The sequence below is a fragment of the Diabrotica undecimpunctata genome, chromosome 4 (genome assembly GCF_040954645.1).
Source record: "Diabrotica undecimpunctata isolate CICGRU chromosome 4, icDiaUnde3, whole genome shotgun sequence".
Classification (NCBI taxonomy): Eukaryota; Metazoa; Arthropoda; class Insecta; order Coleoptera; family Chrysomelidae; genus Diabrotica; species Diabrotica undecimpunctata.
The window spans coordinates 5787667-6941099 of record NC_092806.1 but is presented as its reverse complement, the minus strand read 5'-3'; the positions used below and the strand labels follow the sequence as shown (position 1 = coordinate 6941099).

The 1153433-nt window shown below is 33.3% G+C and overlaps 10 protein-coding genes, 1 non-coding gene and 1 pseudogene across 24 annotated transcripts; 6 read left to right on the top strand and 6 right to left on the bottom strand.

Moving 5' to 3' along the window:
• Window positions 1-25930: 25930 nt before the first annotated feature.
• NKCC (sodium potassium chloride cotransporter) lies at window positions 25931-119589 on the top strand. Of its 3 annotated transcripts, XM_072528765.1 has the most exons (17): window positions 31551-31671; window positions 42559-42825; window positions 76390-76558; window positions 84156-84443; window positions 85682-85858; window positions 98028-98167; window positions 99033-99230; window positions 101009-101240; window positions 102015-102136; window positions 102239-102374; window positions 104048-104259; window positions 106841-107082; window positions 107864-108090; window positions 109787-110078; window positions 114083-114228; window positions 117252-117363; window positions 119319-119589. In XM_072528765.1, exons 2-17 carry the CDS (start codon window positions 42562-42564, stop codon window positions 119452-119454), a joined length of 3093 nt encoding a protein of 1030 aa, XP_072384866.1. In that variant the 5' UTR covers window positions 31551-31671; window positions 42559-42561; the 3' UTR covers window positions 119455-119589. The 3 variants fall into 3 exon arrangements, with proteins under 3 accessions (XP_072384867.1, XP_072384866.1, XP_072384865.1); XM_072528766.1 differs by lacking the exons at window positions 31551-31671; window positions 42559-42825 and adding an exon at window positions 25931-26056; XM_072528764.1 differs by lacking the exon at window positions 31551-31671 and having other exon boundaries at window positions 42324-42825.
• A 2747-nt stretch (window positions 119590-122336) lies between these two features.
• On the top strand, window positions 122337-150677 carry Tsp26A (Tetraspanin 26A). 6 transcript variants are annotated; one of them, XM_072528763.1, is made up of 10 exons: window positions 122337-122765; window positions 126021-126141; window positions 126198-126271; window positions 126324-126398; window positions 128555-128653; window positions 130040-130168; window positions 131802-131852; window positions 135013-135123; window positions 136014-136130; window positions 138520-139494. In XM_072528763.1, exons 1-10 carry the CDS (start codon window positions 122655-122657, stop codon window positions 138586-138588), a joined length of 957 nt encoding a protein of 318 aa, XP_072384864.1. In that variant the 5' UTR covers window positions 122337-122654; the 3' UTR covers window positions 138589-139494. The 6 variants fall into 6 exon arrangements, 4 of the variants coding, with proteins under 4 accessions (XP_072384864.1, XP_072384862.1, XP_072384863.1 ...); XR_011950593.1 differs by lacking the exon at window positions 135013-135123 and adding an exon at window positions 150573-150677 and having other exon boundaries at window positions 122349-122765; window positions 138520-138741; XR_011950592.1 differs by lacking the exon at window positions 135013-135123 and adding an exon at window positions 146266-150671 and having other exon boundaries at window positions 122349-122765; window positions 138520-138741.
• A 33775-nt stretch (window positions 150678-184452) lies between these two features.
• On the bottom strand, window positions 184453-190173 carry LOC140438055 (uncharacterized). Its single transcript, XM_072527767.1, has 2 exons — window positions 189429-190173; window positions 184453-184457 (listed from the first exon to the last, which is right to left on the bottom strand). The coding sequence occupies exons 1-2, from the start codon at window positions 190171-190173 to the stop codon at window positions 184453-184455; spliced, it is 750 nt and encodes a 249-aa protein (XP_072383868.1).
• A 158177-nt stretch (window positions 190174-348350) lies between these two features.
• LOC140438054 (dopamine receptor 2-like) lies at window positions 348351-929182 on the top strand. Its single transcript, XM_072527766.1, has 3 exons — window positions 348351-349504; window positions 850737-850821; window positions 929096-929182. The coding sequence occupies exons 1-3, from the start codon at window positions 348351-348353 to the stop codon at window positions 929180-929182; spliced, it is 1326 nt and encodes a 441-aa protein (XP_072383867.1).
• TRNAL-UAA (transfer RNA leucine (anticodon UAA)) lies at window positions 593013-593096 on the top strand. The gene has a single exon. It is a non-coding gene; the product is annotated as a tRNA-Leu (tRNA).
• A 29602-nt stretch (window positions 929183-958784) lies between the features above and the next one.
• hts (adducin 1-like protein hts) lies at window positions 958785-1093581 on the bottom strand. 7 transcript variants are annotated; one of them, XM_072528753.1, is made up of 16 exons: window positions 1093263-1093581; window positions 1049369-1049410; window positions 999512-999726; window positions 998333-998567; window positions 993682-993962; window positions 992150-992371; window positions 990704-991007; window positions 988102-988228; window positions 983238-983357; window positions 979804-980089; window positions 978538-978660; window positions 977002-977073; window positions 975452-975514; window positions 963611-963678; window positions 961877-961987; window positions 958785-960508 (listed from the first exon to the last, which is right to left on the bottom strand). In XM_072528753.1, the coding sequence occupies exons 3-15, from the start codon at window positions 999714-999716 to the stop codon at window positions 961877-961879; spliced, it is 2217 nt and encodes a 738-aa protein (XP_072384854.1). In that variant the 5' UTR covers window positions 999717-999726; window positions 1049369-1049410; window positions 1093263-1093581; the 3' UTR covers window positions 958785-960508. The 7 variants fall into 7 exon arrangements, with proteins under 7 accessions (XP_072384854.1, XP_072384852.1, XP_072384857.1 ...); XM_072528751.1 differs by lacking the exon at window positions 1049369-1049410 and having other exon boundaries at window positions 1093263-1093580; XM_072528756.1 differs by lacking the exons at window positions 1049369-1049410; window positions 1093263-1093581 and adding an exon at window positions 1000318-1000341.
• Window positions 968688-975433, bottom strand: LOC140439086 (uncharacterized). The gene has a single exon (XM_072528759.1). It carries the CDS (start codon window positions 970642-970644, stop codon window positions 968776-968778), a length of 1869 nt encoding a protein of 622 aa, XP_072384860.1. The 5' UTR covers window positions 970645-975433; the 3' UTR covers window positions 968688-968775.
• LOC140438053 (serine/threonine-protein kinase 3 pseudogene) lies at window positions 1088338-1089786 on the bottom strand (annotated as a pseudogene).
• Window positions 1093582-1094363: 782 nt separating the features above from the next.
• On the top strand, window positions 1094364-1096559 carry LOC140439083 (uncharacterized). Its single transcript, XM_072528750.1, has 3 exons — window positions 1094364-1094487; window positions 1094590-1094824; window positions 1094971-1096559. The coding sequence occupies exons 2-3, from the start codon at window positions 1094598-1094600 to the stop codon at window positions 1095221-1095223; spliced, it is 480 nt and encodes a 159-aa protein (XP_072384851.1). The 5' UTR covers window positions 1094364-1094487; window positions 1094590-1094597; the 3' UTR covers window positions 1095224-1096559.
• Window positions 1096560-1097573: 1014 nt separating this feature from the next.
• Window positions 1097574-1123892, bottom strand: LOC140439082 (Fanconi anemia group I protein homolog). The gene is made up of 16 exons (XM_072528749.1): window positions 1123602-1123892; window positions 1123100-1123551; window positions 1121993-1122231; window positions 1119409-1119748; window positions 1119137-1119360; window positions 1118883-1119084; window positions 1113034-1113299; window positions 1112590-1112909; window positions 1110810-1111001; window positions 1110569-1110750; window positions 1109982-1110307; window positions 1107603-1107802; window positions 1106513-1106680; window positions 1101526-1101700; window positions 1101253-1101469; window positions 1097574-1098077 (listed from the first exon to the last, which is right to left on the bottom strand). Exons 1-16 carry the CDS (start codon window positions 1123692-1123694, stop codon window positions 1097603-1097605), a joined length of 4071 nt encoding a protein of 1356 aa, XP_072384850.1. The 5' UTR covers window positions 1123695-1123892; the 3' UTR covers window positions 1097574-1097602.
• Window positions 1123893-1125201: 1309 nt separating this feature from the next.
• LOC140438101 (uncharacterized) lies at window positions 1125202-1129807 on the top strand. Its single transcript, XM_072527817.1, has 3 exons — window positions 1125202-1125588; window positions 1125763-1126144; window positions 1128646-1129807. The coding sequence occupies exons 1-3, from the start codon at window positions 1125451-1125453 to the stop codon at window positions 1129359-1129361; spliced, it is 1236 nt and encodes a 411-aa protein (XP_072383918.1). The 5' UTR covers window positions 1125202-1125450; the 3' UTR covers window positions 1129362-1129807.
• Window positions 1129808-1132636: 2829 nt separating this feature from the next.
• On the bottom strand, window positions 1132637-1145577 carry LOC140438100 (uncharacterized). The gene is made up of 4 exons (XM_072527815.1): window positions 1145413-1145577; window positions 1133845-1133982; window positions 1133596-1133783; window positions 1132637-1132860 (listed from the first exon to the last, which is right to left on the bottom strand). The coding sequence occupies exons 1-4, from the start codon at window positions 1145540-1145542 to the stop codon at window positions 1132705-1132707; spliced, it is 612 nt and encodes a 203-aa protein (XP_072383916.1). The 5' UTR covers window positions 1145543-1145577; the 3' UTR covers window positions 1132637-1132704.
• Window positions 1145578-1153433: the final 7856 nt, after the last annotated feature.

Here is a 1153433-nt window from a genome sequence, read left to right as displayed (position 1 = left end):
CTCAATGAATCCCCTTGTCTTATTTCGCTGCCTATTTCTATGGGTTCTGTAAGTTGTCCAACTATTCTGACTCCATTTTGTTGTTTTGATAGATGTTTTTGATAGTTTTTATAATATTTAAGGGAACTTCTCTATTATACAGAAGATGGATTATATCTTTGAGTCTTACTCTGTCAAACAGACACTGAAATGTTGGACACAGAAATGCTGAAATTTGCTTCATAACGAATATTGCATCTTTACACGATCTTCCATTACGAAAACTCTGTTGTTCATCTATTAAACTTATCCTCTGATTTAATGGTACTTGTAAAATTTTAGTTGTAAGTTATAGCGTAGTATTTAACAAGATTATACCTCTGTAGCTTTCTGGCTGTTTTTTTGTCTCCTTTTGAATAGTAGAATTAGTTTCCTCGTTCTTCATTCTTCCGGTATTTTATTGTGTTTTATAATTTTATGATTTAAAGTTGTTAATTGTTCTGTCATTGCTGCTCTACAATATTTTAGCAATTCGTTCGGTATCCCGTCTTTACCTGCTGCTTTTCTGTACTTCAGGTTTTCAAGTATTTTCCGAACTTCCTGTACATTTATATTTCTTCATTTATAAGTTCTTCATTTCTGGTGTTTCCAGTTCTAGTGTCGTTTGTTCTTCCAGTGCATAGAGTTTTTGTAGGTAGTCAATCCACGTATCCTTTTCTATGTGTTTTGGTTCTATCTTTTGGTTCTATTAGTTCGTTTACCTCCTTTCTTTGACCTCTTATGAAGCGCCATATTTCCTCTTGCAGACTGTAAAAATTATGTTCCATATCTTTTGAAAAGCGTTCCCAGTGATCATTTTTTATTTTTCTTACAAGCGCATGTGTTTTGTTTCTAATTGTCTTCTAATTATGGTATGCCTCTTGTTTTTTGGTTGACATGTATTTCAGGCAAGCTTTTTTCTTTTCTTTATATTTTTCCTTCACTTCTTTACAAAACCAAGGAGTTTCTCGCCTTGGGAACGATTTATTTTTATTTATGTGTCTTTCACCAAGAACTTCATTGGCCAAGGCTAAGATATTAGACTTATTTTTTGTCCAGCTTTCTTCGACTCCGTTTTCTGTGATGTATGTGTTTATGCTTATTTCGGTTATTCTTTTTTGGAATAAGTAACTTGTGGAGTCATCCTGTAAGCTTAAGACTTTTATCTTTGTGGTGTACTCTTCTGTTATGTTATTACATATATGTGTTTTCATTCGGATTTTGCACAATACCAATTTATGATCGCATCCTATTTCTGCTGATGTTAGTGCTCTTACAACCAAGACTTAAGAGGGCTGTAACTCTCTATTCGACAAAATATAGTTTATCATAGATCTTAGTCCTCTACTGTTTTTGATCTTGGGAAATGCGCTGATGTCGCTTTAGTAGAGGTGATGTTATGCGTCTTTCTCTTTGGATCACCTTTCTTTTTGTAAATCCTCTAGAACTGTCTCTTATCCAAATGTGTGCCCGTCCCGCGAGACACCCACCTTAGTTTTTGGACTTGGTCACAGGCTCTCACACTGGGGTTTTGTGTGTGTCGGTTACTGTGAAGAAGATTTTTATTGACAAACCCTTCTCACTCATCTTTGGATTATCGAAAAGTGAGCTTTAAGCGACCTAACGTCTAAGAGTTGACAGTAGTTCTCATTGCAGCCAAATTCTCAAAGTTACATTTTAGACTAGGTCTACCTTGTTAAACAACGAATTTCTTGGAGAACCATAAAATGTGCGTCCATTATCAATTATGAAGTGCAGATATTTGATACGTTTTTACTGGCTAATTTTTAAATTATTTACATAATATGTAATATTATTACACATCATAAACTTCAAAAGATTGATGGGATATCATTGCCTATCTATACATTGTTTAACTTGATATTGTTTCGTATAAATTTCGGTCGGTTGAATTATTGTTTTGAAGGACTTATTTGTTAGATAACAATAAACATTCTGTAGCAATTATCATCTAATTGAGATATACTACTTCATTTAAATATATCTAAGAACGGGTACGTGGTTTGCAAATACGAAAATAGTCTAACAATTGCCGGTTCGTTTCTAGAAAAACATCTGCATTAATTTCGCAATTAGCAACTATCATCAACAAATAAGTTAAAAATAGTATTAGTGAAATAATTAACAAAGTAGTAATATTTTTTTTAAGATAATACTACTGTTTTTTGTCGACAGACAGTTTAAATGACATAAAGAGGACTAATCACTTTTTATTTTTATTATTTAATATCATTCATAGACTTTTGACAGTTTTGGGATATTTTTCTTTTGTCCTTTAGTGTACTCTCCTTGTGTTTGTTTGTGTTTTAAATATTTTGGATATTTTGGATATCCAACAAAAACAAAGGAACAACAAAAGAAGAATTAACAGAATGTTACAACGGATTACAAAATAAACTAGATGAAGCTAGAGGACAATGCAAAGCTATAATAATAATGGCTGATTGGAATGCTAGAGTAAGCAAAGATCATAGCAGAGGGATGACATGTATGGGAAAATATGGAGATCAAACCATAAACAGAATTCTGTAGAAGGAGTAATCTAAAGATTGGGAACACTTATTGGAACCAACAAATAGAAGATAAGTTCACGTTTATAGCAGGAAAAAGAAGTGCTAAAAAATTAATAGATTATGCCAAAGAATCAACAAAGGTAATACAAAAAATTAAAAGAAGAAGAGAAGCAGAAATGCTAGCACAGCATAGGCTATTCGTAGACGAACGTATAGTAAGACCAGGAAAAAAAGAAAATAAAACTGAGTACAGAAAAATAGCAATATACAAACTAAAGAAGAGAGAAATACAAGAAAAATGCCAAAACGAAACAAACAAAGAGTTCCAAGAATGAGAAAATAAAGAAATTCAAAGGAGTCTCGAAGAAAAGTGAAGAATATTAAAAAAACAATAACCCATAAGGCGAAAGAAGTATGCGACATAAAAAAATTTAACAAATTTAATTTTAAGAGGACAGAATGGTGGAGTGAAGAAATCAAAACAATATAAAGAAAACGAAAAATAAAAAGGAATATATTACAAAGGGAAACATAGCAAAAATTGCAGTCAAAATGGCAAAAAGCAAATTGGCAAATATTAGAACTTTAAAGTGGAAGGAATAGTAGAAGGGGAAGACCCAGAAGGAAATAGATAGATCAGATCGGAAAAGCAGTAAGGAATAAAGGAAAAAGTATTAAAGAATTAACTCGATGGCCAAAATAGAAACGCATGGAAAAATGTGAAGGGTATCAAAGGGTAAAGGAAAAACTGGAATCCCAATCCGACGCATAAGATGTTTGGTGTATTACTTATTAAATTTCTAAATTTTAATGCGATTCTGTAATTTCAAATAGCAACTCTTCAATAATCAATGGAGACTACATAAACAACTTATGAACTACCACTAATAAATTTAGCAGTCTTCAGTTTGGATGAAAAATATTCGAACAGGTCAATTTTTTTACAATTTCGGACATTCTGATGGCATTCATTTTTTTTATTGTTATCTGTCAACGATATGAATATATGGCATTTGCTATGTCCTTTAAAAGAGTTTGTGCTAATCTGTGTTTCTCTAGATTTTTGTGCGACTACTGAATTGTCAAAATTATCTTTAGCGGCTCCCAATAAAATAATAACTGTCTCTAGTAGCAAATTAAGTGACTGAGGATTGTTCAGATGAAGTATCATAAGCCGTAAATTGTCATTTAAAGGAATTGTTGATAACACCTTTTTGGCAGATATCAATAAATAAACAAAGTAAGTTTCTACTTTCAAAAGACTACTGAAAACGACAGAAATGAGAGTTCTTTATAAATAGCTTCATATATGCAATGTGCGGTTTATAGTGTCCTGTCCCTTCTGATTCCCAGTTTCCATTGCAGTCTATCGGTCCAGTTTCCTTGTCTGACATTGCCTATTGGATACCATCAAGCCATGTTGTTTTTGGTCTTTTTCGTTCTTTTCGCTCAAGTGGATGCCAATCCAATATTACCTTCGATAAGCGATAATCTGCCATTCTCTGTACATGTCCGCACAAAATGAGCTGATTTTGCTGTATTTCTTTCATGATGGTTTTTGTTTTGTTCACAATTTGTCTTATTCTTTCATTTTTTACGATCGTCATTCTGTATATACCTGCTGATCTGCGCCCAAAATCCATTTCCAGGACAAGGAGTTTTTGTTCTGTTCTCTTAGTGAGTTGCTAGGTTTCAAGTACAAAGCTTTTAAAAATACTGTTATATAGCTGTACCTTTTTCTGTTTAGAGATAGTTTTTACACAGAATAGTGAGTTCAGTTTCTGTTTCAATGAGACCATTTCTTTCCATATTTGCCCCCATAGTCAAGTCGTCAGAGATTTGACCTCTAAAAAGTATACGAACAAGCTAAAACGCCCCCTCGTAGAGGGTGAAAAACAAAAAAAAATCGATTTACCAAGAGTATGCCGTAGAAAAAAATGTTTCAAATAAGAAATATAGCTGAGCTAATTTTGAAAAAAAAAATATTTATCAGCACTTTTTGTGTAAATTAAACCGTTTTCAAATTTGACTTTATATGTAGTTTCTTTATCGATCCCACACATTCAGTTGTGTAAAAATCCCAGATGTCCGGAGTAAACTACATAGAAAATTGGATAGTTTTAGAAAAACAACATATGTCCATGCGGTTTGTTGTAAAAGCAACACATGTCCCATCTTAATCAACGGTCATTGCTAAGCGTGAATGATCCTCTCTTTGTTAATAACAGGTGATGTTTGTTTCTTTTGTATTAGAAAAATAGTTCAGCACCTCTAATATTATAGATGATAGCATTTGTGAAATTCAAACCAAAGATCAACCATGAAAACGGAAAAGAAAAGTTTATCGAAGGGAAACCATAAAGCAAGCTAAAATACATGGAGTGGCTCACAAAACACATAAAGGTGATAAGGATGTTTTAGCCCGAACAACAGGAAATTACTGTAGGTAAGTTTTTCGATAATAAAAAAGTTGTTTTCTTAATGCTTATGACTTGGTTGTAGGTGTAAACGTTACCGATGCTTTCCTGTAATAACACAGGAACAACCTTCTGACATACTGAACATGTTTAATTATATGAAGACCAAAAATGAGCAGGAGCAATTCATATTTATCAAGCGTCATTAGCGTTACTGCTCTCCAGAGACGTCGCAGTCGTATTCCACAAGCTGCTTACATATCCACAGTACTATAAGTGATAGTGGAAATGAAGATACAAACAAAGCTCGACATCAACAAGGACAACCACATGTAGCTTCTTTTATGTATAAAATTTGACTATCGGGAAAAGACGTAAGTATTTGTGCCAAAGCTCTTCGTAGTATTTTTGGTGTTACTGAAATGCAGATCCGTCGAATGAGAAATAGCTTAAAAATGTGTAAATATTCTCCAAAAGATGCCCGGGCAAGCATACAAATAAGCCTAAGAAGACACACCTTGCATTTCTTCATTAAAAGGCCGCCAAAGTCATTATACACGGAGACTGGACAAAAAGAAACAGTATCTACCTTCAGAGTTAAATGTAGAAAATATGTACAGAGCCTTTCAAGAACTTCACCCACAGTCCAAGGTTTCTTATTTTGTTTATTATAACATCTTTCAATCTCGATTTAACATATCTTTTTTTTTACCTCAGATGTGACACTTGTTCATTATGTGATGAAACTTAAACATAACTCAAACTACCGAATATCGATGAATCAACAAAAAAGAAACTGCTTCAAGTGAGAAACCTTTAAAATAGTCTTTGACTTTATGCAAAAACTTCCGCTAATCAATTTGACTACAAATAAAGGATTTTGCAGATAACTTTGGTACTATGTATTTCGTGTTCACGATATCGGAGGCAATGATGTCCATATGTATACCTATCATGAAGAAATGGCTAAACGTGGTCAAAATGAAGTAACTTCAAAAAATAAAACCATAATAAGTCAACCAAAGTTTCGCGATCTAATGGAGTTAACTAAATATCTCAAGAATCCTCTTAATAAAGAATTTTATCTTTCTACGAAGAATTTTTATCTAGAGATTTCTAAAGGGATATTATATTTGTTAATTTTGCAATATATTTTGCTATAATTTTCTATCGATTTTTGTTTAAAATATAAATAAAAATATGAAATCAACTTGTATAATTATTTTGATTGTATATGGTAAGATTTAAAATAAATTAAAGCTGGACAGTTTTTCTTGATTTGCCAAAATTTTAATTTTTGGACAAGTGTTATTTTTCAAATAAACGCTTGAATTTTAATAAAGTTTGTATCAACTTGACGGTAAAAATTTAATATCTTTTTTTATGTTATTCTTTATTTCTTTATCAAAATCAATCAACTAAGAACTTTATCAGATTAACAACAATGATTCAGTTTAGGAAGATCTTGCGTAGACACCGTATTTGTACTAAGACAAATCACAGAAAAGGCCACCGAGTACAATAAACCAGCATATCTATGTTTTATAGACCTGACCAAGGTTTTCGATCGCATCCAAGTCGAAGACGTCTTACACCTACTGTATAAAAAAAACACACCAATCAATATTATACAAACCATCGAAAACATCTACTTCCATAATCGAATACAGTACAAAGCGGAGTCAGACAGGGTGACTCGTTAAGCCCACTTCTTTTAATATAATATTCTCTTTAATATAACAATGTTCTGATCGTTTAACAGTTCGAACCGTGGGAGTGTCAATATTTGCGCATCCACCTCTACAACGTGACGGCGAAGTGGGATTCAGAACGGCTATTTAAGGCGTGTGAATAGCGGAATTGGACAGTCTTGTAGCTAGCGCTCTAGGCTCCCTGACTCGCCGGTGTAGTGAACCTGCGAGCCAACCCGGACATAGAGATTTCCGTATTGAGGATCGTACTCTGTCCCTAACCAAGCGGAACCCATCGGTATTGCGTATTGAGCATTACCGTGGATCTGCACAGAACCAGCCGGGATAGAGAGATTTCCGTATTGACGATCATACTCTGTCCTTAGCCAAGCGGAACCCATCGGTATTGTGTATTGAACATTGCCATGGGTCTGCACAGCTAAATATTTTGTTTGCGAGTGTATTCGGAGCTTTCGCTGAATTGAAAACTCGCGAAAGCGAGTATAAATCTGCGCGCGATCGATTTCCCCCATTTCATTTCTTATTAGTACTAATTAATTTCTTTTCTTTTATAGACGTTCGCCGGGGACTTCATTCATCGCGGGATCCAGACGGGGACATAGAATTCATTTTAGTTTCATTCATTGTATAAGTATACAACGTAGAATTCCTTTTTATTTTTTATTTATTGTATATATACTAAATAGATTTATTTTTATTTCAAACCTGTGTTTTACTGAGTCTGTCGCCCCGAAAGAGCTACCCATCACAAATGGACGAAATAATACAAGCAGTACGTAAAGGTGATGGTTACAGAATTAACACACATCTTCAATACAACAGCCAAGAAATACAATATGATAATATCAGCAGAAAAAACCAAATGTATGATAATACCTAAATACCCACTACGATGTAAAATCGAACTTGATGGTAAAATAATAAAGCTGGAAGTAAGGTTTAGATATCTGGGAATAGATATAATTAGTTAAGGATATGTTGAAGAAGAAGTACGACAACAAAGCTTAAAAACAAGTAAAGCGGCGGGATCTCTTAATGACACAATCTGGAAGAACAAACACACAAGACAAGACACAAAAACAAGAATATATAAAGCAACAATTAGACCTATATTAACATTCACGGCGGAGACAAGATCTGACACATCTAAAACAAGACGATTACTAGAAACAACAGAGATGAAAATACTCCGACAAATATCTGGGAAAAATCTGTTGGATAGGGAGAGAAGCGAAGACATAAGAAAAGCATGCAATATAGAAGACATAAATGGATGGGTGACAAAACGGAAACAGGAGTGGAACGAACACATTAGTAGAATGGCAGAGGATAGCACAGTACGAATAACACGAGATAAGTCACCAAAAGGACGAAGAAGTATTGGCAGACCAAGAAAAAGATGGTGCGATAATTTAAACAATTTAGGAGCCTAATACTGAAGAAGAAACAGGCTTTAAAGCCTGTTATACAAGAAGGAAGAAGAAGATTATTTATTTCTTTAAGAATATTTTTAAATCTCAATATAAGAAGTTTAATTGACGAAAAAGTACATTTATTATTGTAACAAGGGCAGTAGGTCGACACGCAATAATTAATGTAATGTCGAGTACATGTAAACTAAAATAATATTTATCATTTTTACAAAGGATACTTTTATTTTTTATCATGTTGTCGTTTGAAATTATGATATTAAATGAGAGATAATTATCACAGTTGTTGATTACAAACAATTATATTTAAAGTTATATTTTCTAGCGGCACTGAACATTTTATTTATAGAGAAATATACATTTTACGAGAAATATTTATTTACCAGTATATAAACGTTTGCACATATTTTTTTACTCTAAACGTTCATTCACTTTAAGCAGCTATAGGATAGGGTAAACAGAAAAAAAATGTAAATAGACAATTCTTTCTACATGAGTAGTGATTCTTAATATAATACGATATATAGTTTCCGGAGTTACAGTTTTTAGGCTTTACTAATCACTATAATAGTTATTGTTCCCAGTATACAAACTAAAACCTTATTAAAATGAAGATCAAACTAATTAAACATCGGTGCCAGCGAATTCCCTGAATATCCAAACACATTACGCCATGCACTTCGCTCAAAGTACTCTGAAATCGACGTGATTCATATCGTCCACTTAACATTATTAAAACTGTAGACCTCATTTGAATATTTGCCAATATTTTTATTGACCTGGAGCCTCACTTCGATACACAGAATCAATTCTCTAATGAGGTTTGTACAGAGTAGCTTACTTTAAACACTAAACGTAAAGAGTGGTTGATAATGCGTATTTTGAAAGGACTTTTTAATTACCGATCTTTGTTGAACGTTTATTGGTTTTAACACTTTTGATAAATTTCTTTTGAAGAGTATTTTTTGTCTGGGTACCTAAAACTGCAATGAATTTGTATCAATATTTTTTGAGGGGTTGTAGCCTTCTTAAGTATTAGTTTTTTTCGTTGATTTTTCTTTCATTTCAAATGTTCAAAACTTTTGTAGCTTAGTTTATTTTTTTTATTTCTAATCATAAGATTTCCCTTATACCAGAAGTCTTTTTTGCTAAATACTGTTTCAACTTTCTTTTAAAAAGGGAAATACCCTACCACTTTAAACTTCAAAATACTATACATAATCATTCTCTTTGCGTTCATCCATATGTAGGCTTTACTACATATAGTTATTATTATTATTATATAACAAATAAGGGCAGAGGAGCGAGCTCCTATTATGCCCAAAAATAAAAAAAAAATATCTTTATAAAACCAATACCAATAGAGTTAAGTAAAGTTAAACAATTAAGTACATCATAAAAAAAATTGTGAAACAATAAATAAATAATGCGGTCCGAAAATAACAGAATCCTATAAATAAAATAAAGCGCTATCAAGTTTATTTTTAAAGATGTTAACACTAGTTGCCGATATAGTGTCTTGATCCAAATTATTCCAGATATTAAATATTCTATTTGGCAAGAAGTTCACCATGGACCTTGCAATAGTTTGTTCCCTCTTTAATTTGTAACTATGGCCTCTTAATATTTCGTCTTGATTTAAAGTGATTATGGTGTTTAGGTTCCCAATATTATGTTTTAAAATGCGGAAGAACATAATTAGGTCACCTCGAAGACGTCGCTGCTCGAATGTCGTAAGATGAGCCATGGAAAATATATCTTCATAGTTAGGTCTTACAAGGCCGTATGCCAGTGTTGTGGCTTTACGCTGAACATTTTCAAGTGGGATTTTATCTCGACTGAGATCTTTATTCCACACTATCGCGGCAAACTCAAGAAAAGGTCTAACGTATATTGAGTAAAGTTCACTAACAGAGGTTATAGATATACGTGTAAAACATTTACGGATCAAAAACAGTTTCGAGTTTGCACGTTTACACACCGACACTATGTGATTAGACCAATTTAAGTCACTATTAATTATCACTCCGAGATTGTTGTGGGAGGTTACCGAGTTAAAGGGATGTCCATTAATAAAGTACGGCAGTGATGGGTTATTTTTGCCGATATGTAAAATAACGTATTTTTCAATGTTAAGCGGAAGTAATCATTCTGAGGACTTTTTGAATATTGCGTCAAGATCGTGTTCAAGAACATGTTGGTTAATAGTTGGATTCACATATAATTTGCCAATATTCAGTTTTCATGCGGAACATGGAGAAATCATCAGTTTAATATGATTTTTGTTATGTTGTAAAAGATATTTTCATCATTGTAGTCCCCTCAGTTCTGTCAGTCTTGAGCTTCCTGCAGCCAATTCCCAACGATCAGAAACTCGATTTGGTTCTTCAAAATCAAGTTTCACTGCGCTCGTTCCTGATTCTAAAACCAAATTTTCCCAGTAACGTTTATTTCATATATACCTTTCTCCTCGTAGTCTGCATGGCTACTTGTTGGGGCATATACTTGTACGATTTTCAATCTATATCTTTCACTTAGTTTTACGGTTAAAGAAGCTACTCTAGTAGAGAAACTTTTTACTGATATAAAACTGTTTTCATGTTTTCTATGTAGAAAGGAGCCAACTTATCCCATTGATTCAGTTTCACTACCGATCTAATAAAACAAATGACCCGATTTAAGTTTTTTCAGACTTTCCCCTTTTTGTTTTACCTCGCTAACGCTTTATCATATCCCGTTTAATTTTCGACATTTCTGCTTCCATATATATATATATATATATATATATATATATATATATATATATATATATATATATATATATATATATATATATATATATATATATATATATATATATATAACGAGTTTATTACAGCTGCCGCCGTTTCTCGCAACCTAGCTTCCAACGCTTGCGATCGTTCCAGTCATCTACTTGACCCCTATCTTCCATTACACCTTTTACTTCTTGTCTCCACGATCTTCTTGGTCTTCCCTTTTTCCTGCGGTTGGTGGGGATCCACTGTAACATTCTCTTTGGCCATCGTTGATCATTCATCCTTTCTACATGGCCATACCATTTCAGCCTTTTCAATTCTATAGTTTCCAGGACGTCAATGTCTATGCCCATACGCTCTCTGATTTCAGTATTCGTTACTCTATCTCTTCTAGTGAGTTGGCAACATCTTCTCCAATAATTAATTTCCATTGCTTTTATTTTGGATGCGCCATTTTTATTAATTACCCAAAGCTCTGAACCATATGTAGCAATGCTTTCTATGATACTTTTGTATATCCTAATTTTTGTGTTTCGGGTGATGTGGTTATTCCAAAGTACACTATTCAGTTGAGGTATTGCTGAATTTCCTTGACCAATTCTAGTAGCTATTTCTTTTGTATTCCGACCATTGTTTGTAATGTTTACACCGAGATATTTATAGCTATCAGTATTTTGAATTTGTTTGCTTCCTAGTTCTAAGTGCTTTCCTTCACCTCCCACTACTACGTACTCTGTTTTTGATGGATTAATTGATAAGCCCCACTTAGTATATTCTTCATCTATTTTTCGTAACATGTAGTGGATATCATCTTGATCTTCTGCAAGTATTACTTGGTCATCAGCAAAATGCAAGCTGTACAGTGTATGGTCTCCAATTTTAACACCCATAGGTTCACATTTTCTTTTCCAAATATCCAAAACCCCCTCCAAATAAATCTTAAAGAGTGTAGGTGCAATGCAGCAGCCTTGGCGAAGTCCTTTAGTCACTTTTATCTTTTTTGTCACTTTTTGTCCAATCTTTATTACACTCGTCATATCATCGTACAACTCCCTTACAGCATTAATGTAAAACGGTGGAATATTCTTGTCTTCTAGCATCTGCTATAGCTTGGCTAATGGGACACTGTCATACGCTTTTTGAAGATCAATAAATACCATGTGTGTCTCCATATTATGTTCCAAACGCTTTTCTATTGTTTGTTTTAGGCAAAAAACATTGTCTATACAAGAACGACCAGTACGAAAGCCACTCTGATCTTCAGTGTCTTCCCAGCAATCTTCAATTGGGCTTTTAATTATCTTCCCGTAGACTCTACAGATTGAGTTAGTTACACTAAGCCCTCGGTAGTTCTTACAATCTTTTCTGTCGCCTTTATTTTTGTATAGATTGCTGATATATGCAGTTTTCCATTCTGGGGTAGCTCTTCTCCTCTCACGAATAAATTAAAAGTATAAGCCAATAGCTGAAATAGTTTGTCAGGGCCATATTTAATCAGTTCAATGGGTACTCCCCCCGGTCCTGGAGCCTTTCCATTTTTCATAGCGTTGGCGTGTTTTTTAATTTCTTCTGGTGTTATTTCAGTTTTATTGTAAACTCGTTTTATTGAGTAGAAATAAAACGAAAAGAAATAAAATTGATATGTCAAATGGAAACTAAAGCTCATATGACTCACAGGATAACAATACAATAATTAAATGAGTCTATAGTCTATTTGCATATTACAAAAGTATTATTAAACTTTCCAACACGTAAATTTTTGCATTTAAGCAACATATACCAAAAATGCTTACTAATTTAGTATTTATAGCTTAAAAGTAATACATATAACGCAATATCGAAATTAATATACAATATTTGACTTTGTCATTGCCCTAATATATGAAAATTCAACCACAAAATCACCGTGTAACCTGTAAACATGCGTCGAATATATCAATTTATTCTAAAAATAGGAAATCAGATGCTTATGTGTCATATTTCTTGGTTTGATATATAAGACGCTGATAAATAGGTATTTGCTTCGAAGATTTTTCCAGGGAAACGACGTACGACATTCCGGTGACAATGTTTTTATACGTAAATTAAAAACCAAACGCATATTTCCCTAAATAAATTATACATTCCATATTTTTAAAAATAAATACCAATTACTGAAATTTCTTTCAGTTCCAAAAATTAAGAGTTTATTTTTCACGAAAGTATAAATTTAAAACTGTTTAGAGGTAACAGAAATTTTACAAAACTTTAAAAAAAGCTGAAAATAGATGAAACCACACAAAAAATATCAAATTCGTTTTACTCCACTGAAATTTTGCATTTTTTATGTCCTAGCATGCATTTCTTAGAGAATTTCTTATTTTCTTAATGTATTGGGAGGGTAAGTGTCAGACCGAAAGTAATGCAATCTATCGATGATAAATACTACCAAGGTTTGAGATGGAGCCATCTCTCTAGTATAAGATTTGATGGCGGCAGTTCAAGGTATAATTCTTGTTTAACAAGATTTTTCATGTTTAGGAAAAAATATTCAACGTTTTATTGCAAATATTTTCCATTTTACAGTTTTATATATGTTGTTATTAAAATTTTTTCCGGTTTTTTACCGGTGGCTTTATTGTAAGCCGGAACATATTATTTTTTCCCATTGTGACAAAACTGTAAATTCAAAAAGTTTCAAAAAATTCATAAGTATTTCTTAGGGTTATATCTTTATGTTGTAAGAAAACTAACAAAATTGTATGTCTGGTTTTCCCGCTTTATACTTGGAAAAAAGTAGTTTTTTAGAGTTTTTTCGAAAACGAAAACATGAAGTTTGCTCAAAATTTGTTAAAATACTTCTAGTTGTCACATATACCTTCTCAATTTTTTTCAAATTTTTTTGAATTTGTAATTTGTCTTTTGGGGGGTGCAGATCAACCTTAAGTTCAAGTTTGTAGGATTGGACCTTGTCCCCTGGTCGCCGTCATGAAAAAAGGGAGGAAAGGGTTTTCGCGCTGTACCTCGTGAACTAGCACACCTACAAAAAATTTTATTAGACACTATTTATAAAAAATAAATTGTCTACAACTTTACTCTGACTAATTTTAATCGTAAAATGGAAAATAAAAAAGTTAACCAAAATAACTAAACATTTTGGAACAAATTTTCTTTTCGGAATTTTTAACTTTTTTCTGGTAATTTTACAATGAAATCACATCAGAGCAATGTCGGAAAGGGTTTGTCATAGAATAGATACGCGGATCACAAGGTGGTATTCGTTGACAGTATGAAGGAACAGCAAATTGAAAGAATCAGTGCGAATGGTCAACCAATAGAAAGAGTAATAACATACACCTACCTTGGTATGAACGTCAATGAAAACTGGGACCATTCCCTGGAAATAAAATCTAAGATAGAGAAAGCAAGATCTGCATTTCAAAAAATGGCTAAGCTATTCAAATGCCACGATTTATCAGTACCTATAAATATCAGGTTACTACGGTGTTATCATCATCATCATCATCAATTAGCCAATCGCGTCCACTGCTGGACATAGGCCTCCCTCTGTTCTTTCCAGTGTTCTCCACACTGGGCCGCTTGTAGTCAGTTTCCCGCTACACGTTTTATATCATTGGTCCATCTAGTCGGTGGTCGTTCTTGGCTTCTTTTATAGTTTCTGGGCCTCCATTCCATAATACGTCTTGTCCACCGTCCATCTTGTGTTCTAGCTAAGTGCCCTGCCCAGTTCTACTTAAGCGTCGTGGTTCTTTCGATGACGTCTTGAACTCCTGATCTTTGCCTGATTTGTTGGTTTGTTATGTGGTCTTGAAGGCTCACGTTCAGCATTGCACGTTCCATGGCTCGTTGTGTAACTCTGAGTTTATTCGCAGATTTTTGCGTGAGTGTTAATGTCTCTGCTCCATCAGTTTGTACAGGCAAAACACATTGGTTGTAAACCTTTCGCTTGAGACACATGGGAATTGAACTTTTTAGAATATGGCTTAATTTGCCAAATGCTGCCCATGTCAGGCCTATTCGCCTATGTATTTCATGTGTTTGATTGTCTCTGCTTATTTTGATCTCGTATCCCAGATATTTGTAAGTGTCTGTTTGTTGTATGGTATTATTGTCTGTAGTTATATTTCCACTCATTGCGAGATTTGTCATAAGTTTAGTTTTGGTTTTCTCAAAGTTTATCTTTAATCCTGCTCTTTCAGACAGACTTTTAAGTGAATGTATCATAGAAACTGTATCCTGTAAGTTATCTGCGATTAATACAACATCATCTGCAAACCTTAGATGATTTATTCTTTCTCCATCTATATTAATGCCCATATCTTGCCATTGAGTGTTCTTAACTATTGACTCTAGAGCTGCCGTGAACAATTTTGGTGAAATATTGTCTCCTTGTCTTACTCCTCGACCTAAGCTGAATTTTTCTGTGTCTTCGTGTAGTCGTATACTTGATGTAGCGTTCTCGTAGATGTTTTTGATTAGTGTCGTGTACCTATAATCTATTCGGCTTTGATTTAGGGCTTCCAGTACTGTTTTAAACTCTACAAAATCAAAAGCCTTCTCGTAATCGACAAATGCAAGAACCAGTGGTATGTTACACTCGATGCACTTTTCTATTAAGATCTTTATGGTATGCAAATAGTCATTTGTGCCATATCCTGCCCTGAAGCCTGCCTCTTCCTTGGGCTGATAGAAATCAAGTTTAGGTGTTAGTCTCTTTGTTAAGATTTTCATAAAGAGTTTGTACATATGTGTCAAGAGCCTGATGGGTCTATAATTTTCTAATTTAGTAATATCGCCTTTTTTGTGTAACAAGACTATCACTGCATTGTTCCAGTTTTTTGGAATCGTACCCGCATGTAAGCATTTATTAAACAGTTCGCTTACTGATTTTAATAGAATTTCTCCTCCTGCTTTAATTGCCTCAATAACGAGTCCATCATTACCAGGCGATCGATGGTTCTTCATTTCCTTTAAAGCTGCTCTTACTTCTGACACATTAATGGGTAAAAGTATTTTCGATCCCTGATTTATGAGAGTCTTTACTCGCGTCGGGAAATTGTCTTGTGGTCGTTGGCTGGTATAGAGGTCTTAATAAAACTCTCTGGATATTTTCAGAATGTTTTGTTTATCTGTTGTTGCCTTTCCGTCTTTATCTCTCAGCTTGTATATTTCTTTTTTACTTTGTGTGAGATTTCTTTTCATTATCTTTAAACCTTTGTTCTCTTCTACTGTTTGGGTAATTACATTAGTATTATATCTTCTTACATCTTTTCTAATTTCCGCTGAAATTCTTTGATTTAGTTTTCTATATTCTTCTTTGTTTCCCTTTTCGTTCTCGCTTAGGTTTCGCCGTATTTCCATGAGCTTCTGTATTTTTGCTAATCTATTTACTATAGGTGTCATTTTTCTTGCAAAATTTGAGTTGTGCGTTTCTAACCGAGTCTGATAATAATTTATTGTGATCGTCGATACTTAGAGGTTTGGGATTATTACTCTGTAAAGTTTCGCCTATATTTTTTATGTATGCTTCTGGCTGATTTGGTGAATTCTTAACTATGCGTTTGCAACTGTTTATTATCTTTGCTCTTTCTTTTCTCTTTCTTTCATTACTCTAGCTCTTACTGGTCTGTGGTCGCTACCTACTGATAATTTGTTGAGTACAGTGACATCTTGAATAATTTGCTTTTTGTCTATTATTATATAATCATATTCGCTCTTAGTTTTTCCGTCTGGACTGCCTACGTCCATTTTCTATTCTGTTTCTTCATAAAAAAGGTGTTCATTACACACAGTTTGTATTGCATTAGAAAGTTGGTAAGCATTTCGCCTCTTTCGTTTCGTACTCCGATTCCAAAATCTTCGATTGCCACTTCTTGTTCGTCCTTTTTCCTTTCGAGTTTCCTGATGAAATCTCCCATTATCAGATTGTAATGAGCCGGTTCCTGCTTTACTGCTCTTTCGATTTCCTCATAGAAGGCTTCAGCAATTGCATTTTCGTAATCTAATGCATTAGATAAACCTTTAATATTACTATTAATAATTAATGTGACAGAAATTATAACTAAAAGAGAACAAACACATTACAGGATATAAACTTCTAATAATTTTTATGTTCTGCGATTAAGAGATTTTCTCTGATGTCTTAGTCCCTCTCCCTCACTCTTTCATTCTCTCACGCACTCAACATCGTGTGCATTTATATCCTTGTTTACTATAAATGTTGAAATACCTTTTTAATATTTTTTAAAGATATGACCAACCATTCTTACAATACTTGCATATTAACCGATTCTTATCTGCACTTATAAATGCGAAGTATTTAAATTTCGTCATTCGGTAAATAAACCTTTATTTAAAAATTTTCCTTAAAACTTTTTGTATTCATTAACCTTTTAACTGCTTATTTCTTTGTCCATAAACATAATCCATGCATTTCCGGGTATAATCCAACAAATATTTTCCAATACTTAGTAAAGTAGAATGTTCTTTTATAATCCACAAATACTACATCGAAAAGTTTGCTACATTCAATCAATTTATTCGCCTTGAACCAATTTAAGAAGTTTTGCTGACGATCTAAGAAGAGTTTTTTCAAAAGATTTTGTCAAATGAAAAAAATTACTTTATAATATATTTTTTAACAAAATTGATAGGTGAAACCATGGACGTATAAACATAGATGGACCCAGCAATAAGATACCTTAAACACACACTGTTTTGAAGCTTCGATATTCCTGGACAAGGGGGTAAAGGGGAGTAAAACGGGTATCGATAGACTGTGATACTTCCTCAATGAGCATAAGCGTGCTTGAATTTTTACTCGCGGGGATAATTATTCAGACGTTAATAATTGGAAGTAGTAATAATGTATAAAAACACGTTTTTATAGAAAAAAATAAAATACAATTTTATTTGCTTTAAAATTAATACAATAAAATATAGTTGAGCTCAAGTTAATTTTTTAATAGGTATCAAATAATCCTACGATAAAAAAAAAACAATTAAAAAATATACATTTGTCAAATTTAAGTACATACCTATATATATTGATAATTGTATTAAAACGTAGTTTTTAAAATTGTGACAAATTTGTTTTAATACAATATGAATAGATTCCTCGTAGTAAGGGTTTCTGCTACAAAAATATTTATTGATCATTCCAAAGCTGGCATTTGACATAAAATTATTTGCAAATATACCTACTTATTAAAAAGTAGGCGTGAAAATGTATAAATTATTGGAAAGTTGGAAAAATTGGAAAGCTATTTACCGAACAGAAATATTAAAGTAAAAATGGTAAATAGACATAATAGAAGACATTGGTATAGAAATAAATTTTTATTGATTGCGAAATAAAACAGTCTTAGTAAGAACGCTTCTTATGCGCACGGTCTTAGCATCTAAAGTAGTCCTCGTTTCAAGATGAATTCCAATTTTAAAATATTTCTAAAGAACCAATTTTAAAAGTTGCATAGAGTGACCATCGATTGCATCTTCATCATACATATGGTCACCAAAATGCTCATAGATTGATTTTGGGACATTTTGTATGGTTTTATTAATCAAAATATTCATAAGGTTTTTAACTAGTCTGTTGTAGATATTTATAGTTTTATTAAAAAATCTGAAATATTTTTCAGCTTCCTTACAAGTTTAAATAACCAAAAAGGATGCCTTTGAAAGGTTTTTTTATACTGTTTTCTCTGTTGATGTTTAGAGTAAGTTTCATCATTAATCAATATTATTTGAAAACCTACATAAAAAAATAAATGAGTTTTATTCATTTCACTAATTTATTGTTAATTCATGAGAAATATTAAATTAAAAAGCTACTAAACAGATCTTTTTAATCAGATGATGTCTACTTACAATTTAAAAATGTCTATACTAATTTCATGAACTAATATCTTGTTCAATACATTAATTAATATGAATAAACCCAATGGTACGCCTATGAAAGACATATTTTAAAATGTAAACACACAGGCTTCCTCAGTTCCTCATCTTAAATAATGTAAACAAACAGTACTTACAAATTAAATGAGACATTGGGATGTAAATATTTCGTTTTTTTTTTGCAAATGCAAAACTGTAGCACCATTATTATAATTTGTTTATTTCAATATTTACAAATATCACTTAAAATACAGCCAAAATATCGAAAAACAACTTTTCCTCATCTTGGGTAAAAAGTAAACAAACATGGACATGACATGGAACAGCATTTGAAGTTTGACGTAGAGCCATAAGACAGAGAAATGTAAACACCGTTGCCATTAATAAATAGGTTTCAGTGCTTCTACATATAAAATAATTGGTTGATATCTGTTATACGCTATTATTAAATGATATGCACACTATGTGCACATTTGATGTTTTAATTACAATTAAATATATTAGTATAAGTAATAAATTATTATTTTGGTTTGATAGCACCTGTAGAGTATAAAATAAATATAGTAATATTTTCAGCGATACGTGAATAAGATATTTTAATAAAAAAATGTGACTACATTTGAAGGTGCTGAGAATGTGACCTAGTCAAATAATTTTGGCTTCACATTTTTATGTAAATAACTGAGTCCATCTGTGTTTATACGTCCATGGGTGAAACCATTTAAAAGGTCAAAATAAATAAGGCTTTTTTTAAATAATTTCCTGCGAAGTTTTGAGTCTAGGTTGATGTCCAAATAATTTTCGTTCATTTCGTTTGGTACTTTGATATCGCTATTTTTATTTGATAAATGCATCAAATACATATCCCATAGGAAGTCGGTTTCTTCTAGTGGCAGGATATAACAAGCAATGAATTAGCTGCAGTTCAATATTAAACATAATAAAGCTAACCTCGTTCTGTTAATTTTGGATATCCATTACTCTGACACTCCACAATTTTGACACGATTCACTTAGCGCGACAAAATTATATGATTATTACAAGTCTACCACCTTCGTTTCTTTTTCATGGGGCCTCTTAAAACCTATTACTCATAAGAGATTTAGGGTCACGTATTTTTTGAGGCCACGTCTTCGCAATTCACCATCAAGTTTAAGGTGGCCGAGTTACTGCTTCAAATCCATCCGATGATGAGCAAGAAGTATTGATACAACCAAATACTTGGAAGATTTATCTTTTAACAGAATTTCGAATATAAGAAATCCAGAAGTGTGGTATTTCGATATTAGCCCTTTACGGATCGCTTCATCTTACAAGCCTGGTGATAAAGAAAGGAAGTCCTTGTTTACATGCATTCCTATAAAAATGATTTAGAAAGTAGTTTGTCTACAGAAAAGAAAGAAAAGTGTCTCAAATTAAAAATAAACAAATTTCTAAAAAAAAAACGAATTACAGAAAAAGAAAAGCTACGAAGAAATTAACAATCAAGATTAGCAAGAGGAGTGTTAAGAATCAGGATTCTGGTAACTCATCTGAAGAAGATCAAGAACTTGTCTTAGATGACGATTCTGACATAGATTGTCACACTAGCGGATATGAAGTAAAATGTATGTTTTATTCTGTAGTGATATAAAAAATGGTTTTAGTGTTCAAAATGCTTCAAATAGGCTCATACCAACGGTGTCAATATCGACAAAACGCATCTAGTTGTGATTTTTGCCTCGATTACTAATTTAATATTGTTATCCAAATATCGGATATTTTATCTGGTATTATTAGTATTTCTATTTTACTTTTTTAAACGGGAAATTGATTTACTTTTCTTTAATATATAGTTCTGTATAGACTATCGTTTGTTTTACTATAAAAATGTCGCAAATTTAGTGAACGATTAACATTCATATTAGTGGTAATAAAATATTACCTATCCAATGACGAAAGAATATCTGTACCTCTGGAAAAATTATTACAATTTGTGAAAAAAAAAATAACAAAAATAAATTGATATCAACAGACTTTAATGTATATACTGTAAACTTTATTGTATGTGTTGTAAAATGTAGTTAATTCAGTAATAAGCTAGTTTAATATTATAATTAGCAAAAGCTAATATTATAAAAACAATTATCTTGATATCTCGTTGACAGATTGCTGAAATATATATATATATATATATATATATATATATATATATATATATATATATATATATATATATATATATATATATGTATATATATGTACTAGTGATTTTGCCCATCGCATGCGACGGGAGATCCAATCAATTTCCATGTACAACTCAATTCAGTTATCAACACTCTTATTTCCCACTCCACAAGACTAAGTGACGACAATCACAGATCATACGAAATCAATTTAATAAGGAAACACTCTTAAAAAACGTTTACCATAAATCTTAAAACAATAAAAGCATTCTAAAATATCGAAATCTCATTCCATGCAAAGAAGAAACCTGTCCGATCAACCCAAAACCTTTCCACCTTTTATTAAAGGTGTCACCAACAAGTTCAGTAGAAATTTTAACTCTCTAAAGATCAAAACCACCTTCACTACTTATTCCAAGTTGTCCAATCTCGTCAGATCTGTAAAAGACCAAATCCCCAATGAAGACCATGGTGCTTACAAGCGAACTCACATAGAAATGACAATCCGACGAATCTACAACCGTATTTACAAACATTCTATATCTGTAAAACATTACGATTAAGCCTAATACCTCTTTTACTTGCAGCTTACTTCCGCGGCTGTGAGCATGGAATTAAGCAGGAAAGTTGGCAGCTCGCGCTGCCATTCTTCATGCCACAGCCACTGTCGTACGCTCCCTTAGTTGGCGGTTTTTTTTAATGTAAATCAAAGGACTTACAGTGCGAGTGACAGTGACTTTTTACATGCTGCTCGCTGTCTTGTCGAAACACGGACTTATTTGTTTATTGTTTGGTAAATTTTTCGTTAACTGTGGTTGAGTGTAACAATGACCAAGTGCTAAAGTTTTTAGAGCTATATTCTAGTGAGAGATTGTTATGGGAACCTTTTTAACTTTTTCATTTTTCACAAACCAACCAAATCCATACACAGAAATTACACAGACGACCTTTCATGACGCCATGGCAGAGGACAATACTTTATAAATATTGCAATAATGGTTAAACAGAATAAACGTTCCCTAGCTTTTATTTGTGTTTATTGCTCACCTTAATTTGACCGTTTAAAACGATATTAATTGCTTTACAAATTTCCGGCACAATCGGCGAAATTACTGGTGATGATAATTTAAATAAATAATGCAAACTTTGTTAACTGTCCCCAGTGGCCAAATATCGTTATATTATTGCCAAGCGTATTTTTGGTGGTATTGGAGTTCTTACTTTAATCTGTTTTTTATCATCATTTTGGCTTTACAACCCTGTGTGGGTCCTAGCCTCCCCAAGAATTTTTCTCCAGTCGTCCCTATCCATCGCCTTCCTCCGCCAAGCACGTATTTCCATATTTCTCATGTCTTGGTCTATGTTATCTAGGAATCTTGTTCTGGGTCTTCCTCTTCTTCTTTGACCAATAGGTCTATCAAGGAGCGTTTTTCTAGCTGGGTCGGTTTGCTCCATCCGCATTACATGGCCTACCCACCTCAGACGTCCTATCTTTATGTGTTTTACGATATCTGGTTCCTGGTATATCCTATAGAGTTCGAAGTTGTATCGTCTTCTCCAGACACCATTTTCATTTACCGCTCCATAGATGCGCCTTAGTATTTTTCTTTCGAAACATCCTAACATGTTTTCATTGCTTTTTGTTAAAGTCCAGGTTTCTGAACCATATGTTAGGACTGGGCGTATTATTGTTTTGTAGAGTTTTACTTTTGTATTTCTTGATATAACTGTAGATTTAAAAAGGAAATTAAGCCCACAATAGCATCTATTAGCCGTGCAAATTCTGCGGTTTATCTCTGCGGTAGTGTCATTTTCAGTATTGACGAGCGTTCCCAGGTATACAAATTCGTTAACTGCCTAGAGGACGTCATTTTCTTTAACAAGTGGCCGTAGCGTTTGTGGTTGCTATTTTCATGTATTTTGTTTTGTTGGTGTTTATTATTAAACCCATTTTTGTAGCCGCTTCCTTTAATGCTACGTACGCCTCTCGTGCTGCGTTTTCCGTTCTCCCAACAATATTGATATCATCAGCATATGCTAAGATTTGCACAAATTTGCACATCTGTTTTTTAGCATGGGCTTAATTTTCCGAAGCAAAAATTCAAACTTTATGCATGACATTCTGCGAAAGTTAAAATTCTCCGGATTCCTTACAAGTTAGTTAATTGAAAAAGTTTGTCATGTTTCCTCTGTAAAAAAATGTTTTAAGCTATTTTCAGGATATTATCCAAATAAAAGACTTACACCGTTGTATTGCGATGAACCGATGTCATCCACCATCGTCTTTTTTGACATCGATGTTTTTTTTACCTCATTTGTTTTTAAAACATTTAAAACAAGATAATTTTGTAAACTTAAAGCACTAAAAAATTACGTATACTAAAAATTCCATGGACGGCTATGCTGACAAATGTGGCAGTCCTTGAGAGAGCAAATGCTGCTCGCGAGCTGCTTGATAACATCAAATGTAGAAAGATGGCCTATTTTGGACACGTAGTAAGGGGAGACCGATATAATATTCTTCAACTTATTATGATGGGTAAAATCGAAGGACGCAGAGGAATTGGTAGAAAGCAGGCCTCTTGGTTGAAGAATATCAGGGAGTGGACAGGAATGAGGAAAGATGAGCAACTCTTTAGAATAGCTCAAGACAGAGACAGTTTCGCCATGTTAATCGCCAACGTCAAGGGGACTTGATAGGGCACGTTAAGAAGAAGAAAGCACGCAGAGCTGTTGCCTCAGTAATTTCTATGCCCTCCATAGCTTAGGTTACACTGATGCAGCACTAAGGTAGCTGTACGTAAACAGTCATTTACCTTAAATGCTGCTGTGAAATTATTTCGGGCAGGATAGTGAACAACGTGAGTAGCAGCAGCAATGGCTGCATGTAAAGGGGATATAACAGCTTAAGCACGCGCTATTTCAGCGTATCAAAGTTATATTTTATCCTCTTTATAAGCAATCCTGCTTGTTCATTGGCGGATTGATACCTCTATGGAAGGTTGTCACTCCATCTTTTGCGCGGTCGTCCGATACTTCTTCTGCCGATTGGTGACTTATCTCTACTTTGACTACACGGGTCTCCTCCATTCTGCTTATGTGGTTATTCCATTCTTTTTTTTTATTTAGTGTCGATTCATTTATAAACTATACGTTATATTATATGATATGATATATTATATGAAATTTTTCGCACTATTACCTAATTTTCACTTTTGCCGAACTATTATTTACACACTTTTCGGATTTGGCACTTTGTGTCCGTCGATTTGCACACTATCGCATAATTTACTCACTGCATATTAAATCATTTTCATCTTCTGTATCATCGCTATTACTTTTATTACTGTTAATGTCAACCGTCACATTTATTACCACAGGATCAATATCGTCCATCAACCCGTCAATAACCCAAAATTTTTGCTCTTCCTTAATAGCAAGTTTACAATAGTTTTTCCAGTTTTCCATTGTTACTACACCAAATGCATTTCTTATTAATTGTTGTATAGAGGCGGTCTTAAACTCTGTGTTGTATGAGGCAATATGTCTTTTGACTTGACTCCATACCTTTTCAATTGGATGTAACTCCCAATTGTATGGTGGTAGATTTAGAATCGCAACATTTTTCTTTTTGCACATCTCATCGATTTTATATTTTATGTATTTTTCTTTGTATGTGTTTACGACTTTCATGAGCTCTGATTTTAAATAATCTTCTTCAAAAAAGATATCTTTCTCCATCAACCAAGTCTTAATTTGATCTTTATTGAAAACTTGTGTCGAAATCACTTCTTCTCTCCTCGAATGATACGAAGCGTTGTCCATAATCACAACAGTTTTTTCTGGAAGATTAGGAAGCAGCTTTTCCTTAAACCATTGTTCAAATATATTTCCATCCATCTCATCATGACAGTCCGCTTAGTTTTTTTAGCTAAAAACCAAAAAGCAGCACGTTCTACAAAGCTCAATTCGCTACCCGCATGCACTATAACAAATCGGGGGCCTCGTTGTGTCGGTTGTTTTAGGCCTGTAGACAACCCCTTAATAAACGCATCCCTGGCTGAAGTCACTGGGAGGTCCTTCCATTCTTTGGAAACACTGTGTTAAAAATTCACCGTTCACCGTTCATAAGAAATACATGGCCCTATCTCTACCATGTTATTTTCTTAACTTGGAACGCTCTATAGATCAGTTATCCCCACAGGACATCCAGCAGTGTCACTTCTTACCCAGTAAACAGAACGCAGTAGGGATGAAAATAAAGCCGGTCTTTTTTTATCTCTCTTATACTATAACCTTCTTTCATTCCGAAAACTCTACTCAGTTTTCGGCCATTATTATTGATTATACATTGAGCGTAGTAGTAATGTATACAATTATCATTTCACCTACTCAGTGTAATTTTCAAGGAAACTTATTATTAATTTTATGAGCCGAGCTTATTTGGCGTTTTTTTCCCGGAAGTAGCTCAGCAGTTCAAAAACCATAATTGGAGGAGCAATATTGGCGGCAAATAATACAGATGTCGATGATCTAAATGGGATCATTCTGAATTTTCTTCCAAGAAAGTTGTTTTTGCTCAACTGAGTTGACATTTTTGAGTTTTTGAGTTTTTGAATTTGTTGGAATTGCCCCGACTCCAACCTAACAATTTACAATTAAAAGTAGGATCAGTTGTCATTATGCTGCGTAAAATTATTCAACCTCGACTGTTAAAGAGACTGACTGTAGAAATAGAGTAGGCAAAATAGGCAAAAAGGCATTTTGTCTATAATACGAGCTTTAATTATAATAAAAACAGTATTTTATGAAACAATCTTAGGTTATTACGCAAATCTGCTATAAAAATTGAATTTAAATTCTCACAGATTCCCCCTAACAAGACTTTTCGTTAATTACTTCTATAAACATTAAATATACTGCTACAATTCCACGCTTATTGTATTTGTTTTACTTATAGCACTATAAAATATCACGATGTTTGGTTTATCTTTTTCTTAGTTTGTTCGGTGCGTCTATAGTTTCGGTTCGGTTCTGCGAGATGCCTGTAGTCAACCCTTTGCGCAAATTTAGTACTTTCTCCGTCCAGAATGGTCTTAAAAAAAGCGTGAGTATTGTTTTACTTACTTAGAAATACACTGCGTGTTTTTTGAAGCAGGTAATTCCAATTATTCAAAATACAATAAAATATAAGTAGTTTTGAAATCATGTGTTATAATTAACGGTTGATTAATGTATGAAATTCTAAACATTAGATTTATTTAACATTGTATTGTATACTATATAAAATAATGATCTCTTAGTATTAGCACTGTAAAAAAATTTGTGTTATATGTATAAGAATTTTATAAGAATTTTTCAATAATTTTAAGTTTTTGCAATTTATTCTATTGTAAATAAACTCCCACAATGCATAGACACTTTTAGGCACTGCCGTTAGGTACAGACAGGTCATTTAAGAGTAATAAGTTTGCAAAATTAATATCAGTCGTAAAGTGCAGAGAATGCACGTGTTGTTTATACGTTGTTTTCCTTGGAATATGTCTGTTCTGTTTTTCAAAAATCTTTGGTTAGTGTACAGTTGCTTAAAGAGTGAACTTGAGTAATTTTAAATTTAAATCCATGACTGAGAGATTTGCTTCTTCTTAGAGTGCCGTCTTCCTACGGAGGTTAGTAATCATAATGGCTATTTTTATTTTTAAACTTGCTGCTCCAAACAAATCAATCGATCTGCATTGAAACCAATCACGTAGATTCTTCAACCGTGAGTTCTACTTTTGGCCAACAGATCTTCCTTGAATCTCTCCCTGTATTATGAGTCTAAAAATTTTATATTTTGGTCCCCTCATTACGTGGCCTAGGTATTCCAGTTTTCTGGTTTTTCAGAGATTTGCTAGATCTGTTCAAATTGTTGCTTTGATTGATAATGGAATGAGTTAAAGAGAAGTAGCCAGACAGCACAGAGTCAATCGTTTTATGGTCCAAAAACCATTTTAACGATTCGTAGCGACTGGATCTCACGAACGACGACCAGGCTCAAGCGCGAGAAGAATCACAACGGCCAGAGAAGACCTTTCTTTACAATGCACTTCTTTGCAAAATCGGTTCCTTATGGCTCGGCTAGAGCAATAGAAAAACGTTTTTAAAATTCTCACGGGTGGAGATTAAGCACTTCTACAGTGAGAAAAAGGTTAATAAATTTGGTCTAAGGACTCACTGCCCAGCAACAGGACCTTTATTAACAGCAGCACATTGACAATGCCGACTTGAGTTTGCTAGAGTCCAGGATGGTTCTTTATGGCTCCGAGGGTCGCATATAAATATATAGAATACCTGGGGAACGATATTGCTTTTGGAAGAGGCTCTGTAATGTTTTGGCAGACATTAAATTCGAAGGCTGTACTGATCTCGTGTTTATTAATAGAGGAGCGTTGAATGCTCATCGATGCATTACCGAAATTCTAGACGAGCATGCAATGCCTTTTGCTGGATTTGTGGGCGAAAACTTTATTTTGATGCAGGACAACGCGCGGCCACACGTAGCCATGATGGTAACGCAATACCTGGAAACCGTCGGTGTGCCAAAAATTAATTGGCCGGCTCAAAGCCCAGATTTGAACCCGATTGAGCATGTTTGGGAGCAGCTCAAACGAAGAGCAAGAAACAGAATACCTGCTCCAATAAATCGTGAGCAGCTTCGATTGGCGCTCATGGAAGAATGGGAAGCTTTTCCTCAAGGCAACATCCAGAATTTGATTAATTCAATATCAAATTGAATGAGGAGTGTAATTCAAAATTGAGGTGGTAATACAAAATATTAAAAATCACGATTTTATTGTAATTTTTATAAAGAAAGCGGAAAATATTTACAATGTTAATTTTTAAAATTTTCCATTAAAATTATCATTTTGGGAGAAGCTCTTTTTTGACATTTGTTACTTAAGAAATGGTTGCATACTGCTTTAGAGCATATTCTTAAACATTATTCATGTTTCACCTTAAACGAACTTTTAAAGGATATACTGTCACATTTGTTATAATGATAAAGCTCTGAAACTGCTGCCTCAGTATCAAATTTAATATCAAATCACAGTTAATTCCACATCAATAATAATTGCTGATAGCGACATAATTCGCAAGCTTAAAAATAATAATTTATTTCAACATAATTTTAACCTGATTTTTCTTTACTACAAAGATCTATACGGAAGCTATAAAACTATAGATATCGTTAAATATCGTTATTTAGATAGCAATATTATTATTTTTCGCCATGTTTTTGTTTGCTAACCACAAAATATAGGAATCAATTATTTATAGGACGTTTGACATATGATGTAAATTTGGAATTTCTAATACGGATATTTGTAGAAAATATACATCTTATTAAGTAACTTTAAAACAGTTGGATTATTTAATTTGTTTAACTAAATACGTAGGGAATTACCCCAATTACTACTAATTAGTAAATTATCTATTTTGTAATAATTGTTCTAGTTATACCTTTACAGTTATCGGATAAGCACACTAAATAAAATGTCTCATATTGAAGTTTTAATTTTAAAAGACTGACTATATATGGTTCATGTAAACTTGGATGCAGTTTTTCTTTTAACCAATTCACAAACATCTCCGTATTTATTGTTATCGTGATAATTAGTCGATTTTAATTTTGACGAAAACACAAGATCCACTCCATTAATTCAACCATGTTTTTCACCCCCATGTAATTTAATGTGTCTCTTTCCTTGGTATCGGTGTTTTTTACGGATATTATTCTCTCGTCCTGCTAAATCTATTTTATTCCACCTTTAGCAAAAATCCACATTTAGACTAAATAAAGACAAATGAAGCGTGTTTTTTTAAAATTGTTATAGTTTCGTAAAACCTCGAGTCTTTTGTAAACGACACTAGCTCTTTCACACAAGGCTTTTATATTGTCTTCCATTTTAAACCAAAACTTTGGTTGATACCTAACCAAAGTTTAACCTAAAAACTTTTAATGCAAACCTAAACTATTCTAATATTTCTTAAATTTTTTAATTGCAGACACCAAATTTAACTCACTTGTTTAAATGCTATCTCAGGGTTTTCTTTGGGTTATGAAATACCTTTACGTGCATTGTAATAGTGTTAAAATATGCAACAAGGGGACAAGGAAAATAAAAATTATTCAAATATCTTAATCAAATACCTACTTTGAAAAATCTGCGCAGTCCAAATTTGATTTCCCTGAATTAACTTCCTTTATTAACTTTTTAGCTTATATACAATTAAACTAACTTTATAAAATATTTTTACCGGTTCCATTTCAAAACTTCTCTGTGTGAGATTTTTCAAAACCACTTTCTAGATTCTCGTGTAGAATTCGTTCACTAACTGCCTCCTTAGATCTGCCTCCAAAACCTAACATAGATCACTCGTACCGAAACAAACTCCTTTACCCTTTGGATACCCAGTTCTACCAGTACAAGTATAAGTTGGTTGTATTTACAGATGCTGTTGCTATCACACCTGCTACCCTCGTCTCCGTCAGCGTACCTTCCTTTATTAAATTTTTTAGCTTATAAACAATTAAACAAACTTTATAAAACATTTTTACCGATTCCGTTTCAAAACTTCTCTGTGTGAGATTTTTCAAAACCACTTTCTGGATTCTCGTGTAGAATTTGTTCACTAACCGCCTGCCTTAGATCTGCCCCCAAAACCTAACATAGATCTTTCGTACCAATACAAACTCCTTTAAAAAAGTGCAATCTTCAATTCGACTTATAATATAACACTTCGTAACAATGTTTTGACTGCTGTCAATAAATAAACAATATGAACTCCCCGTCAAATTCATTATCGTAGCCTACTTAGTTTCAAAAAAACTATTTTTAATCATATGAAATAACAATGGTCAAAATAGGTATCAACATTAAGATTCCTCTGCTATAAAAAAATTTAAAAGTACCTACTGACTTATTTTTTAATTTAATTTATAATACAGGGTGAGTTAATACTATACTTCATTATGTTTATGCGTTTTTATTCATATCTCGAGTTCGACAAAAGCTATTAACATGCGGTCTACGCCATTTTGTTACGAATTTAATCCAGTTCCATTATAATTTACAATAAATAGGTGTTTCAGTTAAACATTTTGCAGAAAAACAAATTTTAATTTTTTCTATTCGAAAGTACCCTCTACCTATGACAATTAAAACTAAATGCAATTATTTTATAGTAGATGTAAATTAATTCATCGACTATCTTTCTAATGACACTAATTTCGTTAAAATCGGTTGATCCAAACCAAAGTTACAGGTATTTATCCACAAATACTTTCCCACTCTCCCCCACTCTCTATTTGAGAAAATAAAAAAAATACTTGAACAACTTTGTGCAGAATTTAGGCCTCTTTCTAGTTTATTTATTTATTACTTATATAATTGGGCATATTTCCCAAAAAACTGGTTTTCAAAGTTTTCTTCACAGGTTACGCCCCCTAGCGGTTAACCCAGAAACTTGAAAGTTATATCCAGCGATTTCTCTTGACCACTTTTACGGAATTTTCTCCTAAAGTTATAACATAAATAGTTTCTGACATATAGGCGAGAGATCGGCTTATTGGACCACCCGGTACATACCGAATCAAAATATTCATTAAAAGAACACTTGACACTTTTGAAACGTGCTCAGAGTTCATAATTACAATGTAAAAATAAAATATTTTGTACATTCTTTCCCAGCAGATGACTTCTTCGCTCTGAAATTAATTGTCCAGATTTTTAGAATAGCCGCACTTTAATCATAAAATAATATCGTATCGAAACTTTTTAAAAATATGTCATCTTAGCTAATAAAAAATATAATACTTACTGTTAAGGATCTAAATAAACAAATGTTATCGGCCTTAAACAGATAATGTCGGCTACCTTGTAAACAAAATAGCGAAATATTTAGAATAACGAAGTAACGATATATAATTATCGGTTTGTTATTCCGTACTTAGGGTATTGGATAGTAACGAATATAAAGTAACTACCCAATTGAGCTTTCCTTTTCATATGTCATATGTTACTTGTTACTTGGAATGTTGCACAGATCGTATTTAAATCATTGGTATCAACCTTATAATAATTGATAGATTCCGAAGATTTGTTGTATATTAGTGTTAATATTTTATCGTCGACGTGCAGTTTTGCACACGACACCCGAAGAAGTAAAACAGTATTACTGATTTTCCTATATTTACTATATACAAAAATAATATTTTTATGATATACCTTTCTGTCCAGAATTTTTTTGACAGCCGCCCTTTTTCAGACAATGCTAGCTAATTAGTCACAAACACCTTTAAGTTGATGGTGTTATAAGAAGAAAAATTATTATACTGTAACAAAATATATTAAATAATTGAATATTAAAAAAATTCCCATTTTTATTGGCTATTGACCTCAAATTTAAAACATACCTTAAAATTATGTCATATCGCTTCATTTTACAAAAAAAAATCTAATTGGAATTTGGATTCATTCAGCATATATGTTGGTGTATTTATATAAACAGTATAAAAAGTGGCTCCGTTATCTTTAGCGACTGAAGAGTGGTACTTATGAAAACCGAAGATTCGTACATAAATTCGTTCCCCGAAACTGGTTTTGAGCAGTTTGGACCAGATTTTTAAAAAAATGTCTGTGATTTGATTGGCAACAATATTTAGCAATATATTTAAACGTAAGTTTTGTTTATTTACTTTTTAAGAAACATTGTTGTTATTTTACAAACCGGTGCAAATTAATAGCTATACTTAGACGTCCACTCATTTTTCCATATTCGTGTTGTTATTTTCGACAAGAAAAAATTATGATTTCCTTACTTATTAGTTGTCTGTAAATTTTCTATATGATTCTAATTTTTACCACCTGACCATATGATTTGTCTTTATATAATTTCCATTTTATACTATTTCTCTTCCACTGACGATCTTATTTGAATTGAACATTTTTATAGACCAGGCGGTATTTGTTTCTGCTTCTTCTTTTGTTTTTTTTTTCAATAAAAAATGATAATTTCACTATGCTGATACTTCAAAAGGTGGGCTGAATTTTTTATTAAACGATTTTTGAAAAAAATTTAAACCGTTCAATATTTTTCTTCTTTTGTTACTATGTCTTCGCTGCTGTGCACTTTAGAAAATTATTATAAGGACAGTAAACTTTTGCAATTAAACTTGCTGCAAGATAGAATTAATTGCAAATTAAAAACATTATGATTATTATTGTAAAAACAGAAAAATCCATTAAGAAATTGTCACAAATCAATTTTTTTTCAATGATTTTTTTAGGTTTTAAAAGCCACAAAAAAAAGTTCAAAGTTTACCCAGAAAATCATTTTAATATTATATATGAAACCCTACACAATTTCAGCAAAATCGATCAAGTCTTCTTGTTCTTGTGCCCTGCTCGATTATCTTGTGTTGGCTATCAAATTGGCTATAACAATTTTGTTGACGACAGCTAGGGAAAGGGAGGCATCTGTTAAACCATTCCCACAGGTTTTTAATTCATGACGTTCGTCTTTCTTTCATTTCTCCCGTCTATCTTGCCTTGTATTATTAATTGAAGTACATTATATCTTTCTGGTAGACGCATAACATGGCCAAAATATTGCAGGTTGCGATTTTAGACTGTTCTGACTACTTCCGCAACTTTTCCGTCCTCTGCAAAACAATTTTGTTACGAAGACCAACTATCTATCTATCAAATTTTTCTGCGAATACACCCAGATTTCAAAGGCTTCAAGTCTTCTTAGAAGTGTATCTGTCAAAGTCCAACCTTCAACACCATATAAAAGAATAGAGAATATATAATATCTATTAATCTAATTTTCAGTCTCAAAGTTATATTGTTTCCACATCTTAAATAGATTTTCGTCTTAAAAAATGCAGATCTGGCCTTCTCAATAATTATTCTAATCTCTTTGCTCTTGTCTTCTTATTTAGATTACAACCAAGATAAGTGATATTGTTGGTTCTCTCTAGTTGTTCTCCACAAGCTGTTACCACTTCTGGTTGTATTGGCGTTTTACTGACAACCATTACCTTAGTCTTTGTGGTGTCATTTGTAACTATTTGCAATTAACACCGTATCATCCGCGTACCTCAAATTATCAATATTGATGCCATTAATTTTGATACCACATTGAGCATCATCGAATGCTTAATTGAAAACGAATTCCGAATAGATTTTACATATTAGTAGAGGAGCTACTTAAAACAGCATATACGAGAGATGGACATTTATTTATCTCATGGCATACAACAAGAACACTTAATTACAAATTATTATAAAACGTTACATGGAGTATTACAAACAAACATCTAATGTAGTCTTCGACAATGTGACGAACGGTCTGTCGTTGCGCATCACAGTCACGCTCAGGAGTATGGTCTTTTCCCCATCTATATAAGCTGTCAGCCCATATACCGCTGCTTGTTCTTATTCTGTTTAGCGTTGTCCAGGTATTGTGGGTCAGTTCAAAGCTTGGCGGTTTCTGCTCGATACAGGCCATTTGGTATGTTTTCTGTGGTGATTCGCTCTCCCATTGTCTTCTCCAGGCCCTGGTGAGGTTGGAATGTTCTTGATGTAAGGAGTTGGCTCTTAGCAATGAAGGATATCTGGAGTGCAGTCTGTTTATTTCGATATCAAGCTTATCATGGTGGATGGGTAGTTAATGTTTAGCCTCGATAATTTGATATTCTCTGAGAAGAGAATGACTTCTTCGCAGTTTCGGCGGTGCAATGTGACTCAGAATGGGAAGCCAATAGTTCGGTGGGCTCCGAACTGATTGTAACTGAGATCATTCGCATTGTCTGGTTTAATTGGGTGTCAATAATCTTCGTGTGTTTGCTATTGAGCCATACCGGGGAAGCATATTCAGCCACCGAGTATACAAGTCCGAGAGCGGATAATCTGAGTAAGGGGACTGAGGGCCTCCCTGTAGTGCCACATAGCTTTTGGACGATATTAAATGGACATAAGTGGCGATAGGATTCAAGTAAGGACATTTTTTAGGGAAGTGAAGACAGTCAATCAGACAAGGTAAAACTTTTGTGTAACATAAGCAATGAAAGATGAAGCAGCTGAACTAATAACGATAAAAACAAAAAAACTCGTCGAACGATGAGAGAAATACTTTCGAAATTTACTAGATATTGAAAGTGAGATGGGAGAAGCAGATATCACATTCCATTCTGCAAATGTGGAAATACCAGCATTAACACTACAACAAGAAGTAAATAATGCTATTACAAAGCGCCAGGAAATAATAGGGTAGAGTAGATATATATATATATATATATATATATATATATATATATATATATATATATATATATAATATACAGTAGACTCCCTCTATAACGATAACTGAAATGGCAGACTAATTACCTCGTTATAAGCGAATCTCGTTATATCCTTCAACAATAATACTGTGCATACATATGAATATGTAGTTTTCTAAAACATTAACTTTCTATAGTGAAGCCATTCGGAGCAATATAAGATGCTAATAAATATTGTTTGAATGGCGTTTTTAAAACAAAGTTGTTTACTTTTATTGTCAATGAAATGCATTAAAACAAAAAAGAGTTGTTTACTTTTACTGTCAATGATATACGTTAAAACAAAAAATCTGTATTCTGTAAATATGTATAAAGCGTATAAAGTTATTTTGTCATTTTTGACTGCTTTAAATTGTCCAGTATTCTATCTATCATATTTTCTAAAGATGTGAAACAGTTTTATGCTTCTTCATTTGCGTTTTGTCATTGGATAAAGTTTCTGACAACCTTTAAAACACTTTCCACATCTTGTCTATTAGGACCCATATTATTAGGTGTGAATGGTCAACCCAATACAATGACCCTTGTGAATCATAAATTTTAGATTTCCGACTAAGAATCATAAATTGTAAGAAGTTTATTGCGGGCGGCCCGCAGTTAAAAAGGGTATTTATTTAAACACGTTTTAAACACGGTAAAAAACACGTTTTTCATTCTTATTTTCTCTCGTTATAAGCAAATTTACCTCGCTATAGAGGGTTATAGTTCAATAGAAATTTCACGGGACATCTAATGTACCTCGTTATAAGCGAAACCTCGTAATAACCGTGTTCGTTATAGAGGGAGTATACTGTATATATATATATATATTATATATATATATATATATATATATATATATATATATATATATATATATATATTTCTAAAGTATTCAACTAGTGAATTCAGAGGTTTAATCGGTCATTCAGGTTGGCAAATAAAAAAAGAAGTCAACTACTTCATAAGTTTATCGAAGACGTTTCGCTTTATATTTCTAAAGCTTGATCAGTTCTAACTCAATATGTAGTATATTATCGATGTTATCATATATCTACTGTACACTTTACTCATTATTTAAAACTAACTTAACAACCAAAAAACAAAAAACAACACACAAACTTTGCCGAAAATAATGTTCATATTCGTAGATCTTCGTATCTATTCGTATATATATATATATATATATATATATATATATATATATATATATATATATATATATATATATATATATAAATGTAAACAATTGACCAAGACAATTCTAAGAAACCCTTATTTTCGCAGTAATTTATAAATCTTGGTAAATTTGTTTTTTTAATAATAACATGTAATATAATTACTTAAAATTAATGCAGTTAATGAGTTATTAAACTGCGATAAACTGCAACTAGATCGACTAAACAGTTTATTATTTAATTTGTTTATCCTATAGAGCGATTATTTAAACAACTGTACTTTCCCAAACAGTGACCCTAGAAGTATTTATTAGATCGTAATCGATTCTTCGAGGCTTAAATTTTCAAATAAAATAAAAAATATCAACATTTAACCAAAATTGTTAAAAAAAAAATAGTTCAGTGGGCGGTACTGTAGACTATCAAGAAGCATTATATTAATCAACAAAATGGCTATTTTTAGGTAACTATTCTCTTTACAATTTCATAATATTTCCAATCAAATTTCTATTCAGCAGCAGTTTTTGTTGGTATATCTTTTTTAAGCGTGGTAAATCAATCTTTCATTGAATTCGTTATAACAAATGAGAGCTTATAAGAGCTCTTGTAAGAGCTCTACAAGTTATGGTCACTTTTGACAATTATTGGTATGCCTAATGGCCCCTTCTTTAGGTACACAAATGGAATCTTCCGCTGTGACTGTATAAAAAATATCAAAATGTTTTGCTAAAACTCTTTTATCGCACTTTAATACAATAGTTGAACTGATACTTGCAAAAATTCAACATTTTATTTATATAAAATTATATTTTTATGCAATTATGAAAATATAAATATGTAATTATCATTTGATAGTAAATTTAATTATTATAAAAACTTAATAAGATGTTTAAAAATGTATATTAAAAATATCTATGTTTTCTGTGTTTTTAAAATTTAAATAATATACTTAAAATTAAATAAAGTACACAAATAGTTGCACCCAATATACAAGGTCATTTATCTTTTTAGCAACCAGGTACGTTCCCTCTCAAGGCCGCTGCAAATTGAAACTTAGACATTTCCTACTGTTTGGTTGGCAGAGCCAAACTGCATCACCTTCCTTAAAACTAACAGGAGTGGATTTCTGATCAAACCTAACTTTCATCCTGTCACTGGTTGTAGCTTATTTCTGGCAAAACTGTGAACCTTAACCAGTCGATCCTTTAGGCCGCTGACATACTCGGGGGTCTCTTGGTCCAATGGAAAGCTTCATCTCTCGACCAGTCATTAACATTACTGAAGTGTAATCAGTTGCTTCATGTTGGGAGCTTTGGTAGGCTATCAGAAACAGAAGTACCAGTTTGTCCCAGTCTCTCTGGTTTATAAACAGGGACAGGTAGTTGGAGATGGTCCGGTCATATCTTTCTACAATAAAGCTCACCGAGGATGAAGCGATTTCGTTCTAGTCTTCTTGATTCTCAGCAAAGCCATCATGGTCTTCCAAATTTCCGAAGTCCAAACGGCATTCTCAAGCCGGACCTAACCAACTGTGATTGCTTTTTGGTTGGATAGTGCAACTACTTCTGACCATTTGGAAAAATAGTCCATAGCAACCATAAAATACTCGTTTCCTGATGTTTTTACTGAAAATGGTCCCAGAATGTCAACAGCAACTCGTTCCCATGGAGTCCCTGTGATGTGTTGTTGGAGTTTTTCCCTAAGTCTCGTTTTGGGTCATTTTTTGGATGCAAAGAAAAACAACTTGGGGTACTGTTCTCGTTCCATCTGGACTCTTCGATTTACGAGTGAGGACGTCATCTCGTAGACACAAGAAGTTCCACTGAAGGCAATAGCCCTTCACTGCTTCCCGATATTTGGCAATCCCCTGCCACTGTGGCCTAGCTCCGTTGTCGAGCAACTTACGGACTATTTTAAGATCGGGATATTTCTTCTGTTCAGCTTGGAGGTTTTCTTTGGCTAGAACATTTTCGTCACTTTCATCCTTTATGGTTTTTAACTAGAATCTGGCCTCGTTCTCCTTGGCGCTCGCTGAATCGACAGTGACTCTCTTTGCATAGTCTTCTCAAGAGGCCGTCGGCATTCCATGACTTCTTTTCGCTCGGTGACGAATTTCAAAGTCATATGTCCGTAGTTTCTCCAGTCATCGAACTATCGTTCCTTCAGGTGTCTTGAAATTGCGGATCCATTGCAAAGCGGAATGGTCGGTTATTATCAAGAATTTTGAAGAAGTGTAGAAAAGGTAAGCTGGTGTATAGTCAAATGACGGCTTCCTTTTAGTCAGGTCATGGAGAGGTTTGGTAATTTTTCCAAAAGCTTTCACGAAGCGATGATAGTAACTGCAAAGGACAAGGAAGCTTCGGACGTCGTGTTTGTTTCTTGCTGTGAGCTATTCCTGTACTGCTTTAATTTTTGGCGGTTCTGCTGCAACTCATGAGGATGAAATTATATGTCCAAAAAACTAACTTTTTCTTTGAAGGGCTCGCAGCTCTTGGCATTTTTTTTTAAACTGGTGTTTAAACTGGGATACTTTTAAAAATTAATTAATCCCGGAAAAATAAATAAATCAATTTTTTTCCATAAAAAAGTTATTGAATTTTAATATTATTTCGTAAGAAATATTGAAATTTTAATAATTAATGTATAATATTTATATAAATACATAATATTAATTATAAATTAATATTCCAAAATGTGTTTATTTAAATCAAAATATAAAACGTCTAATTTTTAAGAAGTTTTTACACTCTCTGATTAAATGGTTTTAAAACAAATTTTGAAACGAATCTGTTTGTACATTACAAGAAGAATTATTAATAATTATTATATATTTATGCAAATCATATACATTAATTAATAAAATTTAAATATTTGTAAAGAACTTTTTTATCGAAAAATTTAACTGATTTTTCCGGGATTTTTTTGATATTTCCAGAAACAATTAAAAAAAATCAAACTTCTGCGTACCATAGAAATCGAGATATTGCAAATTTTTTTAACGTGCTCCAATTTAAAGTTCCATTCTAATAAACAAGTACCAATATTTTAACGGATCTTACCTTTTTTACTCCTCGTTATATGTCAACTATGAAATGAAATATAAAATTTAGACCTTCGTTTATAATCTGTTCAATTTTCAGCTCTTAATGTTAATACACAAAGGAAATATCCATCTTGATTTTTATTGGTCATAGAAGTTTGTTATTTTTTTCAAAGATTGGTTTTTTACCATTTTTCAAGTGAGCCTACTTACAGGCACGTGACATGAAAAGTTATTATAAGTGTTTATAAGCTAAACAGATTTTCTAAACACAATTTTGATAAAACGTTAAAGTTTCTCTAAAAAGTTTAAAATCTCTAAATTGAAGCCTTAAAGAATCGATTCCAATCTGCTAAATGCCTCTACAGTCACTGTTTGGGCAAGTCTTGAATGACTGCGTACTTTAGGTGATATCACAAATGTAACGAATGGAAGCCAACACACACAGAGATCAGTACTGTAATATTTTTGCCTTTAGTAGGATCTCAAAGATAATTGAATTTGGGAAAGTTTGCAGTCAATCCAAATCAAGTGTATTGATGATGACTCCTAGATGAACTAGATTCCTATTTTGAGATAAAAAGCGATGACGACGATAAATTTTCTGCCCAAAGGGATGGACGGAGGCATATATGACATCTATATTTAAGAAAGGAGATAGAAAACGATGCGAAAACTACAGAGGAATAAGCGTAATATCATCAATAGGAAGATTATATGGACAGGTACTGCGAGAAAAGAGAGCAAGCGATAAAAGGCAAAATCGGGAAGGATCAAGCAGGCTTCACGGCAGCAAGATCATGCATAGACTACATATACACACTGGAACAACTGTTGAGAAAGGCTTATGACTCTGTACTAAGGTCAGAACTATGGGAGGCAATGTACAATTTAAAATACAGACCGAACTCATAGAAGCTACAAAAGTTCTGAATAAAGAAAATAAAGTGTCTATTAAAATGGGAAAAAAATGATAGGAGACACAACCACAACAAAAGGGCTCCTGCAGGGTTGTTCCACATTTCCAACCCTATTCAAAATATACTTAGAGAAAGCCTTGACTACATGGAAAAGAAAATGCGAAGGCATGGGATTACCGGTACGAAACGAATACCTATATACGTTAAGCCTTGCAGACGATCAAGTAGTGATTGCACAAAACCAAGAAGACCTCAGTTACATGATGAAGAAACTACAAGAAGAATATACCAAGGCTGGCCTAGAAATGAACCTCACGGAAACGGAGTACCTATCTACAAGTGAAGAAGATATAGATCTACAGATTGACGATAACGTAACAATCAAAGGAAAGTATAAATTCAAATACTTGGGGTTTATAATCACAAAAAAGGCAACAGCAGAGGAAGAAATTAAGCAAAGATTAGGACAAACAAGAACGGCAATCCGACAACTTAACTCAGTATGGTGGGATAGACACCTAAATATGAAGACAAAAACACACATTTATAAAACATTAGTGCGAAGTATTATGACATATGGGACTGAAAATTGGATTAAAAACAAGAAAAACAGCAGTAAGATAGTAGCAACAGAGATGGAATGCCTGTGAAAATGCTGCAAAGTAACAAGAATAGATAGGATATGTAATGACAAAATAAAGCAAAGAACATCAATAGAAACAAACATACTAACATATATAGAACAAAAAAGACTAAAGTGGTATGGATATGTAAGAAGAACTAGCGACAGCAGATGGATAAAGAGAATAATCGAATGGAGTCCCATAGAAAAGAGGAAAAGAGGACGACCCCGAAGATACTGGAGGAACGAAGTAGACGACGCCATAAGTAAGAGATGCCTAAACGATGGAGAATGGGAAAACAGAGAGATAGAAACTATTGAGCGAGGGAAGGCAGTGAATACTGTAGAATCCCTGAATATATATATATATATATATATATATATATATATATACTGCTAGACGTGATATATATATATATATATATATATATATATATATATATATATATATATATATATATGACTCTTTACAGAGAGATAAAGAGTTGAAAAACAGTAGTGGTAACGATGAAGTGCCCACGTCTAGCACCAGCCAAAGAAAGTCTACTCCAGCCCCAACATGGGTAAAGCAGCCATTTGAAGGTAAAGAACTCCTTCTTTGTTCGAATAGCAATAGGAGAATTTATTTTTTGTGAAACAAAAACGGGAAAATCAAAATTATAAAGAGGCTCCTATGGATGGAACTTCTATCCTATGGATGGAACTGAAGAACCGTTTGCTGAGACGGTAAGATATACGCCGCTATCTTCTAAGGATAAAAGATTTGATGGATAATGGATAGATGGATGGATAAAAATCCCAAGACTTGTCTAAAATCATGCCAAAGTCAATCAAGGATCCAATGCGTAAAGTACAAGAAATATTTATACTAAAAAAAAGTTCCATATTAAGTAATGTTTTTACCTAAGACTAAATGTTTTTAATATATTTTCATTTTCGATCATTTTGTAGTAGAGTCCGCGGATTTTTATCAAATTTTAGTGTATCATTGTACCTTAAAAAAGTAACCTATAGCTTTTTTTGCCCTTGTATGACCTTTTACAATTTTTTTCCTCGTATGGTTAAATTTTGACGATTAATTGAAAATCATAAAATTTTAAAAGTTTTCTTTTTGTTCTTTTTAGCTTATAAAATAAATCTTTTGTGGTTTTTAAATTATTTCATCAAAAAATTGACATTATAAAAAACAAAATGAGACCTTGATAGTTAAAATCGGGCCACTGTGCTCAGACATATAGCTCTTCACATATTGGATAAAAAGGCCCAAGCTCAATTTTTAGGCGCTCAAAAAAATAGTTTAAGGCCCGGGCCAAAAAATTCGGTAAGTATACATTGTTGTTTACATATAGAGCTACTTTCACCTAAATATTTATGCAGTTTGAGATTTTCAGGAAAAAGTACTATCAGTTTATGATAAAAAATGTGATTTTCCAAAAACTGTCTATTTTTAAAAAACTGTATCTTCGAATCTATTAAATTGATTAAAATTTACCAATGATCGTTTAAAAGGTATTAAAAATTTTTGTATTACACCTGTTTCTAATATTTTTTTCCTCGTATAGGCAAATTTTGACAATTTATTGAAAATCATAAAATTTTGAAAGTAGTCTTTTTGTTCTTTTTGACCTACAAAATAAAACTTATCTCTTGAGGTTTTTTAAGTTATTTCAACAGTTGACATTATAACAAAAAAAATGAGATCTCGTGAGTTAAAATCGGTCCACTGGGCTCAGAGATATAGCTCCTTAAATATAGGGTAAAAAGTGCTATTTTTGACCCTTTCAAAGGGCATATTTAAGGCCCAGGGGCACCTAGAGGGCTAAAAAAAGCTATATGCTAAAATTTGGTAAAAGTCTGCAGACCCCCTACAGACAAAAGTGTTTGAAAAGTAAAAATACTGCTCATATATATATATATATATATATATATATATATATATATATACATATATATATATATATATATACATATATATATATATATATATATATATATATATATATATATATATACATATAGTTAACTCCTCGTATAATTGACTTTTATTACACCTTATTTCTCAGCTTTTTAAATTACCGTTCCCCCAATTTTTTTGGGAATTTCCCTAAGGCTGTCATCGCCTTTTCTGAAATCCATCTAAAGTCCCTATCACGTCCAAACTAAATTTGGTACAATCTTGTTATATCAGGATTGAATTATATCCTGATGCGTCTGAGCCCGATAAAAAGAACTACCGCCTCGCAAATCGTTTCAGTAAGAGGCGCACGATTTTCCGTTCAAGTTCGGCAACTAAAATTGCATTCAGGTTAGCGCGCGCGGTATCGCGGGTTTCCCAATTTATTTCAGTCACCCACGCCAGTATTCCACTATCACACATTCAAGTAGTAGCTTCTCATGACCTGGTCTAATAGGTAGAACTGTTCGTATTCGAAAAACTTGTGTTTCGAAGCATGATAATCCGGTAAAAATTTTTTGTATAGACAATGGAAGGTCGGTTTACTTCAGGGGATTATGAGACCGAGCGCGGTATTGAGAACACCGGTTTCCAGCTGCAGGAAAGTGGTGATCACATCAAAAACGGACACCCGGTGGTGAATCAAAACAATTCGTTACAAGTGCCTAAGAGGAAAAAGTCTTTAGTGCAGCTGACCAGAGAGGCTCTACCTAGATTAGAAAATTACAGGAATTCGCGAAAGGCTGTGAAACGGCCCAGTTTGGGAGAATTACATGAAGGAGAGGAATCGAAGGTAAGGGACATAGACTCTAAATTGTTTTTTCAAAACAAAAAACAATAATAAACGAAAATTGTTGTTATTTTTTGTGACTCTTGCTGATTTAAACTAATTAATTTGTTTGTATATTTACATTTTTCAATAAAATGTTGCTTGTAGACAAATGCGGTACTTTTTAAGAGTACTTAAATTTTTATTAAATGTAAAATAACAGTTAAATTAGTATGCATATATCTAAATAATGTCCTGGTTAGAAGTTTTTATATCCATTGTTTTATTTTATATATTTAACTAAATTGGTCTTCTCAATTTTTATGTTTTTGTTTTGAACAATTGAGAAGTTTGGCAATACTGAAATTATCAAACCTGGAAGAACCCATTTAAACAAAATCTATTTTGCCGATAATAATTTTACTATAATTTAATGATAGGATCTATTAAAAAATCATTAAGTTCTAGTAATTCTTATTGTTATTAAATACCGTTTTGTAGCATTTTGTTCGTGTTCGTGTATCGTTTTTTCGTCCTAAATTTCAGCAAGATCTGTTTTATTTTTTCACTGAATTATCTTCTGTCTAAATTCATTTGACTTATAATAGACCCTTGGGTTTTAATACGAAGTTCAACCACGATTCACGACCTGCTGTTATGCCTTTTTTTGCAGGTTCCTTCTCGTTGAAACTAACAAACTTTAAAGTGGCATGAAGGAGAAAATCACGGATATTTTCCTATTAAAATTATGTGTTTAGGTCATAATTAACACCCTTAGGGCACCAGTATCCCTTATTCCAAAATTTTTCAAAATATAATTAATATTCCCCTGTAGATTCGTAAAATGGCATAAGGGAGAAATTTTTTGTACAAAAGAACATTTTCTTTACAAAGAAAATTCAATTTTCACGCAAAGTTCTTCAGAAAACCCCACAGTTTTCACATATTTTACTTATATTGATTTCATCTTTTAGTACTCTCAAAGGCATAAGGATAAAATCGTGTTGAGCTGCTTCAGTAATCCGATTATTAGGTTTAATACTGAATCCTGGAATTAGATATCTTTTATTTTGTTTTTTCTTGGTTACTTCAATTTTATTAGTTTCTTTACTTACTAAAAATATTATACAACCATTTATACACACATATTACATTTTTTTAAATAAGTTATCAAATATTGAACTTAATTTTAATAATATTTTTATTAAAGTTTTGAACTAAATAGTTTATTTACAAATGTGCCATTAGATAAGACTTTGAATATAGTCAAGTCAAACTTAGAGAATTATGATACATTGGCAACTAGAACAAGACTAAATGTATTAGCTATAATGAAGTTATTGACATTATGTACCTACTGACATTACCTATTTTCAACTAAATAATGAAATAATGAATTCTACAAACAAAATGTTGGTCTAGCAATGAGCTTTAGTTTTGAATCGGATAGTGAAACAAATATTATTTCAAAAGAAAACTTAAACCACAGAGTATGGTGGAGATAATATGTAGATGATGTATATGGCCTCATGAATCAGAGTTGTTGGCCACATTCCTAAATGATATGAACGATAAAGAAGAGATAATAACATTTACCATGGAAAAGGAATATAATAACACACCACCTTTACTGGATATTTTAATCTCTAAGAACGATGCTAGATATGAGACTATGTGTATAGAAAACCAACATACACCAACATATATCTAAATTACAAATAAAATTAAAACACTAATATTAAAAAGGAAATCATTACATTTTTATACGATAGATAGTCCACTTATCAGAGAGTTGACCCTTAAAATTCATACGATCAATCTGAATTTTGTAGAGAATATTATTTTTGGGACCAAAAAAGATGCAAAAAAGTTAACCACTTTTACCTTCGGGCTTCCCCACAAAACCCCACTAGTAGTTGGGCAAAAACGGAAAAAAAAATCGATTTACCAAGAATCTTTACACCGTAAAAAAATTTTGCTGCAGTTAATGATAGGCCTGCAAAGATGGGAGTTAAAAATAAAAATCACCAGATTTTGGTTTGAATGGAATGATTCTTGGAACTCATACAATTCTTTTACCACCTACATTCTTAACGGTTGTTCTAGCTGCTGCAAGTGCAAGTAGTGCTGATTTAAACAGATTTGTTGACAGAAGAGTACGTTTCAACGTTTTGATAATTGGCTGCAGAACATGTGGCATAAATGAACCAGCACATTTACCACGTTTCATATCCATACCCATTTCTCGTTTAGCTTTCATTGTGTAGTAGTTAACCAGGCAGTGGCTTTTTCACCCATAGATGCGTCTTTTACTTTAACTCGTTGACACGCTTTATTTTCCAAATATTTAATCTGCTTTATACCGATCTTTCAATGAATTACTTTGAGAACATGCGATAGAAAATTACTGTTTTATACAAATGCTAGAGGTATACCACAGATTTTTCTTTTCTATTCATTTGCTTTATCGTTTTGTAAGCAGACTTTTGTCTTCCATATAAATCATTTATATATATATATATATATATATATATATATATATATATATATATATTGTAGCGTGATTAAATAAAACGAGCGGTTCGAATTTATATACATATATTTATTTATAACTTTACAGTTCGGTACTCTATTATCAACTAACTCTACTTCTAACATTGTTACCTATATATACTATAGTTACTGGTTTCGAGAATATTCTGGCGTTGTCCCACCTCTAATTCACCTACGTGACCGGTTATTCTCTCTCGCACTCGATACGCCGCGAACTTTCGAGAGTATTAGAGATGCAATGCAACCGTTACCTGGGCCATGCCAAAAGTATGTTCGTAACACTGCTCCCCTCTTAAATCTGATCGTCCCGATCAGCAACTCCGGTAGGCACAGCATGGCGGAATCTACAGGACTCTCCAGCTCTGCATGAACCCTTTAGAAAGAAATAACAGTCTACTGACTTTGAAGGATACGATCCCATCGGGTTAATGCAACACACAGTAATTCGTACGCCGGTGTCTCGGAAGATCACTTCAAGCATGCTTCTGACAATTTTCCAGTCCAGATTATCTAGTGCATGGCCTATCTTAGGTAAGGCCAAATTCTTGATGTCGTAATTGCACACAATTTTCTTCAAATTAGTTAGAGCACGCCATATATCCTCGTAGCTTGCCCTGTCTGTATAAGACTTCCTGGTCACCATATACAGCAAAGATCGGGAACCATCTTCTAATCTCAGTACTCTTCCAACTTTAGGCTGCTGGTTTTTTAACTCGTCCAAACGACCGAATTTCTTATAAAATACGGATGAGATTCCTTTAGTCATCTCAAGATCTTGGGCAACACAGTGGGCTAGAGAGACGTTATGCGGAACACTAAAAAGATCCTGCTGAACTTCTGTGGTCACGCCGAATCTAGCACTCTTTCTCTCTGCGTAATTTGACATAAATTCATTAAAGCTTGGTCGCCGGTCATCTTTGATCTCATGTTGAAGGGTTCGTGCTTCTTCTGTTTCATTTGAGCCAGCATATGGTGCAAGACGATTTATGTGAACTACTTTTGGTTTACCTTTCGGCAACTTCTTAATTCGGTATATTACGTCATTTATTTTCTTTTTAATTTCATATGGACCTTCCCATTGTCTTTGCAGTTTGGGAGACAAGCCTCGACGACGTTGTGGATTATAAAGCCAAACAAGATCACCTACTTCATAGCTTTCACTCTTACATCGAGAATCATATTGATCTTTCATTCTGTCACTGGCTATCTGGATGTGTTGTCGGGCAAGTTCATGAATGTTGTTCATTCTTAACTTCAGGCGGTCGACATAATCTTCGCTTGCAACATGTTCTTCGGAAGGTCTGCAGCCAAACTCTAGGTCGCAGGGTAAACGAACTTCACGACCTAACATCAGGCAGGTTGGAGTCTGGCCTGTAGTTTCATTCACGGCCGAGCGGTAGGCCATTAGGAATAAATGAATGTGCTGGTCCCAATCTCTTTGATGTTCTGATACAACTTTGGACAGGTGTTTACCCATTGTTCGGTTCATTCTCTCGACCATTCCATCTGATTGAGGATGCAGGGGTGTCGTTCTGGTCTTATTGACACCAATCAATTTACAAACGTTTTGGAAAAGGGTTGACTCGAAATTTCGCCCTTGGTCGGAGTGGATCTCCAAAGGAACACCAAATCGGCTAAAGAATTCTTTAACAAGTACCTCTGCAACGGTAGCAGCTTCTTGATTTGGTATCGCATAGGCCTCAGTCCATTTCGTAAAATAATCCATGGCTACCAGGATATATTTATTTCCATCATTTGTCTCTGGAAGTGGACCTGCAATGTCGATTGCTACTCTTTCCATAGGACTACCAACATTGTACTGTCTCATGGGTGCCCTCTTTTTACCAGCTGGACCATTACTGGTTGCACACAGTTCACATTTCCGGCACCATCTTCTTACATCATCTTTACAGTTCACCCAATAGAACCGTTCTCGAACCTTTTGCAGAGTCTTCGTGATACCGAAGTGTCCACCTGATGCACCGTCATGCAACTGACGCAATACTTCTGACACTTTACTTTTAGGTACAATCAACTGAAGCTTAGTTTCTGTACCATCATCGTTCTCAAAGGTTCTATACAGAAGATCATCTTTCAGCACTAGGCAATTCCATTGGCTCCAGTAACACTTGACTTCTGGACTACATGCACTAATGTCTTGCCAAGAAGGTCTCTCACTTCGACGCATCCAATCCAATACTCTTTTTATACATGGATCATCTGCTTGAGCGTCTTGTAGCTGTTGAGGCTGCCATTGCTCATTAATGACGGTGGTTCGTCTCACGGGGCAAAGTCGTTCTTCTAATTTAAGACAGTGATTACAATTTGCACTGCACGGCCGTCTCGAAAGGGCATCAGCATTTGAATGAACTCTGCCAGCCCTGTGTTCGATCTCGTAATCATATTCTTGTAATCGTTCTAACCATCTTGCCATCTGGCCCTCTGGATTACGAAATTGTAGGAGCCATTTTAGAGCAGCGTGATCCGTGCGAAGAAGAAACTTTCTGCCATACAAGTATTTATGGAAATGCTCACAAGCCTTCACTACGCCAAGCAATTCTCTCCTGGTAACGCAATAGTTTCTTTCTGGTTTTGATAAGACTTTGCTAAAGTAAGCGATGACTTTCTCCTGCCCATCTTGGATTTGGGAAAGAACAGCTCCTATTGCACTGTTGCTTGCATCGGTGTCCAACACAAATTTTCCTGTCTGTCTAGGGTAGCTTAAAATCGGTGCGCTGATCAGAGCCATTTGTAAGTGTTCGAAAGCTCTTTGACACTCTTCGCTCCATGTATATTCTTTGCCTTCTTCTGTCAACTTTGTTAATGGCTTGGAGATGTTGGCAAATCCTTTGACAAAACGTCGGTAATACGTACATAGGCCAAGAAAACTTCTAATTTCGTGTTTATCTCTTGGTACTGGCCACTCCTTAATTGCTGCAAGTTTTTCAGGATCAGCTGTTACACCATTACTTGCTACAATATGTCCCAAGTACTTCACTTCTCGTCGAAACAAGTGACATTTCTTTGGACTTAACTTTAAATTCGCTGCCCGCAATCGTTGAAAGACTTCTGTCAGATTATTGGCATGTTCATCGAAGGATCTTCCAACTACAATTACATCATCCAAATAAACCAGGCATGTTTTCCATGTTAGACCTCTTAAAACTGCCTCCATTAATCTTTCAAATGTGGCCGGGGCATTACATAAACCAAAGGGCATAACTGTGAACTGCCAAAGCCCTGATCCTATCGAGAATGCGGTTTTTTCACGATCAGCTGGCTCCATGTCTACTTGCCAATATCCACTTTTCAGATCGAGTGTGGAGAACCAACGAGAACCGGAAAGTGTATCCAAAGTATCGTCTATTCTGGGCAAAGGATAACTATCTTTTTTAGTTACTGCATTGAGCTGTCGGTAGTCAATACAAAAACGTGTTGAACCATCTTTCTTCTTTACTAGCACTACTGGTGATGTCCATGGACTGTTTGATGGTTCAATTACCCCTTGTTTGTTCATATCTTTGATGATGTCTTCGGCTTCATCTCTTTTTGCAAATGGAAGTCGTCTAGGTTGTTGTCTGATTGGCTGAGCGTCTCCGGTATTAATTTTATGCTTTACTATGCTTGTTTTGCCATTATCCTTCTTATCCATGGCAAAAACATCTTGAAATTCTATCAGCATAGACTTCACTTTTTTAGTTCGTTCATCATCAAGATCTTGGCACGTTTTAATCATCGTCTCAACAAGCTCCTTTGGATACTTAGATTTCGACGGTTTCTCATTAGTATTTATGGAACAAATCGAAGCCACGGGAACACACTGTCCGATCAAAGTTCTTTTACTTAACTTAATAGCAGTTCCCTTTAAATTCATAACTCTTACAGGAACGACATCTCGAATTCTCACCAAAGCTTTTGCCGTTAGGAACTCGGCATTATTCACATCTTCGACCATCCTTAAACTTCCCTCTCGGCAGTAACCATCAGGTCTGGTCATCAAAATTTTCTCACTATTACCGGGTATTGTTACGTCACAAGTAGTTATTAAGCTGATAACATCTTCTTTGTCTTCATGAAACGGCAACTCTTCACCACTGATCTCGAGAACTCCATCTTTGACATTCAATACAGCCCCAACTTTCCTTAGTAAATCCATTCCCAATATGAACTCATCGGAGATCTCTGCAATTAATACTGTATGTTTCACTGTGGTCTGGCCAATGGATACTGACATATTAGCCTCGCCATATGTATTAATTATCTCACCAGTTGCTGTTCTAAGCTTTACTGTTGCAGGCGATAATTTGAGATGGCCTCGTACTACTTCTGGCCGTGCAATAGTTCTCGTTGCACCTGTATCTACCAAAAACGATCTACATTTATTATTGATACGACCCTCTATGTACAAGCTATGAATTCCACCTGAGGACGTAATGTTCACAGTTACTGTGGGGGCTGTGTTTCTCGAGGTCGGCAGTTGCCCCTTGTTGTCGACCCGTTCTAGTTTTCCGACTGTTGTATCATTTTCTTGCAATTACGGCGAATATGACCTACGTCACCGCAATTCCAACATCTGGGCTCGCGTCTCTTCGGCATCGTGTTACGAACTACTTTTCGTACCATTTCTTCCAGACGTTCATCGTTTGGTTCGTCGCCTTCTTCAATGGTTCTTACCCGATGACTCCGTGAAGTTTGACTAGCTGTTTCATGTTCCAAGGCAATAGCGAGCGCTTCATCTAGAACTTTCGGTCTTGCTAGTCGTAAAGCTTTCTGTAATTCACTTTCTTTTAACCCATTGACGAAGGTATCTACAGCAATTTCTTCTAAAATAATGTCTGGTACCTCCGGATAAGCCAACCGCACTATACGAGCAACATCTGCTTCAAACTCTTGCAAATTTTCACTTGCTCGTTGAATTCTACTTCTTAGTTGCGCCTTGTAGACTTGTTGTAGATGGGCATCTCCATAACGTTTGTCTAGTCGAGTGAACAAGGTCTGGTAACATTTTTCTTGACCCTTAGGAATCGATCTTAGGATATCTGCAGCATCACCTCGTAAAGCAGCAGTCAAGGAAACAGCTTTTTCTTGTTCTGTCCAATGATTGGCTGTCGAAATAGCTTCAAATTGTCTAAGGTATATGGACCAAGAGGACTTTCCATCAAATGGTGGCAATTTGAATCTCATATTATGTGTCGTTTCGTCTCTAGGTGATTCTTCTTTCACTACCGGATCTAAGGCTATTGTATTAACTGGTGGTAGCACTTTTGTATTAGTTATCATGCTCTCTAACTGTTTGATCTTCTCTTCTACTTTATCGAATGTTTTTGTGACTTCTTCAAATTTGTCATTGTTTTGATTACATACTTCGTCGAATCTTCTAGACATATTTTCGAATTTCTCGTCGTTTTGTCTAGCTATTTCTTTAATAGTTTGAGACGTTTCATTGAATCTTTCATCATTCTTTCGAGAAGATTCTTCAATCATTTGAGACGTTTCATTGAATCTTTCATCATTCTTTCGAGAAGATTCTTCTATCATTTGAGACGTTTCATCGAATCTTTTGGAAACAGTCTCAAATTTATCATCATTTTTTTTAGAAGATTCTTCAATTTTGTTAGAAGTTTCTTCAATTTTTTTAGAAGTTTCTTCTATCTTCATTAAAACTGCTTCTTCCGCTGACTGAAACTGGAATGTCTCTGGGTCATCTCCATTCTTGTTAAGAACATTCTTCAGTCGTTCTTGGAGGATCTTCTTGGACCCGCTGCAATCTTCATCGCGTTCTTCTAGTTGCTCTCGCAACTGTTTTACTGAGAGTTGTACTAGCAGCATCTTTGGTCAGGCACACACGTACTTTTTAAATGTTCTTTCGTACAAAGATCACTACCGATCTACGCGGATGTTCCCGACGAACAATACTTTTCAAAAGTTCAAAAGTCTTTTTCAAAAATCACTGCTGAATTTATTTGCAAATCTCACACCGGACACCAACTGTAGCGTGATTAAATAAAACGAGCGGTTCGAATTTATATACATATATTTATTTATAACTTTACAGTTCGGTACTCTATTATCAACTAACTCTACTTCTAACATTGTTACCTATATATACTATAGTTACTGGTTTCGAGAATATTCTGGCGTTGTCCCACCTCTAATTCACCTACGTGACCGGTTATTCTCTCTCGCACTCGATACGCCGCGAACTTTCGAGAGTATTAGAGATGCAATGCAACCGTTACCTGGGCCATGCCAAAAGTATGTTCGTAACAATATATATATATGTATATATATATATATATATATATATATATATATATATATATGTATATATATATATATATATATATATATATATATATATATATATATTACAGGATCCAACTTGTAAATACAATACATTTTGAAGACGGCTATCGCCGTATTCCCGTTCTCCTTCGCCAATCCTCCTAGTCCAAGGCATGCTTCTCCTCCAAACCTCTCGATTCCATCGCTCTTCTAATTCCTTCATTCCATGAGCGTCGAGGTCTACCTCTTTTTCTTCTTCCAGGGCACTTCCATCTGTGAAGTTTTTGGGGCCAACGTTCGTCAGGCATTCTCAATAGGTGTTCAAACCGTTTTAAACCCCTCTTTTCTATTCTGTCAGTGACCGTTTCTGTAGCATTCATGTTATTTCTTCTTAAATAATCCACTTCAACTGCCAACAATCCTCTTTCCAGGTATGCATGAATTATCCATACTACCATATTTCAGAGCCATAACAAAGTACCCCTATTCTTTTTTTGTTCCTTTTGGAAATGTTGCGATCCCACCATAAGAACTTCAGACATTCTACAATTTTACGCCCCTGATTAATTCGGTGTTTAATTTTGGTTTTTCCCAAGCCGTTCTTATCAATGAGTGCACCTAAATATTTAAATTTTTTCACTTGTTTGATTTCCACGTCCTCGTCTATCAATACTTCAAACCTTGCATCTGAATTGATAACTTACTATTCTGTTTTCTTAATGCTGACCTGTAACCCATATTTTACATATTCTCTGTATTAAAGCTTTATCATAAATTCTAGATCATAAGAATCTTGAGCTAGGGCGACTTGGTTCAGGGAGAACAGTACGTCATTTCCTATGGGGAATCCCATTCCCTGGCAGTGGTTTTTTAAATTTTGGAGGGCTGCCTCAATATATAAATTAAACAGTAAGAGTGACATACTGCATCCTTGTCTTAGTCCTTTAGTTACTTTTATTGGATCTGATAGTCTATTTCCGATTTTTAGGTAGGTAGTGTTATCTCTGTAAACTCTGTGATTATTCCTAAAAGGTATGGACGAATGCCGAGTTGTTGTAAAGCTTGCCACAATTTAAGTCTTGGAACTGTATTAAACGCCTTTTTTAGGTCGATGAAGGCTAGATGTACTTCAGTACCAACCGTTATTCTTTTTTCTATTAATTGTTGGAGTATAAACAAGTTATCAGTGCATGATCTACCAGGCGTAAATCCACTTTGATCTTCGCTAAGTAGATCATCATCTTGTGTTTTTCCATTTCTTATCTTATCAAAAAATCTCCCGAAAGTAGGTATGACAATAAATCCTCTGTAGCAATTAGGATCTTTTCGATTACCCTTTTTAAAGATGGACACTTGGTGAGCGATTTTCCATTCAGATGGTACTTTAATTTGTTGGCAGCATTGATTCATTAGAAAAGTTATTCGTTCTATTAGGAGTGGACCTCCTGCTTTAAGTAACTCTACAGCTATATTGCCAGGTCCTGGAGATCGCCCATTTTTCATTTTAATTAACGCAGTATGGTCTTCGTTGTTTGTAGCATTAATGTTACTATTTGTTTGTCTCTTCATACTGTATTCCTCTCCCATATATTCCAATCTGGAGTCTTGGAGTAAATTTTCATAGTGATTTTCCCACTTTTCTATAGGAATTAAATTGCTTAAGAAGTTATGGGTGTTTTTCTTTAGATTATCTATAAATCATTTTTAATTTGTATAATAAACTTATCACATGATTTTTTTAAACTTTTCTGTAAAAAAAAAGATAAATAATTCAGTGGAAGTCAATAGCATTCAAAAGTTATTGCAAATTATTTTCAGAGATTAGTTTAATATTCGTTCTACGTGAATCACCCTGTATATACTATATTCTTACAGTTAGATCTCAGTAGATTACAGTTCCTCCCCCAGTTAGATCATTAATTTGGGTTTTCCCGAGAATTTTTTATTTTATTCGTTCTACCTATGAATTATGAAGTTTAGTTTTTGACAGGGTATACTAAGGTTATTTTAAATGTGTGTAACGGATTTTCCAAAATCAGACTCGGTTTAGAAAGTAATTTTTGCACTGACCTTAACAATATTCATAATGTTAATATACCTTTATATACGTACTACAATTATTACATTTTGAGCATGTAACACCGTTTTTAATTATTTTGACAATTATTATGACGATATCGTTTTCATATTTTTGATAAGCTAAAATATAATTGTGTTTTTTAACATATTTTATGGTTTGTTGTGTTTTATTGTATTGTGTGTATTTTATGTTTGGTTACAAGTACAAGTTTAGTTATGAGTTATAATTAATTATTGTTGTTTGCACTATTAGAATAGTTTAATAAAGGACACATGAATTATAGTTATTGTATCTGCCTTATCTAATTTAATCAATTGTTTCATTATACCTACCAATATAGAACTTTGAGGTATCTTTTTAATTAACGTCGATTTTTTCGATTTACGAATCTAAAATCATTTTTAAGTAGTCCAAACAAAATTCTTCTTTATAAAACTAGATTGCGACTGGTTTGGCTGTAAGATATTTAACCCTTGAGTAATCGAGAACATGTAAATTACATGAACAGTCGGGTGGATTTGTGAGGCCCAGTTTTTATTTTAGACAACACATTAGAAAAGATTAAAATAAATATATTTTGTGTGTCATAGAAAGCTGGGTAACGCAAATTTTTTCAAGGCGCTTCAATTTGAAGTTCGATTCTTAAAAAAACGGAGTTTGGAAAGTTTTCCCCTCCACTTGACCGTAGCTGTATTTTACGAGTATGATCACTTTAACAAGTTATATCCTCTTACACCTTCTATGTTTATGCCTTTTATAAATTGCATAATAAAATCCAGATCTTTACTTATAATCGGTTCAATATTTAGCTCTTAATGTTTTTTACGTGAAATCGATAATTTCTGACAGATCGACTGGAATAGTAGTAGAAAGACAAATTATATAATCCGTAATGAGAAAGAAATGTAGGCCAAAACACAGATTCTTATAAAAAATCATATAAATACAACAAAGAAGCAATTACCAGAGAAAGACAAAACATATAAACTGATGGAATCAAACAATATCAAAAAATTTGGTTTGACTGTTTCATACAACAAATTTATTGTCATAGTCGGTTCGCTATTCCCAGTCCGAACTGTCTAGTGAATTTAGTAATTATTTTTTTGCGAAGTTAGTTACTTTTTGACAGACTAAGAGTGGCGGGAAATTACAACCAAGCACACGTACTTATATATTAAAAGTTAACAAACTAAATGGTATATAAAATAGAACTTTACGAACTACCAACAATCAATATTTACTTATTTGCACTATATAATAAATAGTTATGCTAAATTATAACAACTAAAATATATCTTTTAAATATATACTACCCAAAATTTTATGGGTTTAGTATACACTTCCACTATTTATAATAATTATTCGGTTTTCAATAAAAGAAGTCTGTAATAAAAGTTTATTTAAGCTGTTAATACATTCTTTATCTATGGTTAATACCGAGAGCTAGGAACTTTTGTGTTGTAGGTTTCCAGCAATGAATCTGTCAAAATATACTCGAGTTTACCGAAAGGATCTTATTATCTGTAAAAATTATTATTTAAGAAGACGATTTAAATGTTTTTAACGAGAATAATTATACATTTTTTAAAATAAGCCATGCGTATAAAAATTTTTTATTTATTCAAATGCTCAGCAGTTGCAATAAAAATATTGTTATAATTACATATATGATTTGACGGACGCGAAAATATGCGATTTAGCGATCAACGGATCAGCTGTTTTTAATTCTACCTAAATAGACATGATTATACATTTTTTATTATATATTAAATTATACATATATTAAATAATAATTTGACGCAATTCGTTTCTAACACAATCATTCATTCCTACCATTAATCTCATATCGTCTCACATAATATCCGGTAAAAAATTCCACGAAATACAAAAAAAACTTGTCATGTTACTTCAACGAGAACTGTGACATCTTTAATATAAATATATCGCTAAAATCAAGGAATGGTATGATTAGTATCGTTATTACTTTTATTATATTTATATTTGGCTTTATGTAAGGAGTAAGAAAATGAAAAATTTTCTATGTGGAACGTTCATAAAAATTATTCGATAACAGAACGATGTTTTCGTATTATTAGATAATCTGGAAGATCTATAAAGAACTGTTAAATACATAAAAAAATTATAGTTAAGATTATCGACTATGAATACGAGGGTGATGATACAAATTATATCAATAACATGCTCAATAATTTAAGAAACTACAGAACCTTAATATATTCTTATAGTGGCTAAGTCCGCCTTGCGGTAATAGAAGGATGATGAGGGTTTATTTGTTACTCTTCCATTTATCACTATATTTGTTTATACATATTAGGTTTAACGACTTTCAAGAAGGCCGTACGCAAAGAGCAAGCGGCACTGGATGCCGCCGTAGAACAACAGACCGTGAAGATCGCCGCCTAAGATTATTGGCCTTAAGATACCGTTTCTTCACTACCAGCTCCATTGCAAATGAATGGTTTGCAGAACACGGAAGACCTATTGACATGCGAAGTGTTTACCGACGAATGAGAAGTTTTGGCCTGTTTTCATACCGACCACACTGGGTCCTCCCTTTAACTCCAGAACATCGCCGTAATCGTCTTCAGTGCTGCAGAGAACGGTCACTCTGGAATCAGGAATGGAACAATATTGTCTTTAGTGACGAGTGTCGATTTTGATAGGCATGCACGATGGTCGCGCGAGAGTTAGAAGGTGACGTGATGAAAGGAGGAATCCACAGTTTTTTGTTGAAAGACATGTTCATCACACTGTTGGAGTTATGATTTGGGGTGCTATAGCTTATGGTTTCAGGTCACCTTTAATCTTCATCAGAGGTAACATGAACGCGCAGCGTTATACCCAAGAAGTTCTAGAACCCCACCTTTTACCCTATCTTTCCAACAAGATAATGCCCGACCACATGTTGCAAGAGTCACAATAGACTTCTTTCAACATAATGATGTCACATTGTTAGCATGGCCACCAAGATTTCCCGACTTATCCCCAATTGAGCACGTGTCTGATGTGATGGGTAGGAGATTGCTCAATTTGCAACGTTCTCCTCAGACTCTACAAGCACTTCGGTTGGAGGTGGTGGTTGCCTGGAATGAGATACCACAAGAGGACATTGACCACCTGATCAGAAGCATACCTAGGCGCGTTGGAGAATGCATAACCATCGGGGTGAATCCACACATTATTAAAGGTAAAAGGGCTTTAAAGCAATGCAATCATTTTGAAATTTTAATCATTTACTTATTATGCTTCATTAAGTACTTATACAAAATTTTATCAATATAAAATCATTTAAACTGGGTGTTCGGATTTCTATGTCACTTAGTATATATCTACGATCCGATATATGTACCGTATTTATACCTAGAAATATCTAAATATCTGTGTTATTTCAATGTTAGCTTATATCTTATTGTTTAATGGAATGAAGCCACGGTCTAGGTTACCAATACGTACTTTTAACTCGAGTCATTGGATTAATGATTGTTAAACATACTAATAGTGAATTATTTCTATTATAATTTAAGAGTATTTTCGGTTTTAATACTTAGGAGATTAATACTTAGGAAACAAATGTACAATCTTGGGTGTATATGCAGTAAATGATGACGCACCAGTAAACATTAAAAACGATTTTTTTGAGAAAATGAATTTAGAGGTTGCAAAAGTCGGCACATCTCGAGAAATTATCATCTTGGGAGACTTAAACAGCAGAACTGGAAAAAACCCCATAACGCAGTTATAGGTCAATTCGGAGAGGACCACGTAAATGATAATGGTACCAGACTAATATCATTATGCGAACAAAATGAAATGAAAATTGCAAATGGACATACACAAATACACATGGACGCAAAATACGAGAGAGTTGACATCAATCATAGACTACACAATCATACGACAAAAGACAAATATGATTGTACAAGATGTAAGGGTATTGAGAGGAGCTACCTGTGGAAGCAATCATCACTTATTAAAAGCTAAGATCATATTTGGTGTAAATAAACCTAAGGAAGAAAAAGAAGGAAATGAAAGGGAGAAAGAAATACAGAAGAGATAATATAACCTAATCAGCTTAGAACAAGAAAGCGTGAGAGAATTATACAAAAATAGATTAAATCAAACGTTGGAAAATAAACAATTTAATAATATCATGAATCATGAATGTGTTGCTTATGTGAGTCCATTTTAAAAAGGTAAAAAAAAAAGAATTAGACTTACTCACAATCAGTTTAATTTTACTACCTCAGAGGACCGGTTTGGCTTTCTAAAATTTGCAAAGCATCATCAGGTCGGTGGTACAAAGTAAATAATGAAGGTGACACGGTATCTGATGACGGTGGTACATAGTTAATAATAATTAGACTTCGGCAAATATGCAAATAAAAGTGTAGAAAATATGCGCATAAATATGCACGTGTTTACCCGAAAATATGCAAATATTTTACAAAATATGCATACAAATAAATAAAAAAATCGTAAAATAGTAACAATTTTATTTAAAAAAAAAGTGTACATAACTAAATATTTCCTACTATTCATTAAGATTTACATTTATTTTAAGTAACTACATCATTTTTAAGTATGAATAAACTTATTTAGAATTATGGTAACAATAAATGACCAAGTGGTGTTCAAAATTTTCTAACAAAAGCTTGTGGCTTCTGTCTGAGTACATATATTTATATATGGAAAAACTTCGTTCAACATCAACTGATGTAACGGGAGCATTTTTCAAACTAACCAAAACATTTGGTTCTAAATTAATTTTTTCCGAAATATTTCCAGCTAGAACACTGACTACTTCAGAAAGAATATGGTAACCTTTATTTTTTTCCATAGTAGCTTCAAATTTTTTTAAAATATCTTTTAAAATATTACCTCTAACGTTCCGACAACATGACGCAAATTCTTTTATTAATGCTGTACTTTCGAACAATGACAGTTTTGGTGATTCTAACTGAGTAATTGTTTTTTGAACAAAACTAAAATTTGATTTTATAAATGAAAGTTCTTGTTGAAGCAAGTTACTCTGAAAAGTTTGTTTAGAATCCAAAAGAGATTGGGAACTTTCATCTGTTAACGTATCAATTATGTTCTTTATTTTAACAAAATGATCTGCATAAAAATTAGCTGCTTCTAACCATGTTCCCCATCGCGTTAAAATAGGTTGTGGTGGAAGAAGAATGTTAGGTAGCATTTCTTTATAAAGTTGAATTCTTATAGGAGATTTAAGAAATACTTTTTTGACACTGGATATCATGGTATTTACAAGAGGAAACTTTTTTCGTATTTCCTCTGCAACTCTGTTTAATCCATGCGCTACACAAGTAACATGTATTAAATCTGGGAAAAATATTTTTAAATTTTGTCCTGCTTTCACCATATAAGGAGCAGCATCCGATAAAATAAGCAGTAATTTATTAGAAGGAATAGTTGTCGGAAGAAAAAAAGTTGCTAATGTTTCTTGTATAAAACGCGAAATTGTTAAAGCATTTGTTTTCTCAAGTTGCTGGCATGAAATAAGATGAGATTTTGGTAAGGTATCTTCTTTAAGAACACCAATCAATAAATGAGCAATATACTTTCCTGAGGAATCAGTGGTTTCGTCTACAGATATGTAAAAATAATTATCTGCAGTTTCTTCCTTAATATTAATTAACACCGACGAGTATAGCCCGTTCACATTATTTCTTCTTAGAGACCGATCACTTGGAACATTAAGTTTGCAATATTTTTTTAGAAACGAACTAAAATTTACATTTGCTAATTTTGAAAGCGGTATGTTTGCAGACACTAATGCGCGACACAAGTCTTCATTAAAAGTTTCTTGCTCATCTAATTTTTTTGAAGTAGATTGGAAACATTTAGCCATTGAAGTTTGATGTTTTCCTCCTATTTTTCCTTTTTTTGCAATGTGTGAAGCAGTTCTCACATGTTGGTCTATCTGAAATTTCTTCTCTCATGCTATCTATAAATAAAAATAAAAACCTTTATTTTAACCCAACCTTTAAAATATAAAAATATACAAGGTGTTTTTGGTTAATCAAATAACTGGTTTGAAAAAAAAAACACTCGCTAAGTGTTTTAAATGCAGTATTAATCCACAAATTAGTTTTTGTTACTAACCATTAGTACATCATATAACTTATTTTAAAATTCAACAAAAGTTTTTTTTTGTTAATTCAATTACAATAAAAATAATTGTGTTTTAGAATAGCTGACTTCATAAAAAAAAGTAAAATTGAAAAATTTTTCTAAATACACACCATTGTATTGTACCATGGACAATTTTTTCTCACTAAAGGAAGCTATTTTTCATTTAAAAACAACCTACGAGTACTAAATTTCAAGTAAATACGTTTATTGGTTTTAAAGTTATTGTTGTTATTAACTAAAAGAATTTAATTTTTTTTAATTTTAACACCCTGTATCTCGAAAAGTAAATAAGTTTGACCCCTCATTAACTATATCGTTTTGTTCAATTTTTCGAGAAGTATCTACAGTCAAACGTTGTAAGTGTCATTTGGAAACACCCTGTATGTATGAAATATTAGATATTTAATAGAAAATATTAGATACTTACAATTTTGCCACAGACTGAACAGTAGATTTTTCCCATATCCATAGACAGCTCTTTATAAGGTTTAATCCAAGTTGAAGCACTGGTTGTTTTAGGCATTATAAAATCACAATCTTCCTTTTTGTTACGCACAACGAGTGTTTACGCTTTGAATATCAAAACAAAAATGATTTACAAATCTGAGCATCAAATTAGAAATGTTTAGGTACCTAATTCAATAAACTGGGAGATTTTGGAAAATCCCTAAATTAGGAACAAAACTATTAGCCGTTTACCTGCTGTTAAGATACAATAAATTGTAGATAGATTTGGGGATTAGATCATAAAATGCAAATGAGCGAACCCTTAGCGATTATCCAATAACTGAATGCCTCAGTGACCGAGACTTTCTAAGAATGTTGAGGGCTACTTAAATTGATCTTCTTTGAAATTGTAAATGTTTTGTACCTGTAGAGATTACGTACTTAGATCATTTCTTGATTAAAATGACTACAAAATTTTATACAAGAATTGAAATAAATTGGTATGTTTAAAAATTTTCAAATACAGTATAAAAATCTGAACTTTTATGCACTTTATGCAAACTTTTATACTAATATGCCAAAATATGAAATATTTGCATTAAGTATGCACAATATGCAAAATATGCAATATGCATATTTGCCGAAGTCTAATAATAATGAAGAACATTACACTCACATAAAAAGGTGTCTCCAGGAGGCAGCAACAGAAGTCATTGGATACCAAATCCAGAATCAAAGAAAACTTTCATATTGGTTTAACGAAGAAATAGAACCAGAAATAAAGAATAATAATAATAATATCGTATGGCTTTTTTTGCCGGGGAGATCCTTTCGATTGTTCCGGCGCCAATTGCATCTTTAACCCTGTTTCAAGTAGCTAGTGTCGATGCACACTAGCCCAGGGGAACCGACGGCTTTACGTGTCCTTCGAAGCACGGTGAACGGCTCGTATCATTTTTAGAAATGAAAATGTCGATGTTGGTGTCGAGATACGAACTCGTGCGCTCTGGCTTACAAAGCCAGTATCTTGCCGCTGAGCTACGGCCGTCCACAATAAAGAAGAAAAGAGACCTACACTACAAAATTTTTAAATTCTCTTGCCTGATGCCAACCATAATGTAGCTTCGCCTATTTTAAAAATTTTAAACTGTGTCCTTGTGTAGTGTAGTGTAATGTACAATTTTATGTTTATGACATTCTCACCAGATTGTTGGATAGGCCAAAATTGACGAAATGCTCCTGAAGATGCTCTAGGAAGCGAAAGTACTTGGGCAAGATTTAATTAATAAAACTGTGCTCGATATCTGCCTTTCATTTGATTAAAGTTCATTTATGCGAGTATTCAACCTTATATCAATATATATTAAAGTCTTATATATATATATATATATATATATATATATATATATATATATATATATATATATATATATATATATATATAACAAGCGAGTCTTCTACAGCTGGCGCCACCTTTCGCATCCTAATTTCCAGCGTTTTCTATCGAAGCAATCTTCAGTTGTTAAATCTCTGGCGGTCATTGCATCGTCGACATCGTCTCTCCAGGATCGTCTTGGTCTACCTCGTTTTCTTCTAGTTGGCGGAGTCTTCTTCTATTTTTTTGGCCATCTATTTTCAGGCATTCTCTGAAGGTGTCCATACTAGTTAAGTCTTTTGGCTTCTATTGTGTCTATTATGTCTAGATCGATTTCCATTTCTCTCCGAATATCTTCGTTTCTCACCCTATCAAGTCTAGTGAGCTGGCAACATCGTCTCCAGTAGTTCATTTCCATGGCCTTAATTTTTGATTTGTTTCTTTGGTTTATTTCCCAGAGTTCGGCCCCGTACAGCCCAATACTTTCTATTATTGTTTTATAAATTCTTCTTTTATTTTCTTTTGTTATTTTTTTATTCCATAATAGTCCGTGTAGCTGTCTGGTGGCTGATCTTGCTTGGCCAATCCTGGAGTGTATTTCTTCGCTACTTCGTGCTTTTGATGTTATTTGGACTTCCAAGTATTTAAAATTGTCTTTTGGTTTTATAGTTCCCGTTTCGATTTGTAGGCTTTCTGGTTTTTCTTCTACAACTAAGTACTCAGTTTTTTGTATATTAATTGTGAGGCCCCATTTGGTATACTCATCTTCCAGTTTTCTAAGCATGTAGCCTACATTACTCTCGTCTTCAGCTAGAATCGCTTGGTCGTTAGCGAAGTGTATCGTGTACAATCTATCATCTCCAATTGGGATGCCCATATTGCAGCACTTTCTTCTCCACACTGAGAGTGCCTCATTTAGATATATTTTGAAGAGTGTAGGTGCTATGCAGCAGCCTTGCTTTAGACCCTTACTGATAGGAATTTCTCTAGTTAATCTATTTCCAGTTTTAATGTTTGCCGTTATATTTTTGTAGAGCTGTTGTACTGCTTGTATATTTTTTTTGCTTATTCCTTGTTTTACCATTGCTACCCAAAGCATTGAAAGTGGTACACTATCGTATGCCTTTGTCAGATCTATAAAGACTATATGAGTTGAAAGGTTGTGGAATATATATTAATAAGGTTGTATATATATATATATATATATATATATATATATTGTTATGAAATTAAAGCTCCTAAACAGTTTTTTTTATATGAATAGTATGAACATAAAACAAAATGACAATATTGAATATACCACATATATATTTGACTCAAACAATTGTATTATTGTTGTTAATTTAATAGTTGAAACTAGATTCAACAATAAGAAAGAAACTAAAAGCAAAAATAAGCCGAATTCACAGACATAATGTAACAAACCAATAACGACTATATTGTATCACCAGATTTAATTAATGTTTTCAAAATAATTTTATTATTATTATAATTAAAACCAGTTGGTTTATTATAAACAAATTTAGCATAATAGAAATAAGATTCTTTTAATACGTGAGTTATTATAGCCACTGAGTTATAGTTGGTTGATAAACACTTTTCAATAAAAAAAAAATATATATATAAAAAATTTAACCAAAAACAATTGTTGATCATGAAATTGATTATGATTTAAACTTAAGTTATTGTTCGTTATATATATTATATTATTTATGTAAGAGATACTTACAGAATAAGCCAATATAGCCACAACATAAAGATACAAAAAGCAAATATCAAACCACTTCGGATCGAGTGGAAATAAAAACCATAAATTTGTATTTATTAATTAATTTCATTTTTTATTATAATCCAAATTCTAATATATACAAGTCAATAGAATCTTCAACAGTCCTAAAACAGATAAAATATTTAAGTCATTTATTCACAAAGTAAGAAGTTTCAATTTGTTAGTAAACATACAGTTAACATGGATAGAGCTCGGAAAATAAAACGTGTTAGGAGGTGAAATAGGATATAGCTCATAAATAAGAGTTCAGAATGATATAATCTTTAATGGACAGGTAATCTGAAGACAATTCTCAGTGATTCAATATCAAAAGTGCTTTCAGATAGCTTTAAAATTAAATAAAAGCAAAATAAAAGCAACTAATTCATGTTAAAATTGGTGTATGTCAAATTTGTTAGTAAAAATTTTAATATTTAAATTATCATTTGTTGTAGAAATTATATGTCAAAAGAAAGCTTAAATTCTCTAGTATTTGTTTCAATTCATTTCAAAAGTCAATATAGTTCTCAAGATTCAACAATTTATTAAAATTTAAAATATTTTTATTTTAATCATAAATGTCAAAAATATACAAAAATCCTGTCAGATCTTTAAAAACATTGTCAAAATGCTTGGAGATCTGGTAAGCAATGAAAAATAAAAGATAGAAAATCAATAGTTACGAGAGAGTCCAGAAAATTTTTTGATTTTTCAGCAAGCACAATTTTTCAAAAGTATTTTAAAACCTTAAAAAAGTCCTGAATTATAACAAAGTATATTCAAATTACCTTGCCGATAAGAAACCATCGTTTCTGATTAAATTTTAGCAAAGCCTGCAGATTAACAGTATATTTTCCGATAAGGGAATTGTTAGCAGTCATCATAAAGAGGTCAACAGCTACCAGAAAGGTGAGTTTTTCCACTCATTTGAATTCTCGCTGAATAAAGAGACCGTTTGGTGTTTATTTTGACTGAAGATCATTTAAAATTCATTTTGGGCACTTATAAATATTTCTCAACCATTGGAGAGATAATTCTGATAGTTTTGCGGCCCCAATCCATTAGAAGACGTCACTGAAAGATGCAATCTTTGTTATTGAAGATTTCCATAAAATTTTAGAGAAGGGATTATCTGAAAGACGAAAGTGAACTTTAATAAAGTTAAACGCAAGTTTTGAAATTTCTTTAGAAATAATCTTACCTTTTTAAACAACCTATATCATTCTAAATCATCTTTGTTAAAAAAAAAATTAATTTGAAGTCAAGTTCACAAAAATTTTATTATCGCTTTTGTAATATTAACCAAATATAATTCGCCGTTTCTTTTGCGTACTACAATCATTAAACAAAACAGTTAAACGATATTAAACTAAAAATTGAAGGATTATAAACCTTTGTTTTCGCTCTAAAAAGATAGTAAGTGAGGTTATAAATACTTTGACAAACAAACACGTATTAGATCAAGTATTTCTTGTTGCAACTTCACAAAACACTAATTTCATATACTTACTTCAATATTGTATTACGTCACAAATCTAAATCCATTCATATTAGTATTAAACGGTTAAGTATTGGCTTATTTATTGGAAGAATCTTAAATAATTTTTTTATATTATACAAGATATCTTTGTGTAATATTTAATTGATCACTTGTGAATAATTGCACAGTATATTAAAAATAAAACTTCTTGTGTGGTGATTTTTGCTTTATATAATTTTGTATTTCTTTATCAAGCACTACAGGTCACAGAACTCGCTTGAGTTAAGAGTCTGCATGTTCTAAGAAAAATAAGTAAAAATTCAAATTCAAAATACAGCACGTTTCTTTCTATACTTTAGATAAACAAACGAAATTTTCTTTTATCAATAATAGAAAAGATTCACTTTGCATAAAAAAAAGCAGTATCCTGTGAGATTTAGAGAATACAAGGTGAGTAGAATAAATGTTTGTCAAATTTTTTTTATATTTTCAGGCGTTCAATAAATTTTATTAAAAGCATTTCTAAATTTATCAATATTACAAATTAATCAACTTAAAAAAAATTTAAAAATAAAGTTATTTTTATCTTCATAAAGCTAGCCGGTAAATAAGAGCAACTTGTAGTTTTCTTACATCAAATTCACATATCATAACAATATATATACAAGCTATACGCTCCCAAAGAAGCTAAAGCTATTTTCGATTGAAGATCCTTTTGGTGTGGGGGATTATCCCATTATGGGTTTGGTTCTACAGTTTCTGGTGTGACTTCTCTGTTTCCACTACTTTTTTAAATTCGTCTATCTCTTTGATTGTCCTTTCTATATTTCTAGTTTTCATACTCCTTGTCTTCTTCCACTTGTTGTCTCTATCTCAGTTTAGGTCTGCCTCTGGTTCATTTACCTGGTGGTATCGATTAAATTATAACTCTTAACGGACTGCTCTTCTCTCTTCTCATTATGTGTCCATACTAACTTATTCTTTGTGCTTTTATTGCTCTAACTGTGTTTTCTTGGCCCATCCGTTCTTGTATTGCGTGATTAATCCATTGTCTTGCATCCTCTTCGTTTTTTCTCTTTGGTCCCAGTATTTTTCTGATAATCTTCCTCGCAAAAACTTTCAAATGCTCTTCTTCTCTTGCTGTTAATGTAAATTTTTCTGCAGGATAGACTACTATTGGTCTTATGGTCGTTTTGTAGATTTTCATTTTATTGTTTTGCCTTATCTTCTTATCTCTAAACATTTTTTTATTTCTGTAAAATTCTGTATTTCCCGCTTGAATGTTTCAACCTCTTCGAAACTGTGTGCATCTATTGTCAGTTCTGTCATTTGTGTCTTCTTTTTTTGCTTACGTTCATGAATTTTGTTTTATTTTGATTTATTTCCGGTCTTCTCAGTTTGGCTTCGCTTTCTATTTCTTGGAAGGTTTTCTTTAATTCACTTTTATCTGTTTCTACTATGGTTACATCGTCCGCATATCCTATAATTTGTACTTAATTCTTGTTTATAGTTCCTGCGTTTGACAGCTTTTTTATTATCTTGTCTAATGATAGAATAAATTGTACTGTCGAAAGCGCATCTCCTTGTCTTACTCCATTTTTTATTTTTATTATTTCTGTGCTTTCTCTTCCGTTAAAGTCTTAAATTGGTGAGTAAAACAGATATAAAACCTTTTTAATAATAGATTCCTTTTAAATAATATTGAAATACAAAATTTACGATGTTTGGGCGCCAGAATGTGATGGCAATGATGTTTTACATTTCGTACATTTGCAATCGAATGAAATAAATATAGGTTGCATTTTATCAATGCACTTCAATCCTGTTGAGTAATTAATAATAGCCGACAGGCATCGAAAATAAATAAATCACTTCATCCGGTGCATTTATTCTCTATTAAATTTAACGAAATAATAATTCAAAACTACAAAGATTATTTCATCCGTTTCGTCGGAATGGAATCGAACATAACACATTTTGAAGAGGAATGAAAACAAGTTTTAGTTATATACAATTTGATTTGGTGCAATATGAAATGGGAAATATATTATGATTTCTTGGTATTGAAAGCACGACAATGTACTTTCAGGAGCTTTGAATAAAAGGAAGAAAAATTAATAATATTATCCCTAAAGTGGTACCGTTATTTTAGTACTCGTAAAAAAATAACTAAAAGTATTTATTTATGATTCACAAATATGCACAAGGCTTTTAAAATCTAGAGAAGAAGAAAATTTTGACAAATATTATATTTCTAGATGTAAGCAAGTGATCAGTGCATATTAAAAGATTCTTACCGGTAAAGGCTTTTTGTGTAAACAAAGAACAAATAATATTAGATTGTAATTAAAAAATATAGATTAAGACATAAGTTAGAAAGTTAATTTAAATAGGATTAAAATGGTTTCAAAAAATTTAAACGACTAGTTTTCTGTTTATTTTTTTCGATTGCCGGCAAGAGAGAAAATTTTAAAATCACAAATAAGAAGTAAAAGAAGACAATCAGAATGCAAGAGATCGTCAAAGCAAAGATATAAATGCGGAGGAAGACTCCAAAAATGCCACAATGCAGGATCTAAAAAAGTTAACTCATTTTTTAATTTCTTACGGAAATTTAGGAAGAGGCACTGTGGATAGCACATTTCAAAAATTGTAGTTAAAGCGCTAAACATTGGTGCCAAATGTCGAAACGAATAACGACGCTATTATACAGTGGCATGTCAGATGATGAGTAAAGAAGGTAAACGTAAAAAGGGAGGAAAGCGAAAGAGCAGAAGAAAAAGAAGAAGGCGAAGAGGATGAGAAAAAAAAAACGTAATGAAATAATATAGTAAATAATTTCTCAATGTCTGATATTAGGTATTTCAGAAGGCGATTAGGACAAAGGAAGAAATGAGCTCAACATTGCTCAGGAAACAACGAAATTGAAAACCACTCCTTCAAAAAACTCGTGGTTACTGAAAAATTGAATGTTTTTGTGAGATGAAACAGAGCAGTCAAATACAAAGGCTTTTAGAACATTCTTACGATTTATATAAATAGAGAAAGTAATCATATTTACAACAGAAGAATTAACTGAGTATCGCAAATTTGCGCTAAACTATTTTTTTTTTAAATATTCTTTTTGATTATAACTGATTATTCAAATTAATTAGACAGTTATCGATATTAACACTCTAGTGTTAATTGCAAATTGAGTACTTATTATGTATAGACTAATTATAAGATGCATGGATTGTTAAATCCATAAATGACTTAAATACACAGCATTGCTCAATTCAAATTACAACATCAAATAAATGAAAACCTTTAAGGTTATTTTCCTTAAAGATTTTGTTATCGCTATGGTAAAATAAAACTTGTATTTACCATTTTGTCTCTTATGTCGAACGCTCTTGTAAATAATGTTTGTCTCTTTTTTGGCAAATCCTTTATAATATTAATAAAGGAAACGTAAAGGAAACTGTTAATGCTTTCAATCTTCTACACTAAAATAATATAGACAATAAAAGAATAAAATAATTAAATCTCGTGTAGTGTTCGTGAAAAATTAAGATATTAGCTTATGCAAGCAAAGTGTTGCAAAAAACAATAATCAGACGGCAGAAGAGAGTCTAAGCAAAAGAGATCAATCCAGATGAGTTAAAAGGTGAAACTGATAAAGAAATATGAAACAGGTACAAAATAAATTCACTAGGCCTAATCATAGACATATAAAACAATAGATTAAGTGCTACAATACAAACCCTTTTACAAATTTTCAACCTAGACTTTCAACTTTTTTCAACCTTTTCAACCTTTTTTCAACCTCAACGGAGAAGACGTTATTATAAGAAACCAAATTGACTATATACTTAACAACAGTTATCAAAAAATATCGAAATAGTTTCAACAGTGTTAAGACCTACCCAGGCGTTGATATTCAATCTGACCACAATCCTTTAGTGGTCGTGTGTAGAACCAAGTTAAAGAAAACACGCGGAAAAACTGTAAACAAACATGACATGATACAACTGAAATGTGGTAAAGTAAAATAAATAGTCAGCAAAACAATAAATAGAAAATTCAGTAAACTTATTAATGACAATGGAGAGGTAATCGTGGACAAAGACAGTATTGATAATACCTGGAAAAATTACATAAAAAATTTATTTTTTGATAAGAGTTAGAACCAGTCCCCAATACCTACGAAAACAGGACTATCTATACTAGTGGCAGAAATAAGAGCAGCCATAATATCGCTAAAAGAAGGGAGAGCTCCAGGACCAGACAGAGTAGTCTAAATTTCTTAAACTTCTTGATGATGAATCTTTAAGAATACTATGTAAAATCTTTAATACTATCTATGACACATTCAATATTCTAAAAGATTGGTTAGTTTCAGAATTTATTACGTTACCAAAGAAACAGGAAGCGAGAAAGTGCGGAGAATATAGGCTAATAAGTCTAATGAGCCATACACTAAAACTTTTTATTAAAATTATACATCGCAGAATATACAACCTATGCGAAGAGAGAATACAAGACACACAGTTTGGATTCATGAAAGGCGTATGCACGAGAGATGCACTGTTTAGTCTACAGGTAATATTACAAAGATGCAGAAATATGACTTGCAATATATACACCTGCTTTATGGACTACTAAAAAGCATTTGACAGAGTTCAAAACCGAAAAATGATGGAAGTTCTAAAAAAATTCCAAATAGATGATATAGATCGGCGTACAAGACAAAATTTATACTGGAACCAATCAGCCACAATAAGAACAAATCTTGGGAATGAACCGACGAAAGCGATCAGATTCTGCGAGGCCTTAGACAAGGATGTATACTCTTACCTATCTATATTTAGAGGAAGTATTTAGTGAAGCCTTGGAAAATTGCGAACATGGCATCCTTTTAAATGGAGAACGCCTAAACAACATCTACTATGCAGATGATACTGTTCTTTTTGCAGTAAGTTTAAACAGTTTACAGCAACTAATAGAAAAAGTAAATGAAGTAATTGAAAGACTTGGACTACAAGTAAACATATCAAAAACTAAATTTATGGTCAAGTAAAACAATTTACCTATGGAACAATAGTAAACGAACAATGGGATCACTCACAAGAAATCAAATGTAGAATAGAGAAGGCTAGGAGTGCATTCAACAACATGGTCAAACTCTCTAAAAGCCACAACCTAAATCTGGAGATAAAAGTAAGGCTCCTACGATGTTATAGCTTCTCGATAATATACTACGGAGTTGAATTCTGGACACTCACTGAAGCGATGGAGAAAACAGTTGAAGCCTTCGAGATGTGGCTATACAGAAGAATCCTAAAAGGATATCATGGACGGACAAGATAACCAACGAGACCATACTACGAAGAATGGGGAAAGAAAGAGAAGTGATGTATATGATTAAAAGGAGAAAGTTAGAATATATCGGACACATAACGAGAAACGGCACTAAATGCAGATTACTGAAAATAATACTTCAAGGCAAAGTATCCGGAAAGCGAGGAATTGGGAGAAGAAGAATATCATGGTTAAAAACCTGAGGAAATGGTTCTCTACAACAACATCTAATCTATTTAAAGCATCAGTTAATAAAATTATTATAGCCAGAATGATCGCCAATATTCGAAACGAATAGGCACCAAAAGAAGAAGAATACAGACCCGTTCCCCCAGTGTGACAGAAAAAACTAAAACAAAGCAGTTCTTGTATCTCTTAGTAACGCCGGGATTTATCGACCACGTGACCTTCCCATTACCAAACAATCTCCAGTGGGAAGGTCACGTGGTCGATAAATACGTCCTATTAGAAATAGATGCAGCAACTACTTTGCGTCAGTTTTCTCTGCAGCACTGAGGGAACGGGCATGTATTGCAGCGCTCAGTCTATTGTATTATATGTCTATGGGCACCAAAACGAAGGAGAGACAGAAATAGGGGGAGAAAATTTGAAAAATTCCAAGTAATAAAATTATTTAGAAACTGTTGTCTATGATTAAAAAACTAATAAATATCTTATAATATACTATTATTAAACAAATAATTTACGAATTACAAAAGTAATTTTTATTTTGGAAAGATTCAGTTTCCGTTAAACTAAAAATATTTTTAATAACTGCTTTAATTTATTATGTCGGCGTATTGAATAAATTTATAATTATACAAAAAAATATACTATTTATATTGTTGTATTTTTTGCACTAGTTCTATATGATAAGGGTTTCTATATCTTAAGTACTACAAGAAATAGCAATTAAGGTAATTAAATTACACAAAGGTACTGAATGAAGTTTTATTATCAAGAATCAATAAAAAAAAATGTAAAATATGTAGTACATAATATAAGTATGTAGTTTATCTCGATATACAAAAATCTCTTGTCATGACGTTTGTCCACACTAATTTCCGAAACCACTAAACCGATTCCAATAAAATTTTGTGGAAATGTATTGTTTAGTCCAACTTAACTGATGGGATATTTTTTATCTCGATGAATGCCCCTTATTTTTTTAAATTGTAAATTTAATTTTCTTTTATAAAACTCCACCTCTACCGCTAGAGGTAATTTAATTTATATATAACAATTAAATGACGTTTAACGAACGTCATTTAATTTTTTTTTTGTATAACTTTTAAACAGTTCGAAAGTGACTGAGTCAATTTGGCTAATTTTGGTTTTAAAATATTTATAGAACTCCAAGGGAGGATTAAAAGGTTAGAAAATATAAGAAAATTGTAAGGAAAATAGTAAAAATAACAATTTTCTTTTTGGTTACAAACCCTTATATATACTCCTTTTGATTGATGTCACTAAAACCGGGGTTATCTTCACGTCTATTATTTTTTACGTTGCACGAAAATGACCAGATTTCAAATCCCCGCCAGTGACATATTTGGCTGTTCATTTATTGTATCTGTTTTTTTTTTATTTATTCTTTTAGTTTATTATCAAGACATAATTTTTTATATAGAAAATTCTCAGAAAATTTATGAACGCACCATTAATGTTTAACAGTAAATAAATATGCTATTCATTCCCTTTGTAACTCCATGAAAGTACTATCATTTAACATATTTTATAATGTAATTAGTGAAGTACTTAAGTAGTTAGATGCTTCGGAAAGTACGAGCAAAACATTCCTAATTTCAATGTTATTGGCGAGGATTAGATCGCAATATCAAATAGCCCTAGCGTTGATTTCATCTGTGATAGCTGACATTTTATTTAAAGGCGGATCAACTGCACATTCTGAATAGTGCAATGGCGAAGATTTTACAGGTATGCAAAATTAATCATTTGGGAAGAATGTAAAATGACCCACAAGAGGTCATTGGAGGCACTGGACAGAACTTTAAAATATATTTTTGACAATTAAAACATTTTTGGTGGAGTCATAATTCTATTGTTCTAATTTGTGACAACTAACACTCCTATTGATAACTGACATGATAGTGTTTTGCAACAAAAAAAAAGTGTAATTGTGTTTTCGAAGGAGGTGTTAGACATTAGAAGTGGTAAAGTTGTTATTGATATCTCGACTGGATTGATCACATTACCCACATATTTCTGTTATTTCACAGAAGAGCTTATTCAACGTGTTTTTCTGTACATAGTGCTACAGTTCAATAACCATAATTGCCCGATTCAACGTGTAAAAGCTAATGAATAATTTTATTGAGGCAACAATTATCAAGGGAAAATCCAAAGAAGAGTATGTGTTGATTCCGTGTAAGACCCCAACAGACATATAATTTGATTTTATGGGTCTCTAAATTTCAATTCGTTTGGCTTTTGCCATAACAATAAACAAATCTCAACGCAATTGGAAGTTTGTGAAATTAATTTGGAGTTAAGTTGAGTTAAAGAGTTGTTTGTTTATTAGCTTAAAAATTGTACAGTTGTTTAAAACATTTCTGAGGCTTTCCTATTCAATAAATTTTAATGATTCCAATTTTATTTGAAAGCTTAAAGGCCCTTTTATATTAAAAAAAAATTGCAAGTATTTAAATCTTATTTGTTGGGTCTAGAAATTAATAAAAATGTTAAAAGTGTAATTCGAAGAAAGGTTCATTCTTTTTATTTTGCCAGGGAAATTTCAACAATTTTAAAAATTCATGCCCCATTGCAAGATGATGATGTGCTGGGCATTAGTAGAACTTGGTTGTGGAAGATACTTCACGAATTAAATTTTTCGTGGGAAACCATTAACAATCAATGTTAATGTACAGTCCGGAAATCGTTTCTTGGAGAAAGCAGTATCTTCGAAAAATTAAACAGCACAGAGAGAAAACCAAAGAATATAATATTTAGATGAGACATGGATAAATGAAGGCCATACGGTTTCCAAGGTATGGCAAAACAAAAATGTTAAAATCAACCGCCAAGCTGTATTGGAGGGATTGTCCACACGTATTAAAGCATCGTCGGGAAAAGGGAGAAGGTTTATAATTACCCACATTGGGAGTTCTGAGGGATTTCTTAAAGAAGGGTTGCTCCTATTTGAATCCAAAAAAAACAGGCGACTACCACGAGGACATGAACGCAGATGTATTTAAAGAATATTTTGAACAAATGCTGAAATTTATACCAGAAATTTCGATTACCGTTATGAACAATGCCAAATATCATTCACGGCAAACCTAACAGTTTACTACAACAGCGTGGAAGAAAGCGAACATTAGACAGTGGTTAATTAATAAAAATATATCCTTTGGAGATGACATTTTAAAATTGGAGCTTTTGCAAATCGCTAGGCAACCCATACCTTCACACGCATCAAGAATGCATGCCGTAGACGAAATGGCCAAAAAACATTACAGTACTCAGATTGCCGCCTTATCACTGTGAATTAAATCTTATAGAGTTGATTTGGGCCCAAATAAAAGGGGACGTGGCAAGAAATAACACCACTTACAAACTTGCTAAAGAACTTTTTAAACACGCTTTACACAATGTCACTGCCTTCAACTGGAACAACTGGAACAAATGCATTTAACATGTGATAAAAAAAGAAGAAAAAAATGTGGAACTTGGTCAACACATTAGACATCTTGGTAAAACCATTAATTATTAACGTGACTGCTAAAGACACCTCCACGGATGAAGAATAAGTCAAAATATAGATTATGCATACACTTGCTGTACTGGAAGTGGCCCGGAATGAGCCAGATCTCAAATACCGAGTTCGGAACGCAGACCGCGTCGTAAAGAAATAGATGACGCAGCACGGACTAAAACTTGCGGCAGAGAAAACCGAAGCCATCATTCTAAAAGGGACAAGGAACAGGCAAAGTGTTGAATTACAATGTGCGGGAGCATGTCTAACATCCAAGAAACAAGTAGAGTACCTAGGAGTGACATTGCACCAGAATGGAAAATGGGGGGAGCACGTGCGGGAGGTGGTCCGGAAGGCTGCGAATAGTGCGACTGCGTTGGAAAGGCTGATGACCAACATTGGGGGACCCAAATCCGAAAGGAGGAGGGTCTTACACGGTGTTGTACAGTCGATCGTCCTCTACGCGGCACCAGTCTGGAGCGAGGCGGTAAAGGTAACGGCCTATAGGAGGCTCATGACACAAGTGGACAAAACAAATCTGTTGCGAGTGGCATGCACCTACAGGACGGTGTCTGCGGCAGCCTTGTGGACCATCACTGGATGTGCTCCGTTGCATGTTTTGGCGGTGCAAAGAAAAGAGCTCTATGAGAGAAGTTGCCCAAACCTTACTGTGGCAGAGAGATGACAGGAAAGGAAAAGGTCAATTGAAAGATGGCAACAAGAATGGAACAACACGGAGGATGTGGCACAGTGGACGAAAATGCTGATCCCGAACATAGGAGATTGGGTGGACTGTGGCCACAGGCGACTTGATTATTTCCTGACGCAGGTGCTCACGGGATACGGGTGATTTAGGGCCTACCTCTCTGACACAGATGAATGCCTATACTGTGGATACTCGGACACTGTAACACATACGATGTTAGATTGCAGCAGATGGATAGTAGAAAGGAACAGAATGGAGAGAGAGACAGGCGTGAATTTTGTTACGGTGAGAGAAATGATTGAGAGAATGATTAAAAATGAATCGGGTTGGACTAACATACTCAGGTATATCCGTGCAGTGATCAAGAAAAAGGAAGAGAAAGAAAGACAGCTTGACCAACGGCAAAGGTAAGAGTGAAAGATGTTGGAAGTTGACGCTTGAAAAGTGGGTCAGACTGTATGAGTTAGAATGCGTGAGTCTGTGGGGAAGGAGGAAATGTCCGTCTGTGAATGATGCCGTACTAGGAGCGATGAGGGTCTTCTACGCGCTACCTAGAACGAGACAGGGAGCCTCCTTGCTGATGAATGGAGTGTGGACGTGTATGAATGAAGAATGAATGAATGAAGGTAGTGCTTCGGAAGTGATGCTGGCCTTACAGCGGCCATTCCGCTTCTGGGGTCTGGTTTAGTAGGTAGGCGGTCGGCGTAGAGTCGGCGACGAGTGGGCATTTTAAAGTACCTCGGGAACTATCGCCGGAAGTACGAAGAACGAAGCCTGCACTAAGGTCAGTAAGGCGGCATCCTGGACTGAGATGTCTTTTGAAGATTGCAGACCCCCGCTCTATAAAGACGAAAAAAAAAAGATTATGCATAACGTGATACTTCTTATATAATTAATCTTTTAGCTATTTAGTATTATTTGAAATTTTTCTTACAGCAATATGTATTATTTCCATTACTTTTAATAAAATTTTTTGAAATGATTACAATTATGTACAAAATAAAATTATTAAACATTGACAAAGTTTTTAATCTTGAAAAAGTAAACTGATTGTTGCGAAAGTGTCGACAAAATAATTATTTTTTTTTTGCTTAAAAAACTGACATGTACGTTTTACACTTTTAAATAAAACCATTATAAGCTCATTAACTATTGTCTAGGAGACTCTTTAAAACCCTCATTACTATGTAGCCTATTAAATACTGATTTTCAAACGCAAATTGCACGTTCCTTTGTTGCACGGACATCTGAAATGAAGTATAGATGTAAATATTCACAAGAAGGATAATTTAAAACCCTTGATGAAAAATCTTTTATTATTAATAAGGGAAATTTTTTTCTGTTCATGAAATTCTCTACCCTTCTGAAAATCAACAAAAATCAATAACAAAAATGTCGTTTCTTTGATCTTATTCACCATTACATATTTTAACATCACCTACAAAGTTTAACATAAAAATCTTTAACCATTTTAGCTCAATGTTAAACATTCCGTTAAATTTTGTAACTCAACACCCCGTGAAGGCATTTTTAAACATAAAATTAGTTAGACCATAACTTCATATGTATTACATTTTTTCTACATCACCTTAATTATCATATAAAACTGTACAAAAAAATATAGATTTCATATTAAAATAAACATTTTCTTTGCAGGAAAACAACCATGGCCCAGACACTAACATAGCGGTGGAAGATCAGTCAGAGCCGCACGCAGGAATAAAGTTAGGATGGATACAAGGGGTCCTCATTCCATGCCTTCTCAATATCTGGGGAGTCATGTTGTTTCTTCGCCTGTCTTGGGTAGTGGCGGAGGCAGGTATTGGTAAGTATCGGTTTGAACCAGAAAAATCTGGAATGCAGGTACCAATGACTTGTTTTGGTATTTAAAAAATAACAGGTCGGATCGTTATAATCGGCATCGTTTGATTATAAATGCAAAACGATGATTGTCTTTAAATTAATTCGAAGAGCAAATTAATGCCAAAATTGAAATTTATAAGCATGCAATAAAATATTGGACCGAAACTTTTCCTTTTGTATATCAATCACTTTTATAATCAACGTTTCACAAAACTTTTGTATCAATCTTAAAAGCCTATTTATTTTTTTTGTGTGGAAGTATTTCGGAATATTTCAGCAATGCACTAAAATTTAACGTAAAGATAAAAAGGGTAAGGAAAATTGGAAATAAAGTCTGCTATTTAGTTAAATTTCTAAATACAAGGAACAAAAAAAAAACAATAATGAAACACAAAAGTAATTAAGAGAAATTAAGGGAAAAGAAATATATTAACGATGTCGTGAACAGAACTGAACGTATGATACAGGGAAAGATCAGAATGAAGGTAAAAGAAGCTAAATAAGAAGGAAAAAATATCAAAGTAGGATTCCAAAAAATAAAAATAAGTGATAAGGTATGAAAAAATAGAAAACCAAAGCGGAAACCAAAAAAAAACTAATAGAGGTCTAATACATTGGGGGGGTTAGCGTGATAATTTAGGATTGAAGCTGTAGATGAGTCGAATAAACCCCTCTAATGAATTGTCTCCACTCTGATAAAGGCTGTCACCATTGTAGAAGACGTCTGTCTCAATGTCCTTATCAATGCCTCTACAATTCTTAGGGGATACTTATCCCTGCGAGCGGGGCAAGGCTTACTGGTTCCACTAGTCTGGACTGACTGGTTCCGCCCTTGTGGATTTACAAGAGGGTAGGGAAATCTTTCTGGAAAGGAAGGGAATTAAGGACTTCTCGGTCTCAGGTCCTGCAAAGAGTGAGAGGCTATGGGCTTACGTTAGAAGCCGGAGCACTGCATAAGCGAAATGTGTATCTCTTCTAGTCTCGACCTGTAACGGCTAGGAATAACAAAAAACCAATTTCGAGTTTACGATGTATTAACTATACTGTACACTACAAAATATCAGTTAGGACCAAAAGTGTTCGATCAGGCGCGAAGGGAGACGAGAAGAGACAAGCAAGGAATTAAAGGTCGGACAATTCCGTATTATTAGATATACCTTGGGTTAGTATATAGATCTTAGTTACCTTCGCGTATCTAGGCTCTAGCTAGGGAATACGCCTCCAGTCCTACAGGGATTTGAGATTGTGAACCTTCGAATCTCCAGTTGCCGACACTTATACGTCACACTATCCCGTCGAGTTAAATAACGCGTCCACTGTCTGCGTATCGTCCGATCTCCACACTATGGCGTGAAGCGTCTGGCGCGACCACTTCCCACTAGTCCGCCGCTGGCGTGGGGCCACTCCCGGCGCCGCGCTCTTACTGGGCTGTCTGACCCACTTCATTCCGTTTTTTATGTATCGCCAACTCGTACCTTAGATTCTTTTTGTCACGTCCATGTGTTAAACTGGATCACGCTATGTAAAAACTTTTTAGTCAGCTCAATTCTTCTCACTTGTTTAACAATTCGTACCTTGTATTAATTTCCAACATTCCAACATGTAATTTTTTAAACATTCAGGCTTGTGTTAAACTGGGTCAATTGTTTTGTTTTTAATTTGAAATGTATACGTTAAACTGTGTCGAATTTATTCTTTATTAATTTGGAATATATAATAATTACTTAAATAATTATTACTCTTTACTAGGCTAATTGTCCCTTAATTTTTCCTTCTTTATTTCCTTGCTATGTTTCCATTACATTACTCCCTTAGCAAAAAAAGAAATGGCCTGAGAGGCCTTTTCCTTTTCCAACCCATAATAATTATTCTACTTACATCTTACATTACTTATATCCTACTATATTCTTTTATATTAAGTCCCAATTATTATGTTATATTATACTGTTTCTTATAGAATATTGTGCGGTGGACATAGATTGTTCCGCTGGCAAGTCACATATCTCCCTAAGCCTCATTCTGATGGTTCTGGGTAAGTTGGTAGACATAGCCCGTACTTTTTGACAGTCACTGGTTAGTAACATCGAGACTGGCAGTAAAAATTCTTTGCGTGGTGTTTTAGATTCTTCATTTAGACGAGTATAAACTACAAAAGAGTTTATTTTTGATACATTTAACAAACTAAAAAAAAAGGAACCATAGTCCATCGTCTTGTGGCACGTCCGCTCTTCCTCTCATTATATGTAATTATTATCTCAGGTGTATTTGCGGTAAGATCAATATCATCTCCATGGTGCATTTTAGAGATAAGAAGGACTTTTCGTTTTTTTTTGGAATATCCGAAACTAAGGTGATTCCGTCATAAAAACCAAACATTGAAAAGCCAATGCACCGGCCATTATTTTGTACAAATTCTGACGGCAACTGTTTTTTATTTTTTCGAATTGTAGCCACTAAATTAATTTTTTTGATTTAAGGCTATCAGATAGAGGGACACTACACAACCAATTATCCAGAGTCACATTTCTATTACTCCCATAAATATGTTTACAAAGTCTTGCGCCGCTGTACTAACTTGAAAAGGGCCATTTCGTTGTTTTCCGACATAAACTTCTAAGTGCCTATTATAGAACTGTTTGACATCGGTAATAGCAAAAATTTTTATGCCATATTAATTCGGCTTGCTAAGAAAGTACTGCTTGAAACTGCATTTTCCTCGAAAAGCTTCTAGTTTCTCGTCAATGGTGACATAAGCAGAACGAGAATAGCATTTTTTAATGTTGCTGTTAAATTTTTCTACCAATTTTCGTATTGGAGCCAGCTTATCTACTTGTATTCTTTCATTTCTTATGTGAATGTTATCAAATCGCAGACACTGCAAAAGAAATTGAAATCTAGGCTTACTCATTACAAGCCGAACACTTTCAATGCTAGTGCCATCTGTTCTCCAGAGATTCCCTAAATTTATGTGGTTTGCATTTCTAATACCAGCAAGATAAAGAAGACCAATTAGGAATTTGATTTTGGCAATGTCGGTAGGTTTCGCATCTCTTTGTCTGTTGTAATCACTTTGTAACACTTTGTTAATTTATCTTTACCTATAAAGTATGGCTCCCTTCTGAAACTAACATTTTCTTCCTCTGTTTAATCATCTTCAACTTCTTGTTCAGTATCACTACATTCAGATCGTTCTTCTCATATTGGTCAATTTCATTTTGTTCATCATCATCTTCATACATTTCCTCGTCGGTTGATATTCTCTCAAATAATTTTAATAATCTTTGTTTCTCCTTCTCGTAATCCATATCTGGATATGGTATAAATATACAAATAAACTAATAAAAAGAACTTATATCACCTTACAGAGAAAAACTTTCGATGTCTGATCCAAAGCACAAAAATGTGTGCACAATACTCGCACCCGGTGTACTGGACTGTGTTGCCTAATAATAAAATTACAATACTTTTTTTTACACTGCACATATACTTCACTCATAGTTGAGCGACGACTGAAGAGGTATATGGAGCAGCAATTCCAAATCCCCAATACAATCAGAGTTACTGGAAACTATTTACAGGGCCTGTCTAACACACCGTGGAAGGTTAAGTACATTTTAAAAATCATGGTTCTGTTTAAAATACGTACCGCTTACTACGTCCATGTTATAGTCAACGTTTTATGGTCCATCAGAGCAATTAGTTCGATTAACCATAGACCGTTTTCGCATCACGTTTACTCTAATTGATAATACGCATCCACAGAGACATCGACAGTGCATACAGAAGAAGTTGTTGCTGATATAAAGTGTAGCGTAAAGGGAGATCCGAATCAGTCTATCCGCCATCGTGCACAGCAGTTAGATATGTGTCCTTCCACTTTATGGAAGATTTTGCTAAAAGATCTAAGTTTGCGCCCTTACAAAATCCAACTTGTACAGAATTAAAGCTACACGATCCCCTAGCAAGGCGTAGATTTTCTGAATGGGCCCAAAACGAAAATGCCGTTGATTCTGATTTTCATAAGCGAATTTTGTTTAGCGATGAAGCTCACTTTTGGTTGAATGGCTATGTCAACAAACAAAACTATCGTACTTGGAGCGAAGATAATCCTTAAGTGCATGTTAAGACACTAGTATATCCAGAAAAACTGACTGATTTGTTTTGTGAGCTGGCGGAATCATTGGTCCGTACTTCTCAAAAAATTATGCTGGCCAGAACGTTGATTACTAACTTTTTTGTTCCTCAATTGAACAACCATGATGTGCAGGAGCTGTGGTTTCAAAAGACGGCGCAACACGTCACACAGCTAGTGCCACAATTGATTTATTGAAAGAAACGTTTGGCAATCGCAGTTTCACGTTTCTTACCTGGCCTCCAAGATCGTGTGATTTAACATCACTAGACTACTTTCTGTGGAGATATGTGAAGTCGCTAGTTTACGCCGACAGACCTGAAACGATTGACCATTTGGAGAACAACATTCGCCGCATTATTGCCGATATACGGCTACAAATGTTTGAAAAGTCATTGAAAATTGGACCTCTAGATTAAACTAAGTCAGAGCCAGCCTTGGCGGTCACATCCCAGAAATCATATGTAAATTATAATACCAAAAGATTATCTTTTAAATAAAGTTAATTTCATGTCAATTTAAAAAAATATTTCAAAGATCCTTACCTACAAAAAAAAAACACCCAATATAATTTATTGATATTTACCATTAGTATTTAAAATCATATAACGATCTTACATTGTTTATATATTGTTTATAAGTAAAAAATGACGTTTATCTTTTGCATTTGTTTATTACATATTATTATCACCAAATTCATCAAAACCAGTTATTAGATATCTGTATCAAAGAGTGTCATGAAAGAGGCTTTTTATTTGCCAATTTCTCTGGTATCTAGTAGTATACAGTTGGAAATAAGAACAATCCAAGCACGCCACTGGATCCATCTATTAGTACTTCTATCTTTAACGTCAGCTCCGGTGTCCAGCAGATATCGGTACTAACCAGTAATATCTGGATCAGATTTAGTACTACCATGATATTTTTTAGGCCAATCAGTAATAGTGGCCGAATCTTTGTTTATTTTATGTAAAACCTGCTCTTGCTGTTTATTAAATAAGTTTTATGTTAATATAATCGTGTAAGGTATAAGTGGACAGACAAAAATTTCATTTACTAACAGTACACTCAATGGAACATGTCCATAATCCTTTTAAGAGGATTTTGATAAATAAAATTGTGTTGTTTTCGATGTAATCGTTATTTTTGAATCGTAAAATATCTTCCAATTGGTTTTTAATAGATGTTTAATGTAAAAGAACATTTGAATAATTATTCTTACGCAGTGACTCCAAAATATATTAATATTTCATTTAGTTAATTACGAAACCGTTAATATAATTAAAAAAACATAAGTAGTGGAAATGGATAAAAACTGTGGTTTTGATTTCCTTTTTAGCCATTTGTTTAAAAATGTCTTTTCAGGGTCAACAATTTTTGTTGTCTCAGATGTAATATATATATATATATATATATATATATATATATATATATATATATATATATATATATATATATATATATATATATATATATATATATATATATTATATAAAATTGGAGAGTCTTCTACAGCTGGAGCCGTTTCTTGCATCCTAGTTTCCAGCGTTTTCTGTCAAAGCAATCTTCAGTTTTTAAATCTCTGGCGGTCATTGGATCTTCAAAATCTTCTCTCCATGACCGTCTTGTTTTATCCCGTTTTCTTTTAGTGAGCGGATTCCATTTTCCTTTTTTTTTTTTTGGCCATCTATTATCGGGCATTCTCCGCAGGTCTCGATACCAGTTTAGTCTTTTGGCTTCGATAGTATCTATTATGTCTAGGTCAATTTCCATTTCCCTCCAAGCGTTTTAACGTTTGACATTCCTTTCCTCAGGTAGCTGCAGCTTTCTCCGTGGTTATTGTTGGTTGTTGCCCTGGAAACCATTAGGCTCTTCTAACTCTAATGCCACAGTTTTCCAATAGTTTTTTCCAAGTCGACATGCTCCTTTTCTAACTTGGCTGCACCGTACTCTCTCTCTCTCTCTTGTCGTTTCCTCATTGCTGAGGATCGTGATTTCCTACAATGCGGGCTGTCAATTCTATCCATCTCTTGCGATTTTGGGCTGTTCTCATGGACTCGGAAAACGTCTCTCCAGTGGCTTTCTGTACTTGATCTGACCATCGGATAGGTGAGCGTCCTCTGCCTCTACGTCCTTCTACGTTTCCGCACACAATTAGTCTTTCTAAGTTGTCACTGTCTCTTCTCGCAATGTGACCAAAAAACTTTAAAACATTTGCAAGACACTGAGAGGAGAGTCTGGTCTGAATGTTTAGCTCTTCGAGAATCGACTGATTGGATCTGTGCTCCGTCCACGAGACGCGTAGCATTCGTCTCCAGCACCACATTTCGAATGCGTCAATCCTTTTCCTATCCTCTGATTTTATTGTCCATGTTTCGGCACCGTAACTGAAGATTGAAAAAATGAGTGTCCGTACCAGTCTCATTTTGAGTTTTTTGGATAAAGAGCGGTCCTTCCATATTTTTGACAGTCGACTCATCGCGTTTTTGGCCATCCCTATTCTTCTGCGAATTTCCGTATGGGAGGAGGCTGCATTGCTTAAGGAAGATCCTAGATACGTGAACTCGTCTACTTTCTCGAATTGATTTAGGGCGCCTGTTGTTTGGAGGATATTCGCGTGGTCCACAATCATGATTTTTGTTTTCTGATTATTAATCTTGAGCCCACACTTATTGCTTTCGGTTTCTACTCTCTTTATCAGTCTCGACATCTCTTCAGATGTTGCTATCAGTGTTGTATCGTCTGCGAATCTTAAGTTTGAGATCTTTTTTCCTGCAATGGAGATGCCGCCTCTCCATCCATTGAGTGCGTTCCTCATTATGTATTCTCCATATAAATTGAACAGGTCTGGAGATAGTATGCACCCTTGTCGTACACCTCTGCTGGTTTTGAAGGTATCAGATTGCTGGTTTTCAATTCTTATTTTAACTGAGTTATCTTCGTATAAGTTTTTAATTAATATTGCCAAATGATCTGGTACTAAAGACGTCCTACTATGATCTGGACCGTACTAAAGACGACCAATAGTCAGAAATACGTATATATGGTTGCCTTTTATCAATATACCTTTTGTTTTCCTGTTTTGCGAGGCCTACCATTACATTTTACTGGTAAAATACTGTTTTGGTCTATTTGTTTATGGTAGAGACCTCTCGAAACTTAATGACACCACTGAAATACAAAGGACTTTGTAATAAGCTTAATAATCTGCAATAAGCTTTTCTGCAATATTTTGTTGGCAACTATAAACCCAAATTCCGTTTGGCTTTGCGATTATTAACGCAAGTACTGCAAAAGTTAATTGAAGATGAATTTACTAGTCAGAAAACGTTCTGAACTTTTAATCCATTTGGATTTTTAAATTTACCACTTACAACAGATGTGTTTTACTTCGATGTTCGAGTCTTATAATTATTATTTTTTTCAGGACAATCGCTGCTGATAATTGCAATGTCAGCGGTGGTATGTATAATCACGACGCTGTCCCTGTCAGCAATTTGCACCAACGGCGAAGTAAAAGGCGGCGGTATCTACTATTTCATTTCGCGATCGCTAGGCCCTGAATTCGGAGCATCGGTGGGAGTGGTGTTCGCATTTGCGAATGCCGTCTCAGCGTCAATGAATACCATCGGGTTTTGCAACTCCCTTAGCGACCTGCTTAGTAATTACAACCTATATATAGTTGACGGTGGAGCCAATGACACTAGGATAGTAGGTACGTATTACAGCGTTTTAGATTATTAAAAAATAATGAATTTACTTACAAATTATCCCTAATGTGAACTTTAAATAAACTAAACTAGTAGATATATCTACAAAGTTATGACTAGGTAATTCGAAATTACAAAAATTGTAATAATATGACATAGAAAGAAAAAAAAATATAGTAGAAGAAACCAAAACAGCGACGTATACCTCAGAATTTTTTCTATTGGTAACTATCATAAAAAATGGGTGTAGCGGGTGGATATTTCTCTGCGTACATCTAGTACACCTGCCCACGTGAGCTTATAATACTTTCCAGCCACCCATCCCCGGGAATTCATATCTAAATCCAAAGCATTCCCATCTCCACCCTTTCCTCCCTCCACTGCCAAACCGACTCGCCAACACACTCTATTCAAACGTGGCGTTTTAATGACTTAAAATCCCAAAAAATATGTTCCTGAAACACGAAACTACTGAACGGCTCTTTCTCCGGTGGCTCCATCACCCCCAACCAAGTTAGCCATTGGAATAGGGTTGGAGAAGAGGGTGCTATGAATGACAAGAGAGACAAATGCATATTATATCAAACCAGAAGATGATGGAACTGGAGGAAAAGCTAAAAACAATAAAATGGGACACTATCAGATTCAGCGAAATAAGACGAAGAGACGAAACACAAATTACTCTTAAATCAGAACTATTCTATATCAAACCTATTTTATTTTAGAGGATAAAGACACTTCAAATGGTGGAGTAGTGTAAAATATGTCGGTTTGAATTATTTTTATTTTGTTTTTCAGTTTAAGACCCCTTAATGTTGTACCCTTCTTTGCACCCGTAGGGTATTGGGGTTTTAATAACTTTCCATTGGTTTAATATATCGCTTGAAATAATTATTGAGAAAATGGTTCCCTTACATGAGGCACAAATCATATCAAAATCACCCTCAAGACCCATGACCTCCCCACCCGTTCCCGACAAAAATTTCTGGGACTCAGCCACTGAAGGGTGCAAAAATCAAAATCCTATATCAAAATGACCCTCGAGACTCATGACCACCCCCCGAAAAAAATTCTGGATCCGCCACTGCTCATCGCATGACTTATTTTAGTAATTTGGTCTGTTTCTTTATTGTATCAAATTTGATTAAACTGTATGCAACTTTAATACATTTAAGGGAAGTGTCTTTTATTACCGAATTTTGAGTGGTGTACAAATCTAAACAACATAATCGATGTATTTCAGGTGTCGTTGCTACTTTGGTAATGATACTCATTTGTGCCGTTGGAATGGAATGGGAATCGAAGGCTCAGAATTTCTTGATAGCTGCAATTGTTGGAGCAATGGTAGATTTTATAGTTGGGACTATAATTGGACCTACAAGTGATCTGCAAAGGGCGCAAGGTTTTGTAGGATTTAACAGTAGGTATTTCTAAATTAAATTATACATAATTTTCGATTTACGACGTAGAAAAAATGTAGGAATTATGTTCAAACTTTTAATTTTTGATGGTGAAATTAAGATCGGAACTAAAAATATAGTTTCTATAGGTCAGATCAGCATGAATCTGGTGAATATGAATGCTATTTAAACATTTTAAATTCTATTTCTTTGACACAGAACTTTGTAGAGATTCTTTTTACTAATTTGTACATTTTTTAAACATTTTTTTACTTAAAACATCGTTGAGATCTTAGAGATTAGGTGAAATCTACTTATAACCTTATCCTTCTTACTCTCCCAGCTCCTCGCCCTGCTAGCAAGTAGTCACAAGAAATAAAAGAGGAACATTCCATTAAAATAAAATCCTACTGACAGAGGAGGAAAACTCAGTAATCAGAAAGATGATTGAGTTACTTATAATATACCAGTATAATAGTACTGGTATATTCCTGATTATCTCTGCGTAACTGAACTCACAACTTTCTGTTACGACGAAATAAATCTATAGAATAAAAAATTGCTTGTTTAGACAGTGATAACTCATAAATCAATTATCGTAATATCAATCACCGTGAAAATTGCGCTTAACGCTTTTTAATTAATATTAAATTGCTTTTTCATATTTTTATTTATAAAACTTATCACTTCGCCATAAATACTGTACAACATATTCTCTATAAAAATTGTGTCGTAATAATTTGCTGGTGCTAATATAATAATTAGTTTATGGTTGAAAAGCCCACACCTTTATATTGGAAAAACAGTTAATGTGTGAAAATACAAAAATGAGACGTTTGTTTTGTTATCCCTAATATATAAATGAGGTTACCAATCAACAGAGGCGTACTAATTAAAACATAAATAGGGAGAAAATTAGAAATACTTGAGTACTTTACAAACTGCTGAACCAAACAAAATAAAACACACAAAAAAGTTATACTTCTATTAAAATATACCTAATAAGGTGGTTTAAATAACAAAAAAAAATATAATAAAAAAGGATGCAAGGAAACACGAATTGGAGGAGGCAACTACGAGCCAAAGGTATGAGTGTGCGAATAAAACAAATAACTAATGCCAAAAAGCTTTGTTTAGAATGATTCAAAGAAAAATATTTTAGATTAAAGATACAGAAGCAGATATATACCACGCTCTAAAGGAAATAAAAACCCATAACCTGTCAGTAAAGGATAACTCATTTTATTCATTTATCCACACAATAATTTTGTAAAGCACCTGAACTGAAAGTTCCTACGGTTACCGCATACACATTATCGACTTGAGCTACAACAGATCGTGATGAGGTTCATAGGAATATTACAGCAGACAATAGGAAAAAAGCAGTGCTGGCACTAGAAAAAATACAACTATAGAAAAAATACAGCAGAGGAGACAATAGTACAATAGTAAAATCTTTAGATTTTAAACCTTTAAAAATTTAGTTTAGAATTCTGTTCATTATATTAAAACCGAATATATGGTATAGTACCCTAATGACATTCTGATTTGTTTATTAATAGCGTATTCTACTCGTTCAACTTTTTTAAAAGTCCACTCGCACATCTCAATCCGGCTAAGAGAAGTGGAAATTCGATGTAGTACCTTATGGACATCAACAGAAAAAAATTCAAGGCAACCACAAGATGGACTGGAAGACGGAAGAGATAAGATAAGGGGAATAGACGAGACGGGAGAGGAACCACCAACGATTCTGGAAGTTAAAGATGTAGTTAAAAAACTACTCGTTCAACTTTTTTAAAAGACCACTCGCACATCTCAATCCGGCTAAGAGCAGTGGAAATTCGATGTAGTACCTTATAGACATTAACAGAAAAGAATTCAAGGCAACCACAAGATGGACTGGAAGACGGAATAGATAAGATAAAGGGCATAGACGAGAGAGGAGAGGAACAACCAACGATTCTGGAAGTTAAAGATGTAGTTAAAAAACTATTCGGAAACAAATCACCAGGAATAGATAATCTCAGAGCTGAACTATGCAAAGAAGGTGGCTACAATACCATAATGGCATCACAGCAGCATATTAAAGAAATATGGACACAGCAATCCCTTCCCAATGATTGGAATACTTTGCACCATACACAAAAAGGAGATATCTTTGCCACCGTATGGCACCATATGCAGGACAGATAGCAGGAAAATAAAAGGATAAAACGACAATTGTAACGTCAGATTGCAACCCTTAAACAAATTTTAGAAAAAACACTGGAATATCATCACATATCTATAGACTACAAAGTAGCCTAGGACTGTGAATAAAAGAGAAATGTTCAAGCAATAAAAGAGCTAGGAATACCAAATCAGTTTTTAAATTTACCAAAACTAACTATTGAAAAAGGTGAATGTAGAGTACGATTTCAGGAGGAACTGTCTGAACCTTTTAAAACAAATAACGGGCTGCGTCAGGGAGACCCTTTGTAGAGGCTGCGCCTTCTCTCCTGTATACTATTCAATCTGGCTCTGTAAAAAGTAATACGTATATCACAAATCATCATAACCATTAATTCAATATATAATAAATCAGTACAAATCCTCGCCTATGCTGATAATATCAACATGGTTGGAAGAACGGAAAACGCTGTACTAGAGGCGTACAGCCTTACCCTATACCTATACCCTTACCTTGTCAATTAGCCCTTTTAGGTCGTAATCCATCCAATATTAATGAATATACTGCCTCTTTAATTTGATTTTAGACATATTCTTCCCACGCCTTTGCTTTATATTCGTCAAATCTTATCACTTGACACCTCACACGGAATCGGAATCAGACAAATAAAGACAAAGATATCCGTAGTAACCCTTTGTATATGTTCCAAACAATACGTCATAGTGCATCATTGATCTACAGTTCGTTACTCTAAATTCAAGCAGCACACACTTTACAGAAGAATTGAGAAGAAGATGAGAGGCAAAAAGGTTATAACACCCAAAAGAAGATTATATCATAGAAAAGACAGTTAAGATTTGATTTTACGTATAGTGTTTTTACAATTCGTTTATACGTATTTCTTCCTTTTTAGGACTCATCAGAGTACCTCGGTAGGAGGCTAAACGTGAAATCAAATCTTTTCCGTCAAAGGAAGTGATAATGAAATAACTTTTTAAAGATACATACAGCGTCATAGAATTCCCCATGTCGCTTTATTCATCGTCTGTTTCCTCTGAAAATCGTAGCAGCCTGGGTGAAAATCTGAATTTTGGTTTCGAATAAGTAGTAGAAATCTTCGAATTTTAATTTTTTGCTTTAAGATTCTATTTTACTATTGTCACCTCTGTTGAATTTTTCCTAGAGGAACAATTGCTGTATCTTCCTATTGTTCGTCGTAATATTCCTATGCACCTCGTCGCGCAAGTCAATACTGGGCATGCGATAACCATAGCTGTGCTTTGTGCCCTCCAATTAAAATTGGCAGGACCCTGGTCTATCTGGCCTTTCGGCATACGACTGTTAGCATCTCCACTGCCCCTACGAGTCCGACACCAAAATGACGGTGGCGCGTTGCGTACGCATAGCGGGGCTCCACCTCCCCCGTAGTACCTGTGTTGCGATTACCTCACCTCAGTTATCCCATCCCACGGGCGGACAGGTGACGCAGGCAGAGAAATTTCCACCTTGCACGTAGACAGGTCACCGCCGAGGATCTCTCCTCTACCACTCTTAAATCTTTCGGCGGGTACGTGCCGGGGCACCGACACCACGATTGGTGGTGTAAGGCTAAAAGAGGTGTGTACGGGCCCAGCTCGTTCAACCTCGCCTGGTTCTCTTGGAATGAGAGTAGAGTGGTCCCAAGAGAGTCTCGTCTCGGATACTAGGAATGTAGACCGGTGACCGTGACGCCTAAGCGCCTCGAGTGCGTTTTTACAAACCCAACACCTCAAACAACGGCTCTCCACCTCTCAATTCCTACCCATTAGTCGCCTCTTACGAAAGGCAGGGCCTTCTGACCTCAGCCGTATTCTTATCTTCGCGAGCCGAACGGAGGGCATGCGGTAACCGTAGGAACTTTGTTTCAATACTCTTGTATTAATTTTTAAAGTTTCTATTTGGCTTCTTTAAATGAATTTTTTCTTATCCATCACCGCTGACTCTCTCGCAAGTCTTCTATATGTTTTCTTTGGAAACCTCAAATTTAAACCGCTACTATGTAACCGCAATATTTCCTTCAGTCTCCGCTACACGATGGTTAAATGCTATGTATGGTCCATATTGTGATACGGCATGAAAACATGGACGTTAAGAGTACCTTCCATTAATAAGTTGGAGGCCTTCAAAATGTGGACGTTGTGAAGAATGTTCCGCATACCATGTACAAATAGGGTGAGAAACAAGGAAGTCTTAAGAAAGGCAAATACTGAGAGAGAACTACTCAATTTGATCAAGGTACGAAAAGTTTTATACCTCGGCCATATTCTGAGAGGAAAAAAATACGCAATCCCTCAACTAATCATCCAGGGAAAGATTGAAGGCAAGAGAGGAGTAGGTCGCAAACAAATGTCGTAGCTACCGAACATAAAGAACTGGACAGGTATAAATAACACTGGCGATCTTTTGAATGCCGCAAAAGACAGACTTCTGGCCTTAAGATAATACGCCAACGCACTATATGTGCACGGCACTATAAGAAGAAGAAGAAAACTTCAAATCATGGAAACATTAGTTTTCCTTTAATATCTCTTTTAATTTGAATAAATGCTCTAGCATCTCCATCGACCATTTGTAAGTGATCCATATTATCGACAGATTCTCTCAACAAGTCTTTACAGCTGACTCTGACCGTCTTTGAATTCAGTTCATCAAACGCCAAATAATGTGATTTATCACATTAACTGTGATGAACAAATTTTCAGTATTAAATAATGTCAATATTAGGATCCCAATCGATGGTTATCCTAATCATTTGAAACACTTGGCACGTATATGAGATCTTGACAGACTCAATGATACCTATGTCAAGTAGCTAAAATATTGCAGTTGTGTTAGGCATTATAAACACTAAGTAAACGTTTTGATTCTGGTTACCAGATACCAGAACTAACCATCGCCAAGCCTATTTGTCTTTATATTTCATTTCGTCAGATGTTTGTGACGCACAAGTAAAGGTTTAAGTGTACCGTTATTCCTTATATTTTTTACACTATTATTTTTTGTAATTATTTATGTACATTTATGTGTATATTTCGTTTTGTTTACTTGTGATACTTATGATGATATAATATTTTATCAATTATTTTTATGATCCCGCAATATTCTGAGACATGGAGACATCGACAGCATATCAGAACTTTTTATCTATTTTTATTATACGTTGTTTACATTCCTTGAACTATCGATTTTCTAGAAAATAAGGCAACAGGTATTACGTTTAGCATAAATTTTTGCACCCTCCACTTCACAACGTCGAAGTAATACGCAATTGGTTCATAAATAAATGATAAACTCACAAAATAAAGCATTTAGAGCAAGTGTTGGTTATTTATTGCAAACGTTAACACGCATCTCTTTTGGATATTATGAATATTCATGACTATCGCACCTTTAGTTAGTAATTAGCAATTTTTTTGGCGTACTTGCAAAAAATGAGACAATATACTGCTATTTATTTTAAAAACAAAAGTTTTCATTGTCAGTGTCGTCCCATTTTTTCTATAACTATCGATTTTTCGGAACGTTCTTTAGGAGAGATATACACAAATTAAATTCATTAAAGTATCGCAATGTACAAGAAATTATTATTCTCTTCTGGTACTTGCAGGCAAATTTATACTCTCCTAAATGATTGGCGACCGCACCCAAACTCTTAACCTGTCTCTCACACACCTTCAAATGAATAAAGTAATTATTATCATCACTTAAAAACTCTTCTCAAACAGTTTTAAATGCTTAGAGCGCTTGTTAAATTTGAAATTTCATATATCTGCTCATGCTCTTACTAATCCATATACTAATACAATTTAGAATTAAATACTTGGATGGCATCCCAAAAATTGTTCCTTTAAACAGATAGGTCCCAACAGTTTTACAAGCCAAGATCTTCAGGTTTACTATCAGAATGTGCGTGGTTTGAATTCCAAAGTAATTGATTTTTTTACTCTAGTGTTAGTGAATGTGAATTTGATGTCATTGCTCTAACTGAGACTTGGCTCAACTCTGATGTTATTAGTTCGGAATTGTTTAATGATGACTATCAGGTTTTTAGAAAAGATCGAAAGTTCGATGTAGTTAATAGATCGACTGGTGGAGGTGTACTGTTGGCACTTAAGTCAAATTTTGAGTGTGTTGTTGTTGATGTCTCAACATTTGATTTACATTTTCCACTAGTTGATTTGTTGGTTGTTGAGTGTCGCATAGGAAATAAAAAGTTTTATGTTTCAGTATTATATATTCCTGATAAATTAAAGTTGAAAGATTTTGAATATTTTTTTGAAATGTTAAAGCAACTTGAATTATTTAATGACACTGTTATTCTCCTGGGCGACCTTAACATTCCAAAGTATATTGATCAAAACAGATCTGATGTGAAGACATCGGCAGTGCTAGACTTCATGTGTTTGTTTAATTTAAATCAGTATAATCAGGTGGGAAATAAGTTAAATCGATTGTTAGACTTAGTTATATCATCAGATACATGTCATGTAAGTCGCGATAATGCACCACTTGTACAAGAAGATTTACATCATCCAGCATTAATGATAAATATTAATGATTTTCAGAAAAAGGAAACCAGTTTTGTGGCTCATTCTAAAACTAAAAGATATAATTTTAAAAAAGCAAATTTTCCTTTACTGTACTCAGAATTTCTTAATTGTGACTGGAATTTTTTAGATATGTCTGATGATGTAAATACAGTCCTAGAATTATTTTATGCTAAGATATATGAATTATTTGATATGTGTGTACCAATTTACAGAAATTATAAACATCAATATCCTACATGGTACAATGCGGAAATAATTAGAATGATAAAGTTGAAATCAAAAAATATCACAAATTATAAGAAAACAGGTAATATACTTTATATGCATGAATTTAAAAGGTTGCGAAAAATAATTAAACAAATGATTAAAGCTCAATATAACGTTTATCTTGAAAAAATTCAGAATAGTATTTCTAACGAATCTAATAATTTCTGGGCATATGTTCATGCAAAGAATAAAACTTCTAGAATCCCAGGTGAAATGTGTTACAACGGCGATACATTTAATAATCCTCGCGATATAATCCATGCTTTTAAGATGTTTTTTGAAAAAGTTTATTTACCTGTCGACAACAATGTATTAAATAATCAAGAATGTAGTGATAAGTACTTACCCACTATTAATTTTAACGAATTTCAAGAAAACGAAATTTTAGTAGCCTTTAAAAGAATTAAAAATAAAATGACGTCCGGACCGGATAATATTCCAGCATTTTTAGTGAAAGATTGTTCACGGGTATTTGTAAAGCCACTTCAAAAAATTTTTAACTTATCAATAAAAACGGGAACTTATCCCGAGTTATGGAAAAATGCGAAAATATGCCCTGTATTCAAAAACGGATCGTAATCTGATGTATCCAATTACAGACCGGTATCTTTGTTATCCAATTTTTCAAAGGTTTTCGAAGTAACTCTATATAACCGTATTTACCCTTCTGTTAGGGGATGGATATCACCTTATCAACATGGCTTTATGATAAACGTTCTACTGTATCAAACTTGGCTGTAATAACTCAATATATTTCAGATGTTTTGGATGTACAAGGTCAAGTAGATGTGATATATACTGATTTTTCTAAAGCGTTTGATAAGGTTGATCACAAATACCTTCTCTTTAAATTATCAAATTTGGGATTTGCTGGAAACATTTTAAAGTTACTGGAAAGCTATTTAATAGGTAGGAACCAATTTGTATCCTATAATGGTTTCATATCAGAATTAATCTGTACTACATCCGGTGTTCCACAGGGATCAAATTTAGGTCGATTGTTGTTCCTATTATATATCAATGATTTATTTTTTGATATTAATAACAGAAAATTGTGTTTTGCGGATGATCTTAAAATATACTGTGAAATTAAAACAATTGCTAACTGTATAGATTTACAGAACGATCTAAATTATATAGATACTTGGTGTGTAAAAAACAAACTTTTTCTTAATGTCAATAAGTGTAAAGTAGTAAGTTACTCTAGAAGAGAAAATAAGGTTGATTTTAATTATGTAATTCAGGGGTCAGATCTTGAAAAATGTAATAACATTAAAGATTTATGAGTCATATTTGATTCAAAATTAACCTTTAACAACCATATTGAGCAGAAAGTATCCGATGCTATGAAAATGTACGGTTTTATCATCAGAAACTGTAGAAATTTTAGTGATATAAGACCGATTAAACTGCTGTATCTATCGCTGGTGCGAACAAAACTAGAATATTGCAGCTTAATTTGGTATCCCATTTATAAATGTTATATGCAACAGATTGAAAAGGTACAACGGAAACTTTTAAAATATTTAGCTTTTAAGGTTGATGGAGTATATCCTGTCCATGGTTATGATTACGATTTGTTATGTAACAGGTTTAATATTGTAAGTTTAGAGTTAAGAAGAATTATATTTTCGGTTTCATTTTTATATAAGTTGTTACACAACTGTATTGACTGCAGTGATATATTAGGTCAAATTAGATTTAATGTGCCAAGAATTACTTCCAGGTCGACTATAGTGTTTACTTGTCCACGTGCGAGAACAAATATGTTACTGAAGTCACCAATTTATATTATGTGCAATAATTATAACAAAATATGCAACCATTGTGATATTTTCTCATGCTCAATTAATCATCTGGTTGATACCGCACTGGTTTATGGAGTACATTAGATTGTTAATTTTTTTTTGTGTATTTTTTTTATTTCTTATATACGTAGTGATTTGTTTAATGTATATTGTTCTCACTCTTTATTTTGTTTTTCACCTACTTATTTTTTGCACTTATTTTTTTACTTGATATTTTTGTATCACCTACTAATGATTGTATACTAATTAAAAATGTATCTTAAATTTTTACCCTAGAAATGGGAAACTGTTGGGTAATAAAGCTATTATTTATTTATTTATTTATTTATTTAATCCAGATTCATATGGCTCGAAGGACCACAAAAATTTTGGCTTTACTTTAAAATGTAAAATTAGTTTTATTGAGAGATAATAACATACCTGTCGTTATCATTTAAGTATTATAGGTTCATCTATAGAGACTATCTTTTAGAGTCTTCCATTTTTTTTTCTATAATTGTCAGTTTGTTGCCATATTCTTTAGGATACGTAATAATACGACATAAGTTAAATGCTTTCAAGTCAAATGCTTTATTTATTGCATTATTTTAAATTCTTTACATACATCTGTCTACATATTGTTGGGAGAATGAAAAACATTGTACGAGAGGCATATGTAGCATTAACAAATCAGCTATAAAAATCTGTTTAATAAACACCAACAAAACGAAGCATATGAAAATAAGCACGCAACCACAAATCCTACTACCACTTGTTATAGAAAACAACGTCATCGAAGCAGTGAATGAATTTGTATACCTGGGAGCACTCCCTAACACTGAAAATAATACTACTGCAGAGATAAACCGCAAAATTTGCACGACCAACAAATGCTATTTTGGGCTCAATTTCCTCATTAAATCCACAGTTATATCAAGAAATACAAAAATAAAACTCTACAAAACAATAATACACCTAGTCATAACATACAGTTCAGAGACCTCTTCAGAGACGTCTTCAGAGACAAAAAGTAATGAAAACATATTAGGATGTTTCGAAAGAAAAGTACTAAGGCGAATCTATGGAACAGTGAATGACAATAGAGTGCGGAGAAGACTATACAACTTCGATTTTTATAGAATATACCAGAAACCTGATATCGTAAAACCTATTAAGATAGGACGTCTGAGGTGGATAGGGCATAAAAACAGGCAGCTGTTCTGGCACCCAGCTAGAAAAACGCTCCTTGATGGACCCATTGGTCAGAGAAGTAGAGGAAGACCCAGAATAAGGTTCCTTGATAACATCGATGACGACATGAGAAATATGGGAATACGTGCTTGGCAAAGAAAGGCGGTGGATAGGACTGGAGAAAAATTCTTGAGGAGACTAGGACCCACGCAGGTTTGTAAAGCCAGAATGATGATGATGACATATATCAGCAGCGAAACGCATGTTTTTTTGGAGGTTAAACAAAGTATGTAATAAAATGATGTCAAACATAAACAGTGTTATATAATTACAACACCATCTTGATCGATGCTCTCTTATTTTGACATTTATTGGTCTTCTTCCTTGAGTACCACGCCCAAGTTTTAGGCATGGGTAGCTTCCATGACGATTTGCCGATATCGTTCTCGATCTTGCGCGGCATGTAATAATTCATCTGCTAATAAGTCAGTCCATTGACGAAGGCTTCGGAGCCATGGGTATTTCTTCCTACCAATTCCTCTTTTTCCGTCGATCTTTCCGTTGAGTATCAACTGCATTATCCTGTATCTGCTTCCTCTCATTATATGCCCCAGATATTCGTGTTTTCTCTTTTTTATCATCTTTATTAAGTCGCCTTCACCTTGACCTACTCTGTTCAAAACTTCTCTGTTTGAAATCTGTTGAACTCATGATATTGAGCATCCTACGATATAACCACATTATTTGGTACCACATCTAAATTTCCCCCTAATATATTAATTTTTAATTTCAACCTCTTTATCACTTCGTTCATCATCCACCTAAGTATTGTCTTATTTATTATTTCTTATATTTTGTCCCGCTATTTCTCACTTCTTGAGTGGTAAGTTACAAAAAGCGCCACCTATTTTGATGGCCTTAAACAAAGACGAGTTACTATCGCTTTCTGTCTTTTTAAGCTGTACAAAATTTGCTACTTTCGCCGTTTATTTATATATTTGGCGTTTCAATTCGTCAAAGCCGTAGCAAAGCTCTCGCTAAGATCTGTAAATCTTTTAAAAATTTCGTACAGCTCAAAAAGACAGATAGTATGTTGAATTACGGTGTTTATAGAATATTTTATAAATAATAAATAAAATCAATAATTTTAAAATATTAACATTTGAAAAATATTTTTCAAAATTTAAACCCGTTGTTAATAAAGACCATCAATCAAATGTTATTTATAAGAAAAATTGTAAATAATGTTATTCAACATATATTGGGCAAACATACCAATACCTGCATAGAAGAACTGTTGCACACAAACATAGTGTACAGACCAATTCATTAAACACAACAACCCTAGCCAAACATTCTCTAGAAAATAACCATTCTTTTGATTTTGAATAGGGATTTTGAAAAAAAAAAACAAAATTACAACAAAAGATGCATATTGGAGATTACTCACACAAAAAAGATCCAAATTCTATCAATAATAAGACTGACGTCAAAGATCTTTCCAATACGTATCATAATTTAATAAATTGAATTGTTTTTAAATGCACTATGGCAGATATTTAAGATACGACCCTGATCCACTCCTATTTTAAGATACCTGCCAGATGTCATCTGTCAATGTCAGATACCAATTTTTCAATCCATGTTAAACTTTTAAAAAGTGTAAACATGAAATTTAAATATATAATATAATGAGAACGGCTATGAATAACTATTCTGATGAGACTTTTTAAGTCGAAATACGTATCAATAGATACATAGACGCTTTGAACGTGAAATCAAATCTTTTCTGTCTTTTTCATATAATATAATGTTTATAATATAAACTTAATAAAGTGCTCATTGAAAATGCCAAATTTGCCGAAACGTTTAAGCAATAATTAAATAGTTTTATTTACTTGGCTATAGTGAGACCTAATTCTATTATACACTAGACAAGGAAACATATTAATATGATACGTGGGTTACTCGTTAGACTTTTGGCGCCCAACGTGGGGTTTGTATCCATGATATGTGTATGTAACAGTAATGGCGAAAAAATTTATTTTAGTTATAGAGGATCTTTAATCTTTTAATACGATCAAAATAATACACAACTTTCAGATATAAACGTCAAAGATTGTTTTGTCTGAATCAAGAAGAAGGTCTTAAAAATAACTTAATATATTGCAAACTTTTTCAGCAACAACATTTTCCGAAAATTGGGGCCCTATGTATAGATCACAGAATAATATCGACTACAACTTCTTCCAAGTGTTCGCCATTTTCTTTCCGTCCGTCACTGGAATCCAGGCTGGTGCTAATATATCAGGAGATTTAAAGGTAAGTACCAAACAGGATTGCTGGTGTTATGTGGTAGAACATTAACAATTGTTATGAGATGAAAATCTTTTACCCGCACGATTATAAACAATGATAAATTAGTCAAAGCATACATTCAGGACAGTGTATTGTTGTCGTGTAAGACGCAGGAACAAGATAAAGAGAAAATTTGACGTTTTAGTAAAAATTTATAAACTATGATTACGACATGTATAGAGTAATTATTTACAAGATGAAATACGAGAAGAATTTTTTGAACAGTGATTGGAAAACAGAAAAGTTTTACAGAATACTATTATTGACATTATTTGCATTATTGAGGCTTCATTTTTTTTTTAAATATTTCACTATAACTTGAAAATATCAAGTAAACGTTTACTCTGTGATGTTATATGACTTTATATTAACATTTTTGTTGTAAAAAGTAGCCAGGATATAGATATTTGGAATAGCTTGCCGACACCGTATTAGCATTAGCCAGAACTTATGCACATGTGGTATTTTACCATGGACACAAAATAGTTTATAACCCCTCGAGATCTTTAATGACCTTGAGAGACCTGCCTGATCAAGATCAACGACAACAGTACTTGAAGGAGACAAAAAAGTATGATATCCATAAATGGGAATTGACAAAAAGATAGAAAAAAACACATTGTTAATATGTTATTGAAAGATATAAATATTGAAATGCATAAAACAATGTAAAAAGCAAAGGCTCACTCAGAGTTGAAAAAAGACAAGTAAAATTTATCTACTGTTTGTTTGTATCCTAATATTAATATGCTTTAAAATATTGTTAGTATTGTCTAAAATCTATACTGTCTTTATGAACATTTATAATTCAATATGTGATATTTTTCAGGATCCTGCAACGGCTATTCCAAAAGGCACTCTACTATCTCTTTTGATCTCTATGTTTTCTTATGCGGTATTTGTGATCTTCGCTGGTGGAGCAGCTCTTAGGGACGCTAGCGGAAACACTACTGATTTAATGAATGGTTCTATAACTTATTGTGTTAGTGATGAGACATGTAAATATGGATTATTTAACAGCTACCAGGTAAATTTGACAGTATTGTGTTAAAAAAATCATGAAATTTTTTTTCTCAAAAAGGAACATATTCTATATGTTCCCTTAAAATGAAATCCTCCAACATCGACGTCGTGACAGAATATTTTCAAAAATTTGATATTTCAATATGTTCTCTAAGGGTTCTTACAACTTGCTCTGTGAATAGTTTCAAGTACTTTTAAGATCTTTTCACTAACGATAATCTGATAAAAACGAAAAAATTCTGAAAATTATAATCCTTTTGACTAGTTGAAATTTTATAATAAATATATACCATTCTTCATCAGAAGTTTGCACTTCATTGTTAGTTTTTTTAAAATATGACATATTAGCCTACGGAGCTACTGCTTGGGTACCCAAAGTGCTACAGGCAATAGCGATTAACAAACTAAACCAAATTTAGCGGATAATTTCCATAAATATAACAGGTGCCATAAAAATAACACCAAGCTGCAATGCAGTTGGTCATTGGCATCAGGCCTCTAGATATATATGTCAAAGAGGTGGCGCTGGTAACAATGATGAGACTCCGCTCAGCTAGTTCACACCTTGATGTAGGAATGGGACAATTGAGAACTCGTTTCAGGCGGGGAGAACTGAATGCGCTAGTTGTCTGCAGCGCAGTAAGTCTTAATTAAATCAAAGTTTGTCTTTGATAAACACTACAAAAGACAAGATGGTATATGGAGAAAAACGTGGCAAATGCGTATTGTATATACACCGATAACTCCAAAATGGAAGAAGGCTCAAGATGCAGGATATACTCCAGATCACTGAACCTAAGAGTAAAGTGGGGTATGGGCAAAAATGCCAGCGTAGTTCAGACAAAACTGGCTGGTATCGCCATAGCCGCAAAAGGGATAACCCAAAAAGCGTTAGTAATGGAGTGTCACGAGTCAGAGAAGCTTCGGATGGTAATATGTACCATCATACTGAGGTGGGTTAAAAGACACAATAAGAATAAAGGCAACCGCATTGCTGACCAATTGGCTAGAAAGGCGTTAGGCCTAAGACTCTTAGGATCTGGGGATCTTTTTAGTTAATCAACTACAACAATCGTGGAAATTGTCAGATGTCACTCCCATACGCAAACCGTAAAAAAATGAGAAGAAGGGCAAGGATGTAGACTTGGGTAACACTAAGTAACCTTGAAAAGTTAACATTAAAAGGTAACATGGGAATGACCAGGAAAAACCTACGTTTGACAGTTGGTTGTTTAACTGGTCATTGTCAACTAAGCAAACACCTCCTCACACTGTGCCTGTTGATGGGAAAAAAAGCTTCTCAATTTACAAATATACGAACACAGATAGAAGCCATAAGTTTTTATTGGAAAATTAAAAAAAAATTGGTTATTAAATGTTTCCATAATTCTAAGGAATAGTATTTGACTTTTTTACTGTCAATTACAACTAATTAGTAGATTACAATTATTTTTGTATTGATTTATATGCAGATGCATATTTTTGGGTAAATTAATGCATGTTTATGCGCATATTTTTCTCTCTTTTTTGCATATTTGCCTACGTCTAATGATGACAAATTCCAGATAATATATACTTAAAATACGGAGATTCTTTGGTCTCCTGTCAATTTATACTTTTTATCTTGTACTTATTTGTAATTTTTGCCTGTAAATGCCATGACAGAGACCTCGAGTAGATTATAATGAGTATACATTTAGCCTAACCGATGCACTGCTAGATGAAACTTTTTTACCATTTTAAATGTTACGATTTTTATCTTATAAATGTTTTTTAATCTAGATGATGCAAATCATGTCCAGTTGGTGGCCACTTATATATGCCGGATGCTTCGCAGCTACTCTAAGCACAGCTTTGACAAATTTGTTGTCGGTACCGAGACTTATCCAAGCTCTTGGCATTGATCGAATTTACCCAGGACTTATCTTTTTCTCCAAAGGATATGGTAAACATGGAGAACCCTATAGGGGATATATATTGACGTTCGTAGTATCTGTTGCGTTTTTGTTGATAGGTAAGTTATAATTTGTTAATTATATTTATTAGTATTAATAGCTACACTATTTGATAAATTTAATTATATCAATTATATTTCTGTACTAAAAACATAACGGAAATGGATATGGATAAGCCCAAATGGAAGAACAAAAGTTGAAATTGACTACATATTTAGCACAGATAATTTAATAGCACAAAATATAACGATCTTTAATTCATTCACAACAGGGAACAACTACTGATTGGTGGTTGCAGATGCTCTAAATAAAACTAAATGAGAGGAAGAGCAATGGTGGCATACATTTATATTTGCGGGCCACAACTGTAAACAGAAATATGGTAGATAAAACTGACATATCATTCATTACAAATAAGGGGAATATAAATGTGAAAGAGGAAGGCTGCAGAAAATATGGGCAGATAACATCAAAGGATATGTAGGAAGAAGATAAATGAGTACAGCCAGGAAAAAGTGAAATAGAAACAGGGGAGGTCTATGTCCAATACTAAACCAATAAATGGCTTTAGGTAGATAGATTATTTGGTTTTCTATTCCTTTTATTTGTGTAAGTTATTCTGTTCTTATTAAATGAATTTTCTTCTTCTGCATATCCTTTTCTATACCAGAAGTACATGTAAAAGATTTATGATTTACCAACTATTCTGAAGGGATGTCCCAAGGAGTGCCAAGTGTTAAAACTACAATAATTGTGTGCCAATTGAAGAATACTAGAACATAAAGACATTATTGATTGATTGAATAATTGATTGTTTGGTCTTTCTATTTTAGCCGAACTGAATGCTATAGCTCCACTAATATCCAATTTTTATCTTGCATCCTACGCTCTTATTAATTTCTGTACCTTCCACGCTGCATTAATCAAACCATTGGGTTGGAGACCAACCTTTAGGGTAAGTATTTTTACTATAAAATAAAGATATACAATTTTTTTTTCTTTTCTTTCGTTTTTTACTTTCTACGCAGAAATTTAATATGGTTTTTTATTTTTGCAGTATTACAACACATGGTTGAGTCTTTCTGGATTTATAATGTGCGTTGTAATAATGTTTCTGATCAACTGGTGGTCTTCTTTGATAACATTCGGAATCATCTGGGGTCTTTACCTTTTAGTAGTTTACAGAAAGCCAGGTGAGTATTTTTATTTCTACAAACAGCAAAAAAAAAAGAAAGCCAGAATTAGGGTAGCAATACTTTCCTTTATCGTTAAAGCTTCTTATCTACTTTTGTCCTCTTGATGAGGTACCACAAACTTGAGAGTAGTCTCTAGGTATAGCCTGATATATCTGGCTTTTACGAGTTCTAGATACAGCATTTTTTAATGTTTTAGCAGTGGCATAATACCTGCAATGCTGTCTTCTATCTTAAAGTTAGAAATGGCAAAAGAATTACATTTGTCTGGTCCATATGGCTCAAATACTTTTTTAGTCTACAGTGTTATACCAATAGTCCATTAATTTATCTAACTGTACCTTGACAAACTTTGTATTTGGCTGATCAAAAATGCATATGGCTTAATGTTTCTTGATAAACTTTTTGATCTGACTGGTTCCAATCATTTTCGGTGCTATTTAACAGATTTATTTGGCGTCTATGTATCAGTAGCTTCAGACGTATCAGTTTTTTTAGGAACCACCTGTACATTCACGCAGTTTCACCCAAGTTTTACCCCATCTTTGGATTTATGGCCTTTCCTAAGGTTCCTTATTTTTATACTTAATGGGTTTACAAGGAGATGGTTCGACCGCTCGTTCACAGAAATCGTTCGCTCAGCAGTTTCTAAAACTACAATTGCCATTTGGATCGCCAACCTTCGAAAGGAGACGGCGCCATAAGAAGTAGAAGGGTTTACAAGTCGAACAATTATATATACTAAATAAACTTATATTCTACAATCTTATTAAATATCTTCAAAAATCAGACATGTGCCAATCCATTGAAAAGTTGTTCAACCCAAAAATCACGTTCCACGGTCCCCAGACTTACAAGTAAGTCTACGAACTATGCTGTGGTTAAACCTATTTTGACTGGCTTGAAGTTAGGCATGGTATGTATATGCCAAGTAGCCCCTTACTAAGCTATTACACAGCTATAAATATTAAACATCTTAGACTTCTCGTTTTTGGAAATTGGTCTATGAGAATTTTTAAAACGTAAGATTTTTATTTCCTTATGTAAACTTTCTTGATCAGGTACTAGTATTACGCTCACAGGAGCCTGATTCTGTAGCAACCTGTACAGTTAGCAATCAAACTGTCCTGACTACTCTATAATGTTCCACCAAGCCAGTGAACCATAAATTATCATTGGCTTTATTACCATTGTTTACTACCAAAATGTCTTTTATTGAAAAAGTATTTACTCAAACACATCTTAAATTTCAAAACTAAATCATTTAACTTATTATAGCTTTATCATAATATATCATATATTATCAAATATACAAAGAGCCATCTTATGATTTACATTATAGCGTACAGCAAAGACGTTTTAAAACTTTTATAGGTAAATAAAAAATTGATTAACTTCACAATATAAAATATATGTCTCCCATGGGATAACGTTTATATAATTTTATTGATTTTTATATAACTTTATTCAAATAAAGTTTGTTGTAATTTTTTTATCTTTATACATTATAAATTAGGTAAATATATTATTTTAAACTATTTATTTGGTGAACATATTTTAACTAATTTGGATCGATCTAGATCGATTAGATTTAACGTTTCGGTTTCCAGATCGGAAGTCGTTCTCAAAATATAAGTTTGCTTTTAAGGATAAAAATTTCTTGCTCTTTGTAGATGTAAACTGGGGATCTTCTACTCAAGCCCAGACATACAAAACAGCTCTTACAACAGCTCAACGGTTGAACAATATTAGTGAACACGTGAAAAATTACAAGCCACAAATTTTGGTACTGTGCGGTTATCCACAAGTTAGACCACTGTTGATAGACTTTGCTAATCTTATTACCAAGTCCCACTCCTTGCTAATCATTGGGGATGTCATTAATGTAAGTATGCTCATATTATATTAATTAAATTGTAAAATTTCTCAAATTATCGATATTCGATATATATTTTTTTAAGTAGAAAGGGTTTTTTATATACAGTGTGTAAAAGCCAAATGGAATAAATTCATTATTTAGGTTACTGTACATATTTATAAAAAATCCTGAAACACGTCAAATTTAAATTATAACTTGACATTCTTTAACGTGAAAATGCAACCCCTACCTTCAACCCCCTTAGAATGACAGGTACAACCCCCAATTTTTAAAATAGGAAGTATAGGCTTGTGATATATCGTTTGAAAGGTTTTTTCATTCTTCATTCAAAAATGTTGTCGCTTTCAAGTTTATTAAAATTAATTAAGATAAAATAAATTAAAATCATGTGGTTACCAAAATTCGCTACAACACAATCAAAAACTAAAATGTAATGCAAAACGTAATAAAATGTAGAACACGAAAAAGAACTATGAATGTTAATGAAGTAGATGTTCAAAATGTTCACCGCGAACGTCTTGGCATCCTAATCTCAAATAAAACTGTCTTCTAACATTATTTAACATAACAGGCGTGATCGACCTAATCGCAAGCGTTATTCGTTCTTTTAAGTCATTTAAATCAGAAGGTTTAGTTTTGTACACATGGCTCTTCACATATCCCCATAAAAAGAAATCTAATAATGTAAGATCAGGTGATCGCGCTGGCCATTCAATCGATCCTCGCCTCCCTATCCACTGATTGGGAAATATTGTATCGAGGTACTGCCGGACATTAAGTTGGTAATGTGGTGGTGCTCCATCCTGCTGAAACCATATCGTATTCGCTGGAACTTGAGGGTTTCCTGGATCAGGATATAAATTTACTAACGTTGGAATGCCATCATTTTGAAGTAGTGCCAAATAATTGTTGCCATTCAAGTTGCCCTCAATGAAAAAGGGACCAATGATATTGTTTCCTACAATCCCTGCCCAAACATTAACCTTTTGAGGGTATTGAGTGTGTTCTTCTCTCATCCAGTGAGGATTTTCCGTGGCCCAGTAGCGGCAATTTTGCCGATTAGCATGACCGTTAAGTGAAAAAGTACACTCATCAGAAAACATAACGTCTTCTAATTGGATAATATTGTTATCCAACATGTCCATCATTTGCTCACAAAAAAAAGTTCTCCTATCAAAATCGTCTTCCATGAGCTCCTGAGTAGGTATCATCTTATAGGGATGCAATTTATTTTCTTTTAATATGTTTACTATCGATGTATGGCTAGCATTGAATGTAGTGAATGCCTGTCTGCTCGATGTATGTGGATTTTCCTAAAACTCAAGCAACACATCTAATTTGAGTTCATCACTTAGTGCATTGGCAGCTACTTTTTTATCTGCCTTACATGACCAAACTCGCGAAACTGCTTCTCTATTTTACTTATTGTTCCTTGGAATATAGGCGGTAAATTATAAAATTTCTCATGAAATAGGCGAGTTACTTCCTGTTGTGTTCGGGTGTTATCTCCGTAACCAATCATTTGTAAAACTGTTATTTTATGCATTTCCGTTAATCTAACCATTTTTTAAAATTGAATTGAACGAACTTTTTACTTAAATTAAAATACTGACAACTTAAATAAAACAATTTACTAATGCGTGTTAAAATAACGTTGCCACGGAAATTTTTTAAAGTTTTTTAATGGTTACCATCTAAAAACCACATTGCTATGGTTTTTGTTCACTTTCTCATTATCAAGACCTAAACGGGAAATAAGTTTTGAGTATATTTTAGCGAATTTCGGTAACCACATGATTTTAATTTATTTTATCTTAATTAATCTTAATAAACTTGAAAGAGACAACATTTTTGAATGGAGAATGAAAAGACCTTTCAAACGATATATCACAAGCCTATACTTCCTATTTTAAAAATTGGCGGTTGTACCTGTCATTCTAAGGGGGTTGAAGGTAGGGGTTGCATTTTCACGTTAAAGAATGTCAAGTTATAATTTAAATTTGACGTGTTTCAAGATTTTTTATAAATATGTACAGTAACCTAAATAATGAATTTATTCCATTTGGCTTTTACACACTGTATATGTTCTCTATAGTCTTTGGCACAAGGGCAAAAATATCGAATATATATATATATATATATATATATATATATATATATATATATATATACAGTTCAAATTTCCGCGGGAGTTATATGTACTTTCTGTAGTTTTCCGCTTTGAATAATTTTGGTTTTGATAGAAACCATTATTTTGACGACGTTTCGGCAAGGTCGCACTTACCATTGTCAAGTCAGGTAATAGCGCTTCTCCCTCATGCTTGAAGTTAACTTAACTGACTCTCCTGGTCGATGCGTTTACTTTTTATAGCCGCAAGGCTTCTTGTGATTGATCCTGTCCGTGTGTAGATAGTCGGGAGAAAGTCATAAATACATCAGACCACAAGACCGACTAGTAGGACTTTATATATATATATATATATATATATATATATATATATATATATATATATATATATACATATATATATATATATATATATATATATATATATATATATTATATAATACTATTTTGTTATTTCAGAAACGAATAAACCACAGAACGAGATCTACAAGAACGTCAAAAGTCTATAATTATTTAAGAAATAGAAAAATCAAAGCATTCTATACAATCATCGATAACATGTCATTCGAAATCGGCTCCAAAGCTCTTCTTCAAACGTCAGGGATCGGCAAACTCAGCCCCAACGTGTTGATGATGGGATACAAAAACGACTGGCAGATTTGCAACAAAGAAGAACTTCTCGCGTACTTCAACGTTTTACAGTAAGATAATAATATTTAAATTGTTTTATTTTTTCTATATATCCTATGAGTATTTTGTTTTAAAGTAGAAATAGCTTTTTCTGTAGTTGATGTTTTTATTAATTTTCTGTCGATTCTTTTGAAATTCTCCCTATATTGCATGAATTTTAAATCTGGACACTAAAAATCATTTTTTGTTTCGACCTTCCACGACTTGCCCACTTGGTCGCAATTAATTGCGGTACTAATTTAGGTACTTGCCAAGTACCTAAATATTTATACTTGTATTATAATACTTGTCAAATATACGAGTAGTGAAAGTTCTCCTTAAGGTAGTTATTGGTATAAAGTTACCTGAAAGCAACATCCGTTTCAAACTTGATTTGGTATTCTAATTTTAATTTTATACTTACCAATTGTATAAGAATTAAATATCTTACAATTTTATTTAAAAAATTAAGAAAACTTTGTGCTTAGAAATAGTATAAAATGACTGAAACTTGCAAAAACTTGTACTGCACTTGTATAACAAATGACTGACGACAACATCTGAAAACTTTTGGGGCGAAAACTTGGTTTGATGTACTGACATGGAGAGTTAGTCGATCACTGTGATGTTTCTTTGACTACACAATTTACACTTTAAAATTACTAAGGCAAAAGATTAGTTTTCTAATTGAATTTAATTTCGGTGTTGCCTGAAAGCAACGCTATGCAATATAGGGATACAACAACATTTATTTATTTATTACCGACTTAGTTGTCGAATTAAAACAATAAATGATTTGGTATTATTTTTTAGTACGGCCTTTGACCATAGAGTAGCAGTAGCCATACTCAGGTTGGGCGACGGACTGGATTATGGAATTCTACTAGATGACGCCGATCAGGATCGCATCAGTAACGACGCCTCACTAACACCAGCTTCAAGAAACGAACTGAGAACTTCTGTTTCTAGCAACATTATGCATGCCGATTCTAATTTAAGCTTGACAACAGTGGGTCTTCCAGAAAACAACTCATATATCAGTAAGTAGAATTTACCAATGAAAGTTTTTTTAAATTCACGGATAACCCAAAAAATTAAAATGATTTAAAATTAAAGTGATCACACATTTATTTAATATTTACGCTATGTCCATTATATTCCTGTAAGAAAAAAGTTTAAAGCAGTCTGCTAACACTTTTTGCTAAGTATTTTCGTTGTTGAGTTAGATTTTTTTTCTTCTTCTTTACGTGCCCCATCCCTAAGGACATTGGCGATCATCATGGCTAATTTGACTCTATCTGCAGCAGTTCTGAAAAGTTCTATCGACGTTTTCCCACCCCATTGTCTCAGATTCTTCAGCCAGAACGTGCGTCTTCTTCCCGGTCCTCTTTTGCCTTCCACTTTCCCTTGTATGAATAGCCGCATCAATTTGTATTTCCCGTTTCTTGGTATGTGACCAAAGTAGATCATTTTTCTTTTCTTTAAAGTGTGGAGTATTTCTTTATCTTTTTTCACTCTTCGTAGCATTTCCGTACTTATTATGTGTTGTGTCCAAGATATTTTCCACCTTCTTCGATAACACCACATTTCAAAGTTAATGAGTTTTTTCTCTGTCGCCTCTGTAATTGTCCACGCCTCAACTCCATACAACAGGACAGAGAATACGTAGCATCTCAATACCCTAGTTCTAATTTCGATGTTAAGTTTTCCATTGCATAATATTGCTTTCATTTTATTAAAAGCACTTCTAGCTACCTCAATACGCCGTTTTATTTTCGGACTTCTATCCCATTCTTTATTTAGTTCGCAACCTAAGTACTGATATCTGTGCCCCCTGCCCAAAAATTATCCTTTAGCATAAACACTGTGTTCCTCAATCTTGTTCTTGCTTACTACCATGATTTTTGTTTTATTTGTATTCAGTGCCATTCCATACCTTTCGCAGTATTGGGTAATGCGATCGACCAAGATCTGCAGTCCTTCTCTGCTGCCCGCAAGGAGTATTGTGTCATCTGCGTATCTAAGATTATCCAGAAGTGCTCCGTTAATAAATATGCCTTCATTTACGTCTTCTAATGCCTCTTTAAACAATTCTTCTGAATACATATTAAAAAGTAAAGGGGAAAGCACACATCCTTGTCTTACTCTACGATTTATAGGTATTTCTTTCAATTTTTTTGGTCTATTCGTATTACGGCTTTCCGATATCGATATAGATTGGCAATGATTTTCACGTCTTCGTCATCTAATTCTGTGTTCTGCAGTATTTTTGCCATTCTTCGGTGTTGTACTTTGTCGAAAGCTTTTTCGAAGTCAACTAGACATATAAATAAGTCGCAATTGACATCTCGACATCGTTCGATTAGTGTTTGTACAATAAATAATGCTTATCTGGTGCCAAAGCCTTTTATGAATCCCAATTGGGTTTCAGCTATTCTATCATCTAACTTTTTATAGATACGTTCGTGTATCACTCGTAAGAACACTTTTAGAATATGGTTCATCAAGCTAATTGTCCTGTGCTTTTCACACTTCATTGCGTTTGATTGTTTGGGTATTGGAATAAATATTGATATTAACCATTTTTTCGGAATCTCTCCCGAGAGTTAGATTTATTCATCAGTAACTAGAGTATCTCTCTAAATCCATTATTTTCTATTGTTTTAGAAGGTAACTATTTACCTATCTTTATACATGTATTTCATCATGTATAATTGCTTAATTTGATTTTTGTAGATCTGCAGACACCTGCAGGGTCCCACAACGGCAAACAAAAGAAGCAACGCCCAGGTCTCGACGAAATCATCATCACCCCACCGGATGAGCAAGCTAAGTTAGAGGAAAAGATCGATATGTTTAGGAGGAAGCAGCCCAAAGGCTATATAGACGTTTGGTGGTTGTACGATGACGGTGGATTGACTATGCTTTTACCTTATATTATTAATACAAGAAATAGTTGGTCCAGCTGCAAGCTGCGAGTGTTTGCCATGGCTAATAATAAGAATGAATTGTTGCAAGAAGAGAAAAAGTAAGTGTTTACTCTTCAACGAGATATAGATTTTAGTTATTTGATTTTATACCTTTCTGAATAATTGTTTCAAATTGCAATAATTTCCTATTATCTACTAGACAATGGACTTTATTACAATGGACTTACAACAACGCTCTACCATCACTATTGCTCCCCTTCATTTTTCATCCCATTTTAGCGTATTTATACATAATTATAGAGTACATATTTGCAATGGTATCGTCATGAACATCACATATTAGAGTAGAAATATGACTAACATGGATAATATCCTCATCAGACTTTTTTGAGACTAACTTTCTTGTTCATCCATTCCACGACACGAAAATTTAGAATATGTTACCGGATTTTAAATTATTACCGGATCGAACTAACGTTACTCTCTCACTGCTGAAGCAACAATGATTTGCACTACAAGGTTAACAAAGGGTACCCATGTTTTTTTTTATTGTATAATGGCTTTGGCATAGCCAATTAGCCAGACTATTTGTGGTAATTACAATTTTTGATTTTATTACCTAAGCCTATTTATAATATAAATTTACAGGAAGTAATATGTTGGTATACACATTCAATTTTTGACATATTTACAATTTTTGATTTGAATAAATAAAACTACTTATAATTTAAATTTACAGGATGTTATGTATTCGTAGATACATTTTAATATCTGCTTATTATTTTAAAAAATAATTGTATTTAAATTGACAGGCAATGAACAATTTAGCTCAATTAGTTTTTCATACATCATTTTGATACTTTGTTTGTACTGTCCACACTCCAATATAAAGTGCTGCAGATCTCCCACTTTACCACAGGAGGAATATGGGTTATCAGTAATACCTATGCTGTGTTTGTATGCAGGAGTGAGGGCGTGGTTTGATCTTATTCTGTTAATTGTTTTTATAAATAACCTATTTGTCTCATATTTGAACCATCTCTCATGGGGTATTAGTGGTTGGCAAGCTCTAAAGTTTATTCCAGTTGTACTTTGGTTGTATAAACGTTGCCATCTTTGTTTGCAGTTGTTTCTACTGATATTATCTATGTCTGCTACTGGAAGAAGTATGTTGTTTATATTATGTTTGGTTAAAGCTGCAGATTTAGCTAATTTGTCGACTTCTTCATTTCCTAATATTCCAGAGTGTTCTTTTACCCAACAAATAATAATCGAGCTACCTGCGGAAATAATATCATAATGTAACTTCTTTATTTCTATCTCAATATGGTTTAGGTTTTTTGTGGTTTTGATAGAAGTGAGTTTGTCCATAATGCTTCTACAATCAGTCAGAATAATATAATTATTCATACCAATAGAGGCTATATATTTTAACGCAAGAAATAAAGCTGATAGTTCGGCAGTATATATTGAAGCTTCATTGGGCAATCGACATGATTCTTTGTAATCAGAATTCCAGTGATATATTGCACAACCCGTTTTATTTTGAATTTTAGAGCCGTCAGTAAAAATATATTGAAATTCAGGCCACTTATCTTTAATTATTTTATTGATCATACTTCCTGGAAGATTTGAATCCATATAATATGTTTCTATTATCTTAGAGAAGAGAGTCTTAGGAGGTTGTGTATAAAATGGTGGTATTTTATTTTGATACAATTGTTCTTCAAATATTGTTAGTTTCCTATAACTTTCAACGTATATGGGAGTTTTTTTGTTACGCCAATATTTATGGTTTAAGTCTAATATATTCAAGTTACGAATATTTTTTAAATAGCTGGAGTTTTTTGGTATAGCTCTAGCTACAAACTTATCTGTACAAAACTGTCTGCGTAGTGTAAGGGGTGGCTCTTTAGCTTCAATTTCAATAATACTAATAGGAGTAGATTTTAAGTAACCAAGACATAGCCTCAAACATTTATTCTTTTGGGTTTCAATTTTATTAAGATGTTCTGTTGACGCAGACCCATATAAATGACAACTATAATCAAAAATTGGTTATGTTATCTTTAATTATTTTAATGTTCTTTCTATGTGCTAGTCTTTTCATATGCTCGTCAGCAACAAATTCTCTTATAATTTTGCTCGATAAACTAAATCATATGCTAGTTTTAATACACTTTCGTAAAAAAGACAACGCAGTGATGTACTCATTCTTTTTAAAATCCTGAGTCATCTGTAATTTATAATATTATAAGGCAAATATCTAAATCTTTCTTTTTTTGTAATAATCTTAACCCATTAAAGTCCGTAATTCCATAGCACAAGTAAGAAGATGTAATTTTAATTTTGAGATACAAAAATGCATTAAAAATTATATACATTATTTTCGGAATCAAATTATATGTGTAATTGTCATTTTTTTACTGGCAACTTTAGTTTCCACTGGGATGATATGACATAAAACAAGTTCTCCTTCTTCTTCTACTTCTTGGAGATCTCTCGATCGGTTTAATTCTGAAGCTGCCTCTAGTTAATTTCCTGGGAGGTAGATTGCCAACTATCCCTCTATCTTTTAGGTGGTCTTCCGGGAGGTCTTGAACCGGGCAGGTTGTTTTCTAGGGCAATTTTTGGGAGTATATTCTCATCCATTCGTCTTACATGATTGTACCACATCCTCTTACGCTGCCTTCCCCATCTTACAATATCTTGAATTTTGCACTGCTCTCTGACATTTGTATTTATCACCCTGTCTCTTCTTGTTTTGCCCACTATTGTTCTTAGGGTTTTCATTTCGGCAATCCTTAGCATCTGTTTCGTTTTGTTGGTATCTTCGCGCACTTCTATGCCATGATCGGTCGTATGCAATTCTTGTAGATTCTAATTTTACTATCTGTGCGCATATACAGATTTGACCAGACTATCTCCCGCAGACATCCCGACAATGCGGATGCTTTGTTGATCTTACTCTTTAGGTCCTTTACTGGGTCGTATGTGCTTGATATATCTATGCCCAGATATCTGAATTGCATCACCTGTTCTATGGGGTTGTTCTCAACCACTAACTTACATCTGACCGGATCTTTTGCTATTGTCATACATTTAGTTTTGTTGGTAGAAATAGTCATATTTAGTTGGCAGCTTATTTGAAAGAACTGAAAGAGCTGTCTCTGAAGATCATCTTCTGAGTCGGCAATAAAACAAGTTGAAATACATTAATATTTATTTCAGGTTAATTTTGAACATAATGGAATATTTTTAAACACTTATCAGGGTGCAGAGATGTGTCACACTTTTTACATAAGTAACAAGTACGATTTCCACATACTCTGCAACGTCGATATTTAGAGCTACCCTTCTCTATTGTATGGTCAGTCCGATCTCTTCGCAAGTCTTCAAGAACAGGGGGAAATTGTAACGATGATCGTACTCCACTCACTGATGGCCTACTTCCAAACGATTTCAAAATATAAGTTGCACACTCCCGTCGAAATCGTAACAGTGGCATTAAGTGATTAAGTCGCCGATACACTAGCCAAACCTGAGCACAGGAAGCATCTAGCCCATGAAAAATAAGGCCACCACCACTTTTTTTACCTTATTCGAGTACGATAAGTTCGAATTGGTCAAAAAGGTCTACTCCTTCCAAATTGCTATTGTAACTGGCAATTGGTCCAGAAACATCCAGAGCAATTATCTATTTCTCGGCACGATCGTACCGTTTAAACGCCTTCATGGGTCGAAATTCGTCACAATTAGTGAGCATAGTTACCACATTGTTGTCGTTCTAACGAACTCCTGTAGATGAAACTGAAGTACTACCTTTAGGAGATTTTTTAAAATCTGTTTTATTTGGTACATTCATTGCAGAATTAAATCTGTTTTTACGAAGAATTTCAGTACCATCCAGCCCTCTTCTTGTTAGCTCCTGCAGCAATGCAACCAATGTGAACAAATTATAAAATTCATTAGATTTATCAACAAAGCTTGCTCACGGACATAATATAATGATTTCACTTGAACCAATTGCAAATGTCTAAAAGCGGATAAAAATTTTCATTTTCAAACACTTCCATAAATTTAAATTATTTTTTTCTTACAGCATGGCCCATTTGTTATCAAAGTTCCGACTGGATTATTACAGCCTACAAATGGTTTCAATAGCAGATAAACCCCAAGATTCCACAATAGACTTTTTCAATGAATTATTAACGAGGTTTATTACAACAGAGGAAGTCAAAGAGAGCGGTAAGTAAAAGCAGAAATTCAAAGTATTTTCGTTACAAATTCAAATAATTGTTCTTTGTGATAATTTTTGTATATACCGATATGGCAAATTTTCAACTACAGTAAAGTTGTTCAGTATGTGGAACAAAGATAACACTTAATTGTTTGGATAGAAGTGAGAGGCAGTCACCATCTCGAAGGAGTAGGTATGACTTTTAAACAGTGTTGCTATATTTCTGTTACATCTTTTCTTCTAAAATTTTAGTCCGATACATGAGTCTAAAATAATATTTAAATCCACTACAGTTCATTGTAGAATGAAAATTAATATTGTCCCAAAAAAAAACTCAAATAAAGTAGCCACGTAATTGTTATTTTCTATTCGATTCTATTAATTATTTAATTAGTTAACAAAAAACATTGATTTAAGGAATTGATGTATAGCAACAACGCATTATTCCCCTGACAAGTTGTAAAATTGTAAGCAACGCCTTCCTTCAAAGTGCGGTATGCCAAGATACATCTGGCTATCCGGCATTCGGCATTCAGTAATTACCAGACACTGACGAGTGTGTAGTTCTTTGCATAAAATTATTTCGTTGCCAACTTTTCTTCGGTAAAACTTAAGAAACGTTTGCCAACTTATATTCGAGTTTTAAATGCAATTCTTATAGATCTTTAGCTGTGGTAGCTTGGAAATAAAACAATAATTAACTTAACATTAACGAAACATAAATATTATTTTCATAATAAAAAAACCAACTAAAAAAATTATTCTAAATAATTAAATTAAAATTAAAGGTATTTTTAAAAAAATCTCTAACCAATTAAATGTTCGAACAAACCACCATTTTGTGCTAAACAAAATTCGAATCTATCAACTAAAGCAAGCCTCATTGCATTCAGCAGATTTGGCTGTACCCGACTACAGAGTTGAACAATTTTTTCTTGCGATTCTGCTAAATTGGTGGCTCGTTCGAATTCATGCCGATATAATTTTGATATTAGCATTCCCCAGAAATAAAAATCCAAAGGTGCTAAATCTGGTGATCTAGGGGGCCATTTTCTTGTTCCTCGTGTAGAAATTAATTATCCAGGGAATGTTTGTTCCAAATAATTTGTAACTTCGATTGCATTATGTGCTGGGTAACCATCCTGTTGAAACCAGACATCATCGAAGTTGACCGCAAGGTTTCGAACTGCTGGAATAATCTGATTGCGTAATAAATCTAGATACTTACATCCATTCAGATTTCCCGTAACAAAAAATGGGCCAAGTATATTATTATTATGAAGTCCAGTTCACACATTTATTTTCTTTGGGTATTGTGTTTTCACAGCAATACTCAAATGTTTACTTTGCCTAGACCAATAGCAAACTTTTAAGACCAATAGCTTTTATTCGATCCATTCGATTTCTCCATCATAGTTTCATAAAATTCCATACATTTATAATGATCGCCTGTAAAAAGTTCTTGAGTGGTTTGCACTTTATAGCAATTGTATCCATTTCTTTTTAAAATATTCCTTACAGTTATCTTCTTTAGGTCAACTTCATCCGCAATTTGTCTACTCGAACAAGGAGATTCTTTAGCAGTTAAACAAACTTGCATTTCGCGAGCTTCGCGTTCAACAGAGATTTGTTTCGATCGTGGTTGATCCGTTGGACGACATTTAACCTGCTGTACAGATAAGCACCTCTTATTCTTTTGAGGAGAAACCATGCACTCGTAGAGGGGATACACCGTTTATACTATGTGTCTGTCTACTAAAGTGCGTTATTTATTTAGCTCACGCTGTTGTCACATATCAATTTCTCAACTCAGTGTTCTTTGTTAATTAATCAAGTAATGATACAGTAGACTTCCTCTATAACGAGAACTGAAATGGCAGACTAATTACCTCGTTATAAGCGGATCTCGTTATATCCAACAACAATAATATTGTGCATACATATGAATATGTAGTTTTCTAAAACATTTACTTTCTATAGTGAAGCCATTCGGAGCAATGTAATATGCTAATAAATATTGTTTGAATGGCGTTTTTAAAACAAAGTTGTTTACTTTTATTGTCAATGAAATGCATTAAAACAAAAAAGAGTTGTTTACTTTTACTGTCAATGATATATGTTAAAACAAAAAATCTGTATTCTGTAAATATGTATAAAGCGTATAAAGTTATTTTGTCATTTTTGACTGCTTTAAATTGTCCCGTATTCTATCTATCATATTTTCTAAAGATGTGAAACAGTTTTATGCTTCTTCATTTGCGTTTTGTCCTTGGATAAAGTTTCTGACAACCTTTAAAACACTTTCCACATCTTGTCTATTAGGACCCATATTATTAGGTGTGAATGGTCAACCCAATACAATGACACTTGTGAATCATAAATTTTACATTTCCGACTAAGAATCATAAATTGTAAGAAGTTTATTGCGGGCGGCCCGCAGTTAAAAAGGGTATTTATTTATAGCTACGGTCGGGCCAAAAACGTAAAAAACACGTTTTGTAATCTTATTTTCTCTCGTTATAAGCAAATTTACCTCGCTATAAAGGGTTATAGTTCAATAGAAATTTCACGGGACATCTAATGTACCTCGTTATAAGCGAAATCTCGTAATAACCGTGTTCGTTATAAAGGGAGTATACTGTATAATCATATAATCGTTAAAAAATAACAGTTACCTAGTAAGATTACTTCATGTAAACGTTTTTGGGGCAATATTCATTTTTATTCTACAAAGAACTGTAGTGGATTTAGATATTATGTTACACTCATGTATCCAACTAATGTTTTAGAAGGAATGATGTAACAGAAATTTTGCAACACTTTAAAAGTTAGACTCGCCACTCCAACATGCGTGGATTGTGTCCCACTCGTATTCAAACAATTAAGTGTTATCTTTGTTCCACACACTGAATAACGTATACGGTAGTTGAAAAATTGCCTTATCGGTATATATATATATATATATATATATATATATATATATATATATATATATATATATATATATATATATGATTATTGAATGTTACAGATTGTATGATTAGCACAGCAGAAATTGCTGCATCACAAGACAAAACTTATAGGCAGTTAAGATTACGAGAATTACTTTTGCAACATTCCAGTGAGGCCAACTTAATTGTTATGTAAGTAAATATATAAATAATCTAATATAGACTTTTATAACTAACTGGAAGACTTACTAGGGTACTGGAATCCGCAGGGAACTTTTCAACCCTAAAGCTTCATCATTTAACATGTATAGATACTGGTAACCGATAATATAATGTCCAATTTTCATTTGTCTATATTATATCCATTATCCATTAATCCTCGCTCCCTAAAACTGAAAATAATACTACCGCCGAGATAAACCGCAGAATTTTCACGGCCAACAGATGATATTTTGGGCTCAATCTCCTCCTTAAATCCACAATTATATCGAGAAATGCAAAAATAAAACTCTACAAAACAATAATACGCCCAGTCCTAACATATGGTTCAGACACCTGGACTCTAATAAAAAATAATGAAAACATTTTTCGGATGTTTCGAAAGAAAAGTACTAAAGGCGAATCTACGGAGCAGTGAATGACAATGGAGTGTGGGGAAGACGATACAACTTTGGGGACAACTTTATAGAATGTACCAGGAACCTGATATCGTAAAACATATTAAGATAGGATGTCTAAGGTGGATAGGGCATGTAATGCGGATGGAACAAAATGACCCAGCTAGAAAAAGGTCAGAGGTCGAAGGCCAAAGGTCAAAGGCCATTGGTCAGAGAAGAAGAACAAGGTTCCTTGAAAACATGGAGCAGAGAAAGGCGATGGATAATGACGAATGGAGAGAAATTCTTGAGGAGAATGGTGATCCATTAATCTTTGTTTCTAAACGAAAAAGTTATTTCCTCGTCACAAGAAGACATTGGTGCATAGTTAGACTTTGATAACAGATAAGAATATAATATCAGTAATTTCATAAAAGCTACCTAGACTAAATACCTAGACTATTAATTGATGATCTGCAACTGGAAGGTGTGGACACCTTCGTCTAACTGGGCTCGCTGCTGACCAAAGACAACAATGTCAGCGAAGAAATTAAAAGAAGAATAATGCTTGCCAATAAGTGCGTTTATGGCTTGAGGAAACAGATGGCCCCGAAACTACCCAGAAAAATTAAAGTTACCATATATAAAACACTAATAAGGCCAGTGTTAACATACGGGTCAGAAACGTGGTCACTTACACAAAACGACCAAGAACTGCTTAAACGTTTCGAGAGAAAAATTCTAAGGAAAGTATATGGAGGAGTCCAAGAACAGGGTTTGTGGCGTAGGCGCTACAACTTTGAGTTATACAGAAGTTTTGGGAAACCTGACGTTGTAAAATGTATTAAATTAGCACGTCTTCGATGGGTAGGACATGTAATTAGGCGAGATGAAGATGCAACGATCAGAAAAATTTTCGACCGAAGAGGACCAGTGAAAAGACGAGCCAGAGGAAGACCAAAACTTAGGTATCAAGATAAGGATGATCTAAAATCCGTCGGAGTTAAAGCATGAAGAAGAGTTGCCAGAGACAGGAGCGAATGGAAGATTGTTCTGAAGAAGGCTTTGGCTCATATAACGAGCTGTAATGCCACTGATGATGATTTCATGAAAGCTTCCATTTATTTACTAAAAGTAATATCAGCATATCCCCTGACATGAGACAAAAATGGAATTAAGCAGCGGGTGAATTGATTTTGTCTATTTATTCAGTTGCTTTTGAAAGCATAATTATTATTTAGTCTGTTGCCATAAAAAAAGAAATTTCTTTCGTTTTAATTTTGGTTTTAAAATTAGTTTTTAAAAAGTTTTAAATTGGTTTTTTAAATTGAATTTCAAACATCTCGAAGTTTAACTTCTATGCGACAAATGCAAATCCTGTCAGATAATGACGTTTTCCCGGATTCTGAGTATTTTGATGTCACCTTTTTTTTGGCAATATGTAGACTTCTTCGTTTTGTACGATTTCGGATCTTCGTTTGTTCCTTACATCTTTCACCTTAATTTAATACATTTTCTCATTATTATGTTTAATTTTATTTATTCTTGCAGGTCTCTCCCGATGCCCAGGAAAGGTACAGTGTCAGCCCCACTATACATGGCCTGGCTGGAAGCCCTCACGAGAGACATGCCACCTTACTTGCTCGTGCGGGGTAACCAACAATCTGTGTTAACGTTTTATTCTTAAGTGATACAAAACCAAATTTAATTTTTACTGTAAACAAATTCTTTAATATATTTTATATTGTACATAACTTTACCTAAAGTACTTATTTAATTTAATAAATACTATTGTTTTTAATAAAGAGAAATTTGATTACAAGTTTGTTTGTTTAACTGATACCTATAGAGGTAGATATACTACTAGTGTATATTGGGGACCAACATAATATTATAATCAGCCCCTAGTCGTCCACTGCTAAACATAGGCTTCCTCCTTAAACCTCCATTCAGAAATATATTGGATAAATCCTGTCCTGACCTGTTGATTTATATGGCTCAAATGATTTTATTGCTTATTTAATTTTGTCCTGGTTTATCATACCTTTTGTCACACGTCAGTTTTTCCTATATTAGAACCAAAATTCGTAGTATCCAGTCAAGTCTGCTACCATTTGCCTAATGGGACCAGTTTTGTTTTGGACACAAGACAGTGCACCTTACAAATTTCTATCAGGGTCTTTACACCATTCACCTGATTTATGTTCGAGCGAAGGAATAATCTGAGGATCTTTTGAGAGAATTTTATGAAACCTCAACATTTCTTCAATCTCTTATATCTCCACCTGGGACTTTTCTGTTGCAATTCCTCACTCCTTGGACAATTTTCATCGAACGCTGACATGACAACCTCTTGAAATTGTTCGGCGTCATGTCTAGGTCCAACGTATTGCTTATCGTCACTTTAACCCTGTCTAAGCAATATTCCAGGTCTGGGTGATATGCTTCCCACTTCCCATTTTGTTTTACGAGAGTTACGATCTCGATAGCTCATTATCTCTTATTTCAAAAGATGATTTGAATAAGACACCTCATCTGACACATGCCATTTTTAACAGGTCTAGCCATATGAGTCGTATCGTGGCCAATGTTATATCAATTACCACATTATAAAGTTACGTAGGTTGGTTTGTCCTCTACGTTTTGTATGTCTAAATCATGTTCTACAACAAACTAGTATTGTCTCCTCTGCCCCAGGTCAGATTCGAAAATAATCTCCTTTATATTTCCTTCCTATATGGTCTTTTTTTACCGTCGTTAAAGCCCTGGAATAAAGATTTACGAACGTCAATGTTTTGATATATCGTTTGATTATTATACAAGTCTTTGGAACTTTGGTAGATCGGCTGTATGTAAAACCTTTTCACCAATATCTGATAGACCTCTTATTTTGCCTTTGTAAATCCAGGACTCTTGTAAAAAAGCTATATCCAATATCACAGCAACAGCAGGTGCTGCCAAAACTTGGGGTGCCTGAGCATATTATTGAGATCGATTACATTTAAGTCTACTTTCTCTCACAGGCCCTCCCTAGTCCTCACCATCTCCTTAATCTCAAGCTGATTCAGAAACCCAAGCTCTTATAAGCCTGCGAGAGTGGATTGTTATATATTTTTTGCAGATGCCTAAGCAAATGAAGAAGACGCCTTTTTTGCAATAGAATATGACTATCCACAACCTTTTTCATTTTCTTCCACCCCGTTAAATACATTTCAGCAATTGTACTCTGGCAGTAAAAACGAAAGTGACTTCTCCACATAACATATATTCTAAACTGAAAATACCGTCCGGAGAGTAGTTCAGGTTTATCCGATGACGACATCTCGTTGCGAACTTTACAACAAATTGTAAATCGATCGACAAAACCGAAATCAAACCAGTCAAAAAACGTCTGCAAGGCGTCTCAAATTGGAAAAAAAGCTCTAAGAAATGTAGGAAAGTCATACAAAACAGCCAAAGGAAAGGGTATTTCCACAAGACAAATAAAGCCACTGAATAACTTCCGTATGAAGTGCAAAGAAAAATTTCACGAAAATAAGTTAAAAGCAGTATTTGACGAATATTGGCAAATGACGTCCAAGAGATTCTCCACCTAAGGTTATCGTCATAGAAGCGTATAATTTTTAAGGTTTTACATGCTTTTACAGTAGTTGCAAAATATCTTCGTCATTGTAAAAAAAACGGAGGAAATTTTGGGTGCATCCTTATATCCGCAAAAACTCAATAGAAGGTTATTTATTGCCGCCAAATACTTGTCGGAAGATAACATTGTTATATTTTTCGTAATTCTTGCTGTTAAATCTTCTTCTTATGACAACTAGCTCCGGACACAGATCTTGTACGTGATTGTTGGACCCAATATTTTGCAAAATAGTGGATTGGAAAAACGATATTAGATCGTCGATATCGAATAGTGGTAACATGTGACAAAATATCCCCTTATATGCTTACAACTCTTCTTTTATTTATTTCAACGGCGTTTGCAACAGAACTTTTACAATAATTAAACAAAAAACAAAAAAAAAATCAATAAGTATGCTTATAACGAGAATTGAAATATATTTAAAAGTATATGCTATCTCCCTCCATTTACTTTTAAGTTCCAAATCTTTCAACTATCCCCCTTAAGCTAAAAACTAATCACCTTAAATGTAAATAAAATTTGTCACGGGGTTTCCCACAAATTTTCTTTGTGGAAATTATTTAGGTGGACTTCTCTAATTGGGCTACCAGGTAATATATAAATGGTCTTACAAAATAAAATTATACTATGATTTTATATTCACAAAAACGTTACAAAAATTCAAAATTTATTTTTGTCATGTTTTTATGTAAACTAATTATTAATTTCGTATTATCCAATAACCACTTAATAACTTTTAAGGTTTTTCATAATCTGTAAAATGTGTGGCCTATACAATAGGATGAGTTTACAACTCCAAAGTATACAAATACCTTAAATGAAATGCTAATTACTAATAAATATTAATTGGTAATCATTAATTAACCTTGAACAAGTTTTTATGTAACGATAAATTGAAATCAACTTTATTTTCCTTTTTTCCTTTCTCTTAACAAAATGCATTGGCAGCATTGCCTTCTGGTGTTTTATTTTCCCATCGATTTGTCAAAAGTAGTTCAGCCCTCAGCTCGTGTCACTCAGTGTCAACAAAAAATATCTATTGTTGACTATAATTTTAAAATTATTCACTTCATAAAATTCATTTCCTCATTACCTTGACCCGTACATGATGTCACTCATCTTCCAGTATTTAATTCGTTGTATTTGTTAATATTTAATTCGAATGATAAGTGTGAAATTTTTAAATAATATGTTTCAAAAGTTAGTGTATGTTTTATAGGTAGAAGTCCTAAATTGTTTTCGGGATGACTGTGAATGTACCCAGTATGCCTACTGTAAGAAAATACCGAAGAGACACTACAGAAGTTAGCAGTTGTCTGAAATATATGATATTTGGATTCAATGTACTGTTTTGGGTAAGTTTTCATGACCTTAATATTTAATTTTGAGTAGGTTGTATGTATTTTCTTCTTGAATAAAATGTGGATGTTAATGTTCTGAATATTTAATAGTCTCAGCCTCTCACCCACACATATATCCAACTACTTACCAGTTACATTATAGTTTTTATTCATAATTTTAAAGATTGTTGGGGATTTCCTATTATTTGCTATTATATTTAGATGTTTTAACTAAAAAATACTTTGTGTATGAAAAATCAAATTAATGAGCATATAAAAAATTTTTTGCAATTAAAAATTAAAGTAATTTATAATTTTTTACTAAAAATTAAATCAAAGCTAAGGAGGGCTCATAATATGTTATATTACTTAGATCAAATACTTTAAATGTTGTCTTATCAATTATTATAAGTTTATATTATATTTGTTTGTATTAATTGGTAATGTCCTTTGTGCTACTGTGACTGTGTGTACTGTAGCCTGTAGCCTATTTGTATCTGTCATTTTTATCTAGGATTGTTGTTTTATTGACTTAAAATCACTCCATTCTTATATCGCTGTACTGGGTTTCTTCATCAATTTTATTTTTTATTATTTATGCAAATATGATAATAATGACCAAACTTTCTGACATAGGTAGTTATTGCACATATTTTTTTGTATAATTGTAGAAATATATGATGTTCCATTAATAATCAGTGGTACCTTCACCATTTAGGCATTTATTAAACCATTTTGTACTCCACTTTTCCATTCATTACTACTTATTTCTTATTATTTGTACTCATTCATTTTTTGGAGATCCTGTAGTATCCAGAAGGTCTGGCTTATAAAAAACTTTACAATATATGCTTCCTAGTCCTGGTAACATAATTTGAGTGTCTATCAGCTGTAGACACATTTCGAACTTTTCTACAATTGAAAACCTAATTTCATGCCGAACCTTTCTACAAAAAGAGGTAGTATTCTTTCCTGTCTTAACACGCCACTTGTTTCAAGGTATTCAAGGCCATTGTACATTGTACCCGTATCTGGCATTGCAAGAGATGCGTTGGCATTACAATCACTGCAAATCACGCCACTATGTCACTTCGTATTGAGCGAATATGTCGTTGCATGATAAACTTCAAACATACAAAACTCTGACGTTATCAGAAAAAATAGCGGCAATTAAAGAAGTAGAAAAGAATAAGAAGAAAAAATCTGAGATTGCCAGGGACTTTGGAATTCCTTCTTTAGACAGTTGTAGTTTAAAATGGTTCAAACAAGCCAGGAATAAGAAGATCCCGTGAGCGTTCCCCTTATAAGAAGCAAAGCTGAACAATTTGCTATTGAAATGGAGAAAAACAATGTTAAGGCAAGTACAGGGTGACTAACAAAATTTCATTTAAATCCATTTGTGGAGAAAGTGGGGCCATTTCTCCACGTCTAACTAATGCAAACCAATGGGGCTAACCAATGGAAAAAAATTTTGGAGGAGATTTCAGGATATAGATAAAAGAGATATCTTCAATGTTGATGAGACATCTCTCTTTTTTTTAAATGCACTGCTGACAAAACACTGGCATTTAAAAATAAAAAATGTCACGGAGGAAAACTAAGCAAAAAAAGAGCCACTCTCCAAATTGATGCAAACATCTATTCTAAAAATCAGCTAAAAATTTTGGATTTCTTTGGAAAAAATTAAAGACTGTCTTTTTTCGTTAATTGTAATAAATGGTTTTTGCAAATTTACAATAAATGTTTTGAGACAAAATGCTTTATTGTTTTAACGACGCGTTCTCACTGGTCGATTTTAATCGGCCAAGACTTGTCCGAAAATACCAATGAGAACACCTGCAAATGATAAAAATCGAGAATAATTGACCATTTTTTTAACTTGCAAATTTTTTAATTTGCATTGTTGGCCCAGTTTTTCAATTGACAAAATTCGGGCAAGAATAGGAACAAAAGCATCTGCAAGCGATAAAAATGGTGAACTATTGTTGATTTTTTTTTGTTTGTAGATATTTATGTAGGTATCTTTGTTTTTTGTAGATATATTTTTAATTCGACTTTTTGTATAATTCGAATTTTTTTAACGGTCTCCTAAGATTCGAATTATCGAAGTTTCACTGTGTAACTCTTTATTCCTTGAAAATATTCCTCATAAAAAATGCTGCTTGTAATCAAGTGCCCCATCTCGTGATAATAGGTAAAGGGGGTAATGGAATATTGCCCAGACCCTCTTTGCTCTTTGTAAAATAGAACTCCTTATGTCAATTTTATTAAAACATTTTTGACATAATTTATCTAAAATCTTGTGAAACAAACATGTGGAAAATTTTGTCTTATTTCTTCCTCGACAAAGTTAAGTTCCATGAGCTAGACATATTACATGAATTAAATTGCTATTAAATGTCTTTGAATTCTGTGCTGCCTTTACCATATAGATTGCATTATTGCTTAACTAATAAAACTTTATTGCATGGTATACTTCCGGTAGAACACAAAACAGAACAACTCATCTTGAACAAAATGTGTTATGGCCAAATTGTTGGTTTTCTCCAATTGATTTGACACAATATGGTAACATTAATTTTTTATGTCTTCGTGTAGAATCCCTATCATCAAATGCGCCATATAGCAACCCCATAATCAGTACTTTCGTTAACTATAAAATAAATCAACTTATCAGCAACAATTTTTTGAACTTTTCTTATAATCTCATTGTAGCAAATTTCGATATATTATCTTCTTAAGGTACTTTCATCGGAAATGTTAAATTTACAATATTTCTGCAAAAATGAGGTAAAAATGAAAAAGCTACCTGCCTTTGAAATCTGGTTATATTGATAAATTATGTGAATATCCCAAACATATTACATTATTAATGAGAACGTATTGCAACAACAACATATTGCAACATATTGCCTATCACAAACTTATGGCAACGACAAGCAACAAGACATAAAACTGGTGTCCCTTGATCATATAACAAGACAAAAAATATCGCCACCATCAACTTGTATATCAAGAAAAAGGGAAGAAGAAAGTCACGAATGCAACACATACGCCAGTAGTTTGAGCTGACTGTAAAGATTTTTGAACAAGTCCTTAAAATATGAATTGTTGTATTAATAGCAAACATCTGTAATTGATAAGGCAATGATAAGGAAGTGGAAGAAACTTTTCTGTATTAAAAAACAGTATCTGGTAATAAAGAACAGAGAAACTATCTAAGATATAGAATAAAAAATACAATGTATTTACATAATATTTGTTTTTTAGCTACTTGGTCTTGGAATCCTAACCATTGGAGTATGGGCTTGGAGTGAAAAAGATATATTCAATAATTTAGGAAAAGTTGCCAATGTCGCTTTAGATCCGGCTTTTGTATTAATATGTATAGGTATGTATCACCGTACATCGTAATTGTTGAATTTCAAATATTTTTTTTTATTTCAGGAACAGTAACTTTTGTGATAGGCTTTACTGGCTGTGTAGGAGCACTAAGAGAGAACACTTGCTTGCTAGCCACAGTAAGAAATTCAAGTATAAAAAATAATCGATGTAAACATATTTTATTTTCAGTATGCAATTTTCCTGTCAGTTCTACTTTTGTTTGAAATGACTGCTGGAATTCTTGGATTCATTTTTAAGGATTGGGTGAGTAATATTACTAGGAAAGAGATAGTTATTGGTTAAATTCGGGGAAACCATTTCTGTTGTATTGATTTTCTTTTTCTCACTATCCATTAGTGGCTAAATAATGAATAGTGGTGAGGTTTTGGTTGTTAATTTGTTACTTATTTCGGGAATATCACTATTCATTTACGTAATGTGAATAATAATACAAATATTGAGAAACAAATAATATTTTGAAACTTTGACATTCTACATTTAAAATTTCTTTTGATATTTATGAATGCCTTATTCTATATATATATTAGGCACGTAATTTCGTCGGAAAATTTACGGGAACAAGAGCGAGTATGACACTAGCAAATTGTCAACAATGTTAGAGTTACAATTGTGAGATTCTACTGAACAGTAGCGTAGATATATAATTTTAAATTAAATAAAAGCTATTATTTTGCAAACATTTGATTTTAAGTGTAAATAGAACAGTCGCATTTTCTCAAATTATGTGGGTATTAGTAAATATTTTGTTTTATCAAAAAGTTTCATTTTCTATAAAGTTTAAATAAAAAATATTGGTGTTTTCAACTTCTGTGATATACCTAGATAGTGATAACACTAATTGACTTAACTGAACAGAACTTATTGTAAAATAATAATACCTATATATAAAAAATTGTTAATAAAAGTAATTATCACATACAATTAAACAGTATAATCAAATATTTACATTTTATTAACACAACTTCTCATAAGTATTAAATCTTTCTATTTTATCCCTGAAAACTTTCTGAAACGCCCCAGAACCGAGAAGTAGGGAATGTAGATGCCCTTTGGTATGTTTGAAACAACGATTTACATACAGACCAAATCGAATCTATTCAAAGTTAAAATTAAGAAAGAAATAAATGAATGTGCTGGTCCCAATCTCTTTGATGTTTTGATACGACTTTGGACAGGTGTTTACCCATCGTTCGGTTCATCCTCTCGACCATTCCATCTGATTGAGGATGCAGGGGTGTCGTTCTGGTCTTATTGACACCAATCAATTTACAAACGTTTTGGACACTTTATTTTAGGTACAATCAACTGAAGCTTAGATTCTGTACCATCATCGTTCTCAAAGGTTCTATACAGAAGATCATCTTTTAGCACTAAGCAATTTAATTGGCTCCAGTAACACTTGACTTCTGGACTACATGCACTAATGTCTTGCCAAGAAGGTCTTTCACTTGGACGCATCCAATCCAATACATTTTTTATACATGAATCATCTGCTTGCGCGTCTTGTAACTGTTGAGGCTGCCATTGATCATTAATGACGGTAGTTCGTCTCACGGGGCAAAGTCGTTCTTCTAATTCAAGACAGTGATTACAATTTGCACTGCACGGCCGTCTTGAAAGAGCATCAGCATTTAAGTGAACTCTTCCAGCCCTGTGTTCGATCTCGTAATCACATTCTTGTAATCGTTCTAACCATCTTGCTATCTGGCCCTCTGGATTACGAAATTTTAGAAGCCATTTTAGAGCGGCGTGATCCGTGCGAGGAAGAAACTTTCTGCCACACAAATATTTATGGAAATGCTCGCAAGCCTTCGATGCACGCCTAGTAATTCTATCAGCATAGACTTCACTTTTTTAGTTCGTTCATTTTCAAGCTCTTGGCAAGTGTTAATCACCATCTCAACAAGCTCCTTTGGATACTTAGATTTCGATGGTTTCTCATTAGTATTCATAGAACTCATCGAAGCCACGGGAACACACTGTCCGATCAAAGTTTTTTTACTTAACTTAATAACAGTTCCCTTTAAATTCATAACTCTTACAGGAACGACTCACCAAAGCTTTTGCCGTTAGGAACTCGGCATTGTCCACATCTTCGACCATCCAAGTTGGGTACATTACAATCTTTCTTTTAGGAACTTTAAGTTAAAGAAAAAATGCTGATTAATTTTGTACAGTAGGTGCATTCCCATTGTTAATAATAAACAAAATTGCCATTATTCTCATAAAGAATAGTAGTTGATATTAAATGTTGTACGGTGTCGTTATCATTATTTAATAACCACATCTGGTATTAAATATTTTCAATTGACATGGCTGCACGTGCGTTAATTTGATGTAGCTGTAAAGTGATAATAATTATAATATTTTTTTATATAACACATTTTCGTTATTTTTAGATCAAATCTCAAGCAACAATTGGATTTCAAACATTTATAATCCACTATAGAGAAGATCCTGATCAACAGAACCTTATTGACTGGATTCAGGAAGACTGGGTAAGTCACAGTAGATCCGACAGTAGAAATATACTTGATTTGATTTGTTTATTAAATCGTATCATTATCTTTATGTCCGTCTGTTTGCTTTATCTTCCATCAGTGCTCCCGTCTCGCATCCATACAGTAATAAGGACCATATAGAGCATTTAAACAAATTCATATGGATATTTTTGGGTTACATAATATCTTATTATAATATATTTATTATATAAATTTCTTTGGAGTGGTCTAATTATATAGCTGCCCAGATTTATGTAACTGTACATTCTGAAGGATGATGCCATCTACATTTATATCGTTTATAATTTGCTCCTGGGGATTTATGTTAAATACCATAGCCTATAAATCTAGGTCATGTTATCAAACTAGGAAAACCAAACCAAGATGCTGAAATTAAAAGAACACAACTGGCATGGGGCGCTTTCGGCAAATTAGCATATATCTTGAAAAACACCTCCATTCCTGTAAACTTAAAGAAAAAGGTGTATAACACATGCATACTACCAGTTTGTACTTACGGCTTGGAGACAGTAGCCCTTACCAAAAAATCTGCTAAAAAATTAGAAACAACGCAAAGAGCAATGGAACGAATCATGCTTGGAATATCACTAAGAGACAAGATTAGAAATACCGAGATAAGACGTAGAACGAAGATTAGGGATATTGTGGAAGAAATTACAAAAATGAAATGGCGCTGGGCAGGTCACGTAGCCCGATATAATGACAACAGGTGGACACGGAGAATTCTAGAATGGAGACCAAGGAAGACAACAAGAAGCATGGGAAGACCTCAAAAAAGATGGGTAGATGACATAAGAACAGTGGCAGGCAAACAGTGGATTAGATTGGCGCAAGATAGAGAAAGATGGAAGCAATTGGGAGAGACCTACATTCAGGAGTGGATAGAAAATGGTTGACAAAGAAGAAGAAGACCATAGCCTTAGTCTTGGAAGCATTAATTTCCAAGTCCATCTTGTAGTTTTCTTTCGACAGTATATTGGGCATTTCTTGTCATTTAATGATTGTAGTCACTTGACTGTCACTTGTAATGTCTTTTGTAACAAGTCCCATTCACTCTCCTCCGTTTTCACATGGCTTTGGGATGGGCAATGGCGCAGTTGCAAATATCATGAGCCAACATTATATTCACTTGTTTATTAGTTCCCCTCCGTGTCTTTCGTCACGTGGGTTATGATCACAAAAAAAGTTCCATAAAAAGGTCATGGAATAGCTGAAAACTCTGGATATATCGATATAGGTATCAATACTGGTGTGCATGATAAACAAAATAAAAGAGAAATAAAAAAAATAATTTCACTTCTTTTTTTAAATCTTTAAATGTTTTAATAATGAACACTTTACTAACTGGCGATGATTTTATAGCTTCAGTGTTGTGGAATTGAAGGGCCCAAAGACTGGGATCGTAACAATTACTTCAATTGTTCTTCAAGAGATGTTGGTAGCAGGGAAGCTTGTGGAGTGCCATTCTCATGTTGCAAAAGGAAACCAAATGTAAGTTGCTTAAACAATATTTACTTCAATTATTACTTGACAGTATCAGTATCATTTCAAAATCGTATCATTCGCATTTTTTATCGAAAAAGCTTTGTGTCTATGTTTTGGAATTACAAAATTTAGCGGTTTTCTACACTCAAAGCTGTGTCAGGACTAGTCTAACACTGGCTTTGTAGATGTAGTGAACAAATTCAAAATCAGGGCGACATATTTATTCCCACATTTTCAGTAGATAGTTTCATCAAGCTATGATATCTAAGTCGGGATTAAGTTTATCGTCGATCCAACTGCCCAGGTTTAGTTATTTCTGTTCCGTATACATTTATGTATACTGGTTGATTTGGATTTTGATTTACCTCCAATATCTTTGTTTTTGAAGTTATACTTCTATACGCACGGTCGGCGTTGGAAATTTGCATGAGAGTGAATCTGTGAAACCATTACATATGTAAGATAATGAGTAAGAGAGAGAGACAGGAAATATATTTTCTCTCTCTTCCTCTTTCGAGAATAAAAATGTTCCCTTTGTATTTAATATTATATATTATATTATATATATAATATTGAATATATATATATATATATATATATATATATATATATATATATATATATATATATATATATATAATGTGTATTAATATTATTATTTATGTGATATGTTTTGTATTATTTAAAATTAAACGTTTATAATTATTTTAGGCTTTTGTATTTCAAAATAATTACTGTTTTACCGAGAACTGTCAATTTTGAAATTCGTTAGTGTCATGTCTAATTGGCAAATCCTTTACGTGTTTGGTTCATACGCTGGTGGTTGTGAGTTCGAATCGCAATTATGAATTTCCTTTTTTATTTTTGAAATATTTAAAAATCTCACGTTAATCTTATTAAATATATACAATATACGCAAAAAACATAAATTTTAAAATAAAATGAAAATTTACAACATAATCCGAGTTGTTGGTTTTTTATTTTTATCTTCGTAAAGTAAGTTATCTATATTGGCAGTTTTAAATACTTATGAATATTATATTTTAATTTATATTGTATTATTATATTGAATTATGTTGCAGTGTATTTATTGTATTGTAATTTTTATATTAATACAAAATAAACAATGAACTTTACTGCAGAGTATGTGTAATTTTTTTTTGCATTCAACTCCTTCTATATATATATAAAAATAAAAATATATATTTTCATTAAAATATTGATACAATCCTTCATTTACTATACTCCTATTACAGGTCAAATGTTTATATACAGCAAACGATGCACCATATACCTATATAACTATTTTTTTTTCTCTTTCTGCTCTCTCTCTCTCTTACCTATAGCATTACATATGTAATGATTGTGCAGTTTTGGAATACTTTATCAGGAATACAATCTCAGGTCTATTTTAAAAAAACATGAGGCTCAGTGTATAACCTTGAAAGACTCAACATTTATTTGGAGGCTATTTGATTTTCGTAGAGATACTGAATATTTGTTAGATCTTTGGAGTCCAAAGTTTTTCTTTCACATCGTGGTTGCGCCTGGTTTCTTAGGAATATGAATAAATGTAGATTTTTGCGAATCTTGGGGAGTATATTATATTATGATGTAACTATCTGTTTTTTTGTTCTAGGAGATTATTAAAAATAAACAGTGCGGATATGATGTTCGAAAACCTGGATTTGTAAGTATTTATTTATTCCTACTTGTGTTATTTTCTGTGACTTTCTAATTATTTATATACACAATTTATTGCTTAAATTGTGACTATTTAAAATCAAATTTTTTGTGGGGTAGATATATAAGTATACTTTTTCTATTTTAAATTTTAATCATAGAGTCCCGTTAACCATTAGCTAGTCTTTTATAATCAAACAACATATATAAGAACATTGTATAAAAAGTGTGAACTTGTTTGTTATACTTTCAAATGGCATATTGTTAGGATTTGGTTATGTATTAAAAAACAAAACGCACACTTCCTATTAAATTGTCGATTTATTCGATCATCGGAAAGCAAATAAGATTTTTTGATATCAGTACTATTTCACTGTTTGTAGTAAACTAATCTGAATTTTTTGGCAGTTACCAGCGTTAGTTATACTAGACCAGAGATAGTTGAAGTTGTCTACTATGTGGTATTCGTGCATGTGGTTACTTACCTGAATAGTGTTTAAGTTGTCTTACTTACTACCAATATTTTCATTTTGACTTTGTTTTTAAGACCAACTTCAAAGCTGTCCAAATCAACTCTCTAGGAGATCTAGCATTTCTTGTTCATTTGCTGGTGTAAGTGTAGTATCATCAGCAAATCTTAAATTGGAAATTTTTACCAGCCACTATTACTCCATCTACCCATCCTTTTAAAACTATGCTCTTGATACGTTCACCATAAATATTGTCTAAACGCTCTTTCTGCTCTGAATTGGTTTGAGTCGTACTGGTGCCATGTTGGGCTGGTACAGATTTTTATAAGTCTCACTAGGTGTATCGGTGCACCCATCTCTATTAAAATTGACCAAAGATTTATCCGATCCAATCGAATGCCTTCTGGTAGCCAACAGAGCATATCAGGTTTAGGAATTGCTAATGTGTACCTTTTTCTTTTACAAACGGCGCTTATTCCTGCGGTATTTGGTCTTCTTCTTGATGTGCCTATCCGTTACGAATGTTGGCTATCATCATGGCAATCTTTATCTTATCTGCAGCAGCGCGGAAAAGCTTCACAGATATTGTATTGAACCAGATTCTGAGGTTCTTTAACCAAGATGTTCTTCTTCTTCCTGGACCTCGTTTTTAAAATATTTTTCCTTGCAGGGTGGCTTGAAGGAGAGCATATCTGGATTCATTTCGCATAATATGCCCGAAGAACTGTAACTTTCGAGAGTTGATGGTGGTCAGTACCTCTCGGTTCTTATTCATTCTTCTGAGGACCTCCTTATTTGTGACTCGGTCAGTCCACGGGATCTTAAGCATTCTTCGATATAGCCACATCTCAAATTCTTCCAGTTTTCTACACATATCTTCGTTCAAGGTCCACGATTCAACACCATAAAAAAGACAGAGAAGACGTAGCGTCGCAGCATTCTTACTTTTGTATCAAGAGAGAGGTTGTGACTCTTGAAGAAGACCCCCATCCGATTGAAGGTGGATCTAGCTTTTCCGATGCGTGCTCTAATCTCCTAGTTGTTGGTCCATTCTTCATTTATTATGGTGCCGAGGTAGTTGTAGTGCGTCACTCTTCCTACAGGGGATTGTTTGACGTAGAGTTGATTGGAAATGGACCAATTTTGGTAATATAGGTATAATATTCAGGTAGCCAGATAGTACGTTCTCTAGGGTAGTCGGAGGGCCATAAATGTTCTGCTGGAATCTCGTTATTTCTATATAAATGGCTGCGATAATTTTGCCTCGTTTCCAATATTTCGTCTGTATTGGTCTTTAGATTACCTTCCTTCTCCATCACAGACCACGTTTGAGATTTAAAATCTCTAGTAAAGAGTTTGTGTTTTTGAAATAAATCTCTTGGTTCATTCCGACAACCAGTTATCTGCATATTTGGGAGATATTCTCTTGTATAATGTATTCATCGTTCGTTCCAAATCTAGTATTATGTTATTTTCTGTATTGAAGCACAGTCCAAGTGTCTTCAGTTACCCATGGCTTATGGTTTATTGAAAGTGGTGCTGTTTCGTATAATCTTATATAGTCTCAATTATTTTATCTTTGAGATAGATCCATGTGTTTTCAGGTTCACAATCTACTTGATCTATAGAAAGGTTTTCTTCTAAGTCTTGTTGGAATTAATTGATTTTTAAGGAGTTTAGAGAAGTGATTCTTTATGATATATACTATAATAATAATAGTCTCCCGTTTTATACCGCTTCGTGGCTTTGGGAGTATAGCAGGGTAGTCTGCTATATCTAGGGCCTACGGTATACAAGGAAGGTAACATGGCCAGTGCTACGCTTCAACCGCCTATTATTACCCCTGGTTTTACCCAAGGTACTCATTTTATTCAGGCTGAGTCGACCTGGGGTCTATAGACATTTTTAAAAATGTCTAGTTGTTCTTGCCGGCGGTAGGATTCGAACTCCAGACCACCGGCGTGCGAGGCAAGCATCCTACCGCTTGCGCTACGCAGGCCCTATTATCTACTTCTACCTAAATAAAGATAATGTTGTTGGGTTATATCTTACTGTTCATATTATGTCAATGTCAATGTTTAACTCTAAGTACGAAATATTTGTCAGTGACATAAATTCAAAAACAAACTTTTGAGCGATGCCAAATTACCTGCAAATATCTAGAACTGTCATTCAGAGTTATATTTGGGAATGAACGTATCCAATTGAGTACATTTTTCTTTATGATACAAAATGTAGTTTCAATATTAGTACTGTATATCGAATGTTTTGAAACTACAGAGTATTGGCAAACTGAGGCCATAATGGGGCGGGGCTTGTGACGTCAACATATATCGTTCTTACTCTTACTTACCTAAAAGATACTTTTCTCTCTACTGTCTACTAAAAATTTGCGGTATGTAATGTAAGAAAAATTTATTTCAAAAATTTTATTAGGTTCTGCCAGAAATGATATATTTTACACTGGTATAATTTTACACAGCACTGGAACTCTCCCGTCTTTAATGTAAGACACCATAACTTTCTACAAATTAGTCACGAAGACACTGACAATTATTTCGAGCTTTAAGTATAGAAATATTTACTTTTTATGGTATAAAATCTACACGTAATACATTGGTAGGAGACGATAAAGTTTTGGTTTGTTGTTATTCAATTAAAAAAAAGTTTCAATAAGAATTTGGTGTTATACCGCAGCCAGGAGAAAGACACATATTCGAGAGGGGATGCCTGAGGGCGGGCGAGGAGTGGATTGAAAGTAATTTAGTTCCTGTAGCTGCTGTTAAAGTCGGAACGATGGTGCTACAGGTACTTCTTATACAAGTTTCATCGAAACTGGCTGTGTACTCGATGTTTATGCACTATTACATATACTGTTCTTATTTTCCAAATCTGCATTCATAAGGGATCATGCTGTTTTGCCAAACTTGTCTATATTTTGAAGAAGGATACATATAAATCATTAATTAAAATATAATTTCTGTAACTAACGCTATATACGGTGACTCAACGAAAATTTTTATTCCCTAAAACTTAATTTTGACACAAATCCAAAAATTGGTTGATTTTTATACAAAGGGGAACAATTTTTACTCAAAAATAACCTTGCAATGTTGAATCTATGCTGGGAGTTGCAACCTAACTTTAATTTGTATAGAAGTTATGGGGAGGCTGAGGCTAAGACGTCTCATATGGATAGGGCATGTGATCAGGCGAGAACAAGATGCAGCAGTCACGAAAGTTTTTGATTGAAGACGACCGATGGAACGACGAACCAGAGGAAGAACGAAATTTGGGTACCTTTACAACGTAGATGACAACAAAATCTATCAGTTTTATATAGTAAAGAAGAGTCCCGAGACAAGAAAAAAAGTTGTTGAATCTATGACAAAATCCATTCAAGAAGTTATAATCAAGCATATTTCTGATGAAAACCATTTAAATTTAATTATTTTCTTTTTCTTCATTCTCAGTTATATTTTAACCAATTCACCAAATATTAATGAAGTGTTGGTAAAATCAAATCGTAGTACGTAAATAATTTTGCTCAAAAAACGTTGTTTCCTAAACTCTGCACTTTTTCGTAAACTTCTGCACTAGCAAAACAATAAGACTACTTTGGCAAGATAGCATAGAACCCGCACTTTTGCGCTGTATGTTCGTTGTAAGCTTTTTGTTCTTTAATTGCTCTATTACAGAGTTTTGATGTATCCAAAATAATAAACGAACAGGGCTGTCTTGAGGCAATAGAGGATTGGACAGAAAAAAATATGATTTCTATAGCTTCTTGCATTTTTGTTGTGTTGTTTTGCCACGTAAGTGTTTTCTCATTCTAACTCTTTTTATTATTTTCCATTTTCATGTTTCGAACTGGCAATCAAACTATGATCAGTATAGATTAGTCAGTGTAGACCTAAAGTTTTAAAAAAATATATCATATAATTAGGATTGCGAAATTAGTTGAGCTTTTAAAACGTTATAAGCAGCGTTATAACAGCAATAATTGAAGATATATTGTGAAGTCAGCGAAAACCCACCCCGAATTGTAGTATTAGAGGAAAGAAGAAGTAAGATCGGAATTTTTAACACATTTTTTGTCTCTAACCGTCTTAGGATTTTTACAACATTTGTAGAGGTATGTGTAAAGTACTGAGGACTTATTAGATCAATAATTACACGTAGATTTACGACAAAACATTAAACTGGAAAAATTCTACTAACAAAGATAATTCTAATAGCTGTAACATTGTATTGGAGAGATGAAAGAAAGACTTATAACAAAACAGGTTAAAATGCTTAAACCTCGCTACAAAGAAGAAGACTGCCATATTTTTATCTTTTAATTTATGACAATGTAAATAAATTCTTGCAATAAACCCAAGCATCGTTTTGATTGCCAGTTTTAATTTGCATGTTGATCATTATTTGGCCTGAAATTTCTCATTTGATTATGTGTAAACAATCTGTGTTTCACTTTCTTTTCACATACTTTTTGGCCTTACCGCTTATTATTTTTATTTTTCATATCGTACAACGTTATTTTTTGTTTGTGCCAAAGTTGTATGACAACAATTTGACAGGTGCAATAAATGTGTAGGTATGTAATAAATTTAGGTGCATAAAATCAACTGCTTTAAAATCTTAACCAATTTTGATTTTAAACATTTTTTGAAAGCATAGCTTTCGTATCGGGGGCTACGGACGGAATGCAATGATCGCTCAGAGGTGTGAAAAAATAAAAACAAAAAAAAAACATAGCAAACGTAATCCCATGCGTGTTAAACAAGATACCACAATAAAGATAAAATATGTGAGAGTCAGAAGAGGAGCAGAAAGTGGAACTGACCATAAACTACTGACAGCAAAAATGGGCATTAATTGGAAATATAACAAGACCCCCTCTACAGAAGAACCGTTGAACACTATAAGAGAAAAACAATACAATATAGAACTACTCCAAGAACAATCAATAAGAGAACTATACAAACAACGTCTAGACCAAAAATTAATAGAATTCAGATACGGCAACATAGAAGAAATATACGAGCATATAAAGGCGAGTATAAAACAAGCAGCATTCGAAGCCCTTGAAGAGAAAGAACATATTAACAAATAAACGGCACTATTATGAAATAAATGAACCAACAAAAAGGATAATTGAAGAAAATAAGCAACTATACAGAAAATGGCTGACTACAAACAACGATGATGTTTATAAAGAATATAGAGAAAAAGATAGAGAAGTGAAAAAACAAATAACATAACAAAAGAATGAAGAATGGGAAAGAACCTGCTTAAATATTGAAACATACATAGGAGGTACAAGGACTTCGAGAGTCATGGAATGTACTGAGAGGGTTGAATCAAAACTCCAAAGAAAAAATTAAATTGGGAAATATACAGGACAAAGAATGGAATGACTATTAAATAGACTATGTACCTACGGGACTAAAAGAGATCATTTGCCTATTTTTACGCTTTTTAAGTTCACACTTGGACGGCATATACGATAAGTCTTATTAACATAATAAGTGACATTTTGACATAAAACGGGGTATTTTATCTGTCGTTTTACCATTTTATATCTCATTTTGATATAATAAGTGACGTTTTTTATACAAAACGTTATATTTTACCGAGACTAAAAGTTTCACGTCGAACATTACCTTTTACGTCACGTATTACGCCAAATGTTTTATAAGAGTTTTAGTTATAAGTTTTATAAGAAAATCTTGCTTATTATGTCAAAACGTTACCTATTGTGTCAAGGCGTCACGTAAAATTTCACGTTTATGCCAAGTAACCACCATGTGAACAGCTCTTGTAGGTTGATGCTTCTGTATGCTAACAGTCACTGTAAATTAGGCAACACTTATTACAGAATGGCCGTGAATTTGAGATGTCACATAGTTGTAAAACGAAGCGAATTGTGGGCAGCGCTGATACTGGAAAATTAGTCTCTACAATTGTAGACACCGTGAGTCAAAGGGTTTGATGTTTATGGAGACTATTTTAAGAACATTTACTTATTTCAATAATATATCTTTTAGTGATACGTTTCTAAATTTAATCTCTCCTAAATAGTAATGACTGATCAGCTATTATTATATTCATAAACAAATACAAACTTGGCTCAAAGATAAAATAACATACACATTCACTGTTCATACAATATAATTATATTTAATGTTCGACTTGTTCTAGATTTTAGGCATATGCTTCGCTCAGAACCTGCGCGCCGACATATTTGCTCAGAAAGCCAAGTGGCATTGACAATCAAGAACTCCCACTGCCGTCTAGTACAGAATGATGTACCGGATTGCGTGGGAGCCCTCAGCTCAGATAGAATTCGTTTGAAACTGTCATAATTAAGGAGGAATCAACTCGGACGGTATCAGCTAATGTTGTTGTATTTCTTCGACATAGGTATAGAGTTTTACAGAGAGTATTTATCAAGTAATATTACCAGTTATTGCAATATTTATTTATTTAGCGTATGATTTTCGGTTCACTTAAAAACATAAAAATTACATCAACTGTATATAAAATTTTGAGTTTAATATCAGAAATATACAACAAGGTTAATTATTTAATTTGTCAATATTGACGTTACAAGCAGATAAAATTAGGTATGTTTGTTATAAACATTCTTGAATTACATCCAAGATGGTTTGGATATCTTTGATGTCGCATAAGGAATACGATAATTTGACCAATTAATTGAAAGCATGAATCGAGAATACTCATAGACTTCACTTCTATGAAAAAATATTACAACAAGCAACTACACAAGCTGAAGCAGTATCCATCTTCAGTTATCAGGAAATGACAATAGAAGAAACGGGAAAAATGAGAACAGATGAAAGAATTTTTAAAAGCAATATGGCATATGGAATGAATAGAGATCTGCTGATAAGCAAGATTCTAAGTAAGAAACAAAAATAAACGTATTAATATATTATAATTGTTGGTAAGTTTGTTGGTCCTTCGTCTTCGATTTCATATTCAGTCAGACGTCTGATGAGACCATGGGAGATCGAAATGACGTCATAATGTTGATTACCAATTAGAACACAGAGACTCACAAATCGTGCTATTTCGACCTACTGTCTTTTGCTAGCTTTTACTAGAAGGCGTGAACTTTTACATATATTGCAGAGCATGCAACTGAATGGCAGACAGCAAACTTATTACCAAACTTTACTGGAACCAAACAACTATTACTAATACCAACAGCAGAATTGAAGCCAATCAATATTGAACAAGGTGTTAAGACGTGGCTGTCTAGTTTGTCCCACCCTATTTAACTTTTATTCTGAGAAAATATTTAGAAAGGCTTCAAAATTAAAAAAGAATTATCATAGGAAGAGAGCAAGCAATTTTGAGGCGGTCCTATGTCCTGTTCTCTGCAACACAGGTTTAGGAGCGTGGACAATAACTTTATTACCTACGAAGGCCCTTATTTCTTCCGTTTTCCTTCGTTTACTACGCTCACTTAATTCTCCAAAAGACTTGGGTGGTCGACCTTGAGTGAAAGCTATTTCAATGGGAATCTCAAATGCTCTCTCTAACCACGATTGGTTTTTTTTTCAGGAAAACATCTAGGTGTTTATTTGCTTTTACCCATCGTTGCTTAATTTGTGATTTTATATTAGAATATCTTTGTTTAAAGACATCTTTAGCCTCTTGGTTGTGCCCATAACGCATTAGGAGAAAATTCTCATAATAGTCAAGTTTTTGAAAACTAACACGTACACCCTCGTTAGCTGTCGAATTCAAATGACCAGAGGCCAACTCCTGCGTTTCAGTCGCTGGTGGTGGGGATGTTATATTGTAGCTGGAACTGTTGACTCACCGGAACGGTTGATAGCTTACCGTTATTTCGACTTTTTAAAAATTGACTTTTGGCTGCCTAAATATCTAAAATCTATGTATGTGCGACGATTCAAATACTTTACTTCAAAAGCTTACAAGATGTTACGTGTAATCTATACTTTTGTATGGATGTGACACTTATGTGACAAATTAAAAAAGTTATTTTTGAACGAAATATGACATTTATATATATTTTAAATCTAATGGTTTTGTTATATTTTTACAAATACTATTTTTAATAACAACTGCTGCCAAATACTAATAACTATTTAATAGTGACTTGATAAATATACTCTGTATTGAATATTTTTGTATAATGGTAAATATCATTGAATTAGCATTTTCGGATTCTTTTACGTTTGTTTATAAAGTAAGATTTTTTTGAACTGTGAATTTGATTCTGAGATTACGGAAACGCTAGACCTTTTGGAATGATTGGAAGCATCTTTTGAATTTAAAGATGTTTTCTTTAGGCTTGAGGACGAATTCAGCTCACAAAATCAAATTTATGTGACTCACTTGGCAGGTTGTAGATTTTAAGAAGTTTTTATCAATTTGTCTATTCGAATTTGTATGTTGAAATATTCCAGTATTGTAAAATAATTGAAAGACATATTTTTCATAAATTGTTAACTTGTATTGTGCCTATGACAGCATTTATCGTATATTTAAAAAACGTTCGGTGTTGAACAGAGTATTGAAAATGAGTTTTAAGTCTATGATTACAAAAACCAATATTTTAATTATGGAGCTATCACGTACAAGAATGTTTTTAGAAAAACCGTACAATATATACAAGAAATTCAAATCAAGTAACGAGAAAATTTCTTTTCGCATTCAGAAGACATTTTTTTACTGCTCCAGCAACTGACTGTACGGGACATATTAACATTTTTCTTACTAGTTAATAGGACATTTTAATAGTTATTGGATGCCAGTGAGTTTATTTTCAATTTTATAGTCAAAAGTGTCTTTTTCCTGTTTTTGTTTCTGAGAGATTGGAGCACTGTTCTTTTTTGATATTCGGCATATTAACACTATTTCTCAGCTTCCTAAAGACATCAGTTAGTTCCTCTATTGCGTTTCTATATATCAGCGTTGATGCTGAATCGAGAGGTGATAAGAAGATTTAACTCCTTTAAGATGTGGACTTATAGAAGTATTAGGAATAATGAAGTTGAAAGAAAGAAAAATAGTAATTACAATAAAATAATGAATACTGCATTATCTCGGGCATATATAGAGGGCAGAAGTGTGGGAAGAAGACGAATAACAGTTGCAAGTGAATATGATGATTGCCATCCTCTGTTTCGGAGATGGTATGAAGAAGAAAATAATTAATTTTCTTGAAAAATAATACAGAAGAGCAGTGATGAGCAGTATGTTAAAATATAAGGATATTACCTTATCACCTGGATTATACTTGGCAATACGGCTGATGTACGGGGTTATTTCACCATAATTTGCGTATTACAGGACGTTTTGAATTCGTTTGGAACATTCGTTCCTTTGTATGAATAAAATGGAATTTGATTGTTTGTCTTGTTAAAAACCGATTTGTACGACATATTTTTATCTTATATATTTTATACCGTATTTTCATTCTTATCTACTTAATAATCTACATTGTCTAACTTCCCCATTTATCATATTTTATTATATCTTCTTTTTTTTCATTTCAACAAACACCCTCACATATTTTCCTACATCTTACCATTTTCTCATCAATTACTTCAACAAGATCACTCAGACGCCAGGGGAGGCTTCCTTCTACACTTGCACCTCTTGTACACTAGCTCCTACTTGTCCAGAGGCTACTCCTACGACTCCAACGCCAGATACCTACCCATTTAGCTATCCGTCATCTTTGATCTGTAAATCCCATAAATCATCTACTTAGACTGCCATGTAATTTTATTTAAATTTAATTTATGTACTTTTGATCTTTTTTCATAGCATATGAATAAATCTTTCTTCTTTTTATTTATATATCTAATCTATAATTATATTTAAAATAACCTTTCTGTCACATAATTAAGTTCATTGAGTAATAACAGAAAATCCATTTTTTGGAAATATAAACACAAACACAAAGCTGAAAGTTAGGTTAATTTGGATTACCTGACAGATCTTCACTACATGACAGAACCGAAAATAACATTTTATGTAAGTTTCTGCCGTGGCTTGGTCATTTTACGTATAGCAACACAGGACATGATACCGTTTTTAATTTTTGAGAACTGTAATCTGATGTCCATCCATCCATCCAATGGCACTACAGCCCAAATCGGGCCTTGGCCTCCTTCAACAGGCTTCTCCAATCATCTCGATTTACCGCTGTTCTTTTCATGTAATCTGATGTACGTTTTCTGAATTTTACACTTGTATCTAATTATTAACGTAACCGATACATCACAGTCCCCATTTTTAATAAAAAAAAACTTTAGATGGGGTATGAGTACAGGTTAGCCCTATAAAGTCAAATAGCATATAAATATACTATCTAAAATTTCACTTTCTTCAAATATATTTTTCCGTAATTAATCAAATACAATTTGAAAACTACTGGCTAAAAATTAGACCCTTTATCTGGCTTGCCGATTTCATATTTTGGTAAACAATGAATTGTCATTAAAATTTCAAACACTCTTCAAATTTGTTTACTAGCTCGATGATTATCGACGGAATGGCGTATAGTAGCGCTGTTGCCGATATAAAATGCGCTGTTTGTTTATCCCATTCTTCAGACAGCTCATAATTAAAACAAACTTGAAGTTTGGCAAATTTTTCCCGATCCGTATAGGAATCCAATGCCGCAGAAAAATCCAACATAGGAGCGTGCCAAAAATCCTTAAGATTATGGTGTCTAAACATCTTTACGTACAGAGACGTGCAGGGTGTCGCGTGATTGGGTTGGACGAATATTGTATGATGGTAAAAAGTAAACATTACATCATGTCATAAGGTACTTAGAGCTGTAGTACCCAATCGGTTTAACGTACAAAGATCTGTAAATTGTTACGTGATAGGTTTTGACAAATAGAATATCACGGCAAAGAAAATTTAAACATGCTGACTTGCCAAAAAGCTTTTATGTTCATTTTATTATCTCCTGATGGTAAATATTTAGTAATTATAAATATTTAAAGTCTCTTATCAGTAATGACATTTATTATACGGGAGAGATTCCGAAAGAATGGTTAATATAAATATTTATTCCAATACCCAAAAACTCAAACGCAATGAAGTGTGAAGAGCACAGGAAGTAGAGCACAGGGAGTTGATGAACCATATTCTATCCAAGAGTGTTCTTACGAGTGATACACGAACGTATCTATAAAAAGGTAGATGATAGAATAGCTGAAAACCAATTGGGATTCAGAAAAGGCTTTGACACCAGAGAAGCATTATTTAATGTACAAACACTAATCGAACAATGTCGAGATGTCAATTGCGACGTATTCATATGTCTAGTCGACTTCGAAAAAGCTTTCGACAAAGTACAACATCGAAGAATTGCAAAAATACTGCAGAACACAGAATTAGATGACGAAGACGTGAAAATCATTGCCAATATATACCGATATCAGAAAGCCATAATACGAATAGACCAACAAAAATCGAAAGAAACCCTATAAATCGTGGAGTAAGACAAGCATATGTGTTTTCCCCTTTATAGACTTTAAACAAGCTTTTGATAGTGTAAAAAGACACAGAATGCTGGAAGACCTTTGTACTCTAGGTATACCTAAGAAATACATCAGCCTCATAAAAATGACGCTGCAGGGTTCAAAAGCCGCAGTCAGAGTAGATGGAGAACTGACTCCCCTGTTTAACATCAACATGGGAGTAAGACAGGGAGATGCCCTATCAACCATGCTATTCAACCTAGTTCTTGAGGCAGTCATCAGAAAAACCAATATAACCGGCCATATAAACACCAAATCAGTACAAATTACTGCATATGCAGACGATGTAGCCATCATTAGTAGGAATAAGCCACGACTAATGGAAGTGTTCAAACAAATTGATCCTGAAGCAAGAAAAAGAGATCCCAAAATAAACGAAGCAAAAACGAAGTATATGACAGTCAAAAGAATAACTGACAATGAAAATAATATCACAATAGACAACTATACTATCGAACGAGTGGATGCCTTTATATATCTCGGCACAGAAATCAATCAGAAGAACTCCGTAAGTAGCGAAATTAATGCACGTATTTCCAGCGGGAATCGTACATACTATGCTAATAAAAGATTGATGACATCGAAATTATTAGACAAAAGAACCAAAATGACTATCTACAGAACACTGATTAGACCCGTAGTAACCTATGGATGTGAAACTTGGGTAATGACGAAAAAAGATGAAGCCCAACTCAGGACATTCGAGAGAAAAATACTGAGAAAAGTATATGGCCCGGTACAAGAGGAAGATGGCACATGGAGAATCAGGAGAAACGACGAGGTTAATGAGTTAAATGAAGGTTATGACATTGTAAGATTTGTGAAAAGACTGTCATGGCTGGGACATGTGCAGAGACAAAACGATGCAAAAACAACAAAGAAAATGTTACAATGGAAGTCCATAGGAAGGCGAAAAAAAGGAAGGCCCAGAACGAGATGGTTGGATGACGTGGAAGACGACCTGAAAACAATGAACATAAGACAATGGAGAAGAAGGGCACAAGAGAGATCTGAATGGAAGGACATAGCCAGACAGGCAAAGACCCATCCAGGGTTATGATGCCAAAAGAAGAAGAAGAAGAAGATGTGTTTTCCCCTTTACTTTTTAATATGTATTCAGAAGAATTGTTTAAAGAGGCATTAGAAGACGTAAATGAAGGCATATTTATTAAAGGAGCACTTCTGAATAATCTTAGATACGCAGATGACACAATACTCCTTACGGACAGCAGAGAAAAACTACAGATCGCATTACCCAATACTGTGAAAGGTATGGAATGGTACTGAATACAAATAAAACAAAAATCATGGTGGTAAGCAAGAACAAGATTGAGGAACACAGTGTTTATACTAAAAGATAATTTTTAGGCAGGGTGCACAGATTTCAGTACTTAGGTTGCGAACTAAATGAAGAATGGGATAGAAGTACGGAAATAAAACGGTGTATTGAGATATCTAGAAGTGCTTTTAATAAGATGAAAGCAATATTATGCAATGGAAAACTCATCATCGAAATTAGAACTAGAGTATTGAGATGCTACGTGTTCTCTGTCCTGTTGTATGGAGTTGAGGCCTGAACAATTACAGAGGCTACAGAGAAAAAACTCATTAACTTTGAAATGTGGTGTTATCGAAGAATGTGGAAAATATCTTGGACACAACACATAACACATGCGGAAAAGTTACGAAGAATGAAAAAAGATAAAGAAATACTCAATACTATAAAGAAAAGAAAAATGAGCTACTTTGGTCACATACTAAGAAACGAGAAATACGAATTGATGCGGCTGGTCATACAAGGGAAGGTGGAAGGCAAAAGAGGACCGGGGAGAAGACGCACGTCCTGGCTGAAGAATCTGAGACAATGGAGTGGAAAAACGTCAATAGAACTTTTCAGAACGGCTGCAGATAGAGTTAAATGATGATCGCCAATGTCCTTAGGGATGAGGCACGTTAAGAAGAAGATCAGTTGCTACTGTATTTGCAATATTTTCGTTTAAATACTGTTGATATATTGCCATTATTTATATTTTATTTTAATTTTTCTTCCATTACAACGTTTATACGTACGCACATATCTTTTTTATAAATTTTCAATACTCTGTTCAAGCCAAAACCATTAGGCAGTTGTTAGATCTGATCTAATTTTTGACTGAATTGTATAAACCTATGTATAGATGTCCCCCGTACGACTCAATTTGTTAGAGTACCAATTAGGAGACGCCATATATAAAGTATGTTGTACGATCCTTGACTTTGATGTTGGTAAATTAGTACCAATTTTTTGACAACTTTGTGATTAGACTGTAGAAATTAAAACTTTACTTGAACTATTTTAAAGTGAAGTATTACCATTGTGATATTGTTCCGTTCTATTTTTTTTTAGTTTTTAAGGCGCATACACACACATGAACAGTTTTTTTCTGTCTTAAAGAAATCGAAGAGTTTGATTATGGTATAGTATAAAAAGGTAGGCTTACAATATGTGACTTTAGGATAATGGGAAGATACAGACGGATGTAAAACTTTATTTGACAGTGACGACAAACAAAAATTCCTTCCTAAAATTATTAGAAAAATGTAGTGTGTATACAAGCAGGATTGACAACTATTATGGCTAGTCTGACCTTAGATGTGGTTGCTGTGAAGAGTTCCTGTGGTATTCATCAACGATAAGATTTTTGTCCTTCTAACACTTCTCTTGTCCTAGATTTTTTCTTGTATAGTTAATTGAAGTATATACGAGGTCAGTTTTGATGTTTTTTTTACAATTTCCCGTCCCTGACCTCTAGCTTATAGCATCTTTGAAGTAATGCTCATTCGATTTAACAACATGCATCCGCTGGTGCTTTAAGTCACTGAAAGCGTTCTAAAATCTAGTTTTTGAAATTGATTTTAGTGCCATCGTCCTTGAAATCCTCTGTATGCCATCAAAAAGTTACTCTTTAACCGACATTTTCGATTTAGACACATGAAAAAGTCACAGGGTGCTATACGAGGTGTACGGTGCTGTACGAACTGGCGGAGTTGTATAATCCTGTATTTGCTTAAACTTTGATGAATCAGTTAGTGCATCATCTTGAAAAAGAAACCAGTCGCCGCTCGTCCAAAACTGTAGCCGTTTTTTTCTCACTGCATCACTAAAACTTTATAACAATTACATATAAAATTCTTTGTTGATCATGTAACTCCTTGGAGTGTATTTAAGATGCACAACACCTTTATAATAAAAAAAAAAACAATAAAATCGGACTCTTAGCTTCTAAGCGAATTTTTCTGTTCTCCATCGTAAGCTATTTTGGCTCACACAATTGCTAAATTCTCGGTTAGCAGTCCGTAAACATACGCTTCTTGAATTCCAAGACCGCAATTACTATTTAAATGGGAATAAGCCACAATTAAAGGTTAAAGTACGTGTATTGACGTTTCAGTTTCCACTTCGGAACGATTTCCGAATTCTCTCTTCCAGAATTGACAGAATCTTCTAGAATCTCTTCCAGAATTGACAAGTTGGTTCTGTGTTCTGTCCACGACACGCGTACCCACATTTTGAAGTCTTCAATCTTCTATCGATTTTTTTGAGAGGCCAAGTTCCAGCTGCTAATGTAACAATGGGAAAAATAAGGGCATTGACCAACCTTAGCTTAGTATTCCTTGTTCTTGTTCTTTCATTCCATATTTTAATTAATTTAGCTGTTGTGATGTCTGCGCAGTCGCAGGCCAACGTGAGGAAGAAGTAATTTCAATCTAGAGCTTATAAGCACGGGAAACAAAGTATCGTTACCAAACACAGAACGAATTCCAATACATTCCATATTTTCTCTTGTGTTACACAAATCTAGACATTTAAAAAGGTGAAATCGCATTTGATAGTGACACAAATATTAATGGAAAGGCAAATATATTTTGCAAAATTAATAGATGGAAAAATAAATGAATGAATTAAATAAGTAAAATCATTATAATATGAGCATATTTGCACTGGAGTGGAAAATGGCTTAACTGCAGCATTCTATTGTAGATAATAGTAGGCATGAGAACTGCTTTCCTGGGTAGATATTTTTCCTGCGAACCTCGAATGGGGAAAATGCTTTTACTGGAGGGGATAGTTGGCAGGGTGCATCTAGATATTCGCTAACTATATTATCATTTATGTTTGACCTAAATTTAAAGTAAATATATTTTCTAAATATTCTGCAAATACATTAGCTTTTTCATAGTCAGTCTGCTCCCAACTTCTATCAGGTTTTCTTATTGGGGGAATTGGTAGTCCCAGTTTTTTGAATTTTTTAGTTGCTCTCTCTCTCTAGAGTGGTCATCTGGAGAGAGATTCTTCTTCTTCTGTTTATATAGACGTGACTCTGTCTGTTTTTCTATGTGCCTCCAGTAAGTTATCGTTCCATCGTTTTCGTGGTCTTCCTACTGATCGTCTTCCTATTGGGGAACCGTCTCTTGCCGTCTTTACTACTCTATTTGTTGTCATTCGGCTTATATGATCGTTCCATTCTACTCTTCTATTACTTACCCAATCCGTGATGTTCCCCACCTTGCATCTACGTCGTATATCTGTACTTCTAGCTCTGTTCCATAGTGTCTTACCATCAATTTTTCTAAGCGTCTTCATCACTGGAGAGAGATTGTTAATATAAAAATTGAAGATGCCATTACGAGCTTGATTTAGCGCTGACGTTAGCTTGTGTATTAGTCTACTTAGCTGCGTGTTATCGAGAGGATTTCGGGAATCATTTCAATTTAAATTGAAATCTGGAGGTTGAATTCCAATGGGCAAAAGGGTAAAGGAAGTTGGAATAAGCAGATAATTTATTGACCTTCACGGGAGTACAAAAGATGAACAAAAAGCCTTGATTGCTGGAACAAAATAAATGACCAGTACTAGTCATTCTAGAGATCAGTGGAAAATACAAATCCTAAATAGATAGATACACAATAGATTCATCGATGTTATGCATATTATGCAATAATTTTCGTTGTCATGACGTAAGTTTTGGAGCTGCGTATAGAGAAGAACAATCGCCTCTGTACAATTACACGTGAAAAACTGATTATACAGCTATTTTACGATCAGTCGGTCAATCAATACTATTTATTGCTCTTTTTCTTTATAATTCCTGACTTGTTGGTCTTTTAACATCTTAAAATACATAATATTCTTGTATGACCAGTTTTATATTTGTCATTATTTACTACTGTTTTTTTTTATTTGAATGTGTACCTACAAGAAATATAATAAAAGAAAAGACAAGAAAAAAACTGTTTTTGTACATTAATAGACATTCCTTTATAATAATTTTAAACGATTTTATGTGATTATTTTTGATAGTCAATATTTTACATGTTTTCTATTTCTTGTATTTACAGCGCTTTTATATTTTATTTTTACATATTAGTAATTAAACCTCTACGTGCTATTTTTAACAATTATTGCTTTTTAATATCTATAATTTTGATATTTTTTTTGTGAGGAAGAATTAGATAGGTCCATTGTTTTTCATATGATTTATTACGTGATAGAACTGATTTATTTTCGTTAAATTTTTAGATTTATTTATAATGCCACCCAAAGATAAATTTGCGTGGCAAAATATATTCGGAACAGAAAAAATTACAGATTATATACACATTCGGAAAGAATTTAAAGTGGGTATACGTTTTCAACAGGTATATTTAAAACGGTATAGGATTATAAGGTTACCAAAACAACTTTTTGGAACATACTCGAATATAGTGGAACTAACTCGAACTAGAGGAGAGTTTCAACATTGTTGCCAAACTTATTGTTTCGATTTGACTTGTCGTCGTCTTTTTAGCATTTATAAAATGTTCTAAGACAATCAACTTTTGGGCGAATTGATTTAAATGGCAGCTTACTGATTTTATTGAGAACTTTAAAATAACTTTATTTTAAAGTTTTTATTTGCCCCTCGGAAATCGGTTTCAAAATACGAAACAGTAAAAAAAATTATTAATGCTTTGTATTTAAGTTCAAATTGAAACGTCAAAATAAAACTTGGTTTAAAGTAAAATTGTGGCGTATTCCCAATAAAAATAGTAAGTTGTTTAAGATGCTACAAAAAAAGCACATACAAAAAACACAGAAAAATGGCATCGTTGCTTCAGTCCATTTGTAGATAACGCTTTGTAGGCGTGGGTAGGTTTCAAAAAGTATATTTGTAATATATCAGTATTACCTGATCATTCATGGGAGCATGTAGCAAATTAAGATACAAATGGACGAAAAATTATGCTTTTTAATTAAAAATAAGATCATATTTGACGTTTTCTAAATAATATCTTTTGAAACCATATTTTTGTTTAGCTATTTTGGAAGTAGTGGGTGTTAATATAAAATTAGTTTGATACAAATGAATTCCAGCACTACTGCTTAAATTAAAAGTAATTCCAAACAATTAGAAATTCTCAACCAAATAAAATTTACAAGGAAAATGAAATTACGATACGAGACGTATTAAGTCTTCAAATAGACCACCACCTTGACTGAGTTCATTTATTATGTAAATAATTATAAATACCAATGGATCTAACTAAATCTTTTTCTTCTATTTTTTGTATTTACTAGAATTTTATCAACGTTAGCTGCAGCAAACATTCCGATTATTTGCTTAAAATTATTTACTGACTCATCACAACTGTAAGAGATATGTTTTGTTGCAGATGTTGATTATTTGCTGTGCGATTGTCTGAATCGATTATTAAGAATTGTCAACTCAATTGTAACAATAAGAAATGCGAATAAAAGTATTTAAATATAGACATTTGTAATAATTTTGTTTTATTTATGAAACATTAACCAATTAAGAGACGAAAGAGCCACAATAATAAAGGGCAATTTTATGCAACAATTCCAGTATCGAATTGATGCCGGAATAATTAAAATACCGTCGGTGAGATAGCCAAGCGGGTCAGGCGGCCGACTCTCATTCGCTTTATTGTCGAATGGTTAAGTGGATGTGCGTTCAAGCCCTGGCTCGGTGTACAGAAAAATAAAAAAAAGCTAACGCAGCAGTTTAAAATTCTAAAACAAATCTGCGGCTTAGACTAGAATATGCTGGTGGCTGATCAACCTATGGTGAAGCAGTACGGCAAGAGATAAGGCCTTGCAACTCGGCGATACTCCTTTATAGATCCTTACCGGAAGAGCATGGCGCCTAATATACCGGCGTATATATATATATATATATATATATATATATATATATATATATATATATATATATATATATATATATATATATATATATATATATATAATTAAACTACCAAAGAGAATTCTGAGAAGTAGGAGATATTAATCTAGAACATATACAAGACACAATAACATGAGAGAACAACTACATAAGTATACGTGCACATAAGAAACGAGAAAGTTAAGGATGAGCCCCCCCTTATCCTTAGCCGTACTTATGGGCTCATACTTATCTCCATTATTAGTAGACAGTTTCATGGAAAATTTCAAATAAAACACTGTGCATACACATAACGAGACGTTGGTGGACGCCCTAAAGAAGGTACAGAATAAGTGCCAAACCAAGCAAACAAAAAAATTAAAAACTCACCAGAAGGCACAAGAAACCTAATGCAAAAAAGAAGCGAAATGAAAGATAAGCACACAATTAATATTACAGGGCCAAGGGATTTAAACAAACTCATTTCAAAAACCATTGGGATAGACATAAGGAACTTTAACACTAAAAAAAGCTACTATCATAGAACAAAACAAAAGCCTAAAAGTTGAAGACAGAAACGAGAAATTACTCCAGTCGCTTGAGGCGAAAATTTCACTGAACCTTTAAAAATCATACAAATAAGCTGAATTTTGTTGAAAATGTCATTTTGGGACCCCAAAAAATATGTAAAATAAGTTTACCAATCCTACCCTCCGACTTCCCCCCAAAAGACCCACCCGTAGAAAAAATTCGATTTATCAAGAATCTTCACGTCGCAGTGTAGAATGAACCATTCTCTTAGAAATAACGCTTAAAGCGACCGGCGATTTTGAATGTCGAATTTTGAAAATTTGTATAAACTCGATTGTAAAAGTGACGAGTTCAGCTTAGGTATGGAATTTTTTGTATTTTGCCCAAATAAAGTCAGCTTATATAAAACTGTTCATAAATAAATACAAAATCAATAGCAATACAAAATCAAGGATCAGATAAGCTTTCAGATATAACTGAAGAGGAAATTAACTCGGCGTTAAAAGATATGGAGAACAACAAAACAGCTGGAGAAGATGACATTGTAAGTGAAATGATAAAACTAAGAGGTGAATGCGTCATAAATGCGTTAAAAATTATTTATAATGCTTGTCTCTTTGAAGGAATTACCCTAGGAAAACGGAATAGTAGTATTATGATAATATTGGATAAAAAGAAGACATATTAGAAACTACAGTCAACCTACCTGTCAACTTTTAATTCGCTTATGTAAGTTCTTTATGAGAATAATTACTAATAGACTGGACCTAAGCTAGATTGTTACCAACCACTAGAGCAAGCCGGATTTAGAAGTGGCGAATTAGTGGTTGCCTAACTAGTGGTAATGAGTCGCTGACTACTCAATCTGTTAACCCTTTCTAGTCACATGATCCCATTTGTCATCATAGCAATGTTTTCTGCTTTAGCGGCAAAGAAACTACTTATGTCGATTTGGCGAACGGTATTGCGTTGGCTTACCTTCCTACTAGAGGGCGTTGCATTAATTTATTTAACAATTAATTAAGCGTTAGTCACATTTCAATGTTCAATGTAAAACTTCGTCGTGAAACAACGATTATCAATTCACTGTAAATTTCAAATCATTCTGGTTCATTGTTTACATTGTTTTTATTTGATAATTTGCATTATAGTTTGCTCATATTTATAAGATTGTTTATGTAAACATTATAAATATCAATGAATCCAAATGGAATGATGGGGCCATTGTGGAGGTGTCCAAATGGCATTATTGGGAAGTCGTGTGAATTTTGTTTCTATCAATAAAATACAAAAGTACAATATACTTTTTTATTTCAGATGGATCGTGTGTTCAAAACTACCAAAACCAAACTTTCTTTTCCGGAATTGCAAAATCTGTCCCAGGAAGAGGTAGTTGGTATTCTTGACGACTCTGATATCAAATTTGATGTTGATAATAAGGAAGAGACTTTGGAAGAAGAAATGATTGAAGAAACTAAAATAGAAGATTTATTGAAAAATATTGTTGAAGATAGCTTGAACACCCAAGTTACAGAAAATATGGAAGAAAAAACTGTTGAAGAATTTACAGAAGACCCACAGACAAGTCATGCCAAGAAAAAAAAAGCATAGAAAAACCAACTTGGACAGACAATATAATTGATGTAAACAGCGAATACAGTGGTGATTTTTCGGTTGATGAAAATATTTATACGCCTTTCCAATATTTTAAAATGTTTTATGACAATGATATTATTCAAAATTTTGCTGAGCAGAAAAACTTGTATTCTGTGCAAAAAGTTAGTAAAAATATTGATATAAATGCAGCAGAGATAGAGCAGTTCTTAGGCAGACTTGTATTGAGTGAAATTGTTCGTGTTCCTTCGTACAGAATGTCTTGGCAGGAGAAACGCGATATAATACGATAGCTGATATCATGTCACGCAATCATTTTGATAAACTTCGAGCATATTTTCACGTCAACGATAATTTGAAAGTCTCGACTAGCAACAATGACAAATTATATAAAGTAAAACCTTTCATTGAAGAAGTTCGACAAATTATGAATAAAATAGGACCTAAGGAATTCAACAGCATCGATGAGTTTATTATACCATTCAAAGGACATAGTAATCTAAAGCAATATATAAAAAATAAACCTCATAAATGGGGCATAAAAGTTTTTGCAAGAGCAGGACGCTGCGGCATACTATACGATTTTGAGATATATGTGGGGAAAGGAACAGTTCAAGATGAATCCGGTCTTGGAATTAGTGGGGAAATAGTACTGAAGTTGGTCAGAAATCTGCCAAACCACATGAATTTCAAGATTTTCACGGATAATTGGTTCACATTTTATAGTCTACTTATTAGTCTGAAAAAACGGGGCTTCCTTGCTGCAGGGACTGTAAGAGGGCGGCTGGCAGGTTGTCTTTTTTCAGAAGTTTCAATGGCAAAAGGTCGTGGATCCTCTGATGTACAAACAGACAGCCAAAAAAATATTACCGCTCTCAAATGGTATGACAATAAGTCCGTCATATTAGCATCGAACTATATAGGAAAATATCCTCTTCATAAAGTGAAGAGATGGTGCAACAAGAGCAAAATCTATGTAGAAATCGAACGGCCAGCAGTTGTCAAAAAATATAATATTTCGATGGGGGATGTGGATTTGCATGACATGCTTCTGGAACTATATAGAATCAAAATCAAACCAAAAAGATTCTATTTGAGAATAATATTTAATCTTATTGATACATGTATTGTCAACTCCTGGTTGCTGTACCGAAGACTCTGCAAACAAAAACAAGTGAAACACATCACCCTTCTCCAATTCAAATCTCAAGTTGGACATGCGTTACTGAAAGCTGGAAAGTCCGACACGAGAAAACGAGGACGTTCTTCTCAAGAGAATACACCAAATAAGAGACAAGTAATGCATCCTGCACCGGTGCAAGATGTTCGATTTAAAGTCTTACTCTAGAATAAAATGTTCTAAGTGCAATGTTTTTTTTATGTTTAAACAATATTAAAAATTGTTTTTATAATTTCCTTGTACAAAATTAAATTGTTAATAGTATAAGCGCAAGAATAAATATATTTCCTATTATAGTCAATTTTTTACCAGACCACTATATCAAGTGTTATAAATGGATAATTCAGGTACCACTTACATCCTGTGGCGCATTCAGGGGGGTTTTGGGGGTTTGAACCCCCCCCAGGGCATATAAAGTAAAAAATATATAAAGAATAGTAGGAAAATGTAACTTGTCTTTCACACACAATACAAAAAATCCAAAACGCTAATTTAATAATTAAATTACCACTTTAAATATGTGGAATACAATAATTATTGTGTAAATACACAATAATTAATAATATTTTTCATTATATTTGGATATAGATACCTAATATTAGGCTTATGACAAAAGTAGACAGTACGAGTCTGTTGCGAGTAGCATGCGCCTACAGTGCTGTATCTGCGGCGGCCTTAAGGGCTATCACGGATTGTGCTCCTCTGCATGTGTTAGCAGTAGAAAAAAGACATCTCTATGAGAGAAGAGAGCTTTTACGGTTGACCTCACGCAAGATATATTACAATTTTTTGGATTTATGTAATTAAGTTTAGGTAAGTACACTCCAGTGGTTATTATTTTATGAATTGCATGAATTTTTTCAAATGAAATTTCAACTTACGAATTTTTTTTCTGAACGTCATTTGTTCCTAATATTGCCATTACCAATAATTCCTAATATTACCAGTGACAATATTAGGAACTAAATATTAAACTCTTTTGCAGAATGTCAAGAAAACGAGCTGAGTGATCAGAAGAAGATCTATGCTCGGCGCTGCAAATCATAGCGAACGGTATGTCAATCAAAGAGGCTACCAAGCATTATAAGATTCCTCGCTGAACGTTAGGTCTTTATCACAGAACACATAATTCCGTAAGAAAGCTTGGAAGATCACCAGTGTTGTCTACACCACAAGAAAATGATCTTGTCGAAAGAATTTACACATTGGTTGAAGTAGGTATGCCTATTACAAGAAGAGTCAAATAAAGCTGGTAGAATATGGCTTAAGTAATTCTTGTGCAGCCATCCAGACATAGCTAGGCGAAAAACTCAACTAATGAATACGGCTCGAGCCCAAAAAATGAAGAAAAACTAAACCTATTAGACAAACCTGGTAACATATACATTACGGACGAAAAAAGGATGCAGATTGACAATCCATAAGCAACAAATTGTTTTTGTTAAAAGGGGAGCAAGACGGGTACATTTAACCGCACCCGAGCACGGAGAAAGCATGTCAAATATAGGTTACGGAAATGCGCTTGGTCAACCTGTACCGCCTTTTGTGTTATTTAAAGGCCAAAGCTTTAAACCTAAATAGTCTGATCACTTGCCCCCTGGCTCAAAAGCTATTGTCACAAATAAAGGTAGTACGACATGCGAAGTATTTGTTTTGTGGCTTGACCATTTATTTTCCTTCAGAAACCCTGGTCCTACCCTACTAATATTTGATGGAGCTTAAAGTCACCTAGATATTTCCATAGATGAGGCAGATAACCGCATGGACATAACTTTATTTTGTCTTCCTAGCAACACGTCACACGAGTTGCAACCTATGGACAAATCAGTGTTTAAAAGCTTTAAGACATTTTTTGACCAAGAAGTTCTGCAGTTTTTAACAACAAACTCTGGCAAGGCAAAATGAAAAATTTTTTACTCTATTTTAGCTAAAAGCAATAACACCATCAAACATTATCTCCGGTTTTGCATTTACCGGCATTTATACGTTTAAATCAGACGCTATACCTGAAGCTGCCTTTGCATCACGTGTGATCACTCACAGAGAAGAAGACAACGTAAATTACAGTAGCTTCCAAGATTTATTAGATGCTGTTAGAAGTCCTAGCAAGTTGATTGAACCCGTATATATAAACGAGGCAAGTACAAGCGGATATCAAGTGCATCGTATCGAATTATTATCAGATTTAAGTCTTTACGATGACTCACTTGACGATGTCTTTAGTTAAGATGTACCTATGAAAATATGAAGATGACTGTCGACTAATTGACTTAAAATATAAACAAAGAGGCAATGCGGTTACAAAAGAAAAAACAAAATGTAATCCGGGGTCTAATCAAGTAAAAACTTCTTACTTCAAATGCTTAAACAGTTCTTTTAAAGATATAGGACTGCTGATTACACCGAAAATTAAATTATCCACCGTAAAGAGAAAGCCAGCTTTAAACAGTAAAGCTCATCAAGTTACCAAAGATTTGTTAGCACCAATACCAAAATTTAATAATCCAATCAAAGTTGTGAAAAAAGCAATGAGCAGTACGACAAAAAAATCAAGTAATGAAGAATCTTGGTATTGTTTTCTTTGTAACATCTGCAGTAAAGAAGATATGCGCTTGTACATAGTGTGCTATCGTTATATTCACGAGGCCTGTGTAGGACTGACTAAAGATGACAAAGAAAAGTTTACTTGCCCTCATTGTTCCTAAGTTATATTTTTCAGAAATGTTTTTTACGTTTATATTATTTAATTGCCTTAATTTTTTTTAGAAAAAACTGCAGTTAACTGCAGTTCTGCAGTGCCTAACGTCAATAAAAAAGTATTCTTTATTTAGTGTTTTGATATAATTAAAATATATTGTTAAAGAAAATACATTTCTTTACTACTACTCAAATTTGTTTTCATTTATTAATAAAAGTGTAGGATTTATTTAAAACCAAACGGCAAGGTGGAAATATTTGGCTTATTTACCTTACAAACATTAATGTCAAACATATTGTTCTGAAGCTATTTTCTTGTGGCATTTTAAATTAATTAATATTTAAATGGGAATAAGCCACAATTAAAGGTTAAAATACATTTATTGACGTTTCAATTTCCACTTCGGAAATCGTTCTCAAAATACAAACATTAGTAAATTAAACAAATTTTGTTTTTGTTACTTAGTGAAAAATTCTTCTAATAATTTAATTTTATCTGACTCATCTATATTGACAATTCAGACATACATTATACATTTTAAAGTAGACGACTTTAAAATGATATTGCCAATATTGTTGAGTTGCGTTCCTGGGACGACTTTACTTATAAGATAGTTCATTCGATTACATGAAATCAACTTTAACGTGAGAATATCCGTCAGAAAAAATCATAACATGTAATTCGTCTTTAAAAAGACAAATACATGCCATGATGACAGTAAAATTCTCCCGTTAGTGATTCCATAGTAAATTATGAGGGAAAAACCAGGAAAAAACCTCATAATACTATCCCGACATGGTAAGTATTTGATCTTGCATTTAGTTTACCTTCAATAAATACCAAATTCCGATTTTATATGTTTGTTATTTAAAAAATATAAATGATGTATTCTCTATATGTTACTGACTTACCAATACTGGTATTTTCCTTTTAATAACTTCCTCTTTCAATATGGGTAACCAGATCCTACTACATTCTAACTTGTTCTAACGAAAATTCGTTCTTGGAGGAGAAACATTTGTTAACAACTGTTTTAAATTTAAATACCAGAAATGGGGATTAAATATCAATTTAGAAAAGACAAAATACCTCTCAATTGGAGCTGAAGCAGAACAACTCGATATCGATGACAATCAAAAAATAAATCCATGCAACGAATATAAATACCTGGGCGTCATCTTCGACCGTAGTGGAAAAGACGAACGAGAAATAGAACATCGAATTGTACAAGCACGAAGAGCTATAGCATGTTTGAACGGAATTCTATGGAGTAAAGAAATATCAAAGAAAAGAAAATGGAACATCTATGAGACAATGGTTAAAACTAGCCTACTTTATGGAGCTGAGACATGGAGAATAACCGAAAAATATAAGAAAAAGGTCGAAGCCACGGAAATGGATGCCATCAGAAGATCGATGAGAATATCAAGAGCCGACAGAATACGGAATGAAGTGATAAAACAACAAATGGGTATAGAGGGCACTATAGTTGAGGATATTGAGAGAAAACAGCTCATATGGTATGGGCATGTGAGCCGAATGGGGGACGAAAGATTGCCTAAAAAAACGATGATGTGGCAACCCCGAGAGAAGAGGAAACGAGGAAGACCACCACAGAGCTGGAACCTGGGAGTTAGGAAAGCGATTAGCGCTCGAAATCTGGACGAAAACCTAACTCGAGACAGAATACAGTGGCGTTTGGGAGTGGGACAACGTCGTAAGACGTTATAAAAAACCGAATATATATATAAATTAAACTAAAACCCAAATTTTAAGGACTTAAAATGGAGGTAGCATAAAAAATTTCGAAACCACCACCCTCAGAAAAATTCTGGGTGCGCCACTGCCAACACCAGATGATTGCAAATGGGATAATTTTTTGTTTTTGAGTTTGAAGACTCTAGGATGCAAAATTTTTACAAAAGTTATCAACAATTATTTTTTCTTGTATCGTTTCTTATTAACATACACTTTTTTCAACAAAATTTATCGAAAAAAAAAATTTGGCTGGAAAGGGTTAATTTATTTGTGGTTTTATACTACAATATTCTATTATTCTTCTTTATATTATATTATTCTACAATTATTATTCTTCTGTTTTTAGATTTTATGCACTTTGAGTTTATATGATATCCGACACCCTGATAGGGTAAAAGGAAGGGGAGAAAGAAAGAGTTTATATGATTTTATACCTATTTTAGTATAATGTGTTAAAATAAATAAGTATTATAATTTGTATAAGCCGTTTATTAGGTTTTGTTGGATCCATGCTGTAAATCGACGGTTCCCGTCCATATTGTAGTTGTTTTCTCAGTGAATTGTTATTCACATCTTCCCTACTATACCAAATTAGGTTAGCAAGAATCTGCTATCTCTATACGATCCCTAATCACCGATATATAGTTAAGCAGGAGCTCGGTCTTAGTTAACTAAGTCTTTATACGGTTAGTTATCTATGGTTTCGGAAACTTGTGCCGTTTCCTATTTTACTAGTTGCGATTGGTTACTTTTTCTATAGAATAGAATCGATATACTTCTTTTAAAAGTAATTCGTTTATAGGAATATAAGGAAAATGAAATATTATTTTTCATAAAAATAAAAGAATGAATGAAATATATTTGAGAAATGAAAAACTTTGTTTCATTTATACCTAGTCTTCTTAAAAATATGGAGATTGCTGGTTTTGCTTCTATATCCCTCAAATGTAATAAAATTTAAATTTAACTTTACATTGAGATGACGATGCCATACATATTTTACTAAAATTTTTAAATCGACTTTTTTGCCACTTTTGCGGAACTCTATCTCATTGTGCATTGATGCAAAAACGCAACAATAAATTTGAACACATGTAACTTTTTTTGATTAAAATATTTAATTTTTTTGTTAATATTGCTTAACGATGTAGTTTATACTTTATAAAAATCATGTAAAATATTATGCTGTAGCATTTGCAAATTCCTTGAAATATATATTGAAATCCCCTCGTATTTGCCAAAGTATCGAAGAATATTTTTAGTTTATTTCAGTTCCTATCATACGTATTAAAACACCGAATTCTTTCAATTCATCTTAGCCTCACCGAGGTCGAAAATAAACCATTTTAGAGTTTTTTTATTATTTCACAGATGTGTATTTTTCTCGGCATTCTTTGATCGTTTAACCGCTCGATACTGCATTTTAAATAAATATTCCCGTTTAGCGTTTTGTTAATACCAAGTTAAGCGAATGAATTTAAAAGATAATTGCTCACTCTCGCTGAGGCGTGGTCAAGAGCGGTAGGCTTCAGTGTTTATTCCGAATTTTCTTCAGATTCGTAAATGTTTTTTTTATTGTTTCCTTGTTATGGAAATTTAGTGTTTTGTGGCAAAATAGTAGCAGTTTAATATGTAGTTGCAGTCTGAGTGAAATTTTGAAGATAACCACATGTTGCCATTGTGTTCAGTTGTACCTGTTCCAGTCTTGAAACGAGTTTTCTTGATAACGAGATAGTTTTTTTGCGTGGCAGTGAATCTCCAGTTCCAACCTCAGAAATATAGAAAATATGTTAATTAAAGAAATTTAGTGAAAATCAAGGTAACCCTTTGTGTTTAAATTTTAAAGTAGATAGAAATTTTAATAATAATAATTGCTTTCATCATTTTAAAAGATAATTATTTTATTTGCAATAATTTATTTCTGCCACAGTTTATAGCCCATTAACAATAGTAAGTGTTTCTCCTTGTTAATTTTGTATTTACTTTTGTGACTATGAATATCATCATCATCATCATCATCTTGGTGCTACAGCCCTTAGAGGGCCTCGACCTTCTCAGGCTTTCTATTCTGTTCTATACCTTGCTTGCATTTTCCAGTTGCCGACTCCGATCTTCTCGGCATCTTGTGTTGCCCCGTCCATCCACCTCAGTTTTGGTCTACCCCGTCTTCTCATTCCCACGGGTTGCGCTGTTAGAATCTTTTTATCATGCTCGATTCAGGGCTCGGGCTACATGCCCTGCCCACTGCAGGCGGTTTCGCCTAATTATAGTAGTAATATCTTTACCACCAAACGTATGCTTGTAGATATTCTGCAGTTCAAAGTTATGTCTACGCCTCCATTGTCCGTTCTCACAGACCGCTCCGAATATCTTGCGTAGCACCTTTCTTTCAAAAATCGATAGAGCGGATTCATCTGTTTTAGTTAGCGTCCATGCCTCTGATCCATATGTGAGAACGGAGACTATCAGTGTTTTAGACAGCCTTATACGAGTTCTCTGAGACAGAAGTTTGTTAGCTAAGTACTTTGATAGACCATGATAACACCTGTTTGCAATTATTATTCCCCTTTTTATTTCCTCAGATATGTTATTATTGGGGTTAACCGATATCCCTAGATATATGAACCCTTTGACTGCTTCGAAGCTTTGGTTATTGATGATTAAATCTGCGTCAACATTTCCAGCTCTTGTGTTTGTGTTAGTCGCCATGAATTTGGTTCTATTTTGATTTATATGTAACCCCATTCGTTCTGCTGCTGCTACAAGCTCGGTTAGGATTTCCGCAGTTCCCGCCCTGGTTCTTGTTATAATGTCCACGTCGTCTGCATATGCTAGAATTTGGACTGATCTATTAAATATTGTTCCCCTGCTATCTAAATTAGCGTCTCGTAGGACTTTTTCTAACCCCCTATGTATTTTAAATGGGGTTGACGAGTCGTTTTGAATTTTTACTGCTGAAAGCATCTTCGCCATTGTCACTTTTATCAAACATATGAGTTTTTTGGAATTCCTAACTCATTCATAGCGTTGTAAAGACTTGGTCTTCGGACACTGTCATATGCCGCTTTAAAATCGTCAAAAATATGATACATATCTATGTTAAACTCTTGCGCTTTTTCGAGGATCTGTCGTAGTGTGACTATGAATATAGTAATTTTGTATTACACAATAATAAATGTTTAATTTTTTTTTCCTAAACCATTTTTTTTATTTATTTAAAAAAAAAGTTTCTAACCACTTTCTTGACTTTCGTTTAAAAAGATATATTTTTCATTTCTAATAATTATTTCAATAGTTACAACTAGTTGTTGTAATCGTTATAATTTGGCACCTCGAAACGGCGTCCATTTTAAATTACTAGGGGTCTTTCTTGTGTTTTGTTTTGTTTGTTCCCAGAGATTCATGTAAGCACTCCTTTGTTTCATTTTTTGGCCCCAATCCAACCTCCTTGCCATTCACTTATCCACGACCCAGCTACTCCAAATAAACCCTGAGTGCCGTTCGCACAAGTTTCGTTCATTTTGCTTGCCTATCTCTACCCCAATAACTTCTGTCCCAATTTTCAACCCCTTATAGCAATACCCTATGTGGTAGGCAAAATATTACGTTATAAAACTACAATCAAAGTGAAGATTTTAGACGAAGATTATATAGAATTATGTAAAAAATTGCTAAAGTAAATCATTTATATTATATGTACAAAAAATTGAAGATATTTGTTCTATAAAATATATTTCAATATCACCTTTAAGAATCAAACCACATGAAGAATTTTCTAAAACAAAATATTTAGTTATAAAAAAAATCCTTTAAAACTGTTACGTTTTCGCATCAATGGCACTTAATGCGCTTTAAGCTCTTATAATAATAATAATAATAATAATAAAACTTTATTCATCCTTGCAGATTATTTACATAATATAGGACATGTCAAAGTAAAAAGAAACGTTAAAGACTACCTATACAATATAAACATACACATAAATATAGAAACAACATACAACATATCTAAAGTATAGTTTCCACCAGAGGAACATGAAGGAACTTTTGTGTTTCTGTTGCTTGTTGCCTAAAAATGTTTCGCAAAGTTTTTCAAAGTTCCTAAGTGTTTCTTCTTGTTTCGACAACAAATGTTGCATGTTTGCGATTGTTGGTGGTTTCCAGTTTTAGCGGTAAACTTCAAAAGAAATACGGCAACAACAGGCAACATAAACATATTGTTGTCTCAGTGGAAACAGATACAGCAACTTGTAGTGACTTGTTTTTGTCTAGTGCAGCTCGACGGCGAACGTGGAATAATTTATAGTCGGTCGGACGTGTGAAAAAATAGAAAAATGCCGTTCATGTGGACAAATGAGTTAGTACTCGAATTAATCGAAAACTATAAGCTTTGTGAGTGTTTATGTAATACAAAGCACGCCCAGTATAAATGTAGAAATGCGAAACACGATGCTTGGACAACATTGGCAGAAAAAACAGGCTCAAATATAGAAGAAGTGAAAAGAAAAATGAAAAATGTTATTGCACAATTCTATAGAGAAAGAAAAAAATATCGTACGTTAAAAAAGTCCGGAGCCGGCGCCGTATTTATTTCAAAATGGTTTGCTTATGAAGTCTTGTTGTTTCTTGCGGGCAGGAACAAAGTTAGAAAATGTACTGAAAAAGGAATAACTACAAGTGAGGTACGTATTTTTTTGTTTTATTTGTAATTTTTATACAAAGTTAAAAATTATTTTGCCATGGAACCATTCCTTCGGGTGACATAAAATATTGAGCAAATTCATCTCGAACTTGTTTAGCTTCCAACGTTGAATTACGTGCTTGTTTTTGCAGTGATGCAAACATATTGTTCTTTATTTCGTTTCTCCAAGAACCTGGGATCCTTTCGCCCATATCTTTGTCTTCTGAATCAAAGGTGCCAGGAGGTGAGTATGACTTTCGGGAATGTAAACTGCTTCTCAGAAAACTATGGAGATATACACATGCAGCAACAACTAATTCCACTCTGTCGGGTTCAAGTAGCATGGGTTTTCTTAATACCCTGAACCTAGCAGACATGATTCCAAAAACGTTCTCAGAAATACGCCTAGCGCGTGACAAGCGGTAATTAAAAATTCGTTTTGAGGAACCTTTCTCTTGAGTGCCAGGGTAAGGTTTCAATAAGTTTGGTGATAGGGGAAAAGCGTCATCTCCTAGAAAAACAAACGGAACAGCTTTTGTTCTTCCTGGCAATGGTTCTAATTCAGGCAAATTGAGCGTGTTTTGATATAAGATTTTTTTGAAATGAGTACTGTCAAACACTCCACCGTCGGATATACGACCTTGGCTGCCCACATTAAGATACATCACCTCATAATTTGCGTTGGCCACAATAAATAACACCACACTGAAGAAGGACTTATAATTATAAAATTCACTGCCACTATGTTTTGGTGCTTGTATCATAATGAGTTTGCCATCCATAACCCCGGCACATTTAGGAAAATTCCAAAGATTAGCGAATTGATGTCCCGTAATAAGCCACTCCTCTCTACTCTGAGGCATCTGAAAAATTAAAAACCGGTAAATTTGTTTAATCAAAACTTCTCTCGCTTTAAATATAATTTGTATTTCATATTAAAAGAGTAAGAAATAAAAATATATTTTTAATTTTCAGGGTGAAGATGATGGGTCAGACAGCAGTGCAACGGACAGCGGGGAAGTTGAATCGCAAGATTCCAATATAGCAGACGAGGCAGATGCAGTAACTGATTCTTCTTTTATTGTTGGAGAGGCGAACAATGACGTCGACACTCTGAACAAAACTGTTGCTGCTATTACTGAAACACCTACAAAGCCTAATGAAAACAGAACCAGATCTCCAACGCCTTCCACAAGCAGCACTACAAAAAGTAAACAGGGACCTAGGCTCTTTAAAAGTCCAAAAACAATGAAGAAAAGACAAGCTGATGTGAAAACTGACGAACGACAGGAAGAGGCATATGTATTGCTGAAGCAGCTACAAAATAAAAAGCCACGTAATCGGTTCCAAATTTTCGGCGAACTAGTTGCTTGTAAAATCGAAAATCTTCAAAATAAAAACGCTAAAAACACGGTAGAGCATTTGATCTCTAATATTTTGTATGACGCATCTATGGGTAAATACGATCAGCCATTTCCATGTTATCAAAGTTGGCATACACCTTCGGCCAATAACAACACAGCAAGATATTATTCAGATAACCAGAACTATTACTCATCCAGTACCAATGATTCTGTCTGTAACATCACCAGCCTCAACAACACACACACCTATGCCATCCCCAAATAGCTCTTGTTATGAAACTAACTATCTTCCCCAAACAGAGACAAACAATTCGACACTCTCAAAAGAAAAGCAGCCTTGTAGAAATCTTCAAGAATCATCTATATCTGATGCGATACGTCTGGCCATGTCAGATGCAGGACTTGATGTAAATTACTGATAAAATATTATTTGTTAAAAAGAATATCTCTTTAATTTTTTAATTAGATTTTTTAAATTTTTTATTTAGAATTTAAATAGAATATCTTGTTAATTTTTTTCTCACACTTCAAAAAATTGGTTTTTATTAAAATTTAATAAAATGTCTACTACTAATTACATTATGTCATTTGATTGAAAAGCTGTATATCTACCGAGGTATCTACTTACCTTAAGTTTATCCTTCAGAACTTCAGCGATTACTTTACATACTTCTGGTATAATTCTACTAATTGATGATACCGAAATTTTGAACAAGTACATCAAGGAATGGTAAGAATCGCCTGTTGCAAGGAATCGCAGTGTGAGCAGTAGTCGTTCCATTGGTGAAATGGCTTGTCTATAATTTGTATCTTCTTTCTGTATTTTGGGGGCAATTTGACATAATAACCATTCAAAATCGGTGCTGGACATTCGTAAAAAATTTTTGACACTACCATTATTTTTATTATTTCCTATGTATACATCGTCTTTTTTTAATACATTGAGTAGATGCATGCCACCATATTCACTTCTATCACAAAGACTTGGTTTCACCCAACATTTGTGCTTTCTTTTTTCTTTTTTGCCGACAACACTATATAGGCCGCCGCTGCTGCAGCTATTTCATCATCTTGATCCATGTTTACCAACCGCGGTGGAAACACTAAGTTGCTCTCTCTCAGTTATCAGAAACGACCGGAAACAAAAAGTTCTGTCAGTGGAAATAAAAAGTTTAATTTGTTGCTAATAAGTTCCTAAATTTACAAACAAGAAGAAACACAGAAGCATAGGTGGAAGCAATTTTTAAGACATAAATTCCGAGACACTATAAAAACATGACTCGATGAGATAAGTCTTCAATTTATTCTTAAATGCCCTATCATCATCTGCTTCACTTTTTAATTTGGATGGGAGCTGATTAAAAAACCTTACGCCACTATAATCAGGGTTTTTTTCAAACATAGAAGTGTAATGTTTAGGAGTCCTAAAGAAATCTTTTTTTTCTGGTACGATAATTGTGTACATCTGAATTTGATTTCAATCTATTGATATTAGCTTTTGTATACAGAATACTTCTGTATATAAAAATTGAGGGAACAGTGAGTATTTGATGTTTTCTAAAATGCTCTCTACACGTATGTCTATATGGTAAATTAAAAATCAAGCGAATTATGCGCTTTAGGGCTATAAAAACTTTCGAGACATTTGTTGCACTGCCCCATAGAACAATATTATATGACAAATGTGAATAGATGATCTAATAGATGAGCGTAATAAACATGTTCCGCTGTAAATAAGTATTTGAGTTGCAAAAGAGCATAGTATCCAGAATTAATTTTTGAACATACATGATTAATATGTACCTCCCAGCTTATATTACTGTTTAGATGTGGTCCTAAAAACTTTGTAGTGTCAGATAAAGTGATAAAATCATTGTCGACTTTGACAGAGAAATTTTCCTTTATTGGAGTTTTTATATAAAATTGGATACATACTGTTTTACTCGAATTTACTATTAAGGAGTTTTTTTCGCACCAAGACGTAAACTCATGGGCTAAGGTATTGAGTTTTAACCTCAATTCCTTAGCATTTTCTGCAGATGCCACCAAAGTCGTGTCATCAGCATACAAAATAGAATATTACTTTATGAGGCGGAGAAGCACGCCTTTTCTTGACGCGCCCATAAATATTCTTCAACCATAAATAGTACAATTCATAAGCTATTTTTACTCGAAATTAACTGTGACAATTATCAAAGTCGTCTAGATGTTAGAAATTAAAATAATTAAGTCGTCGGTGGGATTTGCGTCTCCCTGGTTACAGTTGTTTGACAGTTGTTTGCAATTATTAAAGACAGCTTATTGTTGTTGCAACCGCAAGCGCAAATTTAGTGCGAAAATGGAAAACCTAAACGAAATTGAGTCCGCGGCTAATGATGCAGTAGCACGTTTGGGGCCCTCCAAGTCCGAAATAAAGTATCGGTTAGCGTACAAGCACTTCCAAGAGTGGTGCGATACAAGAGGAGTACGGCAAGTTACCGAAGACGTTTTACTGGCATATTTTAATATAATGGAAAATGAAAATAAATGGAAATCTTCTACAATGTGGTCACGATACTCTATGATAAAATCCGAGTTAGTTATTAGAAAAAATGTGGATATAAGCAAATTTTTAAAGTTACGTGCCTTTCTGAAAGAAAAAAAACAAGCGAAGGATATACTGCAAAGAAGTCTAAAGTTTTCACTAAAGACGAGTTTGATAAATTTTTGTTTGAAGGGCCAGATAAGTTGTATTTAGGATTAAAGGTAAAAAAAATTATATTGCAAAGCATGTAGTATACTCTACTAAATTATAAAAATATTTTAGATTGTTTTGTTAATTGGGGTTACCGGCGCCTGTCGATGCGACGAAATGGCAAAAATGAAGACTGTGGACATTGAGGATAAAGAAAATGTAATGATTATCAAAATCCCAGACAGTAAAACACGACAAATTAGATCTTTTACGATAATTGGTCAAAACTACATTAAACTGTATAAAAAGTATGCATCACTGCGGCCTGAAAATTTCACAGAAAACCGATTTTTTATCAAGTACCAAAATGGAAAGTGTTACCGAAGCGTCATGGGAATACATTCGATCAGCGCAGTAGCCCAAAAAGTAGCTAGTTATTTAAATTTAAACGATGCAAGCGCATACACGGGTATGCGCTTTACGACGAACTTCAACAACACTTTTAATTGATGGAGGCGGAAATCTAGAATGCCTCAAACGACATGGGGGCTGGAAATCAAGCACGGTTGCCGAAGGATATATAGAGGATTTAATAAGAAATAAGAACGATAATGCTCAAACAATTTTAAACCCTCATGATTCGCCAATATCGGGAATGATTGCTGAAAGTTGTTCTCGACCATCAGTATCATCAACAATTACCAATGCGTATCAAGAGTCGGGAACATTTTTGCACGGTTTCAATTTTGAAAATGCCTCATTAACTAATTGTACTGTTAATATCACTAAAAATAAAAATGATGTTTAATTGTTGTTAATGACATTTGTATTATTGCTTTGTGACATGTTTCATATTGTTGCCATGACAACATTTTTCCCTCCGCCGTAAATAAATTGGGGAAAAAAAACTGCTGCCGACGGAGACATCAAACTTTGACAGGATCAAGTTAGATAAGTAATGTCATCATTATTTGACGTTTGAAGAAAAAAATATTTTCCGTACTCATATATTTAGGCATATCATTGATATAACAAAGAAATAACAAAGGACCCAGTATTGATCCCTGTGGAACGCCAAGATCAACGTCATACAAATCTGATTGATAATGACCGATTTTGACATACCTCTGTCGATATTCTAGATAGGATTGTAACCATTTTAAAAAATTACCTCGAAATCCAAGTCCGTTTAGTTTACAAATTGCTACATTTAAATTTAGAGTCAAAAGCTTTAGTTAAATCAAAAAAGAGGGCTCCAACAAATTTCTTTTGATCTAATGAACTATAAATGAATTTAAAAAATGTTGTTGTTGCACTCTCGGTTGATTTACCTGGAAGAAACCCATTTTGATATGAACTTATTATGTTATATTTACTAAGAAATGACAACATCCTTTTATGAATGCATTTTTCAATAACCTTACACAAGACAGTTGGTACGGTAATTGGTCTATAATTTTTTAACATAGTTTTGTTTCCTTTTTTAAATATTGGGGAAACGATACCAATTTTCAAATCAGTGGGAAAAATACCCATCTCTACAGATTTATTTATTAAATCAGTTAATTTTTAATTTTTTATTTGGTGTTACACAACATACTGAAATTAAAGTTCATCTATTTATTGAAGCGTGTTGATAATCTTTTGGTTTGCTCAGTAAGCCCAATACACCAACGATTAAATTTAATACCGTATTCGGTATCAGAATAATAACAATTTGAAAAATAAACCAAAACTAGCAACCCTTTCGACGCAAGCGTTCCTCCTCCGCAAAACTTTTGGCGGCTAACTCCAACTCCGACTATCAGTCGATTGCGACCTTCTTCACTGGAAAACTGGAAAATCCGTTCCGGAAAACTCACGCAGAGCTCGGAAAAGCGCTCGTTCGAGTGAGCCGCCGCTGTCTTAGTGGATTTAAGCTTCAGATTAAGATGTGATTAGTGAAAAAACTGCACTTTGACTTCGGTTATCTCTTCTGAGATGAATCTGTTCCGCTTTGAATGTTGTTGAGTTGTGTTTGGTGGACTTTTTAAAGTTTTGTACAAGTTTTAGAAATTTTCGAGCGGCGGTGCTTGCTGAAATTAGCAGAGATGGGTTCTTTTTAACTGTAAGTTTGTAAACTTTCTGTTATTTAGGCAGAAGCATTTTTAGCGTCTTTTAGAATTTTTAGGTATTCCTATATTTCTGTTATTTATAAATAAAAAATTGAACTTTTTCAAAAGTATACATAGTTTATTTACTGAAAGTTTGAAAGCAATGGTACCTACTTCCATTATAATCATAACCGCTATAATTGTAATTATTTATAATATTGAATCTATATCAACAATTTTCAAACCAACCTTTTTTAATTTATATATAATTATTAAATAATAATTCACAACATAGTTTGTTGTCGAAATAAAATCACAGAAATTCGAAATGGTACAAATTAAACCTTTTCTTCTTCTTTTCTTAATTTTTTTATTTGTTACTGCATATAATTTTCTGGTGTTAACAATTTTTGTTTTATATCCTTTTTTATTACCTGTATAGGGACCTAAATAACACAGTTACGTTTTCAATTGGAACTTTGCCAGATGCCTTTCCTAGCTTTTGAAACCTTTAACCTTCCAATAAAGATTTTTCATTTTTTTCTTTGCTACACTATCCAGTATTTCTATGTCTACCTTACTAATTATATTAAAGTGCACAGTATTGTCCGGCATTATAGCTTTTTTTTATGCATTTTATTGATTTGTCTCCATTTGCCGAAGTTAATCCCACACTGTCGCTGTTTTTCATATCTTTATCATATCTTTATCTCAATATTCGTACATATATATATACATATATATATATATATATATATATATATATATATATATATATATATATATATATATATATAAAGCAATATTTTTTACTTTTCGACCATCTTTATAGTGGAAGGAAGGGGGTAGTGGGAATACGCGGATTTGACCAAATTTTAGTGTATCTTTTTACCTAAAAAAAGTCGCCTATAGCTATTTTTTATCCCCTTAGGTGCCCCTGGGCCTGAGATATGCTCCTTGAAAGGGTCAAATAGAGCCTTTTTTACTTTATATTTAAAGAACTACGAGCTTCTTCCCATATTAGTTGGGCCAACGTTAGATTGATAAGAAAATTAAATTATAAAGATCAAAAATAAAAGCGCAGCATAAATTTTAGTAAGTTTTATTGCATCGAACATTTTTAAATTTCCTAATTATAGAAAATATTTTATAACGCAGTAAAAACTATTGATTAAACAGAATAATAATAAATTTAAAAAAACGCATAGAATATGCAATATTAACAAAAAAAAATGTGAAAGTTTACCACTGAGTTACATCCCCTTTATTTTTAATGACATCCAAATTCTTCGAGGCATAGTTTTTACCAAGTTCTAACAAAATTCTAATGTAAACGAATTCCACATTTCTTGCAATTTTTTCTTTAATTCGTTGACGGACCTGGCAGGGTGTTTTCTCAAAGCTTTTTTCATTTCGCGTCACAAAATCTCTATCGGGAACAAGTAGGAACTGTTAAAAACCCATTCCAGAAGTGGTTTGCCATGGTCTTTAATCCATTTTAAACTCTTTTTTGAGGTATGACATCCTGTGCCGTCCTGTTGGAAGACAAAATCTTCTGATGTTAAAGGGTGTTCCATAATCTGTAAAAGAGATTCTTCTTAAATATTCAAATATTTGTTTGTGTTTACAATCCCATCGATAAAATGTAACTTTTCCACACCTTTAGACGACATGCTGCTCCAGATCAGAACAGATGCAGGAAATTTGACTTTTCTCTTCAGACAGTCGGGATGGAAAGCTTCATTTTTCCTGCGAATGACATGATTCCTACTGTCTTCAACACACACTTCAAATCTGGACTTTTGACTCCATTATATTGAATCGTATTACGATTGAGTCCAATCTTTATGCACTTTTGACCATCTTACTCTATTTTTCTTTAGTTGTAATGTTAAAAGTGGCTTTTCCTGGTGCCTAAAATAAAATGAAATTTATTAAAAACAATTCATACTAATTGACTATAATGCTCTTCGACCTGCTTCGGTTATTTTACTTTTTCGTACATTTCTAGGTTTTGTGACGACCAAACTTATAGTTTTGTATCTTCTTACTATATTTCTTACACTATAGCGTGACAATTGCAACCTATTCGCAATTTCCGAATTGGATTTTCCAGAATTAAAAAATCTAATAATGACTGAACAAATTTTCTCATCAATAACTTTACCTCGACCCATTGTACAATCCGCAAACGGCAAAAAGTTTTACAATACTACAAAATACATTTGACATTAACTGACAATATTATTGTTTTGATGTCATTTTTCCATAGCTACGTCTGGATTTAACGTAACTATGAAAAAATCAACGAATATTGACATACGTGAATGCATAGCCAGAGTTTAGTGAAATTTTTTGTTGTTGAAAATAAATAAAACACCATAAGGGTAATGTTTTTAATAGATATTAATAAAAATGCCATATTATTTATTATGGGAACTTATAAAAACATGCAGAGTATAATTTGTTTATTAGACTAGGCGGGATCTGTAGAAATTCAGATCATAATGGACATTTTCCATAGGAAGCTATTTTTTTGCTAGAATCCCTTCAGGATGTGCCCAATATCGATAATCACGATATGCGCCAGTTGCAAACCCTGTGCTAAATTTTTTATTTAACAAAATCTGAAAACAATTGAAAATTTCTCATTTTTTTGCTCCTATTTTCGTTTATAATTCGGAAAATATTGATCGTAGAGAAAAAATTATAACACGTTAAAAGTTTCGTTATTCAATTTTACACAATATTTCGTTAGCTAGACATTGAAAATTTATTGTTTATTGTTGAAAAAATAGCAATAATTGGAAAAAAAGTACAAAAAAATGAAGTTAATCCTTTAAATGTTTTCGACTTTCTAAACTTGACTTACAAGCTCCATATTCCGCCTAGAAAAACTTTTTAATATGTTTAAAACGTGTGCTAAATTTTGTTAAGATCGGTCGGATAGGTTTTGCATAATAATTTTGCAATCCAGCCTACTGGAAAAAAATCGCAAATTTTCAAATTTATAGTTAACCCTAAATAAGGCTTTCAGATAGTTGCAAATTTTTTTACATATAAAGGAAGGTTCAAACTATCAAACGCTTTTTGTAAAATTCAAATCGGTTCTCTAGGAGAGCCTAGAATTTTTTTTAAAGTTTTAAACATTTTTTAGGCTTATAAACAAATTGAATAACTTTACGAGCTTTAAACATATCCTTCCAAAAAAAGAAAAAGACTAAAAAAAAAAAAAGAAAAAAAGAAAAAATTATTGAAGATTGAGTCAAAATAAAGTTTATTTATGAAAAAAAAAATTTTTTTCGTTCGCCTTTGTTTTAACAATTTAAATTATTTATTAACAATTTATAAATACATATTTGTTTACTAAAAGTAACAATTTACTTCAATGTATAAATTGCAAGCTCAAAAAAAATGCATGAAGAAAAAATGCAAATACTTGTTTAAGATACAATTGTTTATTGCAAATTTCCCAAATCGCAATTAAAAATGGTATTTGAAAATATGATATTTATAATCCTTGTCGTCCGAGACAGCGATTCAAAAAAAAGAGCCAAATTGGTTAACAAGAAGCCGAGATAATGCAATTTTTAGAGCGCGCTATGATTTTGCGCACATTTCGAGTGAATGTCCCCCACCACCACCTCTCATGCATTCCGAGCGACATTTTACGCGAAAACGTTTTTTTATTTGTCTTTTTTATGGATGTTGCCATGAAGCGCATTACGTAAAACTTTTGATATAAAAAGTACTTGACAAGACGAGGGTATTTGTTTAAAAACGAGCCCTCTATCACTTATGGTTACACGGCAAATGTATGCCAACTTTGACCTTCAATCTTTTTTTTTTTTAAAGAAGCATCTTTTAATGTTCTTTAAGTGTATAAATTTTGAAATTAAAATATTTAAAGCTCGTAAAGTTATTCAATTTGTTTATAAGCCTAATATATATAAAAAAATGTTTAAAACTTTAAAAAAATTTCTAGGCTCTCCTAGTGAACCGATTTGAATTTTACAAAAAGCGTTTGAAAGTTTGAGCCTTTCTTTAAGTGTAAAAAAATTTGCAACTATCTGAGAGCCTTATTTAGGGCCTACTATAAATTTGAAAATTTGCGATTTTTTTCCAGTAGGCTGGATTGCAAAATTATTATGCAAAACCTATCCGACCGATCTTAACAAAATTTAGCACACGTCTTAAACATATTAAAAAGTTTTTCTAGGAGGAATATGGAGCTTGTTAGTCAAGTTTAGAAAGTCGAAAACATTTAAAGGATTAACTTCATTTTTTTGTACTTTTTTTTTTCAATTATTGCTATTTTGTCAACAATAAACATTAAATTTTTAATTTCTAGCTAACGAAATATTATGTAAAATGGAATAAAGAAACCTTTAACTTCTTATAATTTTTTCTCTAGGATCAATATTTTCCGAATTATAAACGAAAATAGGAGCAAAAAATGAGAAATTTTCAATTGTTTTCAGATTTTGTTAAATAAAAAATTTAGCACAGGGATTGCGACTGGCGCATATCGTGATTATCGATATTGGGCACATCCTGAAGGGATTCCAGCAAAAAAATAGCTTCCTATGGAAAATGTCCAATCCAAAACAGATCCCGCCTAGACTATATGGTAATCGACTTAAACTGCAAATTCCTTAGGTGGGCCAAGTGATATGGGAAGGGGCTCGTATATTTCTGAGCCCACTGGATCGATTTTAACTCATAATATCTCATTCTTTTTTGGTATAATGTCAACTTTTTGATGAAATTAATTACACAACACTGCAAAAGAAGTTTTATTTTATAGTTTAAGAAGAACGACGAAAACAAAATTGTATGATTTTCAATTAATTATCAAAATTTAACCTGACGAAGAAAAATTGTAGAAACAGGTAAATTAAAGGAATTTTAAGTACCTTTTAAGTGAGAATTGAAAATTACAATCCATATAGTAGATTCAAATATACAGCTTTTTAAAAATAGCCAGGTTTTCAAAAATAGCATTTTTTATCATTTGTAAACTAATAGTACTTTTTACAGACAATCTAAAATTATGTACATGTAAATAACAATATAACAATAAAACACTAAAAACTTTGTTTTCGAAACTTCCACAACTTTTATGCCTACCTGCATATCAACCAATACTCATTTATAAGATCTTTTAGTCTCACTCTAACGTTGTTACTATTTACGAAGCTGTCACAGTTTGATTTGTTGATTTTGTATTATTTATTACCCTGTATAAGCTCATATCTAACCCAGTTTCTTTCACAATAAGATTGGAAATTTGCCAGTTGCTTTTGCTCTTGAAACCTTTAACCTTCTGGTAATGATTTTCATTTTTTGTTTGGGTGTTTGCGATATTTAGTCTCAGTTTTTTTCGCATGCATTACTAGTTATAATTAAGTACCGTCATAAAGACTTTCGTAGTACCTACTGTCCAATTATATAGCATTTTTTAAATAAATTTTATTATATAATGACAAAGATCTTAGAATTATCAGAAACATTTACTACAATCAAACGACCAAAATCAAAATAGAAGACCAATTAACTGATAAAATTGCAATAGAACGTGGAGTACGACAGGGCTCTATTTTGTCTCCATTGTTGTTCAATATTTATTCTGAATGGGTATTTAAAGAAGCTTTAGACGGTTGTGCGAAAGGAATACTAATAAACGGTGAATGGTTGAATAACATTAGATATGCAGATGACACTATAGTTTTTGCCGATAATCTTAATGACTTACAGATATTAACAAATCGCATAACAGAAGTCAGCAACAGATACGGACTAGCTCTTAACATAAAGAAAACCAAATTTATGACAATTAGTAAAAAACCAATACTAAACGCTCAACTTACAATCAACCAACAGAATATCGAAAGAGTCGAGCAATATACATATCTAGGCACCAATTTAAATAGCCAATGGGACCACTCAACAGAAATTAAACAGCGAATAATAAAAGCAAAATCAGCATTCGTTAGAATGAGAACCATTTTCAACAGTCGAGACATATCATTAAAAACAAAATGCCGTCTATTGAACTGCTACATATTCACAGTTCTGCTCTACGGAATGGAAGCATGGACACTGACTGTTGCATCTATGAATCGGCTCGAAGCTTTCGAAATGTGGTGTTATAGGCGCATCTTACGTATATCCTGGGTTGACAGAGTTACTAATGTGGAGGTCCTGCGTAGAATGGGGAAAGAATGTGAAATTCTCATGACCGTCAAAACTAAAAAGTTGGAATATCTAGGACATGTAATGAGAAATCAAGAACGTTACGGCCTTCTCCAGCTGATTCTCCAAGGGAAAGTAAATGGTAGGAGAGGACCGGGAAGAAGACGCATTTCCTGGCTTCAAAATTTATGAAAGTGGTATAACACGACTACCACTGAACTGTTCCGCGCTGCAGTAAACAAAGTAAAGATAGCCGTGATGATCGCCAGCATCCGGAATGGATAGGCACTTTAAGCAGAAGAAGAAGATATAATGACGGTATTAGATTTTTACTAGGAATTTTGACCATGATGAACGGCATGTGGAATGCATATTTAGATTTCGTTGCCGACTAATTCATCAATATATCTGCTTTGAAAGGTTTAGAACGCACAGTGGTAAAGATTTTAATTCAGTGTCACCAAGTAAGAAATCTTAGGATTACTAGTGTTTTTAAATTTTATTAATTTACTGGTAATTTTGCTCGCCATAATACGACGGGGATCCAATCAATTACTATCTACAGTCACTCCACTTAATTTTTTCTGACTTGCTCCTGTTTAAGGCTAGGACGTAAACAAAATGATAGCTTGTTGTACAACTATCAAAACAAATAAGTCTTTTGAGTAAAGTCGCCTTATTATCGTATCAATCTACGTACTAAAATAAGCTTAATTATTGTTTGGTATTTAATTTTTTTGGTAAGCTCGAGTTTTGTATTATATTTTTTACCGAATACCAAATTCTCACCTAATATTTTAGGATCAACAATCTTTCAAAAGAGTTAAAAATTAAATTTTTAAAGAATAAAATCCTTACATAAAAGGGCCGGTCTTATCACCTCCATATAAATATTGCCCTATCTGATAGATAGTTATTTGGAGGAGAGACATTTATTAATAGAATAAAATGTATCCGTCTTTTCACGTCAAATTATGATGTGGTTATTTATTTGTAAGATAAACGTAAAATTTATGTCGAAACACACCAATATTTATTTAATTGTCAAAGAAATCACACTAATGTTTTAATATCTCTTTTGATTATATCGTTTGTGGTGGCAGGAATAAATTAAATTATATCAGGAAAAATTTAATATTTAAGTGTTTCTCCGTAACACTTAAATATTATACAGTGTGTCAATTTTAAAACTTACAATGGGCTATATCTCACGAACAAAAGCTGTAAAAAAATGCTTGAAACCGTTTCTAGGATAGTAAGGGGGAACTAAAATAACATGAAAGAGAACTCACCCATCAACCCCCTAGGCCAAACCCACCACAACCAAAAAAGTTTAAACTGCAAACTCCTACTTGTGATACATCATTGAAAAACTATAAAAATGCAATTAAATGGTATAAATAATAATTATACAGGGTGAAGCAATAATTGTGAAATTTTGGCTTAAATGGAAAATTTAATGAGGATTTTGTTGAACCTCAAATTTGTTAAAAATGTCAATTAAAAAAATGTTTAACTTGGGTTCCGTTGTTCTGTAAACAATAATACAGCCCAATTTTAATTTCTGCACGAACTTCGGCAAGTGTTGTGCTAGTAATAGCGCAACATGCTTGCGTAATTATTTCTCACAATTCCCCAAGTGAAGCAGGTTGAGTTTTATAAACAACTGACTTACGGTAACCCCATAGAAAAAATTCAGATGGCATTAAGCCTGGTAACCTCAGTGGCCACTCAATAGGACCTTTCCTTCCAATCCATTTGTTCGGTAATTAGTATTCAACCAGTGCCTAACTGGAGTTGCATAGTGAGGAGGTGCTCCATCTTGTTGGAAGTGCAGCAAATCTTCGTCTAGAGCTAGGTTGCCTTGATCGTCCCTTTGGTTATCTAATTCATGCACAATTAAAGGTTCGATGGCGTTTTCCAACATATTGAGATAAATGTCGCCACTTAAATTGCCTAGTATGAACAAGGGTCCAATTATAGCAACGCCTAATATTCCTGCCCAAAAATTCAGTTTTTCAGGATATGCGGATTCACATTACTCCAGTACCGACAGTTTTCTTTATTTACATTACCATTCAGCATAAAAGTACATTTATTAGTGAAACAAATATTTTTTAACATTCTCGGTTCAACGCGAATTCTTTCAGTCATGAGTTCACAAAATTCAATTCCTCGGTCTGGATCATCATCGCCTAGTTATTGAAGAATTTGTGTTTTGTACGGATGAAACTTATGTAATTCCAACACCTTTCTAACCGACTCATGTGAAAGTCCTGTCCTTGCAGATACTTGACGTGTTGATGCAGTAGGTTCTATTGTAAAATTTCCAAGGACCTTAATTTGGGATGCTTCATTCAGTAATCTTGGGGCATCCCTTTTTTATTTTGCACTGATCCCGTTTCTCTAAACTTTTCAACTAAATCGTGGACGTACAGGTGACTTACATTTTTGTCCGGATGCCTTTCATGAAATATTTCAGCTGTTCGTAAATAATACTGCTTCTGGGAGGCAAATATAAATGGTATACTGTAAACCATCGTGACAACTACAGCTGAATGATAGTACCGATCGTACAAATGATGAAAACTACTAACATTTAAAATTCTCAAGTAAACCAAAAATTATTGAATCTGACAGAACCCAAAAAACAGATATTTTCAACTTGTTTTGCAAAAACGGCAAATTAAGTTTTGATTTAACAAAAAAAATTCCGACGAGCACTTATCATTAAAAATAATAGTCCGGGAGATAGCATTACAAATACAAAAGTCATAGTAAGCCGGCTGATATCAACACCCTGTATAATTATTAAACAATAATTATACAGGGTCATCCACAGAATCAACAAAAACCTCATTCAATTTTCCACTTAAGCCAAAGTTTCACAATTATTGCTTCACCATGTATAATTAGTATTTATAGCATTGGATAGCATTTTTTATAGTCTTTTCAATGATGTATCACAAGTAGGGGTTTGCAATTTAAACTGTTCTGGTGGTTCTGGTGGTTGGGGATTAGGGGGTTGATGGGGGTGAGTTTTCTTTCATGTCATTTTAGTTCCCCCTTAATATTCTAGAAACGATTTCAAGCATTTTTCATTTATGTTATGTTTATTAAATGTAAACATTTATTTCGTTCGCGTAACCGACAATTAAAATCGCCGGTCGATTCAAGCGTTATTTCTGAGAGAACTGTTTGTTACGCAAAAAATGCTAATAAATAATAGCTCCATTTTTTATAAAAAATAGTTTTTTCTATGGCGTTCAGATTCTTGGTAAATCTATTTTTTTTTTGCATTTTTACCCCCTACGAGGGGGTTTTAGAGGAAAGCCCGGAGGTTTTAGTAGTCAAATTTTTTGCATCTTTTTAGGGGTCCCAAAATTGATATTCTTGGTAAAATTCAGCTTATTCGTATTATTTTTAGGGGTCAAATCTCTAACGTTTATGTAATGTTTTGATCTTCTAGTCGGAGCTGTTTATTATTTTGCAACATAATGATTTATTAAATTAAACTAATTTTAAATTAGATTAAAATTCTTATAATTTTTGGTTGTTATAAAAAATATAATTGTCTATTTTTTATAAAAACTCCGTAAAGATATCAAATCTACATTTCTTTTTTAAATATCTACAAAACGAAGCAAACAAGATCTGTATAACCTTATACCAAAAGAAAAGAAGTAATATTTTACATAAAATACAATATTAATATACAGGATGTTCTATGTAAAAAATTGAGAAAATTTTCTGTTTGAAAATACACACTATATTGTATGGTAACATGTTAAAGATAGTAAATTGTTTAAAATGACACTACATTAAAATAACTTTGATACGTCATGTACATTTTTATTACCTTGAAAACATAATCCACAACCCCTTAAATATTACCATTTTTTTTTTCAATAAAAGTCTTAAATATTTCAAAAACTGTTAAGTTTAGTTCTATAAAACCTAATATAAACTCTATATTTTTAAACCTGTTTAAAAATGGTTAAATCTGCAGGGAGTTCAATTTAAAATAACAAAAATTTGGTTAATTCCGTTGTTCTGACTGATCCTGTATAATCTAAAACAATCTTTAATTATATACGTCTTTGGTATACATCAGTTTCGTTCTAAATATTTTTATGTACTTCATAGTTTAGCCGTAAAAAACACTATGGGCAAATCTGAATATATGACGAAACGACAAAAATAGACTAGTAAAGATGGCTAAAGAAGGTTCCCCAATAGAGAGACGATCAGAAGAAAGATCACGAAAACGATGGAAAGACAACTTACTGGAGGTACATTAAAAAACAGAATCATTTCTAGATAAAAAGAAGAAGTAGAAGACTAAGGAAAAGAAGAAGAAGTTTAGCTGTAATAAAAGAAAACCAGAGGTTTGGCGAACCCTGTATATGATTTTTAAATTTTTACTGCAGCTTTAATTGACCCTGTACCACCACTCTGCATCATAATTTCACTAATACAGCTTTTTGGTGAAATTGTCAATTAGTACAAGCGATGCCTTTTTACCAGTAGCATATGTGCATTTGGGACACCTTTTTCGCCTAAAGCGAACAGGTATTAAATTAATTAAGGTATTAAATATATTAATGAAAGGTGTGAATCGACCTAAAATATCAATCCAATAGACTACACCAATAATTTAACGAAAGGTTTTTTTTTTTAAAGGACCGCTAAACTCAATGCGCGACTGTAATGATGGGTATGAAACAGACACAAAGGAAAATAGATTTTCATATTATCGCGTGAACAGCATTTCATGTTACACATCAACAGACACTGGTGGGCAAAAATAGAAAAATTGTACTAGCTGACACGTCATTCGCAATCACGTATCGTTCGAATCTCATGAAAAAATTGCTCTTTGTATGAAATACGATTGATTAAAACTAATTAAGCTATAATTGGAAATAGAAATATTCATTCTAAATGTAACATTAAAACAAATACAGTGTGGTGTATCCAGACAGAGATTTTAAAATATTTATGTTAAATTCAGTTATTAAATATGTTAGATTGGAAATCAGTGGAATTTAGTTCAATCTCATGACGTCATGATAGAAAGCATATAAATAAAAAGAACGTAGATTTGTTATAGAAAAATATTAGATATTTACACGGTCGGCCATTCATCATCATCATCATCATCTTGGTGCTACAGCCCTTAGAGGGCCTCGACCTTCTCAAGCTTTCTACGCCATTCTATTCTGTCCCTCGCTTGCATTTTCCAGTTGCCGACTCCGATCTTCTCGGCATCTTGTGTTACCCCGTCCATCCACCTTAACTTTGGTCTACCCCGTCTTCTCATTCCCACGGTTTGCGCTGTTAGAATCTTTTTTATCATGTTTGACTCAGGGGCCCGGGCTACATGTCCTGCCCACTGCAGGCGGTTTCGCTTAATTATAGTGGTAATATCTTTACCACCAAGCGTATGCTTGTAGATATTCTGCAGTTCAAAGTTATATCTACGCCTCCATATTCCGTTCTCACAGACCGCTCCGAATATCTTGCGTAGCACCTTTCTTTCAAAAATGGATAGAACGGATTCATCTGTTTTCGTTAGCGTCCATGCCTCTGATCCATATGTGAGAACGGGGACTATCAGTGTTCTATACAGCCTTATACGAGTTTTTTGAGACAGACGTTTGTTAGCTAAGTACTTTGATAGACCATGATAACACCTGTTTGCAATTATTATTCGCCTTTTTATTTCCTCAGATGTGTTATTATTGGGGTTAACCGATGTCCCTAGATATATGAACTCTTTGACTGCTTCGAAGTTTTGGTCATTGATGATTAAATTTGTGTCAACATTTCCAGCTCTTGTGTTTGTGTTAGTCGCCATGAATTTGGTTTTATTTTGATTTATCTGTAACCCCATTCGTTCTGCTGCTGCTACTAGCTCGGTTAGGATTTCCACAGTTCTCGCCCTAGTTCTTGTTATAATGTCCACGTCGTCTACACGGTCGGCCATTAATATATATTTAAGTGACTTATTAGTCCAGTCATCAGAGATTTGACCTCTAAGAATCATACTAACAAGCTGAATTTTGCTGAGAATGTCAACTTTAGGACTTTTAGGAATGTCAAAAAAAGTTTATTACTTTTACAGCTTCTCCCTAAAACGCCCATCGTAAACAGGAAAAAATGAAAAAATCGATTTAATAAAAATCTTCAAAATAAAATGTTCTCTACGCGACTACACACCGACGCGCTAGTGGAGGAACATCAATTTTCGAGTCAACTGAAATTTTTCACCGTAAACTTCACCTAAACACTGCATTAGAAGCTGTTGCTATAACAGCATGATGTCCAGAACAAATCACAATATGTAGATTATATATTCCTTCTAATTTCTGACCCATTTATTATGGTCGGAGATTTTAATACACACAACACTATGTGGGGCTCCAAAAATACTTATGGTAGAGGTAAAATAATCGAAAATGCCATTAACAATACTGATATTAACTTATTTACTATTTAACTAATTAAATACAGCAAATAGCACATACTTTCATATTCAGTCAGGAAGCTTCTCATCAATAGACTTAAGCTTATGTGATCCCAAAATACACCCGTTACTAACTTGGCATACTCTAGACAGCTTATTCGATAGCAATTATTGTCCCATTATCATTACTAACAATGCAGTCAAATCGGAATACACATAAACGAGATGGAAAATCTCAGATGCTAATTGAGAACTCTTCAAACGCTGAAAAAGGACGCAAAGATGTACTCAAATATCAAAATAACATAGACGAAGACATAACAATTAAACCATTGCATAGTTTCGTCCGCAGAGGAGTGTATCCCTGGTGGAATGACTCATGTAAAAAAGCAATTCAAGAAAGCAAGAGAGCTTTAAACAGATTCCGAAAATCTCGCACTCTAGCTGACTTAATAGATTTCAAAAGCCTCAGAGCAAAAACAAAACGCTTAATAAAAAACAGTAAGCAAAATTCATGGAATCGTTTTACCAGCTCTCACCTTTCAGGACAAAATAATTATAGATGACAAACAAATTAGTGATAACACTTTCTTAATAAATTAAATAATCCTACTAATTCACATAACGAAATTGATTCTACTCAAAAAACTTGCAATACTAATCATACCATTAATATACCTTTCAGTTTCCAAGAACTAAACGATGCCATTTTTTCGACAAAAAGCTCAGCTGCAGGCCCTGACGATATTCCCTCTATCTTTTTAGAAAACCTTCACCAAAATACATACGAGAAAATACTCCAACTGTTCAATAACATTTGGTCTTCCCAAAAATTTCCATCACTATGGAAACAATCCCTAACGATTCCAATCAAAAAAGGCGATCAATCCCTAGACCCGTTAAACTCATACAGTCCAATCTCTCTCACCTGTACATTATGTAAACTTGTAGAAAAATGGGTAATAAAAGATTACTTTGGTACCTTAAACAAAATAAAATCCTCGACCAATTTCAATCGAGCTTCAGACCAAATCGATGCACCATGGACAATCTTGTACTTTTACAATCAACAATTGCGACTGCGCTATCTAACAAAAATAAAGTCATTGCAATCTCCAATCAATCAAATGTGAACAAAATACTTCCCTTCGACTCTGTTTAGGAGCATTCCGATCCTAAATAGAAGCGTTCTGTGAAAGGTGAATTGGGTTTTCGTTTGTCAGAAGAGTTTCTGGACACCCTGTATATTAGTTTAATATTAATTTTAACGAAAAGTCTATTTTTCGTAGTTTTTTCCTAAGTTAAATTTCTTTTAACTTCTTTTCGTTACTTATGTGTTTGATTTTATTTATACTTTCTACTGTGGTATTTTTTTATTTGTTTGCCAAATAATTTAGCCTCAGTATTCATTACTCCAAATCGATTTATACAACGTTTTGCTCACTTAAGTAGATTTCAATCCCCTACGAAAATACAATAAGCAGTCCAAGCTAAAGCTAAAAAAGGTGTAAAAACACATAAGTTGATTAGCCGCTTCGTTGTTGTTTCATCCCCCGAGCTTTCCAAAAACGATTACCCAAATTTCTGTTGCATAACCGATAATGAATATGACATTGTTTAGAACACAGGACTGGCTAAAAATCTCTCTCCCTTAATTTCTCACAAAGAAAAATGTTCCTTTAACAATTTTGCGATCACGAAAAATTAGAACGTATTGCAAAGTTTTCAAACAAAGGCACATCGATAATGGACTTCTTTTTGGTATAAATAAATAAATTACAAAATGGGTGTGAAAAATTTCCATTAAAAATATTCTATTCCTAATTACAAAAAAAACATTGCATTTTTCACTACTTTATTGTACTTAAAATTTTTAGGTATAAATAGCACAAAACTAACAGCGACCACCAAACAATGAGCTTCATATCACGCAATTTAAAAATCCTATTAAAAATAAATCATACCAGACTATATTTAAACACGTTAATCAAAACCTCTGTGCTTGCTTGATATATTACACTAAAAATTTAATGAGATTGGCCACTATCTACTCATGAAAATTCTTATAAAATAAAAATCTTGACCAACGGGATATAAGATTAATATAAATTTTATACTATAACAAAAAAAAAAAACAGTAAAAATTAGACATCAAACATCCCAATAAGTTTAAATATAAACAAAAATAGTTAGGATGTATATTATTGCCGTTACTTTTTTCTGTATATTTGAAAAAAAAATATATATAAAAAAACATTGAAAATTAAAACAGTTGGCATAAAAGACAACTATGTTACGATATTCTTTTATATACAGATTGAACGAATTTAAAACGGAACATACGAAATCAATGTATTTCGGCTCAACTCCGCTCTAGGTGGTTGGCCAACAAAAGGTTGTCAAATAATTATATTATAAAAATCCAATACTTCAGCGGGCTGCTGGATTCTGAATTCATTCAAGAACAAGTCAAAACTCCACCCAAATAGGTTGCCTAGAATCACTGTGAAAACTAGACTACACAAGCAGTTATTATGCTGTCAAACCACTTATCGCTTCCTTATAGTCCAAGAGATAGAGCCGAAATTTTGAACTGATCAGTAATATGACATTTCTCTATTGGAATATATTCATTGTAACTGGGTTAAGACTTTGCCTTACAGACGGACGCCCCTCGTGGTACAGGGGGTGGCTATACAGGGATGAAGTTGTAATTTTTTTCAGAAAAATTAACGATCGATAATGTGGCTGAAAATTTGCCCAGAGTAAGATCTTGGTATAACCAGACGAAGTCCCAAAGGGCGGACGCGAGAGTGGATACATAAGGGGTGGCGGACAGGGGTGAAATTGCAATTTTTTGGGGAAAAATTAACGATAAGTAATATGTCCGCCATTTTCATGGCTCATTATTTAGCCCCTAAAAACTCTAAATCCAAAAGGGCGGACAGCTGGGTTGGTACAGAGAGCCATAAAACGGGGTCAAATGTACCACTTGCCTGCCCATTTTAGGTCTCGGTAACAATTTTCAAACTGATTTTATTATGATATTTTTATACCGATTGATTTGAAAATTTGTATGCTCACATCTGTTACTATTCTGAGAAGCGTCAAGTAGAGTTTTCCTCAAAATTTTCCAAAAAAATTTCCGTAAATGAAAATTTTCGTAATTTTTTGAGGTAAAATCTAATTTATAGAATCCTTTCGATTTTCTGTAAGTTATACCATGATTTTTTTCCAAAAATTTTCAAACGATTTTTACGATAAGAAAAAAAAATTAGAAAAACTTTTCTAAAACATTTGATAAAACTCTACGTCATCGTCTGAATCTTTTATAGAATATTTTGTAGTTTTAAAATGATATTATGATAATGTTTTTTTTTTCAAACTAAAGTCATATTTACTTTACAAATCACATTTTTTTCTTAAATATAAATATTTTACGAATTAATTTTTAATTGAATAAATGTTTGATATTTGATATTTTATTAAATTAAAGTAATTTTATAATGTTAACTATTAAATATTTTTGGTATAACAAATAGTAATTTTACTTATTTTTTATTACAATAAAAAGGTTTTTAAATTTATATTGCATAAATAATGGTTGTTCAGATATAAGAAAAATTTGATTTATTATTACATTAATAATCAAATATTTATCAATAGGTAAAATTCAATTTGTAGAATTCCTTTAACATTTTACAAATAATTATTAATAAAAATCAATTTAATAGTGGAATTATCAATTTTTTAAGTTTTGAAATTTACTTTGTACTTATGTACTTTGTACTTATTTATAGTAAATTCTGTTTGGACATTAATTTTGCATCATTATTATTTTAAAATATTAAAATAATAATGATGCGCGTTCCATTTAGATCAGTAATTCTAGACGCATGCGCTAAATGTAATAAGTATCAAGATGCTTTTATCCAACTTGATGAAACTGACTTCGATTGTAATGAAGTTTTTGAAACCTTAGAAACTTTCATATGTCACTTATATGGAACAGGACTGACGAGAACAATTCCAAAAAGAAAAGTAAACGATGTCAGATTTTCACTATTTAACCGGCAGTATAAGTTGCATGATATGAACGAGCCTTTAAAAAAAAAACTAAAAAATTTCGATGCTTCAAGCTTACCACCATGTCAAGATGAATTACACCAACATCTACTGCGAGCCCATTATATTTCAAATATTTGGACAAATGCTCATAAAAAAGTACCAACAGAATTGATTGTTGAAGAACATGGTTGGGAGTTTGAAGATGAAACATATAAATTCAAATGGTTTAGTGGACCTCAGATGCCAGAATCAATTCGAGAAGTAGTGATTGAAAATGAAGCAGATAATGAATGTGATATTATTATTAAGTTTTTCTAAATTTTTTTTTCTTATCGGAAAAATCGTTTGAAAATTTTTGGAAAAATTCATGGTATAACTGACAGAAAATCGAAAGGATTCTACAAATTAGATTTTACCTCAAAAAATTACAAAAATTTTCATTAACGGAAATTTGTTTGAAAAATTTTGAGGAAAACTCTACTTGACGCTTTTCAGAATAGTAACAGAAGTGAGCATACAAATTTTCAAATCAATCGGTATAAAAATATAATAAAATCAGTTTGAAAATTGTTACCGAGACCTAAAATGCGCAGGCAAGTGGTACATTTGACCCCGTTTTATCTTTTGGATTTGGAGTTTTTAGGGGCTAAATAATGAGCCATGAAAATGGCGGACATATTACTTATCGTTAATTTTTCCCCAAAAAATTGCAATTTCATCCCTGTCCGCCACCCCTTATGTATCCACTCTCGCATCCGCCCTTTGAGATTTCGTCTAGTTATACCAAGATCTTACTCTGAGCAAATTTTCAGCCATATTATCGATCGTTAATTTTTCCGAAAAAAATTACAACTTCATCAAACTTCAAAATTTCGGCTCTATCTCTCCGACTATTAGGCAAGCTCCTCTTTCCTTTAAAGGAGACAGATAGTTGAACGATATTTTATACAATGTCTATCACCGGGTATGGATTTATTTTTGTCCAAGTTTTATATTGGTCCACTATTTCAAATGCAGTTCAAACAGACATATATTAAATTATATGTTCCGTTTTAAATTCGTTCAATCTGTAGACATGCAAATATAGACCAGAGAAATAAGCAAAAAAAGTAGCCTGTTTGTGATACTGAACCGGCCAGGCAAACGACAGTTGTTTTAGTAGTCAACAAAAAAAAATTCTGCAACAAAAATCTATATGTTTCTTACAGTCAATTTTTTGGACTTAATTACTTAATTACTAACAAATTAAGGTCAGAAAACGGTAAATTATCGTTTTTTTGTCTATCAGCAACAAGTAAAGCATTTAAAACAAATTTGAGAAGAAAAGAAGCTTATAATACATATAAAAACTTTTAAAAAAGTTTTTATATGTATATGCCTTCGAGGGAATGGGAATCCCCACAGGAAATGACGTACTGTTCTCCCTGAACTTGGCGGATGACCAAGTCGTCCTAGCTCAAGATTCTTATGATCTAGAATTTATGATAACGCGTCTATACAGAGAATATGTAAAATGGGGGTTACAAGTCAGCATGAAGAAAACAGAATATTTAGTTATCAATTCAGATGCAAGGTTTGAAGTGTTGATAGACGAGGACGTGGAAATCAAACAAGTGAAAAAATTTAAATATTTAGATCCACTCATTGATAAGAACGGCTTGGGAGAAACCGAAATTAAACACCGAATTAATCAGGGACGTAAAATTGTACGATGTCTGAACTTCTTATGGTGGGATCGCAATATTTCCAAGAGGAACAAAAAAAGAATAGGGCAAACCATGATTGAATCAGTTCCTTGTTATGGCTCTGAAGTATGGACAACTAATGCAGACCTGAAGAGAAGATTTTTGCCAGTTGAAATGGATTATTTGAGAAGAAGCGCTAAAACATCAAGGCTAAAACGGAAGACCAACGAATCTATAAGAAATAGTTGAAGAAGTTTATTGATTCAAAAATAGGAAAAGCCCTAATACATACAAAATTAATCAATTTATAACATTCATATATGATAAAAATAACAATTACACTTAAAATATGGTATCTACACTTAATAAAAAATATAAAACAATAATATATAACATAAAACATGACAACAAAACAACTACCTAACTATTGGTGCTTTTAATATGGTCCATTAATTTGCTTTTAAACATTTGTATAGATGAACAACTTTGAACTCTTTGAGGAAGCTTATTAAAAAGATCAAAACCCTTAAATAACAAAGAGTTTCTTGAAGCCGTCCTTTTTGTTTTCACAATGTGTAAATTGCACTTACCTCGAGTAGGGTAATTGTGAATATCACAATTCCGTGTAATAAACTCACAAAAGTAAGCAGGGGCCAAATTATTTAGAATTTTATAAATGAACAACATTGTAAGGTAAAAGACCATTTGTTGAACTAAAACCCACTGCAGCATGCTAAGCATTGTTGCTATAGGTGTATATCTGTTTCCACCACTAATGATTCTCATTCCACGATTTTGTAATTTTTGCAACTGGGCCGATTGATTTAAATTGAAGAGAAAAAAAAACTGACGAGCAAAAATCGAAGTGAGGTTAAATAATCGCATTAAAAACTGTAATTTTAGTTGAAGTTAACAAATTTTTAGATATTCTTGAAAAAAAGTATAATTTTTTAGAAATCTTTTTTAATAGGTAATTAAAATGGTCATTAAAAGACAATAAATTATCCAATTTAAAACCAAGGTACTTAATTGTTGTAATGATTTCTATTTTGTCATTGTCAATTTGAAGATTAATAGTATTAATATCAATATTTGAGTATTTGTATTTCGTTGTTATTATCATAGCCTTTGTCTTTAACACATTTAACTTTAGTTTGTTGATCTTTAAATATTTATTAACAGACTGCAACGCTGAGTTCATTTTAGATACAGCATTTTCTAAGTTTGAATCAAAACATGCAAGTAGGGTGTCATCTGCATACAAATTAAAGAAATCACATTTAACAAACAAGTATTTAAATACAATATAAATAAATGGGGTCCTAAGACACTACCTTGAGGTACCCCAATATTAACACTAATTGCAGAAGAAGTAATATCATCAATCCTCACTTGTTGCTTTCTATTCAATAAGTAATCTTTAAACCATTCAAGAACATTTCCTCCAATACCATAGCCTTCTAATTTAGTGAGAAGTATATTACGATCAATAGTTTCAAACGCTCTTTTTAAATCAAGGAATACTACTACTACATCATTATTATTGTCCAATTCAGACCTGAATTTAAAAAGTGAAAGTTGCAGTGCAGTTTCACATGAATACTTTATACGAAAACCTGACTGAGTATTCATTAAGATTTCATTTTTATCAATGTGATCCATGACTTGATCATATACTACCAATTCTAATAATTTCTTAATGGGCAGAAGTATATTTATAGGTCTAAATTCATCCGCCTTAATAGTATTATTAACTTTTGGTATTGGAACAACTGTACTGATTTTTAGTAAATCTGGAATTTTTGATGATCTAAGAGAAGTATTTATAAAATTTAAGATAACGTGACCACAAGTTACAAAAACCTCTTTTAATATTTTGGAGTTTAGTATTTCATTATTGTTACTTCTATTATCTAACGACTTAACCATGACTGCCAAGTCGCTCAGTGACAGTAACCGAAATTCATGTATACTAGGATACAAATTCTGATTATCATAACTCCATAGTTCTTCAGAGTCGATAGTTTCAACAATTTGCTGAATACTAGAAACGAAATACTCACCAAACTGACGCACCATTTCAACTTTGTCACTCAGAATGCATAACTGATTCTGGACCTTAAATTCAATGCGATAAGGGAATTTTGACAATTATTGTTAATTAGTGTTTTTAGCGTTTTCCAAATAAGTCTAGAGTTATTTTTATACCTATCGATTTTATCAAAATAATATTGTTGTTTTTTTGCTTTTAACATATTAACTACTACATTTCTTGCTCTTTTAAAATCCTCCCATTTGGCATTTCTATCATTTATGTTAGCAGTTTTAAAAGCTTTGTATAATTTGTCCCTAATTTTAATTTTACTATTAACTTCGTTATCAAACCATGGTATGTTACTTTTGATCTGACATGTTTGAATAGGTGCTATTTTATTTATGACAGACTGACTGTTTGATAAAATTTCATTGTAAATAGTATTGACATCAGTACAATCTAAATCCCAATCACAAGAAAGTAAATTCATTTGGATTTGATATATTTTTTCCTCGTTCAGACATCTGTAACGTTTACTAGATACATTAAAATTTTGAAAGCTATTACTAAAACTGACCGATATTATTGGATGATCACTCAACTTGGGAGTTGAATGAACAAAACAACTAACCAGATCATTATTAACAAGAACATAATCAATTAAGGTTTCACTAAAATTCGTAATTCTAGTAGGTTCTGTTACTAACTGCTTAATGCCACATTGACAATAACATAAATGCTACAGAAACGGTCATTGACAGAATAAAAAGAAGAAGTTTAAAATGGTTTGGACGCCTATTGAGAATTCCTGATGAACGTTGGCCCCAAAAATTTCACAGATGGAAGCCCCCTTGAAAAAGAAAAAGAGGTAGACGTCGACGCTCATGGAATGAAGGAATTAGAAGAGCGATGAAATCAAGAGGTTTGGAGAAGTAGCATGGTTTGGACCGGGAGGATTGGCGGAGGAGAACGGGAATATGGCGATAACCGTCTCCAAATTGTACTGTATATACAAGTTGGATCCTGTACATCACTTAATCTGCTCTGATCTTCTATTTCTTTATATTGGTTTTCAATGTGTTCTTTTATCAATCGATCGTACAACCTCTCCAATGAGCTAATACCGCTTATACTTCTATCATTTTTTCTGGATAGAGCTCATTCACGCTCAAGTTTTGAAATAAGAACACTTTTATAAAGATTTTTTTAAGAAAAATATTAAGTTATCATCCATATTTCTAAGTTAAAGTCATATCTTCATGGATATTCTAGCCATATTCCTTTGTTTTAGTATGATCATTATTTCCTTAAAAAGGTTTTATCGATTTTGCAATTTTTCTTATCACTATTAATAATTCTGATAATAATAGTTAACGTTATCATCAGAGTTAACCAAATTATCACCGTTATCACGTTTATCATTGCTAATATTATTCGGATCTGCTTTTTCATTCTTACTGTGATTAGTTTTTATTATAAATTCAACATTCTTATCTGTAGTTGTATTTATATCAATATCCATACTCATACCATTATTACAATCGATAACGTCGTCTTTAATAGTGTCTCTATTTGTACTTACCTCTGTAATAATAGCACAAAAAGTGAAATCCATTCCATTTTAAACCAAAATAATAAGATAATCACTGATAGTCAGAATTTTTTATTGATTATTTTTCTAATGTAGGGTGTACGTGTTAATTGCTAAAAGTATTAAAATATCATCTTCTCTGATCATCCAAAAACTACATGTCATAGTACGTTTTTTCTAAAACCCGTAACGAAAACAGAAGTTCAGAGTATTATTCATTCCCTAAAACCAAAAAAATCTCTTGGTATGGATAACATTTGCGCCGATCTGTTACAGATAATTTCTAATTATGTTGTTGATCCGATAACTTATAAAGCCATTTTAAAAAATCTGTATTTATGCCTATATTTTAAAAAGATGATACAAAAATGGTGCAAAATTATCGTTCTATATCACTTATTACTAGCCTTGCAAAAATCTTTCAAAATGCCTTAGCCGAACGAGTAATATAATATTGTTCTGAAGCTATTTTGTAATTTCAATATAATATTGTTCTAAAGGGGAAATTGAAATGTTAAATAAACTTATCTTGGTAAATTGTGGCTTATTCCCAACAAAAATATTAAATTGCAGTAATGTAATACATTTTTTTTATAATAATAATTTTTTTAATTCTTTCAAATATTAAAAATATAAATTGGCAAAAATCTTTTTAAATAAAACATTGTTTTCACATTCTAACACTAAATTTAATAATAATTGAAAAACATAAATACAATATCAATTTATAAGCGATGCGATGATTTTGAGTAGCAGTATAGATACACCTGTTGAATATTTTTTGTCAAATATCTCTATTTTCACTTCCGAAACCTTGTGAAAAAATATTTTCTTGGACCGCTCATGCTTGACGGAATTATACTTGGATCGCCTCGCTTGTTTTTCACCTCTTTATCAAAGCGTCTTTTCCAGATAAAAGGTAATACAGCGCCATTTACACTGTAACTTTAGCCCAATCAAACGGACGCAGAGTCCAGTGTTTTGACCCTAGCTGTTGACACTGATTAGGTTGCTCACGGCATCGCTGTCCTTTGTTTTATTTGTGGAGAAGTTTTGTTTGATAAAAGCGTTTGATGAAGGGATTTATCTGATTACCGCGTCTGGTATTATTTCGTGAAACGTTGAGATCTTCGGCTCGATTTCTACATAAGATAAAACTATTTTAGTAGTCTAAAATGTCTACTGGAAATTATTTTATTTCAGTGAGAGAATATACCTTTAAAAGTTATTATTAGTATTATTGATTATCGAAAAACATCAATATTTTTTTTATTTAGACTTACATATGTCTTCAGTGTAGGTCACTGACAAATAAAATTTAATTCCATTTGTATAAAATAGGACGGAAATATAAAAAAAGTGGAACAGTAAGCAGTAGGGGAAAGGGGGGAATGGTGGCCGCTGGGGTAATGGTAGCCATGAAATATTTACATTTACGGCCTAATATTATTTCGCGTTTGATACCTGTTGCGCCATCTAACAGTGTTTTATTCAAACTGTACCTAAAACAATGACGATGTTTTGCCGGCAAAGAAAGAATTTTTGAAAATGTCATATTTTGTTTGAGTTGATGTATTAGTGCAAGATTTTTAAAGGTATGTAGAAGTATGTAATTTCGCTGCATAATTGGAACCCATTTGTTAAATTTTTATTGTAGTTTAAGACTATATATTAAATTAAGTGATTAATGATTATGAGTCAATCAGTATAAATATGTATTTTGGGGTTATAATAGCCACGCGCTTGGAGGTAATGCTGGCCGGCCACTATTACCCCCAAATTGTTTTTATATAATACAGAGTATTTCTTTATAAATTCTTATATTTCAGATGCCTAAGAGAAAAAGTGACAAAGCACGATGGAATGCTGGGCAACTTAGTGCAGCAATAAGTGCAGTAAATAATGGCAGAAGCATCCGCAAAGTTGCAAGAAGTTTTGCAATTCCCAGGTCTAAAATTCAACTACGACTAAGGCGAAATGATACAACAGCTGCTTCTTTAGGTCGTAATTCTGTATTTATCAAAGAAAAAGAAGTTTTGACAAAGCAGATCATAAAGTTATCAAAACATTTTTATGGAATAACTCCCACAGAAATAAAAAAATGTGCTTGAAGAGACTGGCTTGACGGCTTCCTTAAAAGAAATCCAACTAATCGATTAAGAAAACCGGAGACGACAAGTATTAACCGCATATCTGCTTTTAACAAAACTGAAGTAAACCTATTTTTCTCTAATTTAAAACCCATATTGGATAATTATAAATTTTCGGCATCCAAAATATATAATGCAGACGAGACAGGCATAACAATCGTCCAAAACCCCGGAAAAATACTTGCTGATAACGGATAAAAGAGAGTCGGCTTTATTACAAGCACAGAAAGAAGTCAAACAACAACTATTATGTGCTACATAAGTGCCTCAGGAACATATATTCTAGCTTTGTTTATTTATGCCCGCAAAAGGATGTAACCAGAGCTAAAGAAAAATGGGCCACCTGGTGGAGTTTACTGCTGCTCGGATAATGGGTGGATAAATGAGCAAATATTTCTCGAATGGCTCCAGCATTTTTACAGTGTTGTAAAACCTTCAAAAGAGGATCCAGTTTTGTTAATCGTTGACAATCACAGTAGCCACTGTACATTAGAGACATATAATTTTTGTAAAGAACGAGGAATTATAATGTTAACCATACCCCCGCACACATCGCATCGACTCCAACCGCTGAAACTCATCGTTAAAACCAGCGTATAACATTTAATGTGGCAATTATCTTCAAAGTCATCCTCATGAGTGTATTACGACATTTGAAATAGCTGAAATATTTAAAAATTCCTACGGTCGCATAGCCACACTAGTCAAAGCCATTAAAGGTTTTAAGAATACAGGAATATTTCCATATAATCCTGAAAATTTTACCGATGAAGAATTTGCTCCAGGTGAATTATTCCTAAAAGAAAAAGATAAAAAGACACTAGACCAAGAGAAAAAAGTGGATTAGAGAAGGAGAAAGATTATAAGGAAGTTAAGGCGAATAAAGAAAGTTCGACACATGACAAAAAGTTTGAAGTATCTTTTGTTGACATATTTCCACTACCAGGATGCTCAAAAGATGACTCAGCTGGAAATAAAAGATCCATCCACAAAAGCAATAGGAAGCAATATTCCGAGATAATGATATCAACACCAATGAAGTTACTTCTAGAAGAAAAACAGCGAAAGAAGGAGGAGCAAATGAGAAATAAAGCCAGCAAAGGAACCAAACAAAAAATAAGATATATCATCTGAAGATGAGGATGATGACGATGACCGTGATAGTGACGTTACCGAAGATATTTGCACAATTTGTGGCGAATTCGGTAAAAACAGAGAACTCTGGATCCAATGCAGCATTTGCTGCCAATGGGCACACAAAGACTGTATCAGTTTCGAAGGCAAAATTTACATTTGCGATTTCTGCATTTAATTATCTTTATTTAAGTGGCAGTGGTCACTTTTACCCCTCGGCAGCGGGTAAATATGGCCACCAGTAGAAGTCTAAAAAACCGTTTTAATTGTCAATGTTTTGTAAATAGAGTTTAAAGTACTAAGGTTTGATGTTTTATTTACGTTAACAGTATAATTTTTAAAGCTATGTAGCAATATAAATAAACCAAGATGCTTAGCGGCCACTATTCCCCCCTTTTCCCTACTGTAGACTAGTGCTGAGATTTATACTATGTTTTTCTATTTTTAAAATTTAAATATTATATTTAAAATTAAATAAAGTAATTTTATTGATTATAATTATTTTATTTTAAACAAATTTAACTATGTTTGCACCAAACGCCATCTGTTAACGTATTAAAAAAGCGTTGTTTACTTATGACAAACCTGTCAAATTCAGACCAAATACTAATAATAAAATTTAAATTATAATTATTTAATAGTAAATTTAATTACAATATAAACTTAATAATATGTTTAGAAATTGTAATTGTATTTACCTACATGAAATTTCACTGATGAAAACAATGAAAATGGTGGAAACAACGGAGAACATGAGTATCAAACGGTCGAATTAGAAATACCCCCACCAAGCATGGAAGAAATTACGCATCCATAAAAACGATAAATCCCCTGGTTTGAACAATATTGATGCCGAGCTAATTAAAACAGGCGGTCATGAATTCATAAGTAAAATCCATCAATTAATAGAAATGGCCTGGCAACAAGAAATAATGCCGAAAGAATGGTGTAGTAGTATTATTGTACCAATACACAAAAAAGGAAAAAAGGAATCATGCATGAATTACAGAGGAATCTCACTAATCAACACTACATATAAAACATTGGCTTCGATATTATTAAAAAGATTAGTACCATACGCCGAAGAAATAGTTGGTGACTACCAGTGTGGTTTCAGGCCTGGCAGATCGACTATTGATCCAATATTTACAATAAGACAAATGCTTGAAAAGTATTGGGAATATAATCACGACGTGCATCAGATTTTTATAGACTTCAAACAGGTTTATGATTCAATTAATCGTGCAACATTATGGAAGGAAATGATCGAGCTCGGCGTACCCAAGAAACTAGCTGCAGTAACACAAATGTGTGTAAGTAACTCTTTTGCACAAGTTAGAATTGGGGGAAAATATCAAATGCTTTCTGCGTAAATTCTGGACTGAGACAGGGAGATCCGTTGTCCCCATTGTTGTTTAACCTGGCCTTAGAATATGTCATGCGAAAAATATATCCATAAATAAAACCAGACATAACTGCTCGTGGAGCAAAAATCATACTCGCCTTTATAAGATCATAATACGACCAGCAGTCGCGTATGGAAGCGAAACATGGACGCTAACAAAAAGAGAAATAAATAGATTGCTGGTGTGAGAACGTAAAATTCTTCGAATGATATATGACCTTTGCAGAGACAGCGTGACAAACGAATGGAGGGGCAGATACAGAGGGAAGAAGGTCTGTAGGGCGGCCTAGAAAAAGGTCGAAATATGCAGTCAAAGAAGATCTAGAGAAAATGGGAGTGCGACAATGGGAATTACTGGCACAGGACCAACAAACGTGGAAGGCAATAGTAAACGCAGCAAAAGACTCACGAAGAGTTGTAGCGCCATTGATTATGATTATTATTTTAAAACAAGAATTATTATAAAAATTATTTGGATGACATTTATGACTTTCATTACATTTTGACAATCGTTACGAATTGAATCTTTTAGTGACAGATATTATTTAAATTTTTTACTTTATTTAATGTCTGTATTTTGTTAGTTATTTTTCACGCAGTATTTATTTTAAACCTACTTAGAATAAATACATGATGACGAGAAACGAAGTGATCGAGAAGTGAATTGATGTCAAGAACCGCTATTTTATGATGCTACCCGTAACGACACCATCTTGTGACGCTAGTTCCGTGATTATCGCTTCAGAATTTTACTGTAGAGAAAAAAATAATAATAATACAAAGGCGGTATAAAAGCTTTGCTTGAAAAAAAATCCAAAATAATGTCTCCTTCACAGACATGTCCTTCTTAAGTGGTTTGCCTCTTCTTTGGTCTGCCTCCCTTATTTATTTTAATAATGCATATTGGTAATGTACCCAAAAAGTACATACAAATTAAAAAAAATCAAAATTCATAAACAAGAATCGGATATATAGTTAAGAGCTCTTTCCGCCTCCATCGCTCTTGCGAGTGTCAATTTTTTTTAGGACTCTTTTGAGTCCCATTTTGAGGACCACATTTTAAAGCTTTGTGAAATTAATTGAAAGTCGATTTTTTTAGTATTTAACACAAGAAAATTTTAAAGTATGTTCCTTGAAAAAACGCTAATTAAATATCTTGATTGTTATAAACAAAGCTGTTTATAAGAATTAATAGAAGTAATTTAGGTGTCTAGGAGAAGAAAACGTACTGAAGGAGATAGAAGTTCTTTGTTAATGTTGATCAGACTAAAAAAAAGATAATATGTGAAGGTGCTTTTTTAGGTATTCACGCCATTAAAAGAGAAAGGCTAAGAATAATTAAAAGACTTGTGGTATGTTGTGTGATACCTACAGATAAAAGGTGAAAAAATATAAAAGGGAACATTATTGATGCTGGAACTAGGGAACTAATCCGTAGCCACATAACTATATTTTCAGTCAGAGTCTTATTATTCTGTTAAGGAATTTAAGTACTTAGATAAAAGTATCCTGAGAGAAGAGTGAAATACAGTTATTACAATAAATTTTTTCATGAAAATTTTAACCTACGTTTTGGTAGGCCACAAATTGACACATGCAATGTTTGTGACGAGCTTAATTTAAAAATTAAGATCCCTAGTCTTAGTGAAACAGCAAAACAGTAGCGGTTGCCGAAAAAGTCGTACACTGCCGCCGAAATAAAAAATTTTACACTTTTCTACATAATCAAGTTGAGGAATGCATTCAAAGAGATGATGTAGAAGCAATCGATTTTATGCAGAACCTTTAACTTCCTGCAATTCCTCTACAAGACCTATTTTATCCGTCGCAGCTTACCATTAATGTTTTTTGCATCACCAATATTAAATCACGAAAAATAGTTCTTTCTATTTAACACGAAGCAGAAGCATAAAAAAGCTCGAATAAAGTCTGCAGCTTTCTATTAGATTATATTGAAAAATATATTGAAACAGATGTAAAAGAAATACGCCTGTTTTCTGACAACTGGCCAGGTCAAAACAATAACCACTGCTTTACAAGAATGTGTTTGGCTTTAACCGATACAGGCAAATTTAAAAAAAAATTAACAATTTTTCCCACTTCGACGTCAATCATTTCTTACCTGTGACCGTATTTTTGGAATTATTAAAAGAAACCTCAGAAAATTTGACCGAGTTAATGACATCCATAAATACACGAAGATCATTGGTACCGTAAGTGCCCAAAACCTACTCACGGTGTCTGAAATTAAAAGAAAAAGTATTATAAATTTTAAAGACTAGTGGCCTAGGTATTAAAAGCCCACAGGTTCGTCGACCAAGACACAGAAGTTAACAAGGGACCAACGAATTTAGTTCTCAATTTCCAAATTGCATCATTTTGTCTACAGCGTTGATGCTCCCAGCAGTATTCGAGCAAGTGAATACATTAATGGTGCGATGTGGAGTACCTTCAATGTTTCCATTAAAAAAACAAGCAATGTCACAGTTAAAATGCCAACTCAAATTACGTATAAAGACCCAATTCTAATACTAGAGGCCAAAAAAGAAAATTTGACCACACCACTTGAATGGGTGGAGGAACCGTTCAAACCATTTTACGAAAATATTATTCAAACATTAGCAACTAAGAAAAAATTCAAGGAAGTCATAAAATAAACTGTGTTATATTGAATGTTAAATAATCTTGTTTAGTAATAAATACTTTAGTTTTGAAACCTGACATTTCAGTACTGGAAAAACCTAAGTCCATTTTAAAAATGTTTGTTTAAATAATTTAGTAACGATTTAGAATGCCTTTGTTTTTGATAAACTCTTACATTAGGTATAATATATTAACTTCAAACTTCACTTCTAGTGAAAATGTTCAGATAAACTCTGAAAACGTTAGTTTCATCTCCTGCAAACTGTCCGAATGTGACTTAGGTTTTTTCTGAAGTAAGCGATTCAACTAATTAAGTCCAAAAATCGACTGCAGGAAGCGAATACATTCTTGTTATAGATGTTTATACTATTCAAAATAACTGTCGTTTGGCTGGAAGGGTCAGTGTCACTTGAAAAATCCTATTTCCGTGGACTATTATAGCGTTCTTTGTCATTTTCCGATATCACGATGCGCATCCACCAAAAAGTATATTCTCTTGTTGCATAATTACTTTCAACAACTCATGAAAAAACGATGACAAATTAATACTTGGCAAAACTCAATTCTTCTTCTTCTTAAAGTGCCCTCTCCTCAATGGATGTTGGCTACTACAATTTTAAACTCTTCTCTATCTTCAGCTGTTCTTATTAGCTGTTCAAAATTTAGCCCTGTCCATTGTCGGATGTTTCTGAGCCACGATAGTCTTTACCTTCCTAGGCCTCTCTTTCCCTCGATTTTTCCTTTCACTATAAGTTGGGCATATTGGTACTTATTATTTCTCAGTATGTGGCCTAGGTATGATGTTTTTCTAACTTTTACTGTGTTAAAAAGTTCTCTTTCCTTGCCTATTCTATGCAGCACTTCTTCGTTTGAGGTATGCGATGTCCATGAAATTTTGAGTATTCTCCGGTAGATCCACATTTCAAAGGCCTCCAATTTATTTACGGTTGATGTTTTAAGGGTCCACGTTTCAACTGCATATAGAAGAGTCGACCAGACGTAGCATTTTGATAAACGTAGTCGAATTTCGAGTTTTATTCGAGAATCACAAAGCAGTTTTTTTATTTTTTCGAAAGATTTTCTGGCCTGTTCTATTCTCGATCTAATTTCTAGATCAGGATTTAGGCTGCTATCGATCCAATATCCCAGGTACTTAAATCTATCGACCTTTTCTAAAATGTGCCCATTTATTGTGCAAGGTTGAGGTACGTTTTGGTTTTTTTAATATTTATTTTCATACCAAATTGCTCACAGGTCGAGTTGGTCTTGTCGATGAGTCGTTGTAGATCTAAGTCGGAATCCGCAATTAACACTGTATCATCGGCGTATCTGATACTGTTGATATTTACGCCATTCACATTGACTCCATCCTTTCCAATGCTTCTGTAAATAGAAACTCGGAGTAAAGATTAAACAGCAGAGGCATCCCTGTCTAACTCCCCTTCTAATTTCTAGTTCTGCGGATGTGGAACCTTCGATCCTAACTCTGGCGTTTTGGTTTCAGTACAAGTTTTTTAAGAATTTGATGTCTTTTCCATCTAAACCGACTTCTTGCAAACGTTCTAATAGTAGGTCGTGTCTTACTCTATCAAATGCTTTTTCGAAGTCTATAAAGCATATAAATTCGAAGTCTATAAAACACTTAATTGCATTAAAGCAAAACTCAATACATACATATTAATCTGATGTCAGTATGAAGTATCTTCCATACTTAAAATTAAAATCAGTTAATTGCGGACTGAGAATCATTTCTTAACTATCTGAGAGAGACTTCCAGGTGCATAGTCACTAGAAGATTATGCTTATGCGCACGCTTATAGCTATATATGCGAAGTATGTTTAGTGCGGAATTCTTCAAACTATTCTCTTAATTCCTCAGTTTTTTCCTCAGATTATATTTTCACATTGATTATTAAAAAATCTTAAACTGTCATATTTAAAAAATATCATCTCAACTATCAATATTCAGTGATCCCAACACACCAGTTTGGTTTTCGCGAAGCCCATTCAACTCTACAACAATGTCATAGGATTGTTAAAAACATTAATGTATGACTCGAAGAGAAAAAAATTTGCACTGCTGCCTTCCTGGATATAGAACAAGCCTTCGACCGTGTTTGGCATGACGGCCTTTTGTATAAACTTAAGTCATTCTTTTCCACTCCTCACTATCTACTCTTAAAATCATACCTCACAGAACGTCACTTTCAAGTCAGATTCCTTACAGAAACCTCTCATTACTCCCTCAAGGAAGTGTCCTCGGTCCCCTCCTGTACCTCATATACACTGCTGATATCCCAATAATAAATACGACCACAGTAGCCATGTTGGCAGATGACACCGCCATAATATCCATCGATGATGACCCCCAAGTATCATCAGGAAACCTTCAAATACACCTGAACCTACTACAAGACTGTATGAATAGATGGGAAATCAAAGTTAACCATACTAATTCTAATCAAATTACATTCACCAACAGAAACATCATATATCCGAGAATCAGACTGAACTGAAGTCAAATACCTTGGAACGACACTTGATCAAAAGCTCACTTGGAAAGCACATATCTTGGCAAAAAAAATCCAAATCAACATGAAAATATGTCAAATCAATTGACTAATAGTCCGAAAATCACAGTTATCTACAGATAATAAACTTCTCTTGTATAATTGCATAATTAAGCCTATATGGATATATGGAGTGCAACTATGGGGCTGTGCAAAGCCCTCTAATACCAAAATCATTCAGAGAATACAATCCAAAATACACAGAATGATTTTCAACGCGCCGTTGTATGTCAGTAACAAAACACTGCATGGTGACTCTGGTATACCGTTTGTTGAAAACGAAATCAGCAAACTAACAAGAAATTATTTAGAATATCTGCCAGCCCACCCCAACGAGGAAGCAAGACAACTACACCTCGAACCATAAGTCAGACGAAGATTGGAGAGACAGTGGCCAACAGACTTTATTCACTAATTTCAATTTTAGATTTTAATTTTCATTTCAATTTTAGTTTCAAATTATAATCCTACATTAATTTAATTTGTTCGTGCTAGTATTGGGAGTGTTATCAGTAGTAATATCCCTAGGACATTGATAACAGACGAGATAATTTCATGACAATCGAAAGCTCGTCCCTCAGCCTTCGGCTTCGTGCTGTTACCAAGCACGCAGTGCTGTATCATGAAATTATGAGGCATTCATCAATGTCCGAGGGATATTCGGCGGATAATTTTTCGAAAAAAAAATCATAACTCAACATAACGAAACATTTTTTTATTCAAAGTACAGTTAGTGAAAGTACAATTATTAAAATTTAAGTTAACATTAGACATTAGAAACGTGACATTTTGAAATTTATTTGGATGAAGTTGTCAAACTCGATCGTGTTGTCATAAGGATTGAAAATTGCACTGAATGCAATTATCAGTCTAATGTTGACATGATTGGGTGAAATTGTTCCAAATGACACAAAATGACGAAATTTGAATGGTTGTTAGAACAGTCGAAAAATTATCAGTGGATAATTTCTCCTCTCATGTATTTGCAATACTCACATTTACTAATAGCTTCTAATAGTAGATTGTAAATTTGCAAATTTAATAAAAAAAAACTATCAATCAATAATAGAATAAAATATGAACTTCAAAGAAAGTGACTATACTTCCAACTCTTGTAAATAAATTCCAAATAACGTATTAATGACTTGTTGGAACTACATTTTCATTCATTACAGTCACTTTGAAAACTCTCTCATTAGTAATGTGTATTTCTTTTTGGAGCACATGAAAAATGTCGCGATTTTTCATGCCGGATCCCCTCGTTAAATAACTGTAGGTGAGAATGTTTCATTGAAAATAGAAATCCATCCGATAAAAAAGCTTTTGTGCTTTTGTGTTTGAAAAATAACAGAGAGACCCTGCTTTTAACAGTAGTTCATTCATTCTTGGTCTTATCTGCTCGTTTATTATTCTTAGTGCACGTCTTTTAGCGGACGACAACTTTAGCCGGGATGTTCTGAAACAATTTTCATTTCCTCTGAAGAATAAGGGACGTTTGCTGTTCTTAGTTTATATCCGAATTTTGTAAAGTGTTACAAATTGCTGGAGAACTTTAAAAAGATGATGGACGGGTGACATTTTGCGTTTCGCTTTTTTATAGGCTACATCAAAATGAGTACCGAATATATCCTACACTATGTTATTACTTTTTTCCAAATTTGAGATATATTTCTTATATATATATATATATATATATATATATATATATATATATATATCTTATTTGTTATTTAAAAAATATTTGAGGAAACCTTAGCAAAGAAATAAGACAAAGATGCAAGGCTGATAAAGAACAATACTATCGCAATATATATAAAGTAATTAAAAGCTGCGATTAAAACAATCTATTTAGAAAAATACGTTACATAAAAAAGGGGCTTAAAAGCCAGAACTTGGGCTGTTAAATACTACACAGGAACCAGGAAAACCAACAGAAAAGATTTAGCAAAGACATTAAGATTATACAGGGTGTTTTAAAAAAAGGTAACCCGTCTCTAGGGTAGGTAAAAAACTGAAAAATAATTGGGGTATGCTTATTAAAAAATTTTTGTAACGCCATCCGTTTTCAAGATACAGAGCGTCGAAGAAAAAAATTTTACGCATTTTTTACGATTTTGCCGAAACTAGTGGCAACATTGTAATGAAATTTTACACGAATATGTTTTGAAAGCTGATACATCCCAAGAATTTGTTTTTATATCTGATTCTCATAGAGGGCGCTAGTTACACGGATCGTACTAAGTATTAGTCAATTTAACTTTTTTAAGAGTATAATTATTAATTAAAATTTCAAATAAATTTAAACATCATTCAATTTTACACAAAAAAGGTACTCTTGGTAAAACTCGATACTGTGTACCGTTTTCGGAATATTTTGATTTGAAAATTATGAAGTAATAATTGATGCTGGTATAAAATAGTTAGTAATTAAACAAAACTCACAAGAAGAAAATTAAATTAATAACTAAGAACATAAAATAAAATTCAATTACAGTAAGTGTTCAAAATGCCCTCCGTTTTCACGAAATCACAAGTCTATTCTTTTTTCTAAAGATTCCATTAACCTTCTAAATGGATGTCATTAAATTGACGTTGAATTCTTTCTTCCAATTCTTGGCGTGAATATACCTCTGTAGCATAGACTTTTCCTTAATATACGACCAAACTGCATAGTCCAAAGGGTTAAAATCGCATGACCGAGGAGGCCAATGAATCGGAGCTTCTGCACCTCTACCAATCCATCGATTTGGAAAATGATTACTCAACCAATTACGACACCTTCTATCAAAGTGTGGTGGAGCTCCATCGTGCATAAAAAATAAAGATCTTTGCTCGTTTACCGTTAAATCTTCTAATATCTCGAATAAGGAATTGTTTAAAAAATCAAGATACATATCACCATTTAAATTTCCAGGTAGAATATGATAACCTATTAATTTGTTACCTAAAGTTGCTGCCCAAACATTAACTTTAAATGAGTGTTGGTAATGTGATACCCTTTTGACTCGTGGATTCTCATCACACCAGTAGTGTGCATTATGGGAGTTAAACATACCTTGTCGCGTAAAGGTGGCCTCGTCCGTAAAAAGAATGCATTTTAAAAAATTTGGATTGTTTGCTGTCCTTTTTTGCAATGTTTCACAAAAATCCACTCTAACCGGTAGATCATCTGGCAAGAGCTCTTGGACTTGTCTATAATGATAAGGATGTAATTGCTGTTCTTTCAGTATCCCCCAAGTACTTGAAGAAGAAGTATTTGTTTGTCTTGCTATATTCCTTACGCTAACTGTTGGATCTTGATCAAGTAAATTTAAAATATTATTTTCTTTATTAATTGTTCATGTTGTTCTTGGTCTACCAGAATTTATTTTATTTGGACTGACATTCCCAGTTTCTCGACAACGTCATTCAACGGATCTAAATGTTTTGTTTCTTGGTAAGTTTCTTCTAGTTTCTAATAATAGAACTTTATCATTACTACCAGCATCAATTATTACTTCATAATTTTCAAATCAAAATATTCCGAAAACGGTACACAGTATCGAGTTTTACCAAGAGTACCTTTTTCATGTAGAATTGAATGATGTTTAAGTTTACTTGAAATTTTGATTAATAATTATACTCTTAAAAAAGTTAAATTGACTAATACTTAGTATGATCCGTGTAACTAGCGCCCTCTATAAGAATCAGATATAAAAATAAATTCATGGGATGTATCAGCTTCCAAAACATATTCGTATAAAATTGCATTACAATGTTGCCAGTAGTTTAGGCAAAATCGTAAAAAATGCGTAAATTTTTTTTTTCTTCAACGCCATGTATCTTGAAAACGGATGACGTTACAAAAATTTTTTACTAAGAAAACCCCAATTATTTTTCAGTTTTTTAACCTACCCTAGAAACGGGGTTACCTTTTTTTGAAACACGTTGTATTGTGAGGATCTATATAAAGATGAACAACGCAAGAAACTAAGAACCTAATATACTCAATACCAGTGTTAATAAAGAAATATGTGAAGTTGTTTTTGAATTTTATTGATTAACCTCCTTTGGACCCATGATAACAACTCCGCCTGTGGTGATAAATGAGTAAATCAAGTAGCTCAGGACTCATCACTGCTGCTCCTAAGCCCGGGTAAAGGAGGAAGGTTGGGCAGTGGACTGACAAAGAGACAACGCATTCCCAGAAAAACATACTGTTACAAAACCTAAACATTTGCCTCGGAATACAGTACAGAACTTTCGGAAATAACTTAAGCTACGATACATGAACTATATATTTGGAAACTGGAATGTGAGGACACTAAATAAACGAGGAGCTCCAACGGCACTTCTGCAAGAACTAAAAAGCTAAAAGCTTATGATTACTGCTCTTTAGGAGACAAAATGGCTAGGGAAAGGTGTCAGGGACACTAAAATGTACACAATTAGTGGGAAGGAACAAGAAAGCAAAAAAGTTGGAGTTGTATTTGTGGTGGATAATGATTTTAAGACATTAATCATAGACTTTAAGACAGTCAGTGACAGAATATACAAGTTAATAATTTGCACCCACTTCTTCAACCTAACAATGACAAACATTCACTGCCCAACAATAGAACAAGAACAACATACTTTCTACCAACAGCTGGAGATACTATGTGACAATGTTCCCAAAAATGACATCAAGATTATAATGGGTGATATGATATGAATGCTAAAATAGTCAAGGAGCCGCAGTTCTATGGCACAACAAGAAAACACCCACTGCACAATGAAACAAGCGAGAATGGGGAGTTTTTGATAAATTTTATTACCAGTGGTTAAATATAGACAAAATAGACATAGACAAAATAGACATAGACAAAATGACATGGATTTCACCATATAAAACCACAACCAATCAAATCGACTATGTAATGATAGACAAAAGGGCAGGCAGTGGTATCTCAGATGTGAGAACACGACGAGGAACATGCTGTGGATCAGACCATCTTTTACTCTAAACCAAATTTAGATGCAAAGTCAACAAAGAAAGAAACGAAAGACAACAAAAAACAAACAAGCTAGACCTATAAAAACTGAAAATTCAGAAATGTAAAGAGAAATTCGAATAATAAGTCGCAAATGAGTTAAGGACGCTAGAACTACACTCCATAGAGGGCAAATAAAATATTATCAAAACAGCAGTACTTATATCGGCGGCGTCCACCCTGGGAAAAAACAGGCAAGAAGAGGGGCATGGTTCGATGACTAGTGCAGACAAGCAATAGAAGAAAGAAATGAAGCACATAAAATGTATATAACAAGAAGAAAACGGGAAAGACGAACATCATTTGAAGTCGCAAGACGGAAAGCAGACAAAATATGTAGAAATAAAAAAAGAGCCTATGAAAATGGACAAATAGAAAAAATGGAAAAAAATTTCAAAAATAACGAAATTATAGGAGCTTACGAATACCTAAACAAGATAAAAAAAGATTATAAACCTCAAACAAGTCTACGTAAAGATAAAAGTGGGCAATAGAAAGTCACAGAAACCTGAAAGCATTATTTTCAGGTACACAAGTAGACATGAAAGGGAAAATGGGAACGAATTACGTAAAAGAGAATGAAGTAGAGAATGGAGTAAAAGCTCCAACCATAGAAGAAGTTCTCGAAGCTATTAAGGCCCAGAAAAACAATAAAGCCCCGGGAGCTGACGAAATACCAGCAGAATTGTATAAGGTAGGTGCCGACCACCTAGCAAGTCACATTTACGCGCTAATGAAAGACATATGGAAAGAAGAGAAAATACCCGATGACTGGAAGAAAAGTATAGTATGCCCGATCTATAAAAAGGCAGACACACTCCAGTGCAAAAACTACTGTGGAATTTCTCTACTATGTACAGCATATAAAGTCCTTACGTATGTTATAAACCAGCGGCACCAACCACTAGCAGAAAATATTGTTAAAGAGTATCCGACGGGGAAGATCGACACTCGATCAAATATCTACAGTCAAACAGATCTTGAGTAAATCATAGAAACATGACATTGATGTTGACAACGTGTTTGTAGACTTCAAACAGGCATAGGACTCAGTCAAAAGGAACAAACTCTACAATATATTGGCTGCATTGACAATAACACACAAGCTAATTAGACTCATTAAAGCCATAATGGATGAAACTCAGGCATGTGTACAAATACAAAACCACCGGATAGACTTTTTCAAAATTTCGCAGGGACTAAAGCAGAAAGATGGGCTGGCCCCAACTTTATTTAACCTGGCAATGGAGTATGCGATTGGGCAAATGCAATCTGGACAAGGAAACCTACTGACCAACCGAATGGTTCAACTGGCCGCTTATGCCGATAATATTAATATTATGAGTAGAACATCAACAGGAGCACAGGAAACATACACAGAGTTAAAAACGCAAAGAAAAAGGCTAGATCTGAAAATTAACACAGAAAAAACAAATATAATGATACAGACGAAAATAAATATAGTCCCACAAAACATTATACATAAAGATGACATTGAACAGTTGGAAAGTTTACATACCTGGAAGTTCAAATATATGCCGACGGATCAGAAAATGGAAAAATACGGAAGAGAATAACGCAGGCAAACAGAGCTTATTTTGCCCTCTCCCATATATTTCGGTCTAAAAATGTCCACCGAAATACAAAGATGAGAATCTATAAAATCTTAATTTGACCATCTTAATTAACATCCATTTTGTTTTTGAGGCGTTTAGTTTTAGTCCTTAGTTTTCATATACTCACTGATTCTTTATATTAAATTGTGCGTGTTTTCCAAGCTGCTGGTTATAATAATAGTCATCATCATCATTCTGGGTTTATAACCCTGCATGGATCCTAGCCTACTCAAGAAATTCTCTTCAGCCGTCCCTATCCATCCCCTTCCTCCGCCAAGCACGTATTCCCATATTTTTCATTGTCTTGATCGATGTTATCATAAAACCTTGTTCTGGGTCTTCCTCTTTTTCTCTAACCAACGGATCTATCAAGGAGCGTTTTTCTAGTTGGGTCATTTTGTTACATCCGCATTACATTCCCTATCCACAGACGCTCAGACGCTCTATCTTAATATGTTTTATGATATGTGGTTCCTGGTATATTCTATAAACTTCTAAGGTGTATCGTCTTCTCCACACTCCATTGTCATTCACTACTTCATAGATTTGCCTTAGTATTTTTCTTTCGAAACATCCTAACATGTTTTATTACTTTTTGTCAGAGTCCAGTGCTCTGAACCACATATTAGGACTGGGCGTATTATTGTTTTGTAGAGATTTATTTTTGTATTTCTCGATATAGTTGTGGATTTAAGGAGGAGATTGAGCCCAAAATAGCATCTGTTGGCCGTGCAAATTCTGCAGTTTATCTCTGCGGTAGTATTATTTTCAGTGTTCAGCGCTCACAGGTATACAAATTAGTTCACTGCTTCGATAACATCATTTCTACCACGTAGTGGTAGTAGGATTTGTGGTTGCGATTTGTTATTTTTATATACTTCGTTTTGTTGGTGTTTATTATTAAATTCTTTTTGTATCTGATTTTTTTAATGCTACATATGCTTCTCGTGAACGCATGAAGATGCGTGAAATGCTCTTTAACCCCAAGCTATCAGTCTTAATAAGATTGAGAACACTAAAGTGTTACGGGTGGTCTCTACTAGTATATGTCAACAAATTAAATTCATTTGAAATGTGGATGTACCGCTGAATGCTAAGAATAAGCTGGACCGGCAGAACTACAAATGAAGAAGTACTAAGAGCAATGAACACACGCCCTCATCTGGTCAATACTATCAAAATTATAAAGACGCCACATCTAGGACACATAATGCGCCATAGGGAATTTGAGTAGCTCCAGGTAATATTAGAAGGCAAGATTGAAGGTAAAAGGGGCATAGGACGAAAGAAAAAATCTTGGCTACGAAACATCAGAGATTGGACCCACACAAAAGGAAATAAATTAATTCATCAAGCCCAGAATAGAGAGAAAGTTGCCATATTGATCGCCAACCTCAACAGAGCAGGCACTTAGGAGGAGGATGCTTCTCGTACAACGTTTTCCGTTCTACCAACAATATTGATATCATCAACATAGGCAAGCATTTGAACTAATTTATTATATATTAAACCAATGGTTGTAATTTGTGACATACGTATTATTTTTTCCAGGGCCAGATTGAACAGTATACATGAGGGAAGGTCTTCCTGGTACAGCCCGTTATTAGTTTTAAAAGGTTCAGACAGTTCCCCCTAAATTCGTACTCTGTATTTAACTTTTTTAAGAGTTAGTATTGTTAAATTTTTCAACTGATTTGATATTTGTAGCTCTTTCATTATTTTGAACATTTCTCTTGTCTTAACAGAGTCGTAGGCTGCTTTGTAGTCTATAATCAGGGTTGCAATGTGATGAATTGTCGAATAAATACGTCCGGAATCATACGGTGACATGGTACTGTGGAAAATATTTTATACGCTGCATTTAGAAGCGTGATTCCTCTGTGGTTAGAGCATTTAAAGATTTTTCCTTTTTTATGAATGGTGCAAAGTATTCCAATATTCCAATCATTGGGGAGGGCTTTATGTGTCCATATTTCTTTTATAAGCTACTCTAATGCCGAATATAATGCTCTAATAATGAATTGTAGTATCGTCCCCATATCTAATGTTATTTGTCAGCTTCTCATTTATTCTTATGCCCTTTGTGTTACATTTTGTTACCATTTTATTGGTCATTGTCATTATTAACAGAAATTATCTTTACTTCCATATTCTTCACCTATATTGGTGCGTTAAAATTAGTTATATGTATTCATTTTTCTCTTACTTCTTGTCTTTTCTCTTAAACTGATACTAAATGTTTTTTATGATAGTATCTTGGCTTTGCGAATAACGTTTTAATTCAATTTGCTGTTAAGTTTAATGGTTGTATTCGAATTTATTTCTAGTTTCTAGTAGTAGAACTAGACAAAAAAATGTAGGTATATATTATAAGCCAATATACTAAACTCCTTCAAGATTCGATAGCTCTCAAGTATTTTTAACTCTCCAAAAACCTATCCAAAACAATTATTAAATCCCATCGATTTAGCACCGAACAAACAGTAACGTGTCAAAATGTGAATAGGGTTGATTGCAAAAAGCACAAGCTGCCCTCAGCATCCCTTGAACTTTGCGGTCAGTTTGGAAATTCCCCGTACCCTTTTCCGTCCTTCATTAAAGCGTTGTTGCCGTTAAATTTTTTAATGAATTTCTGCCAATTGGCGCAAGTAAAACTAATCCCATTGACAAGTCGAAATTAAAGAAAGAAAATAAATAAAATGTTGAGAATTCTCGGTTATTTTAAAGAAAATTGAAAAAGAAATGTACCAGAGAGGCTTTTAAGAAAATTTTGGTATTCCTTTTAATTATATTTGACATACATAACTATATCAGTGGGTATTTTATTTTCTAGTATTTAAAAGAAATAGTTTTATATCAAGGTTCTTTTTTTCTTAATAAATATAAAATAATTTTTGGAACAAAACTTTTATACATAACTAGTAATTTTACCCGTTACATTGCCTATCTACAGTCACTCAATTCAATAAGTATCTTTTGGAGAATCACTGGACTTTTCAGAATTTTTCAGAAAAACAAACAAAAAGGAGAAGGATCTAAGGCAATTGGAAAACATTTTAATTTAGGCAGATCAACTGTAAGAGCAATTAAGAAGAATCATATTTTTTTTCCATTTATTAAAAAATATGTTGATGATATCATTTTGGCTATACCCAATGACAAGGTAGATGAACTATTAGATACTTTCAATGGTTATGACCCCTGCATCCAGTTCACTATAGAGAGGGAAGATGGTAATTGGTCCGTCCCCTTTCTCGACATAAGGATGATCAGGGAAAACAACAACATTAAAATAGATTGGTATCAGAAACCGACCCATTTTGGTAGATACCTTAACTACCACTCATACCATAATAATTCTACCAAAGTCAACTTAATCAAACAGATGAAAAATAGAGTAATAAAACTATCAGATCCTTCATTTCATACAAAAAACCTACAAATCCTACAGAAATTTTTTATTTCAAACGCTTATCCAACACCATTAGTGAATAAGATTTTGTTTAATACTATTCATAACGAAGATACTTCACCTTCCTTCGCGACTAACAGTGCTGATCCTGATGTCTTAAGTGGGAACCCAGTTTCGGATACTCCTATCAACAAATATTTTTCATTACCATATTTCAGAGATATCACTCCGGGGTTAACAAGGATTCTGAAAAGTGTTGAAAATGGTTTTGGTAATAATAATAACAACATTAAACTTAATGTGGCTTGTAGATCAGAACTAACAATTAATAATCTTTATTCTAAGATAAAAGATAAGACTCTCATAGATAGGCTTAGTAACATTGTCTACAACATTCCATGCCTCTCTTGCAGCAACTCCTACATTGGCCAAACATCTCAATTATTGAAATCACGTATTACACTACACAAAAGTGATTCTCGACTTCACCCTGACCGCTGTGCATTAGCCAAACATGTCCATTCCACTGGTCATCTCGTTCTCCACCGTGAGAACAATAAATCTAAAAGAGAGTTCATTGAAATGTCTTATATTTTCCTTAACGATTTCTCCATCAATGTTAAGAGTGACATTAAGAATCTAAGCGATAGATACCACTTCTTACTTAAATCAGATACCAAGAACAATACAACATCACAGATAACTAACTTGACTGATATATTCATTAATAACTAACCTACTTTAATAATTAATTTTCAGTAACTAAATAATAACATTCCTTTGCTTTTCTTAGATACATCTCAATAAGATATTATTATAATAATACATGAACAATATAATATAATTAAAAAAGAAAATCTAAAATAATATTTCCCTATACTGGGATTTAATTTTATTAGGTTTTACCAATGAACCTTAACGACATAAAGATTCAAAAAAACTACTTGAATTGTCAGCACATGCGTTCTGGCTAAAACATAGGGCGGGCATGTTTTCGACGCTGAAGTACCTGAGGGTGTAAAAGTACCCTTGTTTTGGACGCTGCCGGAAGGATTATCACAGGTACCAGATATTAGATATAATTAGGGTTTAATGATGGTCATTGAAATTTACTTAGTTACTAGTTATTAGTTTGTCAGAGAATAGTGAAAAGTGAACATGGAAATTTCAACGTTAGTAAGTAATCGTGGTAAAATTTTGCTCAAAGTGAACAGTTTTACTTTTTCTCAAGATAAAGTACTAAAATCGGGAGAAACGTATTGGAGGTGCGAGAAGGTGCGAAGATATTCACGAAAGGGCCAGTAAAGTTAGTGATCTGAAATAATCTAGAACATAATCACGAGTGTGATATCAAGACGCTTAATAGACAGATTGTGCGTAGCAGTGCCAAAAGGAAGGCTAAGGATAATTTGACCGAAAGGCCTTTCAGAATCATACATAGTGTGTTGAAAGAAAATGTAGATTTCTTGAGCCACATGTCTGTTAAAGACGTTAATTTAATACGAAATCAAATATACAGTGAACGGCGAATGGCTCAACCGAAACTGCCCAAAAGTAAAGAAGAAACTATTGGTGCGGTAAATATTATGAATATCAAAACACTTAAAGACGAGAATTTTATATTTGCGGTTGAACTAAGTTCTAACATTATCATCTTCTCGTGTAACACTAACATGCGTTTTCTGTGCGGCAGTGAAACGATTTATATGGACGGTACATTTAGTTACTGTGCTCAATATTTCAAGCAATTTTTTACCATACATGTATTTATCAATGGACATTATATACCATTGTGTTATTGTTTACTTCCCGACAAATCGGAACAAACCTGTATAAAACTATTTAATGTTTTGAAACCCAAATGTGAAGTAATTGGTCTAAAATTCAATCCAAAAATCATTTTCTCCGATTTTGAAATTGCTATCCACAATGCTGCGCGTTTTGAATTTCCAAATGTGCATATTAAAGGGTGCCGTTTTCATCTTATGCAAGCTTGGTATCGTAATATCGGTGGTTGTGACTTAATTCGGGAATATAAATTGGCAGACAGTGAAATATCTAAATGGCTGAAATATATTTTTAGGCTGCCATTTTTACCTCCCTCAGAAGTCGAAGAATCTTTCATATATGATTTTATGGCTATTCAACCAAAGGATTCAAAAATTGAAAAGTTTTCCGACTACTTATTGGACAACTACATTGGCGACCACGCAACATTTCCGTCGGAGATGTGGGCTGCGATGAGTGAGAGTTTACAATTAACAACTAATGCTTGTGAATCGTTCCACTCGCGTTTTAATGATAATTTTTACCATGCTCATCCAAATATTTTCCGTTTTATTGATGTTTTAAAAAATTTTCAAACTGAAACTTACATTAAAATTAATAGTGTCTGTAATAGTAAAAGTAATAGACTTAAAGATCCAAAGAGTAGAAAAAAAAATATGTTCGTTAGAAATAGGATACATGAGTATCAAACTAACTGTATCGATCGATTCCATTTCGTAAAATGTATGTCGTATTTATTTCAAAGTGACAAATAAACCTTATTAAGCTTAATCTCTAGAATTTTATTACCTGACTTTTCATTTACATTTCAATTACACCCAGCGTCCAAATCATGTATGCAGAAACAGGTAATTTTATTTTTCAGTGTCGAATTTTAAATTTAGCGTCCAAATCATGCACGCCCAAAACATAACCTCACATTTAAACTTTCTAAGAATCAAAAATTTAGTTATTGCCGACAATTCAAAGAATTACCTCCTTTTAAATGTAGTTACATTGGGTTTTTCGATTAACCTTGGGTAAACCTTTGCGTTTTAAGCTCAAAGCTACCATACATTTCCAACGTTAAAAAAACTTTTTTTGCACATAGTAACAAAAAACACCATTATGTTGTTACTAGCAAGTTACGGTAAGATCAATAATGTTTTTAATAGATAATATATGGTAGCTAATTATAATTTCATTCTCTTTCAGCCCTGAAAAAGCCAAATTAATTCTCTTTGGCGAAAACGTTCGGCAAAACAATTCTTCTTGTCTTTCTTTGCAGATTTCCCCAATATTTAAGAGTTTACTATATATATATATATATATATATATATATATATATATATATATATATATATATATATATATATATATATAATTTATGTAGATCTTTTATCTTTGAAACAATGTGCCTTTAATTACTTCGTCTTTATGTGCCGTCTTCTACCGAAGGTTGGCGACCATCAAACGATAGGTTTCTCTGTTTTTTGCCGCATGTATTATGTTTTAATGCCGCATCTTTAATTACTAGGTTATTTAATGAGCAAAATTCTATTAGCCTTCCTTAGTTGTCGTTCTTTGTTTCCACTCTACTTATTCCAGTAATATAAAGATTCTAATTTATTCTAATTTAAAAAATCTACAAACTTATTTTTATCATATATTAATATAGTTTTAGTTAATTAAAAAATCACACTAGGTTTATGTAGAATGTTATTACAATATTTATCTAAAACTATTATGTCCTAACTATAAGTTTCCTTACTATTCTATTTACCTACATTTCTGTAAAGTTATATAATCCAACTTTTTTCTTGCGAAATCTTCGAAAGGGAATTTCGAAGGTTCGATCAATCTTAGGGTATAGTTTGGATGACCATGCAAATTACCGAGCTCAGACAGGTATCATTAATCTTCGACATATCGATCCTCTCGGCTCGTCAAGACACAACCTTGTTTAATATTTATTTAAGATAAGAAGCACCTTCAGCAACAGAAACTGGCGCTATCAAACGGCATCTCGTGCTTGTATTTACGATTCCTTTGAACTACAACTTTTCAATCAGCTCCGTGGATGTTCCGATACACGCGCGCTCGCTCAACTTTTATTCATTAAACATTGATGAATCGCGGATGTTCTTGTTTAAAAAGTTGTTTGCGGGGTCGTAAACAAGATGAAAGACAAATGAAATCTTTATATGTACTTGTGAATTTGTACTGGGAATTTGCTGTCTATTACAATTCCCTAGAATCGTTAGTTAATTTTTTACCATTGCAGCTAGTCAATCAACAAATGTAATAGTATAAAACGTTATATATATATATATATATATATATATATATATATATATATATATATATATATATAGTAAGAAAAACTAGTCCAAAGTTTTTTGACTAGTTTGGAAAAAATATATGTAAATACTTTTTTCTTTTTGGGTGTGGTAGTCAATAAAAACAGAGCTTTGCTAAGGCGTACTATTTATTCTGAATCCAAGCTTTCGGTGGTTTTTTGCCACCTTTATCAAGGTCTACAAAGAAAATTACTATGTTGTAACAATTTGAATGGTGCCAAAAAAAGGCTATAAAAAACTATAAAAAACTTACCCGAATGTAAGATTCGTGGCATAAACAACAACGTTAAATAACATAATAATACTGAAGTTGCAACTAAACTTAAAAAAGTTATTGTTAAGAAAACACTTTAAAAATTAATAAATACGTTAAAAGTTAAAAACAAAATAAAGGACGACATGTTAAAACAGTCGTCGCTGCAGGCTTGATTTCAGTCACATTTCACGAGCAGCAAGAGAAAGTGGGTGGACAATTATTGTTTAAATAGTTAGGAGAAAATACAAAAAACAACTTTGAAAATAACGTCTCACAAAATACTGTTTATGAATTTTGGGTACTACCAACTGTATTACCAACTTAAAAATAAGCGGGAAATTAAAAATGTTATTTATAACATAAGCAATCGAAAGAAAATAGTATTTAGTAAATAGGTTTAGAAAAAATAATAACTCAAACAAAACAAAACTAAATTAGTAACTGAAGTTTGATCACAAGTATTCAAATAATACTGAAATTTTAAAAAAAGAAAAGAAACAAAGAAAACTCTGAGATGCAAAATAGCTCAGTCAAAAGTCAATATAAAATTGTAAATTTTGCTAAGATTCTGGATCTCAGATCTCTTATTAAGATTGTTATTATCACTCTTGCTAATATGTACCATCTCTAAGAAAGTTCTCTTAAATTTATTTTTCTCTCTGGATAATATTTCTACATTGTTGAAATCTATCTTATGGTCTAGATCGATAGTATGCTCTGCCAAAGCACAAGTAGGTTTGTTTAATCTACAATCACTCTTATGAGAAATAATACGGCTAGACAGATTCCTTCCAGTTTCACCAATGTACGTGGATGGACATTCAGTACATTGAATGCAATAAACAACATCTGTCGTCTCTAGAGTGGTTAGGGGTTGTTTTATTTTGCTATACAGCTGACGTGTGGTTTTGATGTTCTTGTTAGCTATTTTGATATTCTTAAAGTCTTTAAAAATCTTAGTGAGTTCAACGGTTAGTTTTGGAATACATGGAAGGGCATAAAAATACACACTTGTTGGAGCAGAATTATTTTGTGCTGAGGGCACTGATTGTGACATAGTAAGTCTGTTGTTTCTATTAAAAATAAGTCTGTTTTTAATGTTCCCTTTGTTAATAGAAACAACAGACTTATTATGTCACAATCAGTGCCCTCAGCACAAAATAATTCTGCTCCAACAAGTGTGTATTTTTATGCCCTTCCATGTATTCCAAAACTAACCTTTGAACTCACTAAGATTTTTAAACCCTCAGCACTGTCCGCAATAATGATCGTCTGCATATCTTAAGTTGTTTACGTATTCACCGTTGATTTTTATCCCTTCTTCAATATTTTCGAGGGCATTTTGTAAGATCTTTTCGGAATATATATTGAATAACAGTGGAGAAAGTACACAGCCCTGACGAACTCCTCTTTTTATTGGCAATTCTGCTGTCATACGATTGTCTATTTTGATCGACGCCATTTGATCCCAATATAGTTTTTTAATAAGTGCTACAGTGTTGTGGTCTATACCATGATGTGTTAGGGTTTTTATGAGATCTGTGTGTTTTACTCGATCAAACGCTTTTTCGTAGTCGATAAAACAGAGAAACACGTCTTTTCGTTATCTCTGTAAGAAAGCTAAACTGCAAACTTATTGAAAATGAATCAATTAATATACTACCACCGGAAATTTTTAATACATTTAAAAATATGTGTTTAAAACAATGTAAATCAAATAGGAACACCAAGATTAATAAATTATTTCAAATCAAATGATACTAAAAATAAATTGGAGAGATCTCGGGTCGACGATTTAACTAACGTGGAAATACCTAACGAGTTTAGGAGACAACTTTACAGTTCCTATTCATAATAAAAACGAAATTCCTGTATGTGATATTATATGTTCGATTGATAATTCAATTTCTAATTTAAATGCAAATTTACAGCATCAAATAAGAACAAAGTGTTGAAATATTTTAACCAATTTTAAAAACATAAATAATTGCTCATTTAAAAATAAAGCATTACATAAAAACTTTAAAAGACGAAAGCCTTCTTGAGGAAAAATCCTAGTGTAGTTCTACTGAAACTTGATAAAACCAACAAAACTGTTATAAGGAAATCTAATCATTACGACAATAAAATGAATACTCTTTTAAAAGACGAAACTATTTATCTTAAACTTAATGATCCTACCAATACTTTCCAAAAAAAATAATGATCTTATTAACAGATGTGACAAAAAGGGTTATATATCACCAAATACAGCAAACTCATGTACCCTACACAACGTTATTCCACCAAAAATTTATGGTTTACCGAAAACACACAAAAAGAATGTACATCTACGTCCTATCGTTTCCTGCATTGAATCACCCTTCGAGAATATTTTAAAGTGTTTAAAAAACATTATTTCTAATGTCACAAAGAACAACTAACGCATCTTTTAGTCAAACATAACATAACAGTGACTCACAAAGGCAACACCTTTTTAAATACATATTTCACCAAATTAAAAACACAAACTCCAGCACTTAAAAAATCACATGTTATTTACGAAATACCATGTATTAACTGTAAAAGCATCTATATTGGGCAAACCAGTCAACTGCTTCAATCCAGAATTCGTTATCACAAATATGACAATAACAACATCACTGCGCTCACAAAACATAAACATGAGAATTTTAAAATCCAAGCAAAACAAAAAGAGGGGGGAGATATACGAATCGATACGAATAAAAAGAAATACCAATGCAATCAATGACAAAAAAACAGAACCTAAATAAAATATATTTCAATCTGATTTAATTAATAATAAATATAACACCATAAAAACTCCTTAAGTTACACACTTAGTGAAGATATGTTATAATTTTAAGTGAAGTGATTATCTCGACCAAAAAAATTTATAAATACGTTGGAATTATTGGGTAAAGTGGTCTCTAATGAAAATCTTTCTTTTTTCCAAGATACTCAATATTTCACTATTTATTTGATAGCTTCCTCAGGAGTAAACTGAAACAATTTAAACATTACAAAAAATGGCGTACAAATACATTTAAAAACGCTCACAGAAATTAAAAGAGTTTACAAATACAAACTGAGATTGAAGTATTTGAAATATTGAATGTCAAGATTAAATTGTCTTAAGCACGTTCGTTACAGCAATACGATAAATTTTTTTTATCTCTGCCCAAATCCATATTTCGTTCCATCAATCTCTAAATATCACAAACGCCCTGCAATGATGAAGCGACAGCCTGTAAAATTTTCGGTTGAGAATGATACCGATGGTCGCGTCGTGCAATAACTACACCAATCATTACATTGTGGATTGAAGCAGGTCATGCATACCGAGGTTAGGATGGCCAGTTGAAATGGTTGTCAAGGTTAATTTCAAAATTCAACGACAAATTTGAATATTGGAGATACTAGGGCGAGCCAGTTAACTTCTCTTCTCGCCCGTTTAAAAGATTTCCCGCATTTATCGTTGGCTTTCATTCTAAATGTTTAACACTCGATGAATAATTCACGTGGGGTACTCCTACGCGAGCACGTGGGACGTTGGTAATTATGTATTGATAAGTAGCTTTATTGTGGGCTGATATTCGGATGAGTTACCAATGGAAACTGCCGCGCTGTTGCACAATTAGACGCCGACGATTAACGTTAAATAATCTTCGATTTAGATAAAAAATAGCAAGGTAATAAAAGGTTTAATGTTTTATTCAGACGTAAGAGAAATACATGCACGTGCGTGTATTTCTAAAAATGAACTATTAAACCAAGGCGGATCTGTAAATCAGATGGATGTGAGAGATAAAATTCAGATTTCTACAGAAAAAAAAATGTGATAACTTCAATAATAATAATTGACTTTTTCTCACTTTCAAATAGACCAGGAATTTTAATAAAAAAATTAGAATAGTTAAAATTGAGTAAAAATGTCAAAAGCTTGACTCACATCTAGTGATACCATTGGAAAATATTCCTTTTTTTCTAATGCAGAATGGATATTATGGGTAATTCGGTGGCATTGCTTAAAGAACACATTGAGTGTTCTCGTTAAAATCCAAACTGATAATTTGGTATTCAATCTGCACCTGTAAAATGAGGATCTATTCTTGTTATTAAAAGTTTTTCTAGTCATTTGGAGATTGCTGACAAACTGATCGGTCGATAGGATGAGTACATACAGACGTCACTGGTATCCTTTTCTGGTTTTGGGAATAAAAGTACTTCTGCAATTTTTTTCTGCAAAGACCAGATAGCCACCTCTCACATACACCTCAAAACAGATCCGCCCTGAAGTATGGATATCTTCTGGTTGCCTTGGGTCCATTATGGAATAAGTATGGTTTTTTTATTGACATATATCTCGAATATTATTTTATATAAGTTTTTTAAATTCCAAGAACCTTTAAAGTATCTTCACAGGAATAAAGACATGATGAATGAGGTGTTAAAATTTGACAGATCGCAATACAATGTTTTGACAGTGTGGAGTAACTCGACTTTTATAACTTGGCATGATGTGATTGGTGTTAAAATTTTACGGTAAATGTAAAGATCTTTGGGTTAGGCAAATCTCTTCTGTTACTACTCTGTTAGAAAATACCATATTTAGTCAGAAAAATAGCAAGAAAATGTGTAACAATTTCAATATCAATCATAAGTTCGAAGGTTATGTCAAAACTTAAGAGAAACGTCCTATTACGTCGGTTCGGAAGAGTCTGTGTGACAGAATGCTTTCTGTTGCTTCCAGAGACAACCAGGTTCCAGGAATTTTAAAGTATCTGGCTCTAAAATACAGAAGAGCCATCCATAAAGATACAAAGAATTATTGGAAGAAGCACATAATTCAGTATCGGTAGCCATCGTAAACCAAAATTTTGCGGTTCAAGAAACATTTAGCTTGGGTCAAATTACATAACGACTGGACTATTAATGTTTGGCAAAACAGTAATTTTATATAAATCTTTTTGTTTTTATACTTTATAATTTATAGTTTATTCATAGTTTCTTTGCTCATGAAGCAACATTTTAAATGTTATGAATGATAAGGCTTAACTTTGTCCTAACACTTCCAGGAAAAAAATATGTGTAATAAAAACAAAAAAACATCCCACCTCAGCAATGATCTGATCTGTAATGCGTAGCAATAGAAGTACAGAGCAAAAGTACAAAGTAATGGGACATTTATGTGGTAGAAGTAACAGTAGATGCAACAGGACCAGTATAAAAGAGCTTTGCAGACAAAATTGGTTCCACAAATGAACGAGTGGTTTGGTAATTGTAAAGTGTGAACGTATTTATTTAGGATGGAGTACCTTCCATTACAACAAAATTTCTTTATTACTATGGCCCGGCAATTCACCATAAACCCCATCCAAAATGTCTGGGAGTGCCACAAAAAGGAAATGGGAGGAGGAAGTAATAATAAATTTAGTTGATAGAATACAAATGAATGAATGAATAAATAATATAAATAAGCATAAATAACCTAAACCCAATCTTGGCTTAACAAAGTATTAGTATTGTAATAAAATGTGATAATTTCAATGTTTTGTGTTATAAATATACAAAAAAGTTAATATTATCATGTATATAATTTTGTTATATACAGCTAACACATTTATTCTTCGTCTTCAGTCACCATCTCCGCTACGGAGGTTGGCTATCATCATAGCTATTTTAATTTTTAAGGCAGTAGCTCTAAAAAGTTGTTTTGAGCTGCATTCAAAACATTCTCTCAGGTTCTTGAGCTATGAAATTCATCTTCTTCCGATGCTTCTTCTACCATCTATCTTTCCTTGCATTATGAGTCGCAGGATGCCATACTTCTAGCCCCGAATCACATGTCCGAGATACTGTAGCTTTCTTTCTTTAATTGTTAGTTGAACTTCCTTCTCTTTACCTATTCTTCTCAGTACTTCATTGTTCGTAACTCTGTCTACCCAGGAAACCCTCATAATTCTTCTATAGGTCCACATTTCAAAGGCGTTAAGTCGTCTCATTGTGTCTAGATTTAACGTCCATGATTCCACTCCGTAGTATAGTACACTGTATACGTAACATTTTGTTAGGCGCACTTTAAGAGCTAATGTTAAATCTTTGCCACATAGGACCTTTTTCATTTTCATAAAATTAGAACGTGCTTTTTCGATTCTGACTTTGATTTCTGCAGTGTAGTCATTATTTTCTGTAATAAGTGTTCCTAGGTAAGTGTACTTTTTTACTCTTTCGATCTGTTGGCCTTCTACTGACAATATTTGGTTAGTATTATGGTTGTTTTTACAAATTTTCACATTTATAATTATAATTATTTATGAAATAAAGAAAACCAAAATTTCCCAGAAGTAAGTCTAATAATATGAGCAGAGACTATATATTGATTATGTATATATTGTATAATAACTATGTTTTTTTTTCTAGCTGGAAGAACATTTTCTTTACATTTTCCGTCTTATAATTTCGTACGATTATATAAGAGTAAACCCTTATTTACAATTTTGACAAAATCTATGGCTTAGAAACCGTCTGATAAGCCATATATTTCACATGAATTCAAATGTAGAGGCGGCAGCACCACCTATGAGCGTCCGACCTTTTTTGACGGTATTTTTTGTACCCCCGAGCTTATCAATCCGCCTTTGATAAAAGGGAGCATTTTATTGCCCTCCACGGTGCTTACACTTAACGTTTCTGCTTTGATCAATCTGTATTTCGCCGTAAAAAGGGCAATTCTACGGTCAGTTAGAAAATCGAAAGGGAATTTCAAAAACAAGAACTGATACGATTAGGTTCGAAGAGATTCTTTTTTTATCATTTAGATTTGTGTGTGTGTGTGTGTAATCAGTAGCATCATGTTTGTAGGTAATTACTTAACTTTGACATTTAATAATCAGTCATATATACATATTTTATTAAATCAGTAAACGAGTAAAGTGACGACTTACACATCTAATAAAAAAATATGTAAAGTACAATAAACCATTCGTATTCTAGACAAAATAGTGAATTGTTACAAATAAACCAAATCGATACTTTAATTTGCATACCGACCAACTCCATTTGAACAATTTTTTCAGGAGAGACATAAAACATTATAATATTTTTTATAAGCTACTGATGACAAAAATTACAGTCCAGTTGGTAGATAATATCATTACCTATTATTTTTGCCAATACATAATCGTTTATACAGTGATCCTTACACTAGGGTATGTTAAGCAGTTCAATTTTCTTTTACAGGAAAAAACACGTACTGTTGAACTTAGCTGTTATGCACCAGAAAATAATTCTAGGTTTCTGTTAATAATAGGTTAAATTTAAAACAAAACAAACGGAATTATACTCATTAATTATGATTTATAACGTATTTCTAGTCTTCATGAGGAAGGTCGTCATAATACTTATGGTAATCTACAACTTTTTTCCTTAAGTTCCGTAAATTGACAAAAGCCTGTCAGTCTGAAAGATCATATTATTCAATAGAAGAAAAGTTTTTTAACGAATAACTAAGAAATTATAGTCGTTCAGGTACAAACATCTTGACACAGAGGTGTCTTTGGATGTGAATCAAGATGTATTTGCTTGTTTCATTGATTACAACAAGGCGTTTGATAACGTCAAGCATGACCAACTTTTAGAGATCTTGGAAGCTAAACAGTTAGATACTAGCGATATAAGAATAATATCTACTCTGTATTATAATCAGAAGGCAGTAGCACGCATGAAAATAGCACAACAAATGAAATTAAATTAAAAAAGAAGTCAGACAAGGATGTGTGCTGTCACCAATGCTATTTAATCTCTATTCGGAAGAAATTATGAAGACAGCATTAGAGGAAGAAGAGATTGGGATAAAAGTTAACGGCCAACCAATTAATAATATTAGATACGCAGATGATACGGTTTTAATGGCGGAGACAGTAGAAGACCTGTAAGCCATTTTAAACAAAGTAGTCACAGCTATTGAAGAGAAAGGGTTAACAATGAACGTCAAGAAGACGAAATTCATGATTATTTAAAAAAAAAAAGATTAAATGCAAACCTGTACATTCACAATAACGAAATCGAACGGGTGCACAAATATAAATTATTGGGAACAAGCGTTAATAACAACAATGACATCACAGAAGAAATAAAAACTAGAATTGGAAAGGCTCGAGCTGCTTTTGTTAATATGAAGGACATTATGGGAAGTCATGACATTAACTTAAATCTAAAAATGAGATTGATTAGATGCTACATCTTCTCGATACTGCTGTACGGAGTAGAGACTTGGACTTTAAACAAGAGCAATACCGATAAACTAGAGGCCTTCGAAATGTGGATATACAGAAGAATTTTGAAAATACCTTGGACAGATAAAATAACAAATAGTGCAGTTCTTCGAAGAATGAACAAAGAACGGGAGCTGTTGATCACCATCAAGAGAAGAAAGTTGGAATATCTTGGTCATGTGATGACAGGGAAAAAGTACCGATTGCTCCAGTTAATTATCCAAGGAAAGATTCAGGGCAAACGAAGCGTGGGAGACGACGTATATCTAACCAATTATTTAGAGCAACAGCTTCAAAGATACGAATAGCAATGATGATTGCCAAACTGCGTAGCGGAGAAGACACTTGAAGCAGAAGAAGGTACAAGCAACTAAAGTATTATATATATATATATATATATATATATATATATATATATATATATATATATATATATATATATTGAGATGATATTAACATAGGAGAAAGAAAGATGGTGTTTAAAGAAAATAATTCATAAGTTATATACTAGATAATATTAGATATAAAAAGTATTTGGTTATTTTAATAAGTTATATACTATAGAATATATTTATGTGAGGGCATTTTTAAGAAATTAGCATATAATAAGTGTAAAAAGTTTTTTTTTAATAATTATAATATTGTAAATATATTTAAGTGAGCCATGTGCATATGCAACCAAATATACATACTCTGAAAGTGACATTTAAGTGATGGTTGCGAATGTAGAAGTGGGGTTATTTATTGGTTTGAAATGTTTAGTTTACATATAGTTACGGATTTGAAATAGTATAGTTTATTAATTTAGGTTGTTTAAATTTACATATAAGTTTATATTCTGATCTAAAAAGCCTAAATGTCAATAAAATTCTAGATAGAAAAGTAAAGAATTCTCTAGTACACAGAATTTAACCTTTGTTTACGGTAGAACCTTCGCGAATATGGTTATGTCTGTGAAATGGTCATAATCGAACATATACTTTTTCGAGAACATTCATACATGTAGAAAATAGAACAATTCGAATATGATTTCTTGCCAGATGATTCTGGAACAATGAAAAGATATAAATACTCGGTGATTTGGATTCAAGATGGCCAGTCAGTCAGTAAGGGGGTCAGGACAGTTACTATGAAGTCAGTATAAGGTCAGACAGTTAGTTATTAAGAAGACAGACACAGTTAGTTACAGTTAGTGAAGTCAGTTGTTCAGTCAGTTCAAGATTAGTCAGTGAGAATTAGAAAAAAAGTATAAAGTATGCAATAATCAGTGATTTAGTATTAAAATTTGATAGTATTGGAAAGTATAATAAAGAGAATATTATTGAAGATTAAAAATTATGTTATGTATAAATGGTGATTGGATAATGGAAGAAAGTATTAATTGAAAATTAAAATTATATAATATATTTGGTGATTGGATATTGGTATATTAAAAAGAAGAATAAATATAAATGCTATTAGGAAGAAAAATATTTTAAATTGTTGGAAGCTGATAATTGGAAAAAGGAATTTCACAAAAACAAGGATAACAGAGGCTGAGAACGAAGACATTGAGTGGTGATTCAAATCTATATAGTGGAGAACAGTTCATTTAGGCATTCAGTGACAGAAAGGTACAAAATTTTGTTAATATAATTTAGTTAGTGTCATAACAATTTCAATTTTAAAGATAGTTTGTTCAAAATTTACATTGTCTATATAATTTAATTAGTTTCATAAGAATTTCAATTTAAAGATAGTTTATTTTAAATTTACATTGGCCATGTTAAATATATATGTGTGTTTCATAATAGATATAATAAAGATAATTTCAAAAAGTGCTTACAAACTAATTCTTTGAGAATCGCGATAAAAACCCTATATATATATATATATATATATATATATATATATATATATATAATATATATATATATATATATATATATATATATATATATATATATATATATATATATAGGGTTTATCAACAACAAAAAATATAATAAACAGAAACGAGTGTCTTTCTGACATAAATCAAACATCAACATAATCAATGTCATACTGAATTTGTACAAGATTAAATAAAATTAAAATATTGTACTTAGATAACTATATAATTTTAATAAGTTAAGTTTTAATGTTTTGTAAATTTGAAAATTTAATGGATTAACCTCATGTTGTAAGTTTTTATACTAGTTTTATACAATACTATTTAATTCTAATTTCATTGTATTTACTGATACCATATTTTAGCATATCCTGAAGAAGCAAATAAATTTTGCGAAAGCTTGATAAAGAACAAAGAGTTTCACTTTCCTGCCCTATTAATGACTGCAACCCCAAAATAAAACTTTATTTTATATATATATATATATATATATATATATATATATATATATATATATGTATATATATATATATATATATATATATATATATATATATATATATATATATATATATATATATATATATATATGGGTATCACAATGCAGCAACTTAAACTGATTAGTTCGTAAGGTTTTATTATGCAATTTGCAATTTAGTTAAAATTTGCAATGGATTGTATATTTTATTACCTTTTATTTTGTGAAATTGACGATTTATGTAATTTTAGTCAATTTTAATTGTTATTGTTATTTTTTTTGACTTTTTGTAAGCTTTGTCCATAAACTTATACAATTTTCAGTGACGCTAAAGCATATTTCTATTGTATTCCATAACAAATTAACTACAAAATGAATGTCAGCAATTATTTCATATTCGTCTGTTTAAAAAGTTGTTAATGGCAGTATTTAAATTAAATAAATAAATAAATCTCTTAAATTTTATGAAGCAATTTAGTGAAATATTCTTGTGTTTGCTTTTTAAGAGCCTAAAAAACTTTCCTCAAATTATTCATAATTTAAAATATACATCTAAGGCAAAGTTCAGTATACCAAGTAAAGTATTGTTTTTTAAACCAATTACAACATATCCACTTCCTATCGACCTATTTCAAGCCATCCCTTCAACATCCGGTGAAAAATTTAAATTGTCGAAATGATATGATTTAAATCTGACCTCCGACACGCAATATTCATGGAGATTATGGAAGCGTGCATGTGTGTGCCCGTACTGTACGTCATAAATCTACGCGATACGTTTTACAAGAGCTAAGCGGATTTTACTTATTTAGCATAATTAGGAAGAGGGTGCGCCACATTTTTTGGAGTTTAATTAAATACATTTGGAGTAGATAACTAATTTACCGAAGGAAAATGGCTGTACAATTAGTAATGAATGCCAAATATAAATGCTTAATAATATTTTTTCTTCTAACCCTCTAACCGTCTTAAAACATGTTCAATTTCTTATATTTTTATTCAGTTTATTTGTTTTATTCTTGGGGGAATGGAAGGCATAGCGGAAATAGCGGGCAAAGTAGAAAATCGCTATCTGATGGATACTTACTTGATGGCGCCATTGTAAATGCACTTCGAAGCTTCCTTTAGATAGTCTAATGAATGATCTACAACAAACGACAGCATTTTGTAATACGCATGATTTTTAAATGACCCTGACGAGGTCATGAAGAGGTACCTACCACGTCTAAGACTGTATATCAGCTTGAGTTGTATTTTAGTGAATATATGTCATCAAACAAAGTGTGTTGAAAATTTTTTACTATTTTTCCAAAATATAAACCTTTCTTATTTGTTATTGTCGACCAAAATCACTGAATATTTTTTAAACTACATATTTTTTAAACAAGTTCTCTATACTAGAACGCATGATTTGTATTAAGGGAAGGCATATAGGAAAAAAAGGAAGGTAATATATTGACAGAACAGCAAGAGATACTAAGTAGATGGACAGAACATTTTACGGAAAAGTTTGAAGGAGATCGGAGAGAGACGACCCCTGATATACCATTAGACCAAGCAGACAACAGAGAAAAGACTCCACCAACAATAGCCGAGATTAGAGCAGCAGTAGAAAAATTAAAGAACAATAAAGCACCGGGATCGGACCAAATAGCATCGGAGTTACTAAAGGAAGGAGGAGACGCACTACAAAAAACAATACATGAATTGATAACAAAGATATGGTCAAATAAACAGCTACCAACGGAGTGGAATAGCGGTATTATTGTACCATTACATAAAAAAGGAAATCAGTTAGAATGTGGAAACTACCGTGGAATCACGCTGCTGAATGCAGCATACAAAATAATGTCCAATGTCATTTATGAAAGACCACACGCTGAAAAAATAGTTGGCAAATACCAAAGTGGCTTCTGTAGACAGAAGTCAACAATAGACCAGATATTTGTTCTGCGACAGATCCTCGAAAAAACAAGTGAATATAACATCGACACACATCATCTCTTCATAGACTTTGAAAGCGCATATGACAATATAAACCGAGAATTCTTAATAAAAGCAATGAAAGAATTTAATATACCAACACAACTAATAGAACTAATAAAAGAATCTCTAAAAGTAGAAAGTAGAATCCGGATACAAAATGAATTAACGGAAACAATAGATGTGAAAAAGGGACTACGCCAGGGAGACGCTCTATCATGCATCTTGTTCAATATCGTACTCGAGAAAATACTGAGGGACACAACAGTCAATACACAAGGAACAATCATTAATAAAAGCGTGCAAATACTAGCATTTGCAGATGATGTTGACATAATCGCAAGATCAAGAAGAGAAATGATAGAGGCATACAACCAAATAGAAGGAGCTGCACAAAATAGTGGTCTTAAAATCAATCAGACCAAAACAAAATATATGCAGGTAAGTAAAAACGCAGAAATAAGGCAGCCACAAAATATAACAATAGGAGAATACAACATAGAGGGGGTAAAAAACTTTATATACTTGGGATCCCTAGTCACGTCTGATAATAACGTTACGGAGGAAGTGAAGAGGCGAATATTTATTGCAAATAAATGTTACCATGGCTTAATTAGACACCTAAGATCGGTCGTTAAGGTGTTTAAATATCGAACACATTTCCAAAAACTGCCTTTTTACGAGATTGCGTTAGTTGCCAAGAATCTTAACTTCATTAAAGTCCACTTTATGATTTGTGTTAATAGCATGCTGAGCAAGAGCACAAGTATGCTTAGATAAGTTAATATCACTGAGGTGTGTCGTAAGACGCCCTCTCAGTGATCTCCCTGTCTGACCGATGTAATACGAGTCACACTCAGCACAAGGTATGTGATAGATGACATTGCCTTGTTCCAAAAGGGACAAGGGTGTTTTAGTTTTAGAAAACAAAGTTGCGACCGTCTTGGAATTCTTAACGGCAATTTTACCTACTATATCATATCTTTAAACTTACCGCTTTATTGCTTTAGCGGTTGGTAGCTCGCCTTGTTGTTTGTCATGATTTGACTTCAAGGACAATGTCTCTTCACGTAATACTTCAGTGGTTTCAAAATGGGCTCACATTTGCCGAGTGTCTCCGGAAAGCATGGAAGCATTTTGTGGTAAATTCATTACATCTTTTATAATATTACTATAGCAAACTTTTATAATCACTTCAATATTGTTACCTAAAGTTAAAATTAAATTAAATTAATATTACACTGTTTGAAGTGTGATCTTATGATCTTGTTAGTTCTCGGCAAATACTTATTTTTTACATAAGTTTTTTTAAAATAATTGTTTAAATTACATTTATAATAACCACATGGTCTTTTGCTGTTCTAAGTTTGTGTTTAATTTTAAACTGTATGTAGTTTCAATTAATTGTTTATACAACTTAACTATTAATGTCTAATATCTTAAGATTCTTTACATATTATACCATTGACTGCTACGTCTTTTTGAGGTAACACGTTTGTACTGACCTCTCTATGGATGCTTGGTTTTTCATATTAATCTTTTTAGATAAACTGATAATGCTTTCTGATTAGAGAGCGAAACGTCTTCAAATTAATAGATAAAGTAGCCACCTTCTATTGACGGAAGGCAACCGTATATACGTATTTCTGATTATTCGTCGTCTTCAGTACGGTGCAGCTAAGTTAGAAAAGAAGCACGTTAACTTGGGAAAGGATTAATACAGGAGCAATGCGACTAATTTATGGCATTCGAGTTAGAAGACCCTGATGGTTTCTTGGGCAACAACTAACACTAACCACGGAAGAAGCAACAGCTACCTGGAGAAAGGAATGCCAAACGTCAAAAAATTTAAAACTAATGGAAAAAGAGGGCAAAAATACGTATATACAGTTGCCTTACATCAATATACCTTTTTCGGTTTTCTGTTTTGCGAGACATGCCATTACATTTTACTTTTATTATTCACTCGCATTATCCTTTTCCATTTGTTTTAAACGTTTCAACGTTTGGCATTCCTTTCCCCATTCAACTCCGCTCTAGGTGGTTGGCCAACAAAAGGTTGTCAAATAATTATATTGTAAAAATCCAATACTTCAGCGGGCTGCTGGATTCTGAACTCATTCAAGAACAAGCCAAAACTCCACCCAGATAGGTTGCCTAGGATCACTGTGAAAACTAGACTAAACAAGCAGTTATTATGCTGTCAAACCACCTATCGCTTCCTTATAATCCAAGAGATAGAGCCGATTTTTGAACTGATCAGGAATATGACATTTCTCTATTGGAATATATTCATTGTAACTGGGTTAAGACTTTGCCTTACAGGCGGACGCCCCTCGTGGTACAGGGTGTGGCTATACAGGGATGAAGTTGTCATTTTTTTCGGAAAAATTAACGATCGATAATATGGCTGAAAATTTGCCCAGAGTAAGATCTTGGTATAACTAGACGAAATCCCAAGGGGCGGACACGAGAGTGGATACATAAGGGGTGGCGGACAGGGGTGAAGTTGCAATTTTTTGGGGAAAAATTAACGATAAGTAATATGTCCGCCATTTTCATGGCTCATTATTTAGCCCCTAAAAACTCTAAATCCAAAAGGGCGGACAGCTGGGTTGGTACAGAGAGCCATAAAACGGGGTCAAAGGTACCACTTGCCTGCGCATTTTAGGTCTCGGTAACAATTTTCAAACTGATTTTATTATGATATTTTTATACCGATTGATTAGAAAATTTGTATGCTCACTTCTGTTACTATTCTGAAAAGCGTCAAGCAGAGTTTTCCTCAAAATTTTCCAAAAAAATTTTCGTAAATGAAAATTTTCGTAATTTTTTGAGGTAAAATCTAATTTGTAGAATCGTTTCGATTTTCTGTAAGTTATACCATGATATTTTTCCAAAAATTTTCAAACGATTTTTCCGATAAGAAAAAAAATTTTTCTTTTCTAAAACATTTGATAAAACTCTACGTCATCTTCTGAATCTTTTATAAAATATTTTGTAGTTTTAAAATGATATTAGGATAATGATTTTTTTTCAAACTAAAGTAATATTTACTTTACAAATCACATTTTTTTCTTAAATATAAATATTTTACGAATTAATGTTTAATTGAATAAATGTTTGATATTAAAATGAAAAAAAAATTTCAATATAATTATCAATTGAAATTATCTGATGATTGATAAAAATTAATTATGAAACCGGTTAAGTAATTTTATTAAATTAAAGTAATTTTATAATGTTAACTATTGAATATTTTCGGTATAACAAATAGTAATTTTACTTATTTTTTATTACAATAAAAAGTTTTTAAATTTATATTGCATAAATAATGGTTGTTCAGATATAAGAAAAATCTGATTTATTATTACATTAATAATCAAATACAAAATATATTATTTCTATTTGTCAATAGGTAAAATTCAATTTGTAGAATTCCTTTAACATTTTACAAATAATTATTAATAAAAATCAATTTAATAGTGGAATTATCTATTTTTTAAGTTTTGAAATTTACTTTCTAGATATTTCCAATATTTTTTTTTAATTTTCAAATTAATTGAATTTTTTTTCATTAGTTAATTTTAATTTTACAAATTCTGATTGGACATTAATTTTGCATCATTATTATTTTAAAATATTAAAATAATAATGATGCGGGTTCCATTTAGATCAGTAATTGTAGACGCGTGGGCTAAATGTAATAAGTATCATTATGCATAACATGTTGCATACCATTAAGACAGGTTTAAAAATTAAAATCACCTAAGATGGGCCTCTAGTAGTTCTTAAAAAGAAATATAATATTAAGTACACCTAATTACTTTTTAATCATCGGATTTTTTTCTTTTTGTTCTCTATGTGCCAGAGTTAAAACACACCAGCAAAAGATGAGAAATAAAATTTTTACTATCTGTACCTAAATTTTAAAGAATTTTAAAATGTATTTTGTCCACTATTTTATTTTTTATGTGTGTGTTATTAATGCTGAGTTTCTATGCTTTTACAAATAATCTCAACGACTATGTCTTGAAAAAGGAATAAAACCATTCCGAAGGCTAGACAAAAAGTCATAAGAGTGTTTATATCCCGACCAATTTTCTGACTGCAACCCCAATAAACTCTGTTGTTTGTTTATATTGACAGTCACTAATATCCAATTATATATATATATATATATATATATATATATATATATATATATATATATATATATATACAGGATATAGGAAACACCAAATAAATTCCATTCCAACTTTTTATCCCCATCAACTTGTTTCATTTCTCATCCCGAATAGAATGTCTCGGCATTTTTATTTACAGCTCCCTTTGCCTGTACAATATAAAGTTCTGTATATATAAACAAAATCTGCGGCAGAGTATCATATTTACCTTTTCCGGGGCAAGTAAACGATTCTGACGTGTCACGTACGCAATTTTTTACGGAGTCTTGAAAACGTCCAAAGATTGAGATCATTCGCTTCCGGCGACTTCCGCAGAATTATACGTTTTGCACATTAACGTCCAACAACAGAAGCTGTTAGGTGGGTTAATATAAACAGAGTGTAGGTATTGAAGATTCACTTTATGTAATATTACACTAAGGATAGACTTTTTATTAATTTTTTGTAAATTACTTGATTGTGCTTCACAGTTAATACACTTTCTTTAGTTTGGTTTTGTTCCTAAGATGAAGATTCCTCTTTCTTGCTTTTTGGACTTATTGTAATAATGTTTAGTAACGATTTTTGTATTTCTTTATTGATTGCTTAACCTCTATATCTCTTCTTAGACTTCGCCTTCCCTTTGCTTTATCCTCGTGTTTCCAATCAACATCACTTCAAGTGATGCAAGGGATGTATGATTACAGGACTTTACACAGGGCTATTCAGTTTCATGATATCTTTCTCTCTCCATAAAACAAAAAACTTACAACAATAAATGAAGAATAAAAATATTCTAAATTAAAGACTATTATAATAATAATACTGATTGCAAAACTAATACATCTTGAAATTAATATATCGAGATGGGGGTTTAATTAATCTTTTACTTCTAGTAGGAAATTGACTTGGTATTTCGCTTTCATAAGCCGTTGATGCTAAATGTCTGTTACTCTGATTATTATCAGTCTTATAGTCAGTCTCATAACACTTATATTTCTATATCGACAATATATCTTCAATTTCCTGAAGTTTTATAATATGTAACTGTTTCTTATTTAATTTTTTTTATTTTTCGCCCCAATTCCTGCTTCGTTTTCATTATTTTCTATATCTTTCTACTTATATTGTAATCATTATCATCAGTTATGGACTTAGATACCTTTTCTTTACGTTTACAAAATTAGCAATATAATAAACTCAACGTCGTACTTCTTTTATAATTTTAAAACGTCTCTTAAAAAAGATAATACCAGCTATGTTGATTAAGATCGGCTTCCCGATCTGAGAGTTCTTAATTGCATAAATAATTCAATAAGCAAATCAATTTATTTATAATTTCGAAATAAATGGAAGACAAAAGATCAGACACGGCTTAGAACCAGCGACGACGTCCCTCGAAAGGGACAAGCAACTTACTAATAAAATTTCTTCTTCGGCGCAACTTCCACCAACAACATAACTCAGTTGTTTTATAAAGTAGATTTTATAATGGAAGTTAGCAAATAATTTTTGGTATCAATTTAGGTTCTGAAAATGGAAAGGAAATATGATTATCCCTTTAGAAATATTCCAGTCGACAAATATTCTTTGTATTTTTTATTCTAAAAAACACAACAGGATAAGTTTAGCAGATGAACAAAAGGGTTTTCGTAGTGGAAGATCGTCTACAGATGCAATATTCATTATAAAGCAAATTACTGAGAAATCACTAGAGTATAATAGGCCAGCATTTTTGTGTCTGATTGACCTAAAGAAAGCGTTTGACAGAGTAAGACTCAAAGATGTAATCCATCTTCTGTATAATAGAGAAGCTCCGCTAAATATTATAAAAACTATCGAAAACATCTACCAAAACAACAAAATGGAAGTCAGAATAGATGGACAACTTACAGAACCTATAGAAATAGGCAGCGGAATAAGACAAGGGGATTCATTGAGCCCCATGTTCTTTAATTTAAACATGAATGAAATTATCAAAAGAGTTAACAAAGAGAGAGGATACAGAATGGGAAACAGAGAAATCAAAATACTCTGTTACGCAGACGACGCAATATTGATAGTCAAAGATGAAAATAATCTGCAAAGACTGGTCCAAAGATTTAACATAAGAGCAAAAGAATTTAATATGACAATCTCTTCTCAGAAAACTAAAACAATAGTAGTCAGCAAAGAAACAACGAGATGTAAAATTGAAATTGATGGCATCATCATTGAACAAGTAATGGAAATAAAATACCTGGAAATTACACTGTCTAGCTATGGAGACCTGGACAAAGAAGAGAGAGGTCAAGTACAAAAAGCAAATAGACTGGCAGGATGCCTTAATAATACTATATAGCGAAACAGACACATTAACAGTAAGATGAAATCAAGAATTTATAAATCCAGTGTAAGACCAATAATGACATGCCTCAGAAATAATATCCAATAGGCCTACAGCCTAGGTAGTGCCACCATATCGAATATCACCTGTAAAGAAGTAAGTGCTTTAAACCGAGTTAGATAAACTCCTCAAAGAAGGCGTCATCGAAGAATGTGAAAGTGCATGGGCCGCTCTAGTTGTATTAATGCCGAAAAAAGATGGTGGTAAGAGAGGTTATAGGTAAGGAACCATAGATTTAACTGTATGTGTTCATTGTAGACTTCTGATCGGGGTATAATCAAATTAATGTTGAGGAAGCTGACCGTGATAAAACTGTGTTTGTGTCATCGTTCGGGACTTCTCCCGTTACCGTTTTTGCTCTAGTCTTAGCAGCGTTGTGATTTTAAGTTACCTAATGACCTTATCGTACTATCCAGCTCCTTAAATAAACATTTAAACGATCTTAAGTCAATACTCTATAGATTAGCTCAGTTCAATCTTCGGGAAAATCCAAAAAAGTGCATGTTTGCTAGCGAAAATGTGACATATTTAGGACCTTTGATAGCTCTGCGAGAAATTTAAGTTGATTACAAACCCCTGTGCATGCGATATTGCCTGATAAGCTTTGTGGACTAGACACCTCTACTGCCCTTGATCTTTTATACATGATAACCTCAATGATGTTGAAGCTCCCACGCCTGTAGTGCCAAGACGAAGACAAGGACGTCCATAAAGGAATCTGCTTCTACTGCTGGCCCCTCATCTATCGAGTTCGATGGCAGGGAAGAATGTAACAAACCATATCATCCATGACGGTGACGCCTATGAGGTATACAGGGATGACATGGCCATCTGCAGCTTAAGTGGTTGGCGTTAATGTGCTTATGTGATTAAAGAAGTGTTTGTTATCTGATACACAAACTAAGATAAAACATAAAACAGTATTAGTTAGTTTGAAGAGAGAGTCGTGTTATAACCTTTTATAAAGGAAAACACGTATTTATGCATGTCCATAAATTTCTTCTAAAAAATGCTAAAATCACCTTAGAAAAACTAAGTTTATGCTATAAGAACCATTTTATTATGAAATGAATAAAGAGACAATGATGACTTTATAGTCTAGAAGTAAGATTCCTGCTTTGTTTGCAAGAGATCCAGAGTTCAACTAGGCATTTTACAATTTATTAATATAATTAGAATTATAACATTCTAAATGATCTAAACCAAAAATACTGCTGTTTGCAAAATCGAGAATTAAGCGAAACTTTTTAAGCAGCTTCGATTTTATCCACTGTACTATATCCAATTTTTGACGTCCTTTTAATTCTAATGAACGTTGATTTGTTGAAGAGATTAAAAGTTTTGTTATGCCTTTATAAAGACCGGCCCTTAGGAACTCGCAACCGTAAAAGTTCTTCATAATGGTTATTAGAAAAGATATTAAAAGTTACTCACAAAAGAGGATTATCGATGGTCAAGCAAACCACGCTTTATTAGATAGAAAATAATTATATAGAGACTCAGTTAATTTTATACTTTCAAAAACGGAAAATCGTTATTGAAGTTTGTTAAATATAAGGATAATATAAAGAATATTAATTTAGATCTGAAATAAAAAAGAAAAATGTATAACATTACTTACAGTTTTTATATTAGTAGTATCTATATAAGTCGTTTTTTGATTGTGTGTTCTAAATGTGTTGTTATATATACATATATTACACTTGAAATTTCCGTGGAAGCTATATGTGCTTTCTGTAGTTTTTCGGGTTTGACTCTGCGTTGAAAAATTTTGGTGAAAAAAAAAAAAAACAATATTTTGACGACGATTCGGCAGGTTTGCAATTGCTATTTTCAAGTCAGGCAGTAACGCTTTTTGCTGGTGCTTAAAGTAAATAACTCTTCACACACACACCTACACACACACACACGCAACCGTTTAACACTAGAAACCATGTGAGTACCATTGCATAGTGAGTCTACCTGATCCCCAAACTATGCCTCCTTCTTCTTCATGTGCCCTCTCTGCGGCAGAGGTCGGCAATCATCATAGCTATTCGGACTTTTGAGACAACTGCTCTGAAAAGTTCATTTGATGTAAATCCGTACCACTCTCTCAGGTTGCGCAGCCATGGCATTCTACACTTCTCTATGCTTCTCTTCGCTTCTTCAATTAGTTGCAGCAAGGTGTAATATGCCCAAGATATTGCAATTTTCTTATTTTAAACACCTCCACCCCTCCCAAACGTTTGACTTATGTTAGGGAGGCTTATAAACTGGTTGTTACTTTGAATGTCTTGGGTAATGAGACATACTTTGTTTTTTTTTTGGTTGTGGTTAGGCCACCTTTACTCTAGGGGTAGCTCAAAAACGGCTTTTCTCTCTATTAAATCTGAATTTACTTAATTTAGCTTGACTTTGCAACTTCAGTCCCCCAAAAAGTGTGTGTTTAAAACAGAGAGTCATCAGCTTAAGTTGCCAGTCAAAATATGATAAACTATCTTAACATTTCGGTGTCTTAACGAGGTCTGAAAAGACCTGTATAAAAAATTTAGTCAGAACAATCCTCCGTACGCCCGCACTAGTAGCCCACCCGCTCGAGAATACAACTGTACTAAACTCCTACTGACTCTCCCGATCGAAGCGGTTAATTATATAGTCAATCTTGGCGCGCATTTCTCGAAGGGTCCTTAATAACGCTTCTTGTGATTGGCCTTGTACGTGTTTAGGTATGAGATTCAACGCTGAGTAGAAACCTTAGATGGTTGAGGTATTCTCCGTCAATGGATATTCCTTTGTTATGCCAGTTCATTTTGCTGAATATATTTTCTAGAGTTGCAGTGAAGAGCTTTGGTGATATTGCGTCTCCTTGTCGGATACCTCTGGTAGTGAGAAATTGTGACCGTATTGCTCTTTTTTGTAATTTAAAAATAACATCAGATTGGGCAGCTGTACTAGAACCCTTAAAAGGAAGGCCATATCGAGGATGTGACACGAACAAAGAAAAATATGTTATTTTGGAAGATGCTAAATTGATTTTCCTCGAAACAGATCTTATTGCATAGAAGGCTGAGGATAGTTTCTAAATTAACAAATGGATATGAAGGGACCATTTAAGGTTGCTGTCTATAAAAATACCAAGAAATTTTACAGAATCAACGATACTGATCTGGCTGTTATTAAAAAGCAAGGGTTGAAGAGATCCTTTATAGGATAATGCTACTGTTTATTCACGTTAAAAGAGAGTAAATTAGAGTCGGACCAAATTTTTATTTAAAATAGATCAGAAGTTATAATTACATGAAGAGTTGCAATATTAGAGTTCCTCCAGGTAATACTGGTATCATCAGCAAAAAGAAAAATTTTTTCATTGATTTTTAAGTTAGTGATGTCATTTATAATAATAAAGAAAAGTAAAGGACCGAGTATTAAACCTTCTGGTACTCTACATATAATGCTTTTGTGACTAGAGTCAGTATCATTTGCTCTATTTGTTTCCTTTTCTTCGAGTAAGATTGGAACCAATTCAAAGAAATACCTCAAATTCCATAGAAATTTAGTTTTTTTATCAAAATGTCATGATTTACACAAGCAAAAGCTTTGGCATAGTCACAAAAAACAGTGGCAGTATAAAGATTATTGTTTAGTGATGGTCGACCTCATATAGTACAGAAAACATAGCATCTCTGGAACATTTATTAGATAAAAAGCCGAACTGACTTTGTGATAAAACGCTGTTTTCAACGATATGGGATATAAGTTGGGCTATAAGTCTCTCAATAATTTTGGATTGGAGCGGTAAGGCAATAGTTATAAACTATAATTGCAAACATTATATTTTTCACCACCCTAATGAAAGTAAGAATAATGGCTGTCTTGGAATAGGTACTCTGGAAATATACCTTTTTCAAATGAATCGTTAACTAGTGAGACCGGGACTTCCAACATTATTTGGGAGATTTAAGAAAACTTTTATGGATAGTGCATCAGTACTACAGGAAGATTTGCTACTATTCATTTAGATTTTCAGAGTTTGGAAGAGAAAATGTTTGAGCTGTGTTAGATCGTTTATTATGGACCAAGCTTCCTTTGCATTATTTTTAGAGCTTCCCAGACGATTCTCATAGTACATTTTATTAGCTGTTTTGATAAGCTTTAGATAGGTTCTTATGTACTTGAAGATATATTCAGACAAAGACGTTGGTAGTAAATTTCTTGATGTACAGTATTAAACGCATATTCTTGGCTGATATGCGGATACCTTTGCTAGTCCAGGGTTTGTGATGTTTTGACTTAATTGTGATTAAAGGAAATGCCTTATTGAAAATACAGACAAACTGATCTAAAAAATCACTGAAATTATAGTTCACGTCTACAGAGGGAAAGTGCCATTTTGGAATTTACGAAAGTTCTGAGCGGAAAATATCCTATCTAAACGTTGAGTTTTCGAGGATTGTTTGTTAAGAGTATTAAACTTGGTATATAACTTTTATTCTCTATAAAATGATGTGTGTTCGTTGGAGAATTAAATAACGTAACTCTGAATGAAATGCACAAATTTATTTAGATGTTAACAGTTTAGGGTATAAGACTATACTAACTTAAGAATTACAAACTATCCTTAAAACCTCTCATAGTTCTTGATAATATCGTAAACACCTCGAGATACTCAGCGTGGATGTTTATCATCTTCTAAGTAGTCTGAATATTGAGATAAAACACACATACACACACACACACACACACACACACACACACAGTGGCGTGCTCGCCATAACACCTCCCTCCTGAAGACCGAAGCTGGGGTGTCCAAGAAGGGCTTCTTTTGCAGCTTCGAAGTTTTGACTTGTAGTGAAGAGCCTCTCATACTCCGTACAGGGCAGGTAGGTACACATGGAACAAAAAAACCAACCGGCAATAACTTATTCTACTTTTGTTGTTATGAGAAAACAGTAGATGAAGTGTACCACAAGGTAATCGAATTATATATTACAGTTATTATTGATTAAAATTCCTTTATAATATGGATAATTAAAGCTCATATCTACTACTTGTCGTGTTACACTTCAACTTCGTTTAGTCAATCGCATCATAAAATGGTTTTACATTATTAAAATGAAATTTTCGAAATGATATACATTTCTGTCATTCTCATCGTATAGATATAAAATATTCTTATTGTTAACCTCTAAGATTTGCTCATTAGAGTAGGAGAAATTATTTAAATTTAAGTTAGTTTTAATATTCTCAAATTCGGTATATTCATTTTGTTTTTGATGGACATGGTTTAATCGAATTCTTGGCAGAGCTTCTAATTTTAGTTTACTTACAATAGTATCGATTTTTTCAGTTACATCAATAACATTATTACTTCGGACTTGATGTTCGTGTATATTATTTACACTAAGTATATTATGTTCCTGATCAGATTGAAACAATGGGATTTCCTCGCGATTAGCAAATAAAGTATTTAAACCAAAGTCAATAACACATTCATTCTTTTCTAAAAAATCATAACCAAGTATTCCATCAAAAGGAGAATTTATGTCAACTATATAGAATTTTTGAACACCCGAAAATAACTTAAAGTTTACGCTCTTTGTAACTTGAATTGGTTCGTTATTAATACCAAATATTTCAAAATTTTCATGATTAAAGTGATAAGAGTCTAAAATTTTACCTGGTTTCAATATTGATATAGCTGCCCCTGAATCAATTAATAATTTTATATTCAAATTTTTAATATACGCGTAAAGAAGCGGTTTATTTGCTACTTGGTAAACTGTAACGTTGTCAGCGGCACTTGCTCTAAAAAAATCCTGATCAACTTCGATTTCTATTTCTTTTTCTGAACTATCGTTGTCGCAATAGGTATTATGAACAACATTGTGAGATTGTGGTTTAAGATAACATTTTTCTGCTTTATGTCCATATTTATGACAAACAGTGCACTTTGGAATGGTTAATTTAATTGGTGGATTTATCGATTGATTTGTTGAACCGGGATCAGAAAATGTTTTTTGCGTACCTGCAGTACTTGAAAAAATTTCATTGTCATTATTTATATTTAATTTAGAAAAATTGTCATTCGTTTGTTTGAAATATTGTTGGTTTTCATAATCGTTTAAAATTTGCTTAATTTGAATTAACGAACTAGGATTTAAAGAGCGAAGCATTTGACACAAAGGTTCTTTTATGCCCGTAATAGCGGTCAGAATTGCAGTTTTACTGTGAAAATTATTTAAACATTTTTTCTCAACATTGTTCAAATTTGAATCGTATTTGATAACTTTATTGATTCTTATTAATTGTTTTTCAATTCTATCAACGAAATTTGTAGGCTTTTCATTAGAACGTTGCTTAAAATGACATAACTCAAAATTTAGACACTGCAAATCCAAATTTTCACCAAACTGAGAAAGGAGAGCATTTTTTATCTCTGGCCATGTCGAAAATTCTTTCGAGCCAATGAAATCAAGAGCTTTTCCCTCTAACCTGCTTTTTACAATAAAAGGAAAAATTTGCAATTCCGCTGGGTCAAATTTTGCAAAAATGAAATCAACAGAATCTATAAAATAATGTAATTTTGAAGAGGACCCATCAAAAACATTTATAAGCTTGATAGCTTTGTCACAATTAATATAATTATTAGAAGTGGTAGCGGAAATTATTGGCGTAGTTGCTGTTACGTCGTTAGTTGCCATTGTATTATCAAAAATAAATTAAACAATTAAAAAAAAAAATGCAAATACTAGATATGATAGCTTAAAAGTTTGAAAATTGCGAAACAGAGTAAATAAAAAAAATGAAAACAAATAAAAAATTAATATAATTCGACTAACCTCAAGTATTTCCGTGAGAACGTGGCTTTACACCGGAACTGGTCGAAAACGTTGCAGCGTCTCAGATCAAGTGGATTTACACTGGAACGGGTAGAGAACGGGTGAAGAACGTTGTACCTTCTGGATCAACTGGGTTTACACTGGAACTGGTCGAAATTCTAAACTGTTTGTAGTCGGAATGGTAGCCGAGATGTTGCTTCTTCTGTGGAAATGCTTCACCGTTTCCAGAGTCGAGTGGCTTTTCACTAAAGCTGGTTGAGAAGATTTCACGAAGTTGCTAGTTGCGCCTCCCCAGAACTTCCGAATTACTTTGTGGCTTTACACAACAAGTGGCCTTACACTTGGAATTCTTCGAAGTTGCTTACGGGTTCATTCAGTTTTCCTTCCTCGTGACCTTACACTCGGAACTCAAATACTAAGTCACTAATTCTCCAATTTTCCAATTAACGATAAAAATCGATTAAAAAAAGGCTTTACTTTTTCTAATTGGAAATTCTACTGACTGCGCTACTTTTATTCTCTATAAAATGATGTGTGTTCGTTGGAGAATTAAATAACGTAACTCTGAATGAAATGCACAAATTTATTTAGATGTTAACAGTTTAGGGTATAAGACTATACTAACTTAAGAATTACAAACTATCCTTAAAACCTCTCATAGTTCTTGATAATATCGTAAACACCTCGAGATACTCAGCGTGGATGTTTATCATCTTCTAAGTAGTCTGAATATTGAGATAAAACACACACACACACACACACACACACACACACACACACAGTGGCGTGCTCGCCATAACATATACTGCTTCATGGTCAGAGAGTCCTGCATTAATAATTGTAGAGCGTACATCAAGAAATCTGAGACAATATATTCAATTATGGTAGATGTTGTTTTAGTAATTCTTGTAGGAGACTTAACGTACATTGTGAAACCATACGATTCGAATATATTGACCAAGAATAATTGGATAGCACAAGCAACAGCGTAACTTCATTTAAAAAGAATAACAACAGCATAACAATTCACTGTCGTATTAGAGGACACCCTAACTCCAGCTTTTCTTTCTTTCTTTTCTTCAATTTACGTGGCATAGATGTGATGACTCCAGGTTTGTGGTTGTCATACATTTGGTTTTTTATCTCTTTTTGAAAATACAGTTTTTATTATTTGATATGAAAGACACAATGTATTCAGGAAAATCATTTTACAAACTCTTTCCTTCTTTTCAGAAGTACAAAGATAATAGAAATAAGACATAGACCTACGTGATTGTTTTCTACTACTACCTGTCGACGTTTCTTCATCATCCTTATCATCAACATCATTAGTGCAGTCATCAGTTTTATTATTCCTTACTCTCGGACGCATAATAGGCTTCTCTTCTACATGATTTATAATAAAATCCCTCTGACGGTTAATGTTGCCTAGGTTCCAGAAAGTATCCAATGTCGTAGTACATTCTTCTTCTGTAAATTTTGCAACACAATTAAACCTACAATTATCGCATTCTTTGCTCTTGCTTGCACTCTGTTGCCTCTTCAGTTTATATATTCTTTTTCCCTATTCCTCTTACTTTTAATCTCATTCCTACGCCATGATTCTTCGACCTTCTTTTCTTTTTTTACTTTAATGTTTTCAGAATTAGATGTAGTTCATCATCATCATCATCAATCACCCTGAGTTGTCCATTGTTGAACATAGGCCTCCTCTAGACTTTCCATCTGCTTCTGTTCTGCGCCTCTGCTATCCAATTGGTCACGATTCTTTTGAGGTCGTCGGTCCATCGCGTTGGGGGCCTTCCTCGGCTTCGCTTGTCAGCCCGTGGTCTCCACTTAAGCAATTTTTTTGTCCAACTGTCGTCTTTCATTCTTGCAACATGTCCTGCCCATCTCCATTTTTGCGTTATAATATGTTCGATAATGTCTTCCACTCCGGTTCGTCTGCGAACTTCCTCGTTTCTTATTCTATTTCTTAAGCTTATTCCCTCAATTTTTCGGCTGATGTTTTTGTGAGAGTTAAGGTTTCTGCTCCGTATGTGAGGACTGGTAGAATGCATTGGTTAAAAGCTTTTCTTTTTAAATGGATCGGTATATTTGTTTTAAATACGTCTCTCATTTTTTCGAATGCAGCCCAACCCAGACTTATTCTTCTGAGTAGCTCGCATGTTTGGTTATTTCGCGTTAACCTTATTTCGTGACCCAAATACACATATTTTTCCACAAGTTCTATGGGCGACTTTTAGATGTAGTTAGCAAGTTATAAACATGCCCATCTACAAATTCAGTTTCAGTCACAATCTGTGGTCTGGAAATGATAATTATATAACCGTTGTTGGCAATATATTTACAAAATACAGATAGGCTAGTTCTGCACTCAGTATATTTGATTTAAATCAACTAAGATGAGAAGAGAACTAATAAATGTTGACATACACTACTTCTGCACCAACAAAATTAAGATAATGGACATAGACTACTTCAGTATTATTTGAAATACTTAAATAATTTTAAACCTGGCCTTATAATATTTCTGCAGTAAGTACCCACTGTAACAAGGAAAGTTTTGGTCAAAAAACAGCCAATTTTGGACATAGACTAGTTCTGTTCTAAGGCAGCGATATATAAATTGCCTATAAATAATTCATGGAATAACATTTTTAAATTTCTTTTTAAAATCAGTACCACTTTATGTACCTGTTGCATGAATAACTATTTTCAGAAAGGTATAAAACACCTCTACCTACCAACCAGTAATCCAAGAGCATAAAAAAGTTATAAAACGTATTTTATTTGAATATATGATTATCAGAGTATTATCCCGCACAGTATACGTGTCCTTGGGTCTCGTTACAGACCACGACATCCTGAAAATATTGTTCGGATCCACCGCAAGCGTTATATATATGCGCCGTGCGCCATAATGAAAAGGTTAGTTTTTCACCGCCCAGAGCCAAAGGGCTAAAGTAAACGGCCAGCAAAGTGGAAAATATCGCCTGACGAGCCGTTGCTTGTGATCATCTCACCATATAGGGACGTTAAATACGAGCCTACTTCGATTATCAGCTATTGATTGCTCTGGAAACCTTCTAACCCTTGTGTTCGGGCAGGCGAGAGTTACGATTTATTTGTGACGATATCTATACCAAGAAACTAAGAAAATGTATCTAACAATATTATAATACAACAGATCTGAATATATATCGTAGAAATTCATTATAGTTTAAAGTAAGCTCCAGGTAAAAGCTGAATATTATAGTTTCTCCATGAATATTTTGAAAGCCGGAATCTAAATTTCCTTTCCTAAAGAAAAGTAGGGACTGGATTATATGTAAAGTGAATATTAATATGTAAGCTCCATAGTTTCATAATTTTTATCACATACAAACATTTTTCAGATACAATTATTGCAAATTTATATACGTTAATACTAAATATTTGTTTGGACTAAAATAACCTCACATAAACGTCTCTTACTTTAACATAACGTCTCTTATTTTACCCATAAATTTTTTGTTTGACTTCGTTTCGTTTCTAAACTTAGATTCAAGATAAAAAGAAATTAAGACAGCATAAAATAAAATAATATAACAATGACCTGGACTATGATGGTCCATAACAATAAGATTTTTCTCGTGACCCTGACCCCTCCAGGCAAACGACATTTGTTTTGAGTAGTACGAATCTGTATAACAAGGTGCTACATGTTTCCTGCTCTCTATTTTTTGACTTAATTAGTTATTAACAAGTTAGAGTAAAAAAAAAACCGTAAATTTTTGCTTTTTCCGTCTATCAGCAAAAAGTGAAGCATTTAAAACAATTTTAAGAGCAAGAAACTTATAAGTAGACTTCGGCAAATATGCATATTGCATATTTTGCATATTGTGCATATTTTATGCAAATATTTTATATTTTGGCATATTTGTATAAAAGTTTGCATAAAGTGCATAAAAGTTCAGATTTTTATACTGTATTTGAAAATTTTTAAACATACCAATTTATTTCAATTCTTGTATAAAATTTTGTAGTCATTTTAATCAAGAAATGATCTAAGTACGTAATCTCTACAGGTACAAAACATTTACAATTTCAAAGAAGATCAATTTAAGTAGCCCTCAACATTCTTAGAAAGTCTCGGTCACTGAGGCATTTAGTTATTGGATAATCGCTAAGGGTTCGCTCATTTGCATTTTATGATCTAATCCCCAAATCTATCTACAATTTATTGTATCTTAACAGCAGGTAAACGGCTAATAGTTTTGTTCCTAATTTAGGGATTTTCCAAAATCTCCCAGTTTATTGAATTAGGTACCTAAACATTTCTAATTTGATGCTCAGATTTGTAAATCATTTTTGTTTTGATATTCAAAGCGTAAACACTCGTTGTGCGTAACAAAAAGGAAGATTGTGATTTTATAATGCCTAAAACAACCAGTGCTTCAACTTGGATTAAACCTTATAAAGAGCTGTCTATGGATATGGGAAAAATCTACTGTTCAGTCTGTGGCAAAATTGTAAGTATCTAATATTTTCTATTAAATATCTAATATTTCATACATACAGGGTGTTTCCAAATGACACTTACAACGTTTGACTGTAGATACTTCTCGAAAAATTGAACAAAACGATATAGTTAATGAGGGGTCAAACTTATTTACTTTTCGAGATACAGGGTGTTAAAATTAAAAAAAATTAAATTCTTTTAGTTAATAACAACAATAACTTTAAAACCAATAAACGTATTTACCTGAAATTTAGTACTCGTAGGTTGTTTTTAAATGAAAAATAGCTTCCTTTAGTGAGAAAAAATTGTCCATGGTACAATACAATGGTGTGTATTTAGAAAAATTTTTCACCTTTACTTTTTTTTATGAAGTCAGCTATTCTAAAACACAATTATTTTTATTGTAATTGAATTAACAAAAAAAAAAACTTTTGTTGAATTTTAAAATAAGTTATATGATGTACTAATGGTTAGTAACAAAAACTAATTTGTGGATTAATACTGCATTTAAAACACTTAGCGAGTGTTTTTTTTTCCAAACCAGTTATTTGATTAACCAAAAACACCTTGTATATTTTTATATTTTAAAGGTTGGGTTAAAATAAAGGTTTTTATTTTTATTTATAGATAGCATGTGAGAAGAAATTTCAGATAGACCAACATGTGAGAACTGCTTCACACATTGCAAAAAAAGGAAAAATAGGAGGAAAACATCAAACTTCAATGGCTAAATGTTTCCAATCTACTTCAAAAAAATTAGATGAGCAAGAAACTTTTAATGAAGACTTGTGTCGCGCATTAGTGTCTGCAAACATACCGCTTTCAAAATTAGCAAATGTAAATTTTATTTCGTTTCTAAAAAAATATTGCAAACTTAATGTTCCAAGTGATCGGTCTCTAAGAAGAAATAATGTGAACGGACTATACTCGTCGGTGTTAATTAATATTAAGGAAGAAATTGCAGATAATACAGAAAGCAATAAAAGAAAACTCGAAGCAACAGAAATGGATGTATTTAGACGATCACTTCGAATATCTAGAGCAGACAGAATTAGAAACGATGAAATAAGAAATCGGATGGGGGTAGATGGATCACTGGCAACAGACATAGAAAGGAAACAACTTATATGGTATGGCCATGTTCAAAGAATGCCAGAAACAAGACTACCAAAAATCGCCATGAAATGGATACCACCAAATCGTAAGAAACGAGGAAGACCAAAAAGAACATGGAAGGAGGGAATAACAAAGGCAATGAGCTCCCGAGACTTGACCGAAGAACAATGGAATGATAGAAATTCGTGGAAATTAGGCATCGGACAACGACGCAAGACGTTTTGAAACCGATATATATATATATATATATATATATATATATATATATATATATATATAATTGCAGATAATTATTTTTACATATCTGTAGACGAAACCACTGATTCCTCAGGAAAGTATATTGCTCATTTATTGATTGGTGTTCTTAAAGAAGATACCTTACCAAAATCTCATCTTATTTCATGCCAGCAACTTGAGAAAACAAATGCTTTAACAATTTCGCGTTTTATACAAGAAACATTAGCAACTTTTTTCTTCCGACAACTATTCCTTCTAATAAATTACTGCTTATTTTATCGGATGCTGCTCCTTATATGGTGAAAGCAGGACAAAATTTAAAAATATTTTTCCCAGATTTAATACATGTTACTTGTGTAGCGCATGGATTAAACAGAGTTGCAGAGGAAATACGAAAAAAGTTTCCTCTTGTAAATACCATGATATCCAGTGTCAAAAAAGTATTTCTTAAATCTCCTATAAGAATTCAACTTTATAAAGAAATGCTACCTAACATTCCTCTTCCACCACAACCTATTTTAACGCGATGGGGAACATGGTTAGAAGCAGCTAATTTTTATGCAGATCATTTTGTTAAAATAAAGAACATAATTGATACATTAACAGATGAAAGTTCCCAATCTCTTTTGGATTCTAAACAAACTTTTCAGAGTAACTTGCTTCAACAAGAACTTTCATTTATAAAATCAAATTTTAGTTTTGTTCAAAAAACAATTACTCAGTTAGAATCACCAAAACTGTCATTGTTCGAAAGTACAGCATTAATAAAAGAATTTGCGTCATGTTGTCGGAACGTTAGAGGTAATATTGGAAAAGATATTTTAAAAAAATTTGAAGCTACTATGGAAAAAAATAAAGGTTACCATATTCTTTCTGAAGTAGTCAGTGTTCTAGCTGGAAATATTTCGGAAACAATTAATTTAGAACCAAATGTTTTGGTTAGTTTGAAAAATGGTTCCGTTACATCAGTTGATGTTGAACGAAGTTTTTCCATATATAAATATATGTACTCAGACAGAAGCCACAAGTTTTTGTTAGAAAATTTTGAACACCACTTGGTCATTTATTGTTACCATAATTCTAAATAAGTTTATTCATACTTAAAAATGATGTAGTTACTTAAAATAAATGTAAATCTTAATGAATAGTAGGAAATATTTAGTTATGTACATGTACTTTTTTTTTTAAATAAAATTGTTACTATTTTACGATTTTTTTATTTATTTGTATGCATATTTTGAAAAATATTTGCATATATTTTCGGGTAAACACGTGCATATTTATGCGCATATTTTCTACATTTTTATTTGCATATTTGCCGAAGTCTACTTATAAGCAACATAAAAACCTTTAAAACGGCGTTTTTTTAAATGTTTCTATCCTTATTTGTTACTAAGAAAGTTTCAAAGTAAATCAGAAGTTTTGGTTTTTGAAGCGAAAGAGTGCTGAAGCGAGAGTTACGCAACTAGCGCCACATGAGGGCGTCGTCAGGAAACTACTGTCACAAGATGGAGTCTTCACGAAACTAGCGTCACGAAATAGCGGTTCTTCACATCGATTCACTACTCTCGATCAATTTGTTTCTAGTTATCATAAATATATTTATTCTAATCAGGTTTTAATTAAAAAATGCATGAAAAATAACTTACCAAATTCAGACATTAAATTAATGAGAAGTAAAAAATTAAAAGAATATTTCTAAATAAAAGAATTCGCAACTACTGCCAAAATTCATAAATTTAATCCGATTAATAACAATATTATAGTTTATTTTTATGAACGAGAGAGTAATTAGCATAATTTTAACTGGTAGCTCCGACCACTCCATGGGCGTGCTCAACATTAATTGAAAAATTACTTTGAATAATTGTAAAAAATAAATGAATTATTTCAGTGTTATAAAGTGTTATGTGTATGTAAACAAAAGTGACCTCTTTTATTACACACTATATTAGAACTGACTGGCCTACATTAAAAAGGGTTTTAAAAAATTCACATTTTTTTTAATTTTTAAAAATTACAAAAGAGAAAAAGAGTTTTTAAAACCGTCTAAGGTATGTTAAATAGATGAATAAAAATATTAATATAAAACTTACAGCTACTTGTTACAAATCCAAATCAGATTCAGAAGATGAACTTTCAGAACCAAGATTTATAATAACTGGCTCGATCATTTTATCAGTAATATTGTCCAGCTTCCACATTTTTTCCTCTTCTTTAATAGTGTGATTTACTGCCTTTTCCCAGTTTTCAGGTTTTACATTATTTACGGCCTCCAAAAACAACTGTTTAACATCATTTTAAAAGTGGTATTTTTTCTTGAAACTTCACTCTTTATCTGTGCCCATACCAGTTCAATCGGGTTTAATTCACAATGATATGGTGGGGATCTAAGTACTGTCATTCCACGATTTTTGGCAATTTCATCAATTTCGTATTTTTAAAATTTTTCTTTATGAAGGGACTCGTAATATTTTTTGAACTCAGCCAATTCTGCAAGTCTTTTTTTAACCACTTGGTTGTGGGCAGTCCTTCTATAAGTCTGGAGTGATAACTTGCATTATCCATTACTATTACACAGTTCTTAGGAAGAAGATCTATCATTTGTTCGAACCATTCTTGAAAGACATCAGCGTTCATGTCTTCATGGTAGTCACCGGTACGAGTTGATTCAAAAGTTAATAAACCACCTTCAACAAAACCGTCTGAACTGCCAATGTGTACTATTATCAGCCTGCGTCCCTTTCCTGATGGTGGTTTTAAACCAGTAGATAAGTTATTTACAAAAGCGTGCCTTTGACTTGTAACAGTTTCATCCTGCCAAAATTTATTTGGTGTATGACCCTCGTTGATCCATGTTTCATCAAGATAAAATATTTTTCTTTTTTGGTTTCTCATTTCCTTTATGATTCTTAGAAAATGTCTTCTCCATATGACAATATCGCTTCTTTCTAATAAAATAGACTTTCTGGGATTCTTTTTCCAGCGGAAGCCTATTTCTTTTAAAAGTTTCCATAACGTACTTCGACTCATTTCTGGGTAATCCTTATCATCTCGAACTGAGACAAGAACTTTATCCAATGTTGGAAATTCTTGTCTAAAGAAGAATTCATGCACTTTCTGTCGAAGTCCTTCTTTAAAATGATATTCTATTTGAAATTTTGGTTTCCTTGGAGCATTACGTGGCATTTAAAAACTACCACATTTCTCTTCTTTAATAACTCTGTAAATCGTAGATTTCCCAACACCAAGTGTACTGCTAACTAACTCAACGGTCTCATCAACACTTTCACATAAACGTTTGTCTGTAAATGATTTAAAACAATTAAATATTAATGTTTTTTCATTAACTGTTAGAGGACCAATTTTTCGGCGTTTACACGGCACTTCCAAATTTTCCATAACACTAGTATACACAATAAACTGCACCTTGCAACTGAAGTACCTACTTTTAGTGAACTGTTAAGAATTTTGAATACGCCACTTGGACCTTCCTATATACAAAAGGGAAAAACCCACTATCACATTTTCTGTGGAATAAGTTTAGAAGGTAATTATCTAGTCAATTACTGTCGTAGATTCCTGGAATTAAAGAATTAAATGTTTGATTGCTGAAACCCTTACTTCGTGGAATGCACTCATTTCAGATAAAATAAAACGTTTTATTTTATCTAAAGAATTAAACTTTATTTTGCAAATTGGCAAAGAATTAAACTTTAGTTTGCAAATAGATAAAATAAAACGTTTTATTTTATCTAAAGAATTAAACTTTATTTTGCAAATAGGTAGGTACTTATTAAACTTTTATTGGTTATATATAACCAATAAAATAAACATCTTACATTTCTTGCAAATTCATTAGTACCTGTTAACCTCCATCACTCCGACACTGGCAACCTTATTTAGGGATTAGTAATCGTTACAACTATTGTATTCTATTCTGCTCCAACCTTTATACCTGGTGGTCATACTCAATTTAAAATTGTTTTCCTATATACTTCTGTAAACTTGTTGACAAATATCTGTTTTTCATTGAGTCACCCGTATCAACAGTTTAGGGATTTGCATACATAATTTATTGTTTTATTACTCTCTCATACATAAAAATACACTATAACCAGTAGTAGTAATACTGTTAGGAGACTTAAATACCAGAGTAGGTTCTCAAGTAGACGATGATGTGGTGGAACGGTACTGAGAAATAGGTAAAAATGGTTCAGGGGACAACTTATTTGAGTTCTGTTTTAACAACCTTTAACACAACTTTAAAAAATAATGAATACCCACGTCTGTTTTGCCTTGCAATTCTTAGAGGGCACATATTAAAGCAAAAATCTGAATTTGTTGTCGAAAGTTAGTTTACGGATTTTAATATGAGATGTCGCTATTTGCGTCTATACGAAGCCAGGTTAGAGTTGCTTTCTAAGACAGAAAAGATTTATTTTCACGTTCAGAGACTGTGAATAGCCGTCTCTGAAGAGCCCTATTAGGGCGAAATACGTATAAGCGGATACACAGACGCACTGTACGTGAAATCAAATCTTAACTGTCTTTTTCCTTTTAAAGTATATTCTTTGAAATGACGCTAATTAGATCTCTTGACGGTAATTCTTATAAACAAAGCTGCTGTGAATTAAAAAAAAGGACTAACTTCGTCCCAAATTGTCCAATGGTTAAAAGTTATTCTAATTGTTTATAATCAAAATATGGACATGTTTTTGCAAAACAATTTTGCCATATTTAAAATTATTTCTTCATATTTTTAAATAATTTAAATAATTATTCTTCTGTCATTAAAACAAGTAAATCAGAAGTAAACAAACCCGTGATGTTTTATTATTATTTAGTTTTTGTTTTTAATATGTTTACTAAATTGGTTGGTATATTTTTTAATCCATATTAAACAATTGAAGTACATATTTTTCATTTTACATAAACAGCAAATTATACATATTATTATACTGGAAATGCGAATAAAAAAGATATTTTTCCGAAGGGACGCCATTAAACAACATCTAATAAACTGAAATGTATATTATATTTAATTTAATTAAACAATCTGAATGTAATGTACAGCAACCATAAAAAAGAAAAATATGTTTTCCCAAGACTAAATTTGCCTTTCTCCGCTTAATAAATTTAATTTTGACCTAAATATACAAGTATATTTCGGATTTACTGCACGATGTTATTTGGAAGCGCTATCTGACAACATTATGTGCTTCCGGGAAATTCTTAACTTCCTCTTTCGCTAATTTCTGGCATTAACGCATTATTGTATTGTCTTCAACCTTTCCCAGTCCCCCTTCTATCCCGTACTGACTCAGGTCCGGCATCGGTTTAAAGAAAGTGTAGTTTTATGAAAACCTTAGTCGGTTAAATCTTTCAGTTTGTAATAAAAATGTTGATCATTAAATGTAATCAAACAAAAAACAAAAATTCGAAGATTTCTACTTGTTTGAAATTAAAATTCAGATTCTTAGCTTAATCTATACCTTTTTCAATGTTTTCAATCGTCTGATACGCAAAGCACGCAGAAGATTAATGGACCGCCAATGTCAAGACTTTGCGAAACATACATCAAGAGGAAGAACATGGAGAAAATATATATTTTGGGGTGGACCTACCAGTAGAGGATCCCAAAATAGATGAAACATTGCAAGCAATTAACAAGTTAAAGAACGGAAAAGCTCCAGGCTCTGACAATATACTGGCTGAATTCCTTAAGTATGAAGGAGAAACCCTAGATTAACAAATACATAAACTAATAACACTTATACGGAACGAAGAGAAAATACCAACAAAATGGCACGAAAGTGTAATAATCCCCATCCATAAAAAGGAAGACAAAAAAGTGCTCTAATTATAGAGGCATCTACCTACTTAATACGGCATATAAAATCTTATCAAACATCCTTTAAGTAGGCTGACACCGTTTGTAGAAAATTTCATGGGGGAATACCAAGTCGGCTTCAGAAAACATAGATCGACGATAGATCAAATGTCTACTCTAAGAAAGCTGCTTGAAAAAGGATGAAAATTCGATAGAACTATCCATAATTTTTTCATATATTTCCGGCAAGAGTACGACAGCATTAAAAGGGATTAGATATGGAATGCAACGGCAGAACTTTCAGTTTCAAAAAAAAAATTATCCAGCTTGTTAAGTTATGTGTGAATAGATGTAGATCTTTGCTTTAGCTTTGCCTTAAACGTCCTAACACAGAGATGTCTAGATGTTAACCAAAAGGTACACGCCTGCTTTATAGACTTTAAAAAGGCCTTTGACAAAGTACGCCACAATAAACTCAAAGAAATCCTGGATGGTAAGAACATCGACACCAGAGACATACAAATAATATTAAATTTGTACTGGAATCAGCGAGCTAATATAAAAATAGTAGACCAAACATCGGACGAAATAGAAATACGTAGAGGAGTACGACAGGGTTGTATATTGTCACCGCTCTTGTTTAATATCTACAGCGAACAAATATGCCAAGAAGCTCTCTCACATGCAAACGAAGGGATAATAGTCAATGGAGAAGTGATCAATAACATTCGACATGCTGACGATACTGTGATAATGGCAAGAACAGCGGAACATCTACAACATCTAGTTGAAAGTATGGATGAAATATGTAATAACTAAGGCATAAGGATAAACGTTAAAAAAACTAAATATATGACGTTATCTGACCAGTAAGAATCCAATACATGACACTAGTATCGCAATAAACAGTACCCAACTTGAAAAAGTAAACGAATACAAATACTTGGGAACCCTCATCAATGAAACAGATGACTAAAATCACGAGATAAAAAGACGTATTGAAATTGCCGGATGGTTCGTCAGCCATTTTTCACATTCGTTGGAATAGAACTTTTTTAGCGGACTAAAAAAACATCTGTCAGTGGCTGCATACGGTGACTACTATGAGGAGAAAGTTTTAATGCGATAATGTTATCTTGTCGAAAAAAATCGATTGCTGCAATGGAACAATGGGAAGTGTAATTATCCGTTATATCAATAGAACTGGTTGTTCCTTTGTCGGCTTAGCGTGATCTCTAAAATATGTAGCATAATCAACAAACAAGCCCTGATTGATGAAACTACTGTCGTATACCATTCCAACGGATAATATTTGAGCTCCATCTAAAAGTTCTGTCTTCATTATTTTACGTGGATATATAAATGCGGGAGGAATATATTGTCCAATAGCACTTATTGTGCATGCAACAGTAACATTGGTTCCCCGTTCTGGGCTAGATATTTTATTGACACACCTTTTTCCTTTTGTAGAGAAAACTTTAGGAGGCCTGTTTGGGACGGTGGAAAATCCCGATTCATCAGCTTGCAAATTATATGTGGCGGAAATTTATATGTATTCATTAACTTCTAGAGATTTTCATACAACCGCTTACACTGTGGTTCATTAAACCCAATAGCCCTGGTGACCCTAGTAGCGATGGGTTGCCTCAAACTAACATCTTTGTGTCGTTTCAAAAATATACGTAGCCAGCCCGTGCCTGACATTTTTGAAGTTCTATCAAAACGATGTTCTAATTTATTTATTTCAGCGAACTCAAACGCTATACTTCTTAAAGCTCTAGAAGTTAACCCATAAAACATGTTGTCTATTGTTTTTATATAGTTGCACAACTCCTCTCCCATTTCTGCTGTTAAAGTAATGTCGTATCTTCCCAGCTTTGTAGCTAAAGTTGTTCTTTTTACCCTTTTTCTTCATGTACTTTCCACCAAATGCTAGTGCTGCTGCCATTTTGGTGCAAAATTGTAAACAACGGCGTGATACATACGATTATTCAAAGTTTATTGCAAGTATGGTAAAATATTACCGCGAAATTCTTACAAACTACAATCGTGTACAATATTAAAAATTTCAAAATATAACAAGAAAACAGATAAAACTAATTAACGTTACCTAATAACGTTAATATCGGTGTTTATTTGCCTAAAATGCTCAAGACATATCGACTGGTCCAACGAAGACTGTAGTAACTCAAATTTTCCACTTTTTGAGTTACGAGCGCAAAACAATAAAACATAATGATATCTTCCCCAGGAAAGAATCGTATCTCAGTAAACATAGTTATGCAACCAATATTACGTGTAAGAGTTTTATAGTATCTCCGATTTATGAAAAACAACCGTAGAAAATCATCGTATCTTGAGTTACAATAGTCTTCGTTGTTATCTGAGGCGATAGCATAGGTATCGTAACATGAGTTACTACGGTATTCTGCGTTAGTTTAAGGTTATGTTCAAAAGTTTAGTTTTGTTATAATTGCCATAATTTGTTCCAGAAATGAGTTAATATTAAAATTAGCTGAGAAAGCGTATAAAAACACTGAAACGGATATTTCTTATCGTTCTTTTGAAGGTAAATTTATAATAAACTTTATTTAAAATAATAACAGCAAAGTAAAAACCTACTTATTTTTTAAGGTAAACATATTGCTGAAAGTATTGTAGAAGAAAGCAAATACAAAAAGCGAATGAGGATCCTGGTGACCACGAGACTGATATTAATCCTGAATGTTCTACAGGTTGGTTTAAATTCCGCATGAAAAAATATTACGTAGGCATTTACCTCATTTTTGTTTAATTTTAGTAAGCTTAGAAGAGAATGAAGCCGATAGGAATGAAAATGAAATAATTGAGAAGGAAAGCGATGAGGAACCATTTCATGCAGACTCTGATACTGACCCAGATTACATTCCGACAGAAGACAAAAACATCCCTGAAGTAATAATTGAACCTAATAAGAATATAACTGAAGCAACCACAAATAGAAAGAGAAGAAGCAGAGGCAATATAGAGGGAGTAAGTAGGAAAATAACTAGAGACGTTAGTAAGTGGGCGGATGAAAAATCTAAAACAAGTCTAAACCTGGGACTTGAACATGAAAATCGAAAAGGTATTCAAATTAAAGGAAGACAGATGGGTGCACCATGCGCAAACACATGTAGACTAAAATAAGCTACCAAAATAGCTAAAGAAGATAGAGACCTTTTTTTCAATGAATTTTGGAAGTTAGAAGATCATACGAGAAAGTGGGATTTTATTGCTCGTCATGTGAGACAGGTTGCCAAAAAACAAGTAACTATTACTGCAGAACAACGGTCTCGAAGAAATTACTCTCGAGAATATTACTTCTACACTCGCAATGAAAAACAACGTGTTTGCAAAACTATGTTTTTGGAAACCCTTAACGTTTCAGAAACTTGGATCACTACAGCATTAAGGAAACTGAAAGATGGTGGATCATTAGAGGAAGATAAACGTGGAAAGCACACTAACAGACCACATAAACTATCACCGGAACTTATAGACAACGTAAAAAATCACATAAATCAGTTTCCTGTAGTACCTTCCCATTATACCCGTAAGAATACGATGAAGATGTACCTTGAAGAAGGGCTAACTATCCAGAAAATGTATCGATTGTACAACGAGCATTGCGAAAAAAATAACATCACTACAGCTGCCACGTCACGCCAGTATAGAGATATTTTCAATGAAAAGTTCAATATTGGGTTCTTTAAACCAAAAAAGGACCAGTGTACTGTTTGTTCTGTTTTTAATATGGCTAGTGATGCTGAAAAAGCAAAATTGCTCGAACGATATGAGTCCCATATGAAAAACAAAGAAGTTATCAGAAACTTAAAAGACATAGACAAACAGCTTGCACTAGATGATAAGAGCTTGTGTGTGGCTTGCTTTGACCTTCAAAAGGTTTTAGCTACCCCTTTGTCTAACGTAAGTGATTTTTACTACAAAAGCAAATACTCTACATATAACTTTACAGTTTATGATGTTGGAAATAATCAGGGTTACTGCTATGTATGGCACGAGCAGGTGGCTAAAAGAGGTCCTAATGAAATTGCCAGTTGCCTCTGGAAATTTTTAGATCTCAAGGCACAACAAAGTGTTAAAACGATAATATTCTACTCAGACAACTGTGGGGGACAAAATAGGAATCGTTTTGTGTTTTCGATGTTTGCTTTTGCTGCTGCTCATTTTCATATTGATATTGTTCACAGATTTCTGGAAAAAGGCCACACTCAGAACGAGGGTGACAGTATGCATGCTGTTATCGATAATGCAAAGAAAAGGCAATCGGTTGTATATGTGCCAGAACAGTGGGTTACATTAATTAGAATGGCTAAAACTACAGGAAGAGTTTATGATGTTACGGAAATGTCCCAAGATAATTTTTTTAATTTTAAAAAACTGACTGATACCGAGAATTGGAAACTTGACAACGGACAACGAAAAGAAATCAATAAAAGTTAGCAAAATACGAGAAATAAAATTTTCGCATGAACACCAAAATTCTATAATGTTTAAATACGAATTCGATGATGGTTTTAGAGGTTGTGACATAAAATTAAATCGAAAATGCAGAGGACAGCCTTCCACTACTATCAAATTTCCACCGAAACTGTATGATGCACCATTACCAATTGAAGAAAAAAAGCTAAAAAGATTACTGTGGCTGTGTAATACCGGCAAAATACCCACAATGTACCATGGATTTTATAAAAATCTTAATTCAAAGAGTTATGTACCTCCTAAGTCGAGCTCGAAGTTGATTCAGTTGAGAGCGAAGAAGAGTCGGATGAGGAAAATTGAATTAAAATATAAAACTGCAAATTATATCAGTAGCTTCTTCAAAATGTAGCATTTTATATAAATAAAGTTAAGAAACAAATAATTCTGGTATTTATTACTTTAAAAATATCTCCATCGAAAACTATAGTAACTCATTCAAAAGTCACTTATGACCATTTCTGTCTTAAATCTGTTTTACCCTTGTAAGATCATTATTAAAAGTATCACTTAATGCTATAAAAACATCCATTTAATAGATTAATGAATTTTGGTAACAGTGTAAATACATTTTTATAATTATCTCAATTACATAAAAAATGAGTTACTACAGTCTTCGTTGGACCAGTCGATATACAAACACTTTTAATCGCTACGAACTAAAACTTTGTTCCTGTCGACGACGCACTCCGAAAATCGACGAGTGCGCACTCTTATTGACCGCACACTCTACTAAATACCTAAAAAAATGACTCAATTTAGCCAAAAATTTTTAGTCAAGCTGCACTGAACCTCGTAAAGCACAAGAAAGTAACTTTGCTTCTTTTTTTTCGTAGTAGGGCCATTCTGTGTTGCCCAACTGTGTTGCGTTTTTATATTTGGTTTTGTTATTGACCATATTTTAATTAAGTAAATATAATTGAAGGTTTTTAAATTAAATAAATTACAAGGGTACAATCTATATAGAGAAAATATGCCGTTAATTTTTATACATTATTGCAAACGACGACAAAGTTGCCATCTGACATATCTCGGTGTTTCCCAATTTTATATACCTACTTAAAAACGGAGCTTAACGACCTCTTTTTATATCGAGCCTTTACTGGCAGACATTTTTATTGCATCTTTTTCCCAAACCAACCGATCCACCATCCCCGGATCAGAGCATCAGTTCTCTGGTGACCTGGTAAAGTGTCTCGTGATAAACACTATTTATTGACTATATATCTGCCAATTTATCTTCCAAACACGTCACGAGCTGACTGGAGATCAGTCCACGGGCATGTGATAGAGAATGGCAGACAGGAAGCGCAAAAAATTCTGCCGAAGGAATTGTCGATTGGACGTAAGGCGGTGTAAAAAGTAGATATTCGTGAGAAAGGATTTAATGAACTTCCTGAGTGTTATTGATTGAATAGTTTTGTGCGAGTAAAAAATTATGAAAATTGTAAAAATATATTTAAGGGGCGCCAAACCATCACGTTTTAAGTGCCCAAAATAAAAGTTTTCAGTAGAGACAAAAAACTGTTTTAGTTGAAAAATACTAAACGAAATAATTCTTAATATTTTTATTATTAAACTTTGGTTCAATTATTACTATTTACATACAAATTTGAAGTGTAGTGACATAAAATAGGTTATACTTAATTAGTAAAACACTTGCATTTAAAAGTCTAAAAAAAGATAAAATTAACAATAATTATAGTGCAAATAAAGCTAACGTTTATTTATTTACTTAAGTAACTTTAATTAAAAATTTAACAATTAGCATCAGGTTTGCGTAAAAAGTTTTTGCTTCTCCTGCTAAATATGGTAGCATGGCTTGGATATCTTTATTTTTTTCGGCAGACAATGGCACAGAGGTTTCCTTCATCTAGATTTACAACTCTGCAAAACTCGCCTTATTGATTTCAGGTTTGATCACTGAAGTTTTCAGTCATTGAGCGAAATCTCCGTAACTTTCCTTTATATAAACTTCACCAAAATTTGCAGATGTTACTCGAATCGTAGTAGCCGAAGATATTTGCAAGTTTTTAGTGTTTATCATGGATCTAGCTTAATTCATCCAGTAAAAAAATGTTGTAGTATTCACTGCTAAGAACGGATTTTTGTTTTCAACATTAACAATATTTTAATAAGGTCTACTGGTATAAGCGGCTTGGCATTTTTCTTGGCTTTCTCTATAATGGCGAAATCACGATCACACGCGAGAAAGGTATGTCCTATTACAGAAAATTTATAAGCAATTTCTGAAAAAAGAAAGGTTTCTTTCAAAAAGACAATTAAAAAGTGATACATAACACGTAAAGCCTGGTTCTTATTTTGGCCACCACCATTATTTGACCAGAGAATTAGCTTTTGCTTATCTGTAGTAAATTCTATTTTGCTACTGGTAAAAAACCTGTACAGACAAGAAGCTATCTCGTTAGACCCTCTTTGCCTGACAGTTTCATTCCATAAGAGCATGATGTCCTTTCCCTCGTCTTCTAAATGAATACCCAGATTAATACAGGCAAGCTGACGGCTGTAGTACATTTGGGTATGAGTTAACGTTGGAAGATACATCATCTGTTGCAGGAGATCAAATTAAACCATTCGAATATCTGAGTTGTTTCCTCTAAATTATATGCAATCTTTACTCTTTTTAATTTAATTTTTAATTTTAATTTTAATTTAATTTTTAATTTTTGATTAGCATCAGTTTTTATTTCTTCTATTAGAGCTGTGTCTACTTTGACTTGAGCTGTGGCGAGTCACATGTTGGGCACGTGTCAACTTGTGGGAGCTTACTGAAAGATTCTTCTCCTTCTCATGGCGCCGTCTCATTTCGAAGGTTGGCGATCCAAATGGCAATTGTAGTTCTGGAAACTGCTGCGCGAAAGATTTCTGTGGATGAGCGGTCGAACCTCAGGTCTTTCAGCCACGAGTTCTGGCGTCTTCCTACTGATCTTTTGCCCTGTACTTTTCCTTCGAGTATAACTTGAAGTAATTCGTATCTTTTGCCTCTCAACACATGACCCAAGTATTGCATTTTCATCTCTTTGATTATTCTTAGTAATTCTTTTTGTTTACACATGCGACGAAGTACCTCAACATTAGTAACTCTTTGTACGAATGAAATTCTCAACATTCGTCTGTATATTAGCATCTCAAAGGCATCTATTCTTTTTTCTATTTTAGAGTCCATTGTCCAACTTTCACAGTCATACAGTAAGACAAAAAAACGTAACATCATTCGGATTCTAAGCTGCAGACATAGGTCTGTTCTTGTATAAAATGTTTTCATGCTCATGAATGCTTTCCTTGCTTGTCCGATTCTTGATAGGATTTCTTTTTTTGGATTACACTGACTATTGATATTTGCTCCCAAATATTTTATGGAATTTACCTGTTTTATTATTTAACCCTTGGCATACACATATACGTTTATTGGTGTCTTTGAAAATACTAAAGTTTCAGATTACTATCTAGTTTTCTGTCTAGATTCTAGTTTTAGAATACTAAAGGTTAAACTCTGTCAAAAATATATCATTAAATCACTGTCTAAATACTGGTGGTACGATAGAGTCAGCAAAGTACTTTTTCAAAAATCTTTTGTACAACTCAACTACATTAAGCTCTGTCGGGAGATGTTTTCGATTTAGAGCGTCACTTCTATCGTAGTGACTTTCTTGTACTGGAATTGACGATATACAATCAGTGATCTTTTCTTTCCAATCAGGCTCCCGTTTTTGTCTTTTACCGTCCCGTTTATCTTACATACTTTCGTCATCACAACAAATTTTCTCGGACAGAATCTGCACATCCACTGACACCAAAAGTCTCACAAAACGTCTTTTTGCAATCCTGAAAAAATGTGAATTAAATTCTGCTTACAGAACACAATTTATTAACTAAAGCTTCAAAAGAAAGATACTGAATTTTACATAGGTACCTGAACTTCAGACATGCCCCGAATTATTAGCATATATTTGTATATCCGCTGTCGCCGACTTTGGGTTTCATCATCGTAACTACCATGTCTCCTTCTTTTTACTAATCAGACTCGAATGAGGTTTGTTAGATATATTTGTTATTTATTATAATTCCCCATATCCCAAAAGTCACGGAAAAGCTTTTTATTTCCTTGACTTTGTTGCAGTAATTCGCTTTTAAGTGAATACTAGTTTTAATTAATAAAAAACACTTTAAGTAAAAAACATAGCAGAAACCAATATAGCGTTTATTAGTGTTTTTTATATGGTACTTTAATATCACAACAAAAATATTTTTTATCAGAGAACTTAAGTTCTCTGTTTTTACTGCCTGTTCTAATAGTTTTTTTTTCATTTTAATGCAGGTAAAACACGTTTTTTTGACGCTACAGTCACACACCCAAGTACTTCGTCTGCCATTTTGCGTAGACTGATTGTAGCTACTGAGATTGCAACTGATAAGGCACTTACAACGTCAACATCAACAGAATCTAAATTAAGACAAATTAAATTAAATAATCTAAATATTATTTACCATATAGTGGTCGCACGAATATCGTTGGTAAAAAACAATGCATCGTATCACTCCCATACACAGAGATTCCCTAACAATTCCTTGGAATAAAGCTTCAATCAAGAAATGGCTAGTGAAAAGAGACATTTATTTCGATTAATGCTATTTGAAAACTGAGCTATTAAAAGCAGCGCGTGCTCTTAAAGATTAACGCGGTAAGTATAGTCGTGATGAATATGTTACACAATATATTGTTTCTATTTTAAAGGCTTTCTCCGTATCATTGCGAATTGACTCCTATAGAAATGGTGTGAAACAAAGTAACACATGTAAGCGATATGTAGCTACCCATAATACCTCTTTTAAAAAGAAAGAGGTGCGCCAATTGATCGACGACGGTTTCGCAAAGGAGTTGAAAAAACGGAAACTAAGATGTGGACCGTGGAAAACCTGCAAGATGGCGAAGATCAATTGATTATACACGCGAACACAGGGGAGAGTATCGAAAGCGAATCCGAGATCCGTAGAGGGCGACATTAGTAGAATTATATATCTGTGAGTAACCTCTATTATTCTATAACTAATGCAAATCATTTATCATTGCAATCAGAGAACGCGTTTTTCTAGTATTAAGCTGAGTGCACAGAAATCGAATATTTTTGGGTATTTTTCCGTTGAAAAAATTTTCGATAGCTTATGAAAAGTTGAAATAGAAAAAAGATGTAGAAATATGACCGAAATGTTGTCTGGCCAGCACTAAAGTTTTTTAAGTAATCAAGAGGGAAGTTAAGCTCCTGGTAAGTATAATACGATGTGCTTTCTCAGTTTTTTCGTAAATGGGTTTATGAATCTGTATTTTATTTTAATAACGATTGAAGAAAAATACTATGACTAAAACCGTAAAAAAAATCTATTTTATAATTATTTTTTTGGGAAAATACCAATCAATACAACGACACAAATTTATTATTAAACCATTTCCACTTCTAATATTAAAACTAGACTCTCTAAATAATTTACTCTTTTATAATTTATAAAATCATACAATGGACGACATTGGTGAAGGTATTAATCTGTCGTTGCTTTATTAATGTCATTAAGGTATATGTGTTTTCGTAATGGCCATAATCAATGCTCTCCATTTGTTATTAATAACATTTTGGTTGGTTTCGGAATAATGAAACACTTAACTGAACAAGGGCCTATTTTAATTATTAATTATTAACGCAACTTGAAAAGTTTAGGGAATAAAAGAACATTTTGATATTTAGGACAAAATCTTATGAGTTAGTAATCAATTGTTGCCAGCATTTAAAATAATTTTGTACATTATGAATATAAGAAAATTTAATTAATAACAGTACTATTTACGGAATTTAAAACAATCTTAGCAAATATTAGCTATAAAAACCGGCATATGTACAATATCAAATTGATACAGATTTCGATATGAACAAATAAAAAAATCATAAGACAACAGATAATTATAGGGGAGGCAAAAAAGCACAACATCTTTTTTTTAAATGAGGTGCAAAGGTTCGAAACCGACGAAAAAGTGTCCCTAGTACTGTTGGATTCAACCAGAAGGCAAGACCACACGAGAACAGTACAAGGTCGACACGGAACCCGGCTCCCATCGTGCGCACCTTTCAGTTCGCCTACCAACTAAAACCACCCCCTCTTCGACGCTAAATATTCCCGGAAGAGCTCATCAGAGAACGAAACATGAAGATATCCTGCGCAATCTGGAAGGGTGTTCTCGTAGAAAGTCTTGGGGCTTGCCTTACGTTGCATATTTAATAACCAAGCAAGCGCCTAGGGGAGGGTCTGGTTCCTTTTCGGAAAGAAAAGAGGAAAGTGGTTAGGAAGACTGATGTTATTATAGAATGAAGAAGAAAAGAAATAGAAAAAAGAACAAAGAGAAAAGGTTATACCCTTAGTGTCTCTCGGTACCTGTCTATTTGAAAGCTGGTTCTTACTAGAACAAGATTAGAACAGATTTATTTTTCGCTGTAGTTTTCGCACTGAAGGAGTTCTTGTTGGTGAGTACCTAGAATGGGGGGGGGGAGGGGGGGAGCACGTTTAAGTTGAGTGGGGTAGATATGCGTTTGTAATTTTGACTACTGTTGTATAATATATAATTATTATCCCAATATGTGTGACATATATATCCGGTGTTCCTACTCTGGGTATATTTAGCTAAAGTAGAAGAGAATTAGGAAAAAGGTTGTTTGTAGGTAACAGGTGTACCTACTATAGGTATATTACTTTATGAGGCGGAGAAGCATGACTTTTCTTGACGCGCCCGATATGTGACGCGCCGAGGGCAAGTCAAGAAAAGTCATGCTTCTTTGCCGAATAAAGTATACTATTTTTTCTTCAAACGTAGCAATTTTCAACCATAAATAGTACAATTCATACGCTATTTTTACTCGAAATTAACTGTGACAACTATCAAAGTCGTCTAGATGTTAGAAATTAAAATAATTAAGTCGTCGGTGGAATTTGCGTCTCCCTGGTTACAGTTGTTTGACAGTTGTTTGCAATTATTAAAGACAGCTTATTGTTGTTGCAACCACAAGCGCAAATTTAGTGCGAAAATAGAAAACCTAAACGAAATAAGAAATAAGAACGATAATGCTCAAAAAATTTTAAACCCTCATGATTCGCCAACATCGGGAATGATTGCTGAAAGTTGTACTCGACCATCAATATCATCAACAATTACCAATGCGTATCAAGAGTCGGGAACATTTTTGCACGGATTCAATTTTGAAAATGCCTCATTAACTAATTGTACTTTTAATATTACTATAAATAAAAATGATGTTTAATTGTTGTTAATGACATTTGTATTGTTGCTTTGTGACATGTTTCATATTGTTGCAATGACAACATTTTTCCCTCCGCCGTAAAGAAATGGAAAAAAAACTGCTGCCGGCGGAGACATCAAACTTTGACAGGATCAAGTTAGATAAGTAATGTCATCATTATTTGACGTTTGAAGAAAAAGTTATTTATAGCCATTCCCTTGTGATATGCCGGAGAAATCTTTCTCATCCGGCTTGTTTAGCTCTTTCAAGTATGATGTTTCTTTTTATGTTCTCCGTTATGTGGTCTATTATGATTTCAAAGTTCTTTTTGTTCATCATAGCTATCTGTATAATGTTGTTGGGCGTTGTCACTCCTATCCTGTCATGTAGCCTATTTTGTTTTGGGCGCGAAAAAATTACACCGAAAGATGCAATGCTTCGCGTCATTCCTTTCGTCGCATATAGATCATGTAGATCATATGTCATCGTTGATTTTCTTAATAGCGTATCTGTAAGACCTGAAAGATCCGTCTGGTAAGAAATTATCTAAAATATTAATTCACTCGTTTAAACTTACAGTTGTATCGAGTCACCACATCAGGGATTAGTGTTTTTGTCCACTGAGCTTTAGTAGTCTGTGCTTCCCATTCCCTTTGCCATTCTGCCAGTAGTTGTTCCCGTACGACCACGCTTAGCTGGGGTATGTGACCGTTCCGGTTAGCGTATAACATCTGCCGTTCTTTGGCTAAGAGGTGAATGGGGAGCTTATCCGTGATTGTCTGTAAGGCCATGGTAGAAGTGGTTCGATACGCACTCGTAACTTTGAGAAAGGTTTTTTTCTGTGCTCTATTAATCATATCTTTGTACTTTTGGTATCTCAGTACATCTATTCAGATTGGAGTTCCATATAGTAGGGTCGATTGTATGACCTGTAGGTACAATTTTCTCTTGTTACTGATAGGCCCACCTATATTGGGTGTTATTCCCTGGATGGCTGCTGTCTGTTTGTTCGCCTTCTTCATCACTCTCTTTAAGATGTTTCTTAAAGCGTTGGCCACTGTCTAAATCAATGCCTTTTCCAATGTTGGAAAATCAAATCCGGTCCGGCTCTCGGGGCTTTCAGGGTGACCTCTCCGGTCTTGTTGCCTGCAAGTTCCAGGTCGTTATTCGTCATCCTTCTATTTACTTTACTAAAGCAGTAAATTACAATGTCTATGATTTCCCAATATATGTCACTTTTTACTAATATAGCTAGGTCGTCGGCATAGGCTACTGCCATGCTGTATCTACCGTAATCAATGTCTAGTACCCCATTATATAGTACATTCAATAACGTAACGTCAGTTCTAATACGGAGTCTTGCGGTACTCCGGCTGTTAATCTTATCTTTTTGTTTCTACCAAAACATATCTATCATTTAAGTATCTCTTTATGATGTTTATTAAATATCCTGTCACCTCGGTAGTTTCTAATGTGCTTATGATATACGCCCAATTGGGAGAGTTAACGACGCACACCTCAAACATTACTATCTTTTTAAACGGCCGATCTTTTCCTTGTGGTCTTGATAGTATCTGTCTTATGTTTAACCGTATCTACAGCTGATTTTGATTTTGTAAATCCGTATTTTCTAGTTGATGTATTTGAGGAAAAACGCAAACATCTAGCAATATAAATGACTATAATGGGAAGCGACTATGGAGAGAAAAAATATGCTAACTTAAAACAAGATAGAAACAAGAAAATTTAAACAAGAAATATGAAAATAATTAAGAAATAACTTTAAGGAATAAAGGAAAGCATGGAAATTATGGTAAACCACAGGTAAACAATAAATATAGTTATAAGCAGACTAACGATTAACATATAAATTATATCATGAGTTGGCGCTACAGCCCTTCGTGAGCCTTGGCCTGCTTCAAAACATTCTTCCATCCTTCCCTATCGAGTGTCTGTTTTCTCCAGCCCCTCACTCCAATCTCCCTCAGATCTTCCTGTAAATCGTCCAGATATCTGAGTTTAGGTCGCCCCCTTCTTCTTCTTCTTCCGACCGGCCTGTTTAGCATAGTTATTTTAGTGGGATCACTCTCATCCATCCGCATAACGTAGCCCACCCACCTTAGGCGGTTTATTTTGATGGTCTTCACAATATCTGCATCACCAAAAAGTCTATAGAGTTCAAAGTTATATCGCCTTCTCCACAGACCCTGTTCGTTTACTCCGCCATATATGGTCCTCAATACTTTTCTTTCAAAGACTCGCAGTAACTCTTCATCTCGGGTCGTACAAATTATATATAAGTTGAATAAAAAAAATTTGTTTATAATATTTTTTTACAGTATTAATATTTACAGTTAATCATTAATATAATTTGATTATATTCCATTAGTAAGCAACATCAATTATTTCAATTATTTAATTATTTTATTTTTCATGTGTTCTTTTTAGGCAAGTTTGGATTCTTTGTCTCGTTGCGGCTGCACTGTTACCATATCATGTTCTCTTGTATAAAACCAATTCTTTTAATACATCTGTCAACAGACAACCGACAATTTCATCAAACCGATAACAATAAATATAACCCTCAACGCTATTGACCTACATATATCCCCCAACCCCTTTCGTCATAAAAAATTATGATAATAGTAAATCTCAGCTAGTCAAAATATCAAAATTACCAAGGATGAATTATTACTATGGTTAATCAATTCTGGTATATATATTTTTCAGAGCAGGAAAAGCAAAAGTAGGGCATGCAGAAGATGGCCCTTGCCAAGGACAAAGGGGATGTAGATAAATAATCGCCGCAGAAGCGGGGCCACCAGAAAAGCCAACAGAAATTAATTATCCGAATATATTAGCGTTTTGGTTAGATTACAAATTAGATAGTACGTATAGTGCAGCAAACTAAAAACGTAGAATATGGAGGGTTTTTTCATTGTAAAATGCATTCCATAGCTTCCTTCTAAAAGTAGTTAATGCAAAAAATATATCAAAAAGGAGTATTTTTTTAAAAATAAAAATTTGAGGGGAAAAGTCGGGAAGCGCCAGGTAATTTAATGGGTGAAAAAATTGTTTGTGGATATCTTGCAAAGTTCTCTATAACACCAAAAGTAAAATAGATATTTGTACCATTTTACTTAATTAATTTCTTAATATAGTTATATACGTAAATTAAAAACAAAAATTTGCAAGTAAATAATGAAATAAGATTTACTTTTCGTGTCCGGAACACCAACTGCTTTAAATTTTGTTTTTCCAATGGTGGGTCACATAGATGGCCCTGTCATTCGCTAAAAATAGGTCTTCTTTTGTACAGGTCTATCACATCTCTGTGCATGATAGTAGATGGTGACTATTCTAAACCGCGCCACAGTCGCAGGTATTGTCCTCCTGGTATCCTCATTTCTTCAGGTTACTAACACAACGTAAAAGGCGTCTTTGGCTCTTCAGGAAGGGATCGTGATTTTTACAGAAAGCTTTTCCGAGATCTTAATCCACTTGGCTAAACTTGGTGGTTATACAAGGAATGTCTTCGATCCGTCTCCTGCTTCTTTCGTTCTATCTCTGACGTGACCTGTCTTCTGATAGCAGGTGGAGCGATTCCAACTATAGGATAGATCTCTTCGATAGCAGTCGGTTACAGGCAACCAGAGATTATAAAAACCGTTTCATTTAACGCAACATCGACGTTTTTAGCGTGAGAAAAGTTTTCCCACACTGGTGCTCCAAACTCGGCGGCAGAAAAACATAATGCTAAGGCAGAAGTACGGAGAGTGTGTGATTATGCTTCTTTCTACCTTCGATAGAAGATGGAACTTAAAGAAGAAAGAAGAGTTTTACCAGTAGCCGTTGATGGTTAACTGTGTCATAGGCAGCAGTCAGGTCTATGAACGCTACTCCTGTTATTTCTTTCCGTTCAAACCTATCTTCAATATGACACGAACGAGAGACAGGTCTAAAACTCTTTATATCCGCCGGATCCTTTCCTGGTTTTAAGAGAGCCACCACTCTAGCTTTCCTCCAGATGTTGGGGATTGTACGGGAATGTACGGACACAACAGTTCATCTTTTTACGAGCCACTCTAGGGTTTTTGATTCAAAGTGCTTTATTTGTTCTGTTCGTATATCGACTAGGCCAGCCGTTTTATTATCTTTTATTTGGTGGATCGCACCTATCATCTCCTCCAGACAAAAGGAGGTACCTAGAACATCCTCTTCTTCATCGATATTTCGTTGTACTCTCACTTTGTTCTTCCTTGATGTCGTCTTACCATTTGTCAGGAGACGATGGGTTATCTGATCGGGTGTGACTTTTATCAGATTGGGTGCCGGGGTGGCAGGATTGTTGCTAAGAGTCCGAATTAATTTCCAAGCGCGTCTGCTGTTTTGTTTCATGTCTAGACTCGTGACCAGCTTGCGCCACCTGTCCATTCTGTTGGCGGAAATAAGATTAAATAAATATTAATTAAAGAATAATGTAGAAGTTAATTATATTTTTTACTTTATTTTGCGATGTTGGTATTAAAAACAAAATTGTTAGGTTACATAATAAAAATTTTGAATATACTAAGGAATATTGAGATCGCCAGATGGGAACACCATAAACTAAATCAATTATGTGTTCGTCGAAAAAAACATGGAAATATGGTTAAAAAGCCTAAGAAAATATCATCAGATACAGACTAAAATCAACTGATTTTTCTTGTTTTACTTATAAACTATATTTTAATATTATACCAGGACAAAACTGGTTCATATTTCTATTATTTTTTGTGACTATTTATATTTATTTATATTGTGTCGATAAACAGGAAAACAGGGAAACCTGTTTATTTTATTAGTATGTACGTATATATAAAACGTGTTTAAACAAAAGTGGTATTTAAAAACATTCTTGTGGCGATTGTAACATGTATTATGTGGGTAGAACAATGACAACACGGATTTGAAGAATCAAAGAACATCCTACTAACACAGATATATCAAACTTTGAACACAATCTTCCTATACCACCAAAACGAAAAGATCAGGTTGGTCTAGATCAGGGATCCTCACTAGGATTCCTTTGAGAGCCTAATAGTTTGAATGAAATTTTCCGCAGGGTCGCAAGTACAAGTGGTGGTATGAAATAACATTAAAACTATATGACTATAACATAATTTTATTACAAAATACATAAAAACAATATAATTATAAATTATATGGACTGTTTTGCATGTAAAAAGTAGGAATAAGGAATGTCAAGTCCTGACTTTGTTAATTCTTTGAAGTTGACGTGCGAAATCTTTCACAGCTCTCTAGAATAGCATCTATGTTAGCAGGTTAAGAAGAAACTGAAATTCTCAAAATGTTTTCAACGTTCTCACTAGTTAGCCTAGATATGTACTTGTTTTTTATGAACTTCAGCTTACTGAATGTAGATTCACAGAGATATGTAGATGCAAAAATACACAAAATTTTCTGAGCACAGTCAAAGTAAGTCAAATTTGTCATTTTCAACTGCTTCCCAAAACTTATAGTTAGCTTTTTTCTTTTTTTTTTTCTTCAAAAATACTTTTGAGCTCTGTATCATTCTGAAGATCAATTAACTCATTTTTTAAATCCCTAGCTTCTTATCCGAAAAAAGGAAAAATGAGCTACATTTGCTGTTGTTATTGCTGTTGTTATTTTCCACCAAGCGAAATGGTTCTTGGAACTTCCCGAAGTCACTAAACCTCACGGACATTTCATCTTTTAGGTCTTCTAACAGCTTCAGTAGGTCAGAAATCTATTGACTTTCATCTGGATTTTTATCAAACAGTGCTTTAACGGAAGGAAAGCTGGAATAATCTGATTTGACAATTCTAATCAATTTGATAAACTGATCTAATTTGACAATTCTTCAATATACATATTCAGCTTCTGCTCCAGTGAGAACACAATACTCATCATTTTCGTTACAATGTTATTGTAGTCTCCTTGCAATTTGGTCAATGTTTTATTCATAATGCTCATTGTATCAGTGAGAAACGCTACTTTAAGCCACCAACTAAAATTATGAATATCAGGAAACTCTTTATTCTTTGTAGCCAAAAACAGAGTAATCTCATGTCGAATGCTGAAGAAACATTCCAAAACGTTACCCTTACTCAGCCATCTCACTTCTGTGTGGTAAAGAATGTCCCCATATTGCGACATAAGTTCTTTCAAAAATTCTTGAAACTCTCTGTGGTTTAGTTTATTTGATCTTATGACATTCACAATCTTTACAAGTGTTTTCATAACACAGCTGAAATTTTCACCAAATTTAGCAGCTAAGCTTTTTTGATGAATGATACAATCGAAACTCAACAAATTATCATTTTCCAAGTATTTTTTCAACAGCTGAACAAACCCTATATTTTACCCCAACATTGATAGGCATTGATTGATCAGTACACACAGAAAAAAACCTTCCACAAGATTTTGAAACATCTTTACTGGTCGGCCAGTGCCACTGTGGTGGCGGTAAAGATGACTAATGCGAAATGCGGTAAATGGCATTACGCCGCTCTACACTACTGTAATCTGATAAAATACATAAATAGAAACATAATTATGGCTGGTCTAGATTATAGCAATCATATTTGTTCCCATGTTGGCATATGGGTTTCAAATTATATTCTGATGCATCAGTGGATTTAAGATAGTATGGGTGGTTGCTGATTGTTTCCCTAAAGTAGTGTCGTTGGCTGTTGTTTGCTTCCTAGGGTAGTGTGGTTGGCTATTGCTTGCTCCCCACGGTAGTGACCGTGTATACAGCTAAGACACTAACCAATTTGTATGACTAAAGTTTTATTGTAGAATGATTATAGTGATATGATTGAAAAGATAGCAAATAAAAATTTGTATCGGCTTATATAGGATGGAACGGCTACTAAAAATATTTATAATTTAGTGAGGTCGCTTTGGAATAATATAGTACGCGGGACAAGTACCAAGCGGAGCTTGGTGTCACGTTTAATGGTTGATTGAAACGTTACATAGTAACATGGTTCCTATTTTTGCTTTATTTTTACTTTTCATTTTTTTTTGTTTATATTTTTAGCGTATTCCCTACTTATGTTACAATATTTTATTCCGTTCACGGCTGGATAGCAATAAAAAACACATTCAAATATTATGAGTTAAATGGTTAACAAAATAAAAGAATATTTCCAAGATTGTAATCTAAAAATAATGTACAGATGGCTTTAATCTACAATAAGATTAACATCTGTCAAATATTTATTTATAAGGATCTGGGTTGAATGCAAGTTTATTAATTAATTGGAATACTGAGTGTGCATGTAAATTATATTGTATGACACCTCAGCGGCAAAGGAGATAAGGAAGATAATCAAATAAAGATAAAATGTAAAAACTCAGAAATGGAAATAGTAACATCTTACGAATACCTGGGAAGTATAATAACTAATGACGGAAAAATAGACTCAGAAATAACAAATAGAGCAAAAAAATCAAACAAGTTATATTATGCGTTAGCACCAATAATGGGAAAAAGAGAGCACGAGAAACAAGAATAAAAATATATAACACAATAGTGATACCGACTTTGCTCTATGCAAGTGAAAACTGGACAATTCTGGAAAAACATAAGAGCAGGATAAACACAATGGAGATGAGACATCTAAGAAGGATAGTTGGAAAGACAAAATGCGATAGATTAAGCAACAAGACTATTAGGAGAATGGCCAACCAGGAACCGATAATGAACAAAATAGCAAAGAGACAAATGAACCGGCATGGGCATCTGATGAGGATGCAATACAGTAGAATAACAAGAAAAATTTATGAAACAAAAACATCGGAAAAAGAAAAAGAGGCAAACCAAGAAAAAAATGGATACAGCAAGTAGTAGAGGCGGGAAAACTTAAACAAAAATCACTCGAGGAATTGAAAATAATGGCAGGAAAAAGAAAAGAATGGAAGAGATGGGTAAATGGATATTAAAACGGCTAGCCCAAATCCGACACCCTGATAGGGTAAAAGGAAGAGGAGAAAGAAAGAAAGACACCTTTGATGATGCATGCGTGCTTTTCTCTCCAGGGCGCTGGGGTTGTGGAATCTCGTGGTTTGCTTCTTATACTTTGTTGGTGGAATATATAGAACTGTGTGTTAATCTACGGTCTATACGAATACTGCTGGTGGCTGTACACAAGCCGAATAGATTCCTAAGTATCGCTTTAATAGTATCGCGTTAAGAATATTTAGACAGTGTTTACATGACCGTATTAGTTACGAAACGAAAAGACATACATAAACGTTAATTAAACTATGTAAATATAAAACAAAATAATAATAACATATTCAAAGAAAAACTATGTGTGGAGAGATAAAACAAAAAATATTTCGAAAAGACAAATAAATTTAGGCTAATGGTGTGCTAGGTCGGCCCACATGGTATTTTCAGGTTGTAATGCAAGGTAATTTAAAACTACCAGTGGTGGACTAGTGGACACCAAGCTACTAGCTAAAAAATATAAGACATCATTTGAATTGTTTAGAGCCACTGCAATCAAACTTACGTAGGCCAAAATAATCGTCGACATTTAATCAGTATGTGAGAATACAAGAAGAAGAAAATAATAGTAATAGTACAAACTCGTTAAAATTTATATATCTCCTTTCATGTACTCGAAGATTGACTAAAGGCCTTCGCAATAAATCTTTAATTCAGGAAACTCAGGCCTATATATTTTCCGCAATTAAACAGTTTCTATATCTAGAGCAATTATATGGAGTGTTAATTCTTACATTTGCATATTTTATTCGGCATTTGTACCTAATGATTTTAGTAGAGACATAATGGAATCGACATGAAAGGGAACTTTAACGCGAAATAGGTTATGCTTTCGGGCTGTTTAACAAGGATACAAAAGGATATGTTTATATTTGCAGATTCTCCATGGAAAACGGTTATATAAATTTGTATATAGATTACACAACATTAAATTTTATTACCCAAAAAAACATGGTATTTTATTTACTAAGTATTAATTATTTGCTATATTTTTATTGTGTATTTAATTAACATCAATATAAAAAAGGAAAAGAAAGGTAGTGCAATAACTAAAAGTTCAGACCTAAATATCTCTAAGAAACACCCAGAGGCCACCAAATTCATGGACTAGAAGTTAACAATGGCGAGAACCTAACTGCCATACTTATAAAAACCATGTGGAGAGGTCGATGTTCTTTACCCCAATTTGAGAGGTAGAGGTTTCTTGGCCTCTTCCTCTTCACTGGTTAAGTCCAATCTTGGATTCGTGATTTCAGCTTTTCCTTCGAAAGTGGAGCGTTTAGAATGCAAGAAATTATATTTGCACAAAATTCAACACTTATTTAGGATAAAAACCTTATTATCACTCATTGTCGATAGCCTATCTATATGTATTTATCAATTTTTAATAGCTTACATTGTAAATACAATCTTTAGGAAATAAAGATCATTAAAAAGTCATTAGAGAAGCGAATCAGTTTAAATTCTCTTTAATATCTCTTTGTCGATTTGGGTACTGACCATTAGACCAAAAACTTGTTGGCAAAAACTATGAAAGTTCAGTTCTATCTCATTTTCGCAAGAGGAGGAAAGTTCCTACATCATGTGGCTGTTGTCAGTACCTGTCGTGAATTTCAAGGGTATGACTTTTAGTGTGCAAGTAAAAGGTGTGGTGTTAAATGTATTGAACTATAATCGGAACTTAAAAAATGGTGACAGCTTAACTATTACTGTGGAAAAAGTTTCGAAAATGTACGGCATTTTCCGAAGAGGCAGAGCAAGGCGAACTGAAACTAGTACAAAAATGGAAGAAAAACAGTTTCCAGTACAACTCACCTGGGAGTAATTACGATGAGGGAGTGAAATCTCGAATAAGGAAAATTGTGCATGATTTTTTTTTTTGGAAAACATACCACCAACCGTAGACAGCGTAATGAACAAAGTAAAGGATGATGAGAAGCTATCAGCCTTTTTAAAACCACATTTCGCAGGCTACTAAATGACATGGGTTTTGAATATGGTAAAAGAAGACGAGATTTGATAATGATGGAAAGAAAAGATATCATATCCTGGAGACATAGGTAACTCAAACAAATAAAAATATTAAGGAAGGAGGATAATGTAAACCTTGTTTATACCGATGAGTCTTGGACTAACGTAGGTGCTTTAGCCAAAAATGAATGGAGGGACACAACGATCAAGAATCCATGAGATGTCTTCATAAAAGCGCTCTCTACTGGACTAAAAGCTCCAACCGAAATAGGTCCTTGGTGTGTTCTTTTTATGCTGAAAGCGAAACTAATTTTGTGGCATGGGCCGAATTAACTTTCTTGGCTAAGAAGGGAATCGCTGATTACCACGACGAAATGGACGGGGATCTGTATGAAGAATGGTTTGAGAAGACATTAATTTCAAACTTGCCGAAAGACAAAGAAAACGTTGTCGTTTTGGATAACGCGTCATATCACTAGCGCACATTTGATTTCCCAAAAAAATTGTGGAGCCAAAGGAAAAATCAAGGATTAGCTAATCTAAAAGAATATTTTTTTCGATTAATATTACCTAAAAAGTGAATTACTGGATACTGCAGCCGCATTTAGAAACAAGTGCAAAATTGAAATAATTGCGGAAACATATGGCGTTAAGAATTTGAGACTGCCGCCTTACCATTGCGAGCTGAACCCTATTGAGATGGTGTGGAGTCAAGTGAAAAGGTATGTGACTTCAAACAACGTCGATTTTAAAGAAAAAACGGTAGAACGAATCTAAAGATCAGTGGCATAATTATGTGAACCACGTCAAGAAAGTAGAAGAAAAAATGTTTTCGGTGGAAAATTTGCAGGAAGATATTGAACCGGTGATAATTAATATAGGAGATGATTCAGAGAATAAGGATGATTTAGATATGGATTACGATTAGTATTAATTACCGAGAAATATCTCATGATTTATTGCTCATTAATTTTTTTAGTACTGTACTCGCAGTATAATTCAGTTATGATTTTCTTGTGTACTTTATGTATTATATAATATCGTGTTTTATAGGGTAAACTACTTGCATTTTGTTTGTATGCGTACGTATGTATTTACGAGGTATTAGATATTTTATGTATACAGGCATTTTTAATAGAATTAATTTGTTTATTTGTTTATTTTTTATTTCTTTATTCTCTTATTTATTAAAAGATTAAATAAGATTCTACCCTTGTGTTTGTCTAGAGGTTCTATTAATTTGTTAGTATGAGCAATATCAACCGAATTGTTTTTAGCTTCTTCTGTATACAGGGTGTTTCAGAAAAAGGTAACCCCGTCTCTAGGGTAGGTAAAAAACTGAAAAATAATTGGGGTTTGCTTAGTAAAAAATTGTTGTAACGCCATCCGTTTTCAAGACACAGGGCGTTGAAAAAAAAAATACGCATTTTTTACGATTTTGCCGAAACTACTGGCAACATTGTAATGAAATTTTATACGAATATGTTTTGGAAGCTGATACATCCCATAAATTTGTTTTTATATCTGATTCTCATAGAGGGCGCTAGTTACACGGATCGTACTAAGTATTAGTCAATTTAACTTTTTTAAGACTATAATTATTAATCAAAATTTCAAGTAAACTTAAACATCATTTAATTTTACATGAAAAAGGTAATCTTGGTAAAACTCGATACTGTGTACCGTTTTCGGAATATTTTGATTTGAAAATTATGAAGTAATAATTGGATGCTGGTATAAGATAGTTGGTAATTAAACAAAACTCACATGAAGAAAATTAAATTATTGACTAGGAACATAAAATAAAATTCAATTACAGTAAGTGTTCAAAATGCCCTCCGTTTTCGCGAATACACAAGTCTAATCTTTTTTCTAAAGATTCCATTAACCTTCTAAACGGTAGGGGATCAGCTATGATGTCATTAAATTGAAGTTGAATTTTTTCTTCCAATTCTTGGCGTGAATTTACCTCTGTAGCATAAACTTTTTCCTTAATATACGACCAAACTGCGTAGTCCAAAGGGTTAAAATCGCATAACCGAGGAGGCCAATGAATCGGAGCTTCTGCACCCCTACCAATCCATCGATTCGTAAAATGATTACTCAACCAATTACGACAACTTCTATCAAAGTGTGGTGGAGCTCCATCGTGCATAAAAAATAAAGATCTTCTCTCGTTTATCGTTAAATCTTCTAATATCTCGAATAAGGAATTGTTTAAAAAATCAAGATACATATCACCATCTAAATTTCCAGGTAGAATATGATAACCTATTAATTTGTTACCTAAAGTTGCTGCCCAAACATTAACTTTAAATGAGTGTTGGTAATGTGATACGCTTTTGACTCGTGGATTCTCATCACACCAGTAGTGTGCATTATGGGAGTTCAACATACCTTGTCGCGTAAAGGTTGCCTCGTCCGTAAAAAGAATGCATTTTAAAAAATTTGGATTGTGGGCTGTCCTTTGTTGCAATGTTTCACAAAAATCCACTCTAACCTGTAGATTATCTGGCAAGAGCTCTTGGACTTGTCTGTAATGATAAGGATGTAATTGCTGTTCTTTCAGTATCCGCCAAGTACTTGAAGAAGAAGTATTTGTTTGTCTTGCTATATTCCTTACGCTAACTGTTGGATCTTGATCAAGTAAATTTAAAGTATTATTTTCTTTATTAATTGTTCTTGTTGTTCTTGGTCTACCAGAATTTATTTTATTAGGTCTCACATTCCCAGTTTCTCGACAACGTCGTTCAACGGCTCTAAATGTTTTTTTACTTGGTAAGTTTCTTCTAGGAAACTTTTCTGCATAACGTGTCACAGCTGCACTAGAACATCCTAAACATTCGCCTAAGGTTAATAACATGTCAGTGTATTCAGCATTTGAGTACATTTTGATTTGGTTTTACAAATAACAAGGTTTCAAAACTCTAATTATTGTTGATTTATCGTCATAACAATCAATAAATGTCAGATTTCCATGGCACACTTGGAGAAAATAGAGGTATACCTATTATCTAGAGGTATTATAGTATCGAGTTTTACCAAAAGTACCTTTTTCGTGTAAAATTGAATAATGTTTAAGTTTACTTGAAATTTTGATTAATAATTATACTCTTAAAAAAGTTATATTGACTAATACTTAGTACGATCCGTGTAACTAGCGCCCTCTATGAGAATCAGATATAAAAAAAAAATTCATGGGATGTATCAGCTTCCAAAACATATTCGTATAAAATTTCATTACAATGTTGCTAGTAGTTTCGATAAAATCGTAAAAAATGCGTAAAATTTTTTTTTTCTTCAACGCCCTGTATCTTGAAAACGGATGGCGTTACAAAAATTTTTTTACATACAAACCCCAATTATTTTTTAGTTTTTTACCTACCATAGAGACGGGGTTACCTTTTTTTGAAACACCCTGTATATTATTAAATTACAAGTGTAACCATTTTCTGAATATAATTTGTGCAATTTAATTACATTCCTCAGTGTCTTATTTGTTATATACTGCCGAAAATGTAACCTTCCTCGAAAGTGAATCATGGATTCGTTTTCCATGCTGGCTCTTTCTAGAATAAAAATTTGTTCAAAATTTCTCAGTAATATTTTCATTAGTGGTTCAATTTTGAATAACTTGTTATTTATCTTTAAATTGTTTTCTATTTAAATGAGGAATTTTAACAATAAAATGATTTTCCATTTCAAAGGTAGTAGACCATCTTCTTTAACCAGTATCAAAGTTCCGATCTCCAAGTGTTATTTAAAGTTCTCGTTCCACTTCACTCGTTGATGTCAAGTGGGGATGTACTCTTTGGACCACCCAGTCCAAAAATGTCAGTGTAGTTACTAAATTCGTTCATAACGGGAAAGTCCCTTTTTCTTGATGTTGCAGTAGTTGATTAAGTCAGAAATTGATGTCACTCTACGTTACATTTTCTTCTAATGTCTTTACTTTTTTTTCGATCTCTCAGCGTATTTCGTATAATTCTTCTCAGTACTCTCATCTCGGCCGTTTCCAGTAGCCTTTGTGTTGTGGATGTGTCGGGTCTTGTTTCTGACCTGCCTATTTAGCATGGTTATTTTGGAAGAATCACTTTTAACCATCCGCATAATGTGGGTCATCCATCTTAGGTAGTTTATTTTAATGGTTTTCACGATATTCGCAAAAAGATGGATACCTTTTGTAAAAGTTGCGCGAACGAGAAATTTTTGTACAAATTAATATTTATTTGTAATTTAATTCATCCAAACATGTTTATTTGTTAAATAAAATTTATATTAAAGCCAGAATCCTGGTATTATGTTTTTATAGGGATCATGTTCTAATAGAGACCACGTTTCTGATTATGAAAAAATCTAAGACGTTGTATGTGCGACATATTCCTTCTAGGCCATGTTAGTCTATTTATACAATCAAACATAGTTAAATATCCATAAACCGCCCAGAAGCTATTAGAAAATGTGTTGACCCCATGGGAACAGTATAGAGTAAGGCAAAATATATTGGCCCCATCGGACGAATGTGGCCGGTTAAAGCAGCATCAGTGTTGGTACTATAGGATCGACTTGGCAGTGAACGTGTTAAAAATTTACAATTCTATTGATTCCGGACAGACGTATTAACTTGTACTTAATCAGTATCTTATAAAAATTGTTATCTTTACAAGCACCGGGTGCATGTAACGTCCTCAATGTGTTAAAAGCAATATTTTCAAAAAAATCTGGAAATAATCTCGGTCCTACTACTATCTAATTTTTCAACCTACTTTATGCTGCCATTCCCTTAAGAAACTTCCGCAAAGTTAAATTTTAAAGGTGTCAGAAGTGAACGTGACCAAGATCCAACGCGTCGTCTAAGGCGTCATTCGTGCAATTAAAGACGCCACGAACTACATTTAATGGCTATTTTCGCAAAAATCACGTCGTTGTTCTCCGGCACGTCAAACGTTCTTAAAGAAAGATTACGAATATTTCCTGGTTGACACAAATTCCGTTTAAATTAGTGCGTCATTGCAGTCCTCGCCTCAAAGAATTTATAAAGATTGTAGGAAGCTCTAATAGTAAAAAAATTACAAAGGATCGATTTTTACTTCGTTTTTTTAATTCGTTGTAAATTAAAACTTTTAATTTTTTTAGATTGTTCTCGAAAAAGTATATTTTCTCTTGTTACAGGATCTATAAAAGCGGCTTTAAGAAACTTATTAAAAGGCCACTTATATTCCAGCCAGTAGTAGGCTGTGCACCATAGTTAAAAAATAAAAAGTAGACGAAGCTTCATATTAATCAACAAAATTGCTGTTTTTACTATTCTCTTTACAATTTCATAGCTTCTTCTTCTTAAAGTTCCATCTCCTATCGGAGGTTGGATATCGTAACGGCTACGGTCACTTTGTTGGCTGCTGCTTTGAAAAGTTGTAGTGAACTACAGTTAAACCATTCTCTAAGGTTCTTCAGCCAGAAGATGCGTCTTCTTCTTCCTTGGATCCTTCCTTGCATAATAATTCTCAGCAGCTTATATTTTTCTCCTCTGGTTATGTGACACAAATTTTCTAGTTTTCTTCTTTTTATGCTGTTCATAATTTCTAACTCCTTATTTAGACGTCGTAGTACCTCAGCATTGGTAATCCTTTGAACCCAGTGAATTTTTAATATTCTTCTGTAACACCACATTTCGAACGCTTCTATTTTTCTTATGTGTTGTTTCTTCAATGTCCAAGCTTCCATTCCATATAGTAAGATAGAAAATATGTAACATCTTCGAGCCCTCAATCTGAGATGCAACTGAAAGTCTCTGTTGGTAAGCATTGTCTTCATTTTCAAAAATGCTTGCCTTGCAGTTTCAATTCGGACTTTGATTTCTCTGCTTTGGTCATTTTTGTCATCAACCCAGGTTCCCAGATATTTATATGTCTCTACTTTTTCCATTTGGGTTTGCTCTATCATTAATCTTTCATTTCCATGTTGCGTTTTTGAGACAATCATAAATTTAGTTTTTCTCTTATTTATTTTTAGTCCGTATCTAATGCAATAATCGTTAATTCTATTTACCAATTCTTGTAGCGATTCCAGGGTGTCTGCCATTATAACGGTGTCATCAATTTCATAGCATTTTCAATTAAATTCCTATTCACCAACTGTTTTTGCAGGTGTATATTTTTTAACCTTTTTTCATGCTTTATCGCATTCGTTAGTAAGATCTTTTTTAAGTTTCCTGTACAAAAAATTGTGAAATATTTCAAAAATCAAAATAACAATTGAATCGGTAGCTAAAAAAAGGGCCTATCTGCTAAAAGTTTTTTTGAGAAACAAGCATTCAAAGATTTAACATCCATGCCTTCTTCTTCTTCTTTGAGTGCCTGTCCTATCGGAGATTGGATATCATTAGAGCGATTCTAATTTGATTTACTGCTATTTTGAATAATTCGTTTATCCTTGGATTTTTCCTTGGAAAACGCTTAGAAAACGCTTTATAAAGCATTTATTCAAATTAAATGAAACATATTATTGTGTATTTCTTTAAGTTACCATTAATAGAAATCTTTAAATATTATTTCTACGCGTATATAATAAAATATGTCTAGTGGCTGTAATGCCAGTGTACTCGCCAAAGTGATTCTAAAAAAGAACACAGCTACCGCCTAAATATTTTGTATTGGTATCATGTGACCTTACGGGCTATGACGCGGATGACGTGCAACGCTAAGTAAATTAGATGAAGTATATACACTTATGGACAAAAATATCGAATATTTTGGAATTTTCCAATTTTTTTTTGTAGTCACATTATTTCAAAATAATTTTAGATTACTGGTAGAACTGGTAGAATACTGGAAAAATGGTAGACTGACAGAGAACAACAAAAAGTTCAATTCTGTGTTCTCTGGAAGAAGGTCTTATAGGCCTATAGGTCCCTATTCTAGCCAATGCCTCAATGTATGGTCAGTTTTGTCATTTTGTATACCTAACGGCATCCCCTCATTATGTACACAAATGGACTCTTCATCTGTGACTTTATAAGATATGAAAATACTTTACTAACTCTTTTTATCGCACTTAAATACTATGATCGAACTGATAATTGCAAAAATCCAACATCGTATTTATATGAAATTATATTTATATGAAATTATGAAAATATAAATAAATATCATTTGATAGTAAATTTAATTATTATATAAACCAAATAAGATGTGTAAAAATAAGCATTTATATTAAAAAATATTGTTAAAATTTAAAGATTATATTAAAAATTAAATAAAGTAATTTTATTACTTATCTTTTATCTTATAAATAAATGCATTAAATTAATAAGTTTGCACCTAACACCACCTTTAACTTAATAACAAAGCATAAGTTGTTTATTTGTGACAAACCTGTCAAATTCAGACCAAATAATAATAATAAAATATAAGTAAATGTCATTTGATAGTAAATTTAATTATTATATCAACTAAATATTATGTTTAAAAATATTAATTGTATTTATATGAAATTATTTTAAAACGAGAATTAATATAAAAATTTAAACAGATGATTTAATTAATCGAATGACATTTATTAGTAGTAAATTTTGACAGTTTACTTCTTATTCAATGTTTACATCTTGTTGTTATTTTTTATGCAGTTGGTAATTTAAACCTGCTAAGAGTAAATATATGATGACTAGAAACGAATTGATCGAGAGTAGTTAATCGATGTCAAGAACCGCTATTCTATGACGCTACCCGTGACAACGCCATCTTGTGGCGCTAGTTCTGTGACGCTCGCCTCAACATTTTATTATAGAAAAAAAAAGTAATACAATGTCAGTATACAATCTTCGCTTCAAAAAATTTTTTACTTTACAAACTTTTGCAACTTTCATCTCCTGCATTATTATAAATAGTGTTTTTTCTTTAAATACTGACCTAATTATTATAGTACCTACCTTCTACCATACCTACCTCCCTGTATTACCACAACTGATGGGCAGATAGCCCCAATAATTCGGATATTCGGGTTGGACGAATATAACAAGAAGTTGACAGAAATTAAGAAACGCTAATGTCCACTAAATTTGTAGGGCACTGTAGTTCCCAATACACCGCATATAATCAGATTAATTGAGTCAGTTTTGATATGAAATAATTGACGAACAAACACTTTTCCTTAATTAACCTTCTTACTTTTGATTTACGTTTATTCCAAACACTAACAAAACATATATTTAGAGTGGAAACATTTCTACTTTTCCAAACCAACGTTTTCCTGTTCCATTTAGCTAATTTCTTGTATATTCATTATTTCCGACTTCTTCTCTGGTTCATTATGGTTCTCCGGCGTTATGAGTTTCTGACGGTCTAATAATGCCTTTCTTTATATATTAATATTTCATGAGTTTGTTTGTCCTTATTTGTAGCAGCCTAGAATTTATTTGATATTTAACAAAAGGGCAAACGAATTGCGCTACAAATTTTTTTGGTGAAAGCCATTCGAGGTGAAGTTTTTGTGACACTTTAACATGGTGGTTTTTACAACTAACAAAAACAGTTGAAAATTTTTTTAGTATAGGTATAAATCCTACAAATTAATAATAGGAGGCTAGAAAATTACCAATGCAAAACAAAAAAATAATTTAACAGTAGGTAGAAGAAATTACAAAAGAAGAATTTGAAAGAATTATTATTATTATTATTATAAAACAAATATCATTATAAAACTAATAACCATAATAAACTTACTAGACCAATATAATTTTGAGGTAGTAAATAAGTTTACATATTTGGGTTCTCTCATAACAAACGATAATGACACATCTGAAGAAGTAAAACGGAGGGTACTGCTAGCAAACTAATATTTTGGACTAAGCAAGCAGCTAAAAAACAGAAATTTAAGCCAGAAAACCAAACTAATAATATATATAACACTCATCCTACCAGTGCTAACATATGGGTCAGAAACATGGACCATCTCCAAAACAGACGCAAATCTTCTGCTCGTCTTCGAAAGGAAGATACTAAGAAGAATAATGGGCGCATTCTGTGAGAATGGTATTTGGAGAAGGCGATATAATTTCGAATTGTACGAGAAGTATAAAAAAATAGTAAATGGTAGAGATGTAATATCCTTCATAAAAATAGGTAGGCTTAGATCGGCTGGACATGTGTCAAGAGCAAATGAAAATTACCCACCCAGACGAACTCTATTATCGGTCCCAGTGGGAAATAGGAGTAGAGGCAGACCACGACTGAGATGGAGGGACGGTGTGGACGAGGACGCAAGGAAAATCGGCGCGGCAAATTGGCAACGGTTGGCGATGAACAGAAACGACTGGCGAAATAGACTGGGGAAGGTCAAGGCTCAACTAGAGCTGTAGCACCACTAATGATGATGATAATAAACTTACAATTAAGTACATCAAACAAAATTGTGGAACAAGAAAATGATAATAAATAACGCAGTCCTATAAATAAAATTTAGAGCAATCAGCTATATTTTTAAAGATGTTAACACTAATTGCCGATATGGTCTCTTGATTTAAATTATTACGGATATTAAATATTTGGTTTGGCAAGAAGTTTACCCTGGACCTTTCTATCGTCTGTTCCCTCTTTAATTTGTAATACTGGCCTCTTATTATTATTATATTGGCCGGTTACTAGTGATTGGCCACTTTCACTCACAAAAATTCGAAATATTAAGATTTTCAGAAACTATAATGAAATACATTTATTTGCATTGAAATTTGGCAACATTGCGGTGTATTTGGTCTAGCTATCATCTCTCTCAATTAATATGTTCTAGTTGTTACGGCGTGTGTTGTTCGAAGCTTAACAGGTGCATCCAGTTTTAATAGTTTTTTAAAGAATTCACGAGGTGATTTATCTCTATATATTATGTATCTGGGTATATTAATGATATATGGCGATTTAGTGGGGTTCATCTTAGATTATCAGTTGTTATAAATTTTTGGCGGTAAATTTGAGTGGCCAAGCGCTGTATCTTAAACATGTCTGTGTTATAATGATTGGCCTATCGGCCAATTGCTATACCTACTTTAAATTAAAATATTTATTATAATTTAGGCTTTTTAGCCTAGTTTAGTCCAAGATTAGATATTTCAAGCATTTTAAGCCAACCACTGGTTATTGCCCTAGTTTTTAAGGTAATAACCAGTGGTTGGCCGACTGCCAATCACTAAACCACAGGGTGACCAATAACTGTAATGTGTAATAAGAATATATTTTTTGGCCGGATTCGTATTTATAAAATTACTTTAGTTGTTATAAGTGCTAATTTGGGCATATTGAATCAAATTTGAAACTTCATTATTGTAGCTTACGTTGTCCGTTCGGCTCGCGGAGATAAGAATACGGCCGTGGCAAGAAGGCCCTGCCTATCGAAAGAGGCAACTAATGGGTAGGAATCGAAAGGTGGATAGCCGTCGCTTGAGGTGTCGGTTTTGTAGAAAAGCACTTAAGACGTTTAGGCGTCACGGTCTACATTCCTAGTATCCGAGACGAGACTCTCGGGGACCACTCTACTCTCACTCCAAGAGAACCAAGCGAGGTTGAACGAGCTGGCACCGTACACACCTCTTTTGGCCTTACACTATCAATCGTGGAGATTTAAGAGTGATAGAGGAGAGATCCTCAGCGGCGACCTGTCCTCGCATGCCCGTGGGAGGGGATTACGGATGGGTGAGGTAATCGCAACATAGGTACTACGGGGGAGGTGGAGCCCCACGATGCGTACGCGTAAGCGTATGTGTCGTGCCACCTTCATTTTGGTGTCGGACTCGTAGGGGCAGTGGAGGCGCTAACGGTCGTATGCCGAAAGGCCAGGTAGAACAGGGTCCTGCCAAGTTTTTATTTGGAGGGCACAAAGCAATAGCAATGTAGCATCCCTTCCCCCTTTCACGTCAAACTCAAGAATGTCTCACGTATATTGAGTAAAGTTTACTAACAGAGGTTAGATATATACGTGTAAAACATTTACGGATCAGAAACAGTTTTAAACATACTGATACTATGTGACTGTACTGACTTTATGGGATAGCCATTAATAAAGTACGGTAGTAATAGCGTTATTTTTACCGATACGCAGTACCAGTACAAAGTATTTTTCTGTGTTAAGCAAAAGATACTATTCTGAGGACCATTTGAATATTGCGACAAGATCGTATTAAAGAACATGGTAAACAATTGGATTCACATATAGTTTGGTATCAACAGCGTAAACAGAAACCTTACTAGATATATTGAGAGAAAGATCCAAGTACTGATCCTTATGGGACTCCGCTTTTGACTGTTCTTGGACTGATCTAGTGAACAGGCTTTCCCAAAACACACCTGGAAGTATCGGTTAGATAGAAAATTTTTAATCCAAATGTTTAACTTTCCATAAATATCACATAGTGATTCAGTTTGGCTAGTATTCAACGTTTAGGAACACGATCGAAAGCTTTGAGTTCGCTTTGGATTAGTTTGCAATAAAAACACTTAATAATAATAGTCTCCCGTTTTTATACCGCTGTCGCGGCTTTGGGAGTATAGCAGGGTAGTCTGCTATATCTAGGGCCTACGGTATACAAGGAAGGTAACATGGCCAGTGCTACGCTTCAACCGTCTATTATTACCCCTGGTTTTACCCAAGGTACTCATTTTTATTCAGGCTGAGTTGACCTGGGGCCTATAGACATTTTTAAAATGTCTAGATGTTCTTGCCGGCGGTAGGATTCGAACTCCGGACCACCGGCTTGCGAGGCAAGCATCCTACCGCTTGCGCTACGCAGGCCCTAAAAACACTTTATTTGTGATACGGTTTAAATATATATTTACTGTAAATATTACTGGACAACCTTAGGTTTTTAAAAATTGGAAAATCACGTTCATAAATAATGTATACCCAGTTTTCCAAATGTAATAAATAAAATAAAAGAGAAATATAAAAACGTCCATTGTAATATTAGCCATTTTCTAATAATATCTCTCTTATATCCGACGTAAGTTTGGCTCACATGCTTTGGTTTATTTCCTATAATACGAATGATGACAATATGCAAAGATCCAGTAAATTTACTATTGATAAAACTCTATAACCACGATAAGTTTCAAAACGGTTACTTTCCTAATTCACTTATCAAAATATTAGTCAAAGTTAATTGCATAAAACACATTTACGTCTACCGGTCTAATATTACATTTACCTGACGGTTTAATATTTTCATAATAAACTTAGCGGTTGCATTTAACGACGGAAAGACGTTAGTTTATCGTTAGAACTACCACTAAACGCTGTCTTTATTATGCATACATCGCGACGTTGCATGAGTTTCCTGCAGAACTTAATTGTCAGTAATCTACTTATTTGGATCACATTTTATGATTGACGTTCAAAACGTCGAGATGAAGCAACGAGGACGGTGTAAAGAATATCTACGAGATTGTCTTATCTGTACGTGGAGTGCCGTGAATGTTGTTCTTGTGAAAAGCACTTTTTTTAAAAAGTTGTTTTGTTTAAATATAAATAAGCTTACAGGAGAGAGTTTACTACATATCGTGGGTTCAATACTATAACTAGATAACTCCAAATTTTCATGTTTTGAGTTATCTACAGCAGCAGAATGTTTATGTTGTTTGCTATGTAATGCTAGAAGTAGATAACTAAAAGACCAACAGTGCAGGTAGAGTCGGTGATTGTTAAAACCAGACAAGTCTCAAATAATAACTTTATTTTATGCTAAAAGTAGATATAGTTAAATATCTAGGTTAGTACACTTGCGGTGAAGTTTTTACACAGTACAAAAAGTAGATAACTGCAGTTATCTACTTTTTTCACCACACCACTACGTACCAGCCAAGTGACAGTAGTCAAAGTAATTCAAGTAGTTCTCAAAAAGAGCTGTCATTTAATCATCAGCCAGTTTTGGAAGGAATGCAGGAGCATTCGGAAAATACGGAAAGACCAATAAAGCGAAAACATCAACCAGAAAAATGGAAGGGAAATTTGAAAAAATATCAGAGAGCACATGGGCAAGAATATATTGGTTCAAGAGGTGTTAAGAAATCAAGAATAGAAATTGGACCACCTTGTAAATCCCAGTGTCGAATGAAATGCCAAACAAAGATATCTCTAGAGAGTAGACAGGAAATTTTCTCTTAGTATTGGAGTCTGGGAAATTATGAAAGACAATGAGATTTTATCCATACCAACTCTGATAAGGTAGCAACAAAAACAAAGACTGCTTCATCTAAGAGAAACTTTACTGCACATTTATATTTGCCAATTAATGGGGTACGTGAAAAAGTATGTAATACAATGTTTCTAAACACCCTAGGAATTAAAAAGGGTGTTGTTGGCGTAGCTTTGACAAAAAGGTCATCAGTGACTACCACTTTTGGCGATAAAAGAGGAAGACACATTAACACTTCTAGTCCCTGAGCTACGAAAAGCTATAAAAGGTCACATTGAGTGTTTTCCTGTTGTACCATCCCATTACGCTCGATCTGATACAGACAGGAAATATCTGTTTGCAGATTTAAATATTCAACTAATGTACCGCTTGTATGTTAAATGCTGCGAAGAAAAATGTCGACCAGTAGCTAAAGAATCAGCTTATAGAAATATTTTTAATACTGAGAACAACTTGGGCTTCAATCGTCCTAGAAAGGATCAATGACGTTTGTGTGTCGCATTTGATAAAAATGAGATACCTCTATCTGAACACCATAAACACTTAAATAAAAAAGATAGTACAAGGGGAGAGAAAAGATAAGGAGGAGGCAATATTGTCGGAAGAAAAAAAACAATTTCGATTAACTTTGATCTTCAACAAGTACTCATGGTGCTCAGTGACCCCACTAACAACGCACTTTTTTATAAACATAGATTAGGAACCTACAACTTTACAGTATACGTTTACAGTATATAACGTGGCTTCTAAAGAAAGGACTTGCTTCATGTGGCATGAAGGTGAAGGGGGTAGAGGGTAGAGTTGTGACATAGCATCCTGCCTGTTCCAATACTTTCAAGTTCTGTCACAAAAAATGTTGAAGATATTCGCTGTTTTAGTGATCGTTGCGGTGGCCAAAATTTAAACCAGTGTATGGCTTGTATGTGTATGAATGCTGTTGTCGCCTTAAATTAAAAGACAATCGATCTTGAATTTCTGACGTCACGGCATTCAGACATGAAGTGCGATTTAGTGCACTCGGCTATTGGATCAGAATTCCAGCGCGTAGGAAAAGCTTATTGGCCAGGTGATATTACTCATAGGGTCATTGATGATATTACTTTCTACGACTAGAAAAAGTTTGCCCAGACAAATTTTATGTTTAAAAAAAAAATATCAGTGGTTAGCTTGTGCATTGGCAAAAGATGTGCTTTATCCGATTTGAGAGAAATAATCCCTCTACATTTAAGTAGAAAGAAAATTTTATCCGCAGTTTCAAGTCGTAAACTGCAGTATTACCACCAGGCGGTCTTCATACTAAACATTGCAAACTCTTTATGAAGGCTACCATGGTTTTTATGCAAATCTGCCATATTTTTCGAACGTAGATGCTGATAATGAATAAAATACGATTTAGTTATAACTATGTTTCAGATTTTTACTTTGCAAATTGTTTATTATAAGTAATTTACATTAGGTATATCTATGTATCTACTATATAAATAAAAGCATTTTTAGGTTTTTCATTAAGTTTTATTTTACAGTTAATTGACAAAACCCTAATTTAATCAGTGCTAAAACTAGATATCTCGCATTTTAATTAATTAAATTAAAATTTTATAATATTTTTTATAAAATATTTTCTCACATATCAGGATGGGTAACTTCAACTTGAATAAATAAAAAAATAAATAGTAAGATACGTTACAATTATGTTGCTGTAATTGAACATCTAAGAAGCCCGAAAACTATTATTGCGATTATCTCAAAAGAGCAATTTTTGAGTTGTCTAGTTATAGTATTGAACCCACGATATTATATAATATATATATATATATATATATATATATATATATATATATATATATATATATATATATATATATATCATGCGGTCCATATGTATGAAATAAATTCATTTTTGGCATTATTATGTACTATCTTAAAAAAACCTGAAACAGGTCGATTTTTTTTCTTAAATTGACAATTTGCAGTATGAAAATATTATCCCCTTCCAGCACCCCCTTTGAATTATAAGCACCCCTTCGAAAATTTTAAATAACAAAGGGGGTCGTGTGGCACCTTGTTAGAAAGGGATTTTAGTACTCTAAAAAAATATAAAGTTTTTTATGTTTGTTGCAATCATAACTGAGAAAATTGATTTTTAAGATGTAAAATTTTGATAATGTCTCTATCACAAAACTTTAGGTTAAATGAAGATAATAATGTCACTTAATATTTAAAATGTATTTTTCAAAGTAATTTTCAATTAAATTAAATGTTCAAAATGACCACCACTTACTTCTTGACAATAGTTGAGGCGATTTTAGAATTCTCGCACAACATTTTGTACGACCTCGGGGGTTATTTTGTTAATTTCTTTCGTTATCCTAACTTTTAAATCATCAATACTGTTTGGCCTATTAAAATATACTTTAGATTTTAAATAACCTCATAAGAAGTTATCGAGAGGAGTCAAATCTGGGATCTAGCCGGCCATTCGATCGTTCCACGTCTTCCAATCCACCTATTGGGAAAAACCTCGTTTGAATAATTTCTAACTATACGTGCAAAATGCGAAAGAGCTCTGTCTTGTTGGTAGTAAATACATCGATCTATCTCATTTGTATGATTGACATAAGGAAAAAATCTTCGTAATGTAGGCACTAAAAAGTTAATCAAAAAATCTAGATAAACTTCACCATCAACTGTGCCCTCAAAAAGATAAAGACCAATAATTTTATTGTTAATGATACCAGCCCAAATGTTATTTTTTTTAGGATATAGCGTGAGTCCCACACACCAAGTGAGGATTTTCTCTGAGTTTGTTAACCGTTGAACATCGCTTCATCAGAAAAAACTATTTTGTTTATAAACTGCAAATCTGCGTTCATTCTCTATTTGTATTCTGTTCATTGTGGTATTTTTCTTTATGCAAAACTCTCAAAATAAATGATTTACTTACATCACTGACCATGGCCAGTTTTCGAGTTGTCTTATGCGGATTTTCCTCAATATGTAGAAGTACATCTAACATTTTCATCAGTAAATTTAACATTTCTACCTGGTTTTTCAATATTTTTTACATGTCCAATAAAACGAAACTTCTTTTCAATTTTTCTAACTGTAGACTGCAAAACTTGTTGACCAGGGTATTTATTATTAAACATTTCACAAACCTCCTTTTGAGTTCTTGTTTTATTACCAAAACCAATCATAATTAAAATGTCTATTCTTTGAGTCCCGGACAAATAAGCCATAATTAAATTTAATACGCGCACAAATATTATATTGACGTCTATTAGTAACTTTAAATACCTAAATGACAGCAGCCTACTAGATTTATATCAATTGTTTATTTGGCTTTTTGACTAATATTAAATTTTATTAAATTCAAAGTTTTTTCCCTAATGTTTAGCAGAACAGATACGAAAATACCTGATTATTTCTAAAGTATATTTTAATAGACCCGGCAATATTGCTAATTTAAAAGTTAGGATAACGATAGAAACTAACAAAATAACCCCCGAGGTCATACAAAATGTTGTACGAGAATTCCAAAATCGCCTCGGTTATTGTCAAGAAGTGGATAACGGTGGTCAAGTTGAATATTTAATTTAATTGTAAAACGGTATCTTGAAAACGGATGGCGTTACAAAAATTTTTTACTAAGCAAACCCCAATTATTTTTCAGTTTTTTACCTACCCTAGAGACGGGGTTACCTTTTTTTGAAACACCCTGTATATATATCTATTTGTACCTCGGAGGGATACAACACTATGTCCCTTTTTTCCAATTTTGATATTTTTATACACTTATAATCAACTTTTATCACTGTATTTAAAGGAATAGAGCAGAAGGTCTAAAACCATTTTCTAGTTGAGATAGTGACCTTTAAAAGAATATTAAGATGATTTTCACTTAGAAGGATAGAGCACCATATGGACATAATGTTTCATTCCTCTACGTACGTGAAATGTGAATTACCGCCGCACATAAGGTTGCGTATCTCTATGATGACAGGTAGACTTTTAGTGATCTAATAATACTACTTTTGCCAATTATGGTGTGTTTACAGTTGTTTGTTTGTTTAACTAAGGTTTGTTTTTTAATCAGGAGGAGTAATTCAAATTTACCGCGCCGTAATGCTTGTTTGTAATTGGTCCAAAGGCAGGCAAATCTACTCCACTAAATTATGATATTCTGACATTAATGACATTTATGATATTTTAAAATTCAAAATTTATATCGACAATTTTTTGTATTTTCTGCGTTATTCTTTTAATTTTTAGATTTTTTGTTTGAATTTATATAAAAAACAGTTCTTTTCAGAACTATTCAGCGACGTATTAGTATTATTAATATAACAATGTGGATTCAATGCCAAGTACTAGTGGTAATTATCCTTCTCCACCTAAAAAGCACCGAGTAGATTTGGCTCATTTATCATCAAATGAAAAACAATGCATTATAAACATCAACAAACAAATAAAAATTAATAATCCTGAAATAAAAATAACCGCCATTGTAGCGAAAATAAAACAGGCAACAGGTTAGTTTTGCAGAATAGTTATTGTTAAAATAAAGACTTACTAAAGTAATGTGCTAATTTGGGGTGTTGCGAATTCAACACCCTATTCACGGAACAATTAAGGAATATAAGCAGACTGGAATAGTAAGATGTCCTAAAAATATTGGCGGTCGACCTTCTATCCTTGCAACATACGATGAAAGAGTTAAAACATTTGTACTACAGATAGTACACAGCTTCTTTTTCAAGAATGTAATGCCCACTTTAAATAAAATTTTAAGTGAAATTAACAACCGCCCAGATCTTCCACATATGTGTCGTTCATTATTATATAAATTCTTGAAGCAAATCAATTTTAAGTAAGTAAATATGGGTTAGTCACAATTATATAGCATATAAAACGTGCAACCCAAAAAATATATTAGGTCTTCATAACAATCCAACATTTTTTTTATTGTAATTAGAAAAGCAAAAAACTATATATTAGCAAAAAAATTATTATTTAAACATAAAAAAAGTTAATTTGGAATCGACATGTGAGGTTGTTCGATACTGATTACAGGATGACCGCAAGGCAGAGATAATCAACCAAAAAACAAGATGTGTTTGGTGACTTTTCTAGTAACTTTCTTGGGAGTGAATCTATCTTTTTAGTTTACTCATCCTGGTTAAAAAACTAACCACAATAATAAGAATCTTCTTCTTCAAGTGCCATCTCCACGGCGGAGGTCGGCAATCATCATAGCTATTCGGACTTTTGAGACGGCTGCTCTGAAAAGTTCATTTGATGTACATCCGTACCACTCTCTCAGGTTGCGCAGCCATGACATTCTACGCCTCCCTATGCTTCTCTTTCCTTGGATCTTTCCCTGCATAATCAGTTGGAGCAAGGTGTATTTCTCTCCACGTGTAATATGTCCGAGATATTCTAATTTTCTTGTTTTTATTGAATTTAAAATTTCCATTTCTTTGTTCATCCTTCCCAGAACCTCTTTGTTTGTGACGTGTTCTGTCCATGATATTTTCAGAATTCTTCTGTACATCCACAGCTTTTTCATTGATGTCGCATTCAAGGTCCAAGATTCCATTCCATAAAATAAAGTCGAAAAAACATAGCACCTCGCCAACCTAACTCTTAGTTCCAGTTTTAAATCCCTGGTACATAGAACTCTTCTCATTTTGTTGAAATTTGCTCTAGCCTTTTCTATTCTTATTTTTATCTCCTGATTGTAATCATTTGTGGAGTTAATCATTGTTCCCAGGTATGCATATTTGTCCACTTGTTCGACGTTGGTTTCGTTTATTAGAAGATTCTCGTTATTTCTTTGAGTTTTCGATATTCTCATAAATTTCGTCTTCTTGACATTCATTGTTAGACCATACTCTTTTCCATACTCTGCTATTCTGGTCACCAGTCTCTGAAGATCTTCAATGTTTTCGGCTAAGATCACAGTGTCGTCCGCATATCTAATGTTGTTAATGGGAACTCCATTTACCTTTATTCCAGCTGTTTCACCCTCAAGAGCTTTTTTCAGCTGTTCGTTAACACAGCTGTTCGTTAACACGTACTTTTGCTCGCTGTTTATAGTATAAATTTGATATGATATGAATGCTTTATTATAGTCAATAAAACATGCGTATATATCTTGATTGACGTCCAGGCATCTTTGTATTAGTATATTAAGTGAAAAAAGAGCTTCACGTGTTCCTAGGCCTTTGCGAAAACCAAATTGTATATTATTAACGTCTATGTCCAGTTTGTGATATATTCGGTTATGGATGACTTTAAGTAGTAACTTTAGCGTATGAGACATTAAGCTAATGGTGCGGTAATCGCTGCATTCTCTTGCGTTTTTCTTTTTAGGGAGACAAATAAAAATAGATGTTAACCACTCTTTGGGTAATACGCCTGAACTATAAATTTGGTTCAAGAGTGTCACTAAAACATCAATGTGCTTTCCATCTAGAATTTTTAGGAATAATAATAATAATGTACCATAATTCTGGTGGAAGAAAGATTATTGAACTATTGAAGGGTTCTGCGATTTCTTCTACTGCATTTACAGGTAAACTACCTTTTTTTCTCATTATTTTTAAATTATTAAAAAACAAAACCTCAAAAATTAGTGATTTGATACCAACCTAGGACTAGCAATATTTTTAAATATTCTACAACCAATATTATAATCCTAGTTTTATTTCAGAATCAAATAATACATCAAGCAATGATGTTTTAAATGAACGGCATATTATTAGAGATGCCATAAGTTTTGATGAAAAAGATGAGTCTGATATAGACAAAAGTTATGATGAACGACTCGTGGTGGAAATGAAGTCGGATCTGCATTACTGAAATGGGCAGATACCGTACTTCCTAGCAGTGAGATAGAATAAATCATACTATGGTCGGTACGGCCAGAATAAAAATGTTAGCATTAATATTTGTATCTTTTGGATACTTCATATGTATCCTTAAGTAAAAATCATCACTCAGAAATTTATTCAATCGCTGTACGAGCCTCGGTAGAATATCAGTTCGATTTTCAACAATATCTTCAGGATTTGTTGTTTCAATAAATGAAAATTGTAACTAAAATGTTTATGATGAAAATAATCCAATAAAATAGAGCTGTCATATAACTATACTAGCAAAGAACACACAAGTACGCACAATTCAATGATATTAATATTTGATATGGTTATACTTTACTAAAATAAACAATTTTTCTAATTAAAAAAAAACACCGCTATAAGGATTCGAAATATCTAAGAAAAACAAACTACAAACTTCTATGTATATTTACTAAAGTATATCTCTGGTAAATATCTGTAACGAAATTAATAAAAACACAATTATTTACAACAGAATGGGAAATTCCTATTAACGAAACTCACATTATATTAGAAAATACAACCAAACAATACAAATATTTCAATTAATATACAAATCATAAAACAACTGTTTCTATTTTCCTTTTTTACCTAGTTTATACATTCTAAAGACAGGTTCGTTATCGACTAATCACAAAAAGCAGTAATTTTAAACGTCCAACCTTCAAAATATTCACATGCTTGGATTTAATTAGTTGACAACAAAACATAGAAATCATTAAAGACGATATCAGTAAGTAATTGGTCAAGTAAATAACCAATTACCTTCTGTAAATTGACTAATTTAAATGAAATAGGTGAATCATTTAACGAATCATTATCACTCATAAGTTTCTACTAAAGGATCACACCCAAATGTAGGCGGACACTTTTAATTTTAGGTCTTCGTATGATGTTAAAACATCTTAAAGTCCGACTTTGATTAATAGAAAAGGAGACAATAAAAAAATAACAAGTTCTTTTGTCAAACTGTGTTTAACTGCAAGTAAAACAAAACAGCATTTGAACTCTGTTTTTGAAAAGTAATTTTCATGATGAAAATAAAGAAGGAGATTGACCATGTTAGATTTCGAAAGCGACACCTTACCTTGCCAAAATATTTGCAACTGGTATCAGAAAGTTCAATATCTACATCAGAACAAAAGTAAAATGATCTTTTGCCATTACTGCCATCTGTTCCTAAATTTTTCCATGATTTTTTTAGAAGCTTTTTAAAAAGTTTACTAGTAATACTAATAGTGACTATCCAGAAGGAGACTTACTTGAGGATGACTGTGTGGTTTATAAGTAAAATACCAGTTTGGTTAAATACATAGATGTATTATTTGTATTTGTATAGGTGAATTGTATGGTTCAATATTGTAGTTGTTATTGAATACCCCAAAAGTCTTACACTGCAATAACTTTATTAGAGCGATACAACAGCATGGCCATTAAAGCGGTTAAAAAACACAGAAAAAAAATTGTTTTTTCACTATAACAAATGCAATATGTAAATAACAATAGATAGAATGTTCTGTTAAACAATTTGTTTCAATATATCAGTAAATAGCTGCAGTAATAATACTTTTTGGTGAGAAAAAGTTTAAAACTGCTCTCCTATAAAGTTACTGGATTTTTATGCAGAGTAAGTGTCTCGAAAACTAAGGCCATTAGCAAGGTACAGTTGATTTATTCTTGAAGATTACATAATAGGTATTAAACTTTATTAAAAAGAATAATGTCTTTGAGAAACTTTATTACTTTGGTGTATTCCCTTGGATCCATCCGTAGAAATCTTTCGCGCAGCAATTTCCAAAACTACAATTGCCATTTGGATCTCCAACCTTCGAAAGGAGACGGCACCCTGAGAAGAAGATTCCCTTATATAGTTTAAAATGTCTTCAAGTGATGTCTTTATGTTATTTTTTCGGGTTTGGTTGGTGTACTATTGACAGTCCGTTAATGTATGGTTTAGGTAAGGGCACAACTGCACTGTTGACATGTTCGACGCTCATCCATCATAATTCTCTACCTTAGAGTACCCCATTCTACCTTAGAGGTAGAATGGGGTTGGAAGGATTACTTGATGTAGTGGAAGCTATGATAGAAGCAGATGTCTTCTAAGGGATATAGGGGGCTTGTTAGTTTTGCAGTAAAAATTTTCCTGCGGGCTGGAGCGAAGAGCTCCAAAAAGCAGTATTTTGGATAAAACCTAATAGTTTAGGTCAGATTTGGAGGCGTACGTAAATAAAGCAGCTATAAAGTATTCTCTGAATCGCATCAGATCTCTGTAGACTATAAGAAGTACATTATCATCAGCACTACAACAAAAGTGCGAAAGAGTTTTTATTAGGTTGAGTTGCTTAATGTGGTAACCTTTGGTAAGATTTATGTGATATTTCCAGTTTAGTCGAGTTGATTGAAATTAGTGGAGTGGGGGAGGTGGCGTTTCTGCCGAATTTATTAAGTTAAGATTTTCTTGGAGATAAGGATAAACCTAGGTCTTGAATTTTGTTTTGAAGTAGATCGACTGACTACTGTAACAGTTGATATTAAGTGGTTTTCCCATGGTAATAGATAATTAGATCATCGGCATATTGAACATTGAATAGGGTTGTGGAAGTTATTGCATATATCATTTATAGCAAGAATAAAAAGACTGGGGCTGAACCTTGGGGTACTCCATGACTTTAAATACAGATTCTAGAGGACTTTGATTTACAGATACTTTAAAGGATCTATGTTAAAGGAACTTTTCTATGAAGTGAAAAATATTTCCGTTAAGGTTGCAATGACGTAGTTTATTTAATATGGATTTTCTAGTAATTGTGTTATAGGCATTTTTAATGTCAAAAATAGCTGCTACTATTTCTTGTTGGTCATTGAGTGCTGTTGAAATGTGGGTTTGTAGAAGGGCAAGATTATCTCGAATGGATCGATTACGTCAAAAGCCGGATTGAAAATTTGGAATTTCATTGTACTTTTCCAAAAACTATTAGAGTCTTTTATTTATCATTTTTTTAAGAAGTTTACAGGTAGTGTAAGAGAAGTAGAGCGATAAAACTTTGGTAATGAGGAGGGTTGATACTTTTTCCTTATTGAAATAGTAGTAGAATTACACCATCTCACTGGGAATTGCTGGGAATTACATACAAGATTATAAAAATCCAGTAATTTGGATAGCTCTTTTTAAGAAAATGTATGGGATGTTATCAGGGCCTGCTGTATTGCTTTTAAAAGAGCATAAGGCTAATTTTTGTCCATAGAGGGTAAAAGGTTCATTGACGTGTGTAATGTCAAGAGAGTTAATAAAATTATTTATGATAGAAGGGACAAGAGAGGAGTTGGAAGCAAAATGGGATTTCTTGTTTGTAAATTTTTTTTGAAAGTGAAGAGCGAAAGCGTTAGAGATCGATAACTCTGTTCTTTGTGATAAGATTAGGAACCTTTTTACTAGACTTGCAACCCTGTATATGTTTTATTTTGTTCTAGACCTTACTTTTTTAGAACAAAATTTTACCAAAAAGTTTTTTTGCTTTGTTTTTTGGAGTAGAACGTGTTCTCCTCGAACAATTTTTATTTGTTAAATGAACATTTTTTCTGTTTTCGGACAGCAGTAAAATGTATTTTATATAAAACTAGCGGACCCGACAGACTTCGTTCTGTCAAATAGATTAGGAATATGGCAGTTTATTTATTTAATTCTCCTGAACAGAATCGTCACCATGATGATAGGGCGGTGTGTGAGGGTCAGCTTGGGTGACCTAAGTATCTTCGCTTCCACGAACTTTGGCCACCCGTTTGGACCCACTAAAAACCTCGACTGGGATGTCTGCCAGAGGGCTTCAAACTAAGAGGTAAACTTAGGTTCAAGCCTGATTGAACAATAACCTAAAGGGATAGTGGGAACCTAAAGGTGACAAATATTTATAAAGTGGGTGCTTCAATGAAAAAACATAGAGATAATTAATTATTTATTATTATTATTATTATTACGATAGGGTTAATAACCTATGTAATAAAGAATAATGAAATAAAACGTATATAGCATTTTCAGTAATCGCCTTATTTTAAATCAAGTGAATTATAATTATTAACACAAATCTGTTTTATTTTTATTGTAGTGCTTTATGATAAAATATACAATGTTTTTTGTTTGATTACCTGGTGAATATACAAACAAATCTGATGGTTTTCCAACACAGTAACAGGTAACATACAATTGGCCATGTGAGAAACATGGGTTTTCTAGATTAATACCACAAACACATAATGATTGCCCCTGGGACTTATTTATGGTCATAGCAAAAGCAAGCCGCACTGGAAACTGTAGTCGTTTAAATTCAAATGGTATATCAGTCGGAATCATTGGGATGCGTGGTATCAAAACGTCTTTTCCTTTATACTTTCCTTTCAGTAGAGTTGGTTCCATCACGTTGTTCAATAATTTTTTTATCGCTAACCGTGTGCCGTTTTGCAAAGATGCGGTTGGTTGATATTTCTCAACATTATAACTACCGATCCAACCTTTAATTGAAGATTGTGAGGTGACAATCCTGGTAAATCCAGCGAGTTTAAAAATTCAGATAATTAGTTGATGACATCATCTTGGTTAGTAGCCGTATCAACTAAATTATAGATTCTCAATTCGCCTGTAATTTGTTTTTAAATTTTAAAATTTAATTCATTTACATCTATGTTTTTGCAGCCAATATAGCCCGTTCGCTAAACCAATCATGGTTTCTGTAATTTTGAGCAACATCTGGAAACATCTTTTGAATCAGTTCATCTTTTAATCGAGTTAACTGACAAAACCTTTGAGGAAATTTAATGCAACCAGTCAAGGTGTCTATAGGAATTTTGCCATTACCAATGTCAATGAGTTGTTTAGAGAATATGTCTTCAGATTGGTCATTTTGCAACTCGGCACGGATTTTCTTGCTTAAGTGTAATACCTTGACATTTTTCCACAAATTGGAGGACTTTAAACATGCATTGAGTTCATCAGCTGGCGTTGATCATTGGTCGTGGAATCACTGGCATGTTTGACGAAATTCTCCTGCTAATAAAATCATTGCACCACCAAATGGGTTATGATTGCTCCGTAGATCTTGTAAAGTTCTATCTAAAGCCTCCAAAGATTTTCCATGTGCCATCGTGCATTCATCCCAAACAATCAATTCACATGCTGCAATGCTGCAAAACCTTTACCATTGCAGAGTTCTTCGAAATGTTGCAGGTTGGAGTTTCGTTGCTTTGCATGTTTTATGGCAATTTTAGTGCTAAATGGACTACTTGACCACCTTCAAGCAAAGTTACTGCGATTTCCGACGAAGCGAGTGCAAGTCCAATTTTATTTTGTGACGAATTGTTGCTAATATCAATGAAATCAAAAAAGTTTTTCCTGTACCACCAGGTGCATCTAAGAAGTAAATCCCTCCTGTTTTATCATTTGTTACTTTCATAAGTGTATCAAATATATACTTCTGTTGTTCATTTAATAGTGGAAGATTTGTTTGAATTAATTCTTTCAAAGTGTTGAGATCATACAGTTTTTCTCGGTGCAACTCTTGGTTAAAAGCATTATGCATTGGACGATTGGGCGCGGCCAGACCTAATTGAAATAATAGTTTGTTTGACATCATCATTGATTTTACATGTCCTCAATTGAAATGAATGCTTAATTGTAAATTTCTTCGCTTATTTGTATATTTGGATTTCCCCTTCTAATCCGTATTTAATACAAAATATCATCACACATATTATCTTTGTACTTAATCCACAAATCATTTGGCTTTGATGGGAAGCATGTAGATAAGATTATAGAAAACAATGTTCGTATTTGATGAGCTTGTGATGATATTACAGCATCATTGAGAGTTTGATCCTAATGAGCGTCATTTTCTAGCAATTGCAAACGTTGGCAGGCTTCTTTTTATGAGCCACACAAATCACTATCAACAGTTCGTAAATGTTGGAATGATGTTAGGCCACGTACATTGACTAATAGAAGTCGTAAATAAAAACATTCATCATTTCTTGGATGTACTGAATAAATTAGACCAATCGTATCGGTAGAATATACATCTGGGTATGCTCTAACTGGTTTTCCTTGTTTCCGTCGTATAAATCACCTTGAGGATTGATTCCAAGTATAATATTTTGGCATTTCAGAATATAACAATGTTTGAGCAAAAGCATCGTTTTAGCATATCTCAAAAAAACTGGTTAATGTGGTAGATGGTGGCTGAGCAGCTCTTTGTACTGCGTTCTGTGCTGTAAAATATACTCTTTGTCCATTTTCTAAATGCACAGTTTAATGAACAACAGTAGAGTGTCTCTCATGAATAGTTAAATAGGAATTTAGTTAGAAAATATTTGTATGGGAAAAAGGAAAGAGCTGTTTTAAAATTTTCCCGGAAATTATTCAAATTTTTCTCGCCGTAAAAACCATCCTTAGACTTCAAGGAACATTTTAAAAAAATAATTGTTAAGATTGGTCCATGTGTTGTTGAGTTATGAGCTTACCAACACATTTTGCGTTTCACTTTTATATTATAGATAAATTACATATAGTTCAAGCCAAATCTTTTCTTCAGTACGTCATTAATTAGGGTAACGAAAGACAAAACCGTTTATTACAAGATTAGAGCGTAAACATTGATTTAGGTACATAAAAATAATATTGGAATAAGCTGAATACAAACCATAAATGTGAATAGTGAAATATTATTTGTTGTGTGTATTGGTAGCAAACTAAATAGATTAACTACACGTCAAGATAGTGTTATGAGTTTTATCCTGGTTTTTCAAATGATTTAGAAGGTAATTACTAACAGGAGAGTTTTGCTGTCATGATAAGATATGATGGACTGTATAGTATTAAAGGATATAAAGGGTATAGGATTTTCTGTAATTATCTGAGAACTGTACTTAATTATAGTTGTTCAAGGAATATACATTAAATACACTAATAATACCATTTTCTGCTTGAAAATGCATTATGACTAAATTTTTATTATGAATAAGATAAGAATAAATTATGGATAATATATGTATCCTATCGATACCACAGTTCCATATGAAAATAAGTCAAATAAGAAATTTGAGAAAATTGCAGTCAAAGAGTTTATAAGTGTGTTAAAAATCATATTTTCCTCAAAGGTCGGTATTGTCCTACACTCTTTATACTTGTTTTAAACAATATATGTAAAAAAATTGAGCTCTCAGTCGTTTGCACTCTACACGGATGATTTAATAATTTTCTGGCGAGGCAAAGATATTCATGCCACTTGCAAACTGCTTTAAAATGCTACTGACCAATTGCTTGAATGAACTTCAGTAAGTGGATTTAACTTTTCTGTTGAAAAGACAGACATCAAATTTTCTCATAGGTCAGTCAGTACCATAAATTTTGAAATTACCATAAATGGTACTTCTATCTGCAGTGAAAAGTATACGGATTTTAGAAGTCACATTCGACAGTAAACTTATTTGAAAATACCATTTAAAAGATCTCATAACTAAGTGCATGACAAATTTGAACAATAACAATATTAAAAATTCTGTCCAATCATCATTGGGGTGTAGACGAAGACTTCTTGCTTCAGATTACTGCAGTTTCATTTATATTTCAGCTAGCTTATCAGTTGTAAATCTTCCTTATTTTGTACACAACACTGCACTTCGAATCTGCTTTGGAGCCTTCAGGTCGAGCCCGGCAGAGAGTTTATACAGAGAAGCTAATGAACTTCTCCTCTGGCTACGTCGCTGGCAACTCCTTTTAAAATATTCGTCTGGAATCTTAGCTAATACCGAAAATTTAGCCTATACATTACCTAAATATTGACCTTTTAAACTCTTGATTAATATTGTTCTGAAGCTATTTTCTTGTGGCATTTTAAATTAATTTATATTTAAATGGGAATAAGCCACAATTAAAGGTTAAAATACGTTTATTGACGTTTCAACTTCCACTTCGGAAATCGTTCTCAAAATACAAACATTAGTGATTAATATTTAATCTGATAATGGATGAAATCATAAAGAAAGTTAAAAAAAGAAGAGGATATAGAATGGGAGAAAAGGAAATAAGGATAATATGCTACGCCGACGACGCCATAATAACAGCCGAAAATGGAGATGACCTACAAAGATTAATTAAAGAATTCGAAGATACGGCGCTCTTATACAACATGGATATCTCAACAGAGAAAACTAAGAAGATGTAAACTAGTCGTAAATAACAAAATAATAGAAGTGATGGAAACTGAATACTTGGAAATAAAACTGTCAAGCTACGGAAAAGTGGAAGAAGAAGTACAAAAACAAGTGAACATGGCAAACAGAGCAGCAGGATGTCTCAACAACACAATCTGGAGAAACAAATACCTCACAACGGAAACGAAAACCAGAATATATAAATCACAAATAAGACCGATAATGACGTACACAGCGGAAACAAGAGCAGATACAGCGAAAACACAAAGACTATTGAAAACAACAGAAATGAAAGTCTTAGAGTAAGAAGTGAGGAAATACGAGCGAGATGTGGTATAGAGGAAATAAACGCGTGGACCAAAAGAAGAAAAGTGGAATAAAATCAACACATCGAAAGAATGACAGAAAATAGAATAGTACGAATAGCAAGAGACAAATCGCCAAATTGAAGAAGATCATTGGGACGACCGAGGAAAAGATGGTCAGACAACGTCAATTGAGGCTAAAAACCGAAGTAAAACAGGCATTTTGCCTATTTATAAAGTAGGAAGAAGAAGAAAAAACTCTTGTCTTAAAACACTTTAATCTATGCTACAGTATCTCTCACCACATCTGAATAATATCGATCTGTTAACCACAACTCCAATATTAATATCACCTAAACCTCCCTGGAATAAATTGATAGTAGATTTTAATCTCTCGTTAACTAATTATGATAGGCATCAGACAAATTTACAATTTTTAAGACAAACCTTTAAAGAATTAATTGCTAACAACAAATTTGACCAAATTGGGTAGACAGATGGTTCTAACAGTCCTATAGCTGTTGGATGTGCTGTAACTTCAAACACAGATTTAATCATATCTTGTAATCTCTCTCTCTTCTACTGCATACATACTGCTGAATTATTCTCTATTCTCCAAGCTACAAACTTACTATCAACAGAATATAAAAAAGTAGCAATATGTACAGAGTCTTTAGCGTCTATCTATTCTCTCAAAAGTATGTACACGATACATCGTTAATTCCAGATCAATTCAAAAACCTTATTAATTTTCTCTATGGAACCAGGCTTTACCAGAAGAAGAAACGTAGTTTTGAATTTGATAATTAATAAATTGTACCAATATTGTACCAAAAAAAAAATCTTTCTTTACTATACCATTGTTTGTAATATTATATATGATAGATTTATGCATTAAAAACATATGTTTGTTTAAACTAAAAAGCTGTTTTAGTAGTCTTAATTATTTCCTTATGGAATTAATACACTTACAGTTGTTGCTTTCACTTCTGAGTATTATTTTGTATTGTAGCTCTATGAATCTTGTAAATGGTAAGGTATTACAGATTTTTTGGTTTAATTTTTTAACTAGGAAACTCACTAGTTTGATATGAATTTATTTAATACAAATATTTTATTAATAATATAATAATTTACATGAAGAAACAAAAATTTAGTTAAAGTTAATTTAGAATCCAAATTATCGTCGTCTGCACTTGTTGATGCAAAGTTATTGAAAAAACCCCTGCATTTTGGAGGAATTGCATTTGTTACACATAAATCTACCAAACCTTTTTCTTAGTAGATATCTTTGGACAGGTAGTGAATTTTTTTTTAGTTGAGAAGTAATGGGAAGACATCTAGTCTAGTACCTGGTATCAGTCTTCTTAAATTCTTTATCAGGATATGAGTTATATTAAAAAAACAGTACACAGCTCATCTTACGTTACTTTGGATCTGCATTTATTGTCAAATTCTTGTTAACTCTGCTTGTAGAACTATTGGAGCAGTGAAACTGTTTAACTGTTATTAATGTATTATCGGAATTAACTACTCAAGAATATATAGATGCCTACTTTTAAGGCAACTCTGATATTCATTGTAAATTACAGCATACATTACATCGCCTTCATTTGGGTATGGTCCAGAACCAATAACTGTAGAGTTATTTCTTTCTATTGTTAAAGCGTGTAAAAGAAGGGATACGACAAACGTATCATGATGCTGAAGATAGTGTAGCAAACTCTGATTCCGTTAGTTGTGTAGTTGGTGTAACTAGCCAAGCATCTCGTATAGAAATGCACTTACCTTTTCATAATGATGGGACATTATAGCGTGTTAACCAAAATCTAAAATCATCTTAGAATCAAGAACATCAGGCTGTTTTTCTTCTTGGCACATTTGTTTTTTTATTTGCATCTGATACTGATTTTTTCTTTTTAAAATTTTTTTGTGTGCTGTTAGACTTTATACGATTCGCTTCGTAACAAATACTTCTAAAAAATATATTCCTAACTCACCGATGTTTAACTCTAAAAACAAAGAATCCAAAAAACAGCAAAAACACAGAAACCCATCTGACACAGATCGCGTTTTGCCGGCATACTCTTTGAAAAATCACATTCGTACGTGACAACAATTTCAATTACAAACGTTTAAAAACATCTTAGTGAATTTTTCATGGGTAAGTCCATAAATCTGTTGAAGTAGGCCCCATTTCCTTAGTTTTGGCACAGAACGTCGAGATATTTATCACGCCAGCCACCTCTTCCATTGAAGACCAGTCAAAAGAATAAAAGGTCAGGGTCGTAACGAAAATATTGACTTAGGATATTCCTTTAAAAATAAAACCGCCAGAATAATGTCTTTGGTCCGACAGTGGGGTAACTAATTTCTCCTTTATTCAGTAGCTATTTTGCTACAGTCTTGGATTTTTAAAAAAAGTTTAGCTCCATGTTTGAGAATAAGAATAAAAGTGTATCACTTTCAGTAATACAAAAACATATACATATATATATATATATATATATATATATATATATATATATATATATATATATATATATATATGATATTGATAAAATTTATCACAGTCTCTCATCTTTTTTTAATATACAAAACCTATTTTTATGTTTAAAAATTTAAAAAATTACTGTACATCCAAAAACACTTAATTATTTTAAATACATAAATGACATTGTTCTGAAAAAATTATTTTTTCAGAACAATGTCAATGTCAAAAACACTGCTCCAGTATTTACATTAAAGAAGTATGTCCATTAATACCTTAAATGGTTTTTAAGCCTACTAGATATTTTAAATAAAATCATTATATGTTTTTGCTCCTACATATTATGAAGCTTTATTTTTAAATTAGTTTACTTCATTTCTAAAATTACAGCAATGTGTATAATACACCTACATGGAAGCTTTTTATTTTTTCATATATAATTTCGTGAAAGTTAAAGTTATTTTTACATTATTATATTTGAAATTTCAATCTGTATTCTTGCTCTAAATAAAAGGTCAAGGCTGGTAAGTAGAATCGAAATATTGAAAGTTAGTAAAATATATGATACAAGAGGTCTTGTTACAAAGTACTCGAATAACACAAAGACGATGATTGAGAAAGAAAAAAGGGTTATCGATTAGCTTGTGGGCGGAGATAAAATTGTAAGTAAAACAAGGGTTGGAATTTCTTGACGACAAACGTTAATAACCACCAAATAAAATCCTATTATAACAAGAAATGGTGATTGCTAGATTCATAGTGTTTTAAAAAAATTTTTGGATAAAAATATTCATTTGTAACATTATTGCTTTAGGAATATTTAGGGATGTAGACCAATATAATTGGTACACATTATAGAAAGGTTATAAAGGTTAACGAGAAACAAGAAAAAGAAAAGCAAACAACTTTCTATATATTATGATTCCTAATTTTCAAATTTTGATGTAAAATTTGTAATTATTAATTTTATCTATCTCAGAATTATTTAAAATATTGAATTATTAGGATTTTTTATTTCTATTTAGAAAACTAAGTAAGAAAATAAATTGTAGGTGTTTGGTTAGGATTAAGTTTAAAATAAGAAGTTATTTGTAATGGCGAAAGTGCGGATTGCTAAAATAAATGATTCCAAGAACGATAGCACAGAATAGTTGGACACTGAGTGTAAATAGCAGTTAAATTTTATTTGCAGGCCTTTGTAAATACAAAAGAGTTAAGAAAGATGAAAAGTAATTTACATAAATTGTTTAGAGGAAGAATATAGAAAGTTTGTTTTAGATAGTTAATATGGGATAATTCCAAATTAGTCGGTATGACGCAGTTTTTTGTTGCCAAGCGAGGCCGGCTAATATGTTGAGTGTATAGAGGTTCTGCCGAAAGAAGGAGAATTTAGAAATAGTCGGAAATACTGCAGATTTGTTGATAGAAGAAGGAAAAAATACGAGGAGTCGATTACAAGATTTTGAAGAGAAAGGTTGTTGGTGTTTCTTGATAAAATTATTATTATTACAACTAAAATTCAATATTGATTTTCTGCGGGTTTTTTGGTAAGTAGTGTAGTAGTATAAGAAGCCGTGGAGTGAGTGATTTTGCAGCCAAGCAGTACAAAAGCAAAGAGCTTTCAAACAACTGGAAGAATTCAAAGTTTTTATTCAATACTGGTTATCTGAGCGGCGATTGGAAACAGAACCAGATTGGCAGAGTTTTTTTATTTTTGTCCGAGAAAAATACTTTCTTTGGACAAAGTTCTAACCAGGAGGAGAGGTCACTCAACTAGGAGAAACCGGATTCCAAAAAAGAAAGACAATCTAATTTGCAATTTTAACTTTGATCTTACATTTCTCAAAAAGGACAATTATAGGGAGATAAGTTTGTTTTGTACTAATAGTTATTGACGTGGTTAGAGAAACAACTTTCTTTTGTTCCTATAATTTGTTAAACATGCTAATGATATATGATTTGTATGTTTTAATTTTCTCATAATTTATGTCATAATTTTGAAACTGATAAACAATTTTATCCATTGTATAGCAGTTATTAGAATTTTTGTTGCTGATGTTATATTAAGGAATTCGCATATTATATTTTCTAAACATTCTCTACCTTTTCTATTGATTTTTTTATTTATACAATATATTAATAACATTTATTTTGGATATTTATGTGTTTTATTAATCCTTATGGCTTTCTTACTAATAAATACAACAGCAGAGTTACTAAAACATGAAAATAGAGCCTGAGTAAGATTGAGTTAAGGTAACCTATTTGAACCATTGCAGTACAATTCAAAATCCATAGATTTGCTTATCATAATTAAAGAAAAACTCTTAGCAAAAGTTTACTATGAAGCCATGACCATCGTCCTGAGTAGACTGGATCAAAGCAACAATATCGTTTTGAGATATTTGTTTTAACTTGTTTACCAGCGCCTGTTCTAAGGCTACCACAGTTTACTATAATTTTGCCTTATTACTTCTCCAAAATTGTCTCAAACTGTTCTATGGGATTAAGGTATGAACTTCTAAGAGGCCAGGCTAGTACCTGAATACCAACATCTGTAAAGAATTGCATTGTTACCCTGCCTATTTGCGGTCGAGAATTATTCTGCATTAGGACAATCTTTTCACCTACAAAATCCATATTAGGTACCACATGTTCTTTAAGACATTCCGTAATATACCTACCAGCATAAGACCAGCTTCCTTGAGATAACAAAATCTGTATTTGCTTCTAAAGAAATACCGCTCATACCATTATACCAAGTTGTAGTGTAGAATAGAAGCAATATTGGGCCTTCTCCAGGGCCTTGGTTCTCCAGGCCTTCTTGACACTCTTTGGCGACATTATGTAAATATCTCGTAAAACGAGGCTCGTCTCTAAACAAAACGTATCCCCAATCTTCCATATTCCAATACTCTGGTAGAAGAGAAAATTCCAATCGTTGTCTTCGATAAGCTGTGTTTAATTAAGAGCCTGTAGGAGGTACATCATATGATAAATTTTGTTTATCATATGATGTGATATTTTGCTTATTATTGTAAGGGGTAGACGACAAATGACCTGGCTGCGCAACATCAAAGATTGGACAGGATTAGACTTTCAAAGTTTAATAAGGAAAGCCCAAAATAGGGAAAACTTTGCAGAGGTTATCGCCAACCTTCGCTAAGAAGACGGCACCTAAAGAAGAAGATTATTGTAACTTGCACACAGGTCCAAGCACGTTGGCCTTAACATGACTATGACAAAAAAAACAATGACCAACATAGACGATCCCAGGCGTATAACTATAAATAGCAGTGAGATAAAAAAAGTCCAGGAATATATCTATATGTTCAGGAAAAGCAAGACTGGCATTGGCAGGATTTAATCAGGCAGGAAAAACTCTGTAGGATAATAAAGAACCACGAAATACCTCACTACTTGAGGAGCAAATTGTTCAACTAATGCATCCTTCTTATCATGACATAAGGATCTTAAACCTGGATTTTAACCAGGGCAAATATGAATTAACTAGCCACAACAGAAAGGGCAATTGAAAGAGCAATTTTAAGTGAAGAGGAACGACTGGGTAAGATAAAAAACAAAAGTTGAGAATATCACAACAAAAATTGCCAAACTCAAATGGAGCTGCGCAGGTCAAACTGCTAGACAAACAGACCAACCTTGGAACGAGAGAATACAATATTGACGACCAAGAGGAAGACTACAGATGAGATGGGTGGATGACATCAAAAAGAAAAGCCAAAACAAATTGGAAGTATACTGCTCAGGATAGAGATCTATGGAAATAGTTGGGAGAGACCTACTCCAAGAATGGACGAGAAAAGGGTAAAAAAAAGACTAATATTTTGAGTGCGGTTTCAGACGAAACTGTGGTACCATGAATACCTGCCAGTGTAATTAAAGCTGTAGCAGTAACTGTCCGCTTTTAAATAACTAACTGCTAAGTAACTAACTGGTACATTCGCTAACTATTTGTCTTGGTCTTCAGTGCCTAGGTTTTCTTAAGTAAGAACCAGTTTCTTGAGATCTGTGTATTGTATTTCACAAAACAAGCATTTATTCGATATACCGAATGAAATTATGTAGGGCAATAGCTTGCGGCTACTGGAAACGGCAGAGGTGAGAATACTGAGAAGAATTACAGGAAATACTCTTAGAGATCGAAAGAGAAGTGAAGAAATTAGAAGAAAATGTAACGTAGAGTGTATAAATGAATGAACACAAAATAGAAAAAAAGGATGGAATAACCACATAAGCAGAATGGGAGAGATTACTGTCGTCAAAATAGCAAGAGAGAAGTCACCAATCGGCAGAACAAGTATAGGACGGCCACGCAAAATATGTAGTGACAAACTTTTTGGTCAAAGTTAAAATGGAGCAAATAATACCCACAATTAATAACACTAGCTGTAAAAAAATAAAAAGATATAACGGTGCACTACTTCAGGAGGAAGAAGTTAAGAAAAAATTCAGGCAGCAAATTGAAGAGAAACTGAAAAGCCAGACAACAGTAAATGATATAGAAAGCAGATGGGTACAACTAGAAGAAAAAATTCAAGAAGCAGCCGACTCAGTATTAACAGGAAACAGACAATGTAAACAAAGGGATTGGTATGATGAGGACTGTAAGAAAGCCATTAATGACCGAAATAAAGCTAGAATAAATAGTATAATAAGAAATAATGAAGAGAGTAAAAAAGCTTATGCCGCAAAAAGACGAGAAGCAAAGAAGATTTGTAGAAGGAAGAAGCGGTCAAGTTTAGAGCAGAAACTAGTTTGTATTGAAGAAGATTTTTTACATAAACAAGTCAGGAATTTCTACCAAAAAATAAAACGAGACCGAACCCAATACAAAACCACATCAAGATATTATAAAGATGAAGAGGGGAATCTGTTAGGTGGAACAGATGAAAGATTAAGAAGGTGGGCCAATTATTTCGAGAACATATTATGTACGGACGACCAAGATGAAAGAGAACAAACGCAACTACAACATGAAGAAGTAAGGGACCCAGATGTAAATGAAGAAGTACCTACCAAGGAAGAAATTATAGAGATCATAAAAAACTTAAAAAACAACAAAGCACCTGGTGAAAATGGTATCATTGCTGAGTTTCTAAAAGAAGGTGGAGAAATGGTGCAAAAAAAATAGCTGAGTTAATACACGAAGTGTGGATCAGAGAAAAAATACCCAATCAGTGGAAAGAAGCAATCTTATGTCCAGTGCATAAAAAAAGAGACGTTACAGAATGTAAAAATTACAGGGGAATAGCTCTACAAGATACAGTGTATAAGATTCTGGCCATATCAATTAGAAATAAAATTAAAACAAAAGTTGAAAATTGTCTAGGTGAATATCAAGCAGGTTTCAGAGCAAACAGATCGGTAATAGACCAAATTTTTACAATGAAACAAATTTTAGCTAGCTCATATGAATTCAACCTAACATTACACATGCTGTTTATTGATTTTAGACAGGCATATGATACTATAAAAAGAAATAGAGTATTCTAAGCACTGAAATATTTTAAATTTCCACCAAAAATAGTAAGACCGACTAAATGCATACTCAACGATACTAAAAGTAAAGTCATGTTAGAAGGACGGGTTTCGGATAGCTTTATCACTAATAGAGGTCTGCGACAAGGTGACCCGTTATCAACAGATTTTTTCAATTTGATCTTAGAGAAGATTTTACGAGAGTGTAACATCTACACTAGAGGCACAATATATCATGACAGGCATCAATGCGTAGCATATGCAGATGATGTTACCTTAATAACAAGGAGACCTGCAGAATTAAGAGAAATCTTTACTTGAATAGAGAGAATGGCCAGGGAATATGGTTTAGAAATAAACGAAGAAAAAACAAAATATATGGTGATGAGGGGAAACGAAAATCATCAAGGACAGTTCTTTAAGATACAAAGCCCAAGTAAAGAATATAACTTTGAAGTTGTTAGCCAATTCGATTACTTGGGAGTGACACTAACAAATAGGAACGAAGAGAACCAAGAAATCATAAAAAGAATGGCCGAAGGTAGTAAGAGTGCTGGGAGCCTGACTAAGATACTGAGGTCGAATATAATATCCAGAACAGCAAAAAAACGAATATATACAACAGTTATCCGACCTACAGTACTCTATGCTAGCGAGACCTGGACACTAAATAAAGATATGGAAGTAAAATTAGATAGATGGGAACGAAAAATTCTTAGAAGGATATACAGAGGTGTAAAAGAGGGGAACATCTGGCGAAGAAGAACGAATGAAGAAATAATGCAAATATATGGGCAACCAAAAATAACAAGACTTGCTTAAATTCAAAGATTAAGATGGCTCGGACATATAGCAAGAATGAAGGAAGGAAGAGTTCCCAATGAATTAATAAACACGGAGGCTGGTACAAAAAGAAAAAGAGGCCGCCCCCGAAGAAAATGGCTGGAGTCGACAAAAGATCTGAAGTCGCTGCGGGTACAAGATTGGAAAAACTTAGCACAAGATAGAAAGAAATGGAAGAAAACCGTTGAAGCCTTGGGCCTTTGAGGCCTGTTGAGCTGAACTATATATACTTTATAATTTATTATAAGACACTTTTAATTTCGAACTATATTACGACCGGTCAACTAACTAAAATAACTTGGTATTGAATTAAGTTTCAATCGAACATAATTACGTAAAGCAGGTTTAATTTGATTTTCTAAAATTTCTGTGCATCCTTATATCACATCTCAATTCATCTTCATCTAATCTTTCTCGTATACTTTACATTACCTATAACCCCTAACACAAATTGAACTTCACGTAAAAGTGTTTACGTAATATACAAACATAAAATTTAAAAAAATATTCACATGAATGTACCCATTTCCTAGTGTTTATCCAACAACGTCGATTTAAATTCGTGTACGTATCCTAAAAAATGTGATTAGAGCTCACGCACATCTAAATAATCTTTTAGTTAAATACCATGTCCGATTGCGCAAATATTGTCATTCCAAACAATCTAGCTCATCTGGTTGGGTGTATTGCCCTCGATTGGCCGAATAAAAACCGAAAAGGGGTTTTAAAGGGACACGTAACGCTTACCGACCATGTAACAAGGGTGTTTCATGGATTTATTTTTGATGGGGAAAAAAGAAATATTGTTGTAGAGTTAATCCTATTTTTATTCTATAATTTTACTCTTATAAATTTAAACATAGAATGCATTAAATGAACGAAAAAAAAAGAAATATAGCATTGATACGAATTACATATTTTTTTTTTTTTTTTTTTATTTAAAGAAATAAAGTCGCATCCACCCAAAGGTTATTAGCGACATTCCTGTAACATTGTAATAATATTAAATTTAACATTTGTAATAATCAATCATTGTAACAATTAATTACAATTTGTGAACAATAAAACATTTGTAACAATTAATTAAGTTAAATTTTGTGTAACATATTTATACATTGTAAGTAACCTAATAAATTGTTCGGAACTAAACTTTTGTTGAGGAGTGCTTTTAGGTTATTTGGCAAATTTTAAGACTGTCTTTGATTTACGTATTTAGGACAGTCTATCAAGAAGTGCTTTATAGTGTCTACTGTATTGCATGTTTCGCATTTTGGAGGTTCATTATTTGTGAAGAGACAGGCATGAGTATACCTACAGTGTCCAAGTCGTAGATGTGGAATAATAGTTTGGCATCTTCTACTTCTGGCTGTGGACTTCCATGAAAAAATATCACTTTTGATGGTTCTGAGTTTCGAACTAGAGTCATTCCACTCCCGATTCCACGCACTTAACACCTTATTTTTGAAATAAACTTTTAGATCGCCTGCGATACTCCGACACTGTGTTTCTGATGTGTCACTGGTGATAGCGTTACGCGCACTAGTATCTGCTTCTTCATTCCCTTCTATGCCTATATGAGATGGTATTCATAGGAAGTGGACTCTTCTGAAATTTTCTTGAGCTTTCATTAATTTGGCCCTGATAATTTTCTCAATGGGGTGTTTAGGGTATACATTTTGCATAGCTGTGACTGCGCTGAGAGAGTCAGAAAGGACTAGACAACAAGGGATGTTTTTAATTAATGTTGGCTTAACTGAGATGTGTCACTTTCAGCTTTCGATGCCTCACTGTTAATATAATTATGGATTTTTTTTATTATGGACCTGAATTTACGTTTTATGGATCTTTCTTTTAAATGAGGATAAACTTGACTGAGCATATGGGACAAAGCTGATAGGTCTGTGGTATATTCTTTAATTGTGGTTATAGGATCTGCTGACCCCATGATATTCATTAGGAGCATGTTAAGTTGATCAACGTTTAGAGGGAAAGATAGAGGGTGATTTTCTATGAAGTTTTTAGCAGGGTCAAGTAAGAGAGAAAATGAGCATTCAGAAGTGCTTGCTGAACTAATTTTAGCTTTTTTAGATTTTGCTTGGACTTTAGGTGGTGGAAAAATGTTACGTTCTTTTGAAGATGGATCTGCTTCAGGTGAAATAATTTCATCAAAGTTTCTTTTTGGTTGATTAATTATGTGACTGTCCTTATTTGATGAGTCTACTTTGTTCGGTATCTCCGGGATATTGGAAATAGACATTTGTTCACACTGAGAAGGGTTCGTGTCATTGGATGCTTGCAAGGATATATTTGTTGCGCTGGATACCGATGCTTCGTTGTTTTGGTTGGGGTTTATTTGAGCTAGTGGTTCGGAGCACTGTGAAGCGATGTGTCCTGGCTTCTTGCATCTAAAGCAAACTAAACTGTCTTGAGAAATGAATATTCTATATGTCGTGTTGTCAAAAACAAGAGTGAATGACTCTGGTAGTATTAGATTGTGAGGACTGATGTAGATTTGTCTTCGGAAACTAAGGATGTGATTGTACTCAGGCATAGAAGCACTTATTTTAAGGAAGGTCATGGGAGAGACAGGAACTATGCCGATTTTTTGTAACTCACTGATTAGCAAGTCGTGCGGTATTGAAGGACATACGCCGGAGAGTACAAGTCGTTCCGCTGGTGTAACTAACCTTCTTGCTCTGACAATTTCACCTTGTATTTCTATTTGACCGTGATTATTCATAAAATCGTCCACTATTTGTTTATTGGATAAATACATACATATGCGATTATTAGATAATCTAGAAGAGAAGATTATATTTTTCGGTTGAATTATATTTCCAAGTGGGAGAAGGTAGTCTTGAAGTTTGGTGTTTTCTAAGGCACTAAAGATAATTGCTTGGGACTTTAATGGAAATTGCACTCTCGACGCTGCCGAAGAGTATGACTGTGACGTGTTTATTCGATTTTGATGGTCTTGTATTGTAGAACTGTTGTGTGATTCCATGTTTGAATTCATTTCGATAAACGTTTGTGAAAAGTAAGTCCGACTCTGTACAACTGCTAAAACAGGTATATCGGTCTTTACTAAAAGCGGTTTTTTGCTGGTAAAACTGGATTTATTTATTGACAACAATAACAAATAATTGCAATTTGCTGACTTTAATACTAATTTAACTGGATATTATGTAAGGAGTTTGTACACTTACAGTTTATTTCAATATATCACTAAGATTCACAATTTATAACTTACATTAAACTTTGTTAATGTTAAAAATATTCGGAGCCCATATTGAATACAACATTATAATTATCGATGCAGAACCGAACTCCGAATTACATATTTATAGACTACAAAGCGGCCTACTATACGAATAGGCGAGACATGTTCAAAGCAATGAAAGAGCTAAGAATACCAAATCAGTTGGTTAATTTAACAAAACTAACTCTTTAACAAGTTGAAGGTAGAGTACGGATTCAGGGGGAACTGCCTGAACCTTTTAAAACAAATAACGGGATGCGCTAGGGAGACCCTCTCTCCTATATACTGTTCAATCTGGCTCTAGAAAAAGTAATACGTATGCTATAAATCACAACCACTGGTTCAGTATATAATAAATCAGTGCAAATCCTATGCTGATGATATCAATATTGATGGGAGAACGGAAAACGCTGTACGAGAGCATTAAAAAAATCAGCTACAAAAATGGGTTTAATAATAAACACCAGAAAAACGAAGTATATGAAAATAAGCACGCAACCACAAATCCCACGACTACTCGTTATAGAAAAGGACGTTATCGAAGCAGTGAACGAATTTGTATATCTGAGAGAGAGAGCGAAATTTTAGTTTTAAGTCTTAAATGTACCATTGATATAGTGCAGGATAAATATTGTAAATAAACAATAAATGTAAATTGAACCCAGTATTTTAATCTTTACACTCTAAAAAAAATAAACAAAAAATATGTAGATATGTAGAAAAAAAGCGTTAAACCTCTCCATGAAAAGCAAAACCTTTAATTAGAAACTCTTACAATCATCTTTATTATAATATTGTTACGATAAATATACTGGCCTAACTTTTATGACTAATTATTCTGTTTTATTGTAGAAATTTCGGTGGAAGTCTAGATTCAAATTATGGTGAATTCTCCAACTTGATGTTCTCGACTATTCCAGTATATCAGGATTTCGTATATAAATACAACATTTTTATATGGAGAGTCAGTTAATTCTGAACACCCGCGCTCGCGAATTTGTAACGTACGGATATTAATAAATTATTGTCAGATAAGTTAATATAAATAAAGAAATAAATTAAATCCGTAAGTGTTATAAATATTGAACCTTTTAATAAATTTACAACAAATGGTGTCAGAAGTGGGATGTTATATTAGGAATGGACGTAATGAATATGCATGGATTCCAATTGGATTTTAAGAATAAGGTAATCAAAGTTGGCAACGAGGAGGTATTTCTCCATCCACATAATGACAACACTGTGCAAGCAGCCATTACAGAAGATACAGTCGTGCCTGCGAGAAGCGAAACGATCATAGTAGCGCGACTACAGGGAATTGTAGACGAAGGGAGACCTGTTATGATGGAGCCTTGGAACCACGACGATGAGGTTGGCCGTGGAATCATAATTGGAAAGGAATTGGTGACTTCGGCTAAAGAAATTCCTGTGAGACTTATCAATGTCAACGACTACCCAGTGACCATAAAGAAAGAGACAAAAGTAGGAACTTGTGTACCTGTGACATCCATAATCCGTCAGGCGACAACATCTGATAATTCCAACGATAAATTCGACCAAATGGTTGCAGTTGCAGGACAGTCTCTAAATCAGATGGAGAAAAGGAAATTAAGGGAATTTCTTCGGCAGTATCGTGATATTTTCGTACCGAAAGGAGGAAAGACGGGAAGAACTACGGTTGTTAAGCATAAAATTGATACTGGTAATGCTAAGCCAATTCGTCAAACAGCTCGACGATTACCACAGGCGAAAAGAGAGGAAGCTGAAACGATTGTTCAGGAAATGAAGAAAGACGGGGTGATAGAACCTTCTACGAGCCCATGGGTCTCTCCGGTGGTCCTGGTTAAGAAGAAAGACGGAACGACGAGGTTCTGTGTGGATTACCGTTTGCTGAACAACGTTACCAAGAAAGATAGTTATCCTCTGCCTCGGATCGATGACACATTGGACACATTGGCTGGAAGTAAATTGTTTTCTACTTTGGATTTGAAGTCTGGATACTGGCAGGTAGAAATGGACCCAGTAGATAAAGAAAAGACAGCCTTCACCACAGGATTTGGATTGTGGCAATTCAACGTTATGCCATTTGGACTCTGTAATGCTCCTGCGACATTTGAGAGGCTTATGGAAAATGTGTTGAGAGGGTTATCTTGGAAAACATGCCTGGTTTATTTAGATGACATAATCGTCTTGGGGGAGACATTCGAAGATCATTTGAGGAATTTAGAAAACGTTTTTAATCGACTTAAAGCTGCCCAATTGATGCTAAACCCCAAGAAGTGCCAGCTATTTCAAGGTAAAGTCAATTATCTGGGTCATATAGTCAGTAAAGAAGGAGTGGCCGTGGATAAGGGAAAAATCGATTCCATTAAGGAATGGCCAAAACCAACTGACAAACATCAAGTGAGAAGTTTTCTTGGACTATGTACTTACTACCGGAGGTTTATTAAGAAGTTTGCAGATATCGCTAAGCCATTAACGCGACTTACAGAGGAATCAAGAGAATACCGCTGGGATATAGACTGCCAAAATGCCTTTGAAACGTTGAAAAAGCATTTAATAACAGCACCAATTTTGGGGTATCCACTGCCAGAAGGAGAGTTCATCTTAGATACGGATGCAAGTAATGTGGGAATTGGAGGAGTGCTGTCTCAGATTCAAGGAGGACAGGAACGAGTCCTCGGATATTTTAGTAAAGTTCTTTCAAAACCAGAACGGAATTATTGCGTCACGAGAAGAGAACTTCTGGCAGTAGTGAAATCAGTAGAGCACTTCTATCAATACCTCTATGGAAGAAAGTTTCTAATCCGAACCGACCATGCCGCCCTTAAGTGGTTGATGCAGTTTAAGAATCCAGAGGGTCAGATAGCCAGGTGGATCGAACGACTCCAAGAATACGATTTTAAGATTGAGCACCGGGCCGGAGTTAGCCACAGAAACGCTGATTCTCTTTCCAGAAGGCCATGCTCAGCAGAGTGTTCCCACTGCAACAAAACGGAATCCAAGGAAGCAGCAGTGCTAAGAACGACGATTGTCAACGACGACTGGACGCCTACTAAGATCAGGGAAGAACAAGAGAGAGATCCAGTTATACAGAAAATCCGAAAATGGAAAGAGGAAAACCGTCGACCACCTTGGCAGGAAATATCAAACCTATGCTCAGTAGTTAAGACGTATTGGGCCCAGTGGGACTCATTTATCATCGAAGATGGCTTGCTTAAACGAGTCCTGGAAAATGATGACGGTTCAGAGAAGAGAAGACAGTTGGTGATCCCAAAGAGCAGAATAGCCGAAGTACTTCGTCAGTTACACGACAGTCCATCGGGAGGGCATTTTGGTGTAAGGAAAACCCTTCAGCGAATTCGGGAACGGTTTTATTGGATGAACAGTTCCGACGATGTAAAAGACTGGTGTAAGAAATGTACTATTTGTGCCACGAGTAACGGGCCTTACCGAAAAAGGAGAGCTCCTATGAGACAATATAATGTTGGAAGCCCGTTTGAAAGAATAGCTTTGGACATCGCTGGGCCATTTCCAGAAAGTGAAAATGGAGGCAAGTACATGCTGGTAGTAATGGATTACTTCAGTAAGTGGGTCGAGATTTACGCACTTCCAGACCAGAAGGCCGCCACCGTTGCAGATAAGTTGATCCAAGAATATATCAGCCGATTTGGAGTGCCTTTGGAGATCCATAGTGACCAAGGCAGGAACTTCGAAAGCGATCTATTCCAAGGAATATGTGATAGACTAGGCATGAAGAAAACAAGAACTACAGCATATCATCCGCAATCTGATGGTATGGTAGAACGGATGAATAGGACAGTTGGCAAATATTTGACAAAGATGGTGTCCGATCATCAGCGAGACTGGGACCAATACCTTCCGTTCTTCACAATGGCCTACAGATCTGCTGTTAACGAATCAACAGGCCAGACACCAGCGAAAGTCCTATTCGGACGCGAAATGCGACTACCTTGTGATCTAGAGTTTGGGTGTCGACCTGGAGAAGATGTAGCAGGTGAAGATTATGTGATCGAATTACGAAGAAGAATGGACGATGTACATGAGTTGGTCCGTTCCCACCTTCAGATCGCTAGCGACCGAATGAAGAAACGGTACGATACACAAGCCGAAAAGGGTTGCTTTAAGAAGAACGACAAAGTATGGCTGTATAATCCCAAGAAGCGAAAAGGTTGTTCTCCCAAATTGCAGCAGTTTTGGGAAGGTCCATACCTCATTATGGAGAAGATCAACGATGTCATCTACCGAATAAGCAAGATTCCGAAGGGAAAGCCGATGATAGTACATCATAACCGGCTGGCGTCTTTCGAAGGTGACCACGACGTAGATGAAGAAGTGGAAGTAAACCAAGTCCACGATGTGTCTGACCTCACGTTTGAGGAATTCATGGGTGCCTATGGAGGTACCGGTAAAGCGAGACATGGTGTTACCACTGAAGAAAAGCAAGATCTACTCGCGCTCCCCGATGACTACTCGCTGGCCCTCACCATCCCGGCCAGTATCAAAGACGCACCAGGGTTGGCATCCGTCTTTCGAAGGAAGTTTGGTCGAGTTGCAGAACTTCAATGCCAGGTGCCAGCTCCCGGTAAAACCTTGAAACTCCAAGATGCATCACGTTACCTTTTCTACCTGGTAACAAAAGACACTGCCCGTGACCAACCTACCTACCGAGATGTATGGGAAGCCTTACTTCAATTGAGAGAGCACGTACTAGAGTCCGACGTGCAAAAGTTAGCCATGCCAAAGTTGGAGTGCCGCCAATTAGATTGGAGGGTTATCCGAAATATGGTGGAGGAGATCTTTAAAGACACCGAAGTCCAGGTGTTAGTCTGTTGCAATCCACATAGTTACTGGTGCGGAGAGAAAACCGTCCCTTGTCATTTTTATACAACTGGAAGTTGTAAAAGAGGGTCCAGTTGCCGATACCAGCATACAGTTCCGGTTCCAGTCCCGACAAGGTTCCAGGAGGAACCATCTTTTAAGAGGGGGGCAATGTTACGATAAATATACTGGCCTAACTTTTATGACTAATTATTCTGTTTTATTGTAGAAATTTCGGTGGAAGTCTAGATTCAAATTATGGTGAATTCTCCAACTTGATGTTCTCGACTATTCCAGTATATCAGGATTTCGTATATAAATACAACATTTTTATATGGAGAGTCAGTTAATTCTGAACACCCGCGCTCGCGAATTTGTAACGTACGGATATTAATAAATTATTGTCAGATAAGTTAATATAAATAAAGAAATAAATTAAATCCGTAAGTGTTATAAATATTGAACCTTTTAATAAATTTACAACAATATGATGTCAAAATTTAATAATTCACTCAAGATATTGTCATGCGTCACCTTCATAGTTTTTCATATCTACACCATGAACACTTTAGTTTATTGCCAAACTCGCATTTACGATTATGAAAACAAACTCTTATAAAATAATACTTTCATTTGAACTTTAATGACTTAAAATACTTGAATCTTCCATAAATAATAAACAATAAATATTTTTTCACTAATTTCACGTCTTAAATCAATTATTTATCAAATAAATTATCAATATTATTTAATAAGCAACACAAAATATTCCTGAAGCCGTCCAAATATTTAGTATCCTTGTCACCACTTTCAGTTCGACTGAGTGCGTTGTATGACAAAGATAGCGAATTTTCGATTTGGAAAATATTACCACGGACATGGTGTTCATTTTTTTCGAATCCTGAAAAAACTAATACATATTTTTGAAAAATTTAAACGCAAAATGAAAGATTATATTATTACCGAGGGCCGAAAGTCCCTTAGAACAAACAAAAAGTTTTTTTGAATGAGATATTTGAGATTAAAAATCACACTAAATTTTCTCTTCCTTTTGACCCCGGTAACTTATTAAAATAAACATTATAGAAGTTTTCAGAGACTTTCGGCCCTCGGTAATAATGTAATCTTTCATTCTGCGTTTAAATTTTTCAAAAATATTTATTAGTTTTCTCAGGATTCGAAAAAAATGAATGCATTTAAAAAGCGTTGGCTCGAAATTTTGCGCCTACGCTCTTAACACCGAAAATAATACTACCGCAGAGATAAACCGCAGAATTTGCACATCCAACAGATGCTACTTTGGTCTCAATTGCCTCCTTAAATCCACAATTATATCAAGAAATACAAAAATAAAACTCTATAAAACAATTATACTCCCAGTCCCAACATATGATTTAGAGATCTAGACTCTAACAAAAAATAATGAAAACATGTTAGGATGTTTCGAAAAAAAAAATACCAAGGCGAATCTATGGAGCAGTAAATGACAATGGAGTGTGGAGAACACGATACAACTTTATATAACTCTGTTCTTTTTTACTTTAGAGTGGCAATTCGCCCAATCATAAATCACAAGTAAAGAGATAAGAAAAGCATTGTTTTACTGTCTGTCAAACAAATAAAATAGATCACTACCTTATGTATTTTCATAGGTGAATAGCTATGGTAAAACATTGCCGAACTTTCAGACAAAGCTTTGTATATATGTTCTTATTTTGTTTCTCCATAGCAAGTGGTATTTATATACAGATATTTGCATATTTATTACCAAAACTGTTTATTTGCTTTGTCATAAATCCCTCCGCTTTACCCAAAACTTCGTCCGTTGCACCTACTCAAACAAAGGATATACGCTTATTATCAAAACAACACATCATGATGAGTTTCGTCTGTTTTCCCAGTTGGTAGGTATTTTCCGCAAGAGACAAAAAATAGATGAGATTTTTTCACAAATGTAAAACAATAACCGTAATCCCACATATCATTCGAATTTTGATTAAATTATTTTGGGGTAATTTGGTTTCATAGCATTGTTTGATTAAAGTTTTAAAAGAGATAGCGTCAAAGTGAAAAGCATCGTTGTCGTTTAAATTTGTCAAATAAATAAACAATAAAACTATATTAAAATGAACTTTTATTACGGGGTCTCGTTAGGATGCTAATAAATGGACGTAGGATCCATTGGGCAAGCTAAGTCGGATTAAATAAACCAATAAATATAACATTAATATGAAAGTAATAACTCAAAAATACAATAAAAATTTCTAAGTAACAGGAAATGTATCATTTGTGTAATTATAACCTCACATGCATCTTGCACTTATAAAGAGTCATATAAAGACATTATTCTTCTTTCTTATTTCAACAACACTTGACTGTCCAGTCCTGGACGTAAGCACTCCTTGACGTTTCCATCATAATTTGTTTCTTGCTACCTGGTGCATTGTCTTTCCACCTTTTCTTTCACATCGCCCAGCTATCTTTCTGGAGGACAACCCACGTAGTCTAAGTCTCCACTTTACGATGTATTTAGTCCATCTAGCATCCTCTATCTTTTGTACGGTCATCCTATACTTCTTCTGCCGATTTGCTTTTTGTACTTGATTTCTTACTTCTTTGCGTAGGTCTCTATAGCAGGACAGTGCAATTCCCAGGTATTTTATACGACAAAAGTTAAAAAACAACAAAAATGAAATGCAGTAAAAAAAAACTCCAAGATTAAGCTTTTTTTTACCAAATCCAGGCAAGATAGTATATCAACGAGCACTTCTTTTCAAGACGATCCAATTGCAACCGTTTCAGATGTTTTGGAAGGTAGGTTCATTTGATTGTTTTAATTACTTTTTTATTAAAATAAAATTTGCAGCAGGATCTTCATCACGTCGAGATGATTCATCCACAGCAAATTCAGACCCACTTTGTGATTTCGAGTTACATCCTGGAAAGAGTTCTCCTGAACGTCAAATTCTAGTCTAAAGTGGTGTTAATCGAGTTGACTTACAAGATCCAAAATTCTGGCCAAGAAATTGTGTAGATGAAGTGCTGAAAGAATTCAAAACACAGGATCTTAATTCTTTAGACTTTGAATCTTCAAAAAGAAAAATAGAAAAACAAAACAGGTACCTACTGCACTAAATCACTATTTTATACAGTTTTAAAGAATGGTGAAAAAATTCGGCGTGACTGGTTAGTTTATTCTAAAAGCACAGGCTCTTTATTTTGTTTATATTGTCGACTTTCATTTATACTCGACTTTTGTTTATATTTTAAGCGAAAATTGGACTTTCTCCTTTTTTACTGGATTTGATGACTGGAAAAAGGCTAAAGAAAAATGCGACAGTAATGAAAGGTCAGTCGTTCATTTAGAACATCTTAAAAATTTTATTTCAAACAATTCATTGAGTATACAAAAGATAGATGATTCTCTGCGGCAACAGATTGAACATGAGACCATATATTGGCGAAACATATTACAAAGAGTAGTTAGTGTCATAAAATTCTTAGTTAGTAGGGGACTACCTTTTAGAGGATCCGACGAAAAATTTGGTTCAACTAGCAATGGCAACTACCTTGGATTACTGGAGTGGTTGGCGGAATATGATCCTTTAATAAAAAATTTGAAAAATATGCTTTAAAAGGTTGGGGTTTTTAAAATATTATTCAATCAGTGTTGACTTTACGCCTGATATAACAAAACTGAAATTCATTATTAGCTATTGCTCGGACACCGGAAAACCTGTCGAGAGGTTCATACAGCTTTTAGACAATACTGGTCACAAAGCCAAAGATATGGAAGCCAGCATTGTAAAAATTTTGTCCAAATATAAATATCGATGACTGCAGGGGACAATCTTATGACAATGCCAATGACATTTCTGGCGTTTATAGCGCAAAATTTGATTGTGTAACATGCAGCAGAATGCACTATGGAAAATACTTCTTTTCTTTTAGTTGCTAAAGAAATTTATGTTTTTTTCTCAGCTTTAACTTACAGATGGAAACGACTCACTGATCTATCGAAAAATTGTGGCAATACAACATTTGTTTTAAAAAGAGTTAATGTGACTCGATGTTCAGGACGATTTAATGTATTAAAAGCTCTTAATTTATGCTGTCAAGATATAAAGCAAGCACTTTTAGAGTTATCGTTTAACGACGACGAGAAGATGCCAGTTCGCTGTCAAGCAAACAATTTACACGAAAAGATGGCTACGTTAGAATTTGGTATTTATGTTGCCTTTTGGTTTGAAGTACTGAAAAGAACTGACCTAGCGAGTAAATCTTCATAAAGCGCAAATATGGACTTATATACGTGTTCGTCTCTGTATAGCTCATTACAACATTTTTATGAGTCTCTTTATAATAAATGTAATTTATTTGAACAAAAGAAACAGCCCTTAATACAACAAATGGAATATAGAAAAGAAATTAGAAGAGGCAAAAGAAAATTACAGTTTGACTAAGCAAATAAGAGTAGAACCCAAGTGCTGTATAAAACAATTGATTACATGGCAAATAATCTGAAATCTAGAGAAAATGCTTATGAAGATCTTGCCATCACTTTCTCATTTTTATTTTCTCTACCTCTTGCAGAGAATAACGTGATTTCAGACAAAGCGTCCGTATTAGTAAATATTTATTCGAATGACTTAGATACATCTCCAGCAAGTGAGTGTATTTAATTAAAATATTTTATAATGTAACTACTAGGCCAAGTTGAGTATAAAAATCCAACAACTCACAGTGCTACTTTTGTGATGGAGATTTGCATAAAAATAATATAATTGCGACCTTCTCAATCGTAGACATAGCACTAAGAATCTTCTTATCGTTGATGGTTACTATCGCAACTGGTGAAATATCATTTTTTAAAATTAGATTTTAATAAAATCATCGACCTGTTTGCAAGTAGGAAGTCCAGGACAATTTGTTTGTAAATAATTATGGTAATTTACTTTGTAGGTTGTGAGTTTGTGTCTTTGTGGCTTTTTTGTATATTTGTAATAAATTACCTAATAATATTAAAATAGTATTAATGAATTGTTAACCTAAGACGCATCTATACCTACTGGAGAGGATAGTATGACTTAGCCCCTGGCATTCCATTAACTAAATTCGGCACTGGCTTTCTGGTATATTATTTGTTTTGCCAGGTTTTATTGGCGATTAACTTGGCCTTATAAAAATCTTGAAGAGAGTAATGGTGAAAATTATATGAATATTTGAACACAGCTTACGTATCCACTGATTTGCTTTGGGTCCGGTTTTATTCAAAACTTCATTCTTATTCTTAATACAGAAATCTTATTCATATCGCACAACAAAAACAAAGCATTTATATAGTGGTATTTATATCTTACTATCAAAGAATTACTATTGAATATGTTAAATGATTTGCAAAGCAAATTATTAAAATGAATAAAAGCTTTTTTCAATTTAATAAATACTTAGGGATTAGGTTATAAAACCATTGGTTTAAAAATGCATTAGTCATAAATTTGATTAAAAATTCTGCATTTATATTAGTTGTAGCAATTCTAGGACATTTTTCCTAAGGTGATTGTATTCGGCAATCTTTATTAAAGTAATGCAATTCAAATCTAAAAGCACAGAGTGTTCCAGACATGAAATAAGTCAGATGTAAATGAGGTGATTAAACGGTTTGAATTATTTACCATATCATTTCCCCAATGAAAAATTCAATTCAATTTTCTCGGTTTTCACGCTCTTAGTGACTTTTTTGTTGCGGATGCTATTGACCTGCAAGGGTGAAGCGACCGAAATGTTTCTCTCTTTGATTTGATTTTTAATTGCGTCGGAATTGCGGAAAATGTATTAGAGGTGTTTACAGAAACCGCTTCGTTATCAATTGAGGGTAAAAGGTCACGTTTTTACATTTCGATTAGCTTCTCTTATACTGTGCACTGCAATGTTTTTACAAATTTTTATTGTGATTTATTTACGAAGTAATAAATTAATTAACAAAGTATATACACAAAAACCAATACTGTTTTTAATAAGTACTTGTATTTAGGGGGCTAGCAAATCAGCATAGAGTTCACGCAGTAAATATAACCAATGTATTTTAATATAAGATACTCTAGCCCAAGGTAGTAAAGAGACGCGATTTCTGGGTGAAATGGCAAAATTCAAAAAAGTTGGGAAAGCTTCATTCTCTCTACAATTCTAATAATATCTTTTATATTATATAATATACGTTAAGCTTTGCAGACGATCAAGTAGTGATTGCACAAGACCAAGAAGACCTCAGTTACATAATGAAAAAACTACAAGAAGAATATACCAACGCTGGCCTAGATATTAACCTCGCGAAAACAGAGTATCTATCTACAAGTGAAGAAGACATAGAAGATCTACAGATTGACGACAAAGTAACAATCAAAGGAAAAAATAAATTCAAGTACTTTAGGTTTATAATCATGAAAAAGACAACAACGCAGGAAAAAATTAAGCAAAAATTAGGAAAAACAAGAACAGCAATCTGACAACTTTACTCAGTATGGTGAGGGATTTTGACCCAACATATAAAGCCCACATTGTTTTGTTCGCATAAAAATATCACGTCATTTATCTCATCGGTAAAATGTGATCAAAAGTTATCTCCTATGATGATTTTTCGCACTTCATGACGTTTTGCATGTGATAAAAAGTCAAAGTAAATCAATTCGTAAATGTCTGTGAATTTATTCATCCATGCTGGGTGCAATTACGATAACCTACAGAGCAGCATCTGTCAGTACAACAAGGTGATCATTTTAGACCATTTTCAGTTCATTGTAACCACATTTTTTCTGCTTTATAAGTTATATATGGTGGTAACAGCAATCCTGAAGCCGAAGTACACATCATTATAGTCGTTGCTGCTTTAGTAAAATTAAAAACCCGTTCTGGATATTTTGTGCTGCGATGAAATATAATTTTCTTATTTCCGGGGTTATCGTGTAGACTGGTCTCGTCGTAATTGAATATGGTATAAGATGGAATATTTTCTAATTTTCTACGTAGATTCTCGAAGTAGGCAACTAAAGTTTCTTTTGAAATATTAGCTCTAGGTCTTTTAATATTTGTAGCCACTTTTTGGGTAATTTTTCTTTTATGCCGTATCAGTAATGAATATACTCAGTCAGCTCCAGGTAAATTGTTTTTGAAAAGAGGCACTCGTCGACTCAGGGCATCCAAAAAAACTTTTGGCTAAATATTTTATATCTCGCAAGTCAAGGTGAAATACCCACTCGCCGCATATTGCAGCACGCTTTATAATGGTTTGTTCTTCGTTCGCGGAAAATACAGTCTGCCCTCTATTTTTTCTTATATGTCGGCCAATATAGAGATTATTAAGGGTTCCATAGGAAATTTTATATTTTTTGGCAGTGCGACTTAAGTACCATCCTTCCTTAGGAACTTTCTGGAGGGCATTTTTCACCCTTACTGTTTTCTGAACCATTTTTCAGAAAAGAAAGCACTTATTAAAGATTTCTTCAGAAAAAATGTTATCAAATTCGCCCCCGGTTGAGATCAATCTTGCCCCACAGACCTGATCAAATTAGCCCCATTGTGAATTTTCCACGTAAATTATAATACCCTGAAAAATAGCATGTTTACATGTGTTGAAAGAGAACATGTAACTATTCGGATAATTAGATAAAATTGCACATTTTTTTGTATTTTTTCTTAGGCACTGGAAAGTTAGGAAGCTAAAGAAACTTCTTAAAAATATAACCATAATTAAAACAAGCTTTTTTCCATAAAAGATAAACTTACTTTAACTATACAATCATATTTTAATTATATTTTAGGTACCTGATCTATCTACCTTAATTAAGAAAAGCACAGCCGGAGCTAACAAACTGCTTTGATGCCCAAGGATTGAAAATATTACTGGTTTTTGCTGACAATATAAACCCATTTACATAATCTTCAAGCGCTGCAAGGGCAGTCTTCATCTTATTTAAAAACAAAGATCAGAACAAGTACATGGTAGTTATAAAGAAACCAAAGCTAGAAGTTGTTGAGAGATCATATGTATCCATATATGTATACAACTTCAAACTTACTTAAGAAATCAGATACATGAGAGCGATTGTAATAGCCGAACACAGCTATGAATAAGACGTGAAAACTTCGACTAGGTTCATTTCAGTAAACAAACATATATTAATCCTCAGCAATGGTGCTTAATACCAAGAATACTCTCTAGATCAGCAAAAACAGTATATAAATCCACAATTTGCTCTACACTAACGCATCGAAGCAAGACATGAACTATCTTTGGGCTTTATAGAGACGAAACAACAGGGAAATAAAGAAGAAGGTATAATCAAGAACTTCATAGGCTCTATGGAGACAAAACCTTGTACGCTACATCTAATTAAACAGAATAAGACAGGCGTGAAATGTTCTAAGATCCCGTAATAATCAAAAACTCCTTAATACAACAATTTGGGAAAGGTCCAGTAGTAGATGGTCAGTTGGTCCCGAAAAACCTGGAAGAATGCAGTAACAACAGATTTAAGCTTCGAGAATAAGCTGTAATTGGATATGTTGTTGTATTTAATATAAAGTAGTATAATTATGTAAAAATCAGGGGCAGGCAGTGAAGAAGTAATAGAATCGTCACAGCTCCTCTTGACATCATAACAAACCCTATTACAATTTTACAATAAAATGTCTATTATAATTACATATATCTTGATATAGCTTTTCATTTCAACTTTTCCTTTTTAGTATGTCCATTACAAACTTTGTGAAATAAAACCGAAAAATATCATCAGTAGCAGCAAAGTCAAACTTTCACGATTGGAATAAAAGTTCAGCAACGTCAATTGTGAAAAATTCATCGGAAGTGCAGGCGTTGCAGTTGTAATGAAATTTTACAGGCTTTTTCGCAAGTGATGAAGGTACCATCAGCGATGGCGCGGAAATAAGCAATTGTAAAGATTTAAATGAATTTCTACGGTATTAATACGAAAGAGTTTATTAAATCCAGTCGTTACAAATTTCAATCACCGTTTGTAAAATAATCGTATTTTATAAATGAGAAGACTTCAATATCTATTTATGTTTGACATTCGAGATTTAAATACTTAAAAAAATTGATTATCAAAATAAATGTAGTATATTCATGAAACTTTAAAAATCCTTACTCAAATCGTTCGAGTTTTTACAATCGCCACAGGGTTATAAAATTGGAGAAGCAGGCAGCTTTAGCTGTGGGTGCCTATATAATTATATATAGGGTATCTACATAAAATTGTCATTAAAAAACATTTGTTTCGAATAAGTGATAATATTATTTTAGTTTCTATTTCACAAGTTTTTCCAGTTGTTTGTTTGAGATTTATAAAAGTGACTGTTATACTTATTACATCAAAAGTAAAATTAATTTGGGTAAATCCTTCGATTTTAGGAATTTATAATCTCTTAACAATTGTCAATCATCAACTTCTTAGAAATCACTAATGCTATAGTTATACCATTTGAACTATAAAGTGACTATAAAGTGTAAATACATACCAAAAATAAATTACTTGGGAAAGGCACTCTGCCAAAATAGCTGTAGTGATAAGATAATATTATTATAATAAATTTTGTTGAAGTTTTGAAAACCAAGTTTTCAGTGTTTTATTGTTAAACAATTATATTTATATGAAATTATCTTAAAACGAGAAGTGTTTTTAAAAATTTAAACATATGATTAATGATTGTTATTAATTGAATGCCAGGAGGCCTAAACAATCAGTGAACAAGAAGCAAGAAATAAGAATTACTACAAGAGTAAAGGCATCTAATAGGAGATGCAGGGGAAGATAGACAGATGGCAAGAGCATTTCATAGAGCTGCGTAATGAAGAACCGGATGAAAACGATGAGGAGCAACTGGAAATAGTAGGGGAAGGCAACGACAAAGCGAAAAAATGAAAACTCCCACCGTGGAAGAAATAAGAGGAATCATATATAGTTTAAAAGCAATAAAAGTACAGGCAGTAATCTTATTCCTGCAGAACTAATTAAGCATGGGGAAGAAGCACTTGTAACGAAGAGATATAGCCTACTACAAAAATCTGGAAGCCAGAGGAAATGCCGGAGGTATGAAGAGAGACGATAGTATGTCCTATTCATAAGGAGGGAGATAAAGCAGTGTGCGAAAACTACAGGGGTATTACTCTGAGAAGTAGACTGGAAATTCACTTAAACGAGCAGGTTGGTGAATATCAGGGAGGAATTAAAAAAGGCAGATCCACCATAGATCAAATGAGTCGTAGAATTCCAATATCCGCTAACTCCACTTTTTACACACTTTGAACTATCTTTACTTTTAGATAGTCTGTGCAATTTGTTAGACATCATTATGTTCTTTTTGTGCCTAAAACCGCCAGCTCCCAACTAAATTTGACAACAAACTTAAGAATTTGTTCCAAAACTCCCCAGTTTCTTTCGTGCTTACTTGCAAATCCCGTTACATTCGTTTCGACCAATCACAACACTCTATTCTGAAAATTTCAATATGGCGGTACAGTGCAAAACTGTGTGAATATTGCTGTCGGTAATTTGCATTTAATAATTAAAATAATGGAAGAACTAACTAAACAAATTGAATAAGCATGTCCTAATAAAGGAAGGAAAAGAAAAAGTCAGCCGGATTTATGTAAAAAGAACAAATTGAGGGAAAAAAGGTGAGTTAAAGTTGTGTCTTTTACTATGGCTATGATTTACAATTATTTATTTATTATACACTTGTAAGATGAGCTACGTTTAAATCCATTTTTTTCTTTTTGGATTATTGTTATTAACAGTGGAGTAAATTCTAACATAATTCCGTCATGTATTATGAGTAAGTACCTTAATTTTTTTCAGATATGCACCTGCTGATTTGCCCGTTTTACCGAAATAACATAATAACATAATACAAAAAGGTTAAAGTGTGGTTCTTTGACAATGAGCGATATCCTGAATATACACAAGCACTTTTACACAAAACATAATAAAATATACCAAGATAATTTCATTTTAAAGAACTGTGTGACAAAAAATATTCAAAGACATGGACCTAAAGATGGAAGTCGAAGTTCCAGAACAATGAGTACAAAATATTTCCTTTATAACAAAACTGATAGAAAAAATGTTGGTGTTTGCAAATCAGCTTTTATGTCAATTTTACGTATCAACAAGGACAGAATTACTGGAGTATTGCAACGGTCACACCAATCGTCAGGTGGATTAGCAAAAGAAACCAGAGGTGAAGATCACCGATCTCAGAAAAACGAAGAAAAGCGTATCGCTATTCACAATTTCATTCAGTCGTTTGAATGCAGCGAAGCACATTATTGTAGAGGAAAATCGGATGGACGAGTGTATTTGAGCGCTGATCTCAACATAAAAAGAATGTGGAGGCTGTATAATAGTAGCACATCTCTGGAAAATAAAGTGCAGCAATCATTTTTCAGGAAGAAATTGAACATTAATTATAATAATGGTTTTGGAAGCCCTCGAACTAATGTATGCTCCCGCTATACCGAATTACTGGAGAACATAAAGGTGGCTAAAACTTATGAAGAAAAGCAGTCTCTAATGGTTACTAAACGAGTACATAACTTAAAAGCTAAAACGTTTTATAACCTACTCAAAGATGAAGACAGTAAAATATTGTCACTTTCTTTTGACTGCCAGAAAAATCATTGCCTACCAAAACTTCCTGACCAGAGTGCATATTTTAGTAGGCAATATAACTTTTATAATTTCACTATTGTCATTGGCAATTCTAAAAGTAAGCTGAGTACTGAAAATGTTTTGTGTTACTATTGGTATTAAACAGAGAGGCCCAAAGGGTCAAATGAAATCGCAAGTGCAGTTTACCATGCTTTGAAGACCCTAAACATACCAGAACACGTAACAATATTGAGGTTATTTACAGACGGCTGTGGTGGCCAAAACAAAAACACAATTTTGATTGGTATGTGTTGCAAGTGGCTGTATTCATTTTCACCAGTTCAATTAAAAAAAATTGAGATTATATTTCCGGTAGTCGGTCACTCTTTTCTTCCGGCAGACAGAGTGTTTGCTAAAATAGAAAAAGCCATTCGAAGAAGAAAAGTCATCATGAAGCCAGACGAATATGTGAAAATTTTAAGTCAGCATGGACAAACACTCCATCTCTCACAGGAAGTACCAGTTTTAGGCTGGAAAAACGCAGTCAATGTTGTATTTAAACCTTCAGAAAGTTGGCATTTTGGTTTCAATATTTCAAAAAGATTTTTTTTTATATAAAGGGAAAACGAATGTTGCCGTACAAGGAGAGGAAAATTACAGGAGTGAAAGAAATGATAAAAAACTGGTTACCAAAAAGGGTAAATCTATATCCATCTTATCACCTAATAACTTACCTGTGGGAACTTACTTGAAAAAAGAAAAAGTTAATGATGTAAGGAGGAGAATGAAAATGAGGATATTGTTTGTGAAAGAGTAGTAGAAAATGAACGATTTGTTTAATTTTTTTTATTTTAATATAGTTTTATATGCCTTAATTTTGTGATTTAAATATAGATATTAGTCTCAGTAACTGACTTTTTCATTTAGACAACCTGTATATAAGCAAAAAAATAATTCGTTACAAAAGCCGGTAAATTCAGCTGTAGTTATATCCAAAATCCACTGGTTAGTTTCAAAACCCGCTATATCCATTTTTTTTATATATGTATAAATCAATGTTTATCTTTTTTTTTGTAATAATCAAATTACGTAAATCAGGGTTATAAACAAATTAGAAAGAATTACATTCCCTAATGGAATAGTTACAATTCATTTAGACAGGTACTCGGAAATAATAGATACACTGTTTTGCTTTTACTGAAAATATGTTGCGTGTGAAGTTAGCGCACACTGGAATTATACGACTCAAATATTTGTGTTAAAAATGATTCAGAGCAGTACGTTCGAGCAGCAGTTAAAGCTAAGCCTCCTTTGTATAGATTTAAAACAAGCTTACTATTCTGTGATAAGAAGGCATCTGTACCACTCCCTAAGAGTACTTGTAATTCCGAAAAAGATGATCAGACTAGTAAGAATGACCTTAATAAAGCCGTATAGAAGAATAAGGATAAAAGAAAGACCAATGTCGCATTAAAAATTCATCCTGTAGTATGTAGTGTCAACTTTAAAATAATCATATACGTCTCCACAGTAATTCTATAAGGTTAGGTAAGATTATTTTAAACTTGGACATTACTCGAAGTAACTAATAATTTTTCTGTCATTTCAATCAGTTGCTATCAACAATTCCTCGTAGACGCTTTGTCTTAGGAATAGACTAGCAACCTCCAGTGGAGTCTTACGTTTACATGTTGTCAATTCCTGTTGTAACTTAAACATTCTAGTAGTATCTAACATCTAGTAAGTATTAACCACATTTTGTATTAACCTTGGTCAAAATTCCAAATGTCATGTTTTCTTTAATTAAAGTGGTTATATATTTTAAGAATAACACTGATGATGGAATACTAATTCCGAAAACGTTCTGTGATGTAGTCCGTTAAGGGTGTTTTAATTATATAGCTTTTATAAAGGATTTTTAAATAAATTTTTTGTGATACATGGTATACAGCCAGCTACAGGAACTTAGTTTCCTTGTGGATAATAATTTTTCATCCCTTGTAAGCTACTAAGTAATAAATTCCTCTCTTGTACTACATTGTTGTAAATAGTATTAAATTTAATAAATGCAATGTATTGTGGTTGAAACAATACGCAAATCCCATAATAAATTGTCCCATATTAACTTCCAACCACATCTGAGGGCGAACAAAACCGATACTAAAATATAGTTTCAATAGTTGAGGTCGCTCTAGCATGTTTAAAATGTAGTTAAAAGCAACGAGGACCAGACACCAGCCCTTCTCGACCACTTCAAATAAATTACTCACAAACGGAGATAATACCTACGACCCCTTTGGCGAATCCGGCCTACTACATCTTAGAAAGTGGCATTTCCATTCGGTGGGTAGTTTCTAGAAGATTATCTTTTAGGCAGACTACAAACATTTTATTTTATAGATGATGTTTTTTTTTATAAGTCATAAGGACGATCATTAAGTATAAAACTTTAAAAAACTTTAAAATATACCCCAAATAAAAACTTTAGTTTTATGGTAAAATGTACAGGAGAATTTTAATTATAAGCTTTAGTAAAATAAATAAAAAGCTTATAAAAAGAAGTAATGCTTTTTATTAGACAAAGAAATATGAATAGAAATAGATAAAGGAAGAAGAAAAAATTAGACATAGGAAGCAAAGAATGTTTTAAAAGTGCTTTCCACGTAAAACTTAAAACATTTGATAAACGTAAGATTTAGCCAAAAAATAATTTTTTGTGCTTCACCATCATCTTTGTGCCTCAATACCATCTTCATACAGGTCACAAAATTGATTTTTTTGAAAACTATAGAACCATAGCCAATATTTGATCAGCAATGTCGTAATATAAAAAAACAATATATATCAACATTTTTTCAGTCGCAACGTTATTTCTGAAATTGTTATTGATTTACTGGTTAACTGCAAACATTTATTTAAAAAACAGTTTTATCAACCTGAAACATATCATTTGAGACTTTTATTTTATTTTTCTGTTCATTTTACCAATCCCAGTCTATATTTCAGCTCAGCTCTAGATTTTATTAATTTTTATCGCCATAGTCGACAGCGACGATCATTAAAGTTTCACAAATTTATTCTATGTTTGTTTTACAGCTTTTAAATCACAACGGTTTACACGAAATTCGGCGTTTTCCATTTTTGACCTTTCGAATTTATTGACATTGGTTTATATATAGCAATGTGTTTTATCAGCCCTTTTGACGTGTTATTTTTAGAAGCAGAGAGTTCCAGTTTGGCATAACTTTTGTCAATTGGTCAATTAAAACATTATTTTTTAATGATAATGCCTATAAATTATTTTAAAATAACAGTATTCCATATAAAAACTACGTACCTCCTAGCGGCCGAGTACGGGCAGTAATACATTGGCTGGCATACGAATTCTTACAGTAGAGTAAAAAAAAATATAACCTTTTCATTTCTGATTTCATTGTATGTAAATAAAAAGGTTTAAAATGACTTTAATGACATTCGTTGATACCTAGAGACCTAACAAAGCGATTTATTATTTTTACATTGTTGCGTGCCCTTGTATCTTTAGAAAGGACATATATGTCTCATTAGTATTGAATGGTGGGATAAATCCCATGAGTAAAGAAACAAACTTATATTCAAAATAAAAAAAGTACATTACACAAAAAAAAACATTACATTTTATGAACGATAAAACAATTTTTGCATATAAGCACATTGCACACTGTACAAATAGCCGTAGTTCGAGTTTCTGATTTATTTTGTGTTCACATCTAAAGCAACTTCTTCTAATAGGTATTTCTTGTGACAAATGGTCTTCAACGTTTATCATCTGTTTCTGTCGTTTAGATATTCTTCCAGAACGGCCACTTATTCGTCTTTTTACATTTGATTTCGATCTTCCTAACTCAAGGTTGTTCTGCTAGTGGCATCAGAAAATTCAAAAATAAAAATTTGGTATTATCTCGTTGTACACTTTCTTTTATGCAAATCCTTGTAAATAATTTAAGAATTTACAATAGCGTACATAACTAATCTATAAAAAAATTTGTCTTCACTATTTGGCAGATTTTCGGCCCATATTACATGTGCTAAAGTTTTGATCTTTTGATCGGCGAGATCTAGTCTTCCCATAAACATTATTGTAAAAAATAATTGCTTCTGGACAACTGAACTCAGCTTTTTCTTGAGATTTCTGTTGATAATTCCAACAGTTGTACTATGACAATTGGTCATTAGCATCACTTCTTTCGTATCTTTCCATTCTGTCGCTAAAATTTGAAACTAAAAACTCCATATCACCCCTTAACATTTTATTATTTGCAAAGTTGGCTAGGTTTACCTGATTGATCATATAGAAAAAGTTAGGCTGTTTAGTAGGTCGAACAAAGTGAAAAATCTCACTGTGGGCTTCACTGTGGTCTGATTACTGTCTCGTAGACTCGCAGTTTAGCTGTTTTTGACACATTTTTTGCTTTCAGTAAAGAATTTAGTGACCTATCGCTCTGCTTCCCTTTATTAATCTTTATTAATCTTTTGTCTCGTTTTCTTCTGTTCCTGTGTCGGTTATGGTTACTCCTAAGTATTCAAATTTCTGACACTTTTTCAAAACTATAGACAGTCTCTGCTCCTTTCATTTTGATATATTTGTTATTATTTGTTATGTCTTCCCTCATTTCCATATATTTTGTTTTTGTTTGGTTTATTATTAATCCGTATCTCTTCGCTTCTTCTTCAAATTTCTGGAAAACTTTTTCTAAACGTTTTTTTTGTTCTCGCTAGTATCACCACATCATTCGCGTAAGGTATGCACTGTTCCTTGCTATTGAAAATAGTCCTGTTTGTGCTTATATTTGATTTTCTTATGATTTGTTCTAATACTGGATTGAATAAATTCATTAATAGCGGATCCCCTTGTTTTAAACCTCTATTCAATATGAATTGTCTTGAAAAGCTTCCTTCTATTGTTACCCTATTCATCGTGTTCCTAAGCTTCATTCTCACTAGCATTATAATCTTTTCTGGTATTTCTAATTCCTTCAATCTTTCGCCACCTTCCTTAAAAATCTCAGCTGGGATACCACTTTATCCTGCAATTTTGTTATTTTTTATGTCTCTTATTATTTCTTTGATGTCATGCAGAGTTGATTCCTCACACGCCACTTCTTCATCTTCTTGCCAATTCTTATTTCCCTCAAGTTCCTCTTGTTGGTCTGTATTTAATAGATCTTCGAAATATTCCGCCTATCTGTTTCACTTAGAAGTAAGCCTTCTTTGTTTCTGCAATACTGTGGATTATTCTTTGTAGTTTCTCTGGATTTCTTACCTTCTTGGTAGAAATTCTTTACCTCTTTGTTTATGTAGGCTTCTTCTATGTTTAACTGCTTTTCTAGCTGTTCTCTTTTCTTTTTTCTGTAAATTCTTTTCACTTCCTTTCTTTTAACACATAGTTTCGATCACATTTCGGGTATCTTCTTTGTAGTTTTGCCCTGTTTCTTCTTGCCAAAACATTCCTACATTCTTCATCGAACCAGTCTTGCCGTTTTTTTTATATGCTCTCTTCCTATACACTTTTCCTCTGCTTCCGACATGGCTGTGTGTATAGTCTACCATTCCTCATATATATCCTGTTTAACTGGATTTTCTAGTTTTTTATTTATTTCTTCCTCTAGTCTGTTTACAACCTGCTTCTCTTGAAGGCGCGCTAATTGGTAATTTAATCTATCTCTAATAGGTTTTGGTATTGTTGGTAGTTCTTGTTTTAGCTTTGCTATTATTAGTGTATGGTCACTGTTGGTATCTGCTGCCCCTCTGTAACTCCTGCAATCGATTATTGCCTTATCATGTTTGCTTTCAATTAGGACACGATGTATCTGATTTTTTATTTTTCCATCGGGAGAAGTCCATGTTACCTTAAGAATGTCTTTGTGATCAAACTTTGTGCTAGCTATCTTCATTTTATTCTCTGTAGCAAATTCTCTTAACTTTTTTTTTTCATTTGATTCCTTGTGTAAACTTCGTCCTCCTGTTATTCTTCTATATAGTTCATCTTTTCTGACTTTCGCATTCATGTCACCAATGATTATCTTTATATCGTATTTCTGTGTATTCCCTATTAGGGTGCTTAGCTTTTCGTAGAACTCTGTTTTGGTTTCTAAGTCTTTATCTTCAGTGGACGCATGTACATTAATAATATTTATCTTCGTATACTTTCCTCTTACTCTTTATATGCAAACTTCTAACTACTACTAATTTACTACTCTTTATATGCATAAATATACTACGCGAAAATAATTTTAGAAAAATATCAACAGGACGAGAACCTTTATCAATATTTAGTATTCTTATCCCATTTCTTTGGGTAGAAATTTCTTTTTTCGGATAAAAGTTTGTATTTGGTATATTCCATTGTGCAGTCAATTCATTCCTTTCAAACTCATCTTCAGATATTTCCGCATTATCTTTCTTCGTCGGAAGCAGTGATGTTTACATCCACACGATCAGGAGTATTCTCAGGTACTTCATCAGAATTTAAGGCAGAATCGTCACCAGGTACATAATCAGACTCTGAAGAGCATAAGGTTCTTCATCGGATTAATTTTTAGAAATATTGAGAGGTTTTTAATTTCTTCTTGAAGCTTTTGTGTTAGAAAACGTGTCATAGTAAGTTTGCAACCAAACAATACGAATGGGATAAATACGACCCGGTATAAACTACTAATAGGACACTAAGAGTCCCGTTTAGAAATTATGGTAAAATCAAAAATAAACAATATATATCACTAATCTGTGTTAATCAGCAACTAAATTATATATAATCGGTTAAAAAACAGAGCAGCTACTTTTTCTTTACGAAACATATATTATTTACGAGTTTTTGACGCACGTGTTTAGTTAACATCAATTTATAGGTTATAGACGCGATATGTAGGTTGCATACTACTAGGTAATGAGTAAGGAATGTCTAAAAATACGGATCTGTTCAAATAACATGGGCTTTGGAGACAAACAGATGCCAGCAGATTTTTTGAAATCCGTTAAGACATATATATCCCCACAGTAGTAAAGGGATTAATCGGATTTGGAATAGTACCGCACTTTTGTTTTATTTGAAAAAATTCCAAATTTGAAAGGCCAAATCGTTTTTTTTTACTTGATGATAGTTCAGGTATTAAATTCCCGAAAGTTTTTTCAGACTATTATAATGAATATAAAAGAAGCATTCATTACCATCAATATTATAGTAATATCATGGTAACTTCTAAGATAATCTGTTCCGAAAGAGATACTAGCTGCAAATATCTCTTAATAACCGTAAGATTTTCCCAGCTTCACCTGAAAGACGATGAAGGTATTTTAGGTACGGTTATTGCAAAAAAATAAATGCAAAAAAGAAGATGTCGAAAAGAGGCTTTTTAACTGTAACAACTACTATAAACAAGTTGAAATAAATGATTTCATGGCGTTCATTACGTTTATTTTCCTATCGCTGTATATTTCATACACCCTCGTATCTGTTTTTTCTTTCAGCATATACATTTTTCACAGGATTTAACTACTTTAAGTAATAATCAGAAATTACCAAACAATAATTATATAAAAAATAGTAATAATAAGAAAATTCTATATAAATCTGTTGTTCAAGACTTGATTCTATTTAAATATAGTTTTATTTTCATTGTAGTATCACACCATTTTGTTGGGTTGAATTATAATATTAATTTGACTTTATAGTTTACATTTTAATTACTATAAGTTTCTACAACTCACTTTTACTTGCAAAATAAGCAATTACGTAGGAACCGTGTCCTTCATCGATACAAAAAGAACTCATTTGTATATTGTCGTCGTCTTATTGTTCATTTGAGCCAAAGGTATTGTTCGGAAGATTAGCTTACCCCGGGGACGACACAATGAGCTTCTCTAAACTTTGCAGTACAATCCATAGCTAAAGCTACCTCTCTGATTATGACAGAATCTCATGTGTAATGCACGTGAAAGCTCATCGCTACGAAGCGTATCAGTCGGTGCTCGGGAATAGGGGACACGGTAATTGATATGGCATGACAGTTTCGAAACTGGTCCCAGTTCGATACAGAGGTTTCGATTTGTGTAGGTGTCTTTATTATTAGCTGATAATTTTCCAGGAGAAAAATACTAACGCTGCAAAGCATAGGCGTCTCATGGATTTCATATGTCATGACAAAAAAAGTTAATCAGAACTAAATAACTTTTTTTTAAACAAATTCTAAAAATCACCTTTTTTCCTGCAAGTTTTGGTATTGATATTGTAATGTTTTTATTAATTCTAATATATTTATTATTTACTTATTAAAGGTTCTATTTATAACACTTTCAAATTTATTAAAGTCTTTATTTGTACTAATTTATTTTAATTACACTTTTATAATTTATTATTATTCGTGCGTTACAATTTAAAACGCGGCGAGAATCTTCAGAAACTAACTGTTCTCTTCATAACAAAATTCCTCTATAAATATAAAATCCAGTTATTGGAAAATACGGCGATCCCCCATCGAAGAGCCCAGAAGCTCAGACTGGTTTTATTCGGCCTACTTCTGGAAATTTCAAGTCGCGGGTGACTCATCACAATTCAGGTGAACAGGTCTTTCAACTGAGCGCCGAAATAACTAGAACAGAACAGATATTAGTCATAATATATTTTTACAGTTTTGAGTCATATGACACGTCATTATTTATCGTAACATTGCCCACTTCTTAAAAGATGGTTCCTCCTGGAACCTTCGTCGGTACTGGAACTGGAACGGTATGCTGGTATCGGCAACTGGACTCTCTTTTACAACTTCCAGTTGTATAAAAATATCAAGGGACGGTTTTCTCTCCGCACCAGTAACTATGCGGATTGCAACAAACTAACACCTGGACTTCGGTGTCTTTAAAGATCTCCTCCACCATACTTCGGATAACTCTCCAATCTAATTGGCGGCACTCTAACTTTGGCATGACTAACTTTTGCACGTCGGACTCTAGTACGTGCTCTCTCAATTGAAGTAAGGCTCCCCATACATCTCGGTAGGTAGGTTGGTCACGAGCAGTGTCTTTTGTTACCACGTAGAAAAAGTAACGTGATGCTTCTTGGAGTTTCAAGGCTTTCCTTCCTTCAAAGCTTCAAACTTCCTTCGAAAGACGGATGCCAACCCTGGTGCGTCTTAGATACTGGCCGGGATGGTAAGGGCCAGCGAGTAGCCATCGGGGAGCGCGAGTAGATCTTGCTTTTCTTCAGTGGTAACACCATGTCTTGCTTTACCGGTACCTCCATAGGCACCCATGAATTCCTCAAACGTGAGGTCAGACACATCTTGGACTTGGTTTACTTCCACTTCTCCATCTACGTCGTGGTCACCTTCGAAAGACGCCAGCCGGTTATGGTGTACTATCATCGGCTTTCTCCTCGGAATCTTGCTTATTCGGTAGATGACATCGTTGATCTTCTCCATAATTAAGTATGGGCCTTCTCAAAACTGCTGCAATTTGGGAGAACAACCTTTTCGCTTCTTGGGATTATAGAGCCAGACTTTGTCGTTCTTCTTAAAACAACCCTTTTCAGCGTTCTTTAGTCGTTGGACTAACTCAGTCTTTTTTCCGGTAGAAGCTAATTCTCTGTCCTCGAGATGTCTTCTTAAATTCGTCACTATGAGCTCATAAATCGTCGTCGTTTTCACAATTTAAAAAAATTCACTTCGGAACACCACTTGTTATTATTATAAGTCTAATTTATTTTCTATTTAACTTCTGACACCATTTGTTACGTTTTTTTTAATAAATAAATAATAAATAAATTAGAATTGATAAAAAACGTAACAATATTCTCTGATTAAATATGCGTCCTTAACTGTTCAATGATGCAATACATTTTAACGAAATCCATAATTAAATATTAATTAGTTAACATGTTGACTGCCAGCCTGTTTTTCCTTGCATTGCCAAAGAGTCATTTGAGTATCACATATGGTACTCCGTCCAGAAGATAAGTTCAAGTATTAAACGCCATATATGGTACTCAGTATAACTCTTACAAAACTGCATGCCGTGTACCTAAAGAGTCGTCCACTTGCGTAGAAAATTAAGTGAGAACGCATTCGGAGGAACAGAGATATATAACAAGTTTACAGAGAGTGACCTTATTTATTAATGGAACTTCTATGATATGTCTATATTGTATGTTATTTTGACGTTTCAATTTTTCCTTCGGAAATTTTTCTCAAAATACAAAATATTTTATTTTTGTTACTTGGCAAAAAAATTCTTCTAATAATTATATTTTATTTGACTCATTAATATTGACCATCCAGTCATGTTGAAGCGGCAGTTTTTTCGAACACTTCTATAAATGTCTCGTTCTGTAATTTTATAAGAGGAATATTGGCAGAGATGAAAGCTTTACATTTGCGTTACAGTAAACTGTATAAGAATAAAAGAACAGTAGTTAATCTTATACCTGGAACATACCGACGAAACATTTATTACTTAATTTTTATACTAGAGTTGTCGTAATATTTTATATTATAGTCATATACTTTTATTCTTCGGATCTTCGGCATTTTAGCATTTTAATAAGTCATAAATATTTTAATCTGTTGTTTATTTCTTTACAATAGAATAATACCAGCCCCGTTGGGATGGCTGTCAACATCCGGTATTTAGGTACTAAACTGTATAACTTTATTAACTTTGTGACCTGCATTGTTCATAATTTGATCTATTTCATAAGTTGTTTTTTCATTTCATTTCGTCTTTTCTACACCCCGTAGTGGGACATTTTTGCACTTTGACAATGTGGTATGATGCATTGTCTATAACCAATACACTACGGGCTGGTATATTAGGAATAAGTTTTTCATGAATCCATTTTTTATAATTATTAGTTCATTTCGCTATAATAATCTCCAGACTTCGTACCAGATTTAAATGTCAAACATGCGTTTTTTATGAACCCCATTTGGCCGCCGGCGTGAACAATAATCAGCCTTTGCCCTTTGGACACTGGCTTGTGCAAACCTTCGGTGGTATTGTCTCCCCAGTATCTGTCATGGGTATCAGAGAAATGAATATAAGTTTCATCCGTGTAAATTATGGGCCGATTTTCTTCCCTATATTGTTTAATATTTTTGAGAAACTTTCTCCGGAGCACTTGTATATCGGGTTTTTCCATTAGGATTTTCTTGTTATTCTTCGTTTTCTTCCATCGAAATCCCATATCTCTCATCACTTTTCTCAAAGTTTCATGCGACCCTGTATAAATATTGTCTTCATTAATTTTTTTTTGTTATATGTCGCAATGTAAGAACTCGTTTTTCCGTGACATAATAATTTATTATTATACGCCGAAGTAAACCTTTGTCAAAATCGCCCAAGTTGGATTTTGGGGCAGATCTCATTCTTTTGTTAGGCGTCGAAAATGATGTAGAAGCACCTTCTTCTATATTTTTCATTTTACGAGAGATCCGTTTTATAGTGGCTATACTTACTCCCGTTGCTAAGGAAGCACGCTCTTTAACTGCATGTTTATAATTTAAAATACTTAACAATAATTATTTAAAAAGTCAAATATATTGTAATACGATATTTCTTCAACACACAGTAACTTTAAACATAAGTAAAATAAAAAAAACTTTGTCGCAGACTATACAAGTACCTTGCACTTCGAACGGCCAAGAAATAATAAGGACGAATTGTGTTGTGGTCGAATGCGCATCGTGGGTGGAGCCTAATTTCAAATCGGCCAAGTATCACGTTAAATTTGACAAGCAATACATTTTATATGGAGAATTTAAAGTTTTGGCCTCAGAAAACCGTTCCATGATTTTATCGCGTAGCTAGATGGTATTTTTTTTTTATAAAAGTCGTTTATCAAATGGTAATAAAAACGTTTTCTTAGTATTTAAGCGCAAATCTAAAAAACGGTACAAAAAAATAGTCGACAACTTATCATAAATGCTGATAAACAGTCATAACAAATATTTCGCGCAAGCAAAACACTTTGTCCACACACGTGAACTCTCCTTTTGTGCTGTTTGTCTTCCATGCTTGGTAACAATATCCCTATAGTATTGACTGCAGCGGTTTCTTTTTAGACATTTGACTAAATTGTGTAAATTATTAGCAGGCATTACACAATCGCGTTTAATAAGCATATCTTTGATAATTTCTTCTCTAAATTGTGTTATTTTTTTGATTTATTTGTCACTTTAGAATAAAGTGACAAGGTATTTACAACGGCAACATTTAATAAAATATCAAAGGCAACTTTTTGGTTCCATTTCAATGACCTTGAAAATGAATTATCGGAATTCTATAAGCAATTATAATAGAATACTTTCTTCTTTCGCTGAATATATCCAAGTTTACACAGATGCATCTAAAACAACTTCTGGTGTAGGACCATCATTTGTTATAAGAGACATAATAAAAAGTTTCAAATTGCCCACAGAATCCACTGTGATAACTGGAGAAATGTATGCAATATACAGAGCTCTACAAACAGAGGACTTTATGAAAGCAACTGATTGAAATGACAATCTTGACAGGTTATGACGGAAGTTGTAACAGAGCAGTCAGTGTAACTGTATGTGTCTATTTAAGACAGAAGCCAACGTTATTTAAAATTGTGAAAGTTAAAATAAAAATAAAAAAATTATAACAGTATCAACCATCAATGTTGTTGTTTTAAATTATGTATGTGAGATGAAATTGTGGTGAGAAAATTATGTGATTATAGTTAGGCAACCAACTATACAAGTGTCAAGTGGTGTGGTGAAAAAGATTCTAATATAAGGCCCTTTATGTTTCATTAACATTTGGTACCTGGAAAATGGAAACTAGACACAGGTGGAAAGTTGGGTTCTTGAAAAAGTATAGGAATTAATATATTTAATATGTGTGAATGTTATTGAGTGAATGAATTAAAACTTTTGTAATATAAAGTTCATGTAAAATTTGACTTATAACTCAATTATATACGGCCCTGTATGTCAAAAAGCAACATTTGGTACCTGGTAAATGTAAAACTTCTTGAGTTACAAGTTCATGAATATAAATATCTGATTAAGTGTTAACGGACTGAGTGATGTAGTTATATTTTGTGTGTTAACAAATATATGAAATGGACAAAATTTGATGGTTGGAAGTGGTTTTGTAATATATTGATCGTAAAGTACTCAACTTATAACTTGAGAAAAGGCCCTATCTGTTATAAAGCAATACTAGGTACATAGGAAAAATAAAAGATTAAGTTATAAGTTGGTACGTTGAATGAACTATTGGTCTATATTGACCATAATAGTAAAATGAAATTGTTGTAGGTGGCTCTGTTAAATTTAAGTAAAGAGAATGAAAATTAAGGTGTTTTTGAGAAAATTGTGATAAACGGAAAGACTACAGAAGGCTGAGGTCCCCAGAGAACCGAAGCCAAATCCTGAGGGAGTTGTGTAGAAGAGTGAAATAAGAATTTAATAATCTGGAAGGGGGGATGACGGATGATCTAATCTGAATTTGGAAGTGTCGAAAAAGAAGCATGGAAAATATTGGGTATAGTGGTTAAGACATGAAGTTTAGGTTGAAAAGAAAGGAGTGGGAAAGATGGAGAGTAAGATGTATTGGAAGAAAGGTTTTTGGAGTGAACTAAGGAAGATGAGTATTAGGTGAACAAATAATAAATATAGATTTTTATTGTAGAAGTAAATTGAGGATGTGGGTTAAGAGAATAGTTGGCGATGGAGAGGGAGAAAATCTCGATTGAATGAAACATGACGGTTACGCCATTTGGGCTTTTTTGTTTTTCTTTAAGAATTTCAAGATCTTCGTATAAATTTGGGGGATATTGTGGATAAGTGAAACGTCTTCTGGGATATTGAGGGTGTAGTTGTGTTCTTTGAGATGTTGAGAGAAAGTGGAAGTATTTTATCTTTTTATGTGCTCTAGAGAGCGGGAAGAAAGAGATCTGCATGTTCTACCTATGTAGGTGGCATTGCAATCTGAACATTTAAGTCTATATACTCCACTCCGGTTCATATAATTGATAGGATCTTTGGAATTAGAAATGTGTTGTCCCAAATTGTTGGGTACTTTGAAAGAAACATGGGTGTTTTCAACCGAACGTTGGATGAGATTTCGAATATCTCCAGAAAGACTTTCATGATAGAATGGGAGTGAAACATAATTGGGCTTGGTGGTAAGGTCTCTGGGGAACGCAGTCTCCTGCAGGGTCTTAAGGCGTTTTTTGTGGATGAGTTTGTTGATGATGTTGTGATCATATTCATTGTTGACTGCTATTTGTCTGAGTATATTTAGTTCTTTTTTGTAGTTTAAATCTGACAGTGGAATGCTTTCTAGGCGATGGATGTAACTATGAACAGCTGCGTATTTATGTGACATTGGATGGTTGGATGAAAATGGAATTACGTGGTCAGTCTGTGTGGGTTTCCTATAGATACTGAAGTCGAAGTGGTCATTTAATCTGGTAATGGTGAGATCAAGAAAATTAATTGATATGGAAGATTCTAGTTCCATGGTGAACTTGATATTGGGGTGAATTTGGTTAATTTTGGAAAGTAAAAGTTCAGCTGAATTGGAATTACCTGAAATGAAGCCTAAACAGTCATCAACATAGCGAAACCAGTGTAGTATTTCAGGGTTTTTCATGATCTGTAGACATACCGTCTCAGGACTTGCAACTTAATGTAGACTCATATGTCGCCATGTTACCAATCCAACGGTAACTTTACCATCTTAATTTTATACAAGAAACTATGTAAACTAAATTTCAATTAGTAATTTTTAAAGGGTTTTTACCCCCATATTTAGTCGCTACATTCATGTATTAACCTGTAAGTATTAACCACATTTTACATTAACCTTGGTCAAAATTTAAATTATTTCATGTTCTTTTTAATTAAGGGGTTAAATACTTTTTTAGGACACTGATGATGGAATATTTATTCCGAAAACGTTTTGTCTATTTCACATAGCCCGACTGGGTTTTTATAATTATACCTTTTTATAAAGGATTTTATTAAAAATATTTTACCATTAATTCTATGCATATTTTCGAAGAACCGGTAACTATAGAAGCTCGGCTAGCAACTTTACAGTTCAGTTTAATGTGTTATAAAGCGGCATGTATAACCCTCTAATAGAAATAAAGAAATTTCAATAAATGGTTACAAATTAAATTTTGTCGCTGTGATACGTTCCAGTCCAATTCTAAAGATCAGTCTCTTTTTAGTATTTCCAGATTGCACTGCAGGTGGTTTCCCGTTGCCTTCCTATAGTGTGCAGTATTTATTTATTGCAATTTACAATTTATACCATAAATACAACAATAATTAGTAAATATGATGTAAGGGGACGGTCTTGACGCAGATACCGCTCATTACTGTTTCACTATAAATCTGTTAACGCTTCGGGCCATAGTCTTTTGACTGTTCTTTCTCTTGTTTAATTGTTTGTTCTCATATGATAAGAAACACTATAACAGCAACACTATAATAGTGACCCTTTTTGTTTATATCTGCTTTTTTCTATTTCAAATGATACTTATCATATTATATACTTACATTAGTTTTTTTATTTCAGAAATGTTGACTACGTGACATGATGAACAACTCAGACTACTATCCCTGGGTGTTCCAAAACGCAAGCTACTACAACTTGGAAAACTGGACAGGAAACTACAGCCAGGAATATCTCGATGCTTGGGAAAAATGGACTGAACTTATTCAAGATCGAGCTGTAGTCGTCAGCCTTTTATTGCTCTTTTCAATGTGTACGGTTTTCGGTAACATGTTGGTCATTCTCGCAGTTATTCGGGAGAGATACCTTCATACTCCAACAAATTATTTTATTACGTCTCTAGCGGTTGCGGACTGTTTGGTGGGGTTGGTAGTAATGCCCTTCAGTGCTCTTTATGAAGTACTTGGTCACACCTGGTTCTTTGGAGCAGATTGGTGTGATATTTGGAGAAGTTTGGATGTTCTATTTAGCACGGCTTCTATACTTAACCTATGTGTCATATCTTTGGACAGGTATTGGGCTATTACTGATCCTATAACCTATCCCATGAGGATGACGAAGTTGCGCTCAATGTTGCTTATTGCTGCCGTCTGGGTGTGCAGTAGTGCTATATCATTTCCAGCTATCGGTTGGTGGAGGGCTGTGCGAAATGCTCCAATACCAGCGTTTACCTGTCCATTTACAGAACACCTGGGATACCTAATATTTTCTTCCACGATTTCATTCTACTTGCCATTATTCGTGATGCTCTTTACATACTTTAGAATATACAGAGCAGCTGCAGCTCAAACTAAGTCATTAAGGTTAGGTACGAAACAAATACTTCTTGGTTCTGGAGAGCTGGAGTTAACTTTAAGAATTCACAGAGGTGGTACATGCAAAGCTCCGGAATCCAGACTATACTCCACACAAGAAGACGAACCTCTGACAGCTCTTCAAAATAACGGACTATCACGAGTAGCTTCAACGAGGCTCAATCCGCACAGCAAAAACTTCTCTCTAAGCAGAAAACTAGCCAAATTCGCCAAGGAAAAAAAGGCAGCTAAGACATTGGGTATAGTGATGGGAGTGTTCGTGGTTTGTTGGTTACCGTTTTTTGTAGTGAACTTGTTGTCGGGATTCTGTTTGCAGTGTATTAGCCATGAACGTATTGTGCTTGCCGTGGTTACGTGGCTGGGATGGATCAATTCAAGCATGAATCCAGTGATCTATGCTTGCTGGAGCAGAGATTTTAGAAGGTAAGCGAGTAAAAAATAGTAGAGTTGTTTTAATAAATCTTACTTTTCGTTTAGTAAGACAAAAATTTCCATTGCTCTGTCGTAAAATAATTATGTACTGAACAAATTTAATATAAAATATTTTAAACAAAATCCGAAAAAAGCTAATTTAGTATAATATGTCCTTTAATGTTTTAATTAAACCATATTTTCGTTTCACAAAAAAGCTAATAATTACTTTTTCCTAGAATACGTTTTTATTGTAACATTTTTAAAATTAAACAATTCCAGAAACTGGTTGGTGTATTTGCCCACGCAAAGTGAGATTCATTTTTTTATGGTAATATTCCACGTGGTGTTTGTGGAGCACTATAGCGTTTCGTTTCGTGACTGCATGTCGTTTTGCGGCAAAGCAGTCATGAAATCTGAAGACAAAAAAAATTTATTGAGTTATTAGCAACAGGTTGCAAAAGTTGTTTGGTTGCTTGTTTCTAGTGACGGGGCACGGATTTTACAAAACTGAAATTTAATTAAAAATCGTTGGTTAACATATCAATTAAATAAAAAATGAAATTATCACTCTTCTTTAATATACACTCAGATCTCAGATCTCAGATGCAAAAAAAAGTAACGGAGAAAATTTTGGTCAAATTCAAAGTATTTCAGTTTTTTTTTATTTTAGCCCTATTTTTATGATTTTTTTAGCACACTGTGTAAAAATTTATAGATTTTAATTAAGTATAATGAGTTTTTGAATGAAATTTTGTATTTGATTTATTATACGGGGTTAATCGAAAGGTGGTTTTTTATCCTAAATTTGAAACATTCTGTGGAATAATTCCGTTAGCGAATTTTCGTAAAAACTTGTTTTTCGGTTGCAACCATGTCTTCTAAGTACTATATTGTTTGCTTCATGTAAAAATATATATATTGGTTTATTTTTAGCAGCGAAATGACTGTACACGTCGGCTCATGCTATGTATGAGGTTGCAAATATCATCTTGTTGGATTTTTTGCCATTCCTCTTCTAGAGCGAAGCGAAGTTCGTTAATTGAGGCTGGTGCGACTTCGCGACCTCTAATATTTCCACCAAGCATGTTTCAAACGTGCTCTATTGGGTTCAGATCTGGCGAATACGCTGGCCAGTTCATTTTATTAATACCAACTTTCTCTAAATTATGCGCGACACACATTGCAGAGTGGGGTTGCGCATTATCTTGCAATAATAGAAAATCATCGCCGATATATTAATAAAAGGGTACTACGTCATTCACTAAAATTTCTTAAATATACTGGTGCAGTCAACCAACCCTCAATAAATACCAATTCAGTTTGGGCCTGAAATCCGCAAATCCCTTTCCAGTTCGACGCCATACTCATTCTCTCCCATCTGATGAGTAAAGACAGTATCTCGACTCATCCGTAAAAAGAACATTACTCCATTGTCCTAAATTCCACAGTAAATATACCGTGGAAAATTGTAGTCTTGCCACTCTATGTCATGGAAATAATTTGGGCCCAGTTGCTGGTCTGCAACTTTGCAAAACAAATTCATGTAATCTTCTTCTTCTTCTTCTTCATGTGCCTTGTCCGTTCCGAATGTTGGCAATCAACATGGCTATTCTGACTTTGTTTACGGCAGATCTGAATAGTTCAGCAGATGACAATCCGAACCATTGCCGCAAGTTTTGGAGCCACGAGTGTCTTCTCCTCCCTGGACCCCTTCTGCTGTCTATTTTCCCTTGAATGATCAGTTGTAGTACTCTATATTTATTATGTCTCATAACGTGACCCAAGTATTCCAACTTTCTTTTCTTTATACTTATTCCTACCTCTCTCTCTTTACCTATCCGGCGTAGTACCTCTTCGTTGGTCACGTGCTCAGTCCAGGATATACGTAATATACGTCGGTAAGCCCACATTTCGAAGGCCTCTACTTTTTTCATCAATGTTGCGGTCATTGTCCACGCCTCCATTCCATATAACAAAACCGGGAATACATAACATTTCAGAAGTCGAATTTTGAGAGGTAGGGTGAGGCTTTTAGAGGTGAAAATTTGCTTCATGCTAGTGAACGATGCTCTTGCCTTTTCTACTCTTATACGCATTTCCTTCGCTTGATCCCAATTTGAGTTAACTGTTGTTCCCAAGTAGATGTACGAATCCACGTGTTCAATTCTTTCATTATTTAATATCAGTTGCTGTGGTGGTTGTTGGGTTTTGCTTACTAACATCCATTTGGTTTTTGTGATATGTAATCTTCTACGAGCTGTAAATACACTTACATTATTGACTCGTACCTCTTGAAAAAGACACAACAATATGATGGTCACCGTACAACACTTGAGTCAATATGAAATGAGATGAAAAAATATCTACGGATGTACGGATTTAGAAGAATTTAGGAGAATAAAGAATCAGTTCTTCTTTTTCACGTGACGTCTTCGTTTCGTAGTTTGGCTATTATTGCCACTTGGACCTCAGATACAGCTTCACGGAACAGTTGATTGGAGTTACCACCAAACCACTCTCTTAAATTTCGTAGCAAAGACATTTTTCTTCTCTCTATACTTCTTTTTCTTATAAGTTTTACTTTGACTATGCTGTGCGGAAATTGATATTTATCTCTCCGTTTATCATGTCGAGAAGTTATCGACTTTTAATGTCCAACAGTAATTTTTTTTCTTTTCTTGTTTTTCTTAGTATCTCTGCATTTGTTATTTTATCCTGCAAGTCTTTCTTCTGCAAGTCCATTGTTCGAAATTTCGCTGTTTCAAATGAATATTTTATTTGGCATTTTTTACAAAACAGTGTAGTTTTGTCTATATTAAATACTAGTTTAGGTGTATATCCACCACCAGCTACATGGTTAGGAAATTCTTCTGGATATTTTTCTGCGTGTCTGCAGATGCTTTTCCAACAATTTGGAAATCCTTCATTTGTACATTCACCACCACCGCCAGCACCAGGTTCTTTAAAATGTGCGTAAAGATGCCTTGACTTGTCCCGGACCATTGGACCAGTCAGAAGCACCCTTTTTTGGTTGCGGTTTTAAATCGATAATGACAACGCCACTTTAATTTTTTTTATTGCTGACTCAGGAACAATTTTCACTAACAGTGAAGTTGAAGCTACTTCTTCTTCTTTCAGTACCCTGTCCGATTATAGAACGTTGGCGATCATATTGACAATAATACTTTTGTTTACGGCGGCTCTAAATAAATTAGCGGTGGTCTCTTGATGGCATTTTCAGAGATTTCGAAGCCAGGATTCTTCTTCGGCCTGAGCATCTCCTTCCGGCGATCTTACGCTGTATTATGAGGTGTAGAAGGGTATATCTCTCTGGATATCTCATTACATGACCAAAATATTGTCTCTTTCGAATTTTTATCGTTTTTTTTATTTTTGTGTTTTTTTTTATTCGATGTAAAACTATTTCATTTCTTATTCGATAAACCCAACTTATCAGCAATACTCGTTAATAAATCCACATCTCAAAGGCCTCCAATTTTTTCATTCTTGTCTTTGTAAGGGTGCAGCTCTTCATACCATACAGCAATGTGGAGAATATGTAGCAGCGTATTAATCTGATTTTAAGGTTTAACGTAATATCTCTATTAATTAGAATTTTGGTTATATTTGCTACCAAAATTTGGTTATATCTGCAAGTAGTTTACACAATAATCCAGATAACAAGAAGTCTGTTAAAGTATTAGGAATAGCCATAGATAATCGACTCATGTGATCTGCTCATATCTCACAACTTAAAAAAAAGCTATCAATTTCATTATTTGTTATTCGTCAACTAGCAAGGGTTGTCAACCTTAAAACATTAAAAATGAAATATTTTTCTTTAATCTCTCTTACCTAAACTATGGTGTAATCATATGAGACAATTCAACAAATGCACTTCAAATTTTTAGAATGCGAAAGAAAGCTATCAGGATTTTAGCAGATATTAGTTATCTAGAACCCTATCGATCTCTTTTTATCAAATTTAAAATTATGCCGCTACCTACTTTGTTGATATTTCAAGTTCTAAGTGAAATTCACAGAAAACGTGCCCATTTAATAAAGCAGGCTGAGGTCCATGTTCACAATATGTGACACTGTCACTACTTACGAACAAATCACTGTCTTTCAGAAAAAAAATTGTCTTAATTATAACTATTACAATATTTTTTACCAAAAAGTTATAAAACGCTATCTTTGTTTTTAACAACAAAAAACATTGTTCTTACTGATCAGAAGAATATGACTCATTGCGGAACATTCACTGAACTGCTTACCGTAACTTTGCCATAAATGTTTTTCTGTTTAATATATTTTCTTGTTTGTGTATATTTAAGTTACGTTTTATATTTTTTTTTTGACTTGTTATAAACAATATTTGTATCTGTTATGTAATTAAATAAATACTCTACTCTACTCTATCAAATACGGACACAAACTACAGGTAAAATCTACATAAAACTTTAGGAGCTACTAACTTTCTTTTCAATTTTTTATTAGAAAATATAATAAATGACCCCGAAGCTGCTGAATAACCTCCTAGAAGAAGAAAAAAGTCAGAAATAACATTTAACTGGACGAAAAGCGACTTACCTTAAAATAAAAGAGACACTAAGCTTGCTCCTTAAATAAATGAGGAACTACTTCCTTCATTGGAGTATTATACGAAACTGTTCTCAGTAGATCTTTTAGACTACATAATTGAGCAGACAAATTTGTATAGTACTCAAATAAAAGGCACAAGCACTGGTACTGATTCTGATGCGATGACAGATTTTTTGTCAATTTTGTTGATGATGGATATAATAGATCTTCCTTCCTATGAAGATTATTGGGACAGTGAAACTTATATCGAACAAGTTGCAAGCTTGATGTCGATTAAACATTTTAAAATTTTGAGAAGATTTATTTATTTCAATAATATTGTACATATAACACAAACTACAACAGATAGGTTTTTTAAACTAAGTCAGCTTTTAAACAGTTTCACACTGAAAATGAATACTCCATTGATGGGGTATTCATTGATGAAACTATGGTAGCGTAGCGCAGTATATCAAAAGCAAACCACACAAATGGGGTTATAAATTTTTCATCCTATCAAGTGTATCTAGTTATATTGTGGACTTTATTCCATACCAAGGTTCAAGCACTTTAGAAGAATTAAACGGCACTCCTAATAAACTAGGGAATGAGGAGATATAACTAGGTGTAGGTGCAGCTATTGTTATAGCTTTAATAAAATCAATACACCTTCCTAGTAAGTCAACAGTTTTTTCGACAATTTTTTTTCAGGCTTATCACTTTTTACATATTTAAAAGAACAAACGGGTATATAGCTTGGAAACATTACAAAATATCAGAGTTGGTGGATGTCCATTAGAAACACATGAAGTCTAGTAAAAAGCAGAAAGAGGAAAGTACAATTACAAGGCGGATAACGACAAAGGCATTATCGTCGTAAAATGAGTTGGCAATAAAGTTGACAATAGAGTTATGTCAAGTTGGAAAAGGTTCCAGACGAGGAAGACCAAGTTTGTGCCAGAATTGTTTTGCAAAAATAAGATGTCCAGTAGTTGAACGGCCTAATGATTTAGCAAGATTAGATTCTTATGCACATTGGCCAATACATACTGCAGAAGGAAGATGTCGTTAATGCATCAAGGAAATGAGTCGTTTAAATTGTGGAAAATGCAAGGTTCAGTCTCACCGAGGAGAAAAACTGTTAAAGCCTTTCATCCAAACAAAAAATTGTAAACTGCTTTGTTTTCTTGTTGTGATATTAAAAAGTTTAGTAATTTTTTAAGTTTATTGTGCAGACATTGTTACCATATGGTTACTTTCTGTAATTTGTTCCAGGATAATCTTTCAGATATATAAATATCAATATTTGATTAAACTCAACATTTAGAGATTGCTTATATAAATAACTTATTTTTTAAAGCTATTTTAAAGTGGTGCTCGATAGAGGCTATAATATAACATGTTACCGTATGGTCACATGTACCAATAAAGGGTTAATAACGCTACGTAATCCGTTCTATTAAGAAATATTCACAACTTTCTCTTAGTTGCACCGCTGAATATTAAAATTATTTAATGCTAATGCTTCGGAAGTAAATTCATTTCAATTTTTGTACTATTGCAATAATATGCAAATTTGGGCCATCCTTAATGACGGTACTTTCGTATAGGATAACCTAAATAACCCTGTATAATATAAAATTTTAACTTAAACCCTTAACTCTAACTCTATATTATTTCTGTTTATGCTTCTTTTGTATATATATGCCTTTAACCTACGTATTTGCAGATCTTTGAGTCTTTCCTTGAAATCTCACAGTAGAATAAACTCTCTATATTTTTCTACTTCAAATAGCATTAAGGAAACTAAAGCCCATAAACGAAACTGTTAACCATCGCGCTGGAAAGTTTCCATCAAATATTTTCGATACTTTCTACTTGCAAATTCCCTCTTTACAATATACGAGCACAATTTCCCACAATTACTCTGCGATATAATTCGTTTTATGCGGATTTGCATGTTTGAGAGATTTTTATCGTCGGGATTTTTTAAAAGCCCATAACTTCGCAACGATTTCGACTTAAATCGTCTTTGAATTTGCTTGTTAACCATTAATTGTGAAAGGATTAAGCTCTAGATGAAATGTTTACTTCACAAAAGTACAAATTAAAACGAAGAAAAGACTGAATGGGGTTTGTTTTATTCGAAATTTTACTGATACACTTACAGAGGAAGCTTTTAATCGGTGCCGGCTCAATGAGCTTTTAGAGGAAAGAAGCTTTTTGTTTCTGTTGACGTTTCTTTTTAACCAGAATCGTTTTAAGTAATGGGACGGCAGCTGCGATATTTTGGAATTCTTTATGAAAGATATTTCACTTCTCGAACCAAATAAATTAAAATACTTGAGCAACTTCATGGTTTGTTATTTTGGTAACCAATTATAATACTTTTTTATTAAATTTTAGTTTAAGTTAAATATATATAGTGGCAGTTTTTCTATCTCTGTTTTCTAATTGCCATATACTCGCCCTCTTGAGGTCATTTATTATTCCATGTGAATCTTGATGTCCCACATCTTTTTTGCCAGCTAGTGTTTATTATAATATTGAGAATACTAACATTCTAATATTAAGAATATATTGATCATTATCATCAACATTTATGCGTTCACTGCTGGACATAGTCCCTTAGATTTTTCATCAGTCTCTTTCTTATGAGGCTTGCATTCAGTTATTGGTAACATGCTTTAATCCGTTAGTCTATCTAGCTGTTGGGCATAGACGAACAACTGATTCCTTTCTGGGGCGTTGTCCAGCCAGACAAGTAATCAAAACAAAGCAAATCCATGTGGGTTGAAAATTTTGTCGTAGTCGCTGCAGATGGACTGCCACTGGATTTTTTCTTTTATCAGAGAAAAGGTGACCCTATAGTTGATGATGAACGTGTAAAACTTCTAGATGTTAGTGATAAGGCTGTGTTGATGCTTCTAAATACGTTTCCTCCTGGGGTTTCAGTTTATATGGATAGATATTTTAATTCGGAACATCTTTTAGATTTATTACATTCAGAAAGAGAAGCTACAGGTACTGGCACTTTGAAACAAATAAGAATACCCAAGAACTCCAAGTTAAAAAGTGATACTAATTTAAAAAAGGAGGTAGGGGACAACTGATGAGAGTATAAGATCAGACGGGCACGTGTCTGTTGTAAAATGCTTGGATAATAAAGCCGTAATTTTGATGTCAAATAGAGAGGGCTCACAACTTGTGTAAAATACAAAAGAGGTTCATTGAAGTCAACAGGCCTCCAATTGTTAAGGTTTCATTGACTTCTTATACCGAATGATAAGTTATTACAGGACTTCTGCGCGAACTAGGAAATGGACAGTCAGAGTTATCATGCATATGTTTGACTTCGCAATTTCAGCATCATGGATCGAATACCGACAAGATCAGCGACTTTTAGGAAACCACAGAAAAAAAATTATGGATCTCTTCAGTTTTAAAGAAGTTTATGCATATTTCCTAGCCCATGGTCATCAGGAGAGCTTGGAGGATAGTGATCCAGATTATGAGTATTCCTTTACCCCTCCTCGGAAGCAACCCAGGGTATCTCACCCTCCAGACTTGCTCCGTAAAAAGCACACTTTGCATTTACCAGAAAGCTCAACCCCAGCCAAGAAGAATATATGCCGAATGCCAGGATGTTCAGCCAACTTAGTCAGAATCAGGTGTTCTACATGCCAGATATTCCTCTGCATCCAAGAAAACAGAAACTGCTTCAAGCTATACCATGAACTATGACCAGTGCTTAAACTCAGCAAGAATCTATGTTCTACATGTTAAGTGTTCTGCTGCCTCCAAGAAACAGCATCAAGGTTGTGAATGAACTGACACCAGTGCATTATCTACCAGTTATTTTTTATCATATTTTATTACTTAATAATTGATATAACTAATGTTGTATATTTATTTCCGATGTATTCATAAAAAATCATGACTATGTTACTCATAAAACACAAATTACTTTTGAGAATTTTTGATTATCTTGAAACCCAGTGTCGCCCATAGGAGACATTGGATTTTAAAGATGGCTGCCATAAAAAAAAATTTTATTATTTTTTTCTCATCTTGATGCCTAATATAACATAAAACATACCGAAATAGAGAAATTGTTTATTTTTACTTCGAATAATTTTAATAAAAACTACCTGGTAACACTGGCTGGTCTATTTTTTTTAAGAAAGTTTTTTGGATTGGAATTGAATCAAAAACACTGCAAATAACACACAACTGTGTCCCACACAAACTGCAAATAGTCTGGGGTGACCATGGAACATAAAACTGGACAAATCTTGGGAAGTTGGATACTGATTCAGGCTTCGGATTATCCTGGATGACAATAAACTGCAATCTTCAAAACTCGGCCACTAAATTCCTTCTTAAAACCATGTGGACCTCTTAAAAGGTTGGAAACGCCGTCTTACAGATCCCTCAAATAATCAAACCGCCCTTCGGGTTATCTTTACCTAACCAAATTTCATGTCTTACGTACTTACACATTCTAGTCTGCGCAATATCTCTTCCATCTACAGCAATAGTTCGTTCTAGCACCAGATTAGTCATTATTTCCGTCTTGTTCATATTAATCTTTAGTCCGACCTCCAAGGAAGCGTGAAATAATGTTTTAAACAATATTATTGCATCATCCATACAATCCGCTATAAGAACGATGTTATCTGCAAATCTCAAATGTCTGAGTTTCTCTCCATTTATGCTGATACCATGCTCGTTCAGATGTGCCTTCTTACAAGTATGTTCTAAAAGCGTCGTGGATAGTTTTGGTGAGACTGTGTCTCCTTGCCGTACTCATCGAAAAAGTTATGGAATTTTTTAACGTTGCATCAATAGAAATTTTATCTGATTTGGCGCGGGACACTGACTTTTAATATTGCCGGTCGCTTTAATCATTGTTTCTGAGAGAACGGTTCATTCTACAGAAAAAGTGCTAATGTACACATTCTTGGTAAAATGATTTTTTGCGTTTTTACCCTACGATGAGGGTTTTTGGGAGGAATTAGGAGTAGTAATCTTTTTTTGTGTCCCAAAATTAACATTATTAGCAAAGTTTAGCTTATTAGTATAATTTTTAGACGCCCCAAACCAGTGGAATTTTCGTCTCTGACGACTGGAGTACAGTAGTTAGTAGCATCGCAATTAACATTTATTTGTACTTTATAGTATAAAACCATAGAACTTGCAAAGCGACTTATTTTTTTTAGCTGAAGCTAAAAAATCCTCTCAAAAATATTGAAATTTCTCGAAATTCAAGGGACCATCGAGACATGTTATCTACCCAAGATGGTTAGAAGAAAAAATATAGCTATAGTTTATTTTTATGAACGAGAGAGTAATTAGCATAATTTTAACTGGTAGCTCCGACCACTCCATGGGCGTGCTCAAGATTAATTGAAAAATTACTTTGAATAATTGTAAAAAATAAATGAATTATTTCAGTGTTATAAAGTGTTATGTGTATGTAAACAAAAGTGACCTCTTTTATCACACACTATATTAGAACTGACTGGCCTACATTAAAAAGGGTTTTAAAAAATTCACATTTTTTTTACAAAAATTACAAAAGAGAAAAAGAGTTTTTAAAACCGTCTAAGGTATGTTAAATAGATGAATAAAAATATTAATATAAAACTTACAGCTACTTGTTACAAATCCAAATCAGATTCAGAAGATGAACTTTCAGAACCAAGATTTATAATAACTGGCTCGATCATTTTATCAGTAATATTGTCCAGCTTCCACATTTTTTCCTCTTCTTTAATAGTGTGATTTACTGCCTTTTCCCAGTTTTCAGGTTTTACATTATTTACGGCCCCCAAAAACAACTGTTTAACATCATGAATTTTAAAAGTGGTATTTTTTCTTGAAACTTCACTCTTTATCTGTGCCCATACCAGTTCAATCGGGTTTAATTCACAATGATATGGTGGGGATTTAAGTACTGTCATTCCACGATTTTTGGCAATTTCATCAATTTCGTATTTTTTAAATTTTTCTTTATGAAGGGCACACAACGAATAAAGTTGCTTTCTTATAGATCCGGGATGGTACGTAATATTTTTTGAACTCAGCCAATTCTACAAGTCTTTTTTTAACCACTTGTTTGTGGGCAGTCCTTCTATAAGTCTGGAGTGATAACTTGCATTATCCATTACTATTACACAGTTCTTAGGAAGAAGATCTATCATTTGTTCGAACCATTCTTGAAAGACATCAGCGTTTATGTCTTCATGGTAGTCACCGGTACGAGTTGATTCAAAAGTTAATAAACCACCTTCAACAAAACCGTCTGAACTGCCAATGTGTACTATTATCAGCCTGCGTCCCTTTCCTGATGGTGGGTTTAAACCAGTAGATAAGTTATTTACAAAAGCGTGCCTTTGACTTGTAACAGTTTCATCCTGCCAACATTTATTTGGTGTATGACCCTCGTTGATCCATGTTTCATCAAGATAAAATATTTTTCTTTTTTGGTTTCTCATTTCCTTTATGGTTCTTAGAAAATGTCTTCTCCATATGACAATATCGCTTCTTCCTAATAAAATAGACTTTCTGGGATTCTTTTTCCAGCGGAAGCCTATTTCTTTTAAAAGTTTCCATAACGTACTTCGACTCATTTCTGGGTAATCCTTATCATCTCGAACTGAGACAAGAACTTTATCCAATGTTGGAAATTCTTGTCTAAAGAAGAATTCATGCACTTTCCGTCGAAGTCCTTCTTTAAAATGATATTCTATTTGAAATTTTTGTTTCCCTGGAGCATTACGTGGCATTTGAAAACTACCACATTTCTCTTCTTTAATAACTCTGTAAATCGTAGATTTCCCAACATCAAGTGTACTGCTAACTAACTCAACGGTCTCATCAACACTTTCACATAAACGTTTGTCTGTAAATGATTTAAAACAATTAAATATTAATGTTTTTTCATTAACTGTTAGAGGACCAATTTTTCGGCGTTTACACGGCACTTCCAAATTTTCCATAACACTAGTATACACAATAAACTGCACCTTGCAACTGAAGTACCTACTTTTAGTGAACTGTTAAGAATTTTGAATAAGCCACTTGGACCTTCCTATATACAAAATGGAAAAACCCACTATCACATTTTCTGTGGAATAAGTTTAGAAGGTAATTATCTAGTCAATTACTGTCGTAGATTCCTGGAATTAAAGAATTAAATGTTTGATTGTTGAAACCCTTACTTCGTGGAATGCACTCATTTCAGATAAAATAAAACGTTTTATTTTATCTAAAGAATTAAACTTTATTTTGCAAATAGGCAAAGAATTAAACTTTATTTTGCAAATAGATAAAATAAAACGTTTTATTTATCTAAAGAATTAAACTTTATTTTGCAAATAGGTAGGTACTTATTAAACTTTTATTGGTTATATATAACCAATAAAATAAACATCTTACATTTCTTGCAAATTCATTAGTACCTGTTAACCTCCATCACTCCGACACTGGCAACCTTATTTAGGGATTAGTAACCCTCACAACTATTGTATTCTATTCTGCTCCAACCTTTATACCTGGTGGTCATACTTAATTTAAAATTGTTTTCCTATATACTTCTGTAAACTTGTTGACAAATATCTGTTTTTCATTGAGTCACCCGTATCAACAGTTTAGGGATTTGCATACATAATTTATTGTTTTATTACTCTCTCATACATAAAAATACACTATAGACAAAGACTAAGAATCACTCATTATTATTTTAAGTTCTTAATAACAACACTAAAGAATATTTAAAGGTATTCAAGGCGCCCGTTATATTTGACTTTGCAAGCACAAAAAGGCAACAAAAAGAAACCAAAGACCATTATCCCTGGATATCATCTACATTTCCAACAACGTCCCTATTAACGTCCATCCCTGTATATGCAAATCTGTGCGGACATCGTAGAGTTGTATTCGAATTTATTAGGATTCAGACCCTTATCGAGATCGACTCGTCTCTATAAATCGCGTCCGTTCTAATGTAGGTTTTCTGCGAAATTGCCAAATTTGCTGTTTGGCCGGTCCAGAAGAAAAGCTATAACTTTCGAATAAGGGGATCACAGTTTGCCGTGACTGCGGATGGTGGCGCCCCGTTTTTCTAATTCAATTACGTTGTTCTTTGATTTTGCAGTTGATAGATGAGATCGTATTGGGATCAGAGTCGGACGTTTTCTTAGCCGTTACTTACATTTTGGCGAATGTTTCAAATACAGCAAACCTTTCACTGGAAGAAAATCCTAAAGTCTCCATCCAAGTATTGAAAATATTATTATACAGACTAGGAGGAATATTTTTCAAGAGATATTGGTGCTATTGATTTAATAATAGTAGTATCGGATTCCAAAATGAAAAATATGAACATAGTACCTTGGTTGTCAGATTTTTTTAATAATTATAAAATTCATTCAATTATATATAAAAAGACTCACAGTAAATATATAAAATATTCAGAGTGTAGTAGGAAATTTTCAAAACTTTCAATAAATCTTCTATATAATATATGGAATATTGATTTTAAATTCTTATAATTGTCGGTCAGATAGCCAAGCGGGCTGGGAGGCCGGTTCTCATTCGCTTCACTGCGAGTGGTTCAGTGGTTCGATTCCCAGCTCGGTGTACAGAAAACAAAAAGGCTAACGCAGCAGTTTAAAATTCTAAATGAATCTGCGGCTTAGACTAGAATATGCTATTGTCTGATCGGCCTATGGTGGAGCAGTACGGCAAGAGATAAGGGCTTGTGGCTCAGTGATACTCCTCCATAGATCCCTACCGGTAGGGCGAGGCGCCTAAATACCGGTGTATATATATATATATATATATATATATATATATATATATATATATATATATATATATATATATATATAAATTCTTATAATTTCGTAATACTTCTTGGATATGTTTTTCTGGGTACCTAACAGATAGGAATAAATAATTCTGTATTATTGATAAGAAGTTTAAATGGATAATAGAAATGTATTCTTACAAGGAGATTCTGATTATAATGTAAAGCCATTTTTAAGAAGTCCACTAAACAATCCAATTTCTATATAACGAATTTTATATTAGAACCAGATATGCAACATAACTTTTTACGTATGGAAAAGAAGGTTTAAGTACTATTGCATCCAGTGGAAGTGGCTGTAAGGTTAAAAAGATTCAACCGTTCTAATGTACAGTAACATTTTATGAGTATAACCTAGCTAGAGATCAAAATTAAGACAATTTTGAAGATGATTTGCTAAATGAAGACATTACTGAACTTTTTGAAGTTAAAGATGTTTGAGCTAACCTTACTTACTATTTTAGTGTTATGGAAAAACCTCCTACCAGCACAAATTGTATAATCAAAAGAGATATTAAAAAATTATTATGATTTCTTTGACAATTATTAATCAATTGGTGTGTTCCAAAATAAATGTTACGTTTATCTTACAGCTAAGTAAACGCAACATAATTTGACGTGAAGGCGGGTACATTTTATTTTATAAATAAATGTCTATCCTTCAGATAACTATCTGTAAGATATGACAATATTTATTTGAAGGTGAAAAGACCGGCTCTTTTATGCAAGAAGTTTATTACTTTAAAAATTATATTTAATTCTTTTGAAAATTTGCGATTTTGGTGATCGGTAAAAAATATAATGCAAGACTTAAGCTTTCACTTGAGTTTTGAGTCCACTGCTGGACATAGGCCTCCCGTAAATAATTCCAATGCATTCTATCTAGAGCACCCGGAATCCAGTTGTGCTGAATGCGTTTGATCTCATCTGACCACCTTGTTGAAGGACGTCCTCGATTACGATAAGCATCGTGTCTAGGTCTCCATTCCACAATTTTCTTCGTTCCACCTTCCATCTCTTAATCTGGCAACATGCCCCACCTAGTTCCAATGTTGTAGTCCTTTGAACTGCGTCGGTAATACCAGTTTTTCTCCTAATTATTGTATTTGATACTCTGTCTCTAAAGGATATGTTCAGCATTGACCTGAACCTCATCGCTCTCTGTATTTCTCTCTACTTGTATTTTGTTGATTACTTTTCTGGTAAGGGTTAATGTTTGTACTCCATACGTTAGAACTGGGAGTACACATTGATCAAAGACCTTTCTTTTCAAGCACATGGAAATATCTGATCTAAAGACTTCTCTCAGTTTTCCGTAAGCCGCCCATGCCAGTATTATTCGCCTGTTTAGCTCCGTTGTTTGATTATCTCTTCTTTATTTAATCTCGTGGTCCAGATATTTATAGCTATACACCTGTTCAATTAATGGGGAAGCTAATGAACCTGTTCAATCAATAAATGGGGAAGATCTGAACCACATAAGAAACTAGTGCACATGCTCTATAAAGTGTCAAAAACAATTGGTCTTAAGATTAACACCTCAAAGAAAAAATTTATGACCAACCTTGTAGTCAGCGGTAAAATTCTGATTGAGAGCCATAGCATCGACCAAGTAATAGCTTACAAATATCTACGGCATGAGATTCGCTTAGACCGAGATAATCAGACAACTGAAATACAAAGAAGAATAGATCTAACGGGCTGCCTATAGTAGATTGAATAACATTTTCAAGTCTATTATCCCAGTTTGTTTAAAAAGAAAAGTTTTTAACCAGTGCGTTTTACCGGTTCTTACATATGGTGCAAAAACACTGACTCTGACAAAAAGAATAATAGATTAAATAAGAGTTACAGAAGAACAGGAGTCACAGATGCAGTTGAAAAAATAGGCCGATTGAAAATTGGGCCGGACATGTTGCCAGATTAACTGATGATAGATGTACCAGAAAGATTTTGGAATGGCGACCAAGGCCAGAGGCATATCGAAGCAGAGGACGACCACCGACTAGATGGACGGATGATATCAAGCGCATCACCACAAACTGGATGCAAGAAGCTCAAGATAGAAATAGGTGGAAAATTTTACGGGAGGCCTAGGTTCAGCAGTGGACAAATATAGGCTAATTGATGATGATGGCCTGTTCAATTTGCGTGCCGTTAGTTGAGATGTTTTTCGCCAGTACTAGCTTGGTCATATATTGTGTTTTGGAGAAATTAATTTTAAGTCCAACTCGTGTACACGAGCTCTGAAAGTCTTGAAGAAGCTGGCAGGCATGATTTACCTGGTCTGCAATAAGGACTATGTCGTCTGTAAATCTCAAGTTTTTCAGAAATTCTCCATTTATGCTGACTCCGAAATATTCTCTCAATTATTGTTTCTCATAGCACTCTGCAACAAAGCGGTGAATAGCTTAGGTGAGATGGTATCTTCTTACCTAATACCCCTCTCGAAGGGAAATGTATTTATGTTGCCATGATACATTCTAACTGCAGCTTTTGCGCTATTATATATATATATATATATATATATATATATATATATATATATATATATATATATATATATATATATATATATATATATATTGTTGGGATCTGCTTTATAATGTTTTATTATTAATTAACACTAATTTAATTAATCCAGTTATTTAATTAATTAATTCACTAATTTATGCAGAGTCATACAAATCAATTACTATTAAAAATTCTCAGGGTGCCTTCTTAATTTTACTTTAATCAGTTTACTTTATATATCTCTTCTAGTGGGTTCAGTATCTCCTAGTTGCTCATAATCGGGATAGAACAGGAAACGGAACTTACATTAAAACAACATAAATATGCACACAAATTATTATTTATTTTCAATAAGCAATACGATGAATATTAATAAATAACTTTTGTGGGCAATTATCTTTCCCAACAAACTCCTATACTCTAAATTTAATTTTAATTACAAACTATCTATTGATCTGTTTTATAATAATATCTACTAAAAAAATTGACCATATAAAAATATAATTTATTCACAAAAATAACTCTTTGAAACTTGGAATCTTAGTTCGTATGCTTATATTTGATTTTATCTTTAGAATATCTTAAAGTTTTCTTTCATTTAAATTATTTGACTGACCTCTATTTTTTTTTTCACCAATGATGTCTCCTCTCGATCAAACCACAGTTCCTTCCTTGATTGATTATGTCCGGCTACCATCAAATCTTTCCCGTTCTCAGCATCGATCCAAACCGCATACCAGCAAATTACTCCTCCAAAAACACAAGCCCAAGCCTCTTTTGACCGGTACTCTTTATTCACAAATTCTCCTTTCTTTCTCAATTATATCTCGTGGACTATGCAGACTCAAAAGAGGTATTAATCTTCTCGATTTTGATCTGCTCTCAGCTTCCACCTTTTTCACTAACAAACGAAAACACTGGTACTCAGATTGACTACACAAAAACACGTCTTCTCTTCTGGTCTGCCTGTAACATAATGATCTTTTCAATCTTCTCAAACAAACCTCAACTCTCTCATTCCCCATCATTCCTTTTTAACCAATCATAAGCATTCGTTTTTCCCACTTATTTTCGATTTAGAAAATTTCCAACATAATATTTAAAACAAATAAACTACTTTCACTCAAATTACTTTTCAGAAACCATTAACAAATTTGCCTTTTTCAATAGAAATAAGTTTCCAAATTCTTGTTATCTCATATCTAAATCTAATTCTTATTTACTTTCGAAAAATGCCCACCGCAAAATACAATTACAAGTTTATTCTTAAATCTATACAATTATACGAGTTCCATTGTTCTTTCACTATTCACTCAGTCTTTCACGGAACAATGTTTTCTCTTATCCTAACTATTACAAATAAGTACAGGGTTGTATTTTAACTTATATGCCCGCGGTATATTAAAATAATAAAAAAACTCTTTACTCTATTTCTGATCGATAAACTGATCCATAACAATATATATATATATATATATATATATATATATATATATATATATATATATATATATATATATATATATATATATGTATATATATATATATATATGTATATATATATATATTGTTATATATATATATATATATATATATATATATATATATATATATATATATATATATATAACAATATATATATATATATATATATATATATATATATATATATATATATATATATATATATATATACATTCCGAAGAAGAGTTTTGTACCTATGATCAATACTGCACTCTGTAAGAGCTCTTAACATGGAGCTTTGCTGGACTGAGTCAAACGCTTTCTCAAAGTCTACAAATATTAATATCAATGGCTTGTTATATTCTTCAACTTTCTCTATTAAGGATTTTATTACTTGTAGGTGGTCATTCGTTCTAAAGCTACTCCTAAATCCGGCCTGCTCTAATGGTTGGTGACAATCCGGCTTAGGTTCCAGTCTGTTAGTAATTATTCTCATAAAGAGCTTATATAAATAAGATAACAGGCTGATAGGTCTGTAGTTTCCAATTTTTGTTACATCTCCTTTTTTCTGCAATATTATCATAATGGCACTATTCCATTTTTCTGGTGTAACACCTTCAAAGAGGCAGGCATTATAAGGGGTGTTTAACGGTTTTATGACGCATTCGCCTCCTAATTTTAACATTTCACTTACAATGCCATCTTCTCCAGGTGATTTGCTGTTCTTTATACCTTTCAACGCTGATTCAATTTCCTCTTCGGCTATATCTGGAAGTTCCTCTGATCCTTAATTTTGTATGGCTGGGATTTCCACCTCTGGAAATACTCTTCGATAATTTTCATAATTTCTTGTTGTTTATATACAGCATGTCCTTGTCTATTTTTTAGCTTATAAATGTTCCTGGTTCCTGTCTTCAATTTTCGTTTTAAAACTTTAACTTTCCTAACAGCCCTTGAAATGGTTTTATTTAAATTCCTCAGCTCTGCGATGTTTACTGTGTGCTTATCTTTCATTTCCCTTGTTTTTTGTATTAGGTTCCTTGTGTCTTCTGTAAGTTTTTCATTTTTCCTAGTTTGCTTAACTTAATAGTTCTTCTGTGCCTTCCTTAGAGCGTTCACCAATCTTTCGTTAAGTTGTTTAATATCGCTTTTATCTTGCACATAATTCTGAAGGTTTCTATCTTTTTTTCCTGGTATGCCCTTGTGTTAGTAATCGCAGTGAACGTAACATTTTTAGTCCTTGTTACCATATCTCTTCGTTCCTTCTTTACGTTCAAGACTACCTTCGCTCTAACCATTCTATGGTCACTTCCGGTTGAAAATTGATTTAATACAGTTACGTCTTGAACAGCGTCTTTTTTGCTAGTAAAGATATTTCGTTCTTGTTCAAGCCATTTGGTGATTGCCAAGTTCACTTTCTTTGGGGGCTTTTTTTGAAATGGGTGTTCATGACATATAGTCTGTGTTGCAAAAGAAATTCTATATGAGTTTGACCCCTTTCGTTTCTGCCATCATATCCGTGAGGTCCAAGTACAAACTCCAAGTACAACAGATTAAAATATTATCCTGTTGTCGTTCTAGCCTTAAATAGGAGGAAAACAGAAAAATTTATTTGATTGGACCCCCCGTTGCATGGTGACGTGCAAAATCACTCGTTTTATATAAGGACGTGAAAGTGAAAGAGACGTTGGTGCAGTAGAGAAATTCTGCAGTGGTATACAGCCCACTACTGGAAATTTTTGCTATATAAATGATTTGATTGAAACAAATTTTAAACAAATCGTGGGAATACGACGTTCACATCCACAACATATTCATAGATTTCAAACAAGCCTACGACTCAATTAATAAGAACAAGTTATATCAAATATTGCAGAGCTTTTATATCCCCCAAAAATACATCCAACTAGTAAAAACAACAATGGATTCGTCAATAGCAACTGTCAGAGTCCAAAATGAGCTCACTGAAAACTTTACGATAGTCCAAGGATTAAAGCAAGGAGACGGGCTGGCACCGACACTATTTAACCTGACCTTGGAATATGTGATAAGACAGCTGAATATAGGAAGAGGTAATCTCCTAACAAATAAATTAATACAGATTGCCGCCTTGCCGATTATATAAGCATTATGTCTCATAAAACAGAAGAGGCGGCAGAAATATATTCACAATTAAAAACAAAGGCAAAAGAGACCGGACTAGAAATAAATATTCAAAAGACAAAAAAGTTAACACAGGCAAGAGCTAGTGGAAACAGACGCACAGTTGAATTAGAGGACGATATTGAAACGGTAAAAAGTTTCACATATTTGGGAGTTGCATTAAACACGGATGGAAGAGAAGAACCAGAAATCCAAAGAAGAATAGTAAAGGGAAACAAAGCTTATTTTTCACTCGACAGACAAGGTTTGGAGGCATAGTTTGGAAGAGGGCAAGGCCCGATTGGAGAGAGAAATAATTTGATGAAACTTTATATAAACTTCAATCCATTTGTTTTAAATTTCATCTGCTATTTTCAAATTTAACCAAGCCTCATTTTCCTAAAACTCTTTTTATCTTATTTTGTTAAATTTTTTGCGTTAAAAATAATCCCAAAATAAAATAACGCTCTGTGTGTGGAACGAAAGTCAACAAAATAAGTATCACGAAAAGTCACTTACAACTCAATATCGTATTTGATCTGTCTACTTTTCCACCAACAGCGTTGTATATACCTCATTTTGCTTGTAATACATTTTCAGCCCTGAGGGTTTGATGGGGCCCTTCTAATCTTTCTGGAAAATAGTGTTGTAAGTAGGTATTAAGGGACGCCGTCGGTAAATCGATACTCCGGGCCACGAATGTTTTATTTTTCTTTTTCGGACGGACAAAAAAGTTGAGTTTTCTTAGCGAGAAATTCTGTAAAACGACTGCTGAAAAGTACTTTGGAAAGTCAAGTTTATTGGCTGGGCTGATATCTGCTCGATCTGCAAACAGAATCCGACAAAACTTTACTAAATACCAATTCATCTTTTTACAAACACGGTAATATTCCCTTAAGCAAGTTGATGGATCTCTTATTTGTTTCCTTTTTTTCTTTGCTTACCTGTTATCGTCTCTAATAATTATCAAATTTTTCTCTGAGATAAAAAAAAGTGTTAATAGTTCATGACTCACTAGTATAGTAAAAAAAAATTATAAAGCAAAACAATTAATAAAAATTGATAACTTTTACATAAACAATTTTTGTTAAAATCCTTTATAAAAGGTATATAAATTAAAAACCCAATCTAGCTATGTCATGAAGACAAAACGTTTTCGGAAATCATGTTCCATCATCAGTGTCTAGGTGTATATGTTTTGGGCGACTAAATATTTGGGTAAAAACCCGTTAAAAGTTATAGGTTACAATTTAGTTTACATAATATATTTAAAGTTACCAGTGGATTATATAACATGGCAACGTACGACGTACACATATCCAATGGATGTTTGGTTTTTCATATTGTTCTTTTTAGATGAAATGATGATGCTTTCTGATTAGAAAGCGAAACGTCTTCAATAAATAGATGAAGTAGCCACCTTATTTGCTTTTTTTTCCTCCACTTTGACCGAGTGGAGTGTTCCATAATTTATATCTAAATATATACAGGGTGAGTCATGAGGAACTTTACATACTTCTACCATATGTAGAGTCCCTCAGGGAGCATATCATGTGGCTACTAAAAAATGTCAACTCCTCTTCTTTATTAATTAACAGGGTGATTTGTGTAATTGACCATTTATTTCATTTTACTGTAGTGTTTATACGGCTCATTTGATTTTTTTAATTTTTGCATGATACAGTACACTACTATCAAGCATTCGACTGGTATTAGCTAAACTAAAAAATTCGAGGACTGGCCTTGGAAAAATTAATTTAGGGATTCGTATTAAATATTACACCCTGTATATATTTTTTTTAAAATGCAATAAGTGATTTTCAAACTACATAAATAGCCAATGAAAACGACATATGCGACAATGTTGTCGCACTTTTATTAAATTTTTAGTGAACGATCAAATCTTACCAAAAATAGAACAACCATAATGAAGTATCAAATTATAAGGTAATTAATTTAAACAAATGTTATAAATTTCAAACATTTTAATTAAAATGATAAACTGAGTCACTGCACAACAAAAAACAGTAACTACTAACAATAACGAAGAACAATTTAAAAAAACACTAAAAATATGTACATAGTTATGATAAACCCATAAATTAAAACTGGAAAAGATACAATAATGGTAACAAAATAAAAATAATTCAAAATAGATTTTCGAAATGGAACCCTACAGCCTGTACACATTTTTGTTGCCGAATTGTTAATTGACGTATTGAATTACGGATACTCTGGGGATCGTTTCTAATAGTATTACAACAATGTATAATTCTATCAATTAATTTTTGTCGGTTATTAATATTCACTGCGTAAACTAGTTGCTTCAATCGTCCCCAAATATGGTAATCAACGGGATTGAAATCAGGGGATCTTGAAGGCCACGAAATAGGACCTGCACGTCCTATTTACCTGTTGCCATAAACATTATTGAGATGTTGTCTCACTGCCAGTAAAAAGTGTGGGGGTGCCCCATCATGCTGAAAATACATCCCTCGGATAGCAACGTTCGCGTTGGCAAGCAAATTCGGCAAAATATTTTGTAGAAAGTTCAAATAGACCTGCCCTGTTAAAGGACCATCAAAAAAGTGAGGACCTACTAATTGGTTATTTATGACACCAATCCACATGTTAACCGAAAACCTTAACTGAGAACGACGTTCTCGAATAGCATGGGGATTTTCTTCTGCCCATACATGTGAATTTCGTGAATTATTTATCCCGTCTCTGGTAAATTGGGCTTCATCTGTAAATAGTGTCCTATATAGCGTTGGTCGATTATTGTTAATCCATCTACAAAATTCCAACCTATCGATCTTATCTCCAGCATGTAGTCGCTGAACGATTTGAATGTGATATGGGTATAGATTATTTTTTTGTAAGACTCTACTTACTTTTGATTGAGTAACATTGAGTTCTCGACTTACTTGTCTAGTGCTTATTGTAGGGTTCATAGTAACGGCATCCATAATGTCATGTTCCTGCGCTTCATCTACATGTCGCTCTGTTGTTCCACTAGGAAAAGTGCCATTTTCTCGCAAATAATTAAAAACTGACCCAAATGTTGGATGACTAGGAGTTCGACAATTAGAAAATCTCCTGCGATATTCTCTACTAGCAGCCCTACCATTCCCATTACAGAATCCATAAACAAATATTATGTCTGCATATTCTGTGGTCGAAAACTGATATGGCATTTTGAATGAAAGTAACAAAAGCTCTACCAAAACTAACACAATGTACTTAACGTAGATATGACAGAAGAAATATGTATTCTTGTACACATAAATAACAATTGATAATGACAATAATGACAATGGGTATAAAATATCAAGAAACGTCAAACGGTCAACGCCAACCTTCATTTTAAACTTTTTTAGATTTATTTTTATTTAGTACAGTTGATGAAATGTATTATTATTTGACATAAAATTTTAATCATTTACAATCAACAAAAACTAACACATACAAGAGGTTTGTCTTTTTAATCAATTTAATTTATTATTTATCGAAAATAATGCCCCAATACGATCTATGAGTAAAAATTTAAAATTGAAAAACAATTGATTTTATCGTAGAGATAATACAAAGTGACAGTAAAGATGTTAATTTTCTACGTATTAGATTATGTTGTAGGAACTCATCTTAATTAAAATGTTTGAAATTTATAACATTTGTTTACATTAATACCTTATAATTTGATACTTCATTATGGTTGTTCTATTTTTGGTAAGATTTGATCGTTCACTAAAAATTTAATAAAAGTGCGAAAACATTGTCGCATATGTCGTTTCCATTGGCTATTTATGTAGTTTGAAAATCACTTATTGCATTTTAAAAAAAATTTATACAGGGTGTAATATTTAATACGAATCCCTAAATTAATTTTTCCACAGCCAGTCCTGGAATTTTTTAGTTTAGCTAATACCAGTCGAATGCTTGATAGTAGTGTACTGTATCATGCAAAAATTAAAAAAATCAAATGAGTCGTATAAACACTACAGTAAAATGAAATAAATGGTCAATTACACAAATTACCGTGTTAATTAATAAAGAAGAGGAGTTGACATTTTTTAGTGGCTAGATGATATGCTCCCTGAGGGACTCTACATATGGTAGAAGTATGTAAAGCTCCTCATGACTCACCCTGTATATATATGTATGTATATGTATATATATATATATATATATATATATATATATATATATGTATATATATATATATATATATATATATATATATTTACATATTTCTTGTTTATTGTTTATTAAGAGAGAATAATTTGCAATAAATATTCAACGTACCAAAAAGTCTTAATGAGAAGCCTTATTTTTTAACTTGAAGAATTTTTGGTAAAATTAAATAACTTAATAAAATGAAGCTTGTAAATAAAATATTAAAATCTGACAGAATATGAAAAATTCTTAAAACGTCTCCTAAATATAACCGATATGATTCTGGTCGATACACCGGCGACGTTCTTCCAAAATATAAATAAAGAGCTACACAAAGCGATTCATAACCGACAATCCCAAAATTCCTCTGATGTATATTAAAAGCAGGCATCTCAGAAATGTCTGAGGTCAACTTGAAATATATAAAAAGTATTTCTGTTCGTTCCCAATATTTTTAATGTTCTTGATATACAATTCGTTCGTTAAATCATCCTGATGGTTTTTTTGTACGAAGGTAAAAAATCCATTTTGATATTAAATAAAGATTTGAACCTAAATAAATATGGAAAGCAATCATTTGACGAGTAATATTTGATTTTTGTCATTAATAAAAGTTATTGCGTAGTCCGAACACGTGTCAGTTGAAGGCCACGACATAATATTTAACATATGAGCTCTAAATATTAGAGAAAATGAAGTCAATATTTCCTTAAAATCGCTAACAAATCAGTTTTAAATTTGTATGCCTCTACAATTTGGTTTTTCACAAACCACTAATTTATAATTCTGATTTTTGTTTATCAAACCCTGTAGATAAACTCCTTTCTTTGGTCTCCTTACACGAAATCTATATGAAACGTCTTAGTAATTCCTTTGGGCTGCCAACAATCTCCTTGTCTGTGATGAATAATAACTTATTTGTATTTACCAATATTGGAAAATATAACAACTACAATTTCTCCCAATCACCATTTATACATTAGAATTTCTATCACTTTTTTAATTCAATATTAAGTTTACTTAAATTTAACAAATTTCTTTTACACTGTTTAAATTTTCCGGCACTTGTTCACTTATCAGGATTTAATGTTCTTCCTTCTACCGTCAGTAACAGGTAACATTCTTCTCCTGCTTCCAAAATGGATCCATCCAAAATCTCCTTCCGATCTCTCTTTTTAACCAATCAACTTTTAGTCATCAAATACATAGGGTAAGTGAAAGAATAGAGACAAGATAGTTAAAATGGTATATGCACATGAGGTGCTTGGAAGAGCATAGATGGCCAAGAAGAGACTATTTTCTATTCAACAGAAGAAAATGAGGAAGGCCACCAGCTACATGGATTAACGGAGTTATGGCTACAATGAGGGATGAGGCAATCAATGAAGATACCCGGAGAGATACCAGCGATCGAAATGCTGGATGCGGCAAAACATATAATGTCGCTGTTGCTCTGACACATGATTTTTCCGTAGCTGGATATTTATACTGCAAAATATATAAATGTTTAAATTTGTTTGATTGTTTTGTAAAATTCCAGACAAAAAACAACGATTAGTACTAAGGTCTACATAATAAATTTGTAGATATCTTATACAGTGTGTTTCAACGAAAATTTGACCCCCCAAAAACTCAGAAAAGAGTTTCTTCAAAGTTTCATGCAAAATTCATGCCCTCAAATGTAATCCCCCAGTGCCTCTCATCAACACCCAGCTTATTTTTCCCATACACGACCCTATATTTTGTTAAATTTACATAAAACCTTAAATAATTTTGAATTTAACTAATTTATTGATTGAATATCAGTAATAACAAAAAAATCATAAAATTTCACCAAATTAACCAATTAAATGTTCTTAGTGACCTCCAATACAATAATTCAATCAACCTGTAAATCGATATCAACACGCCACTGTGTTGAAGATATTTTTTTTTCTTTTTGTAAAAATATCACTTTTCATTATGAATTTTTTTTTTAAAGATAGTAAAATACTAATTATCTTCTTTAGCGTTTACCACGTTACCTTTGATTTGAGATTTGTCAACGACTTAATTAAAGATATTAGTGTAAAGGCTAACAAAAATTGGATATTCTGGTGAAAAAAGAATAGAATTGGTTGGGCACTACTATGGAAATAATCAGTGTGCTAAGGCTACGGCAAGGATCTTTAATACGAACCACCCAGAAAAAAATGTAAGTCACCAATACGTTAAACATTTACTTGATAAGATTGAAGCTACATGTGACATGTTAACAACACAAAGCACGAAGTAGACCGTCGAGTGCGAAATGAAGCAGTTGGTATCGGTATTGGGTCATTTACAAATGGATAATCGGCAGTCTAGCAGATAATTATCTCGTGCATCTGGTGTATCAGCATCTAGTGTTTATCGAATTATAAAATGCCATAAATTTTATCCTTATAAAATACGATTACTTCATCAATTAAACGAAGATGATCCTGATCGTCGGCTTCAATTTTGTGAAGAATTTAGTGAAATCATAAAGAACAACCAACACTGATTTCACAATACGTGTTTTTCCGACGAATGTACTTTTAAGTTAAATGGTGAAGTTAATAGGCATCATTGTGGTTACTGGAGTAACAGTTATCCTCATTTATTCATGGAGACACATACACAAACACCTCAGAAATTAAATGTATGGCTTTACATTTTAGGAAATCGTATGGAGGTAATTTCGAACATTTAATTGATTATTTTATGAAAATTTATGTTTCTCATTATTACTGATGTCTAAACAATTAATTAAACAGTTAAATCTAAAATTATTTTTTAAGTTATCTTGTAAATTAAAAAAAAATGTGTCGTATAGAGCAAAAAAAATACCTTTCAAATGAATCTCTTATTGTATAAAGATAAGTCTACATCAGTACAAATTTAAAGTGAGATATACATTTTGATAAACCAAAGTTAACAGATCAATGAGTCTATAAGGGAAATTTATTGTTGAGCATATAAAAAAGAAGATGGTACCACCATCGTTTCTGTCATTTTGTCTCCAGAGTCGTTTATTTTTTTATTTCGATTAGCTCTAACATGTGTGTGCATTAGTATTGATTCCTCTTTAACCGTAAAAAATGTACGAACTGGTTTGCTCTGAAAATAAAGAATTGACGAAACTTGTTAAATATTAGTACTACTTGAAACATTTCAATGACAATTTTGAATATAGGTTTGGTAGACTGCAGATGAACGTATGCTCGACATGCGAGAAACTAGGAGTCAAATTAAAATCATGGGTACTAAATGATACCGCAAAAAGAGTAGCAGCTGCAGAATTACTTGTGCATAAGAGGAGGGAAGCTTTTACAGAAGTTTTACAAAAAAAAATAAATAAGCAAAAGAGAGATGTAAAATGTGGCATTACCATTTATGCCAGTGAATGTTTTACCTACGAAAACAGTGGCAGTATGTTTTTGAGATACGTGACATATAAACGAATGCTGCAACATTTTATGTATACGTACCATGAGAGCACTGCCAAACGCGAAGCGAATGATGTAGCTAGCTTCCTGCAGGATTATATAAAACAAATTCCAGAAACTATTACTAAACTACACGTATTTAGTGATGCTTGTGGGGGCCAAAATAGAAATCATACCCTTGTTCGATTTTTCTTAAATCTTATCATGAATGAAAGATTTAAAATAATTCATCAATATTTCCCGGTTCGTGGGAATTCATTTCTACCATGTGACAGATTATGGACTTGTATAAAAAGGGTTCTCAGGCGCCATTATTGGGTTTATACTCCAATACAGTAGGTGACAATAATAGCAAACGTAAAATCATCGAGACCACATTTTACTGTTAAAGTTGTAGACACGCATGAAATTCTAGACTTTAAAAAGTGGTGGCTAGCTTATTTAAAAAAAGGAGCTCGTCAAATCCTTGACATGATGGAAGAGAGACGGATATATAAAATTAAAGATACTGCCAAATACCGTGAAACCCATAGACGAATAAGAGCTGAGATAAGAAAAACTAAAGAGAAATGGTTCTCGGAGAGATGCGAAGAAATCGAACAGTGCGAAAAGGTATACGACTGTCACAATATGCATAAGAAGATAAAGGAACTCACAACAAAGAAAAGCTACAATATTTTATCAAAAGGGCTATGCGATGATAATGGAAATCTACAACTAGACCCCGACAAAATAGTTAGAATCTGGGAAACTTATTTGGAACAACTGTTTAATGATGACCGTCCTAGTGGGTATACACTGAGCAATGATGATACTGGCCCTTCTATTCAAAAATCAGAAGTGGAGAATGCTATAAAGGGTCTTAAAAATAATAAAAGACCAGGCAACGATAACGTATACGGGGAAGTATTGAAAATGCTGTGCGAAACAAACAGTCAATTTCTAGACTCACTCGTCAGACTCTTTAACAATATTGATAACAGCGGGGAGTTTCCTAAAGACTGGAAAAGAGTCAACTTTTGTTGCCATACCGAAAAAACCAAAAGCAAAGTCTTGTGATCAACATCGGATGATAAATCTAATTAACGACATTTCGAAGGCATACACCAAGGTTATTTACAACAGAATAAGCAAAAAATGCGAGGATAACATTGGAGATTCGCAGTTTGGGTTTCGGAATTCTCTTGGGACAAGAGAAGCACTTTTTAGTCTACAGGTACTCATTCAGCGCTGCAAAGATATGAACAAAGACGTGTACATATGCTTTATAGACTACGCAAAAGCATTCGATAACGTAAAGCACGAAAAGATAATTGAAGTTCTCCATAAGATCGAAGTCGACTACAGAGACATTCGAACAATAGCGAGTCTCTATTGGGGCCAAACAGCTAAAGTGAAAGTAGGATCTACATTGACCAAAAAAATTGAGATCAAGAAAGGGGTACGACAGGGCTGTATCTTGTCTTCTATTGTCTTTAATATATACTCAGAAGAAGTCTTTAAGACAGCGCTGGAGGAAAGCACAGAAGGCATAAAGATAAATGGAGAAATAATTAATAACATAAGGTATGCTGATCACACTGTGATTCTAGCAAGTAGCATGGAGGAACTGAGTTGCCTAATGAGTAAGATACAAAAAACAAGTGCACAATACGGACTCAGACTAAATATCACAAAAATCAAATGGATGTTAGTAAGCAAAACCCAACAACCACCACAGCAACTGATATTAGACAATGAAAGAATTGAACACGTGGATTCGTACATCTACTTGGGAACAACAGTTAACTCAAATTGGGATCAAGCGAAGGAAATACGTATAAGAGTAGAAAAGGCAAGAGCATCGTTCACTAGCATGAAGCAAATTTTCACCTCTAAAAGCCTCACCCTACCTCTCAAAATTCGACTTCTGAAATGTTATGTATTCCCGGTTTTGTTATATGGAATGGAGGCGTGGACAATGACCGCAACATTGATGAAAAAAGTAGAGGCCTTCGAAATGTGGGCTTACCGACGTATATTACGTATATCCTGGACTGAGCACGTGACCAACGAAGAGGTACTACGCCGGATAGGTAAAGAGAGAGAGGTAGGAATAAGTATAAAGAAAAGAAAGTTGGAATACTTGGGTCACGTTATGAGACATAATAAATATAGAGTACTACAACTGATCGTTCAAGGGAAAATAGACAGCAGAAGGGGTCCAGGGAGGAGAAGACACTTGTGGCTCCAAAACTTGCGGCAATGGTTCGGATTGTCATCTGCTGAACTATTCAGATCTGCCGTAAACAAAGTCAGAATAGCCATGTTAATTGCCAACGTTCGGAACGGACAAGGCACATGAAGAAGAAGAAGCTCGTCATGAATAGAAATACCATTAAAGAAAATTTTGCCATATCAAAATATAAACACTTAACTTATGCAAGTGAGACCCCCGCAGTTATAACAGTATTAGAGTTCATACATGGATTTGTTTCATCCAAATTTAATTTGTCAAAAAAAATGTTGCATCTACTTCGTGTCCAAATAAAAAGGCTTACGAATGAAAAGTGCCAATCAAGGACAAAAAAGTGGGTGATCTTATGAAAGTCTTGACTTACATTACCGAAGAAGATAAAGAATTTTTTGAGCAATTTAAGTACTGGCCGACGACCAATGAAGAATATGATAGTGATTCGTTTTTTTAAGTTCTAAGTCTAAGATGTACTTTAGGTCTTGTTTTTAAAAATAAATTAATAATTATTACCTGTAGGGCAGCACATTATTTTGTCTTTTATTTATTGATTTTATAAAGGAAACAAGTCCCAGTCCTTAAAAACGCCCTTTTGGCCTTAATATTTTTCAAAACCAAATTTGATGTATCTCATGTCACTCTACTAGTTTCCTTCTACATTTCATATGTAGAACAAAATTTGATAGGTCATCCAGCTTCTAAACTAGATAGTTTTTTTTTCGTTTTTCTCAAAACTAAATATTGTGGACTTATACCCTTTACACAATAATCGATTCAAATGATGAGCCGCTTGACCCCACTTGCTATTTAAAAAACTGGGGGTTGATGCGAGGCAGTAAGGGATTGCATTTGAGAGCATAAAATTCGTTCCCATTTTAATACAAATTTACGTTTCTTTTTGTTTAATTTTGAAGAAAATATTGGTTTCTAAGTTTCTGGGGGGTCAAATTTCCGTTGGAACGCACTGTATAATATCAATGCTTATGAAATAATATGTAATTTTATAAAGTTTCGTTATATGTATATTCAAACGTCGTATTTTCATAGTTTTAATATTGTATTTATGACGGTTTATTTACCAAAATTAAATACATTAAACTGTTGATGAGAATTGACGAGCCTGTGGTTATAAGGGGCGAAAAATGTAGAAAAATGTTAAAAAGTTTTTCAAAGTGCGTGTTATATAAATTGAGAGCTGTCAGTTCCACAAAAGTAAGGCATAACTAGGGTCGACCAACATTTATTTTCGAGCAAGAAATTATGTGGCAGTACACCAGGGACGGGTTCCACCTTTCGATGTAGCGGTTTAAGATTAGGATTTAATCGTGTGAGATTTTAGGTAAATAAAGATAAGTTTTTGGAAGTCATATCTCTGGTATTGGGATATGTTATGTCCTACGTAGGCCCACAAATCACCTACCTCTAGACAGAGTATATACTCCCCCTAGTAAGGTAAGGGTAAAAGAGTAACCGGAGAAAAAGTGGGGAGAGAGTTTCTAGCGCCAAATAAGTTCGGAATCGGGAACTAAAATGTAGGTTCTAAAGTTGAGGCGGGAAATTATAAACAGATATACTGAATCTTAGGCAGGAAATTCAAAATGTTCCAACTTTTATCCCTAGCTAGTTCCGTCATTTGTTGAACTGATTTTCCTTTTTCTCCGCCCATTTTCAGTGATTGTTTCAATCATCCCATCCTTGGACTTTCCTTTCTTTTGTATCGTATCTCTTGGATTCAATTACCTCTTCTAGTCTGCTCTGTTTCATCCTAATAATATGCCCAAATCAGATTTATTTTCTTCTTTTGATTTTAGATTCTATCGGTTCCTGCTTCAATTCACCTTATGTAATCATTTCTGATATGCTTGATTTTTGTGATATCAACTATTTTTATTTGATATAGATATAGAAAAGAATACGTGGATTGCCTACCTAAACGTTCTCTATGCAGAGGAAGAACGAACGATGTTAAAATCGGAAACACCAGAAATTACCACAAATGAAGAACTTAATATAAATGTACAGAAAGTTCGTAAAATAATTAAAAATCGGAAGAGCAGAAAAGCAGCAGGTAAAGATGGGATACCAAACGAATAACTGAAACATTATGCAGCAGCAATGACAGAACAATTAACAAGAGAGAATAAAATAAAATACAGAACTATTATAAAAACGATAAATAAAAACAACCCGAAAACTACAGAGGTATAAACTTGTTAAATACTACGCTAAAACTTACAACTAAAACTTTACAATTTCTAAGGCATTAGAGGATAAGTTTAGCAGATGAACAACAGGGTTTTCGTAGTGGAAGATCGTGTACGTATCAAATATTAGTTATAAAGCAAATAACTGAGAAATCACTAGAGTATAATAGACCAGCATTTCTGTGTCTGATTGACTTTAAATCTGAATCTGAAAGATTTAATCCATCTTTTGTATAAGAGACAAGTTCCCCTATATATTATAAAAACTATCGAAAACTACCAAAACAACAAAACGAAAGTCAGAATAAATGGATAATTTACAAAACTTATATAAATAGGCAGCGGAATAAGACAAAGGGACTCACTGAGCCTCATGCTCTTCAATTTAATAATATATAAAAGTATTAACAAAGGAAGAGGATGCAGAATGGGAAACAAAGAAATAAAAATACTTTGTTACGTAGAAGATGCAATATTGATAGCTTAAGATAAAGATAGTCTGCAATTACTGGTCTACAGATTTAACATAAAAGCAAAAAAGTTTAATATAAGAATCTCATCACAGAAAACTTAAACAATAGTAATAAGCAAAGAACCAACCAAATGTAAAATAGAAATTGATGGCATCAGTATTGAACAAGTGACACCTAAACAAAGAAGTGGGTGATTAAGTACAAAAGGCAAATATATTGGCAGGATGCCTTAATAACACTCTATGGTGAAACAGACACATAAATACTGAGATGAAGTCAAGAATTTATAAAGCCAGTGTAAGACGAATAATGACATATGCCTCAGAAACAAGACTCAACACAGCCACAACTCAAAGGCTACTGGAAACGACAGAGATGAGAGTACTGAGAAGAATTACAGGACATACGATGAAAGATCGAAAGAAAAGTGTGGACAGTAGAAGAAAATGTAACGTACAGTGTATAATAGAATAGACACAAAATAGAAAAAAAGAATGGAATACCCACATAAGCAGAATTTAGGAGACCGTGTCGTCAAAATAACAAGAGATAAGTCACCAATCGACAAAAGGAGTATCGGACGACCGCACAAAAGATGGAGTGACAACCTTCCATAGAGGTATTAATCCGCCAATGAACAAGCAAAATTGCTTATAAAGAAGAAGAAGAAGAAGAAGAAGAAGATTAACATCAAAAATATATTTCCAAATAACACACGTATAATTGCATAATACCGATGATTTAGTAGTTATAAGAAAAACAAAAACTGTGAAAAAAAATTAAAACTAGTACCAGACATCAATCTATATGAAAAAGCAAGATTAAGAAAACAAAGATCTCGAGAAAAGTTAGGAAACAAAATATAGTAAAAGTAAGTAAACCACAATATTTTAAATGGATAGAGCAGATGATCAGCAGACCGGCAAACGAGATGATCCAAAAAGTTACGAGATTGTTACCAATCTAACAAAGAAGCAAAGAAAGACGGAGAACAGGATAATGGGATTACGTGGAAACGATAAGAAGTAAAAAAATAAAACAATTGAAAGAGTAATGTTAAAAGAGGAAGAAATAAAGACAAAAATTGAAATCAATTCGGATACATAATAAAGTATCACCAAAATAGAGAGAAAGTAATCCACCTCAGAATATCTACCAATATTCCAAACAAATTATATATAATAGCAGTGTGGATGGAACGCGTCCCCTTGGAAAACAAAATTAAATATTCGTTCCGATTTTTCATATTATTTACGCGAAAAGAGATTTTAGCGATAATATGACGTTTTCAAGTTATTATTCTGTATTATTATTTCGCATATAATGCTGTTCGGAAGAAAAAAATCAAAGTTACAGCTTTTGTAGCACGTCATCTTAAGTAATAAAATTGGTTTCTACCCACTTTCCATAAGTATAATAAAGTTACACCTCTTGAAGGTATGTTTCTTTTTTATTGGTTTATCGTTTTATCAAATAACATTTCAGTTTAGTCACACACCTGCAAAAGAAACTACGTTCAGACCAGCTATTCGTTAGTGGTCTGACTAGTAACAAGCAGCCGTACACAAAATTATTGATTTACCAATAAAAATGTAAGAACTTAAAACTAGTTTTACTGCTAAGAGGACTAAAAAACCTGTCTCTAATTATTTATTTGACTTGTTTTGAGTGTTGTCGATTTGTTGGGGTTTTGTCGATTGGGACGAATCACATTGGCAGTTACTTATTTTGGAATAATTTCATTTTTAACAGGAAGTTAGAAATGTGTGTCAGTTTAAATTGTTTTTATTAAGAAAATATGAAATACATTTTTGTTTAAATAGGTAAGAAAATATTTAAATGCAAATATTTTAAAAAAATGCATCACTTTTAAACAAATATAAAATATCATCTTAATCCGCGCTTATTATGCCGCTCGTTTTTGAACATACGTTTACCTTAAACGTGTTTTAAAATTGTAATCGTTAATGTTCTGAATCATTTCGATTCATTTATTGTTCTTACTTTTTTTAAATCACTTGTACGTTTATGTATATAACTATTTTTTATGTAGTTCTTAATTTAAACCTGCTTAAAAGAAATATATGATGACTAGAAACGATTTGATCGAGACTGGTGAATCGATGTAAAGAACTGTTATTTTGTGACGCTACTCGTGACTACGCCATCTTGTGGCGCTAGTTCCGTGACGCTCGCTTTAGCATTTCACTATAGAGAAAAAAGTAAAATATAATCCCAGTTTAAAATATTCTAAATAAAGAATAAAGAATTGATCAGTAGAAATATGAAATATATTTACCCCAGGAAAGATTTAAAGATATAAATGAATTTTGAACTGAAAATCCAGCTTAAGCAGATAAAACACATTATAAAAAATATTTTACATTTACAATAAATACAACTGACCTGAAACGGCAGAGTTGCCAACTAAAAGATATACTTTGTCAACTGAACTGGGGCATAGAAATTTTAAATGTTTTATATATCTAACACATAGAAAAGACTGGAGTCAAATTCAGGAAATATAACTGAAATAAATGAATAATACAAATAAAAAATAAAGATTAAATAGATTATTTAATTGATCGAAGAGTTGTGCGCCAACTATTTTAAGAATAAAAAAAGTAAAATAAAGAGAAAGTTTAATTAAATAAATAAAATCGAAAAAAAATAAAATAAAATAAAGAAAAAAACGAAGGCGTGACGTTTATAACGTTTTCCATTCGTACTGATGCCACCTGATGCCTATATAGGCAAAATAGAGTCTCTATGTCATTTTTGTTTGGTCTACTATATAAACTGGTAAAAAAAGAAATACTGTTATTAAAAATATTATATTAAATCTTCTTTGTGATTAATTAAAGCAACAGGCAGCCACTTTTTCCAACCCGTCTCTGTCTTCTAGTATTTCTATGCTATTTTTCTTTGTTGGGAAATGAAAGTGGTCGGATATGTATGGTTTTCCTGACATTTTTTACCTGTAGAAAAATATACTTTAGTTGATTTAAAAGGCCTGGTGAACATAAACATTATATAGCCCACTAAAAGAACAACCTTATCTTGACATTACTAAAACCGTAGAGAATTCCTTTTATTTTATTTTATTTCGTTTATGGTTTGGTAGCTGTCAAAACGCTTAATAAAGAGTGACCAACAAAAAGCTCAAGGATATTACCGAATTGTGCGTTTCTTGGAATACTTTTACTTTCTTTAAGGTTCAATCTTGAAAACTTCTTATTGTAAGCTACAACAGTACGCTTAATTCGTCAATGTATGGCAAATGCATAACATTTTCATTAATTTTACTAGTATATTCAAAATGTTTGTTTGCATATGTTTATGTCAGTACAATTATTTACAGAATAAAAATGTTATTTTAAAATGTTTTTACTGTAAGTACTGACTTCTTCTTCTTCAAGTACCCTCTCTGTTGCTCTAAATAATTGGTTAGATGTGCACTGGAACCAGTCTCTTAAATTGCGCAGCCAAGATATACGTCGTCTCCCCACGCTTCGTTTGCCCTGAATCTTTCTTTGGATAATTAATTGGAGCAATCGGTACTTTTTCCCTCTCATCACATGACCAAGATATTCCAACTTTCTTCTCTTGATGGTGATCAACAGATTCATTCTTTGAAGAACTTCACTATTTGTTACTTTGTCTGTCCAAGGTATTTTCAAAATTCTTTTGTATATCCACATTTCGAAGGCCTCTAGTTTATCGGTATTGCTCTTGTTTAAAGTCCAAGTCTCTACTCCGTACATCGAGAAGATGTAGCATCTAACCAATCTCATTTTCAGGTTTAAGTTAATGTCATGTTTCCCAGAATGTCCTTCAAATTAACAAAAGCAGCTCCAGCCTTTCCAATTCTAGTTTTTATTTCTTCTGTGATATCATTGTTCTTATTAACGCTTATTCTCAAATATTTATATTTGTGCACCCGTTCGATTTCGTTATTGTGAATGTACAGGTTTGCATTCAATCTTCAAGTACTGACTGAAATCCATTAACTACTATAAGAAGTTTGATTCATGACATATCCGTGAAATATGTTGATTTAAAGTAATTACTATTTAAATGAGAATAAGCCACAATTAAAGGTTAAAGTAAGTTTATTGACGTCTCAGTTTGCACTTCGGAAATCGTTCTCAAAATACAAAGTTTGTATTTTATTAAATTGCTGATTCTTTTGGTATATTCCTAAGCTTTTGATACGCTTAACCATTCTCCATTAATCTTAATGTTTTAGTATATTGGTATATCTATGTATGACATCTGATATACTACCTAGTTATCTCAATAATAGAAGTCAAGCTATGCATTACAATGGTAAGATATCGAGCTATCTTAAAACAAACAAAGGGTTACCACAGGGCTCTGTATTGGGTCTCAAATTATTTAGTATTTTTTCCTAAAAAACTTTCCTTTTAATTTTCTATCCTGTAATCAACACTATTTTGATGATGACACTCAGATCTCTTTATGCTTTAAGCCTGAAAAGTATAAACAGGTACTGTTGCCAGAGTTTCACTAGTTTTGAATATTCACTCAAATAATGATTATACTAATCAATGTTTTTCGAAAAAAAAACAAAGATTGTAGTAAATTCTACTAAAACTACAGCTTAAATTTACAATAACTTATTCCTAAAGAATTTTGAGTATCGACGAAAAAAAAAACTAATTAGTGGGTTAGTGCTAGTACTGCTAGTGGCAACGTTGTAAACAGGCAGTGGGTAATTACTATTTAAATGGGAATAAGCCACAATTAAAGGTTAAAGTAAGTTTATTGACGTCTCAATTTGCACTTCGGAAATCGTTCTCAAAATACAAAGTTTGTATTTTATTAAATTGCTGATTCTTTTGGATTATTCCAAACCTTTTGATACGCTTAACCATTCTCCGTTAATCTTAATCTAAGCTATGCATTACAAAGATAAGATATCGAATCTTAAAATAAACAAAGGGTGACCACAGGGCTCTGTATTGGGTCTCAAATTATTTAGTATATATACTTAAAACTTTCCTTTTAATTTTCTATCTTGTAATCAACACTATTTTAATGATGACACTCAGTACTCTTTATCCTTTAAGCCTAAAGAGTATAAACAGGCAGTGGTTGGAATTAATTATGATTTAAGAAAAGTTTCTAAATTTTGTTCTAGCCATTGTCTTAATCTTAATAACAAGAAATCTGTAGGTATAGTGTTTGGCCAAGTGCCACAAAGAGAAATGTTTCTGAGAAATTTTGCTTACATGATACATGAATAGAATTGTAAAAAAAAGCAACTGTAGAAAAGGCAACTGTAAAAAAAATATAAGATTACATATAGATCAAAACTTTTTGATTTATATGAACCAAAATTTAAAATTTTAAAGTTATTTTTTGACTAGATAAAGTTACTTCTTATCATGTTTGATTTTCATTATCTTCTTATCATTGTTTTTATTAGGTATTGCTACCAACTTAGACAGACGACCGTAGGATCAATGCTATGTTTTCCTAATTCTGTGCTATAAAATCCCACTGACCATAAGACCGCTCGTAACCTAGGGACCTACTGTAAAATGCCACCGGATTGCCCCTTAAAATCAAGAAGCTATTTCAGAGTCTCGTTTCATGAGAGATAATATATCATTCCCACTAGAGTAATACGTGTGTTTATAGACTATTTTAGCGGCTGTTTTATGGATTCTTGTCCTATGACATAAAAAATTCATAGCGTATCACCTTTAACATATGATTGGAATGTGCTATAAAATGTATAATTCATATTTATTAGGTTCTTTATAGCAGTTGAAGAGATTTTGTATGTGGTAAAAAAAATCCGTGATTTTGCAGAGAATGTTTGTTTTACCTAAAATATACAGCACTTCTCAAAATTACGGTAATATTTTGTTTTAATGAGCTAGGTATAAGTTTATTGAGAAAGATCCTATGCAAACAAGTTCAAGCAAATTTAAAAAGTTTATATTTTGATAAAACAAATTTGTATTAATTATGTTCCTGATACTTTTTTGAATAAAAACACATTAAGAGTTTAATCTAAAAAGTATTTTTTATAGAGTTTTAATATAATAGGCAACAAATATATGAGTCGATACGATGTAACTTCTAGGGGAGGTTTAACCGTGAAGTTGAATTATGGAGCTCTGGACTGTTGCCAGTTTCGCCTGATTTTTCGTTTTTATTACATAAGGTCTTTAATCTCCCTCATACCCATGATATCTGTTTTATCAAAGATTTTATTTAAATCGATCATGTTTGGAGGGATGTCGGTTTTCAACATCCTTTCAGGGAGAGTCTTGTATGCTAACAGTGTCTCTTTCAGCGGCTTGTACTTGCTGTAAGTCCAATTGTTCCGCTAGCCTTCGAATGCTCAGTAATAGAAACTTAAATGGACTCTTAAATTTGATTTAGTCTGGCCTGTTGAATAGATTGATATCTAGAGTGAAATAAAACAATAACTTGTTTAGCTAGGACTGTAATTGAAAAAGGACAAGAAATAGAAACTTATAAACTGTGAGTGAATAACTAATCGTAAGGAACCTAATTAGAAAATTACAGTTTACGAACGAAAACACCATAACACTTCATATTACGGGTTCCTGATATATTGCGTAACTTGCGATTGTGAACGTGGAGAAAAACTCTCCGAAACTTGAAAAATAGGTCTACGCCCTACGACGATCGCTAATTCACTGTCTTCCCCTAGCCACTCCGAAATACTTGTCTATGCATTTTGAAGGATCTACCGGTTTAAGGTCAATATGGGCGGAGATTAACATTCTAAGAAATAAGTCAATGCAGACAAGGGATTTATTTAGGTAACCGATGCGTAGGAAATATTTTTATTTTGTTTTGAAATATAATTATTTGGTTGGAGATTATTGTTCTCCAACAATGTTAAAACGTATTCAGGTGCTGCTTTGTTTTAAATTCTAACTTTTATGTTGCTTTATATCCCTTTTTTCTCAGTTCCATAACTATTTGATTTTGATCACAGGAATGATGTTATTTGGTGGCCGTCATCTTAATCCGCCATTTTGTCTGCTTTCGAAGGAGCATCAGGTATAAAAAAAAATTATACAACGCCAGTATAGAAGCTTCGCTTCAAAAAACCAGCTGTATAAAAACTTACATTGCTCAAACTGGTAGAACGTTTATCAAACGTATCGCAGAACACAAAAGGCCTTAAATAACAGAAAAACAGATTCTACGTACGGACTTCGCCTTCCATATCACAATCATTATTTTAAAATAATGGCCAATTAAAAATTCTACGTATTCAAAATAAAGCCTTGAGCTAACCTTATTAGAATTTATTAAAATTAATAAATAAAAAAAAATATAATTTTGAATGACCAACTCGAGATAAACAACTCTCCCACCTCAACTTATTTAGTTGAAGACTATAAAGTATAAACGGATACCTGTTCAATCGCGACCTTACACAACAACTGCTGGGATTGAAACGGGGAGTCCTGCGTAGAGTAAACTACAAACGTCCCGACTACCCCTCCGCCCTCATACATTACCTATGGAACATCCAGCCCATCAATGAGAGGCTCTCCTCTCTGAGCAGGAGTTATAATCAAAACCATCCGTGGACAAAACTTCAGAGCCCAAAATATCATCAAAACAACCTGCTCATTATTTGGTAATGTATTCATTAGATTTCCCAAAATAAAACTCCCCTTCCTTTCCACTACATTGCTGCCCTTAGCCAGCAACGAACTCCCTGATGAATATATCAACATCCTAGAGGAAATTCCACTTTTTTACCGCAATAGATAAACAGCTCACTTAGAGCTCTGCTACGGACAGGGGGATAGGTTTTCTGTGGTTTCCCGATCCCATTGCACAATTATACCTGTCCTGAGGAAGGTTACAGCCACGCAACTCACATTTAATAATACTGTAATTTTACTCATTCATTCATAATTTATTTAATTTATTAATAATTTCTGAAAAGGACCGTTTTAGCTCAAACCCTTTCACCCCCGACCACCCTGGACACCGTCCTCCTCCGCAGGAATAACATCCACCGACACAAATCATCAGTGAAACATATGATCCAGCGTCCCAGAGCCTTCTTCTTCTTTGTGTGCTGTGCTTGTATTCAAGCGTTGGCTATCGTCATATTGACAAGCTGATGAAATGATTCTCGGTCGGCAGCTAGATGAAACAGTTCCTCGACCGTTCGACCTGTCCATTGTCTAATGTTACGCAGCCTGGACAGTTGTTTTCTTCCGACCTAACCGAAGTAAGCGATATTTAGGTCCTCTCATTATATGACCGAAGTATTGTACCTTTCTCATTTTGATGATATTGATCAATGCTCCCTCTTTGTGCACGGTCTCTAGCACGCGTTCGTTAGATATGTGTGCTGTCCACTGGATTCTGAGCATGCGACGGTAACACCATAACTTAAACGCTTCTAATTTGTTGAGATTTTTTATTTTTGTTGTCCAGGTTTCACATCCATAGAACAAAGTGGACCAGACGTAGCACTTCAATACTCTTAGACGTGTGGTCCCAGAGCCGACAAACAATAAAACAAACCACGTTCTGAATAGGTGTCACACCCAAAACAGGACAACAGAACCAGACAAAAAAAAAGACAAACCAAAATCGAGATAACAACACAAAAATGATCAAAAAATAGATCACTTTGGAAAGTCGGTCTGTCGAGACAGCTCTAGTAAAAATCAATTGTAATTCATTTTGTATAAGTTTAGAAAACAAAATTAAAACGCCCGGTCTTGTATGTATCAAAGCGAGCGTTAGCCGAAATGTAAAAAAATTTAATGCAGCATTATAATAGTTTAGAAGAAATTTAAAATTGTCAGTGATGCATACAATATCAATTTCAAATAATAATTGCCAAAATGCTAAAATATAACTTTCTTTGCGCAACATCTGTGCTCCAGTGATTTGACACAATGTTCAAAGTTATCAATTATTACTTTTCATTTCCTTTTCTCAATTCAATCCATTGTAGAGTGCGTCCTGAAGGGTAAGACCCGAGGCTGAAGCTGTGGCGGCATTAGTATCCTTTCTTGAGCGCTCACAAAGTAACACCAACCGATTATGTACTTAACCTTGGCAATTAGGTTTTATTGGGGGAATGGGAAAACAACGTTTTGCTCTCTCTCTGCGAAGATGCCTCGCGGAATTAGCTCGCCCGATCCTACAAATGGGGTCTCCGTGTCTGTGTCTCCGGCCCGATTTGAATACCGCCCCCTTGTTAGTAGTTATGGGGTAGTGAAGAGAAGTTGCGTGACGTTATGGTGGATTTACGTATGTTCTTCCGTTATGAATTTAATGTTTTTGGCAAGTAGCTCGAATCCGCTGTTAGGTTATTTTAATGTGGCGTTTGTGGCGTCAACTCATTTGTGGGTTTATAAATGTTTCCTATTATAATAATTTCGTCGTACAGGGTGATCTAACCTATCGAGGTTATATAACTAATTAAGGCAAATTTAAAAAACACAAATAAGATTTTATTTTCTTTTTTATAATATGCAGATTTTGAATTTTTAATATACAAAACTTATGTAATTTCATGAATATTTCATCCTTTTAAGAGTACCTATTAAAAAAGCTTCGACGGTCCTAGATTATGATAACTTAAACTATTTAACAAAATTTAGAAGCAAATATAAACAAGTCAGAAAATTTACCTATTCTAAAAAAGAAATATTGGAGCAGTTATACGTGATACAGGTGATTGCTGCGTATGTTTTGAAATTTATGTTGGTTTCCATTAATAAATAACAGAAAGGTTATTTGAACGAGACATACATACATATAGTAAGACCGATTGTAGACAGATTGAGACCTCATGTCTCAAAAGATTTCCGCGGTTAGTACAATTAAACCTAGAACTAAGATTAATACTATTATAAAAATTAATATTAAACTCACCAGTCTGCCGGGTTGATATTCGTAGATTTTCATTATGCCGAGCTTTCGACATCCTCTCTGATGTCTTCTTCAGGGCTTCCGAGGTCTCAGTCTTCCGAGTCCCCAGACACTACTACACTGATCAATAATTACTCACAGTAGTGAAGTTTTTAATAGGGTAAGTCCGGGAGAGTTGGACCACATTTCTTTGGACACTCACTAAAATTATATTTTTGTCAACTTATTAACATTATTAATAAGTAAAGAATTTAGTTTTATACCCTTAAGAGTTTACTTTCTAATTGAATATTGTTAATAAACGCTACATTGCATTTTTTCCAAAACTTTGCATGGTCCATCTCACCCGGACGTGTCTGAGTGAGATGGACCAGTAGCTTGGGAGAGATGGACCAGGGGTAAAAAATAGGATCAATGACTACAAACCAAGTTTAAAGTAAAAAAAAAGTATATTTTACATAATAATAAATGTTACAATGACCAAATAAAAAAACAAACAAGTCTCTTCTTTTGCTTTCTTGACCACAATCTTCCTATTAATGGGAAACTTCCCATTTTGTGACATTATTTCCCTGGTATCGAAAAAGTCACATTTTACTTCAAATCTAGAGGAACCTTTTTGAAACCTTCGAGAACACTGTACACACTTCACCCAGTCTTCCTTTTTTGTAATTTCATTGTAAGCTTCTCCACATCCCACACATTCATCTTCATTCCATTCTTTTACTGACATACCGTCATCTTGGACTAGATCTGCAGAATCGCTTTCTGAGTCTGAACTTTCAAACTGTGTCACTTTGCCAGATGGTTCCTGTTTTGGCTTGAGAAACTTCTTTTTTGATTTAATATTTTTTCTCAGTTGATCTTGTTATTTTTTTCTTTTTTGTTTATCTTTCATTGCTTGCTCAACTGCCTTCCTTTTTACAACAGCAATCTTCTGAGCTCAATTTAATACTTTTGAAACAGTCGTCACACATCTCTTAGCGGTTACTTTCTGCGTAAGAGAAGGGACGGGTGATATATGTTCTAGATGTTTTGAAGAAGTCATTTTTGACGGTGTAAGCCTACTAGAAGTACTGGGGATACTAGCAAGATCAAATTGAGTTCTTGGCACTGCACAGGAGACAGAACAATTAACAGTGTCACTTGTTGGCACACTAGTTACAGCATTGACGTGTTGGCCGATAAGTTCTGCATTGGAGGCAACATGATCAACCTCGCCGGTTGGTACAATAGCGAGAGTGTGCGCCAATACTTGGACAATGGTATTACAGATATATCTAGAGGGACTATGCCGCAAGCTTGAAATCCACTCACACCGTTTTGTACACCTGCAGCTTTGATCCAAGCAAAGTTGAGAAATTTTCCAAACTGCAGACGATTGATCTTTCTGGATGGATTGTTTGTAATAAAATAATTACAAGCACTATAAAAGTAGGACTTAAGTGATTTGAAAAAGGATTGGTCCAAAGGTTGTATCCAGTGCAAAGTATGGGGTGAAATGCTCATCAAAATGATTTCTTCTTGCTCCTTGTACACTAGGACTTCAAAGGAACTGGTGTGTGAAGTGTAACCATCAAGTAAGAGAAGTACTTTCCCGGCTGGTTTTCTAGGTTGGAAATGACTTTTTAACCAGTGCAGAAAAAGTTCACTAGTGACATAAGAAGATTTTTGTGACATTTTTACAACTGAGCCAGGAGGTATCCCGTCCATGAACTCAACTTTCAAGTTCTTGCCCTTCATTATGCAGTATGGGGGAAGAAATGTACCTTCAGCGCTATCACAAGCTAGAACAGAAACGGTTTTAACCTTTTCCCCTGACGTAATGGACGTTACATTTTTGGAACCTTTAATGGCAACAACATTTCCTGGCTTGTTGTTTTGTTGAAGCCCCGTTTCTTCTATGTTAAAAATGTGCCCAGGCTTTTCAACCAAATTGTTTTCCAAAATAACACTTTCGAGTAACTTAAAGTACTCTTCTACACACCTCGTGTTCATTCCCTTAGCTCTGTATACAGATACACCTTCCGATTTTCTAATAGTAAGAGTGGGATTTCTTAAAAGAAAAGAGTTTAGCCAATCATAACCAGCTTTTCTAGTTTCCTTGTTGAATTTGTGAGGTAGTTTTAGTTCTTCAGCAAGTTAAAACGCCATGCTTCTCACTGAATCCCTGCAAGGAGTAAACCCATTAGCTTGTAATTTTTTTATGTGGCCTACAATCTTCTGTTCATTTACTCTTCCTAAAATGGAGGAAAACCCTAAGCTGTCCTTTGTAAACTTTTGATTTTTAATCCTTCTTTTAAGAGTGGTCTTAGGAATTTGATAAGCTTTAGCAGCAGCATTGACACCCATTTCTGTATTTTCCACCGCATTAACCACTTGTATTAATGCATCTTCCGTCCACGCCCTCTTCTGGTATCCTTTCTTACGTAGTTAGTTGGCATTTTTCTGAAACAGAAAAATACCAGCTACTTAGTTAGTAATTACAATATAAGTCGTTTTAATAAAAGTAACATTTAAAAACGTTGGTACTGGTCCGTCTCTTCCGTATTGAAATACATGGTCCATCTCTACCAAAACGTACCGGTCCATCTCTCCCAAAAGTTCGGGTGAGATGGACCACCTCATAATTCGCATTCTTAACGTACACATGGCGGCCTTTTTAGGTTAGATTACTACCTACATGTTTATTGACATCGATACAAGAATCCTACGTCGATATCACGTAAACTTAAACTGAAAACTAAAACTATATTACTACGTTATAAAACTTTTGGATTACCAAAACAGACAATGACGTTTTTCTCGACAAATATTAACAACAACACCACATAACTAACAGCATGTCTTCACTGTAACTGAAGCATACTCACAACAAACGATGGTAGCGCTCGAGCGTCACAGTTCGGAAATAATGGACTGGTCCATCTCTCCCGGTGGACCATCTCTCCCGGACTTACACTATTTATGATTTTTATTTTGGAACTAGCTTTCCACCTAGCTACCGAAACAAAATTATCAAAATACTAGTTTCAAAAAAATATTATATTTTTAGAAATAATGTAGAATTAGTCCAACTGAGGAGGAAGCTATTCTTGCTGCTTATAGGTCCTTTCTCACTTCAGAAAGAATTATTCACCTGCAAAAATCAAGGAAAAGTCACCGAAAGTACTATTTCATTGCCTCTGCAAACCGAAATTTTTTAATATACGACGTGTTTTGTGGGACTAGAAACCTCAAATTATTTTAGTGATGACAACTTTAGCATGGCTCTGATTAATATTCGTTCTATAAGATATCAAACAGATGAATTATTTTTGTTTCTAGACGAATTATAATTTCTCCCTATAGTTGCGGTTACCGAGCACTGGCTTGATATCAGTGAGCCTTTTTTTGGAGAAAAATTTACCACAATTGCTAGGTATGAGCGTCCAAGTTTAGCTCATGGTGGAACCCTAATTCTTTCTACAAATAATGATCTCTCTCCTATAACAAAATACGGCTTTCTGTTCAATGAAGCCTTTTTTCAGTTTTCATTGGCTTATAACAAGAATCTTAATGTATACATTTTTAGATCACATGATTTTTGTACGGATCTATTTTGTCAGAACCTATTAACATTGTTAGATAACCTACCTAATAAAAGCAGAAAGATCCTATATGACATTCGCAAATGTTATTTACGCTATTGCTTGTACTACCCAATTATCCTTGGTCAATATATTCGGATCGTATGGTTTCACAATGCACGTTAATTCTCCTACAAGAATTACTAAAACAGCATTTACCATAATTGATAATATTGTCTCAGAGTTCTCACCCCTTAATGTACGCTCTACAATTATTATTGCAGGACTATCTGACCATGAAGCTGTATATACCAAGTTAAACACTCTTAACAAACAATCCTCAAAAACCCAAAGTTTAGGTAGGATTTTTTCCGCTCATAACTTTCATAAATTTCAAAATTTGTACTTGACTTCTGGATGGCATTTTCAATCTGTGGAAGTGGACTATAATTGCAGTTATTTTTAGGTAGGCTTGTCTGTATTTTCAATAAGACATTTCCTTTAATTACAATTAAGTCAAAACATCACAAACCCTGGACTACTACCAAAGAATATGCGTTACTTTTGTACATTAAGAAATTTACAACCAACGTCTTTGTCACTGAATACATCTCCAAGTACAGAGAAACTTATCCAAAACTTATTAAAAAAGCTGAAAAAATGTACTATCAGAATCGTCTGGAAAGCTCTAAAAATGTTGCAAGAGAAACTTGGTCCATAATAAACGATCTTATCTTTTATCTTCGAAATAAAATTAACACAGCTCCAACATTTTTTCTTCCAAATCCTGAAAATCTAAATGAATAGTTCGTTAATGTGAGTAAAAATACAACATCAACTATTTTGCCAAAATAAAATCCTATTCCCCATTTCCCCAATTTAAGAAAGGTCTTGAATTCGTTCTTTATAAGTGCAGTTGACAAATCTGAACTGATTTAAACCATTAGGAGTATCAAAAGCAAATTTTCCTGTAGTACTGATGGACTATCCATAAAAAAATTTTGAAATCTCCCAAAACATGTGTTGGAAGTCGTGGTCTCACTAATTAACGATTTCTTTGAAAAAGGTATATTTCCAGTGTACCTAAAGAGAGACATTATTATTCCTCTTCATAAGGGTGGTGAAAAATCTAATGTCTGTAACTATAGACCTACTGCCTTACTACCGGTCCTATCCAAAATAATTGACAGACTTATAAAAGCCCGACTTATGTCCTTTTTCGTTGAAAACAACATTTTATCACAAAGTCAGTTCGGATTTTTATTTATTAGATGTACCAGTGATGTTATGTTTTCTGTACTACATGAGGTCTATCAAACACTAAACAATAATTATTTACTGCCACTGTTTTTGTGACTATGCCAAAGCTTTTGGTTGTGTAAATCACGACATGTAAACTAAATTTCTACTGAATTCGGGGTATTTCTTTGAATTGGTTCCAATCTTACTTGAAGAATAGAAAACAATTAGTAAGAGCAAATGATAGTGACTCTAGTCACAACAGCATTGTATATGGAGTACCACAAGCTTCAGTATTGAGTCCTCTACTTTTTCTTATCTTTATAAATGACATCACTAACTTAAAAATCGATGGAAATTTTTTTCTTTTTGCTGATGATACCAGTATTACCTAGAGAAACTCTAATATTGCAACTCTTAATGCAACTATAACTTCTGATCTACTTAAAATAAAATCCTGGTCCGACTCTAATTTACTCTCTTTTAATGTTTACAAGATAGTAGCATTATCCTATAAAGAAGCCCTTCAACCCTTGCTTCTTAATAATAGTCAGATCAGTATCGTTGATTCTGTAAATTTTTTTGGTTTTCTTATACACAGCAACTTTAAATGATTCCTTTATATCGATTTGTTAAGTAAGAAACTAGCCAAATAACATATTTTTCTTTATGCGAGCCATATCTTCGATATGGCCTTTCTTTTTGGGGTTTTAGTACAGCTGCCCAATCTGATGTTATTTTTAAATTACAAAAAAGAGCAATACGGTATCTTTTTGGCCTCAGTAGAATAACACATTGCAGAAGCTACTTCAAAAATCACGGAATTTTAACTCTTTCCTCTTTATATATTTTAGAAACTGTTTGCTTAATTCGTAAACACCTACATGTTTTCCCAGCAAGACCTAATCATGGCTACTCTACCAGAAATTCAACCTTTGATGTGTATTTACCAATCCCTTCCACTGAGTTAGTAAAAAAATCTGTATTATATTCGGCGAAAAAATTATACAACCATCTCCCTTTGCAACTTAAATCTACAATTTCTTTCCTTAGGTTCCGTAAATTGACAAAAGTCTATCTATCAATAAATAGCTAAGAAATTACAGTACGTTCAGGTACAAGTTACTGAAGTATTTTTATATATATTTGAATATCATATTTAACAACTTAAAATTATCAGTTCTTAAGGTTTTATGTATTATGCAATTTGCATTTTAGTTAAATTTTGCAATAGATTGTATATTTTATTAACTTTTATTTTGTGATATTGATGATTTTTGTAATTTTGGTAAATTTTAAATTGTTTAAATTTTTTTGACTTTTTGTAAGCTTTATCCATAAAATTGTACAATTTGCAGTGACAATAAAGCAAATTTCTATTCTATTCTATTCTATAATATTTTAAAAATTGCAAAAAATGTATTTATAATTCAGAATTTGTCATCAATACATTTAGATGTCCTAAAACGCAAAAAGCACATCACCGGTGTAAAACAAGAATAATGGCCTACTTAAGATGCACGATGAGCACAACTAAAAAGTTGACAAACAAAAAAATTAGGCGCCTTTTAGAGGCGACACTACTTTTTGTTAAGATCGATATTCGCATGACTGAAATTAGCGTCTCCGAGGAGGACATTTCAAGCGTCGGAGCCATTTCAGAAAAATCAGATAAGAGCCTGAGCGAACGCTACTCGTATCCGCAGATCTTCCGTTAGATAACTCACAGGATTAGGAGGATTGTCCCGTCGCTTTGCCGGGACCTTCCTACGGGACGAGGGGATTACTCCAGCCACCATTGATGTAGAAACTAATTTTTGCTAATTGAATGGCGAAGAGACTACTCCGAATTCGGGTTTTGTGGAAATTAAGGATTTTCGGAAAGTACCTGTGATTATATCAAAAGACTTCGTAAGACCCAATAGAGATATATTCGAGATTTGAGCAAATGCTTGATTTCTCCCTTTTTTTTCTGAATTTCCCTCCCATATCAATGGTCAATAAAAAAAACATTCGATCCTAAAAATCGGAATTTTGTAGATATCTGTTAATTATTCTCGGGCTTTAAAATATTAATACTCTTCAAGAGTTTGTGAAACTTTATTAGGCCAGGGCAGAAAGTGGAAAGGGGTGGGTTTTAATGATAGTTTATTGTAATTACCGGCAAAACTATAAGTCCTGAGAAATAAAGGTAAAAGGCAAAGTGGTAGGTAATAAACATATCTACCCCTGTACTTACACTAGTTTCACATTTTTTTTTTTAAATTTAGTAAAAACTTTTTACGTCCTAGCACACAGCACATTTTACTATAAATTGTCTCAAAGTGACTAGTCTGTACAGGGTAAATGCACAACATCGATATCTTACTTCTTTGCAAACTTGTTTTAAACTAAACGTCAATTCTTACTACTTAGCCTAATCCATCTTTTGTGTTAAGGGTAGCTTAAGTACTAATACCCACTAACGACCCTGCCTGGCTTCCTTCTGTCAGTGGTTCTCAAACATAAATAATATTTGCTACAACATACTTGGGTTAAATTAAAATAAAATAGAAATTAAGAAATGCCTTTTTTTAAGTCACACAAGCAGTTTGTTTTTAATTCTACAGTATGTGCTAGCGATGCAAACCATTTGTTTATAGATTTAAATAAAATCGAATAAAATAAAACTAAAATATAAAGAATCATTTTATTTATGTATTGTTCCGTTCAAAAGTTAAGGGGGGAAGGACTTTTAAAAACCGCACTGTATATGTTGGCAGTAACAAAACGTAGAAATATCCGAAAATAAAACTAATAAATAAGTTGAAAATAAATTAAGTCATTGTATTTAATTTCGTGTGTAAGTAATCGTAATTGTACACCATTATATTTAGTTCCTTTTTCTGTCAATCGCTGTCACATTTAGTTTCTGCTTCACTATCATCATCATCATTATTATGTCATCACTATCTCCGTTATTTATATTTATAATAATTGGTTCGATATCATCCAACAAATTGTCAATTTCCCACATTTTTTTTCTGTTGCTATTACGTGGTTTACGTAGTTTTTCCATTTCTTTGGCGTAATGACCTGGTACGCTGCTGTAATTAAATTTCGCATTTCAGCTTCTTTAAAATTCGCGTTGCGTCCAGCTATATACCGTTTCACTTCACTCCAAACCATTTCGATGGGATTGAGTTCACAGTGATAGGGTGGGAGCCTCAGAATCTTCACATTGTGTTTTTTGGCAATATATTCTATTATGTACCTGTCATATTTTGCCATCATCTGCCATTGTCTGTCATCAAGTAACTCGCGTTTTAGGTAGTTTTCTTCAAAAAATAGGTCCTTTGACAGAAGCCATTCTTGAATATCTTTTTTTGGTGTTGAACTGTTGGGAAATTTTTCTGATTTTCTGCTGTGATAGGAGGTATTGTCTATTACCACAACAGTTTTTTCTGGCAAATTTAGCATTAGTTATTTTCGAACCAATCTTCGAAGGTCGGTCCATCGATTTCGTCGTGGTAGTCCTGAGTATTTTTCTTTGCCAAAAACGTGAGCTCTGCTCCATCAACAAATCCACTGATAGATCCTGCGTGCATAAAACGAACCGTACACCATGAGCCGTTGGAGCTTTTAATTCTGTTGTCAGACCACGAACAAAAGTATCGCGATGAGATGTTAATGTTTTATCAACCCATTATTTTTTCACACTGTGCCCGATATTTACCCATCATTAATCCAAATACCCTATGTTGTATCCTTCTGCACGGTATTTACGAATTGCGCGTAAATAACGATGACGCCACGAGATGATTTCTGGGTTTTCAATCAAAATTGAATTTCTGCCACGTTTTATAAACACAAAATCCATATCACTCAGCAAGCGATGTAGCGTAGCCCGTGAAAAGTTGGGCAACGTTTCTTCGACATTTACAACAGCTAATATGGTGTTTATTGTTGGTGGTATGTTGTCACGAAAAAACTGATGAACTATTCTACGAATTTGGCCCCTGGCACCTTCATCGTACTTGTTGTCACGAGATTTACCAACCTTTCGTTTCTTGGGCCTGCTCTTTGGAGATTGTAATCCAGCAGGTAATGAATATTCTTGTCGTATGCAAAACAGAGTCTTTTCTTAAACACCACTCATTTCTGACACTTTCCTAATTACACTTGATACATAATCGTTGTTATTCTGATTAAGATGAGAATTAATAATATTCATTAGTATCTGCTTCTCTGAAAGTTTCAGAGCTTTTCCACGTTTTCATTGAACAATTTCCTCCATTTTGCGGTAAAAATTCGGCGTCAAATATAACAATAGCCAATAACAGCAAATAACAATAATTGCCAACAGCAAGTCACAACAACAGCAACCAACAAATAATAACAATAACAAAACAGTAACAGTACATCCAAGATGGTACAAATAATCATAACTCGAATATGTTTACGCGCTCCGAAGAACAAATAAAGATTAATTAAGGCCCTGGATGTATTAAGTTTTTAAACATATTATGTACAAGAATTACTCTAATTACTTCTTAATTACTGAATAACTTAGAAGAAAGTATTTGCAGTTGATATAAACCAAAATTACAAATTCCTTACACATTATGGCAGTAATTAGCACCGCAGTAATTGAAAGATAGACAATAGATACCGCCATCGCTCACTGCATAAAACTGGCAACGTCTTGGCGAAATTCCCATAAGGTTAACATTGCATATCTTACCCTGTACAGATTAGTAACTTTGAGATTTAGATGCCAGTCAGGTAAAGAAAACAAAAAATTGGTTTCGGAAAATGTCCCATTAAACACACAGAGGTCCAGAAGCTCTGTTTGGACCCAATTTTCGAAGATCCTACACGTTTATACAAGTTTCTCGATTATGCCTTTAACACGAAAAAAGGCAATGGCGAAGACTATAAAGAGTCGTCTGTAGTCAATGTGGAATACTACAGCAAAAATATAACAAGAAAAATATTGTAAAGTTGCTCGAATTGTTGGTATCTGTCTTTTTATTATTGGTTTCTTTCTCTTGAAAAATGAATGCCATCTCAAGAAGCAATCTGTTAATCTGAAATAATTACTCTCCGTGAATAGAATTTTTACATTCGGAAAATCGAAAGAGTGCCCTGTTGTGTTAGCATGTGTGACTAGGAAATATCTATCAGGGTGTAACCCAATGGCATTCTTGTGAAGAATTAAACGGCCGGAAACTTTTTGGGAGGTGTGCCCTATATAAAAACCTTCACAGCCTACACAACTAACTTTGTATACAACGTCACTTTTATCTGAGTTTGGTACTTTGTCTTTCAATGAATTGTACAAAAATCCAAAGATTTTTACATTTGGTAAGTATTGAGCAACAATTCTGATCAATGTGGGAGTGACATCCTTAATTAATGGAAGTGATGCAAAAGATATTTTAGGAATATTGTTAATCAGTAAATCGGAATCGGAGCTAACCTAAGATTTTTACCAGTATTTTAAATTTTCGCTAAACTAATTTTATACCAAAAGTAGTATCCACACTGTATATAATTATTTTTACAGAAATACGAATTAATTAAGGTTTCTACCTTTTTCATGATATTGCTATTGTATTTAATTGCCGATTTTACAAAGGAGTTTGTCGATTTTCACTTAATTTCTTCCCCAATTCTAAGAGCTTTCATTGATAGTACAAGAGTCGCGTGACTCGTTATTTGGCACGAATCGTTTATAAAATCTCACACCATTGGCGTTATTTAGAGTTTTTGTATATTGGTTTTTGTACACGGTTTTTGTATATTGAATTTTTTAAATATACTTAATTTACAATCATAAATTCTATGGACTGTTTGTTATTTACTTATTCTATAGGTATTGTAATAAGGCTTATAATACGGTAATAAGAAATAAATTACCTGTGAAGAAACGAATATGACCAGCGATATGATCCAGGCAGGAGCTATGTAGTGTTGTGTTTCATTTTATCAATCAAAGATAGAATAAAAATTTTATTTTGTTATAGAATGCGTACATATGAATTTGCAACGCCATGTACATCGATTCGTAAATATTTGTTATTAGTTAGTTCTAAGCAGTGAGTTTATCCATAATGAGTTTTACCCTAAAGGACTGAAAAACATTAGTAAATACTTAAATGTGAATAGACAATTGTTTCCCGTATTTGTAGACGTTATATTTTAAAAGCCTTTGGTTTGTTTCGCTAGAAAGGCCAAAGCCACCAGGTAGTTATTGTATTTAGAAAGTATAAGATAAAACCGTTATCATTTTCAAAGAAAGCTGTTTAGAAGCGATGCTTGGGTTTTTCTGATGCAAAATAAGAGGAGGGATATAGGAATTTTCTGATTGGTTAGCGAGTTTGGAATGGAGATGAAAGAGAGTGAATGTTTTGAAAGTTTGGAGTAGATGATTATTATGTGATGGATAGGTCAAAGTTGAGAAGTCGAATACCTCCTTGATTCTATAAAGTCCAAGTGAGTAAGTTACAAGAACGATAACTATTAAAAATATTTGCGACACCAAGTAAAAAAAATCTTTGGGTCTCAGGAGATTGGTAATATATGAAAGAGATGAGAGAATTTTGAAGTTTGTTGAACGAGTACTGGTAAAAGAGGCCTGCTCGTGTTTTGGAGAAAGAGTTGCTGGCATGCTGATAGTTTGATACTTAGAACGGAGAAGGCTTTGAATGGTAGCCTAGCATAATCAACAAGGGGGAGCTGTTTTGGTCGAAAGGAGACATTCTTGTGTGTGAATTAAAAGGTCAGTCAATAATTTGTGTGACAGAAATTTTTTGGATAATTATTAAGGATAATTATTAATATTGATTAATAAATTCAAAAATTTTCATATTATTTCTTTTGATAATAAAACATATTTGTATTTGTTTATTTATGCTATTTTTATTTATTTCCTTTTCTTTTTTTATCCCGATAAGGAACAACTAAGAGATATTGGAAGCCACGAGAAAAGATAAGTATAACCTAAGCTGATTTATTTTTTTTGTATAATAAAATGGCACCCTGAGATTGTTTTTTTTGTGTATGATTTGCAACACTTAGATAATTTATTAAATAATTAATTAAAGTAATTAAGTATATAAGAGGTTAATATAAAAGCGTTAATATAATAGCGTTAGTTAAAACGAAGAAATAAGAATTCAATATTTTTTTTCGATATCTGGCTGTCTGTACGGTCTACAATCTTCTTCTATTTCCGCCTTGTCTTGATTCTCTACTCTTTTATTTATTTTTTTCTCAAATCTGTATACCACCTATTTCTCTTGAAGGCGCTTTAATTGGTAATTTAACGTTTCTCTAACAGGTGTTGGAATTAATAAAACATTCTGGTTTTAATTTTGTTGTTAGTAGTGTATAGTCACTTTATTATCTGCCCCTCTCTAACTCCTGCGATTGATTTTAACTACTACTACTGATAAATAATTTTTGTTTGACGATTTCTTTATATTTATTTTATCTTAATGTTATAAATTTAAGTTTAACATATCCTTTTTATAGAAAATACAATTTTGCAACGTAATAAACTGTATGATACTTCAAAAAACAGATACTTCTACACCGTGTAGAATTGGAAATTTGGGCTCTATTAGACTCATGCCACGACAAAATCGGCATGAATTTCAAGAAATTCAACTAAGAGTATATTTTGTAATTGTGGTTTATTTTCTATTTTATTATCTTTTTTATACAAACATAATTCGATTTTTATAGATTTATGTTATAAAAATAATAGTATTAACTTATTGGTCCAGTACGGCTCTGTTCAGACTATTGTACAAAGTGCATAATGGTGAGCATCCGGACTGGGCAGAATAAATGGCACAGTATATTCTACACCGCGGGTAATATATCAGGGAATCAACGGCTTTTTAGAATACGAAGGAAGCCCGTGCTTTAGTTTCTACTACATTACATAAACGCTTAGAGGATTTTTCTTAAACTCCAGCGGTGAGAACGTAATACAATGTATGGACTTCAGGGTAGTAGTAAAGATTTATTAAGTATAAAAGATATAAATGTATACGTTTTGTCATATTTACTTTAAAATTAGAAAGGCTAATAATATAAGTAATGGATTCGACCGTTACTTGATGAAAATTCATTTTATCTAACAATAAACTACTGAAAACGATTGTTTTCAAAACTTCCACAAAGGCTATAGCGAGAAAAGATGGCCAAAGTGCCCCCGCACTGATCAGCACCTCGACTTATGCTTTTAATAAAGTATATAAAAACATGACGTCATACAAATTTTAAGCTTTTCAGAGCCCATAGAACCTCTTAAATCTAAAAAAAGAAGCTTTTATCGAGTTTATTTTTTTCTGCTTTAAAAATCTTTTTTAATTTTGCTTTAAAAAATCTGAAAAAATTCATAAAGCTGTATCTTTCAAATACAAAAAAACCTGATTTTTTTTTCAAATATTTATATTGAATATTGGGCTCAGGAAAATCATAGAAATTTTCAATGATTTCTTAGGTTATGTTAGTAATTTTTGGCTAACTGTTAAATAGTAATTTTATATGCATTTTTTTTTGTTCTTTTGAATAGCTAAGGCAAAATTTTCAATTTCTCAGAGGAAATCATCAAAAAATCAAAAAAACCGTTTTTTACTCATTTATTTGCACATAACCTCAAAACTCAGTTGGTAATTCAACATTTTTTCTTGCACATTATTACATTCTATTATAAAAGTCCCCATTTAACTCTTTCATAAAGATAAAATTCGAAAATATCACGTTTTTTATCCTTTTTACCCCTTTTTTTACCTTACCTCAAAATCAGATAGTTAGATGTATGCTTTTCCATCTATTTTCTTACGTCCTATGAATTATCATTGTTAAAAAAATCACTTTTAACTCACAAATTTTCAAATTGCGAAAAAATCGTGTTTTTCTAATATTTTCCGACTTTATTGGCTCATAATCTTAAAATCTAGTAGCTAATTGATCGAATTTCCTCGTATTTTTGATCGCAACCTTCAATTTTGTTATACCACTTGTCTTTTTTTTCTTAAATAGTCAAAACTTGAAAAAACCGTTTCTAAGCATAATTTCCATTTTTGACTCGTTAATTCCATAAAATGATATATCTCTAGGATCTCCTCGATAGGACAAGATTATTATTATTTTTTAAATATTTTTTTAACATTGTTAACATTGTTTTATAAATTCATTGGGATATAGACGAGGACATATATAAAATATTTGGTTACAAAAATATTTATTATTATAAAATAGGTATAATATAGGTTATTTAAATTAACAGTTTAAACATTCAATTACATATTAGTCCACATCACTATTCTTATCTATGACTAATTCAACATCGGATGTAAAAATTTCTGATATAATTTTTGCTGATCTTATGATTCTCGATTTATATCTTGAATTACTGAGACAATATATGACTTCAGCTATATGAAAACACGAACCCACAGTGCGTAACCCAATTGCACAATCACACGCGTGGCGCAAAATGCCACTATATCCAATTGAATCAGGTTTATACCCAATGTAGCATTTATATGTCTTACTGCTTATATGCCTGGATCATATCAGTACTTTAATAATATTTGGTTTTATTGCAATAAACTTCAAATTGAGATTGTTACTATCATCCATCAACTCAGCCAAATAGCAAATCTCTTGACCTAACTGATTGGTTCTCGAAAAAAAAATTTTGAGATCCCTTTTAGTGATCTCTGGAAAGTTAATGATTTCTTGCGATGTCAGCTTGGTCGTTGTAGTAGGACGTCTTGACCACCTGGCTGTCTCGGCTTCTAATGCTAAAGTATTCTGACCTTGATTAGATTTTAACATTCTTTCGATTATTATATCCTGTAACCCATCATCATTTTGATCAATATTCAAACGCTAAAACTCAAATTCTTGATTTTGTGATAACAAAAACAATATATAACTACATGCTCTAACATAGGCTAGTGTAGCGCCTTATACTTATTGCAATTGATATTAGCAAGTAAGCACAATAAAGCGACACTCTTTGTTTCTTTAATGAATCGATAAATCACTCGATCGATGCAAAATATTGATACATATCGCACTTTGATAATACGAGTTCGAGGATATCGTAACTGTTGGCGAACGCATACGCACGCCTATGTGATAACTTTAATATACTCGATTCTTTCGATACTTTTCCATGTGATTGATAGTTTTCAAGATCCTCGATAATATTGCAACGGATTTTAGAAGAAGAGGCTTATTTGATAATAAGGCTAAGACAGTGAAAGCGTTACGAAGGCGACGGCCTCACGAAGGCAATACCAAGGCGAAAGCAGTGACGACAGAAACAATATCTGCAAAGCGCATACTCCCATTGTCGTCATGGTTACTTATCATGCGCTTAGCAGACATTGTTGTTGTCGCCACTGCTTTCGTCTTAGTGTCGCCTTCGTATCGCCTTCGTGTTGCCGTCGCCTTCGTATCGCTTTGAATTTGTTAGCCCATAGAGTACAATACGCGCGCCTATAGGATATATGGCATTTATAATATTCAACTCTAAACTTCGATTTGGCCAACTACTTCAATATGCATTACTACAATATGCATTATCAGCTAAGGCTTGCGCACAAAAGGTGATATGCGATTAAAAGCGATAAAAACAATTGTTGAGTAAGTGTCAATCATAAAGCTATAGGTTTTTTTCGAGTTTTGACTATTTAAGAAAAAAAAGAAGTGGTATAACAAAATTCAAGGGTGCGATCTTAAATACGGGGAAATTCGATCATTTAGCTACTAGATTTTAAGGTTATGAGCCAATAAAGTAGGAATATATAGAAAAACATGATTTTTTCGCAATTTGAGAATTTGTAAGTTAAAAATGATTATTTTAACAATGATGATTCATAGCCCGTAAGAAAATAGATGGAAAAGCATACATCTAACTATCTGATTTTGAGGTAAGAAAAAAAGTTCGAAAAGGATAAAAAAACGTAGTATTTTCGAATTTTATCTTCATGAAAGAGTTAAATGGGGACTTTTACAATAGATTTTAATAATGAAGAAGAAAAAATGTTGAAAAATGTTAAATTACCAACTGAGTTTTGAGGTTATGTGCAAATAAATGATTAAAAAAACAGTTTTTTTGATTTTTCGATGCTTTCCGCTCAGAAATTAAAAATTTGGTCTTGGCCATTTTAAAGAACGAAAAAAAAAAATACATAAAAAATGACTATTTAAAAGTTAGCCAAAAATTATTAATATAACCTAAGAAATTATTGAAAATTTCAAAGATTTTTCCTGAGCTCAGTTTTTAATATCAAAATTTGAAAAAAATTAGGCTATTTTGTATTTGAAAGATACATCTTCATGAATTTTTTCAGATTTTTTAAAGCAAAATTGCGTCCAGAAAGAAATAAAGTCGAAAAAAGCTTCTTTTTTAGATTTAGAAGGAGGTTCTATGGGCTATAAGGGGTGATAATAATTTAAAATAAATTTTTTGAAAGTGTTCAAAACAAAAAAAAATCAGTGATTTATTGATATATAATTTTTTTATTTTATTGTAAAAAGTTTTACAATGAAATACATTGTAAAACTATCCCAACCACTAAGAACTGTCCTAGGTAATTATAAATAAGATGCGTATAATATTACATTGTTTTTTCTAGTATTCTTACACTTCTTTATTACATTTATAGCGTAAATATAACGTATGGTCCTAAACTTTTGGGAAAAATTTCACCTGGTCTGATTGAGAAGCAAAATGCATTTAACAAAGAAGGCCATGGAATTGAAATGTCATCAGTTATTGACATTTAATAAACAAAGCAGAATATTTTGGTTTGTGCTCTGCAAAATGTCTTATAAAATTGATATTCGTCGAGGTGTTTATAATATGGTTGGGCGAATGTCGAAACGAGATATTGTTAATATTTATCGAGATCAAAACATAAGCAAATCGACAATTTATCGCACAATCAGAGAATGTGAAGAAGGGATACCATGTGTTAATTGGCGTAAAAGTGGCCGACCGCGGATTTTGAACCATATAAGAGAGGCAAGACTGATTGAAGCAGCTAAGAACAAAATTGGGGTCTCACAGCGAAAACTGGCCTGAAGATTTAATGTTGTAAAGACTACAGTATACAGGACCCTATCGAGTAACAATATTATCTACCGGAAAAGAAGGAAAGCTCCAAAATACACAGAGGATCAATTAGAGAGAATTCCGAGATGTTGCCGCGCGTTAAGGCGAGTGCATTTCGTCAACAAGTTGATCGTGATGGACGATGAAAAATATTTTACTTTGTTCAACTCTGAGATGAAGTGTAACGATGGGTTTTACACGAACGATTACGAAAATGTACCTGATGAAATAAAATTCAAAAGTAAGAAAAAATTTGAGGACAAAATTTTGGTATGGTGTGCAATTTCTGAGGCTGGCTTTATCTCACAGCCCTACATTAGTGTTGTTCGAGGCGAAGCCTTAAACGCAAATATTTATATTCAAAGATGTCTCTCTAAATTGCTTCAGTTTGTGAACACACATCATGCAAATGATTAAATAGTCTTTTGGCCAGATCTTGCTTCATGTCATTACGCGAGGATCACAAGGGACTGGTACGAAACTAACAACATTACCTTTGTACCGAAAGCAGACAATCCCCCCAACCTACCTCAGGCTCGTCCAATTGAAGAGTTCTGGGCAATATTAAGTCGGAAAGTCTATAATAAAGGATGGGAAGTACAACATCAGGAACAGTTAAGACGCCGCATATATACAAAAATTAGAGAAATTGACGCCGAGGTCGTCCAAAGGATGATGCAACGTGTCAGGGGAATTATTAGGCAAATAGAAAATAATGGTCCCTTGTCTGTCATTTGAATTTTGATTTATAATAAGGATAGTTAAGTTAAACTGTTGAATAATTTAATAAAAATATAAGATTATTGTGGTCAGAGTTATATGCTTTTGAAATTTTTCCCAAAACTTTAGGACCATACGTTAGTAAATAGAGAGTAAAAGTTCACGCTGATGACAGTTATTAATTTACGTCCAGAAAATAGCAGCTACAGCTCACTGTATGGTTTAAGCGGAGAACACATCTAAGCGATCACGATCGCGATCGCGTCCACGATGGCGATCTCGGTTTATCACAAAGCGAACACATTGGACCTATAGCGACCTGGGATTTCATTCATATAAATATTATAGTTGGAAATATGCTGTATAAAATGTGAGATTTATAAGAAGAAGAAGCATTTCTTGTTGCTGTATTGTTGGACAAAGAAAGGCAATTCAATCGAATTTAAAGGTACGTAAAATTTAATAAAAGGTATTCGTAGGCGTTCCATTTTTTTCATTTACAAATGCAGATATTTATGCAGTTTATTTTGCAGAAAAAGAAGATATGTTTGAGTACATGACATTAATCTGAGGTGTACAATTTTATAAATTGTACCCAGAACTTCGCAGAGATGAGAATCGTTTCTACACATATTTTAGAATGAATTTTGAAAGTTTAGATGTAATTTTGGATCGGATAAAACATCACCAAACAACAAAATCTGTTTGAGACAGGTCGAACCATATCCATTTATATTTGCATCGACGCGACCAGCGAGAAGCGTAAACTGCTGCGTTCTGAACGCTAAACTCATTATATCGCCGTGATTGCCATCTCAGAACGCTGCACAAATTCTTTTGATCGTCCGCAGGTCGCGACAAGTATGTACTAATATACTTGTTTGTTTAAGACGAGTCGAATCGCGGTCGCCATCGTGAACGCCATCGCGTCGTGATCGCGTAGGTGTGTTTTCCGCTTTATTTGTAAATTGTTCTTAGTCAAAAAATTAAAGAGATATTTTAAATTTTTATTATTAGAGCAGCTTGTATTGATAATTTTTAACAAAAGACATACACAGCTTTCCAATGGAATTATGGATATTTCTATTTTATAATACCTTGACACCGTTTTTTTTTCAGTTATTTTCAAATGCAGAACACAATATACTAATTATTTTTCATTTAAAAAGACAGTTCAAGGTTATATTGGGGAAAGGCGATATTACGAAAATTGGGAAGCGCGGTTTAGGCAAATAAAGATTTTTCATAAAAATATCTTTCGGGCCATTACACAGTGGCAACCCCTCCTAAAACTGCGAAATTGATTCATTCCGCTAAAATTTACCGCAGCAAGTAATGGGGTATTAAATTTCCTAAGATAAGTAAACTAATAAAGGCCCCACCTCATCATATTAGAGTCAGAACAAACAGATCAATGTCATCAATATTTGGGGCCAAAGGGAGAACTTACGAAAAGGAAACCGGGATAATATCGCTTTATCAAATGATGATTGTGATTTAGTTGGAACATCGTTGCTATTGGACGTTGCTTTAATAGAATTGTGTACTTGGAATTATGAAAAATGATTTTTTTTGAATATTTTATAAAAAAACTTTTTAAAATTTTGTAACTAATTTTCAAAATCCAAATAAATTTTTTAATTTTTCCAATGTTCCGTTTCGTAATACACGCAATGAGACATGATACAATTTTTTTATTAAGAATACACAACATTTTTTAAATAAATTATCGAATATTGAATTTAATTCAAATAATATTTAGTAAGTTTTGACCTAAATAGTTTATTTACAAATGTGCCATTAGATAAGACTTAGAGTATAGTCAAGACCAAATTGGAGGGTGGCGATACATTGGCAACTAGAATAAGACTATATACAGGGTGTTTCAAAAAAAGGTAACCCCGTCTCTAGGGTAGGTAAAAAACTGAAAAATAATTGGAGTTTGCTTAGTAAAAAATTTTTGTAACGCCATCCGTTTTCAAGATACAGGGCGTTGAAGAAAAAAAATTTAAGCATTTTTAACGATTTTGCCGAAACTAGTGGTAACATTGTAATGAAATTTTATACGAATATGTTTTGGAAGCTGGTACATCCCATGAATTTGTTTTTATATCTGATTCTCATAGAGGGCGCTAGTTACACGGATCGTACTAAGTATTAGTCAATATAACTTTTTTAAGAGTATAATTATTAATCAAAATTTCAAGTAAACTTAAACATCATTCAATTTTACACAAAAAAGGTACTCTTGGTAAAACTCGATACTGTGTACCGTTTTCGGAATATTTTGATTTGAAAATTATGAAGTAATAATTGATGCTGGTATAAAATAGTTAGTAATTAAACAAAACTCACAAGAAGCAAATTAAATTAATGACTACGAACATAAAATAAAATTCAATTACAGTAAGTGTTCAAAATGCCCTCCGTTTTCGCGAATACCCAAGTCTATTCTTTTTTCTAAAGATTCCATTAACCTTCTAAACAGTAGGGTATCAGCTATGATGTCATTAAATTGACGTTGAATTCTTTCTTCCAATTCTTGGCGTGAATTTACCTCTGTAGCATAGACTTTTTCCTTAATATACGACCAAACTGCGTAGTCCAAAGGGTTAAAATCACATGACCGAGGAGGCCAATGAATCGGAGCTTCTGTACCTCTACCAATCCATCGATTCGGAAAATGATTACTCAACCAATTACGACACCTTCTATCAAAGTTTGGTGAAGCTCCATTGTGCATAAAAAATAAAGATCTTCGCTCGTTTAGCGTTAAATCTTCTAACATCTCGAATAAGGAATTGTTTAAAAAATCAAGATACATATCACCATTTAAATTTCCAGGTAGAATATGATAGCCTATTAATTTGTTACCTAAAGTTGCTGCCCAAACATGAACTTTAAATGAGTGTTGGTAATGTGATACCCTTTTGACTCGTGGATTCTCATCACACCAGTAGTGTGCATTATGGGAGTTAAACATACCTTGTCGCGTAAAGGTAGCTTCGTCCGTAAAAAGAATGCATTTTAAAAAATTTGGATTGTGAGCTGTCCTTTGTTGCAATGTTTCACAAAAATCCACTCTAACCGGTAGATCATCTGGCAAGAGCTCTTGGACTTGTCTGTAGGATGTAATTGCTGTTCTTTCAGTATCCGCCAAGTACTTGAAGAAGAAGTATTTGTTTGTCTCGCTATATTCCTTACGCTAACTGTTTCAAACAGCTATCAGCTTCAAAAACATATTCGAATAAAATTTCATTACAATGTTGCCAGTAGTTTCGGCAAAATCGTAAAAAATGCGTAATTTTTTTTTTCAACGCCCTGTATCTTGAAAACGGATGGCGTTACAAAAATTTTTTACTAAGCAAACCCCAATTATTTTTCAGTTTTTACCTACCCTAGAGACGGCGTTACCTTTTTTTGAAACACCCTGTATAGCAGCTAAAATGGACTTATTAGCATTATGTACTGATAATACATATTTTCAAACAAATAATATTTCTAAACAAAATTTAAAACCCACGTAGTGGAGGTATATTGAACATTAATTTTATGTTAAAAATAGAGAATTTGATAAATTTAAAATAAGTAAACACTCGTGGAAACATGAACATAGGGTTCAATGGAATGATTCAAGTATAGTTCTAAAAGAGACAGAAGTCCAGAAAGAAACATATTAAAGAGAAACTTGATGAAAAGAAAATACCAGTATTAGTAAGTCAGTAGCATATCGAGAATATATCATTAATGTTTTTTAAATAACAAACATATAAATGCAGAATTTGGTGTTTGATAGTAAACTAAATGTAAGACCAAATACTTACCATATCGGGATAGTATTATGAGGTTTTTTACCTGGTTTTTTCTTCATAATTTGCTATGAAATCATTAAATGGAGAATTTTACTCTCATCATGGCATGTGGTTGTCTTTTTAAAGGCAGTCGGATTTTTTAACCTCAATCAAGTAAGATATAAATAACAAACAACTACTAAATTGTATTTTACCATATTTTAAATAATTGTAGCTCTCATCTGATGATGCCAATAAAAATTGGCGAAATATAATGAACTGTTGAACAGAGTACACTTGGCTTTCAATCAGCTGTATACCCAATTAACCACAACCCCCTTTTCATCTACCAGATCAGCTGTTATTTTAGAGGATATATATATATATATATATATATATATATATATATATATATATATATATATATATATATATATATATATATATATATATATATATATATATATATATATCTGTATATGTTTGATTTAAAACATTATTATTTTATCTAATATCAATTGCGTTTCTACCATTGCGTTTACTTTATAAAATGTCAAAGAGCGAAATTTTCTTAAACTCTAAACGACACATACAAAGAATATTCCAAAAGTTAGTGTTCTCGAGAAGCGAATTTACTCCAACAACATAGAACAAAGGCACGAATCAGACACAAATTTCTAAAAATAGCTTCAATTTACTTTATTGTACTAAATCGCTTTTACGTAGTTGTCCCTATTGTTTTCCCGGAACGGAAATTTGTTTTCCTTTATACTAAACTACACCGAAAATTATAGTAATTTTGCAAGTCGTGGTTCACCAGGTAAATTATTTTGTACGCTTCGACAATTACTTGACATAAAGATGTCGGCAACAGAAATAATTAACCACTATATATAGCGGGGTAATATATTTCTCAAGGTTAAGTCCAAAAAATCATTGGAAATTTCTTTATTTTATATTGTTGAACATAGATAAATAAATTAAATATTTTCTAGCAGTGCCATCTAGTGACTACTTAACTAGTTATATTTTGTCACCCTTTAACAGCTATATAATTTATCAAGAGGAAATGGGTCCAGACGATTAAGTGCAAGATTTTCTTTTCATTAAAGTAGTGCGTGTTTATTTGATAAAAAAGTTAGTCCATTAACAGTATCGAAAATAGCTGTAAACAATCTCACAAGTGCACCGTGTTTAAACGGTAGGGACAACTACCAGACCTGGTCGTTCTCAGTTAAGAATGTCGTTCTAGAAGGATTGTCGAAGTGTATTCAGGAAACTGAAGAAGGCACAATGCTTATTGCCAAAGCTATTGACTTTAGATCCATCCCTATATTTGCAGGTGAAAGAAGCTCGCACAGCGAAAGACGTATGGGATACGCTGAGAAAATCATTCGAAGACTCAGGAAAACTGCATGGAATCATGCAGTAATCAAGTATATGAAACGGTCCAGAAGTTAAATAGGACTAGCTTCCAGATTGATGACACACGGGTTCGCTCGTTACTTCTGGCGGGACTTCCAGAAATGTATATGCTCATGATTCTAGCTGTAGAGAATTCAGGAGTCGTTATAACCACAAACGAAATTAAATCTAAATTGCTAGATATACAGATAGAGGGCGCTAGCAGTGGAAAGCAGAAAGCTTTTGCTACAAAGTCAAGTGTAGTCAGCACTAAGCATGTCGAGAACGTCAACAAGAATGGAAAGAGAAATTTAACCTGTTTTTGTTGTAAACAGAAAGGTTATTTTATAAAAAAAGTGCCCTAGTTGTAATATTAATGCGTTTATTGCAACATTTTTAAGAGGAAAATTTAAATCTTTAGATTTTTATATCGATTCTGGATACAGCACGCATCTTACTGCGAGAAAAGAGTGGTTGAGGAATATCTGAGATGCAAGTTCATCGAATATAACTGTGGCTAACAGTGAAGTTCTGACAGTGGAGTGCGCAAATGATACAAATTGGAAACGATGTTATATTTAACAATCCAGGTTGCAAAATATACAATATAAATGACAAGATTGCAACAGCTGGTTTACAGATAGACAATGTATATCGTATAAATTTTGAAGTGCCCAATGAACAGAAAGCTTTCGTGGCTACTACCATTAATAGTAAAACATGGGACAGAAATTTGGACATATAAATTATAAAGATTTCAATGAAAAATAATTATAACATAAACGGTAAATTGCAACAGGAATTTAACAAATAATGATGTATGCAAAGTATGCTGTGAATGCAAGTAGACTGGACTTCCGGTCAGTTATAGAAATCTTCTTCTTCTTCTTCTTCTTCTTCTTTTTATACAGACATAACTCTGTCTGTTTTTCAATAAGCCTCCAGTAAGTTGTCGTTTCTTCGTTTTCGTGGTCTTCCTACTGATCGTCTTCCTATTGGGGAACCTTCTCTTGCCATCTTTACTACTCTATTTGTTTTCATTCGGCTTATATAATCTTTCCATTCTACTCTTCTATTTCTTACCCTGTTCTTCATGTTCTCCACCTTCCATCCACGTCGTATATCTGTACTTCTAGCTCTGTCCGATAGTGTCTTACCATCAATTTTTCTAAGTGTTTTCATCTCTGCTGTTTCTAACATCCTTTTTGTCCTCTCTGTGTCAGGTCTTGTTTCTGCCGCGTATGTCATTATTGGTCTGATGACTGTTTTGTAAATTTTGCCTTTCGTTTCTTTCCCGATATTTTTAGTTCTTCATATTGTTTCATTTAGGAAGCTTGCGGCTCTGTTTGCTCTATACACTTGATCTTCCACTTCAGTTTCGAGCTTTCCGTTGCTAGATAATGTGATACCTAGATATTTAAACTCCATCACTTGTTCTATTATCTGACCTTAAAGCTCCAATTTACATCTTAGTAAATTTGCTGTTGTAACCATGTATTTTGTCTTTTTTGGGGAAATTAACATGTTAAATTTTCTGGCGGTTATATTAAATTGGTGCAGCATACGTTGTAAATCATCTTCACTTTGAGAAAGTAGTTTGCGTCGTCGGCATAGCAGATTATTTTAAGTTGTTTTTCTCCCATTTGGTATCCTTTTTTAGTTCTTACTTTTTTATTATCTCATCCATAATTAGGTTGAACAATAGAGCACTTAGGGAGTCTCCCTCTCTTATCCCATTGCCAGCTTCGTTAGGGTCGGTTAGTTCTTCTTCTACTTTTACTTTCATTGTGTTGTTTTGGTAGATATTTTCGATCGTTTTGATTATTTTTAGAGTTACCTCTCTTGCGTACAATAAATGGATAACGTCTTTTAGTTTGACCCGATCAAATGCCTTCTTGAGGTCCACGAAACATAGATATGCCGGTTTGTTGTCTTCTAATGATTTCTCTTGCACTTGCCTCATTATAAATATAGCGTCGGTGCATTATCTTCCCAACCTAAAACCTTGTTGATCTTCTGCTAGTGTTATAATGTCATTCAGTTTATTTGTTATCACTTTGGTTGTTAATTTTATTGTTGTGTTTAATAAATTAATTCCTCTGTAATTTTTCGGGTCGGATTTGTCTCCCTTTTTGAAGAGAGGTATTAGGATGCTTGATCTCCATTCTTGAGGAATTCTGTTTTGTTCTATTATTTTTTGGATTCTTCTTAATAGTTGTTTGGTCAGATCTGGTCCTCCGTACTTTAGGAGTTCGTTCGGTATTCTGTCCTTTCCTGGTCATTTTCTATTTTTTAATTTTCTTAATGCTTCCTTTACCTCTTCCCCCTCAATATTTATTTCTTCGTTTGTCGTCACCTCTGTGTTCCATTAGTTATAGAGATAATAGAGCTAATACTTGCTTGGAGATTATCCATGCTGGGCTTTGTAAAAAGGTGGAGATAACTTTGTTAAAAAATTCTAGACGTTTCCTAATCTAGAACAGAAAAGACGATTTAAGTAAGATGTCTTTTGTTTATTTCCAAAAAGGTAAAGATGAAACTTTTCGAAATTTTCAGAATTTTAAATCTTTAGAATGAGGTCTTTTTGGAGACCAAAGAATACCTTGAAAAAGGATAAGGAATAAGTGGTAGTTGGAGACTACTTATTGTGTATGAAAAGAACAGAGATCCAAAAAAGGAGTGATTGCAAGGAAATTTGTAGACTATGTAGAAGAGTGTAATTATAAATCGCAAAGATAGTCATCGTAAAAATCAGAATTTACAAGAACCGAGCTAATGTAATGACGATATATGTGTCGTAAAACTACAAGCCAGAAGAAGAAAGGCAAATCTTTTATCAAGTACTTTAATAACATGTAATGGATAATAAACATAATGAAGAGCTGAATGATCTTGTAGGATTAACTGTGGTATTTCATATTTTGCTCCTCTCAATATGTGCCCAAGGTAACCAATCTGGCGTTTTTTAATTAATTTAAAGAGTTCTCTTTCCACGCCGGCTCTCTTAAGGACGTCATCGTTTCGAACTCTATCCACCCAAGGTATGCGCATCATTCTTCTTAATGACCACATTTCAAATGCTTCAAGTTTGTTGATAGATGTTTTTTTCAAAGTCCACGTTTCCATGCCATAAAGCAAGATGTACCATATGTAGCACTTGACCATTCTGTAGCGTATTTCGAAATGTAGGTTTTGATTACATAGGAGCGGTCTGAATTTCACAAAAACTTGTCTTGCCATTTGTATTCAAGTTTTTATCTCTTGTTGTGGATCCGATTGGTCATTGATTGTGGTGCCAAGGTATTTAAAAGTTTTCACGCGTTTTATGCGATCGTCACCTATGCATATTATCGGGTTTTCTGGAGGGTTTCTGCTAATGACCATATATTTCGTTTTCAAAATGTTGATTTTGAGGTCATATTTTTTACCTATGCTATTCACCCTATCAAGTAATAACTGCTGATCTTCCAATTTATCAGTTATAATCACTGTGTCGTCCGCATAGCGTAGGTTGCTAATTGGTATGCCGTTCACCTTAATGCCTAATTCCGTGTCTTCTAATGCTTCCGCAAATATATTTTCAACATATAAATTAAAAAGCATCGGAGAGAGTATGCAGCCTTGGCGGACACCTTTCCGGATTTCAAATTCATCCGTATATTGGTTTTGATCAATCCTCACCTTTGCCATTTGGTTCCAGTATAGATTCTGAATAATTCTGATCTCCTTCTGGTCAATGTTGGCCTATGTAGTAGTTCCATCATGATATCATGTTTAACATTGTCAAATGCCTTCTCGTAGTCGATGAAGGTGAGGTAGACATCTTTTCGTTGATCTAAACAGTTTTGTATTAAAGTGTTCAAACATAAAATTTCCTCTCTTGTTCCTAGTCCTCCCTTAAAACCGAATTGTGTTGACCCGCTAAGTTGTTCTAGTATCTTGTACATTCTTGAGTGTAATATCCTAAGGAAGAGTTTCAGCAAGTGACTCATTAAACTGATTTAACGGTGTTCATTGCATTTTGTGGCATTAGCTGTTTTTGGGATCATCACAAAGGATGACTGCAGCCATTCTCGCGGAATTAAACTCACCAGGCTTTGCAATAAATGTTTTAGCTTGTAAACTTGGCTTTATTATCATTTTTTCCTAATCTCTTTTTAGTTGGTTAAGAGATATCTCAAAATGATGAGATATTTTTTACCTAAAATCTAAAACGAATAACTGTTTTCACGAAACGAAACATATTTTTAAGGCTTTCGTATTTGAGTAATTGTAATTTAATTTGTCACACTTTGGTCCAGAATAAACGTCCACTATACTTAACAAATTGGTTCTTTATTTTCACAAAATTTATATAAACATTTTTAACCCCGTAATTAATTCTTAATTGACGAAATTTATAATTTAAATAATTATGGTTTTATGATTATTATATTTTTTAATGTAGACATTTTTAAATTTTCTTTAATGTCGGCGTTTTCAAACTTTTATCAATTTCGCCCTTTTATAGCTTTCATTTGTACAGAATGAGTTTCTTGTCTCCACATTCTCTCTTTCCAGCTGCACTTCCATACAACTCGCTGGGTAATTTTGTAGCATGTGCCATCATTGTTTTTAAAGTGGTTTCTCATCCCCTTTATGTGACACGAAAACAAAGAGGCTTTCGATTTGGTAGGTACAAAAGTCATTACGGTCGCTGTGCATTGTTTTCCAACAGAGGAGACTACTATACCCGCTTCTATTCAAATTGAAACTTTTTATTTTGAAGCGAAACGACAAGTTGGGAATAAGAATTTTTTGAACATTGTCATTTTAAATGTTTTAAGACTATATTGATCACAGGCCAACGATGAACAAACTTTTTTAATAAAATTACCTCTATCGTACGTATTTTAGTGTACTGAGTCCAAAAAATCATATTAAAAATGCTGTATCACCCTCCATTCTTTCACAATCGCATAATTATATTTTATTTTGTTTAACGAGCAGAAAAATCTTATGTTACTTGATTGGTAGCACTGTTAATAAATTATACAACACTCTTTGTTCTTCCTCCTCTTCAATAACAGCTGTATAGTTTCTTTATTCTAATAAACATAACCTTACTTTTCAGTGTTGTGTGTCATATGTTGTGATTTTGTTATTAAAAATATTGTTCTGAAGCTATTTTCTTGTGGCATTTTAAATTAATTAATATTTAAATGGGAATAAGCCACAATTAAAGGTTAAAATACATTTATTGACGTTTCAATTTTCACTTCGGAAATCGTTCTCAAAATACAAACATTAGTAAATTAAACAAATTTTGTTTTTTGTATTTTGAGAACGATTTCCGAAGTGGAAATTGAAACGTCAATAAATGTATTTTAACCTTTAATTGTGGCTTATTCCCATTTAAATATTAATTGTTATTAAAAATGTTAGAGAAATATTACTGACTTTGTAAAAAAGGTGTATTTTGCATATTTTGGTGTGAAAATTGGTGAACAAGACAAAGGTTGGGCTCTTTACAATGTATGTTATGTTTGTGTTAAGGATTTAAGGAAGTGGTTGAAGAGAGAAAAAAAAGCATTCAGATTTTTAGTGCCTACAGTATGAAGAGAGTAAAAAAATCATCCAAATTATTAATATTTTTGTACTGTCGATGTTTTTGGATATAACTCCAAAAATAAGAAAGTGATTGTTTATCCTAACCTCCCGTCTGCTATCCGCCCGGTAGAGCATGGACCTGAACTGCCAGTCCCTAAGACTTAGTAAACCATTTGAGTTTAACAAAGAAAAAATCAAAATTGATTGGCTCAAGATTAAAAGAAAAGAATTTGTTGTCGCCTGGTTCATCTATTTACAAGTACAGGTACAGAGATCAACAGTTTGTCCAGTTTTTTAGGCAGAAAGGGGATTTGGTCTACTGTTATAATATTGGTGGTCTAATGAATGAGTTTTTTATTAAGTGTAATAAGGATGATTAGAGGCTTTTTATAAACTCTTTAAAAACAAGTTTAAAATCTGTACTATTACACAATAGAAACACTTCACATGCTTCACTTCCTATTGCCCATCAAGTCCATATGAAAGAGATATATAAAAATCTTGACACAATTCCATAGAGAATAAGCAATTCAGCTCACAATTGGATAATCTGTGCAGATTTAAAAGTTGTTTACATGGTTCTTAATCAACAAAAGGGATTTACAAAGTTTCCATGTTTTATTTGTAAATGGGACAGTAGAGCAAAAGATAAACACTGGTCCACAAAACAATGGCCCATAAGAAATGTTTTAACACCTGGCGAGAAGAATATTTTATACAATACTTTAGTAGATCCAAAAAAAATCCTCCTCTCACCTCTACGCACCAAGTTAGGCTTAATCAAACATTTTGTCAAGGCACTGCCTAAAGGTAGAGAATGTTTTAAGTACTTTAGTGGAAAGTTTCCCCATCTATTAGAAGCCAAATTGAAAGAAGTTGTTTTTGTTGAACCAGATATTCGTAAAATTATGTTTGACTTTACCAATAAAACCAAGATGACTACTAAGGAAAAAGAAGCTTGGATTGCATTCAAAGCAGTTATAACCAAGTTTTTAGGGAATGTGAAAGACCCTAACTACGAGCGAATAATAGCTAATTTATTAGATAAGTTTCAATATTTGGGATGTCTAATGATCCTCAAAATCCACGTTTGGCATAACCATCTTGACTTTTTTCCTGAAAATCTGGGTATTTCCGGATACTTTCTAGACGGACCTTGCTAACTATATAGTTGCTAACCTTGTGCACTAGCGCTATTGTCAAGTAACTCCCAAATTTTGGTGTCTATAGAGGAAATTCCTAAATTGCTTCCATGATATCTTCTTACTCGGCTGGTAATCCTTTCTCAAGGGATATTGCAAACTGCACTTTAAGTTGAAACAGAAGTACTGGATACTCTGTTTGTAGAATTGCTACCCGATGAATGTCTTTGATCAACTTTATCAATTACATACTCGGCATCTTCATTATCGTTCATTATCGGATACATCATCACATAACTCTACTTCATATGCATTATCTGACAAAGTCTGTAAACACTCCCACAGTTCCTGCTCCGACGAATATCGACGAGACATGACCACAGCAGAAAGGAGAAATATCACAGTGAAAAGTCAAAATACAAATTGAGCACACACTTGCAAAGAGCAAACTCAAACGAACTAACAATTGTCAAAGTATTTTACTCAGAAAATAAGTAAAAACTTCAAGAAACGAAGAATAAGCATTCATAACAACCTCATTTTTCTAGGTAGACATCAACATATTTAAAAAAATAATTATACTGTTATTAGTACCTGTAAAAGAGAAATTGTATTCCTCAAATAGATTTAGGAAAGCCTAAATTATCTTAGAAAGACGGTTTAGATTTAACTTCAATGCAGGGCATCTGCCATCCGCTTATACGTATTTCAACCTTATTAGCGACATATGTAGAAGGGCGACATATCATTAGAGCGACATATGACATGAGGATGCTTTAGCATTCTCAAGCTCTCTTCTCCATATATGTCACTTTGATAATATCAAATAAGGTTGAAATACGTATAAGCGGATAGCAGTTGCCATGCATCAGAAATAAATCTAAAACTGTCTTTTTGTTTTATTTCTTTACTCGGTTTCGAGTACCAAAAACTAATTCACTAAGAATTTTTGCCATGATAACCGACAGGTGGAATGCAAGTTGTAGATTCCCTTGTCGACTAATTCATCAATCTGTCTGCTTCGCAAGTTGTAGAAAGCGCAGTGGTAAAAATTTGAATCTATTTTAACCAAGTAGGAAATCTTAGGATTTCTAATGTTCCTAAATTATCAATTTTGTAAAATAAATACAAATAAGTAATACATAAGGTAGGGACAAATCAAGGGATACATTTCCCGGTAAGTCTATCTAAGGATGTGACAGTTTTTCAGGCGGTAATAATGGTAATCCATCACTGCATGTAAGGAATAGAAAGAAAGGAAAAAACGTTCCGTCCAGTTGCTATCTTCACAGATAGTCAGGCAGCATTTAAGGCACTCAATTCTGTAGAGGTCAATTCTAAGCTAGTATGGGATTGAGTGTGTGCCCTAAATAAACTAGGAACCCTTCTGCAGCGTTGCAAAGTCAGTAACAAGAACGGCTACAAGGAAGTGGAAGGAAGCTCACAAATCTATGGAATCGTGGAGGAATTCACCAGGAAAGAGACAGGCGAAACAGTTCATTACAGAACATTCGCCAAAATTTACGGCAGACCTAATAAGCAAAGGCAGGAAAACAGTCAAAACCATAGTAGGTCTTCTAACAGGGCACTGTAAGCTGATTAGGCACTTGAAGCTGATGAAATTATCAGCTGATGACCTGTGCAAATTCTGTCACCCCGAAGAAGCAACAGCAGAGCACATTTTAGGTCGCTGTGACAGTCTGTAAAATGTGCGGTTCTTTGCATTAGAAGAAGAAAATTCACCGGCAAATAGCTACATGGAAGGTACAGTCTAAAAGCTACAAGACTTTTTAAAAGGGTCAGGCTAGAGAATGTTATCTAGGACTAGATGACCAGAATAGATCTAAAAAGATCCCAGTGAAATATGCCAAAAGGCCATTTCTTTAAATCTATCTAGCTTATATAGAAGGTCAAAAATAGAAAGCGGCATAAATGACCGCATCTGTTGCTTCTAGGTAGAGATTAATATATCTAAAAAGTAATTACACTTAGTACTTGTAAAAGAAACAAATATTATCCTCAAATAATCAAGAAAAAGTCAGAAAATATTAAGTTTCTAAAATAACTATGAATAAGTAATACAGAAAATCAAAAATAGAAAGCGCGCAAAATAACCGCTCTGGGGCTTCTAGGGTTACTTAAATCATTTTCATACATTGTTTATTTAATGGAAATCTTAAAATTGTAGCATTTTATATTGAAGTCCCCTCGTATATGTGATATATTGAGGTCCCCTCATATATGTTTGAGAGATCTAAGAATGTTTTTGATGTAATTTTGTTCCTATCGTAATCGTGTGTTTGTTTATTTTCAATTTATATGAACGAATTTTTAAATTCGTCATTCGTACTTGGGTCGCCGTAGGTGCAGGTGTAGATTAATTCTTACTTGGTTCGCTGTGTGGATCACAAGTATGGATCCACAAATTCACCGTCGAATTTGTGTTTTCTTGTTTTTGGCCCATTGTCATTGAAATGTAGCATGAAGTGATAGCAGCAGTTTTACGATAGTTTTTAAAGATGGCCTCATGTTGCCATTGTGCTGTGCCTGTTCCAGTCTTTGAAGGAGACGGGTTTTCAAGGTTGTGATCCAGCCGGTGCTTGCTTCCTCCCTCATCTTCCTATCCCTGATCGTCATCCCGGATCTGCCCCCAGTATAGTTCCAGCATGTTTCCAGTTCCCGACCCCAGACATGCAGAATGAAACTTAGTGAGGTTCAGGTAACTTTTTCTGTGTTTAATTTTCAAGTAAAAACAGACATTTTTCAGAGAAATAATTGCTTTCGTAACAATTTAAATTTTTGTTTTTTTTTGAAATTGTAAAATTTTAGAGTTTGACTTTAGCTGTCAATTTGTGTGTTCAGTTTTTTTTTTTAATTTATTGTTAACTTATGACAGCTCGTTTTATTATTATTTTGATTTTATTTGTTTTATTTTTAAAAAAAGGTTAACCTCCATGCTATTTTGTAAGTTTTTGTAGCATCTCCTGAGTTTGTAAATCAGTAGATGACATGTAAGTTCTTTGTATTTTGTGACTATTGTGGTAATATTTTTGTATTGTCTTTTTTGAGCATTCTTGTGTTTTCTATGTTTTGTAACTGTTTGTGGTAAGACACAATAAATGTTAAATTTTGTTTTTTAACATTTTGTTTATTCCTTTTTAACTAACCCTTTTTGAGTTTTATTTGAAAAAGATGTTTTTTATGTTTAATAATTATATCTCCAGTTACAACTAGCTGTTGTGATGGTTATAATTAGGCACCTCAAAGTGGCGCTCTATATAAATTACTAGAGGTGTTTCCTGTTTCTTTCTGTTTTGTTTGTCCCAAGAGATTTGTATATGTACCCCTTTATTTCATTTCTTTATAGTTGCCCCAATCCAACCCCCTTGTCTTTTACTTATCCACGACCCTAGCTCTCCTACCAAAACCTGAGTGCCGTTCGCATATGTTTCGATTATTTTGCTTGCCCTTCTACACCCCCAGTAGTTTCTTCCCCCAATTTTGTACCCCTTGTATTAACGCCTCGTGTGGTAATCAAAATATTTCGTTACAAAATAATGAATTAAAATACCAGATATCTTGTAGGTAAACATAAAATATTCAATTGGTATAAACAGTTACTAGCCAGTTTAAATTAAATTTGTCGAGTTCAAAAAGAAAAAAGGTTATAAAACAATTTTGTCGACCTCTTTTCTTAAAACATAGCATCGGTTGAAAAGTTCTTTATCTTTCTTTTCCATTAAAAACACCGTGCTCATTTTCAGCGGGGCAATCCCGAGGAGGTTAAGTCGTCGTTTAAATTTCTGTGGAATTACGTGCGAAATCTCAATCTGGTGATAGCACTGACAGCTTTCTAATGACTCAGGTGATATATTTGCACGTTTATGGCGATTATAGAGAAGCTTTTTCCACGCAAATTTTGACGGATCAAAAGAGACGGGTTAATTTATATTAAATTGAGTGGAGTATTTAAAAGTGCTTCTTTTTAACGATATTGAGATTAAGGGAACCATAAGATCGTTGAAAAATATTTCTGGTACATTGCAAGATGTATCAGATATGAGGTTTCAAGTTACCAAAAATAGTTTAGAAAAATAATCTAATGTCAAAATGTAATGACACAACTTATTAACCCGGCATCTGACAAGTGAGGTGTGAGAAAACCCAGAGTTCAGAAAAAAACCGGTAACCGTTATGAGTTCCAAACGCCAACAGCGCTTCAATAGCTTTCGAATATATTTGTTTACAATCTGATGCAGTCAGGTTAGTTGGCAACTAGATATACCGTGAGTGGTGTCGCTTTCAAGTTGTTTGGGGTTTGTCACACCCCATGTGACGGAACTCGCAAGTTGTTTTTTTTTTCGTTTTTATTTCGTACTTCAAAGTAATTTTCAGAGCTAAGCCATCTTATTATTATTCATATTTTCATAATTTTAAAAGGGGTTAATCAAATTTCTTCGCTCTTTTGGCTATAACAGTTCACGGCTGTCATGTCAATGAAATGAAAAAATATTCGTAAATAATATTTTTTCAACCTGATTTTTATACGATAAAATCCTAACATAAAATCAAGGAGATCAACACCTCCCATGTAGTTGTTGTAGATTAGGACACTGTTAGAACAATATATCCTTTTATGTATACTTTCTTGTTTGAAAAATCTTCTTTTTTCTCCCTTTGGTTCACTTCTAGCATATGTTGATATTGTAGTAACGATTTTATTATCAAACCAGGATACCTCACTGACATCCACATTGTCTATTTTCTCTACCATATGACCTCTGCCGCGCTTTTTCATTTCTTTCTCAGCTGGCATCACAACTCAAGGAACACGATTAAGTCTTATTGTTCCCAACGGTAAAATGCCCTCTTTGCTCAGATATATCATAAGAGGTATGCTGGCGAACCAATTCTTAAAAAATAACTTTTAATATTGATGGTTTGGTATCGAATCTGCTAATTTGACAACCACGTTAATGCTCATACTAAGATTTGGTGCTCCTAGAGGTACAATATTACTCTGGGAACCAGCAAACGAATTAAGGTCATAGCTGAATCCCGAAATACCACTCAGCACAAAGTTTTTGAAGCCCCACTTATGTGGTTTTTTTGGGTTATACTGCTTTAGTTGGCTTCGCGCTTTTGTTGGTATAATCTGTTCGTCTACAGCTAGAAATTCTTTCGGAACCATGAGTAGTCGTTCTTTGATTTGACTCAGAACAGGTCTAATTTTAAATAATCTTTAATGTCCAGGCTGATCATTTTTAATCATGTCATCATTGTTATTGGCAATATTGGCATTTCAATAGTGTCTTGTTGATGGAAGTTAAATTATTATCGACATGTAAATAGTTATTCCTATAAATTGTTGTATTTCATATTTTTTTGACTGGTTTATCTGGACGTTGTTGCACTGAGTATACATTTGAATGGTCTGTGGTATGCTCTATAAGACTACCAGGAAAGAGAAACTTGAAAAATTCGACCGGAGTTTCTAATTGTAAAATCGTCTGATTTTCTGATCTTCTCAGATTTCCTTTCACCCAATTATGAGATTTCTTCCTTTCATATCGTAGTCTTTCAGACAAAGGGGTATCATCATCTGAGAAATCTGAGAATGTGACAGTTTCCTTGACATTGCTTGGTAAATTTTCACGCTCCTCATTGTCATTATATTGACACAATATCATCTCATGTATGCCGTCTTCATCGGAGAGATCTGATTCTTCAGTATTAGTACTATTTGGAATTCTAACTGCATTCATTGTACCATAAAAGATCCATATCTATAGATTTCGGATCCATATCTATAGAAACAATCAATAAGTCCATAATTTCATAGTATGCCATATATAGCACCAACCCTTTTTAGGGTTTTCGAGAGACTTTCAACATTCTTAATTTTTAGTACTTACCTAAGCAGATATCTAATATCAGAATACAATAAAATTCAATTTTTTCTCGCCGTCAAAAACGTTTTTACTATGAAAAATAACCTCTAACTTCGAGCACTGTTTCACGTGGTTCAGAATTTCAACAAGAATGAACTTGAAACTACGCACGGCGGCCTATCTCGCCGTCAGAACTAAGCCGCATATCTCGCGTACACTATTCGCGATAGCCAATTCCGACAGGGGGCGCTCAAGATTTCAAAGATGGACAATAACTTCGGGAAAACAAATCATTTTGTCATTTGATCTCGAAGCTATAAAACGTTTAATATAAATCATTTACACGTGTGTTTTGCCAAAGTAAAAGTTGGAGTACATTCTTCAAAATTTATTTGTTTGTAATTCGAGGTTATACATACGGCAATTGACTCCCAAACCTATAACCTATAAAAATAAAATTAAATGTTTGTTTTTTTACAGTATGTCTGAAACACGGAAAGTAAAATTTACATTATCTCAATTATTTCTGTGATTGCAAGGTCGACAGAGATCTTTAGTTGAGGGTGAGACAGTTTTTGGAGCTGGCCACGTTATATTTTGTAAATTACGCCTTACGTTTTCTACTAATAACTTCATGAGACCTTTAGGGCAATTTTCCTGATGGAACAGCATCTTTCTTCAGTCTTCTCAATTTAGTTTCAGGTGTTACTATAAAGTAAATTAAATATAAATATATTAAAATGTAAATAAAATTTAAATCAACACTTACTTGGAGAGTAATCGTTCTCAGTAAAATGTAAACTGCACACAGTCATGTACTTGGTTATAGGTTTGCCAATTTGAAAAATGCATTGCCAAACTTTTATGTATGGAATTTGTTTTTTGAATTGTAATAGGATGAACATTGAGAAACACTGCAATAGTTTTTTGAAGTCGAAGTCATTGTTAATTACAATATAAACCGGTCGCTAATATGTATACAACTTAATGACAATCTCAAGGTTTTCCCGAAGTGAATGCTTTTGAAATCTACCACCAGGCGTCGCCCACTTTGCGGTTCCTCGCGAATTAGTACGTGTCAGATATGGGCTGCCATGCAGCTACGACAAAAATTGAGTTAAAACATTAAAAAATATTTTTTTGATTTGTGCCATTTATGGTACATGATGCGGTAAAGGGTTAAGTAGAATGTTCCAAAATTGGCGAATGTGCTTCACCAATAAATGGATTATGTACAGAAAACCATTTGGCGATACTATATCCGTACCTCGGAGGTAAAGGACACTATGTCCATTTTCTTACTTTTTCAGGAGAGCAGTATTAAAATTTTTTAAATTTGTAATCAGTAAATACTCCAATGTTTCTTATATTTAACCGAGATTAATATATTATTATTGTGGTGTGTATAATCGGTTTTCATTCCATGAAGTGTTATATACCTGAGGCTTACCGTTCATTATTTAAAATTTTTTTAAATATGTGTAGTTGGACATAGTGTTATTTACCTCTAACAACTTTTTTAAATAATGTGGCATTGCATGTTAAGGTCTTTACGAAATAAACAATACAAACACATTAAACAGCCTATACTATTATTTTATTAGAGGTAAATATTATAATGTTATAATAATTAAGTAAAATTATAGACGACAAGTTTCAAAAGTGTTAAAGATGCTCCATATCATCTTCATCTTCTTGTGGGTAATCGTTTGTGGCTACATCGCTATGTGTTAAATTTTGATAAAACGCATGACAAACTGACGGAACAAAAGGCAGTAATGCAATTAAGTCATTGTACTTTTGTTTTGTGATTGGTAATGGGATTACTGAGACTTGATTTAATTGGGCTGGAAATGTTAATTGCTGTCTTCGATACCTCATGAAGTCCACTTAATACATATTTTGATTATTGAAATCGGTCTTATAAAAGAACTTCCCAATCTGTTCTTGTTCGACTTGTGAGAAAATACATGTTGACAATAGAACAAGGTCTTTATTAACATTTTTTTATCTACTTACAAAAGGAGGATTAGATGACAATTTCTTATCGAACAGCGTTTTGAAGTTTTTGAAATCTGCAAGTTCCATATTGTGCACTGTGTATTTACCTGATGTTTGCCTAACTAGTTGTTGCCAGTCCCATGGTGTTAAAATGGCCAAATTGAAGAGTTTCTTTCTTTTTCTTTCGATTAAAGCATGAACAGTGTCTGCTTCCATATGTGTGTGCCCTTTCAGTAAAAACTTTTAAGTGATCGTCTTTATTTGCAATATCCAAAAATAGCACATTATAATACTTATAATTTTATTTTGTCCATAGCAGTTATTGGTTCAAAGAGTGATGTCCTCTACTCGACTTGAATTGTATTGTCAACCCATTTCAAAATTGACGAGGCAATTTCATTTGCACCTCGGGCCCCTTTCGATTCGTTCCACATTATACATTGTACAGAAGAATCACTGGCATCATGTAATGTAAAATTTAATATCCAAAGCTTCCTTTTGTAGAAACTAATACAATTGTTTTTTAGTGGTGAAGGCAAACATTTTTGCAAATCACCAGATAGTACTTTGTATTTTGGTGACTCTTTAGCTATTATAAAGTCCAATTGTTTTAAGTTATACCGAGTTTTAGATTCAATTAGGTGAGCATCATGATCAGTCTGTACACTGGTTAGTTCATCTGCAGTAAGATTATTTTTTAATGGAGTGGTGAATGTACTGCATGTATCGCAAATGTCTCTGTCGGGCGGTTTAAACGACAACTTGAAGTCTTTATTAAAAATATCTGCGTACAACCACTTTTTTGCTCTGAGCTTTGGATCTACATGTCTTTCATTGCATTCATCAATGTACAGTTGATACATCTTTTCTATTGTAAGTTCTGTGCCCAGATAATCTCTCTTACTCCTTTCTCTGGAATAATAACTCGTATTTTGTGAATGATTTAATATGTTGATGTATACTATTTATGGTTTCGGTAGGAGTTTTATTGGTTGGCGTGTGTCTACCTCTTTGATCAGCTTTTATTAAACCTCCTGGCTCAATTTTTTTCAACATATTTACTACTACTAAATTAGATATACAAAGTGTGTTTACAAACATAACCTTGCACACCTTCAATAGCTGATTGTTCACTGTAAAATGGTAGTGTAGTGTATTATTTTTAGATTTGGTAGAATTGAGATTTTTTTTTCTTGATCGAAGAGTAATTTGGATGTCGATACATGAGAAGATAAATTGCTTTTTAAGATCTGAAATTTGTCTCAGTCCAGTATGAGTTGAAAATTTTTTGTCTTTCGTATTCTGGCCATCTTTCAGAGCATTTCATGCGACACATGCAAGGAGGCTTTAACATTTTTGCAGGCATGTCTTTGCCATTTACTGAGATACTCTTTCCCACCAGCTATTTTTCGTTTGCGAACATTACCGGCCCAATTTTGTTCATTTACTACACGTTTTTTACCTTTTTGTTTGCACTTAGTTATATTTTGTACATTTCTTCTAACACTTTTCTCTTCTTCTAAAATAACTTCATTATGTTCATTGAAATTGCCTGCATCGGTGCTTAGGGATAAATCGTCCTGAAGAAGATTTTTTTTATTGTCCCACTAATCGTAGGAGTAATAATAGCTTTCTCTTTTACCTCTGTTTTCACTGGTTTACTTATACGTCTCATAGCATTGTCGTCCGATTCTGGGCTTTCATCACTTAGAGGCTCATAGATTTTACCAATATCCAGCTAACAAACCAGCTAAAAGAAGGACTTGAATCGTGTTTTATTATAATTTATGAAAATATTTAATTTCAAAAATAATGTTAAAAAATAAAAAATTTAGACATGACTTTAAATTATTATGTTTAATTTCAAATCGAGAGCTGTCATTCGTTTCTCGTAGTGTAGCAGAAAACTGTATTGAGTTGTGGCGTACTAGAATAAATAAAACACACTGGAAAAATTAAAAATTTAATTTGAAATTAATACAAAATGAATAACTTTTACAGTGAACAAGTCTGGAATTTAAATATATGTTTTATAATTCGAAACTGCTGAAATAATAGTATTTTGTCATATCTCCATTATTAAAAAATTCTTAAAACATTTTGGACATTAATTCAACCTTCTTTCTGGTTATTAAATTTATTAGATACCGTTTTTTGTTGTTCATAATAAAAATAATATTTATCTAAACACATTTTTGAACGTTATTTTTTTTTATTTAGATTTAGTGCAATTCCGTTATCTCTGATGGCAACAATGAATTGTTTCACGAACCATTGTCTCCAGTCTGAACCAGAGATATGTAAGAGAGGCTCTCTTATAATATATCTCTGGTCTGAACACGGGTTTACGTTGGTAAAAAAAAGTGTACCATTTCGATATGACGGGAAGTGTAGAAGGGTACATAACACTATGTCCGGATGGTAAATGACGGTGCACACATATAGTAGAGTTAAACAACACCAAGTCCACATGGTGTTGTTTACCTCTGACTGGACGTGGACTTGGTGTTTATTAAAAAGTCGGTAACTTGCCGTAGAATTGTCTCTGGACATAGTATGGTTTACCTATGTGTAGAGCCAGAAAAGTTATATTCAAAAGTGCAATAATCTAAATTTCGATAAAAATGGACATAGTGTCCTTTACCTCATGCAAAAACATTTAATACCTTTCTATAAAAAGTATCACAACACGTTGCCATTCTTTTGCTACGCTGTATTACACTAACCCTTACTTTGTGAGAAGTTTTTATCCAAATCCGATGTGAAGTTTAGCCACTGACTCAAATCGTTGTATATTGCATTTTCAGCGAAGAGCCATTGGCGTACCAAATTATATTTTAAAGTAAATGTTGTTTAGTAGAGACAATAAAGTCAAATCATATAACTTTAGTACTGTTAGAATACGATATTTAATATTTTGAATGTGTAATAATTTTTTTATAATTAATAATTTGGAATATATCACACTTAAATAAAGTTGTATCAAAAAATGGAGTTTTCATTTGAAAAAATAGTTTACAGTTAATATTTTTTTAAACCATACAAAGTTACTTATTTAAGAGCTTATGTATATTTTAATACAATAATTCGTGGTATAAAATTCAGGTTAAGTACCCTCTTTGGACTCCTTCTTCGTCGGTCTTTGAAGCAACATGATGCTGGCTTTTGAATTGAAAGGGTCCAGGGAAATAACGGCATTGTAAAAAACCCCGTGTTATTCTCTGTATTTCTTTTATTCGAAAAGACAGCTTTGGCCTTTTTCTGTTCATAAAAAGGTTCAAGATTTTCCGTATTTTCGTGGATTTGTAAAAGGTATATTTTTCTGACTCTTTATTGAATTATTTAAAGCATTTTAAGCAATAATTTCAGAATGTTATTGTAGGGGAACAGGTTGCGGAAAAAGTGAATTGGTATTCTTGATGCATCTTGAGATTTTAAACAAATGTCTCTTCATTATGCTTGAGGTAATTTTAATGGATTTAAGATTCGTGGTAATTTTATTTTGCTAGAACAATTATTAAATTTCTACCCCTAGTTTGACAACTTAAATGATTTGTATAATAAGATTTATTATAATTTTTGAAAGAAAATTGAAATTTAAAATTCGCACAAAGCTAATAATTATTAGTTTTGGAGTATTAGTTATATTGGAACGTTTTGAAGACGCTTTTGGATCAATTTTAAATATTTTAAAAATTTCAAAGACAAGTTGAGAAAGACGACTAATCATATTACTTTCTCTTATCATGAAACCTATCTACACATAATACTAATAATCTAATACTATCTGAATATAGTAAATACGTTATCTTCCATAGCTAATAGCAGAAACACAGAAGATGGGCCTGATGATATTAACTATAAATTCCTAAAACATTTGTCTAACCATTGTCTCAATAAACTTCTAACTTTATAGAATCTAATCTGGAGATCACATAAATTTCCATCTAATGGATCAAGACTATTGTTATACCAATAATCAAGCCAAATTAGCCAACTATGTTTCTACAATTTTATAGGCCTATCTCCCTCACATGCACAAGTTTATTAAAAAAAAAAGAATCTGGCTACCAGAGACAGCGCTTCATAAGAGATAATCTTGTACTAATCCAAATTCATATCTTTAAGGCAACTAAAAGCAAACAAAATCTAATACCAACTATCTTAGATATAAAAGGAGTGTGAGTTTTTAGAGTTTTGGTTTTTCCGACTGCTTTGTGCCCTGCTTCTAATAGTACCTCAGAGAACTGTAGATAAGTTGAAGATATATTTGTGGTAATAGGGTCAGGGAGATATGGGAGTTTTTGGTCTACTCCGTCTGAGAAGAGTGTCCAATTTGCCTGGTTTAATTTCCATTTTAAGAGAGGAGTTGTTAGGACGATTTTAAAAGGACGAGTTATAAGAAGAGGAAAGTGATCACTACCGTACAAGTAGAGATGGACTTCTCAATTTAAAGATGTTTGTAGGTTTGGATTGCACATGCTCAGGTCGATAACTGAGGATTCTTCTGTTTGCATAATAAATCTTATGGGTTCCCTTGTATTCAAAATGTTTATTTTGTTTCTAGCACTTTTCCTTTTATTGATCGAAATTTGGATCCTCAGTAGGGGCTATGACTATTAAAATCTCCTAAGAATATACGGACAGATAGGATCTGTTGAAGTAGTTCCTCAATTACGGCAATTGAAAACTTTTCACTCGGTAAAATATAAATGTTGCATACTGAGATTTTATTATCACTATTAATTGTGATATATAAATTTTTAATAATTTTATTTATGAGAAAGAATTTAATTATATAAAAATGGTAATTCGTAAAACACGATTTTGTAGAAAATTTTACCCTAGTACGCGTTTAATGTGGCATAAAGCTCATAGAATAATTACAAAGATTTGTCTCCAGCACACAATAGTAGTAAAATACGGTTTATCCGTATATCAAGAAAAACATAAAGGATTAAAGTTACGCCTCACTTAAATTGTGCAGTTATATTAAAGTTGTAATAAACGCAAGGGACGGAATTTATCGCTTAAAATATTCTAATTCTGATTTTGCCTGTGTAAAAGCTAGATATGCAAATATTCGAAAGGCATAAAATCGTAATGCATTCAGATGAATAATAAGGTACTTAAAAATGTTTGCAAAAAGATACTTTACCTGGAAAAAGTAGCGATGACGGTTAGCTTTAGATAATGCATCCAGAAACTCTTTTTATAAAGAAAATTGCAAAGTTTAAGTCTCTTATATATTACAAAATGCTTTCATATTCAAAGAAAGCATATTCATTTATATTTAATGGCTCCATGATGTAGGTACTTTCATCCGCTTGTAAAAATGATATAGAACTGAGCTTTCATAGTTTTTGCCAACAAGTTTTTGGTCTAATGGCCAGTACTCAAATCGACAAAGAGACATGTTTGCTTTGAGTGGACAGTGGACAGATTAAAACTGATTCGCTTCTCCTAATGACTTTATAATGATCTTTATTTCCCAAAAAATGTGTTTACAATGGAAACTATTGAAAATTAATAAATATAGATAAGCTATCGACAATAAGTTTTGGATATATTTTACTTTTTTATAGTATTTTTCTTCATGTTCTTGTTTAGTTCGACAATGTTACTCTCTTATTTATACATCGATAATTGAATCATGCTTTAGTTGAAACAATAATGATAGTCGCTTATAAAACTGTTAAGTTTGAAATATTATATATACATGTAAACTAACATGTAAATCAACAGAACTGTCCTAGAAATGATATAAAAATAGTACTTGCAGATTTCAACGCCAAAATAGGAAAAGAAAACGATTACCTACCCACATTGGAAAATATAGTCTCCATAACGAGTCAAACAACAATGGAACACGTGGTGATAGCCAGCACATGCTTTGAGCGTAAAAATATACACAAAGGCACTTGGGTTAGCCTAGACGGTAACACAATTAATCAAATCGGCCATGTTGTTGTGGACACAAGACATTACAGCGATGTTATGAATGTACGTACCAGACGTGGAGCAAACATTGACTCCGATCACTACCTGATCGGATACTACTATGATACTACCTGATACCTTAGGCTAAACTAAGGGCACGAATCCCTAACGCAAAAAAGGTAAAGGAAGCAAAGCAGAAAAATTCGAGGTAGACAGACTACGAAACCCTGAGATAGTTAGAAACTTTGAACACAAACTTAAAGAAAAACTAGAAGACCAAATGAGTAGTACTGTTGAAAACATAGATAATTACTGGAATGAGTGCGAAAATATCCTAAAAGAAGTAGCAACAACAGTTTTAGGAAAGAAGAAACAAGAAAGGGAGGGGACAGAATGGTATGATGCGGAATGCGCACAGGCAACTCAAAAAAAGAATCAGGCGTATGGGAAACTACAAAACAGAAGGACAAGACAAAATCAAGAGGAGTACAAACAGATGGGACAAGCAGAGAAACAATACTTAAACAAAAGAAAAAACGACATTTAGAAAACCGGCTACAGGAACAGGAACTAGAAAAGCTCAATTCACAAAGCAAAACGCGAAAATTTTATAAAAATGTGAACCACAACAGAAAAGAATTTAAACCTAGAATAACCATAATAAAAAGTAAGGAAGCCGGATCAAATAGTGGAGAGATGGGCGGAGAATTTTGCTGAGAAATTAAATATAGGCAACCGAGAAGTGACTGATATAAATGACCACAGTGGAGACGTAGATCATGAGAGAAAGAAAACTAATATACCAAAAGAAGAAGAAGTTGTCAAGGCAATAAAAAGCCAGAGCGAAAGATAGGGGGAATGGAGACTAATTCTTGAACAGACCAAGACCAACACAGGGTTGTAGAGCCAAAGGTGTATAGTACGATTTACAGTTATTCACAAAAATGTCGAATAATTCTCGTATAGGTGCAAATTTATCCACTAACTTTCTTTCTGCTCTACTGTCCTTACTATAAAACCTCAGACATAAGGCTATAAATAGGAATCGCTGCTGCGACGTCGTCGCCCGAAATATTCCATTTCCAAATTTTACTGACCAAAGTTCATCTAAGTTACAGTTAGATACTCGTAATGCACCTGCTAAAAATAATAGCCCAATAAAAGCCTTCATTTCTGTTCTAGTTACTGGTCTTGTGTACCTCTACTGTCTAATATCATTGCATTTACGAATGACTTCTTCATTTGAGTGCAAAACAATAACATCTATCATTTGTTCGTTGAACAACAAATTCCAAGATTATTCAGGAGATTGAACTGTGCTCGCTTCTCCTTTGGGGCCAGGTAAATGTATTACAATATTTTCTCGTCTTGTAACCCTGTCTTGCTGGTGCTTGTGTGCTCCACTGATTACCATTTTTCCCCAGTAAACTAGGAATATTTCTAACTGGTTTATCCACTATTTCGTCTTCATTGTCGCTTTGTTCACTGTTGCTGTCTGACAGTTGCTCTTCAACGTAATCTTCATCAGACTCGTCCCCTTCAAACATATCGTCTACGATGTCGTTTTCACTCCCATTCTCTCATAAATTGTCTGCCTCTCTCTGTAATTCTACCTCAGTTAAAGGACGACGATTTTCTCTGCTAGTCGATGCCTTTACTCGACTATTTTCTCTACTAGTTGACGCCATTATACTAAAATAAATAAAAATAAGTTGAAACAAAATGATTACCGTAAACATCACCCTTGGGTCCGGGGTACCCATGCTTGTACTTCTGGAAATATCTTACCTCGTTGTTTCACTAATATGCAGCGGATGACCCGTATTCTAACTCGGCTTACGACAGACTGAATTTACATAAAGTGACGACACACATAAACCACTCATGCGCATGTCACATTGCAATGAATGACTCTCTGGGTTTCTGAGACCCAACAGTGCAGTTCCAGGGTTAAGATCGCTAGCAAACGGCAACCGATTTTATCAAAAGGAGAAAGTTAAATATTATGTACTGTGCTTGTATTTACTATTGTTAGATTTAAGGCGGGTACACATATGCGAGCAGAACTGTTCGCGAACCGTTTGTGAACGCTATATTCGTTAATTTGTACGACGGGACGAACCGCTTGCGAGCTGCTCGTTCGTTGCTCGTCAGGAACCACAGCCTGTCGGTTTTTGGGACGAACACAAAGAATGTTCGCAGAACTATAAATTGTGTGAACTAAGTGTGCGATGAGATCATTCGGTTAAACAAAATTGCTGAACGAGCGCGGCTTATTCAAAAGTAACGAGAGAAATTAATAACAGATAATGTAAACAAAATACCGAAATGTTTAGAATAACGAAGTAAATTAATTCTCGGTTTGTTATTAGATACTTAGGGTATTGGATAGCCTGAACATAAACATATTTTCAACGAACTCTTCGCGAACAGCTCACGAGCAGTTCGCAAACAGTTCGGCTCGCATATGTGTACCCACCTTTAGATTTCAAAATACAATATTTATTAAACGTTCTGATATAACAAAAGAACCCTTAAATGATATAAAAACTTACATAAAACTTATAGCCTTTACCTCAATCCCCAAGAACAAAACTAATTTTAGCTAAAACTGTTATTAAACATTTATTGCACAATAAAATTCAGTACAAAAACAGATAGACTGCCTTCGAGGAAATAAAAATGACGCATGGCGATACGGAAAACATGAAATGATTTAGAAAGACCTTGAAACTTGTTTGAATAGTAACAGAAAACTTTTGGGTTTCGAGTTAGCGAAAATTTATGGGTTATTTCAGTCGCCCGTTGTGGAAAATACAAATAAATATTGGAAATCACTCAGCAGATTATAAAGTTTAAAAAAGGACGTCTCGATAAGAAAACTGACTTGCTTGGTGCTTTCCGGAATGGAAAGAAACAACCCAGAAAATTACGGATAGAAATTTAAAATGTAAAAATAAACTGCCAAAGATAAATATCATTAGGAAATGAATATTTAACCTTTATTTTAGCTCATTACTTTTGCGTATTTTCTACAGGATATTAGCTTGCATATTTTAAAATATTTTTCTGTACCTGTCTTGTTATTCACATTAATTCCATGATGAGGACTTAAAAAAATATAAAAAAAGTGGTACAGTAGGCGGTACTTTAGACTAGCGCGAAGCTTCATATAATGTTTTCATTCATGCTTCATAAAAAGGGTGTATTTTAGAGGTGTATTCTCTGTTCACAAATTGTTGAGAGCACGAAATATGCTTCCTCAAACTCATAAAACGGTCGTAAATCATAGGCGTTCCTAAGGTGTTTATTTATTAAATAATAATATAATGTTTTAATACTGTTATATATAATATTGATAATATTTTAATACTAATATATTTAGCAAAAAAACAATTAAAACTTTCACGACTAATGTTGGTTATTATATTATATTAATAAAAATAAGAATTTAACCTTTAACAATTTTGTAAATAAGAATACCTTATCTCTTTGGATATTTCAATACTAATCTTCGCGTTTAATTACTTTACTAGAAAAACTGGAATTCATATCCGAATGTACTATTCGTTGCAAGATAATTGAGATGGAATTCCCCAGATTTTTAATAATATAATTATATTCGAAACTTAACTTGAAAGGGTGAAGTTATTACGAACGAAAACAATTTTTTATTCCATATACCTACGAACATATACGTACCTTTCGCTCGTGCTCGTTTTGTTGGATTGTTTGTGATGGCTTCATCATCAAGTTTTACACCGGTACTGTTGCGTACAGTCAGTAAGTCTGTCTATTCACCAAGAGAGAAGACTATTGTCCTGGATGTTCACGATGCTTTGGTTTCTCAGAATCCCACAAACACTGTTCGCAACATAGTCGAAAGTTGTGCCAACATGACTGGCGTAGGAGAGTCAACTTTATATAGGTTCCTATCAGAAAGAAAAAAACACGGTATAGCTAACCCAAACACAAACGAAAACTTAAAGAGAGGGAAAAAGCCTATTGAAATTGATGAATTTGCCAAAAATGGTATTCGATGGAAAATTCATGGATTTTTTTTCAAAAAAGAAATACCAAACCTAAACAAAATTTTACAAGAAGTTAGAGACGACCCGGATTTGCCTCATATCGGACGAACTAAATTGTGGCAAGTTTTAAAAGAATTAAATTTCCGGTGGGAGAAATCAGACCAAAAATCACTTTTGATTGACCGGGAGGAGAAGATAATGTTGGAGAAGAAATTATCTAAGATTCATACGAAAATTCCGGGTTGAAGAAAGGCCCATCTTCTACCAGGATGAAACGTGGGTAAACTCAGGTCATACTCTAAAAACAATTTGGTCAGATAAAAATATATTAAGCTCCAGGTAAGCCTTTATGGAAGGTTGGTCTACTGGTATCTCCCCACCTTCTGGTAAAGGCAGTAGATTATTAATTTCTCACATTGGCAGTGAAAAAGGATTTGTTAAGCATGGTTTGTTTCAATTTCATTCCAAAAGCACAAAAGACTATCACGAGGAGATGACAGCTGATTTTTTCGAAGAGTATTTTAAGCAAATGATTGAACACATACCACCAAATTCAATTATAGTATTAGATAATGCACCTTATCATTCACGACTAGTAAAAAGACTTCTAACGAATGCGTGGAAGAAACAGGATAAATCTTGACTGGCTGCGGAATAAGTATCTGCCTTACGAAGGTGGAATGGTAAAAGCAGAACTTTTAAAAATTGCCCGGCAACACAAATCTAGGTTCAAGAAATACGTAGTTGACAAAATGGCGAAAAGGCGAAACATCACAGTCTTTAGACTTCCACCCTACCACTGCGAAATAAATCCAACTCATTTGGGCACAAATGAAAAGTTATGTGGCTAGAAAAAATACGTCATATAAAATACAAGACATGTAATAGAAGAAGAACAAAAAATGTGGGATCTTGATAACATAATTGATGCGACCGTAGAGATTATTAACCTAATTATTAACCCTCAAGACGACTCGGATTCCGAAGTTGATCCTATTTATTTTGAATTTGAATAGTTTTCTAATCGTAATTATATAAGGTAAGTAATAGTAGTTGTAATCGTAAGGTATTAAAGGGGAAAGGCGCAAAATGTCCCCTGTCAAAATCTTCAATGTGTTTTAAATGTATCCATTTTTTTTTCAAATCCTGAGAAAACTAAAAAGCATTTTTGAAAAATTTAAAGGCAGAATGAAATATTTTTTAGAATAAATAAAAAGTTTCTTTTGCATGCAATATTTTCAATTAAAAATTATACTATATTTTCTCCTTTATTTTCACCCCTGTTATATAACATTTTTCTTTTTCCTTTTTTCTTAATTAAATAAATATGTCTTTAACAAATGGTAAGAAACTTTTTATTTTTGAATAAAATAAATAAGTTTTATTAAAAAATACAATTTACATAAGTACAATTTAAAAAATATATTTATTTAGTTCAAATAAATGTTCAAATATACTCTACAACACTGGTCGTTCATTTCTAACCATTCAAAATACCCCCGTAATAGGATTATAAGGTATTGTATTCCTTCAGATAAAAGGTGGGTTAGTCGAAAACGTCTTAAACCGTCAGTTTTAGGTTGGTTTTTACTATCATATCGTATTACCTATCATCTCTGTATTTCAGTTTTCTAATTAGGGTTAAACTTGTAGTGAGCTATCAACAAATTGTGAACCGTGTATAGAACTTTGAAATTGAATAAAACAAAAATGATTTTTTTCAATTGACATGAAACTGACTGTATTCAAAGATAATCTTTTGGCAATATAATTAGATATGCTTTCTGGTATATGACCGTCATGGCTGGCGGTCTAATCTGGAGGTCCAATTTTCGATCACTTTGTCCAATATTTGTCGTTGTATATCAGCAACAACGCGGCGAATGTTGTCCTCCAAATGATAAATCGTTTTATGCTTATCAACACCTTCATATATCCCCACATAAAACAGTCTACCAGTGTAAAATCTCACGATCTTGGAGGCTAATTCACGGTCCTAAACGTGAAACTATGCGATTGCCAAACGTTTTCTTCAATAAATCAATTGTGATCTATTCTGTAACTTTTAACAAATCGAATAGAAATGACCAAGTCGAATCGTAATTACCTGAAATCGGAATGTTGGATATCTATGGCGTCGTTTTTGTATTTGGATTGGCATTCTGTAACTCACATCGTAATCGGTGTAAATCGAAAACGCCAACTTCTACTTGACGCGCTCAGAAGTTGGTGGCAACCCAGCACTAAAAAGAGAACTAAGTGTTCTGTGACGTTATGTTACTGGAAAGGCTAGTGCGCGCGAAAAATTCATCAAAAAAGAAGATTATATTTCAAGCTTGTCGTCAAGTAGTTTTGATTTGTTTTGTTTAAGTTTAAAAAGTTCGTTACAAGAATACAAAATTGCAAGCGGAACACCAAAGAAAAAGACATCTGCTGAGCAGTAAAATTGTTTAGTAAACTTTATCTAAATAAATAACACCACAGACTAAAAAATGTCAGACTAAAAAAGTCAACAAATAAATGTCAAAACAAACGTCAAGACCAATTTCGATGTCGAAACTTGATCTCGACAGAGCTTGTCTAGTCGAAATCAATTTCTACACAACATTCCGAGAGTAGAGGTCGAGATGAGTTACAGAATACCGATTCCTACAATTCCGATCCGACTTGCTGACCTCTATTCGATTTGCATCATTTCTATTCGATTTGTAGTTCTTAGATTTGTAGATCATTCGATACAGAATAGGGCTGAATAGCTGTGTGATATGTTGCGCCGTCTTATTAAAACGGTAGCTCCTGCATATCATGGTTGTTCAATTGGGGAATGAAAAAGGCAGTAAGCATGGCTCTATAGCTGTCACCATTGACTGTAGCGTTATGGCCAGCATCGTTTTTGAAGAAGAACGGTCCAATGATTCCACCAGAACATAAAGCACAGCAAACAATCAGTTTTTCACCGAATCTACTAATCTACGTCTTGCTAGGTGATAATGCACCTTCAATTCTTGCATGAGTTGAATATTGTAAGCACGCAAAGCAAGATCTTTTTACAAAATCTTCCATAAAGTCGATGACAGATTGACTAGTCTAGGTCTACTCATCAGCGAATACAAAACCAAGTACATGTTGGTTAATAAGGATCCTATAGCAAATGAGAACCGGGAAACAGCATTTGAAAGTCATATCTTTGAACGTGTTGACGGCTTCACATACCTTGGCTCGCTAGTGACTACCACCAATATAAAAACAATTAAAAGACGAACAAACCTTACAAATAAGACATAATATGGACTCCAAAAACTATTCCACTCAAGAAATATTAAAAAAAACCAAAATTATTATATGCAAAACACTCTTAAGGCCGGTCCTCACATACGGGGCAAAAGCATGGACTCTAACGCAAAATGATGAAAAACTTCTGCTACTATTCCAAAGCCTTTGACTGCGTAAATCACGGCATTCTATTAAAAAAATTAACGTTCTATGGAATTCGGGGTGTGTCTTTGAATTGGTTCAAAACTTACTTGGTAGGTAGGAAACAATTGGTTAGAATAAAAGACACCGACTCTAGTTGTAAAGACATTGAGTGTGGAGTACTGCAGGTTCAGTATTAGGTCCCATTCTTTTTTTACTTTTCATTAACGACATCACTTACTTGAAAATTAAAGGGAAAATTTTTCTATTTGCTGAGGATACCAGTATTACTTGGAGCAGCTCTAATAGTTCAACGCTTCATTTAATTATAACCTCTGATTTGCTTATAATCAAGGCTTGGTCAGACTCAAACTTACTTAGCTTTAACGTGAATAAGACAGTAGCATTATATTATAAAGGAGTCTTTCAATCCTTGCTTTTGAATGAGAGCCAAATCAGTATCGTTAATTCCGTGAAATTTCTAGGTATTCTTGTCGACAGCGATCTTAAATGGTCCTTGCATACTGACTCAAGGCAGAAACTAGCCTTAGCTTGCTTTGCAATAAGATCTGTTTCGAAGGATCTAAATTTATCTTCTGTCAAAATGGCATATTTCTCATTGTTCGAGTCCCATGTTCGATATGGGCTTCCATTTTGGGGTTCTAGTACAGCGGCCCAATTTGATACTATTTTTAAGTTGCAAAAAAGAGCAATTCGTTATCTATTTGGTCTCAAACAAACAACTCATTGCAAGACCTACTTCAAAAATCACGGAATTTTGACGCTTCCCTCTTTATTTATTTTGGAAACGGTTTGTTTGATTCGCAAGCATCTAAACATTTTTCCCGATAGACCTGATCATGGCTACTCCATTAGAAATTCGGATTGTAACGTTTATTTACCGATCCCGTTCACTCAGCTAGTAAAGAATTCTATTCTATATAGTGCAAAAAAACTTTATAATCACCTTCAAAGAGAAATTAAATCCGCAACATCTTTCATTAGGTCTTTCATCTCTGAAAGACCATATTATTCAGTTGACGAGTTTCTTAATGTAAAATAAAGAAACAAAATTAGTATTGTTTATAATTACATTTGGGTGTCTCAAGCAGTGGCTACAATTTGTCTCATTTGTTGTTGTCTGTACAAATTATGTAAGTGATACAATAATTTTACTAATTTAAAATTGTATTGTTCTGTTTTTTTATTATATTTGTTTTTGTTTTATACTTTTTGTACTTTTTGACTGATTTCTTTTTAGCTTTGTCCATAAAATTGTTCAATAATTTTCAGTGACAATAAAGCATATTTCTATTCTATTCTATTCTATTCTAATATTCGAGCGTAAGATACTCCGCAAAATATTTGGAGCTATAAACGATTAAGGGCAGTAGCGCAAAAGATTTAATTTCGAATTATACCAGCTCCTTAATGCATGACAACATGATTGCTAAAAAGCTAACGACAGGAATATCTAAATGTATAAGAAGGAGGGGCCGACCGCGAATTAGGTGGTTAAATGGAGTTAAGACCGACTTAGGGATACTAGAGATCAAAAGATGGCAAGAAATCGAACAGAATGGCAACTAACTATGATATATATCTATATATCTAACTTGTAGCCTTAATTATCTAGAACTATTTGACTGTATATTATTAATACAGAAGTTAATAAATTATTTCTAATCATAACCTGGCAACAGTGTTAAAGTTAAAACTCAAATATAATTTCTCAAAATTTACTGTCTACAATTTTGAAACTTTGTTATAGTTTACGGAAATGTTTACGAAAATGATTATAGGTTCATAGCACGACCGTATTATATTTTGTATCGAAAAAGTTACAGAATGTTTTAATCAGTATTACACCAACCCTGGATCTATAGTAATTGATTAGATTTACTGGCAAATAAAATATGTCTAAAACTTTCGTTATATTATTTGTTGCATGGTGTGGAGATAAGCGAAAATACACAAATCTCAGACCCATTAGGAAGACTAAAAAGCGAAAAAACGGTGCTGAATCTTCAAAAATTGTCGTCTCAAGCAGATAGAATTTCTTTGGGCTGCGAAACCGACTCCTGGGAATATTTATTATAGTCATAAATAGTTGGTGATATTGAATTTTATTACTTCATATATTTGGCCCCAACTTTTCTCGAGTAATTTGAATCACTGCCGGATTTATCGCCACATAAAAAACTCTTTAATTTAACGATTTAACTGCGCCTTGTCAATTTGTCTTTTGCGGTTATGGAGATGTTTTCTTTTGTGATTTCGGTCATCTTTATTGTCTGTTTTATACCTACATAAGAAGTTAGTTTTACATACAAAAAATTGACAGAAGTGAAAGCTGTTAAACCAATAAAGATGTTATTCTTAAAGTTTGAGGATTTTGGATGATGTATAATAATATTATTACATATTATTTACATATTTAAACTATGGTATGCGACTATACACTGGAAACCTTCTCTGTTATAAGTTGACTAGTGATTTTGCCCGTCGCTATGCACAGAGGATCCAATTAATTACTATCAACAATCACTTCACTCAATTTTTTCTGGCTTCCTCTTACAAATAGAATACAAATATTATTTTAAAAGATAAACGCAAAAAGCCAGGGCAAACAAGCAATATTGTTTAGCGAAACCATCGACTTAGGACACCGAAAAGAAATTTCTCGACCAATTTAATAAGATTTTTGAGAGCAGGAAATATTTTAAAGTTAAGTGCATATATTTCCGTGGCATTCACCGCACTCCTTATTTTATTTTTTCTTAGACGGCTTCGTTTTTATCCAAGAATGGAGAGTATCGGCAAAGCGGTGGTTTAACCAAAGGCGGAGGTAAAATTTTTGGTTTTGATAAATCTAACATAGCCTAAAGTCATGCGACATTTACAATATATTTTACAACCTTTCTGACTGCTTCATTTTTTTTATCTTCTATGACAATCTTCTCGTTTAATTCGTAAATATTGGAAGGTTTTGTTTTATAAACGGGTTTTTTAAATGATCTTATCGGAAATAGTCAAAAGGACGCCCAAACATACAAGATATAAAGAAGGTGATCGATTTGGCCCAAGAAGCTAAAAGAGTTACCCAAAAAAAAAAAATGGTACGATATCGGTAGGAATCCTCAATGTCTTCAATTTCATACTACGGTTCATGATAGTTCAGGATCTTGAAGAACGGCAGGTTGCCACATATATAATAAACCTGGTCAAAAGTTACTTAGAAGATAAAAAGATCTTAATTAGGATAGGGACTCACTTTAAAGCCTCATTAGTGATATCACCAGGATCATTATTAGGTTTAATTCTAGGAAACATTTTATATGACCCTATTCTAAGGCTATCTTACTATGACAAGGTCTATACGTAGGTTTTACAGGCGATTTGGGATAAGTAATAACAGCCTGTGATAAGAAGAACCTAATGTATATAGCAAATAAAACATTGTACGAAATAAATCGCTGAATGAATCACAATGGACTGTGCTGGCACCTTAAAACACGAAATCGCTAATCCTTATAGGTTAAAGAAGTCGAGAGGACATCGTATTTGAAATGGAACTATAGAACTATGGTGCTAAAATCCTCTGTAATTCTGACATCATTTAAGCAGCGTAGTAAAGAAAGCTTTACTTAAGACAACTCCACTCTAGAGAGTTTTACCCAACGTAGAGGGACCAACTTCAAGAAAGCGATCGCTCAAAGCAGTAGTACTATTGTTTCTACTATATGAAATCCCAGTGTACCTAGAAAGCAAAATTATCCCAATCTTCTTTATCTAATATTTTTTTGGTAACTAATGTCGAATCTGAGCAAAAAGTCTTATCATCTTCTAAGTATAGTTGAACCAGACACAATAAAAGCTTGCAAAATTTTAAAACCACCCACATTTAATGGCCAAACAGCCTAGGAAACTTATCGTTTTCAATTCAAAACAGCAGCTAAAGCAAATGGTTGGAATAAGAAAGAAATGACAGCTTATTTAATGGTGTCGCTTGGAGCAGCAACCGATTTACAATTTCTTCAACCTCTTCCGTTGAAGTTTTAGGGACAACATATGTCCACCAGCACCTAAAGCAGGTTTATCAAAGTCAGCAAAAAGTTTGATACCAAAAACATAACAATAGCCTGCAAGAATATGAAGCCGATATTAAAATAATATTGCTTTTGGCATACCCTCAGGTACCTCACAAACAAATTGGTATATAAGCATTTATAGATAGACTACAGCATGTTGAAATGCAAAGAGCCGTTCGATTACAACACCATAAAACACTAAATGAAGCACTAATATCAGCCCAGGTGTATGAAGCGGCGAAAAGCATTTCCAGATCTGGTCCAAAATTAAAACAAATAAGATTTTAAGAAAACGAGGTCTCAACCGCAGATAATCTTATGTCAGATATTGAGTATACTTCAGATTCTTCAACAAAAATCTTAAAATCAAAACAGAAGATGTTGCGGAAGAATAAGGCATTTGCAAAATAATTGCAGAATACGATCCTAGGCAAGAACTGAAGAACCAAATAATAAGGTCAAAAGGTCACCTAGACCGACATTTAGTAGATATATGTCTCCAAGAAATCGATTTCCCACAAGTGATCATAGAAGTAAAAAAGATACTCTGGAATTCGAAGTTGCACATCTGAGGGACTAGAGATTAGATTAGAAATGACGTAGAACAGTCAAGAGAACAGGTTTAAAATCAGTGTCAGCTTGAAGAAAAAAAAAATTCAACTGTAGAAGTAAGTCTCTGCAGAACCACAGTTATACAGGAAGAATAATCAGACTTTCCTGGAAAACTTTAAAACACCTTTTAACTCTTAAAAAAAAATCAAAAGAAAGATAATGACTTAAAAGTCATACGAAAATGGCTTAGAAATGGAGTAAGACCTATTTGACAGGAAATAACCAAATACAGTAGAACTATAACGGCATATTGGGCTTAATGAGAATCAATGTATCCTTCAAGTGGTCTATTATAGTAATTACTATTTAAATGGGAATAAGCCACAATTAAAGGTAAAGTACGTTTATTGACGTTTCAATTTCCACTTCAGAAATCGTTTTCCGAAGTGGAAATTGAAACGTCAATAAACGTACTTTAACCTTTAATTGTGGCTTATTCCCATTTAAATAGTAATTAATTTAAAATGCCACAAGAAAATAGCTTCAGAACAATAGTGGTCTATTATATCGGAAGTGGGAAAGTCCTGATGAAGTACGCTCAGTTTTGAAAGTGGTACTTTTAATTTCATAGCAGCTTTTCGGGAGCACATTTTGAAGTTAAAAGACTAGCCAGAATTCAAGAAAAAATTTACTGTTTTATATTACTTTCAAATTTAATCCAACATTAATTAAATTTGATAGTATTAGTATAGAGAGTGTTACCAATGGACAATTGTTTCTCTCATGTCTCTACATTCACATTTTCTAATAGCTTTTAATAGAAAAGTATAAATTTGCTTATTTTATAATAAAAAAAAATAAATTCTTGTCTTAAGTGATCGATATACTTGTTAAGATAATGGTAATAATAAATTACTAATCGAAGAAAACTAAGTTACAATTGTATACTTCCATAGTAATTTCAATTTTACCACATATTTAATAAAATATTAAAAATTCAATTCAGAAATAACAGTTTTTACTAAAACCAACTTCGCCTTTAAATAAAACTATTATCGTCTGCCCATGTCGTTTCGGGACAGTTTAAAGCCCAAATCCTCAAGCGTTTGCCAAGGAAAGCTCTGTAATCGACAGCTGAGCTGCTAGTTTATGTATGAGCTCTACTCGTCTGATTATTATTCGCAAGAAAATTTGATTTGATATCTCCAATTTATTGGGATTTATTCCTTACAACGCTTGCAATGACAAAAGTCTATAATGGTTTTCCAGAGATATTCCAAGAATCCTATTAAAGTCGACAACATTTTTTACGGATTAAATAAAAATATGTGTGGTAGTTTCATAGAGGAGATGGAAAGATAGAAGCAGTCTCTTACATTTTTATTAAGGATTTCATTACAATATTTTTAGATATGCATGGCCATTTGATAGCAGTTGTTTTTTTATCTTTTCGGGAATATTTTTTTTATATTAATTTTTTATGAGCTTTGTCTTCATTTCGCAAAGATCAACTGACTAACTAAAAAACAATATAAGGTTAATTATTTGGGTAGGTAGCGAAAATTGACTTAAACATTGTGAAAAGTAGAAAAATTTAAATTTTACGAAATTGATGGCACAACACAAAAAAATTTAGATATCGTTCAATTTCATAAAAATAGTTCAATTTCAATATATCCCGAAAATCGTCAGTATCACGTACGCTGGTACAGGTAAAACAGTTATTAGTCCAAGTGATATCAGCTTAAAATTATGACTTTTGGGTGTGAACTATATAATCGCAGTTTTTTGCATAAATCGCTTCAAAATATCAATACAAATGATAACTTCGCTATGCGTCAGTAAAATGTAAAATGTACGCTGTTAACATTTTATTAAACAAAATATAAAAAAAAATAAAGTACATTATATATATTGTTATGATTCATTTTATCAGCCAAAGATATAATAAAAAATTACTAAATAGACCATTTAAATAAATTTTCAAGATATCCTGGAAAGTTGTTAAGCTAAATATGTAAAATTGAAAATAATATTGGTTTGCTTTTAATATATTTCAAAGTACAAAATACAAATAATTCAACTAATAAACTATAAAAGATATTTCGAAGAAATGAAAGTCTATTATCCTGGATTACCTGTAGTAAACAAAATTTAAAGATATGCATAAATTATTTTCTTTGTAAAATATATTCGAGTGACGTGAGTGAGCTTAGTGAAATCATGAACAATGCGAGCGGGTTTTCCAAATAAACTTGTACGTCGATATGGTGAATAAGACAATAGAATAGAAATATTTAAAAAATATAATTCTTCGTTAGTTCTTAAGAATTTGTAGAAACCGATTAGTATGTTAATAGATTTTAGGAAATTTATAATTATAGGTAAAATTGTTGTTTGTTATCTAAATGGTAGATGGGGATAAGTGTGACAAACTCTGATTGGAGGAGATTGGAAAAAGTGGGATGGGTATGTAGGAATGAGAGCTTAGCTAGATTTTTGAGGGAGAAAAAATAATCAGTTGTTTTCCCAAGGGTTCAAGGCAAACAGTCGTTGTTCTTTGGCGGTTCTCCAGAGGTAGTAAGCAGTAGAAGTGAATGTTTTTCGTGGAGTAAGTGTATCTGACGGAAGCTGATCCAGTAAAATATTGTAAGTTATATTTTTCTACTTATATTCCAAGAGTCACTGTTCAGGCCATAACGAGAGATTCAGTTTATCGAGAGGAGAAGAGGCTAGCATAATTTGAATGATACGTGCATCTGAAGGAGATCATTAAAGACGATAGGCTCGCAATAATTTGGTGTAAGATTGCTGATTACCTAGGGGACTGCTAAGAATAGATAGTGTAGGCTACAAGGAACAAGGATTTGGACAACTCATCATCAGAGAGATAGTTTTACCTCTCAATTAAATATTAAAATTTTAAACTGCCTGAGTATATATATCAACTCTACTATTTAACAATGCCATTTATACATTTAGTAAAAAATGTCGAACATTTTGAAAAATAATCATTTTTTCAATTTTTTTTAAATTCTTGCGACTTTATTAAAAGAAAAAAGTTATAAACAAAATGGAACAATTTTTAGACTCTATTTTGGAAGGAAGTTTTTATTTCGCACTGCACTGCACTGCAAATTGAATAAATCATAAACTATTAAACATTTTTCAACGAATTTTTTTTTGCCCTATATTGGTGACATGCCGCAACTTTTTCTGCAAAATAAAATATTTATACTGCTTATTTATAATGCGAAACAAACAATTACGGACTTAACGGATTTTTGAAGTAAGCCCACGATATGATGTTTTTAAGTTATCGCTGTATTAATACTTCGCATATAGTATTTTTCATAAGAAAAAAATCAAAGTTACAGCTTTTGTTTCACGTCATCTTAAGTAATAACATTGTTTCTACACATTTTCCATAAGTAGAATAAAGTTACACCTCTTAAAGACACGTTCCTGTTTTATTGGTTTATCGTTTTATCAAATAATATTCCAGTTTACTCACACACCTTCAAAAAACAATACATTCAGCAGCTATTTATTAGTGGTCTGACTACTAACAAAAAGCCGTACCCAAAATTATTCATTCACCAATAAAAATATAAGAACTATAAACTAGTTTTACTGATACGACGACTAAAAAACCTGCAACAAATTTATTTGACTTGTTTTGAGTGTTGTCGATTTATTTGGGTGTTGTAGATTGGGACGAATCACATTGACGGTTACTCATGTTGGAATAATTTCATTTTTAACATGAAATCAGAAATTTGTGTCAGTTTAGTAGTCCAGTCACTGTGAGGTCAATACCTCAAATTTTTTATAACTGAATCGATTTTGCTAAAAATTTGGAATTAGGCTTATCTTATCTCCCTCTTCAAAAGTTTTATATATGCGCTAGGTGAGCTTTTTATTTTTAAGGGGTGAAATCACCCCTTATTGATAATAATGAAAAACATTTATATTAAAGCATTTTATGGATTTAAATCGTGTTAAATTAGGTAATTAACATATTGTCAATTATAATAATGGATATTGTGTACATTTTCAACCCTTAAATAATCTTAAAAACCACCCCTTTTAATAAAAATAATTGTAAAAAATCGTTTAACAGGTTCAAACGCTTTTGTAGTGCATTTATATCATCTACAATGTAATTCTCTGCTTATATAAAATAATTTTAGTTGATTGCAACACTTCTTCATTTCAAAAAAATCTTTTTAAACAACTTCAAAAGTTTTTAATGTACATTTATATTTAAAAATTCCTTTCTTATCAATAAAATATTTTTTCATTGGTTGCTTATTTTCAACCCTTAAAAACCACCTCTATGCTCACGAAACAAATTCCCCTTTGGTAAATGTCTAAATAAAAAAATTAAGTATACTCATGATGTTTTTATTGTAAAAAATTATGCATGAAAATACTTTACATTAGAAAGTATACAAAATATATTTACAAAAATAAAAATTATTTACAATATATCAAATTATTCATTGTCTGAAACGTCATTCTCGTCGTGTTCTAAATCCACCTCTTCGTCTATTGCAGGACAGTTTTGACAATTGTCGTCAAAGCATGTTCCACACGTAGCATTGCAAAATAGACCTAGTCTACGACAGCCACACGCTGAGTCGCAATCCTATTTGCTATTGCAAAAAATCATTTTCAATAGTTCTTCTGGTGCAGGTGAAATTTTCATTTTTATTGGTTGTAAAATATCATCACTCTTGAACCTCCCCAATCCGTTATATCAATATTATATACATAACATATATATATATATATATATATATATATATATATATATATATATATATATATATATATATATATATATATATATATATATATATTTATGTATATATATATATATATATATATATATATATATATATATATATATATATATATGTATGTATTATATACATATTTGTGTGAGTGTTAGTGTGTCTGTTACCAGTTTTTCGAATATACTTGAATAAAGTATTTATTTATACAGAAAATAAGTTGATGCTCCAAAATATAAATAACATGCTCCAAATTTTTTTTAGAATATCTCCGTTAATTTTTAAGCTACAGTGTCCATTAAAAAAATATTTTGAAGGTAGTTTCAAAAGCTACAAGACTAAGTAGAGTAAAATATGTTAAAATTCTTTTTTTTTTTTAATAGTAAAGGGTACAAAGTGCTGATTACAGGTGTGTCAGCCGCTGTATCTCAAACTTCAATTGGCTATATTTCTATTATTTTTCGAGCAACAACAAAAATAAAAAAATCAAAATTTTTGTTAAGTAAAAAACCATTTTGGTATAGAACCATTTTTCACATATCTGTTATAGTTTTAGATTTATTTTGAGAAAATATAAATTTTTAGATAATAAAAAAAAGATTTTTTAATTTAAATATGATTTTTTCAAAAAATACGCATTTTAAACAGGCTAAACTTTTAAAACTTAAAAATAAATAAATAACACTAAAAAAAAATTAATTGTGTTACTGAAAATAGTGTTACTTATACTGCTCGTTTTTTTTTTTAAACTCTATAGTAATTCAAATTCTTTCCTTCGTATTTCGCTTTGTTTTAATCGAAATGGCTTTTAACATAGCTCATTTTAAAAGTTTTTTCTAGCTCTTTAAAAAGTGTTAAATTAGTTTTTATCAAAAAAGATGTCCATTTTCCGATATTTGATGTTAAATGCATCGAGTATAGTATCCCAAAAATAAAAAGTCATCTTCAAACAATTATAAATCGCTTAGTATTGTACTTATAAAACTTAATAAAAAAACAATCCCTTTGTTTTTTTATAAGCTTTATTTTTGTTCATTATAGATTTTTCAAAAAAACGCTTTGTTTTTGAGTTATTCGTACAAAATCATTGGAAAACATGTTTTTTTTTTGCGAAAAGTTTACTTTTTCAAGTGCGTTTAACTCAAAAAGTATTAATTTAGCAAAAAAAATTTATATGACATTTTTTGTTTAAAATTTGATTCTCTATCAATTCCCGGGGCTATTTTGAGTTTAAAAAGTTCAACCCGCTAGATGGAGTGTCAACCATCCCAGGGGTAAAAGCACACATCGGCACCATATAACTTATGTTTTTTTGAGTAATTTACTACCCACTGTAAAATTTTCAGATAAATTCACGGTGCACTTATAAAAAATTTAAAGGGAAAATGCCACAGAAACTGGACTATAGAGAGTTTTTATTAAGACAATATGAATTAAATTTATGTTGAAATAGGTAAGAATATAATTAAATGCAAATATTTTTTAAAAATGCGCCACTTCTGAATAAATAAACAAATATCATCTTGATCCCCGTTTATTATGCCGCTCGTTGGGTCTACTTTAATAATACGCTTCTCTCAAACGTATTTTGAAAATCTTAATCGTTCATGTTCTGAATTATTTGGATTCAGTTTTTGTTTTTATCTTTTTCAAATCATTTGTACGTTTAGGTGTCAGTTTTGGAACGCCATCCTAATATATTATTTGTCTACTTGCACATGGCCAGCCAAGTTCCACTTTGTTTTGATATTTTTTTAAGTAAACAGCGTTTTGTTTCCTTAAGTCATAAGTGTCTAAAACATACTGGTGCACTTTTATGAAATTGTATCTGTCGAATTAGCAATGTCCAAGTATCTGGAAAAAATTAATAGCTCAGGAAATGAAGCTCGAAAAAAGTTAAAACCTCGCAATTTTTTCGTCCTCCATGGATTGAGTTGAAATTTTAACAGAAGGTAGGTGATAGCCCAAGGATCAAAATCTATATCAAACCGAAGTGCGCTGAAGGGTTTTAGGGGTGAAAACTACCCCTTATTGTCAAAAATTATAAAATAACATATTAAACCTGAATATGGGTAAGATTTGGTTTGAATTAGTTAAATATTGATTATTTTATACTTTTGAATAGAGTTCCATCATATTTAAACCCTTAAAAAGCAAACCTTGTTAGAGATTAATGTAAAAAAATTACTAATTCTAAAAAAATGATTTCGCTTTGGATCGATTTGGATAAAAATTTGGATTTAAGCTCAACTCACCCTCTGCTTTATAGTTTATGTCATTCCGATGAACCCTGATTGTTCTTAGGGGTGAAAACTACCCCTAATCTTCAAAAATTGTAAAATAACATTACAAATCTTAAGATGAGTGAAATTTGGTTTGGATTAGTTAAATAGTGATTTTTTTATAATTTAAAATACAATTTCATAAATTTTCAACTCTTAAAAATTAATTGTTATGAGTGCTATAGGTGAAAACAATTTTTTGCCAAAATTTTGCAACTTTTCAACTTTTGAAAATCACCCTTTACAACATTGCAGTTTTTATGAACTAATTTAATAGATATAAATTTAAAAAAGTAGAATTAAATACAAAAAAATTTATCAACATAAAAAGGCACCATATATTCTTATACATTTACATAAATAGTTGAAAATATTTACATTTATAGGTAAAACAATTATAATATTAATTTTATTCGTCATCATTTACATCTTCATCGTGATCTATGACATCCTCATCTTCTTCAATTATTGGTGGACTATTATTGCACCCTTCACCTGAGCACCCAGAACAAGTAGAGTTACAGTATAAACCAACTTTTCTGCACCCACATGAAACGCCGCATCCTTTTTTTGCATTGGCAAAAAATAATTTTCAAAAGTTCATCGGGTGCAGGTTGTTTGTTCATGCGTACGGGTAATAACAAACCATCTTTGGAATACCATCCCCAATCTGTTGCTCTGATATTTTCATTGCCAAGCCACTGTTGAATTTGGTAATAGCATCTTTTTGAATGCTCATCTAAGGCATCAACAGTGGGCAGAAGGGATGATAGCTTAACCGCACAGTTTTTCGTTGTAGCTTTGATGAACTTTGTGAAAGTACCGCATCTGCTCGAGAAAAGCTTCCAAATCTTTTATTTTTTTTAACTTGGTAAGCTGCGTGTCTTTAACAGTTCCGTACAACATTATTGCACAGTATCTGCCAGCATCTAAAATATCTTCAAGCTTAGCAGTACTACTGTAAAAAATTTCGGCATGTTCCCTTATGTCCGGTCTTTTTTGAAGAATATCAAAAAATTTTTTTTTACCTTTATTGTAAAAAGCAGATACAGTATCACAGCCAGTAAAAGCATGGGAAAAAGCTATTAATCCCCACTACCTAATATACCGGTTTTGTAGATTATTATGCTCCGAAATGTACTGTACGATACTAATGGAATTTTCTGAAAAAAAAATTAATTGGTTTTTTTAACGTATTTCCTTCATTTTTAACGATAGAGTATTTCTTCAAAAATGATTTTGTAGAGGTTTTTAAGAACTACAAGGATCTGTGAATTAAATCTTTTTGGAACCCTTGGTTTTTAAATGGGGTGAGTTTAAAGGGCTCGAAAAAGATGGTGCTCGATCGTAAACTGATGCTTTAAACGGCTATATCTCGCCAAATATTCATTGTACAACAAATCTAAATAAAGGAAAAGTTTAGTCATTAAAAAAGCTACAATTTAGTACACTTTTATTTTTTTCATATATTCAGTATTTTCGGGGATATTTAAAAAAAGAAGGGTAAAAAATATGAAATTGTAAATCGTTTCTCGCTTTAAGCTGTATTTTTTCTAAAACTAAGCATTTTAAATGGGTCAAACTTCTTGGACGTATTAACAATACATGTACAAGGAGAATTGCAGAAGGGTGAAGATCGATTTTAATTATGGGGCTAGTTAGGGGGTTGTTTTCATCGATTTTTTCGTAAAAAAATAAGGTATTGACCTTATTTTCATCATAACTCACTCAATTTTTGAGCTAGAGACTTTTTTTATGATAGGTCTATGATCTTATGCTCTTTAAAAAAGGTTGTATGAGTTTTCTTCCAAAAATGCATCATTTTCCCGATATTTGACTTTGAATCTTTCAAATTTGGCATTTGAAGAAAACCGCTGAACATTGATAGGCCGTATTTCGGTTCCTATTATAACGCAAAATATGAATTATATTTGTCTTTTTAAAAGCTACAAATTTGTTCTCTACAATTTTTTTGATAAAATGCACCATTTTCGAGTTATTCGCGAGAAATCGATTAAAAACGTCGATTTTTTCGTCTAAAAGTTGTTAATTTCAATCGCGAATAACTTGAAAGATATCAGTTTTACAAAAAAAATGTATGGAACATTTTTTGTTTAGAATAAAAATTTTTCACCCCCGAGATGAGGTGGCAACCACCCCTAAGGCTTTGGCGCACTTTGGTTCGATATAGATTATGATCTTTAGGCTATTACCTACCTTCTGTTAAAATTTCAAGTCAATCCACGCAGGACGAAAAAATTGCGAGGTGAAGTGCTTCATTTACTGGACTATAAAGACATATCCTATTTATATCTAGAAATTGTGAAAAATATCTTGCGAAAAATATAGACTTTGTTATGTAAAATTTATCGAAGATTTTTAAAATCATACTTTTTTATCGTATATACTAATTTTTCGTATTAAATTGTCAAAATATCAGCATAGATTCATTTCCATTCGAGTCGAGTTAGATAAGCCGCCTTTTAGTACATATTATAACATAATTTGCAAGAAACTAAACTTTTGGTTGAAATAGAAGAAAATTATTACTCACAAATAAAAAATGTACATTTAGCGGGATATTAATCATAAAAAAATGCTCGAATCATCCCATTTATCTTCTTCTGCCTACCCTTAGCAAAATTTAGTCTTAAGTTTTAATAGGATTTTTTCGTCGACCTATGAAGGTCAAAAAAATGCTGCTATCGCCAGCTGAATATATCTACAGGGGTAAGATTTATGGCAAGTTATTATATTTAAAAATTGTGTTAAGTTTAGTTATTACATAAAAAATAATAGTCGTTTGTCAATAAACACTTTAACCCTTTCCGACACGAATTTTTTAAAACGATATATAATTTTTTTTTAAGTTTTAGCGATTATAAGAAATATTTTTCATTCTGAAAAATTTGACATTCTGAAGTTACGTCATGTACACTGCAGTGTACACAATGATTAACAGACACATATCAATATGAAATGATTTTTATTTATAAGACTGTAATTGACAAAAACTATTTATTTGGTATGAAAATCTGTAAAACAGTTTTGATTTCGAGCAATACATAATGATACTTGACATTTTGTGCAACGAATATACGTTCTTGATCCACAGTTGCTTCCTTTACAACGAGCAATTTTGTCACAGAAAGTCGGTAAATGGCCAAAGTTATCATAACGAATATCTTCAATCGGACGCACTTGTTTACCAGAAGGACCTGCTGCGTTACCTACAGGAGAACTACCTTGAGGATGTAGAGGATTATTTGAAACTGGTCTCCCCCGTTTTTTGCTGGGTATTTTTCCTGCCAAAATAAGTGCCTCAGCAATGTGTTGTCGAAAATGTATAAGGTCCATGACATTTTTTGCGGTATTTTCAGCTCCTCCGATTGCTTTCTATATTCTAACCAGCTGTTGGTGACAGCCATGTCAACAGCATGTGACATTAATCGAACAGTCCATTTCTTTGTTCTGATAAACGATCTGTACAAAGAAATAAGAAAATCGCACTTGTCAACACCTCCCATCCCATTGTTATAAAGAGAAACTACTTTGGGGCATGTCACTTTAATATACTCTTTTATCTTCTTATCCCATCTTCGACGTACATCAGAAGAACTTACTCCAATGAAATTGGAACCCAGAGTAACAACTCCGCTATCAATCCACTTAGTTAGTACAACACCAGATTTTCTGCAGATAACGTTCTCGACGAAACCCCTGGTAAGTTTCTTTTTATTCTCTTGGCAAATAGTAAAAGGTGGTTTAGAAAAGCGGTCCAACCGAATTGTACCAGCGGCATATATTGGTTTCTTTGACAACCATTGAAATAACCAATAAGAACTGAAATGATTGTCAAAATAAAGTTGTGCTCCTGGAGGTATTTGCTCGGATAGGTGCATTACTACAGCCGGAGACTGGCCAAACAACATATACTCTGCCTTCAGTTCTGTATTTGCACCTTGGTAGACGATGAAATCATATATTTTTCCACTTATCCCACATAATAGGAATAATTTTATACCCCATCTCGTCGGCTTAATTTTAATGTATTGTTTAATATTCACAGCACCCTTAAAAGGAACCATTTGTTCATCGATACTATATACCTCCTCCGGTTCCAACTGCCTACATCTTTTTCTTATGGTATTGAAAAGGGGGCGTACTTTCCACAGTCGGTCTTCCGGCTGTTGATCTTCGTTGGAAGTGAAATGCATCGTATTTCGTAGTTTGAAAAATCTGTTTACTTGCATATTTTCAGATATTAGAGGAACTGCAAATTTTTGTTCCCAGTACATTCGGACTCTCGGATAATTCAAATTACCCATTATTAACAGAATTCCAAAAAATATCTTGACTTCTGCAATGTTTGTAGCGGGAAAGTTTGGCACAGAGCTAACAACAGCATATAAGTTTGTTTTTTCTACGCAGATATTGAGGAGCTCATCCGTGAAATACTGGTAAAAAATTTCTACTGGACTGGGTAAACTTATCACTTCTTGTTTCTTACTTTTATAAAACTGAGTATTTTTTGACATTTCATAGATCCCCTTTGTCCAACTGATCTGTTCTTTTTCAATTGTATTCGCTTGCAAATTCGTGTGCTGTCTGACATGTGTGTATTTCTTGCATTGGCGTGTCTTGAATATCATGTGATTCGGACACAATTTCAATCAGCGCAGCTTCTTCTGGTTCCTCACATATATCGCCTTCCACCAATTCATTCTCATCTACAAACAATAGTACTCTAATATCACACAATTTTGCTAAAGAAAAAGGAATAAAAAACTAAGAAGAGTCCCACTTACCCCTACACTGCATATCACGATCTTCAAAGTAATTATCCTCTTCCATATCTAGTTCCTCTAAATCGGAATTATCTCCATTGATGATTTCATAAAGTTTTTTCTCAGTAAACGGTTTTTTTCAGTACCGTCTGTCAGTCATCATGTACACTGTAAATATTTGTAAACCTTCAGGCTATCAAAATATTAGAAGTTTTCTAAGAAACCAATAATTCATAACTTACCTGAAATTACAATAGACTCGAGAAAAATATAACAGTTTGATAAACACGCAAAAAACACCAGAAACACTTATAACTAATTTGAGGTTATACGCCAACGTGATATTCACTGTACTAAGAATGGTCACTTTAGATACACAAAATAGTAGAACGTAAACGTTTTGATGTGATGCGTCGATTTTATATGCAATTTGTCATACGACACTACAGTGTGCCGCATGACTTGCTAGCATGGCTAGCATTTGAAGTATATGTACACTACAGTGTACGCCGTGTCGGAAAGGGTTAACATAGGGCTAAACCTTTATTTTTGGGCTTTAAATAATTTTATTGGTTTATTTAAGGAGAATACATTTTTATTACCGTTATCTCTAAAAAGATCATGCTTATTTATTTAATGTATTCCTCATGTTTCAAATATATGCATAAACAGTACATTTCTTATTCGTTTAATTCTTTAAATTGAAGTACTTCAGTTCTCTTTCTGTTCTTTGCGTTTTTTAACATTGTGCAAAATTTTGTTCAACTTTTATATCATTCAAAAATTTTTGATTTTTTCTTTAACTGCCACCTCGTTTACGGTGTTTGGCAATCATCACTGCAACGCTAACTTTCGAGTTGTTTTGATCTCCAACACACTACAATTGTTTATAATTTTGTAATTCAGTATAACATTCTTAATTAAATAAACATAGATAATGAATATATAAGCATATTATATACCAAGTAAATTTAGTTACATTTATATTTAGCAAAAAGTTACCCAAGCTTCGTCTAAACTGTTCAAGGCTCATTGATTTTCATCATATGGTGATTCTCACATCAAATTATAATTTTATTAGAGTGAGGTATATGCTACGTTTTATCCAAATAGAGATGGGTCTTATTTAATGCTTTTATTACGTAAGTTTGAATTTTTTATTATAAAAATACAGGAAGTTGTAAATATAAAATACTAGTTCACGAACGATACAGATATCAGAAAGCAATGGACCAAATTTTTAATGTTATTATTTAACAGGAAAGCAGTTCTCTGTCAGTTTAGAAAACTAGAAAAGAAGTACAACAAGTAGGGCCATAAATATGCAAAAAACCGAGCAATTAGTTGCAGGAGAAAAACTAGAAAGCCTTCAAATTGAAGTGGGAACTATGAAATCAACTGAAACCTTTAAATACTTGGATGATCAAATAACATTAAAGGAGGATTGACACGATCCAAGTGTACTTGGTTAAAGCATGCTTGGACGTTGCCCGCACCTGTGGCGCACCAAGGGGGAGGTTTTGGGGGTTAAACCCCCCCCCCCCCAGGGCATATAAAGTAAAAAATATATAACGAATAGTAGGAAAATGTAACTTGTCTTTCACACACAATACCAAAAATCCAAAATGCTAATTGAATAAATAAATTACCACTTTAAATATGTAGAACACAATAATTATTGTATAAATACACAATACCTAATTAATACACAATAATTAATAATATTTTTCATTATATTTAGATACAGATACCTAATATTAGGCTTATGAAAAAGTAGAGAGAACGAGTCTGTTGCAAGTAGCATGCGCCTACAGGACTGTATCTGCGGCGGCCTTGTGGACTATCACGGGTTGTGTTCCTCTGCACGTGTTATTGTGCATTTTTGAATAAAGAAAATCTCGAGGTAAAATGAACCAAGTCACTTTTTTCAAAAATTTTTAGGTTCAATGTTTTTTTATGTTTAGTGTCAAAATATGATCGTTGCAGAAACATTTGGCCGAATTACAAAATATTTTATTTTACCACTTAGCAACACTAGTGCTTTGAAGATAGCAAACAAATTCAATCGTCATGTTCTCAATAATTCACTTTTGTGACAGTATACTTTACACATCTAAGGTGCTAAATTTTCTTATTTAATTAACTTGTAGTATTCTTTATTGGACCTTTATTTTAGGTAATAGGAATAACAAAAAAATGCCAGTTCTGTGTTTGCCTTAATTAGTCCTAAAAGACAAAATGTTGACACAACTCAAAATAAGGGTTGAATTCAAAATTCTGTGTTACAATTCACTAAAGACTACCTAACGCTCTCCTAAATAAACCAAATATTTTTTTTTAATCCCAATTCATGTAGTAAAACAAAATTATTGGCACACAAACTTTAAACACCTGTTTTGAAAAATTACCAGTTTTTGTGTTGCAACTATTGCATACAGCCGACGATATGTATAGGACCAAACTGAAAGTTTGAAATAAACAATGGAAAAATCTGAAAATATTGTAATTACTTTGGCACATTCAAAACATACAATAGACTGCGAAATACACACTTAACCAAGTGTTTATTCTACTTTTAAAACTAGAGTTAAAAGCTAAACGTTTATCTTTACACCTTAAATGAGTTTCTCTTTTAAAAAAATACATTCTGTCCACTATTGAACGATTCGCCACCTCTACCCTTCTATCCAGATAAGGTAACTCTATTGAAAGTCGTTTTTCCTCCCTTTCAGGATTCGTTCTGTGCAACTATATAAGGAGGGAATTTAATATCAAGATGAAATTCGGGTGTCCTTACTATAACCTTCTTGATACAAGAAAATGTTATACCGAGATAAGTTCCATTTCGCAGATTTTTTTCGTATCTCTAGGTGCTAAAAATTTATGACGGAGGATCGAGTAGTGTATAGAAGATGTGTAGATTTATTTTTTACGTTGTTAACATTTCATAAATGAGTGAAATTTGGAAATATTGACAATATGATATAGAGTATTTTATTAATAGCATTTTATTGACAATTTTATAACGGTAGATTAAAAATAGATATTAAAGTTGAAATTAAGTTATTCGCGATAATTTTTATGATTATTTTTTAATGAACTTTGATGCCATCTACAGATAAACTACACACAAAAACGTATAGATCTGGATCTTTACTTATTTTTTTTACTGTGGGTTCAACTGAACTACTTGGATTACACCCCATTTATATACTTTGCTTTCAATTTTGATTTTTAATTTTTAGTATTTTAATTACATAGTCAGATTTCTTCCTTTCTACATTACTGATAGTGCTTGGTAGACCATTTTATTGTAGTCAACTACCCACTGTCTAATATATTGTTTAGTCTTTTTCTTGCATTCTTACTTTACATCGACTTCAGTTGCTCTCAAACTAACACCCTAATTATTATAGACAGGTTTGAGTGTGATATCTGGATTATTCAATCTACTTAAAAAATATTCTATATAATTTTATATTTCATCAGTGACCTCCTATAGTATTGTCAGTTGGACCTTTGGTCAATACTTAGTTTCATAGAATTTTTTAAAAGGTGCAGATCACATATCTATGATTGTGACTGCTCATCCAAGCTGTCATTTGTCACATGTCACCCCAACATTGCCGTTAGATCGGGAGCCATTCTGTCTCCAGCTTCTGTGCGCAATGTAGCTATTCTTCAATAATTTTAAAGTGTTTGTTTGTCCTTTTGTAGTGTAGTGTGTTGTACAATTATATGTTTATGACATTTTATTCTTGTCGGATAGGCCACAATTGACGAAGTAAGTCTATAAACGTTAATCACATAAAAACTCTTATTAACCATAAACTTCGAGCTTTTATCGAAGTTAATCAATTTTTTTAGTTAAAAAAAAAAACGTTTCTTGGCTTATTTCAGATGCCCCTGAAGATGATCTAGGGATCGAAAGTACTTGGGCAAGATTAAATTAAACTGTGCTCGATATATGCCTTTTATTTGATCAAAGTTCATTTATCCGAGCATTCAACCTTATATTTATGTGTTTACTTATTTGATTCGATTTCAGCAAGGGAATTATTACAAATTTTTTCTTCTTCTTCTATATCATAACTTGATGTATGTGATTTTTTTGTTCCTAAATTCTATTCCTTTCTGTTTAATATTTTTTACTTTCTTTTTATAATGTTTTGCAGATGAGAAGACCAGGTCCAGGAATATTTCATCATTGGCTGAAAAGTCGAAATTGTTTTCGAAAACATAAAATCTTTCATATTTATAGAAATATTTGTCCAGTCAGGAAATGAGTGTTCTAACACAGTTTCGTTTTCGTTGGTTGGATTTGAATCGGCATTTCATGTAACAATAACAAAAATTAATATTATTGTCATCACATAAAATATAAAAACTTACTTTCTCTATCATCGTCTGAATACTCCTCGGATTCAGAAGAAACGTCCTTGAAATCAGAATCAGTGTTACTGCCAATAGAATGATTGCTGAATAAGTCCTCCTCGTCAGTAGATTCATATAACAAAGCTAACATCCCACTTTCACTTAGTTTATTAGGATTTTTCACCAGTACTTTACGTTTTTTACATTTTGAAGGTCCCGGTATAGAGTTCGCCATTTTAATAAGACAAAACGGTATATACGCGAACGTAACAAAATAAACAAGCTGACAACCAACCTTCCACTTCAACAATACAATCACACTGCTCGAATTCTTTGAACGTGTGTCTGACACTGACTTGACCGCGCTAATTTATATCCCCTACTCTAGCATGTCCGAATGCCGAATGCCGTCTCATTGGGAAACGGCAAACATATTTTAAATACTTTGTGCCTTAGTGACACGCTAACAAGATGTGAACTATCTGCTGCATACGTTGTATTTAAAATGCTCTGTTAAATTTAACTGGTCAGACGTCACGCAAGTATGTCGTCTGCATCTGGCAAAATAACTTAAAGTCACGCATGCGTGACATCAGCAGTAAAAGTGTTAAGCGCCGTAAGTCACGATGAAAAGATCGTTGTTTAGTTTATCATATATGGCACAATAGTACCTAATGGGTTAAACCTGCCATCTGATCTATACGCTACAATAATACATGAAAAGCAAATTTTTTTCTATTTATTTGCATATTTTCCTACACCAATAAAAATAAAGTTGAGTGAGCTTTTATTATGAATATTTTAGTAATTTTCGATAGTTGCTAGCAAGTTACGGGTTTATCGAAAAGTAGTGCACTTTTTATGGGTTCGCTGCTTTCTTTAAGAATAATATAACCGTTTTAGTATGAATTATAGATATAAACGTTTAAATAAATGTACGAGTCACAGCTGGTGTTTATTAAATGTACAGGCGGTAAATTTAAAAAGGAATTCACCAATAAGCAATATTCTCGCACGACCTTCTGTTTGATAAATATACTAGACTGCTTAATATGAATATTAAAATAAGGAAATTTCCATTTAAATTATCCTTCGCGGTATCCGAGACGTTCCGGATTAATTTGAATAAAATCGGAGGAAAGGTCTTTTCCTATGCCGAAAAATCAACGTCCCTTATTTTCCAGAGACCCTCTTTTTATGTTAAATAGGTGGTGGCGGTACTGGCGACATGCCTATAAAACTGCTTTAGTGTTTTCAATTAAAATGAGCAGTTTTTTTCGTGTTATTTATGGGGTATAAGTTTAAGGGCAAAATATCAGAGAGGGATGACACCAATTTTATCCCACACATTAATTCTTATAACCTTGCGAGTCTTTTATAAAAATCTTTTAATATTCAACATGGTACGGTTATATCTTTTTTACAGCATTGTTTATGTATAGATAATCCTTTAGTGTTTTGTTGACTACTGTATTTTCCGTATGAAAATAAAATATTGTTTGCAGGGATCAAATGGAAAAAATACCAAATAAATATACACTGTGTCAGCCAAATGGAATAAATTAGCTAATAAATAAATCAGGGAGTATTCGAAAAAACGGTCGAACACGTCGATTAGTCTTTATAGTTGCGCATTTTTTTCTTAAAAACTTTCTATACGGGGTGTATCAGATAACGGTGGCTAATACCAACTTGCTTATTTTAAATAGAACACCCTATATAATAATTAATTTTTAGATTTCTCAGATCATTTCAGATATTTTTTGAATACAATGTCCCATACCTATCTTTGACTATTTCGAAAATATTAAGTAAAATGCAAAAATTCACATTTAGAAAAGAAAATGATCTGTTTCCCGAAAGTCGCTGCAACATATTCAATAACTTCTAAATAATACAAATCTAAACAATAATGTCAATGTAGGCGATGTTCAAAATGCTCCCCACGAACGACTTGGCAACACCCTAACCGTGAATAGTCAGTGAGTTTAGTTTTGTATACAATACTTTTCACATATCCCCATCAGAAAAAGTCTAATGGCGTCAAATCACGGAATCTTATTGGTCGTTCCGTTGATCCTCGACTCCCTATCAACCGATCTGGAAATATTTGGTTGAGGTACTGCCGGACATGGATTTGGTAGTGGGGTGGTGCTCCATCTTGTTGAAACCATATCATATTCGCTGGAACTTTTGGGTTTCCTGGAGCAATGCTAAATAATTGTCGCTATTCAAATTGCAGAGTTACTAATGTGGAGGTCCTGCGTAGAATGGGGAAAGAATGTGAAATTCTCATGACCGTCAAAACTAAAAAGTTGGAATATCTAGGACATGTAATGAGAAATCAAGAACGTTACGGCCTTCTCCAGCTGATTCTCCAAGGGAAAGTAAATGGTAAGAGAGGACCGGGAAGAAGACGCATTTCCTGGCTTCAAAATTTACGAAAGTGGTATAACACGACTACCACTGAACTGTTCCGCGCTGCAATAAATAAAGTAAAGATAGCCGTGATGATCGCCAACATCCGGAACGGATAGGCACTTTAAGAAGAAGATTCAAATTGCCATCTATGAAAAAGGGACCTATTATCCAATCTTCAATAATTCCTGCCCATACGTTAACCTTCTCAGGGTATTGAGTATTGATTTCTCTCATCCAATGAGGATTTATCCTTGATTTATCCTTGGATTGGTCCTTGGACCAATAGCGGCAATTTTTCTGCTTTTCCCTTTACCAATTTTTGCATTCAATTCACCTATAATAATAGTTATCTTCTTATTTAATTTGTTTAAGTGAACTTATCAACAACTTATAGAATTGCTCTACCTCTTCCGCTGGTTAATCGATGGTTGGGACATACACTTGTAAAGCATTTAATTTGACCGGAGTACTATTCAGTTGGATTGTTATCAATCTTTCAGAAGCAGGTTTAAAATTTGTAATATATTGTCGTAATTAAGGAGATACGATACTGGTATACTATATGGTTGCCAACATTACAAGCACCACTATTTGGCCACCTCATTTAACTTATGCCCATCAGACCTACACCTAGTTTGGTCATTACTTGAATGGTATTATGAAGTTTTCCAGCCTGATACATTGTCTTCACATTCAAGATACATATTTTGATAATCAACTCTGAAGTTTTTAGAGACAATTTTCCAGTTCCCTCACAGGGGTTTCTCTTCGTTACGACCTGGGTGGTACTGTGAACTAAAGGTGATCACCTGCCCTGTCGAATGTTGGCTTCAGTATTCCATGATAAGTAGCTGTTTCCACTTTAGTTGTGTTTGCCATGATAGCTGTACTAGAGATGTCATCAGGAACCTTTAATGCAGTGGTTTCTCGTTGCCTTCTGCATTCTGATGCCGTTGACCACTGTCTGGGTTTTTCCGTCTTGCAGACCAATTATTCAATCTCAGGAGAACAGAGTGCCCTTTCACTTACCAGCTCATCTGCTTGAAGAAGTTAGCCAGTAAATGGTGAATTGCTTATCCCGGTAAACACTCGAACGTCAGATCCTCGTTGGTTATCTAGCAGAAGGCACTATATAACAATGATCTAGATTATCATAAAAGCAGGTGAGGTTGACATTTGAATAGGAGAGGCTATATGTTGAGCATCACTATCCTATTACACCCCAAGATAAAAATAAAAGACCAAACACATGGTTATTTAAATTGTCGCATATATGTTAAAGTTATGCTAAAATATAGAAAAAAATTTTTTTTAAATATTTTTACTACTTACAACTATGGTAATTAACTTTTTTGTATTGGACGTAGTTTTGACGAAATCTTAAAAACTCCCCCCTCTTCTAGTTCCTGACCCCAGATGGTCCGTAAATTATTTTCCCTTTAATTTTTGTTATATTTTCTTATTCTTATGAGTTTCACTCTGTTAGTTTTTTTTTGCTTTTAAAAATTATCCTCCCCGACCTATACTTTGAATTATTATTAGTGACGTAAATAAAGTTTAACTATTAGTAGTAAAAATTTATTACTAAAATAAGGTAATAAAATTAGAAATTTTAAATTTGGCAGCCAACAGTTTAACTTTTCCGCAAATTAAATAATATTGCAATTTCCTGTCTTTTATTTTTCCTTAAGGTAAAATTTTAACTAGCTAATGCCACTCTTAATTAACTTTTTTACTAAAAAACCCCCAATTTTAAACTGCTTAACTCGCCACTCGATCTAAATCGAACTGAAAAATGTTCGTAGACCTATACCTCATTAAACTTCCATCAATATTCCATAAACTATTTCGCTTTTTATGCCTTCAACGTTGCTGTTAAAGAAGTGGATTGATTATGATAAAAACAAGAAGTTTCGTAACGTTTTAGCAGCGTATATGTCAGTTTAGGAGGGTTTTTAATAAGGTTACATTACTTTTAGTGGTTACCAAAAAAAAGGTTACTCTAAAATTAATATTTGTCTGTAGTTTTTTATTAAATATATTTATATGGAGGGTTCAGAAGACAATCAGTAAGTCACTAAATAGAAAAAAACGTATAAAACCATATAAAAGTACTCATAATCATTTTTATTGAAATATAACATACTTATAAACTTAAATATAAAAAAGATAATGCAAATAAAAAGCGTTTTTCTTTTTTATTACGTTTAAACAAGAAAAGTCATTAGACTCCAGTTGGCTGATCACTAAAGTTGAAGCTCGAGGTTTACCCTTTTGTATTACTGGCAAATGTTTATAAAACTTATGTATGAATGTAAGGACGTAAATCAAACGTGTGTTTTTTTTGCCTTTAACAGGTCTGCGATTTGTATAGAGTTGCTCCTAAAAAATATTAAAGAACTTGGTGGTCTTCCGTTTCCAGACTTTTTTGCAATATTGATTTGGTAAAATGGAAAATTTTCTTGCAGTGTTTCTTTATAGAAAACAGATTCCAGTTTATTTGTGGAATATCTGAGCCATTTTATGTTCAACCAATTAAATCATCATCATCATTGGTGCTACAGCCCTATAAAAGAGCCTCGACCTTCCCAAGTCTATTACGCCAGTCAGTTCTATCCATTGCCAACTGTTGCCAGTTTGCTGCGCCTATTTGTCTACCATCCTCATCTACACCATCCCATCTCACCATCTGAGTTTTGGTCTACCCCTGCTTCTACTTCCCACAGGTTGTGACATAAGGATTCTTCTAGGAGGGTTGTTCTGCTGTAATCTTGCCAGATGTCCTGCCCATCTTAGTCTTCCTATTTTTATAAAGGATACTACGTCTTTACCACAAAACATATGTTTATATCTGTGATATATCTCGTAGTTGTACCTTCTTCTCCAAACATCATTGTCACATATGCCACCAAATATTCTTCTCAGGATCCTTCGTTCAAATATAAGCAGGAGATTTTCATCTGCCTTGGAAATGGTCCATGTCTCCGACCCATATGTCAACACTGGTTTTATAAGGGTTTTGTATATAGTTATTTTTGTTTTTTTGGCTTAAGTTTCTACTTCTCGTATGTCTACTCAGTCCAAAATAGCATTTGTTTGCTAGGATTATTCTTCGCTTGATTTCTTCCGTCATGACGTTCTCCTTGGTGATCAGAAGGCCCAAGTATGTGAATTTTTTCACCACTTCAAAGGTAGAATTATCAACCGTGAATTGGTGGCCGATGTTTCTGGCTTTATTGTTGGGTGTTGATGCCATTATCTTAGTTTTATTTTCATTTACTTGCAGGCCCATATTTTTTGAGGCGTTTGACAAGGTGGTATACATTTCTTCTAGCTTGCGTGTTGTGCGGGCAACTAGATCAACATCATCTGCATATGCCAAAATTTGGGATGATTAATTAAAAATGTTTCCTCTGTTGTCTATTTGGGCATCCCTGACCGCCTTTTCCAAAGCTACGTTGAAAAGGAGACACGCCAGCGCATCTCCCTGTCGCAGCCCAACATGCGTTTCAAATGCCTGTGATTGTTCGCCCTATATTTCTACTTTGCAAACATATTTACGCATTGTAACCTTTTGTAACTAACTAAAATAACCACTAGTTATTTTAGTGGGATCACTCTCATCCATCCGCATAACGTGGCCCACCCACCTTAGGCGGTTTATTTTGATGGTCTTCACAATATCTGCATCACCAAAAGTCTATAGAGTTCAAAGTTATATCGCCTTCTCCACAGACCCTGTTCGTTTACTCCGCCATATTTAAAACATATAAAACATATTTAAACTGAATCCAATTCATTATAAAATATCCGTAATATTTTTCATCGTCATCAATTAATTCTCTGTATAAAGTCCAGTATTCACATTCCTTCTTCCTTTCTCTTAGCATTGGATGTACTTCAAACCTTCTTTTTAACACAGTTTTTCATTCTTCATCGTTAAGTAGAAGAGCAATTGCACATAATTTTTGTCGAGAAAAGGGAGATCATATCTTCACCGAACCAAACTGAAACGTTCTATGTATGAAAATGTGAACGCGCAGCCCAATTGCTGGAGTCGAAACCTCACGTGTCGGAAACTATACGTGCACGATAATATGCCGCGACCATTACTCGGACTTCTTGGTGGATGTATCTCTATAGGTAGGTTTCTTACAGGGACCGTTGAAGGATGAGGATAAGTTTGGTAAACAAATACAGCTCCAGAGAAATAAAACACTTGTTTAAACAGTTTATAATGAAAACTTTAAAGTAGAAAGGCCCCAACGTGGTCGTACGTTATTTTACAATCTTAAATACACTTTTTGCTTTATATAAAATATACGAAATACAGGTTTGTGAAATACCTGAATTTTACATGATTCCGGCGAGCCCAGAGTACTGAATTCATACTACTGTGAAAATTATTTTAACAGCCGGATGGGCGGAGTGTTGCGGGGAAACTTGACCAAATTACGATTCTACACTGAGAAAATTTGAATATACATTAAGTCTAAATATTTATAGAATACTTAAGTTTAAGTATAATAATTATATTTTTATTATTTTATATTTTAAAAACTAATATGTCTCTTTCTGGAACATTCATATTGTTTTTATTTTACAAATTTTCTTGTTAAGTCGATTTAAATTTTTAATATAAAATCTCTGTTAGGTCTTTATTGCCCTTATTTTTATTGCTAATCCGTTGGAATTATATTAAATCATTTTAATCTTTCTTTATCTAGATGCACTGAATTTCTAAAAAAAAAACACACAAAATAAAGCATATACAGATTGAACCAATTTAAAACGGAACATACAATTTAATATATGACTGTTTGAACTGCATTTGAAATAGTGGACCAATATAAAACTTGGACAAAAATAAATCCATACCCGGTGATAGACATTGTATAAAATATCGTTCAACTATCTGTCTCCTTTAAATGAAAGAGGAGCTTGCCTAATAGTCGGAGAGATAGAGCCGAAATTTTGAACTGATCAGTAATATGACATTTCTCTATTGGAATATATTCATTGTAACTGGGTTAAGACTTTGCCTTACAGGCGGACGCCCCTCGTGGTACAGGGGGTGGCTATACAGGGATGAAGTTGTAATTTTTTTCGGAAAAATTAACGATCGATAATATGGCTAAAAATTTGCCCAGAGTAAGATCTTGGTATAACTAGACGAAATCCCAAAGGGCTGACGCGAGAGTGGATACATAAGGGGTGGCGGACAGGGGTGAAGTTGCAATTTTTTGGGGAAAAATTAACAATAAGTAATATGTCCGCCATTTTCATGGCACATTAGTTAGCCCCTAAAAACTATAAATCCAAAAGGGCGGACAGCTGGGTTGGTACAGAGAGCCATAAAACGGGGTCAAATGTACCACTTGCCTGCGCATTTTAGGTCTCGGCAACAATTTTCAAACTGATTTTATTATGATATTTTTATACCGATTGATTTGAAAATTTGTATGCTTACTTCTGTTACTATACTGAAGAGCGCCAAGTAGAATGAAAATTTTCGTAATTTTTTGAGGTAAAATCTAATTTGTAGAATTCTTTCGATTTTCTGTCAGTTATACCATGATTTTTTTTCAAAAATTTTCAAACGATTTTTCCGATAAGAAAAAAAAATTTAGAAAAACTTTAAAAATTTCGTCATTTTTCTCACTTTCATTGATGTAATTACATTCATCATCTTCGTCACTTTCACTTTCAATAATATCACATTCATTATCTGCTTCATTTTCAATCACTACTTCATGAACTGATTCTGGCATCTGAGGTCCACTAAACCATTTGAATTTATATGTTTCATCTTCAAACTCCCAACCATGTTCTTCAACAATCAATTCTGTTGGTACTTTTTTATGAGCATTTGTCCAAATATTTGAAATATAATGAGCTCGCAGTAGATGTTGGTGTAATTCATCTTGACATGGTGGTAAGCTTGAAGCATCGAAATTTTTTAGTTTTTTTTTAAGGTTCGTTCACATCATGCAACTTATACTGCCGGTTAAATAGTGAAAATCTGACATCGTTTACTTTTCTTTTTGGAATTGTTCTCGTTAGTCCTGTTCCATATAAGTGACATACGAAAGTTTCTAAGGTTTCAAAAACTTCATTACAATCGAAGTCAGTTTCACCAAGTTGAATAAAAGCATCTTGATACTTATTACATTTAGCGCATGCGTCTAGAATTACTGATCTAAATGAACGCACATCATTATTATTTTAATATTTTAAAATAATAATGATGCAAAATTAATGTCCAAACAGAATTTGTAAAATTATAATTAACTAATGAAAAAAAATTCAATCAATTTGAAAGTTAAAAAAAAATATTGAAAATATCTACAAAGTAAATTTCAAATCTTAAAAAATTGATAATTCCACTATTAAATTGATTTTTATTAATAATTATTTGTAAAATGTTAAAGTAATTCTACAAATTGAATTTTATCTATTGATAAATAGAAATAATATATTTTGTATTTGATTATTAATGTAATAATAAATCAAATTTTTCTTATATCTGAACAATCATTATTTATGCAATATAAATTTAAAAACCTTTTTATTGTAATAAAAAATAAGTAAAATTACTATTTGTTATACCAAAAATATTTAATAATTAACATTATAAAATTACTTTAATTTAATAAAATATCAAATATCAAACATTTATTTAATTAAAAATTAATTCGTAAAATATTTATATTTAAGAAAAAAATGTAATTTGTAAAGTAAATATGACTTTAGTTTGGAAAAAAAACATTATCATAATATCATTTTAATACTACAAAATATTCTATAAAAGATTCAGACGAGTTTTATGAAATGTTTTAGAAAAGTTTTTCTAAATTTTTTTTTCTTATCGGAAAAATCGTTGGAAAATTTTTGGAAAAAAATCATGGTATAACATGATTTTACCTCAAAAAATTACGAAAATTTTCATTTACGGAAATTTTTTTGGAAAATTTTGAGGAAAACTTTACTTGACGCTTCTCAGAATAGTAACAGAAGTAAGCATACAAATTTTCAAATCAATCGGTATAAAAATATCATAATAAAATCAGTTTGAAAATTGTTACCGAGACCTAAAATGCGCAGGCAAGTGGTACATTTGACCCCGTCTTGTGGCTCTCTGTACCAACCCAGCTGTCCGTCCTTTTGGATTTAAAGTTTTTAGGGGCTAAATAATGAGCCACGAAAATGGCGGACATATTACTTATCGTTAATTTTTCCCCAAAAAATTGCAATTTCACCCCTGTCCGCCACACCTTATGTATCTACTCTCGCGTCCGCCCTTTGGGATTTCGTCTAGTTATACCAAGATCTTATTCTGGGCAAATTTTCAGCCATATTATCGATCGTTAATTTTTCCGAAAAAAATTACAACTTTATCCCTGTATAGCCACCCCCTGTACCACGAGGGGCTTCCGCCTGTAAGGCAAAGTCTTAACCCAGTTACAATGAATATATTCCAATAGAGAAATGTCATATTACTGATCAGTTCAAAATTTCGGCTCTATCTCTTGGACTATAAGGAAGCGATAAGTGGTTTGACAGCATAATAACTGCTTGTTTAGTCTAGTTTTTTTTGGGTGGAGTTTTGACTTGTTCTTGAATGAGTTCCGAATCCAGCAGCCCGCTGAAGTATTGGATTTTTATAATATAATTATTTGACAACCTTTTGTTGGCCAACCACCTAGAGTGGAGTGGAGCCGAAATACATTGATTTCGTATGTTCCGTTTTAAATTCGTTCAATCTGTATGTATAGAATGCCGTCCATACCAGTATTATAAAGCCGTTTTGAAACGATTATGCCCTTAGCAACCCTTACTGTATGGGATTCAAACTGAAATTGTGTTAAGCTCTTCCTCTATTTACAGTTGCTTGCCAATAGTAAACTAATTAGCAAATAATCTAAGTAAAACACCCCGAGCCACAACCCTCTACAGTTTCACTACAGTTGCGGACAATATTAAAATTCTAAATGGCAGTATCCTTGTAGCGGGATTAAATTGTAACGAGTACAGATCCGGCTCGCGATATTAGATAATTCGAATGTAACGGCTTGCATTATGTGGATTAAAAAAATCCGTTAACCAAATAAAATTTTCAGCAGTTAAAAAGGTGTATTAGTTATAATGAAAAAGTGGTTTTAAATGAATAGTTAGTCGATTAGTATCTGTAATCAAAGTAAAACATAGTTTTGAATAAACTTCTAGACGAAATTAACGAATTGCTGATAGTAACTAAAAAGTTTACCAAAAAACGTTTGACTAAAGCTTAGTCTTAAGAATACTTTGGACGTAAAATACTGCTTATTTAATAAAAAAATTACCGTTGCAGTTTTTAGATTCCCCATGTCTCTAATAACATCTTTATCAACGTCTGTTTTGCGTTGCAATTTTTAGAAGGCACAGATTTAAGCAAAAATCTGATTTTGGTTTCGAAAATTAGTTTACGGATTTTAATATCAGACGTCGCTATTTGCGTCTTTACGAAGCCATGTTAGAGTTGCTTCCTGAGACAGAAAAAATTTATTTTCACGTTCAGAGCGACTGTAAATCACCGTCTCTGATGAACCCTATTAGGGCGAAATACGCATAAGGCGGATATACAGACGCACTGTACGTGAAATCAAATCTTAACTGTGTTTTTCTTTTTAAAAATTTTACCGTTATATTTAGATTTAGATCCTTTAGAATTTAAGATAGGAGTTTCCTTTATCTCTAAAAATTACTCGACGTGCAGAATTAAAACGACTACCAATCCAAATGTAAATCTTCCTTCATATCTAAATACCTATCATTTTGGTCTTACACTTACATCTGCCACCTTCGAATCTGCCACATTGCAGAGCAAATAAGCAGGATATTTTGCAAGTTAGGCATTTAGACCACTTTTCGACTATCCACAAAAATTTCCTTTCCTTAATTTACCACGGCGTTACTCTTCTTGTACTACATACGCTATTCTCTGTTGCTGCTACCACGTGTTCATTAGCGAAACTGGCCAGTCTGTCAAAACCCGAATCCAAGAGCACCAAGATGCATTCGTATTCTTCTTCTAGTCCCTTGTAGTTTCCACAGTATTGGATTTCTTTATTTTCTCATATCATTCTGGCAATGATAATTTTATTTATTGCTGCCATTAATACTCCTGTGGTGGATGTAGCAACTAAGGCTTTTAAATTCTATAGCCAGGATTATCGTCTTCGGCTGACTTCTTCCTCACTTTTCCTTGCAGAATGCGTTTAATAATTTTTTTTTGCCTCAGTTAAGGTCTCTATATAACAAGATCAAGAATATGTTGCATCAAATATTCTAAATTTCAACTTCAAATTTAAATTCTGTGTTTTAAATATTTTTGTACGTTTGAAGAATAGCTGCACAAATTTTTTTAATTTCTAATTTGTTTCCCGGGAATGGTCCCTCTGTTCATTTATTACTGTCTTCAAATATGTATGTAAATGGTGACCCTCATTCTATCATGTTCTCATGGTTGGTAAATTATTCTTTTTTATTATGGCTTTATAATTACCATGACTTTTGTTTGTTTTATGTTATTTTGTGGGTTATTTTTCTTATTTATTTTAATTACTACATTCATTAAAACTGTATGTAATTCTTAAACAACGAAGGAAAAATTTCAGTCTCATCAGTATATTTGAAATTGTTTACTCGTTTACCATTTAATAGTATTCTTCTTGGATAGTCGTCTCTGAGTATCTGTCTCTGGATTATTAGAGGTGACAATACAAAACCTTGTTAAAAACCTCTCAGAATTTTCACCTCTTCTATTTTCTCTTCGTTGACTTTAATAGAAATTAATTGAATTCTAGTATAAATATCTGATTAGACACAGGTCCTTCAGTCAATTCCACTATTTTGCAGAATGTCCATTGTTTCGTTTAATTGAGTAAAAAATGCCTTGTATAATCAATTAAGTAGACATATACAATGTAGTTTATATCTCTACATCTTTGGAATAGCACAAGTATGCTGAATACAGCATTTCTTGTTTCCCAGACTTTTCATAAAACCAAATTGTGTTATTTTTTGCAGATTTAATATAATCTCCTCTGTATAATTAAAAAAAGGTTAAAGTGATTCTGATCTCAACCATTATTTTAGTAATGTTCCAGTGTTATATATCTCATTGAAAATGACAGTTGATTTATTTCTAAAATTTCTATCAAAAAATTTGACTAAATTTCATCTGGCTCACAAGCTTTTCCACCTTTAAGGGATATTATTGCAGCTTCCACTTCCTCTAAAAGGATATCTGGGCCTGTTATAGTGTTCATTATTTGTTGTTCTGTTTTTAGATCTTAGAACAAATCTTTAATATAATTCTTGATTTCTTTTTAAAATTTTCTGGTATTTCCTGGACATTCTTGTAAACAACATACGTGAAATGGAATGTTTATAAATCCTGTTTTGGATTCTGCGATTAGTATGGCCTATATAAAATCGTGGTAGGTCCCATTAACGATTTTTTTTAAATGTGGTATCATTGGGCATTTGACAGAGTTCAACATCAAAAGATGATAAACATTTTAAAACAAGCAGACCTAGATGACAAAGGCCTCAGAATAATTTCAGAACTATACTGGAATCAGACCGCATACATGAAAATTAACGGAGAAGAAACAGATCACATAAAAATACTACGTGGAGTTAGACAGGGATGTATCCTATCGCCGTTGATATTTAATATGTACTCAGAGAAAATTTTTAACGAGGCTCTTTACGGAATAGACGAAGGCATCCTTCTATGGTGATGGTGAAAGAGTAAACAATGTTAGATATGCCGACGACACCATGGTGATAGCAGATAGTTTAGAGGGACTTCAGAGGCTAATGGACAGAATAAACGAGTACAGTCAACAGTACGGACTAAACATTAATACCCACAAAACGAAACAAATGATTATCAGCAAGGAGAATATAAATGGGGCTCATCTATACAATAATGGGACGCAGATAGAGCGAGTAAAACAGTATTGTTACCTGGGAACTATTATAAACGAACAGTGGAGATAGATAGATATGTACAGGAAATAAAGTGCCGCATAGGAAAGGCAAGAACGGTCTTTAACAAAATGAGCGACATCTTCAAAAGTCACAACATATCCCTAGATACAAAAATGAGACATTTGAGATGCTATGTTTTCTCTGTGTATTTATAGACTACAAGGCAGCCTACGACTCTGTAAATAGAAGAGAATTGTTTAGAGCAATGATAGACCTAGGAGTACCAAATCAGTTGGTAAGTTTAACCAAACTAACCCTTGAAAAAGTTGAATGCAAAGTACGAATCCAGGGGGAACTCTCTGAACCTTTTAAAACAAATAACGGGCTACGTCAGGGAGACCCACTCTCCTGTATACTATTCAATCTAGCTCTGGAAAAAGTAATACGTACGTCACAAATCACAACTACCGGTTCAATATATAACAAATCTGTGCAAATCTTAGCATATGCTGATGATATCAATATTGTTGGGAGAACGGAAAACGCAGCACGAGAGGCGTACGTAGCATTAAAGGAAACGGCTACAAAAATGGGTTTAATAATAAACACCAACAAAACAAAATACATGAAAATAGGTACGCAACCACAAACACTACGGCCACTTGTTATAGAAAATGACGTCATCGAAGCAGTTAACGAATTTGTATACCTGGGAACGCTCGTCAAAACTGAAAATGACACTACCGCAGAGATAAACCGCAGAATTTGCACGGCTAATAGATGCTATTTTGGGCTTAATCTCCTTTTTAAATCTACAGTTATATCAAGAAATACAAAAGTAAAACTCTACAAAACAATAATACGCCCAGTCCTAACATATGGTTCAGAAACCTGGACTTTAACAAAAAGCAATGAAAACATGTTAGGATGTTTCGAAAGAAAAATACTAAGGCGCATCTATGGAGCGGTAAATGAAAATGGTGTCTGGAGAAGACGATACAACTTCGAACTCTATAGGATATACCAGGAACCAGATATCGTAAAACACATAAAGATAGGACGTCTGAGGTGGGTAGGCCATGTTATGCGGATGGAGCAAACCGACCCAGCTAGAAAAACGCTCCTTGATAGACCTATTGGTCAAAGAAGAAGAGAAAGACCCAGAACAAGATTCCTAGATGACATAGATCAAGATATGAGAAATATGGAAATACGTGCTTGGCGGAGGAAGGCGATGGATAGGGACGACTGGAAAAAAATTCTTGGGGAGGCTAGGACCCACACAGGGTTGTAAAGCCAAAATGATGATGATGATGTTTTCTCTGTGTTGTTGTACGGGGCGGAGGCATGGACGCTTACAGACACCACTATTAAAAAACTTGAAGCATTTGAGATGTGGCTTTATAGAAGAATGCTGAGAATATCATGGACAGCAAGGATCACGAACAAGGAAGTTCTAGAAAAAATGAAGAAGGAACCAGAGTTCACGTTATGAGAAATCAGCACCGTTACTCCCTGCTGCAGTCTATATTGCAAGGTAAAGTCAAAGGTAAGCGAGGACGCGGTAGAAGGAGAATATCATGGCTGCGGAATTTAAGAACATGGTTTAAGAAAACCTCAACGGAGCTGTTTCGAGCCGCAGCGAGCAAGGTCATGATTGCCAATATGATTTCCAACATCCGAAACGGATAGGAACCAGAAGAAGAAGAAGTGGTATCATTGATCAATCGAATATAAAAAAATAAAAGTTTTTGATGAGAGGTAAATATTGTCTGTCGATTTTGTCAGCAACAATTTTAATATAAGAAAAAAATCTTTCGTATCATAAGAGTCTGATAAACAACAACAATCAAACAATAAATAAAACAACGGATGAAATTTGATTAAGCAAACAACTACTCAATTACAAATCCAAAAGTAAGAAGAAATTGCGGACGCCTCTTTGACAAGATTTAAATTTGCTGCAGAAACAGGCAACTTGAAATAAAGAAAAATTGATTTTTTTTATTTAAAATTAACGTACCTCGACAGCTTATGATCATTGACATGGGTAAAGTTTGCAACATTATTCATATTTCATATACAAACATTTGATGTAAACATTTTTTTTTTGTTGAGAAGTTGAATAATAAAACTTATCACTATGCACTGTTTATAATAACTGAATTAAACATGTTTCTTTTAAAAATTTAAGAACGCTGTTAAAACGGTTTGGAACACTAAGAATGTCTTCTAAATTTCCTATTAGATTGTGCTTGTTTCTAGAAGAATCATACCTGCAGCAGTCCATTATCACGTGTTTGATGGAAAGGAGGGTATTACAGTAGTGTCATACTGGAGCGTTTTCTGATGTCATAAGATATTCATGTGTGAGACGTGTATGCCCTATTCGTATAATATAATAACTGATTTTTCTTTCCTGTTCATAGAGGGCATATTGACGCGAGATAAGTTGGGTTGAACGTCAAGCAGCTTAGTTTTTGTTTTATTCCACAAATCTGTCTATAAGCTGAGGATTTTTTGTTTTATCAATATCTTAAAATACGTAGGAGTTTGGACTTATTTGAAGGCTGAGTTAGAAGAACATGCTGCTTTAGCGGCCTGAATATAATAGGGGTTTGAATATAATTTAGGTGCTTGTTAAAATCCTGTTAATTTAATGGTTTGATTTTGCATTCAGTATCGTTGGTATAGATTGTTAAGTCAAGAAAAATAATGACCAAGTAATTAACACTTATTTTTCATTATACATTATATATATATATATATATATATATATATATATATATATATATATATATTCCCTATTGTTTACATTTATCAGGAAAGAACACAATCACTTTAACCTATTGGAGATGAACAATATGTACCTTTCTCCACCACAGTAGTTTTTAAATTTCATTTAAAAATAATGTTAGTTTCAAATATAACTGACTTCTTAACGTCAAAGAAATAAGTTTTACTTCTTTAGTTATGGTTAACTTCCATTATGACATATTTCCAGTATTTCATTTATAAAATGAGCTTTTATCTGGCGTTGGTCGACTTCTTCCACTATTTGTTTTTATATTTCGACAAAGACATTTGATTTTGAGACTCAACACATAAAATAAATCATTGTTCACAATAAATGTGGTAGTATTTTCTAGAAAATGTTACAAATCTAAAATGACACCGATAAATATGTTTCTGACAAACTTGACTGATTTTCTAAGAAAATTGGAAAAATGAAAACTAAATCGTTTATTGTATTAATAAATACAATACAGTCGCATTGAATAGAACTCATACATTTTATGTACATAAACAGATTTATTTAGTATTGATCAGAATTGAAGCAAAATGATATTTAAATATTCAGAAAAGTTTATATATAAAGATCAATAAAAATATGAAATATTTGAATATTCCAAACTTTTGAACATATTATGTTTATATATGTATATATTATACATATAAAGTAATTTTGTAATAAAATATAAAGTGTATATACTACAGATATACTTACTATTACGTCGTACATAATTGATGTACACGCAGTGGAACATAAACAGCTTATTGTGAACCAACCATAACATAAGTTGGTTCACCTGTGAGGTTACGTCTGCCAGTGGCGGCTCGTGACTTTAGAGACAAGGTCGGCAAGGTTTTTTTTGTCTCCTCAAATAGGTATACCGTCTAATAAAAAGACTTCAATCATCAATGGAGATTTTTTGTTTTTTTTTGTTTTTTTTTTGTTTTTTCCTATAAATTTAGAACCTTAACATGTTTATAAATTAACGTTATGTCTACGTTGTTTGGAAGAAGCAAAATGGGTTATATTGTCATCGTAAAATTTATTAGAGTTTTGTAGAGATTTGAAAAGTTTTTTTATATTGAGCCAAGCTTGACATTCTCTCTTGTTTCATGATGTTTCGACAATACGTTTTGATTCTGTTAAGACAAGAGAAATCTCGTTCATTTGAGACAGAAGTTGGTGGTAATGAGAGAATTAATGACAATAATTTATTAATTTAGGTAACAGTTTTTTGTAATGAATTGCAGTATATAAAATTATACATATCTTGTAACTTATCCCACCTTCCGAAAATATTTGGATCAGCATATAAAACTTTTAATTCATTTTCGAATTTTATTTTATTAAAGAATGATGGATAATTTTTAATTAACCTGTCTAATAAATATCTTGGAAATTCTTTGGCGTAACGTTTAAATTTTGAATCGTCAAAGAGGTCAAAAATGTGCAAATCTTTACAATTTGAAAAACGCGTATCTATTTGCGTAATAATAGTATCAAAAATTGTAAAATATACTCGTTTTTTGAGATCTGTTTCTGTGTCATGCCTTTGTCTTTGTTTTGGGGGGTTCGGAAATATCAAGCGAGTCCAAAACGTCACTGCGTATATACTGGAAACTACTATCATTACCAAAATCTCTGAGATTTTGCACCAGTTTTGTTATTCTATTTTTGGAATGAATAATGTCAGTTAACTGATTTTGAACAACATTGAATATTAAATCAGTTTGGGTAAACACTTTCTTAAAAATATTTAAAAGTATGTTAAAGGAGTAATCATCTAATAAAGTTTGCAAACCGATTGCTTTAGGGATCGAGATATCATCACTTTCAAAATCGTCGCATTCAATAATAAAATCAAACACTTTCAAAAGCTGTTAACGAAAATCTGCTACAGTGAAAACTAACCGAGATTGAAAATTTCATCGCATCTGATAAACTGTTGGCCTTTTTTAGAGACAAACTGTTCTAAAACATTAGTCCGTTTAGGCGAGCTTGAGAAAAATGAAGCAAATCCGCTTAAACTGGCAAAAAAAGATGACATTCTTTAATTTTTTTACATGTATCCTGCAAAACTAAATTCATTCTATGCGCATGACAGTAAGTAAATAAAGCTTACAGTGGAATAGTTTTACCTTTCGCCTGGAGACCATAAGATACACCGCTAAATGTCTTCGAATTAGAGAGTAAATTAGAAAATTCCAAATCGTATTTCTTAAACATTTTTATGAGTTCTCTATAATAACCTTGATTTAACGAATGCTCCGATTCATCGTGTCCCCTAAATGATATTTCCTGACAACTTAAAAAATTACAATATCAATTAAAAGACGTAAAACTGCGTGATTATTTTTTATAATTTCGTTATGTTTAATAGCATTTTCACGTTGGGCATTATCTAATGAAACTTGGATATTTTGTTTTTTAAATAAATCTAATTTAATCTGGGTGTATGTATGATCTTTCGAAATATCATGTTTCTGTAAAGCCCTAAATAATTTCTTTAAATTATCGTAACCAGATTCATACCACGGATTTTGATGTTTGCCCCTATTTGTCGAAAATAAAATGCAAGGCCAACAGAAAAGTTTTTTATTTCACTCCCGGTAAGCCATGACTACTTGCTGTACCAATTATCTGAAAATGATCTATTACTTCCCTTACCCCCCGCACTAATATTTATAAGCCGTGATATTTTAGGCAAATGACGCCCCTTATTTTTAATAACAATTTGTTCTTCGTATGGAATAGATGAAAACCCATTTTGCAAAATATAATTTCATATATTCAATATCAGATTTATCAATACGTTCATTTTCTCCCATAGCTTGTATTTTTTAAGTTAATTTACCTGAATTTGTTTACACTTTAATTAAAAAAAAACTTCTAATATATTAAAAAACTCTTTAACCTTTAACTATTTACGACAGTGGTAACGTATCACAGTATTACTTTAGAAAGTAAAAATAAATCCCAGAAAGAAAAGCCAGTCCGTGCACTCAATATCACTTCACAAGTTCTTAAGTACTTATCAAGCCGAAATAACATTTCATCCCGCGATCTCAAGGTACAGTTTGCGGTCAATCCAAATGAGGCATCGGCAAATTTAAATTTTGCCGTACTTGGCAATTAAATACGTAAGAAGAGAAATATATGTTTGGTTGCTCATCAACTGATATTCCTTTGGTATTTTTACAGGTATATCGTCAAGCTTGGGATCGACTTGTCAAAACCTCGAAACGTGTCTTTTTAAGAATTATCACATAATTTTACGGCAGTTTTTTTCGTAGCAGCTTTGAGAAAACTTACATAGCGCATCTTTTCGAGATATTCTGATAAGCTTTCTACTCGACTCAGCTTATTTTGTTGTGTATCTTTAGCAAGTCCATAAAAACATACAATGCAATATATACCTGCCTTTAAAATATCTTCGAGTTCAGATGTATTATTCAAAAATATATCTGTCTTACTTCTCAAATCTTGCCTTCGTTCCAAAAGATCCATGAATTTTTTTTTGCCTTTATTATATGCCACCGAAGGGTCTCTATTATACTGCGTACTTTCACATTGCTTCAAATATTCACACTCAAATAAAAAACCATTGTAAAGGTAATTAAGAGAGCTACAACATCCTTTATTGTAACATATAGTAAAAAAACCTTTTTCTAAAACGGTGAATGGTTAAAGGGCTTAATAGAGGCTGTGATTGCGCTGACACGCGCTCTTTAAACAATCATATCTCCGTCAATTATTGTTGGACAGAAAAAACAAAAAAATCAAATTATTTGTCAGAAAATACCTTAATTTTTATTCCTACACTTTTTTATACGTATCTGTCGTCATTTGTGAGATATGAAAAAAAGGGGTTTTTTTAAAATTTATTTTTTTTTAATCGTGACTTTTTTTGAAAAATATGTGTCCTGAAGCAGCCAAACTGATACAATCTATTAAACTCTTCATAATAAAGTTAATTCTAGGCGGAATAAGATTAATTTTAATTTTGGTGGAACTTATGAAACCCATTGATTTAAAAGAAAAAACATTAGATGCTCCTCTTATTTGCAATACAGCTTACTTATTTTACGTGCAAAAGACTTTTAATAGTGCTCATTTTAAAGTTTATTTTAAGTACTACAAAATCCTTTTTTATTAGAATGCCTAAAATGCATCTGCTCGCCGCTAGATGGCATTGGCCACATCCATTAAATTTCAGACAAAATAAAAAACGGTTTTGATCTTTAATATCTAGCTTAATATTGCACTTAAAATACTTTATAAAATGCCAAACTGTTTTTTTTACCTGCTACAATTTTGTTTTTTATAAAAATTTCGATAAAACGTATATTTTTGGAGATATTTGCAAAAAACCGATGAAAAACGTGAAAAAATTGCGAATTTTCAATTGCCAATAACTTGAAAAGTATTGAATTTTTTGAAAAACTTTATAGATGATTTTTTGCTTAAAATTAGGCCTTCTATCGATATCCGAAGTTATTTTGAAAAAAAAATTCATCCCTAAGAAGGGGTGGCAACCACCCCAGGATGGTTGCGGAGTTTAAATCATTTTCACTTTTGAAGTTAAGGGTAAGATGAACCTAATTCCAAAATTGTATGCATTTCAGTTCACAGTAAAAAAATTCGGAGCAATAATGCTTCAATGACTGCACTAACAGGCGGATGGATGTCTCGGATTTAGGATCAATAATTTGAAAATTGTCCTACGCAGGGATCACTTAACGCTCAGATTGAACGAGTTCTTTTCAAAACCATGAATAAAATTCAGTCTGGTCGAATTCTTTTAGATATTTTTTTTTATTTCACAGAAACAAATGACATCACATTATTACCTGCCACATTTAATTAACGAAATACTGATTTAATTAAATAACCTATAATATCTATAAAGGTGTGGGTCGGCACTGCCAACCCTGCCGATCCTGACCGGCCGCCATTCGTCTGTCACTTGTCACTTGAACAGATACATTTAAGCAAGTCATACAGAAGTACACAAATATAAATACTAAACTAAGAATAGTTGTTTCTATAAAACATTACAGAGTATAATTGATGGATTCGACCGTTACTTGATGGAAATTCATTTTATGTAACAATAAAACACTGAAAACTTTGTTTTCAAAACTTCCACAAAATTTATTTTAAATTCTTATCACTACAGCTGTTTCGGCTGATTGCCTTTCTCAAGTGATCTGTTTTTGGCATGTATTTACACTTTATAGACTCTAATGAAATAGGTTGAGGAGGGGAGAACTGTTTGTCTCAAGCTGGTCATTCAGAATTATATCTGTGTTTTTTAATTTGTTGATTTCCATAGATTCTAACAAAGATAGCTTAAGGCCTTTATTTGAATGTGGAGAATTTTAATTTCGTCATTAAAAGAATGATTATGATCTAGAAGGTGAAGTGCGTATATAGAATCTGTTTTTCTATTATTGAAAGCCCTTTTATGTTCTGCTATTCGTTTATTAAAATTTCTACCTGTTTGACCAATGTAAGTTTTTGGGCAGTCGCCACATTTAAGTTTGTACACACCACTGTGTAAGGGTTTTTTATGTTGGCTCTTGTTGTTTTTAATATATTTGCCTAGGTTGTTATTTGTTCTGAAAGCTGGTGTTATTCCTTTCTTTTTTATGTGTTTGTCTATTTTTGTTGATATTTTGCCTGTATATGTAATCGAGCAGAAGGTACTGGGTTTTTTCTCTGGTGGTGGAAATACTAAGTTCAGGGCTTTCTTGTGTAGTTTTTGATTTAACATTTTATTAATTGTTTGTTCGTTGTATCCATTGTTTACTGCTATTTGCTTAATGATATTTAATTCTGTCTCAAAATTGTATTTTGACATAGGAATTGCTGTTAATCTATGTAACATACTATGATAGGCTGCCATTTTATGTTGTGTGGGATAAGATGATGAATTGTAAATAGTCGTGTCAGTATGGGTAGGTTTATGAAATATGGAGAAGTCATGTTTGTTTTTAAGTCTGGTAATTTTTAAATCTAAAAAAATTTATGGATTGATTTTGTTCTGTTTCTATTGTAAATTCAATATGACTATGAAGAGAATTAATATACGATAAAAATTGGTCGAGTTGCCTGTTAGTTCCTGTGAAACATACCAGTACGTCGTCTACATATCTCCACCAATATAAAAACTGTTTGAATATGGGATGTTTTGAAATCTTTGTCTCTAGATGATCCATAAAAATATCTGATAGCAATGGGCTTAGAGGATTGCCCATTATAAGTCCTGCACTGTTATTTGTATATAATTCATTATTAAATTCAAAGTAGTCCTGGTTTATGCAATCTTCAAGAAGATGTAAAATTTCAGATGTAATGATTGGATTTGTACTATTTTGATCTAAAAGGTTTTTTACTAGAATAAAAGTTTCTGTAGGAGGGATAGTAGGAAAAAGATTTTTACGTCAAATGAAATTTATATGACTTTATGTTTATATGACGGAGCTGTATAAAAGACACTACAGGTCTTATTGGATGATTCGGTTTGTGTAGTTTAATGAAAGAGTATAATTTAGGAGGCTGTGGGTTCATGATACTGAGGTGTTTCTGTTCTATTGGATTTACTATTGATTTTGAATTTTCTAACGCTAGCTTAATTTGTTTTTGATACTTTTCTGTTGGATCTTTGTGTAACGTTTCAATGTTTTGATTATTTAAAAATTCTATTGTTTTGTTATTATATTCTATTTTATCTATAGCAATAGTAGTGTTACCTTTGTCTGCTTTTGTAAAAACTATGTTGTTTTCTATTGATTTATTTTTAATTGAAATGGCTGTTTTATTCTCTTTGTAACAGGAATTTTTGCTTTCACTACACACATCTGTAATAGATTTTGCAATTATACTTTTTTCGATATTGTTAGCAGTTTTCTTTAATGCTACTTCACATTCTACAAATAAATATTCTAAAGTTTTCTGATTATTAAATTGGGGCAAGTTGTGTTTAAATCCTTTCTCTAAAAGTTGTATCTCGCTATTACTAAATTTAGTATCTGTTAAATTTATAAATCTATTGAAAAAATTATAGTTCAAAAAACTTCTTGTATAATGAATATTGGGAATATATTAAAAACAACAAGAGCCAACATAAAAAACACTTACACGGTGGTGTGTACAAACTTAAATGTGGCGACTGCCCAAAAACTTACATTGGTCAAACAGGTAGAAATTTTAATAAACGAATAGCAGAACATAAAAGGGCTTACAATAATAGAAAAACAGATTCTACATACGCACTTCACCTTCTAGATCATAATCATTCTTTTAATGACGAATTTAAAATTTTCCACATTCAAAATAAAGGCCTTAAGCTATCTTTGTTAGAATCTATGGAAATCAACAAATTAAAAAACACAGATATAGTTCTGAATGACCATCTTGAGACAAACAGTTGTCCCCTCCTCAACCTATTTCATTAGAGACTATAAAGTGTAAACCCATGCCAAAAACAGATCACTTGAGAAAGGCAATCAGCCGAAACAGCCGTAGTGATAAGAATTTAAAATAAATTTTGTGGAAGTTTTGAAAACAACGTTTTCAGTGTTTTATTGTTACATTACAGAGTATAGTTTCCTACTAGTTTTTATTTTCTCGATAAGTTTTAAATTTTTATTGTCACGACTTTTCTAAGAGTTTCATTAAATTGTAGTACATCCACGTCGCACCCGATTAAATACTTCGCTAACCAAAGGACAACGAAATTGAATTCCTGCGGTCTGTAGACCTTCGACCCCGGCTCTGCCAGCCCTACCGGGATCAACACGAATTTAACGATTTGCAAATTGAATAAGCCAAATTGAAAGGCTCTTAAATTAGTCGGAAAAACTTCCATACTGCCAATGGGTATGTCCCTAAAGCAATGTGGGAAATCTCTTTAATGTGTTATGACAGTGTTCGCTTTTACTTCGTGTATTATATTTTAACAGATATTCAGTTACGATTGACTAGAAAAAATGAAACAACTCGGTAGTTATGGAAATTACATATGCTTTTTTTTATTTAACTAAATAAATCCGTATCCACTACTAATAGTTAGTTATACACTCGTCAAAATAATCTAGAGGAGAAGTATTTTAACAGCTTTAAATCAATATTACAATGCAAATACAAAAATAAATTTAGGTTTTTAATTTTTTTATACCATGAGGTCCATATGTATGGAATAAATTCAATTTTAGCGTTATTACGTACTATGTAAAAAAAACCTGAAACAGGTCGATTTTTATTCTTAAATTGACCATTTACAATAGCAAATAACAAAGGGGTTCGTGTGGCACCTTGTTAGAAAGGGATTTTAGTCCTCTGTTCAGCAATATAAAGTTTTTTGGGTCATCATAACTGAGAACATTGATTTTTACGATTAAATTAAATGTTCAACTTGACAACCATTATTCACTTCTTTACAATAACCGAGGCGATTTTGGAATTCTCGTACATTTTGTATCACCTCGGGGGTTATTTTGTTAGTTTCTTCCGTTATCCTAACTTTTAAATCAGCAATATTGCCTGGTATATTAAAATATACTTTAGAAATAATCAGGTATTTTCGTATTTGTTCTGCTAAACATTAGGGAAAAAACTTTGAAGATAATAAAATATTAGTCAAAAAGCCAAATAAACAATTGATATGAATCTAGTAGGCCACTGTCATTTAGACATTTTATAGACATTTTAATTATGATTTGTTTTGGTAATAAAACAAGAACTCAGAAGAAGGTTTGTGAAATGTTTAATAATAAATACCCTGGGCAAAAAGTTTCGTAGTCTACAGATAGAAAAATTGAAAAGAAGTTGCCTTATACTGGACATGTAAAAAATGTTGAAAAACAAGGTAGAAATGTTAAATTTACTGATGAAAAAAAATTAGATGTACTTTTAGAGATTGTGGAAAATCCGCATAAGACAACTCGAAAACTGGCCGTCGTCATTGATGTAAGTAAATTTGAGAGTTTTGAGAGAGTCATTTTGAGAGTTTTGCATAAAGAAAAATACCACCCTTACAAGTTCGGTTAGTTCAGAAGTTAAATGAAGATGGTCCCGATAGAAGGCAAGAATTCTGTGAAATGCTGATGGGACATAACAGATTTGCAGTTCATAACCAAAACAGTTTTTTCTGATGAAGCGACGTTTCATTTAAACTAAACGGTTAACAAACTCAGAGAAAAGCCTCACTGGGTGTATGAAACTCACGCAATATCCTAAAAAATTAACATTTGGGCTGGTATCAGTAACAATAAAATTATTGGTCTTTATTTTTTTGAGGGCACAGTTGATGGTGAGGTTTATCTAGATTTTTTGATTAACTTTTTAGTGCCTACATTACGAAGATTTTTTCCTGATGTACATCATCCAAATGAGATAGATCAATCTATTTTTAACCAACAAGACAGAGCTCTTCCGCATTTTGCACATATAGTTAGAAATTATTTAAACGAGGTTTTGCCCAATAGGTGGATTGGAAAACGTGGAACCATCGATTGGCCGGCTATATCCCCGATTTGACTCCTCTCGATTAGTTCTTATGGGGTTATTTAAAATCTAAAGTATATTTTAATAGACCAAACAGTATTGCTGATTTAAAAGTTAGGATAATGAAAGAAATTAACAAAATAACCCCCGAGGTCGTACAAAATGTTGTGCGAGAATTCCAAAATCGCTTCGGCGATTGTCAAGTAGTGAATTGTGGTTATTTTGAACATTTAATTTAATTAAAACCTACATTGGAAAATTCATTCTAAACATTATGTGACATTACTATCTTCATTCAACCTAAAGTTTTGTGATAGACATTATCAAAATTTTACATTTTAAAAATCAGTTTTCTCAGTTACGACTGCACTAAACTTAAAAAACTTTATATGTCTGAACAGAGGACTAAAATCCCTTTCTAATAAGGTATCACACGCCCCCCTTTGTTATTTAAAATTTTCGAGGGGGTGCTTGTAATTCAAAGGGGGTGCTGGAAGGGGATAATATTTTCATACTATAAATTGTTAATTTAAGAATAAAAATCGACCTGTTTTAGGTTTTTTTCAGATAGTACATATTAACGCCAAAAATGAATTTATTCCATACATATGGACCGCATGGTATATACTTGTACTATTATGATCTAATTTAATGGTATATTCTAACTTATTTGCTTTAAAATATATTGTTTCCTGTTATTCAGTAAAATCTCATCGTTAAACAGGCTAGCACATTTATTCTCATTTTAAGTTCAGAGAATTTGACTTTTTTTTTGTTATTTTTGTGTCGCAAACACATAACTGCTGATAAAGTATCATATTACTGTGACCATTAAGTTAAAGTATCGCTATTCAAAACGCATTACAATTGCGCTGATTTATGGAGGTACACTTGTCCCATGAACTACCTAACGGTCACAGGGTTCTTTCTGACCATCTCAAGAAACACTTCCTATCAAGACAGCGTACAGTAAGCATATCGAGTGTATCGGTTAAGTCCTCTTTTAAGCCTCGACGCCGGGCGTCCCTTAACGTCGTGACGCGCAGCGACCAATTCTACTGCCTGCTACGATTAACACACCAATATTTCAAAAGGTAAGATTATTCATTGTACAGATAATAGTAATGAGTAAAAGCCAGTTAATTCTCGTAATTTATTCAAAATTAATATTTGCTATTTTCGCTAATTTATTTACAGGCAAAATATTGCATTTTTTTCTTCGATTATTATTCGAATTTCATTTAAGCAGCGACCTTTAAGTTTTACACAAAACATTGACCATCTGATCATGAGTTTGCCTTACAGACGTAGCACAGTAATCACCAACTGTGGATGTCATGCACTATACTAACTTAATCTAAATCCTACTTTTTTTGGAAGTGGAGGGGCAACAAATAAGTTTTTTATTATTTTTTTTACCATTTTGTGACTTATGAAGTTCTCTTTTAATTATATTGTCAATAAAATGTTTATTTTATATATAAAAGCAAATAAAGCGCTTCATAAGGAGGTCAAAGAACGAAGGTAAAGGAACTAATAGAACCAAAACACATAGAAAAGGATACGTGAATTGATTACTTGAAAAAGCTCTTTGCAGAGGAAGACGACGCTAGACCTGAATACGACGCCAGACCTGAAAACACCAGAAATTACCACAAATAAAGAACTTAATATAAATATACAGGAAGTTTGGACTCTCTTTCCAATCATATCACTACAATCATTCTACAATGAACGGCCACTACCGTGGAGAGCAAGCAATAGCTAATCACACTACCTTGGGAAGCAAACATTAGCCAACCACACTACCACGGGGAAACAATCAGCAACCACCCATACTACCTTAAATCTACTGATGCATCAGAATATAATTTGAAACCCATTTACCAACATGGGGACAAAAATGATTGCTATAATCTAGACCAAAAACCCCCCCTATTCCAATCAACAACCACCGACAGCGGCTAACTTCCACAAAGATCGGAACCCTTCCTGAAGAACTGAACAACTCCTTCAGAACGAACTAAAGATGAGTACTTTTTTATACTTAAATTATTTTATACCGGCAACCGACAGAATCTTTGAATCTCAGTTTAAAAATTTATTTTTGTTTCACATTCATAATAATATGAATTCTGTTTATTATTATTTAATAGATATATACCTTTACCATGACTTTGTAAATTTTTTTTTATTTCCTGTACCTTTCTGGGATTAGTGTGGGGAGAGAATGAACAGGGAACGAACCCAGAGTTGAGCAGTCGGGCAGAGCACCATTCTGATGGCAGTGTGGTGTTGATTAACGCCCTGATGTTAATAAGAATAGACGTTACAGAAGAAAAAGAAGAGGAATACCAAATATTTAGTTTGCCTTACAGACACCTTTCTTTAGAGCCTTTGCGGATGTATGATCCACTGAGATAATCAGTTTTTCTGTGGAACCTTTTTAGACTATTCTTTTTTCCACATTATTTCCACAATGTTCTTCCATTTTGCCCTGTCGGATACTTTCCTTCGCCACTGCCTGATGTTCATGGTTTTAAGATTTCTTTCTACTTCGTCTATCCATCTTTTACGGGGCCTTCCTCTGGTTCTGTTTCCTTGGGGCTTCCATCTCTTTACTACTTTTATAGCTCGATTTATATTGATGTTATTATTTTGTATCTCTAAGAACAGGAAAATCTTTTATGTTAGGTTGTTCAGGTCGGTACTGGTTACTTTATTGTAGGGCCTTTATTGACTATTCTTATAGTTTTTCTATTACATACTTGTATCGTGGTCATCACTTTATATCTTAAGTAATTGACAATTATTGTCTGTTAGGTTATTAAAGCTATCAGGAAAATAGTTTACGCGAATCTTGATGAGAGGAATGTTAGACATTTAACAATAAACGAATCTTTTCAGCATTCATTTTGATTATTATGACAACTTCCTGTATTATTATATTAATGTTCATTTTAAGTAGAAATAATCTTTAAATTCTTTGTTGTTTTTTTAAGATATTACTTTGAAGATTATCACCTGTGTCAAAAAAACTGTCAAAAACCAATAATTTTCAAAACGGAGTTTAAATAAATATTTTTTAAATATATGCAGTTTTCTTTTTCGAAACTTATTTATGAACAATAAAAATCCATATTTTTTTGTACTATTGAAACTGCTTTACAAAAAACTCTGAAAGTATCGGAAACTTGTATACTAAATCTTTTAACATAACCCTTTTTGTCCCATTTTTTCTTGTTTCTGTTAGCTTCCGCCTTAACTTTATCGTAAACCGAATAAAAAAGTATAATCAACTTTCTTGCCAATGTTACCGATTAAAATTCGAATTCAAAAGAAATTTATCTCGGAACGGGCCTTAGATTGGCAGCGGTTATTTTTCAACTTTATTGGAAAGTTTATCAGTTTATCTTGGTAATCCTTGTCGCGAAACCTCGTTTGTCATTTTTAATGGAGACATTAATAAAAATTAAGGACGAACCAGTCAAGAAAAAATATGAACGGGAGGAAACACTTTCCAATGATTCATTTCTTTCCCTTATTCTGATTAAAATTTTTATCTTTCTACCTCGATCACTTTCAATATTAATTACCACAATATACACAGTAAAAAATTATTATATCGTAACTGGAAAGAATTGTCCATTACACTTCAACCCTTATCCGAAGAACACATTTTACTTATTTGCCCGTAACCGGGCAACTCGGATCCGTTGTGCTTACCACTGTTCTTCAATGTACTATTCATATTTACCCATATATTTCTAATATTCTTTCTTCTTCTTCTAGTTCCATGACCGTTATCGATCGTTGGATATCATGTTGGCTACCATATTCGCTATCGTAACTTTGTTGACAGTAGCTCTAAATAACGATGTAGTTGATTTTCCATACCATTGCCTTAGATTTTTCAGCCATGATGTTCTTCTTCTACCAGGACCACGATTACCTTGGATCTTTCCCTGAATGATCAGATGTAAAAGACCATATTTTTCAGAATGTCTCATAATGTGACCGAAGTATTCCAGCTTGCGTTTCTTTATTGTATTAACCAGTTGTGTTGTTTGATTCAGCCGTCTAAGGACCTCCTCATTTCTAACTCTGTCGACCCAGCTTATTTTCAGTAGTCGTCTGTATACCCACATCTCAAAGGCTGTCAAGCGTTTAAGGATAGCCTCAGTTAGTGTCCACGTTTCCACTCCATACAGCAGGACGGGAAAGATGTAGTAAGATGTCATTCGAACTCTAAGGTCAATGCCAAGATCGTGACTGTAAAGTACGTATCTCATTTTTACAAAGGCAGCTCGGGCTTGTTCTATTCGGCTTTTAATTTCTGCGAATGGATCCCAGCTCTCCTTGATATTACTTCCGAGATACACGAGTTTCTCTACGACTTTTCTCTCTCTCTCCGACTTTTATACCGTCATCCTGTATATAATTTTGTTTGCTAACTATCATATATTTAGTTTTCTTAACGTTGAGTTTTAATCCATACTGATCACAAGTCTGTTTTATTTTGTTCATTAGATTTTGAAGGTCTTCTCCGCAATTAGCAAGTGATCTTTTATTAAAGTTAAATTTAAATTGTCTAGATTAAAAAAAAGTGTTACTATAGTATGCGGTCTACCTCGAGGGTGCGATCTACCTGAAGAATTTGCACAAAATAATAAAATGAAAGAAAACTTTTGTAGAAAATAATTTATTCACAAGTAATAAACATTTGGAGACATAAAGAAGACTTAATAAATAAATAAAAACTTTTGTAAATCTACCATGCCATTGTATTTGAAAAGAGGGGTTGATGTTTACGCATACCCTGAAAAAAGATTACGGTGTTGTTGCCTTTTATTATTGTGTGAAAACCCTTCTGAGAAAAGATTATGGTAATTAGCAGCTCATGTATAAAGCGGCGGGCGAACTTTCGACACCAAATTGTCTTTGTACCTGGGGTAATCGAAGGGTCAAATTTTATTATAGGAAATTTCGACACCGCGGCGTAAAGCAGGTAGGTAGGTAATTAGCGGCGATGGACATTTGCACCCAAGCAGGACAAGCGGGTTTTCCCAATATTTATTGTCACGGCGGGGGGCGTGGCACTTGTGTACTTGTGACTAAATTATTTCAGTTGTAATTTATTTCTTGTTTGACGTTGACTTGTGCACGTATACGGATATTTAAAAAATGAGTTTGATAAAAAGTTCCCGTGGTCGAGATTTATTAGTGGTGGAGCATCATTCGTTCTCGAAACAAAAAGTGTTAAAAAGCGGCGAGATATTTTGGCGCTGCATCCAAAGAAACACTAAGTGTTCCGCAAAAGTGTTTACAATAGGCTGTGAGGACCTCACCATCACAAAAAGTGATTTGGTACATAATCATGAAGCCGATCCAAAAAAGCTTGAAGTAAAGATGGTAACCAATGCATGTAAAAGAAAAGCCCAAGAGGACATATCGGAAAAGCCTGCCAAAATTACAAGAACTGCTGTTGCTGAGTGTGATGCCAATTTGCTGACGGTTCCTGACATAGCTAGCATAAGAAAGAACATTTACAACTGTCGTCGTAAACTGTTACCAGGTCCGTTACCAAGAAGCATATCAGAAGTCCATAACGCGGTTAGTAATTATTCTCCTAAAACCTGTCGCAATGAAAGTTTTTTGTTTTTAAATCATCCTGAATTAAATGTAATTGTATTTTCATGCGAGACAAATATTCGTTTGTTGTGTAAATTAAAAACTTTGTATATGGATGGTACATTTTCATACAGTACCTAATATTATCTACAATTATTTACTATACATGGCTTGGAAAATGAACATTATGTTCCTTTAGCATACTGTTTGTTAAAGGACAAATTGTCAATGACATACAAAAATTTATTTTCTTTATTAAGGTCTAAGATTTTTGAAACATTTCAATTATCATTAGAGCCAACTGAAATATTTGTGGACTTTGAAAAAGCAATTACACCAAAACTGGTTTAAAAAAATTCAATCTTTGGGTTTGGTACAAGAATATAAAGGATACAAATTCAGAAATTGGAAAATGGTTAAGGCATACGTTTGATTTAACTTATTTAAATCCAGCAGAAGTTGAAGAATGCTTTCTTTATGATTTAATGTCATATAAACCTATAAACGCAACACTTGATATATATGCAGATTGTTTACTGGAAAATTACATTTTCGATAGCGCTCTATTTCCACCACACATATGGTCTAATCAGAATCCGTCTATTGCGAGGACCACAAACGCCTGTAAATCCTTTCATTCGAGATTTAATTCTTCTTTTATTCAACACATCCTTCTATTTTTATTTTTATTGAAAAGTTAAAAGAGTTTCAAGTAGACACTTATGTCAAAATAAATAGTTTACATATACCAGCAAAAATCAAAGATACTACTGTTAAGGCTAAATTGGCATTTTTGGAGAAAATGATGGATAAACTACGATCCCAACAAATACGTAGGTTAGATTTTATAAAAGCTGTATCTTATCATTCCTGTAATAGCAAATAAATCATTGTATACAAGTATATTAACGGTAAAATGTACAAAAATTAGGTACTAGTTGTATTATATTTAGATCTTATTACAGTTATAAAGAAATAAAATGCACATTACTTTTATTAAAATAAATAAATTAATTAATTATGGTATTTTATTTATGTCGCAGCTATATTTATTTGGTGTCGAATATACCTGTAAGATAAAAACGGGAATTGGGGCTGGTGTCGAAAATTGCCATTAAATTTTAGTCTCTACCTGCTTAGTGTCGAAATTTCCTACGCCCGTATAAAGTACGGAAAAACCAATCTTTATAAAATGAATAAAACGCATAAGTCAGAAGAATATTATTATTTTACTTTTACAAATTAACACTTTGTCATATCAATTTACTATTTTAGTTAGGACTAAGCCACAAGATTAGGTTATTACCAACTAGAACAGGCCTACCATATTTTTATGCCATACTCATCGGGCTTTGAAGGCATATACTGCTTCAAAGGACACTTACCTCGATACGGTACAAGTTGCTCATCTACCGTTATGTTTTTCCTGAAAAATAGTATTTCTGAAAGTTTTGGTTGACTTGATTTCACACATCGTGTATTACTGCTAATTTGTCGTTCCTTTTTCGTTCAGACCCTGTGTTCTATCGTCAAATCGAACAAATCTTAGCAAATTTTTGAATCGTTTTAACCCCATGGTAGCTTTAAATATAGTAGGTCCATAAAATTTACTCCAAAGTATACCTACATTATGGATGTTGGCACACAGGTGCCCTGCAGTTAGTAGTAGTCCAATAAAGGCATATAACTCTGTAGAGTTTCCAGTTCTCTATCTTGCTTTTTGTTGAATATGTTAGTTTGAGATTAGGCTTATATTCTTACTATCGAGTCCTAATGTTTTTAGGATATCGATAGTTTTATAATATGTAGACTTTAGCAAATGCCTTCTCAAAATCAATGAAACGTGCATACGCATCACAGTTTATATCCATGGTTCTCTCTATTAAAACTTTCAAACTGAAGAGCACTTTCCTCGTTCCCTGTCCGGCTCTGAATCCAAATTGTTCTTATTTTAATTTGTTTTGTATACAGTCTATGTCAAACGTCTGTCAATGTTTTTATTATACAGTCTTTTATTGGCAACTTTATTACCCTTAAAATCTATAATTTTTTTTAATCAAATAACGTTGATAGTTTTGCATTTTACTAAATTTTTAGAGTGTATCTTGGTAAAATTCGTTCTAAATTGATAACAAATGTTTTGGCCTGCTTATAAACTGGGTGCAGTCACCCTGCTGTCTCTCAAAAGTATTACTTATGACGGGGAGGGAGTCTTATTAAATCTTCGCTCTAAATTGTTTTGACGGTTCAACTTCTACTTTTGGGATTAACAAAGATGAAAAATATTCTGCTCTACAATTATTTTAGCGAGACGTTATTTATAGAGTCACTGAATTTTTCTTTTGTTCTTTTTATTATTACAGTGTGAACCCTTAAATAATAAACAAACAAAATAAAACGTGAAAGTTTATAAAAAATACTTAAATACGCCAGTAAATGAATTAAATGCATGAAAATTTAAAGTAAAAGATTTTATTTACCCTCCTCTTCATTTATGGAAATATTTCTACTCGTATTTTCAAAAGTTGTTTACACTTAGTCAATTTATCGATTTCCTGACTTATTAAGAACATATGTTCGTTCATTTCGAGAAGGGGTGGCTTTCACCCCCAAGTAAAAACAACCCTGGGCTCAAGTCCAAAAGTAAAGTAGAGATTAAGAGGAACCTAAATCCAAATTTTCAAGCAAACACATCGTAACGAGGAAAATTACAATTCAAAACGGTTATTGTTGAAGGTTATATGTTGAAGTCTATTTGAGTGTAGAATGTATATTTTTTTATAATACGTTCTAGTCGTATAATAGTTGTATATAATTGCTATTCCACTCTGAATAATATATATGAGAGCAATTCCAGAATTTTTTATTAGTTTTCTCATCCTCAAAGAGTCATTGGCATATTATAGTTTATATGTACGTAAGAGTTTCTACGGCTGTCACTGCCTTTCTTCTTCAGTCCTTTCTATCCTGCTATTCTACATCTATAAGGTCTCGTTTTTTTATGACCTCGTCCACTTCATCCCTTCATGATCTTTGAGATCTGCCTCTTTTTTTCTTTCCTATTCGGCTCCAATCCGATATCTTTCTTATCCGCCTTGTATGAGCTACTCTTCTCACACATCTATACCAAAGTAAACGTTTTTCTTTAATGTAGCTTAGTGGGAATACACAAAGAAATGAAGCACTGAAGCCATCAACAATACTAATCCCAAAGACAAAACAGCTAGGAAAAAACATTGGATGAGTGAATAGACTCTCAATCTCGTAGAAGAAAGACGGAAACTTAGAAACGGCACATCAAATTCAAAACAAAAAGAAATAGAGGTATGCATTATAAATACAACTATAAAAACTTGTGCAGAAGGGACAAAAATAATTATATATACAGAACTTTTCTCAAAAGTCAAGTATCTAGCGAGGTCAAACCGCAGACACACAGATCATCAAAGATAATAGTGTCTAAAGTGGTAAGATATATTTATATTTAAGTTTAAGAAATCAATTAAACTAAAATGATTAGTTAATTTGTTACATTTGAATGATTCTCCTAAATAAATGTATGATAAAAGTTTGTTCTAAATTAATTTTTGAATACTTTTGCTGCAAAATTTGTATACATATATATTTAATTAAGTACATAGTTCAATAACTAGACTGAACGATTGACGTGTTAATAATAGTTGTTTTCGACTTTCTCCTGTTCTCAATGTTCATTAATTAGCAAGTGTTCAACTGCTAACATATAATTACCTTTAAATTGTGGTTTACTAGGACTACAGTGTACGTAAGAAAACGATTTAATTAAATTAAAATATTAGAAAAGGTAGCTAATAACTGACTTTTTTCATATTTCAAATTTTCCATTTCATACATAAAGTTGCTTACTTTAGATGACTATTCAAAGCAAAGTAACTTTTATGAATTATTTTAAAAGTACAACTAACTGCTTACAAATTTCCTAAAGGGGATGAATGCAAAGAAAGAACATAGAAAATACAATTAAATCACGAGAAAGTTGTGAATTTACAATACCCATTAAAGTAGATATTGATATTAGACAAGAAAATTCACTAAGACCATCACTATATATATATATATATATATATATATATATATATATATATATATATGTATATATATATATATATCAATAAAATATCTGGTGAAATATCAGTTTCAGGGTGGATGCAACTTTGTGTAAATAATATGATAATAACACAAAATTGAAACCGAATCAAAACAACGTATTTCTATGTAACATATACCCATTTCCTGAAATACCAAATAATAAACAGTTGACACACGTGACAAGGAAAACCTACTTACTTATTTCCTTCACCTTCCACACTTCACTGTATCGAATGTTATTTCGTGTGTACATGTAAGATAGTCCTCGGGGTACAAATTTGAGGAAGATTAATGTTGATGTGAGTTAAAATTGCAAATTTGTGATTTCGGAGCTTTACAACTTCCCGAGTAAATGACTTGAATAGGATCTGTATGATGATGATTTAGGAAATTTGAGTGTCAAGTTATACAAATTTCAGTTAAAAAGTACAAGGCCAAATAAGATTAATGTTATTAAAATAGATATCGTGTAAATAAGTGGTGTTCCAAATATATTGTGACCCTATTTTTGTTGGTTTTCTTCTATTTATTGATTCTGTCTTTACTACAGGGGTTGTTGACACGAAAAATACCATTACAATAAATATTTTAAGTTTAACTTCACATACAGTATAGTAAATATTACAAAAGATGACAGTTAAAATTTAAAAAGTATATTATGGTATAAAAAGACTTTTATTTTGTTTTTAGGATTTACTTTTCGTAAAAAGTCCAATACATTTTAAAATTCCCCTTGTTAGAGGATGGTTCGATGTCATCTGATCGTGAAGAGCATTATGTTGTTCATCTAATATTGTCATACATTGTCATTGTCCACAAAAACCACAAGAGAAGAAGTCAAAAAGAGATCAACAATAAAATAAACAGCATGGTTAACTCAGATAATAATCAAGAAAACATAAGTGTGGATGATATGTGGAATAAAATCAAAAATATAGGTAATTTAGTGGTAGATAATAAATTTAAACCAGAAAACAATATAAAGAAATAGCCATGGATGAGACAAGAAATATTAGAGCTAATGGAAGAACGAAGAAAACAGAGAAATAAGAATGAGGAAAGGTACAAAGAAATAAACAAAATCATTAAGAAAATTGGAGAAAACGGATCACGAAATCATAACTTAATACTAGACGAGCACAACAATCTGTTCTACAAAAATAAGAGAATACTTGAGAGATGGAGGCAATACATGGAAGAATTATTCAAGGAAGAGCAAGAGACAGAAGTCAGTGTTTCTGCATGTTTAGGACCAGGAATAACGCTCAGTGAAGTAACATATGCAATAAAAAGACTAAAAACCAACAAAGTACCTGGACCTAAAAACATACAAGCTGAAATATTGAAACTATTTGAAAACAAGTGATCAAGAGTGTTGTTAATGTAGTCTCCAAATGCTGTTTCGTCTTATGGGCGTGTCCAGTGAGAGTATTTCTTTTTTATTATATGACTTCTATCTAAGTGAGTAGATATCTTAATGGTAGCTCTAACCATCCTATGGTCAGAATTTGTCGAGAATCTATTAAGATATTATCTTATATAATATATAATCTATTAAGACTATTAAGAACGGTCACATTTTTAAATATGTATTTTTTTATCTGTAATAAAGTAATCTATTTCGTTGCGGGTATTTCCGTATGGGCTCGTCCATGTCCAAGGTCTGTGTAGCTTCTTGTAGAAAAAGCTATTCATTTGATAAAGATTATTCTCTAGTAGAAATGACAAAATCATTTCACCTCTCTCATTTCTACCCGGACTTCCGAAATTTCCAAGAGAAATTTCCGATGCATCTAACTGTGTTTCCATTTTTGTGTTGAAATCATTACCTATGACAGTGTAATGAGCATTGTTCTCTCTTATGGCCCTGTGCACATCTTCGTAAAATTGTTCTACCTCTTCGTCAGGATGGGTTGATGTCGGTGCGTAGACTTGGATGAACTTAATGATACATCTTTTATTTAATTGTATATTTATATATATTGCTCTCTCAGATATTGCTTTTACTAAAACCACATTTTGGGAGAGTTTCTTGTGTATTGTGATTCCTACTTCTCTTACAGACATAATAATATGTTCACTTCCCATATAATAAAACAGGTGACCCGAGTTTAGTGTTTCGAGAGACTCTCCTCGTCTTCTTACTTCAGTGAGTCCGACTACGTCCCATTTAACATTCTGTAGCTCGTTTTCCAATTCCAGCAATCTGTTTTTCGATATCAAGGATCTAGCGTTAAGCGTCGCATCTTTCATCGTAAATAGCTTTGTGTTTTTTTCAGGTTTTGTCAGAACTTTGTCCCCCCGCCAGAATCCGTGGGACAGACTGATAGATCAGTGTGAGATTCTGGGTTTTGAACCCTACTAACCTGGGGTAATCTAGTTTTATTATATGACATTTCATTCTTCGAGAGAAAATGGCAATTTAAAACGCCGCGCTTGCCATGCATGTTAACAAATTTAGGAGAAAAGAAAGGATAGTGTGAATAAAATAGTGACCCGTCTGCCTACGGAAACCTAATCGCCATTCGGGTACGGAAGAAATAAGAGTTACCCAAAAGAGGCTGATAGGTTAGATCAAAGGACATTTCACCCAAGACCAGTTGAAGAAGAGTGAAATCTGAAGACCCTCATGACTCGCCAGGTGTGATTCATGAACGTATGAGTATTTATACTTATTGTGTTCCCGCTCATACATCGGGGTAGTGACTACAGACTGTATGGCTCGTCCAGCATGCCGTAGCATGGAGAACTGAGGGCACGACATACTGCGTTGCAGACCCCACACCCCCAGAAATCCATGTCCTGACAAAAAAAATTATATACCAACAAGTTAATATTGCATCTAACAAAATTATGTTTTTCTCTAGCCTGTCTGTACAAGTTTTAACTTAAAAAATATATTTTCCTTTGAGTGTCATCCTGTCAATGAAGATTGACGCCGACATTTGCAAATAATTTTTTATTTTTAAAATATATAAATGCAAGAACAAAATGTTAGTTCATTCCTCCTTCCACCTTTTATATGTTGACGACTTGTGTCTGAAAAATTATCCATCTTTGCTACAAAAAAAATATAAACATAAAACTCTACTCAAATCGTTAATCAATTTTGATTCATAACAACTTTATTAGAGCAAACATAAAAACAAATGAGCCGAAATTAATTTTTTATGGGGAAGGACCGTTAACCGTTAGTAAAAAGTTTTTCAGTTAATACAGTGTTTGAAAAATTACTTGCTTGATTTGTTTCATAAAAAGCGAGTCAATATTTGAGAAAGACAGACTGTTTGTCGGTAAAATCAATAAGTTACTTCGGCGATTATGGGTTTATGATAATATGGTTAACGTTTTTAATAAGTTTAATTAAATTTATCGAACATTATCAGGAATTTAGTATTAAATATACGTTGTTGTATTTAATCGTTGATTGAATATACATTTAAAACTAAATATTGTAATATTTGTTTTACCTAGAAGTAATACATCAATTTAAAAAATCTAGAAAATGATTTTTTTTATTTTAAATGCATTACTTGCAATCTACTCATGAACAAAACATTGAGTAATTAGTAAATGTGATGACAATATTGACTTGATTTGGATACCGTCCAGCGACGATTCTCCATTTTCACCTATGTAACTAGGTCTTCTGGCCAAGACCTCTTCAGTCTTTATTCCTCCATTGGTGGCTGATATAATTCACTGATAATTTGGCTGTGGTGCCTCGAATTATGACATGGAGTGATATGACATTTTTTATTGTTAGTGCTTCTGGGTTATTGTGGATAATTGTATTGCTCACATACAAAGAAGCTTTAGCTATCATACGCAATGATGTTAATTGGAAGATCTGCAAAATTTTTATTTAAAGGCTTGCCCAGAGTTTTACGCTGTAAGTCCATATTGCTTTTAGTATGACTTTGTAAAGCAGTATTTTGTTCTGCAATGACAGTTGTGACTTTCTGCCAAGTAACCAATTCATTTGTTTCAATTTTATATTGAGCTAAGTGTTTTTGGCGTTTATGTGTTGCTTGCTGGTGAGCTTTCTGTCCAAATGCAACCCAAGATATTTCACTACGTCTCTTGCAAGAATAGGTGCGTTGTTTAAACAAACTTGTGAACAGGTATGTATTCTTGTTGTGAATGTAATTTGGGCTGAATTGTCGTTGTTGACTATAACTTTCCATTTTATTAACCAATTCTCTAATGTATGCATTTGTATGTACTGTATGTATGTAATGTATGACCAAGGACACTTCCCTGAGGAACTCTTGATTGGATTGAGTGGTAGGTTAAGATATAATTATTGATTATTTCTTGGAATGAACGTTCGTTAATATAGGACTTCAGGATAAGGTACGTATCGCTAGGCAGTAAAGATTTTAACTTATATAGCAAATCGTTGTGCCAGACTTTATTAAAAACCTGCTGAATATCAAAAAATACTGAGGTACACATAGTATTTTCTTATAAACTTTTCTAAATGTTACTGTTAAAGTGATGAATAATTTTGGCGAAAACCAAACTAATGGTCGGGTATTATGTTCTCGAATGGTACAGTTTCGCTTATTTTATTTAACAGGAGAAATAAAACAATTCTTTTATTTAGTGATCTTACGTTATATTCTGATAGAAAATCTGGAATTTTGTTGTTATCTGCTGGCCAGTATGTTGGTTGTCTTATAGATAAAAAGAATAATTTTTCTTCTGTGATAAATCGTTCTAGGTTTTTACGTTGTAGTTAGTAAGTTGTTTTGTAAAACTACCCAGTTTCTGCTACAAATTACACTCAAAATAATCTTCTTGGGGGCATTTCCCGTGACGTGCAATCATTTGTAATGTAAAAAGTTTAAATCCTGCGTTTTTCAGTTATATTTCAAATGCCTCATAGTTGTTGCCACAACTCAAAATTCAAATTTTATAATATAGGTTTTAAAGAAGGACTCTAACAATCGAAATTTCACTATGACCGGTCAATTAAAGTAATAAATTTTATTTATCTCACGAGAATTTTATTTATCTCACAGCACTAGATCACAGCACTAGTCATTAGCCCAGGCTAGTGGCTCTCTGTTCGGAACACACACTTTTCTTTTAGGGGCACCAGTCCCGATGTCAATGTAGAGTAAATTCTATAGAGTCAGTAATGTAAATAGGGAGAAAAGCCGATATGTGTGCTACCCCTATAGTTAGGTGGCTTAACCACAGTCAATAAAAACAGAGGGTGTCCCATTACCCAGGGCACCCAAAGTAATTTTCAGATCATAAAACTCCTCATGTAAGTCACACGCTGAGGAGGGGTGGAGGAAAAGCCTGGGGGTCAGATAGGTATCACTTCAATATCGAAGTGTGACCGGTTTGATCTTCGGACATGTGGATCCCACTTTTAGAATGGTATACACATGTTCCTTAGGGGCAGGGTTAATCACATGTGTGTGTGTGTGTGTGTGTGTGTGTGTGTGTGTGTGTGTGTTTCACCCATCTGACGAAATCCGTGACATGAACCATACTATGAATTTCCATTCTACAAGAATATAGTGACTTTGTGTCGAAATATAGTAAATGTTCGTTACTTTATTAAGAAAACAAATAAAAAACTATCAATACAAATACATTGCGCCAAAAAAATAGAACAAAATATAATAAAGAAATAATCGTTTTTCTTTATGACTTCAGAATATAAAATAATGGAAATTAGGTAAAAACCTTGTAACAATAACATTATAGTGGCTATATATTATATAGTTTCCCTTATACAACATCAGGAAAAGCTAACATAATTATTTTTTTTAATATAAAAATTGACAACATCCTTTTATCCAATGGGTTTTTCTTCTTGAATAATAATTTTACTTAAATGAACCCAATGAGTAAAACCTTTGTGTTTACTTAAGAATAACTGTATTTGAACAACGACGTTAATATTTACTTTTGAATTTTCGAAGGGTCTATTATATGTTTACATAATACACTGCTACTGTAAAATGAATATTAAATGAAAATATAGGGGATAATATTAATTTGCGCTTAAGTAATTTTAGGACATTGCTTTAAATTAACAATTACTGTATATAATTAATGGAATTATATTTTAAAGCATTACGTAATAGATTAAACAATGCTATTTTTTAACATTTTTATCATTTTTTGTATTTATAATTCTTGTCGCTCAAATCACAATTGGAACAAAGAACAAACAATACTGTTTTTTACTTAAATCGCTTATTTATAAAATGCCTCTGGTCAGAAAATCGACGACTGAGAACCATAGGGTTCCAAGCGACATTTACAAAATTTTTCAGGAAACGAATTTTAAAGGTTCTGACAAAATTATACTGTGCCAGATATGTTATATATTATTGTTTCAGGATTTGGTAATACAGTAATTCATAAAACAATGCTGTCATTGTGGTATAAAACGCAAATTTCAAGTTTTTTCAAAATGTTACACTTGGAACATTATGGCACTGTAACCGCTGTACTTGGAACTTTGTGTCCCTAAATAAATTTAAAAATATGTCATCATTGTAGACTTTATTGCCTTTGTAGCACTGATAACAATAATAGACTATGCAATGATGTTGGAAGAATTTTTAAAGACATAGGAAATAGAAAATTAACTTTTATTTATAAACTGTTTTGTTTCAGAAATCATCATTTCATGTAATTCTGATCTTCCAGTGGCATTCATTTATACGCAAACTCAATATGTTCAAGCTTTTTCTCAGTCAGAGCTTTGAGTTTTATGTTACCACTCTTTGTTTCTTCCTAGTACCGCTGATAACTTTACTAACATTGACTGTAGAAAATTCACGCTGTGATCATTCAGCTTATACTGAACAGTAAACATGTTTCCTTGCACAAAACGTAGTTGACAAACTTTAGTGTAAGGTATTTTATTATATTGGTATAATGATGCTGTTTTTTTGAAGTTTTCAAAGTGTGTTGGTTTTGTATTAATTACACAGAATGGCTTGTCTGTTAACTTATAACAAAAATCTAACAAGCGCTAGTGGAGACCAAATATCCGCAACCTTCATAGCTTTTTCTATGCGAGAATGGATATTATCGACAACCTGTAGGCAAGAATGATCACATGGATTATTTCATAGTTACCATTCCCATATTAGGATGTTTGTTCAAGAAGACAGTAATTGCTACTGAGATCAGGGAGTTTTTGTAATTTCTTTGTAATTTGTGAGTGATATGTCTGTTTCTCTTCTACATGCACCCTGTTCTCTTTTTTGGGCAATCTATAGTACTCGCAGACGTTACACCTATCGATTTTCGGTTGCAAGAAATCTAGATTATGCTCAAAATTAAAAATGTGCCTATACATCGACAGCGTTTGTGGAGGTATATTATTTGCATTGCACATTTCAATGTACAAATCATACATTTTTTCAACGTTAAGTCTTGGATCTATATATCTTCTTTTTGAGTCTTTACTAGAATAATGTGCTTCTACATATGGAAAAGATTGTATGTGTTTTGTTATTACTTCCTTTTTTTGCTTGAAATGCGATCTTTGATCCCTTTTCCTCTTTTATCAGAGTGTGGTGCCTAAATCACTTTTTTTGTAAACGCGCAGTATATACGGGCTTTTGGCTTATGCAAAGCGTATTTAAGAAAATGGCTTACATACTCTTAATTTTTCATTTTCTTTCTCGAAGTAATACACAAATAAAAAAAATTTGTAGTTTGTTTCAGTACTGCGTTTTCCCTTAACTAAAATTCTCTTTGTCACATTTAATATAAATGCATACTTTCCATTTTGGTCTAATGAGTAATACCTGTTTTTTGTCTCCAATTTTTCTTTGGGGTTAAATTTTTCATTACATCGAAAACGACAACTTTGGTTGCAATCTGTCCATGTATTAATTACTTTAGCAGGCCTAGCTATACCTTTAACACTGATGTAGCTTTTTCCTTGTTAATAATTCTGCTTTCGTTGTGTTTTTTCCACATCTGGGATTCCGTTTTCATTTTCGAGTCTTATTTACCTCCTTCATTGGTGTTTTTTCAGATTCTGATTCTTGAGGTGGAACTGTAGTCTACGAAGCAACAACTGGTATGATTCCTAAACATATACATACTATTTAATTTGTCTTACGTTCTTAAGGCAACAACTTGATAGTTTGGACCAAAAATATTATGAATGTTATTGACTCCTTCCCTTGGACTTGCTACACTTCCATCTAAAGCTTTAGAGGACTCTCCAGTTTCGAAATTTAGCCTAAAAATTATTTGTCCATCAAGACAGTAAGAAATCTACTTCAATAATATATTTTTGTATATAAGTTTTGTTATATTTGTTATAACGTGTTCGTTCGCATAAACGTGTATACCTGCCACCCCATAAAGGACGTATTAAAATTGTTTCATACTTTTATCAAAAAATGTACTTTCTTTGGGTTACCATTTTTGTCTACTGCTATTTTCTGATAGATATTCAGAGCCGGAGCTACAATAATCCGCCCAAGATTCATTTCGGGACACAGAGGACATTTCAAATCAAGAAAATGAGAATTTTAACTGATAATTCTGATATTTTATTTTCACCATTACTCTCACTGTAGTATATAAATAAAACCATATGGTTCTAACCTTAAAGCATTTCGTGCACTTAAAAGTATATTTCACTGTTGACTGTGGCGCTATCTGTCAACCAATGGCAGAACTTTCAATTCTATGTAGAATTCAAAGAACAATAGATTTCTATTAAAAAACAAATTTTGTACAAACTATCGCTTGGAACCCAATGGTTCTCAGCCCTCGAAATGTAAATTTAGGAAAATGACAAAAATTTTAATGTTTTTCAACACCAATTGACGCTAATTTTGCTCTTCTGTGGGCAAATGAGTGATCCAACGGGAAACCAACTTCGAAACACCCAATTCTACGTGTAGGATCTTTTAGATCGAGGTCTTTGAAATGTCCAAAAATGCCTCTATCTCACGGTATGTTACACGGCGGTCATTCTTAATTAGCTGACGAACTGCATCAATGTTTTGCTGTGTGACCGCTCTGACTGGAGTGACCACGTTGAAATTCGCAATACCAGCAACGTAATTTAATTACTTATTTAATTTTTATCTTATAAATAAATTTAATAAATCAGATATGTATGTCATAAGATATGTGTGTTTGTTTGGTAGGTTATAGTGGTTTTCATTAGTGGTCACTATTATAGAGATAGTCGAGACTATTCAATGAGAGGTTGATAATGAGGAAACACGTAGAGATATATCTTTGACGGAAGTACATTTCAATGTGTGGGCTTACCAGTATCCATGGATATTAAATGTTGAGCATCTATAATTTTCATGAACAATCGACCATTTTTATCTGTTTTGTTGCTTCCCTACACGATATTGTGGCAGTATCGCAATATCGTGTAGGAAAGCATCACAATATCGTATATATCACCCACTATTAATTTGGGAATAGGAATTTGGTTAGTTATACTGGAGATCATTTAGTGTGGTTTCATTAGAAGGACGTATATATGTTTCTGCAGTTAATATTGTCTATCAATTGATACAGATATAGGTTTTTAAATTAGTGTGTAAGTTAATTTATTTGGTCTGTATGTGATTTTTACAAAAATATCAACACCTCCACTATCATATGTTGTGTCAGGATTTTTAACCCTTAAATGCCCGTGATATGAAAATAACCATAAATGCTCATGTGGGGTCTCCTAGGGACCCCACTAAAATTTTCAATTTAGTAACGTCATTTAGCACTGACTAAAAGGAAAACACGGTTAAAAATAATTTTAAGCATATTTGAATAATTTTTATTTATTTTTCATACAAAATTAACGGCTTTTCTAGAAACAAATTATTTTCAATTCGAACAAAATTAAAATTAAATAATAATATAAGCATATAACTTTTAGTTGCAATTTTTACATACAATAGTTTTTTCTTCTTTTCTGTGCACCTGGCATATAAATTTTTTGCAAAAAGAGCAAACGGTATTCACTTTTCTGTCACAGTTTCGCGGACACTGGTAACAACGAGCACGTTTCTTAGCTGAATGGACGGATTGAGTTGCAACTTCGGTAGTTGGGTTTACCATTGGTATGCCACAATCTTTTAGAGCAGATTTTACATAGGCTTTATGTTTTATATATTTCGCTTTTTTTTCCATGTTGTTTCGAGCAAGCTCAGCCCCTAATTGTAACAGGAAAATACGTCTTCGTGAAAAATTATCTTTCTTCCAATCAAGATTTTTTTCAATGTATAAAATATAGGCATTTAGTGCACATATGTCTATAATATTCATAAAGAGCCTGAATGGCCAACGAGCAGTTCTTCTTTTACAGGAATATTCCCTAATCAGTTTGTCGGCATTATCAACACCACCCTTGGTATTATTATAGTCTAAAATCATCAAGGGTTTGTTTTGAGAGTCTTGACAAATTATATCACTATCGTGTTGACTTGAAAGAAGATGTACCATCCTGTGTATTTTAGGTATGTACGAAACCATAGCTAATTCTTTAGTAAAAGCAAATATTGACGACTCCGCAGGTCTTTTTGTCAAACTTAGTTGTGGTGGTGTATCAGGTTTATTTTTGCGGACGGTCCCAAGTAAAGTAAGGTTTTTAGATAAAAGATATTGAGCAAGAGGAACACTGGTAAAAAAGTTGTCAGTTGTAATTCCTCTCCAACTGCCATGATATGGTTCCACCAGATCTTTCACAACACGAAATCCCTGATTTTTCTCTATTCTACCACCTGGTAGTTTTCCAAGGTACACCTAAAGTTTTGATAAATAAGATGTTTTAACATCCGCGGCAGCCCAAATTTTTATCCCATAGCGGCAAGGTTTTGATTTTATATATTTTCTAAAAGGACACTTTCCTCTAAAACTCACTAACTGTTCGTCAACGGTTATATGTTCGTATGGTTCAAAGGCTTTGTCACAGTTAGAGACGAACATGTCCCAAATTACTCGTATCGCCGCTAACTTATCCTGTTCCTTCCGCTCCACCCTGGTCACTTTGTCATCAAACCTCAAGAAACTCGATAATTCTTCAAATCGGTTCCTAGCGAATGCGGCTGTAAAAAATGACCGGCGTATTGAGGTGTCTGTAGACCATATCTCTCGTGTCGATTCTTTCCCACACCTTAAAGCACCAGCTTTGATAAGTGCTCCTAAAAAGCTATCCAGTTCATTGTTGGTAAGTACCGTCCACTCTTTTTTGTTATTCGGATGTTTTTCGTTCCACTCTTGATAACGCCTAACAGCTTCTTCATTAGTATGAAGGCATATGACATTCTTCATCTCTTCGGTCAAAAATAAATTGAAATAGTCTAAAAACGTGTTGGAATTTTTACTATAGTTTGTTAAGCCTGGATGTACATTTATAATATTTTTTTGTTGCCTCTTGGATCTCACGAAAGGTAGGCTATTCCACTGCATTCCAGATTTGGATGTATATGTTGGACCACTAACCTCACTAATATTATCGTCCACTTCGGTAGGTTCTGCATCTGATTCCTCGTCACTGTTGACTTCTAAATTGTCCTCAGTTTCCGAAACATTTTCCTCAAAAACATCTTGCTCTTCGCTATCTGATTCGTCGGTAATCTCATAGTCGAAATCGGAGTCTGATATCCCTTCTTCTATATTTCGGATAATTTTTTCATGTTCTTGGTCGCTTATTGTCATTTTTATTCTCTTACGGTCCATTTTTCAATGTAAACTGACGAAAAATGTTAAAAATAATAAAAATATTCTGCTGCCTCTAAATGCCCAATCGGGGTCACAGCGAGACCCCACTTATCTAAATCTCTCTTACAGACCACTGCACCTCACGAATGTTCGTGGTATACTAACAGAAAACGTAGGAGACACGTCCACACAAATACCTGATTGCGCGGTTGCCAAATGTTTCAAATAAAGATATTATAGATAAAAATGTATGTCTGGGGTCCCATCATCGAGCAAAAAGACAAAAGAGGGAATCTAATCGTTATGAAAAGGCGACCAAAAAAGTGGCCTCTGATGGCGGACATATCCGGAAGTGCGAATGCGCCAAATTTAAATTTTCCGACACTTATTAACAGTAGCTATAAAATAGCTTTCAGAATATGTCTTAGACGAGAAAATTTTAATTAAATATTAACGATAACCGTCTAAAATGTGAAACAATTGTTAAAAAACTTCAATATAAATAAGATTTCATGTGACAGTTGGGACAAATAATAACATAACCTAACTAAATTTGATTTCTTAAACAAGGAAAGATTCTCTTTCCTTGTTTAATTTGGCCTCTCAAGATGGCACTTCCTGTCTAACAATATTTTTGCCCCCACTACCTTTACATTCTCTCTTTTGTCTTTTTGCTCGATGGGTCCCATAGTGACCCCGATTGAGCATTTAAGGGTTAAGGAACTGCGATTAATTTTTTATTAAATAAAAAATTTAATACTTTAAATTTTTTAATGTCAAATATTTAAAAAATTTTTAATGGTTTCGTTTGTCTATTTACTCTTGGTAATTTTTTTAAATTATCTGTGCAGAGACTTAAAAGATGCAAAACATATTTCTTATAGCAATATTTTTAAAGAAATTTGTCTTACATCTAAACTCCGCTTACAAAAAAAAAGAGGTAATATTAATTAAAATAATGAGCCAAACTTCCGATATTCTGTTTTTAAACTTAGCAAAGATTACAAAAGATGGTTACTCCTACTCTTGTTCACTTTTAATTAGTTCATTTTGGTACTTTGATACTGAAACGAACTTTGGAAGTTTTTAATTGTTACCATCTCTGGTTGATTTTGGAGAAAGATGTTTATCTTCTGTTATAGGACAAATATTTAAATTAAACTTTGTACCAGAATTTTCGTTTGTAATACACAAACAATTATTATTACATATTAATGATTAAAATTAAAAGAGAAAGAAGAAAATAAATGCAAGTTAGTTACAAACTAAGCCACCAAAATAAACTGTTTTATATAACAAATATAGGTAAATATATTTTCATTCAATTTCGATCGCTTTGTCTCTATGTACTCATAATCTCTTTTTAATTAGTTTTTCTTATAAGTTCTGTTAAATTGACTTCGATATATACATTTTTTGCCAATAATGAAGAGATTACTGGGCAGCAGTATTTATAAATAGTGTCGGAGATCTCCTAATTAAACAGAAACTTCGTCAATATCTCATTAAAGTTTGTTTAATAAAGCTTGCTAGAGGCCATTACAGCATCGACTTTTAGTTGTCATTAGGCCTAGTAAAGTGGTAAAATATCTCAGGGGTAACTCGTTACCGAAGGCGCTAAAGTTTATCTTCGAATCTTAGAATGTCATGAAAAAGATGAATGTATTTTATTTTTAATTTTAAAAATTTTTGAAATCTTCTCTACTTTTTTATTAATATTTTTGATGAAATTCTTAATACTTATTTAAGATACTTTTAATTATAAAGAGTAGGTCTGTTACCGCTGTAAAATTACTCTTTCTCGTAAGACTCTAGTTATTCCTCAATATATATGTCAGTGATTTAAACCACGTAATAAGTACTGATTTTCTTCGTATAGGTTTTAAATTATCTGATGGTACCTCATTGCACTCGGCTAATAAACACTACAAAATTGAACTTTAATGATTTTTTACTTAAATAACAAGTAAACTGACATCAAACTTCTTTACAGAAAAAATGCCACGAAGCAAAAGTGGAATATAAAGAGACAAAGTGGATGTAGGTGCTTTGCAGAAAGCTGTCGAAGACATCCTCGAAAATAAGATTCCGGTTCGACAAGCTGCCAAAAAATATAATACTCGTCGATCAACCTTATCTAATCATATTCGAATTCATGTAAACTCCAAACATCCTACATTCGAATACAACGCGAACAACGATGTTTAAAAGTGTTTTTACTTGAACAAGAGTCACAGTTGGAGCAGTACTTGACACAGGCAGCGTCGCTTCATTATGGACTCACAAAAAAAGATGCAAGAATCTCAGCATTTTAATACGCACGTGAAAACAAGATAAAAACACAGACAAATGCAACTGTAGACAAAAAATGGCTAAGACACTTCATAAATCCATCATTGTCGTTAAGGAAACCCGAGGCCCAGCAACCAGTTTTAACAAAGAAAATATCTAAGCTTTTTTCAACAATCTTAAAACAGTAATGTTACGCTATCAGTTTTCCTCTGTCAATATGTATAATTTAGATGAAACCGGGAATTTTTCAGTCCATGCCCCAACTAAGATAATAGCCTTAAAAGGTGTAAAGCAACTGGGTAGTATGACATCCGGAGAAAGAGGGATCACTGTAACTTTGATTGCTGCGGTTAGGTTAGGTTAGGTTAAGAAAAAGTGCTACTAATACTCGATAATCACGAGTATCATATTGCATTTTCCGTGATTTATTTGGCGAAGAAAAATAATATTGTGCTATTAACGTTGCCGCCACACACCTCGCACAGAACTTAACCTCTTGACAGGACTGTTTTTGTACCATACAAAACCTACTACAACACCATAGCTAATGAGTGGATGATGACCCATCCTGGAGGTCCGATAAGCTTGTATGACGTAGCTGAATTCGTAGGCAAGTCATTGACAAAAATATCTATCGTCCTATGTAACAGATCGTCCAAATCCTAATACTGCATCTTGCTCATCAAACCTTTAACTATCCTCAAATCCATCAACATCAAACTTCTACCGGTACTTCTACTGTAGTCGAATGACAACAAGGCAAATAACGCTGACTTCAAAAGCCTATCTGTAGTGCTCCCATTTCCCAAAGCCGTAGCTCGAAAAACTTCTCAAAAGGGACGAAAGCGTGGTAAAACAAGAATTTTGACAGACACATCGGAGAAAGAGCAAAGTAAGGTGAAAAAACCAAACGAAAGTATGATGTCCTTGATACATACAATGTAAAGTAATCATGTTTGTCATCTTATAATTCGTGTAATAAATAAGATTCCGTTCGTTTGTGTTGTTTCTTCTGTAAAAAAAATTTCAAAATTTTTTTTAAAAGCTAACTGAAACTAATTTATAGACCTATACTTTGTCATTTATAGATAAAGATTGTATCTACAACTTCTGTATGCTTCAATGGTCGTTATAAAGTAATTTTTAAACATTTTGAGCCAAACGATATGAAATTTGTGCAAAGGTACAACACTCTCCCCTACAATATTATAATGTTATTTACAAAATAATTGTACACCAGGTTAACCATTATATTTATACATTCATTATTAGCCAAATAAACAATAATATTTAAAATTCAATTTGAACTTTTTGCTACAACGAAAGGGTTTCTGCAAATTCCATTAATTGTTTAGAGGTGTAAGTTGGTTCAATATACTGTACTTGAAAATTGACCTTTTAAAGGATCGGGATTTTTTAATAAGCAATAGTGTCTAAACATAAATAGCAATGAAAATTAACTAAAATACTGATTTAGTAAATAATGAAAAGCTATATCTCTTATTTTCCTTACCTTTGTTCTAGAAAGAGTACAACTATCGTAATCTAAAAAAAGATAGAGCTTGTTCCGTCCTGTATTAAGAAAGGAATAGGTCATTAAACTTTTTTCATCAACCCTGAGACGTTTATCCGGGTTAATTATTGTGAAGGTTCCCAACCCAAAAAGTAATTAAGATTTATTTTGTCGTTACACTTAATTTTTCAGGAAACCGAAAGCTTCTGACCCAAAGTGGAAGTCGCAGATCAATTAGATATACATAGAGAAAGCATTTTGCAGGGAATACGATCGATGTGAAAGGATTATCTTCGGGTTTTATTGTCTTTATGTAGACAAATAAAAGGCATAATGGTAAGTTATGCTATAGGAGGTATCTGGATGGAATCTTGTAATCAAATTATTGCTTTTTATAAAAGAAATATTCAATTCTATTATAAATTATTTTTATTGTATTATTATATTTTATTTATATCAACATTTATATAAATTATTTTTTTATTGACAAGGATGTATTAAAGCCTATTCCTTTTGGTTTTAATTCGTTTCTTTGTGTTATTACAACTTCTAGAATTTTTAATTTTTATATGTATCTAATTACTGTCACATATACAGGAAATGTGCCATTTATGGAATTACATTATCCTAAAAAAACCCTAAATTTAAACAAACTAAAAGTGGAAACACATGAACGACATCACCAGCATCTATAGCAGTGTTATCAAAATCGTCCATTTTTTATCTTCTTCTTCTAATGGCGCTACAACCCTTTGTGAGTCTTGGCCTGCTTAACAATGTTCTTCCATTCTGCCCTGTCGCGTCGGATACTTTCCTTCGCCACTGTCTGATGTTCATGGTTTTAATATCCTTCTCTACGTCGTCTATCCATCTTTTACGGGGCCTTCCTCTTGTTCTGTTTCCTCGGGGCTTCCATCTCTGTACTACTTTTACAGCTCGATTATCTGGCATTCTTTCTAGGTGACCAAGCAAGTTTAGTCTTTGTGACTTTACAAATCTAACAGTATCTGCGCTTTGCATTAGTTCATCCAGCTCGTGGTTCATTTTAATTTTCCACGAACCATCGCTGCATTGGGTTGGTCCAAATATCTTCCTTAGTATTTTGCGCTCAAATATTCTCAGTTGATTTTCATCAGTGGTTGAGAGGGTCCACGTTTCACATCCATATGTGACCACTGGTCTAATTACTGTTTTGTAGATCGTAAGCTTAGGCTCACGATTCAGTAACTTACTTTTCATTAAGTCTTTGTATGTATAAAAGGACTTATTACCGCTAAGAATTTGTGCTTGTATTTCTTGACTGATGTTGTTGTTGTCATTTATTATTGAGCCTAGTTAGGGAAAAGTGGAGGCATATTTTTAGGTATGGTTGTCTACCTTTAGATTCTCATGTTGATTCGATTTTATGCGCTCCATATATTTTGTTTTGATTTCATTTATATATAGACCAAACGTAGTAGCTTTTCATTTCAGTTCTATAACTTTTTCGCTTAATACCCTTTTGTTGCGGCTTATTATGGCAACATCATCCGCATATGCGCATATTTGTATTGTTTTATCAAATTAAAATAATATACAACGACAATTTTCATAGAACGATTGATTGCACGATATACGTGTTTACAGAATTTAGTTTCGCTGGCTACTAACTACAAAAATACATTAAAGCTACAAAAAATGCATAACAGAAGTCCCTAGTGGAGGGGAGGTCGTTTCTAAAAACTGTAAAATTTTAACTTGGGGAAATACGTAAATTACACAAAATCGTTCATATTGTCGTTTTAAAGATAAAGATAAGGATTATATTAGACAAATTTTTCCCAGAAATATGTAAGAATTAATGTATTACAATCTTTGAAGAGATTTTTGGAAACTAATTTACACACACTTAAAGAATTACCGATACGAACCTGAAATAATAAAATACAATCGAAAAAAAAAATGAACTAAACTATAAGGAGACGCAATAACCATTAAATTGGAAAGTTGAAGTAAAAAAACAAAAACACGTGTTGTTGAGCATAACAAGCTAACGACTTTTTTCATTATATAGAATAATTCTTATAGATTTAATTAAAAGAGTCAATATGTGATAACATTATTGATCACATATGTAGTTGTTAAACAGTTTGACACGGTTTTATTTGGAAAGCCAGTTTTAAAACGTATTATTACCGAAATATTGATGCTATAAGCTCGAAATCGTTGCGTTTCAATTAGGTCATGAAATTGTCGGGGTAGTAACAGAGCAATAAATATTTTTCAGAGTAGAACCGAGTAGGGCCCAAGGCCGTTTTAGGAAGGATTTAGGAGCTAGTGGAGGGTGTCCTCGAAGCCGGAGAAATATATCGGCTGTGTTGTTTAGTGTCGTGTTTTTATTTCGATTGTAGCTGAATGCCTCTTGCTCGGGATAAATAAAACATGCACCTACCACACATTATGCAAAATTGTCCAGTTTATACAGGTCCGTTACCAGCTAAAAAATGAAAATATATCTCGTACGATTGAAACTTATTTTTAACCCTGTGGTTGCTGATTTCATTGTAGCATGACTTTTAAGACCTAATGAAGCGATTTATGTTTTTTTACATTGTTTTAGGTTATTGTATTCTTAGACACATTATTACTAATTACAACCTCACAAAAGGCGGAGTGGATGTTGTTGATAAAATGAAGGCAGAATACTCGGTGACTCGATTTAACAATCGCTGGCAGTTTACTGTTTTTTGCAGCCTACTAAATATTTCAACTATAAACAGCCAAATAATTTACAACAATAACACTAATATTGTAACATCTCGTAAAAGCTACATTGCGGAGCTTGGCAAGCAACTTTTAATATCCCATCTTCAACGACGTTCCAATATCCCAAATCACCCTTGTCAGTTGAGACTCGGGATCCGAAATATAACCGGAGAAAAGCCATCAGTTTCTCAAGGGACAACTCCAACTATAAAACCAAGATGTTCTTTTTGCCCTTTAAGGAAGAACAGGTTTCTTCTTCTTCTCATGGCGCTGTCTCCTTTTGAAGGTTGGTGATCCAAATAGCAATTGCAGTTTTGGAAACTACTGCGCGAAAGATTTCTGCGGATGAGAGGTCGAACTATCTCCTCAGGTCTTTCAGCCACGAACTCTGGCGTCTTCCTACTGATCTTTTGCCCTGTATTTTTCCTTCCAGTATAACTTGAAGTAATTCGTATCTTTCGCCTCTCAACACATGACCCAAGTATTACATTTTTCTCTCTTTGATTATTCTTAGTAATTCTTTTTGTTTACACATGCGCCGAAGTACCTCAACATTAGTAACTCTTTGTACCCATGGAATTCTCAACATTCGTATGTATATATACATCTCAGAGGCATCATCTCAAATGAAGCATCGGTAGACTCAAATTTGCCATACCTGCCGTTTAACTGCGCACGGAGAGACATGTATGTTTGATTGCTTATTGACTAATATTCCGATGATTTTTAAATGTAAATCTTCAGTCTGGGCTCGGCTTGTCGAAATGGGCCTTATAAGAATTAACACAGTCGGATGTATGGCTCGGATCAATAGTTTGAAAAGTGTCTTGATGCGCAAGGATCGCTTAACGCTCAGATTGGTCGAATTCTTTTAAACACCATGATTATTAGTCTGCATTATTTCACAAATATTTCTTAAATCTGACAATAATACCTACAATATCTATAAATGTGTGGGCCAGCACTGCTTTACTGTATTCCTGTTACTCACCTCATAGTGGTAACCGTAAATTTTTCAATAAAAAAAAAATACTTGCCAATACAATTCACAAAATATAATATATAGTCCGTCTAGAATTATACAGAAAAAAGGAAAAAAGAAAGCAGAATTATAATTTTATGGTATTTATTTCTATCACTTGAAATATAAAATTTCAACAAATAATTCAGCTCATTTACTTATACAACTTCCATTTAAATCTAAACACATAACTAAACATCCAGGTACACCCGAAACTAGGTCAAGGCCATAATTTTCGGTAACGGTGTTTCAGGCTTGTAAAACTGACCGAATCAAACCTTTATCTCGTGGCGCTGCTCGTTCCACTTCAATCTTCATCAGTCCCCATATGGCTAAGATCTGGAGATACTGCTGGCCACGGAATTGTTGCCAATTCGTGTTCTTGCATCCAAGCTTCCCACGCAGAAAGTCACGGTGAAATTAGATCTAAAATATAGCAGGCTAGAGCGGCTTTTAGAAGGATGTCCAAGGTGTTATGTACCAGAGACCTAGAAGAATTTTAAAAGTTTCCTGGGTGGAGAAGATTTGAAACTCCACAATACTAGAACGTCTAGAACTAGAACAACGAAAGCTGGAAACAACTTTTATCAGATATAAAGACATTATTAAAATTATCTTTTTTTGGATTCCTTGATATGTAGCCTTGCTTTTTCAGTGACATGCGGACAGTTTCTGGGCACTTTTATTCTTCGTTGTTTTCCAAATCTGTTTCTAATTATCTAATTATCTGTTTCGCTAATTTTCGAAACTCTACGCGCAAATTTTGTCGTTCTAAAGGCACTAATTTTTTAACGTTTCTTACACTCTCTCTATACAAATAATCCACCACTTTTCTTTTTTCTACTTGCAACATTATTATACAAATCTTAAGTCTGTTTACAAACAACAATATTTGACAGATGGTGTTGTCATGTGATTTTGTCCATAACCTACTATCGGCACAAACTACTTGATGCATTACTTTTGCCTTAAAATGTTACAAAAAGGAAATCTATTAAAAATAAGAAAAATGTAAAATTTCGGATGTTTTCTAGACGGACTATACAATATTTTTGACTGTGATTGTATTTACGGTTTTATTAATAAAGTGCTTATATTGTCAAAAAAGGTAAAATTTTAGTTTTGTTGTTGTTTGTTTTTGCTTTTATTATTTGATAACACAAACCAAGAGCGGCTTTTTATGTTCCGGTAATTCATTCGAAGGTGTTTAAAATTATTTACTAACTAAATGGAATCAGTAAAACGTGTGAAATGCTTTATTAGTCTAGTTCATAACGCGCAAAATTTCTAATTACTTCCGCATAAATATGGAGAATGAGAAATAGCGGGCCTTACAGGCTCAGAAATTCATAATCCTCGCAACAGATGTTCTCTCTAATTTATAATATTTTCCACATAAATAATATATTTGTCGGGAATATTATACCCTTTGTATCGTAGAGTAATCACTGCCAATAATCCCTTTTATGGGAAATATTTTGAAAGCTTTTTGGGTTGCGTAGACAAAGTTTGTTGGCCTTTGTTAATACATTAAGTTCGGAAATCATACGTCAAATAACTGTCAAAGTTAAACTTGATAATTAAAAGTTCTCCTATTAGTTTTTAATAATTGTGTGTATATTAAACAGTATTTAATAGTTATATTACAATTAATAAGTATTCAAGATTCCCATTCAGGTAGCCAACGGAGTGGTACGGTGGTTAACGTGTACGGAGTGTAAATAGCTCCCCCCTAAATGGGGGAAGCTTTAAAAAGAAAGACGCCGTTAGGTGTAACTATTAACCAGACAATGAGTGCAAATAACTCTAAAAGTGATGCGGAGTCAGAAAATTATTTATCGGTCCCCGTACAAGACATGGATACCACTTTAAGTTCTGAGACAACAGCTGAAACCAGTCGTCAGGTCATTAGTGATAAAGAAAAGGATATTTATAAACAAAATAAAACACCTAAAGTTTTTAATCTAAGAAATGGAGATAAGTATAATTTGAGTAATATTTGTGTTTTTATCGAACGAAAAAATATTGAAAATGCCGGCCGTCTTCATCCCTTATTTGTGGGAGATATCTTACACAAAAAACTAAATGTTAAAAATATTAACCAAATTAGATCTGTTGGAAAAAATAGAATAAAAGTTAGTCTAAAAACATGTTCTGATGCCAATGCTTTAGTAAACAATCCTCTTTTATCAGAAAATGATCTTGTAGCGTTTATACCAAATCATTTATTAGAAATTAAGGGTTTGATAAAAGATATTGATACTCAATTCGATACGAAATATATTTTAGATAACATAAAATCTCCTTCAACAGTAGTTGATGTTAAACGTACACATCGTAGAATAGAAAAGGATGGTGATATACAGTATGTCCCCAAAAAAACCAATATTGTAACTTTTGAAGGGAACACTTTACCTAGTTATATTTCAATAAATAGTGTATATTTTTCGGTGGAGCGGTTTTTTAGCAGAGTTACACAGTGCTTCAGATGTCTACGCTATGGTCACATTTCTAGGCAATGTAAAAATATTGAAGAGTTATGTATTAAGTGTAGTAATGTAAAAGCTGAAAATCATGTTTGTCACGATTCAGAAATTCGCTGTTTATATTGTAAAACAAATGACCACGTTTCTATTTCAAGAAAATGTCCTCATTATGAAAAACAACGTAAAATTAAGAATTTTATGGTTGAACAAAATATTTCCTTTATTGAGGCAAAAGAATATTGTGAAATGTCTTATTCTGGTATATCTGTAAACAATAGTTTTTCTATTTTATCCAACTCCAATTTTCCGCCTTTACCAGCGATTGAATCTAAGTCTCGAAATTCTAACTCCCTTTTACACTCAAATTTTAAGAATAATAGCAATTACGTTTTGCCCACCCATCCTACACGAAGTCCTACCGGCCATAGCAATAAAAAACGTCGAATTTCTAATGACACTCCTCCTCCACAACCGATGTTTCCGTTTCAGTTTGGCCCTAATCAACCACTGCCTCGAAATAATAATCCACCAAATTATCAAAATTTAAATAACAAAAACATTGTAAAGTCAATTGCAGATTTTATAGTTGAATTTTTAAAAGGTATTCATACCATTGAAGATATCAAAAATTTGAATAATGATTTAATTCAAACAGGAATAAATAAAGTGTTGGAGGACACATGTAAAAAGTAACAGTTCACTCCATTACCAAAGACATTAAATATTTGTCAGTGGAATGCACGTTCTGCTGTTTCGAATAAAAATAGTCTAATGCATTATCTTGTAAATAATAATATTGATGTAGCAATAATAAGTGAAACATGGTTTAAACCCAAAAAAGTATATAGTTTCGTAGGTTATAATGAAATTCGTAAAGATAGACAAGATGGTTTTTCAGGAATTTGCATTTTGGTCAAAAAGTCGATTTCACACCTAGAATTAAGCATAGTTTCCAATTTTAATGTCGATCTTCTTGTTTGTGGTATTAATATCAAATTCAACAATAAAACTTTAAGTATAATTTCCGTTTATAGGTCACCGGATATTAAAACCAACACAACTGATTGGGTAAATATTTTTTCGCAGTTTTCAACTCCATGTATTATTGGTGGGGATTTTAACGCGCATCATGCTACTTGGGGATCCCATAAAAACGATTCTATTGGTAAACAACTCATTGAAGCAAGCAATAATTGTGATTTTGTAGTTATGAATACTGGCGAACCCACGTGTATTACCCGGCCAGGATGCAATGATTCTATGATAGATGTTACCTTTTGCTCCTCGGACGTAGCTAGTGATATAGATTGGGCAGTTTACTCTGACACACTTGGATCGAATCATTTTATGATAAAAATAACTCTTGCAATGCAGCAAATTCCGCAGGACATCACAATTCCGCGATATAGATGGAACCTAAAAGGAGCTAATTGGGAACAATATAAAGAGTTTGTGGAAGACTACTTTTATAACTTTACTGATGCAGAATATCCAACCACCAAAGAAAAATATGCATTCTTAATCAATTGTATAAATAATGCGGCACAAAGAACTTTAAAAGAATACAGACCGTTTAAGTGCAAAAATCGAACACCTTCACCTTGGTGGGATGCAGAATGTGACAACATAATTTCTGAAAGGAAACATGTACTGCAAGTATACAAAGAAAACCCCACAAAAGATAATTTTCTTGCATACCAAAAATGCATGGCACTTACTAAACGAACATTAAAAGAAAAAGCTAAAAAAAGTTGGATTGAATGGTGTTCCAATCTCAACAAAAATACTCCAACTAGCATGATATGGAAACAAGCAAAAAAATGAATCGTAAAACAATAAACATTGGTAAGCCACATAATGATGATTTAATAGATGAGTTTTTTAATCATGTAGCTCCCCAGACTGTTCCTTTCACTGTAAATATCGAACATACGATCTTAGATAAAAAACATTTTTTGGCAAATAATTTTCACATTAATGAACTAAATTATGCTTTAAGAAATAAAAAAAGTACTGCCCCGGGTTTTGATCAAATAAAGTATCCGATGTTAGAGAACCTACCAATTATAGCAAAAAGTTTTCTTCTACAAATTTTTGATGAGATGCTTGTAGGTGAGTGCATTGAAGATTTTAGGAAAATTATAATCACAGCGATTCCTAAACAAGGTAAAGACCCTAACTTGGCCCATTCTTATAGACCAATTTCTCTGCTATCATGTGTGCAAAAAACTTTCGAACGTATGATAAAACATAGGCTGGAATGGTGGCTACATAAAAAAGACCTGCTTACGCCCTGTCAATTTGCATACAAAAGAGGAGTGGGTACGCTAGATGCACTTACAACCTTAGTAACAAATATTCAAAATAATTTCTCTAGAAATAACTTTCTTCCAACAATTTTTATTGATATTGAGAAAACATATGACACCTTAAACTTAAATATTTTGAGTAAAAAAATGATTATTGATTTTAACATTCCTAAGGCAATAGTGTATGCTATTATCGGATTATATTCAGAAAGACATGTTTATGTCAGGGATTTTAACAACCATTTATTAGGCCCAAGATATGTTTTCACAGGAATTCCACAAGGAGCTGTCTTAAGTCCTTTTCTTTTCAATTTATACACAGCTGACCTACATAAATTAAAGTTGGAAAAATATCCTTTTAAGATCATCCAATATGCAGATGACTTCTGCATTTACTGTGAAACAAAGAAGAGAGATGAAGCTTTTGGATTTTTAATGGATACCTACAACGTTGTAGAAATATGGTTGGAAGAAAATCACCTTCAGCTGTCGGCCACAAAATCAGCAGTGACCATTTTCAGTAGACATAATATTCCCAATATCGAAACATTTATAGTAAAACAGCGAGAAATTCCTTTTAAAAAGGTAATTAAATATTTGGGCATTATACTGGATCACAAGCTCACATGGAAATTTCACATAGAATATATGTTAAATAGATGTGAAAAAGGCCTAAACTTTCTGAAAATGACAACTAAAACTTGGTGGGGAACAGATGTTCAGACTTCCTTACTTTTTTATAGAACTTACATTCGCTCTATCATAGATTATGGATGTTGGTTATATGGATCTGCCAGCAAGAACTTACTAAACAAATTAAACATATTTATAAACCAATGTTTGCGTATCTGTATTGGTGCCATGAAGACAACTCCTATTGAGCCCCTTTATGTTGAAGCACGTGAGCCTCCAATTTCTCTTAGAAGACATTTCTTGGCCGAAAAATTTTTACTGAAAATTAAACACCAAAACACTTTCCTTTATACCGAATTAACAAATTTAAACAATTATGATTTAACGAATAAATATTGGATTAAGAAAAATTCTCCAACCCTATGTGAAGCTCTTAGAGAAAACACAGTTTGTGCTGATGAAGCTATTAATTTAAAATCACACACAGATATAAATGATTTTGAAGCTCTTTTTTATAGCGTTAAATTTATTAAACCAAATTATGTTAACACTGGAAGAGCAAATAACAACATTATAACAAGCATCTTATCCAATTGGGATTACTACAGTACTATCTACACGGATGCCTCCAAATCAGAAGACGGTACAGGATGTGCCTTTTACATCCCCATGGAGAAGGTAGAAAAAATGTTCAAATTAAAAGCAAATATTTCCATATTTAGTGCGGAAGCAATTGCCATATATCAAGCCCTACTTTTTGTTTCTAACAGAGATTCCTCCGTTATTATTGTTTCAGATTCCATGTCAGTTCTCACAGCCATTAACCAACCTTTTGTTCCAACCACATACTCCAATCCCTACATAATATTAATTAAAAAATTAGTTAAACACTTTAAGGAAAATAAAAAAAAATGTGATATTTATATGGGCCAAAGCACACAGTGGAATTAAACATAATGAACATGTGGACCATCTAGCCAAATTAAGTATTTATTCAGTGGATACCACAGAATTTCTACCCAGTATTTCTGATTTGGTTGCTTCACGCAAGGCAGTTTTAAAATATAAATGGAGTGACCTATGGTCTGAGTTTTGTTTTACCAACCCAAATAGATACACTTCTTTACACACAACTGTCCCTGTTGCACATTGGCACAGAACTTATAATGTCCCTAGGCGTTATATAACAACCATATCTAGGCTTAAATTTGGACATGCTTGTTTTCCTGCTCATCTTGCAAGGATTCATGTGATCGAGAGTAAAAACTGTGTGGAATGTGGAGTAGAAGGTGACCTAGATCATGTAATTTTTGGTTGTGCCAAATATAATTTGGAATCCACCTTATTATATAATAATATAGTTCGTATTACCGGTAAATCTCCGTTTAACGTTTTATCTGCCCTAGCGACTCAAAATAGATTAATTTACGATTGCATAATCGATTTTTTGACCAAATGTAATATTTTTCTTTAGTTAAAAAAAATGGTTTTTACTTTTTACCTTTGTTTTCTCTAATTTATATGTTTAATCCTATTTACCGTGGCCTAGTTCTGTGTATGTTATATATTATAATGTCCTGATGGTCCCCTGGACGTGAAACGAGTGACCCATGTTAATTGTATATGTTTATGGATATATATGTGTATGTATTATTTATATTTTTTCTCTTCTTTTTGTTAAATGTTGTAAATTTATCTATTTTAGTCTATTCGATTGCAAATAACTCAAAAGTTTTTTACTGTACCTAATGAGATTAAAAGATTATGTAACTGGCTGTATGGCAAACTGCCGAAGCCATAAAAATAAAAAAAAATAAAAAAAAAAGTTCGGAAATTGTGTATAATAGTAAAAATAGTTTACCGGAACTATATAGGTATAAATAGATAAACGTGAAATGTAATAATTTCTTAAGCATCTTGACTTTTGTCGATAGGTCAGTTGAATTAAAAGATATCGAATTTTTAGCGTATTGATATCGCGCAAGTAACTGACTACGGTGACAGATTCTTGGTAAATTGATTTTGTTTGCGTTTTTACCGCCCTCCGAGGGAGGTTTCAGAGGGAAGCTCGGAGGTAAAAGTACTAAATTTTTTTGCATATTTTTTGGGATTCCAAAATTAATATGCTCGTCAAAATTCAGTTGGTCCGTATGATTTTTAGAGTTTCGATGACATTTTCGTCTCTGACAACTGGAGTATAGACTCAATTTAGGTTTACAGCAATTAGTGTTTCTAGGTTTCTAATTTAAAGCATTTATAGTGTGGTACTATTTGATTTTGGCAATTTTAAAAATTATGCACAAAAATTTGCAGATAGCGCCTTTCGTCAACGTGTAAAGCTATATGGACAAAAATTTGACACAGTAAAGTTAAAAACAGAATTGACAGGTATTTATTTTGATCCAGACTATATTGAAGAAAATGTTCGGGAAGTTTGTAAATTGGCAAACCTATTTTTAACAATTTCAGCTACAAGTGTATTTGTTGAAAGAAATTTTTCAGCAATAAAACGGATTAAAACATGCCAAAGAAATACCCAACTGCAAGATCGAACATCGTCACTTTTTTTAATTTTCATTGAAAAATGCGTTTTAAAAGAATTAATAACAAAACCCTCTTTTTACGATTCTGTTATTAACATTTTTGCAAATAAAGGAAATCGCCGAATTGAATTAAATATTGAAAATATAAAGATAGTTTTCAAAATAATTTATTCTTTTTCCTACTTGTTCGTTTTAAATTTGTGTTCAATTTTATAGAAAAATAATCTGTTTAGTTTGTTTATTCTAAATATATATATATATATATATATATATATATATATATATATATATATATATATATATATATATATATATATATATTATATATATATTTTTTGGGAAAAGTTATTCGTTTAATTTTATCCCATACGATGTTTGAGTCGCCCAGTCCAGTACATAAAATATTATAAATTACCTAAAATAAACAAAAACTTATATTTGGTAGGTTCAAAATAATTTTAAATAAATAATTTTTACATCTGGTTTTGGTAACACTTTTGAAAAACTCACGTGTCACCACTGAAGAGTGTTTCTTTATGATATATGTTAACTTGTTTGCCTTACTATTTAACAATCTTCCATCTCTATGATTGAATAATAGGATCCTTATTATTAATTATCCAGAATCTCTGACACGCATAACATACGCCTCCTTTCCAGACGCTAATCCCGCTGTCATCTATTGTCACGAAAATGTATTAACTTCCAAATCATGCGTTAATCTTTGCACTGAGAAAACAGTGCTGTTGATATCTGGCAAACCCCGTACGTCTGTCGTAGATGGCATTTACCGCTGCGGCATATAACATACAGGCGGAACAGATTTTTATTGAATTTAGAAGTGTTTATAGTACAGTGAATATATTATCCTAATAAATTTTCTACTAAGCAATAAATGAATTATTTTAGTTGAGATAATACATAATTATAAAATATATAGTCCATTAAAAAGTTACATTAGGATTCCTTGAATCTTTCCCTGTAGGTATTATGAGTCCCAACTTCTCTACTCTACTTCTTAAGATTTTATTACCAAATTATGTGCGATATCGTGTCAAACGCCTTCTTAGGCTCATTTATTGACTCAAAAGCTTCTGATATTTGTAAAGTTAGATTACAAATAGCATTTTGTGTCGACTTTCTTTCTCTGACGCCACATTGACAATCCGATACTACACTAAACCTATTTAAAAAAAACTAATCTATGAAGACAGATGATAAAGTATGAAATAGATTCCTTGATTAAATGATTTTGCTTATTTTTAATTAATTAAAAAAGTTAAAGGAGCAATCATTTCTACCTTAATAGTACCCGAGATAAAAGTACATGCTGCTTTCCCTTCTATCTATTTCTTCAATCTAATCAGTACAAATGGGGATTTTTTGGCCCTATTATTGGCTAAGCTAATAAGAATAGCCGTTGGAACGCAAACGGATTAACAAATTATTTCCAAGAAATTACATTATTTATAAAAGTTAACAAAATATTTAAATTATTAGTTTCAGAGAGATATTTATCTAATAGAACAGTTGTCAGAATTCCATTTTATACAATATATTTTATCTACCATCCTGACGAAACAGCCCATACAAGATCGGCCATTATAGTGAGATCATCTGGTAAACATAACATTTTATAAAGTTATTTCACACCTGAAATTCAGAAAACGTCAATCAGAATAAAAACGTTCTCATGGCCATTGACAGCTATATATCTACCTTCTAGACATGATATAGTTAAAGGCCCTAGTTAAAGAATACGACAGCTTCTTCCTAACCCTTGGCTCACACGTCTTGATAGCAGGCGATTGGAATGCCTATGAGGATCACGACTACAAACTTACTACAAACTATTTTTGTAATGTGAAAGTTTAAATTTAGCGTTTTTTAAGCATATTTAAAATACCTCATATGTGTTGCCAAAACTTAAATCTAAAATTTCATGCTATTGGTTTTAAATATTAGGCTCTAGTTATCAAAACTCCACAGGGGCCGATTAATAAAAGAAATATAATGATCCCATGAGAATGATGAAAATTGGAAAAAATCGGGCTACGTTTATTTATTTAACGCCTTTATAAAAACTCTATTACTTACTTACTTTCCATGTTCGGAACACCAACAGCTTTAAATTTTATATTTCCAATGGTTGGTCACATAGATGGCCCTGTCATTCGTTGAAAATAGGTCTTCTTCTGAGCAGGTCTCTGTCATCTCTGTGCATGATAGTAGATGGTGATTAATCTGAACCGCGCCACAGTCGCAGGTATCGTCCTTCTGGTATCCCCATTTCCTAAGGTTACTAGCACAACGTGAAATGCCAGTTCTTAGTCAGTTTAGCGCTTTTTGTGTCCAGCGGCCATTTCTTCTGAGGGGGCAAAATGTGTTGAAGCTGACGCTTGCCATGGGTATATTCGGCGCGTCTTTGGCTCTTCGGGAAGGGATCGTTATTTTTTCAGAAAGCTTTTCCAAGATCTTAGTCTACTTGGCTGAACTTGGTGGTCATACAAGGTGTGTCTTCAATCCGTCTCCTGCTTCTTTCGCTCTATCTCTGACGTGAACTGTCTTTTGATAGCAGGTGGAGCGATTCCAACTGTAGGATAGACTTCTTCGAGAGGGATCGGTTTCAGGCAACCAGATATTATACGAAATGTTTAATTTAACGCAACATCGACGTTTTTAGCGTGAGCAGAGATTTCACACACTGGTGCTCCAAATTCGGCGGCAGAAGAACAAAATGCTAAGGCAGAAGTACGGAGAGTGTGTGGGTGTGCTCCCCATTTTGTATTTGTTAGTTTGCAGATGATATTATTTCTGGCGCTTACTTTTTTCTTGACATCTTGACAGTGATATCGATAAGACAGAGTTCTATCCAGACGAACGCCAAGGTATTTTGGCGTCTCATTTTGTTCCATCATCTGACCACGCCATTCCATCTTCAGTCTCTTCGGGCATGCTTGTTTTTATGGTGGAAAGCACACACCTGGGTTTTTGTAGGATTGGGTTTTAGATGGTTTTCGTCATAGGATAGTGCTAAGTCTTCTAGGGCATCTTTCAGTTTTACTTGAACTTCATTGAAGCTGAGCTGCCACAGCTGTATCACTCGCGTAAATCAACTGTCTTGTTCGTTGCTTTTTGGGTTGGTCGTTGGTGAAAATGTTGTCTAGCATCAGCGCGAGGACATTTCCCTGTGGGAGTCCATTTTTTTGATCCCTTCATTTACATTTCATTAGCCTTGTTAGTCGGAAATCCTTTGTAATTTTGTAGAGTTTTACCAGCAGCCGTTCATGGCTAACTGTGTCATAGGCGGCAGTCAGCTCTATGAACGCTACTCCTGTTATTTCTTTCCGTTCAAACCCATCTTCAATATCTTGGGTGAGATTAAGTGTTTGACTGCAACAGTACTTTCCGGGTCTAAACCCTGCTTGTTCAGGAATAATTTTAGTGTCCACAGATTTAGCGATCCGGTTCAGCATCATTCTTTCGAACGCCTTGAAAAGAGACAGGTCTAAAACTCTTTGTATTCGCCGGATCCTTTCCTGGTTTAAGAGGGCCAGCATTCTAGATTTCCTCCAGATTTTGGGGATTTGGAATGTACGGACGCAATAGTTCATAATTTTTACGAGCCACTCTAGGGTTTTTGGTCCAAAGTGTCCAAAGTCCAAACCTCTGCACTCTTTAGCTTTAAAAAGCATCTTTATATTTGTTAATAGATATTAAATGTCACTCTGATCAAAAGATATCAAATTTTTATCGTCGAGCTGATACAAATTTTATTGAACATTGATTTAGCGCGTATAACAATGTCAACATGTTCCACTGCAGCTCTAGAGGCGATGCTGAACCTTCCTCCCTTGCAGTTCTGCATAAGGAGGGAGGCAGTAACTACCGCCTTAAAACTGCGACAGACACAAATAATGAAACCTGGAGATCTAGTTGGCCACCTGAAAATCTTAGAAGAAATTCCATTGGATTCTAAGGACATGCCGACAGATGCTATGCCAGTCAAATTCGACTTTGAAACACCCTTTGAAGTGATCATAAAAAACCACCAAATGGGTGAAGAAATTGAACCAAAAGTGGAAGAAGGTTCACTCGTATGGTATACGGATGGATCTAAGATAGATGAAAGGGCAGGAGTGGGAGTTACTGGGCCCAATTTCAGGCTATCTAAATCTCTTGGAAACGCCCCAACTATCTTCCAGGCAGAAATACTTGCTATAGACATAAGTGCCCAAGAATGTCTCAACCGAGACACCCGTAGGACAAGAGTCCTTATTTTATCAGACAGCCAAGCCGCCTTAAAGGCTCTAAAGTCATTTACATGTGAGTCGAAGTTGGTTTGGGACTGTAAACAATCTCTCAAGAAGCTGGCGGAACGCAACAATGTAACTGTGATGTGGGTGCCAGGTCACAAGGGAATTGCAGGAAATGAGGAAGCTGACAGCCTCGCAAAAGAAGGAGCTAATACCCCATTCCAGGGTCCGGAACCCTTCTGTGGACTATCGAAAAGCCACATCAGAGAGGAACTCCGTACCTGGGAACTCAATCTACTACTAAGATCATATTGGTCTAACACACCAGGACAAAGGCAAGCAAAAAGGCTCATAAAAGTGTCGCCTACTGCAACAAACCGCCTTCTCGAAATGAGTAAAAAAGATATCAAAATGGTCTCTGGCCTTCTCACTGGTCACTGCCCTCTGAGATATCATCTCAAGAAGATGGGCAAATCAGATAGTGAGAACTGTCGTTTCTGTCACAATGAAAAAGAAACGGCAGAACATATACTATGCAACTGCGTAGCACTGTTCTGAAAAATACTAAAATTCCTAGGAGAGGTCAGTCTGGCGTCCTCTGACATAGGAAACAAGTCACCTAGGAAGCTAATCAACTTCATCAGAAGTATTGGCATTCTAGAGTTTAACTAGATTAAGGTATGCACAAAAGATCTCTATAGGTCGAAGTGCGGTGAGGCCGCATGGCCTTAACGACCTCACATAATCTAATCTAATCTAATCTAGCGCGTATAACTCACATTAAAAATTGACGATCGCTTCAAGCGTTGTTTCAGAGAGAACGGTTTATTCTACACAAAAAATGCTAATATCCAACATTATCTTAGCTACATTTTTTATCTAAAATATTTTTTTCTATAGCGTACAAATTCTTGGTAAATCGATTTTTTTCCGTTTTCCCCCCTCTACGAAGGGGGCTTTAGATGAAAGCCCGAGGGTAAAAGTGGTCAACTTTTTTGCATCTTTTTTGGCGTCCTAAAATTAACATTGTCGGCAAAATCCAGCTTGTTCTTATGATTTTTAGAGGTTTAGTGGCATTTTCGTCTTTGACGATTGGAGTATATTGTTCTGACGCTATTTTCTTGTGTCATCTTAAAGCAACTACTATTTTTGTTGGCAATAAGCCACAATTTAAGTCTAGAATAAATTTATTGACGTTTTAATTTCCACTTCGGAGATCGTTCTCAAAATACAAAACATTAATAAAATTAATAAAAAACAACATTTGGTATATACAATCTAAATAAGTTAATAAGTTATACAAAGTGCGTAAATTTATTTCCTATTTTGTTTTGCGCATCTGAATAGCGAAATTATATTGTGCATGGTCTACATAACTTGCTTTTATTCAATCTGAAATCATCACAAAATCAATTAAATTAAATATGTATAAACCTTTTTTTGTTTTATAAAAGTTTTAAAAACAAAATATTCTAGCAGAAATTATTCATTGTACTCGAGTTCCATTAATGTTAAAGGCATGAAATTAACCCTGTTCTCGACCAAAGACACCGGATCGCCCCAATTCTTGGATGTTTATACTTGTTTTGTTTACTTTTGGTCCGTTTCATTGTTTACCTAACCGTTTGTTTAAATACTTAATTTTCTCCTTGTTGTAGGGCCAACTCTAAATAATTCTTCGACAAGCGAACGCGAATTAAACTTCATTGTTTTTGGTAGCTGTATTAGGTGTTTCGCTAACTTCTTTCTAAAAGTCTGTATAGCAGTATTCGAGAGAAGCGTTTTGTTCTCGAGTATTTTCGGGCATTTTAAGCCCGTACACTTTTCGGGAAAAGTTAAATTCAAACTTCGATAAGCTTGACGAACAGGGAATGCTCATTTATTTTTTGTGGAACGGTAAAGTGAAAAGGGTTTGTAGCCAGACCTAAAAAGTTGAAAGTAATGTAGGATAAATATTTAACTTGTGTTCGATGGTTTGGTTTACAAAAATAGACATGAAGTAGAGCAGCATGATATGTCACTATACAGGGTGTCTAGAAAATAGTATGTTCCTTAAAGCTTTATGTAGTATCACCATATGGGAGGTAAGGGCTTGATGAATCACTGCCACTTAACACTCCCACGGTGCCTTACAGAGGGACTTCGACCAGCCAATTCGAAGTCCACAATGCGTATCTTCCATTCTTGGTGGATAATCAACATTTCTCATGTGGTAGAATAAATAAAACACAGTTTGGAAGGTGGACAAGGTCCAGCCACAGAGTCTACATGTTCGGAGAACCGGAGCAGCGCCCCGACATCGGACTCCCACGGCGCAGAGACCCTATTTAGCCGAGACCAGACTGAGCCGAGAGCTGAAAAATGTCGCATATTTATAAGCAGATTAGTATTTATATGGCATTTTCAGATCTCTCGGCCAATAGAAAAATAGAAAGATGTTTAAAGGCGGGGCGATGCGCATTAGGGTGGGTATTAGTCTACGACTTGTCGCCAAGGTAACCAATCACGACAAAGATTGTTACTTTGGCCGGCCAACCACAGTGCCCGTTATTAACGGCACTGTCATTGGCCTTTCGGCGAAAGTGTGCTGAAATTTCTCAAACACGATGTGTATAAAAGAACAGCACATCTTCCGATCGGGATCCAGTCGTCATACACTACTAGCCCCGTAAGACATTGGTCTTAGAACTACCTCACATCGTGTCGAACTGACCACAGCGTTATTTGGGCCTGTCGCGGTAAAGAGCGAATAAAAGCCCCGACGGGACTTGTAATTGCTTTTCCGATCAGGTCGAGCTGCAATAACACTTCGTCTCCGAAACCTTACGTAAATAGTAACTATATGAATTACTGTTAACGAAAAGGTAGCGATACCTTAGGAGAGGGAACGCGGCTACACGACGTGAGAAGGCCGACATCTCTGTGGAACTTGAGGTATACACCACGCATCAGAATTCTAACATATATAAAGTCAGTGTAAGAATATTTTGTCTGTAAGAAAGCTCGAACTGTTAGAGAATTAGAGAAAGGCTCGGTGGATCTTCTTGCCCGTAACGGCCGGTATCTCAATAAACTCCTTTAATACGAAGATGGACTCTCGAAACTTGAGATCCTCTTCAAGAGCGGCGGTCGTAGATCGTCCAGAAACCCCTGAAAACCAGGAGGACGCTACGGCCGTACGACAGACTAAGGCACCAGGATGACAGTAGAAGGCACCATATAGAGCTAAAAGTCAACCGTTTGTATAAAAAACAAAAATATATTGAGGTATGCAAAAAGGAGACTGTTAACTACGTGCAGTACGAAAATCTAAATGTAGACATTCACTTATATATTGTTTGTAACAATCTTTTTCCTATTTATTTAACCGCAGGTTTATTCATTTTAAATATAATTTTCGAGCATTTTAGTGCTTCTCGTATTTTACTTATTTTTGTTCTCTTTGCAGTCCTATATTTCTCTATTTCTTAGCAACTATCTAATTCCGGAGATTTTCCAGAAATAAAACGACCTTAAGCAAAACAGCTCAAAAGCAAGTAAAATACTAAAACCAAACATAACAAACGGACTGTTCTTGGACTACGGACCGAAATGAATTTATATTAACCGACCATTAAAGCCGCTATGAAACGCATAAGATTTAATGTAGGACATGAAATTTATTAGCCAGTGCTACTGTTCTTGGTTAATGGTAGCGAAATAAAGAGTGTTTTAGCTAATGCTTCGGGTAATATGCTTCTAGGAGAATAAACGTAAGTACAAAACTGGAATTTAATATTGCGTTGTTCAACAGAGTTGTAATACAATTTAAAGTATTATTATAATCCATAAAATATGTTTATCTTAAGGTCTACAATCAGGAACAAAGTAGTCTTTTGTTAACAAAAAACGACAGTTTAAACGATCGAAAGCGGCTGATACGATTCGACTTTTGAAGAATTTTAACGCGTTCCCTAAAAAGGATAAATAAATTTTGAACGCTTGCAAATTTAGACATAGATGTGTATTGCTTAAAAATAATTAATAATTTTGTTTTTTAAAGTGAATACTTCTTATCAATCGTAAGTCGAACAATAGAGACGTGTGAAGTAACCTTGCGGTATACTGTAATATACACAATATACATACAAATTATACACATATACATACATTTTATAAAAATAAAATGACTTTTAACAAACGTCATTTTATATCTTTTTATAACGAACGTCTGGGTCGATTTAGTAAAATTTGATTTTAAAACATTTGTAATTACTACTTTTACTGGGCATAAGCCACAATTTAAGTTTAATATAAGTATATTTTTGGTTATTTTTAAAAAACTGGTAGACAATATTCTTACGGGCAACATATAATGCTTTATAAAAAACTTTTTAAATAATAGAAATTTCAGAATCACAGTTAACGGAGTATTATCCGACAACTATGTCACTAAAAATGGTGTACCCCAAGGTTCTACTTTCTAGAGTTCTACCCTCTTTCTACTAGCTATCAATTGATATTTGCTCTTATACAAAATCTCCCGGTAAATTTGCTCTATACGCGGACGACCTTGTATACTGCCAAGGAAAATCCACAGCTGCAACCTCATCTTTATTATAAAATTCTGTCGAGTCCCTTACTAGATGGTCCGAGAAAACTGGCTTCAGGTTCTCTTCCCATAAATCCAAAATAATTAAATTCACCAGGAGATACAATAGCTTAGAAATTCCCAAATAGGTTTTTTATAGATATATTACTTATAGAGTGTAAATTTTATAATATCGTACTTTCATAATAAAAGTTGCAGTATCTATTATTGTGTAACTCTGTAAGTTTTAGCATGACCGGTTCAAAATTCAAACCGATAACATTTATATTAAATTTTGTTATAATCTGCCAAAGTGTTGTACAAAGTAATTGATATGGCAACCCTGTTAGTATGACGTTTAGTTTGAAGCGTTTCGAAGCCGAACGTAATGCTATCTATCGATGATAAATACTACCATTGTTTCAGATGGAGCGATCTCCCTACATTACAATTTGAAGGCGGCAGTTCAAGACATAATTCTTGTTTAACGAGATTTTTCATATGCTCAGGAAAAAATATTTAACGTTTTATTGCAAATATTTTCCACTTTTACAGTTTCATATATGTTGTTATTAAAAAATATTTCGGTTTCTTACCGGTAACTTTATTATAACCCGAAACATATTATTTTTTCCTATTGGTACAAAACTGTAAATTCAAAATTTTTTAAAAAATTCATAAGTATTTCTTATAATTATATCTTGATGCTGTAAAAAAATTAACAAAATCCTATGTTTGGTTTTCCCGCTTTATACTTGGAAAAAAGTAGTTTTTTTTGAGTTTTTTCAAAAACGAAAACATGAAGTTTGCTTAAAAGTTGTCAAAATACTTCTAGTCATCACATATACCTTCTCAATTTTTTTCAAATTTTTTGAATTTACAGTTTGTCTTTTGGGGGGTGCAGATCAACCTTAACACTTGACGGAGTAAATTTATAGTTAACTGATCATTACAAGTTTTTTGGAGTAACTGTCGATAACAAACTTACCTGGCGTCGTCATATCGACGAAATAAAAGGGAGGAAGCAGCAGAGCCATACGAGTTTGGAGAATTTGACAGTTTTGCTTGAACACAATCCGGAGACTAAATCAGTGTCCGCCGGGAAACATCGCAGAGAGTAAATAAAAAAGGTCAGTCAAATTATTTGTGAAATAAGCGTTGTATTTGTACCATGTTTTTTTAAACTCATATCATAAAGTAATTGCTTAAAAAGAATTAAATTTACAAACCACATAATTGGCACATAATAAAATTTTGTTTGTTTTTTAAGAAAGTTAGACCAATTTTTACAGTAAATTAAATAACTTGGTTTAAAAGAGAGATAACAAAATTAAGTTTTCTGTTGTTCTGAGGAATAGATAATAACTTGTATATGATCTTTATTTTTATATTTTTATATGGTATTAAAATAAATGGTGTTTTTTTTTTAAAAACGTCATAAATTATGTTTATAATATTTATTCTCCTTTTCAATCCTAAAGAATGACAGCATTTAGAAAATACTAGAAGCAACGAATTGAAGGTAAAATATTTTTATTTGTAGTTAAGAACCCGGAGAAATTAAATCTAATTTAATTTAATTTAATTAAATTTAAACTTAAGCAGATCATAATATTATATGTATAATATATATTATATATATATATATATATATATATATATATATATATATATATATATATATATATATATATATATATATTTTATATATATATATATATATATATATTTATATATATATATATATATATATATATATATATATATATATATATATATATATATATATATATTTATATACTAATGCCCAAAATTAACGCACCACCTTAAATGTACAAAAATTTTTGAAGCTATTTTTCTTCTGAACGAATAATTAGATTTTGATGATGTTTTTTTCATGTTATAGGTTGATTCCTAGTAAATCAATGTATTAATGTTTTCTGAAAAATATCAACGTTTTACCCGTGTACGGGGTTGTAAAAATAAAGTTGTGTTTTTCCATCGTTTTTTGCAACACTCTCTGGAATTTATTAGAAATAAATGCTACATATTATTATTATTTTAAGATAAATTTGTTCTTTCTTAATATTTTCGTGAAAAAATTATTTCGATATCTCTAATATCAAAGATTATACAGAACTTTAAATGTAACAAGTTTCTATCAACATTTAGAGCAAAGAAAACATTACTTACATAAACTTTATTGACATTTAATACAAATAAAGCCTAAGAAAATATAACCTAAATGTTCTTTAACAATTGCCCTTTCCCAAAAATACTTAATAACGAGTATTTCCACCTCTACATCTAATTACTTCTTCACAGCGGCGAGGCATACTTAAAATCAAGCAGCTTATTTGGTCTTGATCAATTGCATCCCAAACTTCTCTCACAATAACTTCTATGTCGTCAAGAGAGACAGGAGACACAAATTCTCATTAAAAGAAAATTATTTCCTATGTAAGGATTAAATGGAACTACATGGTTAGACAAAATATCTAATATACCTTTCACCTGATAAGAAATCTCTTCGTAAAGCAACAAGGTCCGTTTGCGTTGTAAGAGATATTTCTCCCCAAACCATTACAGATCCACCATTGAATAAAGTAATAGGTCGTATATTACACTGTGCATAGCGTTCTCTTGGCCGTCGATTAACTCTCACACTGAGCTATATAAGCAATACCACGATTCATCAGTGAACAACACGTACTTCCAGTCATCAACATTTCAGTCAAGGTGCTCTCTGGCAAATTGTAATCTATTTCTACAATGGTTTACGTTTAAAGCTATGACTGGTATCCTTATTTGCAGATCTTGTTCAACGAGACGCCTTTATATAGTGTTTCTACTAATTTGAATATTATGAACATTTGTCACTTGTATTTGTGAATGTCTCATTGTGGGAAAACGTTCTCTTATAGCACGAAGCCTGATAAACTGATCTTGTCGTGGTGTTGTAAGTTTTTCTCTTCCTTATCCACGCCGTTTCGTATGGTCGTTTGTTTCTCGAAAACGTTGAATGACTCGTGATATTGTAATATGAAATACCCCTAACCTCAAGCCTATTTCACGATAACTTACTACATCAGCTAAAGTAATTGCCTGAACACATTCATCTTGGCTCAGATTTCTTGAAATTGAATGTTGAATTTTTACAATTCAATAAAGTCACATTACACTTTGAACGTACTTTTCTTTTTTGATAAAAAAGGTATCGATGATTTTTTTACGAAAATGTTGAAAAAAATGAAACTTTTTTAAAGTATTAAGATTAAGATTAAGATGTAGCATTTGCTTTAAGTAAATTCCACAGGGTGTTGCAAAATAAGATGAAAAATCAAATTTATTTTTACACTTCGTATCTAGGTGAAATGTTGACATTTTCCAGAAACCAATAATACCGTAATTACTTAGAAATAGGTCTGCAATGAGCAAAAAAAATTATTGAAATCCAATCAAGGATACACAAGAAAAATAGCTTAATAATTATGGCAGAGTTGAGGTCGGGCGTTAATTTTGGAGAGTAAAAAATCAAGCAATGCTTTGAACATACTTTTCTTTTTTGATAATAAACGTATCTTAATGATTTTTTTACCAAAATGTGAAAAAAGAATGAAGCGATCTTAAAATATTCATAACACCGGGTGTTGCAAAATTAGATGAAAAAACACAACTTTATTTTTACACCCTGTATATAAGTAAAACGTTGACATTTCTTAAAAAACATTAATATAGTCATTAACTAGAAATATACCTACAATGTGAAAAATAAATCATGGAAATCCAATTAAGGGTTCAGAAGAAATATAGTTTTAAAATCATGGTCTATTTTAGGTGGTGCGTTAATTTTGGCGAGTAGTATATATATATATATATATATATATATATATATATATATATATATATATATATATATATATATATATATATATATATTGGTCTAATTTCTTGGGCTTAAGTTCATAAAAAAGATTGTCTATGATACTAGACATTTTTATTTACTTTTTTCGATGTTTTGGCAGGATATCCTTGCCTTTTTCAAGAATTACTATTAACTACAACATATTTTATCAAAAAAACATAAACATAAGATTTTTTTATTTAAATTGATGTGTCTCGGCTGCAATGACCATTGACACAAACAATATTGTGTACAATAATTACAATAAGCACATGTAACTAATTGCTACAGTTAATCTATAAGCTCAAAACCTATGACTGAATAATATAATATAAGTAAAGTACATGGAAAACAAGGGGTTATATTCTGTTGAACAACTGAATGTGTTTCAAGAAACCAATTAGGGGAAAGACTTGATCGGGTGAGTTTAAAACGTCTTTGATATTAGACTTAAGTTTATGTTGCACTCTGTGTTTTGCGTACCGAGGACACTCGATCAGGATGTTTTTCACAGTTAATACACTTGAGCAGATTTGGCAATTGGGCTTCGGCTCGGACTTCATTAAGTAATTATGTGTGAATTGGGTATGTCCTATTCTTAATCTTCGGATGACAGCTTTTTCGTTTCTAGAGATAGTTGGAAGTTTAAATTTTTCAACAGTCTGCCGGATCTCATGTAATGCACTCTTAATTGTGTTTCAGTCGGTTTGCCAGGTATGATACTGTTGTTGCTTGAAAATTTGCTTTAGGTCATTATGGATTTGAATATGTTGGGCTTTTGAGGATTGACTGTTTACACAAGAAGCTTGCTTGGCTGTTTGGTCTGCTTTTTCATTACCGGGGATGCCGATATGGGATGGTAGCCAGATGATCGTGACATTTCCACCTTGAAAAGCGAGTGCACTGTAAGTCCTATGGATTTCTTGAACTAAGGGATGCTGAGAGTATAGACTTTTTACCGATTGTAGTAACGACAGGGAGTCTGTGCATATTGCTTGGTTTTTATCATCTGTTTTTAGTTTTTTCTTCGTTGTATACGCTGCATAAATTCGGTAAAAAAGATTTTATTATCTCATCATATGTATAATAAGATTTAAAATAAAAAGCTTTTGAATTACCAAGCATGTAAAAGTTGGTTGGTAATCAGTATGCAATTAAACATCGCAATTAAAATAATAATAAAAGCATAGAACATGATATAATAGGTTGTTTGTTGATGTTGGTTTATCATTTAAACAATTAGTTGTTTTAACATCATATGCGTTCTTAGATTATCTATTTGTGTATTTTAAATTAAATAAAAATATATGTTGTTTAAATTGTTGACATCTTTTTTATCATTTATTGCATTTTTTTTGTTTGTATAGACTCTAAGAGTTTCCTCTTTTTTCTGTGATGTTCATTTTTTATGAACTTAGTGTTGCTTTGTCTTATGTTGCTTTTAGTTTTTATGTTTTGTGAGGGCAGTTGAGTTTTTTTGTCATATTTGTGAGAACATATTCTTAATTTAAGTAGTTTACTGGTTTGTCCAATATATATCCCATCGCAATTCGAGCAGGGAATTTCATATACAATATGCGATTTTTTTAATAGAACGAATTTTGTTTTTAGTTTTATAACATTCTTTTTTAAAAGATTGTGTCCTTTATGAGCAACTGTAATGTTATGTTTAGATAGAAAATTTGCAAGCTATTCTCATAAACTTTTTATATAGAAGAGACACATATAGTTTTTCTTTACCATGTTAGTTTTGTTGTTATTCTTGTTATTGTAAACTAACAGTATGCACGCGTGATTTGAACGTGTTTTTTTGATAGGTGATGTAGGTGTGAATTATGTGTTAGTACTGTTTTTGCTTCTTTTATGGCCTAAGATCTATTGATAGGATCTTCTTCTCATTGCGCCGTCTCCTTTCGAAGGTTGGCGATCCAAATGGCAATTGTAGTTTTGGAAACTGCTGCGCGAAAGATCTCTGCGGATGAGCGGTCGAACCATCTCCTTAGGTCTTTCAGCCACGAGTTCTGGCGTCTTCCTACTAATCTTTTGCCCTGTACTTTTCCTTCCAGTATAACTTGAAGTAATTCATTTCTTTCGCCTCTAAGCACATGACCCAAGTATTGCATTTTCCTCTCTTTGATTATTCTTAGTAATTCTTTTTGTTTACACATGCGACGAAGTACCTCAACATTAGTAACTCTTTGTACCCATGGAATCCTCAACATTCGTCTGTATATATACATCTAAAGGCATCTATTCTTTTTTCTATTTCAGAGTCCATTGTCCAACTTTCACAGCCATACAGTAAGACAGAAAAAACGTAACATCTGATCATTCGGATTCTAAGCTGTAGACTAAGGTCTGATCTTGTAAAAAATGTTTTAATGCTCATGAATGTTTTCCTTGCTTGTTCGATTCTTGACAGGATTTCTTTTTTTGGATTACACTGACTATTGATATTTGTTCCCAAATATTTTATGGAATTTACCTGTTCTATTATTTGACACTTGGCATACACCTGTACGTTTATTGGTGTCTTTGAAAATACTAAAGTTTTAGTTTTGGAAACGTTTAGATGTAAACCGAACATTTCGCTGTGGTGAACTACCGCATTTATTATATTTTGTAGTTTTTGTGCGTTGCTGGCTATTAAGACGGTATCATCAGCATATCTGATGTTGTCTATGCTGATTCCGTTAATCTTAATTCCGCCTTGGACCTCGTCTAATGCTTCTCTGAATATAGACTCCGAATACAAATTAAAGAGTAGCGGTGATAAGACGCAACCCTGTCTCACTCCTCGTCGGATTTGTATGTCTTCGGATGTTGTGTGCTCTATTTCAATTGTTGCCGTTTGGTGCCAGTATAGTTCTGAGATAATTGGCAAGTCTTGTTCGTCAACTCCAGTTGTTCTCAGAATTTCGATCATCTTTTGATAGTTAACGCAGTCAAATACTTTTCGATAGTCAATAAAACATGCATATACATCAACATTCATGTCTCTGCATCGTTGCGTTAACACATTTAAAGTAAAAAGAGCCTCTCGTGTTCCCAATCCGTTTCGAAATCCGAATTGAGTGTCACTCATCTGGAACTCGCACTTCTTGTAAATTCGTGTATGGATAATTCTGAGAAAAGTTTTAAGGACATGAGACATCAAGCTTAATATTCGATAATCATCGCATTGTGAGGAATTCGATTTTTTTGGTAATGCTACGAATGTTGATTTTAGCCAGTCTGTTGGTATTTTACCTGTGTCATATATCTTATTGAATAGTGCTGTTATTAAATCTAGGCTTTTACTTTCGTTATCTGCAATTAGTTTAAGTATTTCGACATTGATATTGTCTGGACCGGTGGCTTTTCCGTCTTTCTGAGATTGATAGGATAGGATAATCTAATAGCTCTGTCAGAGAGGCCGATAACTACTGACTTCTTTTGAGATGGGAGATGATTAGAGTTGAAATTCAGATATCTTAAAGACCATTTTTTTTGGTAAACCATGTCCATATAGATTTTAGTAGGTTGCTCTAAGAAACGTTCCCAGTACATGTTAAATGGTGACAGAATGTATCCTTGTCTCACTCCTCTATCTAGAAGATTGTCTCTGTCAACTGGTCACCACGTGGCAGCCCGCTTCTTTCAAGATGGATATGAGCTTGTCATGTTCTACTCTATCAAATACCTTTTTGTAGTCGATAAAAAAAATGTATACATCACAGTTGACATCATTGTAGCTCTAGATAAGCACTTGCATAGCGAATAGAGCTTCTCGGGTGCCTAAGGCAGCGGTTCTCAACCACCGTGTCGCGACACACTGGTGTGCCGGAAGAACCTATTAGGTGTGTCGCGAGATTTACGAATACGCTATTTTTATTTATATTTTTTTACTTGTTATAATTTACCAATCATGCATTCAACCATTTTTTTAACTATTAAGTATACACCACGTTATACCAATCAATAAAGTGCCAATCCGTAATTGTTTCCTGTCTGTTTTTAAAATTTAACCGATATAACTTGCGTTATGAATAGTTGAGCAAAGCGAGATATCTTGTTTCTTATCCTTAAGATGGACCAACACGTGACGTACGCCGTGCATTTTCTGCGATGAAAAATATAAAATCTAGCTACCTGTCTCGACTACTTGATGTGAATTTCACACTAATTTTATGTATTCTTTCTGTTTTGTTTTTTGCTTGCTATGTTCTTACGAAATAAAAAATAATATGTTTAATATATTCATCTGTACTTACCTACCACTAGCAAAAATTTGTACATATAAGGGTGTCGCGAATCTGTAAGGAGTACGTTAGTGCGTCCTTGAGTAAAAAAGGTTGAGAACCGCTGGCCTAAGGTATCGCGGAATCCAAATTGTGTCCATGACACTTGTTCTTCACATTTTTTATATATTCTGTTTTGTATCACTTTTGATATGGCGACAATTCCACCGAGCGATTGCCGGTATAAGCAATCCCCCACTTACCTACCAATGGCTTCGGGCGGAAGAGTGGGTAACTGGTAGGGCACTCTTTTGTCCTGAGACAGAGAAATCTGTCTCGAAGGCGGATGAATCAAGGAATGGTCAACGGCGTAAGGATACAGAAGGCAACGGGAAACCGTATTAATGATCTTTAAGATTCCCTAGTATAATCATGATGGCAAATGTCACATCAATCACTCATGTTACTGATCATGGACCTCGGAACCCAAGATCCGGCAGGAGAGGAAAACCACAGACAGACCATAGGGCCTCTCAGGTCGTGAACCAGCGAAATCCCTGTGTAAGTAATGTCAATAACCTTAAGATGTTAAGAATAGCGACGTGGAATGTAAGAAGCCTCTTTGCAGCAGATAAATTAACTAATGTAGCCCTTGAAATGGAAAACCTTAAAATTGATGTCCTAGGTATAAGTGATGTACAGTGGCCAGGATCAGGAAAATGCACGAATAATAGTGGAACACTTTATTATTCAGGCACCATCAGTTCAACTCATCGTTACGGTGTCGCTGTCTTGGTATCAAAGAAAATCAGTAACTGTGTAACAAGCTTTACTCCCTTCTCTGATAGAATAATGGCACTACAACTTCAGTCAAATAAACAAATTATAAATATTATACAAGTATATGCTCCTACGGCTGATAAAGATGATGATGAAATTGAAAGTTTCTACTACGATCTGGAACAAATTCTAAAATCAATGAAGAAACATCACACTACAGTAGTAATGGGCGATTTTAATGCCAAAATTGGACATGAATGTGTGGACGGTTATGTGGGTGACTATGGATTAGGAGAACGAAACGAACGAGGAGACCGTATGGTACAATTTTGTCAAGCGGAGGAGTTAGTAGTTAACAACATATAAAAGAGAAAACAATAGTGAACATCAAAGAAAATTTACAAAATATAGAGAAACTGAATAGAAATACTAATGACATAGACCAAAAATGGGAGAATATTAAACATGCCGTAATGCTGGCAGGGAGAGAAAATTTAACACCGAAAGAAAGGAAACATAAAGAATGGATGAATGAGGAAATACTACAGTTGATGTGTGAAAGAAGGGTACACAAAACAAATAATCCGATAAGATACAAAGAAACAGATAAACTGATAAAAAAGAAAATAAGAGAAGCTAGAGAAAGATGGCTAAGTGAGCAATGCCAGGAGTTGGAACAACTGGAGCGAAAATATGACTTTTTTAATGTACACAAAAAGATTAAAGAAATGACAGGAAGGAGAAGAACAACACAGACAGGACAGATCAAAGATACAGATGGTATACTCATAACAGATTTACAACAAAAAATGAATCGATGGACAGAATACATATCACAACTTTTTGATGACAAAGTTAGACAAGAAATCTCAAACGAATATACAGATGATACAGGGCCTGATATAATCAGAGAAGAAATAGATTATGCAATCAAACAAGCAAAAAGTGGTAAGGCCCCTGGTCCTGATGAAATTCCCGTAGAACTGCTCAAACTTATGGACGATGAATCTATTAAAATACTCCTAGATCTATTTAACACAATATATAGAACTGGAATAATACCTAGGGAATGGCTCCGTTCGACCTTTATATTACTGCCAAAAAAGGCAAATACAAGGGAATGCAGCGAATATCGTACGATAGCTTTGATGAGTCATGCTCTAAAACTGTTCCTGAAAATAATCCATAATAGGATCTATAGGAAATTAGACGTAGACATCAGTAACACTCAGATGGGATTCAGAAAAGGGCTGGGTACAAGGGAGGCTCTGTTTGCTATGAACGTTCTCTCACAGAGATGCTTAGACATGAACCAAGAAATTTACACCTGCTTTATTGATTTCGAAAAGGCCTTTGACAAAGTACAACATGAACCACTAAGACAAATTCTAATAAAGAAAAATATAGACAGCCGAGATATTCGAATTATATGAAACCTATATTGGAATCAAACAGCAAATGTGAAGGTTGAGGGTAGGCTAACAGAAGAAATTCAAATTTGTCGAGGAGTCCGGCAGGGATGCATCTTGTCGCCACTTTTATTTAATCTGTATAGTAAAGCTATCTGTGAACAAGCACTCGAGGAAGAAGATCTTGGTCTGATAATAAATGGTGAGACGATCAACAATATAAGGTATGCTGACGATACGGTTCTCCTAACGGGAACGCTAGTAGAACTACAACATCTCGTTCAAAGTCTCAATATATACTGTAACAGTTACGGCTTGAAAATTAATTTGAAAAAAACTAAATTTATGGTAATCACGAAATCAAAGAACATCAGAGCTAATCTTGTAATAGACAATACAACGATTGAGCGTGTGTCCTGTTATAAATATCTAGGTGCTTGGATCACAGACGATACTGATCAAACAAAAGAGATTAGATGTAGAATAGAAATCGCTAGATCAGTCTTTAATAGAATGCGCAAACTCTTTTGCAATCGTGATATCAATATAAAGTTACGAATACGAATGCTGCGGTGTTATGTCTTTTCTACCCTGTTGTATGGAGTAGAGGCTTGGACACTAAAACAGTTGACCACAAAAAACATCGAAGCTTTCGAGATGTGGTGCTATAGGCGCATTCTCAGAATATCATGGATGGACCGCGTCACTAACACGCAAGTACTCCAAACTTTAGACAAAAGATGCGAAATTCTAAATGAGATAAAAACTAGAAAGATGAAATACTTGGGGCACATTGTGAGAGGTGAAAAGTACGAACTTTTAAGAAATATCATGCAGGGCAAAATTAAGGGCAAAAGAAGTGTGGGAAGAAGAAAAATATCGTGGCTTCGTAATCTACGTGAATGGTTCGGGTGTAGTTCGATTGAACTTTTTAGATGAACAAAGTCGCAGTGGCCATGATGATTTCCAATCTCCGCTAGGAGTGGCACGAGAAGAAGAAGAAGAATCACTTTTGAAAACGTTGTAAGTAAGTGGCTCGTTATGCTAATTATTCTGTAGTCTTCGCATGTTTTTGCATTTCATTTTTTGGTATAGTTACGAAGCTTGACTTTAACCAGCTTTGGGGAATATTTCCAGTTATATATTTTGTTAAATATAGTCGTTAACCAATTTATTCCTTATTCGTCCATAAGTTTCAGGAATTCTATATAAAATTTGTCAGACCCTACAGCCTTACCATATTTAGTTTTTCTAATAGATGCCGTGACTTCTTAGTCACTGTAGCTATCAGCAAGAGCACTCAGGCAGCCACTTAGATGATTAGGCATCATAGGTGATCATATTATTAATCCTATATTGGTAGAAATTTGACAATTTCTTTCTTAATCGATGAATATTAAATATGTAGACAAATTTCTGGCTATTCTTTTTCAATGACGTGTTACCTTTGATCCTAGTTTAAATTATTTTTCTTCTTCAGCCTTAAGTAATCCAACTTTGGACATAGACCGTCTCCCAAATCAATCCAGTGTTTTCCATTTTCCGCCACTCGCTTCCAGTTGTGTCCTCCGATCCTCTTAATGTCATCAGCCTATCTCATTTCTGGCCTACCTCTGCTTCTCTTTCCTAACCATGGTCTTCATTGTTGTATTTCGTGGTTCCATCTTTTATCCTTTAGTCATGCATTGTGTCCTATAAAGCTCCATTTTAATTTGGCAGCAGGTTCTCCTGCGTCTTTTACTTTGGTTTTGCTTCTAATCCATTTGTTTTTTTTTTGTTGTTTATAAGTCTGACCCTGAGCATTGATCTTTCCATCGCTCTTTGTGCCTTTACTATTTTATCCATATTAGACTTGGTGAGTGTCCACGTCTGTGAACCATACGTGAGTATAAGGAGGACACACTGATCGTAAATTCTGGTTTTCAAACATTGTTTTATTTTAGTGCTTTTTTTAAGATCCAACTCAGTTTTCCAGATCCTGCCCAAGGTAACCTTAGTCTTCTGGTAATTTCTGCAGTTTGATTTTCTTTGTTAACTTTCATTATCTGTCCCAGGTAGATGTATTCGCTTACTGTTTCTAGATGTATGTCGGTCAACGTTATTTCTCTAATGTTCGATGTATTTGTCATTATTTTTGTTTTTTTTTTCAAGTTCATCTTAAGACCTACTTTTTCCGAAGCTTGAAATAGTTGCGTCATTATGGTCTGTAGTTCTTTGAAACTTGTAGCAAATATTACAATGTCATCAGCGTATCTCAAATGACTCAGTTTTTTTCCATTAACATTTATTCCTTTATCTGCCCAGTTAATGTCTTTGAACATGTCTTTCAGTCCAATTGTAAATAACTTTGGTGTGATAACATCTCCTTGGCGAACTCCTCTGTTGATTGGTATAGCTTTGGTTTTCGCATCTATTTGTATTTTCATTGTAGCTTTATTGTAAATATTATATATGAGCATTCTATATCGGGAGTCTATCCTGCAGTTGTTCATAGCTCTCTCTATTGCCCAAAGTTCTATGGAGTCGAATGCGTTTTCATAATCAACAAAGCCAATGTATAAGTTGAAGTGATATTCATTGTCTTTCTCTATTAGCGTTCTGACTGTAAGAAGATTATCCGCTGTACTGTAACCCTTTCGGAATCCTGCCTGCTCTACCGGTTGATAGCTATCGAGCTTTGACGTTAACCTGTTAGTTATTACTCTCATAAACAGTCTGTACATTTGGGACAGCAGGGAAATTGGCCTATAGTTCTTCAGATCTCCCTTGTCTCCCTTTTTGAAGAGAAGTATTGTCAAACTTTCATTCCAATCATCTAAGACTTCTCCTCTGTGCAGACATTTGTTGAAAAATTTTTTTAATTCTTCAAGAATAATTTCACTACCCTCCTTTAACATTTCTATAAGTATTCCATCTGGCACGGAGCCTTGTTGTTGTTTAGTTGTGCCATAGCTTGTTTTATTTAGAAAAATTATATGTTAGAGAGTATTTCTGAGTTGACATTCGTTATCTTTCTCTTAAGATCTTCCTTTGTATTTGTTACGGAAAATTAAAACATGAGTGCAGTTGCGGTTGGAGTGGGTGCAGTTGTCCAAACCCTTTCGTGAAAATTGACAGCAGACGCGCAAGAAATAAGAAGACCATGAAGATAGATATAGACTATATATTTGAGAGCAGAGTAGAAGTACAATTTTTGTAATGAGTTTTTGTAATAAGTTTGTTTCAGTGAAAATAAAGTAGTAGTAAAGTAGTGTATCAACTTCTACGCAAGCGAGTTATCCAATCAAGCGATGTGTAAGCTAAACAACAGCTAAACATATACCAAACAAGCGAAACAGTAGTATTATCTGGGTTCTTGTTTGAGGAATATAAATAACGGTAAAATGTTTGAGTAACTTTTAGGATTTCGTTCTTTTCTCTTATTTCTTTTCCATCTTTATTCTTCAATGAGATTATTATAGGCTTTCCTTAGCCTATTTATAAGTTTGATCTTAAGTATTTCAGGCCTCGGTTCTCTTCTATTATTTTTTCTACCTTGTTTTCATTATAGATCCCTAAATCTTCCTTTACTCTCTTCTTTATTTATTTATTCAATTCTTTGAAACCATCACTTATTCTGTCTTCTTTATTTTTCATTTTCTTTGCAACAGTCAGTCCCGTTTTTAAGAGCTTTCGTTGCATTTCTTTATTAATTGTGTTCATGTCGAAGTATTCTCGTTGATAATGTTCTACACATTCTTTTCTTAAGACTTCTCTGTACTCTCTCCCTTCTGTCGTATTTTAGTTTGACCTATCTGATTACAATAATTATGTGACCTGTTTCTACTGGTTTTCGTCTGTTTAATATGAATCCTTGCTCTTAAAAGGCGATGATCCCTGCCAGTTGTGAATCTTAAGAGCAGTTATATCTTTAAAAATGTCTTTGTTCCCACACAAGAAGTAATGGATCTCGTTTTTCGTCTTTTTATCGGGAGATGTGCATTTTCGGTTTGCTGGTTTCTTGAAGTGTGTGTTCATGGCATATAAATTTTGTTTTTGGCATAAAAGAAGTTATATAATTTTTCTCTTCTTTCATTTCGTGTGCCATAACTGTGCATCCCTATTTTAGTTTCAGTATTTTCTTCTTTTTTACCTAATTTTGCGTTGAAATCTCCTATAAAAATGGTATACTTTGTATCATTTTCTTCTAATGCTGTTATCCAATCTTCGTAGAACATTTCGTTTAAACTATATTAAGTATATAACATCTAATATATTTAAGAAAATATATTCGCGACGCATGTACCCAGACACACCATTCTTCTAAAATTAGTTCTATCGTTCGACATATTTTAACAAACTCAATGTAAATAAATTAACACTCAAGACTGCGAATTGGAATGCCATTCGTTTTAAATTAATTCATTTCCTTTGCTTGTTACGAAGTAACGGCAAGATGCAATTGTAAACTGTCAGCAACAACCGCTTTTCATGGGAATCAGGTGCTCTTTGTAGCACATTCCACAATCTTAGCGAAATAAGTTTCGTAACAAACAGGCGATAATAGGATTAAAAGAAAAACATGAAACTGGAGGGCATAGAAACTACAAATAAGAAATTATGTAAAGATCCATATTGTGCTATTATACTACGTAATACAAGTTGTAGAAAAAAAAGCCAGAAAACTAAAAGAACCTAACCTAATACCCGATGTGGAACGATAAAAAGTGTAAAAAGAGTCAAAAAAATAAAAAATCAGCATCAAAAGTGTCGACAAATTGTCAAAAGTATCAAAAAGTTGACGCTTTCTGTACGCTTTTTAAAATTAAAAATATCTTTCTGTTATTGTCAGTCTTTTCGCGGTATTTCGACATCTTTGTCGCTTTTTTGACGATTTGATGCTTTTTTTCGTTTTTTCGAGTGTGATTGTTTGGAAAAGTATGTACTATTTCTTTCATATTTTTACATTTAATATTTTTCTGTTACGGTACTGTAATGTGATCTAATTCAATGCTGTATTCTAACGACTCTGTTAAAATATATTGCTTCCTGTTATTTCGTAAAATTGTTAAACTGGCTATCTCATCTATTATGTTTTAAGTACGGAGAATTTGGCTTCTCTTTTGTATTTTGGGTCACAAATATAGAAACAAGTGTACGGTTTCGTATTACCAGGACAATTAACTGAAATTATCGCCACTCAAAATCGCAACACAATAGAGTGATTTATTGGTGTACCCTCTTGGTATATAGACCACACGCAACGGTTAGAAGGTTCTTTTTTGACCGTCTTAAGTCTCAAAACACTTCATCCCAAGACAGCGAACCAAACACATCTAGTTTGATTAGTCTCCTATTAGTAGCCTCGGCGTCCCGGGCGTCGTGATGTACCTCTACCAAATCTTCAGCCTGTTACGAATACATCAATATTTCAAAAGGTAAGTCTATATTCTTTGTACAGACAACAATAATGACTAAGACCAGTTAATTTCCTAATTTATTTACAGTTGTATTTGCTATTTTTCGCTAATTTATTTACAAACAAAATATTGCACTTTTTCTTCATTATTATTTATCTAATATCATTTAACCAGCGACCTCTTAAGTTTTATACAAAACAGTAATGTTTTTGGTATTAGTTGGTTTATTCTATTTGGGTCTGCCTTCTGGTCTGTTACAAGTACCTTCCTGTTTTCCATCTCTTACTATTCGGGCAAGTCTCTCTCTTCCCATTCTGTTAATGTGTTGATTTCATTCTCATTGTCTTTGGCGTTCCCATCTGACGATATCATGTACTTTACACATATCTCTGATTTGTCTATTAGTGTCAGTCAGTGTTTTCATCTCTGTTGTTCTTTGTAATTGTTGTTTCTGCTTTTGTTTCTGTAGTGTTATGCTTTTATTAAGTCTAATTTATTTTTTAAAGGTTTTACACTTATAACACTTACAAGTTTATTTAAAGTCTTTATTTGTACAATATAACTAATTTATTTTACACTAATAATTATATAATTTATCTACGTGTTTTACATTTTAACAACTCGACGCGATGTTCAAAAACTAACTGTTCCTTTAACTAAAATGTCTCATATGTATAAATAACCGTTAGGGTAAAGACACACACACAGCCATTTTAACCGAAGCGTTTAAAGCGTCGGTAGCTTCGTGTAAAGACAGACACAGCGTTTCTATCCGAAGCGTTTAACGAGTCGGTAGTGATTTTAAACACGATTTGTGTAGAGTTCGATAGGGTTTTCGAGATGGACGACGTATTGTATTTGTCAGTATTGTACATGCGTTGAAAATTTTACCAAAAACGTAGAATGTGGATACATCCAATTATCAAAAAAAGGGAACAAAAAGGGCGTTTTTATACGCTGTTTGCTGAAGTGCAACGAGACGATGAAAATTTTTTTAACTTTACTAGGATGCCGAGAGATACCTTTGATCAGTTGCTCGCAATTTGCCAAGACGGGCTAACAAAGAGAGATACACGTACGAGAAAATCAATAACACCAGAGGAAAATTGGTAATAACTATCCAGTAAGCAAATAAATTCTTAGCACTCTATAACTATATTCACTCTTCCTCATATCCCAAAGTGCTGGTCGGTTTTCTACTTCGGTAATAAGCTTTTCTACATCAAATTTTTCCCCAGCCATTTCTAAAATTCAAAAATCGAGACAAAAACGCGCGCGTGTGTGTACAGAGCTATCAAAACACAATAAGAATCCAATGCCTCTCGTTTTTAAAACAGATGCGATTCCAGACATCTACTATACCGACTCTGTTTTAAAACCGCTTTGGGAAACGAGGCGGTCAGAACCGCTGTGTATGTTCTACACCATTATAATTCAATAAATGATGCATCGACTTGGACACCGATGCGTTTAACGCTTCGGTTAAAACCGATATGTGTGTCTTTATACTTAGTTCTGGAATTATGGTGATGAATCGAAGGAACTCCATTAAAAGCAGGTTTTTTATCGGAGGGGACTCATCGGTTATTACCTAGGGTTTCTGCCGGTTGGTGTATGATCTAGAAAATACTTGAATAGAACAGATATTATTAATAAATATGTTTACAGTTTTGAGTCATATGATGCGTATCTGTCGTAACAGTAGCATAGGATAATATCATATACAAGTCTTATATATGCGTGTTGTTCTTTCTATCCGCATGTTTTTATTTCTCCATATCACGTGTCGTGGGCATCCTAACACGTACACTGCTTTATTAGATTGTTTGCGGGTTCCTTCATTACGTGCCAAATTGGACAGAATACTAAAAGAAGAAGAAAGCAGAGATACATATTATTTATTAATTAATGAATTCTGCTCATTTGTCTTTAGTCACAAAGAAATCAGCAAATATATCTCTGCAGGTTGTACCCAATCGCGTAGCTCTTTGGATACCGTTTCCATCCATTTGAATCCATCTCTTTCTTGAACATATTTGTAAAGAATAAAACGTATTATAACTAGGCTTAGTAAAAAATCTGCCACCTATTTAATAATATGCCGAATGGTCATCAGGACCTACATATAACTCTCCGTCAAATCTGCATATATTCTTGTTGCTCCACCCTAAAAACCTTCGTGGTTGACGAGGTTACTTAAATGAAAAAGGATATACAAGTATGAAAAAAAAATCAAACGTTTGGCGAAGGAGCTTAAAACATGAAGAAAATGGATTGAAAATTTAAGTAACTATATATTGCTATTCGTATCTTTGAAGCTGTTGCTCTAAATAATTGGTTAGATGTGCACTGGAACCAGTCTCTTAAATTGAGTAGCCAAGATATACGTCATCTCCCCACGCTTTGTTTGCCCTGAATCTTTCCTTGGATAATTAACTGGAGCAATCGGTACTTTTTCCCTCTCATCACATGACCAAAATATTCCAACTTTCTTCTCTTGATGGTGATCAACAGCTCCCGTTGTTTGTTCATTCTTTGAAGAACTTCACTATTTGTTACTTTGTCTGTTCAAGATATTTTCAAATAGGTTTTAGAATAGTCATATGCAAAGAGGAAAATTTTTAAAGTAAATCTCCAGTTGCATTTTTACGGTTGTGAACTATCCTCAAGTTAAATATACGATTTTTATGACTGAATATAAAAAGTTTTTCAACCAAAACACTTTTAGCCACTTTGTGAAAACAAAGAACCATACATATAGAAAAAATCACCTATTTTAAGAAAACTACTCCCGCAAGTTCTCCCAGCATTTACCCTCTGGCACTTTACAGTGCTCCAAACGCTCCCCTAAACTATTTTATGTTGATCGGTTTCCCGAAATTTCGGAGAAGCTGTATCGTTGCAATGGCCGCGTCGAAATCCCGAAGGTCGCAGCAGCCTCTGGAATGGACGGCGAGGCGCCGCGACGAAAGATCTGATGACGGAGAGTCGGACATCGACGATGGAACGCGCTTTAGTAAGCGTCCGTGGCAATGCCGTAACCGCAGGGCATGAGACTCTTAATATATGGAAGGTATTTTTTTTCCTATCGGGAGAATTGTTGTCGATTTGTCTTCTTTTGTGAATTTGTTTTTCATTGAGTTTTTAGGCTGCCTAAAAAGTAGCACAAACATTAATAGCGATTTAGACGGTAAACGAAAACCAGAGACATGTTTGATTGAAATTTTTTTGTGGTATGTTAGATATATATAATATATATATGTATATATATATATATATATATATATATATATATATGTGTGTGTGTATATACACTCATGGACAAACATATCGAATATTTTGGAATTTTTCAATTCTTTTTGTGTAGTCACTATTATTTCAATATCATTTTAGATTACTGATTTTACTCATATAGTAGGCTGATATACTCAATTGGTTTGGAATATCTTTGGACGTTAATTTTGACGTTTATTCAGCGTTTAGTGTCATTCGTGCATTTTATCATAAAAAACCTTCTTCACCTAAAGGAAAAAAAAAGGTAAAAAATCATAGTATATATAGTTCAGCTCAACAGGCCTCAAAGGCCTAAGGCTTCAACGGTTTTCTTTCATTTCTTTCTATCTTTTGCTAAGTTTTTCCAATCGTGTACCCGCAGCGACTTCAGATCTTCTTCCAGCCATTTTCTTCGAGGGCGGCCTCTTTTTCTTTTTGTACCAGCCTCCGTGTTTATTAATTCATTGGGAACTCTTCCTTCCTTCATTATTGCTATATGTCCGAGCCATCTTAATCTTTGAATTTTAGCGAGTATTGTTATTTTTGGTTGCCCATATATTTGCATTATTTCTTCATTCGTTCTTCTTCGCCAGATGTTCCCCTCTTTTACATCGCCGTATATCCTTCTAAGAATTTTTCATTCCCATCTATCTAATTTTACTTCCATATCTTTATTTAGTGTCCAGGTCTCGCTAGCATAGAGTACTGTAGGTCGGATAACTGTTGTATATATTCGTTTTTTTGCTGTTCTGGATATTATTTTCGACCTCAGTATCTTAGTCAGGCTTCCAGCACTCTTACTACCTTTGGCCATTCTTTTTATAATTTCTTGGTTCTCTTCGTTCCTATTTGTTAGTGTCACTCCCAAGTAATCGAATTTGCTAACAACTTCAAAGTTATATTCTTTACTTGGGCTTTTTATCTTAAAGGACTGTCCTAGATGATTTTCGTTTCCCCTCATCACCATATATTTTGTTTTTTCTTCGTTTATTTCTAAACCATATTCCCTGGCTATTCTCTCTATTCTAGTAAAGATTTCTCTTAATTCTGCAGGTCTCCTTGTTATTAAGGTAACATCATCTGCATATGCTACGCATTGATGCCTGTGATGATATATTATGCCTCTAGTGTAGATGTTACATTCTCGTAAGATCTTCTCTAAGATCAAATTAAAAAAATCTGTTGATAACGGGTCACCTTGTCGCAGACCTCTATTGGTGATAAAGCTATCCGAAACCCGTCCTTCTAACATGACTTTACTTTTAGTATCATTCAGTATGCATTTAGTCAGTCTTACTATTTTTGGTGGAAATTTAAAATATTCTAGTGCTTCATATACTTTATTTCTTTTTATAGTATCATATGCCTGTCTAAAATCAATAAACAGCATGTGTAATGTTAGGTTGAATTCATATGAGCTAGCTAAAATTTGTTTCATTGTAAAAATTTGTTCTATTACCGATCTGTTTGCTCTAAAATTTGGAATATCTTGACGTTTATTTTTACGTGTATTCAGCGTTTAGTGTCATTCGTGCATTTTATCATAAAAAACCTTCTTCACGTAAAAGAAAAAAAAAGGTAAAAAATCATAGTAATTCGGTTATTTTTAGTTTAATCTATTAATTATCATTAAATATTGTTTTGATTCAAGTAAATTTAAACCAAATATGCCACCAATTTGACACTGCGATGAAATCCGCAGCACAGATTGTAATTTTGTACGAGTAAGGATATACACAAAAAAATATCGCACAGCGTCTCAAGAGATGTCAATCTACAGTTTCGAATATTTTAAAAAGGCAATTTTGTACGAAGGCCTTGTCAAGGATGTCCAAGGTGCACAACCGCAATTGGTGACCATTTTTTGGTTCTTAATTCTACAAGAAATCGCTCATTGACATCGATGAACCTTAGAAATGAACTACTAAATGTCAGACAAGTTAATGTGACCTCAAAAACAGTTAGACGAAGATTAAAAGAAGCAGACTTAAAGCATAGACGTCCTGCAAAAGTTCCACGTCTGATCCAAAATTATAAAGCTCGTCGTTTAGAATTTGCAAGAAGACATATTCATTGGAATATCGACAATTGGAAAAACGTTCTTTTCACTGATGAGACCAGAATCCTATTATATAAGCCAAATGGTCGAAACCACGTCTACAGAAGAGTTGTAGAACGATTCGCCACCTGTAATCTTACCCAGACCGTTAGTTTTGGAGGTGGTAACATAATGCTTCGGGAAGGTATTAGTTGGGAGGGACGTACCGCACTTGTGGAAGTGGGAAGTAGTACATCGCAGAGGTATATAACAGACATTTTCGAAGAGCATATCGTGCCATTTGCACCATTTATTGGAGATAATTTCATGCTTATGTAAGATAATGCCAGGCCACACACGGCAAGAATTGTGCAGTATTATCGTCAGGAGGTTGAAATTCCTGCCATGGATTGGCCTGTGAGAAGTCCTGACCTCAGCCCAATAGAACATGTTTGGGACATCATAGGCAGACGACTACGACAACTACCTAATGCACCAAACACATTAGATGAACTGCTTTTGCGGTTGGTTGAAATTTGGGATTAAATTGATCAAGAAGAAATCAGATTGATTATTCTCAGTATAAGAAATCGTTTTCAAGCAGCACTAAATGCCAGCGTATTTTAAGCATATAAATTTATGACACTTTTCTATTAGCTTCTGCACTGACAAGTAATTCTTTTATTATTTTCGAACGTTTTAATCTTTTTTTTTTTATTAGAATAGGGCATCGCCTTCCCTTTGCACCATCTTTGTCAATAAAACCTAATTCACCTCTTCTCTCGTCTTCTTAATTTAACCGTTCTTCTATTTTGAAGATACAATCTCGTCTTTTCTTGTTCTGTAACACTATAACTTTTTTTCTTTTAATACATTAATGTCATCTACTTTTCTTTTTTTATTTGCTTCTCTTGCTTAAATTCATCTACTGTCACCTACTTCTCTTGCTTAAATTCAAATTGGTACATTTCGAAATTGAACAGAAACGTCTATTTTAAACGTAACACTTGGTAAAAACAAACACAGTAAAAAAATAGATATCTTTATTCTAACTCTTACTGGTTGAAGAGTTTAAGCCACTTTTATCAACTTTACAACACACTTTAAGGCTAGAGGATATTTGTTACACTAACTTAAAATTAATATTTTATCTACCACGGGTAATGGCATTCTATTTTTTTTTTGTAAATATCCCTACAAACGGGTCTAACTCCCGTGTATAAAGATTTTCAAGTCAAGGCAATCATACTGACATATGCATATGTCGTATAGGGGACAGACTTAAAAGACAATTAGCAAGAAGATACAAACTGAACACAATGGAATACAACGAGAAGCAGAAAACGTCCCTCGTTACGTAGGAGAGAGATTCCTGTTCACAGATAATCAACAGATAAGAATATTGGGCCAAATCCCAATTCAAACATCTCAACTATATTCTGGGAGAGATCGTAAGTATGATGTCTACCGTCGATGGAAGCACAGAAGTCCCAAACAGTAACTGCTTGTTACTGTTTGGGACATATAAATACCTCTACAAAGCTCGACCATCATCCATCCTCTGCCGATCTCCATTCCAAAATCCCTTAAAAAAATGGCCTTTGCCACCCAAAAAATAATAAAAAACTAACAGAAAAATGGCAACTAAAAAAAAACAAGGAAGAGGGGCCTCTTTTTCATCCCAGTGTTGAGGTTGTAGGACGGTTCCATGCTCGGACACTTATCACATAAAGACGACAAGAAAAAGACCATGGGATCAAAGCGACTCAGACCAACCTGGAATTCACGTGGTGAAGACGATAAGTAAGAGTATTATTTCTCAAGACCCCAAATAAAAAGCATCATTATGATAATAGAGTTGTCTACACTCTAGGAACCCTCCAGTTCGGGCTCTGTCCCACCTTCCAGTTCACTTAGAGTATAAGGCTGCTTTTGCTGTACCAACAAAAAAATGAACATATAGTTTTTATCAATAGTATCTATATACAAAAGTACGAATTCATCCATGGATGGATTGATAGTAGAGGATTAGAGATAGTAGAGAAGTTCTTACCATGAAAGGGTTGGGTTTTTCTCGATTTAGAAATCTAAAAAAAATTAACTTAACGTAAAACTAGTTGAAATTTTAATATTAACCTCAACCATATTTGCTTTATTTGACGGTTTGGCCTTCAGGCTGGTCAGGGACTGTTTTGAAAATACAAGTTTTAAACAACTAAACAAACTATTTTGTGATTGTTATAGTGAAAATAGTATTCGTATAATCATCATCATCATTGGTGCTACAGCCTTATAAAAGAGCCTCGACCTTCCCAAGTCTATTACGTCAGTCAGTTCTATCCATTGCCAACTGTTGCCAGTTTTCTGCGCCTATTTGTCTACCATTCTCATCTACACCATTTCTCCATCTGAGTTTTGGCCTACCTCTACTTCTACTTCTCACAGTTTGTGACATAAGGATTCTTCTAGGAGGGTTGTTCTGGTGTGATCTTGCCAGATGTCCTGCCATCTTAGTCTTCCTATTTTTAAAAAGGATACTACGTCTTTACCACCAAATATATGTATATATCTGTGAAGTACAACTTCCTACGACTTATAATGGAAGGGAAAGTAGATTAAAGACGAGGTTCAGGAAGAAGAAAATGCTCCTGGTTTAAGAATGTAAGAGACTAGACAGGCTTGGACACACATTCGATACTAAGAACAGCTCAAGATACAGAGCAATTTGCTGTAGATATAGCCAACCTTCATTAATGGAGAAGGCGCCTTAAGAAGAAGAATTGAGTATATGCCCCTCCTTATCCTTACATAGTCCGATCCTTGGTTTAAATTATTTTCTTGCTTTATTTAGATTCTTATAGAATTTTCTTGTTTAATTTTCCTTTTTTAATCAAGTTCTTCCAATATTCTATTTTCATAAGTTCGCTTTTTTCTCCGATGGATGTACTTCTCTTCTCTTTTGAGATCTTTATATTTTTGTTTTTTTTTCTCGGGTTCTTCTTTGCTGCATTAGTTCATATGCATTGTTCTTTCTTCTTGTAATGTCCTAGCACTCAGCATCGAACCACTCATTGCGTGGTGGTGGTCTTTGTGGCCCTAGAATGTTATTTGCTGCGTCTTTAATGCAGTTTTTACACATTTTCCATTGTTCACTAATTGTTAGATTCTCTTTAGTTATGCATTTAGTTTCGATATAGTTTTGAAACCTTCCTACCGTTTGCGGGTTTTTGAGGAGTTCAATCTTGTTTTGGTACTTCTCTCCTTCTTCGCATTTGAGATTCTAGCTGGAATTTTTGTGCCAACTAGAAAATGATCAGAATCAATATTGGCACCTCGATAGGTGCGGATGTCCATAAGGTTGGAGAAGTGTCTAACATCTATGATCACATGATCAATTTGGTTGTTCGTTAATCCATCAGGCGGGGTCCAAGTCCCCATATGTATTTTTTTGTGTAGAAAACATGTGCTTCCTACGATAATGTTCTTTGAGGCTGCGAAGGTGACTGCTCGGTGTCCATTCTAATACGTATTATTATGGAGACCATATTTACCAATGTGCGGAAGATATATTTCTTCCCTTACGATTTTTGCGTTCAGATCATCGATTACTATTTTAATGTCATTTCTGGGATAATTGTCATATGTTCTTTCTAATTCATCATAGAAATTGTCTTTTTCTTCGTCTCGTGTAATACTTATTAATAAATTAAGACCTTTTAAACTAGAATGTGGTCAGTATTTTAACCTTGCACTGGTTGTTCTTTTAAACTTGCTTATGTGGACAACTGAGTGCACTCACCAACTGTTATATTTTTAATCTTCGAAAATGTAATGTTTAGATAAACCTTGGTTTACATTTTATAAGAGAACACATAACGAAATAATATTTAATTTTTATATTAAATTTAATTTGTTTATTATTCTTCTTAATTATTTGTTTGTCTATCTTAGTCTCTTGTTCTATTTCATTTGTGATATGCATTATCGGTAAAAAAATCCTGTCTGTATTAATTTAAGCACAGCTGAGGCCATATAAAAATACTCTTGAAATCTTAAGATATACTTGTATGAGTTGACTTCTTAAGTTTCATTCTCTTTGAATTCAGGACACAGTTAATCCAATTATTTTTTTGGTTCATACTGGCCAAGAAATTAAATTCTTTGTGTAAGAGATTCTCACCTAGCAGGATACTATTTTAGTAATACTTATTATTTGAGACATTTCTTTTTGTTTCTTTGATTAGTGTCACCAATCTTCTTACAAGGTCATCCAACTTATTCGACTCCGTTTAGGGCGTTGGCACATGTCATTTATGTTAAATTTTAAGGTTCAAGAAAATATTTTTCCGTCACACAAAGCATAATTGTTCTGAAGCTTTTTGTTTTAGAATAAATCCATTTTTAATTACAATAATCAGAATGATCAGTCACAGCAATTTTAAGTATAAATCAAAATTATTACTTTTAAATATCAGATACACTTTTTAAAATAAAACAGATATACAACAGTTTTTAAATTAAATAAATTAAAAAATTGAGATGCCGTACTGAACGTTTTGACTTACATATATCAAAATGAATTACAAATTATGATTTTAATAACGTTTAAAATGTTTTATTCGCCATTTTATACTCATAATTACATTCTCACTTTTTAACACAACCTTAATGCTTGAAGATTTCTCTCGGAACATTATCTCGAATTCCCATTAAGATTTTATTGTAGCTAAGTAATTCCCTAAGTAGATATCCTTTTGCTTTTCCTTTCTTGACCCAACCATTTTCGTTCGCGTCCTCAAATGCCTTAATTCCGCGAAAACCCGATATAAAGCAGCCCGAAAGCTTATCGAACAGGATCAATCGTCAAAATAGACCGAAAGCTCTCACGGTCCTTCGCTTCTCTGACCCCCTTTAAGCTTGTTGGTGAAACAGCCCTGGGAGTTGATGTGATGGACTTAAAGAAACAAAGAATATCCGCATACAGAGTGACTGATCGAATAATGATATCTTGCAAACAAAAGAAAAAATCACAGAGCTTGTGTGCTTTGTATAAACTACTTGGTCCATATATATATATATATATATATATATATATATATATATATATATATATATATATATATATGTATATAGTGTTATGATTCATTTTATCAATCAAAGATGGAATAAAAATTTGATTTTGTTATACAACGCGGGCATATAAATTTTCCAACGCCCTGTACATCGATTTGTAAATATTTGTTATAAGTAGTTTTAGGCAGTGGGTTTATCCATAATGAGTTTTGCCCTGAAGGACTGAAAAACATTAGTAAATACTTTATTTAGTATTGTGAATGTGAATGAATGTGTAAGTGAATAGACAATTGTTTCCCGGTATTTGTAGATATAATATTTTAAAAGCCTTTGTTTTTGTTTCGCTGGAAAGGCCAAAAGCCGCCAGGTACCTAGTTATTATATTTAGAAAGTAAGTCACAAAAAAACCGTTATCATTTTCAAAGAAAGTTATTTACAAGCGATGCCTGGGTTTTTCTGATATCAATTAAGAGTCGGGATATAGAAATTTTCTGATTGGTTAGCGAGTTTGAAATGGGAAAAGAGAGTGAATGTTTTGAAAGTTTGGGGTAAAAAAGATTATTATGTGATGGTCATAGGAGAGAAGCAGTTGAAGTTTTGTGTAGTCAATTTAGAAGAAAGTGCCAGTAGTTTAATAATTAGAAGTGATTGGCTGAATGGTGGAACAAGAGATAGATCCAAGCTGAGAAGTCGAATACCTCCTGGATTCTATAAAGTCCAAGTAAAAGATTGTTAGTATATGAAAAAGAGGAGAGAATTTTGGAGTTTGTTGAACGAGTACTGATCAAAGAGGCCTGCTCGAGTTTTTGGAGAAAGAGTTTGCTGGTATGCTGACAGGGGGACACTTAGAACGGAGAAGGCTTTGATTGGAAGCCTAACATAATCAACAAGGGGGAGCTGTTCTGGTCGAAAGAAAACATCGTCGTGTGTGAGTTAGGTCAGTCAGTAATTTTTATGACCTAATTTTTTTTGTATGTTTCAAATAAAAGACTATACTATCAGAGGAACAAAAATTATCGCTATTTAAGATACCATCAAGTTTATAAAAGTTTTTTTTTTCAAAGGATAATTATAAATATTGCATAATAAATTTAAAAGGTTTCTTTTTATAATATTCAGAATTGTTTTAACAAAAACATATGAACAAAAATTGCAATATTTAAAAATTTTCATATTATTTCTTTTGATAATAAAAGATGTTTGTATTTGTATATTTATGTTATTTCTATTTATTTCCTTTTCTTATTTTATTCCGAGAAGGAACAATTAAGAGATATTTGAAGCCACGAGAAAATATAAGTATAACCTAAGCTGATTTATTATTTTTATAAAATGGCACCCTGAGATTGTTTTTTTTTATATGATTTGCGACACTAATTAAATAATTAATTAAAGTAATTAAATAAATCTTATATACTAAAACGCTAAGCCCTTTTCTTGTCCACCACTTTACTCAAAAACCATATTAGATAATTAAAATATTTTTTCGGAATATTATTAGTATTACGTATGAGATTGTCAAGATATACTTTTGGTACAAAAATTCACTTCCGGTTTTGAGATGACCGGAAGTTAAAATTTACTTTAAGTTTTAGACCCCACAATGTATATATGGATCGAAAGGTCTCGTCGGGACGAATCTAAATATGTACTTCCGGTTGCGATCCGACACCGGAAGTGACCCGAAACGCGCATAAAACGTCAAGATAGAGCAAATCTGACACCGGATTCGTGATCAGCATGCAAAATTAACTGCTAAATGATATCCATGTCGACATTTGATGAACTAAAAATTGCATTCCGGTTTTGAGGTCGACTTCCGGTTTCGTTTTTATTAGTCAAATCAATAGAGAATTCAACGTAGAGTTCAAAAATGTAATTTCACATAATTATTATTTATAGTTTTTGAGTTATTGATAAATATATTTTTACTTCCGGTCATTGTATATATTGTATATTTTTTTCGCAAAATAAAAATTTCATTTAAAAAACTCGATGTCGAGTTGGTCCGCTAGTAAAGAGTTAAATAAAAAGTAAGAAAAGTTGCATTGAATAAATATATCATTTTAATTGAATATATAGTTTATTATATTTTTATTACAAAAAAAATGTTTTTAGTTTGATACATCGATTACATGAAACTACAAAAGCTTCTACGAATTAATTAAAAAAAATTGGAATTTAATTCACAACAGGTATGAGTTTTATTAACTGGGTCCACCCGTACCCATAGACAAAGAACATTTACTTCGGGAGGATAAGAAGGTTAAACAAGTCTTTTTAACTAAAATGATCAGTAACGAGTATCCTCCCCTCTAGCTCTTATTACTGCTTGCATCCTTCTCGGTATGCTTGCAAGTAAATTTTGGACATATCCTTGGGAAATTGCATTCCATTTATCCTGTGCACCAAGCTAAAGCTGCTCTATAGTGTTTGGAATGAGATTTCTTTGTCGTAACTGGCATTTTAGGTGATCCCACTTGTGCTCTATTTCATTTAAATCAGGGCTAAACGATGGCCAATATAATCGTTATTTGAAACTAGATTGACTTCTCCTGAGACGTCGTGCGATATCTTTTTGTGCATATCCTTCCTCATACAAAAAATTACCATCTGTGCTACTTAAGCTTCATCGCAGTATCGAATTGGTGGCATATTTGTTTTAAGTTAAATCAAAGCAATATTTAATTAAACTTAATAGATTAAACTAAAAATAACCGAATTAGTATGATTTTTCCTTAACGTAAACAAGGTTTTTTATGATAAAATGTACGAATGACACTAAACGCTGAATAAACGTAAAAATAAAGGTCAAAATATTTCAAACCAGTTAAGTACATCAGACTAAATATGAGTGTCATCAGTAATCTAAAATTGTTTTGAAATGTAGTGACTACAAAAAAAAATTGGAAAATTCCAAAATATTCAATATTTTTTTCCATGAGTGTGCAATATATTGTGTACCTTGTATTATATAAAATAAATTATTGTTTAAGCATTATTTCTTTATATACATAATCTTGATTTTATAGGGATTTCGAAATAAAAATGCTTACACCTTGTTAAATACTCTATATAGTATTGGAAAGCCCAATATTATAAGAACAAGAATTATGAGAGGAATATAATATGAGTCGGCCAGATAGCCAAGCGGGCTAGGCGGCCAATTCTCATTCGCTTCACTGTCGAATAATTCAGTGGATGTGGGTTCGAGCCCCAGCTCGGTGTACAGAAAAATAAAAAAGGCTAACGCAGCAGTTTAAAATTCTAGATGAATCTGCGGCTTAGACTAGAATATGCTGGTGTCTGATCGGCCTATGGTGGAGCAGTAGGGCAAGAGATAAGGGCGGCTCGGTGATACTCCTCCATAGATCCCTACCGGAAGGGCGTGGCGCCTAAATACCGGTATATATATATATATATATATATATATATATATATATATATATATATATATATATATATATATTAATGTGATATTAAAAGTCAGAGGTGCGCCAAGCAATTAATTAGCTAATTAATTAATTAATTAAACTTATTTAAACGATGCAATTATGATTTTATCACACTATTTAATTCTCTTATCTCAGGGTTATATTCGTGCTTCAATATCTATGCTTTACATATGATAGGTAAGGTCTATTGGAATACCGGAATAATAAACACATATGATACAAAATTATATATTGAAATAAAATTCACACTCAAATATCTTAAACAAAAAATATCTCATACAATGATTATCAAAATTTTGTTCTACGTACGTGAACCTTTAAAAAATAATGTTATATACTATATAAATTAAAATTTCAAATCAAAATTGTTGTTCTATATTTACTGATAAATATTTCTATCTTTCCTGAAGCAATTAAAAGAAAAAACTCAGTTGATAAAGAAAAACTGACGAATGGTAAAAAAAACTATCTCTCTGATGATGAGTTGTCCAAATCCTTGTTCCTTGTATCCTACACTATCTATTCTTAGCCGTTCCCTAGGTAATCAGCAATCTTACAACAAATTATTGCGAGCCTCTCGTCTTCAATGATCTCCTTCAGATGCACGTATCGTTCAAAAGATGCTAGCCTCTTCTCCTCTCGATAAACTGAATCTCTCGTTCCGGCCTGAACAGTGACTCTTGGAATATATAAGTAGAAAAGTATGACTTACAATATTTTACTGGATCAGCTTCCGTCAGGATACACTTAGTCCACGAAAACTCACAAATATTCACTTCTAATGCTTACTATCACTTGGGAACCGCCAAAGAACAACGACTGTTCGCCTTGCACCCTTGGAAAAACAACTGATTATCTTTTTTCCCTCTAAAATCTAGCTAAACTCTCATTCCTACATAAATATCCCACTTTTTTTAATCTCCTCCAATCAGAGTTCGTTACACTTATCCCCATCTACCATTTAGATGACAAACAACAATTTTACCTACAATTATAAATTTCCTAACAACTATTAACATGCTAATCGGTTTCTACAAATTCTTAAGAACTAACGGAGAAATATAATTTCTAAATTCTACCCTATTGTCTTATTCACTGTACAAGTCCATTTGGAAAACCCGGTCGCATTGTTCATTTCACTACGTTCACTCAAATATATTTTACAAAGAAAATAATTTATGCATATCTTTAAATTTTGTTTACTACAGGTAATCCAAAGATAATGGACTTTCATTTCTTCGAAATATCTTTTATAGTTTATCAGTTGAAATTTTTTGAATTATTATATTTTATACTTTGAAATATATTAAGAGCAAACCAATATTATTTTCTATTTTTACATAGCATAACAACTCTTCAGGATATCTTGAAAATTTATTTAGATGGTCTATTTAGTAATTTTAATTTTATCTTTGGCTGATAAAATGAATCATAACAATATATATAAATATGAAAAATTATATAGGGTGTCCCATTTAAAAAATTGTATGTTTACTATACCACATAGGTATTTACTATACCACTCTCTAGAATTCCACATATTTTCCAAATATGGAGAATATCATTACCTACATTTTTTCTAAATAAGTTTTTTCGATATCTAGTACCACAATGGAATTATTGAATGATGTCGCACTAAAAACTCACCCTGTATACAAAGAATATTTAAAAATATCCTTTACTAGCACTTCGGAATCAACGAGCTTCTATTAGCATACTCTTTTTTCGAAGAAATAAAATCTTAATACAATTTACTACGTTTTCAAAATCCCAATAGCCAACATATCCACAAAGATATTAGCGAGAACTTGTGCCCAAACATCTTTATATTGCTCCCATATTTTGTACGCTTTTTGTATCCCTAATACGTGAGCCTTATAAAGTCTGCTCAAGTTTTATTGGATAGTGCGAAACGATAAATCAAGATGGCTTGGCGTAGTGTATGTCTCCGCTTGGTTTCTATTTAAAATTACAGTTATTTATGGATACCCGAGCAAAAACTTGTCGGAGATCGACCCAAAAACGCGATAAACTCAGAGGAGAACGGATTTGTTTTGAAGCTATTGTTAATTTTGCTCTAATATCTAAATAAGTAGTCTGGGAATGAAATATACTAATTTGCAGATACTATAAATTGTCATATATTCATATCATTTTTTTTTACTGCTGAAAAAATCTATATTATACTTTAAGGCATTTTGCATTGCTGCATTGCCTGTTCTTTTGCAAGTATATTCTGCTATTCTTAGCTAGCTATGATCTAGGAATTATTCCTAGTATTAACAATTTTTTAGAAACTTTGTCTTTATTAGAAAATTGTCTACTTGTTTCTTTATTTTACAAAAGGTCTAGCTGGTTAAGATAGTGTAAAATGACCCTAACGATATATCAAAAATAAAAATACCATGTTGTTCTATATCAAAAAGTATATTAATATAAATTGCAAACTGTGCCCTTTTTTTGCTGTTTTTTACACAAACTTTAATTTTACTTAAGGCTTAATTTTGCAAGACAAATAAAAATTGTTTTAATTAATTATTGATCTCAAAGCTAAATTTTTTGATCTCTAATTACTCTACTTAGATTCCAAGTAATATCTATGATGTGACCTTTGAGAAGAAAATGAACAAATGGTAAGATAAATGAAATTAAATGAATATGCTCTACTACATATGATTAAATTTAAAATTCTTTACTTTTTATACACCAATTATCAATATTAATTTTGAGTTGTACACAAAAGAAGATCTCACAAATTAATTTTATATCTGTTATGAAAACAATCAAACTGAATAAAATGACAAAATTTACATTGATTGTGTGACCGTTATGAAAGTGATTGAAAATCCTTGTTCTATTTTAAAAGACAGGACACAATATAATACACAGGACACAATATTGTGCAGGACACAATATAAGACAAAAAGAAGACCGATGGAACAAAATTCTTATAAGCTGGAAACCGTGGGAATATAAACGAAGCAGAGGAAGGCCCCAAATGAGATGGGCAGATGATATCAAGAAGCACGTGGGCTCTAGGTGGATGACTATAGCGACAGACAGAGATGAATGGAAAAGGATTGGGGAGGCCTATGTCCAAAGATGGACCGAAGAAGGCTAATTAGATAGATAGATAAATTTTAAATCAGACTGCCCTTTTCAATTCACACACTCTTTCCAATGACTCCTTGATTATGTTCTGCCGGCTTTCTGCTGTATCCTTGGATGCTGTGGGAAAACTCCGTTCTCCTGAGCTGTTTAAAAGTCTCTAACATCCACACTAACGCCCCTACAGTATCTTTAACACCTCCTGGATAATCCTATACTATAGGTCATACTTCCTTACTAATTGAAAGGACTTTCACTCTTTCAATTAGATCAAAGACCAATATGGTAACTTTTTCACCTTCTACTATGCAGATGAGTCCATTAGTATAACTTGCTAATGGGTCAGTGGTAAATAGCCACTCCACTAAGTTGTTAGGTGTTTAACTGGATTCTAATTTGTCTTGGAGCTCTCACGTTGATTATGTAGTGGGAAGATTGTTATGTTCTATGGCAACTTAGGAATTTTATCTCCCTAGATATCTTATAACTTTACTATTTTGCTCAAGTATAGTCAATTTTGCAATATTGCTTAGTTTGTTGGGGAAATTGCTTGCGAATTAATGAGGTGCTTTTAAACAATTAAATATTTTTCCTGTAATTTCGCTGTATATTTTCAGTTGTGTTGTTTATGTCAAGTCACATAGATGCAATTTTATTTGCAGAAATGATGTTTCCTTAATGAGTGGCTACAATTTTCGTTACAGAAATGATTTGGTGGCCCCTGTTCGTTACTTGACCGTTGTGGGCTGGGGTTCTTATAGTCGGTTCGCTATATTTACGCGGGTTTCGGATTAAAAATTTTATTGTGAGTACCCAGTTTTAATTACCTGCTCTTTGGGGAAATATCAACTGGTCAAATGATATGAAAAATAATCCATAACTTTTTTTAATTAAATAATAATGGAAAATCTTTTATATAATTGACAGTATAATAAGGAGAATTACTTCATTAATGGAGTCTAATGTGGCTAATATAAACCTAATAATAATTTTATATTACACTTCACACAGAAAATATGGTCTATGTATATTTGTTCCCTGGAGAGAATTTCTAATGAAAAATAAAAAAATTTAACTTGCCAACAAAAATGAAAATCAGTCATTATCATCAAAAATATCATAATCGTCATCATCATCACTGTCATCACCATTAATTGTTATTATGATTGGACTTATTATACTCTAACCGTTAGGCCCAATATGGTTGTCATAATATTGTTTTGCTATTCACCATATATATTCGATGGGATTAAACTGACAATGATACGGTGGCAGACGTAAAACTTGATGACCTTAACTTTCAATAATCTGATCCACAACAAAGGTTTTTGGTTTTGCGTGGATATTTGCCAAGCGTAATAATTCTGATTTTAAAATATGTTGTGTAAATGGTATATGTTCCTTTGTCAACCATTCTTTAATTTTATTAACAGTCCAAGAATTCGTTGGACTTTTGTTTAATACTTCAGAATGGTAAGGTGCATTGTCTAAAATAATTACGCTGGGCTCACTTAAACCTGGCAGAAGTTTTTCATGTAACCATTTTACAAACATTTCTGTGTTCATATTATCATGATAGTCACTTGATTTTGATTTAGATGAAAATATTAAATCAGCACCTTCTATAAAACCCGATTTCCCTCCTGCATGTAAAATTATGTGTCGCTTCCCTTCTCCATCAGTATGTTTGATAGACTTTACGTTATCATCTTGCCATATTCTCTTGGTTGCACCCCTAGAAAATATCCATGTTTCGTCTAAATATATAAAATTTGCCGTTTCTTCTTTTAATTTAGAATATTTTCTTAGAAAGTTAATTCTTTTATGTACAACAAAACTTCTTTCACAAAGGGCTTTTCTGTTATCCTCCTTTTGAAATTTGAAACCCAAATTATGTATCACTTGCCATAGACTTGTTCTGCCAATTTCGTCAAATTTTCTATCTTTTAATTCCGAGAGAATTGTATTTAAGGTCACATGTTCCTTGTTGGCTCGCATTCGATAAATGGTATCACGAATTTCAAATTTTTTTCCATCTGGAATATCTTTCGTTTTCAATGATAGGCGAGTTTTTCGGTGATCTTCTTTCGGCCGTTCATTATTGCGATTTTGTAATACTCCTCTTAGTTTGGTTTCACTAATTCCTAGAGCATCACATACGCGTTGTTGAACAGACATTACCGATTTTAAAGGACCGCCATTTTCTTTTTCATCCATAAAATACTTATGTACACTACAAATTAGACTATCTACATCTAACACACGTTTAGGCATTTTTAAATATTTCCACCAAACATACAATGTCAACACTGGCAAAGAATCAATTCAACTGCAATATTGTAACAAATTTATACCTACCCTAATGTTATTTTAACGTATTTTAAAATATGACCATTAATGCAGTTTTTACCTAATTTTCTGGGAAGTCGTTTACTGCAACTGGTTATCAATGAGTCATTAGCATAATTTTGTTAATCCGAAACCCGCGTAAATATAGCGAATAGACTATACCCAACATGCGTTCGATTGTATAATAAATTACCTAATTATGTTAAAGAGTCAAATATTTATGTATTTAAGAGAACAGTTAAGGACTTACTTTTGATAAACACTTTCTATTCGATAGAGGAATACTTGCAGGCATCTTTTTAACAATTTGTATGTTTTTGTGTATATTTTATATATTTTTCTGTTAACTGTTTTTATGTACTTATAGTTTTTACTGATCATAGATTGTATTTGACGCATTTCAATACTTGTAAAAGTCAGACCTGACACATAGAGGACAAAAAGGATGTTAGAAACAGCAAAGATAATTACACTTAGAAATATTGATGGTAATACACTATGGCACAGAGCTAGAAGTACAGATATACGACGTAGATGCAAGGTGAAGAACGTCAGGAACTGGGTAAGAAGTAGAAGAGTGGAATAAAACGATCATATAAGCCGAATGACAACAAATAGAGTAGTAAAGACGACAAGAGACGGTTCCCCAATAGAAAGACGATCAGTAGGTAGACCACAAAACGATGGAACGACAACTTACTGGAGTTACATTGAAAAACAGAGTCATCTCTACATAATAAGAAGAAGAAAAACTTTAATTTTAATTTTTATATATTTCATAATTATCATTTTATCAGAATATATTAATTATTTAATAACCACATAATTAACTTCATTAATATCTTTATTTTATTCTTTAATAATATTTCTCTTTTAAAATGTATGCTATAACTGTTTAAATAAAAAACAAGAATGAATAAAATATAATTTTATGCTTTAAATAGTTTCCTTGTATTTACCGCTGCGACCGAGAAACTTTTAATAAACTCTAAAGTGCTGCCTCCCAGTCTGCGGCATTTTTGTCTCCCGTTTCAAATTCGCACAGCCAGAAAACAATTTTGTTTATAAAGCAATATTATTCTGCCTAACGACGTTTGCAAAATTTCATCGCAGCACAAATAGTTTCACGTAAAACCTTTTATCATGATAATGCTTTTGGTAATTAGTTTGGAGCGAGAGAGAGACAGCGAGTGGGAGAGAACTCAGGCCGTTTCACTTGTTAACATCTAACATTAAGACGCCATCCTGGAGAAAATATTATCGCAAACAATCAGAATTATCCATATTCGTCGGCGAGGAGATCTCTAGGAAGTTGGGAAACTTCGGGCCGAGAGTGGATTAACAAAACTCTGATGTTGGAGGGGATTTAAATCTATTAGATGTTGTGTTCTCCTAACCGATGTTATGGAGATTTTAATAAGTTTTCAACTAGGATCTAGATAATAACTTTGAGTTGTGTCTTAAAGTTATTTATTCAAATTAATTTAGTGTAGTGCTTTCAGATGATTAGGCTTTTATGGCTAAACAAAATGGATAACTGGGATAATATTAGTTTGAAGAGGAGGGTGAAATAATATGAAACTTTAAGCTCTGAACTAGGATAAATAAAAATTCTGTTATGAACGGATCTGTAGGCTAACTGCAACTAAAGGAAAAGAACTATTTTTAGCTGTTAAAGAACAAAAGGGTAAAGTAATATCTACTGGTAGACCAACATAATGGCCTACAAATAGAAACAAAATTCCAGACCTGATAAATTTCTTTATTTACAAAAATATCTCAGCTAATTACCTAGATATCAATGACGGCTGGAACATGAACTCTAATCACTCACCGATAATTTTAACTATGAGTGAGACAATAATCAAAAAAGAGTTTAATCCAATATTGACTAATAAAAAAACTGACTGGGAGAGCTTCAAAATAAACCTTGAACACAAAATTAATCTTGCTGTGTCATTGAGAAACATGAGGCAACTTGATGACGAATTAGAAGATTTTATAAAAAATATCCAACATGTCGCTTGCTAAAATATTCCTACAATAAATTCCAAAACAAAAACGCAACAATTATTTAAAAGAAGTCAGAGAACTCATAGTCGAAAAAAGAATGTTTAGAAAAAAATGGCAGCAATACAGAGCTGCACGAGACAAAACTAGTCAAAAATAATGTTACACTAAAAACTAAGAAGGGAGATACAGAATATAAAAAATTCAACCATTGATTTCTTTTTAAGTAATTTAACAGCTGAAAAAAAACACAGATTATTCGTTATGGAAGGCAACAAAAAGAATGAAGAGACCAGTTATTCAGTCTTGTCCTATCAAATTGGAAAACGGTAACTGGACTAGAAGTAACGAACAGAAAACAGAACGATTTGCAGATCATTTAGAAAGCACGTTTAAACCCAACGACAATCATGGTGAAGAACTGAGATGGGAAGAACCATTCCAAACCAAAAAAGAATAACGTTGACATCATTTAGAGAAGTTTCAACAGAGAGAAAAGATAATAAAACTACGAAGAAAGCTTCAGGATATGATCTCATAACAGGAGAACTAATAAAAAATCTACCAAGAAAAGCCATAGTTAAGCTGGCACACCTAATAAATGCTGCTTTTAGATTGAGATACGTTCCGAGACTCTGGAAAGTAGCCAAAGGTATTATGATCGCCAAACCAGATACACCTCGTGTAGAAGTGATATTCTATCGACCAATATCACTCCTTCCGGTAATCTTAAAACTATTTGAAAAACTTCTACTATTGAAAAGATTAAAACCAATAATAGAAAGAAAAAATTTTATACCAAATCATTAATTTGGATTTAGAAATAAACATTCCACTATAGATCAAGTTTACAGAATTACGAATATAATAGAAAAACATTAGAAGAAAAGGCAGTCTGCTCTACAATATTCTTGGACGTAGCACAGGCATTTGATAAAGTCTGACATGAGGGTTTAAACTATAAACTAAGAAAGTTCATGCCTAAACATTATTCAGAAATCTTAGAATCATACATTGCGAATAGATATTTCAGAGTAAACCAAGAATAAATGTACACCGATTTAAGGGAGATCATAGCTAGCGTGCCACAAGGGAGTGTATTAGGTCCAGTCCTGTATCTATTGCATACGTGTGACATTGCAGAGCTAGAACACTACTGCCACCACTACTGCCACCTTCGCGGATGATACAGCCCTACTACCGATAGGAGACAATAGTGAAGAAGCGACTGAAAAACAATACATACCTGGACCAGAAAATGGCGAATAAAATTAAATGTGACAAAGTCTGCAGACATTAACTTTACAAATAAAAAATAGAAAGTTTCCCAGTTGGAATAAATGATACCCAAGTTCCTTATGCAACATCAGCAAAATCAAAAAAAGAAAAGGGGCGAGCTTGATATTAGATATTAGAATTTGTATTGGCTGATTGAAAAAAATTTATTATTATCCATTCATAATAAATTATCTGTACCAAAGCTAGTAATCTACATATTATCCAGAGATTTTAAAACAAAATACCAAGGAACATTCTTGATGCTGCTTGGTATATCTATAACATCTTCACCAGGACCTGTGTATGGAAACTGTGACAAAATTAATCAAGAGAACTTCTGTATTCATGCTGTACCCTATCGAAAGCCTTTTCATAATCTATGAAAGTCACATAAATATCTTAACGTTAGTCGCGGCGTTTTTAGAGAACTAATATTTTAGAAGGGACGCAACCCTTTTTCATTTTAACTAAAATAGCATAGAATTATATTTCATATATATATATATATATATATATATATATATATATATATTATGAAAACTTGTGTTTTGTGAAAATTTGTATGAAACCCGAACCCAGTTACACAAACAAGCAAATGACTCACATTAAGAACCTTATCTACCTTTACCGAAATACTGTTGCGAGTAAATATTAACCACAACTCCTGAAACCTTTTATTTCCTCTTAAAACTTTCTACATGAGCATCATAAACAAAGAAAGCGAACTGAAGGGCTCTCAGAACAACAACAACACCATCAACAACGAAAGCGTATGAATTTTTTGTGATAGACGTTCTAGTGGGAGCTCGCTTACACGAAAAGGAGGTGGCGAACTAGTAGCTGGCTTCGTTGCTTTGCGCCACTAAATTGATTTATTATTTCGACTAAACTTTTTACATCTCTCGAATTACAACTGCAAAGAACAACTCTATTTTCTAGACATAGACGTTACATAATAGTTATTAAATAAATAAACTAAAAAAGTAGTATATTAGGCGGTACTGTAGACCAGCGCGAAGCTTTATAATATGTTTTCTGTATTTTTAAAATTTAAATAATATATTTGAAATTAAATAAAGTAAGTTAACGTTTATTTATTATTTTTATAATATTGAATAAAATTGAAAAAGTTTACATGTTGTATAACGGTCACCCCTCGTCGCGTAAATGCACTTTTTTAATTGTTTACTGTGATTACTATTTCACAAAAAACTATATATTTTTTTTGTTTATTGTGTCTCAACTTATTATTATTATTATTATTTGTTATTATGGTTATTGACACTGGGTCAATCGACCGAATAGAACAGAACAACTTAGAACGAGATCCTACGGCATACACAAGAAATAATACGAGAAAAATAACAATACCATACATAAAAGGATTATCAGAAAAACTTAAAAGGATAGGAAATAAACTCAACATTCAAAACAACAAACAGATTGAGATCTATTTTGTCTAAAACCAAACCTAACAATGAACAAGAAAGGACAAAGAATTGTATTTATAAAATTGTAACCCTTCGAGGCTCAATTTGTAACATCCCAACGTTCAGCTGCTGTTGTCAACTTGTAACCACCAATCTTAGTTTGCTGCTACAACCTGACTAACATCACTAACAACGTTGGAGCGACAAATCGTTTCCCGTTGGGACCAATTTTTAACGTCATAACCCCTAATGTATCAATTGCAAAATTGCTACTTTAGACTTTATACGAAACACTCCCTGGCTAGCTCACTCAGGACGTGAATATGGCCTACTCTGGAGCAACACACGCAAACAAGTAAAAAGAAGAAACAATACACAGTTAAATTAACACATGTTTATTAAAATATTAAACAAAAAGGGCAGAAAAATACATGTTTAAATATTATATTGAATTTAAATAAAAATTATTCGACTTCTTGCTACAGTGTTACATTATAGTAAGGAAAAATGCTTGTCACCAAATCCTAGGTTTTATCCTGGTCTTTTCTGCTATGGTTGTTAGCAAGCCATGTTGTTAGTTGTGGATTTTCTTGCCCTGGAGTTCTCAGGCCGGTTGGTCTTCTGGATGTTAATATAATTTGACCCGCACCTGAGAAATGTATCCCGGAGGTTGACTCCTAATTCAGGAGACGACACAACAATTGGTTTTTATACTTTTACAGAAGTCATGAAGAAAATCGACATTTTTAGAAATAAAAGCCATTATATCGACTTTTGTATCGAACGGGAAGGGGGAAATGTCAACAAAAAGGAGTCTTTGTCACTAGCATTAAACTAAACACAGAATAAAGATGGCACCTCTCGTTCCAAAGTAACAGAAATAGAGATGAAAATAAAATTCATTCTTTAGAAACTTGAGTAAAAGATAAAATATATATATATATAAAGAAGATAGATTTGGACGCCAACTGGTTTTTATACCAAATACCACTAAAAATGAAAAGAGAATAATGAATCAATTAAGTAACGACATAATTCTGATACAATCTATATCTGAGAAAATATATAGAAAAATAAGAGATACAATGGAGGATATAGAAGAATATGAATTATGACAGAAGATATGAAAATTGGAGAATAGAATTAACGAAATATATTAACATAAGAAAGAAAGCAGGCAATGTAGCAGTTATAACGCTACAAAATGCCTTGTGAATGCGATCAGTTTTATTTAGGTGAAACATCAAGGCCATTAAATGTTAGAATAAGTAAACATTAATGTTATATTAAAAATAAAGAATTTGATAAAACTTAAATATGTAAACACGCATGGGATAATGAACATAGGGTTCAATGGAATGATTCAAATATAGTCCTAAAAGAAACGGATGGTAAAAAGAGAAAAATCAAAGAAGCAGCTCTAATTATGCTAAATGAGACCAATTGTGTCACAAATTTCTCGGCAGAATGTAGTAGGATGTGGTTACCCATATTATAAGAGGAAGTTATTAAAAGGAAAATACCAGTATTAGTAAGTCGGTAACATATAGGGGATACTTCGTTTATGTTTTTTAAATGACAAACATAGAAAATCAGAATTTGGTGTTTATTGAAGGTAAATATTCATTACTTTTATTCATATATTTGTCCAGTTCAATTATTCCGGCTTCAAGCAGATTATCAGAAGCACTTACGCTTTTTTACTTCCCGTTAAAAGTCATCCCAAAGCTCTATCTTAATTTTCTTGTTCTTGGGTTCATCCTAAGGGAGGGGTATTTCTTTTTTACTATTATATGAGTTAAGCTTAATGGCACCGACTTCACTGGTTAATTGTTCATAGACTATTTTAAATTTATTTTCATCGAAAAAAATACATACTTTTTGTATCGAGGATCTAAAATGGTAGCTTGACATGCTAAATCATTGGCTTCATAAATTAGAAATGTTTTTTCAATTTACTCGATTAATTTTTGCACCATTTTACTGACTTGCTCAGGTGCATTTTCTTTAACTAAACTATCACGGGACAAATAAATCTTTTTCCTTACGATTTTAACCAAAGGAATGATTTTCGATAATGTAACGGTCTTTGCCGCACAAATTTCATTAGTGACATCTAGAATCAATTTCAATATTTGACGAGCATACTGAATAATTCTTCAGTCATGTGTTCCTAAAGACGCATCAAAATCATTTCCTAAAATTTCTAATTTAGAAATTATGGCTTCTTTGATTTTAAAAAACGTGACAGCATTTCATACGTGGAATTCCACCGAGTAGCAACATATTGTTTTAATTTTAACGCTGGTAAATTCATCTGCTCTTGGGTTTGCTTTAGCTTGGTAAGGCCCTGTGAGCTTCTTTTAAAAAACTCGACTACTAATTTGACTTTTTTTATTGTGTCCTCAATTTCTCTTATACCTTCTTGAACAGCTAAATTCAGGGTATGTGCAAAACACGATAAATGGCTTAACTGGCAACGCCGCACTGCTGCTACAATGTTAGCCGCATTGTCGGTTGTACAAGCCGTAATTTTATTTTCTAAACCAAATTCTTTCACTACATCCAATAAAAATTTCGATCAATTTTCAGCAGTATGTCATTCATCGTAATTTAAACAATCTAATAAACCCGAAGACAATTGAAAATCCTCACTGAAAAAATGAACCGTAACAGCAATAAAACTCTTTGTTATTAACAAAGATCCATAAGTCTGTTGTTAAATTCACAACACTGGCACTTTTTAAACGGTTTTTTAACTTTTCTAGTTCTGAAAGATATATATTTGGTGTAAGACTTTCTGCTATTGTTTTCCTTGTGGGCAAAGAATATCCAGGATTTAGCATTTTGACAAACTTTTTAAATTCAATATCATCCACTATAGAGATAGGCTGGTACTCTTTGACAATCATCCTAACTAACTGCAAATCCAAATTTCTAGCTTTTTGACGCGATAGCGAAACTGATTTTTACGTTGAAAGTTGAGGTTCTTGAAATGTATTTTCTGATTTTTCTGTAATATCTCAATAAGAATAAATCTATCTCAACATATTAATGAGATAAAGCGTTTATTTCTAATAAATTCCATAGGTTGTTGCAAAATTAGATGGAAAAACACAACTTTATTTTTACATCCCGCATACGGGAAAAACGTTGATGTTATTTAGAAAACAATAATACGTTAATTTACTATCTTTACTAGAAATAGACCTATAAGGAAAAAAAAATCATCAAAATCCAATTATTGGTTCAGACCAAAAATAGCTTTAAACTTATGGTACATTTACAAATACATAAACAAATTAATTGAGAATAATGAATAGACGTGAAGACCCATGACCTGCTATTCTATGTCACTACCCATGACGACTGCATGTTATGGCTCCATTCCATGTCACATGGCCACAAGCTTTGCTTCGAAACAAAAATATACCACCCAATTAAAAGTCATGAATGAATAGCACTACATGGAACACAACAATGTATAACAAAACAAAAAGGATGAAATTTGTATACGTTTCAAAGAACGCAGAAAAATTAAGTTTCAAACAAATTTTCATCCCACATAAAACTAAATTCTACTGTATTAAATTGTTTTTTTTTTAGCTTTTAATTATTACAAAAAAATAAATTATCACTCAATATACTTTTTGCAAATACTGCTACTTTATAATTTGCTTAGAAATTATACAACTTTTCTAGAAAAATTATACATTTTTCATCCCCACCGTGTGTTGCTTGTGTTTCCAATTTTATTTGAGTCCAAGACCACACCAAATATAATTCTGAGGGAAGAGCACATTTTATGGCAGTGAACCATTTAAAATTGATTTTTCAAGTTCAAGGGCGCTGATGTGGATTCAGATATGGAAAACTGCCAAATATTTGGGAAGTGGATATGACAATGTGTAGTCATTATGCGACAAAAGTGTTAACAGTGACCCATATTAAAGCAATAACGAGAAACAATTAAAAAGAGAGCGACGAATTGGAGCTAATTGCTAACAGTGGTTAAATTTTATTAAAAATGGTATTAATGCAATTTATACGTACACAAGTATAATATGTATAGTGTAGGAACCAATTGACTCAACATTTTGTTCTTTAAACAAAAGTTACATATTTTCTTTATTCATGAACGTGTATGTTTTATGTTGAATCATCAAATATAAAGTTTTATATCTGTCGATGTGTCTGTTTATGTTCTATAACATTGCCGTCGTTTGCAGGGATTAATGTAATTAGTAGCACTGAGCAGGAAAGTCCCATCTCTTGACGTATTACTGACCTTTAAATCAAAATAGAGCCAGACACATTATTTCCGAGTTCACTGTTAATAACTCTAACTTTGAAATGGTAGAAAAATTCACATATTTAGGCTCCCTGATGACCAGTGACAATTCCCTAATGAAAGAAATCAAACGAAGAATATTTCTGAAAGACAACTGCTATTTCAGGCTGCGTTAACACACGAAAAGTCGTAACGTGCGCCAACAAACAAAAATAACAATATGCTAATCCCTTATACTGCCAGCGGTGATATATGGATCGGAAACATGGACCATCTCCAACATAAATAAAAAACTGTTGCTGATATTGGAACGAAGGTTCCTGAGAGGAATATTCGGTGGTCTCCGTGAAAACGGTATTTGGAGGAGGTGATAGAACTATGAGGAATATTACAAATACAAATGTATATCTGGTGTTTAAGAAGTGATATCGCTCATAAAATTAGAAAAACTAAGATAGGCAGGACATCTAACAATATCGCAGCAGAACAACCATTCTAGACGAATTCTCACGTCACAGCCGGTGGGGAGTAGAAGAAGAGGTAGGCCAAAACTTACATGGAAGGATGGTATAGATGAAGATGCTAGAAAAATACATGCAGCAAACTGACAACAGATAGAGCTAACTGGTGAAATAGACTTGGGAAGGTTGACGCTCTACTATAGGGCTATAAATTTTCATAAACCTGTTTTTTAATATACTCCGCCAAAAAAGTATCGCATCACTTATAAAATTACAAATATGTCTGACAGCATTTGGTTAATTTAAATTATTTCTTTCTGGCCCTTAAAAATATTAAGGCTAGAATAAATATTAAAAAGAAATTTGTAAATACAGCTTACTGTTTAAGAAAAAAATAATGTTAATTGCTATTTTGTCTGGTTTTTATATTATCAGTCTTTATTTTACTTTTGTAAAAAGTATACAGTTTGCGTTTAATTTAAAATTTCGTATAAAATATTGAGTATGGAAGGTTGTGACAACTAAAATTTAAATTTAACGAGAGATCAAGTGGTTAGAATAATTTCCCTCATTGAAGACGGAAGGAGTCAGAGATATGTGGCAAATTTAGAGGGTGTAAATCAGTCGACAGTATCACGAGTGGTAGTAAGATTGAGAGAGACTGGTCTTTATGAAAAACGAGCTGTAACAGGTCGGCCAAGAGCAACTACGCAAGTAGACAATAGATTTTTAGTTCTTCAGGCTTTGCGTCGAAGACATGTGACTGCAAGTCAACTTCAACATGACTTAGCCGAGACTCGAAATGTACGTGTCTTCAGGAACTGTTAGGCACATCTTAAGACAGTCTGGAATTAGGCCAGAGTAGCTGCCACTGCCCCGAGGCTTACAAGGGAACACCGTATAGCACGTTGTAACGACAAGACTACCAAAGAGAATTGAAATACTATTGTAAAAATAATACCTCAATCAACCATGGGAACTTATCGTCTATACCTTGCCTAGCTCAGTATCTCAAGGGTGAGTTCGTCTTGTCTTAAACTAGGGATTGAACCTGAGTTCTAAGTTGATAGCAAATAAGACAAATTTTAACCAAACATATTTATTTAAATCAATAAAAAAACAATAATTAACCCTGCCAAAGCTTAACAGTTATAAGTGTTACTTATTGCTTCGATGGGCGGCTTGTGTGTTCTAGCTGTTGGATCCTCCAATTAGAAGTTGTGGCTTCTGGAGAGCTGCAGTCACACGTGGCTGTATGTCCGGACCAATTATTGAACTCCAAATATGCCAATAAAACCAATAAATCAATTAAATTGTCCAGTAAACCAATAAGTTTTATATCTCCAATAAAAATAAACTGTCCAGTAAACCCAAGAGAATTTGTAGACTATACAAAATGAGTCTTATAATAATTTTTGCCTTCTTTTATAAATTTCAAAAAGAGGCAAAAAATAATCCCACTACAGAAAAGTTGTTTTGACAGAAAGTGGGAGACTGAATGAAGTTAGCACAGATGTCATAGAATGTTGGTATAGATATCATGAAACTAGCTTGTCAGTCAACACAGAACAGAATAGTCTGCCGAACAAAAGTGAGAGGACAAATATATAAATAAAAAAATAGTAAAAATTAAACTGAAGATAAAGATATTAATAAATTAATAAACAAATTAAAATGAAATAATTATTTAAATATAAATTAATAGAGATGTGACGTTTATAACGTTACACACACGTGTACCACCCATCAGAAAAATTTCGAACACAACTGAGAAATTTTTCTCAAAGAAAACAAGAACACAATGTTCTACCTAGGAATAAATATATGCAGTAGTAATCCGTAGTAACAAATCAAAAATAAATACTTTATAACAAAGCAATCAAGTTAATGAATATAACAACAAAAGAATGATCATAAAAAAAATTTAGAGTATTACTCAGGGAAATTGAATACTTCCCAACGAATTGTAGTATCCGTCAAACTAAAATTTGTTATATGTTATTTAAAATATTAACAAAATAATTAAATTAATGAATATAAGTAATTAGGTATACATTACTATTCATAAAAAATTTAAAGTATAACTCAAATTTGCTATATTTAAAAAAAAATAGCAAAATAATTTTCAGATGTTAATCTGGGGAAAATAAAAAAAAATTACCCAATGAATTGCAGTATTCATCACACTAAAATTATTAATCTAATATTAATAAACTACTACAGAGAATATCTCTGGAAAAATAAAAAAAAAAATTACTCAATGAATTTCAGTATTCATTAAACTGAAATTAAATAGGTACTGTTATAAAGTAAGCAGTAAGATGGTGTAGCATAAAGTTTATAATAAAAATTTAATAATTATAATATACAGTTTTTGAGGGGAATGCTCAGGGGAATATGAATGCATATTACCCAATGAATTTTAGTATTCATCAGACTAAAAATGAATAGAGAATATTAATTTAAATTAATCGGGTATCTGTAGACTTTGGTACTGTACATGGACCCTACCAAAGGATCAATTGAAACCATGTTGGTATGAACGCAGTAGCCCATAGCCCACGGTTAAACCACGACAGCGCTCCTCGCCTGTCAATGAACTAACATTTGCAATAGAGCACGTAAACTGGAATATCGACGACTGGGGTAACATACTCTTTACGGATGAGTCAAGATTTTGTTTATACACTTCGGATCGAAGAATACCAGTTTGTAGACGAGATGGCGAGCGTTATTTTCAATGCAACCTAAAACCGGCGACAAACTTTGGAGGAGGATCTATTATGCTCTGGGGCGGAATATCTCTTAGGGGTCAAACTGAATTGGTACAGCTAGATGGAGGATCCTTAACTGCTGATAGGTACATTAGAAAAATTTTGGAGATGCATGTTGTTCCTTACGCCCCATTTATTGGTAATGACTTTGTTTTAATGCATGACAATGCACGCCCACATGTCGCAAGAATCGTTACCGAGTACCTTTAAGAGGTAAATTTACAAGCTATATTATACTGATGTATTTGCTACCCATTTTTCTTTATTCAATGAGATTAGGATTGCGTCTTTGATTTTTCTCTTTTTGCTTAATATTTTTTTTAATATTCGTTCTAGATTGTCTAAATTATTGGCTATTTTTACAATTCCTTTAGGATGTCTAATATGATTAATTAACGACACATTTACATTTATCCCTGCCTTTTGTAATTTAATAGCTTCCAATACGATTTCCTCAGATAAATCGTTACATAATGGTGAAAAGTAAAAATGTACATCTTTGTCTGACTTTCCTGTATTGAGCTGTTCCATCTTTAGCTATCACTAGATTAGGATTCAACTGTATCGGTCTTTATATTGGCAGCATCTGTTTCAGAATAACTTAATATATTTAATATTTTTTGTTTCATAGTGCACTTTCAGGTGTAATTAATGGTATGGGCAAACAATCACTTATAACTTGTGTTTTAATTGGTAGCACATTTATTGAAGCATTTTTTGTTTAATAATGGCACTTTCAGGTGTAATTGTTGGTATGGGAACACTATCACTCGTAGCTCGAGTTTTAATTGGTAGCTCATTGGAAGCACCTTTTTCTTTATGCTTTAATAGGTCATCTAGTCCATCTTTATCTGGTGTTCCATGTACTGGATATTGTTGGCAATTTGTCGTACCTTTTCCACTAGGTTTCATAGTGCCACTTTCATCAATTTTCATAGAGTCAGCATTTGTTTCAGAATAACTTTTTCACTAAACAGAAGAAAGTTTTTCGTGTAATAATGTCACTTTCAGATATAAATGAAGATATGGAAAAACTGTTATGGGTATGCCTTTGCCTTTGAAATGCCTTTGAATTGCTAATCCACTTACTGTAGCAGCTTCTTTGTCAATTATTACGTCATTTTCTTTATCTTTAGCTATAAAAACAGGTATTTGACAATATTGTCCATTTTTTGCTGTAACCGTCTCAGTAATTTCACACACTTTTGTTGTCTGACACAATTTATAGTTAAAACATCCTCCAGTGTAACGCTTTCTTTAGCAGCAATTTTATCTAGATGTATATCAGTTTTATCATTATCCTCTTTACTTCTGGAATGTCCTCTTCTGATTTTACAATTTTTTTTCTAAAATTATATCTTTAATAACAAGTGCTTCATCTGGTTTTACGAACTTACCATCAGATAATAAAATGGTACTGCCTAGAGAAAGTATACTTTCCGTTGGATAAATACTACCGTCTGGTCCTACGATGGTACCATCTTCTTGGACAACTGTACCGTCAGGCAACATAAAGCTTTGGATTAATTCTGTTAAATACTTACACTGGGTATTTTTATATTCTTTGCCGCTTTTCAGATTGCTTAGTTTGAACGTATCAATGTTACTTAAGTTTATCAAGTTTAAACTGATCAAGTTTATTTACATTTTTGTAAACTTGTCGTTAAAGATACCAGAACAGATTTATGGTCCCATTTCAAATCTGCTTTTGAATATGTCTTCGCAATTTGATTACTATTTCCAAATCGTTTCTCGATAATTACGTATTAAGTGATTTCATTTTATATACCCTTCCCTAGAATGTTCACAAATCTCATACTTTTTCAGTATATAAATAAATATGCACAATTCATTTAACATTTTATATATACATTACGTGATTCCACGCCGTTCAAGAGTTTAGTCTAAAAAAATGTTTAATAAAACCGGCAAATTCTATTTTCATTTCAAAACCCCACAGTCTGCTTTTCTTTACAATCCCTGTTTTTATACCAACCTCCACTGGCCTACAAAAGAAAGGATATCTTAAGAATCCCTTTCGGCGTAGAGCTTTTTGTAATTTAATTTTATTTCTAGGAGAGGGTTTCACGATATAATCAAGAATGAACTTTCAATTTTTTCGTTCATAAGAAGGGATAGATTATTTGACAATATTGTAGGCTCTAGTGACACTTCTCCGAGTTTATTGGTTCGGAAATATCGCAGAAATGATAGAGTTTGAGCTGTGAAATACCATTTATTTTCGGCTTTAAGAAATTTTGGAATTTTGGACAAAAATAAAGATAACCTTGGAACTTACACCCCAACCAACGACTCTGACGTTGTTACGAAGGGAATTATTTTAACAAATTGATGACAGTTTTAGCTGGAATAAATAAAAAGAAGGAAATCTAGATTATAGGTGATTTAAATGGAAACATAGTAGACAGTGAAGTAGAAGTAGGAGTATGGGTGAATGCATTAAACCACAACACATATTGATTAATATACCAATATTACGTATTGATTTACCTTTGTTATTCGCTCCGTGCGTGACTGACGCGACACCTACCGCCTTCATCTGACAGTTTTGGACCTACCAATTTTCAGGTTAAACATATGACATTAATGACATATGTTTGACATTGCTAAATACAGGCGAAATTGACAATTATTAATAATTAACTTTTTAATTATATTTTTTTAGTTTATGTACAAAATAAATGTAGTATTAAAAACTGGGTTTCTCAAAATTCATCATAATATATCTTTTTAAGCCCAAACGGAAAAGAAAAGTTAAAAATCTAGTACTGGCAAATCAAGTTTTTCACGTGAAAGAGCATATAATTAAAAACAGTAATAGTAAAAGTTATGATATAAAACCTAAAGTCATCAGGCACTCTGCAGTTAGCTTGAAGCCTTATAAAATATCATTTAAGGTAAATTATTTAAATATTTCAATTGCATAAAAATGAGGTTACGTGATATTTCCTTTTTCATATTAATAGCACGGATCCATCTTTTTCTTTTCTCTAATTTATATGTAATCTTTGGGAACCTATAAAAACTACACTTACTATTTTTGCTATTATTAGCACAACTAAATACGCAACGTGTATTTGCACACATTTTTGATAAAATTTATGCGTAAAAACATAGTGTCCAATTTTGTCATATTTCGCCGCTACGCACGCTGGCATCGTTTTAAGGTACTCCTACCATGGTCACGCACGGAGCGAATACTGATAACATGAAGTTGAAACTTCAATGGAAATAAAATACCTGGGAACTACACTGTCTAGCTGTGGAGACCAGGACAACGAAATGAGAGACAAGATGCCTTAATAACACTACATGGTGAAACAGACACATTAACACTAAGATGAATTCAATAATTTATAAAGCCAGTGTAAGACCAATAATGACATATGCCTCCGAAATAAGACCCGACGCAGCCACAACGCAAAGGCTACTGATAACGGCAGAGATGAGAGAACTTCGAAGAATTACAGGAAATGCGCTGAGAGATTAAAAGAGAAGTGAAGACATTAGAAGAAAATGTAACGTACAGTGTATAAATAAATGGACACAAAATAGAAAAAAAGGATGGAATAATCACATAAGCAGAATGGAGCAGATCCGTGTCGTCAAAGTAGCAAGAGATAAGTCACCAATTGGCAAGACGACCGCGCAAACAATGGAGTGACAACCTTTGTATTAATCCATATATATATATACAAGGATTTCCACAGTTTTCACTGTATTCCTTCACTCAACCGTTTTCTCCAATTTTTCCTGTTTAGCCAGTCCCCTTCCTGTAGGTTTCTTCTACTCATTGCTTCGTCCACCTCATCTCTGAAAGATCTTCGGGGTCTGCCTCTCTTTCTTCTTCCTATCGGGCTCCACTCTATTATTCTATTTATCCACCGATTTTGGTCTGCTCTTCTGACATGTCCGTACCATGTATTAATCCAAGGTATTAATTAATCCGCCAATGAACAGGCAGAATTGCTTATAAAGAGAAAGAAGAAGAATTTTCATATGTAGCCGATTCTTGTTCAGAATTATTAACAATGACTTTCTTAGTCTTCGGTTTTTGTTCACTATATTTCTCGGATATCATCAAAATGAACAAAATTTTAACTTATTTATTAAAATCCTTCTAAATATTTTATCACTTACTAAATACTATTGCTCTGTGGTAGGAGGCGGTAATTTTTCTGTTTTGATATCTCTTTACCCTTCCCACCCTGGGTTTTGAAGTCCGTGAAGACTCCCGAATGCAGACAATCCGACAAGAAGCCTCGATTTGGATAATGCATGTAAGTTTTGTTTTACATTGCAGAAGGTATTTTTATCTTAGTCTGGAAAAATAACGAGTCCGTCGCCAGATCAAGTTGGTAGGCTAGCCACAGCGTGGGGCTCCGCCCTCCCCGTCGTACCTGTGTTTCCACTCGAACACCTGCTTGTTATCCCTGTATGAGTGCACCGGTGAACAGAGGTAGGAATAAAGTTCCGACCTCTCATGTTAGACTGAACATGCTAGACAAATATGAACTTGTAGTCTTCCGCATAGAGGTTAAGTGGAATGAGAGTATAGTGATCCCATTTGAGATCGCCAGGGATACTAAAAGCGCAGACTGGTGCGACTTATAAACTTCCTTCTTGCAGCCATAATACTGACTATCGATACCTCAAACAATGGCTACGTTACTGTACTTACATTTATTGAAGTGAGACAAACTGTGTCCTGCATACATTTCTGCGGTCTTAAACTCTTGATTGATGGCTCACTACCTCTCATTCTATCCCAGTCGCCAATTACGATAGGAAGGGATCAGTACCCCAGTATTATTATCTTCGTCCGTTCATCCAGTAAGGTAAGATGCTAAGGTAAGACAGTTGAATCGGGCCTTGCTCACATTTGTAAAAAATTTAATTAACCCAAGAGTTGAAAATAGATGCCCATAGACAACGATGCACATTTGATGAATTGGTTCTGAATCCGTTGGAAACTGTCCCTCCTTACGCCCCATTTATTGGTAATGACTTTGTTTTAATGCATGACAATGCACGCCCACATGTCGCAAGAATCGTTACCGAGTACCTTTAAGAGGTAAATTTACAAGCTATATTATACTGATGTATTTGCTACCCATTTTTCTTTATTCAATGAGATTAGGATTGCGTCTTTGATTTTTCTCTTTTTGCTTAATATTTTTTTTAATATTCGTTCTAGATTGTCTAAATTATTGGCTATTTTTACAATTCCTTTAGGATGTCTAATATGATTAATTAACGACACATTTACATTTATCCCTGCCTTTTGTAATTTAATAGCTTCCAATACGATTTCCTCAGATAAATCGTTACATAATGGTGAAAAGTAAAAATGTACATCTTTGTCTGACTTTCCTGTATTGAGCTGTTCCATCTTTAGCTATCACTAGATTAGGATTCAACTGTATCGGTCTTTATATTGGCAGCATCTGTTTCAGAATAACTTAATATATTTAATATTTTTTGTTTCATAGTGCACTTTCAGGTGTAATTAATGGTATGGGCAAACAATCACTTATAACTTGTGTTTTAATTGGTAGCACATTTATTGAAGCATTTTTTGTTTAATAATGGCACTTTCAGGTGTAATTGTTGGTATGGGAACACTATCACTCGTAGCTCGAGTTTTAATTGGTAGCTCATTGGAAGCACCTTTTTCTTTATGCTTTAATAGGTCATCTAGTCCATCTTTATCTGGTGTTCCATGTACTGGATATTGTTGGCAATTTGTCGTACCTTTTCCACTAGGTTTCATAGTGCCACTTTCATCAATTTTCATAGAGTCAGCATTTGTTTCAGAATAACTTTTTCACTAAACAGAAGAAAGTTTTTCGTGTAATAATGTCACTTTCAGATATAAATGAAGATATGGAAAAACTGTTATGGGTATGCCTTTGCCTTTGAAATGCCTTTGAATTGCTAATCCACTTACTGTAGCAGCTTCTTTGTCAATTATTACGTCATTTTCTTTATCTTTAGCTATAAAAACAGGTATTTGACAATATTGTCCATTTTTTGCTGTAACCGTCTCAGTAATTTCACACACTTTTGTTGTCTGACACAATTTATAGTTAAAACATCCTCCAGTGTAACGCTTTCTTTAGCAGCAATTTTATCTAGATGTATATCAGTTTTATCATTATCCTCTTTACTTCTGGAATGTCCTCTTCTGATTTTACAATTTTTTTTCTAAAATTATATCTTTAATAACAAGTGCTTCATCTGGTTTTACGAACTTACCATCAGATAATAAAATGGTACTGCCTAGAGAAAGTATACTTTCCGTTGGATAAATACTACCGTCTGGTCCTACGATGGTACCATCTTCTTGGACAACTGTACCGTCAGGCAACATAAAGCTTTGGATTAATTCTGTTAAATACTTACACTGGGTATTTTTATATTCTTTGCCGCTTTTCAGATTGCTTAGTTTGAACGTATCAATGTTACTTAAGTTTATCAAGTTTAAACTGATCAAGTTTATTTACATTTTTGTAAACTTGTCGTTAAAGATACCAGAACAGATTTATGGTCCCATTTCAAATCTGCTTTTGAATATGTCTTCGCAATTTGATTACTATTTCCAAATCGTTTCTCGATAATTACGTATTAAGTGATTTCATTTTATATACCCTTCCCTAGAATGTTCACAAATCTCATACTTTTTCAGTATATAAATAAATATGCACAATTCATTTAACATTTTATATATACATTACGTGATTCCACGCCGTTCAAGAGTTTAGTCTAAAAAAATGTTTAATAAAACCGGCAAATTCTATTTTCATTTCAAAACCCCACAGTCTGCTTTTCTTTACAATCCCTGTTTTTATACCAACCTCCACTGGCCTACAAAAGAAAGGATATCTTAAGAATCCCTTTCGGCGTAGAGCTTTTTGTAATTTAATTTTATTTCTAGGAGAGGGTTTCACGATATAATCAAGAATGAACTTTCAATTTTTTCGTTCATAAGAAGGGATAGATTATTTGACAATATTGTAGGCTCTAGTGACACTTCTCCGAGTTTATTGGTTCGGAAATATCGCAGAAATGATAGAGTTTGAGCTGTGAAATACCATTTATTTTCGGCTTTAAGAAATTTTGGAATTTTGGACAAAAATAAAGATAACCTTGGAACTTACACCCCAACCAACGACTCTGACGTTGTTACGAAGGGAATTATTTTAACAAATTGATGACAGTTTTAGCTGGAATAAATAAAAAGAAGGAAATCTAGATTATAGGTGATTTAAATGGAAACATAGTAGACAGTGAAGTAGAAGTAGGAGTATGGGTGAATGCATTAAACCACAACACATATTGATTAATATACCAATATTACGTATTGATTTACCTTTGTTATTCGCTCCGTGCGTGACTGACGCGACACCTACCGCCTTCATCTGACAGTTTTGGACCTACCAATTTTCAGGTTAAACATATGACATTAATGACATATGTTTGACATTGCTAAATACAGGCGAAATTGACAATTATTAATAATTAACTTTTTAATTATATTTTTTTAGTTTATGTACAAAATAAATGTAGTATTAAAAACTGGGTTTCTCAAAATTCATCATAATATATCTTTTTAAGCCCAAACGGAAAAGAAAAGTTAAAAATCTAGTACTGGCAAATCAAGTTTTTCACGTGAAAGAGCATATAATTAAAAACAGTAATAGTAAAAGTTATGATATAAAACCTAAAGTCATCAGGCACTCTGCAGTTAGCTTGAAGCCTTATAAAATATCATTTAAGGTAAATTATTTAAATATTTCAATTGCATAAAAATGAGGTTACGTGATATTTCCTTTTTCATATTAATAGCACGGATCCATCTTTTTCTTTTCTCTAATTTATATGTAATCTTTGGGAACCTATAAAAACTACACTTACTATTTTTGCTATTATTAGCACAACTAAATACGCAACGTGTATTTGCACACATTTTTGATAAAATTTATGCGTAAAAACATAGTGTCCAATTTTGTCATATTTCGCCGCTACGCACGCTGGCATCGTTTTAAGGTACTCCTACCATGGTCACGCACGGAGCGAATACTGATAACATGAAGTTGAAACTTCAATGGAAATAAAATACCTGGGAACTACACTGTCTAGCTGTGGAGACCAGGACAACGAAATGAGAGACAAGATGCCTTAATAACACTACATGGTGAAACAGACACATTAACACTAAGATGAATTCAATAATTTATAAAGCCAGTGTAAGACCAATAATGACATATGCCTCCGAAATAAGACCCGACGCAGCCACAACGCAAAGGCTACTGATAACGGCAGAGATGAGAGAACTTCGAAGAATTACAGGAAATGCGCTGAGAGATTAAAAGAGAAGTGAAGACATTAGAAGAAAATGTAACGTACAGTGTATAAATAAATGGACACAAAATAGAAAAAAAGGATGGAATAATCACATAAGCAGAATGGAGCAGATCCGTGTCGTCAAAGTAGCAAGAGATAAGTCACCAATTGGCAAGACGACCGCGCAAACAATGGAGTGACAACCTTTGTATTAATCCATATATATATATACAAGGATTTCCACAGTTTTCACTGTATTCCTTCACTCAACCGTTTTCTCCAATTTTTCCTGTTTAGCCAGTCCCCTTCCTGTAGGTTTCTTCTACTCATTGCTTCGTCCACCTCATCTCTGAAAGATCTTCGGGGTCTGCCTCTCTTTCTTCTTCCTATCGGGCTCCACTCTATTATTCTATTTATCCACCGATTTTGGTCTGCTCTTCTGACATGTCCGTACCATGTATTAATCCAAGGTATTAATTAATCCGCCAATGAACAGGCAGAATTGCTTATAAAGAGAAAGAAGAAGAATTTTCATATGTAGCCGATTCTTGTTCAGAATTATTAACAATGACTTTCTTAGTCTTCGGTTTTTGTTCACTATATTTCTCGGATATCATCAAAATGAACAAAATTTTAACTTATTTATTAAAATCCTTCTAAATATTTTATCACTTACTAAATACTATTGCTCTGTGGTAGGAGGCGGTAATTTTTCTGTTTTGATATCTCTTTACCCTTCCCACCCTGGGTTTTGAAGTCCGTGAAGACTCCCGAATGCAGACAATCCGACAAGAAGCCTCGATTTGGATAATGCATGTAAGTTTTGTTTTACATTGCAGAAGGTATTTTTATCTTAGTCTGGAAAAATAACGAGTCCGTCGCCAGATCAAGTTGGTAGGCTAGCCACAGCGTGGGGCTCCGCCCTCCCCGTCGTACCTGTGTTTCCACTCGAACACCTGCTTGTTATCCCTGTATGAGTGCACCGGTGAACAGAGGTAGGAATAAAGTTCCGACCTCTCATGTTAGACTGAACATGCTAGACAAATATGAACTTGTAGTCTTCCGCATAGAGGTTAAGTGGAATGAGAGTATAGTGATCCCATTTGAGATCGCCAGGGATACTAAAAGCGCAGACTGGTGCGACTTATAAACTTCCTTCTTGCAGCCATAATACTGACTATCGATACCTCAAACAATGGCTACGTTACTGTACTTACATTTATTGAAGTGAGACAAACTGTGTCCTGCATACATTTCTGCGGTCTTAAACTCTTGATTGATGGCTCACTACCTCTCATTCTATCCCAGTCGCCAATTACGATAGGAAGGGATCAGTACCCCAGTATTATTATCTTCGTCCGTTCATCCAGTAAGGTAAGATGCTAAGGTAAGACAGTTGAATCGGGCCTTGCTCACATTTGTAAAAAATTTAATTAACCCAAGAGTTGAAAATAGATGCCCATAGACAACGATGCACATTTGATGAATTGGTTCTGAATCCGTTGGAAACTGTCCCTAATTTTTATTGAATAATAATTCACAGCGATGTGTGGATACGTCAAAAAACATTGTTATTGAATTTGAGACCATACCAATCTAGATGAGATATAAAAGTGTCCAATGTATCCTTAAATAGTTACTGTTTGGTGGTGTGAATTTTGAGCTGGCGACGTTATCGGTCTAAAGTACTTTGAGAATGTCGAGAATGGTGAACTGCGAACGCTATAAGTCGATTATTACCATTTTCTTTTAGTCCGAATTGGATTATAGGGACATTAACGATATGTAGCTTTAATTATATAAAATGTTGCGTGCCATGGCGCTCATGTCACATTGGACATTTTGCATTAACAATTTGAGTAAACAAGTTATTTAACTCAAAAGTGTGATTAACCTCCATTAGACTCTCTCGTGTGAGGTTTTCTTAAGTTGCAAATTTGTGAGAATAAACCACAAACTACAGCGGCCCTTAAAATCAATATAACATATGCTGTTGGACAAATTCAGCGTTGTTTGAAGCCGTGGTGGAGGGACAGAGAATGTTGTATTCCATCCATAATGGCATTAAGAGGCGTTTCAAATGAATAAAAACAAAGATGCTACGGTGGGCGATACAGTAGACTAGCGCGAACATCTATACTGTATTTTATGTTTTAAAAATTTAGATATCTTTAAAATTAAATAGTTTTATTATCTATATTTTAAATAAATCTATTTATATTAAAGGCTAGGACGACAAGTCACACTGTTTGTCCGGTAGGGTAACTACGCCACCTAGAAAAACAATCTGAACTACTAACAGACATTTAGCTCGCCACGGAAAATTTTCGGTAAACTTTTAAACACAGCATATTGGCATCATAATCTATCGCATAAAACAAATCAGCTTGTGAGTATGAAATTGACCTTTTTCGACCAAAGCCAGGCGCCTATTAAACTAATAGTTTGGAATTAATGGATTGTCTGTATTTTGGGTTGCATAATTTCAGTAAGAATATTTATTCACTAGTGTTTACCATATTATATTATAAATATTTTTAAATAATACCGATAAGTATCAACTTTTAAGTAGATTATTAAAACTAAAGTATGTCAGGTTGGCCGAGCGGTCTAAGGCGCCAGATTTAAGCTCTGGTTCCCGAGAGGGAGCGTGGGTTCGAACCCCACACCTGACAACCCAATTTTTAGTGGAATTTTCTACTACTCAGGTAACGTGTACAGTTATATTTATTTTTATAGCCTCTAAATAAAATTCGTTATTAATTATAATATGTTTTAGTAAATCGATACTAGGTAAAGCAGATGGTATAAAAATTACCATTAAAGAATACAAACAATATGATTATTACTATTAGCCAGAAAATTCATATAACATTAAGATCAACGTAAACGGAACTGAATAATTAGAATGAGTATCTAGAAATTATCACTTACTTGGGATGCATTTTAAATTAAGCTTGGGGCCAATCAATATAAGTAAATCGAGAAATCAAGACCTATAAGCCGCGTTGCCATGGGTAGCGAATCATAAATTATAAAATATAAAATAATTATTTGCCAAATAAAGTACCGAATAAGAAGTTATCTGTCTTTATTGTAGTCTGTTATTATGTTGTAGGTTTTGTACAACTATTATTAACCTATATATTCTTGTTTCTTGTGAGTAAAGGACATGGATCTGGCATAAGAAGATTTAATTCGAAGAGTTCAATGGTTAATGTTTATAAACTTGTGTAAAAATGTAATATTTAAGGCAAAGTCGACCATTTTAATTTTTGTAACGATATAGACTTTTTTAAGTGGTTCAGATTAAGTAAACCGACAGTGATCGATATTCTGAGAACATATGGTAAATAGTTGTGAATAAAAGATTATAAAAAGAGGCATTTTACCTCTTTTTGTTCACTTAGTTGACGCATTCAATGTTTCCAAAATCTTGATAATTAAAAAAAAAAGTTTCAATGAAGATAATAGAAATGGGTTGTTACTTGGAAATTCTGATTAGTGATTATACAGTGAAGAAATTTTTAAGGAGTACACTAACAATCCATGAAGAAATTTTCTATAATGAATTCCATATTAAAACCAGACATGTAACAGAACTTTTTATGCATGGAAGAGAAGGTTTAGGTAATATTTATCCAATTGAAGTATCTGTTAAGTTGAAAATCTACAGCCACATGTCATACCTCAGCGAGAGATCAAAATGAAGACAATTTTGAAGATGAATGTTTAAGCTAACATTAAAAAATATGTTAGTGTTATGGAAAAACCTCAGAAGAGTCTTTAATATATACATGTATTATGTATTTAGTCGCTATTCAATTTTTTAACTATTTTGAAAGTTTAAAGTTTGTTGATCTTAAAATATTGGCTAAGAATTGGGTGATCGGTAAAAAATATAATACAAAACTCGAGCTTTTCCAACAAATGAATTGCCAAACTAAAATTACGCTGGTTTTTGTACGTAGATCGATCATAAAACGACTTTACGCTAAAGTTAACAGATTCTCCAAAAGTAACTTTGTTATGAAAGTTGTACAATAGACTAAAATTTTATTTTGTTTACGTCCTAGCCTTAAATAGAAAGAAAGTCAGAAAAAATTAAGTGGAGTAACAGTAGATCGCAATTGATTGGATCCCTATTCATATGGTGACGAACAAAATCACTAGTTATATTATATTCAAATAATTCAATAAATTATTGTTTGTTCCTAACCCCATCTGTCAAAGTATTAACTAAGCATACATTGTCTACTTCTGTTAGAGCTTTATTTCATATCAGATGACATTTATGACATTTAAATTTTGACGATAATTGTGAATCGAATCGTTTATTGGCAAATATTTAATTTTTAACTTCTCATTTAATGTATGTATTTTATTTTATTTAGTTATTTTTCATACAGTTGACGACGCCATCTTGTGGCGCTAGTTCCGTGACGCTCGCCTCAACATTTTACTATATAGCAAAAAGTAATACAACAATCAATCAGTATAGAAGCTTCGCTTCCAACATTTCGATGACGTCTCGTACATACTTTGTTTTTATTAAATTTAAAGATGAAAAGCATCTAATTAAAGACAATATATTTGCTTTTGGCATGCTTTTTTTATATTATAGATAAATTGGGACAAAAAACAAAACAACATAAACTTTTATTTTGGCCTTCCAGATCTAGTACGTCTTTTAGTAAAAGGTATTTACATAATATTGACTTTTGATATCATTTTATCCCACGTTAAATAAATTTTGATATTTTTTATTCAAGAAATAAATAATCCATATTATTATATTATATGTACGTTACTATAGTCTCTTCTATCCTATACTCTTTATCTGATAAAGTATTTTATCAGTTTAAGCTTAAAATAACTTAAGCTCTTTTATTCACCAACCTCGGACTGGACGGAAACTAGCTTCCGCCCTGGGAAATTCTCGTCCCGTTGAGCATCAGATTCCGCAGTGGATTTTTGTGCCGGCATGTGACAAATGGATGCAACAAGAATAAACAAGAAGTGGATATCCCTGGTCGAGAGACTTGGCACTTCTTTCAGCATATGTAAATGTTTGCTTTATCCATCAGTGAATGGATACAGAAATGTATCGGGGTTCGGTTTCTTTCTTTGTGTACTGAAGCACATAAATGGGGATTCAATTTCAAGAAAGAGTTTTTTACAAAGTATGTCCCTTAAGAGTAGTATATAGAAAACTTAGCTTTTTTATACAAGGAAAATAAGAATAAAATTAATTGTTAAATTTTTCATTTGATTTATATTTTAATTTAAGCACAGGATCTCCTTAGCACTATGAATCATTTCTCATGTATTTTTATATTATGCATATATAAAAAATTGGTAATATATAGTAATAAAATTACACTAATGTTGTAAAAAGACATCACAGACCCGTCCACAGACTCGTATAAACGTATAGAAGCTGCTCTCTTTTTTTGGGCAGTTGCAATCCAGTTTCCTATTATCCTCGTTAAATGATCTGCCCCTATTGCATCTAGTTGTATTTGGTTCTTTTTATTAGTCCTTGATCCTCATTCTACAAGTTTTTTGTTTCTATCTGTTTTTCTCTCTGTTTGTATTGTTTTTAAAAGCGAATTTTTAATATGGTTATTAGAGGTAAAAATAAATAAGAATAACACTTACAATCAATTTATTTTACCAGCGACGACAGGTTTCGCATATTATAATTTGTTATGCATCTTCAGGTCAACGGTACATGGTAAACGAAATGCTGAAAATATAGTTGTATAATTTATATATTATTGTATACAATAAAACTTGTATTAGGGTGCTGTCTCGTACAGAATATACAGCAATTATGCCAATATTATATATATATATATATATATATATATATATATATATATGTGTGTGTGTGTGTGTGTGTGTGTGTGTGTGATTATTTAATATAAATTTAAATTGATTAAATAAAAAGTAAGTGAAATATGATTTAGTAAAATTGAAATTAAATAAATATTATAGTTTCCGTCAAGATATAAGAAATTATGACTGACGCTGGTGGGATCACCCCCCCCCCCTTCCAGGAGAGGATTCGCTAAAATTAACAAAAAAATTCAAATATATATAATATTTTAATAGGGTTGGAATAATAAATATAAAATTAAATATCATATCATATGTTTAATACGTATCTATATCTGTGTAGTTATAGGTATGTTATTATGTACAATGAAATAAGAGAAATGAACAAATTAAAGAAATAATAAGGAAAATAATGTTAATAACAGTAAAAGATTAAAAGAGTCGTAGTAAAAATCAGAATTAAAAAAGGGAACATAATAAAATTAGAAACAATTACATAAAAAAATAAAATTTGAAGTTTAGATGGAAAAAAATAATTACAAATTACAACTCTATGTTACTATCGCTGTCATCTTCAGTAGAATCGTCATCATCTAATGTTATAATTATTCGTTTAATATGTGAGGTTAATGTTCTGTAATGATCTTCCGTTTTTATAACATGTGAAACACTTGGCTACTAAATTTTGGACAGCAGTTGTTTCGCCGTAAACTTCCCTTAAGTTGACTACAGAATAATTTAATAGGGTTGAAAACACAGTAATAAGGAGGTAATCGCAATATAATATGAACATCACGTTTGGCTAATTCGTCTATAACAGACTGTTTCTCAAATACTTTTGTGTGAAGAACTTCCAACATTTCTTTTTTTGTAGTACAAATAAGTTTCATACAAAAAATCAGATATTTGTTTTTTCGTCGAGCCTACACTGCGGATTTTTCTAATTTATTCGCTGTGATACGTCATGTTATCCATTACAATAAAACTTTTTGGAGGCAAATTTGGCAACACTTTCTTTTCATACCATTCCTTAAACAAGTTACTCGTCATATTTTCATAGTAATCCAGCTTTGAAACTTTTAAATGTTTTTTGCAGATAGTAAAAAACTTTCTCCTCCAAGCCAGCCATTTTTGGATCCAATGTTTAGAATAATTATTCGCTGACCTCTATTAATTGGATAATTGGGAGCACACTTAATAGAGTCGTCTGTTCAACCTTTTTGAGCAGTATCGTGGCTATCGAACCATCTTTCATCCAGATAAAATATTGGTCTTCCTTCATCTCTTAATTTAGATATAGCATCCAAGTATTCGTTTCTCCAGTTAATAAGTCGAGGGGAATCCATTATTGATGATCGCTTATTAATTTTCTTGTATCGAAAACCAATGTGATTCAAAAACCTTGATAAAGTTAAAGGGGAGTACGAAATAGAATATTCTTTAACAAGTTGATCGTAGATCATACTAAGCGTTGTAACTAGGTTCTTTGAATAGAAATTATAAACTGCTCTTCTAATTACCTCAGCGTCTTTTTCATTTGCTGCTTTATATGTAGAAAAGTCACTCCGCTTTTTACGAGGTTGAATTCTATCTGTAACAATTTTCCACACTGTGGTGTATTACATCCTTGTCAATCGAGATGTTGCCTTGATGAGAAATTTACCGTCGTCTGGATTTGGATTATCTTTTTTTACTAGGAAACAGAAATACATGGAAAACATTATTCGATGTTTTAACATATAAGGAGTGATTTCAATACATATGAAGGAATATAAAAATGCTACAGGATTTGGGTTAAGAAGATTGCAATCTTCAAAGTTTGGCTTTTCAAACAGGCCTTGAAAACATGTGGACACTTAATATGGTACCACTGCTTACAAATCTTCCATTTAGGAGACAATACAATACATATTTTATAACAAATCGGTGATTAATTCAGCAAAACTACCACATTTTCATTTGATTGAATTTACCTTTCCACAAACATTATCTGCCGGCTTTTTGAAGAATACACACCAGAGCTCTTTACACGTCAAGATCTTAACTACAACTTTAATCTATAACTACACATACTACCAAACTTCACTATTTCCGATAACAAAAACCAATAACGAAAAAAACCATTACAAATTTGATGACAATTCGAACTAAACAAACGAAACGAACTGCTCTTGATAACGGCTCCATCGGTAGTGATTTCATAATCTTTAAAAATCGTTCACCCAACTCGGTATAAACAAAAGCATAAACAGAAATATTTCTGTTTATTTGACGCTCAAAATATCCTAAAGCGGCTTCATGATCAAAAAATGCAATTAAAAATTATTATAAACAAACCAGAAATGTTTATATTATCAACGATGCAAAAGGATTAAAAAAATATTTTGGTGTTTTAACATGTACGATTCTTCTTCTTCTTGATGTGCCTATCCAGTACGAATGTTGGCTATCATTATGGCAATCTTTACCTTATCTGCAGTAGCGCGGAAAAGCTGCACAGATGTTGTATTGAACCTGATTCTGAGGTTCTTTAACCAAGATGTTCTTCTTCTTCCTGGACCTCGTTTTCCAAATATTTTTCCTTGCAGGATGGCTTAAAGGAGAGCATATCTGGATTTATTTCGCATAATATTTCCGAAGAACTATAACTTTCGAGATTTGATAGTGGTCAGTATCTCTCGGTTCTTATTTATTCTTCTGAGGACCTCTTCATTTGTGACTTAGTTAGTCCACGGGATCTTAAGTATTCTCCGATATAGCCACATCTTAAATGCTTCCAGTTTTCTGCATAAATCTTCGTTCAAGGTCCACGATTCAAGGCACCCATCCGACTGAAGGTGGATTTAGCTTTTAAGATGCGTGCTCTAATCTCCTGGTTGTTGGTCCATTCTTCATTTATTATGGTGCCGAGGTAGTTGCATAGCGTGATTATTTTTACAGGGGATTGGTTGACGTAGAGTTGACCTTCTGTTATCCTTTTCTTGCTAATTATCTTTATTCATAAGAACTTGTAGGTCTTCTAATTGGTCCACATATACTATGGTGTCATCTGCATATCTGATATTGTTTAGCCGGTAACCATTTAGTAAAATACCTTTTTTCAGTTTCGTGAAAAACTTCGATAAATATTCCTTCAGGGTACAGATTGAAGATTAGAGGAGACAAAATACAGCCTTGTCTCACTTCACGTATGATTTTCACATAGTTAGTGCGTTTACCTTCAACTATGAGATTTGCTGTCTGATTCCAGTAAAGATTTCTAATTATTTTCAGAACTTGGTTGTTAATTCCTGTTTCTTTTAATATTTGCATCATCTTGGCGTGCTGTACTCGATCAAACGCTTTCTCGTAATCAACCAGACATGCATATACGTCGCAGTTGACGTCTCTGCATCTCCGAAATAAGACTTGTACTGAGAACAAAGCCTCTCTAGTACCAACAGCATTGAGAACCCGAACTAGTTAAGGGAAATTTGACTTTCACACAGCTTGTAGATTCTCTTATGAATTATCTTTAGGAACAATTTTAGGAGATGACTCATGAGACTTATAGTACGGTAATCTTCGCATTTTTTGGCTCCTGGTTTTTGCAAGTGCAATAAACTTAGATTTCAGCCATTCTGTTGGTATTTCTCCAGAGTTGTATATGTTGTTGAATATCTTTGCGATTATTGCTATTGATTCGTTGTCCATTAGTTTGAGTAGTTCTACTTGCATATTATCAGGCCCTGCCGCTTTGCCATTCTTTAACTGTGTTATTGCGGAATAAACTTTCTGCTGTAATATTCTTGGTCCATCATTTACCTCTAGCTACCTTTAGCTTTACCTTTCTAGCTCAAAGGATTTGGTCTTCAAATAGTTTTCCTAGATATTCTTTCCACGTTCTTATTTTACTAAGTTTATTCAAGATGATGTTTTCATCAGAATCAGTTATATTTCCTTTCTGCCTTCGTCTTAGCCCCTCTGTGAGTTCTTTAACTTTTCTATGTACATTGTGACTATCGTACTTTGACTGCAGAGTCTCAATTTCTTCGCATCTTTCCCTTGCTTCTTTTTCTCTCGCTTCTCTGATTTTTGTTCTTATTAATATATTTATGGTTTTATATTTGTATGGGTCATTTTTGTCTTCTCTTCTCTCGCCCATTATTTTCAGGGTCTCATCCGTCATCCATGATTTTTTCTTTATTAATATATCTGTCTTTAGGTGTTTATCCTTTACGTTTTGCACTATTTCTGTAATATGTTTGATCGTTTGTATTTCGTTCGATTCGTCTCTAATTGCAGTCTTCTTTAACGTAGCTTGGACTCTCATCCTCGTATCAAGGTCTTTCAGCATACGTAGGTCGTATGATTGTGCTTTCCTTTTCTGCGCTGTTTTGAGTTTGACTCGAAATACTCCCACCAGTAGAACGTAGTATGTCTCCAAGTCTACTCCAGGATTAGTCTTGACAGATGTAAAGCTGGTTCAGAGTCTTTTATTGACTAAAATGTAGTCTATTTGATTCCTAATCATTCTTCCAGGTCTGTCTTGAGGGGATTTCCACGTATACAGCTTGCGAGGTGGTAATTGGAAGAATGTGTTGGTGACAACTAGTTCTGAGTCTTCTGCGAATTTTTCTAGGAGGTTTCCTCTCTCATTTTTGACTCCAAGTCCATGTGCTTTACTGTACTGTGTCTTATCTCCAGCTCCAATCTTATGGAGATATTAAAATCGCCCATAATGGTGAGAAGGAATTTTCTGTATGATACTGTACGATACATGTACGATAGGAAATAGAAATACATTAAAAATATTCTTCGGTATTTTAATACATACAAGGTGGTTTGAAATGCTACACTACTGGTACGCTGTCGTATGCTTTTGTTATATCTATAAAGGTTAGGATGCCACGTCTTTAGTCAGGGAAATTTAGCATACATCCTGTGTTTTAATGAATAACGAATAAAATACGTACAATTTAAAAAAGAGTAAAAGATAGGAAGTTTATATCATTTTTTAAATCATTTTTAAATCATACAGATTATTTCTTTTTATAAACCCAACACCGTTAATAATTTATACAAAGAGTATCCCATTTAATGACTCACGTATATCACATCAATGCGACGGTATGAAGTAATTTCTGGCCCCCTGACTGTAGCGCTAGTTAGAATTGAATTAGAGTAGTTCTAGTGATAGTATTTAATGGCGCTCATGGGAGTAATTGTACAACTCCCACAAGCAGGTTCAGCTGCAATTATGCAGTGCCGTTTTTATATCTTACTTTTAATGAACGTTGTATGGGCCGCATCGGCACAACCTGTGAGTATGTACGAGGACAAAAAGCGACAAAAACACTTAATACGAGTAAATTATAACAACGAGCTTCTTATGTAAATTTAGGTAAACGTTATTAATGCTAAAATTATTTAGATATACAAACACCTAAAACACAATGTTACGCAATGCACAAAATATCGATTAATTTGCCTAATAAGCCATACTCTTAAGATTTTTCTAAAAATAGTTAACAACAGAATTAGACTTAAATGCAAAGAAAGTAAGTGAAAGATTTGGACTAAAAGTAAACATATCAAAAACTAAATTTATGGTCATCAGCAAAAATAAAATTAGAAACGTCCGAATGCTTATCAAGAATACACCAGTGGACCAAGTAAAACAGTTTACCTATCTTGGGACAATAGTAAACGAACAATGGATCACTCACAGGAAATAAAATGTCGAATAGAGAAGACTAGGAGTACATTTAACAACATGGCCAAACTCTTTAAAAGCCACAACCTTAATCTGGAGATAAAAGTAAGGCTCCTACGATGTTATATCTTCTCGATATTATACTACGGAGTTGAATCCTGGACACTCACTAAAGCGATGGAGAAAAAACTACTTGAATCATTCGAGATGTTGCTATAGCAACATCTGGAAGAAGATGTAGAATATACAGAAGAAAAATATACAAAAGAATCCTAAGGATATCATGGACGGGCAAGATAACCAACGAGACTGTATTACGAAGAATGGGATAAGAAAGAGAAGTGATGTACACGATTAAAAAGAAAAAGTTGAAATATCTCGGACACATAATGAGAAATAATTAATGGTTAAAAAACCTGAGTAAATGGTTTCCCACAACAACAAATAATCTATTTAAAGCATCAGTTATTAAAATATTTTTGGCCAGAATGATCGCCAATATTCGAAAGAATAGACACCAAAAAAAGAAGAAGCGAAGAAGATCTCGAAGATGTCTAATTTGGTTTTAGAAGCGCTGTGAAAACTAGAGAGGTACTTTTTGCGCATTATAATATTATCTTACAAAAACGCCATGATCAAGGAAAATACGTATTTGCATGCTTCGTTGACTACGAAAAGGCATTCGATAAAAAACAGCATGTAAAATTATTTTAGATGTTAAAAAATACAGGAATAGATGACAAAGATATTCGTGTAATTAAAAATATTTCATCATCATCATTGGTGCTACAGCCCTATAAAAGAGCCTCGACCTTCCCAAGTCTATTACGCCAGTCAGTTCTATCCATTGCCAACTGTTGCCAGTTTGCTGCGCCTATTTGTCTACCATCCTCATTTACACCATCCCTCCATCTGAGTTTTGGCCTACCCCTACTTCTACTTCCCACAGCTTGTGACATAAGGATTCTTCTAGGAGGGTTGTTCTGCTGTGATCTTGCCAGATGTCCTGCCCATCTTAGTCTTCCTATTTTTATAAAGGATACTACGTCTTTACCACCAAATATATGTTTATATCTGTGATATATCTCATAGTTGTACCTGCTTCTCCAAACACCATTTTCACAGATGCCACCAAATATTCTTCTCAGGATCCTTCGTTCAAATATAAGCAGGAGATTTTCATCTGCCTTGAAAATGGTCCATGTCTCCGACCCATATGTCAACACTGGTTGTATAAGGGTTTTGTATATGTATATTTTTGTTTTTTGGCTTAAGTTTCTGCTTCTCATATGTCAACTCAGTCCAAAATAGCATTTGTTTGCTAGGATTATTCTTCGCTTGATTTCTTCCGTCATGACGTTCTCCTTGGTGATCAGGGAGCCTAAGTATGTGAATTTGTTCACCACTTCAACGGTAGAATTATCAACCGTGAATTGGTGGCCGATGTTTCTGGCTCTATTGTTGGGTGTTGATGCCATTATCTTAGTTTTATTTTCATTTACTTGCAGGCCCATATTTTTCGAGGCGTTTGACAAGGTGGTATACATTAAATACATTACAATTAAAAATATGTATCATATTCAAACTTCTATTGCAAAAATTGAAGACAATTACACCGACGAAATCTCCATACAACAAAGAGTCAGACAGGGTTGCAATATATCCCCAAAATTGTTTAACGTTTACCTGAACTAAGTACTTAAAAAATCACTTAAAAGACAGTTATATAGAATCAAAACCAACGGGGAACTACTTAATGTAATTAGATACGCGAAAGATACAGTAATTGTGTCACAAAATATTGAAGGTCTCCAAGTTCTGCTTGATCGTATTCACAAAGTAGGAGAGGAAATGGGAATTCAAATAAATTCAAACAAAACCAGATTTTTATTCTTTACTCGTAACCTACCCATGTTTTCTTCTGAATGTGTTTCGTTTTTATTAGTTCTTTCATCTCTTTTCTTTGTCTTCTCATCATTCCCCATATTTCTTTTTGTGTTCCGCAGACGTCGTGTTTCATCTGTTTTGGGAAGCTCTGCCAGTGTTTCCTTTTTATTAGGCCTTAGCATTCTTAATCGTAAAAGGATGCTTATATCTCTGTTTTAGGAGAATTTCCTTATCTTTATGAAGGTGGCCCTGGCAATTTCAATACGTCTTTTTATTTCATTGTTTTGGTTTCCAGTTTCGTTTATTAAAGTCCTGAAGTATTTGTAACTCGACTCATTATACTATCTTAAAACAGTACCTTCAAAATTATTGCCTAATATTCTAATGTACTAGAAACCAAATTCATCTAAAAATAACAGGTTTTACAAAAATATTTAATTTGATACCAATTACAAAACTTAACGATGAGATGGAGTTACTGAGACTCTTATTTCTAATTTGAACATGTTCACAGTACCCTAGTCAAATACTCATTGAATACCAATAGGTCTGAGTGACTCCAGCTTACCCCTTACGGGTTAATAAAGCCTTTAAACTTCTTAAAAAAAATAAATTATCTGGTTGCGATGATATCACAACCAATATTTTAAAAAGCATAGGTTAAAGTCTCCAATTAATGTGGAAAGTGTGCAATCAGATATGGAGAATCAGCAAATGGTCCAGAGATTGTTGTACTGAGCTATTTACTCCAAATTTATAAGAAAGGTGCACCTACAATATTTAGTAACTATCGAACCATCTCGCTAATTTCACACTCGAGTAAAATTCTATTGAGAATCATCATATATCGTATGCAGACATACCTGAATCGACAAATACCACAAGAAAACGCAGATTTTGTTGAGGTTAAGGGCACAAGTGAGCAAATTCTCAATATACGAGAGCTCAAGAAAACAAGAGAATTCAAAATTTTTGGTTTACCAAAGGGCATTTGACTGTATAAACTGGAAAGTTTTGTGGAAAATTTTGCATGAGATGAGAGTTAGTGATCATCTCTCAGCTCTTGTGAAAAATCTATACAAAAATAATGAAACCAGAATATGTATTAAAAATTATAAGTTCAACCTTTTTAAAGGTTTGAAGTCCAATAGAGAAGACCTTTAAGTATGTATTTTATCTTCTATGTAAGAAGTCTTTTTAACTTCTTATGTGGAATATATAATCAGAAAAGTTCTTGACAAATGACATAGCGATATCTCTATGACAGGCAAAAAAGTCTCAAAACTTAGATATGTAGACCATACAACACTATTAACTCAAGACTGCTACCCACTGGTAGTGGAAACCAAAACAATAAATGTGGTCTTAATATCAATAAACAAAAATACATTTTAGAATAGTCAATTATTTAAACCCACTCCAAACAAACTTGGACCAGTTTGAAATATCTAGGTTTCTACATTAGTAGTGCAGGCTTTTGCGAGACCAAAATATGTAGGAGAATAAGAATGGCCAAAATTTATTAGGGCGATAAGTCCAATATCAAAACAAAAGATGGCTCTGTGTCCAATAACGCCAAATTATGATCATAAATCACTGCACTACTAATTAGTGATGAATGCAGTAGTGTCTCGGGAATTTTACACGTCACGCGTAGTTATTTAACATTTTAATAAAAACTAAGTTCATTTGCGCCGAAATACAAACACTGCGAAAGCTGCAGTCTTTACCGTTAAAACACATTTTGATTTTTGTCGATAGGACAATTGGATCAAAAGATATTGAATTTTTACTGTCGAGCTGATACAATTTTTATTGAATCTTGGTTTCGTGCGCGTAAGTGATATTCAAAATCGTCGGTCGCTTCAAGTGTTTTTTCTGAGAGAACGGTTCATTCTACACAAAAAGGGCTAATTAAAATTATCTCAGCAATATTTTTTATATGAAACATTTTTTTTTTCTACAGCGTAGAGATTCTTTATCAATCGATTTTTTTGCGTTTTTACCCCTCTACGAGAGCGGTTTGATGGGGAAGCTCAGGGATAAAAGTGGTAAACTTTTTTTCATCTTTTTTTGGGGCACAAAATTAATATTTTAGGCAAAATTCAGCTTGTTCGTATGATTTTTATGGCTCAACTCCTAAACTATTGATTTAAATCACAATACGAACGTCCAAGTGCTACAGAAAGAATAATAAATAATAAGAAGTTAATCGAACAATAAAACAAAAAAACTGCAATATCCTAGATATATATTGCGTAAAGGAAAATATGGCATCTCGTGGTTCATAATTCAAGATAACATTAAGGGGATAGTAAATGATATAAAAGAATGGTATGGTAGTAGCTCAAAACAACTTATTAGAAGTGCAGCTTTTAAATTGATAATTATTACCAACATCTTTGATGAAAATGAGACTTAAAACAAGAAAAGAAAAATTAAAACAACTTGTACAAATAGATTAAAGAAATTTTACTTTACTCTTAGTTCTAGCTCTCATCGATTCGCTAATTTTTAATCATCTTTTTCTAACTTTTATAACATTGATTGTTTTATTTGATTTAAATTATTTTCTAAATCATTTCAAAACACTTAAATTAGTTACCATTGGATTAATTGGTATACAGCTGTTTATTGGAATTGTAAAGTTCGGGAAGTACTTCGTGCTCTATTGCATTTTAGATTGATGTTACAAATCCTTCGAACCTGTTCGGAACTCCCGAGATAATCCTGATGGTGATTAAACGTCAATTTAAATTATTTAGGTAAAGATCTAAGTTTGGATGTTGTATAAATTAACTAAAATTAAGCACGTAAGAAGTTATAAGTATTAGTTTGTTTTGTTTTGTAATAAAATATAGAAGCGGGAGGTCTAAAATTAGAGTTTTGGAATATTTAAAGAATAACTAACTTAGACGGATACAAAAAACAGATTTACTAAAAATTTATTGCAAGGAAGCATTTTTTGTGAATGAAAAAAAGTAATTTTCAAAAATTGTCTCAAGTTGTTCATCCATAATTATGTCTGTATTTTTTAATTCACATGTAGTTATGGGCAAATTCAATGCAAAAGTATGGGCAAGGGAAGAGCTGAAACAATAATGAGAGATTAAACACTAGGGGAACGTAACGATAGAGGAGATCGTCTAATACAATTCTGCCAAGAACAAAGTCTAATAATCACAAACACGTTCTTTAAATTACCAATGAGACGGTTATATACATGGCACTCACCAGCAGATAGACCGGAAAAAGTGGGAAGAAACCAAATCGATTATATAATGATTAAAGAGAGATATCTTAATACCATCAAATCAGTTAACACATATCCAGGAGCAAATATCACATCAGACCATAACCCACTAATCGCTAATGTCACGCTTAAGCTTAAACGTATTAGAAAACCCCAAAGAACTCCAAAATTAGATGTTAGAAAACTGAAAGAAGCTGATATTAAAAACAAACTCCAACAGAAAATATACGATACTACTACTATCGGTTTACAGCGTTCTCCGACGCCTTCCGACTCCTAACCGCCATTCTTCTCTATTCAGCCATAGGCCTGGAGGGATTTCTCTTTCCTCTAGTTCTTTTTTAATTCCCTCTCTCCAGCTTTTTCTCGGCCTTCCTCTTTTCCTTCTCCCTTGTGGTGTCCACGTCAAAATCTGTTTTGGAATCCTGTCATCTGGCATTCTCTGTACATGGCCGTACCATATTAACTGGTTTGTTTTTATGTCATCAACTATTGTATGCTTGACTCCCATCATTTCACGCATTCTCTCATTTGGTATCCGATCTCTTCTTGATTTTCCTGCTGCTCTTCTCCAGAAGTCCATTTCTGTTGCTAGTAACAGTTTCTCTGTTCTTTGTTTCATTTGCCAAACTTCGCTGCCATATGTGATTACACTTTTAAGTATGGTGTTGTATATGAGTTGTTTGTTCGCTTTAGATATTGTTTGGTCCCACAGAATTCCGTTCATCATGGATATGGCTTTTCTACCCTGTATGTTTCTGTCTTTTATAGCAGCATCGAGTATTCCATCTTGAGTTATCTTCATACCCAGGTACTTGTATTCATCACAGTTTCTAATTTCTACCCCATCGTCTAATATAATGGACTGTTTTGTCCCTCCAATACACATGGCTTCAGTTTTCTTAATGTTGACTTTGACCCATTTGTTATATTCTTCTATTAGCTTCCGAGTCATGTAACTCAAGTCGTCATGATCCTGAGCAATCAGTATTTGGTCATCAGCGAAACATAAGGTGTACAGTGTAGTCTCGTCATTGAGAGGAATTCCCATGCCATTACATTTTCTTTTCCACAGCTTGAGTGCTTGTTCCAGATAAATTTTGAAAAGGGTAGGCGAAATACAGTAACCCTGCTTTAGTCCTTTCGTGACCTTAAATCCTTCAGATATCCTTGATCCAGTTTTAATTTTTGCAGTCGTTCCATTATACAGACCTTGGACTGCTTTGATAAGACCATGCTTAATGTTGGTTTGCTGTAGGGTTGACCATAGTTTACTTAGGGGTACACTGTCATATGCTTTTTGTAAGTCTACGTACATCAGGTGAACTTCTTTATTGACGGCTGTTTTTTTTTTCAATAACTTGCGTAATAGAGTACAGGTGGTCTAATGGATCGCCCAGCTCTAAAACCAGCTTGTTCCTCTGCTTCGTAATCTCTATAGTCATTTTCTATTTTGTTCTTAATAAGTTTCCCATACATCCTACTTATTGTGCTGTTTACCGCAATTCCTCTGTAATTTTCACACTGATCCTTGCTGCCCTTTTCGTGGATAGTTGACATGATAGATAATTTCCACTCTTTTGGTAATTCGGCTCCATTCAAGCAGTCTTGAAAGAGTTTTCTTAACTGTTCCTGGAGTTTGTCTGTACCGGCTTTCACTAATTCTGCAGGGATGTCACCAGGATCAGGGGATTTTATACGTATACCTATCGTGTTGTCTTCCATGTTAGCAAATTCTGGTCTTTGTTCTGTTAGTAATTTTTTGAAATATTCTTCCCATTTTTCTGTTGTTATTGGTGATATAACGTCTTTTTCTTATTATTTCTCATACTTTTAATCAATCTCCAACTCTCTGTGCTTCTTCTACCTCCTATGTAGGTGTTGATCTTTTGGCAGTTCTGTTCCCATGATTCGTTCTTTTTTTGAGTGATCTTTTTTCTTACTTTGGCTTGTGCTTCTTTGTAAATTGTTTTATCGTTTTCTGTTTTTGTTGTTAAGAATGTTTGGTATTTCCGACGTTTATCTTTAATTTCCTTCTCTATTTCTTCATCCCACCAGTATGGTTTTATTCCTTTATAATTTTCGTCACATTTCCCCAGTGCTTCTTCTGCTGCTAAATGAATCGCCCTTTTGATGTGTTCGTAGTGTTCTTCGGTATTTTCGAAATTACCCATTTCTAATTTCTGGTCTAATCATTTTTTTATATAGTAGCTTTACACTCTCATGGTTTAAACTGTCTAGGTTGCAGCGTACTTGTTTTATTAACTGATTTGACTCGACTTTTTCTTTTTCGTACCTGTTTGGAAGTATCGTTTTAACTTTTAGCAAATGATGATCGGTGCCACATGATGGCCCTCTGGCTACTCGAACATCTTGTAGTTTAATTTTAGTTCTCTGTCTTACAATGCTATAATCTATTATAGATTTCAGATTTCTGGTCTGTTGTATCCACGTGTATTTGTGTATATCGCGATGTGGATAAAATCCATTTAATATTTTTAAGTTATTTTGGGTGCATGTTGTTATTAATCTGGTTCCATTATCATTTCTGGTATTTTCACCGTGTGTTCCTACCACTTTGTTGTTCAATTTCCATCCAACTCTGCTGTTGAAGTCTCCTAGAAGTATGATCTCCCTAGATGTTCCTACTTTTATAATTTCATCGTTAGAAAATATACGATAACTTTGATAAATTAGGTACTAACACCTACGAGATAAACCAACAATGGGAAACATTAAAGAACTGCCTCCTCGTTCTATGCAAAGAGTTAATAAAAGAACCAATCAGAAAGGGAGACAACTGGATGACCGACGAAATACTTGGCAGGATGGATCAAAGAAGAAAAACCAAGAACAAAGACAGTTACAATTACAAAATCATTAGCAATAAAATCAGAAAAATGATAAGAAAGGCAAAACAAACTTACTACGAGGAAAAATGTAAAGAGATAGAAGATCTTCAGAACAAATACGACCTATTCAACCTACATAAAAAGGTTAAATAAATGGCAGGGCTGCAAAAACGAAACCACAAAACAACTCTTTTAGATAAGAATTAAAATACTATGATAACGACTGATGAAAATCGAAAACGATGGAAAGAATACATGGAAAATCTGTTCGACAACGAAAGAGAAAACCTACAAGACATTATGTTGCGAGGACAGAGAAACAAGTATAGAAATTACAAAGGAAGAAATATTGTATTTGTATTGTATTGAATTTGTTTCTCGTACTCATACAGAGTAGATCCGAATAAAATGAAAAAGACAGAAAAGAGTATGTCTCGTGTTTCGTGTTTCGACTTATTAAGTCGAAATACGTATCAATAGATACATAGACGCTTTGAACGTGAAATCAAATCTTTTCTGTCTTTTTTATTTTATTCGGATCTACTCTGTATGAGTACGAGAAACAAATTCGTTAGGATTTCTGCCTAGATGAATAGACATGTCGTGGAATGCAAATTTTAGATTCCCCATGTCTTCTTTTACATCTTTATCATCGTCTGGTCATGTCTTGCAATTTTTAGAAGGCTCCAGATTAAAGCAGAAATCTGAATTTGTTTCGAAACTATCTTACCGATTTTTCTATCAGATGTCGCTATTGCGTCCATAACGAAGCCATGTTATTGTTGCTTCTAATAAGACAGAGAATTTTATTTTTCACGTTAAGAACGGCTCTGAATAACTATTCTGATGAGACTTATTAAGTTGAAATACGTATCACTAGATACATAGACGCTTTGAACGTGAAATCAAATCTTTTCTGTCTTTTTCATTTTATTCGGATCTACTCTGTATGAGTACGAGAAACAAATTCGTTAGGATTTCTGCCTAGATGAATAGACATGTCGTGGAATGCAAATTTTAGATTCCCCATGTCTTCTTTTACATCTTTATCATCGTCTGGTCATGTCTTGCAATTTTTAGAAGGCTCCAGATTAAAGCAGAAATCTGAATTTGTTTCGAAACTATCTTACCGACTTTTCTATCAGATGTCGCTATTGCGTCCATAACGAAGCCATGTTATTGTTGCTTCTAATAAGACAGAGAATTTTATTTTTCACGTTAAGAACGGCTCTGAATAACTATTCTGATGAGACTTATTAAGTCGAAATACGTATCAATAGATACATAGACGCTTTGAACGTGAAATCAAATCTTTTCTGTCTTTTTCATTTTACAAGGAATTGATTTATTAAACACAACACTAAAATTAGCAACCAAAGTGAACAAATAAACTGTATGAAATGATAACACTAGTAGAAGAACAACAAAGTTTTAGGACAGGAAGATCATGTACCGACGCTATATTTATAATGAGACAAGTACAAGAGAAATCATTAGAATACAACAAATCGGCATATCTATGTTTCGTGGATCTTAAGAAGGCATTTGATCGGGTCAAATTAAAAGACGTTATCCACTTACTGTACTCAAGGGAGATACTTCTAAGAAAAAAAAACGATCAAAAATATCTACCAAAACAACACAATAAAAGTAAAAGTAGAAGAAGAACTAACCGATCCTATTGAAGCTGGCAATGGGATACGACAGGGAGATTCCCTGAGACGGAGTTTAAATGGAGTTTAAATATGTAGGCATCACATTATCTAGCTACGGAAACCTCGAATTGAAAGTGGAAAATCAAGTAAATAGAGCAAACAGAACCGCAGGCTGCCTGAATGAAATAATAGGGAGAAAAAAAATATCGGGAAAAAACGAAAGACAGAATTTACAAAAGAGTCATCAGACCAATAATGACATACGCGGCAGAAACAAGACATGAGTACAGAGAGGACAAAAGAGATGTTAGAAATAGCAGAGATGAAAACACTTAGAAAAATTGATGGTAAGACACTATGTGGCAGTGCTAGCATTACAGATATATGACGTAGATCCAAGGTGGAGAACATCAAGAACTGGGTAAGAAATAGAAGAGTAGAATGGAACAATCATATAAGCCGAATGACAACAAATAGAGTAGTCAAGACTGTAAAAGACGGTTCCCCAATAGCAAGACGATCAGTAGGAAGACCACAAAAACGATGGAACGACAACTTACTGGAAAAACAGAAAGAGTCATGTCTATATAAAAAGAAAAAGAAGAAGCTAGCAATTGACAATGATGGCCTGGTCAATGTCTTTCTGTCTTTAATGTCAAACTAATATGAGCAGATGACGACGCCAGGACAAAATCCAGACTAAACAGTGACTTTTTTGAGATGGTTTGAATGCTGTTGGATCTCTTCTGAAATAACATTGTCCTAAATTTGATAATACTGTTTGTTCATGTAGCCACACATGCAAAAATGGGCCACATCATTAAAGATGAATTTTCGATGAAAATCAGGTCAGTTTCCTACTGCTTCAGAACCCGTTCAGTGAACACACGTCGTTATTTATGGTCCTTACCTTTACCTCCTGGATCAGTTGAATTTTATACGAGTGCAGGCCCGAGTTATGATGCAAAATGCGCCAGGTTATAGTCTGTGAAAGGCAGAGTTTTTGTAAGAGACGTAAAATCGAACAAAACAATTTTATCATTTTCACATGTTGCAGTCTACAGTCATTCACGCTGATTTAGCAAAACAGACTAAATAATTTACAAGCAATTTGACATATGTTTTTTTAATAATATGGCAGCTACCAACTGTCAAAATTTGGAAGTTCCGACATATTCTTTTGAATTTATGTTACTGAAATAAGCGAATTTATGCATACATTTTATTACAACATAATAATATATTTATGAATGATCGCAATATTAGATAATTAATTGATACTTTTAGGCTAGCAAATACTCAACGCAACGATCATATATAAACATTTTCAAAAAGCCAAATATAAATAAGCGCTATAAATTATACATTAACGTCTGTCGTGCAACTAAACCTAATGAAATTACCGGTTCAGTTCCAATGATCAGTAGTTAAATATTTTTTAACACGTCACCAGGTTTCGTTAATGTAGAAATGTAGATCTTGTTTAATTAGCTAATGAATGGCAATTTTTAAAGCTATTTGGTAGTTTGCAAATTTGCCACAGGATATTAGAGATGGGCGAATTTACGAATCGTTGGGAATGAAATATCGACTAAATCATTACAATAATGAAGACACTGAAATAATAAGAGGTCCTTAACCCTTTAGAGCGCAAAACTATTTTTTTCGGTGTTTTCAAAAAATAACGATATGTACGAGTTATATATACAAAAACTAGCATATTGCCATGTTTAAAAAATATTTTAATTTTAAACTTTGAGATGGAGGGGGTGGTCGATTTTTCGACCAGCGCACGTCAAGGACAATATACTCTATGCTTGAATCCTAGTCAAAATATCGACTACTTCTGTTTTTTAAAATAAGAACAAAAAGTAATGAACAAAAGTATTTATTGCTTAAAAAATCAGTATATCAAACATTTTCTTATGTTTCATGAAACGGTGCAAAGCATTCTAAACAGAGAGTCACTTTACATCTACGGCAAACAATTTGACTTCTTTTCGCTTTCTTTGCAGTGTTACAATATTCACAACGTCGACATGTTCCTTTTACTGGCAAGTAATCTCCCAAATTTGTTTTTCTAACATTACTTTCTATGAAGACACCTCTTCCTTCAATTTTTTTAATTGCTCTCGCAGCTGAGCCCCTTCTATTTCGACTGTTATAGTGTGCAATTAGCTCATCAGCGAAAATTGTTTGAAATTTAAAGTGTGAAATAGGTTTGTCTTTTGCAGGAACTCACCCTTTATATAAAATATAAGAATTTACAATGCAACAATCGACTAAATAATAGAATATTTTTACCCACATTTTTGTAATTTCCAAGAAATTGAATATGTAGAGTGGTATTGGTCAAAGTTATTGACAAAACAACAAATAATAGATAACTGCAGACGTTCAGAGGCAGATTTTCGACCACTTAAAGCAGACGAGGTAGGAGTATACACTATAGAGCGCGCCAGACTTAACTACTGGTTAATATTTTACCTGAACACGTTGCCGGCAAGCGCCTCGACTATATCTGGTTTATTTTTAAACTTCGAACTTAATCCCACACGGAGGAAAAATAAGTGGTTAAAAAATCAACCAGTGGCCTCTAAAGGGTTAAAATATGAATTTAAAATATCTCTCTAATATAAATATGGGAAAGACGCCATATATTTGGCTCCAATGTAACAAAATAAGAGGATAGGATGTAACGAATGCAATAAGTATTAATATAGAAAGTTGAAAAATTTGCTGATAATGGAAGCAAAGAGAATTTATGCGTGAGACTGGCCACTAAAAAACTCAAGGACAAAATCGGCCAATGAGCATATCTGTATAAGACAGTAGAATATTGAACAAGACAACAACAAACAAAATGTATCTCGAAGACGACCATCAAAAATGTAGAAAGAATCCAAAAGCTGGATTTATTCCTTTTTTTTCTATGTGTTTGGTTATTTTTTGGATATCTTACCTTTTAGAACAAACAACAACTTGGGCGAATATAATAAGAACAACAAGAGCCAAAAAAAATCTATTACACAGTGGTGTATACAAACTTAAATGTCCAAAAACTTACATCGGTCAAACTGGTGGAAATTTTATCAAACGTATAGCAGAACATTAAAGGGCTTTCCATAATAGAAAAAGACGTACGCTCTTCACCTTCTAGACCATAATCATTCTTTTAATTGCAAATTTCAAATTCTTCATATTTAAAATAAAGGTCTTAAGCTATCTTTGTTAGAATCTATGGAAATCAACAAATTGAAAACCACAGATATAATTCTGAATGACCAACTTTAGACAAACAGTTGTCCCCTTCTCAACTTATTCAATTAAATACTATAAAGTGTAAACACATACCAAAAATGGATCACTTTATAAAGGCACTCTGGCGGAAACAGCTGTAGTGATAATAATTTAAAATAAATTTTGTAGAAGTGTTAAAAACAAAAGTGTTTTATTGTTAGATAAAATGAATTCCCATCAAGTAAAGGTCGAATAACGAAGATATGTGCAGAAAACTGGAAGCATTTAAGATGTGGCTATATCGGAGAATGCTTAAGATCCCGTGGACTGACCGAGTCACAAATGAGAAGATCCTCAGAAGAATAAATAAGAACCGAGAGGTACTGACCACCATCAAATCCCGAAAGTTACAGTTCTTCAGACATATTATGTGAAATTAATCCAGATATGCTCTCGTTAAAGCCATCCTGCAAGGAAAAATATTTGGAAAACGAGGTCCAGGAAGAAGAAGAACATCTTGGTTAAAGAACCTCAGAACCTGGTTCAACACAACATTTGTGCCGCTTTTCTGCGCTGCTGCAGATAAGATAAAGATTGCCATGATGATCTCCAACATTCGTAACGGATAGGCACATCAAGAAGAAGAAAGGTCGAATCCATCACTTATTCTCTACATTTCGATAAAAAAAAGAAACTTGGTCGATCGGATATAAGTTCAGTTTGGCAGTCTTCGCATACTGCACGTGCCTTTGCACAAAAGCTTTTTACATCTGTAGCAGGAAACAGTCATTTTTCAGTTCTTTGTACGGTCGTAAAAGTAGCATTTACCATGTACTTTTCCACTCGTTGGATTGTCGTCTGTGTTAGGAATATTACATATAGCCCTAATACGTAATTTAAGATCTCTGTTAAAATTTTCTTTTTTCTTGTAGCTCGACTCGAAAATGTTTATCCATAAGAGAAAATGTTAAAAGCTTTAATAATTTGCTTCTAAGCTTTTTATTTTCAGCAGGGTTGTTGCTTGTATGAGTAACCAGAGATTTAATTCCTGCGATATTTAGTATCGTGTTAAAAATTACCATGGGCCAATATCTTGTCTTTCGCGAAACATCATAGGAGAAGCACAGATATTCAACGACGGCAACCCCACCTGTTCTTCTTTGTGTGTCGTGCTTGTATTCAAGCGTTGGCTATTGTCATATTGACAAGCTGATGAAATGATTCTCGGTCGGCAGCTAGATGAAACAGTTCCTCGACCGTTCGACCTGTCCATTGTCTAATGTTACGCAGCCAGGACAGTTGTTTTCTTCCGACCCAACGTTTTCCTTCGATTTTGCCCTGAATGATTAACCGGAGTAAGCGATATTTAGGTCCTCTCATTATATGACCGAAGTATTGGACCTTTCTCATTTTGATGATGTTGATCAATTCTCGCTCTTTGTGCACGGTCTCTAGCACGCGTTCGTTAGATATGTGTGCTGTCCACAGCTGTGTCCTCAAACGCTTCTAATTTGTTGAGATTTTTTATTTTTGTTGTCCAGGTTTCACATCCATAGAACAAAGTGGACCAGACGTAGCACTTCAATACTCCTAGACGTGTGGTCAACGACAGACTTCTACTGCATAATACAGAACGCCAGTTAATAAAGTTTTTCCGTGCGAGTTCTATTCTGGTCGAAATTTACTCGTCACTTTCAACCCTGCAGTCAATCCAGCTACCCAGATATCTAAAGTGTTCCACCCTTTCCAGGATTTTCTTGTCTAATCTTAGCACTTCGATATTAATGTTTCCGACCACCATCCATTTTTTTTTGTTTTGCGTTGATTGTTAAGCCCTTTTTAGTGCATTCGTTGTTTACAGCATTTAACAGGGTTTGAAGATCTTCTAGACTCCCTGCCATTATTGCGGTGTCATCGGCGTATCTGATGTTGTTAATAATTTCACCACCGATCTTAACACCTTCGCGGCGATTATTTAACGCTATTTCAAAAACTGGTTCAGTGTAGGCATTAAACAACATCGGTGACATAACACATCCCTGTCTGACACCACGCTTAATAGAAACTTTAGCTGAAACCTCTTGGTCCAGCTTAACACAAGCGGTCTGATTGTAGTAAAGACTTTTAAGCAATCTGTTGTATTGTTATAAAACGTCAAAATTTCTGGTTTATAATGTTCAACTTTCTTTATCTATAGCATCGTCATAAAACTGTAAAATTTTTATATAGGAGCACAGCTCGAGAGTTTTAAATGTTTAAGCATACAATATGTTGTACTTTGATTCAAAGTCAAAAGTGTCGTAATCACTAGTTACTTATAACATCTCTAAGCTACAAAAAATTTAACAAAAATAATTATTTTCTATGCTTCCTATCGATTTGGTTGCAGTCACAACAGCATATTATGATTTGATTCCATCTCTTTGTAAACTTGTTTTTATAATTTTCCATTTGGCTGTGTTTTTCTATTTGAAGCTTTAGTACTATTATTGTTATTTTTTAATTTTCAATATTATATTATATGGTATTAAATGATATATCTACATATATAACGGTGAAATAATAAAAATATTGAATTTTATTATTTTTAAATATCGAACAAAACTTGCTAAATTATTTTAGTCTAATTTGAGCGCAATTTGTAAAACAAAATAGGACAGATTAAACTTGAATATGAAAATAGTTCTTTTATATCCATTTTAGTAACATTTAAACGTATTAAATGATTTAGTTAGTTGTGGTACTAGAAGGTAATAATTTTATTAAATATTCAAGTCTTTATTTGTATTTGTGTCTTGAACTTTGGTGTTTATGGTCTAGTCGTCAGACTGGGATTTAACCCCTAGAAATCATATAAACAAGCTGAATTTTGTTAAGAATATTAACTTTGAAACCACAAATAAGATACAAAAAAGTTTACCACTTTTGCCCCCGAACTTCCCCCTCGTAAGGGAGAAAATATGCAAAAAATCGATTTCTCAAGGATTTATACGCCGTAGAAAAATAATATTTGAAATAGAAAAGAATTTATTTATAATAATCATAATATAAAAGTTTTCTTCTATAAAAATTAGACATTATAGCTGTAATCCACAGTTTATATTGATGATTTTTATGATTTTGACTCCAAAATCGATAAAAAATGCAACCAATTTTTCTGTTACTGTAGCAGTTTGCGATGCAACAAATGTTTCCTACTATCATTTTGAATAATTATAATCTATAATTATAAGTTATAAAATCTCCCTTCCCGTCAGCTGCTCAGAACCAATATCCACAACCTCCGCAAAACTACACATATATTTCATATACTTAATTTTTACGTTAGTCAATTTTACTCCTCATTCCTAATTTCTTTAATATTAAACCATGGAAACTTTCCTGCACATTTAGCTACAATTAAAATGTGTATTAACTCTTTTTATTCATGTAGTAACAACCCGACTGCAGACTTAAATTATATAATCTTTAATTGTGAACTTAATGGATACCCTACAAAGGTACTAATTGCCGACTTCAAGAGCAGAATGTAAGTTTACCGCTAAATATTTCACACCTTAAAAATAATTTTTTAGGTGATAGAACTTTTAAAGTTATTTTAAAGGGAAAGCTGTCGTCTACCCGTATTCTCATAATGGAGTACTACAAGGTTCTGTTATAAGCACAACTTTGTTCAGTTTGGCATTTAATGATGTAGGCAAAAGTATCATATCCTAGTTAAATACGCATTATATGCTGATGACAGTGTACTCTTTTGCAGAGGAAAGAATATCCAAACAACCTGTCGACTAATGCAAGAGCCATTTATAATATTGAAAGGTGGTCAAATTTTTAGCAAAAAACGTAAAAAGATAATCCAACTTTGACATAAAACGGAGTATTACTTGATGTTATTAATCATTATAAAGTCTTAAGACTGACCTTCGACTCCAGACTTAGGAATAGACACATACAGGAAACAAAAGGCAACTGTTAAAAAAATATTACTATCCTACAAAGTCTAGCACATTTTCAATGGAGAGCTAACGAAGAGGTATTGCTTACAGTTTACAGATCCATTATTCGCTCTAAAATAGACTATGGTAGTTTTGTCTTTATGTCTGCCTCCAAGTCGCATTTGAAAGCTCTTGACTCACTTGACAATCCTCAAAATCCAGTCTATCAACTACTTATTTAACCAAATAATCTCATTTATCATTCTCAGACCACTAGAGCCTCCACACCACAACCCTCCACAACCTCCTCTGTACACTAAATTTTATTCTCGACGGTTTCGATTTTGCTGCAACTTTACCCTTTTATATCTTGACACAATCCGTGGCATAAGCAAGTTCCGAATGTCAATACCTCCCTTTTCTCTTTCATCTATCGATCTATATAAGGATTTTTACAGCTGTCGCCGCCTTCCTTCTTTCAGCCTACGTCTCCAGTCCTTTTCATTCTCAATTTCCACTTCATCCCTCTATGATCTTCGGGGTCTACCTCTTTTCCTCCTTCCTATTGGGCTCCAATCCGAAATCTTTGCTATCCACCTTGTATGATCTGCTCTTTCAATAAACATGATACTCCTAAAGCCATAATTAAACAATCGTTCCTAGACATACTTAGTCGAAATATCAATGAGTAGTGCTGTTGTTTCCTCTTTCAGCACTGCAAAACTAATCAGACTTCCTGCAGTTTGTAGTATATACACTGGAGAACTATATGGTATCGGCGAGGCTTTTCGTATGTTGGAATCAACTGACCGCAATGTAGCGATTTGCACAGACTCGTTATCATCAATACAAGTAATTAAAAACTTGTTCTCAGATCATCCTCTGGTAAATTTAATGCATGACTATATAATAAACCTACGGACTATGGAGTAATTGTCACTATTGTTTAGATACCTTCACATGTAGGAAATAAGACTGCAGATGTAACAGCAAAAAAATATATAACTATATCAAATATCCAGCTGCATAATACATACATACATACATAGCCCAGCGCATTTTAAATTGTTGCCACTGGCGCAAATATTTGGTTGCATTGTCGTTGCTCTGTATGGCTGCTTGTTCGGCATCGATAGATAATACTTGTTGAGAGTTTATAGGATACGCACATGCGTTTCAAAGATATTAGTGAATTTTTACGTCTGGGCTACGATTGTAGCCAGTGCGCCTAATCTCGTAAGCATTGTTTATGTTAGGTTAGGTTAAGTGAGGTTAGGTCTATGTCAACATCTTTCTACTAGAAAAACAATACCAGTTGGGAGATAATATACAAGAAATATTGAATGAAACTGAGAAATATGCAAGACTGTTTAAATATTTAAAAGACATTTAAGTGCTTTATAAACTCTGAATTGTAATTATGTATAATAGTTAAATTTGTAAAAAATAAGTATTGTGTATTTTCAAATATAAAACTGTATTTGTAATACCCTTATATTGTATTATAATGTCATAATGTCAATGGCGTCGTCGTCGAGATACTTTAATTCAAATAAAAAGAGTTCCTTAAAGACTCAAAAATAAATCCACAAGGAAACTAACTTCCTGTAGTTGGCTGTATACCATATAATAAAAAATTTTCCAATAAAATCCTTTATAAAAAGGTATATAAAAACGCAGTCGGGCTATGTTAAAAAGACAAAACGTTTTCGGAATAAGTATTCCATCATCAGTGTCAATATATTACATGAATGTAGCCACTAAATATGAGGGTAAAAACCTTTTAAAAATTAATATATGAAGTTTAGTTTACATTATGTCGTGTTTACAAATAGGATGGTAAAGTTACCGTTGGATTGGTAACATGGCGACATATGACTCTACATTAAGTTGCAAGTCCTGAGACGGTATGTCTACGAGGACTTTATTAAAGCAACTGCGTTTTTTATATACCTTTTTATAAAGGATTTTATTGGAAAATTTTTCAAAAATAAATATTTAATATGACACCCTCTACTTTTAAAATATTTTTGACAAAATGGTTACCTAATGCCATCCCCTCTTTTTGAACATGCCCACACTCTATCTTGTTTTGTAATTTTTTAATTTAGAATTTTCATAATATTTTAAACAAATAGTTTTCGTCTCTTTGTTAATTTGTGTTTTAGGAAAATAAGCTCACCATTTCCGTATAAAGCCCAATGCCAACATAGTTTTTCCAACTCGCTTCTTTAATGTAACCGTTCATGAATACTAGTTAATGGACAATTCTCCTCTAAAATCTCAGTAAAGCCTCCACTAAATTGTATTTTTCTCTTTGTTTCGCCGTTTTTACTAGACAATCGTTTTTTTAAATTTGCCAGAACCAAAAGTGGGTCACGGGGATGTTTCAAAATGTGTATGTGTACAGTTTGCTAATTATGGAAGGCTTGGGAGTTGTCTGGTCATTGTTTGAGTGTTTTCTTAATTTCCATGACAATGCATATGAAACAGTTTCGTTAGGGGCTGCTTTCGGGTCTGTGTCATCGAGAAAATAAAAACGGTTTTATATATAAGAAAAAAGAAGTATTTGTGACTCGGTTGGAAAAAATATATAAATGTTTTGGATGGGTTGGAGTCAAATTATTGTTATATATACATATATAACAAGAAAAAGGATAATGTGAATTAATAGTAAAATAGAGGTAGAAATATGTGTATAAGATAGAAGGCAACCGTATATACGTATTTCTGACTATTGGTCGTCTTCAGTACGGTGCAGCCAAGTTAGAAAAGGAGCATGTTAACTGACCACTTTGTTAGATCACTGTCAAAATAAGTACTTCGTCTTATTTAGAGGCGTAATTTTAATTAAAAGCTTCAAATGTTAAACAATATGGAAAAATAAAAATATGAAAAATCCTAGAAAAATCAAAGGTAAAACACTATTATGAAGCAGAGCTAGAACTGTAGATAGACGATGGAGATGCAAGGTAGAGAACATCAAGGACTGAATAAGAAATAGAAAAGTAGAATAAAACGATCATATACGCCAAATGACAAATAGAGTAGTAAAAACAAAAAGAGACGGTTCCCCAATAGGAAGACGATTACAAAAATCATGGAACAACCATTTACTGAAGGCACATAGAAAAATAGAGTCATGTCTACACAAAAAAAAAGAGAAAAAGAAGACAACTTACATGTATCATCGGGGATAATGACAACCTACAAAAAGAGAAGCGTAATAATTAGAATTTTTTATCACAACGTACCAATCTGTGGCGCACCCAGGGGGGGTTTTGGGGGTTAAAACCCAGGGCATATGAAGTAAACAATATATAAAGAATAGTAGGAAAATGTAACTTGTCTTTGAAGACAAGTCAAGAATCAAAACGCTGATTGAATAATTAAATTACCACTTTAAATATGTAGAACACAATAATTATTGTATAAATACGCAATAAATAATAATATTTTTCAATATATTTAGATATAGATACCTAATGTTAGGCTTATGACAAAAGTAGACACAACGAGTCTGTTGCGAGTAGCATGCGCCTACAGGACTGTATCTGCGGCGGCCTTGTGGACTATCACGGGTTGTGTTCCCCTGCATGTGTTAGCAGTAGAAAAGAAAAGAGACATCTCTATGGGAGAAGAAAGCATTTGACAACAGCTATAAAAATAGAAAGGGAAAGATCAATGGAAAAATGGCAAGAAGAGTGGAACAACAAGGAAGATGTTGCTCAGTGGACAAAGATGCTGATCCCGAGCCTAAGGGACTGGGTAGATTATCTGTTTTAGGGCGTATCTTCATAGGTTCAGAAAGACAGATACAGATAAATGCCTATACTGCGAATAGTCCGACATTGTTACTCACACAATGCTGTAGAGTGTAATAGATGTACAGTGGAGAGAAACATAATGTATAAAGAAATAGGTATGAAACCTGTGACTGTAAGAGATGATCGTGAAGATGACGGGAAAGACGGAGGGATGGAATATTGTTCACAATTACATCCTAGCAGTCATTAAAAAGAAAGAAGAAGAAGAGAAACACCAACCGGGCTAATGACAGAGATAAGATTTAATTGATATTTTAATGGGAATAAGTCACAATTGAAGGTTAAAATAAGTTTATTGACGTTTGAATTTTTGATCTTTGATCTTGCACTGATAACTTGTTTATACTCCAACAATTAATATAAAAAAGAATAGCGGTTGGTACAGAAGTACATCTAGCCTTCATCGACCTAGAAAAGGCGTATAATACAGTTCCAAGACTTAAATTCTGGCAAGCTTAACAACTCGACATTAGTCCATACCTTTTAGGAATAATCACAGAAGTATACAGGGATAACACTACTTACCTAAAATCGGATATAGACTATCAGAGCCAATAAAAGTAACTACAGGACTAAAACAAGGATGCAGTATGTCACCCTTACTGTTTAATTTATATTTTGAGGCAGCCCTCCAAAATTGGAAAAACCACTGCCAGGGAATGAGAATCCCCATAGGAAATATTGTACTGTTTTCCCTGAACTTTGCGGATGACCAAGTCATCCTAGCTCAAGATTCTTATGATCTAGAATTTATGATAAATCGTCTATAGAGAGAATATTTAAAATGGGAGTTACAAGTCAGCATGAAGAAAACAGAATATTTACTTAATTATCAGTTCAGATGCAAGGTTTGAAGTGTTGATAAACGAGGACATGGAAATCAAAAACGTGAAAAAATTTAAATATTTAGATCCACTCATTGCTAAGAAGGGCTTGGGAGAAACCGAAATTAAACACGAATTAATCAGGGACGTAAAATTGTAAGATGTCTGAACTCCTTATGGTGGGATCACCACATTTCCAAAAGGAACAAAAAAAGAATAGGGCAAACCATGGTTGAATCAATTCTTTGTTATGGCTCTGAAGTATGGACAATTAATGCAGACCTGAAGAGAAGATTGTTGACAGTTGAAATGGATTATTTGAGAAGAAGTGCTAGAACATCAAGGCAGAAAAGGAAGACTAACGAATCTATAAGAAATAACATGAATGCTACAGAAACGGTCATTGACAGAATAGAAGGAAGAAGTTCAAAATGGTTTGGACATCAATTGAGAATGCCTGACAAACGTTGGCCCCAAAAACTTCACAAATGAAAGCCCCCTGGAAGAAAAAAAAGAGATAGACCTCGACGCTCATGAAATGAAGGAATTAGAAGAGCGATGCAATCGACAGGTTTGGCGGAGGAGCATGCCTTGGACCGGGAGGATTCCTGGAGGAGAACGGGAATACGGCGATAGCCGTCTTCAAAATGTATTGTATTTACAAGTTGGATTAACGTCAAACGTCAATAACCTTATTTTAACCTTCAATTGTGGCTTATTTCCATTAAAATAGTAATCACTTAAAAATGCCATAAAAAAAATAGCTTCAGAACAATAGATAAGATCTAGATAAGAGAAGGGAGTGTTCCAAAAATGTCGTCAGCCTTACAGTGGCCACCCCACTTTCGGAGTACGGTACGTGCGACAGTCAACTGCGCATAAGTAAGAGAGGGTGGTTTTAGTTGGTAGGCAGGATAATAGATACCTGAATCTTTGGAACTGCTATCTTTAGTACTTTAAATTAAACTTAAACCCAAATTGTAGGGACTCAACATGGAGGTAGCATAAAAAATTTCAAAACCCCCCCTCTAAGACAAATTCTGGGTGCGCCACTGGTACCAATTATACATTCTTGTGTTGTATTAAATACAACTTAAAGGTTATCGGTTAAATTGTTTTAATTATGTATACAAATGTTGTCGTTTCGTTTATATTTATTAAAGACCGCGACCATCTTATGTTCTGTTTTAGAGATAAGCAAATATTTCCATATCCAGAAACATTGTTGTTGGATTGTTGGCAACAGAGGTCGATTTATGGGCCACTATCGGTTTGGCCATTCACGAACCGAATAATGCACAGGACATAGGTACATAAATCTATAAGTTTTTGTTTTGTATGTAACTACCAACTCCCACAATTCACTGATTTCAACAAAAGTATGTGGTTTGATTTATCACGCATTAATATCTCTTTTGTGTTTTTATATTGTTTAAAATATATTTACAGGAATTATCTAAATGAATCTTATTTGTTATTTTTAGTTTCTTTCATATTTTTTGTTATTAATAATTAATATTTATAATAATGAACAAAGTTAAAAAAAAAGATCAGATTTGAGATTAAAAAGTTTACGATCGGAAAAACAAGACGACCTAGAAAGGTATGCCGAACAACGAAAAAAAGCAAAGAGATCGTAAGGGAGCGGAAACGAAAGTATATGGATGATAAAATAAAGCGCATTGAAGAAATTTACAAGAAAAATGAAATAAAAATTTTTTACAAAGAAGTAAAATATATTAAAACTGGGTACCAGGGAAGAACGATGAATGTAAAAGATAAGCAAGGAAACCTGATACTGGACGAAGACCAAATATGTGAAAGGTGGAAAGAATATTGCGAAGAGGTGCTAAATGACAGAGTGACTACTGAAGAAAATTATAATTTTCCTAAACCTCAAATAGTAATAGAAGAAATATCAAAGCCCACAAGAGAAGAAATTGAAGAAATAATAAAAGATATGAAAAATCAAAAAAGGCCCAGGGAGAGCGGCATTGTGGCAGAGAACATAAAATATGAAGGAGAGGCTTTAATAAACCAACTTAGTGAGCTAATACTAGAAGTGTGGGATGCCGAAGAAATGCCTCAAGAATGGAATAAGTCGATTATAGTTTCTATACACAAAAAGGGAGATAGAACTGAATGCGCAAACTATAGAGAAACATTCTTATTAGAGGTAATATATAAAGTACTCGCCATACAATTTAAAAATGATTAGAAAATAATATAGAGAAGAATCTAGGAGAATCATCATCATCATCATCAATCAGCCCTGAGTTGTCCATTGTTGAACATAGGCCTCCTCTAGACTTTTCCATCTGCTTCTGTTCTGCGCCTCTGCTATCCAATTGGTCACAATTCTTTTGAGATCGTCGGTCCATCGCGTTGGGGGTGTTCCTGGCTTCGCTTGTCAGCCCGTGGTCTCCACTCAAAAAATTTTTTTGTCCAACTGTCGTCTTTCATTTTTGCAACATGTCCTGTCCATCTCCATTTTTGCCTTGTAATATATTCGATAATGTCTTCCACTCCGGTTCGTCTACGAACTTCCTCGTTTCTTATTCTATTTCTTAAGCTTATTCCAAGCATTAATCTCTTCATCTTTTGTTGTGTCCTTCTCAATTTTTTGGCTGATGTTTTTGTGAGAGTTAAGGTTTCTGCTCCGTATGTGAGGACTGGTAGAACGCACTGGTTAAAAGCTTTTCTTTTTAAATGGATCGGTATATTTGTTTTAAATACGTCTCTCATTTTTCCGAATGCAGCCCAACCCAGACTTATTCTTCTGAGTAGCTCGCATGTTTGGTTATCTCGCGTTAACCTTATTTCGTGACCCAAATACACATATTTTTTCACAAGTTCTATGGCCGACTTTTCGATTTCTATTAGCTCATTGGGGAAGAGATTGGTCATCATTTTTGTTTTTCCATAGTTTATTTTTAAACCGACTTTCTGGGTTACTTGCTGTAGTTGTTGTAGCATAACTCTGGCTTCTCCTAAGTTGTCTGTTATGAGAACAATATCATCGGCATATCTGAGATGATTGAATATCTTTCCATCGATGCTAATACCCTTTGATTCCCACTCTAGCCGTTTAAATGAGTACTCCATAACTGTTATAAATAGTTTTGGAGACAAGGTATCTCCCTGCCGCACCCCTCTGCCAATTTTTATCTTCTCAGTCATGCAATGGAGGTTAACGGTAGTTGTCGCATTTTCGTATATATTTCGAATAATATTTGCATACCTGTGATCTATTCTGCATTCTGATAGTGCTTTTAAGATAGCAACTGTTTCGACTGTGTCAAATGCTTTGTGGAAGTCGACAAAGATAAGAGCAATGGGTCTGTTATATTCGATAGACTTTTCATCTAGAGTTTTAAGACATTGCAAATGGTCGTTTGTTCCGTGTCCAGCTCGAAATCCTGCCTGTTCTTCTGATTGATAGAAATCGAGTTTTGCTTCTAATCTGTTTGTCAGTATTCGAGTAAAGAGCTTGTATATGTGGTTAAGCAAACTAATTGGCCTATAGTTTTCGAGATATGATTTATCCTCTTTTTTGTGGAGGAGGATTGTAACCGAATTCTTCCATTTGCTTGGAATGTTTTCACTATGCAGACATAGATTAAAAAGTGTTTGGATTCCGGACATCAAAAGTGGACCTCCTAATTTAATCTAGGAGAATACCAGAGAGGATTTCCGAAAGGAAGATCAACAACCGATCAAATTTTTATGCTAAAACAAATCCTTATCAATTGCTATGAATACAACATTTCAGCACAAGTACTTTTCATTGATTACAAAGCCGCCTACGATACAATAGACAGAAACAAATTAATAAAAACGCTAAAAGAATTCCAAGTGCCAGAAAAAATAATAAGATTAGTAAAAATGACAATTAGACAAACAATTTGTGCTGTGAGATGCAACGGTATAGTCTCAGAAGAATTCGAAGTAAAAAAAGGTGTGCGCCAAGGAGACCCGTTGTCTACATTGCTATTCAATATAGTTCAATGATGTGGTTCTTATTGCAAGAAATGGAAAAGAACTATCAAATATAGCATAAAGAATGATTCGGGAAAGCTCTAAAATGGGACTGAAAGTTTTTTTTCGCACTCTTTAACACTAAAACAAACATTAGTAAATTGACTAATGTTTGTATTTTGAGAACGATTTCCAAGTGGAAATTGAAACGTCAATAAACGTATTTTATTCTTCAATTGTGGCTTATTCCCATTTAAATAGTAATTAATTTAAAATGCCACAAGAAAATAGCTTCAGAACAATATTAAGAAACCGTTATGGGCCCAGCGTTATTCAAAATTTTCGGAGATTGGAAATTCTATACAAGAAACTAAAACAAAAATAAAAAATATGGTTTAAAAATCCACAAGTGGCCGTAAGGACTATAAAATAGAAAAGCAGATGAGACAGAAACATCACTGGAAAAGTTTGATCTAGAAGACTAAACAGTCTTCCTTATTGTCATCAACGTTGTTCATCTTCCAAGAGTTATTGTAACCTGGATTGGTTTCTTTCGTAACTTATTTTTCTGTAATAGAAACGATTATTGTAGGAATCTTCCTCATGATAACGTACATCAATTGAGAAATTTGCAAAAATAATAATTCTATAGGCGTGCCGAAAAAATCTGACTATTTAAAAAATAACTGTCAGTCTTAAAAACTCGTGTGAATAATATCAAGACCAATGAAATGGATGCATTCAAAATTTGACAAATTACAGAGTCCTATTATGGTCGCGTGGTGTAACTGTCAGTTTCTAGTTAAAATCTGCTAAATTCAAAATTACCACTCTGTCATTTTTTACATATATGTCATTTTGTACATATTTCCCCTATTCGTCTAAATCCCTTAAGAAATTTTGTATGTATTTGGTCTCAACTCCAAACTAAATGCAAACGTAACAAAAAAATCTAAGCTCTACACAAATATACACAAGAAATTTCCAACAAAACGGTTGCTTTTACCGGCAACAAAACGTTGCATTTACTAAAGATCTAAATATACATATCTTACGTCTTTTATTTGTGTTAAAAACGGGAGATTTTTAGGAAAAAATGCAGATATAAGGACGTGATGTAACATTTTTTCTCAAATATATTATGTAAAATCACAAACTAATCTATTTTCTCGATGTTATATAACTATAAAGCTTGATGGATTCGACCGTTACTTGATGGAAATTCATTTTATGTAACAATGAAACACTGAAAACTTTGTTTTCAAACTTCCACAAAATTTATTTTAAATTCTTATCACTACAGCTGTTTCGGCTGATTGCCTTTCTCAAGTGAGAGACGTACCCACCGGGAGATCCTAGAGTGGTAGAGGAGAGATCCTCGGCGGCGACCTGTCTACGTGTGAGGTGGAAATTCCTCCGCCTGCCAAACCTACCCGCCCGTAGTGTGGGAGTAACGGGTAGGCAAGGTACTCACAACACAGGTACTACGGGGAAGGTGGAGCCCCCGCGGGTTGCGTGTGCTAGACGTGTCGTGGCAACCCTACGGGGTACCCCCACAGGGGGACCCACGGGACGTCTTTGGTACGCGCCCCGTGGCACCTTCACTTTGGTGTCGGACTCGTAGGGGCAGAGGTTTCGCTAAGAGCGTATGCCGAAAGGCCAGGAAGCTCAGGGTCCGGCCAAGTCTTTACTTGGAGGGCACGCCATTTTAGCAATGTCATATCTACGTTAAGTACATTGTGTTAGTTTTGGTAGAGCTTTTGTTACTTTCGTTCAAAATGCCACATCAGTTTTCGACCACAGAATATGCAGACATAATATTTGTTTATGGATTCTGTAATGGGAATGGTAGGGCTGCTAGTAGAGAATATTGCAGGAGATTTCCTAATCGTCGAACTCCCAGTCATCCAACATTTGGGTCAGTTTTTAATTATTTGCGAGAAAATGGCTCTTTTCCTAGTGGAACAACAGAGCGACATGTAGATGAAGCGCAGGAAGATGACATTATGGACGCCGTTACTATGAACCCTACAATAAGCACTAGACAAGTAAGTCGAGAACTCAATGTTACTCAATCAAAAGTAAGTAGAGTCTTACAAAAAAATAATCTATACCCATATCACATTCAAATGGTTCAGCGACTTCATGCTGGAGATGAGATCGATAGGTTGGAATTTTGTAGATGGATTAACAATAATCGACCAACGCTATACAGGACACTATTTACAGATGAAGCCCAATTTACCAGAGACAGGATAAATAATTCACGAAATTCACATGTGTGGGCCGAAGAAAATCCCCATGCTATTCGAGAACGTCGTTCTCAGTTAAGGTTTTCGGTTAACGTGTGGATTGGTGTCATAAATAACTAATTAGTAGGTCCTCACTTTTTTGATGGTCCTTTAACAGGGCAGGTCTATTTGAACTTTCTACAAAATATTTTGCCGAATTTGCTTGCCAACGCGAACGTTGCTATCCGAGGGATGTATTTTCAGCATGATGGGGCACCCCCACACTTTTTAATGGCAGTGAGACAACATCTCAATAATGTTTATGGCAACAGGTGGATAGGACGTGCAGGTCCTATTTCGTGGCCTTCAAGATCCCCTGATTTCAATTCCGTTGATTACCATATTTAGGGACGATTGAAGCAACTAGTTTACGCAGTGAATATTAATAACCGACAACAATTAATTGATAGAATTATACATTGTTGTAATACTATTAGAAACGATCCCCAGAGTATCCGTAATTCAATACATCAATTAACAATTCGGCAACAAAAATGTGTACATGCTGCAGGGTTCCATTTCGAAAATCTATTTTGAATTATTTTTATTTTGTTACCATTATTGTATCTTTTCCAGTTCTAATTTATGGGTTTATCATAACTATGTACATATTTTTAGTTTTTTTTTTTAAATTGTTCTTCGTTATTGTTAGTAGTTACTGTTTTTTGTTGTGCAGTGACTCAGTTTATCATTTCAATTAAAATGTTTGAAATTTATAACATTTGTTTAAATTAATTACCTTATAATTTGATACTTCATTATGGTTGTTCTATTTTTGGTAAGATTTGATCGTTCACTAAAAATTTAATAAAAGTGCGACAACATTGTCGCATATGTCGTTTTCATTGGCTATTTATGTAGTTTGAAAATCACTTATTGCATTTTAAAAAAAATATATACAGGGTGTAATATTTAATACGAATCCCTACATTAATTTTTAATTAATTTTTCCAAAGCCAGTCCTGGAGTTTTTTAGTTTAGCTAATACCAGTTGAATGCTTGATAGTAGTGTACTGTATCATGAAAAAATTAAAAAAATCAAATGAGCCGTATAAACACTACAGTAAAATGAAATAAATGGTCAATTACACAAATCACCCTGTTAATTAATAAAGAAGAGAAGTTGACATTTTTTAGTGGCCACATGATATGCTTCCTGAGGGACTCTACATATGGTAGAAGTATGTAAAGTTCCTCATGACTCACCCTGTAAAGTGTGCAATTAAATGGTTACATTACAAAAGTTACATATTAAGCACTCACTAACTAAATAAATATACAAAAACATAGATAATAGCAAGTGTTTAGTAGCAAGTAGCAAAACTTTCAATATTAGAGCAGCAGTTGTTGCAAAGAATTTTAATTCCACGTAGCTTATGCCTTGTAACGCGATCTTCGACTCGTAGATCAGTGCAAGCTAGATGTATGTTCTGTTTACAGGCTTCACATTGAAGTTGTTTTGATGAATCTCGATCATCTATTGACTTTGAACAGTTAGCGAAAGTCGGCATGGTGGGAGCAGCAGAGCAGCAATGGGAGTGAATCGCCGTATATAGATATAAACAAAATAAAAAGACTGACCTTGAAATCTGTAGATAATCCAAAATAAGGGGTCTCTGATGCACTTTATGACGAAATAAAAACACCGACACTTCAACAGGCGTCATCTTCAAAGAGCTCTTGCTCCCTTACGAAGCATCTTTGGACTAGATAAATTGGATTAAATTGTCTTAAAATTATCTGAAGAATCTCCAGTCTTCATTTGTCAGTGTCGAGCAGAGGAATGTCCGGTGCCAGAGTTTCTGGACACCCTGTATTTACATTTTTACTACTTATACTAGTTTATTCTTACCCCTTTATTATATTAGTTTTATTATTTATTTTCTAGCATGCTGATTTAACAAAATATCTAACTTCTTAAGGTCGACTCATATCAAAACACTGTTTTCTCCTCTAAGAAGAAACCCAAACAAACCTATAAAGTAAGCCCTTTTCATAGTTTAGTGCTCATAATTAATGAAGCAACGGCCGATAGTTTCCCATTTCGGAGATGAACTCTGGCGAAAGATAAATATCGTAAATATCGAACGGTATTATTTTCGTAAAATACTCCAAATATTTGAACCGTTAACGCATGAATAGTTTCTATTGTTACTCCTAACAATATTTCATTAAACCAGCGGCTCCCTGATAACTCAGAAAGTCGCTAACAATACCAATCGGTGTTGTGTATGAAATTATTTAACCGTTTTGGATGCCGAAAGGGATAAAGAGCCCGATTGTTTATTAATTCCTTTATTTTCTTTTTTATTCGAAAAATGAAACAGTTCAATTTGGAAGTGATTAGGGTATTTACGAAATTAAGTTCGTTAACGTGGCAAAAGTGCTTTATTTTGAAAGCTATACAACTTCATTTCTCTTTATTATATATAACATATTGTATACAAACAAAAGACAAAGCGAGATATAGATATCTATCGGTTGTATAAATTTTTCTGTGGGTGACAGGCATTTGAAAAGTTATAATATACCATAACCTTCTAACCTTCTAACAAAACAAGTTTTACCATGCTGTACGATTGTCACACTTTATTCCTTTCGACGCTGCCACAAGTCTTACATGAGTTGCGCATATTGGTCATCCAAGCAGCTTTTAATCTTCTTAGCTTCCTGTATTTACAAAGATTGCCATTTCATACATTATGCTGGGAGGCTTCATTTGGTTAAAGTGTGCGTATTAGATCAACCTTTAGGAATGGTACCTCACATGCTCATAAACACGAAGTTCATATATCACTTCTGTCATCATCATCCAGTGTTTTACGTTCAAAGTTGAACGTAGGTCTCCCCTAATTTTTCTTAGTCATGTCGGTCTTGAGCTTCCTGCAGCCAATTCCCAGCGATTCTTCTGACGTCGTCTGTCCATCGTTAAGGTGGTGTACCTCGGCTTCTTCTGCGTCAGCTCGTAGTCTCCACACTGTAATTTTTTGGGTCCACCACCACATGATGTACTCTCTATGACATATGTAATGTAGTCCTTTTTCTTATTTCTTCGTTTCTATCTTTGTCTCTGATAGTCAGTCCAAGTTGCGCGAGCGTTCCATTTATTTTGAGCTACTCTGAGTTTTGCTCTGAGCACGTTATCAAATGACAAACGAAAGTAACAGAGTGCTATGCGATCCGGCAAGCAACCATCGCTGAGGTGTAAACGCGTTTGCAAATTAAAAATAACTAGAGAATTGACTAAACTTAGCAGAAACAGAAACTAAATATTGAGCTATAAACGCTTTTTCAAACTAAAAACAACTAGATAATTGACAAACGTTAACTTTTTTGACAAATAATCAAAGGCGGACTTCAGAATTTTTATTAAATGCCAAATTATAATTGTAGTATTTATTTAATTTATTCGTCAAAATCATCTTAAATTGAAAGAAAATTAGTATGACTGAATAGGTATATTAAAATAATTGTAGTTTCGCATTTAATATTTTAACGTTCGCCTCTAGTTAGTTAATTGTCCAAAAAGTTGACATTGACGTAAATACAATTAAAGAATTGAAAAACGTCAACTTTTTGACAACTAACCAGAGACAGAGGTTTTAATATTTATTAATTAAATGCTACAATTTTAGTATTTATTTAATTTATTCATCAAAATGAGCTTAAACTCAAATAAAATTAGTATGGTTGAATAGGTACTTTAAATACCTTTCAAACGAGGTATAATATAAATCACTTGCCTTAAGGTCATATTTAAAATTATCTGTTATACTGCAACAAACCTAAGTTTGGGAATATGACTCATACCTCGACGATGCGCAATGAATCGTGTTTACTAGTGTTACCATGGAAACGACCAGTGTGCTGCTTGGCAGTGAGTACGGACGTATCAGTACGAATCGCAGAGAGTATTTGACTTGTCTTGTTGATTTGATTTTATTGGATATTTTATTATTTTTTTCTAGATTAGTGCTTAATATAATAGTAGTGCTTGGTAGTAGTAATTAGTGTATTATAAAGTAATTTAGTGTGTTTAGATCAATTAATAATAACAGTTATTTAACAATGTGGTTCCTAAAAAGATAAGAACAAAATTAATTCATCATATTTTTGAAAAGATACTCTTCAAATCATCTGGAACAAATTGTAGGTGGCGAATAACCGGAGACAATAGGTGTGTCCTAATGGAAAGTTATGATATTCGTTTAAAACGAATAGAATATTTAAAACAGCTAATTCAATTTCAATCTCATGGTACATCCATAATTTATACCGACGAAACATATATACATAGCAACACATACCAATGGGCAGATCAAAGTGGAAAAACTTTAAAGAAACCGATTTCTAAGGGCAAAAGGCAGATTATTGTTCATACTGGAGCAGAGACTGGATTTGTACCTAACGCTGTGTTAATTTTTAAATTAGGTGCGTGTTTATAATTAAAAAGTAAATTTTAATAATAATAATAACAGTAATGTTAGTCATTAAGCCATAATTACTTTTAAAGTTTCATAATAAATCAAATTCTATTGTTGAGAAAAAATTCATAAAAAGCTTATTAATGACTGTATATGAAACTAAGAACGAGCAAAGGTCGTTCGGCAAAAAGTTTTTGATAAACATTTAGTAAAAATAATAATATACAATGATACATTTCGGTTCTGGTAGTTAATAATGCATTCTATCATAATGTGCTAATAGAAAAAAATTTGACGTCTGCTAGGCGAAGGGATATTATGGTAAAGTGGTTACAGGAAAATAGTATTCCTTTTCAACAAACACTAACCTACCACTACAAGCCCATAAACGACTTTTTCTATCTGTTTATGGATTATATTATGAGCTTGATCAACATGGATATAAAGTACTTTGCTTGCCACCCTATTATCCGGAGTTAAACCCTATCGAAAAATTATGGGCTTTGGTAAAAGGTAAGGTGGCAACTGATTCATCCGAAGAAAGCCTTGCTGAGGATGAAGATAGTGATTTAAATTCAAAAATAGAGATCTTAGAATCATGCGAGGAATCATAAATAAGGCATTCTTGTTTAGATAAATACATATATTATTTAATTAGTTAAAATAAACTACTTAATTATTTTTTTTTTGTAATGTTGAAACATCTCCTTCGTGATAATTTAATAAATTGTAAGTATTGAGGAATTTGTTATTTATTAAAGTATTTCTAATACACACAGTGTCTGTTTATTACCTCCCTATAAATTTCACTGTTATAAGTATAACCACGAGCACAATAAGCAGACGAGTAAGAATGGGATGGGCCGCATTTGGAAAACTCTCATACATACTGAAAGACAAAAAGATACCCCAAAACCTTCGAACCAAAGTGTTCGATTCTTGTATCCTTCCCGTTCTCACTTACGGAGCTCAAACCTGGACATTCACAAAAAAGAACATGGACAAGATTCGAAAAACTCAGCGAGCCATGGAACGACAGATGCTTGGTATCTCACTAATAGATTGGCAAACAAACGAAGCAATCCGGAACAAAACGAAAATAAAGGACGCCGCGAAACAAGCAGCTAAATTAAAATGGAAATGGGCTGGACACAACGAACGTCTCGAAGATGGTAGATGGAACAAAGAAGTCGGAAACTGGCGACCGTACGATGCGAAGAGACCAAGAGGAAGACCTCAAATGCGCTGGAGCGACGATATCAAAAGAGTCGCAGGACCAATGTGGAAACGCCTAGCACACAACAGGGATGAATGGCGAGAAATGGGAGAGGCCTTTATTCGACAATTGGGATAGATAACCACAAAAAAAGTATAACCACAGAATACTTCACCCAACAAGAAGCGAAAGTTGTGTCGGTACCTTTGATGTTCGTAGGAAATTTCGGAATGACAATGACAGTTAAACTGTCATTGTCATTCCGAAACTACACTAAGAAAAGTAATAGGTCGTTCAAAACTGTAGTAAAATTATAGTTACACTGAGAAACGAAGTAATCATTAAAACAAATGATTTTTAAGTATAAATTGTATTTTTTTCTAAAAAAAAAAGTATATTAAACTGAAATATTAATGTTCAGATAACTTTTGTAACGCGTTTGAATTCCAAATTAAATTTGTTTGCCTGCTACGATCTCTCGGTATTGAAAAAAAACTTAATTATTTCCTCACCAGATTTAGAGTGGTACCCAAGAACAACACAATAAAATCCTCCTTTTCGTGTAGTCATTACAATAAGTTTATTACAAAAATTTGTAGAACAGTATTTTTTTTTTTTATTATTGAACAACACACGAAATAACACTTCTCAATACGTAAACAAATAACAAACTTCAGTTTTTATAGGTTGACAAATAAACTATTTAGAACATGGCGGATTGTCACAGTAATTTGGACTGCGAAAAAGCTCTTCGTTTCGCTTCTTGTTTGGTGCTGTATTCTGTGGTATAACAGATACGAGGGGGAACGGACTTTTGACTAGCACTGTATAGTAAAATTTAAATAAATAAAAATTTTAGTTATTTAAAATATATAATTTAAGACAGTAGTTTTATAAATATAATAATAATAACGGATTTATTACGGCTGTCGCCGCTTCTCCGCCCCCAATTTCCATCTTTTTCTGTCATATGCAGTTGCCTCTTCTAGGTCTCTTGCCGCCATTGCTTCATCAATATCGTTGCGCCAACTTCTCCGTGGTCGTCCTCTCTTTCTTCTTTCAGGAGGGATCCATTCCAGTACTCTCCTAGGCCATCTGTACTCTGGCATTCTTTTAACATGTCCGAACCAGATTAATTGTTTTCTTTCTATGTCATCATTGATATTTCTCTCCATTTTTATTTCGTTTCTTATTTGTTCGTTTCTAACTCTCTCCAGTTTTGATCTACCGCAGCTTCGTCTCAGATAATCCATTTCTGTCGTCATAAAATTGTTTCTATTAGCTTTTGTGACGTCCCTTACTTCCGAACCGTAAAGTGTAATACTTTGGACTATACTACCGTAAATGTGTTTTTTGGTTTCTCGTCGAATTGTTTTTTGCCAGAGAAGAGAGTTTAAGGCACGGATCGCTGCTCTGCCCTTGTTTATTCTTTCCCTGATTTTATCTGCGCTATTTCCCTTCTTGTTGAAAATGACTCCCAAATATTTGCAGGATTGCACGCCTTTGATTTTGTCGTCTTCCAAGACTAGGTCACATATTTCATCTGTTCCCACTGAGAGATATTCACATTTTGTCATATTTATGTTTAGACCTGCCACCTCATATTCTTCTTGCAGTTTTCTTACCATATAGCTAAGATCGTAGCTGTCTTCGGCAATTACTACCTGGTCATCCGCAAAGAAAAGTGTATATAGCTTGTTTTCTTCCACCGTTATTCCCATGTTTCTACATTTTTTTACCCATTTCACTAAGGATCTGTCCAAATAGATTTTAAATAAGGTGGGTGACAGACAGCAGCCTTGTCTTAGTCCTTTTGTTGTTTGAAAAGGAGAGGTGATTTCTTGTCCCATTTTAATTCTTGCAAAGTTTTGTTCGTAATATTTTTGAGTGGCGTTAATAAGAATTTTGTTTATTTTCAAGTTACCCATTTCTATCCATACTTGGGATATCGGTACACTGTCATATGCTTTTTCCAAATCTATTAAAGCTATATGAGTTTCTCTATTTCTCTGCACTCGTTTTTCCATTGCAATTTTTAATGTGAAGATATTATCCATAGTGGAGCGTCCGGCCCTAAATCCCGCTTGTTCTTCGGGTTGTTTGTCTTTAATATCATTTTCTATCAGATTTCGTAGTACTTTTGAGTATAGTCGGCCTATAGTAGCAATCACTGCGATCCCTCTATAGTTTTTAGGATCCATCTTTGTGCCTTTCTTGTGTATTGGAGAGATATACGATTGTCTCCATTCTTCTGGAACTTCTTCTCCGTTTAAGCATCTTTCGAATAATTTTATAAATAAATTTAAATATGTATTATAATGTTCATATAATATAATATGTTAATAAACTACTTACATCATTAATACTAATTAGATACAAAGTGTACCCCATTTTTAACTACGAGAATCTTTTGAAAACAACTTAAATATCCAAAGCTCATTTAAACCCTCACGCTGTAGTAAAGAATGAGATTTAAATATTAACGCATATCTCAAACTTTCCAGAAAAATGTTCCCGGAAGTTCAGCTGGTTTACATTTTAAAGTTGTTTAAAATGTTTTAACGTCAGTTAAGATGTTTTACTTTTGCATAGTTACTCGGTAACAATTAAAAATTTAGTTCTTAAAAATCAATAGAGCAAAAGATTTAAAAAGCAGAGGCTGAGGTACTTCTGTACAAAAATTTATGTATCATATTACAGGTCAGCTTAAGACTTAGATAGATAGATAGACAGCTTACTAGGTTACAACAAGGTTTATAGCAAGTTAAAATTAAAAATTATAATATTGTTCTGAAGCTATTTTCTTGTGGCATTTTAAAGTAATTAATATTTAAATGGGAATAAGCCACAATTAAAGGTTAAATTACGTTTATTTACGTTTCAATTTCCACGGAAATTTTTTTCGAAAATTTTTAGAAAGGATTTTCGAAGTGGAAATTGAAACGTCAATAAACGTACTTTAACCTTTAATTGTGGATTATTCCCATTTAAATAATAATTACTACAAATTATAAATATAAGATATGACAAAAAATGGAACAATACATTAAAAAATATTTCAAACAATAAAATACATAGCCTACAGTATAGATAGCGTAAGCTGTATGGGGTGGAGGCCTGGACCTTAAAGAAAGAGGTGAGCGATCGATTTGAAGCATTCGAGATGTGGACCTACAGAAGAATATTAAAAATAAGTTGGGTAGACCGAATAACAAATGTTGAGGTCTTCAGAAAGATGACAAAGAAAATGGAAATCATGAATACGATTAAGAAGTATTGCTTCAAACCATAATGCAGGAAAAAATACAGGGAAAACGATGTATTGGAAGAAGACGCATCTCCTGGCTCAACAATCTGAGAAAGTGGTATAATTGCAGTTCCGTCGACTTGTTCAGAGCTGCAATCTCAAAAGTGAAAATAGCTGTGATGATTACCAACCTCCTTAGAGGAGACGGTACCTAAAGAAGATAAATACCGTAATTTAATTATTAAAATAATATTAAATTTGGTTTTGTTGCAGCTTGGGCATTCACAGATACACTCTTGTAATATTAACCCAGTGTATAAGGACACATGGTCACTAGGTACTCTTAAACTTTTTAAAAAGCTGTTGTTGAAATAATGTTATTAAAATTTTGAAGAAGTTGATTATACAGTAGTAAACCGCAGACAGTAGATGACTTCCTAGTTATTTCTAAATGTCGATAGGATACTACAAACTTATCTCTTATAAGGTCTCTTATTTCTTGTGTGAGTGAACGTCACTCTTACACTGCTTGAAAAATGGATGGTAAGACACTATGGGACAGAGCTTGAAGTACAAAAGACGTAAATACAAGGTGGAGAATATCAAGAACTGGGTATGAAGTAGAAGAGTAGAATGGAACGATCATATAAGCCGAATGACAACAAATAGAGTAGTAAAGACGGCAAGAGACGGTTCCTCAATAGAAAGACGATCAGTAGAAAGACCACGAAAACGATGAAACGACAACTTACTGGAAGCACGTTGAAAAACAGACAGAGTCATGTCTACATAAAAAAAGAAAAAGAAGAAGTTAGAAGAAGGAAGAAATATATTTAAATTTGTAAATGGGCTTTTACAGAACCACACGGAACAACTGCAATACATCTCACAATACGCTGTTGGGCCTTGAAAACGTCCTTTATACTAAGAGAGCCACCCCAGACAGTTATACCGTAACTCATTGTCGACAGAACTTCAGCAAAATAAAAAAGACGAAGATGGTGCAGACTAAGTATTCTACCTAAAATTTTTTAATTGCTAACACTTAGAGTTGAGTTTTTACATACATTCCAACAATGAGCCTTGACAAATAAATGAGAGTCGAAAGTCACTCCTAAAAACTTTACATCACTACAATTCAAAATACCCTCACCATTAATGGCAATATTTAGATCAGGTTTAGTAGAACTTGCACAGGATGCAAATGATACAAAATTGGTTTAGTGAACATTGAACGGGAGCGACTGATTACTGGACCAATCAGAGGAGGTCTTCAGTGATTTTGCTATTTTATCTTGTAAAAAATTTATGCCTCTATCATTATATAGCATTGTTGAGTCATCCGCATAAACTGTTACAAATATATCAAAAATTACATATGGTAGTTTATTAAAATACAAAATAAATAATATCGGGCCCAATATGGAGTCCTGTGGTACTCCATTCTAATTAACAATCGAACCTAACATTGAAATTTTAAAGTTATTTTTTATTTTAATTATTTGCCGGTCTTTTAGATAGGAACCAAACCAACTGTAGGAAACTCCCCTAACACCACATCTGTACAATCCATTGAGGAGTACATCGTGTTGCACACAATCAAAAGCACGACTTGGGTCACAAAAATGGCAGTTGGATTTTCACTGTTTTCAATTAAGAATAAAACTTTTTCATAGAAACTGTTAATGGCTGTGGAAGTAGAAAATTGAATTTCGAAATCCATCTTGATGTTTTGTGATAATTCGGTTGATATTTAAAAATGATAAAAGTTGTTTTAGAATTGCATATTCAGTAATCTTAGATACCATAGATGGAACAGACAATGGTCGAGAATTTAACAATAACTCAGGAATACCTTGTTTTAAAACCGGTGAAATGATATAAGCTTTCAGCATACTGGGAAAACAACCAGTATTGAAAGAAGCATTTATAATGTGAGCAAGTAATGTCAAAATCTGAAACGCAATCTTCTTAATTACTATACCTGATATTTCATCAAAACCACACGATGCTTTAGTTTTAATTTTATAGTTTATTATGTTTAAGATATCTTCCTCTGTTATATAATAGGAACGAAATATTTTAAACAAAATCGTTGGAATACTAAAATTAAAATTTGATTTAATTATTTTATTAATTATATCTTCTGGTACATCTATAAAGAAATGATTAAATTCGTTTGATATTATATCTGAATCTGTAATCCTAGCATTATATATTTTAAGATGGTAGACATAGATATACTTGAATACAAATCAAGAGCATAGAAGCCTATTTATAATGGCAATTTTTATATCTGAACATTTTCCTGTCAAAAGTAGACACGAAAAAGCTAGGTCGCTGGAATCAATAAGTCTAATGTCATTTATACTAAAGACTAGAAGCATTCTCGACAAGCACATTAGGGATGGTGTATTGGATAAAAGTCCAATACATAAGGAGCAATATGTGTACAAAATAGGAATAACTACAAAAACGGCGTTATATTATCTCCTATGGAGGGTGCATTATATTCTAACAATCCAAATGGTGAGGCTGGATGCATTTAGACATGGAGGAAGCATTTGAAACATTTTACAAATAAATCGCAGGTGCGAAACCATTGAATAGAATAGAAAAAATAAGTTGAAGTGAACAAACTGTATAATGAAGAACCCCGTGATGCATGCAACGTCAGAGGTTGCCCTTATTTATCCATTTATGAAATTTGGTCATAGATGGGTTAATAGCTAGATTTGGAAACGTAAATTTTATGCCATATTAAATTTAAGAGCATAGCTAAAGATACAATACAACAAGCTTTGACAATAGTCACAGAATTGAGTTCAAATGTAAGGTTTAACAGAAACACTCAGAAATTAAAAAACGTGAATTTTACCAAAAGAAATTTCGAAGAATTAAAAAACCTTTTAGACCATAATATTACAAATCCAATCATTAAAGCTGAAATTGTATATACTACTGTAGTTATAATAAATTATAAAAAGTTTTGTGAAAGTCTTGAAAACAAAAGTTTTCAGTGGTCTATTGTGTTAAATGTCTTTTTTTATTCCGTAAATACATCGACAATCCTGATTGCGTTCTGACAACCACCGCCCAACTGAGCCAAAGAAATTATTTACCAAGTCATTAGCAACATTAACCATCAGGGAATAAAAAATACGTTGTTACTTATAGCCTTATGACAAAGAATTAAACGGAGTATTCGAAAGAAGGTAACAAAACACATTTTTAATTAAAAACCAGCAAACTTCATTTAAGCAAATTATAAGAAATTACGTATCGCATAAAATAAATAAAGACTAGTAAACAACAGTAGTTTTTTCTGACATATTTTACTACTTTTCATGCGCGTCATTTACTGATTGTATCGTCGCAGACTAGAGTCCAGATCTGCGGTTGATTAATTTTCCGAGAAACTGCATCTAGCGATCGCCCTAACTCTGATTAATGGCCACAAAGTTTTTCTGACAAGTCCCAGTTACTTGGCCAACTCTCCTGAGACGTCTTGGAGCTAAACTAGAACAAGACACTTGCGTGCACGCGAAAGACTATCACTTCTCAACTTTAACTAATCATTCACAATTCGTTAAGAATACGGAGTTTTATTATTTATTAAACAGTTGGGAAATGAGATTGAAGAAGGTTTTGTTTAATTTCACATAAAATTAAAGTTTCTAGATAGAGATTTATTTACCGATAAAAAAATATGACTATTTTATGTATTAGAATAAAATAAATTAAATATTTGATTCTTCTATTTATTCTGAATTTTAACAATTTTTCTGGCCCTAATTATTTTATTGACCGATGCTTTAAATTGATAAGTTGTTGTTGTGGAACACAGTTTCCTTAGGTTTTTAAGAATGATATTCTTCTTCTCCTTGGAACAAGCTAGCAAATGGCAAAGAAATATAAATATAATGTTTATTGACTTTGACAAACCCTACAAAATCGAAACAAGACAGTATAGGGAGACAAACGTGGCAAATGCCTATGGCATATAAACCGATGACTCCAGAATGGAAGAAGGCTCAGAATGCGGTATATACTGCAGACCACTGAACCTAAGAATAATGTGGGATATAGACAAAAATACCAGCGTAGTTCAGACAGAACTGGCTGATGAAAATTATAATAATCTGCGCAGATAGCAAGCGGTACTAACCTTGAATAGACCACGTGTCATCAGGGTTAGTAATGGAGTGTCACGAGTCACTAACTCAAGCTTTGGATGATAATACCTCATCCTGAGGTGGGTTAAAGGACACAATAGAAATAAAGGCAACCGCATTGCTGACCAATGAGCTAGGAAGACGGGAAGCCTAAGACTAGGACCTGGAGATTTTTTTGCTTGGTCAACTACAACAATCGCGGAAATTGTCAAATGTTAACCCCATACGCAAACCATAAAAATATAGGAAGAAGGGCAAATATCTAGACTTGCCAGGGTAACACTAAGTAACCCTGAAAAGTCAGCATTAAAGAAGTACTTGGGATTAATTTTTTAACTGGTCATTGTCAACTAAGCAAACACCTCCACACACTGGGGCTAGCAGACACACCTCTATGTAGGAAGTGTGAACGAGAAGACGAAACTGTAGAGCAGGTCCTATGTGAATGCCCAGAGTTATCGTTAATACGAGAGTATGCATTCGGCGAGTCCTGGCCCACATCTGCTCACATAAGAGAGATGTCTCCTGGTGACATGTCGACCTTCCTAGACATGGCAGGATGGATAATGAGCTAAGGACGACAGCTCCCTGAGAGGATGCACAATGGGTCAATTATGGCCTAAGTGCTGTGGAACTGAACTCTCCCTCCCTACTCTACAGATACAGATAATGTTTATTGACTTCAGAAAGGCATTCGATAGTATAAACACAGGACAAATATGAAAGATTATAAAACTATATGGACTACCGATGAAATACATTAACTCGATCAGATTATTCTACAAGGGATACAGAGTCAGACTAAAGCACGCGGGAAAAATGGTAGAAGATATAGATATATAAAACGGAGTTAAACAAGGATGCGTACTATCTCCGACACTATTACTAATCATAAAAAATTGGATCATTGAGAAAGTAAGCGATAAAAAGACAGGTATCAGGTGGACCTTTCACAACCAGTTGAAGGGCAAGGAATTCGCAGATGGTATTTATCTCTTAACCGAACCTAGCAACCATATGCAGACAAACTGGAAAATACTCCAATCTAATTGGTCTTAAGATAAATACAAAGAATAAGAATTACAAAAAAACCCCATGGATCGATGGCATATCAGCGAAGACTCTAGAAGCAATGGAAAAGATTGGCGTAGATGTAATACTGGATATGTGCAACATGATATGGATCACAGGTGAGTGGCCTGGTGAATGGTGTGAATCAAGCTTTTTTCCTATTTCTATCCAAAAAAGGATCATTACCGATATACAGCATACAGAACTATTGCTCTTATTCCTCATACAAATAAAATACAGTAAAACCTGCCACATCAGGATCGATGTGGCGACCGACCGATCCGGATTTGTACAAATCTGGATATCAAGACCATTTAAAAATATGTAGCTATAAACGGCCTGAAATATATAGGCATATAGCGGTTTTAGAGGTTTATAGCGTTTTACGCATTTATGTATGTAGATACATAGATTTGGCACATAGATAAGAAAGGTAAAATAAATACTTAAAGATTATAGAGTTTTCAAGCTGTATTTTTGTTCTTATAAACAAAAATTAAACGTTTATAAACTAAGTACATACAACATGCTTCATACTAAAAACAAAGGTTTAAACAATTTATTTACAAAAAGTTACACGGTACAGTTATAGTATTGGAACGAAAATTAATTTTAAATTAAAAAGGAAGATATGTAATTGAAACAAAGTTCTTACTCCCAGAATAACATTTGTTTTTGAAAAAGTTGGTTATTTTCTGCTGCTTTCCACACTGCACACGTTTTTTGAAGCCATGTCTCTCATCCTTTTTAAGAGCATCAGGTCACTTGCACAAGTATCTTCTTAACTTTGAACGTAGCATATCAGAGCCTAGAACGACTTAAATGCTTCGGAGTGGCTCATTATGACCAGATTTTTGTCAGTGCTTTAATCCCATTCGTTGTCTAAGTTTTCATCATCATTCTTGCACACCATGTTCAATATATCGCGTCTGTTCGTCTGCACTCAACCACATGTTAACAACGTCTTCCTTAATTTTTTCACATCCCGGTATGTTCTTTACCAGTTCAGCAATCTCTTCTTCGTTGAGAAGTTTCATTGGTACATTCCTCTGGTATCTTTCCCGTCCATTTATCAGATAATTTGTGGTCTAACAGCTTTCTCCATGACCTTATTAATGTTATTGGTTTTATGTTATCTCATGCTTGGACCACCCACATCACCACATCCAACATGTTCACTCTTTTTAGAGTCTCTGTAACGTTTTATCCTTTATCTATTCCAGCAAACAAAGTCCTCAGTAACTTTTGTCCACAGACAAGTTTTATAGATTCTATAACACCTTGGTCCATAGACTGATAGAGGAATGTCACATTTAGGGACAAAAAAGACACTTTATTTCGCTATTATTTAGTTTTTCTAAATCGGGATGAGAGGATGCGTTGTCGAACAGCCTTTCTCGGTAGATTATTTTTTGCAAATGTTTTTCAAACTTTGGTACAAATTAATTGATTGTAAAACCACTCTTTGAATACAAGACTGTTCATCTAAGCACTCTTTTGATGACGGTACCAAACTGGCAGGGAAGAAAGGTCTCTTAAGTTTTTGAAAGCCCTAGGTTTTTTTGATTTTCCGATAAATCCTAGGGAGTTTGTCAGATTACGTAGCCTTGCTAAAACTAAAATTATTACTCTTTTCTTTTTCTTCTTGAATCCTTTTGCACTGTCTTCTTGTTTTGAGGCCACAGTGTAGGTCGACAGTATTATATATTTCAGACCTGTTTCGTCACAAATATAAAGCTGGTCTCCGGTAATTCCGTCTTTTTCTAGTAAGCTGTGCAAGGTCTTTTTGAAGACTTTGACAACGTCTGACTCAGCATAAAGTTTCTCAACACATATCTATAGCTTCTGCACACTGTACCAATATTTACAACACTACAACCATCCTTTACTTGCCTTAAAATGATTATCACCTCCAATTTCTTTGTTGAAGTGTAAGGCGTTTTCTTTCAACATAGGCCCTGAGATTAGTAATCCCTGCTGCCTCCTTTGGGTGAACCAAAAATACAAACACTCATTGATATGGTTGTTAGGGGTTTTTTTCATCATTTTTAGTTTCTTTATCCCAGTTGTTGTAGTCTACCACTCACAGTGCTAGTCCCTACTGCCATCTCAACAGCAATCTTCTTAACCGTTTCACCAGCATCTAGACTCTTCAACGCATGAAACTTTTCATCCATTGTTACAACGTTTTTCTTCCTGTTCTCGGTCATATCACCACGAAAACGATAAACAATCAACGATCACAGTGTCAAGCAGGTATGAATCTGAAAAATTTTACGCTAAACAACTGTCACAGCTCATGAGCAAACAAATATTGAGAACAGAGACCTACTCTATAAAAAAAAGAAGATACCGTTCGTATCTTCTTTTGCCCTTCGCACAGTTCGAAAAATTTGTTCCGCAAACCGACAGATAAATTGATTCAATTATGGAAAGACCGAACAATAACAAGGAATACTAAGCTCAGGTTAGTCAATGATCTTATTTTTTTATTGCTATATACGCAGCTGAAACATACACTCTCAAAAAAATCGATAGGAGTAAGATCGAAGCCTTCGAAATGTTGGTATATAGAAGAATTCTATGCGTGTTCTGGACAAACTATAAAACCAACCTGTCAACTCTAGAAGAGCTTCACATAAAAGAGAGGCTATTAAAAAAAGTAAACCAAGCATACCTAATTTATTTGGCTACATAGCTAGACGAACAGGGACCATGGAACTATTGGTAGTAGAAGGGCGAAGGCAAAGAGGAAAATCTACAACACGATAAGCAGACCAAATGAAGACTCTGGTAAGAAAATCCCTACATGAAGCAGTTCACATGACACAGGATTGCAGACAATGGAGACAGCAAGCTAATAATATTTAGAGTGTCAAGGGTTTAAGGAATGAGACGGAGGACAAACCTCTCATTCAAAATTTTCAGATATTAATCCGTTTCTCTAAAACCTCTAATTGGAACTTCGAAAGAACCCCCTGTATAAATGTTAACCCAATCCATTATATTTTTTATAATACTAAAGCAGCAGTAATAAAATTTCACAACTAATAAATTTTCCAAAGAAATAATAATTATATCGAATCTCAAACAAGCATTAAAAAACCAATAAAATCAATTAAGAACTCAATTGAAAATAATTATTAATTTAAAATTATTCTTAGCATCACACATATCTAACGTCATATATATTCAGTTAAAATAAAAAATAGTAAATATACACTTATCTTACGGAAGACAAATTGTTGTGTGGTGGCAAAAGATAGCCTGATATGTGACGTCCTGTCGTCGTCTGTTTTGTAACTGCATAATAGACGACGTCTTGTTTATATTATATACGAGAGAGAATGTTAGCATGTTTATTTGCACAATATATCATCACAGTTTTTAAAACAGTAAATGTTGGACTCGCAAACATTTCGTAATCAATCTGGAGCATCCCATTATTCTAGGAAGTTACTCCTGGTTGTGTGATATATGGGAGATTTATAAGAAGTTTTATAACAATTATTCCTTTTAATAAATCTGAATACTTGCATCAAGTTCTACTGTCAACATTAAGTGTCAAGCCCACTTACTTAAATCTGACTCTTGTTACCTGTTGTAAATCACAATAATATGTAATATAGGTATAGTTTGTTTCACGAAAAATGGTTGAGTGCTTAATGGTTACCTGAGTTGATCCTATTGTGTATACAAGAGTCTCTGAATAAACTACCGAAGTACACAGGGTCGCACTTCAGAAAGTTTGTTATTTAGTATATTTCATTAGTAGCTGTGTAATACACGATTATAAAAATTTATTAAATTATTTCATATGGTATTTTCAGGTTGTTCAAGTGAATATACTTGATAATTGAACAATTTTTAACATGAAGAAAGTAGTTTTTTTGTTCTACGTGAATAATTGTAGTATATGGATCTAAATTCAGAAAGGTACTTTCCTTCACACTTTTTACAGGCTTAGGACTCTCAGCAAACAACTGGCGTGTTTAAAAGTTTTTGCTCTTCCTAATTGGATATCATTAAAAATGTACAGTAATAATAGTTCTATTTACAGTATATACATACAAACGAATACATAATGTACAAACAATAGATGAATTGAAAAAAAATATAGAAAAATATATACAAGTTAATATTTACAAAAAAAAATACCCAAAATAACCAAAATATATTTATGAATTCCTAAATACCTAATTCTGTTTCTCTGTCGCTATCCTCTTCAAGATTAATAACAATTGGTTTAATTATGTGATTCAAAGTAACATATGAATTTTCTACGTTCATTACATGGCGTACTGAATTTTTCCAACTTTCTGGGGAGATATCATCAACACATATCCTTATTAATTCGACTACACTATCACTTAAAGTCGGAGAAATATTTTGTGACCTAACATTTGACTTTAGTTGGCGCCACAAATGCTCTATGGGATTAAATAAACAATAGTAGGGCGGAAGCCGTAACACTATATGTCCCATGTCCTCGGCCAATGTGTCACAAACATATACTTTTTTAATAGAAAATGATTTTAACACTTCTAACAGTTCATTTTTTAAATAACTTTCTTCAAAATATATATCGTTTTCTAACAGGTAGTTTTGAATTTCAATTTTCGTGTTATTTGCACTTGGAGACTTATGTAATTGACGACTGTGGTAACTTGCATTGTCCATTACTATCACACTATTTTGAGGAAGGTTAGGTATAAGACAATTCTTAAACCATTGCTCAAAAAGCTCTGCCGTTGTATCCTCATGGTAGTCCACGCAGGAGTCTTTAATGTTCTTTGCAGAAAGCCATAAGGCATTTGGGACCCAACCATTTTCTGATCCTGCATGTAAAATTGTTATTCTTTTCCCTTTATTTGATGGAGCTTTTGTTTGACACCTGTTGGAAGAATCGGACCATCCTTTGGATGGTGTTTCATGAGTGTCAAACCATTTCTCGTCCAGATAAATTATTGGTCGATCTTCTGTACGGTACTTTCTTATGGAAGTTATGTATTCAGTACGCCACTTTTGTAAACGATGGGACTCCATAAGCACTTGCCTTTTGTCAATTGTACGATATCTGAAGCCCATTTTAGACAAAATCCTCCAAAGACTAATGCGGCTACAGTTTATTTGTGTATCATCATTAGTAAGCCGTTGTTTTAAAGCATCTAATGTAGGTATCCGTTGCTCTTCGTACATTGTGTAAATTTTTCGTCTTATTAAGTCCTTATCGCTTTCGTCAATACATTTGGTAGAACCGGCATCCTTACGCTTCCTTCTTGACTTAATGGGATTTGATGTAATTCTTTTCACTGTGGTTAGAGGTATTTTCGTTAAATCAGATATGTCACTGGCAGCAGTATTAGCAGTAAGTCGTCTTGTAAGTAAAGAACTATATATTGTTTTTGCGATTTCTCTAGCGTCAGCAGATAAATGCTTTTTCTTTGCTGGAACACTGGAAGAAGCACCATCAATGTTTTTCCACGGACGCCACATAATGCTGTTTTATAGGTATAAATAGGTATAACACTGGTAACACTTGTAACACTTTCAACTAAATGAAACAAAATGTATATTTAAAAATTTCTCATCGGTTTTATATACTTTTACAAATTATACAGAATAGAGGGAACCTATATAATTATTCCAGGAAATACTTCAACAACAAATCAACAAATTTATTGTGGTCATTAAAAGATCAACCATTGATGGTGACACTTACTGTTAAAATGTTTACAACTTTATGAAATAAAATGTATTCTAATCGTTTTTATAATTTTATACGATGTTTTAATCGTTTTTATATTACCAGGAACTTATTATACAAACAAGATAACGACACTCCACAGTAGCTTCAATTTTACCTCAATACTTACCTGCTCAACTAATATTGACTAAGCTGGGGTACTTGCGGTCGGGTTTTATTGCAATCATTAAGCACTCAACCATTTTTCGTGAAATAAACTATAACTGTACCTATAATAAATTATTTCAACGTCATATAAATGGCAACACGGCAAGCAGGTGTAAAGACGTGTGAAATGTCTCTCCAAAATAAATATTGTAAAAAGTGTAAAAAAACTGTAGTAAATGGAGTAAAGTGCATAAATTGTGACGCTAGCATCCATGTGAGTTGTGCTCGAAAGAGTAACAATGTTAAGTTTATAAATGACGAGGTGATTGAATGTTGTTTACCAGTGAAACCTGAAGATCAAATATTTTTGGAAGCAATGGATAACTTAATAACAGATGATAAGGTAATTGATATTAACATATTCAAATATATAATTAGACAAAAAGATACCCTAATTAAAGAGCTATACGGAAAAATTGACCTTATGAGTCAACATATTGATTTACTAAAACAATTAAATTCGCAAAAAAATGTTGTCGAAAATCAAGAACAACTTATACATCAAAATAAGGTAATAAACAAAGACACACTTATGGATTCAGTCGAAACAAAATCAGTTCGTCAACCCATCAACGCGAACAAAGATCGCACTGTTGCCAGTTCTTCCCAGAAATGTGAAGTTACAAAGAAAGATGTTTCAGAAGCGATATTACAAGTAACTACCGAACAAAAGTTAAATGAGTACATATACGTAGGTGAAAGTAACCAGGAAAAATCTGAATGGACAGAAGTAGATAGAAGGAAAAAAAGAAAGCATTTAGTTGTGGGAAAAAACACTGAAATGATATTAAATGGAAAAGAAATCAAGGGAGTACATAAGTTGATAGACCTACATGTATACAGGGTCGATCCCGATATGACTGCGGAAAATATGAGGGAACTTATGAAGACTACATTTCCCGAAGTAGAGGTAGAATCCCTAAAATCAAAGCATCCTGATATTTACAGTTCATTTAAAGTTACAATTTTTAATAACAATTTTAAAGAAGCTATGTCTCCTAAAATATGGCCATGTGGAGCTCACGTACAACGTTTTTTTCACGTAACACCCAGAAAGCCGCAAGAGATGTAGATAAAAGTGTACGAATAGAATCAGCGGTAGTGCAAAAGAATATAGGAAACACCTGTTTTTGTGAAAGTGATATGATAAGTTCTGATAAACAAAAGTTGGTAGTAAATCCTGACCAAACCAGTTTGGTAAGCATTTTTCATATAAATACACAAAGTTTATTAAATAAAATTGATCAACTTAACATTTTTTTAAAAGATAAAACTTACAATATTTTGTGCTTTTCTGAACATTGGCTTAGAGAATCTGAATTAACAACAGTGATAATTGACAGATACTTTTTATCAACTTGTTACTGTAGAAAAAGTAGAGAACATGGGGGTGTTGCTATTTTCTGCGATGGCAAAATATCTACACGTCCAGTTTCTTTAAACGATATATCTTGTGAATATGAAGGTGAATTTTGTGCTTTAGAAATTATAGATATAAAAACTATTCTAGTATCAGTGTATAGAACAGGTAACGCAGATTTCCAAATTTTCTTAGGCCTATTTGAAAAATTATTAATATTCTGTTCTAATAATTATGTTCAAACAATTATAATTGGGGATTTCAATATTGATTTCAAAGGCACTTCAAATGAATTAAAATATTTTTCCGATCTAATTTCTTCTTTTGGTTTAACTATGAGGATTGATGAATTTACAAGAATCACTGCTACATCAGCAAGTTGTTTAGATAATATTTTAACAAATATAGATAATGAAATAGTTGGGTGTGGTGTCGTAGACCCATGCCTTGCTGATCATTGTGCTCAATTCCTGAATTTAAAAATAAAATCTGATCAAATTGACAATGATAGGATATTCAGAAGACACATAACATGTAAAGGCACCCAAATGTTAAAACAATCACTAAAATCTGTGGATTGGTCGTTAATAAACAATTCAATAACAGCAACGGAATTAGCTGAGTTCATAATTGACACATATGTGAAATTAACTGAAGTTTGCTTTCCAGTAAAAAAGTCAAGAATTCATTTTGAGGCACCTGTTTCTTGGTTTGACGATGAAGTAAGGAAAATGCGAGTAAACCTTTCGAAGATAAAAATTACTGCTAACCTTACTAGTGATTACACTCTGTATAATCAATTCAAAAAACACTATCAATTAACAATATCAATAAAGAAAAAACTGGCATATGAGCAGTTTTTCTTAAAATCTGATAATATATCTCGAGATTCTTGGAAGGTCATCAATCATCATAGGAATAAAACTCAAAATAAAAAAGTAACTTCATGTAATATTTCATCAAACGAGTTTAATAATTACTTTACTTCGGTAGCGGGAAATATATTGAACTCGTTAGATGAGACAGATGAAAATGATGCCATGAATTTTTTGGAGGGAATATACTCCCCTTGCCACTCGTTGTTTTTAACACCTGTTAGTGATACTGAAGTTAGGAATACATTATGCAGCTTGAAAAACTCAAAATGCACTGATTTTTACTTCTTAAACAAACAATTAGTGATAGAAACTCTGGATATTATTATTGATAAACTGGTCATACTTTATAATCTTTGCCTTATCGAAGGAATTTTTCCCGATGTATTAAAAGTAACAAAAGTGTTACCGCTACTCAAAAAAGGATCTCCAGATGAAATTGAAAATTATCGCCCTATTTCTATTATTCCCATTCTTGGTAAAATTTTTGAAAGTATTTTGAATAACCGCTTAATAGAGTACATAGAAAAGTACAAAATACTGCATTGTAATCAATATGGTTTCAGAAAAAAATGCAGCACTACTCAAGCAATTCAGGAAATTGTAAGGGAAGTAGTTGATGGCCTAGAGAGAGGTCACTTCGTGTCTTTAACATTGTGTGACTTATCTAAGGCTTTTGATTGTGTCTCACACACTTTACTTTTAGACAAAATGCACAAATATGGCATAAGGGGAAATGCTCTTAATTTATTTCGATCGTATTTAATAAACAGAAAACAGGCCGTTTTTTTAAATAATAACTACTCCAATTTTCACAATGTTGAACATGGAGTTCCCCAAGGGTCTATATTAGGACCTACATTTTTTCTTCTATATCTCAACGATATATTTCATTATACCCACCCCTTAAGGTGTATATGTTTTGCAGATGATACAACCGTTATTAGTACCGACCAGAATCAATATAATTTAAATAACAAAATAGGAAACGATGTGCTTAAAATTAAAAACTGGTTTACACATAATAAACTAAAACTAAACGAGGATAAAAATCAAAATATAGTTTTCAGTTCAGATCGAAGACACATTTTTGGATATAGCATCAAATTGTTAGGGATTTTTATGGATGACAACTTAGATTGGGGCATCCATATAGACAACTTAAGTTCTAAACTCGCCAGTACAATATTTGTAATGCGTAACCTGGTTTATTTGGTACCTAAAAGTACCCTTAAAATGTGTTACTTTTCATTGTTTCATAGTCATATACAATATGGAATAGCTGTTTGGGGAAACTGTGGTCATGCCGACAGAATATTTAAATTACAAAAGAAGGTGGTGAGGATACTCGCTGGAGCGGATTTAAGGGATCATTGTAAACCATTATTTTTGAACATGGGTATTATGCCTCTACCTTCGCTTTATATGTATGCAACACTGTTGGAAATTCACGATAATAAAAATAAGTTTACTATAAACTCCCAATTACATGATCATCTAACAAGATCGAGGGATTTAATTAGGTCACAACGATTCAGACTATCAAAGAGCACAAAGAATTCAATTGATATTCACTTGTATAACTATCTGCCTAACGAAATAAAAATTCTGTCTCCACCACTGTTTAAAAATAGGATCAGAAAGCATTTTTTAACATATTGTTTTTACTCAAAGACAGAATACCTCAATACACCTTTATAACGTGTACCCAGTTTGGTCAGAATACTGTCGATTTACTATCTACATATCACATTGTATTATTGCTATTAAAATGTTTTAAGTTTTATGTATTACAGAATGACGGTATTATGAATTCGGTTTCGCTAAGTAGAAATCGTTTGATTTCTCTTTTTGTTTTATGTATTAGTTTATTTAGTCATCGATTCGGGAATATTCTTAATTATTTGCACATTTTTGATACTTCCATATTTCAAAGATTTTTTATGTGACAGTTTAGGTTTGTTTTTTTTTTTGGTTAGAGATTTTTTTATCTTAAATTTTTAATTTTAATTTTTCTGCTAATACTTACATATGTATATTACTTTAGCCAATATGGTTAAGTTAATTTTAAGTTTACATTATTATATCTTTTATTGTATTTTTTATACGGACTTCAAACTTTATGTAAAGTGGTCAATAAACGTTCTATCTATCTATCTATCTATACAACAACTTTTGTCTTGTTTCAATGAAATCTTCGACAACTATTTAAAAAAATATTTGAATAATTTCGATTTATTTAATAGTGAAATATTAAAAGTCCATTTTTCGATGTCATATAACAAGGACTAATCATTTTTGTACACCACTAAACATTTTGCTTCCTACATCAAGATTACTTTTGCTGTTTATTATATTGCTCAAATGTTTATGTAGGTACTATTTGTATAATTAAGAATCAAAATTGTTGGCAGTAAGTTAGTTATTGTAGGTCTTCCAATGGCGTACGAAGAATTTTATAAGAAGTTACGACAAAGCTACTTGTATTGAATAAATACCTATTTCTAATACGTATTGCATTAATAGGAGTATGATTATTATTTACATTTGGGTTAATTACAATAAATAATTTTAGGTTAGTAGGTAATAGCTAAACCCACCTAAAACCGCGACGTCGATGAAAGCCGACAACTCTGGGATGCAGTTGTTTTGCTATTGAAGTGAACAGGACATGACTCACATAATCAGATTGCAAATATTTGATACTTTTTACACAGTAGTTTTTTTGACAGCAAAGGCAGGAAGTAGTAAAATTTTATTACATCTTTCTTCTTTTTATGGTGCCTATCCGTTACGGATGTTGGACACTAACATGGCTATTCTGACTTTGTTGACTGCTATCCTGAAAAGTCCGGTAGTGGTAAAGTTAAACCATTTTCGCAGGTTATGCAGCCAGGATATTCTTCTTCGTCCTGGACCTCTTTTCCCATGCACTTTACCTTGATGTATGAAAGATTACATCTTTCGGTGCGGACTCCGTTAAAGGAATAAAAGTATGTTGGTCAACGATGTATTTACTATGTTTAGTGATTTGATCAAAGTGTCGACGAGAACTGCATACAGAATTCTATATTTTTTTTAAGTGAATGCAAATCAGGTAATTTAATTCTTACAAACATTAAAACCAGAAATAGAAAACACATCCAGCTTAAAGATGACGCCAAATATGCTATTTGGAGGAAATTTCATGCTTGCTTTTTTCGGAATGAAAGCCAAATCTTAAAAAAAGTTGAAGTCAAAATTAATTCCGATAATTCGGAATATCCAAAATTATACGACGTGTTTTATTGCGAACATTAGGTTAAATGAAGATCACATATATAAAAAGAAACAGGAACATCGTTTTTATATAAAAGATGAAATTATGTTGTGTCGGAGATATCACTTACAAAAGACCCGAGAGAATTGACGTAAATAGCGAAAACTATGCTACTTAAATGAAACTTGGCTGATCCAATATTCCGGAAAAATATCCCACGACTTACTGAAATTACTATACATCCCACTACCAACACAATAGTCGGGCACATTTTAAAATAGGTCAACAAGTACCTGGGATGTTGGATTGATAACAGTCCAAATCCGGATCTAGAAATAAGATCGAGACTGGAACAAGCCAAAAAATTTTTCGAAAAAATCGTACATTTGGCGTTTGGTTGCACACACGTACCTACAACTCCAGCAACTCCCAACAAATAAATCCCAGCACCAGGTGATATGAGAGTTGGGACACAAGCGCCTAAACAGTTACAAAATGCGCTGGAAATCTTTTGGAAGAGTACCTAACACCTGCTCCATACGAAAGAGGTTAATGAAAATATTACAGAAAAAACTTGTTACACTAAGATGTTTATGGACATTATGTGAGTCTTAGCTGTATATTGTACATTTAACAGCATGCTGCAATGAATGTTTTAATCGAATTTCATTACCAATATTTTCTGTATTGACTTTTTGTTTAACCATTGTTTTGTGTTAGTTATTACGTTTAACAAAATGGAACATTTACTTTTGGGTTACCTTCTTTTATTTCGTTGTAGACTATAACTAAAAGCAAAATGCGAAAAATGTTAAGAATATTTATATGCTTTGGATATCTCTAACAAATTTTGAATACTGCAATACGATTGAATCAGCAAAAACTTCTATTGTAGACACAATGGATACATAGTTAAAGAAAATTCATTTCATTTATATTTTTTTCGAAATTTTTTATTTTGGTCCTCACAGGACTCTCCCCGGTGTTTGTGTAATTTTATCTCGCTGGTGGTTTAAATAAGTTAAAATTTTATATAATAAACTTCAAATAAGTATCGTATTAGGAGAGGCAAAGTCAGTAGGTGACCAATAACAACGCATGTTTCAGAAAAAACACCGTTCCAACCACAACTCAAAGGCTACAGGAAAGGATATGGTGAGAAAAGATTAAGATATTAGAAAACAATATAATGTACCAGGTATTACCAAGTGAATACTAGACAAAAAATAAAAAACGGAATAATGGCATTTACAGAATAGAGTGGTTGGTCAAAAGAACAAGAGATAAATTAACAATTTATCTAGATATAAGACGGCACAATGGAGTGATAATCTTAGATAAAGATATGAAGAGTGATTTTTACGAAGAGTGTGTTTCTACATTTAAGAGATAATTTAACAATATTTTGTAATTTTTATTTATTATTTTAGCCTAATACTGACTAAATGTCTTTTTTATTCCTTTAAATATTGCCCCCTGTTAATTTAAACCAAAGATATACTTATGGTTAATTAAAATTTAATATACTCAATGTAGTCAATTTGGTAACATTTAATTTAATTAATTATATAATGCTAACAAGTTTTCATTGTAATATTAACTGTAATAAATTTTAGATAATTGTATTATTTCGACTGAAACGCTCGAATTATTATGATATTATTTTACACCGACCGGCTGGCTAATAATACCGTTTGCTAATAATCAATATGTACATCAAATAATGGTTGATTTAAACATTCTAACATTCCAATTTATTTCATTATATTATATATTTTTCGCTAATTAATTTTGTATGCAATTTTCACTATACGCCCGTTTATATCTTTTTAACTGTTTATTAAAAATTTCATAGCCTGTTATATCTCACCTAATATAAACATGACACAATATGCTGAGCGAATTGAAAAATCATAAAGGCGTCACAGGGATAAACAACATATATAATCGCTGGTGATATAAACGCCAAATCCATTTTTTGGGGGTCCCCAAAAAATGACAAAAGATAGGAAATTTGGAACGAATGGATTTCCTCTGCAAACCTGACTGTGTTAAACAAGGGTAAACCCACATTCCAAAGGGGTGAGTCGCGAAGTCACATAGACATTACACTAGCAACCAACAACTGTGCAACCAAGAAGATCTCGGGATGGGATTGATGATAACATCTTCATGTTTCACAAGTACTTCTCATACAAAGTCGGCATCAAGATCACAACTAAGCACGACAGGAAATTACTCGAGTTCGATAAAAACAAATTTACGAATTAGGTATGGAACCTACAAGAAAAAACTACCAACTTTATTAACTTCAGAGACAACGTAATAAAAGCACACAAAGCGAGCGGCAACAGCAAACATGTCACATATACAATACCATACTGGTAGAATGAAAACAAACATTCACCAAAAGCGGACAGAATGACTTAGAATTAGGCTTACGACACAGACAAATAGGACCCAGTAAGTCAAAGAAGAGTATAAGAAGGCCAAAAAGGAACTTAATGAATTGATCAAATGAGCTAAACGCACATGCTGTCAGAAATTGTGAGACGCTCAGGTCAGAGACCCCATATAACCTATGCAATGACAAAAGAAGAGAAGTAGCGAATACCCTGTTCCCTAACAATCCCATAAACGACTTTCTAATTAGGAACAATAAGAATTGTCCCAAAGAATTAACGGAGGCTGAACTCACTAGGCCGCCAATTCCGTCAAAATAAGTTAATCCTCTGGACCGGACCGTGTGCCACCAGATGTTATAAAAATAGTAGTGAATGAATGCTAAGAAGCTACAAGCAGGGCACTCAATGAGCTGCTAATAAGACAAGAATTTCCAGACCAGTTAAAACTAGCTAAACTTACACTGATACATAAACCCGGTAAAAACCTGGACGAAACCAATTCGTACAGGCCTATATATCTATTAGACTTTCTGGAAAAACTATACGAAAATATTGTCAAAAATCGGCTAGAAGATGAATTAAGTGAAAGAGAGACTATCTACAACAGACAATACGGATTTAACTGATACTGTAAAGAACACAAAGAAAATATGGGCCATACTGGTTATGTTTGATGTGAAGAATACCTTTAACTCTACCAACTGGGCACATATCATAACAAAACTGGAATCAGCACGAGTATGAGGATATCTCATCAATATCATTAAAAGGTATCTTACTAATAGATACGTTACAGTGGCAAAAAATACAGAACAGACGTTAACGGCCGGCGTACCGCAAGGTTCCGTATTAGGTCAAACACTCTGGAATATATTATATAACGGGGTACTAGAAATGGACTATGGTAGAGATATTCTAGCTATCGCATACGTAGATGATCTGGCGATACTAGTCACGACTGACATGAACTGGAAAATCGAAATAAAAGTCAACACATGCTGCAGAAAAGTCAACAGCTGGATGGCTAGAAACGATCTCGAACTGGCAGGAAGCAAAACGAAAGTGGTCATACTAAAAGGACGACGACGAAGACCCGAGATGACTTTTTAAATTGGCAGTACTATTATAATGCCTACAAACTCTGCAAAATACCTAGGCATATATATTAACACGCATCTAAGGTTCACTAAACACCTGACAAATGTAATTCAGAGGGCGGAAAAAAGAGCGGCAGCCCTATAAAGGATCATGCCGAATATAGGAGGCCCAAGCAGCCAAAAGCGAAGAATGTACCTGCAAGTGGTACTGTCCTATATGGAACCTCTATTTGGGAAGATGTACTAAATTACAAAAAATACAGAGACATGATAACCAGAGCCCACCGAAAGCCCCTATTAAAAGTGACAAGTGCGTATAGGACTACTTCAACGATGGCCCTACAAGGGATAGCGGGCACTCTTCCCATTCACCTCCTAGCAAAATAGGGCAGACGCTTTATAACTCTCAAAACGGCCACCTACCTCAGGTCAAAGCAGCCATTAAAGAACAATTGCTAACAGAATGGCAAGCAGAATGAAAGGCACAGATAGATATAGGCACAATGGACCAAAAAATTATTACCTAATGTTATAGAGTGGTATAAGTGTAAGTTTAAGCGAGTAAATTTTTATTTTATGCAGTTCTTGGCCGGACATGGATCTTTCAGGTCTTATACGTATCGTATACGAAAAACCAGCGATAATAATTGTGTCATATGGAAATCAGAAAGAACTTTGAATTTCTTATAGACCAAGTAACAAAAATTATGAAGAGAAAGTCCATGATAGAGAAAGAAACTAAGACAGGATGAGAGTGGTCTGGGGCAATTTGATGCACTAAAACCCGATCTTGAGCTTTTTAACAATCCAATGGGATTCAACATCCTAAACCAATCAGCAGAATACCAATTAGAGCTGTGCTCGCTACAGTACGATTCGTTTTTTCAAGAAAAATGAAGACATTAGTACCTTTTGAAGTTAGCCTCCAAGGATCGTTTTCCTAAACTTCGTAACTTTGCGTTGAAACTATATTCAATATTTGGTAGTACGTATATATGTGAAAGTACATTCTCTGCTTTGAAGCATATTAAATCTAAAACAGGTAATCGCATGGAAAACTATTCTCTGGAAGCGTGTATTAGACTTACTACGATTAGCATAAATATAGATGTGCAAAAGTTAGTAGAGGATAAACCCTTACCTCAAATATCCCATTGACTTTTTTATTTTATGTTAAATTTTAAAGATAACATGTAAATTGTAAACCATAATAAAATACTTGTAAATAATATTTAGTTTGTAAATTATTTTTTAAAATAAACTTTTTTTGGACGAGTCGAGTTCTCTCGCCCTTCAAATATATTTAAGGGCCTCTGGCCGAGTCCATGAGAGCAGCCCAAAATCGCAAGAGATGGAGAGAATTGACAGAGCCCGCATTGTAGGAAATCACGATCCTCAGCAATGAGGAAACGACAAGAGAGAGAGGCCCTTAATAATAATTTCAAATTTAATACGACCCGCAACGTCTAAAAGGTTGGACCACACTGCTCTAATCATAAGATATCTAATTTTTGCCGTCGAGTACAAATTTTATTTAAAATTGATTTCGTGGGCGTAACTTACAATCAAAATCGCCGATCGCTTTATGCGTTGTTTCTGAGGGAAAGCTTCCTTCTGCACACAAAATGCCTATAAACATTTCTATTCAAAATTATCTCAGCTACATTTTTTATCAAAAAAATTTTCTAACTTGTGTATTTTTCGCAAATTTATTAAATTCTAACGCGTGTAGATTTTTGGAGGGAAATGTAAGGGGAAAGCTGGAGGTAAAAGTGGTAAAAATTTTTCCATCTTATTTGTGGTCCCGAAATTGACATTATTAGCAAAATTTAACTTGTTCGTATGATTTTTAGAGGTTCAGAGGCATTTTGCATGTAACGACTGGAGTATTTCGGTAATACGTTGTTGGTCTATTTTTTAGACTATTTTTTAGATACAGCTTCTATGATTAATTTTATCCATCAACTATATACATACAATATAGTCTACAGTCGATTATTTTCAGTAGAGGTACAAAATAAATTTTCCTAGTCATGACAAATAGTGTTGGAATAGTTGATCACCTGGAGTGGATTATGATCGGAAGTAGGTTTGGGAAGCGAGCGGCAAAAAGTGAATCGCAATTGCATCTGTGCCATTTTGTTTGTCAATCGTTTATTGTTCATTGTTGGATGCTGAAAATTAATGAAACTTTGGTGGTTTGTATAAAGTAACAACGCATAAATCGTTTATGCAGCACAGCATGCTCGAACTCATAGTGGGCGTATCGCATTTGGCTAAATGGGTATTTTTTTATTTAACGCGAGGTCGAGTACTCGGAATTGAATAACAATGTAACGCAAATGATACGTGTTTACTGTCTCTTATTCACCCATAAATTAAATAATAAAAAATTAGAATTTTGTCAATGATACTTGTTTAATAGTGGTGACCTTTATGTAACGCAAAACTTATGAAATATGTGCAAAATTCGAAACATTTTTTTATTTGGATATAAAATTGTTTATTTTTAAGCATCAATGGAGGCAAGATTTAAAAAATTGGATTTCTTATTACAGCAGTATTGTTAATATATAATAATATATAACTGCTAAATTTATCCACAAGAAAAAAAATTTCCTGTTGGTCATATTCAATAAATATCAAAAAATTTATTTAACCCTTGAGTAGTCGGGTGGGGTCTGTGAGACCAGCGACAATTTATTTCTAATGCATCACTGCTTATTTTATGTCGGAGTAGGCTGCGTTCGTCAATACCTTTCCGTCCACATGTCGAACAACAGTGAACAACGGGGTTTGCAGTAGTGTATAATAGTTCGTTAGTTATTTGCACTTTTGATCTGTGAGAATCTACCCGACTATTCGAGTAACTTTCGTGAGTTCGACTCACTAAAAGTAAATTTATTTTCCTATTTTTTGTAAAGTACAGCCTACATAGAGTAAGTATTTTAATTCCTATGGTTATATATAAAATAAATATAGTAATATTCCAGCATTTAATTTTTTTCTCTTGTATTTCATATTTCAGTGATGAATCCTTATCTGAAAGAATTTTAAAGATTACAGCTCTATGATGAAGTAGAAGGAAAAAATATTGATTTGGAAAGCGAGCCAGAATCAGACAGGTGTGAAGAAAGAGACCGCAACACAGACACCGGAGAAGAATGGGGGCAAGAATTGGAAATAGAATTGGACGAAGGATTGGGGGAGGAACCTGCAACTTCAAAATATTTTGAAAATAAACGAATAACCGGCGGATCTTTTATTATGCAAAAGATGGGGTATCCTGGAGATAACATGGGCCTACAAAAATGTTCGGTAAAAAAGTTCTAATTTAATTTCATTATTAGGTACAAAAGTAAATGCTCGTCGAGCAGTTACCTTTGGAGTGTTGGAAATATTTTATTGATGTTAATATCCTCGAAACCATGGTACAGGTTATAAACATATTTATGTCTAAACTAATAAATAATTATGCAGATCTGAAAGCTTTAATTGGTCTATTATACCTAGCTGGAGTTTTCAAAGCAAGCCGTCGAAATTACAAAGAATTTTGGGCTACTGATGGAACAGGCTGTAGCAAATAAAGGGAAAACGTCTGAAATGGTGAAGCCAGTATAAGAAATTATGTAAGAAGCTAAAGTGTAGTGAATCAGAATATTTATGGTTAAATAAAATTGTTAAACAACAGGGAATGTAACCAATACAAAAGAAAATACAAAGTTTACTTGAAGCACTAGTTTTGAAGAGAATAGACTTAGCTCAAGAGAATGAGAGTTGTGTTCAGAGAGGAGACGTTTGCTTGCTTGTAGTAACTTAAGGTTAGATCAATCCTAAGATGATCTTGAGATGGGCTTTAGGGTGAATTTTGTATATCACACCAATTTGGGATATATGTAGTTATATACTAACTGAAAAATAAAAGATGATAGGAAACAAATAAAAATCTGAAATGCTTTATACACTATATTATAATCTTAATGTACTATCTCAACCCTATACTTTTATACACTAAACAAGTACTAAAATATATCCACAAAATATATATTTACAAAAAAAAATGGTTACCTAAAAAATATGACCCAAAATATAATTCTATACAAAAATTAATTTACACCGTCCTCTGGCAATGAGGTAAAATGGTCTGGGAATACTGTTTGGATAACTCACTTGGAGTAAATAATAATTAAAATATTATAAAATAATTAAATACTTATACATAAGTTATATATAAGTTACAAAAAGAGCAGTTTAAAAGTATGAGAATAGTCAGTTAAGACATTAGCACAGTATTACATACAAATGACCATCAAATTGGATAATATATCCTGACAACTTATTATATGTGTTATATAAAATATAAATAAATAAATAAATTCAAAGTAAATAGGGAATAATAAAGTTAAGACAAGTAAAAGGATTCAGCAAGTTGAGGGTACTACCCAGGGATTGTGCACAAACCTGTTTTGTAACCCACTTAGGCTGAAGGCCTAAGTATCCAAGATATATATATATATATATATATATATATATATATATATATATATATATATATATATATATATATATATATATATATATTATAAAAAATTGAAATTTAAATTATTAAGTTTTGATAAGAATATAATTGTCCTTAGTAACCCTTTTGCTGGAAAGGGAGTTCCCTAATCTACTGTCCAGTGTCCAGCTAGTGGATGGGCTCTAAGATGGATCAGCCTACGTTCCTTGTATCAGCCTTTAAGGGCTGGCAGACCAACCAAGTGTTCTAATTCTTCCCCAAATCCAAGTGTTATTTTTCCCCAAATCAAAAAATCTTCTTTCCCAAATAAAAAATGAAATTCCAGTCCTTGAGGTTGGAGCCGGCAGGCTACAAGACAACAAAAAAAACCTTTTTATTCTGTGTAATTGTACTTAATATAGTTTTTGTTCTAGTAACAAAAACTAGAATATATTTGCCATTAAGTGACCTTGGCTCAAATATTTAATGTTAATACACTGGAATATATTATAATATGTATATAAAAAAAATAGGAATGATAGTTGGATATTTGTAGTAAGCTGAGAAGATTTAGACGATTGAGAACTGGCAAATTTAAATGGAAGATATGTGGTAACTTACCAGAACTTATGTGGAAGTTTAATTTTTCATAAAACAACGTAACTTTTTAAATGCACAAAAACTAAATACTTCTTAAACAACAACAAAAAACTCTTCACCTTTCCCAAAAAATAATAAAATAACTTAAATTTTGTTTCCTCTTCCTTCAAGTTCTGCCTGCCGCAATTAACTAAACAACCTATCTCCAGAAAGTTCTGTTCTAAAATGAAAATGAACAGAATTCCCTTCATAGATAAGAAGGTTAAGTTCATTCCCTTTCTCTTCAATGACAAGGGAATCGATTCTATTATCGCCTACATGTCGATATATTAGACAGTATTATAAATTGCCTACTCTACGGCTGCCAATTAGTAGCTATTGTAGGGGTTCAGTTTCATTATTTGACTCAGATTTTACTAACGTTCGAAGTCTTGGATTATTAACGATCGTATCGTTATAAGGCGAAGAGGTGTTTCGAGCTACTATGGCTTATAGGCGATTTTAATCTTTGCTACGTTGCTTGCGTTTTGATGATGTTAATACTAGATAAGAAAGAAAAACCATAGACAAACTTGCACTGAGAAGAAATGTTTTTGGCCAATTTAATCAGAAATGCTAACTGAATTACGTTCCTGGATCTTACTTAACATTAGACGAGATGCTTTTTGCATTCTGTGAACGTTGTGGATTCCGCATGTACATTCCGAATAAGCGAACCAAATGTGGCATAACAGTAGTTTCCTTAGTGGACACCTAATGGTTTTACACGGTAAATATGGAAGTATACGTTGGAGCTCAGCTTCCAGGACCATATTGCGTTAGTACTAAAACCACCGACTTATTGAAAAGAATATGTGAGCCTGTGTTTGGATCGTCTAGAAATATAACCATAAATAATTGGTTTACAAGTTACGAAATTGTGAAACACATGCTGGAACAGCACAAAATTACAATTGTTGGAAATAAAAAAAAAAATACAAATTAGATTCCAAAGAAACTTCTTGATCCCAGCAGACCACAGTGCTCGTCTATGTTTGCATTTTCCCAATCCATTACTTTGACGTCGTATATTATAAAGAAAAAAAAATCGTGATGCTGTTATCATCTTTTCACTACAATGACTCGATTGATGAAGATTCTGGAGATGCCTCTAAGCCCAATAATATTACTTGTTATAATATTACAAAATCAGACGTTGACTAAGTCGATTAAAAATGTGCGGCTTATAACGTAGGCAGAAGTACCCAAAGATGGCCAATGATCATTTTTTATAATTTACTCAACATTTCAGGCATAAACACTCCTGTCATACATAAATGTAATGCAAATGAAAACGACCTAATTTCGGAACGAAGATTGTTTCTGAAATCAATTGGCTTAGCCTTGACAAGAGAGAACATGCTAACCAGAGCAAGATACCCTCATTTACAAAAGCATATCAAAAATATCGCCCAAAAATTAAGCGGAGTACATGCAAACCAGCGCCTCCGCGTCCAAATACACTAGGTCGTTGCGCCTATTGTCCAAATCGTAAATATTTTTGTGTCAAATACCAAAAATGACTGTGCTTAAAGCTTTGTTAAATTGATTTGCGAAGACTGCAATGAAAATTGAAATTAGGATTAGAATTTTGTTTATTAAATGTAAGAGAAGTACATTTTTGGTAACTTTTTTTTTGCATTTTCATAAAGATGTTGTTTATTTTATCATTGGGTTTTAGATGTATTAAAAATTTATTAGTTTTATTTTAATCTTTTCTAATGTTTTGTGTAAAATAAAAACTGGGCCTCACAGACCACACCCGACTGTTCATGTAATTTGTATGTACTTGATTAAGGGTTAAAAAAACCTTTATAAAAAGTATGATAATATAAAAGAACCCTTTCGGCCTACATTATATGTCTGTTTGTTACCTACTAAGTGGCGAATACGATACTATAGCCTATTTGTAGTGTACCATTTTGTGCGTCTTAAGGTCGTGGCATATTATCGTGCACGTTGCGTTTCCAGCACATATCGTTTCCGAAAAATATAATTTAAATGGTTTTAAATATGAACAACGCACACTGTCCGGAACATTGCGTTTCAGACACTTGTTCAGTATATTCGAACACAATATTTTACTGATGCGGACGGCTGCGTAACGAGTCGTAACCGGTTTGTAAGGATAATGTTAATTAGATACCCGTCGTTTTCCCCTTGTTGTTTATTTAGGTCTTTGTTTGATTTTGATACAGAGTATTTAAAAAAAATAATTTTCGAGGCTCTTTTTAATAGAAATTTAATAATAATTAATAGGTTTAACAATTATTTTAGAATGAATAGGATTCAGTTTAAATATGTTTTAAATTTAATTTCACCTTCAGTTAAAAAACAAAATACTACATTTAACGAAGCCACACATATCAAACCAAAAAGTATTTTTAAAAAGAAGAGGTATCACTTCCGTACAAAAGTCCTACTTGTTTATCACTTCCGTGATTAATTGTCACAAAGCAATAAAAACACATGCATAAATGACAAAATAGCCTCGAAAATTATTTTTTTAAATACTCTGTATCAAAATCAAACAAGTTCTTAAATAAACAACAAGGGGAGAACGACGGACATCTAATGCACATTATCCTTACCAACCGGTTACGACCTATGTCCCGGACAGTGTGCGTTATTCATATTTAAAACCATTTAAATTATATTTTTCGGAAACTAAACGCTATGTGCTGGAAACGCAACGTGCACGATAATATGCCACGACCTTATCCTTACAAACCGGTTACGACTCGTTACGCAGCTGTCGGCATCAGTAAAATATTGTTTTCAAATATACTGAACGGAGACGTTAAGTGTCTGAAACGCAATGTTCCGGACAGTGTGCGTTGTTTATATTTAAAACCATTTAAATTATATTTTTCGGAAACGCTATGTGCTGGAAACGCAACGTGCACGATAATATGCCACGACCTTAAAAGGTTTAATTTTGCATTTTTCATATTCATTTATAACATCAAAATAAATTTGCATAGAATATTTTGGGTCTAACAAAACAAAATCATTTTAATACAAAATCATATATTTATTCTACAATTCCGATGCATTAGAATCGGGCTACGTTTTAGTAGAAAATAAACGCAGAAAAATAAATCCATAAAATTTAGCCATTGAAATAAAAAATTACAATAATCACAACGCACAGCTGCTATAAAATCTCTCATGATCGTTGTAGATACCTTGACCTTGTTTATACACTTACTATTCAATTTAACTATTTCCTGAAGAATTTTCTTATAAAAGCTGCATTTTCCATTAGAGTAATGCACTCTTAACAGAACGACTTTACAACTCGTACAAATACAGTTATCATAACAATCAATCATTTAAATGAGATTTCAATGTAAATTTGAAAGTTGCAGGTAATGGAAAATATATTTCTTTCCAGGGAAGGGCTGAGTTCAATTTTAATCTCAATTTCAATTCAATATTGAAGTAAACAATTATTTTAAGAGATTTTTTGTTTATTTTAAAGCTCAGTCATATGATTAGAAGTTCAATAAAAATTTTATTAAAGAACTTAGATAATTTACTTAAAAAATTAAACTAAAAGTATGAGAGTTAGAAGATAAAAATTATAAAGAACTACAGAAAATAAATATTAGAAGTTAAAGACAAAAAGGTCTTAGAATGTATAAAAACTAGTAAATTAGCTGACCTGGGCAAAATTTTTCATACATTTTTAATTTTCATTTTGCTTAAACGTCATTTCCATATTCAAAGCAGTTTTTCTAAGCCCTTCTAAGCCCTTCGGTTATTACACAACTGTTAGTGTTTTGCTTAAGCAAGGAACGAGAGGGGACGCATAATCGTATGGAATTGACTGAAGCCTAAATTGGCAACAACCGGCACCAGAAAAGTTGCCATACCAGGCAATATTGTATTTCTTCAGTAGATTGAGAATAATAAATATACACCAATAAATAGATTTTCTTTTTAATTTATAGTTGAACACTGTCCTAATGATCACTTTTTGAACATGATTTTATTATTACAGATTTTTTAGTAGATGGACGTGGTGTTTCAGTAAATCAGTAAATTGAAGTTGAAATCAGTAGATCTACTGAAAAATCAGTAGCCCTGGTAACCCTGCGAGAGGTAGTAATGGGCAACGTACACTCACAAAACATGCGGATCACATCGAAACTGGCTTCACTTTTCAAATGTTTATTAAATGAACGTTACCTGTCTCTCTTTCCTTGTCTAAGGTGTTTTGCATTTATCATCATCATCATCAATGGCGCTACAACTTTTCGTGAGTCTTTACCGCGTTTACTATTGCCTTTCATGTTTGTCGGTCCTGTGCCAGTAATTCCCATTGTCGCACTCCCATTTTCTCTAGATCCTCTTTGATTGCATCTTTCCACCTTTTTCTAGGCCGCCCTACAGACCTTCTTCCCTCTGGCCTTTCCCAGAACACATTGTTTATAAGGTGAATGTCGTTACTGCGTATCACATATCCTGCCCATCTAAGTCTATTGGCCTTTATATATCTAACTAGATTTTCTTTTCCGAATGTTTTGCATTTATGATAGGAATTATTTAACGAAAGCAAATTTATATGAAACTGCGCCGATTGTACAATTAGCGACACATTTAATTCTTATATTATTAAAGAATCCAACCCTGTTATTCGTACGTGTTTTTTGTACGAAAATTTTCAATCAGCACTTTTAACGATTAGTGATGTCAATCCTCTAATATCAGATAACGTTTAATCATTAATTTATTATTTCGGAAGAAACGGTCGGCGGCAAAGGAATATTAATGAAAAAGGGTTAAATATTTAATTAGAATGTTAGAATCGTTCCACGACCACAAATTATCCTTCAAAAGAAAAGGTCAATAATTAATTGATTTAGATAAATGTTACGTAGATGTATTTTTCATTATCTAATCTAAGTCAGATAAAAATAGGGTGTGTATACAAAAAGTTATGTTATTTTTGATTCTATTTAAATGGGAATAAGCCACAATTAAAGGTTAAAGTACATTTATTGAAGTTTCAAATACAAACATTAATAAATTAAAAAAATTGTTTTTTTTTGTTACTTGGTGAAAAATTCTTTTAATTTTATCTGACTCATTTATATTGACAATTCAGACAAACATTATACATTTTAAAGTAGACGACTTTAATAAAATGATATTGCTAATATTGTTGAGTTGCGTTCCTGGGACGACTTTACTTGTAAGATAGTTCATTCGATTACATGAAATCAACTTTAACTTGAGAATATCCGTCGCAAAACACAAAACCATAAAAAAACATCATAATATCCTCATCGCTCCTAGTATGGCATCATTCCCAGATGGCCATTTCTTCCTTCCCCACAGTCTGACTCACGCCTATCTAACTCATACAGTGTGACCCACTTCTCTAGCTTTAACTTCCAGCATCTTTCACTCTTAGCTTTGCCGTTGGTCCAGCTGTCTTTCTTCCTCTTCCTTCTTCTTGATCACTGCACGGATATAGCTGTGTATATCATTTCTCTCAATGTAACAAAATTCACACCTGTCTCTCTCTCTCTTCATTCTGTTCCTTTCTACTATCCATCTGCTGCAATCTAACATCTAATCAGAGTGTCCGAGTATCCACAGTATAGGCATTCATCTGTGTCAGCCTTTCCGAACCTAGAGAGGTAGGCCCTAAAACACCCGTGTCCTGTGAGTACCTGAGTCAGGAAATAATCCAGTCGCCTGTAGTCACAGTCCACCCAATCTGTGCCACATCCTCCGTGTTGTTCCATTCTTCTTGCTATCTTTCAATTGACCTTTCCCTTTCCTGTCTTCTCTCGGCCACAGAAAGGTTTGTGCCTCTTCTCTCATAGAGCTCTTTTCTTTCCACCGCCAAAACATGCAACGCAACACATCCAGTGATGGTCCACAAGGTTGTCGCAGACACAGTCATGTAGGCGCATGCCACTTGCAACATACTTGTTCTGTCCACTTGTATAATGAGCCTCCTATAGGCCGTTATCTCTATTGACTCGCTCCAGACTGGTGCCGCGTAGAGGACGATCGACTGTACAACACCCTGTAAGACACTCCTCCTTTCGAACTTGGTTCCTCCAATGTTGAGCATCACCTTCCCCAACGCAGCGGCACTATTCGCAGCCTTCCGGACCACATCCCGCACTTGCTTCCTCCATTTTCCATTTTGGTGCAATGTCACTCCTAGGTACTTTACTTGTTTCTTGAGTGTTAGACATGCTCCCGCACATTGCAATTCAACACTTTGCCTGTTCCTTGTCCCGTTCAGAATGATGGATTCGGTTTTCTCTGCCGCAAGTTTCAGTCCGTGCTGCGTCATCCATTTCTTTACGATGCGGCCTGCGTTCTGAACCCGGTATTTGAGATCTGGCTCATGCTGGGCCACTACCAGTACAGCAAGGTCATCCACGAATGCTAAAGGGGTTGCATCATCTCCGTATTCATAGTGCATAACCCCCTCATATGCCAGATTCCATAGCGTCGGGACCAAGACAGATCCCTGGGGTACCCCGGCCGTCACGTCCACGATCGTGCCCTTTTCCACCATAATCCTTCTCTCGGACAGATACTCCGCCACCACATTCATCAGGTAACCAGGACATTCTCTCTCCTCCATTGCCTTCATTACCTCGTTTCACTGCAGCATATTGAATGCATTCTTAACATCAAATAACAGCAGGGCCGCCCAGCGATGTTCGTCCCCTCTGTTGCGCAATGATTCGAGTACACACACGATTGCATCAATCGTGCTTTTCCCTTTATAAAAACCAAATTGTCTCCGAGATAAACCACCTGATCTCTCAATCATGTCGTCTATGCGTACTCGCATCATCCTTTCATACAGATGACTGATGGAAGAAGACAGCTGGGGCGATACTTTTCCCTAGCCTTGGGGAGCAGTATTAACCTCGATGTCCTCCAAGGCTCAGGAAAGGTTTGTGCTTCCAGCAGTGCATTCATGTGTTCCAGAAGCCACGCGGGCTCCGCCCCTTCACCGCTTTAGGTGGTATCTGATCCAGTTCGGGGGACCTACGCGTCTTGAGTGAACCCAATGCCTCGACAAGTTCATCCATGGTAAAGGATACAGTCCGCTCAACTCCTTCATCCCTTCATACATCATGCCATCTGCCGTCCGGAAAGAGCTCTCGTGCTACCTCAAGCTTCTTATCCATCGGCATTTCGTAAGGAGGATAAGCATGGAACTTCTTCATGACGATCTTGTATCCCTGGCCCCAGATGTCCTCATCCAGCTTTTCACACAGCTCTTTCCAGTGCCTCCTTTTTTCTGTACAGTTCCTTCTTCCTTGCGCGGTACTCCTCCTCGAACTCCTCGATGATCTCAGGGCTGATTCCTGGTCTACCTCTGGCCCACGGGCACCTACAGAGCTAAAAAAATAGTTATAGGCTAATATTTTTAGGTACAATGATATACTAAAATTTGGTAAAAATCCGTAGACCTGCCCCCTTCAAAAGTGGTCGAAAAGTAAAAATATTCCTTATATTTTGTACTTTAATACGTACAAACTGTCGTATATCGTATATAAGACAGCTTAGACTGTCTTGCCGGTCCCTTCCGTTTTTGTTGCCGCCCCATTAAATATTTTTAACTACTGACGGCACTGCTTTGTATACAACATATTTGGGTATTTTTAGGTGTCGTACCTTTAAATGAGTACTGTGATTTAATAAAATTTACACTGTTATTGAACCTTATTGGTCCCATTTGCTCTAGAAAATTCGAAATTCGGCTTAAAGAAAATATAATAAGCGATGCAATATTTGTGCTGTATTTCAGAGCTAAATGCTTTACAAATTAATGTTAAGAATCTTTTATATAAATTTAAAAAAACTCTTTCATCCTTTGTAATCCTTTATTATTCCAGTTAATGCTATTCCACTTATTGTTTTCATCTCCAACTGGAATATATCAAATCAAATTGAATTCCAACATCAACACAAACTTTAATTTAATACCGATTTCTCTTTTGAAACGTTTTCTAGAACTGCAGCATGATTGTTCGTTGCGATTGTTTTACAAATAGTCAGAAGGAGAGTGATGACTAAAATCTTTTATTGTTTCTCATCTGCCAAGATGCAGGAAATGAGAAAGCTACTCTTTCGGGTCTTTTTAACGTTTTATGCATGAAATAGTTGGATTAAACATCTTTAATTTAGGAGGCAGATGCTCTGTTCGTATTATTTATTGCGATGTTGGCAATTTCTTCACTTCTTACACTGAAAAAGAAATTTTCTGTTTTCAAATATGTTTTGTTTCGGTTTATATTGAATTTTTTTTTGTTTTTGATAAATTCTACTTCAAAAGTTAGAGAACAATAAATTAATACGCTTTATACCTGTTATTCTAGTTTCTTCTAATTATAAAACATCCGATTTAAAATTTTACATTGTTAACACTTAATAAACTTCATAGAAAAGTTTTGTACTTTGTTTGTTGATACACTGCATTTGGTCAAAACTGTACGTAGGTAACTAAATAATTAAGTAGCACTATCATATTATATTTTATTAATAAAAATCAAACAATTAATTTGAATTATTATTATAGTATAAGTAATTAATGTAGGTTCATTTTTAACAGTTTGATATTTTGCATCTAGTTCGCTCGACTGTAGATTTGCCAACAACATCTGTACGAACATCTTGTGGAGGGATATGGCTTGTCGGTCCTGTCTTTTTCTTCGCCTGTATTCCGGTTTAATAGAACTCGTAGATGGTCTTCCTGATAGATAAAATTTTAACATTTAGACTTCCTGATCATTTAAGTAAATATATTTATCATTTAAGCAGACTTTAATGTAAAACATACCAGACCTCATTGACTTTTTGTGGTCAGATTATTTCAGAAAATTACATAGAGCTCCTTGATCAAGATGAAATAGAGATGAGACCTGCAACTCTAAAATAATTGTATTGATTGGTTGCTTTCCAATGCGAAGAACAAGTATCATGGACGCAGTTTGGATTCCGCGATTCCTTAGGCACCCGAGAGGCTCTATTTGCTGTCCAAGTGCTTATGCAAAGATGCAGGGATGTTAACTGTGATGTGTATACTTGTTTTATCGACTACAAAAAGGCATTTGATAGAGTAAAGCATGATAAACTTAAAAACATCTTGAAAGAAGTGGGGTTAGATGATAGGGACTTAAGAATCATCTATAATTTATATTACAACCAAACAGCCAATATTAAAGTGGATGACCAATTGACAGAGGCAGTCTCCATAGATAGAGGAGTGAGGCAAGGATGCATTCTGTCCCCGGTGTTATTTAATATATACTCTGAATATATCTTCGAGCAAGCGCTAGGCGAACTACAAGAAGGCGTATTAGTCAACGGAATACGTCTAAACAACATTAGATATGCGGACGACGCAGTAGTTTTTGCAGATAGTCTGAACGGTTTGCAAAGAATAATGTCGCCTATATCAGATATAAGTAGAGAACACGGACTTGATCTTAATACGAAGAAAACAAAGTACATGGAAATCACTAAGCGCGAAATATTAAATACACAGCTTTTGGTTAACGAACATCCAATTGACAGAGTGGACAGCTACACATACCTTGGTACCAACATTAACAGCCAATGGGATCACTCCAGTGAAATAAAACAACGCATAGGAAAAGCGAGATCGGCGTTTATAATGATGAAGTCTCTTTTCAGAAGTCACGATTTAACACTTGCTACCAAAATCTCTCTCATTAGACGCTATGTATTTTCTACGTTATTATACGGAGTAGAGGCCTGGACACTTTCCGAAGCTTCTTTAAGAAAACTCGAGGCATTCGAGATGTGGTGTTACAGACGTATTTTAAGAATTTCATGGGTGGATCGTGTGACTAATGTTGAGCTCCTACGTAGAATAGGCAAGGAACGCGAGATTATTAACACCATCAAAGAGCGCAAACTAGAATATCTTGGCCATGTTATGAGGAATGAACAGAGATACGGCTTGTTGCAACTCATTCTTCAGGGCAAGGTATTTGGAAAGAGAGGACTAGGGAGAAGAAGAATATCTTGGCTTCAAAACCTAAGAAAGTGGTTTAATACATCGACAACCGGACTATTCAGAATAGCAGCAAGCAAAGTTAGGATAGCCATGTTGATCGCCAACATCCGGAACGGATAGGCATCGTAAGAAGAAGAAGGTTGCTTTCCGTTCCTTGTCCGTATCGAGTAGTGATCGATCGACCTCTAAACTAGACTCAGTATTAATTAGGCTTCCTAGATATTAGGGTATTGACCAATACATCGTCCTTTTGCATCAACTATTCTAGTATTGCCATTATTTACTTTTCGCAGTTTTTATAAAAATTATTTATTAATACTATAATTTTTTGTTTCAGGTAAATTCATCAAAATGTTCTTCAATTTGCTGTAAGTTTGGTATCGATTATTTATTTTTAACCCTAGAACAGCACAGTTCGTTCATCTAACGTAGACTTCACAGTGGCGTCTCGAAAACCCTAATTGTTTTTTTTTTGTAATAAATGTTATGTATTTATTTTTTCTGCGGTATGTAGTACAAAACAACAAACAACAATATCTTATTTTCAAAATATTTTTATTTAAAAAAAAAAGATTTCTCATTAGATCTGATAAACGAGAAAAAACATAAACTAGTGCTTTTATCACAATTTTTTAAAAATATGGAGATATGACCAAAAAAATTAAACAAAATTCCAGTGAAATAAAACTGCTCTCTTAAGAACTCTTCAAACTAAAATAAAACATAAATATTGTTACAGAATAATTATTTCTTACTCTTAGCCAGGCACTTTAACTTTGGTTCTGATAAACATAACATAATTGAGCTCGATGTTCTAAACAGTACGGTTTGTGGCACAACGAACAAGCAGAACTCGTTTTTCGATCCTTTCCACGAGGACAAAAGCAGCATCTAACCTTTTTAGGCAAACTAACATCAAAATTATCTCTTTGATGTACATTAACTCCTTATATTTCGCTAATTTTTACACGTAGGGTTGTTGGCAAATTGGTAACTTGTAGACTTTCCCTTAAGTGCGGTTCAATTAATGCAGTTGAAAGTTCTTTTAAAAATGTTTTTCTATCGTGTTTTCGGTCATCTTTCCATTGGGCATTTGCAAGGGAAAATATAACCACAGCATTTATTCCACTAGCATACAACATATTGAAAAACATTTTGAGAGGCCAGCGTCTAGTTTTACGAGAAGTCGTGTCAGAGTGGCACATCTGATCAAAGGTGTCTGTGCCATCCTTTGTTTCATTCTAAGAATGTACAAGGTTTGGTTTTCCGGTCAAGGTTTTAAGTGATGAATCAGGATGCAAAGTTGATAAAAGTAGTACCACTTTATTTTCCTTTGGAGTGTAACGAAACTCACGTTTTGTTTCTGTCAAAAGCAAATATGGATGTGCCTACCTCTTTTTTTTTGTGTAAACTTCGTAGGTATTTCCCGTTTATTTTTTCGCGACGTTCCAAGGATTGTTATCTAATACTGTTCCAACATTTTTGTTCACTTAGAGGTATTGACGTGAACCAGTTATCCATTGTTATATTACGGTGAGTACCGTGTATTGGTTCGGAAAGTTTTCTGACACAATATGTAGGAACTGACTCATTATTCTCAACATCAACTTTTCCAACGTATGGAATGACATTCAGCATATAAAATGTCTTCGAATCATTTATCATCATTATTTTCATTCCATATTTATTAGGTTTGCTGGTCTTGTAAATTCGGAATGGACATTTTCCACGAAAACCCATGAGTTGCTCATCAATTGTACAGTTCTCATAGGGCGTGTAGTATAGCTTGCAATTATTTATACAAATTTCCCATATTTGGCGAATATGGGTAAACTTGTCAACCAATTTTCTAGCATTTCTGTCTGTTTTGTCGTCGAACCTCCAGCAAAGAGCTATAAACTGTAATCTTTATTGGGGCATGGTTGCCCGAAATAGCCCATTGCCATATTTTATTGACCAAAGCTCATCTAAATTACAATTTAAGCCTCGTAATGCTACAGCGAGATACAGCAAACCAATAAATGCTTTGACTTCTATGTTGTTGGTTATTTTTTTGTAACTTTGCGGCCAGTCACTCTGACACTTCCTAAGAATTTCTTGATTTGTACGCAGCCAATAATGTATACAATATCTTGAGAAAATAGTTATAATAAAATATTCTGATTATTTAATAAAGATACAGGCATATATATATATATATATATATATATATATATATATATATATATATATATATATATATATATATATATATATTCTTTGATAGCTCATAAAACAAGAGTTTCGCCAATTTTGTAAGGCTTACCACATTTAGCAATCGATAGACACCTCATCAGAAGCAAGAAGAACTTTGTCAGTTGCTCGTTTTTTAAGTAATCCAATCACATTAGGCCGTTTATTAGCTGTAGCTCTGAGTTGTTGTTGAAAATAACTTAGTTATTTTTTCATTCTATTACTGATCACTGTATACTCTTAAAAAAATCATTCATTTTTGAAAGCTTCATCGCTACATTATAAGTTAAATAAACATAATGTGAAAACTGTGTATTTTGCGGTGACGCGATAAAATCAAATATTAAAAAAATAATTATCCATTTAATGATAAATCTTGTATCGTGCATAGCTTTTTATATCTAAATATGACTGAACTTACTACACCACTTTGTCTAAATAAAGATTTCGTGGCACGCCATTTCCGCACAATTTTTTTTATTTCAAACTTAACCACACGTGCGAAAGGAACGAAAAATTACATGGAAAACCAGCTTGCATTCCAGTCACACCTCTCGTATTTCAACTCCACGTAACTCATCAACCACACACAAAATAAGATTTTCATATGAAGCAAAATATTTATGGTTCCTCGTCTAAAAGCGGCTGACGGCGCTGGCTCAATTTATCAAATTTATGTTTGCCCAAATTCTGATTATAATGAGCAAAATGAGAAGTAAATAGCGTGACTCTCTCTAAACATGAAAAACTCGAGGAAATCTGAGTAATAAGGGATGTGGATGCTTGAAATATATTCGAGGGGATTTTTAAAACCTTCGAAAAGATACGTTCAAACGTTTTTACGAATTATGGTATAAATGTTGCAAAGGTTGCTAATGTGAGTCTATAATACTGATGTATACGAGATAATCAATTCTCACATACTTACTAGAAGATTATTAAGTTTATTTTTAAAGGTTAAGATCTGTCATATCATATATTGTTTAGTATGTTGCAGTAGATATTACTTAAATGGTTGGTGTCAGTCTTATAATTGATTCAGGAGTTTTGTTATTGAGTACCATTTCAAGGAAAAGTCGATTTTTATAATTATCAACTTGTTCCAAGATTTTTACATTATTAAAGTCAAAGTTACGTCCTGTTGGTCTACTAGAACTATGGCACAAAAGTTTTTTCTTGGGTTACTGTTACTTTTGTGTTGAGTGACACGTTGTTTAAGCCACTTTTGACTTTGACCAATATAACAACTTTGACATTGACTGCAATTTATTTGGTAAATTATGTTACTTGTTAGTGAATTTAGAGTTTTAACTTTTTTTTGAGAATAACCTTGAATTTATAAGTGAATAGTATTTAATTAATGTAATGTTCTGAAATGTTTTGAAAAGTAGGACAAAAAAAGGAAAAAGACAGTTAAGATTTGATTTTACGTATAGTGCGTCTGTATATCCGCTTATACGTATTTCACCCTAAAAGGGATCATCAGAGACGGCTATTCACAGACGCTCTGACGTGAAAATAAATCTTTCCTATACAGGAAGCAACTCTAACATAGCTTCACATCAAATTCCTTCTGGAAAAAGTGAATCTTACAGTTTACGGCCTCATTGACTCTCCAAGCAACTTCAATGAGCAAAGGTTTTTTTTGTGGTCCATCAGGGGTTGCTTCGTCGTAGCTTTGGATGATTTTTAATAGTTCTTCGGTAGATACTGCTGTTGAACTAAGTTTTCTTTTTTCTTGAACACTTTGAAGCTGCCTCTGCTTGGTATCTCTGGCCAATCTTGCACATTTGAAAGATATATCTGTAAAAGGGGATGACGACATCCCGTCGTCAGTAGCAAAGGAAGCGAAAGGCAAGTGGGAAACCATCGCATTAAATTCCCAAGATAGTTAATATGGCAAGTCAAAATAAAAACATGGCCCCTAGTTCCCGGCAGACGATCAATCGTCAAGGGATGCTAAGAATCCCTGGAAGGAAACTTAAAATTGCTATGTGGAATGTTAAAACTTTATATAGATCAGGCAAACTAGCAAATGCTGAAAACGAGATGAGACGAATGAAGTGGGACATACTTGGTATGTGCGAGGTGAGATGGAAAGGAGAATAACATGTGGATACAGTAAATAGCAACCGTTTGTATTATGCAGGCAAAGATGATGATGCCCAGTCAGATGTAGCAATGTTAATAACAGCATCCATGAAACAACACACGAAAATTTTCCTTCGAGTCAGCGACAGATTAATGATTATCAAATTAAATAGACAACCATTCGACATCAATATAATACAAATATACGCACCGACAGCAGACAGCCCAGACGAAGATCTTGAGATTTTCTATTCCGATATTGAAAAGATCAAAAAACACATCAAATCAGACGACATCAACATATTTATGGGAGATTGGAATGCCATAGTAGGAGCAGAAAAAGTCGAATCAATCATCGGCCCATATGGTTTAGGAACCAGGAACGAACGAGGCACACGCTTTGTTGAATTTTGCCAAGAGAACAACCTGGTAGTTCTTAACACATGGTTTAAATTACCTAAAAGACGTCTATATACGTGGAGGTCTACTCAAGATTGTGAGGAACCAAATTGGCTACATTACAATTAACAAAAGGTTCCGTAATGGTATTCTAAATGTAAAAACGTACCCAAACTATGACATTAATTCAGACCACAATCCTGTAGTCGTAACTATCCGATTAAAATTTAAAAGAGTAGACAAGGCTAAACCCAGTCAGAGAATAACATGGAGTAGTGCTAACCAAGGACACCAACAGAAATATGAAGATATAGTAGACACGCAGTTAAAGTCTAAGATAAGCTCCCACTAAGCAGAAGACAATAAAAGAAAACATTGAAGACATGTGGGGGAAAATTAAAAATACTGTCTTGGAGGCAGCAGACTAAAGTATACAGAAAGAAAACCGTAAAGATAGAAAACCATGGATGACAAACAAAATATTACAAATTATGGAGAGGAGACGGATGGTAAAAAACAAAAACCTAACAAGATACAAAGAACTCAACAGGGAAATTGAGAAAAAAATAAATGTAGCTAAGGAAGAGTGGATGAAAGCAAAATGTAAAGAGGTAGTAAAATTTGCAAATGAAGCATAAAGATAAAGAACTACACAGAAAGGTTAAGGAAGTAGCTGGAATATGGAAACCCAAACACTTATCGATTGTAACAAACAAGAAAAACCAAATGGAATTAGACCCTGAAAAACAGAAAGAAATATGGGAGCAATGTCTTAAAGATTTGTTCGGTGATCAGAGAACAGAAGAGCCCCCACAAATAGATACAGATGAAAAATTAAACATTCTCACCGAACAAGTTTTGCAGGCAATAAAAGACGCATAGACCGCAACATGACCTAATAACAGCCGAACATTTTAAACACCTAATTGATAACGCTGTCAGGAAATTAACATACCTCTGCAACATTATATATGAACATGGCATAATACCGCATGACTGGCTAACATTCACATATATAGCTCTTCCTAAAAAATAAAAAGCAAGGAAATGTGAAGACCATCGAACTATATATCTAATGAGTCATGCCGCTAAGATTTTTATGCGAATAATGTATAAGTGAATTCACAATAAGTGAGAAGAATACCTAAGTCGTTCTCAATATGGTTTTAGAAAGGGTACAGGCACTAGAGAAGGAATTATGGGATTGACACTGATGGCAGAAAGGTATCTTGAGGTTTAAAAACGGTTGTATGTGTGCTTTGTTGATTATAGAAAGGCCTTCGACCGCATCAAACACGGACAATTGATTGAGGTGGTAAAAGAAGTAGGGGTGGACGGACACGACATAGCTATCATAAGTAATACATACTGGAACCACACAGGATGCGTTCGAACAGAGAACGGAAACACCAAGTGCATCAACATAGAACGAGGAGTGCGTCAAGGGTGCATTTTGTCCCCCCTATTTTTTAATGTATATGCCGAACATATAATTAGAGCTTCTCTTGAAGATCGCCCTGAAGGTGCCAGAGTCAATGAAATCATCATTAACAATATAAGATTAGCAGAAACAGAAGACCAACTAAAAATATTGATGAACATATTATCAGAAGAAAGTCACAGGCTGGGCTTGGACATTAACTTTTCCAAAACCAAAATTCTGGTATTCCACAAAAACCCCCATGAACAAGTTACACCTAACATACAAATAAATGGTATCACTCTTTAGAGTTCCCAAAGCTTCATATACCTGGACAGAGAACTAAATAGTCAACTAGACCCCTTAACAGAAATTAGAAGATGCATTGAAATAACAAGATCTGGTTTCATGAATATTCGTAAAATGCTCTGTAACCCCAAGCTATCAGTCTCAATAAGATTGAGAACACTAAAGTGTTATGTGTGGTCTCTATTACTATATGGCTGTGAGACCTGGACATTAAAACAGTATGACGTCTACAAATTAAATTCATCTGAAATGTGGATGTACCGCCGAATGCTAAGAATAAGCTGGACCAGCAGAACTACGAATGAAGAAGTACTTAGAGATGAACACACGCCCTCATCTGGTCAATACTATCAAAATTAGAAAGATGTCATAAGGAATTTGAGCAGGTCCAGGTAATATTAGAAGGCAAAATTGAAGGTAAAAAGGGCATAGCACGAAAGAAAAAATCTTGTCTACGAATCATCAGAGATTGAACCCACACAAGAGGAAATGAATTAATTCATCAAGCCCAGAACAGAGAGAAATTTGCCATATTGATCGCCAACCTCAACAGAGAAGGCACTTAGGAGGAGGAGGATCTGTGAAAGGTTTGATTTTTATGCCGTACTCCGTAAAATATTTTTCTTTTGTCATTTTTGCTGTAGTATTCCACATTGACTTAACAGACGACTCTTTATAGTCTTTGCCATTGCCTTTTTTTATGTTAAAAGCATAATCATCTAGAATTTTTGCTAGTTCTGTTATGGAAGTACTTCTTTCAAGCGTAAAATTTCTCACTCGTAGGAATTCCTAAAATTGGGTCCAAATAGAGCTTCTGGACCTCTGCGTGTTCAATGGGACATTTTTCGAAACCAATTTTTCGATTTCTTCACCTGACAGGCATACAAATCTTGATTTTTTCGTCTGGATTTATTATATCTGTCCAAAATTGATTACGCCTCAATGACGTTTGTCAAACGGACAACAACACAATTACCAGACACCTTCGTGACGGATCTGTCATAATTTTGTCGTTGAGAAATCATGGGCAGGAACGAGTTTTGTCAGTAGGACACGTGGCGTTGCTATGACGTTTTATCAATTAAAAATAGTCTAGTGAAATAGTCAATATTAGTCAAAATTAAACCAACATTTTTATAAAAAAATCAATTCTTTTTACGAAAACTTTTTTTAAGGTCCCAAAAATTTTTGTGTAAACAAGATATTAAACAAATTTAAAAACTTCGATTTTCCAAAACCACAATAAAAATTAAGATAAATCTGCATGCAAAAATTTCAATGGTAAAAACAAATTATTAGTAACAATAAACAAAATAAGAAAAATAGATTTTCCGAAGTGTTCTTTAGCAAAAGAAGATTAAAAAATAATTTTATTTCGGTTAATAAAAATATGATTAAATTTTTATTCTTGAGTATTAAATTGTTTACGTCTCACTTATGTTTAAATCTTATTAAGCCTTTATATTTTCTTACAAAAAACACTGATCTAAACTCCTTCCAAACACTTCAAATCCTGTAGAAGCGAAGTATACTACGAAAAAATTGATAAGTGACTTTTATTGGCGTTTCAAACGTCGAATTTTTACGTGCACATCCAATTTTTATGTGGAAAACAATTTTCGTACAAATGATCGGGAACAGATTCAATCATGGAAAATAATCGACACTTCGCTGCCAAATAGATACACCGAAGCGGCGAGCCTAAAGCTGCAAAAAAGACAGAGCCGTACGCTACTGTTGTAAGAGAAGACTTCATCAGTTCATTTAAACAAATTAAATTTTTTTGTCCTTCTTTCTAGTTTACAATAGGCTAAGAAGTTATTGGTCTTATATTTTTTAATTAATTGTTTTTTTTTCTGCAAATATCCGATATTACTTTGGAATGTCACAGACTCACAGGTGTGATTTTTTGAGGTCGCTTAAAATTCAGTCGTCGAAGATTTGATTTTTAAAAACGAGACCAACAAACTGAATTTTGCTAAGAATGTTAATTTTAGGACTCTAAAACAAAACTCCCCTTTCCAAGACTCTCTATAGGACACTCGAATCAAAAGATATCGAATTTTTACTGTAGAATTTATACACATTTTATTTAAAATTGATTTGGCTCAAGTACCTGACATTCAAAATGGCCGATCACTTTAGGAGTTGTTTTTTCTACTGCGTACAGATTCTTGATAAATCGATTCATTTTCCATTCCCTTATATAATCATATTAAAAGTCTGTAATTTCTCATGTAACTAAATTGTAGCATTCCCTGATGATGTTGGTGACCACCAACGAAATATTGGAATTAAAGAATGAAGAGTACACATAGCCTATATTTTTTCAGCTGTTTTCTAAAAAAAAAGTCTTAATCTTCTAACTTAATCAATCAGCTGTGATTAACACACATATCACCATCGTCATCATCATAAATGGCTCGACAATCCGTTGCGGATCTTATCCTGCTCACAAAGAAGTCACCACTCTGTGGATTCCTGGCAACTTACCAGACCACCCATCTTCTGACCCTTAGAATTTGTAGGTCTTCTTCCACATCATCAATCTATCTTCTTCGTGGTCGTCCTCTGTTTCTTGTGTCCTCTGGTTTTGAAAATCCTAGCAATGTGTCTAGCCCATCTAAGTCTCTACACTTTAACGAAATTCAAAATATCAAGTCTTTCATCATTTTGAGATAAGGTCAACGTTTCAGCCCCATACATCAAAACCAGTCTAATTAAGGTCTTGTATATATTGAGCTTTACCGTACGTTTTATATTTTTATTTTTTAAATATTTCTGGAGACCGTGAATAGTTCTGTTTGCTATTGCTATGCGTCTTTTCATTTTGTCGCTTTTCGTGTTTGTTACGTTTACTAGCGATCCAAGATATGTGAATTCTTTGACTTGGTGAAAGGTATAGTTGTTAATTTGAATTGTCTGTTGGATATTTCGGGGGTTTTCCGAAACCAACATATATTTGATTTTTTTTCTTGTTTACCACAAGTCCTAATTCACTTGCCGTGTCCGCAAGCCTTGTAAAACACTGCACTATGTCTCTCATACTTATGCCCACTATAACTATATCGTCAGCGAATATGAGAATTTGCGTCGATCTATTAAAAATAGTTCCAATCATTCTATTAATATTTAATTATCTGATTACCTTTTCCAAGGCAATATTAAAGAGGAGACACTCCAGAGCGTCCCCCTGTCTTAGACCATATTTAAATATTTTAAACTCTAAATCTTTGTCTCCTGATGAAGCTGACAAAAAATCAGCGAAATATAGAGAAATAAGAGAAAGAAGAGTTTTTTTCAAATATCAGACCGCATACCTGATACACCACTTCAATAAATTGTTATATATATATATATATATATATATATATATATATATATATATATATATATATATATACTATTATATATTTATTTATGTATATTTAATCAATATTTTCCGCATTTCATATACCCGTTTAAGCGTACGCCATAGCGGCATCCATTTTATTGGCTGTTACCTTCTTTTATTGTTTACTGTATGAGTGTAGACGCAAGTTTATGGACGGAAGACGTTTTATGGCGAGTGACAAATTCCACTTTTTATTTTTGAGGTTATAGGCGTTGAATAATTTTGTCGCGAAATATCTTTGAATAATTTCATATCGGCCATAAAGCGGAAAAATATTCCTTCTTTTGATTGTTCCGTGACGCTATTTCGAAAGCAACTTCCGGAATTTGTTCCATTAATACATATATAAAAGTAGGTTTCGTGTAAACAGGCAATAGTTTGCAATTTTAATTTTTATTAAAAATAGGACATTTGGTCGAAAATATTACTGTAAGATCTTGGTTCATTTTGTTTTAAAAGTATTTCAGTTTAATTTAACATCTTTATTTTGTACTGTGTTTGCAATATTTTCCACATTTTACTCGACCTGGAGATTTCCCTGGCGATACTACGATTACCACATTACATTGCTTGTTTTTATTCGAGGTTACACAGTTACTTATGCTAACTTATGCTAACATGATAAACAAATCCACTAACAAAAGTAAGACAATATGGAGTATTGTTAAAAAGAAACCTATAAGGAAAATACTACGTCCAATCTGAACTTAACACCAGAAGAGATTAACCAATACTTTACGAATATGTCGAATTCCAAAGAAAATCGTCCTTTTTTGATGCCAAAATTTGAAGGCACACTCCTCAGACCATTTTTTTTTCGTTCCTTATAGCTTAAAAGTGAAGAAAAAAAGAATGCCGTCCGCCGGACGGAAGGTATCCATCGCTTTTTAAGCGATTTTTTTAAATTCACTCATCGAAATTTTACCGTATTTTCAAGAAATACTTAAAATAGCTGTAGTCTCGCTTCTATAGCACGTATAGGACTCTTTAAAAAATCAAAATAAAGGTATTTTCTTGAAATTACAAGAAAAGACCTTTATTGTTTTTATGTTCTATTAGGTGTTCTTTATTATTTTTTAGTTATTTTCTATGTATACATAAGTGACTTATTTATATTATGACCTGACATGTAGTGTTTACTGTGTAAAAATTGTCAATAAACGTATCTATCTATATATTTATCACAAGTAAGCCGGAAGATTTCGATCACTGAGTGCCACACTGAACAGAATTAGAACAAACTGTAGCAGGTGCTCCGACCCACACTTAATTTGGTCAAAATACCCACTCCAAACTGCGATTATGGTGCTGTAAGACAAACGGTTAAACGTCATGGTACAATGAATACACAAGGTATGATATTGCGCATGACATTTGACAGCTGGCCCAGGAGTGTGACGTAGTTAAGATCGCCTGAACCACCTCGAACCCATTATTACAGCTTAACGTACACATTAATTTTGAAATTATGGTCAAAAGTGATCTAATTTTTTTTAAATATTTCGTTTTGGTTATAATTGAATAAAAAATATATTTTCAGTAGCGTAAAACCTATACTTCTCCTAGAGATTCAGGCGAAATATTTATTTTTGTTTTCATACCTATACTAATAATATAAGTACTCTTTTTGTATGCAAATCCCTTGAAATTTAATAATTTTCTGCAGAGGAAATACTGTGAATGGGTAAATAGTAGTAGATTTGCTTATTCTCATTTACTGTCACTCACTTCCAAGCAGTTTTACTGAAATAAAAACAAAATAGAGTACAATAGAGAAAAATCTGTTTTACAATTCAATATGGTATTTTAGATCAGTTATAATGAAATTTAGTAAAATTAAAAATATACACATTACTATAACCTACCGATTATTATATGCAAAATTTACATATCAAACAATATAATAATATGAAAATAAGACACAAATTAGTTCAAACGCAAAACACAATAAATATCGACTTCAGACGACTTTACGCCGGCAAGACAGAAAGCTTGTATAAAAACAAAAGTTCAACAATAATATCGGTTATCAATGGTGACTATTGCAAATTGCAAGTTATGAGATAATAAATATATTTTAAAGTAACTCAATACTGACTGAGTCATCTATTTTATAATAGAAAAATAATTTAGATATATGCTTACATATGTGTCTTTATACAAATGGTGTTTAGTTACTATTTATTTATACTATATAGTATTTTTTGTAAAACTGAAAGTTTTTATTTGCCATTGTATATCTGGTTTTGTACCCTTTTTAAAGTATGCTGTGCAATTGCTTGTTGCAATAGTGACAATGAAGATAAAATCTTTAGGTTTCATACATTTCCTAAAGATAGTGTGACCAGAAAACATTGTGATTATATCTTGTTGTAGATAGGATAATTTTAATTGTAATACTGCAAGAATTTGTTATACACATTTTAAAACTGAAGATTACCAAAGAAATCTACAACAGGAACTTTTAATTCCTAAAAAGGGTCTAAAACAGAAACCTGAGGCAGTACCTAGTCTTTATTTGCCTAAATCAACATCGGCTACCCTTTTAACCAACCAAAAGAAACGCGTACAAGGAGGCGAACACAGAGAGACAAAAAGTATGTTGAGCAGTTTCTTACTACTTCTAGGTCAATGACGTAAGTCTAAATCTTTATTTTCAATAATTATTAGTCATGAAACCTTAAATGGTTTTTTCATATCGACTTGTTAAGTAAGAAACTAGCCTCAGCCTGCTATGCAATTTGCAATAAGAACTGTTTAGGAGGAAATCAATTTAGCATCTTTCAAAATAACAAATTTTTCTTTGTTAAATCATGTTATCATTATTAAAATATACAATGTTATCATTATTATAAACAATACCAAGATAATTTTATGTGTGAATATTACAAAAGATGTCATTTTAAATGTTGTGCAATATTGTGTGCCCTCACTACACTCATATTCGATGGCCAGCTAGCTCATTCGATATAAATAAAGTTGACTGTGTCATTATTTATTTTGATTTTGTGTTTAGTTTAGTAGGTATATATACGTATAAATTTTGTGTACCTCCATTACCACTTTTCTGTATCATTTTAAACATCTGAAATATCGAACTCTGGAGTATAAGTTAATTAACCTGTACCTACGTGTAATAAAAGATAATTAAAACTTGTCTTATAAAGGATATCTATATTTTATAAAGGATAAATATTATAATAACATAATTTTATCATCTCTTTATAATTACTATAATTAAATTAGCCAAATTATATAAAAAAAACGTAAAATTAAAAGTCTTTCCTATACAACTACATTTACAAGGACAATCCGTCCGATTTTTTAGTTGCGACCAGAGAGTCAATTGAATATATTTTTCAACTAAATGTCGTCAACTATATCTACCTTTCTTAATTTTTTCGCAAAATGAGTTTATTTTAAAAATATTATATAGAAAAACGATTCATTTTGTTTCTCTTAATGCACTAAAAATGATTCTTCGTCTAACTTTCTTCCATAATGTATTTTACTATTGTATCACTTAACGCTTACACCTATGAACACCTGCAAACCTTCTTAAAGTGCTATATAAAATTTTTATATTCCATTTCAAATTCCTATCGCGGTGTTAAAAGAACGAGCGCGAAATAAATCCACTCGAAACAGTTTTGGATTTATCAGGGTTGAGAGGGTATAAACGGTATCTGATGACCGAAAACCTTTCGATGCCGTTAAAAATTCATTTACTCCAATCGGCGATATCGTATTTGAGATATATTTTTGCCAGATTTTGCATTTGAGAACCTTTTTTAGAAGTGCTGACATAAGTTGATGGTGAAAAACAACATTAAAAAACAAATAATACAACAATTTAATTTTGTAGTGTACTAAGATAAGAAATGGTTTCATCAAATAATTTTCAGGGTATACCACACTTTAATCCCAACATATTGATGTTTACTAAGGTTATAAGGAACAATAAATATTTTTTTTTTAATTTCTTAACATATTCATTAAACACATTGTTGGCTGGTGTCACATAAAGACACATACTACAAGTTACATTGACTACTTTGTTCATGCATCCTTTTAAAAAATGCCTTTTTTCAAGATGACTTAAAAAGTATTAGTGAAAAAAATCCTAATGAATAAAAAAATATAAGTATGGCCTACATAGTATATAGTTTTTTCTTTATTTTACATAAAATCTAAACATCGATATCAAACATATTCGAATAACTCGTCGATAGCATGTGTGACCCAATTTCTTTATTGACTTCTTATTAGTGTTAGTTTGCGTAATCGTAACAATTACTTAAGCTTTTTCTAGTAAACAAGACACCTACACAATAATCATTTAACACCCTACCCTACAAATACGATTTTTACAATAAAAATAAAATATAAATAAAAAAAATTTATTTAAAAATCCTTTATACAAGGTATATAATTAAAACACCCTATCGGACTACATCACAGAACGTTTTCGGAATTAATATTCCATCATCAGTGTATCCTAAAAACATATAACCACTTTAATTAAAGAAAACATGAAATTTAAAATTTTGACCAAGGTTAATACAAAATGCGGTTAATACTTACTAACTGTACATGTTTTGATCCACTAAATTATTGAGTAAAAACCCGTTAAATGTTTTTAATTTGAATTTGAGTTACATTATTTGATCTTATATGCTATGATGTTTAAGTTACAGTTGGAATTGATAACATGGCAACGTAAGGCTCCACTGCAGGTTGCTGGTCCTGAGACAAAGTGTCTACGAGGACTTGTTGATAGCAACTGATTGAAATGACAATATTGACATGTTATGGTATTTGTCTGAATATGACAGAAGCCAACAATATTTAAAAATTGAATAAATGATTATCTTCATTCTTCTTAAAGAGGTTTAGAAGAGAATGTTTGTCCTTATCGTCGAGCAGTTTGATTATTTCGCTTGGAATTTCATCTGGACCGGTTGCTTTCCTATTCTTTGATAGCTTTATAGCTCTTTCCATTTCATCGAGTGTTATGTTTGGACCAGTCGATATGTTTTTGATTTGAATTTCTGTTCTATCGTCATCAAACAGCTCCTTAATGTATTCTGTCTACCTCTCTAATCTGTCTTGTTGATTGACTATAATATTTCCTTGTATATCAAGTAAACTACTTGCAGTTGATCTATATATTTCAGTTATTTCTTTCACCTTTTTGTACATATTAAACTTGTCATTCTTCTTCTGCAGTTCTTCTATTTCAAGACATTTGTTGCTGCACCATTTTTTCTTTGCCTTCCAGATTTTCCTTCTGATTTCTTTATGAATTTTATTGTATTCTTCAGTGTTTTTATTTTTCTGTTTTCGCCTGCTTTCCATTAGTCCCAATATTTCATCAGCCATCCATTGTTGTTTGCGATTATTAATAATTTTATACTTTTTAGTTGTTTCTTGCCTAATGCTTTTGACATGATTCCAGTAGTCTTCGACGTTATGTGTTCCTTTCGATTTTTCGAACGTCTTTTTTATCTCGTGTGTAATTTCATGACTATTATTTCGAATACAGTCAGTGTTTATTCGGTTAGTCGGTTGTTGGCGTTTTACTTTTTTAAGTTTGAGGTTTATGTCACTGATTAATAAGTTATGATCTAGTATTCTTACCAAATGAAATATTGAATTGTTTGTGTAATTATATTGGAGGTGGTTAGAAAGGTTGATTGATTTAAATACTATATGATTTAAATACTATAATTGATATGAAGGTAAAGATGTATGATTGTGAATGGTTTAAGAAGGGGAAGTAGAATAATCTGATCTGAATTTAGTGGTGTCGAAAAGGAGGATGGGGAACATTAGGCATAGGGGTCAGATTTGAACTTTAGATTCCTAGAAAGTCGTGGAGAAAGATGGAAAGTTAGGTGCATTGAAAGAGAGGTTTCGAGTGGACTGAGGAAAATGAATAAATGACAAGAGAAGAATGATTAATATAAATTTTATTGTAGCAGTAGAAATTGAGGGTGTGGGTCATGAAAATAGTTGGCGATGGAGTGGAAGGAAGTCGCGATTGAATGAGACATAGCGATTAACACAATTTGGACTTCTCTATTTTTCTTTGATAATTTCAAGTTCTTCATATAAGTCTAGTTTAAGGAAGTTTTTTGAGGGTGTGGTTATGTTCTTTTAGATGTTGAGAGAAAGTGGACGTGTGTTCTCTTTTTGTGTGCTCTAAAGAGCGTGAAGACAATGATCTACATGTTCTTCCTATGTAGGTGGCATCACAATCTGAACATTTTAGTCTATAAACACCACTACGGTTCATATAATTGATGGGGTCTTTGGAATTAGATATATGCTGACCCAAATTATTAGATAGTTTAAAAGAATCGTGGATGTTTTCAATTGAACCTTTAATAAGATTTCTAATATCTCCAAAAACACTCTCGTGATGGTATGGAAGTAAAACGTAATTGGGTTTAGTGGTAAGGTCTCTGAAGAACGCAGTCTCTTGCAGGGTTTTATGACGTCTTCTACGGATGTGTTTATTGATGATATTTTGATCATATCTATTATTGACTGCTATTTGTCTGAGAATATTAAATTCTTTTTTATAGTTCGATTAAGAAAGTGGAATGGTTTCCAGGAGATGGATGTAACTGTGAAAAGCTGCAGATTTGTGTGACATAGAGTGGTTAGAAGAGAAGGGTATTACATGGTCGGTCTGTGTGGGTTTCCTGTAGATACTTAAGTCGAAGTGGTCATTTAATCTCGTAATCGTGAGATCAAGATAATTGATTGACTTGGATGATTCTAGTTCCATGGTGAACTTAATATTGGGGTGGATTTAGCTAAGTTTAGAAAGAAATAGTTCAGCTAAATTGGAGTGACCTGAAATGAAGACTAAACAGTCGTCAACATAGCGAAACCAATGGAGTATTTCAGGATTTTTCATGATCTGTGTGGATTCTTAATGATCCATAAATACATCAGCTAATACAGGAGAGAGACAGCTGCCCATGGCTAAGCCATCAGGTTGTCTGTAATATTTGTTGTTAAAAAACAAAGAAATCTTGATCCAAGCAAAGTTATAATAGTTGCACAATGGAGTTTGTAGTAGACAAGGTGATGGAATTGGCTCTTAGAAGAGAGTGAACCAGATTGTTTCTTGTTTAGGGACAGAAGTAAATAGATTTCTGACAACAAATTAAAGCATAGTAGTGTTGGGGCATGATTAATATGTTGTAGGATATTGACTGGATGACTGATGTTTTTGACTGAGAAGCGGAGGGTAAAGTTCGTCATGTTGTTAATAAGATTTATTATGAATTTTGATAGGATGGAAACTGGAGTGTTTATGAAACTAACAACTGGACGAACAGGAATGCCCTCCTTATGTATCTTAGGTAAACCATACAGTCTGGGTGTTAATATGTTGCTGGGAAATTTGTCATATGGTGCAAAATATTCGGAGAAGAAATCCGTGAAGTGTTTGATATTTTCTTTTAATTTATTTATGAATTTTTTTGGGGGGATGTTGTGAGTAAAGTAAAGTTGTTATTAGTGAGGAAAGTAGAGACTTTATCATTGTTTGAAGTTTGATCTAAGATCATTAGGCAGTTACCTTTGTCGGCTTTGCTGATAATTAAATTGTTGGATTTAATTTTGTTTTTGATAGATTTGAGGGTATTTAGGTGTTCATTATGTTTGTTTTGAAAAAATTGGGGAAAAAAAGGTGTGAAGTTACTATCTTGGTAGGTGGAAGAAAAGTTGATAAAAGAATATTTAATTTCATCTCTTTATTTTCATCTAGTTAACTAACTTCGTACGGTAAAACAATAAATGTTCAATGTATTTCATCAACGCGAAATTTTTGATTTATTATATAAACTTAAGGCGGGATTTATTTAACTAAAAAATTGAATTTATTTGACTTGTACAAGAACAAAAGAAAGCACAAAAGCAGGAAATTTGCATTTAGGCTTGTGTTTCCTTTTTAAATTTTACGCTCAAGTAGCCAAATTTTTCTCGTGCTTTATATGTGTGAAGGAAAAGCAGATAATAAATGATTTTGTAAGGAATAGCTGAGTTGGCGACAAGCGACAGATTTGAGAATTTTCGCCTTTTAGGCGCAAAGTGATCAATTTTGGAATGTAAACTAAAAAATGCAAGCTAAAAAATTTATCGTTAATAATTGGAAATTGGAATAAACGGCAAACTTGTAAGCTTTTATGTATACGGATTTTTTATACAAAAATAAATTGGCATTAAACAATTTAGACTGATTTTTAATTGAACTATACAGTGCTGACAAAAAAAAATCTTTGTATTGCCAAATAAATCATTAAATTCAAAGAAAAATTGCATGCGCTGAGAAGGGATAACGTATTTGCGACGGCGGCTGTCTGTAGTTTACTGACCGCTTAGTGTCTTTAGTTTATTCTACGTCTATGTACTGTACACAGTTGTTTACATAGAGTTTTTATGAAGTCTATTAGGCTCTTGAGTCGGCTTGAACAGTTCAGAAGTTCTTTGAAACTGTGGGTTATATTGTTGACAATGCGAGTGGTCTGGTAGTGTTGACATTCTGTGAGGATGTGCTTGACGGTAATAAGAATATCGTTGCAGTGTGAGCATAAATGTTGCTCTGTAGAGAACATAAGATGACAGTGTGTCTAACGTGTGTGTACTATCCTCAATCTTTGTATTGCTATCTTCTCTTTTTTGTTCAGAGATGCTAAGAAGAAATAGCTGAGCTTTGTGTCTTTGGTGATCCAAAGTTTCTGCCACTTGCTTGGATATTCCTTTTGAATTTTGATTTTATATCTTCTTGGAGCTGTATGTTGTAGACGGGTAAGTTGGGTGTAGATGCTTCTTTTGCAGCGCTGTCGGCCATTCCATTTCCTTAGATGCCGATATGAGAAGGTACCCAAATTATTGTTATGAAAGTCCCACGGGAAGTGTGGAAATGAATTGATTCTAGTATTTTTTGCACTAGGTGATGTTGATTGAAAATATGTTCTAACGAATGAATTGTGGATAAGGAATCGGTGTACAGAGCTACACTCTAAGGATTGTCAAAAGGGAACTCGAGAGCTTTTGAAATACTAAAGAGTTCTCCTAATAACACGCTACATTCGTTTCATACTCGGTATTGTCCTAATACTGTATCAATTGTAGTGACAGAACAATTTTCTTTTAACTCCTTTTAACTCCAAAATATTATATTAAAACATTTTTAACCAATCATATGTTATAGAAAATTTAACTATCGCTATTTTATTTTATTGCAACTTTGCTCCACAATAAATCGTTTTAAAGTTATAAGCAAGGAAATAGAAAAAATGTCATTTTTTCTACTATTTCTAACCATTTTTAAATAATTTAATTTTTTTTAATTTTCTTTATTCAGTTCCGCTGAAAGTCTCTATTGTGAATCTCATGAACTCCTCCTTTACCTTTGGAGGCAGCAACTACTTCTATCATATGCTAGCCGAATTTAATCGAATCTGATTAACCCTGTATTTAATCTTCTGACTTCGCCAAGACCTGACTCGTAAACTCACCCAGATATATACTTTCAATCCCATAGATCCTACAACCCGTATGCCAAGACACAAAATTATCTCAAACACTTGCATCTATAAAATTAGAATCTCCGCCATGGTCTAGAACACCTCCGTTTGATATTGTAAATACATCCCACTATGATAAGGTAAACGCAGATAGAGTTGGCTGTTCTATTACTATAGTTTATACAGAATTAGGACAATACCGAGTATCCAACGAAAGTAGCGTGTTTTCAGGAGAATTCTTCAGTATTTTAAAAGCTCTCGAGTTCCCTTTCGACAATTATCAAAGTGAAGCTCTGTACACTGATTCCTTATCCGCAATTAATTCGTTAGAAAATATTTTCAATCAACATCACCTGGTGCAAAAAATACTAGAATCGATCCATTTCCACACTTCCGTTGGGACTTTAATAACAATAATATAGGTGCCATCTCATATCGGCATCTAAGGAAATCAGATGGCTGACAGCGTTGCAAAAAAAGCATCTACATCCAACTTTCCTGTCTACAACATACAGCTTCAAGAAGATATAAAATCAAAATTCAAAAGGAAGATTCAAGGCAAGAGGCAGGAACTTTGGATCACCAAATCACAAAGCTTCCAAACAACCAACATTATATATATTGTTATGATTGTTTATTTTGACTTTAATCTTAGTTTATTGAGCCAATAAAAAATATAACTTATTTGTTATCAAAAGTAAAATAAACTCCTTATATTACCTGTGTTCGATGGATTCAAAGATTTTCTAGTTGTCTTTTATTGGGATAGAGAAGAAGGATAAGAATAAAAAAAAATATTATATTACAAAAATTTACGTTTCTTTATTTTATATGAACGAATAAAACAATTATCAAATTCTGTCGTTATCTTATCAATCAGCATACAAGAAAATAAATCAAATTTTTATAATAATAAGATTTTAAATCTACATACATTTATATTAAGTGAAAACCAATTTTACTTAAATTTTTCTTTACTTGAAACAAGAAACAACAAAACTTTAAACTTTTGATTAGCCTAACAAAACCTCAGTTCTTAAATTTGAATGCTAATGACCATGATGTCAAACCTATCCTTCACAGATATAAAATTCAATTGTATAAAACACTTACAGCTTATTTTCTCATTGAGTTGTATGTTGGAACATACCCAGAAAAATCCTCAACGATGTGATCTCTCCTTTTTGGCACCTAGGCTCCTTCCTAACGTCTCTGCAAACCTGCTGCACTAACCAAAAACTACTTTCTCAAATCTTCACAAAATGCCAACGGTAGATACAAGGACCTCTTTCAATCTACTTGCTATCTCCTTCTGCAAAACTATTCAATTCTTTTCACAATGCCGGTATCCAACTCACGAATCACACCCTATCTTGAGACAAACGACTGTTTCCTTCGATGACCAAATTATAACTGACTTCTCCAGTTCTCATGATCGGCTCACAAATTCCCATTTAAAAACGACCGTCAAATCAAAAGCTCAAATTGTGTTTACCATGATTTTGGAAAAGCCTAATTTCGATTTCAGAGAAAAACTAAATAGCTTACTTTAAAATTGGTTTTGTCAATACACAATTTATACATATTTCAAAAGATTAGAATATGGTCATTTAATACTCGATTATACAAACAATGAAAAGATTAACTTACAGGTAAAATGTCTTCTAATTCTAAACAAAGGTTTTTTGATAATTTTGTTTGAAACGGAAAAAGGTCGTTTGCCAAACAAATTTCTATTCTTATCTACACTAAATCTTATCTTAAATTACTATATACAATTTGTTTATATTGATATCTTAAAATTTTATTTCGATGGATTTTTTTATTTATTTTTCTTTGGTTGGGAAAGAAGAAACATAACAATATATATATATATATATATATATATATATATATATATATATATATATAGTGGAACCTCGATTATCCGTCAGGGCACCGGACCAAGGGTATGACGGATAATCGAAAAGACGGTTAACAGAACAAAAAAAAGTTCATGGTATAACTCTCAAATTTTATTTGTATGTTTTATTTGACAATAATTTAACACAGCATTGTCGACTGCGTGTTTTAAATTGTAGGCTTTCCAGTATTCTGGCAAAGAATATTCCTCTTCCATAACTAGGCTTTGAATAAATATTTTTCTGTATCTTCTTTGAATGTTTTCAATGACCGATTGATCCATTGGCTGTATCAATGATGTTGTATTCGCAGGCAGAAAAGATCACGTGATATTTTCATCGTCACTTCGCAGCATACCGGCTTCAGGATGGGCAGGTGCATTGTCCAAAATGAGAATCGCCTTTGGTGGCAAATTTTTTGCTTGCAAGTATTGTCGAACGTCCGGTATAAAAACTTAAAAAACAAGATGTTAGAAAAATAGATAAACAAATTTTGGTTGGCAGTACATAACTTTTTGAACCAGTCGGCGAATATTTCCTGGGACATCCATGCATTATGTTGTGCATAGTAGTTAACGAAAAGCACGTTGTCGCGTGTCTCATCGATCATATCTTGAAGCTTTCTTTTATATTCGTCAACGACTTCAATATTTGCGGCGAATGAAGGATCGCCATTCAATTTCATGTTGAAAAACAACGCTTTTCCGGCAACAATTGGTCCAGACAAAGAAACACCTTCGCTTCTTTTTTGAACGAACCACAAATACAGAGTGTCGTGTCGTGTCGTGTCGAGTGATTCATTTGTGGCTTTTTTCATTGTCTAACTATTTTTCATCCGGTCATACAACGATTCCGTTTGCGAAGTATACTTTTCAATTCCATCAGCATTTTTCTTTAAATCATTGATTGTCGTTCTCGGAACATCATACTTTTTGCTCAATGCGACTTTTGAGTCAAAATCAAGTTCGAATTTGAATCAAACTGAATTATGTTGACACACAGATATTGACTGTAATCATTATTGTGCTCTCGTTTTTATTTTCGGCTTGCGATTCTAAAAATGAAACTCTAAAAGAACGGTATCACTTATCATTACCTATTTAAATTGAAGTTTAATACAGAGCCCTGAATAAGAACAATAATTATTTACATAAAAAAATGCGGTGGTGGCATAACTTCACGTACACATTTCAAAGAATTTCGTTTGGCTTATCCGCACTGCTCAAACAAAATGAATTGATGACTAAATTTTTATTTATGTTGGTAATATAACTTATGTATGGACCCTGACGGTTAACAGAGGTGACGGTTAATAGAGACACGGATAATCGAGGTTCCACTGTATATATATATATATATATATGAAAGTAAAAAGATTGCATTTCATTTCAATCGGAACTCCACCATTGCTCTACATGTGTTTCGAGTTATTCAACTCATCATCAGGAGCACTTGTGAAAGTTCAACTGAAATGAAATGCAGTCTAGTATATATATATATATATATATATATATATATATATATATATATATATATATATATATATATATATATATATAAATATATATATATATATATATATATAAATATATATATATATATATATATATATATATATATATATATATATATATATATATATAGTGATAAGTAACTAATTATTATATTGTTTTGTCAACATGCGGTAAATGTACACTTTTTATTGGTTATTTGCCGGGTCAAAAGAATTCTAAACTGTCAATCAACTATAATATTAACTTAAATTTCTAATTTGACTAGAGAAGAAATAAAGTTAAGCCTCTGTATATCTTAACAATATTTCAGAAAGACTTCTACATGCTTTATTACAAAGTTTAATCTCGAAATACCCACATTGTTTTTCTTGCTGCTTTATCCTCGTTGAGTTTCTTATAGTTATTGGATTTTCGAGGGCATTAAGTTCTTCACGTACACGAGCGGAAGTTAATGAACGGAAAATACTTTATAACAGATGCGATTTTTATTTCGCGGTTCGTTTTGTTTTTATACATCGAATTGATTACTCTCTGCTTGTAGAAGAGGTTGATTTAAACTTTAAGTTTTAAAAGTTTTAAGCGGCGTTAAATATGAATTAATTAGAAATATGTACCGTTTTTAAATAAAACGAGCGGTTCTTAATTAATATAAATATATTTATTTATAAGTTTACAGCACAAAAATATCTTATCAACTAAACTTAGCTAATATCGGAGCTACTTATATATAAAAGTTATTATGTACTATAATATTCTGGAATAGTCTACATTTATTCTTCTCATCGAAAGCGAATCGAAGGCGGTCGCTATTTAAATGCCAACTCTTCAGTATTCTATATTTATTCTTTTAAGAATTGTGACACATACCACCCATCGGAGATGGGCCATTTCGTTACACTGCACCCCTCTTAGATCTGAGCGTCCCGATCAGCAACTCTAGATGTAGGTCTAGGATGGTGGAATCTACAGAACTCTCTAGCTCTGCATGAACTTCTCAAGAAGAAACAACAGTCTACTTACTTTGAAGGACACGATCTCTTCGGGTTAATGTACGCCGGTTTCTCGGAAGATCACTTCAAGCATGCTTCTGACAATCTTGATTATCTAGTGCATGGCTTATCCTGGGTAAGGCAAAATTCTTGATGTCATAATTGCACACGATTTTCTTTAAATTCGTTAGAGCATGCCATATATCCTCATAGCTTGCCCTGTCTCTATACGAGTTCCTGGTCACCATATACAGCAAAGATCGAGGACCATCTTGAAAATCTGTACTCTTCCAACTTTAGGCTGCTTATTTTTTAACTCGTCCAAACGAGCGAACTTCTTAAAAATACGGACGAGATTCCTTTAGTCATCTCAAGATCTTAGGCAACACAGTAGGCTAGTGGGACGTTATGCGGAACACTAAAAAGATCTTGCTGAACTTCTGTGGTCACGTCGAATCTAGCACTCTTTCTCTCTGCGTAATTTGACATATATTCGTTAAAGCTTGGTCGCCGGTCATCTTTAATCTCATGTTGAAGGGTTCGTGCTCCTTCTGTTTCGTTTGAGCCAGCATAACGTGCAAGACGATTTATGTGAACTACTTTTGGTTTACCTTTCGGCAACTTCTTAATTCGGTATATTACGTCATTTATTCTCTTTTTAATTCCATACGAACCTTCCTATTGTCTTTGCAGTTTAGGAGACAAGCCTCGACGACGTTGTGGATTATAAAGGCAAACAAGATCACCTACTTCATAGCTTTTATTCTTGCATAGAGAATCATATTGATATTTTATTCTGTCACTTGTTAACTGGATGTGTTGGGATGTGTCGGGCAAGTTCATGAATGTTGTGCATTCTTAACTTCAGGCTGTCGACATAATCTTCGCTTGCAACATGTTCTTCGGAAGGTCTGCAGCTAAATTCTAGGTCGCAACGCAAACGAAGTTCACGACCTAACATCAGGCAGGTTGAAGTCTGGCCTGTAGTTTCATTCACGGCTGAGCGGTAGGCCATTATGAATAAATGAATGTGCTGGTCCCAATATCTTTGATGTTTTGATACAACTTTGGACAGGTGTTTACCCATCGTTTGGTTCATCCTCTCAACCATTCCATCAGATTGAGGATGCAGGGGTGTCGTTCTGGTCTTATTGACACCTATCAATTTACAAACGTTTTGGAAAAGGGTTGACTCGAAGTTTCGCCCTTGGTCGGAGTGGATCTCCAAGGGAACACCAAGTTGGCTAAAGAATTCTTAAACAAGTACCTCTGCAACGGTAGCAGCTTTTTGATTTGGTATCGCATAGGCCTCAGTCCATTTCGTAAAATAGTCCATAGTTACCAGGATATATTTATTTCCATCACTTGTCTCTGGAAGTGAACCTGCAACGTCGTTTGCTACTCTTTCTATAGGACTACCAACATTGTACTGTTTCGTGGGGCCCCCTTTTTACCAACTGAACCATTATTGTATGCACACAGTTCACATTTTCGGCACCATCTTTACAGTTCACTCAATAGAACTATTCTCGAACCTTTTGCAGAGTCTTCGTAATACCAAAGTGTCCACCTGATTCACCGTCATGCAACTGACGCAATACTTCTGACACTTTACTTTTAGGTACAATTAACTGAAGCATAGTTTCTGTACCATCATCGTTCTCAAAGGTTTCATACAGAAGATCATCTTTTAGCACTAGGCAATTTCTATGGCTCCAGTAACACTTGACTTCTGGACTACATGCACTAATGTCTTGCCAAGAAGGTCTTTCACTTCGACGCATCCAATTTAGTACTCTTTTTATACATAGATCATCTGCTTAAGCGTCTTGTAACTGTTGAGGCTGCCATTGATCATTAATGACGGTGGTTCGTCTTACAGGGTAAAGTCGTTCTTTTAATTTAAGACAGTGATTACAATTTGCACTGCACGACTGTCTTGACTGAGTATCAGCATTTGAATAACTTTTTCCAGTCCAGTGTTCGATCTGTTCTAGCTCTCTAACTGTTGTATTATTTTCTTGCAATTTGCTACTACTGTAATCTACGCCATTACCATTCCAACATCTGGGTTCGGGTCTCTTCGGCATCATGTTACGAACTACTTTCCGTACAATTTTTTCCAGACGTTTATCGTTTTGTTCGTCGCTCTCTTCAGAATTTCGTACTCGATAGCTCCGTGAAGCTTAACTAGCTGTTTCGTGTTCTAAGGCAATGGCGAGCGCTTCATCTAAAACTTTCGGTCTTGCCTAGTCGTAAAACTTTCTATAGTTCACTATCTCTCAACCCATTAATGAAGATCTCTACAGCAATTTCTTCCAAAATGTTGTCTGATGCCTTTGGATAAGCTAACTGCACTATACGAGCAACATCTGCTTTAAACTCTTGCAAATTTTCACTTGTTCTTTGAATTTCCCTTCTTAGTTGTGCTTTGTAGACTTGTTATAAATGGGCATCTCCGTAACGTTTGTCTAGTCGAGCGAATAAGGTCTGGTAACATTTTTCTTGACCCTTGGGAATTGATCTTAGGATATCTGCAGCATCACCTCGTAAAGCATTAATCAAGGAAACAGCTTTTTCTTGTTATGTCCAATGATTGGCTGTCGCAATAGCTTCAAATTGTCTGAGGTATATGGACCAAGAAGACTTTCCATCAAATGGTGGCAATTTGAATCTTATAACGTGTCGTTTTATCTCTAGATGATTATTCTTTCATTACCGGATCTAAAACCACTGCATTAACTGGTGGTAGAAACTTATCAAATTTCTCATGGTTCTAACTACATACTTCTTTAATTATTTGACAAGTCTCGTCGTTTTGTCTAGCTACTTCTTTAATAATTTGAGACGTTTCATCGAATCTTTTGGAAACTATTCTCGAATTTATCATAATTTTTTCTAGAAGTTTCTTCAATCATATTCGAGACATTTTCAAATTTATTATCATTTTTTATAGAAGTTTCTTAGATCATTTGAGACACATTTTTGAAATGAACTTTTGAGTATTCTAGATTTCCTCTTCTAAGAATTGTGACACATACCACGCATCGGAGATGGGCTTCTCGTTACAATATGTAGCTTAAAAGTTTACTTTTTTAAAGGTTCTACTACATAATTATACACTTAATATATATTTCCTAAAGTTATGTTTATCTTTTGTTTTTTGATTTAATTTTTAATTACGCACACTGATGTGTTTTGGTACAAACATTATATGCAAATAAAACGCTGTAAAATTCGTTAAGTTGGCAATACACACATCTGGCTGCTATTTAATCTTATTTATAGTACTCAGAATAATTTTTACCAACGAACGAAAGGTTTGCTATTTTCACTAAGCAAAACTAACAGACCTGGACAGTGTACAAATACACCAATCGTGTAGCAATGTGAGTAAAATTTCAAATGTTTTAAAGGACAATTCAAACAAACAAGTTCAACAAATTTTTTCTTATATATAAATTTAAGTATAAAGTGTACATTTATTACCAGTTCACAAAAGAATATAATCCTTTAATCTGGTTGTTAATTCTAGTACTATATTTCGATTTACAATTTTTTAGTTTATTGATGTAACATGAAATCTTGCTGTATACCATTCATTATGTATTGTGTATGTATGTATATGTGTCTATACACTAAACTTTTAAATCCTTACCAATAATCTTTTATGTAATTACTATTTAAATGGGAATAAGCCACCAATAAAACACCAATAAACTTACTTTAACCTTTAATTGTGGCTTATTCCCATTTAAATAGTAATTACTTTAAAATGTCACAAGAAAATAGCTTCAGAACAATATTTTATGGTTTATGTGGTATCTTTACAAAAAAAAACATATGCCGAACACCAATCCGAACATTGGTTAAATTATAATTTTATATTTAAAGCAAGTCAAGATCCTGACAAATTTAAAAAAAAAAACTAAAATACAGCCATAATATAGATTGATTTGCCGTATTTTGAAACACTAATTCTTTAAATTGTTCGCTGAAGCGACCCGCCTCTGAATTGGTCCTTCATCGAAGAAACTGACTAGTTAATAGAAAGCATTGACCTCAAACATTTTTCATCGGGCGTAATTTATCGTTTTTTTGTACGACTCCTCGTATACAAGAGTCGGAAAAGAATTCCCACGGGACTAAATCAATTCCTGTTTATGGTCGCTTTTCCAAAATGTTATTATTAGGTTTTGGTTCGGTGTAGTCGGACTTTGGTCCCGTGTTACAACTTCTTTTATTGACACAAATGTAGATAATATATTTAGACGTGAAGTGAAAGTTTTGAACAGTTTAAAAGGAAGTTGATCTTATTAATAAATATCAACTAAAAACTTTATAATGTTAACAATGTTATCCGGTGTTGAAAATAACTATAGGAAAGTTAAATGGCTTTACATCATATTATAGGAAAGTCCTACAGCAACGAATTCTGTTTTCTTCATTTTAAAATCCAGAAAAAGAGTGATAAGGTAAGAAAGATTACAAATGTCAGACACAGATTGAGCCGTGGACCATTACCGTTATTTTTTGTAGACCTCGAGCCTCAAACGAACAACAAAGAATTATTTGAGCAACAACATATATAACATTGTAAAATAAGGGCAGAATAACGGAGAATTAATAGAAATATACCACAATGTACACGGTGTCAACAGTATCGTCACACTAAAACGTACTCTGGAAAACCATATAATTGCATGAAATGCGTTGTACTTTGATGTGTTAAGATAATGTGCTGTAGATCACCTAGCACAAAAGACAATAGAAACCAAAAAACACGCCAGCAACTTGCACTTACTGCAACGGAGACAATCTTTCTAATTAAAGAGGATGTTAGGTTTATCGTTGTACTAAATGCCAAACAAATCACCACTCAAAATCGTGTCAACAATGTAAATATTCCTACTCAACATCATGCTGATAATTTTAATAGATTCAGTAACAGATATGATATATATATATATACCATCTCAAACGTGGTCTGTAATAATAAGAAAGATAATCAATCTAAAGACCGATATTGACGAAATATTGGAAACATGGCGAAATTACTGTGGTGAGCTATATAAAAATAATGAAGTACCAGCAGAAAATCAGTGGCCCTCTGACTACACTAGAGAACCTACTGTCTTACTCGCTGAAATCAAAGATGCAATTAAATCGCTAAAAAGAAATAAATCCCCAGGCGTTAATTTAATACCAGGTGTAATACTACAAGTACTACATAACAAAGGATTACATAATATCATCCATTCTATGTGTTGCCATTTGGAATTCAGGAAATGGCCATCTCATTGGTGTACCTCAGTTTATATCCCGCTACACAAATAAGGAACTACTACCAGATGTAAAAACTACCGCACACTGTAACTAATAACACGTGCTAGTAAAATGTTGTTGCATATCATCAAAAATAGATAAAAACCTATCTACATTACCAAATACTTCAGGAATAAGCGGGGTTTCTAAAGGGTAAAGGTACAAGGAAACAAATCCTGAACCTGAGACAACTCGTTGAAAAGTCTAGAAAATTTCAAGTACCTATGATTATATGCTTCGTTGATTACCAAAAAGTATTTGATTGTGTAAGCTGGATAAATCTGTGATCTATTTTAATAAAAATGGGTACATCAATGCACCTGGGGACACTTATTAAAAATCTGTACCAGTCCGACTAGATCAGAAGTTCTCAAACCAACTTAAGACCGAGAGAGGTGTTAGACAAGGATGCGTGTTGTCACCTAACTTATTCAACACTTATTTCCAATTTAAGATTTGCTGATGAGACTACACTTATAGCAGCAAATGATTAAGACATGTTTAATCTCTTGTGAATAGTTGAGTACAAAAGCAATAAAATTGGTCTGAAAATCAATAAAGCTAAGACAAAAATAATGGTGGTCGACAGATTGCACACTATTCAACTGACCAACATGTTACAGGAATACCAGATAGTGGACAGTTTTGTCTATCTTGGGTCTGATATGACGATAGTACTTGTAAAGCGAAAGTTCGGAGACGTATTGGTATGGCAAAAAAATGCGTAAGTCGCCTATCGCCTAACTAATGTTTGAAAAGACATATCTTCTCTCAAAATATCAAGATGAGACTGGTAAATGCCCTTGTATTCTCAATATTCCTATAGGGGAAGAGACTTGGACTCTCCGCGGACGTGAGCACCAAAAAATTAATGCCTTAAAGATGTTGTGCTGGGGGACGTTCCCCTAAACGTTCTGGTGAGAAGATCAAGAGGACGATCACCAACTAGATAGTCCGACCAAATTAAGAATTCAGCTGGAAACTTATTCTGCGAAGCTCTCAGAGCAGCTGAAGATCCTCGGTAATAACAATAACAAAAATAAATTAACAGATAAAGTATTAAATTTTCTAAAGGAATTCAAAAATATGTTCTCTCAACTCTTAAACCAAATTAGCATGATTTTAACCATGTTAACTACAGTCATTAACAGAGTAACAAAAAAACTTTTAAGTTATTACGAATTGCGTCGTGGAATGCTAGGGTATGTCAAACCATGTAGAGATATCACTATTTTTAAAAGCAAATTATATAAGCCATGTCATATATTATGCCAACCTTCAAGAAGACGGAGGAGCACATGCAGACTCCTTCGTTATTATTAAATTAAAAATTTAACACCCAAACCTTCCTGGGCCTCTCCTTCCTGCGATCTTACCCTGTATTATGAGGTGTAGAAAGTTATACATCTCTGGATGTCTGATTACTTGACCGAAATATTGTAAATTTCGAATTTTTATCGTTTTTGTTACTTTTATGATCTTTTTCATTCGATGTAAAACTATTTTATTTCTTATTGGATCAATCCAACTGATTTGCAATACTCGTCGATAAATCCACATCTTAAAGGCCTCTAATTTTTTCATTAATGTCTCTATAAGCGTCCAGATCTCCATACCGTACAGCAATGTGGAGAATATGTAGCAGCGTATTAATCTGATTTTAAGGTTTAACGTAATATCTCTATTAATTAGAATTTTCTTTAATTTATAGCGTGGCTCTGGCTTTTTCAATGCGTATTCTTATTTTTTTATTTATATCCTAGTTATCGTTAGTTGTAACTCCGTTTTGCTGACAACCATAAGTTTTGTCTTAGAAGTATTAATTTTAGCCCATATTCATCACATGCTTCGGTTACCCTGTTTATAAGTCGTTGCAAATTTTTTTTATTGGAGGCAATAAGTACCGTGTCGTCTGCATATCTGAAAATGTTGACATTAATTCCGTTGATTTTAATGCCTGTTTTTTCAACTAAGGCTTCTTTGAATATAAATTCGAAGTAGACATTAAAAAGTAGAGGCGATAGAATACATCCTTGCCACACTCCACGTTGTATTTCCACTGCTTCCGTCGTGTTGTGTCCAATTTGTATGTTTGCACATCGATACCAATACAAATTTTTAATAATACGGAGGTTTTGGTCATCAATTCCCATCTGTTGCAAGATACCTATTGGTTTGTCATGGTTTACTCGGTCAAAGGCCTTTTCGAAGTCGATAAAACACATATATACCGATTGTTCGATATCCCTACATATTTGAACCATGACCTGCAAACTAAAGAGTGCTTTACTGGTTCCGAGGTTTCTGTTCTGTTTCTGAAACCAAATTGTGTTTCACTTAGTTGTACTTCTATTTTGTTGTAAATCCTCGAGTGCAGTATTCTTAGGAAAATTTTCAGTACACGACTCAGAGTGATAGTGCGATGATCGCTACACTGTTTGGCATTTATTTTTTTTTCAGTATCATAACAAAAAATGTTGACAGTAGCCAGTCTATTGGTATATGTTCTGTTTCGTATATTTTATTCAAAGAGGCTTAGGAGAGAATGTTTCTTTGATAGCTTTATAGCTCTTTAAATTTCATCGAGTGTTATCTTTGGACCAGTTGATATATTTTCGATTTGAATTTCTGTTCCATCATCATCAAACAGCTCCTCAATATATTATTTCCACCTCTCTAATCTGTCCTGTTCATTGACTATAATATTTCCTTGTTTATTAAGTAAACTACTTGCAGTTGATCTATATGTTCCAGTTATTTCTTTCACCTTTTTGTACATATTAAACGTGTCATTCTTTTTCAGCAGTTCTTCTATTTCAAGAAAATTGTTGCTGCATCTTGCAACGGTATTCTCAGCACCAGATACTAATAACAAAGAAGATGATATATAAGAAGGTACCTCGAAACTCCGTGTCAACTATATCTTACTCTGATAACATTTATTCCGACAGAGGTTCAACATAAAAAAAATGAAAAAACAAAAAGAGAAATCAAACGATTTCTACCTGGCGAAACCGAATTCAAATTTTTACCACTGTGCTTCCTAAAACTTGCGAAGCAAACAGCTTGATAAATTACTCGGCAAGGGAATCTAAAATTGCATTCCACATGCCGTTCATCATGGTCAAAATTCGTAGTGAATTCAGTTTCTGGTACTCCAACCGAAGTAAAGTAATAAAGTAATAAAGTAGTAAAGTAATAAATACCGTCATTATGTTATAAAAAAATGCTAAATCCTAAGAATGCTTCTGTCTATAATTTCATAACAAGAGAATTGATTTAGAAGCTACTGGTGAAAATAGTGGTGTTATTAGTATTAAACAGTAATATACAAAAGCATGCTACGTCTTCGCTACTTTCCAATACAATGAAAATTTGCTCAAGTTATTCTGATTCGGAAACCTGGTGACATTGCATTACAAGCACAGTCATATAGCCCTGTAAGCCTACTTCCAATAATGTCATAAATATTAGAAGTGTCAAAGCATGGCCAGAAAACCTACCGCAATAATACTTCCGTCGAGAACTGTCACTAGATGGTAGCTAACTCACCTTAAATTACAGAATTCTGCGTATAGAGTAGATTATAAACATAGAGTGTATCGATAAAAAATACTTACGTATATATACTTTGGTAACTTAATTTTCTACCTTACAAGATTAGATAAAACTACTACGAAACTTTTCACATTGACAAAAGGGTAATTTGTTCTTTCTCCCTCAAATCCCGTCAGATTCGGTCGAGAGACAAGGGATTTTTTCTAATAATTATGCAATTCTTTTTTCTCGACACCGAAAGCCATGTTCTGTGATGCGAGAAGAGACATGACAGTCAAGCTACAATCATGGCCGGTCTGAATAAAAAGATCCGGCGCGTAAAGGAAAAGGGTCATTACGAAAGCGAAAAAATGGGGACTCGCCAGGTGGTGCGACGGAAAGATCAAATGCCCATTACCTTCGAACAGGAACTAGAAATAGGGTGATGCTTCTGCTGTTGACGCTGAAAAATCTTTAGGAATACAGTTTGAGAAATAACTAATGTAATATAATCCATTTTTATTGTTCCTTCTATCTAATTCATCTTGTTTTTTTTTATTTGTAATTAATTTATGCCAGTTTCTTAACAATACGTATAGTAAATAACACTAAATATTATTGTTATACAATTTAATTGCATATGTATTATATTGGATTATACTTTAATTGATTTTGCCTACAAACATTATAAAACTATAATGATAGTTGCGGACATTAACATAAATATGGAAGTAAACACAGGGCATGTTTGTGAAATACGAACTTTCTTAATCATGTACGGATTAAAATATTTCATAAAAGCGCCCACAAGAGTTTTACTTACTTCAAGCTCTTGTCTTGATAATATATTTACTAATATTAATGAACTCAATTTAAGTACAGGTGTCTACGATCCTGTAATATATGATCATTTAGGTATATTTGCTACTATAAGTAGTTTGAAAAATGTGTCTACAATTACAGAAAAGACTAAAAAAAAGATTAATTAATGAAACAAATATTAAGAACTTTGTGGAAAAAATTAAATCCACTGCAATTCAACCAACATGACAGAGTTGCTTATAGTACAGTGAATGAAGGTAAAAATCAACTATTACCTCCGATTTCGGTGAACCTTCATCGATTTGCATGAAAATTTGGGATTGAGTATATTTTACCCTCAACTTCAAAAGTGGCATATGCTCAACTTGCGCTTTTTGCACTTTAGGGGTGAAATCCACCCCTTTTGTTAAAAATGGTAAAAAATGCATATTTAAGCATTCTGGCATAAGTAATCTCGATTAATTAAATATAATAAATATTTTGCAACATTTATAAGCATGATTTATGATTTTACTTAATTTTTCAACCCTTTAGCAACTATCCCTTAAAGCGAAAATCATGAAAAAATAATTTTTTATATTTCTGAAATATCAAATCGCATATTAATATTACTCAAATAGTTTCTTTAATATTTATGATATAATTTTTGATTTACTGTAAAATTTCAACCCTTAAAAACCACCCCCTTAAAGAAGAATCATTGAAAAAATTAATTTCAAGAAACTTTAATTATTTGAATAATGCATTACTGAATTGAAATCTCATTTACTGAGTATTAAACTATTTATTTATTTATTGCGTAATTTTGCACCCTTAAAAACTACCCCTTGTCATAAAAAAATGGAAAATATTTTTTTATTAGCTTTAATAGCTTTAATCATTTAGAAACTTTTTTATTGGTTATGATAAACTTTATTAATATTATTCTTTCCACATTTCCTGAACAATGTTTTCAGTGCTTATGTGACTTATAAAAATTTAATTTGTTAGTTAAGAGGAAAACGTATTAAAATAAATATTAAAATTTCATTAATTTTTTCAAGTAATGTTTCATAAATTAATTAAATATTAATAGTACTTTAATTGTTAATTTTTCACTCTTCATCCGAGCTCTCTTCACCAATTTCTCCTTTATCAATAATTAGAGGCCTATTTTGGCAATTATCCCCACTGCATGATCCGCAGACTGCATTGCAAAATAACCCTACTCTTCGACATCCGCAAGAAGCGCAGCACCATTTTTTCCAGTTGCAAAAAAATCATTTTTAACAATTCTTCGGGAGCAGGTGGATTGGGATTTTGAGGGAAACAAAGACTCTTCAATTTTGCACCATCCCCAGTCAACTGGACGAATGTTTTTATTTCAAAGCCATATCTGGGTTTGTAAATAAACTCTATTGATGTGCTCATCCAATGTAGCAACCGTTGGGACCCGCTATGAAAACTTTACTGCACTATTTTTAGTGGTAACATACTAGAAAGTCCCACTATGTTTTTAAGCAGATATACAGAATTTCTTTCACTAGCTTCATCTATCTTTAAAATATACATACACACATCCACACATGTATATTGTGAGTATATACCTATCGACACGTCTACTTCTTATTACCTATCTTTTTCCTATACTCATAATATACATTCAAAATCTCTACTCCAAAATTTTTTCTAAAAAAATGTTATTAAATTTTTTACAATAACTCCGTTAATTTTTATGATATCAGGTTCATTTAAAAACCATTTGAAAGATAATTTTAAAGGCTAGAAAGTTGTGTTAAATTTAATCTTTTAAATCCCTTATTTTTTAAAAGATAAAAGGTTAAAGAGCCCCGGTTACATGGTTCTCGCAGTAAAATTGAATTTTTAAACGTTTTTATCTCAGTTATTTTTTATCCTACAAAAATATAAAAAAAAAGAAAAATCTTTGTTAAAAAAACCTCAAATTTTACTGTTTATATTTTTAAGTATATTGAGTATATATGGAGTTATTCTCAAAAGAAAATGAAACTTATGAAAATTTGAAAAATTCTGATTTTTTTAAATCAAATTTTTTTTTTTTCAAAATATGCATTCTAAACCGGTCAAAATTTTTGAGGTCATTACTTATGCTAAAATTAAACAAAGTCTTATAAGGATTACTATAAATTAAATTTTTTGTGGAAATGGCGTATGTTTTATTTTTCAGTTTTTCCAAAAAATTTCCAAAGGGTCCTCTTATTTTCATTATAACTCTCTTAATTTTGATGCTATCAACTTCTTCTAAAGCTCATTTTATAGGTATTTCTAAGTACTTTGAAAATTGTAAAATATTCAGATTTGAGTACTAGCCGAAAAAATAATACGTTTAATTACCTATAACTCACTTTGAATTAATATTAAAAGGTTTTTCAGGCAAGAAATTTATTTAAGTTTTTATTAGCTTAAATTTTTTTAATGACAATTTTATAAAAACGTATAGTTTTTGAGTTATTTATGAAAAACCGCTTTAAAACATGCATTATTTTCACGAAAAATCAAAATCTTTGATCTTTAATAACTCAAAAAGTAATAATTTATTTTAATAACTTTATAAGATAAATTTTATTTAGATTTGGTCCCTCTATCGATTCCTAAGGTTATTTTTAATAAAATAATTTCTACCCCCGAGAAGGGGTGGCATCCACTCCCAGGTAAAAGCGCAAGTTGACAGCATATTACTTTTGTTTCTTAAGGTATCCTCTAACTACTCATCAATTTTCATTAAAATCGATGGAGGTTCAACGAAATCGGAGTGAAAACTTTCAGTGGCTGTACTATTATAAGATATATGTGTGAAGAATACAGCATTTGTTTTACTTTAAAGAACGTGTATAGCAGAAAACGTGCTATGCATTGGTTTAATCGCAAACTTCAAAATTTAAGAAAACAACTCTACGATTGATCTCGATCAAGGATTTCACTTCTGATTTGCTAGGTCTCTCTCACATGTTTAAAGAAATTTAGAAGCTATAGTCATCAAAATTGATACCTTAATGTCATTTTATTTATGTAATATCTACATTCTTTCCAACTTACAGGTAAATTATGCAGATATACTGCACCTTATATACCAAATTCCAACACCACATATAATCGTCGGTAACTTTAATGGACACAATATAATATGGGGATCTTCTAACACAAATACGACGGGAAGAATAATAGAAAACCTAATACATAACGTTAATTTAAAATTTTGTTAACGATGAAACCCCCACGAGGTTCAACTCAGCATCAGGAGAATCCTCAGCAATTGACCTAAGTCTCTGTGATCCAATTTTAACTCCTTGCTTATCCTGGAAAATGTTGTCGTTCACCTACGGCAGCGACCATTGCCCCATAAAAATCTGCAATACTAACACCATATCGAAACCAGAAGACACCTTTGTCTTAAAATGGAAAACCGAAAAAGCTGATTGGGTGAGCTTTTCAACATATATTGATAATTCCGTAGAAAGCTATAAAACTAAAAAGTGCAGAACTCTACATTCAAAAAACAAAAAAAAATCGCAATCATCATCCAGTACCATGGTGGAATAAGGATTGCGAAGAAGCAATACGGCAAGGTAAAAAAACTTTAAATAGGTTTAAACGTCACAGAAGCCAAGAAAGCAAAATAGAATTTAAACGGTTAAAAGCTAGAGCCCAATTAGTCACAAAAATTTTTAAAAAAGCCTCGTGGTCAAAATACGTCTCTAAAATCAACAGTTCTACTCCAATGAGCGAAGTTTGGAAAAGGGTAAAGAAAATTTCCGGCTTAATATATTCTTCATCAATTGACACTCTTAAAATAAACAATACCACAGTCTCTTCTTCACAAGACATTGCTAAACCTCTTGCTTCCACCTTTGACCAACATTCCTCTAGCGAAAACTACGACATTAATTTTAGGGACTACAAGCTAAAGATCCCTATCTCAACCTCTTACTATTATGGAACTAAATAACTCCGTACAGGATACGAAAAACTTAAGTCCAGGACCCGACAATATTTCTGTTATATTCCTAAACCAATTAACAATCTTAGCAAAACAACATCTACTGCAAATTTTTAATTAAATTTGGCAACAAAGGCAATATCCGTCTATATGGGCAAAAGCTACAATTTTGCCTCCAGAAAGCCTCGATTTAATCCAGAATTATACAGACCCATCTCTCTAATATGTGCCATTGGCACCACATAAATCTGGCTAAATAATTCGTTTGCAGATTCCTAAAAATTGTCTACACTCTTTCAGTTATTTAAATATCATTTGTCTAGATATTCTGAAGACTGATCGATGTTATTTTATATTTTTTACGAAAAAACATGTTAAGTTTTTTAATTTTTATGATAACCAAGCATTTTCTACGCAGACACATAGAAACTCCTTTTTACTTTTACATATTTTCATTTAGTTAGCTTTAACTAGAGAAACTTTAAATAATACAAAACATGCAATCGATATTATTACATTTATTACTTTCATTCGATAGACATTAGAGGTAATTTAGAAAAGAACAGCATACATACAAAAACAAATTACAATAAATTCAAAATAGTTAACGATGTACTATTGATTTTGAAAAATATAAAAACATTATTGATGATTAATGAAGTCAATGATTAAATGAGAATATTTTTTTATTTACTGTATATTACTGTTGTTGTTCTGAAGCTATTTTCTTGTGGCGTTTTAAAGTAATTACTATTTAAATGGGAATAACTCACAATTATTAAAGGTTAAAATAAGTTTATTGGCGTTTCATTTTCCACTTTGGAAATCGTTCTCAAAATACAAACATTAGTCAAATTCAATTCAAAGGAAATTGAAACGTCAATAAACTTATTTTAACCTTTTATCGTCGCTCATTCAACACATATTATCAGAATAATATTTAACTTTATATTTTAGATTGTAAATTCCAAGGTGGTTATTTGGTCTCGTGAACCATTTTGTACTTTCAGAAACTCTTAAGCAGACACATATATTGGTATCTCAGCATGCAAGCAAGCAATAATAATTATTTAACCCAGCCTAAGATATTTGCGATAAATGCGAAGATTACCCAATTTCCCCAACCAGTTCGGATTCACAAATTCTGTTGGTACTAGAGAGGCTTTGTTCACAGTACAAGTCTTATTCCAGAGATGCAGAGACGTCAACTGTGACGTATATGCATGTCTGATTGATTACGAGAAAGCGTTTGATTGAGTACAACCTGCAAAGATGATGCAAATACTAAAAGAAGCAGGAATTAACAACCAAGATCTGAAAATAATTAGAAATCTTTACTAGAATCAGACAGCATATCTTAGAGTTGAAGGTGAACCCACTGACTATGTGAAAATTATGCGTGGAGTGAGGCAAGGCTGTATTTTGTCTCCTCTAATCTTCAATTATTCTACTGAATGGTTACCGGCTAAACAACATCAGATATGCAGATGACACCATAGTATTTGCGGACAACTTAGAAGACCTACAAGTTCTTATAAACAAAATCACGTATTACAGTCAACAATATGGACTCAATATAAACGTTAAGAAGACAAAACTTACGATAATTAGCAAGAAAACGATAACAGAAGGTCAACTCTACGTCGACCAATTCCCTGTAGAAAGAGTGACGCACTACAACTACCTCGGCACCATAATAAATGAACAATGGACCAACAACTAGGAGATTAGAGCACGCATCGGAAAAGGGGTGATCCACCTTCAATCGAAAGGGGGCCTTCTTCAAGACTCACAACCTCTCTCTTGATACAAAAGTAAGAATGCTGCGATGCTACGTCTTCTCTGTACTTTTTATAGTGTTGAATCGTGGACCTTGAACGAAGATATGTGCAGAAAACTGGAAGCATTTGAGATGTCACTATATCGGAGAATACTTAAGATCTCGTAGACTGACCGAGTCACAAATAAAAAGGTCCTCAGAAGAATGAATAAGAACCGAGAGGTACTGACCACCATCAAATCTCGAAAGTTACAATTCTTCGGACATATTATGCGAAATGAATCCAGATATGCTCTCCTTCAAGCCATCCTGCAAGGAAAAATATTTGTAAAACGAGGTCCAGGAAGAAGAAGAACATCTTGGTTAAAGAACCTCAGAAACTGGTTCAACACAACATTAGTGCAGCTTTTCCGCGCTGCTGCAGATAAGATAAAGATTGTCATGATGATTGTCAACATTCGTAACGGATAGGCACATGAAGAAGAAGAAGATACTTGCAAATCTCGTAAGTATGATATTAGGGTGATACAATTCATTGGAGCGAGGAGGATTAACTCCTGTAAACAGGAGTCACTCCTCCTCGCTCCAATTCTTCAGACCCATCTTCTCCTTCCGATGGCGCTCTAATGCTCTATAGAGGCTCTCTTATCAGCAAAGTACTTGTCATGTGGAAGTCATGAGTACCAGGACTCCCACACGAAATCCTACTCCGAACAATGTAGCCCAGCGTAAGGCGCTCTATGCCTGCTATCTCTAGTGACTTATCATCGATCTGTACTGCTTGCTCGGCCATGCTCTGGGCTACGCCTAGTTCGGTGACTCGGCGCTCAAGGATGTGGGTCCCTCTTGCCCGTTTTTTTGGATTTTGTTAGTATTTTTTGTAGCTTGCGCATTTTGTTAGTGTTTTATTATATTTTTAAAGCCATTTTTTGTGTTTTTTGTAGATTTTTTTGAGGACTGTCTAAAATATATAAAAAATCATCATTAGTAAATACACTGTCATGCCAACGGTAAGCGCGTTTTCTTGTTTTGATAGAGCTATTATTATCTAGACTTTATTATATATTTACTAATGTTTGCTATTTGGGTCTTCTGTACTTTCATCTATAGTACACATCATACCTTAATATCTATAGCAGGATCTGGTTTGGGTGAACACAGCAAATTTTGTTCTGGCTCTTTCCTCTAGCATATCCAGTACCCTTATATGTTTTGAGTCTCCTAAGGAACCGTTTAGCGATGTATCTGGGCACGTTTGCAGCTTCTCTAATGCAGTTGGTGTGTGCTGCTTAAATCTTCTTTTGTTGCTGTGACCTATATGTCCCCGTGTAAGTTGCATATGTAATTATTGATAGTATGATGCTATTTATCGGTCTAAATTTTGTTTTCATAGCTAATTTGCTTCTTATTTATGTGAGTCCTCTTACTGCGGCTCTGACAGTTGCTGTTTTCTATACTATCGTGTTGGTTGGTTAAACAGTTGGTTTAAATATTAGAACTTGGTCCATTCTCCTAGGTATTTAGCTTCGTTTTGACACTCGATTGGTTTGTTTTGCACTGTTAGCTGTTTTTATGAGTTATCTCTTCTTTTTGGGTATTTTCTGGATTTATTGCTATTTTCCATTAGATACTCCATTCTTCTGTCGTATCAAGTGCCCTCTGTAGATTTTCTACAGCTCTATCAAGGTTCGTATGTTTTGCCGCGATTTTAATGTCATCTACATAAAGACTGATTAGTATTCCGGATATTCTGGGAGGGGTAATAGGACTATCCCTGTGGTATTACAGCTTCCGTAATTCCATGTTCAGATAGAACTGATCCTATCTGGATCCTAAATCTCACGTCGCTTAGGTACGAGGAAATGAGTTTTGTCATGGCCCCGCTATACCCATACTCTTATTTTTATGTCCGTCCTTACTATCACACTTTATGAAAGTTTTGACTTACATGAATGGTCTGAATACTTGTAATTTGCTAGAATGTTGAGCTCTGAAGCTGACTTGTGCTTCTGAGATTAACCCTAGCCTCTCTGTCTCTGATTGGAGTCTGGTATGAATGATTTGCTCTACTATCTTACTAACTGCTCGAAGTAAGCTAATCGGCCTGTAATTTTGCGAAAATGTATGGTTTTTCCCTGGCTTTGGTATCATGATTACATGGAGTCTTTCCACTGGTTTGGGAAGAGCCTATATCTAGTATTGCGGTTGTTATTCTAACTGTTCTGTACTAACTGACTATTGCAGCTGGTAATGGGATATTTCCTGAGTACTCTGTAACAATTTATAATTTGGTAATTGGGGGCTTAAAAGGGAAACTGAACAATTACTGGGCTTGGGGATAGGGTAAGCAAATGAATTAAAACGTTTGCGTACGTTTGCGAAATTTATTTAATTAATACGTAAATAGACTATACGCAAATAATAGTTTCTTAGATGTCTCGCATATATACCTGTGTAAACAAAACTTCTGATTAATATTACGTACCAGCCAGGGGCGTATCAAATAAATTTTTATATTTGAAATACAAATATTTTATATTTGAAATATTCGATAGTTAAAAAGAAAAATTTATACTACAACTCTATTGTTTAACCTGGTTATGGATAAAATAAAAAACAAACTTAAAAAGGATACCAAAGAAAAAAAAACAACATAAAATAATTTGCTATGCAGACGACGCAGTACTACTCTCTCAAAGTAAAAATGATTTACAACGTTTGCTGTACCAATTTAATATAACCGTCACAAATATTATGAACCAAACAACAAACTGTCTATTTCATTATTTTTTCTTTCTGCGGGAGGTGACTGGATCTCCTTATATATTATTTTTAATCTCTTATAAGGCAGATAAGATTTCTGAAAAAAAAACCTGTCGTATACGCGAATTTTTATATTCCATGCATATAAAACAGGTATAAGTATTGTCGAATATCTGTTTAAGTCAGCTTAGAGTTGTTACCTGTAGGAGATATTGGATTTTTTTTTTCTAAACAAACAAATAGGATTCAATACAGATATGTCTTTTTCTTTTTATATTGAATATTAGATTATAAATTTATTTTATGATATACTATTTGGGTTTGGTAAAACTGTTAAAAGCTTTAGAGCACACATCAAAAAAGTGCAAATAGATATTGCAGCTATGCAGGACGCCAAAGAAAATAAAATTTCGGCATACATATACTAAACTTTACATGTTTTCACAGGAAATACGACTGAAGAATTGTTAATATTTCCTATTAGATATTATAAAAGTTTATCGATCACTGGTTATCGAAAAAAATAAAAAATTTGTTTCACTTTGAGCTTTAATTTATAGTTTTTAATGTAGACTTATATTTTTTACACTTTTTAAAAGTAGTATGTAGCGTGATTCTGCTTCTTTCATTAGAAAATCTGTTTCTTAACTACATATTGAACTTTAAGCAACATCAGTTTTTCAACGAGTAGCGCCGTCATTAATTCTTAAGAGACTCAAATCCCAGGTGGGTAGTGTCGCAGTCTAAATACTTTTCCAAGTCTCTTAAGTTTACATTTGCTCCTCAGGAACTGAGTTCGTCTTCAACTTCAGTTCTCCAACTGCTTCCATGTAGATGTGATTTCATAAATACAGTCCAGAATATTGAATGACAACCAAAACTATTAAATCATATCCTTGTTTAATTTTTGAACGAAGTAACTTTGTTACTTCGTCGTTACTTGTCGTGTTAAAGGTAACAATATGTCGTGTTAAAGGTAACAGTCATTTTGCCGTCAGCAGACTTAAACACATGCGTTTTAGAATGTGAAAGGGATTGAATTGTCAATCAACAAAACAGCCTTTTGTGACAAATTATTTGCTTTTGAAAATAATTTGATTTCTAATATAAATTTAGCTTTAAATCACTTTTGAAGTAATAAAGTATTGCCACATAGCCCCAATCCGTTTATGGTATAAATGTGTTTGTAGCTCAGATCATTTTAAGAAAAAACCCTTTTAAATTACTTTTAAATTCCTCAGCTCCCTGTTGGCCTCCTCTGATTTCCTCCCCATGAAGTCATATCTCCTTTATCTTATGGTATTGCTTAAAACGTGTCAACTGCCCAGATCATGCATCAAAATCTCCTTCTACCTTCAATGCATTCAAAAACTGTTTTGCTTTTGCAGCAACATTCACATTTCATTGTTCTTCTTTTGTTCATGACGAAAGAGCATTCTGACATTGATGCATATTAAGCTCTAAAGAAGACATTAGAGAGGATGTTGAAAGCTCGGCGCAGTGATAATCGATGCGGTTCAACCTGGGCTACTTGGCACTATCGCTGTAAGTTATTCACAAACTAAATAACCTCATCCACGACAAAAATTCTGAAAGTCCATGTGAAACACTGCAAAAACGTTGTGTCTTTCTGCGTGGTCGCTATACAACAGACGCACGGCTAAAAAGATTAGTCATTCGTCTTGTTCACGTGCAAGTATGCGGTTTAGTTTAGAGTCTGTTTTGTTTATGTCCATCTTCAAATAAGTAGTAGTGTATTTTAAAATATTATAATGGAAAGAAAGTCGGTCAGATAGCCAAGCGGGCTAGGCGGCCGATTCTCATTCGCTTCACTGTCGAATGGTTCAGTGGGTTCCACATCCAATGAAGCAGTGATGAAAGTACTGTGCAGAACTTAAACGTGGGATCTAAAAAGAAGAAAAGAAGTAGTGGAAGGTTATGTGATGTTATGAAGCAATTGAGGTTAAGTTCACACGAATAGAGCCAGATTGTTAGTGGTCCCGGTACAAATGCTTTCAAAAGATTGGACTTTTGTAAAGAAATACCATTATTAAGGAATTTAATGAATGAATGTCGAGCAGGGATGAGCAATACAGTTACTTGACTGATCTCGTATCCACAAGTTCAATATAGAACCGCAGACCACGAAAAAAAAATATTCTTATAGTTAAAAGCTAATTGTTTAAAAGCTGTCGTTATCCAAGCTTTTTTGTTAGCACGGGTAGCGGTTTCATTGCTTTTTCTATTACTAAGATTTTAAGTGTTTCCGATCCATATTTACTGCAAGTTAAACTGTCAACCGTTAATATGTTTTTCCCCATGACATTTTTCTTCTTTAAAAGTAAGCGTCTTGTCCAGTAAACATTTTAAAAATAGGCCAGTTTCATGAGTATTAAAAATGTCCCGAACATCATAGTTTTTAATCAAGGTCTTCAATTTACCGTGCCAATCTAAGCAAACTGCATCATCAACACTTCCACTTTCCACACAAACTTTTTTAAACACAACTCCATTTCTCTTTTTGAAATTTGTAAGTCACCCTTCACTTGCCGCAAAGTTTTTGATGCTTAGAGTAGACGCGAACTCTTTTGCCTTTTCCTTCAACAAGTTTCCGCTAATAGACACTTTTTTTCATTTACACTGTCTTAGCCAAATGACCAGACTTTGTTTCAGGCGAGAAAATTCACCTTTAGTAGTTGTTTTCTGTACTCCAGCAGTTTAAGCAGCATTTATTTTCTCCTTGTGCTTTATTATGGTTGAGAGAGTACCCAGAGGAATTTTAAATTCTTTTGCAACATCACTTTTTTTCTCACCTTCCTCTACTTTTTGGATTAACTTCTTCTTTTCAACAATCGTCACACATTTATACTTTCCAGGGCTCATGACTAACAAAATTTTAATCTGTATACCAACGAAAGAGTAACAGTAACTAATGCTAATAACTAAACAAATCAAATCGTGAGAAGTGTGTAGTCAAATTAATCATAACAAAAACAAAGGTGCGTTGACACATGTTTGAACTGTACTTACTACAATCTTTCTGCCTCTTTCTCTCTGCAACTTTGAATTATCGAGTGTTGGACGCCGATAAGTTCAAATTTACTCATCGTATAACGATAATTGTTATAAGTAGTTTTAAGCAGTGGGTTTATCCATAATGAGTTTTACCCTGAAGGACTGAAAAACATTAGTAAATACTTTAAAGTGAATAGACAATTGTTTCCCGGTATTTGTTTATATATTATAATATTAAAAGCCTTCGTTTTTTGTTTCGCTGGAAAGTCCAAAAGCCGCCAGGTACCTAGTTATTATATTTAGAAAGTAAGTCACAAAAAACCGTTATCATTTTCAAAAAAATTTGTTTACAAGCGATGCTTGGGCTTTTCTGATATTAATTAAGAGGCGGGATAGAGAAATTTTCTGATTGGTTAGCGAGTTTGGAATGGGAAAAGAGAGTGAATATTTTGAAAGTTTGGAGTAAAAAAGATTATTATGTGATGGTCATCAGAGAGAAGCAGTTGAAGTTTTGTGTAGTCAATTTAGAAGCAAGTGCCAGTAGTTTAATCTTCTTCTTCTACGGCAATACAGCCCAAAATGAGCCTTGGCCTCCTTTATTTTTTGCCTCCACCCTTGTCTGTCTGTGGCTGCTCTTCTCCATACACGGACTCCTAAAAGTGCTTGTGCGTCGCTGCTTACTGTGTCTTCCCAGCGCTTTCTTGGCTTTCCAACTGGTCTCTTTCCCTGCATTCTGGCATTCAGTGCTCGTTTTGGTAGCCTATCCTCTCCCATTCGTATCACATGTCCGGCCCATTGCAATCTTTGTATTCTGCCAGTAGTTTAATAATTAGAAGTAATTGGCTGAAAGGTGGAACGAGACATAGATCCAGCTGAGAAAGCAAATACCTCCTGGATTCTATAAAGTCCAAGTGAACGGTTTTTAGTACCTGAAAGAGAGGAGAGACTTTTGGAGTTTGTTGAACGAGTACGGGTAAAAGAGGCCTGCTCGTGTTTTTGGAGAAAGAGTTTGCTGGTATGCTGACAGGTGGACACTGAACGGAGAAGGCTTTGATTGTTAGCCTAACATAACCAACAAGTGGGAGCTGTTCTGGTCGAAAGAAGACATCGACATTTTCAAATAAAAGACTCTATACTATCAGAAGAACAACAATTATCCCTATTTAAGATACCATCAAGTTTATAAAAGTTTTTTTTTACTTCAAAGGATAATTATAAATATTGCATAATAAATTTAAAAGGTTTCTTTTTATAATATTCAGAATTGTTTGTACAAAAACGTATTAACAAAAATTGCAATATTTAAAAATTTTCATATTATTTCTTTTGATAATAAAAGATATTTGTATTTGTATATTTATGTTATTTCTATTTATTTCCTTTCCTTATTTTATCCCGAGAAGGAACAATTAAGAGATACTTGAAGCTACGAGAAAATATAAGTATAACCTAAGCTGATTTATTACTTTTATAAAATGGCACCCTGAGATTTTTTTTATCTGATTTGCGACACTTAGATAATTAATTAAAGTAATTAAATAAATAAAGAGTTAAATAAAAAGTAAGAAAAGGCAAATCATAATAATATATACATTGTAACACAACTCCGGATCTGCTAGGAAAGCTGAAATGTGTGTATATCTTTCTGGATCTTCCACTTTTAAAAGTTTCGCTGGTTATCCTGGCTTTGTGAATACTTTTCAATTTCAAATTTTATTATCTTACGTATCTTTTCAGGAATTCGTACGAAGACTAAGTATTGTTTCAGATAAACAAATATAGTGAACTATTGTTTATTGTTTTAGATATTTTGATGGAACATTATATTACAATACTATTCCAAGTACGTAGCAAACTAATCAAAACATCCAGCGACTGACATGAAACGAACTTTCTAGTCTATATCGTGCCTTTGAGAATTGATATGTAGGTTATAAAGCGAGGTTTAATGAGCGATTAAGTTTGGTCTAGACGATCGTAGCAACAGCTACAAAGGTAGTTATTATAGATAAAGATCTAAATAATAGTTACTAGAGTCAACAGCTTTTAGAATAAAAGAAAATATACACAGTAGCAAAAAAACATTGGATAGAAAATTTCAATATTGAAAATCACTGTGAATAAAAATATTTTAAAATAATTTTTTTGTTTTAATTTGGGCCCCACAGGTTGAGAAACGCTTTAGTAAGTCTTCCGGATAGCACATATTTGTTCTTTTAAGTACATTGGTGATCTATATTTTACGAAAAAGGTAAAAATTTAGACTTGTTCAAAATAATTTGTATTGTAATATATTCTACAGTTAATTTGATGGCTATTTTTTATTAAATCCATCAATATAACTATACCGACCGATTAAAATATAGCAGCAGTTTTTAGTTAGCTTTGGATTTCTATTTAACCAAAGTGTAGACCACATTTGATAGTGGCAGGACATGATTTATTTATTTTTCGTCTTGCCTTTGCTACAATCTCAAAAGTAATTGTATTTGCAATTTCTTGGGCTAATAAGCATTTCACGCTGGCGACGACAGAAAGTCCCCAAAGACGTTTTAGGCCAGGATGTTTACTTTTTGTGAAACAAAAAGAGATATCACGTAAATGTTGATGTCCAAAAGATCGAAGGACATTAAAAATAATTCTTGTAAATTATTTGAAAATCGGTAGTCGCGATGTCACGAACCCAATCGATATTGAGATAATATTAGTGTTGGTGAAATAAAGTAAACTACGGCAAATATGCACACAAAAAAAGTGAAAAATATGAGCATAAATATGCACCAATTTATCCAAAAATATGCATTCAATATGCAATTCTTATAGAAAATACTCCCAGCTGTCAGCTGTCAAAATGTACTCCCAAGTATTTAACATCACTTTTTTTGGGTATTATGGTATTGTTTATGCTCACAGATGGTACACTCTCTTTTCGTAAAGTAAATGTTATATGTGCTGATTTGCTGCTATTTACTTTAACTCGCCACAGTTTTAACCATTTCTCTAGTTCATTTAAATGAATTTGTAAATTTTGACAGGCTATAACAGGAACCGAGCTAGAAGTCATTATCACAGTATCATCTGCATAGGTAGCAATTTTGCTGTTTACTCTTGTGGGAATATCTGCCGTATAGAGTAAGTATAAAGTTGGTCCCAATATACTCCCCTGGGGTACTGCTTCATTTTATCTGACCTGAAAATATCGATTGGTCGACAGAGAATGAGAAAAGTGAGTTTTTTTTTAGATAGCAGCCCCTCATGCCATACTTTATCAAATGCTTGTGAGACATCCAAAAAGGCTGCAGTGCAGTATTCTTTCTTTTCAATTGCATCTCTTGCTTCTTTGGCAACTCTATGTACCTGCTCAATTGTTCCATGTTGTTGCCTGAATCCAAACTGATGATCAGTGTTGGTGAAATAAAGTAAACTACGGCAAATATTCACAAAAAAAGTAAAAAATATGAGCATAAATGCATCAATTTATCCAAAAATATGCATAAATTCCAACCATTAACCAGATCTTTACACTACGACAGATCCTCGAAAAAGCGCAAGAGTTTAACATAGATATGTATCATATTTTTGTCGATTTTAAAGCGGCATATGACAGTGTCTTAAGACCAAGTCTTTACAATGCTATGAATGAGTTGGGAATTCCAAAAAAACTCATATGTTTGATAAAAGTGACAATGGCGAAGATGCTATCAGCAGTTAAAATTTAAAACGACTCGTCAACCCCATTTCAAATACATAGGGGGTTAAGGCAGGGAGATGCGCTGGCGTGTCAGCTTTTTAATGTCGCCTTAGAAAAAGTTGTACGAGACGCTAATTTAGATAGCAGGGGAACAATATTTAATAGATCAGTCCAAATTCTAGCATATGCAGACGACGCTAACGAAAACAGATGAATCCGCTCTATCCATTTTTGAAAGAAAGGTGCTACGCACGATATTCGGAGCGGTCTGTGAGAACGGAGTATGGAGGCGTAGATATAACTTTGAACTGCAGAATATCTACAAGCATACGTTTGGTGGTAAAGATATTACCACTATAATTAAGCGAAACCGCCTGCAGTGGGCAGGACATGTAGCCCGGGCCCCTGAGTCAAACATGATAAAAAAGATTCTAACAGCGCAACCCGTAGGAATGAGAAGACGGGGTAGACCAAAGCTAAGGTGGATGGACGGGGTAACACAAGATGCCGAGAAGATCGGAGTCGGCAACTGGAAAATGCAAGCGAGGGACAGAATAGAATGACGTAGAAAGCTTGAGAAGGTCGAGGCCCTCTAAGGGCTGTAGCACCAAGATGATGATGATGATGCATAAATTCCATATGCAATTCTTATAGAAAATACGCATTAAATATGCATTTTTTTTTTGTAATAATATGAGTACTGTCAATGAAAACATGTATTTAATAATGGTATATTAATTAATTTATATTTTAATCCTACGTTGGTAGGGTATAGTGTACTAACATTGTTGGTCGCGTGTACTACAATCGTAGTCCATTTTGTTTCAAACTTCTTCTTCTTCAAGTGCCATCTTCGTTCCGAAGGTTGGCGATCATCAGGGCTATACGTATTTTCGAAACTGCTGACCGAAACAATTCGTTGCTGCTACAGCTATACCATTCCCGTAGATTCTTTAGCCAGGAGTTTCGTATTCTTCCTATGAACCTTTTTCCTGCTATTTTCCCTTGCAAAATTATTCGAAGCAGTTCATATCTTTCGCCTCTTGTAATGTGTCCCAAGTATTGCTTCAAACGTAAGATGCCTATTTTTTGAAGTAAAAAGTTTTTCTCCGTTAATAAGAATTTATTTACATAAGCTTTGAAAAACTATATTTAACTTATGTTAAACTAAACAACTTTTCCTTTTTTTAAACTACAAGCATATACAAATGAAAACATAAACTCGTTTGACAAATATATACATATACATAAAAAAATTATGAATGGTAAATATATCAAAATTGTTTACTTTGACAAACATGCGGTACAGGCATCTCGCATTTGTTGTTTCCAAGCATGCTTGCCACATTGTTGGCAAATTTTTCTTGTCGATATATTACGACTTCTTGTGTAAATGTAGCAATGACGAATTACATTTGCCGACATATCGGGAGGGGACGGAGGAGGTAAAATGTCGTCAAGCCCAAGTACTTGACGCGCTCGACGTCGAAGTTCCTTTGGTATAAAAGGAATAGTTGACCTTTTTTCTGTTTGGGGTTTGATGAGTTCCCACGCAAATGTTTCAATAAAGTCAGATCTTTTGACTTTCTCTTCAGGGTGGGCCAGTCTCTTTGTTATTGTAATTCACATACGTCTGATCTATAAGACTAACGCCTATTTTTGTTTTAATGAAATCGTCATTGTGTAATGAAGAAATTAATAATACAGCCTTATTTTTTTTGCGGTATGAAATTAGGGTGTAGTTTATTTGAAAATGAAAAAGTAAGGTTTTAAGTTCTCTATCTTTTCGTGGTAAATTTTTTTTGGAATTTCACGCTTGTTTTTAAGGAAGGTACTTTTTTTTTTTTTTTCTCCCATTTCTCGCCATTCATCCCTGTTGTGTGCTAGGCGTTTCCACATTGGTCCTGCGACTCTTTTGACATCGTCGCTCCAGCGCATTTGAGGTCTTCCTCTTGGTCTCTTCGCATCGTACGGTCGCCAGTTTTCGACTTCTTTGTTCCATCTACCATCTTCGAGACGTTCGTTGTGTCCAGCCCATTTCCATTTTAATTTAGCTGCTTGTTTCGCGGCGTCCTTTATTTTTGTTTTTTTCCGGATTGCTTCGTTCGTTTGCCGATTTATTAGTGAGATACCAAGCATCTGTCGTTCCATGGCTCGCTGAGTTTTTCGAATCTTGTCCATGTTCTTTTTTGTGAATGTCCAGGTTTGAGCTCCGTAAGTGAGAACGGGAAGGATACAAGAATCGAACACTTTGGTTCGAAGGTTTTGGGGTATCTTTTTGTCTTTCAGTATGTATGAGAGTTTTCCAAATGCGGCCCATCCCATTCTTACTCGTCTGCTTATTTCGGTAGTTTGGTTTTCTTTGTTTACCTTGATATTCTGACCCAGATATATGTATTCTTCTACATGTTCCACTTTTGTTCCTTGGATGGTTATCGTCGGTTGATCATCTTTATTCGACATTAGCTTAGTTTTACTCAGATTCATTTTTAGTCCTTTTTTTATGGATTCCGTATGAAGCTCATCGATCATCGTCTTCAGTTCTTTCCAGCTGTCGGCTATTAGTACTACGTCATCTGCATATCTTAGATGGTTTAAATACTTTCCGTTTATCGACAGTCCCTTCGTTTCCCAATTTAGTGATTTAAAGATGTCTTCAAGTGCGGCAGTAAATAGTTTTGGAGATATGCTGTCTCCCTGTCTTACTCCTCGGTTGATTTTTATTGGCCTCGTTTTCATTCCGTTATTCATCGTGACTACCATTTCAGCGTGTTGGTATATATTATCTATTAATATCCTATATCTAGAATCTATTCTGCTGTTGACCAGTGCTTCCTCAATAGCCCATAATTCTATGCTGTCAAAAGCTTTCTCGTAGTCTATAAATGCTAAACAGATTGGTAAATTGTATTCGTTAACTTTTTCTATTAGGACCTTTAGTGTGTGAAGATGGTCACATGTACTGAACCCTTTTCTAAATTCGGCTTGCTCTACTGGTTGATATACATCGAACTTTGTTGTCAATCTATTTGTAATTATTTTTGTGAATGTGATGTTACCTGATTGCAATGTTATGCGCTCCTCACCTTTCCTTTTTACCTCTGCGAGACCAATTATGTCCCACTTTAGGTCCTTTATTTCTTCTTCTAGCTCATAGATTTTTTCATCTTTGTTTAAGGACCTTACATTAAGTGTTGCTATATTCAAGTTTATTGTTTTTAGCGATTTCTTGCTTCCCCCAGATTCCATGAAGCTGTCCTTTTTTATAAAGGAGTGGGACTTGCCAATACTGTATGATCTACCCACCTGGGGACTTATTCCTATCGTTTTAGAATTCGTTATCATTTTGGGGAGGTTATTAGCCTTAAAACACCGCGCTGGCCAGACGTGTTGGTGAGTGTGTATTCAGCCGTCCATTCTGGATCAGACGCTGTTCGTAGCCGTCCACTCTGGATCAGACGATACAGTTTGTGATCTTATACTATCCCTAAAATCAAGGGTTGCCAGCTCCGCCATCTTCGCCGTATCGAAAGTATTCTTCGTCGCCTTGGATGCCGTTCTGGACTTCATCCGTGACCCTGGACAAGGGACCCTTAGCAGGAGCTAGCTTCCTGGGTCAAGAAGCTCCTGGAATCTGCGGAGGGCAGGGATTGATTCACTTTCCCTGATAGGACTATCCAATAGAATCCAAGGGACTCCAAAGGAGTTCCTACCCGATACCCCAACGTGGGAGGTATCAGGAAGGTACTAACGTGGGTTAATTTTTTACTTCCAATGACTTTTTCACTAGTTGTATACTTAAAAACCATAGTTAACTATTTAATAAAATAAGTTATACTTGAAATATGCTTCTATTTGAGAAGCGTGAGAAGAAGTATTACTTGCTTCTATTTGAGAATCTGAAAAGAAGTTTGACTTGCGTGCTTCTATTTGAGAAGGCAAAGACGAAGTGCGTTTCCGGAAGTTTTATTTTGAATATTTTGAATCGGAAAAACTGACAGGCGCAAAAGAAACAATACAGTAGAAAGAAGGCACGTCATGCTAATCGTATGTCTTTAAATTAGTGAGATTAATTTAATTATTATCGTTTATTTATTTAACAAACTATTGTAGAAAATACAATTAATTTTCTACATAATGCAAGTGCCTGGCCTAAATTTACCGAAGATTTTTTGACGCGTCTGAGAATTGTTGTCGTTGACGACCGAAACTCAATTTCCCTTCTTTCTCCAACGCCAGAGTAGCGTCTGGTCGACCACCTCGATTTTTTCTCAAAAGACCCCCTTTGGTACTTATCAAAGTCACGAACACCAACCAATCATTAAATTTGCAAACTTTAATTTGGCAAAAAACCGCGGATATTTTTCTTTATTAAATAAATCAACTCGTCAAACACGACGATAAAACAACTCTCGGGTTGTTGCACCTTGGAGAAATTATAAAGCTTAGAGAGGGGCATTCTTGCAATTCATACGTGTTATTTGAATGTGCTAAGGTAAAGCTTATTTTTAAATTCTTAATTTAAAACAATGCAACAATGGAGAATCACAAAAATTTAAGAAATAAAAGAAACACGATAGTCCAAATACGATTAAATAATTAAGATATTAATAATGTGTCTGCCTTTCTGAAAACCTCGTATGTTATATAGAGGTCATTGTATGTGCAAAAATCAACAGGTCTGATAACACCGAATACCTGTTATTGTGTTTTTTTTTTAAAGTCCTTTGAAAGTTTTTTACTTCATTGTAATTATTTTTTAACTATGATTTTTTTTTATTTAATTTAACGTGCTTGTCACAGCACAAGGTACCGTGGATACAATTATACAGGGTGGCGCACCGAAAACGAAACAGATGCATTTACTGGCAGATGATTCCTTTTTAAAAAAAACGCTTGGACCCGTCGATTTTGTTATCGAGGGGGAAACAAAATTGGCATAAAATCACATTAACATTTGCAGCCCCCTAAGCGGGGGTGGCACCATCCCTAAAATCTTAAATGGAAAGGGGGGTCGAATGATCCATTATTTAAAAGGTCTATCAACTCCCTTTACAATGATGTAAAATTCATGTACTTCAATTCAGTAGTTTTGGAGATTTATTGATTTAAAGTTCAATACATATGTATTGAGGAGATCAATACATAGCAGCAAAGTTGTTAAAAAATAAAGAATGAACTGACCTGTCAGCCGAGTAAATGTTGAAAATGACCACCATTACTTTCCATGCAATAATAAAGATTTTGCTGAAAACGTTGCCGGACATTTTGCAATATTTGAGGAGTAATTTGATGGCACTCATTCACAATTCTTTGTCGTAAATCTTCTAAGGATGTTGGCTGAGTAGCATAGATTTTGCTTTTTAAGTAACTCCACAAAAAGAAATTCAAAGGTGATAAATCTGGCGATCTTGGGGACCATTCAACGGCACCTCTTCTACCAATCCATTGACCTGGAAAGGTCTGATCTAAATAATGCCGAACTCTTAATGCGTAATGTGGTGGGGCACCATCCTGTTGGAACATCAACATATTCTCAACGTATCGATCATCATTCTGATTTTCAATTATATCTGTTAGCGCAGGATCTACGGCATTTTGCAGTAATTCCAAATACATTTCACCAGTCAAATTTTCAGGTAAGAAAAAAGGACCAACCAAATGATCGCCAAAAATGCCAGCCCAAACATTTAATTTTTGTGGCTGCTGTGTGTGTACCTCATGGTAAATTCTGGGATTAGAGTCCGACCAATATCGACAATTATGACGATTTACTTCGCCATTTAAAAAAAAAACATTCGTCGGAAAAGCAAATGTTAAATAAAAATTGTTCATCGTTTGTAATTCGTTCACTCATAACTTCACAAAATTCTAATCGCTTATCAAAATCGTCTTCATTAAGTTCTTGTACAAGGTGAATTTTATACGGATGAAAATTATGGGCCTTTAGAATCCGTTGGATAGTACGTCGACTAACACCACACGAAGTTTGCAATTTGCGGGTACTTAATGTAGGATCTACAATAACTTGCCCTAAAACCCCCACTTCTGTTGCTTCGTTCCTTATAGGATTTTCAATATTACGTTTTTTATTGGCGACTGATCCAGTTTCCCGAAATTTAGCTACAAGTTCTAGAACATATTTTCGGTGCACATTATTGTTCTCATGTCACTCATTAAAAATTTGTGCTGTTCTATTAGCGCACTGATTATTTCCGAAAAATATTTCAATAATTTCAACCCTTTCTGCCGTGGAATATACCATGGTTAATTTATGTATAAAGCAATAAATGATATTTTAACAACAAAGATTGGTCAAATCAATCGCAAACTAATGTACTATTTCCTATTTAAAATAAGTACGTGGCATTCTCTACTTATCTTTCTTCAAGAAACAACTTTTTTTGTCACAAAGGACACTTCAATTGCTATTTTTATTATTAATAAACCATGGGCGTAGTAAATAAAAGCATTTACTTATCAAGAAAATGCTTTTACTCAAATTTCTTCTGAAAGAAGTACAAACTAATTTGATGTACCTATTAAAGTCTACTTTAAACTTTAAATCAATAAATCTCCAAAACTACTGAATTAAATACATGAATTTTACATCATTATAAAGGGAGTTGAAAGACCTTTCAAATAATGGATCATTCGACCCCCCTTTTCATTTAAGATTTTAGGAATGATGCCACCCCCGCTTAAGGGGCTGCAAATGTTAAAGTGATTTTATGCCAATTTTGTGTCCCCTTCGAAAACAAAATCGACGGGTCCGAGCGTTTTTTCAAAAAAGAAATCATCTGCCAGTAAATGCCTCTGTTTCGTTTTCGGTGCGCCATACTGTATATAAGATACAATTACATATTATATACTATAGTTATATATTATTTGGAAAGTTTTCTAGCTTCAGGAACTGGATAGCTGTGATGACTTGGCTCTGGTTCGATAATATATCTGTGATGTCACCCTTCATGCCCAGTTCTTGACGTCCTTTATTATAATGAGGGTAGTCCACAAGGATGTGTAGACCACTTAGTGGAGATTGGCAATAGTGACAGATTGACTTAGGTAAAGAATCCATTAGGTGACCATGTTTAAGTGTGATGTGACCGATACGTAATCTTCTAGCAACAACCATCTCATTTCTAGGTATACCAGGGATAATAAACCGCTCAATCGTCTGATCTATATGATAAAAAAGTGTAGTGGATTGGTTCCAATGATTCTGCCAGTAATTTCGTACGAGTTTCTTTATACTAGTTTTTAGGTCACTGGAAATTTGTATATAAGGTAGTGTACAATTGGATACAGCAGCTTCTTTGGCAAAACGATCGGCGTTGTCGTTAGCCGTAATCCCGATGTGGGAGGAAATCCATATGATAGTGATATGGATGTCGTGGATGATAAGGTTTCGGTAAGTGTCATGGATTTTTTCTACAAGAGGGTAATTAGTGAATAGATTATTGATGGACAGGATAGAGGCGAGAAAGTCTGTACAGATGGCAATATGTTGATTCAGTGCTGTGCAGAGTTTGAAGGCTTGGTAAATAGCATACAGTTCACCAGTGTGAACGCTGTATGTGGCAGGTATTTGACATGATCTAACGACTGATTTCGTCGTGGTAACCGCAGAACGAACTCCCGTTTCGCTATTTGATGCATCAATGTAGAGTACCCGATTGAATTTCTTAAAACTAAGAATTTCTAGTAAGGATTTCCTATTCAAATCTCGGCTGGTTTCAGCCTTACTAATCTTTGTATGCGACACATTAAATTTCGGTAAAGTTTTGGTCCAAGAAGAATTCTATGGGATCGGGAGAGGGTTAGTTAGGGATAATTTTATATGTGGTAAAAAAGTTGGAAGTACGGGGGGATAGTATGTATGCGTGGAGCAGGAGGGTGAGTACTTGTATAGTTGGGTAATGTCAGCAGTGAGTGTACTGGATTAGAAAGGTTGGCTAAAGTAGAGGCAGCATAAGAAAGGCATGAGCAATACGCAGCATAAGCATAAGAAAGGATATTGGCGCCTAAGCCAAAGAGGGGGTTCGTTGGATTCGCGGTAGAGGCTCTCAGCTGGACTGCTACGGAAAGCTCCTAAATGTATATCAGTATTATGTACTGAATTAAGGGATTGTAAGGATGTTTTGGTAAGGATATTGATTTCCCCTCGTATATGTATTAAATTGAAATCCCGTCATATATGTATTAAAATAACGAAGAATGATTTCAGTGTATTTCTATTTACTTTCATACAAGTTAAAATACGCAAAAAGTATTTTCAATTCCTCTTAGCGTCGCCGAGTAATATAAACACATTTTTAGAGTTTGTTTATATTTTCCAGATATGCACGTCCTCGGCATTTTTTTTCGTTTCATATTCTGCGTTTTAAATAAATATTAAAGTGTTTTGTTGTTTTAAGTTATGCGAATGAATTTTAAAACATAATTGCTCATTCTCACTTGGGTCGCTGTAAGAGACAATCGGCTTAGGTGTGGATCCAAATTTTACATCAAATTTGAAATGTTCCTCGTTGTTTGTTTTTTTTCATGAAAAATATGTAATGTATTGTGGCAGTTAATGGTTCAGTTAAAGTCTTAAGTGAGGATTGGAAGAATCGTCGTTTCCATTCTAGTTTTGTTTCTCCCTGGTTGTCATTTCAGGCTTTTTGGCAGTTTGGAGATGAATTTGTTCGTGTGTTCGTTACACAGAGAGTGAAGCCCAGTTCTACCCTAGAACCACCAGTGACGTCCAGTTACAGAAAATTCAAAGTGTTTTAGTGAAAAATTCAGGTAACTTTTTGTTTCAAATTTTAAAGTAAAGACAGGCATTTTAAGCCATTATCTAAGACATCAATCTTAGGGCATGGTTAGCTGTCATTTTAATTTTAAGACAGCTCGCTTTATTATTTCCGATATTCATTTGTTTTGTCTTTTTTTTTTAAGGTTAACCTCTATTGCAATAACAATTTTTTTGTAAGTTTATGTAATATCTCGAACTCTTAGATTTTGTAAACGGACGACATGTAAGTTTTCTTTGTTATTTTTGTACTCTGTAACTATTAATCTACTAATTTGTGCCATTTATTTTTGTAACTGTTTATGGTGAGACACAATAAATGTTTAATTTTTTGTAAACCATTTTATTTGTTTATCTTGACTAACTCTCTAACCTTTTTTTTTTTTAGTTTCATTTGAAAAGATATATTTTTTATGTTTAATAATTATTTCAATAGTTACAACTATTCTTCGTTCACAAATTGTTGAGAGCACGAAATATGCCTCAAACTCATAAAACGGTCGTAAATCATAGGCGTTCCTAAGGTGTTTATTCATTAAATAATAATATAATGTTTTAATACTGTTATATATAATATTGATAATATTTTATATATTATTTATTATACTAATATATTTAGCAAAAAAACAATTAAAACTTTCACGGCTAATGTTGGTTATTATATTATATTAATAAAAATAAGAATTTTACCATTAACAAGGTACTATTCGTTGCAAGATAATAAAGATGGAATTCCCCAGATTTTTAATAATATAATTATATTCGAAACTTAACTTGAAAGGGTGAAGTTATTACGAAAGAAAACAATTTTTTTTTTGTTTAGTACGTTTTTGATCGCATGTAATTTACGGCTCGTCGGTGTTTCCGCGTCTACGGCAGTAATTAGCGTCTCGAATATTTCTTTTGCTAATTATATGCAGTGCGTGAGTGATTTTTTATTCCATATACCTACAAACATATACCTACCTTTCGCTCGTGCTCGTTTTGTTGGATTGTTTGTGATGGCTTCATCATCAAGTTTTACACCGGTACTGTTGCGTACAGTCAGTAAGTCTGTTTATTTAGCAAGAGAGAAGACTATTGTCCTGAATGTTTACGATGCTCTGGTTTCTCAGAATCCCACAAATACTGTTAGCAACATAGTCGAAAGTTGTGCCAACATGACTGACGTAGGAGAGTCAACTTTATATAGGTTCCTATCAGAAAGAAAAAAACACTGCATAGCTAACCCAAACACAAACGAACACTTAAAGAGAGGGAAAAAGCATATTGAAATTGATGAATTTGCCAAAAATGGTATTCGAAGGAAAATTCATGGATTTTTTTTTCAAAAACGAAATACCAAATCTAAACAAAATTTTACAAGAAGTTAGAGACGACTCAGATTGGCCTCATATTGGACGAGTTAAATTGTGGCAAGTTTTAAAAGAATTAAATTTCCGGTGGGAGTAATCAGACCGAAAATCACTTTTGATTGACCGGAAGGAGAAGATGATGGAGAAGAAATTATCTAAGATTCATACGAAAATTCCGGGCTGAAGAAAGGCCCAACTTCTACCAGGATGAAACGTGGGTAAACTCAGGTCATACTCTAAAAAAAATTTGGTCAGATAAAAATATATTAAGCTCCAGGCAAGCCTTTATGGAAGGTTGGTCTACTGGTATCTCCCCACCTTCTGGTAAAGGCAGTAGATTAATAATTTCTCACATTGGCAGTGAAAAAGGATTTGTTAAGCATGGTTTGTTGGAATTTCATTCCAAAAGCACAAAAGACTATCACGAGGAGATGACAGCTGATGTTTTCGAAGAGTATTTTGAGCAAATGATTGAACACATACCACCAAATTCAATTATAGTATTAGATAATGCACTTTATCATTCACGACTAGTAGAAAGACTTCTAACGAATGCGTGGAAGAAACAGGATATTCTTGACTGGCTGCGGAATAAGTATCTGCCTTGCGAAGATTGAATGGTAACAGCAGAACTTTTAAAAATTGCCCGGCAACACAAATCTAAGTTCAAGAAATACGTAGTTGACAAAATGGCGGAAAGGCGAAACATCACAGTCTTTAGACTTCCACTCTACCACTGCGAAATAAATCCAATTGAACTCATTTGAGCACAAATGAAAAGTTATGTGGCTAGAAAAAATACGTCATATTATACAATACAAGTTGTACGTGAATTGTTATACGAGTCTTTATAACATATTACAAAACAAAACTGGAAAGATCCAGTAAGACATGTAATGGAAGAAGAACAAAAAATGTGGGATCTTGATAACATAATTAATGCGACCGTAGAGATTATGAACCTAATTATTAACCCTCAAGACGACTCGGATTCCGAAGTTGATCCTATTTATTTTGAATTTAAATAGTTTTCTAATCGTAATTATATAAGATAAGTAATAGCAGTTGTAATCGTAAGGTATTAAAGGGATAAGGCGCAAAATGTCGCCTGTCAAAATGTTCAATGTGTTTTAAATGTATCCATTTTTTTTTCAAATCCTGAGAAAACTAAAAAGCATTTTTGAAAAATTTAGAAGCAGAATGAAATATTTTTTAGAATAAATAAAAAGTTTTTTTTGCATGCAATATTTTCAATTAAAAATTATACTATATTCTCTCTTTTATTTTCACCCCTGTTACATAACATATTAAAATTAACACTGTAGAAGTTTTCAGGGACTTTCTGCCCTGCGTAATAATGTAATCTTTCATTCTGCGTTTAAATTTTTCAAAAATATTTATTAGTTTTCTCCGGATTCGAAAATAATGGATACATTTAAAACACATTGGAAATTTTGTCAGGCGACATTTGGCGCCTTTTTCCTTAACTAAATAAATGTATCTTTTACAAATGGCAAGAAACTTTTTATTTTTGAATAAAATAAATAAGTTTTATTAAAAAATACAATTTACATAAGTACAATTTAAAAAATATATTTATTTAGTTCAAATAAATGTTTCAATCATATACTCTACGGTCGTTCATATCTAACCATTCAAAATACCCCCGTAATAGGATTATAAGGTATTGTATTCCTTCAGAGATAAGGTGGGTTAGTCGAAAACGTCTTAAACCGTCAGTTTTAGGTTGGTTTTTACTATTATATCGTATTACTTATCCTCTCTGTATTTCAGTTTTCTAATTAGGGTTAAACTTGTAGTGAGCTATCAACAAATTGTGAACCGGGTATAGCTGTTGTAATGGTTATAATTTGGCACCTCGAAGCGGCGTCCTTTTTAAATTGCTAGAGGTATTTCCTGTTTCCTTTTGTTTTGTTTGTCTTAAGAGATTCACGTTAGTACTCCTTTGTTTCATTTTTTATAGTTGCCCCAATCCGACCACTTGCCATTTACTTATCCACGACCCCAGCTCTCCAAACAAACCCTGAGTGCCGTTCACAAAAGTATCGATTATTTTGCTTGTCCTATCTCCGCCCCAATAATTTCTGTCCCCAATTTTCTACCTCTTATAATAATACCCCATGTGGTAGGCAAAAATATTTCGTTACAAACTATGATTTATTTTCACATCTTTTACGGTTTTACATTTATAATATTTATTTAAGACATATCATTGTAGCGTAGCAATGATACCAACTGCTCTACAATATCTAAAATTGAATTGGAATATTGAACCAAAATTAAACAAGTTATTCGTCAATGTTTCCTTTCTTATGGTATCATTTGAAATTATGTAACACTAATGGAGCGTTTGCGTTGCCTCCTACTAATTATTCAGCCAGTTCTGACAACTGATTTTATTATGAGTAGAATTCTATTCAAACAGAGGTAAATCCAATCCCGGTGAATTATAATGTACGCCAGAACACACAACTATTTGCCACCCATTATTTCCAATTACAGCTTCTAGTTTCGATCACGATAAATGATCTTGCCTGTTGAAAATACGATATGGGAAAATTGGGGATTATATGGAATTCTGCATAGTATTATCGAATACGAAATACATTATAATGTCCACAAGGAAACAAAGTTCCTGTATTTGGCTGTATACCATATATTAAAAAAATTTTGAATAAAATCCTTTATAAAAGGTATATAAAAAAAAATAAAAATTTTTATATACCTTTTATAAAGGATTTTATTCAAAATTTTTTTACATTATAATGGTTATAGTAAATGATGTATTAAAAAGCGAAAAGAAGCTCTCAAAGAATTTAGAAAACAAGGCAGTTTTATTAATTATCTGCACTCTCAAAAAATTTCCGGTAATGTCAAACTTACTTTCAAACAAATAAAAAAACAGTTGGAAAATGTTTTTAATTAAATTAAATAAAAACACTCTTTTGGCCGAGACATGGAATACTGTAAGATATATTTGCAATCAACATCACGAAGAAATAAACCACAAAGTTAGACAAAAGCCTTATTTAAAAAGTTCTTGATAAATTGGCTTCTTCATTTGTTTTCTACCAAGTCTTCTACACGCAATTTTATTTTACATAACTTTATTAACCGCCTGTATATTTTAAAATCTTATACATTTTACATTGAAAAGTATTGTAATACCTGAATACTAAACCCAAATGACACTACTTTAAATGTGAATGGGACACAATGCAACTTATGAACACTTATGAATATGACATGGGAACTTCAATAACACCTTTCGAGGGAACGATCGCATATGTTGCAGACATCACGGAGCCCTGAAACGTATAAAAAAAATTCAATCTCGATATTCTTGCTTCGATGAAATTCCCTCGAACAATATTTATTCACAGCGTTAAGGACTACGCCGTTTGGTATAAAATATGAAGTGGAAAATTTCACGGAAAATTGTGCTAATTTGACCTTTTTTCAGAAGTTCAAATTTTTTGTTTGCCGTCTGTAACGGGTCGAGATTTTTCTTTTCCAACAAGTTGTTAAGTCTAAGAAGTTTTTAATGAAATTTTTTAATCTAGTTAATAGCAATTTGATAATATTAACTGTCGGATTTAAGTGCGTAAAAAAATTAACGGAAAATGGTTTATAATAATAGTCTCCCGTTTTATACCGCTTCGCGGCTTTGGGAGTATAGCAGGGTAGTCTGCTATATCTAGGGCCTACGGTATACAAGGAAGGTAACATGGCCAGTGCTACGCTTCAACCGCGTATTATTACCCCTGGTTTTACCCAAGGCACTCATTTTATTCAGGCTGAGTCGACCTGGGGCCTATAGACATTTTTAAAAATGTCTAGTTGTTCTTGCCGGCGGTAGGATTCGAACTCCGGACTGGCATGCGAGGCAAGCATCCTACCGCTTGCGTTACGCAGGCCCTGTGTGGGAATGGTTTATACTTTATATTATACATACTAGTGATTTTGCCCGTCTCGAAAACGAGAACCAGGAAGAGGAAGGATTTCCTGGCTGAAAAATCTACTTACGTGGTTCAACACAACAGCCACAAATATTTTCAGAGCAGTAGTTTTCCAAATACAGATTACCATGATGATCGTCAACATCCGAAACGGATGAAGACAGGCACTACAAGAAGACAAGATTCACACCAAAAAAAGAAATATGGCCAATGACGTCTTTAGTCCAAAATTCACACAAAACAGTAACATTTTCGGGATGCATTGAATACTTTTGGAACTCGTCTGGATTGGTAACGTCTTAAAGGGTCAAACCGTTTAAGATAGTGAAAAATGCCCTTACGATATTTCTAAAATAAAAATATCATGTTGTTTTACACCAAAAAGTATTTGACCAATGAAATTTTTAGACCTCTGGATCCAAACATAACTTCAAAAAAAGTTAAAACGTTTTTTTTTTTCGTTTTTTGACGATATCTTCCGTTCTAATCAGCGTTTATTTCAATTTGTAGGGTTTTTTGTTGACCAAAACTATTTTTTTTTATTTTTTATGAAATTCTGGCTCAAAATTTAAATTTTTTAACGCTTTTGAAATTTTTAAAATTCGGTAAAAAAACTGGCTCGAAAATTCGTAATTCCAAAAAAAAATTAATATTTTTTCGTTGCCAAATTATCTCCATATTGTTCTGAAGCTATTTTCTTGTGGCATTTTAAATTAATTAATATTTAAATGGGAATAAGCCACAATTAAAGGTATTTTGAGAACGATTTCCGAAGTGGAAATTGAAACGTCAATAAATCTATTTTAACCTTTAATTGTGGCTTATTCCCATTTAAATATTAATTAAATTATCTCCATGTTGTTTTTAGATATTTATAGGTGGGATTTTAAGGTTAAATAACAAAGAATCATTTTTTATGCATTTTTTGGTATTTTCTTTAACTGTTTTGACTCCACTGTAACTTTTTAATTCTCAGAGAGACAAAGCCATGAGGTTTTTTGCTTAAAATGAGGATTAAGTCAAGATTAGTTGGGCAAAATATGATAAATTTTTAGGTTCTTCTTTTGTTGTATATACTTATCTACACTAAATATCGCACAACCATATTGTAAATTGAAAGATGTTACCATTTTCATTCTGAAAGATAACATGTATAACTAGACTTCGGCAAATATGCATATTGCATATTTTGCATATTGTGCATATTTTATGCAAATATTTCATATTTTGGCATATTTGTATAAAAGTTTGCATAAAGTGCATAAAAGTTCAGATTTTTATACTGTATTTGAAAATTTTTAAACATACCAATTTATTTCAATTCTTGTATAAAATTTTGTAGTCATTTTAATCAAGAAATGATCTAAGTACGTAATCTCTACAGGTACAAAACATTTACAATTTCAAAGAAGATCAATTTAAGTAGCCCTCAACATTCTTAGAAAGTCTCGGTCACTGAGGCATTCAGTTATTGGATAATCGCTAAGGGTTCGCTCATTTGCATTTTATGATCTAATCCCCAAATCTATCTACAATTTATTGTATCTTAACAGCAGGTAAACGGCTAATAGTTTTGTTCCTAATTTAGTGATTTTCCAAAATCTCCCAGTTTATTGAATTAGGTACCTAAACATTTCTAATTTGATGCTCAGATTTGTAAATCATTTTTGTTTTGATATTCAAAGCGTAAACACTCGTTGTGCGTAACAAAAAGGAAGATTGTGATTTTATAATGCCTAAAACAACCAGTGCTTCAACTTGGATTAAACCTTATAAAGAGCTGTCTATGGATATGGGAAAAATCTACTGTTCAGTCTGTGGCAAAATTGTAAGTATCTAATATTTTCTATTAAATATCTAATATTTCATACATACAGGGTGTTTCCAAATGACACTTACAACGTTTGACTGTAGATACTTCTCGAAAAATTGAACAAAACGATATAGTTAATGAGGGGTCAAACTTATTTACTTTTCGAGATACAGGGTGTTAAAATTTAAAAAAATTAAATTCTTTTAGTTAATAACAACAATAACTTTAAAACCAATAAACTTGAAATTTAGTACTCGTAGGTTGTTTTTAAATGAAAAATAGCTTCCTTTAGTGAGAAAAAATTGTCCATGGTACAATACAATGGTGTGTATTTAGAAAAATTTTTCACCTTTACTTTTTTTTATGAAGTCAGCTATTCTAAAACACAATTATTTTTATTGTAATTGAATTAACAAAAAAAAACTTTTGTTGAATTTTAAAATAAGTTATATGATGTACTAATGGTTAGTAACAAAAACTAATTTGTGGATTAATACTGCATTTAAAACACTTAGCGAGTGTTTTTTTTTTCCAAACCAGTTATTTGATTAACCAAAAACACCTTGTATATTTTTATATTTTAAAGGTTGGGTTAAAATAAAGGTTTTTATTTTTATTTATAGATAGCATGTGAGAAGAAATTTCAGATAGACCAACATGTGACCAACTGCTTCACACATTGCAAAAAAAGGAAAAATAGGAGGAAAACATCAAACTTCAATGGCTAAATGTTTCCAATCTACTTCAAAAAAATTAGATGAGCAAGAAACTTTTAATGAAGACTTGTGTCGCGCATTAGTGTCTGCAAACATACCGCTTTCAAAATTAGCAAATGTAAATTTTAGTTCGTTTCTAAAAAAATATTGCAAACTTAATGTTCCAAGTGATCGGTCTCTAAGAAGAAATAATGTGAACGGGCTATACTCGTCGGTGTTAATTAATATTAAGGAAGAAATTGCAGATAATTATTTTTACATATCTGTAGACGAAACCACTGATTCCTCAGGAAAGTATATTGCTCATTTATTTATTGGTGTTCTTAAAGAAGATACCTTACCAAAATCTCATCTTATTTCATGCCAGCAACTTGAGAAAACAAATGCTTTAACAATTTCGCGTTTTATACAAGAAACATTAGCAACTTTTTTTCTTCCGACAACTATTCCTTCTAATAAATTACTGCTTATTTTATCGGATGCTGCTCCTTATATGGTGAAAGCAGGACAAAATTTAAAAATATTTTGCCCAGATTTAATACATGTTACTTGTGTAGCGCATGGATTAAACATAGTTGCAGAGGAAATACGAAAAAAGTTTCCTCTTGTAAATACCATGATATCCAGTGTCAAAAAAGTATTTCTTAAATCTCCTATAAAAATTCAACTTTATAAAGAAATGCTACCTAACATTCCTCTTCCACCACAACCTATTTTAACGCGATGGGGAACATGGTTAGAAGCAGCTAATTTTTATGCAGATCATTTTGTTAAAATAAAGAACATAATTGATACGTTAACAGATGAAAGTTCCCAATCTCTTTTGGATTCTAAACAAACTTTTCAGAGTAACTTGCTTCAACAAGAACTTTCATTTATAAAATCAAATTTTAGTTTTGTTCAAAAAACAATTACTCAGAATCACCAAAACTGTCATTGTTCGAAAGTACAGCATTAATAAAAGAATTTGCGTCATGTTGTCGGAACGTTAGAGGTAATATTGGAAAAGATATTTTAAAAAAATTTGAAGCTACTATGGAAAAAAATAAAGGTTACCATATTCTTTCTGAAGTAGTCAGTGTTCTAGCTGGAAATATTTCGGAAACAATTAATTTAGAACCAAATGTTTTGGTTAGTTTGAAAAATGCTCCCGTTACATCAGTTGATGTTGAACGAAGTTTTTCCATATATAAATATATGTACTCAGACAGAAGCCACAAGTTTTTGTTAGAAAATTTTGAACACCACTTGGTCATTTATTGTTACCATAATTCTAAATAAGTTTATTCATACTTAAAAATGATGTAGTTACTTAAAATAAATGTAAATCTTAATGAATAATAGGAAATATTTAGTTATGTACACTTTTTTTTTTAAATAAAATTGTTACTATTTTACGATTTTTTTATTTATTTGTATGCATATTTTGTAAAATATTTGCATATTTTCGGGTAAACACGTGCATATTTATGCGCATATTTTCTACATTTTTATTTGCATATTTGCCGAAGTCTATGTATAACAAATATGAATCTTAACGGCATGAGTCAAGTAGCATTGAGCTACAAAAAAATATTTAGAGTCCATTTTTTATGTCAACATATCTCAAAAACTATTGGACAGATTATTTACAAGTATTCATTTTAGTTGTCACGAAAAGGCAAACAAAATGAATATTTCCAATAATCTATCCAATTATCTATGAAGTAGTTTTTGAAATATGTGTAAAAAATAGGCCATAAAATAAAAAAAAATATTTTTTAATAATTCAAAAATACAGGCCTTATGTAAGAATAATTTTCGAAAAGCATCGAAAATATCATGGAAGATACAAAAATTTAAAATGTTTCATCCGATATTTTTTAATATGTCGTAAAAGTTAAAACTAGAGGAAAAAAAATAAAGTAGAATTCAGATTTTTTATTGACAAACAAACAAAAATGAAACTTTGTTAGTTAAAATCTATTAAATAGTTTTCGAAATATCATAAGCTCGATAACAAAATTGATATTTTTTCGATATATCTTAAAATCTTGCCGATATATAGACATATATGCACCATCAGAGTCAAAAACAAAAAAAATAATTATTTGTAAGTTAAAATTTATGCACATTGAGCGGAGATATTATAAATGTTTACATATACACACACACGCACACACACAGACACTTACCCACACACATGAAATGAAATCACATCACAACCATTGCTTCGGTACTTTGGAAAGCTGATTGATGCCAGACTCAGCTTCAAGCAGCAAGTAGAGTATGTCTGTGCTGAGGTAGTAGTAAGAATAGCCTTGTCACGGCTATTGTCGAATGTTAGCGGCCCAAAACAAAGGAGGAGGACATTATTTTCGTCAGTAGTCACGTCAGTATTAACATGAAGGGAGTCAACTACATCTACATTGTGCCGAGATGAACTTAGAAGAAGAGAACGATAAAGTAGCATTGATCGATGGCAATTACAGTGGGATTCCGCAACAATAGGCAGGTGAACGGATTCCACAGGTGAATGTTTAGCTAAACTGCAAACATGGCGAGGTCAACTACTATCTGACGGACGCAGATGCTCTCAGGAAATGGTTGTTTTTGAGCATATTTTTATCGCTTTAAACATGACAATGTTATAGATTTCCTATCCTGGCTCGGGGTCAGTGAAGATGCGAAATACGTGTTCTTCATGTGTCCTCGTTTCTTGCTACGCAATACTCTAGAAGCACAACTTGGGATGCAATCACCACATTCGCGTTGGAAGTCCTCCAGGATCTTCGCCACGAAGACCAAGACGAGCTGAAAATAGAGACCGTTAGAAGGAGAGACGCACAATATGAAGAAAGAGCAATAGTTAGATCGTTCTCCCATGAAGTAGTACCTTACATACGAACACACACACATATAAATACACACACAAACACACATACTAATAATAATAAACTCATCAATACTAAATTAAAAGTAGTTTTACCAAGTATTAGTGACTCCCTTGGCCGTGTCTCGTAGAGCAAAGTTGTTTAAAAGATTTTGTATTGCAAAAGCTTTTATATTTTTTTTTATAATAGTTAGTTTTCTATATTCGGTAGAGATCTCTATTTTGGTTTTGAAGCAGCCACCACAGAAAATCTTCTCATAATGTACCAAATGCTCTTGTTTTCAGTAAAAAGATAACATCCACTTACACCTAAATTCAAAGACCGATTTATTACTAAAATCTCTCTTGATTTTGATGCTAGCAGTAAAGCCTATGAAGATTTCTTCTCCTTCAGATGCAAGACCTGGTTTCTTTGTTTCAGATTTCTGCTAAAAAGCTCCAAGTTTCTATAAAAAGCACTAACTCTATCATTGGTGTTCAACATATGTGTGTTTTCTCCTTAGAGTTGTAGATTCAAGGTATTTATTTTCTCGAATAGGTTGACCAAGCAACTTTCGGGTGGTTTTTCCTATTGAAAAAGTGTAAACGTTCTCTTTTAACTAAAAGCTTGTTTTAAAAATTTCCCACGCGAGAACCCTTTGACCTCGTAATAAAATGGCAACCTCAAATCTTCTACACCTATATTATTTACAAATTGCAATAAAGATTCTTGATTTAAGGGGTCTCATTTTCGTATACTTTACTGCAGTTACAACCAACGTTAGTGCAATGTTAAGATCAGGACTCATTTCTTTGGAAGCCAGAGCCTATCTGTAGATCATGCAAAGCAGCAGACACATTGCGAAGATATATGTTTCATAAGTGATTGTACACTTTGGAACGTCCCAGTCATTGTTCAAGTACTACCGGTGCACATTCCAATGCATTCTTTTCCTCTATGTTTGCCTCATTATTAAAATCATTTAAAATCTCAAACAAAGTAACAAAGTGCTGTTGTTTTTGATTTCAAAAAATTTGCAGAAAAGTAGTTCTGCTACTGCCGATATACCATCATAAAATTGGACATAGGCAACTAAATGAGCGTCTTTATTGCTAACTTTTCAAGGAGCCGATGCTGTACATCTTCGGCTATATAACCAATTCTGCGGAAAACGGAATCAGTTAAACGATTTATGGAGTGGAATTATTTGGAAAAATTATCTCAAAATATATCCACCTATTTTGAGGGCACCTTAGTCTGCACTTCGTCGTTATTAGTCTCCATTCTGTGATTTTCGTAGTCCACCCTTGTTCTGTGTTTCTCGCTACATGAGCTGCCCAACGCCATTTTATCATAACTTTTTTTTACGATATCTGTAACTTTTATTCTTTGAATTTCCTCGTTCCTGACAAAAACATTGTAGTAGTGGTAAATCCAAAATTTAGGCAGTCTTGCGAATATGTTCTTGATTTTATTTTTAAAACCATTATTAAATACTCGCTTACATCCAGTTAAAAATCTATTAATAGTTTTGTATGAATTTACTGCTGTAAAATTTACGTAAATATCCTATTATAACTGATAGGAACCTCTGACCACCGCAGCATGTATACGCGCTTGCTATGCTGTCGAGAAATTCTTCCACAATTTTCCAAACAAATCGAAAGCGCGGTCGAAACTTCTCGTAGGGACGGTAAGCCGTGAGGATGTTCGATATCCTTCGTAAATAACAGAAAGCACACGAGAAACATTGGGCTAATCTAACTCGATGGCTAATAGTATACATAGCTGTGAAGACATGTAGCGGGAGAGACATATAGCGAAGCGGCATTGCCAAGTTTCAATAAATTTACCCGTGCTCGATCATTTTAAAGATATGTAATTAAATTTTATATTAGGTCTCTAGGCCTAGAGTCTAGAATACTGACAACCTGCTGCTCTAATTGGATTACTAGAGTCAAATTTTCAACGTATAATATACCTACATTGAATTGAAATATTACAAAAAGAAGAAAGGTGAGGGGGCGCTATAAAAATTGTAATTGAAAATTGGGCCCCAAATATTGAAAGGTTGCGAAATGCTGCCTCACTACTATCTGATATTTTAAGAGGTATATATCTACGAAGAGAGGAAACCCATATACCCCCGTTATGTACACATTTTACATTATAATTAATTAAGACACTTTCCCAAATTATCTTTCTCTTTATTTTAGTATTCCTGAACATTCATATATAATGTCCCGAAACAAAAATATCTCCCTTCTAAATTCACAACTGTGTCGAGTCTACCACACGCTATTTAAAGTGACATTTAGCCATTCGATCCCTTTCCCTTTTCATCCGACAACAATTAGGTTTATAGTGATTTCGGTTTCTTCTCACATTATCTCTAGTCGACCTCTCGGCCCGTGTCATTCAATTACATAATCTGGGAAACGGACGTGAGAAGTTATGAATATACATAACACCGCCCTTTATCTGCCCTAATTAGTCGGCAATTTGCTGGTTCGACCTGAAATTAAGGTTATCTGATACATTTCGTTCTGCCAAATAAGTTACGGATCGTATGATGGTGAAAATCCGACGTTTAAAAATGTACGCAACTTGATTCTTGATTAACGTTCATTTGGGAACTATTTATGATTGTAGAATCAACTATCATAAGAAAAAAAATTTTGCCGGCAATATTTTCGACTCGTATGAAAGTTTGTTGCCTGGCAATTTTGTCAAAATTACATACGCAAAAATTGTCAAAAGTCAACAAACTTGAATAAAACCAGAGAAAAAGAATAATTGTGGTCTAGAAATCTTGTTCGCGTAAGTAGAATATATTTTTCTATTATTAAAAGCCCTTTTATGTTCTGATATACGTTTGCTAAAAATTCTACCATTTTGACCGATGTAAGTTTTTGGGCAGTCGCTACATTTAAGTTTGCATACACCTACGTGTGAGTGATTTTTCTTTTGGCTCCTGGTGTTCTTAATATATTTGCCCAATTTGTTGACATCTTGCCTGTATATGTAATCGAACAGAAAGTACTTGGTTTTTTCTCCGGTAGTTGTGAATTAACATGTAACTTGACCTCCTCCTCCTCTATCCTTTATCCTTCGTAAGAATGTGGTGGCTTTATGGTATTTGACGGATGGTTGCTATCCATTCTTCTCTCTCCTGGGCGCGGTGTGCTACCTCAGACGGAGAGTAACTGGTAGCGTACTTTATTTGGTCTGACCATTGGAGTGGCGATCTTCCTCGGGTTTTTTTATCATCTACCTTGCCTTCAACCACCAACCTCTCCATGCCTTCCATTCGTCTGGTAATGTGTCTAAAGTACCTTATATATTTTTAACAAGGGCCAACAGAAGAAACACTCACACAATGATGTATACATTCTTAAAATGTGGCGACTACCCAAAAATTTACCTTGGTCAAACTGGCAAAACTTTAAACAAATATATAGCAGAACATAAAAAGGCCTTTCGTAACAGAAAAACAGAATCTACGTACGCACTTTAATTTCTAGACCATAATCATTGTTTTAATGACGAATTTCAAATTTTTGACATTCAAAATAAAGGCCTTAAGCTATCTTTGTTGGAATCTATGGAAATTACCAATTTAGAAAATACAGACATAATAATTCTGAATGACCGGCTTGAGACAAACAGTTCTTCTCTCCTTAACTTATTTAAGGCACTTTGCCAAAATAGCGGTAGTGATAAAAAAAATTATAATAAATTTTATGAAAGTTTTAAAAACAAAAGTTTTTAGAGTGTTAATGTTAGATAAAATGAATTTCCATTAAGTAACGGTCGAATCTATCACTTATGAGTAGTAAAGTATAAAATTTATTTTATGAGTTACTTTATATTAACTAAAACAAACCGGAAATTTTAAAAAACTGGTATTAACTTTAGTAAAAACTTCAAAATCGATTTTGTTGTTGATAGCAGTAATCTTATACATCTTATAGATAAAAATATCTTAAGTCTAATTTTAGTGCACTAAGATCAAGAAGAAATTTATATTGATAAAAGTACTAAAAAGCGGTAGCTTCCTACATCACATAAACTAAAATCCGATAAATTCGCCGCATAATGTTTATTCACTCTCGCGGGTGCATATGAAAATACCCCCAGATTTATACGATTGAATTTTACCGAAAATGTCTTCTGAATTTATGCTGCATCTTAAACTCTCAAGTGCACGAAGCAAGTAAGTAAATAACCCCGGGAACAAATATCGGATGTCGGGAACTATTTCAACAAGATGTGGTTTAATTTAGAGCCTTTATCCTTTATATGACGTAATGAAATACAAGAGGGTGAAGTGTTTGTGAAATCTAGAAGGTACACACGTAATATATACGGTTTGGGCAATTGTTAGAGTAAAATCGGAAAGTTAATTTATAGTATAGTTGGAATAAATTAAATGAAAAAACAAAAATGATCAGATGTACAATGAAATTTAATAAACAAATAAAATACAAAATTAAGTAAGTAAAATGAGAATGGTTGTAGCACTTTTGCAACTGTATATAAACATTGATAAAAAATTAACAGACTTTTTATTAGTTTTGATTCTCCCCGTATATTTAGCCAACATTCGGCTTACACAAAAACACAAACGTTATCGAACAATAAACGGTTGTTAATACATTGTTGCAGACAAAAGACTGGTCTTTCCTACATTGTATGTTAGCGATAAACTATAGAAAAATGAGTGGTTTTCGTTAAATGTGCAAATCGCTGCGTAGTTATCGCCCTCACGTAGCGTCAGCTTGTAAAAAAACAACTCTAAACCCAACGGTTGTCTCAGTCAATACCATCGACAGTCGTTCCATCTAGTAGGGGTCGAAGGCTGCTCAGTCAACAGAGACGAGTTTCATCGGTCAAGTAACAGACAGTCATTCCATCCAGTAAGAGTAGAGGGTGCTTTGCTATTATCAATACTTTTGTGGTTACTCTAGTCGAAGAAGACATCGTTTTCAATAATGGCTGCTATCATTATATTTGAGTAAATTACAACCTACACAATTTGTTACCAAAATATTTGCTACACATTCATGTTTTTCATTGCTACACATTGATTAAATCTTGTGTCCCGCGAATTAAGACATTTTAACCTTTATTTGGATTTAAAATTCTATATAACAATAAAAGAAAGCACACAGTCATTTAGACCAAAATTGACAATATGTAAAGACAAGGACGGAGAACTACTAACAGAGAAACAAAAAATTATAATGAAATGGAAAGAATACTTTGAGGAAAACCTAAATGCAGACAATGAAGATCAAAACGAGACAATATATTTTACGGCGGAGCAGCACATTAAAAATTCGAGTTATGAAGAAGTAGTTTAAATAATAAAGAAACTAAAAATCAAAACAGAGTTTCGGCAGAATTTTTGAAATATGGAGGGAGGACCCAAATTCTGCGAAAAAATCCATTACCTGGTAAAGTTGGTACAGGCTAAGGAGCAAATGCCGGAGGAATGAGCAGTTGGTCTTATATAGCCAATATATAAAAAAGAAGGAAAGAGGGAATGCCAGAATTACAGACAAATTACATTGCTAGATGTAATATACAACATGCTTTCTGGCATTATCTACTAGATTGTCAGAAAACTGAAAATATAATTGGTGATTATCAAAATGGATTTAGACCAAATAGAACCACTACAGACAACATATTCATACTTGAACAATACAAGAGAAAGCTTATGAATGTAATATAGAACTATATAATATGTATATAGACTTTAAACAAGCTTTTAATAGTGTGGAAAGAGACAAAATGCTGAAAGACCCCCGAAATCTAGGTATACCAAAAAAATATATCCACCTCAAAAAAATGATGTTGCAGGGTTCAAAGGCCGCAGTTAGAGTAGATGGAGAACTCTCTCCCCTGTATGACATCAACATGGAGGTGAGACAGGGAGGCGCACTTTTAACCATGCTGTTCAACGTAGTTCTTGAAGCAGTCATCAGAAAAACCAATGTAACCGGCCATAGAAACACCAAAACAGTACAAAAAACTGCATATGCAGACGATATCACTATTATTAGTAGAAGAAAGACACGACTAATGGAAACGTTCAAGGAAATAGATCCTAAAGAACAAAAAAGAGGGCTTAAAATAAACGAAACAAAAACTAAGTACATGACCATCAAAAGAATACCTGAGAATGAAAATAATATAGCAATAGACAACTATACTATTAAATGTGTGGATATGCCTTCACATATCTGGGCCCAGAAATCAATCAGAAGAATTTCGTAAGTAGCAAAATTATTGCACGTATTTCCAGTGGAAATCATACATACTATGCTAATAAAAGATTGATGACATCGAAATTATTAGACAAAAAAACCTATAGTTGTAAAACCTAGTTATGATGCCAAAAGAAAAAGAAGAAGAACCTTTATTTGGAACATTTTTCTTAAACTTTCAATGAAACATTTTACGTTTATTTAAAACATGTATTTACCATATTGTATAATAATTGTAGTTTTGTTGACCATTTGTATCTATATATAGTTTAGAATATAATATTATTTGTCTTATATACAAAACCATCTTATTGCGTTACATTGATATTTATGTGACAATCAGCTGTAAAAGTCATTGACCTTTCCTGCTTTATCGTTTTTTAGCATATTCCTGATTTCTTTTGTAGATAAGCGGTTAAGTTTGTGTGATATAGTTAAAATATCCACCTTTCGTTTCGTAATATTTGATTTTAAAACAGCTGTGTTTTTAAGATAATTCGTTCACCCTTTTAAAGCAATCTGGATTATAAATAAATACTTTTTGTATCTTTACCACGCATATTTTAATTTGTAAATATTAGTAATTTATATGACCTTTTTGTAGTTGTCGCTGGTATAATAATCTCCACTTTTCATTGATACCTTGCACGTTGTTGTACGTTGAACCGTTTAGACGTTACAAGCTTAGTGTCCTTTTAGCAATGCCGCTCTCTTTGTTTGTTTTGTTAACGTATTTATTACCCCCACCCCTTTTCGACGATACCTTGCACGTTGTTGTAGGTTGAGCCGTTTAGACGTGACAAGCTTAGTGTCCTTTTAATAATGCCGCCAGCTTTATATTTTGTATTAACTTATTCGTTACCCTCTCCCCTTTCCGACGATACCTTGCACGTTGTTGTACTTTGAGTCGTTTAGACGTTACAAGCTTAGTGTCCTTTTGGCAATACGCCGCCATCTTTGTTTTTTGTGTCTAAGTGTTTGTTGGCCCCTCCCCTATATGGTTTCTGTCACGACTAAAGGTTCGGAAAGTTACGCGTCGGTCGGTAATGTAGATCCAAGGTTTACCGACATTGGCGCCAGTGACGTCACACTGTCTGGCCTAACCGTCCCATACTCTGCTGGGATGTTAACTCAACTTTTAAGTATCAATAAAATATTGGTTGTTGTATCGTTTTCTATCAAGTAATGTTTAAATTTGTAGCTATTTTTATCACATTGTATCTGAATGTTTGTATGTTTATGTATATTTGTCTTTTGGTTTTACTTGTTTTTAAATAGAGTTTCATATAGTCCTCTCTTTTCTTGTTTTATGTTAATACACATACCCAATGCGAAAGGTAGAAAGCAGCGAGTTCTAGATTGAACATAGACATTCTCCTCCCTTTCTAATAGTTTCATATGTTATATAAAGGTCATCATATCTGGATACAGCAACAATGGGTAAAATATTTTTTATCTTTAATGAGTATCTAAATAAATATCAAGTTAGAAAAATAAATATATTGTTATATATCTTTATACAATAAACATAAAATGTTTCTTTTTTTTTGTAGAGTATTATAAAGACGGTTCTGCAGAGACATTAGTTAATTAAGCCTTAAAAGTCATTTATCTCGAAATATTAACGATAAATCGGTGTTTCTTTGTTTTCCGGCTTCCATTATGGTATGAACTTCGTTTTACGGTGTAAAATACCGCCCACTAAATCTTGTCGACTTTGTTAAGAGAACACAATACAAGTGGAAAGAGCTAAGTCTTTACGAAAATATACGGTATTCCTTCGGCAATTAACAGAACCTAACAACGACAAGGATATTATTGCGAGAAACGGTGTGTGGGTGAAAGTATTACGGTGAACGATTTTTTGGTTTAAAGTTACTTATATACTGTCGAGTCCATGGTTCTTACCCGTGCGTTATTAATACCTGGCCATTAAGCATATTAAGCAAATACATACGTTATTTTTATGAACGCTCTGGTTTTCAGATTTTAAGTATGGTTTGTTTACTTGGCTGTCAGCTGTGGCTGTCAGTTTATTGGAATTTTGACTGTATTTTGTCCTGTTTTGTATTCAGAATATATTTATATTGCACAAACACTTGTTTTCACAACTAATTTTATAATGGAGTTTAAAATTTCATGGTAAATGTTTTTTTTTTGTTATTAATTTGTAGCATATTATTTTTCCCTTAAAATTAAATATTACATATATTAAAATGTATTTCATAGACCCCTGGCTAATGGCGTGACAGTGATCCCAAGCTATTTCTTCTCAATGTTTTTTTCAAGTCAGCTGAGGTAAATTTATTGGTGTGTTTCTCGAATTTGACCTCACCCAAGTACGTTTCAATTTTAATAAGTTTCCACAATAATTTAAATAACCGCACTTAAAGGGCCAATTTCGGTTTACAAGGCATCGCGAACGAGAGGCCACGTTGTAAATTTGGATGTACGAAGTTTTGCGCGAGAAGATGAGATATCTGGCGCTCATGGAGAGGAAAACAATGGAGGTGCTAAGCGAGTGATCACCGTTTCGTATAGTTCTGAAAAGCCTGCAAAATTTTCCTTAATTTTATTCGTTTGTTGAGAAGAAGATGATTTGAACATAAGATGCAGTGTGGTTATCTTTTCAATGTTAATTAATCGGTATTTGGTGTAATCTGTTACCTTGTTGTGAAGGGATATAGTAACAGCGCCAGTTTATTCCCCATAGGGAAGTACAAAGCGAATTGCGACATGGTTTTGACGAAAATAAATAGCCAAGTTTAAAGAATCACCCATTTTTATCATCCAGGATAATCTGAAGTTCAGTTTTGCTATTTGCAATAATTTCTTCCAGGACTTGTGGGACATTGTATTTTGTTCAAATTTAAGGTAATGAACTTCTTTTTATAATTAAAAAAGAAAAAACTAGCCATTGAAACGGGTAGTTTTGGTAATTATTTCCATATAAACATTTATCTGTAATACACTAAGATTTGCTATTATAACAATTTAAATGGTTTATAAATCTTCTTGTGTAGTATTTGCTCAGGACATCTTTGAAAGTATTTCTTGATTTCTTGTTTGTAGTTAGTTGTCCCAGTCCTCCAAAAAAAAAAGGAATCTTTATTCACGACCTTGCTTTCCAACCAAAATGCTAGTAGCCATTCGCAAAAGTTTCAATTTTTTGCTTACCCTATCTCCAAGTCCAGTAATAATTTTTCTTTTTCTAACCTAATTTTACAAATTATCAGGTGATTCGGTACAAAAAGATGTACAAAACCGAATAACCCAAGGGAAAAAATGCATCCGAATACTGAATTCATTACTGTGGTCTAATAAAATAAAGATGCATACCAAACTTCGCGTATACAGAGCAATTGTAGAACCAATTACCACATATGGTGCCGAATGTTGGACGATGACAAAGAATGAACGAGATAAAGTAGACGTTGTGGAAATGGATTATCTTAGAAGGTCATGTCGAGTATCGAGAATGGAAAGAATCAGGAATGAGGAAATACGAAACCGTACAGGAATTAGAGATACTCTTTCAGATAGAATACAAGGAAGGCAATTACAATGGTATGGTCACGTGATGAGAATGGAGGAGGAGCGGTGGCCAAAGAAAGCCTTAATGTATGTTCCGCCAGAAAGAAGGAAAAGGGGAAGACCACCAAATTCCTGGAGAAGAGAAATTACAAAAACAATGCAATCTAGAGGCTTAGAAGAGGGAGATTGGAGAGATAGGAAAAGATGGAGGCTGAAATGCGGGAAGCGGCAATCGCCGTAGGACCCCCGTTATATGATGATGATCAGGTGATTCGGGGTAACTTTGCTTCAAAAAAGTGGCGCAAAGTTTAATAAATTATGTTTAATATATATTTTTGTTACAGATATGCCTAGAACATCTAAAAGAGTACTAGGATCACGGCGCTATGCTGACTATACACAAGAAATCCTACAAGAGTGTTTAAATGAAATAATAAGAGGCGAAATCTCACACAGAAGGGCAGAAGAAAAATATAAGATTCCAAGAAGGACCATTTTAAATAAACTGAAAGGGAAACATTATAAAACGCCAGGGAGGCAAAACGTATTTACTCCTGGCGAAGAAAACCAATTTGTCAATTGCCTGATTTATATGGGAGAGTATGGGTTCCCTATTGACGCAAGGGAACTGAGAAACATTGTCAAAAATTATTTAAACCGTTGTGGAAGAGATGTCGAAATTTTCAGGGATAACTTCCCCGGAGAGGATTGGATCAAAAAATTTATGGTCAGACATCCTGAAATTTCTCCACGTTTTGCAGAAAATATTAAACGTGTACGAGCAGGAGTTGATGAAAACATATTGAGAAGCTTTCTGGCTGTCGAGTTAGACGGCGTTTCTCCAACAAATATATGGAATTGTGATGAAACTAATCTAACTGATGATCCCGGCAAAAAGAAAGTCATTGTCAAGAGAGGTTGCAAGTATCCAGAACTAATTAGAAACCATATACCCAAGTCACCTATACCCCGGGTGCATTATGGCTTTTGATGATAAAACGGTAACCATTAGCGCAATGGAAAAGTCTCTCAAACTGTGGAAGTGGCCTTCAAAAAAGGATGAAATGACTTACCTATGGACTGATGTACTAGGCTGTATTAATACTCCTAAACAAGTTTCTAAGAGGGGAACTTTTACAATTCCTGAATTAAGTTCACGTCATAATTAACACTTATTATTGTTTATTATTTTCAAATAAATAACGCTGCTTTCTTTTTTAGTTTTTTTTGCACAAATAATATTTTTGGAGCAAGGTTAATATAAGCAATTCATTAGCTTTGCTCCAACTATATGTTACTATACAAAATACACTTTTTATTAAAAAAAAATATGTAATTAATTATTTTTAAAATAAAAAATACCATACAATAATTACATTGTATACCTTCTTCATCAGTTATTAAAAAAAAAATAATACTAGTACAAATTTTATACACTTTTCCTCGCAATTCCTTTAATAACTCCTAAAAGTGGAGCAAAGTTACCCCAGTTTACGGTACCTTGTTATATTAAAGTACATTCATAGTATACCATATTGGTTCACCAATGGCCCATTCCAATTTAACTCCAGTTTATTTTGTTACAAAATGTCTTTCATTTTTTAGTTTATCGTAAATATTTCCTTTACAAGGGGAATTACTCCTAAAACATAAACAGCTATATACATTTGAGATATTAAGGGAGAACAATTTCTAATAATTAGAAGACAAATATTGATTTTGTAAACCGAGCAATTGAGAAAATTAACTGAACTTTACTTTTCGAACTCTTTACGATTTTTTTATATAATTTCCTTCAATTCCAGTTGCTTTAGTTTATATTTATTTTTCAATATCCAGCTTTTACAACAATGCTATTAGAAAAGAAATAACAGTAAAAAAGCCTTAAAAGTTGTTTATTTCGCGCATCGTTTTAAAAAAATATATATGGTGAAATACAAGCGAGCGAGAGAAATATCCGCGATCGCTATCGTAAATCTTTTTATCTTATCGGTATTCTCGTAGCCAGACCATCTTGATTTTAAAGTAGCCACAAAATCAGAGAAATCCAATCGTTGCACTGGAGGCAGCGAGGCAATAAATCGGAATTTTCTTTAGACGTCCTGGTTCAAGAAATGTCGGAAATAAACTGTTTGATGCACAAGTACCAATAAAAGTCGTAATGCTATTTTTATTTTCGAAAAATCCTCGATACCCAACAGAGTTACTTGAAAAAAATACCTAGAAAAAAAATTTAATATATATAAGCTACAAATATAGCTAAGAGTGGAAGATCGATATTTTTCTAACAAGGCATAAAAATATTAAGTTACTACATCTTTGTGGCGTATCATCATAGATAGATAGATACGTTTATTGACAATTATTACTAAAGCTCGGATTTATAGGCAACAAAAATTGAAGAAAAAGGCGCCTATATAGGCAAAGATTTTTATTAAAAAAGGCAGGAATATTAACATTTAGGCAAAATATAGGCAATAAAGGAATATAACTTATTATTTATTGTACAAAGTGTATTAACGTAATATTAACTTAAGGCAGGTATATTTACACATCATAATCATAACATTAGTATAAATAAACTTATTCTTCTTCCATTCACGTCCACATCTGAACATAAGCCTCTTCAAGTCTTCCTTTCCATTGTTTTTTATTGTACGCTACTTGTAGCCAATTTTTCCCGGCAGTCCTTTTCAGATCATTTGTCCATCTCATAGGAGGTCTGCCTCTGGGTCTTTTGTGTTGGTATGGTCTCCAGGTTAAAATTGATCTGTGCCATTTGTTTAGATCGCTCCTAGCTACATGTCCAGCGAATTCCCATTTCAACTTTAATGATTTTTGCACCACATCGGTGACTTTGGTTTTCTGTCTTATCCATGTATTTGTTTTCTTGTCCTTAAGTGATATACCTAGCATTGCTCTTTCCATCGCGTGTTGAGTGACTCTAAGTATATTCATATTCTATTTTGGGATTGTCAATGTTTGTGCCGCATAAGTTAATATCGGAATAATGCATGCATCAAAAACTTTAGATCTAAGATGTAATTGAATTTGTTGATTTCTGAGTATATAGTTCAGTTTACCGAATGCTGCCCAAGCTAACTTTCTTCTTCTTTTTATTTCTTCAGTTTTAATTTCCCTATTTAGTATTATTTTTTTGTCCTAAGTATATATATTCTTCAACTTTTTCTATAACTTTATCGTTTATTATTGTCACAGTGTCTTGGGAGTGCATGACTTTTGTTTTGTTTAAATTCATTTTCAGTCCTATTTTAGAAGATTCGGTATGTAGTTCTAAAAGCATGGTTTGCATTTCTTGTAGGTCAGTAGCTATCAGGATTATGTCATCTGCAAATCGTAGATTACTGAGGTAGCCGGCCATTGATGTTTATTCCCTTATATTTCCAATTTAGTTTTTTAAAAACGTCCTCCAAAACTAAGGTGAACAGTTTGGGTGATAAAGTATCTCCCTGTTTGACTCCCCTGTTTTGCCCTGATGTAAACAACTGTCCACAAGCTTAGTTACAATTGCAATTAGTTCCTTACCTCCTTCTAATATCATATCTGTGGTAATATTATCTTCTCCTGCAGCTTTATTTCTCTTCATATTTTCCAATGCTGTAGTTACCTCTGAAATTGTTAATTTTGGCATTATTTCTGATCCAACATTTTTTATTAATTTCCGTGCTGGTCTCATCTCATCATCTTGTTGATGTGTTCGGTAAAGTTCTGTGTAAAATTCTTCTATAAATAAATAAATAAATAAACTAGTAACTAAATAACTGTAAATTATTAATTAAACATTGTAACCACTTAAAATTTTATCATTAATAGAAACAACTAAGTGTTTTTCAATATTTTCGGTTTTAAAACTATGTCTTCGATCACTTAAAACTAATTTTTGTACATTGAAAACGAACGTTCAACATCGACAGATGTAATTGGAGCATATTTCAGAGCGGATAATAAATCTGGCATAATTTGAAATGCCTCGGAAAATGTCCCATTCAAAACTTTAGCAACATTAGATAAAAACGAAAAACCTTCATTCTTGTCGAAAACATTGTTCATTTTTTTTTAAATTAATTGACCGTTACTTCCAGGTGCCGATTTAATTTTTGTCTTTAAATTATCTATTAATTTTAATGACTCACATAAATTTATCTCTTGTTTTTCTAATAAGGTAATTGTGGTAACTATTGATTTATAATTGTCATTGATATAAGCGAGTTCCTGTTTCAATTTGGGATTTTTTAATATTTTTTTGCTTCTCGAATGGCTTCGGAAATATCATCATCAAATTCTGACATAACTAATTCTATTTCATTGCAGTGTTTAAAGCAAAAAAAACTGCTTCGAGCCAGGTTCCCGACCTTGTAATTACTGGTTTAGGTGGCAAAGGGACACCGGGAAGTCTTTCTTTATATATTTGCACCCTCAACGGAGCCTTTACAAAAACTTTTTTCATAAAATTTATAAATATGTTTACCAACGGAAACAGATTTCTTATTTCTTCAGCAATTCTATTTGCCCCGTGGGCTACACAAGTGCAATGAATTAAATTAGGATAAAAAATCTTTAAATTAACAGCAGCTTTTAACATATATTATGCCGCAGCATCTGAAAGCACTAAAACTATTTTATTCACTGGTATAGCGTTGGGTAAAAAGAGGTTTGTTAAACTTACTTGTATATGTAAATCGACTTATTGTTAAATTGTTTGTTTTTCCAATTCTTTAACGGCAACTAAATAAGGTTTTCTCGCAAAGTTTTCGTTCAAAATTTCAATCATTAAATTAGCTATATACTTGCCGCATACATCTGTGGTTTCATCCACGATAATATACAAAAAATTGCCCTCTAACTCCCGCTTAATTTTTGAAATACATTCCACATAACATTTTTCCACAGTATGTTTTCTCAATGCACTCTCGTCCGGTAAGGACTTATTAAGATATTTTTCGAAAAAGCATTTAAAACCGCTTTATTTAAGATATATATAAGAATTTAAGATATTTGAACCGCTTTAGAATTTAGTTATGTTGTGGGACGAGAAAAAAAGAGAAAAAATAAAACTTACCGGTTTGCCGCATGGTTTACAAAATGCTCCATCTCCTTCTAGAGAAAGTTCCGAATAAGGTGCGATCCATAGCCTTAATTTAGATGTCATCTTTTCACACAAATGTCTAAAACGTTTTAAAACGTGTTGTTTGCTTTCCGGTATACGCAAAAAAACTAAACTAGGATATAGCAATTTGTGACTAAACTCTGATACAGTAACCGACTGTACAACTGATAATAAACTAATAAAGCTTAGGGATTTCCACATAGTTAACCCTCAAGTCTCGATCAGGTACATTTTCCTAGAAATCTGTTATATCAACAAATCATTGATATTTTATTATTGATCCAAAATTTTATTATAGAATGGTTTAGTAATAGAATAATATCATGGGTAGTACCATAAAATTTTAAAAAAGGCACAAATAGACGGAATTTACAAAAAAAGGCAGAAAGTGCAAAAAACAATTATAATAGGCAAAATAGGCCAAAAATGCATTTTGCCTATAATGCGAGCTTTAATTATTACATAGTAAGCACTACATCTCACGTCACAATATACAGTCACTTATGTATATATAGGAAATAACTAAGAAATAATACATAATATAACATATACAGTGAAAAATAGAAATATAAAAATATAAAAAAATCGGTTGCCTGTAAAGTCGGTTTTACGGGCGAAGATTTTACGTGACAACGTCTTTTTCTCGGTAGAATATTTATTGATATGAATATTATTAAATTGCACAATAGTTGTTTGCAGTTGAAACGCGCTGTTTCTTCTCAATCGACTGAATTACGATTGATTGCAGAGTGATTTAAACTAATAATTTACTTAACACTATCAACATTTGTCAATAGTATGACATAACCTATAAACTCAGTTTCTCAACTTTTGTGTCAATCTAACAATTAATCAATTAATCATAGTTTACGATAATGAAATATTAGTGTACAATTATTTACCTTTATTGTTGTAGTTGTTGTAAATGACGAATCTAAGCACTTCTCATTTTCACTACAGACACAGCTGACGATACTTTAACCACACGTGTGAACTTGTATTATGACGCTTTCTCGGTTTTCCAACGCCAAGAACGCTCGAGAAAGACAGAGACACAAGCACGCACCGATTCAACGCGCCTAATTCTCTAGTGCTGCGCGCGCAGCGGACCGATCATGTTTAAGTGGGAGAGAGACGCAAGGCATTCGCCGGTCCGGAGGGCCTCTCTCTCGTTCGGTGACTCACTGTAACAGACGTGAGCGGGCGTTACACTTTTTCATGAATGACTCCGAGCCACAACCTAATTTAAGACGTTGTCACGTCAAAAAAACAATTCAGTTTGGTGTAAAATAGTTTTCATAAAAACGACCACAGACCTCAAACAAACAAATGCCTGTATACTATAGAAACAGTGTTCCAGCAAGAAGTGTTTTGCTAATTTATAAAATTGTTTAGAATTCAGTGCCTTAATATCAATATTTTTGTTTAGTTTTAAAAAATCTCTCAGTTAGTTTTAGTTTTTATAATCTATTGTATTAATTTTTGTAATACACAATCTAGAATATGTTATAATTATATAACGTTTGTTTCTTGTATTGTACTGATGTTCATCAGCGTGCGTTTTTACATCTTGTATATTATTATGAACAGTTAACAAACTTTCAAATAATATATTGAAAGTAAAGGAAGAATGTCATACTTTTTTAACAAGGGTTTGCAGCTGGCGCGATATTCAAAAAGTGAAAATTTTATACGCATAGGAAGAGTTTTTCCAAAGAATTATACACTATGTCAGAATACTATAAACCATTCCAAAATAAACTGAACTAAGAATATGTCGACTCACAGAAGTAGCCAATCTGCGCATTACAAAAATCTGTGAGGCGAGTTTCTTACACAATTCTTTAATATGATGCGACCAGTTCAACCTTCTATCTATAGTAACACCTAGTAACTTTACTGGTTCAGATGGTTTAACCCATCTATCGAAACTAAATACTATTGTCTGAATTTTCTGCTCGTTTAACTTAATTTTGTTACAGTTAAACCAGGATTTAGATTTTTCTAATATTTCCTGACTGTAATCAATTTTACCTCTACATAAAATGGTTGTGTCATGTGCAAAAAGAACACAGTTACTGTTCTAATGGTGGACTAATATATTCAGCTAACGTGTTATGTTAACTGCTGATTCTGTAGACAACCATCCAAATACATCACGGACAGTATTATGACTTAAAAAACTGATAAATCTATTATTACTGTTAAACTGTTATAAAAAAATATTAGAAATGTCCTTAATATTCATATTTTTTGATTTTATTTTATAACAGCCACAACTATCCTAAAATTTTAAACAAAATTTAAAATTCCGGAAATGGATACGCGACTTAGTATGCACCACACCATTCCCGGCACAGCTTTTCCAATACCAATATAGAGTAAGTTCCAGTTATAGTGAAAGCTGCAGTCCTGACCTGCTTCGATAAAAGGCGAGATCCGCCTTGCGCTTTTCCGACAAATGAAATTTTATATCGAGAGTTTCCAGTGGGTTGACCCCGTTCCCAAATTATCGTATCGACAATAAAACAAATTCCACACAAAGTCAAAAAATGGTATTTGTTGCAGAAATCGGCTGACTATAGACGGGGATGTCTCCTAAAATATAATCAGAAAGAATATTTAGTATAAACAAGAGGTAACAAAAGACTTCTACCAAGAAATAAAAAGAGAACAAAGTCAATATAAAAGCCAAAGGAAATATTATAAAGATGAGGACGGACATTTAGTAGGAAGAATAGACGAAGAATTGGACAGATGAGCCAGATATTATAAAACTGTACTAAGCACCGATTAAGAACAATATCTTCAAATACAGGAGCCACTAGTAGAAACAATAAACCGGAATATCAATGATTAAATACTAACAAAAGAAGAAATAAAAAACATAATATAGAGTTTAAAAATAATAAAGCACTTGTTGAAAATGGCATCATAGCAGAATTCCTAAAGGAAGATGTCCAAAGCCTACAGGAAGAAATCACAGAGTTGATACGTGAAGTATGAATCATAGAGCAAATACCAAAGCAGTGAAGAGCAGCCCTGCTATGCCCAATACACAAGAAATATTACGGAATGTAAAAACTACAGGGCTATAGCATTACAAGTCACAACGTATAAAGTTCTAGCTATATTGATCAGAAATAGAATTAATTAAAACATTGAAGAAAACCTGGGTGAATATCAAGCTGGTTTTAGAGTAAATAGATCAGTAATAGACCAAATTTTTACACTTAAACAGATCCTGGCTAGTTCATCAAGCTATTCAAGCTAATTATCATGCATAAGTAATCAAATTATGAAATAAAAAATGGATCATTTTTAACAGTAAACTCGAAATTAATGTGTGCATTAAGTGGATAACTAAGTCCTTTTTGAATGAAACCAAAAGCAAAGTTATGATAGAAGGCCGTGTCTCTGACAGCTTTAATATCATTAGAAACCTACGACAAGGTGACCCCCTGTCTACTGTATTTTTAATCCAATACAGGAAAGAATTCCAAGGAAAAGCAATATACTCACTAAAGCCTTAATCTACCACCACATACATGCGTAGCATACGCGGAAGACCTTGCCGTAATAACACGAAGACCAACAGAAATAAGAGAAATTTTTAAAAGACTCGACAGAACATCCAGCGAGTATGGGCTGGAAGTAAATGAAGATAAAACAATGTATATGGAGATGTTTTGGAAAGTGTTTGCCCCAGGGAATATAACTTTGAGATAGTTAAAGAATTCGATTATTTGGGAGTGACGTTAACAAGGAATTAATTACTATTTAAATGGGAATAAGCCACAATTAAAGGTTAAAATACGTTTATTGACATTTCAATTTCCACTTCGGAAATCTTTCTCAAAATACAAACATTAGTGTTACTAATGTTTGTATTTTGAGAACGATTTCCGAAGTGGAAATTGAAACGTCAATAAACGTATTTTAACCTTTAATTGTGGCTTATTCCCATTTAAATAGTAATTAATTTAAAATGCCACAAGAAAATAGCTTCAGAACAACGTTAACAAGGAGAAATAAAGAAACTCAAGAAATCGAAAAAAGAATGGCTAAAGGTAGTAAAAGTGGTAGAGCTTTAAATAAGATACTGAGATCAAAGAAAATATCCAAAGGAGCAAAAACAACAATATATACAACGGTGTTGGTGTTAAATAGCTTTATGAGTTTAGCATATGCATTATCAGGTACAGGAGTTTTGCCATCTTTAAGTTGTGATATTATTTTTTTTTTCATTTCATCTGATGTGATTGGTAAGTTGTCATTACATATGTAGGATGGAGGTTGTTAATATCTATTATCATCAAAGAGTTTGTAATCCTCCACTTTGTGACGCTTTTAGAAATCTCTCAAATTGCAATAACACCAACTCATACACATATGATAATTCAAACTTTGAATTTTATGCTTCTTTACAAACTATTACGGTAATTAAACCAACGTTCCATGTAAATACTGCAATCAGCTACAATATTTTAAGGAATTTATTAGAAAACTGGCCAGCATCAACAGTTATTTATACAGACGCATCAAAGTCTTCTCTTGGCACTGGATGCGCTTTTTATATTCCTTCAAAAAGTATAGAAAACATGTTTACTCTGGATCATAATTTTTCAATTTTTACTGCTGAAGCTATAGCAATTTATGAAGCATTAAAGTATTTTAAGAATTCCAATGACAACTCCGCAATACTTGCATCTGATTCTTTGTCGGTTCTTATAGCCATTGAGACTATATCTTTTCCTAACAAAAGCACAAATATTTACATCCTTTTAATCAAAAAAATTATGTTTGAATTACATCAGGAACAAAAACAGTTAGATTTTTGTGGATTAAAGGTCACATAGGTCTTGAGCATAATGAGTATGTAGATATATTAACTAAGAAAGCCATTGATTCTGGTGCGAAAACAGATTATAAGCTCTGCATCCCAGATTTATTTGTAACAATCAAGAATATGGTAAACAATCAGTGAAAACAAGAATATCATAAATACAGTCAACACTCTAAATCACAATATGTACTCATACAACCCTCAATCCCGAGTGAATTTTGGTTTAAAAATTACTCTGTTCCACGTAGATACATTACATCTATTATCAGAATGAAATCAGGACACGCATGTTATCCGGCTCATCTGGCAAAACTTAAAATTGTAAATTCCAATGTATGAGAAATTTGTCAAAAAGAAGCAGATTTAAACCACATTTTCTTTGAATGTACAAAATATATACAACAAACTGACGACTTAATAAAAAATTTAATCAAACATAAAATCCTTCCACCCTATAACATTTGTTACCTTTTGTCATTAAATAACAAAAATGTATATAACTACTTAACAGAATTTATTTCGAAAAGTAACGTCAATTTGTAAGTTCAGTCAAAAAAATAGTAACCTTTGTTTTATCCCATTTGTTTTAAACCTACTATCCGTGACCCTGTCTAGTTTGTGTTTTAATTAAATGTCTTGATGTGTCCCTAGACGAGAAGCGAGTAACCATGTTTGTGCCATGGATAACCAAATAACCAATAATAAATATATTGTGATAATTATTTTCTTTTCTTTCCTTTGGGAAGAAACCAAAAAAAAGTTGTGACTGGCTGAATGGCTAATGCCTATATCAAAAATAATCAAAGAGTTCTTGTATGTATTTGGTCCATATGCATACATATTTCTTAATTTTTATGTGTGATGATATTCCTCTGTTGATTTTGCAGTTTGCTACCTGTGTTGGATTTTTGAAGGCCAGCTGCTTGTTTTACGTTTTTATGCATATTAAATGTTTCTTGTTTATTAAATGACAAACTTCAAAAATAAGAGTTAAAAGTTAAGTGCATACAGGTGATAGTAGTGAATAAAAGAAATACCATCAGACAAGTAAGATATAACTATTTTAAATAATTTTAACAAGTTTTGAGTAAATAAATAATTGTGAGAAATATTAAAAAAAACTGGTTTTGGCGAATGTTTTAAGTCCGAGGGGTCGACCCGCTTAGACATTCCTACGCGTTTTTTGGTTTCTTGGCAGATAAGAAAATAATTAGTGCCGACAAAAATTAAATATTAAAATAAAAGCCTCATAAGTTTATTACAAAAATCCAGATCCGGCCTTAGAATAAATTAGTTTAAAGTTAAGAATAGAATTAAATTAAATTAAAATAATAGATATTAATTGTTATTGTAATAAAAAAGTTTAATTAATATAGGAAAATACTATATTGGTGTATATTAATATAGAAAATATATATTAATATAGAAAGTAACAAAATTGAATGAACAGCAAAAGAAATAAACCAGAACACGTTAACTCATCCGACGAGGAAGAAGCCTTCAAAAGAAGCAAAGCTACGTTAAGAACACCTCCAAAGGATAACATAAAAAATCGCGAAATGGAAGAACTAAAGAAACTAGTAGAAGAAATAAATAAGGAGATTAAAACGGAGATAAAAGAGCTGAAAACAGAAATGAAGGAAGAAAATAAGGAGATCAGAAGATATATAAATGAAGTTAAAGAAGAGATAAAACTAAATATTGAAGAAATAAAAATCATAAAGCTGGAAATAGAAAGGGTGAAGGAAGAATGGACAAAAGAGAAAGAAGAACTGAAAAGAGAAAACGAACTAACCAAAACCGATAACAAAAAGATAACGGAAGAATTAAATGATCTAAAACACTCATTGGAAAGATTAGACAAAGAAAAAAGAAAGAAGAATATAATCATTAGTGGAGCAATAATAGATTCTGAAGACCCAAAAACATTGAAAGAAGGAATGACTACTATGTTAGAAAATCATCTTGAAGTCAAAACTAATATTAAAAGAGCACAAAAAATAGGCACAAAAACATGCTTAATTGAACTAGAAAGCGAAGGAGAAAAAACAACAATCTTAAGAAACAAATACAAACTTAAGAATGTGAAGACCAAAAAAATATGGATTACAGAGGATCTCACAAAAGGAGAGAGAGCGAAAATGAAAGCTTTAAGAGATAAAGCAAGAGAAATGAGGGAAAATGGGAAAATGGTCAAAATAGGATACAATAAAATCACAGTAGATGGCAAGGAATGGAGATGGTGCTATAAAGAAGAAAAAGTAGTGGAAATAGAGAGTTCAAAAAACTACCAGAGCAACATAAAAAGAACCAAGGAGAGGTCGAGCAACGAATAGAGAAAGAAGAATTACAAAATAAACCGGACAATGATGATAAATGTTTATTATCTGTTCACAAATTGTTGAGAGCACGAAATATGCCTCAAACTCATAAAACGGTCGTAAATCATAGGCGTTCCTAAGGTGTTTATTCATTAAATAATAATATAATGTTTTAATACTGTTATATATAATATTGATAATATTTTAATACTAATATATTTAGCAAAAAAACAATTAAAACTTTCACGACTAAAATGTTGGTTATTATATTATATTAATAAAAATAAGAATTTAACCTTTAACAATTTTGTAAATAAGAATACCTTATCCCTTTGGTTATTTCAATCCTAATCTTCGCGTTTAATCACTTTACTAGAAAACCTGGAATTCATATCCGAATGTACTATTCGTTGCAAGATAATTAAGATGGAATTCCCCAGATTTTTAATAATATAATTATATTCGAAACTTAACTTGAAAGGGTGAAGTTATTACGAACGAAAACAATTTTTTTGTTTAGTACGTTTTTGATCGCATGTAATTTACGGCTCGTCGGTGTTTCCGCGTCTACGGCAGTAATTAGCGTCTCGAATATTTCTTTTGCGAATTATATGCAGTGCGTGAGTGATTTTTTATTGCATATACCTACGAACATATACGTACCTTTCGCTCGTGCTCGTTTTGTTGGATTGTCTGTGATGACTTCATCATCAAGTTTTACACCGGTACTGTTGCGTACAGTCAGTAAGTCTGTCTATTCACCAAGAGAGAAGACTATTGTCCTGAATGTTCCCGATGCTCTGGTTTCTCAGAATCCCACAAACACTGTTCGCAACAAAGTCGAAAGTTGTGCCAACATGACTGGCGTAGGAGAGTCAACTTTTTATAGGTTCCTATCAGAAAGAAAAAAACACGGTATAGCTAACCCAAACACAAACGAAAACTTAAAGAGAGGGAAAAAGCCTATTGAAATTGATGAATTTGCCAAAAATGGTATTCGAAGGAAAATTCATGGATTTTTTTTTCAAAAAAGAAATACCAAACCCAAACAAAATTTTACAAGAAGTTAGAGACGACCCGGATTTGCCTCATATCGGACGAACTAAATTGTGGCAAGTTTTAAAAGAATTAAATTTCCGGTGGGAGAAATCAGACCGAAAATCACTTTTGATTGACCGGGAGGAGAAGATGATGTTGGAGAAGAAATTATCTAAGATTCATCCGAAAATTCCGGGCTGAAGAAAGGCCCATCTTCTACCAGGATGAAACGTGGGTAAACTCAGGTCATACTCTAAAAAAAATTTGGTCAGATAAAAATATATTAAGCTCCAGGCAAGCCTTCATGGAAGGTTGGTCTACTGGTATCTCCCCAACTTCTGGTAAAGGCACTCATTTGGGTACAAATTTTAATGAAAAGTTATGTGGCTAGAAAAAATACGTCATATAAAATACAAGCTGTACGTGAATTGTTATACGAGTCTTTATAACATATTACAAAACAAAACTGGAAAGATGCACTAAGACATGTAGTAAGAACAAAAAATGTGGGATCTTGATAACATAATTGATGCGACCGTAGAGATTATTAACCTAATTATTAACCCTCAAGAGGACTCGGATTCCGAAGTTGATCCTATTTATTTTGAATTTGAATAGTTTTCTAATCGTAATTATATATAAGGTAAGTAATAGTAGTTGTAATCGTAAGGTATTAAAGGGGAAAGGCGCAAAATGTCGCCTGTCAAAATCTTCAATGTGTTTTAAATGTATCCATTTTTTTTTTCAAATCCTGAGAAAACTAAAAAGCATTTTTGAAAAATTTAAAGGCAGAATGAAATATTTTTTAGAATAAATAAAAAGTTTCTTTTGCATGCAATATTTTCAATTAAAAATTATACTATATTTTCTCTTTTATTTTCACCCCTGTTACATAACATATTAAAATAAACATTGTAGAAGTTTTCAGGGACTTTCTGCCCTGAGTAATAATGTAATATTTCATTCTGCGTTTAAATTTTTTAAAAATATTTATTAGTTTTCTCCGGATTCGAAAATAATGGATACATTTAAAACACATTGGAAATTTTGCCAGGCGACATTTGGCGCCTTTTTCCTAAATTAAATAAATGTATCTTTTACAAATGGCAAGAAACTTTTTATTTTTGAATAAAATAAATAAGTTTTATTAAAAAATACAATTTACATAAGTACAATTTAAAAAATATATTTATTTAGTTCAAATAAATGTTTCAATCATATACTCTACGACACTGGTCGTTCATTTCTAACCATTCAAAATACCCCCGTAATAGGATTATAAGGTATTGTATTCCTTCAGATATAAGGTGGGTTAGTCGAAAACGTCTTAAACCGTCAGTTTTAGGTTGGTTTTTACTATTATATCGTATTACCTATCCTCTCTGTATTTCAGTTTTCTAATTAGGGTTAAACTTGTAGTAAGCTATCAACAAATTGTGAACCGTGTATAGTTTTAAGTAGTAATAGGAATAGGATTAGAAATGTAAATGATAAGTATGCCATTAGAAATATGACTTGTGATAGGATTATGGGTATTAGGCTTACTAACAGTAGTGATAATATTATAGTTAGGGGGAATATCAAATATGGGCATAGCATTAGTAATGAAGGTAGGGAAAAATTAAATATTAGCATTAGAAATAAAAACGGTAATAAAATAAATAACGGATATAATGTTAATACAAAAACCAGGGAATATGAAATCAGCGTTAACACCAATAATGGAGAAGAAGAATACAGTAATAAGAAAATACATCTTAACAAGACAAATTATATAGGAATAGCGACATGGAATGTGACATCTCTGACCGGCAAGGAAATAGAAGCTACGGAAGAAATGGAAAAAATGAACGTACAAATAATGGGAATAAGCGAGATATTCCGGAGTACCACAGGGTCACAGAGCAAAAGAAGGAGTCGGTATAATAGTTAATAAAAGAATAGAATCAAGAATAACAAACTACGAAGCAGTATCATCTAGAATAATCACAGCCCAAATAGAACTAAAAGACGAGGAATTGAGAATAATGGCAGGAAACAGAAAAGAATGGAAGAGGTGAGTAAATGGAAATAAAAATAGCTAGCCCAAATCCGACACCCTGTTAGGGTAAAAGGAAGGGGAGAAAGAAAGAAAGTTTATTAAATGTATTTTGGTTATTATCTGTCTCTGAATAATTTTGTACACTCTTTTGTTATTATTTGATTTTCTTCTTTCTTCCATGAGTTACAGTATATTGTCATTCATCCAACTTTTTCTCTTCTCTTTATTTTCTATTTGATGTTCTTCTCTGAAGAGATACTAGATACTAGAGATGTCACTTAGCTTTTCCTAAAGAATCCGTGCGACTGTCTCCTTTGTTTCCTTATCGTTTAGTCTTCTCATATCACATTTTTTGTTACTAGTCTTTTTTGTAACCTTTTTAAATCTAAACCTAAATTTACCAATAACAGGAATATGATATGATGATACGTCAGCACCGGGGTAACTTTTAACTGATAGACATCCATTACGAAATCTTTTGTTCACCATTATGTAATCAATTTGATTCCTTATTATGTTTCCAGGTTGATCTTGTAAAAAGACCCAGGCTCTACATTGCTGAAATTTATTTTTGTTGCATTCTATCTATTATTTAAACTTTTGGAACATATATTAAACCTATAGATGTGTTTTTTCATGAATGTATTGTAGTAGATTATTTATCTACTACAATACATTACTACAAATATCGGCCTGCAGGTATATTCCATTAGCATTCCATATTAACTATATTTAATGAATGCACGTGAACTTTACCACTTTAAATATAATATATGATCTATTTTCCTTATTCAACAGGGAACCCTGAATGATTGGGATCTATTGTTGGGAGAGAAGCGTGCACGGGATGAAAAAATCCGGTTGATTTCATAGCCGACGGCAGGATTTCATTAGCATCGGCACATATTCCAGATTCGCAATAGCGGTGGAGGGTGTGTTTCTGAATAGCGGAAAACAGGATCTAATTTCTACGATCGAAATGGGTTAAGAGATTGACGTTTATTGTTTTATATACGAGGAAATTTCAAAATCCTTTAATTATTTTATTAATAATGTATATTTTAATCTTTACGTTAAATTATGCGAAAACGATAATATTTTAAGTTATAGGGATATTTGTTATTAAATATTTCACTATAACACTGTATTATACGTTAAATTATGTCAAAGGTGACATCGTGATCATCATTCTGGCTTTACAAACCTGTGTGAGTCGTAGCCTCCTCAAGAATTTCTCTCCAGTCGTCTTTGTCCATCGCCTTCCTCCGCCAAGCACGTATTCCCATATTTCTCATGTCTTCATCGATGTTATCAAGGAATCTTGTTCTAGGTCTTCCTTTTCTTCTCTATTAAGGAGCGTTTTTTTAGCTGGGTCATTTTGTTCCATCCGCACTAGATGCCCTATTTACCTTAGACGGTCTATCTTAATATGTTTCACAATATCTGGTTCCTGGTATATTCTATAAATTACGAAGTTGTATCGTCTTCTCCTCACTCCATTGTCATTCACTGCTCCATAGATTCGCCTTAGTACTTTTTTTTCGAAACATCCTCACGTGTTTTCATTACTTTATGTTAGAGTCCAGATCTCTAAACCAGATTTTAGAACTGGGCGTATTATTTTTTTGTAGAGTTTCAATTTTGTATTTTTCGATATAATTGTGGAGTTATTAAGGACATTGAACCCAAAATAGCATCTTTTGGCCATGCAAATTCGGGAGTTTATCTCTGCAGTAGTATTTTTTCAGTGTTAAGGAGCGCTCCCAAAGATTTATACAGCTATGTAAGGTAAACCCAGTGAAGTGTAATTGTGGGGCAAGTGTGATTACACTATATCTTGTGAGTAGAAACTTAAGTTCTTGAAACAGCGATCTATGCAAATACGCAGTTTGTAGAAAACAAGTAATTTATATTTGACCGTTGGCGTATGTTAGTACGAATTAACTTGTTGATGTTAGTGTGCAGACTTTGTTTACAAATTTTGTGACAAGCGAGTATTAGGTGGTAAGTAAATATTCTATGGTATGCAGTCTGACTGACTTATGACTTAGGTCACACTTACCTCGTTTATATTGTCTACTGGGGTAAATGTGACCACGTGTACTGGAGCAACTGTAAACTTGCAAAACTATCTTTTAATTTTTAATTCTAGATTGAACATGGTGAGAAACTGTAAACGGAAGTCGGATCGAGCAACCAAATATACCCAAGATGATTTAAATCACGCAGTGTCAAAGATAAAAAGAGGGGTTTGTTCGATATACCGGGCACATAAATTATATAATATTTCTAAAATAACAATATTCTACCATGTAACCAAAAGCAAATCGCAAGAGAGGGCTCCAGCGATTCCACTCCAAGATGAGACTAGATTAGCCCAAGGACTAAAAACTATGGAGCAGTGGAGATTTGGAATATCCAAATTGGAACTACTAGACATTGTTCGTGAATTTGTTAAAAAAATGACATAAAACTTCATTTAAGGATAACACTCCTGGGGGTGAGTGGTTCAGGAGTTTTAAAAGACTAAAAGAATAAAATAATATTTTAATATTCTCAAAAAAACTTTAGTTCAGCTAAAATTAGAGGACAAGCCGCAACTCGTGTGGAATATGGACGAAACATCACCACGATTCTTTTAGCAATGTCTGCATTAGGGACTATGGCACCACCACTAATCATATTAAAGGGAAAAAATATTTGGGATTCCTGGCTACCAGATAACAAGAACTCATTTTCGGAAACTGCTTATGCAGCCAGTACCAATGGATGGATGGAGAGTAACGTATTTTTTAATTATTTAAAAAAAACGTTTATTCCCGCATTAGGAGAAAATAGGCCGGTACTGTTGATATATATGTTGATGGGTTATAGTACCCATATTAGTATTGAACTAGTTGAATTAACACGACAGAATGATATCATAATCATCAAAATTCCTCCTCATACCAGCCATCTTCTGCAGCCTTTGGATTTAGCCGTATTTAAGTCTCTAAAAGACGCTTGGGACCAACAACTCTGGCCTTAAAATCCAAAAAAAGAGTTTTCTCTGACGATAGGCACTACATGAAAAAACGTAAACGTAGAAACGATCAAAAACGGGTTTAGAAAAGCTGGTATATATACATTTAACCGTCATGTCATACCAGAGAAAAAATACCACCCTGAAAGCCTAAAAATATGGAAAGAACAGAATAGTTTAGAAGACCAAACAATAGTTGTAGCTGAAACCGCAAATACTAACATGGATGCTATTACCGCCGGCAATATTGATCAGTCGGTAAGTAAAGATCAAATTGTGGAAAAACCATACAACCAATATTTCTGAAGCAACTCCAAGCAGTAGTTCTTCAAAAATAAGTTTTGAGGAGCTACGATTTAACACTGTTAAACAGACAAATAAACAAATTTTTGAAAACTAGGAAAATATCGACAGAAACGACTTCAATTCCATTTAATGTTAGTAAAGTAAACTAAGATGAATGTCGGAATTCTCAAATATGTTTTTAAATTATCCCATAAAAATTTTCCCCACTTGAAATTTATAACCGTTGAGAAAATGGATTCTTATCGTAATAAATAGCTCGAAAAGTGCATAAACTCAATATTAACGACCTAATATCCAAAACCAACAAATTAATAGCCCATTTAGCAGGTTATACCTCGCAGACATTTATTATTGCTCTTAATTTTAGCAAAGTAAACACATTATTAAATTCCACGATATCTATAAATTCCTTAATGGCTTTACATTTATCTTCGTATCCTTAATTTCAGCAATTTTTAATAGCACAGATATATTAAGGATTAGTAGTATCATTACGAGTGAAAATAATTTTTTAAATTATAAATGAGAATAATAAAAACTTGTAACGTTTAAAACGTTACATTTTTGTTCTTATTAATTTCAAAGTACTTTCCACTATTTTCTGCGCATACTATTTGATTTTTATTGATAATAAGTTCTTTTTCCTTTGTTTGTATTCCTATATTTTATTTCAATATTTTCCTATTACAAATAAATCCGCTGATTAATTTCTTAAGTCCCCTCGTAGTCCTACCTTCGCTTACTTTATCGTACAAGAAACAGAAACCCCACTCCTAAATAATTTACTTCTATCAATCCGACCCGATTTAATTTCTTTTTAAAATGAACCAGCAAACGAGAAGGTATTATTAAAAATATAAGTCCTCGTGGTCAGAAACTTCCAACGGTCTGGGTAAGTTAATACTTTGCTCTTTTTACAACAACATATTTTCATACTTTAATCAAGAACACTTTTAGTTTTTCGTATAATTCTGTGTACGAAAGTACTTAAAAACTGCCTACAATTTTTATTTCCTTTTTACCTTTGCTGTAATAATAATAATTCAATATAAATCGTATTTATCGCACAATTTTGTCTTTTTCATTTTTCATTTAATAATTTATCTATTAATTACAATTATTAATTTGTGAGTTTTGGCAACATCAGAGAATTCTGGATCGGTATACAGGTCTCGGAGAGAAGAGCTTTCCGCTTGCCAGAATTCTTCTGTTGTTGGACAAAACTCGTGCCATGACGAGTTTTATAGCGGCTTTTGTTTTTCTAGCCACCTTGGTTTTTATTCAAGAGAATCCACCTTGGTTTTTATTCAAGAGAATCCACCTTGGTTTTTATTCAAGAGAATCCATCTTGGTTTTTATTCAAGAGAATCCACCTTGAAGAATACGAAAATGAAATTTTTTTTTTGAATAAGAAATCCATCTCGATTTTGAAAGTCCGCATGGCTTTGGATTGGAGAGGGATCCACATGGTTTCGGCTTAGCGGCATGGTTTTTGCAGACATTGTATGGTCCGAGTTGAGAAGGAAACAGCAGGAGGATTTCTCATAGAGTAGAGCTAAGTTTCTTTATTTCTTGAGATTTTGTATATAGATGCTTAATTCCCTGTTGTTAGAACCTCAATTTAATTGTTATTACATTTTGAATTATTAAAATATAAATAAATGAAGATATGTGTTAAAGAAATTATTTTATTAATAATTCCCGATTTCTCAAATTAAGTTAGTTTATGCCGAACATCACCCCTGAGGGGTTTCAATGTGCAATGGGTGAGCTAGCCGTTACAAACTATATCATTTTCTGTAGAAAATCATGGTAGTTTTCTGTTACAGATCTACCTACTTCTTGTTACACAAAAGTTGTTGTTTCCATCCTTATGCCAATCACTGCTTAGAGTAAAACTGCATCAACATTATGTATGTCTTTGGTTTTTTTCCTAGATCACAAGCACGTAATTCTTGCTTCAGCGGCGACAATTATGATTTTAAACAATGTTTTTGTGCAGTGTGAATAGAAAAAACGTGAAAAATAAAAATTCTAGATTCAACTTAGCCTTCAACCAAAAAAAAAATATAGTACAACCGTTTCTCCTTTTAAACGATGTCAGTGAACTAACTCCATTGGGTTTGCTTACAATATGCTGATAGTATGGTCATCTACTTACATAAGAAAACGTACAGTGAAAGCACTACTGAATTCAAACATATTATGTAGAACTTGGATAATTGGACTTGGTTAAATGGATTCAATATTTCGTACCAAAAATGTGCCGTAGTATTTTTTTCAAGAAAACGCTATTAAAAATGATATTCCAATTATTTCGGAATTTAGATATCTTGGTGTCGTACTTGACAGAAAATTGCTTTGGACTCAACATATTAATTATACAATTGGTCGCTGCGAAAAAGGTATTAATTTTCTTAAAATGGTGTGTAAGAGATCGTGGGGTGCAGATCAAAATATTGCATTAAATTTTTATCGAGCCTATATAAGATCTATTATAGATTACAGCTGTTTGGTACATGGGTCGTCAACTAGCATAACCATAACGTAAACTTGATAGAATCTAATTTAAAGCTTTAAGAATTGTGTTAGGATTGATAAAAAGCACTCCAAATGAAGCCACCTTAGTTCTAGCATCTGAAAACCCACTCTCATTGCGCAGAGAATATCTAGCAAGCAAATATTTCCTAAACCAACATTATCGTGGCACTTATATAAAAATAATTAATGAATTAAATACAGCTGATTTAACATCTACATACTTCATTAAAAAAAAACTCTCCACCACTTGCAAGAGCAATTATAATTTACAACGAACTCAAGTTAATAAATTCCCCTTGTAATCTTATCTGGGAATCGTTGGATATACCACATCTAACAAGTGTTCTAGCTACAAATATTATTGTTCGTAAATACCAAAACGAATTTTGTTACACTACTCACACAGAAATCTTAATAGCTATTCAGACTATATTGTGATCTATACAGACGGGTCAAAATCACCAACATGTACAACCAGTGCTTACTTTGTACGAAAAATGAAGATAAAAAGATCATTTATTTTAAATAATCAATCCAGCATTTTTTCTGCTGAAGCATGTGCTATATACAAAGCCCTTAAATTGTGCTGTGAAAACCAGTGGAACAAAATTCTCATATGCAGTGATTCACTGTCAGTATTACACTCCTTACAAAACTTTAAATTCACAATCAATAGCAATATATTCATATTAGAAATTTTTCAACAGTTACTAAAACTATCAGATTCATATGGTGTTAAATTTGATGGGTTAAGGGACACGCTGATTCTATAGCTAAAAATCCATTACAGCACCCACATATGGTGATATAAGAATTAAACACATGTGACCTACTTGCCTATATCAAACAACATATTAAATTTAAATGGGACAGACGATGGATTCAGTTTGGTGAAAGCACAGGCACTAATTTATACAAATTACAACCAACAGTAGCTGTAAAATAATTTTACAAAGATGTTACACTAAGCAGAAACACGGTGTCAGCTGTCTTAAGATTAAAAGTAGATCATGGATGTTTTCCGAAACATCTACACAAAATAGGAGTTCTCCCAACAGACCGATGTGAGTGTGGAACTAGTATAGCTGATTTAAATCACATATTTTTTAACTGCCCACTACATCGTAATACAAGCACGTGGCTGCTAAAAGAATTGATAAAATAGGGTTTAAGTACACCATTAAACGTAAATCTGTTAAGTGAAGACAATATAAAAATTTTTAAAATTATGATATTTCTTGTAAAAATTAAATTAAAGGTATGAGTGTAAAATTGATCGTATGCGTGAATATTTCCTTTCTATGTTTACCATGTTGCCCACCTACCTAACCGTGGTTTATGTCTTGTTTGTTAAAATAAAGTCGCTCTGATGAATCTCTGAGCGTGAAAAGTGGCCACCTTGTACAATCCTGTATGAATGAATACTAATATTTATACGTAATTACGTGGCTAAAGGTTCCAAGCCAAGGCCAATAAGCAAAAAAAAACTCCATTTGGGGTATATGTCTGGTACAGCATTTTAGAATTTCTTTCGTATATCGATTTATGCATTTGAAAATATATTGAAAATGATTGTCCCAAAAATTCGAAAATCTAACACAACATTCAGAAAATCATCTGAGCAAAGCTGATTTCAGGCTATACGTACAGAAATACTGCAAGTAGCTATCAAAATTAAGTACACAAAATTTTTCTTTTGCAACTCCTTATAGACAGTGCCACATTTATAACTTGGAGATCTTCTTGTTCGTTTTTTACATTATCGATTTCCACCGAGTAGTAGTGCATATTTTTGTGTTAGACCCAAAATAATTGCATTCATTTTTTGTCTGATAAGTTTAAAATTCTATTTTTTTCTTGTGGTGTTTGCCTTTTACTACTCTTGCCCAACTGGAGTTTAGATCAACATTTTTGTCAAAAATAAAAACAGATGTTATTTTCTACTTTCATTCAAACTTTTAACGTGTTTACAATTGGGATAGGTTCCGATTGCGACCTCATATGACGATCGTCAGCAGAATATATTGAATAACTTGTTGGTTGAAAATAAAACGCTTTTAAAAATGGCCTCCAAGGTCTACTTACAATAATAGTAGTAAGAAATACCATAACATATGTTTAATATTTATTCTACTTACATCACATTTTTGGTATTGACCAAATTTCAATCCAAAATGCTCAATACGAAAGTAAATAATTAAATTTAAAACTTTATTAAGATTTATTCGGCATGCCAGTGTATATTTGCTTCATTTATCTAAAGAAAGCCTTTGACAGGGTTCGCCTAGGAGACATTCTAAATATATTAATAGAAAATAAAACACCCACCAACCTAACAAAGATAGTCCATAACCTAAATAACAACAATGTAACCAAAGTTAGAGCAGAAGACCAATTCACTGAAAATATTCCAACACCGGGAGGAATTAGACAAGGAGACAGTTTAAGCCCCTTCTTGTTTAACCTACTCATGGGCAAAATTATAAACAAATTAACATCTCTCAATGTCGGGTACAGAATGGGTAACAAAAGAATGGGTATGGTGTGTTATGCATATGATGCAGCAATTATTGCCGAATCAGAAGATGATCTTTAGAGACAGCCCTTTCAGTTCTTTTAAATAAGCCGCCAACTAAATATGACCATTTCTACCAACAAAACTAAATGTATGACAATAGCAAAAGATCCACTCAGATGTAAGTTAGTGGTTGAGAACAACCCCATAGAACAGGTGATGCAATTCAGATATCTTGGCATAGATATATCAATAAATTAATATAAGGTTGAATGCTCAAATAAATGAACTTTGAAAAAATTAAGGCAAATATCGAGCACAATTTTAATAATCAAATCTTACCCAAGTACTTTCGCTTTCTACGGCATCATCAGGGCATTTCGTCAAATTTGGGCTATTCAACAAGCGCAGAATGTAATAAACATGAAATTAAACATAAATTGTATTTAACACTACACTAGAACAAGAACAAACAGTCTAAATTTTTTAAAAAATATTCTATGCTACATTATTGTCGGCAACAGGAGAGAGAAACTTCTCTCTCCAAATTTTTCAGAATCTATCTGCATAGATTACGGAAAAAATCTTTCAGTACCTAATATTTAAACTAATGATGCCTACTATAAAAGGCAACTTTCTGAATAAGTATTTAATATTCACGTACTGGCTACATTGCAAAGTATCTTCTACATGTATCTAGAAATAGAGGGGGAAAAAGGTAGTGATGACGTTTGTTCTCTTGTTCACCACTTCGTGTACAATATTATGCGACGAAATACAAAATACCTAAGTATCTTTTTAAAGAATTGAAAAAGCTAGGTCAGCATTTGTCAGAATGAGCAAGATATTTAAGAGCCACGACCTACCCTTAAAAACGAAAATCCGTTTATTGAGATGCTACGTGTTTACAGTGCTGCTCTATGGAGTTGAATCATGGACATTAACCGAGGCATCCATGGGAAAAGTCGAGGCGTTTGAGATGTGATGTTACAGACAGATACTGAGGATCTCCTGTGAGGACGGAACAATATTTTTTTTCATGTAGTACAAAAAGCAAACTGTCTTGTAAAAAGTATGACTCATTACTGTTTAAATAATGCCATAATCTTAAATGGATCAAAGACCAATATGGTAACCTTTTCACCTTCTACTATGCAGATGAGTCCATTAGTAAAACTTGACAATGGGTCAGTGGTAAATAGCGACTCCACTAAGTTGTTAGGTGTTTACCTGGATTCTAATTTGTCTTGGAGCTCTCAAGTTGATTATGTAGTGGGAAGATTGTCTGTGCACTGTTATGTTCTATGGCAACTTAGGAATTTTGTCTCCCTAGATATCTTAAAACTTTACTATTTTGATCATGTATAGTCAATTTTGCAATATTGCTTAGTTTGTTGGGGAAATTGCTCGCGAATTAATAAGGGGCTAGTTCTTCAAAAAAAAATTATTCGTACCATGAGGTTTAGAAGGCTCTTGGATTCCTGTAGACCAGTTTTTAAACAATTAAATATTTTAACTGTATAAATATTTTTTTCAGTTGTGTTTTTATGTAAAATCACATAGATGCAATTTTATTTGCAGAAATGATGTTGGTAATGAGTGGATATAATTTTCGTTTCAGAAATGATTTGGTGACCCCTGCTCGTTACTTGACCGTTGTGGGCAAGGGTCCTTACCCAACATACGTTCGTTTGTATAATAAATTAGCTAATTATGTTAAAGAGTCAAATATTTATATTTTAAGGAGAACAGTTAAGGACTTACTTCTGGTAAACACTTTCTATTCTTTAGAGAAATACTTGCAGGAATCTTTTTAACAATTTGTATGTCTTTGTGTATATTTGATATGTTTTTGTGTTAACTGTTTTTATGTACTTATAGTTTTTACTGATCATAGATTGTATTTGACACATCTCAATACTTGTAAAAGTCAGATGAAATAAAGAATATTGATTTATTGAAATTGATTACATAATGGTGAACAAGACATTCTGTAATAGAGCAAATTGAAAGAGTCAGTGTGAATGGCGAACCAATAGAAAGGGTAAAAACATACACCTGCCTTGGTAAGAACGTCAATGAAAATTGGGACCATTCCCTAGAAATAAAATCTAGGATAAAGAAAGCAAAATCTGCATTTCAAAAAATGGCTAAACTATTCAAATGCCACGATTTATCAGTAACCATAAAAATCAGGTTACTACGATGTTATCTTCTTCTTTTTCTTCTTCTTCTTCAAAGCCTTCTGTCGTCCATGTTTGGACATAGGCCTCTCCCAACTCCTTCCATCGGTCTCTATCCTGAGCAACATATTTCCAATTTCTTTCGGCTATTCTTTTAATATCATCAACCCATCTCATCTGTGGTCTTCCTCTGGTCGTTTACTTTTGTAAGGTCTCCAATGTTATATCTTTCCTATACTCTTGTACGGAGTTGAGTTGTGGACTCTCACAGACGCTACCTGTAAGAAAATTGAAGCTTTCGAAATTTTAAGAATGCAAAAAGGAAAAGAGTTGTTAACTACAATAAAACCAGCCAAAATTGAATACCTGGGTCACATCATGAGGAACTGCGAAAGATATGGGTTGCTGTAATTAATTCTTCAAGGAAAAGTATAAGGAAGACGAGAACCAGGAAGAGGAAGGATTTCCTTGCTGAAAAATCTACGTACGTGATTCAACACAACAACCAAAAATCTTTTCTGAGCAGCAGTTTGCAAAATACAGATTGCCATGATGCTCGCCAACTATAGATGCCGATAGGCACTACAAGAAGAAGTTAAGTTAAACCATTTAAGATGTGGTTACAAAACAATAATACGCCCAGTCCCAACATATCGTGTAGAGACCTGGACTCTAACAATAAGTAATGATAACATGTTAATATATTTCGAAACAAAAATACTAATGTTAATCTATGGAGCGATGAATGACCCAGCTAGAAAAACGCTTCTTCATAGACATATTGGTCAGCCAAGAAGAGGAATATCCAGAAGGTTCTTCGATAACATAGATAAAGACATGAGAAATATGGGATAAGTGCTTGGCTAACGAAGGCGATGGGTAGAGACGACATAAGAGAAATTCTTGAGAATCCTAGGACCCGTATAGATTTGTTAAGTCTATGAATGTAAATTTGATATTGTGGATCATACGCAACACTCGCATATCAACTTTATCGTTTACAAGTCAAGCAATTACTAAATTTACAAATAATAAATAATAAATTTAAATATGTTTATCGTAAAAAACGCACAAGGATAAATTATAAATTCATTCTCCCAGCAAAGCGAATATTTGCTTTAATATTTTATTTTGGTTTTATGAGCACACATCACCTCCTAAAAATAAGAAGTCCTACGAGAACTCCCTACTGTATCTATTTCTTTTTTTTTGCATAAACCTCCAGCGTAAACATCAACATATCCACCCACCATTCGACTCATTCAATTTCAAAGTATCGATCTCAAGTTTCAATTTTTTGTATTGTTTGTACATAAACGCGACATTCTTTACAAAAAGATGACAAAATATTTATTTACCTTTGAGGAAAATGGAGCCGGTTTGAGTTTTTCGACGTTAAGTCAACAGATTGACAACAACACGATCAGCAACTACACGTATTCTGGTTACCCCTAAATGCTGAGTGGTTAGTAGAGATTTGTAAAGGGTCTGTAAATACTTTAATATTTTCGTATATTTTTTGTTTATGTCTAATCCAAAATTTCTAATTTTATTTCATTTCTGGTTCGTGAAAACTATGCATTTTTAAATTTGAAATATCTTTACAAATATACGAGGCATTCACTTGAGGGTACGCGCAAAATTTCGGGCCAATGCTTTTTAAATGCATCGATTTTTTTCGAATCCTGAGAAAACTAATAACTATTTTTGAAAAAAAAAATCGGTTGCCTGTAAAGTCGGTTTTACGGGCGAAGATTTTACGTGACAACGTCTTTTTCTCGGTAGAATATTTATTGATATGAATATTATTAAATTGCACAATAGTTGTTTGCAGTTGAAATGCGCTGTTTCTTCTCAATCGACTGAATTACGATTGATTGCAGAGTGATTTAAACTAATAATTTACTTAACACTATCAACATTTGTCAATAGTATGACATAACCTATAAACTCAGTTTCTCAACTTTTGTGTCAATCTAACAATTAATCAATCAATCATAGTTTACGATAATGAAATATTAGTGTACAATTATTTACCTTTATTGTTGTAGTTGTTGTAAATGACGAATCTAAGCACTCCACATTTTCACTACAGACACAGCTGACGATACTTTAACCACACGTGTGAACTTGTATTATGACGCTTTCTCGGTTTTCCAACGCCAAGAACGCTCGAGAAAGACAGAGACACAAGCACGCACCGATTCAACGCGCCTAATTCTCTAGTGCTGCGCGCGCAGCGGACCATTCATGTTTGAGTGGGAGAGAGACGCAAGGCATTCGTCGGTCCGGCGGGCCTCTCTCTCGTTCGGTGACTCATCGTAACAGACGTGAGCGGGCGTTACACTTTTTCATGAGTGACTCCGAGCCACAACCTAATTTAAGACGTTGTCACGTCAAAATTTAAACGCAGAATGAAAGATTGCATTATTAACGAGGGCCGAAAGCCCCTGAAAACTTCTATAATGTTTATTTTAGTAAGTTACAGGGGTGAAAAGAAAGAGAAAATTAAGTGTGATTTTTAATTTCAAATATCTCATTCAAAAGAAACTTTTTGTTTATTTTATGGGACTTTCGGCCCTCGGTAATAATGTAATCTTTCATTCAGCGTTTAAATTTTTTAAAAATATTTATTAGTTTTCTCAGGATTTGAAAAAAAAATGAATGCATTTAAAAAGCATTGGCCCGAAATTTGGCGCCTACACTCTTAAAAGAACTTTTTAGCTACTTTAAATATTTAAATATTAGCTACTACTGGAGTTTAAATTTCAGCTTTTAAATGAAATAATGTGAAAATTATTTTAAATATTGGTATTAGTAGTTCAGAACCCATTTGTCTATTTGTCAAAACATAGAAAAGATGCGCCAAGTTTCCGATATCCTCTCTAATGTCTTCTTTAGGGCTTCCGAGGTCTCAGTCTCCCGAGGGCCCCAAGAACTCCTACTAGGATCACTAATAAATAGACTACTGTTATTGGGAATAGCGGACGGTTAATTTATACCGTTGATGGTGACGTGGTTTGAGTATAGGTTGTCGTGGGAGTTGGCGCAGAGGTTTGCGTGAACATTTCTGATGGCGGGATTCCATCTCCATGTCGAAGGTAACCGGATGCCGTTATCTATTTTATTAAGATAATTTGACCTTTGTTTAATTTCTATGGTTTCTTGGATAATTCTTGGTTTATAGAAGAGGACGTGGGCTGTGGTTCTGAAGTTTTGATAATCAATTTTGTGACCTTTATAAAGATGTTGTTGACCTAGAGCTAAAACTAAATCGGAATTGTAAATAGGAATAGAATGTTTATAAGTTCTATTATTTTAGATTCTACGATTTGTTTGGCCCATATAAGATCAGGGGCGGTCTGCACAAGTAATTTCATAAACTCTTAAATAAACTCTAAAACTAAACTTTAAACTCTTAAAACTCATAAATTTTTTAGAATTCCTTGCATAGGCTGCCCGGATCTTATATGCGCCAAACAAATCATAGAATTCAGAATAGGATTTATGAACATTCCTTATCTGTTCGCAATTCCGACTCAATTTCAGTAATTTCAGCAGAAAAAGTCTAATTTGTAGTAAATAATGTTTGATGCGTTTAAAGCACTTTATTTTATGTAGCATAATTACAAGAATACCTGATTACAAAACGTATTTAAGTAGGATTAATGTTTTGGCTTTATTTTTCTGCTATGTACGAAGAGAGGTTTACGTAGTACCCGTATAAATTGCAAGACGACCGTTTACATTGTTGTGTCGACAAGAGAGTGTCTGGTTTGAGACGAGAACATGACCCGTTGGACCTAGTGATTAGAGGAGATTAGACGAAAGAGGTGATTAGATTAGTTTGATTATAGAATTCCTAAATGCCGCTCCAATCCAATAATCTATAGGAAAAAAGCAAACCAACATTTAACGGTTTTAACAGTCTTAATGCATTCTCATATAGAGATATTTTTTAACATAATTTTCCTAACAAGGTTTGGACATAACAATTTGCAAAATGAGTCAGACAAAGAAGAAATATTTTATAAGCAGGTGTAAGCTTATAAAAATAAAACCTTTCGGATAGTTTTTATTTTGAGACCAGGAAAATCGGTGGTAAACGTGATATCAAAGCATGTTTAAATTATTTATTGTAACAGAAAGTATAAAGAATTCTTGATGGTATGAACATTTTCTTTGGACTGTGTAATTATAGTAAATGTTAAGTAATATGTACCATTTATAACATATAATCGATGGTACTATAAAACAGTTTTATTCTAATTTAAATTACACTATAAGTTGTTAAAAGCTCAGAGGTGGTATATATGAAATTATTCATAATTTCTAATAAATGAAAATCCGATAATTTTCTAAACATTTTCTTACTAGATTAATCACATTTACAATTTTCTTGGGGGTGATTAAAACGCCTCTGGAGCCCCAGGACCAGAGTTATAATCACTCGCCTACTCCACCAATTTATCCTCTAGCCGAGAGTATCGCTTCGTTTCTATTAGAGTTTGTTTAATTTTCTGGGAAAGTCGTATCCTTGATAAACGGAAATCCATTCAGCACATCCGTGTATGGTGCTATTAATGACAAGATGCGGATTAAAATTTGGAGTTTCATGTTGGTTTTCGGAGATGATATGGTATGAATAAACTTTAGATTAACGAGTCTATTCACTCTTCAGCTCGAAATAATTAGTTACCGAGCTGTAGTATTTTTTTAAATTTTGCATTTATTCACCAACGGTAACTTAATTACAATAAGTAAATAGTTTAATTATCTATATCCCGTTTGAAAATTCTTTATATAGTCCGTTTGGCTGATTTGGCCTAAACTTGTCAAACTTTCCGTGTATTAATTGGTATCAACAGACTGGTATAACTTTTTTTTTATTTATTTAGAAAAAACATATAATCCACATCAACCACGCAGGGTTATTAGTGGAGTAACGTACACAAGAGTTCATTTTATTTACATTAAATATATGTATATAAACGTAAATCTTTTAAATAACTTATTACATGGTCAGTGTTTATGGTTAAAGTGGTTTTGATGTCATTTGAGATTGCATATTTCTTCTTGTTTCTTCGTGATACTGACAGTCAATCAGAATATGCTTCGCCGTCAATGGGAGAGAACAGTTTCTGCAGGTTGGAGAATATTCTTTGTTGATTAAGTATTTATGGGTCAGTGCAGTGTGTCCAATTCTTAGTCGGTTAGTTATTACTTGGTCCCTTCTATTGGATGGATTATTCGAGATGGTCTTCACAAGGGGATAAATCTCATATAGTTTGATTACTGAATCTTTCCAGTAGTCTTGTCATATGTTTATATAGTGGTCTTTAATTAGGTTTTTGAGATCGAAGTATGAGTAATTTCTTGATTTGGTTGTGTATTGTGAGTTTATTTGACTTGTGTTTTCTAGGTTGTCCAGTTTCTCATTTCCAGCTATTCCTACATGCGACGGTACCCAGATAAATGCTACTTCTTTTCGAGTTGATTGAATTATATTTGTCTCATTTTTTATAGCCTGAAATATTGGATTTGTAGGGTATATTTGTTTTACACCTAATAGGGCATTTAATGAGTCAGTGATGAAAATTAAGGCTTCCAAAATGGCTGTGGTCTCGCCTGTGAGGATGCTGCAGTTTGAAGGTATGGATATAGTGTGAGTAGTGTATTTACACTAGTATACAGCAGCGTGTCCGTCATGAGCTTTAGAGGCATCACTGAAAATTTGGAGATAATTAGGATAATGAGATATCATTTCGGAGTACAAGTGTTTAATGAAAATCATCCCTTAATTATCCCTCAACTAGTGATGATTCGTCAGTTTCGTTAGCTGAAGAAGGGTTAGGGTTTATTTTTTTCTCTAGTCGGGTGATATTATTTCTTAACCTAGAATTTTGTGTGTAACAATAAACAAAATTAAGGATCTGAATTAGTTCCTCTGGTTCATTGGAGTAATCTTTAGAAGTTAATTCAGGGTTATGAGAGTTTAAAACATTTCCCATAAAATCATATATTTCATTGAAATAAGGTATAAAAGGAGGTGATCTATTTTCGATTTTGTCTTTCATGGATTCTAGAGAGTCTATGACATCTTCGAGGGGGGTTTTGAAAGAGGTTTTGGGTTTCTTTTTTGGTTTAAAGGTATTGTTTAGGGGTATTAAAAACGGATGAGTCGGTTTTTGGGTGGTCCTCGTTAATTTCAGATGATATGTTATGTCTTTTTATCTGTTTAGAATTGACTGCATTATTTAAGGTTATTGGTGTTTCTGGTGACGTAGTATTTTCAGTGTGATTTACAGCTGGAGCTGTTGTTTTGGAAGAAGAAGACGAAGTGTTTGGATTATCTTAAGATTATCTTAGTATTTTCAGTGTTATTTATAGCTGGTGATGTTGTTTTGCAAGAAGAAGACGAAGTGTTTGGATAATCTTTAGATATGTTTTGGATGAGGTCGGTTTCCGTAGATTGATATATTTTATCGTTAGGTTCATTAGGTTTAGATAATGACGATGTGGTTTGAGTTGTATCTGAGAGGGGAGTTGAAGGGGTATCATTAGGTTTATGAGGTTTAGATAATGATAATGTCGTTTGGGTTGAATCTAAGAGGGTAGTTGAATTAGTTTGGTTTGAAATATGAGCGCATTCTGATTCTTGATAACCAGTGGTTTTACATTTGGAGCAATTGAATTCGTCTATAAAGAGAAATACCCGGTAGGAAGTATTTTTATGAGTTATGGTAAAAGAGTCAGGAATAGACATATTTTTCAAGGGTGTAATGAATGATTGCCTTCTAAAGCTCAGAACATGACTGTACTCACTTTCAGACATACGTACTCGAAGAAAAGTCATTTTGGATACAGTGTGAATACCAAGTTTTTGTAATTCTTGTTCAATTATTTCGTTCGGGATTGTAGGACATGCATTAGAAGTCTCTGGGCTGGAGAAATTAATCTTCTTACTTCGACTTGACATCCATTTATTTCGATATATTTATAAGAATGAAGAAGAGCATCAATAGTGTTTTTTGAAGAGAGGTATATGCATATCCTATTTTTAGCAATTCTGGAGGCAAAAAGTACATTAACTGGACCCACTAGTGATCCAACAGCTACGACGTAATCATGGATTTTTGTACCTTCAATGCTGGAAATGACTATTGCTTGTTGTTTTGTTGGATGTTTAAAATAATTTACGACATCTGGGTAACTGTGTTTAGTGGAGTTGTGAGTAGTATTATTGTTGTATGAAGTCATTTTATTAATTTTCTTGATCACAAGTTAAGCCGATCCTCTGGCCGGTCCAAAAAACTGGTCAAGACCCAACTGGAATTTTTGTTATCTCTTTACGTAGGTATTATTTAAAGATTATTTTGTTCTTGTTACAAAAATAATACGAAAAGAAATGCTAACTAATGCATTTAAATTTGTAGTAGAGGTATAAAATATTAAATTATGGTTTGTTTTTACCATTTAAAATGACTATATTTCGGGACAGCTGATAACGTGGTAGATTTGATCGCTATCAGGGCCGAACTCCTGGTATAACTTTATTTCTATATGCCCTACGTCTTTAGACATTCAGGTAGATACAAACTTATACAAGGAAAGCCAGCCAATGTGTCTTGCTATTTCAACTTTTCCAGTGGAAACTACAAGAAGCGCCACCTATTGTGGTAGCCTTGAATGAAAACGACTGTCGTTTTCTGTCTTTTTGAACTATGAGTAATGTGTAAATGATTTACAGATTTTAGCTTTGCTACGGATTTGATGAATTAAGACGCTGAATAAATAAATAAATAAACAGAGAAAAAAGGAGGACAATTCGTCAAACTTTTCGTACAGCTCAAAAAGACAAAAAACGATAGTCGTTTTCGTCTAAGCCTACAAAGATGGGTGGCGCATTTCTTTCGCCGTTTATTTATTTACATATTCAGCAGAAATAACGCAATATAACTTGTGACTAAAGTCTACAGCGAACAATACAAAGCCCCTGAAACACTCGAAGAAGCAATCGGTAATCAAGATGATGTACCAGAAGTACTTTTGGAAGAAGTAGAATCGACATTTACAAAAATAAAAAGCGGTAAAGCAGTTAGAATAAATGGCATAACAGTAGAACTGCTTATATATACTGGCCAAAAACCTGAAAAATCTTAGCCGGCACATTTACGAACTGCCCATGGTCAAGATGCATACGGGAACACTGAAATACAGCAAACATAATTCTCATTTATAAGAAAGGTAGCAAAGAGGATATCAAATACTACACGCCTTTAAGTTTACTACCAATTATATAAAAGATATTCATAATCTATTTTTGGACCTGTCTGAATATGATGTTGGGCTAGGGCTAAAGCAGTATCGGAATGTTTTACAGATTTTGAATGTTCGTAAATACGGTTGTGGATTTGACTGTTTGTCTGTCCTATGTGTGTTCGTGGGCAACTGGAACAAGGTATCTCGAAGACACCATGGTCTTCATTGGGGATTTGATCACTGATAAGAATATGATGATATTGGACAACTGGGAGTGAGTAGTAAAGTAGTTTTGGTGTTTATAGTGTTAAGAATTCTACTGATCTTATCAGTGACACCTTCTATCTTTATTTATGCCTTTGTCGCGTAATATAATCTTATATTTTATCTCTTATTATTGGGGAAAATATTTTTGCATTTGAAGGCATTGACTAATACCTCTATAGTCAATATCTTACCTTTTTTTTTAATATGGATGACATGTATCATAAATTTCATTTACTTAATCTCCTCTTTTAATTGTATTGAACAACACTTCAATAGATGATACCACCCTTTCTCCTCCATATTTCATATAAAAACATAATTGGCGTTTATAATTTCGATTTACAAATTTAAAACAATTTTTAAATAAACACGATTTCAATTATTTTGACTAAACGCTTTGGCAAACACTTACTATTTATATATATCCCCGAAGGAAACAGTCGTTAATTCTGGCTTTCATTTATTGTTTAATTAACAACTCGTAGAGTTCCATTTAATCGATCTCTTCTCTGCCGCTAAGATTTTCCTCTTAAAGACTTTCATCAATCAACCGGCGTTTGTTCTTTTTTGTGTAGGCTGTATAGGCCAGTCAACGCGATTAATCAAAGGTAAATCGTTATGATCATATAGAATGATATATGGACAATATTGTAAACAGTTATTGTAGTCAGAATATGAAGGGTGTAACTTATAGTGATAAGCAATACATCCACGTGGAAACAATTTTAATTATTTATTTATTTATTTGATATAAAGCACCACTTTCGCACAATCGTAGCAAAGAATTTATTAGAACCTTTATTTTTAGGTTAGATTTCCTCGTAGATGGTCAAATACTAGCTAATTTCATTTAATTACTGATTACTCCAATCATCAGATATTTAACGCTTAAAAATCATACGAACAAGCTGAATTTTGCAGAGAAAGTTTACCACTTTAACCTCCGAGCTTCCCCCTAAAACCCCCTTGTAGGGGGAAAAGACGCAAAAAATCATGGATTTACCAAAAATCTTTACACCGTAAAAAAAAACGTTTCAAATAAAAACTGCAGCTGAGATAATTTTAAAGAAAAATGTTTATTAGAACTTTTTGCATAGAATAGATCGTTCTCTCAGAAACCACAAGCGACCAGCGATTTTGAATGTCAGCTGCGCGCGCGAAATCAAAATTTGTATCAGCTGGACGGTAAAAAATCGATATCTTTTGATCAGAGTGTCCTATCGACAAAAATCAAAATGCCTTTTCAAGGTAAAGAGTGCAGCTTTTGTGTATAATTTTTATATTTTGCCGCAAATGAAGTCAGTTTCTAAAAAACTGTTCAATAAATAAACTTTGCGCAATTTTTGCCATTTTTTACGATTCTCGTGAGATTAATAAAATTTATTACTTTTATTGACTAGTCGTAGTAAAATTTTCATTGATAGAGACCAGTTTTTAAAACCTTAAACATGACAATTCAATTTTAATTTTTGGCAACAAATATGAGGCATTTGAAATATGACAAAAATCGCTGAATTTAAACTTTTACATTACAAATGATCGCACGTCATGGGAAACGCCTCCAAGAAGATGGTTTTGGGTGTAATTTATAGCAGACGTTAAGTACTTCTGAAAAACGTACTATTGTAATTAAAAAAGAGCAGTTTTAAATGTTTTAGATTGTGAAAGTTTAAATTCAGCGTTTCATAAGCATGTTTCAAATGCCTCACATTTGTTTTGAAAACTTGAAACCAAAATTTTATGCTATAGGTTTGAAGATCATGCTCTAGTTATTAAAACTCCATAGTGGTCGGTCAATTAAAGTGATATTACAGTATACTCCCTCTATAACGAACACGGTTATTACGAGGTACATTAGATTTCTAATGCGAAATTTCTATTAAACTATAACCCTCTATAGCGAGGAAAATTTGGATATAACGAGAGAAAATAAGATCAAAAAACGTGTTTTTACGTTTTTGGCCCGGCCGTGGCTATAAATAAATACCCTTTTTAACTGCCGCCCGCAATAAACTTCTTCGGAAATTTACAATTTATGATTCACAAGTGTTATTGTAGGGGGTTGATCATTCGCACCTAATAATAAGAAGGTCCTAATAGACAAGAGGTGGAAAGTGCTTTAAACGTTGTAAGAAACTTTATCTAAAGACAAAACGGAAATGAAGAAGCATACAACTGTTTCCAATCTTTAGAAAATATGATAGATATAATACTGGACAATTTAAAACAGTCCAAAATGACAGACTTCTTCCAATTGCAGAAGCAATAGTTTATGTTATTCTTGAAAATACGCTTTATACAGCTTTAAAGAATACACATTTTTGTTTTAACGTATATCATTGACAATAAAAGTAAACAACTTTTTTCAAAAACGCGATTCAAACAATCTTTAGCATCTTATATTGCACCGAATGGCTTTACTATAGGAAGTTAATGTTTTAGAAAACTACATATTCATCTGTATGCACAGTATTATTGTTGTTTGATATAACGGCTTATAACGAGGTAATTAGTCTGTCATTTCAGTTCTCGTTATAGAGGGAGTCTATTGTATATAGATCTTAAGAGAATCATGGCAAAAATTGTGCCACGTTTATTTATTTAACACCGTTATAAAAATTGAGTTTATTTGCGATAATATACAAAAAATGCATACAAAAGCTTTACTCTTTACTTTTAAAACGCATCTTGATTTTTGTCGATAGGACACTCGTATTAAAAGATATTGAATTTTTACCGTCGAGCTGATACAAATTCGAGCTGATACAAAAAGAGTTGGTCTTAAAATAAATTTTTCAAAAACACTATTCATGACAAATTTATTCCACAACAAAAACATCTTAGTAGAAGACAAAGATATTGAGGCAGTTGACTCCTATAAATACTTAAACCATGAGATCAGAATAAGTCGAGACAACCAAACAATCGAGCTAAAAAGAAGAATAAACCTCGCTTGGGCTGCATTTGGAAAGATGAAGGATATTTTTAGGTCTAAGATTCCAATGTGTCTGAAAAGAAAAATATTTAATCAGTGTATTTTGCCAGTGATGACCTACGGCACAGAAACCCTAACACTCACAAGAACAACAGTGAGTAAACTACAAGTTGCGGAAAGGGCAATGGAGAGAATAATGATTTCTCTACGTGATAGAATACCCAATGCTACTATACGCAAAAGATCAGGAGTAGCAGACGTTCTTGAAAGGATAACAACACTAAAGTGGAACTGGGCAGGTCATGTAGCAAGATCAGTTGATGACCGGTGGACAAAAAGAATTTTGGAATGGAGACCCCGAATACAAGCTAACAGAAATAGAGGTCGACCCCCAACGAGATGGACAGATGACATAAAAAGAGTGACTACAAATTGGATTCAGATGGCGCAAAATCGGACTAAGTGGAAAAGCATGCGAGAGGCCTATGTTCAGCAGTGGACGTTAGAGGCTAGTTGATGATAATGATGATACAAATTTTATTCAGCATTGATTTCAGGCGCGTAACTGATATTCAAAATCGCCGATCGCTTCTATCGTTGTTTTTGAGAGAACGGTTCAATCTACACAAAAAAATCTAATAAACGTTTTTGTTCAGTTACATTTTTTTATTTAGAACATTTTTTTCTATGGCGTACAAATTCTCGTGTAAATCGATTTTTTCCGTTTCCTCGTTCTACGTTGAGGGATTTAGGGGAAAGCCCGGGGGTAATAGTGGTTAACTTTTTTGCATCTTTTTTAGAGTCCTAAATTTGACATTTTCGGCAAAATTCAGCTTGTTCGTATGATTTTTAGAGGTTCAGATGCATATTGATCTCTGACGACTAGAGTATGATCCCTAACTTTTATAACTACGCATATTCTAACTTATTGAATTTTTTAAATTAAAATCAAAATAGTAAATTGAAAATAAGTATAAATAATTAATTACCTACCTTTTTTTTACTAATAAACTCATCTGCTGTATAATAATACGAATATTGCGGGTTATATCAATTTTTTAATTTAATAAAATATTTTTGAAAACCACTTCCGGCAAGGAATTAAAAAATTAAACATGTAATTTGAATTTTAAAACGAGTACAATAGACGAAAAGTTCGGGTTCGTTCGGAAAAATATTCCCATGAGATTTTTCACTATTGGTGCATAAATAACTATTAAACCATTGTTTTTTAATTGATAATAAAGCGCGTATGGCAGGAGGGACGTTCATTTGTACATTGAGAATTTAAACTAGCAAAAATTTGTGCCCTACTGTCTGTGTCAAGTTAAGAATTCATAAAGGAGCCTTATGGGAAGCGGTGATGCCAGAACTACCGATAGACTGAGATAGGCGAGAGTAGTGGAGTTGCAGCGAAAAAGCAGGGCCGAACTGCATGTTATATTGCACATTAGACGTTTTTTCACTTAGGTAACTTTAAATTTTTTTTGTTTTTTTGAAAAATAAAAATTAAAGACATGTCTTTTTCTCACAACAGTTATTTATTAAATTTCGGCTTAGGTCATCATCAGACTCTTAAAAATATTCTTAATTGTTTAATGAACAAATTGAGTGAGTATTGTGGTAGATATTATTAGTGTCAGTAAAAAACATAAAAAAACAATAAAAACTTGTGTATATTTTAAAAAAAATACAACAGAACCATAGAAATGTAACAAATTATTTGGTTTTTTAGTTTGACATTTATATATTTACAATATTACAATTATCAAAAACTATGTACATTCTTCGTCCATATCCAAATCGGAATTGTCACTACTATCATATAAATCTATAACTATGGGAGTTACGTCTTCCATTAGACCGTCCACTTCCCAAAATTTTTTCTCCAGAGTCATTACATGTTGAATATAGTTTTTCCAGTTATCAGACGTAACATTTGAAAACGCTTTTTTTATGAGGTCCTCCATATCCTTCGCTTTGAAGGTGCTGTTATTTACGGCCACATGCCTTTTTACTTGGCTCCATACCATTTCAATTGGATTTAATTCGCAATGGTATGGAGGCAAACGAAGCACTTTGACATTATTTTGTTGTTTACAAAGTTCTTCAATTTTGTAATTATCAAAATTTTGTTTAAATTGCGCGACTACCTCCAAAAGCTCGCACTTCAGATAATTTTCTTCAAAAAATATGTCTTTTTGTCTTAACCAGTCCATAATGTTATTCTTATTCCACGATTGGTTAGGCAACAACTCGGTTTTTACACTATGATATGGAGCATTGTCCATAACAATAACCGTTTTTCGAACTAAGTTGGGCAACAGTTTGTTTTCAAACCAGTTCTCAAAACACGGACCGTCCATTTCGTCGTGATAATCAGCGCTGTTTTTTTTTGCAAGGAAAAACATTTCAGCACCGTTTACAAAACCATTTTCACTTCCGGCATGGACAAGGATGAAACGTGGTCCACGCTGAGTGGGATGCTTTAGTCCAGTACTTAGCCCTTTTATGAACGCATCTCTTGCCGAGGTGACGGTTTTGTCTTTCCATTCTCTGGAAACCGAGTGCCCCACATTGACCCATGACTCATCCAAATACACAATGTCATAGCCCTCAGCCCGATATTGTTTAATGGCCCTTAAATATCCATGCCTCCATGCAATTATATCAGGACGTTCTATTAGCACGGCACTTTTATCACGTTTTGCATAAACAAAGTTCATGTCTTTTAACAACCTGTACATTGTACTGCGGGTAAAATTTGGCAAGTTTTCGTCTTGGTTCACTTTTGGCAGAAGACGATTCAAAGTAGGAGGAATGTTTTCAAAAAAAAAACTATGCACTGTTCGACGAACGCCGATACGAACACCTTCATCGTAAGTATAGTCTCTGGAGTTGTTTCGGCAACGGGTTCTTTTTCTGTTTGTTTTTACCTCAGAAAGCTCACCTTCTTTGTCTTCCTGTACGATTTTTTGAATCGTACGAACTGACACTCCTGTCATCGCGGATACTTTGTCGAATACAATACGTTGACTTTCATCTCGAAGCAAATTAATGTGGTATCTCACTACGTTTAAGATCACTTTTTTAGCACTCAGATGTAAAATTTGACCACTTTTAAACGGCAAAACTGGATCCATTTTAACAATATAATTTTTTACACTTGAGATTTGAGTGCGCGATGGTTATGCCTTAACCCTTGTCCGGGCATAAGAATTTAAAAACGTAATCGGGCAGTTTGGGCTTATGTATACAGACAAACATATAATCTCCACTTCACCTAATTACACTATTTTGAAAAACATACCGCTCATTTATCTATAACTCATAAATCTGTCTGCTTTCCAAATGTGCTTTCCAAATGACACTATTGTTTGGAATGACTAAGTACATAAAGAGAATTAGAAAACTATTAATAGTCAATTATAAAGTAATCAATATTGTTTACTGTTAGGGCCTGTTAGCCCGGCTTGCCCGATAATGGAAGTTTAAGCACAATATCTTAATTATTATTGCTTTCTATTTATTAACTATTGTGAAAGTAATATTTTATAAATAATTTTGAGAGTTGACACCTAAGCTGTCAGAATTACCTGTGCCATAATAATTAACCAATTGCGTAAAACCTAATATTTTAACCACTAATAAAGACATTTTTCTAATAATCTTTAAAATCACTTCCCTGAAAATGTAACCATATTTATAAGTAATTGTAGTCGTTAAGCTTATTAAATAGATACGTACCTATCTTTTTAAAATAAATTTGATTAACATTGGAAAATATAAATAAAAATTTGAATATAAATAAAGAATGGGTTATTTCGGCCGGCCCTGCATAGTCCCGTGAACTATTGGCAACATACGCCCGTAAGAAATGCACTGGCCTATCTGTTCAGTTGTGAATTCTTAACTTGAAACAGTCTGTAGATCTTGTTTCTCTGTTTGATACATGCCGCTGCCCGAGCGCCTGTCCTGTCACAAGCACTTCATTACCGATGAAAAAATAATGTTTTAAAATGAAATAGGCCCAAAATGCTTGTAGGGAAATGATAGAATAGGATTTGAAATTGAATTTAGGTTCTTGGTGAATTCAAAAATACTGTTTTTTATTTGTTTTTTTTTTGAGCCTTGAAAATCGTAATTTTGCATTTTTCTCAGTTTTAAATTATTTATAACTCAAAAACGATCAAGTTTACAAAAAATCTACGTAAGACCTATCTTGTTCAGAATAATCCAAAAAATTAAAAAAAAAACCAGGCCGAAAAATTTGATTGTTACAGTTTAAAAAAAACTCCCTCGAACCTTATTTTGGGGTATTTCTAGAAATATTTTTCCGAACGAATCCGAGTTTTTCGCCTTGTCTAGAGCAAGTAATTTTCAAATGAAACTTTACATTTAATATTACTCACTAAATTTCACGTATTTATATAAACCCACTTTCAGCATTCTCGTTTTATCGGTGTCGTAAACAAAACCTGTGGTCTACTTAAATGATACAAATTACTTATATCGCAATTGTAAAAAAACCTCCTTTAAAACTAGTTAAAAGTTTTTAAATAAAACTATTTATTATTTACAAAATTCCAGGTATTTATATAAAACCACTTTCAACAATCTCGTTTTATCGGTGTCGTCTACTTAATATTACATACCTTCAAATTACTCATATAACGATTATTGGTTCTACTAAATAGCTTGTTTTCGGCTGTACTGATAACAGTAACCAATCCGAACATTTATAGGCAGTGCTAGTAAAATAAAACCTCCTTTTTTGCAAGTAACCAATTAAAATATTAGTACGATGCAGTGGGAGGATCAAATAAACACATCTGTAGTACCGCCTATATAATTGAATTTGAAAAAGTACTTTTAAATTTAAAATTTTGAGATAGATCTCTTTTATATTCATTCTAAGTATTATTACGAAAGTTCCGTGAAATTTATGCCACGTAAAATAAGTCCCAGTGGCGGCTTTTAGGGGTAGGCAGGATAGGCCGGGCCCACCCAATAATTTTAAGAGCTTTAAAATTGAAAAACATATATTTAAAAATTATATTAATGCATGTAAATAACTTTTAAATGTACTAAATCACTCAATACATTAGCGTCCGTTAAAACAACTATGTTATTATATTACCACAGAAAGCATCGAATCGTATTCAGGCATTTTAAATATCATTAATAGGCCCGATCGGAACTGGCCGACCCAGCTCACATAAGATTTCCGTACAAAAAGCATTTGAAGTTAAGCAGCTTGTCGGACAACGACAACGATTTATATTGTCGTGTTTATGCTTGCTGTTTAGGCACCAGACAATCGGGCCTACGCCGACCATCGTTGTCACTTGTAACGTAATTATCGAATTGTAATATAAATTTTCTTTTAAATTATGATAAAAAAATCTTCTTCTTCTTCAAGTGCCATCTTCGTTCCGAAGGTTGGCGATCATCAGGGCTATACGTATTTTCGAAACTGCTGACCGAAACAATTCGTTGCTGCTACAGCTATACCATTCCCGTAGATTCTTTAGCCAGGAGTTTCGTCTTCTTCCTATGGACCTTTTTCCTGCTATTTTCCCTTGCATAATTATTCGAAGCAGGTCATATCTTTCGCCTCTTGTAATGTGTCCCAAGTATTGCAGTTTTCGTTTTTTGATCGTAAATATGACTTCCTTTTCTTTATTCATTCTTCTCAAGACCTCGACATTTGTGACTCTCTCGGTCCATGATATTCTCAGGATTCTGCGATACATCCACAGTTCAAATGCCTCTAATTTTTTGGTATCAATCTTTTTCAACGTCCATGACTCCATTCCGTAGAACAGCACAGAAAGTACGTAACATCTCATCAGGCGAAGTTTCATTTCAAGGCTCAAATCTCTTCCGCAGAACACTCTCTTCATTTTAGTGAATATGGATCTGGCTTTTTCTATTCTTATTTTGATTTCTGCTGAGCTATCGTTGTCTTCATTTATAAAAGTGCCTAAATATTTGTATTTGCTAACTCAATCGATAATTTCATTGTGTAAATATAAATTTTGGACATTTTGTGTTGATTTCGATATTACCATAAATTTAGTTTTCTTTATGTTCAAAGATAGTCCATATTCTTCGCTGCAGTCTGCTATCTTATTCACCAATGTCTGTAGCTCTTCAAGTGTTTCTGCGATCAGAACGGTGTCGTCGGCAAATCTCAGATTGTTTAATCTAACACCATTTATTTTAATACCTACGGATTGCTCAGAGAGTGTTCTATTCATTACGTCTTCGGAATAGAGATTAAACAGGGTTGGTGACAGTATACACCCTTGTCTCACACCTCGCTTTATTTCGATTTCTTCAGTGGTATTATTCTCTACTCTCACTACTGCTTTCTGATTGTAGTACATATTTGCTATTAGTCGGATGTCTCGTTTATCTAAATTATTTTCTGTCAGGAGTCTGATTAGGTGATCATGCCGCACTTTATCAAAGGCCTTGTTGTAATCTATGAAACACATGAATACATCTTGATTTATGTCAAGACATCTTTGAGACATAACGTTCAGTGCAAACAACGCCTCTCTTGTTCCAAGTCCATTTCGGAATCCAAACTGGGTATTATTGATGTCCATTTCCAGTTTTCTGTGTACTCTAGAGTGTATAATTTTCAGAAATATTTTCAGTACATGGCTCATCAGACTGATTGTACGGTAATCATGTAATGATAAAAAAATATATAACATAATCTATAATTGTAACATATTTTTAAACAAACACCACAATTGCAAATAAGTGCACGGTTGCCCAAAAAAATTAAAAAAAAATCGAAGAAAAAAAAATCACATTTGCGTGATTTCTATATCGCCTGATTGTATGCAACTTATATATGTGAGATTGTTTTATAACTGATACATAAAAATGAGTTTTTATGACGCTTTACCAGGTTGCATTGTTTAATAGTAATGTTGATAGTGAGTGTTTGGACATTGTTGTTTCACTATTGGAATCGCCATTATCTAGAAGAACTGAAATTGATAGAAAAAAAAATTATGAATGAAAGGTCTATTCCAACATTGCATATTGACCAAAAAGATGAGAAAAAGGTGCGTACTTTTAATTGCTCTTGGCATGATTTCTACAAATGGTTGTCTGGAAGTATTACGAAAAACAAACTATATTGTTGGCTGTGTTTGTTATTTTCTAATAAGAAATGTGTATAGAATTGTGAAGGATACTTTGATTTAAAAAACATGTCTGCCTTCTTAAAAAAACATTCCAGTTGCAAGGAACATTTAAGTAATTTCCTGTCCTTTAAGGATGAACAGAAGAGGGCGTTTTCTGTTCGCGATTTGCTAGATGAAAAATTAAAAATCGCAAAAATTAGATACAACGCAGAAGTTAAAATAAATAGAGAAATCATTAAAAAATTAGTTAGGGGGGGGTCATGACCTCGTGCCCCCCCCCTCTGGATCCGTCACTGATTACACATAGCTATATGTAATTTGCTGGCTTGGCCTACGCAAAATTTTACCACACCAGCCGCCACTGATAAGTCTCTTGACGAAAATGAAGAAGTATTAAAATTGAAGCGTTTATTTGAAAAATAGTCCATTTTTTGCAAATTTGCATTCCTAAAAAAATGTTGAGATGTATGGTCATCCTGTTAAAATTATGTAAACCAGTTGGTGTTCGAATAAAATTATTTTAAAGAAATGTAACATTGGTAACAGCGGTGGGATAAATCTTACATATGGTCAGTCTTACGATGGTCAAACAGCATGGGATACTTGATACTTATGGTTTTTAATTTGAAGCTACAGCTATCACCTAACCAGATATCGCCTGGTTTACTTAAGTCGATTCCATTTTTAATTAACACATGTAATATTATCACGTGTAATAATCCCCATCCATAAAAAGGGAGACAAAACCAAGTGCTCTAACTATAGAGGCATCTCCCTACTTAATACGGCATATAAAATCTTATAAAACATCATATTAAGTAGGCTGAAAATTTTCTTATAGAAAATTTCATGGGGGAATACCAAGCCGGCTTCAGAAAACATAAATCGACATTAGATCAGATCTTTACTCTAGGACAGCTGCTTGAAAAAGGATGGGAATTCAATAAAACTATCCATAATCTCTTCATAGATTTCCGGCAAGCAAATGACAACATTAAAAGGGATCAGATGTGGAATGCAATGGCAGAACTTTCAGTTCCAAAAAAACTTATCCAGCTTGTTAAGTTATGTGTGAATAGTTGTAGATCCAGAGTACGGATAGGTAACAAACTCTCAGAATTTTTCAAAATAAGCAGTGGCCTTAAACAATGAGATGCGCTGTCACTTCTCCTCTTTAATATCATCCTGGAGAAAGTAGTAAGAGCAGCACAAATTAAAACAGAATTACTGGTAGTAAATGGACCAAAATTACTACTAGCATACGCAGATAACATTAACATTGTGGGAAACGCAGTCGCCAATGTAAAGGAGACCTTTAATAAATTGGAGGTAGAGGCAAAGAAAACTGGTTAATGGGTAAACAAAGAGAAAACCAAATACATGTGCATCAACAGACAAAAGGGACGAGATAGAATAGGGCAAAATGTTACAATTGACCCATATAACTTTGAAAGAGTGGAGATTTTTAAATATCTCGGAGCAACAATCACTGCAGATAACGACATCGCGGAAGAGATTAAAGAATGAATTCTTCATTAGAATATATAAAACGGTGATTGGACCGGTGCTTATGTATAGGTGTGAGACGTGCCCTGACCAAAGAAACTGAAAAAAAACTTAGATGTTTTGAGAGGAAAATCCTCAGAAAAATCTTTGGTCCTTATCACGACATTAATAGCAACCGATACCGAATGAGAACAAATGCTGAGGTCAAGCAGATGTATAGAGCGAGCGATATAGTCAAAGAGATTAAATCGCAACGTCTAAGATGGACTGGCCATGTCCATAGACTCCCTAATAACCTTCTAGCCAAGTTAATATAGGAGGAAGTCACCACAGGAATAAGGCCCTTAGGACGTCCACGAATGCGATGGAGAGACAATATATGGTCATATCCAAGAACAATGGGGCTACCCACTGACCCAACTATTATGGACGACCGTTCAAGATGGAAGCAAGTTGTGCAGTCAGTCAAAACCCACCCCGAGTTGTAGTGCTACGAGAAGAAGAAAAAGAAGAAGAATATTATTACGTATTTCTATGGACTTAATAAACCCTATAAAATAAACGGAATAGCAAAGAAGTTCCAGGACTAATGATTATCAAAATAATTCAATTAGACATTTTAGGGAGTATATCGATAGCCTAGTATAAATAAATCACTACACTTAAAACATAATGACGGTATTATTATACAGGGTGAGTCATGAGGAACTTTACATACTTCTACCATATGTAGAGTCCCTCAGGGAGCATATCATGTGGCCACTAAAAAATGTCAACTCCTCTTCTTTATTAATTAACAGAGTGATTTGTGTAATTGACCATTTATTTCATTTTACTGTAGTGTTTATACGGCTCATTTGATTTTTTTAATTTTTGATTGATACAGTACACTACTATCAAGCATTCGACTGGTATTAGCTAAACTAAAAAATTCCAGGACTGGCTTTGGAAAAATTAATTTAGGGATTCGTATTAAATATTACACTCTGTATATATTTTTTTTTAAATGCAATAAGTGATTTTCAAACTACATAAATAGCCAATGAAAACGACATATGCGACAATGTTGTCGCACTTTCATTAAATTTTTAGTGAACGATCAAATCTTACCAAAAATAGAACAACCATAATGAAGTATCAAATTATAAGGTAATTAATTTAAACAAATGTTATAAATTTCAAACATTTTAATTAAAATGATAAACTGAGTCACTGCACAACAAAAAACAGTAACTACTAACAATAACGAAAACAATTTAAAAAAAAACTGAAAATATGTACATAGTTATGATAAACCCATAAATTAGAACTGGAAAAGATACAATAATGGTAACAAAATAAAAATAATTCAAAATAGATTTTCGAAATGGAACCCTGCAGCCTGTACACATTTTTGTTGCCGAATTGTTAATTGACGTATTGAATTACGGATACTCTGGGGATCGTTTCTAATAGTATTACAACAATGTATAATTCTATCAATTAATTGTTGTCGGTTATTAATATTCAAATATGGTAATCAACGGGATTGAAATCAGGGGATCTTGAAGGCCACTAAATAGGACCTGCACGTCCTATCCACCTGTTGCCATAAACATTATTGAGATGTTGTCTCACTGCCAGTAAAAAGTGTGGGGGTGCCCCATCATGCTGAAAATACATGCCTTGGATAGCAACGTTCGCGTTGGCAAGCAAATTCGGCAAAATATTTTGTAGAAAGTTCAAATAGACCTGCCCTGTTAAAGGACCATCAAAAAAGTGAGGACCTACTAATTGGTTATTTATGACACCAATCCACACGTTAACCGAAAACCTTAACTGAGAACGACGTTCTCGAATAGCATGGGGATTTTCTTCTGCCCACACATGTGAATTTCGTGAATTATTTATCCCGTCTCTGGTAAATTGGGCTTTATCTGTAAATAGTGTCCTGTATAGCGTTGGTCGATTATTGTTAATCCATCTACAAAATTCCAACCTATCGATCTCATCTCCAGCATGTAGTCGCTGAACCATTTGAATGTGATATGGGTATAGATTATTTTTTTGTAAGACTCTACTTACTTTTGATTGAGTAACATTGAGTTCTCGACTTACTTGTCTAGTGCTTATTGTAGGGTTCATAGTAACGGCGTCCATAATGTCATCTTCCTGCGCTTCATCTACATGTCGCTCTGTTGTTCCACTAGGAAAAGTGCCATTTTCTCGCAAATAATTAAAAACTGACCCAAATGTTGGATGACTGGGAGTTCGACGATTAGGAAATCTCCTGCGATATTCTCTACTAGCAGCCCTACCATTCCCATTACAGAATCCATAAACAAATATTATGTCTGCATATTCTGTGGTCGAAAACTGATGTGGCATTTTGAACGAAAGTAACAAAAGCTCTACCAAAACTAACACAATGTACTTAACGTAGATATGACAGAAGAAATATGTATTCTTGTACACATAAATAACAATTGATAATGACAATAATGACAATGGGTATAAAATATCAAGAAACGTCAAACGGTCAACGCCAACCTTCATTTTAAACTTTTTTAGATTTATTTTTATTTAGTACAGTTGATGCAATGTATTATTATTTGACATAAAATTTTAATCATTTACAATCAACAAAAACTAACACATACAAGAGGTTTGACTTTTTAATCAATTTAATTTATTATTTATCGAAAATAATGCCCCAATACGATCTATGAGTAAAAATTTAAAATTGAAAAACAATTGATTCTATCATAGAGATAATACAAAGTGACAATAAAGGTGTTAATTTTCTACGTATTAGATTATGTTGTAGGAACTCATTTTAATTAAAATGTTTGAAATTTATAACATTTGTTTAAATTAATACCTTATAATTTGATACTTCATTATGGTTGTTCTATTTTTGGTAAGATTTGATCGTTCACTAAAAATTTAATCAAAGTGCGACAACATTGTCGCATATGTCGTTTTCATTGGCTATTTATGTAGTTTGAAAATCACTTATTGCATTTTAAAAAAAATTTATACAGGGTGTAATATTTAATACGAATCCCTAAATTAATTTTTCCAAAGCCAGTCCTGGAATTTTTTAGTTTAGCTAATACCAGTCGAATGCTTGATAGTAGTGTACTGTATCATGCAAAAATTTAAAAAATCAAATGAGCCGTATAAACACTACAGTAAAATGAAATAAATGGTCAATTACACAAATCACCCTGTTAATTAATAAAGAAGAGGAGTTGACATTTTTTAGTGACCACATGATATGCTCCCTGAGGGACTCTACATATGGTAGAAGTATGTAAAGTTCCTCATGACTCACCCTGTATTATATTAAACTATATTATTACATTATTCACTACACTTAAACTTACAGTAAAATAATTACTCACATTACATTAATTATTACAGTTATCAGTTAAAAGCGTGTTTTAATCATTCTTAAGACATTGAAAATTTAAATATGTTTTTGCATGTTTGCAATTGACATTTACTAATTGATTTTTTGTTAGCTTTCGTCTAGCAATACTTCATCTTAAGTCTAGACCTATAGTTGCCTGGTCTAGTGGCGATTAAAGGAAGGAACGGAAGTAATTGAATGACTGGACCGGAAGTGGCGGCTCTGGAAACGGGAATGCCTCGGAAATGGACCAAGACCTATGTCAGCTCGAGAAGAACCGTGCTGGATATTCGGTTAAATGTTTGGATTTCAATTTGATACGTAAACGAAATCGAAAAGAGATATTTTTGTAATTTCCGGTGTATTTTTGACGAAAAACTGGTAGTACAATAAAAGCATTTTAAAAAGTTCATTATCAGTACATAAAATCGTATGTATGGTCAACATTGAATAAACGTTGGATTTAAATTTTTACTTAAAAAATATCTTTATAACATAATTTTAAAGCGAGCAAATAATAAGCATTATTTTACAATATGGCCATTTGAGGCCCTAAATTAATCTTAATAAAAATTAAAGCTGTTCCATAATTTGAAATTATATTTATCGACGTATATTTAAATTTAGTGAATGTTTTGAACGCCAAAATTTGGCATTATCTCTATTATATATCGATGAGCAAATACCAATGAACTTCAAATATTCCAAACATTCCAATCTCTTTGAAACGAGACGATTCTGCATGTTAGAGATTGAATTATTTGTTGAATCGTAACAGTGATCTGCACCAAGTGAATCCGTGTATTGCATTAGCAAATAAATCATTTATATTTTTTATATCAGATTTTATACAAACTTATTGTAGATAAAGAAGAACAGTTACAGACTTGGGCAAATTACATAAAAGATTTGTTTACGGATTATCGTCATATTCCTACGAACACTCTTGATCTGAATGGACCAAAAATATTAAAAAGTGAGGTGATAAAAGCTATAGATCAAACAAAAGATGGGAAAGTAACTGGATGCGATGAAATACCAGTCGAATTTTTAAAAGTTTTTAACGAGAACAACCTGAATGTAGTATTAGAACTGTTTAATAAGATATACGATACTGGTCAAATTCCATCGGACTGGTTGAAATCTACATTTGTGCCCCTTCCCAAGAAATCGAATTCTAAGACGTGTAGTGAATATCGCCTTATAAGTTTAATGAGTCACACCCTTAAAGTATTCTTGCGTATTATCCATTCCAGAATACGAGCAAAATTAGAACACAGCATAAGTAAAACACAGTTCGGTTTTAGATGCGGTTTTGGAACTCGAGAGCCGCTCTTTGCAATACAAGTCTTGATTCAAAAATGTCTGGATCAACACAAAGATGTTTACGCCTGTTTTATCGACTATGAGAAAGCATTCGATACTATCAAACATGACAAACTCATAGAACTATTACATCTTACAGGACTTGACACTAAAGACATCCAGATTATAAAAAATCTATATTGGAATCAAACAGCCCACATGAAGAATGGACATATGGTGAGTGAAAACGTAACCATTTCTAGAGGGGTTAGACAGGGCTGTATTCTTTCGCCACTGCTTTTCAACCTGTACACGGAACAAATATTTCTAGAGGCACTGAAAGAGTACAACGAGGGCATCAAGATTAATGGCGTACCAATAAGTAATTTTCGATATGCAGATGATACTGTTATACTGGCCGATAATATCGAAGATTTACAGATGATGCTAAATAGAGTAAATACAATTGGCAACCAATTTGGACTGAAGATCAATAGAAAGAAAACTAAATTTATGGTGATCAGTAAAAAGAACATTCAACATATCGACCTGAATATTGAAGCCGAACGTATTGAAAGAGTGCACCGATTTAAATATCTGGGATATACAGTAAATGATAAGTGGGACCCAGATGTAGAGATTAAGATCCGAATTGAAATAGCAAGATCCAAATTCATCAAAATGAGAAAGCTCTTAAGCAACCGCCACCTAAGCGTTAACCTCCGATGGCGCGCCACGAAATGCTACGTACTCTCTACGCTACTTTACGGAGTTGAAGGGTGGACGTTAACAGCAGCAACTATAAAGAAGTTAGCGGCTCTAGAAATGTGGCTGTATCGACGCATACTGAGAATACCTTGGACAGACAGAGTGACCAACACAGAGGTATTAAGACGAATGGGTAAAGAGATGGAATTGTTAACAACAACTGTTAAAAGGAGGAAAGCGTCATATTTGGGCCATGTGTTCCGTAATAATAAGTACAGTCTGCTACAGCTTATCGTGGAAGGCAAGATTGAAGGTAGAAGAGGTTTGGGTAGAAAGAAGAAATCCTGGCTGAGAAATTTGAGAGAATGGTTTCAAATACCAGAAGCCGCGAACATAATACATGCGGCACAAAACAGAGAAACCTATCGTTTGATGGTCGCCAACCTTCGGTAGAAGACGGCACATAAAGAAGAAGATATCAGATTTTATGTATTTAAATATATAAACGTTAAATTAGATTAAATATTAAGCTTAGAAAAGTAATTATTGTACTATAAGTATATTAATACACAAATTAAAAAAATAATTAGTCCACGAATGCACTGTAAACAAGTAACTTAAAAATCACGCGATTCGCAGGTCTAAAAGCTAAGTAAAAAGGCAGTTTTAGTATTGTATTTAGACAATTATTTTTTTTATTTAAAGAAACAAAGTCGCATCCACTAAAGGTTATTAGCGATATTGCTGTAACATTTGTAATAATATTAAATTTAACATTTGTAACAATCAATCATTGTAACAATTAATTACAATTTGTGAACAATTTAACATTTGTTACAAGTGTTTGAACAAGTTAAATTTTGTGTAACATATTTATACATTTTAAGTAACCTAATAAATTGTTCGGAACTAAACTTTTGTTGAGGAGTGCTTTCAGGTTATTTGACAAATTGTAAGATTGTCTTTGATTTGCATATTTAGGACAGTCTATCAAGAAGTGCTTTATACTGTCTACTGTATTGCATGTTTCGCATTTTGGAGGTTCACTATTTGAGAAGAGATAGGCATGAGTACATTTACAGTGTCCAAGTCGTAGACGTATAATAATAGTTTGGCATCTTCTACTTCTAGCTGTAGACTTCCATGAAAAAATATCACTTTTGATGGTTCTGAGTTTCGAACTAGAGTCATTCCACTCCCGATTCCACGCACTTAACCGACACTCTGTTTCTGATGCGTTAGACAGTTATTGTTTAGTATTAGTATCGTCTTTTGTGTTTGACCATGTGTTTTTTCAGTAAACTGCATGTAGATCCATCCCAAGATTTGGTTATTCTTGTAAATAGCTTTTTACATCGAGAAACATATTATCATACATATACCATGCGCTGGAATAAGTGTTACACTCTCCTCCCTATTAACTTATTTATTTTTAGCACGTAACAAAACGTCGAAAGCTCGATTTTTAATATAATCATAGCATATTATAGTATCAACGTTTCGAACTTTAGGCAAAAACTCTTCAGGTGACAGACATAACTTTGATTTTTTTAAATGGAAAAGTACATCATGTGACACCTTATGTAAAAGCTTTTAAAATACTGATTTTAAAAATGTATAATACTTTTCGTCGAAATTTTACCAAATCTTGATTATGCGAGAAAGAATTTCAGTGTACCTGCGTACCTCACATCGAGCAAAAAGACAGTCTTGTCTATTTGTCGATGGTACCTCTAGATCTGGTCAAATAATTTACCTAATGATCTTTAGTTGCATAGCAACTATAGTGTATTTTTATGTATGAGAGAGTAATAAAACAATAAATTATGTATGCAAATCTCTAAACTGTTGATACAGTTGATAAATAAATAATGATAAATAAGGTTGCCAGTGTCAGAGTGATGGAGGTTAACAGGTACTAATGAATTTGCAAGAAATGTAAGATGTTTATTTTATTGGTTATATATAACCAATAAAAGTTTAATAAGTACCTACCTATTTGCAAAATAAAGTTTAATTCTTTAGATAAAATAAAACGTTTTATTTTATCTGAAATGAGTGCATTCCACGAAGTAAGGGTTTCAACAATCAAACATTTAATTCTTTAATTCCAGGAATCTACGACAGTAATTGACTAGATAATTACCTTCTAAACTTATTCCACAGAAAATGTGATAGTGGGTTTTTCCATTTTGTAGGAAGGTCCAAGTGGCGTATTCAAAATTCTTAACAGTTCACTAAAAGTAGGTACTTCAGTTGCAAGGTGCAGTTTATTGTGTATACTAGTGTTATGGAAAATTTGGAAGTGCCGTGTAAACGCCGAAAAATTGGTCCTTTAACAGTTAATGAAAAAACATTAATATTTAATTGTTTTAAATCATTTACAGACAAACGTTTATGTGAAAGTGTTGATGAGACCGTTGAGTTAGTTAGCAGTACACTTGGTGTTGGGAAATCTACGATTTACAGAGTTATTAAAGAAGAGAAATGTGGTAGTTTTCAAATGCCACGTAATGCTCCAGGGAAACCAAAATTTTAAATAGAATATCATTTTAAAGAAGGACTTCGACGGAAAGTGCATGAATTCTTCTTTAGACAAGAATTTCCAACATTGGATAAAGTTCTTGTCTCAGTTCGAGATGATAAGGATTACCCAGAAATGAGTCGAAGTACGTTATGGAAACTTTTAAAAGAAATAGGCTTCCGCTGGAAAAAGAATCCCAGAAAGTCTATTTTATTAGAAAGAAGCGATATTGTCATATGGAGAAGACATTTTCTAAGAACCATAAAGGAAATGAGAAACCAAAAAAGAAAAATATTTTATCTTGATGAAACATGGATCAACGAGGGTCATACACCAAATAAATTTTGGCAGGATGAAACTGTTACAAGTCAAAGGCACGCTTTTGTAAATAACTTATCTACTGGTTTAAACCCACCATCAGGAAAGGGACGCAGGCTGATAATAGTACACATAGGCAGTTCAGACGGTTTTGTTGAAGGTGGTTTATTAACTTTTGAATCAACTCGTACCGGTGACTACCATGAAGACATGAACGCTGATGTCTTTCAAGAATGGTTCGAACAAATGATAGATCTTCTTCCTAAGAACTGTGTAATAGTAATGGATAATGCAAGTTATCACTCCAGACTTATAGAAGGACTGCCCACAACCAAGTGGTTAAAAAAAGACTTGCAGAATTGGCTGAGTTCAAAAAATAATACGTACTATCCCGGATCTATAAGAAAGGAACTTTATTCGTTGTTTGCCCTTCATAAAGAAAAATTTAAAAAATACGATTTAAATTGATGAAATTGCCAAAAATCGTGGAATGACAGTACTTAGATCCCCACCATATCATTGTGAATTAAACCCGATTGAACTGGTATGGGCACAGATAAAGAGTGAAGTTTCAAGAAAAAATACCACTTTTAAAATTCATGATGTTAAACAGTTGTTTTTGGAGGCCGTAAATAATGTAAAACCTGAAAACTGGGAAAAGGCAGTAAATCACACTATTAAAGAAGAGGAAAAAATGTGGAAGCTGGACAATATTACTGATAAAATGATCGAGCCAGTTATTATAAATCTTGGTTCTGAAAGTTCATCTTCTGAATCTGATTTGGATTTGTAACAAGTAGCTGTAAGTTTTATATTAATATTTTTATTCATCTATTTAACATACCTTAGACGGTTTTAAAAACTCTTTTTCTCTTTTGTAATTTTTAAAAATTAAAAAAAATGTGAATTTTTTAAAACCCTTTTTAATGTAGGCCAGTCAGTTCTAATATAGTGTGTGATAAAAGAGGTCACTTTTGTTTACATACACATAACACTTTATAACACTGAAATAATTCATTTATTTTTTACAATTATTCAAAGTAATTTTTCAATTAATCTTGAAGCCCGCCCATGGAGTGGTCGGAGCTACCAGTTAAAATTATGCTAATTACTCTCTCGTTCATAAAAATAAACTATAAATTGTTTTTAGACAGCTATCATAAGTAAATAGTATAAATAACAATAGTTTTGTTGTTATTTTAAAAGAAACTTGTTTATTGTGAATTTTATAAATGGTATAACCTCGTAATTTACAAAAACAATGCGAAATAATCACAATTTATGATGAAGCTCGCCGGAATTACCGTCAGTCGGTAAAAATTTTTAATAAACGCTATCCTGATCGTCTAATAGACAGGCACTATTTTAAGTCAGTTGTAAGAAAGTTTTTTTGGGACTGGTAGTGTTCAAAATAACAAACGGATAGGAAGAACACGTCTATCCGAAGATAAACAGATTTCTTTGTTAAGTGAGTTGGTCGTTAATTCGTCTACTTCTACTAAAACTGTTGCTAACGTTTGTGAAGTAGATCGGAAAACAATTTTAAAGATTCTGAAGAGAAATAAATTGCATCCTTATAAAATAAAAATGGTTCAAGAATTAACAGAGAATGACAGAGATAGACGGATGGAATATTGCGAAATCATAATAAATAATATTGCAAAGAATCCTAATTATCTTAAAGAATCAACGCATATGATTTAGTGACGAAGCTACATTTTTTGTTTGGAATGGTCACGTTCATCGTCAAAATGTTAGATACTGGTCTGATGAAAATCCCTTATTATTCTGAGAAGGTCACACGCAATTTCCACAAAAACTAAATGTTTGGGCAGGTATATTAGGTAACTATATTGTAGGCACAACATTTATTGATGGTAATTTAAATGATGAAACTTACCTAAATATCTTGGAGACCAAGGTAACGCTTTCTATAAATGATATAATTACAAATTATCTGCAAAAGTTCCCTTAAAACGTCATATTTTAACAAAACGGAGCCATGCCCCAAAGACGGATTGGCCGACGGGAACATATGGATTGGCCACCAAGATTTCCTGACTTATCTAAATTCAATGGATTTGGTGCTACTCAAAATTCAAAGTGTATTCAAAGAATTATTACAGAATGCTGTACTATTTATCAAAGCATGTTGCAAAAAGTTAGAGAAGAAACAAGAAATAGATTGTATTACTGCCCAGAAGTCAATGGGAAACATTTTGAACATTTTTTACATTCAAATAAGTTTTCATCATCATCATCAAGCAACCTCTTCTGTCCACTGCTGTACATAGGTCTCTCCCATTTTTTGCCACTCTTTACGGTTCTGTGCGTCTTGTTGCCATTTCTTGGATATTCGTTTAATGTCGTCCATCCAGCGTGTTGGTGGTTGTCCTCTGCTGCATTTTTCTTCTCTTGGGCGCCAGTCAATTAGTTTTCTGATCCATCTTGAGTCTTTTAGTCTCGCTATGTGACCTGCCTAATTTTATTTCATTTTGGCTATTTCAACGACATCATTGATACCTGTTCTTTTCCTTAGGTCTTTCCGAAACGCCGAAAATCGATCTTTCCCTGCGCCTTTTTGCCACTCGCATTTTTAGTGCTGTTTTTTTTGTGAGAGTAAGAGTTTCTGCTCCGTATGTCATAATAGGAAGAACGCATTGGTCAAATATATTTTCATAGATAGGGATGTTTCTCTTAAAGATATCTCTTAGTGAACCATAAGCCGCCCAAGCAAGTGTTATTCGTTGTTGAAACTCACAGGTCTGGTTATCCTATTATATGTACTTTTCTGTCAATTCTACCACTTGAATTTGGATGGTTAGGTGTTCGCTTGTTACTATATGGAGTTGAACCCTGGACACTGACGCAAGCCACTGAAAAGCAGATTGAATCCTTCGAGATGTGGATCTACACGAGGATACTAAAAATATCGTATGTGGACCATGTCACCAACGTTTAGGCCCTACAGCGCATGACAAAAGAAAAAGAAGTGGTTGAAAAACCTCCGACAATGGTTTGGGATGACCTCCGCGAAACTGTTCCGCAGAACAGTCAACAAAACCATAATAGCCTTGATGATCGCCAACATCCGGACCGGATAAGGCACTGAAGAAGAAGGTGTTCGCCTGGGAATCAAATTTGACATAAATTTGGTCTTACTGATGTTCATTGTTAGACCTATTGTTGAATATACGTTTTCTAATTCTTGTATCATTTGTTGTGCTTCACGCAGATCTTCGGTAATAAGTACTATATCGTCGGCAAACAGCAGATGATTAAGAATTTCCTCGTCTATTTTTATTCCTCTATTTTCCCACTTTAGCATTTTAAAGGCGTATTCGAGGACCGGTATAAATAATTTAGGTGAGAGAGTGTCGCTCTGTCTCACACCTCGCTTTATATGAATTTCTCTGGTGGTGTCATGTGGTTTTACACGCATTGTGGCGTTTTGGTACAACGTACTAACTTTATAAGCCGGTAGTCTATTCTACTATTGTTCAGAGTAGATATCATGCTGTCTAATTCCACGGTATCGAAGGCTTTGTGAAAGTCTACGAAGATAAGTACCAGTGATCTGTTATATTTTATCGATTTTTCTATTAAGGTTTTTACTGTTTGTAGGTGATCTTCTTCTTCTTCTTCTTCTTTTGGCATCATAACCCTGAATGGGTCTTTGCCTGTCTGGCTATGTCCTGCCATTCAGATCTCTCTTGTGCCCTTCTTCTCCATTGTCTTATGTTCATTGTTTTCATGTCGTCTTCCACGTCATCCAACCATCTCGTTCTGGGCCTTCCTTTTTTTCGCCTTCCTATGGGCTTCCATTGTAACATTTTCTTTGTTGTTTTTGCATCGTTTTGTCTCTGCACATGTCCCAGCCATGACAGTATTTGACTTTTCACAAATCTTACAATGTCATAACCTTCATTTAACTTATTAACCTCGTCGTTTCTCCAGATTCTCCATGTGCGATCTTCCTCTTGTACCGTGCCATATACTTTCCTCAGTATTTTTCTCTCGAATGTCCTGAGTTGGGCTTCATCTTTTTTCGTCATTACCCAAGTTTCACATCCATAGGTTACTACGGGTCTAATCGGTGTTCTGTAGATAGTCATTTTGGTTCTTTTGTCTAATAATTTCGATGTCATCAATCTTTTATTAGCATAGTATGTACGATTCCCGCTGGAAATACGTGCATTAATTTCGCTACTTACGGAGTTCTTCTGATTGATTTCTGTGCCGAGATATGTAAAGGCATCCACTCGTTCGATAGTATAGTTGTCTATTGTGATATTATTTTTATTGTCAGTTATTCTTTTGACTGTCATATACTTCGTTTTTGCTTCGTTTATTTTGAGACCTCTTTTTCTTGCTTCAGGATAAATTTGTTTAAACACTTCCATTAGTCGTGGCTTATTCCTACTAATGATGGCTACATCGTCTGCATATGCAGTAATTTGTACTGATTTGGTGTTTATATGGCCGGTTATATTGGTTTTTCTGATGACTGCCTCAAGAACTAGGTTGAATAGCATGGTTGATAGGGCATCTCCCTGTCTTACTTCCATGTTGATGTTAAACAGGGGAGACAGTTCTCTATCTACTCTGACTGCGGCTTTTGAACCCTGCAACGTCATTTTTATGAGGCTGATGTATTTCTTAGGTATACCTAGATTACAAAGGTCTTCCAGCATTCTGTCTCTTTTCACACTATCAAAAGCTTGTTTAAAGTCTATATACATATTATATAGGTCTATGTCGTATTCATAAACTTTTTCTTGTATCGTTCTTAGTATGAATATGTTGTCTGTAGTGGCTCTATTTGGTCTGAATCCATTTTGATAATCACCAATTATATTTTCGGAGTATTCTAATAATCTATTGTAGATTATACCAGAAAGAATTTTGTATATTACATTTAGCAATGTAATTGGCCTATAATTCTGGCATTCCCTCTTATCTCCTTTGTTTGTAGGTGATCATTTGTTCCAAATTTTGAGCGGAAGCTAGCTTGTTTTCGGGGCTGGCAGAAAAAAAAAAGTTGGATTTCTACCAGCCCCGAGAAAATAAGTTTGATCTTCTAATTACTCTGCCGTTTGTTTATTTAGTATTAGTTGTCACTTGCAGTTCGTTACGTATCTTGAATCATTAATTTAGTTGTAGTAATTTAGACTGTAGTAAATATTTTTTACTTCTATTTATAACAAAATCTTTTCTAAAATCTAAAAAAGATTACCTCAAACGAACAAAAATTCATTAAATTGTTGCAAGGTACCTAATAAAATTCTTTCTCGCGTAATTTAAATTCTGCAATTTTTCGAATCAAAGTATTATAATTTTTGTAATCAGTATTTCAAAATTTTTTAAATAAGATGTCACATAATGTACTTTCCCTTTAGAAAAAATCAAAGTTATGACTGTCACTTGAAGAGGAATCGCGTAAATTTCGAAACGTTGATGTTATAATATACGACGATTATTTTAAAAATTAAGTTTTATGAACTTCTTTGTACAGACTGCGTCCGATCTTATATAGGCCAAACGAATCGTAGAATCTAATATAGGATTTATGAACATTCCATTTTTATTCGCAATTTTAATTAAATTTCAGTTGTAGGTTAACACCTTTCCCATACAGGTCACAAAATTGATTTTGGAAACTCCATAACCATAACCCCCATCAACAATGACCTAAACACTGGAAAGTAATTAAAATAAAACTTAAATAAATTGAAATGGCCTTAAAAAAGAAGTAGGAGCAAAACAATTAAAATTTCTTTAAATTCGTGATCAAACGTCCAAAAATTAATTTAATAAATAGTTTAGTTAGAAGATTCGTTAGCGACTATTCCAGCCTAACAGACACATCTCTAGTGGTTACTTCTCTCTAATTTCTGGAACGTGCTGGTAATTTCGGTTTTGAAGTACATCTGCATAAACATTACGTTTATTCCGCTTCCAAATCTAGCGCTAGAGAGACGCGATGGAAAACTTTCGACGCCAGCGATGGACTTTTAATACTCAAAGTTGAAAATGTAGTTTTAAGTTTTGATGGGACTACGTCTTTTTGCAGTTCTGTGAACGACTACACTGAAAATCTCTATTTTTGAACTACCTTATTTGGTTTGTAGAAGAATTAGAGTGATATAGCCGAAAATTTAATTTAATTTATTTTGTTTAAAGAATATAGATATAGAAGTGATATATAAAGTATCACTAGAGAGACGGAAATATGATTTTAATTAGAAGAAACATAAGAAATCGTTTGTCATATCTAACCTAAAACTTTATTATGCATATTTTTCTCCATAAGCAACTTGATAATATGTTTCTTCAAATTTTATTAGAACTTGCTTTAAAATTATTAGCGAGTATTCTCTTCTCGAGCGGTGACTACCGCTTGTAGTAACTGTCGTGAGATGTTCGGAGTTAAATCTTGAATATATGCTTGAAGAATTGTATTTCATTCTTATTGTGCTGCAATTCACCAACAGACAAGACACCAACAGATGGTCTCATAAAGTGACATTCTGGAGACCTCGAGAAACAAAAAGAAGCGTGGGAAAAAAGAGATGGATAGACGATATAACAGCTGTAGCTGGAAAGCAGTGGATGAGAATTGCAAAAGATAGGGAAGCGTGGAAACAATTGGAGGAGGCCTATGTCCAACAATGGATGAATGAAGGCTGAAGAAGAAGAAGAAGTGCTGCAATTCTTAGCTCTTTTAGAGTTATAGAAACAGGATTTCTTTTCCAAATGTGGCGTTTTAAAATGTCCCATAAATGCTCGATTGGACTTAAATCCGGGCTGTATAGTGGCCAATAAAATCTTTTAAGACTCTTTTAAACTCGTGCATTAGCGCGTATGTGTCATATTTAATATGCACCTGTATCTTTAAGAGAGGGCGAGTCAAATCCCCCAGCAGTTAGACCAAAATTGACCAATTGTGCATCCTCCTAGAGAGTTGTCGTCCTAAGCTCATTGTCCATGCAGATATTTCTAGGAAGGTGGAAAGAAAGTCACCAGAGGACATCTTCCTTATGTGGGCAGGTATAGACCAGGGCTCGCTGAACGCGTACTCTGGTATTGACGATAATTCCGGACATTTATATAGAAAATGCTTTACAGTTTTTTCTTCTCGTTCACACTTTCTGCATAGAGGTGTGTCTATTAGCCCCAGTGTGTGGAGATGTTTGCTTAGCTGACAAGGACTATTTAAAAAACTAGCTGTCAAGCGTAGGTTTTTCCTGATCATTCCCAAGTACTTTTTTGATGCTGATTTTTTAAAGGTTACTTAGTGTTACTCTGGCAAGTTTACATCCTTGTCCTTCTTCCCATCTTTTTACGGTTTGCGTATGGGAGTGACATTTGACAGTTTCTTGACTACCAATTAAAAAGATCCTCAGGTCCTAAAAGTCTTAGGCCTGCCGCCTTCTTAGCAGTTGGTCAGCAATGCGGTTGCCTTTTTTCCTATTTTTCCTTTAACTCACCTCAGGATGATGTTATTACCATGCGAAGCTTGAGTTAGTTACTCGTGACACTCCATTACTAACGCTGATGTAACACGTGGTCTATTCAAGGTATTCAAGGTATTTTTATGGTTTTCCGAGTTATAACTTTTTAGGTTATCTCTTTTGCGGCTATAAAACTACAAGCCAGTTCTGGCTGAACTAAGCTGGCATTTTTGTCCATATCCCACTGTATTCTTAGATTCAGTGATCTAGGATATACCCAAGTAATACCGCCACATAGCACTATGCCGCCACAATCAAAATACCGCAATGTATAAGGATATAGCTGGCATACCATTAGCCAGCCAACTATGTTGTAGAAGAAGTTTGGTCCATGTAGCTTCCATAACTGAATTATCGTCTGATCTGTGAAAAAACATTCCATACATTTGTCTTGGTATAGAGACGAATGGAACGGTCTCTGCCGGGAGTGACGTTGCGAGACCGAATAAGAAACGAAGATCTACGAAGAAGGACGAGTATTACTAATGTTGTGGAATGTATCGCGGAACTAAAATGGAATTGGGCAAGCCATATAGCGAGAATGCATGACTCACGATGGACCAGCAAAATTACATATTGGAGGCCAAGAGCAGACAAACAAAGTAGAGGAAGACCACCTACACGTTGGGCAGACGACATCAGGCGTATCACGAAAAATCGGCAACAAAGAGCACAAAATCGCAAAGAATGGAGGAGTTTAAGGGAGGCTTATGTCCAGCAGTGGACGTGACAAATAAAGGCTGGATTCTGATGATGATGATGATGATGATGAGAGTATTATATGATAAGATTTTTAGTTATTACTTAAGGGGACTTATCTCAATACACATGTAAATTAGTGGTTAAAATTGGTGCAGAATTATCTAAATGTCGTCCTCATTTTCTCTTTTTTTTTTTTTAATTTCATCCACGATGTTGCGTATTCGATACATTTAATCACTCTTAGATTTTCCAAAACATTTATGTTACCAAGTTATTTTTATTCCCTTCATATTCATCCTCAATTTTTTACTGTCGTAAAACTCCAATATAATAATCTATTATCCCTCAGTGTTGCATCACGGATTAGGATACAAACTTGCATTTCGAGCAAGCCATGCAGAATCGGGACATTGCTGCCGGAATAGATATCCTGATTAATTTACAGGATTATTATGGGATTACTGATACCTATCTGAAATTGGATCAACGCTCAACTAAAATATATAAATAATTACAAGGGGATATTACCAGTTTACGAGCAAAAATTGTGTAATCGGATTTATATTTAAGTGCGTCGTTTAAAAACTAAATAGAGGAGATAAATTTAGGTTTCAGGGATTATTCATCCTACTGTTTTTAACCTGGAAATTTTTTTAGGTTAAAAATTTGATAGCTTTAACAGAAACAAACGGATTAAATTATATTAGTTAACATAAATAATAAAGGTTTTAGTTTATTGGTATTACACATAGTTTACAAAGTTCTGTTTTAAAGCGATGGGAACAGTCAGCGTTGTATCATAATTTTATTATTTGGCATGCTGTGCACCTTTACCAATTCTGTTGAGTCTGCTCCAAAATAATCATAAGCCATTTCCTTCGCATTTTGCTAAGCTTGATATTGTACAGGTAAATTTTTTATCAGGTTGGGCGAGGAATTTGAAATGACTAAAAACGGACATACGTACTTGAAAAAATTTTAAGTCTCTTGAAGGATGCAGATTCTACATAAATTGTTTTGGATTTAGAGAAACAATTTGTACCTATAGACTAAGTCGGCAAGCCGTAAGGGATTCCGGAGATTGTGACAGACAGAGTGCTTCTTCTAAAGAGGTTCGTTTGTTAATTCAAACCATGTATTAAATTCGAAATATATTATAAAACAAACTTATTTTCTCAGGATTATTGATTTTTCTTTAGCAACCTGTGGAGAGTAGCTGTAGCTATCACCTCACTTAAAATATGTATCGTTGTATAATGAGATTGGAGCCCTTGGCTTTGGCCACCGAATAGTTCTAAAAATGTATTTATTGTTGAGCAAGTGGATTCAGGAGATGATAGGCTGGATGCAAAGAGTGAGATTATAAATAAGAACAGAGGGATAGACATTTACTTTCCAATTAAAAAGAAATGCAATTGTGTACTTTAATTTCAACTTCTTATCTCCGTAATCTACGTAAAAAGTATAAAAAATGGTGTTTTTCAATGGTAACCTGTAAAAGTATTGTCAGAATAAAAGTTTATTTCTTACATCGTCCAATAGCTTCCAGTAAGCTTGGATTTGTAGTTTACCTAATTAGCTTTCTAAGAGAAGTCTTCATTTAAGAAAAGCATTGTTGCTTTAAAACGAGGTCGCTGCTAACATACTCAAAACACGTTCAGAACAATAGTGGAGCTCGAATTGAAAATAAATGAAATCGTCTACTTATACAGGGTGTTTTAAAAAGTTGTCATAAATTAAATCACGTATTCCGGAGACAAAAATAAATTGATTGAATCCAACTTACGTTAGTACAAAAGTGTACACAAAAAAAGTTACCGCCCTTTGAAGTTACAAAATAAAAATTGTTTTTTTGCATTATCTCCTACACTACTTGACATTTTGTAATAAAATAGACACGTTACTTTGTTGTTCTGAAATCATTTTTCATACAAAAGAAACAACAAAATCTAAGCTAACAGAACAATTTTAAAGTAGATATGCAGCCATAAATCCCCCCAAACTGTTGAGTACGTTCAAATCAAATGAATTTTGTGGCATCGTTAGTTTAACACATTATTTTTAAAACTTTTTTTCCTCTTATCACTCTTTTAAAAAACTAGTTTTTTCCTAGTTGGCCATAAAATTACAACTAGTTTCTACGGATACAATAATTATAAACAGTTCCATCAATAATAGTCAATAATTTGAAGCTATCATTTATTGTGTGAATAAGATAAGTTAAAAATTTTGATATTACAATGGCCTAAACATTTCAGGAAATGGCAGATATGCATTTAACTTTCTGCAAGTTGGATCAGATTAAATTATGATTTCAATAAACTATCGGGAATATCGTAGGTGAATGTCAAGGAAATACTGCAGCAGCAGCAAGGCGTTATGCAGTAAAATACCCCAATCGAAATACAACCGATAGACGAGTATTTCTGACCATTGATCGTCGTTTACGGAAAACGGGTGCATTCCAACCGTAAGTTGTTGGCGATAGTGGTCGTCCAATAATGGATGCAACTGATAAAGACATTCTAGAAATCATTGAAGAAGTCCCTGGAACAAGTACAAGGGTAATAGCTGTTCAACTAAATGTTCCTCACGTAAGGGTTTGGAGGCATTTGAAGGATCAGCTGCTTAAATCCTATTACTTAACAACAGTTCAAGAGTTATTGGTTGAATATTATCCTAAAAGGATTGGAATTTGCGATTTGTTGTTAATGGAAAACACTCGAAATGTTAATTTTATTACAAATATTTTGTTTACCGACGAGGCTACTTTCAGTAGAAATGGAATAACAAACCATCAGCACATTTGGGCCGACGAAAATCCTTACGTCAAAAAAAAACGACTCATCACCAAAGGACTTTCGAAGTTAATGTTTGGGCAGGAATTGTGGATAAAAATCTAATAGGCCCAGTATTTCTTCCCAACAATTTAAACGGTGATAATTATTTGCAGTTCTTGGCAAACGATTTACAAGAGTATTTGGAAGAAGTGAATATTGCAATAAGGCAAAATATGTAGTTTCTACAAGATGGCGCTCCACCGCATACCGGGAATACCTTTCCAGGCACTATCCTGGTCGGTGGATTGGAAGGGGTCGTGACGCACTTATTTCTTGGCCACCCAGCAGTCCAGGTCTTAACTTCATGGACTTTTGCTTTTGGGGGTTTATGAAAGAGAAAGTGTATTCTGTAACAATAGAGGACCAACAACAATTGAGGGTTAGAATAATTGAAGCTGCAAATCAATTTCGTCAGAAAAATATGATTTTTCAGCGCATTCGATTTTCCTTACTAAAACGATACCGAGTGTGTATTAAACAAAATGGGGGTCATTTTGAACATTTATTGTAATATCATATTTATAGAGATAATAAACATTTTTTGTACTAGTTAATTCATTTAAGCCATTTATTTAGTTGCACGTAATTGTTTAAAGGTTAATGAAAAGAGCCTTATAATAACAACTTTTTTTTAAAAAAGTGATAGGAGGCATGTTCAATTTTTTACATGCGAAAAATCATGTCATTTTTTCGCTGTATTACTAGCTACCATTCTACCACAATTTTACAATTATTTCCCGTTCTCCAACCCTTCCTACTCACATTTTAACCCCACTCCATTAGAAATACAGACAGTTGTAAGATAGCAAAGAAGAAAGACTCTCTCTTGCCTGTTACCTATCGTTTGGTACAGACGTACGGCTCTCTTGCCTGTTGTCTATCGATGAGAATGAACGCTCTCTCTCCCTTGTTGACTGTCGTTTGGTGACACGGTGTTCTCTCCCCTGTTGACTGTCGTTAACTAATTATCTTTCTCCTGGTTTTAGATACGCGACAAATACCGCAAATACTGTTTAAAATCGTGTACAGACGCAAAATATGCTCTATCTCGTGATCTCAGTGTTAGTACCGCGAAACACGTATTCAGAAAGCAACACCCGGACAGATTCCGCGTATGAAAAGCAACCGCGAGTGTAAGCCTGTCAATACCGCGAGTGTGTGCAGGAGAAAAATTGGTAAAACTTTGTATAAACTTAATTTACTATAATCTGTATAACCTTTTACCACATATCCTAATTTATTTGAATCAGCCCTATGTAATACAGTCCTCAATAACTGAAATTATATTTATAATTTCACATGTGTACACCCTTTTTGCACAAGGCAAAAATTTTTTAAAATATTGTGTTAAACTAATGATGCCACAAAATTCATTTGATTTGAACGTTCTCAAAAGTTTGGGGGGACTTAGGGCTGCACACCTCATTAAAATTTTTCTGTGCGCTTAGATTTTGTTGTTTCTTTTTTATGAAAAATGCTTTCATAATAAGAAAGTAACGTGTACATTTTTATTACAAAATGTCATGTAGTTTAGGAGATAATGCAAAAAACAATTTTTATTTTGTAACTTCAATGGGCTGTAACTTTTTTTGTGTACACTTTTTTACTAAGGTAAGTTGGATTCAAATAATTTATTTTTGTCCCCGGAATGCGTGATTTAATTTATGACATACCTTTTTGAAACACCCTGTAAGAAAATAGATAAAAAGGTAAAAGGAAATCGTAAATATGTATTTCTGAATATCTGCTCAACGTCGGTACGGTGCATTCAAGTTGGAACATGAGAAAATTAACTTGTAAAAGGATCACTATATAAGCAATGCGATTAGTTTGTGACAATATTGTCAGAAGATCCTGTAGGAAAGCTAAGACTAATACAGCCACAGAGAAGGCTACGGCTATCTGCTATAAGTATAATTTTCAAAAAATTGGATTTTTGAAAATTATACTTAACAATCTCTAGCCAGTGTTGCATATTCGTCTGATTAACATTAATCATGTAAAAATATAATTAGTGTTAGGTCTTAATATTTAAGCCTCTAACTAAATCTTTGAATAAATATAACCTTATTTTAATCTTAAGAGAAAATACCAATGGAATCCCCAACATAAAAACATTCAAACCCATCAAAACAAAGTAATTTTTCTTATTTTCAAGATCAGTGCGTTTGCCGCTTCTATACCTTTGTTATAGTCTTATCTAATGCGTCCAAAGGCAGACGAGATCCGACAATCGATAACGATTATTTGAGAATCTGTCATTTCCGGTTTTATCCCGGCCCATCATGCCATCAAACTAAACAAGATAAAATGGTCAGGCACCTTTGCAGGATTATCGTGACGGAAGAAGAAGCTCGAAAAAAATGGGAAAAACGTTGTTTCGTTTTCCCAAATAAGATTGATGATGGATAAAGATTGGTAATTAATGGTTGGGTGACTGGCTTTAAGTTTTTCGAGTAAAATTACAAATAGAACTAAAAAAAACATGATTAGATATAAAAAGCAGCGTTTTTCAAATTAGAAATTTAAATAAATATAATAAACACAAAGAACAAAAAAAAAATCCCCAAATTTCTACGAGAAATTTGTTTGTATTATTATTTAACGTATGGCTACGTGCAATATTATTAAAATGTGACTAGATGATCCGGAAATTTCGTACCCCCTTAGAATATTAAATAATATGTCTAAATAAATTAACATAAAATAAAAGCAAAAAAACATTTTATGTATCAAAAATGTTAAATTAATTTAATGCTTTTTGATAACCAATATACATAAAACTAATATGCATAAAAAAAATAAAAGAACTAACAAATACCAAAAAGCGAGCACACTATGGGATACTCAAAGATGATAATGGTAAACTCATTGCACACATCACAGATAAACTAAGATCTTGGCAAGAATACGTAATGAAATTATTCGACGATGATAGAATGATACAAAAAGAACCACAAGAACAAAGAGGACCGAAAATAATAATGTGCGAATTATAACAGGCAATTAGAAATGCAAAGACAGTAGGTCCAGATCAGATACCCACTGAGATAATTAAATGCATTGACAAAGAAACACTGCATATACTTTTAGATCTGTTCAACAAAGTATATACAACAGAAGTAATACCCGAAGATTGGTTACTGTCCACGTTTGTAACATTACCAAAGTCAGTACATGCGACAGAATGCTCATAATACAGAACAATTTCCTTAATAAGCCACACACTTAAGATATTTCTCAAAATAATACACGAAAGACTATACAAAAAAATAGAAGAAGATATAGATTATACCCAGTTTGGATTCAGAGGAGGACTAGGAACGAGAGAGGCTCTGTTCGCTTTTAACGTTCTCGCGCAAAGACGACTAGATATGAACCAAGATCTCTATGTCTGCTTTATAGATTATCAAAAAGCTTTTGATAGAGAACGACATCAGAAACTCATAAAACTGTTAAAAGAAAAGAATGTGGATAGTCGAGATATACGGGTTATTATCAATCTGTACTGGAATCAAAAAGCAAAGGTTAGAACCGAAAATGTCGATACAGAAAACTATAGGTATTAAAAGAGGTGTTAGACAGGGTTGCGGCTGTCCCCATTGTTATTCAATCTGTACAGCGGTATCAACAGGGTATATCAAAAAATAGAAAAATCTTGAACAACATAAGATTCGCAGACGACACCGCTGTTTTTGCAGTCTAGAAGCACTGCAACACTTACTAATAGATTACATCAAGTCAATATAAAATATGGACTACTAATGAACGTTAAGAAAACCAGTGCATCATTATTTCTGAGCAACATACAGTAGGAAGGCTGGATATCGAGGAAAAACAAGTAGAAAGAGTGAATAACTACAAATATCTGGGAAATTGGGTAAATGAAAACAATGACCAAGGTGGAGAAATAAGGACACGCATTAATTTTGCAAGACAAGCATTTATAAAAATGAAAACAATGTTTGTTAATCGAGACTTTCCTCTGGAGCTGAGTATAAGACCCTTAAGACTGTGTAGTATGGAATGGAAAGCTGGACACTAAAAGTGGATAATATAAAGAAGTTGGAATCATTTGAGATGTGTTGCTATAGAAGGATTTTGAAAATACCATGGACTCAACGAGTTACAAATGCAGAAGGAACATGGAATCTAAGTTAATTCCGCAAACATCCAACAGTTGGCTTTGTAATTTGTTTATTGTCACTGCAAAAGCCAAAAGCACAAGAAATTGTAAAGGTTTAAAAACAAATGGTACATTCGTTGGAATCATGGGTATACGTTGGGATCAAGACATCCTCTCCTTTGTGTTTTCCCTTGATGATTGTTGCCTCAATGATTTTATGCATTAGCTTTTTTACAGTCAGTCTCATTCCATTGCATAGTTGAAGTTGATTAATATTACGTAGCATAATGACAATTGATCCTGCTTTTAATTGTAAATTGTTATGTGGGAATCCAGGCAATTCCACTGAATTCAAAAATTCTTTGTCATCCTGATTTATAACTATGTCAACTGATTTGAACAAAAAAAACTTTTCTGAAAGACAATTAAGAGTGGTATATTCAGAACAGAATATAGATATAAAATTAGATAAAAATCTTTACACTTCGCATGAGCAGTGCGCACTCGATTTAATGCGGACCATTGATTCCATTTTAATCCATGCCGGTGATATTTCAGATGTAACCTTCAAACCAGTAGCGCACCTAAAATTTGCCTCTGGGGGGGGTTTTGGTTGGTCACCAAAGTTTTTTTTATGATGTTACCCCCATTTTGAGTCCTTAAAATGTGTAAGTAACAGTGTCGGAATAGGGTCCTGGGGGGGGTTTTAACCCCCAAAACCCCCCCCCTCGGTGTGCCACTGCTTCAAACTAAGACTATAGTTGAACATTTGTCTATTGGTTCCAATCGAGACTCCTCTGTTTTTTAAAACAGGTTATTGTTTTGAAATTGTTCACCTGTGCGTGTAGGTGGCTTTCTTGATTTTAATGTAGTACATCGCAACTGTAAAAATTCCTCTTGGTTTGAACTTCTGTATAGAAGAAATATTAGATAATTTTTTCTTTTTGCTGTGTTACATAACTTTTTTATTTAATCTCTCTCTCTCCAATGGCGCTACAACCCAAATCGGGCCTTGGCCTCCTCCAAACTATGCCTCCAACCTTGTTGGTCCCGCGCCGATCTTCTCCAGGTTCTCACGTCTAGCAAATTTTGCGAGTCCGCTGCCACTTCATCCTGCCATCTTTTCCGTGGCCTTCCTTTTGGTCTTGCGCCCTGCATTTTACTATCTAGGGCTCTTTTTGGCAATCTTTATGTCTCCATTCTTACTACATGACCAGCCCAGCGAAGTCTCTGAAGTTTAACGAATTCTGAGATCGGCGTCTCTTTGAACAGTTGGTTGTACCTGGATCTCCATATTCCGTTTTCGTTAATAGGTCCAAATATCTTTCTTAGGACTTTTCTTTCGAAGACTTCCAGTCTTTTCCTTTTGTCTCTTCTGTCATCACCCATATCTCGCTGATAATAGTTTTGTAGACCCTGATTGTCGATCTCCAGTGTATGTTTTTGGAGCGAAACACATAATCGAGTGAAAAATAAGCTTTGTGTCCCTTTACTATTCTTCTTTGGATTTCTGGTTCTTCTGTTCCATTCGTGTTTAATGCAACTCCTAAATATGTGAAACTTGCTACCGTTTCAATATCGTCGTCTAATTCAACTGTGCGTCTGTTTCCCCTAGCTCTTGCCTGTGTTAACTTTTTTGTCTTTTGAATATTTATTTCTAGTCCGGTCTCTTTTGCCTTTGATTTTAATTGTGAATATATTTCTGCCGCCTCTTCTGTTCTGCGAGACACGATGCTGATATCATCGGCATAGGCGCCAACTGTATTGATTTATTTGTTAGGAGATTACCTCTTCCTATATTCAGCTGTCTTATCACATATTCTAAGGTCAGGTTGAATAGTGTCGGTGCCAGCCCGTCTCCTTGCTTTAATCCTTGGACTATTGCAAAGTTTTCAGTTAGCTCATTTTGAACTCTGACAGTTGCTATTGACGAATCCATTATTGTTTTTACCAGTCGGATGTATTTTTGGGGGATATTAAAGCTCTGCTTGTTCCTATTAATTAGAGTCATAGGCTTATTTGAAATCTATGAATATGTTGTGGACGTCAATGTCGTATTCCCACGATTTGTTTAAAATTTGTTTTACTGTGATTAGTTGGTCAGTTGTAGATCTTCCTTGTCGGAAACCGGTTTGATATTCCCCGACAATATTTTCAGTTAGTTGTTGGAGTCGTTTATTTAGTATGTAAGTAAAAATTTTGTACGCCGTGCACAAGAGGGTTATGCCGCGATAATTTTCGCATTTCAGTTTATCCCCTTTTTTTCTGGATTGGGCATATAATCCCGGTTTTCCAATCTTTTTTATTTAATGCTCTTAAAAAATTTGTTAAAAATAAAGGCCTAACCAAATTGTACACCTACAACGTCAAGTCATTATTGCCACGTCATTCGGCGAGGCGACTACACTGCCAACATTTCATTTTTCTGTCTTTGTATAAGAGTGCTAAATACTGCTTCAAACCGGAATAATACACCATAATTTTAAGCGTCATTTTTGTTTGAAAATTTATATCAAACTTTACGAAAGTTCCTTTTTCTGTTCTCGTATTTTCGACGGGTGCAATTTGTAGTGTAGTTGGCCGCTGTCGTTGTTCCAAATTGCCGGCCGAAATCGCAGTTGGCGCGACCCAGTCCCGCCGTCACGCTGATATATGATTCCGTCGATATCACTGAATAGAAGTTCAAAACAAATACGCTTGGCCTTGACAATGGAAAAATTGTGAGAAATTGGTCATGATTAATATACTTGGAGCATGGTTTAGTGAATTTATTAAAAAATATTTTTCAGCTGTTAGAAATATTGCGGTGATCAGTTCGGTAAAATAAACAAACTACTCTTTGTTATTATGTTATGATACATATTCAAATTAATATTGTTCTAGCAAAACTACAGGGCACAGTCCAATTAATTTGTTTCCAAAATGATAACCAAATAGAGATTTCACTTTTCAACAGATAATCAATCAAAAAATTAGTTTTGGTATCTGTATTATCTAACAAAGCCTTTGTAATGAAAGAGTTGGAATATCAAGGGCAAAGTGGAAAGGTAAGACCTTTATATTCAATTGGAACGATTAAGTAACGCCAAAATAATATCTGATAAGTAGTACCATTGTACCAGTGAAAATATATTAATTCTTAATACTATAATACTGCATAATACTACTTACTAAACGACTAGGTTTTTTATGAAGTGTTGCTTTCTGTCTCTACTGTCCTATTCACAGAGAAAGTAAGGGAAAGTTGTACAGTCACTTTGTTGACCAAGCAGTATTAAAATCACTTTTAAATCACCACATTGTGTTCATTTGTGGTCTGAATAGCAGAGTTTGCTTAAAACCAGTTCAATGTTTTCGTAACATTCTTTGGGAACGGGGACATGGGAACACATGGGAACGGGGTACGGCAACAAAAATCACTTACTAAATTTTAAACAATTTTTTGGTGGCAGACCTGTGAATTATTAATAAGACCAGCAAAGAGTAGAGAAACTTTTTCCAAAGTAATCGCCAATAATTATTCATTAAATCATCATCATCATCATCATTCAATCTTCGCTTATCCACTGCTGGACATAGATCTCCCTCATAATTTTCCATCTATTTCGATCTTGTGCCTCTTGCATCCAATTCCTATGACAACGTTTTAGATCGTCAGTCCAACGTGTTGGTGGACGACCTCTACTTCGGTAGGCATCATCTCTTGGTCTCCATTCCAGTATCCGCTTTGTCCATCTATTGTCTGTCATTCGAGCCACGTGACCTGCCCTGTTCCATTTTAGTGTTGCTACTCTCTCTACTGCATCAGCCACTCCTGTTCTTTGTCGTAGCTGGCGATTTGGGATCTTGTCTCGTAGTGAAACGCCCAACATAGCACGCTCCATCGCCCTTTGACACACACGGATCTTTTGAACTGTTCTCCTTGTCATGGTCAACGTTTCGGCACTGTAAGTTAACACTGGCAAAACACACTGATTAAACGTTTTTCTTTTAAGGCATATTGGTATATTAGACGATTTGAAAATATGGTTCAGCTTGCCGAAGGCTGCGCAAGTCAGTCTTATACGACGGAGAAGCTCAACGATTTGGTTATCTTTTCCTATGCGAATCTCATGACCTAGGTATTTATAGGCCATTACCTGGTCTATGGATCTTGTTCCTACGCATATATCTTCGCTGACTACAAGATTTGTCATCATCTGGGTTTTAGATATATTTATTTTCAATCCCCCTTCTAGCGAGGAAAGGTAGAGCTGATTTAAAAGTTCTTTGGCCTCATCTATCCTATCAGCTATTCATTAAATAGGGCATCATAAAAAGAAAAAGAATATTAAATGCGATTTAATATATAACTGGGTCAAGGTTATGTATATTATACAAATGACAAATAATTCTTCTTCTTTTTCTTCTTCCTTTATTGGGTAAAATCCCAGAAATATCAAATAATTGTATAAATTTTTGATAACGTGAACTTGAAACGTCAAATGTTCTGATAATTTTTGTGACTGTTAATACTTTTATTTAATTAAAAAAAAACAGAGAAATCTGAGTAATACTTCTCATAATGTTTAGAAATACTTCTTCTTCTTTATGTGCCTAGCTCGATTATTGAGCGTTGGCTATTAAATTGGCTATAGTAATTTTGTTGACGGCAGCTCGGAAAAGAGATGCAGAGGATCTGTTAAACCAATCTCTCAGGTTTCTAAGCCATGACGTTCTTCTTCGACCTGGCCCTCTTCTTCCGTCTACCTTGCCTTGTATTATTAAATGGAGTATATTATATCTCTCTGGGTGGCGCATAACATGGCCAAAATATTCAATTTCCCATCCGATGCAAAACAGCTTCGTTACGAACTCTATCCACCCAACTTATTCGTAGGATTCTCCGATACACCCAGATTTCAAAGGCTTCCAGTTTCTGGAGAAGTGTATCCGTCAAAGTTTAACCTTCGACACCATACAAAAGAGTAGAGAACACATAACATACATATTTTGACAGAACACAACACATTTTTGCTAACAAGAAGTACAAACGCGTTAAAATAATCTACAAAAGAACAAAAATAGAAACAATCTAGAAATATAAGTAGTATTAATGATTTTTGATGAGTCACATTGTGTAGGTTTTTACTTTTGCATATAAATGAACTATTATGTATATATTGCGAATTACTTTTCATATTTTTAGTAAAGTTGAACACTTTTATAAATATATTCAGTAATTCCAAAATATCTTGTTACGATTAGTCCTGATACATATTTATGAGCAAGTCCCTGTTTTACTCTTAGCTTTTTGTTCGCGTAAAGGTGTAGGCTGTGTTGCTTTGCCCACAAAGAAGAACTTTCCATGCACGCTTTTGGTTACAAGGGATGATAAGTTAATATAAGTTGAGGATTTAAAGTAAGTGAGGGTCGGCTCGCAAAAACCAATTAATATTCAAACAAGGTTTGTTTATAATGAAGTGCAACCTTCTCGAGCTTCTATTACATGTTTGACATTATAACATGAACAAAAAGGATGGAACAGCAAGCGCTCTTATTACGATCTCTCCTCGACTGGAAACAAATACTTTCGCCGATCTAGTTCGGCGAGATTTGACCTTAATCCGGTTTCCTACTTCACTTATGTAAGCAACAACGTTATTTATTGGCATAAGAAACGTTTTTCAAAACCATATTTTTAACATTTCAAGGATTGTTCCGTAATATAAGCGTTAGATCAATATACATTGTTTCATTATTTTCCGTAATGACTTAGCAAACACTAACGAGTTTCCTTCAAGTTGCAAATTTATAAAGTTTATTAAATATGTGATTGAAAACCAGCCATAACTGCTAATCCAGAAATAAATATATCATATTTGCTTTCAAATTGGAAGATGTTTTTAAAATATTTATTTTTTAGATATTTTGGCTGCTTAATATTTTTAATACAGATGTGAATCTTACAGATGAATTAATTTATTAAACACAACAATAAAATTAACAACCAAAGTGATAACAAATAAATTGAATAAAATTATAACACTAGCAGTTTCAGGTTAAGAAGATCATGCACCGACGCTATATTTATAACGAGGCAAGTACAAGAGAAATCATTAGAATATAACAAACCGGCATATCTATGTTTCGTGGACCTTACAAAAGCATTTGACCGGGTCAAATTAAAAGACGTGATCCGCTTACTGTATGCAAGAGAGATACCTCTAGGAATAATCAAAACGATCAAAAATATCTACCAAAACAACAAAATAAAAGTAAAAATAGAAGAAGAGCTAACCAACCCTATTGAAGCTGGCAGTGGGATAAGACAAGGAGATTCCCTGAGTCCTCTATTGTTCAACCTGATTATGGACGAAATAATAAAAAAGTAAGAACTAAAAAAGGATACCAAATGGGAGAAAAACAACTTAAAATAATCTGCTATGCAGACGACGCAATACTACTCTCTCAAAGTGAAGATGATTTACAACGTATGCTGCTAATTTAATATAACCGCCAGAAAATTTAACATCTTAATTTCCTCAAAAAAAAAAAAATGCATGGTTACAACAACAAATTTACTAAGATGTAAATTGAAGATCAAGTGAATAGAGTAACCAGAGCTGCAGGCTGCCTAAATGAAACAATATGGAGAAATAAAAATATCGGAAAAGAAACTAAAGGCAGAATTTACAAAACAGTCATCAGACCAATAATGATATACGCGGCAGAAACAAGATCTGACACAGAGAGGACAAAAAGAATGTTAGCAGCAGCAGAGATAAAAAATTGATAGTAAGACACTATGGAACAGAACTAGAAGTACAGATATACGACGTAGATGTAAGGTGGAGAACATCAAGAACTGGGTAAGAAATAGAAGAGTAGAATGGAACGATCATATAAGCCGAATGACAACAAATAGAGTAGTAAATACGGCAAGACACGATTTCCCAATAGGAAAACGATCAGTAGGAAAACCACGAAAATGATGGAACTACAACTTACTGGGGGCACATTGAAAGACAGACAGAGTCATGTCTATATAAAAAGAAGAAGAAGAAGAATAAATGTGAATCTTAGACCTTACGACCAGCGGAAAGAAGACAAATAGATGTCACGTAAATGTTTGGTTCGACAATAATGTTACTAATTAAAGCAGGGGTGTTTACGCAGTACTTCCCATGCTCTCATCTGCCAGCTCCCAAAACCCAACTCTACGCAGACTATCTGGCACTTCTTGCCATTGGCAGAGACACTACAATATTGGTCATGCCTAAAGACAAATTGTAATTTTATCGGAAATTACAATAGACGAAGTAAAGAAAAGCTAAGAATAACAAATCTCCAGGCTAAGATTATACAGTTACTGATGCACACAACAGCACAGACAGTAATATACCCGATAAATGGCACAATGCTGAGGTAATTCTATTATACAAGTCATGTCATAGGTGACTAAAAAGACATGTCTTCTTAGTCACCTATACGAACTCCTTACAAGAATAGTAACGAATCGTCTTAAAAAATTGATTTCTACCAGTCAATAGAAAAAGCGGGATTTCGTACCAGATTTGGAACAAATGATCACCTACAGAGCATTAAAACGGTAATAGAAAAGACTATAGAATACAATCCACTACTCGTTCTGGCTTTTGTAGATTTCCATAAAGTCTTTGACGCGGTAGAATTTGACAAAATCCTGGAAGCACTACAAGCAATTTACAAGGTTAATTTACAATACATACAAGAACGCAACTGTCGGTGAAACTACATAAAAACACCGATCATGTCCTGATCGGCAGAGGATTCCGACATTCTGATAACTTGTCGCCTAAATTGTTTACCACAGTACTAGAATATGCTTGTAAAAAACTTAACTGGAAAGAGAAAGGCCTGAACATTGACGGTAGAAGATTAAGCAATTTGAAATTTGCAGACGACATAGTTTTGTTCTCAGACAACCTCAAGGAAATATGTACAATGCTACTGAATATTTCAGTTAGTGTGTGCCAGTGTGGGTCTTAAAATAAAAATCTCCAAAACAAAATTCATGACAAATTTAGTACCTAGCGGAAATATCAATATTGGAGACAACAAAGTAGAGCTGGGGGAAAAATACATATACCTTGGACACGAAATAAAGATCACAAGAGACAACCAAACATGCGAACTACAAAAAAGAATAAACCTAGCATGAGCAGCCTATGGAAAACTCAAAGACATCTTTAAAAGCGATATACCAATTTCTTTGAAACGTAAAACATTTGATCAATGTGTGTTGGCTGTGATGACCTATGGTGCCGAAACTTTGGCATTGACAGCTACAACTTGTAAAATGCTGCAAATAGCTTAGAGGAAAATGGAGAAGTCAATGTTGAGTATATCGCTTCATGACCGAGTTAAAAATAAAGACTTAGACGAAGAATAGGAGTTACCGATGTAATTTCACGAATGGCCACACTAAAATGGAACTGGGCCGGACATGTCACCCGAATCAGTGATGAAAGGTGGGCGAAGAGATTGCTTGACTGGAGGCTAAGGTTAGACAAAAGAAGTTAAGGAAGGCCCCTACTCCTTGGACTGACGGTCTCATGAAAGTGTCAAGAAATTGGATGAAAAGTGCTCCTCAAGATAAAAAAGTAAAGATATCACATAGTGAATAATACATAAATATACAATACTTACTTCGTAGCCTGAATAAAGGGACATTTTTAAAAACAGTACAAAACAGTGTGACAACTCAAAATGTAGAAGCAAAGTTGAAGCATACACACTGAGACAATTCAAAAGGTTTAATGCTCGCGATACACTCTGCTTAAACTTCAGTAACAGACGGACATCAGCGTTCGCTCACTACTCGCGCCGCATTTAATTCTTACCACTCTGAATGTAACAGAGTATAGAGCTTATAATCTTCTATATGCAAGTGCAGACATCTTAAGAACGGATAATTTTGAGTTGTCCTGGTATCGTTACCGAAAGGCGATACGTTACTTAAAGCAATCCGGTCCGATGTGAACAGCCGTATCTCAATGACATGAAGGATAGCTTTCTGCAGCCCCCTAAGATTATTATTATCTATTAGCCTCACTGGGTACTCAGGGTGGAGTATTCCTACCTTGACTACGCTAGTTGCAGCTTTGCAATTCATCTCCTCGGTTCGACATAGGATTCATCGATTGTCAGGAATTATTAAAAAAAGTGAGGACATCTGTGGGTACCAAAAACTGCTGGACATATCAAGGTAAAATATATGTATCGCAAAATGGGTCAAAGAAGCTTATATTATCTGAAAACGACCTTGCTTTATTATAATTTAAATTTATTTTCATATATGTTGGTTTGCAATTAGAGTTAATATTATTATTAGTTATAATGGTATATCTCGGGGAAAGATTTTGGCATATAGGTACTTACTTTATTTTCATTTTTCTTTGAACATTTTATTTTTGTTTCTTTTTTAATTATTGCTTTAATTATCTGAACTTAGGCGAATTAAATTTATTTACTGTTAGATTATTTTCTTTGCGCTTCAATTCAAATTTAACTGTACATCTTGAGTTATTTAGTAAAAAATCCTTAGTTTATACTGTGTTTTGAATTAAAGAGTAATATCTATTTATTTTTTTTACACTGTTAATTCATCACCATGTGAATTACTGTTTATGCATATAATAATCATCTACAAATTTTGCTTAAATTATTTACATAATCGTTTGTACCAATTTAGTAAGGATCTAATCTAAGCTTAACATGAGTAGTTTAAAGTGTGCTCATATAAACTCTAGATCGCTAGTTGCGCATTTTATTGACGTAAAAGAACTTACTTTGGAAAATGATTTAGATATTTTGGGTATAAGTGAAACATGGTTAAAGGAGTCAATATCCAGTAAGAACATTAATATACCTGACTATAACTTTGAACGAGTCGACAGGAATAAAAATGACACAGGTGGAGGTGTAGGTATTTACATAAAATGTAATATAAATTATGTGCTGATTGAGTCATCAAATGAAATTGAACAGATATGGTTAAAACTCTCTCTTCGTTATGAAACACTAGCTATTGGTGTTTTATATAATCCTTATGGAGGATTTTATAAAACTTTCTTTGGAGTTTTGGAAACCACTTTATCATCAGTACTGCCAAGTGCAGATCATTTACTCTGTTTGGGCGATTTTAATGTTGATCTGTTAAATAACAATAATTATTCCACACAGTTCATTACAGATGTATTAGATGGTCTTGATTATGTAATCACATCTACTGAGGATAAAATCTTGTCTATTGAAGTAAAACATATCCCAGAAATAAGCGATCATGAATTGGTTGTTTTAAAATTTGGTTGTGATGTCAAATCTAATACAAATAAATTTATTACTACTCGGAATTTCAAAAATTTTAATTACAGTCAATTTAAATCTGATCTGGAATCTATACCATGGAGAATAATATATGAATTGCCAGATATAGACAGTAAAGTCGATTTTCTTACTAATAATATCATTACTTTACTTGACATACATGTTCCATATCAGACTTTTTGAATCTCAAAGAAATATGCTCCATGGTTAACTAATACCATCAGGCAATTAATGTTAGATAGGGATAAAGCACTTACTGCTTACGAGTTAACTAGAAATATAAATCAATGGAATGACTACAAAGTATTGCGTAACTTAGTAACAGCCATGACTATAAGGGAGAAAAAATCATATTTTAAAAACATACATGATCAATCTTCTAAAGATATGTGGAATAATTTAAAATATTTGGTAAATAATTGCAAAATCAAAAATAACTTTGAAATTAAAAACGTGTGGAATGCAAATGAGATAAATAAACACTTTATTGAAGTCATACCAAACATGAAAGCAAACATTGATACACAAATATTCTATGAAAATAACTTTAAGTATTCCCTCAGTTCTTCTCTTACCTTTAAAACAGTATCTGAAATTAATATTTTACATATTATTAATTATATTAAAAGTAAAGCTATTGGTGATGATGGTATTAACATATTAACGCTTCAACTGTGTATTCCCTTTCTTCTACCGTATATCACACATATCATTAACTTTTGCTTAACAAATTCAATTTTTCCCACTAAATGGAAACAGGCACATGTTATTCCGTTACCGAAGACTAAAAATACAGAAAGCATGAATGAATTAAGACCAGTAAGTGTACTGCCTACATTATCTAAAATTTTGGAAAAGGTGATGATATTTTTAGAGCCTATGACCAAAACAAAATATCAATTCTAATTTTTCTAGACTACTCAAAAGCTTTTGATACAATTAACCATAATTTGTTATTCTCTATTTTAAAATATATTGGTCTAGAAGCGAGAGGTAGAAGCGGTCTTTAAATTTGACTGTTACATAATTTTAATCCAAAAAGTACAAGTGATTAAAGACTATCCTTCGTTTGTTAGACCGACAAAAAACCGAGTCAGTTTAAATTTGTCATCGAGAGAAAAAGACAAAAAACATTCCAACATTTTTAGCAAACAACACTTTATTTTTATTATCTTTCTTTCTGGCTCCGTTCTAAAGCTCCTTCTAATCCAATATCCTACTCCTTTTATAAAAGCCGCTATTTGGGAGCCGTAAAAATATTAGCACGGTTATTAAATAGAAAGTACAAAAAGTTTATTATTTTTAGTAATTTTTCGAGCATGGTTTACAACTGAGACCGATAAAAAGAATGTAATATATCTTGCAGGAATAGAAAAAGCTGAAAAATTGAATTGTGTTGTTGGAAATAAATGACGGTTTAAAGAGTGGCATTATTTACTTTATGCTGTAAAAATTTAAGTACGCTTTAGTAGAAGTAGAGGAAATCAAATGATTAACCATTAGGATTGACCGATTATGAAACCTACGATTTAATGGAAGTAATGGTGAAAGTGAGGGTAGACAGATATAATGAAAAAATATGAAGTGATTGTAGCTATAATCAATTCCCTTTTGTTTAATGTTCATGAATATCACTCGGAAGACGGATGAACCAGATTTTTGATTTCGATTTCGATTAGCTTTCGTAGTTGTGGAATATCATTTAAATAACATGATGCGTTAATTACAGTGGTAAGTATAACCAGGGCCTTTCTAGGTAGCTACTTAAAGACCTGCCCAGTTATCAGATCATAGCCGGGAGCTTCCTGTAATTATCGTTTGTGTCGATTTCATTTTTAATCTATTTTGGTATGGTTAAAGAAATCACCACATAATCTTGTCGAATAACTTCTGGGAGATTCATCAGCTGACCTACATTTGCAATAAACCAAGAATAAATTAATATAATTACTAGATATAGATAAAGATGTATTAAAATAAAATATACATGGCATCACGATGACCACTGGTATCCATTAAGATTGACGAGAGAGAATAACTGAGTTATCTTATGGGAATTGTGAAATAAAGGTCATGTTTTGACATCTTTTTTAATGAGTTTACAGCTTTTTTAATGTTAACCATAATCATCCAGTTTTTGCGTAGATATAAAGTTTAGTGTAAATATAGGTAGATATTAATAATGGTTGCGATATATATTTAGATCATTAACCCATAATAATTACTGTGAGTGACGTGATCATTAGAAAGAAGTGTAATACAATACTAAAAAATAAACTAACAGACTAAGAAAGTTTAAGATCAATTCTTGTTCTTCTTCTTCGCGCGACTAGGATTACTCCTGTGTGCCTGCCTCTTATTATGTTTCAGTCGTTGTTGACTGCATATTTTTTCCACCTTTTTGGCGGCCTTCAAACGGGTCTTCTGCTATACGGCTTGTTGTTTTTACAAATATTTGCTAATCTAGCTGGTCCCATTCGGTTTACATGTTCGTTCCAGTTTTCTTTTCTTGTTTTTATCCACCTGTTAATATTTTGAATTTTGGATTGTTCGCGTATATTTCTGTTGGTTTGTGTGTCTCTTAATGATATGCCCGCTATTGATCTTAATACTTTCATTTCGATATTGTTGATTTGTTGTTTCGTCTTTCTTGTATCGGTTCTTGTCTCCGCTGCATATGTTAGGATTGGTCTTACTGTTGTCTAGTATACTTTCATTTTGCTTTCCGTGGTCAGATATTTGTTTCTCCATATGGTTTCTCGGAGGCAACCACTTACTCTTGCCGCTTTTGATGCTTACCTTGTGGTCTCTGTTCTTATATCCCTGTCACTAGCAGCAATGGGCTGAGCATTAGTAAATTTACTAATGTTTGCATTTTGAGAACGATTTCCGAAGTGGAAATTGAAACGTCAATAAACGTATTTTAACCTTGAATTGTGGCTTATTCCCATTTAAATATAAATTAATTTAAAATGCCACAAGAAAATAGCTTTAAAACAATACTAATTAATTTGTGTAAAATCAGAACATAGTACTGTATTGTATGTTAGCTATAGTGCATATTTGTTAGATAAAATAAGAGAATATCATAATATGGTTAAGCTATTAAAGTTAAGCTATTAATTTAAAAAGAAGAATAAATAAGTGGTCAACTGTGACCAGATTTCAGTGATATAAACACAGCTTAGTTGTTTATCGTCATCCTCAGTGTAGAAAAATATCCTCGATACATAAATGACCGTTAGAAACGTAGTATAGAGTCGAACTATTTAACATTAAATTTTCTCATGGTCAAAGCCCTGCCTAAAAATTTGTTCACACTCTTTTCATTTAAAATACCAGAAACTGTCTGTTTATTGTCTTATTAATTATAAACCTCTTGAAATTGAACAGAGGAAAAGCGTGGAAATCGATTTCTTATTGTTTTATTAATGGTAAACATTTGGCAGAGTGCCTTTAGTTCTTTTCTGGGTCAGCTGCTTTCACTAAAAGTGTCATGAAAATCTAAGAATAACCTTACCGAGCTTATATGGTGTAGAAATAATGAGATGTAGGGGGAAAGTTGCCGAAGGTTAAGGCTGGATTAGCTGAGCTGGAAACTCAAATGATAATTTATCATTTGAAGACGTGGACAATATTTTTGGGTTTATTTGTTACCTTGGCACAATCTTTTAGAGTTATGTTGTTACTTTCGCGAACTGATTTGGCATCTGTTAATAAGAATTCTATAAAATATGACCGAATATATTATACACGTACAAGGTAAATATATTATTTTCTGTATCTATAAAAATATCATTAAAGACGAGTGTGATACACAAATATGTATTTAGATGTGAAATTAAAATATTACTTACGACGATCAATAAATAATCGCATTTTGTATCTCACCATTGAACGACCCATCAGAAACGATGGGTGTCAATGGGTAACAATGGAATAGGATAGAAATATGCCTTATTGTCACTGAAAACTATTTAATTTTATGGACAAAACTTACAAAAAGTCAAATAACAATAACAATTAAAATTTACTAAAATTACATAAATCGTCAATATCACAAAATAAAATATACAATCCATTGCAAAATTTAACTAAATTGCAAATTGCATAATAAAACCTTACGAACTAGTTTACGAATAAGTTTAAGTTGCTGCATGTGATACCCAAATATATATAAAAATACTTTAGTTGCTTGTACCTAAACGTACTGTAATTTCTTCTTCTTCTACTTCTTCACGTACCCTGTCCGTTGCGAACGTTGGCTATCAACATGGCAATTCTGATCTTGTTTGCGGCGCTTCTAAATAGTTCGACACATGTGAGCCCGAACCACTTCCGCAGATTTTGAAGCCACGAGTGTCTTCTCCTGTCGTCTGGCCTTCGCTTACTGTCTATTTTCGCCTGGACAATCAATTGCAGTGGACGGTACTTATCGTGGCTCAATATGTGTCCTAAATATTCAAGCCTTCTTTGTTTGATTGTGCTCACGATTTCTTTCTCCTTTTCGATTCTTTGGAGTACCTCTATGTTGGTGACATGTTCAGTCCAGGATATACGAAGAATGCGTCGGTACACCCACATTTCGAATGCTTCTAGTTTTCTCGTGAGCGTCTCTGTCAGCGTCCAGGCCTCCATACCATATAGTAAGATCGGAAAAATGTAGCATTTAACTAGACATAGTTTTAGGGGAGGAGACAAATCCTTGCTTATGAGGATCTTTTTTATATTTTTAAATGCTGCTCTAGCTCGTTCTATTCTCGCCTTAATTTGTGTGGTCTGTTCCCATTTTGCATTTACGTTGGTGCCAAGGTACACATAAGATTCTACATGGTCAATTAGTATGTTACTTATCCGTAATTGTCGAGCAGGTTGTTGCTTTTTGCTTATCAGCATCCACTTTGTTTTCTTGAAGTTAAGGCTCAGACCGTATTTCTCACTAACTGAATAAACTCTTTCCATTATCTGTTGTAATTCGTCTATGGTACTGGCAAGGATCACCATGTCATCGGCATATCTTATATTGTTCTTTAACTCGTCGTTTATTTTTATGCCCTCATATGCCTGTAATTTCTTAGTTATTTGATAAGAAACTGCCACTGAATAATATGGTCTTTCAGATAGATAGGCTTTTGTCGTTTAGATCGTTTATTATGGACCAAGTTTTCCTTGCAATATTTTTAGAGATTCTCAGAAAAAGTTTTAGAATACATAGTCAAGTAGAAATTTTGCTGTAGGTGAAAGCAGGATTGTATGCTTGAATCAAATATCAGTTTACAGTCACAAATTCACCTCCAAAAATAATTAAAATTTACTATTCTCTTACGATTTTTCGGATTTAGAAAAAGAAAATGTTTGATACATTTTTTCTTTTTAATTACCAATTACCGTTACACTAATTGTAGAAGTAAAATGTCATAAAAAATACTTTAAGACCAATGCTTGGACCATTAACTCGGCCCTAATTGTCTTCGTTTGTAGCCCACCCTGTAATTTAACAAATTTCACCTTAAATATTTGCATTAAATGACGTATACTGATAATATAGAACTTTATGATGTTACCTATAACCAAAGTTAAATAAAACTGCCATTTGATCTTATACACAATGCGAGTAATATACCAGACCATATTTGCTCATAATGGGTCTGCAACATCTATAATTATCCCTTTGATTAATATCACGACTCTCCTACGTCACTGATATACAGTCCACGACTGCCAGTTTCATGTTTTATTAACATAATGAACCTAATTCTACAGTGATTCAAATTTCAGTTGCCATCCTCTACTGATTCATATTGTTCACGTGCCTTTACGAGGCCATTTCTATGGTAATTCTCGAGACCAAATTGAAAAAAAGTTTGCGAGAAGCGCTCCACCATTCCAAGTAATTGAATACTTACCACACTCATTGCATATGCCGCAAAGGAAGCCGTTGGAGAGGGTGAGAATGTTAAAAAAAGAAATTTGCGACGCACCGGTTAAATAGAGAAGGGAATTGTACTTGCCGATTTTGTTTCGAAAGCTTTTTTAAACTTACATTTTGTTATATTATACAAAACAATTTTAAGCACTTATATTTACAGATTGAGATTTTCTTATAAAACTTTGTTATGTTTGGAATAGGTTTTTATACACTTAGGTAGTTAATTAAATAATCTAGAACACATTTGTACACCACCTTTTTATGATAAAACAAGCTTAGATTGAGGATAATAATTAGACTTCGGCAAATATGCATATTGCATATTTTGCATATTGTGCATATTTTATGCAAATATTTCATATTTTGGCATATTTGTATAAAAGTTTGCATAAAGTGCATAAAAGTTCAGATTTTTATACTGTATTTGAAAATTTTTAAACATACCAATTTATTTCAATTCTTGTATAAAATTTTGTAGTCATTTTAATCAAGAAATGATCTAAGTACGTAATCTCTACAGGTACAAAACATTTACAATTTCAAAGAAGATCAATTTAAGTAGCCCTCAACATTCTTAGAAAGTCTCGGTCACTGAGGCATTCAGTTATTGGATAATCGCTAAGGGTTCGCTCATTTGCATTTTATGATCTAATCCCCAAATCTATCTACAATTTATTGTATCTTAACAGCAGGTAAACGGCTAATAGTTTTGTTCCTAATTTAGGGATTTTCCAAAATCTCCCAGTTTATTGAATTAGGTACCTAAACATTTCTAATTTGATGCTCAGATTTGTAAATCATTTTTGTTTTGATATTCAAAGCGTAAACACTCGTTGTGCGTAACAAAAAGGAAGATTGTGATTTTATAATGCCTTAAACAACCAGTGCTTCAACTTGGATTAAACCTTATAAAGAGCTGTCTATGGATATGGGAAAAATCTACTGTTCAGTCTGTGGCAAAATTGTAAGTATCTAATATTTTCTATTAAATATCTAATATTTCATACATACAGGGTGTTTCCAAATGACACTTACAACGTTTGACTGTAGATACTTCTCGAAAAATTGAACAAAACGATATAGTTAATGAGGGGTCAAACTTATTTACTTTTCGAGATACAGGGTGTTAAAATTAAAAAAAAATTAAATTCTTTTAGTTAATAACAACAATAACTTTAAAACCAATAAACGTATTTACTTGAAATTTAGTACTCGTAGGTTGTTCTTAAATGAAAAATAGCTTCCTTTAGTGAGAAAAAATTGTCCATGATACAATACAATGGTGTGTATTTAGAAAAATTTTTCACCTTTACTTTTTTTTATGAAGTCAGCTATTCTAAAACACAATTATTTTTATTGTAATTGAATTAACAAAAAAAAAACTTTTGTTGAATTTTAAAATAAGTTATATGATGTACTAATGGTTAGTAACAAAAACTAATTTGTGGATTAATACTGCATTTAAAACACTTAGCGAGTGTTTTTTTTTCCAAACCAGTTATTTGATTAACCAAAAACACCTTGTATATTTTTATATTTTAAAGGTTGGGTTAAAATAAAGGTTTTTATTTTTATTTATAGATAGCATGTGAGAAGAAATTTCAGATAGGTAGACCAACATGTGAGAACTGCTTCACACAATGCAAAAAAAGGAAAAATAGGAGGAAAACATCAAACTTCAATGGCTAAATGTTTCCAATCTACTTCAAAAAAATTAGATGAGCAAGAAACTTTTAATGAAGACTTGTGTCGCGCATTAGTGTCTGCAAACATACCATAATAAATTACTGCTTATTTTATCGGATGCTGCTCCTTATATGGTGAAAGCAGGACAAAATTTAAAAATATTTTTCCCAGATTTAATACATGTTACTTGTGTAGCGCATGGATTAAACAGAGTTGCAGAGGAAATACGAAAAAAGTTTCCTCTTGTAAATACCATGATATCCAGTGTCAAAAAAGTATTTCTTAAATCTCCTATAAGAATTCAACTTTATAAAGAAATGCTACCTAACATTCCTCTTCCACCACAACCTATTTTAACGCGATGGGGAACATGGTTAGAAGCAGCTAATTTTTATGCAGATCATTTTGTTAAAATAAAGAACATAATTGATACGTTAACAGATGAAAGTTCCCAATCTCTTTTGGATTCTAAACAAACTTTTCAGAGTAACTTGCTTCAACAAGAACTTTCATTTATAAAATCAAATTTTAGTTTTGTTCAAAAAACAATTACTCAGTTAGAATCACCAAAACTGTCATTGTTCGAAAGTACAGCATTAATAAAAGAATTTGCGTCATGTTGTCGGAACGTTAGAGGTAATATTGGAAAAGATATTTTAAAAAAATTTGAAGCTACTATGGAAAAAAATAAAGGTTACCATATTCTTTCTGAAGTAGTCAGTGTTTTAGCTGGAAATATTTCGGAAACAATTAATTTAGAACCAAATGTTTTGGTTAGTTTGAAAAATGCTCCCGTTACATCAGTTGATGTTGAACGAAGTTTTTCCATATATAAATATATGTACTCAGACAGAAGCCACAAGTTTTTGTTAGAAAATTTTGAACACCACTTGGTCATTTATTGTTACCATAATTCTAAATAAGTTTATTCATACTTAAAAATGATGTAGTTACTTAAAATAAATGTAAATCTTAATGAATAGTAGGAAATATTTAGTTATGTACACTTTTTTTTTAAATAAAATTGTTACTATTTTACGATTTTTTTATTTATTTGCATATTTTCGGGTAAACACGTGCATATTTATGCGCATATTTTCTACATTTTTATTTGCATATTTGCCGAAGTCTAATAATAATTATAGAATATTTTTGTAGAATCTCACTAATTTTACACTCAAACTCGTGAATAAATACATGTTCATCATCATCATCACTGGCTCGACAACCCTTTTTGGGTCTTGGCCTGTTCCAGGATTCTTCTCCATTCTGACCTGTTTCGTGCTTTTTTTCTCCAGTTTTTTTATTTTTAAGGTTGTTATATCATTTTCTATTTGTTCTAAGTATCTCAGCTTCGATCTTTCTCTTGTTCTTTTTTCTACTGGCATCTGTTTGAAAATTTTGTTTGGTATTTCGCCTTCTTCCATTCTTTCTACATGTCCTATCCAACGCAGCCGTCCTATTTTAATGAATGTTAATAATATCCGGATCCTGGTATATTTTGTGTAGTTCAGAGTTGTATCTTTTTCGCCATATTCCGTTTTCTTTTGTGCCCTTATATGTGTCGCAAGATTTTTCTTTCGAAGGTGGCTAACAACGTTTCCTCTCTTTTAGTGAGTGTCCAGGTTTCTGAGCCGTATGTGAGTACCGGTCTTATTAGGGTTTTATAAATATTTTTTACTAAAAATATCAATCATTCATTACGTACTTATGTTACGCTAATTACGAAATGTGTCTTTCCATGCATTTTTCAAAACTAGAACGATTTGTGAGCGGTAAAAGCGTTGGACATCTTTTTTTATTTATTGGTTGCTGCAACCACAGGGGTTATTAGCGACATAAAATACAATACAAGCAATGTTACAATAACTTGTATAAAGTGTTTTTTTAAATATCCTTGTATAAATCCTTGTATCCTAAATTGTATTTTCAACATTAATGTTTTATCTTAAGGCTTCCTTTTTATTCATTGAGACCTTAGGTAATAGGGAGAGAGTAACTCTTCTCCTTATTGTGCGAGCTTCAGTATTTATTAATGCTTTAGGAACTCTTTCTTTAGGCATTCTAGTTATGTTTCTCGGCCTAACTTACATAGTCTTAGAACTTTCGCGATGTTTGAAATTTTTTATTGTCCATATATTTGCAATATTTCATTATTTGTTTTTCTTCTCCAGATATGCCCATCTTTTATATCTCCATATATTCTTCTAAGTATCTTTCGCTCCCATCTATCTAACTTCAGTTCTATGGTTTAGCTTAAGATCTAGGTCTCGCTAGACCTGGATCTTATGAAAAGAACATAAACCACCTTGCAAGGTTACAGCAAACCAAGTCGCTGCTCAACTCCTTATGAATGGAAGAACTGCGAACCGATATAAAGACCAAAACATTGGAAGAAGATTAGATTCGAAGATAAACCACCTAGGAACTCCTTTTACACTAAAAGAACTCCACGACGGTATGAACAGGTTAAAAAACGGGAAAGCTGCAGGTGTGAATGATATATGCAGTAAACAAATAAAGCATCTAGGCCAAGAAGCAAAAACTGGATCTTGCAACTTTATAACACGTACTGCAAAGCCTGTAAAATTCCAAAATCATGGAGGAAATCTAAAGTAAGAGCCTTGTTAAAACCAGGAACGACCCAGAAAATCGCAGTAGCTACAGGCCTATTTCGCTGTTGTGTCACTTTTTTACACTATACCAGAGATTCATACATGCCAGAATAGAAAAAATGTCGACAAGCACCTCATCCCACAACAAGGAAGATTCAGACCTGGTAAATCTTGCACCGGTGAAGTCCTCGAATTAACAGAACACATTGAAATGGGTCTTTAAAGAAAAACTTATAACAGCGGCTGTTTTCGTAGATTTGACAGCAGCCATCAGCAGACCATTACCTGGATAAGGTTGTATATTCCTTACTGGAATATACAAACGTTTGGAAAACAGACATTTTTTCGTTATGCTTAAGGGTAAAGTAAGTAAGTAAAGAGTTCAAAAAAACGGCCTCTCACAGGGAAGTGTGGGAGGCACCAAGGCAAAACTGACTTAAAAACAATAACAGAGTATTACTTGCAGAATTCCCTGAGACCCAATCCCTTTAAAACCCAAGCTTCCACCCTAATGCAAAGGAAGCCAAGCTAAAACTCCAAATTAACTAACAACTAGAAACGGCATACTCAGAAAGCTAAAGGAACGTAAATGCGGTGCACGTCCTGGCGTTTTAAGAACAACGGCACAGGCACTGTGTTTCTCAACTGCTGAATAGGCGTGCCCCGTTTGGGGCAGATCTGCCCACACCAAACAAGTTGATACTGCGCTAAATGAGACATAAAGGATAGTAACAGGGTGCATGAAACCAACGCCACTCTCAAATCTATATAAAGCAGCGGGTTTTGCAGAACCCTCAACCCTCGACTAAAATCCAGGAAAAGCTTCCTAGGCACAGTGCAGGATGAACCGCCTGAGTATTTCTCTCCTCATGGATGTACCCTCGGAGATTTGTGGCTCGCCAATAAAGATGGAACCGACGTAGCCCGATACGATGTCCGGACACGATAAAGTAAAGTAAGTAGTGGTAAATACTATTATCATTGGAGAGACCGTGCTAAGTCGATAGAAGATGTCCACAGAGGGGAGTTCTGCCCCCACTGCTGTGGAATCTGGTGGTGGACGGACTAATACGAACTTTAAAAGCAAATGGTTATAAAACAATTGGATGAGCGGATGATTTGGTAATCATCTCACACGGAAAGTACAATACGGTAGTCAGAGATCACACGAACGAGGTCCTGGAACTAGTGAGACAATGAAATTATAAAGAGGGGCTAAAAATAAGTCCTCATAAATTCACCACAGTCGCCTTCACAACCAGATGGAAACTAAAGGGATAGGGTCCTCTAAAGCTGCAGCGACAAGTAATTCAGTCAAAGGGGGAAAAAGTATTTGAGAGTTATATTAGACTCGAAACATACCTGAAACTGACAATTAGAAAAAAACGAGCAGTGCAGTTACAACACTTATGATATTCAGGCGTATTTATGCGAAGAAATGAGTATTAAAATCAGAAATTCATTTATACATCCTTTCAATCCAGAAACCTACGAGATCGATGCTATAGACGTAGTAATAAAGCTCCCTAATACGAATTCTCATGGTGGGACAGAACGCATGAAGAAGTCACTAATATTTGAAATTAATCTTTCTTCTTACAATGTTCAATTAACCCAAAAATTTTGTACCATGCCGTTCTACTTTCTCCCAAACCCAATTTTCCTAACTCACCGTTAGGATTTTCGAGGATGGGCCTTAAACACAGCTTTTAAATATGTCTTAAAAGTTACCGCACATATGAAAAATGTTATGTCACTTAAATGCAATAACATTTACATGAATAGATTCGACTCAAAATTACAATAATTTCATATCATTGCAACAACTCTGAATTTTGATTAACAACGGCGTAAATTGATATAAATAAATCTAAAATTAAATAGATATGACATGTATACATATCCATAAACTTTAATTACAATTTACTTCTTCTTCTTCTTCGGCTTTTCCCATTATGAGTTCGCCGTTTTCGTCCTCCACAGCACTCTATTCTCCCAGTCACCTTCTCTGAGGTCTCTATCTATTATAGCATTTCCGACGTATGTTTTCCATCTTGTAGCAGGTCTTCCTCTCCGTCTTCTTCCCAGCGCGTCCCAGTTTAATATTCTTTTCGGCCACCTATGCTCTGGCATTCTTTGTACATGCCCGTACCACTGCAGGGCTCTGTTTTCCAACTTTTTTGTAATTGAGCATTTTACTTCCATTCTGTTCCATATTTCATCCGTTCTTATTCTATCCGCTCTTGTGATTTGTAGACATCTTCTCATAAAGTCCAGTTCAACTGTTCTTATTTTATTTCGTATTGTTGTTGTCATTGGCCATACTTCCGCTCCATATAGGGTAATATTCATCACTATGCTTTGAAAGATCCTCTTTTTGTTTTCTTTGGTTAGAGTGTTGTTTCATATCACTCCATGAAGTGCTCTTGTGCCTTGTTTTTCCCGTGCTATTTTCATTTCTATATCTTTCATACAAGTACCATCTCGGCTAATCATTGACCCTAAATACTTAAAAGCCTTACACCTCTTAATAGTCTCTTGTTCTAAACTTAAGTTCAAATCTGCAACCTCGGGTCCAATAAATAAGTATTCGGTCTTGCACATATTTATCTTGAGTCCCCAAAGTTCATATTTCCTTTAATTTCCTCATCATATATTCCATATCCTCCCTGTCTTGTGCAAAAATGACTTGATCATCTGCGAAATGAATTTTCGCAGATGAATTACAATTTACGCCAGTATTAATCAAAATTCAGAGTTTGCGCAATGATATGAAATGATTGTTATTTCAAGACAAATCTATTGATGTAAATTTTATTGCATTTGAGTGACTGTAACGTTAACGTAACATGTTTGTTATTTTTATTTTAGTAATTATTTTATTTCTTTTTTTTTTGGTTTTATTCATCTATTAACTTTATCTTTTATTTTACTATTTTTATTCTAAAAATAGCAGTCGTCCAATTTTTTATTCAAATTTAAATTTATAAGAAAGAAACATTTGAAAACCACAGGTAAAAAACTTGATAAGCCTTATTTTTGGCATTTTTCGTTTTTAATATAGCTTTAATTACTTAGTTTCTAAGAGTAGCACAATACAGACTAATAACTTGATAAATGGAAAGATATAAGTACAGGAAAATAACTTGACATATCCATTTCAAACAGAGGAAAACGTTGAGAAGTCCAGTTAGTGCTAGTAGTTGAATCAATGGCATGCGACATTGGGTAACCTGATTTCTACAGATGCTTTTAGTTTTTGTGTTCTGAAGGTTATGTTACTGCTCAGTTTGTTTTTTTAAGTGATTATTTACAACGTTTGATACTTTTATTTAATAAATCAAAATAATCATGGCAGTTAGGGGTAAGTGCTCATGTGAAAAACTCTAAGAATAGTAACAACCTCGCTCCAAGCACAAAATTGATTATTTTTGCCATGTAAATCTCTATAAGCATATATAAAATAGCAAAATAGCAAATCAGTCGGAAACTCGTACAGCTCAGAAACGGCTAGATGGATCATGAGGTATGAGATATCAATGAAAATGCTGGGGGAGACGATTATTAAAACAAACATGGCATCGTATTAAAAAGGCACTGTGGCAAATTTTTTTATTAGATTGTGTCTTATGAGGTATCGAACGATTGGATTTTTTGTATACAATAAAACTATATGGGAAAAACAAGACTACAGCGTATTTATTATCAAAATCTGTAACGTCCACTGATAGATATGAGTAAACATATATAAAGGGTAACGTTCACTGATAGGCATTAGTCTGTTGAAACAGAAAAACGTGAAAGTCATTCTTTACGGGAGAAAAACTTGTTAAGTCCATGTAGACAATTAAAATACAATTAATACAAGTAATAGGCGATATAAATAGAAAAAAACTAAAACGTAAACCAACAACCAATACAGCAAATTTTATTCTTTTTATTGCTGATTAATTGTAAGATGTATTTTAACATAATTACAGAGTTTTGAACTTTAAAAATGTTCTTCTGAACAAAACGAAATATTTGACTTATCAAGTTATTTTCATGTGGTCTTCATTTAAATAATGTCTCATAATAACTCCCCATATAACTACTTTTTAATATTTTATTTCAATAACTATAAATATATATCTACAAGATTTTTATCTTCGTCTCGATATGTATTTTTTTTTTCATTACAAAAATACACACTTGCACAAACTATAACAAAATTCGATAGGGAAACAAACAGAAAATATTTACTTTTAATCATATAAAATAAACACACGAAAAGGAAAACAAAAAGGCATACGGTCACAACTGCGTGATAGACACATGTTCCATATGATTCCATTCGCTTCGAATATATTCAGTTTTTTCATCTAATAAAAATGCAAAGGAAGATATACATCTATTTACAAAGCTGTAACATTTCAACCGAGCGACGTGAAGAGAATAATAAAATGATGTAAGATATGTATGTGAGTTTCCTGGATTTTTGTAGCGAGTATTAAAAATTGTTTTCTAAAATGTAATGCTCTATGGAAAATTGTCCACCCACATACCTAAGCTGCTTTACATTGTATAAACATTATTTATATGTTTGCTTGAAGCTAAAGCTAAAATCGTTTTGTCTCTCGTATTCGTTTCAAATATTACATTGCCAGCAAATGTTTCAAATTTTCGTAGTTATCAAATAGAGCAGGAAATAGTTATTCAAATAGTCAAATATTTGTTCAAATACCGTTATCACATACTTGTATAAAGCTGAACAACTTTAACATAACTACTCTAATGTAGCTCATTCAAAATATGCAAGTGGCGCTGGCAGGGCAAATTCCTATTTTTATTATTAACTTTGTTAAAAGTTTTCGAGCTGTAAACATCAAAGTGTATTATCGTATTCAGTTAGTGATAGAGTTACTTAGTCTTCAGTGTAGAAATTAACATTTTCCAGTTTCCGATGCATAGAAATTTTATAACCATCATTCTCTGTACTGACGCTTTGTGAACTGCGTCTTGTGTTAGGTCACATTCTAAAAACTTTGAGGGGCACAAAGGTGGTATTCATACCAAGAAAGGTCCTACGGACAAAACAAAAAACAATAAAGAAACTAGTAGACTACTCTATAAGAAGCAAAACTCTAATGAGGAAACCGCTTCACAAACATCAATTTGCCTACCAGACAGGCAAATATACTATAAATACTCCAAAATCCCTAATTAAAAGTATTGAAAAATGAATATTGACAGAAAAATAGCTCTTTGAGCTGACTTTGACAGGGGGAGCATTGGATAATACCTCATTTAAATCAGTAAAAAGAGCACTAGTAAAAAGGAACAATCAAGCCTCACTAATACAATGGATTCAGTCAAAGCTAAAAACCAGAATCATCACTGCTAGTATTGGGGAAGAATCTGTGACTGTGACAGCAGTAAACGGTTGGTCTCAAGGGCCCCGTTTCGCTCTGCTTTAATTTCTGGTCGTGGATGACCTCATCGCTAAGTTGTATGATTCTGGTTTTACAACCCAAGTTTACGATTGACCTATTTGTTACATTTGGAGGCAAGTTTGACCAGACTATATATAGTCTCAAGCAAATTGCTTTTAACGAAATTAAAAGTTGGTGCTCGAAGAAGGGCTTAAATATCAATTCCGGCAAAACTTTTGTGATATCTTTCACAAGGAGGCGTAAATACCAGGCTCCAATTATGAACGTAGTAGAATGAAGACCACTAGTAAAGAGGAGCATTCAAGCCTGACTAATACAATGGATTCAGTCAAAGCTAAAAACCAGAATCATCACTGCTAGTATTGGGAGAGAATCTGTGACTGTGACAGCAGTAAAAGGGTGGTCTCAAGGGCTCCGTTTAGCTCTGCTGTGATCTCTGGTCATGGATGACCTCATCGCTAAGTTGTATGGTTCTGGTTTTACAACCAAAGTTTACGATTGACCTATTTGTTACAATTGGAGGCAAGCATGACCAGACTATATATAGTCTCAAGCAAATTACTCTTAACAAAATTAAAAGTTGTTGCACGAAGAAGGGACTTGAGACCTAAATATCAACCCCAGCAAAACTTCTGTGATATCTTTCACAAGGAGGCGCAAATATCATTTACAGGCTCCAATTATGAATGGCAAAATCCTATTCAGAGTCTAGGTGGTAAGTTGGACCTGCCGCAAGATATTTGGAAAGACTTGGAGCCTAAACCAGAAAATGATACTCCCTTCATATAAAACGATTATTGGGACCATGGTTATATACGCATTACTCGTATAATGGGCAACAAAAACCCAACAATTAACAGCTAATGCCAATCTGCAATAACTGCAGCGGCTAGCTTGATTGAGAATCACAGGGGCAATGTTAACATGTCCCACTGTAACTCTGAAGGCGATGCTGGACCTTCCTTATTTGCAGTTCTGCAGAAGGAGGGAGGCAGTTACCACCGTCTTAAATCTGCGACAGACACAAATAATGAAATTTGGAAATCCAGTTGGCCACCTAAAAATCTTGAAAAAAATTTAATTGAATTCCAAGGACAGGCTGACAAATGCCATGTCAGTCCAATTCTACTTCGAAACACCCTTTAAAGTGGTCACAAAAAACTACCAACTGGGTAAAGAAGTTTAACCAAAACTGGAAGAAGGTTCACTGGTATAGTATAGGGATGAATCTTTTCTTCTTCTTCTTTTTCTTTTTAAATAGACATGACTGTGTTTTTCAATACTGTGCCTCCAGTAAGTTGTCGTTATATCTTCTTCGTGGTCTTCCTACTGATCGTCTTTCTATTGGCAAACCGTTTCTTGCTGTCTTTACTACACTATTTCTTATCATTATTCTTATATGATCGCTCCATTCTACTCTTCTATTTCTTACTGAGTTCTTGATGTTCTCCACCTTGCATCTGCATCGTATATCTGTACTTCTAGCTCTGTACGATCGTGTCTTACCATCAATTTTTTTTAAGTGTTTTCATTTCTGCTGTTTATAATATCTTTTTTGTCCTCTCTGTGTCAGGTCTTGTTTCTGCCGCGTATGTCATTATTGGTCTGATGACTGTTTTGTAAATTCTGCCTTTCGTTTCTGTCCTGATATTTTTATTTCTCCATATTGTTTTATTTAGGCAGCCTGTGGCTCTGTTTGTTCTATTCACTTGATCTTCCACTTCAGTTTCAAGCTTTCGGTAGCTAGACAATGTGATTCCTAGATATTTAAACTCTATCACTTCTTCTATTATCTGACCTTCCAGCTTCAATTTACATCTTAGTGAATTTGCTGTTGTAACCATGCATTTTGTCTTTTTTGGGGAAAAATCTATGTTAAATTTCCTAGCGGTTATAATAAATTGGTGTAGCATATGTTGTAAATCATCTTCACTTTGAGAGAATAGTATTGCGTTGTCTGCATAGCAGATTATTTTAAGTTGTTTTTCTCCCATTTGGTATCCTATTTTAGTTCTCACTTTTTTATTAATTCATCTATAATCAGGTTGGACAATAGAGAACTCAGGGAATCTCCTTATCTTATCTAGCTTCAATAGGGTCAGTTAGTTCTTCTTCTACTTTTACTTTTATTGTGTTGTTTTGTTAGATATTTTCGATCGTTTTGATTATTCCTAGAGGTGTCTCTCCTGCTTTCAATAAGTGGATAACGTCTTTAATTTGACACGGTCAAATGCTTTCATAAGGTCCACAAAACATAAATTTACCGGTTTGTTGTATTCTAATGATTTCTCTTGCACTTGCCTCATTAAAACTTACTTCTTGCACCTGTCTCACGGATGGATCTAGGATAGATCAAAGGGAAGGAGTAAAAGTTACTGAGCCTAATTTCAGGCTATCCAAATCTTAGACTTCAACACTCCAACATTTTTCAGGTAGGAATACAAGCTATAGATATTAGTGGTCAAGAATGTCTCAACCGAGATAGTCGTAATGCAATAGTCTTTATTTTATCAGATCAGCCAAGCTGCCTTGAAGGCTCTAAAGTCATTTACTTGTGAGTCAAAGTTGGTTTGGGTCTGTAAACTATCCCTCAAGAAGCTGGCGCAATGCAACAAGGTAACTTTGATGTGAGTGCCAGGTCACAAGGAAATTGCAAGAAATAAGGAAGCTGGCAGCTAAGCAAAAGAAGGGACCCCATTCCAGGGATCAGAACCCTTCTGTAGACACTCGAAAAACCACATTGGAGAGGAACTCCGGACCTGGAAACTTACTCAACTAAGATTACATTGGTCTATCACACCAGGACAAAGGCAACCAAAACGGCTCATAAAAGGATGTCAAAATGGTCACTGACCTTCTCACTGGACACTGCCCTCTGAGATATTATCTCAAAAAAAATGTGCAAATCTGATAGTGAGAATTGTCATTTCTGTGACAAGGGAACAGAAATGGCATGCCATTTCTGTTCCCTTGTCACAGAAATGACAGAACATAATAATAATTATATTGCAGTTATGGCGAAAGCACTGAGCGCTATTGCCATAACGTTGGTAATGGTAAAGTTCATGGTAATGTTTCATTTAAAATTTATAATTGGAATAATATTACTTAAAAGAGAATAGTTCAAATCGTAATGTTTATTACCTACATCTAGTTTTTATGGTTCCATGTAGTCAATATTATATGTTACAGTTAAGAATCTAAATCAGTTATAAAAAAAAATTTGAAAAGGCAAAATAAAAACCCTGATAAATATAACATTCCATATTTTAACGAGTTTGTTTTTTTTTACAGAGCATTCTTAAGGATCTTGTGTGTCTGCTGTCCACGTTCAATCAGGATGAAGTACCAACCTCATTTCAGGAGTAAACCTAGTCAGGTATGTGTTGTTTTTAAACTAATAATTCAATATTTATTAGAGAAAATCTAAGAAATCTCCAATTTTCTAATTAAATATTGTACGCACTTGAAAGTTTTTCCATTTTATAACAAAGACGACTTTGCGTTAGAAGTTAATTTTGCCATCCTCTTCCATGATGAGGACTAGAGCTAGAAGTATGAATAATAAATTTTTCACACTTTGGCAAAAGCACTAATTAAATTACCAAATGCCAATCTTGTCATTCAGTGACGTCCAAGAAACTTAAGACTGCTAGTTGACTTGCAAACCATTAAGTAAGTCTGCCAGCCTTAAAGGTCCTACTTACTTAGTTATATGCCTCAATATTTTTAAAATTTATTTTTGTTTTACGCTAATGTTAAATATCTATATTTTAGGCAGCTAAAACAATAAACCTATTATCAGAATTGATAGTCTTAAAATTATGATCACTTTTAAATTTTCGTTTATTGATACCAGTTTCTCTAAATTTCTGCCCAATTCTTTATATTCCTCTTAATGACCCAGCGTTTCTTTTATTAGAGTGAAGAATATAGCACAATCTTTGTTATTTAACACTTTTCTATCTTTTACTTTATGGCAATTAAACAACTGTTAAATAATTTGAAAATGAAGCAACCTTTATTTCGAAAATTATTCCTGTTTTATATAACAAAATTAAAGAACATACAAAGAAATTGTAGTGCTGTAATTTATAAATTATAGCTTTGAAGGAAATCGAGATATTTAACTTAAATTAGAAAATGCATACAAAATCAATCTTTAAAAGCAGTTTTTATATTGGTGAAGATACGTTTATGATATACTGGTGTGCCTTACAGTAACTAACAAAAAACTTGACCAATCTTCGTCTTATATTAATTAACTCTATATTCATATTTAATTTAGAATAGCAACAAAACAGAATTAATTCATAAATGATCTAATTTAATTAATTTAAAAATTACCAGACTTAAAAACAAACATGAGTTCTCCGTATTCCATAAACGTACCCATAATGAGGCGACTATACACAATTTGTCATGCCATATTACACAACATTAAGTGGCAGGGTACCATACCATCTTACATAGATTAATAGAAATTATGTCGTCAAAAATAAACAAACAATAAATAAAGTTTTAAACCAAACATTGCATAAGAATGCTCTGAAATTAATCTTTCCGCCAACAGAGAAAAAACCCAGTACTTTCTGCTCGATTTTATATACAGGCAAGACATCAACAAAAATAGCCAAACACATAAAAAAGAAAGGAATACCGCCAGGTTTTAAAGCAAACATCAACTTGCAAATATATTAAACAAATAATATATTAAGAACAAGAGCCAAAAAAGAGCACTAACACAATGGTGTATACAAACTAACATGTCCCAAAAACCTACATCGGTCAAACTGATAGAACCATTAACAAACGTATATCAGAACACAAAAAGGCTGTTATTATTAGAAAAACAGATTTTATGTACGTACTTTACCTTTTTAATCATAGCCATTCTTTTAGTCACCAATTTCAAATTCTTCACATTAAAAATAAAAGCCTAAAGCTGTCTTTATTCTAAAACAGATATAATTCTAAAGTACCAACTTGGGATAAACAGCTCTTCCATCCTCAACTTATTCAGTTAAACACTATAAATGAGAATTAATAGGATGAATATCTGGGTCTCCCCCTTAATCAAAATTAATATGGAGAGCGCACATCGAAGCAAAAAAAGCCACAGATAAATAAAAATTATAAAAATCAGTTGGTTCATTGGTATAAAATCCCAATTATTATCAGAAGACAAGTTAACAAAACACAAGAACGTACTACAACCGATCTGGAAGTATACATAGAAACGTGGGGGTGCACAAAACTATCTAAGAAAAATTCTACAAATTACTAATCAAAAATACTAAAGATAGAAGAGATACCTCTTGGTACTCTTCCAATAAAATCATCTATGAGAACGTGAAAAAATACGCAATACTATGTTCACATCAGGCAAAAACATGTTGAACCAGAAACCACACAGAAAGTTCGTTCAGCTTGAGAAATTTTGAAGATTTTTATTGGCAAATATTAAACAAAAACCTTTTGAAAAGAAAACGTGTCCGTTTTGAAGCAGAGGTAATCACCTCGGTTAAGGCAATAAACAAATTGAAACAAAATGTAAAGGCTAAGAAAAATAAAAAAGAAAATCTGAAACCAGTTAATATATCCAAAGATAGAAGAAAGTCAATAATTGATGAATGAGAAGAAAAGTCAGATAAAATATTTGATTCCGGTGACAGCGATGTTGAAAACGGACTTGAGTTACAAAAATAAGAGAATAATTTAATAAAGTCCGTAAAGAGAAACATTTCAGCAATTAAGTGTGGACACTGGGTGTTTGTTATGATTCCAAGAAGAAAAACTATCATAATATATTGTGTTGGTCAGTTTTTAAATGGGATTTCGAAGGAAGATGGGTCATATAGCATAAAATTAGCAAGGAGAGCTTCTTTGCTAATAAATAGCATAAAATTAGCGAAGGGTTCCTGGAAGTAGAGTTAAGAGGTAAACACAAAAACCATAAAAAAGTGGATCTATCGATTGAAGACGGAGTTCGTGAGCACATTCGATCGATTCCTCATATTGAGAGCCACTATCTTCGCAAGCAAACCAATAGGGAATACATCGAAGGTGAAAAAAATGTAACTGATATATTTAATGACTATAAACAAAATTGCCAGGAAAACAATTTACCGCACGGTAAATGTAATGTAACAAATTGATCATAATCAATGAAGTGGTCAAACCAACATCAATAATAAAAAGGATCTAACGACAGTGGCCTGAAGAGCTGATTAGCTGAAATAAGTTAAACAACTACTCGTAATAGAGAGAAATTAACGGATCAATTATTTAAACATTTAATTGTTTGTTATTGTTGTTGCTTTAAAAACAATATATAATTGTTAAATTATTTGACTCATCACAATTATAAAAATTAAATTTTTACAGAGAATTTACTGCAACATTTCCATATTTTCCATAATCCCGAACATCCAATCATCAAATGCAGTAATAACTCCAGTCGACCTTGTATTTAGAGAAACAAATTGGTGTTTTATTTTCCGGATCTTTTAGCTAGTCCCGTTATGGATATCGATCTTCTAATAATTTGGCAAACTTTCAAGTTCATTGAAAAACGACAACTGTCTCCCATTGATTCGGATTTATGATATTCGGTCAGCACTTTTCTGATAGTTTTCGTTATACTTCGAAAACTTTCGACTCGAAAGTTTGGAGAAATAGTTACTATTTAAATTTGAGAAGAAGTGGTTTATTTGTTTAACAAAGACTTTATTTTTTGCCAATTCAATTTAAAAAGTATAGGCCTAAAGTTATTGAGATTTGTTTGTTTTTGAAGTTAGAGCGTTTTAAATATTGATAAAGTTCTTAATACATCTAATATTTAATTTACTTATAAATTACGATAAAAGTGCTCTAAATAAAAATTAGTCTAAATTAGATAAAAACTGTTATAAATTATTACGAAACAAATGCATAAAGATAATGGATCTATATCATACTTATATTATTCTAATCTAATAATATTATTCAATAAAAAAAAACTTAAAAACTAAAGATAACGAGATATGTATTAAAGTACAATTTAAAGCTAAATTAGATCAGTCAAACAATATCAAAAAAATCCGATAATAAATCTGCCAAAATAGAGAGAAAAATTAGTATATATTGGAAATTTATTACATTTGCAAAAAGAGCTTAACCCTCTAACAGGCAAGATAGTAAAATTATCTATTGAAGTTGATATTTTTTTCTTCAAGTAAATATAGGCAAAAGTAACTTATTTTACAATTCCTTGCTAAAAATCTTGTCTAGAATGAGTGCTGGGTGAGAAATATTGAAGACCGTCTACAGACGGTCTTGTCGGTTTATGAGTAAAAAATTACTTTGGTAGATGTTTATTATATGTTATTTTTGATGATGCTTATCCCAAAAACAATTTGTATTGACTGTACCGCATAAGTGGAGGTCACATTTAAAACAGACAAGCTTCGTATCAGATTTTTTACACAACTTACACCTCTTCTTGCCTTTTCTTTTTACCCAAACTGAAAAATGGTTTTCACCATCAAAACATACATCAGTAACTTGACGAACGGCTCTTTTTCCAACACCAGATAAACTAGTTTTACTAGAAAAACCGTAGATACTCGTACAGGAATTAGAGATACTCTTTCAGATAGAATACAAGGAAGGCAATTACAATGGTATGGTCACGTGATGAGAATGGAGGAGGAGCGGTGGCCAAAGAAAGCCTTAATGTATGTTCCGCCAGAAAGAAGGAAAAGGGGAAGACCACCAAATTCCTGGAGAAGAGAAATTACAAAAACAATGCAATCTAGAGGCTTAGAAGAGGGAGATTGGAGAGATAGGAAAAGATGGAGGCTGAAATGCGGGAAGCGGCAATCGCCGTAGGACCCCCGTTATATGATGATGATGATGACTAGAAAAACCAGGTTCGAGCTAACGATGGTCGACCTACATTTCGTTTTTTCTTGAAAGAAACAAGGCCAGATGCTATCTCTTCACGGAATTCTGGAAGAGATAGAAGCTCTCCTCTTCGCAACAGTCACTGAAATTATTTGCCTTTTCGGCACATACGTTTATATAGTATGAATGCGTTTGTGGCGGCCATGTCAACAAAAGAATATCCGAATCATAATATTTCTGCTTTTAGCTCGAATGTGATATCGACCCATAAGGCAATCCATCAAATCGACTCTACACATCTTCTTCTTCTTCAAGTGCCATCTCCGCGGCGGAGGTAAGCAATCATCATAGCTATTCAGACTTCTGACACGGCTGCTCTGAAAAGTTCATTTGATGTACATCCGTACCACTCTCTCAGGTTGCGGCCTCCCTAGTCTCTTTCCTTGGATCTTTCCCTGCATAATCCGTTGGTTCAAGGTGTATTTTTCTCCACGTGTAATATGTCCGAGATATTCCAATTTTCTTGTTTTAATTATCCATGTGAGCATTATATTCATGTATGATTTGTGGACAATTAACTTCGATGTGTTTCTTCTGCTTCTTGTCATACCGAGGTACTTTTGCGTTTTGTTGATTTGGAGTGGTTCTTATGAAAGGTTCAATGCCAACATATGTCGATGCCAGGCGGACACATATGTTATCCTTCCATAATACAGTGCTAACGTCGATCTCATAACTTAAGGTCGTGTATTATATGGAAAACCCTCTTCATTTTTTATTTACTTCACTATCAGTCGACAGTTTACACGCTGGTATACGATTAGCTACAAATAAAAAATTAAAACATGTATAATTTTGAATAATAGAAACTAAGAAAAATTTAATTACCTCTTACTGTGCCCGTTGATTGAGATATTAGATATATTGGCCCTTTAAATATTCTAATTAACCCTGTGCCTAACCTATAAATTCCCCTTGCACTTAAATATACCAAAAGGAAAGCGAAGTATAAAAGTTTTCAAAATACAAGATGTGATGCACAAAATAAGGAATCAATTGTGATAAACGAACTAAAACATTTGATATTGCTCCTAGGTCTAGTGTACCAGTCAAGACTACATTATCTTCGGCACCATTGTAAATTTCGAAATGATAGGCAAAACCATGTGAATTACATATAACAAACAATTTCACACCCCATTTGTGCGTTTTATTTGGCATATACTGACGCAAATGGTGTTTTTGTAGAGCATATCTGTTCAGCAACACAAAGTCTAGCCGTTGTGGGGATGAAATTGAACCTGTCATTCAGTTTGTTAGCTAGCGTATCCAAAATAATGAATCATATCCTGGTTCACCTTTCTTCTTTCATTGTGATTCATCTTAAGAGGGTAAATACTTCTTGGGAATGGCAATAAATATCATACATCATAAATATCATATATCATACATCATTGTAATGTCTTATTGCAGCTGTTTGACTGTCCTAGGAAGAGATGAATCGCCACGAAAAGCCACCTCATTTACATGTAAACGCATTGAGCGATTACGCCACGTCAATTTGAAAAGCTCTTTCGAGTTTTTTTATATTGTATTTAGAGCTGTAATAAAAAAGGCAATCTACCTAACGTATAAATATGTTTTCTAGTAGTACATTCTCCAGTAAAGTCACCATCATTAAGTTGAATTAATGGTCCAGTACCTTTAAGAGTTCTCAATGATGATTGAGCTATTTTGGTTGGTTTAACACATGCATTTGTAGAAATGGATGTAAATGGTTGTTTTACTTTAAATGTTTCGGTCGCTACATCATCCAAAATTAATATTGAAGAAGTTGCTGGTTGATCAGCTTTGCTAATATCCTGTGACAAATTTATATCATTTATAAATGCATCAGTTGTCTCAGCTTCAAGCATTTCTTAATGCATTCGTTATTAACTTGTGATTTAGCCTTTTATACCTCGGAGAGGCCGTAAGGCTTCTCAGGCTCAATACTATCATCAACATAGTCGAAATCCACAATACTATCATCGGTACTATAAATGCTATCGTCGGTTTCAAGGGAGTCAATAAATTCGAATGATTGTTCATCAGACAATTTTTCCAGGTTGATTTTGTTCTTATGGTTACGATTTATATGATGCATCTAACACACAAAAGATAAATAATATAACAACAGGTCTTCCTACTCACAAAAAGATAAGAAAATTTTATATTGTAGGAGATATTTTTTATACGTAAACGACGTAAACCGACAAGACCGTCTTGAGAATATGAAGTCCCAAAAATATACAAAGACAACGTAGGTAACCCTTAGACCAATTTACAGTAGCTTCCAGAAAATTATTCAAACTATCTAAGTTCTTTCTAGATATAATATAACCATTAGCACATTAATGCTTTTGTTAAGAACGCTGAAGAATTTTATGCAAAAACTAGCAGAAATAGATTACAATCCCAATTACATGCTAGTCAGTTTTAACATTACCAGCCTATTTATTAATATGTATAAATATTAATGTGTCTATTGTTAAATGTAACAATAACCAAACTAGGAAAGGATGGTGCATTAACAACAAAAGCAAAACTAAATATAAATCAAAAAATAGAGAAGGGAAGTATTTTTAAAGTGTGTAAAAGATTTTAATTTCTAGCTGAGCACTTTCGGCTTATAAAGCCATCTTCGGAGCTATGGTCAAATATTAAGTATCCTACTAAAAGAGATCATGCGGTAGGAAGAAAATTCTTCGTATACCCAGTGAAAAATCATCCCGAATTTCAAGGATATACGGCCTGTCAAAAATCCATAAGCCCAATGTCCCCCTAAGATCAATCGTTAGTGCATACAACTGCTTCGCTCAGAAATTGGCAAAACATCTTGCCTTATCCTTATAACCATTAGACTAAAACGCCTTGTCCTTTATCAGAAATTCTTTTCATTTCATTGATCTTCTAAAAAACATTTCTATATTTCACCCTCAGATATACTAGTTAGTTTTGACATTGTTTCTTTGTTTACCAACATTGGTATTGATAAAACCACTTTCATCTTGGACTCTAAACATCAAAATCCTTAAGACACTTATCTCTTATAAAACACTGAATGTCTAATACATACTTTTTATGCCAAAATCATTTCTATTGTCACATCAAAGTTGCCTAAATGGGATCCCCCTCTCCCGTAATAGCTGATATCTACATGAAACATTTCCAAAAGCAGCCCTGTCCTCATCAAATCTTAAACCCACCTGCTGGTTATGGTACATTGATTACACCTTTATCATTTGGCCCCACGGTAAAGACATATTAGATCTCTTCCTCTCCTATCAGAATGGAGGAGTATTCAATCCACGATAAAAGTTGAGTCTGAAGCGTCTTTACCATTATTTAATGTAATTATTCAGAAACACCCACCTCACAGTTTTTCCCATGTAGTGTACCGAAAATCCATCCATACAAATCGTTATCTCAATGCCCAGTCACATCATCACCAGGCCCAACTCAATTCAGTTATCAACACTTTTGTTGCCAGTTCCACAACACTTAGCGACGACAATCACAGATGATCCGATATCAATTTAATAAGGCAAAAGCTCTTACAAAACGGCTACTGTAAAACTCAAATAGGAACATTCAAAAATATCTAAACCCCATTTTATTCAAAAAAAAAACCTTGCCACATGATCAACCCAAAATCTTTCTACCTTTTATCAAAGGTGTCACTGAGAAAATCAATACAACTCTTAACGCTCTAAATATCAAAGCCATTTTCATTACTTACTCCAAGTTGTCCAATTTCGTCAGATTTATAAGCGACCAAATCCCCAATGAAGACCAAGGTGTCTACGAGATACCTTGTTCTTGTTGCCCACGAACATACTTTGGAAATACAAACCGACGAATCCACAACCGTATTTACAACATTCTATATACTTCAACCCTAGCTCAATATCATATTCAGACAGGTCAAAAAATAGATTTCGAAAAAGCAAAAACTATCGCACCTATCCGATCCTTAGAATCAAAATTGATCCGTGAAGCCATCGAAATTGAAAAACTCTCTAACAGCTTAAACACACGCGATAACTTTAGTGCCGTTTGACGGCTCTCGTATTTCTGGAGAATAAGATACCTACTGGTACGTCACGAGCGAGGGGAGTACCACTAAAGATAGATTTAAAGACATAGTGTGGAGAAACAAGAGTCTAGGATAGAAAAAGGAGACAATAGTTTATAAAACCTACATTTGATCAATACCTACCTACTAGCTGAAAACTAAACAGGCTCTAAAACCAGCTGAGATCAAGACACAAGACCCATAGTACGGAAAACTAGACGAAAGTAAGAAACGAATATATTAGATAAAAATTTAAAGAGATTGTGAATAAAGCGAAGAAAGAATTTAAATCAAAGTTTTACGAGAATGCCGAAGACAGAGTAGTAAAAATTTAAAAAAAATAGAGATGGAAGATCAATCGATTAAACCTCTCAGGAAGACCACTAAAGAAAATATAAGACAGCCGGTCTTCGGAATTATAAATAAAACTTAATATAACTCAGTAAACACAGCTCATAGACCCATTATTTAAACAACACAAAGAAGGCAATAAAGAAGAAGAATTGGATAGTAAACAAATACAATGGAAAGAATTTGCTTGATCTGAGGTATGTAAATGTGTGTAGAATAATGAACATAACTTTGATAACGAGATTCATTAATAGTAATAAAAAAACGGATAGTAAAAAAAATAAGAAGAGACTCTAATTTTTCTAAATGAAACAAATTTCGTACTAACTTCCTTAGACCAAAAAAAAGTGCTTTTCACAATTTTACTTTTTCTAGCAGTTAACAAAACGTTTATGTCAAAGTAGTGACAGTTTTGCCAATTAGTAAGTAATTGCAGATACTAATAAAAGGGAGAAATATTATATTTATTTTTATTTTCTTTATTTGTTATATTCATCCATCATATTTTGTAATTATTGCCCTTTATCTGTTATTAATACAATATCGTCTGCCTATCTCAAGTGATTTAAGTATTGGCCATTCATGTTAATACCGCGTTTTTCCCATTGTAATTTCCTCATAACGTCTTCCAAAGCTTGATTGAATAGTTTGGGTGATATAGTGTCACCCTGTTTGACTCCTCGCCGTATCTTAATGGGCTCCGTTTGTTCAACTATTTTGATGAATGTTGTTGCTTGATCATATATATTGGAAATTAAGTCCGTATATCTATAGTCTATTCTCCCATTTTGTAAAGACTTCTTTACTGCCCAATGTTCCACCTTATCGAATGCTTTCTCAAAGTCTACAAATGCCATATACATTGGGATTTGTTATTCGTTGGCCTTTTAAATTAATATTTTTATCGTAAGCAGATGGTCGCTTGTACTGAATCCTTTTCTAAAACCGGCTTGCTCTCTTGGCTGGTAATTATCTAACTTAGTTGTTAATCTGTTTGTTAGTAGTTTATACCGTATTCATTCTACAAATAGAACCACGTGTAAGCCAAACAGGGTCGTACTGATGTACCACCTATGTATCATATGATTTTTAAAAATATTTCCTTTGAAACTGTTAGTGTAAGAATTTCTTGAAATTTAATCATTATATCACAATTAAACTAAACTCTAAAAAATAACACGACCAGTAAATAACTTAACAATAACTATAACATAAATATAACACAATATATTAACTTAAAAATCAACACGATACAATTTGAATTTAAAATGCTCGCAAGTTGGGATCTGTAACATGAGAATCTGTCTCGCTTACGGTAATAAATTATATTTTATAGCCTCTTGACGAATGAGACGGCGAATATCAACACGTGCTCATATTTACTGATGGGAATTTGGTAAACGAATGTACTTTAGTTAACAGTTTGTACATTACATTACATATTATTGTACTATTACATGTACATTACATACAAAAAATAGGAATAACAACGTAACAGTTTATGACTAGTATAAATAAATAGAGTATCTATGAAAGATGTAATGATAATGGCATTAGATTAAAAAACAAATTACAAACAAATGTCATATGAATTCGTTTCTAATGTATAAGATTTTGTAACATGTTTAGTTAAAAATAGTACATTATAGTTAAATGGTAATAGTTGGGTAAAGAAAATAAACAAATAGGCCACTTGGTATAAATATAATCTTTAACAAACCATTGACTTGTTTCAGAGATTTTCGTCACAGAGATATTATTCTTCGTACTCCCTTCGACACAATTCTTGCGAGCAGACGTTTATATAGCATACGGCCCCTCCCCTTCGTCCTTCCATGGAGATAGCCTCCAACCTTCCCTTCACACGATCCACTTCCTTATTCTACTTTTAATATTTATCCAACAATCATATCCTATAAATTATTTTAAAACGCTGACACAGTGTAAGCTAGCAAAATTGATTAGGTTTTAAGTAGATTGAATATTTGTGATACACACTATATTATTTACGACCAGCACTTGGATAAACATTATTTTGCATATTAAAGTATAATACAATTAGACCTAAAACTAAAATTAATATTATAAACAAATTAGTATCAAACTTACCTGATTAAACATTGCATTTTAGTATACCGAGCTTTCGACTTTCTCTCCCAAGTCTTCATCGAGACTTATAGGGTCACATTGCACTAATGCTGCTTCTTAAAGTAATATCATATACACTCGCGATCACAAAATCCGGGTCACCTTGAAAATCACCGATATTTCATTTTTAACGAGCTTTATCGTAAATAATAATAACACAAATACAAACTAATGCATGTTTCTGAGAATTGTTGCGGTTTCCTTTGTAACAAAGAATTCCAATAGTGCCGATTTCGCGGTAAAGTGCACACTTCCCAAAATGAACGCTACCTGTACTCCGCTTGTTTTAAATGTTTTGTTTGTAATTCGACTTTCTGTTCAAATGCAACGGACAAACGTTTATTATTGCCACCATTGGTGTTTATTAGTGCCATTATTAGTGTTTATTTTTTGACAAAAATGCCTTTGACTGTTGTTGAAACGGCACAAATTGTTGCACTTGTGGAAGACGGTCACACTCAACGGAAAGTCGCAAAAACTGTTGGCGTAAGTCTTTCTACGGTTCAACGAGTGATTCAACGCTTTCAGGAGGCAAGTTTGCTAACCAGGCAACCTGGCTCTGGACGAAGAACAACGATCAAGGCACTAGATGACCGTTTCCTTGTGTTTCAGGCTTTACGAAACCGGACCTCAACTGCGTTTATGCATCAAAATCGTCTAGAAGTACGAAATCGCAATTTTAGTGTTGCAACAGTCAGAAGAAGACTTCGTTCTTCTTGAGTTTCTTCTCGGGTAATGGCTAGAGGACCGCCACTTCGCCGGGTGCCTCGATTTGCACGACTAGCTTTTGCTCGACAATATGCGCATTGGGGAATTAACGACTGTAGCAAAGTGTTATTATCAGATGAATCCCGTTTCTGCCTAACTGGGTCCAATGGACGCGTAAGAGTTTGGAGGAGAACCGGTGAACGATTTTCACAAGCTTGCATTGCTCCAAGAATGCCGTTTGGTGGAGGCTCGGTCATGGCTTGGGGATGTATATCTTCCGACTTCCACACAGAATTACCCTTCATCGAAAATGGGTCCCTAACTGCACGAAGGTACATTATGGAGATTCCGGAAGAACATGTTATGCCCAACATGGCAGGGCTTGGAGAAAACGCCGTTTTTATGCAGGACAACGTGCGACCGCACGTTTCCAGGATCAGTATGTAATACTTGGAAGAAGTTGGAATTACGAGGGTACCCTGGCCAGCTAGGTCTCCGAACCTGAATCCCATCGAACATCTCTGGGACGATTTGAAAAAACGTATTCAAACCCATACACCTCCTCCTAACAACACACAGGAGCTTAAGGATCTGTTAGTGAAAGAGTGGAATAACATACCACAACATGTAATCCGGAGAAAAATTGAGAGTATGCCCCGTCGTTTGCAAGAGGTTATTAGAGCAAGGGGAGGCAATACACGATATTGGTCATTGAAATTTCACTGATTTTTTACCACGTTCTGCATTTTCCATTTTTTTTTTTTCGTATGTCTGTTTTATCAACAATTTGATTTGTTTTCTGTTTTTTTTTCAATAAAAACAATAAAAAACCATTTTTTTCTTTCAAAACAAACATTGATGACAAATAAAAAATACATTAGCCAAAAAAAAGGTTATTACTGCACCAGAGGCAGAAATATTTAAGAAACTTGAAATTTTCAAGATGACCCGGATTTTCTAATCGCGAGTGTAGTATTTTTCCGTAAATTTGTTTAATTTTAATAATTTTTCTGGATTTTACGAGCTCCAAAGTTGGTTGGGTTCTTAAATACTCACCCTCTTGAAATAAATGGGTGCAAAGCGTTTTCGAGCTGTATCTCGTAAACTAGCAAACTTACAGAAAATTTTATTCGACATTATTTATATAACATTAAATTGTCTACAAATTTATTCGTATTACTTTTTATTAAAAAATGAAAAATAAAAAAGTTAAAAAAAACAATTAAAAATGTTTCAACAAATTTTATTTTTGGCCTTAACTGTGTTTCTAGTTATTTTACGATAAAATCATGTCAAAGCAATATTATACAGGGTTTTGCATCAAATCATTTTCATTACAAATGTGTTTAATTTCGTTAAACTTTCTGGATTTTACAGCGCTCCAAAGTTGACCGGCTTCTTGATTACTCGTAATAAAAACGAACCGTTTGACTTAGTTTTCTATTATATTTTTGTTTTATTCATATCATTTTAAATTAATTTATTATTTCCTTAATCCTTTCAGTACCGTTTTTTTTTTTTTCAGAAAACAAAAAAAAATTTTTGCTTAAAATATTATCAAATTGTAGAGGTTTAATTTCAATGTTTTGGCGTTTTGCAGCTACTGCTGTACTAGATGTATCGCTTGAAGGTCTTTCCCGTTTTCGGTTATTGAAAGAGTTGTTGACTTTTATAAGGGCTTCACGATCTTAAATCCTGAAGTGTAGAAGTTCCATGATATATTTTTGCGAAATTCCTAAAGTATGCATATCTCGTTTATACTCTGACCCAGATCCATGTCAACTGCATTAATGATTAGTCGAACATTCCACTTTCTTCAACGATTTTTTGTTCTGTAAAACGCAATAAAAACATCTCTTTTATCTATGCCACCCATGGACTTATTATACTTTTGTATAACTTTGGCTCGACTTACGTCAGGTCAATGAAACATTTTGTTTTTTATTCCAATGTTTTACAACACCTTCTATACCAACCTTAACGAAGTTGGATACCATTATCACTGGCTTGTTATCTAACCATCTGGTTACTACAATTCCATCAGAAGAAATAATTTGTTCTGTTGATCCTCTTTTTTTTTGGAAAATCTTTTACTTACATCAGTTAGAGGTGGTTTAGAAAATCTATTGATCCTTACAGCACCAACAACAAGTATTAATTTTTGGTTGAGTATTTGTAAAAGAGTATAGCTCGTAAAATAATTGTCCCAGTACAATGCATGCTTATTAGGTTTAAGTACTTTTGATAATTGCAATACGATAGCTGCACCCTGTCCATATTTTAAATAAGAAGGTTCTATTTCTGTGGTACTACCTTGATAGATTAGAAAATTGTAAATCAATCCATTTTCACCACCTAATAAATACAGTTTTACTCCCCATGGATAAGGTTTGTTTTTCATGTATTGTTTTATAGACAATTCTCTTTTAAACGACACGATTTGTTCGTGTATGCAAACATTTGTTTCTATCTGCAGTTCTCTACATCTCATTAGGACTGATTCAAAAACTGGTCGAACTTTCCAAAGTTTGTCGTTGCTCTGTCTGGGTTCCAGATTCTCAACACAATGTAAGTGGGTGTGAAGTTTAAAGAAAGGATTTAATGTCAGTGTGTTTGAAAAAATATCAATTTTTAAAGATGAGTCCCCATACATTCGCAGTCTTGGAAATTTTAGAGATGCTGTTAGAATACTAAAGCCAAAAAACGGCAATTTTATTTTTTGCAGGTTACATGGTACAAATTTCTCAATTCCAGTTTTCAAAGCATACATATTTATGTTTTGAACGAAATTTCCCGTTCCATAAGACTTAGCGACGACATTCACAAATTATCCGAAATCAAATCAATAAGGCAAACACTCTTTCAAAATGGCTATCACAAAACCCAAATCAATAGGAGCATTCAAAAACATCTAAACCCCATTCCATCCAAAAAACTTTGCCGCCTGATCAACTTAAGATCTTGCTACCTTTTATCAAAGGTGTCAATGACAAGATCAGTAGAACTTTTGACCCTCTAGCGTCAAAACTATCTTCACTGCCTACTCCAAGTTGTCCAATCTCGTCAGATCCATAAAACCTAGTTTACATGAGTCGAGTAGCAGTTCAAGTTACTTGTACAAGTAACTTTAATCAAGTATTCAAGTTTAAAGGTCATTCAGGTTAAGCATATAATCAAGTAAAATAACTGAACTTAAAAAGCGGTTCAGAGAATAGAGAAAAATGAAGCGTAAAAGGCGCAGTACAATTTTACCGAATAGTGTACAAATGATGACATTGGTGTTTTTTAATGAGTTAGGGAACACCATTGATGAATGTAAATATGCCGAAAACAGGGGTTTGACTGCAAAGAAGAGGCACGTACGGTGGTTCAGCTTTGCTTTTCGCAGAAGTTGCATAAGAAAACACGAAAGAATTCAGAATGTGCTTAAGAATGACTTCCAACAATTTTAATAACCCATTAGAAATGGTGGCGTCGCTTATACAGCGCTCATGTAGTCTTATGAGAGATTACATTCCAGCAAGGATAAACCTGGAAATAACTTTGTTTTCTACCCCAACTTAATAATAGCAGAATCCATCATTTGTTTATTTCTTTACTGACTACTAATATATCCCAAATAATGGGTGTAAAACTACATGATACCACCAGAGAAATTCATATCAAGCGAGGTGTGAGAGAGGGCGACACTCTCTCACCTAAATTATTTATAACGGTCCTCGAATACGCCTTTAAAATGCTAAAGTGGGAAAATAGAGGAATAAAAATAGATGGAGAAATGCTCAATCATCTGCGGTTTGGCGACGACATAGTACTTATTACCGAAGATCTGGGTGAAGCACAACAAATGGTACAAGAATTAGAAAATGTATCTTCAACAATAGGTCTAAAAATGAACATCAGTAAGACCAAATTTATGACAAATTTAGTTCCCAGCGAACACCTAATCATCCAAAATCAAGTGTTAGAATTGACAGAAAAGTACATATATCTTGGTCATGAAATCAGAATAGGTAAGGACAAACAGACCTGCGAATTTCAACTCGAATAATACTTGCTTGAGCGGCGTATGGTTCAATAAGATACATCTTTAAGAGCAACATCCCGATAGCTATGAAACGGAAGACATTTGACCAATGCGTTCTTCCTATTATGACATACGGAGCAGAAACTCTCACGCTCACAAAAGCACTAAAAATGCGAGTGGCACAAAGGCGCATGGAAAGATCAATTCTCGGCGTGACAAAAAAAGACAAAATAAGGAATCAAGACTTAAGGAAAAGAACAGGTATCAGTGATATCGTCGAACGTATAGCCAAGCTGAAATGGAATTGGGTAGGTCACATAGCGAGACTGAAAGACACAAGATGGACCAGAAAACTAATTGACTGGCGCCCACGAGAAGACAAACGCAGCAGAGGACGACCACCAACACGCTGGATGGACGACATTAGACGAATATCCAAGAAATGGCAACAAGAAGCACAGAACCGTGAAGAGTGGCGAAAAATGGGAGAGACCTATGTCCAGCAGTGGACAGAAGGGGTTGCAGGATGATGATGAATATATCCCAAAGACACATCTTCGTACAACTCCACAAACTTCAATGTTACCTCCTCATTCCACTTTATATTTTTTAAATACAATTAAATCACACGACAATTCTTGACAGCAAGTATGTATTTACTTGAATGACTGTGTATATGAAGCAAACTAGGAAAACTGGGATAAACTCAAAAATAACATAATTACCGCCAAAAACAGAATCACTTGAAGAGAGGAAAGTAACAAACACTAACACGTTAAAAAAGAAAACCCCATGGTTTAGAGAGGAAGTGAAGACAAAATTTAAAAAAACTCCTTATTCCAAGATGGCCAGTATTCAAGAACCTGGTTAATTTCGGAGCGCTGTTAAATCCAGAAAAATTATTAAAATTAAACACATTTTTAGTGAAAATTATTCTTTGAAAACATCCTATAATATTGATATAACGTCATTCTATTGTAAAATAACCAGAAAAAAGTTGTAAGGCCCAAAAGAAATTTATTCAAATCAAAAATGTTTACTTATTTTTGTTTATAACTTTTATAATTTTAATTTTACGATAAAAAGTAATAAGAATAAAGTTGTAGAAAATTTAATTTGCTACAAATAATGTTTGATGAAATTTTCTGTAGAGTTGCTAATTTAAGAGATACAGCGCGAACAACCTTTGCCCCCTTTTTTCCAGGGCGAACGCCTTGGAACAAGGGTGGTGACCCCACAAACTTGAACTTAAGCTTATACTAACGACCCTCACACATCAAAAAACTAAAATTGCGCCCTCTTAAAAATGTAATCTTAATGTAACTTTTCAATTAACTATTTTAAAAAAACATATTAATAAAAAAAATTCATGTCATAAAAGTGTAGTTGTGGAATATATTTTATCAAACTACGAAAATTTTTCTTGAAAAAAATAAAAACTTCCATATAAATAATGCCGGAAAATGCTTGCAGCTCATAAACCCCTTTTATTTGTGTTAAAACCCACAAACTAACTCTAATAAGATCTTGTTACTTAAAATAAAATTAAACTCCACACACCTGAGGATATAATTAACCTAGAGAATTATTCACCTGAGAAAACGCCATAGAATACAAAATAAAACGGCAAAAAGCTCTTTAGCCTAGCTTAATCGATGAGCCGGTCTCACCACGAAAATTTGTTTAGCTTAGTTTACTGAATGCGATGCATCCCTTCTAGACCAGGCGCTTGTCTGAGCGAAGCGAGAAATTGACAATGAGCAATTTAATTAATCAAATATTTATTTAAGACTGTGACAAAGAATATAATGGTTTATATTATGGAATATAATTCTATAATGGTTTAGAAAGAGCATCTAAAATTGTCTAAAAATACGAAACGAAAGAGGAGATATATTGACATCTTTCTGTTTTGTAGTCCAAATAAATTATATATCTATAAAAACAAAGGTACATAAATGTATGTAAAAGCTATACCTAGAACATACTGTGGATCAGATCATAAACTGCTAAAAATGAATTGCAGGCAAATTTTAGTTTAGTATAGTGAGTGTTTTAATAAAATTTTGTATTTGACTTACTATACGGGGTGAATCGAAAGGTAGGTTTTTATCCTAATTTTGAAACATCCTGTGGAATAATTCCGTGAGCGGATTTTCGTAAAATCTTGTTTTTTGGTTGCAACCATATCATAAGTATTATGTTTTTTGTTTTTTGTAAAAATATGGATTGGTTCATTTTTAGGAGCGAAATAACTTTGCCACCCACAATTTACGACTTCTCTTATTATTACCATTATCTTTTGTATTAATTTGTAATACATGGGGGCTTTGGTGAATAATATCGAAGAAATGTCATATCAACATCACAGAAGCACTGTATTTAAATAATGATTAAAAGCAACGACATGATCTTGGTTTTAATGAATAATGATAACAATAACAAAACATAAAAAAAACAACATAAATGTAACTTAACCCAAGTACGCAAATAACAAAAAAAAACTACTAAAGAATTAAAACTTAATACTTTCTATTGCCTCCCCTAGCCTCTATAACTGCCTGTACACGTCGGCTCATGCTGTCTGTGAGGTTGCGAATATCATCTTGCTAGATGTTTTGCCATACTTCTTCTAGAGCAAAGCGAAGTTCGTTAATTGAGGCTGGTGCGACTTCGCGACCTCTTATATTTCTACCAAGCATAACTCAAACGTGCTCTATGGGGTTCAGATCTAGCGAAAACGCTGGCCAGTTCATTTTATTAATACCAACTTCCTCTAAATATTGCGTGACACACATTGCAGAGTGGGGTCGCTCGTTATCTTGCATTATTAGAAAATCATCGCCGATATATTCAGAAAAGGGAGTCAATGATGCCATGCTATACAAGAAATAACTTTTTAGAGCTAAACTACCTCTATGTTTTAATTGCATTGTGTCCTTGAGATCTGTGTTTTACAGTCGTTCTTTTTGATAAAAAACCGGTAATGTGATTGGATTTATATAGATAAAGTTTTCAAAAAAAGTTAAGTCTCAGTCCCCTCAGTCCGCAGATCAGCACGACTGGTGCTTCTAGTAAGAAACAGTACATTTATACCATAGACTATAGACAGTTAATATTGACTTGCTTCTCTGACGTCATATTTATATGGTAAAAAGCTCAAGGATTCTTGACGCGGAAGGATGTTGAATTCCACTGGATTTAATATTAGCGTTATCTTTTTTATTTAGACAATTAGAGTACTTTTCGATCTCAATAATTTCTCAGATTCATTTTTCTCAGATTTCTCAGAATTTTTTCGTGTTCAGAGACAGATCATAGCTCTAGAATTTTTATTGCTAGGTTTGTGACTTATATGAAGATTATGCTGTCCTAAGGCATAAATGAAGTCAAATTTTTGGACTAAAATGAACTGTTCGTAGATTCTGTGAACAATATCCACAAGTAATTTTATAAACTGTTTTCACTTTTGATTTTGTGTATAAGGGGCCTGAAATAAAAGATGAAAGGACTCATTACCAAAATTCCAATAGAAGCATTCACAGGAATCTCATACTTAATCTCAACCCAAGAACTCAGCCTCTGATCATATGAAAGCTTTAGTTTCTTATTATATTAAAGCTATCACTAAAAGACAATATTTTTCCCCACAAAAACTTGCATCTCTTGTCCAATCCGTTAAAGATGATATTCCAAATGAACAATAGGAATATTATGAAATTTCTTGTGCAGACTGTTCGGATCTTACATAGGCCAAACAAACCATAGAATTCAAAATAGAATTTATAAACATTCCATTTCTTTTGGCAATTCCATTTCAACTTCAGCTCTAGGTCAACACCATCTTTATACAGGTCACAAAATTAATTTTGAAAACTCCAGAATCATAATCCGTTTCTATAAAACGAAAATCCCGCCGTTAGGCGCGAAAATCTTCGCGCCAACTCCCACCCAAACCATGTCATCATCGACAGTATAAATGATCCGTCCGCTGTCACCAAAAGCAGTAGTGTCTGGGAGCACAAGAGACTGATACCCCGAAAGCCTTGAAGAAGACATCAGAGAGGATGTCAAAAGCTCGGCGCAGTAATAATCTGCGCGGTTTAACCCAAAAGCCTTGAGTTTAATATTAATTTTTATAATAATATTGACCTTAGTTTTAGGTTTATTACAAATGAAAATATAATATTTTAATGGAAAATATTTACAGTATAATAATTAAATAAATTTGTGAAAACATCACTGACGATAATTTATCTGATTTATCTGGTCCTAAATCATATTTTAGTGAGTAATAACAAATAAAGGATAATATAAAAATTATATTAATAAGTTTTTAACTATTTTTGAAAAAAAAGTGCCATTGTTTTCTTAACATTTACCCATTTTTGACTAGCCTATTCCGCAACAGTTCATTTTTCAAAGGATTATCCCCTTAAATCCGGAATTATCCTTCCACGACTTTGGGGCTGTGTGCTAGGAGTATACATGCTACACAAAAAATGTAATTTCAGTATACCTATTTGCGTTTCAAATCTTTTTGTGTTTTAAGATACAGGACAGCCCGGTTTAGCTTAAATAAATAATTATTTGAAAAGTATTTAATATTTTAGAGAAAATATAAATATTCAGATAAAAATAATATTAAAATAGAAGAGATGTCGTTCTGATTTTCAGCACAGGTAGATTAAAGTTTTTCTATCTGTTGGCTAATGGCAATGTTTGTTGGCTAAGTAAAGGTCAAGTGATTGTACGTTTTTGGAAAATAAAATAAGAAATAGCTACATTCTTAGAAAATTTGAATACCCAAAAAGCAATAAAGCATTTGGAGTTTCTGGCAAACGAAACAAGTGTGTTGGCTGCGGCTTTTCTATAAGGTTTTGCAACACTTATATGTATTTAATACCGAACTACAAGAAAATGAAAATTAATATGTGATCAGATACAAAGTGTGGTTTCGTTCCTTCGCAAGCCCGATATTTTTGGAAAAGACATCGTAAGTCAAGAACTAATTCACTTTTCAACAACTATTAATCATAAGAATGATTCTGGATCAGAATTAGACCTTATAGTATTTTTACATTTCGTTGAAAGCCTTAAAAAGGAATTCACAGAAAGATTTGGAGAATTTGCAGATGTAGAAAAGATATCGGCATTTTTTAAAGCACCTTTTGCAGTTCTTTTAGCAGGAGAATGGAGTAACTTTGCTATGAATTGTTTCCCCGTTGTAAAGATCTTGCTCCAAATGGAGATTATAGACCTGCAGGAATACACTTTGTTGTAAATGCACAAAACTGCATTCATTCAAGAATTTTGGAGTAAACATGTTGCAAAGAAATACGTAAACTGGAAGAAATTTGCCATTTACCTTGCTACTATGTTTGGCTCCACATTTGTTTGTGAAAATGAATTTTTTGAAGAAAAAATATAGATTATGATTGACATTAGAAGACGTCATATCTAGAACACATAATGCGCCATAGGGAATTTGAGCAGCTCCAGGTAATATTAGAAAGCAAGATTAAAGGTAAAAGGGGCATAGGACGAAATCTTGGCTAGGAAACATCAGAGAGTGAACCCACACAAGAGGAAATGAATTAATTCATCAAGCCCAGAACAGAGATAAATTTGCCATATTGATCACCAACCTCAACAGAGAAGGCACTTAGGAGGAGGAAGAAGATTGACAGACGCTCACCTTGTGGACACTATTCGCATTAGCTGTTCTCATCGTGAACCTAACTTTAAAAAATTGGCTGAAAAACTTAAGTGTAATTTTTCACATTCATTTTAAAATCTATAATTTTAAATTACCATCTATATTAATTATATTTCAATTGTCATTTAGTTTTATTACATTCTTAATATTCTCTCTAAAATATTAAGCTTTTGGGAAATTTATTTTTTGAGCTTACACTTGACCGCCCTGTATGTGCGTTGAACTTACTCATAACTTAATTCTGACCGAAATGTCACAGGTACTTTGTTTCCACACAATAAATGAAATAAAAATGTAAATGCGTAACAGCTTACGTGATTTCTTTAAAAATAATTTGGTTAATCGTGGAATATTACTTTTTAAGCAGGTTTCTACATGAAAATACATGAATATGGCCCATAAAAATTATCATTATATATTAAATAAACATTTTTTATTTTTATTTTTAGAAAGAGAACTATAAATTATGAATTAATGAAGTAAACTTTGAATTCGATTGAAACTAGGACGTTGGCCTTCTTAGTTTTTTAACCAGTCTCATAAAAATAAAAATATGCTTATATTTTTATATATACAGTATATACAATATATTACAGTCTTATTTCCTCTTCTGCCAATGTTATGCTTCTGCACCGCTTACTTTGTGGAACCGCAGTAGACAGACAACGTCACTAACTATATCTGCACGAGTATGGAAATAGGGAAATCAATGTGTTAGAGAGAGAAATCTTTTAGGTAAGTTATAGTGAGAGCGATAGATGTTGGCGTCACTAAGGTTTTGAGTTCAACTGTTATCCGCTAGTCGTCGCCAGTAATTCGCCATTATAACTTAAAATATATGCAAACATCTTTGTTATTGTCTCCCCTGTTTTAGTATATAATGGACGAGTTCACATGTGACATAATACGTGACATTCGACATAAAACGTGACATACGTCATATGTTATGTCACGTTTTATATCATATGTCAAGTATCATTTCAAAAGTCACGTATTATGTCAAATGCCACGTATTATGTCACATGTGGACTCGTACATTAAAGACAAAAAAAGGGGAGGAAATCGAAAAGACATTTGCATATATTTTAAGTCATAATGGCGAATAACTGACAAATAGTTGAACCTCAAAAATAATTTCTAAATTAATTTAACAATGGTGAATTACTGGCGGCCATATTGTGACGTCAACATATATAGTTCTCACTCTTACTTACCTAAAAGGTTTCTCTCTCTAACATATTGATTTCCTTATATCTATACTTGTACAAACGTGGTCTATCTACTGGACTCATCCTCTTCGGGTATCGGATTATCTATGCTGTTAGGCTGCTAGACCTCTGTTTCTGTAGATACTATTTTTGCACCGTACCTACTTTCCTGCATAGCTTTCTTCGGTAACCACTTAGCTAGACCCTGATTAGATAATTAATCAGTTTATGGGTTTCATGATGTATTCACTGTATTCTTTGATCTTAAGAAATCTTCTTATGTCTGGTATTAACGCCCACCTTCCTCAGTGATGTTCCTTTATCGATGGTTAAGTTTGAAACTCTGTCTTACCAAGACGATCCAACTAGTAACCTGTGGCATACCTGTAATATAATTCCCAAAATATTTGTTCATAAATAATATTAGTAATATTTTCCATAGCTATAGACCATAAAACCAATGATGACATTCGTAATAGAATAAAAGTAAAAAATGCTGTCGAACAGGCAGCTAAACTGAAATGGAAATGGGCTGTACATAACAAACGTCTTAAATATGGCCGCTGAAATAAAGAAATCGGGAATTGGCGGTCATACGCAGCCAAAAGACCAAGGAAGACCTCGATGTTATTTTGGTAATTCTTCTGTGATTGATACGATCTACTGTAAAGATGTATAACTTTATCTTTCATTTGTCTGTGTAGTCTATAATTCTCTCTAGATGGTTTTTAAGTCTCATAACGGTTCTACTGTTGTCGTGGGCTGCGATGTAGATTGTTGTGTCATAAATGGGATGTGTTTGTTCTGGCATTCGTGGGTAAATCTGAAACAAAAATATTATATAGCATTGGTCATAAACTGCTGCCTTGAGGTATCCATTCTTGAATTGCTTGCATCCTGGGACATCTTTTTGTCAGCGGAAATCTGAAAAGTTCTTTGAGTCAAATATGTATCACATACGTTGACTAAGTAATGAGGCAATCTAGCTCTTTCCATTATGTATATTAGGGCTTTCTCCGAACTGTATAGTAGGTTTTTTTATGTCCAGTATGGTCACTCCTGTTCTTTTTCAGAAGTAATATTATCTGTAACTTTCTTTGGTTTTAGTAGAGGAATAATGTTTGCAACTTTGCACTTTATAGAATGTCCCATTTGCATTTTTTTATTATTTTTTCATCTAATAATGGCATATACCAGGTATTATAAAGAATGAACTATCTTCCAATAAAGTCGTCCCAGGAACGCACATAATACATGTCTGAATTATCAATATGTATGAGGCAGATAAAATAAAATTAGAAAAAATTTTGGTATTATAAAGTAACATATCAAAATGATTTATTAATTTTGCTAAGGACGATTTCCAAAGTAAAAATCAAAACCTCAAATTGTAATAAAATTGTCGTTAATTAGCATATATAAATCAGTTTGATTGCACTTTGTAGATCGGCTTTCTAAATCCATTTATTTAGGATATAAATTTTTTATTAAACTTTAAAAATTTTTAGTTACACTGCCAAGAAAAAACTTACCGGCACTACTACTTTATATAAATCTAATATATTTCCTATCTAAATCAGTTCCTAGTTGATAGTAGTCGAGAAATATTTTAAAATTTATCGATTTCACACGCTTTTCTAGTTTCAAAAGAAAACGGAAATTCAGTTAGTTCTGTGATATATTTTTCAGGAAAAACTCTAGCATCGAACTCCTTTTGAAAACTTTGTGTAATTCTTTAAGAATTTACCATCAGTGCCCTCTCCAGAAATCGAGGGAATTTTATTACCGTCTTTTTTGTAAGAGCTGGGGGTTGTTTTTTAAATGGATTTACCGAGAGTGGATAAAGAGAAGAATTACCGTAGGAGGAAATAGATTTTCCTTTTGGAAATTTCTAAGTGGTTTTATCAAATATTACTTCATACTAATAATTGAATAGTATAAGAGGTTTACGATTAATATTATTGCACGAATTGGTATTTTTTATAATTTTCAACTTTATTTGCAATTTGCAATGCAGCATTTACAATATTGATTGTATTTCTGTGGCTTGGTTCTAGGGCTTATGCCAAAAACAGTGGTTTTGAGCCAACTTTGGCCCTTATTCTATTATTTAAGATACAATGAAATTTACAATAAAATCGCAAGTTTTATTTAAAAAAAAATACATTACTTTTGGGAGTAGTACAATATTTAGACTTCATCTTTTCCCAACGGCTTCATAAAAAGTGGTCTCAATCTCGATTACGATGGATGCCTAGATTTCCTAACTAAGTCAACAGTCATAAAGGCAGATTCCGCCTCGTATGATGTTTTATAAAAAAAGATCCCTGGACTTTCACAGCTGTAACGAAGCATAATTATCTTGTTCCATGGTACTGGGTCTCCATTGGTATTGACTTTTCTACGTGGATAGTAGTTTGTCATTATTGCTTTAAAGTTCAAAAACTGGTTCTGCTCCATTTCGTTGACAATAATAGGAGAGTTTCTTGGAACCAATCTTATCAAGTTGGCTTAGTCTCTAGGGATATCAATATTGGCAGTAGTTACTCTCTTCGTTTTTTCTATGGCTGTATGAATCGAATCAGCTTATTGTCTTAAAGAAAGTCATCAATAACCTTACCTTTTTCTTGAATATTCAGCTCTCTACCGAAATCAGACATAGTTTTAAACACTTAACATACGTCAATTGATGAGTTTAGCTACCATGAATTTTGGGCGAACCACGACCGATGTCAACAGAGTAGGAAAATATTTTTTGTTAGAATGGCCGATGTAGACTTAGACCGTTCTACAATGAAACAACCTCTTTAACCCCGGGCCTATTTCTACTATGGCCGTTTTTATAAAATATGAAACATCTAGTAATTTACATTGAGCTTGGTGGAATTTCCATGCAGTGCTTATGACAGTCCATAGACTTACGACCTTTCCACACAATAAAGTATTAATCTTTCTCAGTAAGAATCAGGTCCAAGCCACAGCCAAGGCAAACCTTTTTAGAACCAAGCCACAGATTTACAAAAATAATAGTCCGGTCAAGTTAGCTAGAAAATCAGAGGGCAAATGACAAAAATTAGGACAAGTTGAAATTTGGCAGATATCTTCGATATACCATCATAAATAAAATCCCTACCTATATACCTACATATACCTCCTACAAAAGTCCCCAACCATGGGTCATTATTATTATTACTCCAGATTTAGCAATTCGGCTCCCACTTCCTCTGAGGGGAAAATTCACTCATCCCAGATACCTGCGGTTTTAAAAGGATTGAGCTCTGGTGAGACTTTTTCCAAGTTATCGAGCCCTTGGTGACTTGGTACGTTGAAGTATCTTCAAAAAATTTTCTAACGCATGTGGACGTTGAGAGCAGTACAGCTTTCTAAATGGTCTTTGGTCCCAGCTCTTTTGTTTTTTATTTCCCTAGTAAGTTTATTAACTGCTATTTATTTTGCACCACTGGTTGGTCTTTGAGCACAGTGCGGTTTGAGTATAGCTTGTAGTTGTCATTTTTAAGTATTCTGTCAGAGAGGTATTTATTATAAGGAAGGTGGTCTGTTTGGGGAAGTCTCAGTTTGTCAACTAATTCTTTATGAATAATCTTTTCTACTGAGTCATGACGTTTTTTATAATCAGTACCAACAAACACCCAATAAGGTCAGACATAACCGTCTTATCGAATTACTTAAAAAAAAACTTAGATATGAGAGACATCAGGATCATTAGCGCTATCTATTATAATCAGATCGCTATGGTAAAAGAGAACAACGTCTTTTCAAATGAAATACAGATTGAGAGGGGCGTCAGGCAGGGCTGTGTCCTATCTTCTACTTTGTTTAATTTGTATTCAGAGGAAATAATCCAGAAAGCACTAGAAGAACTAACTATGGGAATAACAGTAAATGGCCGACCAATCAATAATATATGGTTTGCCGACGACACTATTTTATTGGCGGAATGTCTTGAGGATTGACAACAAATGGTTGACAAAGTGGTAGAGGTCAGTAAAGAAAACAGATTGTCCCTAAACACAAAAAAGACACAATTTATGGTAATTACAAAAACCCAACAGCGCCAAGAAAACATAACAATACATGGAGAACAAATTAAAAAAGTTGAAAAATATAAATATCTGGGTACAATAATTAATGAAAATAATAAGTACGCAGAAGAGATTAAGGCAAGAATAGGACAGGCAAGAAATTCTTTCAACAAACTGAAAAAAGTACTCTGCAGCAGGGACATTTCAATTTCTTTAAAGATAAGACTTCTGAGATGCTACGTGTTCTCCGTATTATATTATGGGTTAGAGGCTTGGACTTTAAAGAAAGATGTTTCGGACAGATTGGAAGCCTTCGAGTTATGGGCCTACAGAAGGATATTAAGAATAAGTTGGGTGGATAGAGTCACGAATGTCGAGGTGTTGAGAAGAATGGGAAAAGATAAAGAGGTTTTAAATACAATTAAAGTCAGATAATTGCAATATCTGGGACATGTCATGAGGGGCGAGCGTTATAACTTGTTGCAATTAATAATGCAAGGAAGAATACAGGGTAGAAGGAGTCGCGGAAGAAGACGCATCTCCTGGTTAAATAATTTGAGAGCTTGGTTTAACTGCACTTCTGCTGACCTCTTTAGAGCAGCGGTATCGAAAGTGTGAATTGCCATGATGGTTGCCAACCTTCTTAGAGGAGATGGCACGTGAAGAAGAAGAACAAACACCTGGCAGCCCCAATAAGATGCTAGATGGTTTCTTGGGCTTGATATCTATATCGGCATATTGCCTCGATGTTTTGGTCATATTGCATATCAAAACTTCTGAGCTGAAGCTTTCCTCTGACTTTATTTAGTACACGGTACTTGGCTAGTCCAAAATACATACTGATAACATACTGTTATCTGCTACATTATTGTTGAAAATATGGTGTGATGTTAAAGTACCTAACAGATACCCTGCATGGCAACGTAAGACAAATAGGTTCAAGATGGCAACTAAGAACCCATTCAGGCATTGTTTAAGGGTCAGCAATAATCTCTATTGGGAGTCTTACGTTGCCATGCAGGGTATCTGTTAAATACTTTAACAGCACACCATCTTTTCAACAATAATGTAACACATAACAAATTTTCCAAAAAAAAACAGCAGGTAAAGGCGGGATACCAAACGAGTTACTGAAATATTGTGGAGCAGCAGTGACAGAAAAATTAACAACATTAATTAATAAAATTGAAGAAGATCATTGAAGAAGATCTCAGCTTTATGCTCAGAAAACTAGAAGAAGAATATAAAAACAACGGAATGGAAATAAACTTAGAGAAAACCGAATACCTAACAACAGAAAACAAGGATATGAGAAACCTAGAGATAGACGAGGGAAGACAAATAAATGGAACAGATAAATTCAAGTATTTAGGAACCATAATATCGAACCAGGGAACAACAGAAGAAAATATAAACAACAGACTGAGACAAACAAGAAACTGTATAAGACAACTAAACTCAGTGTTGTGGGATAAGAACATTACGATAAAGACAAAAAAGAGAATATATAATACCCTGACAAGAAGTATCCTGACATATGGGTCCGAAAACTGGACAATAAACAAGATAAATAGAGGTAGAATAAGAGCAGTAGAAATGGAGTTCCTGAGGAGAAGCTGTAGACTTACAAAAAGAGACAGAATTGAAAACGCAGAGATTAAGCGGAGAATGGGAGTGCAATCAGACATAATCGACTATATAGAGGAGAAGAGACTATCCTGGTACGGCCACGTCAGAAGAGCGGACAGAGGACGCTGGATAAACAAAATCACAGAATGGAGCCCGATTGGAAGAAGAAAGAGAGGAAGACCCCGAAGGTCATTCAGAGATGCAATCGACGAGGCTATGGAGAAAAGAACCCTGCGAGATGGAGACTGGAATGACAGGGAACATTGGAGAAAACGGTTGAGTGAAGGAAGACAGTGAAAACTGTGGAAATCCTTAGTAGTAGTAGTAATTAATAAAATTAAAAAACCCAATAAAATACCGGAAGCATGGAGAATGAGCGAACTAATTCTACTATTCAAAAAAGGAGATAAAAAACAGCCAGAACACTACAGAGATATAAACTTGTTAAATACTACGTTAAAACTTACAACTAAAATTTTACAAGTGCTAATAAATCAGAGGATAAGTTTAGCAGATGAACAACAGGGGTTGCGTAGTGGAAGATCCTGTACAGATGCAATATTCGTTAAGGTCCATTCGCTCAACTCGAGCATATTTTGACAGATTCATAGCTGGAAACCTACAACACAAAAGTTCCTAGCTCACAGTATCAACAGCTTAAATAAACTTTTATTACAGACTTCTTTTTTCATTGAAAAAAAAAGAATTATTCTAAATAGTGGAAGTGTATACTAAAGTGTCGAGTTCTATTGAGTCGAATGCTTTGTGGAAATCTACGAATGTTAAAACAAACTAAGGGCTTGTTATTATCTATAGATTTTTCGATGAGTTGTTTTATTGTTTGGAGGTAATCTCCAAAGTTTGCTCTGAATCCAGCTTGTTCTCTTCTTTGATATAGGTCTAATTTCTTGTCTAATCTTGTGGTGATTACTTATATATACCTGGTAATAATACACTGATGATGTACTTTTTAGTCCGAAAAAGTTCTGTGATGTAGCCCGGGTCTTTTTAATTATATATCTTTTATAAAGGATTTTTCAAATAAAACTTTTATCATATTTCTATCTTTTTTATTTAAATAACCAAGATTTTTGTTTCTGCTGTTAAAAATTTAAGACAATTTTTTGAAACTGTTTAACTGATTTTTGAAGTTATACTTCTATATGCGCGCTCCACGTTGGAAATTTGTATGGGAGTGAATCTGTGAAATCATTACATATGTAAGGTAATGAGTAAAAGAGAGACAGAAGATATATTTTCTCTTTTTTTCTCTCTCGAATATAAAAATGTTCCTTTTGTATATATAATTTAATATTATATATATATTATATAAAGATATAATATACAGTCTGTCCCAAACCCATCTTTCAGTGCGTCACTAATTTTGACGTCATATAGGATTTTAAGAATGTCGAGAATTATTGCATGACATTTTAGTTAAATCTGACAGTTGCAGGATTGTAATCGGCTAAATGTGAAAATTTTATTTTTTTAAAATGTGAAGTAAAAACTTTAAGAATTCAAATTTTTTTTTACTTTACATATTAGAGGTCCCGTCCTGTATAAAAAATTTTATTGCGCATTGTATTGGAACGGCATTTTGTCATAATTGCTATTCTATACATTCCAAAGAAAGTGCTTAATTAGCTAAGATTTATTTATGGATTTATTATTATTTATTATAAACACTACGGAATTGGAATGTTTGTTTATTTAAAATAACGCTTCCTCCTATAGAATCTTTTAAGAGTTGACTGCGAGATAAAAAAATTTACTAGCAATTGCAAGGCATCAAAGCAAACATTCCTGTGATAAAATAGCATCGATTGAAATCAGTCATATTCGCATAAGTAATTTTCGGAAAGTTTCTGTGGCAGCCATTAGTTTAATTTTGTGAAGATTTATCATAAAATCGTGAAAATAGTTTAAATAGTGAGTTATTCTACTAGATTGGGTGTGCAAATGAAAGAGTGTTATGAAGTTTAGGTAAAAAAACAATGGACAGTTTAAATAGTAAAGCAGTTGATTTTTGAGTTTATCCACCAGTTTCGGTATACAGATGAAATAGTGTTAATGGAGTTTAGTTACAAAACAAGATACCGAATGTAAGTTTATGTAAATAGTTTAAATAGTGAAGCAGTCGATTTTTGAGTTAATCTACCAGTTTCGGTATGCAGATGAAATAGTGTTAATGGAGTTTAGTTAAAAAACAAGATACCGAATGTAAGTTTACCTTCTTTTTTTATGAATAACAAAAATGAATATTATATTTCAAACAATCCACAATCCGATTCAGAACCTGATTCATTAAAATCAATGATTACAGGGGATATGTGGCTGGCATCAATTATATCTTATATTTTAATAAAATGTGGTTCTAAAAGGAACCGTTTTAATACATATGAATATCTTCTAATTGAAAATAATTTAATAATTTTAATATTAGGCTTTGGTCTTTCTCGGCATATTTAAAATATTTTTATGACAATAAATACAAAATTAAATTTCCACTGTAAAATGTCTGAAAATACTAACCTGGAATGACAATTATCACTTTATCAGTTGACATTGTCATAGTACTGTCACTATTGAGACCATCTGCGTCAAATTATATTTATGCGCATCATTGATTGGATATCTATTTAGCGCATTCTAAACTCCAACCAATTATATATCCGTAAGTAGAATTCGCTTTAATATGCAAATACCCGTGAACGATACATAATTTTGTAAGTTCTATGTATAATAATCACAGACTTACGTTTTTTTCTGTCACTTCTAGCTTAATGCGTTAGAGAGAATTCGATCAACTATGACGCACTGAAAGAAGGGTTTGGGATGAACTGTACATATAATATACATATAATAAAATATTTATTAATATTATTAAACTCGGTTCGCTAATCCCAGTCCGAACTGTCTAGTGAATTTAGTAATTATTTTTTTGCGAAGTTAGTTACTTTTTGACAGACTAAAAGTGGCTGGAAATTACTATACAACCAAGCACCCGTACTCATAGCCAATATTAATAGTAAACAAACTAAATAGTAAATAAAATAGAACTTTGCGAATTACCGACAATCAATATTTATTTATCTGCACCATATAATAAATAGTTATGTTAAATTATAACAACTAAATATATATTTTTTAAATATATACTACCCAAAATTTGATGGGTTTAGTATACACCTCGACTATTTAGAATAATTCTTCTTTTTTTAAAGAAAGAAGTCTGTAATAGCAGGATACTTGAGCTATTAATACTGAGAAGTAGGAATTGTTGTGTTGTAGGTTTCCGACAATGAATCTGTCAAAATTTGTTCGAGCTAAGCGAATGGAGTTTATTTATGTGATATGTTTTGTATTATTTATTTTTTACTTCTGTCACCTTGTCTATCAAAAATTACTAACTTCAGGAGGATTAAAAAACACATAAAGGATATAAGTGTATCGACTGATGTACACCACGTCCTTAGCTATCATCAAACTAAAAATATGTTTAGTAAAACATAACTTCTATAGAGTGCAACAAGGCAGGAAGAGTGTTCAAATTCTGAATTCGATACTTTGGTCCAACAAAGCTACTATGAAAACTAAAATGACTATCTACAAAGTAATTGTAGAGCCCATTCTTACATATGGAGCAGAATGTTGGCAAATGACAGTAAAAGGAAAGAAAAAAGTTGACACGGTTGAAATGGACTACCTAAGAAGAGCTTGCCGTATATCAAGAGTAGAACGTATACCTAATTCTGAAATTAGAAGAAAAACAGATAGAGTACATACAACTTCTGAAAGAATAGAAACTAGACAGTTAATATGGTATGGACACGTACAGAGGATGGACGACAACAGATGGCCAAAAAGAGCTATGGAATACACTCCAAGTAATAGAAGGAAACGAGGAAGACCAGCCAAGTCTTGGATACAAGGTGTTATGGAAACCATGAAAGACAGAGCCATTGATGAAGACACCTGGAGAGATAGAAAAAGATGGCGATCGAAATGCGGGAAGCGGCAGAAGCTGTAGGATCCCCGCTTATATATATATATATATATATATATATATATATATATATATATATATATATATATATATATATATATATATATATATATATATAAACATAACTTCTCATGCACTTTTAATACCAGCTCATAAATAATGTTTATTTAATCTCTTTGTTTAATATTTTTTATTGTACCTGTCTCAATGGCCTGTATAATCCAGACACAATAATTCAGAAAAATCTATCAACTAAAAATTACGTTAAAAAAAGCTCGTTCTATAGAAGTGACAAATTGAAAGCTTAAAAAAGTAGCAAAGTATTTGTCAGGAGTAAGTTCAACGCGTTCACGAGATTTCTCTGCACGCGTTTCCTTTTTATGTCACAGCATCAGCACCGAGTGTACGTCTTTATATGTTCGTTGTGACACACCGTCTTTCGTCTCTTTGTTTATCGCCAATCACGATATTTTGGATAAACAACTTTTTAATCGAAAAGTTTTACGAAACGTTTTTTAATTACCGACCTTGATTGTTTTTATTTTCTGAAGTTGTTTATCCAAGCACGGCTGAAGGATTTCCGATGAGGTGTTTCATGTTTTTAACCAAGTGTTGTGTTTACCTATATTGTGTGTTTTATATGATACTTTGATTTATACTTATACAGAGTGTTTTTCAATAATTATTTTTTACAATGTTTAAAACATTTTTAAGAAACAAAATATAATAGATCTTGACAATAAATAAAAAATAATTATACACTAATTATGATTAAGGTGAATTAGCAGGAACCAGATCTGGATCCAACATAAATATAAAATGTCTAAGGATATTTTATAATTTTTGAAAAATATTTTCGCATATTTATCCAATGTAAATGTCATATCTTTAATTGATTACACATTTGTACCAATTTAGTAATGATCTAATCTAAGCATAACATGAATAGTTTAAAGTGTGCTCATATAAACTCAAGATTGCTAGTTGCGCATTTTATTGATGTAAAAGAACTTACTTTGGAAAATGATTTAGATATTTTGGGTATAAGTGAAACATGGTTAAAGGAATCAATATCCAGTAAGAACATTAATATACGTGGCTATAACTTTAAGAGAGTCGACAGGAATAAAAATGACACTGGTGGAGGTGTAGGTATTTACATAAAATGTAATATAAATTATGTGCTGATTGAGTCATCAAATGAAATTGAACAGATATGGTTAAAACTCTCTCTTCGATATGAAACACTTACTTACTTACTTACTTACTTACTAGCCAACGCCCACCCTTGGCATGTTAGCCATTTGGTGGCGCGCTGACCAGTATAGACGAGCCGTTTCTCGTAGGCGATCTTCATCCTCCTCGGGTGGGTCTGTTTTTAGGGCTGGGCACTCTGGAAGGTGAGCAGCATCCATCTGGGGCTGATCACATAGTGGACAGTTGTCATTTTCGCGGACGCCGATGCGATGTAGATGAGAGGCCAGGTAGTCATGCCCCGTAGTTGTTCTGAACACGGCTACACTAATGGGTCTCGCCAATTTGCGAGGAATTGGTGACTCTATTAGGTGGGCCCAAGATTTTCCAGCACCGGCTTGTATTTGCTGCTCTTTTATCTTCGCTTTGATTCCTCTTCTAATGGTGGACTTTGCTGATGTGTACGATTGGAAGCTAGGGGGCTGTGGAAGAGTAGTGCCTTCTTTTGCAAGTTCATCCGCCACTTCTTTTCCTTCAACACCGACATGACTAGGGATCCATTGTAGAGTAATCAGCCACCCTTTTTCCATCAAGTTCGATAGTTGGACGCAGCAAGATATTGTTTTGGCACAGTCGATGTATCGATTTGTCGACAGGGCGAGGATTGCAGCTTGGCAGTCGATGAAGAAGGCAACTTTTTGAGGGTGTTGGAAATTCTCAAGATTTTTTGCAGCTTCGTGTATAGCAGCAATCTCGCTGTCGTAGTTGGTGAGAGGGGCACCCACAGCTATAGAGCCTTTGAAGAACGTTGAGACATATCCTGCTTCTGTTCTTCCCGAGTCCGGCATCGAGGAACCATCGCAGTAGATGTGGAGCCACTCATGTGCTGGGTACTTGGTGTGTATCGTCTCTAGGGCGGCTTTCCTTAGGGCCTTTCGATATGAAACACTAACTATTGGTGTTTTATATAATCCTTATGGAGCATTTTATAAAACTTTGTTTGGAGTTTTGGAAACAATTTTTTTATCAGTACTGCCAAGTGTAGATAATTTACTCTGTTTGGGCGACTTTAATGTTGATCTGTTAAATACCAATAATTATTCCACACAGTTCATTACAGATGTATTAGATGGTCTTGGACTAAAGCAGATGGTAAATGAAGCAACTAGAATTACCCAGTTCACATCGACTCTGCTTGATTATATTAATCACATCCACTGAGGATAAAATTTTGTCTATTGAAGTAAAACATATCCCATAAATAAACGATTATGAAATGGTTGTTTTAAAATTTGGTTGTGATGTCAAAACTAATACAAATAAATTTAATACTACTCGTAATTTCAAAAATTTAAATTTCAGTAAATTTAAATCAGATCTGGAATCTATACCATGGAGAATAATATATAAATTGCCAGATATAGACAGTAAAGTAGATTTTCTCATTAATAATATCATAATTTTACTTGACATACATGTTCCATATCAGACTTTTAGAATCTCAAAGAAATATGCTCCATGGTTAACTAATACCATCAGGCTATTGATGTTAGATAGGAATAAAGCACTTAATGCTTACAACATTACTAAAAATATTAATCAATGGAATGACTACAAAGTATTGTGTAACTTAGTAACAGCCATGACTATAAGGGAGAAAATAGTGTCCTGTCAAATTCGATATGTGTTGTAAAATATTACATTTTATTTTTGTATAATACTGTACTGTCTAACATACAAAAAGCATGTATGTCTGTTGTATACCGTATGTTAGAATATAGGTTATTGGCAGAAATTACTATATGGACAGTCTGAAAAAACGATGCATTCAAAGATTTTCTCTAATTATATGACTCCAGGCAGGTAAGTTTTTCTAGGAAATTTGGAATAATTCAGGTATTTTTATAGTTATTTAACCAACAAGTGTATTAATAAGGGCGATTAACAATTGAGATATTTTAACGCGTGAGCAAAGCGAGCGCGTTAATGTTCGAGATTGTTAATCGCCATTTTAATTCACGAGTTCGTTACAAAACTTTTCCGTCGATCGTACGACATTTTTTCAGCTTTCATTGACATTCAAAAATTCCTTAGTGGTAGTTTTATTATAGTAAACATTAATATTCGAAATGGTACAATTACTGAAATTAAAGGAAGATATTGATAAATGATTATCTGCTGTATAGCATTTTGACAAATTTATATTTAAGTCTTCTTGGACCTCTGTAAATTCTGTGATAGAAGAAGTTAAATTCTGGTGGAGTTGAATTAAACTCTTCGTCAATATCCATCCTTTGATTTTTCAAATACACAGAATTTTAAACAATAAAGTAAATAATGACATACAATGACAGATAGTACTAACAGCGGCTACTTCATTTTAAATTAATTTTTTAGTGGGAATATAAATAGGTATATGTTTGGTTGCCTACACCACAGGTCACTGCCAATCACAGAGCGTTTAATTAATTTATGCAAGCGATGTATGTTGTGTTGCCTATAATGAAATCGTTCATTAATAGAAAATCATTCTTAATAGGGGTCATTAATCAATGATTTTGAGGGTGTTAAAATTGATCATAAATGGACGGTCGACGGAAAAAGTTTTTTACTGAATACATACCTATAAAAAATATACATATTTCCTGCAGATAACTTGGCATTTTATTTTAGTTACCAACATCAAAACAAAAAATGCTGTTTTTTTTTATTTTTACTTACAAGAAATTGTGTATTTTAATACATTTTAAAAAAACTTTAAAATGGCGTACCTATTTTAAAAGTTTTAAACTTAATTCATTGCTTCAAATATTGCAAAATACCGTATGAATTGAAGTCAACTTATTAACGTAAAAATTGTTAAATCGAAATAAAAATTTACTGTTTTTTACCATTTTGCAAAATAGAGGGTGTTTTAAAAAGGTACGTCATAAATTAAATCACGTATTCCGGGGACAAAATAAATTGATTGAATCCAACTTACCTTAGTACAAAAGTGTACACAAAATAAGTTACTGCCCTTTGAGGTTAGAAAATAAAAATTGTTTTTTTGCATTATCTCCTAAACTACTTGACATTTTGTAATAAAAATGGACACGTTACTTTCTTGTTCTAAAAGCATTTTTCATACAAAAGAAACAACAAAATATAAGCGCACAGAAAATTTTAAAGGGGGGTGTGCAGCCCTAAATCCCCCCAAACTTTTGAATACGTTCAAATCAAATGAATTTTGTGGCATCATTAGTTTAACACATTATTTTTAAAACTTTTATCCTTATATCACTTTTTCGAAAAACTAGTTTTTTTCTAGATGGCCATAAAATTACAATTAGTTTCTACGGATACAATAATTACAAGCAGTTCCATCAATAATAGTCAAAAACTTGAAGCTATCATTTATTGTGTGAATAAGAATAATATTAAAAATTTTGATATTATAATTGCCTACACATTTCAGGAAATCGCAGATATGCCTTTAACTTTGGGTAAGTTGGATCATATTAAATTATGATTTCAATAAACTATCGGGAATATCGTAGGTGAATGTCAAGGAAATAGTGCAGCAGCCGCAATGCGTTATGCAGTAAAATACCCCAATCGAAATACACTCGATAGACGATTATTTCTGAACATTGATCGTCATTTACGGAAAACGGGTACATTTCTACGCAAGTTGCTGGCAATAGTGGTCGTCCAATAATGGATGCAACTGATGAAGACATTTTAGAAATTATTGAAGAAGTACCTGGAACAAGTACAAGGGTAATAGCTGCTCAACTAAATGTTCCTCGCGTAAGGAATGGAGGCGTTTGAAAGATTAGCTGCTTAAACCCTATCACTTAACAACGGATCAAGAGATATTGGTTGAAGATTATCCTAAAAGGATTGGATTTTGCGATTGGTTGTTAATGGAAAACACTCGAAATGTTAATTTTATTAGAAATATTTTGTTTACCGATGAGGCTACCTTCAGTAGAAATGGAATAACAAACAATCATAACGAGCACATAAACGACATCACCAAAGGACTTTCAACGTTAATGTTTGGCAGGAATTGTGGATAACAATCTAATAGGCCCAGTATTTCTTCCCAACAATTTAAAGGGTGATAATTATTTGCAGTTCTTAGCAAACGATTTACAAGAGTATTTGGAAGAAGTGAATATTGCAATAAGGCAAAGTATGTGGTTTCTACAAGATGGCCGAGATTGGCAATACCAATGGATACAGCAATGAAGTCCGGGAATACCTTTGCACGCAGTATCCTGGTCGGTGGATTGGAAGGGGTCGTGACGCACCTATTTCTTGGCCACCCAGAAGTCCAGGTCTTAACACCATGGACTTTTGCTTTGGGGGTTTATGAAAGAGAAAGTGTATTCTGTAACAATAGAGGACAAACAACAATTAAGGGTTAGAATAATTGAAGCTTCAAATCAATTTCGTCAGAAAAATATGATTTTTCAGCGCATTCGGTTTTTCTTATTAAAACGATACCGAATGTATATTGAAGAAAATGGAGGTCACTTTGAACATTTATTGTAATATCATATTTATAGAGGTTATAGATATTTTTTGTACTTGTTAATTTATTTAAGCCATTTATTTAGTTGCACGTAATTTTTTAAAGGTTAATGAAAAGGGTCGTAACTCAATAAAAACTGTTTTTTAAAAAAATGATAGGAGGCAAAAAAATTTTAAAAATAATGTGTTAAACTAATGATGCCACAAAATTCATTTGATTTGAACGTACTCAAAAGTTTAGGGGGATTTATGGCTGCACACCCACCTTAAAATTTTTCTGTGCGCTTAGATTTTGTTGTTTCTTTTTTATGAAAATTGCTTTCAAAACAAGAAAGTAACGTATCCATTTTTATTACAAAAATTCAAGTAGTTTAGGAGATAACCCAAAAAACAATTTTTATTTTGTAACTTCAAAGGGCTGTGTGTACACTTTTGTACAAAGGTAAGTTGGATTCAATGTATTTTTGTCCCCGGAATGCGTGATTTAATTTATCATATACCTTTTTGTAACACCTAGTATACGTTAAAATGTATAGATACTTACGTATACAATATACAAGGGCGTCAATAAATTATTTCATCGATGACATACCATAACATCACTTTTAATTTTATTCCCTGGGGAGTAAAAGTACTTTGTCTCCTTAGAGAAAAATAGTACAACTTTGCTTCAATGATGCAAGGAAATGTATACTTTGAATAAAGGTGGGTGAAAAAGGATTTCTTTCCTTTTTATGGTACATATTATTATGCATGGTTCAATTCTTATTCTTTTGTATGGTTTTCGGTATATGATCATTTTTTTTTAGAATACGCCATTTTTAAGTTTTTTTAATATTTAAAAGACAAAATTTGTCAACTGGTTTTTAATTAATTACATTATAATGGTAGGTGACAACGCATTTTCTGCAGTTAATTGTTAATAACTAAAAAACAACATCAAATTCTCTACAGAAAACATTTAAGTTTTCTTTCTGCAAAGTATATTAACGGAAAAACGCGGTATTTTTCCAAAGTAGATACCCAAATTTTCATAAGATTGATTGATCTGATTGAAATATTTTTCATTATAAGATATATAAACGACTAATCTGTGTCTTATTGCCTATAAAATGGCATTTTTTTTAGGAAAAAATATTGACTTTAGAGAAAATTTTTGATGAATTGATTTTATTGACGATTTACCATAATAATTTCGGTCAATCGACTATATAATTGTGTAAATAAAAATTGATACTGCTAAGTAAACTAATTATATTTTATATTTTAGTTGGACGAGGGCTTTGGAGAGGTTATGTACAACTTTTTAAATATATTCCGACTACAGGCCAGAGATTAATTTTAATCTGGGTCAAAGTAAGCCATAAACAGATAAATTTTCAATTTAAAGCATGGGTTTTGGATTTAATCACTTTAAAGAGATGCGTATATAATGTTCCCTTCTTTATGTTAAATTGATAAAAACATGTGCCCCTTTAATAAGTTGAACAAAGTGGTGATTTTGTATTTTAAATAGTTTGAAAACATTATTTTTCTACACGTATTGATTGTTAATCGTCTTAAATGTTTGTTAATAACAAAAAGTTTTCTTATTTTTTTATTGATTAACATTGCATTTCTGACAATGTTCTATTAAACTTTTACTAAACTATTAGTTAAACTATTACTTTCCCTACATAAGTTCTTTTTTGTACCTACCTTATATAGACATAATATAAGAATGTAGACCATTGAAAATCTTATATATTATTACGTGACGTTTGTACAAAAGCGCACAAGAAAAAATGTAAAGAAAAGAAAAAGCTTACCTGACGTATAATGTCAACCAAAACAAAAAAGGCATACCATAATTACAAGACAATTAGAAACAAAGCACATGCACTTGTAAGAAAAATAAAAAATGATCACTGGGAACGCTTTTCGAAAGAAATAGAACATGATTTTTACGGTCTGCAAAAGGAAATATGGCGCTTCATAAGAGGTCAAAGAACTGAGGTAGAGGAAGTAATAGAACCAAAACACATACAAAAGGATACGTGGATTGACTACCTAAAAAAGCTATGTGCAGAGAAAGAACAAACGACGCTAGAACCGGAAACAACAGAAATTACCACAAATGAAGAACTTAATATAAATGTACAAGAAGTTCGGAAAACACTTGAAAACCTGAAGAACAGAAAAGCAGCAGGTAAAGACGGGATACCAAACGAGTTACTGAAATATTGTGGAGCAGCAATTATGGAACAATTAACAACATTAATTAATAAAATTATAAAACACAATAAAATAACGGAAGAATGGAGAAGGAGCGAACTAATTCTACTATTCAAAAAAGGAGATAAAAAATAGCCAGAAAACTACAGAGGTATAAACTTGTTAAATACTACGCTTAAACTTACAACTAAAATTTTACAAGTACTAATAAATTAGAGGATAAGTTTAGCAGATCAACAACAGGGTTTTCGTAGTGGAAGATCGTGAACAGATGCAATATTCGTTATAAAGCAAAATACTGAGAAATGACTAGAGTATAATAGACCAGCATTTCTGTGTCTGATTGACCTAAAGATAGCGTTTGACAGGGTAAGACTCAAAGATATTGACTATTGATAACATCTACCAAAACAACAAAATGGAAGTCAGAATAGATGGACAACTTACAGAACCTATAGAAATAGGCAGCGGAATAAGACAAGGGAATTCATTGAGCCCCATGCTCTTCAATTTGATCATGGATAAAATCATCAAAACCGTTAACAAAGGAAAAGGATACATAATGGAAAACAAAGAAATCAATATACTCTGTTACGCAGACGACGTAATATTGATAGTCCAAGATGAAGATAGTCTGCAAAGACTGGTCCACAGATTTAACATAAGAGCAAAAGAATTTAATATAACAATCTCATCTCAGAAAACTAAAACAATAGTAGTCAGCAAAGAACCAACCATATGTAAAATAGAAATTGATTGAAAAGAGAGAACTTAAAACTTTAAAACATGTAGCCACAGAAACGGAGCATTCCCTCCCCTTCATCAGCGAAGACATATCAAAGGCTCTTAAAGAAGTTAAGCCAGCAAAGGCACCAGGATTTGATAATATTCACCCTGAATTTCTAATAAATTGCGGCAAATATAGAAAAGTGTGGCTGGCTCGATTTTTCACAGACATCATGGTAACTGGAAATATTCCACAAGAACTAAAGCGCTCTAAGATAATAGCCATATTAAAGCCAGGCAAACCCGCCGACAACCTAAAAAACTACAGACCAATTGCGCTTCTCTCTGCCATCTACAAACTATTAGAGAGGCTTATATATAACAGAATCAGTACAGAACTGTTCCAGGCGATCCCAGTCGAACAAGCGGGTTTTCGACCAGAACGAAGCTGTGCAGACCAGGTAATGTCCCTCACCAACTACATCGAAGCGGGTTTCCAAAGAAGACTTAAAACTTCAGCGGCATTTATTGATCTCTCGGCAGCTTACGATACAGTATGGAGAAAAGGCCTTATATACAAAATTCTCCGTACAATCCCCTGTAAACCAATAGCACGCCTAATAGATAGCATGCTCAACGACCGAATGTTTCAAGTAGTGATGGGCACAGATATCAGCCTACCAAAGAAACTTAAGAATGGCCTACCACAGGGGTCAGTGCTCTCTCCACTACTATTTAGCTTATACCTAGCAGATATGCCGGAAACACAGTCAAGAAAGTTCGGATACGCCGATGATTGGGCCCTCGCTACACGATGCAGAATACTAGAAACGTCTGAAGAAGTTCTGACAGCAGACGTATATATATTGGGCAAATATTTTCGCAAGTGGCGACTTCAACCAAATGCATCCAAAACAGAAGTTAGTTGCTTTCACCTGAACAATAAACTTGCTGGAAAGGAACTCAACATACGGTTTGAAAATACCACACTTACCCACAACAAAACACCGAAGTACCTGGGCGTAACACTAGACAGAACGCTATCATTTAAAGAGCATTTAACAAAAACTGCCCAAAAGTTGAGTACAAGAAATAACATTATACAGAAGCTCTGCGGTACCACCTGGGGAGCATCGGTTTCCACTCTCCGCTCTACTGCCTTAGCCCTTGTTTTCTCGACCGCTGAATATTGTGCTCCAGTCTGGCTACACAGTCCACACGAAAAAAGGTCGACAATCAGCTGCACAGCACTATGAGGATGATAGCTGGTACAATTAAATCAACTCCCACCCAATGGCTTCCAATATTAAGTCACAACCCACCTCCACATTTACGACGAGTCGACGCACTTACACTTGAATACAAAAAGATCATGAACAATATAAACCTGCCGATCCAAAAAGATACCGAGGATGCACGAAATACCCGTCTCCGTTCTAGAAAACCACCAATAAAAACGGCAAGAATGATACAGGAGGAGTTCAACATCACGAATGCATGGTACCAAGAATGGAACGAATGGCAAAATAACATGCCCTGCATTACCCACAAGCCACCAGGTTTTGATCTTCCACGCAAAACATGGTCCACTCTAAATAGGATCCGAACCAGACATGGCAGATGTGCATACATGCTACATAAATGGGGAAAGAACCCGTCTCCTCAATGTGACTGTGGGGAGAACCAAACCATCGACCACATTATTCAAGAGTGTCCCTCAAGATCCTACAATGGTAGTCCTGAAGACTTCCTATTTGCAACTTCAGACTCAATTGATTATATAAATACACTTGATGTTTGTTTGTAACTATTTAAAGTTTGTCAAATACCTATATTACTAGTGTTTGTGTATTTGTTCTAAATGTGTTGTAATTGCCATACGATAAATAAATAAATAGAAATTGATGGTATCAGTATTGAACAAGTAATGGAAATAAAATGCCTGGGAATTACACTGTCTAGCTATGGAGACATAGACAAAGAAGTGGGAGATCAAGTACAAAAAGCAAATACACTGGCAGGATGCCTTAATAACTCTATATGGCCATAAAGCTAAAACAACTAAAAAATGGTTTGAAGACAATAATCTTTTAGTGCTTCCATGGCCTTCGAACAGTTAAGACCTTAATGTTATTGAAACATTGTGGCATAAGATAAAACAGAAATTGCGTAATAATCCCCAGAGAAGCGTCGCCGATATGAAGAATAAATTAGGTGAATTATGGGATAGTTTCAACACTGACTTGTGTAAATCATGTACGAACAACGCCAGACAGGATTATTGCGATTGTAAAGGCGTATGGCGATGTAACCTCATATTAAAATAGTAATTTCTTGAACTGTCAAACATTTAGTTGTCATGATGTAATGCGACATTTTCATTTATTTTGCCACCAACGCTGCAATTAAAAATTTATAGGGACCGAACCATTTTGTTATTAATAATAGAGTTTAATATATTGTTGATCTCGTCCTTTGGTTCAGTAAGCAAAGTTTTGTGAAGATGGACGTTTTTAATAAATTTTCATTTGTCCGCACATTTAGTTGTTAGGGCTGGTATTTTATTTTTAAAATTTGTTTAATTGAGTAATCTTTAGTATTTTAAACGATTGTGAAAATCGAAACTCAAAATAAACTTATTTTAAAGTAAAATTGTGGCTTATTCGCAATTAAAATAGTAAATTCCATTACGATGCTACAAGAAAATAACTTCAGATCAATATACAAGGTATATTATTATAGTAGGTATATTTATACAATTCAATTGAAAATACAAAAAAAAATTGTGAATATAACAACAAAATTACCACTTTTATTTAACATTTTTCAACCCTTATCGCCTTTTAAGTTTCGTGGCATGTTCCAGAAGTATCCCATAATAATTATATATTTATTATTCAGTATAAGAATCCCATGTACTATTAACTAAAGCATTTTGACCTCAAAAAGCTCTAATATGACTGCCCCTGTTTAGTAATAGTCGTTTTAATTATAAGGGTAGTTAGAACTTTTGATCATTTTAATATCCTCGTGTAAATATCCCTGTTTACTAAAAAAACTGTTTAAATTGCTAGTAAAATAGTACTGGGAAATGAAGACAAAAAGTTTTTACCAAAAATGTAGATATGAAGGTTTCTCAGAAATTATTGTAATATTAAGGAAGAACTTATTATAATATTGGTTTACTAAAATTAAAACCAAAAGGACAAAACTTATTGCCCTACATAAGTATTTATGCATTTTTCTTTTTGGCTAAAATAGCCACGTAGAAAGTTCCAAAACAAATTAGTTGCTATTTTTTGGCTTAATAAGTTGTCTAAATTGGTATGTATGTATAATACTTTTCTAATTAACTAATAACCTAACGGTTTTGAACAGTGTCTTTTTAGACGACCTATCTCAACTATTTCATTCAAGATTCATCTCAACTTTTCGCTACTCTTATATGCAGCTTATTCAGGAGCAGAGTAAGAAGTTGGAACTTAAATTAATATTCACGATTCAGATTTTATTTTACTTTTGATCCCTATTTACACAATGCGACAAAAATGAGCCGCTAACACCAGAGTTGACGGCAACCAAAGAAATAAATATTGAGGAGGAAGAGGTAAAGGAAGCATTAAGGAATTTAAAAAATAGAAAATCACCAGGAGATCACAGAATACCGAATGAATTATTAAAGTACGGGGGACCAGATCTGACCAAACAACTGTAAAAAATAATCCACAAATAATAAAACAAAACAGAATTCCTCAAGAATGAAGATCAACATCCTAATACCTCTCTTCAAAAAAGGGAGAAAAATCGGACCCGGAAAATTACAGAGGAATTAATTTGAAGAAAGAAAAATTGAATGAAATTTTAACACTAGCAGAAGAACAACAAGGTTTTAGGTCGGGAAGATCATGTACCGACACTATATTTATAATTAGGCAAGTGCAAGAGAAATCATTAGAACACAACAAACTGACATATCTACGTTTCGTAGACCTTAAGAAGTCATTTGACCCAGTTAAATTAAAGGACGTTATCCACTTATTTTACGCAAGAGATACCTCTAGGAATAATTAAAACGATCCAAAATATCTACCGAAACAACACAATAAAAGTAAAGTAGAAGAAGAACTAACCGACTCTATTAAAGCTGGCAATGGGATAAGACAGGAAGATGTCCTGAGTCCTCTATTGTTCAACCTGATTATGGGTAAAATTATAAAAAAAAATGTAAGAACTAAAATAGGATACCAAATGGGAGAAAAACAACTTAAAATAATCTGCTATGCAAACGATGCAATACTACTCTCTCAAAGTGAAGATGATTTACAACGTATGCTGCAACAATTTGATATAACCTACAGAAAATTTAACATGCTAACTTAACAAAAAAAAGAAAAAATGCATGATTACAACAGCAAATATACTAAGATGTAAATTGGAGCTGGAAGGTCAGATAATAGAATTGGAGCTGGAAGGTTAGATAAGTGATGGAGTTTAAATATCTAGGCATCACATTATGTAGCTACGGAAAGCTCGAAACTGAAGTGGAAGGTTAAGTGATTAGAGCAAACAAAGCCGCAGGCTGCCTGATTGAAACAATATGGAGAAATAAAATTATCGGGAAAGAAATGAAAGGCAGAATTTACAAAACAGTCATCAGACCAATAATAACATACATGGCAGAAACACGACCTGGCACAGACAGGACAAAAATGATGTTAAAAACAGCAGAGATAAAAATATTTAAAAAAAATTGATGGTTAGACACGATGGGACAACAAATAGAATAGTAAAGACGGCAAGAGACGGTTCTCCAATAGGAAGACGATCAGTCGGAAGACCACGAAAACGATGGAACGACAACTTACCGGAGACCCATTGAAAAATAGACAGAATCATGCCTACATAAAAAGAAGAAAAAGAAGAAGATTCTGATTTTATTAAATATTTTATCACTATAAATATTTTTAGTCTCTACAAAATTAAAATTAACTGATTGTTATATAAAGTTTAATGATATTTTTCTTAAGGCCAACATTTACGTATTGTGTTTTATATAAAATATATTTGTTTTTATTTAGAATATACCGCTGCATCTACCAAATTAACGATGGTTACAGAATACAAAGCTATATACAGAGTGGATCAAAAGTCTGGAAACGCGTAATTATCTCTTAAATGGATTATCTGAATTCTACAAAAACCGGGATACGCCTATTATACAATATGGAGATTTCAAATTTGATGCTTGCAATGTTGTTAAATTTACCATTTTTTAGTATCATTAGTCACTTTGGATTTTTAAATACAAACTGTGTTGAGAATGTTAATTTGGGACCCCAAAAACCACTCCACCCTCATAGAAAAGAAAAACGGAAAAAATAAATTTATCAAGAAACTGTACGTCGTAAAAAAATATTTTAAATTAAAAATGTAGCTGAGATACAGATAAAATACCATCAGACTGGCTAAAATCAACATTCATAGCATTATCAAAAATATCCAATGCCTCATACTGCGATGTCTCATGTCCTTAAAACTTTTGTTAGAATAATTTATGATGTGAGGCTTTTTGCCTTAAATGTGTTAACACAACGATGCAGAGACATGAAGGTAGATGTATATGCATGTTTTATTGACTATCGAAAAGCATTTGACTGCGTTAACCATCAAAAGATTAAAAATTCTGAGAACAACTCGAATTGACGAATAAGACTTACTAATTACCTATATTGGTACCAAACGGCAACAATTAAAATAGAGCATCATACAACATCCAAAGATATACGAATCCGACGAGAAGTGCGACAAGGTTCCGTCTTATAACCGATATTATTTAATCTGTATTCGGAATCTATATTCAAAAAGCATTAGAAGTGGAATCAAGATTACCGGAACCAGCATAGGCAAAATTAGGTACGCTGATTAATAAATGCGGTAGTTCGTCATAGTGAAATGTTAGGTTTACATCTAAACGTTTCCAAAACTAAGAATCTAGTATTTTTAAAAATACCAGCAAACATACATTCGTATGTCAAGGAACAAATAATAGAACAAGTAATTTCCAGAAAATATTAGGAACCAAATATCAACAGTTAGTGTAACACAAAAAATAAATTCCATCAATAATCGAACAAGCGAGGACTCATGAACATGAAAACGTTTTTGACAAGATTATACCTTCTAGGTCACCTTCATCACAAGGTCTAGAGATCAGAATTCGAATGATTAGATGTTAAGTTTTCTCTGTTTAGCTGTATGGCTGTGAAAGTTGGACAATGGGCTCTGAAACAGAAAAAAGAATAGATGCCTTTTAAATGTATATATACACACGGATGCTAAGAATTCCATGGATACAAAAAGTTACCAATGGCGAGGCACTTCGGCGCATAAGTAAACAAAAAGAATCGCTCATCATAATCAAAGAGAGGAAAATACAACACTTGGGTCATGTGTTGACAGGTGAAAGATATGAATTACTCTAAAATATATTGGAAGGTAAAGTGCAGGGCGAAAGATCAGTTGGAAGATGCTAGAACTCGTGGCTGAAAGACCTGATGGTATGGTTTGACTGCTCAACCACAGAAATCTTTCGTCAAGCTACATTTGGTAGATGGTAACCTTCGAAAGGAGACGGCGCAATAAGAAGAAGAAGAGAAACTTTTAAAAAAAATTGTTGAATAGTAGTTTTTTTTGTAAAATGAACCGGTCTCTTCGAAAAAATGCATAAAGCGACCCACGAATGTCAGCTACACGCACGAAATCAATTTTAAATAAAGTTTGTATCAATTCGAAGGTAAAACGTCGATATCTTTTGATCAGAGTGATCTATCAGCAAAGGTCGAAAAACATTTTATAGGTAAAGAGTGCAGGTTTTTTATGCAATTTTTGCATTTTGTCGCAATTGTCATTTTCTATAAAAGTTATAAACAAATATACATTGCACAATTTTTGCCATTTTTTAGAATTCTCATGAAAATATTAAAATTTATCACTTCCATTAACCGGTCACTATGAAATTTCTGTTTTTAAAGTCTAACTAGCGAACCAACTCGACATCGAGTTTTTTAAATGAAATTTTTATTTTGCGAGAAAAATATACAATATATACAATGACCGGAAGTAAAAATATTTTTATCAATAACTCACAAACTATAAATGATAATTTCGTGAACTTACATTTTTGAACTCTACGTTGAATTCTCTATTGATTTGACTAATAAAAACGAAACCGGAAGTCGACCTCAAAACCGGAATGCAATTTTTAGTTCATCAAATGTCGACATGGATATCATTTAACAGTTAATTTTGTATGCTGATCACGAATCCGGTGTCAGATCTTGACGTTTTATGCGCGTTTCGGGTCACTTCCGGTGTCGGATCGCAACCGGAAGTACATATTTAGATTCGTCTCGACGAGACCTTTCGATCCATATATACATTGTGGGGTCTAAAACTGAAAGTAAATTGTAACTTCCGGTCATCTCAAAACCGGAAGTGAATTTTTGTACCAAAAGTATATCTTGACAATCTCATACGTAATACTAATAATATTCCGAAAAAATATTTTAATTATCTAATATGGTTTTTGAGTAAAGTGGTGGACAAGAAAAGGGCTTAGCGTTTTAGTATATAAGATTTTGCATGCTGATCACGAATCCGGTGTCAGATTTGCTCTATCTTGACGTTTTATGCGCGTTTCGAGTCACTAATAATATTCCGAAAAAATATTTTAATTATCTAATATTTTGAAAATCTTAAAATAAAATTGAGGTTTTGTTTTTAGGTAACAAGTGTGAGACATTTGAAATATGCCAGGTAAAATAATATAAAAAGGTAGTCAAAAGCGAATCAGCACTAGCTAGAATGGGATTGGAAAATTCTACAAGACAGAGTTATGGTTCAATCAGTTCCGTAAGATCTTTGGATCCCACCTTAAAAGATCAGTTGGAATTAGCAGAAGAGAAAATAAAAGCCTTACAAACTAGATTAAAAATTGAACAAATGGAAAGAAAAGAGGATTTAAAGCAATTTGGGCAAATTATTAAGACATATGAAACTCCGACAACTAACACGTGAACATGACTTATAGTATGTAAAATGTGGATTAATATGCCTAATATTTGAAAAATACATTACACTAGAAAAATCAGTTGTCGCACGAATTAAATGAAGACGACTATAACCGTAGATTACAGTTTAGTGAGGTAATGATGAATAAATCTTTCCATTATCCCCTTTTTTATGGATCGATATAATCCATTCTTCTTTCCAGCTGTTAGGTATATTATCTCCGTTTTAGTTTCTTTTTTATCCCTTTGAAAATGGTGTTATATTTGCAAGCGATTCATCAGATATGCATATCTTACACGTATAAAGTAATTATACAACACTAGACCGTGTGTAATTACAATCTGACCATTTGAGCAATTACGAACGTGAAACTTCAGTATTTACTGCTTGCATATATCATACACTCTAAAAGTTTCTTGCCATTAGAAAGTTTTCTACAGTATCCAGAAACAAGTGTAATTATACAGGAAGGAGTAATTATAATTATTACATTAAATATAAAAACTTTGGGTTTTAAAATTCCAGATGTTAGCTCAGATCTTTTAAATTTCCCACCCGTAAAAAAGAATCAACAGCAGTGTCACTAAATTGGCTACAACGCAAAAAAAGTATAAATTAAATGAATGTAATACAATTAACTAATACATTTAGTTCCATTTAGTTGTTTAGTAGAATGAAAATAACACCAAAACATTTTCTATAGGAAATCACCGGGGAAAAATTCAAAGTAGAATCACCGTGGAACAACTCTACGAGAGATAGAGATACAGCTGAAACAAAGAGACGACATCGAAGATATAAATGTGAGCTGAAAAAAAATTAAAAACATTGACGAAGCAGCAACAGAAGCTCTAGGAAAACGCAAAGTCATACTGATCAAAAGAAACAACAACAATACACCATGGTTCAGAAAAGAAATAAAAAGAGAAATGTAAACAGAAACGAGAGGCCTACACGAAGTACAAACCATCAAATACTCTAGAATCCCGAGACACCTATAGAATAATACGAAATGAAACAAAACAGTTGGTAAGAAGAAAAAAAAATTAACACTGGGAACAGTTTACACAAAAATGATGGAAACCGACTTCTACGGTACAAAAAAAAACAAATATGGAGATTCATAAGAAACTAACGGAAAGAAATGGCAGAATTAAAGGAATACAATAACATACCAGCAAACGAATGTGAAAGATATCTGACGAAACTGTTTAAAGGAAAGGAAAATAATAACCAACACAATAAAGTACCTGAAATAAGACACGAAATAGAAATCAGTTTTCAGGAAGTAGAGATAGCCATAAATTCACTCAAAAATAGAAAAAATTATATGAACAAACCTCGTAAGAGAAGAAGCTCCACGCTAAAGTTATATTCGTTGAATACAACTTTCCTAAGCTTTCATAAACTAAGTGTTATATACTCAAAGACAAATATTCTAACATTTTGATTTTTATTCTGTTTATATATTTTTATATTTTTTCAAATACGAGTACCATCCTGTATACAGTAATAAACGGACATTTACCTTACGGTAACTATTAGTTTTACTGTATGTCGCCGCTAGGGCAACACTTTTGTTCTTATTGTCTTGAATTGTCCTAATTGCTTCTTCTCTCGTGTGCATATTCCGCATACTGAGTGTCTTAAATGCGAAATTTTTGGTTAAATGAAGTGAAAAATTGGGAGAACGATGTACATCTGGAAGTCGTTGGAATATTGAGGCGAGACGGGATTGCTTTTGCGCCAGGTTTTAAGAATTAAAGATTTTGTGACGAGGTCAGATAGATTTTCTGTAGGTCAGAAGGTTTATATTTTCAAAATAAACTAAAAAAGTATATCTACATCTATCTATATATACAAAAAAGGGATTAATGGGTACGCAGCTGAATTAGTAAAGCCAATAGAACTCTCTTTTTCAGTAATCAAATATATTTCGGTATGCTTTATACCATAATCAGTGATAGCTAAAAAGTTTATAATGAGTTACATTATACATAATATATAAGTAAAAATTGAACTTACAAATTTGAGATTGGGAAAATTACATTGAAATTGTATATAAAAAAAATCCTCGAAAAAAACAAACATAGCACCATGTTAAGTAGAGTTACAATTTCTTTTTTAAAAAATAAACATTGATTTAAGCAATGCATAACAATAACAATATCACAGGACAGTTTAAAAAACGTTATATTATTGTGTTAGAAACTTTGAAAGCTTCATTGCACAGAAAGTTTTTATTGGTAAAAGAAAAATTTGCAGTGTATTCGCGATTAAAACTGAATGTAGAGGGCAGGTCGATTGCAGTGTCATGGCCGATATAAATGGTATAAACAAACATAACAGTCGAATTTTTTCCATTGTTTGGTTTAAGACGAGTTATTTTTATCATTTAAAAATGGAAATTAGCCTTAATGATATCTTTGAGTATTGTGGTGAAGCAAAGAGACCATTGATTGAAGGGGAAACAGTTTTCAAGTGATGAATTCTTAAATTTTAACTTTAATGTTTGGAACTCACTTGTGTATTGATGAATCCGTTTTTGTGTATACCTGGGAACCCAGAGTATAATGTTCTGTGTAATGTTTGTCTTAACTATCTTGTTTTTAATATGTTAATTTTTATTTTATACTATTTTTTGACATATGTAAGTACTTTATTGTATATTAACATAAATAAATAACTTGAACTTGACTTTATTGTAAGATAGTTCATTTTATTCCATGAAATCAATGAGGAACAGAACAATATCGATTTGAATTAAAGTACTTTACCGAAGTCATAATGCTGAAATTTACTAAAAAAATTTAATAATTCTATTCAAATCAACAGCTGTCTACCTTGTTTATACCACTTTTAGTAATTTAAATTTATTCCGCCAAAGGTCAGATACTTTGTTTTCAATCGCGAATTGAATTGGTGGCATTAAGATATGTGTTCCGTGATAGAACAAGTGAAAGTTGACAATGACAATGTGACAGTTTGTTTTGTGTTAATTTAAAGCTGGACTCTACCTTTATTGTTAATTAGTTTAATTAATTAATTTTTTTAAATTTTTACATTAGAATCTACATTATTTCGATGTTGTTTTCATCTTTTAATTGAACTCTTTATCTAAAAACAGTTTATATGACTAAATCTCACTTAAGTGGCTGATGTCAGATTTCTTGTTTATGGTTTTCTCTGTTTCAGAGATAAAAGCAATCTTACGAAACAATATTTTAAAATAATTGTTTCAATGGCTAATACCTTGGCTTCTATGTAATTCATTGTGTGATCGTTTTGATTAACATGCATAGATAAACTACACCTATCTGGATATTTCTTTGGATCAACCTTTTGTGGAAGGTGATACGGTCCTTTTTTCGCCTTGAAGAATGGCTTGTATGTATTGGAGATTATAATTTGTAAAAGGAATTTTTTTAAGTCCCTATCTCTATTCGGATTGCCGAATATAGGCCACTCCTAATTTTCGCCATTCATATCTGTTGTTTGTGAGACGATTCTACATTGGTTCTGCAGTTCTCTTGATATCGTCGCTTCAACGCATTTGCGGTCTTCCTCGTGGTCTCTTGGCTTCATATGGGCGCCAATTCCTGATTTCTTTATTCCATAGGCCTTCCTTAAGACGTTCGTTATGTTCAGCCCATTTCCATTTCAGTTTCTGCCTGTTCGATAGCATCTTTTACTTTTGTTCTATTACGAATGTCTTCATTGGTTTTATGGTCTTTGAGTGAGATACCCAGTATCTGTCGTTCCATAGCTCTCTGAGTTTTTCTGATCTTCTCCATGTTTATTTTACTGAATGTTCAGGTTTGCGTATCTGAGATGGTTTAAGTATCTTCCGTTAATAGGGATTCCCTTATTTTCCCAGTCTATTTATTTAAAGATATCATCTAGGGCAGCTGTAAATAATTTTGGAGATATTGTGTCTCCTTGTCTTACGCCTCGGTTGATTTTTACTGGTCTTGTTTCGATTCCATTACCCAACGTCGACTTGGAGTCGATCCGGTTGTTGACCAATGCTTTTTCTATTGCCCACAGTTCTACACTATCAAAAGCTTTTTCATAATCTATAAAAGCCAGACATAATGGGAGATTGTACAAGGAATACTATTGACTATCTTAGACATTATCTTTTAATGTTTTATCTTTGAGTTTAGTTTATCTTCGGAAATCGTTCTCGTGACAATGGGGATTAAAAATGACACGCTTGCGTGGGCAATGGGGATTAAAACTAATTCGCTTCTCCTGACTCCATGACTCCATGACTTTATACTGATCTTTATTTCCCAAAGACTGTGTTTATGTGAAAATGGAAGCTATTGAAAATTGATAAATATAGATAAGTTATCAACAATGACTTTTTGATATATTTTACTTTTTTTATAGTATTTTTCTTGATGATATTGTTTAGTTCGACAATGTAACTCTCTTATTTATACATCGATGATTGGATCATACTTTAGTTGAAACAATAATAATAGTCTTTTATACAACCGTAGGCAATTGTTATGTACGCGTATATTTCAGTGCTATGATTCTTAAATCCGGTCCTGATGCGCCTCTCGGGGCAAACCGGCAACGAGGTCGGCCGTTATCCTGTAAGAAAGACATTGCCCATCTAACCTGCACTGTATCCTATCTGTGGCTTCTACTATAGTCTATGAATAATCGACTTTTTATGGAAATAGTGTTGTAATATATTTGATTTGAATTCTTTAGGAGCTATACTCCTTGTATATATTTTTGGAACATCCATTGGATTATTCTGTTGAATTTTTGTGAATATGAACGTATACTCAATACACCTGGAACATAAGTAATTAGTAATTTATCATACGCTTATCATGATGTTTGTAGTTCTTCAAAAAAATTCGTTTTATATATTTACGAATATCTAATATGGTAGCGGATGACCCTCTAATCAGGAGCGATTGATTTTATATGGATGTCAGTGAAATGTGATCAAATTCGAAGGAGGGCAGACTGAAGCGTGATATAAATAGAGACTGAATCCAGGAATACACTCAAAAGGCAATGATGAGTAGCACGATACCTATCTACCTTGTATCGATTTTCCGAAGGCAGTGTTACAGTTTTATTTGATGTGAATTCATCCGAAAGATTTATTTTAATCTGATGCCGAACAATCAATTCGATAATAAAAATATGCTTTTGACAGACATAGCACTAATACAAATAGGCACAAATATAACACCAAAAAATATATAAGTTTAAATAAAGGATAACAGTCTGTTAAGTTCGGAATGTCCCACGGTTAATTTTCACAAGAGACTCCTGGTTTGAAAAAATACAAAATTAAATTTTTATTACAAAAAATTACTTTTGTATTAAAATACACAAATGTGACTTTAAAGTTTTATTCAATACAGTTTGCTTCGTTCGTACAAACTCGACTTGTTTAAAGTATTATCTAACTTTCTCCTAGCGACAAGTAAATTATCTGAAATTAAAGGATGCTCGTTCAACCAAGGTAACATAACTTCATATCTGCCTTCGCTGTCACATCGTACAATCTCATAGAAAAAATTTTTAGCCTCTTTGGCCGCCACTTCTCGTGTAATTTTTTCTACAGGGTCGGTTATCCCAATAATATCAAGCTCCCAAAGTTTCGCTACAGAAGAATTATTAACAAACAACGAAAATGTAATAATACTTGTACTAAAATTAGAAGCAACTGCCGGCACCTTGCTCATAAGAGTCCAACCTAACAAAGTTTCAACTGCTACAAGATATTTGCTGCATGTATATAATTTGTCTACAATATCATCTCCAAACAAAATCTTAATTGGTGCTGATTTGGATTTACAAAATTGAGAGCTATTAACCACAAAATAAAGTATGATCATCATCAGTAGCTCGACAACCCTTTCTGGGTCCTGGCTTGTTCTAGGATTTTCCGCCATTCTGTTCTGTTCCTTGCTTTGTTTTTCCAGTTGGTAATCTTAAGTGTTTTCAGATCTTGTTCCACTTGTTCCATGTATCTAAGTTTGGGTCTTCCCTTTGACCTTCTTCCTACTGGTGTTTGTCCACAAAATAAAATATGTATGCAGAAAAAAGAAAGTTTATAAAATTACCGTATTTGCGTTATTAACTTTCAGAATATGATGTACTGTTGTCATTATTAATGTTAATAATGAGAAGCTCAATTTGGTCTTCAATTAAATTGTTCAACTCCCACATTTTTGACTCTACTTCTTCTTTTACATGTCTGACGCAGCTTTTCCATTTTCCATGGTTACAGGAGATATAGCTTCATGGAATAATTTTTTCATCATCATCATTTGTCTCTACAACTCTATGTGAGTCTTGGCCGCGTTTACTATTTTCCTCCATTGTTGTCGGTCCTGAGCAGCTATTTCCCACTGCTGTATTCCCATTTTGAGTAGATCACTGGTTACTGCGTCCTTCCATCTCTTTTTTGGGCGACCAACTGACCTTCTGCCAATGGGCCTTTCCCAGAATGTGGTGTTCAGGAGTCTTTCGTCACTCAATCTTAGTACGTGGCCCGCCCATCTTATTCGGTTTGCTTTAATGTAGCGTACTATGTTTTCATCTCCATATACTATCTGGAGTTCATCATTGTGTCTTCTTCTCCATTCTCCTGTTGTCTCTTCTCTGCAAGGCCCATAGATGGTCCTCAGTATCTTTCTTTCCAGTACCAGTAATTTTGTCGTTTCCCGCTGATTCAGAGTCCATGTCTCGCTTCCATACGTTATTGCGGGACGAATTATGGTCTTGTACACTCTTATTTTTGCTGGTATTGAGAGTATTTTCGGTACGGTAATTACGTATTTAAGTACGGTCATTAGTGAAAATAATATGCCCTGTCTCCTGCAATGATCCTGGCTGCCACGTCCTTGGTGTTGTCCTCGTTGACCTTCAGATCAACTTCCTTGGCTCCATTTTCGAATAGGGTGAAAAATTCTTTTGCATCTCTGGTGGATTGTGCAATTGTGTCCAAGTGATCCGCAAACGCCAATAGTATTTTTGATCGTTGGGCGGCAAATCCGTTTGGGCGAGAGGATCTCCTTGTCTAAGCCCGGTGTCAATGAGGAATTCCTCCGACGTGGTGCTGCCAATTCTGATCCGTGCGTAAGCGTTCTCTGTGCTCACCTGTACTAATCGTACCAGCTTTCCAGGTACTCCCATTTCTACCATGGTCTCATACAATGCTTCTCTGTTAACAAAGTCGTAAGGATGTCTGGAATAATTTTTTAATGTCAGCAAATTTAAATGTTGTGTTATTGGCAGGAACATAATTCTTGACTTACAACTTCTCGCCGATACAGGCTCTATTGGATTGAGCTCACAGTGGTACGGTGGCAACCTTAATACTCTTTTATTTGTGCTCTTTACTAGTTCATCTACTATGTACTTATTATATCCGCCTTTATGTTGTTTAACGATTTCTAAAAGTTGCACTTTTCACAGCGTTTCTTCAAAGGAAATGTTTTTTGAACAAAGCCAATTTTGGATATCTGCCTTTTTCGTAGCCATAATGGGAATTTTTTCCAATTTTCTGGAATAATAAGGGGCATTGTCCATCGCAATTGCGACATTTTTTCCGTGTTTCTAAAATCATTTGGAGCCAACTTTCAAATGACTTCCCATCCATTTCCTCATGGTAGTCTTCACTTTTGCTCGATTCAAAAGCCCACAGTTTATCTGAAATAAAACACTTCAAATGTGACAGATTATCAATCGCTTACCTTTTCCCAAAAATAAAAAAATTTAAAGTATATATTATTTTGAATTACCAGAGGAATTTTTAAGCCTGTCGACAGCCCATCCAAACTTTTGATTTTGTACGGCTAGCATTTATCCATGTTTCGTCCAAGTAATAAATTGTTCTATTTTTAGCTCTATATTGCATTATATTTTGCAGATAATCTTTTCGCCATAGCACAATTTCATTTCTGTCGAAAGCAAACTGTTTCTTCCACGTTTTTGAAATTAAAAATTTAATTTTCGAAGGAGTTTGTAAAAAGTGGTTTTCTGTGACGGGTAGCTCTTTCGAGGCGACAGACTCAGTAAAACACAGGTTGAAATAAAAATAAATCTATTAATTCTAACGTATGTACAAAAATAAAAATAAAATATATTCTATATCCCCGCCTGGATCCCGCGAGAGTGACTTCCACGGCGGACGTCTGTAAAAGAAAAATTAATATTATTATACTGACAGAAAATGAAATACGCGAATTCGATCGCATGCAGACTTATACTCGCTTCCACCTCAGTCCAGCGGAAGCGCCAAACGCTCTCGCAATCAAAATATTCGATTGTGCAGATCCACGTTATACTCTGAGTCAGACTTGACGGTAACGTTCAATCCACTATACCCACGAGTTCTGCTTGATTAAGGACAGAGCATAATCCTTACTGCGGAAGTCTTTCTGTCCGGGTTGGCTCGCAGATTCAATGCACTAGCGAGCCAGGGAGCCTAGAGCGTTAGCCACAAGACTCTTTTTACTCCGCCAGCCGCTCGTTTTAAATAGCCGCTCCAGACCCCACCTCGTCATCTTGTCGTGGAAATGGATGCTTGATTATCGACACTCCCACGGATCGAACTGTTGAACGCTGTTGCTGTAGGACGTTAAGCACATCGTTACATCTCTTAAAATTTGGTACCTAAGTCATTGTCATTATTTAAATCTTCTAGGACGTCGCCAATCGTAGGAACTTCATTACGGAAGAAATATTGATGAACCTTTTTTCTTATAGCTGACTCAAAATTATCTATTGATTTTGAACGATTTTGATTTGTTTTAGGTGCAGTTAATGTGTAGGTACTCAAGGTCAAGTAAATAAATTCAAGTTTAAACTTTCTTCTATCAGGTTCTGATAAAAATGTTTGCCATGTTTTGTTCTAAAATATATTGTTTTATTTGTTAATGAGGAAAATTCCTTATCGGGAAGTGCGAACGAGATGCATTAACAACTAAAAAACAATGTTTTAAAATCAAATAAGTCCAAAATACTTATCAACAATCTGAATACGGTTTTATCTTGAATTTAGGTACTTTGTTATTTCAACAATAACATTTTTTAAATATGTTTTTAATCCTTAAAAATCGTTGTTTCGTTCTTTTTTGTTTCGAATAATCCGCATAATCTAAAATAATATCTGCTCGGGCCGAATTTTTTTTTAATTTATACAAAAAAAAAGTTATTTTTTAATTATTAATTAATAATTATAGTCAGGACAAAATTATATCGGACACACCTTGTTTTTATAACTTTTAACATACTAAATTATATATCAAATATTTTATTTAATTTATGGCTATTATAAATGCTTTAATATACTTATAGGAATTAGTAGGGAAAACTTTTGTATTGGCAATAAATAAATAAGTTCTTAAAAAAATGCTTTATGCTATCAACACACGACCTAACGATTTACAAATCAACAAACCAAAAATCAGTTTTGCACAATAACTATAGTAGGATCGCTTTAGCCTGTCGCATAAGTAATAAAACTGTCTGTTCAGATTTGCCTCAGGTAGTCAGCGGTTCTCAAATTAAAAATGTACGGTTTTCTTAATTTGATAATACGACATTAGGGATTTTTTTAATAAAATAACTTTGTATTATGTTTTATAATAATTGAATATCATAGTGTAAATTGATAAACATTGAGTATGAAATATACAGGGTCATTCACGCAACATGTTGGTTAAAAGCTTTCAAAGTTATGGTCGTCACTGGTTTCTACAAATTTGGAATAATGGGTTATGCAAAGCATTCTTCATTTTTTAAATATTTGCATTCTTCTAGCACTTCCGGTTGTACCGGAAGTCGCCATTAAGTTTCTTATTTTAAATAAAAACTGTGCTTTTTGTTATTTTTTAGAATCTACGTAAAATTCTCGATCGATTTTTATTGGGATACCATTCTCGAAAAAATAGCCGTTTTTGAGATATTTTAAAGTTTTTGAAAAATTTTTCATATTACACATGCAACTTCAAAAATTAATATTGTGGTTAATATTTATGCTGAAAAAACAAAAATTCTTTTTCAGCGTGTACTAAACTCTATTTTTATTAAAGCTTCAAAAAAAGTTGCCAATGTTAATACTGGGTGTTTAAAATTTTGTATTATATTTTTATTTTTATATATTTTATAAATATATCTATAAAAATATATATCTATATAAAAAAAGACTTATTCCTACTTCCCACACACACCTTCCCAAACCCATCGAGGTAGGTTGTCCTCCTGCGGTATAACCAGTCCCGGCTTTCCTCCACCCCCTGGTCTTTGGAGCCAGGTTACGACTATTTCGCGGTATCCCCCGTCAGGCAATGGAAGATTTCCGTGTATTTACATTTAAGCGGTAGGTTAGCCCGTTTGGCTTTATCACTACCGGTCAAAGCAATTTTTCGGCGATCTAATGATGGTTGTGTGTGCCGATACTTGCTTTCCCTTTTCTGCACCAAGTGCAGTGAAGAGCGAGCAAGCATCGAATCCTTTCATCCGTCGTCTAATACCCAGTCATTCCTCCAGTCATGGCCTTAATCTATCTTACTTGCTAATCTAATTTTTTTGGTGCTTGCATTCAAGAGCGTCGTGCGGCGTGCCTCCGGCTCTTTCCTGCATGCGGTTTTTGATTTATTTTTTTTTTTTGTGATTTTGTGTTAATTTTTCTATCTACGTCTTAATCTATGGACAGATATCATCGCTATCCGATTCATCTGAATCTTCATCATTACGAATAATTAAAGGTCTTACTTCATCAATAACTTGTTCTATTTCATATGACTCTAAAATTTTTTTTCAGTATGGTCAATACATTTTCGTCATTGTTCCTCATTGACTTGGTTTAGTGCATCTTGCCAGAGTTGTAAAACGCTGGCTTCGTCGGTGGTCCTACATGCATGTTTATCATAGTAGTTTTTAGTGATGCCCCACACCAATTCAATTGGATTGTACTGGCAGTGATATGGTGGTAGTCTTAGGACCTCATGACCATATTTTAGTGCCATTTGGTCAACGACAAATTTTTTCTCAGTAATGTATTCTTTGCACTTATTTAATAATTCAGCTTTTAAAACTAGATGTTCGTGTTCTATATTTTTCTCCGACAGCCACTTTCTTAAGTCTCCTTTTTTTCCAGCTGCTTGTGGGAAACTTTTCCTCCTCTCTGGTGTGATACGAAGCATTGTCTAATACTATTAATGACGGATTTTCCAGATTTTTTAATAATTTTACCTCAAACCAATGTTCAAAAATATCGGCGTCCATATTTCTGTGGTAATCATCAGTTTTTTTTAGTCAAAGAAAATATAAGACTAGCATTGGGTATAAAACCTTCTGTATTTCCTGCATGCAATATAATATATCTTTTGCCATTACTCGCACTAGTATTCGAATAGCATTTGGTAGAATCATCTTGCCAGGATGATTTGGTATTATTGCCTTTCGCAAAAATCCATGTTTCGTCAAGAAACACAATCTGTCTGGCAAATTCGGAATTCTTGTTTTTTAAATAGTTTCTTATAAATTTCCACCTTTTTCCAACAACATTGGACAGCTCGCACAACACTACGATTATTGGTTTTTTTTGTATCTAAAACCCATAGCTTTTAATACTTTTGATAAACTGGTCAAACCCATATCACAAAGTTCTCTGTCCTTTATTTTTTGAATAAGTGTCTTTCTTGTAACATGTTCTTTTGCTATGTACATGTCATAAATGATATTTCTGATTGAGATTTTAATACCTTGTAATTATACCTTGTTTAATACACAAAGCATTCAATTTGCGTTTTTTCCCGATTTATAAAAAAATTGTTTTGGTAGCGCTGATTTATCCTCAAGTACTATAGCCGACCAGTAGGAGTTCGGTACCACAAAGCAGGTAGAAAAGAGAAAGCATAACAGAGTGGCTGTAACTAGAGTCATAAATTATTTTTCGTGCGTTAATCCGAAATACGACAGGGTAAAACGACTTCACTATACTGCGACTTTCCATTGAATTTACTTTAGTTACGAAAATGTACATATTTCGAAAAATTTTAATTTTAGATCTATAAAATCTTTTAAAAACTCTTTATGTTTTAATAAATATAGTTAAAAATGCTAATATAGAGGGTGACCATATTAAAAAAAGCTTTGATTCATTCCGTTATTCCTTCTGACCCTGTATAATCAAAAATAATTTTAAATTATAGACATCTTTAACAAACACCAATTTTTTACAAGCATTTTTTATTTACTCTTGTACTTACTACGTTATTTCATAAAGAACGACGTAATAAACAACCAAATTTTACTTTTTGATAAAGCTAAACCCAATTTTTTAGGCCTCTTTGATGATGAAAAACTTTTCGCATTTTCATTTGTATGTCATCCGTGTTGATCAATTCCCAAATACTGCGCTGAATTCAGACTTATTATTAAAATGAGATAGAACCGAATTTCTTATTATTCATATTATGCGTAACGGTGACTAGAACGCGTGTAGGAGAAATTCAAGGTTTTCCTTGGAGAAGATGATCAATTGAATAAGTCGCGAAAGGGGGAAGTTTGAATGTCGTAAAATTAGTAGAATTGAATAAGTTAGCGAGCTATAACGACAGGATGATGAAAAATCTTAGATTTCGTACATTTATTGCAATAAATCGGAATTTCTTTTTCTGTAGAGAAATCGTTTATAATACTTGACATAAAAATATGAACAAGGAATGATATATCGCATTGCTTCTGTAAAAAATATAAACACATGTTTTGTTGACGTGAAAACGTCTTAAATTAGGTTGTGGCTCGGAGTCATTTAAGAAAAAGTGTAACGCCCGCTCACGTCTGTTACAGTGAGTCACCGAACGAGAGAGAGGCCCGCCGGACCGGCGAATGCCTTGCGTCTCTCTCCCACTCAAACATGATCGGTCCGCTGCCCGCGGTACTAGAGAATTAGGCGCGTTGAATCGCTAAAGTTGAAAATCGTTGAAAGTATCGTCAGCTGTGTCTGTAGTGAAAATGTGGAGTGCTTACAGTGTCCTATTTTAGGGGGAACCACCAGTATCAGATATAATTTTAGGAAATTACCTAGGGACCTATATTCTTTTATAATATTGCTATGGATTTATCCATTTAATATTGAGCAATGATTGTAAACATTCTTTATAGTTTAAACTTCAATGAAAATTATTTACTGTGTCTAAAGACATATATGATATGAGGTATTTTACCCAAGAGTATTAAGTATAATGAATATACATAAAAACATAATTTTGTTTTCTTAGGATTTAACATTTTGTCAGCACATTATCTCAAATTCACACTTAAATCAATATGTTTTTACTATTAGGTCTGTTGAATGTTTGTTCTTTACACCAAATTTAGTCTATACTTCATATTTATTAAAGGCGGTAAAATATACATTACAATTCAGTTGTTCATAAACCACTTTCAAAGCATAAAGAACCTTTTAAGCTTTGTTTATATTATTTTGTGTATATTAATTGAGTTAATTGGAGTAGTCCACTTTGATACAAAAATACAGTCAATTTATGGATATTTCAAGGTGATAATCTAAAAAAAGCTGATTTCCTCCCATGCATTTTATTAGAAACACTTGAAATTTAAAAAAAATTTAAAAATCGTAAGATGTAAGACCTTAATCGTGAGATCGTGAGATTTGTCTTCAATTCGTGAGTAGATTCGTCATTTACAACAACTACAACAATAAAGGTAAATAATTGTACACTAATATTTCATTATCGTAATCTATGATTGATTGATTAATTGTTAGATTGACACAAAAGTTGAGAAACTGAGTTTATAGCAGCAATTCCTTGTTCCTATTGTGCAATTTAATAATATTCATATCAATAAATATTCTACCGAGAAAAAGACGTTGTCACGTAAAATCTTTGCCCGTAAAACCGACTTTACAGGCAACCGAATTTTTTTTATTTTCTAAATAATATTAATCGCTTTTACTTTACAAGAAACATTTGAGGCTTTTACTTAACAATCTCTTCGTGCGCCTCATTTGTTCATCTGCGTACGAAACTCTACACCGTTTTCATTTAATCCGTTATTAGTTAACCCCTGTCAGTTTTCGGTTCTCCTGACATGACGGCTATTAATAATATTTGATCTAGTGAATACCTGTTTCCTTCTGTCGACATCCCAACATCTCCCGGAATTTTAACAATTCCACAATAACTTAGTGAAATTCTGGCATAATTGCCGCGTCTGAGAGTCCCACGAATGTCGGAGACGATACTCGTAGACGACGGTTTCCTTGCCATAAATAAACTGTTTTTAAATGTGAAATATAATATCTAAAATGGCATAATAAATAGAATATCCATTATGGTATAGAATATCCAAAAAACCTAGAAACTACTTTAAAAAAAATGTAGGCAAAGATATTGTCCATACCTGGAAAACATGTGACATTCTACAGGGTAATTAGTAACTACGTGGTATAGCAAACATACAATTTTTTAAATGGGACACCCTATATATTTTTTTAAATTTGTATTCTTCTCAAGGTTATCCATTAAAAAAAATTGAGAAAATCGTAAATTTGTTTTGTAATTCCCCCTGTATACAAATTTTAGTCAATGATTTTAATTAAACTTAATTTAAAAACTACAATATATTGTTTACCTTATTATATAAAATAAATAATTGTTTATGCATTACTTTTTTATATACATGGTGTTGATTTCATTGGCATTTCGAAATAAAAATGGTCATAACTTGTTAAACACTCTATATCAGCGGTTCTCAACCTTTTAGCACTGGCGCCCCCTTTGAACACTGAAGATAGATCACGCCTCCCCTCCAGTCAATGATTGGTTGGTTCAAGTTAGAACAGTGAAATTGTGAAACTGACGATGCTAACTCTACGTTAGCAAAAGCTGTGATGCAAAATAAAAATCCAGATATATTTAAATACGAAAGTTTATAGTGATGTCTCATTAAACTTAACATTGTTTATTTATTTAAGAAAAAGAATAATCAGAAAATCAAATACGCATATAAAGTTGAAAGTCTTATATGAGTGTTTTTGCACTTTCAATGAGAGGGTTGGCATTGTCTGTTCTTGACAAGTTTTTCGATATTCGGTTGAAACTGTGTCAGAGCACACCTCAAGTCACTTTCAACGTCCAGCCTTGAACGGTATTTTGATTTTATATACGCCAATGCAGAAAAACCAGATTCGCAAAGATATGTGGATGAAAACTGGACTAATAACTTCGCAGATATTAAAGCCACTTCTGGGTAAACAGGAAATTAGGTTAACCAAAATTCTTCTAAGTCCATGTTTGCAAAATCTGCTTTTGCTTGTGAATCACATTTTAGGTCAATTGCCTGCTCTTGAAGGTTAACTGAAAGAATGTCAACTTCGATATGAAAAGGATCTCTTGTCAACATAAATTTTCAGTTTTCGGAGCTAACATCTGGAAAGTACTTTCGAATTTAATTTTTTAGTTCTTCCAAATACCGTGATATGACCTCTTTCAAATCCGAAACTAGATGTAGTGGAAGGGTCTGAATATCATCAAGGAGGTCATTCAGTTTAGGAAAAGAGGAAAATATTGGCTTGGAACAGTGAAGACGGCGTTGCCAAAGCGATATTTTTTCTATAAACCCCTTAATTGCATCATAAGTGTTTAAGAGGTTTTTACGGCCTTAAAGCTTCAGATTCAGAACATTAAATGTCTTAAAAAAGTCAGACAAATAAGCCAAGTAAAAGCTATTTTTATCATCTGTAAATCTTCTGTGAAGATCTTGTTTTGAAGTCATTAACAAAATTTCAACTTCTGACTTTAAATTGAATATTCTTGCAAGCATATTTCCTTTGGATAACCACCGGACTTCTGTGTGATACAGGAGGTTTTCCTGATCACTATTCAGTTCTTGACATAGTGCCTGAAAGAGCCCAGTGTTTAATGCGCTGGATTTGATGTGGGTAACTATTTTAATTGTCAAGTTTAATGTGATGTTGAGAGGTTTAGGTAAAGTCTGAATAGCTAAAGCTTCTCTGTGAATAATACAGTGAGAACCAATTATCCTAAGGTTCTTCTTTTTTGCCAATTCCATAAATCCAGATCGACATCCTGTCATGACTTGGGCCCCATCAATACATATGCCAATTACTTTCTCCTATGGAAGTTCATTGATTATTAAAAAATCTTTACCAGCAGAAAACATGTCAATGGCTTTAGTTGTTGTTTCAAGAGATGTTGAAAACAATATTTCCTCCAGGAACCGTTTTCTGTCAATAAATCGACAGTAAAATACGAAATATTTTGTTTTTTAACAAGAACTTTTCTATTTTTTATTTTTTTTTCTTTGTACCCTCACGCCTCCCCTGAACTTCTCTCACGCCCCTCAAGTTGAGAACCACTGCTCTATATAGTAATGCAAAACCTTATAAAAGCAAAATATTATAAGAATAAGAATTATGGGAAGAATTCAAATTTAAAAAAATATATAGGGTGTTCCAGTTAAAAAATTGTATATTTGCTATATCACGTAGTTATTATTCACCCTGTATAATTCCACATATTTTCCAAGTATAAAGAATATCATTGTCTACAAAAGTTTTTTGGATATCTTGTACCACAATGGAATTATCGACCGATGTCGATATATATATATTTCTTTATATTTCATTTTGTGTCTCTTTTCTTTCAACTGCCAACATCCAGGGAGTTTTTGACTTTTTCTTTCTATTTTATTTGAATCATTTTGTCACAATTGCTTCTTTTATATTATTATTCTGTTTCTAAATATACTACATACATCTCCACCTATTTTTCCAATTACTGTGTAATACTGCTTCTGGTCCAACTTCTTTTTTGGTATGTGTTAAAGTACTTGAATTTGGTATGTGTTAAAGAAAAGACTAAGAACACAAATATCAGAACAAATAATAAGCTATTTTGGACATGTCCTTCGAAGAAATGGTCTTGAAAAACTTACCATCCAGGGAAAAGTAGAAGGCAAAAGAAATAGAGGTAGATCTCCCACACGATACACGGACCATATTGTTGCTACCATTGGCGCTCCATTGTCAGAATGTGCTAGAATGGCAGAAGATAGAAAAACGTGGAGGAACATTGGGAAATTTAGTTAATAGCTTCATGATACCTGCATCAGGTTAATGACTAAGAAGAAGAAGAAAGTACTTGAGCAACTTCTGAGTTTGGTATTTGGGTGACCATATGTCCTCGTTAATTTAACTTGATTTCTGTCACATTCTTTGTTGAATATACTGTCAAAATATTTTTTCCACAACATCTTTCACTTTTTCTGCTGTGTGTTTGGGTGTTTTTTCCCAATATAGTATTAAGTTGATCGCTTAGTTTTGCTGTAACATCGTATATGATCGATGATAATAATAGATTTAGCTTCGGCTATATCTTCGGGCAATATTAGTAAAACCAAATCCATGAGAGTAAATGCAAGAAACAACACGCTATTTACTATCAACAACATGCAGATTGAAAATGTGGAAAACTTTACGTATCTTGGACTTGTCATAACAGCAAGCGGAGGTATAGAGGACGATATTCGTATGAGGATACGAAAAGCTCAACAAGCACTCAAGCATGCTTAACCCTGTTTGGAGATCTGGCGAGTATACTAAAAGGACAAAGATCCGCATATTCCAGTCAAATGTCATGTCTGTTCTACTCCACGGATGTGGAAAGTGACAAAAACCCTTACAGGTGAAATGCAGATCTTTATTAATAAATGTCTACGACGAATTGTTCGTATTTTCTGGCCTATCATTATCAGAAACGAAGATTTACACCTGGACGAACAAGAAAGGGTAGATCATCAAATAAAGTCCAGAAAGTGGGGTTGGATTGGTCACATACTCAGAAAAAATTATTCCAGTATTGCAAAGATTGTCCTAGAGTGGAATTCTCAAGGAAGAAGAAAAAGAGGTCACCCAGTACAAACTTGGAGAAGATCCATCATGGACGAGGTAAGAGGTCAAGAAAAGTTTTGGAATGAGGTGATGGCCTCAGCGCAAAATAGAACCCGATGGCACGTTTCCAATGAAGCTCTATGCTCAACTTAGGAGTTCAAGAACCTATATATATTTATCTTCAGGCATTAAAATCTTCAGCTTTAACAGCTTCTTATGACATATTTTTCCAGGGTCTTAGCAAATCCAAATAACTCAACAATAAATCTAATCAAAGATATACAACAACTTCTTGTAAATAGATTCAAATCCATACTCACAGCACCATCGTAACCAGGCTTTTTTTATTAGATATCATCAATCTCTCAAATACAACTACTATCCATACTTGTACGACACCTTCATGGAGATATAATTTTCTAGCTTTCAACACTGATTTATGATAATTCTATAACACAGAATCCCTGAACCTGATTTCTAGACAATCCTTTTGAAATATACTCAATTGATTTTAAATAACAGTATTTGAACTATTAACGTATGGACTTCTTCTTTCTCCAGGCCATTCTATACTAAACATTTACCTACAAATTCCTCTGTTGAAGAAATAAACAATATCTGCCACCAACTCTACACCAAAAGGTAACGATCCCCATTATCTGGGCTTCATCTCATATTGGAAATACAAATCCATACAGATCTGAAAAAAGTGATTAATTAAAAAATACTTCGTTCATGGACAGACCATCAGAATAGAATAAAAATTAAGTTGCATGAAGTTTAACCCAACATTTCATAAGACCACCAATGAACAGAAAAGAAAAGTAGATTATTAGTTGGCTTCGAATAGAATATGTACTTTTCACTTAAGACAGTTGACAATCACAATTGACAATCCTTCAGTATGTAAACACTACAATACACTTTTTTCGTTAAAAATGTGTTAGTGGACTATCATCATTTTGATTCTTTTAGAAGAAAATATAACTTTTACCGATGTTTTAAAAGAACCTCACTGTTTCTTTTCTTAATTTTTTGTTACTTGACCAAATAATGTACTAACTGTTTGCATTAACCCTGTATATTTATTACGTCAAGTAAATTCAATCAAAGTAAATTTTAAATACTGAATAATACTTTGCAGTTGATGCTAACTTCTAAACAAAAGTTTCATATATTAACAATATCTTCTAGTTTATCAAAAATACATAAATTTTAAAACGATTGATTTAATTTTTATAGTTATAAAACTGAATAACCTCCAGTGACCATTCGATTGCTTTTTCTTGCCAACAACTAAATAGACAAGTCCCAATCCAACATTCGGAGATAACGCCGTCCGACTTAGGACCCCACGCCGTCTTTTGTTTTCGTCCAGTAACGAAGCACTTGGTTCCGGAGTATATTTCATCGTCACGGGAAATATTTCTGGCGATTCCTCCAGAGATTAGTCCGCACTTCAAACCAGCACAGGATTGTTTTGTTATATATCAGCGGGATGCAATTCGAGAAGTAGGAAACTTGATAAGGGTTTTTCTCTTATTTTAAGTCTCTCTTGTATCATTGACTTTCTAAACGAATATGTTTGTTACTGGGAATCGCACATAAATATCTCCTGAAAGTTTAAGGCAAACAAAACACTTAAAATTATCAGATAACCTTCAAATAGTGTTCTACAAATATACGATCAATATTTACAAATAAATATTTATACTGGTATTTCTTTAAAAGATGTCGGGCTGTATCTTGAAGCAGATACAACCTGATGGAGAGAAAATCACTGACAATTCACTCAGATAGTCACTAATTGTCTCATTGTTAATTGTTTGGATTTTTTATTGTCTTCCTTCTCTTTAAGTTGCTGCGTAGCGTTGTTTAGTCTATTTTTATCAACTGGAGCTCTAGATTGATGCCAGATCCTTCTGAGTCTTTTCTTTTCATAGATTCGATGCCTTTGTTCTCAGATCTCAGCAATTATGCAGCTTGCTGAATGCCTTTAACAAATCTTTCCTTCTCTGCATTAAGTTGTTCTTTGGTTCTTAATGGAACAGAGAAATTTATTGCTTCTTCAAGTTGGAGCTGAAAGCTTTCCCAATTAATCCGTTTATTCAAGAGTCTAACAGCAGTTTTCCTTTGACTAGCACTATTTGTGACTGTGAATAGAATAGAAGAGTGGTCGGAATTTATATTGCATGCTTCCTCGACGTGCATATAGTTTACTGAGACATTTCTAATTATGATAAAATCAATTACATCTCTTGTTTTATTTCGATCCGTATGTCAATATGTAGGCTTTCCAGCAAAAAGTGCTTCACATTTTAGCTTATTTATTGCTTGTAGGAGTTGTTTCCCTTTTGTCGTTATGAACCTAGACCTCCAATAGTATGCTTGGCGTTAAAGTCGCCCCCAATTATAAGTCTCTGGCCAATACTCTTCATGAGATCTGAATATTGGTTCTTGCCATGGTGCTACTACGATTATCTCATATGTTTTAGTCCTGACATTGACAGCAGTAGCTTGAATTTCCCCTATTTGATAGCCTATCTATGTGTGGTGCATAATTGTTTATCTAATTAAGACTGAACTGCCACTTTTGGCGGTATTTTCAGGATGCATAGTGTAATATATTCTGAATACTTTAAATCGACATTGTTTCTGTTAAAGAAATTTTTTGGATGGGATTTTTTTGATTCTAACTGATTTAATAAATTACTCTGTGTAGGGAAAAATTTCTAGACATACTAAAGATGTCTATGCAAAAAATTACCAAAGAATATGAAGCAGAGATGTAAAACCAAAGAAGAGCTAAGTGCTGAAATAAATTAACTGTGATAGTTAAATCACGTTATCACCATGTGAAAAATGTAGTAATTAAAAAGAAATCAAAATACCACTAGTATTTGCAAATAAGGCAAAGGAAAATAAAGTAGTACACAGGAAACTTCAGAACGAAGTTATTACGATTTCGAAGCATTACACACAAACAAGACTTCAAGAAGATCAAACATCATATGGAATTGACCATATAACAATCCGAGAACTTATAGGGGTAATCACAATTTGTAAGGAAACTTCTAAGGTGTAGAAGCCTCTTGCTACATTTAAAAATGCTATAAATAATAACAGTCAATAAAAGTCAGTAGATAAGGCATGAGAGGAGAAGAACATCACGGTTTTTGTAAACGCGCCTTTACTAAAAAATAGTTGGAATTAAATATGTAATCAATAATATCAAAAAACGTATTCAACAAATTTTTCTATCACGTGTAATTTGAGTTATGCACGTAATTTTAAATTATTTTATATTTGTGAAAAATCGTTTAGAAAACTAAAATGAGAACTTAAGAGTTATCTGAAAAATGTTATGTTGAATTTTGTTAATGTTCCGTAAATCAAGTTCATCTATTTCTGTATAGGAAAAAACGTCAGTGCCAGATAGTTAATCATGGGAAAAATGTCAAGAGATCGTAATATTCGAGTTATAGGTCCTCTATTGTCTCAGCTAATATCCGCCAGGCAGCGTCTCAGAAAGGAGAGAATAATACTGGGTATTGGAGTTACTTTAATGGTATATATTCGTCTTCTGTGAAAGCTTGACAAGCCATTGTTTGAGTAATTGATAGCTTGCAGGATGACCGTTATTTACCCTCTACCCTTCACTGCCTTATTGGCTGGCGACACTCAAATAAACCATTCATTAATTATGCTGTGTACTTTTTGGCTTTGTATGTACATACTGATAAATCAAAAGGGATTTCTTACTAGCAGTCTCTTTAAAAATTTCAAATACACATATTAATATTTACATATCGTTTTATTTTATTTTAACTGGTTTTGAATATAGCAAAAACTGCTTTATTTACTTCTTTAAAATATAAATGCTTAAATACTGTAGTATTTGACAAAAAGAATTTGAAAATTTTTTATCGTTTGGCAGTAACAAATTTTGCGTCGTTATTGGCATAAAGTTAGTTCAACATTTGAGACAAAAGTAGCGAGTTTGAAGTAGTTTGTCTTTGTGTTTTAGTTAGTTCTGAGGTAAAATATATGGCTTTACTTTTTGAAAAGTGTTGTAAATAAAGAATACAATGAAATATTTACAGAATATATTATAAAATACTATAATATTACGGACATAATAAGCGCTGTATTAAAACTAAAACCAAAATGTAATATAAACAAAACTTACTTTCTGTGTGGGAGTTAGACCGTGAGTTGGAGACGTGATATATAGCTCGACGAAAATATTTAATATAATTATCTTTCTTTTTTCTTTTCTTGACTATTGGTTTTCTATGCATAGTTAAGTTAATGATTATTTTAGCACCTTTTTTCCCTTGGATCTTTGCAAAATGTTTCTCAATATATACTCTTAATTTATATTAAATAGTATGGGTGATACAGTACAACCATAGCTTACACCAGATTTCGGTCTAAATAATTTGGAAAAAATGTTGTGCACTTTTATCAATATAATGAATAAAAAAATAAATATTAAGGTTATCATTAGTACAAAGTCTAAGGGTCGAATGCTGAACATATGCCTCCTTTAACTGTCTCCAACGCATATTCTATCGTGTAAATCCTATCTCTAATGGGTTCTGTGGGATTGCTCTCCTTATGCATCATTATGGGAAATTTTAATGCCAAGATTGGAGCTGGAGATAAGACACAGTATAGTGGAGAACATGAACTTGGAGTCAGAAACGAGAGAGGAGAACTCTTAGAAAAATTCGCAGAAGACTCAGAACTAGTTATCACTAACACATTCTTCCAATTACCACCTCACAAACTGTATACGTGGAAATCTCCTCAAGACAGGCCCGGGGGAATTATTAGGAATCAAATATACTATATTGTAGTAAATAAAATATTCCGAAACAGCTTTATCTGTTTCGGAAATTTTAAAATCTGTCAAAACTTATCCTGGAGCAGACTTGGAGTTAGACCACGTTCCACTGGTGGGAGTATTTTGAGTCAAACTCAAAACAGTGCAAGAAAGGAAAGCACAATCATACGACCTACGTATACTGAAAGTCCTTGATACGAGGATAAGAGTCCAAGCCACGTTATACCATGCCAAAACATATTACAGAAATAGTGCAAAATGTAAAGGATAAACACTTAAAGACAGATAGATTAATGAAGAAAAAATCATGGATGACAGATGAGATCCTGAAACTAATGGACTAGAGAAGAGAAGCCAAAAATGTCCGAGACAAATATAAAACCATAAATATATTAATAAGAACGAAAATCAGAGAAGCGAAAGAAAAAGAAGCAAGGGACAGGTGCAAAGAAATTGAGACTCTGCAGTCAAAGTACGATAGTCACAATGTACATAGGACAGTTAAAGAACTCACAGGGGGACTAAGATAAAGGCAGAAAGGACATATAACTGATTCTGACGGAAACATCATCTTGGATAAACAGAGTAAAATAAGAACGTGGAAAGAATATCTAGAAAAACTATTTGAAGATCAAAGACATAACACCTTTGAGCTAGAAGAAGAGGTAAATGATGGACCAAGAATATTACAGCAGGAAGTTTATTTTGCAATAACATAGTTAAATTAACACACATCCACAAAAAGGATCTTAAAGCGAAAACAGCTTCAGCTCCTTCGGGAGCTTATAGCTTGTATATATTGTTTTGTTTCTACTTCTTTCTTTACGTATTTGTTTCTAAAAAATTATACTTATATTTATTTTAAATTAATAATTAATGAAAGAAAAATTTTTTTTTGGGCTAGCTCAAATTAGTAAATAATCCCAGGGTTTTACGTCATTCAATCACAGAAATGCAAAACAAATACTCAGAGGAAGCTCCTTGATAAATAAAACTCAAACATAAAATATAACCGTATTTAAAAAAATGTTTATACCAAAGAAATAAACACAAACTTTAATGACAGCATAAATTGGAAAAAACAAACAATCTATAAAAAGAGTAAGTAATTAAATATAAAAAGGCATATAAAAAAATACCGCAAATTATTTTAAAATAGAAAGTTACCCAGTATAGATCCAATAATGAATTATGGTTGCAAGAAATAATTCAAAAATATTACAAAATTGTTTATGTAAAAGTTCCTGTCAAAATACACTGAAGTCTTTATGCGTCGATTAAACAAAAGTCCTTGCAACGGAGAATATTGTTAGAAAGAAATATAAAGGTATATCTGAATACCTTACAACTGCTATCACTTATCACTGAATTTAATTTTAACTTTTCAAAAAATATTACTTTGTACTTGTTACTTTTACGGATATCTACAAGGCTTATGGTTAACGAAAACCATCACTTTTTTACTTTTTTTTCTTAAACACAAACCGCTTTTTTCAGTTATCGGGAATCAACTTTCTACACTGTCTCTACACTCATTGTCGTTTTTTTTCATTCTAACAACTCTCTTGGCTTAACACTCCCTTCCATCAATCAACTTTTCTTTCTTTTTATTGGTCAAAACAAATATGCCTCTTTCTTCATTCATTTCAACGTCTTCAAATCTCCCAGTTATAAGTACTTTAACATTTTCTAAGAACTCCAAGCTAGGCTCTACGATTCTCCAGCTGAGAATTAAGTTCCTAAAATGTTATGTGTATCCTGTATGGATGTGAAACCTGAATTATGAAGATTGACATGATGAACAAATTAGAAGCCTTCGAGATGTGGTTATATCGTAGAATGCTCAGAATATCATGGGTTCAACACATTTCAAACAGAGAAGTCTTGAACAGAGTAGGTCAAGGTGAAGGCGACCTAATAAAGATGATAAAAAAGAGAAAACTCGAATATAATGGGTCATATAATGAGAGAAAGCAGATACAGGATAATGCAGTTGATACTCAATGGAAAGATCGAGGGAAAAAGAGGAATTAGTAGGAAGAAATACTCATGGCTCCGAAATATTTGTCAACGGACTGGCTTATCAGCAGATGAATTATTACATGCCCCGCAAGATCGAGAACGTCATAGAAGCTACCCACGCCTAAAACTTGGGTACGGTACTCAAAGAAGAAGAAGCTCCAAATTTCCGACTTCTTTCAAACAACCTTTTGTTAATCTTAAGGTGGGTACACATATGCAAGCCGAACTGTTTGCGAACTGCTCGTGAGCTGTTCGCGAAGAGTTCGTTGAAAATATGTTTATGTTCAGGCTATCCGATACCCTAAGTATCTAATAACAAACCGAGAATTAATTTACTTCGTTATTCTAAACATTTCGGTATTTTGTTTAGATTATCTGTTATTAATTTCTCTCGTTACTTTTGAATAAGCCGCGCTCGTTCAGCAATTTTGTTTAACCGAATGATCTCATCGCACACTTACCAGAAACAATTTATAGACACAATTTGTAGTTCTGCGAACATTCTTTGTGTTCGTCCCAAAAACCGACAGGCTGTGGTTCCTGACGAGCAACGAACGAACAGCTCGCAAGCGGTTCGTCCCGTCGTACAAATTAACGAATATAGCGTTCACAAGCGGTTCGCGAACAGTTCTGCTCGCATATGTGTACCCGCCTTTACGTTAAAACACAAATTATTCCTTAATGCACTTCAAACCCAATAAACAATTTCATGAATATGAATATTAGATTACAAATATGTTAACAAATACAACTTTATACTGGGTAAAACCTATACCTATGTTAACAATAAATAGACAAATAGGTATTTTACATTGTAAATGCAAAAAACAAATATTTTTTTAAAAAGTACTTTAACGTATTACAAAATTACAAATTTTATGTAGACAATAGATAGATTTTCTTCTTCTTCTCTACCTTTATTTATCTATAATAATTTTGTCTTTCGCTCTTGGTATTTATTATAACTTTTTTTTATAGTTTAATAGCTTCTACTTACTGAAAATCTATTTTCCACTCTCATATCTTAGTAGACTATTTTAATTTCATTAGATAATAAAATATATAAGGTATTTCATTTATAGTAACACTGTTTTGACTTGTTCATGTCCATTTGCTACCGATAGATTTTTCGAATTAGAAATTTATTATGTAAAAGTTGTAACGATATATATTTTGCCTACCACACGGGGCATTAATACAAGGGGTAGAAAATTGGGGGAAGAAACTACTGGGGGTGGAGAAGGGCAAGCAAAATAATCGAAACATATGCGAACGGCACTCAGGTTTTGGTAGGAGAGCTGGGGTCGTGGATAAGTAAAAGACAAGGGGGTTTGAATTGGGGCAACTACAAAAATATGAAACAAACGGTCATGAATCTCTTGGGACAAAATAAAAAGAAACAGGAAACACCTCTAGTAATTTATAAAGAGCGCCACTTCAAGGTGCCTAATTATAACTATTACAACAACTAGTTGTAACTTGGGATATAATTATTAAACATAAAAAACATATCTTTTCCAAATGGAAACTCAAAAAAAGGGGTTAGTTAAAAAAAGAATAAACAAAATGTTAAGAAACAAAATTTAACATTTATTTTTGTGTCACCACAAACAGTTACAAAATAGACAGTGAAAAAATAATACAACAATAGTCGCAAAATACAAAAATACAAAAAAGACTTACATGTTTCATCTGTTTACAAATTCCAGGAGTTGGAGATACTATTATAAACTTACAAAATTTACCGCACAGAGATTAACCTTTTTTTAAAAATAAAACAAACTAAAATCAAAAATAATAAAACGAGCTGTCGTGAGTTAACATTAAATTAAAAAAAAAACTGAACAAATAAATTGACAGCTAAAGTCAAACCCTAAAATTTTACAATTTATTAATTATTACAAATCTTTTTTGTTATGAAAGCAAATTCTTATTATTAAAAAAATGTCTGTCTTTACTTTAAAATTTGGAAGTTACCTGGATTTCACAAAAATTACACTTGCGCTGTAAACTGGACTTCTTAAAAACTCAACAATAGCTGGGAATCTCTGACACACGAACAAAAAGGTAAATGGGTCACTGGAACACAAACCTTGTAAACTAAACTGGACTTGGCTTTTTAAAAACAGGAAAAGGTACAACTGGATACAATGGCAACATTTCAAAACTCACTTAAAACTGTAACTGAACCATTAAACTGCTACTATATTTTACACATTTTTCATAAAAAAAGACGAACAACGAGGAACATTTCAAATTTGACGTAAAATTTGGACATAACGCTGAAGACCACCGCTCTTCACCGCGGCTCCAACGAAAGTGACGAAATTATCTTAAAAAATTGATCGCATAATTTGGAATAAACAAAACACTTTGGGTTTAAGGCACATAAACAAGACACAACGGAAATTAAGACGTAAATTCTTAATTTGAAAACGCAATATCGGGAGGTTTGAACAAAGAAATATCGAAGAAATTTGCACCTATGACATAAACAAACAATAAAATGATTTATTATCGACGGCGGCGACCTAAAAAGAACGAAAGATTATTTGGGTTTTAAATTGAAGGATACAGACTAAGAAACATTGAAAAAATTCTTCGTTATTATAATGCATATATAAGGAGATTTCAAGTAACACATATACGAGGGGATTCCAATAAATTTAAAATGCTACAAAGTTATGTTATATACATTAAATTGTACATAATAAAACAGTAACACATAATTAAAAAATAATGTATTTTTTATTTATTTAGAATATACGTATTGGTAAGTGTTATATTATATATTTAGGTAGCCCCTATATAACCCACTAGATTATTTTTAACCCGATTCACACCCTGTATAAGTATAAAAATCAACTTGCACTTGTTTGTATGAATATCTTTGTATATACTCTTCTATTTTTCTTATTATGACACTCAACTCAAATTCCTACTTTGAATATGTTTGCACTGTTTACACCCGTATTGTCGATATACAAAACGTATGGTATTTTAATTTGGAAATTGTTTTTTAAAAATCTGTATATATGTTGTTTTACATTTGAACTAAGTAATTATGAACAAAAACTTGACAATTATTCATTTAATTCAATATATTACAATTGATGTAAACTTGAAAGGTAATTTTTTGGGATTTTATTGTTAAACTAATATTATTATTATTATTAGTCTATTATTAAGAGCCACACTCCCACTACGGGAAAAATTGATTCATTCCAGATAACTACGGTATCGAAAGAATTCAGCTCTAGTGGTATTCTTTCTATAGCTAAGCTATATACAGATAACGACATTGTTTTGTTGACCATAGGAATTAAGATTTATTGCAATCCCATCTCTAGAGCATATTTATTATAATGCTCTAAAATATATTTTTTGGTTATTGTTTAGCCTTAATAGCAATACAAATAAATAAGTAAGTAAATAAGTAATATGCTTTATTGTCACTGAAAATTGGACAAATTTTATGGAAAAAGCTTATAACAAAAGACAAGAAAGAAGAAAAAAATCTGAATAAGAATCGTTTATACTTTTAAATAAAAAAAAATAAAATTCTTCCAAACTTAAACATAAAAAATACTACCTAATTAAGAACCTACAAACTTCGTAAAATGTACCTAACAAAAAATAAAAATTAGGAGACACTCGTGAGACGGATGTGTGGAACACATTCAACCGACGACCAATTATTCGGTAACTCCAACCTTCTTCCGACAGTATCACTGCTTGGGCACATTCATCTCGGGTTAAATTACGTGATTGACGCTCCATAATAAACACAATTAACAATAATCAACAATTAAACAGTAGCCGAATAAAATTCGTGAACACTTGCAAATTAGTATATTTATAGACTTAGTACATTTTTTGCTTCTTTTTGTTTTGTTGCAAAAAAAACTATAGCGATAAAACACAGTCAATAAGTATAGAGTGTACGAATAGCATATACAAGGGGCTTGCAAAATATAACATTATAATGGAAATTTTTATTAACGCTAATAAAATATTTAAATATTTAAAAGTGGTGCGTTAATTTCTTGCGGAAGTGTATATGGTAAAATGTAATTTCGTATGATTTATTGCATCATACATTTATATGCAAAAAATTGTATTAAGTGACTCCACCAAAATTGAGGAAATGATGTGCATTCACCATATTTTTTTATTATTATTTTGTCTCTGAAGTTTAGTCAAAAAAAAATAGATTGTCAAGTTTTTGTTACCTTCAACACCCTGACCAGACCTAATTTTTTATTTTGTGTTTCAGCAATACTTCAACTCGCACTCTCTCGAACCCACACCAAGTACTTGCACATACTCGTCAGTCGGCCAACACGAGCTCTATCCATTGTGACATTCCTCGGTTAGGACACTGCGAAGGCTTCCATCACCTAGTCTTTCCACAGGATCGCCTGGATCTCCTCCTCACCGTATGCTTCGATCCTGTACGCCCTCTCCCAGTACGTTAAGATTGTCGTGAAACCAATGAACCGAATTGTGATTTTTATTTTTTATTGTAAAAAGCGTGCCATAGATAGAATATAAGGCGTAAGGTAAGAGTTACTTCCAAGGCAAACTAAATTTTCTGATATATATTAAAATATAAATGGTATATGGTATCCCATGTACTGAACTAAAGTGGTGTGAATATATTTAACCTTTTATTATTCGTTTTTATTATAGAGTATATTTTTAAGTTTTGGCAAAAGCACTAAAATATGTTACAAAATTTCTTTTATAAAGTGCCTCAAATAAAAAATTAGTACATTAATATTTTTTTCTAAAAAAAAACTTTCTTCTTATTTTGATGTCATACGGTATGCAGCTAGTATTCATGCTGGTTATAGTTGTGGTTATGCTCAAGACTAAGTGGACTTTAAGCTTTAATTTTGTCCATTAAGATAGTATTTTAATAGTTGTAATAGAATATTGACCAAAACATTTCGCTGTTTAACTCGATCTAGTCGTTCTATTTGGATATTAGCTCATCTTAGGACCCTTTCATTTGTAAAGTAATTCACACATAAAATTCTATGCCTCTTCTAAGACACACTAATACGATTCAGATATCTTATAGTCTGTGGGCAAAGAGGCGTTTTTTTTTTTTATTTTTTAAAGTTTGGTTTGTTTTGTTAAAAGAAACAAAACATGTTTTAAAAAAAGGATATATCTTTATTAGTTTATTAGTTATACAAATTTAAACAATTAAATTGTTAACAACAAATTTCTGCCTAAAAATTCGGATTATCATATTGAAGATTCAATTTATAGATATGACCCTTCAAGTTCAGCTCATGGTGGCACCCTAATTTTGCCTGATTATATGATGTATATATGATGATTATAATATGATGATTTCTATCCGGTAACAAAATATGACTTTCTGTTGAATAAATCCTTCTTTTAGTTTTCTTTAGTTTATAATAAGAATCTTAATCTACATATTCTTTGCATTTATAGATCACCTGACTCTTCCACGGAACTATTTTTCAGAACCTGCTAAATTTGTTAGATGATCAGCTCAATAAAAGCAGAAAAACTATATGCATGGACTTCAATATTCATTACGCTGCTGACGCTGCTTGTGCTACCCATATATCCTTGGTCAATATATTTTAACTGTATGGTCTCACTATGCACGTTAATTCTCCTTCAAAAATAAGTAAAACAACATCTACTATAATTGATTATATTGTCACAGATTTCTCACCTCTTGATATACGTTCTACAATTATTACTGCAGGACTATCTGATCATGAACCAAGTTTAACACTCTCAACAAACCATTCTCGAAAATCCGCCGATTAGGTAGGATTTTTTCGCTCAGAACTTTCGTAAATTCCAAAATCTGTGCTTGAATGAAAACTTCGTTAATGTAAGTAAAAATGTAACATCGACTATTTTGCCATGAGATCCTATTTCCTATCTCTCCAATTCAAAAAAGGTCTGGAATTCATTCTTTTTAAAACCAGTTGATAAATCTGAACTATTCCAAACAATCAGTAGTATCAAAAGCAAATCTTTCTCTAGTACTGATGGACTTACTACCAGTCCTATCCAAAATTAGTAAGAGACTTGTAAAAACCGGACTTATGTCCTTTCTCATTGAAAACAACATTTTATCACAAAGTCAGTTTGGCTTTTTATCTAATAAATGTACCAATGATGCTATGTTTTCTGTACTACATGAGGTCTATCAAGCACTAAACAATAATCTTTATGATGGCACTGTTTTTTGTGACTATGCCAAAGCTTTTGATTGTGTAAATCACGACATTTTGATAAAGAAACTAAATTTTTACGGAATTTAAGATATTTCTTTGAATTAGTTCCAATCTTACTTGGGGAATATGAAACAACTAGTTAGAGTAAATGATACTGACTCTAGTCACAAAAGTATTGTACGTGTAGTGCCGCAAGGTTTAGCATTGGATCCACTTTTCCTATCTATATAAATGACATCACTAATTTAAAAATCGATGAAAAAATATTTCTTTTTTGCTGATAATACCAGTATCCTTGGAGAAACTCTAATATTTCAACTCTTCATGCAACTATAACTTCTGATCTACTTAAAGTAAAAACCTGGTCCGACTCTAATTTACTCTCTTTTAACGTGGATAAGACAGTAGAATTATCCTATAAAGGAGCTCTTTAACCCTTGCTTTTTAATAGCAACCATATTAGTATCATTGATTCTGTAAAATTTCTTGGTATTGTTAGACAGCAGCCTTAAATAGTCCTTCATATCGATTTGTTAAGTAAGAAATTAGCCTTAACCTGCTATGTAATAAGATCTGTTTCGGATAAAATCAATTTAGGATCTTCAAAAATAACATATTTTTTTTGTTCGAGTCTCATCTTTGATATGGTCTTCCTTTTTGGGGTTCTAGTAGGGCTAACCAATCTGCTATTATTTTTAAATTACAAAAAAGAGCAATACGGTATCTCTTTAGCCTCAGAAGAACAACACATTGCAAAAGCTACTTTATAAACCACGGGATTTTAACGCTTCTCACTTTATATTTATTATTTTAGAAACTTGTTTTGTATTTATTTATACAAAGTATTATTTCTGCTTTCTGGTGGTTGATACTGATAAATATCTGATAAACTGAATAAAAACTGAATGAAGTTGTACATTGCTTACACTGTGTTATAAGAACGTTACAACATGATTCTTTTTTTTTTGCTATTGTCATGCGCGATGTCATCAGCTGACATGCGACGAGCACTTATTTGCCCTACACTTGTGTATTCTGCAACAAAACTGTTTGCTTAATTCTTAAACACCTACATGTTTTTCCAGCAAGACTTAATCATGACTACTCTACCCAGTGGCGGATCCAAGGGGGGGGGTCCTCCAAACAAAAATAAATATCAATCAAATAATCCTAAAAAAAATAATTTAAAACCCATCAACCCTATAAGCAGGAATTAAGAGTTGAAATGATTCAAGAAAATAGGAAGAATTTGAATCTAATAATAAAAACTGTAATTCTTTGTGGTAGACAAAATATTTTTTTGAGAGGGCATATGCATGATAAAAATATTAAAAAAAAAATTATGGCAATTTTAGAGCATTGCTTCGGTTTAGGATAGATGCTGGCGATAATGATCTGCTAAAACATTTGGAAACTGCTCCGGCTAATGCTACATTAATCAATAAGACTACTTAAAATGATATCATTTCTTGCTGTAAAGAAGAATGTATCTGCGATATCTATATTTAAATGAAATGAGAGAAGATTTTATTACATTTGTTATCGCCTACGATTTGATTCGAGAAGAAGATATCGATTCAGAAGGAGAACACCGCTTAACTGGAGTTGCTTTAGACCACATTGTTGAAGATTCCGTAAAGAATTTTAATTTAGATTTAAATTTTTGCGTAGGTTTTATTGTCGACAGTTGTTCAGTAATGGCATCCGAAACCAAAGAATGTCTAGTCTGTCCAGTCTCTTACATTCTTCAGCCAGAAGCATTTTCTTCTTTTTCCTTCTACTTTCCCTTCCATAATGTCGAAGAAAGTTATATTTTTCTCATCTGTAAATATGTCCTAGATAGCTCGTTTTTCTGTTGTTTACAATATTTAGGAGTTCAGGCCTCATTCTTATCAGCACCTCGTTGTTGGTCACGTGCTCTGTCCACGAAATCTTCAGCATCCTTCGAAAAACACACATTTCAAAGGCTTCTATACCTCTCATACTTGTAATTCCGAGAGTCCCTGTTTCCACTCTCTATAGCATGAAGGAATAAATGAATGTTTTTACAAATTGATATCGGATATCCAACGATAAGATAGAGTTTATTAGGAAGGTTTAATACATTCATTATTGTTTACACTTACATTGAGTTATTGCATTTAAATTACTTAACTTTGGTTTATACTTATTTATTCTTGGTTTGTTCTTGATTTTGTAGCCATAGGATAGGTAGGTTTAAATTAATTGCCTTTAAAATAACTAGTTTAAATTGATAGTCCTTGTTTTTTCAATATTTATATTTTGTACACTTGATTTTGCTGTCATAGAGTATGTGGGTTTAATTTTTTTGTTGAAGTTTAAGACAACTTAATGTTGTACCCTTCTTTGCACCCGTAGGGTATTTGAGTTTTAATAACTTCTCATTAGTTTAATTTATCACTTAAAATAATTATTGAGAAAATGATTCCCCTTCATGAGGCACAAATCATATCAATCGTAAAGGTGCAAAAATCTAACTCCTATATCAAAATCACCCTCAAGGCCCATGCCCCCTTCCCTCCACCCCCCCGACAATAATTTCTAGATCTGCCACTGGCTCCACCAGAAATTCAACCTTTGATGTTTTTTTATCGATCTTGTTTACTGAGTTAGTAAAGAAATCTATATAATACTCGACAAGAAACAGACTATGGAACCATCTCCCTTTACAACTTAAATCTGCAACATTTTTTCCCAAGTTCTGTAAAATATCTGTCTAAAATACCAGACCATTATTCAGTAGAAGAGTTTCTTAATGAATAACTAAGAAATTACAGTACCTACCTTTATGTACAAGTAACTAAAGTATTTTTATCTATATTTGGAACAACTTAAACTTATTATTTCGTGAGGTTTTATTATGCGATCTGCAATTTATTTCAATTTTGTAATGAATTGTTTATTTTATTATCTTTTATTTTGTGATATGGGTGATTTATGTTATTTCAGTAAATTTTAGTTGTTATTGTCTGACTTGCTGTAAGCGTTGTCCATCAAATTACATTTTTAATGACAATAAAGCATATTTCTATTCTATTCTATTCTAAAAATCAATTATAAACTATTATATAGTTCCGGTAAGTAAAATGACAAAAGAACTTGTAAAAGATTACCCGTGTTTGCTATATTTAATATTTGTTACAAATGTTGTCAAGTTTATTTGTTATTATGATAATATTGTTATATACACATAAATTAGTAAAATTTACTTTGGTTTTTTACCTCTATTGTTACAAAAAATATACTGTATTGAATATAGTGAAAGAAAGTTTAGTTCGTTTTGGAAATTGTACATTTTTACTGTACTATAAACCCTAACCGAAGTAGCACAATTAATAAGGGAACTGTAGTTGTAAATATGTTTAAAAAGATAATATTATTAAGTCTTTAAGCAATCCCCACGTTGCTAACCTCTATTGTGCATTATTTTAATCGTATTTAAAAGTATTACGAACAAGCAAAAGTTATGTATATCATTTTCTATATGTTTTCCATAATTTTGATAAAATTAGGACTTTAAAAACGCAACAAATTAAGAACACTTCGTGTTGGATTTTTATACGTATATGTAGAAGAAAAGTATAATCGGTCTTTAAATACTCGAATCCCACTGAAATAGCAGGCGAAGAATTTTAAAAGAAGTAACTGACTGGTCCTTTTCCTTTTTGAATTTCATTAATTGCATATATCTATTTTATCCTAGTTTTGTAAACAAAATGAAGCAAAATATTACAGACATCTGATCATGATTCTTTACATTATTAATATTTTAAAAACAATATAACTACGGTAAAAATTTTACGTTATACAATTGGTGAACTTAGAAAAATCATATATTTTTTTTTACAATTTTAATTTTATACAATTTTGTATACAATTTTCTAGTAGAAGGTATCCAGTCTCGTATCCATGCATCCAGTGCCCAGTGGTTATGTTTTTCCAGTGTTATCCAGATCCGCGAGCAGTGGTTTTTTTATTATATGCGGTGTTGACACTTTTTGTACTTTATTATTTTAAATTTTAAAGTGAATACCTCTTGTTTTATATTTTTACCTATTTAATAAAATCTGTTCTTTTAGAACAAAATTAGTGTATTTCATTTTAAAAATGTCACGTAAGAATTTAAATAGTCGTTGTAAAGAGTATAATAATAATTATGTACCTATTTGATTTAAAATGGATTCAGGATTTTTTTATACTTTTTCAACTATGTCAACTTCGATCTCTGACGTAGATAATGACGTGCAACGGTTTGTAAATTAGATGGACTGTATGTGTTTTCATTCGGATTTTGCACAATACCAATTTATGATCGCTTCCTATTTTTGCTAATGTTAGTGCTCTTACATCTAAGATTTAAGAGGGGTGTAACTCTCTATTCGACAGAATATAGTCTATCATAGATCTTTGTCCTCTACTGTTTTTAAAAGTGTATGTGTATTGTTGTTTGTGAGGGAAAAATGTATTATTAATACGTAATTCGTATGTACTGCAAAGGTGCTTCAGAAGATCTCTGTTTTCATTTCTGATATTTTCATTATATAGCTGTTTTATTCCTGGAACTATATAATAGCCAACACTGGCGGTAAAATCACCCATAATAGTTCAGGAAATGAAGCTCGAAAAAAGCTAAAACCTCGCAATTTTTTCGTCCTGCATGGATTGAGTTGAAATTTTAACAGAAGGTAGGTGATAGCCCATGGATCAAAATCTATATCGAACCGAAGTGCGCTGAAGGGTTTTAGGGGTGAAAACTACCCCTAATTGTCAAAAATTATAAAATAACATATTAAACCTGAATATGGGTAAGATTTGGTTTGAATTAATTAAATAATGATTATTTTATACTTTTGAATAAAGTTCCATCATATTTCAACCCTTCAAAAGCAACCCTTGTTAGAGATTAATGTAAAAAAATTACTAATTCTAAAAAAATGATTTCGCCTTGGATCGATTTGGATAAAAATTTGGATTTAAGCTCAATTCACCCGCAACTTTATAGTTTATGTCATGTCGACGAACCCTGATTGTTCTTAGGGGTGAAAACTACCCCTAATTGTCAAAAATTATAAAATAACATATTAAACCTGAATATGGGTAAGATTTGGTTTGAATTAATTAAATAATGATAGTTTCGTGCTTTTGAATAAAGTTCCATCATATTTCAACCCTTAAAAAGCGACCCTTAGTAGAGATTAATGTAAAAGAAATTAGTAATGCTAAGAAAATGATTTCGCCTTGGAACGATTTGCATAAAAATTTGGAATTAAGCTCACCTTACCCTCTGCTTTATAGTTTATGTCATGCCGATGAATCCTGATTGTTCTTAGGGGTGAAAACTACCCCTAATTTTCAAAAATTGTAAAATAACATTACAAATCTTAAGATGAGTGAAATTTGGTTTGGATTAGTTAAATAGTGATTTTTTTATACTGTAAAATACAATTTCATAAATTTTCAACCCTTAAAAATCAATTGTTATGAGTGCTATAGGTGAAAACAATTTTTTGCCAAAATTTTGCAACTTTTCAACTTTTGAAAATCACCCTTTACAACATTGCAGTTTTTATAAACTAATTTAATAGATATAAATTGAAAAAAGTAGAATAAAACACAAAAAAATTTATCAACATAAAAAGGCACCATATATTCTTATACATTTACATAAATAGTTGAAAATATTTACATTTATAGGTAAAACAATTATAATATTAATTTTATTCATCATCAATTACATCTTCATCGTGATCTATGTCATCCTCATCTTCTTCAATTATTGGTGGACTATTATTGCACCCTTCACCTGAGCACCCAGAACAAGTAGAGTTACAGTATAAACCAACTTTTCTGCACCCACATGAAACGCCGCATCCTTCTTTGAATTGGCAAAAAATAATTTTCAAAAGTTCATCGGGTGCAGGTTGTTTGTTCATGCGTACGGGTAATAACAAACCATCTTTGGAATACCATCCCCAAACTGTTGCTCTGATATTTTCATTACCAAGCCACTGTTGAATTTGGTAATAGCATCTTTTTGAATGCTCATCTAAGGCATCAACACTGGGCAGAAGGGATGATAGCTTAACCGAAAAAAATTAATTGGTTTTTTTAACGTATTTCCTTCATTTTTAACGATAGAGTGTTTCTTCAAAAACGATTTTGTAGAGGTTTTTAAGAGCTACAAGGATCTGTGAATTAAATCTTTATGGAACCCTTGGTTTTTAAATGGGGTGAGTTTAAAGGGCTCGAAAAAGATGGTGCTTGATCGTAAATCGATGCTTTAAACGGCTATATCTCGCCAAATATTCATTGCACAACAAATCTAAATAAAGGAAAATTTTAGTCATTAAAAAAGCTACAATTAAGTACATTTTTATTTTTTTCATATATTCAGTATTTTCGGGGATATTTAAAAAAAGAAGGGTAAAAAATATGAAATTGTGAATCGTTTCTCGCTTTAAGCTGTGCTTTTTCTAAAATTAAGCATTTTAAATGGGTCAAACTTCTTGGACGTATTAACAATACATGTACAAAGAGAATTGCAAAAGGGTGAAGATCGATTTTAATTATGGGGGTAGTTAGGGGGTTGTTTTCATCGGTATTTTCGTAAAAAAAATGAGGTATTGACCTTATTTTCATCATAACTCACTCAATTTTGAGCTAGAGTCTTTTTTTTATGATAGGTCTATTTATGCTCTTTAAAAAAGGTTCTATGAGCTTTTTTCCAAAAATGCATCATTTTCCCGATATTGACTTTGAATCTTTCTTTGAATCAAATTTGGCAATTGAAGAAAACCGCTGGACATTGATAGGCCGTATTTCGGTTCCTATTATATCGCAAAACATTTTAAAAAATGAATTGTATTTGTCTTTTTAAAAGCTACAAATTTGTTCTTTACAATTTTTTTGATAAAATGCACCATTTTCGAGTTATTCGCGAAAAATCGATTAAAAACGTCGATTTTTTCGTCTAAAAGTTGTTACTTTCAATCGCGAATAACTTGAAAAATATCAGTTTTACAAAAAAAATATATGGAACATTTTTTGTTTAGAATCACTTTTTTAATCGAAACCTGTGGTTAAAACGTAAAAAAAATTTTTCACCCCCGAGATGGGGTGGCAAGCACCCCCAAGGCTTTGGCGCACTTTGATTCGGTATAGATTTTGATCCTTAGGCTATTACCTACCTTCTGTTAAAATTTCAAGTCAATCCACGCAGGACGAAAAAATTGCGAGGTGAAATGCTTCATTTCCTGGACTATAATGATATATTCATCATTTGGTATCTCGTTTATTACAGTCTTAAGGTGTTCGTCGAAGCTTTCCTTTGTAGTGGTGTCTCTGTTGTTCTCTGGTGTATAGATTCCTATCACATTTAGTTTGACATACAGTGTAACTTTTACACTTACTATTCTTTCAGAATATATGTACTTACATTCTTGTACTTATATCAGAGGTATCTTTACTTACATTCTTGTACTTATGTTGTCTTGTACTTACTTACATTAGGAACAATTTTTAAGGTTTATTTAAATTTTTAAACGTTCGAATCTATCAATAATTTGCCCAGATAATTGCAGAAATCTATTTGTTTTTGTACTATTTAATACATGTTAATAATTTTTGCCGTAACGGCCGTAATTAACATATAAAACCTTGGCTCAAATATCAAAAGATTAAACACCTATTGCTGCCTACGGTATGCATTTACAGTTTACAGTTAGAATTGTTAAATATTAAAGCTACAGAAAAAAGTTGGAAAAAAAAACAAAATATTTTTGGAAAAAATTACTTAAGATCAGTCGTTAAAAACGTGGTGTTTTTTAATAATAAACAAACCTATCATTATATATTTGTAATTATATACACAAATATTTTAAAAGTTTAGTTTTCTTCCTCACAGATACCTAAGTGGTTAAATATTTTCGTGAAAGTTATGACAAACTGCTTAAAACATAAATTATATTGGACCTACTTAGTCAGTTACTTCTCGAAGCCGTGTTAATAAATGTTAGCATTAGTTTTCGGGGGAAAGATATACGCTTTACAAACGATAGTCTAATATTCAAAAAAAGCTAGTAGAACATAACGTTATTTCTTAATGAAACACTTAACGTAATGTTTTTTACTAAAAATAGGCATTTGTACAATTGATTATAGAAAACCCACGGTAAAATATTTAGGGGGCGTTGTAATTTTTTCGTCTGATATTTCTTTAATAAATGCTATGTCAAATATATATTAAAAAAGCTACTTGGCCGTAAATTTCATTCGGTAATGAAAGTTGCTAACCGACTAAATGCACCTAGAAATAATTATACGAAACTTTCCTTTATATCCTATTAGATAGGCAACCCGTATATTAAATTCGTCATCTGGTAGTATGTATTGAGGGTTGAATGAAATTGAGTTTGCAAATATGAGGAGCACTTTTTGTTAATTATTATAAACTCGGAGAATATTATAAAATATTCTAGATTTTGTTAGGAACTTTGTTGGTATATTTTTCCTATACCTCCGTTCCCATAGTTATTAAATGAGTCGCTTGAGCAAATGCTTTGGAACCATTTAGAGGTAATAGTTTTTTCTATGATAAAAGATAGTAACAGGTAGTCAACTAAAATAAAAACTAAAAATATTTATAAAAACACACCACCACAAACAAACCAGTACAACAAAATATTTATATTCAAAATATTTCAAAATATATTAAAAGGCAGCTTGTCGTGGGTACAAGTCAATAATTTTCTCTTTGGCCAAATAAAGGAACCAACAGGATGAATTAGTTTTGGATCCACGTTTATCCAAGTATATATTTCCTGATAAGGTAAATGCAAAGCATCTGATGAGAATATTTTTTAATAAACTTAAACCTCAGACTAATTTATATCTGCTGAAGTATGTCAACAATTATTTATTTTTTTCGGATCGTCTTCTCCTTCTTCGTCCTGGTTATGTAGGTAGTGTTTTGTCGATGTTCATCAATTCTGTTAAAATATTATAAATAATCTTTGAAAGTACCTTACAGAAACAAATTTTTATAAATCTTTTATAGAGCGTGAAATATTATGCAGTAAAAGCTCTCTCTAAAAGTCTGTTTGCTTCAACACTATAATATGTTTCGTCTTTATTAAGACTCGACAGGCAATGCAATACTGAACAGACTTGGGGAGACAAACTTCCCTCTTTCCATAGTGGTAGTATTTTCTATTAATGCAGAAAAACACTACACGATTAGACGTTATGAATCAGCGCAGCATGGGCACAGAATAAATAACAATCAGAATGCCCACTCTCAAATACCACCTTTGAAGTGTGTTCACGTGATCACCATATTTTAAACGGAAACATAGACTCGGATTGAGAAATTTGTGACAAGCTACGACAGAACTGTAATTTAAATTTTTAGAGATTAATAATTTAGTAAATTGGAAATAATTTAATCTATTCTTCAACTAAAAGTACGATTAAAATAGTGCATATTACGTCTATGGTTGCCCCATATGGGTTAATTTTTCTATGCACAACAGATAAAATTTCATTGAACAGTGGTTCCGTTTAAAACATGGCTGATTCCGTCTGCGCGAACAAGACACGCGAACTTATCTTGACAAGCAGAGTGGGCATTCTGATTGTTTATTATTCTGTGGCATGGGTAAGAGGACGAAGGAGAAAAGAACGTTGCCAACAATATTCTTTGTAATTTGGAGTCTGAGTTATAATAATCTGAACATAGTTACAGGTCCTCATATATTGCATACTCAACGTCTATAAATATATTGCCTAAAATAAAATTATTTGGTGAACCCTTTGTCACATAAATGTAGTTTAAACTGAAGGTATATGTTATATGTTCCATCTAAGATGAAATTCTATTGTTTTCTGTTTTATGTTCGGTGATATTAACCTGCGATATTATTATTACAATAGTTTTTGTTAATATATGATAGAACAATAACTGCTTAAACTTAAAAACCTTATGAATTTGTATGAATTAAAGATAAAAAATTGTAATCTAGACAATTATAATTTTAAATTCCAACTCATATTTAAATTATAAATATAGTATGGTGTGATAAGTTCCAACTCGAAAATAAGGTTGCCTAACTTCCTACTTAGAAGATTCATTTTGTAGACTACTACGTAGGCAATCCACCTAACGGTTTTATTTAGAGTGTATGATGCTTTTTTATTAGTTAACACTATAAAACATTCCGTTTTTAACAGCTTAAGGTAAGACAGTATTAGAAGTGATGTAATATAATGTTCTAACCGAGATCTCAGTTTAACGAGACCTTTCCTAAATCAAATTTCTGTATTACTTATGCCTTCTTCTAATTTTTATGTAAGTATTCTATTGTGAATTTCTTTTAAAAACAAATATTAGGGCTATGTCCTATTAACAGTATAAATGTCGATTGGAGCCATTTTTTAGGTATTATACATTTTCTATGACATTATTCTATCCTCCTCTTCTAAAGTTTCAAGTAATCAGGTGAGGTAATGGACTAATCTTAGAATAGTACACATTATGGTGGTAAATAGGACAATTTCTTTCGTGGGAAGTTTTTTAATCATTTTTAATTTTATTCTTTTTTGTCAAATTCTCATTTCCGATAGATGCATTCGTTGTTCCTCTTTTGTTTTAACTGTCCAACATCATTATTTTCATATTAATAGTCATTATCAGAAAATATTTGATCATTAAACGTCTCTATGCCAGTGGCTCTAAATCCACTGCATATATTTTTTGGTGTGAAAGCTTGAAGGAAAGCTTCTCCTGCTAGATTTGCAACATCATAAATGGTGATAGTCTTTCCCGAATTATTCACCATCCACCTGTCACAAGCGGCACCATAAAATTGTTTTAACGAAGCAAACACAGCCACATCTAGCGGCTGCAGCTTGTGACTGCAATGAGGAGGTAACGTTAAAAGGATTATTCCATTTTTCTTCGCAAAATCTAGTGCCGTTATGCTTCAGTGACTTTCATGATTGTCGATAATTATTAGTTTTGGGTTTTTCTTTGACGGTCTTTCATGTTGAGCAAAATTTTGCAAAACAGGCAAAAAGAGTTCACTTCTCATCCACCCAGATGGTGTTGCGGCACCTTTGCTTCCAGTAGGGGCTCCGTGAAGCATGTTATCCTTAAAATGCACGCGTGAAAATATAAAGTAGGGTGGCACATACCTTCCAGTGACGCCAATAATTGCCACCAAGGTAACAAGGGCTCCTCTTTCGGCAGAAGTCATTTGCCCCACGCTTCTTTTGCCTGTTGTGGCCAATACTGTTGGTGGTTTGTGCATCGTCGTTACACCTGTCTCATCTAGATTATAGACATCATTGGCATGTAAATTATATCTATTTTTAAGCTCTCTCAGATTTTTGAAAAATGCTTGTACATTTTCTTTATTAAAGCTGGTCGCCCTACTAAGGCTAGTTTATTCAGGGGTTCTTAATGATAATCTGTGTCTTCCCATAAAATTAAACATCCACTCCCTTCCTGCCATTCCATCGCGAATCCAACTCTCCTTTATAGTTTTGTTGTTAGCTACAGCAAATTCATATGCCAACCTTCGACCTTGTTTGGCTGACAATCTATAATGAATGTTGCAAGCTTCTTGTAAATATTTTTTAAGAAGCAGTTCTTCGTCTTGAGAAAATACCATTAGGTGTCTATTACTTGGGCGAAAATTAACCGTCCCCAAATCATGGTCGCGGCACTTGTCTACATAACGTTTTAGTGTAATTCTCGGAAGACCAAACTGGATAGCTACGTTTCTTACTGAACGACTATTTTCTAAGACTTTTTTGCAAGCCTGTTTTAATGTTTCTGAACTGTAGGACCTATTGTTCATCCGTTCATCGTTCGTATTCTTTTCCTTGGCATTTTCTGAAACAAAAAAAATATATATAAAGTAATAATAAATAGAAACCAGTAAAAATATTAAGACAAGGCGCTTAAATGATTTTTGCTGGGCCAATTTGTTTATTGTTGACTTGGAACCAATACATTTAGACGTGACGCCCACATGAATGATTTACAATTAAATGTATTATTGCGGGTGACCCATAAACCAATTCAAAAAGCAGTTTATCTGGGTACCGCCTTATAGTAGGTTAACTGGACATATTATGTTGATCTAACCTCACTCGGTGAGTGTTCAATTAACCCCACTAGGTAATAAAAATTATAAATAATAATAATTCTAAGAACAACGCCAAATATACTAACTTCAAATAGTGGAATAGATGGCTCATACTTACCTCAAAAACTGTGTACAAAATAACTGGCTAAATTATATTTTAATCTGCTTAAAAATAAGAATTTTCACAGAGCGAAAAATTTACTTGCATCCAATAAAAACCATGTTGACTTCACTGACAATTCCCTGTAGGTTATATAGAAATCTTTAGTGGACACAAGTAGTGGCTGTTAGAGTTTGCTTTAAACTAGATGTGCAGGGCTCTGATTCTCTCTAACAGATGGCAGGTACGTTGAAGTGTTCAGTTAACCTCACTCTACCCTACGTCTCTTGTCTAACAAATATTATAATTTCCTCCATACTTGAAGAAAAGTCTTACACGTATCTCGTGTCTTTAACATAAATTATCTGTAATATTTTCTGGAGAAGATATGTAAACTACACACCGTGTACTGTCTATTACTCATTTCAAAGTACCGATTATTTCGGACTAAGGCCGTTATTTATTTGAAATCGATATGGCCCATTTACGGTTTAGTAAAAACACCTCAGTTTTATATAAAAAAAAATGGTACCTATGTTATACTCTCCTAAGTGTAGATATATTTTTTTAGTAAAGATAATTTAAAACGTATTTATCTAATCTGATTTATTAAGTCAAAGCTTTAAGCAGTAATTGTTCTAATTCTCCTCATACTTATTTATTTAAAATTGTAGCTAGTAGTAAATTAATTTGTAATAACTGTGATAATAGTTTTAAGGAAATAAATAATATGTATATACTTTCTATATATAATTCCGATCTAAATTTGTGTGTATTTTTATATAGACGAAAACGGATGTAATTTTTCTTCCTATAGATAAACGTTTACTACATTGTATATAAATGTACAGAAAAATTGAAAAAGTGTCAAACGAAACAATGTTTATTATGGAATTTTATATGGTAGCAATTTTCATCTCAAGTAAATTTATACAAAACACTTTTTAACTCTACTTTGGTTGTCAAAAACTAAGAAACTTTGAATTCCGTTGATTTCTTCGTCTTATCATGTGCATAAGTGTCAAAATTTATATAAAATTAGTGGTATTTTCTCTTTTGTAACTATATCTTTAAACTACAATCCGTTAGCTTTCATATTTTATAGCTCTTGAAACTAAGAGCGATAATATGAAGGACTCTTTCTCAATATATGCTTTTTTCCTTGTGAATTAACAGTAATTATGTTTGCCATTTGAGTACCTTTTCGTAACAGAAATGTAGAATATTTTATGGCATCAAATTGGAAACATGTTCTCTCTCTTAGATGATTATCATTTAGTTAGGTCATTAAATCTATCTGTATTGGAATGTCTATGATTCATCTCTTTCTCCATTGATTTAATAGTTGTTTTGTTCAGTATTACATTATAGATTTCAGTTCCCATGAATGGTATTTCTTTTTTCTTTGTTACACTTGTTCTTACATAAAGCGGATAGATTATGATTGGCTTTAAGGTTCTTTTTTTTATTCCTTTCTTTTTCCTGGTATCTTCTGTCGAGGGACATCCTTTTGTTTATTAATCCTTTCTATGAGTTTAGTAAAGGTCGTCATCATATGTGTGGCATCTATATGTGATCTGTTGTCTGAATTTTCTGGTGGACTCTTTTTTTATCATTTTTACGGTTCTAGTTTATCTCTAGTTATCCGAGTGGAATCTCCTTCACACTTTGACTGACAAATGTAGCATGATCTGGGTTTTGTCAGTCTGTTCACGTTTTCAATTGTCACTTTCAAGTTCGTTAGTGTGATCACCTTTTTCATGGCTTTTTTTTCACGTCTAGACACTTACTACAAGTACAGTACGTTACTACAGTACAGACACGTCTAGACAAGTACTATAAATTTAGGGAGAGGTCTTTGGTTGTATTTGGACTTCACGTTTTTGACTCTGATTGAGTATATGTTCAGTTCTTCAATTGGGTTCTTTATCTCTTCGGGTTCATCGTTTATAAGCAGTTCCTTTATGTATTCATCTTCTTTCAACGCTGCTAATATGTTATCTCGTGGATAATAGTAGCGGTCAGCTTGACTTTCACCTTAGCACTTTTGTTTAGGATTTAATATCATCTGTTGAGATGGTTTTTTCTTGTTTTAGTTTTGGTTCATTATGATATCGTTTGCGTTTGCTGCGACCTCCGTATTCATGCCCATGAGAGAGGTCTTCTTCTGAGAGTGTATGAGCTTTACTTTGCTGTTTATGTTTTGAGCAGCTTCGCCTTGATCTAATCTTTTTATCTTGATTGGTCTTTTGCTTGGTTTGGTTTTCTTTGTTGAGCGACTTGTTTTACAGTCTAATTCGGTTATTTTATTCTTTATATTTTTGGTTTTACTGGTTTTTCCATCCTAAAATGTACTTACGAGTCTTTATCACTCTTGTATTATCTTTTTCAAATGTCCTTTTCATAGATGACACAAAATTTTATACTTAAGATACTCATAGGGGACGAATGTCATATATTCTTAGTTTTTGGCTCGTTATTTATTTATTCCGAAGTATGACCTACACGTTGGTAATATTTTTCTTTATCTATCACTGGTCATGAGGGAGCCCAGATATGATTTTGTTTATAACCTCAAAATTTCCCAAGCTTAAGAATTTTATGAATACTGCAATTTTTAATTTATATGAAGCAATAACGAGTAAATATTTGCCTCTTTCGAGATTAATTACAAACATCTGTTGTAATCTGGCAACTGCTGATTTGACGATCGCCAAATTTATCGCCTAATATATCAAAGGGTAATTGCTAAAAAAAATTTCTAATAATTAACTGCAGTTTATCTCCAAAGAAACGAATATTTACTCATTGTTGTTTTACATAAATCAAAAATTGCAGAATTCATAACATAATATAAGCAAAATGTACTCTTTTAAAGCTTTATCTTTTTAAAAATAAAATTAAAGACAGTCAAGATTTCCTTTCACGCAAAAATTTTTTTCATTTTCCTTTCATCTTTTTATATTTGAAGCATACAGCATCTACATTTTAAAAACATGCCAACACTGCTATACCGAAATTTTTTGTTCCATGTTTGACATTTGCGGCTATAATCAGCTTGCACTTTCGGTAAACTCAACCGTCTCTCAATGTCTCTATAATATTTTAGTTTATATATATATATATATATATATATATATATATATATATATATATACCCGGTATTTAGGCGTTCCACGCCCTTCCGGTAGGGATCTATGGAGGAGTATCACCTAGCCGCAAGCCCTTATCTCTTGCCGTACTGCTCCACCATAGGCCGATCAGATACCAGCATATTCTAGACTAAGCCGCAGATTCATTTTAGAATTTTAAACTACTGCGTTAGCCTTTTTGTTTGCTATTCACCGAGCCGAGGATTTGAACTGACATCTCTCGCATTGAAGCGAAGGAGAAGCCAGCCGCCCAGCCCGCTTGGCTAACCGATCGACTAATATTTTTTAATCAAACTTGTCCCAAATAGATTTTAAACATGGTTGGGGAAGACAGTAACCCTACTTTAATCCTTTAATATAAGTAAAGATATTCTTGTATACTTACATGAAAAGCTTTTATTGGGTCTATATTTGTGTTCAATTTCTTAAGAGCTTCACAAAGTTTAGTGAGTAAACCGGTGTTTTACAACTTCTTCAAATCGATATATACTATACTCGTATATATTTTGTAATTATATGCCAATATTATTAATTATTTGTGTTATAAAATAAATTTGATCTGGCTGCTTAAAATGCTATCACTTCCTTTGTCTGTAACTGTTTGTATCTTTTGGTATTTTTAAATATTGGTGGATATTTTGCGATAGTTATTTTACATTATTTTATTACGGGATTATTTTTTAATGAATTTGTCTTCGTAACTGTATGGTATCCTGTCATTCCATTAAAAAATCGTAGATATTCAAGTCAATGTCTGTTAGTCTTCTGAAAAATCTCAATGTGTTAGCTTGGATTCTAAAGTTATATCTTTGTGTCGTTACCCAACTTTCACACCCAAAAACAGGGTTGATAGCCATTGTCATGTTCGCCCTGAGTTCTTAGCACAAATAATGGTCTGTGATCCTTAGCAGGGCGAACAAAATTTTATCATCGTAGTCGTAGTGTTTCTTGTCTTGTTCTGAAAATTGTTCCTTAAAGTACTCATTAAATGAGCTTAAACTCAAATAAAATTAGTATGGCTGAATAGGTATTTTCAGTACCTTTCAAACGAGATATCACTTTCCATAAGGTCATATTTAAAATTATCTGTCACAGTGGCGCTGTAACGTCATCTGTCACTATTACGTCACTTGTTATGACTAGTTAAGAAGCCTACGTCTGTTTATTACCTTCCTCCAGATTTCACTATTATAAGTATAACCGTTCAAAAGATACGAGGGGAACGGACTTTTGACTAGCATTGTATAAGCCTTCAGTCAAACTTCACTACTATTAATTCGTTGCATTACTTTGTTATTTGTTGCGTGTATTCTTCATCAATATATCTTCACCTCTAATCTTAGAATTCTTCGATATATCTACATTTCGATATAACACATCCAGCCTGGTTAGATTTTTCAAACTCCACGTCTCTACTCCATAAAGTCGACCATACGTATCATTAATAGTAGCGTTAATCTTAGCTGTAGATCGAAATGTGAATCAAAGAGGAATCCACATAACTTTACGAAGTCAATTCTGGCTTAAGCGTTTTGAAGCTTGACGTCTTTTTCCGGGTTAATGGTACCTACAGTTATTTTAGACTCCCATATATTATATTCTGTTGCAGTATATTATTTTTTATTCGTCAAGATAATAGAACATTCTGTTTTGTGTAAATATGGTTTTGGTCTATTTAACATTGAGTTTCATGTCGAACTCCTCGCAAGTGTTTCAATTCATTTTCTCAGCATCTCATGACATATCTGAATTTCTATTTCAGTTCTCTTCTACAAACCACATCAGGCTAGACATAATGGCCAGAATTTATATTAATCATTACTATAAGTCTAAGGAGTTATATTCCTTAGACTTATAATAATCAATAAAACTTAAAACATGTTTTCGTTTGACATCTTGTAGTTAATGAAAGTACCTACGGCTTCGATGTGAATTCTTAAAAGATAATCAAGATTTGTGATTCTATTTTATACCGAAAAAACTTATTTTTCGTATATAAATCTTTTGTAATCGACCGGTAAGTGTACCTATATTGTAATGAATGTTTTTTCTAAAACCAAAGTTTATGTATTATACGGTCTCTCTAGTCAATTGCGAGTTATAAGGACTTTTACGAAAAGTTCATTTGTGTATCTTTCATGTGTATTAATTAAATTCTATTGTATGTTGATTGTTTAAATAAATGAGATTTGTAAATACTGTATTATTTTTAACCATTTACGAAATATTTAAGAGCGCAAAGGATAATAAGATACTTGCATTAATAGAACAATCAAAACAACTGAGAATATGTGAACGGGAATATTCAAAAATTTTTGGATGGATGAATTGCAAAATTATTAATAAGCCAAATAGCAAATTAAAAAATTACGATGGAAATAAGAAGTAATTTTTCAAAATATCTCATAAGAAAAAAATTACTGTGTTTATTAACCTTTAGAAACCAATAAAATTGTAGAATCGTAGAAAATAAAAAAACTAAAAAGTACGCACACAAAAAAGAAATTATAAGCCTTGTGGAGGCGCTCATATGAGTAACAAGTATTAATAATAAAGTCACTCGGTCTATTCACCTCAAAAGTTTGTCGGACTGAGCGTCTTGTACCCTATTGAAGGCGTAACAAATTACAAATGTATTTGCGGCGTAACAAATGTATCTGCTCGAATAGAAAAATTCAACCCTTTGTGTGATCATCAGTTAATATTGTTCTGAAGCTATTTTCTTGTGGCATGTTAAAGTAATTACTATTTAAATGGGAATAAGCCACAATTAAAGGTTAAAGTACGTTTATTGACGTTTCAATTTCTACTTCGGAAATCGTTCTCAAAATACAAACATTAGTGATTAAGACTCGTCACGCCATATATCTTCAATAGAGTTGAATATAGTATAACGTTTTTTTATCAATAAATTTCCGAGTAGAAAGTATCTTTCTGTATGTGTCTTTGGCAGAAATGAAAGAAAGGGAGATTTTCTTTTGGAGAGTTTGTGTGAGTAGTCAGAGTTAAATCTTCCGTAAATTTCTTGAAGTGTTGTCAGCAATTCTATCTTAGAAAGTACTTTAATCTAAGCTATATTAGATAAAATCTATCTATATCTATTACTACCTTTAATTGTTGGTAATTTAATTTGCTCCATACTAATACAGTTAAGTATAGTACAGTAGGTAAGTTTAAAGTCAGTGCGATTTTAAATGTGCAGATCTACAAGACAACTGTAAGTAATTAGTTTACCTTCCTATTCTCCTAAAAAGCGAAGAGATTGCTAAATCTTTGGTGATGCACGAGCTATCTTTTTCACCTGTATTCAAAAGTAATTAATGCTGCCACCGGATTCCTTCTAGAGTTATCTCTAGTTATAGGTAGTGATGGGCGAAATGTCTCATTTGAATGTTTGGAATCATTTGAATTAACTCACTGTGATGTTTCGAAACAATGATTCGAAACATTGAAACAATTGACACATCATAACAATTCATTGTCAGATATATACAATATACAATATTTCGTGCAGATTCATTTTCTGTAAGGCACGTGACATCCATGTGATTGTTAAAGTATTGTTATGAGGATTGTTGAATGATTAGGGATTAATTTGAGCTTGCTAAGCACAAATTTATTGTTTTAGGTGTAGGTTAGATATGTTTAGTCTGATTTTATTTAATTAGGTTTTTTTTTCTCGGTAGTATAGATTTTCATTACCATTTTTAAATACTTATCATTATCAGATATGACACGTACTGACTCGTTGTTTCGAAACATCAACTCACAAGCCAACACTAGTTATAGGTACCTAAATTTTCAGCCAATCAGAACATTTAACATTATTTCATTAAAAACAGTACGGTTCGTTTGTTTGTCCAACAAAGATTTTGATTTTTTTGTAATTCTTTAAATTTTCAATAGTATATTTTCATTTGCAATATGAAATTTAGAGTTTCCTTTATCTACAGATAAGCGCAGATAGTACAGAGTAACTTTTTTTCTCCTTTATTGAATTTTTAATTCATAGCATCTGTCTTTACTGATCGATTTACTTTTACATGTATTTTCTATATATTGTGTATGTTGAAGGTATTTTTTTATGGATTTATTGTTTATTTTTATATGTAACCAACCAGGCAACAAGAGCCACACTCTTAAAATTTTCTTAAGAATACCTCACAACAGAATTAGACGCAAATGCGAAGATCTCGAAGATACCCAATTTGGTTTTAGAAATGCTACGGGAACCAGGGAGGCACTTTTTGCGTTTAACATCCTATTATAAAAATGCCGTGACCAAAGAAAATATGTATTTGCATGCTTCGTGGACTTCGAAAAGGCATTTAATAAAGTACACCATGTAAAATTAATGCAAATACTGAAAAATATCGGAATAGATGACAAGGATATTCGTGTCATTAAAAATTTGTAATGGAATCAAACTGCTATCGTAAAAATTGGAGAAAACTACAGCAATGAAATCTCCATACAACGAGGAGTCAGACAAGGTTGCATTTTGTCGCCAATATTGTTCAATGTTTACTCGGACCAGTTATTTAAAAAAGCACTTGAGAGACAACCATATGGAATAAAAATCAACGGGGAATTACTTAATGTGATTAGATATGAAGACGATACAGTAATTCTGTCAGATAATATTGAAGGTCTCCAAATTCTGCTTGATCGTATTCACGAGGTAGGAGAGGAAATGGGCATTAAGAGCGTAGGCGCAAAATTTCGGGCCAATGCTTTTTAAATGCAATCATTTTTTTCAAATCCTGAGAAAACTAACAAATATTTTTGAAAAATTTAAACGCAGAATGAAAGATTACATTATTACCGAGGGTCGAAAGTCCCTTAGAATAAACAAAAAGTTTTTTTGAATGAGATATTTGAAATTGAAAATCACACTAAATTTTCTCTTTTTTTTTTCGCCCCTGTAACTTATTAAAATAAACATTATAGAAGTTTTCAGGGACTTTCGGCCCTCGGAAATAATGTATTCTTTCATTCTGCGTTTAAATTTTTCAAAAATATTTATTAGTTTTCTCGATTCTCGATTAGGATTCGAAAAAAAAAAAAGAATGCATCTAAAAGCATTGGCCCGAAATTTTGCGCCTACGCTCTTAAAATAAACTCAAACAAAACAAAATTTTTAGTGTTTAGTTATGACCATCGTTATGACCCACATCCCGATACAAAACTTCAATTAAACGGAGTCCAAGTTGAGAAAGTTCACAAAATGACATATTTGGGCACTGTGATAACGGACCAACTAGATCCAGGCATAGAAATAAAACGTAGAATAGCAATGACTAAAACTACTTTTATGAAAATGAAGTCATTTCTTTGCAATAATCATCTCAGTTTAGCACTAAGACAAAGTTTGGTCCGTACTTTTGTATAGTGCAGAAGTGTGGACGCTAAAAGTATCGATCATGAACAAAATTGAAGCATTGGAAATGTGGGTTCATAGACGAATGCTGAAGATACCTTGGACAGCAAGGAAAACTAATGAAGAAGTACTGAGTACTCAACAAAGATAGAGAACTGCTAAAGACTGTTAAACATCGAAAAATGTCTTATCTGGGACATATAGTAAGAGAAAGTCGATATAAAATATCACAACTGACCCTTAAAGGCAAAATAGAGGGCCGTAGAGGTGTAGGAAGAAACCAAGTTTCTCGATTAAAAAACATTCGTGAATGGACTCAGATATCAAATGCAGGATAATTATTCCATATTGCAGACCGAGAAGCCTTCGCAATGGCGATCGCCAACGTCAGAAAATTCTGATATGGCACGCGAAGAAGAAGCCAACCATGTGCTAGTCGTTGTTACATTTTTTGTATTTTTCGATACATTCAACCCTATATGTTGAAGCTAACAGTTTAGCGTTTAATTTTTGTGGTTTGATTCAACCACTTGTTGAATTGTTGTTCAATATATTGTTTTTGTTTAACTAACGCATTTTATTTCTCTAATTAAATATTAGATTTAAACATTTGCTTTGCATTTTTTACATATTTGCCCTTCAGAATACAGTTTGTTATTATATTTCTTTGGCACCTTAGGTTTCTTAGCTTTCCCCTTTTATTTACAAAAAATTAAGTGGCGCCCTTTTTCTATCTTGATCTACTTTCCATACATTTCTCTCTATCGATCCATTTACCTATCCTATCTTAACTTTGATACTTTCTTCTGTTATACAACATACCGATTACAAAAGCTAGTTTTGAACCCACGACTCGCTCTCTAAAAAAACCATATGACTGCCGTTCGCAGTATATCCAATGGTGACCTTTCTAGCAAAATCCAGAAACGGTTACGCATGATATATTATTGGCTATTATTTATAATTGTTTACTGTAGGTTTAATATTGACATAGTTGATAATGTATCGACCAATAATATATGCAGCATTTTCTTTTCTGTTTTTAGCGGTTAAGTAACTTATTATCAAAAAAAGAGGTTTAATCTTTGTATGTAGGTATATTTAAATATACCGATATACAAATATTAAACCTCTTTTTGTGATACATGGTATACAGCCAGCTACAGGAATTTATTTTCCTTGTGGATTTTTTAACTTGTTATCGTTTGGACGTGATGATGGCCCGAATTTGTAGAGAACAAAACGGGCCGTCGTAGTTATAATAAATACCAATTATATTAAGTCTTTTTTTCTATTTACCCAGTAAATTAAAATTAAATAAAAGAAAAATTTCTTTCAGTTAATTATGGTTGTTGATAAGCCTGTCTATTACTATAACCCTTATTTTTCGTCAATTTAACATTTTGAAACTTACCTTTCGGTATCCATTCTAACAGTTGTTCCAATTCAGATTCGAAGTTCTTCAAGATATGGCTTTCTTATCTGAAATTACCTACCTTGTTTCCAATGATACTGAAAATGCAACGGTTGCTTGTGCTTCAATTTCAAGGCGTTTACTTTAGTTATGAACTATGTGAAGATTTTAAAAATTTAATATAAATTTAAATTCGTCTCTAACTACACTCTCTACAGAACTCTACAGACCTTAGAACGCATAGCTAATGAACTATCACGTAAACAAGTGAATCATATAGGTAAGTTGGTTCAAAAATAAGTTAAAGGACAGATAAATCTGCCATCCAACGCAGTGTCTACTTAATGGTGTTCAATCCCTAGTAAGAAATATGGGTCGGGGGTTTATCTTTTTGTTTTTCTTTGAGAAATCTTCTTGTTTTTTCTCGACTTTCTCTATTCGATAAGAGTATGATAAAAATAATGTAACCGAAGCACGAACTTTTAAGAAATTTCGAGTCATGTATGCCTTATAGCTCTTTCTTCTTCTTTAATTTCCGTGTCTCCTCGTTGGAACTTTATTTACAGCTGCTTACAGCTGTAAATACAGCGAACAAAAATATTACACTGAAGACAATGAGGGTAAATGTAACGTAAAGACACAAACTGTTTCAGATAGAAATGTATTATACCTCTAATTGCGTATCTTCGAATTTACTAGTGGATATGGATTACTAGTTCAACTACAAAATGAAACATGGCATGTATTTTAACATAAGTCATATATTCTCCATTATTACGATTTTATTACAATAAGATAAAACTAATAAAATATCAAATGGTTCGTTTACTACATGTTGTAAAAAATCATTAAAAAAATATTTAACACGTTCGCTGCCAGATATATTTTTTAACATTTTTACATTGCTCTCTAGTGGGCCGCTACATGAACAGAACGTTGGTCCTATCGGGGCAACGCGGCACAGTGAGGTAAGTAAATACTGTCGTGCGCCGTTCGTCCCGTACCACATAACATAACCTATGTTATATGTAAACAATCAGTTTGTGAAGTTGCTTTATGCTGTTGTTTTATTATTTAAATTAGAATAATAGCCGTAAGTATTTTATTATAGTTCAATAGATATATATTATTTTAATTATCTGTATTGTTAGACGTCTAAATGTAAGACATGTTTGTCTCAAGGTTGGCCTATGGAACCATGGTTGACCCCATGAAACCAACATGACCTGGTACGGCAAATAGTTGACCCCCCATGGACCAATGTGGCCTCCTGAGGCAGCATCAGTGTTGGTGCTATGGGACCAACGTGGCAGTGAACGTGTTAATCTGTTTCTGAAGATTACCAAGGCATATAAACTAAAATATTCAAAATGATTTTATTAAGATTGAACGTTTGAATGATTCATGTCTTATGGATTAATTAATATAACGAAATATCGAGAGAGTTCATTCAAAAACTTCACATCTATTATAACTTGGCAGTAATGAAGTCTAACATTGTTTGTGTCTGTAATCCACTGCAAATAGAACCTTTAATGTCAATTTTACACAAAATAGGGTGACGTCTAAGAAAAAAAATGTGTTGTAGCAGAAGTATCGTCTAATATGTAAACCAGGCAACCACTGGTTCCTATTTTATTCTGTCACTTGGCATGCTGCAATTTTTGGATTTTAAACACAGGTGTCGTTGGGGACCCCTATTAGAGAACACTTTACTTCGATGAATTAGAATGGTTTTCTAATTTATTTACTTACGTTCATTAGGAAAATTTGCGTGTAACTATTGTATAAAGTAAATTGCTTCACTGTTATATGAAAGTGATAATAGGTACATGTAATCAATATACCGTAAAGCAAGAGACCATGAGCAACAAGAAGATGAATAATGTATATAAGCTGTGATTACACAACCAAAACACAATAAATAAATTACAAAATATTGATCGAAGAAAAATTATATGTCAAATTTGTTATTACAAAAGACAATTAAAGACATACTTATTTAAAGACATACTGTTTCAATATTCACGAAATGGTGTGTTTCTGTGGGATGAAACCATTGCTCCTTGGGGTCATCAAGAGGTGAGATCTTGCATTTTATTTACACAAAAAAATTTCGTTAAATCCAAACGACTTACTATGTATTCTGATGGATGTGGATATCAGATGAGATGTTTCAATGTGGAATGGCCACGCGGCTTAACGTATAAGGATATATGACTAAAAAGTAGTAAAATCAAACAAAGCGACTGCCAAAAGTGCACTAAATCGTATCTTCATTAATCATGAACGTATATCGCCAAAAAAGGCAGCAAAGAGAGTCTGTTAGTCCTTAAGGAAAAATATCAAAAAAGCTAAGGTTCATTCACCTCATTTTTGAGCTTTTTATGGTGGTGCCCTTCTGATCGTAACGTATGAAGCCTCGTTGAAAGGGGGTATGCTGGCGTCAACAAAAATCAAATATGGCTGTATGCACAAAAAGCACATAGGACTATCTTTGCCGCAATTGGTCCGATCGTAACTTGTGATGTGTCACGTGATAAGATTTAACGAATACAGATTTTTTTTACGGAAGGGCTTAAAAATAACAGAAAAGTTTCTGAAGCAAAAACAGAAAGTCGAGTTCAAAGGCTGAGGTTTAGGAAATACTTTCTCAATACTATACAAGTACTTGAACACGAAAGATATTCATTTTGAAAGAATAGATCATAATAAAAGGAAATTTGTTTCCTAAGAAGTCATGTAATTGTCACTTCTACATGGAAATCAGATCCCATTCAGTTAATGGAATTTATATGTCCGATCATATTACGAATGAAATGGTGTTGCACAGAATGGGAAGAAACAGAGAGCTTTTGACCACCATTAAAAGGCGAAAGACGGCATATTTGGGACACATACTTAGAAATGATAAGTACGAGTTGTTGCAGCTGATTATGAAGGGTAAAATCGAAGAAAAAATGGGTCCTGGTATACGACAAATGTCTTGGCTGAAAAACATTCGCGACTGGACCGGGTTACACACACAGGCTCTTAAGAAAAGCAGAAGATAGAGACGAATTTGCAATGGATATAGCCAACCTTCATTAGTGGAGACGGCACTAGAAGAAGATATGTCCCATACACCAGAAATTCTACAAAAATACGAGTTTTTTAGCACAAGCATCGAGAGGTGAAGTAATTGGTTCATTTGACGACGAAGGAGATTGAAGATTCTAATTTTTCATGTCTTTAATAACCAGTTTTTGTACTTAATAAAGTTTTTGATGTAATATTGAGTAAATAGTTTGTGACAATCGACTAAATAACTGAAAAGTGCAAATGGACCAACCATGTTTGCAAATGCAAATGTTTTTAACCAAGTTCTTGTGCATCCAATAATTTTCATCTGTTTTTCAAACCTTTTTCTCACATTTATCAACATGGGTAAGTCCGTTATAGCATTTATTAAGTTAGCTGCCTCTAATATTTGGACGTCCATACTACCTGGATACCAACCGTTTATGTAACTGGGTTAAATCTCCGGTCTGTACAATTCGCCCATCAAAGGTCCCAAGAAATCTTACAATTTTTATTTAAAAATTTATTTTATCATATTAGTATTATATGATGAGGTAAATATTTTTCAAATTCTCTTTAATTGTCTTGAACATTGCCTTAGTGATCCTATTTTGCGCAAATGTGACCCCCACAATAAAATAAATGCATACGAGAATGTGATCTACTAATTTTATCTTTTATGAACTCTCACTCTGTTTTGGTTCTAGTGTAGTTACTATTTTTTCTATAAACTGGTCAAAAAGTCGTTAAAGTAAGTAGATATATGGAGTCCCACCTTTTCAACAACAAACCAATGGATACTTCCGATGTTTTTTATACTCCAGTGTCTCTAATACAAGCAATGCTATTGTGTCAAAAAGGTTAAGACTAGTTTGTTCACAACCAATTATTTTATGAGTTTATAAAGGATTTAAAACGTGTCCGACGATAGCTCGCCAATAAGATATTGCTGATCCGATAGGTCTATAAATATTTATACTACTTATAAAATTACAAATTACTTGAAAGCCAGCGATACAGCATTCAAAAAGGATTCCCAAATAAATTCGTTAGCAAATGAAAATCGGATATCGGAAGGTAAAACTATCATAATTTAAAAATTATATTTAAATATAAATAAATTTAAAAATAATTTATTCTGTGGTAGTACCATTTAAAACTACTTAGATGACTTACTACAGATGGCACATACCTCAAAGTATAAAATATTATTTTGGCAATGGAATTTATTATTGGAAAATCTAATATCAAGGTACTACTAGTACTTATTTTTCTACATACTGTAACATGTTTGACTCCCACTTGGTAATGTAATCCTAGGAATTTCTTTTAATAATTGAAACTTCTTTCCACTTAAAAAAATTTATATTGAGGCCAATAGTAAAAAAGTAAATCCTGTACTGAAGTAATAAAACATTTTGAGGGTAATAGAGGTAGGGAGGTAGCTCTAGAAGAGGAAGGGGTTGGTGTGTTGTGTCAAATGAGTAGTAGGATATTTTAGGAAGAAAGGATAAACAATGCATGAAGGGAGAGCTTGATGATAACACTTTTTAAAGATAAAGACGAGATTCGGTTACAGGGGAGACTACAGATAAGACCTGTAGAGCTATAAAGGTAATTTCACACATAACGAAAATTTGAGACAGAACCGTAGGCCGAAGGTTAAGAAGAGAGACATCGATAGAACAACTTGGGATTATGTCAGGAACGAGGAACAACGGATAACTTGTTTGCTTCGAGACAGTTGATAAAGAAATACGGCGAGAAGAAAAGAGAGCTACATTTGTTATTTATAGATCTTGAGAAGACGTACGACGAAGTTCCTAGACAAGAGCTATGGAGATGTACGAGAGTTCTGAGAAGGTTAAGGCTCGTGAAGAATTTGTATGAGGAAACATATAATAAAGTAAATACTTGTGTCGGATTGACGGAAAATTTTCCAGTGACGTTTTGTGAGGAAGAAAAACAAGCGTATGTAATAAAAATATAGGAAAGGGAAAACTGTATTAAAATTAATTTAAGATTATAAACTTTTACAATATTAAGTAATGAAAGAACTGTTAATTTTTAAATATTTTTTAACGGTAGAGTAAGGGTCGCTTTGGCGAGACAGGACAGGACATTTGAACTACTCTGGCCGTCCTGTCTCGCCAAAGCGACACTTACTCTACTTTTAACTATTTCAAAGACATTAACACAAATTGATTTATATTATTAAATAGTGGTATACGTGTAATGGGTATATTTAATATAAACATCATTTTTATGAGATCATTTAAATGCAGAAGAAGCACATTCCTCTGTTTATTAAAATCAGTTTTATTCGTTTTCAAGTATACATAAAAAATTTCTTGTTCCATCTCTTACTGTTGTTGTTACAACAACAAGGAGGATCATCCGATTTCGATTCAAATTGGAATTTAGTCACAAGCCATCCGCGAACAAAAACAGTAATATTTTAGCAATAAAAGCTTTTTATTTTTTCAACAATGCGGAGACAAATTTATAAAAAGGGGACTTGTGCAAAATATTGCTGAACATGTAAAAAGAACCAACAGAAATTGTGCCATCCACTCCCTATATTTAACCAAAACGGCAGTACAAAGAAATTAACGTTTATTTAAATAATATCTAAGGATTTTTTTAAATAAAATGACAAAAGGTATATAAGTGCTAACGTATTTTTTAGCGTTTTCTAAGTTTGGACCCAAAATTGTATATACTGTAAATGTTTAATGTTTACGTACAGTGTGTCATTTAAAGCAGAAACATTCCTGTAAAATTTGAAGTCATTTAATATCAAATAATAAAGGGATTGTGTATTTAAATTATCATATCATACTATAACCATTTTTCGCAGTCGTCAAAAAGAGAAGATGTTTGTTATCGATTTCTTTACTAAAAAATAACTACGCCACTGGATTTCCGAGTGCCTCCCAATAGCTGCGGCAAAAATTTAAAAAAAAATATTAATAACAAAGTTGGTAAAGAACATCTTCAGCTGTGAACTGGTATTTATTATATTTTAGTCATAGCTACTTGGTGGCATTTTGATTATAGCGGCGTAGAAACTTTTAATAAAAATCGCAAATAAAAACCTTAGATTACGAAAGTGTGTAGTATGACGAGAAATGATAAATTTTGTTATAAAGTACTTACTTACTCCATGGCGTTACAACCATTCGTGAGTTTGAGCAGACTTGGCAACATGCCTCCATATAAAGTACATCAAGTATTAAATAGTATTTAAATTATCGTTGAAATTGGTTAGTAACTACAAAATTTTACAGGAATGCTTTCAATCTAAATACGTCACACAGTATAAGAATCAAAAATTTATTAAATGTCTCTAAAATTTGTCATTTTATCGAAAAAATCTAAAACGGTTTCTTTTTCTGAGTGAAAATAACGTTATTTCAAAGCACTATGAAAAATAAAATGAAATATAGCCTTAAAAATAATATATAATAATCTATTTGCACATTCTCTGATTACTCTAATATAACAAAACAATTGCATAGTCAAGATAAAAAGCTAAAAATTTACATAAATAAAAATATTATGTATACTGGACAAAAGCAAACAATCCGACACATTTGATACTACGGAAACCGACAAGAATATGTCATTACTTGACATCAGTAGATGCAACTACTCAGTCTATTAAATTAAAATGATTTCTCATTACTAAAAACCGAGGTAGAGGCTTTAGGAAGAATTAATTATCAAATGCTATTTGGCATAAACCGCTTGTCACATATATGACAGATTTATGACATATGTCACTCATGAAGCACGTCAAATACCCTTTCCCACGAAAACTTAGCATCGTACATCATTTATCCGAAACAAACATCTCAGCTATTAATCACAAAGTCAGTTTCTTGAGTCGAATTGTTTATTTTTATTTAACACATATCTCTATATAGAATATAATATATTAATCCACTACTATGTCGCACTTTGAAAGTTAATATTAAAAATCTTTATGGTTTTCCTGTACAGATAAAGCTAAAATATAATTTATTGTAGTATTTTTTATCGAATTTGACAAATGCAGTCCAATGTCACAGATATAGTGCAAAAATTTTAGCCGCACCAGTTTTTTTACTAAACTAAAATGAATTAATTGCTGGCAGTCTCGATGGAGGCGTTTGTATTATTCTGGCAGAGGCAGTTCCTGAAAACAAATTGATAAAATGATTAATAATATACAGAAAAATGAATATATATATATATATATATATATATATATATATATATATATATATATATATAAAAGGGGGGTTGAGGTTAATTGGGTATACAGCTGATTAAAAGCCAAGTGTACTCTGTTTAACAATTCATTATATTTCGCCAATTTTCTATGGAACTAATCATCTTCACAAAAGTCAATTAATAACATTCGATATTTGATAGTTCTAGTACTTAACCTTAATGACATTTACCGAACTAAACGTTATGTCTGTTTTATTTTTAATTTAAATTGTATTTGTTTCCTATATTTTAATTTGTAATCAACATCAACTACAATCAACATTATTCCAACAAAAAAATTTTTACTTGATGGTATTAAAATAAATCGCACTGCCATTAACCTCAATTAAGTAAGTATATAAACAACAAACTATTATTAAATTGTATTTTACCATGTTTTAAATAATTGTAGCTCTCATCTGATGATGCCAATGAAAATTGGCGAAATATAATGAATTGTTAAACAGAGTACACTTGGCTTTTAATCAGCTGTATACCCAATTAACCTCAACCCCCCTTTTTCATCTACCAGTTCAGCTGTTATTTTAGAGGATATATATATATATATATATATATATATATATATATATATATATATATATATATATATATATACATATATGTGTGTGTGTGTGTGTATGTGTGTCTGTGTATCAGAGGACCCTACGACTTAATCTGTCGAAGTCCTCTACTGAGCATCGAAGGAATGACTGGATGTCGATGCATTCCTAGACTCGTCTTTTCGTACGATGACAAGTTCAAAAAGATGTATGAGCTAATCGGACGGAAATCTAAGCTACCATTATAGTAGGTTACTATCATATAATCAAATCATAAAGCTCGTCTGAATATACAGTATATAACTTTGGGAATGTGCAGTTAAGTCATCACAGCTCACCAGCTCGACAGTGCCTGAGAGAATAAGTTCGGTTCAGTGCAGTTTTTAGGTCCAAAAAGTTAAAGCGGTCCCTACAGCGCAGGTTCAGACGAGTTACCATAGCAACCTCAAGCTCTGAACGTTTGGGACGCGCCGGCGCAGGGAAAACCAACGTTCACAAGCGAACAAAGCAAGGAAAAAGGTGCAAACCGATATTTGCGCTCCAGGACTGGGTGCTTGAATTTAAGCAGCCACCGAATACTGCGAGCGGCACCGCGAATTGCACAAGACAGCCGGGAGAAGTGTCAGATGTTCGGCAGCTCTGTGCGTTTTTCCTTCTCCTCGGGATTGAACGGCAATAGTGTAGGCTTAGTGAGTGGCCTTTTATAACATAGTTTTATAATTATTACTCACCTATGCTTCACGGATCTTTTTTTCTTTCTTCTTCTTAAGGAACGAAGGAGTTCTTAAACCTTTCTTCTTCTTTTTGTCTTTTTTGGGTGATCCTTCGGATATTGAATGATCCTAAAACAGCAAGAAATGTTAGATAACTGAAAAGCATAGTTAACAAAAATAATAAATATTACTATTAAATCTCCCAGAATAGCTTTGCCCCTGCTTTAAAGATGCGCAGTAGAAACTTCTGAATTTTGATGTTTAAAACACTCTATATAGAAAGTAAAATATTCTACACAGAAATGTTTTCTGTCACTGGCAACGCTTCCTGCCATAGCGAAAGCTTGAACAAGCGATATGAACCAAAATAAGCCGAGTTTTTCGTCCTAAAATGGCTTTAACCCATTCTCACCCAATATTAAAAATAACGGCTAAATTGACAGTTATTTAAAAATACAGGACTGTATCAATGTTCGGTTGTATGTAAGCATATTGAAAACTGATAATGTTGAATATTTATGTAATTATATTCGTTAGGAAATATATCAACGCTGTTTAGATGGGTGCCACAAATGACTTTTTAAAACTTATTTGATTTGATGAGAAATTTTTGAATGATGGGATCTCTCTCTTTTGTAGTGGTACTTGAAAATTAAATTTTGACCATTAGCTCTGAAGATGGCTTTGTATACCGACAGAGCTTAGCTAGGTATTGCTTTAAACACTTTTAAAGTATTTTTCTTTTCAATTTATTTTATTTGTTCATAAGTGTGGGTGGATAAGACATATCACTCTTTTTCTAGTAAATAGAAGAGAAATCAATAGAATATAAAAAGCTAGCTTTATATACCTAATAGATCTAATAAAAATATTTAACCAAGAGCAAATACAATACATGATATAATGACTTTAAAAATATATTTTGAAGAATTTATATGTTCTCTACTCTAGCTAATGTAAATAAACCATAATTTTAATTGAAAAGACTTTATACTTAACGTATTTTTACATTTTTAAACAAAAATATTATTTTTTTATTTGTATTTTGACAGCAATTTCCAAGGGGGAAATTAAAATGTAAAACAACGTACTTTCAATTAAAATTTTAGTTTATTTTCATTAAATGTAGCAGATAAAATTTAAAAATGGATAATACAACGTATTCTTATTTATGTACAAATCTCAGGAAGTTGTATACCAAGGTTCCACTGTACTTGGTAATTCGACCAGAAGGTTAACGATAGTTTTTCTTAGTGGCGCATATTTTTTTATGTCCTGTATCAGAATGTACACAATTTAAGTAATTTCAAACACAACTACCGAACGTGTTTGAAAATGTGCCAACAATGTTCCATGTTGTAAGTAGTTAGATGGGGTTCGTTAAAGACGAGTTTTCATCTGACTGCAAGCACTCCTATTCTCTTCTCTAAGGCTACGCCCCCTGGCCAATGGTGGTATGGTCACGCCTCCTGAAAGTTACTAAATCTGTGACATTCTGATGATGTCACGACGGCCATCTTAAAAAGTGGTCCCGAACCGGCCCTATCTAACTACTGTTATATACTTTTAATCAGAACATCTAATTGGAAAGAACTGTAAAGAATTTACATTACGCAAACTTCTGATTGTCGAAGTAAATAAGAAATGACTTAAAGTTCCATAAACGTGTCTTCATAGTAATAAAACCAAAACTGCGACAAAACTTCAATCCAACCCTCACCATTTCACCAAAGGAACTCAGAATATACTTACTTCTTTGCTACTTTGCGACAGTGTGCTCATATGGGCATCGGACTGGTCTCCGTTAACTGTATTCTCACCTACAAGGAAATCAAAAGCGTTTAAGCAAATGCCAAATTTTGTTAGTTGGGTATACGTCAAAAACAAAAAGTTAGATAGGTACTGTTAAAAATATTACCTGGTTAATGTCTTCCAACACCAACAATCATTACCTTAGGAACCAACAACACATAGTCGTCAGTTAACATAACACAGCGATGCAAAGTGTGATTTGTGAAAGTATTTTAGTGATAATGCAACTAATGGTGCGTTTACACGATGTCTCTTTTCGTTCAACTTGCCTCATACATGTACAAGCATAATCAGGTACATTACTGGGCATGCCATAAAAGAAAAGCAAAGTATTATACATGCTCCCCACATCGAATGAGGATCTCTTGACATTATACAGGTTGTCGATTGACTTGTTTTAACTTGCATTGTTTTTAAAACATGATTTGTAAAGATTAAATGGAAAATTCAAGTAGAGGAAAGTTGCCTAATATGAGGATAGTGTCTAATATGGGATAAGTTGCTTTCGCGCAAGTACCAATTCCGACATATATCGTATGCATTGTTTACTAACCACCACCTTGCCAAGAGGTAACCATTCTCTCTTTTTGCGCAAACTTGTTCTCTTATTTGACGTTTGAGGTTAGAATAATTATAAGTGGTAAGGAACGTTTTTTGGTCATGCTGCATTTTAAGTGTTAAAGGAGATTTAAGGTTAGTTTTTAAAGTATTGTAATATTATTCTGTACAAAACAGAACCATATTTTTTGCAAAAAGTCGCACCTCATAGAAGTCTAGTGTGTTATTAATATCCTAAAAAAGAGTACAAAAGTGGCAAAGCTGCCATTGTAACAAGCACTCCATACAAACACGAATTAGAGACCAGTATTGAAAAAAAGGAAATTACCTTCGACTTCTGGCGTTAAAAGAAAGGTAATTAATTCAAAAACAAATAAACAAAAAAAAACAAAAATTTCCCAACAAAAAAAAAGAAATTGTCAGTGGCTAAAGAACAACCAAATAAATATAAAAGAAGATCCAGCAGTTCTTCATCTTTAGATTCGGCCCCTGCAGTAGAGTATCAAGATTCAGATGTAGATGACCTGATAGAAAACTTTGACGAAGATGCCGTTGGTATTTTTTGCTAAACTCCATATTACGAAGTTGTCTGAAGAGACGAACAAGCCTGTTTTAAATGGGCTCACGTTGAATATTTTGGGTGTGAAAGAGACCGGTATATTTGTGACTTTTGGTCTGATAATTAGATTTATTGTGTGTTATTCTTAGATTCCTAGATTTTTAATTCATTTAAGAAAAACGACTTTTTGTTAGATGTATTTTTATGTCATTTTCATAAATAAATAGATTTTATCCAAAAAACCCAAAATAATTGAAATTATTTTGAAATTTTCCATTGTAAATGGTACCCTAGATAAGGATTCCCTATGCCCCTAATATGAGCTAGAAAATCTTCTTTTAAATACTGTCTATTTCCTTTTGTATTTTTTTAAGCTGTGTCTTTTTACTAAACGATTAAAAAGTGTCCAACAAAACCTAAAATTTAAAAATAGTGCCTAAAATTAATTACTTTATTTTTTAAATAATATTTAAAAAAAAAAGTACCCCATATTAGATGACTTTCCTCTATTTCCTCATTTCGGTGCAATTTTCTAGAATTATTAGTTTGGTTGTAATTATCGAGGTTTTTGCTCAATTTATGATACATTATTGTTGATTAAATCTGTTGCAGTTATTCCGCGCAAAGAAAGTTGAGAAGACGTTGGAATTTGTAGAATAGTTTAGGAGACATAATTTATTTTGTCGAACATCGTACGCTAATAACAAAAATAGATATATTATTCATGCGTTTCGAATGCGATTGTCAGCAGAAGGAGCCATGTAGCAAAGGAAAAGACGTGTCTCTCTTCCATCTTGACGTATATACTGTTGCATAGTGTGTTACATCTAACGCACGAAAAGAGGCATCATATAAGCGCTATTGAAGGTTACACAGTACCGCGTAAAGAATGCTACGTAATTTCTTACATATTAATATGTGTAGCACAGCAAAATTAATCTTTTTATAAGCTGTAAATAGCAACAGAAATGTGTGTAAACTAATGATTGTTAAAATAAACTACGGAACAAGCACATGAATGGTTTGTACAAGTAATAAAAATAAAAGACAACAGGTATGATAAGTAAATTACATCTGTCAATTTATAAATGATTGATAGTTTTGAATGATATTTTCTTAGAAAACTCATATGTATGGGTGGTACCAAAAGAACCCTCTCCTGACCTAAAGATGGCGGTACTTATTTGAAAATATCACTGTATTAGAAAGTAAACAAACTATAAAGCATATATTTCAAGTTTTAAGAGTTAAGCCTAGTTGTTTAGTATTTGTTTAGTAGCCATCAATAGTGAACGTTTTTAGTAAATTTGGGAAAATGAAGAACATGGTCATTACTATGTGATATCATAATTTTATTTGAAAGGCCTCACCTGAACCAATATAAAAGCTGAACTGAATTCAACTCCAGGTGAGTCTGCTCACCGATACTGGATGATCGACGACTGAAAGTGAGGATTCTGAAAAATGACAGCAGAATCTTTGCGCCGATTTATATCCACGGATGAAACATTGGTCCATCACTTCAAACTCGAAACAAATGAACAATCAAAACAATGGATACAAAAGAGATAAGCGGCTCCAAAGAAGGCAGTAGATAAGCAAAGTCTGTTCTGGTCCATCTCCTAAATTGTAACCCCGAACGTTAAATGCACTATAGGACGTGTGTATTGTAGCATACAAAAAAAATTGCATGATACCTTTGGTACTATTGGTCCAATCGTGACGTACGAGGCGTCAAATGAAAGGTAGATGAATTCAACTACATTTTTCATCCCCCTTTCAAAGATACCTCATACGTAATCCTATGAAAATTCAATTACATCCAACCCCCTTTCATTTGACGCCTCGTACATCACGATCGGACCAATAACACCAGAGATATCATGCAATGTCCTTTTGGAATGCTGCAATACATACGTCCTATATTGGATTCAACTAAATTTTTCACCCCTTTTCAACGATACCTCACACGTCATCCAAGGTTAAGTCGTTTGACGATATGACCGGAGGTTGGGTCAAGGCGTCGGTTTTTTGAGACTATCTTAAAAAAGGAAAAACTATCAACGGTATTTATGCCAACTTATTGTCACGTTTAAACGAAGAAATCATGCCAAAACGGCCGCATATCATCAAGACAATGCATCAGCTCACAGAACCGTATGAATTAAAGCTTGAATTGCTACTTCATACACCCTACCCGCCAGATTTAGCCTCTCGGATTATTTCCTGTTCTCAAACTTCAAAAAATGCATCCGTTGTCAAAGATTTGTCAACCATGAAGAAGTGATTTTGGCAGTTAATGAGTATTTTGGGGAACAAGACAGTTCTTATTATAAAAAGAGTATCGAACTTATGAACATCGATTGGTAAAGTACCTAGAGCTATAAGAAGATCATATTAAAAAATAAATAAGTGTTTTCTGTGTTGGGTCGGGTATTTCTAGGACCACCCACGTATACAAAATGTAGATCGAAAGTTATCCCGTTCAATTTTTAAAATCGTGAATGAATCGTGAAAAAGTAATATCTACGATAAGAAAAATTGTTAATAAGTAATTGATATTAAGAAATACCATTTTGTGCAAAATATTCAACAACTGTGTTAATTGACGAAACATATTTTATTAGTGAACAAGATTTTACATAGTAAACATTTTTTTAAAAAACAGTTTCCTCGTTAAATATAATAAGAAAAGGAGTATAACGTAAATACCTTTTATATTATATACATTAATGCATACTTTAAGGACTGAACACAACATCTACTAACTGATCAATTTTTAAAGATTAATCGAACATTTCTATACTACTAAACTACAAATATTGGGTACAGATGTAAGGAATTAAAGATCTCCAGGCTCAACATAAAGCCAGAGCATTACACAAGAAACTTAAAGAGGTCTCATGCCTAGACACTCAAACATTGATCAATAATAACTGATGAAAATAATGGAATAGAGTTAAGACATTGATAAACAAAAACAAATTTGACAAAGATACCTCATGGAATTATTTGGGGATGACAAGCCAAAAAAAGGCTCAAGTTGATGTAGACATAATATAATACCCTGACAAGAAGTATCCTGACGTATGGGTCCTAAAACTGGACAATAAACAAGAGAAATAGAGGTAGAATAAGAGCAGTAGAAATGGAGTTCCTGAGGAGAAGCTGTAGACTTACAAAAAGAGACAGAATTGAAAACGCAGAGATTAAGCGGAGAATGGGAGTGCAATCAGACATAATCGACTATATAGAGGAGAAGAGACTATCCTGGTACGGCCACGTCAGAAGAGCGGACAGAGGACGCTGGATAAATAAAATCACAGAATGGAACCCGATTTATGTTAGTGCCACTGTAATCAATCTCGAACATCTAATGCGCCACATACGGAATACGAACAACTACAACAAATTATTGAGGAAAAAATTGTAGGAAAACGTGGTATAGAAAGAAAGAAGAAATCGTTGCTCACATACACCAATCGTGGAAACCCTCACGCACACCAAGTCCGCAATAGATAAGACTTTGCCATACTGGTCGCCAATCTCATTAGAGATGAAATATAGTAGCAAGGAAGACCAAATATTACTCAATAAATTGTTTTTTATTTCGTTTTATACAATTAATTTCGCTGTATATTTATAAAGTCTTATCAAAGTCGACACTTTAGACAGGGAATATAATTTTATTTATAATTTTAAATTTTCTTAGTTAGATGATTCATGATGATGAAACTGGGTCGAAACTTTTTTTTGACGTTATTGAAGTGATTTTGATTACAAAAATATAATGTATACATTATTTTTTCGTTATATTTAAATGTTAGTTAATTTAGATATTTACATTGTGTTCAAACCTTAATTTTCCATAAAAACTTCCCCCAAAAGAAGAAAAATGTACACTTTAATACAAAAATGTATTCAAAAACGAAAAATATATCAAATATAAATAAAACTTTGTAGAAGCATGTACAAAATGAAATTTAATTTAAAACATTGCACCGTCGTAACCCATCCAATCTCCAGAATCGTTCAAGGAGTCATTTTCCTTATTTTCATTATTGTTGTTCCACATTGCTCTTTTTACACTAACATAATCAGCACTATTTACAGCTTGGCTCCGATAAAAATTCACCTTGTTACTTAAAATCGTAGTAACTTGTTTTTTCTCTACGTTCACACAAATATCATCTTGTTTTTGCGTCTGAACCAAAGTGGTATTATCATCAACAACTGATTCGAATTGTTCGTGAGTTAGAGAAGTGTTAAACAAATTTAAACAAGGTTCTTCAGGTATAGGGTCCAACACTCCGTTATCGATCAAGTCAACAGGAGGTCTCAAAGGAATATCATCAATATTAACAATTTTTCTACGAGGCTGTGCATTTTTAGCAGGTGTAGCAGGAGACAAAGAAATCCAAAATTTTTCAGAGCCCGACTTTGACAATGTCTGTTGGAGAAAGGTATTCACTTCAAATGAGTCGAGGTTATCATTTATATCTCTTCTTTGCAGTTTTGGTGTGGATTGAGATTCAAGATCATTATTCGCAACTAAATTCTGACTAAAGTTGCTAAATTGAGCTGAGTCGATATTGTCAAAGAAATGGTCCAAAATATCATTCAAAAATTCTGAAATAGTAAAGATCTTATCGGAAACTGTGTTCGAAGCTACTGAATCTTCAGAATTATTTAACTTTTCCTCAAGTTCCAGTCTATTTATAACTGATGAAGCTAATGAGATTCTTAGTTCATTTTTATCGTCACAGAATTGGTCCTTAAAAGTGTCATAATATATTAATTTCATTTGATTAAGAAGTTTATGCAAATTAGAATCGTGCAGAACCTCTGGAAAGAGAATGAGCTCTTTAACCTCCATACACTGCTGTATTAAATAGTCCACTATCAGTTGTGTCAAATCTTGAACACACTCATACTGATTTTTTTCCACTACAGTTATATTTTCGTTATTATCGTCGGTACTGAATGTTTTGTTCGTAAAAGTACAATCCTCAATTCCTTCATCGGAAGTTTCTTTGACAAGATATCTGTCGTTAGGAATTTTCGTTAAAATATCTTTGGCTTCACTTAAAAAGTCTCCTGTCATTATAAATGCTTGCTTCACTGTATCAACAAAGATTTCCACAGTTTCCGAAGTGGTACAACTGTCTGTATTAGTCACAATTTCTGATGACTCTGTGATAGTTTCGACAAAACTGTCATTCTCAAATTGATCATTTTCGTCGTACTGAACATAAATAGTAGAACAACTATCTGTATTTAATGTGCTTTCTGATAATTCTGCAGTTACTGCAACCGAACGTTGGTTCACATGTGGATCATCTTCATTTAAATCAGTAGAATTCGTAGGACTGCTTTCTATATTTAACATCACTTCCTTTATCTCAGCTGTTACTTCAACCAAACTTTCATTTTCGCATTGATCATTTTCATCGAACTCAATAATATCCCTTCTGGTAGACTCACAGTGTTGCATTTTGGTATTGTTTAAAGACTCATACTCAGAATCGGAGCTTTCGTTTAAATCTTCAAGCATCTGCTCGTGCATGTTCACTAAAATGTTTCTCTCGAATGAATTCGTTTCGTCGGGTTCTGTCAAACATGTTCTATATTGACTAACATACAAAGGAGTATAATTCACTACATTTAGATAGCTGGTTTGTGAGGCTTGTTCTCTGATCATAGGAACATTTCTTGAGTTTAAAGCTGATGCGAACGGAACAATAAAACCCTCCAAAGTACTGAAAGGCATGTTTACAGATATGCTCCTAGAATTATCGAGGTTAACGACAACAGAATGGGAATCCGAAGATCTATAATTAGCAGTGAAAGATATCATTACAGGACGCTGTCTAACAGCGATCTGACTTTCCCTGACTATGTGGAAATGCAAGGGATTAGGCTCCAAAAATGATCCTTTGGGAAAGCCTGCATAGTTGTTAGTTCTATATAGTTCCCTTCGAGTTCCTCCTGAAAACAGTGCTTATTCAGGAAAATTGCAAATGTATCAATATTTTTAAATACCACCTGAAAAACTTACAACTAGCGAAAGAATAAACAAAAAATTCTTTTCGAATGAAGAACAAAAAGAAAGCGTTAGTCTACAATTATTTTTAATAAAAATGATGCCAATCTGATAGTAAACAAATATAATTTTGTAAAAATCCAATGATTTTATTATAAGTAGAGTCCTCAAATAAGTGAAAATATTATTCTATTATTCTTTTTTTCATTCTGTACCCAATTCTGGCTTAGTATTCTCCTCTGAATATATCTGTGGTGTCAGCTTGCACAAATATACCGGATGTACAGTTTAAAATCGATTTCGAAGGACCAATGCGTTGTAGAAGTAGTATCTTTTGCTTGAATGATCGGATCGAGTCATAGACTGGAGATAGTTTCAAACAACTGGTCCTCACAAAGCAGTCAACGCTCACTTACAGCTACACGTACCACGCACCGGTAACTGCATTGACCTGCTAGTGCTAGGCAAGTGTGTGTAACCCAACCTGGTCCGGAAAATCGATAAATTTTCATGGAATCCTAGACCGGCTAAGGATTGAATACTAGAATGCGAAACTCATACACGTTCACTGTCTACTAAAAAAGCACTGCATGGTCTAGTGATCATGGATGTTGCAAACCATATACGGAAAGTCAGAAAGCAACCACAAACAGAACGCAGGGTCTCTCAGGTCGTTACTAAGCGAGACCGTTATAAAAGGTTCAATAACAATGCAGGGAAGAAAAGTGATGGACTCGAAATAAAAAAAATTTAATATCTATTCATCAACAAGATATATAGAAACTCTTTTAGGTCAATTAAACATTACAGTGAAACTAGTGAAACATTTATCCGTCATCCAGCAATTTTTCGATTAGATAGTTACCTCAAATGCCATTAAAGATCCAAATTCTTCACAATTTTATCTACATTATTTGTCTTTGCTCTGCCAATTCTTCATTAATAGAAGTGGTGCCACTGCTTCTTTTGATTATTTTCGTTGGTTATTATTATGTTTCCAGGTTGGGCTTGTGTAGAAATCTATCTGTATAGTCTTCGTGGTGGTAATTTGAAGAATAACTAAGAAGTAGTTATTCCTTTTCTTCTATAAATAGCTTTAATATTTCCCACCTTTAATTTTTCGTGTCCAAACCAAACTCTCTCAATAAATTTTCAGCTCTCAGTTTGACCAATATTAATTTTGACCAAAAAAATTAAGAAGAAATTTACTATAACAAAAAATTCGACTGAAATTGCAAATAGAAAATGGGCAATTATAAAAGATGCCCTTAACAAAGTCATCAAATCAGGCTAAAATGGTATGGATTGCTAATAAATTCGTATAAAAAAGAAGAACAAAAGAAGAACAAAAATACGATAAAAAAAGTAGATACACAGTACTCCACGAAAATTTGTACCTTCCTAAAACTCAGCAAAATATGTTTTCGATAAAAACCCCAAAAACGGTCGATTGCTATGTTCAGGGGGACCAATTTTGATGCAAAAATAGTTCTTGCAATTTTAACCCTGTGCAAGTTTGTTTTGAACCCCAAACAATTTTTTAAATAGGACTAGAGGAATCTTCCATACATGTTCTACAAATCACTAATCGCCGTGCAGATATTGCTTTCGATTACCTTACCAAACAATCAATCGATCCGTCCATAGACCAAAAGACAACTTCTCCAAGCTATACAAAGCCTACGTTGTGGACAGTGGCGCTCGAAGTTTCAGTTCAGATAGTCCTCGACTCATTGCCGATTTGCACAGCCGATATTCACTGAGTTTCAATGAACCTCTGTCACCTCTTCCATTCCATCTAGGAACACATCGCCACATGTCGGTAGTGGATCGGGAGCGTATCAAGCTCCTCCGGTGTCCAGTAACGTTCAACAGATGTTTAAACGCATGTTGCCAGCTCCAATGGTACCGTTGAAAACTCATACTGTTGGTCAGGGGTACAAGTCAATGACTCATATTATGGAAGAAATTTTTATTACTTACACAAACGTTTTATTTTTTTTAACCGATTCGAATGTGTCAATGATGAAAACAATTTCCAAATTATGGGTCATTTCACTTCTAGTATTATTTAAAAATTTGTAGGGGATTGCAACTCTAAGCACAGAGTTAAAGTTACAAGAAATATTTTTACCCATTGGCACCAATCACTGACAACATTATAGAAAAACTTTTAGTAATAAAAGCAAAATGGAAAACGTGCAAGTCAAGATTGTGCATTATACAAATATTTACATATTGTTTTGTAATACTAGGCGTAAAGTGACACGATTATTAAGGCCATGTTTCTGCCGCGTAAGCAATAGAACGATTTGAATAATCCACTTTTACATTCAAAAGAGTGATCAGAATAAACGTAGACTTCATGAACTCAAGATGTGTCGTTATTCTCCTTTTACTAATTAACATTGAAAATGCTATAAAATAATAAATTTTCCTACAACATTATTACAAACTTTTTCGTCATGGTCAATTCAGTTGGATACTACCCCTATGCATTTATATGGCCAAAGACAGAATAAATTTATATCCACCAAATTTCAGGGTGGCTCACGTGATAAATCAATACTTTTAAAGTAAATCTCAGGTTTATGATCAACCTATTTTATATTCTTATATTTGTTTACTGTCCAGATTTCATTGTATTAGTTACAACATAAAACCATAACCTTTCTACCAAACACGCATGCATTCAATGTTTATAAGAATAAAATTACCTATCACCCCTCTTAAACTATTATAAATAACGCAGGAAGCTGAAGGAGAGCAAAGCGTTTTCAAAATGCAAGTTCAGTGCCAAGCCTAAGCGATGCTTTAAAATAATTTCGATTTTATTAAGAACGTAACATTGATAGTATTCATGATATCTGTAAAGACCCAATGTCATAAAAATTATTAATTTGTAGAGGATATTTTGATTATATGTAGGTAAAATACATCAAATCGTACTTAGCCTGCAAAAACACGATAAACGGTTTTTGTTGAAGTGAGTTTTGCTAAAAAATTTAATAGTATGTACTGGTGAATACATTTAAGAGACCTGACAAACCTGTTTTGTTTTATTTCAACTGGTTTTGAGTAAAGCAAAAACTGCTGTGTGTATTTCCTTAAAAAATAAATGTATAAATACCTGTGACGGTAAAGACATATTTTTACTATTAATTCTCCAGTGATCGGGTGAGGCCTGTCACAAATGTGATTCTTTAATTAAACCTAGTGCACTTTTTCTATTTATAACACTAAATTTCTTAAATCAGCCATCGTAAGCAAGTTATCGGAGTCCAAAATACGTTGTTGTAATAATCGTTTAAATAGACGTTCTTTTCGAAACTTTCATTTGTTCCAGTTTTCTGGGTGGTCCTTCAAAGAAGTATACACAGTGAACCTATTTCCCTAAGGACAAAACTTGTTCCCCAATGGAAAAAACCAGCGACCTATGACTGGTGCGCGAAACAAAGGCATCAGGACAAGGTGTAAGGACAAACACACCTGCATCTTCGCTCACCGGTTTTTAATATTATGTATTGGAAACAACTAATATGATATGAATATAATACTAACAAACGATACTCATTTGAAACCTTTTTAACAGACATATTCCCAAGTGTTATTGCTTTAGGGATTATAGAATAGATGAAAGAGGAATAGCTGTCTTTATTCATCAGTCTCTGACAACTGACAGTAGACATTTCCCCCTATTGACCTACATCAAAAATAGCAGGCAGTTATTGTTCAAATTGAACATTTCTATATTATAGGTTCGTATAAGGCTCCGAAGTGACATTTCTTAAGAAATTCTTTATAGAATTGATATGGGGCACACGTTTCTTCTTTATAAGAGACTCGAATTGCCAACATGGGGTTCATCCTCAAAAAATCCAATTAGTAATCGTCATGCCGATCTTTTAGAGGAAGACAACTTTAAGGGGGGATGATTTAATAAACCTCAATAACTTTGACGTGACGAAGAGTGTTCTGTCTTAATTAAAAGAGGAAGGCGATTAGTAAGTTCAAACAGGTCACTTCTTTGAAGAATTTTGTCAATTTTAAAAAGATTATGCACATTGCATAAAGGAACTTAAATTCAAAAAGAAAGTCATTTATTTTGTTGTTGCACAATCTCCCCTGATACCCTGATATCAGTAATGTAGAAAAAAGTGACACGATTTCAAAAGGGAAACTGAGGTACCAAAGTCTCACTCAGAACTTCTAGTAATCCATCATTAAGGGAAGAAATGCTTATCTCATTGTCTCTTGACAAGCTGGTTAAAAAATACAACTTATAGAAAAAAAAGATGCCCTCCCTACGGCCCTTAGAAGCCAAGATTTACGATAGCTTCCAGACATTTTGTACACACTTAAGTTGCTTTTAAATATACTGTCAATAACAAACACTGGTTTTCTATTAATATTTAGTTTCAAACGACTGTTTATCGAGTTTTTCAGGCACAATGTAATTGTTACGGATCGCTAAAATTATCAACAGAACTTTCTTAAAATCATCATTGCTACATTCTTAATAATCCAGGTTTATACAATTTAATCCTAATAATTAAAGTTTTAGGATCGTGAAAAACACGTAAAAGTAACATCCTAGGTTACCTGATTTGAAACTACTTACCCCTATAACTATTTGCAGAGACACGCTCGGCTTTAAGGAAGTTTTCTATGGGGGAACTTTCAACTACACATGCAAAAAATAAAATAAAATGTCAAACATGCTTCAAAATAACACAAAAAACTTGAGACATGCTGATATATTTGATGAGTTGAATTACAACAAATGTTTAATATTTATTCGTAATTAAAAATACATTAACAAGACGTGATACATGCATAAGATGCTACATTTGGTAATTCACAAACATCAAATAACATTCGTGGCATATCCAAAAGCTCTTCATAAAGATGTCATAACTAAAAATATTCAAAAAGTTCTAATCATTTAAATATATACAATTTGGGGATCATATAACTTGCTAGTTTCAATCCAGAACATAATCACTAAAGGTACTTTAGTTTTTAGTATGTCTAACCTCACTTTTATTTACATAGATATTTGATCAAATTTGTTGTATGTTTTGTTTTATTTAATGATTATCCATAACATATTCACTAAAGTACCTTTAGTGATTATGTTCTGGATGACTAAAGGTACTTTAGTGATTATGTTCTGGATAATCATTAAATAAAACAAAACATACAAAAATTTGATCTAATATCTATATAAATATAAGTGAGGTTAGACATATTTTTCTTTCTACACGTAATTTGACAGGTTACATCAAAAAAAGACATGTACTGTTGTTTTATTGACTTCCAAAAGGTATTTGATCGTGTTAAGTACTGTATATTGGTCGAAGTTCTAAGAGACAAATTTGTATCGGAATCAAACATCAGTTTTAGTAGACGGTTTGGACACAGGCTTCTAATATTAAAAGAGGAGTACGACAGGTATGCCTCTTATCGTCACTTGACACTGAGGAGTCGGGTCGACGGATTGAGACCTCAGTGCCGTTTGATTGTTCTTGTATTTCTACTTGTACGTCACGAGTGAGGGGAGTAGGCAGATTGAGACCTCGAACTCGAATGGAACCATATCCCTCTTGGTAATGGCTCCAAAATGGGTGCCGAAACATTGAGTTTTACATTCTCAACGCGGTTCTTCCCGAGTAATTTTCATTTACCTGAGCGCGGAAATTTTTTATATAAAAGAACGTAAGATTGTGCTCAATGTGATCCTGTTTCTACTATCACTTCAGTTTCATGTTAATGTAGTAGTTTTTTGCTAGATATATTTATAAACTTTTTTATATAGCATATGTAAGACCAAACTGTATATATTTAAAGCTTATATTTTATAAATAGTGTTAAAAATAACTAACTCTATTGTGAATATGTTGTACATATACCTTATCGTAAACTTCTATTCTAAAATTATGATCAAACTCTCAACTGCTTCGTGTATAAAACAATCTATAAAAATGAAAAAATGACCTTTCCTATAACGTACACTTACCCCCCTTCCGTCAATTATTATCAATATCTGATACCGAAAAAAACACACAGTTATATTCACTTTATATTCATATCTAAATGAAAAGCTCTCTTCAAACTATATAAGCGAACACACATAAACCCTTATCATACTCGTATAAGCTGTGAACTTACCATCGCTTAATACAACTTCTGGTTGACTAGGTTTGGGAACGGTCTTCGTTTCTATCCGTAAGATTTGAGGTTCTGCAATATAAAATAAATACTTTAAAGTAGTCAACAACACAAAACTGTTGTAAGAAGTTTATAAAAATCTAAACAAGCGCACCATGATCCACCTAAAGTCGCTAAGAGGGTAATTTGACTAATGTCTAGATCCTGACCTACTACTCTGAGCCGCGTAATTTAAGTTGCCTATTATGAATTTGAATCAGGGAAATTACTGACAGACTTATGCATGACGTGACAACTTAGTGTTTTCTTGTCTTGTTTGTTACAGTCAGTTACAGTTACAGACTTCTTCAGGTGCCATCTCCGCTACGGAGGTTGGCAATCATCATAGCTATTTTAATTTTTGAGGCAGTAGCTCTAAAAAGTTGTTTTGAGCTGCATCCAAACCATTCTCTCAGGTTCTTGAGCCATGAAATTCGTCTTCTTCCGATGCTTCTTCTGCCATCTAACTTTCCTTGCATTATGAGTCGCAGGATGCCATACTTCTCGCCCAGCATCACATGTCCGAGATACTGTAGCTTTCTTTCTTTAATTTTAAGTTCAACTTCCTTCTCTTTACCTATTCTTCTCAGTACTTCATTGTTCGTAACTCTATCTACCTAGAAAACTCATAATTCTTCTATAGGTCCACATTTCAAAGGCGTTAAGTCGTCTCATTGTGTCTAGATTTAACGTCCATGATTCCACTCCATATTATAGTATAGCTGTAAAAAAACTATAGCTATCTTGGTAAAGTAAGCAAGTGCTCAGAGTGAATTTAAAAATGAATGTCGAGAGAAACAAGTACAGAGATGATACAGAAATGTCACACGAAATAGTGATAAGTTTGAATACTACTTAAGTTTCAAATAAAATATACAATAAATGTTCGGACGTGGAATAAAGTCGTGGTTAGCAGCTGAGAATGGATGTTTATATGCTACAAGTGTTATCAGCGAATAAATTCTAGTGAGGAATCCCAAAAAGCAAAAAGCATTGGGTAAAACCCCATCTCAGCTAGATTGAGAAAATCTGAGAATAAATCTGCTTGGCTAAGTCTTCGGCCATCACGGACTGTAGCACTAAGTCATAAATACAGCATGCCTTCAATAAGTAGTACTCTGTCTTTAAGACATAGTTTTCTTTAATTTTGTGAGATATTTCACACTATCATTTCACTAAATAAGAAGTTATTTTGATTTTGATTTTTTTACCAAAGCATGTGGTATTGCTTATTATATATCTAAAAATGGGGAAGCTTAAGTTAAAAATAAGAACCACCCAATACTAAACGCCGAGTTCCTGGAAGGATTTGAAGACAAAGGATATTAATATTTCTATTACCTAAATATATGTAGGAAAGTGGAAAGTGATTTATAATAATGCATCTGTATTGATATTTGATTGAAGCTGTAAATCTTTGATGAAATGTCACTATATAAATATATATGTAAGATTTTATTTCTTAATTATTTGGCGCACATAAAAATCGTCACTTACCATCTCTACTTTCTTCCTCTGTCTCACTAGTAACAGAAGTTGGAGACCTAATTTGCATATCTTCAATTCTTTTGTTCAAAGCTGCAGACGAAAGGCCTTCTGATTCACTGTAGTCAGTGTCATCTAAAACAATAATCATTGTTATTTAAATTATTTGATAACCTAACGAACAGCTGGTTCAAAAAAAAACTGATATGACTCTTAGTAAGATTTGATCATTTTGAGAAGTTTATTTGATTGGTCTGACATTATATTATATTTATTATGACAGACAAATAATAAAATAAACAAACAATTGATTATATATGTTAATTTATAAATTGTAATAATTTTTAGGAACTATGAAATTGTCTTCTTCAGGGAGCTCTTCCCAAACCTCTAGGCATGTCAGTCTAGTCTTTCACTAAAGTGGTTCTACTGATTTGCTGATGTTATTCGTGGTCGAACATCGATTTAGGACAACTTTCGTGAAGGTCGTCCAAAATTGGCTCTTCATGATCCACATAAACAAAGGTATTTTTATGCGATTTCTTACAGGTACTTAAGCAAGTACCACTCCAGTCAGCCTTGAACACAGTCAGAAACCCCATTTCCCTTCTTTTGTACTCAAATGATTTGGATTTGTTCTTATTCGTCCAAAATACATCTCCGAGGAATATTTATAAGAAGCCGGAGGAAAGGGTCGATGTGTTTTAAATGTAAGTTTCGACAACAAACAATGAAACAACACAGTAGAGGCACTAACAATTCTTGATTTTTTACCAAATGACTTGGTTTTGTTTTCATACTTCAAAAATAAATTTTTGAGCAACATTTATCGAAGTCATGAAAAATTATTGACTTGTTTAACATACATATTTCTAAGTTTCCTACTCCAGAGAGTGAAAGAACTGCGTCAAAAATTGATTCAAATGTCTTGAAAAGGATTTATCTTCATTGGAGTTATTTTGAAATAAAATTCTGTAATATTTGAGCCTTGCACAAAAAGCTTATGTTCAATAAAAGGGAAAAGGTTCTTGTACTGAAACTTATTATGTACAGGGCAAGGCATTAGATGGTCAAGTAATTTAATCAATTCTGTTTTTAGATCTGACATACGTGATTTCCTGGCTCGGGATCAAAAATTGATTCAAATGTATGAAAAACTACACTGATCTTTACGAAGAGGGGTTTTTTGAGAAATAATTAGGCAATTAACGATGACAAATAGTTGCTTTTTCACTTGTGTATATTATAAACTGAATAATAAAAGAAGTATATACTTACATTCACCCTTAGCTTTCTTTTCTACGACTTTCTTATATTCGTTGAGTTCTTCGTCTGTGATGCTATCGAAAGGATTCTTGGCGTAAGGCGATTTGTATACCATGGCGTTGTGTTGATGCCCTCTCTGGATAATGCCCTTCGACGCGGCTCCCATTAGCACTACGTGATCGCCTGTTTGAGTTACTGTGGCGTCCTGCATTTTTTTAGCTTCCTCCCACGTTACGCCTTCCAAGATGTGAGATTGAGGACCGGCAGAAATTTTGTCTGCTCGTCTGTAATCTTTGATCTTTGGACAAAAATATAGTCATATTAGATGTATTAAATACTCGCAAAACTTAATATATAACTGAAGATGTGAAGAGCATTAAAACACTTTGTAACAAACTTTGAAGCACGGAAAAAGTCAGCCTATGGATAAAACTTCAATCTGTTAATGCTATTAAAATTTAAATCCATCTGGCACTAATAAAAAATTTCTTGTAGTTCTTTAACAAAATGAAATACACTTAGGATCCAAAAATTCAACACGTTTTTTTTTACTGAAACTTTTTATGTACAAGCAATTTGTCAAGTAATTTAATAAATTCTGTTTTTATCTCTGACATGCTTATTTCCTATATTTTGTCTATGTATATTATTATTTCATACAAGAACAGACATACATTCTCGCTGAGAAGTGTGATAGCGCATAAAGATACATAACTTAACAAGTTATATATTTGGCGCCCAACGTGGGGCAACAAGTTTGATCCCAAAGTTATTATATTGTCGTGATTTTATCTTTGTCTGATTTGTTGAAATGAAATAACACAGTCTACGCACTAATAATCCTTGATTTTTTACCAAATGACTTGGTTTTGTTTTGGTATTTCAAAAATAAACTTTTGAGCAATATTTATCGCAGACGTGAAAAAAACATATATTTCGAAGTTTCCTACTACAGAGAGTGAAAGAACTGCGTCAAAAATTGATTCAAATGTGTAGAAAAGGATTTATCTTCATTGGAGTTATTTTAAAATAAAATTCTGTAATCTTTGAGCCTTCTCTTTGAGCTGAAGATAAAAACTCAGTTCTTAACAGATGGGCACAACATTACAGCGAATATCGAAATATAAACGATATTCAAGAAGGTTACAACATAGACAATCAACAAAATCGACAACGTCAACTACACAGTGAAGACCGAACAAGAGAAGAAGTTTCAAATGCCATCCTAAAACTTAAATATAATAAAGCCCCAGGAATCGATGAAATCTGTTCGGAAATGTATAAAATAAGATGTTGATTAAGTTTTTGCAGCAATCCATAAACTAATAGTACTTGTATGACAGAATGAAATGGTACCAGAAGAGTGACTAAAGGGAATAATATGTCCGTTTCATAAAAAAAGGGTGATCAACTGGAGTGTAAGAACTATAGAGGCATTACTCTGTTATCATCTGCGTATAAAATCTTCGGCAATGTATTGTTTGAAAGACTTAAACATAGACAAAGGATATTATTGGTCAATATCAATGCGAATTTACTGCTGGAAAGTCAACTACATATCAAATTCAAGCACATAGGCAGATTCTAGAAAAGTCTCTAGAATATAACATAGATACACACTATCTCTTCGTCAACTTCAAAGCAGCCTATGACAGTGTGAAAAGAATTGCATCATATAATACAATGATAGACTTTGGGATCCCACCTAAGTTAGTTAAGTTGACCCAACTAACAATGCAAAACGTAAGCTCATGCGTTAGAAATGAAGGAGAAAACTCTACGTTCTTTGACATTAATAATGGTCTAAGACAGGGGGACGCGCTGGCGTGTCTCCTCTTTTTTTATTGCTTTGGAAAAGGCAATCAGACAATTAAATATTACAATCAATGGAACTATTTTTATAGTTATAGTGGGCAGAAGTATAAGAGACATGGTGCAGTGTTGTACAAGGCTTGCGGACGCGGCAAGTGAATTAGGACTTGTGGTAAACGAGGGAAAAACCAAATATATGTTGGTTTCTAAAACCCCCCGAAATATTCAACAGAGAATTCAAATTAACAACCACACCTTTGAGCAAGTCAAAGAATTCACATATCTTGGATTGCTAGTAAATGCAACAAGCGACGAAATAAGAAGATGCATAGCAATATAGGGGCTGAAACGTGGACCTTCTAAAATGATGATGAAAGACTTCTTGGTATTTTTGAGAGAAAAATTCTTAGAAAGATTTTTGGTGCCGTAAATGAAAATGGGCTATGGCGTGGAAGGTACAACTTTGAACTATATCAGTTATACACCGATCCTGATATTGTGAAATTCGTTAAAGTGCAAAGACATAGATGGGCTGGACACATTGCTAGGATGTCAGATCACGAATACACGAAGAGATTAACATTTTCAAAACCAGAGGGCACAAGAAGCAGATGACGACCACGAATGAGATAGATTGATGATGTGGAAGAAGACCTACAGATTCTAAGGGTTAGAAGATGGAGGGAAGTTACCAAGAATCGACAGGAGTGGCGACTTCTTTGTGAGCAGGCCAAGATCCACAACGGTTTGTTGAGCCACTTATGATGAATCTTTGAGCCTTGCACAAAAAGTATATGTTAAATAAGCAGGAAAATGTTCTTTTATCATACATTGATTTGTTATTTATTTATTTGTCCTCTAGATTTGTTTCAGTTATTAAGAGGTTTATTTATAAGCCAAATTAATGCAATGTAAATATTTTACATTTTTACACAGCAATTCTTATCGGCAGTGAAGACGGGAAGTCGTAAATTTTTATTACATTTTTCAATGTGAGATAAAATAAAAATTCGATGACTAACTGGAATGTTTAAGATTAGAGAAACATAATATACCACGTTTATTGGAAATATTCGACATCATTAGCACGTGTAAATCCTACCCTGTCGCCTAATTTCCTATGAAATTAAAATGGTAAATGTTTTTAGGGTCCATTTATTTTTTCGGGCTTGCGTATTTACGAGGTTCACGAGGTTTTGAAACATCTTTAACACGTAACGATTTTGGGGCCCAACGTGGGGCAACACATTTTGCCCCAACGGTCTTGAAAGAATTGTTTATTATATCTGAACAACTCAAAAACTTGATTATCGGGATAATTTGAATCATTGTAGGAATGTTTTCGGACATTGTTAACATTTTCTTTAATGATATGGTATTTTTTTTTTTTTCAAAAAATCATCTAAGAGAATCAACGGAATTTCAAAATCAAAACAGTAGCCTACAAGGAATCAAAATCACTTTTCAATGAAACCAATTTTTGGAAACGGCACAATGTCGTAAGAGGGTAAAGTTTGGGTCAAACGTAATTGCTCTCCCAAACAAAACTTTTTCTGACACTTGGGCTTGCTACATATATGATTTGTTTGATAAAACATATTGTATTTTATTATAATATAAAAAATAAGACTTACCTGTTGTTGTTTTTGTTTGAATTCCTTTGGATTAGTACCTATGGGCACGAACTGAAGAGCCGATTCAATTTTAACGGGTGTGCTGCTTGAATGGCTAGGTGATGATGCTTCGGCTACCCACTGAAATGACAAAACCAGCACATTAGAATGTCGTTTACCGTTATAATTATTAGTTCTTTGAAAATTATTTGAGTATATACAACGTCCGAAGTGTGCCAAAATGTTGCCCTTTGTCAAAAATGTTAGTAGAAAGCTTTATTTGTACAGAATATACATTAAATGTGCTGGTTTTGTTGACTTTTGTATTGATATGGAGCATGCCCTTATAGTAGATACTTAAGCCAACATGAGATTGTATAAATGCAGCAGACCACTCACACATTTTTGACAAAAACTATCTATGAAAATGTATACGACTTAGTAAGTCAATTATCCATAAATATATTACAAAAACATAGTTTTATATATATTAAAAAATTAAATCAACTTCATTAGTGCAAAAAAATAATACAAAAAAAACTAATAATACTCGCAACACAGTTCGAAAAATGTTCACTATATATTCATAAATATAGTTCAAATTTGTCATTTACCTAGTTCGAATTTATTTGTCTTATACAACGTTCACTTTTCTTCTCAAGTGTCCTTAGTTTTACATTTAAAACAAATAAATTCACAAAACGGGATATTATACACAAAACGTTTAATTACTTAAGCTCCATGATCCATATCATTACAAATTCGACAAGACACTTGGCACATTGAGTTTAGGACTGGTTAGCAGATTAGGATATATTATGGCAAAGAAGCGTAATAGGTCAAAGGACGTTATTAATACAATTTATGTACAACAAATAGCTTTATTATAGAAGCACAAAATATTGCAACTTTAGGCCACATAAACAGACCTATATATTTGTTAGTACATTATCTGAGTACACTTATATAGCAAAAGGGACTACCAAAATTATAGTGCACGACAAAAATCAACAACATTAAATTTTTCTTTAATAAACAAATTCGGAAGTCGAAGAAAAGAACAAATACGATTTAAAAGTTGATTAAATGTTGTTCGTTGAAATGAGAAATAATACAGAGTGTATTTTATAAAGCAACACATCATTTTCAACATTTACGAAGTAGTTCATACAAAAACAGGCTTCACTTCGTCGATAGGTGGAAAGCTAATGGTGAACTTTACATTACTTGAAATAGAAAATAATTAGGTCAAATATATATATATATATATATATATATATATATATATATATATATATATATATATATATATATATATATATATATATATATATATATATATATATATATATATATATATTTAAATTGAGTCAAATGATTTCACAATTATTGTATTTTCTTGAGATTAATATAGAACGAGTATGAAACTATCTTCTTGTAACATTTCTATTATTGTAACATTATTTACTCCATTAAATGAAAATAAATCACAATTTTTTTCAATTTGGATTTGTTTGAAGTTTGGGAATTTTTTTTAAAACCTCATATTTTGGATAGAACATTATTTTTATAATTACAATTCTCATTAAGACAGTTAGCTGCTTATTTTAGTAGAACTTTATAACTATCAGATTGTCGAGAATGTTCGACATGAAGGTATATCATACTCTCCTGCAAGATTGTCACTTATATCAAGTGTGCTGCTCTAGGAAATTATTTCAATTATCATTACAAATGATTACCTTTTTCATTCACGTTTTTTAGTAAAGTAATCCTATATTTTCACAACTAGGGAACACTTCTTAATCTATTTTTCGATTAAAAACGCTTCCAAATGTTCCTAAACTATTAAAAAAATTAACTCTCTAACTAGTCTTGCAAATAGATCTTCGATTTCGTGTTTGCAACGCTAAAAATGTTTTAAAAACATTATCCAGCAGCTCCCGGTCTATAAAGTGGTGTTAAGATATGGAGGGTTCAAGATTGCTACCTAGCAAGGTATACCCACTGTATGCTCATTTGTTGGATTTCCATATTTGTATTGTATATCTATATTTTAGATAAAAATCCACTATTCTGCAGTAAGATCTTCGAGTGCATGTTGACATTGCTAAAAATACTCATACACAAGTGTTCTGTAAAATTATAACTAGCTCTCGGTCTATAAACTGTGTTAGATATTATAGTGTTGAACATCCACTTCGCGCATATAATTATTACGACGATTAAAATAATATTATACATACGCACAGAAACACGACCTGACACAGAGGACAAAAAAGATGTTAGAAACAGCAGAGATGAAAAAAAAAATGGCAAGTAGAATGAAACGATCATATGACAACAATGACAACAAATGGAGTAGTAAAGACAGCAAGAGACGATTCCCAAATAGGAAGACTATCAGTATGAAGACCACGAAAACGACGGAACGACAACTTACTGGAGGCACATTGAAAAACAGGCAGAGTCATGTCTACATAAAAAGAAGAAGAAGAATTCTCCTTAATGACATTTTATATACACATAGTAAGCCACATTTTGATCTCTGACTTAATTTTTTTAGTGTAAGCGACATTTTTTTGGTGGGGGCGTATATTGTCACGTTCTCTAAAAAATTTCACGTTTTATGTCACATATTACGTCACGTATTATGTTAGGTTCACAGAAAATGGACGCGCGTCCACACGTGACATATGACATTTGATATAGAACGTGACATTTGACATAATACGTAACATTTGACATAAAACGTGACATAAAACGTGTCGTAATACGTGACATGAGACAAAAAACGTAACATCAAACGTAACACAAAGTGTGATGAAGCGGCTTACTATCTACTTAGCTCTTGGTCATAAATTGTTTTAAATTTTATAAAATATTTAAAATTTGCTACATCGCAAGGGATATTTATATGCAAACTATAGTTAGTCAAACTACATTAGTTTTTTATAAGTCAAGTCAATATATATATATATATATATATATATATATATATATATATATATATATATATATATATATATATATCCATTGATATTACCATAAAAAAATCTCTCTAGCAAAGAAAAACCAGCGCAGATTTTCAGTTTCATACCGCTTCAACCCGAACGACGTTGACATCGATCACGGTACGACACTTTGTTAAATATCTCGTCTATTTACGAATTCTCAGTAACATTCGAAATCACGAAATTGGTTTACAATTAAAAATGAATAAAAATACTCAATTGAAAGGGAAATAGACGAATGAATATAATTATAAAAAAAAAGTATAGATTTATATAGAGTACAAATCGTTTCTTGGGTAATAATAAAGAAACTTAAAGAAGCTTCAATTTTGACAGGTTTGACCAAATTGTTGCTAAACTAAAATTCCTCTGGAAAAATGCTTACACAATATATATATGCATTTTGCGTAAATTTTTTTAGACTTTTCTGTGTGGAAATAATTTTGATAGTCCAAAACATCATGGCACATAACTCTAACACTTGTATTTATAATTAATGAAAATATAATGCTTTGAAATCCTACATAAAAAGCTCTAAATAAAATATACTTTAAAAATATCAACACAATATCGCTTCAATTAAAAATATAATATATTATTAAAATAAAATTGCACAAAATGTTTTTTTTTGTTTCCTTAATTTTATGATATATTGTGCATGTTCATTGTGTTTTGAATTTTCTATTGAATGTTTTGTATAAAGATTGTTAGGTTACTTTTACAACACATTAAAAATTATGAAACTAAGAAAATTCAGTCTACGATAATATTAAAAGTATTGATTTGATACAGGGCGTTTCAATTTTCAACTGTATCTTGTCAGTTACGGTACATAAACTTGATAAACATTCATTCTTTTTTGTTTTGAGCACAAGTTCATCTAAAAAATTAATTTTTTTGTGTAAAATTTCTTTAATAATCGATATATAACATTTTAATCTTAATTCCAAAATGTCACATCATCATCCAGCCTTCTGTGTCCAAAGTTGAACATAGGCCTCCCCTAATTTCGTCCAGTTTAGTCGGTCTTGAGCTTCCTGCAGCCAAGCCTGAGCTTCCCAGCAATTCTTTTGAGTCGTCTGTCCTTCGGGTAAGTTTTATTAGATGTTCCATATGCTAGGATTCGATCAGTTTTTATTTTTCACTAAGTCAGGTTTGTATTTATTTAAGTCAATAAATCAAAATTTGTTTCTTCTGTCTTAATATGTTCGCTATCCCCTCCCCCTTTTTAATTAACGCATCACGCGCTCCAATCGGACCAGTAACAACGGAGATACGATGTAATGCCCTTTTGGCAATGTCGTTGCGTTTAATTTTTCTACATCGAATATTTTATTCGGTACATCCTGTGATATAACATATCACACTGTCGTATAGGTTAAGTCGTTTAGGCAATAAGAAAAGAAGAATTGGGGGAAAGAAGAAGACAGTTTAAATTTGACCTTGACAGAAGATTTGACTGTGTAAAAAGTGGTAGAGGACATTTGGCAGATCGCACCCATGTCTGAAGTGACAGGCAACATTTTGGCAGATAAGACAGAACTGTGAGCCGATTTGACAGACAAACAGAAGAACTGACAGCCGAAAAGAAGACGAATTGGATGACTTGACAATTGACAGACAAAAAAGAACAACTGGCAAACCGAAAAGAAGAATTGACAGTTGACAGACCAAAAAGAGCCGGCCATCTTGGAATTCTCTTAATAATAATGAATGATTAGAAACGCCCTGTACTTTGCTCACTTTAACCTTAAAAGCAGTCCTAAAAGCTAAATGGGAATGTACCTAATATGTTTTAATTATCTATCTATCTTATCAATGACAAGTGTTACTGAAGTTATTTATTTATTTTCGAACTTAATGAATTCTACCTTTGTGATTTTCTTGGGATCGGGTGTACCGGTTTCCAAAATTTCCACTTTCTGATAGGTGTTGGGCGAATTCAACCATCTGCTGCGATCGTTGCCTTTCCTACCGCCTTCAAGTTTTCTCCAGAGTCTGCAAAAAGAATAACCATATTTAATTAAGTATTGATGAAAAAATTATAACAAAATAAATAATATAAAATAAGTAAAATAAGAATTAGATAAAAAAATTACAATAAAGAAAATAAAATAAATATAATAAAAATAAAATAAAATAAAAAAAATAAAATAAAAAAATAAATCAAAATAAGTTATCACAATAATAATTTGTTAAATAGGATATTTTGCAGTTAAAGTGAATAAATGCTATATTTGACGATGAATGCAAGAATGCAACACAAAAAAAAATGAAAGCTACAGAAAGGCGCTTACCCGACAAACTAAGACAACTGTAGAGAATTACCAGACAAAGAGAAGAGAAGAAAAGAGGATACACAAAAGAAAAAAAACGAAACTACCTAAATGAGGAACTTACATATATAGAAAACTTCAATAGAGAGAAATAATTCAGAGCATTCTATAAGGAAGTTAACATCAACAGAAAAGAATTCAAGGCAACCACAAGACAATCCAGAAGTCAGACTGGCGACATATTTACAACAAGGAAAGATGTATTGAATAGATGGGTGGAATACTTTAACCAGGCACTTAATATAGAGTAAGAAGAAAACCTGAAAGACGAAAGATATAGGGTAAGGGGAACAGACGATAGGAAAGAGAAACCACCAACGATTCTTGAAGTTAAAGATGCAGTTAAAAAGTTAGCCAGAAACAAATCACCCGGAATAGATAATTTCCCAGCTGAACTATGTAAAGAAGGTGGCCATGATACCATAATGGCATTACAACAGCTTATAAAAGAAACATGGACACAGAAATCCTTCTCCGATGATTGGAATAGTTTGCACCATACACAAAAAAGGGTTTATCTTTGAATGCTCTAACCACAGAGGAATTACGCTTCTAAATACAGCGTATAAAATATTTTCCACAGTACTACGTCCCGTATGGCACCATATGCAGAACGGATAGTAGGAAAATATCAGGCTGGTTTCAGAGGTGATAAATCGACAATTCATCAGATTGCAACCCTGAAACAAATTTTGAAAAAAACACTGAAATATGCTATTGATAGTCATCACATATGTATAGACTACAAAGCAGCCTACGACTCTGTGAATAGAAGAGAAATATTCAAAGCAATGAAAGAGTTAGGAATACCAAATCAGTTGGTGAATTTAACAAAACTAACTCTTGAAAAAGTTGAATGTAGAGTATGAATTCAGGGGGAACTACCTGAACCTTTTAAAAAAAAAATAACGGGCTGCGCTAGGGAGACCCTCTCTCCTGTATACTGTTCAATCTGGCTCTGAAAAAAGTAATACCTATGTAACAAATCACAACCACTGGTTCAATCAATATATAATAAATCAGTGCAAATCCTGGCCTATGCTGATGATATCAATATCGTTAAGGCAACGGAAAACGCTGTACGAGATTCGTATGTAGCATTAAAAGACTCAGCTACAAAAATGGCTTTAATAATAAACAGCAACAAAACGAAGTATATAAAAATAAGCACGCAACCATCAATTCTACGACCACTTGTTATAGAAAACGACGTCATCGAAGCAGTGAACGAATTTGTATACCTAGGAGCGCTCCTTAACACTGAAAATAATACTAAAGCAGAGATGAACCGCAAAGATTGCACGGCCGACAGATGCTATTTTGGGCTCAATCTCCTCTTTAAGTTCACAATTATATCGAGAAATACAAAAATAAAACTCTACAAAACAATAATACGCCCAGTCCTTGGTTCGGAGACCTGGTCTCTAACAAAAAATAATGAAAACATGTTAGGATATTTCAAAAGAAAAGTATCTAGGCGAATCTAAGTATAAAGGCGAATCTATGGAGCAGTGAATGACAATGGAGTGTGGAGAAGACGATACAACTTCGAACTTAATAGAATATACCAGGAACCTGATATCGTAAAACATATTAAGATAGGACGTCTGACGTTGATAGGGCATGTAATGTGGATGGAACAAAATGACCCAGCTAGAAAAACGACCCTTGATAGACCCATTGGTCCGAGAAGAAGAGGAAGACCCAGAACAAGGTTCCTTGTTCCATCTTGTAACAGTAATGTAGTTGAATTACCAATAAACGTATTCTTTCAACAATATGTTAAATCTGTCTCCGAGAAAATACATTAAAGGAGTTCTAACATCATACCTGCCTCAGATGTCTCCATACGCTAGAATCAACATCACAGTATTCCCTGAACTGACTATATATCAATGATGAAGTATTAGGAAGACTACATAAAAATATGGAAGTCTTTCAAACGGTTAAAAAACGCTGGAATATCTAGGCGACGAAAGTCGTAAAGACAACAGATATTACGTGCTAAAGACAAAAGATCAACAAAGTATGAATAGTAATAATTAATGGTCGTCAACATTCAACAACGAATCAGCACTCACAGAAAGAGATAACCATCCAGAAACCTATTTCATGTCATAAAAACAGCAATGCTTACCCTTGTCTATACAACTCCTCCTCTTCCAACAAATATCCAAGGGAGGAAACTGCTGGGGGTACCTCGACGTCGTTCTTTGGTTTCGGTGGTTCGCCCTTAACCAAGGGATGCCTGTAAATGTAGCCGGTCCTGAATCCAGCGTTGTCCAACATCCTCATCAAAGCTTCGAATTCTACACCGCCTACACGCCACTTTCTTTCTACTTTGCCCTCCAAAATAGACGGTTGGTCCGGTCTGGGAGTACTTTCTGGTGCTTTGTGCGCTGCGTCGTATATTTTTTTCCTTACTTCGTCATTTATCAAAACTGAAATGGATCAAAAACTATTAATTTCACAATGGTTATTATTAATATATCTAGGGTATATATTTGTCCAAATAAACTTTCATGAATCAAATTGTGTAAAAAATTCAACTACATACTCTGGAAGCTATCGAGTGGAATAGAATTTCACACAAATAATTGTATTGGCAATAGAATTAAAGTAAAGTGTTATTAGTTACATCCACTGGTCCGTCCCGCTATTTTCAAATGACTATATTAGACTACTTACTAAGCACATACCGCGTTGGTTTATAATTTGTTGGCTGAAAATTTGCCAGATAACGAGGATATAGTGGACTTTAGCGATGAAGAGGAATGTGAGGTTGAAGAAATTAATCTAGAAGACCACAGCAGCGATAGAACAATACGGTGACGAAAAATTCCAAAATCCTGATTCTATGGAAATACGGCAAACATGGCAATATGTAAACATTTTGTATGTAAGGGGCATAGCACTAAGACTGCATCTTGTGAAAATTGTGTGCTTACTTAAGTGGAGGAAGAGGAAGATTAGGAAAAAAAATTAGCTTAAAACGGGATAATTCCCAGGAGTTGGCTGTATACCATATAAGTTAAAAAACTTTTATTGTAAGTATAAATTTAATAAAAAAATCCAAATGAATTAAGTTCAGAACGTTTTCAAACTAATCAGTCCATCTTCAGTGAAATTTTGGAGCACTTACGTAGTTAACCGATAAACCAAACAGTGGTTGGATTTACGTTAAAGAAAGCATACTTAAAAGTATTCTATTATACAGCAATATGCCGATGTAATTGGATCACTAACTGGAAACCATTTATTCGAAGTAAAATTTGGGCAAACTCCCGTACGAAAGTTCAGATGTAGAAATTTTACTTCGAGCAGGAACATATGGTTTGTGATATGTTTTTCTCATTGCCGAGCGCCCACTCATGTGATTTTTAAAAGCGCGCTCGCCCGAGGGTTAATATTTGAAGTAAACTTGTAGACTTTTTTATAAAAATAATACTAATTTTATAAATAAATACGATGCTGTGGCGTTCTATGTTTATCAAAACTAGTAAGTTCTTTTGTTATTCTAAGCAATGTAATCAATACTATATAGAATAAAAAATGTAAATTAAATACACATTTATGTTCTTACCTAAATTATCAATGCCTACAGGAAGAAGTTTGAGCTGTGATTCTGAGGCTAAAACGGTATTTCTGGCATTGAAGAACGCTTCTTCAATGGTCGTTCCACAACATAATGCTCCTTGATTGGTCAGTAGAAGAACTTTATTGTTCGGTCCTAGGTTCCTTGCGATTTTGTCCTTTTCCTCGGGATCTAGATGGCCGCCTAAGTACATGTGTGTACTTACTTCACCTAAAAGAAAAAAAATGTTTGTTAAAAAGTTTTCATTAATTTATAATAGAAGAATAGAAGTATAAAATTAATGGAGCAACTAGAATATTTTTATTTCCCGAGGAAAACCTGTTAGTGAAACTAACAGAAAAATTATGATTATCTACTATACGAGGACGGCCTGATAAGTAGTTAGTCTTAAAATAGTTTCCTTCTAGCTGGATTCACTTGACCCAGCGATGCTCCAACTTCTTTAACCTTGTCTGAAAAATACGTTTTCTCGAAGCCTGCAAAATAGGTCTCCGTTATAGCGATGACCTCCTCATTCGATTCAAATTTCTGCCCAGAGAGTAAATTTTTCAAGTTTGGAAACAAAAAGAATTCGCACGGGGACAAATCTGGAAAATACGGTGGACGGGGCAGCAGTCCGTAGCCTAATTCTACCAATTTGGTCGTGGCGACGGCGGAGGTGTGAACCGGTGCATTATCATGGTGAAAGAGCACTTTTTTTCGCAAAATGGGCTATTTTTTCTGCAATTCGGTGTCGATTCTGCTCAATAATTCGACATCGTAAAGCCCTGTTAACCAAGTTAACTGAAAGCTCACGGCACCACAGCTATCAATGAGTAGCATACGCGGATGATCTTGTACTTCATAAAAAAAGGGATAGCAAAAAGAGGAAAATCAAAGTAGTCGGGTTCTTAATAAATGAAAAAAATAAATGTAGCAAACACATTTATAGAAAGTATCAACACCTGGTAACCAATACTGAAAGAAGAAGTCAGCAATAAAAACAAACCAACATTAAAGAGCTAAAACCAGGTCAGAGACACTTCATTTATATAACAAACTAAAACAACCACAGAAAGATCAGAATTTCATCTCAAAACATGACAAGTCAACTGTCAAATTGGTATTATTTTATTGGTATAGGTATTGTTTCAAATGGCGCTAATTAGATATCTTAATTGTTATAAACAAAGCTGCTGTCACTTAAAACAAAGGGACTAACTTCGTCCCAAATTGTCCTAAGATACATTTTCCTTTTATTTAATATGTAGAAAAATGTGAGCTTTCTAAATATGAAAAAATAGTTTTCCTACAGAGAACAGTTAAAAAGTTATTGTAATTGTTTATAAGCAAAAAAATATTATGTTTTTACAAAATTTATTTTTAATAAACTTGATAGAATGGTCCTTCTTCTTTCATAACCTACACGCAGAATTGTCCTACGCTTGTTCTACTCTTCCGACTAAATTATTTTGTTTGTGATCTAAATTGAAACTGTCTGACTAATAAACTATAATAGTAAAAGTAGCAGATTTCCTTACCTATGACAACAGACTCCTGGCTCAAAGGCATCAGTCCTTGTTTTAACGAAGATACGGCTACTACGGAAGGAGTGTGAACGTGAATGATGCATTTGATGTCTGGTCTAGCGGAATGTACTGCTGCGTGGAGTGAATACGCGGTAATGTTGACGGAGAAGTTGGTTGTGCCTTGTTCGAGGACCGCGCCCTGCATGTCTACCTTAATCAAACTGGAAGCTGTCACTTCGTGGAAGAGCATTCCGTAAGGGTTGACCAAGAATTGTTCGTCGTCTTGGTTCAACCTAGAAACAATAAAATAATCGATACAAAGATATTTTTCAATAGATTTTAGTATATAGTAAGAAATTATGTAGTTTTATTTTGATATATTTTTGGGTAACTCTTGAACATTTAAAATGTTTTAAAAATATTTTTAATTTAGCAAGAAAAGTTTAACTCCACTTTTGACAATAATTTGCCAACGTTGGAAGATGTGTAAATAAAAATGACAACAGTGTTAGTGTTCAGTGTGCATAAAAGAGATATCTAGTTTCAAAAAAGACTCCTCGAACACCAAACACCCGCCTAAAAATCCCAGAGCAAATTTGGATGGGGACGAAGCAATATCTACGTTCCAAAATCCTTCAAATATTTACTCTACTTATACAGTACGTAAATCTTTCAGCTAGACATAGGTAATATACATTGAGGTAATTGTGGCAACTGCGCTTTATAAAACCCGCTGCTATCGTCATTATTCGTTATCACTATTCGTTATTCAGGCCGCAGAAGTTTTAACTTTTAGTATCAATTAAGTCTCTATTGGGTGTACATCGTCGAGGGAGTTACTTCTGCTACGTAAATAATTAAATGAAAATGAAACATATTATTGTATATTTCTTTAAGTTAACATTAATAGAAATCTTTAAATATTATTTCTACGCGTATATAATAAAATATGTCTAGTGGCTGTAATGCCAGTGTACTCGGCAAAGTGATTCTAAAAAAGAACACACCTACCGCCTAAATATTTCGTGTTGGTATCATGTGACCTCACGGGCTATGACGCGGATGACGTGCAACGGTAAGTAAATTAGATGAAGTATAGATCTACATGGTGGGAAAACAGCCTTTAAGCATAAAAGCAATTGCCAATTCCATTATCCAATGCTATAAAAGCTAAGCCGAAATTACCACAATTATTGATATCTAAGACATGTTTTTATGTGAATTTTGTTACAATTTGTTCATAAAAAAATAATTTTGAAGCATTCAAATTCCATTTATATTTGTCGCTCTTTGTTAAGATATCCGTAACTCTCGCGGAATTGTTTATGAGGTGAATACACTGGGTTCGGTGCATTTTGATCACACTGTAAACATATTTTATTGAGTAATGTCCTGTCAGTTTATTCCGCGACCAAAATATGCGCGAAGAAAGATATAATTAAAGTACAGTCACGTGCTTTTGTTTTCCTGTATAGTTACAAGGCTTATTAATAGATTGAAATATTAAACGATTCGTCAGAGGTAGTGACTCCAGAGGAATTCGTAGTTATCTTTCTAAGCAACAAACCACAAATACGTAAGGTACTTCTATTTTTGGAAAAATACAAAAAAGTACGCATTGTAATGAGTGATAAGATATTTAAATTTCTTATGAAGTATTAAAATCAGTACCAAAAACGGATTCTAACCTGTGGTGTATATTATTACAATCGGGCCTGACTTTGACCGATAAGCAATTTTATTTTAAGTTAAGATTAAGAAAAGATGTTTTTTTACTCAATGGTGTCACAGTATTTCCTGTGACACATAAATTATTTAAAGCACTGTACTCTGCAGAACTAACCTAGAACAAAAGGCTTCGTCTTTTGGAGACTTCTTGTTGCCTTTTGAGACTGCTTGTTGTAAAAGATAAGAACCAATGCTAATGTGTAAATTTAATTTTTTACGTTTAATTATTAATACTAATAATATTAATTAGATTACATATTGGTGGCTGTAATTTTAAGAAAACATTTAATGAACAAAATAATTTAAAGCTTTATGTTAGTTTGAACACATAGCGCCACCTAGGAAAGAAATCTAAACTACCAACTGACATGAATAAACTTATGCCAAATAAAGTACCAAATAAGAAGTTATTTGGAAAATAAATTGTGTTTTTTGTAGTTTATTTGAGACTTTTTTAAGAGGTTTAGATTAAGTAAACCGACATTGATCTACAGTGCTAGTCAAAAGTCCGTTCCACCCCTCGTATCTTTTGAACGGTTATACTTATAATAGTGAAATCTGAAGGGAGGTAATAAACAGACGTAGGCTTCTTAACTAGTCATAACAAGTTACGTAATATTACCTGTTACATCTGTTTATTACCTCCCTCCAAATTTCAGTATTATAACAATAACCGTTCAAACGATACGAGGAGGGAACGGACTTTTGACTAGCACTGTATATTCTGAGAATATATTGCAAATAGTTCTTAAGCGACCATTTTAATATTTAAGACTTTTTTGAGAGGTTTAGTTTAAATAAATCGACAGTGATCTATATTCTGAGAATATATTGCAAATAGTTCGTAAGGATGAGGAAATGTGCTGACATAGAGAATTGTTAAAAAAGCCTGGAAAACCAACGACATATTACATGGAAACACAGGGGAAATGATACGTTTTAGTAATTGTAATTTTTTTCATTAAAACAAAAAAAAACTTTCAAAATAACTTCTTGTACTGTTATTTTGTGTAAATATATAATTTTTCTGGAAAAATATTCTTTCTTTCGTTATTTCTAAAGACTGTAGAAGACCTGAACGTGTCAACAATGCTCTCTTTTTCTTTTAATCCGACCACGTAATCCCTCAGGAAATTGAGAAAAAGTTCGACATCGTCACGAGGCATTCATCATTCTACGAGATTTCTCGAAAAGGCAGGAAAATTCGCTGGAAGCGAACAGTCACATAGATCAATCAATGACAAAGCGTAGGCTTCTCAAAATCAATTACCCGAAACGAAAACCGGAGAAAATTGACGACTTATTTAATTATAAGTTACTTTTGTAACAAAAAAAAAACAAATACAATTGAAGGAATTCGAAGAATATAAATAATTCATATATTTGATCAAAAAAATAGATGTTTTGTGAGAACAACACTTTTACACATACGTTTTGTTTCATTCACTTCAATTTCACATTAATGTGAAATAGTGGCTTGGTATTAATTTAAGTTTATTGTGGTACTGTACCTGATTATAAGTTCGACTGTAGGTTTTTGTATTGTATCCTGTTTAAAACTTGCATTAAAAAAACTATGACACCAGAAGAAGTAGCACAAGCTGTTGCTTTACAGGATGATGGGAGGAGCATTCGTTACATCGCAAATGCTTTAGAAATTTCTCGAAGTACAGTGTTTGATGCAATACAAAGATTTCGGGAAACAGGTCAATACTCCAGGAGGCCAGGTAGACGAGAACCACGAGAACTAAGAACCACGTCAAGTTGAAGATCGCTTTCTTAGGTTACAGGCGTTACGCGATCGTACATTATCAGCACCAGTACTTGTTCAACGATTAAAAGATGTCCATAGAAACACAGTTTCCGTCTATACCGTTCGAAGACGCTTAAATGAATATAGATTAAGGTCCAGAATACCTGTCACGGGACCTCTATTAACAGAAGATCACGGGCGGCCTAGGATATGGAGAAGAGCTGGTTAATGTTATCAGCAATGTTGTTTTACTCCGAGAGTGCAATTTGGAGGAGGTGGTATAATGTTGTGGGCAGGCATTTTCCTAGAGGCTCATGCAGAATTTGTTACAATTCGAGGAGGCAATTTGAACGCTCAACGGTATATTCAGCAATGTTTGGAAGATCATGTAGTGCCCTTTGCCCCTATATATAATAATGTTTTCTATATATATTATTAATGATATAAATAATGCTCGTCCGCACATCCCAAGATTAACACGGGATTACTTGGATGAAGTTGGGATTCGTTTATTACCGTGGCATGGAAAGCATGTCCAGTTAATTTTGCACCCCAGTGTAATATTTTTTCACAGAATATTTGCTCACAGAAGAGCAAAAAGCAGTTCGCGTCAATTGGTGTCTAAAAACATTGGAACGGTTCAACAAAAGAAGCTCAAAAAACGTTTATAGTGTTGTTAGTGGAGATGAATTTTGGATTTACTACTACGAACCAGAAAATAAACGCCAATTCGCTGTGTAAGTGTTTCACTATGAGGAAAAACCAACAAAAGTGATCAGTTCTCGAAGTGTGTCAAAGAAAATGGTCGCACTTTTGTGTCAAAATCGGGTCATATAGCAACCATTAGTTTAGAAGATCAAAAAATAGTTACTTTTGATTGGTATATAACCGTTTGTTTACCAGAAGTTATCAAACATCATCCTACATCAAAACAACGCAAGTGGTCACACTGCCCAAAAGACAATAGAGTTTTAGAGCTTCTAAACATCCCCGTAGAATACTTTAATTTACTTTGCTGTAAAACTATTGTGATTACTTTGTGCTTAGTAAATGCTATCGAGTTAATGTGTATACCATTTAGCTAGACATAACAAAATTTTAAATGTTCTTTTAAGAAGCCGTCATTATCAATTATAAGTAGAGAAACATAACCTTTTAAAAGCCCAATAAAATATAGCTTACCTGGCAGTTATCAGTGTACTTGAGCCGTAAGCCCAGCCGTACAAGTCGATCAACCTGTAAAGGCAGGCCAATTTACATCTAAGAATCTTTTCTCCCTTGCCATATCCCATCGACTCGATTCCTCTAATATCGTTAACGGGAATCACACAGCTCGAACTCTTGAAGACGTTTCCGCCTTGCCTGTTCACTCCCACCATGTCCGAAATTTGTTGGAGAAGCCCACTCGGTCCGGATCCTAAAGAATACAAAATCATTTACTATTTATAGTAAAAAATATTACAACTGTTTATTGACGTCTATTATATTTTTATATTAGACTTTTGGTTTGGTCTTGTCCCATGGATTTAATGTCCAATGGTAAATTAATTAAGAATAAAAATGGCGGATAACTGGTTGGTAAAAGCTGAACTACAACTTTTACGTAAGGGTTCTGCAGACGATGTGATAGACGAAAAGAAGAAGACTTGACAGCCGCCATATATTGACACCTGACAGCCGCCATGTTAGATTGGTGAAATGTTGATAGCCACCGCTAGACATATATATTAACATACACCGACCAGTCTGTAGGAAGGGAAGGAAGGAAGGAAGGAAGGAAGGAAGGAAGGTAGAAAATCCTTCTGACACTTCTGCTTTACAGCCTCCACTTGTCCTTGAAAGCGGCAGCATGCAGATTCACGTTTATCCAACAATAAATACCACCCTTGAAGGCTAAGGCCTAAACAAGGTTAAAACGTTGGTCATCATCATCAACCAGTCTGTAGAGCTAACTGACGACGCCATCTTTTCTGTCGCTGTTAGTTGTGTCTCTATCTTACATCAAGTAAGTATAGCAGTATCTCTTTTTGTTGGTGAGAGAGCGAGTGGGAAGTTTCAATGTGATAGAGAGAGACAGATCGAATACCTGCAAAAGATGTTGTCGTCACTGCTAGTTACTGGCATGCTCAGTCTATGTTAATATATACGTCTATGCTGCACACGTGTCATACCTGGCTACAATCATCGAAGGATGTTTTCTCACGATAGGCAAAATTTTCCCATGCCGAACCGCCCCAATGTACAGAATGGACATTAAGACAGTATGGAGTAGGAGAAAAAAAAATTACTAGTGAAAAGCAAATGACATGTCCAACGAGGAAATTTAGATATACAAAAATATAAATTGAATTATTCGCTTACCATCTTTTAATTGTGAATCTAAGATCCTCTCCAGTTCTTCCCTGAATAGCTTACTGTTCATTATCATCTCTACTCGTTTCCTTCGTTCCATTTCTCTCACATCGGCGTCTATGTCTACTGGTCTCATTTTGGCCTTGTCATCGTCTTCCAAGTCGGAAATACCGTTGGTTTGGGGCGGTTGCTCCGCCTGACTCGTATCCGTCATATTATGAGATCTGTAAGAAGAAAATACATGAAATTAATATAAATAGGTATTCAATATACAGTAAAAATTTAAAATATGTTAAAAGAAGAAATGTGTCGACAATAAATTCATGGTTGTTTTTAACCTTTACCTTAATCTTTACTAGTATGAGATATGGTGTGTTGTTGATTTACCGGTCTAAACCACTTTGGAGCTATCCAAGAAGCTCCTTCGAATATGTAGTTAAACGATCATATAGAGCAAAAGGAAATATGAATTTAGATTTAGAGGACAATATATCAGAAAGAAGATAGATTTTTTTCTGAAAAACATGAAAGAAACGTAAATTCATGTCAAAAAACAACTTTTTTAAAATTTATTATTTAAAAAGTAAAGCAAAACAAATAATTAAAGAATAACCCAAAAAATTAATGCAACCTAACAATAATTACCAAATTGTCAATCAAGGAACACTCACTACACAACAGACTAACAAAAACCTATTATCTAAAAAGGCACTATCACATTCTCTGACCTATGCCACACAACAATCAAAATGGTTCGAATACTCAAAAGGTGAGTCAGGCCCAAGAGATACCATAACAGGTTTTTAAGTACATACATTACGTCGTTTCGTTATCATATCACAATGATGTTGATTATTTCCCACAGCTCGTTTTAGTAGCATTACTGGGCTTGTTTATTTTAATAAATATAATGAATACCTTCGTATAGACGTAGTGGTATTTATCTGTGGAAATTGATTAGATAATATGGTAACAATTTAAGGGTAAATAACCATAGACGATAAGACAACTTGGTAAATATTTAACAGTGTTGTGATTTAAATAATTAACTGGATTGTTGACTTTGTTGGACAAAAAAGTTGGCATTTTGTTACTTCTAAGAGGTGTACCGAACTTATAAACAGCAAAAAATAAATATATTCATCAAAAGAACATTTATTATTGTTTTTAAGGATCGCTACTGGCATTATTTATATTTAGCCTATAATATATTATATTGCATTTAATAATGACGTTGACAGTGCTCGTTTATTTCCGGGAACAATTCTGGATGTAAGGCACTCTTGAAGTTGATCAGAAGATTCAGGATCTTCTCAATGATAAATTGTCGAAGTTGTACACTCAAACTTAAAGCTCCCAACAAACGGAGAGAGACAAAGAGGATAGAACTAGGAAAGAAGGACGACATTCTCCCCGAAGGGTAAAAAATAGCACAAGAAATATACTTCCGTACATATACAGCTTCCAAAAATGCGACGAACCATCTCCCTTATCTCACATGCCAGCAAAATAATTCTACACATAATCAATGAGACTGAAAACTTTCATATGAAGAGAAATCCCCAAGAGAAAACTGGATTTACCAAAGGTAGAGATAGGTGCTCAAGAAAACCTTCTAAACAAGACAAATAATAGAAAAATCTAGGGAATTCATATTCCACTATTGACTATACATTTGTTTTATAGATTATCACAAAGCGTTCGACATTGCCAAAATGGAAACGCTTGTATCCTGTATTCTGTACTGGATGTATCCTGTCTCCACAATTATTTAATATATATGGGGAGCATGTTATGGAAGGATGGGAAAAGAGCATCTCAATAAACAACCTACCTTTTATAGATCAAACACCCCTTGCAAACGGCCAAGAAGAGTTAATTGATCTCGTACAACTGGTTGAAAACGAAAGTCAATATTTGATCTGCAGTTAAAAATATCAAAGACAAAGATCATGTTAGTGGATCGTGGTAGTGGATTACACTACCTTTGGGGGATCATTAATTGCAGAGACAGATACAGAGAAAAAAGTGTTTTTTCTTGAAGACAATGGATCAACTGCGATTTGACAATGGCAAAAATTCATGAGTTGGGCTTCGAATTGCATTCTCATCCAGCTTATTCTCCTGATTTGAGTCCAGAGCATCTAGTAACTAAAAAATAAGAAAACCATACATATCTCTGTACAGTTGATTATTTTAAGTTATTAAAATAGGAAAACGAGAATTTATTTTACTTAGATTCCTTCTATCCTCACAAAACTCGGTACGTAGGCATAGGCATACAGAATTCACTCGTATGCAGTTGATAGAAACGACCATGTATTTTTTATGTTTTAATACCCCGTATCCGATTCTGTAATACAAATTTCAACTCGCTTACCGAGCGATGAATGAAAAGCTCGAGTAGGTTAAAGGTCGCCGGCTAAATTGACTATTCAACTCGTGACCTCATCTCCCAGTTTACGGTATACAAAATGGTCGCTTCGGAATTGTTGCACTTTTAAATTGTTATGTATATTCAAGGTTATCAATATAGCTTTTAAATTGGTATTGTGCGAAATTATAGTAGACCCAATGTTACAAAAAAAGAGATGTATAATTATATTTCAATTATTTCGACAGTCGGTATTTGAGTTGGAAAGAATCAGGTCCAAGGAAACATTTGCCGATTAACTGACCATGGCAGAAATGGCGTGAATCTGCAAAAAATCGTTATTCTTGTTTCTTAAGCAACAAGAAAATAAGCTGACATTTATATACCGTTATCCCAGCCATTAAAGAAAAAAACAAGTAAATAGGAATTCCTACCCACGGACCAGTCAGACCCACCGTTTATAAATTTTCTTACCATTACGGGACATGCGTTATCTAAAGGCAATAGACCAATTTGCAAATTTCTAACGAACATTACTTAGATCACTTCCTAACCGAGTATTGTTTTTGATATGTCTATCCATGATGAATGCTGGCGATCATCATGAGAACATCAATCTTGTCTGCAATAACGCGGAAAAGCTGCCCAGATGTTGTGTTAAACTGGATTCTGAGGTTGTTCAACCAGGATATTTTTCTTGTTCCTGGACCTCACCTTTCAAATAATTTTCCCTGCAATGTGGCTTGTAGGAGACCATATCTGAATTAATTTCGCATAATGTGTCCGAGCTTTCGAGACTTGATAGTGTTCAGTACCTCCCGGCTTTTCTTCATTGTTCTGAGGACCTGTTCAGTCACATCTCAAACGCTTCAGAACTCTTGCACATATCTTCGTTCAAGGTCCCCGATTCAACACCATAAAACAAAACTGAGAAGATCTACTATCGCAGCATTCTTACTTTTATATCAAGAATGTGCGCTCTTATCTCCTGATTGTTAATCCGTTCTTCATTTATTATGGTGCTGAGGTAGTTGCAGTACTTCACTCTTTCTACTGGGGTTTGGTTGCAGCACAGTTGACCTTCTGTTAGCTTTTTCTTGTTAATTATCATGAGATTTGTTTTCTTTGCGTTTATATTGAATCCATATTGTTGACTGTAATACGTGATTTTGTTCATAAGGACGTCTTCTAGGTCTTTTCCCACTCTTCATTGTTTTTAATGCGTGTAATATTTCTTCTTTTGTAATATATGTACCTATTTCTTCTGACGTAAGTTCTCCATATGTGCTCCAGATCTCTTTCATCATCGAACAGTTCGTCGATATATTCTGCCCATCTTTGTATTTTCTCGTCCGTCTGTGTTATAGTAGTCCCGTGTCTATCCAGAAGTGCACCAGCGAGATTTTGTTTTCTTAGTCTTGCCAGTTCTTTAACTTTCTTGTGTAGGTTAAACAGATCATATTTATTTTGAAGGTCTTCGATCTCTTTGCATTTCTCTTCAAAGTATTTTTCGTTTGCCTGCTTTTTCATCTTCCTGATCTCGTGGTTTATCTCCGTATTTATTGTTGTCTTTGTTTTTAGATTGTCTCCGTTGTTCCATTATATTGAGAATCACGTCATTTATCCATTCTTCTTTTCTCCGATAGTTATTTAAATACTAATATAGTTACCAACGACCTAATCGATAAGAAAGCAATAGAAGATAAACTTATACCTTAATTAATGATTCTTTCCTGTTTTTATTCCATTGAAGTAAGTTTTTTCTCGGCTTTAACACATAACACCCAATAACCCAAATTGCTCGTTATGTAAGAACTTATATTTTTCAATTTATTCAAACTAAAAATGTAAACGACTTTGAATTCAATTATAAAACTGGTCAAATATTTATTTTTAGCCACAATGCAAACAATAACTTTCACTACAGATAAATAATTATGATTCACATCAGATATTACGAAATTTACCAGAATTTGTGAACTGTGTTGTTGGTTCGACGAAGAATCTGTCGGCCTCTTTTTCTATTCAAACAACCCAACAAAGAACGATTAATTACGTAAAATAGACGTGGCGATAATAATACACAAAGGGATAATTGGATAATTAGTAGTTTAGGTGAATGTTTAAAGCTTTACATAATTTGTACAATTATCGGTATGTGTGTACAAAAGTGTAATTAGCTTTTACTTTATAATTATACTTTTTTTTACATATTTTAATGATTGTAACGTTCGGAACATCATGAACAAATAAAACTTTTACTACCACGTGATAAACTATATTTGATTCTCAGCAATTTTATTTGTTTTTTTTTTTTTTAAATTAAGATCACTAATAATTAATAAAGCTATTGTACTGTACAGCTTTTAAAAATGTAAATGTATAATAAAACATATATACATTCCACAAGGAAACTAAATTCCTGTAGCTGGCTGTATACCATGTATCACAAAAAATTTATTTAAAAATTCCTTTATAAAAGGTAGGTATATGATAAAACACCATATCGGGCTACATCACACACAGAACGTTTCGGCATTAATATCCCATCATCAGTGTTATCTGGATTTACATGTTTTGAGCCACTAAATACATGGGTAAAAACCCTTTAAATGTTGTTAAATTAAATTTGAATTACATTACTTGATTTTATATAATAGGATATTTAAGTTACAACAGGAATAGATAACATGCCAACGAAGACTCCACTGGAGGTTGCTAGTCCTGATACAAGTGTCTAGGAGGACTCGTGGACACCTGTTGCTATCAAAGAATTGAAATTCAAAGAAGAATTCCTGTAAGGTTATTTATTCCTAGAAAAAGTTCTTCAGTTTTATGAGTTAATGAATCAGTCAGAGCCACCAACTTCCACTTCCCAAGCTGGTAAAGAATTTTCAGCTAGCAAATGATAGCTAACCGGGTTTATAAAAAGAAATGCGCTTCATAATATCAAGATTACAGGAGAGAACGCTACAGCAGATGAAGCAGCAGCAAAAATAGTTCCACAGGAGCTAGCGAAAATTATTGAAGATGGGGACTATTGTGCCGATCAAGTATTTAAAGCTGATGAAACGGGAATGTATTGGAAAAAAATGCCTAACCGTACTTACATTGCAAAGAATGAAAAAACTGCAAGTGGACATAAAGCAAGTAAAGGTCGATCAATATTATTACTTTGTAGCAATGCATCAAGAGATCAGATGTCGAAACCGCTTTTAATAAATAAATCTCTTAGACCACGTGCTTTAAAAGGCAAAGATTTAAAACAACTTCTTTGGATGGCTAACAAGAAAGTAACAGTAAAAGATGGGTGGAAGCAATTTTCTATTTTTGATTGTCTGATTCATGTTGCATCTGCTTCCGCTCAAATAAGACCAAGAACTTTAAATTCCTGTTGGAAAAGGGTTTGGTCAGCATGTGTAACTAGCAATGCAACCATTCAAACATCGACACTATCAGACGAAATAATTAATTTGGCACATGAAATTGGCGGAGATGATGTTACATAATACCTTCAGCCACGATGAATTGCTTGTGGATTATGCAATAAGTAACCATGATATAATTGAACAAACTTTAGATCTAACTTTAAATGGCGTCGTGAGTCTAGAAGATGATAATAATGAGAAAGTAAAACTAACCCCCTCACTGCCAAATTAATTCGAGAGGGTCTTCAACTTTGCAGTAAATTAGAAAATCATTTTCTTATTAATGACCTCAATTCTGAAAGAGCATTTAAATTAAAGCGTGAGCTGGAGAACTGCATTTCAGGATATAGTGAGCTACATAAAAAATTACTAACATCATCATCGTAAAGTTTAATTACTGATTACATTGTCAGAAACGGAAGAGCTACACAGATCTAGAATGAAGTTTGTGAAAATCCATCGCCTTTACAGCAAATATCTATTGCAGAGACAGTTTCTTTTGACGATGAAGATGATTTGAGTCACTTAGCAAACCATTATCATATAGCGATAATGATTATTAATTGATAAAGTTTTGAATACAGTTTTTTTGTAAATATCTGAATCATTTCCAAGTTCCAATGAAACAAGTATCCGGAATGGGAATAGGCATAGGCGGTGGTAAATGTCTATAGTTTATTTTTATGAACGAGAGAGTAATTAGCATAATTTTAACTGGTAGCTCCGACCACTCCATGGGCGTGCTCAAGATTAATTGAAAAATTACTTTGAATAATTGTAAAAAATAAACGAATTATTTCAGTGTTATAAAGTGTTATGTGTATGTAAACAAAAGTGACCTCTTTTATCACACACTATATTAGAACTGACTGGCCTACATTAAAAAGGGTTTTAAAAAATTCACATTTTTTTTAATTTTTAAAAATTACAAAAGAGAAAAAGAGTTTTTAAAACCGTCTAAGGTATGTTAAATAGATGAATAAAAATATTAATATAAAACTTACAGCTACTTGTTACAAATCCAAATCAGATTCAGAAGATGAACTTTCAGAACCAAGATTTATAATAACTGGCTCGATCATTTTATCAGTAATATTGTCCAGCTTCCACATTTTTTCCTCTTCTTTAATAGTGTGATTTACTGCCTTTTCCCAGTTTTCAGGTTTTACATTATTTACGGCCTCCAAAAACAACTGTTTAACATCATGAATTTTAAAAGTGGTATTTTTTCTTGAAACTTCACTCTTTATCTGTGCCCATACCAGTTCAATCGGGTTTAATTCACAATGATATGGTGGGGATCTAAGTACTGTCATTCCACGATTTTTGGCAATTGCATCAATTTCGTATTTTTAAAATTTTTCTTTATGAAGGGCACACAACGAATAAAATTCCTTTCTTATAGATCCGGGATGGTACGTAATATTTTTTGAACTCAGCCAATTCTGCAAGTCTTTTTTTAACCACTTGGTTGTGGGCAGTCCTTCTATAAGTCTGGAGTGATAACTTGCATTATCCATTACTATTACACAGTTCTTAGGAAGAAGATCTATCATTTGTTCGAACCATTCTTGAAAGACATCAGCGTTCATGTGTTCATGGTAGTCACCGGTACGAGTTGATTCAAAAGTTAATAAACCACCTTCAACAAAACCGTCTGAACTGCCAATGTGTACTATTATCAGCCTGCGTCCCTTTCCTGATGGTGGGTTTAAACCAGTAGATAAGTTATTTACAAAAGCGTGCCTTTGACTTGTAACAGTTTCATCCTGCCAAAATTTATTTGGTGTATGACCCTCGTTGATCCATGTTTCATCAAGATAAAATATTTTTCTTTTTTGGTTTCTCATTTCCTTTATGGTTCTTAGAAAATATCTTCTCCATATGACAATATCGCTTCTTTCTAATAAAATAGACTTTCTGAGATTCTTTTTCCAGCGGAAGCCTATTTCTTTTAAAAGTTTCCATAACGTACTTCGACTCATTTCTGGGTAATCCTTATCATCTCGAACTGAGACAAGAACTTTATCCAATGTTGGAAATTCTTGTCTAAAGAAGAATTCATGCACTTTCCGTCGAAGTCCTTCTTTAAAATGAAATTCTATTTGAAATTTTGGTTTGCCTGGAGCATTACGTGGCATTTGAAAACTACCACATTTCTCTTCTTTAATAACTCTGTAAATCGTAGATTTCCCAACACCAAGTGTACTGCTAACTAACTCAACGGTCTCATCAACACTTTCACATAAACGTTTGTCTGTAAATGATTTAAAACAATTAAATATTAATGTTTTTTCATTAACTGTTAGAGGACCAATTTTTCGGCGTTTACACGGCACTTCCAAATTTTCCATAACACTAGTATACACAATAAACTGCACCTTGCAACTGAAGTACCTACTTTTAGTGATCTGTTAAGAATTTTGAATACGCCACTTGGACCTTCCTACAAAATGGAAAAACCCACTATCACATTTTCTGTGGAATAAGTTTAGAAGGTAGTTTATCTAGTCAATTACTGTCGTAGATTCCTGGAATTAAAGAATTAAATGTTTGATTGTTGAAACCCTTACTTCGTGGAATGCACTCATTTCAGATAAAATAAAACGTTTTATTTTATCTAAAGAATTAAACTTTATTTTGCAAATAGGTAGGTACTTATTAAACTTTTATTGGTTATATATAACCAATAAAATAAACATCTTACATTTCTTGCAAATTCATTAGTACCTGTTTACCTCCATCACTCCGACACTGGCAACCTTATTTAGGGATTAGTAACCCTCACAACTATTGTATTCTATTCTGCTCCAACCCCCAACAATTTAAAATTGTTTTCCTATATACTTCTGTAAACTTGTTGACAAATATCTGTTTTTCATTGAGTCACCCGTATCAACAGTTTAGGGATTTGCATACATAATTTATTGTTTTATTACTCTCTCATACATAAAAATACACTATAACAACTTTATTTTTCGCAGATGATCAGGTAGTCGTAGCAAATGATGAGGAAGAAATGGACTACATGTTTAGAAAACTAAAGAAAGAATGGAAAAATGGGGCCTCAATATGAATATGTCAAAGACAGAGTATCTTAATAGAAGAGATAATGGATGAAGAAGATCCAGAATTAGAAATTAGAAACACAAAAACATGCATAGAATATAAATATCTCGGATCTATAATATCTAAAGAATGCACTACCAAAAGAGACATCGAAAACAGAACGCAGAAGGGAAAAAAAAAGCGGTAAACATTCTAAACTCTCTACTATGGTCTAAAGATATTAGACAGGAAACGAAATTGACAATCTATCGAACCTGGGTAAAGCCTATTATGACTTATGAGGCAGAAGTTTGGCAGATCACGAAAAAAGATAGAAAAAGAATAGGAGAATAGAAGTAGTAGAAATGGATTTTCTAAGGAGAGCGTGTGGTGTATCCAAAAAAAGATCATATCAGGAATGAAGATATTAGAAGGAGTACAAATACTGTATATTCTAGTGTAGACAGAATTGAAATGAGACAACTAGTGTGGTATGGTCACGTGAAGCGAATGAACGAAGATAGATGGCCAAAGAAAGCTTTAAATTACATACCACAACAAAGAAGAACAAGAGGAAGGCCTTCAGTTGCCTGGGAAGAAAATGTACGGCACATAATGAGAGATAGAGCCATCAAAGAAGACGCATGGATGGACAGACAACGATGGCGGTCGAAGTGCGAGAAGCGGCAGAGGCTGATAAAGTTTTTTTAAGCTTTTGTATGAATTTGTTTCAGATATTCCAAGTAATTTATCATGCAGCCTATTTCTTTTAATTTCTGGAAACTTTTTGGTTTTTGTCTTGGTTTTATGTAATTTTAGAAGGCTACAGGACGTATCCCTACTTTTTCAAGGCAAGTAATGTCTTTTTTTATGCGATTTTTTATATGTGCTCTTCTGTGGAACGTATCCACCAAATAAAACGAGACCCTACTTTATTTTAGAAATAAAAAGAAACTTTCATATTAATAAAAGAGTTGACGATAGATATATACCTTACGACCGCAATATATCCATGAACCAAGATGAAAGTAACTATCTAACTCATTCATGATTAATTAAATAAAACAATTGATCGCCTAGATATTGTAATAGTAGCAATTTACTTTCGATATTTATATAATAAGCATATACTTTTAATTCCTGATTTCACGGTTGTTTCATGTGAAATTGCTGTAATAAAACAGCACCTAAAAGTGTTGAATTACAGCTCAATTGTAAAGAAACCAGTGGCGTATACCACTGATCGATTATTCTTCCACAATATATACTATTTAATATTGGAAATGCATCACAGAACATATAAAATATTTTGATATATTTTTAGTAATAATAAATATAATACATCAAATGATCAAAGTTTTAAAACTCCAAAACTAGAGTAAGGACAAATTTCCTTACTCTGGTGAGTGATAAATATTTTCCTAACTCTACACTTCTTCTTTCAGTACCCTGTCCGATTATCGAACGTGGGCGATCATATTAGCAATAATAACTTTTTTTACGGCGGCTCTAAATAAATTAACGGTGGTTTCTTGATACCATTCTCGTAGATTTCGGAGCCAGGATGTTCTTCTTCGGCCTGGGCCTCTCCTTCCGGCGATCTTACCCTGTATTATGAGGTATAGAAGGTTATACCTCTCTGGATGTCTCATTACATGACCGAAATATTGTAACTATTTTTATCGTTTTTGTTGTTTCTGTGCTCTTTTTCATTCGATGTAAAACTATTTAAATTCTTATTCGATCAACCGCAATACTCGTCGATAGATCCACATTTCAAAGGCCTCAAATTTTTCCATTAATGTCTTTGTAAGGGTCCAGCTCTCCATATCATACAGCAATGTGGAAAATAAAATTTATAGAAGGCGGCTCTGGCTTTTTCAATTAGTATTCTTATTTCTTTATTTATATCCCAGTTATCGTTAACGTTTGCGCCCAAATAGGTAATATTTTGGACTCTAATTAGATAAACACACTATAAATGGCAACACTGTGCGCCGTCGACTTTCCACGAACGTCCGTTGCCTCGTCGCCAATAATTTGTCATTATACAGTGGTTGTTTAAAGCAATAAGAGCGTAGATTTTTAATTTATTTTTGTAATAATAATGTATTTTATATTTTAATGAGGTCAAAAAATGATAACTGCGGTTATTTAATGACCTCCTGAATTTGACTATTGTCAACAGGCTCCTCTATAGACAATGTTGTGTACTTCAAAATAAGAAATGTTTAACTCAGCTTGAATGTCGGGCTGAAATTGTCCAATGTTTATGCAACGCTAAAAGTACTAATTTTTCCAATGCAGTTGGTCTGTGTCGTTTGAACTGACAATAACCACGTCACGTGTTCCAGTCGAGCAAGGAACCATGTTGCTTTTTAAGTAATAACATTTACAACCAATGTCATCGACCTAGGGTTGCATTACATTTTAAATTTATAAGATGTAAACCATATATTGATGTCTCCACTTTAATTTTTGTGTTAGCTACAATGTAAAAAACCAGACTACACTGAGGATGATCTGATTCAGATTGAAAACGTTATGCATATCTAATTTTTTGACGACACTTTTAACAAGTTTTTAATAAAAAAAATTTTATACCAATATACAAATTTGAAGTTTTTACTTCTGTATTAGTTTTTTAACTATGGTATAAAGCCAACTACTGAAATTTTCCCATTAATTTTATACTAAAATGATCACTACTGAACTGAATTTATTTTAGTATTATCTACTAACACAGTATTTATATAAAACCTATGACTACACACTATGCAATTAAACAAGTTCCGAGTAATTTTGATAAATTACGAATATTTAATAATAACACGAAAACATTTCCAGTATTGACAAAACCAGATAATTGTTGATGTCATTATAATCCCGCTTTGTGAGCCTCTCGTCGCACAGTCTTTGTTTATCTTCCAACTCATAAATATGTAACACAAAATGCAGATTAGATAACTTACATTTACTACTGTTAAGAAACACGGTAAGATCTTGAGTTAAAAAATGCAAATGCGTTAGAATTCTAAACAAGCGGATGGTTTAAATAAACATAGAGATAGGTAAAGAACTGTCTTTGTACAGGTACAGGTCTTTGTTGTTTCTATATATATACGTTAGAAAAAATGTTATCTTAAAGGATTAAATTTTTCATTTTAATTATCTCATAAGTGAGCCCGTTCTACTGCTATCTCGAGATTCTTTTCTCTCTTATCCTCGTTTTTTTCAGTATTTTTGAGCTCTTTTTTGCTAAGTATTATATTAAAATTCATCATAAATGTCATCTCATCCAATTAATAACAATATAAAATCGCCTGTTTAATAACCAACTTAATGTTAATTTAAATTTAACCATAATGAATTTAAAGTGAATATTAAATAAATTAAAAGTCCACTTTAAGTGTAAATTTCAGTTTTCTTCAAGTTCGAATTAATCCAAAATATTATTCGCCACTCAAAAGTTTACAGACATAATGAATTGTTTAGAATAATACTATATTATATTATAATATATGTCTTTATTTGAACAGATCGAACCTTTAATAAAACTTCATAGCAAAGAGGTAAGTAATATGTAAGTAATATGTAAGTAATAATTAAGATATAATAAAATTTGTCATCACATTAACATTGGTGGATAAAAATCATTAAAAAGTCAAACCAACCAACAGTAATGTTCTAATGTATATAGAGAAAATGCACATATTTTTAGGGGAGAAGCTGTTACAGTAGTCCAACCGTTATTTTGAACATTAATATTTTTTGCTTCTGGAAAAATGCAAATATCGCTGACTATATGGGTATACCGAGGGCAACAGCAGCTGTAAGAATTGAAAATATATCAAACAAATGATGACATGATCTAAGTTAAAAAAGCGTTTTATGCCATTCTATGATTTCCAAGATGCATAGCTGCAGATATTTGTACTTTAATACGAGTGGATCCTTATGGAGGTACAGATGCAGAAATATATCATCCAGAAGAAGAATTTTTGCATTAGCTAGTTTAAAAATTATAAATATTGTTGCAAAATGGCTGGGTTCTGTACATGATCAAACAACATTTAATAATAGTGGCATACAAAGATTTGAAGCTTGAGACTTTGTTAGGTTTGTACTATTTTTTTATAATTGATCAGTGTGGTTACAGGTTGAAATCATATTTGATGACACAGCTAGACAAGATGCTAGAACAGAACCAGGGAATCTTTATAATGAATCCCCCATACGAACTAGGAATGTTGTGGAAAGGCAATACAGAGTATAGAAACGATGAATGCCAATTTTTCCAACTCGAATGAGATCAAATTTGAAAGTGACTATGAATGTAAAAGTAGCAACAACCGTATTTCATAACATTACCATAGAAAATGGAATCTTGTTTCCTGTCATAATCTAGATCAACAAGAAAATCATTTAATTAATGCCATAAAAAAGAATCATAGAAGAAGAAAAGAAGATATTAATCATAAATAGTTCCAGAATATATGTCATATTCCTGTTTAAAGTCAACGAAAATATAATCATCTGTCATGTTTTCAGGCTTTGCTTAAGATCTGCTTAACCGTGAATATTTGGTGGGTGGTTGATCTTCCTTGCCTAAATCCTCTCTGACATTTTTCGATGATCTTCTCTGTGAGGGGTTGTAGTCTATGGTTAAGTATACTGGTAAATATTTTATATTCACAACACATCAAGGAGATTCCCCAAGTTTTTTATAAAATAGTTTATCGCTCTTTATGGATTGGGCAGATGATACTCTTATTCCACTCTTTTGCCATTTTCTCTTGTCTCCATATTCTGTGTATGACCTGATATATCCTTTTCGTTATTTCCCTTGCTCCCAACTTACACAACTCTGCTTGTATTCCATCACATCCAGAGGTATTGATATTTTTCTGCAGTTTGATTACCCTTTCAACCTCTTCTATGGTTGGTGGCTTTGTTATCTCATTCTCTTCACTGTCTTCCTCTTCCAATAGCTCATGTTCTGTGTGTTCTACATCATTATTGTGAGAGCTTTCGATCCGCAGTTTTTCAAAATCTGGATGCTAGACGCTCGAGTCTATTGAAAATTCATGTTCCGTTGCCAATATCGTTGCCTTAATATCCATCCATTCCGAGGTTTGTTTGCAGTTTTCTAAGTAATGGTTTTTGGCGAGGATAGGTTACTAGTCTGTCGCCCAACCCTCCTCCTTATCCGGGCTTGTAATCGGCACTGGTAGTTACTGAGCTACTCACCACCCAGCACTTGCCAGAGGCGGAGTTCCCCCGTGATATTAACTAGGAGAAAATTCCCTGGGGCTGTCTTAAAATATATGCGTTATGCCTTACATACGTGTAGATATGATTCGTGAAATATACATCGTTTCTTAAAGATTTTAGAACCAATTTTAAGGTTAGGTGTAGAGACCGACCGAATGTGATTTTTTTGGCCGAAGCCGAAGCCGATGCCGAAGTTCGGCCTGTAGGTTACCTTCGGCCGAAGCCGAAGCCGAAGCCGAAGGTGACTAAAAATATACCTATTATATGTTAAAAATTTAAATAATGTGCTTTATTTTTTTATTACCTGATAAGTGGTAAACAAAAATATGAAAGTATGAGATAAAAAGTCAAACACTTATACATTATTTGGTAATAGAAGCGATAATAAAAATAAATAACATTATAAAACATTAAAGTCGAATAATTTATAGTCAATAGTCTTTGTTTTGCCATTTAGGTATCTAGTCAAAACACCAGTAATCGTGAGTTTTAACAAATACAATAAAATTATTATTATCAGAATTTTACTACGTGAGAAATATTCAAATGATGATCTTTGAGACATCTTGGCCTATTGTTAAAATTTATATCCTACCTAATACCTGACCTAAAAGTTTGTAAAACGTTTTAGTTAAGGGTATAAAATAGGGTGTAAATATTATTTAAATTATCAAAGACTCGCCGAAGCATATTGTTCAGAGATTGTTTCATTTCTATAGTATAGTAGTATAGTATACTGACAGAGCATTTTATTATTCCACCTTCGGCGAAACCTTCGGCTTTGTTTCGGCCGAAGCCGAATTTAGGCCGAAGGTTTAAATATTAGCCGAAGGTGGCCGAAGCCGATGCCGAAGCCGATTAATCGGTCGGTCTCTAGTTAGGTGACTCATGGACCCTGCATTGTAAGCTCACTTGAGAATTTATATTAATAATATCACCAGCAAGGCCGCCTAACTATTCTGGAGTTACAAAAAAGTCATAGGTAACGCCTGGAGATTGAAAAGGCATACAGTCTTCCCATTCTACATCGATAGACGCTAATGAATATCACAGGAGTCGAGTAATAGACGATCTTTAGAGTTTATTACAGGATTCGCCCCGCATTTATATATTTCAGCGGTAGACTTTATGACTATCATGAGACTCATAAGCTAATTCTTCTTCTTCTCGTGCCACTCCTAGCAGAGATTGGAAATCATCATGGCCACTGCGACTTTGTTAGCAGCGCGCCTAAAAAGTTCAATCGAACTACACCCGAACCATTCACGTAGATTACGAAGCCACGATATTTTTCTTCTTCCCACACTTCTTTTGCCCTTAATTTTGCCCTGCATGATATTTCTTAAAAGTTCGTACTTTTCACCTCTCACAATGTGCCCCAAGTATTCCATCTTTCTAGTTTTTATCTCATTTAGAATTTCGCATCTTTTGTCTAAAGTTTGGAGTACTTGCGTGTTAGTGACGCGGTCCATCCATGATATTCTGAGAATGCGCCTATAGCACCACATCTCGAAAGCTTCGATGTTTTTTGTGGTCAACTGTTTTAGTGTCCAAGCCTCTACTCCATACAACAGGGTAGAAAAGACATAACACCGCAGCATTCGTATTCGTAACTTTATATTGATATCACGATTGCAAAAGAGTTTGCGCATTCTATTAAAGACTGATCTAGCGATTTCTATTCTACATCTAATCTCTTTTGTTTGATCAGTATCGTCTGTGATCCAAGCACCTAGATATTTATAACAGGACACACGCTCAATCGTTGTATTGTCTATTACAAGATTAGCTCTGATGTTCTTTGATTTCGTGATTACCATAAATTTAGTTTTTTTCAAATTAATTTTCTAGCCGTAAGTGTTACAGTATATATTGAGACTTTGAACGAGATGTTGTAGTTCTACTAGCGTTCCCGTTAGGAGAACCGTATCGTCAGCATACCTTATATTGTTGATCGTCTCACCATTTATTATCAAACCAAGATCTTCTTCCTCGAGTGCTTGTTCACAGATAGCTTCACTATACAGATTAAATAAAAGTGGGCTTTTATGGGACAAGATGCATCCCTGCCGGACTCCTCGACGGATTTGAATTTCTTCTGTTAGCCTACCCTCAACCTTCACATTTGCTGTTTGATTCCAATATAGGTTGCATATAATTCGAATATCTCGGCTGTCTATATTTTTCTTTGTTAGAATTTGTCTTAGTGGTTCATGTTGTACTTTGTCAAAGGCCTTTTCGAAATCAATAAAGCAGGTATAAATTTCTTGGTTCATGTCTAATACATGGACCTAATGATGTATTGAATTGGCACACAAGTACTACTGAACTAATGACACCAGAACTTATTTTTACCAGAAAGTTAAACGTTTCTACCATCTACGGAACATTCAATCTACTCCAATGTCTGATAGTTTGAATAACATCAAGTCGTTTTAAGAGTGGATTGATAGCAGAATCAGTACGCCTACATTACAGTACATATATAAACAACGGTAGCATCGATAAAAAAAAGGAAAAAAAAAGAACGTGCTCAATCACACAGTAAATAAATGACACCCATTGCAAATGTCGTGTCTTCAAAATTAAACGGCATAATTTTGAAAATCTTTTAAGCATAATCAAATAATGTGTTAAGTAAACTAATATCTGTTTACTTTGTTATAACAGAATCTTCGAGTATAATCAAAAAACGACTGATTTTTTGATGGAACTCATATGTTGTTTCACTCTAAACACACAGTAATCCATCGAACACACTCGTTCACATCAAATAGACAGACAAATAGCAGAAACAGTCGTAGCCCCAACACTTATTTCCGTATCCCTCAACGCAAGGCCATTTATTAGTATAGTTATTTTTAAAAATCCACCACAAACTAGTACGCTCCTATTTTTGTTTGGCCGTGTTCAGTGTGTACGAATAAATCCAAACTACGGGAGGAGTGTCTGTACTCCTACCTTGAAAATTACAGTGTTTATACTTCCGAAAGAATATTCTCGTCTAGTGGGCGTTTAATGGATATTCAAACAAAGAAAAGAAGATGGATGGGTTGTTACTAACGGTAAAGTCACGAAAATTATATAACGTTTGAAGATTGGTTTTTGTGTATGCTGCTCGTAATCTCAAGGAAGATAATACCTCACTGACGGAATGTAGTCGAGTTATGCCAGTAAATCTTTGTATTTTTCTTCTTGTACGAGGACGGATTGTACTATAGAAGCAGGCAAAACTTGAGAATCAAACTATTTTAATGTTGAACGTCGTCGTAATTGAATACATTATTATAACAAATACATTATTGTTTCAAATAAATACGTCACCGATGAACACTAACATTATACAAATCTATGCACCCACCGCAGACCACAGTGATGAGGAAATATCAGAATTTTACAAACAATAAGCAACCTCATAAGAGATATACTAATCAACGTGAAGACAAAACCAGTTGCAGACTGTGGTTCCGACCACAAAATGTTACAAGCAGAATTTCACATTAAGTTACACAGTAAAACAATCACAAATAACAGACAAAAATTGACTCCAAAACACCCGGAAAAGTTTAGAGAAGCATTAGCAGAAGCTTAACAGACTTGGGTCTCTAATGACCACTCCACGCGGAACCAAATTGACCACGTAATTATCGATGCTAGACATGGAAGTAATGTGCTGGATGTAAAAAGCCTCAGGGGAACAGATGGAGATACAGACCATCACCTAGTAAGAGCAAAAATCAGGTTGAGAATATCTTCAGAGAAACCTAAGGCCAACGAAGCAATGGGACAGTGGAACATCGAGAAAATGCAAAATGAGGAAATCCGAGAAAACTACAAACAAGAAATTAAACAGCATCTAAATACAGTAGAACAGATCAATGAAGTCGAAAGGCTGTGGCAACAAATGGAAAAATCAATCACGGAGTCAGCAGAACTAATAATGGGAAAAAGCTACACGACAGACTGATAAAGCGCAACAATATGCTTCAACAAAGAACAGCAGAAAGTAAAGAAAACTATGTAACTTCACGCCGAAAAACAAGAAAATTAAATAGAGAAACAAAGGAAATACGAACAACAGAAATATGAAGAAATGGAAACGAATAGGTAGGTAACAGTCAAATAGTAGAGCATTTTACAAATCAGTGACAAACGAAAAGAAAGGCTTCAGACCTAGATGCGTGTTTGTACTCAGAAAAAATGATGAATTAATAATAAATGAAAAAGAACTGCTTCAAATATGGCAAGAATATTTCAAGACTTTACCAAATATACACCAAGAGGAAGTACATGGAGAAAATATATATTTTGGGGTGGATCTATCGGTAGAGGACCCCAAAATAGATGAAACATTGCGAGCAATTAACAAATTGAAGAACGGAAAAGCTCCAGGCTCTGACAATATACTGGCTGAATTCCTTAAGTACGGAGAAGAAACTCTACATAGACAAATACACAAACTAATAACACTTATACGGAACGAAGAGAAGACACCAACAAAATGACACGAAAGGGTAATAATTTCCATCCATAAAAAGGGAGACAAAACCAAGTGCTCTAATTATAGAGGCATCTCCCTACTTAATATGGCACGAAAGTGTAATAATCCTCATCCATAAAAAGGGAGACAAAACCAAGTGCTCTAATTATAGAGGCATCTCCCTACTTAATAAGGCATATAAAATCTTATCGAACATCCTATTAAGTAGGCTGACACCGTTTGTAAAAAATTTCATGGGGGAATACCAAGCCGACTTCAGAAAACATAGATCGACGATAGATCAGATCTTTACTCTAAGACAGCTGCTTGAAAAAGGATGGGAATTCAATAGAACTATCCATAATCTCTTCATAGATTTCCGGCAAGCGTACGACAGCATTAAAAGGGACCAGATGTGGAATGCAATGGCAGAACTTTCAATTCCAAAAAAACTTATCCCAGCTTGTTAAGTTATGTGTGAATAACTGTAGATCTAGAGTACGGATACGTAACAAACTCTCAGAATCTTTCGAAATAAACAGTGGTCTGAAACAGGGAGATGCGCTATCACCTCTCCCCTTTAATATCATCCTGGAGAAAGTAGTAAGAGCAGCACAACTTAAAACAGAATTACTGACAGTAAATGGACCAAAATTACTACTAGCATACGCAGATGACATTGACATTGTGGGAAACACAGCCGCCAATATGAAGGAGACTTTTAATAAATTGAAGGTAGAGGCAAAGAAAACTCGTTTAAGGGTAAACGAAGAGAAAACCAAATACATGTGCATCAACAGACAAAAGGGACGAGATAGAATAGGGCAAAATGTTACAATAGACCCATATAACTTTGAAAGAGTAGAGAGTTTTAAATATCTCGGAGCAACAATTACTGTAGATAACGATATCGCGGAAGAGATTAAAGGAAGAATTCAGGCAGCAAACAGATGTATGTACAGTCTCCACAATACTATTACATCTAAAAGCCTAACACGAACATCAAAGATTAGAATATATAAAACGGTGATTAGACCGGTGCTCATGTATTGGTGTGAGACGTGGACCCTGACCAAAGAAACTGAAAAAAAATTTAATGTTTTGAGAGGAAAATCCTGAGAAAAATCTTTGGGTCTTATCACGACATTAATAACAACCAATACCGAATTAAAACAAATGCTGAGGTCAAGCAGATGTATAGAGCGAGCGATATAGTCCAAGAGATTAAATCCCAACGTCTAAGGTGGGCTGGCCATGTCCATAGACTCCCTAATAACCGCCTTGCCAAGTTAATATGGGAGGAAGCCCCCACAGGAAGAAGGTTCTTAGGATGTTCACGAATGCGATGGGGAAACAATATATGGTCAGATCTAAGAAGAATGGGGCTACCCACTGACCCAACTATTATGAACGACCGTTCAAGATGGAAGCAAGTTGTGCAGTCAGCCAAAAACCACCCCGGGCTGTAGTCCTACGAGAAGAAGAAGAATTAGCAGAAACTGACCTACCAGTGACTACCGGAGACATTGACAAAACGTGGGTATACACAAAGAAATGAATCACTGAAGTCATCAACAATACTAATTCCAAAGACAAAACAGCTAGGAAAAAACATTGGATCACTGAAGAGACTCTCAACCTTCTAGAAGAAAGACGAAAACTTAAAACACTTTGCAGAAGGGACAAAAATAATTATATTAAAAACATATGTGTACAGCTGCTAGAGAAACATGCTGTACTATACACACGGAGGATATATCTACACCCTGTCCATAAAAAATTCATAAATCCTACACCATTGTTACACAGACAATAAAGAAATGAAAGAAAAAAGTGTTGAAAAAAAAAAACATCAGTTTTTTTCACAAGTGACCGATGTCTTTTGTCGGTGTTATTACACTTTATTGCTCTGATTCCAATAACGAAGACATTTCCTGGTTCCTATAATTAGACATCTATAATTAATGAATAATTATCATCTTTTCCAAACATATTAAAAAGTAGTCGTGAAGTTAGTTATCTTTGTTAGTCGGTTTTCGTTTAGTCATAGGTATTATTAGACTAGATAAACACAAATAAAACATTAAAAGAATCATTGGGTTTATCATGTTGAATGAATCACCCACTTAATTTTTTTTTTCAAGCTTTGAACCGGTTCCAAAATATATGCACATAAAAATTAGAGCCCATCTTCTATAACCGAACACATGGCTTGTCAAAGACGCATCTAGATATTTGCAGTTTAAAAACGTTAAAATCTTTTCTCGGTTTAAAAATACTAAAACAAACGAATCGAATTTATTAAACTTAGTTTCTTCTTAGTGTAACTCAATACATTAAGTTATCTTTAAAACGGAGCAATTTGAGGAAATAATTGAGTTTTTTTCGTGTAAATCTGGCAATAACGTGTAAGTCATTGTCATGATTTTGTAGTGACAATTTGACCCAGCCTTTTGGCTTGATTATTCCATTCAAAAGCTCAGATACAATACGCAACGGACAACGGTATAACACTCAAAACTATTCAATTTCGTAAAAAGTTTCACAAAAATATATACATGGTTGGCGATTATAGTCCTGGCAAATGTATAAGCACTCTGGCGTGTATTGAAGCATTTCGTTTGTTGATATACCTATATAATATACGTTTTATGAAGCCGTCTCGAAAGCTACAAACTAAACGAGAATTTAAGTGAAACAGTCTTAAAAAAAAAAGCGTCAATGTTAATAAAATAAAAAAGTATATTTGATATAGTTAAATATTCTATACAAATTCATGTATATGTAAGAAAAATGTATATAAATAGAACTCGCCTTTAATCATGATTAACTTAGTATCATATATATTCAGGGATTCTACAGTATTCACTGCTTCCCTCGCTCAACCGTTTCTATCTCTCTCTGTTGTCCCATTCTCCATTGTTTAGGCCTTTCTTACTCATGGCGTCGTCTACTTCGTTCCTCCAGGATTTTCGGGGTCGTCCTCTTTTCCTCCTTCCTATGGGGCTCGATTCGGTTATTCTCTATCCATCTGCTGTCGCTAGTGCTTTTTACATGTCCATACCACTTTAGTCTTTTTTGTTCTATGTATGTTAGTATGTCTGTTTCTATTGATGTTCTTTGCTTTATTTCGTCATTACTTCTCCTATCCATTCTTGTTACTCTGCAGCATCTTCGCAGGCATATCAAACTTAGACGCAGACTTAGTATGAAATAATAATAAATATACGTACTGTCTAAATTAAATGACATGTATTATAAATCTACCATATCATCTAAGTAATTAAGTCAAGTCTCGTAGTCATCAATTTGATTTTCTTTTAACTCAGAGAAAAACAAAAGGTGGAAAGTACCTGTTTACAACATAAATATTACTCAGTCTCAAATTAAAAGAACTCCACAACTAGTTTTTTACTGTTAATCGAATTAGAGTTCAATAAATACTATAACACTGTAGAATAATGTGATTGAGCCGAAAAATGTGGGCGTCGAGGATTTGCAAAATACCAGTCTTAACTAAAACCCTGTAAGTAGGAGCAGTAGGAGTTAAAGTTTAGACTTAAAGTACTTTATTGTTTTTCAAAATATGTCCCACCAAGATCAAATACACTTTTGCATACCAATTGGTAATACAGTTATTTCAGTCTTCAGTTGTCACCTGCAAAATCGCTGTTTTAAAGGCATCGACGGCTTCTTCTTGAATTCTTGATGTGTGGCAACGTGAAAAAGTCGTTGAGACTTAGGTCGGGGCTACACGGTGGACGGTTTAACAATTCGATGTTTTGCATCTCAAAAACTCTTGTCTTTTGGGCAGTGTGAGCACTTGCATTGTCCTAATGTAGGATGATTCGCCGTTGTGTGTTGCTTTGTCGGAGTTTCGCGATAACTTCTAGTAAACACATGGTTATATACCAATCAGAAGTAACCATTCTTCGATCTTCTAAAGCAATTGTTGCCACATGACCAGATTTTAACACAAAAGTTGCGACCATTTTCTTTGACGCACTTGGAGAACGGATCACTTTTGTTGGTTTTTCTGTGAGCAAATGAGGGATCCAACGGGAAACCAACTTTGTAACACCCAGTTCTTTATGTAGGATCTTTTGGATCGAGGTCTTTGAAATGCCCAAAGATACCTCTACCTCCCGGTATATTACACGGCCGTCATCCTTAATTAGCTGACGAACTGAATCAATGTTTTGCTGTGTAACTGTTTTTGGTGGACTTGGCCTGAATTCATCGCCGAGACTGAAGCGACCTCGTTGAAATTCACAATACCGGCGGGAAATAGTTGACTGGTGTGATGCTTCATTCCTAAACACAGAAATCATTTCAGCGAGGCAATGCTGTTGGGATAATCCTGTGGGAAAATTGTAAAAATTTATTGCTCAAAAATGTTCTCGGCTAATGGAGGCCATACACGTTAGGGTATGGCAGGCGAGCTTGCCTGTCACAGTTCCCATAGCATCACATGTTTCAGGTATTATTCGGCCCAAAGCCTGAGGTGATGTAATAGCAGAATATTTGAGACACTCGTTTGTTCTTCCTGTTGCAAGAAATCTTAATGTTACTGCTAGTCTCTCGTGTGCTAATATTGCTTTCCTCATAACAGTATCCTGTCTTTGTATTAACGGAGTAATCAATGATAATAGTTTAATAAAGTTTTTTATCCATTCGTAAATCATTTTTGTAATCTGTAGGTTTAAATCTCAATTCATTTATCAAATTTACGTGGGAGAAATGATTTCTTTTTAATAACCAACGTTTAGACCATTCAGTGCGCTCTCTTTTTTTTTCTTTTCTGAAGAATAAGTTTTAAGCCAAGTACAGCTATCACATCGTTGTCGTCCATTGTAATTTGGTAGGTATATACCGCACAAAGTACCGTGGGCGTCCTGAACACACCGTCACATAGCTTAACAGAAGAGTTAATGGCAAAACTGTGTATGCAAACCCTAACGTGTATGTGTTATATGGGACTCGGTTATACCTGTCGGTTAGCATGCAAGATTAAAACCATCATGCAAACCCTAACGTGTATGGCCTCCATAAGATCCATTTTTCGACCGACTTGCTAATTTCAAAAATTCACTGCATCTACACGACTTGTATCACATTGAAATTCTCGATTTATGTTAACAAAAGATTGAGGTTATATTTGTGTGGGAATGTGTCATTGGTGGCGTCCTGTAAGCGGCTATGCGCAAACCTAAAAAGACAAACCTCGTAACATAACGGACTGGCGAAGAAACGAGATATACAAAGATAAAAAAGAGATATTTAAGATAATTGTAACATATTTAACTCAATTAACAAAGATGTCATTCAATGAACAGAGGTGGGGCCAGTAAACGTCATCAACCGAAGACGAAAAAATGACTGGATTCGAAAAATTAGGTATATTTAATAGTAGAATTATCAGTTTTAGGGGTTTACGTTCAACAAAATTTAATTTAGACCGGGGTTGTTTAGGGTTAACGGAACTTTTTATTGGAAAAAAAATGAAGGCAGATAAATGATTGAATATACAGGATATCTTCAGAAATTAGAAAAATAAAGAAAAAAAATTAACCCGGCACGTGGTAGCGTTTTGCCCGTAATAATTCTGTGTATATGCTTCAAGCAATTACCACAGAATGGAAGAATATACGAGGACAGTAAAAGTGGCTATGACAAAAATCCACCACTGTTGTCGTATAGAAAAACTTGGCTAAAAGTCTAGGATAGAGATGTTCACTTAATTTAAATTCATCTGAAACAAGCTTTAAAAGATTTGAAGCAAAAATTTGCGAAAGCTAGAATGTCAGTACAATAAGTTTTATTACAATAAAGGTCATATAAATAATAAAGGTAATAAAATGAAATCCACCCACACAATAGTGTTAGGGAACTCTAGTTCGTTTGGTCCATTTCCTAAGGCGGAACAGAACAGATTGCCAAACCAGAGATTGAAATCCATATACATATCATTATACTATTAATCTAAAAACACTACTTTGTAAATCTCAAATTAACATTAATATATTTTTTAATTGTTTGACAAACAACCGATTTTTTCATGCAGTATTTATAGTGATATCATTTGTTTAATTAGTTCATTGATAAAGTGTTCACTGATACAAAGGACTTCTTTGTTCCGCGATTATTTAATAAATAAATAACAACATTAATCAATCAAAACCAGAGACAAATTGGCACAAATGATTATATCTGTCGTATGTGTTGCGAAATACCCGTTACAATCATTTATAAGGCTGATAAATAGATTGGTATGTTTGGAATATTACGAGACGTATCAAAATAAATAACAAACTCAAATGGTAATTGTCATAGCACTACAACCATTTTACTTTAACATCAAAACAATTAGTTTGACCACTGTCTATGACATGATTAACGTTTGGCGTGTGATTGATTATTGAAGTTATTCATCTTTTCCTACAGACAAGCTATGAGCTGAAAGTTAATGACAGATACACTATATGATATAGTCTAGTACCAATTAATACCACACAGCATTGAACAATGCTACGTTATATGTCACTTTGGCTTGGATCATAGAAATGAACGTGGCGAAATACTGGTTGTAATGAAATATTTTGCCTACGACATAGGGTATTATTATAGGAGGTTGGAAATTGGGGACAGAAATTATTGGGGCAGAGACAGGACAAGCAAAATAAATCGAAACTTATGCGAACGGCGCTCAGGGTTTATTTGGAGAGCTGGGGTCATGGATAAGTGAATGGCAAGGGGGTTGGATTCGGGCAACTACAAAAAAATTAAACAAAGGGGTACTTACATGAATCTCCTGGACAATGGAACAACAAAACAACAAGAAGGACCTTTAGCTATTTAAAATGAACGCCGCTTCGAGGAAACTTCCTGCTGGAAGAAAGAAAAGGTTCTTCCGTCCTGAGTTGCACTAAAATTTCTTTACTTTAAATTTCTTGTAACTGGATTTCACTGGACTTTCGAATTTCTGGGAGAACTGGAGTTAGATTCACCGCCATACGAAGAAATTCATCTCCAAACTGCGATAGGACAAGACAAAATTGAGATTGAAAGTTGGAGCACTGGAACACAAACCTTGGACTGGGCTTCTTAAAAACTCAACAATGGAACATGTTATCCTTCAAAATTGTTGCAGGCGACACAAATCTCTTAGATACTTAGAAAAATAGAAATAGTGATTACTCTTTTAAAACTGACATATTACATAGAGTATAATTCACTATTTTCTACAAATTTGCCGGTTTCTTTTCGACTCAATTAAACACGACCGCTTCAATCGCCCATCCTTTCGAACCTAAAACTTGAGTTCATTCGACCTCGATCCTACCAGCCCCTTTTAACGCATCCTCTCGCGTTCGCACTAACCCGTCCATACCACGGAACCACCCAAAATTCTTGTTAAACCGCTTCAAACTATATCACAAAACGACCTTGAATCAAACAACTTTTAAAATTGTAGAACTAACACGTAATATATATGAATTATTTAACTTCCAGCAGTACAAGTAGTAGTAGTAACTGGAATTTGGAATTTTTTCTTTACATCACAATGTAAACAGAAAATTTGTGAAATATTTAAACTTGGCCTAGTGGTGTACTAGAAAATTTTTATACTTGTATATTAGATAATTTTTAAGGAATTTTCTGCATGCTACATGGTAAGGATCGTGCTGCAACAACTATTCCAAATAAACAGTTTTTTCGAAAAGAAACCACAGAGAAGATGGACATGGCAAAGTCCTAATGGAAAAACTCAAACCAAAATAGATTTTATTACCACGGACAAAAAACACACCGTTAAATACATCATGGTTCTAAACAGATTTGTTACCAGTAGCGATCATAGAATGGTACGAGGTAAAATAGAAATAAGCTTAAAGAAGGAGAGGAGGTATAAGATGATTAAAAAGAAGAACAAATCAAAACCATGGATGAAACCATCAGATTTAGATAGTTTTCAGCAATGTATTTCCGACATACTTAGTAGTCCTGAGACACAAAAAAAAATATGAACGACTTAAATAATAAATTAACAAATGCCTTATTGGAAAGTCAAACCAAATTCTGTCCTAGAACTCAAAAAGAAGAGAAGATTAGCCAAAATACCAGGCAACTAATGCATAAAAGAAGAGAAATGAGAAGCGAGATGGAAACTAAAGCCGACGGACTACAAAAATTAAATAAAGAAATATCCAAAGCTCTTAGCTTTGGATATTTTAGCTTTATAAAGTATTGAGAAAAAGACTAAGAACGGGGACAAGGCAGATAATAAAGATTAAAGATAAAAATGGTCACCTTACAACCAACAGAGAGGAAACCCTTAAAATAGTTGAAGACTTCTACAAATTGCTGTACACAGGCCAACAGAAAACAAATAGCAGAGAAGATCAAGTACCAGAAATATTAACAAGGAAAAAGGGCATTGTCGACAAAGGATCAGAACTACTCCTGGAAATCAAAATAGACGAAATAAAACTAGCCCTAAGAAGAAAAATCAATGCTGAGTAAATCGCTTCGTGACCGAGTTAGAAATGAAGACTGACGAAGAACAGGAATTACCGAGGTAATTTCCCGAATGGTTACACTGAAATGGAACTGGGCCGAACACGTCGCACGAATCAGTGATGAAATGTGGACGAAGAGATTGCTTGAGTGGAGGCCGAGGTTAGACAAAAGAAGTAGAGGAAAACCCCTACTCGTTGGAGTAAAGATCTCAAATAAATGTCAAGAAATTGGATAAAAAGTGCTCAAGATAGAGCACAATGGACAAAAATGAAGGAGGGAAGACTCGAAGGGCTGGGTGATGATGATGATGACATTATATGCAAACAGTATACAGGCGGCTCCAAAGCCGATGAAGTTACAGGTGCTGGTATATTGCTTGACTCAATCCTAAGAGGACTCAATCGTGCAGCAGTAGAAGGCTGATAAATTGCCCGAGAAGGCACTTGCCCGCCGCAAATTTACTCGAGACCCTGTCTAATTCGAACACGCACCAAACAGCAGGCATTGATAAAGACTGTCAGGGTAATAGTTAGGCTGCTGACTGGACATTGTAAGTTACATAAGTATTTGAGTCGTATAGGCTTGACGGATGAGGATACTTGTTCTGTCTAGAAGAAGAGAAAACCGTTCTGCACGTCTTATGTCAGTGTGAAGGGCTCATAAGGCTGCAGTATCTAGAACTCGGAGAGGAAAAACCAAAGACAAGCTATTTAAGTGACAAGGGGAACCACAATACACCTGTAAAGGTCGCCGTGTCATGCGGAGAGCCGCCCTAGTTTGTAATATGTACATTATATATTTAGTCCCATATCAAAATAGACAAATCATAGAAACACTTTGTCTTTTTCGTCTATTTTCCTTGATATTCGTGGAATTAAAGAAGAGAATTAAGGAACAAAAACAAACTTACTAAATGTTCGTGAATATTTGAGTTGTACGTCACCTGCGGGCATTGATTCTATTCACCCTGGGAAAACACCTGTTCCACAACTTCAAATCGATAGAATCCGCGCCGTCTGGGAAGTTCGGATTTTCCGCTGATATGGCATCAGCGAATCGAAGAGACGACACACACACATGCTGCACCAGCCAGAAGGGTCGATAACGGGTCGCGGCGATTCGTTGCCCAGGAAACCCACATTGGCTATAGAGGTGGAGGAGGCTCAAATCGAGTTTATTCACACGGGATCCTTTCAAAATTGTGACGAAAATTGATTTTTGTTTTAAATATTTCTGCTGATTGTCATAACAAAGCGTTGGTTGTGTGATTGTTTATGGCTTTGTTCTTCAAATCTTTTTGTCTTAAGCACAAGATGGTACGAAGTATTGATTTGAAACAACACATTGCTAACGAAAATCATAACGCTCTTAAAATTATTTAGCCTTTACTTAAAATATTTTATTTTTAATATTATTTTATTATAAGTATGACCTATTTAGTTATATAGGTATTTTATTTACTTATTTCCTTATATAGCTACTTTCATATTTTTAAACTCATGTCTGTAAAACTGGGTAACTCATAATGTTTGTCAAATTTTGAGGACGTCACTTATCTAAATCATCACATGTTTTCGGGAAACCTATTAATTTTAACCCTGAACACCTAAAATAATACATTTTCAAATGATCAACTATTTGAAGCTTTTATCTAATTTATCGCATGTCTGAATAAGGGGGTGCATACACAATTGTGTACTAAAGGCTCGAAAGAACTCTGGACCAGCCAGGTAAGGGGATTTGATGAAACAAGCAGAAGTTAACAAGTTCTTCCCGTCGCGACGTCTCGATCATCTCCATAGAGCAACGTGACGCTACTATGAGGTTCGACGCTGATTCCATCTTTCTGTCAATTAGAACCTTCAAAAGGGTAACTGCAATTCTCTTGTTTTAACTCGATTCTCTTGTTTAACTGTTAACAATTTATGAGTTATGCCAATATTATCTTTTATAATCATATATATATATATATATATATATATATATATATATATATATATATATATATATATATATTATTTCATTATTTATTTTTTTGAATAATTAACCAGCTATTTTCAATACTTCCTACATAAACAAGGTCACTAAATAGTAATTCACGAAGAAAATATCGAAATTCGAATATATTGGAGTAGACATATCCAGCTACGGAAGAAAGCCATAAAGAAAGTATAGGGAAACAATTCCTTCCCGTCGCGACATCTCGATCATCTCCATACAGCAAAGTGACGCCACGATAAGGTTCGACGCTGATTCAATCTTTCTGCTAATTAGAACCTTCAAAAGAGTGGTTGCAATTCTCATACAAATTGATAACAATTTATGAGTTATACCAAGATTCGTATTTTCGATCTTATATATTTTATTTCATTATTTTAATTAATTAACTAGCTATGTTCAATACTCCTTAGGTAAAAAAGGTCAATAAATAGTAATTCACGAAGAAATAATCAAGATTTGAGTATATTGGAGTAGACATCTCTAGCTACGGAAGAAAACCCTAAAAAAAGTATAGGGAAACAATCAATTAAAGAGGTTTGTGGATCAGGATCTCTGAAGGACTTCATAAGAAGAAATAAGGGTATAAGATAGCAAAGAATGCGTATACGGGGTGGTCGTATGATTTACTACTTATAAAACCACCCTGATATGTCCCAATTATTCTTCTACCAGCGTAATTCCTCTGTGGCTAGAGCCTGGGAAATATTTCTTTTTGTGTATCATGCAAGGTATTTCATTATACTAATCATCAGGAAACATGTCAATCTGTTTCCACATTTTTTTTATACGTTGTTATTTATAGTGTTACTCTTGCGTCTTGACTGTCATCTTTATTTAGTTCCGTCGGGAGATCATATTGCTCCAAGCCCTTCAATGTATTTAAAATCTTTAAATTTAGAAATTCAATAAATAATTAATGATTCCGCATTTGTGTAATTTTACTCAAATGAATATAGTTCTTTTTTTTTAACAAATAGGTATAATTATTTTTAAAGTGTATACAATTACCAGATCTGATGGGTATATAACCTAACCGCTAATTATAACAATTACACATACAATTAATAGAGAAATGCAAAAAAAGATTTTTAAAAAGCCATCCAACAGTGATTTAAATAATATGGAATCAAGATTTCTAATTAATCATCATCAGTTGGCGCTACAGGTGTTCGTGAGACTTGGCCCTTAAATCGTCCACATACCTGAGTTTAGGTCGCCCCCCCCCCCATTCTTCTTTTAAGTGGATGAGTGGCGCGAAACCATTAATTTCGGAGGCCGAAATTTCAGAAGGAAAAGTCTAAATATGCGGGAACGAATAACGATAAACTGTAGGGACAGATATATAAAAATTATTTCTGACAGTGTAACCTTTTTTAATTTATTTTATGATTGTCTACAGCCGGCCCTACTGAGATCTATGCGTTTTGCAATTTTTAAGCTGCCTTTGATGACTTATAAACGCAACATGAATATTCGTCCCGAGATAAGTACTATAGAAATTGTATCCTCTAAACCGCGGGAGGTGAACTTGAAACGCCCAATTAGAAACACATACTTTATCCCATAAATCTTATACCCTTTTTTAAATTAATAGATTTCGATGGAATTAGAAAGTTTGGTCCTGTGTACGAATTGGTAACTTTAGAAAGGAAGAACAGCCACTTCATCTCCCGAGATTTGTTTGTAGAGTTGTTTGTTGAATTTTTTATCAATTTATAGTCAGTGTTTGAACTTTCAAGAATCAGTGTAATTTCAACAACTGTAAGTTATATTCCGTTACACTTTATGTTAGCCGCATAAGCGTAAGAGTTGCTGGATCTTTGGCAACTTCAACATCATATCTTTGTCACCTGTTGAATTAATATGAAGTATTAGAGTAATTTAAAAAATGGTTCATTTGTATTTCAACCAATTGTTGGAATAAATTGTTTTTTTTTTTTTCGAAATGATGTATTCATCTCTTATACTAACATCTGTCCTCTGATTGAGTATTAATTTTAAACAACTTGATAGTTATATTACGACGAGAAAGAAAGTTCAAGTTGTATCAGCCTTATGTAAGTGTGTGGACGGAGAATTCTTGAACAGATAAAAACCCAAAAGGGTTATTGAGCCAATGATATACATCACCTTGTGATAATCAGTATATAAAAGAAAAATATGGAAAGGACTAAAATGGAATACTGGTAAACTCTAATAAGGCTAGTAAGGATAAAAGAATAAATTATCAAATATTAGAGAAAAAATGAATACGAACAATTTGAAGATATTTTATGTATTAGCCAACTAAAATATGATTTTTTATTCGTTTTATTATAATTTGGTATAAAAACTTAATTGGTTGCTTCTACTTTTATAATAAAATAATACAAATGAAGAAATTTGTTAAAATTCAGATAAATAAAATACAGATATCGTTTATCGCATATTTTACGAGTAAATGAATCATTCGCTCCGGATCCGTTACCAACTCCGTAACACTCCCCACTTCGCATCACTCGTCTACCTCGTTTCTTTCATACCGCCAACGAGTTCTCGGTGGAAATGTTATGAATGGCAGAATGGCCTTTTTAGGGCAACGCTTTTAGCATTGTTATATCGGCTAAGGTAGAAAATTGTAAAATTGCGATTGTATCTAGCCACAAGCGTTTTTTTATTACCGACAGTCATGCACCGGGAAACATGCTGCAAAATAACATATTGATAAGAACGTGAGGTGGATTTGTGGTTAGCTGTGATTGTTTTTTAACCAATATGATTTTGAAACAAATACATCTCTAAAGAAAATAGCGGAAATAATGGTTACAGAAGTTTCAGATAATTGTATGAGATTTAAAAGGACTATTAGTAGATAAACAGACAGTATATATAGGAATAACTAATAAATGCGATATATCTTGCAAAAGCGAATATCTGAGGGTTTTCTATAGCTGTTGTCACACCCCACATTGCGATTTTCACCTCCTTTCTAGTCCTATTCATCTGAGACTCTGTCATATGCTAATCTGTTGTTTGTTGACCACTCTCATTTTAGCCCAGAAGATTCTACGAATGTGTGAATCAAACACTGTAGACCAGTAAAGGAAAAATGCTGAAATCTTGTACATGTTTTTAAAGGCTCTAAAAGCTATATGATGATTATAGTGATGACGAGATGAACTGATGAAGAGAGCTTGTACATGAAGAAGAAGAAGTTGAAGAAGAACGGCAGCCTAGAGTTTCAAAACAAAGTAAAATGAAAAGAATAAATGACTATGGAAAATAACAATATAACAAAAAAGGATATAACAAGTGGAACACCATCACATCTTAACCCCAGATATATTTGGGTGAATTATGAATACAGACAGTGGGATAAAATCCATAAAGAATATGTACAACGACCTGAGGTTTTCAAAAGCTACAATACACACATGGGAGGCATTATTAACACAGTATATAAAATATTTTCGAGTATCTATATGGTCGTCTAAGTGCATATTTAGAGGAGCTTCTTAGCGAATATCAAAGTGATTTTAGGTCTGATCTATCATCAACGACTGAGATTTTTGCGCTTAAGCAACAAACCAAAGTAAACAAACTGTATTTTTTCGCGGTTTAATTGGTATGAGAATAATACAACACGAATGTTGCAGTTTCGCAACTGTTAATAAACATTTATTAAATATTAAGACTTTATGGTAGTTTTGATTCTCCCCGTATATCAAGATTTCATGTATAAGGGTGCATCTGGGTTAAAAACTACATGCTACGAGACAGGCAATCTGCAAAATGAAACAGATGTGTATTTGAGATAAGCGATGCATCTACACAATCATAGTCGAGTTTTATCTCTCAAACCTCACACATGTGTGTGCGTTTGGGTTAAGAGTACCTTAGGACTTGCCAGCGGTCCTTTGACCGAGGAAGTCGGTTTGATGCAGAAAAGTTGAAATTAGAAATTTTGTGGTTCCTGGTAGACGTCGTTGGTGCTGTGATTTATGGGGTAAGCTACAATACACCATAATTTTGTTGCTGCATATATCAAGTACGTTTACTTGGTATATAGATGTCATATTTGCTTCGAACTTTTTATCAGTTGTGCCGCGATCGCGATTGATCTTGATTGAGAACATTTCATTACCTTTATGTAGATTTGTATATTTTTCATATTATAATAATTTCACTATTCTTTTTGTATATATATCACAGTGTTGTGTATTTTATTACCTAATATTAACTCATAATGTGTATTATGAGTATACTTTTGCATTGAGTTTAATAATTTGTTTTTATATGACATATATATTCATATTTTTTATTTTTTGTATATTATTTCTATCTATAACGTGGTATATATACAATCGACAGTTTTGTTTTGTTTATGGTTCTCTTTTTGTGTGTAAGTTTGTACTACATATATTCTTCTTCTTTTAAGTTTATATTCTTCTTTATTTATAATTGTAGGTATATTGGGTTATGTATATTTATGATTGCTTTTACTTCGTGTTAAAATAGAGTTTTATACAGTCCACTTGTTTTCATTTCTTTTATTTTAATATACATACCCAATCCGAAAGGGGGAAACCAGCGAGTTCTAGATTGAACAGAATATCTTCTCTCCCCCTTCAGGATGACCAAAATTGTTATATTGAGGTCATCGTATGTGCAGAACGCAACATAATGGTCCTTCGAGCCGGATTTTCTTCTTCTTTTTCTGTTTTTTTGTGTGTATTTGGGGTTCTCTGGTAGTAGATACCTTTTTTCCATGTTCTTTTTCATGTGTAGTTGCGGTTTCCTTATGGTAGGAGCCTAGTCGGTTATGATAACTAGTTAATATGTCGTTGTTTACGGTTTCCTTATGGTAGGGACCTTATCAATTATGATAACCATTTTATTTGACTTGCTCACGGGTTCCTTATGGTAGGAGCCTAGTTGGTTGTGATAACTATTTGTTGGGGTATTTCTTTTATTTGGAAAAGATACCCAGTCGTCTGCCGAAAGACGATACCCAGTCTGCTGAAAGACTATTTCGTTGTCGAGGTTCTCTTATGCTAGAGACCTTATTGCGGTTATCACAACCATAGTATAGTCGGGTTTTCTTTTATCTGAAAAGTTGCCCAGTCTGCCGAAAGACATTTTACTTTTTACGTTGTACAAGGTTTATTTACTGTATACCTTTTTGCGGTTATCATAACTATATAGTCAGGTATTTGTTTTATCTGAAAAGATACCCAGTCGTCTACCGAAAGACGATACTTAGTCTGCCGAAAGACTATTTCTTTGTCGAGGTTCTTTTATGCTAGAGACCTTATTGCGGTTATCATAACTATCTTGTCGGGTATTTCTTTTATGTAAAAAGATACCTACTCGTCTGCCGAAAGACGATACCTAGTCTGCCGAAAGACTATTTCTTCTTTACATTCTTTGTTCCAGGTGCTCTTCTGACAGAGACCTTCTTTCTGCGGTTGTTATAACCATTTATTGTATGTATATTTCTTTTCTACGAAAAGATACCTAGTCTGCCGAAAGACTATTTCTTTTTACATTGCTTTCTCGAGGTTCTCTTCTGACAGAGGCCTTTTTTGCGGTTGTTATACCCATTTACATTACGGTATATCTTTTATACTTAAGATATCCAGTTGTCTGCAGAAAGACAATTTTGTTCCTTACATTAATTTTCAAGGTGCTCTTTTTACAGAGACCTTTTTACGGTTTTATAACCATTTTACATTGAGACTTCTTTTATACTGAAAGATAACTAGTCTGCCGAAAGACTATTTCTTTTTCATATCCTTTATTCAAGGTGCTCTTATGACAGAGACCTTTTCCGGTGTTTTTATACCCATTTTTTGCTGATTTTTTCGTACTTATTACAGTAAAGTATTTCTTTTGTCTAAGTATATACTCAGTCTGCCGAAAGACTATCTTTTTTATATACATTATTCAAGGTGCCCTTATAACAAAGACCTTTTTCAGGTTTTATACCCATTTCTTGCTTATTTTTTGATAGTGCTTAGTGGAGTATTTCTTTTGTCTAAGCATATACTCAGTCTGCCGAAAGACATTCTTACTTTTACTTTTTCAGGGTTTTCTTATGCTAGAAACCTTTTTGCGGTTAGTATAACCATTTACATTGGGGTATTTATTTTATGAAAAAAGTTACCCAGTCTGTAGAGACATTTCTTCTTTTGTGTTCGTGAGTGTTTGTGAGGTTGGAAAAAGTATTTTCGGTTATTGCAACCATTTTCTTTGTTGAATTTTTCCTGATTGTTTGGACATTAGTAACAGATTGTAATCGTTTTACGTTGGGATATTTCTTTTCAATGAAAAAAGATACCCAGTCTGTAGAGACATTTCCTCTTTTGTGTTCATTAGTGTTTGTGAGGTTGGAAAAAGTATTTTCGGTTATTGCAACCATTTTTTTGTTTAATTTTTCCTGATTGTAGGGACATTAATAACAGATTGTAATCGTTTTATGTTGGGATATATCTTTTCCTTGATAAGATACCTGGTCTGTGGAGACTGTTCTTTTTTATTTTGTTTGTAGTTGTCTTATTATAGAGACCTGCTTTCGACTAATACAAGTATCTCTTTGGTTTGTTTCTGTAACAAATCCAGGGATTTACAATTACTTTTACTCGTTCACAATCTTTTTCTTCTTTGTCTTGTCAGTTTTAAATATTAGCTGCTCCATTTTTGTCTAAACAATGGAAACCCTCAAATTCAAGAGACGGTCTGCAAAGAATGCAATTATTCGTCACTGTAATTGGATTGCAGAAAATGTTTCATTGGTGGATATTGATTATCTTTTGAGAGTTCGTCGTGAGTATTTACAGGTTGAGTATGATAAATATGAATGCGCACAGGATGCAATCGAGAACTTATTGGTAGATTTCGCTGAAGATAGCGAGGATCGAAACATTGTAGACGATTTGTTTTGTAAGGCAATGGGACTTATAATATGGGAGCCCGTCCTCTCATCCTTTACGTATTATAAAGTAGGTAGTGCATCCCATTGTTCTTCTAGGTTACATGTGGGGGAAAGACCTCCCACACTTATTTCAGATTTATGCCATCTACTCAATGTAGTTAAATCTTCTCAAAATTATATGTTAAAAGACTCATCTTTTTCACAACCTCAACCTTCTTTCGAGACATCCACGTCTCAAATACCTCGTGTGATGGCGCCTAGTTCGTCAGGTCAGCTATCCTCGACTTTAGCTCATGTAGATACTGTCCCTAAGGCGATACCTACGGGCCTTAGCAGTATTGCATATTCCCTTCCACCTGTTGCAGTGGTAAATGATAGTGAGTCCTATAAGACTCGTGACGCTCATACAAACGCGAGTTCTTCTACGGGGCTATCCTTTAATAATGTACATCTCTCTGGACCTCAGGTCCATTCTAATATTCAATCCTTACCCAAGGATTTTTCTTTGCACGACTTCCATGATGGGGTGTCTGATGATGACGCTGCCAATACAGCTTCGCGGGGAGCTAACCCCGATACACTTGCTCGATCAAAATCTTGGCATTGTGAGCCAAAATTCTTGTCGTCTCGTGACAGAGACAATTTTAAAGAATCTAATAACTTAGATATTGCGACCATAATTGGGTCAAAAGTTCCTAGAGTGGCATTACACCCATCTCTAGATTTAGCATTCGGAGTACATATGTTTAAAACGTACTCCTATCTTTCTCGTTTACGCCGAGTACAGGCATTTGTCTTTTGTTTCATCAGAAACGTTCGTAAAAAGCAAGCTGAATTGCTTATTGTTCAAGACTTAAAAAGTCTCTCGTTTCCTCGTATATTGGAATCGTTGCCATCCGGTATTGCCAATCCGGATAATCAGTTGGATATTCCGAATTTATTTCCAGAGGAAGTTATTCACCTTGCGAAAGTTAGAGGTATGTTGAGGAATGCTACCATTCCTTATGCTCAAAAGCATCATTTTCTTCTTTCTTCGAACAATCTAGTTGTTTTAAAGATGTTTAAAACACACGTACAGTTGGGCCATGTAGGGCCGCAAGGTACGTCCAATTGTAGATATCATTTTGGACTTAGTTGTTGCACATTTTATAATGTTGAGAGTCTCATCCATCATTGTGTTACTTGTTCGAGATATCTTTTTATTGCCATAGATTATGGGATATATTTTTTCTTAAAGCTTACGTAGCTTTATTTGTTTATGAATTTGCGCCACGTTATATTAAAATAACGGTTTTAACGTTTGGAGAGTTAAGACATTTTCTATTGACATTGTACGAATTCTTTAAGGTACAAAGAATTCTTAGGAGTTGCACCATTTTTGTTTTTTGTTCGTTTCAAAATTGCCTTATTATGTATAAAAAGCCTTGTTTATTCAATAGCATAAATGTTCGTATTTTATTTATTCTCTTTATCTCTTTATTTATCGTAATTCTGATTTAGTCTAATTGACTAAGTCTACTCCTAGCTTAGAATTAGTCGCCACTTTTTTATTATCAAGAGGGAGCTAAGTCTCAACCTGAGATATAATTTGCTTATTGTTGTTAAAATTATCATAACTATCTTTTATGGATAAAGCTTATGGAAGAATAGAGTTTCTTCATTTTACATTTTCGTCATGATTATGTCTGTCCAGGTAGATTGCTAATATCTAGGGACAGTGTTATAATTCATACGTTATTTTCTTTTGCCTTTGCTGTTTATTCGTTTCGAATATTGTAATGGCCATTCGGGCTATAAATATTCTGTTTGTTTGTCCTTATCTTAGTTGTTGTTGCGGAGAACCATTTCCTTAGGTTTGTTAACCAGGATATTTGTCTTCTCCCATTTCCTTGCTTTTCGAGAACTATTAGAAGGTTATTTGTAGTATTTGTATTGAGTGACGTCTCTCATTATGTGTCAGAGACTTTCTGATTGTTGCCTTCTAACGATATACATCACTTTTCTTTCTTTCCTCGTTCTTTTTCATACGGTCCCGTTGGTTAACTGGTCCGTCCATGATATCCTGAGGATTCGCTTGAGTAGTCACATCTCGATGGCGTCAAGTTCATGTATTGTATCCTAGGATAATAGAGGAATGCACTTCCTATAAGAGAGGAAATCCGTTTTATGTATAGTACTGAGAATTGTATAATTGTAGTGATGTATATTTAGTATGTAGTTATGTATTTGTAACCTATTATCGTTTGTTGTATAAGTTTATTGTTGTATGTATAAGTTATTGTTCTTTGTGCTCTTTTGTAAATGTATAGCTTTGTAGGATTGTAAGTGTGGCGTTCGTTTCGTAACCGAAGAAGTGTTTACGGTTTCCTAATTTGTACAGTGCGTCGGGAGTACAAAGTACAGTTATGTTTTATTGGCACGTATGCCAACGCGGGGAGAATGTTGCAGTTTCGCAACTGTTAATAAACATTTATTAAATATTAAGACTTTATGGTAGTTTTGATTCTCCCCGTATATCAAGATTTCATGTATAAGGGTGCATCTGGGTTAAAAACTACATGCTACGAGACAGGCAATCTGCAAAATGAAACAGATGTGTATTTGAGATAAGCGATGCATCTACACAATCATAGTCGAGTTTTATCTCTCAAACCTCACACATGTGTGTGCGTTTGGGTTAAGAGTACCTTAGGACTTGCCAGCGGTCCTTTGACCGAGGAAGTCGGTTTGATGCAGAAAAGTTGAAATTAGAAATTTTGTGGTTCCTGGTGTACGTCGATGAAGACGTCGTTGGTGCTGTGATTTATGGGGTAAGCTACAATACACCATAATTTTGTTGCTGCATATATCAAGTACGTTTACTTGGTATATAGATGTCATATTTGCTTCGAACTTTTTATCAGTTGTGCCGCGATCGCGATTGAACTTGATTGAGAACATTTCATTACCTTTATGTAGATTTGTATATTTTTCATATTATAATAATTTCACTATTCTTTTTGTATATATATCACAGTGTTGTGTATTTTATTACCTAATATTAACTCATAATGTGTATTATGAGTATACTTTTGCATTGAGTTTAATAATTTGTTTTTATATGACATATATATTCATATTTTTTATTTTTTGTATATTATTTCTATCTATAACGTGGTATATATACAATCGACAGTTTTGTTTTGTTTATGGTTCTCTTTTTGTGTGTAAGTTTGTACTACATATATTCTTCTTCTTTTAAGTTTATATTCTTCTTTATTTATAATTGTAGGTATATTGGGTTATGTATATTTATGGTTTATTTCACCTCTTTTTAAAATAGAGTTTTATACAGTCCACTTGCTTTCATTTCTTTTATTTTAATATACATACCCAATCTGTAAGGGGGAAACCAGCGAGTTCTAGAGTGAACAGAATATCTTCTCTCCCCCTTCAGGATGACCAAAATTGTTATATTGAGGTCATCGTATGTGCAGAACGCAACAACGAAAAAGTACTTTTTCAATTTTCTACATCAAATTTATTTTACCAAATTGGATCACGAAATCTAGAAATGCGTTTTGTTTATTCATTTGACCGAGATATGAAACTGGTTGCTGATTTTGCCGCGATAGGTAGGCCAGATAACAATTGATTGCAGCATGGAACCATTTCCCGTCTATTATCAACTACCTTCGAAAGAAATGACGTATTCGGAAGCCTGTGTGCATAAACGAATGATTGCACGGAAAAACGGTTAAAAAACTCAATTGATCAGTTTTAACATCAAACTGTTTTAACAAGAAAACTGTTTTTTAGCGCTTCTAAGAAATATTTGTTATCTAAAGACAAAATTAAATTAACTGAAATATTGTGTCTTTATATTTAAACTCTATTTGTATTTAATTCTATATAAACTGCCCTTCTTCTTAATCTTTTTATTCATCGAGATTGGGGTAATTATGGGAGAGAGGGAGGATGATAATGAATGAGACATTGTAATGATATATTGTCTTCAGCGTTGTGTGGTCTTGTAACCTCGGAAACCTTTTTTAAATAGTGCTGGAAAGGTCACCAATGGAGTCACTGCGAACGGCAGCTAGATTTGGTCGAGAGCGAGTCGGGGGTTCGAAACTAGCTTTTGGAACCGGGAATGGATCCAATATAGAAGAAATAATACAGATAAGACAAGATAAGATGGATTAGAAAAGACAGAGAAATAGAGAACAGGAGAGATGGGTAAAATTACCAAAGATAAGAAAAGATAAGAAAAAGGGCGCCACTTACTCTTTTTGGGGTTACAAAGGGGAAAATTAAGAAATCTTAGAAACGAAAAGAGATAAGGAGAGATAATTAGGTTCTGGGACCAAATACAAGAAAAGATATTAACAGTTAATTATTAAATAATTGTGGTTAACACAAGAAGCTACTCGCATAGCTTTTATTTAAATAATGAAAGTTCTGAAAAGTGCAATTGATGGAATCGTTGTTCCTTAGAGGAATTAATTGCATCGGTAGTTAGCTTTAACCGCCGATCAGGAAAATGTCGAAAAAAGCCCGTAGATTACTCTACTTTGGAGATAATTGGAGCTAATATTAATAGTAAGACCACTTAGAGTAACTCTAGATGATGTTGACTCTTAAATCGCACTGAATTTAAACTGTGCTCAACTTTAGTATCAAACACTGAAGTTAATTTATAAGGTATATTTGATCTACTCGGGTGTTAGATCAAACTACTTGAGATACAATAGAAGTGTATATAAACACTTATAATAGATAAATTCGCAGAGAAAGAAATATGTCCAAATTCTTAGACGACGCAACCAAAAGTCAGTCTAATCTCTTAGACTACCCAACGAAAAGTGATCCTCTTTTTCTCAAATTGGACAGACTATCCCCAGGATCATCCCCACTTAAAGAACTCCCTCTTAACAAGAATCGACTTATTTTCATTTTCGGCGTAAACACATAAACATAACAGTATTTTTCAAAAAGGGAAGTAAAAAGGCAAATAATTATACCATATTGAGGGAAAGATTCTCTTTAATAATAATAGTCTCCCGTTTTATACCGCTGTCGCGGCTTTGGGAGTATAGCAGGGTATTCTGCTATATCTAGGGCCTACGGTATACAAGGAAGGTAACATGGCCAGTGCTACGCTTCAACCGTCTATTATTACCCCTGGTTTTATCCAAGGTACTCATTTTTATTCAGGCTGAGTCGACCTGGGGCCTATAGACATTTTTAAAATGTCTAGATGTTCTTGCCGGCGGTAGGATTCGAACTCCGGACCACCGGCTTGCGAGGCAAGCATCCTACCGCTTGCGCTACGCAGGCCCTATATAAGAGATTCTCTTTAAAGTAAAGCTATTTGTCAGAAGTTTAACAAATTTTATTACTCACTTTCTAGCGCTATAAATAAAGGGGCCTAAATATTCTTTGTTCCTAAAAAAATGACGATTGCTCTCAAATTTCTAACAAAGCAGCCATCAAGTAATCTGCATGTTTCGGTACTTCTTTTAAGAAATAAAAAAGCTGAAAGATATCGAAGAATTAGGTCAATAAAGATACAAAATCTAAAGTACCGTTACATTCTCATAAAGGACTATGTCGGGACCTCTCTTCGGCGAAGTGCAAAAGGGAGATTTTTGGATACGGTCATTGTCGTAGCTGCGGTAATTGCAAAACAAAAGGTTTTTAAAATCAATCTTAAAGTAATATATAATAATTAGTTACTAATCTAATTATAAAAAAATGTTACAGTCTCAACGTTAAATTTTTTGTTGATGTATACAATTTACAGCTAATTTGGCGGATTATTCGATAGTTAACGTACAATTCTTAATGTTGATGTAATGTTGGCTCTCTTTGTATATAATGAAAGGGCTAATTTTCAAGTATTTAAACGATTTTTTCCAAATATTCTGAAATCTGTAAATTAAATTAAACCTGTTAGTCTCTCTATGCTTCTTTTTATATTATTGTGCAAGATTCTAGTGATCCAGTCTTTCTTTTAACTCTTATATCTAGGTATCATGTGCATGTTGTTAACATTATTGTTTAGTAATTCTTGATTGCATAACAGCATCTTGCATTGACCTCATCTGATTTCTTCTATCTACATCTACACTCCATTTATTTCAGAACAGATAAGTTTGTGGAGATGGTCGTATTATTTTTTCCTTCGTTCTATCTTCTTCTTATGGTGCCGTGCACCTATAGTGCGTTGGCGAATTATCTTAAGGTCAGACGTCTGTCTTTTGCGGCATGCAAAAGTTCGCCAGTGTTAGTTACGCCTGTCGAGTTCTTTATATTTCGCAGCCACGACATTTGTTTGCGACCTACTCCTCTCTTGCCCTCAATCTTTCCTTGGATAATTAGTTGAGGGATTGCGTATTTTTCCTCTCTCAGGATGTGGCCCAGGTATCCAATCTTTCGTGCCTTGATCAAGCTGAACAATTCTCTCTCAGTATTTGCTCTTCTTAGGACTTCCTCGTTTCTCACCCTATCTGTCCATGGTATGCGGAACATTCTTCGCAAGGTCCACATTTCGAAGGCTTCCAACTTGTTAATGGAAGATATTTTCAACGTCCATGTCTCCATGCCATATAACAATATGGAGATTGAAGGAAAGATTGCGGTTACAAAGTAGCGGTTTACATTTAAGAAAAGCTTGTCTTGCTTGTTCGGTACGGCATTTTATTTCTTGTTGAGGATCCCATTGGTCATTCACCATCATTCCAAAGTATTTGAATGTTTTCACTTGCTCGATTGGAGCATTATCTACGTGCAGTTGTACTCTGAAAAATGCGCCCTTTCTTATTGTCATGCATTTTGTTTTTCCAGCATTTATCTTCAGGCCATATGTTTTTCCTGTGGTGTTTATTTTATTTAGTATCAACTGCATATCATGTTCGTTATCTGTGATTATTGCGGTGTCGTCAGCGTAACGAATGTTATTTATCGGGTACCCGTTGACCTTTATACCACAATCAGTGCCTTCAAGTGCCTCTGCAAAAACATTCTCCACATAGAGGTTGAACAGCATAGGAGACAAAATACACCCCTGTCGCACCCCTCGTAAAATTTCGAATTCCTTCGTTCTATACTATCATACATTTCCAAATAGAGTATAGATTCGTTTTTATTTTCTGCCAAAAATTGTGCGTAATCTTTTCCAAATTCATAGTTTCTAATTCGAACTTTTGCTATTTTTTATGTATGAATGTACTTATTCAGATCTATATTTGCTTGAAAGACCGGTTTAAGAAATAACAAAATTCAACTATTAAAAATACAATTCGAAAGCATAATGGATAGTTATTTTTAGTAACCACCTCGTAAATGCTTCGTACAAGTATCCCATTTATGAGTCATCGCAATACAACACTTCAATTTTCATATAACTGTAAAAATATTAATTACGGTGTCAACTTTTTTATCGATATTAAACATCGTTGAACACATGCCATCACCTACAAGAATTAAAAGCCTATGGAGGCGATACCGTTAGTGTTAAAACGAAGAATTATTTTAGCAGTTAAATCGGCCACTACAGCGATATGAACACCGTGGGTTTGGATAATGTTGGAGGTGCTTTTTAAATGATATAATTTATGTGAATGAAGAGACTTAGAATTACAGTATAAATTAAGTTGTATTAAGATATGAACTGAAAATATAAAATGGGACGTCATAGAAATCAGCGAAACAAGATGGAACGATGAATAGCTATTGGAATTAGCGTGAGAGAACACATTCTACTATCGAGGAATATCAACGGGCAGAAAAGCCGTATTGGATTCCTAATCAACAATCAATGGAAACGAAGAGTAGTACAAATAACTAGTATCTCAGATAGAGTTGCTAACTTAAACTTACAACTATCAAAGAGATACCATTAGCTTGATGTCTCATGTGCTTAAGTTACTACTAAAAGCCACCCATAACCGAATATATTGTTACGATAAATAGGACTCATATTTAACCTGTAAAAATTTTATTATTCTAATAAGTCTTTTTCTAGTAGTTTCCCCCACGATAAACCGGTCTTTTTTCCATGCTGTTCGAAAGAGCTCAAGGGTCGCCGGCCGAATTCTACGGAAATCTGGAATAACGGCTATTTAATATATATATATATATATATATATATATATATATATATATATATATATACATATATATATAGAGGATCTTTTTATTGAAAACAGTTAGTCTGAATAATGGTATCGAGTCGTCTAATTGTAACGCGGAAATGTAGTATATAAATTAGAATCGTGTAATTAGTGTCAATGTAAAATAAATTAGTGTAATTAAATTATTGTAAGACTTTATATAAATTAAATAAAGACTCTAATAAACTAAGTGTTAGAACATAATAAAGAAAGTTAATAAATTAGACTAATAAACTCAGTTCAATATCATAAACTGGATATAGACATTAATGATACACAATTTGGTTTTCACAAAGTTTTTTCACTTGGTTTTCACTTAATATACTGATACAAAGATGCCTGGACGTCAATCACGATATATCACGCATCTTTTTTTGACTATAATAAAGCATTCGATAAAGTACAACATGAACAATTAATGAATGTCCTGAAATCAAAGATGATTGACTACAACGACCTCAGGATCATATCAAATTTATACTATAAACAGCGAGCAAAAGTACGTGTTAACGAACTGCTGTCAGAAGAAATTGAAATTAGACGTGGTGTGAGAGGGATGTGTATTGTCGCCAATTCTTTTTAATGGGGGTAAAACAGCAGGAATAAAGGTAAATAGAGTTCCCATTAACAACATTAGATATGCGGGCGACACTGTGATCTTAGCCGAAAATATTGAAGATCTTCAGAGACTGGTAACCAGAATAGCGGAGTATGGAAAAGAGTACCGTCTAACAATGAACGTCAAGAAGACGAAATTTACGAGAATATCGAAAACTTAAAGAAATAACGAGAATCTTCTAATAAACGGAACCAACGTCGAACAAGTGGACAAATATGCATATCTGGGAATAATGATTAACTCCACAAATGATTACATTCAGGAGATCAAAATCAGAGTAAAAAAAGCTAGAGCAAATTTCAACAAAATGAGAAGAGTGCTATGTACAAGGAATTTAAAATTGGAACTAAGAGTTAGGTTGGAGAGGTGCTATGTTTTTTCGACTTTGTTTTATGGAATGGAATCTTGGACCTTGAATGCGACATCAATGAAAAAACTGGAATATTCGAGCTGTGGGTGTATAGAAGAATTATGAAAATATCGTGGACAGAACACGTCACAAACAAAGAGGTTCTGAGAAGGATGGATAAAGAAATAGAAATTTTAAATATAATTAAAACAAGAAAATTGGAATATCTCGGACATATTACACGTGGAGAGAAATACACCTTGCTCCAACTGATTATGCAGTGAAAGATCCAAGGAAAGAGAAGCATAAGGAGGCGTAGAATGTCATGGCTGCGCAACCTGAGAGAGTGGTACGGATGTACATCAAATGAACTTTTCAGAGCATCCGTCTCAAAAGTCCGAATAGCTATGATGATTGCCGAACTCCGCCGAAGAGCTGGCACTTGAAGAAGAAGAATACCTTGCTTCGGCAAAAATTGATTAATCGGCGTAAACATGAGAAAACAATAAATAGCAAGTATATCAATTGGCTGCAACAATTTAACGACAAAATCGAAGAGAAACTATTTGATCTGGTAAAGAAAGAGGTGCTTTCCGATCAGAATGATTCATCTGCTCACAAGATTTCATTTTCACAGCAGAAATTCATTTCTCAGGTTTGGCTTTCAGCAATTATCATCTGTTTACAAACTGAAATTACGGCGAGATGTTAATAATGTTGTAAATATCTATTGGAGTGCTTTGATTTATTAAACTACAACAGAAAATACAATCTACCAGAAAAGCTGACGTGTTTTTTAGATCACGATGTTATCGAAAAATTTATGTACAGTTGCCCGTGAACACATAAAAAGATCTATGTACTTTTTGAAATTTATTCTTTCCAACAAAATAATTTAAGGAAGTTTAACAATTTAAGTACGGCTTAATCGGTTTTAATACAGCAATTGACAGAAAAATTTAAAAAATTGACAAATTGTTCTTGATAAATACATATAACTAAATATAACTAAAAATGTTCTGTTACTGGTACCGTTATTGAGCTTTTGTCAACATTTCAAATGTGCAAATAATTTGCTTAACCTAAGCGACTACAAACACTCTTTTAAATGGTCAATACCGGCCTATTCAACAGCGATAAGGATTTAACGCACACGTCTTAAAATAATAACCTGAACATGTAACAAGAATTTAAACACGTTCTAAAGGCTAAAGATAGCTCAGGTGATCAGTTTTGTTCCGTGCCAGCATTATTCACTAATAAAAAGACCGACCGAAAGAACGGATCCATCTTATACACCACGATTTTTTCGTTTCGTTGATTGGCACTGTTGATAGCGTAATGATGCGAGATGCCATAGGCCATGTGCATGTGCATCTACAGTTATGATAGCCGACGACTTGCCATACGCATCATTTGCATCTGTCACTAGAGGAAAATATTAATCGAGCTAATGAGGCTTCGGCATTAGTCTTAATATACTTAGTTTAAATCTTAGTCTATACATCGTTTCAAAGTGACTAGTATGTACAGGGTAAGATATGCAATGCTAACCTAATGGGAATTTCGTCAAGACGTTGCCAGTTTTATGTAGTGAGCGATGGCGTTTTCTATTGTCTATCTTTCAAAATAAACGGAATAAACCAGGAGTTCTCAACAAGTCCTCACGTACAATTTTATGTAATTTACAAATATCGTTCGCTAATAATTTTACTTAATACTATACATTATTTGTTTCTAATAGTAACTTATCAACTTTTATCTTTTATTAGTAGCAATAGTATAATAAAATGTGCACTAAATAAACATTTGTTTCAAAGTTTAAAATAATTCCGGTAATTTCTACTAACTGCCAAATTTAAAAAGTTATTTATGTCCCTGCGGTGCTAATTACTGCCATAATGTGTAAGGAATTTGTAATTTTGGTTTAAAAGCTTGATATATCCAGGCCTTAATTAGTCTTTATTTGTTCTTCTGAACGCGTAAACATATTCGAGTTACGATTATTTGTACCATCTTGGATGGTACAAATATGGTCATAATGGTCACTGTTACTGTTTTGTTATTGTTATTATTTGTTAGTGGTTGTTGTTGTGATTTGCTGTTGACAATTATTGTTATTTTCTGTTGTTGGCTATTGTTATATTTGACGCCGAATTTTTACCGCAAAATGGAGAAAATTGTTCAATGGAAATGTCGAAAAGCTCTGAAACTTTCTGAGAAGCAGATACTAATGAATATTATTAATTATCCTCTTAATCCGGATAACAACGATTCTGTATCAAGTGTAATTAGGAAAGTGTCAGAAATGAGTGGTGTTTGCGAAAAGACTCTGTTTCGCATACGACAGGAATATTCATCACCTGGATTACAATCTCCAAAGAGCAGGCCCAAGAAGCGAAAGGTTATTAATTCTCGTGACAACAAGTACGATGAAGGTGTCAGGGGCCAAATTCGTAGAATAGTTCATCAATTTTTTCGTGAAAACATACCACCAACAATAAACACCATATTAGTGGTTGTAAATGTCGAAGAAACTTTGCCCAACTTTTCACGGGCCACGCTACATCGCTTGCTAAGTGATATGGATTTTGTGTTTATAAAACGTGGCAGAAATTCAATTTTGATTGAAAAACCAGAAATCATCTCGTGGCGTCATCGTTATTTACGCGCAATTCGTAAATACCGTGCAGAAGGATACAACATAGTGTATTTGAATGAATCATGGGTAAATATCGGGCACAGTGTGAAAAAAAAATGGGTTGATAAAACAATTACATCTCATCGCGATGCTTTTGTTCGTGGTCTGACAACAGGATTAAAAGCTCCAACAGCTCGTGGTGTACGGTTCGATTTATTGCACGCAGGATCTACCAGTGGATTTGTTGATGGAGCAGAGCTCACCTTTTTGACAAAGAAAAATACTCAGGACTACCACGACGAAATGGATGGGCCGACCTTCGAAGATTGGTTCGAAAATAACTTAATGCTAAATTTGCCAGAAAAAACTTTTGTGGTAATGGACAATGCCTCCTATCACAGCAGAAAGTCAGAACAAATTCCCAACAGTTCAACACTAAAAAAAGATATTCAAGAATGGCTTTATACAGCAGCATACCAGGTCATTACGCCAGAGAAATGGAAAAACTACGTAAACCACGTAATAGCAGCAGAAAAACAATGTGGGAAATTCACAATTTGTTGGATGATATCGAACCAATTATTATAAATATAAATAACGGAGATAGTGATGACAGTGACGATAATAATAATGATGATGATAGTGAAGCAGAAACTAAATGTGACAGCGATTGACAGAAAAAGGAACTAAATATAATGGTGTACAATTACGATTACTTACACACGAAATTAAATACAATGACTTCTTTTATTTTCAACTTATTTATTAGTTTTATTTTCGGATATTTTTACGTTTTGTTACTGCCAACATATACAGTGCGGTTTTTAAAAGTCCTTCCCCCCTTAACTTTTGAACGGAACAATACATAAATAAAATGTTTCTTTATATTTTAGTTTTATTTTATTCGATTTTATTTAAATCTATAAACAAATGGTTTGTATCGCTAGCACATACTGTAGAATTAAAAACAAACTGCTTGTGTGACATAAATAAAAGGCATTTCTTAATTTCTATTTTATTTTAATTTAACCCAAGTATGTTGTAGCAAATATTATTTATGTTTGAGAACCACTGAGAGAAGGAAGTCAGGCAGCGTCGTTAGTGGGCATTAGTACTTCAGCTACCCTCAACGCAAAAGATGGATTAGGCTAAGCTAAGTAGTAAGAAGTGACATTTATTTTAATACAAGTTTGCAAAGAAGTATGGCATCGATGTTGAGCATTTACCCTGTACAGACTAGTCACATTGAGACAATCTATAGTAAATCGATGATATCAGTAATATATAAAATTCTGGAGTGTGTTAGAATTATAAAAGTAAAATTAAAATGCTATTAACCAAGTTTTATCTGTATGAAAACTATTTGACTGGCCTATTAAACGAAATTATTGTTTAAAGAGACTTTGGCAGTGAACGGGCCGCCGGCATACGCGGTGTTGGTGGCACGTAAGTCAAGAACAGTTCGAAGGCAGTGGTCGGTTGTATAAAACGAATAGACAGATATATAGATAGATAGATAGATATCACATTGTTCGATGAAGGAATAGGTCGTTGACATTTTCCTCGGCGTTCGTTTCTGTTTTGTACCTACACACCAAAAACAACTCCTGCCACGGACGTTTTATTGTTTTCATTATTTACTTTTCTTCGACGGAAGTTATTATCAAGAAATTTAGTGGTGTACAGAGGTTTTTATTAGATAATTAAAGTTTAGTAAAAATAGGTATGAGGTTAAAACTCATCTGGGGGTTGCTTAATTCGAAGATAAGGCGTTATTTCACGATAAATCTTCGGTATTATTGGTGATAGTAAAGTCAAAATTGTTTCTGCTATAATTTAAATTATTTAGACTGCTCTTTGGCAAAATTAGAACTTACAGGAGCAAGCAGTAGAACTAGAACGGGATGGATGAAGCAGAAGGAATTGAGTAGTGTGAACCATCAGTTCACTAAAAGAAGATATTAAAATTTTCGCCTTCGTTTTATTCAAAATTTCGTATTATATTCGAATAAGAACAAGCTAAAATATTCATCATTTTGTATTATCAGTTATTTTTCGCTTACCGCTATAGTAATATGAGAGTAATACACGCATCTTTCACATACCTGAAACAAAGGAGAAATTTAAAATTATTAATAGAATAGCACTACATTAATTAAAGATTTCACTACTAGGTAAATAAGTTTCATACATTAATCAAAAATAAAATCAAGTAGCCCAATCAAGCAAGTAATTTTGCGATCGTTATCTGCAGTTAAGTTTTTACGGTGCATTTATCGCGTTTAATAGTTTACGACTCACTACAGCGTTGGTCAGAACACATAGAAAAATCACATCAAATTAACGCTTAACGATCCACTAAGATGCTCCAATATTACGCAAGAACACCAACAACTGGAGAGTAATGTTCACCTTGTAACGTCAATATTCCGGTACGTTACATTTTGTCCAACTTTCTTCTATTTTATTAAATATTATAGAATCGCCTTGCACATCACTTTAATTTCTGTAAATATTTTCTGGTAAAATCATCTTGTTAAGATCCAAAAGGAAACTAAGTTCCTGTAGTTGGCTGTATAGTATCACAAAAAATTTAATTAAAAAAATTTCGTTTATAAAAGGTATAATAATAAAAACCCTATCTATCGGGCTACATCACAAAACGTTTTCGGAATATCTATTCCATCATCAGTGCTATCATAAAATAAGTATAACCACTTTAATTAAATCAAACGTGAACGTTAAAATTTCGACCAAGGTTATTACAAAAGTGGGGTTAATACTTACTGGATGTATATTGAATCCACTAAATATGTGGGTAAAAACCTGGGGGGAAGTCCTCAAATCCGACACAACACGTCCCATATGGCTGATAGGGGACGTCCTGTTTATTATACAGGATAGATGCGAATAAAGTTCGCCAAATAAGCACCTGCGCATCAACCGAGGACATGGTATAGAGCAGCAGCTATGTCATTACTAACTCCAAGGTTAGAGAAGAATGACTTCTTAATAGGCGTGGAATCAGATACTTATAGGCTACAATCAGATATTGGTTTAATCGGTTGTAATACTGCGGTGTGTAAGGCAAGGAGAAACCAATACACTAAATATTCTTAAGATATTATGACTATGGCAAGTTATGGAAAACAAAAGGCCCCTAATCCGTGGCAGACCTTAAATGGTCAAGGGGTGCTAAGAATCTCCACGTTAATGCTAGGAACGACCCGAAAGTGGAAAACAAAATTCCAATTGACAATTGGAACCTGGAATGCAAAATCTCTCTTTATGCCAGGAAAATCTCATGACATTGTGAGAGAAATGAAAAGAATAGGAGTCAACATTTTCGGAGTGAGTGAAGTTAGGTGGCCTGGATCTGGACAGACAAACATCGATAACCATGTGATATACTATGCTGGTAATGACGACCCTCATCATTATAACGGACTGGCATTTATAGCTGACGAGAAAAGCAGTAAATGTGTAAAGAACTTTACACCTATAGCTGATAGAGTAGCTATGCTACAAATTAATACCACTCCTCGAAATATTAACTTTATTCAAGTATATGCTTCTGCAGGAGAAAAACCAGACAGAAAGAGAAATACGAGAATTCTACCAAGAGATCAAACAGCTAATGAAGATCAAAAAGAAAAATGCTGTTAACATTATTATGGGAGACGAAGACGTAGTCGGAAACTTTGGTTTGGGCCAAAGAAATGATGAGGAGAAATACTGGTCCAATTTTGCCAAGAAGAAAATCTAATGATCGCAAACACCTGGTTTAAACTACCAAAAAGAAGATTATATACATGGAAAGCACCTGGAAATAATCAAAGCCACATAATAAGAAACCAGATTGATTATATATTAATTGACAAGCATTATAGAAATGGAATCAGGTCAGTTAAAACATATCCCGGGACGGACATCGGTTCCGACCACAATCCTCTTATCGGTAAAATCTCAATTAAACTGAAGAAAATCAAATGCAGAGAGAAGATAAAACCTAGCCTCGAAAAATTTAAAGATCCAGCAGTACAGGCAGAGATAGAGAAAATACACAATGATACACTCAAAGAAAAATTCAGTGAAGAACTCGCGGTAGCAGAAGAATCAGTAGAAAGTATGTGGCACACCTTCAAAACAACAATCACAACTATACAAACAGAAAAACTACAAGACAACACAAGAAAAACAAAGAATACATGGATGACAGAAGAAATCCTAGAACTGATGGACGTAAGAAGATCTTACAAAAACCGCAATGAAGTAAAATATAAAGAAACCCAGAGAACCATCCGAAACAAAATCAGGAAAACCAAAGAAGAATGGATGAACAGCAGATGTGAGGAACTGAGGGGATTACTAAAAAAACATGACTACTATGAAAAGATTAAGAAAGTTACAAATATGAAGAAAAAATTCACTACAACAACTCTAGTAGATGATAACAACCAAATAGTATCTAGCGAACAGAACCACAAATGAATATAGTACAAGACATACTTGATATATTAACATCGGAAGTTACAAAAACCATCAAGCCTCAGATCCAGATGAGATATATGTAGAGATGATAAAACTTATCAATGAAGAAAATGTTCAGTCCTTAACACTACTATTTAACAAAATATATATATATATATATATATATATATATATATATATATATATATATATATATATATATATATATATATATAACTGAAATCTTCCCAGAAGACTGGCTTAGATCGACATTTATACCTATACCCAAGAAAAATAAAGCAAATAGATGCTCACAGTTCAGATTAATTAGCCTGATGGGCAATTTTCTGAAAATTTTACTCAAAATTGTACATCAACGTATATCCAGAGAATGCGAAAGAAATCTGAGCGACAATCAATTTGGATTTCGTATGGGGCTTGGTACGAGGGATGCATGCCATGCCGAGATCAACGAAAAGACGTGTTTCTCTGTTTTATCGACTAAGAAAAAGCGTTTGATCGAGTAAAACACACAGAACTCATAGAAACCCTAACACAACATCGTATAGACCATAACACGGTGGTCCTTATTAGAAACCTATATTGGGATCAAATGGCGTCGATTAAAATAGACAATCATATGACAGCTGAAATGTCAATAATAAGAGGAGTTCGCCAGAGCTGTGTACTTTCTCCACTACTGTTTAATATATATTCCAAAAAGATCTGCCAAAATGTCCTAGAAAATATTGAAGAAGGAATAAAAATCAACGGAGAATATGTAAACAACTTAAGATACGCAGATGACACCGTCATTATTGAGGACAGTGCTGAGGGAAAAAGCAGTCAATGAAACCGGAGGTATGTGTCTAAATGTGACAGTAGCCAGCAATATGTATAATTAAATATGTTAAAATTTGATTGATTATAACAGTAGCAATCATCAATATGTTGGAATTTAGAGTATGATTTATCATGAAAGTTTGTTGGAAAAGTTGTAAATTGCTGTAATAGCTGAATGGAAATGCAGCACATTTGGCAGTTTTCAATAAATTTGTTCCAAATTTCTGATGCTAACCCAAACTTATCTGTGGCAATTCTCGTTGAAGTCAAATCGAGAGGTACTTCATTATCTCCTTAAAACTATTCCTACTCATAGTTTGTTTGAAAACAGGTGGTCCCCATACATTGGACCACAAAAGATCAATATCCAAGTGACTCATAGAATAAACACCACGAGCATAAAGCAAAGCAATAAATGCTAGTTCTGGAAGAGAAACGCTCCATGTCTCATTAGTTGATTGTCGGCGGGTTTCAGTCTCTGTGCAGATCCTTATGTGACGTAGCATTGAATCGTTGATAAATAATCGCCAAGACGTGCACATTATTCTCTTGAACATATCGTTTTGCAAGAGCTGTTTAACACGGAGATTCTCTTAGAACATTTTGTTCATTGTGAGGTCCTACTCCGCTGGAGTCAGCACATGTTCACTCGGTTCCTTAACTGAAAATAAAGAGATCATCGAAAGCAGGAACTGAATGGTATGGAGTAGATCCTTACCCGCAACGTGTAAATAGGCAAACTCTTCTAAACATTCTACCACGTGTGCCGGAACCTCGCATAATTATTTGTTGATTCGAACTATGTTCAGTGGATGATGTAGTGGATGTGCTTGGGACGGGTAATTCAAGCAAATATTTATCTGACTCTGATTCGCTCGACGAAGAGCCCAACTGTCCCTGCACAAAATCAGTATCCCAAAGGGAGTCATAATGGAAAACCGTGCCATTATCATTCTCGTCACCAGATATATTTTGAAAATTTAGTTATTCTTCTGGCATTTTCGCCTCAGTCAAAAATTTAACACTGATAAAACCCAATTCGGAATGAAAAACCATGGGAAAAAAAGCTAACCTACTGGAATAATAGATAACTATTCGAGTTACCAGGAAGTTATTTGAGGAACGCGAGAAAACATAATGCCGTCAAAATGACGATGCTGCTCTTATATGTATAAGCCATTACATCATAAAATGTAAAAGCGGAATTGACATAACTTTTCAGTGGTCTATAAAAAACCAGAACTTATTAAAATTCAATAAAGATCATAAACTTTAACAACATGAAAAAAAGATATATCCATTTTACTAAGCAATCGTCAAATTGACAGCGCTGGCCTTCTAGTGTTAAGGACCACCCTAAAGTTCTGTCTATTGTGACCATACAGAGCCACAGGTAACGGTGCTTTTAACTATATAAATATTTTTCTATAAAAAGGCCTACTCTCTCTATTCTAATCACTTTCCCATTTGAAATTGTAAAGACCGATTGTATGCCGCTGCTGAAAAAGAAGTAACATTTGTGCCACCACCTCTTAACTGTTTTGTAACCTCTGTAATTTGTGCCACCATAATATGTACTGTTTATTTTTCTTATTTTCAATTCTTACACTTTTCAATTATTCTTCGTCTCTCTGTCGATATGAATCTTATTGTCACTGTATTATAGTTATCATGATTTGGCTAATTTCTTCTCAAGTTAAGACCCGTACTCCTCGCTACCCCAGCAAACCTCTTGGACTCCAGCCTTCATCATAAGGGATTTGACAGTATTGAATGTCAACACGTTGTTCGCAGTACTATTTAATTCATTGTGAAAAGAGTTTATATTGATTTAGCATTAATTTAGAAAAATTTATTTTTCCTACATTTCCCGTTTTTCATTTCTAATAGAAAAGTAACAATTTTGTAGTAACAGTAACTCTCTCTCTTGTTTTACTTTTATCAATATCAGATTTCTATTTTTCAACTACTTTCTGTACACGCTAAAATTAAACTATCAGTACCGGATGATTTAACGACTCCATAAATAATAAAACCAGCTTCAATGTTAATCGGTGATTCTGTGCCAATTTATTGAGGTAGTAGAGCAATTGCCCTCAATTACGATACGCTATTGGCAATATTTTCAACGGCGTTCTCAATGCGGAGGAATATAGATGTGTTATGCTTATATGTAGGTAAGTGCTTCCAACTAAAGATGATAAAAAGGGGAATATTCATGTGCTTTATCTTTATTCACAGTCTGTTAAATAAAATATGAAAGTTGATAATGAATTGCAATAGGAACTATTTATATTTAATGGTATAATATATAATAGTGTGTATTATTAGCCCAGTCAAACAAAGTTTTAATACACGTAAAGCAATTTGTATTAGGTTTCAAGTTGGAACCTTATTCGGAACCAAAGTTTAGGGGAAAAGAAATGATTTTTCATGAAAGTATCGGTTTAAATTTACGGGATCATTGACAAAATTGCTAAACAATAACTTTTTAGATCCACAGAAAACATGAGAAATAAAAATTTTGAATAAAATAAATAAGGATGTCGCAAGCATGGTTTAAAATGCTCTAAATTCTGTACTGATTTCCGAGGAAGACTGTAGCATTTGTAAATTCCTTGGTATATATTCAATATTCAATTCCTATTTGCATCGCCGAGTCGATAATAAACCATTTTAGAGTTTGTTTATATATCACAGATGTGTATTTTCTCGACATTCTTTGATCGTTGAGCCGCTCGATATATGCGTTTCAAATAAATATCCATTTAGATCGCTGAGGAGGTTTTGCCGGAAAGATAATTGACCCTCTCGCTGAGGTCGCTGTAGGGGGCGGTTGGCTTCAGATTAGTCCAAATTCTACGCCGAACTTGTATTGTTTTCGCGTTCTTCGTCCCTTTTCATGGAAATCTAGTGTGTAGTAGCAGTTAATTGTGCAGTATGTGTAGTTACAGTGGAGGTTAAAAAGAGTAACGAGAGTGGCGTTTGGAGAAGCCAAAATTTGTGTGAAAACGTGAATATACTCAAAGTAATATGTCTGTTAAAGTAAGAGTAATCACTGTTTTTGTTGTATGCCATATCTGATCTGAGATATTTGTTAAACGGCGTGTACAACAAATTTAAAATATAACCACGATGGTTCCAGTTTTTTAAGAAGCCTAGTCTGAAGATGTATCCAGTGCCGCCCATTTCAACATCAATCCTCAATGTCCTAAGAAGCGTTTCAGCATAATAATTCAGCATAATAATAATTCACAGTGGAGATGTAGTTTTTTGTTCCAGTGGCAGAAATTTTAGTAGGTCCAATTTTCAACTGTAGGCAATGGTAGGCAAAATACTTCGTTACAATATGGCGCCCCACGTTGGGCGCCAAATTGTAATGAATGACCAATTTCTAACCAATGACAAGTTGCGACGTCATGACAAGCTTATCTTGGTTTTGAACGTAGTATATTCCTTTCATAAGTCGGCAATGCCATTTTTTCTCGATGAATTATTGGATGCTATAAATATGGTATATGCAGGACCTTCCTGCTTGATCTCAGATTTTATGAATAATACTCAAATTTTTCTTTTAATATTTTCCTATACAAACTTACCATAGATGCTATGGAACTAATACCTCTAACGTTATCGCGCTTTTTCCTATTTCCTTTGTTGTGTATCAGAGTAATATAACACACATCAAAAATGTTTAAGGGACAACATAATTATTTCACTTTTTTTAATAAAAACATAAAAAATTTTATTGTAAATAGTTTTTTTTTTTTAATAAAAACAAAAATTTTTTGTAGTAATTGAAAGCTTGTTCTCTACAAATCAAGGTATGCCATGCAATTAATGTCACTTACAGTTTTCTAAGGCAAAAGTGACAGCGCCTCAAATCGTACGATTAATTGCTTTTAATGTATGTATATGTATATTATGTAATGTATTTACTTAAAATTTTACTAAAACAAAAGATTATTAAACACAAACATAGTTATGGAGCGTCGGCATTTAACACATGTTCAAATCGTAAGTGCTGTGAATATGATTCAGACTGGTGTAGAAACGAATTGATTGAGAGTAGTGAATCGATTACAATAACCTCTATTCTATGACGCTACCCGTGACGTCGCCATCTTGCCGCGCTAGTTCCGTGACGCTCACCTTAGTATTTTACTGTAAAGAAAAAAAGTAATACAACGCCAGTATGTAAACTTCGCTTCAAAAACACAAATAATTATCTTTCGCTTTTATGGTTTTCAAAAACGTCTAAATTACCCAATTTATAGTTGTAGTTTAAGTAATCAATTTGTTGTAGCTTTCTTTAAGCAATTCGCTTGTTTTTGCCATATTTTAAACATATTTAGATGCGACACAGAAAACCGCTTGTATTCTGTCGCAAATCTTATATGGTCAATTTCATGAGACCGTATGTTTCGTTGCCCAATAACACCGTTTATGAGAACGTTGTCCCAGTTTGTGGATCATTTAAAATATACACCGGCAGTTGCAATTTTGGAGTTGCGACATTTTTGCGACCTACTGTAGCGATCATTTACTGTACACTAAATAGATTACGGAAGTCTTTGAATGATTTGGTCATTTGTACATTTGCATATTTGTGGGTTACGAAATAGGGACATATTTAATAGCTTTACTAATAGATGTAGCTGTTTTGTACTAGATTTTACGATTTTCTTAACTAAACGGTCTCAAAATGTGTAATATCTAATTTACATGTTTTACTTGAAACATTTTATTGAACAGTGAGATTGAATTAAAACACTAGATTTCCTCCTTGACTTGATACTGTAAATATTTTACATATGATTCATTTTTAATTTTACTATATTCTTAAGATTCTTAGTCTATTGAGATACGTTTCTCCCCTCCTAAATTATTTGGCTCTTTCTACCAGATAATTTAGCGTTACTTTTACAATATTCTTAATGTCTGACACCTAGCTTCATATTTCATGATTCATTTATTTTCTTAGTCTCTAAGTTTTCTTAAGGCTATAAACAGAAGGAGTTACAGTTTATAAGATCCTACAAACCTCTTACAGACAAAGTTTAAACGCTAAAAAATTAATATATGCCACTATAGCAACCTTTAGCACGCATTTTAAACAGTCATCATCATCATCATGATCTGTGACCACTGACAGCAGATGGAGAGCCATAGCCGCCCGTTGGGGTTTCTAGGAACTAAAGTTTTACATGGTCATTAAGGCCAGCCACACAGATGACTCCTCAAAAAGTCCAACGCTTTATATCTAAAATCTAGTTTGTCTTCTTTGAGGAGATCATTTCACTGCCATGTCGTGGTTCATTCTTATACGCCATTCCCCATTCTCCTGTATAGTTCCATATATTTTCATTAAAATTTTGCTTTCCCGTCTAGGAAGTTGATCCTCTTGTTCACTAGACCATGTTTTTGATGCATATCTTACTACGGGTCTTATAACTGTTGCTTATATGTTTATTTACCTATATATACATAAAAGGCAGAAAGATGCTATACTAAAGTGTAGCACAGAGTGGAAACCTGGTCATGGAAGAGAAACATGATGATAGGAAGAAAAGTAGTAGCGGCTAGAGAAAAAAAAAGGTGAACTATATTCGTAATCTATTAACAATAGTGAAGATACAAACAAATAAGGACTCTACCACCTTTTTAATTAGATAATATGAGTTCTAGTATATTTTAACAGAATTAATAAAAAAAACTAATAGCTTATAAATAAAACAAATTACTACACCTTAAGCATTAATTGCAACTTATGCATCAACCCACCTCTTATCACTCGGATGCTTCTTACGAGTATTAAGCCTTACCAGGCGAAGAACAAGCTTTCTTATTATCATATTGTCTATGAATCACGGCAATCATGGCAGATTGATTGGATTTGTCGGGAGTTTAGTTGGTTAGTTCCATCGGCCGAACGTCGATTGAGGCCGTAACTTTACAACCTACACGCGAATTTATTAGCGATGCAAGTAGGATTTATGATACAGTTCAAAATAAATTGTCGTGTTAGTATGTCATCGTTTTATTGATGATTATGAATTGAGACATTAACAAGATGAATAGATCAGATGGGTCAGTGGCAAGAAGGTAATTCTAGATAATATTTGTTTAAAACTTATTTTTTACAAAATTGCCTGCTTGTGCTAACTGTCGACAGATTTTTGAAAACCTATCGGTTTTTCTTGGAATATTATCACAGATTAGAAAGCAAAAGGGGTTCCAAATTTTTATATTTTGCAGGGTATATCAAAAACTAAAAAAGAAAAAAAATAGTTAAGATGTCGTTACTTCTTTTTTGTTAAGATAACGATTGCCCAATCAAATCTTTAATAGCTCCCCACATTAGCGAGATACAGAGTGATTATTTAAAATGTAGAAAACAACAGGGTTATCTTAACAGGGTTCTAACCTTTAACGTAACATATCTATGCGTTTATACAACTGTGGCTAGGCATATAGGAAATGGAACCTTCAAAAGTTATATATACCCAAAGGCCGGATGGAGAGGATTGGGTAGGTAGGCCCAAAGTAATATTTAAGGAGCAAATGGTAATTTAAGAGTGCCAACTTGAAAAAAAAAAGCAAAGAATGGGAGGAAATAGAAACTGATCTTGGTAAAGCCAAGCATTGTAGAGCTAGGAGCGATGATATTAATCAAAATAGGTTGTGTTAAGTGTTGAAATTGTGTGTATAGAAAAACAATACTATTGGTATACATATTATAAATAAAACTTGTTTTCCTTTGTTAAACCACACAGATATCGAAAAATTGCCGTACTTTCCTGATTTTATGTCCTCTATAACTACACTCAGGTGCAAAAAAATCGATCCATTCCTTACTTCTTATTTATTTGAAGTTGTATAATTTTAGAGACATTAAATTACGTATATAAATTTATGTGTACCCTCGTATACGAGAAATAAAATAATATATTTAATATTGCTTTTTATATTTCTTAAAACAAATTGGTATTTCAGGTTTTTGTCAAAAAGGGTCTGAAGCAAGTAGATATTGTTGTTTTTAATTCAACAACCATACTAGTGTAGTGATTTTATTTTCAAAACGTGTTATATTTTTATTTAATTATCCTTCCTAAATGTCTCTGACAGATGCTGCAAGGGCGGTGACTTTAGTTCAAGATGGTCGTAGCCAATATTATGAAGCTGAAATGTTGGGTGTTAGTCGATCTTCGGTTCAAAGAGCAGTTCGGCATTTTAGCGACACCGGTAACTTCACAAGAAGAACAGGATCAGGTCGTAGAAGGGTAACATCCGAAAGAGATGATCGATTTCTGGTCTCATCATGTTTGAGAAATCGGCATCTAACTTCAGTTGAACTGGCAACTCGTCTGAGCCAAGTGAGAAATGTGGATGTAAGCAGATGGACAGTTCGTCGACGACTTGTAGAAGGTAATTTATTATCCAGAAGGTCAGCCCTATCTCCAATACTATCCATAGAACATCGCAGAGCTCGCCTTGCTTTTGCAAGAGAATATGAAAACTGGAGTGATGCAGATTGGAGCAATGTATTGTTCTCAAATGAGTCCAGATTTTTTCTAAGGTCACCAAACGGTCGAGAAAGGGTTTGGAGAAGACACGGAGAGCGATATTTTCAATGTAATATTGCGGAAAGAATAAGTTATCGGGGGGGCTCCGTTATGGTTTGGGCTGGTATCAGTTCAGAAGCCCACACTGATTTAGTTATTGTAGATAGAGGTTCTAACTCCGCCTGTGGTGACTAATGGGTGGATTGAGTAGCTCAGGAGTCACCACTGCCGGTCCTAAGCCCGGGTAAAGGAGGAAGGTTGGGCAGTGGGCTAACAACCCACTCCCGGAAAAACACACTGTTATGAAACCTAAACATTTGCCTCGGAACAAGGGGAACTTTCGGAAACGACTAAAGCTACGAAACATGGACTATGCATTTGGAAGTTGGAATGTGAGGACGCTAAATAGACCAGGAGCTCAAACTGCACTTCTACAAGAACTAAAAAGATATAATCTTATGATCACTGCTCTTCAGGAGACAAGATGGCTGGGGAAAGGTGTCAGGGACACCAAAACGCACACAATTCTATATAGTGGCAAAGAACAAGGAATCAAAGAATGTGGAGTTGCATTTGTGGTAGATAATGTTTTTAAGTCAAAAATCATAGACTTCCAGGCAGTGAATGAAAGGATATGCAAACTAAGAATTCGCACCCACTTCTTCAACCTTACTATGATAAACATCTACTGCCCAACAGATGAACAAGAGCAACATACAAAGGAAAGCTTCTATCAACAGCTGGAGATAGTATATGACAACGCGCCAAAAAATGACATTAGGGTTATAATGGGTGATATGAATGCCAAAATAGGCAAGGAACCGCAGTTCTATGGCACAACAGGAAAACACTCACTGCACAATGAAACAAGCGAGAATGGGGAGTTTTTGATAAATTTTGCCACCAGTAAAAACATGGTTATAAGCTCCACATGCTTCCCACATAAAGACATACACAAAATGACGTGGATCTCACCAGATGGAACCACAACCAATCAAATTGACCATGTGATGATAGACAAAAGGGCAGCCAGTAGTATCTCTGATGTGAGAACACGACGAGGAGCATGCTGTGGATCAGACCATCTTTTACTGCAAACCAAATTTAGGTGCAGAGTTAACAGAGAAAGAAACGAAAGACAACAAAGAACAAACAAACTAGACCTGGAAAAACTGAAGACTCAGGAATGTAGAGAGAAGTTCGAGCAAGAAGTCACAAATGAGCTAAGGACACAAGAACTGCACTCCATAGAGAGCAAATGGAATAATATCAAAACAGCAGTGCTGACAGCAGCAGCGTCCACCGTGGGAAACAAGAAAAAGAAGAGAAGAGGAACATGGTTTGATGACGAGTGCAGGCAAGCGATAGAAGAAAGAAACGAAGCGCACAAAATGTACATAACAAGAAGAACACGGGAAAGACGAACATCATTTGAAGTCGCAAGACGGAAAGCAGACAAGATATGCAGAAACAAAAAGAGAGCTTATGAAAACGGACAAATAGAAGAAATGGAACAAAATTTCAAAAAAAAACGAAACTAGAGGAGCTTACGAATACCTAAAAAAGATAAAAAGTGGATATAAACCTCAAACAAGCCTATGCAAAGATGAAAGTGGGCAAATAATCAGTGACCAACAGAAAGTCACAGAAACCTGGAAGCATTATTTTCAGACCCTACTTGGAACACAAGTAGATATGGAAGATGAAATGGGTACGAACCATGTAGAAGAGAACGAAGTTGAAGTAGAAGCTCCAACCATAGAGGAAGTTCTCGAAGCTATTAAGGCCCAGAAAAACAATAAAGCCCCGGGAGTTGACGAGATTCCAGCAGAACTGTATAAGGTAGGTGGCAACCACCTATCAAGTCATATCCACGCGCTTATCAAAGAAATATGGCAAGAAGAGAAAATACCCGACGAATGGAAGAAAAGTATAGTATGCCCAATCTATAAAAAAGGAGACAAACTCCAGTGCAAAAACTACCGTGGAATTTCTCTACTATGTACAGCGTATAAAGTCCTCACGTATATTATAAACCAGCGACTCCAACCACTAGCAGAAAATATTATTGGAGAATATCAGACGGGCTTCAGACGGGGAAGATCGACAATGGATCAAATATTTACAGTCAAGCAGGTCTTGAGCAAATCGTGGGAACACGACATTGATGTTCACAACGTGTTTGTAGACTTCAAACAGGCATACGATTCAGTCAAAAGGGACAGACTATACTATATATTGGCAGAATTAGCAATACCACATAAGCTGATTAGACTCATTAAAGCCACAATGGATGAAACTCAGGCATGTGTACGAATACAAAACAACCGGACAGACTTTTTCAAAATCTCGCAGGGACTAAAGCAGGGAGATGGGCTGGCACCAACATTGTTTAACCTGGCACTGGAGTATGCGGTTAGGCAAATGCAAACTGGACGAGAAAACCTACTGACCAATAAAACGGTTCAACTGGCTGCCTACGCCGATGATATTAATATTATGAGTAGAACATCAACAGGAGCACAGGAAGCATACGCAGAATTAAAAACACAAACGAAAAGGCTAGGTCTGGAAATTAACACAGAAAAAACAAAAATAATGGTACAGACGAGAAGAAATATAATCCCACAAAACATTATGCATGAAGATGACATTGAAACGGTTGGAAAGTTTACATACCTGGGAGTAGAAATATATGCCGATGGAGCAGAGGATGGAGAAATACGAAAAAGGATAACGCAGGCAAACAAAGCTTATTTTGCCCTCTCCCATATATTTCGGTCTAAAAGTGTCCACCGAAATACAAAGATGAGAATCTATAAAACTTTAATTCGGCCAATAGCATGTTATGGCAGCGAAGCATGGGTCCTGAAAGAAACATCCAAAAACAAACTCGACACATTCGAAAGAAAAGTACTGAGGAGAATACTAGGACCTGTGAGGGAAAACGGAATCTTCAAAATTCGATATAACAACGAGCTCTATCAACTGTATAAGGAAACACCCCTGTCAGACTTCATTAGAATACAAAGATTGCAATGGGCCGGACATGTGATACGAATGGGAGAGGATAGGCTACCAAAACGAGCACTGAACGCCAGAATGCAGGGAAAGAGACCAGTTGGAAAGCCAAGAAAGCGCTGGGAAGACACAGTAAGCAGCGACGCACAAGCACTTTTAGGAGTCCGTGTATGGAGAAGAGCAGCCACAGACAGACAAGGGTGGAGGCAAAAAATAAAGGAGGCCAAGGCTCATTTTGGGCTGTAGTGCCGTAGAAGAAGAAGAAGAAGATAGAGGTTCTATGACTGCTGCAAGATACATAACAAGTATTTTAGATCAGCATGTGGACCTAATTTTATTTTTATGGACGACAACGCGCGTCCTCACCGTGCTAGAATCGCCAACCAATATATAGAGGATGTGGGAATTGTCCGTATGAACTGGCCAGCTTGCAGTCCCGATCTCAATCCCATAGAACATCTATGGTATATGATGGGAAGACGTCTTCGAGCACGAGTACCCCGTCCAAACAACTTGGCTGAACTTACAGCGGCTCTTCAAGAAATATGGGACCAATTGGATCAAGTTGATATCCAGAGGTTAATTACCTCAATGCCTATACGGTTACAGGCTGTTATAAGGGCCCGAGGGGGAAACACTAGGTAGTGATTTATTATCAATGTTTTTCTTAATTTCAGAAAGTTTTGAATATTCTTGTATTTTTGAGTTTTGGCGTATGTCTATTAAATAAATGATTTTTTTGGATAATCTGTAAAAATTATTTTAATCTAACATATACTTTTACATATATACCGGATTTAAAACTAATATCTTCAAAAGTTTTCTTTTTTCAGCAAATAATGCCCATGGATCGATTTTTTTGCACCTGAGTGTATATATTCTTCAACTTTTACCATTTATTAATACTTTTTTGCCTGCTTTTGTAAAACATTGTCTAATAGTTCCTGTTTTTAATATAAATATAAATTTAGCTTATAGTATTAAAACAATAAATGCTTTTATATGATGTTGACTCACGTAATTTGAGAAGGGCGTTATAATCCAGCATCGGAACAATCGGAACTACACGTTTTTGTTTCAGACAATGATCTCCGTTAACGACAACAGCAATTATAATGATGACACGCTAAACGGAATATCAGATTTGCCGAGCAGCTTTCTGCAATGTTTATACAAATGGCGTCCAATTAAAATATCATTAGGTCGTCATCATAACTAACATGTACTTTTTCTCTCTACCGCACACCATGTGCACCTGCTCGTACCATTTGTTGAACTGTCCGCTAATGTGACATATCTTAAAGATAGACAAATCTACGAACATGAACTTTTATAGTTTTAATAGGTTTTCAAATGAAACAAGTGGGTTTTTTGTCGTTGTGGATAAATATCAGCCAATCTGATTTTGCCTAATGTTTCCCTGTTGATCTTGTGGAGATTTCCAGGTGTAGAGCTTCCTAGGATTAAGTTGATAAGACTGTAACAACTCTTTTAACAAATCTATATTATGGTAATCCTTCCGAAGATTTGTGTTCTTCTGTATGTGTAACTTTCCTTATTATCTAAACTAATCCCGCGAAGCCAGTACTTAAACTATCTGTCTAAATTACTCCGAAACGTAGCAATAAAAGCTTTAAACAATTTTTAGGTGGCACGCAAGTTTAATTCACAAGGCTCTAATTATTTTTCGATTTTTCGGCGGTCCTTACTAATTTTCCGGAATTAGATGATTGTTGACACGCTAATCGCCGCGTTCGTTCAACTTTCGAGCCGTTTTAAAGCAATTCTCGCATGTGTAGTATACCCGCTTGGGATAAAGGGGTAAAGTACGAGTTATGTGGGTTGGGTCGAAACACAAACGTATCTGATATAGGTACGGAATTTGTCGCTTTGTTTAATGACGAAGGGTTTGAGTTATGCAAACGTTGCTCAGTGGTGTGTCGACAGGAAATGACGGATAGAAAAGGAAATGTATGAGGGCTGTATCTTTCCGATGACGCTTTTATTGCATGTTGAATGTAAAACATATTGACGAGTCTCGATAAAACGGAAAAGCACAGTGTTGGTCTTGAAAAGAGCATAAGAAAAAAGTAAATCGATAAAAATATGTCAAGTGTTCACCTTAAGTTAATGTCAGCGATGTTCAAAAAAGATCAAATCAAAAAATGTTATTTTCAACGTGAGATGCCGGTGATTTTGTAAATTCTTTTTTTCTTCTTCATTCCAGAGAAATCGATTTTCACTACCTTGGACTCTAGGGTCATATTTTTGCATCACTACTCAATTTTCACGTACGAGCAAGCTAGTAAAGACAAGGACAAAGCAAGATACAGGTGGGTGGCCACAGGGAAACAAGAAGATCTCCTACACTATAAAGAGAAGAAGAAAGAGTCAAACAAATGCTGCAAAACAAAAAAGAAGAAATGGATCGAAGAATTACTGCAGGAACTCGAAGCCAATAGTAATGACAATGCAAGACTATACAAATACATAAAATCACAGAGAAAAAAAGAGATACCGGCAAATATTGGAAAAATGGAATGGGAAACACACCATAGAGAACTGTTGAAAAAGAAAGACGAGGCTGAAAATGCAGAAAATGAAGAACAAACAGAAAATAGGAATGGAGAACAATCAGAGCCTCCCTCATACGGCGAAGTATTGGCGACCATAAACAGATTAAAGATAAGGAAAGCAGCAGGACCAGACGACATTATAAATGAGTTCTTCAAGAAAGGGGGAGAGAAACTAGCCCACAGAATCCACAACCTAATAGAACAAATATGGGAAGAAGAACGCATGCCGAACGACTGGAATTGTGGTCTGATAACACCAATCCCTAAAAAAGGCGACAAGACGAAATGCACTAACTACAGGGGAATCACGTTATTAAATACAATGTACAAAATATTAACTAATTTGATCAGACAAAGAATAGAAAAAGAAACTAGAACAAAAATAGGTGAATACCAACATGGATTCAGGGAAGGTAAGTCAACAATAGATGCAATACACATTGTAACGCAAATCGTCGAAAAAAGTTACGAGCACGGAATAGATCTACATATACTGTTTATTGACTACAAGCAAGCTTTGGACAGTGTAATAAGGGAGGAGCTAATTAAGGATATGAATCAATTAGGCATCCAAGAAAAACTAATAAGTCTCACGAAAATGACGATGAAGGAATAAAAGGCACGAATCTTAACAAGGGAAGGCCCGTCAGATGAAGTACACATGGAGGTAGGTGTCAGACAGGGAGACTCCCTGCCAACAACATTATTTAACATTGCCATAGAGGGGCAGTAAGAGCAGCTAAAATTATGGGAACGATTATCGAATCTTCAGCCCAACTGATAGCGTATGCAGACGATATTGCACTGGTTACTAGAGATTTAAAAACCATGCAGAACATAATATTAATACTAGATAAAAAAGCAAAGAAGAGAGGGCTAGTAATAAACCAAAGCAAAACGAAATACCTCAAGTGTTCAAGAGAGAATACGAACATAGAGAAAGAAATTAAGCTTGGTGCATATACATTTGAAAGAGTACACCGTTTCAAATACCTGGGAGTGATGGTGAATGACAGAAATGATAGAACGGATGAAATAAATGAACGCATCCTACTGGGTAATAAAACCTACTGGAATTACCAAAAATTCCTGAAAGAAAAGTACATTAGTAAGAAAACCAAATTAAAAATTTACAAGACTGCAATCAGGCCAGTGATCACCTATGGTGCAGAGACGATGTGCCTAACACAAAAAGATGAAATGAGGTTGGAAATCCTAGAGAGAAAGATAATTCGACGAATAATGGGACCGGTGGGAATAAGTGTAGGCGAATTTAGAAGATTAACCAATGAAGAAATTAAAGAAGTCATCGAGGGTGAAGACATAATCAAGTTCGTGAAGACGGAAAGGCTCAGGTGGCTGGGACACACAGAAAGAGCTAACCCAGACTCTACCCTAAAACGAATAACTGGATGGAGACCAGCAACAAAGAGACCAAAGGGGAGACCCAAAACAAGATGGAGAGATCAAGTCTTAGGAGACATAAAGAAGCTGAGAATCTACAATTGGAAGGAGCGCTGTAGGGACCGGAAAGAATGGAGGAAAATTGTAGACAGGGCCAAGTCACACACGCTGCTATAATAATAAAAAAAAAACAACAGCGGACTGATTCTCGGCAATAAATAAATCAGAGAGCCCAAAAGGGCGGCAAACACTCCGCCAGGAGTGAATAAGCCATGATGATGACTCAATTTTCACATGTATACAACAGCCTAGGTGTTGCCACTGTCCTAAAAAATCTTTATCGTTGTTCAGCATATACTAAAACCTGTACATTTTGTGATCAATGTCTGTATCTTTCTAGAAACTTTTAACACACTCTATATAATTAAAATCATTCACTTGTGCTAGTGAATCTTCTTCTTCTTACTTAGATTATTTTGTTAAATATAGTCGTTATCCATTTTATTCCTTGTTCGTCCATAACTTTAAGGAATTCTGTATAAAATTTGTCAGGCCCTACAGCTTTACCATCTTTACTTTTTCTAATAGCTGCCGTGACTTCTTCAATAGTAATCGGGGTTGACATTCGATGTCTTCAATGGCAATCTGCCTTTCATCTGCAAATGTTACTTCCACATATTTCTTCAAGTGAATAGTCTCTCTTCCACACTTAGCAGTGGATTACCTTGGTTGTCTGCCACACATCCAACTCTTCTAGGTTTGTATAAGCCTGCAGCTTCTTTAACTAGTGGATAATCACTTACTATTTTTGTTCTAAACTGGAACTTACTAGTGTTGGATGCTTTACGCGTTGGACCTTCTCTGGCGTGAACGTGAGCGATGGAGTGTGATGCTCCCCGCCCATTGTATCAGTTGCGGCGGTTTACGTTACGGGACTGCTCAGTAATTTCACTAATCAAGCTCAGTTACAGTATTACACATCTTTGAGGTCTTAATCTTCTATAAGTTGCATGTCATGCTTTATTGTCGCGTTTTTAGAATGAAATCGAAAGAGAAAATTTAAAAAAATCTTTCTGACGAAAGATATAAATTTTAAAATGCAAAGAGTGGTATGTGGGTGAATTTTGAATTACTAGAGTTTGAAGGAGTTATTCAAATTTTGCATGGTGTATACAGTGTACAAAGATATTGCGATGTTTCCAAAAGCAGAACAGCAAGTCTCTGACATAAAAATGTTGTCTTTAATCTCTGCGTTTAAAGCAGCATCTAACGACGATATGGAATTGAATATATACAATGTTAATTAGTATTCAACATTTATATACACAAATTTAGAATACACTAATTGAGTAATTGATTGTAAATTTTCTAATGTTTGTATTTTGAGACCGATTTCCGAAGTGGAAATTGAAACGTCAATAAACGTACTTTAACCTTTAATTGTGGCGTATTCCCATTTAAATAGTAATTACTTTAACATGCCACAAGAAAATAGCTTCAGAACAAAACAACAGACTGAGTAGTTTAAATCTTGTCACACTGTAGCATTTTCTTTTTCAAAAAGTAGGTCACAAAATTCGATATGGTTTATATCTTTTTGCGTTTTAAAATAGCACTCTAAATGACCTCATAAGTGAGTTTATTTTAGAAGAAAGTTGATTTCTATTTACTACCTGTTTACAATCCGGTTTTTTCCTTGTTTCGCTTACAGAGGTTTTAAAAAATAGCCGAATTCGGAATAAGATTTGACAAAATATGGGGCTTTGCTTTGTATTACTCATTAGAAAAACATTTGACGACTTTGAGATCGTTTTATTATTGCGACAAGGAATCTGTGAATAGGTGACTTTTCGTTTAGACAGCACCGAGAAAGTTAGTGAGCGGAAGGCAGTGACATTTTGCCGCCAAGTGCTCGATGAAGATGACTTCTCCCTGAGGCTGCAGAGAGTAAGGTGACTTGTGGACTAGGGAGCATGTATAATGTGCCAGTACAAACAGCGAAATAAAGTTATTAGAAATGACTGATAATAGCTGTAACAAGAGGAAGACCGAAACTGAGATACTTAAAACAAATAGAAAATGATATAACAACCTTAAAAATAAAAAACTGGAGAAAAAAGCACGAAACAGATCAGAATGGAGAAGAATTCTGGAACAGGCCAAGACCCAAAAAGGGTTGTCGAGTCAGTGATGATGATGATGATAATAGCTGTAGACATTAATAAACAGTCAAATAGTAGAAATTGGGGTGAAGTAGTGATTCAACTTTTATGGTGTTCGCGCAGAAGTCCTTAGAAGTTTATTAACTTTATTTTAACCTGCTAAAACAGATTCTAACACAATGCTGAAAGTTTTCTAATGGTGAAAACGAAAATATACCTGTCATTATTTTTATTGTTTCCATATGTACTTAGTGCAGTGTAGTGCTTTGTTTCTTTAGATGGGGGATGTCCGCCAATGTTTTTGTATTTCAGAATAACCTGTTTCTTATGTATAACCCAAAAATGTTGTATGGTCAGTACAGTATCAAGTAATCAATTGATAATTGCTGTGCCTTGTGACTATAGTCCATTTCCATCATATTGATAGCACATTATGTATGCAAATCCCTAAACTGTTGATACGGGTGACTCAATGAAAAATAGATATTTGTCAACAAGTTTACAGAAGTATATAGGAAAACAATTTTAAATTGAGTATGACCACCACGTACAAAGGTTGAAGCAGAATAGAATACAATAGTTTTGAGGGTTACTAATCCCTAAATAAAGTTGCCAGTGTCGGAGTGATGGAGATTAACAGGTACTAATGAATTTGCAAGAAATGTAAGATGTTTATTTTATTGGTTATATATAAAATAATTTGTGGCCGTAACAGGGACCGATTTGTAAAAAAATGAATATTATTTTAATCAAATTCCATTTCAGATTCACTGCTTTCTTCAGAATCTAAGGAATCTTCAACTCCAATGTTAATTATTACCGGTTCCAGCATTGCATCAGTCATATTATCCAAATTCCACATTTTATTTTCTTCCTTGTGAGCATGACTAACAGCATTTTTCCAATTTTCTGGAGTTACTTTTGATAAGGAATGTTCTAATAATTGTTGTAAGTCTTCTAATTTAAAAGTTTTGTTGTTGCGTCCGACTTCACCCTTTACTTGAGACCATATATTTTCTATCGGATTCAGATCACAGTGGTATGGGGGTAAACGTAAAATAATTACATCACGGTTTAATGCCATTTTATCAATTATATATTTTTTATAAGCTGCTATATGTTGCCTTATAATAGGTAATAATTCCTTTTTTGTCGAATTCTCCTTGTACTCAATTGCGTGTTTATCCAACCATTCGATTATCTCTCCTTTTTTCCATGCCGTTGTTGGCAATTTTTCTGCTAGTCTTGAATGGTAACTAGCATTATCCATGGCTATGACAGAATTTTTTGGAATTAAATCCAACATTTTCTCAAAATATTCTTCAAAAAGGTCAGCAGTCATTTTCTCGTGATAATTTTTGGTTGATTTTGAGGCAAAACCTCACCTAGCTAATCCACCATTGACAAAACCGTATTCGATTCCAATATGGGTTATTATGAGTCTGCGTCCTTTTCCAACGGGAATATTGTTTATTCCAGTACATACACCTTCGATGAATGCCTGACGGGAACTTTTCACATTTGTATCAACCCATAGATATGGTACAGTATGACCTTCATTTAGCCAAGTCTCGTCCAAATAAAAAAGTGTTTTCCCTTCTTCTCGGTACTTTTTAATAGTTCTTAGATAATCTCGTCTCCAACATACAATGTAATCTTTTTCAATTAAAACGGATTTTCTTCTATTCTTTTGCCAACAAAATCCCATCTCTCTCAATAGTCCCCATAATTTCTTGTTGCTTATGATTGGTAACTCTTGGTTTTCTATAATTAATGTTTGGATTTTGTCCAATGTTGGAAATTCTTTGTTAAAAAAAAATGAGTGTACACTGCGTCTTATCATGTTTTTATGTATTTCTTCAATTTCCAAGGGTTTATTCCCTCCACTCTTCTTGGGAGATGAAACAGTTCCTCCTTTTCTTTCTTTTAGGAATCTATAAATTGTTGCTTCTCCAATCCCTGTCATATTTGAACACATGTTAACGATTTCACGAACATTACTTAAAGGGCGTTGATGTGCAAGTGCATCGTGTACATTTAATATTATATTTTTCTCTCTTAGACTGAAGGCACCTTTAAAACTACACTTAACCGGGATAAAACCTGTTGTCGACGTCATTTTTAAATGCAAATAACAAAATATCGACACCAAAAACGTAGGTAGGTAAGACATGAACAATGTACATCTACAAACTAAATGGAAGATGCAAACAATTTCTAATTTATATGATTGACATAAGCTGTAATGTGGCATAAAAACTACTTAAACTATCATTAGTGAAGCCTTATCAGTAATTCCAGGTAATCGTTCAAAGAAGGTATTCTTTTTGTGTCAGGCGATAACTTGTATAGAAAACAATAATCACCTTTAAATTACTGTTTACATTAATTTATTTCGTGAAACATTGATTTCTCTCGTTAATCACCCGTGTATAATTAACAATAATCGTGTGGCATATATACCGACGTTTTTTACGCACAAAAAAGGTATAGTGAGATTAGTGGACACTTATTTTACAGAAGATTTTTAAAAGATAATGAATTGTTGACGGCACCTTAAAATATTATTTTTTTTTATTTATTTCAAAACAAGTATAGGGTGACGCCTATGGTTTTTTAACCTGTTGAGGATTTGCATACATAATGTGCTATCAATATGATGGAAAAGGACTATAGCTATATTTGTAGGTATATTCTACTAGATAATAAGTTGTCATCCTACGTATATTATGATATGCTAATAACTGAGGTAATGTCTTGACATTTTTGTTTATTTTCACTATTTAATTTGAGTATCATTTAATTTAAAACGAAATTCACACTTCTAACTTTAACCAGTTATAAAGTTTTCCATATAATTCCAAAAATATAATTTGTTTAAATTAAAATTTTTATTTTGTTATTGGCATCTTTGGTTTATGTCTATTTTGTTAATATGTTCGCTAATAAGCGAAACCTGAAGACTCAGACTCAGATTTGGATAAGGAAATAAAAATACAAACAAAAAATGCACCGGAAAAGTGTTTTTACTCCACGAGTTACATTATATGGCTTTAATCTTAGACAGAAATTTTAAGATAATAAAATTTCTGACTGAAACAAGATATATGAACGTTAAGGAATCAGTAAAAGCTAGTATAGAAACGATTTTAGAATCCCAATCTACGAACAAAGATTGTCATTGTATATACTATTTTTTGGATTTAGAAATTTTAATGTTTTCTTGTACACTTATTTTCAAATTTGCTACAAAACAAAAAGAATTATCGATGTACCTGGTTTCCTTAAAAATTGTCGATACCTTTATTTTAGATGAGTCCACATTCATTTTAATACTAACATTGTTTTGTTCTCTTTTATAAGCATTGGTCAGCCTACTAGAAAATTGTTGTAGCCCATTTTATTTCCAGTTTTTTATATTCAACGAAATCGATAAAAAACGAAAACATTTTCAACTTTCCTCGGCATGGTAATCCGGATACATCTTCTACCCACACAAAACGAGATAAGAAAATCGATTACAGAAAGCTACACAGTCACGATATGTCTCCAAACAAGGTTATGATCAAAGAAAACTCAATTTATCCGGTTTTCTCGAGCACGGCAACGAAGTATTGACGGCAAATTTTTACGAGAGGCGCCACAGTTTTGCGGAAAATACAAAGTGGCTGGTGATAATAATATATATAAAAAAGGTAATTTAAAATCAGTATAGACATTTCTTCTAGCTTTTAAAATACCAGACAACTACACTGACGGGCAAACAATTTAGGTCACATTTAAATTTTGCTTTTTGAGGTAGTAATTTGCTTCCGGTTGTATCGGTTTCCTAGTAGGCGCTGATATAGTGCTTTTCTAGAAATTATGTATGATCATTTTTGTTGTTGTCATCTGTCAGTTCAGTCACGTACTGTCATTGTATTTACGACTTCTTTATGAAATATCTGCATTCACTGTCGTGGAACCTTTGCAATTAATTGTCAAAAGTGTTACTTTTTTATGTAAAACCTATCGATGGTTCAGTGAAAGGTACCAGCGCTATGAGAAGACTGTCCAATCACCACCCAAAGAGACGATCTTTTTATGGTGTCCACAAGTTTGCGGAATAGAAGAGATTCTGTGGTTTTCTTACGAAATCAACTTCAAGAGGTGAGAAATGTTAGTGAATGGACCGTTAGAAGAAGGCTTCAAGCTTCTGGATTATATTGCAGACAGATGGCTACAGGCCCACCATTACATACGGCAGGATTAAATTTTGCCAAAATCACCTCCATAAAACCAAGAGAAATATATGCTGCGACTTGTATTGATGAACGACTCCCATTTAGAGGTGGGTCGGTTATGGTCTGGACAGGAATTACTTCACAAGCACGTACGAGTTAGTATTCATACAAAATGGCTCCTTAGGGGCTCAGATACATTACAGTATTAGTGGGAAGTACGAAGTGGGAATTAGGCTGTGTGATTGGCCACTAGTCAGTCCAAACATGAATCATATCTAACATGTCCTGGAATGAGTTGGGCCGAAGTATCCGAAGGTATACATCCACTTCAAGTACTGCCCAGGAGCTACCAGAGTTGGTATTGTAAGAATGGGATAACATCGACCAGAATGTGGTCCGTAAATTAATTGAAAGTATGTCTGGTCGCCTACAAGCTGTCATTAATGTAAGAGGAGGAAATACACGCTATTGACGAAGATTTTTTTCCACTAATGTTTAGTTTTAATCATTTTTTTGTCAGTTTCTTAATAATAAGTAGCACTTTGTTTTAACTGTAAACTGGTTACTTCTCCTAAATAAGGCTCAAAAACCAAAATAATGATTATTAAAGTTATTTTACAAAATACAGTACCAATGGTTTACAACCGCAAACAGAAGTTTACAACCGAAAATGTCAACGAGACATCACAATTTCAATGTTGCCTAAATTTTTTGCGCGCCAGTGTATTTTACAGTTTTTACGAAATTTCTTTTTCAATGTACACTAGTTGCCAAAATTCTGGAAACTTTACAAAAACTATCGTTTCTCCAGCAACAATCGTCTCATGATCGTGATTTATAAAAGTTATCAGTAAAATTACATTTTTATTTTATTGTTTTACATTTTTCTGCTGAATATTTTATATATATATATATATATATATATATATATATATATATATATATATATATATATATATATATATATATATATTAACATCATTATTTAATAAAATATGTACTGTATTGCGTCAGGGTTTTGCTAGTCAGTCAACGACCCAATTGGAAGCGTTTAGTACAGTTTAGTACAAAATCAGATGTAATGAAAGTTTGTAAACGTTATCATAACACTGGAACGACAAAATAGGCAAAAATAACACAGACATACAACCGAAAGTTAGTCAATACCATGAGCGTAGAATGTGCCGACTTTCTTTAGACGATCGTCGCAGATCTGCAAAAGAAATTAATGATATTGTCAAATCAACTGGCTTACAAATATCGGACCGCACTATCAGAAGAAAGTTGTGTGAAAATGGATTGTGAGCACGAACTCCTAGAAGAACGCATTGATCTTCCCTAAACCTAAAACCTTGTTGTTCTTCTGCTAGTGTTATAATTTCATTCAGTTTATTGATTATCACTTTGGTTGTTAATTTTAGTGTTATGTTTAGTAAATTAATTCCTCTGTAATTTTCTTGGTCCGATTTGTCTCACTTTTTGAAGAGAGGTATTAGGATGCTTTATCTCCGTTCTTGAGAAATTCTGTTTTGTTCTATTATTTTTTGGATTAGTTTTAATAGTTGGTTGGTCAGATCTGGTCCTCCAGATCTGGTACTTTAGGAGTTCGTTCGGTATTCTGTCATCTCCTGGTGATTTTCTATTTTTTAATTTCCTTAATGCTCAACTTGATTGATACATAAAAATTAAATCATCGTTAAAGTATATCGTAAAGTAAATGCTTTGAAATGTCTATCAAGAAAATATACTTTTCTGGAATGCGATATTTAAGGAATAATACAGATGCCTATTGTCATTACAAGTAACACAGTTCCCAATAATTGCTGTAACATCATTTCTTTTCGTTTAATTGCTAACCAACAACACGTCGGGATTCTTACGCAATCTCGACGTGATGTAGAAAAATGCTTCCCGCATATTGTACAATTTCGTTGCGTAATCGATTCTTTGTTTTCGTTCTGGGAAAATGAGCAAACGGTACTTGGGTGCTGAATGTTGTTTGAAAGAAAACGATTTTTAAACAATTCGCTTCCACATACGTTATAAGAACAACGGGCGCGTTAGTTCCACTTTGTTCCGCTCGAAAACTTGTCTTCCACATGGACGCTTTGTTTTGTTCTTTGCTTCTTGAATCATGAGAAAAATTAAGTAGGACAACAATGTATGAAAGAATTGAATTAAGTAAAAGTGAATTAGACACAGAGAGGGAAACACGTATCAGTTTTAATATACCTATACTGCCCTCCTAAGGAAAACCACAGCATCTGCAGTACTTATAATAATGAGTAAATGGACTTCAAAGAATCTGCAACTTTAAAAAAAGGCGAAAATTGTTACAATGCGGTTAGAAACGATTTTACTTTGTATCAATAAATCTGTAAATAAACTATGTTTAAAAAAAAGAACAGTAGTTTATCTTAATTTTATGCTTACTTTGGCAGATATTGGGTAATAATATTAGGAATTGCTAAGTAAAACTACAGCATCTGCGGATGTTATGTTTTTGCGGTGATTTTTCTTATCATAATATTAAAGAAAATATAATTAAACAACAAGATAGGTTTTTTAATAATTTATTAAAACTACGAAATGAAATTTTCTTATTAACCCGTATCTTCCTCAAGGGTGTGCCAAAATTGTAATCTATTTGAAGGAATTATGGGCTTGAGATTTTTAATAAGGGTTTCTTTTTTATTTATGGGAAACATGGTTATAACGGATAACCAGGTAGTAATTGCCGAAGACAGCTACGATCTTAGCTATATGGTAAGAAAACTGCAAGAAGAATATGAGGTGGCAGGTCTAAACATGAATATGACAAAATGTGAATATCTCTCAGTGGGAACAAATGAAATATGTGACCTAGTCTTGGAAGACGACAAAATCAAAGGCGTGCAATCCAGCAAATATTTGGGGGTCATTTTCAACAAGAAGGGAAATAGTGCAGATGAAATCAGGGAAAGAATAAACAAGGGCAGAGCAGCGACCTGTGCCTTAAACTCTCTTCTCTGGCAAAAAAACAATTCGACGAGAAACCAAAAAACACATTTACGATAGTATATAGCGAAATATCAATGATGACATAGAAAGAAAACAATTAATCTGGTTCGGACATGTTAAAAGAATGCCAGAGTACAGATGGCCTAGAAGAGTACTGGAATGGATCTCTCCTGAAAGAAGAGAGGACGACCACGGAGAAGTTGGCGCAACTATATTGATGAAGCAATGGCGGCAAGAGACTTACAAGAGGCAACGGCATATGACAGAAAAAGATAGAAATTGGGGGCGGAGAAACGGCGACAGCTGTAATAAATCTGTTATTATGTATACTAAAATGTAAGACAATGATTGAAATAAATCGGTATGTTTAAAAATTTTAGGTAAAACCCAAACATTCTCACAACAATGCTGAATATTTTATTTTAGAAAATCTCCGTCACTGTTTTATGATGTTATATTGGGTTTTACCTCACGTGCAATAAAATTTGTGCTATCAATAATTTTCAAATGTACTATAGACAATTAATTTGGTTGTAAATAAATAGTAAATTAAGGTTGATTTTGTTTTAGAGTAATTTGTAGTAGATTTGAAGCTTCTAAACGTTTCTTCAAAAAACACACCCGTTTTGTAAAGCTATGAATATTATTATGTGATATTCATATGCTTTCAAAAGTGATACGATATTTTGTTTTCAACCAGGCCGTGGAATAATTGAATTAATCAATTAATGTATAGTACTTTTTTTAAAGGTTTTAAAGCTACTTGAAATATAGGACGTCGAAAAATATATTTATAACACTAATCCGAATGTTTGCGTTAATACAAAACTGACGTCACCTATCATAATCTACTTCTAATACATGTGTTCTTCAGATAAAACAAAAAGTAAATAAAATGTAACAGTTTTAGTTACTTCCATACGTTATAAATGTTTACAAAAAGGTCATTCCGATTCGAATGCCAAGGCAAACGAACTTTGGCGTTCCGTCGTCAGTTCGAAACAGAAAAAACTCAATTTAACACTCCTTTTCATTTTTCTTCGCGTCCTAAGCAAAACAAAACTGAGTAGATTAAAGTAACGGTATTCGGTATTTGGCATAGATCCAAATGATTTTTATACTCGTCGAGATTTTTGTATCCGTATTTATCGAATTAGAACTACTACTTTTGACATATAGGCATATGTGCGAATGATTTTAGCACTTGGCTAAGATCTTAATTTCATATAAGTAGTAAAATCGGCGAGCCGAGCCAAAGATGATTATAAAGTAGTAAAATTAAATTAAAAATATACTCAATTGACATTTTTGATCTGGGGCAAATTACCCCAAATGGGGTAAAAATAAAATTATTGGGGGTAAAAATAAAACTTTTGTGAGTAAAAAGTATATTTAATTTGCTAGTTTATAAACCTGTTAGTATTTTTTTCAATTTAAACAGTTATATCTTTGCGCAGTAAAGCACAGCCCCGGCCCGGCTACCTGCTCAGTCCGTGTCATGTTGTCAAGATTACAAATACATTGACGAGTCAGAGAACGAGTTTTTACTAAATAGTTGCTGACAAGACCACCATTTTATCATTAATCATCGATATATAGATCAAGGTAGCTTTGAAGTAGCCTGGTTGATTGCTCGAAATAAGAAACCATACACTATTGGTGAAGATTTGGTTAAACCAGCTGCTGTAAAAATGGCAGAGATTATGTGTGGTCAAAAAGAAGCGAAGAAACTGAATTCAGTGCCCTTGTCTGCGAGAATTGTGAAAGAACGAATTTCTATATTAGCAGAAAATGTGAAGGAACAGGTCATTTTCGCAGTAAAATAGGCTAAATATTTTGCTATTCAGCTAGATGAGACAACTAATTTTAGTAGCAATTCGCAGCTAATGGTATATGTTCGCTAAAAAGGTGCAGATAATTTTGAAGAGGAATTGCTGTTTTGTTCTCCTTTCGAGTTGAGATCTCGTGGAATTGATGTCTACAATAAAGTAAATGAATACTTCAATGTGCTAAGTTTAAAATGGGAAAACTGTATTTCTGTATCTTTGGATGAAGCTCCAGCTGTGCTGGGTCATATTAATGGTTTTTCTGCTTTCGTAAAAAAATAACCCAAATATTGAAGTTACTCACTGTATGATCGCCATCGCCAGGCCCTTATGGTCAAATATTTAGAATCAACACTGGAAGCCGTCATGCATGATGTCATCAAGATTGTAAATTTTATCAAGGGACAGGCACTAAACACGCGGCTATTTCGTGAATTATGTCAGAACGGTGAAGCTGACTATAAGGACCTACTTTATTATACAGAAATAACGTGGCTCTCTCGCGGAAATGAACTAAATCGAGTATGGACTCTGAAGTCGAAATTTTTATGATTGATCAAAAAAATATTCTAGCAGATAAGTTTAAAAACTCTTCCTGGGTTGCAGATCTCGCATATTTAGAGGATATTTTTCAGAGTATAAACATACAAAGAATTGCAAGGAAAGAATATTAATATCATTTCAGCGAGAGAAATAGTGTCAGCGTTTGGATTAAAGCTGCAATATTGGAGGCAGAAAGTAGAACAGAACAAGATAGCTTCTTTTTCAAGGTTAGCTTTGTTTTTGGAAGGTTGCGAAAATATTACTTTTGCTGACATCAAGGATATAATTGTAAGACATCTTATCAAACTCAGAAAGGGGTTTTCAGATTACTTTCCAGATCTTGATACACGTACTGTCAATTGGATTGTAGATCCTTTTAAATGTGAAATTACTATGATAATTCTTGAACTTCGATCTAATACTGAAGCCCGTATTCAGTTTGAGAGTGAAAGGCTTTCAAAATTGCACATGAAGAGGCGGTTAAAAAATTGTTGCCATTTGAAACAACATATTTGTGCGAACAAGTCTTTTCCACTCTAATGAACATAAAAACGAAGAACAGGAATCGATTAAACGCCGAAGAATGTATTCAAATCGCTCTTACATCAAAAAGTCCCAATTTTGAAGCAATTGTATCGAACATGAAACATCATTTCTCCAAAACGTGAAGGAAAAATGTGTTCAATTTTTTTTTTTTTTTTTTTTTTTTTTTTAATTTTAATTTTTGTTTGTACTTACCACCATTATTATTATTATTATAATATGTTACAGTACCCCAAATTGTCCACCCTCAATTGTACCCCAATGAGTTTCAATTTGTTATATACAGTCGAGGAAAAAAGATTCGCCCCCACAGAAAATATAGGTAAATGATCATTTCTTGTTATTTTGTAATTCATATGATAATTTTCTTGTATTATTAGAGTCTAATATCTAGTATATTTTAAATATTTTTGATTTTATTGTGACCCGATCACGTTACTTGGCTTTAATGAACCTTTCCAAAAAATGGGAAAATAGAGTAATGTTCAGTATTTTAAAGCCGCCATTCATTTACCAAGGAAACAGTCAATAAAAAAGTGAACGATAAAATTTAATGACCTCGACTTCGGTATTTAACGTAAAGCAATACGCTTTTTATAGATATGATAGGGTCAATGTTCTTGTGTTAAATAAGATTACGGGATCCTACCTATATCAGTTTACGTGACACGACAACAACATAACATTACACCACCCCCATTACCAGCTACACCTTCCTATTTACCTAATTAGGTTATATATAGTATCATGAAAGATGATCCTGTCTCGGGTAGTTGTTTTATTGTAGTGTTATGGGACTATATCTCGCAAAGTAGGAGAATATAGATAAACCTTATCGACTTTTTATATAAAAAAAATTGTATTTAATGTACAAACATTATGAAAAGTTAATGTATTAGGATATGCTCATACTATCACTCTGCTCTCTCTTCTTCTAATTTTCACCACTCTGAAGCTGATATCGTAAAATTATGGTTTCGATAGGCTTCAATAGTTTTTTAAGATGATGAAAATCACTGTCCATACATATTTTTCTTGACGATAAGGAAATAGGAAAATAAGGAAAAGTCATTAGACAATCTATCGAATGAATATGGGCCACGAGACATAAATATCCCAGTCTATAGACCGCTTTACAGCTCGTAAGAAAACTTGCTGCAATTTCTTGCAAGACTCTATGCTTGCAATGCAATTAATGTTGAAATTTTTACCCTTAACCTAACTTATAAACTTTTGTTTTTTTTTAATTACTTATTGCTGTTTATAACACTATTTAGTCAATTTCGAAATGTCAAGACTATTATATTATTATAAATCCACGTCAATCAGTGATTATGACATTTGACATCGTGGAAAAATCAAACCTCCTACAAATTCGCCTAGGCTTGCATAAAAACCGGCAGAGAAAATGGCACCAAACCGATTATCGCGCAATTGCAAGAAGTTGCAGGAAATAATCGGCTGATGACATACTGCGCATGCCTTTAGGCAACTTTCTTACGTCTTGCAGGTATAATTGCAAGCTTTAAAACGGACTTATCTGTGAAAAGTCCGTTTGACAGCTAAGGGTAGGTAAGTTTAAGGGATACTGCTATCCCTTATATACCCTTTAGAACCTTTAAACAACTGTGTAAGATTTTTTCAGCTGATTTTTTCTCTTTACTAACTTATCAAGTTCAGTTTATTTGTACTAATAATTTTACAGAAAAGAGTTGTAGGAGGGAATTCTTTCCCTTATTCCATACTAAGATAGATTGGGGAATCAGTCAAGGATTGGGCCTTTTTTAGATCACGTAATTATAAAACAATCCTTGAACTTACGTGAATAAGAACAAGGAATCTGTCTGTCCAAATGACAACACTTTTTGCGCTTTTAATGTTATAATATAAACCCCATATTATATAATACAATTTAATTTATAATACTAAGTGAAGTGAATATTTATTAAAAGTTTTCGATTTGGAGAGGGAAAATATGTAAAATATCTAAATAATCAGTAAAGCAATACCAAATGAGTTTTGGAATATGCAGAATAAACGCCTGAAGGGACAATCAGATATCACAAAAAGAATCTACAATGAACTTATACAGATCATTATTGACTTTTATTCCACATCCTTACGGGGTTCCGTACCAAGTGTTTCCAAGCTCCATACCACATTTACTCTCTTATCTTCTAACTGGCTATGAGGAACCACAAAAAGTAACAGGAAATAATAATACACATGCCTATTCTTACGCAATATTCACCGTAGCATTTCTGTAACATATGTTGGAAGAGTTGTATATTCGAAAAAATATTCGCTTGTTAATATCGAAGCTATTTGCTTGTGGTATTTCTCTGTTAATTACTATATAATTAACCACAATACGAGGTATGTCCTTTTAATTGTGCATATAGCCGCTTAGAGGGCGCCACCCATAAAACCTTTAGACAGAAATATAACCTCAATCTTTTGTTGACATAAATCGAGAGTTTCATTGCGATACAACAAGTCGTGTAGATACAGTGAATTTTTTAAATTAGCACGTCGGTCGAAAAATGGATCTTAGTCGAGAACATTTCCGAACAATTTTTACAATTTTCAGAGAGGATTATCCCAACAGCAATGTCTCGCTGAAATGGTTTCTGTGTTTGGGAATGAAGTATCATACCAATCAACTATTTCCCGCTTGCAGTGCGAATTTCAACATGGTCGTTCCAGTCTCAGCGACGAATCCAACCAAAACAGCAGTCACACAGCAAAACATTGATGCAGTTCCTCAGATAATTAAGGATGATCGCCGTGTAATATACCGGGAGATAGAGGCATCTTTGGACATTTCAAACACTTCGATCCAAAAGATCCTACATGAAGAACTGGGTATTACAAAGTTGGTTTCCCGTTGGATCCATTTGCTCACAGAAGAGCAAAAAGCGGTTTGCGTCAATTGGTGACGCAAAACATTGGAACGGTTCAACAAATGAAGCTCAAAAAACGTTTATAGTATTGTTAGTGACGATGAATTTTGGATTTACCCCTACGAACCGTTAAATAAGCGCCAATCCGCTGTGAGGTTGTTTTAAGTTGAGGAAAAACCAACAAAAGTGATCCGTTCTCGAAGTGTGTCAAAGAAAATGGTCGCAACTTTTGTGTCAATATCTGGTCATACGGCAACAATTGCTTTAGAAGATCGAAGAACGGTTACTTCTGATTAGCAAAGCCACCCACAATGCGAATCATTCTATAACAGGACATGCAAGTGCTCACATTACCCAAAAGACAATAGAATTTTTGGAGCTTCAAAAAACATCGAATTGTTAAACCGTCCACCGCATAGACCCGACCTAAGTCCCAACGACTTCTTCACGTTCCCAAATATCAAGAATTCAATACGAGGGCAGCGATTCCAGGCGCCTGAAGAAGCCATCGATACCTCTAAAACAACGATTTTACAGATTTCAACTGAAGACTGGAATAACTGTTTTACCAATTGGTTTGAACGTGCGCAAAGTGTATCGATCTTGGTGGGACATTTTTGAAAAGCAATAAAGTACTGTAACTCTTTAAAGTACTTTAACTTTTTTAGTTTCTATTACATATTTTATTCCCATACCACTAAATGTTTTTGTCAATAAGGATCTAAGAGAAATACTTTTTTAATAGGTATGATAGCACCGTATAGGTCGTCAGGATGCGTAGGAGTAAATGTTTATTTTCTTAGTTATCCAGTCGATTAAATTCGAACGTGTTTGCAAGCTATTAAACTAGTCAGATGCATCTGAGTGTATTTTTAAGCTTGCAACGCAAGGATAGATATCGTAAATTGAGTAAAATATGAATTGATTGAAGGTGTGCCCGGTATTCTATATTTAATGGCGCGTGAATAGGAAAATTATGATCTTACATGCCCGCCAGATATTTCTTTCATATAAGTAAGATGTTTATTAGTATGAGTTCAATAAAACAATAAATATAACGGGTTGCGGCTCTTCCTACAAAATTGAAAGAGGTAAATTACAATCTAATTTTAAGTCTATTTCGGTTGATAATTGAGGCCTCCACGATATAGTTAAATTTAAATCGAATTGTGAAAAATTACTGATGATTTCTAATCTAACACATTAACATAACACATTTAGCATGAAAAAAGAAACCAATGGCCAAAAATTAAGACAGGGCAGTAAAACTATGGTACAAAAATATGCTTTTAAAAGGTATAAATACAACCTCACTACTTTAAATTTTAATGAATATGAGGGGAATGAAGTTGGACAAATCTAGTTGAGCACTCTTAGTAGAAAATTACGCCCTAAGGTCTTTGAAAAAGGTACGTGGCATGGTTCCGCAAGCGTCGCCCATTTTATGGTCGTATTATTGTCCTACCGAGAAGACTGTTCGCAGTGTGGTGGATAAATTTGAGTCCACAGGTTCAGTCAACCATCAACTAACATCTCGACTGGTCCAACGAAGACTGTAGTAACTCAAATTTTCCACTTTTTGAGTTACGAGCGCAAAACAATAAAACATAATGATATCTTCCCCAGGAAAGAATCGTATCTCAGTAAACGTAGATGCAACCAATATTACGTGTAAGAGTTTTATAGTATCCCCGATTTATGAAAAATAACCGTAGAAAATCATCGTATCTTGAGTTACAATAGTCTTCGTTGTTATCTGAGGCGATAGCATAGGTATCGTAACATGAGTTACTACGGTATTCTGCGTTAGTTTAAGGTTATGTTCAAAAGTTTAGTATTGTTATAATTGCCATAATGTGTTCCAGAAGTGAGTTAATATTGGAATTAGCTGAGAAACCGTATAAAAACACTGAAACGGATATTTCTTATCGTTCTTTTGAAGGTAATTTATAATAAACTTTATTTAAAATAATAACAGCAAAGTAAAAACCTACTTATTTTTTAAGGTAAACATATTGCTGAAAGTATTGTAGAAGAAAGCAAATACAAAAAGGCATGAAGATCCTGGTGACCACGAGACTTAATTAATCCTGAATGTTTTACAGGTTGGTTTAAATTCCGCATGAAAAAATATTACGTAGGCATTTACCTCATTTTTGTTTAATTTTAGTAAGCTTAGAAGAGAATGAAGCCAATAGGAATGAAAATGAAATAATTGAGAAGGAAAGTGATGAGGAACCATTTCATGCAGACTCTGATACTGACCCAGATTACATTCCGATAGAAGACAAAAACATCCCTGAAGTAATAATTGAACCTAATAAGAATATAACTGAAGCAACCACAAATAGAAAGAGAAGAAGCAGAGGCAATATAGAGAGAGTAAGTAGGAAAAGAATTAGAGACGTTAGTAAGTGGGCGGATGAAAAATCTAAAACAAGTCTAAACCTGGGATTTGAACATGAAAATCGAAAAGGTATTCAAATTAAAGGAAGACAGATGGGTGCACCATGCACAAACACATGTAGACTAAAATGTGCTACCAAAATAGCTAAAGAAGATAGAGACCTTTTTTTCAATGAATTTTGGAAGTTAAAAGATCATACGAGAAAGTGGGATTTTATTGCTCGTCATGTGAGACAGGTTGCCAAAAAACAAGTAACTATTACTGCAGAACAACGGTCTCGAAGAAATTACTCTCGAGAATATTACTTCTACATTCGCAATGAAAAACAACGTGTTTGCAAAACTATGTTTTTGGAAACCCTTAACGTTTCAGAAACTTGGATCACTACAGCATTAAGGAAACTGAAAGATGGTGGATCATTAGAGGAAGATAAACGTGGAAAGCACACTAACAGACCACATAAACTATCACCAGAACTTATAGACAACGTAAAAAATCACATAAATCAGTTTCCTGTAGTACCTTCCCATTATACCCGTAAGAATACGATGAAGATGTACCTTGAAGAAGGGCTAACTATCCAGAAAATGTACCGATTGTACAACGAGCATTGCGAAAAAAATAACATCACTACAGCTGCCACGTCAAATGAAAAACAAAGAAGTTATCAGAAACTTAAAAGACATAGACAAACAGCTTGCACTAGATGATAAGAGCTTGTGTGTGGCTTGCTTTGACCTTCAAAAGGTTTTAGCTACCCCTTTGTCTAACGTAAGTGATTTTTACTACAAAAGCAAATACTCTACATATAACTTTACAGTTTATGATGTTGGAAATAATCAGGGTTACTGCTATGTATGGCACGAGCAGGTGGCTAAAAGAGGTCCTAATGAAATTGCCAGTTGCCTCTGGAAATTTTTAGATCTCAAGGCACAACAAAGTGTTAAAACGATAATATTCTACTCAGACAACTGTGGAGGACAAAATAGGAATCGTTTTGTGTTTTCGATGTTTGCTTTTGCTGCTGCTCATTTTCATATTGATATTGTTCACAGATTTCTGGAAAAAGGCCACACTCAGAACGAGGGTGACAGTATGCATGCTGTTATCGAAAATGCAAAGAAAAGGCAATCGGTTGTATATGTGCCAAAACAGTGGGTTACATTAATTAGAATGGCTAAAACTACAGGAAGAGTTTATGATGTTACGGAAATGTCCCAAGATAATTTTTTTAATTTTAAAAAACTGACTGATACCGAGAATTGGAAACTTGACAACGAAAAGAAATCAATAAAAGTTAGCAAAATACGAGAAATAAAATTTTCGCATGAACACCAAAATTCTATAATGTTTAAATACGAATTCGATGATGGTTTTAGAGGTTGTGACATAAAATTAAATCGAAAATGCAGAGGACGGCCTTCCACTACTATCAAATTTCCACCGAAACTGTATGATGCACCATTACCAATTGAAGAAAAAAAGCTAAAATGATTACTGTGGCTGTGTAATACCGGCAAAATACCCACAATGTACCATGGATTTTATAAAAATCTTAATTCAAAGAGTTATGTACCTCCTAAAGTCGAGCTCGAAGTTGATTCAGTTGAGAGCGAAGAAGAGTCGGATGAGGAAAATTGAATTAAAATATTCAACTGCAAATTATATCAGTAGCTTCTTCAAAATGTAGCATTTTATATAAATAAAGTTAAGAAACAAATAATTCTGGTATTTATTACTTTAAAAATATCTCCATCGAAAACTATAGTAACTCATTCAAAAGTCACTTATGACCATTTCTGTCTTAAATCTGTTTTACCCTTGTAAGATCATTATTAAAAGTATCACTTAATGCTATAAAAACATCCATTTAATAGATTAATGAATTTTGGTAACAGTGTAAATACATTTTTATAATTATCTCAATTACATAAAAAATGAGTTACTACAGTCTTCGTTGGACCAGTCGATCTGTACATCGACGAAATGCAAGATCGGTCGAAAACATCGCCGCTGTCCGTTAGAGTATACAGAAGAAACCGAGGCAGTCGATTTAATCGAATCGACCATGGACAACAACGTATGTTCGCGAAATGGGGTACACTAATTTTCACCGAAAAATCACCTTCAGCAATTAAGGCCCATTTTTAGATAATTGGGTATATCAACAAACAGAATTGTCGAATTTGGGACGATACCAACCCAGCTAAGTTCCAATGCACCCCGAAACCGTCACTGTTCGGTGTCGATTTTAGGCTAGCAGTGTCATAGGTCCATATTTCTTTGAGAACGACATTAACCATGATTACCAACTGGCGTGAATTGGATAATATGGACCCAAACGACATGTAGTTTTAAAAGGAGAGCTGTATGTGTCACATTGGACATTCTTCACGGGAGATTCGGGGACATGGTCATCTACGTGAGAGCGATATGAACTGGCCACCGAAATCAAGCGATTTGTTCACATTAGACTACTTCTTGTGGGATTTTCTTAGGACGCGTTTGATTAAAGACCCTCTAGATATATTCTCAATTATGGTAGCTTTCTATATGTATTTGCCACATACAGTCGATTTAAAAAACTATACTGCATTCAATACAAATCTGGTTTTGGTGTGGTATAATACAAATTTATCCAAAAAAAAAATCATTCTAAAATGCCAATCTAACAACCAAACTAAACCACTGCAAAAAATATGTGACATGTCTGTTTATAATTTAGTTGACAAATGGTGGCATAACAAAAACCTTCTTCCAATCGGATTTCAATATCTGTTATTATTTCAAAGTCCAAGTCAAGTAACTTTATTCGTACACCCTTATTTGCCAGATCTGACTCCATCTATCATGTCTTTACTTAACTGAAAAAAATCTAAACAGTAGTAAGTTTACTTTCAACAAAGGGAAGTGACTTTCAGTCAGATATTTTCATTTCTCTCAATAAATTCCTTCAAGAGTAGCGAGGCCTCAGCATGTTGGAGAGCTCTTCTTGCTCATTTGCCATGACTGAGTGGAAGCTAAAGATGATTCAGCTCCATATATTAGGCGACACCTAGATCCAGTATTAACCTTCACCCAAAATGTGCGACTCTGACGAGAGAAACCATTCATTCTAAAGCTTTTAGTAAGACAAGACAGAAGATGAAAACAATGCAGTGTCTAAAGGACTATGAGTGATCTACAACGCCTCAGTAAATAAATACCGCTATTTACGCTAATGCATGGTGCAAATAATGGGGTTGATTCACTTTTTTAATGAAAGTTATGACTAAATCAGATTCCATTAGGATATTTTTTCAAAATAAGAGTGAGCGAGGCAAATATGAATGAAGAGAACATTCTAAAATCAATGAACAATGCTTCTTGAATGCACCAACAAAATAAATGATTAGAAAAAACTCAATTATAAGGAGTACAAATCTCAATGCATCTTTTATTAGTAGCTTAATACAAGAATAAATATATTTAAATAGCAAAATATTCGCACTTCACTCAGATAAAACATCCCAAGGCCTGGCATTTCATGTTTGTTGAAGCAGTCTTTTAAAAGTTTCTGTTTCTTTCCCTTTTGATATGGATAGCATTCTCCAAAGGCTGGGCCTTAAGAGAATAATGACGCTGTAACTCTTCGATTTCTTTTTCCATGGCTGCATCCAACAGCTCAAAGCGCTCTTTCAACTCTTCATAATTAAGGTCTTTAAGAAAAGTGAAATTGCAGTCGACTGGTCGAATGCGATCCAATTTGACGTCGAGCGGTTCGGAATAACCATGAGATACTCTTTGAGCTACAGAGGGACCTGCAACTGCCGAAGATGAAGCACCTTCAGTAGCTGGTGCCTGGGCTTTGTTCGAGTGTTCTTTATCTTTTTCGGTCTGATCTTGATCAAAGTGCTCGAGAAATGGCGGTTTATATTTTTTGGTTTCAGGAGATTTCATTGTTCCTTCAATGTCTTCGTCGTCGCTATTTATCACAACCATGGTACCGAGATCTGACTGGAGAGTAATCATTGTGCCCGTTTGGCTAGGAACTTTGTTTGGTACCAAAGTGGCTTCAGATTCATTTTGTTCGAGAATAACACCAACTAGGGGCATTCTCGTGTACTTCTGATTCTTTCTAATTTCACAAGCTTCAGCGATCATTTGGCTGAGGGCATTAGGCCCTTTCGATTTTTGCAAGAAAACATGTTGAATCAGATCTGTAGCAGAAGCTCTATCACAGGGATTTTTCACTAGGCACACACTGACGAAGTCGATAAATTCAGCACTCCATCTGTCAGGGTCACGAAAAGAGGGAGGCGGTTTTGTAGGAATCATAAACACAGCCCTCATCGGGTGTATATCTGCATAGGGAGGCTTTCCCTCTGCCATCTCCAAAGCAGTAATACCAATACTCCAGATATCAGCTACACAATCATAACCAATTTCTAAAATAATCTCGGGAGCCATCCAAAATGGGGACCCAATCACAGTATTTCTCTTGGAAATGGTTTCAGTTAGTTGTCCAGCAACTCCAAAATCAGCTAATTTGGCATGTCCATCAGAATTCAACAAAATATTACCAGCTTTAATGTCTCTGTGGATCTTCCTGTTGGCATGAAGATACTCAAGACCTTTCAAAGCATCAGAAAGAATTGTGGCAATCTCGCATTCAGTCAAAGTTTTCTTCCTCAGTCTTATAATATCTGAAACAGATCCAGCTCCACAATATTCCATGATAATCCACAAATCTGTATTCTTGAAGTAGCTACCATAATATTTAACTACATAAGGACTATCACATTGTTGCATAATAGAAATTTCCTTTATAATTTCATGTAAATCAGTATCTAAAGGTACTTGCTTGATGGCCACAACGTTCCCAGACTCCTTGTGAAGTGCCTTGAAGACACTTCCATAGGAGCCCTCGCCCAGCTTACATATTATGTCAAAAACTTCTTCTGGTTGCCTCGTCAAGCTCTCTTCTGATAGCATCTTTAACTTGTTTGCAGTCATGTTGTCGGTGTATTAGTTTCTCAGCCTTCTTGACATAATATGTGGTGTGTTCCAGTCTGGATGTGGGACTCCGAAGTGGCCAGTACCTGGAAAGATGAATCTCCAAACAATAAATCAAAAGAGGTAAGGTATCTTCAAAATATTTTTCCATAAAACATAATAAAGAAATACACAAATGGCACAAAAATAAAAATTATAAATTGTATCATTGACGAAACTTTTATACTGGTGTGGTTGAATGAACAGTCGGTATAAAACGAGGTATTTGCACAATAACAAATTTAACAATCGGGTGTGTAGCCTTCAACTGTGCTTTTACAACTGATTCTGAGAAAATTTCTCATTAAAAGTTCGTAGGTCAACCAAATCTCAAAAATTACCATGAAGTCTCAAATATAGTGTTATTAATAACTCTTGCCCATGATCATGTTATACATATGCACTCTACACAAAAATGAACTTCTGTAAAGGGAACATCCATTACTTTCTTTTATTATTATCCATAAACTAGGCCCTAAACAATTTGGACTTTTTAATACCCTACCACCATCCTTTGTCGTAAAGCAATGTTAACAGTAAATCCCCTTCCTCATGTCGACATCGTAATTGCAATTCATGACCCCTTTTTCAGTGATTTCTAAAAAATTTAATTCTATATTTTTTAAAATTACCTATAAAACTTCATTTTTATGTTTTTGACTTTACATGTTTATATGATTATCTGATACTTTGAATAATGCTGCTCCCTGGTAGAAGCCAGTAAAAAGTTATATTTATAGACAATAGCAATAAATTAAAATACACCAAATGACATCAGATATGTGTACTCATGTCTCTTACCTTCTGTTGTATAACGTTATAATAAGCAAAGTCCCCCCTTCCCCTTCACTACAATGTAGTTTATGGATGTTCCCATACATTATAATGCATTTTGTTCATATTTTTTTTTACAAAAGTTCAGAATTGGTACTGTAAGATCAGGAAATAGAGAAACTACAGTATATATTGCAGACAAAATCCAGGTCAGAATTTTAACAATATTAGGTGACCAAATCTGTCTCAAAAACCAATCTTACGATTTTGGAAAAGAGAGCCACCTCTTTTTTTGCCACTAAAAATCCTAAATGCTGATTAAGATATTATAATTTTACCTGCTAATAAAGACAATGCCAAAGTTGCACTAAAAACCAAAGATTATAACAATCCAATTAAAATTAAAGAGCTGTAGGAAACAGACACCTACAATAAAATGAAACATGACCCCATTGGAACTGTTTTGAGAGAACTAATAAACTTGTAGGGGCTGGCTGTATTAAAGAACAATTTACTAAAGCCTTCTTTAAGATTCACAAGGAAAATGTCCCTTTAACACAGCATTTATCTATACCATATGATCATTTTTCCCACAGTTTTGAAGAAAATGGTCATAAAATGCTGTCTATCCTTGACTTGTCTCATTATAGCTAAGTTTTTGTTATATGGGGCATAAAACAATATATACATCTAAACAGTACAACAATGAAGGAATTTACTATCCAAGATTGTTCAAAGAGAGTATTGAAATCTGAAAGCGTTAGATAAGTTTGTATCTAAACGGGATATAGAGCTAAATTCCAGATGCACTGAAAATTTCAAGGGAAAGAACAGAGAGATCATATATTTAAGTACTTCAACAGTGTATGGTAAATGCAACAACGAGAGTAAGTATCCAACAGGGTCCGTCAATGTATTTAAGATATATTATTCATTTTGTTTGCCTAGAAACATTTATATATTTGTTAGGCTCCTGGTTTAGTTACTATGAGTTGTTTTTTATATGAAATTATTAATAGTATTCACTTATGACAAAAATATACCATTCTATCTAATTGTATATTAATCTTATCTCTTCTAGATAAGTTAATTTTTCATAAAGCAAATATATATGTAGTGATAGACAATATAAAAACACACACCATTCCATTTTTTGCAAAATATGTGTATACATACAGTATATATCTCACTAGGTTTTATTAAACCTTATTTTCAATTACTTATCAATACAATGCTGATAACAATATTGGTATTGATAAAATTATACACACAAATCATTAATATAAATTTTGTAAGTATATTTGAAGTCGAAAATCTAATTAAAAAATATTTAAGTACTTCTAGATAAGAAGTAAGTATTATATGAAATAAATTTGTTTTTTGCCATTCGTCTACTTGCTATGTTACATTAGCTGGGAAATTATATATTTTAAGATATGATAAGAGGTTCTGAAGTTATTTTCTTGTAGTATTTATAAATTGTTTACTATATTTAATGAGAATTAACCATAATATTAGTTGAAAATGCATTTCACATAAGTATTACACATGAAGAAAAAAAATAATTAGTTTAATAGCAAAATTATGTGTCCCTAAATGCTTATGGAGAATGAACTACACTGATACATCATAAATCAAGGATATTAATTCAATATGAATTAGATGGTATATAAAATATATGGATTTTGGTAAAGTGTTGGTACTAGTTTAATAAACCGGAACCGTGTCTAGGGAGATGAAATTTATATTAATGAATTCTGCTTCACTTACTAATGATTATGCACTATATAAAGAAATTGTGAAAGTTAAAAACCAAGTTTTATTAAGTAATTTCAATCTGTATTGTGTAGTAAAAACATGTATCTCATATTTTGATGTAGCATGGAAACCTACAAATACTTTTTCTAGGCAGCACTTTCCTCCTGCTATGAAAGAATCTACTAAATAAATACACCTGGAGTGTACAAAAATAAACAAGCCATTTCTTTCATTATTGAACACAACCTGTCCTAACCTATTGCCAGAAATATAAATAAAGCTGTAAATTATAATCATTTAGATTCATTGTAACCAATTACATAATAAATTTAATTCCATCAGACACCTTTGTTCCACTGTACAAACTAAACAACTTTCATTTGAAGATGAGATCATCATCTATACATAAGTCAATTTGATAATGTCATACAGTAACCTCCATTGAAATTGACCAAAAAACACTGCATTTGTTAAATTGTCCCAATTTTAATTTTTTAAAATCCTTCATTCAAAATAAACCCACTCTTTGTAGGAGTGTTTATTGTGGTATTTTTCCATGTCGATATTTTAAGCTACAGAAAAGTATAACCTACCAAATAATATCGAGCTATATTTTAAATCATCGCAGGTTTGGAGTGATTTAAAATTCTAATACAGGTTGCTGGCCTCATTTTCTCGTCTAGACCAGCGAATCGGCAAAATTCAGTATAGAATTACTGGGAAATAAATCGCCTACTATAAACAAATGGAAGGGGGCCCCCGAATTTTGCAGATGAAGATACAGGTGAAGTGACACACCCCTGGTAAAATTTTATTGTTAAATAAAAAAGAGAATAATTCCAAGGATAGTACATCCAAGTACGAACTGAGTGTATAAAAGTAAATTGTATATTGAAAAAACTTACCGTGATAATGACTAAACCAAAATAATAGCCAACCGCTTCAAATGATTCTCCGGGACTCGATCGGCGATTGCTCCGCCAATAATTTGATAGGTAAAACTAATCACTGATGCTTGAGGAGGATACGCCTCATGTGGTCCAGTTATATCACAAATAAGATTTAGTCAACAACAACGTTTAGTTCCCTTAATTTACTTTATACAAAAAAAACACTTATTTACAGAAAAGGGACACAAAAGTCATTCAATCCGCGTACCCACAGCAGTTTTCTCCATACACCACTGTGCACTCTGCAAGCACCTCTGATGAATTTTTCTGGTGCGCTTGCGCAATCTAGACAAGTAAAACCAGAAATAATTCAATATATACGGCGTTGTCGGATCTCTAAAATATATTAAAAATAAGATGCAATGTCACAAATATTTTGTTGGTTTTTTTGTAATGTTTGTAAAAATATATTTGTGTCAAATGTATTAAAAATTTTGGCATTTTAACGTAAACAAAATCATTGTTAATCAAAAGTCATGTTAACCAACTGAAAATATTAAGGGAAGTTAAATATATATTTATTCAAAATATTTACGGTTTAAAAAAACATAATATATGAACTAATATAATTGGTAAAAGAAAAATAGGACATTTAAAGATTAATTTGAAATAAGTTTAGATCTAGCTTCCAACAGCTTCGTTGAAATGAAAAATTGAAGTGGAATTCTACTATTTTGATTTAGTGGCCACTTAAAGTACGTTTTTGCTAGAAATAATATGTATGAAGTTCGTAAAACTGATAGAAAAATATTTTTTCCACGAGTAATACTCGTAAGTAGAAAAAGTCACGTAAGAGATATAAAAGGACACTTTAGTTACAGTGTTATTAATTATATTATACGTTCTAAACATATCACATTGTTATATTAATGAGCTGAATTATATATTTTAATAACGTTATAAATACTAATTTTTTGTTTGTAGATATTAAATCTTTTATTTTTTTTAATTTTTTTACAGCCGGCAACATTGCGTTATTCCACTCCCTAATGAACATTCACCAAACCACCAAAATTGAACTCTATGTTACCCATCTATAAAAACCATTATCCTAATACACATTCTTAAATGATACTTGAACAACTAGCGCCTTCGCGTAAAAAAGAATAACTAAAATCGACGTTTTCCGACATTTTTATTAGGTGGGAATTGTCAAAATAAAAATCATCAAAAACTTTAGGTAAAAAATAGTTTTTAAAATACATTTTTTTATTAAAAATATTTTTAAAAGTGTGTTAAATAATGTGTGCTAAAAAAATTAATACTTTTTAACTTTTTTTAGTTTGGAAAATGGGAAGGAGAAGTAGGTCAAAATCCCCTTTTGGTTCAAGGAGACGGGATCGCGATAGAGAACGGGATAAAGAAAGGGACAGAGACAGGGATAGGGATCGGGACAAAGATAAGGAGAGACATAGGCGGAAAAGATCGAGAGATCGGTCGCGAGACAGGGAAAGAAGACGTTATTCTCCTGAAAGGGATGATCACAGGAAATATTCTCGTTCAAGATCTAGATCTCTGTAAGCATTTTTGTAAAAATTTCTTTGTTTTCATTTTTTTTTGTAAAATACCTGTAGTTGCATTTTATCTTACAGCAAAATTAATTTTTTTTTAAGTAGCTGTGATTTCTTAAAGAAAAATGGTAATTTATTGAATATTTTTTTAGGTCTCCAGTGGATAGAAGACGAAAAAATAAAGTTCCAGACCGGCCTTTGATAACTGCAGCCGATCTGGAAGGAAAGAGTGCAGAGGAGCAAGAAATGATGAAATTAATGGGCTTCTGTAATTTTGATACAACAAAAGGTAAAAAAGTAAATGGAAATGATGTGGGTGACGTACATGTGATCCTCAAAAGAAAGTATAGGCAATACATGAATAGGAAAGGTGGTTTTAATAGACCTCTGGACTTTGTAGCGTAATTTGTGATTCAACAGGCATTACTTTGAACAACCAATACCTCAACTCAGTAACCTCATTCATCAGAATGCAATTTTTATATTTTTTTGCTATACCTATACCTCCATAGTTTCAGGTTATTTATATTGATCCAAGGGGCATTTGCTTCATTTTTCAGTTGGTAAATAACATTATTAATTTATATTTTAAGAGAATATATAGATTTGGAAGTATTCAGTTACTTTTGGTATTGAAACCTCCAAAAAACGTAGATGAGACAGTATTTTAACTTATTTTATTCATACAGTATGTAATTACTTCCAAAAATAATCTGTAAGTAAAATTTCTGAACAGATATAGATAAAGGTTGGACATACTAAAATGTGATTATGAAAAACTTAAACAGCTTAAACATTTTGATGTTAACAGAGAATAAAAATTAACTAGAGGGATCTAAAAGATGAAATAAAAAACAGTGACATTTGTAGTGAACTGGACAAATCTGATAATTTAGAGATGATTCTGTTCTATACATAATTATATATAAATATGATCTCTTGTACTTATTATTTTAATTTACATTATAGTATAATGCATATACTAAAATATTCTATATGGAATTGAAAGAGATTTTTGAGAATTGTGTATATATAAAAATAAAACATCTCAAAAGTAGTAAACCAATTTTTATACTGTGTACAAATAAAATAAAACCTGAAAATCTTGTATGGTGAAGTTTTCTGCTCATTGTTTTATTTATAATATATAATCATGCAGAGGAGCTATCTATTGCTTAAAATTAGCTATTGTGCATTAAGAAGATGATGACAATATTATTTACGAGTTTTATTAATGGTTCCATTAACAATTTAATGGCTTTAGTGATTTTGCTAATTCACTCCAAATATGTCAATACGATCATCTTTTACAGTCTCATCCTATTCAGTTAATTTTTTATCTCAGGGAAGTAAGCCAAAAAGATTCCTGTTATAGACCTTGATCAGGCTAGGTATAAGACTTTTTTATGTACTATAAGCCTCTAGGACAAAAATCTACACTTCTGTGGTGAATTACATGATACAATATGTATTCAAAGCTTTTAAAAACGGAAGTAATATTTGTGTATGCAAATATAAATGGTATAGGGTTATTATTTGTTAATATAGGCATTGTAGTAATATCACAAATAAATTAGGTTTATTTGTAAAGATGCAGCAAATGCCTCCACCTATTTGTTGAAATTTCTGTATATATCACACATACGGGTTGTTCAGTTGTATAATTTTTGTATTATTTATAAGCTCTAATATCAAACATTTGTTGTTTTATATTTTTTATGAATAAACTTTAAAGACTGAATAGTTTGTTTATTATCTTTGCATTTCTCTTAATTGAAACCAAATCAATAACTATTTTAAATTATGTTAATGGTGAAATAGAATTTAGTAGCGAGATCTTGAAGGGTGTGCCAAATTCATCACATTTTTTAATAATATACAGGGTATCCTGTTCAGAACGGGACCTAGGATAACTGAATTTAGGTTTAAGAAAATTTTTATGGATAGTCCATCAGTACTACAGGAAGATTTGCTTTTGATACTACTGATTGTTTGGATCAGTTCAGATTTATCAACTGATCTTATAAAGAATGAATTCGAGACCTTTTTTGAATTGGGTAGCGAGATCTTGAAGGGTGTGCCAAATTCATCACATTTTTTAATAATATACAGGGTATCCTGTTCAGAACGGGACCTAGGATAACTGAATTTAGGTTTAAGAAATAGATTTAAGAAAATTTTTATGGATAGTACTGATTGTTTGGATCAGTTCAGATTTATCAACTGATCTTATAAAGAATGAATTCGAGACCTTTTTTGAATTGGGTAGATAGGAAATAAGATCTTGTTGCAAAAAAAGTTGATGTTATATTTTTACTCATATTAACGAAGTATTCATTTAGATTTTCAGGGTTTGGTAGAGAAAATGTTTGAGTTGTGTTAGTTTTATTTCGAAGATCGTGTATTATGGACCAAGTTTCTTTTGCAACATTTTTAGAGCTTCCCAAACGATTTTGATAGTGTTTTGATAAGTTTTAGATAGGTTCCTTTGTACTTGGAGATATATTTAGTGATAAAGACGTTGGTAGTAAATTTCTTGATGTACAGTAGTGAACGCATATACTTGGCTGATATGTGGATACCCTTGGTAGTCCAGGGTTTGTGATGTTTTGACTTAATTGTAATTAAAGAAAATGCCTTATTGAAAATACAGACAAGCTTATCTAAAAAATCACTGAAATTATAGTCCACATCCACAGAAGGTGGTTAAATTTATAGAAAAATGCTACATTTACATAGAAAAATATTTTTATTATCTTAATTTACAAAAAATACTGCATCATTTTATTTCTTGCTTTTCTTTGATGGTGGTACCTCAGAATCTGAACTACTATCGCTTTCGACAGTGTCATCATTTTTAGATCCATCTTGACTGTTTTTCGACTCATCATGGCTTGTAACTGTCTCATCGTGTTCAGCAGTAGGTTCATCACTATTTTCCATCTCTTTATTTAAAGCATCAGTCAAGATCCTGAAGTCTCTAGCAGTACCTTGTCCAACATATTTTGATAAATCTACTTTCGTTTTGTTCGACAACTGGATGACGCACTTACTAAACTGTTCCATCTCGTATACGACTTTAGGAATCAGGCGAGTTTCTCGTAACACTTTGGATTTCAATAAACTGGAGTCCGTCGATTTCTTCTTCGTCGACTGAGTGGCTTGGGTAGCTTCTTTTTGGGCGTCGTCGAGGTGAAGAAGGAACTTGTATATCGTAGGAGCTAGTTGCTTGCCAGCAAGCTTCACCAACCGTTCAAACCTAAAAATGAATTTGTTTTAGTTCTAGAAGCAAATATGAGATTTTCCAGTGTACAGGGTGTCCCAAATTGGTATGTTTTACAGGGTATACCAAAAACTGGAGAAGATAGAAAAAAAGTAGTTTAGATGTCATGACTTCTTTTTTGGAAGAGAAGTAATGATTGCCCAATCAAATCATCAATCGCTCCCCATATTGGCGATTATTGAAAAATGTCGAAAACGACAGGATTAAATATTTTCATTATTAAGAAAAATTTTAAAAACCTTTGATAGATATATTATGGAAGCGTTCAGTGACGTACAAGAATTTTTTTTAGGGGGTCGCACTAAGGAAATAGAATACCAACTTTTGTTTTTTATATGGGACACCCTATATCCTTGGACATTTTTCGTTTGCATTTTTAATTCTCTTTCACCTGATATGATATATTATATATCTATTTTCAATCATTGGAGCTACTCTGCAAATAAATTATTTATTTGACATAACGTTATAGACACTTAGAAACAAAACAGTAATACATTCTAACATTTTATTATAGGGATAATAATCCTTCACAGTTTAATTTACCAGAAATAAGATCAATCAACTTAAAAAATGGAAATAACACATCTACTAGCAACAAAAAACTACTGAACAATCAGAATTAATTTTACGAAAATATTAACATAATAAACAAAAAAAAACGACAATAATACACAAAGGAACAACTAGAATTAATTTTACAAAAATTTAAAAATTAGAATAAATATTCAAAATGCCCCCATTGTTCAATTTTTTCACATGCGAAAAATCATGTCATTTTTTCGTTGTATTATTAACTTTCCTTCTACCACAATTTTACAATCATTATCTTAGTCCAACCCTAGATAACCCTTCCTATTCCAGTTCAACCTCCCCTCCTTTAGAAATACAGACAGTTTTAAAATAGCAAGAAGAAAGACTCTCTCTTGACTGTTGACTGTCGCTAGTTACAGTCGTTCGCTGTCGTCTGCTGAGTCTCGCTAGCCAGCCGTATACTCTGTCTTACCTTTTGCTTATCGAGAAGAAGCTCTCTCTTGCCTGTTACCTATAGCTTGGTACAGACGTACCTCTCTTGTCTGTGGTCTATCGCTGAGAACGGACGCTCTCTCTTCCCTGTTGACTGTCGTTGGCACAGGGGTGTTCTCTCTACTGTTGACTGCCGCTAACTAATTCTCTCTCTCCCGCTTATAGTTACGCGAAAAATACCGCAAATACTGTTTTAAATCGTGTACAGATGCAAATGGGCTCTATCTCATGATCTCAGTGTTAGTATCGCGAGACACGTGTTCGGAAAGAGGTAACCCGGAGATCTTCCCCGTATGAAGAATAACCGCGAGTGAAAGCCTGTAAATACCGCGAGTGTGTGTGCAGTAGAAGAATTGGTAAGACTTTGTATAAACTTAATTTGCTACAATCTGTATAACCTTTTACCACATATCCTAATTTATTTGAACCAGCCCTATGTAATACAGTCCTCAATAACTGAAATTATATTCATAATTTCACATATGTACACCCTTTTTGTATACCCGTTTTGTTATAATAATAATTGTCACCTTACAGATCTTACTCAATTGAGTATATGCATTGGCTTTATTTTTCTAAATGCTTGATGAATGCTTTTCTTATTCTTCCTTAGTATTAAAGCCAGTTTTATAAATAGTGTTTTTATTAAATCGCCAAATAAAAAAATTAGGAGGATTTAGTTCTGGTGAACAAGAAGCATAAGTTCCAATCCACCGGTAATGAAATTTTTTATTTAAATAATTTCCAATAATGAATCCGGCATTATGAGCAGGTGCTCCATCTTGTTAAAACAAAAATGTACTCCTCTCGGCCAAATATGTATTTCTCATTAAAAATGATATTTATATTCGTTTTTAAGATACCTATACAGTCTAGGTAAAACTTTATGGTCGGTATGTATCTTACGTGAGATGGAGTGAGAAACACCTATTTAAAAAGAGAGGTATATTAGGTCAGCCCATTATATCGTCGAAATAGCATTAGTGGAACTAAGAAAAGAGGAGAAGTTCAACATTGCCAAACTTATTGGTTTTATTTGAAGTGTTGTCTTTTTAGCATTTTAACAACATTCTAAGATAATCAAATTTGGGCGAATTGATTTAAATGGCAGCTTACTGTTTTTTATTTTAAATTTGCCACAATTTTTCTTTTCAATAAGTTTAATTTAACATTTTGATTTCCACTTCGGAAATCGTTTTATGTAAATAAAATTTATTAGTGTTTCGTATTTTAAGTACGATTTCCGAATTGGAAATCTAAACATCCAAATAAGCTTATTTTAAAGTCACATTGTGCCTTATTTCCAATAAAAAATAATAAATTGAAATATCAAACCACAATAAAAAACCTTCATACGAAATTATTTGGCAACGTCTCATGTCGCGTAGTCAAAGCACCGAATCAAAGTAGAACACAGGTAACGAACGAGTAGAGGTGGGCATTCTTTTTTTTTTTCGAATCCTGAGAAAACTAATAAATATTTTTGAAAAATTTAAACGCAGAATGAAAGAATACATTATTACCGAGGGCCGAAAGTCTCTGAAAACTTCTATAATGTTTATTTTAATAAGTTACAGAGGCGAAAAAAGAGAAAATTTAGTGTGATTTTGAATTTTAAGTATCTCATTCAAAAAAACCTTTGTTTATTTCGGCCCTCGGCAATTCAAAACTCAAGAGTATTTCATTCATCTTGTTGTAGAAATGGTCTTTACTTTCTGTATCTGCATCTTCATTTGAGGCATATATTCCGACAATTACGATGTTGTGTCCATTCTTTTTTATTTCCAGTATTAGCAGTTGTTCATTTCCTTCAATCCACGATTTAATATTGTTTTTAAGATTTTTTCGAGTGGCAATAGAAGACTCTTCTCTTCTATTCTGTTATCTTTACTCAATCCACTGTAGATATGTATATATTCTCCTTACTCTTCATTTCTTTTTCCCTTAGTCGTCTTTGTTTTAAATATTTTAAAATTAATAAAAACATCGTTTTTTTTTCTACTTTTTTACCGAGCCTTGTTACTGCGCACGTGGCATTCGCAGTTTTTGCTTAATTTGGTGAGTGGTAGTGCAAAAATATAAAACAATAAATAAAAAATAAACTACTTCTACTACTAAATCTTACCTGGCACCTTGAAAGGCTAAATTGATCTTCGAGGATCTGGTATTAAAGTATTTAGTAAGAGAACTTAATGTACCAAACAGTTGGACGATACTTTTGAAGACAGCTTCCGCCAGATTGCCAGGAGGTAAAAGAAGATTGGTTACATTTGTTAAAATGGTAACTACAAAACATAATTGGCAACAAACACCTTGTTCTTTCGTTTTCAACTTTTCCCTCCCTGCAACAATGATCATTTTATAACCAATACCTTTACAGCTTTTCTATAAAACTTACTATTAGTCGTATCATCTTCTCCGGGATAACTAAGGATAATATACTCAGACCTTAGACGTGCTATTACACTATCGACGTCGTCTAATATTGTTTTTATGCAGCCACATAAAGACAAAAGAATATTATTAACACTGCCTTCGTTTACAATCTTAATATTTTCTGTTGTTTGTTCCTCCTAAAAAACATTATGTATATACATATGTGCCTGAGCAAAGTATGTGAAGTCTACATATATTAGTCATTTCCTCATAAATACATTGTACGCCATTTTCACACAAAGTTGTCGTACTATCGGGATCGTAGGAAAAAAAGAGAATTATGAATTAAGGAAAATGTAAGGACCTGGGGATCTCTTTGGTTGGTCAACTACAACAATCGCGGAAGTTGTCAAATATCACTCCCATACGCAAACCGTAAAAAGATGAGAAGAAGGGAAAGGATGTAAACTTGCCAGGGTAACACTAAGTAACCTTGAAGAGTCAACATCAAAGAAGTACTTTGGAATGACCAGGAAAAACCTACGTTTGGCAGTTGGTTTTTTAACTGGTCATTGTCAACTGAGCAAACACCTCCACACACAAGAGAGATGTCTCCTGGTGACTTGTCCACCTTCCTAGAAATGGCAGGATGGACAATAAGCTAAGAGTGACAGCTCCCTGGGAGGATGCACAATGGGTCAATTGTGGCCTAAGTGCTGTGAAACTTAACTCGCCCTCCCTACTATACAGATACAGATACAGAAGGAAAATGTAAGGTTATTATTAATATTAATTCATCTGTTCGGACATACTGAAAAATTGCAGCGACATAAAATAATAAATGATAATAAAGAATTAGTATTCTTAAAAACAAAATGCTAGACTATAACAATTTTCAATTGAAGGTGACTCGTCTACAAATTAAACTGAGAGCTAACGGCAACAATGTTAAATGTCAGAAGTAAATTCTTATCGGCACTTACCGGGGCCATTTTTATTGTGAATACTAAGTAAAAAGTATAAAATGTGTCCCCGTAACAATATACCTTCTTCATACCGGTGCGACTCACGAGCGAATAGTTGAATAAGTTCGTTGAATACCTTGAAACATCGGTAAACTTATCAACACTTCGCTGGTTTATATATTTACGTCCCTGGAAAGAGTGGGAATGGGATAAATAGTTCATCAAGCGTCCATATCTGCATATTGATTACATTTAAAATAATTTTTGAGGTAAGTAAACAACAGACAAATAGCAGAATAATATGATTGATGTTTATTCTTTTTATAGCATTAAGATGGGGGTTCAGACAGTCGAGATGGAAAGCTTCATTATTCCTGCGAATGACCCGACTCCTACTGTCTCCAACACACACTTCAAATCTGGACTCATCACTCCATTATATTGAATCCCATTGCTACTGAGTCCAATCTTTATGCTCTTTTGACGATCTTAGTCTATTTTTATTTTGTTGTAATGTTAAAAGTGGCTTTTCCTTAGCCAACAATTCGTACTAATTTTTTCAACTATGAAACTTACTTTGTAAGTATTTTTTTATTGTTGAAAATAAATAAAAAAAACATAAGGGTAATGTTTTTAATAAATATTCATAAAAATGCCATATTAATCAATATGGGAACTTAAAAAAACATGCACATGCAGAGTATAATTTATTTATGGTAATCGACTTAAACTGCAAATTCCATAGGTGGGTCAAGTGATATGGGAAGGGGCTCGTCTACGTGTCGACAATTGAATGCATTGTACGTGAAAAAAAGGTGACTGGGATTGTGCAAGCTCCAAAAGTACATTGTCGTGGTAGACAAAATATTGAATTGGACGAGTACCAGATAAATTTTGTACGTACTACTATCCAATTTTCCTTTTTTGAGAATAAATCGCCAACCCTCAAATCCAATAGGACAAAGGTAATGGAGAATGATCTCTTTCCAAAAATTAGCAAAGAGACGTTAAAGATAATAATAAAAAATATTTAAAATTTATATATGTCAAACGATCCCGTAAATCTGTCTGAATAGAAAGAGAAGATTTAGTCTCATGGCGACGAAGATATCTTCGCTCTATTAGAGAGGTTCGTTCTGCCCATAAAAAGATTTATTATCTGGACGAAACGTGGGTGAATGTTGGTCACACAGGACAACGTGGTAAAGGACAACGACTGATTGTCGCCGATATAGGTAGTGATAGAGGCTTTTTAGACGATAGTGCACTAATTTTTTTATCCAAAAACCGAAGACATGGACGCTTAAAGCTTTGAAAAATGGTTTGAATCCTTTCTTTCACGAGTCAAATTCGGTAATAATGATGGATAACGCTTCTAATCACAGCCGATTAGTAGAAAATTTGTCAATTATGGCCATTAACAGAAAAGCAGACAAGCAGAGTTGGTTAGGACAAAAATAAATTCCATTTTCTGAGTTCATGGTTAGAGCTAAGCTTATAAGTGCCATTAGATCGCATCGTGACAGATATCGCCAGCATGTTGTAGATACAATGGCTCGTGCTAAAGGTATCATCATTTTGAGACTTCCTCCTTACCATTGCGAGTTAAACCCGATAGAATTAATCTAGGCTTACGTAGAGGGTTACGTAGTTCGTGAAAATTTGACATATAAAATTTCTAATGTCCAACGTTGCGTTGGTTAGAACTCGCGATGGAAGGGATACGGAAAAAACGATTGGGCTAAAACCGTAGCCCATGTGATCAAGGAAGAAGAGTAAATGTGGAGATTGGACGGGATAGTAGACACTGTTTTCGACAAAATAATAATAGACTTAAGTGTGACTGGGGATTCCTCTTCGGACGAGTCGCTAGATTTCGAAACTTCACAAGCATAACTTAGATAATTATTTCTTTGCTTGTAGTTCTCCTCCTATATAAATGGAATATAATAATTATTTTGCAAAAGTTTTCTGTTTTTTGAAGTATCGTCGAACGGGGTAGAACCAATCACATGGGGTTAAACCGATCGCTAAGGGTTTTTTGCCTAATATTTTCAGGATTATAGTATATTTGAATTGAACGACAAACAAGCGTTCGTACCTGTCCGAGGATATGCCAGTCGCCATAGTGAGCTCAAAGTAACAGGTTGAAAGTGTCGCGTGGCTGCAGTGTAGACTAGTAAACAAAACGTCGTGATCGGGTGTTTTTTACAAAACTTGGAAAGATTTCCGTCTACAAAAAAAGTGATTACTCTAGAACATTTCTGGTAAGTGTTATTTTGTTGTGGAATTCTTAGAGAGTATTAGTCATTGCCAATTATGCGATTTTTCTTTTTGGGTTAATTTTGATATATTTTTTTCTGTAAAATCTGAAATTTGTGGGGTAAAACCGACCAACAATTCCCTAGTTATTTTATAGATGGTACCTACCTAATTCTTATGGATATGAACATTATGGCAGCACAGAGTGTGGCGGTGGTTTGGTGATCACCTAGCTCCTCTTCAAATTGGTGTAAGATTTTAACATATTTTTTTTGTTTACAGACAATGCCTCGCACCTATAAGAAGAAGTTAAGGCCAACAAGAAAATTACAGTACAATGAATTTTATATGGAACGAGCATTGAAAGCTGTTGCTAGTGGGAGTATGTCTATAAGAAAGGCCTCTGAGAATTATGGAGTACCTTATACCACCTTACAAGAAAAAATTCGAAAAAAGAGGCAACATCTCAAGATTGGAGCGTCACCAGTTCTTTCTGAACTGGAAGAAAAAAAGTTGGTTGACAGTCTACTAGTGTGCGCGGACTGGGGATATCCTCTACACAGTATTGACATTCGATATATGGTTCAGCAGTTTCTTAACAGGGCAGGAAGAAGAGAAAAAAGATTCAGAGACAATTTACCAGGACCAGATTGGTTCTTCAAATTTATGGACCGACATAAGGATCTCACCGTAAAATTGGCAGAGAATACAAAAAGGGTAAGTAAGGGTATGATAAACTATGACGAAACCAACTTCACGGACGATCCAGGAGCTGTAAAAGTCGTGGTCAGAAAAGGATCAAAACACGCTCATCGAGTGATGTACACGTCGAGCACTAGCGTTATGTTTTCAGTTGATGGTGATGGAACACAGTTGCCACCTTATATAGTGTACAAGTCAAAGCATATGTATGAGGGATGGGCCGATGGAGGCTTTCCTGGTGCACGATATAATAGAACGATCAATGGTTGGTTTGACAGCACAACTTTTGAAGACTGGTTTCTATCGATAGCATTGCCTTACTTCAGAAACTTAGAAGGCCCTAAAGTAATGATAGGGGATAATTTATTCAGTCATCTTACAGTCAACGTTATCGAGCAATGTTAAAATAATGGTATAAAGTTTATTCTTTTACCTTCAAACTCCACAGATTTATTACAACCACTTGACGTTGCCTATTTTCGACCTTTAAAGAATGCTTGGAGGAAAGTGCTCACAATTTGGAAAATACTGTTTTTCCAAGACTGTTAAAAGAAACAACCTATGGGGTAAAACCAATCACCTTTTGAAAATATATGAGGAAAAAACTACATATTAGGATGATTTCAAAAGAAAAACCACCAATCATGAAAACATGAAAAAAACCTCAAGTTTTGGACGGTTTTACCCCGTTCGACGGTACTGTATTAGGCACTCTATAATAACAATAAAATTTTATTTTAATTTGTTGGACAACTATAAAATACCTGTCAAAACACACATGATAATTTAACAATTATATCGGCCTTAGATTTAATTTTCACATAATTTCTTAAGGGTTTAAATAAATAATAAATAATTAAAATATTATTTTGGTACGCCTCTGCAAAGTTAATAAGGGGAATATTGGTTGATCGCTTTAAGTGCAATGTTGCCAATGAATCACCTTCAATTGAAAATTGTTATAGTATATATATATATATATATATATATATATATATATACACATACACAGCAACCTAAGCTATTCAAAGCAATAAAAACCATCAGATTATTTAATTTTACAGCAGTTTTTTCACTTACCTCTGTAATGACTCCAAAAGTTTCTCCGATACTGACTGAAATATTTTCCAACAATGTAAGACTTACTTTGTACTTTATGTGAGTTTCGAAGAAAAGATTTATAAAAGAAGAAGAGTTTTTTGAGGACAGAGTATTATTGTAAGCGTAGTTTTTTAACCATTCTAACATCTAAAAGTAAAAAAACAATAGTTAAATGAATATTAAACCTTGAATGAAATTATTTTTAAACTCATTACAGAAATATATAAAGAAATTACTATTTTTATTGGGAATAAGCCACAATTTCTTTTGATTTTGAACGATTTTCGAAGTGGAAATTGAAACTTCAAAAATAAACTTACTTTAAACTTAAATTTCGACGTATAAATTCATCAACTAGCCTCTAACGTCCACTGCTGAACATAGGCATCTCGCATGCTTTTCCACTTAGTCCGATTTTGCGCCATCTGAATCCAATTTGTAGTCACTCTTTTTATGTCAACTGTCCATCTCGTTGTGGGTCGACCTCTATTTCTGTTAGCTTGTATTCGGGGTCTCCATTTTAAAATTCTTTTTGTCCACCGGTCATCAACTGATCTTGCTACATGACCTGCCCAGTTCCACTTTAGTGTTGTTATCCTTTCAATAACGTCTGCTACTCCTGACCTTTTGCGTATAGTAGCAATTTGTATTCTATTCACGTAGAAAAATCCCTAACATTATTCTCTCTATTGCCCTTTCTGCAACTTGTAGTTTACTCACTGTTGTTCTTGTGAGTGTTGTGAGGGTTTCTGTGCCGTAGGTCATCACTGGCAAAATACACTGATTAAATACTTTTCTTTTTAGACACATTGGAATCTTAGACCTAAAAGTATCCTTCATCTTTCCAAATGCTGCCCAAGCGATGTTTATTCTTCTTTTCAGCTCGATTGTTTGGTTGTCTCGATTTATTCTGATCTCAAGGCCCAAGTATTTATAGGAGTCAACTGGCTCAATATCTTTGTCTTCTACTGAGGTATAAATTATATTCCCAATAAAAATTGTAATTGCATTATTGCATTAGATGCCAGAAGAAAATAGCTTTAACAATATATATAAAGAAATTGCCTACCTGTACTGACAGAACGCTACTTGTATCAGGAATATGAGTAATTAGTGAGTTAAGAGTAGTAATGGCAATTAAAGACAACTTTCTCTGTTCAAGATCATCGGCAAGTTCCTCTTCGCCTTTTTCAAATATTTTCTGGTAGATTTCAACTATGGAGTTTAGTGAAGTTATCACGTCTTCAGTGTTACTATCTTCTTCTGAAACTACACAGTATTATTTGTTACTGAATTTGTGTCAATATAATAAGTCCAAAAAAAAACTTAGGACAAAGTAAACACTTGTGTGTGTGTGTGTGTGTGTGTGTGTGTGTGTGTGTGTGTGTGTGTGTGTGTGTGTGTGTGTGTGTGTGTGTGTGAGAGAGAAACTTAATTAGAATATTATATATAGATTTGCCAGAATAAGATAACAGATTGCTGATGTTAACTGGTAGGCTAATATTGAGATCAATTAAATTTAGATATAGGCTTCGAGTCTGTTCCCTATGATTAGGACAATCGAAAAATAAGTGGTTCAAATTTCCGACAGATTTACCATCACAAGGACAGAAAGGGGTTTCATAGATTCCAATCCTATGCAGATGCTCTGGAAAGAGGCCATGGTTAAGTTTTAACCGGGTTATTAACGAAGAATGTACTTTATTATAGTTAAAATTAAAATGGGGAATATTTTTTGGTAATCATGGATGAAAGTAAACACTTCTGACTAAAATTAATTATCCAAAAAGCATTAAAAATTTCAGAACGTTTTCAGTCGTATCGGGCCATCATCAGTGAAAGCCTAGAAATAAGTATTTCCACCTTAAACTAATTAATAAAAAGATGTACACTGTTGAATATTAAATACAACACCTGATAAATACTTACACATTAAAAGTAGTTGAAACCAGCCACAAATCGAAGACAAATGATGCTTAAACACGAAATCGATTTTAAATTAATTACCTGCACAGACGTGTGGGTAATTAAAATATTTAAGCAAAATTGTGGCTTGGCTTTAGATGGACCATGAAATTATCTAGGTATGTGAGTGAAAGGGGATGTATATGAGTGAGGGGTTATTATACCGGCAATCGCCACCGAGCGATTGCCGGTATAAGCAATCCCCCTTTTAGAAAGGGAGATTTTAGAAAGTTTTTTCTAGAAAAAACTTCCATTAAGTCCTCGTAGACACACCGTCTCAGGACTTGCAACTTCAACGTGGAGTCATATGTCACCATGTTACCTAATCCAACGGTAACTTTAACATCCTAATAATTTATAAAATATAATGTAAAACAAATGTAACTAATTATTTGTTAACGGGTTTTTACCCATGTATTTAGTGGCTACATTCATGTACTCCTAGACACTGATGATGGAATAATGGATTCCGAAAACGGTTTGTCTAAAACAGCCCGTTTGGGTTTTTAAAAATATATACCTTTTACAAAGGATTTTAATAATTTTTTTTAATATATGGTATACAGCCAAATACAGGAACTTAGATTCCTTGTGGATTTTTCTAGAAAGATTTCTCCAGTAAGTACTAACCTTCTTCTTCTTATAGTGCCGTGCACCTACAGTGCGTTGGCGAATTATCTTAAGGCCAGACGTCTGTCTTTTGCGGCATGCAAAAGATCGCCAGTGTTGTTTATGCCTGTCCGGTTCTTTATGTTCCGTAGCCACGACATTTTTTTGCGACCTACTCGTCTCTTACCTTTTTCCTCTCAGAATATGGCCAAGGTATCCAATTTTTCGTACCTTGATCAAATTGAGTAGTTCTCTCTCAGTATTTGCCTTTCTTAAGACTTCCTCGTTTCTCACCCTATCTGTCCATGGTATGCGAAAAATTCTTCGCAACGTCCACATTTCGAAGATCTCCAACTTATTAATGGAAGGTACTCTTAACGTCCATGTTTCCATGCCGTATAACAATATGGACCATACATACTATTTAACCATCCTGTAGTGGAGATTGAAGGAAAGATTGTGGTTACATAGTAGCGGTTTAAATTTGATAAAAGCTTGTCTTGCTTGTTCGGTACGGCATTTTATTTCTTGTTGAGGATCTCATGGGTCATTCATCATCATTCCCAAGTATTTAAATGTTTTGATTGGAGCATTATCTACTTGCAGTTGTATTCTTAAAAGTGCGTTTTTTCTTTTTTTCCCTAAGTATTAACTACATTTTTGTAATAACCTTGGTCAAAATTTTAACTTTAATGTTTGATTTAATTAAAGTGGTTATACTTATTTTAGGATAACACTGATGATGGAATAGTTATTCCGAAAACGTTCTGTGATGTAGTCCGATAGGATTTTTATTATCATACCTTTTATAAAGGAAATTAAAAAAAAAAAATAATAATTTTGTGATACACTGTATATTAGTAACATTACTTACCAACTTTATTTAAAAACGCTTTCAGATTAGACTTGTACTGAGCATTAACCAGATTCAAAATAATTCCGAAACATTCCAATGCTAAAGCGGCTGTGAGAGAGTCAAAATCTACAAACTCGTCCAACCTTTTGATTATTCTTCTAAATATAATGGACGCTACTTCCGTTACGTGATCGAAATAGGTCTTTTTGGTTAACGTTTCCAAGTCTTTTCGGCGCTTAACTTGTTGTACCAGATATAATGTGGCTTGCATCACGTGCTGGTGGAGTTCCTTCTTCGTTTTTACCGTGTTGGCTTCTGAAACCGTCGTCCATGATAACTTAGGCCTAAAATTAATTGGATGTATAATTATATGTCTCCTTATAAACAGGAAAAAGTAGAATCTTGTAACTCTACAACATGTGCTTGGTGGAAAATTTCAAAACCCAAGAAGTAACCTAAAATAATTTATTAAAACCAAGGAATGACCCAGAGAGTCCTACCAGCTACAGATCAGGTTTCCACCTTTGTCATTTTTTCAAACACCAAAGACTTACTGTAAAATGTAGAGAAATATTTTTCAAACAATCAAAACATTTCCAACTTACTCATGTAATAAACTCAACGCTTTCTTGATAACGGGAAAGTTCCATATTGTATCGGGAACTTTTAAATTTTTATTTAATTTTTGAGATTCTTTTTTCAAAGCTCCAGCTTGCGAAGACTGCGTTGTTTTATCTACATCGACTTTCTTCCTTTTAGCATCTGCTTTTTTAGGATTACTCAGTGACTAAAATAAAAAAGAAACTATAACTACATATATATAAATGAATAAAATCACAACCATACCTTTGCAAAATGGTACAATCTGCTATAACCTTGATATAGACTATTAACAATGTTTCCCTGTTTCTCGGAAGATTTATTCCAGGAATAAATTTTATAGCCCAACAATGCTTCATACGTGGACAGGGCTTCTCTTAATGTAAAGAGTTTTCTTTGGCTTTCTGGTACAATATCTAGAAGACTGGTACCATTGTCCTAAAACAATTTTATTGGAACAAAATATTCAGTGTTCCACAAACTTAGAAGATATTACGGAATGCTTCAGAACTCCGGTTTAAATAATTTACATGTAAAAATCCTGCAGAAGATATGTAAAAACCGATTAGCAATATCAAAATGGGAAATAATCTGTTACAAGCACTCGAACATCCAAAAGTTTAAAAAATTGTTTTTGAAAGGGAAATCATTGATATAACGAGTTTCTATATTATAACGATATACAGATTGAACGAATTTAAAACGGAACATACAATTTAATATATGTCTGTTTGAACTGCATTTGAAGTAGTGGACCAATATAAAACTTGGACAAAAATAAATCCATACCCGGTGATAGACATTGTATAAAATATCGTTCAACTATCTGTCTCCTTTTAGGACGCACCATAGTCTATAGCGCCGCCCAAAGTCAATGTTGCCAATCGCCGTGTAATAATCCGATTTGCGGATCTTTTTGAGAGTTATATCTTCTTCGTATCTTTAAATAAATCGGATATTTGCCTATATTTTTCATTGTATTTACCAATCTACTACAACAGACTAATAACAAAAATAAACTTAATGGTTTGTAGTTATTTCCTTTCTTTCCTGTAAATATTTTATGGTTAACACCTTATTTGAAAAACATCTAGCCTGTAGAAAGGATTCTACAAATTAGATTTTACCTCAAACAATTACGAAAATTTTCATTTACGGAAATTTTTTTGGAAAATTTTGAGGAAAACTCTACTTGACACTTTTCAGAATAGTAACAGAAGTGAGCATATAAATTTTCAAATCAATCGGTATAAAAATATCATAATAAAATCAGTTTGAAAATTGTTACCGAGACCTAAAATGCGCAGGCAAGTGGTATATTTGACCCCGTTTTATGGCTCTCTGTACCAACCCAGCTGTCCGCCCTTTTGGATTTAGAGTTTTTAGGGGCTAAACAATGAGCCATGAAAATGGCGGACATATAACTTATCGTTAATTTTTCCCCAAAAAATTGCAACTTCACCCCTGTCCGCCACCCCTTTGGGATTTCGTCTAGTTATACCAAGATAGCCATATAATCGATCGTTAATTTTTCCGAAAAAAATGACAACTTCATCCTGTATAGCCACCCCCTGTACCACGAGGGGCGTCCGCCTTTAAGGCAAAGTCTTAACTCAGTTACAATGAATATATTCCAATAGAGAAATGTCATATTACTGATCAGTTCAAAATTTCGGCTCTATCTCTTGGACTATAAGGAAGCGATAGGTGGTTTGACAGCATAATAACTGCTTGTTTAGTCTAGTTTTCACAGTGATTCTAGGCAACCTATTTGGGTGGAGTTTTGACTTGTTCTTGAATGAGTTCAGAATCCAGCAGCCCGCTGAAGTATCGGATTTTTATAATATAATTATTTGACAACCTTTTGTTGGCCAACCACCTAGATCGGAGTTGAGCCGAAATACATTGATTTCGTATGTTCCGTTTTAAATTCGTTCAATCTGTATGAATAGTTAGTTCTTTGCATTATAGAGGTTTAATCAAAATGTATTGTTTATTAGTTAATTTTCTATTGTATTTTACTCACCAGATCGAAATGAACAAGCTCACAATTGGATAATCTGGTAGCCAAGGAATCCAAAACGTTTGTGTACTTCGTTAAAGTGTTATTTTCTTTTTCCTCTTCTATCTCGGAAACTTTCGTGACGATTAATCCGATAGTATGTATTAGCTTTCCCAGAGGTTCGTCCAGAACCACTTGGGCTTCTTTTAGTACTACAATTTTACTAAAATCTAGAGGAAGTGCTTGACTTTCATCCATGACGTAGTATTTGATGAGATGAAACCAAATAACGTCCAAAACTGGGATACCCAGCTCAGGATTTACACAAACTGCATCGAATAATCCTAAAAATGAATTATTGAAAAGATTATTTTAATAATATAAACTGTTAATATTGAAACCTTCAGTATTATAATAAGACACCATAATTACTTATAATAACCTCACTGTTTTCATATATTTGCCTACCTTCATACAATTTTATTCGAACGTCAGCCTGTTGCATGAAGCATCTCTTCAGAATACTCAAGATTTCAAAACACAAAGCTTCATTACTAAAACTGCCAGCTGTTACGCTTTGAGTTGTTTTATTTAGAGATATCTGGGTGAAAATTGAGTGTCCGGATGAAAAGGAACCCATGCTGCTTTGGCTAAGTACAGCCATGTTTGATATTTTCAAATTTTTAATCAGTTTTAAAAATCCATTCACAGCCATCTGTCTTGTTTCAACCGACCTAAAAATATTTTGATTAGAATTAGATAAGAAGCGAAATAATGTAATACCACAAAAATCATTGAAGATTTTATATACAGTGATGAGTGTCTTATCACCCGGCTTTTTAACGTAAGAGATAGAAAACACAGTTACCTTGTGAAATAAAAAGAGATGAAACTCGTAGAGGTGAGAAATAATCGGAGAAACCTATAATTTATATTACATTACATTACCACTATCGATAGTGTCACACCTTTAGACGTTAGATTCGAGCTAAATCACCTCGGTCATAACTATTATGAGTAACGTCGAATGTGTGACGTTTTTTCAATTTTTTAATTTCGCATAAAGTAAAAACTGATTGACCACAATAAAGCAAAAATGTGAATAAAATAATTTAATTAATAGTGATTATTTAATCTAAAGTTTTAAATTATTAACCAAGAATAATTTCTACTATGATTTGAGGAGTTTCATACACTCTTGTCACGGAATAATTATAAATCCTTCGTGGATTAGCGGTAAGAACTCGACATTACGATACAGGCATCGCAGACGATTAGAGTTCAAAACCCACATGTGGTTTTCTTTTTTTTTCTTTTTAATAATTTGAAATTATGCAAAGATCCTTTTGCTTTGAATCACTAAACAAAACTAAACAAAAACTAAAGTTAAAACAAAAAATCTTATTGACAAAACAGTATCGTCGTACTTTCGAAAATAAAGTAAAATCTTTTAAAGAATGTTTAAATAAGTAAAAATTCTACAAAAATAAAAAAATATCCGTGGCCACTAATCAATCGATTAGGAAAAGTCGCACTGAGATATTCACTGACGATGCAAGAATTATGTGCAGGACAACCATCGTGTTGAAACCATATGGAATCGAAAGGTATTGGTAAATTACAAAGGGCTGGGACAATTTCATTTTGCAGAAGTTCCAAGTATTTCCGCCCAGTCAACATACCGTCTATAAAAAATGGACCAATGACATGATTCCCTATTATGCCTCCCCAAACATTTACTTTTCGAAGACGCTGGGTACGAGCGACATAAATCTGACGAGGATTTCCTCGAGATCAATACCTAGCATTGATTGAATTGTGACAATAACAACGTACATTCATCGGTGAACAAAACGTTCTCAAAAAATGTTCATCTTGATGTGACATTTCCATTGCAGTTTGACAAAATTCTAAACGTCTATATTGATCCCCAGGAAATTGTTCGTTGGATTTATGAAGTTTATAGGGACGGTATCGATGTCTTTACAAAATTTCACCTACTCTAAATCTTGGAATTCCACATTGTTCTCCGAGACGAGGTGTTGATTGGGCAGGATTTTGCTCAATACTTGCACAAATCAAAGTGTCCCTTAGTTCCAAATCTGGATTTACCTCCCTTTGTCTGCGAACTCCTCTTGGATCGAACACGGATCCATATTTAAAAAAATTACGTATAATAGACTGAATTGTTGATCGTGTTGGAGCCGGCCTATTTGGAAACATATTTACAAATTGTTGTCTAATCATGTTGTCTGATAATCCATTCACATGCCACACAACAATTTGCACTTTTTCCTCGACCGTTAAAATCCTTTTCACGAATTGTTTTTTCAATAAAAAGTTTCTGTTTACCGTAAAAAACACTTCTCGATGTGTTATTATTTGATAACTTGAAGGCTTGATGATTTGGTTAGCTATAAAGCAGGTAGCTGTTCGCGCGTATCCATTCCAATGTCGTCAATTGTTTTGAAAATCATTGCCTGTACAGAGGAATTGATATTAACACTGAGAATTTAGTGATGGATTTGACATTAAACAGTCTTCAATGGATTATTTTCCATTCACAACTGAAGACTGTAAAACTGGAATTGAATTTGAAATATTTTGTATTTCTATTTTATAACATTGGAATAAGAATAAATTGTAAATAATGAGTTCGAAAACTTGTTACCTAATATGTATCATATTTTCTATTATTTTTGATTGAGTAAAACAAAAATTTTACCATTGGTGTGAATTGAACCCCAGTCTTCTTATCAATAGACAACGTCTCTAACTATTACGCCAACTCCACATACAACAATTCTTTTCGGACTGATCATACCTATTTAGTTTAGTCAAATATTTCAGTTGAGTTATTTTTATTAATAAATAAACTTAGATTTATAATTTAAAATCGCTACTAATTAATGTTTTTTACTATAATGTATCTTAATATATTTAATCATTTATTCTAACATCAGAAATTATTAAAATAAAATATTTTCGAGGTCATCCGTATAATTATGACTGAAGTCAAATAGACACGTCTAATAACTAGCCTTATCTCGTACTATCTCACAACTTAATCTGTCTTCTATCCTTTCCGCTATTTTGCCGGGGGGTAAGACACTCATCACTGTATAGTGTAAGCGTATATTGTAAGCAAGTCCTGATACTTGAAAAATATCTGTGCCTTGGCTAAAGCAAAAAAATAAAAGAGAAAGAAAAGATATATAAGAGGATATATCTATAAGAAGTAGATTCTACAAGGCAGGTTCCTCCAAACATTTTTTAAAATAATGGAAAACTTTTTTTAAAAATTGCTAGAAAATACTCTTAGGAATAGTGGCGCCTAGTCCTAAAGGGCACGGGGCCATGACAGTGGCTCTGAAAAATATATTGATCCGAAATTACATTGCTCAATATGGAATTGCTCAGAAACTACATTGTTTCAGTATGGCTCGAGATTTGACTTCAAACGCATAGGAAAAGATTAGACGCGGTCGGTTTACAGACGGTGTATCGTGAAGGAAGACGGAGCGCTTAAAGCTGTTAATCCAGCCATTCAAGAGGAACGGGTGACGGCAGCTGTTTACTTTAATTGGTTTTTCTCCAAACTAAGTGTCACTCGTATTTCGAAACAATTGCACTTATCAAGATGAACCAAACAGCATTTTACTTTTTAGATTGTAACGTGTAATACTTCCCTTAATCCTTTTTGTGATGTTCTGCGTCACTGAGTGAATTAGAATGACAGATGATTACAAATAGAGGTTAAGATGTATAGGTTATGGTGCTGAAGCGCATGGTAGAAATATGCAATGTCTAAGTAATATGTATTGATATTGAGTATAAAATAAAGCTAAGGAACAAAGAGTTTGAGAGTTTTAATCTACAATCCAACATAGATGTCTCTCTATGGTCCGTGCTACAAACAAAAAAATTCATTATTATTTAAAAAAGTTATAAACAATTAGAAAAGGGTCGAAAAATTCAAAAACCTGCCATTTTGTTTTTTTTTTTTCTCTGAGAAAATGATTCATTGTAGTACCGACCATAGTCAATTAGATACAGAATATGAAACCATTGAGTTTTTTGCTTTGAGATGATTCGTTTCCAAGAAATAATGACACCTACCAACAAATTGTTTCAGTTTGGGCACCCATTTTCAGAGCCGCCATTTTGAAATAAAATATTTTTAAGTAGTATAATGTACCGGGTGGTCCAATAAGCCGATCGCTAGGCTATATATTAGAAACTATTCATGTTATAACTTTAGGAGAAAAAATTCCTTAGTAAAAGTGGCCAAGAGAAATCGCTGGAAATAAGTTTCAAGTTTCTGGGTTAACTGCTAGGGGGCGTAACCTGTGAAGAAAACTTTTAAAACCAGTGTTTTGGGAAATATGCCCAATTATACCAAGTGTTAAATAAGTAAACTAGAAAGAGGCCTAAATTCTGCACAAAGTTGTTCAAGCATTATTTTTTTATTTTTTCAAATAAAGGATGGGGGAGAGTGGGAAGTATTTGTGGATAAATACCTATAACTTTGGTTTGGATCAACCGATTTTTACGAAATTAGTGTCATTAGAAAGAGTAACAACTGCATTTAGTTTTAATTGTCATGGTTAGAGGGTACTTTCGAAGAGAAAAAATTAAAATTTGTTTTTCTTCAAAATGTTTAATGGAAACACCTATTTATTGTAAATTATAATGAAACTGGATTAAATTCGTAACAAAATGGCGCAATCCGCATGTTGATAGCTTTTGTCGAACTCAAGATATGAATAAAAACGCATAAACATAATATGTGGATTCTGTTGAATTAAAGCAAGAGCATTGATTGAATTATCTTCGGTCATACCTCAACTACGTCATTTAAAACAAGGACGATGAAAACTACCAGTTTCTCTTAATCTTCTTGCCTTTCTTTCAAATTTCTTTGCCATAATGTCTCCTGTCAGGATATCTTACAGAATATATACGTGAGATAATAGCGGCATTTTGGTGACATTCGAAATAACTCCAATCATATCATACAATCCTGCATTTGATATACTCATCACGAATTATTAGTACTGATAATTAATGACTAATATTAACAATATTAATATCTATTGAAAAAAGTGCAATCTTCAATTCGAATTATAATATAACACTTCTTAACAATGTTTTGACTGCTGTCAATAAATAAAGAATATGAACTCCCCGTCAAATTCATTGTCGTAGCCTACTTAGTTTCGAAAAAACTATTTTTAATCATATGAAATAACAATGGTCAAAATAGGTATCAACATTAAGATTCTTCTGCTATAAAAAAATTTGAAAGTATCTACTGACTTATTTTTTAATTTAATTTATAATACACGGTGAGTCAATACTATACTTACTTATGTTTATGCGTTTTTATTCATATCTCGAGTTTGACAAAAGATATTAACATGCGATTTGCACCATTTTGTTACGAATTTAATCCAGTTCCATTATAATTTACAATAAATAGGTGTTTCCATTAAACATTTTGAAGAAAAACAAATTTTATTTTTTTCTATTCGAAAGTACCCTCTACCTATGACAATTAAAACTAAATGCAATTATTTTATAGTAGATGTAAATTAATTCATTCACTCTCTTTCTAATGACACTAATTTCGTTAAAATCGGTTGATCCAAACCAAAGTTATAGGTATTTATCCACAAATACTTCCCTCTCTCCCCCACCCTTTATTTGAAAAAATAAAAAAAAGTACTTGAACAACTTTGTACGGAATTTAGGCCTCTTTCTAGTTTACTTCTTATTATAATTTATTATTGGTATAATTGGGCATATTTCCCAAAAAACTGGTTTTCAAAGTTTTCTTCACAGGTTACGCCCCCTTATGGTTAACCCAGAAACTTGAAAGTTGGCCACTTTTACTAAGGAATTTTTTCTCCTAAAGTTATAATATGAATAGTTTCTGATATATAGCCGAGAGATCGGCTTATTGGAACACCCAGTACATACTTTCACCTGTAAAAAGTTTGATTTTCAAATATACTTTGTACTATAAATAAAATTTATTAAAAAAAACCAAGTTTTTGGAGGAACCTGGCCTTAATTATAACAGTGCTTTAAGTATTTAGATATTCCAAAAAAAAAGTTTATTTTATATCTGTACACACATATAGCTCTCACTCTCTCACTTGCTGAACTATACATATTTAGAAAATATATATGGATATACCAGTGAAGAACGAAACATAAACCTGGAAGAAATGGAAACTTGAAGGAGAATTGTGGGGTACCTAAAATACCTCGCTGTCATGGAAAGGTTAATAATATGAATATGCATAAATTACCTGGAGTACAAAGCTTTTCTTAAATACACAATCATATGATCTCTGATCGTTGGAGAAACTTTCATTAAAGGAATTAATGCATCTAGAAGCTGGTCTGCAACATGTGGCGACACTTGAACTAGACAATCAATTAGCTCTATAATGCAGCTCTGGTTTTCTAACATTAAGAGAGGCATGCTCCTACTCAGAATATAAAGACATTCTAAAAAATATGACAATTAAAAATTTTATAATAAAAAGAGAATTATTTTTACCTATATACTGTGATACACTCTGTCTGGTCACAATGTGATTACCTAGCGTCTGAAGAATGGTTAGAGCAATCAACCTCTTTCTTTTAATGATTTTCAACAGAATTGTATTACCTAAACTCCATTGCTTCTCAGCTATCACATCTCTTCCTAACGCTGATCCCACTTCAAGAAGAACAAAGGCAAAATTAACCAAACCAGAGAGAACCAGATCTCTATCCTGTAAACTATACAAATTTTATAGAAATTTTATTGAAACATCTATATTAACTGACCTAAATTGAACTACTTGTAACAATACATCCTCAGGTTTTGAAGCCGCAGAAACTATCTCCCTATACCAAGCCGATTTTGTTTTTCTTTGTTGCTCATTATATGATTTCACAATGGAAGGTCTGATTATTTCAAAGACTGTCTCTTCATAATGTGGTATAGTTGATATTGTGAACAACACCATCAATTGAAAAGGATTTAGGACAAACTCAGGAGCTCTGACCATATTCTTTAGAGAATTCAGATATTCCTTTATACATTCATAACCCATAGAAGCAGCAGTGTGAATGTGATAGAGAACGGTACTTTCTGCTTCAGTGGCATCTTTATTGTCGGAAGATTCTGCAACAAAAATAATAATAAAGTATCTTTTGAACACACATAATCGGCATTTATGGATGTCAAACAACAAATGAAAAATCAAAGTATACCTCAGCTTTTGGCTGAGAGTTATATATGGCAAGATGTGCATGAATATATCTTGTTTTGCAAACCAAAATGTGAAAAAGAGGCCTAGAAAGTAAAAAGCTAAAGTGTTTAAGAAAAGAAGGTAAAAGAGCATCAGGACCTGGCCCCTTGTTGCTATCCAAAATGGACAATTTTTCATATATAGACGAAATAGAAATGCTAAATTGTGATAGGTTGATGTCTCCTGTTAAAAAGGTATCATCCTGCAAATCAAAATCTTTATCACTATAAGTTTTGGAAAAGTATTCAGCAAATAAATTGACAATCTCCATGCCAGAAGAGCCAGATATATTATTATAGTGCATAACAGAAGGAATATTATTCCTGTTTTTTTACTGTTAACAAATTTCCAGACATTTTTAACATTATCTTTCAGAGAGGATTCAGTTAGAGCAACATAATCAAGATAGCATTGTTCTTTCAGTTGTTTACAGTTAGCTCGTAATACATAAAACTCATTATAGTCAGCAAGTAATTGAGATTTTAGATATTTTTTATGCATTTTCTTTTTTTGATTATTGTTTTTTTAAGCTCTGGAGAAAACCAGACATGAAACTTTTTTGCTGAATACTTTTTCAGGGGAACAAAAATATCAATTGTAAGGTAAATAACATCATAAAACATGTTGATCATATCATCAAGACTTTTATCTTTAAACAAATCATCCCAGTTAAATTGTGAACGAAAGTTTGTTACTTCCTGTACACACATTGAGCGAAAGTCGCTATAAAAGCCATCTCCAATCAATCTTGGCTCATTGAAATATTGAGATTCACATTTAAACCCAAATGAGAAAAGAGGATGATACCTATCCTCTGGGAGTAGGGCACTCTCAGCTCTAGGTACCTCAACCTCTTCATCTTGGACCATGATTAGATCTAATAAGGAGTTGTTTTTATTTTTAATAGTGTTTACTTGTTACATATTATGAAAGGAACATAAAAATGAGAGGAATTGAATGGAATAGACTTCATTTAGTGAGGTTCCTGTTGATGGAGCAGCCATAGAAGACAATCCATCAATGGACCACTGACAATTGGGAAGATTAAAATCTCCCAGGATACATAACTTATATTCTGGATATTTTTCAGTTAGATTATCTACATTTTTTGCAAATTCATGACGTGCGAACAGATGTTCGATATTTTGAGTCACTGACAAACGAACACTGGTTATGGTTTTCCAGACAGCTATTAGGACTCCTCTACCTCTTTTGAAGGTACTTTTTTCTGAGGATCTATCTCTTCTATATATGTTGTAGTCAAATATTTGACAGTTCGGCGCTCTTTATGTCATCTTTTAACCATGTTTCATTAAAAACTAAAATATCATATTGTGAGTAAGAAGTATTTTCAAACGGTAGCTGAAGTTTTGTACATAACCCTCTGACATTCTGAAAATACAGCAGCACAATTGAAGTCTCGACTGAGGGGGCTTTGAACCTGGTAGATATGTTTAGTTTTTTCGTATTACCTTTGGCACACCATTAACATATTTCAAAATGAGATCAGATTTGCCCTTACGCTGTCTTTCTTTTAACTCATTTTTCAGTGCATTGACCTCAGCTCATTGTTCGGTAGTTAAATCAGCTTCCAGGAATACTTTTAAACCTCTATACAACTCCCTTTTGTTTCTCAATATCAACCGAACCATTTCAGGTGACTCTAGAGTTAGTTGCAGTGATTGATACTCATTTTTATTTTGTTTACCAATTCTAGTCGAACTGAGTATTTTTATATCAGAGCCAGATAAGCCTGACAGCATTTGTTATTGATTTGTTATATACAATTGATTGTTATATAAAATAAAAAACTTTACAGTGGAAATACTGGGTTGGCATTTGCACTAACAGAGCTGGGGCTATGTGAGAAAAAAAAGTTCTTCTGCTGAGCGCTAGACCAGCTCAAATCCTAAATCAATTTACTACAATTTAACCAAAATATAAATACAGTACCGTCAATTGAGGTGACTTGATACATTTTTGAAATACAATTGTTTGTAATTTTGGAATGGAAAGTCTTAGGAAGTTCATATACCTCTCAAATATTTAGTCTTGATCTCTAGTTTATGGAGTCAAAGTGCCATATAGAGTTTATTTTACAATTTGTTGTAACTTACCTATTAAATCTAAAGACATGGAATCTGGTGAGTTTTCAGTGTGAGCATTAGCATTATTATAAATTCTCAATCCAAAGTAACTCTGAAGTTTTAAGAATATTGATTTTCCATTCTGTTCTTTACATAATCTGAGCAGCTGATACACAAAGGCAGGAATTTCTTGAGGAATTAATTTTCCAATATATGTTCCTAATTTGTTTACAATTTTTAAATGTTCTTCCTTTGTCAATGGCATATCACTGAAACCTTAATATTATTAAAATGCTACAAACACAGGCACCAGTACACATATGTCCTACAAATTACTGTTACTAGGTACCTATACTACCTCAAAAGTCAAATAAATGCCATGAAAATCTTAGTTTAATCTAAGTTCTCACTAATACCATAGCACGTAAATCATTTGATATAATATCCTGTAGAACTTAATGCATTTTTATATTTAGTATTTTCTCACACTCGAATGATTAAAATAAATTAGTCTTTTTTAATTGATAACAATTTTAATTTGTTGCTTTCTCATTTTTTAGTCATTTTATTTTCTAACATGAAACTATCAATAACTTACTTGATGATTATAAATATTTTCTTTTTCAAAGGATAAGGTTACAGGAGAACTCAGTTCAACAAAGTTAAGTCTGGTTTTTATATTAAGATTTTCCTTTGTTGAAAAGTTATAACTACAAGTTATATCTCTTGAGTATGGTTATTTCATCCATTTTTGTTAAAGATATAAATGGCGTTGCTTTTTTCTTGATATATGCTTGGACTAAATTGTCAATCTGTTTTACTGTTTAATTTTCAGTGGACTAGTGAATGTCTAGATAGCAGTAGATTGATCTAAAACCTTATTTAGGTTATCTTGTATTTGAACTAAATCTGTTGCCAGCTGTTATAAATGTCTTCCCTAGTTTTAATTTACAAAGACATTTATGACAAATGGAAATTATATACTTATCTACAAAATTTTAGTACAGCATGTTCTAAGAACATGCACATGTACATTTTTATTCATAATTAAAAGTTCCAATCATAATGTTTAAAACAAAAACTACACCAATAACATAAAGTACTGGTGCCTTTACCTTTGCTAGATACAAAACTTACACAAATACTGTTGTCAATGTAGTTACTATGGATGGAGACCAAGAAGACATACAGATAGTATTTACAAAATCAGACTTATATTCAACACCTGTGTAATCCAATTCTTCATATGTGAATGTTTCTCTTTCTATTAAAACATTAAGAACCTCTGGTAACAGATCTTTCCATGCAAACTTTATAGTTTTTTTGGATTGTATTTGTTCTAAGCAAAGACTACATAGTTTTGCCAAGTCCTTGGACTTAAATTTTGGCAATTCTAAATTCAATCGATTCATGATAGTATCTATTCTAGTCTGAGGGAGATCTCTGGTTTCCAATTCATTTAATAGTTTACATGCTACATATAATCGTTTGCTGTGATCCTCGATTTTATCTTTAAATGCTTTTAGAATGTAGCTCCAACATTCTGTAAAATTTGAGGAACATAAATTCTGCTTAACAATTCCAACAAGCTAAAACAAGTTTGTGTTAAAGATGTAACACTAATACATGTACTACTTACTTCATCGTCATCCAAATCATTGATAAATTTCTCCAGACCATCTTTATCGCACTTTTCACCCAATTCAAAAATTTTCGCTATAATAGAAGTCATTTTTTAAAAATCTGTTTGAATTTTTGAAATTGTTGTGTTGTGACAGATTAAATATGACAATTTCTAAATATCTTCTTTTTTAATTGTAACATTCTATTCAAACAACCCACTTAAGGCCAGCTTATTTTTATTGATCTATTTACATAATGTTTATTTTAAACTATCGTTATTTTTAAACTTTACACCTTAAATTTATTGGAATTATCTAGGTCAATAATAATAAGGTAAATGCTTTTTCTATTATTTATATTTTCTGACTTCTGGCAGAGAACAACCGAACACACGATTATTCTATGCTTCTGGTTTTCTGACATATGCTTCTTCTTCTGAGATTGACCGAGAGAGTGACAGTGAAAGACACAGACCACAGTATATACCACAAATAGTAGTGTAAGTAAAATAAGCTAAGTGGAGAGAGCGAGTTGCGTGGGTCCAGCCGTTCATAAGAGCGACGGCGCTACTAATCAAGTTAGGTGTTAGGTGGAGGTATGACATAGCAAGAGGCGTATGACGTTGATGTAAGTGCTGTTGCCATGGTTTCACTAGTTTTGGCTAGTTTTGCATACCCAAACAATGATAATGTTTTCCAAAAAAAACAAAGATTTTAGCAAATTCTAATAAAATCACAACTTAAATTTACAATAACTTATTTCTAAAGAATCTTGAGTATCCACATCCACAAAAAAAATGTGTTAGTTGCAACATTGTAATCCACTCCTTTACAAATTGCAAAAATGGCGTTATAAAAACATTGGGGCAATTATTACTGAAATTTTAGAAATGGAGATAAAAACAGTATACATCAATTAACAGTATATACAATTTTTATATATCTAATAAACATTGCCAAGAAAGAAGAAGGTACAATACCAAAATGGTATAGTATTCCAAATCGAAAAAACAATTATCTATGGGTGAAAGTTAGTTGGGTGAAGGGCTATTAAACATTCTGAGGATTAAACATTCTTAAGGAATGAGGTTTAGGAAGATATTTGTTGGCAATACTTTACCAAAGAAAATTATACAAATAAACAAATGTCATGATATCTGTGTTTTAATTTATTGTTTTCAGGACTTTGGTTTGTTAATGTAATGGAAAACAGATATAGTCATAAGTTAATAAATAAAAACTTTCCCGTACCGTGAAATATACTTTCTCTGTTTGATACTATGTTAAACATTTATATATAAAAATGCATAAGTGTATACTATAGTTTTGGACAGAGAATATATTTTTTGGCATAGAATAAGTTTTTATTTCTTATTTTATGACTATATTTATTTTCTATTAAAAGCATACTTTTTGAACATTGTCGCCTAAAATTGAAAGCATATTTTTTGAATTTGCCAACTAAAAAAATCAGAATGTAGGTTTTAAATTTGCCGCCAAATAAAGTTAGTTTCGGCCCGTCCACATTTGACGCTACAAACTCTCCGAAATCTTACTATGGGACTTACTTTACTAGAGGGCTATGTACTGTGAACAGAGACAGTAGACGTGACAGTGACAGACTTAAACCAACCAAACAAATCACTTGTCTCAGACTAAAATTTTAGTTTAGTTTAGCACTATTTAGCAGTTTAGCTACGATCAGCTAGGACATAAACCTATGATTCCTTTTAATAATAGTACTTTACAATATTTTTATTGTCTTATAAACCAAATATAACTAAATGTTGCAAATATATTCTAGAGAAACGTTTCCAAACTCATCAAGTAGGCACAAACAATTTGCCTAGACTTCTATATTGCAGTATGAACAATTTTAGAGAACAGGATATTTGCATAAACTATCCACAGATTTGTCGAGCTTGCTTTGAATCAAGAGATCTTATTTTATTTGAGAAACATCACTATATATGGAGATCTTTTGAAAACCTAACAAATTTTCAGGTAAACTGTTGAAAACAATAAACAGAAATACCGTAGGTGTTTGCACAGATTATTTTGTATGTTGCAAGCTTTGTTGTATAAAATTAGCTGATAATTTGTTGTAAATCTGTAATGCTATTAAAAATTAGTTCTTGAGAAAAAAAAGCTGTGTACTAAAGGTATTGAAATTTTTAGTTTTTACACATAGACAATAATCCTAGTTACATATGTCTGGGATGCATTCAAAAATTAAAGGATATACACGCTTATATCGATTTATGTAGAGCCAACGAGATAGCACTAAAAGAATATATTTTCAAAAAGTTACCAGTTAAAATGTCACTATCTCCCCAAAATACACAAGAGGTCAAATGCGAAGGAGGAAGTACCAATGCAAATCAACTTCATGAACTGATATCACAGCAAAAAGATCAGTCACCTAGTCATTCCAATGTTGTCAAAAATGAATGTGTTACAGAAGATTTAAATTCATACATAGATGAAGAATCTAGTCCAGTTTCTGATGAAATAGGACATCCATTTTTGAGTATGAAAAGTAATGAATGTTATGAACCAGGTAATATGTTTTGTTCTACTTAAATATGATTTAATTTATATCTAAGTTGACTTTCTCTCAGACTCTTTGAGGCTCCAATTATAATTTTTAGTAGAAAATGTTCCAGCAAATGCCCTGTTGTAAAAAAGTGAAAACTTTTAGTAAACACATTTTTAAGCATAAAATATAATTTCATGTAGGACTTATCCTACAAGTATTAAGATAATGAAGATGACACTTATGTATAAGTAGAAAAGAAGACATGCTACAATAAAGAAGTATAACAAGATAGAAAAGCACTTAATCTCGCTAGCTCTAATGTTAAATGCTGATAAAAAGTGATGGAAAAAGTACTTTGACAATTTGTTAAATGAAAAATTTCACAGAAAGCCAGTTGAGTTAACAGAGACAGTAATAGCAATAGTCACCAAAATAACAAACAAAAAACAAAGAAATATAAAGCAGTTGGACCAGATGATATTCCTGGAGTAGTGTGGACAGCGTTAGGAGAGGCAGAAACAAGTTGGCTAACAGGTTTATTTAATATAAATATGGAAGGAGGACAAATGCTAGATGAATCGAGAAGCAGTATTTAGTACCTGTGTATATACTTGAGAGAGATATACAACTTCATTCATCGAAATTCTTGCAATGTGGCTTATTGAAAAAGTGTGTTTTGATTGACTGGAAAGCATTGTAGTGTGATAAAGTTCTGAATCATTGCAATATAATGTTCAGATTAACAGCAACCACATTTTTAGCCTCATCCTCAAAAAAATATGGCCAGATAATTTCATTTGCTAAAATCACAAGCCTTACTGTCACTTTCTGAGCATGAAGAATTGTTTCTTGAAACAAACAACAATTTTTCCCTGTCCAGTATCTGAAATTTTTTATTAACAAAACCGGAGAGGCGAAAATGTGTGTTATCACACATCCACAAGTTATAAACTTGCTTATAACATCTAATTCCCCAGATTAAGCACTTGAACAACTTTTATTTTGTAAGGATAATATCGAAGATCTTGATAGAGAATCGCGTGACTCTCTGTCACATGTGTGGCGTGACAGATAGTTAATCAGCATAGACTTCTTAAAATCGCTGGTTGAACATGTTCGATATTAGCAGGGATTTGAACTGTTGGCACTACCACCTTTTTTTTAAATGTCAATCCAATTTGCTTAAGAGTTTTTTACCCAGTTTTCAATTGCATTATCTTATGGAACGGGTTGGTTGCATGGTATTTTGAAATGCTGTTGAAAGTCATGATGCATTTGCACTAGCTCAGTATTTTGATACTTCAAGAACAACATCAATGATAAGCAATCTAGTCATAAACTACCTAACTCCTTATTTTATCAAGTCCAATCTACAACAAATGGTCAAGATGTAGCTAATTTATTTATGAATTTCTTCCAAACTGTGTATTCACCAAAAAACAACAACCTTTACATACCTATCCATCCATTAAATAGCAACTTTAGTACAAATATTTGTCCTTCTAAGATTACCATTAGATGACTAATATTTTTAATGGCATAAATGAGCTGTCCAATAAGCTTACTGCTGATCCAGATGGTGTGCCTAATTTTTTATTAAAAAAGTGTGTCTGTACCCTTGTAATGTCATCTGTTATATTGTTTAATAGATCTCTGGAAACCTCTATGATTCCTTCTTCATGGAAAGAAAGTTATGTTGTTCCTATATTTAAAAATGGTCAGATAGACAATATTGAAAATTATCGTAGCTTTTGCTATTTTCTACTGTCTTATAGTAAAGCAACTTTCTTGGTTATGTAAAGGTTTAATATCTCAATCACAACATGGTTTTCATAGCAAAAAATCCACTGCAACAAACTTGGTTTGCTATCAATCTGATATATTATCTCATATGGAAGACAGTAAACCGGTAGATGCAATATACACCTGGTTTTTTCAAAGCATTTGATCATGTAGATCACCAAATACTTTTGGGCAAATTAATTAATGTCAGGTTTGTTGAATGGATTAAAAACTATATCTGGGAGAAGTCAAAGAGTCAAGATAGGTTGTCATGTCTCTGACAGTATCTCAGTAACATCTGGAGTTCCTCAAGGAGGACACACTTCTCCACTTCTTTTTAATATCTTCGTTAACAACATCACTACCTGTTTCCTAAATAGCAATTAAAATTTTGGAAAGTTATTGATAGCTTAAAAGATCAAGCCTTAATACAAGATGTTCTTAGACTGACTAAAAAATTGGTGCAATCAGAACAAACTCCACTTAAATGTAAAAAAATGTTGTTTTAGAATTTTTTCTCATAAAGTCACTAGAATTGGAACTAGCTATACTATTAATAATCAGCCACTGAATTATGTTTCTTCTATTCGGGATTTGACCCACCCATTACTAATAATTCAAAACTATTATCAATGTACTTGGTCACCTTCTCTTGTATACAGATGCTACTATAAATTACTCCTTTTTACTACATTTTTTTATCAGATTTTCATTTTCTTATGTCAGAATTTATTTTTCAGCTTGGATGAGTGAAGCCCAAAATCATTCCTTTGACGAAGAAGAACCACTGATGGACCTATTAAAAATTGGGAATATGTCATCAAAGGACAAAGAAGCATCTAGACCTTGGCATTGTGAGTTCTGTTCGAAGTCCTTTCATTTAAAACATCACCTCATTGGCCACTTAAAAACCCATTCGGGAGAAAAGCCATATCAGTGCTTAGTATGTTTAAGGCCTTTTGCAGACAGAAGTTCAATGAATAGGCACATTAAAACACACACAGGGATAAAACCGTTTTTGTGTAGGATATGTGGCCATTCTTTTTCTGAAAAGTATTATTTAGTAATTCATAATAGGAGTCACTCAGGGGAGAAACCATATAGTTGTGAGATTTGTTCCAAAACTTTTACTAGGAAAGATACATTAAACATGCATTTAAAAACTCACACCAAGGAAAGGCCTTATTCTTGCGACATATGTAAAAAAACTTATTCCTTTAAACACCATCTTGTTATACATCGTAGAAATCACAGTGGAGAAAGACCTTTCCAATGTGTGACTTGTACTAAAGCTTTTACTGATAGAAGTTCTTTTAATAGGCATATTAAGCTATATTGCAGGGTGAATAGTAATGGTCTTAACTGTAAGTCAGAACAATTAAATGAACAAGGACTTGTAGACAAAATTGAACCAACTGATTATGTTCATGTAAACATTGAATCATCTACATCTTAATTAATTATCTCTCTAGCAGACACAGGCTTTACTTAACACTACCTTTCAATATATCAACACATTATTATTTTTAGACTATTAGCAATTATTTCTTAATACACTTCTTGTATAATAAATTTTTATTTAGTCTTTTTCATGTTCAAGAAATAATTTCTTGATTTACATCTAATTTTTTTCCTTTCATTTAGTGTTTAGGTAAAGTTGCACAAGAATTTTATTTAGTTTTGGTCCTCTAGGAAAGTTCTCCCTTGTTTCTTAACTGTTCTAATTTTTTCTACTTACTTATTATGGAACTCTAGTCAGCTGGCACTTAATTCTTTATAAATTACTTTCACTTTTTTATAAGCTTTAATTTTATTAATATTTATTTTAGTCTTATTGTATTCTTAGTTAGTCACTATTGTAAAAAAATATTGAAGAGTGATCCAATATAATTTTTTAACTAAGTAGATATTATTTATTTCTAAGACCTTATTTAAAATATTGTTCGATTAATAGAAAAGGACATATGAATATGCAGAAATATGCTTTCATAAATAGATGTGTGTCAAATCTGCCAAAAATAATGTATTATACAATGTGGGTAATAAAACTGTGAAAATAAGAAAACTAATGAAAAAAATATGATTTTTGAGGATCACTATGCAAGTTAGAATAGCAGAACAAGTATAGAAAGAAGGATTATTTAGTTACAGAGATCTTAGAGAAATGTTACACTGCAGAGCTATAATCATCTACAACCTCCGATAGAAGAAGGATCTTTAAGAAGCAGAAATTTGTTAGTCTCATATTACAGACGCTGAAAACTCTCTTCAAGAAGCATTCACACCAGAAACTAGAATTAGACATTAGTGACAAGCAAATGCAAGTGATCTATATGGATATCTTTTGTACAACTATCATGGCATGTTTTGAGAGTGAAGACTAACGTGTCGAAAAGCCGAACGTTACAGTTTGTCTAATTTTCGTTTATTTGGCTACATTTTATATATCACTTAGTATATACCAAGTTTATCTTTCCTAAGGGGGACATAAAACGTACATTTCGTTCACTTCTTCTTCAGGTTCCTTCTCCTATCGGAGGTTGGAAATCATCATCGCTATTTTAATTTTATTTTTTAAGTATTTTTTAAGAAATCATTTTATGCCCTGCTAATGAAATTTTTGTTTTAAAAATCCTGTTACGTTTTGTTTGAAAATATTCGCTTTTAAAGGTTTTGTCATAATGCTGCAATGACCCAGTTACAGTATTTGTTTGAAAATAATCTAGAATACCATTAAGGGTCATCCAAGAATTCTGATTTTCGGCCAAAATCGGAAACAGTATTTTGTTCAGACAATTTTTTGTGTGTACTGGTCTAAAGAACTTTAACCAGATGCAAGATCACAATAATTATTGTCAATGTAAATGCTTATATCATCAGCATATTCCAATTCCAGTATCTTGATGTCGCTGAATTTGTCTTGCAGTTTTTCTAGGTTAACAGTATAGATCGTATCTAGAACTTAAAACGCTAAATACGGTATAACTATTATTTTTATAGAAAATTCACAACTAAATACAATTCTTATCATTTCAGAGATTTCATTTATAGATTTAATAAGAATGAAATATTAGCTAATGAGATATCAGCTTTTCTAAACCCACATTACTGATATTTTGTTAGCTTGAGGTTTGATTTCTAGTTGGCGCCATTTGGATGTGACTTACTAACGTCCATTGGCGTCTATCCTGAGACCAGAATGACGTCTTTTAGACGAATAATATGAACTCCATTGTAGACGACTTCCGAGAAATTTCTGAGGTTCTGATAAGATCGGGTGCTTCTAACTTAGCAACACGGCGGAGTCAGGTGGGCTGTCACTCAGGCAGTACGGTTTCAGAAAAAACAGGAGCACGCTGGATGCGCTGATGGAAGTCTTCCGGGAGTTACGCGGGGTGGGGGTTAACCAGAGTTGGGCAATCCTACTGTTGTTCGACTTCCGGAATGCTTTCGACTTTGAGTCAAAATGGAGAGTGGAAGGAGCACGTAAAGGCAGTGACTCAAAGAGTAGCGGTGAGATCCGCCGCGTTGGGGGAATTATGCCCAACATCGGAGGGCCCAAAACTGAGATCAGGAGTACCCTTCATTCTGTTGTGCAATCGATCGACCTCTACGCTGCGCCTGTCTGGATTACTGCAGTTTAAACAAAGGCGTACAGAAAGCTGCTCACCTGAGTAGATAGGAAGAATCTATTGAGGGTGGCATATGCATACAGAACAGGTTCTGCCGAGGCGTTGGGAGTTATCACCGGGTGTATTCCTATGCACAGTCTAGTGAAGGAAAGAGGAAGAAAATACGAGAGAAGAAATAAAGACATAGCAACAGAACGTTTAAAAAAGGGAGAAAGAGAAGAAAGGGAAAGGTCCATAATGATGTGGCAAGAGAAATAGGACGAGATGAAAAGATGCTTACAGATGCTCACAGGACATGGTTGCTTCAGGGCATATCTTTACAGATTTGGAAAGGCAGAAAATGACAAATGACTGTATCGTAAAATATCGGAGACTGCCTCACACACTCTATTGCTATTAGTATGCGATAGATGGATAGGTGAGAGGAGCCTGCTTGATAGAGACAGCTAGGAAATAGGGTGCAATCAGTCACGGAACTGGTAGAGGAGATGTTTAGGTCGTCAGTTCGGTGGAAAGCAGTTCAGAGGTATGTGAGGAGAACATTGGAGAGAACGAAACAAGAAGAAAGGCGACCCAAAGGGAGCAGGGTGCCCAGGAGCAAGCAAGAAGATAAGGCAGAATGAGAAGGGGTAAGGTTGAACATGAACAGGGTGGAACAGAGGTAGAGAAGAATTCAGTCGTAGTGAAAAAGTGCTAGAATGCGTGAAAATTGTGCGTGAATGAGAGATCGGGTGAATGCCGTGCCGATGTTGCGTCCCAATCAGGGCGATCCGGTCGGTAATTCACCGCTGAGGAGGGTGTTTTTTTAGCAGGTAGGTCGATGGTGTCCGAACAACCATGGCGCGCGGCCTCGGATATCATCGTGGTCACGTTGGAGGAGTCCTGCATAACCGAGGCTGGAAGGCGGTTCTGCCCACCTTCTAGGACCGAGGTATGTTTCGAACATTTGGACCACCCCCCTCATAAAAGAAGAAAAAAAAATTGGCAACACAAACACAGACCACAACAATATGCCACAATAAATTTGAGAGTGATAAGGTCTTCTAAGAAATGTAGCACCCCTGATGATGAAACTCTCTTATGATTTAAGAATATTTATTTTGAATATAATTATTATTTACACAGATAAATATCACAATCAGTAAAATATAACGACGATTTTAACTTTCATGAGATGCATATTTGAGAATCTCTTGAAGCTAATTCTATTGCTTTTTTTTGAAGCAGCATTTGTCGAAGCGAAGAGGCCTCTTCTCTCAGGGTTAAAACTTGTGCGCGCAGGATGGCGTTCTCGTGTTCCAAAATCGTGGCTCGTAAAGCAATCTGCAATAAATATAAATTGGTTAAAATTTAGTGTTAATATATTGTACAGTCATTTAATCCGTTTGATAAATTTACTGACTGTACCTTGTTCTATATTGGCATTGAAATTGCTCATGATAATGGTAAGTTCATGTTTTCTGGTCAGTTTTAGAGAGTCTCACACTCTGTATATAACACACACATGTGTTATAACACATTTTTATTAGAAACATATGCGCAACAAAAAATATTAATTCACGAACCAGAGCTTTTCTTGGAACGATCTTTCTTTAATAAATAATAATAAAAATAATATTTAAAGTATTGAAATCTACCCATAAACTATGATACCAAGTTAAAAATATGAAAATTGCAAAAGTGGTGAATGATTGAAAAAAATTTTACCCAAAAACTTCACCCTTATGTGATATTTATATAGGCAACCAAAATTACACGAGTCCGAGTGGTGGGTCAGTCTGTGGATATTAGTTACTTAGTTACAAATGGCACAGTATATTGCTAAATAATTCTTTAATTATTAGCAATATACTGTGTAAATGATACAAGCCGAATGACACTATCCCTATCACTCTCGTCCGAGCTGCCTTAAACTTGCCACAAATTTCAGGTGGAGAGGCGACAAAAAATGTACACCTAATACGAATAAGATGAAAAAATCTGGAGGGACAAGACTTTAGTAACAAAATAATAAACGGTTAATGTTTGTTAAAATCTGATAGCTATTGAACCACTTACTTGATCCTCCCTCATTTTCCTAGCGTCTCTCGATTTCTTCGCAGCTTGATTGTTTCTTCTCCGCCTCTCATAATATTTATCATCCTTCTGTTCATCAGGGATAGGTTTCTTTTCTCCTCTTTGTCTTCTTAGATTAGAGGAATCGTATAATGAACTATACTGAGTAATATCTGGAGGAGTTCGTGATCCTACAAATCAATTAGATATTTTAAAATTGGTTTATGTACTTAAAAAGTTGAGTAAACTTACGAACTTGATCGGGTAAAAAATGGAAAGGTGGGGGATATCGCAGAAGTGCTGTTGAAGACAAGAAACTCTTGCTTTGATTGTCTATGGGAGGGCATCGCATCTGTAGCTCGGGAGGTAAGAACGATTTTAGATGAGGTTCTAAAAAAAAATATAATATTGTAATATTTTTTTACAAAAAAATAAATACTTAAAAGCCAAGGCTAGAGTGAAAAATATCTAAAAGAGTACGACTGGAGGACAGAAAAATATAGAAAATCGGAACAGGAAAGTCACCAATTTTGCTACTGCAAGATTAAGGAACAAATCAAATAATTTAAGAATATTAAAGAAATAAGTCTTCTTCTCACAATCCTTTATAGGTTTTTATTAAAGTTGGCAAAAAGAGAATGGGCTACCGGTTTCGCTGTTTACAAACTTTTACAGCATCTTTAGGTCCTCAAGAAACTAAAGATATCAGTACAAGTTATATCGATACGTCAGGTGTAAGATGCTACTATTCTTTTTTTGTAATCTTCTCAAATCTACACCTAACTTTACCAATAATCGTTTTCTATGTATCAATTTTGAGTCCATATTCATGACTAGAGCTTGGGAAATATGCACTTAAAAAACCCAAAAATATGCATCCAAATATGCACAAAAAACAGTTGAAATATGCACTAAAATATGCTTTTTATGCTTTTATGAATTTAATGCATATAAATAAAAAAACGCAGTAATACTTGAATTGAATTATTTTAGGCTAAAGTCACAAAAAATATTTTTTGAAATTTATATTATCTACATCATTATATTCAGTTATTCTTTGATTCATTATCATTCTTTATTATACTATTAATACAATTAAAACTATATTATTAAATGTTTCTTTAAATATTCTAGAGAAAAATTGTGCCGTCTATCTGATAATAATTGTTTATATGCTGGAAAACTTCTTTTTACTTCACATAAAATTAAAGCAGCAAACTTAAAATATTGTATAATTGTATAATTTTTTAAAGCAACAGCCTAGAAAAAATCAAGATAGATAACATCAATATAGAAAAGGCAGAACAATATATATATCTAGGACATGCAATTAAAAACGAAGAGGAAAATCAAACCCTAGAAATTAAAAGAAGGACACAATTGTCGCTGCTTTTGGTAAGTTGAGCTTCATTTTAAAAGACAGAAAAATCCCAATACACTTAAAACGAAAAACCTATGACACTTGTATACTACCAGTTGCAACTTATGGATTGGAAACTATGGCAATAACAAGAAAAATGGCAGAACAATTAAGAGTAACTCAACGGGCCATGGAGAGGGCCATGTTAAATATAAGCCTCAGAGACAAAATTCCTAACACCGAAATACGTCGAAGAACTAAAGTTACCGACATCATGGAGAAAATAGCGACATTGAGATGGCAATGGGTAGCACATGTAGCAAGACAAGACACCAACAGATGGTCTCATAAAGTCACATTCTGGAGACCTCGAGAAACAAAAAGAAGCGTGGGAAGAACCAAAAAGAGATGGATAGACGATATAACAGCTGTAGCTGGAAAGCAGTGGATGAGAATTGAAAACCAATAGAAAAGCGTGGAAGCAATTGGAGGAGACATCTATAAATGCATAGAATGTATAGATTAAGATTCTTGCTATATACAAATGAAAACTCAAAAAAGGATTCATTCAACAGAAAATCATATTTTGTTATAGGAGAGAAATCATTATTTGTAGAAAGAATTAGGGTGCCACCATAAGCTGAACTTGGACGATCATATCTAGCAATTGTGGTATATTTTTCTACAGAAAAAGGCTCGTTGACTTCAAGCCAGTGCTCGGTAATCGCAACTATCGGAGGAAATCCTAATTCTTCTATAAACAAAAATAATTCATCTGTTTTATATCTTATAGAATGAATATTAATCAGAACCATGCTAAAGTTGTCATCACTAAAATAATTTGAGGTTTTTAGTTCCACACAACACGTCATATTCTGTAAAAATTTAAATCTCTGCTTATATGAGCCGGCTGAGGTAGCCTTTCATGATTAATATTGGCGAATTGTTTTGTAAGCGATATCAGTATGAATTGTAATCGATAATTATTATTCTATTTAGAATTTGTGATATTTGTAATTTCGTGAATTTTTTCTTCTTCTTCTTCATGTGCCTTGTCCGTTCCGAACGTTGGCAATCAACATGGCTATTCTGACTTTGTTTACGGCAGATCTGAATAGTTCAGCAGATGACAATCCGAACCATTGCCGCAAGTTTTGGAGCCACGAATGTCTTCTCCTCCCTGGACCCCTTCTGCTGTCTATTTTCCCTTGAACGATCAGCTGTAGTACTCTATATTTATTATGTCTCATAACGTGACCCAAGTATTCCAACTTCCTTTTCTTTATACTTATTCCTACCTCTCTCTCTTTACCTATCCGGCGTAGTACCTCTTCGTTGGTCACGTGCTCAGTCCAGCATATACGTTATATACGTCGGTAAGCCCACATTTCGAAGGCCTCTACTTTTTTCATCAATGTTGCGGTCATTCTCCACGACTCCATTCCATATAACAAAACCGGGAATACATAACATTTCAGAAGTCGAATTTTGAGAGGTAGGGTGAGGCTTTTAGAGGTGAAAATTTGCTTCATGCTAGTAAACGATGCTCTTGCCTTTTCTACTCTTATACGTATTTCCTTCGCTTGATCCCAATTTGAGTTAACTGTTGTTCCCAAGTAGATGTACGAATCCACGTGTTCAATTCTTTCATTGTCTAATATCAGTTGCTGCGGTGGTTGTTGGGTTTTGCTTACTAACATCCATTTGGTTTTTGTGATTTAGTTTGAGTCCGTATTGTGCACTTGTTTTTTGTATCTTACTCATTAGGCAACTCAGTTCCTCCATGCTGCTTGCTAGAATCACAGTGTCATCAGCATACCTTATGTTATTAATTATTTCTCCATTTACCTTTATGCCTTCTGTGCTTTCCTCCAGCGCTGTCTTAAATACTTCTTCTGAGTATATATTAAAGAGAATAGGAGACAAGATACAGCCCTGTCGTATACCTTTCTTGATCTCAATTTTATTGGTCAATGTAGATCCTACTTTCACTTTAGCTGTTTGATCCCAATAGAGACTCGCTATTGTTCGAATGTCTCTGTAGTCGACTCCGATCTTATGGAGAACTTCAATTATCTTTTCGTGCTTTACGTTATCGAATGCTTTTGCGTAGTCTATAAAGCATATGTACACGTCTTTGTTCATATCTCTGCAGCGCTGGATGAGTACCTGTAGACTAATAAGTGCTTCTCTTGTCCCAAGAGAATTCCGAAACCCAAACTGCAAATCTCCAATGTTATCCTCACATTTTTTGCTTATTCTGTTGTAAATAACCTTGGTGTATGCCTTCGAAATGTGGTTAATTAGACTTATCATCCGATGTTGATCACAAGACTTTGCTTTTGGTTTTTTCGGTATGGCAACAAAAGTTGACTGAAGTGAATTTTTTGGGGTTAAAATAAAGTTAAAGTATATTCGTTTACCAAATTCCCATCAGTAAACATGAGCACGTGTTGATATTCGCCGTCTCATTCGTCAAGAGGCTATAAAAATTAATTTATTACCGTAAGCGAGACATATTCTCATGTTACAGATCCTAGCTTGCCATCATTTTAAATTCAAATTGTATCGTGTTGATTTTTAAGTTAATTATATTGTGTTATATTTATGTTATAGTTATTGTTAAGTTATTTACTGGTCGTGTTATTTTTTAGAGTTTAGTTTAATTGTGATATAATGATTAAATTTCAAGAAATTCTTACACTAACAGTTTCAAAAGTAAATATTTTTAAAAATCATATGATACATAGGTCGTACATCAGTACGACCCTGTTTGGCTTACACGTGGTTATGTTGACGATTGGGAATTTGTAGAATGAATAGGGTTTAGTTAAACCACGCTTGCTTCACTTAATCTCTTAACCCGCAGGAAAACGTAAAAATATTAATACATAATTAAACACCAAGAAATGTTTCCCTGTTAATTTATCCAAAGCTTCAGAACGAGTTTGAAATTTGAAACCCCTATGTTTTAGCCAAATCCCAATATTCTTTACACAATTTTTTCAATCTAAAAAATCTATTACCGTATAGAAATCAAAGGAAGAACCGAATGACGTGTAAAGTTTCAGACACGATTTCAGATCCGTCGAACCGCAAGTTTACATTTACAATTAAAAGAAACGAATCTCGCGTGTCCATAAAATCCCTATCTTTTTTATTAGAAGTTCGAGGCTCATGCAATCAAAGAAAATAACCGTTTATCAAACGATTAACGTAAATACGTTTTGATTTTTCTATAAAATAGTGTTCGATTCTGGTTTGCATGACATCCCCGAGGCGTGATCCTGTTTCATGCCAGGTAATGTTTCGGAAAAATGATATTATTGTTTCTGAAATAAATTGATGTGGTCAGATAAAACCATCGTAACGTGCACCAATTGTCGGGTGCTATTTAAATGCCGAGGAATCAAATAAACGAAATATAAGGAGAACGAGCGGTGCCAGGTCCTAAAAATTACGATATTCTCACGTGGAAAAATTAGAAAATGGAATAGCTACATTGTTTCATGTCGGCATTGGTAATGAGTGTCTTTCAGAAACAAGACACAATATGACTGGATTGCATCTATGTAAAGTACGTCTAAAAGATTAAAAAAATATTATAAAGCTTGATTTATTTTGTTTTTTTTACTTTATTGATAAGAAAAAGGAAAAAATTAAGATAGATAAGAAAACAACTCTATATAAATAAATTAAAGCACAAAAAATATGGTACATATAAAGAAAAAATACAAGAAAAGCGTGTTTAATAAACCTAGGTCTTAATAGAAATTTGAGCCTTGAACTTCCCGATATGCTTAATTAAAAAAAAAAGCAAAGATATTGATAAATCTAGGTCCCAGTAGTAAAACTATAACCATCATCTGTAGTGGTGAGGTAAGACAGGAACAGCACTGGGAAAATGTGGTTTTGGAATCAGATACGAGCGGGTTGAAACTTTATTTAGTTTACTGCTGGAAAAAATATGTTACAAATGAGCAGCTTTTTCTACAAAAAAGAAAATCGGAGATGGACGTGACAGAGCCCGAATGAAAAACTAGAAACGAGATCAATTTTATGATCACTGACAAGAACAGATTGGTAAAAGCGTCGATAGAAATAGACTCTGGGAAAGAGACACACCGCATGATAAAAAATCAGTATATACTTACCTGGATAGAGCCTGATAATATAAATGCATTTGAAGAACACATCAAAAGCATTTTCGAAAGCAATAAGAACACAGACCTAAATTTCAACACCCTGAATAACATTATAGTAGAAACTATAGAGGAAAGCTAGAAAATACACTGCCAAAAGAAACCATATAACGAAAGAAGAAGTCCCCAAATAGAAGATTTAATGGAAGAAAGGTGAAAAATGTCTCCCAAAAGATACATTTTCTGCCTTCCTCTCACATTTTTTTTACTTCCAAGGAATTCAATTTGTAAAACTGAAAACTATAAATAAACCTTTAAAAAATTAATTTTTTGATCTTTATGGCCTTTATGCACGATTTTATGTAAAGTTAAAAAAAAAACGCCTACAAAAATACATAGGAGAAGAAGAAATAAACTAGCTAGGGAAAACATAAAAAGAAACGTGGAAAATACAAAAAAATCCCTAAATTTGACAGAACAACTTCATCGTGCCAATATACAAAAAGACATTTAAACTGCGATAACTATAGAGCAATACAGTGGGTAATCAAATTATTAGAGCCACTCCATAAAGTTGTACTTTTTGTTTAATAATGGTATGTAATTGAACAATAAAACATATTTTTTGTGCTTAATTCTATTTTAATGTAATTTGGAACCTTATAAAGTTTACACATATTAAAAAAGGAACGAGTGATTACATGAAAATACTTAAAATTATGCCTTAAGCTTTGCTAGTGCCACCCTTTCAAGCAATGACTGCCTGGCATCTTCTTAGCATACTTTCTATGTATTTCTGGAAATTTTGTTGAATTGGTCCACTCTTGTGCCATATTGCTATCAAGAGCTATAAATTGACGCTTTGTAATTATAATTTAATTAGAAATTTCGTTCTTCATGATCTGAAAATTTTACTTTTATTTGGTTGTCAGCAAGAAATTTTCTAGCAGTTTTTGCCTTGTAACAGGGCGCTGAGTCATGCATAAACGTGAAACTCTTATTTGGGAATCACTTCTGGACCTGAGGAAGCATTTTTGTTTGCAGTACTCCTAAGTACTGGTCCTGCCTCGCATTATTCCTTCGACAATGTAGAGTCTACCAGTTCCTTGACTGCTTATGATAGATCACACCATAATGCTCCGCTTTGTATTTTTCCCTAGGTCTTTTTCTCAAAAATTCAGCTCTATCCAGGAGGATCTGGACAGTAGATTCGTCCGAAAAACAAACCTGGAATATTATTATTATTTTAAAATCGTGGACAAATTGATCAATTGTAATGTATTGTTATTTACCTAATTCCAATCATCAATGGTCCAATATTTAGGCCATTGAAGCCTTTTTTTCTTGGTGGCTGGTATGAGTAGCGGCTTTTTTGCAGGACGATAGGTTGAAAACCCTTCTTCTTCTTCTTTCTTCTTGTATGTAGGCTTTAAAGCCTGTTTCTTCTTCAATATTAGCCTTCTAAATTGTTTAAATTATCGCACTATCATTTTCTTGGTCTGCCAATACTTCTTCGTCCATTTGGTGACTATCTCGTGCTATTCTTACTATCCTATTGTATTTTCATAAAGTGTTACAAGATAATCAAATGGAAAGAAACGCATTAATATATTATACAGCTCAATTATATACCCTTTTTGTAAAAAAAAATGACTTTTACTAGGTGGCTCTAATAATTTGATCACCCACATGTCTGTCATGCTTATGCTTTAAAATATATACGAAAATAATAGAGAAAAGACTGAGACAAGAAGTAGAAATGGAATTGGGAGAAGAACAGAACAGGAAGACAGACAAATATAACATATATATCATTAGGAACCTTATCAAGAGAAAAACTTTTATTTAAAAAAATTCCTTTATAAAAGGTATATATTAATATTAATAATTTTTTTTATATTAATATACCTTTTATAAAAAATTTTGTTTAAATAAAATTTTTTGTGATACATGGTATACCTACAGCCAACTACAGGAATTTAGTTTCCTCGCGGATTCTAAATGAAAGACGTTAAGACACGGGGGGGAAAGGCTTCACGTAGAAATTATTTTTCATCAATTGCGATTGCATCAGTGCAAGTATGCTGATTCTGTTAAAGTGAAAAAACATTTGGAGAATTTTAAAGCAGCAATTCAATTCAACGTCACAGAGAGAAACGGATAATGATGAACTAATCAAAAAAGGCGCGAATTGGAGAGGACAGGCCCAGCAGAAATCGGGAAGCATTAGAGATAAAAGTTCTTTTACCCTATGACGGCCGGCATGCAATTAAGATATGATCAGCGGGCCTCAAACAGTGGAGCGGTAATATTTAATTCCAATCATTTGAAAAGTAAAACTATTTAATTTAAAGGCAAATAAAATAAATATAATATGCATATACAGGGCGTATTAAAAGAAGTGGGACGGAATATTTCGAATACTCTAAATTATTTGTCGACATAAAATGTTCACCAAGGTCTCTATAAGTCTCTATTTTGCGTAGAGTGAAAATTATACGAATGGTTTTGCATGCAGTAAATTTGAATAAAATACATCCAAGACTTTACTTTCTGCAGACACTGTATTAAATATAACCTTGAAACAAATTGGCACTAAATCACTTCCGAGTTTTCAGCAAAATAAAAGGTTTAAACACGTGTAGTCCAGTAATTAATACCAAAGCTATTGAGAGTATGCAGTCCAGTAATTAGACCGAAGGTACTTTATCGTTTAACTAAAACACACCACAAAGTCCGAATTCAATTCCCGAAACACATTTTTGTTACTTCTTTTTAGCAAACGATTTGTCCTATTCACTGTCGGATATTTCACTATCAGAGTCGGTCACTATCTGAATTATTTATCCGAATAATTAGAGGTCGGACCTCATCTATAACTCGCTCGGTTTGAAAAGACTGAACGATTATGTCTTCCGTATGTCTAATACAATTTTGCCACTGTTCTGCCTTTATTTGTTCTAGCGATTCTTTCCATAAACTAAGAACGCTAGCGTCATCTGTTATTTTGGATGCATGTTTATTATAACAATTTTTTGCAATATCTCAAACTAGCTCAATTGCGTTATAGTTGCAATGGTAGGGCGCAAGTCGAAGAACTTCATGTCCATATTTAAGAGCCATTTGGCCAGTAACAAATTTCTTTTGAATTTTGTGCTCTCCACACCTTTGAAGTAAATCGACTTTTAAAAATATCTCACTGTGATAAATTTTCTTTTCTGTCAACCACAACTGTATTTCTTCTTTTGTCCAGGAAATCTTTCTTCTAGTCTTGAGTGGTAGATGCATTATCCAACACTATTATGGACGGTGGCTAAAATTTTTTTAACAAATTTTCTTCAAACCATTCTTCAAAAATATTTGCATCCATATTTCCATGGTAATCACATGTATTCTTAGTGGACGAAAAAATTAAACTAGCGTCAGGAATAAAACCCTCATCATTTCCAGCATGAAGTATAATGTAGCGTTTACCATTACCGGGACGACCAGAAGAATAACATTTCGTGGTGCCATCTTGCCAGGATGATTTTGACATATTTTCTTTAGCGAAAATCCAAGTTTAATCTAAAAATACAACTTGTTTCAGACTATCAGATGCTTTATTGTTCATGTATTTTCTTAAGAATGCCACCGTTTTGAAACAACATTAGAGAGTTCACACAATACTTGTCTATTATTTGTCTTTTTATATCGAAAACCTAAATGTTTCAGTACTCTCCACAAACTTGATAAACTAATATCACACAGTTCCTTGTCTTTTATTTTTTGTAACACTAATTGTTACATGTTTTTTGGCTTTATACATATTATATATAATATTTTTAATTGACTGCTGCAAATCTAAAATTCTTGGATGTCGACGATTTCTCTTGCTTACTTTAGTTATTTCATCCTCACTCATGTTATTAATTCTTCGGAATGTTCTCTCTGAGATACCGCAAGCATCGCATGTGCGTTTCTGAACTGCCATAACAGATGTCAATGGACCCATATTATTTTTTTTCCAAATTGAAATAACTTTCAGCTTTCAGAACTAAACGCCATTCTTCTTGAGAAAACACTACGTTTCGACTGTATTTTATTTTCTTCAAAATTACTCATTTTACTTTAAAGTACCGCTTCACTACACTACTATAAAAAATAGGTACTTATATACAACTACTACACCCTAAAAAGGACGAGGGTTGTATAACAGACGAAACAATCGAACACAAATTATTTACCAACCAATGCTAAACAAGCATAAACCCTGCATTGATTGTGATTGCAAAACCCGTTCGCATGTTTTAAATAAGATTTAAACCCACGACCATCAATTAATTTTTAACGATAAACAGAAGTATAATATGATAACAAGTTTGAATTGAATTGAATTGAAAAAGAATGAATAACAGTGTCGTTAACAGAAACATATTTTTAAGTAGCATAGCAAATAGTGTGGATTTAAGAAATACATTACTTAACAAATTTTTAAAGTGTGTATAAAGAAGATTTCAATTATTATGACACATGGTACTCCTTATTTTTCAAATAATATGCTCTTGTAAAGGTATAACTTTAATTATTTTGTAAACCTACATTATACGATACACCAGAAGAAATTAAAAAAAAATTAACATGTAATAAATTCACTGTTTAAATAAATATTCTGTACTCGTACTATTGCAATAAGATATTAAAACCAATAAACGATAACTTGTTGAGCAGTGCTGATTGAAACAACAGAGCAGTAAAATGTTATTCATAAAGGTAGTGTAAAATATATCGTCGCTTATCTATTCCGCTAGTAATAAAGTTACCAGCATTTAATTGCAAAGCTGTCTTCTTAGGTGGAAAATACTTTATGCGATGCAGTTTTGTTGGAAATAAAAACAAGGTTTTCCGTCTACGGACATTTAGTTGATTCTAATTAATTTACGTCGGAGAAGTTTTCTGCTTATAAGCATAAGTTCCCTAATAATTTCTGAGACATGCAGATAATTCTTATTTTTAAACAAAATTCGGTTTAAAACTAAATTACAAGTACTGTATCAGAGAGACGAATTAAGTACTGCATCTGGGGCTGTTCCGCTATCAGTTTTATTAAATGAGTAAGGTTTAAAATGTACATTTGAAGAAACTATTAAGCTTTTAAGTATTTTAATTACCATTTCTATGTCAACATCTGAAGCGGATCGCTGTTTTTCGAATGGAATTAATACATTCCTTCGAAATACCATGAAGGAAGAACGACTTAGTGCTTTAAGCACTTTTAAAACTTTAAAAGTGATGATATTAAACAAATTTGTGCGTGTGTGTAAGTATTGAAATAGTGTAATTTTTATAATTTTGTAAATAAACTCTAGACACTCAATCGTAATAACAAACTTCAAGTACTATCAGCAGTAAATACTGATGGTCAATTAAGTTTTTTATTGTTAATTAATTTACGGAACTGTTTTAATAAATGTTGGACCATTTCTTGGCACCCTAGAAATAGTAGATATCTACATAATGTAAAAGTATTGGCGCCTATTTTTTTAAATTTCTATTTCAAAGCTTTTTTGACAATATCGTGAACCCGTCACTACAAATTTAGGCAGCTACCTTCATAAAGTGATACGAGCCGGCACTGGTGTATACAAACTTACATGTCATGTGGTAACTGCCCAAAAACTTAAATTGGTCAAAGTGGTAGAAGTTTTAACAAACAAATGGCAGAATATAGAAGGGCTTTCAATAATAGAAGCACAGATTCTACGTACGCTATTTAAAATAATGGCCCCAAGCCATCTCCATTAAAATCTATGAAAATTAATAAATTTAAAAAATGCAGATATAATTTTGAATTGCCAACTTGAAAAAAACAGCTTCAGTTAAAATCTTTAAAGTATAGCAGCTATAGCATAGATACGTCTATATAGAGATATAATATTCTTCATTTAATAATACAAGGCAAGAGAGATGGAAGAAGTGGGCCAGGTCGAAGACGAACCTCATGGCTTAAAAACTCGAGAGAATGGTTTAACAGATCCTCTGCATCTCTTTTCCGAGCTGATGCCGATAAAATTAGTACCTATAGCCTATTTGATAGCCAACGTACGATAATCGAGCAGGGCATAAGAAGAAGAAGAAGAAAAGTGAAAATAAATTGTAATACATTTTGTGAAAGTACAGAAAATAAAACTTTTCAGTATTTTGTTCTTAATTTGTCAAAAAATGTTATTTACATTCCAGGATATCAAAAAAGCAGCGACTTATAACTGAAGTACATATCTTTTTATATATCCAAAAGTCATTAACTTATTTTGGTACTTACTAAACATGTTTACGCACCTGGCGATTGTGAAGTCAACAAGTAATTGCAATTCTTCAGCAAGCTGTAGGTGGAAAAAGCGGACACTGGCAAAATCGAGTTTTCCGCGCCGTTTTCAGGGAACCGGAAGTGCGGATTCTGCGAATCCATATTTTTCGAAAGCACAGACACCCCGTAAAGGTGGTATGTTTTATTCCCGCACCCTAAATGAAAACTGACAATCAAATTATCGTGCAAGAATTCACTTGTGTTATATTGAATATTAGATTATTGGCGGTAACGTTGCTAGGAATGATGTAATTTAGTACAGTCAAAAAGACATTTATATCGGAAAAATGTAATGAAGTAAGTTTTACTACCAACATTAAAGATAAAAGTTTCTAAAAGACTTTAAATTATATAGAGAAATATTATTCCTCTTATATTTTGTATATATTATTATTGTCGGACAAGATTAAAAAATGCAAAAAATGTAAAAAACTGGCCAAGACGGGATTTCGATGCATCACCTGTGGAAATATCTCACATACTAAAAATAAAAATGCCATAATGATAGATCAACAGACCATTCTTCTTCATCTTCTTCTAATGGCGCTACAACCCTTTGTGAGTCTTGGCCTGCTTAACAATGGTCTTCCATTCTGCCCTGTCGGATACTTTCCTTCGCCACTGCCTGATGTTCATGGTTTTAAGATCACTCTCTACGTCGTCTATCCATCTTTTACGGGGCCTTCCTCTTGTTCTGTTTCCTTGGGGCTTCCATCTCTGGACTACTTTTACAGCTCGATTATCTGGAATTCTTTCTAGATGACCAAGCCAGTTTAGTCTTTGTGACTTTACAAATCTTACAATATCTGCGCTCTGCATTAGTTCATCCAGCTCGTGGTTCATTTTAATTCTCCACGAATCATCACTGCATTGGGTTGGTCCAAATGTCTTCCTTAGTATTTTGCGCTCAAATATTCTTAGTTGATTTTCATCAGTGGTTGAGAGGGTCCACGTTTCACATCCATATGTGACCACTGGTCTAATTACTATTTTGTAGATTCTAAGCTTAGACTCACGATTCAGTAACCTACTTTTCATTAAGTCTTTGTATGCATAAAAACACTTTACCGCTAAGAATCCGTGCTTGAATTTCTTGACTGATGTTGTTGTCATTTATTCTTGAGCCTAGGTAGGGAAAAGTGGAGGCATATTTGTAGGTATGATTGTCTACCTTCAGATTCTCATGTTCATTCAATTTTGTGCACTCCATATATTTTGTTTTGCTTTCATTTATATATAGACCAAACGTAGCAGCTAATCGCTTCAGTTCTATAACTTTTTCACTTAATAGCCTTTTATTGTGGCTTATTATAGCAACATCATCCGCATATGCGCATATTTGCATTGATCTTGTATTAATACCGCCGTTTTTATCCAGTTTTCTAACAACAGCTTCTAAAGTTAGATTAAAAAGTGTTGTTGATAAGGCATCACCTTGTCTAACTCCATTTTCAATATCAAAGGCTTGCGTCATATCTTCAACTATTCTCACCATAGCTTTAGAACCCTCCAGAGTCATTCGTATAAGTTTAACCAACTTATTGGGTATCCCTAACATAGATAGTTGCTTTAACATCTTTTGTCGATCTACTCCATCAAATGCCTGTTTGAAATCGATATACATGTTGTAAATAGGTATGTTAAATTCAACATATTTTTCATGTATACCTCTTAACATATGTATTTGGTTTATAGTGGACCTCTTTGGTCTGAAGCCACATTGGTATTCACCAATAATCTCCTCCGAAAACGATTCCAGGCGGCTGTATATAATTCCTGATAATATCTTGTAGACGACATTTAAAACTGTTATGCCCCTATAATTTTTGCAGAGTCGTTTGTCTCCCCCTTTGTACATAGGAAGTATGATTCCTACTTTCCAATCTTCTGGGATGACTTCTAGTGTCCATATGCGTCGATAAGTTTATGGATACCCCTCCATAGCTCATGTCCACCATTCTTTATCAGTTCTCCAGTTATCCCATCTATACCAGGTGCTTTGTTATTTTTTAGATGTTTTATGACGTTTATTGTTTCTTCCAATGTTGGTTGCTCAACTAGTTGTTCTGTTGTGTGGTGAATTATTTCTTCATCTTCGTTTTGCTCTTTTTCTGGGTTTAACAGCTCTTGAAAATGCTCCTTCCACTTTTCATTATTGCCTCTTTCTCGATGATAATTGCCCCATTTTTGTCCTTGCAAACTGTTGATCTTGTCATGTATCCTTGGGTGTATTGCTTGGTTTCCTTGTAACATTTTCTAGCCTCTCTTCTATTATTATAATCTGTAACTTATTGTATTTTTTTATTCAACATTTCCTACTTTTTCATTCTACATATTTTCTTTGCATTTTTTCTGAGTTCTTCATATGCCCTTCTATTCAATCGCGAATCCCTTTGTAGACATTTCTGTCTAGCTATATTTTTGCTATTTATTACTTGTTGGCAATTATGGTCTAACCATTCCTCGTTTCTTTTACTTAAGGTTTCACCTAATGTTTCATTAATCCATAATCAACAGACCATTAATTGTTGTAATTCCGAAAACATCGAGTTCCAAGAGGTTGAAATGTCTGCCAAAAATAGTCAAGATAACATCATAAGCTCTTTACATATTACTTATATGAAAGATCTGATTGAGCAAAACGATAAGATTATCTTCAACCAAGAAATTGCTATTAAAGCCTTACAAGATCAAGTATCATTATTAAACCATAAAATAAATAGTCTAAAACAAACTGACAAAAACACTCTAGACCATCAAAGCACCTACAAATCAGACAAAAACAGTTATAAAGAAGTAACTCAAGGGCCAAGAGCTGTCAAAACTGCTACCAATATAAAACATCCTGAAATAACACTTTCTAATGTAGCAGCAATCCATGAAGCACAAGCTGCCAATTTATGTTCTAATGTAATTAAACTGAGTGACAAACAAATTCTTGGTCCTCAAAATGACAACAGTACTAATAAACCTAAAACATTTAGAAAACTAAAAAATGTTCTAATAGGTACTATGGTTTGTTTACTCCACTAAATTATGACATTTTGACACTAATAACATTTATGACATTTTAAAATTCAAAATATATATCGACGATTTTTTGTATTTTCTGCGTTATTTTTTTAATTTTTAGATTTTTCGTTTGCATTTATATAAAAAAGTTATCCTCAGAACTATTTAGCGACGTATTAGTGTTATTAAGATGACAATATGAATTCAATGTCAAGTACTAGTGGTAATTATCCTTCTCCACCTAAAAAACGCCGAGTAGATTTGGGTCATTTATCATAAACAATGCATTATAAACATGTACAAACAATTAAAAATTAATAATCCTGCAATGAAACTAACAGTCATGGTAGCAAAAATGAAACAGGCAACATGTTACTTTTGTAGAATAGTTATTATTAAAATCAAGACTTACTAAAGCAATGTGCTAGTTTTAGGTCTTGCGAATTCAATTATTTGAATAACTTCTTCATAACAATCCAACATTTTTTTATTGTAATTAGAAAAACAAAAAAAATATATATTGGAAGTAAATTGGAAAAAAATATTAGTTAAACATAAACAAACAAAGTAAGGTTAGAATTGACCAAGTTAATTAACCAAAAAAGAAGATGTATTTGGTGACTTTTCTAGTAACTTTCTTGGGTGTGAATCTGTCTTTTTAGTTTACTCCTCCTGGTTAAAAAACAAACCATAGTAACTCCAAAAGCAGATGTACTAAAGACGGCTGCAAAGAGAACTATTAAGTATTATCATACAACCAACTGGTCTCCAGATACATCTTTGGAAGAACTAACAAATCATCGTAGGACTATTGTTGAAAATATTGAGGTTAATCAATTAAACTCGAGATATCCAAGAAGTTATGCTTCATATAAAATTGCAGTTCCTGAAGCATCGTCTCAAAGACTTTTAAATTGTGAACTATGGCTTAAAGGTATATATATTAATGAACTTTTTCGTTCCTTCATGCATAAACAATAACTACAATAACTATAGTATTACCAAAGAAACGTGCTCTGTGTTTCACTTAAATGTACAAAGTATTACTAATAAGGTAGATGAATTAATCGCATTTTTTAAAGATGATAATTATGGCATTTTTTGTCTTTCGGAACATTGGTTAAACTCCGATAATTTACAAAGAATAAACTTAGACAATTTTTAACATATCTCTTCATATTGTAGAGAAAGTAGACTACATGGAGGTGTAGCTATCTATGGTTCTAAACATATTCAACTTGAGCCTGTTGATTTAGACAAATTTTGTGATCCATTGAATTCTGAATTCTGTGGTGAATAATCTGATAATTGCTCTTTTTCGATCTTGCAATGGGGATATTACTAAGCCTACTATGGAGAGATTGGCCTAAACGAGTTTGGAGAGTTGGAAAGAGAGCTGCTTTTTTATAGGAAATAAAATGGATTCTCTCCATTTGGATGAAAATTCTTGTCGGGACCAGATTCGGTTGTACAATTGAAGCAATTTATTTATAGTTTCTTCAAGGAGATATTTGAAGAAAATTGAAATTTATAGTTTCTTCATGGAGATATTTGAGGAAAATTGAGTGCTAGCAGCTAAATTTTTTGTAGTGGATAGGGCTAGAGTCAATTCTTGTTTAGAAATGGGTAAGTTTATTGGATTGGAAATATCGTTAGTTTTACCACTTGGGATGTTAAAAGAGTGTAAAGACTTATTTTGGTTTAGCGTTTTGGATTGAAAGTGATGCGCGAAAATTTTGGCGATACTTTGACTTTGAGTCACTATTTCGTTGTCATGAATTAAGGCGGGGATTTTTTATGTTGTGTCGGAAGAAATAGAATTGATATAAAGATTCTATGAAGTATTTTTGCTTTCCTTTATGATACCTTTTGATTTAGCTTTGCTAATTTAAACTTGATAGGATTTTCATTAGTTCTTGTTCGTCTATATTGATTCAGAGCTTTCTTACGAACACGAACTGCTGCAGCACAGTGATTACATCAAGGAACTATCTTTCGTGTAGGATTAACAAAATATTTTCCTATATACTTTTGAGCCGAGACTATATTTTTACTAATGGAACAAACTGCGGTTCTTCCGGCTTCCGGAAGAACCACAGCACAATATACGCAATTTTTATTATCAGACAAATAATAGAGAAGTCTATTGAATATAGAAAACCAGCATACATGTGCTTTATAGATTTAAAAAGTGCTTTTGACAGAGTGAAGCGAAATGACATCTTAAATTTATTACAATCTGAACAAATAGACCATCAGATAATAAGAACAATTAATGAAATTAACAAGAACAACAAGACCAGAGTTATAATGCCAACAGGGGAAACAGAATGCATAGAACTATAAGGAGGAATCCGCCAAGGAGACTCGCTCAGCCCATTGTTATTCAATATAGTGATGAATCAAATAATTTACGAAGTAAGAAAACGACACGGATACCACATGGGAGCGCATAAAATCACGATACCATGCTATGCCCATGATGCAGTACTAATTGCTGATAACGAAGATGACCTTCAAAGGCAGCTCCACACCTTCAATATCACAGCAAACAAACTTAATATGAGAATATCAGTAGAAAAAACTAAATGTATAGTGATCAGTAAAGAGCCGCGTAGATGCAAACTAGAAATAGACGGCAAAATTGTAGAACAAGTAATGAAATTCAATTACCTAGGAGTAGAGATCACTAGTGACAGGGATATAAGAACAGAGACCACAAGGCAAGCATCAAACGCGGCAAGAGTAAGTGGTTGCCTCCAGGGAACCATATGGAGAAACAAATATCTGACCACGGAAAGCAAAATGAAAGTATACAAGACAACAGTAAGACCAATAACCTAACATATGCAGCGGAGACAAGGACCGAATACAAGAAAGACGAAATAACAAATCAACAATATCGAAATAAAAGTATTAAGATCAATAGCGGGAATATCATTAAGAGACAGACAAACCAAGAGAAATATACCGAACAATGCAAAATTCAAACTATTAACAGGTGGATAAAAACAAGAAAAAAAAAACTGGAACGAACATGTAAACCGAATGGGACCAAATAGATTAACGAACATCTGTAAAAACAACAAGCCATATAGCAGAAGACCCGTTGGAAGGCCGCCAAAAAGGTGGAAAGATAATGTACCGTCAACAACAACTGAAACAGAATAAGAGGCAGACAAACAGGAGTAATCCTAGTCGCACGAAGAAGAAGAAGAATAAACATATAAAATTTCCTTTTTATTAAATGTCTCCCAGATAACCTCTCGAGGCAACTTTTTCATTTGATTATATATATATATATATATATATATATATATATATATATATATATATATATATATATATATATAAGCGGGGATCCTACAGCTTCTGCCGCTTCCCGCATTTCGATCGCCATCTTTTTCTATCTCTCCAGGTGTCTTCATCAATGGCTCTATCTTTCATGGTTTCCATAACACCTTGTATCCAAGACTTGGCTGGTCTTCCTCGTTTCCTTCTATTACTTGGATTGTATTCCATAGCTCTTTTTGGCAATCTGTTGTCGTCCATCCTCTGTACGTGTCCATACCATATTAACTGTCTAGTTTCTATTCTTTCAGAAGTTGTATGTACTCTATCTGTTTTTCTTCTAATTTCAGAATTAGGTATACGTTCTACTCTTGATATACGGCAAGCTCTTCTTAGGTAGTCCATTTCAACCGTGTCAACTGAATTCAAGATGAATGATAATGGTTAAATGTTGGTTATGCATCTTGAGGGCTATGTGGGTCGTCGGTGCACACTCTGCGAGTAATGTCCATAGATGTCGCTGAAATTGATTGATTTTGAAAACAAAAATTTTTGTAAATATTTTAGACACATCAGATTTTTTACTATGAACTTTATTGTATAATTTATATTGTACTGTAATACTTATAAATTAATTTAAATTTAAGCTGAATTGTAAACATGACAACTTCGTAAGGAAACATTTATTTTATTATTTAATAATATAAAATTTTGTTTTGGTCAAAATTTTAAATTTATTTAAAATTGATATCTAACTTCCCTGTTCTATTTTCATAGGTAACGTTGCTATGAATCTATTATGACACTATCAAGGCGTTTTCTTTATCCATTTTCCCCGCCCTTGCTGCCCTGCGCATTTACTAACGAGCCCTTTTTCACCCCCATTGGTTACTTGCGGTCAAAAATCTGGGTGTATTACACCACCAAAACAATGATTTGTGTAACTCCACCCAAATACAAACTTACGGATAGTTACAGTTTGATTTCTGGCTTGGAAAATCGCTGAAATTTGCCAGTTATTAGGCATGCAGTAACATTATGTTTAATGCGGCGATTAGAAAGGGTTTATTGTTTCGCTTATAATGAAGCTGTTGAAACTTTGTTTACATTGAAAGATACGGACTACAAAATTGCTTGTTTTTATTATTAGTTTATTTTTAACAAAATATTATTTTATATGTAACGTTAATTACATTTTGATTTTAAATCCAAAAATTGTTTTCACAAAAATTAAAAAAAAAAAAAGTTAACAGTACTGTAGACTAGCTCACACTAGAAAGCTTCTTACTATTTTCTGTATTTTTAAAATGTAAATAATATGTTTAAAATTGAATAAAGTAAGTTTATTATTTATTTATTAATTTTATAGATTTCAATATAATTGAAAAAGTTTACATGTTGTATAACGGTCACTTCTAGTCACGTAAATGGACTCTTCCAATGGTTTTCTGGGAAAAAATTCTCGGTCCTTTGAGATAAAGAATGGACTCAGACAAGGGATGTCCTGGCTTGCCTCCTATTTAACATTGTCTTGGAAAAGGCAGTCTGAGACACACGAAGAGACGACGGTACTATTTACAATAGATCGATACAAATCTTAGCATACGATGATGACATTGACATAATTGGGCGTAGGAAGCGAGATGTTGAGCAATATTTCCTAGAACTAGACACGGCGGCGAAACAGGGC

Excerpts from the sequence above, each read along its gene's own strand:
- LOC140439083 (XM_072528750.1), top strand. The coding sequence starts at position 1,094,598 with ATGGGAAGGAGAAGTAGGTCAAAATCCCCTTTTGGTTCAAGGAGACGG. Across the intron at positions 1,094,825-1,094,970 it reads CGTTCAAGATCTAGATCTCT|GTCTCCAGTGGATAGAAGAC; the intron begins GTAAGCATTTTT and ends ATATTTTTTTAG.
- Tsp26A (XM_072528763.1), top strand. The coding sequence starts at position 122,655 with ATGACTGTGAATGTACCCAGTATGCCTACTGTAAGAAAATACCGAAGA. Across the intron at positions 128,654-130,039 it reads ACTGGATTCAGGAAGACTGG|CTTCAGTGTTGTGGAATTGA; the intron begins GTAAGTCACAGT and ends ATGATTTTATAG. Across the intron at positions 136,131-138,519 it reads TTGTTGTGTTGTTTTGCCAC|ATTTTAGGCATATGCTTCGC; the intron begins GTAAGTGTTTTC and ends GACTTGTTCTAG.
- NKCC (XM_072528765.1), top strand. The coding sequence starts at position 42,562 with ATGGAAGGTCGGTTTACTTCAGGGGATTATGAGACCGAGCGCGGTATT. Across the intron at positions 101,241-102,014 it reads TGTTGCGTTTTTGTTGATAG|CCGAACTGAATGCTATAGCT; the intron begins GTAAGTTATAAT and ends TTTCTATTTTAG. Across the intron at positions 102,137-102,238 it reads GTTGGAGACCAACCTTTAGG|TATTACAACACATGGTTGAG; the intron begins GTAAGTATTTTT and ends TTATTTTTGCAG.
- LOC140439086 (XM_072528759.1), bottom strand. The coding sequence starts at position 970,644 with ATGATATCTTTCACTGCTAATTATAGATCTTCGGATTCCCATTCTGTT.
- LOC140439082 (XM_072528749.1), bottom strand. The coding sequence starts at position 1,123,694 with ATGACTTCTATTATAGCGAAAATTTTTGAATTGGGTGAAAAGTGCGAT. Across the intron at positions 1,122,232-1,123,099 it reads ACATTGACAACAGTATTTGT|TGATATGCCATTGACAAAGG; the intron begins GTAAGTTTTGTA and ends TTAAGGTTTCAG. Across the intron at positions 1,111,002-1,112,589 it reads AGCTTGTTCATTTCGATCTG|GACAATGGTACCAGTCTTCT; the intron begins GTGAGTAAAATA and ends AAATTGTTTTAG.
- LOC140438101 (XM_072527817.1), top strand. The coding sequence starts at position 1,125,451 with ATGAACAATTTTAGAGAACAGGATATTTGCATAAACTATCCACAGATT. Across the intron at positions 1,125,589-1,125,762 it reads AAAACCTAACAAATTTTCAG|TTTTTACACATAGACAATAA; the intron begins GTAAACTGTTGA and ends TGAAATTTTTAG. Across the intron at positions 1,126,145-1,128,645 it reads TAATGAATGTTATGAACCAG|CTTGGATGAGTGAAGCCCAA; the intron begins GTAATATGTTTT and ends TTTATTTTTCAG.
- LOC140438100 (XM_072527815.1), bottom strand. The coding sequence starts at position 1,145,542 with ATGGATTCGCAGAATCCGCACTTCCGGTTCCCTGAAAACGGCGCGGAA. Across the intron at positions 1,133,784-1,133,844 it reads TTTTTTACCCGATCAAGTTC|GATCACGAACTCCTCCAGAT; the intron begins GTAAGTTTACTC and ends ATTGATTTGTAG. Across the intron at positions 1,132,861-1,133,595 it reads GGAAAATGAGGGAGGATCAA|ATTGCTTTACGAGCCACGAT; the intron begins GTAAGTGGTTCA and ends TATTTATTGCAG.
- hts (XM_072528753.1), bottom strand. The coding sequence starts at position 999,716 with ATGACGGATACGAGTCAGGCGGAGCAACCGCCCCAAACCAACGGTATT. Across the intron at positions 992,372-993,681 it reads CCAGGAGTCTGTTGTCATAG|GTGAAGTAAGTACACACATG; the intron begins GTAAGGAAATCT and ends TTTTTCTTTTAG. Across the intron at positions 991,008-992,149 it reads TGTAGGCATTGATAATTTAG|TTTTGATAAATGACGAAGTA; the intron begins GTAAGAACATAA and ends GATCCATTTCAG.
- LOC140438054 (XM_072527766.1), top strand. The coding sequence starts at position 348,351 with ATGAACAACTCAGACTACTATCCCTGGGTGTTCCAAAACGCAAGCTAC. Across the intron at positions 349,505-850,736 it reads TGGAGCAGAGATTTTAGAAG|AGCATTCTTAAGGATCTTGT; the intron begins GTAAGCGAGTAA and ends TTTTTTTTACAG. Across the intron at positions 850,822-929,095 it reads TCAGGAGTAAACCTAGTCAG|CAATACTTCAACTCGCACTC; the intron begins GTATGTGTTGTT and ends TTTGTGTTTCAG.
- LOC140438055 (XM_072527767.1), bottom strand. The coding sequence starts at position 190,173 with ATGGTGCGTCAGTTTGGTGAGTATTTCGTTTCTAGTATTCAGCAAATT.